This window comes from Chiloscyllium plagiosum, unplaced genomic scaffold (assembly GCF_037043375.1).
Source record: "Chiloscyllium plagiosum isolate Xiang-an unplaced genomic scaffold, Cpla_swu_hap1 HiC_scaffold_1, whole genome shotgun sequence".
NCBI classification, from domain to species: domain Eukaryota; kingdom Metazoa; phylum Chordata; class Chondrichthyes; order Orectolobiformes; family Hemiscylliidae; genus Chiloscyllium; species Chiloscyllium plagiosum.
The window spans coordinates 124,585,746-125,739,178 of NW_028270139.1; the positions used below are offsets into that span (position 1 = coordinate 124,585,746).

The following is a 1,153,433-nucleotide window of genomic DNA, read 5'->3' on the forward strand; positions in this document are numbered from 1 at the left end:
AGCCTGCAAGATCCTCGGACTCGATTACCTATCAGGCCCTGGTGAACGAGCTCGTGAGACGTTGGGGAAGCAGATAGAGAAGAAGCTGGCCTCGATCTCTATCATGCTGCAGAAGCATGAACAGCAGCTGGGAGACCTAGAAAAGAGGATGGATGAAGTTGAACACAGAGTCACAGTGGTGGAAGCTGATACCAGTTCTTCCAAGGATAAGATCCAAGCCATGGAGATACAAGTGCAAAAGGTGAGTGACCAAGTGGATGATTTTGAGAACAGGGGCCGGAAAAAAATATTCGGATCGTCGGTCAGCCGGAGGGAAAGGAAGGTGGAATTTATTGAAAATTGGTTAACTTGGAGGCTGGAATGAGAGGCTTTAAGATCGAGAAGGCTCACCGGGTCACAGCAGAGATCAGGTCTAGGTCAACGTCCTCGTCCTCTCTTGGTGTGGTTTCATCATTATAAGATAAGGAGAAGCTTCCAGAATCCAGGGGAAGGATCCGAAGACCCGAGTTTACAAGGGCTCTAAGATCATGTGTTTCCAGGACTTCTCGACGGTGGTGATCCTGAAAAGAAAGTCCTATGACGGTGTCAAGAGAAGACTGAGGGAGTTCGGGACCCAGTACACTCTGGGGTATCTGGCAGTGCTTCGTTACACCTTAGAGGGATCTGTACATCTCTTTGATACATCAGAGAAGGCAAGAGACTTTTTAGACAAATTAACCTAATCTGAACAATTTAGTATGTACAAATAGTAGTGTTGTTTGTGTAGGTCTTTGCTTTTCTTTCTTTAAAAACAGAGGAAGTCCAGTTGGGGTTTTCTTTTTCTTTTTTTATTGGTAATAATCTGGTTTAAACTATGTTTGGTGGTGGTTCAGATGTGTACTTTCAATTTCTAAGTTAAGTTGTACCAAAGGATGGGGTATTTACCCCTTTCTTTCTTCAAGAAAAATTTTCTTTATTCATATTGCTAGTCCATGGTATATTTACTTTATTTTTCTGCTTGTGTTTGCGGTGCGGCTCTAGCTGGGAGGAGGGAAAATGATTGGGATGGCTAGATGTCTACTTATGGCAGTTTGGAATGGGTGTGAGGGGGTGACCTCCCCTATTCAGCATCGTCGGCGCTTTATATTTGGTTTGTTTTTTTTTGGTTTTTGTTGTACATAGCTTTATAGGTTTGTTAAATATAGGGGTTTTAGTTTATGTAGTTTTTAAGTTCGATGGATCATGTGACACTAAGGCTCGGCAATTTGTGGTTCGAGTTCCTCCTCTCTGGAAACTACATGTTACTGCAGAAAGTTATGATTAACGACTTGATTAAATGGTGTACCTGGAATATCAAGGGGAGTCATTCACCAATTAAGAGGAAGAAGGTATTTTTGAGTCTTGGAAAGGAGAAGATGGATATTGCTTACAGGAAACACACTTGGATGATAGAGCACATTTGAAATGACAGCAGAATGGCTTTGATTGGGCTTACTTTTCATCTTTTAATAAAAGAAGTAGGGAAGTGGCTATTTTGGTTCGGAGGAATCTCCCATTTAAGTTACTAGAGTGTGTTAAAGACACACACAGGAGGTTTGTAATTCTCAAAGCCCTAATAAAAAGGGAAGAATATGGTGTTTTAAATGTTTATTGCCCTCCAGCACATCCCATCAAATGTTTGGTAGATGCATTCTCTAAACTGATCAATCTCAGGTCCCGGCAGATCATTATAGGGGGAGATTTTAACTGTCTCATGGATCCCACAGTAGATAGGTTGTCCAAAGGCCCCCCAATACCTTCTGTGCAAACTAAACAATTAGTGGAGTTAGGGTTGGTGGACGTTTGGAGGCATCTCCAACCTACAGGCAGGGATTTTACGTTTTTTTCCAATCTGCACAGATTTCACACCAGGATTGATATTTTCCTGACCCCCCTGGCAACCCTGGACTTGGTGACATCTTGTACAATTGGTAATAGTACCATCTCCGATCACGCTCCAGTGTACCTGTTGGTTAAGATTAAGGATGCTACAGTGAGTTTGAGGCACTGGCAAATGGATCCATTATCCTCAAGGATAATAAGTTTGTGGAGTACTTCTCTAGGGAATTTTGGGCATTCCTAGACATTAACTCAGGCTCGGTTAGTAGCCTATCTGTCCTTTGGGAAACTGCCAAAGCCTATGCCAGGGGTTTAGTTATTTCCTACTGTGCCAGTTGGAAGTAGCAGAAGAGTGAGCAGCAATGTCCCCTCTAAGCACGGTTGAAGGCAGCTGAGAAGGTCTACTTTGACAGGCCCTCGTTGGTCAAGTTACAGAGGCTTATGGCACTGTGGTCTGCATTGAATTCCATGCTCACGCAGACAGCAAAGAAGGAGCTTACTTTTGCAAAGCAAAGATTATATGAGCATGGCGACAGGCCAGGCAAATATCTAGCATATGTCACCAGGAGAAGGAGTGCCTCTTAAGTCATTATGGTGATTAGGGAAGGGTCTGGGAACCTAACATGTGACTTCAAAAAGATTAATGTGGCATTCCAGAGATTTTACTCTAAATTATAGCAATCTGAGGGTTGTGAGGAGGGGCGGGCCAAAATGGATCCTTTTTTTAAGGATCTAGAACTCCCAGGTGTGATCCCCAAAAAGAGTCTTTTCTCAATGCCCCCTTTAAAGAGCAGGAGGTGCAGGAAGCTGTGAAGCAGCTTCAGAGTGGAAAGGCACCCAGTGCTGATGGGTTGGTGAACGTAGATTCATGAGGTCAATTCCTGGAATGGCGGGACTACCTTACGCTGAAAGACTGGAGCGATTGGGCTTGTATATCCTTGAGTTTAGAGGGGATCTGATTGAGACATATAAGATTATTAAAGGATTGGGCACTTTGGAGGCAGGAAACATGTTTCCGCTGATGGGTGAGTGCCGAACCAGAGGACACAGCTTAAAAATACGGGGTAGACCATTTAGGACAGAGATGAGGAGAAACTTCTTCACCCAGAGAGTGGTGGCTGTGTGGAATGCTTTCCCCCAGAGGGCAGTGGAGACCCAGTCTCTGGATTCATTTAAGAAAGAGTTGGATAGAGCTCTCAAGGATAGTGGAATCAAGGGTTATGGAGATAAGGCAGGAACAGGATATTGATTAAGGATGATCAGCCATGATCATATTGAATGGTGGTGCAGGTTCGAAGGGCAGAATGGCCTACTCCTGCACCTATTGACTATTGTCTATTGATGGATTTCCCAGCGAATTCTATAAGGAATTAATAAACATATTGTCAGGCCTGATGCTCAATATGTTTAATGACTCATACAGCTATGATTGTCTCCCACCATCTTTGAGAGAGGCCAATATTTTGCTTATTCTTAAAAAAGGGAAGGTCCCGGACGACTATGCTTTGTACAGGCCCATTTCACTCTGAAATGTGGACGTTAAAATCCTCACTAAGACTCTCATGTTAAAGCTGAACACTGTGTTACCTTATATTGTTAAAGACGACCAGACGGGTTTCATAAAGGGCCATAGATCCTCCAATAATGTTAGGAGGCTGCTTACTGTAATTCAAGCATGTCAACAACAGTCAATACAGGGATTAGTGATTTCTCTAGATACAGAGAAGGCACTTGACCGAGTTGAGTGGCTGTACCTTTTCTATACTCTGGAGTGGTTTGGCTTGGGTGAAGTCTTTATAAGATGGGCAAAGGTTCTCAACAGTGACCCTCTTACTGCGGTCATCACTAATGGCCGCGATCCAGCAATTATAACATTTTTAGGGGCAGGCGGCAGGGCTGTCTCCTTTCACTGTTGCTTTTTACGTTGGTGATTGAACCATCAGTGGAGGCCATTCGTAGGGATCCTAATATATCAGCTCCAGAAGTGGGGTGAAAATTACATAAGATTTTGTTGAACGCGAACGATGTCCTAATTTTTTTGTCAAATCCAGCAGTTTTGTTGCCTTGCCTGATACAAAGCATCAGTGCATTTGATGCCTTTTCAGGGTACAAGATTAATCTTGCTTATGGGTGGTCTTATGAATGTGCTGGGTCTTGAGGGTGAATATCGATTCCTATTAAAGTGGTCACTGGGGGTTTTGTGTTTTTGGGCATATTCATCACTCCAGTTCTGGATCGACTGTTCAAAGCTAATTTTGTTCAATTACTTGACAAAATCAAACAAGACCTTCAAAGATGGGAGGCACTTCAAGTCTTGTAGTTGGATCGGATAGCGCTTATTAAGATGAATATTCTCCCACGTTTGCTTTACCCTATACAGATGCTCCCCCTGATTTTCAATAAGCAAACAATTCAGGATACTGAACGGCTGGTTCAGCTCTTTTATTTGGCATCATAAGCAGCCCCTTATTAAATTAGCTAAACTGCAATTGTCTCACAGATCGGGGGTAGTGGATCTCCCGGACATTAAAAGCTACCAACAAAGCTCGCTTTTATCCTACGTGAGTGATTGGGCCTGTGGTGACTCTTTTTCAATATGGTTAGATATCAAGACCTCCCAGGCAAGGTGCCCCCTTACTTGCTTGCTGTTTTTGGACAAAATGAGGACAATTAGAGAATATTACCATAACCCAATAGTTATCAATATTGTTAAAGCATGGATGGCAATTCGGCAGAAGAAAGGCAATATTGGCAAAATATCTTCTCTTACACCTATAATGGTATGCCGGATTTTCAACTGGGGATGATAGATTCAGGATTCAAACATTGGACAGCTAGGGGTGTGTCTTGCATGGGTGATTTATTTGAGGGAGCCACAATGATGTCCTTTGATCAGTTAGCATGGAAATGTGAGCTATGTAACAGGGACCTATTTCATTTTTTTTTCATGTTAGGGATTTTATTCAAAGAAAAGACTACACTTTTGACTGATCCCTACAAATCTGACATAGAAAGGAGGGTGCTCAGTGCTAAGAGTACACTTTCTGTCAGCACTTTATGTCATCAATTGGGGGGTGCCCCCTCAGATGAGTTCAATCGACTCTGCAGGGTGTGGGAGAGAGAGCTAAGCATTGAGGTCTCCTCAGAGGCATGGGAAGATATTTGGGAAAACGCAGGAAAGATATCAATTTGCAATAGGACCTATGCTTTACAGTTGAAGATTCTCCATAGGGTCCACTTGGCTCCGACCGTTTGTCAAAATTTAAACCAGGGAATCTTCAATATGTTCTAAGAGGAAGGTTGGTACAGGCACGCTTACCCATTGTCTCTGGTCCTGTGGTTGGCTTCAAACATACTGGAGCGCTGTGGCAGGTGCAATGGAGAGGATTTTGGGTGTAAGGGTGGAGAAGGACCCGATCGCTCCTCTTCTTGGCCTGCCCAGTGTGTTCCTTGTAAATGCGAATAAGAAAAAAAAAATTTCAATATCCTCACTTTCGGCGCAAGAAAGAATATCTTGCTAGGTTGGGTATCGGAAATCCCCCAAACCTGTCAGATTGGCAGAAGATTGTTATGGAGCATATCCCCTTGGATTTTCTCACAAGTATAGCACACCACAAAATTGAGAATTTCTATAAGACATGGCAGCCCTTGTTAGAATACCTAGACACAGATTTATCTGCCACATTAATAAGGCTTTTATATAGCCGTAAGGATTGTGTTTTACAAGTCCAGTATCTCGGGAGGAGGAACTGCAAACATACGAGTGTCTTGTTTGGCTGAGTTGAGTTAATTCTATCTATTAGCTTGTTGTTGGTTATTATTTAGTTAGTTAAATAGTTTATTGGTTTTTTATTCTCTATTTTTCTATATATATTTATACATTTGTACATGAGGGTGGTTTATTTTACTTTCTTGTGTTCTTTCTTTGTATTGTTTTGAATTGTTTTGTATTTGTTGTAATATTTTAAAAAAATCTATTTTCTCAATAAAAATATATTTGAAGAAAAAGAAGGCATGCAATGTGTTAGGTTTTATTGGTGGAGGGATTCAGTTCCAGAGGCGTGAAGTCATGCTGCAATTGTACAAAACACTTGTGCAACCTCACTTGGAATATTGTGTACAGTTGATTAGATTAGATGAGATTAGATTCCCTACAGTGTGAAAACAGGCCCTTTGGCCGAATAAGTCAACACCGACCCTCCGAAGAGTAACCCACCCAGACCCATTTCCCTCTGACTAATGCACCTGACACTATGGGCAATTTAGCATGGCCAATTCACCTTATCTGCACATCTTTGGACTGTGGGAGGAAACCAGACCACCCAGATGAAACCCACGCAGACACGGGGAGAATGTGCAAACTCCACACAGACAGTCGCACCATGTGGAAGCATTGGAAAAAGGTACAGAGGATATTTAACAATGTTGCCTGGTCTGGAGCGAAGGTCTTATGAGGAAAGGCAGAGGGACTTGGGTCTGTTCTCATTTGGAGAGAAGAAGGCTAAAAGGGGATATAATAGAGACATACAGGATGATCAGAGGATTAGATAGGGTGGACAGTGAGTGTTTTTTTCCTAGGAAGATGTATGAGGGGGCATAGCTGCAAATTGAAGGGTGATAGATTTAAGACAGATGGAAGAGTCAGGTTCTTTACACAGGGGGTGGTAAAGGCATGGAATGCCCTGTCTGCCAATGTAGTTAACTCAGCCACATTAGGGGCATTTAAACAGTCCTTGGGTAAGCATATGGATGATGATGGGATAGTGTTAGAGGGATGGGCTTAGATTAGTTCACACGTTGGCATAACATCGAGGGCCAAAGGGCCTGTTCTGCGCTGTATTGTTCTATGTTCTATATATCAGGTATAGACAGGACAGATCGAGTGACTCCTTAGAAGAGTATAAAGGCAATAGGAGTATACTTAAGAGAGAAATCAGGAGGGCAAAAAGAGGACATGAGATAGCTTTGGCAAATGGAGTTAAGGAGAATCCAAAGGGTGTTTATAAATACTAAGGACAAAAGAGAGAGAATAGGGCCCCTCAAAGATCAGCAAGGCAGCCTATGTGTGGAACCACAGGAGATAGGAGAGATACTAAATGAATATTTTGCATCTGTATTTACTATGGAAAAGGATATAGAAGATATAGAATGTGGGGAAATAGACGGCGACATCTTGAAAAATGTCCATATATACAAAGGAGGAGGTGCTGGACGTCTTGAAACGCATAAAGGTGGATAAATCCCCAAGACCTTATCAGGTGTACCCTCTAACTCTGTGGTAAGCTAGGGAAGTGATTGCTCTACCCATTGCTGAGATATTTGTATCATTGATAATCACAGGTGAGGTGCCAGAAGACTGGAGTTTGGCAAACGTGATACCACTGTTTAAGAAAGGACAAGCCAGGGGACTATAGACCAGTGAGCCTGACATTAGTGGTGGGCAATTTGTTGGAGGGAATCCTGAGGGACAGGATTCACATGTATTTGGAAAGGCAAGGACTGATTAGGGAGAGTCAACATGGCTTTGTGTGTGGGAAATCATGTCTCTCAAAAGCTCGATTGAGTTTTTTGAAGAAGTAACAAAGAGGATTGATGAGGGCAGAGCGGTGGACATGATCTATATGGACTTCAGTCAGGGGATGAATGGCCTCCTCCTACTCCTAATTCATATGTTTGTATGTCCTCTTCTGAATCTCTTGCATTCTTTTCTTCCATCCTCTCTTTCCAGTTACCCAGTTATATTACCTTTCAGGTACCTTACTGGGCAGTGGCCTCTGAATCTTTTTTTTTAATTCACTTGTGGAATGTGGGCATCGCTGGCTGGACAGCATTTTACTGTCCATCCTTAGATGCCCTTGAGAAGGTGGTGGTGAGCTGCCTTATTGAACCACTGCAGTCCACCTGCTGAAGGGTGACCCATAAAGTCCTTAGGGAGGAAATTCCAGGATTTTGACTCAGCGACACTGGAGGAATGATGATTTTTTGGTGAGTGGCTTGAGAGGAACTTCTAGGTGATGGCGTTTCCATGTATCTGCTGCCTTTGTCCTTTTAGGTGGAAGTAGTCTGGGTCTGGAAGACCTTGTCTCAGGATCTTTCCTGATTTTCAGCAGTGCATCTTGTAGCGAGTACATGCTGATACTACTGAATGTGGGTGATGAGGAAGTGGATGATTGTGGAAATGTTGCTAATCAAACAGGCTTTTGTCCTGGATGATGTCAAGCTTCTTGAGTATTGTTGGAGCTTCACTCATTCAGGAAAGTGGTTGCCTGGTTTTCAGCCTTGGGGAGTCAAAGGATGAAATATTCTCTGCAGTATTCCCAACCACTGACCTGTTCTTGCAGCCACTATATTTATATAGTGAGTCTGGTTAAGTTTCTGGTCAGCCGTAACCCCTAGAATATTGATCGTGGGGGATTTAGTGGTGGTAACACCACTGAATATCAAGGGATGGTGATTAGATTGCCTCTTATTGAAGATGGTCATAGCCTGGCATTTGTGTGGCATGACTGTTACTTGCCACTTGTCAGTCCAAGCCTGGATATTGTCCAGGTCTTGTTGCATTTGAATGTGGACTGCTTCAGTGTCTGAGGAATCACAAATGGTGCTAGCAAATTGTGACCACCAGTGAACATTCCCACTCTGACTTTATGATGGAGGGAAGGTCATTGATGAAGTAGCTGAAGATGGTTGGGCCTAGGATGCTACCTTGAAGAACATCTGCAGAGATGTCCTGGAGCTCAGATGACTAACCTCCAAAAATCACAAGCATCTTCCTGTGCAAGGTACAATAGCAACCAGCGGAGAGTCTGCCCCCTGATACCCATTGATCCCAGTTTTGCTAGGCCTCTTTGATTCCACACCCAGTCAACTGTAGCCTTGATGTCAAGGGTTGTCACTCTCACCTCTTCTGTGGAATTCACCATTTTTTGTTCATATTTGAACCAAGGCTGTAATGAGGTCAGCAGCAACATGGCCCTGGCTGAACCCAAACTGGCGTCACTGAGTAGGTTATGATAGCACCTTGTTGCACAGCACATATCCTAATCCAGGGGTGGGGAACCTGAAGCCTTCGAGGCCATTGTGTGTGGACTTTTGAATGAATCCAAATTTTGCAACATGCACAAGAAATGCTTTCTTGCTTTTCAACTCTTATTGCTGTGAATCTACATTCTCCTACTTAACCAAAATCAAGACGCCCTTAAGGTCACAAATGACGGATACTCATCTAGAGGATCAGCTAAAACTGCAGACCTCCATACTGCAACCAAATATTCAAATGCTTTCCTACAAAAAGCAGTCACAACAAAGTCATTAAAAGGTTAGTTAACTTTAGAATTAACATTTTTTTCCTTTTTTTTAGTTAGTATATAATAGTTAGATTTTTACAAAATAATGTGAATTTTGAAGAATATATAATTGAAGTTTCTTGGATGCGGCCTTATTGGATTACAACTAGCATAATGCGGCCTTCCAACATAAAAGGTTACCCACCCATGACCTAATCCATCACTGATTCTCTTTCTATTTTGTCTGCTGCCATCCCAGGTTTGAATGTACCGCCAATAAGCTATCCTCCGTGCTTCTTTCAGAATTCTTCAAAAGGCCTAACAAAGCATGTATATTACTGCAATCATAAACGCGTCATCATCTTCCTTTTTCAACTGAGAGCTGATCTCAATAATTTACTGCCTGACCCAATGACCTCATCCATCTCTGCCACTGTGTTTTCCACACATGAATTAGTAATTGCTGAACCTTTCCATATTTTTGTCAGAATGTCTATTTACTCCTAAACAAGTTATGTCTGTAGGCAAACTGTTGGGAGAAGTAGAGCTATTTGTTATCAGCACACATTGGAACCAGACCTCATGTCTGCAGCTGGTATTGTTAAGCTGCAAGATGTACATGTAGAATAGCAGGGAGCCAAGGTTAGATTTTTGGAGAGTTCAAGAGGTTACAGTACAACAGAAATAAATTAGCACTGTCATTAGAGATGCTTTGCCTGTGGTTGGACAGATAACAATGGAGCACCGCACCAATAATTTAGATAATAGAAAGGAGACACCTCAGCAGAATGGTGTGAATACAATGTCAAACGCATGGCAAATAGAGTTAAACATGGAACAACTGAATTTAATGCACTTTGGAAGCACTGATTTAAAAAGGCAGCATAATATAAATGACACAATTTTCAAAAATGTGTATGAGCTGAGAGATCCTGGTTTCAAATGAGATACACCAAACTGTAAAGCTCCCAGATGGTGAGCATGGTTCTCATGCTCACCTACCTTCTTGCAACAAGAATTAATTTGTAAAGGGTCTCTTCCCTATGGATACCTTTCTCCCAGACCAAATGACAAAATGCTTTTAAAGGAGACAATTTAACCAGGCTTTCTTGAATGAACAAAAAGTTTCATGTAGATTAGAATAAGGGGCAAGTCCAAAATGTTACAAGTAAAAGTCAGGGTTATACAAATCAGCCTCTGAACTGTTCGAGAAAAGCAGATAAGACAGTGTGCGTCTGTAATTGGGTTGTGTTGACATTGATAGTTTAATAGACGATTTGTGAGATATTTGATTTTGCAGGCTGATTGAAGTTCCTTTGGCCTGATTCCTGATTTGGAACACTATGAACAAGAAGTATCCTTACATGCAACACAGGGACAACAAGGGGATGGCTCTTTGATTCTTACCGTCACAACATACAGTAGAGTTGAAGTTGGCTATTTAATGTTTGTTGTATATTCTACCAAGGAAAAAACAAAAAATAGGTCTACAGTTTGGGATATAATCCGCAGGGGGGTGGCTTGCTGACTGGCAGAGGATTTTATTATTTTTATGATCACAGCCAATCTGTTTGAAAATTCTTTGACATTTTACATGTTGCATTCCATAGGTCTGTCCCTCTAGACACCCCTGTAAGTTACATCCACGGAGATTTTTGACTGTATCAGCTCTCCACAGAAACCATTTTGGAATTACAAGTTAATAATGGCCAGAGTTCTTTGAGTTCTAGTTCATCATCACAATCCCATGCCACCAATTCAAATTTACCAGAATGGTTCGAGAGATGAGGGATTTTACACCAAAACTGAATTGGAGAAGCGGGTATTGTTCCTCAAGCAAAAGGAAACTGAAAGAAATTTTGATAAATGTATGTAAGATTAAGGAAGGATTAGACATGGTACACAAAGAAAAGCATATGGTCCAATGACTAGCTGACACCAAATTTAAGTGTGACAAAAATGCTAAATCATTCATTCATTCAAAATTGAAGGTTTTGTATAAGTAATATGGGAAATGTAAGAATGTAGTGAGTACTAATAATCTGGAATAATCAGCATATAAGAGTGATGAAAGCGAGCATGATCAATGATTGCAAAAGGAAACTGGATGAGCACTTGAGGAAAATAAACTTGCAGGGCTACAGGGATTGAACTGTGTTTTTTGTGAAGATTTGTGATAGAGTGCAGAGTGACTAGATTGCTTTACACAGAGCCAGTATGCTCTCTAGATGGCTTCCTTTAGTACCGTAATCTCTCTGTCACTCTAATAACCACTGCTGCTGACAGGCAGTTCGTTGCTTTCATTCTTCACCCACATCTAGCAAGAGCTCTCTGGAGGTCAGAATGTGTTGGCCCAATGACCCAATACCCGCATGCAAGTTTGTTCCTGGTGCTGTCTTCATATCTGTCTTTGCACGATCTTGCAGATTCTACCGAGGTCAATGCCATTATGTATTATGTTTCCTGATGTAGATTCTTACTGAATGTAGATAATAATGGTTCTGATGTACACAACAATGGGTATTAAAGATAGTCTTACCATTTAAGAATCATTTAAGTTGATAGCCAACTGAGATACATAACATGCCAGTTGCCAAGTGGGAGTTTTTGTTTCCCACTTTTTTGCCCTGAAACATCATGCTTTAACAATAGTTACTGAAAGAATTTCTAACTTTTAATTTTCATATTTCTAATCCCAACTGAACCCACAGATTCCTTCCTCCACATTCAAAACTGTCCAGCTTCTCACTCAAGATAAAAAACAAATTTCACGATGGACTGTATATTTTTGAAAATAATCTCAGGGTTCACATTTATTGAAGCCTTAGATCATAAAATATAGGCAAAACATTAGGCCATTCGCCTGATCAAGTCTGCTTCACCATTCGATCATGATTTACATGTTTCTCAACCCCATTCTCCTGCCTTCTCGCCATACCTCTTGAACCCCTTACCAATCAAGAACCTATCTATCTCTGTCTTAAGTACACTCAATGACTTGGCTTGCACAGCTTTCCACCACTCGCTGCCTTCTTTCAGAAAGCCAGTTTCTAATCCAAATCACCCTCAATCCCATGCCTCCGCATTTTCTCCAAATCCTACCATATGGAACTTTATCAAAGGCTTTACTGAAGTCCATGTACACCAGGTCAACTGCCCTACCGTTACCCACATGCTTGGTCACCTTCTCAAAAAATTCAATGAGGTTTGTGGGAAATGACCTACCATTGATGAAACCATGTTGACTATCTCCAATCAAATTGTTAGACCATAAGACCATAAGACATAGGAGTGGAAATAAGGCTAGTCGGCCCATCGAGCCCACTCTGCCATTTAATCATGGCTGATGGACATTTAAACTCCACTTACCTGCACTCTGTCTGTAGTCCTTAATCCATTGTGAGATTAAGTATTTATCAATCTCTGCCTTGAAGACATTTAATGTCCCGGCCTCCAATGTGCTCCATGGCAATGAATTCCATAGGCCCACTACTCTCTTGCTCAAGAAATGTCTCCTCATTTCTGTTCTAAATTGACTCCCTCTAATTCTAAGGCTGTGCCCACAGGTCGTAGTCTCCCTGACTAACGGAAACAATTTCCCAGCATCCACCCTTTCTAAGCCATGCATTATCTTGTAAGTTTCTATGAAATCTCCCCTCAACCTTCTAAACTCTAATGAATACAATTCCAGAATCCTCAGCCGTTCATCATATGTTAGGCCTACCATTCCAGGGATCATCCGTGTGAATCTCCACTGGACACGCTCAAGTGCCAGTATGTCCTTCCTGAGGTGTGGGCCCCAAAATTGGACACAGTATTCTAAATAAGGCCTAAGTAGAGCTTTATAAAGTCTCAGAAGCACATTGCTGCTTTTATATTCCAACCCTCTTGAGATAAATGACAACATTACATTCACTTTATTAATCACGGACTCAACCTGCAAATTAACCTTTAGAGAATCCTGAACTAGCACTCCTAGATCCCTTTGTACTTTGGCTTTATGAATTTTCTCACTGTTTAGAAAATAGTCAATGTCTGTATTCTTTTTTCCAAATTGCAAGAGCTCGCATTTGCTTACGTTGAATTTCATCAGCCATTTCCTGGACCACTCTCCTAAACTGTCTAAATCTTTCTGCAGCCTCCCCATCTCCTCAGAACAACCTGCTTGTCTGTCTAACTTCGTATCATCGGCGAACGTCACCAGAATGCCCCCAGTACCTTCATCCAGATCACTAATATATAAAGTGAACAGCTGTGGCCCCAACACTGAACCCTCCAGGACACCATTTGTCACCAGCTGCCATTCCGAAAAATAACCTTTTACCCTAACTCTCTGCCTTCTGTCAGACAGCCAATCCTCAATCCATGTCAGCAGCTCACCTTGAACACAATGGGCCCTCACTTTACTCAGCAGTCTCCCATGAGGCACCTAATCAAAGGCCTTTTTGAAGTCTAGATAAACAACATCCACTGGGTTACCCTGATCTAACCGACTTGTTACCTCTTCAAAGAATTCTAACAGGTTTATCAGGCACGACTTCCCCTTACTAAATCCATGCTGACTTGTTCTAGTCTAACCCAACACTTCCAAGAATTTAGAAATCTCATCCTTAACATGGATTCTAGAATTTTACCAACAACTGAGTTGGGCTAAATGGCCTATAATTTCCCATCTTTTGTCTTGATCCTTTCTTGAACAAGGGGGTTACAACAGCGATCTTCCAATCATCCGGGACTTTCTCTGATTCCAGTGACTTTTGAAAGATCACAACAAATGCCTCCGCTATTTCCTCAGCCACCTCCCTCAGAACGCTAGGATGTAGCCCATTGGGGCCAGGAGATTTATCAAATTTTATACCTTTTAGCTTTTCTAGCACTTTCGCTTTTGTAATGGCCACCAGACTCAACTCTGCCCCATGACTCACCTTAATTGTTGGGATATTACTCATGTCTTCTACTGTGAAAACTGACGCAAAGTAGTTATTAGGTTCTTCAGCTATTTCTTTATCTCCCAGCATTAGCCTTCCTGCATCAATCTGGAGCGACCCCATGTCTACTTTTGCCTCTCATTTGTTTCTTATGTATTGAAAGAATCTTTTACTATCATTTCTAATATGACTGGCTAGCCTACCTTCATATTTGATCCTCTCCTTCTTTATTTCTCTCTTTGTTATCCTCTGTTTGTTTTTGTAGCCTTCTCGATCTTCTGATTTCCCAGTGCTTTTGGCCACTTTATAGACTCTGTCTTTTTCTTTGATACATTTCCTGACTTTGTCAGCCATGGCTATGTAAGTTCAAATCCCTCTTCCCACTGCACCCCCACCCGGATAATCTTTCTTTTATTCCTTAGATACGAATAAAAGTCTTTGGGATTTTCCTTAACCCTGTTTGCAAAAGATATTTCATGACCCCTTTTAGCCCTCTTAATTCATCATTTCAGATTGGTCCTACTTTCCTAGTCATAGTCATAGAGATGTATAGCATGGAAACAGACCTTTTGGTTCAACTTGTCCATGCCAACCAGATGTCCCAACCCAATCTAGTCCCACCTGCCAGCACCCGGCCCATATCCCTCCAAACCCTTCCTATTCCAGATGCCTTTTAAATGTTTCAGTTGTACTAGCCTGTGGCAGTTAATTCCATACATGTACCACCCACTGCGTGAAAACGTTGCTCCTTAGGTCTCTTTTATATTTTTCTGCTCTCACCCTAAACCTATGCCCTCTCGTCCCCCACTCCAGAGAAAATACTTTGTTTATTTATCCTGCCCCTCATGATTTTATAAACCTTCTTTCAAAGCTTTGTCTATTTTCAGTCACCTAGACCTTATGCATGCTTCCTTTTTACTCTTGGCTTATTTCATCATTTCACTGTCATCCATGGTTTCCTAATCTTGCCCTTTCTATCCCTCATTTTCACAGGGACATGTCTGTCCTGCACTCTGATCAACCTCTCTTTAAAAGCCGCCCATATATCAAATGTAGCTTTACCCTCAAACAGCTACTCCCAATCAACGTTCCACAGCTCCTGCCGAATTTTGCTATAGTTAGCCTTGCCCCAATTTAGCACTCTTCCTTTAGGACCACTCTCATCTTTGTCCATGAGTATTCTCAAACTGATGGTTTTGTGATCACTATTCCCTTAGTAATCTCCTACTGAAACTTCAACCACCTGGCCGGACTCATTACCCAGCACCAGGTCCACTATGTCCCTTCCCAAGTTGGACTATTTACAACCTACTCTAGAAAACCCTCCTGGATGCTCCTTACAAATTCTGCTCCATCTAGACCTCAAACACTAACTGAATCCCAGCCAATATTGGGAAAATTAAAATCTCCCATCACCACCACCCTGTTGCTCCTACATCTTTTCATAATCTGTTGATATATTTGTACCTCTATCTCAAATTCGCTGTTGGGAGGCCCGTAGTACAGCCCCAACATTGTTACTGCACCCTTCCAATTTCTGAGCTCTGCCCACATTGCCTCACTGCTTGAGTCCTCCCTCGTGCCCTCCTTCAGTACAGCTGTGATATCTTCTCTGACTAGTATTGCAACTCCCCACCACTTTTACCTCCCTCTCTATCCCGCCTGTAGCATCTACATCCTGGGATATTTAGTTGCCAATCTTGTTCTTTCCTTAATGAAGTCTCAGTCATAGCAGTAACATCAGACTCTCAGTTACTAATCTAAGCCCTAAGTTCATCTGCCTTACCTGCTACACTTCTCGCATTAAAACAAATGCACTTCAGACCACCTGTCCATTTGCGTTCATCATCTGCTTCCTGCCTACTATTCCCCTTAGTCACACTGACTTCATTATCTAGTTCCTTACAGGCTTTAGTTACTACCTCTTTACTGTCCACTAACCTCCTCTTTTGGTTCTCATTTCATGTTACATTAGTTTAAACCCTCCCCAATAGCGTTAGCAAAAGCATCCTCAAGGACACTGGTTCCACTCTTGCCCAGGTGTAGACTGTCCAATTTGCAATCGTCCCACCTCCCCCAGAACCAGTCCTAATGTGCCATAAATCTGAACCCCTCCCTCCGGCACCATATCTCAAGCCACTTATTTATCCTGCCTATCCTTTCATTTCTACCCTGACTAGCGCATGGCACTGGTAGCAATCCTAAATTACTACCTTCAAGGTCCTACTTTTTAACTTGGCCGCTAACTTCCTAAATTCTGCTTGTAGGACCTCATCCCATTTTTTACCAATATTATTGGTGCCCAAATGCACCATGATAACTGATGGTTCACCCACCCACTTCAGAATGTCCTGCAGCCGATCTGAGACATCCCTGATCTGTGCATCTGGGAGGCAACGCACCTTTTGGGAGTCTCATTTTTGATGACAGAACTGCCAATCTACTCCCCTTACAATTGAATCCCCTTCGTCTATAGCCCTTCCACTATTTTTCCCGCCCTTCTGTACAGCAGAGCCAGCCATGGTGCCATGAATCTGGCTACTGCTGTCTTCCCCTGGTGAGCAATCTCCCCAACAGTATTCAAAATGATATACCTGTTTTGGAGGGAGATGATCGCAGAGAACGCCTGCACTTCCTTCCTGCTCTTTCTCTGCCTTTTGATCATCCATTCCCTTTCTCCCTCAGTAATCCTAATCTGCGGTGTGACCAATTCGCTAAACGTGCTATCCTCAGCATCGCGGATGCTCCAAAGTGAGTCCATCTGGAGCTCCAGAGCCATCATGTGATCTAACAAGAACTGCAGCTGGACACATTTCCTGCATTGAAGGAGTCAGGGACACCAGCCGCATTGAGCAAGAGGGGTATAACACAAGTCTGAGAACTCCAGCCATTTTGACTCAAGTTTAACTTAGTCCAACTATAACATCAAATAATAGATAAATGAGATGAAAAATATTTTTACCAATCATGCTACTTACCAGCACACAATAAAAAAAAAGAAAAGCCTTACCTTATCAACACACCACAAAGTCTTTTTTGTTTTTGGTTAGAGGAGGAGAGTGGGTGGGAGACACTGCCCACTGCCCAAATATATTAGTTCACTCACCTTTCAGAGTGCAATTCGACCACTTCCATTCAGCTCCGCTGCCAAAATGATGCATTTATCTTCCCAGCAGCCCCCCATCCTCACTCTCACCATTCCTGCTGCTGCTGCAAAATCTGAATAAAGTTGAGATGCCAGTTGTGCACAGCAATACAATTCCGAAGCCTAGTAGGAAATGACAGCAGATGGAGAATAGGATTTTTGGGATAGAAGAGGTTCCCTTAAACTTGAACAGGCTGAAATGGCAGAGAAGAGTCAGAGGCTAAGGTACATATTGCAGTCCAGTGAAGCAGTACCTGCCTGATCGACTTTTACAAAATTATAAAAAGCATGGCTAGACTGGATAGTCAGAATCTTTTTCTTAGGGTAGAAATGTCAATTCCTAGGAGACATAGGATGAAGGTAAAAGGGGCTAAGTTTAAGGGAGATGTAAGAGGCAGGTTTTTAACAGAGTGCTTAGAACGCACTGCCAGAGGAGGTGGTGGAGGCGAATACAATAGCAATGTTTAACACACATCTTGACAGATATATGAACATGCAGGAAATAGAAGGATAAAGACAGCATAGGGGCAGAAGGTTTTAGTTTAGAAAAGCATCATGTGTTGGTGGGCTGAAGGGCCTGTTCTTGTGCTGTATTGTTCTTTTCACTCTGACAACAGAAAAGATTAGGAGTTCAGGAACTTCTGAATCATATATGTTTAATTGATTATTTAGCAATTAATTAGAGTAAATGTCTCTTTATTTGGAAAATTGAGAAGCCAGTAATAACTGAATTCAGTTCCCATAGTAAACTACAGTAGACCTCCTCCCACCTTCACTTTCAACCCCTCGAAACATGAATAATAAAGTTATTTTATTCATTAAACACATTCATAGCCTGAAGGCTGAATTGCTGTGTAACTTCAATGACTTTGATCTCCAGTCTTATAGGCATGTGTATACAGTGTATTATAATTGTAGTTGTAATAATGTAATTGATCTTTGTTATATTTAGTAGGTCAATGCTTAATTGTATTTAATCCTAGTCTTTTAATAGATTCAGGGAAATACAAATCTTTCTAAGCCGGTTACTCTAACAAGATTTTCAGCTCAGATGGCATGACACAAATATCGTAGTAATAAAACTAATTACATTGGTGGAGTACAGATGGAACAGGTGTTACTGTTGCGATTGCAGTGAGAAAAATAGACTTTTCACTTGAAGCTAAAGTACTACTCATTTTATTTCCACTTTCAAGGTTTTCGCAGAGAGTGATGCGTTCAACACACCATTAGGATGATGCATTTATTGAGATCTTAGCACTTGGTTCTATCTGAGAAGACAAATGGACCAAGACAAATATACAAATAAGGTAGGGTAATCCCTTTCATATTTTTTAGCTAATCTGCCAATTTAGCACTCCAACTACAATTGCATCTGCAGTTTTCTACTGTGCAATGGGAATGCAATACTGTAGAATTAGTATTGTACACTCAAAAGTGCAGTGATAGAGTTATTCTTGAAATAGGAGACCTTTATTACGATCTATATCCGGGTCATAGAGTCATAGAGGTGTACAGCACAGAAACAGACCCTTTGGTCTAAGTTATTTAAACCGTTCAGCTATCCTAAATTAATCGAGTCCCATTTGCCAGCATTTGGCCCATTTTACCTCTAAAACCTTTTGGTTCACGTAGGCATTCAGGTGCCTTTTAAATGTTGCAATTGTACCAGCCTCCACCACTCCCTCTGGCAGCTCAATCCATACACACCACCGCCTGCATGAAAATGTTGCCCTTTAAGTCCCTTTTATACCTTTCCCCTCTCAGCGTAAACTTATGCCCTCTAGTTCTGGACCCCCCCCCCCCCCACCCCTGGAAAAAAATCATATCCATTTAACCTATCCATGCCCTTCATGATTTTATAAACCTCTATAAGGTCACCCCTCAGCCTCTGACATTCCACAGAAAATAGCTCCAGCCTATTCAGCCTCACACTATAGTTCAAACTCTCCAACCCTGGCAACATTCTTGTAAATCTTATCTGAAACCTTTCAAGTATCACAACATGCTTCCTATATTATGGAGACCAGAATTGCGCACAGTATTCTAAAAGTGGCCCAACCGATGTCCTGTACAGCTGCAACATGACCTCCCAACTCCTACACTTAATACATCGAGCAATAAAGGCAAGTGTACCAAGTGCCTTCTTCACTATCCTATCTGCCTGTGACTCACCTTTCAAGGAGCCATGAACCTGCACTCAAAGGTCCCTTTGTACAGCAACACTCCCAACACTTGCCATTAAGTGTATAAGTCCTGTCCAGATTTGCCTTCCCATTGTGGATAGCACGGTGGTACAGTGGTTAGCACTGTTGACTCACAGTGCCAGAGACCTGGGTTCAAGTTCAGCAGATAATTGAATGTTGGCCTTTATTTCAAAGGGAATGTAATGTAAAAATAGGAAAGTCTTGCCCTATATCTACTTTTTTTCAAAAGCATGTATTAATATAGGCATTGCTGGCTAGATCAGTATTTATTGTTCATCACAGATTATTCTAGACATGGTAGTGGTGAGCTGCCTTCATGAACTGCTGAGTCAATAATATGTTGTTGGAAGGTAATTCCATAATTTTGTTTGCATATTCTATGTGTTACTGGAGTTGAGATCAATCAAAGGAAATGGGACAATTGAGCCAAATGCTTTTCTTCCCTGTTCCTAAAATTCTTATATTCTAAATCAATCCATTCAAGTTTACTAGGATCTAAAGATCTAATATACCAAAGCAGGGTTGCAATCAACTGGAACTTTGCAATGCTAAGCTATGTTTGGAAAGGGAAGGGGGAAAATCTGTCAGCGTTGTTGTTGCTAATAACAGACAATTGTTATTATCAAGTGACCCTGGCTGAAGACACACATCTGTGAATGTCAGGAGAAGGACGGCTTTGCATTTGACTATGATGCCACATAGTTGAATACACTAACTAGGTGAACACATTAAGAATGATTAATAGGATTAGACACTAGAAGACAACCAAAAGAAGAGAAGTGAATGAGTATCTTTAAACAGGAATGAGGATCTTTAAGCATATTAGAGCAAAAAAAGAGGAAAAGCAAGTTATCAATGTATTTGAGATCAAGACTGTGAACTGCAGGCATAGAGAAAGGACACAACTAAACATGATCCCCAGTTCAATACAACTGGTGTGTCTGAGATAATGTCGAATATTTGACAATCACTAAAAATCAATGGAATATATTAATAGCAAGTTGTATAGTTTAACCCTAAAATATGTCAAATGCAATAAAATGGGCACTCTCAAGTATTGATTTTATTTTTTGCATTTTTACAATTCAGTGTTATTGAGTCATAGAGTCATGGTCATAGAATAATATGGCATAGAAACAGACCCTTCAGCCCACTATGTCTATGCTGATCAATTAATAACAAACTACACTAACCCCATTTAACTGCACTAGCCATTTGAAGTACTCATCTAGATACTTGTTAAAAGTTGCAAGAGGATCTGCCTCCACCACCTTCTCAGGCAGCACATTCCATATTTTCACCATCCTCTGGGTAAAATTGTTCCAGATGGCCAACTTGCCTTGGATTCCATGAGCCAGCCTTCCATGTGGGACCTTGTCAAAGGCTTCACTGAAGTCCATGTAAACCACAACAACTATACAATCCCCATCAATAAAATAGTCACCTTTTCAAAAATCTCATTTAAATTAGTCAGACAGGATCTCCCTCTAACAAATCCGTGCTGACTATCCCCGGGATGGGAACATTTGCCACAGCAGATTCACCGCCGACCATTAGCCACTGCCCTTTCACCGCCGAGGACGCTTAGCCACCGCCCATTGGCCACTGAAGACAATTAGCCACTGCAAGTATTTGTAATTCATTTTTATATATAAACCAATAAAATGATATTTATTTTACCTCTTTTTTAATCAATATGTAGTATGTAGTTGTATAAATAAAGGGGACTGAGAAGTATGAAAGAACAGGCGGGAGGGAAAACAATCAGTACATATATATATTTCCGGTGGCGAATAGTCTCCAGAGGTCAAGTGACCCCAGTGGAGAAACGCTGGTGGCGAACCGGCAGTGGCTAATCGTCACCAACCTGACTATCCCTGGTCAATCTCTGTGTTTCCAAGCATTGATTAATCCCTGTCCTTCAGAATTTTTTCCAATATTTTCTCTACCTCTGATGTCAAACTAACTAGTCTGTAACCACCTGGTCTATTCATGTACCCTTCTTGAACAAAGGAACCACATTAGCTATCCTCTAGTCCTCTGGTACTTTGCCTGTAGCCAGCGAAGTATTAAATATATTAATGTTAATTATACCCACCATGGTCCTAGCAATCTCGTCCTTTGTAGCAGCCTGGGCAGGCATGAGCCTGTATGCACCTATCTGCCCATTGGAAAAAATCAAATACACCCTTCATATTAACCTTAACAGGTACTAGAACATCCAAACCGAAATTCCCAGCTACAATGTCTCTCCCCTCTGTGTATACAGATGAGAAGTAGTCATTTAGGACCTCGTCCATGTCCCCTGTTTCCACACACAGGTTGCTCTTGGTCCCTAATAGATTCCACGCTTTCCTAGCAACCCTCTTACTCTTAATTTAATTATAATATACATTTAGCATTTAGTGAGTATAGCAGTTAATGAGTAAAAGCTTTGTTTAATCAAATACCAAAAGAAAAGAGCATTTAAATAAATTTACTAAATATGATATATGTTTGACCTCATTCAAAATGTTATCTGCTCCATATCCCTTAGCAAATGCTATCCTTGGTGACTTTGCAGATTTGAGAAAAACAAGTTACTTGGAAGTTTGTGGATGCTTTTTGGTTTCAGGGGAGGCTCATATGACTTCAGAAGCCTGAAGAATTGGTTACTGGCTCAGATTCACAGCTTAAAATGTGTTACTGTTCAGTTACGTTTCTACTGTTTTTGTCACAAGAGTTAATTTTGGATGAATTGAGTACCATTTCTCCAAGGAACGTGTGCCTAGTAGCTATTTCTAGATATAGCTTTGTGTGACAGTTTGGCTATTGTTTGCACTTTCATTTCTGATCTGAAGACATTGTATTTAAGGACCAAAGCAGAACTTCAGGCATAATATAAAATTTGCTCGAACATAGCAGCAAGAGAATGATGCAATTCTGGAGGTGCAGTCCTTCAGCAGAGGCAGAAACAAGGCCTCACTTGCTTACTTGCATGGTTCAGACAAATTTAAACAAGCTCTTGGCGCTATTTAAAATAGGTCAAAGTCTACTTCTGCTACCTTGGACAAAATCATTCTGTTGTACTCACACCCCAATGGATTCATCTCAATTGCCTTTATATGATTTTGTGTACAAAATGGTTGCCAACATTTATCTCCAGTTAACTCATTAGAGTTGAATTACTTTGCAATTTACATTGATGGATCACAATCATAATAAGAAAGGTCTTAGAATGTATAATCATATGAATGAGCATAATTTTTAGGCAGAGAGCACAATTACATCTTGACTAATGTTACAGATTATTGGATGAGAATATAAAAGGCATGTTTAGTAAATTTGAGGACAACACCAAAATTGATGGCATAGTAGACAGTGAAGGAGGTTTCCTTTGATTACAAAGGCATCTTGATCAAATGGATAATGGGTCAATGGGCTGCAAAATGGCAGATATTGCGAGGTATTGCATTTTGGTACAATAAACAGGAGTAGGGCTTATGCAATTAATGATAGAGCCTTGGGTAGTGTTGTAGAACAGAGGGACCTAGGGGTTCAGATACATAATTCTTTGAAATTTGGGTCACATATCGGCAGGGTGGTTAAAAAAATGTTTGGCACACTTGCCTTCATTGCTCACTGCTTTGAGTATAGGAGTTGGGAAATCATGTTGAGGTTGTATAAGACATTAGTGAGGTTTCTTCTGGAATACTGTGTCCAGTTCTGGTTGCCCAGTTATAGGAAGGATATTGGATCAGTGGTGCTGGAAGAGCACAGCAATTCAGGCAGCATCCGAGGACAGGCCTGTCCTCGGATGCTGCCTGAATTGCTGTGCTCTTCCAGCACCACTGATCCAGAATCTGGTTTCCAGCATCTGCAGTCATTGTTTTTACCTCATAGGAAGGATATTATCAAGCTGGAGAGAGATCATAAGAGATTTACCTGGATATTGCCAGGTATGAGAGGTTTGAGTTATAAAGAAAGGCTGGATAAGTTGGGACATTTTTCACTGGAGCACAAGAGGTTGAGAGGCGACCTGATAGATGTTCATAAAACGATAATAAGTAGAGATAGCGTTAATGGTAGTTGTCTTTTCCTTAGGACTGGGGATTTCAAGTCTTAGGGGCACATTTTTAAGGTGAGAGGAGAGAGTTGTTTTACAAAGAGGGTGGAGGATTGCTGGTGGAATAAACTTCCTGAGGAGGTGGTGGATGTGTTTGCAACTACAACATTTAAAAGACATTTGGATAGGTACATGAACAGGAAAGACTAGGAGGTATATGGGCCAGAAACAGGCAGATGGGACTACTTTAGTTTGGGATTATGTTCGGCAAGGATTGGTTGGACCGAAGGGTCTGTTTCTGTGCTGTGTGGCTCTATGACAATATGACTCTATGATCATTTCACTATAACAAGCTATCGATGCATAAGGGGCCATTCAGACAAAGCTAAACAAACTAATGTCCTGTATAAGGCTTTTAAGTGTGCAAGAAAATTGAGAAGCCTGGATTAAAAACAAAATAATGTAAATACTAGAGAAACTCAGTAGGTCTAGCAGCATCTGTGGAGAAAGACACAGAGTTAATGTTTTGAGTTTGCCATGACTTTTAAGAATTTCAAGTTAGATACAATGGTGAGTGTCACTATATTATCATATCAGGAGTCAAAATTGATAAAGCACTGTCTTATAACTGACAACAGGGCAACTACATGGCGTAGGAAGCATAGGACTTAAGATTAAAGGTATGTTTCAAGTAAGTTTCCAATATAACACTAATATATAGCCAAGTTCGAAACCTATGAGGTTGGCCTCAACAGGACGTTGGGTTCACGTCACACTATAGGTGACCCCACTAGACTGTACATTCACACACACACACACTTACATGCTCACAAACTATGCAGACCCTCTCTCATGTATATGCTGTCTCTCATACACACAAACATAACACCCCCATACTCACACTCACATATACACCCTCTCACAGGCTTATACTCCATCACACTCACACACAAACTTTACCAAGTATGTATACACGTAAACACACTCTCTCATGTGCACTCACACACATATTCACACACTCACGTGCAGATACTCACACTCTTTCTCATGCATGCACACACACATATAGGACTATGGGGTGAATTTGCATTTGCAGAATGATATTTGCAGATACATTCTATTTTGTTCAAAAAGCACACCATCTGCAGGCAATCAATGCAGGCAGTCAATCCATATAATATTTTATAAGCTCCTGCATTGGAAATAGAACCAGTCTGACTCAAGATTGGGAACAGACAGACTCTAACCTCACACCTTTAATACATTGTCTGAGCTGAGATGTCACCTTTTTTTTAGAAAACCTTAAGTTATCTCAAGAATATGACTTAAAAGAAGTCCCGGGATTTATGTATTAATGAACTGAAACCTGCAACCTATTCTAAAAGATGAAAGACTTAAAGGAATCTAGTTTGTTCAATATATCATTTTAGCTGTATGACACTGAAATATTTTGCTGTAAATTCTGTACACGATAATCCTTTTTCACAGCTACCTGATGAAGGAGCAGCGCTCTGAAAGCTAGTGCTTTCAAATAAACCTGTTGGACTATAACCTGGTGTTTTGTGATTTTTAACTTTGTCCACCCCAGTCCAACACCAGCACCTCCACATCATGTCCAATATAAAGAACAGTATATAGTTGAAAATGTACACGTACTTCAGAATTGAGTAGGAATGCATGTTTTGACATCAATCTCCTTTAAGTGGTGGAAGGTGTTAAGTTAGTTAAAGTCAAGGTGATGCAAGAACAGGTCAAAGGACAGTTGGTAGAAGATTTCATAGGGTTCCTTGGACACATAACAGAATCCAAATAAATAGACGATCCATTAGAGCAGCTATATTGACATGAAAAAATTGTTTCACACTGTCAGCCAGATAGAAAACTAAATTGGCTGAAATGTTTTCCACTGTTATCATACTGAACAGAGTTATAGAATCATATACTACAGAAGAGGTCAGATTGCAAAAACCATGAGCAATCAGGTAGTCAGTGAACACTATACTCCACTTCAGCTCATAGAAGTATCTTTAACTGATATAACACAAAGTGCAGCATAGTTTGGTGAATAATGGCAGTTTCAAGGCTGATGATAAACTCTGAGGTAATTCAGAAGAGACAAATTCTTGCAAAGAATTTCATTTCCTCCTCTTGCCAGAAAGAATTCTCAGTAATAGTGACAGAGATCAAACAAAGCAAGAAGCAATCTATAAATAATGGCACTGAAGAAGTGAACATGTTGATTTCACCAATAATGTAATTGCTGAGAGTGTTTGTGAGCCTTTAGGTCAATCAACAAGCTGAAGTAAACTCCATGGAAGCCAGTCCTGAGAAAGGAGAACCAATGTCAAATGATTCAGGATACTGCAAAGAAGGAATTGCCTGCTAAAACAGGGCAGCTGACCCCTTTGAAGAGATCATTCATGAGATTAAAGGAGCTCCAGGTATTGTAAAGAAGCAAAGGCTTGTTTCAGAAGGGAGGACGGTAGTGAAAAATTACTTTGATAATACCGTGTGAATTACTGTGAGGCAAAAACAAAATACATCACTTGCTGAAAATCTGAATGTAAAATCCCCAAAATTCTGAGGCGTGCTCAGCAGGTCTGGCAGCATCTGTGGAGTTGGAAACAGAGGTAATGTTTCAGATTTCCAGTCTTTCATAATACTGTTGATTGTTTGGATGGTGATTGTGTTGTCAGGTAGAGTCATAGAGTCATAGAGTCATAGAGTCACAGAGATGTACAGCATGGAAACAGACCCTGCAGTCCAACCTGTCCACGCCGACCAGATATCCCAACCCAATCTAGTCCCACCTGCGAACACCCGGCCCATATCCCTCCAAACCCTTCCTATTCATATACCCATCCAAATGCCTCTTAAATGTTGCAATTGTACCAGCCTCCACCACATCCTCTGGCAACTCATTCCATACACGTATCACCCTCTGCGTGAAAACGTTGCCCCTTAGGTCTCTTTTATATCTTTCCCCTCTCACCTTAAACCTATGACCTCTAGTTCTGGACTCCCTGATCCCAGGGAAAAGACTTTGTCTATTTATCCTATCCATGCTCCTCATAATTTTGTAAACCTTTATAAGGTCACCCCTCAGCCTCCGACGCTCCAACCCCAGACTGTTCAGCCTCTCCCTATAGTTCAAATCCTCCAACCTTAGCAACATCCTTGTAAATCTTTTCTGAACCCTTTCAAGTTTTACAACATCTTTCCGATAGGAAGGAGACCAGAATTGCATGCAATATTCCAACAGGGGCCTAACTAATGTTCTGTATAGCTGCAACATGACCTCCCAAGTGTATAAGTCCTGCTAAGATTTGCTTTCCCAAAATGCAGCACCTCGCATTTATCTGAATTAAACTCCATCTGCCACTGCTCAGCCCATTGGCCCATCTGGTCCAGATCCTGTTGTAATCTGAGGTAACCCTCTTCACTGTCCACTACACCTCCAATTTTGGTGTTATATTTTAAATTTATTCTTTGATGGGATGGAAGCTGTCTGGCCAGGTGAGCATTTTCAGCCCATCTCCAACAAATTTAAAAAAATGTTTTAAACTCCACCAGCTACTAGGGTGGGATTTGAACCCATGCTTCCAGAGAATTAGCCTAGGTCTAGTGGGTTACTCACTCAGTGGCATAACTACTGCACCACCACACCACAGTCAATTACTTTAGCAGATGTCTCCAGTATCATTGAGATTCAGGTCTTTGTAATGCAGCTGAAATTCAAGAGGATTTGGCCTCTGTCTTAAAATACAGCTCCATCCCTGTAAGTCCTATGCAGCATTCACTTCCCCAAATCACAGATGGTCTTTATCCGGGTGGGTAAGAAAAAAGGAAGCAGAACCCACAAAACTGAACAGAAAAAACAACTCTATTTCCTGTGAAGCACTTTCAGCCATTTCCGAGAGATATGTGAAAATGCTGAATAAAGCTAAGCTTTCCCTCTTGCTTTCTACCTCCTTTGTTATGTATGACAATTGTCCCTCTTCAACAGAGTTTCACACATGTCAGTAAAACTTAAATGTATATTTCTGGCATTAGATGTTAAATAGACTAAGACCTTGCTAAAGGATTTTCAAGCTGCTTTGTGTTAATAATGCATGCACACAATGTTGGGAATTATCTTAAATATTTAGAAATGCTTATGAACAAAACATTTCAGGACTATGGGGAAAAAGCAGTTCTAACTGATTTTTCTTCCAGGATGGGATGAATAGGTTCTTTCCACACGGCAATTTTCCAATAATTCGAAGAAATATATTTTCTTACTGTGCTAGCATGTAGTGATGGAGGAGTGCTTGATTTATTCCACAGAATCTGAAGGTGATCTGAATGTGTGGTGGGATGTGTAATTATTATAACATTAAAAAATACAGCTCAAATTTAATAAATCTTTACTTTTAAGATTGGCTTTTGTTGAATGTCTGAGAATATGAATTTCTATTGAGTGAATACTCTCCATAAATAAAGAAAATTGGTGGCAGGGTAGATATTCACTTGTTAAGCGCAAACTCTAAAGAGAAGCAAGGATAAAAAGATTGATTTGTTTTGACCAATATTTGACTATTGGCCACAATTAATCAGCTCACTAAAATCTGTGCTTGGTGCTCTTCTAGTTATTAATTGAAAAGTCATTGCACCCTTAAGGCCTGGTTCTAATGTTGCAGTAGATACTGTCGATGCATTTCCATTAGCTCTTTGGTTTTTGCTAGTGGAACCTCAGTGTGATGTTCATCTTCAACCTCCCAAGTGCACTGTAATTCTCTGGAACAGTACTTACTGCCTGTAATAATATTACATCTCTGTATACTACATGGTCCCTAAGCCAGTTTTTCAATTAAAAAGGGAGCACTGCTCTATTAACCTTTTGACTGCTAACCACATTTTTCATGTAAACATTACACTAAGCTCATGACTATTATTTAACCCTTTGAGAACTCTTGTCATGTTCGGCAAAAATTCTAAGAAGGAAGAAGAGAAATTGATCCCTTACTGAAAGTCTGCTACATTTTCAAGGAGACATGTTTGGAAACCATATTTGGAGATGCGATCTCCCCCAAAACACCACATGAATATAGGCACTGAGGTGTAAACCCTGATTTGAACTGCGTGACATGTTGGACGAAGGGGTTGTCTGATAGGCTGGTGGATATATCGTGCTGATTTTACAACTCAGCCATATCACTTCAATTTTACTTCCAATTTTAGCCCATTCAGTGGCAGTGGCATGATTTGGGTTCACATGATGTGATCACAATTAGCTCCAATAGTTAGAGAGAAATTCCACAAGCATGTAGGAGTTTGCAGTCAGGGAGAATAGAGAAGCAAGTGGTAGAATGGCACTGATACAGGGACAAAGACTGTACTTTATTTCAGTGACATCATTCTGGATGTGCTGCTGGAACCAGTGAGGAATCAAAGAAAAATCAATCTCTTACTTGGCAATGGGAGGAAAGCTCCCTCAGTAAAAACCAAGGAAGTAGAGTTGGAGGTAGAGAACCATAAAAAGGGGTCAGTCTCCTGGATTCAATAACCTAACCAAAGTTGCGTACTGTGCCACATTCATCTATGACCTGATGTGTGCAGCAGCTTACTCCCTTTCTCTGCTTTCTGAAGCCAAGTCCAGCATATCATCCTCAAACTCACTTGTCTTCTCTCTCGCATTTCCTCACTTCTCTGTCCATCCATATGCCATACTCACTTCTCACTCTTATGCAAAATTATGCCTCTTTCTCTCCAATTATGCTCACCAAATGCACCTAGAGTCATAGCACGGAAACAGACCCTTCGGTCCAACTCGTCCAGGCCGACCAGATATTGTAATTTAATCTAGACTTATTTGCCAGCATTTGGCCATATCCCTCTCAACCCTTCCTATTCATATACCAATCCAGATGCCTTTTGGGCGGCACGGTGGCATAGTGGTTAGCACTGCTGCCTCACAGCACCAGAGACTCGGGTTCAATTCCCGCCTCAGGCGACTGACTGTGTGGAGTTTGCACGTTCTCCTCGTGTCGACGTGGGTTTCCTCCGGGTGCTCTGGTTTCCTCCCACAGTCCAAAGATGTGCAGGTCAGGTAAATTGGCCACGCTAAATTGCCCGTAGTGTTAGGTAAGAGGTAAATGCAGGGGTATGGGTGGGTTGTGCTTCGGCGGGTCGGTGTGGACTTGTTGGGCCGAAGGGCCTGTTTCCACACTGTAAGTAATCTAAAAATGCTGTAATTGTAACAACCTCCACCGCTTCCTCTGGCAGCTCATTCCATACACGCACCATCCTCTGCTTGAAAAGGTTGCCCTTTAGGTTTCTTTTAAAATTTCCCCTCTCACCCTAAATCTATGCCCTCTAGTTCTGGACTCCCCCACCCCAGGGAAAAGACCTTGTCCATTTACCCTAACCATGCCCTTCATAATTTTACAAAACTCTATAAGATCACCTCTCAGTTTCCAACACTCCTCTTCATTGATGCTCATTCCATCACCCTAATCCACACTTCTTTTCTGTCCTTCCTTGCAGAGGAAGACAGAGCTGGCCATCGAGGAGAGGAAGGTGTAGACATTTTGCATGAACTGGAAAAGATCTGGCAAATGGAGTATGATGTGAGAAAATGTTAAGTTATTCATTTTTGCAGGGAAAATATGAAATATGATCGAACTGAGAGAGAGTTCAGAGAGATACGTGTCCGAGTGCCTAAAGTGAAAAAAAGATTAATATGCAGGCACAAGTAATTAGGAAAGTGAATGGAATGTTCTAATTTATTGCAAAGGAAATTGAATATAATACAGGGACTTAATGTTTCAGTTATCCAAGCTACTAGTGAGACTGCAAGTGGATTGTTGTGTAAATGCTGGCTAGCCGGTGATGTCCTCATCTTGTGAATGAATACATTAAAAAATTGCTTGTTGTATTCTTTAGACCCAGTTTTTTTTTAAAAAAAGGTTACTTTCAGAGGGATGGCAGTGAAGACAGTGCAATGTTCCTCTTGCAACATGTTTGAGGTGAGGGATGCCATGGACGTCCCTGCTGATTACACTTGCAGGAAGTGCACCCATCTCCAGCTCCTCCAAGACTGTGTTAGGGAACTGGAGCTGGAGTTGGATGAACTTAGGATCATTCGGGAGGCAGAGGGGGTCATAGATCGGAGCTTTAGGGAAGTAGTAACTCCAAAGATGGCAGATAGATGGGTGACAGTGAGGGGGACTGGGAGGAAGCAGCCAGTGCAGGGACCCCCTGCGGCCGTTCCCCTCAAGAACAAGTATACCGTTTTGGATACTTGTGGGGGGGACGACTTACCAGGGGTAAGTAACGGGGCTCAGGCCTCTGGCACGGAGCCTGTCCCCGTTACTCAGAAGGGAAGGGTGGAGAAGAGCAGAGCAATAATAATTTGGGACTCGATAGTTCGGGGCACAGATAGGCGGTTTTGTGGGAACGAGGGAGACTCATGTTTGGTATGTTGCCTCCCAGGTGCAAGGGTACGTGATGTCTCTGATCGTGTTTTCCGGGTCCTTAAGGGGGAGGGGGAGCAGCCCGAAGTCGTGGTCCACATTGGCACCAATGACATAGGTAGGAGGAGGGCTGAGGATGTTAGGCAGGCTTTCAGGGAGCTAGGTTGGAAGCTCAAAGTTAGAATGAACAGAGTTGTTGTCTCTGGTTTGTTTCCCGTGCCACGTGATAGAGAGTCGAGGAATAGGGAGAGAGAACAGTTAAATGCGTGGCTACAGGGATGGTGCAGGAGGGAGGGATTCCGGTATTTGGATAACTGGGGTTCTTTCTGGGGAAGGTGAGACCTCTATAAACAGGATGGTCTGCACCTGAACCTGAGGGGCACCAGTATCCTTGGTGGGAGGTTTGCTAGTGCTCTTGGGGGGGGGTTTAAACTAACTCTGCAGGGGCATGGGAACCCAGACTGTAGCTTTAGGGTGCAGGACCTGGAGTGTAGGGAGGTTAGGAACATGGCATCAATTTCAAAGGAGGGTGCCTGTAAACAGGAAAGTGGTTTGAAGTGTGTATACTTCAATGCAAGAAGTATACAAAATAAGGTAGGTGAACTTGCAGCGTGGGTTGGTACCTGGGACTTCGATGTTGTGGCTATTACGGAGACATGGGTAGAAGAGGGACAGGATTGGCTGTTGCAGGTCCCAGGGTTTAAATATTTTAGTAGGGTCAGAGGTGGGGGTATAAGAGGGGGAGGTGTGGCATTGCTTGTCAAAGATAGTATTACAGCTGTGGAAAGGATGATGGATGAAGACTCGCCATTTGAGGTAGTTTGGGCTGAGGTTAGGAATAGGAAAGGTGAGCTCACCCTGTTAGGAGTTTTTTACAGGCCTCCTAATAGTCCTAGAAACGTAGAAGAAAGGATTGCGAGGATGATTCAAGAGAAGAGTGAAAGTAATAGGGTGGTTGTTATGGGGGACTTTAACTTTCCTGATATTGATTGGGAAAGCTATAGCTCAAGTTCGTTAGATGGGTCAGTGTTTGTCCAATGTGTGCAGGAGGGTTTCCTGACACAATATGTAGATAGGCCAACAAGAGGTGAGGCCATACTGGATTTGGTTCTGGGTAACGAACCAGGCCAGGTGTTAGAATTAGAGGTAGGTGAGCACTTTGGGGACAGTGACCACAATTCGGTGACTTTTACTCTAGTGATGGAGAGGTATAAGTGTGCACTACAGGCCAAGAGTTATAGCTGGGGGCAGGGAAATTATGATGTGGTGAGGCATGACTTAGGATGTGTGGCTTGGAAAAGTAAGCTTCAAGGCAAGGGCGTAATTGATATGTGGAGCTTGTTCAAGGAGCAACTATTGAGTGTCCTTGATAAGTATGTACCCGTCAGGCAGGGAAGAAAGGGTCGTGTGAGGGAGTCGTGGTTTAATAAGGAATTGGAATTCCTTGTTAAATGGAAGAGGGCGGCCTATGTAAAGATGAGGCGTGAAGGTTCAATTGGGGCGATTGAGAGTTATAAGGTAGCCAGGAAGGACCTGAAGAGAGAGCTAAGAGCAGCAAGGAGGGGACATGAAAGGTCCTTAGTTGGTAGGATTAGGGAAAACCCTAAGGCTTTCTATAGGTATGTCAGGAATAAAAGAATGACTAGGGTAGGAATAGGTCCAGTCAAGGATAGTAGTGGGAAGTTGCGTGTGGAGGCTGAAGAGATTGGGGAGACACTGAATGAATACTTTTCGTCAATATTCACTCAGGAACAGGACATTGTTGTTGATGTGAATACTGAGTCACAATTAAGTAGAATGGATGGCTTTGAGGTATGTAGAGAAGAGGTGTTGGAAATTCTGGAAAGGGTGAAAATAGATAAGTCCCCTGGGCCTGATGGCATTTATCCTCGGATTCTCTGGGAAGCAAGGGAAGAGATTGCAGAGCCATTGGCCTTGATTTTTATGTCCTCGTTGTCTACAGGAGTAGTGCCAGAAGATTGGAGGCTAGCAAATGTGTTTCCCTTGTTCAAGAAGGGGAGTAGGGATAACCCTAGTAACTATAGGCCGGTGAGTCTCACTTCTGTTGTGGGCAACATCTTAGAGAGAATTGTAAGGGATAGGATTTATGAACATCTGGATAAGAATAATGTGATCAAGGATAGTCAGCATGGTTTTGTGAAGGGCAGGTCGTGCCTCACAAACCTTATTGAATTCTTTGAGAAGGTGACTAAGGAGGTGTACGAGGGGAAAGCGGTAGATGTGGTGTATATGGATTTTAGTAAGGCGTTTGATAAGGTTCCCCATGGTAGACTACTGCAAAGAATACAGAGGTATGGCATTGAGGGTGAGTTGGAGGTTTGGATTAGGAGTTGGCTGGCTGGAAGAAGACAGAGGGTAGTAGTTGATGGCAAAGGTTCATCTTGGAGTGCCGTCACTAGCGGTGTTCCGCAAGGATCTGTTTTGGGATCATTGCTGTTTGTCATTTTTATAATTGACCTGGAGGAGGGGTTAGAAAATTGGGTGAGCAAGTTTGCGGATGATACGAAAGTCGGAGGAGTTGTAGACAGTGAGGAATGATGTGGCAGGTTACAGCGGGATATAGATAAGCTGCAGAACTGGGCAGAAAGGTGGCAAATGGAGTTCAATGTAGCTAAGTGTGAGGTGATTCACTTTGGTAAGAGTAACAAAAAGACAGGGTACTGGGCTAATGGTCGGATACTTGGTAGTGTGGATGAGCCGAGGGATCTTGGTGTCCATGTACACAGATCTATGAAAGTTGCCACCCAGGTAAATAGTGCGGTGAAGAAGGCATGTGGCGTACTGGCTTTTATTGGTAGAGGAATTGAGTTCCGGAGTCCTGAGGTCATGTTGCAGTTGTATAAGACTCTGGTGCGGCCACATCTGGAGTGTTGTGTGCAGTTTTGGTCGCCATACTATCGGAAGGATGTGGAGGCACTGGAACGGGTGCAGAGGAGGTTTACCAGGATGTTGCCTGGTATGGTCGGAAGATCGTATGAGGAAAGGCTGAGGCACTTGGGGTTGTTTTCATTGGAGAAAAGAAGGTTTAGGGGTGACTTGATAGAGGTGTACAAGATGATTAGGGGTTTAGATAGGGTCAACAGTGAGAATCTTTTTCCACGTATGGAGTCAGCTATTACAAGGGGGCATAGCTTTAAATTAAAGGGGGGTAGGTATAGGACAGATGTTAGGGGTAGGTTCTTTACTCAGCGAGTCGTGAGTTCATGGAATGCCCTGCCAGTAGCAGTGGTGGACTCTCCCTCATTATGGGCATTTAAGTGGGCATTGGATAGGCATATGGAGGATAGTGGGCTAGTGTAGGTTAGGTGGGCTTGGATCGGTGCAACATCGAGGGCCGAAGGGCCTGTACTGCGCTGTATTCTTCTATGTTCTATGTTCTATGTTCTATGTTCTATGATGGAATCTTGATAAGCAAGGGGATAAAAAAAATTATCAGGGTGGACAAGAAAGCCAGATCAACCATGATCTTTTTAAATGGCAGATAAAACTCGAATGGCTTACTCTGAGCCTTATTTATACATTTACAATTTTTCCTTTATCTCTGACAGGGCATGACACATATAACCACAGCTGTTAGAATCCCTACAGTGTGGAAGCAGGCCATTCAGCCCATACGGGTTTACACTGACCCTCCAGACCCACACCCCCACCCTATCCCTGTAACCCTACACTTCCCATGGCTGATCCACCTAACCTACATATTCATGGACACTACAGCCAATCCACCTAACCTGCACATCTTTGAACTGTAGAAGGAAACGGGAGCACCCGGTGGGGATTCACACAGACACAGGGAGAATATGCAAACTCCACACAGACGGTCACCCAAAGCTAGAAACAACTTGAGTCTCTGGCTCTATGAAACAGCAGTGCTAACCACTGAGCTGTTGTGTTTTCCGTTGGAGATTGCTTATAAGATCTCTTCTCAGGGTTCACCTTCACAGCACTTTAAGGGCCAGTTTTATAGGAAGTCTCACTCAACATCCAACTCAGAAAATGAAAGATGTATGGGAAGTCATATGATAGTGCCTACAATGTCTTGATTTGCATTCTTTTTTGGAACAATTTCCTGTAGGAAGCATAAAATTTGGAAAATCGGTGCAATACTGCAGTTTGTCCAGTGTGATTAAAAGAAGCTCAAGAATTAGCAGTGAACTTAAACTTTAAGAGGTTAGTATGGAAGGAATATTTCTGAGGGCAGTTTTGCTGCCAGAAATATTTCAGCTGTGACATTCAAGATGCAGTGAATAACATCCAATAGAATGGCATCCAATGTCTTCAAGGTGAAAGAGGAAATTTAATATAATTTCTTATTTTGATGGCTACTTTCCTCCTTTCGGAACTTAAATAAATTAAGTGATTTCATTATGCAACTCTGAATAACCCAAGAAAGGAATAGTCTGCAGGTCTAATGATTTTTGACACTCAGTAGCTTTCATCTTCTTTGAACAATGTGAAAATTGCAGGTGTCCCCTCATCTCATCCTACAACATATTAGCTGGGATTATCCAGGGTGTAGCTTTTGGTTTTTGGCTTTTTAGCAAACAAGCTTCCTGAGCACATTGCTGCAGACATGACAATGGTGCAGTGCAGCTGAAACCTATATTTGAGGTGCTGTAAGCTCAGGGGCAACAGTAATCTGAGAATCTCCCAGGAAGATTTGAAAACTTGTTGGGGTTATCTTGTTTGTTGGGCCCAGTTCAGGGGCCTGTACCTTAAGGTAAATAAAACCACAGCATCAATTAAATAAAGCCAGAGTTGACAACTCAGCAGTCAGGATGTTACCATGGTAATGGAGATGTTAGTCATAGCAAATTCTTATTGGCATTCTTCCTCTCACTGGACACTCGCATGAGCTTCCTTAACTCCACATAGAATTCACCTGCTGGCTGGCTTGGAGAGTAAATGCTCAAACCTTTTAATGCAGTGCCATTAGTGAAGAAGCAGACTTCATACTAGGTGAAAAATGGAAATCAGATTTCATTTTCTTTTTAATGATGAACATTTATACATTAATTGCATACATTAGTTTAATTGTCTTTGGGATATTAGATTTTGAAGTATCAATGTGATCAGTATTAATATCAGAGAAAGGTGAAATTATAAGTACATGAATTTTTATGCTTCAAGTAATCCAAATGGAGTGGCATGATGGCTCAGTGGCTAATACTGCTGCCTCACAGCACCAGGGACCTGAGTTTGATTCCAGCCTTGGGTGATTGGCTGTGCAGAGTTTGCACATTCTCCCAACATCTGCATAGGTTTCCTGCAGGTGCTCCAGTTTCCTGCCACAATCCAAAGATGTACAGGTTAGGTGGATTGGCCATGCTAATTTGTCCATAGTGTTCAGGGATGTGTAGGCTAGGTGCATTACTCATGAGTTTGGGTGGAAAACTCTTCAGAGGGTCATTGTGGACCTGTTGGACCAAATGGCCTTTTCCCATTCTATAGGGATTTTATGATTCACATGAAAGCTATCTGCGCGCAGCATCTCTTTTCTCTTTCTTCCTATGTCATTGGTTCCTCATCGACCACAACCACTTGCTGTTTACCTTCCCCCTTCAGACTGATTGACATCATTGACCTTGACACCTAGGAAGCAATATACCAACCTCGAGTCAAGTCTATGACTGCAAAAAGTCTGCCTATTCTCCTCACTAATGAATCCTCTATCACTATGGCCTTTGCACATTTCTTTCTCCACCACCTCCAACATCCTCTCTGCCTCCCCCTCACCTTCCAACAGCATCCAGACCACACACAGTGGGTTTGTCATTGGCTGGCCTCCATGAGACACCATCTCTCTCACTGTCTTCCAAAGTTGAAAAATACGATATGAAGGAGATGCATTAAAAATTCCCTCATTACATGAGTGGTCCCCTTCTTCTGTCTGGCAGTCACCTAATTCCTCTCTGTATGCACCTTTTTTATTCTGTGGGGTGCCTATATCCTCACATGTGCAACCCACAAACCTCTCAGCCTCGTGAGTGCACTATGGTGCCCTCAGCTACCACCCAAGCTCCAAAACCTAGAGCTTGAGTTGCTTCAGCTGAAGGCACCTCTTGCACATATGGTGATTGTGACTGCAGGAACATGTAGGATTTCCCATATAGTCCCAGAATATATTTCAACTCATAGAACTTGAACATTTTTATTCATTTTACTCTGACTTCTAATTAGGTATAGATTAGAAAGATCCTATTCTTGTTTCTGTCCCAACTTCCATTCAGGATTACTGCTGGTCTGTGGAGCTGCTCTGACCTTATTGCACATATTCCTGTCAGTGACACTGACTGCCTCTTTATTATTTCAAAACTATGCTTTATTCATAAAACATCTTTATCTGCATGCATAGTCACTAGAGCAGTTTGGTTCTGTATAGTCTGCAACTGTTCCAAGCTTTGCCCCAGCGTCCCTCATCACGTAGTCCTAGACCTTGAAATGTACCAATTTGCAACACTTAGTTGAGGTCAACTCCTTGCTCTTGAAGACCAACAGGTTTCTGGCAGACCAAGGTGCATCTTTTACTGAGTTGAAGGTCCTCCAGGTGCAGTTGATGTTTGTCTCGGTATGCGTCCCAGGGAACAGACCGTAGAGTCCTGTATCACGGAGCTGCTTGGGATGTACCTCAATAAAAACCAACTGCATCTTTCTCCAGACTTCCTTTTCAAAGGCACATTCCAGAAGAAGATGTGGGTCAACCCTGCAACCGCACTGAGGGCAGCGTGCAATGGCGCAGACAGTCCAGGGGTACAGGAAGGATCTCACAGATAGTGCCCTTCTCACCACCAGCCAAGCGATGTCTTGGTGCTTGTTGGAAAGTTCTGGTGATGAGGCCTCTTTGATAGTCCGCTCAGCGAACCATGTGACAGAATCCACCCTCTCCTTTTCCAACAGGATCTCGAGGACATTGTGTGCTGACCACTTCCTGATGGACTGGTGGTCAAGGGTGTTTTATTTGCAAATTCTTCCATGAAGGCCAGCTGATATAGAACGGTCCAACTACTTGAAACATTCTATGGAAATGAGTCCCATCCTTCACAACACCGGGGACAGGAAGACCCTCTGTACATAGTGATACTTACTATTTATGTACTGTGGATCTGTGCACATTTTGATGCAGCTACACACAAAGGTGGCCATCAGGATGATGGTGGCTTTGGTAGGTTCTCCTCACTCTCTTATCCAGAGTTTTGTACGTGATGTTCCTGAAAACATGGTCCGGATTAGACTTCCAGGTGAAGTGGAAGATTGCTTGGTGGGTGCACGGTGGCACAGTGGTTAGCAGTGTTGCCTCACCGTGCCAGAGACCCCAGTTGAATTCCCACCTCAGGCGACTCTCTGTGTGGAGTTTGCATATTCTCCCCGTGTCTGCGTGGGTTTCCTCCGGGTGCTCCAGTTTCCTCCCACAATCCAAAAAAGATGTGCAGGTTAGGTGAATTGGCCATGCTAAATTGCCCGTAGTGTTAGGTGAAGGGGTAAATGTAGGGGAATGGTTCTGGGTAGGTGGCAGGTCGGTGTGGACTTGTTGGGCCGAAGGGCTTGTTTCCATGCTGTAAGTAATCTAATGGCTCAGCTGAATGCCTGACACAGGAAGCTCAACTTGGCTGTTCCTCTCCACTCTCACTGTTATCAATATTATTTGCTTAAGTAAAATGATTTGCAGAAATTAACAAGAAAACTTTTAAAGGGTACTGTGAGGCAGTGGAACTGTAACATGACCTTATTCCAAGGATTACTGACATATTAAAATACAGAATTCTATAATTTCTTGTCCAGCTTCTCTTCAAGTAAGAATTCTGCAGGGAAATTAAAGCCAAGAAAAATATTATTTTAAACAACAATTGTGTTATACCAAATTAGTAAAACTTAGTGATTAAGCACTTGTTGTTGAATAATTACAATCTACATTCAATGTGCAGTATTTAATAATCTAAAGATAAGACTGAAGCTTTCACAGCAATCTTTAGCTAGAAATGCCAAGTGGCTGATCCATCTCTGCCTCCTCTAGTGGTGCCCAGCATTACAAATATCAGTCTTCAGTCAATTCAGTTCACTCCACATGATATCAAGGAACAGTTGGAGCTACTAGATACTGCAAAGGCTACAGGCTTGACAACATTTCGGCAATAGTACTGAAGATTTGTGTTCCAGAACTTGCTGCTCCCCTAGCCAAGCTGTTCCAGTACAGTTACAACACCGGCATGTACCTGACAATGTGGAAAATTGACATGCATATTCTGAATGTAAAAAGCAGGACAAATCCAACCCGTCAAATTATCACCCCATCAGTCTACTCTTGATCATCAGTAAAGTGATGGATCAACAGTGCTATCAAGTAGAACTTGCTCAGCAATAACCTGCTCAGTGACGCCCATTTTGGGTTCTGCCGCAGTCACTTAGCTCTTGACCGCATTACAACCTTGGTTCAAACATGGAGCTGAGGGTGATAGTGCTTGACATCAAGGCTGCATTTGAACAAATGTGGCATTAAGGAGCCCTGGCAAAACTGGAATCAATTGGTATCAGGGGGCAAACTCTCTGGTGCTTAGAGACATACCTGACACATAGGAAGATGGTCATGGTTGTTAGAGGTCAGTCATTTCAGCTCCAAGATACCACTGCAGAAGTTCCTCAAGGTGGTGTCCTAGGCTCAACCATCTTCAATTACTTCATCAATGACCTTCTATCCATCATAAGGTCAGAAGTGGGGATGTTCATTGATGATTGCTCAATTTTCAGCACCATTTGTGACTCCTTAGATACTGAAGCAGTCCAAGTTCAAAAGTAACATGATCTGGACAATATCCATGCATGGGCTGAGAGGTGGCAAGTAACATTCACGCCACACAAGTGCCAGGCTATGACCATCAACAGTAAGAGACAATCTAACTACTGCCCCTTCCCATTCAATGGTATTAACATCACTGAATTCCCCCACTATCAACATCCTGGGGGTTATCATTGACCAGAAATTCAACTGTACTCACCACATAAATGCAGTGGCTAGGTAAGAGGCTAGGAATATTGCAGCAAGTAACACACCTCCTGACTAACCAAAACTATCTGCAAGGCACAAGTCAGGAGTGTGATGGAATATTCCCCTCTCGCCCAGATGAATGCAGCCCCAGGCAATGATATCAAGAAGTTTGATATCATCGTGGACACAGCAATCTGCCTGATTGGCACTACATCCACAAGCATCCATTCCTTCTACCACCATTGCACAGTATCAGCAGAGTGTACTATCTACAAGGTGCAATGCAGAAATTTACCAAAGATCCTCAGACAGCACCTTCCAAACCTACACCCACTTCCATGTAGCAGGACCTGCGTGTTTCCCTCCAAGCCACTCACCATCCTGACTTGGAAATATATCTCTGTTCCTTCACTGTCACTGGGTCAAAATCCTGTAATTCCCTCACTAAGGGCATTGTGGGTCAACCCACAGCAGATGGACTGCAGTGGTTCAAGAAGGCAGCTCATCACCACCTTCTCAATGCCAACTAGAAATGAACAATAAATGCTGGCCAAGCCAGCGACACCCACATCCCACAAAACCCTCCACCACCACCCTCTGTCTTCTACCTTTGAGCCAGTTCTGTATCCAAATGGCTAGTTCTCCCTGTATTCCATGAGATCTAACCCTGTTAACCAGTCTCCCTTGGGGAACCTTGTCAAACGCCATACTGAAGTCCATATAGATCGCATCTACCGCTCTGCCCTCATCAATCCTCTTTGTTAATTCTTCAAAATACTCAATAAAGTTTGTGAGACATGATTTCCCAAGCACAAAACCATGTTGACTATCCCTAATCAGCCCTTGCCTTTCCAAATACATGTACATACTGTCCCTCAGGATTCCCTCCAACAACTTGCCCACCACTGACGTCAGGTTCACCGGTCTATAGTTCCCAGGCTTGTCCTTACCACCCTTCTTGAACAGTGGCACCACATTAGCCAACCTCCAGTCTTCTGGCACCTCACCTGTGACTACCAATGATACAAATATCTCAGAAAGAGGCCCAGCAATCACTTCACTAGCTTCCCACAGAGTTCTGGGGTACACCTGATCAGGTCCTGGGGATTTATCCACTTTTATGCATTTCAAGACATCCAGCACTTCCTCCTCTGTAATATGGACATTTTTCAAGATGTCACCATTTAATTCCCTACATTCTATATCTTCCATGTCCTTTTCCACAGTAAATACTGAAGCAAAATACTCAATTAGTATCTCCCCCATCCCCTGTGGTTCCACACAAAGGCTGCCTTGCTGATCTTTGAGGGGGCCTATTGTCTCCCTAGTTACTCTTTTGTCCTTAATTTATTTGTAAAAACCCTTTGGATTCTCCTTAACTCTATTTACCAAAGCTATCTCATGTCCCCCTCTATGCCCTTCTGATTTCCCTCTTAAGTGTACTCCTACTGTCTTTCTACTCGTCTAAGGATTCATTCGATCTATCCTGTCTATACCTGACATATGCTTCCTTCTTTTTTTTAACCAAACCCTCAATTTCTTTCATCATCCAGCATTCCCTATACCTACCAGCCTTTCCTTTTATCCTAACAGGAATATACTGTCTCTGGATTCTCGTTATCTCATTTCTGAAGGCTTCCCATTTTCCAGTCATTCCTTTACCTGCGAACATCTGCCCCCAATCAACCTTCTTGCCTAATACTGTCAAAATTGGCCTTTCTCCAATTTAGAACTTCAACTTTTAGATCTGGTCTATCCTTTTCCAACACCATTTTAAAGCTAACAGAATTATGGTCGCTGGCCCCAAAGTGCTCCCCCACTGACACCTCAGCAACCTGCCTTGCCTTATTTCCCAAGAGTAGGTCAAGTTTTGCACCTTCTCTGGTAGGTACATCCACATACTGAATCAGAAAATTTTCTTGTACACACTTAACAAATTCCTCTCCATCTAAATCCTTAACTCTATGGCAGTCCCAGTCTATATTTGGAAAGTTAAAATCCCCTACCATAACCACCCTATTATTCTTACAGATAACCCCGATCTCCTTACAAATTTGTTTCTCAATTTCCCTTTGACAATTAGGGGGCCTATAATACAATCCCAATAAGGTGATCATCCCTTTCTTATTTCTTAGTTCCATCCAAATAACTTCCCTGGATGTATTTCTGGGAATATCCTCCCTCAGTATAGCTGTAATGCTATCCTTTATCAAAAACATCATTCCCTCTCCTCTCTTGCCTCCCTTTTTGTCTTTCCTCTAGCATTTGTATCCTGGAACATTAGGCTGCCATTCCTGTCCATCCCTGAGCCATGTTTCTGTAATTGCTCTGATATCCCAGTCCCACGTTCCGAACCATGCCCTGAGTTCATCTACCTTCTCTGTTAGGCCTCTTGCATTGAAATAAATGCAGTTTAATTTATCAGTCCTACCTTGTTCTCTACTTTGTCCCTGCCTACCCTGACTGTTTGACTCGCTTCTGTTCTCAACTATACCAGTCTCAGATTGATCTCTTTCCTCACTATCTTCCTGGGTCCCACCTCTCCCCCCCCCCCACCTCCACCCCCTCCCCCCACCTTACTAATTTAAATCCTCCTGAGTATGTCTAGTAAATCTCCCTGCCAGTATATTAGTCCCCTTCTAATTTAGGTGCAATCTGTCCTCTTGTACAGGTCAACAGGTCACTTCGACCCCAAAAGAAATTCCAATGATCCAAAAATGTGAATCCTTCTCCCATACACCAGCTCCTCAGCCATACATTCATCTGCTCTGTCCTCCTATTCCTACCCTCACTAGCTCGTAGCACCGGGAGTAATCTAGATATTACTACTCTCCAGGACCTCCTTTTTGAATTCCTGCCTAACTCTCTGTCATCTTCCTTCAGAATCTCAACCTTTTCCCTTCCCATGTCAATGGTTCCAATTGTATAATGACCTCCTGCTGGCCCCTCTCCCCCTTGAGAACATTCTGCACCCTCTCTGAGACATCCTTGATCCTGGCACCAGGGAAGCAACACACCATTCTGATTTTTCACCACTGGCCACAGAAACGTCTGTCTGTAGCTCGGACGAAAGAGTCCCCTAACACAATCAATCTCTTGGAACATGAATAGGAAGGGAGTAGAAGGATACTGATCCTGTAAGTGAAGACAGTTTTAGTATGGAAGGGCAAAATGTGACAGTGCAGGCTTGGAGGTACAAAGGGTCTGTTCCTGTGCTGTATTGTTCTTTGATAGCTTCCTAGCCATTTCAGATCCAGCAGATCCCTCCTTTCTACCTCATTCACTGTGGTGTCTGTAAAACCTGCCAGCTATTCTCTCCTATTTCTCATTGCTTGCCAAATCATAGAAAAGTACAAGCACAGAAAGTGGCCACTTGGCTCATCATGTTTATGCTAGCGATAAATGAGCTACACTGCCTAACTCCTCTTTACAGTTTGTGGTCCATAGCCCTGCAGGTACAGCACTTGAAGTGCATGTCCAGACACCAGTTAAGGATTTCTGTCTCCAGTACCCTTTCAGGCAATGAATTCCATACCTCTTCTACCATTTTGGTGAATAAAAAAAGGTTCCTCATTTTTCCTTTATTCTTTCTACTAATTACTTTAAATCTGTACTCCCTAGTCACTCACCACTCAGCTCAGTCTTCTACCATTTGGGTGAATAAAAAAAGGTTCCTCATTTTTCCTCTATTTTTTCTACTAATTACTTTAAATCTGTACTCCCTAGTCACTCACCACTCAGCTCAGTTAAATGAACCCTTACCCTCATCTCTACCAATGTACAACTTTGTACATTTCAATCAAGTGTCTCCTCTGTTCCATGGAGAACAACTTCAGCTAATTCAATCTTTCCTCATAGCTGCATTTTTGCAGTTCTGGCAAAATTCTTGTATATTTTCTGTATGATCCATCTAGCGCAATTACAAACTTTCTGTGATCAGATGAACTGAACTCCATACTTTCCGTAAAACTTCCAACACTTACTTCAGCCTCCCCTTCAAGGGTCACAAGGCAGCCCTGAGAAGAGTAACCTCACAGTAAGTCGTCCCTATAGGCCGCAATTAGGGCTTCATGCTGTTATGTGCAAACAATGAACAACAGGATTGATTGACTGATGGCAAGATTCCATCATTTCAATCAATGGGCATGGGCGAGTCATGCAACATCATTCCTGCATCTGAGGCTATCCACTCAAGATTCCTGAGTCTATTCAATGGAACAAATCCCACCCACCCCAGTAGGGAAGCTGGCTTCGGTGGCCAGAAATTGGGTGCATAGTGCCTCAATATCTGGATGACTTGTGGCCGCACAAACTTCGTCTGTCATCATTAAGTCCCTTGTCACAAAGGGGGCGGGCTGCTGATGTTGGTTACGTGACTCCTTACGAGCTGATTTCCTGTCGCTTTTATCCTTAAGGAGGCCCGACAGGTCATTCGTGGCAATAAAGGCAATAAAAATAGGAAAAGATGCAACTTGTACATACACGTAATTAAATTACGCACTCCTGTTGTCCATTGCCTCAACAATGGAACTATGTCGGTGAAAATGCCACCTTTCAGAATACCTGCTAGCTGCAGATCTAGCCACTATGTTGTGTGCATTAGTTACTGGGGCAGGCATGACCCGTGCTATTCAAATGGATAGCCCTCTTCTCCAGCCTGCATGGTTTATGATGATGATCCTGATTGGGAGAATCCCTTCCTATAAGAAAAGTCTGGCACCAGGTCCACTGAAGATTTTCCCAGAATATATGGAAGAATTGAAATTGGTAAGAAAATTAGGAACACATTAGATTAGGAAATAAAATTAAACACAATTTGAAGTAAAATAGGGCAGAGAATGTAAAAAGAAAAGGGAATAGGAGGAAAAACAGACTGACTGGTTGAGCACTTTTTTTTCTACTTCTTTGCATTTATGGCTTTAATTTTGTTCTGAATTTAGGAGTAATTCATAATTTTGCAAGAAATTGATTTGACTCCTCCCTTGGTTGAAGAAATGCATGGAAAGTGGCTCAGTGGTTAGCAACTGCTGCCTCACAGTGCTAGGGACCTGGGTTTGATTCCAGCCTTGGGTGTCTGACTGTGTGGAGTTTGTACATTCTTCCTGTGTCTGCATGGTTTCCTCCCACAATCCAAAAATGTGCTGGCTAGGTGAATTGGCCATGCTAAATTGCACATAGTGTTCAGGGATGTGGAGGTTAGGTGCATTTGTCATGGGAAAGGTAGAATAATGGGGTAGGGGAATGAGTCTGGGTGGGATGCTCTTTGAAGGGTCATTGTGGACTTGTTGGGTCAAATGGCCTATTTCCACACTGTAGGGATTCTATGATGATGATTCTATGAAGTTAAAAATTTACAGTTTGGGAGAAATTGAATTTCAAAAAGAATTATTGCTATTGAAAGACTTAGTTTGTTGATGTATTGTGAAACCTCTTTACCACTGCATTTTCCTCTTCATTTACAATTTTAAGTATTTTACTTTCAAGGTTCACGCAACTTAATCACTTTTTCTTCCCTTGCCTTCTATTTTTTTCCTTCATTTCCACTATAGAGTATTGCATTGCACTATGGCCTTTGTCCAAGTTTTGGACATGTCATGGAAAAAAATGATAGCTGAAGATCTTTATGCTAAGCTAAAATTTGTTTCTAAAAGTTTCAATTATTAGATTATTGAAAATGGACATCAGTGACAATGTGAGAGCCACTTTCATCACTGTTCTTACAAATAAGTTAAACAAGAGAAGCAATAAATATTGATGTAATTCAATGCTATCCTCATTTAACTGTGGAAAATAATGTTAAAGCTCTAAAACAATCGATATTTTGGAATGTAAAATAAGAGTCAATATTACTTCTTTAATTTTCAAAAAATGTAGCATGGTGATAGGATGAATTTCCCTTTCGATAAGCCTTAATAGGATGTCCTTAGATGTTATCATCTTATGGATATTCTAACCTTTACAAAGGAAACAATCAATGTGTTTTAAAGACATTTTAGTCAAATAATAGGGTAGTTATTCTGCAAAAGTCAGCAATCACCATTTTATGGGTCTGTAAAATGGATTATAATATGAATATTACTCAAGTCTATTTGAAAGTACTTTTTTTCTGAATGGTTTGTTAAGTGTATTTGACTAAGAAATAAAGGCTAAATTCTCCATTGATCTTTCCCACAGACTTATATATTTACAGTTGTACCCTTAAAGTGCTGACTTTAAAAATCAAAGAAAGAAAAATGCATTTAAGTCAGAGAGTATAGATACTTGGTTGTTAAAATGGAACTGAAGTACAATATATGGGCAATTTGTTGTTTTCCTTCCGTGTTGTTAGAGTACTCTCTGGATAGCTGATTTTTCCCCAGAGACAATTCAGGAAGTGACAAAAGGTATGGGCATTCCAAGTAATGGCAATGGGGACTTTTGTTTGCTGAAGTTTGCAGTTTTTTCTGATATTTTTCCATTGATGTGCAACATCCGTCAGGTAATAAGGCTAAGGCTTCAAAAAGTAATGCTCAGCAAAGTTTTGTGGGAATTGTTGATTTTTAAAAATCTTTATTTTTAAGGATAGGCTTTAACACATTGAAAGAAATTAAGCAATGAATTAAAACATATGTACTAAGATAGGAGTGAAAGTCCAAAAGTCCATCAGAGTGCAAGCTAGTGTTACATTGTTTGATTTTTCTTTCACGGAGAAACTCAGGATGAAGAAATGAGATCCTGATGACCATAACTTTGCAAAGAGTAAAAAGCTGAGCAAACATGGAACTTTGATGTCCACACATAATGAAAATAAAACACAGTAATTTGTATGCCACTTCTACTATTCGTAGAATTTTAATGTGATTTAATTGAACTTGAAGTAATGAAAGGCACTGAGATTCATTCAGTCAAATAGTTCACATATGGTGAAGAGTTTGAATATACCAAGCAGGATAAATTGAGGATTAGGAGTAAGAAAATAAATCTCTCTGCTGTTTGATTGATACAGAAAAATTGATGGGATTATTCAGTAATTTATCAATGATTTGCGGTAAATAGGATAAAAAGAATGCAAAAACAATTAACTCTTTCTTAGAGAATGAGGGCTAAGTACAATGCTTAGCTGATGAGTGAGTGAGATTGATCAGTGAAAATACTATTACCCACTGTTTTCTTATGTTTGTCCTCTGTTAGATTCCTAATTATTCAACATTGAATCAGAATGAAACAAACATCATACTGACAATTTTATTGAAAGATATGTGAAGCCAGGACAACACTGTGCAGTGCCTTCTTGCAATCTTCTACCATATTTCAATGCATTGAGCAAATACTAAACTATACATATATATTTCCAACTATTAATTTTAATGCCATTGATAATTTGATGCCACCTAAGTAAATAGTATACTATGAATGACAAAAGGAAGTCTGCAGAAGGATATAGACAGATGAGGCGATCTTAATGAAACATGTAAGATTCTAAGGGGGCTTCAGAGTGTAAGTGCTGAGAAGTTGTTTCCTCTTGTGGGAGAATCTAGGAACAGAAAGCATAATCTTTATTGTAGGTATTGTTTGGTATTTGCTCAATGTGCAAAAGTAAGGCATTGCCTGTTTAAGACAGAGTTGAGGGGCAATTTCTCCTTTCAGAATGTCTTTCAAGGTGGTCAATCTGTGGCATTCTTTACCACAGAAATCTGTCAAACTTGGGTCATATTTCAGATTGAGAAGAATAGATTTTTAATCAATGAAAGCTATGAGGAAAAGACAGACGTGGAATTAAAGACTGTCAGATCACCATGATCTCGTTAAATGGTAGAGATCTCATGGACATTTTTGTTGTAGGTTTAAGACAGATAAAGCAGACAACTAACATGCCAGTAATTAGATTAGATTACTTACAGTGTGGAAACAGGCCCTTCAGCCCAACAAGTCCACACCGACCTTCCGAAGAGCAACCCACCCAGACCCATTCCCCTACATTTACCCGCTCGCGTAACACTGCAGGCAACTTAGCATGGCCAGTTCACCTAACCTGCACATTTTTGGACTATGGGAGGAAATCAGAGCACCCGGAGGAAACCCACGCAGACACGGGGAGAATGTGCAAACTCCACACAGACAGTTGCCTGAGGCAGGAATTGAACTCAGGTCTCCAGCGCTGTGAGGCAACAGTGCTAACCACTGTGCCACCATGCCACCATGCCGCCCACAAGTAAAAGTAATCAAGTAAAACAATTACATTTATGTTGTGATCAGTGTACTATTGTGACCAGAGAAAGACAGTGCACTCTTTCCATCTTGGCCATAACAAATGTAATGCGTACTGCTCATGATATCCAGCTTCTAGTGGTGGCTGTAAAGGGAAAAGCATAACCTAATCCATGTCAATCAATTTTACTTCTGTCTGCTCCTGAGGAAATCTTTAATCAAAATAGTTGTTATCCAGTTATTCTATCACTGTTTAATATCAATTAGGAACCCTACCACAATATAACGTAAAAAGAAAGGTGTCAAGCCTGAGTGTAGCTGTTTTTGTAATATAGGCAAGCATCCAACAAGATTATACAAAGCAGTAAATTGGATGGTCTAGTTTGAAGGATAATTGTTAGCCAAGACTATGAGAGAGTAACACCTAACCAAAAATGAAATGCAGTGGATGTCTGAAATCTAAGAATAGAACAGAGTCCAAAGATGAGTTTCTCTTCTCTTTGAATACAACCATGGGATTCTTGATTTTCAGCTAAAGGGATTAGTGGAGCCACAGCTTAATATCGCATCCAAAAGGCAGGACTAGTAATAATGTCATACTTCCTCTGTCGTGCATTGAAATGTCATTCTAGTTTTGGTGCTCTGCAGTTGAATTGGAATCTACGAACCAGCAAAACTATTATTGCCAACCAAGGCTTGTTCTATAGAATGTTTATAACGGGGGGAAGTGGAATGGAAGAAGAGTGTAAATGGTAGTCTTTCATTCAGAAGTGAGTGGCATACCTCGTGGTTAAAATCCAAATAAACTCATTTCCAATCATTTTCCTTCTGAATCTAAAGGCCTTTTAACGTATTTTAAATGTAATCTAATATCCCTCCACAAATACTACTAACTTTTTATTTCCTTTCCAATATTTTAATTAACCTGCTCAGACACGTTATGACATACCTCTGGAGCAGGCACATCGACCTACTGAGGAGCTCCTCGGATGCTGCCTGAATTGCTGTGCTCTTCCAGCACCACTGATCCAGAATCTGGTTTCCAGCATCTCAGTCATTGTTTTTACCACATCGACCTACCTATCTATCTGGAGCAGGTAGGACTTGAACCTAATGTAGGGAAACTACCACTGCACTACAAGAACCTTTTTATAAATCAAGACATTGCTGAGAAATGAACACAAGCTTTCTGTTTATTAGGCACTTCAACCAACTAAGCCATTGTGCTAGCCATTCCTTCTTCCCTTCTAGATTTTTTTTGTCACTCTGTTCCGATATGGCACAATCACAGAGCAGGTAGGACTTGATCTTCACCTTCTAGCTCTGAGGTATGGATGTTATCACTGCACCACAAGAGCCCAAAGTTACAGCTAGTAACCATATCTTAGTTAACCTGCTCAGATATTTTACGACACACCTCTAGGGCAGATGGGACCTGGAGTTCACATTGTGTCACAAAAACCCTAAATGTTTGATATTTGCTCTCATTATTCAAAACTAGGTCAAGTAGGTTGTTCTTCCTTGTCGCAAATATGATGTGTTGAATGAGAAAACAGTTTCTGAATTGAACTCGTTTCATCATAGGTATTTTCCCTCTTGTAATTTATTTTTGTACCATTAGTATTTCTAACAATTGTATTTTATTATTTATGCAAACTCTTCAGTTGCAAAAGTCAGTTTCAATTTCATTTTCACTGATTAATTTTTTCTATATAGATACATTACGGTGACCAACCACTTGCAATTTCTCAGCCCAATTCAATGGAATTGTATTTGAACAACACCTTTACTTAAATGCTTATGCTCTGTTGTTATTGATCAGAAACATTTCACGCAGCAGTAAAGCTAGGATCAAACCTGCTGCTAACCCTCAATTCCTGACGCAGACAGAAGCCCTGGATTCAGAAGGACATTTCTAGTTAGTACAGACCAGGCAGGCGTCCATTGCAATACAGATGCATCCTAGGTACAATCCAGCCTACACATGCTAAATATCGCAGTGCCTAATGAATCCATTCCCCACTTCCCCATGATCCCAGATAATTTTAAGAAACAATTTCTGGGTATATTCAGCCCTCTTGTAAATTAGATTGATAGTAAAATATACTTATTTTAAAGAAAAGATCTTTCCTCAGGACTGCAGTTGTAGTGTAAGGATTTTGGACACTCATCTTCACCAAAACCACTCAACGGTAAAATTCCCACATTATCTTTAATTAATAATCCAGAAGCTTTAACTGTCTGACTTGTTCTGTATTGCTATTGAGAGTGATATTCAATTTTATTAAATGAATCTAGTTCCTTAAATTTATTTTTGTGTTGTGCCTGGACATTATCGAAAGCACAGACTTAGAGGAGTTACTTAAACCCGACATTGAGAGGGAGCTTGATTGATATGAGAGGAAATATAATCATTAGCTTCAGAACACTTAGCAGTGCTTCAATTTCAACTGCGATATATCAGCTTCCTTGGTCAGGGCCTGAGAGTTCCAAGGAAATACCATCAATGTTCAATTTTAAACAACAATCTTAAAATCAGAAAGAAAAAAATGAAATTTAAAACAGCAAAAAGGAAAATGATGAATTGTGTCTCCTGATAGTACTGTTTGAGAATGTAAAGTTGGCAGGTAGGAGCTGTTCCACTTTTCAAGTATATTCCCAGGTAGTAAGGTCAGTAGATTATATACAATGGAAGGGGACTGTGGGTAAGTCTACCTATGTATGTTAAGGTAACATCAAGCTAAATTTCCTCTTCATCCACTTTAACACTCCAACAGATGCATGCCTGTCACAAAGAAAAAATTAAAAATCACACAACCCCAAGGTATAGTCCAATAGGTTCATTTGGAAGCATTAGCTTTCAGAGTGCTGCTCCTTCATCAGGTAGCTGTGGAGCAGGATCATAAGACACAGAATTTATAGCAAAAGATTAAGTGTCATGCAAGTGATGCAATATATTGAACAAACTTAGATTGCTGTTAAGTCTTTCATCTTTTAGAATGGGTTGTAGGTTTCGGTTCATTAATATGTAAATCCCAGAACTTCTTTCAAGTCACATTCTTGTGATAACTTAAGGTTTTATAAAAAAGGGTGACATCTCAGCTCAGACAATGCATTAAAGGTGTGAGGTTGGAGTCGAATAAACCGAAACCTGCAACCCATTCTAAAAGAGGAAAGATTTAATCACAATCTAGGTTTGTTCAATATATCGTATCAGTTGCACGACACTGTGATCTTTTGCTATAAATTCTGTGTCTTATGATACTGCTCTCGAGCTACTCGAGGAAGGAACAGTGCTTGGAAAGCTTGTGCTTCCAAATAAACCTATTGGACTATAACCTGGTGTTGTGTGATTTTTAAATTTTTAACTTTGTCCACCCCAGTCCAACACTGACATCTCCACACTAAGGCAAAATGGTTGTGGTGATCGGAGGTCAATCATCTTAGCTCCAGAACATCTCTGCAGGAGTTGATCAGGGTCATGTCATAGACCCAACTATCTTCAGCTGCATCATCAATGACCTTCCCTCCATTATAAGATCAGGATGTCCACTGATGATTGCACAATGTTCAGCACTGTTCTTGATTCTTCCAATACTGAAGCAGTCCCATGTCCAAATGCAGCAGGATGTGGACAATGTTCAGGCTTGGGTGTGAGATAATGGCCATGTCTACCTCTTGACATTCAACACAATTATCATCAGTGAATCCTCCATTATCAACATACTGGGGTATCCACCAGAAACTGAACTGGACTAGCTATATAAGTACAGTGGTAACAACAGCAGGTCAGAGGCTGTAAAATTGATTCACCTCCTGACTCCTCAAAAACTGTCTACTATCTATGCGGTACAGTCAGAATACTCCCCACATGCCTGGATGTGTACAGCTCCAACAAAAAAAGCTTGACACCATCAGGACAAAGTAGTCACCACATCCACAAGCATTCATTCCCTCCACCACTGACACCCAGTAGCAGTTGTGTGTACCATCTACAAAATCCACTGCAGAAATTACCAAAGCTTCTTGGATAGCGCCTTCCAAGCACATGACCACTACCATCTAGAAGGGCAAGGGCAAGGCAGCAGATATTGGGGAATACAATCACTTGAAAGGTTCCCTCCAAACTGTCATCTTGAACTAGAAATATATTGCTGTTCCTCAGTGTCGCTGGGTCAAAAGTCTGGAATTTCTACTGCATATGGACTGCAATTGGAAGGATTCTGGGTAATCCAAGATGGAGGACAGGGAAAATTTCTGGCTGTAACAGCTACTCCTTTTTTGAGGTAATTTAGGTGTGGAGGTGATTTCCTCGAATTCCAGGGCAGCAATTACTGTTTTATATGCTATTGCATTGTTTTGGAACTTTGGGAAAAAAAAGTCAAAACAACAGCAGTTTTAAAAAGGAGAAGGACAGATAAAGGAAGTACATGGTGAGGTCATTGCAGGACAGAGAGAGAGAGAGAACCTGCACAGTTACTGTCTTTGATGAGGGGCATGGATAGGGTAAATAGTTCTGGACTCCCTGGGGTCAGGGAGTCCAGAACTAGAGGGCATAGGTTTAAGGTGAGAGGGGAAAGATATACAAGAAAATTACGGGGCAACTTTTTCACACAGAGGGTGGTACATGTATGGAATGAGCTGTCGGGGGAAGTGGTGGAGGCTGGTACAATTGCAACATTTAAGAGGCATTTGGATGGGTATATGAATAGGAAGGGTTTGGAGGGATATGGGCCGGGTGCTGGCAGGTGAGACTAAATTGGGTTGGGATATCTGGTCAGCATTGACGGGTTGGACCGAAGGGTTTGTTTCCATGCTGTACATCTCTATGACTCTATGACTAAGAAGGCAGCTCTCCACCGTCTTCTGAAGGACAACTCGGATGGACAATAAATACTGATCTACCGAGTGACAGTCATATTCCACGAAAGAATTCAGAAAAGTCTATCTAGCCTGTTTCCAATGCCACTATTCCTCCAAAGTTGCACTGCTTGAACCCTCCAGCTCCATTACCCCCTCTCTCTACTCGAGTTAATAGCAGCTAATGGATCAAGGCTCGAAGCTGCAACCTTCCTTTACTATTTACTTCAGTAAGCCATTAAGGAGTCTCAAAACAGAAGAATGATAAAGCTAGTACCAATTATTTTGCATTGCTGTGCTCAAGAAAACAATTTTAATCCAGTCATCTGCTCAATCAACAAAAGAAAAATGAAAAATATGAATTCAGTCGCATATTGTTTATTTTGTGTCGCAGAGACCTTGATATTTATTTCAACATTTTTTTATAAAGCTGGCAAAATATAGCCAAGGTCAAAAACAGCTAGTCGGTGAATAACCAATTTCCCTCCCTCCCCCCACACACACATACACACAAACACTCACACACACAGACAAACACAAGCTGTCTCTCTCATACACACAGTGTTTTGTTCCTCTGTACAATCTGTGAGGGTAAACATTCACTAAAATGCCATTGCGATGTACAAGGTGATTTTGTGTTCTGAGTTACAACCAAAAAATATGTAATATTTAATTGAAAGAGAGCATGGGATTTTGTATAGGGGTACGTCATGAATATATAGTGAACAAAAGCACCCAAGGATATTCCAATCTGAAAAATAATTCATAGCCTGACATCCAATAATATTGTTCGACCACACCAGCAAAGTGATTAAAATTGGAGCAAAATTCATACAGAATCCTCAAGTGGAACATTAATTCATCTGTTTTGCTGACAGATGCTGTCTAGCTTGATGAGAGCTTCCCAAATTTCCAGTTCTTTATTGCCCCCATGTATACCACTGTTGTGAAAATACAAGTGTTGAAGGAATAGTTTAAGTTACAAGGTGTGCTTTGATGGAAACCCTTTATAGTATTATAACTGAATTTCCATAAAGATGTGTAAGTTGAGGAAATTCGATTGGGCTAAATCTGCTGATTTAGTATTTTCATATGAAAACTGGTCCTTCACTGTCTTGAAATCAGAAACTCAAGACTTTGGAATCTTATGTGTACTTTAAAACTTCTGAATGTTCATTGAAAAATTGCACTGTCAGTTCAAAATCCAGTTGATGGTGATAACATTGTATCTCACTGCCATTTGTTTTCAATTTATTTCACACCATTACATACTACAGCATTGAAGAAGCTGACTTAGTCCATTATGTTTATGTTCCTTTTAAAGAGCTGTCCAGTTTGATTTTTGTTTTAATAACCAGAAGTATTCTTAGACACAATTGAGCATTTTGTTTCTATCACAATATCAACCTGTGACATTTAATCTAATAATCTCTACCAATAAATCCAATTAAGCAATTTACATGCAAAGCCAGTTAAGGGCAATGCAGACCACCAAAGATGAGGGAGAAACAGAGAGGTTTAAATCAAAATGCAGTTGTAAGGGCAGATATAGCACTCAACCCCCTGTAATGCCCACCTCTCCACAAAACAGTGCAAGGATTGGAGGACACTACATTATCCAATTTGTTAATTCACCCAATTATTCCATCTACTCATTCTTTCCCAATGGCCTGACATCTTCCCTTTCCTCTTTTAAGTGCATGTGAAGGCTAATGGAATCCTGGCCGTCATATCTAAAATAGACAGCCAGGAGATTGGAGGAACACAGCAAGCCAGGCAGCATCAGGAAATGGAGGAGTTGAGGTTTTGGGTGTAACCCGTCTTCAGGACTGGGGATGGGTGTAGGGGGAGCTGCAGATAAAGAGGCTGGTGGGGGCATGGTGGTGAAGTTGGGATAGGTGAAGACAGGTAGAAGGTACCACCTGGTTCATCAGTGGGAGGAATTAATCCGTTAGGTGGCTGGGAGGAGTGGAAGGGAGGGGACGGGCTGGGAAGAGAGTCGAGGGATTGGAAGGGAGGTTATTTGAAATTGGAGAACTCAATGTTCAGTCCACTGAGATGAGGGCTGCCAAGGCAGAAGGTGAGGTGTTGTTCCTCCAGTTTGTGGTGTGGTTCATTGTGGCAATGGCAGAGGCCAAGAATGGTCATGTTGGAAAGGGAGTGGGAAGGGGAATTAATATGGGCAGTGACTGGGAGGTCCGGTTGGCCCCTGCAGGCCCAGCTGAAATGTTCGGCAAACCATTCCCTACGTTTATGGTGGTCTTCCTGATGTAGAGAAGACCACATTGGGAGCATCTAATACAGTAAACTAGGTTGGAAGAGAGGCAGATAGACGTCTGTCACACCTGGAAGGACTGTTTGGGGCCCTGGATGGACTTGACGGGATGGAGTACTACCAAGTTTTGCATCTTTTCCAATTGCAGGGGAAGGTACCTGGGGATTCAGGAGGATTAGTGGGGCAGGGTGGTGCTGCCCTTGCGGAAGACAGAGAGGGGTGAGGAGGGGAAGACGTTCTTGGTGGTGGGGTCTGTGCTGAAGTATAAGTATGCAGTAATTATGCTGCCATTATACAAAACTCTAGTTGGACCCCATTGAGAGTACTGAGAGGAGATTTGGGTGAACAGTTTAGGCTTTTTTGCAGTGGAGAGAATTCAACGCAAGTTTCCAAGGATGAGACCTGGACTTCAGGGGTTCATTTAAAGATTAGACAAATTAGGCATTTATTCTTTGGAATTTAGAAGATTTTAAAGGGTGATCTAACTAAGGTCTTCAGCATATTAATAGGGAAATTCAGATTACATAAATTATTTCCACCGTTTGAAGATTCTAGAACCATAGTCTAAGAATTATTCACAGGCCATTCTGGAGTGATGTAAGAAAGCACTTCGACACAAATAGAGTAGTGAAGGTTTGAAACTCTCTTCCGCAAACAAGAGTTGAAGCTAACTCAATTGTTAATTGACAGACAAATTTTTATTAAGCAATCGTATCAAGGTTCATGGATCCAATGCAGGCAAATGGAGTCAGGCCACAGATCAGCCATGGTCTTCTCGAATAGCGGAGCAATCACAAGGGCCTGAATGGTCTACTCCTATTCTTATTCTACTGATCAGAATAGATCCGTAATCTTAAATCTTTGTACCAATATTATTAAACACCTATGACAGCTGCTTATTTCAGCTTGTAGTGTCACTTAAAGAGCCAAATGTATTGTACTGTCGAGGCAAATGCTCAATGTACAGACACACTGACCTTGATTAACAAGGTTTAATATAACTGATCAAAGTGCAATTTCAACTTGGAGCAGTGAAAACCTCACTACATTTGGTCTTCAACTTAATTTTTAGTTTTAAAAGTTCTAAAATCATATGTTGCAGTTTAACCATGAGAGTGAAAAGCACAGAACAGGCTGTTTGAGTATAACTTTCTACAGTCATTGCATTTTGTCTTTATTGTTTAACACAATTGCTGGCCGGACTAGCATTTGAGAAGGTAATGATGAGTTGCCTTGGCAAACTGCAACAGTCCTGGGTGATGTAGATACCCCCATAGCACAATTAGGAGAGGAGTTTCAATATTTTGACCTTATGACAATGAAAAAGTGGAGATATGATTCCAAGTCAACAGGATCCCTTCTGCAGTGCATTCTTTCACAGGCCCTCAAAACTGTGTGAAGCCCTTTTCTTTCTTCATTCCTTTTGAAATCCAGGCTTTGAAAGCATTAGAATTTAATCAGTACATCCTGACTTACCTCATTTTCTGTCATTCTATTTTCAACTTTGGCAAATAGGTAACATTCCCCTCTCATTCTCCCCACCAACCCGGAACCTTTTGTAATCTGGAAATATACGGCAGCTCCTTTTTGTCTGCAATGAAATAATGATGCGGTCAAAATCATGAAAATTCTTTCCCAACAACATGGATTGCAATGGCTGAAGAAGGCATCTCGCTGACATCTTTTAAAGAATAATTAGAGATAGGCAATAAGTGCTCACCTTTTACCAGCGATTCTTGCACCCCAATAATTAATTTTAAAATTCAGAAATGAAACGTAGAAACATAGGAAAATAAGGAGCATGAGTAGACCAGTCAACAGTTGAGATTGCTCTGCTATTGAATATGATCTTGAATGATCATCCAACTCAGTACCCTGTTCCTGCTTTCACCTCATATCCTTTGATCTCTTTAGCCCGAAGAGCTTTATATCTAACTCTTTTTGAGAACATTCCATGTTTTGGCCTCAACCACAGTCTGTGGCAAAAAATTCCACATACACACCTTGTTCTGGGTGAAGAAATTCCGTCTTATCTCAGTCCTAAATGAATTACCTCATCTCCTTGGACTGTAATGAATATTGACGAATATTCTTCTCCATAGCTACTGGATATTGAGGTAATAACAGCATTCCTGTCATCTCCTTACTGAGGCAAGCTAACTCCTATGAGAGAGTTATTCGTGTAAAGCCCTCGGAACACATATTCATTAATATTTGGGAGTGGGAAGGATACCAAAGGGAAAGGGAGCAAGCAAATAGTAACAGGGAGTTCATGGTGGCTCAGTGGTTAGCACTGCTACCTCACAGCACCAGGTTTGATTCCAGCCTAGGACAACTGTCTGTTTGGAGTTTGCATATTGTCTGCATGGTTAGGTAAATTGGCCATGCTAAATTGTCCATAGTGTTAGGTGTATTAGTCAGAGGGAAATTGGTTTGAGTGGGTTACTCTTCGGAGGGTTGGTGTGGACTGGTTGAGCCGAAAGGCCTGTTTCCACACTTAAGGGAATCTAATCTAATCACCACGGTGACTAGATTATGTTTTATTTACAGGTTTTGCTGCACAGAAAAGTAGCTAATGACTAGTGCAGATTGAACAAAGATGTGAATGGTGTCGTCACTGAAGAGAGGCGGAGGCAGCTTTTCCTCTCCAGTGTGTGACCTCAGAGCTTGAAGTACGTATCATAAGTTCAAGGTCAAGTTTCATATGATTTGGATCGGCAATAAGCATTTCCATCATGCTGAGATCTTATGCCTTTGTGCTAAGAGACAATTCCATATCAAAGAAACAAACCAATAAGTAGCAATTAATCTTTGATTATAAATTTAATTTTAAAAAGGAGGATTGTATAGGAGGGAAACTGAACGCTTTATCAAATTGTCACTTGTGTATGTAGGGTGGCACAGTGGCTCAGTGATTAGCACTGCTGCCTCACAGCACCAGGGTCCCAGGTTCAATTCCAGCCTTGGGCGACTGTATGGTGTTTACACATTCTCTCTGTGTGGGTTTCCTCCCACATTCCAAAGATGGGCAGGCCAGTTGAATTGGCTATGCTAAATTACCCATAGTTGCTAGGTGCATTAGTGGGAGGGAGGGGTGGGTTGGTGTGAACTTGCTGGGCCGAAGGGCCTGTTTCCACACTGTAGGGAATCTAATCTAATCTATTCAAAGTAAAAGCATTGCAGTAGTTATCATTTTTAGCAAAGATGTAGACAGTTGGGTTTTTGGAATTCAGAATGCAATTTTCTCTTTTAGTCATACATGGGGCTGACGTGGAGCCAGGGTTGGGCAGAGTGCTTATCCTGACTTTGTCTTCTCTTGTTGATTTAAGGATCATCACTCTGTTTACTTATTCATTTTTGCCTAAGGCTGGGGCACAGTCTGGGCTTGAAGGAGCTGTTGGGTGGGGGGGCGTGTGGGTGGGTAGGGTGAGTGCTCACTATAGGGATTCTGTCAGGGCCAATGCTGGAAATGTGCAATCCTATATGCATGAATGCCTACCACCAACTTTGAGAGAAGCCAATATTTCTCTCATTCTTAAAAAGGGGCAAGTTCCTGAGGATTGTGCCTCATACAGACCCATCTCTCTATTATATTCAGATTTTAAGATTCTGTCTAAGATTTTGGCACTGAGCCTAGAGAAGGTGTTGCCCTATATTGTCAAAAAGTGCCAGACAGGTTTTATAAGGGGTCATAGGTCCTCTAATAATATTAGAAGGCTGCTGAATATGATCCAAGTTTGTCAGCATCGATTGATTCAGGGGTTGGTGATTTCCTTAGATGCAGAGAAAGCATTTGACCAGGTGGAATGGCCGTATCATTTTTATGTCTTAGAGCGTTTTGGGTTGGATTGTGACTTTGCTAGGTGGGTGGAGGTTTTATATCACCACCCTCTGGTCATCACCAATGGGGTGAAGCCTGGGAATTTTAGGATTGGTAGGGGGAGTCGGCAAGGCTGCCCTGTCTCTCCGTTGTTGTTTACGTTGGTGATAGAGCCGCTGGCAGAGGCCATTCATCAGAACATCCACATAACCGCTCCCAAAATGGGATCGAGGGCACACTGTTTGCAGATGTTTACACTGTTTTCAGATGATGTCCTTCTGTTTTTATTGTACCTGATGACCTCTGTACCCCATTTGATACAATGTTTAATTAATTTAGGGCTTTTTTAGGATATAAGATCAACTTTGCAAAGTCGGTGGCAATGCCTTTGGGGGATGTTAAGGAAGTGCCAGAGGTTGAAGGTGGCCCTAGGTTCCCTTTTAAGTGGTCATGGGTGGGTTTCTGATGCCGAGGTATTTTTTATTACCCCCATGTTATTTCAGACTAACTTTGTTCACCTGCTTGACAATATCAGGCGGGATCTCCAGAGATGGGAGGCTCTTCCAATTTCGTGGTTGGGCCGAATAGCCCTTATTAAGATAAATGTCCTTTCTAGTTTGCTTTATCCCATGCGCATGCGCACTATAGTGTTTCCAAATTGAACATTGCGGAGACTTATGGGTTGATTTCGTTCGCTCATTTGGTGTCGTGGGTGGCCCCTCATCGAACTTCTAATCTAAATCCACAACATTGAGTCGGGTGAGGGCTTATTTCTTTAAAAAGAAGAGGTGGCACGGTGTCTCAGTGGTTAGTACTACTGCCTCACAGCACCAGGGTCTCAGGTTTGATTCCAGCCTCGGATGACTCTGTGTGGAGTTTGCACATTCTCCCCAATGTCTACGTGGATTTCCTCTGGGTGTTCCGGTTTCCTCCCACAGTCCAAAGATGTGCAGGTCAGGCCGAATTGGCCATGCTAAATTGCCCCATAGTGTTAGGTCAATTAGGCAGAGGGAAATGGGTATGGGTGAGTTACTCTTCAGAAGGTCGGTGTGGACTGGTTTCCACACTGTAGGGAATCTAATGTAATCTCAATTGCAGTTGCCTCAAGAATAGGGAGGAGTTGATTTCCCAGACATAGGAGGTATCAATTGAGTTCCCTGCTGTCCTTTGTGTGCAATTGGGCAGGTAATGATCCAGACTCAATATGGCTGGATATTGAGGCCTCCTAGGCAAAGTGCCCTCTTATTAACCTGTTGCTCATGGATAAGATGAGGACAGTTATGGACCACTACTGGAACTCTGTTGTTATTACTACAGTCAAGGCATGCGTCAGAGTGAGGGTTGCTTATCCAAGACTTCGCCACTCACCTCCATAATTGGTATGCTGGGGTTCTGAGCAGGGATGATGGACTGAGAGTTCAAACTATGGGCAGCGAGAGAAGTTTCCCGTTTGGGAGACTTGTTTGAGGGGGAGGTTATGGGGCTGCCCAGTAGAAATCTTTTCGGTTTTTTTTCAGGTTAGGGATTTCATCCAGAAGAAGACTACGCTTCTCAGTAAGCCCTATAAGCCTGATACAAAGAGGTTGTTGCTACGTTCCACAAGCACCCTCTCGGTTAGTGCCCTCTATCGCCTACTGACTGGTAGGGCCTGGCAGGATATTAACCAGTTATGTGAAGTCTGGGAGCAAGAGCTAGGAGTGGAGATCTCTTCTGAAATGTGGGAGGACATATGGGAGAATGCGTAAAAGATCTCAATTTGTAGTAGGACATGCGTTATAAGACCATAAGACCATAAGACATAGGGGCAGACGTAAGGCCATTCGGCCCATCGAGTCCACTCCGCCATTTAATCATGGCTGATGGGCATTTCAACTCCACTTACCCGCAATCTCCCCGTAGCCCTTAATTCCTTGTGACATCAAGAATTTATCAATTTCTGCCTTGAAGACATTTAGCGTCCCAGCCTCCACTGCATTCTGCAGCAATGAATTCCACAGGCCCACCACTCTCTGCCTGAAGAAATGTCTCCGCATTTCTGTTCTGAATTTACCCCCTCTAATTCTAAGGCTGTGTCCATGGGTCGTAGTCTCCTCGCCTAACGGAAACAATTTCCTAGCGTCCACCCTCTCCAAGCCTTGTATTATCTTGTAAGTTTCTATTAGATCTCCCCTTAATCTTCTAAACTCCAATGAATACAATCCCAGGATCCTCAGCCGTTCCTCATATATTAGACCTACCATTCCAGGGATCATCCGTGTAAATCTCCGCTGGACACGCTCCAGTGCCAATATGTCCTTCCTGAGGTGTGGGGACCAAAACTGGACACAGTACTCCAAATGGGGCCTAACCAGAGCTTTATAAAGTCTCAGTAGCACAACGGTGTTTTTATATTCCAACCCTCTTGAGATAAATGACAACATCAATTATGCAGTTAAATGTTCTGTACAGGATTCATTTGACAGGCACCATCTCCAAATGACTGACCTCCCGTCCTCTCTCTCTCCCCACACTTTCCCTGGAGTTCTACAGAGGGGTGTGCCCTAAACCCTGCCCCCTTCCCCAGATAATCTGACCAACATTGTCCTGTACAATGCAGAGGTCGAACTTGTCAAAGAGTTGCAGTAAAAAGTGTGTGTGTGTGTTGTGTGTGTGTGTGTATGTATTTGGAGACTTACCCCAGAGAAGCGGCCGAGGCAGTGCTGGACAGGGTTGGGGGGTTTGTTAGACTGGGATGGGGGGCAGTGTTGGACGGGGTTGGGGGCAGGCGGAATGCAGTGTTAAACGGGGTGGATGGGGGGCAGTTCTGGGGGGCGGGGGAGATTATCTCGTTCGGATAATCAAGGTTCCTCTGTAACGTGATTTGGGTATTATTGGGAACAATAGGGTTGTTAAAAATCTCAATTGACTCTTTAAATTATAGAGTCATAGAGATATACAACTCGTCCATGCCAACCAGATATCCTAAATAAATCTAGTTCAATATCCCAGCATTTGGCGCATATCCCTCTCAACTCTTTCTATTAATATATCCATCCAGAAGCCTTTTAAAGATTGTAATTGTACCAGCCTCCATCAGTTCCTCTGGCAGCTCATTACATATTTGCACCACCCTCTGCTTGAAAAAGTTGCCCCTTAGGTCTCTTATATCTTTGCCCCCTCACCTTAAACCTACACCCTCTAGTTTCCCCACCCAGGGGAAAAGACCTTGTCTATTTACCCTATACATGCCCGTCATGATTTTAAACTTCTGTAAGGTCACCCCTCAGCCTCCGGCACTCAAGGGAAAATAGCCCCAGCTTATTCAGCCTCTCCATAGAGCTCAATCTCTCCATCCCTGGCAACATCCGTCTAAGTTTTTTCTGAACCCTTTCGAGTTTCACAACATCGTTGCTATAGCAGGGAGACAAGAATTGAATGCAGCATTCTAAAAGTGGTCTCACCAATGCCCTGCACATCTACAACATGACGTACCAACTCCTATACTCAATGCACTGACCAATTAAGGCAAGCATACCAAGTCTTCTTCACTGTCCTATCTACCTGTGACTCTACTTTCAAGGAGCTATGAACCTGCACTCCACGGTCTCTTTGTTCAGCAACACTCCCTCAGACCTTACCATTAAACCTATAAGTTCTGCCCTGATTTGTCTTCTCAAAATGCAATACCTCACATTTTTCATTGGCCCATCTGATCAAGACACCATTGTACTCTGAGGCAACCATCTTCACTGTCCACTACATCTCCAATTTTGGTGTCATCTGCAAACATACTAACCATACTTCCTATGTTCACATCCAAATCATTTATATAAATGACAATATTTATATATGGCGGATAGGTTGCCAATTTTGCCATTTGCCCACCCTGCACATTATTGGATTGAGCTCAGGAGAGTGTAAGAAGGTACTGGGGTGGCTACCTGACTTATTTTACCTGAATCCACCAAATTCGAATACATGCCAGTGGAGGCATATAATCTCCAGTCCATTAAGTTCACACTTTAGACTATGAACTCTGCTCTATGTTTTCCCCTAACTTCTGTATTTTGTTTTCATGTCTTTGCTTTCAGTCAGAGATGACCTTTATTCTATTATTGATACTAACACTGAGCAAATGTTTTGTTGCTTCTCTACAAATCATTCCTTTTTCTCTTGTTCAATGACACCTTTTATCTAAAATCTTCCTCACTCCCTAACATTTTACTGCCCTTGCCTTTTTATCAACACCAAAAGAATCATCATAAAAGAATGATCACATTTCTCTAATCTTCAGTTGTGAAGCAGACTCATGTTGGACCCAAAATATTAAATCTGTTTCTCTCCCTGCAGATGTTCCTGGATCTGTTGAGTTTTTCCAGCACTTTCTGCTTATATTGTGATTTAAGGTGTGTGATTTATATACATTTTAGTGATTTATTTTTGTGTTTGGATTTTTGGTTTCGAAATTGTGGCATATGCATTTTTGTATGTCTGAACTGATTTAATAGTTAACATTTAAGCATTTCTGTAGCAATAGTCATGTATTTAGAAAGAAACGGTCTGAGAGAGATGTTTAGAAGAGTAATAGATTTTTCTTTACATTGGGAGAATTTATGGGCAGATAAGATGGCCAGTGCTGTGCATTATGTATTCATTTAAGATATTCTAGAAATTTTATTTTGGTTTTGGGAAACACCCATTGGTTAGAAAGAATATATATATTTAGTTTCAGTTTGAGCAGTTCTGCAGGGTTTGTTTGCTGAAACTGAATGTGCAATGTTAATGATCCCGAGAAAGGATGAAGATAGCTTAGAATTGTTAAAAAAAAAGGTTACCTCTCTGTAAGAAGTTTAGGTTAAAAAAACAAGACCAGAAATGTTTGTCAAAATCCTTAGTGGGAGTTTTTTGAAACTGAGAAAATTTAAGCTCAGTTCTACGATGAATCAAGGAAGAGACTGTCAGGTTCTCATGTCTGGGGAACAACATGAAGTTACTATTATTGTGGTGCAGAGAAGGGAATTCTCTCCACTGTTTGAATCCTGTTATGGGATATTATTGGATTTAGCAGGGTTCTGCTTTTATTGTGTGTTCTAAAATTTTTAAACATGTTATATGAAAATATTTTGTTTTTTTTCTATTTTATCTTCATTCCTTTTATATAACAAATTCTGTTTTATTGTTCAAACAAAATTGTCAATATGTTGATGTTTCAGTGAGAGACCTCCTCATTAAAATCAAAAAATGCAAGCAATATACAGTTTCTAAGGTCAGATTTCAATCTGGGATCTGATTTGCCCAATAATAACATCAAATGGGATCATAACAATATTCATTTTTGGGCACCTGCAGCATATTACTTTTATTCACTTTTTATTAATTTGTTTCCAAGGAATAGGTCAGCATTTGTTGCCCACCCCTAATTGTCCTTGACAAAGTGGTGTCAGTTTGCCGTTGGAACTGTTGAAGTCTATGGGTTGTACACCCACAGTATTGTCAGGGGGAGAGTTGCAGGACTTTTTTTCTTTATTCTTCAATTAAATCTGACTATCACTGGCAATCATTGCTGTGGGTTTGGGGTCGCATATAGGCCAGATACCAGATTTCCTTACAATAGTTGACGAGTTTCATCGTTATCGTTGATGAGTCTATCTTTCAATTCCAGATTTTCTTATTATATTTTATTATTTATTAATCTACCATTTAAATTCCGCCAGTTTAAACCTCTGACCTATTTTGTCCAGCAATGTTACTACAATGCCACCATGTCCCAGCCACCATGTCCCAGAAGGAATGATGACATTCCCAGTCAGCATGGTGTTATGCTTGTGAGTGTAGTGCTGGAAAAGCACAGCAGGTCAGGCAGCATTCGAGGAGCAGGAGATTCAATGTTTCAGGCATAAGCCCTTCATCAGGACTTGGAGGGGAACTTGCAGACGGTGATGCTTCTTTTTCACCTCGGGTGAGTTCTAGATGGTAAAAGTCAGGGGTTTGGAAGCTGCTGTTGAAGACAATTTGACAAGTTGCTGAAATTTCAGCTGTAAATATCCTATAATTTACAAAATAAACACGATTGAATTTGCTGTTAAATAGGTTGATCAGCATCCACAACATTACAGCAAGTTTAAATAAAGCAATACCATTTTCCTTTTCATTCTTGTTAATGTGGTCGACATTTACCTGGAAATACTTCCAGAAAATCAATATGGTGCAACTTCAGAATTCTTTCGGATTTTGACATTCAGGATTTGGAAAAATGTTGCAGAAATATTTAACCTATGACCTTTTGTTAATGACAGCAATTTCACTGCCCGTTCATTTGCCTTGACATCTGTCGCTAGGCAACTCACTGATAAACCAAGAATGAGGGGCCAATTGCCACCTACACGCACCCTATTTGTACTGTAATAAATATTATGTGATCCCCTTGACAGTCTGTGCATGTTGGGTAATGACCTTGATTACCACAGGGTGAGTAAGGTTCAGTGACCATTGCCTTACATTTCCTCTTACCTCAGCTCTCTAATGTATTGCCTTCTGCATAATGGGAGGGCAGGCCCTGTAGCTGCTGGTTCCACGAGTCCCTAGCAGCTCCTTTGACTTACAAAAGCTCTACTTTTATTTACGCTTAGATAAGGGTCACGCACATCTGTGATGCTCACTCACATTCTCTCTCTGCTACTTCCTGCTCCACTAACCCTCCCCATCCCCCAGCTCCACACATCCAGTCCCTATTCATCTCAGAGAATAGTGCTAGAACTGCTGACCTGTCCTGCAGGAGAGCTTTGTATTAACCACTCCTCTTCTGAAAGAGATGCAAATAGAAGGCTCTTCACTGCATTGTGCCTTCTTGCTGCCTGTTTTTATCAAAAGTACAATGGATGACCAGGCATGAACTATAGGCGTTGAAGGAGTTACTTTCACCTCAAGCGTGCCTTACAAACGCAAAACCAACAAAAGGACCACATACACAATTCCAATTCACTCTGAATGTCTTTTATTTTTCTTCAATGGAAACAAGATATTTCTGACTTGCATTCTTGCATCTGCTGAGTAAAAGATGGCTGCTAGAGCAACATGATGGGCTGACACAGCTGAAGAAGCCAAGGCCAGCTGCAACATAGAATAATGGGATCTGAAATCAGAACTACAATGGCATAATAGGCAGCTGATGCTCAAGGGTCAGAATTGGAAGAAAAGATTCTTTACGCCTTAAAGTAAGCAATTGGAATTTAAAACAGTCAGGCCAAGTAATCTATTTCAGGTAGGAATTGTGCGGCTATTACTTATTTGATTTTGGAATAACCATCAGAAGAAAGATATTTAAAAAGTTCAATTAAGCAACAAGATTTTGAATGACTGTGGTGTACAACATTTTTTTAGGAAAAGGTCTAGATGAAGGGCTGACACCCATTGTGTTAGCATCCACCGAATTTGAAAGATGAAAAGGTGATTCTTTTTCAACACAATGTGGAGTAAAAAATTATCTCCTGTTATGGCCCACCCAGGCTGTCTGACAGGCTGCCTTTACAAAATGTTCGTGAATGCACCAAACTCATAGACAGTGACTGAGATTCGTAACACTTTTCATTCTGTCAGAATAGGAAACTCAGGGAATATTCTACACTCGCGTGCTGTGAACATGGACCCGTGATCAAAGAAAAATGGAACAGAGAATCGAAGCTACACTGTCATAGGCCCAGTTTCAATCTGGGCTTTCTTCAGCACAGTTTCCTCACTAAGATTCTGGGATCATGGAGCTTGACTCATATGTTTACTGATTACACCTGGTCATACCTCAAATCTGGAAAACCTCTAAGTATGTTGGCTTGGGAATGAGATGGAAATGTGTTGCTGGAAAAGCGCAGCAGGTCAGGCAGCATTTAGGGAACAGGAGAATCGACGTTTCGGGCATTAGCCCTTCTTCAGGAATTATGCCCGAAACGTCGATTCTCCTGTTCCCTAGATGCTGCCTGACCTGCTGCGCTTTTCCAGCAACACATTTCCATCTCTGATCTCCAGCATCTGCAGACCTCACTTTCTCCTGTTGGCTTGGGAAGCCAACTGTCAATACTGTGTATCATTTTATCATAAATTTTGTAAAGAAAACTACAGGGAGGCACAGTTCACCAGTTTCCTCATTTCCCCTCCCCTGACCTTACCTCAGTTCCAACCTGAAAATGTGTTGCTGGAAAAGCGCAGCAGGTCAGGTAGCATCCAAGGAACAGGAGAATCGACGTTTCGGGCATAAGCTCTTCTTCAGGAATTATGCCTGAAACGTCGATTCTCCTGTTCCTTGGATGCTGCCTGACCTGCTGCGCTTTTCCAGCAACACATTTTCAGCTCTGATCTCCAGCATCTGCAGTCCTCACTTTCTCCTCAGTTCCAACCTTCCAGCTCTGCACTGTCCTCATGACCTGTCCTACCTGCCAATCTCCCTTCCCACCTACCTGCTACACCCTCCCCTCTGACCTATCACCTCCATCCCCACCCCCATTCACCTATTGTACTCTTTGCTACCTTCCCCCACCCTCCTTTCTGACCTATCATCTCTATCCCCACCCCCATTCACCTATTAGACAATAGACAATAGGTGCAGGAGTAGGCCATTCTGCCCTTCGAGTCTGCACCACCATTCAATATGATCATGGCTGATCATCCTTAATCAGTATCCTGTTCCTGCCTTATCTCCATAACGTTTGATTCCACAATCCTAGAGAGCACTATCCAACTCTTTCTTAAATGAATCCAGAGACTGGGCCTCCACTGCCCTCTGGGGCAGAGCATTCCACACAGCCACCACTCTCTGGGCGAAGACGTTTCTCCTCATCTCTGTCCTAAATGGTCTACCCCGTATTTTTAACCTGTGTCCTCTGGTTCGGCACTCACCCATCAGCGGAAACATGTTTCCTGTCTCCAGAGTGTCCAATCCTTTAATAATCTTATATGTCTCAATCAGATCCCCTCTCAGTCTTCTAAACTCGAGGGTATACAAGCCCAGATGCTCCAGTCTTTCAGTGTAAGGTAATCCCGTCATTCCAGGAAATGACCTCGTGAACCTACGCTGCACTCCCTTAATAGTCAGAATGTCTTTCTTCAAATTTGGAAACCAGAACTGCACACAGTACTCCAGGTGTGGTCTCACCAGGGCCCTGTACAGCTGCAGAAGAACCTCTTTGCTTCTATACTCAATCCCTTTTGTCATGAAGGCCAGCATGCAATTAGCCTTCTTCACTACCTGCTGTACCTGCATGCTTACCTTCATTGACTGGTGTACAAGAACACCCAGATCTCTTTGTACTGCCCCTTTACCTAAATTGATTCCATTTAGGTATTAATCTGCCTTCCTGTTCTTGCCACCGAAGTGGATAACCATACATTTATTCACATTAAACTGCATCTGCCATGCATCTGACTACTCACCTAACTTGTCCAGGTCACCCTGTAATCTCCTAACATCCTCATCACATTTCACCCTGCCACCCAGCTTAGTATCATCAGCAAATTTGCTAATGTTATTGCTAATACCATCTTCTATATCATTAACATATATTGTAAAAAGCTGCGGTCCCAGTACTGATCCCTGCGGTACCCCACTGGTCACTGCCTGCCATTCCGAAATGGAGCCGTTTATCACTACTCTTTGTTTCCTATCAGCCAACCAACTTTCAATCCAAGTTAGTACTTTGTCCCCAATACCATGCGCCCTAATTTTGCACACTAACCTCCTATGTGGGACTTTATCAGAAGCTTTCTGAAAGTCCAGGTACACTACATCTACTGGATCTCCCTCGTCCATCTTCAGAGTTACATCCTCAAAAAATTCCAGAAGATTAGTCAAGCATGATTTCCCCTTCATAAACCCATGCTGACTCTGACCTATCCTGTTACTACTATCCAGATGTGTCATAATTTCATCCTTTATAATAGACTCCAGCATCTTTCCCACCACTGAGGTCAGACTAACTGGTCTATAACTTCCTGTTTTCTCTCTCTCACCTTTCTTAAAAAGTGGTACAACATTAGCCATCCTCCAATCCGCAGGAACTAATCCCGAATCTATCAAACCCTGGAAAATAATCACCAACGCATCCACGATTTCTCGAGCCACCTACTTCAGTACCCTAGGATGTAGACCATCAGGCCCCGGGGACTTATCAACCTTCAGACCTAACAGTCTCTCCAACACCAATTCCTGGCAAATATAAATTCCCTTAAGTTCAGGCCCTTCAGCCACTGTTACCTTCAGGGAGATTGCTTGTGTCTTCCCCAGTGAACACAGATCTGAAGTACCAATTCAATTCTTCTGCCATTTCTTTGTTCCCTCTAATATATTCCCCTGTTTCTGTCTTCAAGGGTCCAATTTTAGTCTTAACCATTTTTTTGCCTTTCACATACCGAAAAAACTTTTACTATCCTCCTTGATATTTTTGGCCAGTTTACCTTCATACCTCATTTTTTCTCTGCATATTTCCTTCTTAGTAATCCTCGGTTGTTCTTTAAAAGCTTCCCAGTCCTCCGTTTTCCCACTTATCTTTGCTATGTTATACTTTTTCTCTTTTAACTTTATCTGTTTCTTAACATCCCCCAGCCACGGCCACCCATGCCTCCTCCTAGGATCTTTCTTCCTTTTTGGAATGAACTGATCCTGCAACTTCTGCATTATACACAGAAATATCCGCCATTGTTCCTCCACTGTCATCCCTGCTAAGGTATTGCACTATTGAACTTTGGCCAGCTCCTCCCTCATAGCTCCATAGTTCCCTTTATTCAACTGAAATATTGTCACTTCTGATTGTACCCTCTCCCTCTCAAATTGCAGATTGAAGCTTATTGTATGATGGTCACTACTTCCCAATGGCTCCTTCACTTCGAGGTCCCTGACCAATTCCGATTCGTTGCTCAATACCAGATCCAGAATTGCCTTCTCCCTGGTCAGCACCAGCACCAGCACCAGCTGTTCTAAGAATCCATCTCGGAGGCACTCCACAAAGTCTCTTGAGGTCCAATACCATCTTGATTCTCCCAGTCTACCTGCATGTTGAAATCCCCCATAACAACTGTAGAAACATCTTTGTGACAGGCCAATTTCAGCTCCTGATTCAACTTACATCCGACATCCAGACTACTGTTTGGGGGCCTGTAGATAACTCCCAAGAGGGTCTTTTTACCCTTAGTATTTCTCAGCTCTATCCACACTGACTCTACATCCCCTGATTCTAGGTCCCCCGCACAAGGGACTGAATATCATCCCTTACCAACATGGCCACCCCACCCCCTCTGCCCGTAAGTCTATCCTTATGATAGCACGTGTAGCCTTGAATATTCATTTCCCAGGCCCTGTCCACTTGAAGCCACGTCTCAGTTATCCCCACAATATCGTATCTGCCAATTTCCAAAAGAGCCTCAAGCTCATCCATCTTATTTCTAATGCTTCATGCATTCATGTATAGTATGTTTAATTTATTACTGCCCTCACCCTTCCCATCAACTTCTATTTCCCTCAACCTTACAGCATGATCCCTTTCTGAGTTTTCTGCCTCACTGATACAGTTGTCTTTCTTGACTTCTCTTGTTCTAACTTTCCCTTCAATTTCCTTCTTAAACATCCAGTTGTCCCCTCCCCCCTGCTACTTAGTTTAAACGTAGCTGTGTTGCGGTAGCAAACCTGCCTGCCAGAATGCTGGTCCCTCACCTATTAAGGTGCAAACCGTCTCTCTTGTAGAATTTATGCTTACCACAAAACATATCCCAGTGATCCAAGAATTTAAATCCTTGCTTCCTGCACCAGTTCACCAGCCACACGTTCAAGTCCATTATCTCCCCGTTTCTGGCCTCACCAGCCCGAGGAACTGGAAGCAAACCGGAGATAACCACCCTGGACGTCCTGCTTTTCAGCCTTCTTCCTAGTTCTCCGAAGTTCCGCTGTAGTATATTCCTCCTCTTCTTCCCGACATCATTTGTGCCACATGTACCACCACCTCTGGCTCTTCACCTTCGTCCTTGAGGATTTCCTGCACTTGTCTGTGATGTCTTTAACCCTGGCACCAGAAAGGCAACACACACCATCCTTAAGTCCTGTCTGCTGCCACAAAAACCCCGGTCAGTTCCGCTCACTCTGGAGTCCCCTATTACCACGGCTCTGTGCGATGTCCGACTCTTCCGCTCTGCCCCCACGCTAACTTTTGATTGACAGACCTGGCCGCCTCGCGGACTGGCAGTGTCATCTGTCTCTATTGTTTCCAAAAGATTCAACTTGTTCCTGACAGGTACTTCCCCCGGGGTCTCTTGCACCTGTCTCCTCTCTGCCTTCCTCATCGTCTGCTCTCTTCTGCTCTCTTCTGGTACGATTGGTGTAATAACCTCGCTGAAGGTCTTGTCCAGAAAGATCTCGTTCTCTCGGATGAGCCTAAGGTCCTCGAGGTCTTTCATCAGTGCTGCGATATGCTCTGTCAGTAGCTGAACGTGCTCACACTTTCCACACTTATATGAGCCAGACACACCAGAGTTGTTGACCTCCCATATCAAGCACTGAACCAGCTTGGCAGTCATGTCTTCACCCTCTTCAACTGTGGCGTAATCACTTCACTCACTTGTACTCTTTGCTATCCCCAGCGCATCCCCCCCTCTCCATTTATCTCTCCACCCTGGAGGCTCCCTGTCTCTATTCCTGATGAAGGGCTTTTGCCGAAACGTTGATTTTACTGCTCCTCGGATGCTGCCTGACCTGCTGTGCTTTTCCAGCACCACTCTGATCTAAACAATGGCTCCATCGTTAGCACTGCTGCCCCACATTGCCAGGGACCCAGGTTCGATTCTATCCCCTGGGTGGCTGTCTGTGTGGAGTTTGCACCTTTTTCCAGTGTCTGCGTGGGTTTCCTCTGGGTACTGCAGTTTGCTCCCAGATGTACAGAAAAAGCACAGCAGTTCAGGCAGCATTTTGCCCGAAACGTCGATTTTCCTGCTCCTCGGATGCTGTGCTTTTTCAGCACCACTCTAATCCAGAATCTGGTTTCCAGCATCTGCAGTCATTGTTTTTACCTCCCAGATGTACAGGTTAATTGTCCATAGTGTCCAAAGGTGTGTAGGCGAGGTGGATTAGCCATGGGAAATGCAATGTTGTAAAGGAAGGGATGGGTCTGGGTGGCTTGAGGTTTGGAGGGTAAGTGTGGACCTGATCAGCTGAATGGCATGTTTCCATGCTATAGGGATTCTATGACTAATCTGAATCTTTAGAATAGGCACAAAATCTTACAAAATGGCCACAGAGGTCCCAGACTTCTTGTTGATTTACTGAAACCAAAAAGATCAGATAGGCTGATGTGTTACCTCAGCACCAATCACAAAGGATGTGGCAATACACTGGCTTTAAGTAGTGTATTTTGTCCTTTTTATGAAGAGAGGTTGAGACAGTTCAAAACAGGCCTGCTTCAAGCCAATAATGTAAACAGCTTGTGAGGTCTTGAGTTTTTTAGAAGTTGGAACAATAGAAGCTGCTTGAATGGGTGGGGTCAAGCTCCCACAAAACCAGGAATTTTAGTTGAGCTTTCAGTAGCTGTTGGGGTTATGAATGGTGCTACATTTCTCTCTCTCACTCTCTCTTTCTCTTTCTCTCTCTTTGTTACAGCTAAAAGCTTGGGTTCTCTTTCTGCTGCTAGAATAGCAAGTGAGACAATCTGTTTTACTGAATTTAGCTTTGCCAAGAGTGTGCTGATGGGATGTTACTGTATTGAAACAGCTAATGAATAATTTAGAACATAGAACATTACAGCTCAGTACAGGCCCTTTGGCTCTTGAAGTTGCACCGACCTGTGGAACCAATCTTACCACTCTCTGACTAAAGAAACCACCTCTGACATCTGTCCTATATCTATCATCCCTCAAGTTAAAGCTATGTCCCCTTGTGCGAGCCATCACCATCCGAGGAAAAAGGCTCTCATTTTCAACCGCATCTAACCCTCTGATTATCTTATATGTCTCAGTTAAGTTATCTCTCAACCTTCTTTTCTTTAATGAAAACAGCCTGAAGTCCCTCAGCCTCTCCTCATAGGACCTTCCCTCCATACCAGGCAATATCCTTGTAAATCACTTCTGAACCCTTTTCAAAGCTTCCATATCCTTCCTATAATAAGATGACCATCACTGTACACAACACTCCAATTGCGGCTGCACCAGAGTTTGGCATAGCTGCAACATGGTGTTATGGGTCCAAACTTCAATCCCTCTACCAATAAAAGCTAACACATCATATGCTTTCTTAACAACCCTATTAACCTGGGTGGCAGCTTTCAGGGATCTATGTACATGAACACCAAGATCTCTCTGCTCATCTACACTGCCAAGAATCTTACCATTAGCCCAGTACTCCTTATTCCTGTTGCTTCTTCCACATTAAACTTCATTTTCCACCTCTCTGCCCAGCTCTGCAGCTTATCTATGTCCCTCTGTAACCTGCAACATCCTTCGGCACTGTCCACAACTCTACCGACGATCTGCAAATTTACTAACCCATCCTTCTATGTCCTCAGCCAGGTCATTTATAAAAATGACAAACAGCAGTGGACCAAAACAGATCCTTCCGGTACACTACTAGTAACTGAACTCCAAGATGAATATTTCCCATCAAACAGCACCCTCTGACTTCTTTCAACTAGCCAATTTTTGATCCAAACTGCGAAATCATCCTCAATCCCATGCCTCCGTATTTTGTGCAATAGCCTCCCATGGGGAACATTATCAAACACCTTACTGAAATTTATTATTTTGTTAAGTACAGGGCAACGGCCATATCTGCAGAATCGGCTTCTGCGGTTTCAGTTATCCATGGTTTGCCGCAGCCTGAAAATATTACATGGAACGTTCCAGAACCAGGAACCAGGAGGCTGCCGGGGAGGTACATTTCCCATTTAAATGAATGGGTTCATTCCTATCTGCGGTTTTGGGCTTCCATGGTAAGTCTTGGAATGAACCCCCTGCGGTACGTGGGGACTACTGTTTTTGTATGGAGTTACAGTTAAACCAATTCTTTTCTTTTCTTTTCATTTTGTCTGTATTTTAACTCCAGTGTTTTAATAAAGTGTATTTTGCTTCAAGCTTGATAGTTTGACAAACTGAAATGGATACATAAGACCATTAGGACCAGAAATTAGTCCATTCAACCTATCAAGTCTGCTCCACCATTTAAGAAGGGTTACACCCGAAACATTGACTTCTCCAACTCCTGATGCTGCTTGGCTTGCTGTGTTCTTCCAGCCTCCTGCCTGTCTGCAGTTTTGTTTGTCTCTAACTGCCATGTATTCATGGCTGATAAGTTTTTCAACCCCAATCTCCCGCTTTCTCCCCATAACCCTCGATCCCCTTTACAATTAAGAACCTATCTAGCTCCATCTTAAATATACTCAATCTGGAATGCAATGCCTGCCACTTCCCTTTAAAATAGGAAAATGTTAGGGTCTAGGCTTTCTCTTTGACATGTTTTGAGAGGGTTTAGTTTGGTCCATAACAAGGGAGATACTTAAGCTCCAATTTTGCTTCTTGTGTTGGGTGTACGGAGTTGAAAGAAACCTCGTTCTGTGGATGTGACCTTTCAAAATGGCTGTCCAAACTTCCCTATGCCAGGATGGTTTAGATTTCTGGCTCGGTGACCCAGGAAGAACCCAAGTGGCTGCAAGTTTGTGTAGCAAAAGACCTGCCTCAGGGTTCCAGCACTGTGTTCAAAGATTTCAAATAAAGAATAAACCAGAAAACATCCTTTTGCCTCCTCCCACTCACTGCTGTCTCTCTCTCTGCATGCTCCACCTTTACCATGCTAAATCCATTTGACCATTTCCTCATAGACTACCAAACAACCTACTCTGCCCCACACCATGGCCCCCATACTCCGTAAGTCTCTAATCATTCCCATTGCCCTTTATAGCCCTTTTACCAACTCAGAGCAAACTCATAATCCACACCCAGCACCCCTTGCCCTTCCTGCTCCATGCCAATACCTCTCATCAATGATGGACATTATTCATCAGGAATCCTGAAAGAAAATGAAAGTTACCCGTCTGTTCAAGATGTCACTATTAGAAGAAAAAACTAATTGATATTAAAAAAACAGCTAAGTGAATCAAAATTTTTCAACTAGTCCCTTATGTAAACAATCATTTACCTGAAATGATCAATGTCTTATAGAAGCAAATATTTCAATTGAAGTGCATTTTGTTGTGTCATGTTGGTTAAAAGGCTCAGGTTCAAATCCAATCTGTTCTGAAGCTGTGTCAATTCATACCTGCACTGGTGGATTGACAATATAACATTTCCATTGAATGAGGAGGTAGAGCTGTTCAACAGTAAACACCCCATTGTGAAAATGAGAGTTTGAGAAAACATAAATCCAGCATAATGCATGCAGCAAAATCCAATACTAATAGGCTACTGAAATAGTGGACACTATTATTTTTAACTCCAGTTCTGTTTTGAACAAGTTTTGGCAATTTTGTGAAACCCAATGCATTTATGAGCTTTTTATGTACAACAACATATTTTCATGATCCCAAGGGTGGCTTACCTCTGCAAAGATATCCCAGATCCAGATCAATTGGCCCCTCGGAGGCTGGTGACCAGCAGTGTTCCACAGGGATTGATACTGAATCCACTTTTGTTTGTCATTTCTATAAATGATTTTGAAGAGAATATAGGAGGCATGGTTAATAAGTTTGTGGATGACATCAAAATTGATGGTACAGTGGACAGTGAAGAAGGCTATCTAAGATTACAAAGCGATCTTGATCAAATGGGTCAATGGACTGAGGAGTGGTAGACGGAGTTTAATTTGGATAAATGTGAGGTATTGCATTTTGATAAAACAAACAGAACTTATCCAATTAATGGAAGGGCCCTGTGTAGTATTGTAGAACACAGAGAGACTGTGGAGTTCGGGTAAATATTGCTCAGATCTTTGAATATAGGAGTCGGGACATCACATTGAAGTTGTACAAGACGTTAGTGAGGCCTCTTCTGGAGTAGCTTGTGCCGTTCTGGTCTCCCTGTTTTAGGAAGAATATTATTAAATTGGAGAGAGTTTAGAAAAGATTTACCAGAATGTTGCCAGGAATGAGGGTTTGAGTTATATAAATAGACAGGACAGGCTAGGGCTATTTTCCATGGAGCAGAGGAGGCTGCGTGGCAACCTTATAGAGGTTTATGAAATCATGAGGGGCATAGATAAGGTGAACAACAAAGGTCTTTTCCCTAAAATGGGAGAATTCAAAGCTATGGACTATATTTTTAAGGTGAAAGCCGAATGTTTTAAATAGAACATAAGGGACAACTTTTTTACATAAAGTATAGTTAGTGTGTGGAATGAACTTACAGAGGAAGTGATGGATGCAGGTACAGATATACCACTTAAAAGACATTTGGATATGTCCAATAATTGGGAAGGTTTGCAGGGATATGGGTCAAATGCAGGCTGGTGGGAATAGTTTAGTTTGGGAACATGGTCGGCGTGGATTGGTTTGTTTCCATGCTGCATGGCTCTATGACTCTAACTGTAAACATTCCTCAAAACCTCACTCCTCAAAACCCACTTATTTCCCCTCACCACTACATCCCTGTGTCCCACCCGTGCCAACCTATGCAAATTAACTGTCTACCCATCCTCCATGGCCCTTCATCCTCCAATGGCAACTTATTGCCTACTTCTATCTACACCTTTTCTCCCTTCACCAACTGTGCAAATTCACTGAGTACCCACAAGTAATCACACACCTAGGAGAATAGTACATTTCTTTTACTTAAATTTCTATATTGCAGATGACAGTGAAGAGCACTGTCTTTCATAAATACATATTTTGACACATGTCACTTCTTGACAAGTCAGCAATTGGTAACACTTGATGACACTTCTTCACAAATTATGGCAAGTTGGATAGTTCCAAGGGTGTGTGCACAATTTACATACAATTGTCTCCAGAACTACTTATTCCTAAAGCTACCTGACCCCATGTAAGAGTATCCATGACCACCACCCTCAGAAGTCACATGATATCCACCCCCAAGGATAACTGATATCCATCCCCAAAGATATCTTGCAACCATATCTGTAGGGGTAGGTTATTTCTCCAAATAAGTGTTCAGGACATCCAATAAAAAATGCACTGAGAACAGAATTGCTCTTACGTAGTCTAATTAACAGACTCTGAGTTTCAGACATCAGGCACTTCAAAATCCAATTGCAGCGATGGCATTTTTCATTTAAATGGAACCATGTAACTTAACAACAGGCCCAATTCAGCCTTAGGGAAAATGGCACTTGCCAAGTTCAGGGTTGGGGTTTAGCATTCCCAGTTTCATCAAGCATTTTTGTTGCAATGGAGATATTCTCATCTGTGGAGACAGAGAAAACAATTCAAAGGACTGGGGATGCTAGAAATCAGAAACAGAATCAGAACTTGCTGGAAAAAAAATCAGCAAGTTTGCCAGCATCTGGGGAAAGAAAGCAGAGTTAACATTTCAGGTCCAGCAATCCTTCTCCAGAACCGTTCTAAAGAAGGCACACTGGGCCTGAAACTTTAACTCTGTTTTCTCTTGATGAATGCTGCCAGAACTGAGTTTTTCCAACATTTTCTGATTTCATATCAGAGATAGATTTCTTAGCTAAAGGGAGGGCAAGGAGAAATGTCTTCAGAATCAACTGCTGCTCTGTTAAAAGAGTCCAGGTAATCAACAAATGGTTGAACCTCAGAATTACTGAGGAACAAAAAAACCTTCTCTCTCTCTCTCTCCCAAAGTCTGTTCTACCTATTGAGCCCATCTATAAAAACAACTATCAAATATTTCCTGCTGACATTAGAACCTCAGGTTTTCAAAGCCTCAACTGACCATATTTTTCTCCCTGCAAGCATCTTTATAAATAGCATCTTTTAAAATTTGCATTTGAGTTTTAATTATTAACTTTATCACTTTTACTTGCACAGTTTAAGCATTCATTTTATAATAAACTAAATTTCAAACCTTACTTAAGAGTAAAGCTTTGTTGCTGCATGCACATTGTTATTCTAGAAGCACTTCTCTCCTTTTTTTTATTGGCTTGCATTGTATCTTTAACTACAAGTTGCTGAAAGAGAGAGAGAGAGACAGACAGACAGACAGATAGAGACAACTGATTCATGGTTTAACCTGAGGGTCACCACATCTCAAAGTTCAAGATCCTCTTGGAAAAAGCGATCACGGTATGGTTGAATTTAGAATGCAGGTGGAGAGTGTGAAGACAAAATCCAATACAGAGTCCTGTGCTTAAATAAGGGAGACTATAATAGGAATGAGGGAAGAGTTGACTAAAGTATACTGGAAACAACGACTTTATGGTGGGACAGTTGACGAGCAGTAGAGGACTTTCAAAGCAATTTTTCAAAGTGCTCAGCAAAGGTATATTCCAGTGAGAAGGAAAGACTGTAAGAAAAGGGGAAATCTGCCAGGGTGTCTAAGGAAATAAGGGAGGAGAAAGTGAGGACTGCAGATGCTGGAGATCAGAGCTGAAAATGTGTTGCCGGAAAAGCGCAGCAAGTCAGGCAGCATCCAAGGAGCAGGAGAATCGACGTTTCGGGCATGAGCCCGATTCCTGAAGAAGGGCTCATGCCAAAAGGAAATAAGGGAGGCTATTGAAGTGAAAGAGAAGGCATATAAAGTAGCCAAGATCAGCAGGAAACTAGAAGATTAGGAAAGCTTTAGAGGTCAACAGAAAGCCACAAAAAGAGCTATAAAGAAAAGTAAGATAGAACATGAGAAAAAAACTAACACAGAATATAAAGATAGCAAAAGTTTCTATAAATATATAAAATTAAGAGTGGCTAAAGTAAACATTGGTCCTTGAGAGTATGTGAAGGGGCATTTAGTCATGGGATATGATGAAATGGCCAAGACATTGAATAGGTATTCTGTGTTGGTCTTCACAGTGGAGGACACTAATAACATACCAGTAATTGACAAAGAGATGAAGGTAGGTGAGGCCCTGGAAACAATCATTATTACAGAAGAGGTAGTGTTGGGTAAGCTCATGGAGCTAAGGATGGACAAGTCTTCTGGCTCTGATGGAATGCATCGCAGGCTACTAAAAGAGATGGCAGGAGAAATAGCAAGTGCACTTGTGGTAATTTTCCAAAATTCACTGGACTTTGATGCAGTTCCGGCAGATTGGAAAATAGCAAACATGATGCCACTGTTTAAAAAGGGCGGTAGACAAAAGAACAGGAATTATAGACTGGTTAGCATAACTTTTGTAGTTGGGAAGATACTTGAGTCTATTATCAAGGAAGAAATAACAAGGCATCTAGGTAGAAATTGTCCTGTTGTGCAGACGCAGCATAGGTTCATAAAGGGCAGGTCATGCTTAACTAATCTTTTAAAATTCTATAAAGACATTACACACATGGTGGACAATGGGGACCCAGTAGATGTGGTGTACCTAGATTTCCAAAAGGCCTTCGACAAGGTATCGCATAAGAGGTTGCTGCATAAAATAAAGATGCATGGCATTATGGATAAAGAATTAGCATGGACTGAGTATTGGTTGACTAACAGGAAGCAAAGAGTGGGGATAAAGGAGTGCTATTCTGGTTGACAATCAGTAGTAGTGCTGTTCCTCAGGGATCAGTGTTGGGACGACAATTATTCACAATTTACAGAGTCAATTTGGAGTTGGGGACCACATGTCAAAGTTTGCAGATGACGCTAAGATGAGTGGCAAAGCAAAGTGTGCAGAGGACTGCGAAACTTTGCAGAGGAACATACATACTTTAAGCAAGTGGGCAAAGGTCTGGCAGATGGAATACAATGTTAATTAATGTGAAGTCATCCATTTTAGTAGGAGTATCAGTAAAAGGGACTATTACTTGAATGGTAAAGAGTTGCAGCATGCTGTTATGCAGAGGAAGCTGGGTGTCCTTGTGAATGAATCACAGAAGGTTGGTCTGCAAGTATTACAGGTAATTAGGAAGGTGAATGGAATTTTGTCTTTCATTGCTAAAGAGATTGAGGTTAAAAGCAGGGAGGTTATATTTGAGCAGTATAGAGTGCTGGTGTGGTCACACCTGGAGTACTGTGTGCAGTTTTGGTCTCCTTACTTGAGAAAGGATGCACTGGCACTAGAGGGCGTACAGAGGAGGTTCACTAGGTTGATTCCAGAGTTGAGGCGGTTGGCATATGAGGAGAGACTGAGTAGACTGTGATTATATTCATTGAAATTTAGAAGAATTGGGCGGGGGTGGGGGGAGGGGCGTCTTATGGAAACACATGAAATTATGAAGGGAATAAATAAGATAGGTATAGAGAGGATGTTTCCACTGGCAGGTGAAACTAGGACAAGAGGGCATAGCCTCAAAATCAGGTGGAGCAGATTTAGGACTGAATTAAGAAGAAACTTTTTCATTTAGAGGGTTGTGAATCTATTGAATTCCCTGCCCAGTGAAGAAGTTGATGCTACTTCAGTAAATGCTTTTAAAGCTAAAATAGATGTTTTTTGAACAATAAAGGATTTAAGGGTTACAGTGAGTGGGCAGGTAAGTGGAGCTGAGGCCATGAAAAGGTCAGCCATGATCTTATTGAATGGCGGAGCAGGCTCGAAGGACCAGATGGCCTACTCATGCTCCTGATAAGATAAGGAGAGAGGTTGAGAAACTACCTGTGACATAATAGATGATGAGTTAAGATTCAGTTACTATTCAATACATATTTCTCTTTCTCTAAATTAGAAGAACAAATCTCTCACTGAGTTCACTTCCTGCATTTCAAAATTGGTACATTGATTAGGGATGAATGTTCATATTCTGAGAATTTTTCATACCAATTTGACTTTAATGCACTTATTTTGACAGACTAAGTGCATACATGAACACTTGTTATGGAACTGGTGATTATTTTCTCAATGTATTTAAAATTCATTCCAAAGAAAATAAGAAATTGAGTATTATACCTTCAGTGGACCCAAAGATGATTTTTAACAAAAGTTTCAGATGAGAACACAAACAAAGAACCTAGCTCAAATTGTTTGTGACAATCAGTTTGGCTCCTCGATGCAATCACAGGTTTGAAATTAGGTTCAGTATAAATGTAATTTATAAAGATGTTTTTCTCAGTTTTGTGTCAAGATATTTCTCCTCTTTCCAACTGATAAAGGGAAGTTATCAGCTATCATTAATATGCACAATCGTTCATGCAGAATATAAAACAGATAGCTTACTTTGTGGTAATCTATTGCTTACCACAAGACGATCTGAAAATTGATGCTGCATCAGTTACACCATAACTATCAATCTCATCTAATGACCATTCTCGATGTTCAAATTCTGCTAGTGGTGGTTAGTCAGCTACCCTAACTATGAAGACTTCACAGGCAAGTCTGACCCTTCCCTTATTTGATAATTCTTAATGGAAGTTTACTGGAAAGAACTGACCAGAAGTCAGTGAACAAAATAGAAAGAAATTACCTGGAATAATACAGCGCATTTCATGTCCTCAGGCAGTACAAACGTTTTTCACAGCCAAAGAATTATTTAAGAAATGTCACTAATACTTTTCTGGGTAAGCATAACAGCCAATTCTTATACAACCAGGTTTCACAAACCATTGAGACAAACATCCAGATAATTAGCAAGGTACTTTTGGAAAAACACACCTTGATCAGATCTGCGGAAAAACTAGTGCTACTTTGAAACTTTGACATGGAATCTTTTACATGCATGTGAGCAGGTGACTGTTGTATGCCTCACCTTAAAAATGCTACCTCTGATAACTTAAAATGTCTTCGGGCTCTGCTGAAATTTCAACTGCCACTTGGTTTGGTTGGGACTACAAGCACCTTTGAGTTTTAAGAGCATTCATTCACATAAAGGATTCCAACCAAAAGGGTCATGCTGTAAATTGCTCATAAAGTACGTCAAACTCAAAGCCCACTGAGATTTGTATTCTATCTTACAGTTTCCATCTCCGAGCCCAGTGTTCCACAGCTAGTCAGTTTTCTACCATTTTTAAAAAAAAATTTAATGGTTATTGATGTTCTATTGACTTTTTTTGCAACTTCATCATAGATCTAGCATGCTATATTTACTTCCTGCATTTCAACTTATTTTGTACATTGAACAGGAATTAACAATCCGATTCTCAGAATTTAATATACTATTTGGATTTAAATGCATCTGTTTGGACAGGCTAAGTGCATACATAAGCAATTTTTTATGTCTATAATGCGAAGAGTATTCTTATAGATTACTTTTTCAATGAGTTTAAAACTTGTTTGGATATGCAACAGAAAGGGGGAATCACAGCTTTTAAAAAAATCAATCATTGTAAAAGAAAAGAAAAAACTATAACTACCGATTTCATATCGCAATGCATTAAGTGACAGAAAACTACACTAATACACATCAATTATTAAATTCTGTTTATGGCTGCAGGGCTACCAACCTTATTGTAGACCTTAAAGAAAATAACAGGAACTCACAAGGACACGACCAAACTAAGGATTAGCTTTCTATAAACTGCTTATATAATAAACTTGGTTTACAATGATAAACAAATAATAAAATCTGGTGATGTAAGCAAAGATATAAAAATGCAAAGCAGACCGAATAATGTCTCATAATAAAAAAAGGCTAACAATTCTGCTGGACCCTCTTCATCAAGACTGGGTCCCTCCCAAAGCATTAACTCACTTGTTTATCTCTTAAGTGTTTGATAGATTTGCTGCATTCTTAGAATAAAAATGCTTTCATTGTAATATCTGTATTTAAACAGATTCATTCTGGAACTAAATCAGATTAAAGTACCTTATTATTATCAAGATTGATATCAATCTTCTGCAGCTTGAGATAAAGATGTGAAGGAAAATTGCGGTGCTTATTATCTTATTATGCATCAGTGAACAACCTTGGAATGTTTTGCTATGTTCTATATCAATGTAAGTCATTGTCACTTTTGGTTTTACTATAAGGTGCTGTAATGCAAACATTGTAGTGAACAAGTCCGTGTTTGGACAAAATACTGAACTAATGACAATATGACTGCCACAATGTTGTACATTTGCTGTTTGTTGAAATTAGCAGTAGAGGAACAAATTTGCAGTAGAGGATGATTTTCTGGATCAACACATTGAGGAACAACTAGAATCACAGAAACATAAGGGAAACTTTAATTTTATCCAAACAGATGTAGCATAAAAGGCAGAGTGAGGCAAGAGATCCCACAGTGCGTTCAACAGATTTTTTTTCTGTGTCCACCAGTATATTCCAGTATGTTTTCTGTGTCCACTAGTATATTTCCAGTCCAAGATTAAAGGACTCACTGTTAGACCTAGCACTTGGAGGTGTCAATGGGTGAACATTTGAAGGACAGTGATCCTTGTATTGTAATGTTTAAGGTATCCATGGAAAAGGACAGCAAGCAATCTAGAGGAATGATAATTAGTGGAGGAAATTCAACTTCTAAGGAGTAAAAATGAATCCATTCAGCAGGTAGACAATGGCCCAGTGATACTAATCTAGAGAATCAGATTACATTCTGGGGACCTGGGTTCGAATCCCACAATGGCAGATGATGGAATTTGAATTCAGTAATAACTTGTAAATAAGAGTCTAATGCGAACCGTAAAGCCATTGCCAACTGTCAGGTCAAACCCGTTTGGTTCACTAATGTTTTTTAAGGGACAAAATCTACTGACCTCAGCTGGACTGGCCTACATGTGACTCCAGACCCACAATAAGGTGATTGACTCTGAACTGCCCTCTGGGCAATAAGAGAAGGGCAATAAATGCTGACCTAACCTGAAGAAGGGCTTATGCCCAAAACATCAATTCTCCTGCTCCTTGGATGCTGCCCGACCTGCTGCGCTTTTCCAGCAACACATTTTTCAGCTCTAACCAGTGACACTCACATCCTATGAATTAATAAAAATAAAACAAATTGGAGTCAAAGACTGGGAAGAAAAACTGGAGCTGAATAGTAGGCTATCTTCAAAAAAGGGATGGGTCAGGGATAGTCAAGATATATTCTTTCAAAAGGCTAAGCAATCAAATCCAGAGCTTGTTGGATAAGGAAAGAGATAGAAATTACAACAAATTTAAAAAAAGGTGTGCTTATGATAGGTGTCAAGTAGAAAAACCAATTCAGAACCAGGCTGAACAAAGAAGATTCAGAGGGGTTGTTAAAAAAACAAATAAGATAAGCAAACTGAGAGTATGAAAGGAGACTGGCAGCTAAGATAAAAGGGAAATTCCAAAGTCTTCTATTCACACATAAATAGTAGAAGAGTAAAAAGAGAGTAGGGATAATTCTGGACAGAAAGGGGACTTACTCATGAGGGTAGACAGCATAGCAAATTATTAAATGAATACTTTGGATCTGTCTTTACAAAGGACAAAGTTTCAATGCAAGCCATGGAGTCAGAGAAGGAAATGAAACTATGAAATAAAAATATTGTACTGCTGTATTTACGGATTACTGCAAACTGTATATATGTTGGGCAAATCAATTCAGTAATAATACCGTAGAGGAGTGCCCTTGAGATGATTTTCTGGATCAACACATTGAGGAACCAACTAGAGGACAGGCTATCCTGTTGTGAAAGGAATAACTAGCAATCTAGCTGTGCAAGGCCCCTTGGGGAAGACTGACCATAATATGATAGAATTCTTAATTAAAATAGAGATTAACATCACCGTTAAGACTAAGATCCTGAATCTAATTGGAGGAGCCTACAATGGTAGAGCTAGCTATGATAATCTGGGCAGCGTTACTTAAAGGGATGACAGTGGATAGGCAATGCAAATATTTAAAGAGTGCATGAAGGAACTACAACTGTTTATCATTCCCATCTGATACAAAAATATAATGGAAGAGTCGGCCTGACTATGGCTAACAAGGGAAACTAGGGATATTAGATCCAAAGTATGGCCATACAAATTTCACAAAAAAGCAGCAGACCTGAGGATTGTGAGCAGTTCAGAGCAGTTAGCAGTTCAGCGAAGGAAAACAAAGGGATTGATTAAGAGTGGAATAATTGGCAGATTAATAAATACATATTTTGGTTCTATCTTTGCAAAGGAGGACACAACTGACGCCCCAAAACTTTAGATTAGATTAGATTACTTAGAGTGTGGAAACAGGCCCTTTGGCCCAACAAGTCCACACCGACCCTCCGAAGAGCAACCCTCCCAGACCCATTCCCCTACATTTACCCCTTCACCTAAAACTACGGGCACATCTTTCGGACTGTGGGAGGAAACAGGAGCACCCGGAGGAAACCCACACAGACATGGGGAGAATGTGCAAACTCCACACAGATAGTTGCCCGAGGCAGGAATTGAACCCGGGTCTCTAGCACTGTGAGGCAGCAGTTATAAACACATACAAATTGGGCAAAAAAGCAGCAGACCTGAGGATTGTAAGCAGTTCAGAGCAGTTAGCAGTTCAGCCAGTTTGAAATCATCAGAAGATTTCAACAGTTTTGAAAACAGACTACATGAAAGTACAACACCTGGTTATCTTTTTTGAACAGGGTAAAAACAAGGGCTGCAGATGCTGGAAACCAGATTCTAGATTAGAGTGGTTCTGGAAAAGCACAGCAGTTCAGGCAGCATCCGAGGAGCATGAAAATCGACGTTTCGGGCAAAAGCCCTTCATCAGGAAGCCCTAATGAAGGGCTTTTGCCTGAAACATCGATTTTACTGCTCCTCGGATGCTGCCTGAACTGCTGTGCTTTTCCAGCACCCACTCTAATCTAGTACCTTTTCAGAACATTAGAGTTCAGTCTTTCTGCTGACAGCTTCCTTTTGTTTGGTGAGATGTGTGATTTTGGACAGGGCTTAATGTACAGATATTGGACAATATTAATCTGTTGGGCTTCTTCCAGAGCCACAGTGGACATTATTTTTGTGGTTTTTAAACAGATTACAAGAACAACGTGGTCTCTGGAAGTCTTGCTGAGACAACGTGTTTAAGAACAGGAGCTTCAATATAAAATCACTTTAAAACCAACAAGCCAGGACATAATGGTTTCTGAAATTGGGATTTATAAAATTACTTGATATAAGTAGGTAATTCAAGCATGCAATGGGAAATCCAATTGAAGTTTAAGGAGTCAAAAAAAAACTTTTTAAATTTTAATTTATAACAAGAGCCAATGAAAACAGCCTAGGTGGTTTTAATTTGTATTTTAAAAATTGCTTTTGGGAACAATTTCCTGTTGGAGGCACAAAATTTGGTAAATTGATGCAATTCTGTAAAATAGGTTTTCCAGTGTGTTAAAAGAAGCTCAACAAGTAGCTGGTTAAGCAGTGAATTTAAAGTTTAAGGGGCTAGTATGGAAGGAATATATTCTGTATAATTTGAAACCTTGACTAATCATGTCATAGTAGTAACTAGCCTTCTACAAATGTAAACAAATCTCTCTATGAAAATAGAGAAGTCACAAATGTCATTAAGGGTTTTATTCATGTGCTACCCTACTCTGTTATCAATGCAGTGTATTGAAAATAAAAACTATTGATGCTGTATTGATCACCTATCAATGGCATGGGACAGCTACTCATGAGTCAAATGACCATTGTACCCTTGCCCATCTCCATTGAACATCAGTTCACCATTTCTCTAACATAAGGCATATTAACAGAGACAGAAGGCGAGGAAGGGGCAGCAAGATCCAGGGAGATAAGCCACACATTTTCCTTGGGTGAAGCCTGGAAGTCCCCTACGTTAGCCTGAAGGAAGAACAAAGACTGCTGCCTCACTGTAGGGCAAAATATCAGTCAGGAAATAATGGAGATGCGTAAGAAGGCTACCACGATTGTCAAAGGTGATTTTAATCTGATATCAATTGAACAAATCAGCACCACACTCTCAACTCTGATCTCCAGCATCCTCAATTTCTCCAAGGTAGACATTGAGCAGACATTTCCATTTTGGGGGGAATCTCAAACTAAGGGGCTTAGTAAAAGGACACTTATTTAAAACTGAAGTTCAACTTATTTTTTTTATCCCAGAGGGTACGTAATGCCTGGCATTATTGAACACAGAGTGATGTGGAGGTTGGACTGAAACTATTTGAAGAAGATGTTATTAGATTACTTTAAACATCAGGGAGGTGAGGGCTTTGATGAGCAGGCAAGAAAGAAGAGTTGATACCTGGGCTAGATCAGCTATGATCTTGGTGAATGGCAGGGCAGACTTGAGGGCCCAAATAGGCTACTTCTGCATCTATTTCATTGTTAATATGTACAAATGCAGCAAGACCTGGACAATATCCAGGCTTGGAATGACAAATGACAAGTAACATTCAAATCATACAAGTGGCAGGAAATTACCATCTCCAAAAAGAAAGAATATAACCATTACCTCTTGACATTCGATGACTTTGCCACCATTGAGTCTGTCACCATCAACATCCTATGGGTAACCATTGGCCTGAAACTGAACTAAACTAGACTGTTGTGCCTTCCAAGTGCGGATCAGAGGCTAGGAATTCTGAAGCAAATAACTCACCTCCTGACTCCACCATCTACAAGGCACAAGCCAGGAGTGTGATGAAGTACCACCCACTTGATTGGATACATGCAGCTTCAGGAACACTCAAGAAGCTTGGTACCATCCAGGAGAAAGCAATCTGATTGTAGGTTTTCTGATCACAATTACCTAATATAGGCAGTCAGTGATTTGTAAGTAATTTTCTGATAGTTTATTGAGTTTCTTAAGAAACAGCAGCTTAGATATGATACATAAGTTAATCAGAAAGTATAAACAGAGAAAATTGGGGATGGTTCTTTGATATCAGAGGCCAAACAGGCTATCAGTACAGGATGTTTTGGTCTTGTTAAAGTGGTGAGAACAACATCCTGTTCTCCAGCCAAGTTGTTAGCGAACTCTTCCCTGGGTCTTCTTCCTCTTCTTCTGGTTAATCTTCCATTTGCCTGATGACTACTACTCAATGAGAACTGTTGCCTACAAGGTCTGCTTGATTAGAACTTTCCAAAAACAACTGCCTCTCTGCCCTGTCCATTTACTGTTACATGGTATTTCTCCTCTGTGTCAATCTGAACCCTTTTGATTAATGGCTGTGGTAAAACTACACATGACATCTGATCATTATTATTCCCTTACCCATCTCTATTTGAAGGTTAGTTTTCATTCCTCCTAAGAACAAAATCTTCTTACTTCTGAAAAGAGTACACTGATTAAAGGGTGCATTTGGCACCAGATAAACTGCTAACACTACTTCAAAGTGTTATCTATGTTTCCTGTAATTCTTGTTATTCCATGCTAGAATTTTGTGAAGTTAATTACTGCAGTGATAGCTGTTAAATTAAATCTCATGCTACACATGAGGAAAATTCAGTTTTTAGGAGACACCGATATCCCAAACATTCATACTCTTCACCACTGATGCACAGAAGCAGCAGTGTGTACCGTCGAAAAGTTGCACTGCACATATTCAGCAAGGCACCTTAGATATTGTCTTCCAAACTAATAAGCATTGCCATCTAGAAGGACAAGGCAGCAGACACATGGGAACACAATCCCCTCAAAGACACTCACATGGGGTGGGCGGCACGGTGGCACAGTGGTTAGCACTGCTGCCTCACAGCGCCAGAGACCCTGGGTTCAATTCCCGCCTCAGGCAACTGACTGTGTGGAGTTTGCATGTTCTCCCCGTGTCTGCGTGGGTTTCCTCCGGGTGCTCTAGTTTCCTCCCACAGTCCAAAGATGTGCAGGTCAGGTGAATTGGCCATGCTAAATTGCCCGTAGTGTTAGGTAAGGGGTAAATGTAGGGGTATGGGTGGGTTGCGCTTCGGCGGGTTGGTGTGGACTTGTTGGGCCGAAGGGCCTGTTTCCACATTGTAATGTAATCTAAACATCCTGACTTGGAAACATACCAGCTTCTTGTTGGCTGAAACCCTGGAACTCTCTCCTTAACAGCATTGTGGGTGTAGCTACACCAAGTGAGCCGAACAGTTCAAGAAGGCAGCTTACTACCGTCTTTTCAAGGGCATTTAGGGTTGGGAAATAAATGTTGGCCCAGTCATAGAATCATAGAGTCCTCCAGCATGGAGACAGGCCCTTCAGCCCAAACTGGTCCATGCTGTCCAAAATATCCATTAATGCTAACCCTAGTTCCCTGCACCATGTATTTAGCCAAATGCCTTTGAAATGTTGTTAATGTATCCGCCTCACTACTTCCTCTGGCAGCTCATTCCATATGCGTACCACTCTCTGTTTAAAAACGTTGCCCCTTGGGTTCCCTTTTATTCTTTCCCTTCTAACCTTAAACTGACACCCTCTAGCCCTTGATTCTCCAACCCTGGGAAAAACACTGAGTGCATTCACTCTATCCATGCCTCTCATGATTTGATATACTTGTATGAGATGCCCTCTCAGTCTCCTAAGCTCTAAAGAAAAACGTCCTAACTTGGCCAACCTTGTCAGACCATTGAGTCCTGGCAACATCCTTGTAAATTTCTTCTGCATTCTTTCCAGATTAATAACATCTTTCCTGTAACAACGTGACCAAAAGAGAACATAATACTCCAGATGCAGCCTCCCCAATGTCCTGTACAACTGCAACATAACTTCCCAACTTCCATAATCAATGCCCTGAGTGATGAAGGCCAGTGTGCCAAAAGCCTTCTCCACTGCCTTGTCTACATATTATTCCACTTTCAGTGAACCGTGCATCAGAACTCCAAGGTCTCTCTGTTCCACTATATTTCTTAAGGCTCTACCATTCACCATGAAAGTCCTCCCTTGATTTGACTTTACAAAATGCAACACCTCACACTTATTTATATTAAACATTATTTGCCATTTCTCGGCCCCAGCTGATCAAGGTCCTGTGCAATTTCTGACAATGTTCCTCACTGCCCATGATACTTCCTATTTTAGTGTCATCTGCAAACTTACTAATCATGCCTTGCATATTCTCATCCAAATCATTGATATAGATAACAAACAGCAATGGACCCAGTTCTGACCCCTGAGGCACTCCACTAGTCACAGCCTCCAGTTCAGCAAACATCCTTCCAACTATTATCCTCTGCTTTCTACCACTAAGCTAATTGTGTAGCCAATTTGCTAACTCCCACTGGATTCCATGTAATCTAACCTTCCAGAGCAGCCAACCGTGTGGAACCTTAACAAAGGCCATGTGGAACCTTATCAAAGTCAGTGAATATCCCACTAATGAATAAAAAGCAAAAATAAACTACATTATCTGGTTCATAATTACAATATCAGGAAGATAAAATACAAAACACGCAAGGTCAGTGTTAGTCTCATTTGGTTATTTAGTGAGAGGTGGAGTATTATTCCCTTGGGAGGATACAGAAGAGAAGAACAAATATTAACTTCTAGAGACAGGAATTTAAATTGTAAGGAAAGGTTAAACAGTCAAATTTAATTTATTTGAAAAAGGGTAGTTCTGAAATGACCAAACTGAAAGAATTGCCAAAAGTGTTCCAGATAAACTGTTTATAACGTTCAGGGGTTTGCTTACTCGAGGACGTTAGCTAAAAAAGAAGTTTAGGAAAGGAAATCAGGTAGAATAAGCTTAAATCAAGTACATTAAATTGTAGAGGCTATTTAAGCAGATAATATAACATATTTTAAGCACCAGATGCATTTCTTTAGGAAGAAGAAACTATGAGGTTTCAGGAGAAGGGATAGATGGGGTTAATCTAACAAATTAAGATAATATTGCTTAATCTATGTAATAGCATACTTTGTTCCTTTGCAAATTGTTTTTGCTACAGTCTGGGTCCAAAAGAGAAAGTAGCCCAATCGACAGGGACTGGTTCATGTCACTGAAAAATCAAGCAGTACCAACCCCATATGTAAAAATTGTTTCCTATAATTCATAAATTTTAATTTATAATGGGCAGTTAGTTCGCACAAAACACAAGAAATCCCACTACGTTGCCATAAATGTCTGAGACAGAAGACACTTGAATTACAATATTTAAATGAAAATGAAGATAAAAGGCATGATTACAATTATATATAGCCTGATATTTTGGTGTGTCAATGAAGATTACAATCCTGCTTTGAAAACTGACTGACTTTATTTTGCTTGTAGTGTAAGTAATATCATTGGGAAGTTTCACTATCTCAGTTCTGAAGAAGGGTCACTGGAACTTGAAACATTTACTCTGCTTTTTCTCCACAGATGTCACCAGACCTGTTGCATTTTGCCAGCAACTTTTGCTTTTTGTTTCAGATTTCCAGCATCCACATTTTTTGGTTTTATTCACTATCTGAGTGTTACTTTAAACTCCAATCAACCAATGTATCCAGTCCATTCAGTCACATTCTAAACATCATTACCACCATTAATGCAGATTAAAAACATGAGGGACAATTCTTTTACACAGAGGGTTGTTTTGTGTGTGGAATGAACTTCCTGAGGAAATGGTGGATGTGGGCACAATTGCAATGTTTAAAAGACATTTGGATAAGTATATGGATTTGGAGGGACATGGGCCAGGAGTAGGCAGGTGGGACTAACTTAGTTTGGAATTATGTGCAGCATGGATTGGTTGGACCATGCTATATGACTCTATGAAAACCAACTCTCGAAGTGAACAGGATGTCTGACATCCTGTTCTTATCCATCAGCCAGGGCTCCCTGATTGGACCAGATTAAAAGCCCCAATCAGGGGACATGTATTCTATGAGGTTTACCTGGCTGACTTCATTAAATTACTACATCCCTGCCCCTCTAATTTCAAGGACATAAGCTGGTTCTTTTTTTTTGAAGCTCCTTTTGGGCTGTTTTAGCACCGGTCAGCTTCCTCCAACTCTGCCTCTGATACGGGTGGCGTGTAAATCACAGTAGTTCACCTCTTGCACCCAGAGCATCTCAGAAGACATTCATTCCCTTCTTGAGGAGGCAAAGTGTCGAGGTGGCAATATCCATTTGGTGCCACGAAATGACAAGACCAGCTATCCTTAGAAGCCACACACGCGGATGACAAGAAACATGAGTTTGACTGGGACAACACTACTATTATAGGACAAGCCAAACAGAGAACAGCCAGGGAATTCCTAGAGGCATGGCAATCATCCACAGATTCTATCAACAAACACATCAACCTGGACCCAATATACCGGCCACTGCAGCATACAGCTGGAACTGACAACTGGAAGCGGCAGAGACAAACCACGATAAATGCCGAAGGAAACATCACAGAAGCGCTTCACAGGAGCTCCCAAGCACTGAGGATGTCACCTAGACAGGGGACAAAACATCTGCAACACAAATTCCTAGCTCGGTGAACAGAACCACAACAGGGAACTCATATTCCATGACGTTACCTGGCTGACCACATGATGTAGTGATGTAGTGGATAGTAAAGAAGGTTGTCTCAGAGTACAATGGGACCTTGATCAATGGGCCAATGGGCCAAGTGGCAGGTGGAGTTCAATTTAGATAAAAATTAGGTTTGCATTTTGGTAAGGCAAACCAGGACATGACTATATAGTTAATGATAGGTCCCTGAGGAGTCTTGCCAAGCAAAGAGACCTAGGTCTGTGGGGGCATAGTTCATTGAAAGTGGACTCACAGGTAGACAGAATGGTGAAGAAGACGTTTGGTAAGCTTGCCTTCATTGGTTAGTATAGTGATTAAAGGATTTGGGACATTATGTTGTGTCTTGACAGGATATGGGTGAGGCCACTTCTGGAATACTGCATTCAATTTTGGTCTCCCTGCTATAGGAAGGATGTTGTGAAACTTGAAAGTGTTCAGAAAAGATTTACAAGGATATTGCCAGGGTTGAAGGGTTGAAGCTATAGGTAGAGGCTGGAAAGGCTTGGGCTTTTCTCTCTGGGAGTCAGAGGATGAGGGTGAACTTATAGAAGCTTGTGAAGGGCATGGATAGAATGAATACCCACAGTTTTTTCCCAGGATAAGGGAATCTAACACAGACAGTGTAGATTTAAGGTGAGATGGGAGAGATTTAAAAGTGACATGAGGGATAACTTTTCCACGCAGAGGGTGGTACATATATGGAAGGAGTGCCAGAGGATGTGGTTTAGGTGGGTATAATTACAATATTAAAAAGGCATATGAATGAAGACAAGAATAGGAGGGATTTAAAGGGATATGGACCAGATGTTAACCAATGGGAACTACATCAGTTTTGGTTGGCGTGGACGAGTTGAACTGAAGGGTCTGCTGAATAATTAAGAGTCTACATAAATCCTTTAAGATCTTGATGTAGGCCCATGCCTTGCAGTTGAAATGGTCATTGGGTGGGAAGGAAGGGATGAAGTTGAGGAGTTGTGTCCAGCAGGCGCAAAGTCTTCTGTAGTTGAGTACTGGAGTGTGCTTTTATAATGCAGTACTGAAGTACAGCAGCTTAGGCGAGCCAGTGAAAGTCTTGGTTCCTCACCAGGTCAGCTGACATGACATTTGAAGACAGCCTAGATTCTTTTTCAGCAGCAAAGGATAGTTTTTGTTGACTTTCTTTTGTGATTCCTTGTGTGAGAGAGAAAATCAAGCTCTCTCATGCTCTGCACAGTTAGTTCAGCTGAAGGCTTTGGCCTGGAACCGTCATCCTGAGGTCTCTGCATAAATTCTGGTTCTCAACAGATCCAGGTAAAAGTCTAGCATGGTTGTTATCCAAAAGAATCAAATTATGTTTCCACATTAGGTATTGTGCTCGCCCAGGTCTGGAGCATAGTCCCACCCATTGTGTTTGATTAAGGCAGTTAATTCTTTAAATATCTTATCCAACAACTTGAATGCCTCTCTTCTTTTCCAGGTTTGGTGTAAAGAGCTACTCAACCCTCCAGGAAAGCCATTATCAATGAATTTATGTTTACCTTTGTGGAAATTCCTATTGTATTTGAAATGTGCACACATACCTGGATATGCATATTTGTAATCATATTTGAAGTAAACGCAGTCTGTTTCTTCCAATTGGCTGAATTCAGTTGAATCCAGATGAGAAGCCAGGAGTCTTTTGAAAGCTACAAATTTTTAAAAAGCTCCGTTGAGTCCATTTATAAATGAAGCTTGCAGTTTGCAAAACATCTGCAATATTTGTGAAAATAGTTACAGTGCCATGAGAATGGCTTCAGTTGTTTGCATTTAAGTAGTTATATTTCTTGGATACTCCTATTAGAAAAAAAATGTTAAAACAATAATTTGGATTTGCAGATATACTTAACCAAAAGACATTGGAACAGATTAAGTCATTCAGCTCATTGAGCTATCTAGTGAGACCATCGTTGATCTGATCTTCTTCAACTCAATTTTTCTGCCATTTTTCCATTACCCTTGAGTCCCTTCCTGAATAAAAACCTGTCTATCCTAGCCTTGAATATACACAATGATCCATCCTCAACAGGCATTGTTGGTAAAAATTCCACAGATTCTGTCTTAAATAGGCAACCTCTAACTGAGATTGCACCTTTTGGTCCTAGATTTACGTTAGTTTCCCTAGTATTTTTTTCTAGTGATAGTTATTATATTAATTTCCTTCCCACCCTTTGCTCCTTAATTATTTAGCATTTTTTGGAATACCATTAGCATCTTCTACCAAGTGACAAATTCAAGGTGTTCAACTCTACTGCCATTTCCTGGCTCCCCATTATTATTACACAGCATAAATTTCTAAGTTCACTTCAGCCCCTCAGTTCATTTTTATATATTTAAAAATGCTCTTACTACTTCTCTAATATTACTTGCTAGTTTACAGTCAAAGCGTATTTTCTCCCACTTCTTTTTCTTTGCGTTTACATAGATTGTTCCCATTAGGAAAGCAAAATCACCTGAAAGGAACAGTCCAGAATTGCAGCTAAACATCACAATATTGCTTCAGACCTCCAACTACACAAAAACAATGGGAAATCTGCAAGTAACCTAATGACATTGAGGTTAAAAAAAACGGTCATTGCACCAAGTCAAAGAGCACTGTTATTCACTTGCTCAAACTCTTTTTTGCAATGAACACGAACGCTCTCAGTCATGCCAGTAGAAAGTAACATTTGCACTCGATGTGCTTCCACATGTCACACTAAGTGGCTAATGATTTACTCATGAAGTAAAGTGCCTTCATGCTTTGATCTGAATGCAGTGACCAAAAATATTTGTTGAGGTAAACTTAGTTTTGACCCTTGCCATAATTTTTTTTGTTTTATTTCAATAGAAATGGATAGATGCATGGATTAAACCTTGAAAAATTATGGTGTTTAAGGATATAGAAATAATAGGTTACTTGCTCATGAGAGGTTATATCACAAACTCAGCAGCTCAAGGCTCAATGCACTGTGTGGTAATGCAAACAGACTGAGGCCCTGATCGATAGGTTTATGAAGGCTTCTATCCCCTGGTTGCTTTACTGACTGGATAAGGCCCCAAGCTTCAACTGTTTTCATCAATATTTCAATTGCAGAACCCCCTGGCTCTAACGGTAGCAGGAATAATCAGATTGTTTCAGGGTGCTTCTGCTAACCTTCTTCAACCTATTGCGCTTTCAGATGTTTGGCAAGGTTAGAACATTTCAGTTTTAAGTTCAAAGAAAAATAATTAAGTGAAACTGTTTAACTGCTTGAGAACCAGCAAAGTCCTTTAGATTAATTTGGGTTGAACTACATTGCTGTTTTTAAAAATATGTATGAAATGAAAGCTGCTTTGAACTTTCACATCCTTTGGTAAGTCATATCAAATCAAAGTCATGTCAAATTTCTCTTTTAATTTTCAATTGGATTAGTTGATTGGTGTCAGTTGGGGCAGTCGTTGAATGACTACAATCTAATCAACACCTTTTGGATGGGGACAAATGCAAATCAAACAAGGTTCCTGCTAGAATAGATTAGAATGTCCTTTATTGTCTCATGCACTCTAATGTAGAAGTACAGTGTAAATCTTTTACTATAGTATTCAGGGATGTGTAGGTTAGGTGCATTAGTCAGGGGAAATGTGGAGCAATAGCGTAGGGGAATGGGTCTCTGATGGAATACTGTTTGGAGGGTTGGTGTGGACTTATTGAACCAAATGGCCTGTTTCCCCACTGTAGGGATTCTATGAGTAAACCTTGTATACACAAGAGGAATAAAAATTAGTTATATTACTTTACAGAGTTTAAAAATAAATTGGAAATAATACATTGTTAAAGGATTGACATTACAGTCAATAGTTAAATTATAGTTACTGTTTGAAAACATGTTAATCAGCATTGGGCTAGGGCAGATTTGGGACCCTCCAATGTATCTGCTCTTTGACAAAGCTTCAGAAATGTACAAATAGGGTAAAGAACAGACATGGGTGGTGTATCACAGGTCTGGCAAAATTTGTGAAAACACACCCCAGTAAGAGTGATTGTCCTGGGGACCAGAAATAAAGAAAAAAATGGAAAAAGGAAAAGTATGACTTTAGCATAAAATGAATTTGCAATGATTTTAAACAGAAAACATACAAGCATGTAAATTAGGAGCAGGAGTAGACCATTGAGCCTATTCTGCCATTCAATAAAATCACGGTTTATGGGAAGGTGATGGCCTAATGGCATTATTGCTAGAGCATTAATTCAGAGACCCAGATAATATTCTGGTGATCTGGGCTTGAATCCTGCCATGGCAGCTGGTGGAATTTGAATTCAATAAATAACAGGAACTAGGAGTAATGATGATCATGAAATCATTGTTGATTGTCAGGAAAAACCTATTCACTAATATCCTATGGGAAAGGAAACTGCCATCCGTACCTGGTCTGGCCTACATTTGACTCCAGACCAACAGCAATGTGGTTGACACTTAATGCAATTAGGAATGGATAATTAATGCTGGCCTAGCCAGTGACACCCACATCCCGTGAACGATTAAACAAAGCCCTGATTATGGTGTCAACTCCATGTTGCCACCTAATCCCCAATCAGCTTTGACCATGTGGACATTATTTATGAAACAACGCACTATGTTGATGACTAGAATGGTAACTTTCCATCCAGAGGCTGGAAAGTCATATAAATACAACTGAGATTGCAACTCACCTCCAGCCACATGGGAGAGTTTAACTGGTTCTTGAAGCATCTCTGCACTACTGAGGTTTAATTGCTGTAGTGTGTCTAGAGGTATCTCAAAGAATGGAGGGAATAGAAAAGTATAACAACAGATGCGTAAGTTAACTATGGATCAGTATAAACAGCAGCTGTGAGGGAGGTGACAGCTGAGATCACCTTGCCCTCTTGGCTGAAAGGAAAAGCACAACACTAACGTGAAAGCAGCTGTAGGGACTAAGGCTTGTACAATAGGGTGGAGGAGGGGGGTCACTGTCGGGCTTTAGTATCAAATAATAGCATTGTGACATTCAGCAAAACCTATAATAAGCAAACTTATACTGCATTCCTTGCTCTCAGCTGTAATAAGAATAAATCAAATATAAATTGAACTGCACCATAACACTTACTGGAGCTCACTTTATTACCTGTGTGAGTCATCTCATGTCATATTTCGTTTAGTAGCATAAAAAAAAATTGGAGCTATTCGTTGGCTAGCCACTTTCATTATTCCAGACACATCATCCAGATAGTGGTTGACCATTGATGATAATGATAACAGAGCTAGTCTTAGACTTGAGGGGGATCAAGTAACTTTGAAGGTCAGTGGGAGTGAATGTGTGGTTTGCATCTAGTCACTAGTGGTCAGCTTTTGGATTTAATGACTTATCATTGCCAATTTATTTAGATTTAAAATTTTGAAAGGAAAATCTTATAATAAAAGCTCTTTCTTTTATTATATAATGACCTTATGCTACTAAGATCATCTGTAAATTTAATAGCTCCCATTTCTTTATGTGAAAGAGCTTTTACTCCACCATATTGAAAATCCAACTTTTGGGATTGAGTACAGTGGCTACATTTTATCCTTTCCACAATAACTTTACATATTAAAAATAAACAGGAAGGAATGACACATTGCAAATTCATGTCGCCATCCTGGGGGCTACCATTGACCAGGAATTTAACTGGACTAGCCATATAAATACTGTGGCTGCAAAAACAGGTCAGAGGCTAGGAAGTCTGCCATGGGTAACCCACCTCCTGATTTCCCAAATCTTGTCTACCGTCTCCAAGGCACAATTCAGGAATTTGACAGAATACTCCCCATTTATGTGGATGAGTGCGACTCCAACAATACTCAAGAAATTCAACACGATCCAGAACAAAGCAGCCCACTTTATTGATGCCAATCTGGCACGTTAAATATTCTGTTCTACCACCACTTACAAGCAGTGACAGTGGTGTGTACCACATGAATGTCTAAAATAAGGGCAGAAGGAGGCCATTCAGCCTCTCAAGCCTATACTGACTTGCTAAAGATCATCACTGATCTGTCGTGTTTCTAATTCCAAATTCCACCTACCCTTGATTTCCTTTTCTAACCACTTATATCCACGTCTGTACTAATTACATTCAATGACACCACCTCCATCTCTTCTGAAGCAGAGTTCGAAAGTTGCACATTCGCGACATGCCTGTCCAGAAATGGATTATTTAAAAACAGTGCTCCCAGACTGATCCTGGACCAGCAAGAGAAAACATTATTTCTGCATCTACCTTGTCAAGACTTTTCAGGATATAATTAATTCAATCAAATCACTCCTCACACTTCTAAACACTAGTGAAAACAAACCCAATCTGTTCAATCTACCCTCATAAGACACCTCATTCATTCCAGGTATTAATCCAATAACCCACATCAAACCACCTCCAATGGACTTAGATCCTTCCTTAAATAAGGAGACCGAAACTGTACACACACTGTGAGTTGTGATCTCACCAATGCCCTGTAATACTAAGCTACATCATCCTTACTTATATGTTCAATTCCTTTTGTAATAAAAGATAGCATACTATTAGCTTTCTTGGTTATGTACTGTACCTGCATACTGCCCTTCTGTGAGCACTTTACTCTCTCTGCGTCTCAGAATTCTGCAATCGTTCTCCATTCAAGAAATACTTAATTCTTTTTTATTATTCCTGCCAAAGTTAACAGCTTTACATTTTCTTATATTATACTCCATCTGTCAGATTTTTGCCTAATCACACATCCTACCTATATGTGTTGCTACTTCCTTATGTCTTCTTCACAACATCCCTTTCTTGGCATCATCTTTGAACTTATCCACCTTGGTGTCGCTCACCTCATTAAGTCATTTGATGTAACTTGTAAAATATTGAGGCCGCAGCAAAGATCTTCTGAGACTCCACGTATAACATCCTGTCAACTGGACAGGAGGTAGTGGCGGTGACACAGTGGTGAAGTCATTGAACGAGTGATCAAGACCTCCAACCAATGTTTTGGGAACATGGGTTTAAACCCCTCAATGCAGATGATAAAATTTGAATTCGGTAAAACTTGGTATAAAAGCTGGCTCAATGGAACTATATAATCACTGCAATTGTAAAATCCCATCTGATTCAACTCTTTAGGGAAGATAATCTTCCATCCTTACCTGGTCTGCTCTACATGTGACAAAAGAACCATAGCTCTGTGGTTGAATATTAACTGCTCCCATGTAATAAACACTGGGTATGCCATCAACACCCACATCCCATGAAGAAATTAAAATACAAAGACTTATTCATGCATACTCTGCTTTCTATCCAATTTCTATCCATGCTAATATGTTACAACTTACATCAAAAGCTTTTACTTTTCACAAAAGTCTTTGAGGTGGCACCTTGTCTAAGTATAGAACATCTATAGGTCGCCCAATTTATCCACAGCACATCATTGCTTCAATGAACACCAAAAACTGTATTTCCCTTTTACAAAATCATCCTGACTCATCCCGACATACTGTCAGTTTTTCCGAATGCACAATTACGATCTCATTACTGATTGATTCCAATACCTTCCCAAGATGTCAAGCTATTTGACTTAGAGTTTCTTATTTTCTGCCCTCCTTCCTTCTTGAATAGAAGTTAAATAGGGGTTATATTTATTACTTTCTGGTGTGATAAAACCATTCTTGAATTCAGGGAATTTTGATAAATTAACACCAACACTTCGAGAATTTCATTGGAACCTTTTTTAAGAACTTTGGATGAAATCCATCTTAACCTGGAGACTTTCCAGTCTGCCACATTATCAATTTGCTTCGTCCACTTCCCTTGTGATTCTAATCTAGTAAAGGACCATTCTCACTTCTACCACCTGATTTAAAGCTATTACTGGAATGTTTTTCTATTCTCTATATGAAGACAGAAGCAAAATATTTGTCCATTTCATTTGTAATTTCTGCATTATCTATTATTAATCCCGTCACCCGCAAGATGGACTTCAATAACTCACCAAGGTTCCTCTGGTGACATCGATGACCTCTACCACCTCGAAGGACAAGGGCAGCAGATGCATGGGCACTCCATCATCTTTGAGTTCTGCTCCAAGTCACATACCATCCTGGCATGTCATAGAATTATGGTCATACAGCACAGAAACAGACCCTTCAGTCCAACTTGTCCATGCCAACCAAATTTCCTAAACCATACTAGTCCCATTTGCTTGCATTTGACCCTTTTCATGTAAACCTTTCCTATTTATGTACCTGTCCAAATGCCTTCTAAATATTGTAACTGTACCTGCATCTACCACTTCCTCTGGCAGTTCATTCCACATCGAACCATCTTCTGTGTGAAAACATTACCCCTCAGGTCCTCTTCAAATCCTTCTCCTCATCTTAAAATTATGCTGTCAAGGTTTGAATTCCTCCAGCCTACAATGGGATAGAATAGTAATTTATTGTCACTTGTATTTTTACAAAAAACAGTGAAAGTCTGTAAGTTGCCATAGTCTGGCATTTGTATTAATGACAGAAATACCTTTGCTATTCACCTTATCTATGCCCCTCATGATTTTATAGACCTCTCTCAACCTCCCTCAGCCTCTGACCCTCCAGTGAAAAAGGTCCCAGACTATCTATCTTCTCCTTATAACTGAAACCCTCCAGTCTGGTAATATCCTTGTAAATCTTTTCTGAACTCTCTCCAATTTAATAATATCCTTCCCATCGAAGGGCAACCTGAACTGTACACAATACTTCAAAAGTGGCCACATCAATGTCCTATATAACTGCAACATGATGTCCCAAATCTTTACTTAATGGTCTGAACAATGAAGGCAAACATGCCAAATGCATTCTTTACCACCCTGTCTACCTGTGACATAAACTTCAAGGAACTATGAACTTGAATGCCTAGGTATTTCTGTTCAACATCACTCCACAGGATCATACCAAACTGTGTAAATCCTGCCCTTTTTCATCTTATTAAAATCCAACACTGCACATTTATCTAAATTAAACTCCATCTGCCACTCATCAGCCCATTGGACAAATTGATCAAGATCCCTTTGTAATCTGAAATAATCTTCTTCAGCGTCTACCAATAATTTTGGTGTCATCAACAAAATTACCAGTATTCTCATTCAAATCATTTGTATAAATGAAAAACAGCAGTGGACCCAGTGCCGATCTCTGTGGAACACTGCCAGTCACAAGCCTTCGGTCTGAAAAACAACCCCACCACCCTCTGTCTTACCATCAAGTCAATTTTATTATCCAAAAAGCAAGCTCTCCCTGAATCCCATGTGCTTGAACTTTACTAACCAGTTCATTCCTTCCCTGCTAAAATCAAGAACTCCATTCTTGGCAGTGCTGTTGTTGCACATACAGCAAACTTTGGATTGCAGTGACTCAAGACAAGGCAGATTATAATAACATTATCAATGACAACCATGGACGGACAATAAATGTTTGTCATATCCTTCAACATTATGTGAAAGAAGAAATTTAACAATAAATACATCCATTAGGATAACGTGGACATTTACTTGATACCTCTATCTTCTCCAGTAGTATGCTTGATTATTCAAGGGATAACAAATCACAGCTTTATGCCATAATTTTACCACAGGATAGGGTGAGGAAACAGAGTCCAGGTTTGTCTCATTCAGAACAAGGTTGAATCCTTTGCTTTTGTCAATATTCTGAACAACTTTAATCACTGTGTCAATCAGCATCCTCACCATACTTGAATGAATATTCCTACCCCATCTCCTACTTCTAAATCCTATTTCTATTATTATCATAGTTTGTTGATTATTTAATGACTTGTCTTCTTTTGGACAGATGGTACAAAATCGTTTAAATTAATTAAGCTCATGAATTGAACAGGGAAGGAAAAAGACTTGCAAGCAAATACATGTAATTTGTGATAGAATTTGAACCTACTGGGTAAATGCAAAAAAGAACTGCATTTCTACTCATCCTTATTAAATATTTTAGCTACAAGTTTATAAATATTCATGCCATGTTGCGAGCCCTTATGATAGCCTAAAATAGAATACGTGAGTGGCAATGAGTTTGAGTAAGATTGGTGTTGGTCACCATGTCACGCTTCTGTTCCCAGAGAGGTACAAAAAGAATGTTATTAATATCTTTCTTGATCCCAACTCAGGTCTTGAATTTTCTCTTTGGAAGAGCACTGTGCCATCATCACCTGCATAGATCAGGTGCCCTGTTGAGGACATGGTCCATAGCAGGTCAAAGTCAGGGTTGGGGTTGGCAAAGTTCCACGCCATTGTAATTCCACAGCCATAAAAGCACCACAGGTTATCTACACGGTGAACTTTACCTTATGCTAGTCACAGGTTGGCAAACTTTTTTGCCTCGAAGATGCACTTGAGGCTGATGAATAAAGAATAGATTATCTCCTGAAATTCTTCTATCCAAATTTTCAAAATCAGATTCTTTGCCAAAGCCCACTTTTAAATGGGCAGTTCACCAGTGGAAACCAATCAGGTTTTGTAATCTTGGCTGCTATTAATTCATTGCTGCTGCAAGAAGTCTACATGAAAGTCATGTGAGTACAGGATGAGAGTTGGTTTTGATGTACCACATTGAATTGTAGTCTGCTGTGAAAAATTGTAACCAAGAAGTTCAGAACCAAAAAGTGGAGATAAATAACAGGCCTTTGTTTATGACCTTCCAAATTCAAGATTTTTACAACATACTTCTATGAGCAGAAACAATGGCTTATGTAAGTAGAAATGTGGAGAAGTAAAAAAAATTATTAAAATACGTGACATGGTTGAGAAGATCTTGTGGGTGGTGAAAGATGTTCAGTTGTTTGATGTGATGACACTCTCAGCTCCAGATTTGAAAATAACAAGCTGATAGACTGGGAAGCGTGGGCTACAGACAGTGTGTAGGTGTTGCTTGATGTTAACCTCAGAAAGTGGTTCAGTTGCAATCCATGCATGTTCATAGATAGAGGGCATAGAAATCACAAGGGGAGAATTTGTTAATGGACAATAACCATTCAGATTGTGGCAACCAGGCAACATTCAGTCAGACTATTGAAAGCAATTTAGTGCCAAGTTTCTGCTTGATCAGTATAGTTAGTGAATGATACATTTACTGACTAAAATAATCTATTTTTCCACTAATGTTTGATGTGGTTTCTGCTGAACACAATGATATTAACAGTAACAATGGGGTGAATGTTATCACTTAGCTATAAGTCCCACTGCTGGCTGAAAGTAGGAGCTTATCCACAATCTTCAGTTGGCAAGTCACAGGGCAGCATTTTACTGGCAATGGCCAATTAAGAGGTCACCATTCTAGAAAGAATGGTGCCCTGTCCTTAAGAGCTGCTGGTACAGTCAGAGAGCAGTCAGCTCAGCAACAGTACTACTAACATGGACCACAACTCAGACTGCATCTCCAGGAAGAGAGAGCCTTACTGATGGGGTGCTCTTGAAGAAGGGTAAATGGTTGAGGAAGCCTTGCCACGTAGGCAGTCGCTGGAAATTTAGGGCATGTTAAGGTAGATCACTATATATTGGTGCTCAAAATGATGAAACATTGAATATCTGGAAGCATGGGACATAGTTTCAGATAAAAATGACAAGTCATTTGGGAATGAGATGAGGAGAAATTTCTTTCCTCAAAAGTCTTTACATTAAAGTCTTTTTAGGAAGGAAACTGCCATCCTTATCTTATTTGGCTGACATGTGACTCCAGCTGCACAGCAATGCAATTGCTCTCTCGGCAATTAGGACTGGACAATAAATGCTGGGCGAGCCATTGATGCATCACATGAATGATTTTAAAAAAAGTTGCTTATTGCAGGATTCCTAACAACTGATCTGCTCTTGTAGTCAGTTTCTTGTCTATGGCAACCCCCAAGATGTTGGTAGTAGGGAATTCAGTGATAGTAACACTACTGAATATCAATGGGAGGTGGTTAGAGATGCATCGCCTGGCATTTCTGAGGCACAAATGTTTCTTGCCATTTGTCAGACCAAACTTGGGTATTGTCTAGGAATTACAGCATTTGGACATGGACTGCTTCACTATTTAAGGAGTCGCAAATGGTTCTGAACATTGTGCAATCGACTCCACCTGACTTCATTGGGGAACATGGGATCTCTCCCATGATTACTTGAACATGGACACCAGATTTCCCACCACATTGGACCATATTACACATGGAAATATAGAAAATAGGAGTGGGTGTAGGCCATACAGTCCTTCAAGCTTGTCTAGCCATTCAATACGATCATGGCTGATCATCTAACTCATTTTCTTCTTCCCGCTTTCTCCCCATACCTTCAAATTCCTTTAGTTCCAATAACTATTTCTGATTCCTTCATGAAAATATTGAATGTTTTGCCTCAACTGCTTTCTGTGGCAAAGAATTCTACATGCGCACCACTCTCTGGGTGAAGAAAATTTTCCTCATCTCAGTCCTAAATAGTTTACTCCATATCCCTAGATTATGACCCCAGCTTTGGACTCTCCAGTCACAGGAACATCTTTCCTGGAATAGGTTCCTAACTTGTCATCAGAAGTTATAGCTTGAGGTCATAGAGTCATCAACATATACTGCACAGAAACAAACCCTTCAGTCCAACACGTCCATAATTAGAGTGGTGCTGGAAAAGCACAGCAGGTCAGGCATCATCCAAGGAGCAGGAAAATCGACATTTTGGGCAAAAGCTCTTCATCAGGAATTCATTTATCTCTCCTTCCTGGAGGCTCCCTGCCTCATTCTTGATGAAGAGCTTTTGCCCAAAATGTCGATTTTCCTGCTCCTTGGATGCTGCCTGACCTGCTGTGCTTTTCCAGCACCACTCTAATCTAGACTCAGATTTCCAGCATCTGCACTTTTGCCAACACGTCCATGCCAACCAGATGTCCTAAATTAATCTAGTCCTATTTGCCAGCATTTGGCCCATATCCCTCTAAACCCTTCCTATTCTTATACCCATCCAGATGCTTTTTAAATGTTGTAATTGTACCAGCCTCCACCATATCCTCACCCTAAATCTATGCCCTCTAGTTCTGGACTCCCCCCATTCTGAGTGGCTGACAGGAGACCTTGCTCTTACTGCCAACCATAGACACATTGGTAAGACCTACTGATTGAAAATCAACCTGGTTTGCCATGTTACAAACGTATTTTCCCTGCCTCTTGTCCTGAAGTGGGTCTTGAACCCAGAATCTATGGCCCCAAAGCAGGGACACTACACTACATCTCACGACCTCTATACAAATTCTTTAGTGAGGTCATTATTATATTTTAATAGAGGTCTGGCTGTATAATGTCTCATGAATTGGATGCATTACATCGTGGTGACAAGTTGGGTGCTAGTCACCAGTGAAACTACGTTAGCTGAGCAAGAAGCTACAGTATAATGGCTTAAAATGTGGTGGAGGCCTCGAACATACTAAAAGATTTGACCATTTGATTGATGAGCAATTTGCTTATCAAAGCCACCAGAAGCAATACTCCCAAGGGCCATGTTTGAGCCACCAATTATAAAGATACATCTACTTTCTGAAAAATTACACAGACGTCCCCAGTTGCATTCTTGAAAAACAAATGCTGAAATGATATGACACTGGTGACTTTAATAGCCTTGTGCTCAGATGTTGCATGTTCCAATTTGCACAGCACCTTTAACATTTTGGGCACCCTAATACACTATACATTGGAATGGATGCCCAGACAACAGAAAAAAAAGATGAATTAAATAGCAACTGAATTCTAGGTTGTTCATAAAAGAGAACAGAAATATAAACGCAAAGAACTGTGATGCTGTGAAATCTGAATCAAAAACAGACAGCACTGAAGAAACACACAGGTCTGGTAGCAACTGTAGAGAGAAACCAGAGTTAATATTTCAAGTCCAGTAGCCCTGTTCGTAAAATGTTAACTCTGTTTTCTCTCTACAGATGTTACAAGATCCACTGTGTTTCTCCAACATTTCCTGATTTTGTTTTCAGGAAAGTGAAGAGATTTATGAGGTGAATGTGAGAGATGGCCTCTCTATGCCCACGTACACACTGTCACACAAATATTGACTGCAACTGAAGTATCAAAAGTTGAGGGGAAAGGGCAACTGATAAAAATTTCTTCCTAATTAATAAATGAGAAATGTTGCTCAAATATGAATCCCAACATTGACAAATGATTTCATTGTAGAACCAAGTTAAAGTATGATACTAACCTTTTTTAGTGCCTTCACCACAGCATCTTCTGGTAAAGGCCAGTAGTCGATACTTCAAAATTTATTTTCAGGTTGACATGGTTAGCAATTTATTACCCATTCCAAATTGTCATGGAAAGATATAACTGGGCATTCGTCTTTGTTGAACAATGTGTTGCTGGAAAAGCGCAGCAGGTCTGGCAGCATCCAAGCAGCAGGAGAATTGACGTTTCGGGCATAAGCCCTCCTTCAGGAATTGCCCGAAACGTCGATTCTCCTGCTCCTTGGATGCTGCCTGACCTGCTGTGCTTTTCCAGCAACACATTTTTCAGCTCTGATCTCCAGCATCTGCAGTCCTCACTTTCTCCCATTCATCTTTGTATCAACCAGTTCTCTGGCACAGAGCCTGTTTCTGTTGCACAGAAGGGAAGGAAGGAAAGGAGGAGAGTGTTAGCCATTGGGGACTCAATAGTTAGAGGGTCAGATAGAAGGTTTGTTGGGAACGAATGAGACTCACAGTTGGTGTGTTGCCTCCCAGGTGCCAGGGTCCGTGATGTCTCGGATCGTATCTTTGGGGTCCTGAAGGGAGACGGTGACCAGCCTCAAGTCGTGGTCCATGTAGGTACCAACAACACAGGTATAAAGAGGGATAGGGTTGTAAGGCAGGATTTCAGGGAGCTAGGGTGGAAGCTGAGAGCTAGAACAAACAGAGTTGTTATCTCTGGATTGTTACCCGTGCCACGTGATAGCGAAGCAAGGAATAGGGAGAGATATCAGCTGAACATGTGACTGCAAGGATGGTGCAGGAGGGAGGGTTTCATGTACTTGGATAATTGGGACTCATTCTGGGGAATGTGAGACCTATACAAACAGGATGGTCTTCACTTGAACCAGAGGGGCACTAATATCCTGGGTGGGAAATTTGCTGGTGCTATTTGGGTGGGTTTAAATTAGCTCAGCAGGGTGATGGGAACCTGAGGTGTAGTTGCAGTGCACAGGAGGGTGAGAGTAGGGAGGACAGGGACAGGATTTCACAGTTACAGGAATGTGCTGGCAGACAGCAAGCTGGTTTGAAGTGTGTCTACTTCAACAGCAAAAGTATCTGAAATAAGGTAGGTGAGCTTTCAGCATGGATAGGTACCTGGGACTTCGACGTTGTGGCCATTTCAGAGACATGGATAGAGCAGGGTGAGGAATGGATGTTGCAGGGTTTAGATCTTTCATTAAGAACAGGCAAGCCGGTAAAAGAGGGGGAGGTATGGCCTTGTTAGTCAAGGAGTGTGGCTGAAAGAACTTTTGACGAGGACTTGTCTACTGAAGTAGTGTGGACTGAGGTTAGAAACAGGAGAGGAGAGGTCACACTGCTTGGAGATTTTTTTGGCCTCCACAGAGTTCCAGGGAGGTGGAAGAGAGGATTGGCAAAATTATTCTGGGTAGGAGTGAAAGGAATAGGGTGGTCATTATGGGGGACTTTAACTTCCCCAACAATGACGGGAAATGCTATAACTGTAGTACGTTGGATGGATCAGTTTCTGTCCGATGTGTACAGGAGGGTTTCCTGAAACAGTACGTTGAAGGGCCGACAAGAGGGGAGGCCACATTGGATTTGGTGCTTAGTAATGAACCAGGCCAGGTGTTTGATTTAGTTGTAGGTGAGCACTTTGTAGAGAGTAACTATAATTCAGTTACGTTTAGTTTAGCGATGGAAAGGGATAGTTACATGCCACAGGTCAGAGGTTTTGATGGGGCAAGGGCAATTATAATGCGATTAGGCAAGAATTAGGTTGCATAGAATGGGGTAGCAAAATGCAAGGCATGCAGACAATGGAAATGTGGAGCTGATTTAAGGAACAGATATTGCGTGTCCTTGATAGGTATGTCCCTGCGAGGCGGGGAGGAAGTGAGAAGGTAAGGGAACTGTGGTTTACTATAGAAATTGCATCTCTTGTTAAGCAGAAGAAGGAGGCGTATGTGTTGATGAGGCAAGATGGTTCAAATGAGGTGATGGAGAGTTACAGATCAGCTTGGAAGGATTTAAAGAGAGAGTTAAGAAGAGCAAAGAGAGGACATGAGCAGTCTTTAGCAATAAAGGAAAATCCTTTTTAGGATTCCTTTATAGAATAAAGGAGAACCCTAAAGTTTTCTCTCGGTATCTGAGGAGTACTAGGACAACTAGGGTAGGAATAGGGCCAGTCATAGATAGAAGTGTGAAGTAGAGTGTGGACCCTGTGGAGATCGGAGAGGTGCTAAATGAACATTTCTCATCGGTTTTCACTCAGGAAAAGGAGAATATTGTAGAGGAGAAGAATGAGGTACAAGATATTAGACTAGAAAGGATTGCGGTTAGTTATGAACAAGTGTTATCAATTCCAGAAGGAGTGAAAATAGACAAGTCCCCTAGGCCAGAAAGGATTTATCTGAGGATTCTCTGGGAAGCTAGGGAGGAGATAGTAGAGATTACTTTAGATTAGATTACTTACAGTGTGGAAACAGGCCCTTCAGCCCAACCAGTCCACACCAAGGACCCACCCAGGACCATTTCCCACCTAACGCTAAGACTAATGGGCAATTCAGCATGGCCAATTCACCTGACATGCACATCTTTGGACTGTGGGAGGAAACTGGAGCACCCAGAGGAAACCCACGCAGACACGGGGAGAATGTGCAAACTCCACACACACCTGAGGCTGGAATCGAACCTGGGACCCTGGTGCTGTGAGGCAGCAGTGCTAACCACTGAGCCACCATGCCACCCTTTGGCTTTGATATTTGAGTCATCATTGTCTACAGGTTTAGTACCAGAGGACTGGAAGCTTGCAAATGTTGTGCCCTTGTTCAAGAAGGGCAGTAGAGATGACCCAGGTAATTATAGATCAGTGAGCCTTACTTCTGTTGTAGGAAAGGATTTGGAAAGGATTGTAAGAGATAAGATTTATAATCATCTAGCAAGCAACAATTTGATTTCAGATAGTCAAGTGGTTTCGTCAAGGGCAGGTCGTGTCTCACAAACCTCATTGAGTTTTTTGAGAAGGTGACCAAGCACGTAGATGAGGGTAGGGCAGTTGATGTGGTATACATGGACTTCAGTAAAGCCTTTGATAAGGTTCCACATGGTAGGCTGTTAGAGAAAATGCAGAGGCATGGGATTGAGGGTGATTTAGCAGTTTGGATTAGAAACTGGCTTTCTGGAAGAAGACAGTGAGTGGTGGTTGATGGAAAATATTCAGCCTAGAGTCTGTTTACTAATGGTGTGCCACAAGGATCTGTTTTGGGACCACTGCTGTTTGTCATTTTTATAAATGACTTAGACGCAGGCATAGGTGGATGGATTAGTAAATTTGCAGATGACACTAAAGTCGGTGGAGTAGTGGACAGTTTGGAAGAATGTTCCAGATTGCAGGGGGACTTGGATAAACTGCAGAATTGGGCTGAGAGGTGGCAAATGGAGTGCAATGCAGCTAAATATGAGGTGATGCACTTTGGGAAGAATAACTGGGTCAATGGAAAGATTCTTGGTAGTGTGGATGTGCAGAGGGATCTTGGAGTCCATGTACATAGATCCCTGAAAGTTGCCACCCAGGTTGATAGTGCTGTTAAGAAGGCATACGGTGTGTTAGGTTTCATTTCATGCTGCAACTATACAAAATGCTAATGCCTCCACACTTGGAATATTGTGTACAGTTCTGGTCACCATATTTTGGGAAGGATGTGGAAACATTAGAAAAGGTGCAGAGGAGATTTACCAGGATGTTGCCTGGTCTGGAGGATAGGTTTTATGAGGAAAGGCTGAGAGACTTAGGTCTTTTCTCATTGGAAAGAAGAAGGCTAAGAGGAGATTTGATAGAGACATACAAGATGATCAGAGGATTAGGTAGGGTGGACAGTGGAAGTAATTTTCCTAGCATGGTGACATTGGCTTGTATGAGGGGGCATAGCTGCAAATTGAGGGGTGATAGATTTAAGACAGATGTCAGAGGCATGTTCTTTACTCAGAGACTGGTAAGGGCATGGAATGCCCTACTTGCTAATGTAGTTAACTCAGCTACATTTGGGACATTTAAACAATCCTTAGATAAGCACATGGATGATGATGAGATAGTGTAGGGGGACAAGCTGAGAATAGTTCACAGGTCGGCGCAACATCAAGGACCGAAGGGCCTGTTCTGCACTGTATTGTTATATGTTCTATGTTCTATATACCAAGTTACCTATACATCAGAGAGTAAGTATGGGGCTGGGGTCACAACCAGATTCTGGGGAGTGATGGCAAATTTGTTAATAATGAGCCAGTTAAGTTTTAATACCAAGCAAAAGCTTCGCAGTTGCTATGACTGATACAGGTTGCATCTCCATAATATGGCTGTTGGACCCAAGTCCTTTGTCGGAACATGGGTCATGTAATCAATGCGCAAACATTTTAATAATAAAGACCTCATCTTGACTTGTGCCTAATGGATGAATGACTTTCCAATTAGACACCAAAAACAGGATTGTGGGTATCATAACTGTGTTACACAGTTAAAAGTTTAACAAAACATAATATGAAGAAAGATCAATTAAAGCCATTAGATGCCTTTACAGGGACAACTGTAGTATTGCAGAACTGGACCACAAAGGATCAGTGGGTGTGGATTAATGAGAGATAATCTGTACCCATTTTTATAGTTCAAGAGTTAAAAGAGAACAGAGTTCAACTCCTTAACCTACATTGAAGAGTTAAACTCACATCCTGTAGGCTGTTGGTTCAGATCTGCTGGGTCACCAATCCTAAGATGTACCTATCCACTATACCTAAATTCAAGGAGCCAGAGAAGAATTGAAACATATAAGATTCTTAAGAGACTTGACAGGGTAAATGCTGAGACGATGTTTCTCCTCATGGGAGAGTCGAGGACAGAAAGAATAGTCTCAGAATAAAGGGGCACCATTTAAGACTGAGATGAGGAAGTATTTATTTTCTCAGAAGGTTATGAATCTTTGGAACTCCTTGCCACAGAGAGATGTGGGCACAGAGTCCTTGTGTACATTTAAGGCTGAGATAGATAGATTCTTGATCAGTGGTGGAATCAAAGGTTATGGGGAAAGATAGGAAAGTGGATCTGAAGGGTTTGAGCACCATGATCCTGTTGAATGGTGGAGCAAGCATGAGGGCCTGAACTGCATTCTCCTGCTCCTATTTATTAAGATCTTATGGTCTTATAAGTTACAGCACTAAAAGAGGCTACTTGACCCAATCACTTGTCCTTCTCTCTTAGCCCTGCATTTTTCTTTCTCTTCAAGTGGTTATGTAATGTGAAAATTATTTTCACTTCCTTGAATAATTAAAAAGAAATATTTATGTTTAGGTGAACTTTTGAAGTAAATTAATTCCCTGACATATACATCACTGGTTCATTCACAAATACACATATGTACATGCACACATTGTCAGACAAATGTTGACTGCAGCTGAGGTATCAAAAGTTGAACAGGGAAAGGCAACTGAGAAAAATTTCCTCATAATTAATAAATGAAAAATGTTGCTGCTGCTAATCAATAGAATTGCTAGAATGAATTGATTGGACCGGAATCCTCTTTCTTTTTTCCTTCATTCCCTATGTTAGGTTGTGCCCATTCAGAACAAAGACTCCCTAGGGTGTCATCAGCTTGATAGGCACTCAGGAGTCCAAGTCAAAAAGAAAAAAAAGAACAGTAATTAATTATCATCAAAGAAGTGACATCTAATTCCATTTCTGCAGGAAAAAGTCAGCATTGTACTGCTCTCCCACTGTTAATATTTATCTCTTCTTTGATGCTCTCTAAAATGCGATAACAGTGGGTGCGCTCAGAGGAATATCTTTTATTCCTACATGGCTTTAAGGGAGACAAAAAGAAAAAAAAGAATACTTAATCAGAAATGCATGTCACAAAATGGCAATATAGAGTAAAATTATAGGAATTCTCAAATAACAATATAGGGCTTGATGCATTGCATCTTGTTCTGTATAGAAAAATGTATATGCTTGATGCATTGCATCTTGTTCTGTATAGAAAAATATATATGCCATAATACTGCATTCTGCAGTCGAAGCAGTATTAACCCTTGCATGGCACAATTTGTCTGATTGTGATGGCAGATTTACTGCTGATGATTTTATTTTATGTTTTTCCTGTTAGCTTCTCTGTTTCACTGAGGAAGAGGTTTTAAAACACCACTAGTGAATTCAAGAAAGTGGTATTAATTTTGGCTATCTTTGTCTGATGACATTGAGGTAGCAATGGCCTCAAATTGCAATGATGACCTTACCCTGCAATGACACCAGTGATATGCTCCATCCTGAAAGGGACTTTTATCAAGTGTTTAAGGAAAAGACACCTTTTAGTTGTGGAAACTGGAACCCCGTGACGTAACTAGGACCCCACTTACCTTTTTTGGTTGAAATTGGTCTCAGCCCGCACGGTGCAATATCTAAACAGTTTATGACGGTACTGTGTCTTTAAGAGATGTGTTCTGTGCTATTTCTCTTGCAAAGGGGTGCTGTCACAGTGGTTCTGAAATGTATCACTCAGGTAGGCAGTTGGTAAACAGCTTTGGAGTTCTTCCTGAGTATTTGTTTTAGAATGAGACAAAAGAATCATGAGTGGTTGGGGTCAGGGCTCACACAGACCCAGGAAGGCTTTTAGTTTTGCTTTCAGTTAGTTGAGGTCCGCTGCTAGAGTCTGAGACACCAAGGTTTCCTCTTAAAAAATCAAAAGAGACAGATTATTTCTTTCTTCTGGACTGGAGGGAGGCAGCACATGAGAACCAGAAATATGCTGCTAATTGTGTTTTTGCCAAAGTGTGTGTTTATGGGATGCTGCCTGTATTGTAACAGTTGGTGGTTAGTTATTAAATGATACAATAACTTGATCGGTGTTTCAACAGAGTTAAAGTTATGCCAATTCTTCTTGTTTTGTGTATTTTAACTATGTTGTAGGAACAAAATGTGTTTTGATTAAAGCCTAGTGGTATACCAATCGAATCACAACTGGAACACTGCACCTTATACTTCCCTTTAAATAAATATAACAGTTTGGGTCTAGGCTATCACCTTACAATACTCTAAGGAGTAGAGGGAGGGGTGGGTCTGGTCTGGTTCTTAACAAGCACACAGATGATGGGGAAAAGAGATGTGGGGGGTAGGGGTGGTGGAGGTGTTGGGCACAAAAAGCCAATCTAGAGGTTGTTAGCCTGAGACGCCATTCTCCATGACAGCACTGCACTGAATGCCTGATTTACAGGATGCACTCACTGGAATGAGTGACTAACCTACATAGGTTGATGCATTTGGCCCATTGAGTTTGCACCAACATTCCAAAGAACACCCCACACAGACCCAGCCCCGTCACCCTATCCCTATAACCCCAATTTACCATGGCTAACGTACCAAACCTGCACACTCCTGGACACTACAAGGTAACTTAGCATGGCCAATCCTCCCACCCTGCATATCTTTGGACTGTCGGGTGAACTCCAGAGCAAACCCACACAGGCATGGGGAGAATGTGCAATCTCCACACAGACAGTCACACAAGGCTGGAGTAATCAGATCAGACATAATTTTATTGAATGAGGGAACATTCAAGGTTGAAAGATTGCATGGTCTACTCCTGTTTCTTATTCATTTATCTGGGGAGTCAGGAGGTCAGTTATTCACCACAAAATTCTAAGCTTCCAACCTGCTCTCACAGTATTAATGTAGAGTCATAGAGATGTACAGCATAGAAACAGACCCTTCGGCCCAACTCGACCATGCCGACCAGATACCCTGACCTAATCTAGTCCCACTTGCCTGCACCCGGCCCATATCCCTCCAAACCCTTCCTATTCATAAACCCACCCAGATACCTTTCAAATGTTGCAATTGTACCAGTCTCCACCACTTCCTCTGGCAGCTCATTCCACACATGTACCACCTTCTGCGTGAAAAAGTATATATGTTTGATCCAGATCAGTTTCTGGTCAATGGTAATTCCCAGGATGTTGTAAGTGGGGGACAACAATGGCTTTGAATACCAGAAGGAGATTGTTCGATTCTCTCTTGTTGGAGATCATCATTGTCTGACATTTGTATGGTGTGAATGTTACTTTCCCAATATAGAATGCTGTCCAGGTCTTGCTACATTATTAACACAGACTATTTCAATATCTGAAGAACTGTGAATGATGCTGAACATTTGTACACCATCAATGAAGATCTCCGCTTCTGACCGTATGATGGAAGGAATATAATTGATGATGTAATTGAAACTAATTAGGCCTAGCTCACTCCTCTTAAGAATTGCTGCAGTGATGTCTCTGGATAGAGGGGATTGGCTCACATAAACCATCACAATTTTCTGTTGTATACCATAGAATCTGTCCAGTGTGGGGGCAGCCCATTGAGTCCACACTGGTCTTCGAAAGAACATCCCATCCACTACCCTATCTCTGTAACCCTGCTTTTCCCATAGCTAATCCATCCAGCCTGCACATTATGGACAATTTAGCATGGCCAATCCACCTAACCTGTGCATCTTTCGACCATAGGAGGAAATTGAAGCACCCAGAAGAAACCCATGCAGACACAGGGAGAATGTGCAAACTCCACACAGACAGTTGCCCGAGGCTGGAATTGAATCCAGGACCTGGTATTGTGAGGCAGCTTTGCCAGCCACTGTGTCATCATACTAGGTATGGGGAATTTATTGCCATTTATAGGCATTTATTGTTCTAGGTATGATTCCAACAAATTGAGCTTTCTCTCTTGGTTCCAATTAAGTGCTGTTTGGCTAGGGCTGTTTGATGCCATGGATTCTGTCTATTATTCTGAAAAGTTGGGTAACTAGAATAACTCAGTTCCCAGTTTTGGTCACAGTGCAATCATATTTCATGTGTCAGATCATACATTTTATTTCTACTTGTGCAATGAATTAATCTGTCTTGTTAAAAATGTTACATACTTTCAAATAAAGAGCTTTCAATTCTGTCTTTTTGATATTTTTCCAAATCCAAACCCATTTGCTGGTGTATTCTTTTGTACAGTTTGTCTCTTCCTGTCTCTCTTTGGTTTGCTTACCCTATTCATCATCCTCTACTGTTGCTTTGTTCTTACTCTTTAATTTCCTAACTCTCTGTCACTAGAGACCTCCACACACTTCACTCCAAATTATTTATACCTACAGCTCTTGTTATTTAATTCATCAGGACCGTGGTCCCACAAACTCAATCCAATGGTGCAGCTCCCTCTTTTGCTGTTAGCAGACGCACTGTCCATTGATTGAAACCCATTTCTCCCACACAAACCTCTGGATTACCCATATAACATTGCTATCTATGTAGCCTATGCTAAATTGCTGACAGCTCAGGTAGCAATCCAGAAATTATTGCCTTTGTGGTTCTGCTTCTTAATTTAACCGCTAGCTCTCGAAGAAAATCTAGCCAATGCAACCCTTTGTTAAAATAAAAAGCTTAGTGCAACAGTACTGAGAGGAGATCAGCATGTATAAATTAAATAGAAGAGTAGAACAGAGATAAAGATTAGCCAATGAAAACTGTAACTGTGTTACTAACAATTCTCATGTGTTTGAGAAGCTAAATATTGGGGTTGATGCATGGTTGGATACTTCAAGTAGGTTATACCGTCAGTTCTGATACAACGCGATAGTTCTGTTCTCATGCAATCCCATGTTATAAGAAAATCGCATATTGGCAGCACTATTTAAACTAATGGGACCAGAATCATGTTATAACCAATACACGCTCTAAAACTTCATGCTTTAGAAACAGTGTTCCCAATTTCGTCAATCATATTACAGCAAATTTGTGTTAACAAATATTGTGTTATGGCAGAATGATCTATATTGTAATCTGCTGTAGCCTCATGACAGCTAAACACTCCCTATACTCCTCCCAGTGCTGCTTGTACAGTCGATGATTTACCAGATATTGTGGAGTTAAAGAAGAATGTCAGGAAGGAAATGGTGAAGAAATATTAAATATCACTATCATCTGATGGAAAATTAGTAAGCATTACATTTTCTCATGTATTTCACTTAAATAACTGAAAAAGAGTCATTGTTCATGTCTGGTGCTACAATAATGTATTAATATTATAGACTGTTAGTTTCGGATGAAAGTAAAGAAGGATTGAGAGCAGCCTCTTTCATCAGTTCTGTGATGCCTGTGAAGAACATCCCCTGGCAATTTGTTGGGCTGTGGTCATCACATTTGGGGAGAAATAGTATTTGAGTTAGGTCTTGAGGGACTGGAGGGTAATCGAAGTTTCTACTTCTCAGTCTTTTGTTCAGAATAAGGGTTTTAGATTTTTTTGACTGACACCCCTAATTATTTCAATTCCCGACAGGAAGCCACCTGCAACCATAAGCTGCATGTGAAGTAATACTTAAAATGGCAGATTGGAGCTGCTGATGCCTCCTCTGCAACTCTTAGCTGTGCACTTTCAAACAATTACACAACTGTGTGGCACCTTCCAGCCATGCTCCCTCCCCTCACTTCCTCATGTTATTTTGTTCATTATTAGACTTATTTTATGAGTTATGAGATGAAAATTAGATCATGCTTTAGACATGTAGCAAAAACATGGACGTCTTTTGGTGGTAGGGAGGGATTCCGATAAATACTTGCACCTTGATAGATTTTAGTCAGATGTAGTTATTTTCTTTCTCTTCTCTTCCCTGCTGACAATTTACTCTGTTGTTAGTTTGAGGAGACTTATTGATGAGCGTTTCTATGGCCCAGACTTCCTCGGGTACCTTGTCCAAATGGATATTTTTTAATCTGAGTAAAACATGACGTGGGATATTCGACTGTAGCTGGTATTGGACTCAAGTCAATCCTGTCCTGGCATCACCTGCATTTTACTGCTGGCACCTCTGGGTATCATTCAAATGCAGCGATCCAGACCATCTGTCGGGCCACTGATGTTAACTCTAATTGTCAAGAAGGTAAGATGAGCTCACCCAGTTATTAACACTATAAGCTCTGGGTTACAAGATTATCAGTTGGACCCCTCTGTCAGAGTACTGATGGATCACTGCACCATCAGGAATACTGTGCCACTCAGATGGCACAATTCAAAGCACCATAGGGAACTTCTCCAGGCTCCTGGCTTGATGATCTTTCCTTAACCAATATCATCAACAAAAATAATGAACAGGTCTTTCATTTTAAAATTGTTTATCGGATGTTGCTGCATGTAAAATAGCTACTGTATTGCCAGCAACACTAACAATGTGCTGTTCGAGTGATTGTACCTTTGGCAAAGTTGTAAAATGGACAAGTTAGCCTCTGGCTATTAGAAAGGAAAGTGGGCATGCTGCATAATGGGTAAACTAATTAGATGCAATCGATTCAACACTATTGCCCACAGTTAAAATAGAGATCTGAAGATGAACATCTCAGTGCCAAATTCATGGCAGCAGTGAAGCAGCAATGGACATAGGTCGGTCAAAGCTTGTATTACACAACCTGCCCTAGAAATGGAAAACTGCCAAAATGTGTGCATTCTCCTCTTGCAATGGCCTAGCTGACTCAGCCACTAAACCAAGAAAAGCAAAGATTTCAAGAGGAACAGAAGTTTGCCAACTTTGATTGTTAACTGTTCAACTAAAAGCAATTTTAATGCTGACTCATAATATTATAGATTTGGACGTTATTCCAGATTTTAAAAACTTACTATTCACAAAATGAATACTGTGTTTTTCTACAGCACAAAATTGCACATGAAGACCTGACAGTTGTTTTCACAAGTGGTCCAGTAGAGGAGGGGCAAGGTTGAGAATGAGTCCTTCATTGTAACCTCAGCCAGTAGCAGGAACTGAGCTAACGGTATTGGATTCACTCCACATTGTGGACCAGCCATTCATCAACTTAGTTAACCAATCTTTTAGGCATCACCAATAGAATGGCATAGCTGAGCTGCTTTAATGTCCTATGACTGAAGAGAGAGAAGCTGTTGGGAATATCCTCTTATGTCTTCATCACAACATGTCCTTCCATCTATTTTTATATCATCAGAAAATTTGGATACCTTACACTCTTCCCATCCTCCAAGTCGTTAATGATTAGTTAGTAAATAATTGAGGCCCCTGGACTGAACTTGTGGCATTCCACCAGCTATGCCTTTCCAACTTGAAAAAGAACATTCATCCTGATTATCTTTCTTCTGTGTGCTAACCAATCCTCAATCTCTGCTAATATTTTACCCTCAAAAGTGAGAGCGCCTATCTTGTGCAAGAATATTTTATGTGACACTTTATCAAATCCCTTCTGGAAATCAAATACACTACAATTACCGCCTCCACAGCATCAATTCTGCTTGCTATATCCTCAAAGAGCTTTTGCAAATTTGTCAAGAATGACTACCCTTTCACAAACTATGTTTGTTTACATTAAGCTTTTTCAAATGACCTGCTGTTTCATCAATCATAATGGAATGTAGCATTTTCCCAATGCTGGATGTTAGGCTAATGGACCTAAAGTTTCTGGCTTCCAGTCTCCCTTTCTTCTTGAACATCTAGTCAGACTTCCTTTATTGTTCTCACCTCTTCCTGACAATTACACTGTTATTGCAATACTGAATCTTCTGTTTTGTTCCTATTGCAGAAGGAAGATATTGTATGGGGTATTATGAGTTTGATAATGTTATGATCGTATAGCATAATGGTATTACCATGAGATGGTATGTCACCTGGCTAATTACAACTAATGTGGGAGAATAAAAAAAATCTAAGCAACCACAATCTTCTGATTCGGCCTAGATATGCAGAAATAGCTGACAACTGATTGCCTTTGCCACAAGATAGTATTGGCTGCAGAGATACTTCAAGTGTGCAATTTTCCATAAGTGTAGACCCCCACTTGGTTATGGTAATTAATTGTATATTGATTCACAAAATTGAAAGAAGTGATGCTCTTTCAGTCACGTAATATAATGTTTGCAGACTGAGATGATTACAGTTTGCAGGGGTTGGAGGATGCAGCATTTTTATGCAGAGTGGCAAAAAGTTTGCAGCACTGTGATTGGGCGAATTGAATAATGTAGTTTTTAAAAAGTGTGGTGGTCTACTTCACCTTATTCTACAGAAGAACTGAATTAAATTTTAAAATGTTTCAACCCAATTTTTTAACATTTAAACATCAACACCTGGAGGTCTACACTGTTTTCCTACAAGTAATTGGTATAGCCAGCACAAAAGATTGTGGTGTTTAACACAATTTATTTTCAAAGTAATTTGACATTGAGCTATCTTTTGCACTAGTTTAGCAGATACAGATATGGAAGCGGGCTACACATATAAACGGGTTACATCCCATGACCAAAATAATCACATTGCTAATTTCTACTATTTGCACCACTGAGTCCTGCCAGAGTCACTCAGCTCCTGATATCATTTCAGCCCTGGTTCAAACATGGACGGGACAACTGAATTTGAAAGGTGAGATGGAAGTGATTGCCCTTGACATCTTGAATGGATTTGATTGTGGCTAGCATCAAGGAGTCAGAGGAAAACTGGAGTCAGTGGGAATCAGGAAAATCTTTTTTCTGTTTGGAATCATACTTATCACACAGACTATGGTTGTTGGAGGGCAATCAACTCAGCTCCAGGACATCTCTGCAAGAGTTGCTCTTGGTAGTGTCTTGGCTTTAAATATCTTCAGCTGCTTCCCTTCATAATGATCTTCTCTGCATTATAAGTTCAGAAGTGAGCATGTTTGCTGATGATTGTACAAAGTTCAACAGCATTCGCATTCCTCAGATACTGAAGAAGTCCAGGTCCAAATCCTGCAAGACATGTACAATATCCAGGTTTGGGCTGACAGATGACAAGTAACATTTGCAGCATTCACTTGCCAAGAAATGACCATATCCTATAAGGAAAAATCTAACTATTACCTCTTGATGTTCAGTGGTTACCATCACTGAATGCCCCACTATCAACATCCTGACATCCTTATCATTCTCCAGAAACTGAACAGGACTCGCCATATAACTACTTAAAAAACAAAGCAGAGATTGGTAATTGAGTAACCTCCTGACTCTTCAAAGTCACATTATCCACAAGGCATATATCTGGAGTGTGATGGAATACTCCCCACTTCCCTGGATGAGTTCAGCTTGAAAAACACACATGAAATTTAGCATTGTCCAGCAAACAACCATCAATTTTCTTAGCACCACATCCTTAAACATTCATCCCTTCTACCACCGATGCTTAATTGTAGCATGGTGTATCATCTAAAAAAAAACCCTTCCAAACCGACAACCACAACCAACTAGAAGGACAAAGACATTTGATATATGGGAACACCACCATCTGCAAATTCCCCTCCAAGCCACTCGCCGTTGTAACTTGGAAATGTCTTGCTGTTCCTTCATTGTTGCTGTGTCAAAATCCTTGACCTCCTCCCTAATGGCATTGTGAGTCAACCAAATGGTCTGCAGCAATTCAAGAACACAGATGACCACCACCTTTGCAAAAGTTGTTTGATTAGATCAGCTAATCACTGGGCATATGATCAATGTACAGGATAACATATCAGCAATGATATTCATACATTACTTTGTTCAATTGTGTGGTAGGCAAAACTTTGGATTTATGTCAGCATCTTGTCACTGCAAAATGTCACTTGTGTAGGCACTGCTTGGCTAACCTGTGATGAGATACATTGCCTTTCCAGCATAATTTGAAGTAGACAGGCACTGCTCACCTCTGAAAGGACTGACCTATGGACAATTTGCAAGTCTGCATGGTAACAGTGTGTATAGCTATTTGTAATTTCCTTACTCTGCTCTAACAATGTAAATCAGCCTTAATCCCGAACAGATTACCTTCATTGTAGCAGGATCACATCTTCCATTTCGGAATTTCTGGGACTTTTTTCGAGTCAGGATGCAAATTTAACACCAGTGTAGAGGCCGGTTTTGTTCTGTTGCATATGCTTACTAAAAGTTAAAATGATGGCACCCAAAGGTGCTAAAGACTTGCCAGATCTCAACCATCTGAGCTGGATTTTATTTAACTTCAAACGGTAAAGAGGAATGTATTAGCTGAGTGTCTCAACCCGATTAAATTAATTTGTAAAATTGTATTTGCCTATTCTGTAACTTCATGCAATGTAGTCTGTCCAGACAGCAAATATCTGCTTCCTTATGCCACCAAAATATCCTTATGCTTTGGATAAATTAATAATATTTCATATTTCTGATATGTGGTGATATCATGCAATAATCTGTAGGCTGCTCTCGGGTTACTGATTATCTAATTTATAAACAGCATTATTGAAGTAATCATTTGAAATTGTCTGAATTCATCATGTTTGATGAAGAATTGAGAGCTTATAAATGTCCTTTTACTAATTTCACAAAATTAAAATTAATTATTTGCAAATGTTTACAAAGAAAAGTACTGTTATATTGTGAAATTAAACAACTCCATCCCCCACCTCAAATGTATTTTTAAGTGTAATAAACCTGCTTTCACTCAGTCCAATTCCCTCTCAATGACAGCAAAATTGTAGGAAATACACATCAGATTTTTCAACCCATGCCCTCCACTCCCTCATCATGTATCTTGCTGGCTATCAGCAATACCCAGTGACAGCTATCAACAAGCAAAGTGGGACTCCTCATTTCTGTGTGAATAAATGAAAGGGCAGCACATTGATGAGAACCGGCTGGAGGCTGTGAAAGACAAAATGTAATGGACAGCTCTGGGTGGAACATACAGGACTGATACTGCTCGAGCTGACTGTGCCTAACTACTATTAGAAATGCCTTGTCAGGAAGTCTGCAGGAGAGATGGAAAGGGAGAAATTGAATTGAATTGTGTTCCTCAATTAACATGGAACAGCGTGCTTATGTTTCCCACTCAGAGCCAGGATTTATAGTTGCAGTCAGTATCCCTTTTCTAATCAGCTTGTCGGTTCCTGAAAGTGACCAGTGACCTTTATGAGTCATGCTAATTTAAATGCCAGATCATCAGTATAGATTATGGCAGTAAAATTTGAATAGCTTATATGAGAAAAATATATCTGAGCTGGTACAATTACTGCAATTCATACAGGGATAATGTACCTTCATGTGATAAACTTCAATATGGATCCATAAAGACACTCATAAGAGGAATAATGGTACATCAAATTGAGTTTTTAATGTTTTTACTATTATTGCATCGAGTTCATGTGAATGTGATCTGCACTGTCGGCAGGTGCCCAAAAGGGCTTCGTAAGCTCATTTTATTCAAGCGCATCCTTTTGAAGTGAATACGACATAGATATGGATTTCAATGTTCATATGTAAATTTAGTTAAGTAAATTTAAGACATCTTTCACTGGTTGTACAGTGATAATTCCTACAGAAAAAAAAACAGTTCCTGCATCATTGCTATGACTTTTCAGAATGTGAACAGTTAAAATTAACTTTTCTCCGATAAAATTAAGACAAATATATTTGGAGCGATGTGTATATTTGTGTAGGTTTCACGCTGGGAGTGGCCGCTGCAAATATAGATTCTCTGCCAGTGGAAGGTTTACAGGTGTAGCACATTGTGATTTAGCTTTATTAGATAATACCATGTCGAAACATTCTACAGGCATATTTTGTACATATTCTACAGTAAATATTTTATTGCACGTTTGTCACCTCAATTAATCATGGAGGTAGAGAGGATCGAGGTATGTGGGCAATAGTTTTTATGTGGAGGCAACTGTAGGTTCTTGATGCACTGAGTCCCAGAAATTCTGAATCCAATGTGACATTTTAATTTGCAGCACAGGCTATTGATATTTGCCTGTCAGAATCAGATTGCCACCTTACGCTGAATTATGGCTATTATCGCACTGCCTGTTTGTCACGAAACAAATTGACTCTGTCCCTTATTCATTCTCCTTAGATTCCACACTTTAATTAAAGAATGGTTATTGCCTTACCCAGGGTTGGGGGCTCATGTGTTGTAATGGTAGTGTCCCTACCTCTGAGCCAGGAGATGTTGGTTCATGTCCCACCTGCTCCAAAGGTGTATTTCAGCACGTTGGAACAGACTGATTAAGAATGCCTATCCAGGGTTGCATTGATTAGGTTAGATTCCCTACAGTGTGGAAGCAGGCCCTTCGGCCCAACCAGTCCACACCGACCCTCCGAAGAGTAACCCACCCAGACCCATTTACCCCTTACTAATGCACCTAACACTATGGACAATTGAGCATGGTCAATTCACCTGACCTGTACATCTTTGGACTGTGGGAGAAAACCGGAGTACCCAGAGGAAACCCATGCAGACATGGGGAGAACGTGCAAATGCCACACAGATGGAATTGAACCTGGGACCCCGGTGCTGTGAGGCAGCAGTGCTAACCACCATGCCCTCCTACAATTAAATGTTTAGATGAAAGACACTTAGTCATAGAGACATAGAGTTGTACAGCATGGAGACAGACCCTTTAGTCCAACCCATCCATGCCAATCGGATATCCTAAATTAATCTAGTCCCATTTGCCAGCATTTGGCCCATATCCCTCAAAACCCTTCCTATTCATGTACCTATCCAGATGTCTTTCAGATGTTGTCATTGTACCTGCCTCTACCACTTCCTAAAATGCCAGATACTCTCCAAACAAAATCAAACCTCAAAGAATTGTGGTTGCTGAAAATCAGAGACAAAATCAGAAATTGCTGGAAAAACTCATCAGGTCTGGCAGCATCTGTGGAGAGAAAGCAGAATTAATGTTTCGGGTCCAATGACCCTTCTTCAGATCTTCAGTTCTGTTTGCCAGAGATTGCTCTGTTGCTTTCTTTCCATAATTCTTTCATTTCCCACGTCAGAAATGCTAATCCTTTCTAAGTAACATTGCTAGTTCAATATTAAATTGGATATGGTCATACATTGGAGGACCATATCCAATAAACACTCCTTTCATATGGTACTTTTACATCATTATAGAAGGACATTCACCCCTTCATTCCTGCTGGAATAGAATCCAGATGATCGATGTGAAATGATGATTCTGTACTATGGCACCCAGACTTTTGATGAAACAAGTCACGCTTTCTAATCCCTTTATCCCTGGCAGTCTGTATTGATCACCATTCAGTACTCATACTGTGAATGGCTGAGAGTAGCAGAGGCAGAAGTAGCATTTTGATCCAGCACTTTATTTGTAACAAACTTCACCAGCACTTTGCAGGTTGAGGGACTGGAGAAAGATGTATGGGAAGTGACCAAAGGCGTGTTTAAAGCAGAGAAACAGGAGGTAAGCTGGAGAATTGTGGGCCGAGAGTTCTAGTGTACAGATTGCTGTAAATGTGGTGGATGCAGTTTTATCACAGAGAAACAACTGGTGGTGGGAGATAGGTATAGTAGAGGGTTTCAAGGTCTCAAAATGGAAACATGTTGGGAACTTAGGCACCATCTGCTAAGATATAGTTTCATGCTGGAAGAATCATAGAATCCCTACAGTGCGAAAAGAGACCATTTTCCCCATTGGGTCTGAACCGATTCTTTGAAGAGCATCCCACCCAGACCTCCACCCTATTCCTGTATTTCCCATAGGTAATCCACCCAGCCCACATATCCTTGGACACTATAGGTGTTTTAGCATGGCCAATCCACCTCACCTGTGCATCTTTGGACTGTGGGAGGAAATTGGAGCACCCACAGAAACTCACACAGACACAGGGAGAATGTGCAAACTCCTCACAAACAGTCACCAAAGTCTGGAGTCAAACATGTGTCCCAGGCGCTGTCAAGTAGCCGTGCTAACTATTCAACCACTACGCTACCTAAATTAAGCCTTGAATTTAATCCGTCCTGCTTAGGATTCACTACAACTGGATCAGAAAACTTGAACCTTGGAAAACTGACTGCTCCAGAAAGGTGAGGACAGTTTTGGGATTGCCTCTTGTAGACCAAGGAAAATAAGTTGTTTATTCCTGGATACCTAGGCTCTTGCCCACCATCACACAATCCCATACAACCACACCCTTGCTGGGTCAGACACTGAGCCAGCCACAAAATCAAACCCACTGGAATTAAAAGTTGAGGCCCGCCACCCCTCCTCCGAGCTCCTGAATTGAACCACCCCTCAAACCTTGGACCCTCACATGCATTGAACCCTCTCCTGGAATTAGAGAACCCCAAGTTCAGGAATCACATGACCAATCTCACTGCTGCCCCCTGAATGGAAGATACAGACTTCTGGGATTAGAAAGTTTGTGGTTTTACAGCCTGTTCCCTAGTGTTCCCAGTTACACTGGAAGCTATTCTTGTCAAGCAGGGTGATGGAGAACTGGAGTAAAACCACAGCATGCAGCAGGAGTTCAAACTTTCAGGTTTACTGCGTAGCCCGAAGACTGAACCTTATACTCACCCAACTCTTATAGCTGCTGTCTCATCAGTATTTCCTCTCTTCTCCAATTCTTCCCTGATCTGAATCCATACTATTCCCAATTCCATGTATAAATCCATTTCACTGGATTCCATCTCTACATAACAAAGGAATACAGGACTTAGGAGAAGGAGTAGGTCATTTTGCCATTCGATATTACTCCACCATTCCACAAGATTATGGCTAATCTATTTGTTATTTCATCTCTACTTTCCTGTCTGCATCACATAATCCTTGACAATTTACTTTCCTACTAATCATGGTATCCTCAGGTCCAACAACACTCAAGAAGCTTGACACCTTCCAGCATAAAGCAGCCGCTTGGTTGGCACCGCATTCACAAATACCCGTTCACTTCACCACCGATGCTCAGTTGCAGCAGTATGTACTATCTACAAGAATCATTGTGGAAATTCACTGAGGATCCTCAGACAATGCCACTTTCCAATACCATGACCATTTCCATCAAGAAAGACAAAGGCAGCAGGTACATGGGAACATCACTACCTGCAAGTTCCCACTCACCATCCTGACTTGGAAATATTTCACTGTTCCTTCACTGTCACTAGATCAGAATCCTGGAATTCCCTCCCTAATGGCATTGTGGGTCAACTCACAGCAAGTGGACTACAATGGTTTAAGAAGCGATGGCCCAGTGGTTAGCACTGCTGCCTCACAGCACCAGGGACCCAGGTTTAATTCCAGTCTCGGTCAATTGTCTGTGTGAAGTTTGCATATTTTCCCTGTGTCTGCTCCGGTTTCCTCCCACAATCCAAAGATGTGCAGGTTAATTGGCCATGCTAAATTGCCCATAGTGTTCAATGGTGTGTAGGTTAAGTGCATTAGTCAGGGATAAATAAGGGAAATGATTGGGAGGGGTACTCTTCAGAGGGTTGGTGTGGATTTGTTGGGCCGAAAGGCCTGTTCCCTCACTGTAGGAATTCTGTGATTCTATGAAGACAACTCACCACCACCTTCTCAAGGCAACCTTTTCAATGCCAAGAGAGAGGCAATAAATGCTGCGAGCAAGTGACACCCACGTCCAACAAATGAATTAAAAAATTGCTATTATATATTTGGTCCCCTTATCAAAACAATTGCTATGGATTATAAATAGTTTGAATCTAACATTGATCCCTGTGGCACTTCACTAGTGCCAGCTGGATTTTAATACAGCAACATTGAAAGAATGGCAAGACACTTCCAAATCATGAGGAGGGCTGGCTCAGAGAGGAGTTTGCAGTGGGTGAGGTTCCCATGCATCTGTTGCTCTTATCCCTCGAGAAGTTAGAATTTGTCAGTTTGGAAGTTGCTGTCTAAGGATTGTTGGTGAATCACTGCAGAGCATCTTATGGACGATACACAATGATGCTGAGCAACAATGCAGGAGGGAGCAAACGTTGAAGGTGCTGGATAGAATGCCAATCAGGAGGGCTGCTTGTCTTGGGTAGTGTTGAGTTTCTTCAGTGTTCTTGGAGCTGCACTCTATCCAGACAAATGGACAGAAATCTGTCAACTCTTGTTTTGTGAGTGGTGGACAGGCTTTGACGAGTCTGATATTCAGTTACTCACCACAGATTTCCCTGCCTCTGGCTGAGTCAAAGAATTTATATGACTTGTCTAGTTCAGTTTCTGGTCAACGGTCACCCTCAGGATGTTGATAACAAGTGATTCCATGATGATAATGCCATTGAATGTTAAGAGGCAATAGTTGAATTCCCTCTTGTTAGAGATGGTCATTATCTGGCACTTGTATGGACAAAATGTTACTTTTATTTTTCAGTCCATAAGATCTTATGATGAAGGAGCAGAAGAGCATAGGCCATTCAGCCCATCAGGTCCGCTCTGCCATTCGATGAGATCACAGCTGGTCTGATAATTAGATTACTTACAGTGTGGAAACAGGCCCTTCGGCCCAACAAGTCCACACCGACCCGCCGAAGCGTAACCCACCCAGACCCATTCTCCTACATTTACCCCTTCAACTAATACTACGGGCAATTTAGCATGGCCAATTCACCTAACCTTCACACTTTTGGATTGTGGGAGGAAACCGGAGCACCTGGAGGAAACCCATGCAGACACGGGGAGAACGCGCAAACTCCACACAGAGAGTCGCCTGAGGTGGGAATTGAACCCGGGTCTCTGGCGCTGTGAAGCAGCAGTGCTAACCACTGCGCCCACTAATCCTCAACTCCATTTTCCTGCTTTGTCCCCATAACCCTTGACTCCCTTAATTATTCAAAAAATGTCTATCTCTGCCTTGAATATGCTTAACAGCCCCTTAAAGGCAAGAATTCCACAAATTCACAAACCTTTGTGAGAAAAAGGTCCTCCTTATCTCTGTTTTAAATAGGTGACTCCCTCCTCTGAGATTATGCCTTCTGGTCTTAGACTCTCCCATAAGAGGAAACAACTTCCCCCTATCTAGTTTGTTAAAGCCCCTGAGGGTCTTATGTTTCAATCAGATCTGCTTTCATTTTTATAAACTATAATGACTACAATCCTAGCCGGTACTACCTCTGATCATAAGAAAGTCCCTACATACCCGCATCAACCTAAAGAACCTTCTCTAGACTGCATCCCACAGCAGTTTATCATTCCTTAAATAAGGAGAACACACTCTTCATCTTCTTCCAGCTATGGTCTGACTAATGCCTTGTATAGTTTTAGCAAGATTTCCTTATTTTTATACTTTGAAATAAGATTCTGGTCCAAGATGGATGGAGGAGTATGGCTTTTGTGCCGGAGCCCATCTGCTCTGACCTCTTTTTTTTATTTTTTCTTTGTCGCTTTTATTTCTCTTTAATTACTTACCCTGCTCTGAGGTTGGATGGCATCAGCGGTAGTGAGAGACGATACAGAGCGCGAACCTTGATTGGTCTCGAGCCATGTCCAAGGCGTTGACCCAGAGGCGGGCCTATCGGGGATCTCGACCGGGCCCAGCACGGAGAGGAGTGAGCCCCTACTTACTTTTTTGGAGCAAGCATAGGACCTGAAATCGGCTGCTGCTACATCGGCAGAGATAATGTTGGCAAGGTAGATCCACCGGTAAAAGATGGCACCTGAGGATCGGCGACTTCATCGTTCATTGGGTCCAGCGAAGCAGTGACAGAGGGCATCACGGCAACATCGATGAGGTGGGCTTAGCTGTGAGAGATGCAACTCTGACTTTAGTTGATCTAGCACAGATGACAGTGAGGCAGCACAGAGGAGTATTGGCTCAGTGGCAAAAATAGTGCCTGAGGATAAGTGACTTCGATGCTGGTTGGGTCTGGTGTAGATGATGGCGAAGTGGTGGCAGAGGGATGGCAGCACAGGCGTCATTGACGGTGATGAGCTAGCTCTGGATTGCTGGACTCTCTTTAACCTATATCTTTCTTTTTACCTTTTTACTTTTTTTCCTTATTCTTAAATTATTCAAAATGGCGCCGTTTGGAGGCAACAAATGAAAGTGTTTCACTGTATTTTCTTGTATTCTTATTGTAAAATACACAGGACAATAAAAATCTCAATCAAAATTTTTAAAAAATCAAATGAAGGCTGACAGTCCATTTGCTTTCCCTATTACCTGCTGAACTTGAGTGCTGGCTTTCTGTGATTCATGCTTTGGGTCTCCCATATCCCTCTGTGCTGCAGCTTTCTGCAGACTTTCTCTATTTAAATCATATTCACCTCTGATCTTAATAAACCAGAGATCAACCTGAGATCCAATAAAACAAGGTTGTTCAACAGTAAGCTATGACTTTGTATGTTTTAAAGAATCCAGTTACACTTCATTCAACTGGGGCATATTTTTTCATGGTTTTTTGTTTTATAAGGATATTGCAAATCTATGACATTAAATGTTGTCAATTCCAGTGATTTCTGAAGACTGCCTACTGCAGGGAACCCAACAGCACACCCTGTGGAGAAATCACTACTAACAGCTTTAGAATTTAACCTCACATGCATGAATGCCAAAAGTTGTTGTCAGTCTTGCAGTTGTAGTAATGATGAATGTTGATGATTCTGTGTCATTGTAATTTCAAATTCTGGGCAGCTTCTTAGTGCAGATTTATCAACATTCAATACCTCAGGTTAGAACAGCAATTGAATTGCCCAGGGACTCAGACTAGAGAGTGAATGCAACATTTTTAAAAAATTACTTCGATAGATAATACAGCTAACTATAATACAGTATTACAGTAAATGTAGTACATATCAGTTGGGCACCAATTTAGTGTTGATAAGTGCACGTGTAATCAATATATTTTCTGATTGGCTGGCTCCAGTTTCCATGACAACCAGCAATCACAGTAAGGGTTCTGGTCACTGTGAAAATCATGCTTATCACACAAACCTAATGATTTTGAAACAAACACTCACTCTATTCCCAAACAGCTGGCTACCTTCTTGCCTGATTTTAGATACGAAGAAAACTTGATTCTTTGAAATCTGTTACAGATGTTTTCCTAAATAATTTCTCATTACTGTAACAGCGATGTTGTTGCTTTAAACAAAATAGATGTTCAGTGTAAATGCTGCTTTTCTCACATTTAACTGGTGTATGCAGTTAAAGGTTGCCGTCTTGCTGATGAGCTGAGAGTGGTGGTGGGGAGAGGGCTGTCTAACACTGACTGGCAAACCTCAATGCATTTTAACTGTGACTGCCACTAGGTTTGTACAGAAACCGCCTTGTTATAATTTCATTTCCTCGTTTTCCAGTCAATCCTTGACATTGGGCCACATGAAGCAGTCTCAACTGTTCTTTAAAGGGACAATCCAAAAATCATTCTTTGAGTTCTGAAGAAAAAAAAAGGAGGAAAGAGAAAAAAATAGAAGAGATTTGGAAAAATTGCACCCTGCATCACTGATGCCTCCTTGAATTTGTTACAGGGGGTTGTGAGGAGTGCAAGGAAAATTATTCCCCTGTACTGCAAGGGGGGGGGGGGGGGTTAGGGATAGGAGTAAAAAACCTCTGGCAGAAAGCAGAAGGCCTAGAAGGATGGGATAGAGGAGCTGAAAACCACAAGTGTGGTAACATGCCTCTGACCAGAAAAGGTGAGGAAAGTCCCACATTTGCCCACATGATGTATGCACTACTTCAACAGCTTCACTTTGCCTTCTCAATCCTATTCCATCACATCAGTTCTTTGATGCACTTACCTCACAGTTGTACCCATCCCTCTGTCTATGCACTTCCTCGTATCCCTGTCAATCCACCACTGCTGCTCAGCCTTTTCCCAATTTCAAGCCTCTCTGTCAGATCTAACCTCACAGATTCAATGATTGAACACACATCTCTCCATCATTTGATAGCTGCAGAAAAAAACAAAGCAAAGAACATGAAAGAAAATCAGAAACAAAGACAGAAATTGCTGGGAAAACTCAGCACTTTGGAGAAAAGTCAGAGTTAACATTCTGGGTCCAGTGACTCTTCCTCAGAATTGATTTTAGCTAGGAATAAGTTGGTTTTTATGTAGAAGATAATGTGGGGGGGGGGGAGGAGGGATAAGGAGCAAAAGATATGTGGAGATAGAGCACAAGGAGAGGGAATAATTGGGCAGATTAAAGAGTGGAGATTCCTGATGAAGGGCTTTTGCCTGAAACATCGATTTTCCTGCTCCTCGGATGCTGCCTGAACTGCTGTGCTTTTCCAGCAACACTCTAATCTTGACCCTAATCTCCAGCATCTGCAATACTCACATTTGCCCAGATTAAAGAATGGATAACAGTCAGCCTATGAGAATGAATAACTGCTAATGGGGACTATTAGTGGCTAACAATGGGTTGTTGTGGAATAGCAGACCATGTTATGACATGGCCTGGCTTGTGGGGGTGGGGGAAAGAGTGGGGAGGGTGCTCAAGCCCTAAAATTGTTGAACTCAATACTGAGTCCAGAAGGCTGTAAAGCTCCCTTGTGGAATATTAAGTGCTATTTTTCCAGATTATGCTGAGCTTTGCTGGAGCACTGCAGCAAGCCTGAGACAGAGATGTTGGCCAGGGGACTTGGTGGTATGTTGAAGTTCAAGGTCTGTTTTGTGGAGACAACATTGGTGTTCCACGAAGTGGTCACCCATTCGCTTCCCAAATGTAGAGAAGACCATACTGTGAGCAACGAATGTAGTAGACTAGATTGAGTAAAGTACAATAAAGTGCTGTTTCACCTGCAAGGTGTGTTTGGGCCCTTGGAGACGGAGGTGGGTGGAAGTAAATGGGCAGGTGTTATATCTTCTGTGGTTGCAGGGGAAGGTGCCGTGGGGCTGTGGGGATGTGTTGGGAAGGATGGAGGAGTGGAACAGGGTGTCCTCGAAGTGACAGTTCTTACGGAAGGCTGACAAGGGAAAGGAGGGGAATACATGGCTGGTGGTGATGGCAGAAACAGCAGCTTCTGATCCCCTGGATGTGGATGCTGGTGGGATGGTAGGCCAGGATAAGGGCACCCTATTGCTGTTGCGGATGGGAGAGTGGGGGGGGGGGGGGGTGCTGAAGATAGGGTGGACTTGGCTGAGGGCTGTGTCAGCTATGATGGTGGGGAATACTCGATTGAGGAAGCAAGTGGACACTACAGAGGCTCCCTTGTGAAGTTGGCATCATTGGAACAGATGGAGGAGATGGAGGGACTGGGAGAATAGAGTAGAGTTTTTAATAGGAAGTCTTTTTTAAAGAGAATCAAAGTTAATCACCTTAGGCCTAACAACTCACAAGTGCAAAGGAGGGAGTGTTGGATTCAGTGGAGTGCCAGTCCATTAGGGATGTGGTTGTGGGAAATGCTCCAGAGTAAATATCAAACAGCTGCATTATACAACACTCAACATTTTATATCATCAGTGAGGCAAATTTAATCATCTTCATAATGATAAACCTTAAGTATTCTTACCTCGGACAGAACTCCTGGCCTTTTATCTTGTAAGGACCTTCACAGAAGTTGATACAGGCCATTGATGAATATTTCTTGGAACTCATCGAAGGGGTGCCATCACAAGACTTTTGCAGCCATGCACCTTCACTTTGGAGGGATTAGTTGTAACAAATAAATGAGTTTCCATCTGGTGACTCAATCACAAATGAGAAGAAGCTGATGGTGAAGTCAGTGGTTCCGAGTCTATGACAGAGGGAGCAGGAATGTTCAAACTCCACTCAGCTGCTTATGTTGGAAACTGTCAATGAAGAGGAGATACATTGAGCAGCAGCAGAAAATGAATAATGCACCAACAAGTCATCCAATCACACCTGGTTTGAGTTGCAGGCTGGGATAGAGAGGAAGTGTGGGTAACCAAAAATTCACAAATGGTCCTGGGGAGCAGGGGAGCCAAAAAATGTCTTTTGTATGTCACTGTTGGACAGGTGAACTGCTACCTACGTGAACCCACAAAAGCTGAAACTTTATTGCTGGAACAGCACAGCAGGTCAGGCAGCATCCAGGGAACAGGAGATTCGACGTTTTGGGCACAGGCCCTTCTTCAGTGAACCCACAAAACTCAGGTATCCTAGGATCAATGTGCATTGCTAGTGGTAATTGTCCTCATCACCTTTCTTTTCAGCTTCCTACTCCTCTTCATAATCCTTACATGAGGCCGTGTGTATGTGTCTACATCCTCCTCAGATTCAAATCTCATTCCTGCCCAATATTATGCACAATGAAGCATATCACACATATTCTAGGGACTCTGCAGGCTGCATACGATGGGGTGTCCAAGCACATCTTTGATATACCGGCAGCTCATGAATTTCTTTCTCAAATATGGGCTGTGTGACCTTGGAACTCTCTGCCTCTGAAAATTGGGCCATTGAATATTGTTAAAGGTCAGGCAAGAGAATCAAAGTTATCAGGGATAGATGGGAATGTAGAATTTGGAACACAAACGTCAGCCACAATCTCTTTGAATGGCAGAGCAGGTGTGCAGTGCCAAATGGTCTACTTCTGATCATAGTTAGTCTGTTTGCACATTCGATTGTGATACAACATTTATTGCAGCAATATGTTGATGAAACATGTTGTCTAAAGTGTGGAAATTAACTTCCCATTAGCAGTTAAGAAAGGAGCTGTGAGTGCCTTGGGATGGCTTCCTCATCCAATTACATTCTTGTCAATTTTAATCCCACCCACAAACTGCTCCAGCTTCTAAATTCCCTTAATGTGAAACCAGTTCATAAAAAGTACTAACAGAAGTGAATGTATAAAGTCATAACCTTTAGATGAATCCTTATTGGTTTTCAAGCACATAGTCTTCAGGTCTCGAGAAACCATGGATATAATGTTAATATAGCTCACCTGATAGGGACCAGTTAAGACTGATTGACTGTGTTACATTCCACCTGAGTACACTCTCCATTGACATAAAATGAGACACATGTCCTTAAGTACTACCTTGAACATCTTCCTTGCTTCTCTATCTGGCCTCAATTTTTACTCCATTTTCATTGTATATACCAGAAACTGTTTTATCAAAGGGCAAAAATAATAGTATAGAAGCAAAAACTGCTGATGCTGTGAGTTTGAAATAAAAGCAGAATCGATGGAAGTACTCAACAGAACAGGCAACATCTGAGGAGAGAAACAATGATGTAGCAGTTCTGATGAGAGGTCATTGATTTGAATGTTAACTTTGTTTCTCTTCACAGATATTGCCTGTCCTGCTGAATAGTTCCAAAAGTTTCTGAAAAAAAGGCAGTACAGCAACTTCTTTTGTAACAAAACATAATAAATATTTTAATTAACATAATATCCTAACTCATAAAATTACATTTCCAATTTTATTATCCTGCTTAGAATCAGATTGGCTTGCCCATTCCAGGCTGGTAGCTTTCCTTTGTATGAGGAGTAATTTCTTTTCATGTTGCTAGGGTGAATAGCCAAGGTCTTTTCTCCAGGGTAGGGGTGTCTAAAACTCGAAGGCATAGGTTTAAGGTGAGAGGGGAAAGGTTTAAAAGGGACCTCAGGGGCAATTGTTTCATGCAGAGGGTGGTGCATTTATAGAATGAGCTACCAAAGAAAGTGTCAAGGGTGTTTTGCTGGAAAAGCACAGCAGGTCAGGCAGCATCCGTGGAGCAGCAGAATCGATGTTTCAGGCCTGATGCAGGGTTCTGGCCTGAAATGATCAACTTTTGTGCTCCTCGGATGCTGCCTGACCTGCTGTGCTTTTCCAGCAACACACTCTGGACTCTGATCTCCAGTATCTGCAGACCTGACTTTCTCCTACCAGACAAAGTGGTGGAGGCTGGTACGATTATGACATTTATAAAGCGTCTGAATGAGTACATGAATAGGAAGGGTTTAGAGGAATATGAGTCAAATGCTGGCAGATAGGACTAATTAATTTAGACTATCCTGCTGGCATGGACAAGTTGGACCACACATCTGTTTCTGTGCTGTACGACTCTATGAGTCTACCCTGTTCCTTTGCAATTTTCTCTTTCAATCACTGAACAAAAGTATTCTTAAACATCAACATGTCTTGTTTTAAATGCTAACTCTGGTATTTCATTTCACAATGTCAAATTGCTTTGTGTTTAAAAACAATTCTTTCCTATTCTCTGTCCTAAATCTATTGCATAGTTTATTTTCATTATTCATTTATGGGTTGTGCACATTGCTGGCTGGGCCAGTATTTACTGCCCATGCCTATTTGCCCTTTAACTGAATGGCTTGCTAGGCCATTTGAAAAAGTAGTTAATAAATATATTACTGTTGGTCTGAAGTTATTGGTAGGCCAGACCAGGTCAGGATGGTAGATTTCCTTCCCGAAAGGATTGTTATACCTACATCCTTAAACATTGCATATCACCTTCAATATATAATATATCTGAAGAAACGTTACAAATATTCATGAAAGAGTAAACAACAGTCTCAGTGAAATAAGCTGTGAAGATTGGATTTGGTAGGGAGTAATTTGGCATGATAAAATAGTTCCATTTGATTCCTGTAATGCTACTTCCTAGGTCTTTCATATGTTTTAAAATGCCAAGTAGTTCAGCACTGTCATATGTTCATGAAAAGAGTAAACATCAGTCTCTGTGCAATACTTTCATTATACTTTGAAGTACACTGTGCAAATTGGACTTGACAGGGAGAATGCCAGTATGATAAAAATAATTGACAAAGCTTCTTGCAGTTTTACACTGCAGCTTCACATTCGCTGTGAAACAGAACTAGTTTGAGACAACACATTAATTGTGGTATAGATTCAAAAACAAAGTATGAATTGATTCTAGGGCAAGCATTGGAGAGTAAATTTGGTTTTGACACTTCATGAAGTTGAACTACTCTGTGATGTGAAACTGGGTTTGGGAAGTGCTCCAGGGTATTTTAGACCTCCATGAACACTCTTTAAACCTATGCAGCGTTGATTTAAGTGTTTATACAGTGCTGATGTTTCTGCCTGCACTCTCTAAACATTTAAATTTAAACTGCTGGGAGAAAGGCTCTGCATATGTGTGCAGCCATGCGTGTGCAGAACTCTCTCCTGGGCTTGAGAGTTGAAATACTAGTCAGGCAGTGTAAACAGGGAACTGCCTGGCTGGTTCTGATACTGCAGTTACCTATTTTAAATTAGCAGCTGCATTATCAATGCAGCATCAAATGGATAAAAACACAAAACTGGCAATCCGAAATAAATATACTATAAGCAATATCGTGCAGGCCAGTCAGCATTCAAGAATTAACATTCTCATGAAAAATCCTAACTGTCATGTTAGCCTATTTATCTCTTTCAATAGTGAAAGATTCCCTCCAGAGCACATAACATCCTAGCTTCAGTATATATCAACATTCATTCATCATCAAAAGGGTGAAACTCCATGTTTAATAGCACTGTGGATGTATTCCATTGCAAGAACTGCTGCAGTTAAAGAAGAAAAGTAACTGCTAATATCTCCAGCTAAGTTAGGAATAGGCTACAAATATTGGATTTTTTAATGATACTCATATCCTGAGAATGCATTTTTAAAACTGAGTTGATGTATTTTCTTTAAACATTCCTTGCTTGTATTTCAATATTTACAATTTAGTAACTGGTAAACCAGCATATACACAATGTAGTCAGTGAACCTCAGTAAAGTAGCCCATACAGTACCTTTTTAGTTTGAAATTATTCAAGTCAAAGTAGACCATTAGTTAAGCTGCCGCTCAAATAGCATAGAATCCCTTCAGTGTGGAAAGAGGCCATTTGACCCTAGGGTCTGCACTGACCCTTTTAAGAGCATCCCAACCAGACCTACCCCTGCACCCCATCCTGTAACTCCACATGGGGTTTTTACCATGGTTAACCTAACTATCCCTGGACACTATGGAGCCATTTAGCATGGCCAATCCACCTAACCTGCATGTCTTTGGATGTGGGAGGAAACCCATGCAGACATGTGGAAAACATGCAAAATTCACACAGTCACCCAAGGCCAGTCCCTGGTGCTGTGAGGCTGTCCCTAAATAGGTTTAAGTTGTTTTATTGTGGGATATGAGTGGAGGTTACTTAAAGAGTTAAAGTTAGGAACTGAAAAAAACTACCAATACCAAAAATAAAAGAAGAAACAAGAAGACAAAAGAATACTTGTAAGACATAAGTCTAATAAGTCTCTGTTGTTGAAGTGAATCAGTTACCGCTTAAAGTCAGATCCAGGAGTGTGATAACTTCTATAGTTGATTAGATTATGTTTCCTTCCACAGGCTGTCTTAGCAAGATGCCTGATTTTCTTGAAAGAGAACTTATGGGGTTCTACTCTCTAAGTATATCACCTTCATCTGCCGAGTCCTTTTTTATAGCAGACTATATTGTTCTGTTATGTCTCTCCCTCTCTCTCTCTTTGGAGAGGGATTTCTTCGAGATGGTTTAAGATGGAATCTTTCTTTGTCTCGGCAGCTTGTCTTTTTGCATCATTCTTAACTGGCAAGCTAAGATGGCCGCTGTTACCAGGTAACTTTGTAAAATGAAAGATTATGTTCCATATAAGGCATTAGTCTTCTGGAAATAGCCCTTCTCCTATCTAGGGGTCTTAGCTTTTTTCTGGTCAAAGCCAATTTTATATTTTCACAATGAGTCATTAATTAAACTTTGTATTTCCTGAATGGGAGTCCTGACATCTCTGAACATGCCTCTCTGTAATTCACTTTGAGCTTTCAGCTTAATAGCTAGGCAACTTACAGCAGCCATTTTTTTTGCTTTTTGTATCCAGTTACAGTGAGATTAACTTATTTTCACAAAAAGGAGCCTTTTTTTCTAAAAGCAATCAGATCATAACTTCACAATCATGACAGTATATTCACTTGTTGGTAGCCTGATACATATTTTATGTTCATTGAGAAATTTGACAGCATGCTTGCCCAAAGGCATACCTGCAGGTGTAAATCCTGAATCAGGAAGTCAAGGAAAGAAAGTGGTGTAATGAGTGTGGAGTTGAAGATACAGGTATAAGCCTGGATGTACCTTGGACTTAGTTGAACCAGTCAATCATTGCACCATTCCCAGATTTTCAGATTACACACTGACAAGTTTTACATAGCGGATAGTGATATCTCATGGACTGATTGGACCTGAAGCCACTTAAAAATGAGTGACAGAAATCAGTTCAGGAGACCTTTATCAATGTGTACAACCAAGAGGAGCTGGCAGTACGGTATTTACTGGCTCCTCCTGAGCACTTAGACACACTGGAGATAAGCAGATTTTGTTGATCATTTACTTTTGTATTTTTAAAATTAAAACCATAAATCAATCAAGTCAACTATTTCCTGATAAGACAGCAAACCGTATCTTGATTTCAATAACAATTTATTTTGAAATGCCAATTAGACCTCAGAAAACTGAAAGGGTAGATAACAAATGGCTAGCTACAACATGGGAATGCAACTATGTGCAAACTTTGCAATAATCCTCCTTCTGTGTATTTGCAGGTCAGATTCCTTGGTTTGATGTGTGCCTGAGTCACTGATTCTAACGTTCCTCAATGTACCATGACCTCAGAAGAATTCTTAAAGTATTCTTTTTTTCTCAATATTCCCCCATCTTCTAAGTAGGTGACACAATCCTTCTCAAGTGAGCAGATTGCACTGCAATGCCTGATGAGGTATCCATTATTCATAGGTGAGCTGAGACATTGATTATCAGGGTAAATGTGCAGGCCATTCTCTTTTCACCTGTTGCCCACAAACATGTGGTTACATCTGAAGGCAGTGAAGAATGAACTTGAGTCAGAACTCAGACTAAAAGTTCACCCCAGAGGAATAGAAGTGACTTAATGCACCTCATTTGGCTATTCCATCTAAGGTCAGCTATTTCCAAAACAACTACAAAAATGAGAATTAGATTTTTGAATGCACTGCCTGAAGTGTTAGAGGTGAGTACAATTTACAAAATTTAAAAGGTGTTTGGAGTGGTACATGGATAGAAAAGGTTTAGAGGGATATGGGCCAAATGCAAGCAAATGGGACTACTTCAGGTTGGAAAATCTGGTCGGCATGCTCAAGTTGGGCTTTAGGGTCTGTTTCTGTCCTTTGTGACTCTATGACTCTCACTCTCTGTTTCAGTGAGATCACCCCTCATCCTTCTAAAATCTATCGAGTACAGAAATAGAGTCCTCAACTGCTCCACATATGACAAACCTTTCATCCCCAGGATCATTCTTGTGAATCTCCTCTAGATCCTGCAAAGCCAGCACATCCTTCCTTAGATACCTTAGTAGGCTTCCTTAGAAGGCTAACACCTTCAACATCTTAACATCTTATCTGGGCTGACACCAATTGTTACAGTTAACCTGAGAATGTAATTTTTAAAAAAAGTTTTATGATTTACATATGAAAGAAGTGAAACTATCATGGTCATTCTAACAGATGGGAGACTTAAACAATCAAGGTATTTTTCAATGTATAATTTCAGTTACATCACACTGTAAACTTTTGCTATAGATTCTGTGTCTTACAATTGTGTACTCCACAACCACCTGATGAAGGAGCAGTGTTCCAAAAGCTAGTGCTTCCAGTTAAACCTGTTGGACTATAACCTGGTGTTGTGTGATTTTTAACTTTGTTCACCCCAGTCCAACACCGGCATCTTCGAATCATTCCTTAGATATGGGCCCAAAAATGCTCACAGTATTCCAAATGTGGCCTGACCAGAGCCTTATACAGCCTCAGGAATATATCTCTGCTCTAGTATTGTGGCTATCTTGAAATGAATGCTAACATTGAATTTGCTTTCCTAACTGCCAACTGGATCTCCATGGTAATCTAAAGAAAATCCTGAATTAGAACTCCTAATTCCCCTTCTGCTTCAGATTTCCAAAGCCTTTTCACATTTAGCAAATAATCTACTCCTCTACTCTTCATATCAAAATGTAAATTCTCACAATTTTCCACATTGAATTCCACCTGCCACTTCTTTGCCCACTCCTCGATCCTGTCCAAGACCATCAGCAGTCTCCCCACTTCCTCAACATGACCTGACCGTCTACCCATCTCGTGTCATCTGCAAACGTAGCAACAATGCCCTCAGATCCTTCGTCCAAATTGTTAATGTATAATGTGAATAGGTGAAGTCCCGAGGTGCTGGCTGCAATCCTGAAAAAGACCCATTTATCCCCAAACTCTGCCTTCGGCAAGTCAGCCAATCTTCTATTCTGGTATTGCCAGTACCTGGTCCCTAATACTGTTGGCTCTTATCTTATTTTGCAGCCTCCTGTGCAACACCTTGTGAAAAGCCTTCTTGAAATCCAAATCATAGAATTTCTAGTCTGGAAGCAGGTCATTCAGCTCATTGAATCCACTCTGACCCATCCTGGCTCTGTAACTCTGCATTTCCTATGGCTAATCCACCAAACCCACACATCCTTGGATACTACAGGGAATTTTTTTTAAAAATTCATTCACGAGATGAAGGCACGCTGGCTAGGCCAGCATTTATTGCCCAGAGTGCAGTTAAGAATCAATCACATTGCTGTATGTCTGGATTCAAACCTCGACCAGACCAGATAAGGATGGTAGCTTCTTTCCAAAACGACGTTAGTAAACCAGATGGGTTTTCTCTGATAGTCAACAAAAGATTAATGGTCGTCATTAGACTCTTAATTCTAGATTTATTTATTAAATTCAAATTCCATCAGAGCATTACCTAGGTCTCGAGATTAACAGTCCAGTAATAATACTAAGCCATCACCTACCTATAAGCATGGCTAATCCACCTAACCTTACATCTTTGGACTGTGGAAGGAAACCAGAGCACCCAGGGGAAATCCATACAGACACGAGAGAATATGCAAGACAGATAGACATTTGCATGAGGGTGGAAATGAACTTGGGTCCTTGGCACTGTGAGGCAGCAGTGTTAACTACTGAGCCACTATGCTGTCCAGAGAAATACATCACATTTACTAGCTTGCCTTTGTCTAACTTGCTCATTACCTCCTTAAAGAATTCTAACAGATTTGTCAGGCATGACATCTACTTAACGAAGCCATAATGACACAACCTATTTTAATATGCATTTCCAAGTACTCTACCATCCCATCCTTGATAATGGATTCTAAAATCCTACCAATGACCAAGGTCAGGCTAGCTGGCCTATAGTTTTCTGACCTTGGTTGTTGGTAGGCGGGAGAAAGTGAGGACTGCAGATGCTGAAAAGTTATAGTCAAGGTATGTGGTGCTGGAAAAGCACAACAGATCAGGCTGCATCTGAGGAGCAGGACAATAGATGTTTCAGGCATAAGCCCTTCACCAGGAAGCCTGACTCTACTGCTCCATGGATGTTGCCTGAACTGTTATTATTTTCCAGCGCCACACTTCTTGACTCTGACTGTGCTTTTCCGGTGTCACATTTTTTGATTCAGTTGTTCGTAAGACTTCCTCCTGCCACATCCATCTACCCATCCCCTCCTCCAGGACGTTTGGCCTCCTTGTGATCTTCTCCCTTATTCATCTGGTATCTCTTAACCCCTTCAATGTGGTCTGCCTCACCCTTCAGCTTACCATGCCCTTCTGAGATATTAGCTGAAAATGTGTTGCTGGAAAAGCGCAGCAGGTCAGGCAGCATCCAGGGAACAGGAGAGTCGACGTTTCGGGCATAAGCCCTTCTTCAGGAATCCTGAAGAATTCTGAAGAATTCTGATTCCTGAAGAAGGGCTTATGCCCGAAACGTCGATTCTCCTGTTCCCTGGATGCTGCCTGACCTGCTGCGCTTTTCCAGCAACACATTTTCAGCTCTGATCTCCAGCATCTGCAGACCTCACTTTCTCCCTTCTGAGATATTAACTCACCTCCAGCCATCACCCCCTCTTCTGTCAGCTACTGAATATCACAGGTTGTGGCCTTTAAACCAGTTCCAAACATGCTAATAAGATGATGCTGTTAAAATCATTGGGCAGGATAGAAACATAATCTTCCAAGTTAAATAGCTGCTACACTACACTCTCAGTCACTGTTAATAATACGACCCAAATTGCCATCTTGCCCCAGCTCATTTGTCACTCATCCATGCTTTTGTTACACTCAGCTGGTAATGTGTTGCTGGAAAAGCGCAGCACGTCAGGCAGCATCCAGGGAACAGGAGAATCGACGTTTCGGGCATAAGCCCTTCTTCAGGAATGAAGAAGGGCTTATGCCCGAAACGTCGATTCTCCTGTTCCCTGGATGCTGCCTGACCTGCTGCGCTTTTCCAGCAACACATTTCCAGCTCTGATCTCCAGCATCTGCAGACCTCACTTTCTCCTTTTGTTACACTCAGACTTGTCTATTTTATTACTTTCTCGGTCAATTTTCTACATTCCATCTTTTATAAACTTAAACTTATTCAACACCGTGCTGCTATGTCTCAATTCACACAAAACCTCAAGTTTTGAAATTCTCATGTCCTTTCATGGGTACAAATCCCTCCATTATTATGATCCCAACTGATGACTACTGGACAAATCAGAACTCCAGGCTAAAATTTCTAACAATCAAAAGATGTCTTAATACTATTTCTAGTCTTGTCTTTATATTATCTCCAGTGACCGACTAACCACGGACATCTACTACAAACCCAACAACTCCAGTAGCTACCTGGACTATGCCTCCTCCCACCCTACCTCTTATAAAAATGCCATCCCTTATTCCCAATTCCTCGCCTCCGCTGCATCTGTTCCCAGGATGACCGATTCCACCATAGAAAATCCTGGATGGCCTCCTTCTTCAAAGACTGCAATTTCCTCTCGGACGTAGTCGTCGATGCTCTCCAGCACATCTCTTCCATTTCCCACACCCCCGCCCTTGAATCCCACCCCTCCCAATGCAACAAGGACAAAACTGTCCGGTCCTCACCTTCCACCCCACCAACCTCCATATACATCTCATCATCCTCTGCCACTTTTGCCACCTACAAAAAGACATCACCATTTGGGACATATTTCCCTACCCACCCCTATCAGCATTTCAGAGAGACCATTCCCTCTGCGATTCCCTTGCCAGATCCACACATGCCACTAGCCTGCACCCCACTCCCAGCTCCTTCCCCTGCCACTGCAAGAAGTACAAAACCTGTGCCCACACCTCTCCCCTCACCTCCATCCATGCCCCAAAGGATCCTTCCACATCTGACAGAGAGTTGCCTGTATTCCCACACACATCATCTACTATATCCGTTGCACCGGATGTGGTCTCTTCTACATCGGGGAGACAGAACGCCAACTTGCAGATCATTTCAGAGAACTTCTCTGGGACACCTGCACCAACCAAACCCACCACCCTATAGCTGAATACTTTAAATCCCCCTCCCATTCCACCAAGGACATGAAGGTCCTGGGCCTCCTTCATCGCCAAATCCTAGCCATCTGATGCCGAGAGGAAGAACGTCTCATCTTCCACCTTGGGACCCTGCAACCACATGGGATTAATGTGGATTTCAACAGTTTCCTAATTTCTCCTCCCCTCAGCTTATCCCAGTTCCAAGCCTCCAACTCAGCACTGCTGTCTTGACCAGTCCATCATCTTTCCCATCTATCTGCTCTACCCTCTTCTCCGATCTATCACCTTTTCCCCCATCTTCATCTACCTATTGCCTTATCAGCTACCTTCCCCCAGCCCCCCCATGCCCCTCCCATTTATCACTTAGCCCCCAGCCCACAAGCCTCATTCCTGATGAAGGGCTTATATCCGAAATGTCGATTCGCCTGCTCCTCAGATGCTGTGTGGCCGGCTGTGCTTTTCCAGCACCACACTCTCGACCTTAATACTATTTCTACAAGGGAGGCAAATGTGCTGTAATACTGTCATTGGACTAGTCAGCCAGAAACCCAGGTAAGGTCCTGGAAACCGGAGTTCGAACCCTGTCATGATTGGTGGAGGAATTGGAATTCAATAAAAATTGGAATGAAATGTCTAATGATGACTACAAAATGAGTGTTATAAAAATCCATCTGGTTCACTGATGTCTTTTCGATAATGAAAACTGCCATCCTTACCTTGTCTGGTCTATATGAGATTCCATGCTCACAGCAATGTAATTGACTCTTCACTGGCTTGTCAAATGGTCCAGCAAGCCATTCAGTTGTATCAGCCATGAGAAAGTATCAGAGAAGTGAATCTGGACAGACCACCTGGCATTGACTAAGAAACCAAAAATGACAATGGCAATCTCAGTCGTGTTAACCCTGCAAATTCCTTCTTTATTAACATCTGGGGGCGAGTACCAAAATTGAAATAGCTGTCTCACTGTCAAGTCAAGCAGTAGTGTGACATAGTCATACTAATGGAATTACATGTACCAATACACATAATCTCCCAGAGAACATAATCATCATCCTGGTTATGTCCTGTTCCATGAGCAGAACAACCCCTGCAGTGGTTGTGGCGTAACGGTATACATCAAGGAGAGAGTTGCCCTGGGAGTCCTCAACATTGACTCCCAATCCTACAAAATGATGGGATCAAACGTACGCAAGGAAACCTCCTGCTGATTACCATAGACTGTGCTCCCGTTCATTGATGAATCAGTTGAAAATCTTTTCAAGGAAGTCTTAAGGATGGCAAGGGCATCAGATGTACTCTGGGTTGGGATTTTCAATGTCCACCACCAAGAGTAGCTTAGCAGCACCATGACTGATAAAGGTGATTGAGTCCTAAAATACATTGCTGTTGGTGCGGGCATGGCAGATGGTGAGGGAATCAACAAGATTGAAAAAATATCCTCATCTCATTCTCATCAATTTGCCTACCAAAAACAAATTGGTTCATAATACTATTGTTAAGAGTGATCACCACAGAGTTCTTTTGGATACATAGTCCTGTCTTCACATTGAAATAACCTTACATCATAATGTGTTTTACTATTACTGTGCACTCCATGTTCAAACGCTGCAAGACCTAGACAGTATCCAGGTTTTGGCTGACAAGTAACATTCATAACACACAAAAGGCCAAGTATGTTTTGCCTTGTTCATTCACACAAATCAATTTATGATTCCATAATAGCCTCAGTATGTCACTTGGATGGTTTTCTGGAAGATAAGAAATGAAGCTATCCAAACTTTTAAGCTCTTCTTCTGTCCCCACTCTGATTGCTAGAGGGTCAACTTTTGAATTTTCAATTTCTGATACATTCTCCAATTATTCTGATATTTTTATTTCCATCTCAATTTCTTTCACTGTCACAAATACACTTTTCTCTTATTGTCTCTGTCATCATATCTCTTTAACATATTAACATGATACTCTCATGATTATTTCTTCTGTCTGGAGTACTCACTAGATAATTTAAATTATTGAGTTCCTTTTTGGTTTGATAAAGTCCAGTTAACCTTGCTTTTAATAGTTCCCCAAAGACAGATAACATCTCTACCACCTTGTCCCCAGTAACAAAAGTTTGAACTTTGGTTTTATTATTGGCTTTAGATTTAATTGTTATTGAGCACTCTTCAATTTTTTTTAGCTAACTCAAATGCTTTGGTCAGTTTCTGAACCTTGAAACATAAGCTGGAAGTGTAGTCTCTGAGCTCCAGTTTGTCATTTTTTCTTTAATCAATTTAAGTGGTCCCTTCATCTCATGTCCCATTTATTAGTTCAAAGTAAAAATCTGCCAGCCACAGATGCATTGGTCCATGACAGTATCGGTAAGAGTGAGCACCAGAAAGTTCTTTTGAAGAAGAACCATCTTCATATTGAGGAAACCTCCATCATGTTGTGTGATACTATCATCGTGCTGAATGGGTATTCACGAGGCACTATGAACCATCAGGAGTAACAGAACTGAATATTCTGAACACTGGCATTCATGTTTGGATGTAGCAGGACTGTAGAGTTTAGATCTGATCAATGTGTTGTAGATTTGCTTAGATGCCTATCACTAGATGATTAAACTGTCTGGCATGCTGATAATCCTGTGGTGTTGTTTCACTTTTTTTTCTAAAGGCACCGATGCAACAAATCTTGTGAATCCTATATAATTGATAAGTGATACTGATTTCCATGCTTGGGTTAACGTAGGTATTCCACACAATCTATTAAGATCCTGCTACATGGTTCTTCCAAATCTTATATTAGGATTAAAGGTGCAGCTTTAATTGATGGTTGGGTTTTCTCCAATATCTGATAAACATGTTATGTCAGGGAAAATCTGATGTATCTTTATTCAGTCTAAGCCACTGAAAGTGTTTTAATGCAAAAGCCTATGTTTTCCCAATGTCCAGGTGATCTGCTATTGGAATTTCATGAGCCATTTGTAAAATGTCATCATGGTACTCAGAAGGATCTACCAGCTAACCAATCACTGCCCACTTCTCACCATTTGGTATTTGGTGTCCATTCCCACATTTGCATTTTGTCTTTCAAGCAATAACACTCTGAAATTGTTGCTGATTCAAATTCTGATGGGGCTGTTTGATATAACTCTTTCAATTTAGAACCAATTTGATGTGTTTTATGTTGAAGAAGATGGACCAAATATTAGCCACATTCTCTTTACCTTCATTCTTTTTAGTTAAATTTTCAAAAGATTAAACTGGTAAGAGAATTTCTCAATCATCTCCCTGTTTCATTGACCCCTCTGCTTTATATCTCATTCTATGGGCCTAAGATTTCGGCACAACACAGTCAGGAACCAATCAAGGTTGTTTCTCTTGTAATGCTTCATTTCCTTTTACCTCTTTCACCATCCTTGGTGGAGACCAATATTCTTGAACCTGCATGGTTATTTCCCAACATAAAATCAATTGGTTATACAGGTATTTGTTTCTCTACTCCCATTACAACTTCTCCATTTTCTAAGTCATTCCTTAAGATAGAATCGTACAGCACTCAGTATTTTTGAATGAAGTCCTCAGAGAATTAAGTGTGAGATCGTGGAAACGTATCCTAGAAAGTTTCATGATGTGTTCCAAAGAACATCTTCAAACCCTTGGTGCAATGAATCATAAAGTGTGATACACCTTTAAGTAACGGTCAAAATTCTTGGCAATAACTAACTTACTCCTAATCATCTGGTCACTGGAAAGGAGGAGAAAAGAAGAAATAATGAAAGGCTGGCAACCCACCACCTTCTCTGCAGGAAGCCATCTCCTGCTGACATATTTGTGTTATACCCTTCTAGGGATAGGTAACAAAAGGTAAAAGCCAAACTGATCTGTATGTGTCAATGGCCTGATGTACTAATATGTGGACGAGTGTGCTGAGAAGGACACAATTTGATATCAACCATTTAACATCCCTGCACTGCTGATAAAGCAATTGAATGTTGCTGTCGTGCTTGGAATACCGCTAGCAAGCCACTATCAAAAGGAACCAGGAAAAAGAATTCCAATCAACACGCAAAACCAAAAATCTAGAATTTGACTGTTTGACTACAAACATTAATGTTACAGGTATCATCCAATATAACACCTGCAATGTTCTGTATCTACACTTTATGAAGGACACAATACTTAACAATTTTTTAAAAAATTACCTTTATTGGACTAAATTCTTATTTCTAATCCATGTGTACATGTGCTATTTCAATTCCCATTTCAAAACCCACTTCCTTTTGTGTTTTAGTCCTAAAAAAAACTCCCGAATGTCATTTGCAACAGCACTTTCAACTAACAGCTGTCGAGCTGTTGGCTCCCATTCAATGTAATACTTTAATTGCTGGCATGCTGTGCAATCACTTCTTCACTTCTATCCTTGCTCTCCTGACAGTCACTCATCCACCATGAATGTCTGTTTATCTAAAGATCTTCCACCTGTACCCTAGTCCATGCCATGTTCCTGGCATCTATTACCTGTTCGTTAACTGGTGTGTTCTTCCTCAATGCTTCAAATCTAAAATTTTCACCCCTGTGCTTCAAATGGTCTTGTTCCTTTCTCACTCAACAATCTCCTGTTTTACAATTTTCAAAACATTCTGTATCTCGCCAATGTCCACTTACTGCATCAATTAGCATTTGAGTCATCCAGGCTCTAATCTCTTAAATTCACTCCATGTGCTTCATTGCCACTCCACTGACTCATCTTGCTTAGTCTTACTGGGGCTTTGTCTAAATAGAAGTAAAGAAGTAATGAGCTTTGACAAAGGGTCAGTTAGACTCAAAACGTCAGCTCTTTTCTCTCCTTACAGTTGTTGCCAGACCTGCTGAGATTTTCCAGCATTTTCTCTTTTGGTTTCAGATTCCAGCATCCGCAGTAATTTGCTTTTATTTTAAGAAGTAATGACATGCCCATCAGTCCTTGAGCTGCAATATTGGTTTAGCCCTTAATTAATGCAAGGTGTCACCATGGTAAATGTAATGACCAGTCCCCAGGTGAGGTTCTCCAATTTATTAGAATTCCACATTGTGTGCGCTAAATTATTAAACTCCCAGGTAAGGAGGGATGACCCCACCCCTCATTTACAACAAGGTTAATTTTGACAGATCCTTTCCCTTGCAGATATCTTTCTCCTAAACAAAGTTAATTTATGTTGTAAGAGAAATCAATTTATCAGGCTTTTCTGACTTAATGAGTGTGATTTTATTGGTTATTAGACATGGGAAGAATTAATATAGCAGTACATGTGCGCACAGGTTAGAAATAAGAAATCAGAGGAGAAAGATGAGGAAGATGAAGCCTATGTACATTCTTTAAACACTAGATAAATGTGAAGAAAGAGCCAGCCAATGGCAGAGCAACAAGAAGAATTGTCCACATTACCAGGGCTATGATCACACAAGAGGCATCACTGTCAGATGAGTCTTTGATTAAAATAGATTTTCTTTGGGTCCTCCAATGGTCATCAGGGAATCCTGGTCATGTACTCACCCATGAAGACCACTGGGTATTGGTCATATTCAGTGAACATATTTTGCAGAATTATTCAGGGCCCTCCCCAAAAGGGATTGAATGACCTTCAGTGAGCCTGACATCATAATGTTATAGCTGCTTACCTCTCTATCATCCATATTGACTTCTTCAAATTCAAAGTTGTGATGGCAATAAGCCATTGCATGCTGGGCTTCTCACATGAATATCATTGAGTGTGAATGAAGCACCCACACTGACAGCTTATCCGTCGTGAAGCTATGGCTGCACAGACTGACAATATTCAAGACTGAAATACACACAAGTAATAGTCTGCTATGCATATGTCTCTACATGGAATATGGTGACTGATTACACAATAGCAATTTTGAACTCCTTAAACAATGCTTTGACATAACCAATATGGCCAATGGTCATGCTTAGGTTGTGGTGCAGTCCATACAGCTACATTCCTCAGCTACATTCCTCAGCAATATAGCACATAACCTGTCATGAAATATGCTGATAATGGGAATTTACTGTGCGTACAAGACAAATGGTGTGAGTTTCAGTGCTGGTGTGAAGCCAGATACAGACAATATGTCTCAAAAACTCATGGTCCATATCAAACAACAAGTTCCTTTGACTGTAACGGGTAACATGCCAACCATGCTCAACCAGCTTGTACTTACAAGATCAGAGCATTTGAAATGATTCTTCTAATGGACAATATTGCATAAATAATCCAAACTGTGCTAGGAGTTACGCTGGAAACAAGTTCAAGATTCCCAGTCAGACTCACATGTAATTTATTTGTTTGTTCTGGAAGTTGCAAGTATTCACACACAAAATGTGGTTCTCCATGGGCAAATAGGGTATGTGCATACATTGCAGTTTTTTCATTGAAAAAAGGTTATAAAGACTGTCATTTCTTGCCGCATTCCCCATGGCAACTTGATTATCAATCAGAGTTCAATGGCCTGTTCTGAGTTAATCAGCTAATTAAAATTAAAATTAAAATCAGTTAACAGATCTAGCTGCATTTCCTTGATCCAACTAATCAGCATTCTTTTATCATGCTGTGTAAATTAGTTTTCCCTCGAGTTAGGGCTAATTTATTAGCTTGGATAGAGGATTGACTAACCTATAAATGGATATGATATGTTAGTTAAATAGGCCAAACTTTGGCAGATTAAGTTTAATGTAGATAAGCATGATGTTATTCATTTTGGTCAGGGTATTATCTAAATGGTGAGAAACATCTAAATGCTTTTGTGCAGAAAGACCTGGGTTTCCTCATGCATAAATTACAGAAAACTAGAACACAGATACAGCAGGTAATAAGGAAGACAAATGGAACATTGGAATTTATTGCTAAAGCTATAGAATATAAAAGTACAGAAGTCTTGCATCAATTGTATTGGGCATTGGTGAGACTACCCTGGAGTAATGTGTACAATTTTGGTCCCCTTATTGAGAAGGGATGTAGTTGTATTGGAGGTAGTTCAGAGGAGGTTCACTAGATTGATTCCAGAGATAAAGGATTTGTCTTATGAGGAAAGATTAAGCAGTTTAGGCCTGTATGTTCAAGAGTTTAGAGGAATGAGAAGAGATCTAATTGAGGTTTATAAGATGCTAAAGAGGATTGACAAGTAGACTCTGAAAGGATGATACTCATGTAGGGCAATCTAGAATGAGAGGTCATAGTTTTAAGGTTAGATAGCAGATTTAAAACAGGAATGAGGAGAAATTACTTCTTTCAAAGTGTTGTGAATCTCTGCAATTCATTATCCCAGACTGCAGTGGATGTGGGACATTGAGTAAATTTAAGGAGAAGATGTACAAATTTTTAATTAGTAATGGGTTGAAGGGTTTTGAAAAGCAGGCAGGAAAGTGGAGTTGAGGCCAAAATGTGATCAGCCATGATCGTATCAAATGGCAGAACAGATTCAAGGGGCTGAATTGCCCACTCCTGCTCAGAGTTCTTATATTCTTTTAAAGTTTAGTTTCTTGCATTCAGGTACTGATAAATCTAAAATGAAAAGCTTCCACTTTGTGTTTCTTTTTGCACTATTTGCATTCCTTGTTTTCTTTTCACCATAGTTGGCTCTTTCTCAGCTCAGAAAGTCCACAGTTTTCAGCTACATCACTCCTGATACCTTGGTTTAAGTGACATATGTTGAATGGCTACCACAGACTGCGCATAAAAGTATTTACAGCCGAGGTAGTGGCCACACGATTACAGCAAGCTGGCTTGTACTCTGAGTGTATTGGCATTTCTCCAAATACACTACATAGTTTTGCTCCATCCTATTTGAGTTTATTCAGTCAGCTAACCCTTCACTGGATGTTTTTCAATCACTCTGTTCAAGTATCAGAAAAAAAATATTTTTGGCACTAAAACTCTCTCAAAGCCTCTTCACATTGTAATTTAAGTCTCCTCTAGATCCTACTCTTAAACCCCTGTTACATTTTCCTTTTATTTCTGCTCAGGGTCTCCTATTCTACCTTATTAAACACTCAAACATTTTCTTCTACACAAGGACTACAGTGTTATTATGTAATCACTTCTGTCCAGAGCTTTAGTTTGTCACAGTAAAACTCTCTGTTGCTAGTTCACATTGTTCTAAAGCAAAGTACCTGCAGACTAATAGGACAATAAATAATGAAGGCAATACTTTCAGCCACTGACTCCTGATGCTTCACGAGCTACTACAAGTAAGCTGACTGATGATTCAATGTTTGGTTTGATAGAAATAACAAAGGAACTAATGTAAACTTTCAATTGTCTGAATTAATCTAACTTGATTCAGAAACCAACTGCTGGATACTGTTTCTGAATAAAATCACATTGGAAATTTGAGGATTCATAGTGGTTGAATGAGTTGTTAAAATATTATTTATTTGAAATACAATGAAAGTTACTTCCAAATTGTAGAGAATACAGCCTAATGATGATTGTGTTCCATTCTTGCTGTACTTCATCAATTTCTATCAATATATTGGCAGAAAATTGCTCAAACCTCTTGAATTTTTAATTACAATGTCTGAATATTAAATGGTGCCATTGAGCAAAACAAAAGCAGACAATTTCCCAATTTCTCTGAATGCCATTCTTCTCCCTTAAATACCAATACAACTTCTAAACCTTGGTATAGTTGAGGAAATTGAGCAGAATAAATTGTTGTATAAATATTTTGTGGTTCCTATATATATTAACTTTGAATCTTTAGGTCTGATAGATGTATAACCCAAAATGGCTTCCTGTTTGGGTCACAGTTGAGAAAGTGCTGGAATACCACGTTATGAGACCATTTGAGCTTTGCTGCTAAAATGAGCTTTGTGTCCCATCTTCTTTCAGAACAAACCTTGCCACAAGGTATCCTGCAACTGGGAAACATCCATGCTCAGGGCATTGACACCAACTGGAAGCTCACCAGCAGACATGACTCTTTTAACTGCATTCTCAACACACACAGCTACCACAACATTGACTGTGCTACAGGTGACTCCCTAGTATGTGCAAGCGTGCAACTCATAGCAGAATATTGTCCTCATATTAACATCATTAAGACTATCAATCCAGATATTAATCAATGGTTCCATGACTCAATTGAACAATCTGTCCTGATCAATCCATGTCAACACTATGGTCAAGAAAGCACACCAATGCCTCTACTTCCTCAGAAGGCTAAGGAAATTCAGCATGTGCACAATGACTCTTAACAATTTTTATAGATGTATCCCATCCAGATGCATCAGACTCGATAATGACAACTGCTCTGCCCAAGACAGTAATAAATTACAGAAGTTGCAAACTTAGCCCAGTCCGTCACACAAACCAGCCTTCCTTCCAATGACTCCGCCTATACTTCCTGCTTGGGAAAGTAGCCAGCATAATCAAAGACCCCTTCCACTCCAATTATACCCTCTTCCACCCTCTTTCATTGGGCAGAAGATACTAAACTTTGAAAACACGTACCAATAATTTTAAGGAAAGCTTCTTATCAGACTTATGAGAGGACCTCTCATGTATTAGAGTTGATCTTTTTCTGCACCTTCTCTATAGCTGTAACACTATTTTCTGCATTCTGTTCTATTTCCCTGATGTACTTATATAATGTATGATTTGGCTGGTTAGTCCATAAAACAATACTTTTCACTGTATTTTGGTAGATGTGACAATAAAAAAATCAAATCAAGTCTCAGGGACTCTCAAGCATTTCCGCACAGAATGGGGAAGCCAAACAGAACATTATGCGACTCTACAATACAGTATTTTCGACATTTGGGAAGCAAGAATTTGTAAAATGCTGACTGGTTCAAGGCTAACATCTGTCTGAAAGCATTTGTCACAAAGCCATATTTTCTGTTTTCTTTAATTACAGAAGAGATCAAATTGGTAAAACTCTACACTAAAAATCACTTGAAATAAAGTTGAACAGAATACTCAGTAATGTGCCAATGACTACTCATTAGTACTCTGCAGAATATTCAGCTGTCCTTTAACACATGAATGTCCTTTAACACAAGGAATCAAGAAGGCAACAGCTCTAACAGCAAATAAAAATGGCTCAATTGAAAACAATGGGCTCTCATCTACTGCAATAAAACAGTTGGAAAAATGGGTGGAACAGTATATTAAGTTGAAGTGTACAGACAACACTGTCACCAAGGAAGCTCTACATTAATTTAGGATATCTGGTCAGCATGGACGAATTAGACCAAAGGGTCTGTTCCATGCTCTATATCTCTATGACTCTGGGCACTATAGAAAGTCTGTCTGTCATGGTATAGCAGTACTTTGAAGGGGTGGGGAAGGCATTTAGTAAAGCTATGAAACCGCTTGCTCTGAGCAAAGCTCCAGGTGCTGATGCTATATCACCTGGATTTATCAAGCAAAGGAAACCAGCACTCCTCTCTGCTGGAGAGAAGGGCATGTGCCCAAGACACATATCATGCAAAGATTGCATGCCAATCCAGAACAAGAACATCCATAGCATTGTAACAGTTATTGAAGCATTGCTCCTGCTCATATCAGGAGACAAAATATTTGCCATGTCACTGTTCTGCAAAACCTACCTAAATGAACCTATCCTGAATTCAAGAGTGTTTTCAGAACTGGAACATCTACAGTTGACAAGATTTTCTTAGATGGCAGCTGTAAGAGAAATTCTGTAAACAAAGGAATTTACTATGTATTGCCTTCATCAATCTTACCAAAATATTCAGCTATACGAACAGAGGCAGTCTATTTAAGTTGCAGAGTGAATATTGGCTGTTCATTAGCCTGCTTGGCACTCTTTCCTCATTCCTGAAGAAGAGCTCATGCCCGAAACATCAATTCTCCTGCTCCTTGGTTGCTGCCTGACCTGCTGCGCATTTCCAGCAACACATTTTCAGCTCTGATCTCCAGCATCTGCAGTCCTCACTTCCTCCCTGTTCAATATCACCCCCTATTTTCATAAAAACATAAGATTAGCTTTGTCGGGTAATATTGGAACCCTTTCAGACCTGGGATCAAAGAGGGTAGTGTTCTCACACCAGCCTTCAGGCATATTCTTTTCTTTTCTTTTCTGTTGCCATATGCTTTCAAGTCAACTACAGACAATGTGTATCCACATACTGGAAGTGTGGAAAGCATTTCAGCCTTGCTCACTTGAGATCCAGGATAGAAGTGTGCCAAATTCTCATCAGAGAGTTGAGCTACACTAACAATTCTACATAACATTCCAGATCCACAACTTTAGTGGAAATAGAGAGATTTTCTCACATCTGTTTTGACTGTCAATGTCAGGAAGACGAATGTCATTGACTAAGGTGATGCCAAAACTGCATTCTATCAAATTAACACTGTGACATTGAAGGTTGTTGATAGTTTCACGTGTCTAGTCTCCACAATCATGAGCAATCCATCTCTTGATCCTGAAATCAACACACATATTGCAAAAGCTATAGCTGTTACATCTAAGCTGAGTAAGAGAGACTGCAAAATAACAGCAATCTGACAGAGAACACTAAACTGTGAATCTATCAAGCATCCTCAGTGCACACCTCTATAGTTGTAAGACTTAGACAACAAATGTTAAGTAGAAGAAAAGGCTAAACAGTTTGTATCTTTACTGTCTGAGATGAATCCTCAACATTTCTTGGCAAGACCTCATAACTACCAAAGCCCAAGGACAGCAGCAGTACAAGAAGGTAGCTCTAGCTATAACCTGACAGCTATGTCGCTCTGCAACCTCGCACTATAGAAAATCACACTATGGAAAACCGCTTTAGAAAATCATGTTTTAGAAGATCGCTTCAGAAAATCGCTTTACCAATTCAGTAGAATGTTCACGTTATCCAAACAGCATCCATCATTCGTTAATCACGTTATAGCCAATTCGCTTGATGAAACGTGCATTATACCAGAACAACCTGTAGTCACCACCTCTTTGAGAGCAATTTAGAGGAATACTAGCTTAGACAGTGTCACCCACATCCTGTGAATGAATAAAGAAAAGCATAAGGTCATGAAGTTAGAGGTCCAAAAGCATACTAATTCCATCAGCATTGGTAAACCAGCGATGTCTTAACATGTTCATGGGTTAGACTACAGATGTATACCAAAAGACCTTCTGTATGGTAAACTAGCCACTGGATTACAATCTGCCAAACATCCAATACCGCTGCTAAAAGGACACCTGCAAGAAAGATAAGAAGTCAGCTGACAATGGTATAGACTAGGAGAAAATTACAGATGCTCCAAAGATTAACTGTTTGGAAAGTAGGGAACAAGTTGAGCAGAAATGAAAAGTTCAGCTGGCAAAGAAGCAGGCCCAGGAATGAGCTGCCAGAGGAAGTGGTGGAGGCTGGTAGAATTGCAACATTTAGAGGCATTTGGATGGGTATATAAATAAGAAGGATTTGGAGGGATATGAGCCGGGTGCTGGCAGGTGGGACTAGATTGGGTTGGGGATATCTGGTCGGCATGGACGGGTTGGACCGAAGGGTCTGTTTCCATGCTGTACTCTATGACTCTATGACTCTATAACGATCATGCACATTAACCCAATGATTTTTGTGCAGCAAATGTAACAGAGATTACCATACTGGAAGGGGTTCCAAAGCCTCACCAAGAAATGCTTAAAACATAGTTGAAAACATGGTGCAAACCATTAGGTTATGAATCAGGAAATGTCACATGGGACAACCAAATTTGGTGAAGTAATTGTGGGAAATCCTTGAGGTTCTACAATAATGCAATACATGCTACTGGGTGTGCAGATTGTACATATAATTCTGTCATTTTGCTTTGTAGATTTGATGAGTTTTCTTCATAAAAATAATCCACTCAAACTGATATCCAGTTATTTAAGGTTTTTCTTCTGTTCTTTATTCTCACTAGTGTAGAAGCATGACTGCTAAGCTTTCGTTTGGGAATACCAGCTTTGGAGCAATATGACTGCAAACTCTTCTTCTTTATAAATGTGTGAATGTGCTCCCTCACTGTAATTCATATTTATCTTTTATTCTAATTTATTTTTAAGGTGTGTAATAAATAATTCTTAGATCTGAGCCTTGACTGATAGAAATTGTTGGTACATGAGTCATGAGGTTGTGGTGAATTGAATAATGGTCAACACTGTAGTGCAAGTGGAAATAATCTTGGTCTCCCCTTACTCCTGTTTGCTATGCTATTGTTTTGTGGTGTGTTCAGTCTGCAATATATGGGATTGAAATATATTCTTCATGTACTGGATCCAGATCTTTGAGGCTATACTTTCCACAGTTATCTATTTCCATTGCTTTCCCAACACATATCTGGAGGGCTTCTCCCCTCCTTTCTGTCTTTCCAACATGTGTAAGAATTCCTATGACTCTATAAAAAACTTTGTGCCAGTGCTCTCCATGGCCAGCCATTCATTAATCTTTCACTAGTCAGATTGACTGGGAGAATGTTATCCAACTCCAGCTAGAGGCTGGATTGAAGTAGTATTGGAAAGTTTTAATTATGAGCCTCTTGCTGTTGTGCATAAACAATGAAAGTGCCATTGACACATACTGCAAGTAGAAGTCATTATAACGAGCAGGCAGGACAAAGTTAGCATTTAGCCTGCAGTTCACTCAAAATAGCCAGGTTAACTGCACATTCTCTTTATCCAATTTCAGTGATCAATCAATTCAGTCTACACTGTATTGAACATTACAGAGCAGGAAGGGAGTTATCCTCAAATGTAAGGTGCAAACTTGTTGAGGTATCAGAGGTCTTGCCTGTTAGCTGGATAATAGTGAGAGAAAGTGAGGACTGCAGATACTGGAGATCAGAGTCGAAAAGTGTGGGGCTGTAAAAGCATAGCAGGTCAGGCAGCATCTGAGAAGCAGGAAAGTTGATATTTTTCTCCTGCTCCTCGGATGCTGCCTGACTGGATAATGGTGAGAGACCTGTGTCACCACTATTCTAGAAGACCCACTGAACCACAGGCTAGTTAGGCAGTGACAGGAGCAGGAGTGTGTCTTTCACCAGAAAGAGACTCTGGAGGTCTCACTTATTGAGAGCTGCTGGTGAATCAAAGATCAACGGCTCTTCATCCATGAATGCCAACAGGGAGGTAATGGCTGCAGCTGGAATGGCAGGGACCAGAGTCCCAAGATTGAGGAGAGACCCAGCCCACAAGCAGGCAATGCTGAAAGAGGTTTTGCAGGATGGTGGCTGTAGGAAGATTGCAGGGGGTTCAGCAGCAAGTGCAGGCCATAGCTCTTAGTGAACTCCCAACCCTTCCTAATGACATGTCCCTCAATCAAGTACTCAGTACTTTTGCTCGAGAGAAGTCCCCCTCCCATCTTGCGCAAGCAATTGATATGAGAGTCTGAGTTAAAATGGGTCGGTCCTCATTCTCCGAGGATTGGGGGCAATTTGACTCTTCCTTCAACCCTTGCCCCTGAGATTTTTTCTCCAACGTGATGCCTGCTTTATGCCCATTTGAAAGCATTTTTGATGCTTATCCTTGAATCATCAGTGATGCAAAGATTAATAAATTGGCAACTTTTGCCTCTGTTTAGGAAAATGCCAACTTCAAGCATGATACTAACCCAAGTTCAATATTAGAAAACCACTCCTCAAAATTCAACAACAGAGCCATTTTCAGAATATCGTCAAGGTTCTTCATTCACTACAGTGTCAGGAATGGGGATTAAAACTCTATTTTAAAAAAAACTCATAAAAGGAGGGACCCTGGGTCTATTTAATACTTTTATCATTCTTCTTATCCTTATCAATATAACTGGGTTTACACTGAGGCCAGTTACTCAAACACAGTAGACAAACTGATCGAAGAATATCTCACTGATAGGCATTGGGCAGATAGCATTCTATAGAAGACTGTGAGCAAACACATTGAACAAATACAGGAGAGAAGTGTGGAAGATTCTAATACAGCTGCACAGCATTTTGTCAAGAACACAGTCAGAAAAACCCTATAAATTCAAATTTTTTAGTCAATTAATGTCATGACAGTCACAATTATTCTGTGGAAGAAGAATGAACAACTTGGTGTGAATCCACTCATTACTCTCATCAAGGAATTGAGATTAGTCATATATCGAGCAAAGGATAGTTAACAATTACTAAAAGGCAGCAAGCCAAGCACAGTTGCTGATGGTTTTATAAGTATAGTCGTGAATACCTAAGGGAAATTACAAATCAGGACTGAATGGGAAAGATTGGAAAAGCCCCAGGATCCAAATTTAAAATGGAAATCATTGAATTATACAGATTTAGAGAATGGGACTTAAATAGATTTGAATGGTGTTGATTTGTGGGTATATATTATGATATTCAAGATAAGCAAATGCAGTTGCCTAATGTTGGGACTGGATTTATGGCCCTTGAATTGAAGTCAGTGAGGAATTCTGTTAGCTGTGGCATACAACCAATGACGATCCCACATTTGATCTCTGATTTGGTCAACTGGGACAGTGGTTAATGCTGTATAATTGACATGGTCAGCCTCCTTCAAAGGTAGGGAAAAATTAGGCAGGCGATCCAACTCCTTGCTGGTATTCTGAGACTCCAGATGGAAAGTATGTGCGTGCTGCAACCAGCAGAGACAAGATCTAACCGAGCCGTAATGTGTTCTGAGAGAGAATAGTCTGCTGTGTAAGTGGCCGCATTAAAAATGTGCAAAGTATCAAAGGCATGCCTATACCCATGGAATTGAATCCCAAATGATTCAGCTCCATCAAGATACTGAGAAGGAAGGATGGTACAGGGTGGGAAGGGGGAGGGTTTGTTCAAAGTTCAAAGCTGCTTTTCACTGTTGTTTGATGTAAAGACAAGTAAACTAGAGATTTTGCATTTTAGAGGAAATCTCTCTTACCTGTGAAAATCTTATTCAGCACTAATTGCAGCCTGTTTGCATACAGCCAACATATGAAAATAGCATATAAATAAGGCTCAGGGAAAACATTAGTAGGAGAGAGAAATAGATATTTGTTCAGTCATGCTGCAAAACAGTAGGGCATTGCTTCATCATATTTTTGAAGCTTCCAGTTATGATCAGTATTATGTATCAAGAGCAGGGAAAATTGATTTGTTATTTTCATCTGAAACAACAAAAGTATTACTTTAAATTATTTTCAAAACATCTTTTGATACATTAGATACTGTTGCAGATGGGTAAGGGTGGCACATATTCCTGGAGGACTGACACTTTGTGTGTAGTATCTGAGTTGTATGTTTTTAATACACTAAGAACAGAAGGAGAGTTTTGAATAAGGAAAGCAAAAATCAATTTTGGTTAACACCACCCATTCACATTCTCACTAAATTCCATCATTTCTTTATTTTCTATTAAACCTTCCAAACCTATGACCACTCTCACCTAGAAAGAAAAAGCACCAGATATATGGGAACACCACCACCACCTGCAAGTTCATCTCACCATCCAGATTTGGAAATATATCGCAATTTCTTCCGTGTTGTTGGGTCAAAATCTTGGAACTCCTACTGAAATGCAATTGTGGGTGCACCTACACCAAATGGACTGCAGTGATTCAAGAAGGAAGCTTGCCAACACCTTCTTGAGAGCAACTAGGGATTAGCAATATGCTGACTCAGCTAATGATGCCCAAAGAAAGTCATAGAGCATTACAGCATGGAAACAGACCTTTCAGTCCAACTTGTCCATGCCAACTAGATGTCCTAAATTAATTGAGTATCGTTTGCCAGCATTTGGCCCATATCCCTCTAAATACTTCTTATTCAAATGTCCATCCAAGATGCCCTTGAAATGTTGTAATTGTACCAGCCTCCACCACTTCCTCTGGCAGCTCATTCCATACACCATCTGTGTGAAAATGTTGATCCTTAGTCTCTTTTAAATCTTACCCCTTCGCAACCTTAAACCTATGCCCTCTCATTCTGCACTCCACTACCGTGGAGAAAAGAACTTGGCCATTCACCCTCTCTATGCTCCTCATAATATTATAAATTTCTTTAAAGGTCACCCTTCATCCTCTGATACTCTAGGTAAAATAGCCCCAGCTTATGCAGCCTGTCCCTATAGCTTAAACCCTCCAACCTTGGCAACATCCTTGTAAACATCCTTTCTGAACCCTTTCAAGTTTCACAACATCCTTCCCATAGCAGGGATACCCAAACTGAATGCGGTATTCTAAAAGTGGTCTAACCAATGTCCTGCACAGCCACAGCATGACCTCTCAGTTCCTATACTCAATGCACTGACCAATAAAGGAAAGCATACCAAATGCCTTCTTCACTATCCTATCTACCTGCGACTCTACTTTCCAGGAACTATGAACCTGCCCTCCAAGCTCTCTTTGCTCAGCAATGCTCCCCAGGACCTTACCATGAACTGTATAAGTCTTTGTTCTGAGTTGCCTTTACAAAATGCAGCACCTCACATTTATCTAAATTAAACTCCATCTGTCGCTCCTTGGCCCAACAGCCCATCTGATCAAGGTTCTGTTGTACTTTGAGGTAATCTTTTTGGCTGTCCACTATACTGTCAATTTTAGTTCCTGTGAGTTAATGAAAAAAACATATTTAATCTGCCTTTTGAACCCAATTAAACTACATTTCAAAAGTCCAAGGTAATTTATTCCAGAATTTTATCTTACTCCACAATAAAGGGTGGTTAAGATATATTATTAAAGTGCATAGTATGGTAGTTGCAGACCTGAAAGAATACTTCTGGTGAGCAAAATGCTGAGAATAACCTGTTCCTGGAATGGGAAGGCTGTGGGGCATGCAGAAATCTCACCAGGCAATACAACCATGCGCAATAGGGAAAGAATGGCTAAAGCCAATTCAAAGAGCTCTCGGGCCATTCATGCAATACCCAAAAAGGTTTTTAATGTCGTCAGCAGAGTTGTCAAGACAAGAAACCTGCTTTTATCTCAGTTATTCCTTTCTCGTCCCTGCAATTTTATTTGTCACAATACTCCAATCCACAGTTCTCTTAATTCACCAGGAACAACTACACCACATCACTCCATTTCCTCTTCTGCCGACTCTCTGCACCGTGTCTCCCAAATATTGTCATCGCAACCCTGACTTCCCCCCTGCTTGAATCTTTCAGTCATTGCAAACATAAGACTGGATATTACATACATGTCATGGTGGGAACCATGGCAGTCAGGCCCTGAGAGGAGAGGCGGCATGTCAGCGTCCCAGCGGGTCAGAAAGCTCCCCAGGTAAGTTTTAGAGCAGAAGGGGCTGACACGGGATTGCCAGCTTTTGCTAACAGGATGTTGGGCTCATTCATGAGTAAATTGATGCCCATTATCCTTGACACCAAAGCAATTTAGTGGGACCTCAGTGATTAGATGGAGGCTGCACAGATCTATGTACTATTCGAAAGTCACCCAGCAAAACTGTTTGGGCTTTTCCACAACCTCCCAGGGAGAGGTTATGGGAGTCCCTTTCTAGGCTCAATGTGACTGATTGAGGGATTCAGCATCAGTAGGGGACATGGCTGAAATCAAACATTCTGTCATTGTCACTGAAATCCCTTCCCACCTCTCATGCAATCCTCAATCTATGACTATGATCTCAACTTAACAAACCTTTGACCTGGAGTTCCTTCATGATCTTGGGCCTCTGGTGGATGCAATGCAGTGCCATATAAATATCATGACCGGTTTCTTCGTGCTTTTGACAGATGAAGACTAGAAACCATACTAACAAACATTTAAAGACTATTTATCTTATTCACAGAAATACACTTCAGCAGGACTCCATTACAATCATCTTCCCTTAGGTCCCATTTCCATGTCATCTGACATATTGATGATATAATTTAGCTATTAGCAAATCAGCTATTAAACTCTTATACTATAGTTCCCCTGCACCCACCTCATTCCAGTCTCAAGTCTTTCATTCTAGGCCTTAACTATTTATTTACATTTTCATCCTACTTCCATTTCTTTCCCCCACCCACACCCCCACCCTCAAAATTTCTCTTTACAAAGGTATCAACTTCCAGCAAAGCTCTCAGCTCAATTGACGAAGGAAGGGATGTATACACTTCATTACTTTCTCCTTGGAATTTAAACACATTCGCAAAGTGTTTTAGCAGCTTCTTAAACAACTTTACTCAAAGCAGTAAAAACTGATCAAATGTGGACTGAATCAAAAAAAAATCTTCAGAGAAATTAATAAAGAGGAATACAATAAACTGAAATTCTCATTCTCTTCTTCTGCTTTTCTTCTCCTTTGCACACTGGGGAAAGGCTAAATCACTGTCTTTGGCCTGTGAGAATTCTGATAAAGCTTCATCCAGCACCCTGACTATGCAGCTCATCTTTCCACATTCCACACTGGCAATTATCTGGGAGTCAGTACAGGTCATTTTTAGAAGAATGAATTGTCATCCTTAGCTCCTGGCTGTGTCAATTGAACTCCACCAAATATATTACAGAGTCTTGCCTCAAAATAAAGTCAGGATTAAAGGCCTTAATAACATCTTCATTTTTAATGGTTTCTTTCTCAATCCCCTGCCCAATCAGAATGACAGTGGCACTGCTCCTGATTGCATACAGGAGTACACTAACCTGATCATTATTGGACAATATGTGGGTCCTGAGCTGGCCCAATAGTGATTGAAACATTGACACCAATTGTATCAACACCCAGCTTGGTTGAGCTTCTCCATATGGTCGAAGGGCTCAGGAATATTGTCTGGGCTAGAATATTTCAGGTATGAAGACAAGCAACATAAGCTAGCGTTGCTTTCCTTGGAGCAGAGAAGGGTGAGGACAGACCTGCTTCAAGACTAACAAATTATGAGCAGCACAGAATAGGGTTGATAAGAATAAACTTTCCCCTTTAGCAGTGGGGTCAATTACCAGGGGTTATAGGTTTAAGGTAAGGAGCAGGAGGTTTAGAAGAAATTTAAGGAGAAATGCATTTCACCCAGAGTTGGTTGTTATCTGGAACTCACTACCTAAAAAGGTGGTGGACGTGGGAGCCATCACAACATTTAAGAAGAATTTAGATGAACCCTCAGACCTCAGTTCCATTTGACCTGCCAACTTTTGATATCACTGATGATGCACTGTAGTTATCAGCAGAACAGTTATTAACCCTTTACACTATAAGTGCCACCAGCAGCAACCTATTCCCCTGGGGATGGCAGCGATAATGAACTTTGGGCTCTGCGGATCTCAATTGTAGGGAAGATCTGAAGGTGGCTTTTAAGTGCCTGCAATTTAATTAATTTCACTGAACCGCCTATCTATTTCCATAAACCTAATGCAGGGCATCTCCATGGACCTACGATGAGTGGACACCCCTCCCATAGGTTCAACAAAATCCTAGTCATAATTGCAAATAAGCTCCACAGCACACTGCCATCAATCTTGCATAAAATTGACGGCACGAAGAGGCACATAAGAATTGACAATATCAGAAGTGCCCATTCACCTTCTCCTCTCGAAGAAGTTTTGCTGGAAATCACAGGTGGGAGAGTCAGCCATCACTGTTGTAAATTAGAAATGCTAGAGGATCTGTCCACACCTTACACACTTCATCACATTTTACTTAGATGATATGTATTAATGATAAATTACATCTGCTTTCCATTTATCTCTCTTTATTAGCCCATGCATCTTAAAATAAAAGTAAATCCTTAACCATCTATTTAATTTCCTAAAACTGCCTATCCTCATGTCAACAACTTTTAATGATTTATACATAATTCTGGATGACCTCAGCATGTCCAGGGCACATGTATAGCTCTTATATCTGAGAAAATAGCTGTCTTGCAATTTTAAGCAGAATGCAATAAAAAAGCTGGCTCCTTAATGAGTGATATTTCATACCTCTCATCTTCCAACTTCTTTCTCAGTTGTTTAACCTTTCCATTTTATCAGTACTTCTCTTTTGCATTTCTACATTCCACATACATTTTCTTCCCTCCTGCTTGCATCCTCATTGTTTTTAACCCTCCCCTGCACAATCTACATCTATCCTTTCCAAGCCTTTAAAACTTGTATTCCTTGCATTATTGATGTTTTTTTGCCCATGCTTAACATTTCCAGCAATTCAGAAGATTTAAAATGTAACATTAGTGCTACAAATGCGGAACTTATTGGGGGCAATATTAGTTCCTAATAAAATTGACATGGTTGGCAGTACAATCATATCTTCTCTATGAAGGTGAGCCATTTTAAGGACTGTTTCTCATTTATATTTGGCTGCTGAGAAGGAATATTATTCTGGTGAGGATGCGTTCACATACAGAGCTTTGGTTGGGGACTGGAGTCTGTGGGAGAGATGTGAGTGATCTATAAGACTAAAAGAATTTTGTAGAGTCTCAAAAAATCAAACTAAAATGAAAAACTTTTCACGAGTGTTCTGTGGCAATGCAACACACTATCTATTATTACTTAAAAGTTGCATTGGGTCTTAGTTGCAACTTAGCAACCACATTGGCACATTAGAATTCATCTCTTATGTAAAACAGGCTCCATCCTTTGAGGAAAGGTGGAGATGGAGTGTAAGAGTAACTGTATTAAACCAATAATGCTTGGGCTGCTATGCCCCCTTTCTGCTCAGCAGAATAATGTAAAATCAGCCTCACTTCTGTCCTGTTTTCAACCTGATGGTGTCTTGCATAATGGTCTTGGTCCATCACGCATGTTTCAGGAAAACGTGAGGTTGATTCAGTGCCAGCAGTCTCTGTAGGTACCAGAGTCAAACTGAAGATGAGAAGCTACCTTCCTTTTGATTAATTAATATAATAGCAGATGAATTTTTAAAAAGTTACAATTGACATAATATTAGCAATAAAAATTGTAGAAATAACAATTCCATCATGTGTAAATTTGAAAACAAATCAGCTTTAAAACACATAAATGCAAATTGTCCATTAACAAAAAGAATTTTACATTTATAAGGAGTGTAAAATACTATCAGGGTAAATTACTTAAAGGTTGACAAACTAGACTGAGATTCAACAGACACCAATTTCATTGATAGCAGACTAAGAGCATTACTTATACAGCTGCTATAGTGGTTAACCATAGCAAAAAAACAAGGGTTTATAGCTGTAGTGATATATTATTCTATCAATACATTGATTTCAAAGGGTTCTTGTACAATATAAACTCTGTTAGATCAATAATTTCAGTAGTAACCTAACATAACACTTTGTCTTATTTTGCAGATGGTGTTTGCTGCTTAGCCCACTGTACCTAATCTGCTTATAGATTGCATTGTAATAAACTTTACTGTTTCTAATAAATTAATATAATCTGCAATATCAGATTAAGTAAGAATATTAGCACAATTGGAACATATTAACAATGATCTTGCATTTATATAGCACCTACAACATCAGAAAACATTCCAACGTCCTCCCCATGCTTCTGTATGAGGAAAATGGATATCAAACCAAAGAGGACTATGTAAGCCTTACCGTTATTAGACTATTTAAACATGTAAATGAGCAGTCAGAGTTGGTGGAAGACTGGTTTTGTATGTTCAACTAAGGTGAGGAGAATAAGAGTAAGGTTTGATCTTTCTGAGGTGGTCTGACATCTGAAACTATAAGTTTTTGAAAGTTATAGCACGTTTCTGTGGAGGAGCTAGACAGTTTGCTCCACTCTACAGTCAAACTCCATCCTAATGGAATGCTTTGCCTCGTAGGTGTGTTTCCATGTCATTGCACACTTCAGGCTGCAAATGAAGTGCCAAGGCAGCATATCCATTCTCATTCCTACAGAGGTAGATTCCCAAAGGAAAATGGCTATAGTAAAAGCAGTATGTCTTGAATAACTAATTCATTCAAAACAGGAAAGTGCTCAGAGATACACCAAGGTGACAGTGATAATTGGAAGCCCCATTCCAAAGCATTTCACTGATAACTTCACCGTTGATGGAGAAATCATCCTATTAGAATCATGATGAGAGTACCAATTTACAATTCTTTTGGATTTTCCTCAAGCGAGCATTTTTAAGGAGGTGATGCATCAGGGGTATTGTTGACAAAACCAAGAGGTTCTGGGCCAGATTTGTATGGCAAACAAGCAAGGGCTTTGTAGGATGGAATCCTATAAATTGTCATTGGTGTTGTACCTTCAGTCGGACGCATGCACTTTCATTCTAATCACAGTAAGAAAGCTTTTAGTTAGCCTTGATTTTGCTGAACTCATTTTGAAACATAGTCCAGGGCAGCAGAATAAGGCACTTCGGAGATTGCCCTGAGGTAATATTAAATAGAAAGGGTAAATCAAGAATTAATTTTCTACTGTGTCATCAGTAATTCACACTGGTTTCAAACTTGGGCCTTTTTGAGTGTTAAGTAAATGTGATAACCATTACACCATAGAAACAATGCACATTGGGTAGCACTGCTGTCCCTGGGCCAATTGAGATCCCTAAATAGTCAAGTAATGGCCACTTAAGGCCTTTATCCCACTGCTACTGAGATTTGAACAGCAGAGAAAAAGACCCACACCATGTGAAGCTTTCACTATACAGGCTAGTAAACATAGAAACATAGGAGCAGGAGGAGATGATTCAGCCCTTCAAATCTGTTATGACCAAGGCTGATCATCCAACTCAGTATCCTGTTCCTGCTTACTCCTCACATCCTTTGATCCTTTTAGCCCGAAAAAAAAACTATATCTAACTCCTTCCTGAAAATATTCAATGTTTCGACCTCAACTGTTTTCTGTGGCAAAGAATATACTCTAGATGAAGAAATTTGCCCTCATCTTAGTCCTAAATAGTTTATGACATATCCTTAATTTGTGACTCCTGGTTCTGGAAAATCTTTATGGTGGGAAATGTGGGATGTCACCTCTGTGCCATCCTGAGAACCACATCATAATATCCCTCACATCACTGGGTCCCTTCCCCATCACCACTCCAGCAGCGAGATTAACCCAACTTCCCATCCAAATAGCCTACTAGTCTGGCTGCAGCAATGCCCACAACATTTATTTTTGACTCTGTATGTTCTTAAGCAAATTATTATTAAAGATGGTGCAAGGGAGAAGCCTCTTTGTAATCCTAAACAGCTTTATATTGCATTGTGGGCTTGGAGGAGGGAGTAAATGGAAGACAGTTACTTGAGTTAGACTGTCATTCATTGTTGTTAATTTTACAACTGAGTTATAGTCAGGCAGAAGTTTATGATATTAGTGTTAAGGAACCTTTTAGTTGTTTTTATATCAGTGAGGCCTCATCCAGAAGGGATTTAATGGCAAATGATTAGCACATCAATTCAAATAAGTCTGTTGAAATAATTATGATTGGGCAGATACCAGTTAACTTAATGAATCCTCCAAATTCTGACATTAATTTTTTTTATTCATACGTAGGATGGGAGTGTCACTGGCTAGGCCAACAAAGAATCAACCACATTGCGATGTGATTGATCAATAGCACCAAACTTAGGTGCAGATAGCGAGTTGAAAATATACATTCACATTCCTTACTGTTATCCATCACATGAAGAGCTCACCATCATTCTCATCATCCTTACTCCACTTTTCCAAGGTGACATGTAAAGATTCTGGAACAATTTCTAAAAATTGTTATTGAAGAACAGAAAGAGAAGAAATGAAAATAGCCTGTATACTTTTTTTTACTTCAACTGAAGTGAATTCTAATGAAAACAAATCTTGGTGAATAATTTTGACACTGGGTGATTGTACTCAACCAATTTCCATTTTCCACAATATGTCTCATTTTTCATTTATATTTGACTTCAATGGACTGAAAATCGCAACATGTGACTTATCCAAAATTACCTGTTTCACTCTGTTACCTAAGAAGAAAGATTTGAAGAAGATCACACAGTATTATTAAGTATGTAAGAAAAAGCTTTATGAATCTTCCATTACCAATGTATTCCTTCCCTCCCTGAAGGTATTGTTTCAAGATAATTTCCCTAATCAACTTCACCAAAGATGTCATTGCTTACCTCTGGAGCATGTGGGACTGAGTTAGGGACACCACCACAGGAGCCAAGTTACTGAATTAGTCATTAATTCCCCTTCAGCCGTTAGTTCAATCTTTGTTTCTAAGCCAAGGTAATGAATGCATATTCTACAGAAATTGAAGCAAATCCTAATTCTGCTCCTACACATACACCTACAAATCGGCTTCACTAATTTATAGTTAAGAGCTGGAACCTGAGTTTGTTTTTCCTTCCTTAGGCCAGTTATAAGGTTACTATGACTGCTATATACTGAGTTGAGCATTTATTAGTTGAGCCAAACGGAGTTTTAGGGGTAGGTGTTTGGTAAGAATCACTGATAAGGACGCATTTTGATTGCTTTCATTAATAAGCCAGTGCTGTACAAACAAAGCCATCCACAGTAATCCTGGCCAAGATCATCTATAGCTGATTGTGGTAAAGGACTAGCAGTCTTCTGCACTTCTCTTTAGGCATCCCTTTTCCTTTGGGAGGGACTGAGTTGATTTCTTACGGAGTGTCTTTCTGAGGTCGTGCACTGAAATCACGCTTGTCACTTCCCAGGGGGTGGAATTACCCAAAACCTGCACTAACCTTTGTTTCCATGGCATCACCTTACTCCCACGAGCATGAAACATGCCTGTTAGCACAGCTTTTTAACTTCACACCCTCTAAAAAAGAACAGAGCTGTAGCAAAGGTGGAAGTAGATCAGACAACAGCAAAATCTATTGACTGAGAACCATAAAGAATTATTTCAGCTTGCATAGATCTGACTAAATTCACTTCTATTTTTCAGTTCTATTGACCTCTTTAATAGTCAAGCAGGCAGTTGATGAAGCCTGGAATATTGTACCATCTTGTACATTTAACAATGGATTTCTTATTTTTAACCCCTTGTTAACTAATTTGGAAGAGTAGACTAATAGAAGCATGGTACTAATTTGAAAGAGACACACATACTTTTTGCAAGTAATCATTTTTCTTACATTTGAGTAGAAGTGGTGTTAACACTGAATGATTAATCGAAAATCCAGCCAAGGCTATAGTTTTTGGGAACATGGGTTCAAATCCCACCACAGCAGTTGGTGAAATTTAAAGTCACTTAATCCAAAGTTGAAAACTACTCTGTAAGGGTGACCATGACAACGGGCATCATTTGTTGCAAAAATCCATTTGTAAAGGCAAACTATCACTCTTACCTGGTTTAGCCTCCCTGGTTTGTATATCCAGCCCTGAAGCTTGGGGCCTGAAGCAAAAATTAAAATAATGTTCCATGCCCTTACTGCTGCCTGTATCATGTGATTTAATCATATGGTCTTGCCACAAACACTACTGTTCACAGAGAAAATGGATCATTGTAAAAAATGAGTTGTAAATGTATTAGAAATGAGTGCACACTCAGGAAGTAACTCTTAACGACTCTCAAATGCAATTCTGTGACACGGATCATTCACAAAGCCAACATTTGTGACCCATCCCTAAGAAAGAATTTTAAACAACTGCATAGTAAAGAATTATAAGAGGGAGCACACCCAAGTGAAAAACTGCTCTCATCTCAGCTTTAAGAATTTGAATATTTCAGAAGGAGCAGGAAAATTTGCTAAATATTATTCCTTTGATTCTAATGAGTCAATGGCTGTTCTTTTTTAAGTAGATATTAGAATGTAGGTATTTATTTTATCATGTTTATATCGTATTTATTTATAATCGTGTTTCTCCAAACAATGATCTTACATTTGCAACTTCTATACATTTTTTCTTTCTGTATAATCTAAATAAATCCCTCACTGCTGCTTCCTTTGTCCCATTTCCTTATTTAAGAAGAAGCTTGTCAGAGCATGACACAAACAGCACTGCACCAAAGTCGATTGGGGACTGATCCCATCTGCACTTTTCTTTTCCATCTTTGTATGCGACAGCAGGCTGCTTTGATCACTGAAACTGTATCCAACCAGCCAAGATTATATCAGAATCACTGACAAAAATGCACAATTTCAAATCAAATTTTGATTCATACTTCCTGAGTGTGCACTCATTTCTAATACATTTACAACTCATTTTTTACAATGATCCATTTTCTCTGTGAACAGTAGTGTTTGTGGCAAGACCATATGATTAAATCACATGATACAGGCAGCAGTAAGGGCATGGAACATTATTTTAATTTTTGCTATCGGCATGTTGGAATGTATTTCAAGTGTATTACAGGGAATAGCACACATGCAGTAATTTTTTTTGCGATAGGTCCTGGAATCACAAATTTGTACTGCTAGTCTTGAAATAGCACTCCTATGAAACATAAAGAAATTTAATGAATGGAATTTGGACTAAAATATAACACCAAATGCCCCAATAATAGCAAGACATTGGTTCAGAAAAGCAGTTCTAAGGAAATGTTAAAATCGCAATTCTGTTAGCTGGGGAAAATTCTGATTGAACTCTATTTGAATGTAGGTTTAAGAGTGAGTGAGTGTGTGTCTCTGTGTGTGTGTGTGTTTGTGTGTGAGTGAGTATGTGTGTGTGGGTGTATGTGTGTGTGTATGTGGGTGTGACCGTGTTCACGTTCAGAATGTGAAATTAAAATACAATTGCTGGAAATGTACTGAATGTTAGTTTGGATGATATTGTGACTAGTAGCAACCTAAACAAAGAGTATAAGAAGACATTGACCACAACATAAAAGGGAATCCAAAGTCTTCTGTAGGCATATAAACAGCAAAATAAAAGAAGATTTACTTGTAGAGAGCAGAACCGATGTATTAAGATTAGATTAGATTACATTACAGTGTGGAAACAGGCCCTTCGGCCCAACAAGTCCACACCGACCCGCCGAAGTGCAACCCACCCATACCCCTACATTTACCCCTTAACCTAACACTACGGGCAATTTAGTATGGCCAATTCACCTGAACTGCACATCTTTGGACTGTGGGAGGAAACCGGAGCACCCGGAGGAAACCCACGCAGACACGGGGAGAACGTGCAAACTCCACACAGTCAGTCGCCTGAGGCGGGAATAAGGTCTTTGTTGCTGTCTTTGCCAAGTAAGAAAATTCTGCCTAAGTATTAGTGAAACAGGAAATAGCTGAGATACTGGATTGGCTAAAAATTAAAACTAAGTATGTAGGCTGGCTGTACATAAATTTGATAAGTCAACAAGCCCAAATTAGCTGGATTCAAGGATACAGAGGGAAAGTTGGAAATTGTGGAGACACCAGACATAATCTTCTAATTCTCCTTAGTTACAAGTTGGAGTATGAGTCAGAGGGCAAATTTTGGCAATGTTACAACCATTGTAACAGAATGACAGGCCTGTTAGTCTTACTTCTGTGGTAGGCAAAGTAATGGAAAGGGTACTGAGGGATAGGATTTATGAGTATCTGGAAAGACACTGCTTGATTAGGGACAGCCAGCACGGATTTGTGAAGGGTAGGTCTTGCCTTACAAGTCTTATTGAATTCTTCGAGGAGGTGACCAAGCATGTGGATGAGGGAAGAGCAGTGGATGTAGTGTACATGGATTTCAGTAAGGCATTTGATAAGGTTCCCCATGGTAGGCTTATGCGGAAAGTCAGGAGGCATGGGATAGAGGGAAATTTGGCCAATTGGATAGAAAACTGGCTAACCGGTCGAAGGCAGAGAGTGGTGGTAGATGGTAAATACTCAGCCTGGAGCCCAGTTACAAGTGGAGTTCCGCAGGGATCAGTTCTGGGTCCTCTGCTGTTTGTAATTTTTATTAATGACTTAGATGAGGGAGTCGAAGGGTGGGTCAGTAAATTTGCAGATGATACGAAGATAGGTGGAGTTGTGGACAGTGAGGAGGGCTGTTGTCGGCTGCAGAGGGACTTAGATATGATGCAGAGCTGGGCTGAGGAGTGGCAGATGGAGTTCAACCCTGCCAAGTGTGAGGTTGTCCATTTTGGAAGAACAAATAAGAATGCGGAATACAGGGTTAATGGTAGGGTTCTTAGTCAGGTGGAGGAACAGAGGGATCTTGGGGTCTATGTACATAGATCTTTGAAGGTTGCCACTCAGGTGGATAGAGTTTGTAAGAAGGCCTATGGAGTATTATCGTTCATTAGCAGAGGGATTGAATTCAAGAGTCGTGAAGTGATGTTGCAGCTGTACAGGACTTTGGTTAGGCCACAGTTGGAGTACTATGTGCAGTTCTGGTCGCCTCACTATAGGAAAGATGTGGAAGCTTTGGAGAGGGTGCAGAGAAGATTTACCAGGATGTTGCCTGGAATGGAGAGGAAGTCGTACGAGGATAGGTTGAGAGTTCTCGGCCTTTTCTCGTTGGAACGGCGAAGGATGAGGGGTGACTTGATAGAGGTTTATAAGATGATCAGAGGAATAGATAGAGTAGACAGTCAGAAACTTTTTCCCCAGGTACAACAGAGTGTTACAAGGGGACATAAATTTAAGGTGAAGGGTGGAAGGTATAGGGGAGATGTCAGGGGTGGGTTCTTTACCCAGAGAGTGGTGGGGGCATGGAATGCGCTGCCCGTGGGAGTGGTGGAGTCGGAATCATTGGCGACCTTTAAGCGGCATTTGGATAGGTACATGGATGGGTACTTAATCTAGGTTAGAAGTTCGGCACAACATCGTGGGCCGAAGGGCCTGTTCTGTGCTGTATTGTTCTATGTTCTATGTTCTATGTTCTATTGCCAAAAAAAAGGAAGAATTATTTTGCAGCAGATAAGCAGTGACTACAGGCCAGCCAACTAAATCTCATTGGTGGAGAAGCCCTTAGAAAGATAACTTCGAACAGTATTTGGTCATTTGGACAAATGTGAATTAATTAAAGAAGACCAGCAATGATTTGTTAAGAAGGAATAGTAAACTTACAGTGAATGCAAAACTAACTTAATTGAGGTAACAGAGAAGAATCAAAGATGGCCATGCAATTAGATTAGATTCCCTACAGTGTGGAAACAGGCCCTTCGGCCCAACAAGTCCACACCAACCATCCGAAGAGCAACCCACCCAGACCCATTTCCCTACATTCACCCTTCACTAATACACCTAACACTGTGAGCAACTTAGCATGGCCAATTCACCTAACCTGCACATCTTTGGACTGTGGGAGGAAACCAGACCACCCTGAGGAAACCCGCACAGACATGGGGAGAATGTGCAAACTCCACACAGACAGTTGCCCAAGGTGGTAATTGAACCCGGATCCCTGGTGTTGTGAGACAGCAGTGCTAACCACTGAGTCACCGTGCCAATTGATGGGCTATATATAGATTTTCCAGAAGTGGTGATAAAGAGCTACAAGACAGGTTTGTCAGGAAAGTTATAGGCTATGGAAGAAAAGAAGTAATGGCAACAGGATTATGAAGCTGGGTGAGTGACTGCCAACTGAGGGCAGAAACTTGAAGGAGTCTGAGTGATATGAGCTCTGGGTGAGATCTGTGGCAGAACTGGGTGACAAAAGTGATAATGCCTGGCTCGACATTGGGAGAAACTCAAACCACCTTTTTCACTTTTCACAAGCACCATGGCGGGTTTCTCACTCGAGAGTGGTGAGATGCCAATTAATGGGGACTAATGCTCGTTGGGTGCTTTGCTAATGCCACAGTTTACCAGATGAATATTCACAGCATCACATCATTCCAAAGTCACCAAATAAGCTAGACATTGGGATAACTTGACAAGGATTCAGTTCACCGCTTGCTCTGAAGAACCTCCAGGTCATAATCAAGGCACCAACAGCTCAGGGCACACTCTCTGGGTATTGGCCACCCTCACTCCATGTCCATGGGCATTGATAAATGCCAGCCTCTAAGAACTATCATGGTAGATCTCCAATCCACTAATAGGATGCTTCTGCACTTTAATACTGCACCAGAGGCTGGACTGGTAACCATGATTATTGTGCCACTAGAGTGCTATGCTCAGGGATATGCACCCAGCAAGTGGACTGAACCAGGCTGTATCTCCAGACTCTTCACTTACTGCCAAAACACTCACTCACTATGACCATACCTAGATGTCTATAATATCTCTATCAAGCAGTGTCTTGCTTTACTGATTTGTGCTTTACCCCCTCAGTCAGAGACACCATATTATTACTGTCGAGAATGTGGCTGGAAAAGCACAGCAGGTCAGGCAACATCCGAAGAACAGGAGAATTGACGTCTCAGGCATAAGCCCTTCATCAGGAATATTTTTATTCCATATTATTATTTTTACTGTTCTATTATTACTGTCATGTTTTGCTGTTTAAGGCAGACATGAAGGAAAGAAGCTTGTCACTGTTGTTAGCAGGCCTCAGTCAAGTCAAGGGCATTAGCCTTCACTCAGGGATTCCCAGCGTGGTGACTCAAGGGCAGCCTCTGATAACAGTCTAGGCCCTCCATGGGGTGGTCAGAGTCCGGATCCTCTCCTTATAGGGAGTGGAGAGCTGGATGATAAGCAGTACACCACCAGTCATGACTCTTTTTGCCCTGCTGTGGGCTGTTTACCCCCTGTGGTGAGAGAGGCTGATATTATGGAAGATAAAAGTGGATACCATAACTATTATTGTTGATACTAGTGGAGTATCATCCCAAATGAGTGAGCAGGCTGCAAAAATGGAATGCAGGGTTCATTATGTGAGAGTTTGAGGTGAGTGAGAATGAGTTGGGAAGACATTGAAGGCAATAGTAAGAGTGATAAAGCATGAGCCTTGGTGGGAGGTGTGTGCAGTATCAGAGATAGAAAGACAGGGGGATAGAGACACTTACACTGGCTGAGTGGAGAAGATCATTAACCTTCTTCATACAGTAGTGGGCATTCCACCAGAATACTGAGACTGCTTTAACACAGGTAGCAACCTTGGATCAGGCTGGCATGGCCTATGATCATGGCCTCCATTGCTGATCTTTTTGAGAAACAGGAAGTCCTACCTGAAACCGTGCCATTCAGCAGGACCTCCAGGATTCTGTCTGCAAAGTGGGCCGCTGATGTACCCCTGTCTACTAGAGCTGGGGCAAAATTCATTCGCTGTGCAGGGTACCTCTGGACTGACAGTATATTTATTAGAGTCCGACAGTACAGAGACAGGCCCTTCAGCCCAAACTGGTCCATGTTGACCAAAATGTCCATCAATACTAACCTAATTTCCTTGCATTGGGCTCATATCCTTCTAATCCTTTCCTTTCCATCTATTTGTTCAAGTACTTTTTAAATGTTGTTAATGTACGCACCTCAACCATTTCTGCTGACAACTCATTCCATATGCGTACCACCTTCTGTGTAAAAACGCTGCCTCTTAGGTTCTCATTTATACTTTTCCCTCTTACCTTAAACTGATGCCCTCTAGTCCTCAGTTCCAGAACCCTGGGGAAAAGACTGAGTGTATTCACCCTATCCATGCCTTTGATGATCTTATACACTTTAAGATCCCCCTCAGTGTCCTATGCTGTAAAGCAAAAAAGTCCTAGCTTGTCCAACCTCTATCTGTAACTCAGTCTGTTGTCTGGCAACATCCTTGTAAATTTCCTCTGTGCTCTTTCCAGTTTAATAACATCCTTTGTATAGCATGGTAACCACAACTGAACTCAATACTCCAAGTGCGGCCTCACCAACGTCCTGTACAACTGCAACATAACTTCCCAACTTCTGTATTCAATGCCCTGACTGAGGAAGGACAGTGTGCCAAAAATCTTCTTTACTGCCCTGTCTACCTGTGACTCCAATTTCGGAAAACTGTGCACCTGAACTCCAAGATCCCTCCTTTCCACTACACTCCTTAAGGTCCTACCATTCACCATGAAACTCCTACCTTGATTTGACTTCCCAAAATGTAACACCTCACACTTATTTATATTAAACTCCATTTGCCATTTCTTGGCCCACTTCTCTAGCTTATCAAGGACCTGTTTCAATTTCTGATAACCTTCCTCCTTGTGCACAATACTGCCTATTTTAGTGTCATCTGCAAACTTACTAACTATGCCTTGGACATTCTCATCCAAATCATTGATGTAGATAACAAACAACAATAGGCCCAAGCACTGACGCCTGAGGTACTCCACTAGTCGCAGGCAACCAGTCTGACAAGTGTCCTTCCATTATTACCCTCTGCTTCCTACCATCAAGGCAATTGTGTAACAATTTGCCAGCTCTCTCTAAATTCCATGAGATTCCATCAAATGCCTTACTGAAATCCATACAGACTACAACTACCACCCTGCCCTCATCAACCTTCCTGGTCCCTTCATCAAAGAACTCTAACAAATTTGTGAGGCATGATCTCCCATGCACAAAGCCATGTTAACTACTCCTAATCAAACCCTGTCTTTCCAAATGCGCGTATATGTTATCCCTCAGAATCTTCTCAAGTAACTTACTTAACATGGATGTTAGACTTACTGGTCTATAGGCACCATGTTTTTCTTTGCAGCCCTTCTTGGAAAAAAAGCACAACATTCATTACCCTCCAGTTTTCCTGGACCTCACCCATGACTAATGATAATACAAATATATCAGCCAGGGCCTGTGCAATTTCTTCTCTAGCCTCTTGCAGTGTTCTTGGAAATATCAGTATCCAGTTTCATATATTCTAATACATCCAACACCTTCTCTACTGTGATATGGACTATCCCCAAGATATCACCACTAACTTCGCCAAGTTCCGAACTCTTCATGTCTTTCTCCATGGTAAAAATAGAGGAGGAATATTCATTGAGGACCTCACTCATCTCCTGCGGTTCCACACATACATGTCCACTTCGATCCTTGAGGGGTCCTATTCTCTGTCAAGTTATTCTTTTTCCTTTAATATTCCTTTAAATATGCTCTTTGGATTCACCCTAATCTTCTTAGCCAAGACTATCGTGTGCCTTCTTTTTGCCATCCCAATTTTCTTCTTCTGTAAACTCCTAAATCCCCTATGTACCTCAAGGAATTCCTTTGATCCCAACTACCTGTACCTGATCCATGCCTCCTTTTTTCTGGTAAAGCCTCAATATTTCTTGTCATCAAGGGTTCTCTACTTCTACCAACCTTGCTTTTTACCCTCACATGAACAAAAAGACATTGAACTCTAGCTATCTCACTTTTAAAGGCCTCTTTGCGTGTAAACAAATTGCTCCAATCAACCCCTGAAAGGTCCTGTCTAATTCCATCAAAATTCACCTTGCCCAACTTTAGAACTTGAATCTGTGGGCCATTTTTGTCCCTCTCCATAACTATTTTTAAATTAATAGAATTATGGTGATTGGTCCTAAAGTGCTCCCCCACTGACACCTCAGTCACCTGCCCTGCCCAGTTCCCAAGAGTAGGTTGTTTTTCCCCTTCCTGTGTAGGACCCTCTATATACTGCTTGAGGAAACTTTCCTGAACACATTTAACAAATTCCACTCCATCTAAGCCCTTGATGCTCTGGCAGTACCAGTCTATCTTAGGAAAATTTTGATCCCCTACTATGACAATCCCAATGCTTTCGCCAATGTCCCCAATTTCCCTGCTTATTTCCTCTAATGCCTGTTAACTATTTGAAGGCCTATAGTAAAACCCAAGAAGGTCACAATCCCCTTCTAATTTCTTAGTTCCACTCACATATCCTCACTGGCTGATTCCTCACTTATTTCATCTCCAACTACTGTTGTGATACCCCCCTGAAGAAAAAATGCAACTCCCCCTCCCTCTTTCCTCCACCGCTGTTCCATCTAAAGCACCTGTACCTTGGCACATTAAGCTGTCCCTCCCTTAACTATGTTTCTGTAATGGCTATAAAATCCCTGTCCCAAGTACCTATCCACACCCTGAGTTCATCGCCTTACCTGTCAATCCTTTTGCATTGAATTAGATGCAATTTGAACCAACAGGCATTCTTTGCTCCATGTTGTGTTCCAGCCTGACCTGACTCTTCAACTTGCTGTTTCTGATTACGTTACCTCAGTCCAGCCTTGCATTTGCCTCCCTGCCGTAGAGGATCCCACCCCCTGCCAACCTAGTTTAAACCCTCCCTTGTAGCACACCCAAATTTGTCTGGGTGTCTATCAGAGTTTTGAAGCTGGTAAAGGCAGCAGGAATGTCATTGAAATCTGGGAGATTCAAGGAATTGCACATTTTTCCAGGAACGGTGTATGATAAAATGGGATGGAAGTCAGATGAGTGAGGCCATAGGCATGGGATAAATAATTAATGAGGCAAGTTTGGGATGACTCAGCAAAAATACAAGCTTAGCCTTGCTGTGGGAAAACTTCCAGAAAACCTAGCGTAACTTGAACCTAGCAAAAAAAATATAAGATTCAGCCCAAGAGTGGTGGTGAATGTTGCTTTTCGAACAGGAAGAAGGCATATAATGGGGTTCCTCATGGTTAGTACTATGACCACTGTTTTTCCTACTTACATTAGTGATCATTTAGGTGTAGAGGGCACACTTTCAAGATGCTCATTTTGACACAAAACATGGCAGAATTTTGAACTGTGAGGTGATAGCATAATAGTCTTCAAGATGTCATATGCTGGTGAAATATATAGATATATGCCCCGTGAACTATAATGCAGAAAAGTGTGAAGTGATACATTTTGAGTGAAGAACAAGGAGAGGAAATATAAAATGTAGTATACAATTTTAGAAGTGGTGAAGGAGCAGAGGGAGCTGAGGTTTACATACACAAAACATTGGCCCATTCTGGGCTGAATGGTGTCAATTCTGTGCCGTAATATTCCATTATTCAATGATAACTTCTCAATTTATTCACACATTGATCAACCCTCGCTATATAATATCAACCATTTTGATCCATTTTTCTAGAACATGCCTACCTTGGGATCGTGTCCAGCACATGCTCCCAGTGCAGAGGCGTGCAACTACATGATTGGTTTACCACTTCCCCTTTAAAACCCTGCAGCAGGAATTTAGTAATGGCATCACATTTTAGGATTTCAAATTTGAAAGGTCCAACTTGAAATGAATTTGGATGTGTAGTAATGCATATGCACTAGTCACTAAGACAATGAATACCAAAATTAATATTCTGAGCACTTCCTCTCCCCTGTACTAAGACTTGACTAGTTTAGTGGGTAATTTGCTTCAGTACTCACATGCAAATATTGAGTGAGTTCTTGAGAGGACAATCTGATTTTATGTTTTCAAAGAACAACATTTATTACAGCAGTTTCTGTCTCTATGACACTTTGTTGAACCTCAAATTAATTAATCAAAAAGCTTCAGTTTCATGAAGATAGGATACTTGCCAACTGACCCCTTTCCCTTGAGACACTAACCTCTGACTTGCAATGCTCTGACCTCTGACCTTATTTTCATCCCCACTATCATAGATCTACTCCTATTATAAGAATGAAACAATGCATAGCATAGACCACCAGAGGTGTCAATTTTGAAACTGGCATCTTATCTCTTCAGTAAATCAGATTAGTTTAGGTTTCGTACAATAAACCAACAAGGCAACTTAAAAGTTTTGATGCTTACATTAATTTTGTTTCCAAATGGAAGAAGTTTATGATGTAGTTTATTGAAATGTTTCACACTGTTCTATATTATTGAGCTAATGGTTTGAGTTTTAAAGTAACAGTTATTTTTATTTCTTAGTTATTTTCCCTCACATTTTAGTCTTCTTTGCAGTAAAGATGACTCCTCTGAGAGAATGGCTAGGTTTCCTCACCCCAAGCCTTTGCCTATGCAATCTTATGATGGATTGACAGTGTTGAGGCATAAGTAGAGAAAGGGGATCCCACCTTTCATCCCTCTGGGCAACTAATTGCAATTAGCAACTTGATTGAGAATGCATCACTTGACACTATTTGTATCATTGAATGATAGGGATAATTAGATGAGTAAAGAGTTCCATCTAATTTATGTTCTTTGTTACAGCAGAGTACAGAATTAGAGTTGTTAATTAATGATGGAAACATACCTCTATCAATTAGTCTACAGTCAGCCAGAAACGAGAGTGTGAATTTTTGCATCTGGGTCGGAGTGCCAGTTTTAAACAACTTCCATAAACCCGAACTGAGAAAAAGTGCCCCTGCGAGATCTTAGGTCTCGCGGTGCAAGGATTGAGGAACCAGGAACAGTGCAGAGGATGCCAGGTGTAGAGGTGGGAAAGCTGAATGGTCTGCCTCAGTGCACCTCTTGGCAACTTGCCCACGGGAAAGCTGCAACTGGAATCAGCAACCCACTCCGCAGAAGTGGGCAGGCAATGAACTCAATCAAGGTTTGTTTCCTTGAGTTCTGAAAACTTCCTGGCATCGCACAGGCTCACCGTTGGATCAGAAACCTGGCAACATTGTGAAGAGTCACCAAGAAATGAGCAAGCTACAGGCACCAGGGATCGGCAATGCGCACTAGAGTCCAGGAACAGTCTCTTCGGGAGGGGCTCAACTTCTGTCCTGAGATCTCATATAGTATTTGGGAATGCTTCTCATTTGTGAAAAGAAAAGTCTTCATAAGTGTTTCTATTTTGAAGTGTGCCCTGGGTCTCAATCTTCTGCAGCAACAGTGATGTCTCCCAGAGGGCTACGGAGCACTCATATTGGGCCGCCTGCTTCTCTGGTCAGCCGCTGTACTTACTCATTCAGTGAACATGATGGTGGCCAATTAAGAGGTTGTCCCACATATAACTTCACCAGAGGATGGAGTGAAGCCATGACTAGACTGGACTCCTTTATTTGTAGGAACATTTCTACTGATAGGCTTTGAAATTAACCCACTTCAATTGTATGAAATATATTTCTCACTCTACACGTATGGACGATATTAAACAGCTGGTCATGTTCAACTTGATCTAGTTCCTTTAGAATCCCACGAATAGCAATCACATCATCTTTCAACCTTCTCTTTCCCAGTCTGAACGTTTTCAATTTACATAATTGCTCTCATAATTTAATTTTGCCCTCCCCTCAATCATTCTGCTTAACCTCTGTTGTATCCTCAAAATAGCTGCAATATCTTTTAAATTACAAAGATCAAATGCAAGTACCATTACAAGGCACAATATTCTAAGTGTGGTTGCATTAAACATTAATAACCTGGCTGGATTATCTCTCTATTTTGACTCAAAATGAACCTGTTAATATATCCTTTTTACTATATTTTACCACCAACAAATCTTAATGTGATACTTTCAATTTATTACCAATTAAGACCCCAGATTTCTTCCAGATTTTGCCCAATTATTTTATTCCATTTATACAATAGTCCATTCTTGATTAAAAAAAAACAAAGAACTGAGGATGCTGGAAATCAGAAATTGCTACAAATGTGAGCAGGTCTGACAGCATCTGTTGGGAGAAAGCAGAGTTAATGTTTTGGGTCCAGTGACCCTTTACCAAAACTGGAATCAAAATGTAAACTCTGCTTTCTCTCCATAGGTGCTGCCAAACCTGCTGACTTTTCTTTTCATAATTTTGATTTTGGGTTTGTTCTTGATTTTTGTCATTTGCTTTCAGTACACTGAATTTTAATTGCTGCTTCTCTGTGAAATTAGCAAGCATATTTCTTTAACTTGTTCAGGAGGGTGTGGGTGTCATTAGCTCAGCCAGCATTTATTGCCCATTCCTAGCTGTATTGGTGAGTATCTGGTTCTCAATTCTGTGATAGAGGCAGGAACTCTCAAGAAATTTTAAAACTATTTAGATGAACACTTGAAATATCATAGCATACAAGGCTACAAACCAAGCACTAGAAAATGGGATTAAAAATGTGATGATTGATGCAGACACAATGGGTCAAAAGGCAACTAGAAATGAGCAATGAATGCTGGCTCAGCATGCAACACCAAATCCATTGAACAAATGGAACAAAAAGTTCCTTGTCAAAGTTTGAGAGAAGTGTTGAAATAACGTAAGAATCATGTCTATTTATTTTAAGTTTTAAAAATCTATGGATTGAAATGAGAAAGAGATGTTGCAAAAAAGATGTGTGGAAGAGTGGCTGTGATTGTGAAAGCAGATAAGCCGATATATATGCCAGTTATCATGTAAACAACTGCTTGAACAAACAGTAATCAAAGCTAGGGTTGCAGATGATTTGGAGCTGAGGGGATGCAACTATTGCTGGCAACGAGATTTAATTGGACAACTGACAAGTGATTAGTTTGCTTGCCAACAACTGTGTGTTTGGTAACCGAATAGTTTGGGCTAGAAAAAAGGTGGAGAGAATAAGAAGTGTTCAGTTCTTCCCCAGCTCAGGAGCAGTCTCTCTGTTCTCTGCAGTCAAAACTGACAGTTAACCTGAAGGAAATCAATTTATCTTTCCTGCAACAGTTGCTGTAAGCTGTGACATTTACAAGATAAGTTAGAGACATTTTTATCAGATCATCAGCCACCTTATGTCTCCCACCAACTAATGGAAACATCCAGAGACAGATGATTAAAGAAGAATCATAACTATCATCTCAACAACAGCACTTAGGAACATAAATCACTGAACTGTCTCTCCAGATATTCTCCTCTGTCCATAACCTATTTTATCCTCTGTGTGTGTGTGTGTTTAATTAGTGGTGATTAATTAGTGGTGTTATATGTTGACAGTTTACAACCGTTTATCTGTCACTAGTGTCAAATTACTTATAATAAATTGTGACTTGTGTTCAGTACAGAAATCTGGTCATGTTTTCTAAAAAACCTGACTCTGAAAATCAGGTAACGTGGGAACATCAAATATATTTTAGAATCTTCAACTTTGGTGTTGACTTGAGGAATAGCGCAGATTGATTTCCAGTCTCCTCCCCCAATGAGTCATAACATTAAATTTGCATGACCTCCCAGATGAGCTCATATTTGATATCTTTTATGGTTTTATTTATAACATGGTGCCCTGTGATCTTATCTCTAATAAATGTTTCCATAACTTTAGTCATAATGGATCATAAAACTCACTTGTGTTTCTGGGTCACATTCAACTCTTTTAATGCCATGTGACACACTTTTAGACTTCAATCAGATCCAGTTCTATGTTGCAGCAATAAGTATTATGAATACATGGATAATCTCCTGTTAATGCTATTTAACAGAAGCGGTCAGCAATTGAGCAGTATTATATACTGTTTGAAAAAGACACGCAATTCACTAGGCCACAGGATAACAGTTTCAGTAACTCTCAATGGCCGTACCTAACCAAACCATTTCCACAAAGAAAGGTGAAGAAAAGAATCTCACAATAAGTCACCCTGGTGACTGTCACAAATACCTTCCAGCAGTTAGTTAGAGAGCAACATTGACTGCAGCCCATCCCCCAATCACTTTGTATATATTACTTAGCATTGGATTGGTGTTAAAACAAAATAAGAGAAAATACAGCATCAAAATTGTTTGTAGATCATAAAACAGGGTGTGGATTCTGAAATCTGTGATTCATGTTCAGTTCTCAGGAGTTTACTGGTCACCTACATGGTAAGAATTTGTACATTTACAAATGAACACATAAAACCATCAGCCACTGTCGTTGATTACCTTGCTGCAGATACATCATGAGGATTGGCTGAACTGTCATCACCTGCTTAAAATAATCCACAAGTAAGCTGACAGGTACAGAAAAGTCCCTGTACACAGGGCAGGAAACAAATCCAAATTTACATATAAGGCAAAGAGAACTCAGTGCAAATTAGAGCAAGTTTTTATAATCTTTTTTTACCCTGACACTTTGATTATGTACTTATCATCAAAAAGAAATTGTTGCAACTGATTAATATTTTAAACAGTTTATTTGTGAAAAGTTAACCTAATAAATAGAGACATGAAAGGACATTTCAGTTGTTTGGAATGCACAGTTTGGACTTCAGAACAATTGTCTTCAGAGGCTGAAAACAACGTTGTTAGCCTTTTTCTGAGTATGGTTGCCTCTTAGCTTAAGTGTGTATAGGCAAAAATGATTTGCATTGCTACTGGGCAGCCAAGCAAAATCAGATAGGGCTCCCCTGGATGCACCTCATTCTCCAGCTGGTCTTGAGTTCTGAATACTGGGGAGAGCAGTGGTTCCTCTCTGGAATAAAACCAGATGAAGTCCATTGTACAATGCTTGATTCAACACTGTAGTAGGACAGAAGAAAAACACAACATTACAGACTCAATAGTCAGGCAAATATTTATGCATTTCTGCGTCTATAGACATGTTTTTACTATAATATGTTTAACCATGGTGTTAAAGTAAAGGATGTCACTGATCAGTTGCAGAATATTCCGTGAAGTTAGGTTGAAGAGCCAATGAACCTTCACATTGGTTTCAATGATACAGTTAGAAAGTGGCTTAAGATTCTGTAGGCAGATTTCAGGGAACTAGGAAAGGAATTAAAAGGTTGAACTTCAAAGGCAGTAATCACCAAATTAACTGTGAAGAAACACATGGAAGTCAGGGGGTTTGGGAAAATAAATAGTGATGTTTTGGAAACAGTCCACATTACAGAAGAGGAGGTGTTGGATGTCCTAAAATACATAAAGGGAGATAAATCTCCATGACCTGATCAAATATATCCCAGAACATTGTGAGAAGTTAGGGAAGAAAATGTGTGAGCCCCTTGCAGAGATACTTATTTCATTGACAGGCATGGGTGAGGTGCTAGAAGACTGAAGGGTAGCTAATGTTATGCCATTATTTAAGAAAATCTACAAGGTAAAGCCAGGAACTACAGACTGGTGAGACTTACGTCAGTGATGGGTAGGTTGCTGGAGGAGATTCTGAGAGACAGTATCTATATGCATTTGGTAAGGCAAGGACTGACTAGAGATACTCAGTATGACTTTGTGTATGGGAAATCATGTCTCACAAATGTGATTGAGTTTTTTTTGAAGATATGACAAAGAAGATTGATGAAGTCATGGTTGTAGACGCTATAAATACAAAATTCAGCAAGGCCTTCAACAATGTTCTGCATGGCAGACCGATTAGTAAGGCTAGATCACACGGGATCCAGCGAGAGCTAGCCAATTGTATGCAAAATTGTCTTGACGGTAGGAAACAGAGGGTGGTGGTAGAGGGTTGTTGTTGTTCACATTGGAGGCCTGTGACCTGTTCTGTGCCATAGGAATTGGTGCTGGGTCTACTGTTGTTCATCATTTATATGTATGATTTGGATGAGAGTATAGGAAGCATAGTTAGTAAGTTTGTGGATGACACCAAAATTGGTGGTCTAGTGCACAGTGAAGAAATTTATGGGGTGTAGGTTTGCTCGCTGAGCTGTAGGTTTGATATCCAGATGTTTCATTACCTGGGTAGGTGAAGCCTCTTCACTTGGAGGTCGCCACTGATGATGTTACCTAGCCAGGTAATGAAACATCTGGATATCAAATCTACAGCTCAGCGAGCAAACCTACAACCTAAACCTCAACCTGAGCTACAAACCTCCACAAACCTTGTGAAGAAAATTATCTAAGACTACAATGAAATCTGATCAGCTAGGCCAATGGGCCAAGGAATGGCAGATGGATTTAATTTAGATAAATGTATGGCATTGCATTCTGGTAAGACAAACCAGGGCAGGTGATACACAGTCAATGATAGGGCCCTGAGTAATGTTATTGAACAGAGAGACCTAGTTCCTTGAAAGTAGTGACACAGGTAGACACGGTGGTGAAGAAGGCATTTGGCCTTCATCAGTCAGAGCATTGAGTACAGGAGTTGGGATGTCATGTTGCAGCTGTACAAGACATTGGTAAGGCCCTATTTAAAGTACTGCATACAGTTTTGGTCACCCTGCTACTGGAAATATATTATTACATTGGAAAGGGTGCAAAAAAGATTTAAAAGGATGTTACCAAGACTGGACGGGTTGAGTTATAGGAGAGGCTGAATAGGCTGGGCTTTTTTTACCTGGATAAAAGAAGGCTGAGAGGTGACCTTATAAGGGGTTTATAAAATCATGAGGGGCACAGATAAGGTGAATAGTCAAGGTTTTTTTTTCTCCAGGGTAGAAGGCATAGATTTAAGATGAGAGGGAAAAGATTTAAAAGCGACCTGAGGGGCAACATTTTTGCACACAGGGTTGTGCGTGTATTGAATGAGTTATCAGAGGAACTAGTAAACCTAGCAGAATTACAACATTTAAAGGACATTTGGATAGGTACATGGATAGGAAAGGTTTAGAGGGATATGAGCCAAAGTCAGGCAACTAGGGCTAGTTCAGTTTCGGAAACCTGATTGGTATGGATGAGTTGGGCCGAAGGTTTCTATGCTGTATAACTCTATGACGATGCTTCCGGCCGACACATTCTATCAGTTTAGAGAAGGGACGATAGTGACCTGAATGTGCCACTGGAGAGATGCTGCAGCCTAGGTGTATTTAGGTTCCAGGAGCATTGACAGTGGCATTGTGGGGGAAGTGGGATCTGTATAACCTGAATGAGCAGCAAGGCTAGGACCAATATCTTGGAGGAAAAGCTTTGTCAGTGGTTTTGGGGAGAGTTAACTAAGCTTGGAAAGGGGATGGGAGCCTGAATGCAGATTCATAAAGAAGGCAAGTAAAACTGAAAACTAAAGTCAGAAGATTGGGAAGTGAGTGTGGAAACAAAAGCTAGAAGATTGACAAGAGGAGTTAAGTAATTGCTGATATATACTTCAATGCAAGGAGCCTTGTAAATATGGCAGATTAGCTGAGGGCACAGTTAGACACTTCAAAGTTGATATATGTATTACTGAAATGTGCTAATGATGAGCCGAAAAGGCAACTTAACAGATATGCATACAGCATTTTTAGACAGGTTTGTTGGCAGCTTTGTGGAGAGGGAGGGAGTGGTCATAATCACAGATATCGGTAAGAATGACATGCCAGAAAGAACTTCAAATGGGGCCATGTAGACTGAACTGATGAAAAAAAATGTCAATCACTTTGCTCAGAGACTACTCTCGACCCAGAAATGTTCATGAAGGATAAACAGGCAAACATGTGGTCACATTGTTGAAAAGTGGAGAAACAAATGGAAAGTTATAAGAAGGGATTTCATAGGCCATTTAGGAATGAGATGAGGAAACGTTTCTTCACTCAAAGGGTAGGGAGCCTGTAGAAATCTCTAACACAGAAGGCGGTGGAAGCCAAGTCACTGATCATAGTAAAGAAAGTGGATACCTTTTTAGATATGAAAGGCAACAAGGGTTATGAGGAGAAAGCAGGGAATATGATATTGATAGAGGATCTACCATGATCATATTGAATGTTGGAGCAGGTTTGAAGAGCCTTAAGGACTAGTCTTGCTCCTAGTTTCTGTGTTTATATATTTCTACTTACTCTAATCATGGCGTCGACCTATAAGTGTGCAAAGAGTGCAGAATTTCTGAATACATATTCAATTTTATCCAGTATAGCAAGCTCAACAAGAGACAGTTCAAGACTTGGCTTTAGGAAATGAATTGAGGCAGGTGGAAGGGGTATCGAGGAGCATTGAACACAATGAACACAATTATTTAGACTCACAGTAATCATGCAGAAGGATATAAAGATAGACCAAGAAAAAAACCTTTAAAATAGAAAAGGGCAATGTTACAACATAAAGATGTGTTTTGGTAGGTTAAAAATTGAAACAGATAGGTGAAGGTCAATCAAAGACAAAGTAGTGGGAGGCATCAAGAAAGAGATAAAGAGGTCTTTCAAATACAAAAATGCAGGGACTCACAAATATAGATCCTGGATGTCAAAGACTTGATAAATGTCATGAACTATGTCCTGGATGGACGTAGGAAACCAAAACTTAGAAGTAACATGTTTGACTGTTTGAGATTGCTTCATCATTCAATAAGATCATGACTTATCTGGTTGTGTTCTCAAGTCCACGTTTCTGGCCATCCCCGATAAACCTTGATTCCCTTGTTGATCATAAAGCTAAAAAATGCAATGGTACAGACTCTACTAGGGAGAAAGATTTCCTAGACTATTAACACAGTTGGGAGAAAAAGAAAAAATATCACCTGACCTCTCTCTTAGAAGTAAGACATCCTATTCCTAAACAGTGTCCCTGAGCTCAGAATCCAGCCTATCAATCTCCTCAGGATTTTGTGTTTCTGAAAGGTCACCTCTCATTCTTCTAACCTCCGATGGACAAAGGCCTGGTCCATTCAAACTTTATTCATAAATCAAGCATTTTTTTATTCACTCATGGGATATGGGCATCGCTGGCCGACCAGCATTTATTGCTTGTCCCTCGTTGTCCTTGAAAAGGTGGTGGTGAGATGCCTTACTGCACAGTTGCAGTCCAACTGCTGTTGATCCCTTAGCAAGAGGTATTGACCCAGCAACAGTGAAGGAACAGTGATATATTTCCAAGTCAGGATGGTGAGAGGCTTGGTGGGAACTTGTAATAGGTGTTCTCATGTATCTGCTGCCGTTGTCATTCTAGATGGAAGTGGTCATGGATTTGGAAGGTGCTGTTTAAAAACTAGTGTGGAGCATTCCATCACACTCCTCATGGTGGACAAGCTTTGGGGTATCAGGACGTGTAGTATTCCTAGGCGCTGACCTGGAGCTACTATGTTTATTTGATTAATTCAGTTGGATTTCAGGTTAATGATAACCTCCAGGATGGTGATAGTGGAAGTTTCGGTGATGGTGGCAGCTTTTAATGTCATAAGGTGGTGGTTATATTATCTCTTACTGCAGATGATCATTGCCTGACATTTATGTGGCATGAATGTTGTTTGCCACTTGTCAGTTCAAGCCTGGATATTGTTCAGACCCTGTTGCATTTGAATATGGACTGATTTAGTATCTGAAGTGCTACAAATGGTGCTGAAAATTGTGCAATCAGCAGCAAACATCCCTACTTCTGAGCTTATGATGTAAAGAAAGTCATTGATGAAGTAATTGAAGATGGTTGGGCCTTAGCAAATCCTGAAGAGGGGTCCTGGAGCTGAGTTGACTGACCCTGCAATCATCACAACCATCTTCCTATGTGCCAGGTATGATTCCAACAAGCAGAGAATTTGCTCCCTGATACCCATTGATTCCAGTTTTGCTCAGGTTCCTTGTGGCACACTTGGTCAAATGCTGCCTGATGTCAAGGGCTGTACTCTCACTTCACCTCTGGAATGCAGCTCTTTGACCATGTTTAAATGAAAGCGGTAATGAGTGGCCCAGGCAGAACCCAAACTGGGCATCACTGAGCAGGTTATTGCTGAGCAGGTGCTACTTGGTAACACATTTGATGACACCTTCCATTACTTTACTGATGATCAACACTGATAAGTGGCAGTTGGCTAGGTTGGATTTGTCCTGCCTTTTGAGTACAGAATATGCATGGGCAGTTTTCCACATTATCGGGTAGATGCCAGTGTTGTAACTATATTGAACAGCTTGGCTGGGAGAGTGACAAGTTCTGGAGCACAAGTCTTCATTACTATTGGAATGCTGTTAAGGCCCATAGTCTTTGCAGTATCCACTGCCTCCAACCATTATTTGATATCATGTGGAGTGAATTGAATTGGCTGATGACTGGTATCTGTAATGCTAGGCACCTATGGAGGAGGTTGAAATGAATCATGCACTCAACGCTTCTGACTGAAAATTGATGAGAATACCTGTCACAAAGCTAGTCCTTTCTTTTCTAAAAGCTGTTCCTTGGCTCAAGGATACTCTGTCCTTAACTTTTCCAGAGGGGTAATAAACCAGGCCGGACTCCAATCAGCCTGGTTTGGTATGGAGATTAAAAGGATTTTGAGAGGCCTTTTGTTTGTATGTAAACAGATGTGACTTCAGGCAAAAGTGGCCATGTTTTAGAAGTGACCTATAGAATGAAAGGGAAGTGGTCAGCTCTCTAGCAAAGGGGGTTTGCTTATTGGGACTGTTGTGTATATTCGGAACAGCATACTTAAGTCTAGTTTGAGTTCTGTAGAGATTCTTTATTCTGTTCTTCATGTTTCATTGTGTAATTTGGTGAATAAAGTTTTTGTCTGTTTTAAATCTGGTAGCCTCTACTTTACTGAGCTCTGTGCTCTTGCAGCATGAAGTGCTGAAGGAACTGCACTGTAGTTTATCTGAATTACTTCACATGAGCCCAAACACACAATTTTGATGTCCTCATGTAGGTGCCATATACTTCAATAAAAGACTACTTCTTTCTTCAGTGCTCTATGACTTACGTCCCATCCTTACTTTATGGGATCCAACATGATTGTAGCAGATCATCCATATATCATGTTATGTCATATCATGTCATGATAATATTGTACATCAAGGAAAATATGCAGGGGTGAAAGAGAGACATGAAAAATATTGGTAAGTAAAATTAAGGAAAACCCAAATAATGAGAGGATGACCAAGTGATAAAGAGGCACAATTAGTAAACAAAATTACAGCTTATGTTTGGAGGTAGAAGATATGAACATGGTGTTGATTGAATGTTTGGGGTCTGTTTTCATGACTGTTAAAAAGGAGGAGTGAGAAATATTAAGTGGGATAAACATATTGAGGGAGGAAACTTTAAGGTATATGGTATCCTGAAAAAAAACCGATTAAATACCTGGTCCAGATGAAATGTATCTGAGATAGCTCAGGGAGAACAAGGGATCAAATAAACGAGACTCATCTTCCAATCTTCTCTAACAACAGGAGTGGAGTTGAAGGTCTGGAAGACTGCTAAAAGTATGTTATTGTTAAAAAAAGGGAGGCAGGAATACTTTGGGTAACTATAGGGCAGTAAACCTGGTCTCAGTGGTGGTTATAAATTTGAAAAAAATTAGTGTGGCAGTATAAACTGTCCTATAAAGAGGCATTGATTAATTAAAGACAGTCAGCATAGATTGATTCAGGAAAAGACACATCTAACAAACTTGACTGAATTTTTTAAATAAGATCACAAGGGAGGGTCAGAGAGGATAACATGCCTGATGTAGACGGCATGGCTTTTATCTAATCATGGTTGGTTGATTAGTAAACAAAAAGGTAATGGGATCCCAGAGAATGTGTTTAGTGTGATCCAAAATTGGCTGGAAGCAAGGGATTAATATTAGCATGTGGTTTTGTGATTAGAAAGGTATTTTCAATGGGGTTTTGATGGGCTCATTCCTGAGTCACTTGCTCTTTGCAGTTTAGTAATGACATAGATATAGTTAAAGTAGCTTGAAACTGGCCATGAGGTTGATAGTGTGGAAGAAAGCTGTAAACTGTAGAGGTTATCATTAATCTGGCCTGATTTATTCAGTGATTGTTAAAGGTTGGGAAGTCAAAGATCCTATCATCAGCTGACATTGTCAAATGTTCAGTAACCATTTGTAAAAAAGCACTTAGACAGGTATCAGTTCCCTGCAAACCAATAGCATCAGCTTATATTCAGCAGCATCAGTTCAACTGTTATGGATATGATAATGGATTGAGAATTGGTTAGCAGACAAGAAAGAGAAAATGGGATTTTTCTGGAGTGCGAGGTGATGACTAGCAGAGTATCAAAGGGATCAGTAGCTGGGCCCCAGTATCCATAATATATATCAATGAATTAAATGATGGAACCAAATGTAACACTTCCAAGGTTGCTGATGACATGAAACTAGATGGATTGTGAGTGGTGAGGAAGTAAAGAAGCTTTGCAATAATTTCAACAACTAAGTGAATGCGCAAATGCATGGCAGATGCAGTATAATATGGAAGTAACTGTGAATTTAGGATGATGTTTTTCTGGAAAACGTATAGGTGATGGTGTTTCCATGCATCTGCTACCCTTGTTCTTCTAGGTAATAGAGATTGTGGGGTTGCAGAGTTGCCACTGTGCATCAGTGATTGGTGGCAGTAAATGTTCAAGGTGGTGGATGAGGCTGTTTCAAGCAGGCTGCTTTGTACTTGGTGTCAAGTTTTTTGAGTATCATTAAAACTGCACTAATCCAGGCTAGTGGAGAGTATTCCATCACTCTCCTGATTTGTACTTTGCAGGTGGTGGATGGGCCTTGGGGAATCAGGCGACGAGTTACACAGTGCAGAATTTTGCAGAAATGTTATATTAAAGTGAAAGTTAACTGTAGCTGCTTATGGTCTACATGGCCTCCTGAATGCCCAGATTTGAGTTGTTTGATCTCTTCTCATCCTATCTAATTTACCACAGTAAATGCAAGAGGACAGAACCCAGTAAGATGAAGACTGAGAGCTTCATACCGTCAGGTCATATGGTGAACATGTCCCTTAAAGTTGAATCAAATATCTGCTGCCGGTCGTAATGCAACAGATGGTACATAGCTTGTAGTTAATCTTGCTTTCTTTCTTGTTCTTTCAGCTCTATGTTCATCTTTTTGAGCTGAGCAAAGGTATCTCCTAAAGACTTCATCATCTCAGAGATAGTATATTTAAGTTTGGATTTATCCTGAATTAGTTCTACCATTTCCTCTTGAACTTTCATTTTCTGTTCTCAGCAGAGAGCTCTACTAATTCAGAAGAAAATGAAGCATTTGATTCTTCTTCCATATTCAGTTCTGTAAGTGTTTCTTGAATAGTCTGCTGCAGGTCCTGTTTTGTCTCTCATGTCTTGCTAATTACTGGTCCAGCAGTGTCTATGATGTAGCACATATGCAATGTTTAGGTAGATTGATTTCATTAGTCCTCCAGCGTTATTGATCCTGCATGTGAAATATGCTGAAAACTTTACATTCATAAGTTTCACCATGTCTGTGTGTTCATGTAGTAGAATTAAGTAGAATGCAATTCTACTGCAATTAAGTAGAATGGATGGCTTTGAGGTATGTAGAGAAGAGGTATTGGAAATCCTGGAAAGGGTGAAAATAGATAAGTCCCCTGGGCCTGATGGCATTTATCCTAGGATTCTCTGGGAAGCAAGGGAGGAGATTGCAGAGCCATTGGCCTTGATTTTTATGTCCTCGTTGTCTACAGGAGTAGTGCCAGAAGATTGGAGGCTAGCAAATGTGGTTCCCTTGTTCAAGAAAGGGAGTAGGGATAACCCTAGTAACTATAGGCCGGTGAGTCTCACTTCTGTTGTGGGCAAAATCTTAGAGAGAATTGTAAGGGATAGGATTTATGAATATCTGGATAGGAATAATGTGATCAAGGATAGTCAGCATGGTTTTGTGAAGGGCAGGTCGTGCCTCACAAACCTTATTGAATTCTTTGAGAAGGTGACTAAGGAGGTGGACGAGGGGAAAGCGGTAGATGTGGTGTATATGGATTTTAGTAAGGCGTTTGATAAGGTTCCCCATGGTAGACTACTGCAAAAAATACGGAGGTATGGCATTGAGGGTGAGTTGGAGGTTTGGATTAGGAGTTGGCTGACTGGAAGAAGACAGAGGGTAGTAGTTGATGGCAAAGGTTCATCTTGGAGTGCCGTCACTAGCGGTGTTCCGCAAGGATCTGTTTTGGGACCATTGCTGTTTGTCATTTTTATAAATGACCTGGAGGAGGGGTTAGAAGGTTGGGTGAGCAAGTTTGCGGATGATACGAAAGTCGGAGGAGTTGTAGACAATGAGGAAGGATGTGGCAGGTTACAGCGGGATATAGATAAGCTGCAGAACTGGGCAGAAAGGTGGCAAATGGAGTTCAATGTAGCTAAGTGTGAGGTGATTCACTTTGGTAAGAGTAACAAAAAGATGGGGTACTGGGCTAATGGTCGGATACTTGGTAGTGTGGATGAGCAGAGGGATCTTGGTGTCCATATACACAGATCTTTGAAAGTTGCCACCTAGGTAAATAGTGCGGTGAAGAAGGCATATGGCGTACTGGCTTTTATTGGTAGAGGAATTGAGTTCCGGAGTACTGAGGTCATGTTGCAGTTGTATATGACTCTGGTGCGGCCGCATCTGGAGTATTGTGTGCAGTTTTGGTCGCCATACTATAGGAAGGATGTGGAGGCACTGGAACGGGTGCAGAGGAGGTTTACCAGGATGTTGCCTGGTATGGTAGAAAGATCGTATGAGGAAAGGCTGAGGCACTTGGGGTTGTTTTCATTGGAGAAAAGAAGGTTTAGGGGTGACTTGATAGAGGTGTACAAGATGATTAGGGGTTTAGATAGGGTCGACAGTGAGAATCTTTTTCCACGTATGGAGTCAGCTATTACAAGGGGGCATAGCTTTAAATTAAGGGGTGGTAGGTATAGGAAAGATGTTAGGGGTAGGTTCTTTACTCAGCGAGTCGTGAGTTCATGGAATGCCCTGCCAGTAGCAGTGGTGGACTCTCCCCCATTATGGGCATTTAAGCGGGCATTGGATAGGCATATGGAGGATAGTGGGCTAGTGTAGGTTAAGTGGGCTTGGATCAGTGCAACATCGAGGGCCGAAGGGCCTGTACTGCGCTGTATTCTTCTATGTTCTATGTTCTATGTTCTATGTCTTTAGAATTCACAAATGTAGTATATTGTCACTTGCCCTGTGTCAATCTTAGCCAATAACAAGTAGTTGCCAGTTTCTTGAAACAGATTCATCACTCTTTGTGTAAAAACAAAAAAAACTGCAGATGCTGGAAATCTGAAACAAGCACAGAGGGGCAGAAGAAACTCAGTAGATCGGGCAACTTCAGAGAGAAATAGAGGTTAACATTTTGACTCCAGTATGACTCTTCTTTAGAACTGTTCTCCAGCAGTTACGCTCCTAAGTACGCCCCTACATCTGCAAACCCACGGACCACCTGTGGGCTGACTAGCTGTTAGATATCTTCATTGGCCCAGTGCAAATGAAGCGAGAGATCTAATTTCGGTCTGATATCAGAGTGATACCTCATAGTACATTTTGGTATTGTACTGACCATATTGAGCTGGAGGCTATTGAATCTCTTTGCCATTGTCCTTAATTTAGAGAACTCTGCTCCAAGTGTAAACTTGACAGAATCACTCATATATTCTGTGATGTCCATGATGCTTAAATAAGCTACCTGTGTTTTTTTTTAAATATATATTTGAAGGACAAAGGGAATAAGTTAGTGAAAAAAAATGACAGTAAACAGAATTCTGAGTGACAGAACACACTCAGGTTCAAATGCACTACATCATGGAATGGTAGGGCATTGTGACCAAGTTGGCTGGATGGGCTATCTAATAAGGTAAAACAAGAGGTAGAAACAGATGTAGGCCATTTAGCCTGTTGAGTCATCTCTACCATTCAATCAGATCATGGCTGCTCTGATAACCCTTATCTCCGCCTTGCTGCCTTTTCCTATAACCCTAGATTCCCTGACTGATTAAAAATCTATTTCAGCCTTGAATATACTAAAGTGAAAGCTCTCAATTCAGCAATATCAGAGGGTAATGAAAACTCTGTGTGTACCACTCCCATTGACTGGTTGACATCTGGCATATACTGGTATGAGTGGAATTAATTTGTACGGAGACCCCAGGGGCTGGGGCATGGGTGATGGCAAATAGCTTAAAGTGGCTGAGGTGAGGTACCATATTTTTTTAAAAAGACACCATCAAATAGTGCTTTCATATGAAAATCTCCCAGTATAGACCTTCTCTGAAATGGTGCAAAGAGTAACTAAATCTAAGACGGTTTCTCCACTTAAGAAAATTGTTAATTAAAATGTACAAGAAGGTTTATGAGATCTACTCAGACAGTAACCTTAGCTCAGTTTATAGCCATTATAAACCATCACATTTAAACTGTTTCTCAGGATTTATGTCTTTCACAATGGGGCTGAAAATTGGCTATTGATCACAGTATGTTATAATTAAGCTTAGTCTTTTTTCTCTACAAGTACACTAAGGAGCAAATATGTTCATCTGTGGTATGCTACTCATTCCTTATGGTTCATTCATAGTTTCATGTAAAGAGAACTGGTAAAGGAGAAGGAAAGCATCAGGAAATAGTTAAGTCTAGAAAGAAAAGGAAAGGTCATTAGATTCATTAAGTTCGTGCTGTACAACGTATGATCACTCTATCCTGCAATCAATGCCCAGCCATTTCCATTTTAAGATATGTTTTGCATCCAGTTTTCCTTAACTCCCCAACCAGCTGATATTGCAGTGGCATGCAAAGAGGTGAGTGCTCAGTTCAATCATTTTCGGGCTTCATGAGAATAAACCAGGTCAGCTATGGGTGCCGACTGAGCCCGCTGTCACAACTTGTCTGCTAATTCTGTGGTAATTCCAGAAGTTAGTCAAGGAGGAAGGAAGGGAGGTGATCGGGATGGGGTGTGTGTATGTGTGTGTGTTTGTGTGTGGGGGGGGGGGAGATGTGGGGGGGAGTAGTGGGTGGAGAAGAGACTAAGGGAAGGTGTGCAGCCTGCAGTTACTCAGAGCACATTCACTGTGTATAACCTTTGCAAAGATTTTGGAGTGCTTTTTGAGTGGTTACCTTTAATGGTTCACCCATCAGGCTGCTTAATTGCTAAAAATGGAATCAGAGCATATGTGTCATAAGCTCCAATAAGGACAAATTAAGTTACAAATTAGGTATGAAATGTGACTTGTGCTTTTAATAATAAATATTAACAATAGACAGAAAATGTTGGTAAGATTCGAGCACCTGTGTAAGTTTCAGTGAACCTGTAAACCAGACATGTTTCAGACTGCTGGACACAACTTTGAATTCAGTCATTTTGATCAGTAAACTGTCCACATTTTGGCTCTTTTTCTTCACTTATCTCATTTTAATTTCTTTCATTTAGCAGCATGCTTGCTCTAGGCATATCATTTGTTTCTTTTCTTGCTTTATCTCCATTTCCTTTGGCCCTGAACAAGACCGCAATTTCCCTTCCCACGTGGTTAAAGATGCCCTCCAACGCATCTCATCCACATCCCGCACCTCCGCCCTCAGACCCAACCCCTCCAACCGCAACAAGGACAGAACGCCCCTGGTGCTCACCTTCCACCCTACCAACCTTCGCATAAACCAAATCATCCGCCGACATTTCCGCCACCTCCAAACAGACCCCACCACCAGGGATATATTTCCCTCCCCACCCCTCTCCGCCTTCCGCAAAGACCGTTCCCTCCGTGACTACCTGGTCAGGTCCATGCCCCCCTACGACCCACCCTCCCATCCTGGCACTTTCCCCTGCCACCGCAGGAACTGTAAAACCTGCGCCCACACCTCCTCCCTCACCTCTATCCAAGGCCCCAAAGGAGCTTTCCACATCCATCAAAGTTTTACCTGCACATCCACTAATATCATTTATTGTATCCGTTGCTCCCGATGCGGTCTCCTCTACACTGGGGAGACTGGGCGCCTCCTAGCAGAGCGCTTTAGGGAACATCTCCGAGACACCCGCACCAATCAACCAAATCGCCCAGTGGCTCAACATTTCAACTCCCCCTCCCACTCTGCCGAGGATATGGAAGTGCTGGGCCTCCTCCACCGCCGCTCCCTCACCACCAGACGTCTGGAGGAAGAACGCTTCATCTTCCGCCTCGGAACACTTCAACCCCAGGGCATCAATGTGGATTTCAACAGTTTCCTCATTTCCCCTTCCCCCACCTCATCCTAGCTTCTAACCTCCAGAAACTCGATCCCCTGACCTGTCCGGACTTGTCCGACCTGCCCAGCTCCTTTTCCACCTATCCACTCCACCCTCTCCTCCCTGACCTATCACCTTCATCTCCTTCCCCACTGACCTATTGTACTCTATGCCACTCTCTCCCCACCCCCACCCTCCTCTAGCTTATCTCTCCACGCTTCAGGCTCTCTGCCTTTATTCCTGATGAAGGGCTTTTGCCCGAAACGTCGATTTTGCCTGTCCTCGGATGCTGCCTGAATTGCTGTGCTCTTCCAGCACCACTGATCCAGAAACTACCTTTCCTGTCATTCCATCCCTCCTGCCTTTCATCCTATTACAGACCTTTCTTTTGTCCTCGTCCCACCCACCCAATACTCAAAACATATCAAAACACATCGCTAGCTTTTCCCAATTGTGAATGAAATGTCACAGACATGAAATTTTAACTCTGCTCCTCTGTCTACGCAGATACCTGCTGAGTATTTCCAGAATTTTCTGTGTCAGACTTAAAGCATTTGCAGGATTCTACTTTTCTACCTCTGCCATTAATATTTATTTAATTTCAATCCCCCTTCTCAAAATCAATCAAACAATACTGGAGTCAGTTGACTCACCATCAATTACTTCACTGGGAACCATTCTAACTGTTCTGAAATCTTGAAGGAGAAGGTTTTTTTTATGAATTCTATCTTTAGTTAATTGTGAAATTTGTTTGCCCGTCCTCTCACCTTATTTTAAGACAGACTTCACGAGAGGCTCCAGATGGATTGCTGCTTCATCTTTAAAAAAGGTAGATTATGGTCATATGTGGAGGATAGTGTTTTACTTGATGAGAGAGGAGGAGTGAGGAGAATGCACAAATTAAAGTGATGAAGAAATGCTGTATGAAACTTGTGGAAAAATTGTACAAGGCTAACTAGAGTGGTTGCATAAAATTAACAAGAGGTCAGTAAAACTTGAGGCTTATTAAATAAAGTCTACAAAATAGCAACGTTACATGAGATTGATGAGAGAATTCCAAACAATTGTGAAGAGAAGGCATTTTACCAGCATTTTGTAAGTGATTGAGTGCTAACCTATGAATCAATATATTAGGGGTTCAGTTTTGTTTTTGGGTCAACCAACTGCTCAGGAGTGGTAAGGCTATTGGTGCAATTTTAAATCGTTATAAACCTGTCAATGCCAAACCAAGTAAAAATTGCCCCCTACTGGTTTTCCCCTGTTTGCCCCACCCCAACCAAATGTTGTGAAGTAACTCTAACCAAGTGGCAGTCACAGTTTTGTGGCCCAGCTTCATATAAATTTGGTCAGCTGACTAGGGGGTCAGCAGATATCCATAGGTGGGCATTGAGAGAGAGAGGTGGAGCAGGGCTGTGTGTGGGACATCTGCTGATGGGGGTGGGGTGGGGGTTGAGGCTGGGCAGATGACATTTCCTACATTGTTGAAAAATCACAATAAATTTGCCTTTTTCTTCTGGCCATTTTTTGATACATATAGTCAAGATGTGACATTTTTGCAACGATCAAGAAAGCACAACAATGCCACAAGAAGCGAAGGATATGTCCATAAGGACGCTCACCAACTTTTATGGATGCTTGATAGAAAGCATTCTATCCGGATGCATTCTGGGTCGGTATGGCAACTGCTCTGCCCAGCCCCGTAAGAAACTACAGAAAGTTGTGAACACAGCCTAGGTCCATCAAGAAGCCCATCTTCCATCCATTGATTCCATCCAAACTTCTTGTTGCTGTGGAAAGGCAGCCAACATCATCGATAACCCGTCCCACCCAGGTTATAATCTTTTCCAACCTCTTCTGTCAGGCAGAAGATACAAAACCTTAAACACACGGACCAAAACAGGGTTAAGGATAATCCAAAGGTTTTTTGTAAATACATTAAGGACAAAAGGGTAATGAGGGAAAGAATAGTGCCCCTCAATGATCAGCAAGGCAGCCTATGTGTGGAGCCACAGAAGATGGCGGAGATACTAAATGAGTATTTTGCATCAGTGATTACTGGGGAGAAGAACATGGAAGTTGTAGATGTGGGGAAATAGATGGTGACACCTTGAAAAATGATCATATTATAGAGGAGGACGTGCTGAATGTCTTAAAATACATAAAAGTGGATAAATCCCCAGGACCTGATCAGGTGTACCCTAGAACTTTATGGGAAGCTGGGGAAGTGAGTGTTGGGCCCCTTGCTGAGATATTTGTACCATTGATCATCACAGGTGAGGTGCCAGAAGACTGGAGGTTGGCAAATGTGGTACCATTATTTAAGAAAGGAAAAGCCATGGAACAATAGACCGGTGAGCCTGACCTCGGTGGTGGGCAAGTTGTTGGAGGGAATCCTGAGGACAGGATGTACGTGTATTTGGAAAGGCAAGGGCTGATTAGGGATAGTCAACATGGTTTGTGCGAAGATTTGTAGCTCGGGTGCTCGTTGTTGTGGTTCTGTATCAAAGCTGCATCAGGACACTATTCAAAAGGGCCACAACACACTGCAGTACACCAGGACTGCAAAAAGAAGAAGAGGAACACCTATACAAGGTATTCGCCAAAAACGGATACCCGTGCAACTTCATCAACAGATGCCTAAGAGAAAGACCACGGAACGAGGACATACCACAACCAAAAGGACTAGCCACACTATCATACATCAGGAGCATCTCGGAACTGACTGCCAGACTACTGCGACCCCTAGGACTCATAACGGCACACAAACCAACAGCCACGCTCAGACAACAACTCACCAGAACGAAGGACCCGATACCCAACATGAGCAAGACGAATGTAGTGTACAAAATACCATGCAAGGACTGCACTAAACACTATATATGACAAACAGGAAGACAGCTAACAATCCGCATACATGAACATCAACTAGCCACGAAACGATACGACCAGCTATCCTTAGTAGCCACACACGCAGACAACAAGCAACATGAATTCGACTGAGACAACACTACTATCATAGGGCAAGCCAGACAGAGAACAGCCAGGGAATTCCTAGAGGAAAGGCATTCATCCACAAACTCCATCAACAAACACATCGACCTGGACCCAATATACCAACCACTACAGCGGACAGCTGAAACTGACAACCGGAAGCGGCAGGGACAGACCACTATAAACACCGGAGGAAACATCAAAGAAGTGCTTCGCAGGAGGCTCCCAAGCACTGATGATGTCGCCTAGCCAGGGGACGAAACGTTTGCAACAAAAACTTCCAGCTCGGCGAACAGAACCACAACAATAGTCAACATGGCTTTGTGTGTGGGAAATCATGTCTCACAAACTTGATTGAGTTTTTTGAAGAAGTAACAAAGCGGATTGATGAGGACAAAGCAGTGGACATGATCTATATGGACTTCAGTAAGGCATTCGACAAGGTTCCCATGGGAGACTGGTTCGCAAGGTTAGATCTCACGGAATACGTACATGTGATAATAATAAATCAAATCAAATTAAATCAAGTTCTTCTCATATGTATCTTCCAACTGCAATTGGAATTCTAACTAATTTCATTGAGGCTTACATTCAGATGGTAAAAGGATCTGTTTAGGCACGTATTTCAACTGCCCTGTGGTTGGCCTTTGAGCCTACCATCCCCACACTTAGCTACTTGCCACCCTGTTACTGCCAACTTTCCCCCGACGGAAAAAGGATATACTGGAGAGGGGGTGCAGAGGAGGTTCACTCGATTGATTCCGGAGTTGAAAGGGTTGGCTTACAAGGAGAGACTGAGTTGACTGGGATTATATTAATTGAAATTTAGAAGAATGAGGGGGGGGATTTTATAGAAACATTAGAAAATTATGAAGGGAATAGATGAGATAGAAGTAGAGAGGATGTTTCTACTGACGGGTGAAACTAGGACCAGAGGGCATAGCCTCAAGATTAGGGGGAACAGATTAAGACTGAATTGAGAAGGAACTTCTTCACCCAGAGGGTTGTGAATCTATGGAATTCCTGCCCAGTGAAGAAGTTGAGGCTTCCTCAGTAAGTATTTTTAAAGCTAAGATAGATACTTTTTTGAACAGTAAAGGAATTAAGGGTTATGTGAGAGGGCGGGTAAGTGAACCTGAGGCCACGATAAGATCAGCCATGCTCCGAGTTCTTGTGTTCATATGTTCACAAAACACCTTCTTTATGTTTCCTGCTGATATCCCCCAGCATTGGGAAACACAGGACTAATACCAGGCATATCGAAATTTAGAACTGTATCTCCATGAAGACTGCGAGTGAAAATTAAATGATATTGGATCAATTTAAGAACCGGTCATCTGGAACCTTCTTAGTCAAGGTGAAGCACCAGTGAAAGGTGTTAAATATGAGAAAGCTCAAAAGGAGAAATGTTAAGTAAAACAGAAAGCAATTAGTATGGAATGAGTTATTACATCCGATCCAGAATGATATGATGATTGAAAAGCTTTATAAAATTAAGATGAAAGCCAGGAAGATATTTGGTTTAGTTTCATAACTATGTTAAAAGAGTTAATCTCAGTAGGGTAGCACTAGTGATTTTACAATCATTTCAGATAGTTTATCATGAGTGCTCATTTTCTCGCTATCTCTGGATTTGAGTAAAATTTAGAACACAAAATTATCCTCAGCCATGATGCCCCCACAGCCAAATAGCCTGTCATCACTCACTGTCCACTGTTGCATATGAAGAACAACCTTTAAGGCAAGGTTGCGGAGGGTGCTCAGCACATACTAGTGACAGCTTTTTAAGTGGGCACGAAGTAAACTATTGCATTTTCACGGTTGATTGTGAAATTTGCTCCTCAGAAAGAGATTTGACAAGAAGCAGCTTGGGAGCATTGAAGAAAATTGTTTTCCCAATAAATAATCATACAGGGCCATCTCCTACTTTCAAAAGAAAATCCTCAGCATGACAGAGAGAAACAGAGTAGTTTTCAGCTGTCTGCTTCACCATCTGCTGGGCTGCTCCCAGGTCTTCCCTGGGCTCTGCTCCCATTTCTTGACAAGCCGGAGCTCTGATAACAAGGAAAAAAAAGAAAATCCATGTCAAGGATGCTGGGGAGTAGAGATAGGCTCCTGGAGTTCCTAGCAGATGTACACAACAATCAATGAAATCAATACATAATGTTCGCTGACTGTAAAATGGTTAAAGAGGTTGCTGTCAAGTGACCAAATGATGGATGGGCAGTGAACACCAGGACTGCGTAAAGGTCAGAGGTGGCTATCACCTTGAGATGCAATCTACAGCTGGCCTCTCTTACTGGACACTGATTGTGACCGTAAAAGTGGCTTTGTCAGCCTTCTGGTGCATTACGAGATCACTAAGAAGAAGTTGCCCAGTGTCCTTTAAAAGTGACAGTGTTTCTTCTGAAGGTCTACATGGGTCAGTAGTTCACTGCTGTTTCTAAGAGAAAAGAAATGAAATCCATACACTAGCTTCTTTTCATGTTGCAACAGCAGTGAGCACATTCAAAGAGCTGGGTGACACAATGCGTTGGAACATCATTCGGAAGCAATGTTCTTTCAACTCCGGAGTCCAGATTTAAATGCAGCTCCACAGAGAAGGTCAAAAGTCAACTGCTTTGTGACACTGGGTGACTGCACAACACAGAAGTGCAGAAAGTTGTCATGAATTTGGCACCCAGGCTCTTTGAAACCTCGAGGGGGTGAAAGTGACGTGGCGGTCAACAGTACACTATGCTAAGACGCAATTGTCTGACAATGTAAAGGGAGGCGTGAATTGCACCTGATCTCTGGCCCTTATCTGACCTAAACTCATTTGACTGTGTGACTGAGTGCAAACCAAAATAAATGTTCTATATTTCAGAACTGTTGATACTCTGTTGAACATCTGTGAATACAACTATACCTGGCCCAAAAAGCAGGAATCACTTACTTCAAAATGTGGGATGAAGCTACCGCCCTGCTAAAAGAAATTGACACTCAGATCATAGTCTGCAATGTGTATTTAAAACTTGCTGGTGGCTTATAACATACAGACAGAGTCACCAAAGTACATTGCACTTCAGCTTGTTTTAATCAACATCATCATGACTGGACCTGTTTATGTTGATAGAAACATCAAATCAAACCTGGGTTCTAATTCTAACCTAGATTGAGAAATATGCTTAAAATCCACTGTGCACTCCTAAATTATAGGTCAAAACTCATAGTGCAGCAAGCACTAAGTTTGAAAAGAGTAGAAAGGTGAATAAAATAAATTGGAAAGTACTTATTTTCGATGATGATAAGCTTTAAAATCCTAGAAATTAATTGCAAGAGGGATGAAAAAGATACATCGTAAAGAGAAAATTGTGTGGCGAGACTTAATTTTAACAGAGGGATATATAGGGAGGAAGATGCGCATAGATGGCAACAGATTCAGAGCTTAGGAAGAGCTAAAAATGAAATCTCAGAGGACAAATAAAACTGCAATAAAGTGAATAAGGCTTTAGGTCACCATCAAGACTTTTATAGAGGTGTTAGAGAGAAATATCTTATGTGAATAGCATTTAAGTTTCAGAATTTGAGTTTTAGAAAGGGTTAAGAGTTGTTGAAGGGGAAACTATTTATTGTTGAAATATTTGGCATCAAAGAGAAGTCCTAAGTGACAGCTGTAGCAATGCAGGAGGCAGTTGAATGAAATGATTTATTGTGCAATTATGGTTCATGGGGCACTGACCTTATTTTGATGTTCTAAAATAGTTATTTTCTAAGTGGATCTTCAACAGTCCTTGAAATATTCGTGGATTATGGTAACTAAAATATACTTTTAGTAGCTGAGGAAATATGTTCAAGATTCTGCAAGATTTCTAATGTGCAGCTATTAAGGCTAAAGTTGTGCATCCAAATCACTTGTCAGTTTTCTCAGCGTGGCTCCCCTTCCACCAACATAACTTTACAAGAAGTGCAGTGGAAATCATATGGAGGGTGTTTTGGATTGCTCTGAAAATAGGTATATGGATTGTGATGCATGGGTAATACACACCAATCAGATACAATGCAGAAAAGATGACGTTTCCATGCTGCTTAATCAGCTGCACACATCAGCAAGAGGCTTAAAAGTGGTCATTGTTAAATAACCTAAAGCTATCCTACACAACTTAGAGCTAGCCTGCACTCTGCATTGTGCCTGAAGCAGATGTTTGGAGTCCTGTGTGAGCTCAGTCTAAGCAGTAGAATAGCTGAATATAGAAACAAGCCCCCAAGTTTTCCAATGCTATGCTGAAGTATTACAATCACTGTAGAGAAATATAACTTAAAAGAAATCTTTGAATTGCCAGCGACCAACGTAAAGGAATCACACAAGATTTTAAGTTTTAAGATTTTTATTGTAATAAACAAACGAAAATCAACACAGACTAAACATATAAATGCATAATACTGCATTTCTGGAATTCAAAATTCTGAAATTAAGACAGAAAATGCTGGAGAAGCTCAACAGATCTGGCAGCATCTGTGGAGCAAGAAACAGAGTTAACATTTTGAGTCTAATATGACTTTTTTTCAGAACTGAAGGGGCTGGATTATGGTGGGTTTTATATTGCTATTAGTGGGAAGGAGGAGCAAGTGGAATATATAGTTAAGAAGTCAGCAGAATTACTTTTTGTGACTGCATAATAACTTTACGTGATTTGCGTACCAGGACACCAAGATACCTCTGCACCATTATATTCTGCAGTCTCTATTTAACCAATATACTGCTTTTCTACTTCCTGCCAAAGTGGATAAGTTCACAATTACCCATACTGTACTCCATTTTCCACGGTTTTGCCTACGCCGACTCATCCATGCCGACCAGACATCTTAAATTAATCTAGTCTCATTTGCCAGAATTTGGCCCATATCCCTCTAAACTATTCATGTACATATCCAGATACCTTTTAAATGTTGTAATTGTACCAGCCTCCACCACTTCCTCTGGCAGCTCATTCCATACATCTACCACCCTTTACATGAAAAAGTTGCCCCTTAGGTCCCTTTTACAAGATGATTAGGGGGTTAGATAGGGTTGACCGTGAGAACCTTTTTCCACGTATGGAGTCAGCTATTACGAGGGGGCATAGCTTTAAATTAAGGGGTGGTAGGTATAGGACAGATGTTAGGGGTAGGTTCTTTACTCAGCGAGTCGTGAGTTCATGGAATGCCCTGCCAGTAGCAGTGGTGGACTCTCCCTCTTTATGGGCATTTAAGCCGGCATTGGATAGGCATATGGAGGATAGTGGGCTAGTGTAGGTTAGGTGGGCTTGGATCAGCGCAACATCGAGGGCCAAAGGGCCTGTACTGCGCTGTATTCTTCTATGTTCTATGTTCTATGTTATGTAAGTCTATCTCCTCTCACCCTAAACCCATGCCCTCTGGTTCTGGACTCCCCCATACCAGGGAAAAGACCTTGTCTATTTACCCTACCCATGTTCCTCATGATGTTATAAACCTCTAGCCTCCGATGCTCCAGAGAAAACAGTCCCAGCCTATTTAGCCTCTCCCTATAGCTCAAACTCTCCAATGCTGGAAGCATCCTTGTAAATCTTTTCTGAATCCTTTCAAGTTTCACATCTTTCCTAAAGAAGGGAGACCAGAATTGCACGTAATATTCCAGAAGTGGCCTAACTAACTTCCAGTATAGCCACAACTCCTTTACTCAATATTCTGACCAATAAAAGAAAGTATACCAAATGCCTTCTTCACTATCCATTTACCTGCAACTACACTTTCAAGGAACTATGAATCTGCACTCTAAGGTTTCTTTATGCAGAAACACACCACAGGACATTAGCATTAAGTGTAGAAGTCCTGCACTGATTTGCCTTTCCAAAATGCAGCACCTCACATTTATTTAAATTAAATTCCATTTGCCACTTCTCAGCCCATTGGCCCATCTGATCAAGATCCCATTGTACTCTGAGGTAAACTTCTTTGATGCCCACACCTCCAATTTTGGTGTCATCTGCAAACTTACTAATTATACCTCCTATGTTCACATCCAAATCATTTATATAAATGACAAAAAGCAGCAGACCCAGCACTGATCCTCATGGCACACCACTGGTCACAGGCCTCCAGTCTGAAAAGAAACCCTCAATCACCAACCTCTGTCTCCTACCTTCAAGCCAGTTCTGTATCCAAATGGCTAGTTCTCCCTGTATTCCATATGATCCAACCTTGCTAACCAATCTCCCATAAAAAACCTTGGTGAATGTCTTTACTGAAGTCCTTATAGGCCACATCCACTGAAGGCCTATAAGGACTTCAGTAAAGACATTCAATCTGCTTGGTTACTTCTTCAAAAAACTCAATCAAGTTAGTGAGACATGATTTCCCATGCACAAAGCCATGTTGACTATTCCTAATCAGTCCTTACCTTTCCAAGTACATGAAAATCCTGTCCTTCAGGATTCCCTCCAACAACTTGCCCAACACTGATGTTAGGCTCACTGGTCTATAGTTTCCTGGCTTTTCCTTACCATCTTTCTTAAATAGTGACACCACGTTAGCCAACCTCTCGTCTTCCGGCACCTCCCCTGTGACTATCGATGAGACAAATATCTTAGCAAGGGGCCCAACAATCACTTCCCTAGTTTCCCACAGAGTTCTAGGATAGACCTGATTAGGTCCTGGGGATTTGTTGACCTTTATGCATTTTAGGACATCCAGCACCTCCTCCTGTCTAATATGGAGATTTTTCAAGATGTCATCATCTATTTCCCCACATCTGAAATCTTCCATGTCCTTCTCCACATGAAACTCTGATGGAACATATTCATTTAGTAGATCCCCCATCTCCTGCAGTTCCCCACATAGCCTGCCTTGCTGACCTTTGAGGGGCCCTGTTCTCTCTCTAGCTGCCCTTTTGTCCTTAATGGATTTATAAAATCCCTTTGGATTCTGCTTCACCCTATTTGCCAAAGCTATCTCATGTTCCCTTTTTGCCATCCTGATTTCCCTCTTAAGTATACTCCTATTAAGATTATAACTAAAATATCTACTATTAATGCTAGCACTTCCTTTAAGACCCAAGAATACAAGCCACAGTTCTGAACTGTCATGCTCAATAGCTTTCCTACCTCTGTTTCCTTGTTGATTCTGATTATTTTAAGTTCATGCCTCCTTATCACCTCTTCACTTTCAATTATCTTGGGGAAATTTTCTCAGGCTTCCATCATGAAGTGAGACACAAACTATCTGTTCAAAGCTTTTTCTATTTTTTTTGTCATTGATTTCCCAGACACACACTGTCTCTGAAAGACCAATATTTGTTTTAATTACTCTTTTTCTTATTTGGATATTTAGAAAAACTTTTACCACCTGTTCTTATATTGTGAGTTAGCTTTCTCTCATATTCTGATTCTTTATTATCTTTCTTAGTCATATTTAGTTGGTTCTTACAGTGGCTTAATCCATTACTTATGAATAATCTTTGCAGATTTGTACTTATTTTCTTTCAATACAGCATAAATCTTAACTATCTTTTTTTTAAACCACAGATGATGCATCCTTCTCAAAGAGCATTTCTTCTTCTCTGGAATTAATCCTTGTTGACAGTTATCAGGAGTATCAGACAGGAATATGGAATTAAGGCTATAATCTGATCAGCTATGACTTTATTGAATGGTGGAGACGGCTCAAGGTCCAAATGGCCTACACCTGCTCCTATTTGTAAATTTGTAGTTATTAATTATCGCCTTAAAAGTCTGCCCCTGTAAGTCTACTGGCCTACCTTTTAACAGAGCGTTTTGGTGCACCTTAACCAGCTTTAACTTCTTATCTTCATAGTTATATTTAGTTAGGAGCTCTGTGGGAAGCTAGAGAAGTGAATGCTGAGCCTCTTGCTGAGATATTTATATCATCGATAGTCACAGGTGAGATGCCGGAAGACTGGAGGTTGGCAAACGTGGTGCCACTGTTTAAGAAGGGAGGTAAGGACAAGCCAGGGAACTATAGACCGGTGAGCCTGCCCTCGGTGGTGGGCAAGTTGTTGGAGGGAATCCTGAGGGACAGGATGTACATGTATTTGGAAAGGCAAGGACTGATTCGGGATAGTCAACATGGTTTTGTGCGTGGGAAATCATGTCTCACAAACTTGATTGAGTTTTTGAAGAAGTAACAAAGAAGATTGATGAGGGCAGAGCAGTGGATGTGATCTATATGGACTTCAGTAAGGTGTTCGACAAGGTTCCCCATGGGAGACTGATTAGCAAGGTTAGATCTCATGGAATACAGGGAGAATTAGCCATTTGGATACAGAACTGGCTCAAAGGTAGAAGAAAGAGGGTGGAGGGTTGTTTTTCAGACTGGAGGCCTGTGACCAGTGGAGTGCCACAAGGAACGGTGCTGGGCCCTCTACTTTTTGTCATTTACATAAATGATTTGATGCAAGCATAAGAGGTACAGTTAGTAAGTTTACAGATGACACCAAAATTGGAGGTGTGGTGGACAGCGAAGAGGGTTACCTCAGATTACAACAGGATCTGGACCAGATGGGCCAATGGGCTGAGAAGTGGCAGATGGAGTTTAATTCAGATAAATGCGAGGTGCTGCATTTTGGGAAAGCAAATCATAGCAGGACTTATACACTTAATGGTAAGGTCCTAGGGAGTGTTGCTGAACAAAGAGACCTTGGAGTGCAGGTTCATAGCTCCTTGAAAGTGGAGTCGCAGGTAGATAGGATAGTGAAGAAGGCGTGTGGTATGCTTTCCTTTATTGGTCAGAGTATTGAGTACAGGAGTTGGGAGGTCATGTTGCGGCTGTACAGGACATTGGTTAGGCCACTGTTGGAATATTGCGTGCAATTCTGGTCTCCTTCCTATCGGAAAGATGTTGTGAAACTTGAAAGGGTTCAGAAAAGATTTACAAGGATGTTGCCAGGGTTGGAGGATCTACAGGGAGAGGATGAACAGGCTGAGGCTGTTTTCCCTGGAGCATCGGAGGCTGAGGGGTGACCTTATAGAGGTTTACAAAATTATGAGGGACATGGATAGGATGAATAGGTAAAGTCTTTACCCTGGGGTAGGGGAGTCCAGAACTAGAGGGCATAGGTTTAGGGTGAGAGGGGAAAGATATAAAAGAGACCTAAGGGGCAACATTTTCACGCAGAGGGTGATACATGTATGGAATGAGCTGCCAGGGGATGTGGTGGAGGCTGGTACAATTGTAACATTTAAGACGCATTTGGATGGGTATATGAATAGGAAGGGTTTGGAGGATATGGGCCGGGTGCTGGCAGGTGGGACCAGATTGGGTTGGGATATCTGGTCGGCATGGAAGGGTTGGACCGAAGGGTCTGTTTCCATGCTGTACATCTCTATGACTCTATGACTCTAGATTTAAAACACTAAATTGAAAAGGCATTCTAAGATGTTATGATCCCTGTCCTTTATGATTACAAGATCCTTTACCATGAGGTAATTATTAATCTTAACTTATTGCATATTACGAGCTATCAGGTAGCAACTTTCCTGTTGGCTGTATAATGTAAATTGTAAAAGAAAGTTCTAGAAATACTACACAATCTCATTTTCTCGGCTCTGTCTGGATCTCCAAATCTACATGTGGGTTAAAGTCACCTATGATTATTCTTGTAGCTTTCTTACAAGCCCCATTTATTTATTTCTTTATGCTTTGTCCTATAGTATTGCTTAGGGCCACTTACCCTATTACCTTTGCTATTTATTATTTCTACCCAAACTAATCCTACATCTTGATTGTTTTTAGGTTAAAGTCGTGTCTCAGTACTGAACTAATGCCTTTCTTAATTTAAGTTACCCAATAACCTTTTCCTCACTTCCTGTCATTCTGATATACCAAATATCATTAAGTATTCAGGTCTCCATATTTAACACTTTTCAATCAAGACTCTGCAATACCTATCAAGTCATACGGATTTATCTCTATTTCTACTAACAGTTCTCTCTAGTTAGAAATACTGAGTTCATTCAGTTACAGGGACATGTCCTGTGCTTTCTTCCTTTCAGATACTAAAAAGGTTGATGTTCAAAAAGTCAGGAATAACTGAGAAAAAAAAAGGAAGCAAAGAGATAGTATGAGAAGGCATTGATAGCTAAAATAAAAGAAAATTTACAATCTTTTGTACTGGCATTTAAAATAAGGGTGGTAAGCTTTACCTTCAGCTGCTTCATAAATGACCTTCCCTTCATCATAAGGTCTTAAATGGCCTTATGATCGCACAGTATTCAGCAGCAGCTCCTCAAATACTGAAGCAGTCCATGTTCAAATGAAACAAGATCTGGACGATATCTAGGCTTGAAGAAAGTGAGGACTGCAGGTGCTGGAGATCAGAGTCGAGAGTGAGTTGTTGGAAAAGCACTTCAAGTCAGGCAGCATCTGAGAAGCAGGAGAATTGACGTTTCAGGCAAGAGCCTGATGAAGAGCTATTGCTCGAAACGTCGATTCTCCTGCTCCTCAGATGCTGCCTGACCTGCTGTGCTTTTCCAGCAACTCACTCTCGACAATATCTCGGCTTGGGCTGACAGATGGCAAATAACATTTGTGCTCCACAAATGACAACCTCCAATTAGAGATAATCATCCACTGCCCCTTGATATTCACTGGTGTTACCATCACTGATTCCCCCACTATCAGCATCATTAAGATTACCATTGGCCCAAAACTCAATTGGACTCTCCACATAAACATTACAACAGCAGGTCAGAGCTAGGAATACTGCAGTGTGCAGTCACCTCCTGACTCTCAAAAGCCTGTGCACCATATACAAGGCACAAGTCAGGTTTTTAATAGAATACTCTCTACTAGCCCTGGATGTGTGCAGCTCCAACAACACTCAAAAAGCTTGACACCATCCAGGACAAAGCAGCCTGCTTGATTGGCATCATGTCGACAAGCATCCACCACTGACACTGAGTAGCAGCAGTGTGTACTATCTAGAAGATGCACTGCAGAAATTCACCAAAGATCAGGCAACTGTCTGTGTGGAGTTTGCATATTCTCCCCGTGTCTGCATGGGTTTTCTCCGGGTACTCCAGTTTCCTCCCACAGTCCAAAAATGTGAAGGTTAGGTGAATTGGCCATGCTAAATTGCCCGTAGTGTTAGGCGTAGGGGAATGGGTCTGGATGGGTTTCTCTTCAGAGGGTCGGTGTGGACGTGTTGAGCCGAAGGGCCTGTTTCCACACTGTAGGTAATCTAATCTAATCTAATCTAATCCTTCCAAACCCATGACCACTTAGAACATAGAACATAGAACACTACAGCACAGAACAGGCCCTTCGGCCCGCGATGTTGTGCCGAACATTTGTCCTAGCTTAAGCACTCATCCATGTACCTATCCAATTGCCGCTTAAAGGTCACCAAAGATTCTGACTCTACCACTCCACAGGCAGCGCATTCCATGCCCCCACCACTCTCTGGGTAAAGAACCCACCCTTGACATCTCCCCTATACCTTCCACCCTTCACCTTAAATTTATGTCCCCTTGTAACACTCTGTTGCACCCGGGGAAAAAGTTTCTGACTGTCTACTCTATCTATTCCCCTGATCATCTTATAAACCTCTATCAAGTCACCCCTCATCCTTCGCCGTTCCAACAAGAAAAGGCCGAGCACTCTCAACCTATCCTCATACGACCTATTCTCCATTCCAGGCAACATCCTGGTAAATCTTCTCTGCACCCTCTCCAAAGCTTCCACATCTTTCCTAAAGTGAGGCGACCAGAACTGCACACAGTACTCCAAATGTGGCCTAACCAAAGTCCTGTACAGTTGCAACATCACTTCACGACTCTTGAATTCAATCCCTCTGCTAATGAACGCTAATACACCATAGGCCTTCTTACAATCTCTATCCACCTGAGTGGCAACTTTCAAAGATCTATGAACATAGACCCCAAGATCCCTCTGTGCCTCCACCTCACTAAGAACCCTACCGTTAACCCTGTATTCCCCATTCTTATTTGTCTTTCCAAAATGGACAACCTCACACTTGGCAGGGTTGAGCTCCATCTGCCACTCCTCAGCCCAGCTCTGCATCATATCTAAGTCTCTTTGCAGCCGACAACAGCCCTCCTCACTATCCACAACTCCACCAATCTTCGTATCATCTGCAAATTTACTGACCCACCCTTCGACTCCCTCATCCAAGTCATTAATAAAAATTACAAACAGCAGAGGACCCAGAACTGATCCCTGCGGAACTCCACTTGTAACTGGGCTCCAGGCTGAATATTTGCCATCTACCACCACTCTCTGACTTCGCCCGGTTAGCCAGTTTTCTATCCAATTGGCCAAATTTCCCTCTATCCCATGCCTCCTGACTTTCCGCATAACCTTATCAATTGCCTTACTAATATCCATGTATAATACATCCACTGCTCTACCTTCATCCACATGCTTGGTCACCTCCTCAAAGAATTCAATAAGACTTGTAAGGCAAGACCTACCCTTCACAAATCCGTGCTGGCTGTCCCTAATCAAGCAGTGTCTTTCCAGATACTCATAAATCCTATCCCTCAGTACCCTTTCCATTACTTTGCCTACCACCGAAGTAAGACTAACTGGCCTATAATTCCCGGGGTTATCCCTATTCCCTTTTTTGAACAGGGGCACAGCATTCGCCACTCTCCAGTCCCCTGGTACCACCCCGTTGACAGTGAAGACGAAAAGATCATTGCCAATGGTACTGCAATTTCCTCTCTTGCTTCCCACATAATCCTAGGATATATCCCGTCAGGCCCGGGGGACTTGTCTATCCTCAAGTTGTTCAAAATGTCCAACACATCTTCCTTTCTAACAAGTATCTCCTCTAGCTTACCAGTCCGTTTCACACTCTCCTCTTCAACAATACAGTCCCTCTCGTTCGTAAATACTGAAGAAAAGTACTCATTCAAGGCCTCTCCTATCTCCTCTGACTCAATACTCAATACACTCTATCTAGAAGATCAGAGGCAGCAGATGCATAAGAACATCACCACTTGCAAGTTCCCTCCAAGTCACACACCATCCTGACATTACCATTCCTTGTTCCTTGCTGGGTCAAAATCCTTGAATTCCATCCCCAGATGCATTGTGGGTTAACCCACAGCACATGGATTGCAGCAGTTCATGAAGGCAGCTCACCAGCACCTTCTCAAGGGCAATAAGGATGGGCAATAAGTGTTGGCCAGCCAGTGACACCCACATCCATGACAAAATAGTAAAAGGATAATTAGTAATACACAAAGATGGACTTTCTTATTACCCTTGTAAGGGTGCACAGTGCTTTTGTAAATTGTGACAGATGTGAATCCAGTTCCCATTACTGCTGTAATAATGCATGATTAGTGAATGACCTGAGGCTTAGTAACTGTGTCCACTGAGCAGTGCTTGGAGCATCCTTCAGTCCCCAGGACATAGCATATTTGTGTGTGTGTGTGTGTGTGTGTGTGTGGTGTTGTGTTGGCTGGTGTCCTGAAGGCCAAGGCCTCATCCCCTCATCTTCTGTACTGGCTCTGGTATTGTACCTGTGGGAGATGAAAGACGTGAGTTAGCGCTGAAACCGATGAAATATGGTTCCAAGTTAACATAGTACAGACACATTGCTCATTTGAACAGTTGATGAGGTAGAGGCTTGGAGATGATATTTAAGGAGCACTGATTGACTTTCACCACCTATGTGAGGTTATTGAAGCATCCTCAGCAATGTCCCTGAGAGCAATTTGCTTCCACTTCCTTCAAAAAACAATTCCTTGATGTCCTCCATTACCCAACCCCACTGACTCATTCACCCACCCAGAGGACAATAGACTCTGTCCTCATAGAACATAGAACATTGCAGCACAGTACAGGCCCTTCCGTTCTCGATATTGCACCGCCCTGTGAAACTAATCCGAAGCCCATCTAACCTACACTGTTCCATTCTCATCCATATGCCAATCCAATCACCACTTAAATGCCAATAAAGATGGGGAGTCTACAACTGTTGCAGGCCATGCCCCTACTACACTCTGAGTAAAAAATCTACCTCTGACATCTGTTCTGCATCTATCACCCCTCAATTTGAAGCTATGCCACCTCATGTTAGCCATCGGCATCCTAGGAAAAAGGCTCTCACTGTCCATCCGATCTAACCCTCTGATTATCTTATATGTCTTAATTAAGTCACCTCTCAACCTTCTTCTCACTAACAAAAATAGCCTCAAGTCTCTCAACCTTTCCTCGTAAGATATTCCCTCCATACCCGGCAACATCCTAGTAAACCTCCTCTGAACCCTTTCTAAAGCTTCCATATCCTTCATATAATGCGGTGACCCAAATGCACACAATATTCTAAGTGTGGCCGCACCAGAGTATTGTACAGCTGCAGCATGATCTCATGGTTCCGAAACTCAATTCCTCTACCATTAAAAACTAACACACCATATGCCTTCTTAACAGCCCTATCAACCTTGGTGGCAACTTTGAGGGATCTAGGTACATGGACACTGAGATCTCTCTGCTCATCTACATTACCAAGAATCTTACCATTAGCCCAGTACTCTGCAATCCTGTTACTCCTTCCAAAGTGAATCACCTCACACTTTTCTGCATGAAACTCCATTTGCCACCTCTCAGCCCAGGTCTGCAACTTATCTATGTCCCTCTGTAATCTGCAACATCCTTCGGCACTATCCACAACTGTACTAACCTAAAAGTTGTCCACAAATTTACCAACCCATCCTTCTATGCCTTCATCCAGGTTGTTTATAAAAATGACAAAGAGCAGTGGATCCAAAACAGATCCTTGCGGAACATCACTGGTAACTGAACTCCTGGATGAACATCTCCCGATGCTGGAGATCAGAGCTGAAAATGTGTTGCTGGAAAAGCGCAGCAGGTCAGGCAGCATCCAAGGAGCAGGAGAATCGACGTTTCGGGCATGAGCCCTTCTTCAGGAAACTTCTTCAGGAGACTTCATCAGGAAATCGACGTTTTCGGGCTCATGCCCAAAACGTCGTTTCTCCTGCCCCTTGGATGCTGCCTGACCTGCTGCGCTTTTCCAGCAACACATTTTCAGCTCTGATCTCCAGCATCTGCAGACCTCACTTTCTCCTAGAAGATCTTAACCTACTGCGAATGCTCTTGCAAAAATGCCTTCCTTGAAGAAGCTCTCTTCCTCCCTCTACAAGGATCTCAGTGAGTCCCTCTCTCACTGCACACCCCGGGTCATCTCCTCTACCCAGAAACTCTTCAGCCACGTTCTCAAACAGACTCGCTACCACAGCCACATCTCCTTCCTCAGCACCTGTCTACGGAACTGACTGACCCTGCATGGACTCCGGACTACGTTCAGACCAACAAAATTTGGACCCAACCAGGACAACCAGTACCTACAACAAATCCGAAGCCTCCAGCAACAGGCCTCCCTCCGGATCCTCCGCTCCACACTTGCAGCCATGCGCCACTACCTACATTCCCTGCAATTAGCCCTACCCCAGCTCAGGACAACACTCTCACAGACTTGCAAAGGACCTCTACTGTTCTTCATCCACAGAAGAACCCATACACTAAACAAACAGAGGGTGGGCGAGAATCCTGGGTGAAGAAGTAGGTGCGGAGGCGAAGGCGGCAGAAGAATTGTTCGATGTCTCGCCGCGTGTTGAATTTGAGAGTGTAGGGGAATGAAGGTGAGCCTCTGCTGAGGACTGATCTTTCATCCTCAGAGAGGGGTAGTTCTGGAGGGATGGTGAAAACACTGCAGGGCTGGGAGCTCGGACCTGGTGTGGGGCTGGAGCTGGGAGTGGGGGCGGGGTTAGGCGTGGGGGCGGGAATCAGGAATCGCCCACCCTCTTCCTAGCCATATTGGAAATTAGAGACAGTAAGTACCAAAAACTTTCATGTACTTACCACCACACTCTGGGTTCCTCAACTGTTCCAGGATCTTCCATCGGCCTCCGAAATCACTCGGGCGCCATTAACCACGCGGCCGCTGCAGCAACCGCCGCCGCGAACCATGACGTCACTTCCGCCCCCACCGACCTTGCAGCCTCTGCGATCGCGCTCAGACAACCGCCTCCATGATCGCCAGGAAGACCATCGCTGACAGATTCACGGCCTCCGCGGGGTCCACAGCTATCGGGAACAACACCGTTTCTGCCGTCGCCACAGCCACTTCCGCCCCCAGTGACATCACTCACCTGCACAATGACCACGCCACAGGTGTCTCCGCCCCCACGCCGATCTCCATTACCACGCCAACCCCGCCCCCACGCCAATCTCCATCCACATGCCTAACCCCACCCCCACGCCGATCTCCGTTCGCACGCCTAGCCCCGCCCCTGCCCCGATCTCCGTCCTCGACCCGATTCCCGCCCCCACGCCTAACCCCGCCCCCATTCCCAGCTCCAGCCCCACACCAGGTCCGAGCTCCCAGCCCTGCAGTGTTTTCACCATCCCTCCAGAACTACCCCTCTCTGAGGATGAAAGATCAGTCTTCAGCAGAGGCTCACCTTCATTCCCCTACACTCTCAAATTCAACACGCGGCGAGACATCGAACAATTCTTCTGCCGCCTTCGCCTCCGCGCCTACTTCTTCACCCAGGATTCTCGCCCACCCTCTGATGACCCCTTCTCCCACCTCCAACACACCCCATCCACCTGGACACCCCGTGCTGGCCTCTTACCTGCCCTCGATCTCTTCATAGCCAACTGCCACCGCGACATTAACCACCTCAACCTCTCCACCCCTCTCACCCACTCCAACCTCTTTTCCTTGGAAAGTGCAGCCCTCCACTCCCTCCGTTCCAACCCCAACCTCACTATCAAACCGGCAGGCAAGGGAGGCGCGGTAGTAGTTTGGCGCACCGACCTTTACACCGCTGAGGCTAAACACCAGCTCTCAGTCACCTCCTCCTACTGCCCCCTTGACCATGACCCCACCTCCCACCACCAAACCATCATCTCCCAGACCATCCATAACCTCATCACCTCAGGGGATCTCCCATCCACCGCCTCCAACTTCATAGTCCCACAACCCTGCACTGCCCATTTCTACCTCCTGCCCAAAATCTACAAACCTGACTGCCCCGGCCGACCCATTGTCTCAGCCTGCTCCTGCCCCACCGAACTCATTTCTGCATACCTCGACACGGTCCTGTTCCCCCTTAGTCCAAGAACTCCCCACCTACGTTCGGGACACCACCCACGCCCTCTACCTCCTCCATGATTTTTGCTTCGCCGGTCCCCAACGCCTTATCTTCACTATGGACATCCAATCCCTGTACACCTCCATCCCCCATCATGAAGGACTCAAAGCCCTCCACTTCTTCCTTTCCCGCCGTACCAACCAGTACCCTTCCACTGGCACCCTCCTTCGACTGACTGAACTGGTCCTCACTCTGAACAACTTCACTTTCCAATCCTCCCACTTCCTCCAAACCAAAGGAGTAGCCATGGGCACCCGCATGGGCCCCAGCTATGCCTGCCTCTTTGTAGGATATGTGGAACAGTCCATCTTCCACAGCTACACTGGCACCACCTCCCACCTTTTCCTCCGGTTTCCTGAAGAAGGGCTCAGGCCCGAAACGTCGATTCTCCTGCTCCTTGGATGCTGCCCGACCTGCTGCGCTTTTCCAGCAACACATTTTCAGTGATGAACATCTCCCATCAACCACCACCCTCTGTCTTCTTTTAGCTAGCCAATTTCTGGTCCAAACCGCTAAATCACTCTCAATGTCATGCCTCCGTATTTTGTGCAGTAGCCTACCGTTGGGAACCTTATTAAATGCCTTACTGAAATCCATATACACCACATCAACTCCTGTAAACCTCCAATGGCTAAGGCTGTATGGTGAGGCAGGACTGTCTCCTCTCTGAACTGCTGCTCCATTTCCTTTGTTCCTAATCACTGACCAATTGCACCATTGGCAGTTAGCAGTCATTAAACACAGCACAGTTTTAACAGGTAGAAACCGCTCACTGAAATGCACAGTACCCTCATGCTCTGTTAAACGCCCTTGTCATGTGGTCAGGTCGCTGCCTGTCTTACTGTTACCAGGCATGGACAGATTATGCGTTGTGATCCTTGTGATCGGAAACTGGTACAGACTGAATTTTCAACCCATGATCACTAAACGCCTCCTACACAATGTGGCAGTAATTTTCAAAGTAATTATGAGGCAGCTAGTGGCACAATTCTGAAATAGTTATGATCAATCAAATTCATCTCTACTAGAAAATTACTGAAATCATTTATAATTTTATACTTAGTCTAGTTGTGCTCACCTCTAATGAATGACAATTTCCTGTGCTGACGTCGATTCATTCATGATGATATTATGAACAATATAAAATTACAAAGTGCCATCATTGCACTCTGTGTTAGGGAATACATTTCTTAAAGTAAACAATCTTCAATTGTTATCTGGATAACAAAGCAGTAATTTGTGGTTTTCATATGGAATCATAACTTTGCATTTCCAAAGCGCTTTGTTGTGTGGAACCCGCAGGCCGTCTGCTCTTCAAAATGTGGCACATTTACATCCACCTTTCCAGGCAGATGGCTGCTTGGTTTAGTGTCCTATCTGAAAGTTGGCACCTCCAAAATTGCAGTGCTCCCTCAGTACTGCATGGGAGTTCAATGTTGACTTTTCTGGTCCAGCCCTGACCTGGGACTTATAACTAGAAATTTGTAATATAAGAACAAGAGTGCTACTATCTGAGCCAATAATTCTGCAACCTCTTCTGACTCTACAACTCTGAATTCCTCTAATTCTCGGCTTTTCTGCATTTCTACTATGTTCCTGCTTTAACGCCTGAGTATGATAATGAGGTAAGAACCTAGATAACAAACAGCCATGAGGAGATAATGCAGCAACATGCCAGACTGAGGATGCATCTGTAAAACGTTCTGTTTGTCTGCTCGGTAAACCTGTTAGATATTTTCAAGTAAATTAAACCTACTCCATGCTGCTTTCTAATCCTGTATGTGAGTAGTAATTCTATGATAAGGAACACAAACAATAATATAACATGGTGATCACGGTGATTTCTCCTAAAACAATCACAGCAGCATTGAGAACTCAAAACTCTCTGGGAATAGCCTCAGAGAAGATTTGAAGCAGAAATTACAGTCACATCAGGATACCAGGAAAACAAATCAATACAAAAATGGCATTGGCTAAATAGTAAGCACTTGGTTTGTAAGCTAGCCAGAACTGTGATTTATGTGACAGCGCTGAGTTGGGGCAAAACAGCTGAAGGGCCATCAATGCAACCTTGGATGCTATGCCAATGCAGAAAAAGCAAATCAAAAACACTTGAGCTGCAGCCAAAGACAGCACAGGGAAAAAAGCTTAAAGAAGCAAATGAAGATCAGCAATTGCATACTGAATTACATGATGTAATCTTAGTCTTACTACTATAAATCCCCTGCGTATTAATAACATTTGCAGAAGACAGGGAACGTTGGGAAGATTGCTAGTGGGAACTGGAAAGCCACAAATATCCAATCTGAATTTAGGCCTTTTAATGTTGAACTTATGATTTTTTAAAATTTAGCTACTGCAGAACGGGGCACGAATTTAAAATAAAGATAGCCATTGGAAATGAGGGACTGCACAGAGTCAATACTTCAGGCCTGCCTGAGAAAGATTAGCGAGATCCTGCTAAAATAGGGGAAGTATTGGAGGATCAGCTTCATTTCAAAGTAAACTTTAGAATGCACTATCCACAGCTGATGCTTTATAGGTAACAGGCACAAGAACGAATTGTGGATCAGTGGTGCTGGAAGAGCACAGCAATTCAGGCAGCATCCGAGGACAGGCAAAATCGACGTTTCGGGCAAAAGCCCTTCATCAGGAATAAAACGAATTGATCAGTTCATTAATAGGTGCCATGTCAAGGATAATGAATATGATTACTCAAGTTGTCTAAGTGGCATTGGAAATGGTTACAACTCCCATCAAAAGTTTCCAAAATTATATCTTGGAGAAAAAGGTAATGATATCAACACAATAGTAAATGAATGCAGAAAATAGGAAGTCTTAATAGAAAGCAATAACATCTGGAAGCAACAGGTCCAGTGACCTGTACTGGTACAGTAGCTGAACAAAAACAGCAAGCAACCTGCATGGGAAGTCTAGTCTGTTACACCCACTGCAAAGTTGTCCTTCATTCTAAGGTTTTTGCAAGTCATGCAGTGCAAAAGGACGCTGGGTTCCTCTGTGCGTGCAATCTGGTTCCACAGATGCGACCAGAGATTACATAAGACACGAACAAGAAAGCCCATGTGCAGCATATTGGCAGATAGCAGCATAAGCACAAGCATATATGAGGTTTGTAGTAAAATAGACAAGGGTAAAGATTCACAGTGGAATATTTTTAATTAGAAGGTAAACAGGCTTTTCACATTTCAGATAATGGGCGAATGAGTCAAACAACTGGAAACTCTTGCCATTTTTAATTAAGTTTGCCTGATGAAAATTGGCAAACACAAGCTCAAGGCCAAAGTCAATACAGGAGCTAGCACAAACATCTCACCAGTTGGAATCCGGAAGCATCTGTACCTTGATCGTTGAAAATCAATGATATAATTCACAACAGCAAAATTGACTGCATATAATGGATCACCCATTCATTGCATTGGACAATGGAATTCAGCTATGACAATTCTGCAATGGAAACAAATATTTTGCCTGTTAGTCACAAGTGGACCAGCAATTGCAGGTTTGATTATTTTTCAACCACTTAATAATTTTGACCTAATTGAACAAGTGAGGAATGACATTATATTTTGTTCAGTTAGTTTAGGTGTAAAACACATTCCCTAAGTAAGAAAGTCATATTGCTCCATCAAAAATAATGTGGCTTTCTATTTTTATATTTTCTTTTATGTTTCAACTTACATAAACTTATGTTTTTACTCACTCATGGTATGTGGGCTTCACTGGTTAGCCAGCATTCATTTCTTGTCCTGAGTTGCCTTGAGAAAGTGGTGGTGAGCTGTCTCTTGAACTGCTGCAGACAACATCCTGTAGGTTGACCCACAACGCCTTAGCTGAAAATGTGTTGCTGGAAAAGCGCAGCAGGTCAGGCAGCATCCAAGGAGCAGGAGAATCGACGTTTCGGGCATGAGCCTTTCTTCAGGAATTCCTGAAGAAGGGCTCATGCCCGAAAAGTCGATTCTCCTGCTCCTTGGATGCTGCCTGACCTGTAGCGCTTTTCCAGCAACACATTTTCAGCTCTGATCTCCAGCATCTGCAGTCCTCACTTTCTCCCACAATGCCTTAGGAAAGGAATTCTTGGTTTTTGACCTGGCAACATTGAAGGAGTGGCAATACATTTCCAAGTAAGGATGGTGACTGGCTTGGAGGGGAACTTGTGGATGCTGGTGATGTTCTTATGCATCTGCTGCCTCTCTCCTTCTCGATGGATGTGGTCATGGGTTTGGAAGGTGCTGTCTAAAGATCTTTGGTGGTACTGAGTATCAGTGAATGTTTGTAGATATGATACCAATCAAGTGGGCTGCTTTGTCCTGAATGTTGTCAAGCTTCACGAATGTTGATGGAGCAGCACCCATCCAAGCTAATGGGGCGTATTCCATCTCACTCCTGACTTTTGCCTTGTAGATGGGGAGTTAAGAGGTGAATTACTTGCCGCAGTATTCCTAACCACTGACTTGCTCTTGTAGCCATTGTGTTTATGTGGCAAGTCCAGTTGAGCTTCGGGTCAATGGTTACCCTAAGGATTTTGATAGTAGGGGATTCAGTGATGGTAACACAATTGAATGTCAAAGGCTTGTGGTTGGATTGTCTCTTATTGGAAATGGTCACTGCCTGGCATTCGTGTGGCACAAATGCTCCTTGTTACTTATCAGTCAAAGCCTGGATATTGTCCAGATCTTGTTGCACTTGAACATGGACACCTTCAGTGCCTGAGGAATGGCAAATGGTGCTGAACATTGTGCAATCATCAGCGAACATCCCACTTCTGACCTTATGATGAAGGGAAGGTCATTGATGATTAGCTGAAAATATTTGTGCCTAACAACTACCCTAAACAACTCCAGCAGAGATGATCTCCAAAAACCACTACCATTTTCCTATGTGCTAGGTATCACTCCAATCAGCAGAAAGCTTTCCCCCCAATACCCAATGATTCCAGTTTTGCCAGGGCAAAATTCAAACTTGATGTCAAGGGCTGTCACTCTCACCTCACCTCTGGAATTCAGCTCTTTTGTCCATGTTTGAACAAAGGTTGTAATAATATCAGGAGCTCAGTAGCCCTGGCGGAACCCAAACTGGGTGTCACTGAGCAGGTTATTGCTGAGCAGATGCTGCTTGATAGCACTGTTGATGACACCTTCTATCACTTCAATGATGATCGAGAGTAGACTGATGGGGAGTTAATTGTTCAAGTTGGATTTATTGTTTTTTTGTGTACAAGCCATACTAGCTGGAGGAGTGGCAAGTTCTAGAACACAGGGCTTCAGTACTATTGACAGAAGCATCATTCCTGCATCCAGTCTGCCCAGGCCTATTAGAACTTCATTTATTTCAACTAAAAAACAATGGGGAATGTAGCCAATACGATAGGGATGATGGGGTGTTTAGCCAATTCTATTGGAGCCTGGCAAAAAAATGTATCTTTGTAAAACAGAAGGACTTTCATAGTTTGAATTAACAGTCTCACAGTAATAAAGAAATAAATAGGGAACATTGTTCAGCTTGTAGAGGTAACAAGTATCTCAGAGCTAGTGAGAATATGAAAGGGACATCTGTGGTATAGCCATGTTCATTGTGATGTGTGATATAAGTGCTAAGATAGTCAATGACAAATGAACTGTAAAAACATTGCAATCAAATGTGAAAATTAGGACCATAAACTGCCATAGTCAATAAAACGTAGAGCGGGAAAAAAAATCACAGTAGGTCAAGCAGCATCTGAGGAGAAGGGGAGTCAACATTTTGGTCAGGATCCTTCATCAGGGCTATAAATTGTCATGCTGAGAATGTTTTGTAGAAAGATTGTGGTACATTTTTACCAGGGGTGTATCCCAGTAAATGCTCATAAAGTCTGTATTTGTTGAACCCAAAATCAAGGTGGCTGATAAACCACCATAATAAGATGTATTAGTTGGAACATTTGGGATAACATGAAATTACTAAATAGTGACACTACATACTCTAGACAGGCACATAAATTATTCATTGTTGGTCCTATAGTTTATTTAGAAATCTATAGAATTAGCAAACTAAGAGGGACAACTATTACAAAAATACAAAGTGATTTGTTAGAAAATCATTTAGGATACAGTAACAAGTGATGTCACTAACACAACTATCCTGTTAAAGAACCAATCAGGGATTGGGCAGTCCCTACCCAGTCGATCCAAGATTGACATGAACTATCCATGTACTAACAAGCTAATTAGAGTTTAGGATATCTCTGATCACTTATGAGTGATTAATACATTCTTATTACTTTGGAGCACAAGGAGGAAGATTGAAGATGGAAGGAGAATTTCAATCAATGAAACCGAACAGGTAACCTCTGCCCAGGAAGTTAAAAATTACACAACACCAGGTTATAGTCCAATAGGTTTATCTGGAAGCACTAGCTTTCAGAGCACTGCTCCTTCATCAGGTGGTTGTGGAGTATAAGATCGTAAGACATAGAATTTATAGCAATGTTTACAGTGTGATGTAATTGAAATTATATACTGGAAAGGACCTGGACTTTTGTTAGATTAGATTAGATTACATTACAGTGTGGAAACAGGCCCTTCGGCCCAACAAGTCCACACCAACCCGCTGAAGCGAAACCCCACCCATACATTTACCCCTTACCTAACACTACGGGCAATTTAGCATGGCCAATCCACCTGACCCTGCACATCTTTGGACTGTGGGAGGAAACCGGAGCACCCGGAGGAAACCCACGCAGACACGGGGAGAACGTGCAAACTCCACACAGTCAGTCGCCTGAGGCAGAAATTGAACCCGGGTCTCAGGCGCTGTGAGGCAGCAGTGCTAACCACTGTGCCACCGTGCCACCCACTAAAAGATGAGGTCTCTCATCTTTTAGAATTAGGCTGTTAGCTAAGTTTGGTACCCATGGGGATGGTCTCAACTTGGACATTGGGTTCATGTCACACTACAGGTGACCCCACTGCAACACACATACACACACACACACACTCTTTCATACACAAGCTTTCTCTCATATGATCACACATATACTCCCACCGACACAAGCACCTTCTTATACCCCTTTGCACTCCCACGCACACACATACACACTCTCTCACAGACACTCATACCGCCCCCGCACAAACACACCTACATGCATACACACACATATAAGTTTGTGGGGTGAATTTGTACTTGCTCAATTACATTTTATTTTGCTCAAAAATTGTATGAGTCCATGTAAGATTCTGTAAATTAGTTTTTTAGAAATAAAATCAGTCTGAACATTGGGGCACAGACAGCCTCACAGGTCACTTCACACCATTATTGCATTATCTGGGCCGACATGGCACCTATTGTTAAAGTTCACTTGAGAATGTAACTTTTAAAAAGTTCTGAGATTTACATATGAAAGAACTGAAACTAACATGGTAATTCTAAAAGATGAAAGAAATTCAGGTCATTTTCAGTATATAATTTCAGTTACATCACACTGTAAACTTTTGCTATACATTCTATGTCTTATGATCTTATATTCCACAACCACCTGATGAAGGAGCAGCGCTGCGAAAGCTAGTGCTTCCAAATAAACCTGTTGGGCTATTACCTGGTATTGTGTGATTTTTAACTTTGTACATCCCAGTCCAACACAAATCATGACTGCCCAGGAAATCAGTGTTACTGGATTGACCGAAAACTACAGCTTTTATTACATATCATTTCTTGTGCACTTGTTATGATTAACTTACGAATTCTGTGAAACTTACGAAAAACAATTTGTTCCTGGAATAGGCCCTGTATCTAACCAAGACTTTTTTTATTGGCTGTCTGTCAATTCTATAATTATAACTGACTTAGGTTTTACAATTAAAGTGAACCTTAATATCTTACTACAAATAACCAGAGGATGTGGAACTCAAAATTGTGACCTTTCATGTAATCACTAAGGTGCCAGTTACCACAGAAGAAGCCGAGAATACTCACATCGAGTTGGCCCAGGTCTTACAATAGATAGGTACAGACAGATCACCACCATAGGAATTTCATAGGTTATGCTAAACTGCACCTCAGAGATGATGTAATTTATTAATTAACCCTCCCAGGAAGTGCAGGGCTCACATCAAGTGAAGCTTAAGAGTGAGCTGGATAATGCAAAATGTAATGGTATTATACATCACCTATATCGGCACAGACAGATGCAGTTCTATTACATGCTTGCTAAAGAAAGATAGGACAACAAGGCTATGTTTGGACCTAAGATATCTAAATCTTTCTCTAAAGAGATGCCCACACAAAATTAAAAGAATTAAATCCCAACTCACAGGAGTGACAATTGGTTCTGCTATAAGATGCATTTCTTCAATGCAAATTGTCCATAATACAATTGAAGAATTTAGACCACGATTTGTATAGAATGTGAACTTTCCTTACCTGCATGCTGTAATGCGATTATGGTCCCATTGGTTTAAATGGTGCTGCTAATATGTGATTTTCTTATAATGTGGGATCACCTGGGAAGGGAACTATCGCATTATATCAGAACAGTCTGTAAGTTCATTTCCAAACTGGATTCCAAGCTCAGATATTGGTCAGTACACTTGGCAAAGGAATCTTCAGAAGCTATAACTTTCAGAAGATCATTTGGAAGACATTCCTTCAGGCGACTACCTTTTCATTTATCTTTCTCTAAATTAGAGAACATAATCCTGGATATGTATGTATTTCCAAAGCTATGTGGTGATAGGAAACACACAGCCAAAACCTCCACTCACTGATAATGGCAGCTCGGAAGGATAAGCCTTCAGCAACAAGAAGTGCTTGGTGAATGTAGGTCTAATCAAAGTTTGATCCTTCTGTTCAGGTTATGAGATCTGTCCTGACTCAGATTAGGTCAAAGATGTACAAAACATATCTACTTCCCGGGACAAAGATGACCTGCAGAGATGGTCATTAAGAAAGATATTAAGGAAAGATGTCTCATACGAATAGCAGGAGGAACTTCAAAACACTTTCAAATCACTCAAGCAAGAGATGTCAGCTGAAACGTGCACCCTGCAGTAACATGACCCATGACCCATGAAAGAAGACAATTCTGGACATCACTGCATTTTAGAAAGGAATAATAGCATGCATCATATAAAATAGCAGGTCAATTGCATTAAGGTCCAAAAGTCTGAAGATCTGAGTCATACCTCTTCTCCAGAAAAGATGGTTACCAACAGAGGTACAGGGGAACTGCAATTATCCAAATGAGATGGGCGGTCATTATTTTGTTAAGATAATTGATTATTAGGTTAATCGATTCTTTGTCTTTCCTCTGGGGCTTGGAGTTTCCTATTAAGTCTGCTTTCTATTCAGGAGACTAGCAGCAGCACAGTGCCCGCCCCCAACACCACCCACTGCCTGCCCCTCCAAACCCAGTCCAACACCGGCCCCCCTGGTCACCCCCTAAACCCCATCCAATTCCGCCCCTGCCCACACTCCCACCCGCCCCGCCCGCCCTGTCCACCCCCAACACCACCCCCGTCCATACTCCCATACGCCCCCACCCGCCCTGTCCACCCCCAACACCACCCCGCCCACACTCCCATCCTCCCCGCCCTGTCCACCCCCAACACCACCCCCGTCCATACTCCCATCCGCCCCCACCCGCCCTGTCCACCCCCAACACCACCCCGCCCACACTCCCATCCTCCCCACCCTGTCCACCCCCAACCCCACCCCCACCCACACACCCGTCACCCCACCCGCCCTGTCCACCCCCAATACCACCCTCGCCCACACTCCCATCCACCCCGCCCCCGCCCGCCCTGTCCACCCCCAACACCGTCCCCGCCCACATCCCCATCTGCCCCCACTCACCCCACCTGCCTATCCACCCCCAATACCATCTCCCGCCTGCTCCCTAAACCCCGTCCAACACTGCCCCCCCACTCCCATCTGCCCGCCCCCTGCCCACCCTGTCCACCCCCAACACCATCCCCCGCCCACCACCAGTCTGCCCCCACCCCCTTCCGCCCCCGCCCACTCTCCCGGGCAGCTGGACTGGATACCAACAACAAGACTGCAGCTGTTGCTGCTGCCGCCTTTTGGGGGATGAATCTCCAAATAGCACGCGTGTGCACACACACACACACAACTTTTTACTGTAACTTTTTGACAAGTTCCACCTTTGCCCTGTACAGGACAACGTTAGAGAGATTATCTGGGGAAGGGTGGTTTAGGGTACACGCCTGTGCACAACTCTAGGGAAAGTGTGGGGAGAGAGAGAGAGAGAGAGAGAGAGAGGGCAGGAGGTCAGTCATTTAGAGACAGTGCCTGTACTCCCATCAGTCCAGGACTGTTCTCAGCTGCACTTTAAATCACTGTAAACAAAAGACGCGATCAGTGTTGGATACATGTCTTTATTGTAATGTTTCTGTCAAAACTGTATATACAACAGAAATACACTCAGATGATGAAGCTGCTAAAGATCACCATGGCAACACCTAACACTCTGGCAACATGCGAGGCACCAATGCATATACAAATTAACAACAACAAAGTATGAAGTCTATATCTCTGAAATGTTAGACCATTGTGAGCTCCAGAAGGATTGTCAAACAAATGTACATCACAGCATTCTTAAATACACAAATACTGCAACTCTTGTTTCCAGACTGCTTACCGATCCTGTATGAGAGTGGTAATTATGTGTTAACAAGTACAAGAGTACAACATCCTCCACACAGCATCTCATCATTCATGGTTATGCTTTGAAATACTAAGGTCCTTGATTCCTTAGCTGATTCTACCGTCCCACACTAAGCCACTTTACCTTCCCACCTTTCTCCACTCATTAAAAACTCACCATTTTGATCAAGCTTGTGGTTAATGTCTTGATATTCCCTTTTTTAGCTTTATGATAAATTTAGCTCATTTTGTTTTTTTAAGAAATACCAAGGGTATTTTTATTCTACATTAAAGATGCTGGATAAATGTAAGTTGTTGCTAAATGAGTTCTCAGTGCTTAAGGCAAACATTTATGCTTTACTTAAAATGTTTTGCTGCACCTCAATATTCTGAGGATGATCTTAGCCCTACTGTTCCTGAAAATGTAATTAAAATGCGATGGTTTATTTTGCCTGTGCACAGAATCCAGCTGCAGTTACCATCTAGGCAATGAGTTTGTATGAAAAACACTAGTGACAGAGTTTTATAGAGCCATTCTCTGCCTATGGAACACTTGCCCATCTGGAACTCTGTTCTTTGTATAGATAGGGTTAAGCACTGCCTGCTAAACTAAGACTTAAAGCAATTGGAAGATACAGACTACATACTTCGTGCCACATCCTTGACTCTCTAGGGCTTTGGGCTCTCGGTGGTCGCTGTGTGTTTATCTCATGTCCTAATTATAGCTCACAGTCTCTGACCACATGCGTTTATGTTTATTAGGAACTGTATTCGAAACAAAGAAACATTAAGAGTCTCTTGAATTGAAACCGCAATTTTCAATAATCAACTCTCTTGGATGAAAGATAATGGATTATAAAGCCAGTTAGTTACAGCACTTTGCTTAAAGCAGAACAAAAAAGATAAACAAAGATAGTTTTATCTTGTCACTATTTTAATGGAATGGGTCTTTATTGGGAGTAAGTGATTGCCTAAAACCTAGTGAGATATTGTGGATTTTATAAATACTACATGAATGCAGAGTGATTATCATGAGCACATGCTTTCACATGAATCCTGGAGTCAGCTTACACCATTCTGTCATGTTGTTCTCAGGTATTGGATGCAGTATTTTAGCAGTTTATATAAAGTGCTGAAGCTTGAGCCCTTATTTAATATTGATGCCAAGTGATATAAAACATAACACTGCAGTACAGGCCCTTCAGCCCTCGATGTTGTGCCACCCTGTGAAACCAATCTGAAGCCCATCTAACCTAACTATTCCATTCACATCCATATGCCTAAACAATGACCATTTAAATGCCTGTAAAGTTGGTGAGTCTACAACTGTTGCAGGCAGTGCATTCCATGCCTCTACTATTCTCTGAGTAAAGAAACTACCTCTGCCATCTGTCCTATATCTATCACCCCTCAATTTGAAGCTATGCCACCTCACGTTAGCCACCACCATCCGAGGAAAAAGGCTCTCACTGTCCACCCGATTATCTTACATGTCTCAATTACACCTCTCAACCTTCTTCTCGCTAATGAAAACATCCTCAAGTCCCTCAACCTTTCCTCGAAAGACCTTCCCTCCATACCAGGCAACATCCTAGTAAACCTCCTCTGAACTCTTTCCAAAGCTTCCACATGCTTCCTATAATGCTGTGACCAGAACTGTACGCAATACTTCAAGTGCGGTCGCACCAGAGTTTAATGCAATTGCAGCATATACTTCAAACAAAGGCAATAATTTAAATTCACAGTGACATATTTTTCTTGGATTGAATTATTAGAATATTTATGTTCTTTCCTTCCTTTATTTCTCACCACATTTCAGGTATTGAAGAAGCAACTTGCTCTCTGACTTTTGCTAATTGTATAAGAAGGATGCAGTTAATGAGTTGGGTGAATATTTTTGCTTGTCTATTAAAACTGCCGAAAGCCTATCCATTGTCTTTCCCCTTGTAACCATATTTTAATTTTCCTTCATAATTTTGTACTGTTCTTCCACTCATTGCTGAAACGTAATTCCAAGTCCTGGGTCAAGGGACAAGCCTAAACAACTAGAGTAATTGAACTATTACTGATGGAGCATAGGCTCTCTCACATTATAATGGACAGATAAACTAGGGTCAACTTTTAACCACATCCACTGGGAGGAAATCAATTTAAATTACCTAAGTTACTTCCAAAATCCACTGAGAGCTGACAGATTGCAATTTTTACCTGATCAGGCAGCAAGGACCACTGACTAAAGCCAGTGGGGTACTTTTAACACATGCATGTTGAGTCCAAATTATATCATTGAGATCCAATTGCAATCTTTACTAATTTGTTTACCTGGTCTGAGCGGGAAGCATCAGCTAGTTTCCCATCAGGGAAACCCAATGGCAAAGTGATACAGGGCCAGAAGTAGCTAAAAAGGTGACATTTTAATTTCTGAGAGGCAAAGGCAGAGAGCCAGCATGAATTCATGAAGAGTATTTCATACTGATACATTTTTGAAGATATGACTTAATGAACAGGGAATGCATAGGAATGTTATGTATATAACTCTGGAGAAGGCATTTGATAAACTATTCTATAAAGGATTGTGAGCTAAAGTTGAAGCTCATGGAATTGCTAGCAAATTATTAACCCGCTTAGGAATTTGCTGAACAGTCAGGGTCAGAGTACACAGATAACGGACTGTTACCCTAATTAACAATATGAGACTACTGTTGTCCTGTATTGGGTCCTCCCCTAATTACCATATTTGTGAATGACTGGTTGATGACAATGTTCAGCCAGATATCTACCAGGCAAAGATTGATGGCAAAGTAAGTAGTAAGGACAGTAAGGACAAAAGTGTACATCTACAAAGATAATAAATCAAAGTGAACGGACAAAACTATGGTAAAAGGATTTCAGTGTCAGAAAATTGGAGGGCATCCAATTTGAACCTAAAAAAGACAGAACAGGATGCTTTCTAAATGGTGAAAAGCTAAAAATAAAAATTGGGAGTCTGCATACAAAGATCATTAAAATCTCATGAACAGGTAAAGTAATTAATCAAAAAAAGGCTTAGGAAATCCAAACCCCTTATATAGAGAGAGTTGGAGTACAAGTAGTTGAGGTTATTGTGCGGCCTTACAAAACCCTGCTTAAACAAGACAACACCTTGAGGATGTTCAGTGTAGATATACCAGAATGATACTTGTATCCCAAGGGTTATATGATCATGAGACATTTCAATTCTAGTCCCATGAAATTCAGATGATGATTTGATCAAAGCGTTAAACTTTGGAAGAAATGGATTGGAAAGATAGAAAAAAAGAGTTTTGCTGTTTGGACCATGTAGGACAAAGCGGCACAATCCAAAAAAACAGAACCAGACCCTTTAGGAGTGAGGTTAGGAAGAACTCCTTCAGGGAGAATGTTAGAGGTCCAGAACTCTCTTCCAAAAACAGAAAATGATTATAAATCTGAAATTTATAGATTTTTTAAATTAAAGATGTCAAGAAATGTAGGACAAGTGTGTGGATTTCAAGTTTTTATTAATTCTATAAAAAGTCAACTTGCTTTTGAGAAGGACATGGAGATTTGCCTTCTTCAACTGCTGCACGTGCTGTAGGTAGACCCACAATAGCCTTAGGGAGGGAATTCTAGGATTTTAAGCCGCAGGAATGGTGATATATTTCTAAGTCTGGATGGTGAGTGGCTTGGAGTGAAATTTGCAAATGATGATGTTCCCATGTATCTGCTGCCATTTTCTTATAGATTTTGGTAGTGTGGGTTTGGAAGTTACTGTCTTTTTTTATATAAATACTTTTATTGAAAACCTTTTTAAATGTTTTACAAAATATTTATGCACAAAAAAAGAATAGCACCATTAAAACAGAAAAACAGTACAAAAAAGCCATAACACAGTACCATTGTTAATAAATGACCTACTATTCTACCAGAAAAAAACATATCTGCTTAACTTAAACTAAACTATAAACATATTAAATAAATACTAACTTAAACTAAATTCAAATAACTTAAGTTAAATAATATCTCACTACTATATTATATCTCACTCATCATACCTCCACTGAGGCTCCCATCCCTGGGAACACCATCCACAGTACCCGTATTCTTTTTCCCCCAGTCTCCTCCTCCTGGGGCCCCACAGGCACCCATAATGATTCCCATGGCTATACCATGACCCTAGTTAATATTGCTAATAAGTCAGCGTCAATATAATTTAAAAAGGGCAGCCACGTCTTGTAAAACTGCTCCATTATGTGGTGAATCATATTTGTGAGATAGTCTTGGGGAGATGCTCCATCACCAGCCTATGCCACCCGACAAGTCCTGGTGGTTTTTCTGACATCCACTTCACTGGAATGTTCTTCCTCACACAGTGGGTAAGAAGGTTACACAATCTTTTCCCGTGTTCTCCCAGAGAGGGCAAATTTGGCAACCCCAAAAGAAGCAATACTGGATCCACATTAATTTTAATCCCCAGGATCTTTAGCTCCCTTACTATAGCACTCCAGTATCTCTGGATCTTACAACACGATCAGTAGCAGTGTGAGATGCCTATATTAATGTTAAATTTGGGACACCCTGATGATACTCCTCTCTTGAACTTAGCTCGCCTCTCTGGCGCCATATGAGCCCTGTGTAAGATCTTTAATTGCATGGCCTGCACTCTGTTACATACTGAGATTTTTCTTACATTCCCCCAGATGTCTTCCCATACCCCCGATGAAATATCCTCTCCTAACTCTCGATTCCATGTCCTACGTTCCCCAGGGCGCGACCTTTCTGTAAATGATATGAAGTATTGAGTGAAAGAGCATCCGTACATCGGAGTATTCCTTTTTCCACGTCTGATTTGTAACATTGGACCAGGACTGTGGTCTTCCTCTGTATATGGTCCCTTATCTGGAAATATCGGAAAAGGTCCCTATTAGGCAATCCATATTTCTGACTTAACTGACTAAATGACATCATGATCTCCCCCTCGAATAAGTCTCCCAGACAGAAGATTCCCTTATTCGCCCATGCCTTAAAGCTGGAGTCCATTGCCCCAGGTTTAAATCCTTGGGGTCCCACCAACAGGTAAATGGCAAAGTCTTAGACCAATTACCCTCATCTTGCCTCATTATCCTCCAGGCTTTCACCGTATTTAAAATAATTGGACTTTTGCACTGCTGGGTCACGGATTTCATCTTGTCCATGAATAATAAATTAATTAAAGGACATCTCGATTGCAAGGCTTCAATATCAAGCCAAATTGACTCCGAATTCCCCTGAACCCAGTCACTAACATATGTTAACAGAGCATTTATTTGGTATTTCTTCAGTCCACCCTTCCCTCAGCCTGCAAAAGCTATAATTTAGAGAATTTAATTGGAGGACATCTGTGGCATCAAATAAAGGACTCTAGCCGACCACTGAGCCTCTGTAACACTTGTCTAGGTAACAACAACGGGAGCGTTCCCATGAGGTACAACATGCAGGGAAGAATATTCATCTTAATCAGGGCTATTCAGCCCAACCATGATAACGGTAACCCCTCCCACTGCTGCAAATCCTGTTTTATCCTCTCTCGTAGTTGTACATATTTACCTTTATACAGCTGGAGGAAGGAAAGGGTAATAAAAATTCTCAAATATAAAAAAAACTTTTGGCGACTATCTAAATGGGAATTGCATTCCATCCACTAATTCTCCCTACCAGCATGGCTTCCGATTTTGTAAAATTGATCCTGTATACCGAGAAACCACCATATGAACTAATTGTTTGGATCAGTTGAGGAACAGACTTCTCCGGATTGAGCAAAAATAAAAGGACATCGTCTGCATATAGGGTGATCTTATGCTCCCCCGTTCCCACCTTTGGCGCTACTATTTCAGGGTCCCTCCTCATAGCTTCAGCTAACAGTTCAATTGCCAAGGTAAATAACAGTGGTGATAAAGGACACCCCTGTCGACAACCTCTTCCAATACTGACTTAATACCGTTTTGTAAGGACTGCTGCCTTAGGATCATTATACAGTATTGTTACCCATCTGGCAAAGGATCCCCCCAAACCAAAGTGTTCTAGGACCTCAAATAAATACAGCCATTCTATCTAATCAAACACCTTTTCTGCATCTAGGGAGACTACCAAACCCGGAATCAATTTTTGCTGGCATACCTGTATTGTATTCAGTACTCTCCTGATATTGTTGGAGGAGCTACGGCCCTTAACAAAACCTGTCTGGTCTTCTTTTATAATATGGGGCAGGACTTTCTCCAATCTCAGAGCCAGCATTTTGGATAAAATTTTGAAATCTACATTCAACAGTGAAATTGGTCTATATGAAGCACATTCTTCGGGGGTTCCTCCCTTTCTTTAAAATAAGGAAGATATTAGCCTCCCTAAGAGTAGGTGGCAGACAATCCTGTGTATAAGAATTGTTGTACATCCCCATATGTTTATGAATTCCTTATAGAATTCAGTTGGGAATCCATCTGGCCCTGGTGCTTTGCCACCCTGGAGATGCCTTATTGCTTCCTGCACTTGCTGTACTGTTATGGGTGCATTCAAAAGGGAAGTCTGCTCTGTACTTATATTGTGGAGGTCCAGATTTTCAAAAAAGGACTGCATTCTCATTGTACCGTGTTCCGCACCCACCCCCCCCACCCCCCCCGACCAATATATTCTCCAAACTGCAAAGTATTCTCCAAACCTAACACTGATCTTCTTCAAATCGCGGATAATCATATCAGCCTTCTCCCTAACAGACGTAATATATTGGGAAGCATTTTTCCTCCTAGTCAAATAAGCCAAATATCTACCAGGCTTATCTCCAAGTTCAAATAGTCTCTGTTTGGCAAAGGAGATCTCTTTTTTTAGCCACTTGTGTGTGCAATGAGTCGAGAGCAGCCCGGAGAGCTGTGACCCACTGCAGCTTAACCAATGACGGCTTATTATAAAATGTTTTCGCAGCTACCTTCAGCCGGGCCTCCAGCATCTGTTGCTGCTCCTCCTTCTGCTTCTTTCTAGTCATTGAATATGAAATGATCAAACCTCGTAAATATGTCTTAGTGGCCTTCCAAAGCATTGCTGGATTACTAGCTGTACCTGAGTTGATATCCCAAAAGGCCCTGAATTCTCTTGTAATATATTCAACAAATTTGTTATCTCACAACAAAAATAGATCCGTGCACCAGTGACGTGCATCTGTTCCACTCCCCTTAATTTTAACATCTAAACACACTGGTGCATGATCCGAAACAGCTATATTCCCAATTTTGCATGTCAATGTTCTGTCCAAACCATCAGTTGGCATAAAAAACATATCAATTCGCATATGACATTTGTGTGGGTTGGAATAGAATGTGAAGTTTCTTCCATTAGGGAGGAGTACCACCATACATCCACTAGTCCTCACTCATCGCACAGGTCCACTAACTGTTTAGACTGCACGGGTGTATCTGCCAGGCCTTTTGGCACCCTGTCAATCTCTGGATCTATTAGGTGATTAAAATCCCCTCCAATAATCATATGGTGAACCCCAAGATTAATTAATTTAGCCACTGCATCAATTAGAAATTTAAGAGGGTGTGCCGGGGACAATATACATTCAAAATGGCGTACTCTTCTCCATGTATTAGGGCTTTTAAGAATGATAAACCATCCATGTTCATCTTTAATCTGCTCCGTTACCTAGAAAGGGAGGTTCTTTCTTATCAGTATAGCCACTCCTCTACTCTTAGAGCTGAAGGAGGAGAAGAATACCCTGTCATAACCCCCTGCTGCAGTTTCAGATGCTCCTTATCAGTTAGATGCATCTCCCGTAGCAGGGCAATATCCACCCTTTCCTTCCTGAGGTTTGATAACACCTTCTTTCTTTTAATAGGAGAATGGCTTCCTTTTATATTCCATGTGCACCACCTGAACAAATCACTAATCATGGTCATCTAGGGCAGCCCATGGTTTCCCAGGACGGAGCTAATCTGAGGTGTGATGAGTTACAAAGATATTAACTCTAATCCTATAAAAACAACTACACTAAAAAAAGATAAACACTACAGTTAACTGAAACAAACACCCAAATAACCCTCAATTTGCTCGAGTTCTTCCCCATTGACTATAGGGGCACCCTTCCCAATCCTTACTGCAATCATTGGAACGTAGGAGAATGAGGGGTGACCTTACTGAGGTGTATAAAATCATAAGACGCACAGATAGGATGACTGCATATAGTCTTTTTCACAGGGATGGGAAATTGAGAACTAGAGGACATAGATTTAAGGTCAGAGGGGAAAGATTTAAGAAGGACCTGAGGGACAACTTCTTCATGCAGAGCATGGTGGTTATATAGAAAGGACTGCCAGAGAAAGTGGTTGAGGTAGGTACAATAGCAACATTTTTAAAAAAAAAATTGCATAGGTACATGGATGGGGTGGGTTTAGAGGGATATGGACCAGATGCGGATAATTGGAACTAGCTGAGTGGGCACCATGGTCAGCATGGACCAGTTTGGTCTATGGCCCTATGACTCTATATGTTTTTCACATCCCTAAGGTGATCCAATTGCTTCACAACTATTAATTTATGAATATATACACCATTTTGAACTTTGGGCAGAAAACAGGAGGTTAGGAGTCTGAAACATGTGGCATACTCCTTTACCTTGACCCCATCTGTTACCTTCTCCCTCATCCCTTCCACTCAAGTGAGTTAATCACATTCAGCACGTCCTTTAAGTCTAAGGTAGCAGTCAAGTACACATCGGCTGAAGGAGTGATCAAAACCTGAACTGCCTCTGCTCCAGCTTCAGCCAACATTATCTGCCATACCTGTGGAAGGAAATGTGATCCTATTTAATCACCTCAGGATCCGCAACTCCACATCCTCTATCTTAAGGGACTGCCAAAAAAGAAGACCACCAGACAGACAACTGGCTTATTGCATAACTACATCTCAGGCTCTGTTATGGTCTCATTTGATAGTCCAGATCCTGGTTCCTTTCACACCTCCTTCCCTGAACCCTTCACTTCCTTTTACCCTAGATCTCAGTGCTTTATTCCTTTTTCATCTTTGAATTTAGCAGTTTCTCCAAGATTCTGTCTTGCTGCCCATCCTGTTTTCAAGCTGCCCTGGTATTGAACAGGAAAAAATATACACAGCCCTATCTCAATACCATGCAAATGGGTGGTTTTGAACATCTTGAAATATCACCCTAAAACCAGTATTGGGTGGAAAACAAACAAAATGGTAGCAGGAAATTGAATCTGTAATTATATGATTAGCAGAGACACAGCCATTGGAAGATGAAAATAGTTTTACATTCTTCAGAAAATTGGCAACAGGAGATGGGTGGGGATATACTGACCTCCCCTATGGTGAGTGAAGCAGACCTGATATCCTAACAAAGATCCTACTTGACATCTCTACTTGGACAATGACCAAAGAGGTGGCTCATTTGTCAGTCACCTCTGCCCAATCCAGCTGACGGCAATGTTATGAGATTAAATGGCATTGGCACCTAAATATATTCCTGATGTCTGATTCTCAATGCTTATAACAAAGCTCAGCTCAGATTTTAGCAGTTGATGGTTTTGTGTTGATGGCTTTTCATCAGAACTGGTCAAATTTGATTGAGCCTCTACGTTGTTTGATTGGTCTCCATAGGTGTTGTTTCACCTGCACATTGTTTATAAAGCTTGACTTGGATTTGATTGAAAGTCTTACCTTCTTGAACCATGATCTTGAGGAACATTCCATTCCCTCAATCACAAAGCCCACAAAAAATAAGTAGAGCCTCTTTCCCTTGTGGCTCGTCTCTTTCCTTTCCCACAGAATTCTGGGGATTTGCTGAAAGGCAGGGGAAGGACTGAAGAATTTGTTGCCTATCTCAAGGAAGTGGAGGGGAAAGAATCATTACATTAGGCTTCTTGTCTCACTTTACATGGCCATCACTTACTGGGAAACTCTAGATAGATGTCTGGCCTTGTTCACTGGAAGGTCTGTGGGGGCCCTGGGGACAGGGTGAAACTAGGAAGTCATTCTTTTGATTTTTCTTTCAATCACTGAATTCTGGTGGATGATCTCTGCACCATCATTTTCTGTGCTGTCAGTCCTGTACCCCACTAGCTTACCTAGTGAGCTCCTGGCCCGGGTAAATGGTCCAGGGTTGGATATTCCAGTGCAGCTGTAACTGGAACATAGCCACTTATTCCCCTCTCACTGAGGCAATAAGCATTATCGACTGGTAGGAGTGAAACAAGAGAAACCTATCCTGTCGTCTTTGCTATCATTGGATAATATTTAAATAACATGAAGCTAGACTAACAAGAAAAAAACCCTCCTTCTTACCTTGCTGAGATTGCTATGTTTCATCACAGTGTAGAAAGCTGCTTCTATTTTTTGAATTATAATATGTTTGTCTGTTTGCCCAGGAATCCATCTAGAAGCATCCCAAATGCAATCTCATGTTCCAACAAATCATTACTTTCTCTTGAGAGGAAAGGAAACATTGGATATTTTCCAGGACAGATTTTTCAGATAGCCCAAATTACAAGTGCAATATTTGCCAATTCAGTCATTAATTTTCTTAAGTAGCAAGATTTGACACGATGGAGGAAGATTCATAACATGAGGCTAGCATTACAGGCATCATATTCAAGACCAATTGACAGAAAGACCAAAAGGGGCCAAAATAGTAGAGGCAGGCAGAGTTTGCCATTCCAGGTACTATTATTCTAACAAAGCATTGTCACTGAGAGCATAATAAAGATAATGTAGGCTTTGTCCATTATATTCCATGTTATATTTTGACAGTATTTCATGAATTATTATATAATTTATTGTTTCACTGAATTGTAAAGAAGAATTCCATTGACTTAGTCTACAAAATTCTGGTCTGTCGTGTTCAAATACATTGATATTATAGTTGAAAACTGTGATTAAAGCCAGCATGCCTCTTCCAGCAAATAGATAATTATCTGTAGATTCAGTAGATCACAGAAAAGAGAAGGTTTCTAGTTAGTAGAAAGTGGTAATTATTGTGGAATCACTGAGGGAGACACAGTTCTAGAAAATATTAAAAATGATATAAAGTTTGGGTAAGAATTAATTAAGGAAGCCTAGTGTAAGTGTATTTAAGGTGTTTGTGAACAATCATATTGAAAAAAATTGCTTCCCAGAGCAGTTGCTAAATTTTTGACATTCTTTTTTTGTACTGTCGACCTTCAGTGTCTGTACTTATTGACTCTTTCTCCTTCCTTACCATGATAAAACCTTGAAGTGTCAAGCTTTAAGAATGAGCCTCCTTTTCTCCCCCTTTCTTTGTTGCTTGGATTAGCCTGGCCTTGTCAAAATGCATTTTCTAGTTAGAACCTAAAAATATTTCCCTCCTGGCTCTGCAGTATTGATTTTCTACGCTAGCCATGTCTGTGAACTGAAGGGGTGAAAGGTGAAAGTTCAACCCATATGGGCTGGCTTTATTTTTCCTATCAGCATGATTACTGCAAGTGACCAATAACAGTGGCTAAAAACCCATTTACTGACTATCCTAGTAAATGAATGAAGTTTGATTGTGGGCGAGCATGCATTTACACAGGGTAAACTGACTAATTGAGCTAAAATATGAATTTTTTTACAGGACTAACTAGTCAATTCTAACATTGTAGGGAGCTGTAAATTCAGAGACAGCAAATGCAGGCTTGCTTTATATATAAACAGATAATTTTCCAAGATGTATTTTTTTTTATTTTTGAAACCATTACTGTGGATATTATTATGGCAGAAATCATTTTACTGAATTTTGTTGTTCTCTCGCAATACTGAAGACATAAGTTCCTACTTCAAAATAAATATATTTTAAAGCTATTCTCTACTGGATTTCAGCGACCCAAAATATTTTGCTTATAATTTAAATTTCGCTTATAATATAAAAATCTATAAAATATAAATGCTGGAGATGTTTTATTGAAGAAATGAAAATGTAAAGCTGGGGTAGTGCTGAAAGGACAGCAGCTCATTGTGGCATGGTGCAGTAAAAAATTTGAGCTGTCACTGCAGGTGGACAAAGTCACCCGAGGTCACAGCCTTGCACATGCTCTATACAGCCTATAAGCGAACTCACAGTGACATGATGAACTGCAGAATGAAGCACAGATAGGTCACATCTGCTCATTTTTCCAGAGGACCATATTATCCCTTCACATCCTCTCCTCCCCATCCCCCAGCTTCTTTTCCAGGCATTTAATCTACAGTGGACATTGGGGTTAGAGACCAAAAATCAAAGGGTGGGAATTAACAATCAGTGTAAAGGTGGAAGGTGGGGGAGGGAGAACTATTAAACCACTTGACCTGGCATCCAGGCGACAGGGAGTTTTGGTTAAAAATATGTAAATTTAAAATAGAAAGCTGTTCAATTTATTTGAGTTGAATTTGATCATTTACACAAGAGAACTCTTTATTTTGAAGGATATATCTGCCAACCTAGGTAGATAATCTGTTACACGGGCTGAGAAAGGGGAGGGAAGAAGGTCAAGGCATACTCAATCACATCACTTCATTTTAAAAAGGTCAGTAAATTTACTGCATTAAATTACTGCACGTTAAATACACTGAAAAGGGGCAGTGTTCATATCAGCAAATGTAAGTTTCAGTGGTTTGCTGATTGCCACGCTCTGGTTGCCTAGCATCTTCATAAGTAAATTACTACTACTTCAGCATAATCCCTCCTTATTTTATGCAGATGTCTTCATTCAGTATTGTGTACTGCAAACTTAACATTTCAATTGTACAGCATAGTCATTTTTCCAAGTTGTGACTGTTCCAGGTGCTAACTCAAGCTGGTGTACAGCTTCACACATTCTGTCTAGCAGCCTCTTTAGTCCTTCATGGGAGTCGCCTTCATACATGATGGAACTTATGAATATATGAATTAAGAACGAGTGGGCCATTCAGCCCCAAGATTGATCCAACATTCAATAAGTTATGGCAGATCAGAAATTAACCTCAAAGCCATGTTCCTGTCTATCCTTGATAACCTTTAAGTCCTGTGTTGCACAAGAATCTTTCTACCTCTGCATTAAAAATATTCAAGGATTCCGCTTTTTACCACCTTTGCAGGAACATTAACAACTGGAGTATAAAAGCAGGAAAGTCTTCTTAAAGCTGTACAAAGAACTAATTAGACCACAGCTGGAATACTGTGAACAGTTTTGATCCCCTTATCGAAGGACAGATGTACATGACACTGGGGACAGTCTGGAGAATGTTCAATAGGTTGATCCCAGTTATCGAAGAATTGTCTTATGAGGAGAGGTTGAGTAGGTTAGATGTGTATTTATTGGAGTTTAGAAGAATGAGAGGCAACCTGGTTGAAATGTACAAGATTCTTCGAGGACTTGATAGGGTAGATGTGAAAAGGATGTTTCTGTAGAATTCCTTATCACAGAGGGCTGTCAGGATCACTAAGCATACCCGAAGCTGAGACAAACAGATTTTTAATCAGTAAAGGAATCAAAGGTTAAGTGAAATTGAGGATTATCAGATCAGCCAAGATCTCATTGAATGGTGGAGTGCACTCAAGAGTCTACTTCTGCTCCTTTATCTTATGGTCTTGGCCCATCTTCTATCCATGTTATTACATTATCCACTACCAGATCCCAGGGTGAGGTCCAACAGGAATGGAGGACTTGTCATTTACTCAATGGTGCTTCTCTGCTATGTGTAATTTTCTCAAGTTCCTCCTTCCTTTCCATTTCTGATTCATAACAATGGGATATTATTACATCCTTTATAGTGAAGATAACACAAAATACCTGTTCAATTTAACTGCCAGCTCCTTATTTTCCATCATTAATTCCCCAAACACATTTTCTATAGGTCCAATGCTTTGTTAACTCTTTGTTTTTTAAAATATCGAGAGAAACTCTTACTATGTTGTATATTTCTAGCTGGCTTTCTGCCACACTCTTTTTCTTTTATATTAATCTTTTAATCAGTCTTTGCTTTTGTAAAAATAAAAATTCTGTCCAAAGGTCTGACCTGCTACCTGATTTGCATAATTATGTTCTTTTTCTTTAAGTTCAATACTATCCTTAACTCTTTTCATTAACCATTGACAGTGGATCCTTTCCTAGGAGGTTTTCTTTCTTGTTGGAAAATGCCATTTTCTGTGTGTCCTCAAATATCACCCTAAACATCTGCCATTGCATCTCTATTGACTTATTCCTTAACTTAATTTGCCAGTTCACTTCAGCCAGCTCTGCTTCTATTTCCTCATAATTGCTTTAATTTGAGTTTAAGGTATTAAGCTTGGACCCACTTTCCCCTCCCTTGAACTGAGTGTAAAATTCAATTATATTATGATTGCTGTTATCTCAGGGCACCTTCACTATGAGTTCAGTAATTAATTGCATTCTCATTGTACAATACGGTCTAGTACAGCCTGCTCTCTGATTGCAGAACACACAATTCTAAGAAACTATCTTGAAGCTCACTTTGGTTATGTTTTCCCATCTGACGTTTCTGGTCGACAGGTAGAGTAAACTCCTCCATGATTCTTGCCCAACTTCCATCATTGGTTCCTTTATACGCCTTCTGATTATGATTAGAGGGCCAGTACCTTGCTCCCACAAGTGACTTCTTGTCTTATCATTTTTCAGTCCATTACACCATCTTGGTGTCCTGAATTTAGATCATCTGTCTAATATTTATAATCTATGTCACCCTGCAGCCATGTCTCAGTAATGGCTATCAGACTGTCCTTATTTATATCTATTTGCAATCAGCTTATCTATTTTATTTCAAACAATGAGCCTTCAGTGTTGTCCTTTTATTATTTTTGTAATCTCTAACACTTCCTGTCAAGATCTGCTTATCATTTTCCTTATTTATACGATTTATTCTTGCCTTGTTTCCTTTCTTTGGTTTTCCAGATCTGTGCACATTTGATCCTTTGTTCCCATTGTTCAGTTCAAAACTCTTGTCACCTTCTCTAATTACATGAAAGCATTGGTGCCAGCACAGTTCAGGTGTGACCACCACAGTGGTTCAGCCTTCACTTGCCTCAGTAATGGTGTTAGTGCCTAAAGACCCTGGCATTCACCTCTATTACACCAGTCTTTGAGACACACAATTGGTTCTCTATTCTTAGAGTCATAGAGGGCTACAGCACATTAAAAGGTCCATAATGTCTGTGCCAGTCAAAAGCAACCACCTATCTGTTTGAATCCCATTTTCTAACATGTGATTTTTAGCCTTATACGTTGTGGTATCGCAAATGTACATGTGAATACTTCTTTAGTGCTATGAGCGGTTTGTCACTACCAGCCTTTCAGGCAGTGAGTTTCAAATTTGTACCACTGAGTGGAAAGATTTTTCCTAACAATCCCTCTAAACTTCCTGCCCCTTACTTTAAAACTATACCTATTGATCAGTGAACCCTCCATCAATCTGAAATAGTGGGTTGCTTTTTTCACCTTGCACCTTTACTTGACTTCCTGGACTTCTTCCCAGGTATTCATCAGACAGCCAGCATCTTGCCTTGGTGGTAGAGTAACAACATATTCCTACAGGGTGAGAACATTAGAAAAATATGCATATTTCGATGCTCTGAGTTAGATCAGCCCCAGTACAGAAAAATGCTTTGAGTTAGTTTCTTGAATTACCAAATTTCAGATTCTGTACATCCTTGCTTGGGCCTGGAAGGAATTTGAACTTAGCAAATTTCATTTAAATTTGAAATGTAAACAAAATTAGATTTTTAGAAAGAGATTTAAGATTTCCTCACTAACGTATGTCCCAGAATTCTCTTCAAAGTTACACTCCATATAACATGGAAATGAGGAGCAGGAATAGGCCATTCACCTCTTCAAGCCTGCTCCATCATTCAATATGATCTAGACTGATTGTACAACTCCCACTACTCTGTTGCTGCTTTCACTCTTTGATCTCTTTAGTGGCACGGTGGCACAGTGGTTAGCACTGCTGCCTCACAGCGCCAGAGACCCAGGTTCAATTCCCGCCTCAGGCGACTGACTGTGTGGAGTTTGCACGTTCTCCCTGTGTCTGCGTGGGTTTCCTCCGGGTGCTCCAGTTTCCTCCCACAGTCCAAAGATGTGCAGGTCAGGTGAATTGGCCATGTTAAATTGCCTGTAATGTTAGGTAAGAGGTAAATGTAGGGGTATGGGTGGGTTACGCTTCGGCGGGTCGGTGTGGACTTGTTGGGCCGAAGGGCCTGTTTCCACACTGTAATGTAATGTAATCTAATCTTAAACTATATCTAAGTTCTTCTTGAGAACATCCAATGTTTTGGCCTCAACTGTTTTCTGTGGCAGAGAATTCCACAGACTCATCACATTCTGGGTGACAATATGTTGATCATTTGACTGGTGCAGAATGAAGGCATCAGTTTCCTGGATCTCTTGTGACAAATACAAAAATCTTGTGGTGGTTGTGTACTAACTGAATTTTAATGGTGTGGAATCTATTTTGATTGATCAATATCATTTTTGATTGCTACATGTTTAATTTATGACTCGCTGGATGTGGGAGGATCCAGTCAGAGAAGAAAATCTGAGCGCCCGCATATTTGGACTGGCCTCACCAGTGTGAAGTGGACCTAAGATGCAAACAAGGCAGGGTTACCCTGAGAGATGCTGGCCTTTATGTGACGTTTCCCAGTGGAAGATTCAGATGACCAAGAGTAGCAGGGAAGGAATAGCAGGGGACTCTTGATTCTGGAGAGAAAGAAGGTAAAAGTTTGACAGTGGTCACTTTAGCAATGGCTGCAGACCTGGTCCACCTGGTAGGCGGTCTACTTTCTGGATGTTGCTGAAGATCTTCACAGATACAAATTAGGAGCAGGAATGGGACCTCAGCCCTAGGACCCTATTCTGTTCTTCAATAAAATTGTGCCTGCTATGACTACTGTCATAAAAACCTGAGCCTCCCATGCCCTGAGGAACTGGTGCTCAGTCACTTCCAGGGAGCTTTGTCTGCGTACACTGTGTTTGCAGCATCACCTTCTGCAAACCATGCGTCCATTCTGGCATGTGAAGTGGTCACTAGGGAGAAGGCAGCTGCTGCTCAAGCTAGTGTTGTTCCTCTTCTTCCTGCTCATTGCTGCTGAAATGGCTTTTGGTAGGAAAGTGCAGATCAAGGTTTCAAACACCAAGCAAACTCTCAAAACAAATTCTATGAGCAAAAGTCATTAGGCTGAAACTTAGCCAAAAAAAAAACATATGAGTTCTGTCAGGTTTATTTTGGAGGAATTCTCACCACAAGGCCCAGTGAGATTTCTAACCATCTCTTACCAAACCAACTTCATTAACTACTTACTCATCCATAGGAGGTCCATTTGTGTACAATTCTTCTCCAACTTACCATGAGCCATTTCCATTACAAACTGGATAGCCACAGAAAGACTGCACCATCTTTGAGAGACCACTGTGCACTTGGACAAGCTTTTGTAATCCGGTACTGTCCCTCACCAACAGCATAATGGCACAGCAGCCACAAAGGTATGCTGCCCATGATACGTGGCCAGCACGGCTGCCACTCCCTTGCACATTTTGACCCCATTCACTCACCAGAGCCTCTATACCACCAGGTCACACTCTTTGCTTGTCCTTACATACAATACAACTGAAGAACCTGCTATTCCTTCCCCAATGCCGACTGGTCACCTACATCTTGTCATTTTCCAGTGGGAATAGTCACGTGAAGGCCAGCATTTGGACAAGTCTAAATGTGGGCGGCACGGTGGCACAGTGGTTAGCACTGCTGCCTCACAGCGCCAGAGACCCGGGTTCAATTCCCGCCTCAGGCGACTGACTGTGTGGAGTTTGCACATTCTCCCCGTGTCTGCGTGGGTTTCCTCCGGATGCTCCGGTTTCCTCCCATAGTCCAAAGATGTGCCGGTCAGGTGAATTGGCCATATTAAATTGCCTGTAGTGTTAGGTTAGGGGTATGGGTGGGTTGCGCTTCGGCAGGTTGGTGTGGACTTGTTGGGCCGAAGGGTCTGTTTCCACACTGTAATGTAATCTAAAAAAAAATGTGAGCTTTTATTCAGTCAGACTTGAGTATTTGATTTATTTATGGTCACATGTATTTAAAATAAATACAATGACAAGTGTTGTTTAATGTCACCACTGTCCAGTACTATCTTAAAACACAGAAATCAAAACACAAAATATAAAGCCAGGAAATAAAACAATAAAGTTCATGTTCTAGTCTTATCTCAATAAGTTAGGTGGTCTTTGGAACAGCTCAGTCATTAGTTTGGATCCATGCTCCTCCATCCTGATGCCTTGAGTCCCTGCAGCTGAAATTACTCCTTGCTGCACCGCTGCTGGAACAAAGAATCACCACTCTCCCATGCTATCTCACCTCTATCAACGCCACTGAACCATGAGTTCACAGTGACTGAGTGGTTAGCACTGCTGTCTCATGGTGCCACGGACCGAGATTCGATTCCAGCCTTGGGCGACTGTCTGTGTGGAATTTGTATGTTCTCCTTGTGTCTGTGCGGGTTTCTACTGCGTATTCTGGTTTCCTCCCACAGTCCAAAGATATGCAGGCTAGGTGAAATAGCCATGGAAAATGCAAGGTTTCAGAGATAGGGTGGGCGACTGGGTCTGGCTGTGATGTTCTTCAGAGAGTTGGTGCATACTCGATGGGCCAAAGTCACCTTCTTGCACTGCAGCTCATGAAAGGGAACACAAAATAGGGTTTTCCGCTTTGGATATTAGCAGCATGCTAAGGTCTCAATAAAGTTAAGTGATCTTTCACTTCTCGTTGTAGAAGCAGCTGCCGTGCACTAACCTCAGTGCTCCATGCAACAGCAGGTAGAGTTACAGGGAATATAGCTGACAGGGTGACAGGGGCCTCAGAGAATTGCAGTCAGACCAAAGTCAATGGTGGCTCAGCTGTAAAGGGGGTTGGAACAGAAGGCAAAGGCATCAGGGTTTTCTTTACTCAGGGAACGAGACAAGTATTTCAGCGACTGCAAACATGCACCCATTTTTTAAAAAAAATGGTACATCTATCATACCAAGGTCTGGTGTCACATAACAGCTGCAGGACATTGTTCTTGGGGAGAGTGAAGGCCAGAAGTTGTGGTCCATGTTGGTACAAATGACTTAGGGATGAAGAGAGATGAAGTTGAAAGCAGAGTTCAGAGGCCTCAGAAAGACAGTGGAGAGGTGTAATCTCAGTGTTACATTCCCATGTGCTAATGAGCATAGAAATAGGATAACTGAGCAAATGAACATGTGAACTGAACTGGTGTAGGAGAGGAGCCATCAGACTTTTTAGGCAGTGGAACCAGTTCTCAGGCAAATTGGGTGGGTGTATCTGGGTCGGACCAGTGCTGAAGTGCTTGCAGGATGATTTGCTAGTGTTGTTAGGGGAGTGTTTAAATTGGATTGGCAAGATTTTGGAAACCCAGGAACAATCACCAATTCGAGGGAGATAAAACTACTAAAAGGAAGGTGAGTAGTGAGCAGAAGTAGAAGACAAACAAAATCAGTTGGGTTTTTCTGAGCAACACGAAAACTGACAGTTCCATTGAGATTAGGGCTTGCTGGATTCAGAAGCTCAAAGACTTTATAATTACTTCCTAGATCCAGAATCCTGCTCAAGGAACCTATCTAATTGGCCCTGTAGGCCTCCAGATCTATGAGTCCCAGATCATATTTTCTCAGGACATATTTTTCAGTCTTAACTACACTGCGTTCCTATGGGACTCTGGGATTAACACCACACCTGACTGCTCTTCCCTCTTCTTTCAATGGAATCACAATCAAACCTTTCTCCCTGATTAACCACTTTCAAGATCGCTCCCATCCCCGACTAAATTGGCCTTCAGTGTCTGGCTCCCAAGCCTTTCAGGCAGGGAATCAATTCAATCATTCTGCAGGGGTTTGGATCTTTTTGCCTGGAAAAAAATATAAAAGTAAAATTTAGAAATGAACATACTGGGTATATGCTTTGGAGTGTACACAATAAGTTGGACCAGTTCAGGACTCCATGTTGTTTTTAACAATTTCAGAGCATGATCACCTACTTCTACATCAGTTACCCTCCCTCCCACACCTCTAGGTTCTGCATTGCATGGGTTTCTCCCTGCACAGCCAATCTACCTTCAACTACTCACACTTATCATTCGCACCTTACCTAGCATTTATCTCTCTCAGCTTATCATCAGCTCTCTTTACTTTCTCTCTCGGTTCTGTCTTCATATTCTCTGTACATTGCCCCGTCCCCAAAACCTATCATCATCATCATCAATACCACCCTTTCTCAGTTATCTTCAGTTCTGACACTGGCTCTTTGTTCTTTGTATTTAATTTGTTGCTGTGTTTTTCCATCATTCTGTGTTTGTTTTGTATTTCCAGCATCTGCTATATTTTACTTTAATTCTAATAAATCATGAAAAGTGCGGATATTTCAAAATAAGCACTTTCTTTACTTCTAGTGCTTGTACCTCACCTAGGCGGCATGAGTTAACTGAAGATTGATTGGAGATCTTCTGAGTCTATCTGGCTTAGTACCACCATAGTGGCCACTACATTCACTCACTCGGCTGCCTAAGGAAGCTGGAAATGATTGTGAATAGGAGCTTCTTTGTCAGTGAAAACCATTTAGCATGCTCCTCAAAGATCTGTTCTTTAACTATCTAAATCACAGGTTCCTTGAATCATTCTAGTTGCTATGTTAGAAAAATATCAGTAACTTGAACTATAATTCTGCTTTTAATTAGAGATGTGGATATAGAACTACAGAAACCAAAAAACAACACATTGAGATAATCTACAAAGAAAATAAATTTACAGTACAAAGAGCATTTACAGTTATTTAATTAAACAAAGAAATTAAATAAGTTTTGCAAGTATTGGTGACTTTGTTTTACACTACCAGATGAGGAGAAAAGCCACAGACAGTTACTTCCATATCATATCCACAAATTACAATTTAAATATGGTGCTTGATAAATATGAACATACAATATACATTTTGGAGCATGTACATACCAAAGCTGAGGAGAGAAATTGTGTATCTGTGTCTAAATGTAAAAAGCAAGAGGATATAAAAATCAACCTTTTTCTTCACATTTACCTCAGAGGTTAAATAAAGAGTACTATCTCAAAATCCAATTTGTGTCAATCTGTTCTCAGGGAAAGAATTCAATATTTATGATTGGGAGAAGAATAAGTTCCAATGAAAATGTGAACAAAGTAATGAGAATGCATTCTTTTCCCATGCTTGAATAAACAATTTTGCTGTCTTATTTCATTTGGCCACATCTTCACCTTTGCAACTCAACCAAAATGTTTAGCATAGCCTGGTCTAACCTTCTATTACTCCCTTTGCTGTTACCTACTTCCTAAAACAATTTCTGGGTTTAATTTGGGATATCATTAAGAGATTCTGACTTGTGCTTCAGCTTTAAAAGGGCAATTGCACATATCATCAATATTTTGGAGAAGCCAAACTTACAGCTGCATATAACCCAGCAAAGTCACTGCTCTTGGATGTGTAACCTGCTACCCGCAGATTTTGATAATTTTCTCTATTCTCCTTATAATCTTTGTGTCAGAATACATAGGAAATATATTTAAGGTCCTCACAAAAGTATGAAGGGAGAGGTTGGAATTTTTCTTTCAATAATATAGAGGGGTTGTTAGAACATGTATAGCCTATGCACAATAGTTTTGGGAATAGAATGCAAAACAGCTTTTGTAAGGTGGTTTGAATATTAGATTAAAAAGGACATAGGAAAGGAATAGAAGGAAGAGCAAAGTGCTTTTAGAGGGCAGCACAAGAGACAACAGACTTCTGCCATTTTTGTAAAATCTACAACAGGCTGGCTGCTACAGTCATTTTAATTTTGAGAGATAAGTATAATCAAAAAAATGTGAATCCTCAGTGAAAATAAAACGTTTTAAAATCCTTACTATTCTGGAGATTTGGACTGTTAAAAGGAAATGATGCACATTATTACCAGGATATAACTCCAAAGAAAAATAACCATCAGCCTCAATTGTTCAGAAAAGGTACACACAAGGCATTTTCAGATAGAAACTAGCTCTCTAACACTGGTCATTTTATTCCCAATTGCAATGTGGGAGTAACTGTATGTCAATACTGAAAGAGATTCTTCAAAATTTATATGGAAAAGGCGAGTAATAGATGACAGCAAATACTGTGGGATAATGGAAGTCATTCCAGTTCAGATTACCTCAAATTTTAACTGAATAGATGAAACGTCATTTCTCCAAGCATAAGGTGGCAAGAAATTGACAGAATAGCTATAGAGGCAGGAGAAGCCACCAGTTTGAAACATAAACCACTACCTTTTGTTTCAGAAGAATCAAACTTTCCTTAGTTTTAATTCAGATTGCTAGGGATTGTTCACTCAAGTTTCGAGCATCAATTAAGAAATAATTGGAACTAACCCTGTATCAGGATATGGCTCACTTGATTAACACCTGGATGAATGGAGTCAAAGAAACACGTACACTGATCTCCTACCTCACCATACAGAACTATAGTTGCACATTGATATAATTTACTACAGAAATATTCATTCACTACAAATTGTCCAAGACAGTTATTGTATCTCAGTAATTTTATAGAGGATAACAGATAACACAACCGTTCTATGTTGCAGCTTTTCTATACCAAAGCAACATCAAATGCACAATGCTTTCACAATTTAAAATCAGCAGTTCACAAACAACTTCAAAAACTTTAGAACAGAATTTTAGGTATTCTCAGAAACACAGTTTTTAACAGAAAGTTAAAACTCATTTTTGAACTTTTCAAGCAATGTCCCCTTTTGTGATTTTTACCTCATCTTTTAAACTAGCCACAATATTTCTGGACCACTATTAAACTAATGGCTCAAGTGGCAACTTTTTTTTGATTTCTAAAAGGTCATTAATGTAAACATAACTGAAGTCTTGCAGAATAGCAACATTAATAGAAGTTAATAAAAAGGAAATGTATAAGTGGATTTGTCTCAACAGTTTTCTCTGGAATTGACTCAATTAAATATGTTAGTTACGAAATGGAATTTTTTGGTTAAAAAATAGTTTAATTGTAAAATAATGTCATTATATCGAGACAATGAGACACAATCTAGGGTTAAAAAGGCACTGAGCACAAATCTGTACCATTTCTGTTTTCAATGTTTTTCCTACTTGATGACTTATTTTTAAGTCAATGGGTTATTTGACAAGCACAAAGGAAACAACATGGCCCAGAGTCTGCAAACAATGGTTTTGAGAAATTCATACAAGTATCATTTCTATATATCCGACATGGAGTATACAAGCTTTCCTGACAGGGGCTTATCCCATTTACTATGGCCATAATTTGCTAAGTCTAGAGACTGTGACACAGGTTGACAACAGTCAGAAAAGCTTAAGGCTCCCTATGCTCGATATGTTCAGGTATAATGCTATAGTTTAATCAGCAAAGACAAGTGCTGCTTCCTCGTAAGAACTATTGATAACTGGATGTGTGGATAGTGCCACATTTGTCAAAATATATTATCTGCTATAGAGTGCCACCACATTTGTCAAAAGATATTAACTGTTAAAGAGGCATGTCATAGTTTCAATTTACCATCACCAATCCTGTATTTCAGGGAAGAGGTTAATCAGAGAAAGAGTAGGGCCCTAGGGGCCAAGAGAGTAATCTGTGTGTGAAGTTGCAGGATACTGGAAGGGTGTTGAATAAATGTATGAGTGGATTTGCTTCAACAGTTTTCTCTGGAATTGACTCAATTTGATATGTTAGTTGAAAAATTGAAGTTTTTTGGTTAAAAAATAGTTTATGAGCAAAATCAGTCTTCACTTTGGAAAAGGAGAACATAGATACGGAATTCAGGAAAAGAAACTTGCACAGTTTGACATGGGGAGATATTGAAGGCTCTGTCGAGCTTAAAACAGATAAATCTCCAGGCCCAGATGAATTGCATCCCAAGTTGCTGGGAGAGGCGAGGCAGAAAGTTGCAGGGGCTCTGATACAAATTTTTAATTCCTCTCTAACCACAGTGCCAGAGGACTAGAGAAGGCTAATATGGTTCCACTTTTTGAGAAGGGTAGTAGAGATGAACCGGGAAATTATAGAGTCTCATGTAAGTGGTAGGGAAATTATTGAAGAAAATTCTGAATGAGTGAATTAATACCCATTTGGAATGGCATGGGTTAAGCAGGGATAGTCAGTATGGCTTTGTCAGAAGGAGGTCATACCAAACAAATTTGTTAGAATTTTTTGAAAATGTGATCAAATGTGTGATTGCAGGAAATTCAGCTGATGTTGTCTATATGGATTTTTGCAAAACCTTTGAGAAGGTCCTACATGGGAGACAATTGGAAAGTTAAAGCACATGGAATTGAGGGAAACTGGATTAAATAGATTAGAAACTGGCTTAGGAATAGATCACAAAGGGTAGTGGTAGAAGGCTGTTTGAATGACTGGAGGTCGGTGTCCCGCAGTATATCACAAAGATCAGTACTAGGACCCTTATTATTTTTTATATTATAAATGATACAAATGAAATATGGGGGCTGGGGAGGGGGGATGTTATGTAAATTTGCAGACAATACCAAGATTGGTAGAGTAGTTAATAGTGAAGAAGGTGGTTGTAGGTTATAGGAAGATATAGATGGGTTAGTCAGATGGGCAGACCAGTGGCAGATGGTATTTAACTGAGATAAGTGTGAGGTAATGCACTTTGGAAAAAGAAACAAAATGAGGGAGTATTTAATGAATGACAGGACACTTAGAGGTACAGCGAGATCTTAGGGTAATTATTCACAGATCCTTGAAGTCGGCAGAGCACGCGAATAGAATAGTTAAGATGACATATGGGTCACTTGCTTTCATCAGTCATGGTACAGAGTATAAGAGCAAGGAGGTAATGTTGGAGTTGTGCAGAGTGTTGGTCAGGCCACAACTGGAGTACTGTGTGCAGTTCAGCTTACCTCACTACAGGAAGGATGTGTTAGCAGTAGAGGGAGGTATAGAGGAAGTTTACCAGATCTTGCCTGGGATGGAGAAATTGAGCTATAAGGAAATACTAGATCAGCTTGGATTGATTTCTTTAAGGCAGAGAAGACTCAGGGGGGACATAATTGAAGTTTATAAGATTGTGAAGGGTATGGACAGGGTGAATAGACAACTGTTCCCTTTGGGTTAGGGGTCAATTATGAGGAGGCACAGTTTTAGATAAGGAGCAGGAAATTCCGAGGCAAATTGGGAAAAAGCCTTTTCACTCTGTGGCGGGAATCTGGAATGCATTGCCTGGGAAGGTAGTGGAGGCTGGAAACCTTACAACTTTCAAAAAGTATTTTGGTGAGTACTTCCAATATCATAACATACAAGGGTACAGGACAAGTGTGGGAAATTGAGTTCAGTGCACATTTACTGGTCGTTATGTTGGTACAGACTTGATAGGCCAAAGGGTCTTTTCAGCGATGCGGAAATGTATGAATTTATCTCAGCACCAGCATAACTACAAAAATGCTGCATTTACCTTTCCCAGAGGAGGACAGTCATTAGTTGCACACATGATTATGCCAAAGGTACTCTATTCACCAATTCCACACCCCCTGCCCAACTATCTCTCCGCCATTCAATTTGATCATTCTGGACCCTTTGCCAGTTTATCACACATTTCTCCTCCAACACCTCTTCACTGATATCCACCTGGCTTCATTCTTATCTAATAAATCAACTGTTTATCCAACACCTAATACCAACTGGAAGAAATCTATTTCACATTAAATATTGGAAATATGGATGGCATGGTTTTGGTCCCTGTTCCACTCCCTAGTTACAGGCTGAATCCCTTTTCTTGGTCACAGACTTAGACTGGAACAGCCTGGTCATACCTGACCTTGAAATAACCACTTCTGTAACTTCACTAGGTTTCAACATTGTGTCAGCTCATTGACCACTGAAGCTCCTTTGTTACCTCTATACTAGAATGTACTATTTTAGTGCACTCTTGGCTGTCCCACATTTGATTTTCTGTGGGCTTGAGATATGTATTAACCTTGCACAGTCTTGTTAAGCACATGTCTCTGAATTACATCAGCTCCCCATTACCCTGGTTTTAAAATTCTCATCCTCTCATTTTTACATCCCTCTGGGGTGAGGCCTGAACCCTCTCCATCTTTCTACCTTTCTCAAGCCCCATAACCCTCTGAAATATCTGCGCTCATCAAATTCTGGCCCCAATTTTATTCACTCCTACGTTGGCGACAGTACTTTCAGCTGCTTAGACTCAGTGCTCTGAAATTTTCCCCTGAAACCTTTCTGCCTCTCACCTTCCTTAGAACACTGCTTAAAATCCAGCTTTTTACTCTTGATGTGGCCATCTGAACTAACATCTGCTCAAGCAGCTCGCTGTCATCCTCTATTCTCTAATGTGCCTACGAAGTACCGCGATTTGTTTTATTACTTTAAAGGCACTGCGTGAATAACTTTTGTTGTTTGCCTTTATGTAATTTTGAAAACATTTATTTTAGAAGCAGCTTGCCAACATTCAGAAAAAAATGTAGTATTTGAAAACCACAAAGTAAGAAAGAACATATAACATTGTTTAAAAAAAAAAGAATCTTCTTGTCCTGATTGGACATAAGTAGTCTGCACTCAAAAGTTTACATCTATCAGTTTATCCTTAGAACTTGAACATGTGATGGTCTGAAGTTGTCTGTTTTTCTTTCAAGGGTGTTTTTTCTGTCTTTTGCTGCTATCCTTCTCCCTTCTATTCTCTTTTCTTGAAGATATCAAACCTTACTGGTTCTGCTTCCACGACATTAGTTACCCTTGTTCTAGATGCCATTCTGTACAAGATGATCTGGAGAATTAATATCAGCATGATATTTACATAGTGGCATTTTGGCCAAGACTAATTGTGCACCTGATTCAGTAGAGGCCTACAGATAAGATTAAATTAGATTAGATTACTTACAGTGTGGAAACAGGCCCTTCGGCCCAACAAGTCCACACCGCCCTGCCGAAGCGCAACCCACCCATACCCCTGCATTTACCCCTTACCTAACACTACGGGCAATTTAGCATGGCCAATTTACCTGACCTGCACATCTTTGGACTGTGGGAGGAAACTGGAGCACCCGGAGGAAACCCACGCAGACACGGGGAGAACGTGCAAACTCCACACAGTCAGTCGCCTGAGGCGGGAATTGAACCCGGGTCTCTGGCGCTGTGAGGCAGCAGTGCTAACCACTGTGCCACCGTGCCGCCCATAAATGACCAAATGGGAAATTTAGCTGATTACTACTTTTTCATCCAGGGACATAACAATCAACCAATGTTACTGGACTCAAAATGTTAACTCTATTTCTCTCAGCCCAGATGCTGTAGACCTGTTGAGTTTCTTCATCACTTGGTTTTAACTCAGATACATATTTTTAACACTTTACATGCTTAAAGGGATGGGTACAATTGGTTCTAATCACTGAGCGTTTAGTTGTCTGGGTGCTATTTGATGGAAAAAGGCATTTTGCATTTTATGAATTTAGAATAGTATGACATCCATTCCCATTGTCTATCAAATACATAAAACAAGTATCATCTAAACAAAGTATGGCCTTGATAGCTTGTTGGCAGTTCCATAAGGTATTGAATTACAAGAACTTGGTAATAGATGGTGAATAATCCTATGGTAAATAAAAGGTTTTTTGGTGTATGCATGTATTTGGAAACTCAGTATGAGTTTGGAAAGAAACAAGCTTATTAAATAAGTTGCTTAACTCAAAATAAATATGATTTCAACCCAAAAATAATAGATTCAAAACAAGCAAGCAAATATTACTGACCACCTGAACCTGAATCATAAATATCACCTCATTTAAATGCAGACTTTTTCCATATCTAATTTGTTAACTTGTGAACGCATTGGTGGGAGTATATGTTGATAAAGATCCAAAAGTGTGTACAGGGTCTTTAATTTTATAATTGGAGGCATAAAGTATAAAGAAATGCTAATAATATTCAAAATACCTTATATCCAATTTAGGGTGTGGAAGCACAGGAGAAGGCAGACCGTTAAGGAGATATCAAAGATTTGAGAATTTAATCATAACAATGAAATGGAATTCCCGTCATTGTCAGATTATGAAGGGATTTGAGATATTGAATTAAAAAAAATTTCAAATGGTCATTGAGCTAGTAAATTAATTATAAATTAAAGACAGTCATCAAAAAAATGGAAGATTGATAGAATATTTTTATTTGTAAAACATCATTCGGACATCGGCTATTATAAGCAACTGTGGTGGGAGCAGGAGTCATTGTAAATTAAAAAAAAAACATTTTTGGAAAAGGTAAAAATGCCATATGGCAAAAAGGCAGACAAGAAAGACAGCCTTACCCTTGTTCTGTAAAATGGTGTGATTTTGGATCTGTTCATCAAAGATGCTTGTAAATTAATTTTGTACGTGAGCAGAACGCTGAACTCAAAATGCACAATATGACAAAACCTTCTCGATACACATTTAAAGCCATGAAGCATAAATATTAAATCAGTATGAAAAAGAACCATCTGTCAGAGGAAACTTAAGAGGGGGTAGTTCCTTTGAAGAAATACTGAACATTTTGCCTGGAATTAATAAAGGTAATTTTCTCCTTCATTAAAAAATTTAAGTTAGCCTTTGCCCTTGAATGAATTTCTGACAAATAAAAGGCTTTTATTAGCACAGAAGAATTATGCATCCACCCACTGTATTCAGTCATTTAATGATCCTTTCAGTCATAAATTGCTGTTAAGTGAATAGACAAGTGACAGTTTTGCCCAAACCATACTCTTTATGACATCTAGTTCAAATTACAGGCATCGTCAATATCACATGACCTCTGCAGAGGACAAGGTTTTGCATTTTTATCATTACAGCTTGAGCAGGGTTTCAAGATAATTTTTCCTACATTTAACAAAATAGGAACCAGATTTGAAAGTATTTTAGATACTTTATTACCAAATGTAGCATTCGGAAGCATCCTTCTCAGCATTATATATTTGAAGTAGGTCAGATTTAAGAAAAGTCATTTAATATACTAGGGCACCATAGCATGAACTCCTTTCAAACAGCTATATTTGCTGATTGCTTCTATTCAGATATTCATTAATGAGGATTTTGCTGTGTCTGTGCAGATAATTCAATAATATACACAGATTTAACTTGGGGAAAAATGCTGTTGATATACTTGCTCTAATAGTATTTTAAAAGTATTTAAGGGTCACTCGCTCTACTGCTAGTTAACAGTATGAAATCATTGACAATTTTTTTTTGAACTGGTGAAAAAGGCCAAATTTTTCAAGAAGTTGTAATTCTATGATTTCCTCATACAACATGCATTGCACAAACGATCCTTGCAACACCTTTCCAAAGCATCCAACAGGATTTCCAACAATAAGTATTTTATGTATCAGTGACATGCAAATTTGTGCAAACCTATAAATTCAATAAGTCATACTCTACCCTTTACACCAGTCCCTCATATGCATTAGCTAGTTATGTATAACAGGGATTGAATGCAGCTGTAAAGTTACACTGTACTGGATTTAATTTAATTTAAAATAATAATGTGAGAAAGCAAGCTAAAGTGGTCCCAGTTTTTAGTTTTTCAAAGCTACTGTAAACATTTGCTGTTTGTAACTGATGATTAAAATGATTATAATGATCTTTGTAGAACTGAAGAGGATTCAACTGTCCTTTGAATAGAACATCTGTTGTGGGTTTTAAGTTTCCTACGATACACACACACCAAATGACTGGGAATTGCCTCAAATTCTATGTCAGAGGCAATTTACTACTGTATTCTGTACCTTATGCTCGTCGCTCATGTTACCCCTTAAAAAAAACTTGAGAACTTCCACTGCCAGCAGGATGATGATAACTCGTAATCTGGATGGAAAACTCATGAAGATGTTGCCCGGGATTGACAGTGTTGAGACAAAAAATTAAGAACTTCAACGTCAATGAACTAAGCTCCTTAACTGAGGTGCTAGATCAGTTGAAAATGGAGAAACTTGACAGAGAAAAAGACACGGGATCAGGTCAAATTATCTAATCCACCAGTTGTTGGAAGTGAAATAAAATTCCATCTTGGTTGCCCAATGTCTGTCACAAATACTCCAATAATGTATATTGGGTATAGGATTGTTAAATGCAGACTAATGCTTCCTGGCTTTTCTTCAACTCCAGAAAAGTAAATTATATTGCATCTTTAAGTCCTTTCCCACTACCCAAGTAACTTTTATTGGACCTTTTTGAGTGCTAGTTAGGGCAGTATCATGGCGTCCCCCATCATCACTAGAGACTGAGCTGAGAGTTTATCAACTCATTTTATGTCGGGCCTCTTTATTCCATTAGCCCTGTATTATTTCAAGTTTAAACCCTTGAAATGAAAGCCACTGCACCATTTTGATGACTCTTAGGAATTGTCCTCTCAGTCTAACTGCTTGTTGGTGTCAAAACTTGACTTTCGTCCTTCCTATCTTGCACTGTTTTCCTAGGATAGCTGCAGGAGAGCCCAGATTTTGGTGCACAGCGTAAGATATGCATCATGCAAGCAATTGCATTTTTGAGATTTTTATAATAGCAAGAGAGAAGAAATGCTTGAAACCACAACAAAACATGGTTAAAACTAACAATGGTGGGTATAAACAATAAGTAATTGGACACAACTGTTGGGCAGCTATTTCATCTCTTTTCAAAAACCCACAGAAAGTTGACATTGCAAATTATGATAAACTTTATGAAAAACATCTACACAATACTATCTTAATGTAAACATTAACCAGCTTTGCCAACAGCACACACATTTTTATTTCTTTAGTACATTTCATGTGATCCAGGTGGTGGCTTCAAACCATGAATCGGTGTTCCTTGCCATCATGCGCCATAAGGATGACATTACGGTTGGAGGTCCAGATCAGACGGGCTAGTTTCAGTGCATTCTGAGAACCAGGAGAAGCAGGATGAACAGGGGGCACTTGGTAAGTTTTCATGCATCGGAGCTGGGGTGCAGAATTCAGCATACCAATACTCCCCAGTAGTGAAGTATTCATCTACAAAGGTAGAAGAGGATTGAGTATAAAAATAATGAAAGAAAACTGCGCAGAATACTGAGTAGAGGAAGACAAAGTAATTCATTTCTAGGGCAAATTTCTATGATGGCTCGGATTTTGGTTCTGAATATGACCAGTAATTCATCATAATTTTTTTTTATTCATTCACAGGATGAGGGATCACCGGCTAGACTAGCACTTGTGCCTATCACAAATTGCTCAGCGGGCAGTTAAGTCAAACACTTGACTCTGAAGTCACATGCAGGCCAGACCAGGTAAACATGACAGTTTTCTTCCCTCAAGGATAAAATTTAACCAGGCTGGCTTTTCTGACAACTGACATTGGTACGTGGTCATCATTAGACTCTGAATTCCAGATTTTTATTGAATTCAGTTTCCACAATCTGCCAGAGCAGGGTTTGAACATTAGCTGGGTCTCTCAATTAACAGTCTAGTGAATCCAGTTCACGGGGCTGTCACCTCCCCTTGTATACTCACAGCTGTTGTGTGTAGGGATCATACAGACAAGCCAAGCACCTGGCAACAACTCTTACCAGCAGATGACCTCCAGGATCCAGTAGAAAAATGGTAGCATCACCACATGCAGGTCCCCTTTGAAGAATACACACTATCTTGACTTGTATGATGACACTATAGCTTTAAGAGGTGCATTTTGTCCTTTTTTTTTAAAATCAAAAGAGGTTGAGACAGAGGTACCAAGTAGTAAACAGCTTGTGAAGACTTGGGTTCTTTTTTTAAAGAGTTAGAACAGTTGAAGCAGCATGAATGTGGAGAGTCAGGCTCCCACAGAACCAGGGTTTTAGGTTAGCTTTCAGTAGTTGTTGGGGTTTTGAAGTTCGTTGCTACACCTGAAAGCTTGAGTTCTCTCCCTGGCAGAAATTTCTCTTTATGTTCTTTCCTCCTAAACTGGAGAAACATTGTATGTGAGATAATCTATTTTACTGAATTTGCCTTTGCCAAGGCTGTGTTTGTGGGATGTTACTATATTGGAACAATTGCTGTTTAATACTGAAATAATAGAGTTAAATTTACATCAATTCTTCTTTCTTTTGTTTGTACTTTAATTACTGGCTACTCAATGTTCCAGGGTTTCATTGATTTAGCTGAGAGAGGGAGGAAGGTAAAAGATGTGAAGGAGTTGCATTATTAATCAGGCACAATGTTACATCTGCATTCAGAGAGGACATAGTGGAGGGCTCATCCATTCAGGCAATATGGGTAGACCTCAAAAATAAGATGAGTGCAAGGTGATAGGATTACACCATGGCCCCCCCAAACAGCCACTGAAAGATTGAGGAACAAATATGTAGGCAGATTCTGGAAAGATGAAGAAAGCAGGTTTGTCTGTGTGGGTGACTTTAACTTTGTGAATATTGACGGGGCCTCCCTTACAGCAAGAGGCTTTGATGCAGTAGAATTTGTTAGGTTCGTCCAAGAGAGTTTCTTGAAAGGAGGGGCCATATTGACCTTGTCCTGGCTAATGAGCCTGGCCAGGTGACTGAACCTTTCAGTGAGAGAGCATTTTGGAAACAGTGATCACAACTCCTTAAGTTTTAAGATAGCTAAGAATAAGGATAAGTCAGGGCCTTGCGAAATTGGAGGAGGGCAAATTACATCACTATTAGGCAGGAACTAGGGAGTGTTAACTGGGAGGCGCTGTTATCAGGCAAGTCCACATTTGACATGTGGGAATTGTTTAAAGACCTGCTGATGAGAGTTCAGGACCGTCATGTTCCAGTAATGAGGAAGAACAAGGATGGCAAGGTAAGGGACCCTTGGATAATGAGAGAGGTTGAGAATTTAGTCAAAAGGAAAAAAGAAGCATATTTAGGAAGCTAAAATGGGACTGGGTCCGTCAGAATGATAAAGAAAGCAGGAAAGAACTCAAGGAATTAGGAGAGCAAGAAGGGGTCATGAAATGACCTTGACAAGTAGAGTTAAAGAGAATCCCAAGGCATTTTACAGATACATTAAAAACAAGAGGATAACTAGGGAGAAGGTAGGACTACTCAAGGATAAAGGAGAGAACTTGTGTTTGGAGGAAGAGGATTTGGCAAGATCCTAAATGAGTACTTTGCATCAATATCCAGCCAGGAGAAGGATACGAAGGATTGTGAAACCTGTGTGGAGGATGCTAATATGCTGAGGCACATTGAGATCAAGAAAGAAGTGGTGTTGGGTCTCTTCAAGAGCATTAAGATGGATAAGTCCACAGGGGCCAAAGATATCCACCCCAGGTTACTGACAGAAGCAAGAAAGGAGATTGCTGGGGCCTTGACCAAGATCTTTGTATCCACTGAGGAATGGTCACCAGACCCAAAATGTTAATTTTGATTTCTCTTCATAGATGCTGTCAGACCTGCTGAGCTTTTTCAGCAACTTCTGTTTTTATATTTTTTTACAACATCTACAGTTCTTTTGGTTTTTCTTTGTATTCTCGCTAGCCACTGGACAGGTCCTGGAAGACTGGCGAGTAGCTAATGTCGCTCCTCTGTTCAAGGAGGGAAATGGGGATAATCCAGGAAACCAAAGATTGGTGAGTTTCACATCATAGTTGGGAAGCTATTGGAGAGAATTATTAGGGATAGGATCTAAGCACATTGGGAAAAGCATGGCCTAAGTAGGGGACAGTCAGCACGGCTTTGTGCAGGGGCAGGTAATGATTTACTAACTTGATTGAATTTTTCTAGGAGGTGACAAAGATGATCAATGAGGGTAGAGCAGTACATGCTATTTACAAGGATTTCAGTAAGGCTTTCAACAAAGTCCCTCATGGTAGGTCATCCAGAGCATGGGATCCACAGTGACTTGGCTGCATGGATTCAGAATTCAAAACAGAAGGTAGTGGTGGAAGGGTACTTTTTAGACTGGAGGTCCATGACTAGTGATGTTCTGCAGGGATCCATACTGAAACCTCTGCTGTTTGTGATATATATAAAGGACTTAGATGAAAAAATAGATTGGTGGAGTTGTGGATAGTGTTGAAGGTTGTCAAAGGATACAGCGGAATATAGATCAATTGCAGATACAGGGAGAGAAACAGTAGATGGAGTTTAATCCAGTTAAGTATGAGGTGCTGCACTTTGAGAGATCAAATGTTAAGGAAAAGTGCACAGTTAATTGCAGGACTCTGAACAGCATTGATCAAGTCCATAGCTCTCTCAAAGTGGCCACACAAGTAGATAGGGTGGGAATGAAGGCATATGGCATACTTGCCATACGTATTGGTCGGGGAATAGAGTCAGGATGTCATGTTGTGGCTTTTTAAGTTGGTTAGGCCACACTTAAGAGTATGGTGTTCAATTCTGGTTGCCTCTTTACAGGAAAGATGTGGAGGTATTGGAGAGGGTGTAGAAGAGATTTACCAGGCTGGTACCTGGATTAGAGAGTGTAAACTATAAGGAAAAACGAGAAAAACTCAGGTTGTTTTCTCTTGAGCGGCGGAGGCTGGGGAAGACTTGATAGAAGTTTATAAAATTATTAGATGCATAGATAAGGTTGACGGTCAGAATCTTTTTTCCAGATTTGAAATGTTTAATACTAGGGGGCATGCATTTAAGGTGGGAGGGGGAAAGTTCAAAGGAGATGTGAAGGGCAAGTTTTTTTTTAAACACAAAATCTGGAAAGCACTGCCAGGGGAACTGGAGGCAGATACGACAGGGCACTTAAGGAACTTTTAGATAAGCACATGGATATGCAAGGAATAGCAGGATATGGACCAAGGGCAGGCAGAAGGGATTAGTTTAATTTGGTGTCATTCTTGTGCTGTACTGTTCTTTGTTCTAATAAAGTGCGTTTTGCTTAAAGCCGAGTAGTGTAACCTATCAAATTATTTCTGGAAAACAGCACCTTACACTTGCCTTTAAATAAGAGTTAGGATCTAGGATATCTTCTTAATATATTTGCAAGGGGATTGATCTGGAACATAATGGATATGTCTCCTACACTTCTGGAGACCTTTCCATTATGCAATATCATGGCTAGAAGGACTGTATAAGAGTTAGTCAATTTTTTTTTTACTAGATACAAACTACCCACCAAAATACAATCAGATCAAAATTACATCAAAATTATTGAAGGAAGTTAGGGATAGCCTAGGAATAAAACAATTTAAAACAAATGTGTACCATCCAGACACGTAAGGGGCATCAAAACAATGGCATCAAACATTAAAAACCATGTTGAGGGGTTCTAGTCATGACGAGCCACAGGACTGTATGTACTTTATGCATGGAATTCTATATGTACTTTTTGCCATTAAGGTTGCACCTAATGAATCAACTAAATTCAGTCCATTTGAATTAATCTTTGGACATGAGGTAAGAGGACCACTGAAATTAATTAAGGAAAAGTTGATAAGCCAGAGTTCAGTGACCACATATTTGCACTATGTGTCAAATGTTAAGGAAAGATTAAATAGGGTGGGTGAGTTGGCTAGCCAGCATTTTAAAGTAGCACAGCATATAATGAAACAGGGAGCAGACAAAGAATAAAAAAAATCATAATTTTGCTAGAGAAGATAAAGTGCTAGTATTAGTACCAGAGCAGGTCACAAAGCTGTACAGCATAGAAACAGAGCTTTCGGTCCAAATCGTCCATGCCAGAGATCCCAAATTGAGTGAGGTAAAGTATTTGATAAGAATGCCAGATTGAAGGAAAAGTCAGAGTGTGTCATGCGAATATGCTCAAATGGTATTTTGACAGGGAAGGAAAGCAAAAGCAGAATGTGGTACTTGTTACAACTCAGAATGAAAAACCAAATTCAGACAAATTTGTATTTGGCATTCCTCCAATTAAATTGGATAATGAGGATGTTCTCAAAAATTGGAATAAATTACTAAATTACTTTCCAGAGGAAAATCTAAATGACCTGAAAGAATTATTACAATCACACGGACAGAGATGTGAAATAAGCTGGGAAGGATTAACATGATTATGCATGATGTAGATACTGGAAATGCTGTTTCAATTAAGCAACATCCTTATAGACTTAATCCTCTAAGTTTGGCACAGGTTCAAAGACAGATTGAAAGCATGCTCAAAGACAATATAATCAAAGTGAGTTGTAGCGAGTAGAGTTCACCCATATGTTGCCAAAATCAGATGGTACCCAACATCGATGTATTAATTACCACAAAGTCAATGCAGTTACAAAATCTGATTCACATCTTATTCCACATTTGGAAGGTTGCATTGAGAAGGTGGGATAAGCAACTTATATTTTGAAGCTGGACTTACTCAAAGTATAGTGTCTGAGACGATTGTATATACTGTCCGTAACCCTAAGTATTTTTGGAAAAATCTAAAAATAAAAATACCAGAATATTTAGATGGGGTTTATTGTTATACATTGCAGGACAAGACAACATAATTGCTGGCACGATGCCATGACTTTGATGAAGATGAAGATGTTCAGTGGTGGAAGAAACAAATTGAAATGGATGCTGTACTGAATGTGTGCCTGCATAGAGTTAGTGTGATGTATCTGCATTGTACTGTACTAATAGCATAAGACTAAAGGATTTTAAAAATTTATCTATTTTTACATATTGACGATTTTTTTTTTTAAAAAGGGAAAAGATGTGACAATGCTATAGCTTTGAGAGGTATATTTTATCCTGGTGTATTTGCAGATTAACACCATTAGCGACATTTTCAGAATCATTTTAATTCATGCTGAGTAAATATCCTTGGAAGGTGACGAATGCTACTCATCTTTTGACATTATTAACTATACAGAGTGGAATCTGTCGTCACATTTAAATGTACATGGTGTACTTTGCCTGAGTACAGTAAAACTGCAATTCATAAATAACTAAAAATTAATATAGACAATAATTTATGAAGGTCAGGAAGCTGATTGGGGTCTGATCGTTATGTCAAAAGAGAAATGATACTAACCACTAATCTTCTCAATTAAAATTGTGGCTCGTTATATTCTTTGTATATATTATAATTTAAAGAAAATGTATTTAGATTTTACAGTTTTTTTAAATGACTGCATTGTAAAGCCAAAAACATTTCTCAGCTTCCTATCTGTAGGAATTAAAGTCAAGAGTGGATTTGTTGGTCTAGACAACTAGTTGATGAACAGGAAATGTGTATGACAAGCAATCATCTGATAGATTAAGGAAAAACTGATAAAGGTGTAAATTCTAAGTTGAAATCTCAGTAATGAAGAACTGAAAGGTTTGGAAATGAACCTTAATTTTAAAATACAATTTTAATTAATCCAATGATTTATTAAAGAAGCTTTCTCCAAGATTTGAATGAATCAGAAATTAACTCTCACTTTATCTTCTAAATCTTGGAGAGGTTATCACTATTCAGCTGAGCGGGGGCATCAAAGCTGAGCTCAATTTATCAGCCAGAAGTACAGTGGCCAATTGAAATTGCAAATTCAGCACAGAGCATGGATCTATCACAGAGTTTTTGCGGTCTGTATGGCTCATTGACATTATATCGTGAATTTACCCAGGGAAGCTATAGATCACAAGATAGGTTTGGATAAAGTAGTTCTTGATCTCATCCTACTAGAATACTAACTATCACTTGTAGAGATAGTTAGTATAGAGATTTACAAAATTATGAGGGGCATGGATAGGGTAAATAGACAAAGTCTTTTCCCTGAGGTCGGGGAGTCCAGAACTAGAGGGCATAGGTTTTACCCCTTCACCTAACACTACGGGCAATTTAGCATGGCCAATTCACCTGACCTGCACATCTTTGGACTGTGGGAGGAAACCAAAGCACCCGGAGAAAACCCGCGCAGACACGGGGAGAATGTGCAAACTCCACACAGACATTCGCCCCAGGTTGAACTTGAACGTGGGTCCCTGGTGCTGAGAGGTGACAGTGCTAACCACTGAGCCACTATGCTGCCCTATTAGAATTGACACTTGTAGGATCTAGCCATTTCTTAGGTGGATCAGTGTTGTAGTCTCAAGAATGTTTTCTGACAAATTAATCCAGCTAATTGATTTTATTTTGTAAAGAAGTATTTCATGTCAAAACTAAAATTCATCTGCACAGAGCAGAATCTATGCCCTTTGTCATGATATACTGGCAAATGCAAAAATATGCCACTTCAGGATTATTTTCTCTATCACATTCATATTAAATCATTTCTAACAAGTTTGTTTTTAATATTACTGATGATTTATCCACACCTCTCTCTACGAAGGAAATGGATAGCTTCCCACTGTTCAGACAGTCAGAGCTGAGTGGAGTAATTCTTGCACAATCCAAAATCGAAGGGCGGTTCCCAGGTCTTTCCAGGCACCTGAATTGCATCTTCAACATCCTGTGTGCATTGTCAATTCTAATAGGGCAGCATAGTGGCTCAGTGGTTAGCACTGTCGCCTCTCAGCACCAGGGACCCACGTTCAAGTTCAACCTAGGGCGAATGTCTGTGTGGAGTTTGCACATTCTCCCCGTGTCTGCGCGGGTTTTCTCCGGGTGCTCTGGTTTCCTCCCACAGTCCAAAGATATGCAGGTCAGGTGAATTGGCCATGCTAAATTGCCTGTAGTGTTAGGTGAAGGGGTAAAACCTATGCCCTCTAGTTCTGGACTCCCCGACCTCAGGGAAAAGACTTTGTCTATTTACCCTATCCATGCCCCTCATAATTTTGTAAATCTCTATAAGGTCACCCCTCAGCCTCCGAAGCTCCAGGGAAAACAGCCCCAGCGTGTTCAGCCTCTCCCTACAGTTCAAATCCTCCAACCTTGGCAACATCCTTGTAAATCTTTTCTGAACCCTTTCAAGTTTCACAACATCTTTCTGATAGGAAGGAGACCAGAATTGCACACAATATTCCAACAGTGGCCTAACCAATGTCCTGTACAGCCGCAACATGACCTTCCAACTCCTGTACTCAATTACTCTGACCAATAAAGGAAGGCATACCAAACGCCTTCTTCACTAACCTATCTACCTGCAACTCCACTTACAAGGAGCTATGAGCCTGCACTCCAAGGTCTCTTTGTTCAGCAACACTCCCTCAGACCTTACCATTAAATGTATAAGTCCTGCTAAGATTTGCTTTCCCAAAATGCAGCACCTCACATTTATCTGAATTAAATTCCATCTGCCACTTCTCAGATGATTAGCCCATCTGGTCAAGATTCTGTTGTAATCTGAGGTAACCCTCTTCACTGTCCACTACACCTCCAATTTTGGTGTAATCTGCAAAATTACTAACTGTACCTCTTATGCTTGCATCCAAATCATTTATGTAAATGACAAAAGGTAGAGGACCCAGCACCGATCCTTACTAACCACTCCACTGGTCATAGGCCTCCAGTCTGAAAAACAACCCTCCACCACCACCCTCGCATGCAAAATGATCTTTCAGTAGTTGAACATTAAGGGACTGCAACCCCATTGAATGATAAATGTTACTGGCTGACATGAGGGTGTCTTGTGTACGCAAGCTATGACTCACTGGATCTATGGGAATCCCAGCCAGAGGAGCAAATCCTCTCTTTCTGACTGACTTCATCAGCAGTGAAGTGCATAAAGAGCACCATTCTGACAAGTAGGCAGCAGCTTGTGAGATTTTGACAAATATCACAAGCAACTCCCTGGAAACAAAATAACTAAAGGTTGCATTGACCTTAATCAACATGGATAATGTATGGCCTCCTGGTCTCTTTTGTTTTGGGTGCTGCCAATGTCAGTGATGACTGATCCTCCTTAGAGATGGGCACTCTGTAAGACCCTCTGCCTGTACACACTGTTTTAGGAGCACTGTATCCGAACAGCTGGTCCAACACTAACCTTCATAAGCAGCTGCCCTGCTGCTTTCTATGTTGAGAACTGGGAAGTGCACAACAGAGGTAGCAAACTTCTTGGTAGCAGAAATGACTGGTAAAGTATTGGAAATCATCTTCAAAATAGTGAAAGCACATTTTCTCAAAGAACATGTCTTCTTAGATAAGGAATTAGGTGACAGATCTATTTGTTCATTTATTGCCCTAGTTGGCCTCAATTACTCAGCCATATAATGGACTGATAACCTCTTTGTCTGGTGAGTTCGAGGAAGCCCAGCCCAGGAAACCAGCACACAAAGAGTTAAAGTTAGAATTCCAGGGTTAAAACAGCAGCTAATGAGTGTTTAACAAAGTGAAGTGGAAGACCTGCCTATCCCATGATTGTTTTCCATGTGTTGATGAGCTAGCTAAGGTTTCAGGTGAAAATCAATAGGTTCTTGTCAGCATTCTGATGTGTGGCAGCTATTTAACCTGTCACGCAGAAACTAACCCACAATTCCTAGTCTCCTCTTCCATAGCTAGAATCAAGTTTCCTCAAACATGACCACTGCAAATATCACATTTTTAACAAGTTTACACTAAAATACTCTTTAAAGGATGCTGTGGTAAATCTTTATAGAACACTGGCTCAGCCTCAACTGGAGTACGGCATCATTACATAACTTAACAATTGTACTCAATCCTGGTATTACATTTTAGGAATGAGGTGAAAGCACTAGGGAATGTGCTGGAATGATTATGAAATTGGTTCCAGGATGAGGGGCAGCTATGTGGATAGACTGGAGAAGAAGGCTATTTTCCTTTCGGAACAGAGCTTTGACAGGAGTTATCAGAGAGGTGTTAAAAATAATGAGGAATCCATGTAGGGTGATAGGGTGAACCTATTCCTGATGGTGGAAAGGTCGAGAACTAGAGGACATATTGGGAATGGCAAACAAACAATGGTCACAAGAAGAATAACCATTTAATACATTGTGTGTTAAGGGTCTGAAATACCTGAGTGTGTGGTGGATGTACCTGGTGAATAATGAACCATGAGTTTAGTTAAATTTCTTTCTTAATACATTCTATTAATGGTATGCCACAGGATTGGTGCTGGGTCCACTGTTTTTCATCATTTATATAAATTATTTGGATGCGAACATAGGAGGTACAGTTAGTAAGTCTGAAGATGACACAAAATTAGGGGTGTAGTGGACAACAAAGAAGGTTACCTCAGAGTACAATAGGATCTTGATCAGATAGGCCAACGGACTGAGGACTGGCAGATCAGTTTAATTTAGATAAATTGGTGGTCCTGCATTTTGGAAACGCAAATCAAGGCAGGACTTTTGCACTTAATGGTAAGGTCGTGGGGAGTGTTGCTGAACAAAGAGAGTGTGGAGTGCAGGTTCATAGTGCCTTGAAAGTGAAGTCACAGGTAGATAGGATATGAAGGAGGCATTTAGCATGCTTTCCTGTATTGGTCAAAGCATTGAATATAGGAGTTGTGAGGTCATGTTGCGGCTGTACAGGACATTGGTTAGATGACTATTGGAATACTGCATGCAATTCTGGTCTCCCTGCTATAGGAAGGAAATTGTGAAACTTGAAAGGGTTCAGAAAAGGTTTAGAGGGATGTTGCCAAAGTTGGAGGGTTTGAGCCATAGGAAGAGGCTGAAAAGATCTTTCCTTCCTCAATCTCCATGGGAGTCGTACCAGAAGATTGGAGGGAGGTGAATGTTGTTTCTCTTTTCAAGAAGGGGAACAGGGAAATCCCTGGCAATTACAGACCAGTCAGTCTTACGTCTGTGGTTAGCAAGGTTTTGGAAAGAATTCTGAGGGATAGAATTTATGACTGTTTGGCAAAGCATAGCGTAATTAAAGGCAGTCAGTATGGCTTTGTGAGGGACAGGTCACACTCACGAATCTTATTGAGTTCTTTGAGGATGTGACGAGGCAGGTCCACGAAGGTCGAGCAATGGATGTAGTGTATATGGACTTCAGCAAGGCATTTGATTAAGCTTCCCCATGGTAGGCTAATTCATAAAGTCAGGAGGTATGAGATACAGGGAGACTTGGCTACCTGGATTCAGAATTGGTTGGCTGACAGAAGGCAGAGGGTGGTTGCAGATGGAAAGTATTCTGCCTGGAGGTCAGTGGTGAGTGGTGCCCCGCAGGGCTCTGTTCTTGGGCCTCTGCGTTTTGTAGTTTTTATAAATGACTTGGATGGGGAGATTGAGGGGGAGGTTAGTAAATTTGCTGATGATGCAAAGGTTGAAGGTACTGTTGATAGTATCAAGGGCTAATGCAGGCTGTAGCGCAACATACACAGAATGCAGAGCTGGGCTGAGAAATGGCAGATGGATAAATGCGAAGTGATGCATTTTGGAAGGTCGAACTCGAATGCTGAATATAGGATTAAAGACAGGTTTCTTGGCAGTTTGGAGGAACAGAGGGATCTTGGTGTTCAAATGCATAGATCCCTCAAAGTTGCCACCCAAGTGGATAGGGTTGTTAAGAAAGCATATGGTGTTTTGGCTTTCATTAACAGGGGCATCAAGTTTAAGAGCTGCGAGGTTTTGCTGCAGCTCTACAAGACACTGGTGAGACCACACTTGGAGTATTGTGTCCAGTTCCGGTTGCCCTATTATACGAAAGATACGGAGGCTTTGGAGAGGGTGCAAATAAGGTTTATCAGGACTGGATGGCTTGTCTTACAAAATGAGGTTGACTGAGCTCGGACTTTTCTCTTTGGAGAGAAGGACGAAGAGAGTTGACCTGATCGAGTTAATAGCCAGAGACTTTTCCCCAGGACAGGACTGACTGGCACAAGGGGTCATCATTTTAAGATATTAGGAGGAAGGAATAGAGGAGACACCAGAGGTAGGTTCTTTACGCAGAGAGTTGTGAATGCATGGAATGCGTTGCCAATAGTTGTGGTGGAAACAGAGTCATTAGGGACATTTAAGTGACTGCTGGACATGCACATGGACAGCAGTGAATTGAGAGGTGCGTAGGTTAGGTTATTTTATTTTAGATTATGATTAATCCTCGGCACAACATCATGGGCCGAAGGGCCTGTTCTGTGCTGTACTTTTCTATGTTCTATTTTCTAGAGCAGGGGCTACTTTCCCTGGAATGTCAGGAGGCTGAAGGATGTCCTTATAGAGGTTTATAAAATCATGAGGGACATGGATAGAGTAAATAAACAAGGTCTTTTCCCGGGAGTGGGGGGAATCCAAAACTAGAGGGCATAGGTTTAAGGTGAGAGGGGAAAGATTTGAAAAGGACCGAAGGGGCAAATTTTTCACACAGGTGTGGTGCGTGTATGGAATGAGCCGCCAGGTGAAGTGCTGGTATAATTACAACATTTAAAAGGCATCTAAATGGGTATATGAATAGAAAGGGTTTAGAAGGATATGGGCTAAATGCTGGCAAATGCGATTAGATTTATTTAGGATATCTGGTTGGCATGGACTGTTGGACCGAAGGGTCTGTTGCTGTGCTGTACATCTCTATGACTCTATTATTTCCAGGTAGGCACTATATCATTAAATGTTAGTATCTGTACATGCCAAATTGAACTTCATTTTCGTAAAATCTACTGAAGTTCCTAGTAAAATCTCCAAGAGATAGGGAGATAAGAATCAAGTTTTTTTAAATGATACAATCTTCATAATAATTTATACGAAAGCATACATTTATTCTTTCAGCTCTGCCCGAGTTTTACTGGAAAAAAGCTAGTCAAGTTAATGTAGTTCTCATAAAACGGAATAATCTGTGTTCTGTAGAAGAGTCAATGGACCAAAAACATTAACTCTGCTTTCTCTCCACTGATGCTGCTAGACCTGCTGAGTTGCCGCATTACTTTTTCTTGTTGAAGCTAATGCAGTTGAACACGACCAGAGGCGTGCAACTGGGCAATTAGTCAATAAGCAAACCCATTTCTAGAAAGAATGAATATACTCTTAATAAGATAACACAATCAGAACAGTATTAACATAGTCAATCAACACAGGTGGCTACTAGCAACCGTCTGTCTCCAGTTTCTGAAGTCTCTGACATATGCTTTTGAATACTTGTCCTTCAGAAGGGACTTTGCAAAGATAAGATTGAATTTCAAAGGATTTCACAATGAATGTAAAACTCCAAATTTACAATGTGCCAAACAGTAGTTTAAATGTGCTGTAGACATAGAGGTACATGGCAGGGTACTAAAACTGCATTCTTTGTCTTCTCCTAATTACTCTCATTGTTCTCTTTATGCAAGCCCAATTCTCTACTCTATGTAAACAGGATATTGAGAAATGTAATAGCAAATTCCAAGTTGATTATGATGCCATATTACCCACCTTGTCTAAGGGAGAACCTCTTACTCTCGTAATCAATTTCTTTGTCTTAAAAATAAGTACTGCTATTGATTAACTTTGTTTTGTGGCTCATTTTGGGTAATTTCATCCTTTTTCTCTCACTTAAACCACTTCTTGTCAACCTCATCCCTCAGGTAGTTCTAACCTATTTCAACACAAGCAGTTCTGTCTCCAGTTCTCTTTAACTGTCAGCTGGAGACTAACTTTCAAGGATTTTGTGTAAAATGATGCAACCTTATTAAAAATTCAAGAAATTTGACCTTTCAAGTGAAGCATACACAACCAAATGAAAAAGTATAAAATCAGTCATACCTGCCAGAAGGAAATGTGGCTGTCAGCGTTGGAATATGTGGCCAAATATCTTCCATCAGGGGCAAAGGACACTGCAGTTATGGGTCCACTGTGGCCATGAATAGTCTGGAAAAAGGAACACAGACAGAGAAATCCAAGATATGCACCTTTAATACTTCAATGTTCATATATCAAGCTAAACAAAGTACTACATTGACAATTGTCTATGGATTTATGTAAAAATTAGCTTCTTTTGAATGATCAAGATTTAATACATTTCAATTCAATTATTGCATAATCAAAACCTGCAATAATATCAGTCAGTCCACTGAGACTCAAACATATTGGAAAGAGAAACCTGAAGCAGTAAATATTTTTGTTTCTTGTAACCTAAGCCTTTGTGAGGATTGCAAGACAGTGCTAATTGTAACAGATTCAACATAAGTTAAAACATGATTAGTACAATTTGTCAGTCTCCACTGATCCTAAAAAAAACTTGCATTCCTTGTTGGTTTTATGGAAAATTGATCAAAAAAGTTAGGAGTGGAAATTATTTTGATCACTTCTCTCACTGTTGAAGATATTATCATACACCCAATAGTTGGATGGGGCATGAATCAATTTGTGACAGTTTATAAATACTGCCACAGCTGTATTTCTGGCACTTTCTGAGGCTAAGTGAAGAATTGAATAAGATGAGGCTATATGGAGAGAATGAAAGAATTAGAATCTCAACATCGAGAAAATGTCTTGTGATTTTCTATTCCAGCCTTAAATGCTAACTTCAGAGTCACACCGTTGGGCAGTGTCTGTCTTACTTCAGAGCATTTACATTTCATTACAGCCCCGACTTGTTTTTTTTTAATATGCCACCTGCAATTTTCCTCTCCTTTCCCAACATGGAAATCAGAATGATCAGAATCAGCTTGTGAGACCCATCATCCAACTGCTTCTTCACAACAAGATCCATTGCCAGTATTCTCCCTAACACTTGTCTAGCCAATCTCACCATATGACTGCAAGCACTTGAAGCTACACACACTCTTTCAGCCATTCAAAATTTGGGAGCTCAGGAACACCTATGACACGAAAACTACTGGGTCATGTTCTCCACAGGGACACACACAGCCATGTACATCTCATGCATCTGCACAGGACGCATCTTACGTCTTTGCTTTCTTAGTCCAGAGGGTCTTCAGAGTTCAGTTACAGTGTGCCACCCTCTGTGGTTTGCATTGTTTTTAATTGCTAAGAGAGAGGCAGGCAGCTTGCTAAGGGTTGGAGCACTGAAAAATCAAAGAAATGGACATAGAACTGTGCTCCATCACATCTCACTTGCTGCATGTGCCACTGGTTTACATAGCAAATGCTACAAAAGAAGCAATCCTTACTGGGTTGAAAAGGTGCTATGGTCAGTTAGGGTGTAGCACCAGAGTACATCAAGGGAGTAATTTAATTCCACTCAAGGAGGGTGGCCATGATCAGTTAGTGGCTTGGTTCTACCAGAGGCTAGATCCAGTTGAATATGGCAATGGGGAATTAAACTCATTGAAGGAGGGTGTTCTACAAACATCCTTATCCTCAATGATAGGTGAACCCAGTGCAGAAATGCAAAAGATGATGACGAAGCATTTGCAAATCTTAATCTAGAAGTGACAATTAGATGATCTATCTCAGCTTTCTCCAGAGATTCACAGCAGCACATGTGCCAGTCTAAAACCAATTTGATTCACTCTACATGATAGCCAAAAATAGCTAACTTTACTGGCTATAGCAAAGGTTTTGAGCCCTGACAACATTACGGCAACATCCCGAGCCAAGCAGTTCCAGTACAGCTGCAACACTGACATGTGTTCGACAATAAGGAAAATTGCCCAGATATGACCATTACACAAAAGGTAGTAAAACTAACCCAGCCAGTTAACGCCCCGTCCGTTCATTCCTAATTGTCAGAAAAGTGATGGAAAAAAACTATTAATGGTGCTATTAAATAGCAATTGCTTAGCAACAACATTCTCACTGACATTCATTTTGGGTTTTGCTAGGGCTGTTATTTCAGCCTTGACTCAAATTTGGACAAATGAGCTAATCTCCAGAATTGAGGTGAGAGTGCCAGCCCTTGATATCCTTGATATCAAGATTTCATTTTCTGAGTGTGGCATCTGGAGTCATAGCAAAACTGGAGTCAATCGGAATCGGGGGAAAACTGTCCACTAGATGAAGTCATACCTAGCACGATGGAAGATGATTGTGGTTGTTGGAAGTCAGTCATCTCAACTCCGGGACATCTCTGCAAGAGTTCTTCAGGGTAGATATTTTTGGCTAGCAAGGTTAGATTACATGGAATCTAGGGGGAGCTAGACAAGTAGTTACAAAATTGGCTTAAAGGTAGGAGACAGAGAGGGGTGGTGGAGGATTGTTTTTTGAACTGGAAGTTTCTAACCTGCAGTGTGCCACAAGGATCAGTGCTGGGTACACTGCCTTATGTCATTTATACAAATGATTTGCATGTGAATATAGGCACTATGGTTAGTAAGTTTGTAGATGATACTAAAATTGATGGTGTAGTGGACCGCAAAGAAGGTTGTCTCAGAGTATAATGGGATCTTGATCAGATGGGCCAATGGACTGAGGAGTGGTAGATGGAGTTTAACTTAGATAAATGTGAGGTGTTGCATTTTTGTAAGGAAAGTCAGGGCAGGACTTAGACAATTAATGACAGGGTCCTGGGAAGTGTTTCTGAACAAAGGGACCTAGGGGTGCAGGTGCATAGTTCCTTGAAAGTGGAGTTGCAGGATGGTGAAGGTGGTGTTTGGCACACTTGCCTTCATTGGTCAGTACATTAAGTATAAGAGTTGGAATGTCATGTTGCAGCTGTACAAGACATTAGTTAGGCCACTTTGAGAATGTTATGTTCAATTCTGATCTCCCTACTATGGGAAAGATATAGTTAAACTTGAGAGGGTGCAGAAAGGATTAACAGGGATATTGCTGGGATTGGAGGGTTTGAATTGGAGAGGCTGAATAGGCTGTGGGGCTGGTCTATTTCTATGCTGTATAACTGAGTCTAATCAATTATTCATGTATTTTATTGAAGCGACATTCTAATTACCCATTAATTTTACAACTTTTAGGGATCAGGTATTTCGGATCAGCAACCTGTATGTTTTTTGAAGGCTTTGAATTCCTATTTTCTTAACAGTCATTTAATTGCAAATACATCCAAATTTATCCTCTTTTGGATCCACCCCAGTCATCTTCTCTGGCAACTTATTCCAGGGGCTTATTGTTGTGTGAAAATATTCAGGTAATGCAATTATTACAATATCATTCAAATTAATGTCTGATATATAACTTCCTTTGTTGTACGTTGTGGCAGAACTGTTCAGGTCCCAGGTTGCTTCTATCTATGATGAAGTTAGCTGATCTCAGGGCAGAAAAATGAGATCAGCTCAAGTTCATAATCAACTTTACTTAATGACTGTTGAAAGGCATGCAGAGCTTGGAGGTGCAGGGGGATCTGGGTGGACCCATGCATGAATCCAAAAGATATTATTCTGCAGGTTCAGCAAGTAATCATAAAAACTAAACAGCATTTTTGTTTATTGCAAGGGAAAGTAACGGGAGGTTATGCTTCAGTTATGCAGGGCATCGTTGAAACAATTTTGAAGTTTTGTGTACTGTACAGATCTCTTTTTTAAAGAAATGATATAAACGCATTGGAGACAATTCAGTGAAAGTTTACCATATTAATACCTGGAATGGGCGTGTTATCTTATGAGGAAAGAGTGGGCATGATAGGCGTGTATCTGCTGGAGTTCAGAACAGTAAGAAGTGGCTTGACTGAAATGTAAGATCCTGAAGGATCTAGACAGGGTAGATGTGGAGAGCATGCTTCCTCTTGAGGGCAAATCTAGAACTAGGGGTTCACTGTTAAACAATGAAAAAAACCACTCATTTAAGGCAGAGTTACAGAGAAACTTTTCTCTCTGAGAGTTGTGATTCTTTAAAAGTCTTCTTCAAAAGGCAGTGAAAGTATAAGTGGAATGTTTGAATATTTTAAATTGCCTTACGTTACTCCTGATTTGTGTTCGCGTATTCACATGGGAAAACAACATTGTGCTTAAAAGCTTGCTTTCCATGTCCTGTGGTTTTCTGATAATCAATGCCATATTGGAATGGACATTTCAACATGGTACCAGAAAGTTGTTGATAAAAAAAATGAGCATTGTATTCTTAGAAGAGGAAGAAAGAAAATAGAACAAAGTTATGTAAAAATTACATTTTGTTTAGTTGATGTGAGAAACATTCTGAGAAGAAATACTGTCATTTAAACTTATTTCCTATAAAGAAAAAAAGACTTCCAGTAGGATGAGGAGTCACTTAAATGATTGTTGAGCTTCACAATGTATTACAGCATCAAAAAAACCCAGGATGTTTTGATGATTGTTAAATGCTTTGAGCATGAAGTGACCTTGAGCAGCAGTGTATGAAATACATTCATCACCAAAACTGCAGACCGTCTGTCAATATCTGCCTCTCATTTGTTAGGAGTTCCCCTGCTGAGATTCCCTCACAGCAGACTGTTTTTGCTTCCTGCATTCATGACAGGTCAGAAGACAAAGCAACCTCTCTTTTTCTGAACCAGACACAAGGATGAAAAATTTAAGTCGACAGATGTAGCCAGTCAAATATAGTGAAACCTGTCAACAGTTCCCACCCGCAGCTACACTCTAAGTGGTACTTTTAAAAATCATGATTGAAGCATCATGGGACTAAATTCAACAGACCCCAAAAACAGGCACAGGAATCAGGTTCAACCCATGCCTGTTCAATGTAAGACGGCAGCATGCCAAGTTTGTGCTGCCTGCTGTTTTAAATGATTTTAACATCCAGTCAGTGGTAACTGTATGGTTGATCGGCTAGATGCTTCAGCAGGGGGCCAATATTGAGAGTGCCCAGCTCCAGTTAAAGCTGGACTACATGGCTTAAAGTTAGTGTGCATCCCAGAAGGAAAAAAAAATCAGTAAAACTGGAAATGGAACATACTGATCCAACTTGTATACTTCAAAATGGAAGAAAGTATGACCAGTACGTTCTTTTCCAAGTATTACTACTTTTCTGCTGATTTTCCCCTCTGAGATCACTTAAGTAGGAGGTACACAATCACTGAACCAAGTGGTGGCAGTTATGCAAAAAAGAATCTTCCCTAGGAATTATTGAATAATAACACATGGGAGAGAATTTTTCTTTGGATGCTGCATGAAATGTCTTTAAGTCAAGCTTAGAATAAAGGAAAGATATCCTGCATTTTGGACAGTTGGGTAGGGCCTATGAAGGCAATGGGAGTAGAACACCATGGAGGACACAATACCTGTCAGTCACTCTGGATCTAGATATAATGCGACAATTACCTCACGCGCATGTGAAGATGTCTTTGAAGCTATTTTCAAAAACACCTACACCACAAACCAGGCACCACTCAGTAACTCACCTAGAGACTCCTCAGAGTCCTTGGCACCATCTAAAAGGTATAAGTCAGGAGTGTGAAGGCATACTCTTCATTTGCCTTCATGAAAGTAGTTCCAATAACATTCAATTATTTTGACGCCACACAAGATCAATCATTCCACTTGACTGGCATTCAAATACACAATCTTAAGTATTGTGGCTGCAGCATCTCTGAAATGCCTGAAGCAACTTGCCTAAGCTTTTTTGACAGTAACTCCCAAACCCATGACTCCTACCACCTAGAAGTACAAGGACAACAGGTTTCCCTTCCAAATTATACATGACTCTGCCTTTAAATATTCACTGGGTTAAAAACCGAGAAATTCCATCTAATAGTATGGACAGTTTTTTTTAACCACACAGATTGCAGTGATCACAGAAGGAGGTTTCACCACTACCTTATTAAGATGAATTAATGGATGAATAGGCAATAAATGCCAAACTTTGCAGCAATGTCAACATCCCATAAATGGGTCAAAAAAGAAACCTTTAAAATTTGGAAGATATCAATATCCAACAGAAGCTTCAAGTTCTTTTAGATGGGAAAATAAAATTAAATTGATTGCAGTTTTATCGTTCTAATAGCAGGGAACATTTATTTTAAATAACTCAGTAACAGTTTTCTTTTACTTATTGATAACGTCTATGTTTGTTAAACAGAATTAGAGGCCTCAAAGAAGTCTGCAAAAACATTGACTCGTATCTTGCACTTAATAGCATAACCTAAACGAAAATAGCCTATTTCTCCCCATTATTTCTGATGTCAAGGTTAAATAGATCAAAAGAAATTCTGCTTACTTACCGAAGTTGTTTCTCTTACTGTTGCCTGTCTAATTTTGCATATTGAGATGTTCCAATCTATCAGGAACCAATAAGGCCAAGAATTAATCATTTATCAAGCTGTGAATGTGGTAGTGTGAAGTAGTGTTCCACTATTCCACTTGCATTATGCCAACCTTGATTTTGAAGATGGTGGACTGAGAAAGCCAACAGGCTGTTTCAATGGATTAATTCTCTTTCTATCTCGATTACCAAATCGGAAGCCTTTCTACAAAAAAAATTACTGAGACAAATTTAAACCTGCAGCAATGTAATTCAAAATAAAAATCATAGCACAAAGAATCTGCAATTTGGCCTGCAATTTAGCGCTCTACTTACACCAGGCTTCTGGATTACCAATTCAATTGTATAACCATTCTACTACCATTATACTCCTTATTGCAGTAATATAGTAAAGAAGTCTATATGGGTTTGACAACCAAGTTCGCATCATGATGCAGACCATGATGAATTCCTTTTTTGTTACTTACTATTGTGAAGTTAACAATGAGGGGTGGTTATATGTTCAGAGGACCTTGAATTTCAAGGGGATGATATATTCAGGGCCCACTACTGGTTGCTATATTTGATTGTTCCAAAATATTAGCTTTAATTTATGTTTTTGGAACAAAGGCGGCATTTGTTGCAAGTTTTTCAATCGATCACTCAAAACAGCTCAGAGGTCACTGAAGAGCAGTTCCCAGGTCACAGTTAATTGAAGAGAGGAAAAGACACAGCAAACTTCATGCAGAAAAGAACTGTGAAGTTGTATTGTTGAAAAGGCAACTGGAATACACTGGTTCTGTGCAGTTGGAGACTCAGTGAGAAGTTGAATAACTCTGTGCTGTTAGAAGTCCGGAAGAAGCTGGATTTTCCTGCTCCTCCGATGCTGCCTGACCTGCTGTGTTTTTCTAGCACCACTCTAATCTAGACTCTGATCTCCAGCATCTACAGTCCTCACTTTCGCCTGAAAGGTGAATCACCAGAGTGTGAACAATCCATGATGGAGTGGCTTTTCATGGAGTTTCAATGTCAGGTCAAAATTCAAGCAGTGTAATTTCTTGTAAAGTTTCAGTTAAACTTGATGAACCACAGTATAACTCAAAATTATGGGGTGTCAACTGAAAAATCAGTGGTCTCTAGCTTGATTGTGTTTTCTGTTCAATGTATGCTGTGGAATATTCAAACATAATTTGCCTGTTACCCATATTTGCTTCATGTTCAAGGCAGGATGTTAGAATAGAAGTCATACCTTTTCTTGTACAATCTAATTTTCTTTGTTAATAATGTTTGCATGCTCACTTGAGTAAGTCATATTTGTAATAAACTTGTTATTCTTTGTTGACTAAAGGAATAAAGCTAACTTGTTCCTAATACAGTCTGAAACCATATGATTATCCATATCATCACCTTGGTTAAATACAAAATTTTCTGTGGCCAGTCCAGGAGTGAGACTAGAAATAAGCTTGTGCATCTTTCCAACCTTGATTGTAACGACATTGAAACATCCTACTCACTTACCTAGAACCTGACATAATATGGAGTTATCTTATAAGGTTGGACAGGCTGAGTCTGTATTCATCAGAGTTTAGAAGAATAAGAGGCCATTTAAATTAAGTTAGTTAAGTTAATTGACAATAATTTGAAGGCAGAATAGATAGCTCTTTGACTAATAAAAGAGTCAAAGGACATTAATAAAGGTAAGCAGGTATGTTGTGAGGAGGGCCACAATTTGATTTCACTGAATGGCAGAGCAAGCTTATGGGGCAGAATGGCCTACTTCTCCTAATTCATATGTTTGTATGCAACTTTGCCTTCAACTTTTCTGTGTTCTCACTACAAATATAATCAAATATTTACAGAGTCAAGTGGAAAAGGATTAATCACAATACTTTCTGGGGCACTGTTGTCAGCAGACATTGCAAACTACTCTACGAATTAGTGGTATTTCTTAATCGATTCCACAATAAATATACAGTACTTTTAGGGCATTAATTGTACATAGTGGAAATTTAGACAGGACTCATACCATATGATAGTTGCAAAAATAGTGATGTAAAGGAGGTAACTCGCTTGTGACTATTGGCTATATGTTGAGTCGGGCACTATTGTAAATAATTGGGTCGCATTGTTCCAGAGTGAGTGCCCTTTATTGGCTAAATCAGTCTGATTTAATTGAATAATTTGCTTAATTGCAGCAAAGTTGCTGATTCCAAAACAATATAATTCAGGGAGAGCTACTGTAATGGTACAGCAGCCCATTATTTTTGACAGCAGCCTATTAGAAGGCTAAACAGTTACTTCACAATCATGATAAGGCATAACACATAGTATCTAATGCTGAGACAATATCCTCTTTAATGTAGTTTTAATTTCCACATTATTAATGTCTAGTAATTGCAGTTGCATTACCTGCAGAATTGATCACATTTTAAATTGACAGTTTGTAGATGATCTAATCTCCATTAGACTAGGATTTGCAGTTGATAGAGCAATGCAATATTACAGGCACTGTAGCTATAAGCCTCTCATTTTACAAATGGAGATTTTTCATAATATTAAGTAATATGGTATATTGGTGTTAAAGACAATACATTTGCTAATTGAATTTACTGGGTGATGTCTCACTAATGGCATTCTCCGTAAACTGCAAAATGTAAAAATATAATTTATATATCTGGATTTCTAAGTGTCATTGCATGTGAAGGAAGAGAAGAAGGAAGACAATGAATTAAGGCTGAAGCATCAAAATTAAGTAATATATTTCCCTTTAGCAATGTGTGCACACATTGGTAGGCACCAAGGAGAAGGATATGAATGATGGTAAGATTAGGGAGGGGAATGATGAAATTCTAGGGCATGTCAATATTATGAAGGTGGTGGTGATGGGTATTTTGAAAAACATTTAAGTTGACAGGGAAAGATTTAAAAGGGACTTAAAGGAAAACTTTTTCATGCAGACAATGATGTGTATATGGAATGAGCTACCAGAGTAGTCATGGAGGCTGGTACAATTACAACATTTAAAAGCCATCTGGATGGGTATATGAATAGGAAGGGTGTAGAGGGATATGGGCCAAATGCTGGTAAGTGAGACTAGATTTATTTAGGATAGCTGGTTGGTATGGATGAGTTGGACCGAAGGGTCTGCTTCTGTGCTGTATATCTCTATGACATAAAGGTAGGTAAGTCCCCAATGCTTGATGGGATCTGAAAAAGGGAAGGGAAGCGGTTGCTGGGGGCCTTGACAGTGATCACTGTATCCTTTCTAGCAACAGATGAAGTTCTAGCAGATTGGAAAATAGCCAATGTTGTTCTTTTGATTAAGAACGGCAATGGGGATAATCCAAGAAGCTATAGATCAGCTAGCCTTTTATTAGTGGTTGGGATATTATTGGAGAAGATTTTTAGGGACAGAATTTACTCACATTTGGAAAGGAATGGATGTCTTTGGAATAGTCAGTATGGCTTTGTGTGGAGGAGGTCTTGTCTCACAAAGGTGATTGAGCTTTTTGAGGAAGTGATGAAAATTATTGATAAGGGTAAGTCAGTGGATATTATTGACATGGACTTTACTACACATTTGCAATTCCTTATTGTAGGCTAGTCCAGAAGGTTAGATCACATAGGATCTACGGTGAGTTGGTAAGTTGGTTACAAAATTGACTTGGTGATAGATGACAGAAGATAGATATGGAGAGGCGTTTTATCTGGAGGTTGGTGACCAGTGGTGTTCTACAAGGATCAGCGCTGGGACTTCTGTTTGTAGTATATAAAATGTTTTGGATGAAAATGTAGGTGGACTGATGTGTAAGGTTGCAGTAACATGAAATTTGAAGGAGTTCTGCATTGTGAGGAAGATAGTCAAAAAACACAGCGGGATATAGTTGGAAAGTTGGATGGAGAAATGGCATATGGAGCTTAATCTGGATGAGTGTGCATTTTGGGAGGTCAAATGCAAGAAGTATACAGTAAATAGCAGGACCTTTAGGAGCATTGGTATACAGAGGGATCTTGGGATGCAAGTCTATTGCTCCCTGAAAGTTGCAACACAAATGGATAAGATGGTAAAGAAAGAGTGTGGCATGCTTGCCTTTATCAGTCGAAGCATTGAGCATTCAAGTTGGAAAGTAATTTGCAGCTGTATAATACTTTACTCTGGCCATATTTACAGGGTTTACCTTCGTAACAGGTTAACATCATGCAAGTGCAATACCCATTGAAATATCTGCAGGACTGTCCGATGCAAGCTCAGAGAAATTAGAGACAACTAGCTGAATCAGAAAGCAGTACCACTTCCATCTAAAAGGACAAGGGCAGCAAATACAAGGGATATCACCACCTGCAAGCACCCACTCACCATCCTGACTTGGAAATATATTGCTGTTCCTTCACCGTTGCTGGGACCTGGAGTTTCCTCCCTAACGATACTCTGAATCTACCTGCAGCATATGAATACCACATAGACTGTAAGAGATTTTACAATGTTCTAAAATCTGTCTGTGGACTAGAATGTATAACTACTGGTTCATCACCAAGCCTCAGTGCCAACAAGTCAATGCTGATCACCTTCTAGGAGGTTAAGCAGAGCACATCCTTAATCATGCATCAGTGAAGAAGCAATCAGTATGCTGCCACAGGTTGCCATTAATTGCTGTCCTGATGACCCTCCTCTGCTGTCAGAAACAACAAATGCAATCAAACTCCTGTCACTCCTGGTAAAGTTCCAGAAACTGATGCTAGCCGAGCTAATCCTGACAGCACTGGAGGCCAATGCCTGGTGAAGAAGCTCACTGAACTTTTTCATTCTATGAGCGAACAAGAAACCATTCTGTGAGAATAAAAAACTCGACTAGCTACTTGCACAAGTGAAAAGAAATTCATCAATCTCACGGCAATCATACAGGAATCTCGTTCTTCTCCATTTGCAGCAAAAACTTCACTAGAGTCCTTCTGAGCTGCTTATTGCAATAACATGACCAGAATCCAATTCCAGAGTGTCAGCTCAATTTCAGAAAAGGCCAAGAAACCACTAACATGACGTTTGTAGTAAGGCAGTTCCAGGAGAAATGTGAAGAACAGCTCATGAACCTTTACATGTTTATTTAGATGACCAAAGCCTTTGATAAATAATGGAGAAATTCAGCTTACCTGAGAAAGTTATCACTTGGCGTGCATCCTGGACAATGGTGATACGTTTGATCTATTCTCAAACTTAATGGAGTTAAACAGGGCTGCGTGCTAGCATCAACCTTCTTCATCATCTTCTCCCTACTATGCTCTCCAAAGGTTTTCATTATTGTGATCCTGACATCAAAATTAGTTATTGCAAATGTGGGAAACTTCTCAGTCTGAGCTTTATATGTGAAATCAAAGGGAATTCTCTCTAATGCAAATACTATAAAGGAGAGTTTTTGAGATGGACGGGATTGAATTTCACCCTATGTTCTGAAATACCTAGATGTGTCAAATATATTAATAGCTTTGTTTATTTTATCTCAATTTCTTTTGTGTAATAAACTTCTGTCATAGAGTCATTAAGCTGTACAGCACAGAAACAGAGCCTTCTATCCAACTCATCCATGCCAACTAGATATCCTAAATTAATCTAGTCCCATTGCCAGCACTTGGCCCACATCCTTCTAAACCCTTCCTATTCATATATCCATCCAGATACCTTTAAATGTTGTAATTGTACCAGCCTTCACCACTTCCACAGGCGGCTCATTCCATAGACGCCCCACTCTTTGTCTGAAAAAGTGGCCCCTTAGGTCCCTTTTAAATCTTTCCCCTCTCACCCTTAACTTATGCTCTCTAATTCTGGACTCCCCACCCCAGGGAAAAGACCTTGTCTGTTTACCCAATCATGCGCCTCATGATTTTCTAAACTTCTGTAAGGTCACCCCTCAGCCTCCGATATCTTATTGTTAAACCCAAATCTGCAGTATTGTGCGATTGTGTTTCAATAAAAGACCATCAAAACCGTAAAGGTACAAAATATAATCCATTAAACCAGATCTGAGGCTGAGATCTATTCAATAAAAACATTAGCTGAGATCTATTCAGTAAAAACATTAACAATGTATAATTGGCAACATCAACTTTCTTTTAAATACAAACCAATCACCAGATGTAACCAGCGAAAGGAATCAGTTCACCCCTCCTTAACTGGGTCACAACAACATACTTTGTGATTTCCTGTTTGATGATGAGTGTAAAGGTTAAGTCCATGATCAGACCTGCTCAGTTGTGGATAAGTTCATTTATTTCAGCAAAACTCTCTTTCAAACTGCCTGTATTGATGAAAGGAAATTGTGTAGCCTTTGACTAACTTGGAGCATCAGTCTGGGAATGAAGGGGGGTTCATTTGCTTATTATCCTGAACGTCTATAGAACAAAAGTGATGACTACTCTACCATATATATTTGAGGCTTGGACTATGTCCAAGTGTCGTGCAAAAAAAATTCAACTACTTTTCTTGAGGCCGTTTGTGGAAGCCTCTGGAAATCAGGTGGCTGGAGAAAATGAGAGAGACAGAGGCTCACTTAGTTTGAAAGTCAAGTATCCAGGACGCTTTTGAGATAGTCACAAATGAGTCAGTCTGGTCACATAACCAGAATGACTAATACTCATTCATCCAAGTGAATCTTCCATAAACAGCTCAAGTCTGGAGTGTGCTCTTATGATGTTTACAGGGAATCCTACAAGGATTCTCAAAAGGCTTCGCTTCGGAATTTGGATATTGGCTTCAGGGTATGGGAGAAGGTCACCCAGGATTATTGCAGCTGGTACAACCAAATGAAAAAACAATGTGGTTTCCTTCAAAAGCAAGCATTTATCACAGACAGCCAGAAATGTAAGGAGAGGAAATAAATTCTGAACCAGCAACAGGGTGGCACGGTGGCATCAGGGCGGCACGGTGGCACAGTGGTTAGCACTGCTGCCTCACAGCGCCAGAGACCCGGGTTCAATTCCCGCCTCAGGCGACTGACTGTGTGGAGTTTGCACGTTCTCCCCGTGTCTGCGTGGGTTTCCTCCAGGTGCTCCGGTTTCCTCCCACAGTCCAAAGATGTGCAGGGTCAGGTGAATTGGCCATACTAAAATTGCCCGTAGTGTTAGGTAAGGGGTAAATGTAGGGGTATGGGTGGGTTTCGCTTCGGCGGGTCGGTGTGGACTTGTTGGGCCGAAGGGCCTGTTTCCACACTGTAATCTAATCTAATCTAATCTTATACAAAATTCAATCGTGGTAACTTTTATCTGCATACAAAGTGGCACCAGCAGTCACTTGAATCCCATGGAATCCTACAAAACACAGCAGATGATAAGCTGGTCACCTTTGCCTCAAGATATCAAAAGGAGCTGTGCCTACACAAGAGAAACAATACTTGATGACAAAGCAGTTTAGGACATCCCTAGATTGTAATATGTTCCTTCGCATCAATCCAACTGTTACCACTGCTAACAGGAAAATAAATATACCATTGAGCAAGTTCCGTAATTTTGTTAGCCAAGGCAGCTCCATTTTTTGAAAGTCAATTCCCTGCCTTTTCTCCATATCTCGTAATAACTTTACTTACCCAGTATATATCTCCCTTTTAAATACTTCAATTGATTTTGTGTCTATGTTTCTGATGCAGTGTGTTCGACATTCTAACAACTCTGGCATGAACAAGTCTTTTTCAGGATTTACTTTCAATAGCTGTAGAAGTAATTCAGGAGTGGGATTGTTCACTGACAAATCAAGACATTTCCATTCACAATTCCTCTGACAATGATGCAGGATATGGTAGCTCCAAGGCTTGTGCTTATATTTGGGTTACCAAATACAAGTCAACATTTGTACCACATAAGAGAAAGATATCTTTTAGACCACAAGATGTAGAAGCAGAAGTGGGTCTATCAGTCTATTGCGTCTGCCCCATCATGGTTCATCAAATAATCCTCGACTCTATTTTCCTGTCTATTCCCTATAACCCTTTATTCAATTACCGACTAAATATCTGTCTATCTCGCCTCGAAAATATTTAATAGCCCATCCGCAAAAGCCTGCTGTGGAAATTCTTCCTTATCACTGCCTAAAACAAGCAACTCTTTACTCTGGGATTATGTCCTCCAGTTCTATACTCTCCCACAAGGGGAAACAATCTCTCTGCCTTTACCCTGTCAAACCTGGAAAAATCTTCCATGTTTCAACACATTTTCCTCTCATTCTCCTAAACTGCAATGAGCACAAGCCCATTCAACCACCCCTCATAAGAAAATCCCTCTATTCCCAGGATCAACTGAGTGAATCTTCTCTGGACTGCCTCCAATTTTTCATTAAATTAGGGAATGAAAAAAATTCAAGTGGCTTGATTGTCGCTGGCAGTGTCAATGTTTGTTGTCCATCCTTAATATTCTTCAGAAGATAGTCATGAGCAACAATCTTGAACCATCACAGTCCATTTGTTGTAAGTTCATCCCCAGTGCTGTGAGGAATGATGTTCAAGGATTTTTGACCCTTTGACAGAGAAAGAACAGTGATACATTATCAAGGTAGCATGATATGTGATAGTGCACACACATCCTGATGTTTCCATGTCCCTAATGTCCTTAATCTTCTAGGTGGCAGAGGTCATAAAGGAAGGTATTGTCAAAAGAGCGAGGTGTTACATGCCATTTTGTAAACAATAAATATTGCTGCACTACATACCAGTGATGGAGGGAGAGAAGTTTTAATTTGGTGGAGGGGATAACAATCAAGTGGGCTGCTTTGTTCTGGATAGTGCCGTGTCTCTTGCGGTTTGCTGGAGCTGCCCTTATTCAAGCAAGTGGAGGAAATTAATTCAAATTCTTTATGCCTTTAGACAGTTTTTTTCTGCAGCTTTGAGGAATCTGGAGGTGAATTCCTTGCTCCAGAATTAACACCTTATGACCTGCTCTGAAAACCATATATTCATGTGAATAAGAACCAAGAACAATACAGCACAGGAACAAGCTCTTTGGCCCTCCAAGCCTGCACAGACACATTCTGCCCTTTCATACTAAAACTGTCTTCACTTCCAGGATCCATATCCCTCTATTCCCCTCCTATTCATGTATTCATTCAGGTGCTTCTTGAATGCTGCTATTGTGTCTGCTTCCATCACCTCCCCTGGCAGCGCATTCCAGACATTCACCACATATTGTGTGAAACACTTGCCTCGCACATCTCTTTTAAACATCCCCCGTTGCAGCTTGTACCTGTATAATTGAATGAGTAATTGACCCCTCTACCCTGGGAAAAAGCCTCATGCTTTCTACTTTATCCATGGCATTCACAACTTTATAAACTTCTATCAGGTCACTCCTCAACCTCCTGCATTCTGGTGAAAACAAACCTAGTCTATCCAACCTTACTTCATAGCTAAACCCCCCCATTTGAGGTAACATCCTGGTAAACCTTTTCTGTACCCTCTCCAAAGCTTCCACATCCTTCTGGTAGTGTGGTGACCAGAACTGTACGCAATATTCCAAGTGTGGCCTCACTAAACTTCTATAAAGCTGCAGGATAAGCTGCCCATCTTTATACTCAATGCCCGTTTCAATGAAGGCAGGTATGCCTTAGGCCTTTTTTACTACCTTATCTATCCCCACTGCCACCTTCAGCGATCCGTGGACCTGCACACCTACATCCCTCTGCAAATCAATACTCCTAAGGGGTCTGCATTCACTGTATAATTTTGACCTGTACTGGATCTTCCATTTGCCATTTTTCTGCCATGCCTCCAACTGATCTGTATCCTCATGTATCTTCTGACAATCCTCCTGAGTATCTGCAATTCCACCAATCTTTGCATCGTCCACAAACATATTAATTAGACCTATTGCATTTTCCTCCAAATCATTTATATAGATCAGTAACAGCAGAGGTCCCAGCAATGATCCCTACAGTCACAGTTCTACATTCCGAAAGGCATCCTTCCACCACTACTCTCTGTCTCTATGATTAAGCCAGTTCTGTATCCATCTTGCCAGCTCACCCCGATACCATGTGCCTTCACCTTTTGTACCAGTCTGCCATGAAGAACCTTGTCAAGGGCTTTACTGAAGTCCATGTAGACAACATCAACTGCTTTTCTGTCATCAATCATCTTTGTCACCTCCTCAAAAAACTCGATCAAGTTAGTAAGGCACAACCTCCCGTGCACAAAACCATGCTGTCTGTCACTAATAAGTCCATTTGCTTCTCAATGCGTATAGATCTTGTCCCCACTAATTTCCATACCACAGACATGAAACTCACAGGCCAGCAATTTTCAGGATTATCCCTGCTACCCTTCTTAAACAATGGGACAACATTGGCTATTCTCCAGTCCTTTGGGACCTTAACTGTGGCCAAAGAGGATATAAAGATAACTGTCAATGCTCCAGCAATTTGTTTTCTTGCCTCCTTCAATATTTTGGGATAGATCTACCTTAATACTTTTTAAGACACACATCTTTTCCTTTTTAATAGCTTGGCTTAGAAACTTGACACTCTCTTCCCTGAGATCATCCTCCACCAATTCCTTGCCTTTGCTGAATACCAACATAAAGGATTCATTTATGACCTCACCTACCTCTTCTGGCTCTATGCATAGATTCTCTTCTTTGACCTTGAGTGGGCCAACCCTTTCCCTGGCTACCCTATTACTTTCTATATATGTATAACAAGCCTTGGGATTCTCCTTAATTCTGTTTGCTAACTAATTTTCATGACCACTTTTAGCCCTTCTAATTCCTTGCTCAAATTATTTCCTAATCTAGTTAAGTTTCTGGTCAATGAACCCTGTCCTCTAGGATGCTGATAGTTGAGGATTCACTGATGGCTGCCATTGAATGTCAGGGGAGATGGTTCGATTCTCTCTTGCTAAACATTGTCATTGCTGCCTGAGACCAATGTAGTGCCAATTTTAGCTGCCACTTTTCATTGCAAGCCTGAAGGTTTCCTAATTCTTGCTGAATACAGACCTAGATTGCTTCAGTGTCTTAAAAGTTGTGAATGGTTCATCACATCTTCACATCTGGGTTTTTAAAGGAGTGAAAGTCATTGATTAAGCAATTGAAGATGGTTAGGCCTAGAGTACCAACCTGAAGAATGCATTGATGTCGTGCAGCTGAGAGGAATAACCACAATGATCAAAATATCTTCAGTTTCTTCTGTGCTTAGTTTAACTCCAACTGGAGGAGAGCTCCCTAAAGTCCTATTGGCTTCAATGTTATTGGGGCTCTTGACACTACAACATTTGGTCAAATGTTGTCTTGACATCGAGGGCATTGATGCTCACCTCAATTTTTCAATTCAGTTTTCTCCATGTTTACATCAAGACTGTAAAGATGTCAGGAGCCAAGTAGCACTGCTCAAGCACAAATTGAGTTTCAGTGATTTGTATTGTGTGAATGTCTCTTTGTAGCACTGTGTGAGCTCAGAGTAGAGAGGTTGCAGCCCAGATATGATGAGAAACAAGTGCTAACTTGAGAATTTGGTGTAGCTGGCTTCTCACTTCTTTTTAGCTTTTATTCCTGTTTTTCATGAGTCATAACTTAGTTCAACAGTCAGTCAACATCATTCCACATACCTGTGGCCCTTTTCTCTTTTTAGATTTAAAATTTATGTTTAATCTGGCATCATCTGCCATTAGCAGAAAAGACTTCAAAATTTGTACCACTGTTTTATAATTAATGTCTTTGAATTCTTATTCTCCCTTATATTCCAGTCCTCTAGACAGTATGACCCATGGCTTTGCAGTTTTCCAAGTTATCAAGATCTGTGCTCTTGTTTGCATATTTGCACATTTTTCTTTCAATTTTGCATTACCTCTTTAGGTGTCCATGATTACAGTTTTTGACAAATAGATCTCATAATCTTTAAAAATATAAATTGGTATTTTGTCACATTAAATTCTCTTGTTGATTTGCCTAGTTTAATGTGACAGTCTCGGCCTCATTCCATTGAAGTCAGCCATATCAAATTTAGAATTTGAGCAGCTGTTCGTGTTCCTCCCTTTCAAACACAGGCACGAAATTTCTAATCAGCTGTAGAACCCTAGTTTCTAATGTTCATCAGACAAAAATTATTCAATTATTCCTATCTTTCTGGCTAAACATTCAATGGAACAGCTTGCAAAACTCATTCAGCATAGACAGTTTGGAGACCTTAGTGAATATATTCTTCATGCAAAAGCCACACCCTTTTCTTCAGGGTATTAGCTCCTATATTCTAATTATTAAGAGTTTAAATGCCCCAGATCTTCTCAGACTGTTAGTGAATGAGTGAATGAATGTGGAGGTGGGTAAGTTAATTGGGGAAGGGGTAAATGAGCTAAGATGGGAAGGGTATAATGTGGAACCTAGGGAGGGGAGGGAGCAGGTTGTTGATGGAACGTCAGGGGGTTCAAAGGGGTCAGTTCTAAGCTACTGGGATTTTTCTGTCTACCGTGTCAGAACTGTCTAAAGTCTTTGGCTCTAGTTCAGAGTCTGAATCATTTTTGTAAGGTCCCGAGGGACAGGGCAGAATTTAAACTTCCCAGATAATTTCTATACAGTCAGCATGTTGGGACTTCAGTGATGAACTGGTGCTCATCTTGGGTAGTCTGATAATCTGGACAGCAGAAGGCCTGGGCCACTGTGCTGAACTTGATCATATTATGTTCATTATTAGATAAGTGTTTGGGCATCATTAAGTTCTTGACTAAGTCAGACTCGTTGCTCACTATAGTCTCTAATAAAGCATCCCTTTTGTTGGTTCTAGGGCATATTATTGCACAACACTATCCTAATCAGAGTCAAGAAATTCACCACATTTCTGATATGTGCTAGACTACTTGTCTCAACTTAAAAGAAATGAAAATCTTCCATGAAACCACTCTGCCTTTCCACATGCTTGGGATGTGACATTATTCCAACATAGCCATTACAGGAAATTGTAGGACACTAGGAAGTTTTGCCATTATTCATACTGCACCATAACTCCCTGAGACATTTGCAGCACTCTGCTGAAACCCTCACTGAAACAGAAAAATTCATCATAGTTCCATTCAACAATGCAGTAAATGGTGATAGCAAATTCCCTGGATTTACACCAATTTTCTCATGACAGCCACAGACTGTAAAATAATGGTGGAGGTGACCTGGTATTGATGTGATTTATGGCCCTCACATGACTTAGGCTGATAGGACCTAAAAATGGGATATTTTAAAGGTGTAGAGCCTCCAGTGGCCTGCAAACTGTTTCCAGGTTTTCTCTCCTGATTCTTCTTAGTTTTCACAGTTGCTAGTTTTGTAATTCAGAGTCCATTGAGTGTCTGAAGTTAACATTTCCATTTTCAGGATCTTATCTCTCTCCGCATTAAGAAAACATAAGGCTTACAGTGTTCTATTCATTGGTTATTGCTGTGTTCTTAAATATTATAAATGACCTGGAGGAAGAGCATTTCCTCCATAAAGGTTATTACCCTCACACTATCTTTCAATTGGAAGGTAAAAGAGCCTGTTCAAACATCCTATCATGACATCATGTGTGAATAACAGGCACTGATAATAGATTTTCATGAGGTCACATTACGCGCTTGTAACAGATTTAAAACTACTTCTCAAGAAAATACAAACTTTTGTTGAAACAAGGAGGAGCTGACATCACTCAATTGTTATGTCATCTATTGTTTTTCACTTTTGATCAATTATTATTAGATTACATTTATCTGTATAAACTGAAAACAGAAGTTCCTATACTACCTATTTTTTGCTCAATGTGAGCAGTGTGTAAACTTCAGCATAGACTGAATAACAACTAGCATTAATGCACTTTTAACTGCAGTGCTTGCAATATTGTGTTTGTCCAAATGAATTAAAAAGAAAAAAATGCTTTAAGTTTCAAAATTTGCAAGTACAAGACAATAATATTCCAAAGAAAGAAGAGCATTTTCTTTTACAAAGATTACTAATCTCCTGGCACAGTATGACTGAAAATGTAATGAACTTGGAGACCCTACTAGCACACAAATAACGAACAAAAAAATGCAGTGGCAAGTTTCAACCCTGAGCCTGGAGAGGAAGAGGTATATTATGCAGTCTCTGCCTGACCTTTCTGAATGGATTGATCATGAAGGATGCTGCAGATCATTACAAAGCTTTGGGATTTGCCCTTCCTTTGAAATAATGCTACAGTAGTTCCCTCTAGGATTGCAAAGCACATTGCACACAGAACCTATGGAAAAATTGCAATGACCTGCAGCAAGTTGTCTTCATTTAAAATTCTTTGGATAAATGGCATGCATTGATAAACAGTACTTAGACTACAAAAGGGCTACGTTTTATTTAACAAATATTCAATGGGAATTTTTGTTCCCATTCCTTCCTTGATATTCTGAGGTCTGATTCTGTTTCTAGGTACAGTACTCAGTATTTTACCCAAGTGAACAGTGTTTGTGTGCATTCTACTCCATTGTTGGGTAAAACACATTGAGCCAGATGCTGCAATCCAACTCTTAAACACATACAACTTTCATGAAATGGCAAATGCAAGAAGAGGTTTCCCTGTTTTCCACCTCTCTATCTCAGAGATTCAGAGATCCAGAGACAGTGTATTCAGTATTGACTAGCTCTATGGATGAATGCTGTATCAGGAAGTGCCTTTACTGTTTAGCCTATTAAACAGCTGCGTGGCCATGCTCTAATATACGAGACCTTTAACAATATTTATTATTGTTAGGCAAGTAAGACTCACTGGTCTTTTAAAATATGGAAAAAGTAAAATAGAATATGGCAAACCGATGTCAAAATTGATATCGATTCTCTAGTCATGGTTTTACCTTGTTATTTTTATCTTGTTTTTCAAATTACAATACAATTTCCTATGTGTAATAAAAAAATAAATGTCTCAATGTGTTTGGGTTTCAGTATTTGTACACAATCTAAATAACTAGACTTTAGAAGATATAGCCCTAAAGCATATAATGTTTATACATTTATTTAACTGTACTTAGATAGAGAAGCAAACATTTTTCTGAAGGTGAAGCTATTACAATAGGCTTAATACTGTTTGGCCTTTAAAATTTACAGAAGCACAGTGACATGAAGGCAGGTATGCAACTTGGAATTGTGAACAAGAATCTGTTCAAAATACAGAACTGTATCGCTGGAATGCTGTAGCAAACAGTGGACAATGGGAACAAACTTTAGAGCCATAAATGTGAAGACGTGAAGGTGTTAGATACAATGTAGAAAAGATTCACAGCAATAGTTCCAGGGGCGAGGCAGCAATCGGACAAGTTGGGACTGTTTTCTTTTCAGGAAGAGGTTGAGAGGAGATTTGATAGAGGGATCAGGACAGAGACGATTAAAGGAAAGATTGGGAACAATTGGCAGAGAGTTAAGATTAATTAGCAAAAGAAGCAATGGTAAGATGAAGATAAACTTTTTCATGTAGTGAGTAGCTCAGATTTGGAACGTGCTGCCTTAGAATATGGTAGGGGCAGATTTAAATTATACAATTAAGTGGGAATTAGATTATTATTTGAAAAGGTATAATATGCAGGGTTACTGTGAGAAGCTGGAGAATCGTACAGTACAAATTGTTCATTTGGAGAGCCTGAGCAGACATAGCAGCCAAATTGCCTTCTCTATGCTGCAAAGCTTCTGTGATATTTTGTCAGTTTCTAAAATCCACACTCTCTGCACTGTTGGTTTCTAAGGGGCAATTTTCAAGTGCTTCTGCTCATTTTGTCTTTCTGGACTTTCAAACCATTAGGAATCAAACAAAAAGTAACTTACAAGAAGTGCTACAAGATAGTTACCCTGTGTAATTTCTGATAGCAACATAACCTACTCCACCACATGCTATCCACCCTTTCTGATATGGAACACTTGCACACTTCAGTTTCTCAAGTGAAATACTTTAAAAGTGGAACTGTTGAGAAGTCTAGTTTGCATCAGAGAAGGCAATATCAGCAGCAAGTTACACCTGACTAGTTTCTAGTTCAACTTCAAGATCATTGGTGTAATCTGCAAAATTTAGATATTGAAATTGTCTAGGGTAAAAGGAGGGATTGGCAAAAATGAGATTCTGACACTGCAGTTGTTGGACGTAAACTCTATCAATTCAATCAGATCTCCACAGGTGGTTGGGTGTTTTACCTCAAATTCCAGGCTGGGAGTGAGATCTAGTTTCCCAAGTAAATACATTTTTCTTACACAGACATTGAGCTTTTCGGATTTATGCTAATGACAGACACCTCAGGAACAACCCTATGCTAACAACATGTGAATTAACCAAAGTGACTCCAAAACCTTTGGCAGTGTCACAACAAGGTCCCAGAACTGATGTATTTCACTACACAATAATACTTGGCAAGATGGATTTTTGGGGTCAAAAGGAATAATAGACCAACATGGCCTCTTTTCTGGTGGTTTGTAGAATCTAAAAGGAAGGTGATAGAAGCAATATAGTGTTGTGATCCTTTAGCCTTGTGTTGAAAGCTCAGTTTCCAATTCCTGTTTGTGGAAGTTGTGAGCTGTTCAGCACAAGTGCAGTGAAATTGGTTAAAACAGGGAAGAGCTTCATCTTTTAAATTTGAAAGAGATCAAGTTAGAAAGTTGACTTTTTGAGAAGAGATGTCTGTCATTGCAAATAACACTTAAGGGGTTCAGTGAGGGGAACAGATAGAAGAGAGACAAAATGGAAAGGTAATAGGACAAAGAATAAGGGGAAAGAGTAAGAACTATAATGTGGCAGCAGATTTCAAAGAAGCACTATTAGGTTTTGATTTCAAATGTAATTCAGATGCCAAAGCTAAATACTTCAGTGTTTCTTCTGGATACCTAGCCTCGGGCTCCTATCATATGAAACAATCCAATTTGTCTTTGACTTTATGGAATCATTTCCAAAGATGAACGTTGGACTGTCGGTCCTAATGTTGAGTATAGGTAGTTTGAGTAATTCATATATTCTTTAGCGTGTCCCTTCAATTACCATTGACCTATGCAACATATGGTTTAAAAAAATTAAAAATTAATCGAATAAAAATCTAAACAATTCCAGTTGAGCTGCAGAAAATGAAATGTCTTGAATTAATATGAAATTTCCTACTTGCTCAGGCTGTTTTGTTATGATTCCAGCATAAGTTATTACTCAACAAATCAGATCACTGCTAGGCACCTAGCTTGAATACATTGTATTTTGCATTGATTTTAATGAAGTGGTCACTTGCTGAAGATTTTGCTTTAATAATAAAATAGTTTATTCTGAAAAGAATGTGGATAATGTAGAATAATCCAGATCATCTAGTTATAATACAAAATGAAAGATTTTACAGACCCAGTAAATATATAATCTCATTAATTCCAAAGTACTCCTCCATTGAGTGAAAAAAACCCCAGCTTTTGTACAGTATCCACAAAACTCCTGGAACAGTTCCCAAAATTCCATAAGTCAGGAGTGCCAAAACATATTATCCATTTGCTTGGATAAGTACAGTCCCAATAAGACTCAACAAGATCCACACCCTTCAGGGTGAACCAGCTGATTTGACTGACATCCCCATCACCATCCAAAACATCCACTTTTGTCAGGCAAAAGGGACTAGATTCATTTAGGATATCAGGTTGACATGGACGAGTTGGACTGAATGTTCTGTTTCTGTGCTGTAAATCTCTATGAATCTATGACCAATAGATCACTAAGACAGCAGTAAACCTTCTACAAATGTACTTTAGAAACTTGCCAAGCGTCCTTTAACATTAGGTGTTAAACACGAGATCTCTGCCCCAAGAAGTGCAAGGGTATAGAGAAATAGAAACACTATCACCTCAAAGTAACCAAACCAAATCACACACCATGATTTACAGAGAAGTGATGACCTAGTGGTATTATCGCTGAACTGATAATCCAGAGACCCAGGTAATGTTCTGGCAATCTGAGTTCAAAGAGTTCAAACCTTGCCACGATAGATGGTGGAATTTGAAATCAATTTAAAGAAAATTGAATGAATGATGACCATGACCCTATTGTCAAGAAAAACAATCTGGTTCACTAATATTCTTTAGGGAAGGAAACTGCCATCTTTACCTGGTATGGCCTAGATTTGACTCCAGAACCACAGCAATGTGGGGTGACTCTCAACTGCTCTCTGGGAAATTAGGGATGGGCAATAATGCTGGTTTCAACATCCTAATTAAAATAACATTCTGTTGTTGAACTGTACTATTGTTTTGTCATTGTCACTGGGTCAAAACTTAGAACTCCCTTCCTAAAAGCACTGTGGGTGGACTTCAAGGTCAGTAACTTATTTAATTGGATGATGAGATGCTGTTCTTTGAGCTTGTGTTTAGCTTCATTGGAATACTGCAGCAGACCGAGGACAGAGACATGCTCATGAGAACAGGATGGAGAATTAAAAAAAAAGGAACTGACCATAATTTTAAGGTCATTCTTACAGACTGAAAGAGAGGCTAGGAGCTTTTCAGAAAAATGGTCACCCAATCTGTGTTTGGTCTCCCAAGCACAGAGGAGACTGGATATAAGCAGCGAATACCCTGTACCAAACTGCACGTAGTTCAAGAAAATTGCACTGCTTCTTGTGGAAATGTTTAGAACATTGCTGGCAAGGGGAGGTGAGGTAAAAAGGCAGGTTGCTACACCTCCACTGATTGTATTGATAGAAATACTGAATTAAGCAACAATAATGATAAACATATAAGGACAATTAAGTGTCAAAAAGCATGTTTGCTGTAAAGTCCACAACCAAACAGGAGTAAATGCGAAATGACAGACCAAACAGGGGTGGGTGTTCACTCAGGGACAAATAGCAGAGTGGGAGTAAATGGAAGCACCTTGGATTGGGATGAAGTAATTCATCCATCTGAGAGATGTGTATTAAACCTTTTGTGTTGTACATGAGCTGGGCAATGGCCAATTTCAATGAGAAATTTTAAACACCTTTGGCATTCATGAGCACTGTTGAATGTTCACTATCAATATTCTGGCCATCATTAGTGATAAAATTTTAATTCCACCAGCCAAATAAATGTTGGCAATACAAGAACAGGCTGGATAATCTGCATTTCCAATATACCTTATTTTCAATTTCAAAGCATTGTTTCAATTTGTTGTTGGAAGTCTTTATTCACATACTTGACTATTGTGATGTAATCCTGGCCAGCCTGCCATATTCTATCCTCCATAAATGTGAAGTTATCCAAAACTCTGCCACTTGCAACACTTCCTTTGCATCTATGACCATGTCTATGGTCGCTGATCTGCTGTGGCTCCCAATGAAGCATGGTTTTAATTATAAAAATTCTTATGTCTGTTTTCAAATCCCTCCATGGTCATGGATCTCCCTATTTCTGTAATTTCACCTAATTACTTTTGAGATAACTGAATTGTCTAAATCTGGTCTCTTGAACAACTCTTCACGTCTTCATCTTGATTTCCTCCTTTAAATCACGACACTCCTTAACTTTACCTCTTTACTAAACATTGAGTCATTTGATCCATCACTACATACGGTTTAGTCTCACAATTTATTTTGTAATACATCCTGTGAAGTACCTTTGGAAAATTTCTTGCATTAAAGACACTATTAAAGGCACTAATAAGTTATTCTTGTTGAGGGACTCGATACCCCAAAATCTGATAGTCTATGAGGACCAAGTCAGGAGTGGTGATGAACTATTCCACTTGTCTTGGTGAGTACAACTTCAACAACATTACAGAAACTTGGTGCTATCCTGGAAAAGTCACCCACTTAATTGGCACCCAATCTACCACCCAAAATATTCATTTCTTCTATCACCAGCACACAGTGACAACAGTATGTACCATTCACAAGATGCACTGCAACAACTTACCGTGTTTCATTTGACATTATCTCTTAAGCGTCTAAACCCAGAAGAAATAGAAAAAACTAGAAATAATTGCTAGTGCAGTGGGAAGGAGATGTGCACACCTTAAGATCTATGAGAGGAGAACAGTTGGTAGAAAAAGCCATTAGAGGTGAAACGAGATTCTGCGTTTAAACCAGAGGTGCACGGAATACCAAAGGATGGTGGGTCTGTGTAAGACACTTGTGCATTGTAGTTGGAGTAGTGTGTGGGGTTTTGGAACCTCATGATATAAAAGATGTAACAGCTACGAAAATTTGTAACACAGATTCACCAGGGAATACAGGATAAAGTCATGATGAAATGTTTTGAAAAACGCAGACTGTATTCAGTAGGCCAGAGAAAGTAAGAAGGAGGATATAATCAAAGTTCTCACAAATTTGAAATTGTTTGAAAGGTTGAAGAATATTTCCACTGGTCAGTACAAAATCAGAATCATAAATTTAGGATTGTCACTTGGCAATAACTTGAATTTTGCCGAAAAGAGAAGTTTGATTAAGTTTTTTGCCATGCACTGATCCGGACAAATGCAAGAGTTCATATTTCAAAGAATCACAATAATTTATACTGGAGGAGAGAAGGACACTGAATAGTTGTCAAATCATTTCAGTGATAGAGAAGAATAACGGGGAAATCTGATCAGCAATGCCTCCACCAAATCTTCTGGCTTCAATGAGGACATAGAGCTCTTTGAACAAGCTCCACCATTCAATACAATCCTGTCTGCCCTCCATTGCTTTTTACTTCATTGTCTGTAGGAACACAGGAGGAGCAATGTCAAACAACCCTCAACTGAAATTCTTCTTGAAGACAGCTCCAATAGTGAAGCAAAACTCCTGAAAACTTTGATAGTCTGGACACTATCCAGATGGCTGAAAAAGGTCTCCCCTTACCAAGCCCTGTCCATCTTCCGTAGTTACACTGGCACCACTCCCCACCTCTTCCTCCGCTATATTGATGACTGCATCGGCACCACCTCATGCTTCTGTGAGGAGGTTGAGCAGTTCTTCAACTTCACCAACACATTCCACCCCGGCCTTAAATTCAGCTGGACCATCTCTGACACCTCCCTTCCCTTCTTGGACCTCTCCATCTCCATTAAATGACGACTGACTTGACACTGACAATTTTTACAAACCCACCGACTCCTACAGCTACCTGGATTACACCTCTTCCCATCCTACCTCCTGCAAAAATGCCATCCTGTATTCCCACTTCCTCCGCCTCCGCCGTATCTGCTCCCAGGAGGACCAGTTCCACCACAGAACACACCAGATGGCCTCCTTCTTTAGAGATCGCAATTTCTCTTCCCACGTGGTTGAAGATGCCCTCCAACGCATCTCATCCACATCCCGCGCCTCCGCCCTCAAACCCCACTCCTCCATCCGAAACAAGGACAGAACACCCCCGGACCTCACTTTCCACCCGACCAACCTTCGCATAAACCGCATCATCCACTGACATTTTCACCACCTCCAAACAGACCCCACCACCAGAGATACATTTCCCTCCCCACCACTTTCTGCTTTCCGGAAAGACCCTCCGTGACTACCTGGTCAGGTCCACGCCCCCCCAACAACCCACCCTCCCGTCCTGGCACCTTCCCCTGCCACCGCAGGAATTGTAAAACTTGCACCTCACCTCCATCCAAGGCCCCAAAGGAGCCTTCCACATCCATCAAAGTTTCACCTGCACATCCACCAATATCATTTATTGTATCCGTTGCTCCCGATGCGATGCGGTCTTCCCTGCATTGGGGAGACTGGACATCTCCTCGCAGAATGCTTTAGGGAACATCTCCAGGACAACTGCACCAATCAACCCCACCACCCATCATTTCAACTCCCCCTTCCACTCTGCCGAGAACATGCAGGTCCTGGGCATTCTCCAACGCCGGCTCCCTCACCACCCGACGTCTGGAGGAAGAACGTCTCATCTTCTGCCTCGGAATGCTTCAACCCCAGGGCAATGTGGACTTCACCAGTTTCCTTGTTTCCCCTCCCCCCACCTTATCCCAGTTCCAAACTTCCAGCTCAGCACCGACCTCATGACCTGTCCTACCTGCCAATCTCCGTTCCCAACTATCTGCTCCACCCTCCCCTCTGACCTATCACCTTCATCCCCACCTCCATTCACCCATTGTACTCTTTACTATCTCAATGTCCCATTAAATCATGCTATTCATGCTAAATTGTCCATAGTGTTAGGTGGATTAGTCATGGGTAAATGTAGGCGAATGGGTGGGTTGCTCTTCGGAGGGTTGGTGTGGACTTGTTGGGCCGAAGGGCCTGTTTCCACACTGTGGGAAATCTAATCTAATCTATTCTGACATCCCTTGGTGTCATTCGAATTTAGAAAGCTGTTGATCCCTCTAATAAACCTACTTAATGACTGAGCTTCTAGAGTCCCCTGTGGTAGAGAAATCCAAAGATTTACCATCCTCTGAGTGAACAAATTCTTCCTTACCTAATTTTGAAATAGAATGTAATTTCTTCTGAGATTGTGTTCCTTCCTCCTGACCCATCAAAGCAGGGGAGACATCTTACCTTTATCTACCCTATCTAGCCCTTTGGGGATTTTGTACTTTTCAATTAGATAATTTTTCTTTCTTCTAAGCTTTAGAGGACATAGGTTCATTTTCCCTACTGTTTCTTCATATGCTCTGGAATGTTCTGCCTCATCCCCTCTCTGGTAGGTTTATCTTTCCTGAGGAAAGGGGGCTAAAACTGCACACAATATTTGAGATGTGTTCTCACCAGGGCTCTGTACAAGATATCTTTACTTCTATTCTAAAATTCTCTTCTGCTAAAGACAAACACACTATTTGCCTCCCTAATTGCTTGCTGTAATTACACATTAGTTTTCAGTGATTTATAATAAGAGCATATAATGCTCAGGGGATATCAACACTTCTCAACATTTCTTAAAGGGTGACAGATCCCTCATACTAAAAGTGAATAACCTTACAGTTTTCCAAAATACATTTCATTTCCCATGGTGTTGCCCACTTAGTCTCTCCAAATCCTCTTGGAGCCCCTTAGGATCATCCTCACAGCATACATTCCCAATTAGTTTGTATCATGCACAAAATTGAAAATAATACCTTTAGCTCCCACATCAGAATCATGAATACAGATAGTGAGCAGCTGGGGGCCCCAAGCACTTACCTATTCTACTAGTAACATCTTCAAAAAATTTGATTAGTCTTGTCAGGCATGCTGTTCCCTTTGTAAATCCATGCTGATTCTGCCCTATCAATAATTATTTTCTAAGTGACAATTTCCCCATTCTTTATAATATTCTAGCATTTTTTTCAAGTAAAAGCAAAATGCTGCAAATGCTGGAAATATGAAATAAACACAGAAAATGCTGGAGGACCTCAGCATGTCTGGCAGCATCTGTGGAGAGAGAAACAAAATTAAAATTTCAAATGCAGCATGACTTTGGACTTGCAACGTTAATTATATTTCTCTCGTTACTGATGCTGTCAGACCTACTGAGTTGCTGCAGCATTTTCTACGTTTATTCCAGCATCTTCCCTAGTACTGATGCCAAGTTAACAGATCTGAGGTTCCCCATTTTCCCCCTCTCCTTTCTTAATTAATGCAGTTATATTTGCAACCTTCTAATCTGCAGGCACAACTTGTTCATCAAGCTATATCACACTTTGAATTACAACTTCTCAATGATGATGCAGAGTGATACCACAAAAAGAGAAAAAAAATTGAAGCAATCCTGCATTACTGTTGTTTTAAGACATCCAGTAGGAAAAACATATACAAAGCAAGAATATTTACAAATTTGTCTCATTTGATGAAACATCTTATGTCATTAACTTATTGTCTGACCACATAGACAAATAATACAGCTGAGATTTTGCAACAACTCATTTATGCAACAATCCATGTCTCTCTATTAGAAAAATGTTACCCAAGTGACAGCATTCTTACATTTTTTCAACAAGGTTACATGCCTGCCTTTATCTTTTCTGATTTGTATTTTGAAAAATTTTACTGATATCTTTTGACCTATGGTGCCTAAGATGCTTAAAATACTATTTATCCTCCAGCCATTGGAAACAGTGCTTTGGACATTTAAATTGTGGCCCCTTAAAAGGTTAGCATCTTAAAATGATTAGAGCAAAAGCCTTCAAGATGATCTTCACTCCAATCCCAATGTCCTGCCACTATCGCTGATTATCTGATGCTTCTGACACTCTTTGACTTTTTTTTTTACTTTTTCAAAAGTTCAATTCTGTCTGAAATGATGGGATTGAAGAATATATTGAGAGCCATGAACCAGATCAAAATTCTGTTATTGTCAAATATCCACTCCTGAACATTGAAGGACAATTAAAGGACTAATGGGTGGAGGCAGTGCCATCACCATCCTCACTCACGGCATATCAGAGCAAATACCATGATTTAGCCATGATTGAATGGCGGAGTGGACTCGATGGGCCGAATGGCCTTACTTCCGCTCCTATGTCTTATGGTCTTAAAATGCAACGGTGAAGCAGTTCTGTGTAACTCAAAGTGCTGAATGGATCATCAGTCTCAGCCTTCTCCCAAGGTTCTCAGCATTACAGAAGCCATTCCTGAGCAAATTTCATTTATTCCATCTGTTGTCAAGAAATTGCTCAATGTTCTGGAGGCCGCCCGCACCCTTAGCTAACCTATTCTCATACAGCAATAACAATGGCAATTATCTGACAATACTAGAAAATTTTCGAGATGTATTCTGTCCACAAAAAGGACAAATCCAATCCATCCAATATCACCCTGCCAGTCTTCTCTCCAATATCAGCAAAGTGATAGAAACCGTCCTTGACAGTGCCATTAAACAACAACCTGTTCGCCGACATTCAGATTGGGTTCAGCCAGGGCTACTCAACTCCAGACTTCATTTAAGCCTTGGTCCAAACATAGAGAAAAGAACTGAACTCAAGGGATGAGGCGAGAGTGACTTCCCTTTAGCACTGAGAGAGTGTTTGAATGAGGGTAGTTATTATCAATCGTGGGGGCGGTTCCTTGATTTGAGGGTGACTTCTACTCAGGGTCCTTGGTTTCTGGCAGGGTCTTCATGACAGTAGCAAATCCTTGCCTTGTCCCAAAATTCTCCTCTTAATCACAGTTTTCCGGAAAGACCATGCTTGGAAGAATGTGGAAGAGAGAGAAAAAAACATCTATTGATGCAACACCCATTGATTGGAGGAACATGGCTTTGAGCATTGTAGAATAAGTAGGAAAGTAATTTCATAGATATCAAGTGCTGTAAAAAAGCCAGGAGAATGGAGCAGTTAGGATAAGAAGCTGAACATACAACTGAAGTGGAAAGGTTTGAGGAAGTTTTTGAAAGCAGTATGCAATAGCTCATATATGTGACAAAAGTTTTTAAAGCATGGTGAAATCAGCTAAAAAAGAAATAGATTAGACTCTTCCTTGCCTGAATGGGTCAATAGCAGACTTAACACTGTACCAACTATTTGAGTCACCTTTTAGCATACAAACCAATTGCTCAGTGGCCTGGAAACAAACCACATTATCTTGCCTTTTGCAAAGTGATGCCCTATACCAACATAACCAAGGTTTAAGCAGCAAACTTGACAACAGGTGATCAATAAATTCAAGATGCCAATACATTCTCTGTTACAGCAACCTTTAAAAATTAACTGTGAATGAGATGAGATGGGCCAATTATCTGGTTACCAGGCAAACTGTACTGACTGGAACAAGGCAAACAGGCTGAAGTCAAAACCTTTTTTGCAAAGATATCTGTCAGACAAGTGAACAAACTTGCAAAGAAGTCAAGATGTGAGAAACTGATTTATAAAACTGCAGGGGAACTAATTATTAACATTCTTGTTCATTCTCCTAATCTTATCGAAGTGGTGTCCAAGTACCTGTCAGATTTCTACTGATCAGCCCACATCAATGCAGACCTTAGCTTATTATATTCTATAAATAGAGATGCTCAGCCTCTTCCACTGCCCTCTGCATCTCCAATTACAGATGTGAAGTAGCCTTATCACTGCACATTATATCTCATGGCTTTATTTCATCTATTGAGGAGGAGATTTCCAGAATGGCTGTTACAGTGAGAGTCTACTTGCTAACAAACAACATTATAGATAACCAGACACTTATAAAATTATTGTTTTTTTTCTAATGAAAAGGAGAGCATGAAATAAACTGTGACCATATATCAGTTAGATGTAAGTACATTGCAAGGATTAGAGATAATATCTTCCATATACAATCACAGCCATTAGAAAAAAGCCCAAATGCAGCTTTGATCATATATTTCACTTCACCTAAGTGATACTTTCTATTAAGTAGACCTTAATAAATAAAACCAAGTCAGTTAATTTAAGAAGCACTTTTTGCCCTGTTTTACCACTTCATTCCCCTTTTGTAAGTTCCATTTAAGTTAAGAATCATTTCTAACAGTCTGGAGAGAGGATTTACTCCTCAAACATTGTTGGCATTGAGTAAAATATTGTAAGTTTCTGATATACTTTTCTGAAATTAAAAAGGACTGTACAGGGAATTTTAGCTGCAATCCTGCTATTTAATTATTTTATTTTTATTTAGTATGTTTATATCCACCTTAAAATAGTACACTAATTACAGTTGTTTTGAATTTATTGACTGGACTAAAAAATGTTGTGACTGAAAAAATTTGTATTAAGTATGTTAAGTGTGCATCTCACCTATGCTTATATACAGATGTCCTCCTCTACCTAAGGCCCTACGGAAATGAATATGAAAATTAAAACAAAGTCAAAGAAAGAAGAAAACCAAATGTCTAATAGTCATTTCGAAGAAGAGAATTGCTGATAAAGAAATCAGAGTTAATGTTTCGGGTTCAGTCACCTTTCCTCAGACCCTTCTTCATGTTCTGGGGAAGGGTCATTGGACCGCAAACGTTAACTCTGATTTCTCTCCACAGATGCTAGCAGACCTGTTGAGCTTTTCCAGCAATTTCTGTTTTTGTTTCTGATTTCCAGCATCTGTAGTTCTTTTGGTTTAATTACTGATAAAGGCAGATCTTGTCAAACTTTTTGACTTTGACTCATCAAGACATTTTGCCAGACCCATCAAAGATTTGCTAGATCATTCTGGTGGATGGAGAACCATTAACCTCCTCATGTTCGTGGGCTTTCTGGGGTTTGTGGCTTAACATGGCAAATGGATGAAGGATGTGACAGCACAGGCAGCCAGAATATTGGGTTTAGCTTGAGGATTCCCATGGGCCCAGTGATACCAAAAAGTAATGAGAGGTGCAAATTGGAAAAATGTGCTATCAAAGTTAACATAAGAAGTTTTTATAAATATATTGAAAGAAATAGAGTGGAGAAGAACAATGTGGTTCTATTAAAGACAGATTTTCAAATGAGTATTTTGTATTTGTTTGTATAGTGGAAGAATAATTAGTGGGTCAAAGGAACCTAAAAATAATTGAAGAGGAGGAACATGGTGGATTTAATGTAAACAAAAAAATGATAATGGTGAAAATAGTGGGATGGGTAGCAGGTAATGATTTTCACAGCAGGGTATTAAAAGTGAGGAAATTGCAAATTCAAACTTTTCCAAAAGCTACCACAGTAGAACAATTGTGGTTTGGATTGACAGTGACACTCCATTCTTTAAAACAGGAGACAGAAAGAAACCAGGTTATCAAAGACCTGTTAACTGAACATCAGTTATGGCTCAGTCACTAGAATGCATCAGTTGAAAAGAGACTCAGCATGAACTTGTGACTAATCCAGTTTGTTTTGGCTCATTTCTCAGTGAAATGCCTTGACCAACCTGGGTTAATGTGCTTGGTTTAAAATTTAACAAAGCTGGGCTGTTAACTGTCAATTAGCAATAAAGGATGCCTTCAAATTGCGACACCTCTACCAAACACTCCACTCATGCAGTATTAATGTTGGTTTTCCCCTTTAATTTGTATTCTTTATATGCCATAGAGTATGCAACTTTTTAAGGACTTCAGACTAGACAGGCAGTAAGGAATCTGCATTCTAAGTTTTCAATTCCTTGAAAAAAACATTATACCCATGATCTTACCTAGTGGAGACCGAAAATGGAATAGTGAGAAGAATCAGGAGGACACTAATTCCTACAATGAAACCTGCATAATGGACCAGTTATTCAGGACCCTTGGAAGAAGGCCCAAATACTGAATGAGGATCATCTGATGGAGTCACACACCACAGGGTTCAAGAGAAATCATATCAAATTTGATTTGTCTGCCTTCAGAGAGAGGGCTGAGAAGAAGAATGGACAGACTTGTGAAAAGAATGTTTTTAGATTAGTTACCTTTGTAAAATAGAGAATAAGTCAGAGACATTTCTTGGGTGGGGGGAGTTGCGCGCGATGATGATGAGGTGAATCTGGAGATGCAGGATAATATAAATAATAGTGTCAAATGTGTGGGGGAGATGTTGTGCAAAACATTTAGTGCTTCAACCAGGATGTAAGATCACGACTACCAGAACTACTGTAAGGTGGCTCTCTCTTAAAGCCTCATGCCCAGTATACTTGAAAACGATGTTGGATCAGAGATAACATTTATCAGGCCTCCTGTTGTCTCTTTCAGCGCCAACCACGGACATAATGAGACAACAATCAAAGGTGGTTAACTGGTCACAATACTTCAGTAGTGTCTCTCAACATCTTCAAATGCCTAACTTTCAACATTGCTACTTCAATTCCAAAGATCTGGAAAGTTGCAAAACACCTCATGAATGAATCGTTGCAGAAAAGTTATGATATTTATCTCCTGAAAAACTGACAGGCAGCATTACAGCTACCCATGCACAAATAAGAGCAGATACAAATATTTGATGCACAAGTGCCTCACAGTGCCAGAGACCCGGGTTCAATTCCCGCCTCAGGCGACTGACTGTGTGGAGTTTGCACATTCTCCCCGTGTCTGCGTGGGTTTCCTCCGGGTGCTCCGGTTTCCTCCCACAGTCCAAAGATGTGCAGGTTAGGTGAATTGGCCATGCTAAATTGCCCGTAGTGTTAGGTAAGGGGTAGATGTAGGGGTATGGGTGGGTTGCGCTTCGGCGGGGCGGCGTGGACTTGTTGGGCCGAAGGGCCTGTTTCCACACTGTAATGTAATGTAATGTAATCTAATCTAAAGTGGAAAATTACAAATTTTCCACAAGCCTGATAATCTAGAACATACCATGGAACTGAAGAAATGAATGGTTCTCCACCTACCAGAATCAATGCCCAATCTACAAATATGAAGGAGACATCATAACGATTTACTCCATGACTTGTGATATAATTATCTGGCTTATAAACTGGACGTAAAATTATAGTTTTGCCCCATATTTGCAACGGTCATAAATATGTTTGCTTTCTATGCATCCTTTTGCTGTTTTTAAAAATATCTTTCCTACTGGTGGATATTCCTTTTCCCTTGGCAGTTGTCTAAGCCTTACAATGCTTAGTGCATTTGTTAACAAAGGTGACATAAGTATTAAAATGCAGCCTTCATCCTTCAGAGATAAACACTAAATTTGAATCAGACCAAGCATCTCGTTAATTACTTCTTACCGTTTGACTGTACATTTATCCATCAGCTCAGTGTAACGTTTTAAACTTCATTCATGGGATGTTGGCATCACTGGCTAGTCCAGTGTTTATTGTCCACCCCTAATTACCCAGGGGACAGTTAAGAGTCAACCACATTTATGTGAGTCTGAAATCATGAGTAGGCCAGACCAGGTAAGGACAGCACATTTTATTAATGAACCTAATGAGTTTGTACAATTGACAGTGGTTCCATGATTGTCATTGGGTTTGCTTTACATTAAACTCAAATTTCACCATCTGCCTTGGTGGGATTTGAACCCTTGTTCCTCACAGCATTAACCTGGGGTTTTGGATTACTAATCCAGTGACATTACCACTACACTACTGCCTCACATCAAGAATTAAAGCCCAATGTGGAAACCAATGATATGAGCAAATTGTTTCTTGTCCTTTTGACATGTGCCATAATTGACAGTAAATCTTGCATTTTGATTATACCTTCTACCTTTCAAACTTTTGGAGAAAATGTTGGTTTGTGAAGTCTCGCTTCAAGCGCGGCTACACATACTAAATTGATTTCCTGGAGTGCTGTGAGTTGCTAACTATATAGGCTCCTTCAAGTAATGTCAATAAGAGAACTGACATGCCCAGGCAGGTAGTATTCTCCTCAACAGAAATGATGTAAATCTGCACAGGACCCTTAAAGTGAGGCTGTTCAAAGGATTTCACCCTCCACCTAATCCCCCTCCCTCCCTCAACCATGGAATTCGGTCATATAGCAATTTTCAGGTTGTCCCCTGAGCATTAGATTGCTGATTAATTCTTGTTTGTTACTCATTAATGAACATACAGAACACATTCTTCTCAAAAACTGTCCCAAGTCCAGTCTTGAAATATACTCCTTATAAATTGAGCAGTCTGCTTTACCTCCACGTGAAAACGATCATCTCCCAATATAACTACAGTTTTAAGATATTCTAAAGTAACTCATGTGATACAGCTGTTTCCTGTTGCAAAGTATATTTGGTGAAAAGTAGAGGACATGCCCTCAAGCTGGATTCTGACAGTTGATTTTACTGCTTGTCCATGTTTAGATTAGATTAGATTAGATTACTTACAGTGTGGAAACAGACCCTTCGGCCCAACAAGTCCACACCGCCCCGCCGAAACGCAACCCACCCATACCCCTACATTTACCCCTTACCTAACACTCCGGGCAATTTAGCATGGCCAATTCACCTAACCTGCACATCTTTGAACCTGCATGTCTTCTACTTCCAGAAGCTGCACAGCTACGGAAAAGTGCATGTTCTAAACAGGCTTTACAAGCTTGTTGCATCAGGTTTCCGTTTGGTCCAGGTGGACTATCATTGTAGGGTAAAAGACGTTTTGTGATGGCCATGCAAACAAATGAATAAGAAATATATTAAGAACTGATGTGTGGAGCCAGTGAATTGCAGTACTAGAAATATAAGATGCTAATTAGCCCAATATGTCAATCTGGATTCTCTACAAAGTAGCTCTGTTAATCTTGCTCCTCTGCTTGTTCTCCGCAGATCTGCAGTTTCTCTTCTTTAGCTGTTATGCAATAGGTCTATACAGGATGAAGACAAGTTAAAGGAACTGATGCTATGTCCCACATCCAGTATCTGAAAAACACAAGATGACCATGGGCCATGGAAACAAACCGCAGCCAGAAAAATGACCTACCGTGCTTCCAGCCAGTGACATTCTGGATGTTCCAGAGATGTAAATACAGAGGCCAAGCTACAGTGTTCCCAGCTAAAAAGGGACATGAACTACAAACTGAAACAATAATAACAAGTGAGGAACCTGGATCATCAAAACAAAAATGAAAAAATGTACCAATTCTATGCAGAATGGAAAAATGAATTTCTGTTCATAACTTTAACAGATAAGAGTCTGAGCTGTCACCAAAATATATCAATAGGTAAAAAGGGAAATTTCAAACAATATTATCCAACAATGCAGAGTAAACTCAAGGATAGCTTTCCTTTGAAAATCATGCTTCGGACAAAGAAAGTTGAAGAGCTGAAGGTCTTTTGAAAGCACAACCATCATTTATTTCTAAACTGAGAAGAAAGTGAGGACTGCAGATGCTGGCGATCAGAGCTGAAAATGTGTTGCTGGAAAGGCGCAGCAGATCAGGCAGCATCCAAGGAGCAGGAGAATCGACGTTTTGGGCATGAGCCCTTCTTCATGAATTCCTGAAGAAGGGCTCATGCCCGAAACGTCGATTCTCCTGCTCCTTGGATGCTGCCTGACCTGCTGCGCTTTTCCAGCAACACATTTTCAGCTCTTTATTTCTAAACCGGCAAGAAAGGATGATTTATTATTGTACATTTGCTACCTTCAAACAAAAGTAGCTAAGATTCCTACAGCAAGTAAGTCATCTCCTAACATGCCAAAGACTGTCAACTTTCTAAAAGTCAGGAGTGTGATGGAATATTGCCTGGATGACTGCGTCTCCAAGAACACTCAAGAAGCTTGACACCACCCAGGACAAAGCTATCCGCTTGATAAGTACTACTAGAAACTTTCTACAATGATTGTTTACAATATATAATATGATTTGAAAGAAGGAAGCAAAGGTACTGTAGCCAAATTTGTAGATGAACAAAAGTAGTTGGAAAGCAAGTTGTAAGAGAGGTACAAACAGTTTACAGAGAGATATTGGTAAGTTATGGAAGTGGGCAACAAGTTAGCAAATGGATTATAATGTTGGAAAACACGAAGCTGTTCACTTCAGAAAGGAAAACAAAAGAACAGAGTATTATTTAAATGGAGAAAAAAAACTGCAGAAAGCTGCAACACAAAGGAACTTGTGAGATACTTGTGCATGAAACACACAAAGCTAGCGTAGGGGTGCAACAGGTAATCAGGAAGGCTAATAGAATGTTAGCCCTTATTTTACAAGAATTTGAGTGTAAGAGTACAGAAGTCTAATTGCAATTGTACAAGTTGCTGATGAGACCACATCTGGTGTACTGAGAGTGGTTTTGGTCCTCTTATTCAAGGTGTCATTTCATTGGAGGCAGTTCAGAGAAGGTTCACTGGGATGTTCCTTGGTATGGAGGGATTGACTTATGAGCAAGAGCTAAACAGGTTGGGACTCTGCTCACTGAAGTTTAGAAGAGTGATTTCAATCATCTTAGTATTGTGGAAGGACCAAGTGAAACATTCCCAATTGCCATGATGGTTTTTTTCCTTGCTCTTTAAGTCTTTGAATATAAGTCATTGCTCCTTTGAATATTTTACCAACTGGGAATGATTTCTTGCTTTTTGACTTATTCATTCATGAAATGTTGACATTGCTGGTGGCCAGCATTTATTGCCCACTCCAGTTGCCCTTAATAAGGTCGGAGTGAGCTGACTTCTTGAACATCTGGAGACCATGTGCTGCTCATAGTCCCACAATACTATGAGAAAGTGAGTTCAAGAGTTTTGAGACAGTGACACTGAAGGAACAATGATATATTTCCAAATCACGAAGGTGAGTGGTTTGAAGGAGAACTCGCTGCTAATTGTGTTCCAATGTATTTGCTACTCTTAGCCTGGATGAAAATGGTTAAAAATCACAACACCAGGTTTATTTGGAAGTACAAGTTTTGTACTTCGTCAGGTAGCTAGTGGAGTAGGATCCACTAGCTTTTTGAACAAAATAGAATGTATTTGCAAATACAATTCTGCAAATGTGTGTGTACATGGGAGGGGGACAGTGTGTGTGTGTGTGTGAGTGTGCTTGATATATTGTGTGCATGAGTGTGATGGAGTATATGCATGTGAGAGGGTGTGCGAATTTGGTGTGAGCGTGACCTGAGAGAGAGAGCGAGCATGTGCATGAGAGGGGGTCTATGTGAATGTATGAGTACGTAAGAGTGTGTGTGTATGTCTGCTTGTGTGAGTTAGTGTGAGAGTGTATAGTGTAGTGGACGCCAAGACCTTCCCTTCCCCTCCACTTCTCGTCTTTAAACAACCGCCAAACCTTAAATAGACCAGTGCCCAGCCTTCAGGACAACATTGACCACAACATCATGCAACCCTATTATGGCAACCACTGCAAGACGTGTTAAGAGTGTCGACATTGATACCACCATTACACGTGGGGACAACACCTACCATGTGCGTGGCAAGGACTCATCTGACTTAACCTACTCGTCTATCTGATATGCTGCAGGCAAGGATGCCCCAAGGCATGGTACATTGGTGAGACTAAGCAGACGCTACGACAATGGATGAATGGACACCGCGCAACAATCACCAGACAGCGGTGTTCCCTCCCAGACAGGGAATACTTCGACAGTCAGGGACAATCGGCCTCAGATCTTTGGATGATGGTTCTCCAAGGTGGGCTTCGGGATACACAACAACGGAGAGTGGCTGAGCAGAGATTGCAAGCCAAGTTAGGTACCCATGATGGCCTCAAGCGGGACCTTGAGTTCATGTCACACTACAGGTGACCCCAGCACACTACACACACACACACACACACAAACATATACATACTCTCTCACTCACGCAGACCCGCCCTCATGCATACACTCTCAGGTATGTATACATACACACTCACGCTGATGTGCAAACCCTCTCATAGACATATACTCCATCACACTCATGCACACACTCTATCTAGCGCACGCACACGCGCACAACACACACACACACACACATACACACACAAACTCAATCTCTCCTTCACATGCGCACACACACACACAAGTCTAGGAGGTGAATTTACATTTGCAGAATTGTATTTGCAGATATATTCCATTTTGTTCAAAAAGCACACAATCTGTGGGCAGTCAATATTTTTATAATTTGACATTTTATAAATTCCTACTTTGGAAATGGAACCAGTCTGCCTTGAGATTGATATACACACAGACTCTAACCTTTAATCAGGTTAGAGTCTTTTGTCTGAACTGAGATTTCGCCTTTTTTTATATATAAAACCTTAAGTTATCTCGGGAATGTGACTTGAAAGAAGTTCAGGGATTTATATATTAATGAACTGAAATCTGCAACCCATTATAAAAAATGAAAGACTTAAACAGCAATCTAGGTTTATTTAATATACTGTATCAGTTGTATGATACTATGATCTTTTGCTATAAATTCTGTGTCCTATGATCCTACTCCACCAGCTACATGACAAAGGAGCAAAACTCCAAAAGCTAGTACTTTCAAATAAACCTGTTGGATTATAACTTGGTGTTGTGTGATTTTTAACTTTGTCCACCCCAGTCCAACACCAGCATTTCCACATAATTAGATGGAAATGGTTCTGGTTTTTGGAGGGTTCTGTTTAAGGAGTGAATTGGTGAATTTCTGCAGTGCATCTTGGAGGTGATAAACAATGCTGGTACTGAAGGTTAGTCATGGAGGGATTGGATGTTTGTGGATAAGACAATAAGACCACAAGAAATAGGAACAGGAGCAGACTGTTCAGCATCTTAAGCCTGCTCCACCATTCAATAGGACCATGATGATGCAACACTCCTCACATCCACTTTTCTGCATTCTTCCACTTAACCATTGATTAGAAGTCTATCTCAGCCTTAAAAATACGAAAGGTCTCTTTGAGGCAAGGAGTTCCAAAGACCTCAACGCACAGGAAAGAAATTCCTCCTTATGTCAGTCTCAAATTGAGACAATACCCACTGACCGAGACTCTCCCATGAGTAGAAAAATTCTCTCAGCATTTACCCTTACAAGCCCCTAATAATCCTATATGTTTCAATGAGATCACTTCTTATTCTTTGAAATTCCAGTGAGTAGAGTCCCACGCTGTTCAGCCTTTGCTCATCCCTCCATATTAGCAGACATCCTAGTGAACCCTCGAGGGCGGCACGGTGGCACAGTGGTTAGCACTGCTGCCTCACAGTGCCAGAGACCCGGGTTCAATTCCCGCCTCAGGCGACTGACTGTGTGGAGTTTGCACATTCTCCCCATGTCTGCGTGGGTTTCCTCCAGGTGCTCCGGTTTCCTCCCACAGTTCAAAATGTGCAGGTTAGGTGAATTGGCCATGCTAAATTGCCCGTAGTGTTAGGTGTAGGGGAATGGGTCTGGGTGGGTTGCGCTTCGGTGGGTAGTGTGGACTTGTTGGGCCGAAGGGCCTGTTTCCACACTGTAAGTAATCTAAATCTCTCTGAACTGCCTCCAATGAAATTATATCTTTTCTTAACTGAGAGGACCAAAACTGCTTACAAATCTCCAGGTATGGTCCGGTACCTTTTACAGACACTCTACTCTTATATTCCAATTCCTTTGAAATAAGGGATAATATTCCAATAGCCTTTCTGATTATCTGCTGAATCTGTGTGCTTGCTTTCTGTGTTTCATGCACAAGTAACTCCAATTCCCTTTGTGTTGTAACTTTCCACAGTTTTTCTCCATTCTTTTGACTTATTTTGACAATTTGAAGAACTGCGTTATGAAAGCACAATAGCTATTAACATTAGTACTTGGAGCATATTTTAAGCAGTTTCAGTCTGTACGTCTATTAACAGAAGCTCTGGAGAAACTCAGCAGGTCTAACAGCATCAGTAGAGGGAAAATAGAGTTAATGTTTTGACCCTTCATCAGAATAAAAACTTGGCTGATTTAGCAAAAGCACCACAAATAACGAATAGCTGAAAAAACATTCACACTCATCAAGTACAACATAGATTATTTTCCGTATTACATTGTTTTCATATATTTTGTTGTCAATAGTATATATGTCTCGTATATAGTGTGTGCATAAGGACAAATATACTGTGCAACTGCTTCCAGAAGATGCATACTGCATCATGTATTGCAGTAACAATGACATCAGTGGCTTCGTTTTGTAGAGCAACATTCCAATCCGCACCTTGTTTATCATGCATCATAGTTTTTTTTTACATTAAAACTACTTTTTATTTCATTTTAGCAAAGGTCTTGAGAAAGGTGACCCAGTGAAAGACTTGACACTTCTGGTGGGACAAATAGGAGCAGAGTATCTAAAGCAAAGTTTGTAATTGCAGCCTCACTGCTCATTTTGTGAGCCCTGTAAATTGAAATCATTAGGTGGAGAGTAGATAGAGTACCTAAACAAGGAATTAACTAGAAGTCTGACAAATCAATGGAAGCACAATAAGAAGAATTCAAGATTAAAAATAAGACTGCAGCAGGATAAAGGCTGGAAGCATGCTGGAAAATGATTTCAACAATGTAATTTGAGACCTTGAACCATTATATATAAATACTGTTAAGTACAGGCTTGATGACAATATATTGCTCAAGTCTTATCCTCTAAACTGCATCTTTGCTCTCCAAGCTGGCTATGTCCAACTTAATACAAACCTTGTGTTGATTCAAGGATTTTTAATAAATTAGTGCAACCTGATTAATGAGAATATCTGTAAAGATTAACATACCGAAGGATTAATGGCATAGCTATGATTACAAGGAATCTTCAGCGCTGTTTATTTGTGTGAAAGCCAATTTTATTCAATTTTATTTTCACAAAATAAATGTTAGTGAAAACATAAATATAAACAGGTTTAGATAGCAATAATGCGTTAAATCTGTTTGAGAAAGAAAAATGCATTCAATTGTGACATAGCCATCATTACTACCTAATGAAAAAAAGGTATTGACAGCATATCAGGAACATGAAAATAGAAAACAGGCAAAATACAGTCAAGGTGCAGAAGAAAAAATATACTAAAAGATGGGTCTTTGTCTTTATATTTCAAAATTGGTAGCATAAATATTTCCCATCATATATACCCCTCTGTGTTTTTTATCACTTCAAGGTGTGATACACTTAGCATAGTTCAGTTCAGAATTACATGGGCGATTAGAGAAATTTCAAATTGATTGGTCTCATCTATCGACGATGTTAGGCTCCAGTTTCACAGCCTACAATAATTTAAAATGCTGTTCATCTAGTGACGGGTGTTGTTCACTTCCTTTCTGCTATAATTGAATTTTTTGTTGGAGGTCATCGGGGGGAGGTGGGATGAGAGAGAAGTAGTCACACTGACTGTATATTTGCTGCTCTAGATTTGAACTCCTTATTTATGCCTTTTTAAAAACATCTGTTCGTGTGAACTTTAGACACTATTTAAGAGTAAACAAAAAAAAATTAAAGAAAAGGATGATCAAAACACCAAATGTGATCTAAGATGTGGACAGGAAGCTGAGAATAGAATTAAGAAAAATGGGGGAAGGTTGAACACTGAAGGGCAGAAAAAAAAGTAAGTGCATGTGGCACCACAATTCATCAACTTTTAGCTTGGCAGCAGCTGAGGTTAGGTATTGCATTAAGGAGGCAACATATAAAGCACCTGATCAGCTGTTGAGATGCTCTCACGATGTATTCCTTCCTGAAAACACTCAGCAATTGAAACTCAGGAGGCTAAGGAAATTCAGCTTGTCCATAAAAACTTTTACAAATTTTGTAGATACACCACAAAAAGCATCTTATCTAAATGCGTCACAACATGGTACAGCAACTAAAGAAATCACAGAGTTGTGAATACAACGCATTCCATCACGAAAACCAGCCTCCCATCCACTGACTTCATCTATAATTCCCGCTGCATTGGGAATGTATAATCAAATACCCCTCCCACCCCGGCTATATTCTTTTCTACTCTCTTCTGTTGGGCAGAAAATATAAAAGCTTATATACACACACAAACAGATTCAAGAACAGCTTCTTCCCCACTGTTATCATACTTTGGAATGGACGACTTTAATGTTAATGTTGACCTCTCTCTGCACCTTCCTGGCAGCTGTAACATTGTATCCTGCACTCTGGTCGGTTACCCTGATGAACTTGTTTAGTACAATCTGCCTGGAAGGCACGCAAGATAACACTTTCACTGCATCTCGGAACATTGATGTGTCGTGCAGTTATTCAAAAATAACTCGGTGATCACTTTACATGCAGCTACCAAACCTTGCTAAAAAGAGACATGAAGTCAAAGCTTTTTAATTTGCTGTCATTTGAAACATAAGAAAACCAACTTTAGAAAAGGAACTATCATTTCAAATCATAAGTGGTGCTGATTGGTTGGCATGAAAATGTAGCAAGAACACTTAATTGCTTTAGTTAACTACTTGTAGTCAAACTAAGTAACTGGGTTCTCATTGGTCACTGCGTTTCAATGGCCACATAGCAGGAACTGACCTTTCCTCAATGACAAAGTTCATTGTCTGCAGATATTCTTTGTTGGCAAAGAGCAGGGCCCCTTGTGTGAGTAGATTTGAGTACACAAATGAATCTCATTGCGAATCTGATTGATATCCTTAAATTATCAGACCGAATTCTTAGCACAGTCGGGGTTATTGAATTAATGTTGTCCGATATCAGATCACTTCTAATGTTGGACATTACACTCTAAGGTCTGTAAGCATGGGATGGAATGGAAAAGCAAGGTTAGCGTATCGTCTCTGCAGAGAGTCAAAGAAAAGTTGTTTTATTAGGACTGCCACTCATTGGAATGCACAGCCCATATAACTGGTACTGAAACTCAAATAGCATATTTCTCATTTGTGTGGTAGAGAGAACATAGTTCTGCCTTGGCAGCGCTATCCTGTCAGTAGAGAATACTATGCACATTTCTTTACTGCAAAGTAGCAACATGAAACAGCTAACTTCATGTATTTTTAAAATTTATGACATGAGGATTACATGAGATTAGGAACCTTAATGCTTGCTAAGACCATTTCAAAGTGCAATTCAGAGTCAACTACATTGCTGAGAGCCTGGAGTCACATGTAGTCCCAACCAGGTAAGGGTGACATACTTCCCTCTCTGAAAGTACATTAATGAACCAGATGGGGTTTATAATAATTAATGATAGCTTAATGAACACCTTGACTGAGACTATTTTATTTAAATATCTATATTTAAGAAACTGCATTGAAAATTCACACTTAACCCTGTACGATTCACCCAATCTCTGCTTGAAAAATCTTCTTCAGGTTCCTGAAATTGCTTTTCCTCTACAAGCGTTCACTTTCATAGTATGTAATACTATTCAAACAAATTGTAGTGGAAGTGATATAATATGTTTTGTCTGTCTACCAATGTTTTCATGTGAATTACAGCTAAGTAGAAAGAATGGACTAACTACAGGAATTGAAATAAATTGTTAAAGCGGTAGCGTTGTTATTTATCTCTTCTGCTGTTTAGAGTGGAGATAGGGTCTTTCTGACTTTGAATAAGAGCAATTTGTATGCAATTAAATTAACATTTATGTTCAACACATTTATTTTGTTATTCATTTGTTTCCCAACTCAGTTGATTGTTTTTTTTAAAATGGGGATACACCGGGCAACATCCTTATGTTAGAGAACTATGCTTATGAAGGAATGAAGCTTTGAAATGCTAACAATTATACTAAGATCCAGAGCTCATTTTCCTTCTGCATTTTGCAGAGCCATGCTGCACCTGTTCAACATGCAAAGTATCTATTGTTGTAATTCCATTTAATAATGTGCCACAATAAACAAAAATTGGTACTTGGTATTAAGCCAAACCCTTTATCTGTACTATGCACATGGTTCATTTGATCCTTTAGATCGCAGTTGGCTCACAAGGGTACCAAGATTTCAAGAACTAATCAACAATTTTCTTCTCGGGCACATCCCTGCTAAATGTATATATTAGTTGAAATGCAGAATCTGAAACAAGAGATTTGTGCAGCTAGACAGGGGCTTGTAAGTGGACGTGCCTATGAAGCAGCATTTAATCAGGAAGTCATATTATTCTGACGATAGTTTAATGTATTTGAATACTTAATTAGTGGAATAGTAAACTGGTACAGAGCTACATTCAAAGTTAACTTAATTTCACAGCAGATTATTCACTGAGCAGGAACCAACTATAAATAAATGAAGACATTTCCAGATTTTCTGGTTATTTTTACTGCCCTGTGCATATTAAGCCTAAGACTTTAAGGAATTACATTTTGGATTTAAAGAAAATTAACTATTTGCATATAACAAGTTGTGAGAGAAATTAGAAAAATACACCTATACATTTAATGGTAAGCTCTGAGGGAGTGTTGCTGAACAAAGAGACCTTGGAGTGCAGGTTCATAGCTCCTTGAAAGTGGAGACGCAGGTAGATAGGATAGTGAAGGTGGCGTTTAGTATGCTTTCCTTTATCGGTCAGAGTATTGAGTACAGGAGTTGGGAGGTCATGTTGCAGCTGTACAGGACATTGGTTAGGCCACTGTTGGAATATGGCGTGCAATTCTGGTCTCCTTCCTTTCGGAAAGATATTGTGAAACTTGAAAGGGTTCAGAAAAGATTTACAAGGATGTTGGAGGATTTGAGCTACAGGGAGAGACTGAACAGGCTGGGGCTGTTTTCCCTGGCGCCTCGAAGGCTGAGGGGTGACCTTATAGAGGTTTACAAAATTATGAGGGGCATGGATAAGGTAAATAGGCAAAGTCTTTTCCCTGGGGTCAGGGAGTCCAGACCTAGAGGGCATAGGTTTAGGGTGAGAGGGGAAATATGTAAAAGAGACCTAAGGGGCAGCTTTTTCATGCAGAGGGTGATACGTGTATGGAATGAGCTGCCAGAGGATGTGGTGGAGGCTGGTACAATTGCAACATTTAAGAGGCATTTGGATGGGTATATGAATAGGAAGGGTTTGGAGGGATGCTGGCAGGTGGGACTAGATTGGGTTGGGATATCTGGTCGGCATGGACCGAAGGGTCTGTTTCCATGCTGTACCTCTCTATGACTCTAAGGTAGAGAGTGATCTTGGGAAGTGAAGTAAAGCTGTAATGCAACTGCTGTATCACAAGCGGTCTATGAGGGGCAGCCAATTGGAGACCACCCATCTTATGCTACTGATCCAGACAAATTTCCTTAGCTTTATGAAAGACACAGCTGATAATATTTCTTGCATTTATATTTATCTGACATTATGCAATCTGACTAATCCCAGAGTTCTTCTTGCAAACTTAGAAAGGAACAGGGAAATCAGATTATAATCTATATGGACTTGTTTTAAAGACTATGTTTAACATATTGTTCAGAAAGTTTTGAGGAAATTAATTTTATAGATGAAGAAAATGTAGTAGATATTGCACATAAAAATGATCAAATATTTTAATTAGGTGCTATGCTATTAATTTGTTAAGCAAATTCAATTGTGTTATGAAGAGGAATGGAGTGATGGAAACAATGAGTAGACAGGGCAAAATGGGTATTTTTAAGCTGGTGACGGTGAAAATAGTACTTTCTTAAGGCTCTGCGCAGGGGCTATTTTATCATTTATAAAAATAATTTGGATGTAGGGAGGAGCAGAAATATTGAAATGTCTCTGCTAGGAAAATGAGATTGCTCAGACCAGTTAAAGAAATGTGTTACCTTGTGAAAAAGTATAATTTATGAAACTTTAAAAGTTTAAGCTTTCGGATGTGTGAACATTCATGAAAAAGGCTTCACAGTTTACAAGTTCGGTTGTGAGAAGAAGCAGTTATGTCAAACATACAAATTTGATGGGAAGGAAATTTCTCTGGATTTTGAATAACAGTAAAATGATGGTGTTGGGATTTGGTTGGGATTTTGTTTTGTCCTATGCTTTGAAATCTATCAAACTGTTATATGTAGATAGCTTGGTTTGTTTTAATAGAATCATATATTATAGAAGAGGTCCTTTAGCCCGTTGAGTCTATAATAACCAAAAATACACAATTCTATACTCTTCTCACTTTCCAGCACTAGACCTGAATACGATGATACATCAAGTGGTTATCTGAGTAGCATTTAAAGGCTGAGAGGTTACTTGCATTAACTAACCTCCCACATGGTGCATTCTAGACCTCTACCACCCTCTGGGTGAAAACCTTTTTCTCAAATTCCCTTTAAATGTCCTGCCTTTCATCTTAAAACTATGCTACTTCATATTGACCTTTCAACTAAAGGGAATAGCTGCTTTCTATTCACCTTATTCATACTCCTCATAACCTTATACACCTCTATCAGGTCCCTGCTCAACCTTCTCTGCTCCAAAGAAAACAACCCAAGCTTATGCAGCTTCTCTTCATACATAAGATGCTCCTTCCCATCCTTATGAATTTCCTCTGCACCCGCTCTAGTGCAACCAAATCCTTCCTATACTGTGGTGACCAGAACTCTAACTGCGGCCTAACCAAAGTTTTATACAGCTGCAACATAACCTCCCTGCTCTTAAAATCTATGCGTCAACTGATAAAGTGTCCCATATTATTTTTAACTACACAATTAACTGCCTTGACACCTCCAGGGCTCTGTGGACAAGCACCCCAAGACTTTCCTATTCCTTCGCGCTTCCTAGTGTCTTGTCATTCATTGAGTACTTCCTTGTCTTGCTACTTCTTTCAAAGCGTATACTTTGCAATTATGAGGGTTAAGTATTTGAGTATATCCTCCTATAACTTGTCCTCCTCTCACTGTCAACCACCCAGACAACCGTGGTTTGTCTTACTTATCAGCATACACCACATTCTCATATTCATCTTTATATTTTATTTATGTTTTATCATTTTATTTTTACTTATTTTGTATTTAATGAACTATTGCTTTATTGTTTTAAAACCAAATCTCTAGCCTTGTGTGTTTATGTTTCCATGAAAGATTATCATGTTCAATAAAAAAAAATCGATCAAGCTAGATCTCATTTTGGGACCAGACTTGTCTAATAGTAAAGCCTGCTGGAATCATAACATAGTTCATCTGTTTCAAGTCTTGGAGGGAGGTGGTGTTGTAGACTATAAACAAACACATATTTATAAGTTATCAGAAAAAAAGTTTGGCAGAAGGGATGTTTTATGAGAGTACGGAAGGGTTTGAAGTTATCAGTTGAATACAGTAAGCACCTAAACTGAAATAATGTTATGAGAAATGTGGCGCAAGATTGAAGTAGGACAAAAGTGAGGACTGCAGATGCTGGAAACCAGAGTTTAGATCAGAGTGGTGATGGAAAAGCACAGCAGGTGAGGCAGCATCCGAGGAGCAGGAAAATCGACGATTTGGGCAAAAGCCCTTCATCAGGGATAGGGGCAGGGAGCCTCCAAGGTGGAGAGATCTCTCCACCCTGGAATCTCCCTGCCTCTATTCCTGATGAAGGGCTTTTGCCCGAAAATGTTGATTTTCCTGCTCCTCGAATGCTGCCTGACCTGCTGTGCTTTTTCAGCACTACTTTGATCTAAAAACTGTAGAATCCAGTAGGAGTCAGCCCTAAGGCTTTGCCCCCCTAATAGTCTCTGCATTAATGTACAGCTTTTACTTATAAACTGTAAATAGTTGCAAAGATGAAACAAATAACAACACTTTTAGTGTATAAGTCTCTTCTCGTTCGACCAGAGGTTGGCTAGCCTCACACACATTAGACCACATAAACCCCAGAGCAAACTCACATTTGGAAGATACGGACGGCAGTACACATAAGGGGAAGCTGGAAGTGGTCTTAATGCCACAAACTGATTGAATGACAAAGCAAGCTCACAGCTGCCAAGAAAATCAAGTTCATTAAGAATAAATTACTAGTCAATTAAATTTGAAATCAGGAAATCTATATAGAGATTTATCTGCGAAACACTGGTACAGTTTCCAATATGTTTCCAAAAACTATGAACAGCATAAATTATATAAGTTAACCAGATCAAATAAGTATACAACATTTTCATGAAAAAGAGAGGCAGCATAAAGCCTACAAACCCATCTTAACTCCATTGCCTAAATTAGAATCTGGTTCTTACCCTTAACTTTCTAATTAATTTGTGTCATATAGTACTTGAACCCTTCACTAATGATCAATTTGTTTGAGAAGTATTTTATTGCCAGGGTTGGTCAACCTGCTAACACATTAAGACCATAGTTCTTACAGAGTTAATATTAATATACAGCATCCATATTATGGGCACTGCAACTGAATCACTACAGAATTAACGTCAATACAGATTTCTTTCAAATATCACTGCCGCTTATCGAAGCTAAGTATTTACTATACAGTTTGGATCCTCAGAATTGTTTTTACATTTCAGCAAAATTCTTAAAGCCACAAGGCTTTATGAATTATGTAAATTAAACATCTCAGTGATCAGTAGTTACCTTTCAAAATGTTTTTGGTATTTCAAAAACATTTGACTAGGACCTCTTCATTGAGCCTGCTAAAGGTTGGGAAATGGACAAAATGATGTGAATAAATATTGAGAGCAATAACCTTGTCAGACATTTTCCCACTGAATCTGTATTGCTTTCTGGCTAAGTGCTAAACTATTTTTACAAAAAAAATTTACTTATGGTTTGTTTCCTTCGCAAATAACAGGGGACTAAGAGAACAATTTTAACAAAATTTAAATAAAAACTATAATGATTCGTAGTAAGTTGAGTGGCCAACGAACAAAAACAATCTGATTCTATTATGACATATTTAAATAATTCTTTGGAAATCTCCAAGGAAGTGTTCTAATTTATGTTATTGGGCTACAAATATGACTTCAAAAACAGATAAAGTAATGTAAATCTAATAAATTGGAGAGTACAAAAATCTTAGAACACCTTCATTTTCCTCATGTCTAAAACCATTCCAATTTACATCACATTCTCTCTCTAAACATTCTCCAAATTTAGATTCATCTCACATGGGGAATTCACAAATTTACAACCTTGTAGTGCTAAATATACTACAAAAGCACAATTCAGGTTGCTTTAAGTACAGAAAATGAAACAGAAATGAACCAACCCTGTGAAATAAATAACAGAACCTTGTTACCAACACAATTAACAAAATGGCTAATCAATGTGGGAAGCTATTTAGCCATGTCAAACTAGATTACATGCAGTTGTTTAAGAATTCACGTCATCAATAAATATATTTGGACTGCAGTTACTCAGTAAATGTTCTTAGCTGTATTTGACTGTTGCTTTCCGAGATCAACAAACAGCTCAATAGATGTAGCTGAATCCTGGCTTTACAGCAGGTATTGTGGCAACCACTTTCCAATTCACTGCAAGCCATCAATTATCTTTATCACGTAACAGTATCTCATCTCAGTCCATTATCAAGATGGAGTCTTATTTTAGCCAGTCGGCAAATGTCTGCAGCCCTATCTTTATCAGAACTGGCTACATTGCCATATAGTGACTGAAAGACAGAAATGATCAATAATCATTATCAAATTGTGGTCAACATATTGTGGCTTGGACGTTTAATGAAACGTTGACAGTTCTGCTACAGCCAGAATTTAACCTTTACCGTGCCTTATCACTCTCGGAGTCTTCCAAAAACAAACAACCATTTAATTTTTCCTCTTAAAGATATTTTCCCGAGAGAAGGAAGATTCTATTGCTGTGATCCACATAGGAACCAACAATACAGACAGAACTGGAAATGAGGTTCTACTGAGGGTGTATGAGAAGTTACTGTCATAATTACTCAAAGGCAATAACCTCTGGATTACGACCTTAGCTGTGCACAAATTAGCGTAGAAACAAACAGATGAGGAGGTTTAAATGCATGGTTCAAACAATGGTGTGGAAAGCATTGTACTGACACAGAGGGATTTGTTTTAGTGTGAGAGACTCTATTGTCTATTCTGAGACCAAAGCCCTAGAAATTCAAATAGCTAGGACAATAGGTAAAACCTTACTGTAGTAAGGGGAAGGGAAGGTTCAGTGAGGATGAAGTTATGTGATTCTAGAGTAAAGTTTGTTGTGCAAATAGAATATGCTTGATTTTACCCAAATTAATATTACCTGGTGCTGTGTGATTTTCTTTTAACTTCGTACACCCAACTTCCAACACAGCACCTCCAAATCATGGTAATTAATAATAGTAATGGAATGTTAGCATTTATGCCACATCCAGTAAATAAACAAAATGATAAAATTAGAAATTGCTTTATAACAAGATGAATGAAGTAATGCCCCAGATATAGATAAAAAGGTTTGATCTGGCGGCTATTAATTAATTATATTTGTAGATAAACTAAAATTGGGAATTGAATATTCCAGCGTTCTTGATTTTTACAGGGCATGCAAAATGACTTAGAGTGGTAAGGGTAGCTCTAAACAAAGGTGAAGGTAAACTAGTTGTGTGAAAGTAACATTGGATGTAGAATTAATATGGGTGGAGCTAGGAACTAATGAAGGAGAAAATGGTGGTGGAATTGTTAATAGCCCCAAACAGTAATCATACAGTTGAATAGAGAATAAATCAGGAAATTGGAAGAGAAATAATTCAGTAATGCTCAGACACATAATCTTCATTTAAACTGAGTAAACCAAATTGATAAAGATACGTGGAGGACAATTTGATGGAATGCATTTATGATGGATTCTGGAAAAAAATACATTGAGGAACCAATGATGAAACAGGATATTTTAGTTCTAGCATTGTGCAGTGAGACAGGATTATTTAATAGTCATAGAATAAAGGATTCTCTGGGGGTACAAAGTGATCATAATATGTAGAATATTACACATTAAGATCAAAACTGATGTACTTAAACTGAGGTCCTAAATGTAAGCAATTGCAGAGGTATGAGAGATATGTTTGCTGAAGCAGACAGAAAACAAAAGTAATAGGAATGATCATAGATAAGGATTTACAAAAGTTTAAGAGAATAATTCTCAAGAAACACATGCTTGGGAACGTAGTCTGGCCATGGCTAAATACAAATGTTAAGATTAATATTAGATTTTATAAATATGCTTACATTGTGTTGCAAAAGCAAGTAGAAAACCTGAGGATTTGAACTTAGCAAAGGATTACTGGAAAGGTGGTGATGTGAAAACAAAAAGAAAGTGCGTAAACAAATAAAACCTCAAAATAGGCTCCCTTCCTAACAGCGCTGTAGGTTTATCAACAGTAAATGGAATGCTGCTTTAAGAAGGAACCACATCATCAGCAACTTCTCAGGGGCAACTGGGAATGAGCAATAAATGATGGCCTTGCTAAAAACATTCATGTCACATTTAAAAAAAAGCTTTTAAAAGTAGGTAAGAAAAGATGAGCAAAACAGAGGTGGAGAAAAGAAAATTATCATGGAGAATGCAAAATTGACAAAGATATTAGACATATGTTTTGCTTTTAATTCTGAAGATACAGGTTTCTAGGCTTGCTTGAATTTAAACAAGGTGAAAGTGCAGAGCAAGGAATAAAGACTTCAAATAATCAGGCTCGTTGAGAGCACATGTTGAGGAACAATATGACCAGCTTCAGTAGCACACCATCTGGAATAAAAACCAGCACCCATCTTCTCGATCACCTTTTGCCTTCCAGGATAAAATGGGGCAGTATAGATATCCATCTTGAAGGAAGAAACACACCCCACACCAACACCTGTCCCCCATCCTAATAAGGTTATACGAGTAGAGGTGGCAACAGCCCTTAATTTATTTGCCTCTGGCTTCTTCCAGTGAATTTTTTTTGGTGACATTTGCAGAATCGTCCAATCTGCTGCCACAAATGCATCTCATTGGTAATGGATGACATGCTGGGTAGGATTATATTTGCATTTTGCCACTTACTCATAGAAGTCAGTGTAGACATTTGAATTGCTCTGTTTAGATTTTCACAGGTCCAGGAAGTTGCACATGTGACAATCAAGATACTCTCAGTCTGTTCCAGAGAGCTTTTGGATGCTCAGTCATCAAGTATATTCAAGACAAGATTTAAAAAAAATGACATAGGGAAACAAGCAATACAGAAACAGGGTAGGAAAGTGGACACAGAGTTCATACATGGTCTTAATGAAAGCTGGAGCAGGTTTGAGGGTTTACATACAACTCTTGCTCTTTCTTCTTATGAATAGACCAGGAAGCTAGAAGCTTTAGTTACACAATAACAGATTCTAATGAACTGAGAGGTCAACATGTTAACCGAACCTAAATGTAAGTGTTAAATGTTAGCATTCCAACACAGCTTTCAGTTCTTATCTAAGAAAATAACTAATAAATAGACTATGCCACATTCTTACTTCATTTGATAGTTTTGTAGTAGCAAATAACCAAACTTAGTCAATAAACAGCTATATTCAGACACACAAACTTAGGAACACAGGAAACTCTGATCCAACAATTTGGAAAACTTCGGGGTATCCCCAGAAAGATAAAATTCAAGAATGACCCTGGGGACTATGAAACATGAAAATATACAAAAAAATTTGTAGTAAAGCCAACATGACCAACTGAAATGCGAGGATAAATATTGAAGACAAAAGTTTTATTTTTGCGGAGTATTAGAGATATTTAAACAAACAATTATGTATTTTAAATTGTTTTACATTTCACAATTCTTTATTTATTGCATGGGTTATAATCATCAAAATAACATATGGGTTTTAAACAGACCATCGACACTGTTACAGCCTCAGCAGTCAACTCTAAGATCTGCCACTCTTGTTAAAAAGGCATTCCAAACACCATCACTCTCACTCTCCTTCAGGGGCTGGGTCAGACTTCATGGAACACAGTGCTGCTCCTGGCCCGGCTGTTGCCTTCAAACCAAGTACAGTTTTCCCCACATCCTCAAAGCCAAACATTCTGGACCAGCTATTTCAATTCTGAAGAAGGGTCACTGGGGTTGAAACATTTACTCTGCTTTCTCTCCACAGATGCTCTCAGACCAGCTGAGTTTCTCAAGTAATTTTTATTTTTGTATGTCTCAAATTTCCACCGACAAGTCCGTATATTACCCCAGTTATTGGGTCCTGATGTACTCCTATGGTCCCAGGCTCTGCTCTCCCAAGACGTTTTGATGCATTCACAGAAGCTCTATGTACTTCAAACAACCCATTATTCAATTCACAGACATACAAGAGCTGTGTTGAGGAGAGAGTATTCACAGGTCTAATATTGCGAATAAACAGCATGGTTATGTAGATGGTCAGTACATGCATTTTGACTGCAATTTTTGTGTGCACTCATTGGTTTGTGTTAGTGTCCTGTGTCCTAAGTTTGGAAAATCCATATTAATGAGGTCTACGCTTCTGCTTGATCAAGTTAACAAGAGCAAAACAGAAAATCATCTTCAGAAATTGCTGAAAAAATTTAGCAGGTCAGGCAACATCTGTGGAGGGATGCTGCCAGACCTGCTGAGATTTACCAGCAACTTCTGTTTTTGTTTCTGATTTCCAGCAACAGCAATTCTTTTGTTTTTATTCATTCAGAAAATCATCTCTGCTACCTCTCACATAAGAATGAGGCCAAACTAGAAAAAGTACCCTAAGGGAAATGTTGTCAGGACTGCAGTCCTTAATTGACATCCTTGCAGAGTGCGATGCTCTGATATCTGAAGCAATAGTGCCAGATAGGTTTTAAAATTAAAGAAAATGTCACAGAGCGACCTAAGATCATAGTACTCTCTCACTTAACTTTAGATTCCATCTCTTCTCCTCCATCTCTTCTTTTGGTGTTCCTGGGTCACTGATTTAAGCAGCTAGCAGGTCTGTGATACTGGACAGCACAACCCGATGACAGATTTTCCTCTCATGTGGGCAACTGCCTATTTTGTTCCTGAAGACTGTTTACCCAATGCTCTCGAAGGTGTGTCTATTGCCCCTTATTTCTAGGACAGTCTGAGGGTGTCTGAGCCTCTGTTCTTTTCACGAGCATGTGCACCACGGCATCAACTACCACAGGAATTTATGGTCAACAGAATCGCCTCACCCACCCACTCACATGGTCAATCACCACTCAATTTCTGTACTGTGGTCAAAGAGTCCTGCTTTTCATTCCCTCAGAGCTAATCATTCTGCTTGTAGGTTCAACAGTGTTCTTTTCTTTTCTAATAGTTTTAGACAACGTATAACTGAAGAACAGCAAAATAAATCACAAAATCACAGAGACATGGTTGAAAGACCATCAGGATTGGATGCTTAATGTTCTGGGCTATCAATTACCTAGATGAGATGGAGGAGGAAGCAAAAGAGATGGGGGAAGTTGCATTACTGGTTAGGGGGTATATCACAGCTGTGTTGAGGGAGGACATCCTGGAGGGATCTTGCATCAAAGGATTCTGGGTAGAGCTCAGGAATAGCAATTACAATGCTGGGATTGTACTACAGACCTCCCAGCTGCCAGTGGGAGATAGAGGAATGGATATGTAGCCAGATTTGAGGATAGTGACCATAATTCTGTAAATTTTCGGATATTTACAGATAAGGACAAGAGTGGACTTTGGATGAATACGTTAAATTGGGGGAAGGACAATGCTAATGGAATTAAACAAGAATTGGAGAATGTGGATTGGGATTAGTGGTTTGAGGGTAAATCCATATCTGACGTGTGGGAGTCTTTTAAGGACTAGTTGATTAGAGTGCAAGACAGACATGTTCTGGTGAAAGTGAAGGACAAGAATGTCAGGTTTCGGGAACTCTGGATGACAGGGGAAATTATCAGCTTAGTGATAAAAGGTAGCATACCTAACATCTAAACTAAAACTAGACGAGACATCTAAACTAGAGACTAAACTAGACAACTAAAACATACAAAGTCCTTGAAGAATTATAGAGGAAGTAGGCAAGAGCTCAAATGGAGAGTTAGAGCTAAATCAGGCGAAGAAATGTCCTTAGCCAGCAGGGTTAAGGAGAATCCCAAGAAATTTTATACATCTATTAGGGGCAAGAGGGTGCCGAGGGAAAGAGCAGGCCCATTCAAGGATAAAGGATGGAGGTTCTGTCTGGAGCCGGAGGTAATGTGTGGATCCAGAGGAAACGGGAGAGATCTTTAATGTGTACTTTACATCGGTATTCACCAAAGAGAGGGACATAGAGTCATAGAGATGTACAGCATGGAAACAGACCCTTCGGTCCAACCCGTCCATGTCGACCAGATATCCCAACCCAATCTAGTCCCACCTGCCAGCACCCGGCCCATATCCCTCCAAACCCTTCCTATTCATATACCCATCCAAATGTCTCTTAAATGTTGCAATTGTACCAGCCTCCACCACTTCCTCTGGCAGCTCATTCCATACATGTACCACCCTCTGTATAAAAAAGTTGCCCTGTACGTCTCTTTTATATCTTTCCCCTCTCACCCTAAACCTATGCCCTCTAGTTCTGGACTCCCCCGACCCCAGAGAAGTGACTTTGCCTATTTACCCTATCCATGCCCCTCATAATTTTGTAAACCTCTAAGGTCACCCCTCAGCCTCCGATGCTCCAGGGAAAACAGCCCCAGCCTGTTCAGCCTCTCCCTATAGCTCAAATCCTCCAACTCTGGCAACATCCTTGTAAATCTTTTCTGAACCCTTTCACGGTTCACAACATCTTTCCAAGAGGAAGGAGACCAGAATTGCACACAATATTCCAACAGTGGCCTAACCAGACATGAGGGATGTTAAGGTCAAGGAAAGATGTGTTAATATTTTGGGCAGTTCAACATAATGAAGGAGAAAGTATTGGATGTCTTGAAATACATTAAGGCAGACAAGTCCCCAGGCCCAGTATCTATCACAGGATACAGTGGGAGGCAAGGGAGGAAATAGCTGGGGCCTTAATAGATATCTTTGCATTCTCTCTGGCCTCAGGCAAGATTGCAGAGAACTGAAAAATGGCAAAGATTGTCCTTTGTTTAATAAGGGAAACAGAGATAATCCAGGTAATTACAGGCTGGTGAGCCTGACATCAGTGGTGGGGAAGCTTTTGAAGAAAGTATTCAGACCGAGGATTTCGTCACATTTGGAAGCGAATAAACCTGTTAGTGATAGGCAGTATGGGTTTGCGCGGGGAAGGCCATGTCTCACCAACCTGATGGAGTTTTTTTGAGGAAGTAACAAGAAAGACTGATGAGGAAAGGGCAGTGGATTTGTCTACAATGACTTTAGTAAGGCAGTTAAAGAGGTACCTCATATCAGGCTGGTACAAAAGATAAAGTTTCATGGGATTGTGGTGAGCTGGCTACCTGGATAATTTGCTTGGTCATGGAGAGTAGTGATGGAAGGGTGCATTTCAGAATGGAGATCCGTAACTAACGGTGTACTGCTGGGACCTTTTTTGTTTGTAATATACATATATAAATGATCTGGAGAAAAGTGTAGGTGGTCTGGTTCGTAAGCTTGCGGATGACACCAAAAATGACGGAGTTGCAGGTAGTGAGGAGGATTGTCAAAGAATACAGTGAGAAAAAGATAACTAACAGATTTGGGCAGAGAAATTGCAATTGGAGTTTAATCCAGACAAATGTGAAGTGATGCATTTGCGAAGATCAAATTCAGGTGAAAACCTATGCATTCTTTTTCGGAATGGCAGCCGGTGACAAGTGGTGTCCCGCAGGGTTCAGTGTTGGAGCCGCAGCTGTTCACATTATATATTAATGATCTGGATGAAGAGACTGGGGGCATTCTAGCGAAGTTTGCCGATGATACAAAGTTAGGTGGACAGGCAGGTAGTACTGAGGAAGTGGGGAGGCTGCAGAAGGATCTAGACAGTTTGGAGGAGTGGTCCAGGAAATGGCTGATGGAATTCAATGTGAGCAAATGCGAGGTCTTGCACTTTGGAAAAAAGAATAGAAGCATGGATTACTTTCTAAACGGTGAGAAAATTCGTAAAGCCAAAGTACAGAGGGATCTGGGAGTGCTAGTTGAGGATTCTCTAAAGGTAAACATGCAGGTTGAGTCCGTGATTAAGAAAGCGAATGCAATGTTGTCAATTATCTCAAGAGGGTTGGAATATAAAAGGACTGTTGTGCTACTGAGACTTTATAAAGCTCTGGTTAGGCCCCATTTGGAGTACTGTGTCCAGTTTTGGTCCCCACACCTCAGGAAGGACATACTGGCACTGGAGCGTGCCCAGCGGAGATTCACATGGATGATCCCTGGAATGGTAGGTCTAACATATGAGGAACGGCTGAGGATCCTGGGATTGTATTCATTGGAGTTTAGAAGATTAAGGGGAGATCTAATAGAAACTTACAAGATAATACATGGCTTGGAAAGGGCGGACGCTAGGAAATTGTTTCCGTTAGGCGAGGAGACTAGGACCCGTGGACACAGTTTAGAATTAGAGGGGGTAAATTCAGAACAGAAATGTGGAGACATTTCTTCAGCCAGAGAGTGGTGGGCCTGTGGAATTCATTGCCACAGAGTGCAGTGGAGGCTGGGACGCTAAATGTCTTCAAGGCAGAAATTGATAAATTCTTGATGTCACAAGGAATTAAGGGCTACGGGGAGAATGCGGGTAAGTGGAGTTGAAATGCCCATCAGCCATGACTGAATGGCAGAGTGGACTCGATGGGCGAATGGCCTTACTTCTGCTCCTATGTCTTATGGTCTTAATACATGGCAAAACCCTCAGAAACATTGACATACAGAGGGATCTGGGCATACAGGTCCACAGATCCCTGAAAGTAGCCACACAGGTGGATAAGGTGGTCAAGATGGCATACAGCATGCTTGCCTTCACAAGTGGTGGCTGGTTATGTTACAGCTATACAAAACTTTAGTTAGGCCATATTTGGAATATTGCGCGCAATTCTGGTTGCCGCACTACCAGAAGGACATGGATATTTTGGAGTGGGTGTAGAGAATGTTTACCAGCATGTTGCCTAGTCTGGAGGGTTTTAGTTATGAGGAAAGGTTGAATAAAGTCAGATTGTTTTCACAAGAAAGATGGAGGTTAAGGGGCGACTTGATAGAGGTCTACAAAATTATGAGAGACATAGATAAGGTGGATAGTCTGAGATCTTTTCCTAGAATGGAAAGGTTAACTATCAGAGGGCACAGCTTCAAGGTGACAGGGAGATCGTTTAGGGCAGAAGTGTGAGTAAGATTTTTCACATAGAGGGTGATGGGTGCCTGGAATGCATTGCCAGTGGAGGTGATAGAAACAGGCATGTGAGCAATGTTTAAGGCATATCTTGATAGACACATGAACGGGAGGTGAACAGGAGGTTATAAACTGTGCATGGGCAATAAGTAGATGGTCGAAATAAAGATTAGAATTGGAGCATGCTTGGCAGGTTGAGGGGCCTGTTCCTGTGTTGTATTGTATTGTATGAAATTTAACATTTACGAGACTCTTGGATGAGAACATACTGTAATAGCCTGGAACACACTCCCGATCCACACTGGAGGTGGCCCTACACAGGGACAGGAGTCGTTCAAGTGATGGTTCTCCTCCACATTCTCAAATGCAATTTGGAATGGACATTAAATGATGACACTGCCAGCAACATTTACAAAAGCACAATAAATTTCATTTTGTGACAGAAGAAATATGTCACTTTCCAAGTGTCAGCAGTCAGTGTTTCAGATCAACATCAGTGATTGTGCATGTGCTCAGTAGCATGATCTGTTGGCAAAAGTGAGCTTGGAAATAAATTAAACAAGCAGTGTGCAGGGGCAACAGAACTGTAGATGAAAGGTAATGCAAATATGGATTATTTGTGCAGTGCTACTCATAGTTTCTGATAAAGATCAGATAGTCTGTTGTCACTGTCCTTTCAGTTCAGGATGATACACAGCAGGGCAAGCCAAGAAAATATGCACAAGAAAAAAGACATTAATTTAATCCAATATGCCTCACTGGAGTAACACAGTAAAAACGAAGTCCTGCTATTCCCAGAGCTGTCAAAAAAGTTAACAATTTTACCAAGTACACATGATTTCCTAATTTACCTGTCTTTTAGATCCAGATTTAGAGAAAACCCAGATCAGGTTTTGATATTTAACAAGAACGCCTATTTATTTCAAAGTTAAAAATCATACAACACCAGGTTATAGTCCAACAGGTTTATTTGGAAGTACAAGCTTTTAGAGCGCTGCTCTTTTGGCAAGAAGGAGTTGATAGTTCAGTGATCCCTGTTCACAGAGCTTGCTGAGATGATCCGTTTGCTGATCAGAACTGTCTCTCTGTTCCAACCACTTTCAATTGTTTGCAAGAGTTCACACTCAGTTCAGTTATCAATCAAAAGTCACACTGTATAGCAGTGGAAAGAGGAAACAAACTGGCTATCCTCACAGTAATAATATCTCCTTCCCAAAGATTTTGTTAGGGTTTCTCAACAACATTCACAACCAAGCTGTCACTTGCGAGCCAGTCATAGTTGTTGGTGGGCAGAAGGCCTTTGTCATCAATAACTGGTCAGGAGACAACAGGCTAATTTGTTGTCAGCCACCCTCCATTCCTACACACTCTTTAGCTGCAGCTCGTCTGCAAACTAAGTTTCCAAGCAGCTATGCAAACACTTACAATGAATGTTAGGGATTATTTCTCTTAAAAAAAAAGTAGCAATCCTTCAAAAATCCTTGGTTTTTAAAAGAGTTCTTTTCCCATTTCATTCCACAATCAAGACTACAGAAAAATAACAAGTTTTTCCTTGCATGTATTTATGCTGTTTAACACAACTGTTTCAAATGGTAGCAAATTCCAAAATCTGAGCATTCTTCTGAATTCCTCATTGGATTTATTCGTGATAACAATGTTTATACTCTCAAAAATAGGACATCTTCTCTAAAACAAAGGTAAAGTACTGCACATGATGCTGATCTGAAATAAGAACAGGAAGTGCTAAGGAAACATTGGTGAAGAAAAACAGAGTTAATGTCTTGTGTTTACTTTTACTCTTCTTTGAAACTTAAGTGAGCTGGCAAAATAGCGGGTCTTATGCTGTAGAAATGGGGGATCAGCAAGTGGACCAGATTAAGGCTGCATAGAGCAATAGGCGAAAGTGAGGACTGCAGATGCTGGAGATCAGAGTCAATATTAGAGTGGTGCTGGAAAAGCACAGCAGGTCAGGCAGCATCCGAGGTGCAAGAAAATCAACAATTTGGGGAAAGCCCTTCATCAGGAATGAGGCAGGGAGCCTCCGGGGTGGAAAGTGATAATGATAGTAAATGAGAGCTATCAATGGAGTGTAAGTGTTAATAGTAAAAGGGAGATCAGTTCTGCTGAGTACAAACCCGTGCAAAAAAGACATGGTGATTAACTAAGATGGAAACTGAGTTCATGGGCTTCAGTTGTTGAGGCTGTAAAATGCCTCAGCAGCAAATGAAGTGTTGTTCCTCAGCTTGCGTTGGCCTTTGCTAGAATACTGTAGCATGCCCAGGTCAGAACTGTTAGTGTGAGAGAAACATGCTGTATTGAAATGGCAAGAAACTACAAGGTTGGGTCGTTATTGGGATAGTGTAGAGGTATTCCACAAAGCCATTACCCAGACTGCAATTTGTCTCTCCAATGTAGAGGTGACTGCATTACGAGCAGTGAACATGTTTGACTACATTGAATGATGTACCTTCAAGTTGAATTTGGGGAGTTGGATAGTAAAGAGGGAGGAAGTATAAGACCAAGGTGTTAAACCTTCAGTAATTGCTTGGGATGGTGCCAATGCTGGGTGAAGAAGTGTTGGAAATGACAGGAGAGTGGACCAGGATGTTATGAAAAGAATCGTCCCTGTGAAATACTTTCAATTTTAGAGTATGCTTCATATTTGAGCATGTGAAGGAAGTAGTTTTAACTAAGGAAAGCTGATGTGGTTTTGTAAAAGACAGACCATATTTGGTCAATCTCAGCGAATACTTTTTGATGAAGTAAATGTGGTATACAGGGATGTTGTCTCTATAGATTTTAAGAAAATGTTTGAGGAAGTATCATGTGTTTCGATGACAAAATTGAGGGTCATGACTGGGAACAAAGGAACAGGAATAGACCATTCTGCCTACCATTTTAATAAAACTATTTCCTCAACTATTTACACCACTGGAAATCAAAATGAAATTCTACTTTGACTAAACACAAAGATTGAGCTCTCGAGCATGCAGCATTCCAAACATTATCATTCTCCGAGTAAAAATATTTCTCCTCATCGCGGTCCTGAATGGCATTTGCCTTATTTGAAAATTGTGCCTCCTGATTCTAGACACCCCATGCAGAGCAAACATCTTACCTGCATCTATCCTGTCAATTCCTTTAAATATTTTGTAAGTTTCAATGAGTTTACTTTCTCATTTTTTGAAACTCTAGAGAATACAGTTTGAACAGGTTTGTATTCATTTGTGGCATGTGGGCGTTGTTGGCCTGTCCAGCACTGTTTGTCTGTTCCGAGTTGCCCCTGAGAAGGTAGTTGTGAGCAATCTTTTTGAACCAATGCAATCCATGTGGTAAACCCACAAAACCATCAAGGAGGGATTTCCAGGATTTGAATCCAGCAACAGTGATGATACATTTCCAAGTCAGGATAATGAGTGGCTTTGAACGGAATTTGCAGGTGGTGTTTCCCCAAATATCTGCTGTCCTTAGCCTTTGAGGAAGTAGAAGTGTCAAGAGTTTGGAAGGTGCTGTCTCAGGAGTTTTTTGTAAATTTCTACAAAATTACTGCTTACTGCTCCCACTGAGTAGTGGAGTGACTGGATGTTTGTAAATGTGGTGCCAACCAAGCAGGCTGCTTTTTCTGATGGTACAAAGTTTGTTGAGGGTCGTTGGAGCTGCGCTCATCCAGGAAGTGGGGAGTATTCGGTCACACTCCTGACTCGTACTTTATAGACGCTGGACAGCTTTGGGGAATCAGGAGGTAAGTTACTTACTGCAGGACTCCTGGCCTCCTCCCTGCTCTTGTAGACACAGTATTTATATGGCTTATGCAGTTCCGTTTATGGTCAATGGTAACTGCCTGAATATTGATAGCAATAATAATGCTATTGAACATAAAGGGAAGGTGGTTGTAATGTCTCTTACTGAAGATGGTAATTGCCTGGCAGTTATGTGGCAACAATACGACTTGCCATTTTTTTGTCCAAGGGCTGTCTCAGGATCATGAGTTTCTGCCATCTCACAAGTAGTTCATTTGGAGTGGCAGAGTTTGCTTTCTTATTATTCCTTCTCAACCATTATTCTATCTCATCATGAAGTTATCTTCAAATGAATCAAAAAGTGACAGAGAAGTTATTGCCATTTTGAATGATTTGCAGCAAGTTTCTCGCAGTCATTAATGTAAATGCTGATACGTCCTCAGGATTTTGTTTTTCTTCCCTTGGACACTTTGCTATTTGAGTGTTGAGAAAACAAATCTGGTTGAGGAAACACGTTTTGACTAGCTGGATACAGTGCCTAGTCCGTCAATTTGATTTGATAAATTTGTTGATTTTGCAGGTGTTTTGCCTGAACTCTTGTACAGCTGGTTTTCCGAACACTAGCACATGATTACTGGTCCTCTTGTTGAATCATGATGTGGGAAGGCATTGCCAGTGGAATTTCTCTAATTCTCTACATTACGTATCATTGATCCATAGTCCAGGTTACTCTGCACAAGAGCAGCATTGTGACAAAATATGCACTGTATATGAGAACTACTGTGGACTTGTTGAGATCTTTGATATCGAACTGTATTGGATCTCCTAATAGTAGCTTTTTGAGAGAGGTGACTACCAAGTTGTGGGGAATTTCAGAATTTGGACTTCAATGTAATGGCGTAATATTTGGCTGACCAGGTGAGAGTTCATGTGTGTTTTATTTCGCAACAATCGAGGACAGGCTGAGTTTCATGAATGCAGAATTGAAGATGTCAGTTGTGATTTGAACTGGTACAGAGTGAACTGCAGAAATGAACAAACTGTAGACAATGTATGTCTATGGTAGTCAGTTTATTTCTGGCACAGAGGCAACTGAGGTTAGAGAGTTCAAGAAAGTATTTCATTCTGACACCAGAAGATAATCGACCTTTGCTGAAATGAGTAACCACAGATAGAATGCAGGCAGTGTGAGGGTTATCACATAGCCTTGCTGGATTATGAAGGAGCACATTTTAGATTTCACACTCAAGACAGCTCCAAATCTATCTTCATAGGCAGTCCCACCATCTCAGAGACAAGTGTGATGAAGAATGTGAGGAATCTGAATGAATGTCTAAAATTTGAACAGGGCTAGTGACTAGATACAGGGAGTATGTTTTTTGTGGTTTGGGAGTCTCGTGATGGGCCAGTGGTATTATGCTAGCCTATTAGTCCAGGGAATATCCTGGGGACCTGGATTCAAATTCCACTACGTAAGATGGTGGAATTTGAAATATTTTTTTTTTAAATCTGGCATTAAGAGTCGAATGACCACGAATCTATTGCTGATTGTTGCATTTTTGGTTCACTACATCCTTTAAGGAAGGTACATGTGACTCCAGACCCACCGCAATGTCGTTGACTCTTAAAAATAAACTGACCTCTTGGTAATTCCTGTGAATTAATTTAAAAAATGTACCAGGGGTCACAGCCTCAACATAAGGCTAGGCCACTAAGAACTTCATAAGAAGATGATTAGACCATAAGAAATATCAACAGCAGTAGGTTGTTCAAGTCCTTGAGCCGGTTCCATCATTCAATAGGATCAGAGATGATCCAACATTCCTCATGTCTACTTTCCTGTCTTGTTCACCCCTGTAACCCTAGATTCCTCCTACTGATCATAAATCTATCTACTTTAGCCTTAAATATGCATGAGAACTCTGCCCCCAAAACTCTCTGTGGCAAAAAGTCCAAAAAATCACAACCCTCTGAGAAAAGAAATTCCTCCTCATCTTAGTCTTATAATTGACACCCCTTTCTCCTGAGACTATGCCCTCTGGTCAGAGATTCTTCCATGAGGGGAAACATCCTCTTAGCATTTACCCTCATGTAAAATATTACATGTCTGAATTAGATCACCTCTTAATCTTCTAAACTCCAGTGAGTAAACTCCAGAAAAAGTACATTCCTGTTAGGGTGAAAGGAAAGGTTGGTAGATATAGGGAATGCTGGATGACTAAAGAAATTGAGGGTTTGGTTAAGAAAAAGAAGGAAGCATATGTCAGATACAGACAGGATAGATCGAGTGAATCCTTAGAAGAGTATAAAGAAAGTAGGAGTATACTTAAGAGGGAAATCAGGAGGGCAAAAAGGGAACATGAGATAGCTTTGACAAATAGAATTAAGGCGAATCCAAAGGGTTTTTACAAATACATTAAGGATAAAAGGGTAACAAGGGAGAGAATAGGACCCCTCAAGATCACAAGGCGGTCTTTGTGTGAAGTGGCAGAAAATGGGGGGGATACTAAATGAGTATTTTGCATCAGTATTTACTGTGGAAAAGGATATGGAAGATATAGACTGTAGGGAAATAGACGGTGACATCTTGTAAAATGTCCATATTACAGAGGAGGAAGTGCTGGATCTCTTGAAACGGATAAAGGTAGATAAATCCCCAGGACCTGATCAGGTGTACCCGAGAACTCTGTGGGAATCTAGAGAAGTGATTGCTGGGCCTCTTGCTGAGATATTTGTATCACTGATAGTCGCAGGTGAGGTGCTGGAAGACTGGAGGTTGGCTAACGTGGTGCCACCGTTTAAGAAGGGCGGTAAAGACAAGCCAGGGAACTATAGACCAGTGAGCTTGACGTCAGTGGTGGGCAAGTTGTTGGACGGAATCCTGAGGGACAGGATGTACATGTATTTGGAAAGGCAAGGACTGATTAGGGATAGCCAACATTGCTTTGTGCGTGGGAAATCATTGATTTTTTTGGGGAAGTAACAAAGAGGATTGATGAGGGCAGAGCGGTAGATGTGATTGATATGGACTTCAGTAAGGCGTTCGACAAGGTTCCCCATGGAAGACTGATTAGCAAGGTTAAATCTCACGGATTACAGGAAGAACTAGCCATTTGGATACAAAACTGGCTCAAAGGCAGAAGACAGAGGGTAGTGGTGGAGTGTTGTTTTTCAGTCCTGTGACCATTGGAGTGCCACAAGGACCAGTGCTAGGTCCTCTACTTTTTATCGTTTACATAAATGATTTGGATGTGAGCATAAGAGGTACATTTAGTAAGTTTGCAGATGACACCAAAATTGGAGGCATAGTGGACAGCGAAGAGGGTTACCTCAGATTATAACAGAATCTGGATCTGAGCTGCCAGAGGACATGGTGGAGGCTGGTACAATTTCAACATTTAAGAGGCATTTGGATAGGTATATGAATAGGAAGGGTTTGGAGGGATATGGGCCGGGTGCTGGCAAGTGGGACTAGATTGGGTTGGGATATCTGGTCGGGATGGACGGGTTGGACCAAAGGGTCTATTTCCATGCTGTACATCTCTATGACTCTATGTCTATGACTCTATGTCTATGACTCTATGAGTAGAGTCCCAATTTATTCAGTCTTTGCTCATGATACAATCCTCCATACTGGAGATCTTCCTAGTGTACCTTTTCTGAACTGCCTCCAATGAAATGACAACTTTCTTTCAACAAGGGACCAAAACTGTTCACAGTACTTCTGATGTGTTCTCACCAGGACCTTGTACAGTTATAGGGCCAACATTTCATTAGCTTTCCTTATTACTGGCTGCACTTCTTTGCACTGTACAGTTCAAAAAACTCTACATATCTTTTACTTATTACGGTTTCCTTATTTTGGTTTTTTTTGTTGGTTTTGTTTCTTTTTCTCTTTTGCCTCTCTGTTTTTGCTTCAGATGACAGCTTTTCAAGATCCAGATATTTATGCCTCTTTTTGTTTCTTTTCTTACTCCATTCTAACTGTCTTTGGGTATTCATGATTAAATCTTTTTGACATTTAATCTCTCTTGTCCTCTCAGTCCTTCTCTTGCATGCTTTTCCCCCACCCTTCTGCCTTTTGTTTGATCAGAACCTATCACATGTTTAGCTTCTCCCAGTCTTGACAGACCAAAATGTTGGCTAGGATTTTCCGAATGGTGGAGATTCCCAGCATGCCACCTGGGGGTTTCAGGGCAGGGAGGAGAAGTGAGGATGTGTAGTGGAGGGTGAACTGGTGGGTGGGTTGCTGACAGAAAGGAGACAGAGAGAGGGCCAACGGCAGGTAACAGAGGTTTTAGAGTGGGCAGGGTAGTTCAATGCTGAGAAAAGGCCATTGATGTAGTAATGCTGGCTTCCCTCCACCCACCAACCATTGCTCTTGCCTGTGCCTTGAGCGGGACAATTTTCTTGATTTTTTTCCTGGGGCAGCCCCCCTCCAGCCTCAAAAGTGATCTTTTATCAGTCACTTAAGTGTCTTGATTGGACAAGGACATGTATGTTGACCTTGGGCTCACATACGTCACCACAGAAGTCTGGAGCTTGGGATGCGTGGGAGTAGTAGAAAGGCCATCTGAGGAATTCTCCAGGCTTGGTCTGCAAACTCATCCCCATGAACTCTGCTTTTCTTCAAAGATGTTATGAAACCTGGTGAGTATTTCCAGCATTTTCTGTTTTCAGTACATGAAATAATAACCACAGAATGCAACTTTAGTTTGGTGTAAAGTGATATGATTATTGGCCAATATTGATTCTTTGCAGTCCTGAAGCATTCTTGACCCTGTGGAAGAAAGGAGAGCTTGGAGCCAAGCTATCTACCATCTGCCTTCAGAATAAACTCAGCTAATCTGTAACTAGGTGGATCTCCATAATCGTACGACTGGGAATTAAAAATAACTACAGCTTCAAAGATTAAAAATGGAACCAAGGGAACAAATTTCAGTACATCTGCTGTTTATGTTATTTACATGCAACGGGCAGGAGGTTGAGACAATAATTCTGACTGATTACAGAACAATTAATGTTCCCTCAATATTATTATGTCATATAAAAGAATACAGGACTGCCAAATTTAATGTTATATGTTCACATTTCTGTTATACAAGGCCAAAGCTTTATTCATGCACTTTATGAAATCACCTTGATAAGAGAAGCACATTGTGATCACTCACAGGTATTGATTAGTTTATACTGATATCAGTCACAATTTCACCACAAGTGGTATTTGGAAGCTTTACACAGTACAGAAAATGAAAACAGCAAATATTGCAAAGATTTCATTCGAGCTGAGCTATCATAGCGACTAACCACGTTTTTGAGATAAAAAATAACGTTTGGAAACAAAGGAGGGGAGGAAAAAAAGTCACATCCATGTGGAATTGCACAGATTAATAATTGCTGCAGCTTTAACCACAGTCATTTATTTTACGCACAGCCTGACAGGCAGGGGAGGACATACATTCATAAATTTAACAAAATCCACTTCATCTCACACAAAGGATAAGACAACTGGTTGCATCCTTGGCTTCAGATGATGAAACACTTCAATTAGTGTCTTTGACTTCATACGGGACAAGCCTCGTAATTTGCACCTGGCAAACCGCAGTTCACAGACCCTGATCAAAGTTGAAGCAGATGGTTTGGTTTAGGCCCTTCCTCATTCTGTAGGATCAAGGTTCTTTCCTTAAGCAAAGAACATGAGCATCCAGCAACTGACAGGCTATTTTTGATTCGACAATGGTACCTATCGGAACACTGAATAATATTCTTACTGGTGTCTACTTTTCAAGGCTTTTGAACAGCATTTTTGCAGAAGTGAAAAATAAACTGATTTCAACTTGGATTAAAATAAAACATCGACGATATGAAATATGCTGTGGTGCATGATAAATAGACAATACTTCTATAAAATTACCAGGACATTTTACTTAGAAATAACATCAAGAATGGATATTGGTCTTGTCAGTACGACTTTATCAGCATTTATTAACTTGCACTGCCAAGGAAATGTTTACACACTGAGGTTCAGGTTTGGAAGCCAGCTATCAGTTTATTCATTAATAAACCTCTCTCCATAATAATTTTACAGGGAATGATCTGCCTGCACCTAAGGTGTGACTACAGTAACCTTTATATTCTAGGTTTATGGATGCAAAACTATCTTTGGACCCAAATGAATGAAAATCCAGGATCTTATAAGTTGCTTCCATTCTTATGGTCTAATTAACCAACTGTCAGTAGTAAATGAATGAAGCAAAGGTTAAATGGACGAGTCAAAGCAGAAATAACAAGGTGCTGAGAGGGCAAGCAAAACTAAACCACATTTTTAAAAAACAAACTTCCTTCTTTTTTTTTTAAGTTTAGGGTTAACATAGTTGCAGAATTATATTTGAATAGCTTTACTACTGTAATATTGATTTTGAACAAAACATTAGTAATACACGTTTGATCAAACAAACATTAGAAATACATTTTAAATGGCTAGGCTAAGGACACAAATATTCCTGGAAGAAATGGCAGTCTGAAAACTAAGTAAACTGTGTTCCGAGATGTCTTGCCCCTTTATTCAAACTAAATTTACTTCCATCATCCATCCTTCCAACCAGAGTCTCATTCTTCAGCTCTAAACTGATTCTCTATTTCTTCAACTAGAATCTTAGCGCAAGTTTAGCCGCTCAAATTGGATTCATTTTATCCCCTCAAATGATGTTTTCTTCCTCCCTGCCTCATTGATTTGGTCTCTGTTCAAATCATTGGTAAAACTGGGCCATTTTCTCTTTCACACCCCATCCAAAAGGACACCTCTCAACACTGAATAGATTCTCTAGACCTAACTCAAAGTCATGATTTGGAGGTGCCGGTGTTGGACTGGGGTGTACAAAGTTAAAAATCACACAACACGAGGTCATAGTCCAACAGGTTTGACTGGAAGCACTAGCTTTTGGAGTGCTGCTCCTTCATCAGGTGGTTGTGGAGGACACTATTGTAAGACACAGAATTTATAGCAAAAATTTACAGTTTGATGTAACTGAAATTATACATTGAAAAATACCTTGATTGTCTGTTGAATCTTTCATCTGTTCGAATACCATGACAGTTTCAGTTCTTTCATGTTTAAAGAACAAAACTTCTTTTAAAAAGTGCATTCTCAGGTTAACTGTAACAATTGGTGTTAGTTAGACAATATGTTGAAGGTGTTAGCCCCCTGTGTTTATGCCATGATGTTTAGATTGATTCTAATCTAAAAGATGAGATAACAGAGTTTTACATGAAGTCATGCAGTTTTTGAGCAAAGTACAATGTAACTCTGAAAGTACAAATTCACCATACAACCCTGTCACGGTAGGCGCTGCAAGATGCGTCAGAATGTGGACATGGATACCACCATTACATGTGGGGACACCTCACAACATGTATGTGGCAGGTACTAATGTGACTCAGCCAACCATTGTCTATCTTCTCCGTTGCAGGCAAGGATGCCCGGAGGCATGGTACATTGGGGAAACCAAGCAAAGGCTACGGCAACAGATGAATGGGCACCGCACAACAATCAACAGAAAGGAGTGTTCCCTCCCAGTTGGGTAACGCTTCAGCGGTCAAGGACATTTGACCTCGGACCTTCGGGTGACCATCCTCCAAGGCGGACTTTGGGACAGGCAGTAGCGAAAAGTGGACGAGCAGAGGCTGATAGCTACGTTCCGTACCCATAGGGAGAGCCTCAACTGGGACCTTGGATTCATGTCACACTACAGGTGACCATCATTACACACACACACACACACACACACACACACACACACACACACACACACACACACACACACACACACACACAAAGACCCACATAAACACATATACATATATTTTGTGGGGTGAATTTGTACTTGCAGAGTTACATTGTACTTTGCTCAAAAACTGCATGACTTCGTGTAAAACTCTGTTATCTCACTTTTTAGATTAGAATCAATCTAAACATCATGGCATAGACAGAGAACACAGGGGGCTAACACCTTCAACATATTGTCTAGCTAACACCAATTGTTACAGTTAACCTGAGAATGCAACTTTAAAAAAAAGTTTTGTCATTTACGCATGAAAGAAATGAAACTAATAATGGTATTCGAACAGATGAAAGACTCAACAGACAATCAAGGTATTTTTCAATGTATAATTTCAGTTACATCAAACTGTAAACTTTTCTATAAATACTGAGTTTTACAATTGTGTCCTCCACAACCACCTGATGAAGGAGTGGCGCTCCGAAAGCTAGTGCTTCCAGTCAAGCCTGTTGGACTATAACCTGGCGTTGTGTGATTTTTAACTTTACTCATAAAAATTATAGTGCTTTCCTTCATAATTCACAGCAAACTCTGCACACAACTCAGAATTTCAGAGGAGACCATAATCACTGGCACCATCGATAAAATTTAACTGAAGAATAAATTAAAAACACACTTGTTCTTTTCTGCCTTTTTCTGATTACAAGACTCACTTGCTTGCCCCCAACCTCTTTTTAACTTTATGTTAGAAGGTACAAAATCAGCAAGTTTTTTTTTGTTGGTTATTCTCCAAAAAATGAATAAATCTCAATTTCTCACTCTTGTGAAAAAGCTTCTCCACTGTAACTCCAACATCTTTCTGGGCACTTAATTTCATCCATTAATCATCTCCCACATGCACAGATTAAATTCAAATTTGTGATGGGTCTAATAGAATTGATGCGAAAAATTGTTTCCACTTGTGGGAAATCCAAAACTAGGGGCTGTAAATATGAAATAGTCACAAAAATAACAAGGCATTTGGGAGGAATACTGTTTCTCGGTGAGTGTTTAGAAACCTAGGACTTGGTACCATATGTAGCAGGTCAGACAAATAACATAGATGCATTTAAATGGAAGATGCAGCATGTTGGAAGGGAGAAATTAATTAAGGGTGGAGGAGGCTTTTGTGCAGCATAAACGCGTACAGTTATGTTAGGTTGAATGGCCTGTTTCTCTGTTGTAAAATGCTATTTAAGTCTGAAATGTCTGTGCTATTTTCTTCTCTTCAGGGTAAGCCTACATTTCCTGTTCACAGATTAATATTATGAATAGAAGATATTCTGTTTAATCTCTTTGAAAATCTAGAATAATATTTTTGAGCCCTCTCTACTCTGGAATGAATAACATGAATTTCATTCTGAACATTCCTTAAATCAGTACATAAAACATTATTGACATCAATGGAAATGGCAAGTAGATTCAATTTTACTTAACAGTTCAGAAAACTACTGTCAGTTTAAGAAAAAGAATTGTGAACTTCATGCCCAAACGTAATATATTTCCCATAAAACATCATATACAGGGAATAAAATGGAACTACTCAAAATTATTGCAATTATTACAACACCTTTGATCATTATTTTCCCTCAGGACATTGGCACTAACTTAGATACAACACTGAATATGGAACTTAGTGTGCAGCAAATTGGAGGAAGTTGCAATTTACTGATATTTATTTACATGGCTTTGTCATATTTCAAATTAGATTATATATTATATATCATTGTAATGATATGTACATTCTTATATCTAAAAGCACTTTACATAATTACTTGCCAGATAAGCAAACTTGGCTGTCATTCTGTGCCAATATTTTTTCAGTTCTGAGATGGCCAAACAATTTGGCATCAAGTCTTGGAACAATGAAGTCTCACTGAGACTGATTCTTTGGCACTTGATAAAATTCCAACAACTTTGCTTGAATTCCATTCTCCTCCATGACCTCTTGGTCAGACTGAGAAAATCATATGAAATTTCCACAGTGTGTTCTACCTCTGTAAGACTGTTCCACCTTACCCCCAAATCAGCTGAAGCATTCGTCTTTTTGTCATATCTTTTGTTACTCCATTGCTTTCTTTACCTTATTTCAATTTCTCTCCATTATCAAGCCCAACTTGTACAAAATCTTCCTTTTGGTGTCAAGCCCAATGTATGAAATCCTTGACATATAGTCAGGGCTACAGATTCTACTCACTCTCCGATAATATTTACCCAAAATACACGTATTTTCTGGGACAAGATTCAGGTACAGCTCTGATTCCTCACACTGTTGAACAACTTGAAGTAATTTACATTGTCTTCTAAACTTACATACAAAGTAAGAACATTTGATCCAGACGGACCAAAAGACATGCCACTGTATCACCTTCAATAGCAATTTATATGTATATACTCCTTTCAGAGAGGAGGAATATTCTCTAAATTGTAAAGGAAATTAAGAACAATAACAAAGATGAAATAAAATTATTAGAAAAGCAGAAACTGTAATCAACAGTACAGAAAGGTTTAGGTAGGTAGTTGCAAAGATAGGAACTAAGTGATAAAATAGGAAAATTAATGCACAAAAGGCTGTAAGCAACAGTCCAAAGAACATAGTGATGGAAAAACTTGCAGCAATAGTGAAGGACAAGGCAATGGAATTATGCAACAGAAGGTAAGGGCAAGGGATAAAGGAACCTAAGATATGTGGGTTAGGTGGACTGGCCATGATAAATTGCATTGCAATGTCCAGGGATGTACAGGCTAGGTAGATTAGCCTTGGGGAGGGCTGTGTCTGAATGGGAAGCCTGGAGGGTCGGTGCAGAGTTGATGGGCCTAATTGTCTCTTTCCACACTACAAGGATTCTATGATTCTATAAAGGAATAAAATAATCTGCATTCACATTGTGTCTTGCAGTACAGAAAAAGTGTTTTACAGTCAAGTGAACAGTTGTTTTTGAAGTGGAGCCACTTTTTAAAATGTAAAACACACAACAACCAATATAAATGATTTATGACAGAATCATAGAGTGCAGAAGAGGTCCTTTGGCCCATTGAGTCTGTACCACCAAAGATACACTACCACCTACACTAGCCCAACTTTCCAGCACTAGTTTTATAGTCTTGAATGTTATGACATTTTAAATGTTTATCCAAGTATGTTTCTAAGATTGTGATGGTATGCGCCTCAATGACCGATTATTGCATTGCAGACTCTCACCACCATCAGGGTGATAACAACCTGAGCTTATCCAGTCTCTGTTCATAGCTAAAATGCTCCATCCCAATATCCTGGTGAATCTCCTCTGCATCCCCTCCAATGTAATCACAACCTTTTTAGTGCAGTTCAGATCATTGTACTCAGTACTCCAGCTGTGGCCTCACCAAAGTTCTGTACAGCTCCAACATCAGATACACAGACATACATGTAGTTAAAACTTAAAAGCACAATGATCAAGCTTTTGCAAAGATGAAACTTTGAGAAACAGAAGCATGGTTAAGAATCTCAGTTTCAGTTGTGTAAGGCAAGGACTTGGAAGTTGATGTTGTGCCTGAGAAAATACGTAATGGATAGCACATGCACGCTGGGCTCAGCTCAGGTTTCAATAATATGTTGAGGCTCTAAACCACTTGATTAATTTTTTGAGAGGAGTTACGAGAATGGAATTTAAGGGAAATGCAAGGAGGTATTAGCAGCCGTTGAGTAGAATGACCTATGCCTTCCTGATGTTATTGGAGGAAATTCTGGCCAGCATTAATTTATTGACAGACAACACTTGATGGAAGAAACAGAATATGTTGGAGAGACACTGCAGGTCTGGAAGCATCTGTAGAGCAAGAAACATAGTTAACATTTCAAGTTCGCTATAAGTATTTCTGAACTGAAGATGACTCATATTGGACTTGAAATGTTAATTTTGTTTCTCTTGCCACAGATGCCAGTCCTGTTGAGTTTCTCGAAAGTTTTCTCCAGGATTTTCTGTTTTTATCGCAGATTTCCAATATCTGCAGTGTTTTGTAAGTGTCAATGGGATGTGTAGGTTAGGTGCATTTGTCAGGAAAAATGTAGAGCAATAGGTTAGGAGAATGGTTCTGGGTGGGTTACTCTTTGGATTTGTCAATGTGGATTTGTTGGGCCAAATGGCCTCTTTCCACACTGTAGAGATTCTATGATTCTATGAATGGAAAGAGATATGGAAGTAAGCTTGTGAGTCATCAGCATACATGCTGAAACTGTTCTGATAACAGGGATAAAATTTCTGACTCAGAAGCATGCATTTGGGTGAAAGTAGAACAGTAAACATAGATTCTAGGAGGAAAATAAACTGGCAAATATAATTCTGTGGAAGTAGATGACAGTTGAAATGTAGTGAGGAAAGATGGAATGGATTAGGTAAAAACAATGACTGCAGATGCTGGAAACCAGATTCTGGATTAGTGGTGCTGGAAAAGCACAGTAGTTCAGGCAGCATCCAAGGAGCAGATGCTGCCTGAACTGCTGTGCTTTTTCAGCACCACTAATCCAGAAGATGGAATGGATGACTAACATCACTCCGTCTAACATCACTGTAAGGCTGAAGAGGACAAACAGCACCACAGGTAGAGTTACAGGAAATGTTGATGTTGACCAGGATTATCTCAATGATGTAGGCAGAAACTGGACTGATATTTTGAATGGCAAATTTGGGACGAGGAGGAGGAGGAGCAGTGCAAAAACAAAATGAAGAGACAAAATTGAATGCACATAATTACACCTTGCTCTTACCTGTCTATGCCATGAGCATGCAAATTTGAACGTTAGAAGGGCCTGTTTCCACACTGTACGGATTCTATGATTCTATAACGGTGGTGACAATTAGCCTTCCTTTGAAGAAGGTCTTTAAAAGCTGCAAATTTCACTGACAAACCCCTTGCATTTAAAAATAGTTCCACTCATGGAAATATGGGCCACGCCCTTGGACCTGGAAATCCTAAACTGGTTGAGCAGGTAAGCAGTACCAAGAAGGAAATGGGTCAGGAGCAGAGAGAGGGAAAGAAGTATGAATTCAGACAGACAGAAAGAAAAAGTAAAGCAGAAAATACATCTTTGTAAGCGATAACCAAGATCTGGAAAAACAGAGACTCTGCACTTGTGAAAACCAGGTGGTTGTCTGCCAGTACTTAAAAAAGTGGATAGTTTTTACGAGACACCTTTGATAAAATTATGCTGACTCTGGAATGGAAACATTGTAATTTTGCAATGAATTTAGTTAATTTCTAAGGGGTAAAAACATATTGAACAAGTAGCTAATACTATTTATAAGAAGTTTTTGGACCACTATCTTATTCCAGACATGACTCTGGATTTCTGCATTAAATTGTATATTGGCAGTTACCAGATGTTCCTTTCTAATTTCCACATAAATAATAGTGATGTGAGCATTCCTGTTACTTCTACAGAAAAATCTGCTACATATTTCCTTTTCATTTCATCACTGACATTGGAACAAAAATATTTTTGAGAATGACATTTTTCCTGAACTTAAAATAATTAATGTGAATTTCTATGAGTTTTTATTATCAAAACTGCATGCATTTCCTTTGTTAAAACCAACAGTAACAATTTTTTGTTAACCAGCTAAAGCTACAGTAAAAAAAATTGACTTATTGCATTATACACTATAGGATTACATATGAATGGAAAATGATCCTTTCAAACACTATGGTCTTAAGTTAAACCCTGAAAATGTTGTTTTAAAATCTTCATTATTTTACACAATTTCTATATCACAGTTTACAGAAGTCAGCACATTGCAGTATATCGTCCTCCTCCCTCCTTCAAAAACAATAATAATTTCCAATTAGTGCTCTCTGGAAATTTTCAGGCTATGCCAGGGAGAAAAATCAGGTGGCAGCCGAGACAGGATGCAGGAGATACAATGTTTTATTACCATCACCATGGAAACGGCGTGGAAAACCAAGAGCCACGGGGCAGTAGCTGCAACCAGGTCAATAATGCACACAGAGACATTGTGTAGATAATCAACAACAGGGCCCTTGGTTCTCTTCAATGTGCAAACAGCTGAAGGGCAAATCAATACAGCAATGGGAACAAGGCTGCCCCAGCTCCATTTCCCAGAATCCACCATCAATAAGTACTGAAGGAACCCAAAAAAAAGCCTTCTTGAATTTGTTCTGCAGGCACTAAAATGAACATTTCAACATAATTTCTAATTCTAATGATTGAAATAAATTCTCAAAACACTGAAATAATTGTATCCTCTCATTATGTCAAGTTATCAGTATTTATGATTATAATATTGCGCAATCCTATCATATTATCCTTTTTCATGAAATATCCAAATATTCCTCTCAAGAACTGAAGTAAGTGACAATTTTGAAACAGTCTTCAAACTTGAAAAAATACATTAAATAAATATTGGTTGGACTAATTTGGTTAGGAATAACTAAATTGAGGTTCTCTTTTCAAATTAAAATTAAAACTGATCAACTCTTGATTTATATGACTTCGTAAAAAAGGTTACTGTCTTTTTTTAATTTAATAAAAACACTCAATTCATTTCTTCCCAATCATCTAGTACCAACGTGAAGAAAATGTTTCTAAAAGAGATCCCAATAATTTGCACAGATTTATATTTGAAGTGTTTCCTGTTGGTGTTAAGCGTATATCATAAATGTGATGAACAAAGGACCTCCTGTTAGTTACAGGGGCACAAGATGATCTGTTGACACAACTTTGTTGTCAATACAATTTGCATTCTCTACCAGTTAGTAAAATATTCTAAAGCACATTATAAGAGCATTATGAAACAAAATCTGGCCCTGTTTCATGTTGAGGAAAGTGACTAAATAAATGTTTAATACTTTTTAAAGGAGTATCTTAAAAGAGGAGAGATAAACACAGAAGGTAAAATGATTTAGGGAGGGAAGTACAGAATGTAGAACCAGAATAACTCTAGTCAATGCTGGCAAAAATTGAGTAGTGAAACCACAGATGCACAAGAATAGCAACTGTTGTATGTGCATAAAGAAATTCAACATTATCGGCTCCATGACCTCTTTTACATCACCAATCTTAATTAATCCACAGTTACGGATATTGTCATTAGTTGCAAATGACTTAAAATCTGAAATTTCTATGCCAAATCTTTCCACCTTTCTACTTTGCTTCCTTCATTTAAAACACTACTTAAAGCTTAGCCCTTTGAGCAAGCTTTTGATTACCTGATTTCATATCTCTTTTGGTGAATCAATCTCATACTTTTTTTTTGTAATGCCCCTGCAGAGTTCCTCAGGGAATTTAACAACATTAAACATGTTACATAAATACAAGTTATTGTTGTCTTAATGATAATGGTATAATATTTCTGCGAGTTTGTTTATTAATACATTTAGAAAACACGAAATAGACATTATAGCAAACAAATTTCTGTGTCTTCAGCTTTCAAACCCGGACTAGACTAAGGGTCGGCATGTGTGTCACAGCATTGTATAAACACTGCATGAACTTCAATTAATTCATGAGATGTGGGCATTGCTGGCTGGGCTAGCATTTATTCCCTGTCTCTAGTTGTCCTTGAGAAGGTGCCGGTGAACTGCCTTCTTGAATCCTTCAGCTCATTTGGTGTAAGTACACCTATAATGCTGTTAGGAAGGGAATTCCAGGATTTTGACCTGGATCCTTTACTGTCACTGGGTCAAAATTAAAGATCTGGGCAACTGAAGGAACATCACACGATCACGGATTGATCATAACTGGAAATGTAAAAGAGATCGGAATTGGAGAGGTGCAGGAGGGTTCTGAGGCCAGAGATTACAGAGATGGCAGGGGCAAGACCATTGGAAACAGGATGAGTATTTAAATTTTCGATGCTGCTTGATTAGGAGTCAATGCATATGGTGATGGGGAGCCAGCCAGATGAGTTAGGGGACTTAGTGTGATGTTAAATCAGAATGCTTTCAACACAGGAGGCAGGCAATCAACATACTCAGTCCAGGCTGAATCTCTGAAAGAACTTTTCAGATCATCCCATGCTTTGTCATTACCAGAAGCCAACAAATATTTTCCCTTCAGATAATTATCCAAAATCCAAACCACAACTAAACCTGCCTCTACCACACACACAATGCATTCCATATCCGAACAACTCACAGAATATTAAATTTTTCCTCATGTTTCTTTTGCCATTCAACTTACACCAATGGAAATAGCTTGTATCGCTCTACTATACAGCTCACACATGGTTTTGAGCAGCTTTATCAAATTTCCTTTTTTTTCTTTAAGAAGCGCATTGTTCCATCAATTTGCGCAACTGAAGTCACTCTTTCTTGGAAGCATTCTTGTAATTTCTTTTCTGCTGTCTCCCTCATATGCTTTCACATCTGCCTGAAGTATGGCCATCAGATTTAGACATACTTCTGAAAGTGAGGTTGAACCAGTGTTTCAACATGACTGTATGACCCAGATCCCATAAACCATAATAATCACTTTGACAACCTGTCCTGCCACCTCTGATAATTCTTGCAAAAAAAACCGAACTAAAGAGATAAGTGACTGGCTTTGACCTTGAAACAGTGGTTGACTGAATGTGGCACCAAGGAATCCTCGCAAAACTGAAAGCAATGGAAAGCAGGAATAAAACTCTTCACTGGTTGAATCATATCTAGCACAAAAGAAGATGCTTGTAACTTATGAAGGTGAATCATCACAGCACCGGGACATTATTTCAAAAGTTCCTCAGGGTAACATCCAAGGCCTAACCAAACTAAGGCTATTATCGCCAAGTCTGTAGATAGCACAAAAACACCTGTAGGGACAGGTAGTATTGAGGAAGTCAGGAGGCTGAAGGAGTTGGACAGGCTAGGAGAGTGGGCAAAGTAGCAGATGGAATACAATGTGGGAAAGTGTGGGATTGAGCACTTTGGTAGAAAAATTAGAGACATGCACTATTTTGTCGGGGAAAAGCTTCAGACGTTTGAAGCACAAAGGGACTTTGTTCAGGATTCTCTTCAGGTTAACACATGGGTTCAGCTCGCAGTTAAGAAGACAAATGCAATGTTAGCATTCATTTCACGAAGGTTAGAATACAAGAGCAGAGATGTACTGCTGAGGCTGCAGAAGGCTCTGGTCAGACCACATTTGGAATATTGTCAGCAGCTTTGGGCCACATATCTAAGAACCGACATGCTGATGATGGAGGGGATCCAAAGGAGGTTTATAAGAACGATCCCGGAGATGAAGAGTTTGTCATATGAGGAGCAGTTGAGAATTCTGGGTTGATATTTGGACTTCAGAAGGAAGAGGGTAGTTCTGATTGAAACTTCCAGAATAATGAGAGGCCAGGATAGAGTGAATTTGGAGAAGATGTTTACACTATTTGGAGAGAATATGACACGAGGGCACAGAGTGAAGGGACGATCCTTTAAAACTGAGATGAGGAGGAATTTCTTCAGGCAGAGGCTGGTGAATCTGTGGAACATATTGCCACAGACAGCTGTGGAGGCCAAGTTATTGAATACATTTGAGACAGAGATAGACAGGCTCTTGATTGGCCAAGGGGAGTCAAGGGTATGAGGAGAAGGCAGGAGAATGGGTTTGAGAAACATATCAACATGATTAAATGACAGAGCAGACTCAATGGGTCGAATGGCCTAATTCTGCTCTTACGCCTTACAGTCTAATTGTTTCATCAATGACCTTGCCTCTAACACAAAGCTGATGTTTGCACCATGTTCAGCAAAATTTGCAATACCTCAGATAGTGAAACTATCAGTGTCCACATGAAATAGGATGTGATCTATATACAGATGTGGGTAAATAAGTGGAAAGTAACATTCACATCAAAGTGTCTGCCAAACAAGAGAAATTCAACACTCTCCCATTGACAATGCATGACATCAACACTACAAAGTTCCCACTACAACTGATACAATAGAATGGCTTGCTAGACCATTTCAGAGATAGTTAAGAGTGACCAGTCTTATGTATCTGGAGTCACATGTAGGCCAGACTTTTAAACATGGCAGTTTCCTTCCCTAAAGGACATCAGTGAACCATATGGGGTTTTATACCAATCTATAATAGTTTTTTGATCATCATTTCATTTAATTCCAGATTGGAGTTCACATTCCACCATCCTCCATGGTGCAATTCAAACCTTGGATCCTCAGAACATTATCTAAGATGTGTGGCGACATTATACACGTTCCACCATACCCCTGTACTTTTGTACTTGAATACACATGACAATAAAATCATATCAAATCAGCTTGTTGGCAAGCCTTCCACCACAGGAAACATTCACTTCCTCCATGACCAACACACAGAGTCAACTGTGTGTACTGCAGCAACTCACCAAATGTCCTTCAACAACACCTGGAAAACCCTCAAACTTTATTACATAGAAGGACAGTAAATGCAGCACTCTAAGCCATACACCATACTGACTTAGAACTATACTGCCATTCTTACATTTGCGGCTGGCTCAAAGTGCTGGAATCTCCTTCCTAACAGCACTGTACCTACACCAAATGGACTGCAGCAGTTCAAGAAGTGCTTTACAACCATCTTCTCAAAGGCGATAAATTCTGGCTGAACCAATGACATCTACATATCATAAAAGAATTAAAAAATAACCTCGGGGTTCTCTTTTCTGAGGTGATATTGCCATTTCTCATACTTGTTGCCAAAATGTCTCACTGCATATTTTATTGCATTACATTTTATCTGTACTTTTCTTCCCTTTCCACGATTTACCATCTTCTTTAAAATATCACAAGTTCTGCATCACCTGTGAATATCAGAATTGTGTCGTGCACACCCAAATCTAATCATCAGTACAGATCAAGAAAAACTTTGTACCAATCGTGAGGAAGCCTAACGCTTACCTTCTTCCAGTCTGAGAAACAACTACTTATTTTGTTTCCTGTCACTCAGCTATCTTCATATCCATGTGGCCACTAACCCTTTTAGTCTGTCTGCTTTGACTTTGCTGAGAAGTCTTTTGTCTGGCACTTTATTAAATGCTTGTTCAAAGTGTACATATACCACATCAACATTCTCTACAAACTCAATCTGTAGTCTTACACACAATTTGCCTTAAACAGATCTACGCTGGCTTTCATTAAATAACCCACACCATTTGTTCTGGATTCTTGTTTCTAAAAGCTTTCCTATCACCCAGATTATACTGACAGTCCTGTTATTGCAGGGCTTAACCCAACATCTTTTTTGAATAACTGTATGAAATTCATTATTTTGCAATCCTCCAGCAACATTCTTCTATCCCAGAAGGATTGGAAAATTGTTAGTGCTTCAGCAATTTCCACCTTTACTGCTCTCAGGAACACTGAATGCACGTCATCAAGTACTGGTGACCTAAACTGAAATATAACCATATCTAATAGCTCCTATTATCAATTTTTAGCCCATCTAGTGTCTCAACTACTTCCATTTTCACTGTTAGCTGACAGTCTTTTCTCTGATTCTATCTTCTCTTCTCCTACTTTCTCAACTTCTCTGATTACTTTCCTCAATTCCCCTCTGAACTTAGCATACTTAGCCTGGTTCTCACTTGTATTGTTAGTTCGATATCTCTTTTGGCATTCATGAAGTTTTGTTAGCCTCATCTTAACCCTCCCCCATCCTTGTTATAGAGCTCTATTGCACCCGAAACATCCTATCCTTTGAGAGAAGCCCATCATTTTGTCAGTGTTTGCTATCTGTCTTTGACTGTGATACACACAACAGAGGTTTGAATGAATTTGAACAGCCATTAATCAATTTTGTCCAGTTACAGATATCACCATTTACGAAGGATCTGACTGCTTTTCAGAGAAGATACAGAAAAGATTTGAGAGAATACATCCAGAGAACAGTGACTTCGATTACATGAGCAGATTGAAAATGCTGTGTTATTTTCCATAGAGAAGATTGACATGACATTTGATAGAGACCTTCAAAACCATGAGAAGTCTAGACAAAGCAGATACAGAGAAACTGCTTCCACTGTTGAAAGGGTAGAGATACTGATTTAACGTCAAGGAGGCTGAAATGATCTGAGGATGAACTTATTTTTGAAAAATGCAGTATTTTGATAAAATTTGAAATGCACAGCCTAAGAGTCTCATGACTTTCACAAGGGCACTGTATAAACACCTGCTTGTCAATGGAGGTCAGCAGAGTTGAAGGCGGCCAGCATGGACACAAACAGGCCAAATGGCCTCCTTTTGTGGTGCAGCCAATCTACGAATGTAATCAACAATGCAATAGAAAAGCTGGGACATCTTCAAGACAGTTCTGAAGATAACTGGCGTCATATACCACAAATAAACAGAAGGCTGGTGTTAGGTGCCTGGAAATGATTACCATTTTGAAGGCTGTCTCATTCAATTTTTTTTTCTCATACTGGTGTAAGCATTTCTGTAGGCCAAAAAATAAGGGAAATATTGAAAGTCATTTTAAAGATATATTGATAGCACTCATGAGGAAATCAATATTATCACACTGCTTAGTTTGACTGATTGATTGATTAATTTATTGTTGCCATGTACTAAGGTACAATGAAAAGTGTTATTTCGCATGCAATACAAGCAGATGCACCATACAAAGTGTATTAGGGTAGCAGAACAAAATGCAGAATACAGTGTTACAGTTGCAGAGATGGTGCAGACAGAGAGAGAGAGAGAGACAGAGATCAGAATTAATATTTGACAGGAAGTTAAGACTGCAGATGTTGGAGATCAGAGTCAACAGTGTGGTGCTGGAAAAGCACAGCAGGACAGGCAGCATCTGAGGAGCAGAATTGATGTTTTGGGCAAAAGCTCTTCATCAGGAATGAGGTTTGTGAGCCAAAGGGGTGGAGAGATAAATGGGAGGAGGGAAGGTAGCTGAGAGTGCGATAAGTAGATGAAGGTGGGGGTAATGGTGATAGATCGGAGAAGAGGGTAGAATGGATAGGTGGAAAGGTCATGAAGGCTGAGTTTGAAGACTGGGTCTGGGATAAGGTGGGTGGAGACGAAACTGGTGAAATCCTACTTGCAGGATGCTTCAGAGAACATCTCCGGGACAACCGCACCAACCAACCCACTGCCCCGTGGCCAAACACTTCAACTCCCCCTCCCACTCCATCAAGCACATGCAGGTCCTGGGCCTTCTCCATTGCCAAATCTCAACCTCCCTACGCCTGGAGGAATAATGCCTCATCTTCCACCTTGGGACCCTCCAACTACACGGGATCAATATGGATTTTACCAGTTTCCTCATTTCCCCTCCCCACACCTTATCCCAGATCCAACCTTCCAACTCGGCACCGCCCTCATGACCTGTCCTACCTATCCGCTCCACCCTCCTCTCTGACCTATCGTCATGAGCCCCACTTTGATCCACCTAACGCACTCTTAGCTACCTTTCCACCAAGGCTCACCCTCCCTCCCATTTATCTCTCCACCCGTTTGGCTCACAAGCCTCATTCCTGATGAAGGGTTTTTGCCTGAAATGTTGATTCCCCTGCTCCTCGGATGCTGCCTGAACGGCCGTGCTTTTCCAGCACCACACACTTGACACTAATATTTGAGAGGTCCATTCAAAAGTCAGATAATAGTGGGGAAGAAGCTGTTCTTGAATCTACTCATATATGTATTCAAAATTCTACATCTTCCTTCCAGCAGAAGAGGATGAAAGAGAGTGTAACCAGGTGATTATGATGATTATGTTTGTTGTTTTCCTGTAGCATGGGAAGTATAGTTAGAGTGGAAGGATGGAAAACAATGGATGTTGGAAAAGCAAAATCAGTGTTGAGATGGACTTTGCCATAATCAACTGCATTCGGCCACATTTATGTTTAAAATATAGGATAGTAACCCATATAGAAAGGGCATAATTTTGATTGATTAGGTTTAATTACTAAACTCCACGACAACATGCTTTTTAGTGAGGCAAAGTAGTTTACTTGAACTACAATTCCATTAATAATGCAATGATAATATAAATGACACAATAACTGTTGTAAAATATAATAATGAAAATTATCATTTTTTAAACTATTATTTTCTTGACTTGACGCACACTCACCCTTTTAGGTCTCCTTCTCTCACATTACTCCAATCTAGGGTTGGACCTAGTAGCTAAAACTGGCTGGCAATTAACAAAATACCACCAATAGAGTATGGTGCATCCCCAGCTGGTACCATGTTATGCTGCAGTTAACTGATTCCAGATGGAGTACTTAAGTCAATCTGAAGTTGCTACCTTTTGTTCAAATAAATTCTGTTGCTTTGGAGGCACAGGCAATTTACTTCATTCAGATATGCGTCCAAAGGATCCAAAATGACATGCCGTTCAGAGATATGGGTGTGAAGAATAACACACAGAAAGCTGTAGACGCATACAGTAAGCAATCAGGAAGACATGGAGAACTTTATTTCAAAGGGTTTGGAGCACAGGAATAAAGAAGTTTTACTACAATTGTACTTTAACTTCTTATCAAAGGAAGAATGTATTTGCAGTGAAAGTTCAAGAGATCAATTCCTGGGATGACAAGATTGTCCTTGGATGAAAGCTTAAATAAATTGGGAATATACTCTCTGGAGTTTAAAACAATTAGAGGTGACCCCCTCATTGAAATCCAGAACATTTTGAGGGGATGTGAGGGCAAGTAAAGTGTGTTCCATCACATTCCTGACCTCAAGATGACATGTACAAGGCAATGTAACCCTTGTCAATCACAAATATTGCCAACACCAGTCCATGGTCTCCATTGCCATTTTAGGGCATTGTCTGTGGCAAGAGAGAGCTTCCTTGTGTCAACATAAAAGTACATAATTCTAAATATATATTATATATATATATTTTTTTTAATTCATTCATGTGATGAGGGTATCGCTGGCTAGCTATTACTGAATGGTTGAGTAGTCTTGTGTGGTTGCTCCTTTTCATGTATATAAAAGCCAGAGGTTTGGAGATTTTTATGAAATAGCAGCAAATAGAGATGGTCAATAAATGCTATTCAGAGGCCATTCAGTCTTCTGTAAGTTTCAATGGGATGGCCCTTCATCCTTCTAAACTCCACTGAGCATAGTCTCAGAGTCCTCAAACATTCCTCACGTGTTAAGCTTTTCAGTCCTGGGGTCACTCTCGTGAACCTCCTCTGGACCCGCTCCAGGGGCTGCATATCCTTCCTGTGATATGGGGCCCAAATGTGCCCACAGTATTCCAAATGTGATATTACCAGAGCCTTATCGAGCCTCAGAAGTACTTCCCTGCTTTTATAATCAAATTCTCTCAAAATAGATGCCAACATTGCATTTACCTTCCTAACTACTGACTCAACCTGCAAGTTTACCTTGCGAGAATCCTGGACTAGAATTCCCAAGTCTCTTTGCACTTCAGACTTCTACATTTTCTCCCCATTTAGAAATTATTCTTACCAATACGCATGACCTCACAGTTTTCCACGTGTACTTCATCATCCACCTGTTTGCCCACTCTACTAACCTGTCCAAACCCTTCTGCAGCCTCCCCGCCTCCTCAATACCACCTGTCCCTCTACCTATCTTTGTGTCATCTGCAAACTTAGCCAGAATGCCCACAGTTCCTTCATCTAGATCATTAATGTAAAAAATGAAAAGTTGTGGTCCCGACACTGAGCCTTGCAGAACACCATTTGCCACTGGCTGCCATTCTGAGAAAGACCCTTTTATCCCCACTCTCTGCTTTTTGCCAGACAGCCAAGCTTTTATCCATGCTGGCACCTTACCTCGAACACCATGAGCCATTATCTGACTCAGCAGCCTCCTGCGTGACACCTTAACAAAGGTCTTCTCGAAGTCTAGGCAGATAAAATCCATTGGCTCTGCTTGGTCTAACCTACTTATTATTTCCTCAAAAAATTCAAGCAGATTACCCACAACAGAGGTTTGGCTAATTGGACTGCAATTTTCCTTCTTTTGTTTTACTCCATTTTTAAAAAGGGGTGTCACATTAGTGATTTTCCAGTCCTTTGGGACCCTCCCTGACCACCTTGGCATTCTGTCAATGTACCAAAGGTGCACCTTCCAAACCCATGATCTCAATCACCTGGAAAGACAAAAGCAGCAAGCCAAGGAAACATGACTACCTGCATTGCCCATCCAAGCCACCCATCATTCTGAATTGGAACTATATTACTGTTCTTACACTATCGCGACATTAAAATTGTCCCAGTAGTGTGTTCTGGGTGCCATAGGAAGGAAGTGATTACACGAGACAGGATATAGAAGAGGTTCACCAGGATGGTGCAGTGGTCAGTATCCCCAATTCCCTGCCTGTTCATGCGTCTCTTTAAATGCCTCTTGAATGTTATCAGATCTGCTTCTACCACTTTCTCTGGCAGTGTGTTCTAGGCACTTACTACCCTCTTTGTAAAAAAACTTGCCCCTTTAAGTAAAAAAAATTAAACCTACCCCCTCTCATCTTAAACCTATACCCCTAAAATTAGACATTTCTACACTGGGAGAAAGAATCTGACTATCCACCATATCCATGCCTCTGATAACTTTATATACTTCTGCCAAGTCCACTTGCAGCCTCCGATGCTCTAGTGAAAACTATCAAGTTTATCAAGCTTCCCTTTACAGATAATACACTCCAATGCAGATCAATATCCTGATTAAATCCCTTTGCATCAAAGCCTCCATAACCTTACTATAGTGCAGTGACCAAAACTGCAATACTACAAATGTGTCTTAACTAACATTTTGACAGCTGCAACATAACTTGCTAACTTTAATATTCAACGCCCCAACCAATGAAGGCTACCATACAGCATGCCTTCTTTACCACCTTATTCACTTGTGTTGCCACTTTCAGGAAGCTATAGACCTGCACCCGCAAGATCTCTCTGACTATCAATCCTCCTGAGAGTCCTGCCATTTATTGTATACTTTCGTTTTGCACTTGACTTCCCAAAATCTACGAGCTCAAACTTATCCAAATGTGGCCTAACTGAAGTCTTATACAGCTGCAACATAATTTGCTAACTCCATTTGCCATTTCGCTGCCCAACTTTCCAACTGGTTTATATCCTGCTCTATCCTTTGACAACCTTCCACCCTATCTACAATTCCACCAATTAATGAAATCCTCCAACCCTGTAAATCTTTTCCGAACCCTTTCAAGTTTCACAATATCCTTCCAATAGGAAGGCCAGAATTGCATGCAATATTCCAAATGTGGCCGAACCAACATCCTGTACAGCTGCAACATGACCTCCCAACTCCGATAATCAACACTCTGACCAATAAAGGAAAGCATACCAAATGCCTTCTTCACTATCCTATCTACCCGTGACTCTACTTTCAAGGAGCTATGAACCAACACTCCAAGGTCTCATTGATCAGCAACACTCCCTCGGACCTTACCATTAAGAGTATACGTTCTGCTAAGATTTGCTTTCCCAAAATGCAGCACCTCGCATTTATCTAAATTAAAACCCTGTCACTCCTCAGCCCATCGGTCAATCTGATCAACATCCTGCAACCTTCTTCGCTGTCCACTACGCCTCCAATTTTGGTGTCATTTGCAAACTTACTACCAATACCTCCTATGCTCACATCCAAATCATTTATATAAATGATGAAAAGTAGTTGGTCTCAGCACCGATCCTTCAGACACTCCATTGGTCACAAGTTTCCCAGTCTGAAAAATAACCTTCCATGACCACCCTTTGTCTTCTACCTTTGAGCCAGTTCTGTATCCAAATGGCTAGTTCTCCCTGTATTCCATGAGATCTAAACTTGCTAACCAGTCTCCTAGGGGGAACCTTGTTGAACGCTTTACTGACGTCCATATACATCACATCCACTGCTCTGCCCTCATCAATCACTGAGTCATAGAGTCACAGAGATGAACTGCAAGGAAACAGACCCTTCGGTCCAACTCGTCCATGCCGACCAGATATCCCAACCTAATCTAGTCCCACTTGACAGCACCCGACCCATATCCCTCTAAACCCTTCCTATTCATGTACCCATCCAGATGCCTTTTAAATGTTGCAACTATACTAGCCTCCATCACTTCCTCTGGGGAGAAAGTGAGGTCTGCAGATGCTGGAGATCAGAGATGGAAATGTGTTGCTGGAAAAGCGCAGCAGGTCAGGCAGCATCTAGGGAACAGGAGAATCGACGTTTCGGGCATTAGCCCTTCTTCAAGAATGAGGAAAGTTTGTCCAGCAGGCTAAGATAAAAGATAGGGAGGAGGGACTTGGGGGAGGGGCGTCGGAAATGTGATAGGTGGAAAGAGGTCAAGGTGAGGGTGATAGGTCAGACTGGGGTGGGGGCGGAGAGGTCGGGAAGTAGATTGCAGGTTAGGAAGGCGGTGCTGAATTTGATGGATTTGACTGAGACAGGCTGGGGGGAGGGGAAATGAGGAAACTGGTGAAATCAGAGTTCATCCCTTGTGGTTGGAGGGTTCCTAGCTGGAAGATGAGGCGTTCTTCCTCCAACCGTCGTTTTGCTGTGGTCTGACGATGGAGGAGTCCAAAGACCTGCATATCCTTGGTGGAGTGGGAGGGGGAATTGAAATGTTGAGCTACAGGGTGGTTGGGTTGGTTGGTCCGGGTGTCCCAGAGGTGTTCTCTGAAACGCTCCGCAAGTAGGCGGCCTGTCTCCCCAATATAGAGGAGGCCACATCGGGTGCAAAGGATGCAATAGATGATATGTGTGGAGGTACAGGTGAATCTGTGGCGGATATGCAAGTTTCCTTTGGGGCCTTGGAGGGAGGTGAGGGGGGAGGTGTGGGCGCAAGTCTTGCACCTCCTGCGGTTGCAGGGGAAGGTGCCGGGAGTGGAGGTTGGGTTGGTTGGGGGTGTGGATCTGACGAGGGAGTCACGGAGGGAGTGGTCTTTACGGAATGCTGATAGGGGAGGGGAGGGAAATATATCCTTGGTGGTGGGGTCTGTTTGGAGGTGGCGGAAATGACGGCGGATGATGCGCTGTGCATGGAGGTTAGTGGGGTGGTAGGTGAGGACCAGTGGGGTTCTGTCCTGGTGGCGGTTGGAGGGGCGGGTTCAAGGGCGGAGGATCGGGAAGTGGAAGAGATGCAGTGGAGGGCATCGTCGACCACGTCGGGGGGGAAATTGCGGTCCTTGAAGAAGGAGGCCATCTGTGATGTGCGTTTTTGGAACTGGTCGTCCTGGGAGCAGATGCGGCGGAGTGGAAGGAATTGGGAGAATGGGATGGCGTTTTTACAGGGGGCAGGATGGGAGGAGGTGTAGTCCAGGTAGCTGTGGGAGTCGGTCGGTTTGTAGTAGATGTCCGTGTTGATTCGGTCGCCTGAGATAGAAATAGAAAGGTCGAGGAAGGGGAGGGAGGAATCTGAGACTGTCCAGGTGAATTTGAGGTCGGGGTGGAAGGTGTTGGTGAAGTGGATGAACTGTTCAACCTCCTCGTGGGAGCATGAGGCGGCGCCGATACAGTCATCGATGTAGCGGAGGAAAAGGTGGGGGGTGGGGCCAGTGTAGTTGCAGAAGATGGATTGTTCCACATATCCTACGAAGAGGCAGGCATAGCTGGGGCCCATGCGGGTGCCCATGGCTACTCCTTTCGTTTGGAGGAAGTGGGAGGACTGGAAAGAGAAGTTGTTCAGGGTGAGGACCAGTTCAGTCAGTCGAAGGAGGGTGTCAGTGGAAGGGTACTGGTCGGTACGGCGGGAAAGAAAGAAGCGGAGGGCTTTGAGTCCTTCGTGATGGGGGATGGAGGTGTACAGGGACTGGATGTCCATGGTGAAAATAAGGCGTTGGGGACCGGGGAAGCGAAAATCATGGAGCAGGTGGAGGGCATGGGTGGTGTCCCGAACGTAGGTGGGGAGTTCTTGGACTAAGGCCCGAACGTAGGTGGGGAGTTCTTGGACTAAGAACTTCCTCTGGCAGTTCATTCCATACACGTACCACGTTCTGCGTGAGAAATCTGCCCCTTAGGTCTCTTTTATATCTTTCACCTCTCACCTTAAACCTACGCCCTCTTGTTCTGGACTTCCCCATCATGGGGAAAAGACTTTGTCTATTTATCCTAACCATACTTCTCATGATTTTATAAACCTCTACAAGGTCACCCCTCAGTCTCCAACGCTCCAGGGAAAACAACCCCAGACAATTCAACTTCTCCCTACAGCTCAGACTTCCAACTCTGGCAACATCCTTGAAAGGGTTCAGAGAAGATTTACAAGTTTCACAACATCCTTCTTTCTTCAAAAAACTCAATCAGGTTTGTGAGACATGATTTCCCACGCACAAAGCCATGTTGACTATCCCAAATCAGTCCTTGCTTTCCTAATACATGTAAATCCTGTCCCTTAGGATTCCCTCCAACAACTTGCCCACCACCGACATCAGGATCACCGGTCTATAGTTCCCTGGCTTGTCCTTACCACCTTTCTTAAATAATGATACCACGTATGCCAACAGCCAGTCTTCCGACACCACACCTGTGATTACCCATGATACAAATATCTCAGCAAGGGATCCAACAATCACTTCTCTAGCTTTCCACAGAGTTCTAGGGTACACCTGATCAGGTCCTGGGGATTTATCAACCTTTATCCGTTTCAAGACATCCAGCACTTCCTTCTCTGTAATATGGACATTTTTCAAATGTCACCATCTATTTCTCTACATTGTATTTCTTCCATGCCCTTCTCCACAGTAAACACTGATGCAAAGTACGTGATTAGTACCTGCCCCATCTCTTGCGGCTCCATACAAAGGCCACCTTGCTGATCTTGGAGGGACCCTATTCTCTCCCTAGTTACTCTTTTGTCCTTAATATATTTGTAAAAACCCTTTGGAGTCTCCTTAACCCTATTTACCAAAGCTATTTGATGTCCCCTTTTTGCTCTGCTGATTACCCTCTTAAGTATGCTCCTACTGCCTTTATACTCTTTTAACCTATCGAACTATCCTGTCTATACCTGACATATGCTTCCTTCTTTTTCTGAACCAAACCCCCAATTTCTCCAGTCATCCAGCATTCCCTTCACCTTACCAGCCCTTTCTGTTCACCCTGGCAGGAACATACTGTCTCTGGACTCTTGTTCTCTCATTTCTGAAGGCTTCCCTTTTTCCAGCTGTCCCTTTACCTGCGAACATCTGCCCCCAATCAGCTTTTGAAAGTTCTTGCCTAATACGGTCAAAATTAGCCTTCCTCCAATTTAGAACTTCAACTTTCAATGTGGTCTATCTTCTTCTATCACTATTTTGAAACTAATAAAATTATGGTTGCTGGCACCAAAGTGCTCCTCCACTGACACCCCAGTCACCTGCCCTGCCTTATTTCATTCCACATACTGATACAGAAAATTTTCTTGTACACACTCAACAAATATCTCTCCATCTGAACCTTTAACACTATGGCAGTCCCAGCCTATGTTTGGCAAGTTAAAATCCCTACCATAATCATCTTATTATTCTTACAGATAATTGAGATCTCCTTACAAATTTGTTTCTCAATTTCCTGCTGACTATTAGGGGCATCTATAATACAATCCCAATAAGGTGATCCTCTCCTTCTTATTTCTCAGTTCCACCCAAATAACTTCGCTGGATGTATTTCTGGGAATATCCTCCCTCAGTATAGCTGTAACGTAAGCCTTACCAAAAACACCACTCCCCTTCCTCTCTTGCCTCCCTTTCTATCTTTCCTGTAGCATTTGCGTCCTGGAACATTCAGCTGCCAGTCCTGTCCATCCCTGAACCACATTTCTGTAATTGTGATGATATTCCAGTCCCATGTTCCTAACTATCTGTCTTCCCCATTAGGCCTCTTGCATTGAAATAAATGCAGATTAATTTATCAGTCCTACCTTGTTCTCTGCTTTGTCCCCACCTGCCCAGACTGTTTGACTCGCTTCTTTTCACAATTGTACCAGACTCAGTTGATCTCTTTCCTCACTATCTTCCTAGGTCCCCCACATTGCTCATTCAAATCCGCCCGAGCAGCTCAAGCAAATCTCCCTGCCAGTATAGTAATCCCCTTCCAATTCAGGTGCAATCCATCTTCCTTGTACAGGTCACTTCTACCCTTAGAAATGTTTGTCTGTGCCTCGGACTAGAGAGTCTCCGAACACAATCAATTGCTTGGAACACGAAGTACCCCTCATTACATTAGATCCTGTCTTGATATCAGAAACCTGGCTGTTCGTACTACATTCTCTGAGAATCCATCACCCCCTACATTTTCCAAAATAGCATACTTGTTTGAAATGGGGATAGCTACACACTATCCTACACTACCTGCTTACCTCTCCTGGAGTTAACCCATCTATCTGAATGCATCTGCAGCTTTTCTCCCTTCCTATAACTACTATCCATCACACTCTCTTGCTCTTGTAAATTCATTATTGCATCTAACTGTTGGTCCAACTGATCCATTTGATCTGATAGGATTCACAACCAATTACATTTATTGCAGATATAATCCTCAGTAACATGCAAACTCTCTTGAAACTCTCACATCCGAAATGAAGAGCTTATCACTCTACTAAAGGCCATTTTTGCTCCTTCCCAATATGCAGACCAAGAAAATAGGACCGTCTTATTGCTCTACAAAACACTGCTCGAGGCTAACTGAATACTTATGGCTTATATTTTAAAAATTTAATCAAGAGACACATCTCAATAAAACATATAATCAAGAAAGAACCCACTATACTCACTATTGTAGGTTTACAGCAAGGTTACACTTAAAATTATGCACTTATCTGTTTATGTGCTGTGACCTCTCCCAAACAGGTTCCTCCAAGATCAATTGTGAATTTCGCTGTTTGTTATGTTTTCCTAGATGCACTCTGGTGTCCAGCGATACATGAATTCAACAGCAAAGACAGTAACTGCACAGATTCACTGCTGTGTCAGTAAGCAGTGTGGGTTTCTTTCTCTCTCTCCTTCACTGACCATGTGCTGTCTATTGTCTGTCCTTCTCCCTTTTAAAAGTGCTGTTGTTTTGACTCCTTTTTCTCCAAAACAATGCAACAGCATATAAGACAGTAATTGCTGCTCTAGAATTCGAGGAAATCACCTCCAACACCTAAAGTACCTCAAAAAATGTGCAGCTGTTACAGCCACAAATTTTTCCAATCCTCTATCTTGGACTACCCAGAATCCTCTTCAGATTCCAGGCATACGTTCCCTCCACTATCCCTGATCGGCCCTATCCTTTCCCTGATCATTCTCTTATTCCTCACGTATGCGTAGAATGCCTTTGGGTTTTCCCTAATCCTTCCTGGCAAGTCTTTCTTGTGCCTCCTCCTAGCTCTCCCCTACCATGGGGCGGCATGATGGCTCAGTGGCTAGCACTGCTGCCTCACAGTGCCAGGGACCAGCCTGGGGTCACTGTCTGCGTGGAGTTTGCACATTCTCCCAGTGTCTGCATTGGTTTCCACAGGGTGCTCCGGTTTCCTCCCCACAATCCAAAACGACGTGCAGGTCAGGTGAATTGGCCACGCTAAATTTGTCCATAGTGTTAGTCAGGGGTAAATGTAGGGGAATGGGTCTGGGTGGGTTGATCTTCGGAGGGTCGGTATGAACTTGTTGGGCCGAAGAGTCTGTTTCCATACTGTAGGGAATCTAATCTAATCTCTCCTCAGTCCGTTTTTGAGTTCTTTCTTCGCTAACTCGTGGTCGGGTAGAGTTGACCTCACCCACTCTGTGCTACAAGATGTTCCCTGCTGTCTGGGTGAAGGCGAGTACTGGGAATTCTCTGTTGGATTCCTTACTGCTGTAGCCTCTAGATCCTATTCTCACTCCCCCTAAAAACAGCAGTGAGAAACACTCTCTTGGTACAATTCATAGAAAGAAAAAGACTTCTTCTTCAAAGTTCCCTGTAAACCTCTAAAGCTGTGCCAGATCCTTGCTTCCTCAGAGACCTTAAGCAAGCTTCCTTCTTCCTTTTGACAAGAAGCTCCTCTACTCATCATCCAAGGTTCCTTCACCTTACCATTCCTTGCCGGTCTCAGTGGGACAAAGTTATCCAACATCGCAAAAAGTGCTTCTTAAATAGCCTCCACATTTCTGTAGTGCCTTTCCTGTAGAATAATTTCTCCTAACTTTATACTCTGCAGGTCCTGTCTGATAGGAGTATACTTTCCCATACAGTCTACTCCTACTTCTCTCCATGGCTATGATAAAGGTGAGGCAATTGTGGTCACTGTCGCCAAAATGCTCTCCTACCAAGAGAGCTGACACCTGGCCTGGCCTGTTGCCTAGCACCAAATCCAATATGCCTCCACCCTAGTCAGCCCATCTACATATTGGGTCAGGAATCCCTCCTGGCCACACCTGTCAAAATCGGCTACATCCAGAGCATCTGCACTAAGGAAGTTGAAGTCACCCGTAACAACAACTATTACATCTGCACCTTTCCAAGATTTGCTGTCCAGTTGTGGAATATTTCTGTTGATAAATATTCAACTTTCTGGAAAAATACCCAATAATCTTTCTACCTCTTGTCATCTTCTTGCAAGAGTACAGCGCCGATTTCCATATCACTCACATCAATAGCCAACTTGAATGGCGTTGTGCAATTAGGTGTGACTAACATTGGGCAGTGGTTAACACCGCTTTCAGGTTGTCAAATGCCTTCTGACATTCCTCTGCCTAGTGCAACTTCCTGAACTTTTTCAACAAGTTAGTCAGTGAAGCATGCTGCTAAAATTTGGTACAATTTCGGATTAAAATAGGTTTATCACTAAGCCTGCCTGCTGAAGTTAATCGAACAATTTTGATAAATGCTTCACATGTTGTTTCCATGTGTGCCTAAACCAATCACTAGATCACTTATGTACACCCCACAACTGGGTAATCCCAAAATGACTTTATTGGTTAGTCTTTGAAATGTGGCTGGTGCACTTTTCATACCAAACGACATGACTTTAAACTGGTAAAGTTTATTTGGTGTCACGAAAGCCAACATTTCCTTCGCTCTTTCAGATCAAGGTATCTGTCTGTATCCTTTAAGTAAGTCCAGCTTTGAAATATAAATTGCTTGACCTACTTGCTCAGCCTGTATTGGAATAGGTTTCGAATCACATTTCGTAACTGCACTGACTTCGTGGTAATCAACACATAAATGTTGGGTGCCATCTGGTTTTGGCACCACCACTATGGGTGAGCTCCATTCACTGCAACTCATTTTGATTATATTGTCTTTAAACATGTTTTCAATCTCTTTTTAAAGCTATGTCAAGATTAGAAGGTTAAGTTTATTTGGAACAAAAACAGAAATTGCTGGAAAAGCTCAGCAGGTTTGGCAGCATCTGTGAAGAGTTAATGTTTCGGGTGCAGTGACCCTTCCTTAGAACTGAGAAAAGGTCCCTCGACTGGAATGTTAACTCTGATTTCTCTCCAAGGATGCTGCCAGACCTGCTAAAGTTTTTCAACAATTTCTGTTTTTGTTTTTGACTTACAGCATCTGCAGTTCTTTCAGTTTTTATTAAGTCTACAAGGATGTTGCTTCGTTGAAACAGCATTTCGTATAACTACATCATGTGTAATGATGTGAGTCCTTTCCAGCTTACTCTCAGATATCTCCCCATAAGATTGTAATAACGCTTTCAGGAGATTTTGATTTTCATCTGGAAGTTAACTCAATAATTTGTCCCAATTTTTGAGAACTTCATCATTATCCAATTTAATTTGACGATTATCAAATTTAAGTCTATCTGGGTTTGATTCTTCACTCCAAGTTGTAACAACTATCACATTCTCCTTTTGCTTTCCTTCCCAATCATAATACCATTTGAACATATTCACATAACACACTCCATGAGTTTTCCTTCTATCTGGTGTTCTTATCAAATAACTCATCTCACTCAATTTCCTTTTGATTTGATAAGGCCCACTGATAATAAGAATCATCCATCCTACATCAGTTCTTTAGTCACACATTCAACTATATTATCTTCTTATTTCTGGCTTCATAGCAGGTGGCACAGGAAGTAATCCTGAGATTACAACATGAAAGGTCCTGCTTTTCAAATTTCTATCTAACTCCTTAAATTTCCTTTGCAGAACCTCATCTCTCTTCCTGCCTCTGTAGTTAGTACCAGTATGGACCATGACCTCTGGCTGCTCACTTTCCCCTTTCAGAATGCCCTATGCCTGCTCACAGACATCCTTGACCCTGTCACCAGGGAGGCAGCATCTTAACTGGAATCTCATTCATGACCAAAGTAATGTGTAACTGTGCCCCGGCAATAGAGTCCCCTATCACTACCACTCCCTTACACTTTGACCCTCCCTGCTTTACAACAGATCCATTCATGGATCCATTGTTCTGGCTGCTGCTGTTGCTTTCCCAAGATTCCAATACCTCCAAGAGTATTCAAAACAGTAAACCTTGCAGGAACCTTCAATTTTCTCCCTGCGTGCCTATCCAACTTCATGATAGAGAAATTGATGACTGATCTCACTATCTTCTTCTCCTATTTGATCTCCTTCTAATTACATTCAATTTTCTATTTAAAAAATGCAATAGTATCGGTCTTTCAGTAACAGAATATTTCGTATCCCAAGAACACTCTGGTCAAGAAACACTCGTAACCATCTTGTTCACACATGATAACAATTTTAAACTGCTGTTCATTCATCGTTTATTTTCCTATCACTCTATTAAGATTTTACTAACTTTAAAAATGTAGTCTTTTCTGTTACAATAATTCTATTATTACAATTATCACTCATAAGTACAGCTGCAACTTCTTAACACACCTGGGTCAATCTATACCCTATGTTCTTCATGGCTTTAATATCCTGTATATAAAAGAGGTAAAAAGTACTCAAATTGATTTAATCAATGAGCCATAATTTGCTGTCAAAGTAGCAATGAGACCACTAGTGCTCGCTGTTACTTATGTGCAAATAATAAAGCAGTCTTCGGAGATGGTATGATATGTGGTCAAACTCAAATGTCTAAAAGTTCCCCTCTGCTTTACATCACTCTGACACTAGCTTATTAAAAACAGCATCATACTGGCTGCTGCACCACTGAAATGCATTAATTATCATTAAGTTCCTTTTTTTTGCTGGTAGTTATGAATCAAACTCACCACAAACAGTTAAAACCTGCCCATTTTAGCCTAAGTAGCCTTTTAATAATGCAGAAAGTGGCACTCAGCCTCCCTTGATACTAACTATTGTCTCATTCCTTCATGCTTTAATTGTTGTTTGAGATTTTAAAATCGTAAAATTTAAAGCATAACTTCTGAATGTTCTGAAGAAGGGTCACTGGACTTGAATCGTTAACTCTGATTTCTCTCCACAGAGATTTTCCAGCAATTTCTGTTTTTGCTTTTGAATTTTTCCTTCTTTCTTGCAACCTCTTAATTTCTCCATGAGTGGATGCATTCACGAAAACATACATAAATATTTCCTCTGTGGATCCTATACCCAGGGTACTATAAATTTTTTCTCCCCGGAATGCCTGACTTCCCTCTCCACTGGCCTCCTGTTGCCTGACAATGTGCTCTTCCAGTATAAACTGAATTAGTTCATCTCTAATTTCACAATTTCACAAAGTTCAGCACCGATTTCCACCTGCAGCCATCCTGGTGGCCAAATGGAGTCCAGTTCTTCTGCCTCACAATGCCAGGAAGGTGAAGACCCCCCCACCCTGTGCTAGTGAAGTTCTGAACACCAATTTCTCAACTGATTGGGAATAGTCAACATGGCTTTGTGCATGGGAAATCATGTCTCATGAACTTGATTGTGTTTTTTGAAGAAGTAACAAAGAGGATTGATGAGGGCAGAGCAGTAGACATGCTCTATGTGGACTTCAGTAAGGCGTTTGACAAGGTTCCTCATGGTTAGCAAGGTCATGGAATACAGGGAGAATGCGCCATTTGGATACAGAACTGACTCAAAGATAGAAGACAGAGGGTGGTGGTGGTGGAGGGTTGTTTTTCAGACTGTAGGCCTGTGGCCAGTGGGGTGCCACAAGGATCAGTGCTGAGTCCACTACTTTTCATCATTTATATAAATGATTTGGAAGTAAGCATAAGAGATATAGGTAGTAAGTTTGCAGATGACACCAAAATGGGAGGTTTAGAGGACAGCGAAGAAGATTACCTCAGATTACAATGGGATGTTGATCAGATGGACCAATGGGCTGAGAAGTGGCAGATGGAGTTTAATTTAGATAAATGCAAGGTGCTGCATTTTTAGATTAGATTAGATTCTCTACAGTGTGGAAACAGGCCCTTCAACCCAACAAGTCCACACCGACTCTCCGAAGAGTAACCCCCCAGTAACTAAGAGCAACTAATGCACCTAACACTATGGGCAATTTAGCATGGCCAATTCACCTAACCTGCACATCTTTTTTGGATTGTGAGAGGAAACCGGAGCACCCAGAGGAAACCCACGCAGTCACGGGGAGAATGTGCAAACTCCACACAGACAACCACACAGGCTGGAATCGAACCTGGGTCTCTGGTGCTGTGAGGCAGCTGTGCCAGCCACTGTACCACTGTGCCGTCCCCTTCTGGATCATCAGAGGCTGAGGGGTGACCTTACAGAGGTTTATAAAATCACAAGGGGCATGGATAGCATATATAGACAAGGTCTTTTCCCAGGGATGGGTGAGTCCAGAACTAGACGGCATAGTTTTACAGTGAGGGGAGAAATATATAAAAGAGACCTAAGGGCTATGTTTTCATGTAGAAGGTGGTATGCGTATGGAATGAACTGCCAGAGAAAGTGGTGGAGATGTGTACAATTGCAAGATTTAAAAGGCATCTGGATGGGTATAAGAATATGAAGGGTTTGGAGGGAAATGGGGAGGGTGCTGGCAAGTGGGAGTAGATTAAGTTGGGATATCTGGTTGGGGCCAAAGGGTCTGTATCTGTGCTGTACACCTCTATGACTCTATGACCTGTGCCATGGCTACTGCAATATTAATTGGAGAGACAGTGATGTAGTGGTAATGCCATCGAGATCCAGGTTAATGTTCTAAGATTATAGGTTCAAATATTAACACAGCAGCCTTAAGGGAGGAAATGTGCTGTCCTTAACTGTCCTGGATTCTGTTCCAAAGTCTGGCCTCATATACTTGAATTTTTCAAACACAGCCTTAGAAATGACCTAATTCAACAGTCTATGAAAATCCATTTACATGACATCTACTGCATTATTTTACAGCTCCAAAAAGAGTTCTGCTAAATCTTCCAAATTTTCTTTAACAAATCTATGCTGGCTGTTCTTACTCACCCATGGAAGGAGTTGGGCACTCAGAAATTCAATCTTCGATTATGGATTTAAAGTTTGAACCATGGTACTGACAAATTTCCAGTTCCCCAGTTCTACCACTTCTCACTGTCACGGTTAGCATTGTGTTTGAGACATCCAAACGATCCAGGACAAAACAATGACACAATGACACAAAGAATCATTTGTTAATACCCTAGCATATAACAATATTTCAGCTTACACTCCACCTGGTTAGAGCACAAGCAGAATTATTCAACAAACCAAACTCTTGTTAGTTGCCATTAGTTTCCATGATTATATCCAATAAAAATATGTTGTTCAGATACACTTGGTGAAACATCTAATTCCATTCACAAATATTCCTTGAATAATGATGTTTTGAAAACTTCTTTAGAGATATAAATGTTATTTTAACACTCAATGGTTTAACATATTGGATAGAATGAGTAAAAACGTGTCGTAATGACTTTGACAATATTAAATTTTTCTTTAGTAACAAATTCATTCAAACATTAAATAAAGAACAGCTATTAGTTTAAGGCAGGGGAGCAGAGATGTGTGGTAATCTAGACCTCATACATGGCTATGGTTGATAGTCATCTCATTTACTGACAATAATGTACTTTGCTCGCTCGCAATGTATACTCGCAGCAATCAGCTGTTTGAAAAAGCTCTGTTCTAATAAGATTTTAAGGACAAAAATAAATTATATACAACTGTACAGTAAAGTGCACATGAACAAGTCCATTAATATATTAGATACACATGCCACATAGACTGCCACCTAGCACCTAAAATAAAATTACTTCAGAATTCGCCCTGAGTAATAAGTATGATATCAATTATCCTCCAGCTTTAAATTATAATGTCACCAAGTTCTACAAGATTACTATTCTGAATTTTCCTCAATGTAAAAAACTGGAAGAAACTGGATCAGTGTAGATCCAGTAGATTTGCACATTTCACAGAATGAGGCAACTGTAGGAAAATGATAATGTGTTTTCTTCCCAGCATCAGAAGACCTCATACACTGTCAATAATTTATGTTTATAATGCATCGTGAAAGACAACCTTCAATTCTGATGTCAGATGTCACTACTGAGCATGATGAGGACAGTGCAATTTCCAATAGGCGTCTGTGGTAACTACCAACTATCAAAATAGAATCAGTTAACTACAAGAGTAAAGATCTAGCAACTTATGTCTTGTGATATGTAGCTGAGTGCATTTTGAAAAGTAGTTAAACATTCCATCAACAAAGTATTAATCACTAGTTTTCAAGCTTTTTCTTTAATTTATGGTCACTTTTATTGCTATCCTTATTAGATTGCCATGTTATATTTCTCTCAATTATGAGTAAGGCCAAAAGGCACACAACACCAGGTTTATTCAAAATCACAAGCTTTCAGAGTGACACACCTTCAACATGTGCAGTGCAGTGCACCTGATGAAGGAGCTTTGCTCCAAAAGCTTATAATTTCAAATAAACCTGTCGGATTATAACCTGGTGTCGTCTGACTTCTGACCTTGTCAAACACTGGCACTTCCATATCATGATTATGACTAAGAGATTTCAGCAAACAGCCCAGTGCCAACTGTGCTTAGAGCTGGCTGAATGCTCAAGAGCCAGCAGCCTGGATGGGTAAGATATTTTTCAGCTGGTCTATCTAAACCAGCCAGTTAAGCCCTCTTAAAAGCGGCATTAACTCCTAAGCAGCAGTTGCGGTTATCAAACTGAAACTGAGGAAATACCCCAATGAAGCAACAGAAAAGGGAAAGGATTTTCACGCTTTCTGAAAAGGCATTGGATGATTTAATAAAAGAGTTGCAAAGGAGGTCTCCACTACCAGCACTTCCCCACATCCCCAAGACACCTTCCCATGCAATCGCAGAAGGTGCAACGTTTGCCCATTTCTCTCTATCCAAGGTCCCAGACACATCTTTCAGATGAAGTAGCAATTTACCTGCACTTCATTCAATACAGTATACTGCATTTACTGCTTACAATATGGTCTCCTCTACAGTGGAAAGACAAAAAACAAGACTGAATGACCACATTGCAGAACATCGCCATTTTGTCCGTAAAAAATGAGCACGAGTTTCCAGCTGCTGCCACTTCAACAAGACTGAGTGTTCTTCAGAAGTAATTCAATGGATATGGAAGCCTGAGATGGTGAGGGATGCAATATAATTGTTTTAAATAAATTGCTTATTCTTTCTTCCAGTTCCGCTATCTGTTATTGAAATATATTAATGCAATAGTTTTAGCCTTTCCATAGCTCTCTATGATGATTATGCTTTTAATCATTTGATTTTGTACTAGGTAACATTTGTATACTCCATGATGATTTATGGGAAACTGGGTTAATTATTCGATGTGGACCACTGGAACATACACTCAGCAAAGGGTTAGGAATGCAGGCTTCACCTCATAAGGCAATACCTCTTGGAAGGATACTGTAGTAACTACATAAAGTTTGATTCAGTCAATAAAGTAGAGGTAAAAAAAATCAAAATTTGTACAACACTGTAATCTGAGTTAGATAAAAGATAAATAGATGCGTTCACAGAACATAGAACATTACAGCGCAGAACAGGATCTTCGGCCCTTGATACTGCACCGACCCGTAGAACCAAGCCAAAGCCTATCTATCCGATACTATTCCATTTTCATCCATATGTTTATCCAATGACCATTTAAATGCCCTTATTGTTTCAGCAGCAGGAAGAGCGAGAGCGCTGACCAGAGGGCTGACAGAAAGGTGATACACTGACTTTAAAACTTACCTCCATTTTAGTTTCAGCAGCAGGAAGCGAGGGAGCGTCGACCAGGGAGCTGACGGGCAGGTAAGTCACTGATTTAAAAACTTACTCGTGAATAGATGGAGCACACGCTGAGCAGGAGCGGATATGGGACTCCGATTAAGTCAAGTAATATATTTGGGTGTTTGAGTTACCAGGTACACTACTTAGGTCTCACCCATCCTCCTCCTCTAACCAAAATAAAAAGGTTCTGTGCCCCAGATTGGTAAGGTAACTAGTTTTTTTAAAAATTCTTTATTATTCTACACTCTCTTTGGGAATTTAGAATAGTGTGAATGGTGGTTAGGGCAGGTGAATGTTCCTCCTGTAAAATGTGGGAGGTCACCACAAGTGATCCTGCTGACCTCCCCTGCAGGACGTGCACCCAATCCAGCTCCTCGAAAACCGTGTTAGGGAACCGGAGCGGGAGTTGGATGAACTTTGAATCATTGGGGAGGGGGAGGGGCTTATTCAGAAGAATTACAGGGAGGTGGTCACACCTCAGGTGCAAGAAAAAGGCAGATGGGTTACAGTCAAGGGACGGAAAGAGAACCGGCAGGCAGTGCAAGGAACCCTTGTGGCCGTTCCCCTCATAACAAGTATACCATTTTGGATACTGTGTGTGGGGTGGGGGGGCAACTTACCAGAGGTAAGCCATGGGGTACAAGTGCCTGGCACATACTCTTGCCCTGTTGTTCAGAAGGGAAGGGGGAAGATGAGCAGAGCATTAGTCATTGGGGACTCCATAGTTAGGGAGACAGATGAGAGGTTCTGTGGGGACAAGAGAGACTTGCGGTTGGTGTGTTGTCTTCCAGGTGCCAGGGTTTGTGATGTCTCTGATTGTGTTTTTGGGATCCTCGAGGGGAAGGGGGAGCACCCCCAAATCGTGGTCCACATAGGCACTAATGACATAGGAAGGAAAAAGGATGGGGATTTAAGACAGAAATTTAGTGAACTAGGTTGGAAGCTTGGAGGTAGAACAAACAGAATTGTCATCTCTAGTTTGTTGCCCGTGCCACTTGCTAGCGAGGTGAGGAATAGGGAGAGAGAGGAGTTGAATATGTGGCTGCAGGGATGGTGCAGGAGGGAGGGTTTTGGATTCCTGGATAACTGGGGCTCATTCTGGGGTAGGTGTTATCTCTATAAACAAGATGGTCCACACCTGAACCAGAAGGGTACCAATATTCTGTGGGGGAAATTTGTTGATGCTCTTCGGGAGGGTTTAAACTAATTCAGCAGGGGGATAGGAACCTAAATTGTAGTTCCAGTATCCAGGAGATTGAGAGTAGTGAGGTCAGAATGAGGTTTCAAGGTCACAAGAGTTCACCAGCAAGCAGGAAGGTGGTTTGAAGTATGTCTACTGAAATGCTAGGAGCATCCTGAATAAGGTGTGTTGGTTCCCAATGTTGTGGCCATTTTGGACACATGGATAGAGCAGGGACGGGAATGGTTCTGGGATTTAGATGCTTCTAAACTACTTGAACTATAGTATTTCCAGTCAATATTTGGAAAGTTAAAGTTCCAGAATCATCTTTGTAATCCTTCCTTCTACACCTCTGGAACTATTTGGAGGCCTATAGAAAACTGTTAACAGGGTGACCTCACCTTTCCTGTTTCTAACCTCATCCCATACTACCTCAGTCGATGGGTCCTCAAACATCTTTCTGCCACTGCAATACTGTCCTTGACTAACCATGCCACACCCTCCCCTCTTTTACCATCTTCTCTGTTCTTACTGAAACATCTAAACCTCGGAACCTGCAACAACCATTCCTGTCCCTGCTCTATCCATGTTTCTGAAATGGCCACAACACCGAAGTATCAGGAACCAACCCATGCTGCAAGTTCACCTGCCTTAGTCCAGATGCTCCTGGTGTTGAAGTAGACACACTTCAAACCACGTTCCTGTTTGTCGATGCACTCTTGCGACCTCAGTACTCTCAATCTCCTGGACACTCGAACTACAATTAAGGTTCCCATCCCCCTGCGGATTTAGTTTAAACCCTCCCGAAGAGCATTAGCAAATATTGCTCCCCCCCGTTTGTAGAGGTTCCACCTAACCCAGAATGAGCCCAATTATCCAGGAATCTGAAACCCTCCCTTCTACACCATCCCTGTAGCCACATGTTCAACTCCTCTCTCTCCCTATTCCTCGCCTTGCTACCGTGTGGCACGGGCACAAACCAGAAATAACAACTCCGTTTGTTCTAGCTCCAAGATTCCATCCGAGTTCATTGAATTTCTGCCTTAAATCCACCCCCTTTTCCTACCTATGTCAGTAGAGCCAATGTGGACCACGACTTGGAGCTGCTCCCCCTCCCCCTCAAGGATCCCCAAAACACGATCAGAGACATCACGAATCCTGGCACCTAGGAGGCAACATACCAACCGTGAGTCTCTCTCATTCCCACAGAACCTCCTATCTGTCCCCCTAACTATGGAGTCCCCAGTGACTAATGCTCTGCTCCTGTTTCCCCTTCCCTTCTGAGCAACAGTGTCAATACAGTTCAACTGCTACTTTATTCCATCACTATCACCATATGCTTGCTTTGTTTACCATTCAAAATTACAGGAAAAATGTTACATTTCAGGAGGCAACTTTGCAGCAAAACAAGTAGTTTAAAAAACTGAACGGAGAATTGAATTGGTTTATTATGCTGTTCTGTACAATCCATGGAAAGGTCCAGTAAGCAGTGGATAGTGAACAGACATCATCTTGTTACCAAACAGTCAACAGTTGCAGCAAACCAGAAATTCAGAAAGTAATTTGAAAGTCATAAAACAAGATACTTCGGTGTGTCAACACCTACAAGCCCCCTTGTCACCGTGTACTCAACAAACTAAACAATATGGCTGCAGGCAGCAATGGCCCTGTCCATCAACATGTTTAAACTTCAATGAGACAACTCAGTCCAATACTGTGGATAGTGCATTTTGAGTATTAGCTGTACGTAATTCTTTAAAAAAAACCACACTGTTTCCTAGACCCATACCTGTACTCATATTTTAATATGGCTTTATATTATTTCAATTTTCCATGATCCGATTTAAATGGAAAATTAGGAACACAGATGGAACTTTATCAGCAAATTTGAAGAATATGTTCTTTTTAAGATCACATTTTACTGTGCATAAAATAAAACTATTTTTCTAAAGATAAGGCGCATCATTTAGAAGTGCTGGCAAAGTGAAAGTTGAAACCATAAAAGGAAATGGTACCACGGCAGACAGATGTGACAAATTATATGGTCTCTTCCTGCCCTGTAACTTTTACGATGCAGTGAGATATCCAACTATCCCACCTAGGGTTTTATGAGACAATTAAATCTCCCATGCTGTTTAAACTTTAACATTTCACAATACAAAAGGTGCATTGCAGCTAATGTTATAAAAGTTGATTTTTTTTAATCTACAGTGTATGGAAAAAATAACTGACATTATGGTTTAAGCAAACTATCAAGCAGGCTTTCTCTTTACCAAAAATACATTACCTTCTCTACACTTCACTTTCAGCTCCTTTCAGAGAGGCATCGACACACAATCAAGTGGGCAAGACCTTCCGACAGACCCCCTACTTCCCATATCCCAGAATCAGAGACTCACTCTTTTTCTTCAAACCTCCACTCATCTCTTCATTCAGAAATTCTTCCTTCATTCCCCTTAGATTGCACCAGCACTGTAACTACCACCACTTCCCTTCATAATATAATCCTTTGTGACGCAGTCTTCTGTGACTCACAATGGCACCTTTCAAATACTCCATGTTCAAATGTTGCTGAAATCTGTTGACTGTCATACCTCCTACACTAGCAACTGCTCCAATTACCTCTTCTTCAGGTAATGGGGGCACTTTTCAGCTGCTTTCCTCGCACTTACCATTCTATCATTTCCATTCTCCCTGAAACTCTCCAATCATACAGTTAGTCTGTCTTGCTGTTTCCAACGAGGAGAAAGTGAGGTCTGCAGATGCTGGAGATCAAAGTTGAAACTTTATTGCTGGAACAGCACAGCAGGTCAGGCAGCATCCAGGGAACAGGAGATTCGACGTTTCGGGCACAGGCCCTTCTTCAGGAATGAGCAGAGAGTGTTCAGCAGGAGAAGATAAAAGGTAGGGAGGAGGGACCTGGAGGAGGGGCGTTGGAAATGTGATAGGTGGAAAGAGGTCAAGGTGAGGGTGATAGGTCGGAGTAGGATGGAGGCGGAGAGGTCAAGAAGAAGACTGCAGGTCAGGAAGGCGGTGCCGGGCTGGAGGGATTCGGCTGAGACAAGGTGGGGGGAGGGGGGATGAAGAAACTGGTGAAGTCCAAGTTCATCCCCTGTGGTGGGAGGGTTCCCAGTCGGAAGATAAGACGCTCCTCCTCCGACCGTCGCGTTGTTGTGGTTTGGCGGTGGATGAGTCCAATGACCTGCATATCCTCGGTGGAGTGGGAGGGGGAGTTGAAATGCTGTGCTACAGGGTGGTTGGGTTGGTTCGTCCGGGTGGCCCAGAGGTGCTCTCTGAATCGCTCCGCAAGTAGGCGGCCTGTCTCCCCAATATAGAGGAGGCCACATCGGCTGCAGCGGATGCAGTAGATGATGTGGGTGGAGGTGCAGGTGAATCTGTGGCGGATATGGAAGTTTCCTTGGGGGCCTTGGAGAGAAGTGAGGGGGGAGGTGTGGGCGCAAGTGTTGCACCTCCTGCGGTTGCAAGGGAAGGTGCCGGGAGTGGAGGTTGGGTTGATGGGGGGTGTGGATCTGACAAGGTAGTCGCGGAGGGAGTGGTCTCTACGGAAAGCTGATAGGGAAGGGGAGGGAAATATATCCTTGGTGCTGGGGTCTGTTTGGAGGTGGCGGAAGTGACGGCGGATGATGCGCTGTACATGGAGATTGGTGGGGTGGTAGGTGAGGACCAGTGGGGTTCTGTCCTGGTGGCGGTTGGAGGGGCGGGGCTCAAGGGCGGAGGAGCGGGAAGTAGAGGAGATGCGGTGGAGGGCATCGTCGACCACGTCGGGGGGGGGAAATTGCGGTCCTTGAAGAAGGAGGCCATCTGTGTTGTACGTATTTTGAACTGGTCCTCCTGAGAGCAGATGCGGCGGAGACGAAGGAATTGGGAGAATGGGATGGCGTTTTTACAGGGGGCAGGATGGGAGGAGGTGTAGTCCAGGTAGCTGTGGGAGTCGTTTGGTTTGTAGTAGATGTCCGTATTGATTCGGTCGCCTGAGATAGAAACAGAAAGGTCTAGGAAGGGGAGGGAGGAGTCCGAGACTGTCCAGGTAAATTTGAGGTCGGGGTGGAAGGTGTTAGTGTAGTGGATGAACTGTTCAACCTCCTCGTGGGAGCACGAGGTAGCGCCGATACAGTCATCAATGTAGCGAAGGAAAAGATGGGGGGTGGGGCCAGTGTAGTTGCGGAAGATGGATTGTTCCACATACCCTACGAAGAGGCAGGCATAGCTGGGGCCCATGCGGGTGCCCATGGCTACTCATTTTGTTTGGAGAAAGTGGGAGGATTGGAAAGAAAAGTTGTTCAGGGTGAGGACCAGTTCGGTCAGTCGAAGGAGGGTGTCGGTGGAAGGGTACTGGGTGGTACGGCGGGAAAGGAAGAAGCGGAGTGCTTTGAGTCCTTCGTGATGGGGGATGGAGGTGTACAGGGACTGGATGTCCATGGTGAAGATGAGGCGTTGGGGACAGGGGAAGCGGAAATCCTGGAGGAGGTGGAGGGCGTGGGTGGTGTCACGAACGTAGGTGGGGAGTTCTTGGACTAATGGGGACAGGACTGTGTCGAGGTATGCCGAGATGAGTTCGGTTGGGCAGGAGCAGGCTGAGACGATGGGTCGTCCGGGGCAGTCAGGTTTGTGGATTTTGGGCAGGAGGTAGAAACGGGCGGTGCAGGGTTGTGGGACTATGAGGTTGGAGGCGGTGGATGGGAGGTCCCCTGAGGTGATGAGGTTATGGATGGTCTGGGAGATGATGGTTTGGTGGTGGGGGGTGGGGTCATGGTCAAGGGGACGGTAGGAGGAGGTATCTGCGAGCTGGCGTTTGCCTCAGCGGTGTAAAGGTCAGTGCGCCAAACTACTACTGCGCCTCCCTTGTCAGCTGGTTTGATGGTGAGGTTGGGGTTGGAACGGAGGGAGTGGAGGGCTGCGCGTTCCGAGGGTGAGAGGTTGGAGTGGGTGGGAGGGGTGTGGGAGTTCAGGTAGCGGTTAATATCGCGGCGGCAGTTTGCTATGAAGAGGTCGAGGGCAGGTAGGAGGCCAGCACGGGGTGTCCAGGTGGACGGGGTGTGTTGGAGGTGGGAGAAGGGGTCGTCAGAGGGTGGGTGAGAGTCTTGATTGAAGAAGAAGGCACAGAGGCGAAGGCGGCAGAAGAACTGTTCGATGTCACTCCGTGTATTGAAATTCCTGTCTTATGGAGAAATAAACTGAGAATGTTCTACTATAAGGGTAATAGAGTTGGTCTTTTAGACTTCTGGGCAAAGCCATAATTGTTTTTACACTGCAGTTTTACTCTCAGTGTTCTGTGACACGGAAATGTGTTTCTGTAGTGACAAAAATAGGTTATATTGAGTTAGGTGTCTTCACTCACATTGTTTGCTAGTTTGCTAGTTGCTGTTTCCAACGCCCCTCCTCCAAGTCCCTCCTCCCTACCTTTTATCTTCTCCTGCTGAACACTCTCTGCTCATTCCTGAAGAGGGGCCTGTGCCCGAAACGTCGAATCTCCTGTTCCCTGGATGCTGCCTGACCTGCTGTGCTGTTCCAGCAATAAAGTTTCAACTTTGATCTCCAGCATCTGCAGACCTCACTTTCTCCTGTCTTGCTGTTTCCAAGGATAAAGCATTGAAAGTGGTGAAAAGTTATACAACTTGTTTTGTGAAATCAGAAATTTGCATCCTCCAAAAGTAGTAATGAGATTCCTGTCCACTGCAGAGACTGATTCATGCGTAGTAATAGTAAATCAGAAAGAGCAATGGTCTTGAGAAGGTCAGAGTTGAGCATTTTGCTCTATTCCAGGTACTTGGAAAGCAAAAAAATTACACAAAACTGGCTATATCCACTTGTGCAAAGTACCACCTCCTAACTAGCAAACAATGTGAGTGAAGACACCTAACTCAATATAACCTATTTTTGTCACTACAGAAACACATTTCCGTGTCACAGAACACTGAGAGGAAAACTGCAGTGTAAAAACAATTATGGCTTTGCCCAGAAGTCTAAAAGACCAACTCTATTACCCTTATAGTAGGACAGTCTCAGTTTATTTCTCCATAAGGCAGGAATTTCAACCCTCCCAAAAATGTATTAATGCCAAACATTCTGTAGACATCTATGTAACAAAGTGATTACAGAATAAATTTACACTTCAGTCAATAACTAGATGTGAAATACGGTAAATATTATACCTGTTCACAGTGTACCCCATTTGCTGCTGGAGATAGCAATGGACAGGTATGAAAGATGTGCATTTTTATGCTGAGGGATACATTACATATTTTGACCATCAGTTTTCTGGTTCTAACAGCGTAAACTGCATGTTTATAGATTTTACTTTATTTCATGAGTGATTTTTCTGAAAAAGAATCCTTTCCAACAAACAATTTTATGGCAAGTGTTTTGAAATGAATTTCTTTTTTGGTCAATGGTATTCAGTGTCAACAGAAGCACTCCCAAGGTAGATATAACAAAGTTAGATGCAAAGTAATGATACCTCGACACAACTCAGATCTCACAAGACCACATTCAGGTACACTAGAGTGACATTTCTCTATTTCCCATATCAAACACTCTGATCTCCAGAGTGCAATTGCTAATTAATATTGAATTTCAACAGTTTTGTGTCACAGAAATGGTACTTAATGCCATTTCTAAGAGAAGATTTTTCATTCCATCATTGTGGTCTAGATTTGAAGCTGCGTTCAATATATGCAATTCTTAAACTTCATATCCAAAAGTGTGATATTTGTTCTAAACGACTGATTCAACTGCAATGTGGAAATAATTCAGTTGCAGCAATGAGCTTTAACTGATAGGGTGATGAGAGGAAAGTTGGAGACAAAGATGGCAGATACACTTTTAGTACATTTTAATACTCACCACAAGCTGGCCACAGGTTACAATTCAAGAAGACAATGGCTACAGAGCTAATCTAGAACCTTTTGAACACAACATAACTTGGAATGATACAAACATTGAAATAAACCAGAGAAATAGGAATAATTTTCTGAAAAACAAACTGGAAGTTGAAATGCTGAAGCAACATTTTAGGTAACCATAATGTAGTGTAATGTAGAAAATTTATAACAATTAACATCTTAAGTAATTCAGTAAATCTACATTAACACACCCATTTCTTCACAGGTTTACAGGTGGTCAGTGTCAAATGGCACTACCACAGTCCAGAAACAGTCATCAGTCCTGGAGAAGGGTTACACCTGAAACGTCAACTTCTCCACCTTCTGATGCTGCCTGGCTTGCTGTGTTCTTCCAGCCTCATCTACTTCAGTCTCCTAACTTGGCAGGTTGTGATGACTAGTGGTATCCTGATATCTACCTGTTCCAGAAGCAGTCAGGAAAATCTCCCTGTGGCTACCAGTGTGGAACACCCTGCATTTACTATGGCTAATCCACCTAGCCTGACATCTTTGGATTGTGGGAGGAAACTGAAGCACCCAGAGAAAATTCACGCAGACTCAGGGAGAATGCGTAAGCTCCACACAGTCATCCAAGACTGGAACCTAGATCCCTGGAGCTGTGAAGCAGCAGTGCTAACCACTGTGCCACAATGTTCTCCATGCTAACAACAGTAATGTTGATTTGAAAGGATTTACAGATTTAGTGAAATGTCTTCCCTCCTGTGCCAGAGACCTGTAGTCATGAAGCCTAAGTAATCTGCCCCTGGACAGAGGAGGCAGACTCTGAAGGACCTCTCACCATCTGAGAGATTGGAGACTGCAGCCTCCATATTGAGCGTAATTTTTTTTATGTTCAGTGACCAAAAACTTCAGTAATCTGGGCTACTTCTCTGAGGAAAGTATCTGAGGAGAGGTTCTATGATCCCCAAATAGCTAAGAGCCTTCTAATTTACTGTCCTCCAACAGATCTTTTGTGGCACTGATACAGACCTGTGTCTTAAAGATGGAAGCTTCTTGCTGTCCTGAAATTACCTCTTCTCACAGAGAAACATATAGATACTTACTGCACAGAAGGGCTCATTTGGCTCTTTGTATCTACACCAGACAACTAGGATCTGACTGCACTAAATCCATTTTTCAGTTTTTGGACCACAAACCTTGAGGCTATGGCAACACAGGTGAATACATTAACATTGCTCATGTGTTATGACAGTTTTTTGGTTTAACTACTCTTCCCTGCAAGGAGTTCCAGATTCCCACCACCTGGAGATTGGTGGAAGTCTGGTAACAATTGCCCCCTGATTATTCACTCCTCTACAAATGGAAAAAGTATCTTCCTATCCACCCTATGAACCTCAAAATTGTAAACGCCTCTATCAGGTTTCCTCTCAACTTTACTGCTCCCAAAGATAACAACCCGAGCATAACCAAGAGTTCTTCATAGCTCAGACCCTCCAGGCCAGACAGCATCCTAGTAAAACTACCCTGCACCTACTGCAACTACATCCTTCCTAAAACGTGGTGTTTTTATGCAGTTCCAGCATAATCACCTTGCTCTAGTTATCTATGTCTCAGCTAATAAAAGCAAGTATTCCATATGTCTTCTTAACCAACGTAGCTATTTGCTAGATTCAGGAATCAGTGGATAATACACACCAAGGCAGCTTTTGATCTTCAGTACTTGCCAGGGTGCTACTTTTCATACAGTAATCCCTTGCCTTGTTAGCCCTCTCCAAGCCCTCCCTCATTTCACATTTTCCGAAGGCTGAATTCCATTTTCCATGCCTCTGTCCACCTGACTGGTCTGTTGACATCCTCCCGCAGTTCATGGCTATCATCTTCACTATATATCGCGCTACCAATTTTCTTGTCATCCACAAATGACTTGAACATACCCTATATTTAAGAATAAATCATTAAAATACATCACAAACATCATGGGCTGCAGCTTTGAGCCCTGCAGAACTCCCACAGGAGACAGACCTCAAGTCACTGAAACATCCTCTACCATCATCTTATGCTCCCTGCTTCTCAGCTAATTTTGATTGGAACAGGCACTTTGCCTTCCATTGCATAGGTTCTTACTTTCTTGACCAGACCAAAATTGAGTGTGTAGTGCTGGAAAAACACAGCAGCATTCGAGGAGCAGGAGAGCCTTGCTAAGTCTATAGAGACCACACCAAAGCATTACCTTCATCAGCACTCCTGGTTACCTCCTTAAAAATCTTATCAAACACAATCTTCTCTTTACAAAGCCATGCTGAAAATTGTTGTTTAATCCATATTCCTCCAAGTGCAGGTATATTCTGTTCCTCAGAAGTCTTTCTAATAGCACACTGAGTTTAGACTGACTGTAACATGCTGGAACACGAGAGCAGTCCTTCAATTCTCTGGCAACTCTCCAATGGCCAGACTTGGCATTGAAAATTAACTGCCTCTTTTTCTCAATGTTGATTTTGTCTAGTATTTCAGTCCTCCGCCTGCACCATCCTTTCCATTGTGAAGACTGACACAAAGCATTCATTGAGAACTATGCCCACTTAGAGTCACAGATGTATAGCACTGAAACAGACCCTTTGGTCCAACTTGTCCATGTCGACCAAATTTCCTAAATTAATTTAGTCCAATTTGCCAGCACTTGGCCCTCTAAACCCTTCCTATTCATATATGCATCCAGATGCCTTTTATAGGTAGTCATCGTACCAGCCGTCACCACTGCCTGTTGGAACTCATTTCATACACCACCGCTCGCATCAAAAAGTTGCCCTTATGTCCCTTTTAAATCCTTCCCCTCTCACCCTAAACCTATGCCCTCTAGTTCTGGACTCACCCACCCTGGGAAAAGACCTTGTCTAGTTACTCTTTCCATGCCCCTATGATTTTATAAACCTCTGTACGGTCCCCCTCTATAAGGTCACCCCTCATCCTCCGGTGCTCCAAGGAAAACGGACCCAGCCTATTCAGCCTCTCCGTACAGCTCAAAACCTCCAACCCTGACAACATCCTCGTAAGTCTTTTCTCTTTCAAGTTTCTATTCAGCTGCTCTTTATATATTTTAATAGCCCCTTTGGATTTTTTCTTTATTGTACCCACCACTGATTACTCATGCCCTCTCTTAGCTTCTCTTTAACCTGCTTAAGATCCCCTTGCACTTTTATACTCCTCTAGGGACTATGTTGTACTGAGCACTCGGTATCTTGATCTCAACATGTATGTGCATGGACATCCAGTGTTCTCCAATTTCTCTCCATAATGCTGCAGACCTGCTGTGCTTTTCCTGTTTTTGTTTCAGGGTTCTCCAGTCTTGATTTCACCCTCTCTCTTTATGGAAAGATATTTGCCCTGTACTCTTGCTATTTTTTTCCTTGAATGCTACCCATTGCTCCAACACAGCTTTATCTCAAAACAGCAGTTGCCAGTCCACTTGGGCCAAATCATATTTTATTTTACCAAAGTTAGCCTTTCTACAGTTTAGAACTTTTATTCCCGACTCTTCCTTATCCTTTCCAAAATCTGACTGAATGATGGTTACTATCTCCAAAATGGTCTCCTACTGATAATCACTTGCACTTGTTGAGTTAATTTTTGAATATTTGGTCCAGAACTGCCCCCTCCCTTAATTAGACTACTAGCAGAAAAGGTTCTGCTGGATGCAATTTAAGAAATCAGGTAGTTAAAATATCCTACTGTTCCTGTATTAGTCTTACTGTTCCTTATTAGTCTTACACTTCTCTGAAATTTGATCACATATTTGATTTTCTAAGTTTTGCTCAGTGTTTAGAAACTTATAATACAGACTCAACAGAGTATTTGCCCATTTTGCTTTTTTCCCTTTCCCCTTATTGCCTTATGATCCTTCCAAAATATCATCTCTCCTTACTGCTATAAGTGATTGCTTTTTCAATATTGCATCACCTTCCTCTTCTGTCTTTCTTTCTCTATCTCCTCTGAATATGCTGTAACTAGGAATGGTGAGCTGTGAATCCTGTCCATCTTTCAGCCAAGTCTCAGTCATAGCTGTGATATCTTATTTCCACATGTGCTGATCTGTGCCCTCAGCTCATCTCTTATTCCTCAGATTCCCTGTGTTAAAATATGCTCCATTTTGCCTTGCTAAATGCTCTTCTATCTCATACAGTCTATGTTTTCTCTGCTTTGGCAGAGATGACAATCTTTAAGGATGGTGAGTGTACCTCATGATAGTTATTGATGATGCCAGTGCCCTCTTCTGCCCAGGACTGTTTATCAGCTGACATATTGAAGCCCCCACAGTTAATAAACCGTACCAACTCTATAAACAGGTCAGATCATCTTGTTCTTTTTTAAATTAGATGCTTGTTCTGCTTTTCAAACACTCCCTACTAAGCAGGCTACAATTATTTTGATAGTGTGAGGCTTTCACTGGATGGTAGAAAGTCAGACTGTGCAGCATCAAGTATCCCCACAGTGATTTAGTATCAGATTAACTCTTCTCTGAAGATGCCATAGTTGTAACTGTCATTCACAAAAGAATCAATGCTCTCATCTGAGTCCAGGATATGTCTGGTGAACTCAGCCTGGTCAATAATAAAGTTCCATCTCACATCAAAATACTTATCAAAAGCAGTGAATACATGGTCAGCACCTCAGCAATCCCTTGCTTTTCAAAATATCGCCACTGCAGTTTCTCACCAAATACAAGAATATATAGACCTGCTGTTTGTCTGGTTAGTATAAGAAGCTCGATTGGAAGCTAAATAAAAGGCCTTTTATTTTACAACCAGAAAGATCATTTCTGCAGATTGCATCTGTTTCAACTTAACTAAATAAGTGTTAGCCGTTCTCTGGTTAATTTCTCAAGGAATGCCTTGGCCACCTGCCTGGTTTAAAGTTAAAACAAACTTGGCAGTTAAGTGTCAGTCATCATTAACAGTTACATACTCCATGACAATGCTTCTACTAATCAGAGTCTACTTGCCGACCAAGTAATATTCTTCTTCCCAGGGAACAGAAATATTGTTTCCTTTTATCGTGATATTTCTTACAAATTCTCCTGATGATTGCAAGACGAAATGCTTCAACAAAATATGCCTTTATACAGCAATGCCAAAGATCTGATTATTAAAAGATAGGCAGCATTAATGCCAACTCAGTGTTCTCTGATTCAGTGATGGTTTTCCTGTGACAAGTGCTATACATATTTTTGTCATTCTTCCTTGCCAATTGTAGCCATTTTGGTTACAACGAATGGTAATGGGGGAAGTGTGTTCTCTATAAGGTCGAGGCCTTACTTAAATTATTGATTGTCTTGACTTATCCATAGCATTACGCCAACATGGCAAGTCTATGGCTGCAATACAAGTCTCTCTCTTCAATCACTTTCAGAGTTTATGGAGAGGAAGTCACAATGATTTATTTACCTGGCATTTTCCTGTGCGAATGTCGTATAAAGCCATTGAGCCATGTCGAGCCCCGACTGCTATTCTGTTACTCCTCTCACAGTAGCTTACCATGTAGAACCTGAAATCCACAGAGAATTTCAAAAGAACTGAAATCTACTGACATGTCATAGCAGTGAACCAGCAACAGCAGCAATGTGCTTTGAGATCACTCACCCTTGTACTTATAAAGTTCCAAATCAAAAATATAATGTTATTTATAATACACAAAGATAATTTTAGGATAATTTTTTTTGCATTATGTTCCATGTCTTTAACACTGTCACCATCTTTTATATATTTTAACTAAAAGAAAAACAGACAATCAGTGACAGATATTAATTCTGCCAACCTTGAATGCTGATGAACCAACTCATTACTAGGGTACTTAAAAAAGAAAGTGAGTTTAATTTTCAGATAATGCTGAATGCTATTTTGTCAGTGAGATCACATTGGTACTTTGTGGTATTTTCCACTTCCATCAGAATATGACACTGGGTAAGGGGAGTTTGAGGTAGTTCGCCGTCACCAATCCTCCTTTGTCTTTGCTTTGACTTGGGAAAATCTAGTGATTAGTGATAGTGGATATGTCACTTTAGAGTACCTACAGACGAGGCACTGTTTCTGGATAACAGGAAGATTTATTGCATGATAGCAATGAGTACAACTACATTTGGTCAGGCATAATTGGTAGGAGCTTAGGGAGCCAGTAGAGGTACAATGGATGCTTCTGAAAGCGAAAGCAGAACTGCTTGTCTCCACCCACAGGCTGTGTGACATCAACAGAATGATGGAACTATTCCAACATGAACATTAACCGCTTCAGAACCATTACCGAATGCAACATGCTGCTGCTACAGTTTCATTTCAGAAGATAATTTAGCAATTGACTGTTGCACTTACACATACAGATACAAAATATAAATGCAACTGAGTTTAAAAGAGAAATTCTTTTTTTAAAACTGTAACTAGTAGGAATTATTGAACTGTGTGATAGAAGATATGTGGTACATGGTACTTCTTTTACATACAGGTAGTTCTGGGATGATGCATGTTTTGGCAGCACGATTTGGCTATAATATCACTTAGGGAATGGTATTTTGAGGAATGCTTACTTCCTTTTAACAAAGCGCGATTCCAGTGGAGATCGGTTCATGTGCTTTGTTCCGCGCATGCACCAATGTGCACGCTGAAATTTCCGCGCCGTTCTGCTCATGTGCAGATGTGTACGCCGAAATCCCTACATCATTCTGCTCATGCACTGGTGTTCTTGCCATTCTGCGTATGCTCCAGTGTCCGCGCATGCACATTATCTGCGCCTGTCTCTGTGCAGTTCTGTACATGTGTGATGTCAGCTGCTGACAAAACGCAGCTTTCTGTGAGAGATACTGTACAGAGATCAACTTTCTTACATATTTTAAATGTACTGTGTTAATTTTACTTTTGTTTTATTAATAAATATGATTTCAAACTTCATTCAGGCTGTGCTAAACTTTGCGTTTGACTTTTGGGTGATTTTTGAGCGATCATGAGTGATATTTTATTTGCTGGTCTGCCCCTAACCCCACTTTTCCCATAGGCCCCATTATTTCTATTAAGCGATTTTCTATGAAGCAAGGTTTCTCTGGAGATACAGCGTTATAGGAGATCCACCTGTATACATAAAAAGCCCCTGACATTTTAGCACATCTACTTCTCAATCTATCAGCATGATTGGCTGGAAACAAAACTATTGAATGTGTCTCGGAAACTGTAACTATGCAAGCCACTTCTTTGAGAAAGCTTCATCTTAATTAGGTTCTCTCATCATGTAAAGAATATTTGCATCAACACAATGTCAAATAGCATTGTCACAGTATGCAAAGACAGTTTTCTATGTTTAGCATCAACAGTAATTCATTTTAGAAAGATGACGATGATGATGACTGATAAACCACGTTACAATAACTGTTTGTCTTACTTAAGGTACTGTCCATTACATATTACACAATACTTTGCTGCTAAAAATACCGGCAGTTTTACAAATTGTAAATAAAGTGCTGCATGTTTTTGAGCCATACAATGATGCTTATTGAAGGAGTGAGATGAAGAATTTGAGACCAAGGGCCCCGGCATACTTTGACTCCTCCTGACAACAATCTTTTGATTGGTTGAGCTGTAGAGTGTTGAAAAGTGCCAGGATTAACAGAGAGGGAAAAAATCCAGACCCCACCAACAGAAAACATCAATTTCTCTCTCACTCTGGGAAACATACAGACAAACTAAAAAGCTGAAAAGAAAGAATTCAAAAACAAGAAAAGACCTAGGTCCACTTGATGAACAACTGAACTGAAGTACAACTAATATTCTCCAGACAACAGTGTGCCATCATTGTTAAATCAAAAGGACTGAGGAAATAACTTTCCATCTTGTGGTCTGGAACATTTGATCTTCAAAAATTCATTTACCCTTTCTGTCCTTTTTGTTTGTTTTTGGTTTCCCTTAATCATGATTGAGTGTGTATGCATTTGGGATATTTTTGAAAGGATAGAATTTAAAGTTGCAGAGTAATAGATGAGAAATCCTTCATTTTCTGTGATTTTTGTAAAAGCTGTGTACTACAATAAATAGTTAGTTACTATCACTGGTAAAGTCTGGTGTAAATTGATTTTGCTCGGTAGCAATTAGTCAGAAAAGTTGGACATTTTGGTGGTCCTTTTGGGATTTCATGTAGTTCTACATTTGTGACAGCTTATGGAACAGGAGGGCACAATTATAGATTCACTCTTCCCAGTTAGGTCGAGATGAATATTTAGGGTTTGGACAACTATTAGCAAAGAACACCATTTGAATGAATGAATCACTTAAACTCTCTTATTCTCATTACCATAAAACATGTGTTGGTCCAGTAATCAGTAAAGGTAGCAAACTGGGTGTTTGCCTTCAAAGTAAGGGGGTTTAAGTGCAGGAACAAGGATGTTTTGCGGCAATTACGCAAAGCATTAGTGACGCTCAGCCTGGAATACTGCATCTGAGGAAGGTTGTCCTTGTTGTGGTGGAGTGCATTGAAAGTTTATCAAGTTGATTCCAGAAATGGCAGGACTGTTTTTTGATATATGAGCAGAGATTGAGTTGATTAAAATTTTATTCATTGGAGTTTAGAAGAATAAGGGGTGATCTCATAGAAATTTATAAAATTCTAACAGTACTAGACAGTTTAGATGTAGGAAGGATGTTCCTGATAGTAGGGGCAGTTCAAAACCAGGGGTGGTGAGCCTGTGGTTGATGCCAAAATACATGTTTTCAAAAAAAAAAGGTAGATATAGCTCTTGTGGTTAAAAGGATCGATGGATAAAGGGGGAGGATAGAATTCGGGTATTAAGTTTGATGATCAGCTGTGATGGAATTGAATAGCAGGACAGATTCAAGGGGTCAAATGATCTACTCCTGTTCCTATCATCTTTGTTTCTACGTCAAATTATCTGGCTGTATAGCAGCCCTTACAGGGCTCTTCTCCAAAGTCATTCGTTTTTTGGGTGGCACATTGAGTAGCTCTGCAGACTTACACCATTAGGTACCTGGGTTCCATTCTAGCCTTGTACAGAGTTTGGGTTTCCTCCAGGTGGTCTGGTTTCCAGCCATAGTCTAAAGATGTGCAGGTTAGGTGGATTAGCCATGCTAAATGTGGGGTTACGGGGGGGGGGGGTGGGGTTAGGGTGGCAACTGTAGATCACTCTCAGGTTTGTGCAAACCCAATGGGCCAAATGGCCTCCAACTGCACTGTTGGGATTCTATGAATCTATGAACATTCTACATAAACCACCTTCATTCCAGCAATAATTGTTATCTACACTGCACTTTAAGGTTGTACTAGACACAACAGAAGTTTCCTTTAGGGGGAGGGTGAAATGTTTGTTATTTGATGAACTGCACCATTTGACTTAGTCTATTGTCTCTATTCCTGAAAAACATCATTTAAACTCCACTGTTATAAGCAACATGTGCTAGTGGAGTAATTGTATTGTAGAAACAACCTAAGCTCAAACTTTGAACCCACATTGGAAAGGGACTCTCAGCACACTGGTTTTGTATCAGGCCAGACTTTAAATCAGATGTTCACCATCATGTGCATAATAAATTTGCAGTACAATAGCAACCTATGTTCACTCACCGACAAATTGAAGGGAAACATTCCTGAAGTCCCTTTTTCTTAACCGAAGATCCTTCGAGGCAATACATGATGATGTCCATAACCTGAAATAGTAAATAAGGACACCCAGTATTTCATCAATGAAAATGAACACTCCAGGTATTTTATTATTTGTCTTTTCCGAGTCTCTATTGCTCTATATATACGTATTCTCTCTGCCTCTTCACCATCTACAAAGCTGAAATCAAAAATGTGACAGAATATGCCTGAATAGTTCATCATAACAACAATTGAGAACTATACATTATCCTCAACACAGCAGTTCATTTGACTAGCATTTGTCCCAAGATTCAATATTTAGCTTTTCAGTCACTAACACGTGCAGTTGCCATATTTCACAGCTTCCTGATGAAAGGCTTATGCCTGAAACGCCGACTCTCCGACTCCTCGGGTGCTGCGTGACCTGCTGTGCTTTTCCAGCACCACGCTCTCGACTCTGATCTCCAGTCCTCACTTTTTCCTAGCATATTTCACAATTTATAGGACATATAATACCAGCACCATTCCAGTCGCTACTAAAAGAATAGGTATTCATCAATTTCAAGTATCTTTCAAGTCATACACAATTTTGATTTACATAAAATATTGCTAGTCCTTAAAAGGTTTTTAGCAACTGAGGAAGACAAATTCCATTTTGATTAGATGGTACAAACCTTTAACTGAGGTCAAGGAATATTGAAGGGAGTGATACAATACTGGAAGAGTTGGGTATGGAAAGTGAGTTTAATCCATAAGTGTAGAATTTAATCAGCTTCAGCAGGTTCCTTGCCATTAGACAACTTGGCCACTTCCAAGTTCTCAAACCTTAATCAAAACTCGTGTGAAACTTTGCATGATATTTGTTGCCAGCACTATTTTATATTTAAAACCTCATGCTTAAATATGGTACCAAAGTACCTACTCCACTGAAAACACGGACTAATGCCTTGGGTTTCGCCATGGATGGCATACCAGGCTCTCCTCTTTAATATGCATATACTACCACTTGGCAATAGCATCCACAAGCTAATCTGTAGGAAAGAAATGTTAATATGGATTAGAATGAGATTCATGCCACATATGATGAGGTTGTACAAACTGATAGTATTTCTAACTACAAACCAACCTCAGGCCTTTACAATGACTGTGGCTTTAATCTGTCAGATTTCAAAAACTAGAACCCAAACACCCAAAAGACAACTTCCCACTATAGGTGTGTTTAATTACATTACTGGGAAATATGCAATTATTAAGGTCAGAATTTGTTTTGGGTAACTAAGGATCAAATACTGTTTCCAATCCCAGATGATCATGAACAATATCACAGTTGTCCACTAATTTTAACATGACTAGATACATAATAATGTTTTCTCCAACTTTGTTGTTTAGTAGTACTGTTTCCATAAATTACATGAATACAATTGCAGAATGGACATATGAGAAACTAATGAATCTGAATAAAGTTAAGCGAGAGGATAATGCATTTTGTTTGGAAGAATAAGGAGGACACATACTGGGTGCAAAAAATGTGTTGCTGGAAAAGCGCAGCAGGTCAGGCTGCATCCAAGGAATCGACGTTTCGGGCATAAGCTTATACCCAAAACATCAATTCCTTGGATGCTGCCTGAACTGCTGCGCTTTTCCAGCAACACATTTTTCAGCTCTGATCTCCAGCATCTGCAGTCCTCACTTTTTCCATATACTGGGTGCACACAAGTACATGAATAGGAAAGGTTTAGAGGGATGTAGGCCAAATGCTGGCAAATGGGTCTGGATTAGTTAACATGGAAAAATTGGACCAAAGGGTCTGTTTCAGTGCTGTAAATCTCAATGACTCTGTATGTTAGAAGACTCAGACTGTGCACAACAGTCCAGGTCTCGCCCAGGCTCTATACTCTGGTACTCAAATCACTCTGTAGTAACTGTTAGCATGTCATTTGTCTTTTTAATTGCTTGCTGAGCCTGCATGTTAACTTCTATCAACTCGTGAACAAGGACACCCAGGTCACTTTGAAGTTCAACACATCCAAAAATACTTTTTATTTCCAATTTCCTCAAGTGGATCAGCTATAGGGAGAGGCTGAATGGGTGGTTTGTGCTGTGTGGTTTGTTGAGTGGCTTCCCTAGCTTGCAATGGCCACCATCTTGGATTGGTGTGGCATGTTTAGAATAGAGTCTATGTTATGGATGTTAGTAAACAGCTTTGTTAGCCATTTCCTTTGTATCATCTGAATATTTGTAGGAAATCTGGGTAAATTCCTACTGGTTTGCCAATCATGGCATATGTTAGAATATTGGTACTGTCTTTATGTGGAATGATTTGACAAGTCTGTCTGTTCTGACATGTTGCCATAAGGACTGTTCCTGCTGTCCACTTATTTTCCTTGTTGACCTATACCGTTGAGTTTAATAAGATTGTGAAATGACCGTATCAGTGTTGACAGTGTTGTAGTTGTTGCTCAGTTAATTACAGGTAGCATAGGAGTTTCTAAAAGTTCTAGCTTAGTGTGTGAAGTGAGCGTCCTTTGCTAACCACCAGGCATTTTTCACAAAGGGTTTGAGGAGAATTACGTCACATTGGAGTCTTCATTCTTCCTGCATTCTTCAATAAACTGTTCACTTTCTGACCTCTAGCAGGAGGGAAGGATTTGCGGGTGTTCGATGGAACACATATTGGTGGTAGCCAGTTTAAGAAGTCAAACAAAATGGTTGCATTGTTTTCAGGAAGAGTAGGCTCTATTCAATGGCAGTTTGTGCCTATCTACTGCAGACATCCCAGTTCACTTTCCACAGACTCTATCATCAAACAGGGCAACTGTGCAATTGAGGTCAGAACTAAATACAGCATTAATGCGGAATATAAAACTTACCAGATCGAAAACATTGAGGGAGAATATCCTCTTTTCTGACAAAAGAATAACTCCTGTGACAGAAAAGATGCCTACGCTTCGACTGAAGTTAAACACAACTTAGACTGATCAGACAGATGTTGCTAAGATGTCTGTTGGCCTACTCCCTGATGTATGGGAACCATAGAAACAGAGAGAGAAAGAAGGTGTCGGCCATTCAGCCTCTTGAGCCTGTCCTGCCATTCAATATGATCATGGTTGATCCTCTATCTCAATACCTTTAATATGTAGAAATATATCTACCAGTTTCTTGAATATATTCAGTTACTTGGCTTCCATAGCCTTTGCTTGAAGAGAATTCCACACGTTCACTACCCTTTGAGTGATAATATTTCTCCTCATCTAAGTCCGACATGGTTCACCCTGAATATTCAGACTGTGTTCCCTGGTTCTATACTCCCCAAAGAGAGAAAACAGCCTCTCTGCATTATTAAATGTTTTTTTAGATTAGATTACTTACAGTGTGGAAACAGGCCCTTAGGCCCAACAAGTCCATACTGACCCGCCGAAGCGCAACCCACCCAGACCCATTCCCCTACATTTACCCTTTCATCTAACACTACGGGCAATTTAGCACGGCCAACTCACCTAACCTGCACATTTTTGGATTGTGGGAGGAAACCGGAGCACCTGGAGGAAACCCACGCAGACACGGGGAGAATGTGCAAACTCCACACAGAGAGTCGCCCGAGGCGGGAATTGAACCTGGGTCTCTGGCACTGTGAGGCAGCAGGGGAGGCAATTGCCTAGTGGTATTATTGCTGGACAGTTAATCCTGAGACCCAGGTATTATTCTGGAGACCTGGATTTGAATCCTGCCGTGGAATTTGAATTCAATTAAAAATCTGTAGTTAAGAGTTCTAATGACCATGAAACCATTGCTAATTGTCAGGAAATGCTCATCTGGATCACTAATGTCCTTTAGGGAAAGAAACTGCCAACCTTACCTAGTCTGGCCTGCATGTGACTCCAGACCCACAGCAAAGTGTTGACTCTTAACTGCCCACTGGGAAACTTGGGACAGGCAACAAATACTCACCTAGCCAGCAACTCCTTCATCCTGCAAATTAATTTAAAAAAAAATCTCTAATGCATATAGGCCTAATCAAACTAATCTCTCCTTATGGTGCAGTTCTGTCATCCCTGGTATCAACTTAGTGAATCTCCATTGTCAACCCCCTATGGCAAGTATATGCTTTCTGAGAAATGATATGGAGGTGCTGGTGTTGGACTAGAGTGGACAAAGTTTAAAATCATTTAAAAGCATTTATCTCTCCACCCCCGAGGCTCCCAGCTTCATTCCTGATGAAGGGCTCTGGCCTGAAACGTCGATTTTCCTGCTCCTCGGATGCTGCCTGACCTGACATGCTTTTCCAGCAACACACTCTCAATCCATCTCAAAGTTTAAAATCACGCAACACCAGGTTATAGTTCAACTCTGTTGAGTGATTTTTAACTTGCTTGGATAGGGAAAGCCAAACTGCTTGCAAAATTCCAGGTGTGGTCTCAGCAAGGCCTGTTTATTTGCTTCTGAGGAAGGGTCACACGACACAAATCATTAAGTCTGAATTCTCTCCACAGATGCTGCCTGTTCAGCTTTTACAGCATTTCTGTTTTTGTTCCTGTATATCTGCAGTAAGACATCCCTACTTCTGAACTCAAATCCTCTTGCAGTGAAGGCCAATACATCTTTTGCTTTCTTAATTGCTTACTATACCTGCCTGGCTACTTTGACTAAATTACAAGGACAGTCAGATCCCTTTGCACATCCACGCTTCTCAATGGATCAGCATTTAAATAATACACTTCAGTATGAGAAACAGGATGCAGGGAGGCTTCAAGATGATCTGGAGAAATTAAACGAGTGCACAAACTCATGGCATTACACCATACTAAATTGGAAGTTTTACACTTTCTTATGAAAGACTGGAAGACAGGTTAGCCATGGTAATGCATCTGCTATATGTTTGCTCTCTCATTTAACTTGTCCAAATCAACTTGAAGCCTCTTTGCATCCTCCTCTCAACTCACAATCCCGCTCAGTTTTGGATCTTCAGCAAATTTGGAAATATTGCACAAAGTTCTATCATCCAAGTCATTTATGCATATTGTGAACAACTGGGGCCAAAGCACAGATGGGTATCCCATTAGTTATTGCCTGGCACTCAGAAAAAGACCCATTTATTCCCACTGTCTGTTTTCTGTATGTCAACTAATTCTCAACCCATGCCAGTATATTTCCCAGAATGCCATGTTCTTTAACATTGCTCACTAACTTATTATCAAACGCAGTCTTGAAATCCAAATAACTTAAATATCTCCCTTATCTATTCCAAAAGTCAGCTATAAAAACTGCAATATGCAAAGTTATTAAAATAAAAAGAACACATTTAAAAAAGAAAAAAACCCCTCATAAAATGGAAACATATCAAGCTTAAAACATTAGAATTTTGCAATTAAGAGGAGTCCACTAATTCCATGAGGTTTGTGCTTTTTCTTAAGAGGTTTATCTCACCCTCACAAGGCATCACTCAATTTCCTTTTGTTTCCAAAACTCTGAAAACCAGTAGCTTTGAAAACATTATAATTTCTGATTCATTTGAAAAACTAAGACCATAAGACTATAAAGTATCAGATTACAATTAGGCCATTTGTCCCACTGGGTTTGCCCCTCCACTCGATCATGGCCGATGTGCTTCTCAACCTCATTCTCCTGCCTTCTTCCTGTAAACCTTGGTCTTCTTATGAATCAAGAACCTATCTCTGTCTCAAACATACTCAATGACTCAGCCTCTACAGCCCTTTGAGGCAATGAGTTCCACAGATTAACCACCCTCTGGTTGAAGAAAATCCTCTTCATCTCAATTCACTCTCATGCTGTGCCCTCAGGTCCTAGTCTCTCCTACTAATTGAAACATCCTCTCCATGTCCACTCTATCAAGGCCTCCCAATATCTGTAAGTTTTAACAAGATCCCCATCTTCCAAACTCTATCAAGTACAGATCCAGAGTCCTCAACCTTCAGGAGAAAGTGAGGACTACAGATGCTGGAGATCAGAGCTGAAAAATGTGTTGCTGGAAAAACGCAGCAGGTCAGGCAGCATCCAAGGTGCAGGAGAATTGAGCTTTCGGGCATAAGCCCTTCTTCAGGGCTTATGCCCGAAACGGCGATTCTCCTGTTCCTTGGATGCTGCCTGACCTGTTGCGCTTTTCCAGCAACACATTTTTCAGCTCCTCAACCTTCACCCCACTATTCTGTAACCTCCTCTGGTCGCCTCCAAGGCCAGCAAATCCTTTCTTAGATACAAGGCTCAAAACTGCTCATAATATTCCAATGTGGTCTGACTAGAGCCTTTTACAGCCTCAGTAGTACATTTCTACTCTTGTATTTTAGCCTTCTTGAAATGAATGCTAACATTGCATTTGCCTTTGTAACTGCCAACTGAACCTGCATGTTAACCTTAAGAGAATCCTGAACTAGGACTCTTTAGTCCCTTATGCTTCAGATTTTCTAAAGCCTTTCCCTGTTAAGAGAATAGTCTACACCTTTGTTCTCCCTATCAAAGTCTATAATCTCACACTTTCCCACATTGTATTCCATATCACTTCTTTGCCCACTCTTGTAACCTGTTCCACTACTTCCGAAGTCTCCCCACACCCTCAACATGACCTGCCCCTCCAACTATCTTTGTGTCACCTAAAAATGTAGGAATAATGTCCTCTGTTTCTTTGTCCAGATCATTAAATATAATGCGAATAGTTGTGGTCCCAACACTGACCCCTGAAAAAGACTCCTTTATCCCTACTCTGCCTTTTGCCAGTGTCCTCTATGCCAGTACCTTGCCCGTAACACCGTGGGCTCTTATCTTACTTAGCAGCCTCTTATGAGACACTTTGACAAAGTCTTCTGGAAATTGAAATAAATCACATCCACTGGCTCCCTTTGACTAACCTTCTCAAAGAATTTTAACAGATTTGTCAGCCATGACATCTCCTTGATAAAGCCGTGCTGACCCAACTGGGGCCCTCCTTAACTCCAGTAATACTTGAAAGATCACCACCAATGCCTCTACAATCTCCTCAGCTTTCTCCTTCAGAACTCTGGGGAGGGTAGTCAATCTGGTCTGGGTGGTTTATCCATCTTTCAGCTTACCCGTCGCATTGTCCCTAGTGACTACCAATGCACTCAACTCAGTTATTGTATCAGCCTTGAAAATATCCAAACAAAACTGCTTACCTCAACAAGAAGGTCAACTACATCTGTTGGCATTTTCTCGATAAGTATCTCAATCACCCGCAGAATTTCACTCTTTGCGCGAGCCAAGATGCTGGTGTGCACATTGGGTTGAGACTGTGTATTGGCTGCTAAAGCTGTGTGCCTATGGACCTACAAAGGAATCATGCAAAGAGTAATCAAAACATTAGAATCAAGATTAAAAAAATCTAAATGATCTATTTTAAAAGAATTAAATACCAATGAATATACATTTCACAATATCCCGGTGTTAATTATGTTTCCCTAAAACAAAGTTACATTAGATAGTAACAATTGATTTTTCTGAATAACTTGGCATTTAAACAGCAAATTTAACATAATAATAAAATCCTAAAACATTCATTTTTGTATCTTTAAAGATAATATGACATGAAGAACCAAGAGAAAATAACTAAAGCAGAAGACCAAAACCTCAGACAAAAAGGTAGTTTTTAAGGATTGTCTGAAAGGAAGAAAGTGAGATTGAGAGGCAGAGTGGTTTAGGGAGTAAATTTCAAAGCCCAAGGACTGGGCAGCTAATACAAGATACTCAAGAGACTGGAATTTGAGAAGTGCAGGCATTTTGGAAGGTTGGCAGGCTGAATTTTATAGAGAGAGAGGAGGACATGGTCATGCAGAGACTTGAAAACAAGGGGTGTGAGGGAATTTTGAAGTTGAGGTGCTGCTTAACTGATAGCCAACTGGGGTGAACAAATAGAAGGGTGATGGATAATTGGGATACAGTGATGAGGACAAGTGGGACACAAGATTTTGCATCAATACAAAGCTATGGAGGGAAGAGTGTGACAAGTTTCCACAAGGTGTGAGAATAGGGAAGCCTGGATATAATGAAGGAATGACTTTCAAGTTTCAATGCAGAAGAAAGAGATGAGGTCAAGGACAAAATTATGAAGATAGAAGTAAATACAGAATTTCTAACTTCAATATAAGGTTTCCTTTAAAAAAAATGGCTCTGCCTTTTGGTGAAATCGTGAGAAAACAAATTTATCGGTGCAGGCTTGGAGGGCCGAAAGGCCTGTTCCTATGCTGTAATGTTCTTTGTTCTTGATGCAGTGACATGTTAATCAGATGATGCAAATTTATTAAGCTTAGCCAAAGAAACAGAAATCAGAAAAGAAGAGAAAGGTAGGAGTTGCAGATAGACAGGATAGTGAAGCAGCTGTTTGGTATGCTTGCCTTTATTGGTCAGTACATAGAGTATTGGAATTGGGAGGTCATGTTGGTCCTGTACAGGACATTGATGAGGCCACTTTTGGAATGCTACATGCACTTTAGGTCGCCCTGCTCTAAGAAGGATGTTGTGAAACTTGAAAGGGTTTAGAGAAGATTTACAAGAATGTTGCCAGAGTTGGAGGGCTGAATAAACTGGGGCTTTTTTCCCTGGAGGCTGAGGGGTGTCTTTATAAAGGTTTATAGAATCGTGAGGGGCATAAATAAGGAGAATAGCCAAGATCTTTTTCCCAGGGTAGGGGAGTCCAAAACTAAGGGCACAGGTTTAAGGTGAGAGGGGAAAAATTAAAAAAAGGAATTGACGGGCAACATTTTCCACTCAGAGGGTGGTATGTGTATGGAATGAGTTGCCAGAGGATGTGGTGGAGGTGGGATCAATTACATTATTTAGAAGGCCTCGGCATTGGTACATGAATGGAAGGGTTGAGAAGGATATGGGCCATTTGCTGGCAAATGGGACTTGTTCAGTTGAGGATATCTGGTCGGCATGGACAAGTTGGACCGAAGGCTCGGTTTCCATGCTGTATAACTCTATGACTTTATGACTCAAATATGAAAACTGATTTGATCACAAAATCTAAAGACACAAAAAATGACTCAGTTAACAAATGGATGCTGACAAGAATCAATAATCATGAAGAACAATGCCTTCAGCCGCCTAGCATTTAGTTCTGGACTGCATTCCTAAATCTTCTCTGCTTGTCCATGTCACAACTATTTTTAACACAGTCCTTAAAACCTTGAGGTTCAAGAAGCTACCCTAATAACTCCTAATCCAACAGTGACAAATTTTGTTTGATAAACCACCTGTAATGTGCCTTTGGATGTTTCAATGTGTAAAAGACAATATTCAAACACAAATTCTTGTTATGAGTCTCTGGCCAAAATGAAACCATATACTACAAGAAGGATACGTAGTGGGCATTAAGTAAACCTAACATTTATCGAGCATGTCTGAATGAGAGTGAGTGTTCTCCATGGGTTTAGGTTATATAATCTCAGCTGACCTACCCATGTCGTTCTGAGGAAATGCTGTACTGTTCAAGGTATTGTCTTTCAAATAACCCACAACATTATACAAAGAGAGCAGGAGAATTTGCTCATTGTCTTTATTAATATTTGTCCTTCAGTCAATAACACTGAAATTATTTAATTGGTCAGTTATTTCACTGTTACTTGGAGGACCTTGTGGATTACAAGGTAACAAGAATGACAATGCAATAAAACAGGGTATAACACCAGTTCAGATAAGGTGGTGTTGGTTCAAAAAATAGATTTTAAAATATGAGAGAACATCATTAAGAACATATAAAGTCATGCCAGCATGGTGGTACAGTTAGTGGCACTGCAGCTGGCAGTCAGCATTTGGAAATCAGATGTGCGATCCAAATTAATGATCTGATATCAAACATGTTAGCATGTTGACTCTTTTAAAATGGAGAGTGAAGTGTTTAAATGGTTTTGCAATGAGGCTGACAAATAGTAAATAAAGTTTAACTTTTTGAAAGTTGTGTCATGAGAACTGAACATCGCTTCTGAGGCTAAACTTTTATTACTCACCATGAAGTGCCCTCGAAAAAGGTGGTGGTGAGCAATCTTCTCGAACTGCTGATGGGTAGTTTGATTCTGAGCAGCTTGTTAGGCCACATCAAGGAAGAATTCAGAATCAACAATGCTGCAGCAGACTTGCAGTAATATACAAGCCTAAAATGGATAGGGAAAGCAAATTTCCTCCCCTAACGGACATGAATGTACCAAATGGACATTTACAGTAATCCAATAAATTTATGCTCACCATTACTGATACTGAACTTTAATTCTATTTTATTTATTTAATCAACAGAACTTTAATTCCTTAGCTGCCATGGTGGGATTTTAACCCTTCTGGATTATTAGTCAATGAATTATATCCACGAATGTAACAATGATATTACAGTATCAAAGTCTGAAGTAATAGATTGCTGGAAAAATATATGTGAATTAGCAGAAAGAGATTTTGAAAGGGACCTGGGAATAGCAATAGACTCATCACTTCCAATGCCTTGGGAAAATGGTGAATCAATTAGAAGAGCTAATAGAATGTTGAGATATAGTGGAATCTAGTTACTGTGATTGATTTGAACAGGTACTAAAGTGATCACGATAATCAAATGTTCACTAAATCAAAAGGTGGTCATTCCAAAATATCCCAGAAGACAGTTTTCACCCCAAATTAGGTACCCTAAGCAGGACTGCTCAGCTGATTAAAATTGTAGTAAGCTATCCTGTTGAATAGCTGCAGTGCGAAAGTGCAATTCAGACACTCCATCAGTATGCTATGTAAAAACCACAATACACTCCTCAGCCCATATTCTGTGAATGCTAAAATTAAATTATTAACCATTTCAGGTTTACTCTGAATGGCAAATCACCACTATTGAGTTATTCATTGATCATCAACTGTGCTCATTGGAAATAACTCCTTCCTGGATACTGAGACTGGTTCTGAGGGAGATAACAGGCCAGACAGGTCACACCTAGGCAGAGCTGGAACAAATATCATTGTACGATGATTTGCTAGGGGTACAGGGGAAGATTTAAACTAACATGGAAGAGACATGGAAACCAGGAGCTAACATTAAAGAGAAAAAACACGAGAGAGGGAGCATTACAGTATGAAATATGAGGAATGGGATGATTAAGAGGAAATGCCTAAATTGGCCAATAAGGCCTAAATTGATTTCTTGTGCATTTGTGTGCATGCATAGGATATGGTGAATAAGGCTGGTGCACTGTAGGCATGTGGGAATATGATGCTTTGACAATACCAAAGATCTGGCTCAAAGAAAGAGAAGGATAGTGTAGTAAATAATCCTGGCTAGAAAATATTAGGAATGAGACAAAGGAAAGAATGAAAGAGGGGTGAAGTATTGACTAAGGATAATATTACTGTATAGAATAAAGAATGATTTCCTACTGGAAACAAGGACAGAATTAATTTGTTTGGAGCTAAGGAACAACAGAGTTGCCATGACAGGACTGGGTGTTTTCTGTTGCCCATCTTTGGAAAGATATTAGGAACAAACATATTCTCTATTGGCAGAAGGAAGGGGTTGATAAATCACAGTCCAACAGGTTTATTTGGAAGTTCTAGGTTTCGGAGCGTAGCTCCTTCATCAGGTCGCTGTAGAGCATGATCATAAAGTACAGAATTTATATCAAAGATGACACTGTTATCTTTTGCTGTGTCTTATGATCCTGCTCCACAGCTACCTGTTGAAGGAGCAGCGCTCCGAAAGCTAGCACTTCTAAATAAACCTGCTGGATTATGACCTGGTGTTGTGTGATTTTTAATTCTGTGTTATAAGCATTTTATGATGTCTCATATTAATGATTTTTGCTGAGACTCATCTTTCAGGACATAACAGGATTATCACCTTCTGGTTTTGCATTAACAGTATTGAGTACAACTCCTTGGGTTTTCCCTGACGATTCAGAACAATGTCTTGAATTCAAAGGGAAGGACAGATTGTTACCTGATAATTAATGAGTGATGCATATTGTAAATGGGAAATCTAGAATAAAGCTGTGATTTGGAAGTGCCGGTATTGGACTGGGATGTACAAAGTTAAAAATCACACAATACCAATTTATAGTTCAACAGGTTTATTTGGAAGCACTGGCTTTTGGAGCACTGCTCCTTCATCAGGTGGTTGTGGAGTATAAGATCGTAGGACACAGAGTTTATAGCAAAAGTTTGCAGTGTGATGTAACTGAAATTATATACTGAAAAAGACCTGGATTGTTTGTTAAGTCTTTCATTTTTAGAAAGGGCATGTTGGTTCCAGTTCTTTTGTATGTAAATACCAGAACTTTCTTAAAGTTACATTCTCAAGTGAACTTTAACAATAGGTGCCATGTTGGCCCAGATAATACATTGAGGATGTGAGGTGCCCTGTGTGAGGCTGTCTGTGCCCCAATGTTCAGACTGATTCTAAAAAAGGGATTTACAGAAGCTTACATGAATTCATGCAGCTTTTGAGCAAAACAAAATATAATTCTGCAAGTACAAATTCACCCCACAAACTTGAGCATGGTACATTGGTGAGACTGAGCAGAGGCTATGGCAATGGATGAATGGACACTGCACAACAACCAACAGGCTGGAGTGTTCCCTCCCAGTCGGAGAACATTTCAGTGGTCTGGGACATTCGACCTCGGACCTTGAGGTGACCGTCCTCCGAAGGCGGACTTCAGGACAGATAACAACACAAAGCAGCCAAGCAGAGGCTGATAGCCAAGTTCGGTAGCCATGGGGATGGCCTCAAGTGGAACTTTAGGTTCATGTCACACTACAGGTGACCCCACTGCATCACACACACACACTGGCACAGACTTATAGCCCTTTACACTCACACGCATACACATCACACTCTTCTCACAGACATTCATACCCCCTGCACACAAACACCCACACACACACAAGTTTGTGGGGTGAATTTGTACTTGCAGAATTACATTTTATTTTGCTCAAAAACTGCATGAATCCATGTAAGATTCTGTAAGTCCCTTTTTTAGATCAGAATCAGTCTGAACATTGAAGCAGAGACAGCCTCACACAGGGCACCTCACACCTTCAATGCATCATCTGGGCCAACATGACACCTATTGTTAAAGTTCACTTGAGAATATAACTTTTAAAAAGTTCTGGGATTTACATACAAAAGAATTGAAACTAACATGCCCATTCTAAAAGATGAGAGACGTAGCAAACAATCAAAGTCTTTTTCAATATATAATTTCAGTTACATCTCACTATAAACTTTTGCTATAAATTCTGTGTCCGGATCTTATACTCCATAACCACTTGATTAAGGAGCAGTGCTCCGAAAGCTAGTGCTTCCAAATAAACCTGTTGGACTATAACCTGGAATTGTGTGATAGAATAAAGCTGATTATCACATCAAATTTCCATGATTACTAAACAGGAATTGCACTTTGAACAAAAAATAACAGTAACATATACATTTTAAGCATTATTCTCACAACGTACAGGTTGAACCCATCCTTGACTCTGTGTTCATAATTTTGGTGAAGATTTGATCACTCTCCTAATATTGGTCATAGTTGAACGGGTTTAAAGAAAGACAAGGAAATGGATGGATTTAGGGAGGAATGAATCAAGGAAGGGCATTCCCACGGAGATGAACTATGAAGGAAAGCCTTGAGAAGAGGATGGGCGTGAACATTCACTGCCTCAAAGGCTGTAGAGATATTGAGGAGGAATGAAAATGCATCATAATCACATTAGTGGATTTTACAAGGATGAATTTTTAAGCAATCAAGTTCATGTCAGTGATTTAAGATAACATTTAGATGAATTGCCAGGAAATGGTATATTTGAGATGAAATTGAACTTTCAATTAAAAATAATTGATTAATATCTGGTAAACTCAGAAAATAAGATTTTATTTCAACCCAAAATCATTATTGCAGAAATGTGTAGAGACAGATATATGGGTAGATGATGGAAACCTTCTCACAGTGCAATCTGTTGTACATCTTGGATTATATCACAGTTTGTTAAATTCACCTCCTAGCAAAAGTAGATTATCAAGCAAAATACACTGATTATACATGGAACTTGAACTGATAAATGATTAGCTAATGCTGCAATACTGAAACAAGCTTAAAGTTATATTTTCAAAATGTGGGAATGACTTTTAATTCAAAGGCAACGTTCAGTGTTTATTTAATTGTTTATTTAATTATGTTATATTTCCAGTTTTGTTTTGTCATCTTTACTGCATTCAAAATTTGTGCAAGTAATAACCAGGAACTATTCAAATGTTTCCACTGTGTTTCCCTTATTTCAATGCATAACTACTGATGCAAAGATAACCCAATAATATTTGTATCAAAAAGACTATTTTCTAATTCTATTTCGGAAGCTAAAATAATAAAAGGGCCTAAAAACTAACATATGATTCTAAGCTAAGTATAAAAATCACACAACACCAGGTTATAGTCCAACAGGTTTAATTGGAAGCATACTAGCTTTCGGAGCTAGTGTGCTTCCAATTAAACCTGTTGGACTGTAACCTGGTGTTGTGTGATTTTTAACTTTGTACACCCCAGTCCAACACCGGCATCTCCAAATCATAAACTAAGTATGTTATCAAACTGCTTTTGCAGAAAACAATGCAAGATTTAAAGAAAAATCTCAGTTAGAACAACACGTTTTCCAAGTGGGCTCACAGGATTGCCAATGAAAAATGGGGTATGAAATTACTGATTAATAGCTGTAGTTTGCGGGACACAGCACAATGACTCACCTCACGTGCAATAGTAGTTATGAAAGCTGGTGGTCTGGCTGTAGCAATAAGTGAAAGAGCATGACGTGCTGAGCGGGCAGAGTCAGCTGCTGGGCTGAGCGGCAGTCCCATTGTTATGCTAAACAGGATCAAAGGGGAGGGAGAGAGGGAGAAAGAAAACACATTGAGAAACTAAGGGTGAAAAGATTGTCAGTTTATAATGCCATTTCATGGTCAACTAAATCAGTTAAACAGTTTGAAAATAATGGACTGCTACAAGGCAGTGTGATGAGAATTTTGAGGGACTCGACATCACCTACACGTCCAGTAATTACGCATATCAAAATACAGCTCATCTGCTTAACACCCGAAAGGGGCATATTAACAAATTAAAGCGTTTGATTGAAAATATCATGTTCATCTCTGACAACCAGAATATTAAAACACTATTTTGTTTACAACACTTTATTAACTATTTAGGAATAATATTCTTCAAAAGTATTTTCTCTGGTCATATCAATTCATATCTAATAGCTATGTGATGTATTTTGAACAATAAATCCTTCAAAAATTGAACATTAAATACCAAGGTTAACAGAAGTTGCAACTCTTGCTTAACTAGCAGAATTATTCTCATGTGTATCAGATAGATTAAAAAATCACAATGTTCTAATACCTTAGGAAAGACTTAAAAAGGAACCGAGGGATAACCTCTTCTTGCAGATGATGGTGCATATCTCGAATGAGCTGCCAGAGGAGGTGATGGAGACTGGTACAATTACAACATTTAAAAGGCATCTGGATCGATGAATAGGAATAGGAAGGTTTAGAGGGATATGGGCCAAATGCTGGTAAATGGGACGAGGCCAGATTGGGATGTATGGTTGGTGCAGACTTGTTGGACCAAAGGATTTGCTTCAGTGCCGCAAGACTATATGACTCTATCTTAAAGCTAGCACCTAAAAATATTAAAGATCTTAAACCTGCTATTTATGATCAGTATTTTCTGCTATTTCAAATTCACAATTTCTTTTATTTTAGTTTGGACTGAAAATATTATAGGAATACATTAAAGAATTGGTCATAAGTTGTAAAAACTGACTGAGATTTTAATTGAAGGTTAGAGGTGAATATGCAAATTTTTAGCACAGTAGCATAATTTAGACTTTAAAGAGATATTCAAGCCAACAATAATTCAAAGGCAGATTGCAATTAAAACTCTTTTATAAGGACTATCGGAAGGATGCTGTGTAACTTGAAAGAGTTCAGAAAAGATTTACAAGGATGTTGCCTGGTTTGGCGGATTTGAGGTATACAGAGAGGCTGAATGGGCTGAGGCTATTTTTCCTGGAGTGTCAGAGGCTGAGGGGTGACCTTATAGAGGTTTACAAAATCTGGATAAGGTAAATAGACAGTCTTTTCGCTGGGGCGGGGGAGTCCAGAACTAGAGGGCATTGTTTTAGGGTGAGAGGGGAAAGATATAAAAGGGATCTAAGGGCAACTTTTTCACGCAAAAGGTGGTGAATGAATGAAATGAGCTGCCAGAGGAAGTGGTGGAGGTTGGTACAATTGCAACATTTAAAAGGCATCTGGATGTGTATATGAATAGGAAGGAATTAGAGGGGTATGGGCCAAGTGCTGGCAAATGGGACTAGATTAGGTTGGGATATCTGGTCAGCATGGATGAGTTGGACCCAAGTGTCTATTTCTGTTCTGTACATCTCTATGACCTAACACGTAGGAGCAGGAGTAGACAATTCAACACTTTTGGCTTGCGCTGCCATTCAATACGAACATGGCTGATCTCATCTTGGTTTCAATTCCACTTTCCTACCTGCTTTCCATAACCCTTCAACCTATTACTGATTAAACAGCTATCCACCTCCTCCTTAAATTTACTTAATACCTCTGCTCAGTAACCATCATACTCTGGGACAATGACTTCCATAGATTCATGACACTTTGAAAGAAATAATTCTTTGTCATCTCTGTTTTAAATCTGCTACTGCTTATCCTAAAACTATCACCTTTCTTTCTAGATTGCCCCATATGAAGAGATAATGACCTATTCAGTTCTACTTAAAGCATTATCTTGAATGAAATTGCAGAATAGAATCTACATGTACAGAATATTTAATGGTGGCACCACACAAGGGAAATGACCTGCTGTGTTTTCCACAATTACCTCCCACCTATCGCCATCCCACCTAACTTCCCTCTTTCCCTCTGCATTCCTGATGAAAGGCGAATGACTGAAACGTAAACTCTCCTGCTCCTTGGATGCTGCCTGACCTGCTGTGCTTTTCCAGTGCCACACCTTTTGACTCAAACAACTTAAAAATGCAAAGCAGTTCTGTTCTATTAGTCTCATCAGGATATATACAATGGCTCTAAAAGTATAACTAGCTGTATCAAAGCAATATAAAAGTACTATAAGTATATATTTTTCTAAATAACTTGCTGGCACAATATCGCTCAGTTGGCATTTCTAAAAATAAATTTAAAATAATATGATTAACAAATTACAATCTGTGAAATTCTACTTTGCATGTAATTATAGAATCCCTACAGTGTAGAAGCAGGCCATTCGGCCCATTGAGTTAATACTAACCCTCGGAAGAGCATCCCACCTCCACCACCTCACCCCCCAAACCTATCCTGTAATCCTGCATTTGCCATGGGCAATCCAGTTAATCTGCACATCTTTGGACTGCGACAGGAAACTAGAGCACCCAGACAAAACCCATACAGAGATGGAGAAAATGTGCAAACTCCAAGCAGAAAGTCATCTAAAGTAGCCATCACTGATCATACTTGACCATTTCAGTTTTTCTTCCAAATTTCTTTAAAAAGGTATCACAAAAGTCCAAGGATCTGAATTAATTCTTGATAACATTTTCAATCATTTTTATGGTCAGATAAAAAGCAAACAGGAATTATGTTCTGATAATGATTATGCAGACTGCTTTAAAGGTACTTGCTTTGGAAAGTTTGAAATGACCCAATTCATTCCCCCATTCTATTTAATTAAAACAATAAATGAGAAAATGTTGAAATGTAATCGCGGAGCAAAGAATGCTCACCATATTCAAAGTAATTTCTGATGACTCAATTATATTGGCTGTATACATTTTTAACTTAAACAACATGGTGCTAAAACGTTTAGGAACCAATTGTCTTGATGATCGCACTTTGTATTTCTGAAGTGGCTTCATTTTGGATTATATGCATATTGTTTATGTTTTAGCATGCTCAAACTATTTCAAAAATTAAATAGAGGATAAGAATTAAGAAAGCTGACATCATAAATCCAAGGATCAGGTTTCATGTGTTCAGTTGGAAGAGTCAGTCAAGACTGACCTGCTATAATTTGTCCTATTAATAAACAGTGTACAGAGCATTCAAGATGTCTCTGGAAAGCTGCATGTCCACCAGTTTGGTGGCATATGCTACAAACATTTTCAAAGCCTCTTGCAACCTCCCACCATCCTCTTTTTTTATGAAAGCAAAAAAGCATAAAATATTGCATAGCAGGGTTCTTCTTTGAACTTCGTAATAGGCAAAACACGAAAGCATGCTGCCTATTGTTGCAGTGTTCATCTGTCCAGTGGAAAAAAAACCCTCATTTTAAACACACAGCTAGTCATTCTGTACAAAAAAAATCTTTATTATTAAAGCATAACGACAGAAAGCATCTTTTAGACACAATATAGTTTTCCTTTATAAAGCCTTACAAAATCATCAAACAAGTCGGAATAAACTAATGAACCAAAAAAATAACATTGGTGGGGCACAACAATAACTGATCAATGATTGGACATTTACTAACCCCCAAAAATCAAATTTTCGGATGATTCGTACTTTTCCAGCGTCTGGAAGCTTATTTTGCCAATTTCAGTTATTCCTGCTTTTAACTAATACTTTAATAAGAGTGAAACATTTTTTTAAAATCTGTGATGGTTTCTGGGTCTAGACATACACACTAATGAACCAATCTTAAGGGTGACTTGATAGAGGTGTACAAGATGATTAGGGGTTTAGATAGGGTCGACAGTGAGAATCTTTTTCCACGTATGGAGTCAGCTATTACAAGGGGGCATAGCTTTAAATTAAGGGGGGGTAGGTATAGGACAGATGTTAGGGGTAGGTTCTTTACTCAGCGAGTTGTGAGTTCATGGAATGCCCTGCCAGTAGCAGTGGTGGACTCTCCCTCATTATGGGCATTTAAGCGGGCATTGGATAGGCATATGGAGGACAGTGGGCTAGTGTAGGTTAGGTGGGCTTGGATCGGCGCAACATCAAGGGCCGAAGGGCCTGTACTGCGCTGTATTCTTCTATGTTCTATGTTCTATGAAATGCTTTCACTGAAATTACCTGAACTCAAGATCCCATGACACAAGGCAAGATTGGAGACAAATGTATGTATCAGAGGGGCACAGGCATTTCAGGAGAAAGCTTTGCAGCCTAGATTTTCACTGAGTTGAATAAGATATGTAAAGAAAAACTGATGTAAAAACAAAGCAGACATTCATTCATAACTTTCCACTATGTTATAAAAACAGTCTTCTTTTTAATGCACAAGCCTTAGAGTGGGCCCTAAATCTGGAACTTTGTAAGTTAGTGACTAAAGCAGCCACAACACCAAACATTAATTGTGGAATATTTTCTTCAATGAGCAAGTTTGTTTTGATGGATGGGGTTAGGAAGCAAAGAGTAGGGGGGCAAAGAGGTTTAAGGGGTGAGGGCTAGAGCCCCTTACTTTTGCATTTACTTAATTCATTATATCCGAGAAGACGACTCAGAGAACTGAAGCGTGTCTTTTAAACAACAAGCCTCAACATAGTTAAAAATCACACAACACCAGGTTATAGTCCAACAAGTTTAGTTGGAAGCCCACTAGCTTTCGGAGCACTGCTCCTTCATCACACAATCACCTGATGAAGGAGCAGTGCTTCAAAAGCTAGTGTGCTTCCAATTAAACCTGTTGGACTATAACTTGGTGTTGTGTGATTTTTAACTTTGTACACCCAGTCCAACACCGGCATCTCCAAATCAAGCCTCAACATGCCATCAACTAGATTTGACCACCCAATGAAGATTCTGTCTTTGCAGACACTTTCGCCTGAGGCAAGCTGGCAAAACTGGGAATTTTCCCATTCCCATTATCTGCTTCAAGGAAGAAAATCCAGGCTTCAGTGGGTGTTTACACACTGAGTGGTCAGGAGCTGGCTGTCATAAAAGAGGGAATGATGACCATGTGTAGATCGGAGGAACTTAGGATAACAGACCTGAGCAGTAATACCCAGAGTAAATTGTTACCAACAAATGTGAACTGGCATATGGCACAGCACAGAAACAGACCCTTCAGTCCAACTTAACCACACTGACCAGATATCCTAAATTAATCTAGTCCCATTTGCCAACATTTGGCCCATGTCCATCTAAACCCTTCCTATTCATGTACCCATCCAGATGCCTTTTAAATGGTGCAATTGAGCCCACTTCCACCATTACCTCTGGTAGGTCATTCCATACACACACCATACTCTGGGTGAAAAGGTTACCCCTTAGGTCCGTTTTAAATCTTTCCCTCTCACTGTAAACATATGCCTTCTAGTTTTGGACTCCCCTAACCTGGGAAAAAGACTTTGACTATTCACCCTTCCATGCCCTTTATGATTTTATTAACGTTTATAAGGTCACTCTGCAGCCTCTGACACCAGGGAAAATAGCGCCAACCTATTCAGCCTCTCCATTAAGCTCAAACCCTTCAACCCTGGCAACATCCTTGTGAGTCTTTCCTGAAGCCTTTCAAGTTTCACAACATTTTTCCAATAGTAAGTGCAGTTGCATTAAAAAAAACTCAGCTCATGGAGGTGAGTTGGGTGGGGATGAAAGTTGATGGGAAAAATGAGATGAGCCATTCAGTTAGGCATGCATTAGTAATAGATGCTAAGTTAAAGATTGAGAGAAGGGGGAGAACAAAAGCTATGAGAAAGAAGATTGATCAAGATTGATAATGAACAAAGAGAACATGTAAAACATAAAAGGTCACAGGAGGAATACATGTTCAGTAGGAAACTCAACCCAACTAGTTGTAAGCAGGATGTTATTAATAAAAATTTAAAAAGTGGCAGAAGGATGCCAACTTCAGGAAGCATGGCATGGCCTATCTGGTTAAGAAAATAAGTAATCATCATATTTTGGATGATGCAGAATAGTGTTGGGATTTGGGAACTCAAGTTCATATGAATTTTAAAGCAGGATCTTAAGAGGCCATTAAACAAAGCTAATAGAATATTCAATGTTAAAGGAAGTAACAGACAATATGTAAGCCAAAATGTAATGGTATATTAGTATGAAAACTTAATAAGATCAGAGTTGGCACTCTGTACAGTTCAGGATTTCATACCATAGTAAAAGTGAGGCAAAAGAGAGGCAAATGAGATAGTACAAAGGTTATGTCTGGAATGAGAAGAGAGATATATGAAGAAATGTTTCATAGTTAGGACCAAATAGCCATTTGGTAGTACAGAACAGGAGTTGTTGAAAAAAAGGCACATTTACCAAAGATTTTTGACAGCTCACTGTTTGGCACACTTTTACACACTGGAAACTGCACATATTAATATATAGTGTCCTGTTCTTTGCAGAAGGAAAGAACACAAACACACATTATGCTTGTTTCAACTACAGCCCTTCTCTGGTTCATTTCTAAGGCAAATGCTTCAACTAATCAGAGTCAATCTACCTGCTTTAAATTTAAACAAAGCTGGTAGTTAACTGCCAGTCATCACCTAACTGACAAATTACCCTGATCATGCTTCTAGCAATCACAGTTCATGTTCTAACCAATCAGCACTCTTCTCATACAGCATTTTCTCTTTGCGTTGGTGCTTGTTGCAAATTATCCTGATGCATACAAGATGAAAAGCATCCCCAGAAGTGTATTATTTCTCAGCAACACAAGAGTAGCACCATCTTCTCCAGGTCAGTTGAGATTACATGGATCATTCGTTAGAACTGTTAAAATTATTAGCTGTTAAGTAGGTGAAGTTGAGAATAGCTTAAAACAAGGCACCTACAGGATCAAATATGATAGAGTTAAGATAGAGAATAGCACAAACAACTTATTTTAAAGCAATGTTGAGGCTGTGGAGAACACACTAATGCTGTTCGTGAGTGAAGCAGAAATCACATTTAAGAACAGTTTCGAGGACTGTTTGAAGGATATAGCAATGGTAACAGACCAGTACCCTCATACCCTTGAAGGATAGATATCAAATCCCAATGATCTAGGTGTTTGTTCAATCTGATACCAGATTGAATGCATGAGTAGTGTTATGACAACGGAGGCATACAGCAAATTAAATCAGTCTCCTTATCCCTCTCTTTATAATACAGTAAAATTAAAATGTTCAATAACTCCTCAAAATTGACCCCAATGGTTCATATCTAGACTTGTTGATAAATCAGTACCAGAGTCTATGAATAACTAATACCATACATCAGGTTTATAGCATAAACAAGATAATTTAACAATTTATTTATAATACTGTAGCTTTAGCAGAGTAAAGTTGAACCACAACATAAACTAATGTCTATGATTAAACCAAATCTTTTTTGATTCTAGTACCAAACTTTCACAAAAAACAGACAGGCAAAAAGACACAATTATGGATTAAATTGGGTCAGCATGGTGGCTCAGTGGTTAGCACTGCTGCCTCACAGCGCCAGGGACCCAAGTTCGATTCCAGCCTTGGGTTACTGTGTGGAGTTTACACATTCTCCCTGTGTCTGTGAAGGTTTACTCCCATAATCCAAAGAGTGAGCAGTAGTGATAGGGGACTCTATAGTCAGGAACACAGATAGCATTTCTGTGGCCTCGAGCAAGATTCCAGGATGTTGTCTTGCCTCCCTAGTGCCAGGATCAGGCATGTCTCTAAGCATGCACATGATATTTTGGAGGGTGAGCAGCCAGAGCTTCTGGTCCACAGTGGTATTAACAACACAGGCTGGAAGGAGATGGGGTCCTGCAAAGGCAGTTAAGTAGGCAGTTAAAAAGCTGGACCTCTGGGGTTGTAGTCTCAAGAGTACTCCAGGTGCCACATGCTAGTAAGGTGAGAAATAGAAAAAATATACAGTTGAATGCATGGCTAAACAGCAGTGCGGTAGGGAGGAATTCAGATACCTGGATCATTGAGATCTCTTTCAGGGCAGGTGCAAAAAGGACACCTTGCACTTAAGTAGAATGGATGGCTTTGAGGTATGTAGAGAAGAGGTGTTGGAAATCCTGGAAAAGGTGAAAATAGATAAGTCCCCTGAGCCTGATGGCATTTATCCTAGGATTCTCTGGGAAGCAAGGGAGGAGATTGCAGAGCCATTGGCCTTGATTTTTATGTCCTCTTTGTCTACAGGAGTAGTGCCAGAAGACTGGAGGATAGCAAATGTGGTTCCCTTGTTCAAAAAGGGGAGTAGGGATAACCCTAGTAACTATAGGCCGGTGAGTCTCACTTCTGTTGTGGGCAAAGTCTTAGAGAGAATTGTAAGGGATAGGATTTATGCACATCTGGATAGGAATAATGTGATCAAGGATAGTCAGCATGGTTTTGTGAAGGGCAGGTCGTGCCTCACAAACCTTATTGAATTCTTTGAAAAGGTGACGAAGGAGGTTGATGAGGGAAAAGCGGTAGATGTGGTATATATGGATTTTAGTAAGGCGTTTGATAAGGTTCCCCATGGTAGGCTACTGCAGAAAATACGGAGATATGGCATTGAGGGTGAGTTGGAGGTTTGGATTAGGAATTGGCTGGATGGAAGAAGACAGAGGGTAGTAGTTGATGGCAAAGTTTCTTCATGGAGTGCCGTCACTAGCGGTGTTCCGCAAGGATCTGTTTTGGGACCATTGCTGTTTGTCATTTTTATAAATGACCTGGAAGAGGGGTTAGAAGGTTGGGTGAGCAAGTTTGCGGATGATACGAAAGTCGGAGGAGTTGTTGACAGCGAGGAAGGATGTGGCAGGTTACAGCAGGATATAGAGAAGCTGCAGAGCTGGGCAGAAAGGTGGCAAATGGAATTCAATGTAGCTAAATGTGAGGTGATTCACTTTGGGAAGAATAACAAAAAGATGGGGTACTGGGCTAATGGTCGGATACTTGGTAGTGTGGATGAGCAGAGGGATCTTGGTGTCCATGTACACAGATCTCTGAAAGTTGCCACCCAGGTAAATAGTGCGGTGAGGAAGGCATATGGCGTACTGGCTTTTATTGGTAGAGGAATTGAGTTCCGGAGTCCTGAGGTCATGATGCAGTTGTATAAGACTCTGGTGCGGCCGCATCTGGAATATTGTGTGCAGTTTTGGTCGCCATACTATAGGAAGGATGTGGAGGCACTGGAACGGGTGCAGAGGAGGTTTACCAGGATGTTGCCTGGTATGGAAGGAAGATCGTATGAGGAAAGACTGAGACACTTGGGGCTGTTTTCATTAGAGAAAAGAAGGTTTAGGGGTGACTTGATTGAGGTGTACAAGATGATTAGGGGGTTAGATAGGGTTGACAGTGTGAACCTTTACCCGCGTATGGAGTCGGGTATTACAAGGGGGCATAGCTTTAAATTAAGGGGGGGGTAGATATAGGACTGAAGTTAGGGGTAGGTTCTTCACTCAGCGAGTCGTAAGTTCATGGAATGCCCTGCCAGCAGCAGTGGTGGACTCTCCCTCTTTATGGGCATTTAAGCGGGCATTGGATAGGTATATGGAGGATAGTGGGTTAGTATAGGTTAGGTGGGCTTGGATCGGCGCAACATCGAGGGCCAAAGGGCCTGTACTGCGCTGTATTCTTCTATGTTCTATGTTCTATGTTAACTGGAGGGATGCGATTATACTTGCAGCGAGTTTTGCCACTTGGGAGAGTTTCAACTAGTGTGGCTGGGGAAGGGGTTGGTAGGAACTAGGGTGGTAGGTCCGCATGAGGTGTGTTTGCAGAGAAGAGAGAGACTAAATCAAATAAGTCTAGTCGGAAGAACAGGTGGGGCCAGTTCTATTTAATTTCCCCAATATTCACTGGGACATCCTTAGTACCAGCGACTTAGATGCAGCAGAATTTGTTTGGTGCATACAGGAGGGATTCACAGAATCCCTTCAGAATGAAAGCAGACCATTTGGCCCACTGAGTTCACACTGGCCCTCTGAACAGCATCCACCCAGTCTCCCCGTGTCAGCGTGAGTTTCCTCCGGGTGCTCCGGTTTCCTCCCACAGTCCAAAGATGTGCAGGGCAGGTGAATTGGCCATGCTAAATTGTCCATAGTATGTCAGGTACATTAGTCAGAGGGGAATGGGTCTGGGTGGGTTACTCTTCAGAGAGTCGGTGTGGACTTGTTGGGCTGAAGGGCCTGTTTCCACATTGTAGGGAATCTAATAACATCCCCTTGTCCTATTATTGTAACCCTACCTTTCCCATAGCTAATCCAGCTAGCCTGAACTCTCTGGACACTATAAGAAATTTAACATGGCCAATCCACCTAACTTACACATCTTTGGACTGAGAGATGAAACTGGAGCACCTGAAGGAAACCCATGTAGATTCTACGTAGATAGTGCAACGAGGGAAGGGGCCATATTGGACTTGTACTGGGGAATAAGCTTTACCAGGTGATCAAAGTGTCAACGTGGGAGCATTTTGGAATCAGTGATTATAATTCTGCAAGTTTTAAGATAGTTGTAGAAAAAGATAAGACTGTCATTCAGGTGAAAATGCTAAGTATAACAGGCTCGGGGGTAGCTGTTTTCAAGGTAAATCCAATGAGACATACGAGAGTCTTTTTGAAAGCCATTTGATGAGAGTTCAGGACCAGCATGTTCCTGTGAGGATGAAAAATAATGATTGCAAGATCCAGGAACTAAAGATGATGAGGGATGTTGTAAGTTTAGTTAAAAAGACGAAGGAAGCACTGTTATGAAGGTGTAGAAGTGCACTGTACCTTTAAGAGAGTGAAGGACTTGGCAAGCACACAGAGTGTTGGGGAATTTACAATGTAACATTTGGTTCAGAACAGATAGCACTGGCTGAGTTGCTACGAAATAAAAAAAAATTCGAATTTGGCCATTCAGTTTAAATTATAACCCCAAAAAATTCCAAACTCCAATCAAGTTTGAATTGAGTATATTGACAATCTTAAAAGCCAATGACACAATCCAATGCTTTTTTTTTGGGGGGGGGGGGGGGGGGGGGGGAAGGGGGGAGGTTTAAAAGACCAGGGAAAATTGAACAGTTAGGAGAAGAAGTGACAAGCTACCAGCATGCGGAGACTGCCTGAAAAATAACTCTCTTAAAGGTACCTTTATCAATCAGTAACCTGTGAAGCAGAATCCCCCCCAAAAAAAAGACAGGAACACAGAAGAACTGAAAACTGCCTGGTTTTGAGATAAGAAGTTTTGTTTTGTAAATCTTAATTGGGATTTTTTATCAGACCAGTATAGTGGAAGGGAAAGTAAAAGATAGGTTAGAGGAAGGAGTTGTAATTAGTTGATAGTTAATCATTCTCAGTTATACTTTAAGAAATAAAGTTGTTGATTTTTACTTTAAATAGTTCTTGGCCCCTCGAATTTTCACAGATTACTGCATGGGATAAATCTTTTCTGTGTTGCTGGTTTAATTTAAGCAGGAGGGTTTACTTCGTGTTGTAACAAGCATATATAAGGTTTAGGTTAAAAAAAATCTAGGCCCTCGAGGATTATAAAGGAAACAGAAAACAACTTAAAGAAATTAGGAAGGCTAGAAAGGACCAGGAAATGCCCTTAACAAGTAGGATTAAGGAGAATCCCATGCCAGTTTATATATTTACTAGGAGCAAGAGGGAAACTAGGGAAAGGGATGTCCACTTAAGGACAAAGGGGAGTATTTGTGCATGAAGCCATAGGAAGTGAACATGGTTCTCATTGAATACTTTTATTCAGCAAGGACAAAGACATGAATGATGGCAAGATTAGACAAGGGCTTGTTTTTACATTAAGACATGTTGATAGTAAGAAGGTAGTGGTGTTGGGTGTCAATAAGGTGGATAAATCCCCACGGCCTAATGGGATCTAACAGAGAATACTGAAGGAAGCAAGGGAGGAGATTACTGAGGCCTTGACAGAGGCTGTATCATATTTAGCTGCAGGCAAGGAGACTGGAGAATAGCCCATTTGATTCCTTTGTTCAAGAAGGAATATAGCAGAAAATCCAGGAAATTATACATCAGTGAGCTTTACCTCAGTGGTCGGGAAATTATTGGAGAAGATTTTAGGGAGAGGAGTTACTTGCATTTGGAAAATAATGGACTTTTTAGGGATAGTTAGCATGATTTTATGCAAGGGAGGTCTTGCCTCACAAATTTGATTGAGTTTTTTGACAAAGATGATTGATGAGGGTAAGGCAGTGGACATTGTCCACTAAAGCATTTGACAAGATCTCTCATGTTCAACTAGTCCAGAAGATCAAATCACATGGAATCCATGGTGTGTTGGCAAGTTGGATACAAAATTGGCTTGGCCATAAAAACAAGCTGTAGTTGTGGAGCGGTATTTTCTGACTGGAGGTCTGTCACCAGTGGCACTCCACAAGTATCAGTGCAGGGTAGTCTGTTGTTAGAGATATACAAATATATATAGACAAGTTGGATGAAATATTGATGGTCTGATCAGTAAGTCTGCAAAGGACATGAAGATTGAGTTGCTGATAGTGAGAAATGATATCAATGATACAACAAGATATAGATCAACTGGAAAGTTGGGCAGAGAAATGGCAGATAGTCTCGAATCTGGACAAAAGTAAGGTAATGCATTTTGGGTGTTACAGAGTCAAAGAGATATATAGCACGGAAACAGACCTTTTGGTCCAACTCGTCCATGTCAACCAATATCCTAAATTAATCTATTCCCATTTGCCAGCAGTTGGCCCATATCCCCTTCAACCCTTGCTATTCATTTACCCATCCAGATGCCTTTTAAATGTTGCAATTGTACCAGTCTCCACCACTTCTCTGGCAGCTCAATCCATACATGCACCACCATCTGTGTGAAAAAATTGCTCCTTAGATCCTTTTAAATATTCACTTCTGACCTGAAACCTATGCCCTCTAGTTTGGGGCTCTGCTACAATGAGAAAATGACCTTGGCCATTCACCCAATCCATGCCCCTCATGATTTTATAAGCATCCATAAGGTCATCCCTCAGCCTCCGGCACTCCATGGAAAATAGCCCCAGTCTATTCAGCCTCTGCTTATAGCTCAAACTCTCCAACCCTGGCAACATCCTTGCAAGTTTTTTTCTGAACCCTTTTAAGTTTCACAACATCCTTCCTATGGTAGGAAGACCAGAATTGCATGCAATATTTAAATACTGGCCTAACCAATGTCCTGTACAATTGCAACATGACTTCCAAACTCCTATACTTAATGCACTGACCAATAAAGTTTAAATGCAAGAGGAAATTATACAGTAAATGGTAGGATCCTTAGAAGTATTGATATACAGAGGAATCTTGGGGTGCAAGTCCACAACTCCCTGAATGTGGCAACATAAGTGTCATAGAGTCATAGAGCAGGGAAACAGACCCTTCAGCCCAACTCATCTGCGCCGACAAGGTTTCATACATTGAACTAGTCCCATTTGCCTGCCTTTCCCTATCCCCCTAAACCTTTCCTATCCACGTACTTGTCCAAATGTCTTTTAAATATTGTAACTGTTCACGCCTTATCACTTTTCTGGCAGTCTGTTCCATATATGCATTCTCCATTTATGCCTTCAAAGTATTAACCTGTTAGTGAATGCTATGTACACTTAGATAGACAGCCTTGAATTTGAACTTAGAGTCACAGAGATGTACAGCATGGAAACAGATCCTTCAGTCCAACCTGTTCATGCTGACCAAATATCCCAACCCAACCTAGTCCCACCTGCCAGCACCTGGTCATATCCCTCCAAACTCTTCCTATTCATGTACCTATTCAGATGCCTTTTAAATGTTGCAATTGTACCAGCCTCCATCACTTTCTCTGGCAGCCCATTTCACACATGTATCACTCACGGTGTGAAAAAATTGCCCCTTAGGTCCCTTTTATATCTTTCCCCTCTTACCCTAAACCTATGTCCTCTAGTACTGGACTCCCTCATCCCAGAGAAAATACCTTGTCTATTTACCCTATTCATGTCCCTCATGATTTTATAAACCTCTATAAAGGTCACCCCTCAGCCTCCGACGCTCCACGGAAAACAGCCCTAGCCTATTCAACCTCTCCCGATAGTTCAAATCCTCCAACCCTGGCAACATTCTTGTACATCTTTTCTGAACCCTTTCAAGTTTCACAACATCCTTCCAGTAGGAAGGAGGAGAATTTCATGCAATATTCCCAAAGTGGCCTACCCAATGTCCTGTACAGCCGCAACACGACCTCCCAATTCCTATACTCGGTACTCTGATCAATAAAGGAAAACATACCAACGCCTTCTTCAATATCTTATCTACTTGTGATTCTACATTCAAGGAGCTATGAACTTGCACTCCAAGGTGTCTCTGTTCAGCAACCTTACCATTAAGTGCATAAATCCTGCTAAGATTTGCTTTCCCAAAATGCAGCACCTTGCATTTACCTAAATTAAACTCCATCTGCCACTCCTCAGCCCATTGGCTCATCTGATCAAGATCCCATTGTAATCCAAACTTCTTAACATTATTTTCTATTCTGATCTTATTTGATGCTTGCCTTTGCTTTACCTTTCTTCTAATTTTGCTTATTAATTTTTGACTTCCTGTTACCTAGTATTGTTTTCCTCCAATGTGAGCCTCCTCTTAAATTCCCCAGCCCCTGCTAATCTAGCTTAAACCTTCTCCGACAGCAAATGTGGCTGCAAAGATTTTCATCCTGCAAAGATGCAACCTATCCATCTTGTACAGGTCCCACCTACCCCAGACCCAATTTCAATGCCTGAGAAACCGGATGCCCTCCCTCCTTCAATAATTTTTCAGCCACATCACTCAGTTCTTCAATTTCTATACTCATTCGCACATAAAACTGGGAGTAATCCTGAATTTATTGTTTTTAAGATCATCCATTTTAATCTGTTTCCTTGTTTCCTAAATTCTGCTTTCAGGATCAATCTATTGACACTGCTTGTTTATCAATTCTCACAATTTACCTGACTCTTTCTTAATGCCTGCTAGAAAGAGAAGTTGAGACAAATTTGAAAAAAAAGTGACCATGTTTTTTATCATTTGCTTTTAATTATCAAAGCGACAAGAAATTACGAGATCTTTCTAAAATGATCAAAATTAAAGCTTTTTGCATCGCTAAATCTGAAATAATCTCAAGCCCAATAAGATCAGTGACAAGTCCATTCAAAATCTGTTGTGTCCAATTATTACAATCTGCATTATTGACTGCTTGCATTCAATCTGTTATCGGTAAAGTATTTTTCTGTTGGCAGTGCTTGGTTTTCCAAGGCTTTATTAACAAAGCCCAGTACTGATAGTATGTGGGTCGGGATTAGTCCCTCCTGCAGCTGTGCCAGCTGGACTCTGTCATTTTCTAGGGACAAGCAGGACATGATTGGATCAGTACTAGCTGCTAGATTCAGACAATGGCAGCTGCAGCCCTGTTCTGGAAGCAGTAGATTGTTAAACTATTCTATTGAGCATATTGAAAGTGAGAAAGTGTAACTAAAAATATTCCAAAGTACTGCAACTCCAAGTATATTTTGATATGCCATTCTTCTGTCTCTGTCTAAATGACAAGGCAACAGCTTTGGCTCAGCTGGTAGCACTCTCATTTCGGAGTCAAAAGCTGGAGGGTTCAAGTTCAACTCCAGGGATTTGAATACACATCTTGGCTGACTCTCCAGTGCAGAATTAAAAGCATGCCAGTGAAACTGTCTATCAGATGCAATGCTCAGCATAGGTCCCATTTCTATCAGGGTTGGATGAGAACATTCTGTGCTAACTCTAATAATAACAAGGGATATTAGTCCAACAATTTGTGGGACATTATTGCACGTAGATTTCCTCCATTGAACGTACGTCATTGGCTGCGAAGAACCTTGATTTCTTCTGGGGCTGTGAATGCAACATGTAGATGCAACATTTTCCTTTCTTTTAAACCATTAGGTGTCGTCTAATTTTTACATTGTCCACCTCAGTCCAATAATGGCACCTCAACATCGTGGTTACCATCTTCTAAACTCCAGTAAGTAGACTGTGCTCATAAGATAATTCCCCCATTGCAGGGATCACACAGAGGGATAAATGCACTTACACACTCTGACATCAATACATTTACACATATGCACAGACATAACAGCATCTCCACACATACAGATGTAAATGTATCTACACACATGCACAGATTTAACTGCATCTTCTTTAAAATGATATGCGGCCTGGTGGATCTAGAGCTCAGGCAGCATTGCAGCACCTGAAAAGGTCGCAAGTTGGAGGAGAATCGGTTGCACGGAAGCTGGTCAGGTACAGCGCTGCACTAATGCAAACGATATTATGATGAGTCACACACCATTCAACAAGATTTTCGGTGCTAATAGCTCGGCAAAACAACACTAAATGGGCAACTTTAAATGCAGAGTACCTGTACACATGTGTGTATCGATACATATTCATGTAATCTACTGACATGAATAAATAATAACACAATAATTAAAAATGAAAATTCGACTGAAAAAAGGGAAAAAAAAAAATCAATGTCATCTTGGGGTGAGAGATCATGCAGCCAGTCATATCATGCTGCTCAGAGAACTAACATGTTTATCTTGTCTGATTCCACAAATTTATTACAATCAAAGAAAGAGGTGAAGGCACATAAAAATTCTTTACACAGAGGGTGGTTGGATTATGGTAGTGGAGGTAATAAATAATTTACAAAGTAATTAGATAGTCGCTTGAGGGAAAAAAACGAACATTTAAAGGTTGAAGGGACAGATGAAGTGAGATTAGACTAATTGGCTCATATGGAGAAACTCAACAGTGCAGACCAACTGGCCTGCTTCCGTGCTGTAACATTTTATGATTCTAAGTCAAAAGAAAAGCACAAAAAAATTCATTTGATTCTCATACACTATTTTCCTGTTACTATACAAGTACCCTAACTGGGTCGACAGCACTCCAAAGCTGAGTATTACAGGTTAATATCAACACTTCAGTCTTCAATACCTCAATCTGCTCTTGAAAATATCACCTCTGTTTATAATTGATACCAAAAGATATTACTCATTTAACTCACATTTATGGGCTTCATTTAAATATCAGTATTTATTTCAATTTGCTGTCAACGTGCATCAGATTCAATTAAGTCCTTAGCTTGTCTGGCTCATATCTAGGTCTAAATTCACAGTAATCTGGTTGACTCTTATCTGTCCTCTGAAATGGCCTTGTGGGTCTCTCAGTTTATTCAAGGTGGTGCTGCTCTTGGGAAATAAATGCTGCTTTTGCTTGTGGTGCCCACATCCCATGAATGAGTTTAAAAACATCCAGTTCTAATCAAGTGTTTCGATTCTTGGTATAGATTTCCCGGCACTGTATTATTGAGAATGCCACTGTATTATTGAGAATGCGACTGTATTATTGAGAATGCTACACTATCAAGTTTCATTTTATTTTTGATACTTCTTGCTTGTCTAGGAACAAACATCTTTCTTAACAATGGGACTACATAACTGAAATATCAAATTGTCTGTGCTTTCCACAGATTTTCTGTTTATATTTCAGATTTCCAACCACTGCATTGTTTTGTTTTCCCTTATATTTTGGCAGAGGGATATGCTTAGAAATCTAAATAGTGATGGTTAAAGTTTTAAGTCATTCCTGTGAAAGAAATGGATAAATAACAATCTACAGAGACTAGCTGGAGTAGCATTTGGCATTTGTGCTATTTTCTAGTTAATTTGAGATTGGGTTTCAATCTGGTCATCATAATGACAGCAACGTTTTGCCAGGTAACATTTAGGTCTCAAATTCCTTCGCTAAAGAACTATATAAACACAAACAGTTCTTCTGTAAAGTATGAATGAAAACAAAATTTTAAGTTAGAAATGTTCATCCAATTAAATTGGCTAATAACAAGAATGAGTCTTGCCATTTCCCTTGACATTGAACAATACATGGACCATATCATTTCAAGAAGACAGCTCACCACTATCTTCTCAAGGGCAACTAGGGATGGACAATGAATGCTGGCTAGCCAGTGACACCCCTGACTCATGAGAGAATAAAACGTACCACTGCTGACTATCCCAACTGCCAACTTTCTGGAACCACTGTTAACCAGAAACTTAACTGGACAACTACGTAAATATGTGCGTATAAGAGCAAATCAGACATAGATAATTAGCAGTAAGTAGTTCACTTCCTGATTCCCTTAAGCCTTTTCATCATCCACAATGAACAGAGTTATCGGTGTCAGGAAAACTCTCAACTTGTTTTTAGTCTGTGACTTCAGACTGCAGTACGTACCAACTGCAAGACACCCTGAAGACATTCCCTAAAACATTTTCTTTAGCTCTGTACAAATTTTTGACATCATACAGCACCTTTCGGGATTGGATGTCTCAAAGCAATTAGCTAATTAAGTACTTTCAAAGGTAGTTACTGCTGTAAAATATGAACTGTAAATACGCCTACAGGAAGCACTTTGAGGCAGCAACATCATAGAATCTGATGTTGATTGAGGGGTAGATACTTGTTAGAGGACTGGAGATAACTATCAAAGTGCAGACAGGGCCTCGGTTCAGTGGCGCATCTGAAAAATAATACCTCAAAGTGCAACACTCCCTCAATACTATAATGAAGCTTCAGCCTAGTTTTTTTTTTAGTTCCAATCTCTGGAGTGGTGCTTGAACACAAAATGTTCAACTTCTACACTCCTTCACCACCTGAATGCAGAAATTCATAAAACAGGCCCATCTCTATCTTCTCAAGTGCAATCATGAATAAGCAACAAATATTGGTCTTGGCAACAACACCCACTTGCCACGAGTGCATAAAGTTCGTGACTTTGAACATCCACATCAAACAGTTCTGCTCTAAGGATCCTTTCATGCTATCTTTCAACTGCTTTTTATTATCTGAGTTTCAACAAAGGTTTTTTTTTCCTTAGTACTAAGTGAACTTGTGTTTCATACCAGTTTCCTCCCTGGTACAATTTTACTGTACATTTTTGATGGAAATTAAACTTGTTTCTTCTCATAAGTCAACACGAGTCTATCACCAGATAAAAATGGTCCCACAGCATGACAGGCAGTTTTGAAGAAACATTGAATTTACATGTGTGTTGCTTGTACAAATCAATTGTATTCAAGGAGGTCAGCTGTTTAAAAAGCAAGATTAAAAAGCTAAAATGATAGAATTGACTATGGGATTTATCAACATTGGCAGTTTGGAAATCATTAATATATACATTTTACCAGATGAGATTCAAACTCCTTCCATGTTCTGAAGTGATCAAATACAAATTATATGTAATGTTACTGAATTTGTAACCAGCTGCAGAATTTATTAGCCTGGATTTACTTGAGAGGGGCAGAGCAGCAATGGAGCGAGGCTTTCATGAGCTCTTTGATTCTGCTGTAGCCTTGATCCATTTTTTGAGTTACAACCATTGACCCACAGATGAGATTTTCAGTTACCAACAGGCAGACCACTGTGGCCAAAAAGTGAATTGAAATGGTGCTGCAGCAATGATTCAGAAGTGGCAAGAGACCATGTAGTGACATGGGAATGAAAGAATGAGGAAGGTTGTGCAGGGTATATTACAGTCATAGACATGTACACCTCAAAAACAGACCCTTCGGTCCATTGGAAGATGTACAGGCCATTGCCTATCCATCTTTTTCAGATGTTAAAGCTTTTATCATCACATCAGGGCTACTGCTAGATGGTCTCAGGTTTGTGAGGAAATTTGTGATGACACCAAACTTTTGGTGATGTAGTGGACAGTCAAGAAGATTACCTCAGAGTACAGCAGGATTTGATCAGATGGGTCAATGGGTAAAGGGGTTTAAGGCAGATGAAGTTTAATTTAGATAAATACAAGGTGCTGCATTTTGGAAAGGACCTGGAGAATGTTGCTGAATAAGGAGACCTTGGAGTGCAGTTTCATACTTCCTTGAAAATAGAGTTGCAGGCAGACAGGATAGTGAAGAAGGTGTTTGGTATGCTTACCTTCATTAGTCAGTGCATTGAGCATAGGATTTGGGACGTCATGTTGTGGCTGTACCGGACATTAGTTAGGCTACTTTTGGAATACTCTGTGCAATTCTGGTCTCCCTGCTATAGGAAGGATGTTGTGAAACTTTAAAGGGTTCAGAAAAGATTCAGAAGGATGTTGCCAGGTTTGGAGAGTTTGAGCTATAAGAGACGGCTGAACAGGCTGGGGCTATTTTCCTTAGAACATCAGAGGCTCAGGGGTTGTACAGAGGTTTATAAAATCATGAGGACCATGGATAGGTTGAGTAGCCAAGATGATTTTCCCAGGGTAATAGAATTGAAAACTAAAGGGCATAGATTTGAACTGAGAGGGGAAAGATTTAAAAGGGACCTAAGGAGCAACCTTTTCACACAGAGGGTGGTACGTGTATGGAATGAACTGCCAGAGAACGTGGAAGAGGCTTGTACAGTTACAATATTTAAAAGGCAGCTGATGGGTATATGAATAGGAAGTGCATAAACTGATATACTGGCAAATGGGACTACATTAATTTAGGATTTCTGGTCGGCACGAACTAGTTGAACCAAAGGGTCTGTTTCCATGCTGTACAGTTCTATTACTCAAAATAGAATAGGATGTTGGACATTTAACGGGTCATGGAGGAAAGAGTCACTTTCAGGAATCACAGTGGAAACTGAGTAGCAATTAAGAAAAAACAGGTCACAGTAGCAAAGTGGCATGAGGCCTCACACTCTATTATCCTACATTACTTGTCTCTTTTTTTTGTTATTTATTAATTTTTTTGGGATGTGGGCATTGCTGGCTCGGCCAGCATTTATTGCCAGTCCATAATTGCCCTTGAGAACATAGAACATAGAAAAGTACAGCACAGAACAGGCCCTTTGGCCCATGATGTTGTGCCGAGGATTATTCCTAATCCAAAATAAAATAACCTACTACGCTTAATTCACTGCTGTCCATGTGCATGTCCAGCAGTCACTTAAATGACCCAAATGATTCTGCTTCCACCACCAGTGCTGGCAACATATTCCATGCATTCACAACTCTCTGCGGAAAGAACCTACCTTTGATATCTCCTCTATACCTTCCTTCTAATATCTTAAAATGATGACCCCTCCTGCCAGTCAATCCTGCCCTTGGGAAAGGTCTCTGGCTATTGACTCTATCCATGCCTCTCATTCCCTTGTATATCTCGATCAGGTCACCCCTCTTTGTCCTTTTCTCCAGAGAGAAAAGTCCGAGCTTAATCAACCTCTCTTCATAAGACAAGCCCTCCAGTCCAGGCAGCATCCTAGTAAAACTTCTTTGCACCCTCTCTAAAGCCTCCACATCTTTCCTATAATAGGGTGACCAGAACTGGACACAATATTCCAAGTGTGGTCTCACCAGGGACTTGTAGAGCTGCAGCAAAACCGCGGCTCAAACTCTATCCCCCTGTTAATGAAAGCCAAAACACCATATGCTTTCTTAACAACCACTTGGATGGCAACTTTGAGGGATCCATGCACTTGAACACCACACTGCCAAGAAACCTGTCTTTGATCGAATATTCAGCATTCAAGTTCGACCTTCCAAAATGCATCACTTCACATTTATCCAGGTTGAACTCCATCTGCCATTTCTCAGCCCAGCTCTGCATCCTGTCTGTGTTGCGCTGCAGCCTGCAATAGCCCTTGATAATATCAACGGCACCTCCAAACTTTGTGTCATCAGTAAATTTACTAACCCACCCCTCAACCTCCTCATTCAAGTCATTTATAAAAACTACAAAGAGCAGAGGCCCAAGAACAGAGCCCTGTGGGATATCACTCACCACTGACCTCCAGGCAGAATACTTTCCATTTACAACCACACTCTGCCAACCAATTCTGAATCCAGACAGCCAAATCTCCCTGTATCTCATACCTCCCGAAATTCACTGATGAAGCAGCTGAAAAAGGTTGGGGCCTAGGATACTACCCTGAGGAACGCCTGCAGAGGGGTCCTGGAGATGAGATGACCGACCTCCAATAACCAGAACCATTTTTCTATGTGTCAAGTTTGACTCCAACCACTGTCCCCTGATACGCATTGATTCCAGTTTTGCTAGGGTTCCTTGATGCCACACTTGGTCAAAAGCGGCCTTGATGTCAAGGGCTGTCACTCTCACCTCTGGAATTCAGCTCTTTTGTCCATGTTTGACAAGGCTGTAATGAGGTCAGGAGCTGAGTGGCCCTGGTGGAACCTAAACTGGGTGTCATTGAGCTGGTTTTTGCTCAGCAGGTGCTGCTTGATAGCACTGTTGATGACACCTTCCATCACCTTTACTGATGATTGAACATAGACTGATGGGGCGGTAATTGGCTGGGTTGGATTTGTCCTGCTTTCTATGTACAGGATATATTTGGGCAATTTACCACATTGTAATGTAGATGCTAATGTTGTAGTTGTATTGGAACAGGTTGGCTAAGGGAGCTGCAAGGTCTTGAGCACAAGTCCTCAGTACAATTGCCAGAACGTTGTCAGGGCCCGTAGCCTTTGCAGTATCCAAAGCCACCAACCGTTTCTTGATATCACATAAAATAAATCGAAGTGACTGAAGATTGGTATCTGTAATGCTGGGGACCACTGGAGGCGGCTGAAATGGATCATCCATGTTGCACTTCTGACTAAAGATTGCTACAAAGGCATCGGCCTTATCTTTTGCACTGATGTGCTGGGCTCTTCCATCTTTGAGGATGGGGATATTTATGGAGCCTCCAGTGAGTTGTTTAATTGTCTTCCGCCATTCGCAACTGAATGTGGCAGGACTACAGAGCTTAGATATGATACATTGGCTGTGGGATTGCTTAACTCTGTCTATCTCTTATTACTTATGCTATTTGGCATACAAGTAGTCCTGTTCGGTGGCATGTTTCATGCAGTTCTTTTATTTTTTTCATAGGATGCGACTGGCAAAGCCAGTATTTGTTGCTCTTTAACTGAGTAACTTGCTCAGCCATCTCGGAGGGAAGTTAAGAATTAACCACATTATGTAGGCCTGGATTCAGACAGACAGACCAGGCCAGGTAAGGATGACAGATTTCTATCCTTAAATGGTATTAATGAACCAGATGAGTTTTTATAATAGTTGACAATGGCTTCATGATTGTCATTATTGAAATTAGCTTTCAATTCAAGCCTTTCACTAATTTGAAATTGAATTCCACCAGCTGCCATGGAGAGATTGCAATAGCAATATTTAAGAAGCATTTTGACAGAAGCATGGACCATGTGCAGGCAAATGGGATTGGTTTAGAATGACATCATGGTTGACATAGATATGGTGCACCGAAGGGTCTGTTCCTGTGCTGTGCTGTTCTATGATTCGAACCCAAATCCCTAGTGCATTAGCCCTGACTTTTAGTCCAGTGACATTACCACTACACCATTGTCTCCTTGCTTCACTGTCTTTAATCATGTTTTTAAAACGGATCAGCACCAGTTTCTTATTCATAACTACAACTGTTATCTACCAAAGGAACAAAGGAATTTAGCTTGGCCAATTCACCTGACCTGCACAAGTAATAGCATGGGAGGTCCTCTAACATACACTGTCACAAAACTGGTTTATTTTTTTCTAAAAGCTGTTCCTTTTCTCAAGGATGCTACGTTCTTAGTTTCTTTGTCAGAGGGGTAATAAACCGCTCTCGGTGCCGATTAGTCTGGTTTGGTATAGAGATTAAAGGATATTGAGAGGCTTTTTTGTTTATATTAAAAACAGATAAGACTTCAGGCCAAAGTGGTCATGTTTTAGATGTAACCTTTATAATGAAAGGGGAGTGGTCAGCTCTCTAACTGAGCAGTTTAATTCAGTCCGGAATTAGTTGGGAATTCAACAGTGAGCTGTGTAGAAACAAATTCTCTGTCTCTCTTTCTGTCCTTCTAACATCAACCTGTAAGCATCTGTTCCATTTAGTTATACTGGTTTCTAAGGGGGTTTGCTTATTGGGACTGCTGTGTGTGTTCGGAGCAGCATAATTTAGTCTAGTTTGGATAAACCGTGTTCTGTATGGGGTTTTTTATTCTGTTCTTTTTGTTTCATTGTGTAATTTTGTGAATAAAGTTTTGTCTGGTTTTAAACTGGGAGTCAACCTCGCTAACTTACTCTGGGGAATTTTCACTGTACACTTACTGAAACAAATTGCAAAGTTATGGTCTGAGCTGCCAGCTTAAGAATGTTTTGAGTGATCTGGCCTAGTCTATAACAGATTGGGAGCTCTTTGTGGGATTTTAAACAGTGCTAGTGTTCGGTGCTAGTGTCTTTATTTTGGGTGCTGGTTTTGTTGAGTAGACAAAGTTTAGGATAGTAATTGTTCTTTCAGTAGCCAAACGTTTTCTGAATGTGGATGCAATGACTTTGGAAGGATTGCAAAACGTAAATAAGATCAAGCTGCAGGAAGTAGCAGACCAGCTGGGATTGGACCTGCCTGCTTCTGTGAGGAAAGGAGAGACAATTATAGCAGGAGCTTAGCATTTACCTTGCTGGAGAAACCATCAGAATCTATAGAGATGGCAAGAATTCAATTGTAAATGAAGCAGCTTGAGTTAGAAGCCAGAGATAAGGAAAGGGCAACAGAAATGAAACAGTTTGAGTTTGGATTAAAAGCAGAACAGAGGGAAAAAGAGTAGCAGAAGAGAAAGAAAAAGAGAGCTTGTGAATTTCAAAAACTAACACTTAAAAAGGAAAGTCAGCTTAAAAGGCTGGAGATAAAGGCTCAGTGAGGAAGTCGTGCGAACCCATGTGGAAAAACAGAGAGTTAAAACAGCAAGGTTCACAGCTGAAGCGGCTGATGATTATGAGCTGGTCCATAAAACTTGGTTTGGCTTCCAGAATCAATATTAGTCCATGAGGGATAGAAATTGGGCAAAGAGTAAGGTAGATCTTAGTGAAGATCATATGGATAATGTACTACACGGTAAAAAAAGAAACCCCCGAGGGGGACAAAAAAGTTAAAAAGCTCCAATGTTTTCATTGTAATAAAGTGGGCCACATAACATCATAGTGTTGGTGGGCTAGGAAAAAGTCAGATGTAGGAAAACCAGACAAGCCTGAAAGCTTTGTTGGACTAGTAACAAAAAGCACAAGACTGCCTCAGAGTGCACAAGATGATCAGAGGTTGATTAAGGAGGAAGTGCCAGATCTGCTTAAAAAATATACATGCAAGGTAGAGTTTATTCACATAGGCCAAGATCAGTAGGTAAGGAGGTTACAGTATTAAGAGACACAGGATCCTCTCAGTCTGCAATGCTGAAGGATGAGAAGATAAGTACTCCTGAGAGGCTACTGCCAGAAAAAGTACTGGTAGCAGGAATTCATGGTGTGACAAAAAGTGCTCAATTATGTAAAGTGAGGCTAAAAAGTCCAGAGAACAGTGGCAAATTTGTGGTAGGAGTACTGGACAAACTCTCAGCCCCAGGAACACAATTTGTCTTTGCAAATTACATAGCTGATTCACTGGTCGGCATGCTGCCTACTCTAGTTGAAAAGCCAGTGGAGATGCAGGCAACTGAAGACATGGAGAATGTTTTTCTAGGAATTTTCCCTGATTGTGTGATCACAAGATCACAGAGGCACAAGCTGAAGCAGGAGGGATCAAAAGGCACAGATAAAGAAGCTGACACAGTGTTATCCGAGACTATATTTGAACTAGTTAAGTGGAACAGAGAAGGAGCAAATAGGTAAACTTGCAAGTATCTTTAGCTCTGCTAAGCTGATTTAAGTTCTCATCTTTCTGCTGCAATTCAAACAGTTCTAGCAAAAGGCATTTACAGAGAAGGAAGGTGAATGCATCCCTGCGTGTTATTACTTAACAAATTATGTCTTAATTAGGAAATGGAGACCATCACACATTCAAGCAGATGAGAAATGGGCAGAGATTCATCAAATTGTTTTGCCAGTATGGTATAGAAAGGAGGTGCTGCAAGTGGCGCATGAGCTACCATGGAGGTCAATTAGGGGTGAGGAAAACACAGATTAAAATGCAAAGACATTTTTACTGGTCTGGACTACACAAAGATGTAGCTGAATTTTGCCAGATGTGTCATACATGTCAACTTATTGGAAAACCACAGGCAGTAATAAAACCTGCAACTTTAAAACCTATTCCAGCATTTGAGAAACTTTACACAAGAGTCTTCATTGATTGCAAAGTTCCCCTACGTCAAACAAAAAGTGGGAATAAGTATTTATTAACAATAATGGATGTGTTGAGTAGATTTCCACAATCAATCCCATTCTGCAACATTGCAGCTAAAAGGGTTGTGGAAGAATTACTTAAATTTTTTTACTAGACACGGACTGCCAATAGAGATCCAGTCAGATCAAGGATCGAACTTCACATTAAAACTATTCAAGGAGGTTGTGGATAACTTGGGAATAAAGCAATTCAAATCGACTGCGTACCATCCGGAATCGCAGGGAGTGGTGGAGAGATGGCATCAAACACTGAAGACCATGTTGAGGGATTATGGTCAGGATTATCCAGATGATTGGGATCAGGGAGTTCGGTTTGTGTTTTTTGCAAACAGAAATGCAGCAGATTAATTGATCAAATTCAGTCCATTTGAATTAATTTTGGGGTATGAAGTAAGAGGGCTGTTAAAATTGATTAAGGAGAAATTAATACATCAGAATTCGGAATCCACCCATTTGGACTATGTGCCAAATTTTAGAGAATGATTAAATAGAGCTGGAGTGTTGGCTCGACAGCATTTAAAAGTATCACAGGATGCAATGGAACAAGAGGTGGATAAGAAATCTAAATTCACCATTGTGCAATGGGGATAAGGTATTAGTGTTACTTCCAGTGACAAGTGAGCCTTTAAAAGCCAGGTTAGTTGGACCTCAACAAATTGAGAGGAAATTGAGTGAGGTGAACTACTTGATAAGGACTCCAGATAAGAAGAAATCTCAGAATGTGTCATGTAAATATGCTCAAAAGGTATTTTGATAGGGAGAAAAGTAAGAGGAGAAGGTGTTAATGATTACAGCACAGAAGGAAGAACCAAGTTCAGAGGATTCTGAATTGATCAGTGAGGAAGTTGTCAAAAATTGGAATAAATTATTGAGTTAACTTCCACAACAAAATTGAATTGACCTGGAAGACTTATTATTATCAGATGGGGAAATATGCAGAAATAAACTGGGAAGTACTAATCTAATTGTGCATGATGCAGATATGGGAGATGCTGTTCTGATTAAGCAACATCTTAAGAGGCATAACGCTTTAAAGTTGGCACAGGTTCAGAAGGAGATAGAGCGCATGCTCCAAGATGGCATAATTAAAGTGAGTTACAGTGACAGGACTCACCCATAGTCATGGTGCCAAAGCCAGATGGTACCCAACGGTTATGTGTGGACTATCGCAAAGCCAACGTTGTTAAAAAGACAGAAGCATATCTAATTCCACGGTTGGAGGACTGTATAGAAAAAGTGGGACAAGCAACTTACTTTTCTAAGTTGGACTTGCTCAGAGGCTACTGGCAAGTACCTGTCAGAGAGAGCAAGGGCAATTTTGGCTTTCGTAACACCAAATGGACTATATCAGTTCAAAGTCATGCCATTTGGTATGAAAAACGCTCCAGCCACTTTTCAGAGACTGACTAATAAGGTCATTGCTGATTACCCAACTGTGTGGGGTATATTGATGACCTGGTGATTTTTTGTCACTCGTAGAAGGAATATTTCTAGCATTTATTCGATCGACTTCGGAAAGCAGGCTTGGTGGTAAACCTAGCTAAAAGTGAATTTGCCAAAGCCCAAGTCACCTGCCTGGGCCATATTATTGGACATGGACAAAGGGCCCCAAGGGATATGTTGGTGAAAATGTAGTACTACAGTTCCTGGGATAGAGTGGATTTTACCGAAAGTTTGTGCCGAACTTTAGCAGCGTGGCTGGTCCACTCACCGAATTTTTTAAAAAGGGCAAGACTTTTTAGTGGACAGCGTACTGTCAAAGGCATCTGACAGCCTAAAAACTGTGTTAACCACTGCCCCGGTATTAGCCAAACCTGATTACATGAAGTCCGATCAAGTAGCTATCAATGCTAGTGATTTGGGTGTTGATGCGGTGCTCCTGTAGGAGGATGATGGAGGAATAGAAAGACCCATCGGCTATTTTTCCAGAAAGTTGAAAGTTCATCAACAGAAATATTCAACAGTGGAGAAAGAGACTTTAACCTTCGTGTTGGCATTACAACATTTCAGTGTTTATTTTACCAGCAATGCATTTGAGACTATCGTATACACTGATCATAACCCATTGACATTTGTGGAAAAATTTAAGGACAAAAATGCCAGACTGTTTAGATGAACAGATGAATAGCTCAACGCAAGGAGTATCAGAAATAAGGCGGGTGCACTTAAGGCGTGGATCGGTACCTGGGACTACGATGTTGTGGCCATCACGGATAGAAGAGGGACAGGAATGGTTGTTGGAGGTTCCTGGTTACAGATGTTTCAGTAAGATTAGGGGGGGGTGGTAAAAAAGGAGGGGGGGTGGCGTTGCTAATTAGAAATGGTATAACGGCTGCAGAAAGGCAGTTCGAGGGGGATCTGCCTTTGGAGGTAGTATGGGCTGAAGTCAGAAATAGGAAAGCTGCAGTCACCTTGTTGGGTGTTTACTATAGGCCACCCAATAGCAGCAGAGATGTGGAGAAACAGATTGGGAAACAGATTTTGGAAAGGTGCAGAAGCCACAGGGTAGTAGTCATGGGCAACTTCAACTTCCCAAATATTGATTGGAAGCTCTTTAGATCAAGTAGATTGGATGGGGCGGTGTTTGCGCAGTGTGTCCAGGAAGCTTTTCTAACTCAGTATGTAGATTGTCCGACCAGAGGGGAGGCTATATTGGATTTGGTACTCGGTAATCAACCGGGACAAGTGATGAGCTTGTTAGTGGGTGAACATTTTGTTGATGGTGACCACAATTCTGTGACTTTCACCTTGGTTATGGAGAGAGATAGTGCGTGCAACAGGGTAGGTTTTACAATTGGGGGAAGGGTAATTACGATGCTGTAAGACAGGATCTGAGGAGCATTAGTTGGGAGCATAGGCTGTCAGGGAAGGATGTCGTGGAAATGTGGAACTTTTTCAAGGAACAGATACGACGTGTCCTTGATATGTATGTACCTGTCAGGCAGGAAAGAGATGGTCGTGTGAGGGAAGCTTGGTTGACGAGAGAGGTTGAATGTCTTGTAAAGAGGAAGAAGGAGGCTTACATAAGGTTGAGGAAACAGGGTTCAGACAGAGCAGTGGAGGGATACAGGATAGCCAGAAGGGACCTGAAGAAAGGGATTAGGAGAGCTAAGAGAGGGCATGAAAAATCTTTGGCGGATAGGATCAAGGATAACCCAAAGGCATTTTATGCGTATGTGAGAAACATGAGAATGACGAGAACGAGGGTAGGTCCGATCAAGGACAGTAGTGGGAGACTGTGTATTGAGTCGGAAGAGATAGGAGAGGTCTTGAATGAGTACTTTTCCTCAGTATTTACGAACGAGAGGGACCGTATTGTTGAAGAGGAGAGTGTGAAACGGACTGGTAAGCTAGAGGAGATACTTGTTAGGAAGGAAGATGTGTTGGACATTTTGAACAACTTGAGGATAGACAAGTCCCCCGGGCCTGACGGGATATATCCTAGGATTATGTAGGAAGCAAGAGAGGAAATTGCAGTACCGTTGGCAATGATCTTTTCGTCTTCACTGTCAACGGGGGTGGTACCAGGGGACTGGAGAGTGGCGAATGTTGTGCCCCTGTTCAAAAAAGGGAATAGGGATAACCCCGGGAATTACAGGCCAGTTAGTCTTACTTTGGTGGTAGGCAAAGTAATGGAAAGGGTACTGAGGGATAGGATTTATGAGTATCTGGAAAGACACTGCTTGATTAGGGACAGCCAGTACGGATTTGTGAAGGGTAGGTCTTGCCTTACAAGTCTTATTGAATTCTTTGAGGAGGTGACCAAGCATGTGGATGAGGGTAGAGCAGTGGATGTAGTATACATGGATTTTAGTAAGGCATTTGATAAGGTTCCCCATGGTAGGCTCATGCGGAAAGTCAGGAGGCATGGGATAGAGGGAAATTTGGCCAATTGGATAGAAAACTGGCTAACCGGTCGAGGTCAGAGAGTGGTGGTAGATGGCAAATATTCAGCCTGGAGCCCAGTTACAAGTGGAGTTCCGCAGGGATCAGTTCTGGGTCCTCTGCTGTTTGTAATTTTTATTAATGGCTTGGATGAGGGAGTCGAAGGGTGGGTCAGTAAATTTGCAGACGATACGAAGATTGGTGGAGTTGTGGATAGTGAGGAGGGCTGTTGTCGGCTGCAAAGGGACTTAGATATGATGCAGAGCTGGGCTGAGGAGTGGCAGATGGAGTTCAACCCTGCCAAGTGTGAGGTTGTCCATTTTGGAAAGACAAATAAGAATGCGGAATACAGGGTTAACGATAGGGTTCTTAGTGAGGTGGAGGAAATGAGGGATCTTGGGATCTATGTTCATAGATCTTTGAAAGTTGCCACTCAGGTGGATAGAGCTTGTAAGAAGGCCTATGGTGTATTTGCGTTCATTAGCAGAGGGATTGAATTCAAGAGTCGTGAAGTGATGTTGCAACTGTACAGGACTTTGGTTAGGCCACATTTGGAGTACTGTGTGCAGTTCTGGTCGTCTCACTTTAGGAAAGATGTGGAAGCTTTGGAGAGGGTGCAGAGAAGATTTACCAGGATGTTGCTTGGAATGGAGAATAGGTAGTACGAGGATAGGTTGAGAGTGCTAGGCCTTTTCTCGTTGGAATGGCGAAGGATGAGGGGTGTCTTGATAGAGGTTTATAAGATGATCAGAGGAATAGATAGAGTAGACAGTCAGAAACTTTTTCCCCGGGTACAACAGAGTGTTACAAGGGGACATAAATTTAAGGTGAAGGGTGGAAGGTATAGGTGAGATGTCAGGGGTAGGTTCTTTACCCAGAGAGTGGTGGGGGCATGGAATGCACTGCCTGTGGGAGTGGTAGAGTCAGAATCTTTGGTGACCTTTAAGCGGCAATTGGATAGGTACATGGATGGGTGCTTAAGCTAGGACAAATATTCGGCACATCGTGGGCCGAAGGGCCTGTTCTGTGCTGTATTGTTCTATGTTCTATGAAGCTTGTTGTTGAAGCCATTCAATTTGACAATTGTACATGTGGCAGGTCGCGAAAACGTGATTGCCGATGCATAATCGAGATTCGAATGAGATACGGAGGTGCTCGATAGCGGGTGTGCCATAGTCTGAATTCGCACGTGGTTATGCATGTTTATAGCCAGTACAGTGCATGTGTGGGTTTAGACTACCAACTAGGTTTCTGAAGTGTTTTAAAAATAAAGCCATCTTTTGGTATTAATGGTTCTTTTTTTAAGGGGGAGGTGTCACAATACTGGTTTCTTTTTTCTAAAAGCTGTTTCTTTTCTCAAGGATACTATGTTCTCGGTTTCTTTTTCAGAGGGGTAATAAACCGCTCTCTGTGCTGATTAGTCTGGTTTGGTACAGAGATTAAAGGATATTGAGAGACCTTATTATTTGTATGTAAACAGATAAGATTTCAGGCTAAAGTGGTCATGTTTTAGAAGTTACCTGTATAATGAAAGGGGAGGGGTCAGCTCTCGAACTGAGCAGTTTAGTTCAGTCCAAAACTAGCTGGGAGCTCAACAGAGAGCTGTGTGGAATCAAACTCTTTCTTTCTGTCCTTTTAATGTCAACATGTAAGCATATGTTCCTTTTTATAAACTGGTTTCTAAGGGGGTTTGCTTATTGGGACTGTTGTGTATATTCGGAACAGCATAATTTAGTCTAGATTGGACAAACGGAGTTCTGTAGGAGTTCTTTATTCTGTTGTATGTGTTTCATTGTGTAATTTTGTGAATAAATTTTCGTCTGTTTTTAAACTGGGAGTCAATCTCGCTAACTTATTCTGGGTAACTTTCACTGTACACTGACCAAACCAAATTGCAAAGTTATGGTCTGGGCTGCCTGATTGACAATGTTTTGAGTGGTCTGGCCTCGTCCATAACAATATGCTACCTAAGGTATCCTTTGTATTACTTCATTTAAAAAAAGCAAAAACATTATAAATGGTATCTATTACATGAAATTAAGCAGAGAACCAGGATTTTTTTTTTCTAAATTGATTCAACTAATTCCTTTGAGGAATACAATTCAAGAGTTGTAACCGGCCTAGAAGGATGCCATTTGGCCCATCGAGTCTGTGTGGGCTCCCTGCAATGCAATCCAGTCGAAAGGTGTGGTGCTGGAAAAGCACAGCTGGTCAGGCAGCAACCGAGGAGTAGGAGAGTCGACATTTCGAGCATAAGCTCCTCATCAGGAAGATCTTCATCTACTGCTCCTCGGATGCTACCTGTCCTGCTGTGCTTTTCCAGCACATTTTTTGACTCTGATGGTCAGCATCTGCAGTCCTCACTTTCTCCCTGCAATGTAATCCAGTCAATTTCACTCTACCCAACCCCTGCTCAGTCCATGCAGGACTAATTTTCAAATTTCAATTTAACCAATTTGCTTGAGAAATAAGATTCAAAAGCACAGAGTAATTCAAAAGAGTGAAATGAAGTTGCCACAGACATGACAGATAAGTTGGATTTAGGTTTGTGATTTGTAGCACAACGAAAGGAATGATTAAAGAATATTACAGGAAACAAAAGGACTGAGCTCTCATTTTAGACCCAACTTTTAATACTCAAATGAAAAATATGCCATCTTCACTGATGTTTTAAAAAAACTTCAGCTAAGTTTGGATGTTTAGATATACTGTACATAAGGTGCAACTTTAACAAAAATGTAATCTTCCACTATTCTATATACTTTTTTTCTCTCGCAGAGATGAAAGTGCCCCCCCATCCACTTAAAGGATACAGCTAAAACTCTGATTAGCCACATGCACTGGCAGTTCCACACAGCATGCTTAATGCAGCAGATTCTTGGGGGATTATCCCTAATGCTGGCAGGCTGGGGTGCTGAAATTCGTTTCAGTCAATGCACATAAACTGATGAACATAGCCTGCTGTTTTTCGAGTCAATAAATGTGAATTGAAATAAAAAAAGCCACGAGCTCAACATAAAAGCTCTCTTGTGAAGCATGCTTAACATCATAGACAGAAGCAAGGCAGCTGTGTGCATTTTATTGTGTACATGGTAAATCAAGCACAAAGGGGGCAGCACAGCAGGGCACCAAGAGGGCAAGACGCATGCTTCATAATACATCTGCTATTCCAATGTCTTTCCTCTGCTCCCACTCCTGTACTGTAAGCTTCAAGGATGTAATGCACCGTTTTCAATCTAAATCTAGTTATGGATTAATAAGTAAACACTTTCTCGCTTATTATACAATTTATCACATTGAAAATTGCCTTGGACTCCTGGAGGCTGTTTGGGGATATATTTGTTAACTGACATTTTGCACACACAGCAAACCTTATAATCTTTAGCAAGTGAATGTATATTTATAACTTGCTGATCAAAATGACAAACTTGTTCCTTCAAAAATATCCAATTGAATCATAATCTCCAATGCAGCAAAGATGGAAAGATAAACCACAGGCAATGCTCTGTATTATGCCATAAAAGGCAAGGCCAGGTGCCGAAATTTCTCCTCAGTAGTCATGTCAATGCGCTAAGCAGAGCCCAACACCCATGCTTCGGATGGTGGTATTTAAAAAAAGACATAACAAAGACACAAAATTAAGGTGTATTCTAGACCACACCTTTTTACGGGCAAGTCAAAAGTGTCCTTGACAGGAAGCTGGGATGGGATCACCGATCTGTTGTGTCTCAAGTTTGGAATAGTGTTTGGTACAGAAAGAATGAAAAGGAAATGGAAAATTATATAATCAATTTGGCAATATATCTATTTTATTTATCTATTCAATTATTAATTGTAGAAATAATTCACCTGGAATGTAAAACTAATGAGACCAAAGGCTGACCTATTGGACCTCTTGCTCTTGGAGAAAATGACTTCAGGTAACAGATGCATTGGTTGTAATCTCTCCGAAATTCTGTAGATTCTGGTAAGATCTCAATGGATTGGAAAACTACAAATGTAATACCACTAATAAGAAAGGAAGGAGGTAGAACCTTAGGGCAGTTAGCCTAATACTTCTTATAGGGAAAATGCTTGTAGCCATTACTAATAAGATAGTAACAGGACACTGATAAACGTATAATGCAAACAATCAGAAATAACTTCATGCATTGTGGAAAGGAAACTGTGACTGACAAATTTATTGGAGATCTGTGAGGATATAACTTGCAGAGTGTATAAGGGAAACTGAATGCAGTATGGTTGGACTTTTGAAAGCCATTCAATAAAGTGTCACAGAAAAGTTTATTGCATTACAATATTAGCATGACACAAGATTGGCTAACTAATATAAAATATATTTAGCATAAATAGATTGCTTTTGGGTTATAAACTGAAACCAGTAAAGAATCGCAACACCTCTAGTACAGTGTTGGATTGAATTATTTACAGTCTGTATTAATGAACTGGATGAAGGAATGAATTGTACTGCGACCAGCATTACTAATGATAGAAACGTAGGGAGGAAAGCAAGTTGTGAAAAGTATATAAACATTTTGAAAATGACACAAGATTGGCTAACTAATATGAAATATATTTAGCATAAATAGATCACTTTTAGGTTATAAACTGAAACCAGTAGAGAATCGCAACACCTTTCGTGCAGTGATGGATTGAATTATTTACAGTCTATATTAAATGAATTGGATGAAGGAATGAATTGTACTGCGGCCAGCATTACTGATGATAGAAACGTAGGGAGGAAAGCAAGTTGCGAAAAGTATATAAACATTTTGAAAATGGATATAGTTAGTTTAAACGAGTTTACCAAAAAAAAACAAACAGCTGTGAGTATAACATGGGAAAATGTCAGTGTGACACATTGGCCAAAAGAATAGAAAAGCAGCATATTATTTAAATAGAGAGATCACAGTGGCTCAGTGGTTAGCACTGCTGCCTCACAGTGCCAGAGACCTGGGTTAAATTCCCACCTCAGGTGACTGTGTGGAGTTTGCAAGTTCTTCCCATGTCTGCGTGGGTTTCCTCCAGGTACTCTAGTTTCCTCCCACATTCCAAAAAATACATCTCTATGACGCTATGTGCAGGTCAAGTGAATTGGCCATGCTAAACTGCCCATAGTGTTAGGTGCATTTCTCAGGGGTATATGTAGGGAAATGAGTTTGGGTGGGTTACTCTTCGAAGGGTCAGTGTGAACTTGTTGGGCCGAAGGGCCTGTTTCCATACTGTAGGGAATCTAATCCAATCTCAGAATGCAGCGAATCAAAAGATTCTGGATGACTTTGTACATGAATTACAAAATGATAGCATGCAGACTGCTCCGATACCTCATTAGAGTTTAAAAGAATGAGAGGTGACCTTTTTAAAATATTACAAGATTCTGAGTGGGCTTGACAAGGTAGATGCTGAGACGTTGCTCCCCCTCTGAGGGGAAAATAGAACTAGGGGACATAGTTTAAAAATAAAGCGTCTCCCATTGAACTCGAACGGGAGCGGGACATTTAGTCCATTGAGCCTGGTCTGTTATTTTATATGATCATAGCTGATTGAACACTTTCATGCTTTTTACCCATACTCAAAACACTTCATGCTACTGTTAATGAAAACTTTATCAACTTTTACTAAATAACTCAAAAGACTGAACTTTCACAGTTCTCTGGGGTAGAGAGTTCCAAAGATTTGCCACCCGCTGAGTAAAAATATTTTTCCTCATCTCAGTCCTAAATGGAATTGCTTAATTTTAAATTGTGCTCACCTGGGTTTGGACTCCCAACCTAGGGAAAATATTTTACCTGCATCTATCCTGTGTATCTCTTTCAGTATTTTGTCGGGTTCAATGAGATCACCTTTCATTCTTTGAAACTCTGCAGAATACAGGCTATGTTTGCCCAACTACTCTTTATAGGACAGTCTTCCCATACCAGCAACAAGTCTGGTGAACATTCTTTGTACTCCTTGTATGATAATTCTTGAGATAAGGAGATGAAAACTGTGCATACTTCTCCAGGCACAGCCTAACCAGGCTCCTTTGTAAATGAAGCAAAATGTCACTACTACTGTACACAAATCCTCTTGCAATAAAGGCTAACGTTCCACAAGCTTTCTTAACAGCTCGCTGCACCTTCATGTTAGCCTTCAGTGATCTATTGACAAGAGCATCCTCGTCCTTTTGTACATAGAGCCATAGAATCAGAGAGCCCTCCAACATGGAGACACCCTTCAACCCAAACTGGTCCAGGCCGACCAAAATGTCCATCAATGCTAATCCCATTTCCCTGCACTTGGCCCATATCGTTCTAAATCTTTCCTACACATCTATTTGTCCAAATGCCTTTTAAATGTTGTTAATGTATCCACCTCAACCACTTCTGCTGGCAGCTCATTCCATGTGCGTACCACCCTCTGTGCAAAAATGTTGCCCCTCAGTTCCCTTTTATTCTTTCCCTTCTCACCTTAATAGATGCCCTCTCGTCCTTGATTCCCCAACCCTTGGAAAAAGACTGAGTGCATTCATTGTATCCATATCTCTCATGATCTTATACTCTTCTATAAGATTCCTCCCTTAGTCTCTTACGCTCTAATAAAAAAAAGTCCTACCTTGTCCAACCTCTTCCTATAACTCAGAGCATTGAGTCCTGGTAAAATCCTTATAAATGTCTTCCTTAAACTCTTTCCAGTTTAATAACATCGTCCTATAGCAAGGTAACCAAAACTGAACAAGTGCGGCTTCACCAACATCCTATACAACTGCAACATAACTTCGCAACTTCTATACTCAATGCCCTGACTGATGAAGGCCAGTGTGCCAAAACCTTCTTCACTGCCCTAGCTACCTGTGACTCCACTTTCAGAGAACCTGAACTCCAAGGTCCCTCTGTTCCACTACACTTCTTAAGGCCCTACCACTCACCATGAAACTCCTACCTTGATTTGACTTTCCAATATGCAAGACCTCAGACTGAACTCCACTTGCTATTTCTTGGCCCATTTCCTGCTACAATTTCTGATAACCTTCCTCGCTGTCCACAATACCTCTTATTTTAGTGTCATCTGCAAACATACTAATCATGCCTTGTATATTCTCATCCAAATCATTAATAAACACACCAAACAGCACTGGGCCCAGCACTGACTCCTGAGGCACTCCACTAGTCACAGACCTCCAATCCGACAAGCATCCTTCCACTATCACCCTCTGCTTCCTATCATAAAGCCAATTGTGTATCCAATTTCCCAGCTCCCCCTCGATTCCATATAATCTAACCTTCCACAGCAGCCTACCATGTGGAACCTTATCAAAGGCCTTACTGACAGATGACTACCACCCTGCTCTTGTCAATCTTCCTGGTCGCTTTATCAAAGAATTCTAACAAATTTGTGAGCCATGATCTCCCATGCACAAAGCCATGCTGACTATTCCTAATTAAACTCTATGTCCCAATGTGTGTATCTTCTCAAGTAACTTACTTAACACGGATGTTAGGCTTACTGATCTATAGGCCCTATGTTTTTCTTTGCAGCCCTTCTTGAAAAAAAACACAACATTCATTACCCTCCAGTTTTCCGGGATTTCACCCGTGGCTAGTGATAATGCAAATATATCAGCCAGGGCCCCTGCAATTTCCTCTCTAGCTTCTTGCAGTGTTCTTGGATATGTCTGGTCAGGATCAGGAGATGTATCCAGTTTCATATATTTTAATACAACCAACACCTTCTCTACTGTGATATGGACTGTCCCCAAGATATCACCACTAACTTTGTCAAGTTCCTAACTCTTCATGTCTTTCGCTGTGGTAAACATAAAGGAGGAATATTCATTGAAGATCTCGCCCATCCCCTGCAGTCCTACACATACATGTCCACTTTGGTCCTTGTGGGGTCCTACTCTCTCTCTAGTTATTCTTTTTCCTTTAATATACTTAAAGAACCTATTGGATTCACCCTAATCACTCAGTCAAGGCTATCTTGTGCCCCCCTTTTGCCCTACTGATTTTCTTCCTCAGTAAACTACTATATTCCCTGTATATCTCCAGGGATTCCCTTGATCCCAGCTGCCTGGACCTGAGTCGTATCTCCTTTTCTCTGGTCAAAGCCTCAATATCTCTTGTTATCAAGGGTTCCCTCTACCTATCACCTTGCCTTTTACCCTACAGGAACTTTTACACCTTGAACTCTAGCTATCTCACTTTTAAAGACCTCCCACTTGCCGGAGGTCCCTTTGCCAGCAAAAACTACTCCAATCAACCCCTGCAAGCTCCCTGTCTACTTCCATGAAGATTTGCCTTGCCCAATTTAGAACTTGAACCTGTGGACCAGTTTTGTTCCTCTCCATAAATATTTTAAAATTATTAGAACTATGGTCACTAGTCCCAAAATGTTCCCCCACTATCACCTGTCCTGCCCTATTTCCCAAGAGTAGGTCGAGTTTCACCCTTTCCTGACAGGACCTTCCATATACTGCTTGTGGAAATATTCCTGAACGTACTTTACAAATTCCACCCTGCCTAAGCTATTAACACTCTGGCAGTCCCAGTCTATTTTAGGAAAATTAAAATCCTCCATTTTGACAACATTATTGCTCCTTCAAGTCTCTCCAGTCTCTTTGCATATTTGTTCCACTAATTTCCGATGACTACAGCACAACCACAATCATGTCACCATGCCCTTCTTATTTCTTAGCTTCACCTACAAAGCCTCACTGGATGATTCTTCAGTTATTTCATCTCAGATTACTGATGGGATACTCCCCTTAATCAAAAATGCAATTTCCCCATCCCCCATCCCTTTTCACCAGCTCTGTCCCGCCTAAAGCACCTGTCTCCTGGCACATTAAGCGGCCAATCCTGTTCCTCACTTAGCCATGTTTCTGAAATGACTATAAATATCCTAGTCCCATGTACCTATCTATGCCTTGGGTTCATTGGCCTTAGCTGCCAACTCTCTTACATTGAAATAAATGCAATTTAATCCAACAAGCATTCCTTGCTTCCGATGTTCTAGCCTGACCTGTCTCTTCACTTTACTATTTCTGATTACTATATCTCCTTCCAGCCTCACACTTGCCTCCCTGTTGTTGACAATCTCACCCCTCTTGCCAATCTAGTTTAAACCCTCCCTTGTAGCACCAGCAAACCTGACTGCCAAGATAATGGTCCCCCCTCCAGTTCAGGTGCAAACCATCTCTCTTGAATAGGCCACCTCTGTCCCAAAAAAGATCCTAATGAATCTAAAAATCTGAATCCCTGATCCCTGCACCAATTCTTTCATCACGCATTCATCTGCCATGTCCTCCTGTTCATACCCTCACTAACACGTGGCACTGGAAGTAATCCGGAGATAACCACCAACTGGGCTCTGGTTTTTAACTTTTTTTCTTAGCTCTCTATAATCTCTATATCTGTAACCTCACACCTTTTAAGAAATATTTCCCCTGTTCTTCCCTAATCAATCATTAAACCTCTCCAATTCCTCCTGATAACATTTTACATTCTTCCTCACAACACACGCTCTTGCTGAGCTTCGTATCATCTGCAAATCTGGAAATATTACATTTAGCCCCTATATCCAAACTGATATAAAGATAAGGATACATTTTTTTCTCTTAATAAATTGCTAATCTTTAGGCTGGTCATTGATTACAGCATAGATTCCACAAAGGAGTAAAAGGATAGGAGAACAGGCGGAAACTAAAAGTTAAAACCACAGTCAGATAAGCCATGATCTCATGGAATGGAGAAGCAGGCTCAAGCAGTCAAATGGACTAAGGTTGCGCATACTTCTGTACATTTGCTATTAAAGTTGTTGTTAGTGATTCCCTGCTCCTTAATAGTGTGCACTGTTGAGCTCAACAGATGGACATCTTTATGGTTTCATGTTCAACAATACTGAACTAATGTTGAAAAAAATCCAGATTTTATTAACTGAATTTCAATTGTGCTAGTTGCAGTGGTGAATTTTGAACCCACGTTCCCAGTGCATTAGTCTGCACCTTTGGCTTACATGGTAAGTGATGTTAGCACCATTTCTCCAATTTTTTTCTTATGATAAAAATGAACAGGTTTCAATACAACTAGACTATCTTTTTAAAGATAGTTTATATTTTAGCTTCTGACTCACTCCAATTTATATATCCCAATCTTTACTCTGTGAAATGATAAGTGAGTGAAGGATAATCAATGCATTCTACTTCCAGATCTGCTGTCTATGAAAATGTTACAGTGCGATTAACTGATTATCTTGTCTGATAACATTAATATTCTTGGATGCTGGAGATCACATATAGTTAGTGCCAGAATCAAAACTGATGCTGGGAAAGATGAAATCCACACCACAGAATTCACTAGATCATTATGGGCCATTTTTATCGAGGCCAGTGGAAGTGCCACCATTTCGCTGCAGACTGCAAAATTCTTGTTTAAATCCATGCTGAATTATTATGTTATACTGAAATTTGATGAAGACATTATTCAGAAGCTGGAAGATTCTTTCCACAGGTGATTTAAGTGTTTTAATCAAATGATTCTATAGAACTTAATGAATATTGTAAAAGACAAAAGGAGTGATGATATATTATATTAAATGAAGGAAGGCTACATATGTTTCAATGACTGCTTTTAAACATAGATAACGCAAATAAGCAGCAGAGAAACTGGTCATTCAGTTGAACTGACCCATACCCACAATAGGCTGTTCTTTATTCAGAGCTAACAGCGTTACTCTCTATTCCATTCTCCCTCATCTGTTTATCTAGAATCCACTTAAATACATTGATGCTATGAACCCTAAGTTTGATCAAAGAATAAATGACTCAATCCGATTAATGTACATTACAAGGGGTTAAAGGTACATCTCATTCAAGAGTACTGGAAATTGGCCACAGTATCTTGTCTTGAAAATTCTTCTTTATTCACTTGTGGGACATTGGCGTCGCTGGCTGGGCCATCATTTATTGCCTGTCCCTAGTCACTCTTGAGAGGGTGGTAGTGAGCTGCCTTCTTGAACCAATGAAGTCCATACGCTGTAGGTAGACCCATAATATCATTAGGAAGGGAACTCCAGGATTTTGACTCAGCGATGATGGTGACACATTTCCAAGACAGGATAGTGAGTGGCTTGGAGGCGATCTTGCAGGTTGTGTTGTTCCCGCACATTTGCTGTCCTTGGCCTTCTAGATGGCAAAGGTCATGGGTTTGGAAGGTGCCGGCTAAGGATCTTTGGCAAATTTCTGTTGTGCATCTTGTAGATGGTGCACACTGCTGCTACTGAGGATTGATAGTGGAGTAACTGCAAGTTTGTAAATATGATGGCAATCAAACAGGCTACGTTGTGTTGGACGGTGCCAAGTTTCTTGTGTTTTGATGAAGATTTATGCAAGTCCACGAAACACCATTAAATATTATCCCATGTGCATTACTCAATATTGAATATGGGGTACACTGAAGGCACATCTCATTATCAATATTAGAAGTAGTCAATTTATCGACTGTCCTCTCATTTCCATTGAGTATTTGCCACATAAGCGTCTTATCAAATGTTTAAATTTTTCCATTGGATTTTAAATGGGCTGGACAAAGTCCATAACAGAGAGGAAAAACAATTACTTATAGGAAGGCTGGACTTAAGAGTGAAATAGAATCTTCTCAATGTTAATATTCTAATGATTCAAATGGTGTACCTTAGATCTGGAGATCCACTGACAAAAATAATCAATTCTTGCTGTTTATACGTGTATGCATTTATTTTGTGACGAACATATATTCATGAATATCTTGCACAAATATATATCTGTACACAAAATAACCTTTACAGCAGATGCAATTTTGGAAAAGAAAACCAAAATTCCATTATCATAGGGCCATGGGGAAAGAGCCTGAGTAGGCACAATGAGTGAAACATGTGCCACATCATTCTATGACTTTATCATAGGGTCTACTGGTATTTTTAAGCATACATTCACAAGTTTGTATGACTGTATTGTCTTTCAGACAATAAAGTTATTCTCCTTTGCACTATTTCAAGGATATATACTTATATAAATGCTTTTTCATAGTCAAATAAAAGATATTTTACACTGCAGTGTCTTATGAGATGCAACCAATCTTGATGAGTTCTATCAACCTCACCTCTGCACAACTTTATAGCCTTGATAATACATTGAGCTGTTCACAACACTCAAAATAGTGGTCATGCTAAACATATCCAAGATTTTGGTGATGCTTGCTGATTTAAATTATCTTGCAATAAATTTGTTTAATCACTAACTGTAAAAATCTACCATTAAACTAGAGCATAAATGTATTCCTGCCCACAAATCGTTTGCAAGAATGAGACAAATCATTTTTTTGATCTCCTTCTGCACTATGAGAATTTTGTGAAATTGGTTTGTTGAAAATAGTAATGTATAATTTGATGCTACAAATCAACTTTTCCTGCCAAGACATTTGCTGTAATATGTCAAACGTATAATGCAATTAAAACATCGAAATATGCTAAATGTAAAGTATACTGAATAACTAAGTTCTGCAACACATGCAGTCTGATCGATTACATAAACATAAGCCCAACAGTATGAAACAGTGTGACCAAATTTCCAAAACAAATTTGGAACCACAAAGTGATACTCACCTACACCAGCTGTGATCTGATCCATCTTTTGGGATATCTACTCAGCCATATTCTGGTTGTTAATTATTAGTCGACCTACCATAAGCCCCTTTATTCGGACCATTTGGCTCAAGGAGCCCTTTAGTCCTCAACCACATTTCACAGGAAGCTTGGGGGTGCAGCAAGTGTATCATAGCCACAGAACATAACCTTTGGTTAAACTAAAGTTCCTCAGTGAGTCCATGCTTCTTTCGTTGGAAACAGTGGACATATGTTCTCACCGGTTGGATCTCTCCCTGGTAGAATAGCCTGCCTACTTTAAAGACTAGTTGTGTGACACCTCTGGTTCACATGGCTCCTGATTTGAACCAATGCAATTTTTACGTGTTAGAGTATGTATTCAAGGTTGAGATTTGTAAACCAGGGATCCTTCCTGGGATATTGCTTGTCTTGATGGCATATAATAATTCCAGCCTAAAAGTACTATTCTATACCTTTGCTTTCAGGTGCGGTATATGTTTTGATTTTCAATGTTGCGTTGCCCTATCATGAAATGCACGTAACATGAATACTTTAATGAAGTGTGAAATGAAGTTTGTTTAAAATATTACAACATAATTCATTTGTTATATTTTTCTTTAATATACAAATAAATAATGTTTATGAACTCAGGAAGAGAAAGGTTTAGGGGTAGAACTTTACTTTGTAGTGTAGGGAACTGGCACAGAAATATTAAAAAATCAAAATTACGATCACAGTTTGTGCCATTGTCTATGGAAAGTAACCAGCTTTAGCACTGAATATGTGCATTAAAATATATTTTTTGCTAGTTAGCGCAATTAACACAGTCATGCTCGATTTCACTTTACCCATTCAGACTATAAGCGAGGTTTCAGATCATGTAGAGGTACAGTGTGTACAGTTTTTAAAGGTATTGGAAATGTTTGTCTGGAACATTCAATTAAACTGATGAAGTAAAAAGAGGTGTACAAGAAAATTTTCTGATTCAGTATGTGGATGTACCTACCAGAGAAGGTGCAAAACTTGACCTAGATTTAAAATAGTGATGGAAAAGGATAGACCAGATCTAAAAGTTGAAGTTCCAAATTAGAGAAAGACCAATTTTGACGGTATTAGGCAAGAACTTTCAATTGGAGGCAGATGTTCGCAGGCGAAAGGACAGCTGGAAAATGGGAAGCCTTCAGAAATGAGATAATGAGAATTCAGAGAAAGTATATTCTTGTTAGGAAGGGTTTGGAGGAATATGGGCCCGGTGCTGGCAGGTGGGACTAGATTGGGTTGGGGTATCTGGTCTGTATGGATGGGTTGGACCGAAGGGTCTGTTTCCATGCTGTACATCTCTATGACTCTATGAGCAGACAGACATTAAAACAAATACATGGTAATTGGGACATAATAATCAGTTAAGTTTCCTTCAGTCAAAATTTGAACATTGTCTGGAACTGCCAACTAAATTTTTCAGAGTTAAAATACTGTAAATCTTTTTAAAATGATTTTTTAATTGGATGGCAAATTAGGATATCTGTAGATGGCTAAACAAAATGAGCTGAATACTTGCATCAGTGAATATTTTAAAATTCGCAAAAATTGAATAAGTTCAGCATCTCACAATCATTGAGGCTGAATAAAAAACACTTTCAATTTACAGAGAAAGAGACAGTGTAAGATAAGGCAATATGTAAAAATAGATTTAAAATAAATCAAGACATTCATAGCATGCATTACGATTCACTGATTCAAACAGCTAGTTTTAAAGTTATATTTACAAGTGTAAAATCTGGATGTGGGCATAGAAGGATGGCTTAATAAATTTGCAGATGACACAAAGGTAGGCAGAGTTGTGGATAATGCCAAAGGGTGTTGTGGGTTACAGAGGGACATAGATAAGATGCAGAGCTGGACTGAGAAATGGCAAACGGAGTTTAATGCGGAAACATTTCAAGGTAGCTCACTTCGAAGAAGTAACAGGAATGCAGAGAACTGAGCTAATGGTAAAATTCTTGACAGTGTGGATGAACAAAGAGATCTTGGTGTCCAGGTGCATAAATCCCTAAAGGTTGCCACCCAGGTTGTTAGGGTTGCTAAGAAGACATATGGTGTGTTGGTGTTTATTGGTAGGGGAATTGAGTCTCGGAACCACGAGGTCAAGCTTCAGCTGTACAAGACACTGGTAAGGACGCACCTGGAGTATTGTGTATAGTTCTGGTCACCGTATTATAGGAAGAATTTGGAAGCTTTGGAAAGGGTTCAGAGGAGATTTACTAGGAAGTTGCCTGGGAAGGTATGGAGGGAAGGTATTATGAGGAAAGGCTGAGAGAACTGAGGCTGTTTTCGTTGGAGAGAAGAAGGTTGAGAGGTGACTTAATCAAGACATATAAGATAATCGGTTAGATAGTGTGGACAGTGAGAGCCTTTTTCCTTGGATGTTGAATGCTAACATAGCTTTAAATTGAGGGGTGATAGATTTAGGACAGATATCGGGGTAGTTTCTTTACTCAGAGTAGTAGGGGCATGGAACAGCCTGCCTGCAACAGTAGTAGTCTCACCAATGTTAAGGGCATTTAAATGGGCATTGGACATACATATGGAGAATAATCGAATGGTTAAATGGGCATTTGATTAACTTCACAGGTTGGCACAACATTGAGGGCCGAAGGGCCTGTACTGTGCTGTAATGTTCTATGTTCTAAAAGAAATGTGAGCATACTCCAATATAAAATTCAGCATTCTCTAACAAATTTTTTTTTGTTTGTTACAGTCACACTGTACAGTATCAGTGCAGTTTACATAACATGGTGCTGCTGCATTTGACACCTCCATTCATCTGTTCCTTTATCCTTTCAACATCTGTGAATTAGTATTTAACACAGCTTTTTTTGTTATGCTCTTTCAAATTTATTAATGATAAGATATAGTTCTATTGGTACTCTGGTTCTACAGTACTCCGTCAAAATACATACTATTTATTTTTAAGCCTTGGCACACAGTGTTTGCACCAACTCAAAGCAACGAGTTGAGCCCAATCTTGCTTCCACTTGACATCTAGAGAATGATGCTTTCAGCATGAGTCACTCACTAGTTATAAGTTGCAGACTCTGGATAGTTACAGCATTTTTACCACAACAGGTCAAATATCACTTAACTCTCCATAAAGCAGAGATCAAATCAGAATAGAATCATGGAATCCCTACAGTGTGGAAACAGGCCCTTTAGCCCAACAAGGCCATACTGACCCTCCGAAGAGTAACCCACCCAAATGCATTCCTCTACCCTACTTTCCGCTATTTACCTCTGACCAATGCACCTAACCTACACATCCCTGAACACTATGGACAATTTAGCACGTTCAATTAACCTAACCTGCACATCTTTGGATTGTGGGAGGAAACCCACGCAGACATGGGAAGAATGTGCAAACTCGACAGAGACAGTTGCCAGAGGCTGAATTCAAACATGGGTGCCTGGCGCTGTGAGGCAGCAGTGCTAGCCACTTAGCTACCATGCCACCCCAAATCAAGTACTTTCTGCTCCATATGGCTCAACTGCTGATTGAATAAATCCACCTTGACACTGGAAATCCATTATTTCATTGATAAAAGGTAATCCTGAAGTAAGAAAGTTCATTTTCACAAGCATTGTCATGGTACTGGAAATCAAATCTAAACATAGACTCTCCCCAAAGCTGCATAAGTGGGAAAGCAGCTACATAGATAATATAAAGCTTTTTGGCTTCCAATAGATTCCATGCCTAAAGGTTATCCTGGGTAAGTCTTATCTGTTATTCAGCGCTACATGTGACCTATGAATGAGAGTTTGAAAATGTGTTGCTGGAAAGGCACAGCAGGTCAGGCAGCATCCAAGGAACAGGAGAATCGACGTTTCGGGCATAAGCCCTTCTTCAGGAAGCCCTTATGCCCGAAACGTCGATTCTCCTGTTCCTTGGATGCTGCCTGACCTGCTGCGCTTTTCCGGCAACACATTTTCAGCTCTGATCTCCAGCATCTGCAGCCCTCACTTTCTCCTATGAATGAGAGTTTGTCAAGATTAAAAATCACACCAACTAAAGGTGGAAGCCCATGCATCGTAACTTGGAGACTGTCAGTACTTACAAATATATTTATCCATATAGACAAAGACAATCTGATTCTGATGCTTAGTCTTCCTGGCAATTCATTTTGTGCCACAATAACTCTGAAAATACAATGCCAAGCATTCCCTCTCACATGTGAGACTAATCATAAAAATGGCATATAAGTGGGTTAAGATGGTACACAAAGGTTTTTGTCTGAGATGTACTGTCTGCCATTGAGTTTGTGAAGACACCACCTCTCTATCTCCCTCACCAGTGAAATAAGTTAAGTGGTGAGAAGTTGCTGTATTTGCATGGTAGATATAAACTAAACTTGCCACTGAAAGTTAAGTTAATCCATTTTTGTCAGAGTATCCTTTTGATAATTTCATAAATGTTAATTGCTGCCAAATAATTTCTCTGACACTGAAAATTAACAATAGCATAAGTGGAGTCTTATTTCTCCAGGCTTTAATGCTTGTTTGACATTTTGGGGGGAAAAAAAGCTCTTTTAAAAATGTAAGTTTTTCTGAATGTCTTTTTGTCTATTTTGATCCCATCTCCTTTCCTTCTCTTTATTTCTCATTGTTTACTTGAGTTGACACTGCATTCACCAAATCTAATTATTTTATTGCCTTCTCAATCCCGATGTTATTAACGTCACCATCCTTCAGCCTGATTGGTTAAGGACATAAACAGTGACTTGCCTCATTCAACCAGGTTCCATATTCTATTCCTTTCACTGAATTTGCCACATAGAAAATTGTAAAACCAAAATACTGAAGGGTAAGTGTAGCTATTGACAGATTTGTTCAATGTCTTGCTGCAGCAAATTATGACCCTATGATTTGTGCAGCATTCAAAAAGGCCCCATCATTATTCATTTATTGTCTCACAGTTCAACGATTGATACTTTGGCTCTGAGTTACAAGGTTGCATATTTAAGACTTACTCTTGGATTTCAGCATAAACTCTAAGCTAGACTGATGTTTGGCTACATTGTCAGAGGTGCACCATTTAGGTGGAATTTTAAACCCCTCTGACAATTCTAAAAGACATAAAAGATTCATAGTATAATTGCTTCAGTGCTTACCAAGAAGACTGATGTTATAAATGCTGTGGTAAACAAGAAGTTTGCCAACATACTGGGTGAGAGAACAATAGGTAGCGAAGAGGAACTTGGAAGGCTGGCAGTACTAACTGCAGGTAAATTACCCAGAATGCAGTGAGTACTTCCAAACTTTTTGAAGAAAGTAGGAGTAGAGATTGCAGTTGGGCTGGCCACAATTTCCAAATCCTCCAAAGATACATTTGCAGTATCAAACAACTAAAAACTGCAAATTTAACATGTTGGTTCAAATTTGAGAGAAGGATTAACCTGTTAACTATAGAATAGACAGTTTAATGTCAACAGTGGGAAATCTATGAGAAACCAAAATTTGAAAGAATACTAAAGCAGCCACTTGAATAAGCCTTTAACATAGAGTAAACAAGGCAAAAGTACAATTCTGACACAAAGGCTGCAAGATGGCAACTATTTTTTCATTCATTCTGCGATCTAATGACGCTGTGGTACAAACTGTGCTATGACTATGGCTCGTAAAGTACAGTTGGACGGAAAATTCTTTACAGAAAAGATCAGGATTGAAAAATGCCTCAGACCTAGTTCCCAATTTTTGATCCTCTCCCCAGTTCTGATGCACCTACATCACCAGTGGAGCTGACTGGAAAATCTACCCTGTAATTTGTATTGGTATTGATTAACCCACTGCACATTCCGAACATTTCTGCTTCTCCTCCTAGTGATCAATTACCACGTAAGATACAGGCTTTACGTTAGTGATCTTATTTTAATTGTCGTAAGAGGTGATGCACTAGAATTCTATCTTAATCTTTGCTATAGTTAGGAACAGTCAAATAATCCATGAAAGGCAGCTGAACATAATATAAAATTTAAGTATAGACAATCAGTGCCAGAGTATCAGATTTACATGAGAACTGCTGCAGTGGTTCTGTCAAACAGTACTGCTCTTAACATTGCTGACATTTAATATAAATATAAAAGGACTGTGTGTTAATTCCTGACAAGCTTCCTGTACAAGTATTTTAGTAAATGCGTTGGTAACATATTAACATATAAAAACATAAAATATCTATTACAAGTTGAATGAAAAATTAGACATTGTCTATTGCACAGAAAATCAATTCAGCCACAAAGCAATCATTCTAGATCTTTGGCTCCTCTTCACTATTGACAGCATGAACTGCTAATGTCTTGCCAAAGTGAATTACTTACACTGGATTACTAGACAAGAGAACCAAAGGCAGAAATCAGTATTCAAGCATGAAAACACCTGGGGATTAACACCTGAGCCTCTTAACCCTGGAAGGACTGAATTGTGCCCAAATCAGAAACTAAATATGTAAATTCCAAGAAAATGAAAGACTAACAGACAAGCTAGATTTTTCTGCTCCCTTCATTCATTAATAAAGATTGCTGGAAAACAAATATAAACACTAAAATAAAAGCCCAATAAAATCTAAATAGAATTTGTACAACATTCTATAAACATTTTACCATTCTAGTAAGGATGTGATTTTTAACTTGTGGTCTGGATAGCAAAGAATGGAATTGCGAACAGTGATGCTAAAACCTGCACTTGAAGCTACACTATTGATATGTACCTCACTACAATCTGCTAACTAATTTTTTGACTTGTGTTCCAAAGGCATTTTCTGTCTAAATGAATCCTAAGATTATAGTGTGGTAACTTGTAGAGTATAGAGCATAGGGACAATAGAATGGAGCATTCCTCATGAAACATACTACCGAGTGGACCAAAGATTGGACAGAGCATCACTTACTCATGAAGCCACATGAAGGCACTGTCTCCTCTCCCTCTTTCTAAAATAGCTAATAGCTTCTTAGCAATTAGGATAGCCCTGCAGTGTTATCCTTTTTTAAAAAATCCCTTTGATGTTTTGTCTCCAACCAACCTAGCAGCAGCAGTCTACTAGTGAAGCATGACAGTGGGAGAAGCTTGAAGTTAAATTGTGCACATTTTGTTCCTTTGTGCATTGATGCCATAGTGAAAAATTTAAATTATACAGGTCAACCTGACATTTTAAAAGGAATAGTGGAGCAGATAAATGTAAGATTATAATTATCTGGAGACACAAGATACTGTCACTTTTTCTTGTTGTTAAGGACATTTCATAAAACTTTCTAATACTATACAGGAATTGAAATGGGTGAATAGGATATTATTCACTTTAGTTGGGGAGTGATAAACAATGGTACATCAAGTGAAAATTATCGGATGAGAATGAGGAGACCAATCAGATGTTTCTTTAACTGGAATGTTATCATAGAATCCCCACAGTGTGGAAACTGGCCCTTCGCCCAACAAGTCCATACCAACCCTCCGAAGAGAATCTCACCCAAACCCATTCCCTCACCCTATTACTCGACATTTACCCCGATAAATGCACCTAACCTACACATCCCTGAACACTATGGGCAATTCACCTAACCTGCACATTTTGGACTGTGGGAGGAAACCAATGCAGACATGGGGAGAATGTCCGTGTGGAGTTTGCACAGTCGCCCGAGGCTGGAATCGAACCCGGGTCCCTGGTGCTGTGAGGCAGCAGTACTAACCACTGAGCCACTGGTTATAACAGCATGGAATGTTTTTCAACAGTAAATAATTGTAATAGAGCCAAATGCATCTTTCAGATGAAAAGTAAGGAAACAATGGATCAGAGGAAAATAGAGAGCTCCAGGGCATAATTTGGCTAAGAGTTGTCATAATTACAATGAGCCATTAAAGTCCCTTTTGTGCTGTAAAAATCTGTGGTACTAATAGCCTGACTGTCAAGCTGGTAATGCCTGAATAGACCTGCAAGTTTGTGATAGTTACATCTGCTAATGTTAAAAACAGAAAATACTAAAAATACTCAGCAGGTCGGGTAGCATCTAAGGAGAGAGCAACATTTAACATTTTAGGTCAATTGCATGTCATCAATGTTGCACAGTCTGTGTACAGTATTACCAGCATTTTCTGTGTTTTTTATTTCAGATTCCCAACATTACAATATTTTGCTTTGGTATATCTATTGAAAAGCTTTACACACTGTGAACTTTGCCCTTTCTTTGATTACTTAAAAATCGAGCAGTCAAAGTAAATGACTCACATTCATGTACTATAACACAAAAACGGCTAAAATATAAACTGGATTAAAATTTAATAAGGGATCTTGTGGTGCAGTGGTAGCATTTGCATTTCTAGGTCAGAAGACCTGAGAACCAGTCCCACCTACTCCAGAGGTGTGTCATTAAATTGCTTATCAGATTGATTTTAAAAGAGGTCATTGGGGATATTTAAGAGACTGCTGGACATGTATATGGTCACAGAAAGTTGAGGGTTCGTACATTTGGTTTACCTTACATGAGGATCAATGGTCAGCACAACATCGTGGGCTGAAGGGCCTGTTCTGTGTTGTACTGTTCTATGTTCTAAATCTCCCTGTAGAAGGCAGCAAAGACTGATGGAAGTAAAAGGTTTGTAGTATTCAAGTTCCAGGAATATGGCAACATAAGAGACAATTTTGTTTCAACAAAGTGAGCACGTGAGGAAAATCCCAGGTGATCCAGGCTCAGTACAGTCAATTCTGATATGTGCGATAGTTCTGTTCCCATCCGATCCTGCGTTCTGAGAAAATCAAGTATTAGCAGCGCCATTTAAACTAATTGGGCTGGAATTACGTTATTGCCAATACAGGTAAGGAAAATTTGCGTTCTACAAATAAAGGTCTAAATTCTTCAATCGTGTTAAAGCCAATTCACATTGAAGAAACACATGTTACAGGCAGAATGGACTGTGCTTCGATTAGATTAGATTCTCTGCAGTGTGGAAACAGGCCCTTCGGCCCAACAATTCCACACCGCCCTCTGAAGAGAACCCCAATATTTACCCCTGACTAATGCACCTAACACTGTGGGCAATTTAGCATGGCCAATTTACCTAACCTGCACATCATTGGATTGTGGGAGGAAACCGGAGCACCCGGAGGAAACCCAACGCAGACACGGGGAGAATGTGCAAACTCCACACAGACAGGTGGGAATCGAACCCAGGACCCTGGTGCTGTGAGGCAGCAGTGCTAACCACTGAGCCCCCGTGCCGCCCTTCATTTCATGTTGGCTTTTCTGAGCATAGATCAGTTTTGAATCTCCATATCTTGACGGCGAAATAACTCCACAGAGGCCAGTATCCCCCCACCAAGACATCCTTTACTTGCACATGGAAAGTCCTTGACTCTGGCAGAGCCTTGTCAGAGTCAGCATCCAGAGTGTCAGAATTTCTGACACTCCTCTTTCAGCCAAGGCTCCCTGATTGGACCAGATTAACAGCTGCAATCAGGGAATTCATTCTAGAAGGTCCAGTTGGTTGACCCATTACAATCATAGCAGATAGTTTAGATATTTATTATTAACTTAAAAGAAATGGGTACTTTAAAAAATCAAATCAAACCTACGTTTCCTGGTAAAATTAGATAGAGAAATAATATCAATACCAAATCTATAAGAAGGTAAATTATTTCCAATACTGTAAAGATTTCATGATCTGATGCAAACTTGACTACCACTTTGCTGTTTTAAGGTATCAATTCTCAAAGGCATAATGTTTGAATAGGTCTCTGGTTTCAGACTCCATGAAGCCATTGTACAAATAGAACTATTAACTTAATTAGCAGGGTTTTGTGATATTGAATTGGTTAACAACCTAATCTGAATTTTAATGTTATCAATAGTTTACGTGCTTTGGCATGCAAACAAAATCAGACTTTGGCCAACATGTACATATGATGGTAAAGGAGGCAAATGATAATGTTGACCTTTGTAGTAAGAGGATTTGAGTACAGGAGCAGAGGTGTCTTGCTGCAATGAAACAGGGCCTTAGTGAGACCACACCTAGAATATTCAGTACAGTTTTGATCTCCTTACCCGAGGAAGGATGTTTGCGAGAGAGGGAATATAGCAATGGTTTACTAAACTGATTCCTGGGATGGCTGGATAGGATGACTACAAGGAGAAGTTGAATCAGTGAGTATTATATTCACTGGAGTTCAGAAGAATGAAGGCAGAATCTCAGGATCTAGAAAATAGGTCTAGGTAGGGTAGATGGAGGAAGGATGTTCCTGATGAGGGGGAGTTTGGAAGAAGAAATACAAATTATTTAGTGGGGGTTTGGATGTCAGTGATGAGAACTACTCATTTCCTACAGTCACTGTCGAAATATATGAGTTAGCAACAGAATTGCTGTGCTACCTGTCTACATTCCTAATGAGAAAAAGATGTATTGGGCAGAGGCTTCCAAACTTAAGACTTCATGTGCTGAATTCAATCCACATCTACCAAACTAAGTTTAAAGCCACTCATTCATTCTGTTACCATGCCTACCTCTTTCTGCTCGAATTCTTTTCCGAAAGATCATCTAATTTGTTATCACAGAAAGCAGTCAAAGCTAAAACATTGTTTGATTTCAAAAAAGCAATAGATACAGTTCCTAGGGCTAAGGGATCAAAGATTCCGGTGTAAAAGCAGGAGCAGGCTGCTGAGTTGGATAATTCAGCTATGGTTATATTGCATGGTGAAGTAATCTTGAAGGGCTGAATGGCCTACTCCAATTTCAATTTTCTATGCTTCCCTGAAATAGTGATTACTTGGTAATGAACAGCTTGGTCAGTGGTGAAAACTAAGCAGAATTATCTTTCTTATTTAAAAAAAATTTACAAATAAATTTGTGAATTGTGCATATTTATAATTAACCAGGACAATTATTTTGAATGCTCACAGATATGCTGGTGAATGTACAAACAAGTTTATGCTTGGATTCCCCTTCAAGTTGACATCACTACTTTTTCATCCCTGTCATATAAGGAAAGGAATATCTTTTGTACCACCTACTTCAGCTACAAAGTCTGTGCTTGTTATCACAGCAGGAGTATTCTTGCGTAGTAGCTGTGAAGTTGTTAGCCAGATATTGCTCATTTTCTATGGTGACATGTCTAAATGCACAATTTGCCAGAGTGCTCTGCAATTGCAATTCAAAATCTACTTACTAAAAATTACCTGCGACATAAACCAGAAAGCAAGCACTTTGAGTATTTTCAAAATGATTGTTATCAATTTGAAAACTGCACCAGTAATATTCCTCTCTCTCCATCATTCATCTTTCACAGCTAAGAAAAATATTATCAAGAACACTTTTTAGTGAAAATTAACTGCTTTCAAACCTTTTACTATACAAATGCAAACATTACGAAGCTTTAGTTGGGCTATAAGTAGAACATTGTATGCAGTTTTGACATTATAATGAGGAGGATGTGAGGGCCCTTGAAATGGTGTAGTGGGGATTTACCAGAATGGTTCTAGAGATGAGAGAGGTTAGGTTGGAGAAGCTGAATTTGTTCTCTGTAAAGCAAAGGGGATATGTGAGACAGGTATATAAGTTTATGAGAGGTTAGGTGAGATTGACAAAGAAAGCTGCTCCTTTAGCTGATAGCACAAGGACTAGGGAACAAGGTTTCAAGACATTTTTTCTGAGACATTAGGAGATGAGTATATGAACCTATTTTTTATGCAGCAAGCACTATTAACCTGGAACACACTGTCTATTTGGGTAGTGGTAGCAGAGATGATGAGCAATTTCAAAAGGAAACTGGATGGCAAGTCATAGGAATAATCTTTCGGAGTTATGGGGACGGAATGGAGAATGGAAGTGAAGCGAAGGACTGAATAGCCTCCTTCTGTGCTCTAATCACTCAATTACAATTTTCAAAATATACATGGCACTTGCGTCACCTGTCATTTGTCTCGAATATTCTGGACCAGAAGAGTGACCCACAGATCTGTCTTTGCAGCATTTTCTTTTTCAGCTAAATGTATTTCATTCTGTTAGATACACTACTGTGGCAGTGCTGAAAAAAATTAACAGTGATATTAATAATTCCATGCATTCCAATTGTCAGGTCTTGAATGTAATAATTTGTGCTTCAGTCCCTGTGTCAATGTCCCACTTGTAGCGGAGGTTGTCAACATGAAAAATTAGATCAGTTGGTAAGCAGAACTGGAGGCTGCTGGATCTAACTAGTTACTGATTCAGAATTTGCTGAGAAAATATTAGTGCATGTCTTCATTCATGTATGAATAATTTGCAATGTGCGCCAAGGAAGAAACCGGTGGTGAGATATAAATTACGACAACCTGCCAGATCACTTGTGCTGCTCCGTCCTTGGTATCACAAAAATACAAGTTCACTGTAACCAGTCATTAACCTTCTTCCTGCAATGCTGGGCAATCTTCTGAATTGCGGCATCGCACTGACCCAGGTGGCAACTTCAGACCAGGCTGGCAGGTGCTAATGTCATGGTCTCCTCTGGTGGTCCTGAGGAAAGGAGCAGACCTTCTCTCTACCACTCTGTCCAGATGTAAATGATTCCTAGACATTTGTAAATTTAAAATGTAACTGAGTGGCTTGTTAGGCCACTTGATAAGGCAATTAAGAGTCAACCATATTGCTGAGAGTCTGGAGAATAAATGAAGGCTAGACCAATTAAGGTGCTGCATAAGTGAACCAGATGATATTTTACAATGATTGTCAATAGACTGGATTTTGATTCTAGATTTTTTTACTGATTGTAAATACCACCACCTGCCATGGAGGAGATTGAACCGTGTCACCAGACCATTAGGCTGGGATCAGGATTACTAGCCCCATGATGTTATTACTATCCCCAAACGAGTTTGTTCGAAAATGTTGGTCAATTTCTGCTACTTTTCTAGATTGTTCAGTGTGTACTTTACTGGTTTGGAAACTTTAACCTGGACAAATTAATAACAGTAGAAAATGTCACTGAGCAAAAGTGTCAGCCTGATATGAGCTTGACGGTTTTAAGTACACAGCTCTCAGTCTGCCTCCATTTTATCTTCTGCATCATGAGTCTTTAAACCTACAGTGATAGCTAGCTCGGATGTAAGAAATTGACTGAGCTTGGATGCAGCACTTTATTTCATTCTCTTTCAATTGCTTTAGTATGGAACAGAACTATGGGTGCATATACACGTGTGTGTGCGCGTGCGCGTGTGCGTGTGGTGTTGCTATTTTCCGATGCATTAACTGGCACATGTGGGATGACAAGAATAAATCCACAGACAAATGGAAGTGGTGTCACCAAGATGATCATCATTTACAAAGAAACTAATCCAAGATTCACCACAAACTGTTAGTGCACTACCAAATCAATGTGAGTTCAGGGAGCCTCTGATCATGCACTGGGGGTGGTGTCTATAGGTAAATAAATGAAGGTTCTTAATGGCTCTATGAACAGGAATGGAAGACAGACGAACTACTTCAGTCAACAGTACAACAGACCCATGCCAGTAAGCCAATTCTGAGAATTGGTATCCTGAAGTGGATCAGTTGAAAAAATACTGCTTCTGTTAAGTATTATTTACTTCTGTCTTTATTATGATAAAGTTTATCATTTTGGTAAAAATTGAGAGAACTAAATTTAGTTGGAATAGGTTTGTAACAAATCAGGACAAGTAAACCTTTGGATTGATTTGCTCAAATTCAGTCCATCATTGCAATTGACAATGCATGTTACAATGAACCAAAATCCTACCTTCAAATGTTTCCCATTTCCAACAATAGTAAAACGTATTTCACAGAATCTCCAGCTTTGGAGGTAGACAAGGTTCACTAGGTTGATCCTGATTATTGAGGGCTTTTATTGAGGAGGGGTTGAGTAGGTTGAGTTTGTGCTTATGCAAGTTCAGAAGAATAAGAGGTGACCTGATTGAAAAATACAAGGTTCTTAGACAACTTGACTGGGTAGGTGTAGAGACATTGTTTTCCATTGTGGGAGATTCTAGGACCAGATGGCTTAATCTTAGAAGAAAGGGCAACCAATTTATAACAGAGATGAGGAGGAATTTCTTCTCTCAGGTGGTAGTGAATCTATAAATTCTTCACTGCAGAGGGCTGAGAGACTGGGTTGTTAAGAATATTCAAGGCAGAGAATGACTTTCTAAAATCAGTTAGGGAGTCAAGGGTTATAGGGTAAAAGTAGGAAAGTTGAGGACTATCAGATCGGCCATTGAATGGTAGAGCAGACTTAATGGGTGAATGACCTCCATCTGCTGCTACATCTTATTGTCTTATTTATGTTCATTCAAGGATGCTATAACAGCTCTGAGAGTGAAAGAAGTAACAATTTATCAAACAACCTGTTCGGCAAAGTACTACTTTGGTAAACTGACAAAGTATCAAGTTAAAGAAATCAGCATTGTCAATGTGAAAGTCTGCAGAGGAGTTTAAAGTAAGTTTATCTAATGGATAAAAATGTAGATTACATTTCACACTACTCAAAAGGATAGCCTATGATGATAACTATGTGTAAATAATACATGTCTTCCCAATGACTTCATGAATTCAACCCCAAAATCTGTTGAGATAGTAGATTTAAATCTGATTTTTCACCTGGGGAGTTTTGTATCAGTCAGTGGCTTCTGATTGTTACAATGGGCTTGTGAGTTCCACTCAAAGTGGAGAATGAGTATGTGGGTAAGATGAGGTGGGTCTAAAGTGGTCAACATGAACCATGATTGTACAACAACCACCAGACCGAATTCTTTTTGGAATTGAAGGCAAATCGAGTCTAGTCGTAGCTCACCTCCATTTCTGCCTAATTGCTTGGGATCCAATTGCTTTGGAAAAATGCATCTCCCAGATGGACTTAGGAAATGGGTTTGGTTTGCCTGTGACTTGAATATCTGACACTACACTTTTTTTTACTCAAGCAAGCAATACGGGTCTTTACATCACCATCTTAAAAACAACAGAGCTAAGTCATACGCTTTCAAATTAAAAACACTGGTATTCTGGATACTTTCCTTTTAATCCTTTTAAACTTTAATAGGCACATCTTAAGATGCTTAAGATTTCACGAGTTTTGTTTCATTAATATTCATTGCTATTTTAATCCTTTTAGAGTTTATATAATTGCTGCAGTACCCTAATATAAACAATCAAGAGTTAATGGTTCATAAAATTTTTAAGATTTGTTTGAAAAACTGTAGACTTTATTTGATAATTTTGATGCTTACAACTTAAAAACAAAAACTCTACTTGAAATACTTGAAAATAAATATTGGACTTTGAATGCCAGAACAAGTAACCTTGAAGAACATCTTAACAGGCAACAAATTATGTATGGAAATACATTAATATATTAATGCTATTTTATTAATTTCTGGCATCCTACAAGTTTATTCTGCATCTGAGGCAAAGAAAGAGCTAAGTAGACTGGGCAATCACTCAATTTTTCTCCCCTGATGATTCTCAGCACTGGACCAAGAAAATGCATCGCTTGGTACAGGAACACAAAGTACCAATAATTAAAAATGGCAGGAAGATTTTGGTTTTATAATTTTAGCTGTGTAAGAAAAACGACTATTATACCATAGTAGTGCTTATAGAGCCATAGAGTTATCTTGTTTTATCAGTGACTGGAAAGTATGAACATGTTTTGAATTTATATATCACACAGTCATTTTATCTGGGGGCAGACTGCTTGCCTGCCGCTCCAGGAAGGAAAGTTATCTGGAAGTTCACATGACCTAGAACAAGTTGGCCCCAATCATAATATGTAGAAGGCAGTAAAACTAGGTGTGCAGGCTGGAGGAGCCTGTGCCCTGAGTGGGAAGTGCTAGTCAATCTGATTGGGTGGCAGTTCTGCAGTCCTAGAAAAGTAAACCGGATGTTTTGGGGTAGGGCTGGATTCTGATGTTCAGGGGAAAAACAGAAGGGTGGAGGAACTGGGTCTCAGAGGGCAGGTGGTGTGAAAGAAAGACAGTTGATAACACCTTGTATGGTAAGTCCCTGGATGCATATGGGGAGACCTCGAAGATGTGTCCATCCTCTCTCATCAAGATCACAAAGGTCACTTGCCTGCTCACACCAGTTGTTTATTCATGGTCAATATGTTTTTATTTATTTAATTACTTTTTTTAAAATCAAACTGTTTGGATGCATTATAACACACATAGAGGAGGTTGGATTTGATTCCAGGCCTTCTGGCCCAGAGGCGGGGAAGTTACCACTCATTGGTAATTATTTTTAGGGACCTAACACCGAGTGTATTATGAGGGTTAGCTCAGAGCTAGGTGGAGAGCTTGTGGGTTAGCCACCAGACCTATTTTACATGTTAAACCCCACTATAGAAAAGTCTAGTGTGGACAAATAAAAGCCAGCCATGGACCTGGTTTAAACAAGTTTCTGTTCTTTTACTCTAAGTGCCACAGTAATATGCTGAACTGTTTTCCCAAGTGAGTAATAAAGAAAGCATTGTCTAAAAGCCTGTTTGACATTACTTGCCAAAAAGCCAAATTGTTTGTGTCATGCTTAAAAATAATTTACTCTGCTCCAAGTAAGGGGACACAGAGTCTAATTCAAGCCATTTAATTAATGGAGTATCAACATCAGGCAAGAAGAGAGCAAGTCTCCCACAAAATTGGATGAAGAACGTCTCACCGTTAATGTGTATAATAATGATTTTGCTGCCATTCGGAAAGTCAAAACTCCCAACAGAAACAGATACAATTGGAGTAATCATATCCACCACACAAGTGAAAGATGGGTACTTACATCATTTTTTCAAAAATCTGCACAAGCTACTATGTTATGAGATACATTTCTGATAAAATGTACTGAAAACTTTAATAATTAATATTTCCATAACCAATATCATAGATAAAATAAAATGTATTTTTATAATCCCTCTTTCAGAGAAAACATTTCTAGGTATGTAATGGGAAAACTATTCCACATTAAATCAGAACAGAAGGAAAATAAAACACAAACTATTGTTAAGTGAATCAATTTATATCTGAAATTACATTTAAACACACATCAGGTCAGATAGTTTAACACAAAAGAGACACTGAAGGAGATATAGAAACTAAAATGACTGTTGTTAGTTTGCATTTTAGATTTTTTTCCTCCAAAATGCCAGGGAATTGGAAATTGTAGTGAACCAAAACTCTGCACTGGGTACTGCCCACTGATGAGGCACGGTTCATTTTAAAGAACTGTCTCTCTTTCCATTATTTGGAGCAGGAAATTTTGTCTTCCAACAATCTACAGCAGCAAGCAACTCAGTATCATTTCACTCGCATTATTGTTAATTTTTACATGTGTAAAGTATTGATTCTGTAGACAGAGCAATGGAGCTTATGTTATTGCTTTATTTGCCCACAGGTAGAACGGAACTTCAATACTGAATACATTTCAAAAATTTCAATGAGTGAAATGAATCAGAAACTGAAATACTTTCAACTGAGTACTAAAGTAAAACTAATAAAATAAATAACACTTTTAAGTTACTGAACATCAGAAATTATATTAAGTCTAAAAATGTAATTCATCTATGGTTCTGGTTATAATGGGATCTTCAATTATAATTTTTCAATAGCAGTAAACAGTCTCTGATATCAAGTAAAAAAAAATCACATGGCTATATGCATTTAAAAATGGATAGTTAAGGATTTTAGGAAAATTAATTAAATTGACTCCAGGAAGGATAACAGGTTAAAGAAACTGAATTTAAAAGATCTTTAATAAGCTGTTGTGCTACTTGAAAAGCTCTCATAACTGCTCCAAGTTCTGAATACTGATTTACTTTGCTGCATGCTCCCACTTGTTCCCAACTGCTTTCAGCATGACAGTTTCATACAATCTTTGCATAATCCAGATTCACCATCATGGTGTCTTCTTTCCAAAAGCACCAAAACAAACCAATGCTGGTAGCAGGAATAATGGTGCAAAATCTAGACCGTGTTATGACCCCAGCTGATGTTATTACCAATCAAGTCAAATCCTAAACTGAAATATGGCTTGTTTGCTCTTATTTGCTTTGTTTTGGTTTTAGCAAAGCTATCACTCACTGAGACATAAGCATACAATTCTTCTGATTTTGATTTAACAATAAAACAGAAGTTTATTAATAAAAGAAATGAAAATAAAATAGAATAAACCAAACTCGCAATACAAACTCAGGGATTTTTAAACATACAGTAAAATGTAATCCTATCAATCTCAACCATCCCTTATAAATTCAAAGAGAAACTTTTGTATAGTACACAAAAGTGTTGACTGGATAATCCACCTAGGACACCTCCAGAGGTCCCCTGCAACACAGATGCCAGTTGTCAGCTAACTCAATTCATTATACTTGATACCATACCATCAGTCTACATTCGAGCAAAGCTTACACGATAGAAGATATCATCAACAATGAGAGTGACTGCACTTGACAAGAAGGCAACATTTGACTGAGTGCGACACCAAGAAGCCCTTGCAAAACCGAGGCCAATTTGAATCAAGGGGAAACCCTCAACTGGTTGGAATCATATCCTGTAGATACACAAAAGAAAATGGTCATGGTTTGTTGAGGTCAGTCATCTCAGCTCCAGGGCAACTCTGCCAGAGTTCCTTAGAGTAGTGTCTTTAGACCAACCATCTTTAGCTGCTTCATCACTGATCACCCTCCATCATAAGATCAGAAGTGGGGATGTTTGCTGATTATTGCACAATGTTGAGCACCATTCGTGATTCCTCAGATGGTGAAGTAGTCCATGTTCAAATGCAACAAGATCTGAACAATTTTCAGGTTGGGCTGATGTGGCTAATAACATTTGGGCCACATATGTGCCAAAACTGAATGGAACTAAGCATATAAATATTGTGGCTACAAGAGCAAATCAGAAGCTTGGAATCAATTGAGAGTCAAATCATCCTCAATGCACACCGCATCCATAAACATCCACTCTCTCCCAGAATTGCGTATAATATCTGCAAAATGTACTGCAGAAATTCACCAAAGTTCCTCTGACAGCCTCTTTCAAACCTGGGACCACTGCTAACCTGAAGGATAAGAGCAGGAAATACTTCAGAACACCACCACCTTGAGATTCCCCTCTAAGCCACTTGTCATCTTGACTTTCAAATACATCACTATTCCTTCAGTACTGCTGGGTCAAAATCCTGAACTTTGGCCTTAACTGCATTTTGGATGTACTGACTGCAAATGGACTGTAGTGGTTCAATGTGGTTGCTTGGAACCACCTTATCAAGGATAACTAGTGATGGGCAATAAATGCTGGTCCTGCCAGCAATACCCCATGAATGAATGAAGAAAAATCCCCTGGTATAGTCAGATAGTCAACGTGGTTTTGTCAAGGGCAGGTCATGTCTCACAAACCTCATTGGGTTTTTTTGAGAAGGTAGATGAGGGTAGGGCAGTTGACGTGTATACACGACTTCAGTAAAGTCTTTGTTAAGGGTCCATATGGTAGGCTGTTGGAGAAAATGCAGAGGCATGAATTGAGGGTGATTTAGTAGTTTGGATTAGAAACTGGCTTTCTGAAAGAAGGCAGCGTGTGGTGGTTGATGGAAAATATTCAGCCTGGAGACTAGGTACTAGTGTTGTGCCACAAGGACCTGTTTTGGGACTGCTACTGCTTGTCATTTTCATAAATGACTTAGGCGCAGGCATAGGTGGATGAATGAGTAAATTTTCAGACGACACTAAAGTTGGTGGAGTAGTGGACAGTTTGGAAGAATGTTACAGGTTGCAGGGAGACTTGGATAAACTGCAGAATTGGGCTGAGAGGTGGCAAATGGAGTTCAATGTGAGGTGATGTACTTTGGGAAGAATAACAGGAAGGCAGAGTACTGGGTCAACGCAAAGATTCTTGGTAGTGTGGATATGCAGAGGGATCTTGGATTCCATGTACATAGATCCATGAAAGTTGCCACCCAGGTTGATAGTGCTGTTAAGAAGGCATACGGTGTGTTAGGTTTCATTCGTAGAGGGAGGTGTTCCAGAGCCGCAATATCATGCTGCAACTATACAAAACGCTAGGAATATTGTGTACAGTTCTGGTTGCCATATTTCGGGAAGGATGTGGAAGCATTGGAAAAGGTGCAGAGGAGATTTACCAGGATGTTGTTTGGTCTGGAGGGAATGCCTTATGAGGAAAGGTTGAGAGACTTGAGTTTGTTCTCATTGGAAAGAAGAAGGCTAAGAGGGGTTTTGATACAGACATACAAGATGATCAGAGGATTAGATAGGGTAGACGGTGAAAGTTTTTTTCCGAGGATTATGACATCAGCTTGTACGAGGGGGCATAACTACAAACTGAGGGGTGATAGATTTAAGACAGACATCAGAGGCAGGTTCTTTACTCAGAGAGTGGTAAGGGCGTGGAATGCCCTGCCTGCTAATGTAGTCAACTCAGCCACATTAGGGAGATTTAAATAATCCTTGGATAAGCACATGGATGATGATGGGATAGGGGGACGAGCTGAGAATAGTTCACAGGTCAGCGCAACATCAAGGGCTGAAGGGCCTGTTCTGCACTGTATTGTTCTATGTTCTACAGTACTCAAAGTACCACAAATATAATACCCACATACTGTACCTAACACCTTGTTAGATTTAACTCATTTGTGATTTTCAGATTGTAACTTCAGGTTGTTTCTCCCTGGAACTATTATACACCTGAGTACTCAGTTTCAGGGTTTTATCTCAACACTTGGTTGGGACAAACACTAACTCTCACTTTACCTTAACGTGGTTCACTATATACCTCTCTCTTCTCAGACGCATCTGACTTATACATTTATCCACATCTAAGGACTTCACAAGACTACTCCACTCGAAATAAATCTAAAACCAAAAGTATCCCTCTCTGATGGTACTTTACTTGAATGTGAAGATAACAGATCTTAGAAGTCTCTAAATAAACCTTGAGGCTCCATTATTTACCTTACAGGGTCGCAACACAATTTAAAAGAAACAAAAATCCATTTGTGGTGCACAAAAAATTCATCTACTCTAAAGCAAGACCTCAAAAACTATTATTTTTAAATACCATGGGTACAGATGCTTACAAGTTAATTATTAACTTCTGACACACTGAAAATCCGCCTTACGCATGCAATAGAATTTTAAAAATATTGATATATACATAGTTTATGTCAAAATTCGCAACCAGTTGATTGTTAGCTTCAAACCTTTAGTAATCTCACTACTCAAATGAAAAACAGCCACATAGGAACTAATTGAATAACATTGTATTACTTATGTTTGATTTAGTTTTAGTTACAAAACTGTTACCTGCATTTGCATTTTGCACTGAAATAAGCTTGCCACAGAAACCTGAACTTGAAGTTTTTTTTGAGACCGTCATATATACATAGACTGGATAAGTATGTAAGTTAGCTCGCTGAGCTGGAAGATTTGTTTTCAGACATTTTGTCACTATACTAGGTAACAGCATCTGTGAGAGTCTCTGGCCAAATGCTGTTGGTATGTCCCACCTCTGTATTTCTTAAGGTGGGTGATATCATTTCTGGTTCTTTTTTTCAAGGGAAGGTAGATAGGATCTAAATCGATATGTTTATTGATGGAGTTCTGGTTAGAATGCCATACCTCTAAGAATTCTCGTGCGTGTCATTGTTTCGCCTGTCCTAGGATATGTGTATTGCCCCAGTCAAAGTGGTGTTCTTCTTTGTCTGTATGTATAGAAACTAGTGATAGTGGATCGTGTCGTTTGGTCTTGAAAGAGTGGACTTAAAAGAATTAAAATTGCCAATTTTTGTGGTTTTTTAAAAAAACGACCTGACATGTATTGATAGGTGAAGGAATGATTTCTGGGAGGGAAATGGTAAGGGAAGCAACGCACACTTGACATTGGGCTGCATTTACTTGAGACTGGTGAGCTGCAAGTACCTTCTAAAGTTGAGTTAACTAGAAGATAGGGCATGTGATTAGGAGATGATTGAAGTTAGGAGATAGCAGCCAGAGGGAACAAATTCAAAACTCCTGACATCACATTCATAATAGATTTCCAATGGAAATTCCAATAGATTTCTTTGAAGTTAGGCCACATGGGGAACATATAATCCAATGCTGGCTTCTTTTAAAGTAATTGACTTTTGTACAGGGACCTCAAACAGGCACGACGTTTGCAACTGTTGTTATAAAATTTCATAATACATTACCATTATTTGAGAGCTTGGATTTTAAAGTGGAAGTAAAATGGGCATTTGTCTTTTTAAAAACAAAAGATCAGAAAGTCATTTTGAACAGGGAGTTCATATGTTTGGATAAACAAGCTGGAAGATAATTGATTTTGTTCTACTACATAGAGGATCCATGCCAGCAGAAGAACAGTTTAGTTTGTGAAAGTCTTCAGGCCATCCTGAAATGATTGTATTAAAGGGAGGATTTAGTAAAGGGAGGTCACGCCTGACAAACCTGTTGGAATTTTTTGAAGAGGTAACAAGTAGGTTAGACCAGGGAAACCCAGTGGATGTGGTCTATCTAGACTTTCAAAAGGCCTTTGATAAGGTGCCACACGGGAGGCTGCTGAGCAAGGTGAGGGCCCATGGTGTTCGAGGTGAGCTGCTGGGATGGATTGAGGATTGGCTGTCTAACAGAAGGCAGAGTTGGGATAAAAGGTTCTTTTTCAGAATGGCAGCCGCTGACGAGCGGTGTCCCGCACGGTTCGGTGCTGGGGCCACAGCTGTTCACATTATATATTAATGATTTGGATGAGGGAACCGGGGGCATTCTAGCGAAGTTTGCCGATGATACGAAGTTAGGTGGACAGGCAGGTAGTACTGAGGAAGTGGGGAGGCTACAGAAGGATCCAGACAGGTTGGGAGAGTGGTCCAGGAAATGGCTGATGGAATTTAACGTAAGCAAGTGCGAGGTCTTGCACTTTGGCAAAAAGAATAAAAGCATAGACTACTTTCTAAATTGTGAGAAAATTAATAAAGCCAAAGCACAAAGGGATCTGGGAGTGCTAGTCGAGGATTCTCTAAAGGTAAACATGAAGGTTTACCTTTATGTTTACCTTTATATAAATGATTTGGATGAGAATATCAGAGATATGGTTAGTAAATTTGTAGGTGACACCAAAATTGGTAGTGTAGTAGATAGTGAAGTATATTATCTCAGAATACAACAGGACCTTGATCAGATCGGCCATTGAGCCGAGCAGTAGCAGATGGAGTTTTAGTTAGATAAATGTGATGTGTTGCATTTTGGTGAGGCAAACCAGGGCAGGACTTAGACACTTCATGATAGGCCCTTGGGGAGTATTGCCAAACAAAGTGACCTAGGGATGCAGGTGCAAAGTGGAGTCACGGGTAGACAGTGTGATGAAGGAGGTGTTTGGCACGCTTGCCTTCATTGGTCAGTGCACGGAGTTGGGATGTCATATTGTGGCTGTACAGGGTTTAGTGAGGCCACTTTTAGAATACTATATTCAGTCCTGTTCTCCTTATCATAGGAAAGATGTTGTTAAATTTGAAAGGGTTCAATCAGAAAAGATTTATAAGAATGTTGTTGGGATTGAAGAGTTTGAGCTATAAGGAGAGCCTGAATAGGACTTTTTTTTTCCCTGGAGTGTCAAAGTCTGAAGGGTGACTTTATAGAGGTTTATAAAATGAGAGAGGCATGGATAGGGTAAATCGACAGTCTTTTCCCTGTGGTGGGAGAGTCCAGAACTAGAGGGCATAGGTTTAGGGTAAGAGGGGAAAGATATAAAAGAGACCTAAAAGGCAACTTTTTCACGCAGAGGGTGGTACATATATGGAATGAGCTGCCAGAGGAAGTGGTGGATGCTGGTACAATTAAAACATTCAAAAGGCATCCAAATGGGTATATGAATAAGAAGTGTTTAGATGGATATGGGCCAAGTGCAGGAAAATGGGACCAGATTAATTTAGGACATCTGGTTGGCATAGATGATTTGTACACCTGCTGTACATCTCTATGATTCTATGAGGAACATAGATAGGGTAAATAGCCAAATCTTTTCACCAGGATAGGGGAGTCCAAACCTAGACAGCATAGGGGTTTAAGGTGAGCGAGGAAAGATTTACAATGGACCGGAGAGTGGTGTGTGTATAGAACAAGTTACCAATAGAAGTGGTGGGAGGCTGGTACAATTACAACACTTAAAAGGCAACTGGGTGGGGACAAGAATGGAATAGGTTTAGAGGGATATGGGCCAAATGTTGGCAAATGGGACTTGATCAGCTGAAAATATCTGCTCGGCATGGACGAGTTGGACCAAAGAGTCTGTTTCCATGCTCTATAAATCTATGATTATAATGCTATGACTATAAGTACATTGGAAGCTTTGTGTAAATATCTTCATTGACTGGCCAACATGGTAACTAAATTGTAAAAAATGACAGTTATAGCTTCTCGGGCCAGTTTTCAGTCTGGGACTTGACATTTACACTTTTAGGAGGAAGTGAAGACTGCAGATGCTGGAAATCAGTTGAGTGCGTGGTGCTGGAAAAGCACAGCAGTTAGGCAGCATCCTAGGAGCAGGAGAGTCGACATTTCGGGCATAAGCCCTTCATCAGGAAGTCCTTTGCTGATGAAGGGCTTATGCCCAAAATGTCAATTCTCCTGCTCCTTGGATGCTGCCTGACCTGCTATACTTTTCCAGCACCACGCACTCAACTCTGATCTCCAGCATCTGCAGTCCTCACTTTCTCCTACATTCTTTTTGGCTTTGGCACCTGTTGCCATGGTGGCCAACTCTGCCCCAGAGTCAATGTCCTTTATCGTTGTCTGGTGTGTCCCACTTGTGAAAATCAATGTCCAGGACCCTTGTGCTTACAAGCACCCTTAATGCAGATTTGAAAATGACCTAGTGGTCCTTTAGCTCCAGTGACTTCATCACAAAGTAAATCCTTTGATGTGTGACTGTTTCACATTCTTACAGCATTAAATTTAGAAGCTATTAGTGCTAATTTTCTAAATATAAATACATCCTGTACTTGACTTGAAACAAAAAGGTTCAAGCCACAATGGTTGTGTCATCGACTTGTACAGCTGGATGAATGCAAACACAATTAATTCAAGGCCATCATCATCTCTGATCAGATTGCCTTTTACTTTTCTCAGAGCTCACTCACAGTGTTAAAGGTTTCCTATTGAGGTTCACAACACTGCTGGGTTCAAAGCGTGTAAATGGTTTATGGTCATTTGAGGCTGTAATCACAACACAATCAATTTCAAAGCTTACATTTCCTAATAACAAACTATAAAGCAACTCAAATTAATTTTAGAAATGCTTTTGCTAAAAATATTTAGAATTCATGAATGCTCACAAAATTATTTTAATTTCACAATCGCTACCACTCTCCCAACCCCATAAAAAGAAATCTGACGTTGTCAGTGTTCTCAGTTATCAGATACTCATAACAATTGAAGGTATAGTTTTTCTTTGTTAAAAAAAGTTCCTAGAAATTTAACAATTGAAGTTTTAAATCTTTCAAATACTCTGGTTAAGTAAGTTTAATATGTTTTGCTAATTTTTGTGAAAAATGAAGACTTGCATTCAAAATAAATTCACTCTGTAGGATAATATAAAGTTTTCTTTTCCTCCCCCCCCTCTGCTCAACAGTTGCACCCGATGCCCCAGCTGACAAAAATGTACAAATATTCAGACAATAGGTAAGTCCATTCTACCAATGTACGCTAGTGTCATTAGAAGAAGTACGGCGAAAAGGAAGAGAGACAATGAGAGAGTGTGGAGAATGAAAAGACAATTAGGATTTGATCATTCAATTTTAGTAACTGCATTGAAAGATGCATCTTAAAGTGCCACCTAGGGGTAAAATTCTGACCTGAACATCATGCTTTTTAAATTGCTTTTTTAACCCTCATTTCATTGAGCAAAACAAGACATGCAGTGAGAAGTCGTTCTAATGTCTTAAGTTGTATATATGCAGCGCTCCTGCATTTCCCCGGGATACATAATTACAGGCATGTACAGAGGAGACACAAATTAGGCCAGGATTCAGCTATACTTTTTTCTGTTCTTCCTCAGTACTGTTAAATGGCCTCGAGTTGGGGTTCTTATGCATCCTCCATAAAATCTGCAGTATGAGAGAGATTCTAACATGATAGCAGAAATTGAAGAGACACACACACAATATGTCAGGAATCTCATTAATGACCAGTGAGCCAAGTGAAATCAGACTACCATGTTATAGACATGGGCTAAACTGGAAAATAGCCTGGAACTCTCAGAATTGAGATCATTTGTCTTGTAGATTTCAGCTTCCACACAAAGCAATAGTGTTATCTTTTGTTTATTGACTCAGAAAATGAAGAATCATGTGTAGCTCTGTCCCCCAAAGTCAGCAAACGGACAAGGAGCCATGAGACAGACATCCATAGAACATAGAACAGTAGAACACAATACAGACCCTTCAGACCTTGATGTTGTGACGGCCTTTCATTCCATTTAAGATCAGACTAACCTACAAACCCTTCATTGTAGGAACTTCCATGTGCCTATCCAAGAGTCGCTGGAATGTCCCTAATGTATCTGACTCTACTACCACTGCTGGCAGTGCATTGCGCGCACCCACCACTCTGAGTAAAGAACTTACTCTGACATCTCTCCAATTACCTCAAAATTATGCCCCCTCGTGATAGACATTTCTGCCATGGGAAAAAAAGCTCTGACTATCCACTTTATCTATGCATCTCAACCTCTTGTACACTTCTATCAAATCACCTCTCATCCTTCTTCACACCAATGAAAAAAGCCCTAGCTCCCTCAATGTTTCCTCATAAGACATGCCCTCCAGTCCAGGCAGCATCCACTTCATTTGGAATTCTCGAATTTTGGACGGGTTGATTTCAAAGGTTGTCTGTGGGTAGCTACTGTCATATCAGTGGTTTGATTGTATGTCAGTTTAAAATGAAGTTGTGACAGCAGCAAACATTGAAGTAAGAGTGAAATAATCAGTGTTGAAATATGCTACAGTAAATTGCATTTAAAACAAATCATGTTATGATTGGTTTTGTGTTTACTGTGACCATAATTTACTCCATCTCTTTTATGATGAAATGACATATATGGCTTTCTTCTCTGCAGGATGGGATTGGCAGGGAAGGGGGGGGGGGGGGGGGGGGGGGGGGGGGGGAGGGGGAGGGGGGGCGGAGGGTGCCCTTCAATCATGTCTGAATCTGTTGTGTAAGGGCATTGGGACCCCGAGCAATCACCCAATGATGTCATGAAGTTGCATATCAGTGTGTATTAATACCACACAGTGGGTGGAATTAAAGAACTGCAGAAGAATATGAGACCAGACGAGACTACAGTGCAATGCTCTCTCAGGCAAACAGGCCAAGGGCACATGGACACAAACACACAAAGATAATTGATTAGACCTTACATAATGTAATCATAAGTCAGAGTCTGATATATCTATAATTCCCATGTACAACGGTATTTAGTATTAATATATAATAAGTCATGTTACTTTTCAGTCTCAGCTTGAAGACAATTTCTGACTTTGCCTTCTTCTTGACCAAACCCAGAGTGTTGTAACAAACCATACAATAAAACAGGATCAGCAGCTTTACTTAGAAGCAGAATGTGAACCAATTTAATCTATCATAGGCTTTGACTCATACTTTAAGTGCTAAAAAAATCAGCCTTTTGTGGGATTATGTACTCTTTTTAAGATACAGAAACTGACTGGAAACGCACCTGGCATTTTTTTGCAATATAACACTAATAGAAGACTGTGCATGTAAAACACCAAGTTCTGAAACCATTTCATTAATATTAAACAGTTCAGTATAAATTATAAAATTAAAGCACTATTGGGACTGTGAAGTAATGTGGCAACTCAAGCAACATGCAGAGTTTACAGCTCCTCATTGATCAAATACAGCAGATAGCCCTTTATTACATTGGGTTCTCAGAGCTTTACTGCCCTATGCTAATTCACTTTCTGCAGGATCTATAGCTTAAGTTTGAATGAGCTTGATCATTTTACACTTTTTGCCATGTCATTCTGTTTCACTGTTAAAAGCCAGAAAAAAAGACAAAAAAAATCCAATGCAATTTACTGAGCATTTGATAAATTAGATAAGAGTTTTACGAAGTAACTTAATGTGAAGCCTTAAGATGCACCTTAGGGTGCACCTTAGGGTGCATCTGATCTATAAGTTTAATTTGGCATAAAGTGAATACTTTTTTCCAACAATGCTAAGTTTACATCATTAAAAAGTTAACATTTTCTATGATTTTTGCAGAGTATTATTCCAATTCTGTCAAGTGTCAGACCTTATCTCCAGGCTTAGCATTTTTACAGTCATTTATTTGTGAAGTTAAGTCACTTTAAAATAACATTGCAGTTGTAGTATAAACATATTCTTATTCTGAAAATAAATACAGAGAAAAAGATTGGGAATCCTCTGTGGTGTAACATTCATAGAGAGACAGAAGTCAGTCAGTGTGTTTAAGGTCTTAAAGATACTATGGATAAACGGATGTCTAGAAAAAGGTGAAAGAGATAAGTGAACATACATTAGTGCATACAGGGGAAGAAATAAAATGATCAAAACTATTGGGGGAATACAGAAGAGGATTAAATGGCTCAAGTGATATTAACAGGAGACAAAACGTAGCATAATGTCAGAAATAACATGACAGTGTGAAAGTAGCTAAAATGGAGTAATGGAAGTGCAGCACGAAAAAACAGCAAGATGAAGTAGCCTCCAGTAGCCTTTAATCTTGTATGATTTAGTTGTTTACACCAGTATGAATACTTCACCTAAATAACCGTATTTAGAGTTCAAATTACACAAATTATGCAATGCAAGGCTTGTTACCACAGCATGCTAAAACCAGAAATACTATAAAACAATTTACATTATAATCAAATTTGCAGCAATAAACTGCCCAGAGGATTATTTTAGTTTTTCATTGTTAACTCTTGTCAAGTACAAAGTAGGATAAGCAAAACAGGTTATCAGCTGACCTGAGATTGACTGTAGTTTGCAAAACACTACAAATTCATATTACTGCATCACACGTAGACCAGAAATGATACGCTTTTGACATGTTGCAGATGATATATTATATTTCCATCAAGGTTACACAAAATCTTGAAGTTTTCAGTATGAAAAGTCCCTTAATATAAAACTTGAAATTAAAGCCACAATATCCAATTTTGAGCTCCACCACCCAAGCAAATTGTAAATTGAGGGAGCAATGAATTTGAAAACCTTGAGCTGGTACAGAAGCACTGCAAGGATCTCCTGAACAGACTGCAATACACAAATATACCTCTTCTTCATGAAACAGTGACGAAATGGTAACATAGCAAGGCTCATTTCCAATGTACACACAACACAACAAGAAATCCAATTATATGCTTTGAGATTAGTGTGTGAATAACTAATTGGACATTGGATATTACTGGATTCCCAATCTTATCTGAAAATGTGAGGATGTCAGTAAAACGAGGCATTTATTCACATCAGTAGACTCCTTATGTGAATAAAATACAATCTATAAGCATTTCATTACTTACAACTGTTGCGTTGTTACTTGGCACAACTCATATCCATGCTACTTGACTGCATTCATGTTACCACCGAGTCTCTCACTGGTTTGTAAGACTAATTACAAACAGCTATGTGCTAAAAATCAACTCTATTTCATTCTAAATCTAATGCACAAGATTAATGTTTGCAGTGCTTTTTTGCAATGAGGAAACCTGAGAATATCAGTCTTCCATGGAGCAATACTGCATTAATGTTATAATTATGATTTTAATACTGACAAGCTCATTGGAATTTACGTAATTATGTCAATATTTCAGATAAGAATTGCAACATTCATCTTTAAAGACACAGGTTTTTAACATCCAAGACAATTTTACTGAGTAAATATCACCAACAGGTACCATTCAAAAAAAACATTATTTTTTTTTGCTCTTCTGTCAGTTAATTTTTCTTTGTGCACAGTTTGTATATAATTAAAAGGCAGTTAGAATGCTTACAAAATCATACAGTTCCATCCTCTATTGCTTAGCATGCCAATAAGTGAATGTCCATTTGTGAAACCTTTTTTTTAAAGCTTCACTTTGATATGTGGTCCAATAATCTCTCTCACCCAATAATATTGATTGAAAATGTATCATACAATTATAGAATGACCTTCCACACTACAGCAGCTCAGCCAACTACTACTGAAATATTGTACAGCAGGTTATTTTGACAAGTTAAAATGCAGCAATTTGAGTGTTAGGAATGGAGGTGGGAGGTTGTTGGCGAGAAAAATATTCCTCCATCTAACTCTAATGAGTGATAAAATTGGGCAAAATGCTTAGGTATTCTTTTTATACTTTTAATTCTTTTCTTAAATCTTTCTTTCCCTCAACTCATTTAATGTCATTATGTTATAATGGAAGGTTGATGCAAATTTTAATAATGCACGTAATAAATCAAATATTTGATTCATCAATCATTTTTGATGCACAGGGCCGCAAACTGAATTACAAAGACAAGTTTTAGGCAAATTCATGAAATTTGCAACATTGATGCTACAAATAGTTTTTTAAAAATTTAAGAAGGATGTGGTTTTCGGAAATCAAATATTCAATTGCTTTGGTTTCTAAACACATCAAAGGAAAAGCATCATCTGGTGCTGAGGATTATGTCAAGTATGGCAATCAGAAGCAAAATTTGGGCTCACAACCTGAACTCAACTTACGGAGGTAGAAAAACATGATGATAAAATACATAACCAACAAAAAAAAATGATTTTCAAGGTAAGCCTGATTAGTCCAGATCATATTACAACTGTTTGTTATGAAGTCTATACTTACCTTTTATATGCACAGTTTACATTAAGTACTAACGGGAATTTTGTTAACTATAGTTCAGTTTAGATTTTTAAAAAATGCCCCAGGCAATAATTATATTATGTCTTACACAGCTTTAGCAAGGAAAATAAAGCAGAATTTATTTATAATATCTCTCTTTCACTTGGCTTTGCTTTCCCTTCCCAAAAGGGTGGTACTGTGGCTACACCAGGGGTGGGGAACCTGCAGCCTTCTAGGTCATTGTGTGTGGCCTTTTGAATGAATCCAAATTTTGCAGAACAAATCTTTTATTTTTTATTAATATGTTTTTTTCATCCTTTATTATTTTTATTTTAATCTTAAAATGAATATATTTAACATACCAGAGAGTAAAAGAAAATTCAAGATATAATCCTCACAGACTGACCGCCACAATTAAAAAATTGCTAAGTCATAAGGGCTATTTCGACACCTGCTATGCTCATGATTTAGTTATAATGCGACCTAGAATGTACGTTATCTTCCCCGCCTAACTGGCGCCACTACTGCCTGAGGCTGGTTGGCGAGAGCCTGTAGGTATCCAGTACGCCAGTGTTTATCAACTTATGACAACAGTGCACGTGACTTTCCGTTTGAAGTGAAATTTGAGAATAGTTACACAGTCTAGCTGTATCAACATTTATTTTTTTTTTTAGTTAGTACATAGTAGTTAGATTTTTACAAAATAATGTGAATTTTGAAGAATATATAATTGAAGTTTCTTGGATGCGGCCTTATTAGATTACAACTAGCATAATGCGGCCTTCCAACATGAAAAGGTTCCGCACCCTTTTGTCTTAAACTAAAAGTAAGCAGTTTAGCATATACAGATGAAGTAGATTGGTTTAACACAACAACTGTGTTATTATTAATATCCTGTGATGAACTTAAAAATATCTCAAACAAAAAAATGTCATACAAATTAATTTCCAACCCTTGCAAATCTAAGAAGCCATGACTAATATCTATCAAAATCTATGATGGCCCTTGAAAAGATGATATATTATTAGTTTGCAGACATGCATCTATACTTCGCATTTACATGTATCACAATTTTATTTTACATGTGCCATAATTTTTAAATCCCCACCCAGTTATTGGCCTGTCGGCCTGCAAACAATGTATCAAATAATAATCAAAGTTCAACTAGATAGGGTATGGCCCAAGGAAGAATTGATTAGTTTTTGAAGAAGATCCAGATTTGCTTTTATAGCCTGTAGTTCTTTAAAGGATTTATTGACATCCATTAATTCATTTCATAGAACATTGTGGATTGTTATTTAGAATGCTGTTACCATAAGATATAGAAAGAGGTAGGAAATTCGTCCCATCGAATTTGTGCCATTCAGTGCTGAGAATTTTCTAGAAACAATTATTTGGGATATTCGAAAGGAGAAATCAAGTTTAACTAGAAATTTTTTGTAGAGTTAACAGAAAGGCTTAACAAGGTAATGCTGTTGATTTCATGAACATAGACTTTCGGACAGCGTTAATGCAGTGCCATACAACAAACCTGAGAGGAATGTTATGGGTCATAGAATAAAAGGGTTAATACCAACATGGGTACAAAATTGGCCTACTTATAGGAAACAGAGAGCTATGTTCAATAGATACGTTTCAAGCTGGAGGAAGTTTTGATGTGGAGGTCAGTATTAGGACCCTTGGTTTTCCTATATGTATACAGTATAAGTGATCCAGACCTTGGTGTGCAGGGGACAATTTTCAAGTTTGCAAATGACACTAAACTTAGAAGAACTGTAAATTGCGAGGAGGAGAGGTAGCTCAGTGGTTAGCACCACTGCCTCACAGTACTAGGGACCCAAGTTAAATTCCAGTCTTGGATGACTGTCTGTGTGGAGTTTGCACATTATCTGTGGACTTCCGCCCGGTGCTTTGGTTTCCTTCCACAGTTCTAGGTTATGTGGATTGGCCATGCTGAATTGCCCTTAGCGTCCGGGTGTGAATTAGCTGTTGTACTATGTGGGGTTACGGAAATAGGGTATGGGGCTGGGGCTGAGTGGGATGCTCTTTGGAGGGTTGGTGTGGATTCAATGAGCCAAAAGGTCTCTTTCCACACTGTGGGGATTTCACGATTCTATGATATTGTGGAAATCCAGAGGCATTGACAAGTTGACGGAGTTGGCAGATAGATGGCAGGTGAATTTCAATGTAGATAAGTGTGAAGTGATGAATTTTGGTTAGAAAAACATCAAAAGGCTGAAGGTAAAAGAGAGTAGGTTTAAAAGAGATGTGAAAAACAGGTATTTTACACAGAGTGGCAAGTGTCTGGAATGCGCTGCCAGAGGTGGTGGGGGAGGCAGATACGATAGCAAAATTTAAGAAGAATCTTGACAGATATATGAATAGTCAGAGAATAGAGATGTATGGACAGCATAGAGACAAAAGGTTTTTACTTTACAAAGGCATAATATATTGACATAGTCTTGGTGGGCTAAAGGGCCTGTTCCTGTGCTGTATTCTTCTTTGTTATTTGAAAGACAGTATTAAATAGGGGAGTTTAACTCTAAGGAGGCATGCAGAAGCTGACGGACTTTGTGCTCAGATCATTAAAAGTGCCCAGACACGCAGACAGTTTTAGCAAGATCTCCCTACTTTTAAGCTCTGTAATAAAGGCCAACAACTGTAAACACCTTTCCTATTAACTGCTGAACGTGGATGCTAGCTTTTTGTGATTCATGGATGAGGACTCCCGAATCTTCTGTGCTGCAACGTTCTGTCATCTCTCCCTATTTAAATAATGTTCAGCTCTTCTTTTCCTCTTGTTAAAATCCATAACCTCACACATTATATTCCATCTACCAAGTTTTAGCCTAGTCACTCGTTCACATTTCTCTGTTGATTCCCAGTCCATCCTCATTACTTATCTTTCCATCTATGTTTGTGTCATTCCCAAAACTGGCTACAAAACATCAGTTTCTCTCATCCAAGTCACTAACATATTGTGAATAATTGTGGCCACAGCACTGACTCCACCAATTTACAGTTTTCCATCAGTTACAGTTTTGATTGAAGGTGTCAAAACTCAGAATCTCAATATATTTTGCCAAAACGTATTTCAAATCTGTACAAGTGAATTTTGAGTTGTAAACATTTACCATGTCAGCTAAATTTCTGTGCCAGACTCTCTCACAAGTCAATACTTTTAATACTTGCCCTCTCTATTTCTTAAAAAAAAGTGATTATTATAGCAAATAACAGTGATGTTTTTTACCAGTAAGAAGTAAAGCACGACCATTCTGGGCAACCAGCATCGGCATTAAGCATTCTCAGACCAGACCAGTACAGTAAAGCAAGAGAAAGGCTTCCTGTAGACTACCAAACAATGCATTTCCATCTCCAATTCAGAAGAACAACCCTAATGCACAAAAGTGAGATTTTTCCATTTCCGATACAGCCATCTTGTGGCTCTCCTGTGAGGTTGTGAAATGTTATAACTATTAACAATTCAGAAGAGAGTTCTGGACCTCGATGCACTGGGTTTAAATGAATAAGTCTAGGAGAATTTTGTTCCAGTAGAACTAACGTACAAGAAGCGAAAAGACAGTTGAGATCTGCACAATCTCAAACTTCATTCACTTATTTCATAAGACAGTTGTCAATACATATTAATTTTGCGACTTATACAAGGCTCACAAATCTACCCAAAACTATATGAACTGTATGAATTGTACGAAGAATGACCATAATTTGATAATGTTTTAGATTAAATCTGAAAATGATGTAAATCAATCCAAAACAAGGGAACTTCTGAAAATATAGGAGGCAGATTGGCTTTGGTGGGTGGGAAAATACATGAAAAGGTACAAAGGCAGACAAGGAATGGTTCGTATCTAAATAATATGGTCAGAGATTCCAAGAGGAAACAATAGCCAAGAAAAGAAATTAAAAACTGTCTATATTAAATGAGGTAGCTTGAAAAACTGCAAAGAAAATAGTAAACTTGAGTATTGGAAGTATTTCAGAATTCACCAAAGGAGAATTAAAAAACTGACAAAGAAAATGGAGAATATGACATAAACTAGCGAGAACTAATAAAGCAGACTACATAAGATTCTATGGATAACTAAAAAGGCAAACTTATAATGGGTAATAGTGAAATTACAGAGAAGCTAAATAAATTGTCAGTCTTCATGCAGCAATATATCAGACACCTATAAATAAAAGAACTTCAAGGACAAATAAGACAGAGGAATCAAAAGAAATTAATATTAGTGAGTAAAGAAATATTAGAAAAATTAATGCGACTAAAGGTTGAGAAAGCTCTGGCATCCATAGATTGAAATCTCAGAGTGTTGAAACTGGAATACTTGCAGATTGCAAGATGTCATATATAACTCTACTATTTAAGAAAGGGGAGAGGAGAAAATGGAGAACTACAGGCCTGTTTGCATGAAACATAATTTCAACTTCATAGGTCCATCTGCTCAATCATTTTCTGAGCATTTATCATATCTTTTATTATAGATTCTAGAGATAACACTAGAATCTATAATAAAAATATGATAAATGCTCAGAAAATGATTGAGCAAATGGACCTATGAAAGTGAAATTATGTTTCATAAAGCTGTTAGGTGTTTTTTGAGGATGTTAATAGCAGAATGAAGAATAGATTAGCAGGAATTACTGGATGTGATGTATGTGGATTTTCAGAAGGCTTTCTTGATTTCCATTACTCACTATGTAACAACGTGTTTCGTCATGTCCTGTGGTCTGGTTTTATATTCGAGATTATGCACATCAGTTGGGTCGGATGTGGACTTTGACTGAAATGGTCAATGTATATCTTGGAAGCACAGACTGCTTTCAGTGTGGAAGAAATCGATTCAGCCCATCATGTCTGCATCAGCTTTCCATATGTACAGCATGATGAGGCGCCAGCCTTCCTCCTTTCCTTGTAACTCTGCAGATTATTTATTTTCAAATAATAATTTCTTGAATGCCTCAGTTGAACTTGCCTCCACCACATTTCCTGACAGTGCAGTCCAGACCCAAACTACTCAGAATACGAAAACATTTCTTGTCACAACTCATTTACTTCTTACAAACACATTTTACTTTAAATTTGTGCCCTCTTCATTTTGACCTGTTGACAAATGGGAACATTTTCTCCCAGTCAACACTGTTCAGAACTCTCATGATTTTGGAAACTTCTATCACATCTATTCTTAGTTTCTCCACTCAAAGGAAAACAAAATAACAGAAGAAATAGGCGGTCAAGCAAGTCATTCAGCTCCTTATGTTGATGCTGCTATTCAATAAGATAACAGCAGATCTGCCTCAGGCCTAAATACCTCTTTCATAGCAGTTTATTATAGCCCTCGTCTCCCTGATACTTCAAGAATCTACCTACCTCTTTAAATACTTTGAGTGATCCATTCTTGACAAATTTGAGTTCGAGAATGTCAGACCTTTACTACTCTTTGGGAAAAGAAATTCCTTTGAACCCCAGTTTTAAATGTGTGATCCATATTCTGTAACTCTGCCCCCCACCCCCGTATTTCAAGATTCCCACTTTAGCTAAACATCTTTTCAACATCTAACATGTCAACACCCCTGTGAATATTGATTTCTTAATTTCTTTAACTTCTTGAGTTTTCTAAAGAGGTAACAGTGAGAGTTACTGAGGATAATGTTGTTGGATGTTGTGTACATGGGCTTTCAAAAAGGTAGATTTAGTGTATTTTGATTTCTAATAAAATCAATAAGATTGCCCTCAATTCTTCTAAACTCTACTGAATAAAGGTCTGACCTGTTTAGCTGTTCTTGATAAGTCAATATCTTCAAACCAGGAATCAGCCTACTGAATGTCTTTAAAACTGTGTCCAGTGTCATCACATCCTTTCTTAAATATGGGAAACAAAACAATACACAGTACTCTAGAAGTGGCCTCATCAATACCCTGTACTGTAATATCAAGGTTTCCCTATTTTTAAACTTCAAATCCTGGCAATAAAGGCCAAGATTCCATTTGCCTTATTTATTTGCTGCACCTCCATGCTAACTTTTCGAGTTACATTTAGATTAGATTAGATTAGATTAGATTACTTAGTGTGGAAACCAACCCGCCGAAGCACAACCCAACCAGAGCCATTCCCTTATATTTACCCCTTCACCGAACACTACAGGCAATTTAGCATGGCCAATTCACTGACCTGCACATCTTTATGACTGTGGGAGGAAACCGGAGCACCCGGAGGAAACCCACGCAGACACGGGGAGAATGTGCAAACTCCACACAGTCAGTCGCCTGAGGAGGGAATTGAACCTGGGTCTCTGGCGCTGTGAGGCAGCAGTGCTAATGAAAAAGAACACCCAGATCCTTCTGTGCTGAACATTTTTTGGGAATATCTCACTTAAATAATAATCTGCATTTTGATTCTTCCTACCAAAATGCATGACTTCACATTTTCCTATGTTAAACTCTATCAAATTTTTATTCACTACAAAAGTTTTTTAAAAAGCAGATGAAAGCTACTAAGCTCTTCAGTGGAATATATCAATACATTTATCCATCACCCTGGTGACAGGCATTTTCTTTCATCCTTGTACTACCTCATCATTACTGCTGTATAACACTCTCACATTTTTACACACCATGTCTGACAAATGCATGACGCACCAGTCAGAATAGCAGATGGGTTACTGATTTTCATGCCTGCTTGCTTTTCGTAATTTTGAAGACTGGTTGATGACATTGTATTGCTGATCCAATGCATCATGCCCTATTTTTATGTGGTTACAAAATCCAGCCTGTGAGATAGATTAGATTTCAAAGTAATAAGTTATTCAATAGCATTTATACAAAATTACAAATTATATATTTTTTCAATTCTGTATGCTACTGGTCTTCATCTAGCCAGTGAGGCACTTAGTTTTAAATAAATCAAATCAGTTTTGTCAGGTTTGCTTCCAATGATATCTGATTGCAAATACATAGGGCATTGGAGAGAATACATCTATAAAATTCTAACAAATCTAGACAGGTTAAATGCAGGAAAGGTGTTCCTGATGACCAGAGAATCCAGGACCAGGGGTCACAGTTTTGGGTATGGAGTAGGCTGTTTGGGTTTGAGATGAGGAGAGGTGTCTTCACCCAGAGACTGGTGAGCCTGTGGAATTCTCTGCCACAGAAAGCAGCTGAGGCCAAAACATTGAATGTTTTCAATGAGTTACATATAGTTCTTAGGGCAAAAGGGATCAACAGCGTGAACAGAGTACTGAGTTGGATGGTTAGCCATTGTCATACTGAATGGCAGAGCAGACTCGAAGAGCACCTACTTTGTATGTTCTTCTATTTATATTAGTGATAGAAATTTGAGAATTTTGATCCAGAGAAAAACTTTGCTTTCCAGCATTTTTGCTGCTTGAAGTACAGTGAAATGAAATTTCTGCAGTTATGTGAGACAAAAGCAAATGAGATGCAATAAAGGCCTGCATTCCATTTCACCCGCCAATCAATTGCAGAACCTACACGCTAGTTTTTGTGATTTATGTATGCAGATGAGCAAGCCCCACTGTGTCACAGATTTCTGTGGTGTCACACAAATTTGAGTGATATACTCATTTACTATTACTTAAGACAATACTTAATCTGCCAGATTTTACCAACTCACATAATATATCTAAGTTGCATTGCAGAGTCATTGTGTTCTCTTCACAACTTGTTTGACTACCTATCTTAGTGTCATCAGTAAACTGTGACAGCCTACATTTGGTCCCTTTAGCCAAGTCATTAATATAGTTTCACAGCTGGGTTTTCAGTAGGATATTTTGCCATTGTAAATACCTTTTATCATTGTTTTAAGAAAAGAATCAGACTGAATTACAGTTGCTTGGCATATTAAATCATCAGAAAATGTTGCATTTTCCAATTCTGTGTTTTAAAAAGGACAATTGGCAAAAAAATTGTTTTCCTTTAATAAGTCCTTTTTTGAGCAAATCCTGTAGTAGCAGTGATGTTATAAAGTTAATGATAGCGTTCATTTTAAATGAGTAGTAAACACGTCCAGTATAAATGTGGAGTTAAAGTGCAATCTGATTTCAGAATGAAGTGGCTCTTACTGCAACTCGCTTTGATCTCTTGGGTCTTACGATAAAAAGTTTGCAGAAGAGGAAGATACTGATACTTTGCACACCAACAGTAGCATTATACTTTAACTTCACCCAAGTATGTGGAGAAATAATCATATGAATGAGAATTATCTGGATCTGAACCCTTTAGCCTCTGAACTTTGGTTTAAAACAATCTAAGAATGACATTTTCTGTTATTTCATGATAACATTATTGAGTTGGATAATAAATAAAAATACAAGCCCAAATTACTGTGCTTTCAAATTAAAAGTGTTTTAGCATAAAATACAAGGCTGATATGCCAACCCAGTGATGTGCAGTGACTGCACTAAGAGAGGTGTCATCTCTTGAGGCTCTTTCTTCCCTTTCAGGTGGGAGCAAAGAATCCAGGACATGACTTCAGAGAAGAGTAGGAGAGTTGTCCTGTCCAATATTTATCCCTCAATCAATATGACAAAGCCAGATTATATGATCATTAACACATTGATGACCATTGGAGTCTGCATGCAAATTGGCTGCTACTTTTTCCACTTCAAGACAGTGACTACACTTCAAAAATGCTTCATTGACTGTAAAATGCTTTAGGGCATCTGTGATCATGAAAGATATTATATAAATGCAACTCTTTATTTCCTTTCAGTAATTTTAATATCCAGGAGCTTTTGTTGCTGTCAACATTAATCTTGCATACATATTGCTACAAAAACATGTTACCAACAGTTTACAATCATAGAAAAAATTTGTATTAAAATTTAGGTGATTACTGCAGAGTGTTAAATGACACGCTTCACATTCTTTTAAAAACACACTAAAAGATAGAAACATATTTTAAAATACCTCATATTTGAATCACTAGCTCAGCAGGCTAATTATTATCATTTGACAGAAGTAGAAATATTAATTTCTGACATTTCCTCTCTGCCCAGCAGCAAGCCAAAGAAATTTACTGACAAAATCTAATTTCCCACCAGCAACCACATCTCATCTCTAACTCTGGCTGTGGTAAGCGCAATGTGCTGCCTTGCATTAGCCCCTTTCTAATAAACAATGAAAGATTACACTTTCAGTGTAACTATATTAGAAGGGGTCACAGCAAGTCAGAATCATTTATGTAGTATATCCACATTGAGTGATGTAATCACTCAGCATTTCAAAGCTCACATCCTCCCTCATGTTCCTGACTAAATGATGATTACCAGTGAATAGCATTTGCACTTCAGTTCCTGCAATAGCAGAATGGTAATATCATACAGGGATTTTACAAATTTATAATATTACTACCCAGATAAAACGACCAGTTTACGCAAAATTCTCCTGGACATACACCATTGCATGTGCTTTCAAGAGATAAAAATAAATAATTTTCTTAAAAAACGCTACTGGCAAAACAATGCTTCCATTCATCACCAAATATGCTTTTGTTTTCTAATCTTGGAGATTCAATGTCTAAAAATGATCATTCACTAATTATATCAGGTCAAACCTATTTATAGGCAGTCATAGTACTGACTTACTTACAACTCCACATTAAAATGTCAATGTAAAATTAGAGATACTAAAAATGTGTTTTGTAATTGTAATAAATTGTAGAAAATACTTTTCTCCTAAATGGTTTAACTTATATATTATAACATCACATGCTGACATTTTAAAGACATTACCACTTTAAAAATACAAATGTCAACTTTAAAGCAATTTCATTATCTTCAATATTTAAAACACAAGTTTAAAATTTTTAACATAACACTGACTTTTCTCCCTAAAATATCTCAAACTTTAATGCGGTTAACAAGAGAGTTATATTTGAAGAATGGTTGAATTTGACATTGTGAATCTGGTAAATTAACTTCAGTTTATGTTCTCATTAACCTAGGATGTTATATTTAATACCTTGAGTTTTTTTTTCTTAAAAAGGTCAAAAAGAAGCTAAAACTAAAAACTAAAATGCAATGGTACTGCATGTTAGATGATATCAAAGGAAGTTTAACTTAAAAAGCATTTTATTAAAATTAAGGTACACAGTGCAACATGTTAACTCATTCAAAACTCATCTTCTTCAATAGAAATAGAATCAGGTCCATGGTATTGAATGTGTGAATGTAGTTCTATAGAAAGATAGGAAGTTAAATGCCAGAAAACAAGAATGCCGAATGCAACCTTCCCTCATCTGATGGGACATTGTCAGTGATGTACCTCAGGTGAGAACAACAAATTATCGGGTGTGACAAAACCTAAGAAAAGATCACTGGAAGTCAAAGATTAAAAAGTGTGGGGATTAAAAAGCGGCAGACACCATTCACAGGATAAAAATGTGAATTGGTACATTTTAGGAGAAACTGAGAAGCAAGTGTATTGAACAAAGAACAAAGAAAATTTACAGCCCAGGAACAGGCCCTTCGGCCCTCCAAGCCTGAGCCGATCCAAATCTACTGTCTAAACCTGTCAGTCAATTCCTAAGCATCTATATCCCTCTGCTCTCCACCAACTCATGCATCTGTCCAGACACATCTTAAATGAATTTACCGTGCCTGCCTCTACCACCTCTGCTGGCAACGCGTTCCAAACGCCCACCACCCTCTGTGTGAAGTACTTCCCCATGTATCCCCCTTAAACTTTCTACCTCTCACCTTGAAAGCATGACCACTCATTATTGAATTCTTCACCCTGGGAAAAAGCTTGTCTCTATCCACCCTGTCTATAGACTTCATGATTTTGTAAACCTCAATCAGGTCCCCCCTCAATCTACTTTTTACTAGTGAAAATAAACCTAATCTACTCAACCTCTCTTCATAGCTAGCACCTTCCATACCAGGCAACATCCTCATAAACCTTCTCTGCACCGTCTCCAAAGCGTCTACATCCTTTTGGTAATGTGGCGACCAGAACTACACACAGTATTCTAAATGTGGCCAAACCAATGTCTTGTACAATTTTAACATGACTTGCCAGCTCTTGTACTCAATACCCCATCCAATGAAGGCAAGCATACTATATGCTTCCTTGACCACTCTATCCACCTGTGCAGCAACCTTCAGGGTACAAAGGACCTGCACTCCCAGATCTCTCTGCCCATCAACTTTTCTCAGGGCTCTTCCATTCATTGTATAATTCGCTCTAGAATTAGACTTGCTGAAATGCATCACCTCACATTTGTCTGGATTGAAAGCCGTCTGCCACTTTTCCGCCCAACTCTCCAGTTTATCTATATCCTCCTGTATTCTCTGACAGTCCCTTATGCTTTCTGCTACTCCACCAATCTTTGATTGCTCTGAATAGAGCCTGCTTTTTCTATTCCTTAAAGTGAAAGAAGGGAAAGGCTTGAGTTATAGATACAGAGAACCTTATATCAACAATTACCTTTATAAAGCATTTCACTGTTAAAAAAATGCAAAGGCTGTTTACACAAGATTTTAGTCTATTCTAACATTTCCTTTAATGTCAACCTGTATCCAATTATGTCTCTGTAAAGTGATTTGAGCCATTGTTTATAACAGAGGCGCGACAGAAATGTAGGTATTTGTTATTAATACTATCAAATAAAAGAGAAACCACACAAGTAATTTACTGCCCCTCTTATGCAGCTTTCAATCGGAATTATTTGAACCCTGGGTGGGACAGGATATCAGAGAAATTATTTTTAGCAATTGCAGAAAAAGCCTTTGCAATCAGTTCATCCTTTTCAAAGTGGTTCAGCTTTATGTTCTTTCAATTACGTACTTACTTTGAAAGAAGCTTTTCAGCATCAGCACAGAGTTCTAGAAGTCCCATCAGCACAGCTGAAACATCCATGTAAGGTTCCCACACAGTAAAACCACGACCAATCAAATCAATGGCAGTTCTGCGGATGGTACTGTGTGCTGGAAGCTTAGGGCTAGAAGGCTGCAGCAAGAGGAATGTCAAAGCCTTGCCTGGGAGACAAAAGTGAAAAATAATTACAGCGAAAAGCTGTTAAATACTTTGTTTTAATAATTACTGCATATATAAGATAAAGATATACTCCAAAAATTGATAATTTACAAATGTGCAAACTTCAGTCAAGACAGAATTCTTTCAAGTAGACTATTGCAGCTATTTGACAAATTGACTCAGTATTGTACAGCCAAAATGGGCAAGGAATTAGCATGCATGTAACATATCCATCTTTTCTTTCCTCTATCAGTAATAGTAATGCCACTCAAGTATTTGTTACAAAATCATAAACATCTGTTAGCTATGATATATCCTTCTGCTTGTCATCCCTTTCTTCACAGCAATTATTCTTTCTGTCTGTGATCCATGGATTTAGAACAAAAGAAAACCAATAGAAAAACACTATGAACCAGGGAACTGTGCATCACCAATGCTCATCAAAGTGGGAAAATTGGACACAAGTCTTTTTTGTTGCTGTTAGTAGTGTCATCCTTGGCTTTCAACTGTGGAAAGTGGACAACCAATCATGCTTATTCTTTGAATTCTGTTTTACTGGGGTTCATTGATGGCACACTTTGTTACTTATTTTGCCTTGATATAAAGGGCATTTCTGGAGCACAACAACTTTACTTGCATTGAGACCAAGGCAACAATGTGATCTGAAGTTGAATAGGCCTGGTTGAACCCAAATTCAGTATTGATGGACAGATTATTGGTAAGTACTTGCTATTTTTGCACCACTGTCAATGATTGTTAATGATCAATATTCATGTTTCATTCTCTACATTAATCCTCTGAACCAAAGTGATATTGATGGTAATCACAACAGTAATTCATATTTGCACATTAGACCTAGTATGAGAAACAAAACAAACATTAGATCTAAAAGATGTCGGAAATCTGTAATAAAACAGGAAGCACTGGAGAAAATCAGCACGTCTGGCAGCATCTGTGGAGAGAAAACAGAAACTTGCCCACTTCTGAAGGGTCAGTGGACTTGAAATATTAACTGTTTTTCCCTCTAAAGATAGTGCCAGAATTTCTGAGTTTCTCCAGCACTTCCTGTCTTTCTTTCATATCTAAAGTTGGGTGGGGTCGTGCACTTGTAAATGGCATATGACAATTAATATTGAAAGGTATACTATTCTACACATAGAAGAATGCATACAGTACGCAGAGCACACTGACTGAACTGGATTAAACAACTTGAAAGCTATAGTGCATCAGCATCTAAAAGTTTGGGATTCATGCTAAAGTGTAGTATACAGACTAATTAAGAAATGGATTGTACTGCTGGCATGCCCAATATAAAACAACAAAGCACTCTATTGTCTTCACATAAGATGCTGGTTAAGCTTTGTTCAGCTTTAGACTTGTCAGACGGTAGTGAACACACAGGCTTCGAAAATATTCAGTGAAGAGCCATTAATATTTAAAAGTCCCCAGTTATCGTGATAAGCTTACAGAGCTTATTTTAATATCACTCGTGGCACTTAAAATATTGAACTGAAAAATGTGTTGCTGGAAAAGCGCAGCAGGTCAGGCAGCATCAAAGGAGCAGGAGAATCGACGTTTCGGGCATAAGCCTTTGATGCTGCCTGACCTGCTGCGCTTTTCCAGCAACACATTTTTCAGATTTGATCTCCAGCATCTGCAGTCCTCACTTTCTCCGCACTTAAAATATTGAAAAGGCAGACTGTATGAGTGGATAGATTACTATCCATACTCAGTGGCTCAGTGATTAGCATTGCTGCCTCACAGTGCTAGACACCCGGGTCCAGCTCCCCCCTCAGGCAACTGTCTGTGTGGAGTTTGCACATTCTCCCGGTGTGGGTTTCCTCCGGGTGCTTCGGTTTTCTCCCACAATCCAAAGATGTGCAGATCAGGTGAATTGGCCATGCTAACTTGCCCGTAGTGTTAGGTGCATTAGTTAGGGGTGAACGTAGGGGAATGAGTCTGGGTGAATTGCTTTTCGGAGGGTTGGTGTGGACTTGTTGAGCTGATGGGCCTGTTTCCACACTGTAGGGAATCTAATCTAATCAAAAATGATGTGTTTCTTCTATCAAAAAAGCTAAGTGTGGAAACTATTCAAAAAAGAACTGAACGATTTCCAGGGCTGCTGTCATTTGGTAAGGAGGGAGGTGATCTGTTGTCATAAGCCTCTTAAGAACTTATTTTCAATTGCCTTCTTGGTGATCAAAAAGGAATTTCCCACAATTGATTTTCCCTTCGAACTTGCCCACATTTTTGCTCTTATCTGTTGCTTCCGCTTTTCCCAGGTGGCATGGATGTTGGAGAATGGTAGCACTGGGGTCATGACACTTATTTTGCACCTCAATTATACAGCACAGGATCAACATGCAGACAGTCTTGCCTGCCATTTTTTGCACGTGTGCAATTTTAGGAATTCTTTAAAAACCATCTTCTGTATTTTCATATAAAATAAGAGCAGCTGAGAAAGTGCAATTTATTGGCAATAACTTTGAAAAATATTTTAGATAAATGCTATTGCACTCTCCGGATTATATAGTTAAGTTTTGCTAAAATATTTAGGAAGCAACCTTTGACAAAATAAGGAAAATGAGGATGATAAAGCTTAGATAATTTTAGTCCAATTTGTAACATACACATCTTGCAAGAGATGGAAAACTATGCTTTTTGACAAGATTAATTGATACACTATTTCAGCCTGTCATCTGTATTTACAGTTTGTATAAATTTTTTGCATACACTTTACGAAGGTAGAGTATTTGTAGCAAAACTTTTAAAAACTTATTTTAATCCATATTTTTAAATAGAAGTGAAATTAATTTTAGCAGGCATTTGTAGCTCAAATCACAGAAAAAGTATGGTTTATGGCATTTGAGCACGACCTATTTCATTAAACCAACTTGGAAGGATTTCAGAACACAACATTAAAAAATGGGCTCCAAATACTGTTTGCTGCCATAAAAATCAGGCACACGGTATGATGTGACCTTATTATCAGGCATCCAAATAGAAAGGAAGAGTATCTTTGGGTTATAAGCTACAAACTCTGAGTGTAGGTAGCTTTCTGCAGTGGTCAGCAAAGTGCATGGAGGGGAAGGGTCTCAGGAGAGTATCGCAGCAGCTTATGCTGGCATTTATCGGAAACCTCTTGGCTATTGCTTACAGATAAGGATAGCATGAATTATAGCCTAAGCCCACAGCATCAATCTGTACTGTATAATTATATAGTCACATAATGATAAGTGTGGAAAAGGCCACAACTAACCACAATTTTTGCCAAATAAGGACATGAAAAATGTAAAAGTTTAATTTTTAAAATTGATTCTGCAAAAACATTTTGCATAATAGGGCTATTTTTAAAAACAAGTTAACATCGTTCCTCTGTCATTGGCATCTAAAGCACAAATACAAAATCCAAGAATGTCAGTTTTGATAGGAAGCAACCAAACAAAGCAATTTTCTTTTCCTATAGAGAAAGAACATTTGTGCAGCACAGATATTCATCTTGACCTAGACGAGCAAGCTAATTAAATAAAAATGGAAACAAAATAAGAAGACGGCGATGTATCAACAAATATAGATTCACATTAGTAGCTCAAGTTTCAATATTAGAATGGAACGTAGAAACACAGGATTGCCTAGATATGTTTCATAAATCAAAATGTGTTTAAATATTAACATTCTAAAGATATCATTAGGAAAAAAACACCAAAGTTTCAAAATTAACATTCAAGCTTCTGGAGTGAGATTTTATTTGATCAGTTGAGAAAAAAGTTAATTGTATAACTGGAAACGTAGCTTACAGAAATTTCGAGCAACTGAATTACATGTGGCAAAATCAAATATCAAAATATTTCCTTTCTGCAGTGGCAAGGTAATAACATAGACATCATGCCACATCATTGGTTACTTAAGCCTTCTGCTTTAACATTGTTTTATTTCTTCATAGACCATTAATTATTTGTTTTAATTGTAACTAACAGTTTATCCCTTCTTTGTCCCAGCATGGAAAACCTTTAAATGGATTTCCTTAGAAAGGCAAAACCATGTCGTCAGAACATTACTCTTAATTAGTAACATTTCTCTGTTAAATAATGCTGTAGATTATGTTAAGGACAAGCAGAAGTTATCTGAAAGAAGTAAATGGATACTCTCACTAACATGGGAGAAATAACTAAGATCAACGAATTGATGTGTATTTCAGATTCATTGTGAATTCCCCAGTGTCTGTGCCTTTTAAGGAACTGCACTATTTTAAACTACTAAAATGTAAACCAAATGGACTTGTGAAATTTTTTTTAAAAACTCTAAGTATTACCTTGAATTTCACCATGATTCACTTGGGGCAATCCCACCATTCCTGAGTTGTCACAAAATGTGAAAAATTGATTACACTACTGAATTTTACATAACTGTTTAATTCAGGTTAAAAGACTATGCACTTGGATAAAAGCAAAATACTGAAGATGCTGGAAACCTGAAACAAATACAGAGAATGTTGGAGAATCTCAGCAGGTCTGGTAGCATCTGTATAGAGAAAGAGAGTTAACGTTTCAAGTCTATTTCTCTCTACAGCTGCAGCCAGACCTGTTGAAATTCTTAGTGTTAGTAAAATAATGCCATTTACAAGTTCACTGATGATACCACCATAGTTGGTTGAATCTCAGATGGCGATGAAACAGACCACATACGGGAGGTGGAAGATCTGGAAAAATGGTGCCCTGAGAATAACCTAACTCTCAATGCTGGCAAAACCAAGGAACGCATTATTGACTTTTGGCGGGATGTTACTCATGCCCCCCTACACATTTACAGAACAGACGTGGAATGATTGGAGAGTGTCAAGCTCCTGGGTTTAGTCATCCACAACAAGCTTTCTTGGACTCTTCGAGGTGTATCGAGGTGTACAAAATAATGAGTGGAATAGATAGAGTCAATAGCCAGAGACTTTTCCCCAAGGCAGGATTGACTGGTACGAGGAGTCATAGTTTGAAGATATTAGGAGGCAAGTATAAAGGAGATGTCAGAGGTAGGTTCTTTACGCAGAGAGTTGTGAATGCATGGAATGCGTTGCCAGCTGTGGTGGTGGAAGCAAAGTCATTAGGGACATTTAAGCGACTGCTGGAATGCACATGGATAGCAGTGAGTTGAGGGGTGCATAGTTTAAGTTACTATATTTTACATTAGGATTAAACCTCGGCACAACATCATGGGCCAAAGGGCCTGTTCTGTGCTGTACTTTTCTATATTCACATGAACGCACTGGTTACAAAGGCCCAACAATGTCTCTTCTTCCTCAGGCAGCTGAGGAAATTTGGCATCTCAGTGAATACCCTTGCAAACTTTTATAGGTGTGCCATCGTGAACATTCTGTCTGAATGTATCACTACCTGGTAAGGCAACTGTATCATTCAAGATCGGAGATGGATACAGAGAGTGGTGAACTCAGCTGGACAATCACAAAGGCCAACCTCCCATCTATAGAATCCATCTAACCAGGCCTGCTGTCAAGGAAAGGCTGCCAGCATTGTCAAAGATCTATCCCACCCTGACAATGTTTTTTTACAACCTCTACCATCGAGGAAAAGGTACAGAAGCCTGAACACATGCACCTGACGGTTTTGTAAAAATTTCTACCCTACGGTTGAGAATACTAAATGGACTCTCAAACTCTTAACATTCGCCCGTACCTGTGTTTTAGTTTTTGCTGCTGTTTACCTATTATTTACTTATCTATGCTATTTAACTATGTGATCTGCCTCTATTGCTTGCAAGACAAAGCTTTTCACTGTGTCTCGGTACAATTGAATTGAATTGAATTCAATTCAATAATGTGCACACTAGGTTTGTTTCATTATCAAGAAATTAACTACAGCAATTAAGCTTTTTTGTTTAACCAATGGCAAAAATAGGTAAATTGGATTATTAATAGATAACTTTATAACTTAAGCTCTACCCCTTTCTTAACCGTGCAGCTCACCACGATCTTCTCAAGTGCAACTAGAGACAGGCAATAAATGCTGGCCTAATCAGTGATGCCCATATCCCATGAATGAACAAAAAAATCCTCATAAATCTCATTTACATAGACATAGGCGTATTGAGAGTCAAGACAAGACAAAGATACGGATTTCTACAACCAATCTGGATCACAGCCATTAATGAGTTGTTTTCTTTCAACTAATTCAGATTCTTTGCTCATGACATGAAGTTGTGGATATATCAATGTTTAGCATTTCATCGATTGATTGAGGATTTGCCTTTCAGTGCCTCTGAAAGTAATCATGTTTTCCTTCCATAGTGCATTTATTGACAGAACAATGTATAGGGAAAGGTGAGGGAGAGTACCTACCTACTAAGAATTTTGTTTTACTTGTCTATACAAAAGACAGAGAGGGAGAGATGAATCCTTTCTCTTCGTATCGATAAATGTTTATGCTGTATTGTCCACACCCAAGACTATAGCGACCTGCCCAAGAACCAATCAAGCGGTTGTTATCCTGAATGAACCCATAATAACTGGTCCCAATTGAAAGACAATCTTTGAACAAAACTGCCCTGAGTACACAGGTGGTACCACTCAATCTGGAATGTTACCTCACCATTGGAATAAGCCAATAGTTGTAGATACAACTCATTTTGTGTTCTAGTAACTTGTTTTTAAAGTTTCTTACACAGTTTCCTTGATTTAAAACAGTATCATTTCCCATTTTTAGCTCATAGTCCAAAACAAAGATTTTTTTTTGGTATTTGTAAATAACTAGAAATTATAATTTGTATTCAACAATAGATACTGAAATAAATTCAAAAGACATTTCAAAAATAGTTCAAATAACAAAAAACAAGTTTAACTTTACCAATTCCAATGTAGTCACTTACTGGTAAACATAAGAAACAGGACACTGACATAAGGAGGAGGCCATCCGGCCTTTCGAGCCTGATCCACCACTCAATAAGATCATGGGTGATCTTTTCTTGGACTCAGCTCCACTTACCCGCATTTTCACCATATCCCTTAATTCCTTTATTTTTCAAAAAAGTAGCTACTTTAGCTTTGAAAGCGATTACTAAAGTAGGCGTCAACTGCTTCCCTGGGGAAGAAATTCCATAGTATAACAACCCTAACCTTGAAGCCATTCCCTTTTGTCTAAATCTCACCGACCAGTGGAAACATCCTATCTATTTCTATTTTATTGATTCCCTTTATAATTTCATATGTTTCTGTAAAATACCCCCTCATTCTTCTGAATTCCAATGATTATAATCCCACTCTACTCAGCCTCTCCACATAAACCAACCCTCAACTCCAGAATCAACCTAGTGAACCTTCTCTGCACCCCCTCCAGTGCCAGTAAGGAAACCAAATCTGCACACAGTACTCGAGATGTGGCCTCATCAGCACCTTGTACAGCTGTAACATTACCTCCCTGACACAGATAATAAATTTTGAGAGTTAAGCAGTTTGAAGCATTTCTTGAAAGCAAGGCTTTCCATTCTTCCTTGCCTCCAGCAAAGATTCTAATGAATACTGACTGCCAGGCACTCTGCAATCATTTACATTTCTCAATGTAGAAATATCTTCACTGATGGATTAACAATTAGAACGTAATCAATGCAAACTTACCGAGAAGTGATCTAATTTCCTTAGTCGGCATATATTAAGTCATTGTGGTGAACATGCAGTGAAAGAGGGATGTGCTGAGAGGATTAAATGAAGAAGAGAGCAAAACATAAACACCAAAATGGACTATTTGAGCGAAATGGCTTGGTTCTGGATTGTTAACCATATGCAATTTTCTACAGCTGCTCACAGGAGTAAATTCATTTCTCAACTGGGCTAACACAGGCCAGGAAACATAATAAGGTTTGTATGGAAAGCCAGTCAAAATTCTAAGTTATACAATGCCACAGAAGAAAGCAAAGCAGGGCAGCCATATTTTCTTCATTGCTAGGTAATCTGAGGTGCTGTACGTGGTTAGCTTAGTGTAAAAGTACAGAAACTTAAAAAGCACAAGTTCATGATGTAGAAATAAAGCATAGGCAACAAACGCAATTTTCCCCTGGCTTTTCCTTCGAGTACATTAATGAAGTGGTCATTTTACCAGAGTAGTAGTCCAGGACTAAATATACAAATGATAAAAATGATCAAAATACAAATGAGTAGCACTGCAGTTTCAGAATTTCCATTTAGCTTAAAACTCCCCCCACCTTGTCTCAGCCGAATCCCTCCAGCCTGGCACCGCCTTCCTGACCTGCAGTCTTCTTCTTGACCTCTCCGCCTCCATCCTACTCCGACCTATCACCCTCACCTTGACCTCTTTCCACCTATCACATTTCCAACGCCCCTCCTCCAAGTCCCTCCTCCCTACCTTTTATCTTCTCCTGCTGAACACTCTCTGCTCATTCCTGAAGAAGGGCCTGTGCCTGAAACGTCGAATCTCCTGTTCCCTGGATGCTGCCTGACCTGCTGTGCTGTTCCAGCAATAAAGTTTCAACTTTGATCTCCAACATCTGCAGACCTCACTTTCTCCTCGAAATGAAGATCTGGCATCAGTAAAAGTGACCAAGCAGCAGGCAGATTGTTAGAAACTCCAACTGTTTCACTAATATCCCTTAGGACAGGAAATCTGCTTTCCTTTTCCAGGCTAGTCTATACTAAACCGTACTGCAATATACTTAGCATAACTGCGAAGTACTAAGGGATGTTTCACCATATTAAAGGCAGGATGCAAATGCAAGTAACTGCATTAAGAATATTACAAGTTGCTTCCAAGTCTATAAATTTATTCTTTTTGCATTACACATCATGATCCATTTTCACTGGTTGCAGTAGAATTCCAACTGGTAGCTGCAGCATTCTGGGCTAAAAAGAAAACAAAATTGCTTCCACAATGCTGGAATCAACAAAGTATGAACAAAATGTCATTTAAAATGGAAAGTGAAATAAAAGGCATCTTCATGCAATGCACCACTAAAACATTTGATGCAGATTTCACCCTTAATTCTGCAATCTCAAAACCTGGCTGAGAAAGCAACAATAAAAATAGTTTTCCAAGACCATTACACAATTTCCTTGAATAAAACTGAGAAACTCACAAACATTTTCTCATTTTGGATATTTACTGCAGAGGACATTTTGTAACAGATTGAATGTAATCCTGTACAAAGAGACACCTGCAGAATATTCACTCTTATTGACAGTGCCAAATAACATAAAACAAATACAAACTTCTCTCAAATTATGAACCATGAATAGCCTTCCAATCTGAAGGCTGAAAATATCAGATAAGCAGTTATTTGTGAGGTGACAATAGATGAAAACAAATTGGCTTTTGTTTAATGGAGACTTCAATACCGAAATCCATAAGAGCAGAAAAGCTCCTCTACTTCTGTGAGTGAATACTTGCATGACACTATTGCAGAGAATAAAGTATATCGCTGTTAATAAGATGCTGGATGAGAACTACACATTCCACAAATGTCAAGGAATATATCAAAATGATTGGCATTCTCTTGAAACTGTTTGTCTCTTCAAAACACTGCATCTTAACTATTTACGCGGCAATCATGAGCTGAAACCTTCTTCTGCAGAGCAGCTTCCACCCTCCCACCAATCCTTTGACATAAATGGGTCATTACTTCAGAGACTCACTGCCACATACAAAGCAGTTGGGAAGAAGATTGAGATTCAAGAATCAGAAATGCTTCTCACCTACAGTTGTGGGTCTCGGTGTTCAGGGATCTCTGAAATCAATGGGGTGGGGTGCTTCACTGAGAGAAGTTCCTCCTGGAGGAGTTGGGGTTGGGTTGGAACTCTGCAATCTGCTGAAAAGTGGTCTCCACAGTTACAGCAGTGGTTTTCAAGTGGTGTTGCATGGAAACAGTCTAGGTGTGCTGTGAAACTTTGTACAAAATTAATGAAAATCAACATAAAACAAATTGTTGCACTTTAAACGATATTGCTGATACATGGTATGGAGGGCCTGCCTTATGAGAACAGATTGAGTAGGTTGAGCCTGTGCATGTTGCAATATAGAAGAGTCAGAGGTGCCCTTCTTGAAACATGCAAGATTCTTTGAGGACTTGACAGGGTAAATGTGGAAAGGTTTTTTTCCTCCCTTTGTGGGAACCAGAGGGCTTAATCTCAGAATAAGAGGTTGCCCATTTAAGGGAGAGATGAGGAGGAATTTCTCCTCTCAAAGGGAGTGAATGCACGGAAGTCTTTGCTGCAGAGGGCTGTAGAGACTTGGCCATTAAGTATATTCAAGGCTGTGATTGATTTTTAATCAGTGAGGGAATCAAGGGTTATGGGGAAAGCAAGAAAGTTGAGATGAGGATTATCAAATCAGCCATGATCTCATTAAATGACAGAGTAAACCTGATAGACTAAATGACCTGACACCTACTCCTATGTCTTATAAACTGTATAGCCAAAACTACTAGTCAAAACTTGTGAAAATTAATCAAATTAAAAATGAAATATCACTCTACAGGTGGTCAAAGGGCAAAATTAAATCTATTTTACTTCCCCTGATCCAAGAAGAAATGGGATGGAAATGTGTTGCTGGAAAAGCGAAACAGGTCAGGCAGCATCTAGGGAACAGGAGAATCGACGTTTCGGGCATTAGCCCTTCTTCAGGAAGGACTAATGCCCGAAACGTCGATTCTCCTGTTCCCTAGATACTGCCTGACCTGCTGTGCTTTTCCAGCAACACATTTCCATCTCTGATCTCCAGCATCTGAAGACCTCACTTTCTCCCCAAGAAGAAATGGGTAAGCTTGTTGTCAAAAGAGGCGATTTCTCTCTGAAAATTCAGTCATCGACGGAATATCAGAATCCAAATATGATAAAGCAAGAACTGATCAGTACAATGTGATCTACCTGACCTTTGGATTTTCAGGGCCAGGAGATTTGTAGCTTGTGCCGTACCTTAATGTCTCATGTAGAGAGAAGTTGGCAAATGCTGCAAAGATATCAAGTTAAAATACCATTTGGAGACAAAACATCAATTCAGCTGAAAAACATGGGTTGGCATGAAATTGTATGTGTCTTTAAACCTTGCATGTCACTGAAAAGTTTGGGAACCAGCAAGTCAGAAGATGTCTTAGCAGTCGGTTGGGATGGGGTTGTATGGGTGGGAGAATAGGAGAGGTTCTCTGCATTTGAGGGTAATGCTCCTAAAGTCTGGAGTCAGCAATGAATGCTCAGAAATTAATTATCGGGAGTTGAAGAAAAAAGTGGACTGAGTGTTAACCAGGAGGGAGTACTTGAACCATGATTCTCTGCAGCATCGGAACCAGCACTAAAATGGGCTGAGAGAAGCACTGAATAAATTAGAAAAACCAAGGGGAAAGCCCCTTAAATTGAGACTGGTAAACTTGGGATCCATCACCATGATTCTAAATTAACGGAGGAGCACAGCAGCAGAGCACCAGGAGGAAAGCTACAGCCAAACTTCGAGCAATCAACATAACATGAAAGTCAAGCATTCAAACCACTCATGTCCCGTCATCTGGTTGGGACCTCAGACCTACTGCAGCAACTTTATTCTGTGCATACTGTTACTAGAGCTTATCCCAGGTTTCGGACATCTCTCCCTTGGTGAGAAAGGACCTAAGGTGGCAATGAATTGGGAAAAGCAATGAACCCAGGGCATAAAACTGAATTGACACCCTACTGGCCGGGTTCTGTTTCTACATAACAGAAGTAAGAATAGGACTATGTTGCTAGAATGTGGTTTGATAGATTGTCGTTCTTTATAGGGTTAAATTAAAGGAATCATGTGACCTGCTTTGATCTTGACAGAGAGCCGTGTGAGTGAGGACCAGGGGGCTGCCAGGAAAGTAAACTTTCCTCTAAAAGGACTTAACTCAAGAGTCAACAACCTCCATTATGCAGTAGCAGAGGGAGCGGTGAGAGCAAGGACAGAGGGTTGCTGGGAAAGTAAATTTTTTCTTTCATTTTGACAGAGAGTTGAGTGGGAGCGGTCGAAATGCGCTCTGAGAAGGTCAGTGAGTGATATATTTGGGCAGCAGCTGAACCCAGAGACACTACACATATAGTGCCTCCCACACGCCCTCCTTTTCTAACAAAAAAAGACACTGTGATATGTTGATAAGGTAAGGGTTTGTTATTTCTTTTTTATCATGCGATTGGTTAAAAAAAGCTTTTTTTTCATTTATCTATTGTTTGATATTATAGGTGGACTAAGTTAAACTTAGGCATAAAAATGGCAGGAGATCCCAGACCTGTGTTATGCCCCTTAGGGATGCGGCTGATGTCCCTGATTCCTTCACGTGCAGGAAGTGTGTCCAGCTGCAGCTCTTGTTAGATCGCATGACGGGTCTGGAGCTGTGGATGGGCTTACTTTGGAGCATCTACGAGGCTGAGGTGGTCATAGATAGTGCATTTGGCAAATTGGTCACATCACAGATTAGGATTACTGGGGGAGAAAGGGAATGGGCGATGAAAAGTCAGAGAGACAGCAGGAAGGCAGTGCAGATGTTCCCTATGGTCGTCTCCTCCAAAACAGGCATACAGTTTTGGATTCTGTTGGGGGAGATGGCTCACGAGGGTAAAGACAGCAGTAGCCAGGTTCATGGCATCATGGCTGGCTCTGCTGTACAGATGGGCAGGAAAAACAATGGAAGGACTATAGTCACAGGCGATTCAATTATAAGGAGTGTAGATAGGTGGTTCTGTGGTCGATAACGAGACTCCCGAATAGTATGCTGCCTCCCAGGTGCACGGGTCAGGGATGTCTCAGATCAGCGCAGAACATTCTCAAGGGGGAGGGTGAACAGCCAGCTGTCATGGTGCATATAGGTACCAATAACATGGGTAATAAATGGGATGAGGTTTTACAAGCAGAATTTAGGGAGTTAGGAGCCAAGTTAAAAAGTAGGACCTCACAGGCAGTAATCTCAGGATTGCTACCAATGCCATGTGCTAGTCAGAGTAGAAATGAAAGAATAGTCAGGATGAATAAGTGGCTTGAGGGGTGAAGGAGGGAGAGAGGGGTTCATTGGGAGCAGTTCTGCAGGAGGTGGGACTAGCACAAATTAGACAGTCTCCACCTGGGCAGGACTGGACCACAGTCTTTGGGGGTGCTTTTGCTAACGCTGTTGGGGAGAGTTTAAACTAATGTGGCAGGGGGATGGGAGTCAAAAGAGGAGATTAGTGGACACTAAGGAGATAGCCTGTAAGGAACTAGATAATGAAGTCAGAGTGACTAAGGAGAAGAGTAGGCAGGGAGCAGATGATGAACGCAAAGAGACAGGTGGTCTGAGATCCATTTGTTTTAATGCGAGAAGTATAGTAGGTAAGGCAGATGAACTTAGGGCTTAGATTCATACCTGGGAATATGGCGTCATTGCTGATAGTGAGACTTGGTTGAGGGAAGGGCATGACTGGCAACTAAATATCCCAGGATATCAATGCTTCAGGTGGGAATATGAGGGAGGTAAAAGGGTGGAGGAGTTGCAGTACTAGTCAGAAAGGATATCACAGCTCTGCAGAAGAAGGACACTATGGAGGACTTGAGCAGTGAGACAATATGGGCATAGCTCAGAAATAGGAAGGGCGCAGTAACAAATTGGGGCTGTACTACAGGCCTCCCAATAGCGAATGTGAGATAGAGGTACAAATATGTCAATGGATTATGAAAAGATGTAGGAGCAACAGGGTGGTGATGGGAGATTTTAATTTTCCCAGCATTGGCTGGAATTCATTTAGTGTTAGAGGTCTAGATTTTGTAAGGAGCATCCAGGAGGGTTTTCTAGAGCAGTATGTAAATAGTTCAGGAAGGGGCCATACTGGACCTGGTGTTGGGGAATGAGCGCAGCCAGGTGGTTGAAGTTTCAGTAAGGGATTACTTTGGGAATAGTGATCACAATTCCATCAGTTTTAAAATACTCATGGACAAAGATGTGAGTGGTCCTAAAGGAAGAGTGCTAAACTCGGGGAAGGCCAACTATCCCAAAATTTGTCAGGAGCTGGGAATGTGGATTGGGAGCAGCTGTTTGAAGGTAAATCCACATTTGATATATGGGAGGCTTTTAAATAGAGGTTGATTAGAGTGCAGGATACACATGTCTCTGTGAAAAATGAGGGATCGAAATGGCAAGATGAGGGAACCATAGATGACAGATGAAATTGAGAGACTAGCTAAGAGGAAAAAGAAAGCATACATAAGGTTCCAATCTGAACTGAGGAATTAAGAGGGCTAAAAGGGGTCATGAAATATCTAGCAAACAGGGTTAAGGAAAATCCCAAAGCCTTTTATTCATTTATAAGGAGTAAGAGGGTACCCAGAGAAAGGGTTGGCCCACTCAAGGACAAAGGAGGAAAGTTATGCATGGAGTCAGAGAAAATGGATGAGATTCTGAATGAGTACTTTGTGTTGGCATTCACAAGGAGAGGGACATAACGGATGTTGAGGTTAGGGATAGATGTTTGACTACTCGAAGTCAAGTTGGCATAAGAGGGAGGAAGCTGAAAATGTGTTGCTGGAAAAGCGCAGCAGGTCAGGCAGCATCCAGGGAACAGGAGAATCGATGTTTCGGGCATAAGCCCTTCTTCAGGAGAAAGTGTTGGGTATTCTAAAAGGCATTAAGTTAGGTAAGTCCTGAGGTCCGGATGGGATCTATCCCAGGCTACTGACGGAAGCAAGACAGGAAATAGCTGGGACCTTAACAGATATCTTTCTAGCATCCTTGAACACAGGTGAGGACTCAGAGGACTGGAGAATTGGTCATGTTGTCCCTTGTTTAAGAAGGGTAGCAGGGATAATCCAAGTTATTACAGACCAGTGAGCCTGACATCAGTGGAGAAGATACTGAGGGATGGGATCTATTTATATTTGGAAGAAAATGGGCTTATCAGTGATAGGCAGTATGGTTTTGTGCAGGGAAGGCCATGTCTTACCAACTTAATAGAATTCTTTGAGCAAGTGACAAAGTTGATTGATGAGGGAAGGGCTATAGATGTCATATACTTGGACTTCAGTAAGACGTTTGATAAGGTTCCCTGTGGTAGGCTGATGGAGAAAGTGTAGTCGCATGGGGTCCAGGGTGTACTAGCTAGATGGATAGAGAGCTGGCTTTTCAGCAAGACGCAGAGTAATAGTGGAAGGAGGTTTCTCAAAATGGAGAACTGTGACCAGTGGTGTTCCACATGGATCCGTGCTGGGACCACTGTTGTCTGTGATATACACAGATGATCTGGAGGAAGTAGAAGTCTGATTAGCAAGTTTGCAGATGACACTAAGATTGGTGGAGTAGCAAATAGTGAAGGGCACTGCCAGAGAAGGCAACAGCATATAGCTAGATTGGCGAGTTGGGCAGAGAAATGGCAGAGAGAGTTCAATCTGGGCAATTGTGAGGTAATGTATTTTGTAAGATTCAATTCAACAGCAAACTATATGGTAAATGGAAAAGCCCTGGGGAAAATTGATGTACAGAGAGGTCTGGGTGTTCAGGTCCATTGTACCCTGAAGGTGGCAATGCAGATTGACAGAATAGTCAAGAAGACATAGGGCACACCTTCCTTCATTGGACAGGGTACTGAGTACAAGAGTTGACAGGTTATGTTACGGTTGTATAAGACTTTGGTTTAGCCACATTTGGAATACTAAGTACAGTTCTGGTCGCTGCATTACCAAAAGGAATGTGGATGCTTCGGACAGGGTGCAGAGGAGGTTCACCAGAGTTGCCTGGTTTGAAGGGTGCTAGCTATGAAGAGAGGTTGAGTAGATTAGGGTTATATTAATTAGAAAGACAGAGGTTGAGGGAGGATCTGATTGAGATCTACAAAATCATGAGAGGTATAGATAAGGTGGATAGCAAGAAACTTTTTCCCAAAGCAAGGAATTCAATGACGAAGGGTCACAAGTTCAAGGCGAGCGGGGAAAAGGGAGATATGCGTGGAAAGTTCTTTACACATAGGGTTGCCAGTGAAGGTGGTAGAGGCAGGCACGATAGCATCATTTAAGATGTATCTAGGCAGGGAGCAGAGAGGGATATAGATCCTTAGAAAATAGGTGACAGGTTTAGATCGAGGATCTGGGTCGACACAGGCTTGGAGGGCCGAAGGACCTGTTCCTGGGTTTTAATTTTCTGTGTTCTAGAGTAACAAATCTAGCTGATGTGACTAATAAAAGATTAAAAAGAGGTCTTGATTTATTTGCTTGAATGAAGATGTGAAGTGTTCATAACTGCAGGAAATGGAAGCAATGCCTGTGCTACAGCAGTTAGATTGGTAGTTTCCAAGGAAGGTGTTGAGAATGTCAGTTTTCAGATAGCAATGCTTTAAATGATCCATTTACTTTTAAGACATTGCTGGTGTCTAAAAAATAGCTAATCAGCATTCCTACCTCAATACAAGGCTCATGTAATTTACACTGGCATGGATATAGGTTTTGAGAAGTGAAAGGTTTGCAGAATATTCCTGAATACTCAGACACAGGCAGTCTGCCAGGATCAAGGAATGAGCAGCTAGAGATGGAAATTTGAGATGGTTCACTTTGCAGGAGTATGGATAGTTACTTGAACTCAGTCTGAAAATATTTAATTCCCAAGGATCTGAAATGACTTTGCCTAGAGGGAGAATCTCTCATCCTCACTTTGAAAATCAGTTTTTGGGTCAAATCATTTCCAAGCTGGAAAAGGAACAGAGCAAAAGTAAACCCACGGAATGAAGAATTATTTCAGACTTGGTCCAGGAAAACTGAATGATTACTTAAGGGGCAGTGTAAAGTAAAACTGTGAAGTGAGTTTCTTGATTGCATTACAAGTAAACTGGGAGAAGTTCTACTGTTTTAAAGACTTAATTGCCTGCAACAGTGTTTTTTCTTTTATTCATTTCTGGGATGTGTGCATTGCCGGCTGGCCAGCATCTATAGCCTGTCCCTACTTGCCCTTCAGAAGGTGGTGAAGAGCTGCCTTCTTCAGCAACTGCAGTCCATGCGTTGTAGATAGACCTACAATGCCCTTATAGAGAAAGTTCCAGGATTTAACTCAGTGACAGTGAAGGAATGGCAGTGTATTTCCAAATCAGGATAGTGGGGTAGCTTGGAGGGGAACTTGCAGATGGTAGTGTTCTCAAGTATCTGCTGCTCTTGTGCTTCTCGATGGAAATTGATTGGATTTGGAAGGGGTCTTCTAAGTAGTGTTTATTAAATTGTATATTCATTCCATATGCTCCAGGTACAGTCTTACAATATAAAATTCTGTCATGACACTCTTTTAGCTAACAACTGGAAACTCAATTTCCTTTCTCTTATTGGTCTCACCAGGAATCATAAAATCTATAGGAAATGCATTGAATCCTAAGATCTTAGGGTATCTAGTTTATTCTATATACAATTACTATTTGAAAATAAGCAAGCAAAAAAGTACACCTAAGGCAATTTTTTGGGTATGCTAATTTATAGCTTTTGCTTTATTTGCAATGACAACCCCCTCCCCTCTGTGATAATCATAAAGTTTTGAAAGCTTAATAACATTGAGGATGTACCAAATTCTCCAGAGTTTTAAACAGAACAGTGTACTTTGTCCTTTCAGCTGTAGAGTTGGAGAGACTACCAATGCACTGCACCAGAGGATGAAATAGGATGAAATCTATTAGCACGCTTTTTTTTCAATGTGTCACTGTGTCAGTGGGAAGCAGTGGCCTCTACTAAACTACAGGAAGAATGTAAAAGATAAGCATATCAGTTGATACCTCAAGTAAACTGAGAGCTCTTCTGGTGGAAGTTCAAAACCTTATTTTTTCATTAATTCCAATATCACCAATATAAGTTTGGAAAGCAACTGATCTATTTGCTGCCAAATTCTCTTCATCTTAGGCTTGTTCAAATTTAAAGATATTCAAAAGAATGCCCAAGATCCAAATTATTTCACAGATTGATATGAATAACCAAATAGCTAAAGACATAAACCTGATTGCATCTGAAAACGAATTGCATTGTCAAGCTTTGACATTATTAATCAACAAAATAATTGTAATACAGCTGGATATGATTTCCTTTGTAGAGACACAAAATAAATAGAACAAACCACAATTGTGTATGATTCTCCAATTGTGTTTTATAGTGGTTGTTATGTGAAACCACTATTTCAAAAGCAATTAGGGATGGGTAACTAAATGCTGATTGAGTCAGTGACACTCATGCCCCCTGAACAAATTAAAATATTACAGAAAAACAATTACATAATGATAAATCGTCAAGATAATCTTTATTGGTAATTAAAAGTAATAAACAGTAAATAAATGCTGGTTTGCAACACATCACTGGAATTTAGAAGAAATTTACCCTTTTTTAAATCTGGACAGATCTCAGCATTCCTTTACAGGGATGAGGTTTAAAAAAAGGGCTATTTCTGATGGCAAAAAAATGGAATTCTTTTTCTCCACCTTATATGTCAAGTGGTCAGATGAAACAGTCCTTGTTCTGCTGCCCATTTCTGAGAACAGACATCTTTGTTTAAGCTTTGACTTAGCTTAAATGAACGAATTAATATTGACAAAACATCAACTAAGCTAATGATTGTTAGTTAAGGCAATAAACATGTCACATTAGAGTCAGCACAGTAAAGAGGTAATTAGCTCTGGAAAAGCACTGCTGATTGGAGCTGTTGAGATCTTTTGCTCTTAACCTTTGAGCCCATTATCTGGTACAGACATATGCAGCTACACTAATCTGAATTCACTGTTGACAGCTTGGTTACTGGAAGCTAGTATGTGTGTATTATCAGTATTCAGTTAGTATTAATTTAGACCACAAGTATGAATTTTCAGCTAGAGTGTATAATAAAAATATACATTCAACCATGAATTATGTCAAAAGAAATAGAACATATGATCCTTTCTCACTTCAAGATTGTTTATTTGTAGATAAAACCACAGATTTCAAAACTCTTCCATTAATTGAAAAGATACAGAAACAAAATTAGCCCAAAAGATGTTTTTTTTCTGGTAAATAAAAGCATTTGTGAATTTACTTTCCTCAAATTTTGTGCACTCAATTTCAAACCTTTTCTCACTGGTGTTCACGTGTTCTGTATTGAGGCTCATTGTCATGCTTTGTGTTTGTTACAATTGTTTAGTAATAATAATCTCTCTTAGAAATACAATTTCTCTTATGATTTGAGTGAGTGAAAGAAATGCATGAATAAATCAGTTAGCTACACTGATGCAAATATAATTTGTACTTCAATAAGAATGATCCTCCATTTATCATTCATTAACCCCTGAATGGATTTAGACTGTAAATCACTACATGGTAAGGAAGCAGCAAGCAAATTGTTTTTTTAAAAATATGCTGTAGTTTTGCATGGAGCATGAGTTAAACTTTAAGAGCAGCACAAAACCAAAAACGAGGTTGGATAGCATAAACCACAATGGTGAAACATAAGCAGTTTATAAATGCCATCTCAACCCTAAAACGTATAAACTGATTGTTTATAATATAGAGTCTACAGATAGAGTATATAGGATGACAAGACTAATACAACTTCCACTGTGTTTCAACTTTGCCAGCTGTAAGCACCATGGTAAGTCCGAGCTCCTACACATGCATCACCTGATGCCAGCTCAAAGTCATGCTAAAGCTGCAAAGTTATCACATTTTGTTTTGCTGCTGACTTCGATGTCTGTAATATTATCCAACTTCACTCTTGCCCCAGCCAAGCTGCACTTAAATCCTCAACCATGTTGTTAACTCTAGATTCAACTACTGTAATCTTGCTGATCTTTCAGCGTCCATAATTTAAGCTCATTCAAAACAGTGCTGCTCATATTCCAAATACTTTTTTTTTTACAAAGTTTATCCATTACCCTAAAGGTCAGTGCCATAAATTCATTCTTGGTTCAATATTACCTCAAATTAAAAATGTTCATCCCTTGTTCAAATCTGTCCATGGCTTTACCTTTACCTGACTTTGTCTCCTCTTTCAGTTCTATAATTCTCTAGGAAACCATTTTCCTCCAGCTGTAGCCTCTCAGGCACACCTAGTTTCCTTTGGCCCAATACTGACAGTGCTTTATGTCAGGATCACACATGAGAAAAATCCACCCCACTTCCCCCAAATCTTGAAGTCTCTTTACTTTTCTTTAATATCCGCTTTAAAACGCACCGTTGTACCAATGGGTCCTAATGTCTCTTTCTACACCTTGGAGTCATACTTTGGTTACATTCATGTAACATACATGCTTTTTACTATGTAAAAGATACTTTACAAATGCAAATTCTTATTTGCATGTGGCAGAATCTGTGGAGAGAGAAACAGAGTTTATGTTTCAAGTCCAGTGCGAGTTTTCTTCAGAACAATTCTATTTCTCTCTGTACAGTGGCTGCCAAACCTGCCAAGTTTCTCCAGCATTCTCTGCATCTAAGTCAGATTTCCAGCATTCTAGTAGTTCGCTTTTATCTGACTTAGCCTAATATTTTTTAGGGTTGAAGCCTTGAAGATACTTTTAGACTCTAATATATTTTGTCAAATTACCATTTACAATTATTAATTTCTGCTTAAGATATTTTTGTTGTAGCCAAAAGTGAAACTACTGGACAAGAGAATGCATTATTTTCACTGCGACAGTTAACCTTCTATAGACAGTTGAACAGAAAAAAATACAATTCAAAAAAGGTTTACAATATGAAATAGTCAGGTAGAAAATGCTGTTAAAATAACTACAAATGAACTAAATTCGTTCGATGTTTCTCATGTTCTGTCAAACAAACAATAAAAGAATAAAAATGGAGAATAGCATACTTTTATATACCAGATCCTTGTAATTTCTTGAAATGATAAAGTCTGAAGATACCCTCATTTTGAATTATATCATGTAGTAAAGCAGCAGCGCACAAATGAGAATATATTGTGGGAGGAGACTGGTTTTATTATCTTACAATATACACAGTGTACTCAACCTCCTTATAACTCACTGTTGAAAACAACCTAGCAATATTGAATTTTCTGCACCATAAATTCAACTCCCTTTCAATCCATTCACTTGCTTTTTTATTGCTCTAGTTTTACTCCACTCTTGTTTTGACATGAATATCCATCCTTTTTACTTTGGCAAATAATATGTTAATCAATTACTTTACTGCTAATGTTTACAAATCTCTCCTTTACTGCTATCCTGTTTCCCTGCCACTGTCCCTTTATTTTCCCAAGGTAACCCTTACTTTTGATGTGGTTTCTTGCTGAGTTTCTTTCACATTTTTATTTTTTGCAGAAGACCACAAGTCTTCACTTATTTTTCACCCAGCAGAATGAATACTGTTTTGCACTACTTAGCAAAAACTGACTACATGTGGGTTGCTCAATTGTCATATTTGCTGTGACAGCTACCTCTATTGACAAAAACAGATCCAAAATCTGAACAACTGCACCATTAAGTAACTTTAGCTATTGTATAAAAGTCAAAAAGTGATTTGTCATCCCATCTTAAATAGCAGAAGCAAATGTCCATTGTAAAAACTCGAGTTTTGTTCCTTTGGCTTATGACATCAGTACCTTTTAATAACATTAACATCCTTTAACAATTTCCAGGTACATATTGTTGTCTATACGTACAGCTTTACTGTACATTTACTCGTACCTCCTCAGTGGAATTGAGTTCTTTCATCCATATTTGAACCAAGGATATAATGAGGTCAAGAGCTGAATGGCCTTGGTGGAACCTAAATTGAGTTTTCAACGAGCAGGTGGCTAAGCAAGTACCTAAGCATAATATCCCAATTACCGCCTCCTTGCAATAAACAATAACATTTTCTTGGAAACTCAGCAGGTCCAGCAACATTTTGCTTCGAATCAAATAAGATTCTTCTTCAGAAAAGTTTTCTTTCTTTTCTCTCTCCACAGATGGTGGCATAGATTCAGAATGCAGAGACGGCTTTTTGGCCCATCGAGTTTGCACCAACATAACTAGCATTAAAAGTGCACTAATCTCAATTTCCTCCATTTGTCCCATACCCTTGGACATTATGATTTTTGAAGTACTCGCCCAATTTTGTTTTTTAATTTGTAAGGTTTCCAGCGTCCACCACCTTCCCAGGCAGTGTGTTCTAGATTCCCACTGTTGAGTGAAAATGTTTGTTTTCCTACATTCCCTTTGAATCTCCTGCCCCTTACCCTAAAACTATTCTCGCTGTTACCAGACCTGAGTTTCTCCAGCACTTTATCTTTTTATTTTGAATCTCCAGCATTCATAATACTTTGCTTTCATTTGACATTCTATTAACATTCTATTAGCTTTCCTAATTACTTTCTGTACCTGCAGACTAACCTTTTGGGTTCATGCACAAGGACACTCGGATTCCTCTGCAATCTCTCAACATTGAGGTAATATGCTTCTTTTGCGTTCTTCCTGCCAAAATAGACAACTGCATATTTTTTCACATTGTATCTCATTTGCCAGATCTTTGCCCAATCACTATACAATTAAAAATCACACAACACCAGGTTATAATCCAACAGGTTTAATTGGAAGCACACTAGCTTTTGGAGCGTCGCTCCTTCATCAGGTGATAGTTGGACTATAACCTGGTGTTGCGTGATTTTTAATTTTGTACACCCCAGTCCAACAACGACATCTCCAAATCATCACTATATTATTGATATCACTTATATAATTTCCTTGTATCTTCTTCAGACTATGTTGTGTCATCAGCAAATTTGACAACCATATTTCATCCCATCATCAAAGTAATTTCATTAATTGTAAACAGTTGAGATCCCATCACCAATCCTGCAATACACCATTCATTATATCTTGCCAACCTGAAAAACCAGTTCTGTCTATTCCCTGCTTCATGTCAGACAGACAATCGTCTATTATTGCCGATACGCTATCCCGAGATCCTGACCTTCAATTTTCTCCAATAACCTTTGATATGGCAGCTTATCAAATGCCTTCTGGAAATCTAAGTGAAGTACAACCACTGGTTCTCCTTTATCAACAACCTGTGTTACTGCCTCAAAGAAATGTAAGTTCTCTCCCCTCCCTTGTCCACCTTCCACAGGATTGTTCCCTCTGGAACACCCTGGTCTACTCCTCCTTCAGTCACAATACCTTCCCCCACATCACCTTCTGCAATCGCAGAAGGTGTAACATCTGCCTGTTTATTTCCACCCTACTCACTATCCAAGGCCCCAGTCACACCTTGATGAAGCAGTATCTTATCTGCACTTCACTCACACTCGTCGACTGTATTCACTGTTCACAATGTGGTCTCCTCTACACTGCGGAAATGAAACACAGACTGGGTGACTGCTTCACAGCATACTTATGTTCTGTCTGCAAAAAAGCCCTAAACTTCCAGTTGCCTGCCACTTCATCACACCACCATGTTCCCTGGCCAACATCTCTGTCTCAAATTGCCACAGTGCTCCAGCGAAGCTCAGAAAGAACAGCATCTTATTTTCTGCTTGGGGACTTTGCAACCTTATGTAAAAAATATCAAATTCAACAATTTTAGAGCTTGAGCATCTTCTCCTGTGTCCTTATCCCAATGCCCATACACCAGGCCTTGTCATCACATGGGCTGCTACCATACACAAGCCATTTCAGCTACTGATAGTCCCTCTTAGTGGCTATTCACTCTCCCAGACTGGCCTTTACCTGCCCTTTGACTGCACAACTGTTTTCCTCTCTTTTTGGGGTCTATTTCCACCTATTTGTTCACTCCTCTCCCCTTGGTTAAATAGCAACTTTTTCCTAGCTATAATCAGTTCTGAAGAAGGGTCACGGAGTCAAAACATTAACTCTGATTTCTCTCCACAAATGCTACCAGACCTGCTGAGTTTTTCGAGCAATTTCTGTTTTTGTTTATGATTTCCAGCACCCACAGTTCTTTCAGATTTTTATTCTAGGTCATTTAGTCTGATATCATTTATAGAGAAAATGCTAGAGTTCATTATTGAAGACGTAACAGCAGAGTACATGGAAGACAGTGACAGAATTGGACAGGATCAGAATGTATTTATGAAACAGAATCATGCTTGACAAATTTATTGGAGTTTTCTGAGGATGTTGATTGGGTGGATCAAGTGAATATGGTTGATTTGGACACTCAGAAGATGTTTGACAAGGTTCACATAAGAGGTTAGCATGTAAACTTCAAGTGCATGGGACTGGGATAGTATCCTGACATGGATAGTGAATTGACTGGCAGACAGAAAATAAACAGTAGGAATAAATGGGTCATTTTCTGAGTGGCAGCCAGTGACGATTGGAGTACCAAAGGGATCAGTACTTGGACCCCAGCTCCTCACTGTATTTTATATATATATATATATATGTAAATAATTTAGATGAGAAAACTATAATATCTCAACTTTACGGATGACATAAAGCTGCAAGGGTGAGCTGTGAGGAAGACGCAGAGCTGCTTAAGTGTGATTGGATAAGTTGAGTGAGTAGAAAAATCCAAGGCAGATGAAGTATAATTTGAATAACTACGAGGTTATTAACTTTGGTAACAAACACACAAAGGCAAATTATCTTAAAAACAACACGTTAGGAAAGGAGAGGTGCAAAGAGACCTGGGTGCCCTTGGTGCAACAGCTAGTGAAGAAGGCAAATGACATATTGGCCTTATTGGGAAGAGGATGTAAGTACAGGAGCAACAATATATTACTGTAATTGTACAGGGCCTTGGTGGGACCACACCTGGAGTATTGTGTGCAGTTTTGTTCTCCTTACCTAGGGAAGGATGTTCTGGTTATGGAGGGAATGCGACAAAGGTTTACCAGATTTATTGCTGGGATGGTTAAATTGATGTATGAGGAGCAACTTGATTGGTTAGGACTACATTCACTGAAGTTTAGGTGAACAAGGGGGGATCTTTTAAAAAATGTACAAAAGTCTAATAGAAATTGAAAACAGAGAAAGAATGCTTCCAATGATGGGGGAATCCAGAAGCAGGGGTCAGGGTCTAAGGATATGGGGTAGGCCATTTAGGATGGAGATAAAAAGAAATGTCTTCATTCGGAGAGTGGTGAACCTGTGGGATTTTTGCCACAGAAAACAGCTGATGCCAAAACATCAAATATTTTCAAGAAAGAGTTAGAAATAGTTCTTAGAGGTAAAGGGATCAAAGGGTATGGGACAAAGTCAGGAATGGGGTACTGAGTTGGATGATCAGCCATGATCATATGAATGGTGCAGCATGCACGAAGAGGCAAATGGCCTACTCCATTTCCTATTTTGCATCTTTCTATTTTCTTAATACCTTTCTCTTCTTAACTACTGTAGGTACTAGAATAATAGTCGCATTTTTTTGGGGTCGACTATTACATGGATATAATTTTTTTGAGGGGCTGAAATTCATGCCCGTCGAAATTGATACCATATCATTAGGAGAAGCCCAATTGATCTCGAAATGAATAAAGAGAAATAAAACTGAATTATGGTAATTATGAAAACCCAGAGCAGAACACAACAGCCAGTGGACTGGAGGACTGGGAGCGGAGCAGAACAACCAGCAGTCTGGAAAGCTGGAATGGGACGTGACGGCCGGCACACTGACTCATAACCGTTGATCTGTTATAGTGTCACAGAGATGTACAGCACTGAAACACATCCTTTGGTCCAACTCGTCCATGCCAACCAGGTATCCCAACCTAATCTAGTCCCATTTGCCAGCACTTGGCCCATATCCCTCCAAATCCTTCCTATTCATATACCCATCCAGATGCCTTTTAAATGTTGCAATTGTACCAGCCTCCGCCACTTCCTCTGGCAGCTCATTCCATACATGCACCACCCTCTGTGTGGAAAAAGTTGCCCCATAGATCCCTTTTATATCTTTTCCCTCTAACCTTAAACCTATGCCCTCTAGTTGTGGACTCCCCGACCCCAGGGAAAAAACTTTGTCTATTTATCCTATCCATGCCCCTCATGATTTTATGAGGTCACGCCTCTGATGCTCCAGGGAAAACAGCCCCAGCCTATTCAACCTCTCCCTTTAGCTCAAATCCTCCAACCCTGGCAACATCCTTGTAAGTCTTTTCTGAACCCTTTCAAGTTTCACAACATCCTTCTGATAGGAAGGAGACTAGAATTGTACGCACTATTCCAAAAGTGAACTAACAAACATCCTGTACAGTCACAACATGATCTCCCAACTCCTATACTCAATGCTCTGACGAATAAAGGAAAGTATACCAAATGCCTTCTTCACTATCCCATCTACCTGCGACTCCACTTTCAAGGGGCTATGAATCTGCACTCCAAGATCTCTTTGTTCAGCAACACTCCCTGGGACCATATCATGAAGTGTATAAGTCCTGCTAAGGTTTGCTTTCCCAAAATACAGCAACTCGCATTTATCGAGAGTCATAGAGATGTACAGCATGGAAACAGACCCTTCAGTCCAACCCGTCCATGCCGACCAGATATCCCAACCCAATCTAGTCCCACCTGCCAGCACCCGGCCCATATCCCCCCAAACCCATCCTATTCATATACCCATCCAAATGCCTCTTAAATGTTGCAATTGTACCAGCCTCCACCACATCCTCAGGCAGCTCATTCCATACACGTACCAACCTCTGCATGAAAAAGTTGCCCCTTGGGTCTCTTTTATATCTTTCCCCTCTCACCCTAAACCTGTCCCCTCTGGTTCTGAAATTCCCGACCCCAGGGAAAAGACTTTGTCTATTTATTCTATCCATGCCCCTCATAATTTTGTAAATCTCTATAAGGTCACCCCTCAGCCTCCGACGCTCCAGGGAAAACAGCCCCAGCCTGTTCAGCTTCTCCCTGTAGCTCAGATCCTCCAACCGTGGCAACATCCTTGTAAATCTTTTCTGAACCCTTTCAAGTTTCACAACATCTTTCCAATAGGAAGGAGACCAGAATTGCACGCAATATTCCAACAGTGGCCTAACCAATGTCCTGTACAGCCGCAACATGACCTCCCAACTCCTGTACTCCAAGGTCTCTTTGTTCAGCAACACTCCCTAGGACCTTAATCTAAATTAAACTCCATCTGCCACTCCTCAGCCCATTGGCCTATCTGATCAAGATCCTGTTGTAATCCGAGTTAACCTTCTTTGCTGTCCACTACACCTCTTCTGACAATCAACACAGGATTTACGGTCATTATTAGACTGTCAATTCCAAATTTTTAATTGGATTCAAATTCTGACATCTGAGGAGGCATGATGTGAACAAAGTCCCCTGATCATGAGCCAAGTTCCTGGATTAGTAAAGGGCTTATACCCAAAATGTCAATTGTCCAGTGAAGGACGAGGGTCGACCTTTACACGAGATTAAATGGAAAATTCCAGATTATTTGGCCAAAAATGGGGGCTAAACGTTTATTCGAGTATACACATATTTTATCTGCAGGACGAGCAAAGGTCGTTAAAGCTATGCAATAAGGCACACTTACATCGTATTTAAAATTCATGTACCAAATCTAGTTTTGGGCAAACAGATAATCAGGTTTCATAGTGTCCACTCTACTTAAATAGCACACAAAAGAGACCCTGAACTTCATATTTATCCTCAACAATTATATAGGTAAAAACAATGACTGCAGATGCTGGAAACCAGATTCTGGATTAGAGGTGCTGGAAAAGCACAGCAGTTCAGGCAGCATCCTCGGTTGCTGCCTGAACTGCTGTGCTTTTCCAGCACCTCTAATCCAGAATCAACAATTATATGCCTGAGGCTTCCTACTGCAATCAGTTACCTATCACTCAGAGAAAAAGAAAACAATGAGCCTAAGGCAGTTTTTAGTAATTTTCAATCTGCCAACAATGGCTTAGCAAGCAATAGAGAAACACTGTAGCAGTTAAGTTAATTTGCATAATTACACAGTTACAGAAATTCTGCTGCAATTATTCTTGAAACATGGCTTTCACTAAAATACACAGCTTTCACAGATATGCATCCTATAAATCACCATTTTGTGTGAAACTTCAAAACAATTTGGAGGTTTACTTGTAGAGTTTGAGGTACAAGTCGTAAATAAGAACTAATCGAGGCTGCATGTACAACATTTAGAAACATCTGGTTAATGAACATAATTTGAAATATCTTTTGAGAGGGGCTCTTAGTCAAAGCTTCATTTTATAGCTACTCTATCCTATTCTGCTCTGACAATCAAAGTACAATGCAACGTGATTGATAGCTAGTTGTTAGTTACACAATTTGAATATAGCATGGTGAGTACAGCTCACCATGGCCTCTATACAAAGAATAAAATGCAAGAATTGCAAACATATGCTGTATAGCACATACTATACTCCAATCCCAAAAGGTCACAATGCTTTGCAACTATATCATTACACTGCACTAATAGCCTTGAGCTGTTCAAAGTACCAAAAGTCAATTCATTTAAAGTAGGTCATGCTACATTAAAAAAAAGTCATTTATATTCCAATATACTTTTCAGTTAGGTAATCTAAAATACGACAGGCAGTCAAATCAGAAGATGTTACCAGGATATGGAGTAACTTTGCAACATGGCTTACTGTTATTATGACAGGAGGCATTACAATTTGAGAGAGAGTTTATATCAGCTTGCCGCCTGAAATTTAACTAAACAGCTTTTTAAGACATGGCAGCACCTTAAGCGTTTGAATTTTAAATGGCTGTTATTTCCCAATAAGAAGGTACATGACCCATATTGTAGGTGCCATTTGGTGAATCACTAATGAGAAGTTCAGTAGGTGGCATCATTTTGTAATTAAATAGCTCATGAACCAGTTGTAAAGTCAACAAAGATTAATGGCATGAGCCAACCATGGTCAGCATATGTATTTCTATAGAATTTTGTTAGTACCAATCAGAGTGTAAAAGAAAGCTTTGCATGTTACAGTAATGAATTACTACACACACAATAGGAAGCTCAAAGTCAGCCAATGATTATAAAAGGCAATGTCAACCATTTGTTTGCTTCATTTATCTATTGAGTTTTATTGGTTGTATTCTTTCCTACGTCATGGCTGGAATTTTATGGAGTTTATTTCAATAAAGTAGACATGTCAAATATTACACAAGAAATTAACAATTCATTCGTATTACCTACTTAGCCAATAAGAATACATTATTTTGACAGTATCTTTATGAGAAACAGTGCAAATGCAATGCAAGTTCTTTAAATGTATGCAAATTAATGACTCACAAACAGTTGGAGTTTTTGGAATATACAGTTTTGTTCTGAAATTGAAGATATTGATGTCAGTGACAAGGTTTTAATAAGTAAATGGAAGTTGGGATTTGAAGCTGAGGATATTAGACACATTCTGCTATATCGATTAAACCAATGTTGTTTGAAACATTGCAAAACTTAAGGACCTCCAGGAGATGCTGTTGACAACAGCTTTTAAAACCACTCAGCTTTTCAGCACGAGAATAGTTATGTTTCCTGGATGTAATTTCCTGCTTTTTATCCAGCTAGCATCTTGGAATATAGTAAGTTATTTACCTGCACACTCAGGAGGCAAAATCTAATTCTTCAATAACAGATCTTTCCTTCATGATGCCATTTATGACCCAGGATGACTGATAACTTGGAATATTTAGGGCATAAATGATGCAAGGTTTGGATATCAATCTGCTCGTTCCCCAACTGGAAACCATGGATGAACTGGGAAATTCATTGCATACTGAAAACCAGGCATGCAGTGTTCAAGTCAGACCTTTACAGGAAATCTAGATATGACTTCCTTATGGCCATTAGGAAGGCCAAGAGGCATTACCAGACTAAGTTAGAGATCTAAACTAACTTACTGACACTCTGTGCCCATGGCAAGGTCTACACAACATAATGGGTTAAACAATGAAGTGGAACACACTAGTGAACAAAAATACATCCCTCCCTGATGCGTTCAATGCTTTTCATGCTCGGTTCGAACAGATGGTTGATGAAACAGTGTCACCTGTCTCGACAGTCTCGGACGCACCTATTCATTCAGTCACTGCTGCAGACCTTAGACCAGCCTTCTTGAGGGTGAACCCTGGAAAGTGACTGACCCAGATGGAGTTCCTAGCCATGCACTCAATCATGTGTGGATGAGCTGGCAGGACTAATCGCTGACATCTTTATCTTCTCCTTGCTGTAATCGGAAGTCTCCATCTGCTTCAGGAAGACAACCATCATCCCAGTACCAAAGAAAATACATGCAACCATGTCTCAATGACTACCGCTTGGTGGCTCTGACCTCCATAATTATGAATAGCTTTCAGAGGTTAGTCATGGCTCATATCACTTGATCCCTTGCAATTTGCCTACCGGTTCAACAGGTCCACGGCAGACGCCATCTCCCTAATCCCACACTCGTCCCTGTAACATCAGGATAATAAAGGGTACCTATATCAGGCTTCTATTTTTTGACTACAACTCCGCTTACAACACTATAATCCCAACAAAAATAATCTCCAAACTGAGTCCTACATCTCTGTTCCACCCTTTGCAACTGGATTCTCAACCTTTTGACTCGCAGACCACAATCAGTGAAGATATGTAACAGCACCTCCTCTATGACAATCCTCAACACCAGTGCCCTGCAAGGATGTGTACTGCACACAAAACAAAAACTTTTCACTGTACTTAGATACATGCAACAATGATAAACCAAATCAAAAAATCAAATTAAATGTCTATGCCAAGAATGGATATGATTCAAACAGCGGAGCCAATGCAATCTGAAAGTGGCCTTACATATTGAAATCCTCTACTCCAAGGAGTCACATCAAATCAGTCACTGGGTGCACAGATTTCTAGATATTAATGGCATCCATAAGACGTAGAAGCAGGAGTAGGCTATTTGTCCTAATTGTCTGTCAATAAAACAACTTCTTTGATTTTTTTCCTAATTTTTCTCACCTGACTAATCTTTTAATCATTCTTCACTGTTATTAAATTAGATTCCCTACAGTATGGAAAAAGGCCTTAGACCCTCTGAAGAGTAACCCACCCAGACCCATTCCCCTATCCTACCCTATATTTACCCCTGACTAATGTACCTAACACTATAGGCAATTTAGCATGACCAATTCACTAGACCTGCACATCTTTGGATTGTGGGAGAGCACCCAGAGAAAACCCACGCAAACACAGAGAGCATGTGCAAACTCCACACAGACAGTCGCCCAAGGTGGGAAATGAGTCAGGGTCCCTTGCGCTGTGAGGCAGCAGTATTAACCACTGAGCCATCGTGCAGAGTGTTCTTTTAATACTCTAATCTTCTGACCACCCACTTTTGCACAATTATATTTTGTCATATTTAACATTCTTACTTCGCCTCAGATGGTGGGTTCTCCACTGAAAGATTTCTTCTCAGAAAATATCTTTATAATGTAATATTCGCTTTGATAGCCTTGCAATATTTTCATGCAGTCTTTGCATTTTGGCAATTTTTTTGTATAGCTCTCCAGTTCATTGGATGCTCATTTTCCATTGATCTGAGTCAGCGGTTTCTTGTACTTTAATACTTTTTAATGCAAATTCCCTACCAAGCCACTCACCACCCTGACTTGAAAATACATCAACATTCCTTCAGTGTCACTGGGTCAATATCTTGGAACTCCCTCCTTAACAGCATTATGGGTGCACTTACACCAAATGGACTGCAGTGGTTCAAGAATGCAGCTCACCACCACCTTCTAAAGAGCAACTTGTGATTGGCTATAACATTCCGCTCACATTCCATGAGAGGTGTAAAAATATTGCTGCACATAAATATGTCATGGAGAGACTTTGTCTTTTAAGAATATCTACTAATTTAGACCATAAAATGTGGGAACAGAAGTAGCCCATCAAGGCCAGGCAGCATCCGAGGAGCAGGAGATTCGACATTTGAGGCATAAGCACTTCATCAGGAAGCCCTTCACCAGGCTTATCCCCGAAATGTCGATTCTCCTGCTCCTATGATGCTGCCTGACCTGCTGGCCTTTTCCAGCACCACACTCTCGACTCGGATCTCCAGCATCTGCAGTCCTCACTTTCTCCCATTGGCCCATCAAATCTGCTCCACTATTCACCGAGATCACAGCTGATCTGATAATCCTCTACTCCACTTTCCACCCTTATCTTTATAGCCATAGCTACTCTTATTGATAAATTTATGTCGATCTTAGTCTTAAATACAATTAATGACCCAGCCTTGACAGCCTCTGTGGTAAAGAGTTTCACTGATTCACTCGCCTCTGAGAAACAATATTGTCATCCATCTTAAATGTGCAGCTGCTTACACTGATCTGTTCTCTGGTCCAATACTCTCTCACAAGGGGAGAAAGCTTCTCAACATGTATCTTGTCAAGCCCCCTCAGAATCTTAACATTTTAATAAGATCTCCCATTCTTCTAAAATCTAATGAGTACAAGCACAACCTACTTACCCTTCCTCATAGGAAATCTCTCCATACCCGAGATCAAACAAGTGAACCTTCTCTGGACTTCCTCCAATACCAGCGTATCTTTCCTTCGATAATAAAATCAAAACTGTTCACAGTATTCAAGGTTTGGTCTGACACGTGCTGTGTAGTTTTAGCAAGTTCTCTCTATTTGTATACTGCATTCCATTTAAAATAAGGGCTAATCTTAGTTGCTGGCATGTTGTGATTTATGAATGCTCTATGTTGCAGTTTTCTGTTGTATCTTCCAATTTAAATATCATTAAATTTGACTGTTTTTCCTGTCAACGTATACAACCTTACATTTTCCCACATCACATTCCATTTGTCAAGTATTTGCCTCCACCCAACTTGCCTATATTCCTCTGCTTGCTCGTTGTGTCACCCTCACCATTGGCCTTCCCACTAAGTTTTATGTCATCCTAAACTTGGCTGCAATACATTCCTTTCCCTCATCCAAGTTATTAATATAACCTTTAAATAATTGTGATCCCAGAAATAATTGTGCTCTCACTTCACTTGTATTGGATACTATCCTGAAAATTCCTTCTTTATTCCAACTCTTAGCCTTCTAGCCAGTCCTCAAATCATGCCAATAGACTGTTCCCCAATAGCATGGGCTCTTATCTGATTAAGGCGCTTATGTTCTTTGTGTTTATCCAAATGTATTATATCAACCGGTTCCCTGATATCTACCCTACTTGTTATCTCATCAAAGAACTCTGATAAATGTATCCGCTTTGTGAAGCAATGCTGAATATTTCATGCATTAGAGCTGAAAATGTGTTGCTGGAAAAGCGCAGCGGGTCAGGCAGCATCCAAGGAGCAGGAGAATCGACGTTTCGGGCATGAGCCCTTCTTCAGGAGCCTTCTTCGGGCTCATGCCCAAAACGTCGATCCTCATGCTCCTTGGATGCTGCCTGACCTGCTGCGCTTTTCCAGCAACACATTTTCAGCTCTGATCTCCAGCATCTGCAGTCCTCACTTTCTCCTATTTCATGCATTAGTAAATGCTATGCTGTTACAATCTTCATAACAGACCAACATTTGTCCAATTATAGGTGTTCAGCTTAGAGATGAAATAGGAATAGAGTTATTACTTTGAGTCCAATATGACCTCTTCTTCAGAACTTCAAAGCTTTGGCATTCCTAAGAAGAATCATATTGGACTTGAAACATTAATTTAATTCTGATCTCTCCAGGGATGATGTCAGACCTGCTAACTTTCTCCAGCACTTCCTGTTTTTGTATTACATTGGTAGTTTTCCAATCCTCTGAGAAATTTCTAGAATTTAAGGATTCTTGAAAGATTATTACAGTGCATCCACAAAGTCTATGGCTACTTCCTTTAACACTGTAGGATGCAAATCATTATATCTATGGGTGTATTCGTTATCAGCCCATGAGTTCCCTAGAACTATTACTGGTGGTAATCATGTTTATTTCCTTCTCGTGTTTAGCCCTTTGATTGCTAAGAATTTTTGAAATTCTATTAGTATTCTTTACTGTGGTTACTGATGCAAAATATTTATTCAACTTCTCTGGCATTTCCTCACTCCCCATTATTTCCTAAACATTGTGTTCTCAATGGACTATGTTCACTTCGCCCTTTGTTCAGTTTATTTTCATAGAACTGCAGATTTGATGTCTTGTAGTTCATCCTAGTATTATGAAGTACTCACAAACTAGTTAGGCTGCACTGAATCAACTTTAAACAAATTACTGTCTACAACCATAAAAACTAAGGACAAACACTACACAGCTCACAATAATTATATGTGGAGAGATTTGTGTCATCTTTTCACAGTAAAAAATGAAAAATCACAAAACACCAGGTTAGAGTTGGACAGGTTTACTTGGAAGTACAAGCTTTTGGAGTGCCCCTCCTTCATCAACTAGCTTGTTTTCACAGTAATGCTGTTTTCACTAATCTTGTTCCAAGTCTTCCAGCATTCTAATGCTGTTCCCTTGAATAATAACCATGTCGTTGTTGTTCTTACCCATCACAAGATTCATGAAAAGGTCGAAGCTATGCAGAATTCCTTGTACATGCCTTCCCCCAGTCAGTCTGAATAGCACTTTCTTGTCCATGAATTTCTAGAGCTTGAATTGCACTTTGTTCATGGTGCCAATGGTGGGGCCAGCATTTTCTGTTTCTCTGGACCTTTCGCTTTGATCTCCTTGTGACCTTATAGAGGTTTACAAAATTATGAGGGGCATGGATAGGATAAATAGACAAAGTCTTTTCCCTGGGGTCAGGGAGTCCAGAACTAGAGGGCATAGGTTTAGGGTGAGAGGGGAAAGATATAAAAGAGACCTAAGGGGCAACGTTTTCACGCAGAGGGTGGTACGTGTATGGAATGAGCTGCCAGAGGAAGTGGTGGGGGCTGGTACAATTGCAATATTTAAGAGGCATTTGGATGGGTATATGAATAGGAAGGGTTTGGAGGGATATGGGCCGGGTGCTGGCAGGTGGGACTAGATTGGGTTGGGATATCTGGTCGGCATGGACAAGTTGACCAAAGGGTCTGTTTCCATGCTGTACATCTCTAGGACTCTCTGACTCTATATGCCCATCGGTCTCAATTTGGACTGCTAATTAATTTATTTTGTTCCAAACACTATGCAATTTAAGTAAAGAACAATTGCTTTCAAATTTTACCCTTATCTCCCCAGTTTTGACCGATGTTTCTTTTAAGCTACATGGCTACTTCTACTACAGTGAAGAATGTTACCTCAGGATCTTGATCATTTGGGCCATTGGCCTGAGGAGTGGCAGATGAATTTTAATTTTTAATTTGGATAAATTCGAGGTATTGCACTTTTGTAAGACAAACAAGGGCAGGACTTATAGAGTTAATGGTAGGGCCGTAGATAGTGTTGTTGAACAGAAAGACCTAGGGGTTCAGGTACATAGCCCGTTGAAAGCTGCATCACAGGTAGACAGGGTAAGAAGGCATTTAGCATGTTTGCCTTCATTGCTCAGATCAGTGAGCACAGGAGTTGGTACATCATGTTGAGATTGTACACAATGTTGGTGTGTCTAACTCTGGTCACCCAGCTATAGAAAGGATATTATCAAATTGGAGATATTGTATTGAATTTATTGTCATGTGTACCAAGGCACTGTGAAAAGCTTTGTCTTGTGAGCAATACAGGCAGATCACATAGTTAAGTAGCATAGATAAGTAAATAATAGATAAACAGCAGCAAAAACAAAAACACAGGTATAGGCGAATGTTAAGAGTTTGAGAGTCCACTCAGTATTCTAACAACAGTAGGGTAGAAACTGTTACGAAACTGGCTGGTGCATGTGTTCAGGCTTCTGTACCTTCTCCCCGATGGTAGAGGTTGTAGAAAAACATTGGAGGGTGGGATGGATCTTTGACAATGCTGGCATCCTTTTCTTGACAGCGGGCCTGGTAGATAAATTCTATAAGGTAAAAACAATGACTGCAGATGCTGGAAACCAGATTCTGGATCAGTGGTACTGGAAGAGCACAGCAATTCAGGCAGCATCCGAGGACAGGCAAAATCGACGTTTCGGGCAAAAGCCCTTCATCAGGAATAAAAAAAGCTATAAATTCTATAGATGAGAGGTTGGCCTTTGTGATTGTCCAGGCCGAGTTTATCACTCTCTGTAACCATCTCCAATCTTGAATGGTACAGTTGCCATACCAGGTAGTGATACATCCAGACAGAATGCTCTCCATGGCCCACCTGTAAATGTTGGCAAGGGTATTCGCTGTCATGCCAAATTTCCTCAGCTGCCTCAGGAAGAAGAGACCTTGTTGGGCCTTTGTAACCAGTGCGTTCATGTGAAGAGTCCAAGAAAGCTTGTTTGGATGACCAAACCCAGGAGCTTGACACTCTCCACTCATTCCACCTCTGTGCTGTTAATGTGTAGGGGGTCACGCGTAACATCCCGCCGAAAGTCAATAATGAGTTCCTTAGTTTTGCTGGCATTGAGAGATAGGTTGTTCTCAGTGCACCATTTTTCCAGGTCTTCCAATCTCCCGTCTGTAGTCTATTTCGTCGCCATCAACTGACTATAGTAGTGTCATCAGTGAACTTGTAAATGGCATTAGTCTGGTATTTGGCAATGCAGTCATGATATACAGTGAGTGCAGTAGGGGGCTAAGTGCGCACCCCTGGGGGGCTCCAGTGTTGAGTGTTAGTGAGGATGAAATATTGTCCCCAGTCTTCACTGATTGTAGCCTGAGAGTCAGGAAACTAAGTATCCAGTTGCAGAGTGTGGGGCTTAGCCCAAGATACTAGCCTCGAGGGGATAATAGTGTTGAAGGCTGAACTGTAGTCAATGAGTAGGATTCTTATGTAGCTGTTCTGGGTGTCAAGATGTTCTAGGGAGGAGTGAAGGGCAAGTGATATGGCATCTGACATGGTTCTGTTGGTCCGATAGGTAAACTGGAGTGGGTCAAGAGTAGTGGGGAGGCTGGAGTTGATTAATTTCATGACCAGCCTTTCAAAGCACTTCATGACCACCGGAGGTAGGGCCACTGGGCGGTAGTCATTGAGACATGCTGCACAGCAATGATGTTGGCCCTCTTGAAACAGGCAGGGACAGTGGCCTGCTGCAGGGAGAGGTTGAAGATGTCTGAGAAGACCTCTGCCAGTTGATCAGAGTGCACGGCCTGGTACTCCATCTGGTCCCATCACTTATTTGGATTCACATGAAGGAAAACTGATCTGACCTCTGATGTGGTGACTGTTGGGATAGGTTCGTCAGGACTTGTTGGAATACATATTACCTCTCTGCCGAAATTATGCTCAAAGCAATTAGAGGGTTTGAATTTTCAGGAAAGGCTGGATAAGCTGGGATGCTTTTACATTGGCTTATTGGGGATTGAAGGGTGGCCTTATAGAGGTTTATAAAACCAAGTTTCTGTTACCTTGGAGGTCCTGCTTTAACTTCTAACTGTTCAAAATCTTTCAGGAGAACATCTTTTCCAGACAAATCAATGTCATTAGCTTCAATATGGATGACAACAATTGGATCCCTCCCCAGCCCACAAGAGATGTCCTTCACCGTGGCACCAGCTAGTCAACATGGCCTTTCAGACTCATGTTCACGTTTGTAGAGAAGACCGTCTATCCCCCCTGTTGTAACGACCCCTACTGCTACGTTCCTACTTCCTCCCACCTCTTGAATGCCCCCCCCATGTCAAGATGTCATAGTCTGTTTGCTCATCCTCTCTGCAGTTCCCATTCTTCTCTACACAGCTTGCAAGAATATCATTCTCTTTTGATAATTGTATAGACAGAGGGTATTCATGAGCTAACTTTTGGGTCCCCATATCTCGCTTGCTTACAATCACATCCTGAGCATGAATTACTTAATCTAAGGGATGTAACCGCCTTCTGGAGCAAAGTGTCCAAATAACATTCGCCCACCCAATGCCATGCAGTATCCATAGGTTCTGACTCCAGCTCCTCAGCTCAGATCTGTAGTTACTCAGCTGCAACCACTTGTTACAGATGTGTTCAATGTGGATCACCTTAGCATCCAGCAGCACCTACATGCTGGAGCTGCAAAACATCACTCAATCTATCAACTCTAACATTTTATTTTGGTTATTTATTAAATCACTTCAGTATTTCTGCTCTTAACTCTTGAAGAATTGCTACACTGTACACTTTATTGCATTTTTCATTTTGTTTTTATGTACTGGTTTCAATTCTATACCTAACAGATCATTATTTTTTCAAAGGGGATAAAAAGTCTAAGGGCCTGAAACAAAACTGAAGAATGTTACTTCTAGTTTAAAAAATAGAAATATTCACCAATATTACCCATGAATCAGCTGCTATGTTTAGGCAAAAGCAACCAACACCTTCCTCCTTTATCTGTTGAACTCCTGAGGTGCTCGATTCTGGTACACTATTATTCAAAGTTGCAGTCTTAAGGATAATCATGCCCAGCACTTTGTTGAAAGTCACACTCCCTGGGATGCTCAACTCAAAAACATCAAGCACTAAGTCACATTAAGTTGTTTACTGATATATATGTTTCCTGTAAAGGCTCACTCAGTTAGTGAGGATCCAGTTTCAGCCACTTTTTAATTAAACTGCTTCTTCAATTCACTGCTTGGAAAAGAATCTGCTCAAAGCACAGAACTACAGAAATTTAAACTGCTAATTTTATTTACATGCTAAATACAAATTACAGTTCATATTAAGGTACATTAGGTTTGCAAAATTAAAGGATTAGACCTTCCTTACTGAGCAAATGCAAGTACTCAGTCCAAGTCTGAACTGAATTTACTAGTGAATTTATATGCTTCCAAAACTTTCTACAGAATTCAGGGCTTATCTAAAAATTAAATCACACTTGCACATGCTTTTAAAATATAGGATGATAAGGTAGCTCACATTTTAAAATTACTGGTTGTTACTGAGAGAGGAAGAGAGAGAAATCATAAACCAATATTTTAAATTTAAGCAAGGCAAAATGGAATGAAAATTAGGCTACTGCAATGCCAGCGATGGCCTCCAGTTAAGTGATTAATGAGAAGCAAGGAGCAACAGATTCAGGACAAGGACATTGAATCAGAAGTGGCAATAGGTAATGAGGAAACACCTTGGTTCAGGAACACATAAGCAGCAGTAGCGATGGCACTTGCAAGCAGGGTGAGTCAACACTAGGCAACACCATCTGCATTCTTTGAACATGAAGACAACAGAAGCGTTCCTGCTCCTGCCAGCTCCCAATTTCAGAACGGGCCAGTAACTGAACAGAATTTCCAAATAAATATAGTGGTTACAAGTGTAGGTCAGAGACTAAGAACTCTGCAGTGAATAACTCACCTCCTGACTCCCATAGCTTGTCCAGCATTTACAAGACACATGTTAGGAGTGTGATGAAATACTCCCCACTTAGCTGGATGACTGTAGCTCCAACAACACTCAAGAAACTTTATACCACTCGGGACAAAGCAACCCACTTGACTGATACCACATCTACAAACATTCAGTCACTCCACCATTAACACTCAGCAGCAGCAGTGTGTACCATCTACAAAATGCACTGTACAAATCTGTCAAAGATCCCCAGATAGCACTTTCGAAATTCACATCCACCTCCATCTAGAAGGATAAGGGCGGCAGAAACATACGAACGCCACCACTTGCAAGATCTTCTCCAAGCCATTCATCATCCTGACTTGCTGATGTGTCCAAGCCAGCAATGTCCACATCCCAGGAATGAAATAATTTTGAAAAAATGAAATCTTATTTTGTTTGTTGTTTCTCTAAGGTCTGTTTGTTCGACTGCACATATACCTAGGTTAGCCTGAAAACTACTGCTGTGTGAAAAAGAACCCATGTTTGTTTCAGGGCTTTGCAAGTCATTTATTGAGCTTTATCAGCTTGTGAATTACAGTCAATTCCAGCTTGTAAATAACCTGGGTGTTGGCATTCCATAAAGAACACGGAAAAGGGCATTTAGCTACTGGGAAATGGATGTTGTGTGGCCATATGTCTAGGTCACCGCCTAGACAAGTGGAAGACAGAGAAAAATCAAACATGTGTTTGTTTGTGTACAAGCAAGTGCTCACAATGAGTGTGAGAATGCAGTTGTGCCCAATCTGAAAATGCATTTTTTTTATACAATCCATGTTTTTTTTAAGATTCCCTACAGTACGGAAACAGGCTCTTCGGCCCAACAAGTCCATATTGACCCTCCGATGAGTAACCCACCCAGACCCATTCCCCTATCTGATATTTATCCCTGACTAATGCACCTAACACTATGGGCAATTTATCATGGCCAATTCACCTGACCTGCACATCTTTGGATGGTGGGAGGAAATTGAAGCACCCAGAGGAAACCCACGCAGACAGGGGGAGAATGTGCAAACTCACCTGAAGCAGGAATTGAACCGGGGTGTCTGTTGCTGTGAGGCATCAGTGCTAACCACTGAGCCACCGTTTCATTGCATCTCATTTTACAAGAATATTTCGCTGAAATTCAATTTTTATATTGCTTGGCTGAGAAAGGGAATGAAAATCAAAAGAGCTGCACAAAAACTACAGTTGCTGGGCAACCATCAGGATCTTTGACACACAATTTCCAAAATATTCAATGGCTGCCTTTAGATTTATTCATTTCTGTATACAATGCTCAGAACAGAAAATGATTTTTTGTACTCCAGATGATCAACTCGACTGCTCGTTTGTGACAACACTATGCATAGACGTTTCCAATCTGATAACCAGATTATCAGTGTTCTCTGTTACCGAACTCAGTCCCTGAATAGTGCAAATTTATACCAAATTTGTTCACATTACTGAAATAACACAAGCAGATACGTGAAATGTTGGGGTGAAAATTTTTGCAAACTAACTATCACTTCTCCTATTACTTTTAATTCAGGAAAAGTTCGGGGGGGGTGGAAGGGAGAGAAGAGTAAACAATAAGTGAAGATGGAGCCCACAGAGAGAGAGAAAAACAAGTTGGGCAGTAAAAAGAATAGGTGAGAGTCAGCCTGGGAGAACAAATAGCTGCTAATTCTATGGCTAACAATGGGTTGTTTGCGGTAGCAGGCCATGTGATGACAAGGCCTGGTGTATGGAGGCTGGGGGAAGGAGACGGGAGAATGTGCTCAAATTATTGAGCTTGATATTATGTCCAGAAGGTGCAGAGGTCCCAAGTAGAAAATAAGATAAATAACATTATTTATTTTATCAATGATACTTCTGGTGTGAGCCAGCCCCCACAAGTATCATTTCAATAAAAGTGTCATCGCCTTATTCGTTGACCAGATAATACCAGTGCATTTCTGCCTGCTTATCAATAGACAAGTAATCCAGGATAATGCTCTGGGGATCGGAAAGGAAAAGCTGCTGCCCTCAACTGATTCATCCAACATGGGACTCCAGACCCACTGCAATATGGGTTGACTCATAAACAGCCTCTGAAGTAGTCTAGCAAGCCACTTAGTTATATCTGACCACTGCAAAATCTAATAAAAAGAATTAAACTGGACAAACCAGCAGAATTGACACTGGAAATGACAACATTGGGTGAGGAATGGAAAGAAAATCAAAAAAGCTGCACAAAAACCAGTTACTGGGCAAGCATCATGAAATCTGTTGACCTTACAAAGTACTCTTAATAAGATCTGGGGATTTTGGGATTGGGAAAGCTGTCCCACAGATTGGTCAAACAAAAACCTGACACTGTCTATAATGTTTGATTCTGTGAGAAAGACTACGCCCCAAACACCGCAATCGTAATCCCTCAGTATATTCTCTTCAACAAACAGGACACATCCACCAGAGATAGTGTTACAATGATTAGATAGTTGGAAAAAATTGGGGAATTGTTCTGGGAGTCCTTGAACATGAATCCAGACTACACAAAATTTGATGGCATTCCATCAACTATGCAAGGAAACCTTCTGCTGATTACCACCTAGACCATACCCACCTGGTATCACCACACCAGCACCCACAATTTGGATGGCAAGGTCATGGAGCATAAGCAGCAAGTGATTGACCAATTTAAGCAATCCCTCAACCAACAGAGCTGATGTAAGCTATTCAGTCCTGCCACATCTAATTATGAATGATGGTGGATTGTTAAACAATTCCCCAGAAGAGAGGTTTCACATATATTCCAATCCTAAATTATTTGGGAGCCCAGCACATCAGTGCAAAAGGAAAGGCTGAAGCAGTTAAATCCATCTTCAGCCAGAGGTGCTGCATGGACAATCCATTTTGGTTCAACCAGGGACCCCAGCATCACAAAAGTCAGTTTCAGCCAATTTTACTGACTCTACAAAATATCAAGAATTGGCAAAAGGCAGTGGATATTGCAACTGAAATGGGTCTTGACAGCTTTCTGGCAATAATACTGAAGACTTGTGCTCTAGAACTAGTTGCACCCCTAGCCAAGCTGTTCCAGCAGTTACCTGGTAATGTAGAAATTTGCCTAGCTGTACCTTGTGCACAAAAAGCAGGACAATTCTTCTTGACTAATTACTTCTCTATTAGGCTACTCTTAATCAACATCAAAGGAATGGAAGGTATCCTCAACAGTGCTGTCAAGCAGCACCTACTCAACAATATTCTGCTCACTGATGCTCAGTTTGGAGTTTGGGCTGACGTTGTTACAGCTTTGGTTCAAACTTCGACTAAATAGTTGAACTCAAGAAGGGAGGACTGCATGACACTATTTGACAAAGTGTGGCATTACAGAACCTTAGCAAAACTGAAGTCAATGAGAATCAGCGAAAAAGCTACCACTGGTCAGAATGATAGCTGCTGCAATGGAAGACAGCTGTGGTACATTGACAAAGTCAGAAGTCACATGACACCAGGCTATAGCCCAACAGGCTTATTGGAAATCACTACTTTCGGAGTGCTGCTCCTTTGTCCAATATTGGCACCTCCATACCGTGTACATGGAGGTCAATCATCACAACCCCATGCTATATTGCTAGAGTTCCACAGATAGTAGTGAGGATGTTCACTGATGATTATACAAATAATCATCACCACTCTCAGCTCTTTCAATACTGATCAGCCCTTGTTTAAATGCACTATGCCCTCAATAACATTCAGGCTTGATCTGATAATTGGCAAGAGAAGTGAACGTTGCCACAGTTCTCAAGGACCGAAGGCTGCTGACTCATTTGAGAGAAGTGGCTCATTGTAAGTTTAACCTGAGGGTCACCATGCCTCAGGTAAGGGGCGACACTGAGAAAGCCGGACCTTGATGGCAACTTTAACCCATTGGGAATTGTTGTTGGCATCAGTTTGCAAACCACATGTCCAGTCAAGCAAGCTAACGGAGTCCCACCAGAACAAATGCATAATAAAGTAGCAAGGCACAATAATTAGAATTCAAAATCCCTAGTGTGGCAGCAGGCTATTTGGCATATCGACCCTCTGAAGAGCACGCCGCCCAGATCCACCCCCTACTACCCTATCCCTGTAACCTTATATTTCCATGGGTTAATCCACCTAGCCTGCACATCCCTGGACACTATGGGCAATTTAGCATGGTCAATCCACCTAACCTGCACATCTTTGGACTGCCCAGATTGCCCAGAGGAAACCCACGCAGGGAGTATGTGCTAACTCCATACAGACAGTTGCTCAAGGTTGGAATTGAACCTGAGTTCCTTGTGCTGTGCGGCAGCAGTGCTAACCACTGAGCCACCCTGTATATTGTACAGAATTCAATGTTTGCCATACAGCTAGATAACAGCTTCTCTGTTTTTTTGGCAACACTCATGCCATGCAAGTCCGAGACAAAGGTGATTGCCAATAAGAGAGAATCCAACCATCACCCTTGACATTCAATAGTATGACCATCACTGAATTCAGCATGCTGGGAATTAACAGTTGCCATAAATTGAATTGGACTAGTCATAATAAAGCCAGCATTGGTTTATGAAAGGCAATTCACACTTAACAAACCTAGTGGAGGTTTTCTGAGGATATAACTAGTAGAATACATAAGGGAGATGTGATGTATTTGGATGATCAGAAGGCTTTTGGCAGGTCCTGCACAAGAGGTAGTGGGCAAAATTAAAAAACAAGGAACAGGGTGTATTTTTAAGCATGGATCCAAAATTGGTTGACAGACAGGACACAACAGGTGGGAATGTATGGGTTTTTTCATAGAAGGAAGGCAGTGACTAGTGCAGTACTCCAAGGGTCAGTGCTTGGGCCCCAGTTATTCACAATACATATCAACTCCTGAAGAAGGGCTCATGCCCGAAATGTCGATTCTCCTGCTCCTTGGATGCTGCCTGACCTGCTGCACTTTTCCAGCAACACATTTTCAGCTCTGATCTCCAGCATCTGCAGACCTCACTTTCTCCCAATATATATCAATAATCTGGTTGAGGGAACAATGCAACATTTCTAAGTTTGCTGATGACTCAAAACTGGATGGAGTTGAGTTATGAGGGTGAGGCAAGGAGGAGCTTAAAGTTGATTTAAGTGAGTGAGCACACATACATACAATGTAGTTAATTATGAGGTTATACATTTTGGCATAGAAAACAGAAAGAAAGAGTATGATTTAAATGGTGACATATTCAGAAGGATGGACATACAAAAAGAATCTGAGTGTCCTTGCACACCAGTCAGTGAGAGTAGACAGCGGGTGCAGCAGCAATTAAGCAGACAAATGTTATGTTGGTTTTCACTGAAAGAGGATTTTCATTCAGTTGTCAGGATGTCTTGCTGCAAATACCCAGGGCCTTGGTTAGACCACAGCTGGATTACTACATGCAGTTTTTGACTCCTTACCCAGGAAAGGTATACTTGCTGTAGATGGAATAGATTGGAGGCTCACCAGGCTAATACCGGGGATGGCAGGACTGTGAGGAGAAATTGGTTTGACTTGGTCTGTATTCACCAGAGTGTAGAAGGAAGAGAGGAGATCTAACTGAAACAAAATTCTAACAGGTCTGGAAAGAGTACATGCAAGGATATTTTTGCTGACTGGGGAGTCCAGAACAAGGATACAGGTTGAAAATCCTTGAACTCCCTCTTTAATACCGCTGTGGGTCCACCTAGCCTACAGTGAGTGCAACAGTTCAAGAAGACAGATCAGTTTCACCTTCTCAAGGGCAATTAGGAACGGAGAATAAATTCTGTCCTAACCAGCAGCACCCACATTCCATGAATGAGATTTTTTGAAAAAGTAAAGAAAGCATCCTTGTAATTATGCCATTTAATTACATATATTTGCACACACTGCGTGAAGTAAGAATGCAGCAGGCACTGCAGTCTGTTATGCTTGAGGTCATAACAAAATATTTAATCTTTCCCCTGTATCACCACTGACAGCATTTAAAGGAGTATGCTTTGCTATCTCCTTAATTATTTTAATCAATGTGTTTTTCTGCACAAGAACAACTAAATACTATCAAGTATGTAAGATATGATGTTTCATTTGTAAGTAAAATCTGTAAAACTCTAGTTCAACCTAGGCATGAACATAAATGATGTTATAAAAATCACTGAGAAGTGAAGAATGATTTGCAATTTTGAATAAGTGTAATATAATGCAGCAATGCATAATATATTGCACAGAACTCCAAATTTGCCATACAGCTTGATAACAGTTCCTCTGTGCTTCCGGCTACAGATAAGTACAGTGTTTTAAATGTACTTGAGTGATTTCCGATTCCAAGCCAGCTGTCACACATAAAAGCATTACAAATAATGCTGAGACTGCCCGATGCAATTTTTATTAACCCTTTTGAATGATGTCAAATGCAAAGGCCAGTAAAATAATTTTGCTTTGATTATAGAGCGCTAACTTCCTTGCTCAAGAGCTCTTCCATCACTGAAATGCAGTTGGAATTTGGGTAAACATTTCACTGAAGCTACTAAATAAATGCTGAAGACACAAGTACAGAATCCAAATAAATCTTCTGATTTTCCTGATCTCTACTGGTACAACAAATCTCTTAAAAGGTGACTGTTTAGGATTTAGTCACACCATAGAATCTTTCCAATGATGGGAAAACTCAAGAGATTCACTAGAAGAGCAAGACAATTCCTTTACATTAGCAATTTTACCATCAGGATCTATTTAGACTTTGGGAAATCTGGATGAAAATGCTGTAGGCTGTCCGTCCATTGAAATTTTCGATTCTGTATTACTCATTTTTATTAGGTAGCAGTATTGATGGATATGGATTAGAGATTAATTGCTGCAGTTGAAGCAAGCAACAATAGTCTAACTAAATGAGGGAAGAGGCTTATGGAGTTGTATGGCCGCCTCCTATTTTTGTGCTCCATCCATTAAGTAATTACATCTTGATTAGTTGAGAACAGCATTTGCTTTTCATTTGTTGTTTATCAAACAGGATAAAGCTGCAACGAGTGGAAGAATCAGAAAGTTCATACAAAATGTAACGAATCGAATATTATTCCTTTGATAATACAGAACTCGAGTATTGTTGAAACAAGACACATATTGTGTAAGGTTTTCATCTTGCATTCATCAGGACAATTCACAAGATGACTAATAAGAGAAAAAAAACAACATTTTATACTGCATGAGAGGAGATTGAGAGAAGAATGCTGATTATTAGGAAAGATGTTCCTCCTTGATAAAGATGTTTCCATGGAGAATGCACAAGTTAATGATTGACAATTAACTGCCAGTCTTTATTTATGTTTTAAACCAGACAAGTTGATTTAAGGGATGGCTCATTTTTCGGCACAGTTGTGTTATTTTATCATAATGCTAACCTTTGCCTGTGTATTCACAAACGACTATTTTTAAAATAGCTTGGCCTCAAGTCACATTAAAATGGTTACACGTTAAAGTGAAGGGAGCAGTTACATATTCCTATGGATGCACAGACTGAATGATAGTATGACAGTACAGACTCAATAGGTCAAATTATATTTAGTAAGCAACCAACACACTGACGTATTCTTAGACATCAAATCAGGAATAAAAACAGTGAATAGCTGTCATATTTTAAAATGGTGCAAAAGTGAAATAAATTGATTTAAGTATCATGAATGGAGGTATCACAATCTAAAGAAAATTGACAGTAGTCTGTGTGGCCTTGAACAGATTACTTTATGAACAAAAGTAAAATCACCAATAGCAACATGTGGATTTCTGCACTTAACTCAATTTATGGATTTCTCAAATTCAGAGAGGTAATTACAGTGATGGCTGACAGTTTTGCCATCAAAAATCTGAACCAATTTATTTTTAATTCAGTAGTGTCGAAAGGCACTTTACAGGTATACTATTGAATGAAATTTGATACTGAGTCACAAAGCAGACATTAGGATAGGAAACAGAATCTTTGTGCAGAAGGTACATTCTAAAAAGCATCATAAAGAAGAAAGGACAGCGAGAGGCAGAGTGATTTACTGAAGGAGGTCCAGTAAGTTTTATCCCTCAGATAACACTACTGAGATGGAGACTACTTCTTAGAGTATGGTAATCCAAGTACTGGCATGTTACTTCAAAATATTTTGAATATTACAACGTAAAATAATATCTTCTTTTTGTGATGTTGCATGTCATTATCTCAGGAAATAATAAGGCATGAAATATGTAGCAATAGTAGCTGACATTTTTATGTCTCGATAAACCGGCAAAAAAATTACCAGAAATACTGCAAGTTTACTGTATTTCCTAATAACCTCTCAAACTTTGATATAGTGTCCACTTCAGTGCTAAAATTTTCTTCAATGGCTTTAAAACTCTTAGAACTGCATTAATAAATGTAGAAGGTTACATAATTAGGAACTGTGTAAAGGTTTGTGGAAGGAACTTTGACTTCCTATCTGGAAGGCAGTTTCAAACACAAGGAGATAGATATAGTTTTTAGGGCTAAATGAATCAAAGGGTATGGAGTGAAAGCAGGAAACGGGTAGTGAATGGCAGAGCAGGCTTGAAGGGGAAAATGGTTTACTCCCATTCCTATTTTCAACACCGAAAATGGAGATTGTGGGAGGCAGTAAACAGAGTAGCTATGCTCTTCATATCTATTCATAAATGACATGGAACAAAATATTTCACTCGCCACAAAGGAAATCAATGATGCAATTACCACCCCCTTTTACAATCTTAAAAATGGTTAAAGACAACAGATAAAACTCTGCTGATCAACTCCAATATTAGTATAGGTCAGCAAGTTTTCCAAGCATGCCCAATATTAAGTCCCAACTTGGGATAAAAGATAAGTTGTTCACTAAGCTAATCTGATTGCTGACTCAAGGTTGAGGAAGAGAATTCTAAAAAATATCCACATTTGAAAAAAGGTTTCTTCTTATTTCAGTCTTAAATGAAAGATCTTTTATTTTTAAATTATGTCCCCTTGGTCTAGACTCCGCCCACAAGGAGGAATATCCTCTCATCCCTGAAATAATTATTGGGTCAGACATATGCAGCTTTTTTTGGTTTAACAGTTAATCCTTAGATTTTGGAAAAGTCTTCGAGGGTTATAAAACTGCCAATGTAATACCTTTGTTTAAAAAAGGGAAGAAGCCAAATAAAGGTAACTGTAGCCTCCTAGCTTAACATCTGTTATTGGGAAATTGTTAGAGTATTATAAAGGATATACAGGTCGTTCTGCTATAACATGACAGTTGCGTTCATCTGCAACACCGTGCTAACGAAAAACAAACTAAAGAAAATCGCGCTGTACAAGATCGCTATGGAAAATTGCTATACCCGTTCAGTAGAAGGTTCGCATTATCTAAACAGTGTCCACAATTCATCAATTGTATTATAGCCAACTCGTGTTAATGAAACGTTCATTACACCAGAATGACCTGTAACAAGGTAAAGCCATAAACTAACAGGACCATGGGGCTGCTCTCTCGTTATACAGAGAGAGAGAGAGAGAGAGAGAGAGAGAGAGAGACAACCGATGGTGGTTTAACCTGAGGGTCAACATACCTCAGGCAAGGGGACAAGTTATGAAAGAGAGTCCTTCATGGTAACTTCCACCTGTGGGGGAATTGGCATCACTCTGCATTGCAACCCAGCAGTCCAGCCAACTGAGCTGACCGACCTCAAAGTATGTAAGAACATTTAGAGATACATAACATTATCAAGCAGAGTCAGCATGGCCTCAAAAAAGGTGAAATAACGCATAACAAATTTATTAGAATTCTGTGAGGATGTAGCTAACAGGATAGGTAAAGGAGACCAATGGATAGATACACAGCAAACTTTGCTTTACACGGTACCTTATAAACTGGCACTCTCGATAAACAGGCAAAATAAATTACCAGAAATACTGAAAATTTACTGTATTATTGCAATTTATGCCATGTCAAATAGTCAGTTGTGGGTTGAGTGAGAAGGCTCTCTGTCAGTAGGTTTTATTCAGACAAAGTTGCATTATTATTTAAGTGATTTTTGCTGTAGATAAAGTATAACAGTGATGTGTATACCTGCTGCATTATTTTTTTGTTATTTAATGTGTGTTTTTACATTGATTATGTTGACCTCTTGATCAATTGGAATATTTAATCAATCACCACACTCCTGGTGCCATAAACGCTGGTTAACAAAAAGTGTGCTGCATTTGGATTTTAAGAGGGCCCTTGATAAGGTATGATGTTAGCCTAAATAATAAGATGAGCATGGATTGAGGAGTAAGTTTGCAGATGACACCAAAATTGGAGGTGTAGTGGACAGTGAAGAAGGTTACCTCAAATTACAACAGGATCTTGACCAGATGGGCCAATGGGCTGAGAAGTGGCAGATGGAGTTTAATTCAGATAAATGCAAGGTGCTACATTTTGGGAAAGCAAATCTTAGCAGGACTTATACACTTAATGGCAAGGTCCTAGGGAGTGTTGCTGAACAAAGAGATCTTGGAGTGTAGGTTCATAGCTTCTTGAAAGTGGAGTCACAGGTAGATAGGATAGTGAAGAAGGCGTTTGGTATGTTTCCTTCATTAGTCAGTGTATTGAGTACAGGAGTTGGGAAGTCATGTTGTGGCTGTACAGGACATTGGTTAGACCACTGTTGGAATATTGCTTGCAATTCTGGTCTCCTTCCTATTGGAAAGATGTTGTGAAACTTGAAAGGGTTCAGAAAAGATTTACAAGGATGTTGCCAGGGTTGGAGGTTTTGAGCTATAGGGAGAGGCTGAACAGGCTGTGGCTGTTTTCCCTGGAGCGTCGAAGGCTGAAGGGTGACCTTATAGAGGTTTACAAAATTATGAGGGACATGGATAGGGTAAATAGGCAAAGTCTTTTCTTTGGGGTTGGGGAGTCCAGAACTAGAGGGCATAGGTTTAGAGTGAGAGGGGAAAGATATAAAAGTGACCTAAGGGGCAACGTTTTCACACAGAGGGTGGTACGGGTATGGAATGAGCTGCCAGAGGAAGTGGTGGAAGCTGGTACAATTGCAACATTTAAGAGGCATTTGGATGGGTATATGAATAGGAAGGGTTTGGAGGGATATGGGTCGGGTGCTGTCAGGTGGGATTAGATTGGTTGGGACATCTGGTCGACATGGACGGGTTGGACCGAAGGGTTTGTTTCCATGCTGTACATCTCTATGATTCTATGACTCAAAGACAGAGTTGAGACAAAAAGGGCATTTTCAGGATGGTAACATGTAAGCAGTGGAGTGCCACAATGATCAGTGCTGGGGCCCCAATTATTTACAATATATTTTATATAAAAGCATGGTGCTGGAAAAGCACAGCAGGTCAGGCAGCATCTGAGGTGCAGGAGAATCGATGTTTCGGGCATAAACCCTTCATCAGGAATTATGTCTGAAACGTTGACTCTCCTGCTCCTTAGAGCACCACACTTTTCGACTCTGATTCTCCAGCATCTGCAGTCCTCGCTTTCTCCCTATATATATTGATGACTTGGATAGGGAACGTGAATGCACGATAGCCAAGTTTGCAAAAAATAGATGGGAGAGCAAGTTCAGAGAATGGGACTAATAGTCTGCCGTGGAATATATACAGGTTAAGAGAGTAGGTTAAAACCTTGGCAAATGGAATATAATGTAGAAAGCTGCCAGGTTATGCACTTTAGCAGGAAGAATAGAAGAGCTGACTATTATTTAAATTGAGAAAGACTGCAGAAAACTACAATAGAGAGATTTTGGAGTTTTTGTGCGTATTCCATTTCTTTAGGTAACAGGGAAGGCAAATAGATTGTTGGCCTTTATTTCAAATGGAATGCAGTACAAAAATAGGGAGATCTTTTTAAAACTATACTAGCAGTCACACTACACCTGAAACATTAGGAATTTCAGGAAAGATACAACTTCATTAAAGGTAATCCAGAGAAGGTTCAGTAGGTTGATCTCGGGTATGGAAGGACTGTCTTATGAGAAGTTCAGTGGGTTGTGCTTGTACTCGGAGTTCAGAAGAATGAGAAGCAAGCTTATTCAACTCGTCAGGTTAGTTGTAGAAAGGTTGTTTTCAACTGTGGGAGGGTTTAGGACTAGAAAGCATAATCTCAGAACAAAGGGTCACAGTAAGAAAGCTAGGCCTCCAGTTTATGAACTTTGATTTGGAGTTCATCAAGCCTCAGAAAAGTACTATAGAGGCTGTTGCCACGGATAACATAGTGTCCGTCAGTACCTGCATACAAAAGCTTTCTTTTTATATTTATCCATGGAATGTGGGCATTGATGAGTCATGATTCCTCCTAGTTTTATCACCATTAAAATCAAATTAACTATTACTGATTTCATATTTGATATCATATTGGTGGGAACGTGTGCTCAAAATGGTTGCTATATTTATCGAATAAGAAACTAATTACAAATCACTGGAATAAGTATATGAAACAAAATGGTACATTTCGAGATGTAACAATTTGTCATTGAAATGCAGGTTCTTTCTTTTGAGATGCTGTTACGTATTAGAGGTGAAGCCAGTTGCTGAAGGACACATTGTGGATGCCTGAAATTTATAAAGTTTGGCTTTGACAATAACTAGAAATACTTATGCATCTAAATTTAAAAAAACGTATAGTAACAAAACCTGTAAAACTTCAAAATCAGTTGTTGAAACAGAATTCCAGTCAATTGCAAAATAAACAATCAATTTTAAATCTGTAACTCCACCATGAAAAGAATCTTGGGAAACCCAAGTACTTACAAGTGTGTCTAGCCAGGGAATAGTTGCTCCCTCCGCTGGTCAGTCCAAAGCCCTCTGGCACCTGATTGGTGTTCCGAGTCCGAGTTGGCAGCTTCGGAGGTTCAATCTCAGCACCAAACTCTGCTCCAATGACACCGAGAAGGACAATGGCTGTAGCCTGCTTGCGGCGTTCCTCGTATGATGACGATGATTTCTTTGTTTGTGTAAGAAAACTTGGCAAACAGCCTAAAATAGAAACCAAAGACAAGAGTAAATATGCTAATGTACATACTTTTTTTCTCATATTATACCAAGTCAAATAAATGAGAAGCTCTTATCTAGGGGTTATTTCTGCTCTGACACACTTTCAGAAGACAAATATTTTTGGAGACGGATAGGCATTAGCACTTATGCAAAGCTTGGCCAAAAAAATGGCTGACCATTGATATTGTTCCATTTATTTGTTTTGAATAATTTTTATTCAAGTTCACAAAACGAGAACTATTTATGTGAAACAGTACAATTATCAAAACTGATGAAGTTAAGGGTCATCTCCATAAAAGCAACTTGAATTTCTACACAGCATTGGACAGTCACAACCATTCACTACTTATACAACAACATATGAATTACAAGTAGGCCACTCAGTCCCTCAAGCCAGCTCCACCATTCAAGAAATCTTGAATCACAGAATCCCTACAGTGTAGAAGCAGGCCACTTGGTCCATCGAGTCCACATTGACACTCTGAAGTGCATGCCACGAGAGCCACCCCCTACCCAATCCCTGTAATCCTGCATTTTCCATGACTATTTCCACCCAATGTACACATCCCTGGACACTCTGGGGAATGTAGTACTGTCTATCCTGCTAACCTATACATCTTTGGACAGTGGGAGGAAACCCATGCAGACATGGGGAGAATGTGCAAACTCTACACAGTCACCAGTTGGATGAACTGAATGTGGTCTCAACTCCATTTGCATTGCTGCCTCTTCATTCCCCTCAACTCCTTTGTTAATTAAAAAATTATCCAACCTAGACTTGAATATATGAATGACTCAGTCTCTACTGCTCTTTGGAGAAGGAAATTCTAAAAGCTAACCACTATTGAATAAAAGAAATCACCTCATCCTTAAATGAGGTATCTTCCATTTTTGAACCATACCCTCGTCCTCGATTCCCCCACAATGCATAACATTCTTTCAGCACTCAACCTGTCAAATCACTTCAGGATCTCAAGCAAAATCAGAAATTGCTGAAGAAACTCAGCAAGTCTGATAGAATTTTTGGAAAGAAATAGAGTTAAAGTTTCAAGTCCAGTGATTCATCTTCAGAACAGATCTTAATTTTTTTTAGTTTCATTAACAGCAGCTTTCATTCTTCTAAACTCCAAAGTCTATTGGCTCAACATACTCAGCTCAATCTTACTGCAGAAGGAATACCTTAATTTGAGGAACTGTCTTATCTGAAATGCTCCGAATGCAACTATGCACTTTATTTAGGAAAGAGACCAGAACTGCACAAAGTACTCAAAATGGCACTGTGCAGCAGTAGCTACACTTTCTACTTTTTCCATCTTGCAACAAACATACCAAAATTCCATGTTTCTTCCTAATTACTTCTTGCATCTGCATATGAATATTTTGGACTCATGCCCCAGTGACACCCAGATCATTTGCACTGTAGTGTTCTGCAGGTTCTCTCCACTAAGAAAATGCTTTTTTTGAAGAACCGATCCTGCCTATTCTTATTTATCCATATTACACTCATGCTACCATATTTCTTCCTATTCACTTAATTTACAAACTCTTTGTTTGCTTGGCAACTTGCTTTGTATCAACTCTGCATCAACAACAAATTTATTTCGCATACATTTAGTCTCCTAATCCAAGTCAATAATATGAATTGTAAATAGTTGAGGCCCAGTATTGAACCCAGTGGCTAAACACAACTATAAAAGGAAGGAAAAATAGATAAGTCACAATTCTTTGCAACTGATTTACAAGTGGACTCTGTCCCAACTGGACCCAGTATCTCAACTTGGTCAGTTAATTCACCTTGCAGTTTCAGAAATCTCATTATTCAGTAGAGAACCTTCAGCCCTCATTCTTTTCATGGTTTTCCAAATTTATTCCTGAATAGGGAAAAGAGGTGCGTGGTGGTAATGTCACTGGGCTAGTAATTCAGAGGCCAAGAAAATTCCTTTGCATATAGATTCAAATTTCTGCATTACTGGTGAGACAATTTAAACACAATCAATAAAAAAAGGAAATCTATTTAGTCTTAGTGATGACCATGAAATGACCACTGATTGTTGTTAAAAAAAAACTTGATCATAATCCTTTAACAAAGGAAATCTTTCATTCTTATCTGATCTGGCCTTGCAAGCCATTCTGTTTGAGAGAAATTTCCAGATGGATAATATATGTTGTCAATGATGCCCCCATTCCATGTAAGAATTTTTAAAAATATATAAGTGGTAAATAATCCTTATTTACAGAAGAGATATACAGATCAGAAGCAGGCCAAAAAAATGCTAGTATCAGCACACTTATATTCCAACTTAAGAGGTGTACTAACACAGCTGAATTGCACAGGTGGCTCCCCAGCCAATATCAAAATTGTGTCAATAATATAAAATTTGATTTTTTTTTGACAAGCAAGGTAGCATATAATGTAACTCTCAAAGGTTCTACTTTATGCTTGTGATATAGGCAACTTGCATTTATATAAAACATCTAACATTAAAAAATGCTCAAGATGCAAACAGAATACAGGTGAACAACCAACAATGTGCACCTCATTTCTAATTCATGCCTTGCAACAAATTCATCATCACAGCAATTTTGAGTACCTAAAGAATGAGGATAAATTGAACATACATTTCAAGAAATAGGTTTCTTCATGTGGATTTCCTAATACCATTAAGTCCCTAATGCAGACCATTTTAAAGCTAATAGTTTAGAAGGCATTGCAGTGAAATTACTAAGTGAATACTCAACACTTACATTTGACACTTTGATAGTTTAGCAAAAGCATTAAGCTCACATTAAAATAATGGAAAAATGCATGTAATATGAATGTGTTAAGTGCTCTCTGTTAATAGGACTAACAGCCATTTTTAGACATATATCAAAGCATTAGGCCCATAACTCTCTCCCAATGTTTTGACCAAGTATTTTGACAAATAATAATTACTAAAGACGGTGAATGGACAGAAGAATATCATGTCACATTAACATTACCTTTAGGATACTAGCACAAACCTTCCATTTTAGAAGAAGTCCTTTGCTCTTGGAAGGTGGAATAACTTACCTGCTTGAACTGCTGCAGCACATGTGGTGTAGGTATATCAACAAAGTTGTTTGGAAGGAAGCTCCAGGATTTAATGTGGCACATTCCAAAGGGAATCTAGGAATGGGCTAGCCAGAGATGTTCATCATAAGAAACAAGGCATTTCAACAATAAAAGTCATTGGGAGTTGTATTACTGAGTGTCGCTTGTAGGCAAAACAAACACAAGGTCCCACTGATACTACCACAGATGTTGTTTGAACCAGCAGCACACTCAAAAAGGGTAATAGGACAGCACTGTGGCTCAGTGATTAGCATTACTGCCTCTCAGTGCCAGGGACCTGGACAATCATCTGTGTGGAGCACGCATGTTCTCCACATTTCTGTCTGTGTTTCCTCCAGGTGCTCTGGTTTACTCCCAGTCCAGCGATGTGCAGGTTAGGTGGAATGGCCATGCTAAATTCCTCATAATATTCAGGGACGTGCAGGTTCGGTCTATTAGCCATAGGAAATGCAGGGTTACGGGGATAGGGTACGGCTGTGGGTCTGGGTTGGATGGTCTTAGGATGATTAGTATGGACTCAATGGGCCGAATGGCTTGCTTCCACACAGTAAGGATTCTATGACGATTCCATGGAGCCAAACTTGGTAGGCCCCACCATTGACATAAAGATGCAACAATGGGCTAACTGCTACCAGTTTCTCTTGCATGAGGTATCCCTCACCATACGCTTGGCTGAAGCTAAGAAACTAACCGATAAAGAACAGTCACATTCACACCATGACACATGGTACTGCCACATAAATGTACTGCCACTGGATTAACCTAAACAGAAAATTATAGTTGATAAAGCACAGGTGGTCATTCTGCCTTCTGTATCTGTGTTGATCCTTTCAGCAGCTTTCCAATTAGTCCTACACCCTTCCTCTTTGCCTTGCAAAATCTTGTTTTTAATGAATTTATCCATTCTAAGATTCAAAGATGTGTAGGTTTGGTGAATGGACCATGCTAAGTTGCCCATAGTGTTAGATGCATTAGTTGGGGGTAAATATAGGGTAGGGGAATGGGTCTGGGTGGATTACTGTTCGGAGGATCGGTATGGACTTGTTGGGCCGAAGGCCCTGTTTCCACAGTGTAGGGAATCTAATCTAATCCAATCCAACCCAATTAGCTGTTCAACATTTCTGTTCAATCTGCATCCTCCACCCTCTCAGATCATAACTTTTTTCATAAACTCTTTACTCTTTACATCACCTCTGCTTATCTCTCAATCACCTCGAGTCTGTTTTCTTCAGTCACTGACTGTTCTATCATTGAAAATAACCTTATTTACTACTCAAACCCTTACTGACATTGAAAACTTCAAGTTTAAACCAAATTATCTTTTTCCAAAAGACAGCAACTTTAGATTCTTCAGTCTCTCCACATTAAGATAAAAGAAGTATAAAGAAACAAGATTTATTGTCAGATTTTCTGAGTAGCTTCCTCTTCGGTCACTGCACGGACTAAAAATAAGCTGCTGATTGTCTACTGAAATCTTTATCAATCAACTTTGTTCTCTCTTGAGAATGCATCTTGCATTGGATCTGGCTCCACATTACCAATCCACTTTTCCACATGTCCTTTATTCAAATATTAACTTTGACATCAAATGTCACAAGGTGGAGAAGACAAAAATAGAACTTTCTGGAAAAGCTCAGCAGGCCAAGCAGCATCTGTGAAGAGAAATCAGAATTAACGTTTCCACAGAACAAGTTGGAGAAGGTTTGGGGAGGCAGGCTGTGTGCTGATAATGTACAGCTGAGCACATGTACTCAAGCATCATCAAATCATATGTTATAGAATGGTTCGCTGATATTTAACCAGGATTGCGAATGTAGCCAATCTTGCCTCCCTAACACACTGCATGCCCTCCACTATTATCCTGACAGAGAATGGCTGAATAAATGATTCCATTGGTAGCCCAGGTGATTCCTCAAAGTAGAACTTCCGTTTTCCACACAGCTCAGCACCTCACTGTTCAGTAAGTATATACAGTCAAGACACCGTTAGCTTGTGATGTTGTTAAAGTTGTGTCAACATGTCACTCGTCACCGAATGAAGGGAAAATGTCTAACACAGGCCAGGTTTGAAATTCAGGCTGTTAGTAAATTCAGTACGCTGAACTCACGTGGACAGCAGTAACTATGTTACAGTAAGATTCACCGACTATAATTAAGAGCATGGGAAGATCAACCAAGGCTCCTGTTTTGGATTTCTGCCTGACATTGCCAACTGAAACGTACTCATCTTGAGAAAACATGTCTGAGTTATTATCTGTGATGGCGCAGTGAGTCAAGTAACCTGTGCAAGGGCACAGTGAGTCTGCAAGGGCACACAACAGAGTGGAATTTTACAGTCCCATGCTGGCCAGTCCACAGGGTATTTGCAGGTCATGTACAAGAGGCAAACATCAACAGGTCATTAAATTATACCCCGATGTTTTCTAGAAAGGAGGGAAGAAGTTTAGCAATGGATGGAAGGGTTAAAAGAAAAATAAAATGTAAAGTATGATTGCAAATCTTACAGCAGAGTAATATTTTTCATTTTAACTGCTGACTGATTCCACACATTTATGCACAAATAGACTGTTGTACTGTACAAGTTGGTTTTTACAAACAGCACTGAATTTTGCAACTTGTTTATCAATAGCGGCTTATATTTACATGGCACCTTCAATGCTTACATACCCCAAGGAAATTCATGGGAATATAATCGAATAAGAATTGTCAATGAGCCAAAGAGCTGTCACAAAATACTCCTAAAAGTTTGGTAAATGCAGTTGGTTAAGAGGGGAGATTTAAGAGCTGGAGGACCGAAATAGCTGAAGGCCAAACTCACAGTGGAGTAGATATAGCGGGTACAAAAGTAGTCTACCTTGGAAGAATGAGATGTTGTGAAGAAGTTGTAAGGTTGGACAAGATTACAAAAATAGAGAAGGTCAAGTTCCTCAAGATAAAACAAATAACTGCCGATGCTGGAGATCTGAAATAAAAACAAAAATTGCTGGAGAAACTCAGTAGGTCTGGCAGCATCTGTCGAGAGAAAATGGGAGTTAAGGATTGATGTCAGTGACCCTCCTTCAAAACAGTGCTGGAAACTGAGACTTGTACTATGTATGCTGTTTAAATTGGCACAAAATACCAAAAATATTAAGATGCAATTATAAACAGCAATTCCTAATCCAGAACCTATTATCCGAAGAAAAATGTAGCAAACATAACTAAGGAACTAGTTCATTTGAAACTTCACTTTGACATTATTATGCTTTTCTTTTTAAAAAAGAAATCATGACCATGGATCACTAATGGACATACTGAACTTCTCATTACAACATGGAATTTTAAAAAGCAATACAGAAAAAGATGACTCCGAATAGAAATTCAGTGGATAGATAGAGAGGAATTCTGGCATGCAGTAGCTGTACAGAGTCAGAAGGCAGAACGACTAAAGAGAAAGAGATAATGAGAGGCTCAAAGTGGCATCACATGTCGACTGGGTGGTGAAGAATGCACTTAGCACATTGGTCAGAACACTGAATACAAGAGTTGGGACATCATGTTACAGCTGTAAAAAACATTAGGAAAACCACATTTAGAGTTATGCATACAATTCTGGTTGCTCTGCTACAGGAAGGATGTTCTTAAACTAGAAAGGGTAAAAAACAAAGATTTACAAGGATGTTATCAAGAGTGGAGTGTTTGAGTTAGAAGAAGCAGCGGATAGGCTGGGACTTTTCCTGTGGAGTGTAGGAGGCTGAGGGGTGACCTTATAGAGATTTATAAAATCATGAGTTGCACAGATGAAGTGAATAGCCACTGTCTTTTCTATAGGGTAAGGGAGTCCAAAACTAGAAGCCCTAGGTTTAAGGTGAGTGGGGAAAGATTTAAAATGGACCTGAGGGGTCTTCTTCCATAGAAGTAGTGCACATATGGAATGAGCTGCTAGCAGGAGTGGTAAAGGGGGGTACAATTACACCATGTACAAATATAGGAAAGGTTTAGAGGGAAATGGGCCAAACGCAGACAAATGCGACTAGTTCAGTTTAGGAAACCTGGTCAGCATGGGTGAGTTGGGCCAAAGAGCCAGTTTCCCTGCTGTTTGACTCTGAGTACCTAACTCCCTCTCAAGAGGAGGCTACTTACTCATGCTGCTAGAGATATACAAAACAAAACAGGTTATAAAAGCAAGCTTCAACTTTGCTAGAGCAAGTTATAGGCCTGATCTTCTTGTGTGTGGATTCATGTGCTGTGAAGATTGAAGTCTTGAGAACAGCCATTTAGTAGCCCTCAATTGCAAGCAAATAAAGAGAACACAACATCTTCTCACTATGAGTGTTGCTAATCAGCCAATGATGAACAGAGCCAGGAGAAAGGAATTTCAATCTGCAGAGCTAAGAATCTCAAAATTGACTGTTTAACCCCAATATCAATGTTACCAGTAACATAAACTATACCAACCACAATGTTCTACCATCTACTTTGCACAAATAACCCAGAGACTGATCTGTCAATTTTTTTTAAAAAAACTTTGTTTTGGGTTCACTTCTCTTTCCCAATCTATGTCTATGTGTATTGCAATATTATTTCTTATCACAGCCACTAAGCAACAAACTCACTCTTTTGTAAACTCAAGAAAGCAGAGTTAAATCAGCTCTTTTTAAAACCTAATTCCTTGGAGATAGCAGAAAGGTATCCTTTAAAGGGAAGGGATCTTATGAAAACTAACCTTGTTGTGACCAAATTTGGGGGGGGGGGGTGAATGAAGAAGGGGGGCAGTTCATCCTTCTTCACCCAGGTGCTTGACAATTTTCTTTTATTATTCACTTGTGGGACTTGGGCATCACTGGTTGGTCAGCATTATTCTGCAACCCTAGCTGCCCTTGAACTAAGTGTGTGCTGGGTCTGGAAGGTTGTAGGTCTGAAATCACATGTAGGCCAGACCACGTGAAGATGGCAGATTTCCTTCCTTAAAGGACATTAGTGAGCCAGATGGATTTCTCCAACGATCAACAATAGTTTCATAATCATCAGCTGATTCTTAATTCCAGATTTTTAAAAATTGAATTCGAAGTTCACCATCTGCCATGATTCGAACCTAAGTCCCAGAACATGAGCCCAATTTCTGGTTTAATTGTCTAGTGATACCACCAGGCTATCGCTTCCCCTGAGGTATGAGGCATGCAGTATGGAATTTGGAGATGCCATCTGGAACTGTAACAAATTGGTGAATCTTGCCTGGAAGTAGTCATAACATTCAACTGCTTCTAGTCTGTAAAATGATAACCCATGATTAATATTCTAAATCTAAGAAGAACTCATATGGTGCAGTAAAAAGTTATTTTATCCCAGCAGCTAGATTGCTTCAAGTATAGAATTAATTTTTTGATAATGTGCATTATTTCAAGAACAGGGGCAAGGCCTGTTTCAAGAAATGGTGTAAAATAGGTGAACAGTTAACACCTTATAGAATACAGACAGTCCCTGGGTTGTGAGCAGGTTTCATTCTTGAGTTCGTTCGTATTTCTAGTTGTACACAAGTTTGACACATGCAGGCCAAAATAAAATAGTATGAGGAAATGTTTGTATGTTGGATTATTAAAACTGATACTAATACACCCTTGTATGGAATTGCATTTGGAAGTACGAGTGTTGGTAAATCGGAAACAATTATCTTGAAGTAAAGAATGCATTATAGATGGAAGCTGTGTAAACTAAACAGAACAGAAAATGTGTATTATCACATACACAACAAGAAATAATCGATCGCTTGCCACAGCACCTGAACAGGTTAATAGATGTAAAATGCCACTGCATAAAGCCAAAGCTTGTAATTTGTGAATGTGTAAACTTTTCTGAATTAACTTGGTATCGTGTTAAATTTCATAATCAAAATTGTGAAATAAAAAATCACCCGACATAACCTGACCTCATTTTTGTTTTTGAGATATTGTTCTCCCTATGACCTTGTTGTATAGAATGTGCAATGTTCAATGACCCATTATTTCTTGTTAAAACAAATGTGGACACAGCCATTTGGGCCAAAAAATATACAAAAACCTACAACTTAGAGAATGACTGGGCACAGCCAGCCTCACTCTGATTGTTCTGTCAGCTGACCTCTGCACAAGCAGTGGCTGGGTGATCCTGTGCTCCTTTGCTGACAAATGAACAAGCCAAGGTCCTTATATTTTGTTCTGCGCAGCCTTTAGCCCAGGTGCTTGGACAGTGAGCCAGCATGACATCTCAGATTAAGATGAATTGGTGCAAACTCCAAGCCAAGATTGTTTTATAGCATTTAATTTAGTTTCTTCCCCTGCTTGGATGAGCACAGTCTGGTTATGGATTTCTATTCTAATGTATTGGAGCAGGCCTGAAAGGAACCAATGAAGCAAATGCTATAGTGGAGAGGCAGGAATACCGATCAATAGGCAAGGCCCTGACCTCAGCGCTCTCTGTCCCAGCAAATGGCCACCTCACTCTAGAGGAAAAAGCAAAGCCATGTGTATAGTCAGAAATGATCCTCAAGAAATGTAGGAATAACTCTACTGCAATTATTTAATGATTTCTAATTTTTGAAAAAAAATACATAGGCTATGAAAATGTTTCCAGTTTGCACATTTTGTTTGTTTATGCAACATACCTAATGACATAATGGATGTTAGCTAAAAAGACTACTTTTAAACATATATATTGCAACACATAATTTATAATGTATTGTAGAAGTGAATCAGACAATCCCAATCAATTGAGCTAGAAGATCAGGCTAGAAACTTCCTTACAAAAATATAAGGTGCATTTGGAAACTTGATTTTTTTCCCAATATTCTGTTGTAAAAACAAGAATAGTACCTGGTCGTGTCAAGACACAAAAGAGTTTTGCCCTTCATTCACAGATCAATCAGCTAAAGAATTAAGGTTCAATGCACTGGACAAATCACATAATATTAATCAACAAAAGTGCAAAATACATGTCACTACGTAGAGCTTAATTCAGAATAAGAAAACAGCATAGTACAAGAGTTTTAGAGAATTTTGCACTGAAAACCGATATTGATATACTGCCTCACAGGAGCATTATTTAAGAAAGAATAACACTGAGCCACAGAGGAGATACTAAGTTAGAAAATCAAGAGGAATATTTAAAGGGGTATAAGTGATATTGAGAGACAGAGAGATGAAGAGGAGAATTGCAGAGCTAGGTAAATGAATCCTTGGCTAAAATGGTGGAGCACATTGCTTTAAAATAATGTCTTTAATCATCGTTTATCACCTTGCACTCCAAGATATTTTGCAACAATATCAATTCAAGAGATCAACCAATATTTAGAATGCACAAGGAGAGAGTTCTGATTGGCTAGCATGTGCACTCTGGTTGGTAGAAATGTGCCATGGAGAATGCATCCATTAATGCTGATTGACAATCAATCTCTTAACTTATCTCAATAGCTCTTGAACTGGTATTCTTGTGACTTCTAATCAGTGCAAGACAAAAAAACTTCATAAAAATACATGTTTTCTCTGCAGATGAAACTGTGTCAGAGGCCAGAATTAGAGGTGTATAAAGGGCCCTCTTGTGGTATGATGGTAACGTCTCTATCCCTGGACCTGGTTCAAGTCCCACCTGTTCCACACGTGTATAATAACATCTCTGAACAGGTTGATTAGAAAAAAAGGCAGAGAAGTACAAATGGACACGTGAAAAAAAGGAAGAGTTAAAGAAATGTCGATGGCCAAAGAGTAATTGGAACAATGAGGCTAATCTCTGATGAAGCTGACTCCATGGGAAATGCCCAAGAAATTGAAATTTCCAATAGGCAATTATCCTGTGCTTGGAACCCTCTGAGAAAGCACCTTAAGGTTAGAAACCATAAGACCATAAGACATAGGAGTGGAAGTAAGGCCATTCGGCCCATCAAGTCCACTCCGCCATTCAATCATGGCTGATGCGCATTTCAGCTCCACTTACCAGCGTTCTCCCCGTAGCCCTTAATTCCTCTAGACAACAAGAATCTATCAATCTCAGCCTTGAAGATATTTAGCGTCCCGGCTTCCACTGCACTCCGTGGCAATGAATTCCACAGGCCCACCACTCTCTGGCTGAAGAAATGCCTCCGCATTTCTGTTCTGAAATGACCCCCTCTAATTCTAAGGCTGTGTCCACAGGTCCGAGTCTCCTCGTTTAACTGAAACAATTTCCTAGCATCCACCTTTTCCAAGCCATGTATTATTTTGTACGTCTCTATTAAGTCTCCCCTTAATCTTCTAAACTCCAACGAATACAATCCCAGTATCCTCAGCCGTTCCTCATATGTTAGACCTGTCATTCCAGGGATCATCCGTGTGAATCTCCGCTGGACACGTTCCAGTGCCAGTATGTCCTTCCTGAGGTGTGGGGACCAAAACTGGACACAGTACTTCAAATGGGGCCTAACCAGAGCTTTATAAAGTCTTAGTAGTACATCTCTGCTTTTATATTCCAACCCTCTTGAGATAAGAGACAACATTGCATTCGCTTTCTTAATCACGGACTCAACCTGCATGTTTACCTTTAGAGAATCCTGGACTAGCACTCCCAGATCCCTTTGTGCTTTGGCTTTATTAATTTACTCACCATTTAGAAAGTAGTCTATGCTTTTATTCTTTTTGCCAAAGTGCAAGACCTCGCACTTGCTCACGTTAAATTCCATCAGCCATTTCCTGGACCACTCTCCCAACCTGTCAAGATCCTTCTGCAGCCTCCCCACTTCCTCAGTACTACCTGCCTGTCCACCTAACTTCGTATCATCGGCAAACTTCGCTAGAATGCCCCCGGTTCCCTCATCCAAATCGTTAATATATAATGCGAACAGCTGTGGCCCCAGCACCGAACCCTGCGGGACACCGCTCGTCACCGGCTGCCATTCTGAAAAAGAACCTTTTATCCCAACTCTCTGCCTTCTGTTAGACAGCCAATCCTCAATCCATCCCAGCAGCTCACCTCGAACACCATGGGCCCTCACCTTGCTCAGCAGCCTCCCGTGTGGCACCTTATCAAAGGCCTTTTGAAAGTCTAGATAGACCACATCCACTGGGTTTCCCTGGTCTAACCTACTTGTTACCTCTTCAAAAAATTCCAACAGGTTTGTCAGGCATGACCTCCCTTTACTAAATCCATGTTGACTTGTTCTAATCAGACTCTGCTCTTCCAAGAATTTAGAAACCTCATCCTTAATGATGGATTCTAGAATTTTACCAACAACCGAGGTTAAGCTGATTGGCCTATAATTTTCCATCTTTTGCCTTGATCCTTTCTTGAACAAGGGGGTTACAACAGCCATCTTCCAATCATCCGGGACCTTTCCTGACTCCAGTGACTCTTGAAAGATCTCAACCAATGCCTCTGCTATTTCCTCAGCCACCTCTCTCAGAACTCTAGGGTGTATCCCATCGGGGCCAGGAGATTTATCAATGTTAAGACTTTTTAGCTTTTCTAGCACTATCTCTTTCGTAATGGCAACCATACTCAACTCAGCCCCGTGACACCCTTTAATTTTTGGGATATTACTCATGAAACTTGCGAGGGTTCTAACTCAGTTAAGCTTACCAGCTATCCAAGAAACATTAGAGAATGATACCATACTTTGACTTGCCACTGACCGCCACAGCTACTGGTTTGACCTTGCCAGTCCTCTGTGACCCAACACCACAACCTGCCACACTCCTCCCTGAGTCAGCCTCGTCCCCAGACTGTAACCAAGTAGACCTGATCTCCCTTGACAATACTCTATTCAAGCTGCACCCCCACCACCTGCATCCACATCCACCCCTGACTACCGTCCCCACCCCCTCCCCTACCATACTTGACAAACGCTGGAACATGCAGGACCTGACAGCCCTCACCCACCTGATAGCCCCTACCTCCATCTACCCGACAACCCAACCCAAACCTACATTGTCACTGCACTACCCCACCTCCAGATCCCAAAATCTCTCCTATCTATCTTACCCAAACCACCTGTGCCTCCCAAAACCCCCATCCCTCCTCACCTCCACCTCCCCCCCCCATCCCTCCTCACCTCCACCTTCCCCCCCCCCCACCATCACACTTCCCATCTTCCAAAACCCTGAACTATCTAAAGCAGTCAGTCACTCTCCTGGCACTAGGGCATTGTACAGGAGTTTGGCTAGGTAGTGTCCTGGACTCGACAATCTTCAGTATCTCGTTGATGATTCCCTCCATCAAAAGGTTAGAATTGAGAATGTTCATTGATGATTGCACAATGTTCAGCACCATTCATACTTAACAGATACAAAAACAGTCCATGTTCAAATGCAGAAAGATCTGGACAATTTCCAGGTTTGAACTGACAAGTGTCAAAATTAATGTTATAATGCTGATTGAAGCCTGCATTGCTTGAACTTATGGCATAACTGATTTTCAAATCAAAATTCTGTGATGCTGAGGCCCTGAAACAAAAATAAGAAGTGCTGAGGAAACCTAGCAGTTTTAGCTGCATTTATGGAGAGATAAAAGTTAATACTTCAAAGTCAATACGATACCTCTCTCAAACTCTCCACAGATGCTGGCAGACCTACTGAGTTTCTACAGCACATTCTGTTTTTGAAATGTGCAGTGGTTATTTCAAATAACCACAAGATTTATCTGTGGAAAGAACATGAATTTTTAAAAGAAGATAAACTAAATATGAAAAATTTACTTCCTGGATTTAACTGATAAACTGACCTGTGAAAAACTCTCAAAATGCACTCAAGTTTAAATTTAACTTTGCTATTTATATTAAGATAACTAGAGATTTATTTACAGATTCAACAAAATATTGCTATTATATAAAATGTTTCACATATTCCACATTCAAGATTGAGCAAAAAAAGTGAATTGCCAGAATAGGTTAAAGAACATTAATTTTGTGTTGATGCATACATTTTCTTGAAGAATTTAGAAAAATTAAAACTGTAAGTAATCCCTTGTGTTTAGAAATTTTTTAATCAAAAATGCCTTTGTTTCCTTATTTCTTGAAAATCCAATGTATTACCAAGATGGCAAGCAGCAAATGTCTTCTCCACTAAATCAACACCAACTGTTCATGACACTGAGCACCCTCATTGTCAAAGGGACAAAATCAAAAGCAATAAGACCATAAGATGTAGGAGGAGAATTCAGTCATTTGGTCCATCAAGTCTGCTCTGCCACTCATCATGGTTGACATGTTTCTGAACTCCATTCTTCCTGCCTTCTCTCCTTGATTGCTTTATGAGTCAAGAAACCATCTGTGTTAAATACACTCAGTGAATTGGCCCCACAGCCTTTTGTGGCTATGAGTGCCACGGATTAACTGTACTTTGGCTGAAGAAATTTCTCCTCATTTCAGTTTTACAGGTGCTGTCCCTTCACTCTCAGTCTGTTCCCTCGGGTCCTAGTCTTTCATAATAGTGGAAGTATCTTAGTTCCATCCACTCCAACCAGGTCTCTGAGAATTCTGAAAGTTTCAATCAAGCCCAACCCCCAACCCTAGGCCTGTAACCTTACATTTCTCATAGATAATTCACCTATCCTGCACATCCCTGGACACTATCGATAATTTAGCAAGACAAATCCATCTAACCTGCACATCTTTGAACTGTGGGAGGAAACTGGAGCACCCAGAAAAAATCCATGCAGACAAGAGAGGATGCAGGGAGTTTGCACAGAATTGATGGATTAGCCATGGGAAATGCAGGATTACAAAGACAGGAAAGCGGGGTGGGTCTGAGTGGGATGCTCTTCAGAGGATTGGTGTGAACTCGATGGAACAAATGGCCTGCTTCCACACTGTAGGGATTCTATAATTCTATGTGCAGACTCTACACAGCCACCCAAAAGTGGATCAAACGCTGGTCCCTGGTGCTATGAGGCTAACCACTGAGCCACTGTGCCACCTCAAATATGCATGCTTAATACATAGTTTCTAAAATACTATAGTTATGCCTATAACATAGTTGATTTACTACAGTTATTAAAAATGGGGTCACTGCCAATTAAAATTCTAGGTAGTCTTCCATTTACTTACTTCAACATTTAATTAAAGAATATTTAAATCAGAGAATGATTATCCAATGTAGATGGTGTTTTCATAAATTTAAATTGGCTCAAGTCTTCTAACCTATTATTTCAAGTATAAAGAAATTCAAATAAATAAAGTAACATTACCCTTAAAAGAAATAGTGAACTGACTTATAGTTATAACTGTGATTTCATTCTGTGAGCAATAATGTTCCAATTAATCATGATACAGGTGACATAAATATCTATTTTCTTGACAAGACAGTTGATCACCCCATCACAGCAAGAAAATCAACAACCTGAAGTAACTATTTCAATGCTGAATTTCATTTTACGTTATATTTTGGCTTTCTGAAACAGTATTTGATACCACAATTCCATTGAACATTGCTGTTACGAAAAGGAAAATCTAGATTTGACTGTCAGTTGGTAAATGAAATGTAGAGTGAGGAGTGAAATTAGAAGACAGGCTATCAGCCACATGATATTTTCTTTCTTGTTGATAATCTACCAGTGCACCATGTTTGGTAGAAAATGACCAATCAGAAAAAATACATCATCATAAGGTACAGATCTGGTCATTGCTTGGCACTCGTGGGGTATAAATTTTACTTGCTACTAGTTCTGGGACTTGCATATTGCTGAAATTTTTTCAGGGCTCATAGTCTTTGCAGTATCCAAGACCTCCTGTTGGTGTTTAATATCATGTACAGTTATTCGAACTGGCAGAAGGTTGAGAGGGATGATCTCCCGGCACTTTTGGATGAAGATTGCGACAAATTCCTCAGCCTTATTTTTTGCACTGATATGCTGGGCTCTCCCACCATTAAGGATGGGGACATTTGTATAGGTTCCTCTATCAGTGTTTCATGTAATTTTCAACCATGACTGGATGTGGCAAAACTTCGATCTGATCTGGTGGTGTGGAAGTGCTTAGCCCCGGCTATCACTTGCTCCTTGTGCTGTTTGGCATACATAAGGCTGTTTTGCACCTTCATCAGATTGTCACTTCATTTTACATATGCCTGGTGATGCTCCTGGCATGCCCTCCTGCACTCTTCATTAAACTTGGGTTGATCGCATGGTTTAATGGTAATGGCTGAGTAGGTGATAGAATAGCATAGAGTCGAATAGCAATTTATTGTCACATATAATTTTACAACTTAAATACAATGATAAATGTTATACGTCGCCATGCCATGGCTTCTAAATTAGTGACAGGAGCTTTAAGTAAGAAGAAGAAAGAAAATAAAAGTTCAATTAACGGTTTCTAGGTTTGGAAAACTGGGCTGAAACAGTCATGCAGGAATGGATCAAGACCGTCTTGCAACACCAAGACGAGACCGCCATGCCAGGACGAGACCACCCCGCTTACAAGACTGACACACCAGGAGAGTCTCACCAGCTCCAGGTCTATAATCACCATTCCAGGCAGGTTGAAGCTACCTCATCACTGGGCCTGGGCTGGCAGAAGACATTTTCTGCTAAAGTCATTAAAAGGTATCATAATAAATGGAAACAGTTTAAAAAGGCATAGATAGAGAAAAAGTAACCCGACCGGGTAGATAAACTCCGGGCTCCTGGACTGAGGAGCCTGCACGTTGAGCTGCCACACTGCCACCGTTTTGCCGGCCATGACTGAGCTGCAGTACAATTCATCAAGTGCAGCTGGCCCACATAACCTCATGGATGGCCAGTGTTTAATTGCTAGATCTGTATGAATTCTATCCCATTTAGCACACTAATAGAATCAAGCAAAGAGGGAATACTCAATGTGAAGTCAGGTCATTGCTGTGGTCATTCCCATGCATACTGTCATGAGCAGGTGCATCTGCAGCAGGCAGATTGTTGAGGATGAAGTCAAGCATGCTTTTCCTTCACCACCTGCTGCAGACTCAGTATAGCAGTTACGTTCTTTAGAACTCAACCAACTCAGTCAGTGGTGATAGTTCTGAGGTTTGATGGTGGATAGGGGAAACCCCATTCAGTGAGAGTAATGTGGAAATCAGTAGATTTCCTTGTCCACTTTTGAATTGATGGCATAAGACATTATGGGATCGAGAGGGAATGCTGACATTGTCCAGAGCAACACCTGCCTGCTGTATATCTCTGTGCCAGTACCTCTGTTCTGCCAGTGACATTTGTGCTGTGAATATTACAATGACAGGCTGCTGTTTGACTAACCTGTGAGATAGCTTTCCCAGGTTCACACTAGCTCCCTGTTGTTAGCAATGAGGAGTTTGCTTGGTTACAAGGCTGAGTTTGTCATTGCTGTTTCTGGTGCCTTGGTTGATGTAATTTGGTCGATATGATCTGTTTCATTCCTTATTTGGGACTTTTCAGTGGATGATAGAACTGAATGGTTTGCTAGGCCTTTTCAGAGGGCAATTAAGAGTCAATCACATTGCTGCGGGTCTGTTGTCAGATATAGGCCATAGCAGGTAAAGATAGGAGTTTTCCTTCCCTAAAGGAGATCAGTCAAGCACATGGGTTTTCCAACAATTGACAGTGGTTTCATGGTCAACATTAGACTTTCAATTCCATATTTTATAGATTTCATGTTCTGCCATGGTGGGATTTGAACTGGGTCCCCAGAAGATTACTTAGATCTCTCAGATATTTGCAACAAACATTGCCCTGATCAAGATCTGATTACTCTAATCCCATTTTATAGCTCTTGCCCCATAGCCCTGGAACATATGGCAATTTAAGTTAATATTTAAATACTACTCCAATGTTGAGAGTTTTGGACCCAACTCCCTTTCATACAGCGAGTTCTATCGTCTCATGAGCCTCTCGGTGAAAATAATTCTCAAACTCTCTTCTTAGCCTTCTACCTCGAACATTAAATGCCTGCACCCTGGTTATTAACCCTTCTATGCGGAAAAAGCATCTAACTATCCAACCTATGCCCTTCATGATCTTACACATCTCTAACAGGATCCCTCTCACCCTTCCCTGTTCTAATTCCATTTCATCTTGTCTCTCCTCTGGACTACTTGTTAGGATCCCCCTGCTAATCTAGTTCAAATCCACTCCAACCACATCAGCAAACCTCCCTGTTCTCATTCAGATGCAACCCATAGAACACGTTTTATCTCTCTACAAAAATTATCCCAATATTTCAGAAATCTGAAACCCTCCCTCCTGCACCATCTTTCCAGCCAAGCATTTGTATGGTCTATCCTTCTATTCCTATACTCATGACTGTGTGGTCGCTGAATTCTTAGTCCAGCAACAAGACATCATTGCCTTCCTCATACCACAACAATATGTTAGAAATTATCTTAAACAATAATGATATAGTAGTAGACGCCTCTAAGTGCAAGAAATGACTACGTGGCTCAACTTGAGATATAGCAGCTATTAATTGGATTAAAGATGCTACATCTGTCTTAGCTGTTGATTCACATTGCTGCCTGGGCATTTTGATTTGATAAATAATTTTAGACCAGTCACAGTACTGCAGGGTCACAAGAAGGAACTTTTAATTTGTCTTTACTTTCATCAAAATACAGCAAGATTCCATGTCAGCTAGCTGTTTTTTCATGGGTTAAAATATCTAGGTATACAACATCAGGTTTCTTTCAGTAAAGGTTTGTATGCACAACGTGAGACCAAGTAGCAAGTTAGATTTGTGAATTCAGGGAGGGAGGATTCCAACTTATACCTGTCCCTGCACAACCAGTTGGAGATGATATAAGCCTCAAGGTGTGCACATCTTTTACCAATCTTTCAGGATAAAGGAACTGATGATGAATAAGCCTGATGCATGACATTTTGCATGAATGCTGAAAATGACAAGATCTGTCACAAGTTGTCCTATATAGGTCCTTCCACCATACTGAAGACAGAAGCATGAGAAAAACCGATCATTCGTACAACAGCATCTGGGAGGGCTATTATTTAAAACAAATAAGATAATACACACACAAACATTCATGATCTGATTTCTACCTTGATAAAGCTGTAGTGAAAAAAGCAGCAGATGCTGAAGCCCCCAATGAACCAGAACAGAAGCAAGTCATCCTCAATTCTGAGGGGTCACATAAGAATAATAAGACAGTGCATCAAAATAGTGGAACTTGCAGAAATTAGATTTTGGTGACTATCCACTCTGCATCCAGGCAGTTAGCAATGCAGTCACGTATCTTAACTTGAATTGTGTTACTCATAATGCTGTTAGGAAGAGGACTGCTGTGACTGTCACTCAAGTTTTTTTTTTGTTTGCTTAATAAATAACTAGCAAAAATGGTCTTTGCAGATGAGAAAAGGAAAGAAGATAAAGAATAGTTGACATTTTTTGGGGGTTATGGTGGCTTCAAAGTGATTAAATCAATGCCTTAGTATAGTTTCAGTATTGTGAACTGACTAGAAAATTCCATGGCTCTTGATGTTTAATGACTGATGGCCAACCTGGCTAATGGCTATTTAAACTGGACTTCACCAGTTTCCTCATTTCCCCTCCTGCACACCTTACCCCAGTTCCAACCTTACAGCTCAGCACTGTCCTCATGACCTGTCCTACCTGCCAATCTCCCTTTCCACCTATCTGCTCCACCCTCCCCTTTGACCTATCACCTCCATCCCCACCCCATTCACCTATTGTACTCTTTGCTACCTTCCCCCACCCTCCTCTCTGACCTATCACCTCCATTCCCACCCCCATTCATCTACTGTACTCTTTGCTACCTTCTCCCCAGCCCCACCTCCCCCCATTTCTCTCTCCACTCTGGAGGCCTCCTGCCTCCATTCCTGGTGAAGGGCTTTTGCCTAAAACGTCGATTTTCCTGCTACTTGGATGCTGCCTGACCTGCCTGCTGTGCTTTTTCAGCATCACTGATCAAAACAGCAGTACCACCAGGGAAACTCTACAGATGCTGCCAGACCTGCCAAATATTTCCAATATTTTCTCTTCAAATTTCCAGCATCCACAGTATGTTGCTTTTGGATTGGTATTTAATTCACTGCCACACAGAGATGAATTACCACCTTCAAGTTGTTTGGCTCTTTTCTCTGATAGCATTTCCAGTTATCTGTTTTTACTTTGTTTACCTTGATTACTTCCTTTTTTGCCATTCTCACATCTGATCAGTTAACAATCAAAATCCATTTACAAAGCTAAATTTCTTTTCCTCAACAACTGACTCCAGCTAACTTAAATTGTCGTCGTTGTTCGTCTCTCTTTAGATGCTGCTGGTCCTGATGAGTATTTCTAACATTTATTTTGAAATCATCCTGACACTCTCTCTTTTATTGCATTGACTTTAATTTGGAATCCTTCTAGTGGCAGCTTATTAAATGCGTTTTGGAAGTCCAACTTCACCAGATCAGCTTCATTACCCTCAGTAACCATCTCTGCTCCCATCAAATAGGTCAATTAAGTTTGTTTCTTGATTTGATTTATTAGTGTCACATGTACCTAGGTACAGTGAAAAGTTTTGATTTGCATGTACTACAAAGTGAATTAGGGTAATAGAGCAGAGTGAGGAATACAATATTATGGCTGCAGAGAAGGTGCACAAAGAGTGAGATCAACATTTAAATTTAAAATTTGACAAGTCCATTCAGAAGTCTGAGAACAGTGGGAAGGAAGCTGTTTTTGAATCTGTAGCTACATGTGTTTAAGCTTCTGTACCTTCTGCCCAATGGAAGAGGTTGGAAGAGATTAACTGAAGTGGAAGGGGTCTTTGATTAGAATTAGAATTTCCTTGATTGTCATGCGTATTCAATATAAAACACAGTGAAATATGTGCCATTGCTGCTACACATGCCATCGCCAGAGTCCCACTCTGGGCGTCCCAGCTCATGCCATGCTGCCACCAGGGCCCGCTTCACATGGAAACGAGAGCCCTGCTCCAGGTTTCACAGCTGATTGACTGACTCCATAGCCATGCTGCCAAGATGCTGCCGCCGCTCCAGAGCCCATCGAAGCCATCTCCTGCCGAAGATCTCTCATTATCTGATATGTTTAAGAAGAAGGGGTAGAAGGAAAAAAAGGTAAAAAAATGCAGACAAAGAGGACAAGCCCAGGCACCAAAGCCCATACACTGCCTACTCTGCCGTCATCTTGATTGATTATGTTGGCTGCCTTGCTGAGGAAGCACGAAACTATAAATGAACGCTGGCTTTCCCCAACTAAATCACACTTGGCCAAGGGATTATTAACTTTATTTAAAATTATTGTGTGTAAACATTTCCTATCACTTAAATTAAACCAATTTGCCTGTAAATCCTCAGTTTGTCTTTGCGACCTTTTTGAACAGAAGTGTGATGCTTATAATTCTCAAATCCTCAGACTACTGCCCTGCATCTTAGGAGTGTTGGAAGATTATGATCAGTACATAGGCAATTTCCACGCTTGGTTCCCTCATACTCTCAGATATATCTCATTAGATTTAGTGACTAATCAGCTCGAGGTACAATCAACTTTTCCAGTAATTGCCCTTTATCAACTTTTAGCCTATCCTGCAACTCAGTTACATCAACTTACATTGCAACTTTGGCTTGTAAGGAGACAGCAAAAGTATTCATTTAATGCTACAACTCTGTCTTCTGCATCCATCCATAGATTACCCTTTGAATCCAGTTGTCCCCACTCATACACTTACTACCTTTTTACTACTTAAATGCTCACAGAAGACTTTTCAATTTCTATTAGCTGCAATATTTTCTCATACGCTTTCTTTGCCACTCTTCTTCTTACTTCCCTCTAAATGTACTGTTTCCATTCTAATTTCCATTTGAATTATCAGCCTGACATCTTTGCATTCCTGATGAAGGGCTTGTGCTCGAAACGTCGATTCTCCCAATCCTTGGATGCTGCCTGACCTGCTGTGCTTTTTCAGCACCACACTCTTCAACTCTGATCTCTAGCATCTGCAGTCCTCACCTTTTCCTCTTTCATATGCTGCCTTTTTCAGGTTTACTTTTCTCTCATCATCTAGTTTACTGTAACTTTGCCCCTCACTAGAATGCATTGTGACTAAATCTATATCATCTCTGGTTTAAAGACAGCAGTGTTACAGTTCTAGGAGAAAGTGAGGACTGCAGATGCTGGAGATCAGAGTCAAAAAGTATGGCATTGGAAAAGCACAGCAGGTCAGGCTCCATCTGAAAAACAGGAGAATCGACATTTCGAGCATAAACTCTTTATCAGGAATGTTACAGTTCTGTATGCCAATCTTTGGTTCCCATTTACCGAGGACAGACTTATTTTATTGCATCCAAATTAGCCGCCCTCTAATTTACTATTTTTATTCTAGATTGTTCCTTATGCTTTTCCATATCCTACCTAAGAAGAGAAAATGAGGTCTGCAGATGCTGGAGATCAGAGATGGAAATGTGTTGCTGGAGAAGCGCAGCAGGTCAGGCAGCATCTAGGGAACAGGAGAATCGACGTTTCGGGCATTAGCCCGAATGGGAACCAAAGATTGGCATTAGTTTCCTGAAGAAGGGCTAATGCCCGAAACGTCGATTCTCCAGTTCCCTAGATGCTGCCTGACCTGCTGCGCTTCTCCAGCAACACATTTCCATCCCATATCCTACCTAAACCTTGTGATAGAGTGGTTACTATTAAATAAAAATTCTTGAGTAACACACAAACCACCCCATTCTCCAAAAATAGACTGTGACTTGCATAGAGGAATACACTGTAATCAGAACCCACTACTCTAGAGTCACACTATCTGTATCAATGTTTGATTTAATTACTAAAATGGCCAGTTATTTCCTTTTTGATATGGCTATTATGATTCACATAGGAGGACTGCACTAGAAACCAAAGTCCTCTATGCCATGGCATAGTGGTTCAGTGGTTAGTACTGCTGCCTCACAGCAGCAGGGACCCGAATTCAATTCCAGTCTCAGGTGACTGTCTGTTTGGAGTTTGCACATTCTGCCCCCATTTGTGTGGGCTTATTTCAGGTGCTCCTGTTTCCTCCCACAGTCCAAAGATGTGCCGGTTAGGTGGATTGCTCATGCTAAATTACCCTCTAGTGTCCAGGGATAAGATGGCTACTTGAACTAGCCGTGGTAAATGGAGGATTACAGGGTTAGGGTAGGGGGTGGGTGTGCATAGGATGATCTTTGGAGGGTCAAAGTGGATTCAACGGGCCGAATGGCCTGCTTCCCCAGTGTAGGGTTCTATGAGCTGCACCAAAAGTTTAACAATCTTATTCAGTTACCAAATATGGTTGACATTTTTACTTGGAAACCATCATCCAGAGCAACAGTCTTGCACTGGTTTTCATTTATTCGAAACAAACTCATGTTTTAACCACATGGCAAACTGGTTAGCAACTAAGCTAATATGCAGAATTAAATGACACCTCTGAATCCTATCACACATACACACCCATTCTTACACACACCTCTGCAGACAATGAGTGGCAAGATAGGGAAAACCTGTTTACCAAGTGTCCAAACTAAGAAAAGTCGTAATAAGGAGACTTTCTCAAAATTTCCTCCTCATTTTTTATTGATGAGACCATGTTACTATTAATGGAAGAGAAATAGAAAGCCTTCAGTTTGGGTACCAGGTCAGTTAATCTAAGTCTCATGATTGCATTTGCTGTCTACTCTCAGACTTTATGAGGAAATCAGAGATATTGACTGAAACTTGCTCGATTCTCAGGAAATACTTCACAATTGGTTCTTCAACTAGGTTTCATTGAAGGTTATATTGCTATTAAATATTACTCTGAGAAAGCCAGTGCAAGGTAAGTAGCATTATTACCTTGCAAGCTTATCCACAACTGAACAACCCTCAATTCTGTGGAAAAACAGAAACCTAAAGACCAGAGGCTTTACCAGTCAACCTTTAGTCTAGGCACCTTCAACCTTTAGTCTAGGCACCTTCCAAACTTCTGCCTACTTAGAGTCATAGAATCATAGAGATGTACAGCATGGAAACAGACCCTTCGGTCCAACCTGTCCACACCGACCTGATATCCCAACCCAATCTAGTCCCACTTGCCAGCACCCGGCCCATATCCCTCCAAACCCTTCCTTATTCATATACCCATCCAAATGCCTCTTAAATGTTGCAATTGTACCAGCCTCCACCACATCCTCTGGCAGCTCATTCCACACACGTACCACCCTCTGCGTGAAAAAGTTGTCCATTAGGTCTCTTTTATATCTTTTCCCTCTCACCCTAAACCTATGCCCTCTAGTTCTGGACTGCCCAATCCCAGGGAAAAGACTTTGTCTATTTATCCATGCCCCTCATAATTTTGTAAACCTCTATAAGGTCACCCCTCAGCCTCCGACATAGGGTAAACAGCCTCAGCCTGTTCAGCCTCTCCCTATAGCTCAAATCCTCCAACCCTGGCAACATCCTTGTGAATCTAAGATTATAAAACAATTTATCTCACTCTTCAAAGCTATTCTCACAAAGTCTCTTGGCACTTTGTAAACAGCACACAATTCCAAGTTCTTTTGAACTTCTGAGTTTTGTGTTTCAGAATGTTGCATGATAGACCCTTTGCAAACCAGAAACTGAGCAAATCGTCAAATTTCCCATTTTCATAACCTACAACTAAATGTTGCTTCAAAGGTTGCTTTACTATCTTTTATTCACTTGTGGGACATGTGCATTTCTGACTGGCCAATATTTATTGCTCATCCCTAGCTGCACTTCAGAACGTGGTGGTGAGCTGCTTGTTTGAATCTCCGCAGTCTGCATGCTGTAGGATGACCCATGATGCTCGGGGGGTGGAGGGGGAGCAGAGGGGGCGGTGGTGGTGCTGGAGTAGGGGAGGAATTCCTTGATATTAATCCAGCGATAGTGATGGAACGGTGATATATTTTTTAAGTCAGGGTGGTGAGTGGCTTGGTGGGGAACAGGAGGCGGTGTTCTACTGTCCTTGTCTTTCTAGTGGTTGGGGGTTTGGAAGGTGAAATCTAAGGATCTTCTCTGCAGTACATCTTGTATACAGTACATATTGCTGCTACTGAGCATCGGTGGAGGGGGGAGTGGATGCCTGGGTGTGGTGCCAATAAAGCAGGCTGTTTTGTTCTGGATGGTGTCAGTTTCTTGCATTTTGTTAGAGTTGCACCCATCTAGGCTAATGGGGAATATTCCATCACATTCCTGACTTCTGCCTTCTGATGGAAAACAGGTTCTTGGGAATCAGGAGATGCGTTACCTGCTGCAGTATTCCTAGCCTCTGACCTGCTCTTGTAATCACTGTGTTTATCTGGTGAGTTGACGTGAGTTTCTGGTCAACAGTAAAGATATTGATCATTGGAAATTCAGTGATAGTAACATCGAGTGTCAAGGAGTGGTGGTTAGATTGTATCTATTGGCAATGGTCATTGTCTAGCATTTGTGTCATGCGAATGTCACATGCCACTTGTCAGCCAAACCTGGGTATTACCCAGATCTTATTGCATTTGAACATGGACTGCCTCAGTATCTGACGAGTTGCAAATGCTGCTGAACATTATACAATCATTGGTGAACATCCCCAGTGCTGACTTGATGATAGAGGGAATGTCATTGGTAAAGCTGCTGAAGATGGCTGTGCCCAGGACAATATCTTGACAAAGCCCTACAGAGATGTCCTGGAGCTGAGATGACCAATCTCCAACAACCACAACCATCTCCCATGTGCCAAGTACAACACCAAGCAGCAGAAAGTTTGCTTCCCAATTCCCAGTGATTCTAATTTTGCTAAAACATCTTGATGCCACAGTTGATCAAATGTGGCCTTGATGTCAACGGCTGTCACTCTCACCTCACCGCTGGAATTCATTTCTTTCATCCATGTTTGAACCAAGGCTGTAATGGGGTCAGCAGCTCAACAGTCCTGGTGAATCCACACTGGGCTTCACTAAGGTTATTAGGCAGAGGTGGGTACTGCAGATGCTGGAGATTAGAGTCAAGATTAGAGTTGTGCTGGAAAAGCACAGCAGGTCAGGGAGCATCTGAGGAGCAGGAAAATCGACATTTCAGGCAATCGATGAAGGGCTTTTGCCCGAAATGTTGATTTTCCTGCTCCTCGGATGCTGCCTGATCTGCTGTGCTAAACAGGTTATTGCTGAGCAGGTGCTGCTTGATAGAACAGTTGCTGACATCTTCCATCACTTTACTATGATTAAGATTGGATTGACGCAGAAGTAATTGGTTGGGTTTGTCCTGCCTTTTGTGTACAGGACATACCTGGACAATTTTCCACATTGTTGGATAGATGCCCATGTTGCAAATGTACTGGAAGGGCTTGGCTAGCAGAGCAGCAAGTTTTGGAGCACAAGTCTTCAGTATTATTGCTAGAACTTGTCAGGGCCAACAGCCTTCACAGTATCCAGCATCTCCTACCATTTCTTGATAAAATTAACCTAATTTTAATGGATAAAAATGCATTTCAAAAAATAGCTGACAAAACTGGATATCAACAAAGTTATAATCTAGGATTAGAACTATTTTCCTAATAATCAAACACACTCACATAACACAAGACAACAACATTGCATAGATGACATTTAACAATGTCAAAAGAAAAATACTTGGTTTGTCAATGGCTGAAAATCAAAGCATAGAATATCCTGGATTCCACAAGGAACTGGGCTGCTTATTGACAAAGTTGAATTGCTGACAGTCATAGGCTGATGGCAAGCTTCGATTCAGATGTAAATGAGGCTGGTTCCAACTCTTGGACAGTGGTCATGGCACATTATTTCAGCATTAACAAGGTACTAAAGATGCTGAAATGTGGAATTATCATCAGGTTTCCAAATATCTCATTCAAGACAGTATTTACAGGAGGTAGAGACTTGTCTTTACTGTAAGCTTTGGAGGCTATTTTCTACTGATTCCTGAGGCTTTAGAAACAGAAACAAGGACCAAAAACAGTTGAGAGGCAATTATCAGTACAGGGCCCCAGAGTCTTTTCAACCAGCATTTTTCTCACCTCAGCTCTCAGAAAGCTTTGTTTGGCTGTTTTTTCCCCCCAAAAGTTTCTGTAATGAGAATACAAACGTATAAACGTGTATCTATAGTCTGGAGTCACATGTAGGCCAGACCAAACAAGGATGGTAGAACTCCTTCCTTGAAGGGCATTGTGATCCAGATGGCCTTTCCCAACAACTGGAATTATCATTAGGTGCTTAATTCCAGATTAGCTTTATATTTGTATGCCACCATCTGCCACGGCAGGATTTGAACCCAAGAACATCACCTGGGTTTCTGGATTAATACTCTAGTGATAATGCCACTTGGTATCACCTACCAGACATGCAGTCCCAAGATTCAGCAATGCTCCATGAGACTAGAAACACACTTCAAAATCTTTTTTCCCTCTGGCCTTTTCACTATTTCTAAGTGCACACCGAAATCCCCAATAATCACTACTCCAGAGTTTTGTACCTTGCTAAAATTTCCCCGCAACCTTCTTATCTACATCTTTCTTAGTAGTCAGTGGCATATAGTGGGTGGCACGGTGACTCACAGCACCAGGGACCCAGGTTTGATTCCAGCCTCGGCGACTGTCTGTCTGGAGTTTGCATATTCACCCAGTGTCTACACGGGTTTCCACGGGGTACTCCAGTTTCCTCCCACAATCCAAAGATGTGCAGGTTAGGAATGGCCATGCTAAATTGCCCAGAGTGTTCAGGGATGTGTAATTTAGGTATATGTATCAGGGGTAAAGGTAGTGTAGTAGGGTAGGGGAATGGGTCTGGGTGGGTTACTCTGCGGAGGGTTGGTGTGGACTTGTTGCGCCAAAAGGTCTGTTTCCACACTGTAGGGATTCTATATAAAAAAATAAACTTAGTGATCTACATTTATTAGTTCCTACCTCTAATCAAACGGATTCATTCCTTGATTTCTCCAGGACTTCTCTGAAGTATCTAGATTATACTTCATTCTTTATTAAACTTATTCTCTTGCACCGCTACACCTCCCACCCCTCCTTTCGTTCCTTCCCTATCTTTCCTTAATATACAATAATATTTAGTAATAAGGACCTGTGCTTTTTTGGAACCAGATCTTGGTTTTGCCACAAAATTGATTGCCGGTGATCATTTGTGCACAGTACTGTACCAACCTTAATTACCATACACCATATGTTTACCAAGTGAAACTGCAAACCTAATTTACATATTGTTCAATTACCTTAGTTCTGAATCTCTCTGATCCCAAACTTGTGCTTTTTAGGGCTATATCTCCCATCCCTTCCTGCACATGTTGTTTATCAATCAATACAAAATTTGTGTTTCTAACCTCTATCAAGTTAGTTAAACCTTCAGAAGTGCACCTGTAAACTTCCTACAAGGACACTGGCCCTAGCTCTGTTCAGATCTAACCCACTCAGGTCCCTTCTCTCCCAGAATTTAAAGCCCTATCTCATGCACCATCTTTCAAACTTTACTGTTTTTCCATAATATGCTAATGTTATTACAAAACCAATCTGACTGAGGTTTAAATGCTAAAGCAAAGTAATGTCTGAAAAAAGGGAAAAGAACATTAAGGAGATTTAACCAATGTTGGATAAGCACATGGATGATGATGGGATAGTGTACAGGGATGAACTTAGATTAGTTCACAGGTCAGTGCAAAACTGAGGGCCGGAAGGCATGTTCTGCGCTGTATGATTGTATGTTCTATGTCTCACAAACACAACTTTCATATAGAAACAGAGGGTATCCTTCCATAATTGTGGATATTCGTTGTTTAGCTTATATTTAAGAACTACCTTTTGAAGTCCATCAATAATCCATTAAAGTCCCACACAAATGTGCATTTCAATGCTCTTACTCTAGTTTTATTTTGAGAAAGGCCATGAAAATAATACCAATCTATACTGCGCTAAACATAATTTTTGCAACATAAGCTTGCATTAATTGGAATAAGATTCTATGTCTGCCTAAATTCATCTCACTCAGCACTCTTAACAACCTCCAGAGAGAACTGACCTTTATCAGTCTGGCTGGACACAACCTGAACTCACATTCAATAGGAGGCAGTTAGTGTTATTATCTGGTAAATTCTTGACAAAACATTTCAATTGTAGAAAGTAATACAGAATTTACATTATCTAAATGGAGTGACTATGTACACCCTAAAATAGTTCATCCAGTAAAAATCTGATTCAGATTGGATTCAAGTCATACAATCACTGGAGCAATGGAAATAGATGGAGAGACTGGTGGATAAGGATATTAAGCTATGACCTTCCTCATTCTTCAACTAATGTTCAATTTAGGTCATTTGGTTTTCATCAATACTATATCTGCATTTGCAGTGAAGCAAAAAGCAATTCCCACCTTGCCTAGAAGGCCACTGCCATCTTATGATCTAAACATTCTTTAACCTGAACAAACTTAAGCCAGCAGTCCTGCCTGTAACTTTCATCTATATGTATTATGCCATATGTGGGCTTCTTCTGGAAGCAATTCCTTGGCTCATTGGTTGCTGATGCTAATTTGTATACAAGTCAAATACAATATGGAAAATGCTATGGTCTTTGGATTCCTTGTGTCTGATCTCCAGTGCAGTGGAAGAGATTAGATTGCAGCTTCAGATACAGACCATGCAATAGATACAGTCGAACCTGTTTTAGAGCCAAACACTTTACACAACAAAGAAAGAGACTAAATAGCATATTTTGTTTTAAAATTCATATTCATTAGTAATAAGTATGCAATTCAAGTCAAACAACAGTACGGTTTATGAGAAAAGTTACCTTATTCTAAGGGTTTGTTTTTGCAAATACGAAGCTCGTCCTTCACAAAATGAAAACAGAGTTTAATATGCTAAGTTATCATTGCTACCCTTCACCTGAATAAATGCACAATAAACAAATGGAATATCTGAAAGAGAAAAACAGCTGGCACAAGTACAAGGAATAGACAAAGCGCAGAAATTAAATTAAACATGAAACTTAAGCTACAGTGGACTGTTGCCATTTAATGCATTTGTACACAGCATGAATGAAGTTGGTTCAGTCTCAGAAGCTCAAAACAAAATGCAAAGATGACATCCCAAGGAAATCTTGGGCATGAAACTGCTCTTCAAGATCTCACAGAAATGCTGAAGAGCCAAGTGACATTGAGCTGTTAGATACATGGAAGTTTATCAAAATAAATTGATCAAATTATTTTCTTCCAAAAAAACAAAATCAATATTTTAAGTTTGATGAACAAAAGTATCTTTTGCTTGCAATCCTCCGGTTTTAGGAAAAATGAGATGAGATATCAGAAATTGAAGCACATTTCAGTAAAGCCTAATCATACTGGTAAGGGTCAAGTTCACTTAAACTGATTTCAGTTGATACAAAAAGTATCCAGTAATGTTAACTTAATTAAGTACCACTGTAAATGGTTCAAATCTATCACACAGTTCTGAAGAAAGAGGTGCAATCAGGCCTAATCATATGAAAAATGTAGGTCCTAATATGATTTCACAATTTTGATCTTGAATATGATGAGGGAATTGAGCAAAACAAAAACTTTAACCATCCCGCTACTGCCAATAAAAGCTAATGCACGATGAATATAATCCTCACGAATAAAACCAATGCACCACATCTACATCAAATACGTCTCAACAAAACTGGACGCAATTATAAAAAATCGACTATGTAATTTACTACAGCTGTTCAGTGCATTTTCTGCCTTGAGGATAACAATAAGATAATTAAGTAAAGTTTTTTGAAAATATTAACACCAGCATTCATCCTGTAACACAATCAAATAATAAGATAGATTTTCAAATGGTTATTATAATAATAGACAATGTTTTCCATTTATCAAAACACCTCTGAACATGCCAATTTATTGTCCATCTAGGTCACTGATGTCCTTCAGAAAATGGGTCTGGCCTACACATGACTCCAGACCCAAAGCAAAGTGAATAACTCTTAGCTGCCCCTTTAAAAGGCCGAGCAAGCCATTCAGTTCTATTAGGGATGCCCTGCTTAACTCTCTTCTGTGTCAGCTCCTCATAGCCCTCACTCCTTGATGTTTTCCTGAATTTCAACAGCATAATTACTGCTGGGAACCCCAATAGCAATGCGTGGGGCTCAATATTGATGAGAAATAAAACTGACAAAAAGAAGGGCAGAGGTGGGGTGTTAAATATTGATCATTGTAGTGTTCAAGAAAAAGTAAGAAAAAAGGAGGAGGCTAGGCATTTTTAGTTAAAGAAAACACTATTTACTAACTTTAACCTTACTTGTGTAGAGTCTTATAGCATGGAAACAGACCCTTTGGTCCAACCAGTCCATGCCAACAATAATCCCAAACTAAACTAGTCCCACCTGTCTGTTCCTGGCCTATATCCCTCCGAGTTTTTCCTATTAGCATACTTTTCCAAAAGTGATTTAAACATTGTAATTGTATCTACATCCAAAACTTCCTCTGGAAGTTAGCGGCTGGAGATCAATAAAAGTAGAAATTCTTTGCCTTTATTTACAAATCAGCTCCCTCTCCTTATGTATAAATTCTCTTCCCCTCCACTAGCTTCAATATTTAAGTTTTCCGAAATTACTGAGTTGAAATTAATTGCAATTAATCAACAAACAATCAGCTCATAACTTTCCTGTGATATAAATTGTTGACGTGCCGAGGTAGAGTGTATAGGAAGAACTTATTTTCCTTCAAAGGTCAATAACAAGAGGCAAAAATGACCTGAAAATCATTTTTTAACGAGAAGACAGTGAAAGTCCTGATAGGGGCAGAAAAATTCATGACATTTAAAACCACTTGGATATGTACTTGAAATATCTTTGATCCTCCTTGGAATATCTGCGCCAATCACAGTTGGAATCCTACTGTACTCCAAAGTTTTTCAGTTAGGCCACGTTCCATATTTCTAGCAGGGAATTCCAATCCTGACTCCTTCAAAAAGGCAGAATATACTGGAAATCAAACAATTCTCATATAGGAGATAGTGAGTACTGCAGATGCTGGAGATCAGAGCTGAAAAATGTGTTGCTGGAAAAGCGCAGCAGGTCAGGCCGCATCCAAGGAGCAGGAGAATCGACATTTCGGGCATAAGCCCTTCTTCAGGAATGAGGAGGGTGTGCCAAGCAGGCTAAGATAAAAGGTAGGGAAGAGGGACTTGGGGGAGGGGCATTGGGAATGCAATAGGTGGAAGGAGGTTAAGATGAGGGTGATAGGCCAGAGAGGGGGTGGGGGCAGAGAGCTCGGGAAGAAGATTGCAGGTCAAGAAGGCAGTGCTGAGACCGAGGGTTGGGACTGAGATAAGGTGGGAGGAGGGGAAATGAGGAAGCTGGAGAAATCTGCATTCATCCCTTGTGGTTGGAGGGTTCCTAGGCAGAAGATGAGGCGCTCTTCCTCCAGGTGATGTGTTGCCATGGTCTGGCGATGGAGGAGGCCAAGGACCTGCATGTCCTTGGCGGAGTGGGAGGGGGAGTTAAAGTGTTCAAGCATAGTGCGGTTGGGTTGGTTGGTGCGGGTGTCCCAGAGGTGTTCTCTGAAATGTTCCGCAAGTAGGCGGCCTGTCTCCCCAATGTAGAGGAGGCCACATCGGGTGCAGCGGATGCAGTGAATGATGTGTGTGGAGGTGCAGGTGAGTTTGTGACCGATATGGAAGGATCCCTTGGGGCCTTGGAGGGAAGTGAGGGGGGAGATGTGGGCGCAAGTTTTGCATTTCTTGCGGTTGCAGGGGAAGGTGCCGGGAGTGGAGGTTGGGTTGGTGGAGGCCGTGGACCTGACGAGGGAGTTGCAGATTTCTCCAGCTTCCTCATTTCCCCTCCCCCCATCTTATCTCAGTCCCAACCCTCAGACTCAGCACCACCTTCTTGACCTGCAATCTTTTCCCGACCTCTCCGCCCCCACCCCCTCTCCGGCCTATCACCCTCACCTTAACCTCCTTCCACCTATCGCATTCCCAACGCCCCTCCCCCAAGTCCTTCCTCTATACCTTTTATCTTAGCCTGCTTGGCACACCCTCCTCATCACTGAAGAAGGGCTTATGCCCGAAACGTCGATTCTCCTGCTCTTTGGATGCTGCCTGACCTGCTGTGCTTTTCCAGCAACACATTTTTCAGTTCTCATACAGTGCAGGATATTCAGGAGATGTCAAACTGGGCCCCCCTTCTGCAGCACTTAGTTAGCCGTGTTTTGAAATTTAAATGTTCAACAGCACAGTCAGACACTTTTGATAGCTGCTGTGAACAGTAAATATGTAGGGAAAGTGTTGGATTAGGGCAGCAGTTGTTTAAAGGGTTATGATGGCAGGTGAGTAAGGGTTATGATGGCAGGTGAGTGAGGAAACATAGTGGCAGGGAAGTGACAACGTGCTTGGGCTAGCTTGGGAGATGTATCAGGGAGGAATCTGGTTTCAGGATCGATGGTGGGAGGGCAGTGTGTCAGGTCAGTTCCGATTGGTAGATTCATTTGGGAGTGGGAGGGGTGTAGGCAGGACGTTGGGGGGTAGTGCAGGCCAGCAGCAGGGATAGATGTCACACTGAGTTAGGGTCTTGTCTGAGCATGGGGTAGTTCTCAGATGTTTGGGGAGGTGTGAAGAGTTGGGGAGTGGAGTGCTGGTGGGTCAGTTTAATAGTTATTCAGGAGTTACACAAGCAACTCAATCCTCTAACATCTTTTGGCTAACTGTTAATTGAAACAGACCCTTCTGAATTCTCCAACTTTCATGGAAACTGTCCAAGTGTTCCAGGTGCAAGGGATTTGTCCATTGCAATTTTGAATTTCCGAAGCAATTCCAATGATTCTGCTGTGTTTAGGAGTTTGTATCATTCCAATGCACAAATCAAGTCTGCACTGTTCCAAGAACTATCTACAGGAGATAGTCCTTGAGCTGCAAAGATAGATTAGGCTGGATAACCCATTTTCTAATGACACAGATGTGATGACCCAGTTCCATGCAATGAGAATCATTTGGTGGATGAGTAGGGAGGTGTTTAATAGCAGAAAGAAAATAAAAGTTTTGAGAGCAATGACCACCTTAAACCAAGTGAGAATTTGGTGCATGTATCAAATTTCAGAAAATGTTAGAATACATTGTTTGCACATGAACATAAGAATATATATTTGGCTTCCCATTTGCGTACTTACCTCTCTCTCATTGACTTTTGTTTTGCAGAAAAGACAGTAAGGGAAGAGAAAGGTCAAAAATCTAGAGACAATAATCATTAACACAGAGACGCTTAGATAAAGCAATACATTTCTACACAGACAACAAATGACCTGAAAACACAGTCTGGATATTATGAAATAGATGAAGATAATTGAGGAAGGCAATCTCAGAATCTTCACATGAGAGGGGAAATCCATCCTTGAAATCATATATGTCATGTTACCAGGTTTTATCAGGGGGGAGGGATTAAATACAAACATACTTAGCTACTCAACGTACAGGTAAGTCATGACAATATCACACAAAAGCTGCTCTCTTGTCCACAAGTAAAAGTGCTATGTATCAGCATTGTCTTCCCCTCGGGTCAGCTGTGCATTCCCAAAGCCAGATTAACTTTCTTAAGTCTGCACTGCTGTTCAGAAAGCTCCCAAGGCAGGAATTAATAATAAAAATTTTCAATACTAAACAATGGTTTGATGAATGCAAGTATGGAGAAATTAAAGCACTTTGAAGTTAAGGAAGTGGCTATTCAAGATTTGAGTCATAAAGTCATAGAGTTATACAGCATGAAACAGACCATTTGGTCCAACTTGTCCATGCCGACCAGATATCCTAAACTAAACAAGTCCCATTTGCCAGCATTTGGCCCACATTCCTCTGAACCTTTCCTATGCAAGTGCCCACAGAGGCCTTCCAAATGTTGTAACTGAACCCACCTCCAACATGTCCTCTGGCAGCTCATTCCATGCACATACCACCCTCTGAGTGAAAAGGTTGCCCCTCAGTTCCTTTTTTTTTAATTTTACCCCTCTCACCTTAAACTTGGGCCCTCTAGTTTTGGACTCCCCTACCCTGGGAAAAAGACCTTGGCTATTCACCTTATCTATGCCCCTCATGATTCTATAAATCTTTATAAAGACACCCCTCAGCCTCGATCGGTCCAGGAAAAAAGCCTCAGCCTATTCAGCCTTTCCTACAGCTCAAATCCTCCAACTCTGACAACATTCTTGTAAATCTTCTCTGAACCTTTCAAATTTTACAACATCCTTCTTATAGCAGGGAGACCCAAATTGCATGCAGTATTCCCAAAGGGGCCTAACCAATGTCCTGTACAGCGGCAACATGACCTCCCAACTCCAACACAATGCACTTTCCAATAAAGGCAAGCATACCAAACGGCTTTCTCACTATCCTGTTTACCTGTGACTCCACTTTCAACAAACTACGAACTTGCATTTCAATATCTCTTTGTTCAGCAACACTGCCCAGGACCTTACCAGTAAGTGTATAAGTCCTGCCCTATTTTGCCTTTCTAAAATGCAGCACCTCACATTTATTTAAATGACAGTCCATCTGCCGCTCCTTGGCCCATCTGATCAAGGTCCCGTTTTACTAAGGTAACCGTCTTCGCTGTCCAATACACCACCAATTTGGTATCATCTGCAAACTTACCAACCATATCTTCTATATTCACATCCAAATCATTTGTATGAATAAAGTAAAACAGTCTCGGTCCAAACGTATTTCCTCCAGTCAACTTATTCACACAAACTTTTCAAAAAAACAAATAGAAAATAAACTATCCATGACAAGCTTTGTAAATATTCATTAAGTTTTGAAGATGACAGGGTGTTCAGGATCAGTGTATTATGCAGCTATGTAAGGTATCGGTTACTGCATTCATACTAATCTTGAAACGAAATCACAGATGAAGTTTTTAGTCAAATCCATAATGATGAATTGTGCCGACTGCAAACATTTATGATAAATTACTATAACTGGAGGTAAGTAAATGAATTAAGATTAGACAAATAATTTACAAGGGGGAAAATTAATTTTTTCAGAGGGTCATAAACCTTTGGAATTTTCTACCACATAAGGCTGTAGAGGCTCAGTCCTTCGGTATGTTTAAGGTGGAGATTGATGAATTTCTGATGCCAGTGGCATACAACGTTAAGGCGACAGGCTGAGCAAAAATGCACTTAAGTCTTTGATCAGCCAGAACTGTATTGAAATAGGGGCAAGCTTGATGGTCTGAATGGCCTATTCATATGTTCCTTACCATTTCCTTTGGTGTGAGGGTGGATGGGAGAGCTGAAAACTACCGACTCAGATTCTGTGGTGGTAATTATGGCAAAACTGTAAGCACTTGCAGTCATTAGTCTAACAAAAATGAAAACAACTTTGTAAGTCCAGATGAGCACAATAATGAAAATGTTCAGAAGCTGATCTCACAGATTCTACCTTCTTCCAGTGTGTGGAGTTCTGCAACTTCAACTTCTGCAACTTCTAAACAACCAGCAAATTGATAAAATCTTCAACTTTTGCATGGCTGGTTTTGAAAGATGCATGAAAACACTAAGCCTTGTTGAATGTTAACTGGGTTTTCAAAAGGCGTATTAATTTTACTGAGAAATACCCTCACAGGCCCTAGAAAGCTAATTTTATATTTTTGGAATCTAAAATTTCTCCATCACTAAAATGATTTATTTTCCTATCTAAGAATGCAAGAGGATTTGTTTTCCTAACTTCCTGACTTTTTTCCATTCCTGTTCAATGTGAATGCCTGCTTTCTAGCAAATTTGCTACGCAAGCCTTGATTTGATACCCACATTAAATACTATCGAGAAAGGGAAGTGCGTGACACAAAGACACTGGTTCTTTGTGGACAGCTTTCTCAAAGATCAGAGGTTGGGCATTGTTGCTACAGTAAATAATCCAGTAAAGCACATCAGATATACCCAACTTAAAATTTAACAATGAGTGAAATGAGAAAACAGGGAATAACTCAGTTATTATGTAGAAACAGCTTGAAAGCATTAACTTACATATGTATTTGAAATGTATGGTTTACGCCTTGAGATAATACAAAACATAATAGGTGACATGAGAACAAAACCCATCCTCAATTTCATCAAATTACATTTTAGAATTTAGAGCAACTGTATTTGATACGTTTGTATGTTCGATGCATGATTTCAGATATGATTTTTGGTTAAGTCATAGCTTAAACAAATAGGAATACAAGCTAATCAGCATCAATATAACTATTTAAATGTTACATTGAGATCTGAAATATAAATTATGTCTCAATCAAGAGACAGCATACCTATTATATGTTCACAAAGTAATTTAAACAACTTGATGTCTCATCTTTAATACTGCAGGATAGATCAAACAAAATGGTAGTGGTTAATATTTTAAAACCTTACTGCTCTCTTGGAGCTAAATTCCCACAGAGCATTCAGATCAATATTTTAACTCGTCACCAGTATTTTCCACTTCAAACCTGAAAAATTGCTTTTCATTACTTTATTCAAAATGAAATAATTGTATTTAAACATGATTCAAATATTAAAATTTTGATGAATTGTAGTTGCAAATAAAACTTGCTGTGTCACAGAACCTCGCACAGCATTTAAGAATATTTTAATGCTTAAATCGTAAGCAGCAGCAATAATATTGATTCTTGGCTTTTAAAATTATATTTCTGCATGCTTTATATGAATTACCTAGCAATAAGCCATGCTATAATTAGTCTTAAAATTATAAAAAATAATGTAAATTTGTTTCATTTTCTAGACTTAGATTGTAATATTGGAAACAAGCTCATAGTTCATTTTCAAAATGTATGCAATTCACAACCAGCTTCATTATGCTGCAACAGATCAAGTACTCCAGGAATTTTCAGAGTTTCCTTTCCCCTCATTTGAAAAATGTTATGCGCACTGACAGTAATTCAATTTCAGTTCATTAAATGGAAAATTACTCGAATGTAGTGTGTCGAAGAAATATTTATGTATGAAAACTATACAAAATATTTGAACATTGGAGTTGTACATACCTTGGTTAAAGGCAACATTTACTTAATATCCCAGTTTCCCAGAATGAAAAGATTTCCTTGTAAATTTACAAATTACTTAGCATATGTAATGAAATGAAAAGGATTTTCACTAAACAACTTAATACTTACAGCACAAGTAACAAAATAGAAAGGATTTTTGTCAAATGGTCTACAATTAGATTTGTTAATCCATTATCAGAAATGGACAGAGCTTAAAATACTCAGCAGCTCAGTACAGAATCACTACTTGGGGACTCCAGAGAGTTAACTTCATGTGATAAAAGGCTCAACAAAGCAATTTTGACTGCACAGCCACAATGTGATGTGCACTGAATACTAGAAAAGGAGTGGGAACTGCTGTTCATTCAACCCACACAATTTGCACATGGCTTATCAATAGCCTTACTGCTGAATATAGAACTCAGTCTATTTGGCTTTCAGTCAATTAAGCTTTAAGCTGTCAGCAAACAACACTTTTAAGTTAATTTTGAATCACTGAGAATCAAGTTGAAGGTTGTGAAAGGGCGCGTGCACACACACAGACATGAAAAAAGACAGTTTAATTGCCCTGAACAGCCATCATGTGTTGTGATAAGTCTATTGAATCTTAGCTAATCTATTTATCAAAAGTGCAACTGAATGGTTGGTTAAGTTCCACTCTAGGCTAATCTTTCATAATCTTTCACATAAATAACAGGAAGATCATAAAACAAATAGATTTTTTTAAATAATCTGTTGTATAATTACAGATCTAGAGAATCTAAGGACATAACCTGTGCAAAACTCTTTCATTTTCAATACCTAATAACAATTAACAGGATTAAACATTGACAGAAAAGCATTTTGAAAAGTTGTGACCATTGACAGTGTATGGACATGAAACTGACATGGCATAATTCTGAACATAGAATATAAAATTTTCAAATAATCTAAGAAGGGATTTTCAACTTTCATTTACCAAATATAAAATAATTTCTTATTGCATTGCATTTTTTGAGCAGATCCAAAATTGTCCTGTATTTCTGAAGCCTAAATAATACCTTAAGAGTTTTAGTTAGTTTTGTATATTTTTGCAAGCTATATCCATAGGGAGATTTAGAAATTTCTTTACTCAGCCATGAATTAATACAGCACCTTTGGCTTAACATTTATGTGCCAGATCTTTGAATGTGTTATCCAATTAGACCCAGTCCTCTGCTTGTTCCCCACTGCCCTGCAAATTTCTCATTTTCAAGTGTTTATCCAATTTTCTTTCGAAAGTCACTGTTGAATTCGCTTCTCTTCATCTTTAAAGTCCAATTTCTCATCCAGCATCTAACTGTGTAGGGAGATAGATAGGGTGGTGAATTGGAAAGGTGCATGTTGTTTCGAAACAAACTAAAAAATTGATGGCTATATAGAGAGAAGTGGTGACCCACATTCTTTTAATGCATAATCTGGTAGTTAATGTAGTTCATAAAGTATACTTCAAAAAATTCCTTTATTAGGAATAACATGTGGCCTGACAGTGGCTGTCTTAGATAACAACAAACTTTCAGTATAGATCTCAAATAAGCATTTAGTTTTTTCACTGAATATATAATCTGTTTCAGACATATAACGCAAAGTAATTTTTTTGGGTTCTACCAATACGGTAAATGGCATACTTCCAGCTTACAGCCAATATGCATTTCTATCCAATCATACTGAGCTGCCAATTTTCACAGTCACTATTTGTATGTAACATCACGACAAACACACACAACAGTAAGTTTTTATATTGATTGTTGCTGGAACAATCTTAATTGACAGCTTGACTTGGATCTCGCAATCTAACCTCTATCAGTGCTTGGTTAAGGAGATGTAAGCATGTGCTACATTGTCAGATGTGTTATGTATCAAACTGGACATGACACCAAGACCTTTTTATGTAAAGAAATTATTTCTGACATACTTTTAAATGACTCAGCTCTAATTTTAAGGTTATTCTTTGTTCTGGAATTCTCCACCAGAGGAAACAGTTCTGACCTATACACCTACTTAATCAAGTTTTGCCAATTTAAACACCTGAATTAGGTGTTTATCCCAGCTGATGTTATTACTGGGCAGGTCAGATCAGAGATTGAAATCTAGCTTGATAGATCAAATTTTGTTGTTTATTTTTGGTCTAATAAGGTAGCCTTTCAGTGAAACACAAACATGCAAGCTTGTTATTATTCAAAACAGAAGTTTAAATAAAAGATGTTAAAATTGAATAAACTAAAATATTAACAGAAAACACAGATTTAAAAATTTTACAATACACAGTGAAGTAGAACCCCATTAACCTCAAAAGTACTCCTTTGCAGTACTTACACGAGAGTTACATTCTTTTCACATCTATAATGTTCAGTTTAATGGTCATTCCAATGCCCTATCTTGAGAATTTGATCGCCTCTTCCTTAAGTCTTCGTATAACTGAGATTAGACTTTCTCAGCTTCAAATAACTCTGATGGTTTAACCATACAGTAACCTCCTTCTTAACAGTCCTAAACTACCTCTCTTCCTCAAGAGCAAGCCTGCAGCTTCAGCCTAGAGTTCTGCAAATTACCAACTGTAACAAAAAGCTGCTCTCTGCTCTCATTCCTTTGTAATTACTTTCATTTAAGATTAGCACAGTTGTTTCTAACTCAAACTTCACTCTTTCAAACTGAATATTAAATTATATTGTGTTTTGGTTTCTGTTACTGCGAGGATTTCTTTTTTTTTTATTGAGATCATCTATTAAACCTGAGTCATGACACGTCATCAGATCCAAAATACCTTGATCCCTGGATGGATTATTTTAGGAAACTGTCCTGAGCACACACTATAAATTCTACCTCTGTCAATCTACACAAAGATTTTGTCACCTAAGATCAAGGTACGTCCATTTTTATTTTATATGATTATCTTCTGATTTATTCCCTGTCCAACCATATAGATACTTTTAGGGGGCCTAGAGACTACTCCAGACTAGATTCTGTGGTTGTGGTGATGGATAAACATGTACAAGTTAACTATTAAACAAACAAAAAACCCACATGACACTAGCTCAAAATTGAAATATACAAAATAAATGATATGGAAATATATAAAATCACACTACACTAACAGGTAGAGATGCCAAGTGCATGCAAGCTCTCTTCACACTTTTAGACATGGTAATCATCATAAGCTGGCCATGTATCTTATCGTCGTGTTCAAATTGGCTGCGGGAGCTGCCTTGGTAACTGTGACTGTACTTTGCAAGTTAGTTGTGAAACTATTTGGGATGTCCTGAACATCTGAAAGATGCAATTTTCTTTCTTTTTTAATTTCATGAGCAATGCATAACATGAAACTAACGCTGCATAGAATTAGATTGCTCATTCACAATTTCAATTATTCTTTCCATTTAACTGCTTAGATGACTTCTTAAATGTTTCTGCAGGCTATTGATTTTCTTTATTTAAACAAATAGCCAACAAGCTTTGATGAAGCAATGAATCTGCCTTGTGCCAAACAATTGACAACATAGTAATAGTACCTTATGCATGCACATGTCTACATAGGTGGCTGGAAAATAATTTAACACAGTAATTTCAATTCAAGCATTGGCAAATGTTCATAAACTACTCAAACTTTGCTCTTACAAATCTTCAACTCATGAGAGTAGACATACATAAAGATCCTGTCGGGATCACTAAATCCAGAGATCATCGATAGCACATCAAGTAGGGGATTCAGAAGGATCTTCTGAAAGGGTATTGAGAATGTGGAACCCCATGCTTTTGAAGCAATTATAGCAGATGCATGTGAAGGAAAGCTAGGCAAAATAAAATGGATTAAAGGGACATATTGATTGAGTTGGTTGAAGAAGGATCGGAAAAGTTCAAGTTGACCATCATCGTCCTAAACTTGTTGATAAGGACCTCTTTCTTGTGTTCTATATTTGATGTAATACTGTGTAAAATAATCACTGTAACTTAGTCTATCTGTTAATATGTTTTAAGTTCAATGAAACTGACATGAGGTGCTTAGACTGAATTCTGGACTCCCTAATCAGCTAGAAGTAAAGATCCTTGCGACACTATTGAAAGTTAAACAGAGATATCATGCCACAATTCCAACCTCAGACGAAAATAAATTGCCTGGCTATATAGCAAACTTGCTGATTGTGTGACTCTATATAGGAAACTTGATCAATAGAATTTGCCCATTTAAGAACTCTGACTCTTGCAAATTGGCTCGGGAGTAGCCTGTGGTTCCACCCTTTCGGCGCCCTCCTGTTTCTCAAATATATACTGCTGTCAGCAACATCACCCCAAAATACAAGGAAAATTCCACATGTATGCTCATAAAAAGCTGTTTCTAACAACTTTCACTCCAATGTACCTGATTTGTCATGCTGCTTATCCAACATCCTCTACAGGGTGAAATGATACAATTTTGTTAGCTTGCGATGTTTTATCTTCTGAAAACCTCAAAGCTCCATCACTATTTCAGGTATGTATTCTAGAGCATAAACTTGCCTTACCTAGGGTCACTTTTGAATATTTTGTCAGTCACCTTAGATCTTCTGAAGAAGTGTCATATTGGTCCTGAAATATTATCTGTGTTTCTCTCTTCTGCCAGAATTGTTGAGTTTCTCCAGTATAGGTTTTTATTAACTTAAATTAGTGTACATTAGCTACAGTTTCATTCCATGCAGGTTCCCTATGCTTTTAAGCAACTCAACCTTCTGTCCCATTAATTCTTCATTCTTCCATATAACCAGACCTGGCACCATTCTCACAAATCTTTCCTGTAAATTCTCTATATTGTTTGTGACATTCTAACATTTATGTTAGAACACATTTGATTAGTTTAGATTTGATTCCCTATAGTATGGAAACAGGCCATTTGGCCCAACAAGTCTATACCAACCCTCCAAAGAATAACCCACCCAGACCCATTTCCCTCTGACTAATGCACCTACACTATGGGCAATTTAGCATGGCCAATTCATCTGACCTGCACATCTTTGGATTGTGGGAGGAAACCCATGCAGACACAGGGAGAAAGTACAACCTCCACACAGATAGTCGCTTGAGGCTGAAATCGAATCCGGGTCCCTCAGTGCTAACCAATGAGCCACTGTTCCACCCCTAACATGTTCGGAATTGGGGACAATACTCCTGTTGAAACTCACCAATATTTAAGAAAAACATCATTTTAACTTTCTTGTTAATGCATTCTGCATATTTATTAATAAAAGTTCAAGATCCCATACGTCTTTCTAAGCACGTTTCAACCCGCCCTGCCAAAATCAATGTTCTATGCACACATACCCCCAGGTTTTTCTCTTCTGTATTCCCTTTAATTAAACTTTAATTTTTATTGCCTCTCATTATTCTTCTAATCAAACTAAATCAATTCATGTGTCTCTACATTAAATTTAGCCTGACAAGACTCTGCCCACACCACCAGCATATTTCCTCCTGAAGTCAATCACTATCTCCTTCGTAACATTTTCTTCCTGTGCTGCCCAAAATTTTGAAATTTTTCCCCATACCTCAAGTCTAACGCATTAATATAAGAGTAACAGTGATCGGAGTACCAACCCCTTGGAAACGCCAATTTTGATCTTCGAAGAAACAACTGTTCACTTCTACTTTGTATCTTGTCACTCAGCCAATTCTTTTCCATGCCGCCACAGTCCTGTTTATTTTATGGTTTTAAACTATGCTAGCAAGCTTATTATGTGGCACTTTATCAAATACATTTTGAAACTCTATAGGCACATCAATTACAGGACTCTGATGAGCTCCTTTTGTTCCATCATCATAAATACAATCAGGTTGCTGAAATACAATTGACTTCTAACAAATTCCTGTGCTGTTAGTATGGAAGCTTGTCAAAGACCTTCTGGAAATCCAAAAAGATCATGTCTGGCTTTCCTTTGTCTAACTTGCTCACTACCTCTTCAAAGAATTCAAATGGATTTGTCAGGCTTGACCTCCTCTTGACAAAGCTGAACTGACTCAGTCCTACTTTATCATGCACACTTTTCAAGTATTCTGCAATCACATCCCTAATAATAGGCTCTAAAATTTTACCAATAACCAATAACAGGCAAACCAGACGACAGTTTCCTGCCTTCTGCCTCCCTCCCCTCTTAAACAGGAGTGCTACATTAGCCATTTTCCAGTCCTCTGGGACCTTCTCTGATTTCAGTGATTCCTGAAAGATCATAACCAATGCCTCTACAATCGCCTCAGCTATATCCTTCAGAATCCTGGGGTGGTCTACCTGGTTTAGGTGATATATCCACCTTCAGACCTTGGAATTGATGCTCCTCCAATTGACTTTTGACTCTATACTACTCTTTGTCCTTTTCCATAATTAATCTAAACTGTATGATCCTATAATCAATATTTTAAAATGTTCCCTCCATTCATACTTGACACATAGCATCTGCCAGAATCAGATCCATTCCTCAAAAATTCTTTAATTTTTTTTCCCTTTGCACTATTATCATTCCAGTCCAGATAACAGTAACCAGTAGATACGGAATACATGTAGTTCCCTTACAACACCGTCATTCAGTTACCGTGTGATCTCGCTTTTTATTAAAATCGTGGAATACCAGCACCATTTAAACTAATGGGGCCAGAATCGTGTTATAGCCAATACAGGTAAGGAAAGTTCATGTTCTATAAATATCAGTCTAAATTCGGCAATCGTGTTATAGGAAATTTATGTTGGATTTCGAAAAAGAATTTGATAAGATGCCACAAGAGAAGTGGATATACAAAGAAAACGTTCATGGGGTCGGGGTGAAATATCAGCATGGACTGGATTGGTTAACTGGCAGAAATGAATGGTATTATCAATTATTGGCAAGCTATAACTCAGAGTGCTGGAGCCTCAGCTATTTATTTACATATAATATTATATACATAATACTGTTTACATAATAATTGTTTATAATAACAGATTAGACAAAAAGACAATTTATCTAAGTGTACTGATGATATGAAATTAAGTGGGAATGCAAGCTTTGAGGAGGGAACAAGTAAAATTGGAGTCACAGTAGTAGGATTATATCATCAGTTTTATTTTGTATCTCCATCCAAATGAATTTTAAACTATAAGACATAGGGGCAGAAATTAGGCTATTCAGCCCATTGAGTCTGTTCCGCCATTCAATCATAGCCGATAAATTTCTCAACCCCATTCTCCGGCTTTCACCCCATAACCCTTGATACTCAAGAACCTATCAATCTCAGTCTTAAATATACCCAATGACCTGACCTCCACAGCCTTCTCTGGCAATGAATTCCATAGACTCATCACTCCTTGGCTTAAGAAGTTTCTCCTTACCTCCATTACTCTAAGGTTATGCCCTTGGTCTTATTCTCTCCTACCAACAGAAATATCTTCCCAATATCTATTCTGTCCAGGTTATCCAGTATTCTGTATGTTTTAATTAGATACCCCTCCATCCTTCAAAACTCCACTGAGTATAGACCCAGAGTCCTCAAACATTCCTCGTATGTTAAGCTTTTCAGTCCTGGGAATATTCTTGTGAACATCCTCTGAATATGCATTCAGGGCCAGTACATCGTTCCTGAGATATGGAGCCCAAAACTGTGCACAATATTCCAAATGTGGTCTGACCAGAGCCTTATAGAGCCTCAGAAGTACATGCCAGCTTTTATATTCAAGTTGTCTCAAAATAAATGCCATCATTGCATTTGCCTTCCTAATTCTCACTCAACCTGCAAGTTTAAATTAGATTTCCTACAGTGTGGAAACAGGCCCTTTGGCCTACCAAGTCCACGCCGACCCTCCAAAGAGAAACCCACTCAGAACCATTCCCCTACAGTTCCCCATGACTAATGTACCTTACACTATGGGCAATTTAGCATGGCCAATGCACCTGACCTACACATCTTTGGATCGTGGGAGGAAACTGGAGCACCTGGAGGAAACCCACGCAGGCGCGAGAAGGATGTGCAAACTCCACACGGACAGTTGCCTGAAACTGGATGCGAATCTGGGTCCCTGGTGCTGTGTGGCAGCAGTGCTAACCACTGAGCCACCATGCCTAGGAGAATCCTGGACTAGAACTCCCAAGTCTCTATGCACTTCAGACTTCTGAATTTTCTCCGCATTTAGAAAATAGTCCATGTTTCTATTCTTCTGACCAAAGTGCATGACCATATTGTACTCCATCTACCACTTCTTTGCCCACTCTCCTAATCAGTTCAAATCCTTCTGAGCCTCTCACCTCCTTATCACTACCTGTCCCTCTACCTATCTTTTATTGTCTGCAAACTTAGCCAGAATGCCCTCAGTTCCTTCAAATAGATTGTTAATTCATAAAGTGAAAAGTTGTGCCCCCAACACAGAGCCTTTAGGAATATCACTTGTCACTGGCTGCCTTCCTAAGAAGGGCCTTTTATCCCATGCTTTGCTTTCTGCCAGACAGAATGTTACAGCTGATTCCTCCAGGAATCTTTCTTCATCACTGTAATACTCACCTTAGTCAATATTTCTTTTTTTCCCCAATGTTTCCTTAACACTTTGTATTCAGTTATATTTGGTACCCTGTCCTGTCCAAAAATAAAACCAAGACATTGGAGAAAAAATAGGCTATTCAATCTATCAAGTTTGCAAATTCAATCAATGAGATCTGGTCATCCTCAAGTAAATTTTCCTGCCTTTTCCCCCCACAATAGTTGATTCCCCAGCCGCTTAAAAATCTGTCTCAGGCCTTATTGATTATTTTTGAAATAAGAAATTCCTCTCATCTCCATGCTGACTGACCAAGCCCTTATGCTGAGAGTAACTCCTCTAGATTATTTACCATTTTTAGAATGCTATTAACACTTTCTACCATGAAGCTTAATGGTAAGTATTTATCCATTCCTCTGCCGTTTCTTTGTTCTCCCAATTTCCCCAGCTTCATTCTCGAAGGGGTTTATGTTCACGTTGAGCTCTCTCTTTCGTTTCATCTATTTAAACAAGTTCTAGCTGTCCTTCTTGATATTACCTGTTAGTTTTCCCACAAAGTTTATCTTTTCACTCTTCAGTTCCTTTTTGCTAATCTATTATTGGCTATTAAAACTTTCCCACTCCTCTGGTTTTCCACTAATGTTTGCCACATTATATGATTCTTCTTTAAATAGAATCATAGAGATTTCAGCACGGAAACAGACCCTCTGGTCCAACCCGTTCATGCCAAACAGATATCCCAACCCAATCTAGTCCCACCTGCCAGCACCCGGCCCATATCCCTCCAAACCCTTCCTATTCATATACCCATCCAAATGCCTCTTAAATGTTGCAATTGTACCAGCCTCCACCACTTCCTCTGGCAGCTTATTCCATACACATACCACCCTCTGAGTGAAAACGTTGCCCTATAGGTCTCTTTTATATCTTTTCCCACTCATCCTAAACCTATGCCCTCTAGTTCTGGACTCCCTGACCCCAGGGAAAAGACTTTGTCTATTTATCCTATCCATGCCCCTCATAATTTTGTAAATCTCTATAAGGTCACCCCTCAGCCTCCAAAGCTCCAGGGAAAATAGCCCCAGCGTGTTCAGCCTCTCCCTATAGCTCAAATCCTCCAACGCTGGCAACACCCTTGTAAATCTTTTCTGAACCCTTTCAAGTTTCACAACATCTTTCAGATAGGAAGGAGACCAGAACTGCACGCAATATTCCAACAGTGGCCTAACCAATGTCCTGTACAGCCGCAACATGACCTCCTGACCTCCCAACTCCCAATAAAAGAAAGCATACTAAACGCCTTTTTCACTATCCTATCTACCTGCGACTCCACTTTCAAGGAGCTAAGAACCTGCACTCCAACGTCTCTTTGTTCAGCATCACTCCCTAGGACCTTACCATTAAGTGTATAAGTCCTGCTAAGATTTGCTTTCCCAAAATGCAGCACCTCGCATTTATCTGAATTAAACTCCATCTGCCATTTCTCAGCAGATTGGCCGACAAAAAATAGAGGACCCAGCACCGATCCTTGTGGCACTCCACTGGTTGCAGGCCTCCAGTCTGAGAAACAACCCACCACCACTCTCTGTCTTCTACCTTTGAGCCAAGTCTGTATCCAAATGGTTATTTCTCCCTGTATTCCATGAGATCTAACCTTGCTAACTAGTCTCCCATGGGGAACCTTGTCGAACGCCTTACTGAAGTCCATATAGATCACATCTACTACTCTGCCCTCATCAATCCTCTTTGTTACTTCTTCAAAAAACTCAATCAAGCTTGTGAGACATGATTTCCCACGCACAAAGCCATGTTGACTTTCCCTAATCAGTCCCTGCCTTTCCAAATACATGTACATCCTGTCCCTCAGGATTCCCTCCAACAACTTGCCTATCACCGACATCAGGCTCACTGGTCTATATGCTATTGTGAATTGAATTTGTTAACCATGATTGTTTTATCCCTTTCTTAGAATTCTCTCTCACTGGATACATGTTTGTTGTGAGGCACAGACTACTTTCTTAAAGGTTCACCATTGATCCTCAACAATCTTTACTGTTAAACTCCTTTCTCAGTCTGCTCCTGCTAAGTCTGACCTCCTTCCTTTGTCAATACTACTATTTAAATTTAACTGTTTCTGACACCTGAGATTCCCCCCCTCAAATTGAAAACTAAATCCTACAATGTAACAGCTATTGCTTTATGGAGATCCTTTACCAAAATGTGCCTCATCACACACCACCAGGGAAGGAAGGAGCTGGTCTGATGGGACAAGCTCCAACTGAATCATGCTGGGACCAGGGTCATGGGAAATCACAAATAGGATTTTGGGTAGAATTTTAGTGAGATTGCAGGAGTTCAACTGTATGGAAAATTAAGGAAGAAGTTCAAGGAGGTAGGAGAACTCAGCAAAGGTTATTAAAATTTAAAGAACACGTTCTAGGACAGAGAATACGGAAAGGCTCGGAATCTAACTTCAGGCATTGCAGCTAAGAGAACAACTATGATAAGGGGGAGCGGTCAATGCTGAACTGTGGGTAAAAAGCCAAAAGAAATGTGGATGCTGGAACAAGAGAAAGAACAAGAATTGCTGGAAAATGTCAGCAGATTTGGCAGCATCTGTGGAGAGAAATCACTGTTAACATTTTGAACCCAGTGACATTTCTTCAGAACCCTTCTGCAGAACTAGCGAAGATTGAATTTAGCCGATACAATGTACGTATCACAAAGATGCGGCTGCAAGGGGATCAGAGCTGGGAACTAAAAATCTAAGGACTTATGCTCTATCAAAAGGACAGGGAGATGGGCAAAGGGTGCAGGGTTGACATGTTAATAAGAAATGAACGAAGATTGATAGGAAAAAGTGATGTAGAATTGAAAGGTATAAACTGTGTGGGTAGAATTCAGGAGCTCGAGAGAAGAAATTACCCTGATGGGAGTTGTGTACAAGCCTCCTAGTAATAGACAGGATGTAGAGCAGAAAATAACTCAAGAGATAGAAAAGGCAATGCTACAATAATAATGGGGACTTCAATTAGATTATTACTTACAGTGTGGACACAGGCCCTTCGGCCCAACAAGTCCACATTGACCAACCGAAGCGCAACCCACCGAGACCCATTCCCCTACATTTACCCCTTCACCTAACACTATGGGCAATTTAGCATGGCCAATTCACCTAACCTGCACATTTTTGGATTGTGGGAGAAAACCGGAGCACCCGGAGGAATCCCACGCAGGCATGGGGAGAATGTGCAAACTCCACACAGAAAGTCGCTTGAGGCGGGAATTGAACCCAGGTCTCTGGCTGCCATCCTAGCAGGTGGATTGTGAAAACCAGGTTGGTAGCGGATCCCAGGAAAAAGAAATTAGTGGAACGTCTACCAGATGGTTCTTAGGAGCAGCTTGTGGCACAGCCTACTAGGGAACAGGCAATTCTGGATTTGGTGATGAGGAATGAGGCAGACTTAATTAGGGAGCTGAAGGTGAAGGAGTCCCTAGGAGCAGTGACCACAATATGATAAAATTTACCCTGCAGTTTGAGAGGGAGAAGCTCGAACAGATGTCACGGTATTACAATTGAGTAAAGGTAATGACAAAGACATGAAAGAAGAACTGGCAAGAGTTGATTGGCGGGGACCCTAGCAGAGAAGATGGTGGAGCAGCAATGACTGGGGATTCTGGGGCTAATTCAGGAGGCACATCAAAAATTCATGCCAAGGAAGAAGATACATCCTAAGGGGAGAACAAGGCAATTATGGCTGTCAAGGGAAGACAAGGACAGCATAAGAGCAAAAGCATAGAATGTGGTCAAGTTTATTGGAAAGATTTTAAAAACCATCAGGTGATAACCAGAAGAGCAGTAAGAAGGTAGAAGCTAAAACATGAGACTAAGTTAGATCATAATGTAAGATTACAAGAATTTGTTTTATATATCTAAGAGTTGAGAGCAAGGGAAGAGTCACAGTGGACCTTTGGGAAATGAGGCTGTAATGGAGAACAAAGAAATGGTAAAGGAACCGAATAGCTTTTTTGTATCAGTTTTCAGTGAAAGAGACCAGCAACATACCAGAACTTAGACAGAGTCAGGAGCAAGAGTTTAGAGCATGGCTATCATTAAGGGAAAGCTGAAAGTTCTGAAGGTGGATAAATCACCCAGGTCAGATGGACTATAACTCAAAGTATTGAAGGAGATAGCTGAGGAGATTGTAGAGGCATTGGTGATCTTTCAAGAATCACGAAGTCAGAGAGGTTTCCAGAGGACTGGAAAATTACTAATGTAACACCCTTATTTAAGGAGGAAGGGAAGCAGAACACAGGAAACTCTAGGCCGGTTAACCTGACCTAAGTTGTTTAGAGTCTATTATTAAGATTGAGATTGCAGAGTTCTTGGAAGTGCTTGGTAAAATAGGGCTCAATCAGCACAGCTTCATCAAAGTGAGGTCATGTCTGACAAATCTGTTTGAATTCTTTGAGGAGGTAATGAGCAAGTTAGACAAAGGAAAGACAGTGGATGTGATCTATTTGGATTTCCAAAAGGCCTTTGACAAGATGTCATATGGGAGACTGCGAAGTACAATAAGAGCCGATGATGTTAGGTGCAAGGTATTGGTACAGATAAAAGATTGACTAACCAGCAGAAGGTAGAGCGCGGTGATAAACTGGTCTTTTTCCGGATGGCAGCCAGCGACAAGTGGAATTCCACTGAGGTCAATGTTGGGCCCACAACTATTCATGTTTTACATTAGTGATCTGGATGAAGGAAAGGTGGTGTTGATAAAGCTGGGCAGCTGCACAAAGACTTGGGCAGGATAGGAGACTGGGCAAAGAATTGGCAGATGGAATAAAGCGTGAGAAAAAATGCATTTTGGTATGAAGAACAGAGGTATAGACTTTTTCTAAATGGGGAAAAGGCTTTGGAAATCTGAAGCACAATGGAACTTGATGAAACTGAACTGAATGATTTTATTGTCACATGTATTTTACAGTGAGAAAAACAGTAAAATACAGTGAAAAGTTTTTCAACTGTCACCATGATCCGGTGCTATTTTAAATACTTAAAGAATAAAAAAAATGAAAGATGTGAATTAAAGAGAGTCCATAAGTCCTGAGTCAACTCATCATCAACAACACCTGTGCTGCCACAATTCAGGATTCTCTTCAGATTAACATGCAAATTCAGTTGGCAGTTAGGAAGGCAAATGTAATGATGGCTAGAATACAAGAAAAGAGATTACTGTTGAGGCTGTACAAGGCTGTAGTCAGACTGCATTTGGCATACTGTGAACAGTTTTGGGCCTCGTACCTTAGGTAGAATGTGCTGGCATTACAGGAGATCCAGAAAAGGTTCACAAGAATGATCCCAGAGATCAGTGCTGGGACCTCTACTTTTTGTCATTTACATAAATGATTTGGATGTAAGCATAAGAGGTATAGTTAGTAAGTTTGCAGATGACACCAAACTTGGAGGTGCAGTGTACAGGGAAGGGGGTTACCTCAGATTACAACAGGATCTTGACCAGATGGGCCAATGGGCTGAGACGTGGCAGATGGAGTTGAATTCAGATAAATGTGAGGTGCTGCATTTTGGGAAAGCAAATCTTAGCAGGACTTACACACTCAATGGTAAAGTCCTAGGGAGTGTTGCTGAACAAAGAGACCTTGGAGTGCAGGTTCATAGCTCCTTGAAAATGGAGTCGCAGGTAAATAGGTTAGTGAAGGCGGCATTTGGTATGCTTTCTTTTACTGGTCAGAGTATTGAGTACAGCAGTTAGGAGGTCATGTTGCGGCTGTACAGGACATTGGTTAAGCCATTGTTGGAGTATTGCGTGCAATTCTGGTCTCCTTCCTATCGGAAAGATGTTGTGAAACTTGAAAGGGTTCAGAAAAGATTTACAAGGATATTGCCAGGGTTGGAGGATTTGAGCTATAGGGAGAGGCTGAACAGGCTGGGGCTGTTTTCCCTGGAGCGTTGGAGGCTGAGGGGTGACCTTATAGAGGTTTACAAAATTATGAGGGACATGGATAGGGTAAATAGGCAGATTGGGGAGTCCAGAACTAGAGGGCATAGGTTTAAGGTGAGAGGGGAAAGATATAAAAGAGACCAACAGGGCAACTTTTTCCACACAGAGGGTGGTATGTGTATGGAATGAGCTGCCAGAGGAAGTGGTGGAGGCTGGTACAATTGTAACATTTAACAGGCATTTGGATGGGTATATGAATAGGAAGGGTTTGGAGGGATATGGGCCGGGTGCTGGCAGGTGGGACTAGATTGGGTTGGGATATCTGGTCGGCATGGACGGGTTGGACCAAAGGGTCTGTTTCCATGCTGTACATCTCTATGACTCTATGACTGTATGAGGTGAAGGGCTTGTCATATGAGATGCAATTGAAGATTCTGGATCAAATGTACTTAATGAAGTTTAGAAGGATGAGGTAGGAATCTGACTGAAACTGAGAATACTGAAAGGCCTGGATAGAATGAACATGGAGCAGATGTTAACACTGAATGAAACTCGAGAGCACAGACTTAGAGTGAAGGGATGAAGCTTTAAAACTGAAATGAAGAAGAATTTCTTTTGCCAGAGTGTGATGAATCTGTGGAACCCACTGCACAGAGAGTTGTGGAGCATGTTGCTAATATGTATTAAAGACAGAGATAGATAGGTTCTTGATTGGTAAGGATAAAGGATAAAGAGGAGAAGGTAGGTGTATGGAATTGAGAAACATATTAGTCATGATCAAATGGTACAGCAGACTCTGCGGGGCCAATCGTCTAATTCTGTTCCTCCACCTTATCACCACATCTAAAATAGCCTGATCTGCAGTTGAATCCATAACATATTGTGTTCAAAAACTGCCTTAAATACACAATAAGTTCTTCCTTGTGTCTACCTTTATAACTTACCAATCTATACGAAAAATATTTGCGATTAATGTACTCCCCTTTTTATGTGATCTCATTATCTCTTGATGTATTCTCTGTCCATTGTTAGAGAGCCTGTAGGCTACTCCTTCCATTGTCACCTTCCTCTTGTTATTTCTTACATCCATCTGATATAGATTGAACATCATTTGATCCTAGGTCATTCCTTGCCATTGTACTTTATTCAATGCTGCACTAATAAAGCTACCCTGCCACCCTTTCCTTCCTGCTTATCCTTTCAAATAAGGAAAAGCGTCTAAATACTTAGTTCCCACCCTGTGATTTCCTTGTAACCCTGTTTCTATATTTTTGAGAAGATCAAACTCACTAATTTCTAATTTGATTGTTAATTTATTTTGTTCTTAACACCACATGCATTTAGATAAAGAGCATTTTGTTTCTCCTTTTTACCACTGCTTCCCCCATTGACCCTTCTTGTTGCTTTTTTTTCTGTATTGCACACCCTGTTCCTGTCCCATCCTGGATATATTTCTGAAAATAGCTGCCCTGTAATGTTGCTATATTCTTTTGTTTTGTAAACCTTTATTTCTCCATTCTCAGAGGATCCCCCGACCAATTAGTTCAAAGCCTTTGTTTCAACCCTAGTTATTTGATATATCATGACTCTGGGGTCAACACAGTTCAAGTGAAGCTCGTCCCACCTCCCTTCTACCCAAATACTGATACTAGTGCTCCACTAACTGCAACTCATTCTAGTCATATTAATTGTTGAGTCATGTAATTAATTTCTTGACTTTATTCTATTTTGGTTGCCCGTCACTCAGAGATTACCACCTTGGAGGTTTTGCTTTCCTAATTAATTCCAAGCTGTTCAAACAAAATACTCCATCTCTATCTCACCTGCAGTGACACCCTCCTGTCCCTGTTCACAGATCAAATTTGAGTTACCTAGTGCGAGAGATGTAACATTCACCTTTGGAAAGTTGGGGGGCACATCTCCAGCTTGGATTCTAGCTCCTCAACTTGGTTCCAAAGTATCTTGTGCTGCAAACTGGTCCCTGTTTTTACCACTACATCCTTTTCACATCTAGCTAATTGTGCAAGCAGTTCATCAACCTTACTTTTCACATCTTGTGTATTTACATACTTGCAATGTTAAATTAATTTAGACATTTTAAAATCTATATCAATTTTACCCCAGGGTAACACTTTACAATTTCTTGCTCAAGTGTTCTTTGTGCAGACTGTTCCAGCTTCCGCAACATCCTTCAGCCTTTAAACATTTCCAGAGTTCTGTACAATAAATCTGGAAGTAAATCTCGGATTTTTTTGCTTATCTTTTGGTGACAGTGCTTCAGTTGTTCATGCACTGAAATCTACAATTCCTTTCCTAAACCTCTCCATATAGTTGACTCCACATTTAAGATCTTCTGTATAACCTCCCTCATTGACCAAGCTTTTTTGCAAATATTAGTTGACTACACTTCTGTGAAGTATGTTTGCTAAGTTGAAAAGGATCAATAAATGCAAAACATTTCCCCTGCTAAAAGGGACTACTACTCTACAATTCATCAATGCCCGAAATGTCGATTTTCCTGCTCCTCGGATGCTGTCTGATCTGCTGTGCTTTTCCAGCATTATACTCTCAACTCTGATCTCCAGCATCTGCAAACCTCACTTTTTCCTAATACTCATCGTGGCATCATACAAATAGGAGAAGTTGCATGTTTGAGGAAATGAAAATCTTGTAATGGGGAAGATTGCTGTAGAGGCATAACTGAACTAAAATTTACATGGATGTGCATTTAAAAAATATCTAATGGAAACACTTGGTTAATTATTAACATTTTCCATTTATACCAACAACAGTCTTAAATAATTTAATGCTTCTCAAGCATATTTTCTGTGAAGAATATAATGGGCCATAATTTGCTTTTGCAGAGCATCTAACAGCATCTGCCATTAGTTAGATTGGCCCTTGCATATTTATGTTTCCAACATTTTGCATGGGTAAGTTGCTGGAAGTGCAAGCTTCGAATATTGCAGTAAGGGAAACCAGATACCTATGACCTGGCTAAAATCAGCATAATCAATCAGATTAAGGGTTTGTCAAATTAACAATTCAGTGACTAAAGGAAAGACAGGATGAATTCACTGCCAAATCATGTACTGAGATTAACAAAGAGAAAGAAAGAAATATTGAGAGACATCAAGAAAGACAAAATGGTTAGAGTGCAAAAAAACCCACGTTTTTAATATCTTCAACAATTAAAACCTGGAGAAATGACACTCCGCATTTGTCATTTTACTTTTTGTTACCTTGGACCAAAGTTGACAAGAATTAATTAGATTAGATTAGATTACTTACAGTGTGGAAACAGGCCCTTCGGCCCAATAAGTCCACACCGCCCCGCCGAAGCGCAACCCACCCATACCCCTACATTTATGCCTTACCTAACACTACGGGCAATTCAGCATGGCCAATTCACCTGACCTGCACATCTTTGGACTGTGGGAGAACATGCAAACTCCACACAGTCAGTTGCCTGAGGCGGGAATTGAACCCGGGTCTCTGGCGCTGTGAAGCAGCAGTGCTAAACACTGTGCCACCGTGCCGCCCACAACATTTTGTAATGAATGCAATTTATATCTACTATGTAAGTAAAGCAATAAAACATGTTAATTTTAGATTAACATTTTTTTAAAAAAACATTAACATGTTTTACGCACTTACTGGTGGTGTGACACAACTAGGACAACAATGGCTAGACATCGGACTAACCATATATTTACTCCCTGCTTAAAACTGCGATAATATTTGTGCATGAATAATGTTAAATGTCATTTACATCAGTTATTTTGACAGAAAATTATGGCCCAAAGATGTTGTAATTTACAAGAAGATTTTCTTTGCCCCCTTAGGATAAGTATATTGATTGTTTATGTGACATGACATCTCTAGACTACAGAAGACGATGATGCATGTATTTTCTAGCATAGAAAACCTTAACTATACTCTTTTTGTCCCGACTTCTGTTAGGATCTAATTCTATTTACCTAGTTTTCATCTGTTCTGACACTGCCTCCCTTCATAACAATATTTCCACTTATAATCGTCAAGATTCTGCATTTGTCAATTCTGTTTTCCAACTTCTTTTATCATTTCCCCTTCTTTCCCCAGAACTGTGAAAAAAAGGTTCCCAATCTCTTCACCTTCCACCATACAAGCCCTCCAAACTTAACAGATCATTTTGTCCAACTTCTCTAGCACCTACAAACTGATGTAATCACTAAGTGCATATTTCTCTCCTATTCCCCCTCAGTAATTCAAATGGGTGTTTCTTCATGATATCTGGCTTTACCCCTCAATTTTCTTCCATTCTGACAGCCTTCACATACAAGCACTGAAGATGCAACTGCAACTCTTTCAACTCCTATCTTTGCACTGTGCAAGGGTCCAAAAATCTTTCCAGGTTAACAGTAATTTACTTGTATTCTTTTCAATGCAGTACGTGCTGCTCATAACTGGGGAGATCACACGGATTGGGAATTACTTTGATCAACATATATTTTCAGTAATAATCATGATTTTGAGCTTCCGGTAGCTTGCTGTTTTAATTGATCGTCCCACTCCCAGTCTGTTGGCAGTTTCCGCAGTTCCATGGCATTCATGAAACACAAACTCATCTTTCTATTAAGCACTTTAAAAAGTTCCAGACTCACTAAGTTCAACAATTTTAGTTTATAATCATTGCTCCCGTTTTTAAGGTAATGGGTGCTGTACATGATCCTTGGATACATTTACAGCTCCTCGAAACCCTTCTTTGTTTTTTACTTCTCATATTCCCTCCTGCTTTTGCCTTGCAACATAAACATTTTTCTTACTTAATATCTCAGATTTTCCACTCTATTACTTTTCATTTTCAATCTTTGTAATTGCCTCAAACCTGTTACATCTGAAACGTTTTCAACTTCTGAGAATAGGTTATTTTCCAAAAATGTTAACTCTGTTTCTCCCTTGGACTATTTTTGGCATTTTAAAAAATATGTTCCAGATTTCAAGCATTTGCAATACTTGAAAATTTTGCTTTCTTATTACAAAGCTATGTTTGTCAAAATACTGCTATCATTCTGTTTTCCTGTACTTTACATTTCAAGGGTATCAATTGCATCATTTATATTACAGTTCAACTATTCAGTGCTGACTACCAAAACTGACGTAGCTAGCTCCAATACTGCTTGTTTACAATGGTCCAAAGACTGCAATAATATTAAAACAGAGACAATATTAAGGTAGAAATAGTTAATTCTAGGATAAAAGGTTATCAGGATTAGATGGAGTTATTAAGGTATTCATATCAAATGGCAAAGAGGGTCCAAAAGGCTGAGTCGCATACTCCAGCTCCTAGCTTATAAGTTTGCGACACAAATGTACATGTGACAGAACGGACTTTTCTGCTGATTTTCACCTTTCTTGGTTCTTGCCTGAACCCTGCCTCTGGTTACTGTCAACTCAGGTTAATAAAGGAATTTTGGAATAGGAGGTAGTGTGGTATAAAATTAATTTAGTCAGCAGCTCTCACTCTGGGTGTGAGGACTATCTTTGAACAATCATACACAGACCACCTGCTCAAAGACCTCCAGGTTCTGTTTGTACTTTAGGATCTGAAGGTGAATACTATCTCTGCAATAAAAGTCCCATGGGGTTATGACATACTTAGAGCTAGGCAAGTTAAATGGAAAATCAAAATGCACCTTTTCTAATAAATGGTAACAAAAATCTGGATTCCAGCAGAATAGACCAGAGGTAGCAAATTAATTAAATTGAACCAAGATTCATAGATATTTGCTTGGTAAGGTTGCAAAGGGATATGAAGCAAAAATAGTTGAGATACAGGTCAGTCATAATCTAGCTCAATGTGGAAGGGGATCCAGGGAGTTTAAGAGCCTCTTCCGGTTTCTGGTTTCTCAATCCATAATGGTACATTTTAATGATTCCAAACACGCAACATTCTATCCATTCTGATCCACATGAATAAAAGGCATCATTCGAATCTATTTCAAACATTATCTGTTGATAAAAAGGTACGTTAGTAAGAATGACAATGCATGGATCTTTTACTTTCACCACCACTGCCCTCAACCAAGGCTATTCGCCACAATTAAAACATTGTTGAAGACTAAGATTTGCTTCTGAATTCAACTCATCGAAAGCCTTTCTCATTCAACTCAGGTCCCCCTTCATTTGTTAATGACAGAATGCATACAGCTGGTCATTCATGACTGTTCCAAAATGTATATAATAATCCATAACTTGGAGTAAATGAAAACCAAAGGAAAAGATCGCTTTAAACAAAAGCTTTTGTGCAAACATTTTTTTACTGACACAAGATGTCTAATCATGTCCTCTATGCGTAATAAGTTTCTCATGGAGATGACCTCCCTCACTGTGGTATGAAATCAATATCGAGACATTTTAATAGACCTGATTGATAGTAATGTCACTGCTAGTATTTTTCTTCATGCATTGCTTGCCCTGTCTTGCGTTCCAATATAAATATCTGCATCTCAGAATCAAATAAAGTACTTAGAACTTATTTTTTACATGCTTTAATTAGAATCTTTTACATCAGTGGGACAGCCATAACGTCCTACTGCAAAGCTGATATTTTTGCACATTGAGATGATGCTGAGAATTATTTTGAAAACTCTCGGTGCACAGTAACTGGACCTGATAATGCTTTGTGTCTTTTAATTGATTCTAACCATTTTATAGATGCGCCAGACACAAAAGTTCTTCTAGGTTAGGCTTCATAAGGATAGTCAGACATTTTCTGGCAGGGTGTGGATCGGAGGGGAGCAGAGAGATGTAATTTGTGTGGTATACATGAAACTGTGAAACTATTTACACAGAAGGGATTTATGATTTCAATATGTACAATACCCAGAGGAAATCTTCCATCACTATTTCCACCAAGTCACATGATCTTTACAACAGAATGGCAATAGCCTCTACAAATATCTTTCGAAAGTGAACCCACAGAAGTTACAACACTAAACAAAACCACTGTGATTTTTAAAATTTACTTGTGTGATATGGGCATCGCTGGATGGATAATATTTATTGCCCAGCCCTATCTTTGGATCATAAATTCAAATTTTGGCAGAGACAACCCCCGTTATATTTCACAAATAAATCATTTGCAGTGTTAGTGCCCTTACCTTGGAGCCAGGAAGATTAGGCTCAAGTCCCACTTATTTCAGAGATATGTAGCAACATCTCTGAGCAGGTTGATGAGAAAATCTTTTCTTGTACTTACACCAGGTTGGATAAATCTTCACATCTCCAGCATTTCCAAAGTGAAATACACATTCCCCAAATGCCAAACAGCCAGCTTAGCTTATTTAATCTTGAATTGTTTGTTCTTCAAGGCTTAGTATTACTCCACATCATGCATTTATCATTCAAGGTTCTTTGGCCTTACCAAGTAGTCACACAAGTTTCAAATACACTATGATCAAATATTCTTCGGAGGCATCTTAGTATTTGAATAGTCTCACTGATAACAGCTTCATATTGACTGAATGATTTAAGGGTATGTTCAATAATTACATTTAAATCTGTATGTGAATGTTGAATGACAAAGAATTAGGAACATCATACCAAAATATTTCACCACTTTTGCTTAACTTACTTAATATACACAAATAAAGTGATCACATAATACCAGATTTAGGGCACATCAACTTAATTCTACGTGTCCAAATTATGTTTTCTATCTTTTCATGGGATATCAGCATTGTTGAAAAATGTGTTGCTGGAAAGGCGCAGCAGGTCAGGCAGCATCCAAGGAGCAGGAGAATCGACGTTTCGGGCATAAGCCCTTCTTCAGGCTAGGCCAACATTTATTGCCCACGAGTTGCCCTTGAGAAGGTGCCTTCTAGAATGGTTGCTGTCCTTTTGGTGTAGGTACACTAACAATGCTGTAGCCAGTGAGTTCCAAGATTTTGAATCAGCAACAATGAAGGAACAATTTTCTAGTCAAACTTAGAGGGGATCTTGCAGGCGATCGTGTCCCTATGCATCTGCTGCCCTTGTAATACAGTCATAGATGTCTACAGCGAGGAGAGATCAAGTAAAGCAGCCATACAAATTCTACACTTAGAGTAGCTCAGAGGTGCACTATAAATATAGCACATGTCAGGATCGAAGACATAACACCGTACAAAATAGGAACAAGAGTACACCACTCAGTCCCTTGGGCCTCCTCCACCATTCAATAGAATCACGACTCATTCATCACTCCTCATATCCACTTTCCTGCCCTTTCCCCACAACCCTCAATTTCCCTATTGATCAAGGTGTCCATCTCAGCCATAAACATATACAAGGACTCTGCCACAACCTTTCTTTGGCAAGGAACTCCAAAGACTCTGAAAAGAAATTCCTCCTCAGCTCAGTCTTAAATCGGCATCCCTTTATTCTGAGACTATGCCTTCTGATCTTGGAGTCTCCTAGGAGGGGAAACATCCTCTCCACATTTACTGTGTCAAGACCTTGTATGTTTCAATGAGATCACTACACATTCTTCTAAAGTCAACTGAATAGTGTTCCAAACTGTTTAACCTTTGTTCATAAGACAATCCCTTCATACTTAGAATTATTCTAGTGAACCTTCTCTGAACTTTTCTTAAGTAAGAGACCAAAATTGCCACAGTACTCTAGATGTGGTCTCACTTAGACAGTTGCAGTGACACTTCCTAGCTCTTACACTCTAATCCCTTTGAAACAAAGGCCAATATTCTGACCTGATTACCTGTTGCACCTATATGCTACCTTCTGTGTTTCATGCACAAGTCCCTCTATGTTGCAGTATTGTGCAGTTTTTCTACATTTAAACATATTCTGTTCTTTTGTTCTCCCTTCTAAAATGAACTTTGCATTTTCGCAAATTGCACCTCAAGTGCCTTCAAACTATATACCATCCTGATTTGGAAGTGTATTGCTGCTCCTTCAGCATCACTTAGTCAATATCCTGGAATTCCCTCACAAATAACCCTGTGGGTAAACCTATAAGGACTGCAGCAGTCAAAGAAGGCAACACATTGTCAAGGGCAATTAGGGTTGAAGAGAATGCTGGCCAAGTTGGAGTTGCCCACATCCCATGAAAAAAATAAAACAAATTTTGCCAAGTAAACACAGTGCTGAAAGTAGTCTTATTTTTTCTGATAAATGCTGACATATCTATTATTACTGAATAGGTGCTGATACTATGAAGCAAACTCAATTTCAATATTCTATGGTTGACTCAATGCAGTCATAAGTGAGCCCGAACTTTAAGAGGATTGTTTCTTGAACATTCCTATCCTTCAAATGGCAAGGAAGAAGGAGAATCATTGGATCATTTTGTAGTTCTGGGACACACCATACTGATATTTGACAGAGGCTTGTGAAAGTGCTAATTTTCTTATCGTAAAAAAAATCCTGTTTCTTTCACAGTAACCTTCCCTCATGGTGGGATATTTAGACCAAAATAAATATCCTTGCTGGTGCCTGCATTATGTTTGCTATGATGTAACTCATACCTTGAACAAAATCATCAATAAAATGCTACAAAACCCCTCAGAGGTTTTCCTTCTGAGGAAAATAAACACTGGAACAAGGCGAAAGTGAGGATTGCAGATGCTGGAGATCAGAGTCAAGGTTAGAGTGGTGCTGGAAAAGCACAGCAGGTCAGGCAGGATCGGAGGAGCATGAAAATCAATGTTTTGGGCAAAAGCCCTTCATCAGGAATGAAGGGTTGATGAAGGGCTTTTGCGGGAAACGTCAATTTTCCTGCTCCTTGGATGCTGCCTGATCTGCTGTGCTTTACCAGCACCACTCTAACCTAGACACTGAAACAAGGTGAGTTGAATGGGTGACCATGCACAAAGAAAGGTGCAAATAAAATAAGGTCAATATATTAGTCGTCCTTTTACATAGAAGAATAGAAAATAAGTGCAGTATTAGATGATTCAGCCTTTCCAGACTGCTCCACTGCTCTCGGTTTCTCCTCATTCCCTTTCAGCCATATAGCCCCAAGAACTATATCTACCTCCTTCTTAAAAAAAATTCAATGTTTTGTCCTCAAACACTTTCTGTGTCAGATAATTCCACAGGTTCACCACTCTTTGGGGTTAAGAAATTTCACTTCATCTCATTCCTAAAAAACTGAAACCATGCCTTTAAATTGTGACCCTTTAAGTATGTTTTAACTAACTGGTCCTCAGGAACATCCTTCTTGTGTTGTCCTCTTTGGTCCTATTAGAATTTTATGGTCTTCCCTAAGATCCCCGCCTCATTCTTCTAAACCTCAGTGAATATAGCTCTAACTGATCCAGTCACCCTTCATATATCACCTACCTTCACTGGAATCAGTCTAGTAAACCTTTGTTGCATCCCCTCAATTGCCAGAACATCCTTTTTCAGATAGGGAGACTAAATCTAGACACAATATTCCAGTTATGGATTTAGCAAGGTCTTGGACAATTACAGCAAAATATCCCTCCTTCTGTACTCAAATCTCTTGTTATCAAGGCCAAAATACTAATTACCATAGAATGGAACAGAGAACTGCAAATGTTGAAAATCTGAAATAAAAATATAAACTGCTGGAGAAACTCAATATTTCGAGTCCAGTGGCCAATGTTTTGATGAAGGGTCACTAGATTGTAAATGTTAACTCTGCTTTCTTTCTACAGATGTTGTGAGATCTGCTGTGTTTTTGCAGCAATATCTCTCAATTACCTTCTTCACTGCCTGCTGCACCTCCATTCTTACTCTCAGTGACTGGTGTACAGGACACCCAGTTCTCGTTACATCCCACCTTACCCAATAAATTATCACTCAGAAATAACCTGCCTTACTTTGCTTTTGCTGCCAAATTGGATAACTTCATTATACTTTGTCTGCTACGCATTTGCCCACTCACTCAACTGGTTCAAATTACAAAAGCATTTCTGCATCGTCCTCACCCTACTTGCGTTGTTTGTAAACCTACAGCAATTACCTTAGTTCTCTCATCTAAACAATTAATATATATTGTGAATAGCTGGGATCCAAGTACTGATCGCTATGTTAGCCTACAAGTGACTGGCTGTCACTTGGATAAAGACTCATTTATTTCTATTGCTAGTTTCCTGTTTGCCAATCAATTCTCCATGTAAGTCAGTACAGTCAGAGAGTCATAGAGATGTACAACACAGAGCAGACCCTTCAGTCTAAATTGTCCATGCTGACTAGATATCCCAACCCAATCTAGTCCCACCTGCCAGCACCCGGCCCATATCCCTCCAAACCCTTCCTATTCGTATACCCATCCAAATGCCTCTTAAATGTTACAATTGTACCAGACTCCACCACTTCCTCTTGCAGCTCATTCCATATGCGTACCAATCTCTGCGTGAAAATGTTGCCCCGTAAGTCTATTTTATATCTTTCCCCTCTCACCCTAAACCTATGCCCTCTAGTTCTGGACTCCCCAACCCCAAAGAAAAGACTTTGTCTATTTATCCTATCCATGGCCCTCATGATTTTATAAACCTTTATAAGATCATCCCTCAATCTCCAAAGCTCCAAGGAAAACAGCCCCAGCCTATTTAACACCTCCCTATAGCTCAAATCCTCCAACCCTGGTAACATCCTTGTAAATCTTTTTCTGAACCCTTTCAAGTTTCACAACATACTTCCGATAGGAAGGAGACAAGAATTGCACGCAATATTCCAACAGTGGCCTAACCAATGTCCTGTACAGCCACAATATGACTTCCCAACTCTTATACTCAATACTCTGACCAATAAAGCAAAGCATACCAAATGCCTTTTTCACTAACCTATCTACCTGCAACTCCAGTTTCAAGGAGCTATGAACCCATACTCCAAGGTCTCGTTGTTCAGCAACACTCACTACACTGTCTCTAATCCCATGTGTTCTCCTTTCCATTCCTCAACCTCTCTCTTTTCACTTCTGGGAACTGGCTGGCCACCAATATCCACTACAAACCCACTGACTTTCAGTTACCTTGTCTCTACATCCTTGCACCTCTCACTCTGTAGAGATTCCATTCTAATCTCCTTGTTTATCTGTCTCAATTGTATCTATTCTAATGATGCCAGTTTTCACAAGGGTGCCTTGAAAATGCCCAACTTCTCCCTTCACCAACTGTGTCCAATCCATCTCCTGCATTTTTGCCCTTACCCCTTCACTGCCCATCCACAACAGCAACCGGGTTCCCCCTAATCCTCACTTAACACAGCGACACAACACACCATTGTGTTCCCTGGACATCATGTCTGTTTCAGGCTGATTGCAGTGCTCCAGTGAAGGTCAGCACAAGCTAGAAGAACACCTCAATTATACAAATTATATTCCATCCAAACAGTTCCTGCTCACCCAGTTTGTTGGAATGTCCTTGAAGCCTCCTTGTATCAGCTGCAAAAATGTTCAAGGTCCAAGTTCAGAACAAAATGAAACTCTTCATTGCAGATCCCAACTGATCATAAGAGCATCAGTCTAAGATTCAGCCAGAACAACTGAGTTTATTTCAGATCCTTGTTCCCACTTCCCTTAAAATTGCAGTTTTTCAAATGTATTAATTTTTGTCAGATGTGGCCATCGCTGGCTGACCAGCATTTATTGCTAATCCCTAATTGCGGTTGAGAAGGTGGTGATGAGCTGCCTTCTTGAACCGCAATGTCATCAGAAATGGAACTCCAGGATTTTGACCCAGCGACAGTAAAGCAATATATTTCCAAGTCAGGTGAGTGATTTGGTGGGGAAACTGCAGGTGATGGTGTTCCATTTACCTGCTGCCCTTGTTCTTCTAGATGGAAGTGGTCATGGATTTGGAAGGTGCTGTCTGAGGATTTTTGCGATGCATTTTACAGGTGGTACACATTGCTGCTACTGAGAGTCAGTGATGGAGGGAGTGGATGTGATGCCAATCAAGCTGGCTGTTTTCTCCTAGATGGTGTCAAAGCTGTTGCGTAGCGTTGAAGCTGTACTCATCTAGGCAAGTGAGGAGTATACCATCACATTCCTGACCTGTGCCCTGTAGATGGTGGACAGACTTTGGTGAGTCAGAAGGTGTGTTACTTGCTGCAATATTCCTTGCCTCTGAACTGCTCTTGTAGTCACTAGGTTTATGTGGTAAGTCCAGTTGAGCTTCTGGTCAATGGTAACCCCTAGACTGTTGATCGTGGGAGATTCAGTGATGTTAACTTCACTGAATGTCAGGGGCAGTGGTTATATTGCCTCTTATTCGTGATGGTCATAGCTAACATTTGTGTGGTGTGCATGTTACTTGCTAGTTGTCAACCCAAGCCTGGACATTGCCCAGATTTTGTTACATTTGGACATGGACTGCTTTTGTATATGAGGAGTTGCAAATGGTGCTGACCATTGTGCTATTATAGGCGAAATACTCACCACTCTGAGCTTGTGATGGAGGGAAGGTAATTGATGAAGCAGTTGAAGATGGTTGAGCCTAGGACACTACCCTGCACTGAGTACAAAACCAGGCTGATTCCCTGGTTTGATGGAAATGGTGGGGGGTGGGAGAGAAGATATATCAGGCCATCAGGTTATAGATTTTGCTGGACTACAACTCTGCTGCTGTTGATGGCCCCCAGCACCTCATAACAATGCTGCTCCTTTAACAAGGTTACGCTGTTCTTGCTTTTGTTTTTCCCCCAGAGAGGTTGCAAAAGCAGTGATTCTGAAAAGTCTGGATTAGATTGGTTTACAGCCAATTTGATTACAGCTAACCAATACTGCCTCAGGCCACGGGCTTTCAAGTTTAAAAGAAACACTTGCACAACGAAAGAATGGTGGCCAGTTGTTACAACTGGTTGTCTAAGTGGTAGGATTTCAATGATTCACAAAATGCACTTTTAACAAAGATTAAATGTTTCCTTACCTTATCTCATGATTAATGTCCTTCAAGCTATGTAACTATTGTGTCACTCTTATGTATAGCAATGCCTAAGGTTTTTCGTGGACTGTGGTTAATTAGCTTCCTTTATCTTGTTGCAATCTTCTACACTACTATTACCTCTTTCTTCAACTTCTTTCACTCCAAGGATAACAATTCCACTCGGTCAGCTTAATATTGTACTTGTAGCTAAAATCTCTCATCCTTAGAACCATTCTGCTAATTCTCTGCTATACTCTTTCCAGGGGCCTCAGACCCTGCTTGAATGTGGTAACCAGAACTAGATCATCTGTCACCTAACTAGAGCATTCTAAAGGCTCAATACAGATTCTTTGCTTTTCTGCTCAGTAGCTGTACTTATGAAGCCCAAAATCACATATGCTTTGCTAACAACTCTTTCAATATATCCTAAGACATTCAAACATCTGTGCTCTTCACTGTGCTATTATGTCTGTATTGTCTTTCTCTTTTTGATCTGCCAAAATGTATCACTTAACATTTCTCCACATTAAATTCCATCTGCCATTGTCAGCCCATTCTGCTAATTTATGTTTAATTAGACAATTGTTAGCGTTCTCACTGTTTCAAGTTTGGTATCATCAGCAAATTTTGAAATTTCATTCTGAATTCCAATATCCAGAGAATCTGACATTAGAGAGGTAACCACAATTCATTGACTCTAAAAGGTTTTGGAACATTGAGTAAAGCGCAAATTAGTTTTCTCCTTCTTACTAGTTTTTAAGTGTATCAGCAAAGTTTTTGATGTGTAAAAAACCTTAGATATTTATTAAAAACTGGCCGCATTTAAGTACATTTAGACATCTTAAGCCTAAGGAATTATATGTAGCTGAAACTTTGTTCAAATTATGAAGTTATGAGACCTCCAGTGCCATTGTATGATAGCCAATTGTATGATGGTGATCACGGTCGTGCTGATTCAGCAAACCTGACCTCAGAGGCAAAACTACGATAATTAGCCGTTCAGCTCTTTTGGCAATGGTATCTGCAGAACAATGCAAAATTGTCATCAAATTGTCATGTGATATGTGTAAATACTTAAGTAACTGAACAACCTCCTAGAATCTCTGCACTATAACAATGATATACAGTGTATAAATCTTAGTTTTGTTAATGAAAAGAAGCAAAACTTTATAAGGTACAACAAAAATAAAGCAGTAAATAAATAGCTTGCTTGTGGATTTTACTGCATAGATCTGCTGAGATGACACATTTAAACCACCCGATTTCCAATAGTTTGTGCTTTGCTTGGGATTTTTTTTGAATCACTATTCCCTTCAGAAACCTTTACACAATAAAAGGCTGAGACTCTCAAGTATCTGTAAATTATTTTACAGGTATTTTCAAACAACCAGAACCTGTACTCTGAACTAAATATCAATCCCAGACTTGAGCAAAATAAAACTTCCAACTTTTATTTTCACTATCTATCAAAATAAAATTGCACCGAACCTGAATTAAAACAGATGCGTTTCATTAGCCATTACCACTACTCACATCAATCTGAAAAGTTATTGCAATTGCTTTCTCCTGAAGAACACATGACAGGTGCAGTTATGTGTAGCCTTCTTCCCCTCGCTTTGCATGAGCCATTCCCCAATATCTTGCAAGGTCTACAAGTGAGTAACAGTTGAGGCCATCTGTCAGTCTGAATAGCCAGATATATGACCTACTGTGAATACAATGATCATGCCAAATAAGTCAGGCACTGACAAAGTTCCTGTTGAGTTCCATTTAAAGAGCTTAGACAAACGGAAGAGCTTGCTTCAGACCCTGTTGACATGCATTTCTTGAAGTAGTCTCATGTAAATCTGTCCCACAATGATCAAAGGTCCTTTTAATTTGAACTTCATTGCTTCTTAGAAGCCATCAGCACCACCTGTCAAACCTTAACCGTAGTTGTAAATATTAAACCGCAATCCTATCCCTGCATACCCCAAAAGGTTTCTCTTTTTCAAGATTGACAAATGAGCATAACAGACTAGCATTGAAACACAAATTAGATCCTTGAAGGTTTTTCTTTAAATTGTAATGATCAATTCACATGCATTGAACAGAACACAAACAGAGCATTTCATACAAATATTTAAGTCTCTTCAACATGCATCTTTCATATACATAAAATAAAATAATTGAAATGTAAAGCTAAACTATTTGAAATAGAAAAACAATTATAAAACCAGTCTGTTTATTCAACTATTAAGCTGAGGGGAGTGAAGGTATGCCAGAGGGAAGCAGAAGATGAATGCAGAGGGCAGGGCGAGTCAAGACATCAGGGAGGGGAAGCTCAGAGGGGAGGGGTGCAGAGGCAGTGGAGGGTGGGAGGGGACAAGATAGTGGAGGGAAGAGATGTCAATAGAGGAGAGAGGCAGCAATTGAGAAAAGAAAAGGATGTGATGGAGGACAGAAGTCAAAGAAGACAGAAGAGGAAATTGAGATGATAGGATGGGTAGATTAATGATTTGGATGGATGGAAAGGGGCAGAGTTAGGGAAAGGAGAAGAGGTGATGCAAGGTTGAAGAGATAGCAATAGAGGAAAATAAGGGAAGCAATGTAGAAGGGAGGGGAGGCAAAGTAGAGGAGAGAGGGGAGTCAGTGAGGACAGAGCAAGGAAGGGGGAGGGTGAACAGCTGCAGAGGAGTGCAGAGGGAGGAAGCATACTAAAGTGGGAAGGAGACAGAATGTAGTAAGGATGCCTAGGGATGATGATATATGATACCTACACTGTGCTGCCCTTTCTCACAAAAACCCAATCACCCATCATCTCTATACTTGCTGATCTAGTTATTTTAATCGTGTTGAGCCATGTTATCTTTGGGGCATGTGAGTCTTGAAACAGGGCCTTGTGGCCATGAGGTAGGGACACTACCTGTGCCACAAGCCTCCTATGCTCACTAATCTACATTACATCCCAGATTTGCAATGGCTTAATTTTAAAATTATCATGCCTGCTTTCAAATACTTTCAGAGTCTAATTCCATTCAGCCCAGCATCACCCCCGAGATATCTGGGTTCCTCTAACCTGGCCTCCAACGTAAATCATACTTTCATTTTCAGCCATACCTTCAGTTGCCAACTATAAAAGTTCGGGAATTTCCATCCTAATGTTCTTCGATTCTCTATCATCCTTTAAAATGTTTCTTAAAGGTCTTTCATCATCTGCCGTCTCTCCTTACATGGCTCAGTGTCAAATTTTATTTGATAATTCTCTCGAAGTACTTTGAGAGGTCTTTTTTACGTTAGTGGTGCTATAGAAACTCAAGCTTTTCTGCTGAAATGGTAAAGAGAATGGCAGTTATGTGTATACATTTGTGTTGGGGAGCCTGAGTACATTGTAGTATTATGTTGGTGGAAACAGAAAAGTGGAATAAAGAGAAAAAAAATTGAATAGTGTATGAAAGTGCAGGAACAAGGAATGGAGTTGGACGGGGGCAGACCATGCAGGGATGGGGTCGGATACGTTTTGGCGCCGATCATTTGGCCCCGCCGTTTGGCTCTAAACTGTTTTGGCGCTCATTACTTTGGCGCTGTGCTGTTTTGGCGTCAATTCAGAATTTTAAAAAAGTCTTGTTTGGTTAAAGAAGAGAGGATGACTAACGACCCGATGTAATTTTCTCAACTAGCAAGAGTTGATAGTCAAAGCTGTAATGACCCGCTGTAGATTCAAATCTCATTTTGTAATCATTTTCTCATTTAACAATTGTTAATAGTCATCTACTGCCTTGATGATACTTAAGCCCTTCTGTCTTCACAGTGGAAAGCTGTAATACAATTTTCTTTCTATTTTCTTGTAGAGCCCATGCCAAAAATGGCTGATAACATTCTAAGCAAGAGAGACAAACCAAAATTTTCACATGATGGTTATCTATATGTGTTTGATCAACAAAGCAAAATGTAGAAATTCGTTTTTATAATGAATAGGTTAAAAATTATGAATAAAAAAAGAATTAGATTTATTTCTTACAATGCAATACAAATTAATTTCTTACGGGTTCTACAAGACTTTTTTTTTGAATTGGCACCCAAGTAATGAGCACCAAAATAGTTTATAGCCAAAACAGGGAGGGCCAAATGATCGGCGCCAAAAGGGCAGCGCCAAATAGTCCCATTCCGGCAGGGATGGGAGTGGTAAAAGGAAAGAGAAGCCAAAGAGAGAAAGTAATGGAAAGAAAAAAGGAAGGGTGCAAACTGTTGCTTTTACAAGGCTAACAGGTGGATACATAACAACTCAAAGTACCTCCCTGGCCACATTTACATATTAATACCAGAATGGGTTATGCTGTCATTACTTTTGGAAGAAAAATAAAAGCAGATTGTAAAGAGTTTTCATAAGTATTTGATGAATTAATAAAGTGAGCACTGATCAAATAAAGAGTGAGATTGGAGCATTAATAGTAGAAAATAAAGAAATGGCAGATGCAAAGTATCTTCACGACATGGGATCCCGGAAACAGTGATAAATCAGGAAATAGAAGAAAAGGAGGAACTCAGGAAAATCATAATCCAGAGAAGTGGTAAATTGCCGGCGATATGGACTGATATATGCATGGGTTCTGATCCTAGGGTCTCAAAAGTAATAGCTAGTGAGATAATCAATGTATTGTTTTAATTTTCCAAACTCCCTTGAATAGTGGACAGTCCCAAAAGACTGGAAGAGAGTAAAGTAATTGCTTTATTGAAGAAGAAGAGACAGAAAGCAGAAAACTAGAAGCTAGTCAACTTAACACCAAACATTAGAAGTTATTACTGAAGAAGTTATTGCAGGGCAGTTGGATACATTTGAGATAATCAGTCAGAGTCAACATAGTACTGTGAAAGTGTAATCAGGCTGAATCAATCTTTTGGAGCTCTTTGAGGCAATAACAAATGCTGTTGATAAAAGAGAACTGGTGGTTGCTCTACACGTCGATTTCTAGAAGCTATCTGGTATGGTGACATATCAGGCCACCCTAATGCATGAATCTTAGAAGGTTCATATATAGGTACAGTAGGTATAGTAATCAGGAAAGCTCTTAGAATGTTATAGTTTATTGTGAGGAGAAATAAATGCAAGATCAGGGAGGTTATGTTTCAGCTACACAGGACATTAGTGAGACTGCATCTGAAGTACTACATACTGTATTGGTTACTGTATTTAAGGAACAATGTTAATGGGTTGGTAGTGTGGTAATTTACAAGGAGGAAGACCTTAGATTCTGGACAATGTAAACCGACTGCTGTGATGGACAGAGCACTGGCAGATGATGTTTAATCCTACAAAGTGTGAGGCAATGCATTTTCAGAGTACTAAAAAGGCACGGAGTAGATAATTAATGTTAGGACCCTGGGAAGTAAAGAGAATGAAAGGAATCTTTGTATGCTTGTCCAGAAATCCTTGAACGTAACAGGGCAGATGGATACGGTGGTCAAGAATGCATATTGCACATGCTTTGATGAATTGCACAACCTGCTGGGCTTGAAAAGATTCTAACTTCCCCAGAAACAAACCCAATGATCCAGGAATCTATAGGCCCCCTTCCTGCTCCAAATCTTCAGTCACACATTCATGTGTTCCATCTGCCTATGCCTATACTCACTAATATGTGACATTGGAAGTAATCTAGAGAGTACAGCCAGATTTTTGAGAGCCAGATTTTTAATCCAATCTCTCCAACTTAAATGGAGACTTTTGGAGAGCTCCCATGTGTCAAAGAAATACTATGTGGAATCTTCAATTCCCTCAGCAATTTCTTGGAAGTCTGCTGCAATGGGAATTTCCTCAGGCCCCCATGCACAAGCTCCAACTATGCCAGAATACCAACTGTCTGGTATTGGAACACCTGAGCCTTTTTTGCATATACTTCATTAGAGATCATCCTATGTGTTACTGGACTATCAGAGGGTTCAGGTTTCAGCTAAGACCATAAGGTGTAAGAGTAGAATTGGGGCATTTGGCCCATCAAGTCTGCTCTGCTATTCGATCATGGCTGATAGGCACAATAGTGAGCCAGTTGTGTCTTGAGAATGAACAATGTACTCCCACTTGGGATTATTGTGTCTCATAAAAGGTTTCAGTTACGTTAACTTGATGTAGCTGAGGTTACACTGCCAATAAAGAAAACTGGACATTTTAAAGTTGCATATAACCCTTAAGTTCCACTTCTCATACTTAAGTTATATGTAACATACAATGAATAAATCTTTGACTTGCAAAGTAGAACAAAAATAAATTCCAAAGTATCAGAAAATTTAAAATGCCAAAAATCAAAGCTCACGAAGGGAACTGTACATAAATTCAGGCTTTCAAAGATATAAGAATCTCTCCCCTCAGTGTTCATGTTCCACTTCAGCTTCAAGTGCTACAAATTGCTCTTCTCTGTACAGTACTCAATTTTATCCTTTGTAATAAAAGTGATTGAATGCAGGGAATACCTTGATTCATATATTTCAATGCTTACTTCAATCCAGTCTTTCAAGCCAAAAATAAATGAATCCTGTAAATATTGTGGGCATTTTAAATATTAAATAAAAAATTCATTTTATTGGGAATGCAACATCAGATAAAACACACTTAGAAAAAGAGAAATTATGACAATTAACTCCCACTGCTTTTATATTGTTTCACTAGGTCTATGCTGAAAATGTGTTGCTGGAAAAGCATAGCAGGTCAGGCAGCATCCAAGGAGCAGGAGAATCGACGTTTCAGGCATGAGCCCTTCTTCAGGAATGACCTGAAGAAAGGCTCATGCCCGAAACGTCTATTCGCCTGCTCCTTGGATGCTGCCTGATCTGCTGCGCTTTTCCAGCAACACATTTTCAGCTCTGATCTCCAGCATCTGCAGTTCTCTCTTTCTCCTTCACTAGGTCTATGTCTACTATTTTAAGCAATTAGATTTTTTTCAGTGTTACATCAGCTTTTTGACACTTAAAGATTTGTTCCATTTTGCAGACTGCCAGATATACAAAATAGCAGTTTATCAAGGACTTGCAAAAGCTTCTTGCATTTATCATATTTCAAACAGATGTCACACAATTTCTTTAGCCTCTACTCTTTTACATCTGATTGTGAATACATTTCAGATGAGGGAAACCAGACTCCACCATTTACTTGAGTTGCTGGTACCCAGGAGTCCTCAACTGCTTTCAGTACTGCCACAGAGTTTTATTCTGTACTGGCCTTGTCTGTTAAATTTGGTTTGAAAGTTCAATCCAATGTTTAACCTTATGATTCAAACCAGAATGAGTAAGTAACATGTTTCAGGACAGATTATAAATTCTGAATTAAAACTGCCAGTTTTCAGTGCAAGTCACAGTATGAAAAGACAAGAACAAATGCCTGATTAGCAAATGGTGGCATACAAATGATGACAATTAAGCAAAACGTGGATCACTGAGGGCTGGAACAAGAGATCAGCTCAATGTATACCAACGGATCAGCATCAGAATCAAACTTGATCACCAAATTTGCACTCTGATCAAAGCATTCATATACACAAAAAGTTGATTTTAATGTAAACTTGTTCGTTCTGCTATTTAACTAGTGCAATTAGTCAAACAGTTCATTGCATTCAGCCTTAAGTTAGTTTATCCTTGATCCTGTAGGTTCCAACCCCATTTCCAGATAATCTTCACATCCAACGTATTGCGAGCATTTTTCTGAATATATGTCACATTTTACTTTGCTTTGCTAAATAATATTCAAAGTGGGACCACATGTTAAAAAAGATGATTCTTTGAAGTTTATTCATTCAACTCATATCGTAAAATTCTTAAAACATTAAAGTTGTTATTCAATAGCTTGCTAACAATTTGTATTGTGTAATGAAAGCAAGATTACATTGCTGCAACCCAGGAGTATGCCCAAGTAAAAGATATATGTTTGGAAGTAGATTTGTGGACACTGCAAAGTCAACCTGGAGTCTACAGCAAAACTTAGATCTCTAAAATGAATTTCTAATTCATAAGCATTTTGCCTTTCACAGCTTCAATAAATTTACACTGTACAGCAGTTACTATAAAATCTCAACAGCTATCTCCTGGATGATTATGTAATTTATTTGCTTTCAAAAACAGATTTTTTACTGGAAGCGTTAGGTTACTTTTTAAATTAGCATTACACAGACTATTTTCTGATCAAACCCAAACTCAGTGGTTAACCTTGCGTCACAAATACATGCAGTCAGCATGGACAGCAGGAAGAAAGGCTTGATCATTTTCAATTCATTGACATCCTGATTCCTGTTTGTGGAATAGCATTTATCCCGGGGTCATGGGACTCAAAGCAAGAGCTACTATCTGGTTGCTACCAACTTCCCTCTAGTGGCAATCACAAGAGAAACATGTTCATGTCTGTTTTTACCACAGGAAGCCCCATTGTAATTTATACAGGACACTGACAACATAAAAGCCTTCATTCGTGCAAACAAAGAGAGAAAGTATTTATACATTTCTGAACAATATCAATCGAAAACATTGTAACAAAACAGTGAGACAGCAGATTTTAACCAGAATAAGCAATATGTTATAGCAAACTAACCAAAAGAATGATTTGGAGATGTCGGTGTTCGACTGGAGTGTATAAAGTGATGAAACAGCGTCGCTCCGAAAGCTAGTGTGCTTCCAATTAAACCTGTTGGACTATAACCTGGTGTTGTGTGATTGTTAACTTTATCCAAAAGAATATTGTTATATTTTCCTCAAAACTAGCTGAAAGAAGAAAGCATGATTGAGTTGTCAATTCCATTCCACAAAAGACCAAATAACTGGATCAGCCATAATGCATAACCCTACAACTCATTTCAAAATTTAATTCCAACCCGATATTTCTTTTTCGTGTGATGTAGGCTTTGTTTTCAATCCCAATTGCCCTTTAACTGAGTGGCCTGCTAGGTCATTTCAAAGAGCTGTTTAGAGTCAACCAAACTATTGTGGATTTGGAGTCACATGTAACCAGGCCTAGTAAGGATGTCAGATTTCTTTCTTAGAAGACATTAGTGATGATGACAATCACTGACAAAATGTCAGTGCAGTGGATCCTTCTATAAATGTTGCTGTACTGTCTCTGCTGGAATTTATTTAGTTCTGTTCATTCCAGTTACCGGTTCTGGGTGTTCGTTGTAGTGGCTGGTATACTGCATCTAGGTCTATGTGCTTATTGATGGAGTCTGTCGATGAGTGCCATGCTTCTAGAAATTCTCTGGCTGTCCTCTGTTTGACTTGTCCTATGATTATTATTGTGTTGTCCCAGTCGAATTTGTGGTTCTTGTCATCTGTGAGTGTGGCTGCTCAGGACAGTTGGTCATCGCATTTAGTGGCTAGTTGGTGTTCATGGATGCAGATTTCTAGTTGTCTGCCTGTTTGCCTGATATAGTGTTTCGTGCAGTCTTTGCTTGGAAACTTGTAAATTATGTTTGTTTTGCACATGATGGGTAGAGGGTCTGTCGGTTTATGGGCTGTCATTAATCCCAGTGGTCAGAAAAGTCTGGCTATCGGTTCCGAGGCATTTTTTATGTAAGGTAGTGTTGCTCGTGAGTCAGGTCGTGGCAAGTCCTCGACACATTGTTGGTCTGTTAGGCATCTGCAGATGACATTGCGGGGATATCCGTTCTTGGCAAATATACTGTAGAGGTGTTCTTCTTCTTCCCTTCATCGGTCGAGAGTGCTGCAGTGTGTTGTAGCCCTTTTGAACATGGTCCAAATGCAGCTTCTCTTGTGTATGCTCAGGTGGTTGTTGTTGTAGTGCAGGACTAATTGGTGTGTGTAGCTTTCCTGTACGCTTTTGTGGTGCATTCACCATTCTGTGTTCTTTCTACCATCACATCCAGGAATGGGAGTTGATTATGGGTTGATTATGAGCATGGTGTCGATAATCCGAAGGGTGTTCTTGATTTCTGTTCTCTTAATGATAGCAAAAGTGTCATCCACGCACCCCATAAACCGACAGCCACGCTCAGACAACGATTCACCAGGACAAAAGATCCTATACCTATCATGTGCAAGACAAACATAATTTGCAAGATTCCATGCAAAGATTGCATGAAACACTGTATAGGACAGTAGGCATACAACTAGCAATCTGTATCCACCAACACAAACCCGCCACTAAATGCCATAACCAGCTGTCCCTAGTAACCACGCACACAGATGACAAAGACCATAAATTCAACTGGGACAACACAACAATCATAGGACAAGCTAAACAGAGGACTGCCAGAGAATTTCGAGAAGCATGGCATTCATCCACAGACTCCATCAACAAACACGTAGACCTAGACCTAATATATCAACCACTAAAACAAACAAGCAGAACCAGCAACCAGAAGCAGCAGGAACGGAACCAAATAAGTTCGAGAAGAGACAGTACAGCAGCACTTCACAAGAGGCTCCAAAGCACTGACAATGTCACCTAGACAGGGGACGAAACGTCTGCAAATCAACTTCCCAGCTCAGCGAACATACCCACAACTATGACAACTGGCACCTGAGCTACAAATCTTTACACAAACCTTGAATACAATACCATTGTGAGACATCTATATATTTGACTAAACTCCACATTACAGCTAAAGGTATCACAGCCCTTCATAGCACAAGCTGTCGTTTGGCTTATCGTGCACATGCCTGTCCTATCACAGTAGCCTTGCAAAATCTGGACAATTAAGTATTTACCCTATTCCCTTTCAAAAAAAGTTATTATTTAATCTGTTTTCATCACCTTTTCAGGCAGTATACACTAGCCATAATTAAAACAAGCATCTGTTAGAGTTACAAGATATTCTTGGTGCCAAAACCAATCAATGCAACAATAAAAAAAAACATGAGGGAATCCTACAGACTACATCTTTGATTTTAAGCATCTTATTTATGTACAACAATACTGATTACTCAGCAAGCACTGAAATACTGTCTACCCAGTATGTCTAATGTTGGGAAGTATGAGAGAATAGCTCGAAATATATTCCCAGCCATCACCTCTTTTGTTCACTGTTCTTGAAAGTGAACAATCCCACTTTCCCCAAATTCTTTGAATCTGGAACAACATGGTTAGCTTAGAATATAAAAAAAACTTCTAAAAATATGTCTTCCTGTTTAATCATATTTCAGGGATAGTCAATTGATTCATGTCTTGAGATATAGAAGTGCCATGTGCCAGCTTTAATTGCAATTCAGAATACAAAAATGTGAATACCAACAATTTAGCATGGAAATAATTTTATTTATATATCCTCTTCTATGTCTCCTGGATGATACACAGTTGATATATTCTTCTGGTGCCAGGTTACTGAATTCCAAAAACAAAAATAAAATTTGATAGATTGCTTCAATCTTCTCCTACTGAGTTCTGATTTCTTTTCATTTTTTTTATCCCCATTTGAGGTATACATAACAGATGTTATTCAAAAGTTTAAAATACTTCAGTTGACAAAAGGAAGTTCTCAGAACACGTGGTACAATTGAACGCCAGGGTACAAAGAAGTGATGTGGGAGTAATAGGTTATTTGCGACACAGCTTGAGTTTTGTGTGGTTTTCTTCTTGAAATAAGATGCAATCTCTCGGAATGACCCTGAGAAAGAATTGATACTACAACTGCTACCTTTGGACAGCTCACATTAGTCCATAATTGTATCCAGTTCACAAAAGGGTTAGGCTTGCTTTCACTCAAACAAAAAGAAAATTAATTCCTTTCTCCTTTTTCAATACTTCATAGTGAAACAATGCAATGTGTATGAGCATACCGGCTATTTTGAAATCATTGTGGATTTTTATACTTTACATATTTTCATGGAATTTCAAATGTTACATACAATGCAGCACAAAACAGGCTCCTCCATGGCAACATTTACTTTCTACTCAAGCCTCATCCCTATTGTTCCACAGCTAACATATATTTCCTTCTTTCTCACACGTTTATCTGGTCTTCTCTGAAATGCATATGACGCAATCTGCCTCAATCTCTCCCTTGTAATAAGTTCCATGTTCTCACCACTCTCAGGTAAAGATGTGTCTTTTGAATTTTTTAATTGATTTCTTGGTGACTACCTTATATATTCTTGCTCTTTCACAAAAGTGGAAAAAACACTTAGTTAACACATGGTTAAGGCTGCATATGGGATACCTGCCTTTATTAGCCATGGCATAGATCTTAAGAGCAGGGAGGTTTTGTTGCAACTGTATAAAAGCTTGGTTAGGCCATAAATATAGAGTTCTGTGTGCAGTTATGGAATCAACCTTGTAGGAGGGATGTAATAGCACTGGAGAGTTTTAGAGAAAATTTACTAGGATGTTGTCTGACTTGTGAGTTTTAGTTATGAAGAGAGGTTGGATAGGGTAAGGTTGTTTTCCATAGAGTATGGGAGGGGAGCATGACTGAGATGTATAAGATTATGAGGAGCACAGATGGGAAGAAGCTTTTCCCATTGGTGGAGAGATCAAGAGACATGGGTTACAGATTTAGGGTAGGGGCAAAAAGATTTAGAAAGGGATGAGAGGATTTTCTTTTGCCCCCCCAGAAGATCGTGAAAATTGGGAACTCAATGTCTGTAAGGGTCTGTAACCCTCATGACATTTCAGAAATATTTAGATTCCCACTTGTATGTCAAGGCATGGAAGGTGTAATAACCCCTACAAAGTCCATGGTGAAATCACTGATTAATCCCCCTAACTAGCTCAATGAGTATGAGTTCTCTTGGTCACAGACAATGGCCTATCTTGCTGGAATTCATCACCTGAGCTCTTTAAAAAGCAGACACTGGTCACTCAGTTGAGCGTAACAGCATTTCAAATTATTAAAACATACAAAGCAGACCCAAGAGCTAAAAAGAAAAAAAAGAAAGCAGATTCAAGGGTTTTTGTGCAACAGTGGTTAAAGACCTTGCCTTTGAGCCAGAAAGCCTTGATTCAAGTCTCACCTCTTCCAGAGATGTGTAATAACATTTGATCAGATGGATCAAAAAATATTATAACACAGACTGCACCTCCTCCCACCCCGACTCCTGTAAAAATGCAATTTCTTACTCCGAATTCCTCCGCCTTCACTGTATCTGCTCCCAAGATGAGCAATTCCATTCCAGGACATCCCAGATGTCCTCCTACTTCCATAATTTCCCCATCCCTGTTATCAACAATGCCCTAAATCACATCTCCTCCACATCCTGCACCTCCACCTCTCCAACTTCAACAAGGAAAGAATCCCTCAGGCCCTCACATTGCACTCCACTAATCCCCAAATCTTGTGTATCATCACCCGCCAACTCACCACCTACAGTCACACCCCATCACAAAACATATATTTCCCTCCCTAAACCTATCTGCATTCGAAGGACTGTTCCCTCTGAGACTCCCTTGTTTGGTCCACACTCCCCACCAACACCCTCTCCACATCTGGCACCTTCCCCTGCCGTCCTGAGAGGAGCAATGTCACAAAGATCATTCCAAATGCAGAAGAGATTTACTTGCATATCCTTGAACCTCATTTACTGTATCCATTGCTCTCAATGTGGTCTCCTCTACATTGGAGAAACCAAGCACAAACTCACAGAATGGTTCAGGGAACATCTCTGGTCCATGCACACCAGCAAACCCCACCTTCCTGTGGCCATGCATGTCAACACCCCCTCCCACTCCCCGATGACATGTCCATTCTGGGCCTCCTCTACCGCCTAAACAAGACCACCCACAAACTGGAGGAGGAACACCTCATCTTAAACCTCAGGAGCCGACAACCACACAGCCTCAACACTGAATTCACCAGTTTGCAAATCTCCCCTCCCCCTACCCCTACCCCATCCGACCCTCCGACTTGGCTCTGTCCTCTTGACCTAACCTATGCATCGTCCTTCCCAACTGCCTGCTCCACACTTCTCACTGGCCTATCACAATCATCGCCTATCTTCATCCATCTATTGCCATCCCAACTACCTTTACCCTAGCCCCACCACTTCCCCCTATTTATTTCTCAGCCCCCTTCACCCTCCCCAGTCCTGATGAAGGGTTAAGCCTGAAGCATCGATTCTCTTGCTCCTCAGATGCTGCCTGACCTGCTGTCCTTTTTCCAGCACCACATTAATCGCCTTGAGACTAGCTAACCACAAGCAGTGGCTCTAATTGTGTTCGATAATAAATGGCCCTAACTCAAATCCTTTCCCCTTAGGCTTCCTGAGTTCTTTAAAAGTGGTGTGGGCCAAGTGCTGGAAGGTGGGATTAGAATAGTTAAGTGGTTGTTTTTGTCCAGCACAGACTTTACGGGCCAATGGGCCTTATTCACAGCTGTAGACCTCTATGACTACGTCCATTCTCTCAAAGCCTTTTGTAACCATAAATGTCTTGCTTTAGATTTATCTTTTCAAAATAAAAACACAGTATATTAATTCTTGCCTGACTGATACGACCTTCCATTTTCTGCATAACCCTTGTACATCTTTATTGCAACTCATTCGGTATATCATTATCATTTTAATAATATGGTCAGCAATCCAAGTGAGGTGCAGCCAAGATTCAACTCTAATTTAGTCTAATTTTTCTATTTCAATATTATCCATCTCAAAATAAAAACTAGCCCTCAGCTAGCTTTTTGTAAAAAATGGCCTTATTAACCTTTGTTGCTATTTTCAATGATTTGCGTGTTGTACTCTGAGAACCTTCTTGTTTTCGCCACCATTTAGATTAGATTACCTACAGTCTGGAGAGGTTTGTATCTTCAACACAATGTGACCTCAGAGGTTTTTTTTGACTAAAATAGAATAGCTCACACTTTTTGTTGTTGAAAATCACTTACCAATTATATGCACTCACTGAAGGGCAGGCAATTCTTTCACTGAGTGGAATATACTTTGTTTGCATTCTTCTTTGAAATGTGTCACCATTGCTATTATATATCAATTTTAGACTAATAAAACAAACAACAATATTGGCCAAATTTCAGTCTCTGTGCCTCAAGAATGGCTTTCTTCCATTCTACTAACATGCCCTTTGTCCTTACAACTGTCCTTTTCAATTAACACTGTACATGTCTGGTCACAGCTAGACTTGATTATTAGACTACACCATATCACCAACCAAATTTTTGTCATGCTTCCAAGAAAACAAAACAAACAAAAACCCTACATTTTTGACATGGCAAAGTAAAAATGTATTGTGGAGATGGTTGGCAGTTGTAACAATGTCGAGAGTGTAGTGGAAAAGCACAGCAGGTCAGGCAGCATCCGAGGAGCAAAAGAATCGGCGTTTTGGGCATAAACCCTTCACCACACGGAAAAGACTTTGTCTATTTATCCTATCCATGGCCCTCATGATTTTATGAATCTTTATAAGGTCACCACTCAGCCTCCAACACTTCAAGGAAAACAGCCTCAGCCTGTTCAGCCTCTCCAGCCTCTCCCTGTAGCTCAAATCCTCCAACCCTGGCAACATCCTTGTAAATCTTTTTCTGAACCCCTTCAAGTTTCACAATATCTTTCCGATAGGAAGGAGACCAGAATTGCATGTAATATTCCAACAGTGGCCTAACCAATGTTCTGTACAGCCGCAACATGACCTCCCAACTCCTGTACTCAACACTCTTGACCGATAAAGGAAAGCATACCAAACGCCTTCTTCACTATCCTATCTACCTGCGACTCCACTTTCAAGGAGCTATGAAGCTGCACTCCATGGTCTCTTTGTTCAGCAACACTCCCTAGGACCTTACCATTAAGTGTATAAGTCTTGCTAACATTTGCTTTCCCAAAATGCAACTCCTCACATTTATCGAAATTAAACTCCATCTGCCACTTCTCAGCCCACTGGCCCAACTGATCAAGATCCCGTTGTAATTTGAGGTAACCTTCTCCGCTGTCCACTACACTACCAACTTTGGTGTCATCAGCAAACTTACTAACTACACCTCTTATGCTCACATCCAAATCACTTATATAAATGATGAAAAGTAGAGGATCCACCACCGATCCTTGTGGCACTCCACTGGTCACAGGCCTCCAGTCTGAAAAACAATCCTCCACCACCACCTCTGTCTTCTACCTTTGAGCCAGTTCTGTATCCAAATGGCGAGTTCTCCCTGTATTCCATGAGATCTAACCTTGCTTACCAGTCTCCCCTGGGGAACGTTGTCGAGAAAAGGAGAATTTCTTCTCTCAGAAGATAGCCAATTCTTTACTGCAGAGAGCTGTCCTTAAGTATATTCTAGGCTGTGAAAGACAGATTTCTAATCATTAAGGGAATCATTGGTTTTGAACTAGGCAGGACAGTGGATTTAAAGATTATCAGATCAGTTGTGATCTCATTGAATGGTGGAACAGACAATTTGGGATGAATGGCTAATTTCTGTTCCTACGTCTTATCATCTTAAGTTATTGTAAAATCAGATCTGTTGGGTTTTCCCACCACTTGGTAAAGTCAAGACTGGCAGATGCATTTTTCGGGAATCTCAGATATGTCCAAAGTATGAAAGGAAAGAGTTGCGAACAATACTCTGAAGCTGCATTTCCTTAACATCATGATATTCAGTTCAGGCAGCACAGGGGCAGAGTGTTTCAGATCTCTTTATAGCTTTGCTCTAAAAACATGGACAAAAAGCTGAAACGTAAATCTTAGGGTATCACAAATAATGCCTGCTAACACTGTAATTGTGTCAAGCAGCCACAGTTTTAGATGCCAGGTGCATTAGTCTTGATAGAGAGGGACATTGCTTGTAAACTAGTGTATGTTACACTGCTGCTTTTCAAGATCATGATTTGGAGGTGCCGATGTTGGACTGGTATGTACAAAGTAAAACATCAAACAGCACCAGGTTATACTCCAACAGGTTTATTTGGAAGCACTAGCTTTCGAAGCGCTGCTCCTTCATCAGGTGGTTGTCAAGGTGATTGATAGAGGCACTCATACAGAGTGTACTTGCAACACTGTGGAGTTAAACCAACTATTTAAATTTTTAAAAACTCATATTTTATTGTGCTTTTCATGATATCCAAGTATTGCATCGCACTTCGCAGCCGACAGACTAATTTTAAAGTGCAGTCATTGTTGTAATGTAGGAAACACCATCCAAATCTGAACACAGCAAGCTCCCACTGCGTGTAATGTGATAATGGCCAGAGAATTTTTTTTAAGCATTGAATGACTGAGATGCATGAAATAGTGTTATATGGGAACTAATTACCATATACCGCTCCATTAGTCTATTCTCGATCATTAGTAAAGTGATGGGAGGTGTCATCAATAGTACTATCAAGCAGCAGCTGCTCAGCAATAACCTGCTCAATGACACCCAGTTTGGGTTCCACCAGAGTCACTCAGCTCCTGACTTCATTACAGCCTTGGTTCAAACATGGACAAAAGAGCTGAATTCCAAAGATGAGATGAAAGTAACAGCCCTTCACATCAAGGCTGCATTTTACCGAATGTGGCATCAAGGAGCCCTAGCAAAAGTAGAATTAATGAGTATCGGGGATAAACTCCACTGGTTAGAGTCATACCTACCACAAAGGAAGATGGTTGTGGAGGTCAGTCATCACGGCAGGAGTTCCTCAGGGTAGTGTCCTAGGCCCAACCATCTACAGCTGCTTCACCCGTGGGCGGCACGGTGGCACAGTGGTTAGCACTGCTGCCTCACAGCGCCAGAGACCCGGGTTCAATTCCCGCCTCAGGCGACTGACTGTGTGGAGTTTGCACGTTCTCCCCGTGTGTGTGTGGCTTTCCTCCGGGTGCTCCGGTTTCCTCCCACAGTCCAAAGATGTGCAGGGTCAGGTGAATTGGCCATACTAAATTACCCGTAGTGTTAGGTAAGGGGTAAATGTAGGGGTATGGGGTGGGTTTCGCTTCGGCGGGTCGGTGTGGACTTGTTGGGCCGAAGGGCCTGTTTCCACACTGTAATCTAATCTAAAATTCAATCAATGAACTTCCTTCCATCATAAGGTCAGAACTGGAGATCTTTGCCAATGATTGCATAATGTTCGTGATCCTCAGATACTTAAGCTGTCCATGTTCAAATTCAACAAGCTCCTGGACAATATCCAGGCTTGGGCCAACAAGCGACAAATAACATTTGCGCCATACAAATGCCAGGAAATATTGTTGCCAATAAAAAACAATCTTAATCTTGACATTCAAAGGGGTTATTATTACTGAATCCTCCAACATCAATAGGTTTGGGGTTACTATTGACTGGAAACACAACTGCACTCACCATGTTAACACAGTGGCTACAAGAGCAAGTCAGAGGCTAGGGATACCGTGACAAGTAACTCACCTCTTGATTCTGCAAAGCCTGTCCACCATCCAACAGGTTCAAGTAAAGCATGTAATGGAATACTCCCCACTTGACTGGATGGGTGAAACTCCAAAAAGCTTCACACCAATCCACAACAAAGCAGCCCACTTGACTGCCACATCCATAAGCATCCACTCCTTCCATTACCAATACTAAGTTACAGCAGTGTACTATCTACAAGATGCACTGAAGAAATTGACCAAAGGACCTTAGACAGCACCTTAAAATATATACTAACACTTCCATCCAGAAGCATAAGATTCTTAGGGGAGCTTGACATGGTAAATATGGAGGAGAAAGTGAGGTCTGCAGATGCTGGAGATCAAAGTTGAAACTTTATTGCTGGAACAGCACAGCAGGTCAGGCAGCATCCAGGGAACAGGAGATTCGACGTTTCGGGAAACGTCGAATCTCCTGTTCCCTGGATGCTGCCTGACCTGCTGTGCTGTTCCAGCAATAAAGTTTCAACTTTGATCTCCAGCATCTGCAGACCTCACTTTCTCCTCGAAGATTTCAACCTACTGCGAATCCTCTTACAAGGATGCCTTCCTTGAAGAAGCTCTCTGCCATTCCTGAAGAAGGGCCTGTGCCCGAAACGTCGAATCTCCTGTTCCATGGTAAATATGGAGGATTGTTTCTCTTTGTGGGAGAGTTAAGGACCATAGGGCAAATCTCAGAGTAAGTGGTCTTACAGTTAAGGCAGAGATCAGAGGGAATTTCTTTTCTGTGAGGGTAGTGAAACTGCAGGAACTGTAGAATTCTTTACAATCCAGGGCTGTGGAGTTTAGGTCATTAAGTATGGTTAAACTTGAGATCGAATAGACAGAATTTTAATGAAATTGGGAATCAAGTGTTCCGAGGAAATGGCAGGAAAGTGGTGTTGAGGATTATCAGATCAGCCATGATCTCACTGAATGGCACAGCAGACTCAATAAGTTTAATGGAGTGATTGATCTGACATCACACCATCAAGGATTACTAGTAAAAGGAATCGGTGGGAAGATCCTTCTCTTGCTGAACTCATATGCCACAAGCAAAGAGAGTTGCAGTTGTTTGAGACAAATTCTCTCAGTCTTAATTCATCATTTGAGGAGTTTTTCAGACCTAGGCCTAACTAGCTTTCTGCTTCACCGATAACCTTCCAGGTTGCTTCCATAAGGGCAAAGGTTCTGTGATCACTGGACCGTGTTCGGTTCCATTTACAATTTTTCAGATAATGAATCAGTCAGTGCTCTTGTGAATATCTAGTTCTTGGCTGATCTGCTTTTGAATATAAATTCCAGTTTAAGAATTAAAATTTTAGTTGTGGCAAATTAAATTGGGAAACAGATAAGCAACCTTGAGGTGAATGGAATTAAAACAAGCTAGAAGTTTATTATGCTTAAAACATCGGAGTCATGTCAATTTAAGATCTTTAACAGTTAGAAAGAATAAGATCATAATACAGGTGATCTTACTTTGTTGAAAAACTGGATATATGACATCTTCAATTATTCCAGTAAAGGATAGGTCATTCATAGAGTTTCCTAGAATTAAGCAATACTTTGGGATTAAAGGTAGTTAACTTGTATTCCAACCTGGCAGATGCTGTGTGTATTGCACTAACCTGGAGCTCAGTAAGATTCTTTGTATTGAATTTGTTGCTGTCAACTCAATCAGTGCATTGCCAAAAGGAAGGAATAAATACAGAGAATGCTGTAGAAAGAAACAATTGTGAAGAGAGAAACAAAATTAACGTTTTGAGTCCAATAGGACTCTTCTCAGAACCGAGACTTCTTGATGTTTGGAAAACAACAAGAGACAGTGTTAGTATTGTGTCTTACGTAACTTGTTGGTCCTTAGAGATCAATCATTCTGTAATTCTACAGTAATCCTCTCAGTGAAAGGCAGTTAACCCTGATACAGTTTGAGTTCTAGTTGCAGTTTTAAACTTTAATAGTGGGCTAAGGCTGTTTTCTGATGTCTTATGCCACTGAACAGGAATCACAAAGAAGCCAATGTTTGAATTGTCGTGTCTGGAGTTGTGAAGTTCTAAAGGAGCATCAGAGGGGCACTTAGCCAAAAGCTGAGCTGCCACAAAACATGGCGTCTCAGAGATCAGCTAGAACACTGATTTCTCTTCCGACTGCATTAAACAAAAACTGCAGCATTCGGTTTGTGACTTTCTCAGCAAAAGTGAATGAACATTCAAGGTGTAATCTAACAGACAACTACCTCATTATCATCATTCTTGGGGTTGTCATTAATAAATAGCTCAACTGATCCAGTCAAATAAACATGTGGTTATGGAAGCAAGTCAGGTTAAGCATTTTGTGGTTCTTGGCTTACCACCCAAACCGACCCCCAACACACATCCATGCCCCCTCCCCCCAAAATCTCTCTACCAGTTCAAGGCTATGTCAGAATTGATGGAATACTCTTCATTTGCCCAGATAAATGGAACTTAAAAATCCACAATGGGCTTGGCCCCAGCAAGGAAATGCAGTACACTTGATCAGTAGCCAAACTACTGTCTTAAACATCCCCTCTGTCCACAAATATGGTGACAATTAGCTGCACTCCGAGCTCAGTGATACTTCCATTGGCAATAACATAGCTCCAAGTCTGAAGGTTGTGAATTAAAAGATTACTCCAGGGTCTTCAGCAAATGACCTTGGCTGACAGCACTGCAGGAATGTTACACTAACAGAGTTGCTGACTATTGAGTCAAATAGTGAACCAAGGCCCATCTGACCCCACCCTCCCCAGGTGGATGCAAAACATCCCATGATACAATTCAAAAAGCAGGGTAGGTTTCTGTGGTATCCTGGCTAATACTGTGATGTGGGATGGCATGTTGGACCTTGTCATACTAAAATGTCAAGTTCAAATGTCTCCCATAACAACATATGAAATAGGAGCAGCTCCTCAAACATGTTCTGCCATTCTGTAAGATTGTGTCTGATTTGTCCGATGCTTCAACTCCTCTTTCATGTCAGATTGTCATATCCCTCAACTTCACAATATTTCAAAAAAAAGTATCCACCTCCTCTTCAAATTCTTTCAAAGATTTAGCCTCCATAACTCTCTGGGGTAGGGAATTCCAGGCATTCACTACTCTCATTCTCTATTCTCTAAGAGTTGACACATTTCAGTTTTAAATTCATGTCCCCTTATTCTGTAACTAGGTCCCCAGTTGAAGCCTCCTCACTCATGGCTTACCACCCAAACCAACCCCCTACTCCCAAAATCTCTCTACTAGTTCAAGGCTATGTCAGAATTTATGGAATACTCTTCATTTGCCCAGATAAATGAAACTTAAAAATCCACAATGAACTTGGCCCCAGCAAGGAAATGCAGTACACTTGATCAGTAGCCAAACTACTGTCTTAAACATCCCCTCTGTTCACAAATATAATGATCATTAGCTGCACGCAGATCTCAGCGATACTTCCATTGGCAGCTCCAAGTCTGAAGATTGTGAATCTACCCTGTAAAGCCCTCTCTAAATCTCGAATATTTCAATACGAATATTTAATTATTTTACGCTAATGAATAAATGCCTAATCTGTTCAACCATTCTTGATAAGTCATTCCTTTGGGGCAGCTCAGTGTTTAGCACTGCTACTTCACAGCACCAAGGAATTAAGGGATATGGGGAGAGTGCAGGTAAGTGGCATTGAAATGCCCATCAGCCATGAATGAATGGCTGAGTGGACTCGATGGGCTGAATGGCCTTACTTTCACTAATATTTCTTATGGTCTTAAACATGATGAAACAGAATGCTACCCACTGCGGAGATATGCCTTTTTGGTTGCAGTATTTATCAAGGAGCTAACAAATATATTTCATATTTTCTTAAATATCTGTTTGCCTTAAATTTGGTCCTTGACTCTTTTGCATCTGATCAAAATCTGACAATAGTTGTGAACAAGAGAAATTGGATGGAATGAATCATCATCTTTATTGTCCTCATTCTGAGGTCCTCAGTCTATTTCCAGCAATTTGAGATCTTATCAACATTACTCACATTACCATCACCCTCCCACCAAACCCCAGCTATAACTATCAATCAAAAAAGATAATGCCATCACAGAGAACATATTGCACAGTTCTTTTGCCCAAATTCATTGAAAAAGACGGCAGTGAGTTCCTACATTGATTCCGGCAACAGCAAAATACGTCATTGTGCACCTTAATCTCTCCAAGTTATGACTCTACCAACATACTTCAAAGAAACTTTTATGATCAACAGTTACCAAAGTTAAATTAAAGTTAATATTAAAAATGATTAACTTTTGAAACTAAATTGACTCACAATATCCCTGCAAAATCATGCCAGTGAAATAACAATGTCATAATTCAGAATCCTGAGGCATAGTAGTTCAATTTAGTGAGTGAGCAATTTGGTCCTAGTTACACTAAGATCTCATTGATTTCATCTATGGTTCAGTTGAGTTACATGTAGGTTCAAGTTAGATTCTGGAAACCTTAACACATAATCTAAGCTTATACTCCAGTGCAATACTAAAGGAATATTGGCCTGTGGGGAAATGTGTTTCAAGTGATATATCTAAACCAAGGCCCTGTCTATTCTCTCAGGTTGATAAAAAAGATTTCATGACACTATTATTAAAAAAGAAAAGATCATTCCCCATGTCTTGGCCAATAAATATCCCTCAAATCAACATTTTATATATACAGATTGTGGTCATGCCCCTCCAACCACTTAGCTGGATGGTCGGCTTGCAACGCAGAGTGATGCCATCAGTATAGGTTCAATTCCTGCACTGGTTAAGATCACCATGAAGGCCTTACCCTCTCAATCTCATTCTTGTCTGAGGCATGGTGACTCTCAGGCATATACTCAGCACAATTGTCTCCCTGCAATGAAGTGCAATCCTATGATGCTCCGGGACTATGGTAACTTTATCTTTACCACTATCAAATGGAACATGCCGTTTTCAAAATGGTCATCAGATATCCTAAAATTCAGCAGCAAAGACAGCTCAAACAATCCACTGGATAGGCCACGTGATTTGGGATGCCCTAATGTTGTGAAAAATTACTATTTCAATGTTGTTCCACATTTGGTCCCCAGTCTATGCGAAATTCATTGATCTGAGCTATAATTATGGTATCCCAGTGAGGTGAAAGAAAATTGCTGGGAAAAATCTGAAGTTGCACGACACCTACAGTGATTTCACATGACGAAGGAGCAGCGCTCCGAAAGTTTGTGATTTTCAATAAATATGTTGGATATATCCTGATGTTGTGTGACTTCTGACGTTCTGAAGTATAACCAAGAACAGATTTTATAGAGAACTAACTAATCCATTAAACCAAAGAAGTTACTTCATTTGGCATATGATACAGTTAACCGTGACCAATAATTGATCAATATAATAAATTTGTTGTCTGCAATATTCTGGTATCAAATTAGTCCATTGTGCAACATAAAGTAATTATTCTCTGAAATGGTTACTACCTGTTTTAATTAATGCTAATGTCGCCTGCCACCTGATAGTCTAAGATTTTATCAAGGCTCTGCTGTCTGTTGGTATTGCTTGCTTTATTGCCAGCAAATTTTGAAATGTAGAACATTGCAGAATTCGCAGAAACATCCATATTTCTCTCTTGCTGATGGAATGAAGATCATTGAAGCAGATAAAGATTAAATGGACCAAACATAACATACTGAGGAACTCCTGTAATCCAGCCTCCGCCAAACATTATTCTCTTCTTGTATGTTAGCTATAATCCCCGCCACCAGACTGGAAGACGGTCACTTCATTGAGGAGTGTAATAACCAGATCTCTGCAACTCTCTCGTATTACATTTTGACAAAGCCGCGACAGAAGGTGGAGTGAAGCGAGGGCTATCAGGAAGGGTAAGTTTTCCCACTTAAAAAGGGACTTACCTCGGGAGTCAGGCCTCCATTTTGACAGAGCGGCAAGAAGAGAAGGTGGAGTGAAGCGAGGGCTGCCGGGAAGGTAAGGGCTTAATTTATATTTGGGCAGTGGCTAAACCTGAGATACTACACGTGTAGTATCTCAGTCCCGCCCCCTCTCCTCTAACCAGAAGAAAGAGACTCTGTAAGGTAAGGCTTTTTTTATTTATTCTTTATCTTTCTTTTCATATATTTAAATGCATTATTTGGTTTTAGATAGTTCATACACAGCTAAGCTTACAATGACAGGGGACCTCAGACCCATGGCATGTGCCTCTTGCTTGATGTGGGAGCTTAGGAACGTGTCTGACGTTCCTGACTCTTACACTTGCAGAAGTGTGTCCAGCTACAGCTCTTGTTTGACTGCATGAAGGCTCTGGAGCTGTGGATGGACTTACTTTGGAGCATCCGCGATGCTGAAGAGGTCGTGGACAGCACGTTCAGTGAACTGATCACACCACAGGTTAGAATTGCTGAGGGAGACAGTGAATGGGTGACCAAAAGACAGAAAAAGAGTAGGAAGGTGTCCCCTGCAGTCATCTCCCTCCAAAACAGGTATACCGTTTTGGATACTGTTGGGGGGGATGGCTCACTGGGGAGGGTAGCAGTTGCCAGGATCATGGCACCGTGGCAGGCACTGCTGTTCAGAAGGGTGGGAAAGAGACTCGTAGGGCGATAGTCATAGGAGATTCTATTGTGAGGGGAGTAGATAGGCGGTTCTGTGGCCGAAAACGGGACTCCCAGGTGGTATGTTGCCTCTCAGGTGCTCGGTTGAGGGATGTCACTGATCGGCTACAGAGCATTCTAAAAGTGGAGGGTGAACAGCTAGTTGTCTTGGTGCAGAGAGGCACCAACGATATAAGTAGAAAATGAGATGAGGTCCTGAAAGAAGAATTTAGGGAGCTAGGAGAGAAGTTAAAGAGGAGGACCTCAAAGGTAGTGATCTCGGGATTACTACCAGGGCCACCTGCTAGCCAGCGTAGAAATGAAAAAATAGGCAGAATGAACACGTGGCTTGAGAGATGGTGTAAGAGGGAGGGGTTCAGATTTGTTGGACATTGGGACCAGTTCTGGAGAAGGTGGGACTTTACAAAATGAATGGTCTACATCTGAACCAGACTGGAACCAATGTCCTTGGGGGAGTTTTTGCTACTGCTGTTGGGGAGGTTTTAAACTAATGTGGCAGGGGGCTGGGAACCAGAAGAGAAAACAAATAGGCAGCGAGGGGGAGACTGCAGACTGTAAGAATTATGAAGATAGCATTAATAAAGGGAAGAGCAGGCAGAGAGCTGATGAGCGCAAAAGAACTGGTGGCCTGAAATGCATCTACTTTAATGCAAGGAGTATAGTGTGTAAGGCAGATGAACTTAGGGCTTGGATTGGTGACTGGGAATATGACATTATTGCAATCACAGAGACTTGGTTGAAGGAAGGGCATGAGGATTGGCAATTAAATGTTCCAGGATATAGATGCTTCAGACAGGACAGGGAGGGAAGTAAAAGGGGGGGTGGAGTTGCATTGCTGGTCAAGGACGATATCACGGCTGTGCTAAAGGAGCACACTATGGAGGTCTTAGGTAGTGAGGCATTATGGGTGGAGCTGAGAAATAAGAAGGGTGCAGTTACATTGTTGGGGCTGTATTACTGGCCTCTCAACAGTGAGCGTGAGGGAGAAGAACAAGTAGATAAATAAATTATGGAAAGATGTAGAGGCAATAGGGTAGTGGTGTTGGGAGATTTTAATTTTCCCAACATTGACTGGGATACACTTAACGTCGGAGGTCTGGATGGGATAGAATTTGTAAGAAACATCCAGGAGAGTTTTCTAGAGTAGTATGTCAATAGTCCGACGAAGGAAGGGGCCATATTGGACCTGGTGCTGGGGAACGAGACAGGCCAGATGGTAGAAGTTGCAGTGGGGGATTTTTTTGGGAAAGTGACCACAATTCTGTAAGTTTTAGAATACTCGTAGATAAAGAAGAGAGTGGCCCGAAGGGAAAAGTACTAAACTGGGCCAAGGCCAATTATATCAAAATTAGGCTGGAGCATGGAAATGTGGATTGGACACAGCTATTTGAAGGGAAGTCCCCAGTTGAGATGTGGGAGGCTTTCAAAAGTAGGTTAAAGATAGTGCAGGATAGGCATGTACCTTTGAAGGCAACGGATAGGAAGGGCAAGACCCGTGAACTGTGGATGACAGGAGAAATTGTATGACTAGCCAAGAGGAAAAGGGAAGCATACATAAGGTCTAGGCAGCTAAGAACAGAACGGGCCCTGGAAGAATATTGGAAGAGTAGGACAAGTCTTAAACGAGGCATTAAGCAGTATAAAAGGAGTCATGAAATAGCTTTAGCGAGCAGAATTAAAGAGAATCCCAAAGCATTTTATTCTTATGTAAGAAGCAAGCAGGTAACTAGAGAAAGAATTGGTCCACTAAAGGATAATGAAGGAAGGCTGAGAGTCGAACCTGAGAGAATGGATGAGATTCTGAATGATTACTTTGCATCAGTGTTCACTGAGGAGAAGAACATGATGAATGTTGAGATTAGAGATAGAAGTTTGATTAGGCTGGATCACATTGACATAAGTAGGAAAGATGTGTTGGGTAGGCTAAAGGATATTAAGGTGGACAAATTCCCAGGACCAGATAGGATCTATCCCAGGTTGCTGAGGGAGGCAAGAGAGGAAATAGCTAGGGCCCTGGCAGATATCTTTGTGGCATCCTTAAACACAGGTGAGGTGCTGGAGGACTGGAGGGTTGCTCATGTTGTCCCCCTGTACAAGAAGGGTAGTAGGGATATTCCGCGTAACTACAGACCAGTAAGCCTGACGTCAGTGGTGGGAAAGTTGCTGGAGAAGGTACTGAGGGATAGGATCTATTTATATTTAGAAAAGAATGGGCTTATCAGTGATAGGCAGCATGGTTGGTGCGGGGGAGTTTGTCCCTTACCAACTTAATAGAGTTCTTTGAGGAAGTGACCAAGTTGATAGATGAAGGAAGGGCTGGTGATGTCATATGCATGGACTTTAGTAAGAGATTTGATAAGGTTCCCCATGGTAGACTAATGGAGAACATGAAGTCACATGGTGTGCAGGGTGTTCTAGCTAGGTGGATAAAGAACTGATTGAGCAACAGGAGACAGAGAGTAGTAGTTGAAGAGAGTTTCTCGAAATGGTGGAAGGTGATCAGTGGTGTTCCACAGGGGTCAGTGTTGGGGCCACTGTTGTTTGTGATATACATAAATGATCTGGAAGAGGGCACAATATCAGGAAGTTCACAGATGACACCAAGATTGGTGGAGTAGCATGAAGCATAAGGGACTGTCAGAGAATATAGGAAGACATAGATAGACTGGAGAGTTGGGCGGAAAAGTGGCAGATAGATTTCAATCCAGACAAATGTGAGGTGATGCATTTAGGCAAGACTAATTCTCGAGCGAATTATACAATGAAGGGAAGAGCCTTGGGAAAAGTTGTTGGACAGAGAGATCTGGGAGTGCAGGTCCATTGTACCCTGAAGGTTGCTGCACAGGTGGATAGAGTAGTCAAGAAGGCATATAGTATGCTTGCCTTCATTGGATGGGGTATTGAGTAGAAGAGCTGGCAAGTCATGTTAAAATTGTACAAGACATTGGTTCGGCCGCATTTAGAATACTGAGTACAGTTCTGGTCGCCACATTACCAAAAGGATGTGGTCGTTTTGGAGAGGGTGCAGAGAAGGTTTACGAGGATGTTGCCTGTGAAGAAAGGTTGAGTAGGTTCGGTTTATTTTCATTAGAAAAAAAAGAGATTGAGGACAGACCTGATTGAGGTTTACAAAATCATGAAGGGCATAGACAGGGTGGATAGAGACAAGCTTTTTCCCAAGGTGAAGGATTCAATAACGAGAGGTCACGCTTTCAAGGTGAGAGGTGGAAAGTTTGAGGGGGTACACGTGGTAAGTACTTCACACAGAGAGTGGTGGGCATTTGGAACGCGTTGCCAGCAGAGGTGGTAGAGGCAGGCACTGTAGGTTCACTTAAGATGCGTCTGGACAGCTGCATGAGTAGGTGGGGAGCAGAGGGATACAGATGCTTAGGAATTGACGAACAGGTTTAGACAGTACATTTGGATTGGCTCAGGCTTGGATGGCTGAAGGGCCTGTTCCTGGGCTGTAAATTTTCTTTGTTCTTTGTTCTTCATTAACAGCACATATGCCAGGCATTTTTTTAGATTAGATTAGATTACTTACATTAGATTACTTACAGTGTGGAAACAGGCCCTTTGGCCCAACAAGTCCACACCGCCCCGCCGAAGCGCAACCCACCCATACCCCTACATTTACCCCTTACCTAACACTACGGGCAATTTAGCATGGCCAATTCACCTGACCTGCACATCTTTGGACTGTGGGAGGAAACCGGAGCACCCGGAGGAAACCCACGCATACACGGGGAGAACGTGCAAACTCCACACACTGTCAGTCGCCTGAGGTGGGAATTGAACCCGGGTCTCTGGCGCTGTGAGGCAGCAGTGCTAACCACTGTGCCACCGTGCCGCCCATGTTAATAGGATCCAAACTTATGGGTGAATTAGAAATCAACAGAGTTTCTCCTTGACAGAGAGTTTAATAGCTTGCTTCACAGTCCTCATATTACCCTAGTTCCAGTTGATCCAACTTTATAATTATTACTTTTAGTCAACATGTACATATATTTTTTGACCACAAGGGCAGGTGGATCTTGAACTGGAACTTTTAAGCCAATATTACCACCGCACAAGAAAAGTGAAATCAATTAATACAAATCATCCATAAAAATTATAAAATGCTGGAGAAACTCAAATGAGGCAGCATCTATAAAAACAGCAGTATCAATACTTCAAGGCCAATATGATTCATTCAAAACACCAATCATTTGTTTACCTTTCAAATTTTACTATTTGATGTAAACACCCATTACCTGTTTACTAAATTTGTTTGACATTAACTTTTGATCACAGTTGTCAAATAAACTGACAAAAAGAGAAAGAAACAATATCTTTTACACAAGAATACAAATCAAATCATCTTTCCACAATCTACATCTTACATCATATTATAATTATTCTTTAATAGCATGAAAAATTAATGGATTTCATACTCCCCATTCTTTCTTTACAAAAGCACAACATGCATAATTACAAAGTAATCCAAACAAATTATGGCTTTCCATGTTCTTGCAATGTACCCCAACATAAAGCAACCCTGTATGAGGGCTTAATCATTTCTTGGAGCAAACATTTCTTTCTGTAAAATAATCTGACAACTGGTGACTTGCATCAACGTAGCTGACTTTAAAAATCCATTTTTTTTCCGATATTTCCTTTATATTTTCAAGGTCAACCCTCAGCCTTTTCTCAATTATGCCCTTTGGGAATGTGCATGGTCCGAAAAAGAATGGTCATCCACATAACTTTGGGCAAACTTTTATCTGATTGCTCCTTGTATGGGATTCTTTCTGTGTATCAGACAAGAATATTTCTATTTCTCTTACATCGACTCACACTGACATTTTAGCAGCTTAAATATTTTTAACAAGCCTTTTGACTTTCTTGGCTTCTTAGGCCAATACAAAACATTTATTACTCCTTCTGACCAGGAATGTGGTCACTCTTGTTCTACTGGAAAATACATTTAAAAGAGTGGCATGTGAGGCATTACCGAAAAGCACCAAAACTGCATACAATATTCCAAAAGTGGCCTAACCAATGTCCTGTATAGTCGCAACACGATCCCCCTTTTCTAAATACTCTGACCACTAAAGGAAAGCATACCAAACACCTTCCTCACTATCTTATCTATCTGTGACTCTACTTACAAGGAACTGTGAACCTGCACTCCAAGGTCTCTGTTCAGCAACACTCCCTAGGATCTTACCATTAAGTATATAAGTCTTGCCCTGATTTGCCTTTCCAAAATGCAGCATCTCACGCTAACTTAAATGGAACTCCATCGGCCCATTACCCATCTGATCAAGATCCTGTTGTACTCTGAGGTAACCTTCTTTGCTGTCCACTACATCTCCAATCTTGGTGTCATCTACAAACTTACTAACTATATATCTCCTGTGTTCACATCCAAATAAATGACAAAAAGCAGTGAACCCAGCACTAATCCTGGTGGCACACCACTGGTCACAGGCCTCCTATCTGAAAAGTAACCGTCCACCATCAACCTCTGTCTTCCATTGGTAATTTCATAAAAAGGTTGAAGCCAGGGGTGGATTAGCCATGATGTAGGAGAAAATTGCGGAAGATGCTGCAATCTGTGCTGAAAACAAAAAATGCTGTAAATTGCAGGTCAGGCAGCATCCATGTAGAGAGAGAGTAAGCTAATGTTTCAAATCTAGATGGCTCTTCATCAGAGCTAATGAAATTTTCATCAAGATTAACTTGCATTCCCAGGAACATCTTTTAAGTTTTGGTAGTTATTAAATTTTCACAAATGTGAGGACCTTGACCTCTGACAGCATTTCTAGCTTGCTTTTATCAAACTATGGCATTGACCTCTCCTTCTACCTTTTCAAGCCTTTTTAACCTCACGTTAATTGTACACTACAAAACATATACATTGCACTGACTCCAAGCATGCAGACATTCAACACGACAGTCCATTGCTTCCATGACCAAACACCTTTGTCTCCCTTCATCACAATCATGACAAAGCGCCGGCAATTACATTCTCTCGTCCTGTCACGTATATTTTCAAACTAGCTCTAACAACAAATTCCATCTAATCAGTCTGGCATTTTCATCTTTAAATCATTCCAAAAACTTTAAAGGTTTACGATTGGTTTATACAATTATCTCAGACACATTACTGGCAACACACACGTTGAAATGTTGCAACACCATCGCTAAACTCAAGGTCTTCATCAATATTTCTGTTGATGAATATTCAACTTTCTGGAAAAATACCCACTAAGTCTTTCTATCTTCTCGACATCTTCAGCACCAGCACCCACATCAATGGTATTGAGAGCTCTCTTGAATGGTTTTGCATAATTAGGCATGGCAAACACTGGGGCAGTGGTTAACACAGTTTTCAGGTCATCAAATACCTTAGGACATTCCTCCATCCACTGAAACCTTTTGCATTTCAGTCAGTGGAGCAAATGTACTAAAATTTGATAAAATTTTCACTAAAAAAAACACACAGTCCCTGGAATTGCAGTATTTTCCCTTTTGTCGATGGTATGGGAAACTCCCCAATAAACTTCGTTTTCATATCCCATTGGGTTATCTGTCTACGTACAATGATATGGCCCAAGAACATGACTTGGGCTTTTGTGAACTCACTCTTAGCCAGATTTATCACCAAGCCTGCCTTCTAAAGTTGATCAAATAGTTCTGCTGGATACTCCAAGTGTTTCTTTTCTGTGCAACTAAAAATCACCAAATTGTCTATGTACACCACACAATTGGGTAATCCCGAAATGACCTTATTGATTCTCTTTTGAAATGTGGCTGGCGCATTCTTCATACAAATGGCATAACTTTATATTGGCAACGTCCATTTGGTGTCACAAGAGTCAAGATATCTTTTGCTGTCTTGGATAAAGGTACCCGCTAGTATCCTTTGAGTAAGTTCAACTTTGAAATAAAAGTTGCTCATCCAAACTTCTTGATACAGTTTTCCAGCCATGGAATAGGATTAGAATCAGATTTTGTAACTGTTTAAAAAAAACTGGACAAAATATACCTCTTAAATCTATAGTTATCATCAGACATCTTACTTAACCTCACCCACTGTTTGCCAACTTACAATAAGTTCCAGTAACTACTATGTAAAAGTGCAGAAGTTCCTTCCTTGGTTTTAAAATGGCCTTTTCTCATTTCAATCTTCAAAAATAAAAATAAAATGATACTGTCATTCACAATTGAATGATCTTTTGTCCCTCATTCTGCATACTTAGACCATTACTGAATTTGCTGCCAGTTTTCCCTGCTGCAATGCTGCAATCACTCCACTCAATGGCCCCTTCTGGTATGTACGTTAATTTAATGCAGAATTTTGATAGCTGTCCTTTGGAATAAATAGCTTTATGCTGTGTTTCAGTATCACTCTGGCCATGTTCAATATGGCATCATCTGCTCCCTCTTATTAGCCAACATGTGTGCCTGAATTTCATGGTATTTCACCTCTTTCCATGACTTGTTCAGATTCTGTAAATATATTATCAGTGTCAATTAATCTCAAAGCTGAATCTAGTTGTCATTTCTAAGAAGAGTAAGAAAAATGTTTTTGTCATTATTTCCTACTGTACATTACTACAACTTTATTAAAGTCTACTGCTAACGGCGACTTATCGCAGGCCAGGATGATGTCCTCAAACATTTATTTATTTTACGTATATCACGTTTTTCACTGATTTCATCTCTAGATTTTCTGTATTCATCCATTACTCCTACATCCTTTTGTAGGATTTTAACATACTGCAAGGTGAATCAGTAAACTGACTGCGTAGTTTTAAGATACTATAAACTCCTTTAAACTCCTAACGCTTGATTCCATTAACCTTTCTTTAACATTGTGATTTGAGATGTTAAGTCTTCTTAAAGAGATGCCATAGCAAGATTTGATAAACTGCAAATCCACTGACATATGAAAAACTGCTTTTTCATGTTTTCTCGCTAGTTTCATTCAAATCTTTTTCATTGACAGCTTACTCGGTACCTCATTGGATACGAATGTCCATAATAATAAAGATATTTATTCCAGCTATTTTACATGGGGTCACTAGCTCTTTTCAGTGAAGTCAACGTGGTGTCATCCCCGAACTTGAAGCAAGTAGCTGCCAGAGGAAGTGGTGGAGGCTGGTACAATTGCAACATTTAGAGGGCATCAGGGTGGGGATATGAATAGGAAGGGTTTGGAGGGATAACGGCCGGGTGCTGGTAAATGGGATTAGATTAGGTTGGGATATCTGGTCGGCATAGACGAGTTGGACCGAAGAGTCTGTTTCTGTGCTGTACAACTCTATGACTCTAAGCAGAATTTGCATATTTTGTAACCTTACTTTGGTCCTTACTATTTAAAAGAACACAGACAACATTTTAACCAATTCATTCCATATACTCTGAAGTGTACCTGCTGTCCCAACACAAAGTAAGTTAATGAAATCGCAACAACAACTTTCAACTTATGACCGGTACAGTTCCCTTCAGCTGATCAGTACTCTAATTGTCTCCTTTCAAAGCCTTCATGTTATGTATTCCATGAAAACCCTTTGGCTGGATTTTCCCATTTCTAGCACAGCTCCTTCATCAGGTGAAGTGAAGAGAAGCACACAGACACAGAATTTATAGGCAGAGAAATCAAAAGATCATATAAATGGTGTGAACAGAATTTCGACAAGTTGAATAACAAGCCTTTGCAGGTGATTAAAAGTGTCAAATGGTGTGAGTAAAGTTTCGGCAGAGAAACTATGCCATGCTCTTTGCAGCCTTCAACACGTCATCAATGTTGGTGAACATCTCACCAAGATCATCCCTATGCCTTCACTTCTCATCTTCAAATAACCGCCAAACTTCAAACAGACCATTATTTGCAGCAAACTACCCAGCCTTCAGGACAATATTGACCATAACAACACACAACCCAGCCACGGGAACCTCTGCAAGACATGTCAGATCGCTGGCATGGATATTACCATAATGTGAGAATACCACCCACCACATACATGGCAGGTACTCATATGATTCAGCCAATGTTGTCTACCTCATACGCTGCAGACAAGGATATATCAAGACATGGTATGTTAGCAAGACCATGCAGATGCTATGACAATGGATGAATGAACACTACGCAACAATCACCAGGCAGGGGTGTTCCCTCCAAGTCGGGCAAACACTTCAACGGTCAAGGACATTCAGCCTCCGATCTGCGGGTAAGCGTCCTCCAAGGTGGCCTTCGAGATACACAACAATGCAGAATCATTGCGCAGAAACTGTTGGCCAAGTTCTGCACCCATGAAAACGGATTCAACCATGATTTTGGGTTCATATCGCGCTATCCTGTTTTGACACCATCACCTTAAGAATTTGTTGTGATCTCTCTACCTTAATTATTCTGTACAGTTTTGGATTACTTGTTACATTGGTTAGACCCTCAGCATATGATTGTTATACCTATCCTGTTATTCCAGTCATTTGGTTTGTCTCCAGCACCACCTTACTTTTAATGTTTTGTAATTATCTCTCTGCCTCAATTAGTTGGATCATAGGTCATTCTTTCACTTGCTATTCAGCTTTTGACACTTTACTCACACCATCTGACACTTTTGATTTCCTGCAGAGACTTATTATTCAGCCTTTTGACACTCAACTCATACAGTTTGTACAATCTTTTGATCTCTCTAACTATAAATTCTGTGACTGTGTGCTTTGCTTCACTTCACTTGATGGAGGAGCAGCACTTTGAAAGCTTGTGATTTCAAATAAATCTGTTGGACTATAAGCTGGTGTCATGTGACCTCTGCTCTTGTTGATCCCAGTCCAATACTAACACCTTCACATCATGGCTTGGACAAAGACAGTGGCCCAGGTCAGTGCTGTCTTGAGGGTCAGACAAACAGCAGCAGCACAGGAATAAGGTCACTGACCTGTAGAAGTGTCTGTTCTGCAGAAGGGTCACTGTACCTGAAAGGTTAACTCTGTTTTCTCTCCATGGATGCTGTGAGACCTGCTGAGTTTTTCCAACAATTTTTCATTTTGTTTTTGATTTCCAGGACTCAGTTCTTTTTTTTTTGTTAAGGTCACTGACCTTCTGCATTCTACAATGGCAAGTGCTCCCATCTTCTTTCTGCTATCCCACACTCACTAACTCTGCTATTGAACACAAATTCACTATCACTTATTGACCATCAACCTCACTATGGCATGCATCATCTCCACTGAACATCCCTCACCCATCTTCTCCTCAACAACTAACCTTCCTGTCCTCTGATTAAATAGCTGTACAATCTACAGACGCCGATAGCCTCCAAGGAGGCATAAGTGTGTAAGAAATGAAGCTAAGAACCACATATGCACCCTGTGTAGATAAATGAGATGACTACATATCCATGTGGAAACCAACCTGGCAGGAGCAAAACGGTCAAAAGTTGTCCCTAAGATTCAAAGTGAAAGCCTGAAAAGATGAACTGAAATTCGAGTTGATCCAAAATCAGCCACAATAATATATGGCGAGTCTGATGGCTTGGCAATATTGACTTCAGTGGATGAAAGGTGGAGCAGGGTGCTGCTCACGGAACATTCAAGGTCATGTTGGTGAAGGGAGGTTAAAAATCAATACCCAGAGAAGCAAAAGATGAGCTCTGTCCACAAAGAAACTGCTCTGACTTTGAAGTCAAGTAATGTCTCCATCTAATTTTTCAAGAAAGAAGTAGAGAATTCCAAGCTGCATTGAAATGAGATGAGATTAGCCAAGGATGAATGCAAACATATGGAAATAAAATGGTGGTTGTTTATGAGAAAGATTCCAGACTCACCATTGAAACCTTAAGGGGAAAATTGGGAATTTATTTTCTGGACATCACAAGCCAAATGTTGTCAATCTTGCTGTACTTTCCCACATTTCTCACCATTGCTCACATCTTTTAAGGTATGGAAACTTTCCACCCCTTGTTATTTTGTTTTGTCAAGTCACCATATTTTGAGTCATATTTAAAACATCTGTTGACAAATTTTTAGACATTCCTGAGATGGTGATTTTCATCCTGTCATTTTATCAGAGGTACCAAAAGGGTCTCTAGCCTCATTCCTTTTGTTTGTGATTCTTCTTTTGCACTGATGCTCACGTCCCATATCTGAGTGGTCTCAAAACATGGCTAAAATTGAATCCTCTAGTTTGTCTGTAGAATCGCTACAGATTGGAAACAAACCTTTCAGCCCAACAAGTCCACGCTGACCCTCCGCAGAGTAACCCACCTAGAGCCATTTGCCTGCATTTATCCCTGATTAATGCACCTAACCTACATATCCCTGAACACTAAGGGACAATTTAGCATGGCCAATTCAACTAACCTGCACATCTTTGGATTGCGGGAGGAAAATGGAACACCTGGAGGAAACCCATGCAGACACGGGGAGAATGTGCAAATTCCACAAAGACAGTTGCCTGAGGCTGGAATCGAACTCGGGTTTCTGGCGCTGTGAGGCAACAGTGCTAACCGGTGAATCACCATGCCACGGTCGATGTCTCAATTATGCCATGAAAGCTGCTGAAATGATTACTGTCCCAGGAATATTTTTAAAGCTATTCCAAAAGTATATCTTTTGTGAGAATTTAACTTCAGCTAAGACTAGGAGTAGGTTTGACACCAATAATTTGAAATCATGCACTGATTAGGAATCTCCGAATAGAATTTTAGCAAGCAGCTTAAAGTCTGTTAAATTCCAATCTGCAAAATAGCAACCTGCTTTTCTAAAGTTATCCAAGTCTGACCATGGCTAATATGCTTTTTGTAGATTATCTACTTTTAAAATTTTGTCTGCACCTTTTCATAGAATTTCCAAACCTCCTTCAGTGTCCAATTGCTGAGCCTCTAGATTTGAAAATACTTTGCACCTGATTCTGTTTCTGGTAGAAAGTGACAGTGTGAAGGGCATACTTCTGTCTTATTGTAATCCATATGAACATATTCATATTTCAACTGGTCACAAGGTGCAGCTCTACAGAACGAGTGGAAAATCACTCTCAACAGATGGCATTGGGTTTCAACCCTTTAACTCAATTACCTCCAATTATGATCTCCTCTCAAAAGTAACCCCTCAATCATCTCATAAGTAAAACTGGTCGACATAGGCCAGTCATAGTACAGTTACATTTATTCAAGATGTGGTCATTTAAAATTCAGATGAATGCACAATTATCATTTCCATCTGTAACAACCGGAGACAATACAAACAATGGACTAGCCCTATTGGAGAAAAAAAAACATACGAAGGGCAACTAAAACTGAAGATATGCAGGGGAAAGATAAATGGTGCCAGACTATCATGTCATCTCAAGTTCAGATGAAACCAGGTGAAAGGTGGTGAAAAGAATAAATTAAAATTATTTCATTAGACTGTTATGGTTTGATGGCTATTTATATATGATAAAGCATCGAACAAAGGAGCAACTGCATCGCTGAAATAGCTTTTCATACTGTTGAAGATTAACAAAAATGCCAGGTCAAGTTCACTGTGCTTTCTTGGGGTGGGGCAAAGCACAAGGTACATTGAATTATTGTTTATGACATTATTAATTATTTCTAATGAATGCTGGAATTCAGCCATTTTCAGAAAAAGTATAACACCTGAGTTTTTATTTCAAACACCACTTCAACTACACAAAAATAGTTACAAAGTGTGCAATAGTTATGACATATTATGGCACAATGCTCAACTATTTTGCATTGCAGAAAATTAATAATAACTACAATATGTGCCTTTTTATGCATTTATAAAGAGCAACTGAATGCTAAGAACGTTTTTTTTTTAGGTTGTCAGGCATTTTAAAGGTTCTGAAGTTGCAGATTGCAGCAACGAAGACTGAACAATTACATTCAGTTCTCAGAATGTTTACACTGGTTCTCAGTTTAAACATTCAGTTTATTTTTTAAAATAGTGCATGGATATAATTGTCTCAACTAAAACATTCAACTAAGTCACATATTTGTCTGGTTAGGCACTTAAATGATGTATCAAAACAAAATCAACCGATTTGTCTATTCAAAGAAAGTCAATGGATGACTTTATATAATCTGTTACAGCATTTAATATTCATAGCCACAGCCCTGCACACAGGTTGTCTGTAAAATTTATATTTCAACATATTCAATACATACGAGCTAGAAATGTCACCATAGGTTAATAGTTTTCTAAATCCCTGCACAGATGCATATATGAGCATAAAATATTTAAGCAGATACAGCAAGTGCAAACAATGACATCCTCCTCATCTCTTGATAAAGCAGTTATACAAGTTAAGGCTAACTGTACCAGATCTTACATAGGATTTTTTTTATTTCTGTCTGTATGCTTTTATGTAGCATTTTAATGAAATAAATTTGAACAACAAACTAGTTCTGACATTCTCTTAATCGGCCGAATGGATTGCAGAAATCCACATCAACCGTTAATGCCCTCCGCTATACCAGAACAATCAATAAACATGAGTTGAAACATATGCAGATAATAATGATACACAATTAATTTCATTTTTTTCCCAAAACAACATTTTAAGTCAGTGACACTTAGCCACTTAGTAGGACTTTCAACACTCAAATCAAGACTTTGTTTATTCTTTTAAAATAGCATGGTATTAATGAAAACAAACAGCTATATATAAACAGCACTGAAACAGGCTTTTTGACCCAGTTGGTGCATATTGGCATTTATAATCCACACATGCCGTTCCTCAAACTATCTAATCTCACACAGTCTGCAAGTCATTTAACTCCTTTGTCCCTCACATACATATCTAGCTGCCTGATAGTTCTCCAGCCACTGAGAAAGACAAGACTGATTACATATAATTAATAACTAAGTAATTGTTAACACTGAAACAACCAAGTCAAGTCATTTAAAGCAGCTATAAATTTGACAATTTAAAGCAATGCTTTCTCTACAGAATTGCCATTTAGCAAAAATAAAGTTTTGGAAGATAGCCCTTATTGCAATAAAGGCATTGTCACTTGTCTTTCGAGAATAAAGATACCTGCACCTCCAGAACAACTCAATTGGTCATATGTTTCAATTTAGGATGCATTTATATCTTGCAAGAACAAAAAAACAAGTAAAATGTGATAGATTGCTATATAATAGATTCAAATGACATTTTTCTGTAAAGGAAAACGTGTTGGAACAACCAATGAATCTGGCAATATCTGCAGAGCGAGAACCAGAGTTGGCATTTTAGATCTTTCTCAGAACAGATTTTTCAGTTGCCCATTTTGCAGGTAGATTTTGGTTAATAAAACTAGAATTGCAGATCACTGGTGTTTCAGTCCTGGACAGAAACTGAACAATCCAACTTTTGTACCTATGCTCAACATGCCCATAAAAACACAGTGAACAGTGACATAATTGCAACTCATCCTCCTTGACTGAACTAATTATGAAGAATTGACACCTACATGGAAACCAGTGCAGGGGTTCCTTCAGCAAACTTAGAGATACTTATTTAAATCTACAGATTTGAGCATGTCACAGAGATCTTAACAGTACATCTCAACACTAACCATACTAGCATTATATGATATATGGCTTTTATCAATGACAGTCATTCTTGCGTGCTTAACCATATATTTGTATATATGAGGCCTCTTACGGAGTTATTTGTATCATTGATAGTCACAGGTGAGGTGCCGGAAGACTGGAGATTGGCTAACGTGGTGCCACTGTTGAAGAAAGGTGGTAAGGACAAGCCAGAGAACTATAATCGAGTGAGCCTGACATCAGTGGTGGGCAAGTTGTTAGAGGGAATCCTGAGGGACAGGATGTATATGTATTTGGAAATGCAAGGAGTGAATAGGGAGAGTCAACATGGCTTTATGAGTGGGAAATCATGCCTCACAAACTTGATTGAGTTTTTTTGAAGAAGTAACAAAGAGAATTCATGAGGGCAGAGTGGTAGATTTCACCTATATGGACTTCAGTAAGGCATTCGACAAGGTTCCCCATGGGAGACTGGTTAGCAAGGTTAGATTTCACGGAATACAGGGAGAACTAGCCATTTGGATACAGAACTGGCTCAAAAGGTAGAAGACAGAGGGTGGTGGAGAGCTGTTTTTCAGACTGGAAGTCTGCGATCAGTGGAGTGCCACAAGGATAGGTGCTGGGTCCTCTACTTTTCATCATTTACATAAATGATTTGGATGTGAGCATAAGGGATATAGTTAGTAAGTTTGCAGATGACACCAAAATTGGAGGTTACCTCTGATTACAACGGGATCTTGATCAGATGGACCAATGGGCTGAAAAGTGGCAGATGGAATTTAATTCAGATAAATGTGAGGTGTTGCATTTTGGGAATGCAAATCTTAGCAGGACTTATACACTTATTGGCAAGGTCCTAGGGAGTGTTACTGAACAAAGAGACTTAGTAGTACAGGCTTAGGGTGAGAGGGGAATGATATAAAAGAGACCTAAGGGGCAGCTTTTTCAATCAGAGGGTGGTACATATATGGAATGAGCTGCCAGAGGAAGTGATGGAGGCTGGTATAGTTGCAACATTTAAAAGGCACCTGGATGGGTATATGTATAGGAAAGGTTTGGAGGGATATGGGCCAGGTGCTGGCAGGTGGGACTAGACTGGGTTAGAATATCTGGTCGGCAAGGACGCGTTGGACTGACGGGTCTGTTTTCATGCTGTACATCTCTATGACTCTATTTGTAACTCAGATTGTTGATCAGGTGATCAATGTGAATGCTGAGCTGGTGGGTTAGATCTCAGACGTTTCGTCACCATGCTAGGTAACATCAACAGCAAACTCCGGTGAAGCGGTGTTCTATCTCAATTGTTATTATGTATCTTTGTGGTGGCAAGTGATATCAATTCTGGTTCTGTTTCTGAAAGACTGAAAAATGTGATCCAAATTTGTGTGTTTGCTAATGGAGTTCTGGTTTGAAAGCCAGATATTCCTGCATAATGTTACCTATCATGATGACATAACATCTGAAAACAAACTCACCAGCTCAGTGCACAAACTGACAACCTGAAATATACACACACTATTTAAAATCATTAAAATACAGTGGATCCCCTGCATCCATGGATTCGGTTTCCATGGTTTCAGTTACCAGTGGTTTATGGTGGCCCGAAAATATTACATGGAACATTCCAGAAATAATTCCAAAGGCTGCCAGGGAGGTAAGTTTCCCATTTAAATGATAGGGTTCACTACTATCCAGGGTTTCGGGCATCTGTGGTACGTCTTGGAACATATTACCCACGGATATGGCGGGGGGGCAGGGGGGAAAACCTGTACATAAAAGCAATTCAATATTTGAAAAATTGTAATTAGCTTAAACGCGCTTACACGGCCCATACATTATCTGAACAAAGTGTGGCACCCTTAATAATCAGGAAGCATTCATAGTCAACAGATTCGTAAAAACTAAAACATCACAAACACTAAAAACAGTCCAAAGTCTTAAATATGCTTTTGATTTATCTATTCAACAAAGTTACATGACAATGTATCTATATCCACTGGTCTCACATGATTATACAAATTGCATCATGCAAGCTGAAGATTGTCCCCTCAATTTTTCACATATTCCATCCCCAGCTCATCATGTCAGCTGATTTTGTCAAATACCACAAAACTGAAAAGACACAATATTTATTTGCAAAGAGAGTGCACTATTTAGATTTAGCATTTTTCTACAAGATGTGGACATCATAATAAAGAATCTCTGGCTATTCTTGTAATCAAAAAAAAACCTTACTAATAATTGTAACGCTATGTTGGAAAGATGTCGGAATATTTTCAGATTTGTGTACAACATTGAAAGCCGCCATTTTTAAAATGCCAAATTTAAAAGGGGCATTATTTACTCAGTTAAAATGCAATAAAGATGCCAAATAAAGCTCGATATATCACAGAAGATTGAAAACATCCTTTTGACACTATATTAGAGACATTTCATGATTATGCTAAAATGTTATTGCAAATCTCAGCATAGGCCATTTAGAAGGGGACAATTCTGAATGTTTCAAGCAATAGCTACAAGTTTGGCTGAAGCTCAGGACCAAAACAATGCATTACCAGGGTGGGGTGGGGTAACACAGTGAGTGTGAAATGGACAAGGAGACTTAAATGCTTCGGATGTGTACTCAGTGAATTTAAAATGGCAGTCTACAAATACTCATGTTAGTCTACATAGCAGTACTCACTAAGATGATGCCAAGATTTTTTTAGGAACTACTGCTCATTGAAGAGCAACAGAAGCCCGCCAGTGCGCTAGTGGTAAATTAACTAATGTAAGATATTTAGAGATTCCTATGATAACGATCAAGTTCATTTTTCTTGTAATATTTATCACTGAACAAAGAATACTCAATAGCCTGGTCTACCAAAATAGCTCAACTAATAAAAATATTGAATTTTTTGAGTGCAACACGGTAGGTTTTCCACAACTGACATTCGATTGGACCACACTAAATATGATGGTGACTACCAAATAACAATTAATTAGAAATGTAACCGAATGGGATTATCTTGCAAATAGTACAATGGTACCAAAACAATTCTTCTTAAAGTCATATATAGAAAGATCAATAAAGTGGTCCAATAATAAGAAGTTGAAGATATGAATTTATTAAAAACTCAAAAACAAAAAAAGTATACATCTTAAAATGATACTATTATAGGACTGGAGCTAATTGTATTGTACTTATATAAATTTGGAGTTTTTAAAAAATGCAGAAAGAAAGCCATTTAAACTATGCAATCAATATATTCTAGATAACTTGAGAGTTATAGAATGCAAAAATTGCAATTCATAATCTTTGTGTATGCAGGATTCATTTGATATCATAGCTGTCACTCCATTACCTCCCTTTTTGATCAAAATTCTGGAGAAACTAGAATCTCTATTTGATTACCAGCACATAAGCAATTAACGGTCAAATGGCAATGTCAAAAAAAATCCCAAGGTACACAAGTCAAAATACAAAGCTGCCATACATCCTAATTTACCAAGATTTGCCATCAGGAAATAGGGCAATTCACAAAGTATTTGCCAAGGTCTGTAACACCGATATGCAAAGCAACATTCATCTAGGTAATCATTTCCATTCATCTAGATAGCAAAAGTCTATAAACGCTACTGCACACATAAATTCAAAGGTCACAACTAACAGTGTTTTATCAATAAATGAACACTCTGAATCCAGCAAAATAATTGCAGTTAACATTGCATCACAGAATTAACCCTTATAAAAAAGTATGAAGGTTAGAACAAGCTTGATCAAAGTGCTGGAAACTATTAAATGACAATTTTTAGTATGCAAATAACAACTGCTAACATTATTTTAATTTGGCAATAACTGGTTGACGTCACACAATTGGAATAGAAGTTTATATGGTCACAAAAGGTGGATACTTTCTGAGGTGTAATTTAAGATTTCTTCAAAATAAAAACGACAAAGTATTCTTCAATAAAATACTTCTTCACAAATTTGGAAATGGAACCACTTACCTGCAGTAATATCATCATCAGCTAAATCAGATTCTTCTTCCTGAACTTTGGCATCTGCCCCTTGTAAATCAGGATTTGCGCTAACAGCTTGCATGGCTTCCGTTGTCACACCAGCTAAAAAGAAATCCATCAAAAAAACTTAGAATCACAGTTTTCTGCTTTTTTAAAAATGAAATTTGAATTAAGTTATTTTTTGATCTTTAAACCTACCAATTCAATAATCAATACAATCTTTAGGCAGTGACTAAAAAGCTAGGTTATACAATTACCTGTTTTGTTAGGCAAAGCAAGCTTCAAGTATGCAACAACGTAGTATAACTTGCATGTAACAAAACATGCTAAAATAATTAATAAGAGAAACAGTAGATAAAACCAGGAAGTGGGAGAACATGAGACAATGCAGCTGAAATCTCAAAGGCTGGGGAAAATGAGAGGATAGACTTAGGAAGAACACTCCAAACTGTTGGGATACACTCCCTGATGGCTAAACTCTTATCCAAAATGAAGTAGACTGTGAAGCAGTTGTGAGATTTTTGAAGTGTAGTTGGTACAGAGATGGGCTGAAGTAAAACTATGGAGTGATTTTAAATTTTGAATGACGAGGGAGATGCAGTCATGCAGTCAAGAGATGAGTGCATAGTAAAGGATATAGATTACACAGATCAAGTGATTTGTAGTTGGAATAGCACCCATATTGTTGAAGATGTTGAAGTTATTAAAGAGAACATCAGAGCCTTGAGTTTATGAAATTGAAAGTGATATTTCAACTGGAGTGGGTGAGAGTGAGTGAGGGAGTGCATTGCTGGGTGGGCACATGAATGCATTGGTGGATGAGCAGATAAGTCCATTGGTGGTGGGTAGATGAGAGTGTGGGTCCCTGTGTGAATGAGTGGAAGAATGGGTATGTGAGTCAATGGGTCAGTGGGTGAGTGTGAGTGAATGGGTGAGTGCATGAATCAGGGGGCTATTGAATGGATATTCAAGTGAATGGATGAATGAGCAGTTGGGTGGGCGGGCAGATGACTGAGTAAAAGATAGAGAGCTGCTGCATTGTTGCTTGGGAGGATGGGAGCAGCTAGTTGGGTTGGATCAGTTGCAAGGGTCATGTTATGGGGTGTCAGCACAGAGTCAATGGGCTGTGTTCTTTTTTCTGTGCTGTGGACCTGATTCTAAGTTTCCACATTGAGATCAATGTGAGAGACTTTAGCAGTCAGTCGGATGCAGCTCAAATTAGACCACCGGGTGTTTAAACTTTCTAGGAAATTACAATGTATGTCTGTGCTTCAGGATTTTCCCCTGGGTCTCGACATACTCTCGTACTACAGTTTCAGAGCATTACTGCTCCCAGTCCCAGAAACCCGATCCATTTTTGGTGCCAAGACAAACTAGATGCCCTAGAATATGAATTTCATTCACTGTCCAGGCTACAAAAACTGAAAACACCAGTTCAGTTTTTGTAGCATCACTCACTTCTACTCCTGTCACAACCCATTTACCACAATACTTTTATTTACGAATGGTCAGCACAACACCCAAATATTCATTGTTCCTCTGTCAATACCCAACTTGCATCACATATAAATTTCAAATCATACAAAACTTTTCTCAGTCTCCCTTCATTGCTTTCCTTGCTGACCTACAATGGTTTGCAGTTGCACAGTAGTCAAGCATTTAAATGCCTTCTTGAAATCTTGCCAATTCAAAAACCCTATCAGCTGTCCACTCATTATGACTGGACCCATTGATTCTGGTCCACAAATAGTGTCTGTAGACTAGGCACCTAACACCTATGTTCTGCAATTCTTTTCATAAAACAAAACACATCCGTCTTGCCCGTTAAGAAGAACCTCTTTACATACCCATTCTAATCTCTCCTCCTCCTTGATAACGTATCTGTGAAATTCCTTGCAATATTATCTCACATTAAAGGTGCCACAGAGAAAGCAAATTATCCTTCAGTGCCAAACTTTTATCCCTCTTCCTTCTGACAGATTAGCCAATTGACTATCCTTGAATCCTTATATCTATATTTAAAATTTGAAGAAAACTTTTAAGAGTCAACTTTTACCCGATCTCCTCTTTTGCAACAACTAATCTTTACTGAATCAAATTTAGTCCCCTTAACATTTATTTAGTTAAATGAGCCCGTCAAAATTCTCTACCTTGGAACCATGTTAAAACTACACATAAAAAGATCAGCTGGGAATGCTTTTACTTCCCTCAACATTTAATCAATGACAGGAGAGTGCCATTTTTTATAATTTATACACAAGCTTTATGTTTGAAATGGAGGCTATATTTTGAACAACATGCTCTTCTTTGAAGAAAGGTCATGTGCAGCTTAACACGAATGCTTTAACAGCATCTGTCTTTGTTACACTAACTTCTCAAACTTGAATCTTACTACATTCTGTACTTGAATTTATTCAGGTATCTAATCAGATGCTATACCGTAAAAATTACTTTTATTTTGGTGCCTCAGTAGAATTTGGATTTTCTCATGTTTTCTCAATTTGTTTCCCGTAACACCAAGTCTACGATCTTGACAGCTTTTATTAAGTTCAACTTTCCAAGTACAAAGAAATGTCAATAGATTACTGACAAAGTGTTTTACAAAATGATAACTGATAACATTAATTTAATAGTGGATACCAGATCTTACAGCATGGAGGTTTTGACAATGAAATATTTACTTACTATTCTTAGAATCCTTCAACTCATGTGAGAATACAAAGATTTGGTACAATGTATCTCCTATATATGTGGTTCAATCTTCTGGTAAATTGAGCTTTCTGCCATAGATCAGTTCTATCCTAGATTCCTGGTGCGCTTTGATAGACAGACAGCCTGCCTCACATTAATTCACTTCACACCATTTTAATCGATCAATGGCAGGCTCCCCAGCCACTTTAGACAGTGCCTGTCTGGCTGTCTGCATGCACAGGAGTACACCAACGCAGACAAATCAGTGCTCAGGAGCATGCACAGATTGAGAGTTCACAGTAGTCAAGGCCTTGAAGGTGGAGCCTGATGGGAATCCACGCAGTGTCATTCAGATTGGTTCATCATACATACCACGTGGAAGAGTTTCAATTTCTTAGCTCATTGGTGACTAGGGCAGATGACTACGTGGTGTACATTTGGGTATTCATGAGAACATTACATGGCTGACTTGTACCTTTTAACCCTTTAAATATGTGGCTCTCTGTCTACAGGCTTTTAATGATGTATGAGACAAGATCGATTTTTATAACTCATGAAATATCAGCATAAAATAAGGCATTACTCATCCTTTCATAGTTTGGTCAAAAAGATAGTTTATGCTGTTCAACAGTAATTTGGCATATATTGCTTTTAGCACAAGACAGAACAGTTCTGCCACATATGCTCTAAATTTGTAGTATTTGGACAATTGCAGCCATTATTTAAGATATTAACTGATAAATATAATGAAAGCAAATAAAATGCATTTGCATTGCTTACTAACGTAAGTATGACTAAATGAAATATTTCAAAGTTTCCAAGTAGTTCAGAATCCTAGTAGTCATACACTACAGCATTAATTGAGCTGTCGAGCAATCAATCTCCATCAATTAATCTATAACCGACTCAGAAATGACACAACTGTTCCAGTGCTTGAAAGCTTCGACAGCATAGATCTAAAACTATCTTTATCCTTCAATGTTATGTTAACTTATCATATCAGACCTCAAAGTACGCATGTACCCAAATTATCCAAAATGTTCAGAAGTTAACAGAAGGTCCCTCCCCATAAAAATCTACTTCTCCCTGCCATAAACTGTGAAATCAGGGAAATGTGGTTCTTCATCCTCTCATACTGTATAATCAATTCCAGAATTCAGAAAAATGCCATTCATTCTAAAGTAATTGACAAAATACCTACATGAAAAGCCAGCGTTCATGCTATGACAGCCTCAGAAATTCCATTCTAGACCACGGATTCATCTGGAATTCTATCTGGTTAATGCATTTGCTGAACTAAGGGTCTTGGAATATTCTTTTACTCTCAAAAGTTTTCTAATATCCTGTCCTCTGGTGATCATTAATGCCAAATTTGTGCATTAACAATCTTACTGCTGAATTCAGAAATACTGCACATTTGAAGTTTCTGAAATAATTTTCAATCAGCCGAAAAATTAAGCAATATCTTAAGTGCACTGATTAAATTTTTCAGTTATGCTCTTTGGAAAGAAAATGACGTGTGTGATATAAGACTAAATGCTAAACCAAAAGCAGTACAAGACTTCTATGATTTGCTGTTGGATTGCATTCAAAGTTCAGAGGAATTTATCATATGACAATTTAAGGTCAGCAGGAACTTCTTCTTTGATACTGAATGGGGTGCATCAGATACCCAAGCATTCATGTTTAGTTGACAACCCGACTACAGTTGTTGAACCCTAAAACTGGGCTTGTTTTCTCTTCATGGGAAATGTTATCTAATTTACAAAATAATATAAGATTGATATTCTTTACTTTAGCTGACAAGACTAAACTAAATAGCTCCTTCTATTGCAAATAGTCCAAGATTTTTCAGATCTACAAAAACCTGAAGGTCAATTTTTACTGAACAAAAAAAAACCAAATCATTTCTCAAAACAATCAATACGCTAACTTTGCTTCAATATTGGATATAAATGTCAATCATTTCCATCAGGTAACAATTACAACACTGGATTACACAACCCTAGTCAGATCTTTCACATTTCAGGGATTCCAATGCTAAGGCCAATTTCTGAAATTTTATCAAAGAATTTGAAGCAAGTTTAAAAGAACACAAAATGAAATAACAATTGAGTTAGAAAAAGGAAAACAGTAAAAACATTAATCAATGCATTTCTAACATGCTTTATAGCTATTTTCAAATGCATCTGGTAACCCTTTTAAATCTCTAAAGCCTTTAGAAGCAGCTCTCTTCTCTGTAAATATCACGAAGTAGCTGGCATTTTCAGCAAGTCCAAGCATTCTCTCAAACACCAATTCTCTTCAATCAATATTGATTTTAAAAATTTCAACAGCTCTAAAGAAAGATTCCCAAGGAAAACACAGCAGCTGACTTTGTATTGATCAGTTTGGCGCTCCATGACACTATTATACTCGTGCTTTTCTATGGAAACCTGGGACGTGATGCAAAAATCAAGCTCAGGCCTAGTCCTGAAGTAATGACTACAATTTTTCTACTCATATTCTGAAACAGATTTCATGTTTTTTAAATTTGCATCAATACTACTAATTAACTATACATAGGACAATAAAACAATAAAAGGAACTAATATCATCCAAACAAAAATGCTCTCTTTGAGCCTAGGTCGAATTTGTTTTTACTACAATTCAATGTTTCCATTTGGTAACATTAGGCTTGACAGAGCGGCTGATAGGAGGGGCATCTATGCTGAATGATAAAAAGGGATTTATGAGAGATGGAATATTTACCACTGCTGAAAGCCTGTAAAACACTGCAAATTGCTCCAAATTAGATAGATAATGCTCAATTCAACCAGGATATCACACTTATATAACAACAAGCATAATAAAGCAAGTTTCCCATGTCACCATCAAATTGACAAGAACAGTGATGAAGCACTGCTTTACATTCATTATTTCAGTCAAGGTGCATTGCTTTATGAGCGTTGCTAGACTTTTAAAAAATGTTAAAGCATTTCCTAAAGTTAGAATTGAAAGTTTCAAATGTATGAAATGTCACTTCTGCAAACTTACACCAGAGGATAGGGACATTTAACTTCAAGGGATCGGATCACTGATGCTAAGGCTAGCATTTATCACCCATTCCTAAATGCCCTTCAGAGGTAATGGTGAGCTGTCTCTGGGGGTGCTACATTTGTTAGAGTCATAACTAGCACAAAGAAATATAGTTGTATTTATTGGTGATCAATAATCTCCAATTTGGATCATCACAACAAGTTGGTGTCTGAGGCCAAACTTCCTTCAGTTGTTTCAACAATGACAATCCCTCCAGCATAATGTCAAGCATGGACTGTAAAGTGACAAGTGATTGTATCATACAAATGCCAGACCATAACCATCCCCACCAATAAAGATGCTGACTCTCTCTCCTCAATGTCCAATACTATTACCATTGCCATAGGATGCATGGTGGATCAGTGGTTAGCACTACTGCCTCACATTGCCAGGGTTTGATTCCACCCTTTGTGACTATCTGCATGGAGAATACACACTCGCCCCATGTCTCAGTGGGTTTTCTTTAAGTTTTCCGGTTTCCTCCCACAGTTCAAAGATGTGCTGTTTAGGTAGATTGGCCATGTTAAATTGCCGATAGTGTCCAGTGATGTGCAGGTTAAATGGACTCGCCATGGGAAGCGCAGGGTTACAGAGACAGGGTAGAGGTGGGTTCTGGATGGAATGCTTTTCGGTGGATCGGTGTGGACTCGATGAGCTGAATAGCCTGCTTCCACAGTGTGGGGATTCCGTGATTACCATTCCGATACCATCAAGGCCACTGAACAGCTATACTAATGCTGAGGACGAAAGCAGATTGGAGTCAAAGAATTCTGTGGCAAAGAATTAATCTCCTGACTTGCCAATACCATAAAAATGTAATACTATAAGATGCAGGGACATTTAGGCTATTCAGCCATCCAGTCTCCTCTGGCATTTAATAATGGCTGACATGTTCTCAATCCCATTCTCCTGCCTTCTTCCCATCAGCTTTGATTGTCTTATTAATCAAAACTCCATCTCTGTCTTAAATACACTCAGTGATCTCGTCATTCATAGAATTTGTGGCAAAGAGTTCCACAGATTCACTACTCTCTGGCAGAAGAAATTCCTCCTCATCTCAGTTCTTCACTCTGAGGTTGTGCCTTCAGGTCCCAGTCTCTCCTACTAGTGTAAACATCTCCACATTCACTCCATCCAGGCCTCTCAGTATTTTCTAAGTTCAATCAGATCTCACATCCTCCCCCAGCCACTAAACACCATCAAATACATACCCAGGGTCCTCAACTGCTCTTCATATGATAAGCCCTTCGTCATGAAAATCATTCTTATGAACATTCCTGCTCCAACACCATCACATCTTTGCTTAGATACAGGGTCCAAACCAGCTCACAATATTCCAAATGTTGTCTGACCATAGCCTTATTCAGCCTCAGCAATACATCTCTGCTCCTGTATTCCAGTCCACTTGAAACGGACGCAAACATTGCATTTGTCTTCTTAATTGCCAACTGAATTTGCATGCTAACCTTAAGGAATCCTGAAGTTGGACTTCAGGAACACAAGAGCAGACATGTCCCTTCGTATTTCAGATTTCTGAACCATTTCCCTGTTTAGAAAATAATCTATGCTTCTATTCTCCCAACCAAACTTATACTTTCCCTTATTGTATGCCATCTCCCACTACTTTGCCCATTCGCCTAGCTTATCTAATTCCATCTGCAGCTTCCTTGCTTCCTCAACACCATTAGGTGCTCCACCTATCTTTGTATCATGTGGAAACTTAATAAAGCTGTGGTCCCAACACTGACCTCAATGGAACTCCACTAGACACCTGAAAAAGACATCATTATTCCCATTCCCTGCCTTCTGCCAGTCAGCTAATCTTTTTATCCATGCCAGCACCTTGCCTCTAATCTAATGTAGCGACCTCCAGTGCAGCAGCTTGTAAAATGCCTTCTGGAAATCCAAATAGCTCACATCTACTGACTTTCCTCTGTTTAATTTGCTTGTTACCTCCTCAAAATTCTGAGAGATTTTCAAGATATGATCTCCCCTTGGATGAAACCATGCTGACACAGGCCTTTTTGATCATGCACTTCCAAACACTCTTCAATCTCATCCATAATAATGAACACTAAGGTCTCACTATCAACTGAGGTCAGGTTAACTGGCGTATAATTTCCCATCTTCTACTTCCATCCCTTCTTAAATATTACATGAGCTATTTTCTGATCCATTGGGACCCTCTCTGACTCTAGTGATTCCCGAAAGATCACCACTAAAGCCTGACAATTTCCTCACCTATCTCATTCAGAACCTTAGGGGTGTAGTCCACCTGGTCCAGGTGATTATCCACCTTCTCCTTCGTGATTGCCACTACATTCATCTCTGCCCTCTGGCTCTCGAAGTTCTGGTGTGCTACCTGCATCTTCCTCCATGAAGACTAATGGAATGCACATATTGAATTCCTCCACCATTGTTTTGTTCATAGAAACAGAGAATAGGTGCAGGGATAGGACATTCGATCCTTTGAGCCTGTACCGTTATTCATATGATCATGGTTGATCATGGAATTCCAGCATTCCATTCCTGCTTTCTCTCCATACCCCTCAATCTCTTTGGCTGCAAGGGCCACATCCAGCTCCCTCTGGAACATATCTGATGAATTAGCCCCAGCAGTTTTTTTGTGGAAGAGAATTCCACATGTTCACAACTCAGAGAAGAAATTCTTCATCATCTCAGTCCTGAATGGCTTGCTCCTTATTCCCCAATAGTACTTCTCCAGCCTCATTTTCCAGCAGTCCAATTATCACTCTTAGCTCACTTTTAACTTTTATTTATTTAAAAAACTCTTACAACCTTCTTTTATATTATTAGCTAGCTTACCCTCATATTTCTTCATCTCCCTGTTAAATGCTTTTTTAGTTGTCCTCTACTGGTTTTTAAAAACTTCCCAATCTTCTGGCTTCCCAATAATCTTCACCACTTGCTATGCTTTCTCATTTGCTTCTTTGCTGTCCATAGATCATCAACAAGGTATAAAGCAAGGTAAAATATTCTCCACTTATAGAGTCATAATCATAGAGATAAAAATCACACAACACCAGGTTATAGTCCAACAGGTTTAATTGGAAGCACACTAGCTTTCGGAGCGATGCTCCTTCATCAGGTGATAGTGGAGGGCTCAATCGTAACACAGAATTTATAGCAAAAATTTACAGTGTGATGTAACTGAAATTATACATTGAAAAATTGATTGTCTGTTAAGCCTTTCATCTTTTCGAATACAGTGATAGTTTCACTTCTTTCATGTGTAAACCACGAAACCTTTTTTTTAAAAAGTTGCATTCTCGAGTTAGCTGTTACAATGGTGATAGCTAGACAATATGTTGAAGATGTTAGCCCCCTGTGTTCTCTGTCTATGACCTGATGTTTAGATGGATTCTAATCTAAAAAGTGAGATAACAGAGTTTTACATAAATTGATGCAGTTTTTGAGCTCAGAGTTCTACATGAATGTATGCAGTTTTTGAGCAAAGTGCAATGTAACTCTGCAAGTACAAATTCACCCCACAAAATATATGTGTGCATGTGGGTCTTTGTCTGTCTGTGTATGTGTGCGCGTCTGTCTGGGATGGGGGTTGTGAGTGCGAAAAAGTGTGTGTGTTTGTGTGTAGTGAGTGCAGAGTGTCTTAAGTCTGTGAGGGGGTGCATATGTGAGTGTGTGTGTCTGTAAGGGTGCGTGTGGGTGTCTGTGTGTACTTGTGTCTGTGTGTGTGTGAAGGAGTGTCTGTGTGTGTGTATAGTGCAATGGTGGTCACCTGTAATGTAACATGAACCCAAGGTCCTGGTTGAGGCCCTCCCTATGGGTACCGAACTTAGCTATCAGCCTCTGCTCGGCCACTTTTCTCTGCTGCCTGTCCCGAAGTCCACCTTGGAGGATGGTCACCCGAAGGTCCATGGCTGACAGTCCTGGACCACTGAGGTATTCCCCAACTGGGAGGGAACCCTCCTGTCTGTTGATTGTTATGCAGTGCCCATTCATCCGTTGTCGTAGCCTCTGCTCGGTTTCCCCAATGTACCATGCCTCCGGGCATCCTTGCCTGCAACGTATAAGATAGACAACGTTGGTTGAGTCACATGAGTACCTGCCATGTACAAGGTGGGAGGTGTCCCCACACGTAATGGTGGTATCTGTGTCCACACTCTGACACGTCTTGCGGCGTCCACCGTGACAGGGTTGTATGGAGTTGTCCTGAAAGCCGGGCAGCTTGCTACGAACAACGATCTGTTTGAGGTTTGGCGGTTGTTTAAAGGCAAGTAATGGAGGTGCGGGGTAGGTCTTGGTGAGGTGCTCATCCTCATTGATAATGTGTTGCAGGTCACAAAGAACATGGCGTAATTTTTCAGCTCCTGGGAAGTACTGAACAACGAAGGGTACTCTGTCAGTTGTAGCATATGTCTGTCTCCTGAGGAGGTCATTATGGTTCCTTGCTGTGCATTACGGAACTGGCTGTCAATGAGTTGAGCACAGTACCCCGTTCTTGTGAGGGCATCCTTGAGTACTTCCAGGTGTCCGTCACGTTCCTCCTCATCTGAGCATATCCGGTGTATGCGTAGGGCTTATCCATAGGGAATGGCTGTTTTAATATGTTTTGGGTGGAAGCTGGAGAAGTGTAGCATTGGGGGGTTGTCTGTGGGTTGAGAGTAGTCCATGGTGAGTTTTATGGTGGGATGAAGCTTGTTGATGTCACCCCAATATGCCAACATTTTTATGCACAGGTTCGAACAAGACTTCTTCTCTATGCAGGATCTCCAACCAACATTGTACACCAGGTACATTGACGACATTTTCTTCCTCTGGACCCATGGCGAGGAGTCACTGATAAAACTACACAGTGACATCAACAAGTTTCATCCCACCATCAAACTCACCATGGATTACTCTCGACTATCTGTCTCATTCTTGGACACATGCGTCTCCATCAAGGATGGACACCTCAGCACCACACTCTACCGCAAACCCACAGACAACCCCCCCAATGCTACACTTCTCCAGCTTCCACCCAAAACATATTAAAACAGCCATCCCCTATGGACAAGCCCTACACATACACCGGATATGCTCAGATGAGGAGGAACGTGACGGACACCAGGAAGTACTCAAAGATGCCCTCACAAGAACGGGGTACGATGCTCAACTCATCGACCGCCAGTTCCGACGTGCCACAGCAAGGAACCGCAATGACCTCCTCAGGAGACAGACACATGCTGCAATGACAAGGTACCCTTCGTTGTTCAGTACTTCCCAGGAGCTGAAAAATTACGCTATGTTCTTTGTGACCTGCAACACATTATCAATGAGGATGAGCACCTCACCAAGAACTACCCTGCACCTCCACTACTTGCCTTTAAACAACCGCCAAACCTCAAACAGATCATTGTTCGTAGCAAGCTGCCCGGCTCTCAGGACAACTCCATACAACCCTGTCACAGTAGACGCTGCAAGACGTGTCAGAGTGTGGACATAGATACCACCATTACGTGTGGGGACACCTCCCACCTTGTACATGGCAGGTACTCATGTGACTCAGCCAACATTGTCTATCTTATACATTGCAGGCAAGGATGCCCGGAGGCATGGTACATTGGAGAAACCGAGCAAAGGCTACAACAACGGATGAATGGGCACCGCACAACAATCAACAGATAGGAGGGTTCCCTCCCAGTTGGGGAATACCTCAGTGGTCCAGGACATTCAGCCTTGGACCTTCGGGTGACAATCTTCCAAGGTGGACTTCGGGACAGGCAGCAGAGAAAAGTGGCCGAGCAGAGGCTGATAGCTAATTTCGGACCCATAGGGAGGGCTTCAACTGGGACCTTGTGTTCATGTCACATTACAGGTGACCACCATTGCACTATACACACACACAGATACTCCTACACACACACCCAATCTCACATACACACGGACACACACACAATCAGACACCCACACACACCCTTACAGACACACACATTCGCACACTTACACATGCACCCCCTCACAGACTTAAGACACTCTGCACTCACTACACACACATACACACATACTCTTTCTCACACTCAACCCCCAACCCAGACAGACACACACACACAGACAGACAAAGACCCATATGCACACATATACTTTGTGGGGTGAATTTGTACTTGCAGAGTTACATTGCACTTTCCTCAAAAACTGCATGCATTCACGTAGAACCCTGAGCTCAAAAACTGCATGAATTTATGTAAAACTCCATTATCTCACTTTTTAGATTAGAATCAATCTAAGCATCATGGCATAGACAGAGAACACAGAGGGCCAACACCTTCAACATATTGTCTAGCTATCACCATTGTTAACAGCTAACCCGAGAATGCAACTTTTTAAAAAAAAGGTTTTTGACATTTACACATGAAAGAAGTGAAACTATCACTGTATTCTAACAGATGAAAGGCTTAACAGACAATCAATTTTTCAATGTAATTTCAGTTACATCACACTGTAATTTTTTTGGTATAAATTCTGTGTTACGATCGAGCCCTCCACTATCACCTGATGAACGAGCGTCGCTCTGAAAGCTAGTGTGCTTCCAATTAAACCTGTTGGTCTATAACCTGGTGTTGTGTGATTTTTAACTTTGTACACCCCAGTCCAACACCTGCATCTCCAAATCCTGACTAGTCATAGAGATGTACAGCATGGAAACAGACCCTTCGATCCAACTCGTCCATGCCGGCCAGATATCCCAACCCAATCTAGTCCCGCTGCAATTTCAATTGGACTTAAAAAGCTCAACCATTGTCTGAGCAAAGCAGCCTGCTTGAGCAACTTAAATATTCATTCCACCAGCACCAGAGCACAGTAAACCAACTCCTCAAATCTCCTTCAACAGCATCTTCCAAAATGTAACTAGAGAAGCATCAATCTCCTGCAAACACCAAGTCTCTTCCAAAAAACATACCATCCAGATGTGGAGCTGCCTTGCTATTCCTTCACTGTGATTTGGTTAATATCCTGGAATTTCCAGGCTACAGTGCTGTGGGTACACCTATAGCAGATAGGAGTCAAATATTGAATGATGGCAGTTCACTATCACCTCATTAAAGACAATTACAAAATAGGCACCAAATAATGCCCTTGTCAGTGATGCTCACATTGCGAGACTGATTACTAGAAAGCACAGTGTCATAAACCTGCCTCTTCAGACAAGTTTTTGCTCACCTTTCTAATCTTGTCCATCAAGATTTGATATGTAGTAGTTTTTTATTTTAATGTCCATACATCAAGTTTCTCAAAAATCAAGTCTATTTTGGAAGCCAAGCTGTTATGTTGCCTTATCGTTTATACTGAAAGTTTGTCAGTTTCTGCATAAAATAGCTTTGCCACTTTAACACCAGAAAAGTAAACTTCCATCTACAGATCACCACAGTGCTGTATTTATACATTTCCTGTTAATCAATGCCATTAATGGGTAAACTTACAAGAGAAAAAAAATTCTTAAGCCAAAAAAAAACACAGCCTGGCTCCTAGTTACATTTTAATGCAAGACTGCAGTGTGGTCAATTCTTCAAACCACTGTCCCCAATGAACAGCCCCATTGTTAAATATGGTGGGGCTGAGATTTTTCCGGGAATTTGCACAGCCGTGTCCAATTGCAATTTGCTTATTGTATTGGAATATATTGCAGATATTAAAAGCTTTTAATATCACTTTAACATTGTGGGATGAAATAGAATTTACAGTTTGACATTGGAGTACATGTCACTGCTTACTAAAATCTAATAAGAAAATGGTAATGAATGCCTCACTGGCGCCATCAATCAAGAACTAAAAGATGCGTTGCAAGTATGGAATCATTCATAACGAGAAACAAACTTATTCTTTGATAATCCTTCAAGGAAAGATGAGGCCCAGGAAGTACTTACTCAACAGAATACAGTCAGTTCTGCTATAACTCAGTAGTTCCATTCTCATGCAATCCCATGTTATAAGAAAATTGCGTAACAGCAGCACCATTTAAACTTATAGGGCCAGAATCGTGTTATAACCAACACGTGCTTCAAAAGTTTCTGCTGTAGAAACAGTATCCTCAATATGTCAATCATGTTACACTAAATTCACATTAACAATAGCAGAACAATCTGTACGTCATTTCCATTCATTCAACCCAAGTTTTTTCTTCACTTATATCATAAATAAAAACAAAAGATGAATTTTGTTCCACCAATTTGGATGTGAGAATTCCAAGACAAACAATTTTAAATTGATCTGTTGTAAAACTGGTAAAAACGTACTACATGAAATAAAGTTTGTTTAACAGTTAATGTTTTCTTGCTTTGATTCAATAAAGTCCCATTGTAAACAAAAGGGTAAAAGCAGCAAGTCAACTCCTGTCATTGGGACTTACATAAGAACAGTTGTATTAACCCACAAATTTCAGAAAAACTTTTATCAAGACTGTTCTAACTATTTATTGAATGTCCAAAGAAACTTCATGGGATTGAATGGCCTCCTTCTTTTCCTATATCTTATAGTCTACAATCATTTTGACTACAATATTTTTTTTCCAAAATCGCCTCAACACATTTCAGCAAATTAAGTATACACGCATAGATTTACTGACTGAAAATCAGAGATGTAGCATGTGAGAAACTTGAAAATAAAACACTTAGAGATTATGAACTAAGTTTAGAATATTTTAATTGTACATAATAAAGGCATAGCAGGGCTGCAACCAAAAAAACCCGAGGGCAGTCATGAAAAATCTGAAGTTGGGTACTATGTAGTTAACAGGGAGTAAAGGTTACGAGATTTAAATCAGAGGTTATCTGTGGATAAATTTTTCAATAAATCCTGTGCTACATCAATTAATATTAACAAGGATAGTTCAATTGTACATTTTGAGTAATAAATCCAAAGCCAATCTAGATCAGAATTGTAATCAATGATGGTATAAATATTTTTAAGCCAGTGAACAAGAGTAATGGAAATAAGTATATATGTATTAGATGTGCTCATTTAACAATTTCATAGCAATAGAGGGGAGTACTATCCATTTGATCTTGACCTATTTGGCAGGTTTTCTTTTAAATGCTAATTTTCCATCTTACATAAGCTAACACTGCACCTTTAACTTCATATTTAGCGTCTTCCAGAACATACCATTCACGCTTTAATTACACTGTTCATGAGACAAAACATTTTAAACTTTAAGCTCATACCTTTCTAGGCTAGGATAAAGATTGCTTTTCCAACCAATTTGCATTATGATTTTAAATATCTGAAAATACCTCCTTGACCTGTCTGTTTAGCATACAGAACTGGAGTCCACTCAGCCTCCTGTTAGTCATGCAAAATATGAATCTGTTGAGTTGCCGCTGAAGTTTCTTCAAGTCAGATTTTATTTCCTAAGATGGAACACTCAAAAGTGAACACAATGATGGTCCAAGAAGATGGAAGCAAATTGATCACTGAAATTAAATTGCAGAGGAAAGTGCAAGGAAACCTGAATGAGCACAGAGTCTACCATTAAAAGGTAAGTATGATTAAAATTACTTTTCATTCCCTCTGATTCTGTCTTTTTAACCCATGTATTAAGGCAGGATAGTGGAAATCTAAGGTTGTCGAACTTGTGTAATGTGCAAATTTCTGAATACTATAAGTATTCCAAAAAAATCAGGAAGCTTCAAGGTGTCTTCAGATGGTCTCACTCAACGTCAGTTTCACTGATCTTGAAGAACAGTTCGGGGTCAAAATTTTGGTTGGAGAGAGAGAAGGCCCCAATGTATAAATGTCAGGAGAGAAGTGTTAAACAGCTCAAAAAGAATTAGACAAATAAAGAGAAGTAAATAATAACACATAAGGATGGAAGAAAGACTCCTAAGGTAAATGATCAAACAAGAGAAACACAAAAAGCTGGAGAAGAATTAGTATTGTTTTGGCAAGGTGACATTTATCACTACAGCAGATTAGAGACATAGAAAGGCACAAAGCTATTTTGTGCTCTAATCATGAGGATGCAGTATTTGAAATCTGAAATACCAAGGGACTAGGAGTCAAAGGGGGAGGTGATGGCCTTGAGCAATTATCACTAGACTACTAATCTACAAACTCAACAAATGGTGGTATTTGAATTCAATAAAACAAAATCTGGCATGAAGAATCAACCGATGATCATGATCCATTGTCAGGAAAACCCATATGGCTCACTAATGTCCTTCAAGGAAGGGGTTTTTGCTATCCTCACCAAGTCTGGCCTACATATGACTCCAGATCCATAGCAATGTGGTTTAACCACAACTGCCCTCTGAAATGGTCACTCAGTTGTACCAATTGCTACAAAGTCTCAATGAGGAAATTAAACTGGATGGACCATCCAACAGTGACACAGGCACTGGAAAAGACAAAGGCAGAAACAGACCATCGACCGTGCAAAGTTCTCCTTGCTAATGTCTGGGAACTAGTGCCAAAATTGGAATGGCTGTCTCACGGACTTGTCAAACAACAGGGTGACAAAGCCATATTCACAGATCATAATATACAGACAATGTCCCAGGCACCACTACCACTATCACTAGCCCTAGATAGCGGCACTGTGACATAAAGTCGGGAAGGAGTCCCCCCGGGAGTCCTCAACACCAACTCTGGGCAAGTTAAACATGGAAATGTGTTGCTGGAAAAGCGCAGCAGGTCAGGCAGCATCTAGGGAACAGGAGAATCGACGTTTCGGGCATTAGCCCTTCCTCAGGAATTCCTGAGTAAGAGCTAATGCCCGAAACGTCGATTCTCCTGTTCCCTAGATGCTGCCTGACCTGCTGCGCTTTTCCAGCAACACATTTCCATCTCTGATCTCCAGCATCTGCAGACCTCACTTTCTCCCGCAAGTTAAACATGGGCAAGGAAGCCTCCTGCTGATTACCACATACTGTCCTTCCTTGGCTGATGAATCAATACTCCTCCATGTTGAGCAATGCTTGGAGGAAACACAGAGGGTTGCAGGGGTGCAAAATGCATTCTGGGGAGTGAATTTCAACGTCCACCAGCAACAGTGACTCGGTAGCATCACTATTGATCGAACTGGTCAGGTCCACAAAGACATAGCTGCCAGGCTGTGTCTGTGACGGATGGTGAGACAACCAACAAGTGGAAAAAAAAGCACTTGACCTCATTCTTTGCACCTGCAGCCAGCAGATTGGACCTGCTCACCGCACAGTCCTTGTGGAGACAAAGTTCCACCTTCACATTGAGAATAACCTCCATCATGCTGTGTGCCACTTTTACGGTGCTAAATGGGACAGATGTTGAACGGATCTATCAACTCAAGACTGGGCATCCAAGAGATGCAATGGGCCATCAACAGCAGCAGAATCGTATTCCAACACAATCTGGAATTGCATGGCACTGCATATCCCCACTCAGACATTCCATTGAACCAGGGTTGATCCCCTGGCTTGATGGTAGAGTGCAGGAGGGCATGCCAGAAACAGCGCCAGGCATACCTGAAACTGGAGATAAACCTGACAAAGTTACCAAGCAGCATTAATTTCATGCCAAACACCATAAGCAGCAAATGAGAGCAAGAACACTAGGCTGACCCCACCTGAGCTCTGCAGTCATGAAAATCCAGTAATGAATGGTGGACAATTAAACAACTCAATGGAGGAGGAGGATCCACAAATATTCCCATCCTCAATATTGGAAGAGCCCAACACATCAGCGCAAAAGAGAAGGCTGAAGCACTCACAGCAATCTTCAGTCAGAAGTGCTGACTGGATGATCCATCTCAGCCTTCTCGAGTAGTCCTCAACATTACAGATACCAATCTTCAGTCAAATTGATTCATTCCATGTGATATCAAGAAACAGTTGGAGACAGTGGACATTCCAAAGGCCCAGAACAGTATAGAAGACTTGCCTCTCACCTAGTCAAACTCTTCCAATACAATTACAACACAAGCATCTACCCGACAATGTAAAGAATTGCCCGGGTATGTCGTGTACCTAAAAAGCAGGACAAATTCAATCCAGCCAATTATCACTTCATCAATCTGCTCTCGATCATCAGTACACTGATGGAAGGTGTCCTCAACAAAGCTATCAAGTAGCACCTGCTCAGCACAGCCCAGCTTGGGTTCAACCAAGTGAGACTCAAACCTCATTACAAGATGCAAGATTTTATCAAGCAATAGGATTCAACTCAGTATTGCGATTTAAATAAATTATATTAATGCCCTGATTTAACCTCAAATCTATCTCAAAGAATCTCTTGCCATTTTTATCACTGTTTCTGCACGCTAATATCTTCCAAGAACTCATCTGTGCCCCTCTCATTTTTTCTCTTCAACTTGCTTGAGATGTGGACATCATTGGCAATGCCAGAATGTTCTGCCGATCCCTAATGACACTTGAATGGAGTGACTTGTTAAGCCATTTCACAGGGTAGCAATTCCTTTGGATCTGGAATCAGATATAGGACAAATCAAGTAACAATAGCAGATGTCCTTCCCTAAAGAATACTAGTTTTTATAGCAATAAATAATAACTGTCATGGTCACCATTACTTATATTAGTTGTCTATTCCAGATTTATTCTCGAACTTAAATTCCACAAGCAGCTACGATGGGATTTTAACCAGCATGAGGTTGTGAAAGGCTCCGAGGTAAAAACAAGGACTGCAGATGCTGGAAACCAGAGTCTAGATTAGAGTGGTGCTGGAAAAGCACAGCAGGTCAGGGAGCATACAAGGAGCAGGAAAATCGACATTTCAGGTAAAAGCCCTTCATCAGGAATAGAAACAGGGTGCCTGCAGAATGGAAAGATAAATGAGAGGGGGGTGGGGGTGGGGAGAAAGTAGCATAGAGTACAATAGGTGAATGGGGGTGGGGATCGAGGTGATAGGTCAGGGGGAGGATGGAAAGGAAGATAGGCAGGTAGGACAAGTCATGGGGATGGTGCTGAGCTAGAAGGTTGGAGCTGGGGTGAGGTGGGGGAAGGAGAAATGAGGAAACTGGTGAAATCCACATTGATGCCATGGGGTTGAAGTGTTCCGAGACGGAAGATGAGGCGTTCTTCCTCCAGTCGTTGGGTGGTGCGGGAGTGGCGGTGGAGGAGGCCCAGGACCTCCATGTCCTCGGCAGAGTGGGAGGGGGAGTTAAAACGTTGGGCCACAGGACGATGTGGTTGATTGGTGCGAGTGTCCCGGAGATGTCGAACACTTCTTCTGCTGCCTCCACCTCAGAGTTTACTTTTACAATCAGGACTCCCGCCCACTTTCCAAGGACCCCTTTTCCCATGAAGTTTATGAATTGCTCAACCTCCTCACTGGAACACAAGGTGGCGCCAATGCAGTCATCAATGTAGTGGAGGAAGAGGTGCGGAGTGGTGCCAGTGTAACTATGGAAGCTGGACTGTTCGACGTAGCCAACAAAGAGACAGGCATGGCTCGGGCCCATACGGGTGCCCATGGCTACCCCTTTGGTCTGGAGGAAGTAGGAGGATTCGAAGGGGGAATTGTTTAGGGTGAGGACCAGTTGAGCCAAACGAATGAGTGTGTCGGTGGAAGGGTACTGTAGTGGACGTCGGGAGAGGAAGATCCATCCACCTGGACACCCTGCGCTGGCCTACTACCTGCCCTCGATCTCTTCATTTCCAACTGCCACCGAGACATTAACCGCCTCAACCCATCTACCCCCACCCCCACTAAAACCTCTCACCCTCACAATGCGCAGCCCTCCACTCCCTCTGCTCCAATCGCGACCTCATCATCGAGCCAGCAGATAAAGGGGGTGCAGTGGTAGTTTGGCGCACTGACCTCGACACCGCTGAAGCCAGACGCCAATTCGAAGACATCTCGTCCTACCCCCTCCCCCCCCCAACCATGACCCCACCCACCATCACCAAACCGTCATCTCCCAGACCATACAGAACCTCATCACCTCAGGAGATCTCCCACCCACAGCTTCCAACCTCATATTCTGTGAACCCCGCACTGCCCAATTCTACTTCCTTCCCAAGATCCACAAGCCTGAACACTCTGGCTGACCTATTGTCTCAGCATGATCCTACCCCACTGAACTCATCTCTGCCTACCTCAACACTGTCCTATCCCCACCACCCATGTCCTCCACCTCCTCCAAGACTTCAGTTTCCCTGGCCCCCAATGCCTCATCTTCACGATGGATATCCAATTCCTCTACACATCCATCCGCCATGACCAGGGCCTTCAAGCCTTCAGTTTCTTCCTCTCCTGACATCCCCAACAGTACCCTTCCACCGACACTCATTCGATTGGCTGAACTGGTCCTCACCCTTAATTTCTCTTTTGAATCCTTCCACTTTCTCCAGACCAAAGGGGTAGCCATGGGCACCCGTATGGGCCCAAGCTATGCCTGTCTCTTTGTTGGCTACGTAGAACCGTCCATCTTCCATAGTTACATCAGCACCATTCCCCACCTCTTCCTCCGCTACATTGATGACTGCATTGGCGTCACCTCATGCTCCAGCGAGGAGGTTGAGCAGTTTATCAACTTCACCAACACATTCCACCCCGACCTTAAATTTACCTGGACCATCTCTGACACCTCCCTCCCCTTCCTGGACCTCTCCATCTCCAATAATGATGACCGACTTGACATTTTTTTAGAAACCCACCAACTCCCACAGCTACCTGGATTACACCTCTTCCCACCCTACCTCCTGCAAAAATGCCATCCCGTATTCCGAATTCCTCTGCCTCCGCCCTATCTGCTCCCAGGAGGACCAGTTCCACCACAGAACACATCAGATGGCCTCCTTTTTTAGAGACCGCAATTTCCCTTCCCACGTGGTTAAAGATGCCCTCCAACGCATCTCGTCCACATCCCATCCCTCCACCCTCAAACCCCATCCCTCCAACCGTAACAAGGACAGAACGCCCCTGGTGCTCACCTTCCACCCTACCAACCTTCGCGTAAACCACATCATCCGCGGACATTTCCACCACCTCCAAACAGACCCCACCACCATGGATATATTTCCCTCCCTACCCATTTCCGCTTTCCACAAAGACTGTTCCCTTCCTGGTCAGGTCCATATGACCCAACAACCCACCCTCCCTCATGGCACCCTCTCCTGCCACTGCAGGAATGGCAAAACCTGCACCCACACCTCCTCCCTCATCTCCATCCAATGCCCCAAAGGAGCCTTCCACATCCGTCAAAGTTTTACCTGCACATCCACCAATGTCATTTATTGTATTCGTTGCTCCCGATGCGGTCTCCCCTACATTGGGGACACTGGACGCCTCCTAGCAGAGCACTTTAGATCCAAGACTGATCCAAGAGATGAAGGGATTGTCACATGAGGAACAGTTGAGAATCTGGGTCTGTATTCACTGGAATTTCGAAGGATGAGCAAGGTGTCTGACTGAAACTTCCAGAATCCTGAGAGACCTGGATGCAGTGGATGTGGAGAAGATGTTTCGACTCGTAGGAGAGATTAGCACTCGAGTGCACAGTCTCAGAGTGAAGGGACAACCCTTAAGAACTGCAATGAGGAGGAATTTCTTCAGGTAGGATCGATGAATCTATGGAACTCATTGCCACAAAGGCAAGAATGCATTTAAGACAAAGATAGATAGGTTCTACATTAGTTAGGAGATCAAAGGTTATGAAGAGAAGGTAAGACAATGGGATCGCAAATCATTATGGTTCAGCAGACTCAATGACTCAAGGTGGCCCAGAGTGTGGTAGCATTTTGTGAGCCATCTAAAGCAGATCCTCAATTCAAAGTCTATCAGTTACTAACAATGTTCTCTCAAATCTACTTTCAGGTTTGAAGATTCTCCAATTGACAAGGCCCAATTATCAATGCTAAGGAATGCAAGCATACAGAGAGATTAGGGGCCTCATAAGCCCGGCCTCCTCTTGGAAACCGATGCCTGGACAGCTTGGGAATAAGACCTGACCCTATGGTGGGCCAACATCATGGAGGCCTGAGCAGACTGACTGCAAGACTCCCTGGAGACTCATGAATGTGACTAGTACTCAACATCCCATCGGACAAACCCACTTACCTTGTCAACACTGGAACCGTAAGCCAAGAGGGATCAGAGGCCTTTCAGCTTCCTGCAGGCCCTAGTAGAAACCAAGAACTAAGACACGACCAGCATGGGAATAAGACTTGACCCCACAGTAGCCAGACATTGAGGAAGCCCAACTGAATTGACCACAATAGCCTCCCTGGAACACTCAAGGCTGTAACTGGTGCCCAAGACCCCACACTTACCTCTTGGAGCAGCAAACCTCCCTCATCGATGCCCAGGATCCACTAGTAGCAGCAACCTACCGAAAAAATGGGAGATGCGCTGGACGTCAGATGAGAATGAAACTACAGTGTTTCAATTCCCCCTCTGTAGCATACTAGTGCCAAACGTCCAAGCCACTGAAAACAAGATGGATGACCTTAAAGCTAGACTCACTTTCCAAAAGGAATTGAGAGACCTCTAGGTGCTCTGTTTCACAGAAACATGGCTCATTCCTGCTACACCTGATTGTGCCTTACAACCTGAGGGTCTCTCGGTTTACCAAGTAGACCGTTTTCCATCCTCGGGCAAGGCAACAGGATGGTGGAATATACGCCCAAATGAACACCTCCTGGTGCTCAGATGTGGTGACCCTGGCAAGTTACTGCCTCTGGGTCTAGAATATCTTACAGTGAAGTGCCATCCCTACTAACCCTGCACGAGTTCATCTCCGCTATCCTGAAAGCGGTCGACATTGCACCCCATACAGAAGTGAAGAGTAATCACGACTAAGTATAAAGCGTCACAAACTGTCTTTTGACAGAATACCTGGAGGCATTGATCAAGGTAGCCAGTGATTTCAACCGCCAAAATACCAGCTTCCAAAATACCAGCCTGTCCCACCAGAAGTCCAAACATCCTTGATCAATGCTATACAACCATCAAAGATGCCTACTGCTCCATCTGAATTTTGGAAAATCAGATCACAACGTTGTCCTCCTCCTCCTGGCTTACAAGCAGAAATTGAAACATAAGAGCCTAGGACAGAAAGTAGTGCAGTCTGAGGCAATGGAACATCTTCTATGGCAATGTGTAGAGTCAGTGGACTGGTCCATATTCACAAATTCAGCGGCCAACATCAACGAGTTTGCCACTACATTTACAGATTCTTCTGCATGCTGAAGAATCAAATCCAAATGTTCTCCAACCAGAGGTTATTGGATGAACCAGGAGATCCCCTTCCTACTTAAGTCCAAGCCTAAGATATTGAAGTCAGGCCATCCTGAACTAGGTAAAAACAATGACTGCAGATGCTGGAAACCAGAGTCTAGATTAGAGTCGTGCTGGAAAAGCACAGCAGTTCAGGCAGCATCCGAGGAGCAGTAAAATCAATGTTTCGGGCAAAAACCTTTCATCAGGAATACAGGCAGAGAGCCTGAAGGGTGGAGAGATAAATGAGAGGGGAGTGGGGGTGGAGATAAAGTAGCATAGAGTACCTCGGATGCTGTCTGAACTGCTGTGCTTTTCCAGCACCACTATAATCTAACCCTGAACTATACAGGAAATCCAAGTGGTGCCTTCACAAGCCCATCAGAGGTGTCAAGGAACAATACCAAACTAAGCTTCAGACCCAGACTAACCACACGGATACAGGGTTTGTGGCAAGGCTCACACGACTTAATGGACTACAAAGCCAAATCTAACAGAATTACGGGCAACAGTATATCCTAGCTCGATATATTCAATGCATTCTACGCTCGCTTTGAACAGGTGGTCAGTGAAACGATGTCATCTGTCCCAACAGCCTCAGACGCACCTGTACCCACAGTCACAATCGTACACAATAGAATCACTTTCTTGAGAGTGAACCCCCAGAAAGCGACCGGCCCAGAAGGAGTCCCTGGCCAAGCACTCCGATCCTATGAAGACCTGGTGGATCTACTCACTGACATTTTTAACCTCTCCTGAGTATGATCTGAAGTCCCCACCTGCTCCACTATTATTCTGGTGCCAAAGAAAAATCATGCAGTGCGCCTCAATGACTACCACCTAGTAGTTCTGACCTCCATAACTGCCTTGATCCTTTGCAATTCGCCTATGCCGCAACAGGTCCAGGGCTCCCTGGCCCTGCACTCATCACTGGAACACCTAGCTAATAAAGATACCTACCTATTGACTACAACTCTGCATTCAACATCACAATTCCAAACAAACTTAACTCCAGACTCCGAGACCTAGATCTCAACTCCTCCCGTCTGTAACTGGATCCTCAATTTCCTGATCCATAGACTTCAATCAGTAAGATTAGGCGACAACACCTCCTCAACACTAGTGAACCATGAAGCTGTGTACTCAGCCTTATATACACCTTATATACTCATGACTATGTGGCCAAATTCCGCTCCAACTCCATTTACAAGTTTTCTGATGACACCATTGTTGTAGGTCTGATCTCAAATAACGACAAGACAAAATACAGGAAAGAGATTGAGTGCTTCATGGCATGGTGTAAAGCAACTATCTCTCCATCAACATCAGCAAAATAAAAGAGCTGGTCATTGACTTCAGCAAGCAGAGAGGAGGGCACACCCTTGTCTGCGTCATTGTTGCTGAGGTGGAGATGGTTGAGAGCTTCAAGTTCCTGGGAGTGATGAGCACCAACAATCTGTCCTGTCCACCCACGTCGACATGAAGGTCAAGAAAGCAGAACAATGTCTCTAATTCCTCAGGAGGCTAAGAAAATTCAGCTTGTCCACAAAGACTCTTACCAATTTTTATAGATGAGCTACAGAAAGCACCAATCAGGCAAACCAGTCTTCCATCCATTAACTCCATCTATACTTAGAACATAGAACATAGAACAATACAGCACAGAACAGGCCCTTCGGCCCACGATGTTGTGCCAAACATTTGTCCTAGCTTAAGCACCTATCCATGTACCTATCCAATTGCCGCTTAAAGGTCACCAATGATTCTGACTCTGCCACTCCCACAGGCAGCGCATTCCATGCCCCCACCACTCTCTGGGTAAAGAACCTACCCCTGACATCCCCCCTATATCTTCCACCCTTCACCTTAAATTTATGTCCTCTTGTAACACTCTGTTGTACCCAGGGAAAACGTCTCTGACTGTCTACTCTATCTATTCCCCTGATCATCTTATAAACCTCTATCAAATCACCCCTCATCCTTCTCCGTTCCAATGAGAAAAAGCCTAGCACTCTCAGCCTATCCTCGTACGACCTATTCTCCATTCCAGGCAATATCCTGGTAAATCTCCTCTGCACCCTCTCCAAAGCTTCCACATCTTTCCTAAAGTGAGGCGACCAGAACTGCACACAGTACTCCAAATGTGGCCTTACCAAGGTCCTGTACAGCTGCAACATCACCTCATGACTCTTGAATTCCCGCTCCCTGGGGAAAGAACCTTGGGAAATAATCTAAGACCCCTCCCACCCCAGTTATACTCTCTTCCACTCTCTTCTGTCGGGCAGAAGGGAAGGTTTGAAGACACACATGAATAGATTAAAGAACAGCCTCTTCATCGCTGTTTTCAGACTTTCAAATGGACCTCTCAAGTGTTAATGGTAATCTCTCTCGTTCTCTGCACCTTCTCTGTGGCTGTAACATTGTGTTCTGCACTCTGTTCTGCTACCCTGATGTACTTTGTATGGTACGATCTGCCTGTATAAACTTAGCACTGTATCTTGGTACACATGACACCAATAAGTCAAACTCAATGGACTGAATAGCCTACATACTCCCAAAATCTCTATACACTCCCAAAACTTCTATTCATGCACTTCTTACCTTTAGAGCTGAAAATATGTTGCTGGAAAAGCGCAGCAGGTCAGGCAGCATCCAAGGAACAGGAGAATCGACGTTCCGGGCATAAGCCCTTCTTCAAACTCTGTGGAGTTTGCACGTTCTCCCCGTGTCTGCGTGGGTTTCCTCCGGGTGCTCCGGTTTCCTCCCACAGTCCAAAGATGTGCAGGTCAGGTGAATTGGCCATGCTAAATTGCCCGTAGTGTTAGGTAAGGGGTAAATGTAGGGGTATGGGTGGGTTACGCTTCGGCGGGTCGGTGTGGACTTGTTGGGCCGAAGGGCCTGTTTCCACACTGTAAAGTAATCTAATCTAATCTAATCTTCAGGATGGATTAGGATGGAATGTGGCAAATTTTTGGTTTTCTGATCTAATACCTCCTGATGTGGCTCAGTGTCATATTTTGTTTTATAACATTCTTTTATAATGCCATGGGACATTTTATTATGTAAAAGATGTGCTTAACTATAAGCTGTTGTCATTATTTAAAAACCTGAGGGTTGTCAACACTTAACAGTATAACTTCCTGTTCACACCAATGTTGCAAACACAAAGTTGTCACTATCTCAATTTTCCAGAAGCTTTTCATTTTGTCCCAATGCATTTGACTCTGCTGTATGAACTGGAAAAACAAGAAACTGTGCTATTTTCACAAAACAAAATATATATGAAAAGAACTGCCACTAGCTCCATTCATCAGCGTCAGAAAGTGTGGTGCTGGAAAAGCACAGCTAGTTAGGTAGCATCCGAGGAGCAGAAGAGATGACATTTCGGGCATAAGCCCTTCATCAGGGCCACACGTTTTGACTAATGCGCCCCAGCATCTGCCGAACTCACTTTCTACTAGCTCTAAATGTGCTTCGGTCCAATTGCTGATTCACAACCGAGTTGAACTTTTAGCAAAATGGGCCTAATGCATATTTAAAACTGTAAACTATTTGGCTATCACACCAAATATATCTGACCCATTTTGTCTTGGTATTGTTACTTCATTTACTATTCTCATTTTGGATAGTCAAGATATGATCTTGAAGAGATAATTATTCAAAGTTAGCTACTTTTACAAGTGCTGATTATCTGAAGCAAAGGTTTAGCATCTGTTACCAGTACTTCGTAATGCAGGTTGCATCAATAAGCTATGTGCTCTTGCAAATCATTTTTTGACAGTGACTAATCAAACTCTGAATAGTGTACCAACTGACGTATCACATAGATACTCACACTCAGTTGAAAAATGTGGAGAAATGAGATGGACTCGATCTGACATGTACTATCAGCAAGGTCTTCAGGGACCACCTCCTGACATATTATCTTTGACAGTAAGAACTGTAATTAGTGAAATACATTTGAACATAGTGATGAATGGGCTAGCGTGCAAATTTGTATCACTAGCCAACAAGAAAAAGTTGTGAAATTGATAGTGGCACATTTATTGCAAACAATATTGTTGATCTAGGCATTTATGCAAGCAGAAGAATAGTTTTATCATTCATTGCAATTATGGCAACCATATTTAGAACGGATCAGCAGTTTGGTGGAAAACAGCAAATTTATCATCAGCCACTCTATGGGATTAGTACCATCAAGATATGACAGTAATATTGCATGAAATTTTGTACAACTAAATGTTCATTTTTGCGACATACAACCTAACTAGCTCTTTCCAGATAGCCTAACATTAAAGAACAAAATCAGTTTGGTGGGCAGGTTGCTTTTGAATGTAAAATGCAATTTAGTGACCTTATGACCCAAGCCACAGAGAGGTCAGGCAGCATCACTTCAGCTGTAACAAAATACTGACCATTGGTGGTTGCTATGGAAGTTGATCCCCAGAGCAGAGCTTTGACTGCTTTCAGAATACAGTCTATTCAACAACTGACCATAGCTAACACCATATATCACACAAAATGAATGCAGTTAACTTAATTATTGCTACCATACCCATGCTATGTCATTTTCCTTTTTTCAAATATCAATGATTTACAGTTGGTGAAATGCTTTACAAACTGCATTTGAAACGGATATGTTCTCTTTCTTTCTCTAGACAGTATTCACCAAAAGTACCTTCCCTCATTGAGTAGCCTGTCTGAAGTCATAGCGTAAAGAAAGCCTGGCATTGATATAGCACCTATCACAACCACCAGATTTCTTGAATATCTTATTACCAACTATGCACTTTTGATGTGCAATTGCTCTCGTAAAATGGACAAAACCGCTGGCAATTTGCACAAGCAAGCTTCTTCAAACAGCAATGTAATAATGATCAGATCATCAGTTATGTTTGATGTGATTGCGGGATAAACTTTGGTCAAGATACTGAGATTGGCTTCCCTGCACTTCGTTCAAATAATGGCATTGAATTTTTTATATTCATGTCTTCCCTGAAATAAATAGCCATTTTAAACTAAACAACAAAAAAAATTCAGTTACTTATTTAGGCCAATCTATTTACCAGCCTAGAATTCACCAGGGAGGCAGGTGTATGGTTATAAGCTATTGAACTCGTAATCCTGGACTAATGCCACAGAAACATTGCAGCTGGGGAGATATTAAATTTGAGTGATACAGCAAAAAGGAAATGATGGTCTCATTAATTATCATACAACCAGAAGATCGTCCCAAAAATCCATCTGGTTCGTAACGTCCTTCAAGGAAGAAATCTGCGACTCCCATCCAATCTGACTACAAATGACTCCACACCCAAAGTAATGTGGTTGCTTTTAAATGCCTGCTAAAGGGACCGGGGAAGCTACACAATTTTAAGTGGCTCACATAATACTGTTCTAGAACAATTAAGGATAGATAATAATATGCCAGTAATTCTCATTTTCAAGAAAAAAATCCTCAGTTTACTATTGTGTACAGAGTGACTTCCCAAAGCTTCAGGTTGCATTAAAACCTACCGAAGAACTGCGTAAATTTAAATGATAAACTTAAACCAACACTTTTTGTTTTTGGAACACTGGTAAAGTTAAATAGGGCCGAATGCCAATATAGCATATTCACTGCACAAACAGATACATAGCAAAGGCATAGGCTGGAAAACAAGTAGGTAAAAAGCTAATATCACAGATGTTGAAAATTTGAAAAAGAAACAGAAAACAAAGGGAGCACAACATCAAGTACTTGCACAGAGAACAGAGAAGAATCCATGTTTCATTTCAGAACTTTGAAATACTGTGTTCTGATTAAACTACTCATGATTCATCACTGATTGTATTTGTGAGAACTTATCATGATTGCGCTTTCAGAATGAGATATCTTCTACCTAAGGAAAATTCACAGCTTCAACAATGACGGTGCGCTTATGAGATGTCTGACAAATTTGAAAATAATCTCTGAGTCATTCAATCTAAAATAGCACACGTATATGGAAATGATGTTATTTCTGTATCATAAAATTATTCCGGACAATAATGATATTAACTGCTTAGAATCTCCATCAGACTTGCAATTTCTAACGAGAACCAAGAAATTCCTCATTTTTGCAAAACATTTACCTGGCAAAATTAGCTTTTGGTGTAATAAAGATCACATGTTAAAGGCATGCTGAAGAAAGCACTTCAGGACTTATTAAGTTTCAATTTTTAAAATAAGTTGGAAAATAAACTTAGAATTATGATACTTCAGCCAGGCGTACAACTAAAATAAAATTATTGTCTGACAAACTGTCCTACAGCATTTATTGCCCATTCCAAAATGTCCTTAATGTAAAAGTGAGCCATTTTCTTGATTACATGACTTTCTTGGGAATTTTAGTTGGCAGTTAAGTAGTACATATAAACATATCAATTAGGACCAGAAGTAGGTCATTCAGCCAGTGTCTGCTTCTCCATTCAAAGAGACCATAGCTGTTCCGATTTTAACCTCAAATCCACATTCCTACCTATCCTGATCATCCTTGCATAATAAGAATCCTTCACATTGAAAAATGAGGAGTCACATGTAGGTCAGATTGAGTAAGAATGCCAGCTTTTCAATCTACAAGGGCATTAGTGAATCTGATAATTATTTGCAATCCCTAACTTCATGGTCACCAACACCAATGCTAGCTTTTCAATTTCAGATTTCACTAATTGAGTTTCGAAAGTCTCTACTGTTGCCGCTTGTCCAGATGTCTGGACTATTTTCTGTAACATAAATACCAAGTATGCTGGATAGTTAGCATAATTAAAAGATAAGGTATGCTAAAAATCACATCGATACAGTCTGATTTTTAGTTGATGACATTCTGCACTCTGTTCTGTTACCCTGATGCACTTTGCATGGTATGACCTGCCTATATAGCAACACTTTTCACTGTATTGCAGGCGATAATAGCCATAGCCTTGTGATATTATCATTGGACTGTTAATCCAATGATTCAGGAAATGTTCTGAGGACCAGGGTTCAAATCCTACCATGGCAAATGGTGGAATTTAAATTCAATAAAAATCTGTAATTAAGAGTTTGATGATGACCATGAAATGATTGTTGGAAAAACCCATCTGGTTGACAAATGCCTTTTCTGGAAGAAAATTGCCATCCTTACCTGGTCTGGCCTACATGTGACTCCAAACTCACAACAATGTGGTTGACTTTTAACTGCCCTTTGGCATTTAGAGATGGTCAGCGGTGCCCTCATCCCATGAATAAATAAAAACTTGTGACACTTGACATAAGTAAATCAAAATGAAATCAATTATGACAAGGTTTGGAATGAAGGAATGTCTATAATGAAGTTCATAAGGTGCTGATGTGAGGGCCCCTGGTCTTGTAGAGTCATAGAGATATACAGCATGGAAACAGACCCTTCTTCCTGACATATATGTTAATGGACTTCAGCTTGATGCACAAAGCAGAAATTCAAACTTTGCAGATGCTACACAACTTGGAAGCATTGAACAATGAAGAGGGTATTGTAGAACTTCAAAAGGACACAGACAGGGTAGTGAAATGGGTAGACAAGTGATATGTGAAATTTGATGCAGAGAATTGTGATGTGATTAATTTTGGAAGAAGAATGCAGAGAGAAAAAGTATAATTTTGAAGAAGCAGAAAGACCCAAGTATCTATGTTTAGAAGTCATTGAAGATTGAGAAAACAGTTATTAGAGGATATAACATCTTTCGGGCACAGAGTACAAAAAAGTAATATTTAGACTGTAAGTTAGCTCACTGAGCTTGGAGGTTTGTTTTCAGATGTTTCATCACCATGACTAGGTAACATCATCAGCGACAGTCTCCGGTGAAGCACTGGTGGTATTTCCCACCTCTCTATTTATAGGTCTTGGTTTCTTAAGGTGGGTGATGTCACTTCTGGTTCTTTTTTTCCAAGGTAAGGTAGATAGGATCTAAGTCAATGTGTTCATTGATGGGGTTCTGGTTAGAATGCCGTGCCTGTAAGAATTCTCATGCATGTCTTTGCTTCACCTGTCCTAGGCTATGTGTGTTGTCCCAGTCAAAGTGGCATCTGTATGTATGGAAACTAGTGAGAAACTTCCAAAATATGAAACCAGATGGATCCAACACACCACACTTTTATGGATTACCAAAAAGACACAAACCCGGTGCCCCCCTCAGACCCATAGTCTTCCTACCAACATCCAGGCTAGCCAAAGAGCTCCACCAAAAACTAAAACACTTCACTGAAAATTCATTCCACTCCATTCACTCCACCCAAGAATTCCTAAACACCAAAGACTTCTAGATAGAAGAGGACGAAATAATGGTCTCCTTTGACGTTACAGCCCTTTTCACATCAGTTATCATCAACTTGGCCAAAGAAACACTGGCATCACTACTAGGAAAACCAGGACCATAAACAACAGACAGCACCAACTTCTTCAGCAAAGACAACATCTTCAAGCTAGTGGACCTATGCCTCACCACCCACTTCACATTCAATAACAAAACCTACAAACAAGTCAATGGAACACCTATGGGATCACCAATATCTGAGCTCATAGCGGAAGCAGTAATGAAGAGACTTGAACAAGCTGCCCTCCCATCTAACCAACCCAAACTTTGGGTCTGCTATGTAGATGATGTCATCATTAAACATAACAAATTAGAGGAAACATACAACACTATTAACAATATTGTAACATGAATAAAATTCACAAAAGAGGAGGAGAATGACAACAGACACCCATTCCTAGACTTAACATTTGAATGTACAGTTAACGGCGGGGGTCAAACCAGCATCTACAGAAAAACCACACACACAGACCAAATACTTAACTTCAGAAGCAATTACCCCAACACCCACAAATGCAGCTGCATTAAGACATTATTTCATTGAGCTACATCACACTGCAGCACCCAAGAACTACAAAAAGCAGAAGAAAAATATCTATACGTTTTCAAGAAAAACAGGTACCCAATACCCACAAACCTACCAACATACTGAAACAGTGACTACTGAACCTAAAGGATACCACCAGCAAAACTAACATCATTTACAAGATATTATTCAAGAACTGTAAAAAACACTACATCAGACAAACTTGCAGGAAATTTGCCACCAGGATACATGAACACCAACTGGCCACCAAAAGACAACCCACTCTCACTAGTTTCTATACATACAGAAAAAGGACGCCACTTTGACAGAGAAAACCCACACATTCTAGGACAGGCCAAACAAAGATGTGCACTAGAATTCTTACAGGCATGGCATTCTAACCAGAACTCCACCAAAAAACACATCAACGTAGATTGTCGCTACCTTCCCTTGAAAGAAAGAACCAGAAATGACATCATCCACTTTAAGAAACCAAGACCTATAAATAGAGAGGTGGGACATACCACCAGCGCTTCACCAGACACTCTCACTGATGATGTTACCTAATATAGTGACGAAACATCTGAAAAACAAACCTTCAAGCTCAGCAAGCTAACTTAGACTTATCATCAATCTAAGACAAAAATCTTCTCAAAAATCATTAAGTAATGTTAAACTTATACAGAACATTGTTTTAACCTCAAGTGGAGGTGCCGTGTCCAGCTCTGGGCACAGCAGTTCCAGAAAGCTGTAAAGTCATTAGAGCGTTGAGAAGATTCACGATAATGATGACAGGAATGAAAAGCTACAATAAATTAGAGAAACAGGGACTTTTTTCTTGAAAAAGGAAAGGTTGAGGGAAGATTTGAGACAGGTATACAAGTCTTCATGAGGCATCTGGACAGAGATAGGTAGTAAGAATTGAGAAATGAGCCACATTGCTTTAAGCCAATTGCAGGAAACAAAGGAGACATGAGGACAATCTTTTTCATGTGTGAAGTATTAGTAATAGGGACGCATTGCCTATGTGTGGTGGCAGAAGTTTCATCTGATGTAGTTAAAGGGAATTGGATTATTATCAGAAAAATAAAAGAGGGTCTGCAAATGGTATCAGTTAGACTGCTTCCTTCTCTGAAGTCTGTTTCCATGCTGTACATCTCTATGACTAGTCAGGATTTGGAGATGCCGGTGTTGGACTGGGATGTACAAAGTTAAAAATCACACAACGCCAGGTTATAGTCCAACAGTTTTAACTGGAAGCACTAGCTTTCGGAGCGACGCTCCTTCGCCAGGTGGTTGTGGAGGACACAACTGTAAGACACAGAATTTGTAGCAAAAGTTTACAGTGTGATGTAACTGAAATTATACATTGAAAAATACCTTGATTGTTTGTTGAGTCTTTCATCTGTTTGAATACCATGATAGATTCACTTCTTTCATGTGTAAATCACAAAACATTTTTTTTTAGAAGTTACATTCTCAGGTTAACTGTAACAATTGGTGTTAGCCAGACAATATGTTGAAGGTGTTAGCCCCCTGTGTTCTCTGTGTGTTATAATGTTTAGACTGATTCTAATTGTCCTCCACAACCACCTGATGAAGGAGCGGCGCTCCGAAAGCTAGTGCTTCCAATTAAAGATAGAAAGGGATTTGTAACAGAGAATTTTAAAAATATGATGCAGGAGCCAATGTAGATTAATGAGCACAGCAACGATAAAGGAATGGGACTTTGTGGCTTGGATGCATAACTGGTTTTGCAATACTCCTGTCAAGCCTCTTGTGTTGTTTTATTGAGTCAAGGGTACCATATGAATACTTGCTGTTGGTATTGAATCTTTGCGAAATAAAGAATTGTTTGCAATGTCACTGATACAAAAAAATGCAAGTTACCTACATCAATTAAGACTATCTTAATAAATATTTTCCAAGCGCAAAATAAACTTGACAATCAATATGAAGCATGTCAAACCTTAGCTGCTTCACTGTCCAGTGAATAGCATGAACAGAGCTGGCATTGTATTTTTCTTTAAAATTCATTTACAGTCAAATGTTTATCAGTACACTCCAAAGTATAAACAATAGGCCATGGAGTTCACTTGATAGTTTTAATTATTATTGGTTTTCATGAATTTATACTCTTAATTTGAATTTAATTCAAAATAAGATACAACAATTTTACAGTAGAGACAGAGATGCTGAAAATTGTTGAAATGAAAGTAATTTATTGTTCCCACAATGTAGTATTGAGCATAGGTGCTGCAGTAGATAGTATTAGGTCAAGTATGTACAGGCCTCACAACCATGAGGTTGACTCCATTAAATGATAAATTCATGGGGATGTGTTCTTCCTTTAATCTCCTCTCTCCTGCTGCTTTTGAGTTGCTACAGCCATTCCCTGCCCCCTTCATTTGGTCAGATTACCAAGTATAAATTCAATGTCTAGATATACAATAGTTACTTGTCCTAAGGTCATGAGGTGAGATGGATCAACTGTTTTCCAATTAGCAGGATGACCAAAACAACAACAAGATTTTGAAGTAGTTTCCTTGATTCAGTGCTCGCTGTACCTCAAAGCTCATTCGCAGTTTAGTTAAGAGTGCGGATCTTTGATTTCCCTCCCTCTGCTCCTAGTGACCTGGCTAAGCCTCTCTCTCTCTCTCTCTCTCTCTCTCAAGGGAAAGCCTGAATGAAAATGTCAGCAGGATTCATCCTCTCATCTCAGTTAACAGTCCAGTGCTGCACTTCTTAATACGAAATTTTAGGACAACAGACTAAGATGGGGACAAGATAGTTTAGACAAACGATCGATGTTGAATGTCGAAAAGGAACACATGACTTCTGTTAGACCACTCTATTTTTTAGCTGTATATAAGAAAGTGAGTTAAATGGTGTAACAGAGAATTCTGTTACTACTTCATTAAAGCTTCAGCAGAACATGATCTCTTTTCATTAAAAAATAAGATAAATTGTGGACATTTGCTGGCATGAAGACAAAAGCTACACATTTTTCTAAGCTTCGTTCAGAATGTTATTTGCAGCCCACTGATTTCTATGACTAGGATGTTAAAAACCTATTCATCACTTTGACGTATTGGGTATACAACAGGATTAATGCCGGTGGCAATGTAAAAACAAAAACAATAGGAATCACAACTAATGAGCTGTACCTTTCAGCTTCTGAATGAAACACTTTTGTCTCAAAAATACCTTACTTCACAAAGATGGAAAAGAACAATTGTTATCGGGAAACAAATCAGAATATGCAAGAAAGATACATTGACTGTTTATGCAGTTTGTGAAAATTCTTTAAAAAAGCATAACTTTTTAAAATGCAACTCATTTTTCTTTATATTCAAGAAAATTAAAATAAAGATATTGCTAACCACATATATCCCTTCAAATATTTGTATAGTCAGTTATTTAAAGATATAGGGGTGTTCATATTTAATTATTACTAGGCATAAAGTGCCAATCTCATTTTGCTTCGTCTTTGAAATCTTCAAAAACAAAGTGGATGATAGAGGGGGAAATAAAAATAGAAGGAGGTTGAAAAATTCAGCCTTGGCAGCATTAGAGGAGAGAGAAGCAGTGTTCGCAATTCAAATGCAACGTTTCTTCTCCAGAACTGAACTGGGCTGAAAATGATGGTTTTTGTACTGTTGACAGTGTGGGAGCTAAGGGCAGCAGAGGAGGAATCTAGATTAAAAAATAGGTGCCAATGGAGATGTGAAAATGGGCTGAATTTGCTGAGAGCAAACCCATGCAAACAAGACACGGAGTGGGGAAAGGTTGCAATCAAAATGAAGGTGACTGTTCGTTGAGCTGTTGAACTCAATGCTGATTTTTGAAGACTGCAATGTGCTTGTTTAGAAAATGAGGTGCTGTTCACCTAGCTTGCTTTGGGCTTTGCTGAAACACTGCAACAGCTCTCGGGTGAAAATGTTAATACAAGCGCAAGAGGGATTATTGAAATGGTGAACAACTGGAACATCTTACAGTGGTGTTCCACAAACGTTCAGTCTCATGAATGTAGGGGAGACCATAAAGTTAACAGCAAATACAATAAATGAGACTGAGAGTGGTACAAGTAAATTGGCATTTTACCTGGAAGGTGTGTTTGGGCATTAGATAGTGAGGAGGGAAGACAAAAAAAAAAGGAGAGAACTGCCCCCGTGGAATGCTGACAATGGGGGAGGGGGTAGGGCATGTGTTTGGGGGTGGCATTCTGCTGGATGTGTTAGAAATAGCATGGGATGATACTCTGAACGTGAGGACACCTATCAATGTGAGGGAACCCTATCATTTTTCTTGGTGGGAAGGGAAGGAGTGAGGGCAAAAGTGCGTGAAACTGATCAGACACAGCTGTGGGCCCTGCCAACTACTGCGGCCAGTGGAATCCTCAGTTCTGGAAAATCAAAAACATATTAGAAGCACCCCTATGGAATCTGGCAGCATTGAAATATATGTGGCAAAGACAACGAATGAAATGAAAATCCAGCAGGAATTAGTGGTGAGAAAGTATAGTCAAGGGAAATGCAGGAGTCAATAGGTTTGTAATGTATTTTGGTGGACAGCTTATTTCAGAAATGGAAATGCTGAAGCAAAGGAAGGGAAGGGAAGAGTCTGAGATGGATAAGGTGGAGGTGAGAGAAGGATGGAAATTGGAAGCAAAAGTTGATGAACTTTCCTAATTCCAAACAACAGCAGGAAGCAGCAATGATATTATCAATGTACCAGAGAAAGAGTTTTGGGAGTGAGCCTGAGCAGGACTGCTCTATACACCATAGAGACAGGTATACCTGCGACCCATGGAGGTACCCATATCCACACCTTTGACATGGAGAAGTGGGATGAGTTAAAGAAGAAACAGTTTAAAGTGAGAACGGGTTGAGTCAGACAAAGGAGGATTGTGAATGACAACTGTTCAGACCTCTTTTCAAGCAAGAAATTGGTATCCTTCAAACTATCCTAATGGGACAAGATTGCATAGAGGGACATGGGCATCCATGGTGAAAAGGCAGTCTGTGACCAGGAAACTGGAAATTATGGAACTGTCATAAAGCATATGAAAAAAAAACATAAACATAAGTGGGAAGAGACAAGATGAGGACAGAACGACAGCATCAAGGTACAGATTAGTAAGTTCACTGGGCTGAAACGATGCATCTGTTAAGGCTACTCTTTTAGTGGATTTTAGGAAGAATGTACAAGTGGGCTCCCATTTAGGAACTATGAACTGAGAAACTATGGGAGGGGAGATCTTTTGAGTTTAGACCAGTTACACCGCTGGAAACGCTAGTTTGACATTAACTGTGGGATTCAAGAGGAGAAGTCAGCATGCCAGACAACAGCAGTACTGGACTTGTTGGCAGGTTTAGTAATAATGTTAGAGAACAGAGTGCTGAAAGTTCAGAGGTAGAAATGTTAGAATATATGAGTGGAGCAAAGAACTTAAAACATATGATGTCAGCTCAACAGTTCTCAATAAAGAGATAAAGTGCAAGTAAGAGCCCACAGGGAGGTGTCCAGGTGAAGGTAGAGTACTGGAAATGGGTGAAAACGTCCGTGGAGCAGGAAGACGATTCCTGTCCAAAGAAAGTACATCAGGGTAATAGAACAAAATGCAAAATATTGTGTTTCAGCTACAGAGAAGGTGCAGAAGATGATCAACTCTAATGTATGAGAGGTCTCTTCTTAAGTTTGAACCTTAACAGCTGCAATCTGCTGTTGTGGGCAAACCAAAGACTGATTCACATTTTCATTTTATTTAACTTGCTCTCATTTCTAATTTATATTTGTGAGTATCGAGTTTTATTATCTTTTCTCACGTCTTAATAGTCATGAATCACACATTTAAATTCAAGAAGAGACTGGCTAAATTAGCCGCTTTTAAAGCACAAATATGTTTGGGCTGGGTTCCTTTCAAAGTGAACTTGTTGCGACCAACCAAGGGACGTTTGAGTAAAGAAGGGCACCCAATTCAACCTTCCTTATCTGGGAACATAACCAGATGGAGATATCCCATCTGGAATCAGAACAAGTTAGGGATTTTTACCGGAGAGTGGTCGTAACAGTATACATTTTAAGAACTGTGTGCCCTCCATTTCGTTCAGACCTGATTTCATTCAGTTATTCTTAGGTACTACAATTCTATTGTTACTGCCCAGACTTTCCATATGAAAATTTCATATTTCGATATGGTGTAGAGGTATTCTGACAAGAAAAACGGGTCAGTACTGTAAGTCAGTATGTGCCCTATCCCGAAACCCAGAAACTTGCCACCTCTACTTTTGCGAAAATTTCCTCCCATAAAACCCTGATGGCTGTGATCATTCTGCAGCTGTCAGGATCAATTAGAAGTGTCGGGATAAGAAGTAAAGTGTGAAAAATACAAGCACTTTGGAATGCAGTTTTCGAAGATAATGTGACATAGATCTTTCACTACATTGTAACTGCAGTTTATGAACAGCCAAAGCAACTTGGCAAGAGTTCCTTCTATGGAAGAAGTGATTGTTACCATTGCAAAAGTGACCACTACCACTATGGTTCCTCTCGATAACTATGATCTGTATGGCTCTCCTGGTCTGATACAGTCACGAAGGCACACCTCCCATTGTGCTTTTCATCCTGCATTAAATTGCAGCTCAAGGTCTGCACAGATTCCAGCATTAGCACCTGGTGAGATGAGACTATCTCTACTGAGTGCACATGAGATCAATGCTCCTGAATTATTCATCTATAACAGCCTTAGAATCCTCAGCTCAAGCCTTTTGCTTATGCCACCTCCTTTGAACTGGGTTACAAACCAAGTGAAGTTACCATAATAAGGACTGGCTGTGCACCAAACACTAATGGTAGCAGGATTTAAGCAAGGCTTAACTCTCTTTTAATGAATGAATCAGAGCAAAACTCTCATTGAGTTGAGAATGATGCTGAGTAACCTGGCAACTTATTGCACAGGATTAGTGTCTCAGACCAAAGATGTCATACTACAATTAAATACAGCATTGGCGAGATCACAGTCTGAGTAGTGCATACAGTTTTTGTCTCTTTACCGAAACAATAGTATAATTGGCATAGAGGAAGCACAATGAATATTCATAAATGTAATTCCTGGGATGGAGAAATTGTTCTCTTTAAAAAAAAGAGACAGAGTTCTATTCTCTGGAGTTTAGAAGAATAAGAAGTGATCTCACTCAAACATATTACAAATTTTAACAGTCGATGAAGAAAGCATCTTTATCAGACTTGGGGTTTAGAACCAGGAGAGTCAGTCTTGGTATCAAGGCAGGCCATTTAGTGCTGGGACGAGGAAGAGGTTTCAGTCAGACAGTGGGAAATCTTGGGAATGATTTTCCACAGCCCTACAGGAAAGAAGTTGTTGAGTATGTTAGATAGTTAGATTATAAGCTGATTAAAAACATCAAGACTACTGAGATGGTGCAGGAAAATAATGTTAAACTAAAAGATCAGCCATGATCTCACTGAAGGCATAAAGGGCTGGGTGGCCTATTCCTCGTCCTACTTATGTACTTCTGCAACAAGCAAGTATTCAAAAGCCCATGAAGCACCATAAAATTCCCATATCATACAATTTGAAGGAGTTTGCACTAATTGCCATCTGCAGATGCTGGAGATCAAAGTCAAAAATGTGGTGCTGGAAAAGCACAGCCAGTCAGACAGCATCTGAGGAGCAAGACAGTTGACATGTCTTCATTAGCAATGTATGTATATGTCTATTTTATATATATATATATATATATATATATATATGTATGTATATATAATGTGTGTGTGCGTGCACGTGTGCGGCGCAAGGCGGGCTGAGAGACAAATGGGATGGAGGTGGAATTGGTGGGGGGGAAAGGTAGCTGGGAATGCAATACATAGATGAAGGTGGGGGTTGATGGTGATAGATCGGAGTGTAGGCTTTCATTTCACATCTCCAGAACCCCCTGTAATTGCCTTTTACTTGAAGGCAAATAGTTGCTTTAATGTTTTTGATGTATCAATTTGGCAGGGGGTAATGATACATGCGGTTTGGTTAGTTCAGTTGATGGGACAGCTGGTTTGCGAAGCAGGGAGATGCTAAGGCTGTGGATTTAATTCCTACATTGGCTGAGGTTGCTGTGAAGGTATTTTTTAGATTAGATTAGATTAATTACTTACAGTGTGGAAACAGGCCCTTCGGCCCAAGAAGTCCACACCGACCCGCCGAAGCGCAGCCCACCCACACTCATTCCCCTACATTTACCCCTTCGCCTAACACTATGGGCAATTTAGCATGGCCAACTCACCTAACCTGCACATTTTTGGACTGTGGGAGGAAACCAGAGCACCTGGAGGAAACCCACGCAGACACGGGGAGAATGTGCAAACTCCACACTGTCAGTCGCCTGAGGTGGGAATTGAACCCGGGTCTCTGGCGCTGTGAGGCAGAGACCAATCAGGAATTGGGAAGATAGCCCCTAGTAAATCCATGGACTGTTTATGCAGTATCAAGCTGAATGGAGCTTTGGGTGCCAGAAGGGTAATAGGTCAAAAAGTATTAAGAAGTGTTGGCTCTCGTGTTTGGTACACAAAGAAGGAACTTTGAAGAACTTCAATCATCAGAACAGAACAAGCAATCAGTTTCCTGTTGTGAACTTACTGCCTAAAACAGATCGAATGAAAGCCATTGAATCATATCTTGACAGGTTATCTAAAAGTATTTTATTTTAATTGAGGGGCTGTTGTGGCAAACGGTAGTGTCTCTGCCTCTGGGCTGGAAGGTCTGCTTTCAAATTGCATCTGCCCCGGAGATGTATCATTACACATCTGAACAGTCAATCTAGATTTGGCAATATTCGCAAAATCCCACTAAAAGAAAAAAATAGATTCTCTTCATTTCAAAAATAATTTTAAAATGTCGGATCACTCACGAACAAGTCCTGTTGTGAATGTTAGTGTTGGCACCTTGTCTTTATTGACTGTTGTGTGATGGGTATATGACCCATCGTTGAAACCTCCTCACCTGTCTACACTTACCACCAACTGTTCAACTTAACAAATTTATTTAATGGGCTGGAAGGCACTAGGTAGGAGATGTCTGTGGCCAATGACAATCATTATGAGAAGGTAATAAATTGGAATCTTCTCAAGTGTGATGCCGATATTCAAAATGAGTGACACAAATTACTCTAGATACATTATTTTACTTATGTTGTAAGACTAATGGCATCAATTAACAAGGATCACCTTTTAACCGATATATAATTAATAACAGTCAACATGGAAGATCTTGCAAAACCACCTCAATATCTCCAATGGTGCCTAACCAAATTTTCAACACTAAGTGAACTGTGATAAGCTCTATGAAGTGATGTTCATTGACTTTCAAAAGATCTCAAACAATTTACACATGACAGAATAATAATTAAACTTAGAGTTTACTCTAAATCCTCAAAGCTTTAAGAAGCTGCCTGAATATTGGAAGTGAGTGGTTATTAGAGGATTAATTTCACAGTGGAGAGAAGTGCAGAGTTGGGTGCCTGAGGCATCGGTGCTGAAGGTACTACTCTTTAGAATTTACAAAAATGGACTGGATTCAGAAACTCAGTCCAAAGAGCTGGCATTTTCAAAAGATATGAAAGCATATGAAGCAATGGAATTTGGCAGGGACAATTCAAACATTACATACCATGTATAAATGGGCAGGACACTGAGGGAATAATTTTAATACAGTACAGAAAAATGCAAAATGTTACATAACTGAAAAAGTACTCCTTTCATAATTCTCAGGAATCCTAATAGATTCAACACAGATGAAGTTCAATTTATTCAGCGCAGCAAACATTAAAACAAATATGAGTTACCACAATGATAAAATATAAACCGAATGAGTAATGAAGAAACTTCAGAGTGCTCTGGTCAAAGCATATCTTGAATATTGTGTCCAATTCTGGTCAGCGAGAAACAAGAGAAACATTTTAGGATTGGAGGCAGTGAAACAGCATTATCCTGGATATCACCTCAGGTTTAAGGAATGAATGAGGAGAAAATAAGCTTTACAGCCTTAAAGGTATTTGAGTGGTGACCCCATACAGTAGAGAAACATAAGATTCTTGCGGGCATAGGGAAAGCAAAACCAGAATATTACTTTCAATTAAGCAATGGGTACAACTAAGAAACATGGTTTCAAGTTTGTAAGCAGTATATCTCAAAATAAGGTCAAAAAAACTTCTTTACATAGTAGTAATCATGTGGAGGCAAAAATACAAATAATTAATGAACCAAGTTGGAGGGTAGCAAACAAAATTGGAGTCTTTTTCCATAGACCAAATGTGCTTCCTCAACCTTAATTATGTATCTTGTGACATAGTGCAAATGCCCAGAGGAGGTGCAGAATCCAAATGATTTGACATTTGCAAAAAGGAATTAGATTATTATCTGGTAAAAACAGAATTGACAGGAGTTGAACATGACTTAAATCGTATTGTTCTTCCTCTCCCCTCCTCCACTGAAAAGTAGGTCATTGTGAGGGGCAAAATCCATAGCAAAGGATGCTTCTGTTTGCAATAATCTCAGTAGGCTGAATGACCTTTCTTTGTCCTGGATTCAACATTCCACATTACAGCAGTCAATACAACACATCTTCTGATTTCTCTTTCAGCTAATCAGTTGGGTAGGGAATATAGAGGGAAAAAAAAACAAACTCATGTATGCCTGTCCCAGTTGGTAGCATGAGTCAGAAAGTTATGGGTTAGAACTCTCCTCCAAGGTTTGAACTCACAACTTAACCTAACTACAAAGTTAAAAATCACACAACACCAAGTTATAGTCCAACAGGTTTAATTGGAAGCACTAGCTTTCTGAGCGCCACTCCTTCATCAGGTGGTTGAGGAGTACACAATTGTAAGACACACACACACACGCACACACTCCCACATGCATTCCCCCACAGACCCAGACATCCCACATACACACATGCACTCTCATGGACACACAATCCCCCGACACACATGCACCCCACCGCCCCCCCCCCCCCACCCCCCTCCGGACCCATGCGTGTGTGGGTGTGTCTGCCTGGTGTGGGGGCGTCTGAGGGAGAGAGAGAGAGTGTGTGTGTGTGTGTGTGTGTGTGTGTGTGTGTGTGTGTGTGTGTGTAACGCGCGCGAGTGTGGGGTGGTCTGGGTCTCTGGGGGAGGGCATGTGTGGGTGTGGGTGTGTGTGTGGGAGTGTGTGTGTCTGTGGGTGCGTGTGTGTGTCAGGGGTGGGGGGTTGTAGGTGGCCATGGGAGAGTGCATGTGTGGGTGTGGGGTATCTGGGTCTGCGGGGGGATGCATGCGTGAATGTGGGAGTGTGTGTCCAACACTGGCATCTCCAAATCATAACCAAACTACTTTATTGTAGTACTGTAATGGAGTCCTTGAAATAACATATCAGTGTGAAGCTCTGTCTTCCTAATCCAGTGGTTTTAATGGATGTAAAAGACTTAGCACTATTGAAAGGAGAAATGGGGCTCTCCCTGAATGCTGGACAATATTTCTTTTTCATTCAGAATCAAAATAGATTAATTGAAAATTTATCTTAATCCATGACTCTCTGACTCTATTTCTGGGACTACGCTTTGTGAAAATGAATTGGCAATATGCCCACATATGAACTAAAACTACATTCCTATAGGTATTTAATTGCACATGAATCTCAAGGTATTGTGAGACAAACAAGAGATATAGCATAATGTATTGTATATGTAGAGCACAAATCTCTTAATTGACCACAGCCTGTGTCTGTAAGGTGCATTACTCTGGTAATTTTATGTCCTACACCATTGCCATGAATTTCTGGATTGTTGACAGCTTTTCATCTGGGATGCACTGCCAAGCTATACAAAATATTCGGAAATCTACATGTGATAAATGAAGAGGCAAAGTAAACAGTTAAAAATACCTAATTTCTTCACCGAAATGTTTAATACATTGAATAATTCTTGATATATAAAATCAATTAACTTGTTGTCTAACAGACTGACTGCTGTCCAAAATAATCACAACAGGCAGTGGATTAATTCCCTCTGGGGATGCAATAAATAATAACCGAAATCCTAACACAACACCATTACTAGATTCAGTCTCACATTACACTGCACTTCCATAATTTCAACTCAAACAAGGTTTAAATATTGATATGCAGTATAATCATAGTAAAATCATGCTTCCTATTGTTTAACATTTTTTTTCACTCTATTATTACAAAAACCTGCTGTTTCTAAAGAATCAAAACTAATCCCAATAATTATCCGAAAATACACTTGAGCTATAAACCATTGAGTGTACTTATTTATTCTGAGAACAGAAATATTAAAAAAAACAAAAGCTTCAATTCAGATAAGGAAGACAAATTCATAATGCACTTGCAAATATTGCACAATGACAAGTTCAAATAAAGTAAAATCAAATATAAACAGAATGTACTGGGGGAGAAATAACACTTAACAGTTCTGACAGGATCTTGGAGAAAGCATGTTTTAATGATCTGAGTGTGAAATGATGTTTCTCCAAATCTGAAGTCCTATTGTGTTCAAAACAGTAACTCTCTTTCTTTCTCTACAGATGCTTGCAAGAGCTGTTTAGGTTTTTCAGCACTTTCTGTGGTTATATTATAAAATATTCTGCACAATCAACTCATGTACAGTAATAATGTTAAGTCAGAAAAGTAATAGTTCCATTGCATTTGACATGGAGCATGCAATATATAAGAAGGACCGCTCTACCCCTACTTTTCTTTGCTCCAAAGCAATTCCACATTTCTGGTAGATCATTTAAACAGTTTTTATGCCTTAGTGAATGTGTGAATGGTTAAAGGAGGCTGGCAAGCTAAGGTCAGGGCCTGGGAGAGAAATCAGAGGCCTGAGTACTACACTCATTTACAAGCCATTTAACAGCACCACTGTTCCTGCCTCCATGTCATTCAAATGCTCAGAATTGAATGCATAATCAGACAGGAACTGAACTCTCACATCCCAAAAGGAAAAAGCAATATAACTAACAACAACACAAACGTATGACCCTTCAATGTTGCATCGACCTGTGGAACCAATCTGAAGTCTATCTATCCTACACTATCCCATTTTCATCTATGTGCTTATCCAATGACCATTTAAATGTCCTCAAAGTTGGCAAGTCTACCACCGATGCAGGCAGAATATTCCACGCCCCTATTACTCTTTGAGTAAGGAAACTACCTCTGACATCTGTCCTACATCTATCAACCTTCAATTTAAAGCTATATCCTGTTGTGCTAGCCATCACTATTCGAAGAAAAAGGCTCTCCCTGTCCACGCTATCTAACCCTTTGATTATCTTATGTGTCTCAATTAAGTCACTCTCAACCTTCTTTTCTCTAATGAAAACAGCCTCAAGTCCCTCAGCCTTTCTTCATAAGACCTTCCTTCCATACCAGGCAACACCCTAGTAAATTGCCTCTGAACCTTTTCCAAGTCTTCCACATCCTTCTTATAATGCGGTGACCAGAACAGTATGCAATACTCCAAGGGCAGACAAATCTGTTCATTTCCAACAAACAAAAATACAAATTGCTGGAATAATTCAGCAGATCTGGCAGCATCTCTGAAGACAGAAACAGAGTCCAGCATCTGCAGTTTTATTTTAATGTTCAGTTCCAAGTTTTACTGTGTTTTTTTTGTACTGATTTTCATTCTATAAAAAAAGATTAGTGTAACTTGTTGTCTTTTGAACTCTATGCCACAATTGAAAAAGACAATCAAAAAATTAGGTTTCAGTATGATATATTCTATAACCACTGTTTTGTCAGACAATTACCCACAATAGTGTGCAACTTGAACAGAATGCTTGGGAGTTTGATGATCTGGGGGAGTCTTAGCCTCTTTCAAAAAATTTAAATGTGTTTGTAATTAACTTTAAACAGAAAGTTACCAATAAATTCCAGGGCCAGAGAGCTAAGGAGGAGTACAAAAATAATCCAAAAAGGACGAGTTAATTAAGGAAGCTACATTGAACAGATGTTTCCTATAAATGGGAGTTAACTCTTCAGTTTTATAACGTACAAATACAGCATCTTAAGTTGGAATGGCGGTTTGATGAGTTCAGAAATATTAAATCAGGAGGGAAAGGTGGTCTGATTTTTTTTTCTCAGTTTTACCACCCATCCATCTGCAGAGCAGACAATCCAAGAGAACCAGGAAGGTGTTCAAAAGTGCCCCAAGATGATTTTGCTCATGAACTGAACACTGGTGAGTGAAATGGATCCTCAGACAAAGGCAGCAAGAGCCAGTCCTGTGGCACCATGGATGATTCATCTGTACAGCAGGGAAGGAAGGAGGAGAGCAACAGATATGCATTTTGAAGCCACAGCTGAGACTCCAGAATGGTATGTTGCCTCTCTGGTGTCAGGGTTCAAAGGTGTTACAGAGCAGCTACAGGTCATTCTTCCAGGGAGCGTGATCAGCCAAAGGTCATGGTCCATGTTGGTGCCAATAACTTGCATGGGAAGGAGGTTGGGGTCCTGCAGTCAGAATTTAGGGATCTAGGTTAAAAAAAATTTAGGAAGGACCTCATGAGTAGTAATCCCCGGATTACTCCCAGTACCATGTGAAAATGAGTACAGAGAAAGGCAAGGACCGATTAGGGATACTCCACATTGCTTTGTGGGAGGGAAATTGTATCTCACTACTTGATTGAGTCTTTAGAATAAGTAACAAAGAGGATTGATGAGGGCAGAGCAGTGGATGTGATCTATATGGACTTTAGTAAGGCGTTCGACAAGGTTCCTCACGGGAGATGGGTTATCAAGGTTAGATCACAGAATACAGGGAGAACTAGCCATTCAATACAGAACTGGCTCGAAACTAGGAGACAGTGGGTGGTGGTGGAGGGTTGCTCTTCTGACTGGAGGACTGTGACCCGCGGTGTGCCACAAGAATCGGTGCTGGGTCCACTGCTTTTTATCATCTATATAAATGATTTGGATGTGAACATAGGAAATATGGTTAATAAATTTGCAGATAACACCAAAGTTGGGGAGGTGTAGTGAACAGCAAAGAAGGTCACCTCGGTGTAGAACAGGACCTTGATCAAATGGGCCAATGGGCTGAGGAGTGGTAGATGGACTTTAATTTAGATAAATGTGAGGTGCTGCATTTTGGAAAGGCAAATCAGGGCAGGACTTATGCACTTAATGGTAAGGTCATGGAAAGTGTTGCTGAACAAAGACACCTTGGAGACAATACAAAGATGGATGGGAGGGTGACAGGACAAATGCAGGAAGGATGTTCCTGATGATCAGGGATTCCAGAGTCAGGCATCACAATTTAAGGATCCTGGACTGAGATGAGAAATTTCTTCAGCTAGAGTGGCGAGTTCTATGTCACAAAAAACTATTAAAAACAAAACAAAATGTTTTCTAGAAGGAATTAGACATAGCTCTTGGGGTTAAAAGGATCAAAGAATATGGGGAGAAAGCAGGAACAGGGTAATGAGTTAGATATCAGTCATAACCATAATTGTGAGGTGATAGTAGCTTGAAGGGCTGAATGGCATATTTTTGCTATTTTCCACGTTTCTGACTGGCACCAGGGAGTGCACACAAAGTGGACTCAGCTGGCAAAAAGTAGCTGATGGATCTGTGGCGTGGTGACCAGTTGTCAGTGCCAAAACCCTCTGCCTGCCAACAACTAATATTTAAAGCCCAAAGAAACCCAGTTTATTTACCCTTACCAGTTGGTATAAGCTGATCAATAAATCAGAAATGTTATAAATGTAAACCAGTTGCTCTGTGCCTTTTGCAAAAAAGTGAAAGGACAGGAGGAGTGGCAAGTGCTGGCAAAATGCAAGGATCATCTTAGCGATCCCTGTGGACAGGGATCAATGAACACCTTTCCTAGATTTTCTATCCACCCATAACACCAATATATTTTTTGTAGTCTGTCTACGAGAGTACAAAAGGGAATTTTATAAAAGGGTTAGAATTTTAATCAACAGAGTTATATTTTTTACAGTTCATGATTGTTCACATGTAGTCAGAATCAATTTATTTCTGCAGTTTCTGTTAAATTTGGTCTTTACAGATATATATCTCGAGTATGTTGAGAAATTTTGCGTACTTTGATAAAATCTTTAACTTGCTAATGCTTAGGCGAATAGTGAGGATTGATTTCCAGTGAGGCATAATATTTTATATAACTGAGAAATATAACTAGATTATTGGAACAGCCTCATCTCATTCTAGCCTTCCTAAATGTGGACTCAGCTGACAAAATATGACAGAAATAACAAATGCATTTTCAGATGACATCTGTAAAATGTTTCACATTAATATGCTTCAAACTTTAATCCAAATAACAAGCTAACAAAAAACACAGATTGAGTTTATGAATAATGGCATTGGAAACCAATCATTGTAACCTATAGGGCATCATTACATCATGTCACCGTCAGCATATTCATAACTGCACGATTGAGACGACCATGAAGATACTTACGTGACATAATGTTGTCAACATACTGTGGCAAGTAGGGTGCCCATGTGTCTATTGTTTCCTTTCTTCCTTCTTTCTCAATTCTTCGAAGCTCTGCCAACAGTAAAGCTTGAGCAGCTTCCCTCACCTTTAAAGAAAAGGTAATTAAAATATATTTATTACAGTGTGAAATTCTAGAAAGAAAGAATTAATTTTTTTTTTTTAAAAAGAGTGGCACACTAAAAGCTTGATCAATTTTGCAGATATTTTATAAACATATATAAATTGTAGATGATCAATTATTGGATAAAAACATAAGAAAAAATGTGTAGAGATTGTACATAGAGCCCCTCAAGCCTACTTGGTTTAGAGTCACATACATGCTAGACTGATTTGATTTGATTTATTGTTGCCACTAAGTACAGCGAAAAGTTTTGTTTTGTGAGCAGTACAGGCAGATCATCACAAACAATGACATACAGATCATAGGCTGCTTTGACAGAATGAGGCATTCAAGGTTACAACTGCAAGGTGGAAAAAAGCAAGGTCAACATTAGATTTGAAATTAGAGGGGTCAGTGCAGCAGTCTAATAACAACAGGAAAAAGCTGTTCGTGAATCTGTTGGCAGGTGCATTCAAGCTTCTGTGTCTTCTGCCTGATGGAAGCTGTTGGAAGTGAGTATTACTGGGGTGGGAGGGGGTCTTCAATGATCTTGGCAGATTTTCTGCGGCAACAAGAAATGTAAATTGAGTCCATGGAAGGGAGGTTAGCTTCCATGATGATCTGGGCTGTGCATACAACTTTCTGCAGTTTCTATAGTCCTGGATAGAGCAGTTGCTGTACCAAGCTATTATGCACCCAGATAGAATGCTTTCAAAGGTGTATCTGTAAAAGTTGGTGAGGGTCCTTATGGAAATGCAGAATTTCTAGAGGAAGAAGAATCTTTGTGCCTTCTTGACCATTGCATTTACTTGGGAGGACCAGGACAGATTGTTGGTTATCGTCACTTCTACGAACTTGACACTCTTGACCCTCTCCATCTCAGCTTCGTTTATGTAGATAGGGGCATGTCTTCCTCCTTTCTTCCTGAAGTCAATGATTTGTTCTTTTGTCTTGCTGAGAGAGAGAGATTATTATAATTGCACCAAGCATTCTACCTCTTTCCATTATCTGACTCATTGTCATTTAATATCCAGCCTACCATGATTGCATTTTCAGCAAACTTGTAGGTGGCGTTCATACGAAATGTGGCCACACAGTTGTGAGGGTTAATGGAGTACAGTAGGGGCTAAGTAAACATCCTTACAAGATACCAGTGTTAAGGATTATTGTGGAGGAGGTGCAGTTGTCTATCTTCACTGATTGCATTGTGAGGGTCAGGAAGCTAGGGATCCAGTTGCAGAGGTTAGAGCTGAGACCGAGGTCTGAGATTAATCTGGTAGGGATTATGGTTTTGAAGACAGAGCTGTTGTTGACTGGGTGAAGACGGCAAGTTTTCTTCCCTGAAGGACATTTGTGAACTGGCTGACTTTATGGTAATCCAGAAATTACATGGTCATCTTTACCTCAGATGCTCTTTACAGCAGATTTATTCACTAATTAAAATTACATTTCTCTGCTTTTGCAATGCAAGTTAAACAGTTAGCCCAGACCTTTGAAGTACTAGCCTAATAACATCAGCCTTTTCCTTGGGCAGCCTCTTGAGATCGAAGATGGCTTTGCAGTAACAACCATTAAGCCTTAGTCTTCAGTGAAGAGCCTAAAGGAGGGAATTTGAGAACTAAACGCTTGATTGACACAGCAAAGAAAACCCTGGATTCTGAAGAGACCAGAGCTGGAGCAATACAGAGATCTATATAGGCTGTAAACAGGTAGCCACAAGGCTAGGGAGGGACAAGACTCTAAAGGGAGTTGAAAGGATGGAGGAAAATTTGTAATTAGATGCATTGCCTGACTGGGTCAGCAAACACAGAGGTAATATCTTAACACTCATCAAATTTCATAGATACACAACAGGCAAACTTTTGGATCAGACTTACTGACGGTCCAAAGTGGAGGCCAGCCAGCAAAACATTAAAATAATTAACTCAAGAGATTGCACATACATGAATACTTTAGCACTAGATGAGCTGAGGTAGATGTGAAGACAGGCAATAACGCAAATAAATTATTTTTCAAATACAGCAAATTCACCCTCTCTTTAAGTGCTTTGTTGTTTCTTTTAAATTTCGAAGTGATGTGAAACTTCCAAAACACTGGCTTCATTGATTCTCTCTAAATGATCACTCGGCTCTTGGTAATTGAACCAACGCAAGCATTTTAAGTAGGAAAATGGTAGGTGGGGTAATGGCGAATATATCAAATCTAACAGCGAACTAACAATAAAAGTGTTTTTAAAATTAGGCGAGTGGAAAATCCACATATCCTCAAATAACACAATAAAACGCATTTTTATTTTTGTGTTACAACGTGAACTTTCGTGATGTTCTTAAAAGCTGACAGTGGCTCTGTGCTCAAGTTATTTATTAAATTGGTAAAATCCCAGCAGCTCTTCATTCCACTCCTCTTGCTATCTCTCTCACAAAGCTGCACATTCAACAAAATTTCTGCCACAATAGCAGAGGTGTGATGTCAAGGCTACCCACTCATTTATCAAGTATAGGTACCAAAAACCATTTACTAGTCTCTACGAAAAGCTGTAACAGTCAGCAAACTGTCACCTGGCAACCATGCAACACAAATTCTGCCATTGTCACAGCCTCACAGAAACTTATTTCAATATCAAATTGGAAGCATGAAATCAAAATATTGTTAAACTGTCCAGGAAACTGTAAATCAATTCCATCAAATGCATCAAACATATTAAGTAAACTGAAGATTTCACTTATTTTACTTCAACACTAATCAGTGTTAAATTTGAATTAACAGTCAAATGATACTTGGAGAAAAATTGCTTGTTAAATTGTCAGTGCAACAAAAATATCATTGCCTAAATAGATGTGCAATCCCCCAGTCTTTCTAATTTGGACACATAAGAACATAGGAATTAGGAGTAGGAGTCGACTGTTCAGCCTTACAAGATGCCTCCAGCAGTCAATAAGATTATGGCTGATCTTCACTTTCATGCCATCATTTAGTCAGCTCCCCACATACCCTGAGATTCCCTGATCTATCAACGATCTATTTCACTAAGCTGTAGATAAATTCAATGACCCCCGACTCTCACTTCTGGAGAACTGAATACCATAGACTAACAGCCAGAGAAAAGAATTCTCATCATCATCTTAAAAGGGGGATTTCTTATTCTGAAAACTGTGTCTCCTAGTTCTGGTCTCCCCAGCAAGTGCAAACATGTCCCTGGTACTCGTCCTATCTAGTACCCTCGGGATATTTCTTGTTTCTAATGAACACACAAACAAGGAACATAAAATTACAAAGAGGTATTGATACACTAGATGAATGGGAAAAACTGTGGCAGATGGAATTCAATGCAAGCAAGTGAGAGGTTATCCATTTTGAGCCAAAAAGGAATACAGCAGGGTACTTTCTAGGTGGCATGAAGTTAAATACAGTGAATGACCAAAGAGACTTGGGGGTCCAGGTACACAAAATTTCAAAATGATATGAACAAAGACAGAAAATAATCAAGGCAACTAACGGAAAACTGAATATTTATATCTAGAGAACTGGACAATAAGGATGCAGATATTATGCTGTAGCTATACAAAACCCTGGCTAGACCCCACTTGAATACTATCAGCAGGTATGGACACCACACCACAGGAAGGGTATAATGGCCTTGAATGGGGTACAATGCAGAAACTGCTGAGAAAACTCAGCAGGTCTGGCAGCATCTGTGGAAAGAAAGCAGAGTTAACATTTTGGGTCCAGTGTTCCTTCTTCAGAATTGGACCTGAAACATTAACTTTGCGTTCTCTGCACTGACAGACCTGCTGAGTTTTCCCAGCAATTTGTGCTTTTTTTCAGATTTCCAGCATCTGCAGCTCTTTTTTTTTTCACAAGAATCATAACTTGACTTCAGGGGTTAAATTATGAGGAGAAATTATACAAATTAATCCTATTTTCTCTAGAACTTAAAAGCTTAAGGGTGATCTGATTCAAGTCTTCAAGTATATTAACACCAAAAGACAGCATAGATAAACTATTTCCGTTGGTTGGTGATTTAAGAACTAGGGGTTATAGTTTAAATATTATGGGTAGTCTGCTCAGGAGCGACTGTAGGAAGTACTCCTATGCAGAAGTGGAAATGTCTACTCCTCTTCTCTAAACATCATGATTCCAGGTAAGTATTTCAACCAAATCCATTTAAACATGAAGCAGAATGTCTCAACATAAGTGAGATTGTACCAACTTGTAGAACTGGCAAATTATTAAGTAATGATGGACGGCTATAACTTGGGTTTTTAAAAGGACGATTGTAGGAGGAATAAAAAAAAGGTGACAACAGTCAAGAACATGAATTAAAAAAAAGATTGATTTAGATTACAAAATTATGTGATGAGCCTCTATCACAATGCTGAAAATTGTAGGTCATAGGGAGAAACGTTCCCTTCTGTTGACTGTACATTGCAGTTAAGGTTCAAATCCTTAAAATACTCCCTAGATAAACATTGATCTGTTCCCATTATTCATCCTCTTAGATCATAATTGCTCCCCCACTAGCAAAACAACAAGCATTGCTTCCCATGTAATATTTGATGAAGTCAGTCAAATCCACATTGTATAAACTCCAATTCTATTGGGTATGAAACTGCACTGTGTAATGTAGAACTTATTTTCCCCAGCATCCTAAATTAGAGGAAAACCAGATAATGTTGAAATGAATGCTATTCTACTGCCATTGTTAGAAAACTTGATTCAAAGCAATCTAAATGTAAACATTTGATGAAATTGACACTGTAATAATTGTCTCAAGAGATGGGCTCAAGTGTGTATACTTCAACGCAAGGAGTATCAGAAATAAGGTGGGTGAACTTAAGGCGTGGATCGGTACTTGGGACTACGATGTTGTGGACATCACGGAAACGTGGATAGAAGAGGGACAAGAATGGTTGTTGGAGGTTCCTGGTTACAGATGTTTCAGTAAGATTGGGGGGGATGGTAAAAAATGAGGGGGGTTGGCGTTGCTAATTAGAAATGGTATAACGGCTGCAGAAAGGCGGTTCAAGGGGGATCCGCCTTTGGAGGTAGTATGGGCTGAAGTCAGAAATAGGAAAGGAGCAGTCACCTTGTTGGGTGTTTACTATAGGCCCCCCAATAGCAGCAGAGATGTGGAGAAACAGATTGGGAAACAGATTTTGGAAAGGTGCAGAAGCCACAGGGTAGTAGTCATGGGCGATTTCCCAAATATTGATTGGAAGCTCTTTACATCAAGTAGATTGGACGGGGCGGTGTTTGTGCAGTGTGTCCAGGAAGCTTTTCTAACTCAGTACGTAGATTGTCCGACCAGAGGGGAGGCCATATTGGATTTGGTAACGAACCGGGACAAGTGATGGGCTTGTTAGTGGGTGAGCATTTTGGTGATGGTGACCACAATTCTGTGACTTTCACCTTGGTTATGGAGAGAGATAGGTTTTACAACTGGGGGGGGTGGGGGGAGGGTAAATACGATGCTGCAACACAGGATCTGAGGAGCAAAAATTGGGAGCATAGGCTATCAGGAAAGGATGTTGTTGAAATGTGGAACTTTTTCAAGGAACAGATACAATGTGTCCTTGATATGTATGTACCTGTCAGGCAGGAAAGAGATGATCATGTGAGGGAACCTTGGTTGACGGGGGAGGTTGAATGTCTTGTAAGGAGGAAGAAGGAGGCTTACAGAAGGTTGAGGAAACAAGGTTCAGACAGAGCATTGGAGGGATACAGGATAGCCAGGAGGGAGCTGAAGAAAGGGATTAGGAGAGCAAAGAGAGGGCATGAAAAATCTTTGGGGGGTAGGATCAAGGATAACCCAAAGGCATTTTATGCGTATGTGAGAAACATGAGAATGACGAGAACGACGAGAACGAGGGTAGATCCGATCAAGGACAGTAGTGGGAGACTGTGTATTGAGTCGGAAGAGATAGGAGAGGTCTTGAATGAGTACTTTTCTTCAGTATTTACAAATGAGAGGGACCGTATTGTTGAAGAGGAGAGTATGAAATGGACTGGTAAGCTAGAGGAGATACTTGTTCGGAAGGAAGATGTGTTTGGCATTTTGAAAAACTTGAGGATAGATAAGTCCCCCGGGCCTGACGGGATATATCCTAGGATTATGTGGGAAGCAAGAGAGGAAATTGCAGAACCGTTGGCAATGATCTTTTCGTCTTCACTGTCAATGGGGTTGGTTCCAGGGGACTGGAGAGTGGCGAATGCTGTGCCCCTGTTCAAAAATGGGAATAGGGATAACCCCGGGAATTACAGGCCAGTTAGTCTTACTTCGGTGGTAGGCAAAGTAATGGAAAGGGTACTGAGGGACAGGATTTATGAGTACCTGGAAAGACACTGCTTGATTAGGGACAGCCAGCACGGATTTGTGAGGGGTAGGTCTTGCCTTACAAGTCTTATTGAATTCTTTGAGGAGGTGACCAAGCATGTGGATGAGGGTAGAGCAATGGATGTAGTGTACATGGATTTTAGTAAGGCATTTGATAAGGTTCTCCATGGTAGGCTTATGCGGAAAGTCAGGAGGCATGGGATAGTGGGAAGTTTGGCCAGTTGGATAGAGAACTGGTTAACCAGTCAAAGTCAGAGAGTGGTGGTAGATGGTAAATATTCGGCCTGCAGCCCAGTTACAAGTGGAGTTCCGCAGGGATCAGTTCTGGGTCCTCTGCTGTTTGTAATTTTTATTAATGACTTGGAAGAGGGAGTCGAAGGGTGGGTCAGTAAATTTGCAGACGATACAAAGATTGGTGGAGTTATGGATAGTGAGGAGGGCTGTTGTCGGCTGCAAAGGGACTTAGATATGATGCAGAGCTGGGCTGAGGAGTGGCAGATGGAGTTCAACCCTGTCAAGTGTGAGGTTGTCCATTTTGGAAGGACAAATAAGAATGCGGAATACAGGGTTAACGGTAGGGTTCTTAGTAAGGTGGAGGAGCAGAGGGATCTTGGGGTCTATGTTCATAGATCTTTGAAAGTTGCTGCTCAGGTGGATAGAGCTTGTAAGAAGGCCTATGGTGTATTAGCGTTCATTAGCAGAGGAATTGAATTCAAGAGTCGTGAGGTGATGTTGCAGCTGTACAGGACCTTGGTAAGGCCACATTTGGAGTACTATGTGCAGTTCTGGTCGCCTCATTTTAGGAAAGATGTGGAAGCTTTGGAGAGGGTGCAGAGGAGAGTTACCAGGATGTTGCCTGGAATGGAGAATAGGTCGTACGAGGATAAGCTGACAGTGCTAGGCCTTTTCTCATTGGAACGGAGAAGGATGAGGGGTGACTTGATAGAGGTTTATAAGATGATCAGGGGAATAGATAGAGTAGACAGTCAGAAACTTTTTCCCCGGGTACAACAGAGTGTTACAAGGGGACATAAATTTAAGGTGAAGGGTGGAAGGTATAGGGGGGATATCAGGGGTAGATTCTTTACCCAGAGAGTGGTGGGAGCATGGAATGCACTGCATGTGGGAGTGGCAGAGTCAGAATCTTTGGTGACCCTTAAGCGGCAATTGGATAGGTACATGGATGGGTGCTTAAGCTAGGACAAATGTTTGGCACAACATTGTGGGCCGAAGGGCCTGTTCTGTGCTGTATTGTTCTATGTCTATTTGTTCATCTATTACTCAAAACAAAACAAGCTGCATCAAAAGGGAATTAATTCAAAGAACTGAATTGAATTAGCTTTATTGTCATTCCATTAAGAAAACAGCCTGGTACACATACAGTCCAAGGTATTGTTTCTTTGAAGTTTTACCTCTAAACAACGATCTTGCCATCGTCGGGCTAACATCTCCAGAAGTGGAGGTCTAAACTTGTCCTGTCCGAGATGATCAGGAAGCATGACACAATGCATAGCTGCTAGTTGACTCCAGCCTACAAAAGTACATCAAACACATTACACATGAAGGTACATGGATTAGTAGTCCATAGTCACAAAAACACAAACAATCTTCACACATTTAATTCAAAAGAGGTGTCAAAATTAACTTCAACCAGAGCTACTACAGAAATCTGCAAAGGGATACCAACACTGCTGGAGACCTTAGTTTAATAAAATACGACTTAAACACTACTTATTTAACAACGTATTTAAAAAGCAGCAAAATCTTTATCATCTGCTCATTTCTAAGGCCAAATAGTAATCCCATTTGAAAGCTGAATTGCCAGTCTTACTTAAAGAACATTTAAAACATTTTTGATCAACAAAAATTAAGTGTAAAATTTTGATGATGACCAAGTTGATTCTACAATTCAAAATTATAATTATGTCATTCATTTATATAATGTCTTTGTCCCTCTAAACTAGAATGATTAAATAAAACAAGGCATTTGTGTCTATTCATATTGTAACAACATATAAAATTGCTCAAAATGATAAAGGCAACAATATATTGTGAACTTCAAAGACAATATAATTTATTATTTTGAAAAAATCCAACAAGGATTTTATGAGAAACAGTTAAAAGGAACAAAATATTTACACTTTAAATATTCTAATATTTTGGTTGATTCATTCTTAGTTTTCAAAATTACATTCATATTTTATTGTATTAAACAGTGTGAAAACTGTTTTAGAACATTAAGCAGAAAAATGGGAATCTAAGGATGTTCTAATGTAATAAATAATTGCCAGCATAATCCAAAGTAACGCAATCAAATTGGAACTTTAGTTAACTCATAACGAAATAATGTTCAAGGGAAATATCCATGCTCTACTGGTGCAATTTAGTTCTCCTTGCAACCATTTTTCATGATCTATGTTGCTGATTAAAAGTAACATTTCATATAAAATTCATTCTAATTTGGTAACATAGGTTATGGGAAGGTCTTTATTGATGATGTAAATGGAATGGATCATTTTGTCATTGCATTGAAAGCCATACAAAACATCCTGTTCTGAGACAAATTCTGAACAGCAATTTTCAACAAGAGAAAACTAAACAAGAAGACTATCCTGGGTGCTCTGAATAGCCAGTAGAGTTGAGTTATCTCCTTTTATTTTAAGTTAGCTGTTCTGATTGTTTTATATACTTGGACAATTATTCTTCTCAATTATGTAGGCATATTTCGTTTTTTGCAGCGAAAATGTTTCCAATATTTTCTATTCTGTGCAGGGAATCAAAAAAAATGTTTCAAACTGCTTTCATAAGTTAGATTAAAATTTCAGCCATTTATAATTCTTACGCATCTAAACATTTCATTCACAAAATTATAATATTCTTCATCCCAAGATGAAAAATAAATGTATGGAAGCAAAACAAAAAGTGCATTGTAACAGGTTGCCCATTTCAATAGTTTGAGGAAAGCTTTTTCCTGTACAAATGCACTTACTTCTATCTATGCAAGACTTATTAATGTTACATATACACTACTAAAATTAGCAGGATGAAAGTGGTATGGTGTATTAGAGAGGGAGTAGAATACCTTCATTGACTGAGGGGCAGTTATGTAAAACATTGCCAGAGCAGTCAGCCTCATGGGCAGCAACAGCAGCTTGGAAAGGAAAAGGAAGACAGAAAAGAGGAGAAGCAGAGTAATTTTTAGAGGTCAAAATAAAAATAATAGTATTAGTAAGAATGGAAAAATGAGACTGTAAAGATATGAATATTAAACCACAATTTAGTAAACCTTATATTTATTAGAATCCACAATTATAACTCTAATATATCTGCACATTAAAAGAAATTAAGAAAATAAATTTCATTAAAATAAAGTTCATATACCCTTCTCTCTAAAGCTATAATGAGCACCACATTAGCTCATAATAGTCACATGTTATTTAAAGAAATATATAGAAAATACCTGAATGCTCCAGCAAAATATTTTTTCCAAAAGCAATCTAACCAGTAGTACTATTTATAGCAGTGTAGTAACAATAAATGACATGTTTGACATAATCTGGCTTAAATTAAGGGAAGATATAAATTTCAATAAAAATTAATTCCTCGAACCTACTGTACAATTGCTGATACAGAATGCAAGCTACTGAGCGTGGGATTTAACCAACAGAGCCCAAAAATTGACTGCAAAATAAAATCATTTCAATTTTATTCAGGGATAACTATTACTTATTATTTGCAGAGTGCGGCCTACAATCAATGGCATTTTAAGATAAAGTATACTCAAATGCATCTGAGTATTTTAAGCATGTTACTCTCATCAATCACTTCTAGATACATAAACGAGTCCAAATGCTATCAGAAAATCATTTTTCTACAGAATATTCTATTAGCATCCCATTTCTTGCTGGAAAACTAAAATATACTGTTTCTCTCTTTAAAATTATTCTGCAATTTTAGAGGCAATTTATCCTGTTTAATGCATATGCATTTTCATGTTAATAATATCCGTTTACACCATATATACTCGGGTAAAGGTCCAAATTTTAAGACTGTTTTAAAGATTCAATTTACAGGGCCAACTAACACACGGGCACAAGTTTTGAGGGGCTAAAATTCATGATGCAGATCGAAATATCATAGTATTAGCACAAGTCGATTTGATCCCACAACTAATCCCGGGTAAAGAAGAGAAACACAATTAATTAAGTAAAGGTAATTATTGGATAAAAGCAAGAGACCAGGCCAAAAATTTGACATGTTAAAGATTCATTGAAATGCTGCAAACTCACACTGTTCAACATCAGCATGGCGCACTTAAAATGAAACATTTATTAAATTCTGCATGTGTAAGTGTCTTGGACTTTCCCATCAAATTCTTCCATTTCTCTCCCATTTACTCTCATATGTTATGAACCTCAACAACATTAACAAATTTGTCAAAGAATTAAAGATATACCAGCTTGTAGCTAATATATCTCACTTTTATTCAGATATAATGGCACAATTAAAATGATGAACCTTTTTAATGATATTAACTTTTAGGTGTATAATGAATAAAGTGCGATAAGTATCGATAGACTTAGTACCAGTCTGAATGAATGAATCAAAACGTGTTGGAGTAAACCAAGTGTGGTAAGTACAGTTATGAGTGAATGAACGAACGAACGAACGAATGGAGATACAATATAGCAAACAAAGAGCAATGAGTAGAGTTACTGGTATGAATGAATGAATGCGATTTTGTTTAAGTGGGTTAATGGGAACATGCAATTTCCTTTGTAAGAGGTTTATAATGCAGGGTCAACTTATACACAAGATATATGGAAAATACAAGATTTTTTGGCCAACAATAAGGGGTCACTTATCCATGAGACAGACCTATACACAAGTATATGTAGTACTTAGGATAAATGCTTAACTATTATAGAAAGTGCACCCATGCTTAAACAGGACAAAAGAGTTTCTCTAATCATTTCTCTAAATATAAAATGATATTATTGTCCTACAAAATCATAACAATGTCATAGCTTACAGTGACATTAAAGAGTCATAAAGACTTTAATGTGTTGGAGGATTTTTATTATCCTAATATAAACTCATGGAAAGACCATAAGTTGCAGGAGCAAACATAGGCCCCCATTCAGCACATCACATCTGCTCCACCATTCAATGTGATCATGGTTCATCTGATGACAAACCTTCCTGCCTTTTCCCCATAATCGATTCCCTTACTGATTAGAAATCTATCTCAGCCTTGAGTATACTTAATGACCCAGTCTATAGCCCTCTGTGATAAATAATTTAACAGATTCACAACAGTCAGAGAAGAAATTAAAGGGAAGAGAACAGGGAACTTCTTAAGCTGAGAGGTGACCTTATAGAGGTTTGTAAAATCATGAGGGGCATGGATAGGGTAAATAGGTTCTTTTCCCTGGGGTGGGGCAGTTCAGAATTAGAGGGCATAGATTTAGGGCGAGAGGGAAAAAATTTAAAAGGGAATTAAGGGGCAACTTTTTCATGCAGAGGATGGTGCATGTATGGAATGAGATGCCTGGGGAAATGGTGGAGGCTGGTACAGTTACAACATTTAAAAAGCATCTGGATGGGTATATGAATAGGAAGGGATTACAGATTATGGGTCAAATGCTTGCAAATGGGACTAGATTAGGTTGGGATATCTGGTCGGCATGGACGATTTGGACCGAAGGTCTGTTTCCATACTGTACATCTCCATGACTCTAAGTGTGTTCAGGATAATTTGTTTGATGATGATGATTTAGGTTAAATGAAATAAGTATTGTCAAATCTGGAATTGCTGGAAAATCTCAGCAGGTCTGGCAGCATCTGTGGGAAGAAAACTCGGTGAAACGATGTTCTGAAGAAGAGTCACTAGATTTGAAATATTAACTGTTTCTCCAGCAATTTCTGTTTTTGTTTCAGATTTTCAGCACCTGCAGTTCTTTGTTTTATTATCACATCTGGTTGTGCAAATGAGCTGGGTCGAGTTAATTCAGCCAGTCAGAAATATTTAGGAAAGAGTGATTATACTATCAAAAAGTTTTGGTTAGCTATGGAAAAGGGCAATGAGCAATTCACGGTAAAAATATTTACAGGGAATACACACAAGATCTAATTTTAGTGGTTTAAGAACTGATCCATCTTGGGTAAACTGGAATCAAAGATTGCATTGAGTATACCTACAGGCCATCAATATAAGATTATTTCCAACAAATCCAATCAGGTATTCAAAAAAGCAATACTTACCCAATGTATGATAAGCATGTCAAATTCAGTGAAAGAAGTAAATAAAGAAAAAGATAAATTTATGGGGATACCCCACAAGCAAAGAGTGGGAAAGGATGCTAGCTTGAGTCAAATGGATTCTTCCTGTGCTGTATATCTGACATGATCATATGCAATGGTCAGGCAAATGTTAATAAAACTATGGGTTATTTTTAAAGAAGTGACAGTTTGAATAAGTTAAACTACACTCCCAGAACGTTGGAAGGCAAGATAACCAAAGCCAGAATTCTCTGGAGAAAGATAGAGATCAGAAAGGGTTTGTGCTTGACTAGCTGGAAGAAAGGACATCATGAGTGAAACACTGCCAGACTAAGTGCGTGTACCTGGGAACTTGAGCGCAGTTGGAATTCAGTGTAGAGGCCAAGAGGTACTTCTTGTATTTTGTTTGGCGTATAGTTTGCAACGACTTTATTCTACAGTAACAAAGACCAGGCAATAAGGGTCCTCGAATAATTTATATTATTTAATATTGAGCACCAACCAAAAGATTTAATTTAATGAGCTAAGTCATGGCAGCTGATGTGGCATGCTCTTCCTGCTCACTGTGGGAAGTCAGGAACACTTGCTGTTCCCAGGGCCATCATGAACGCAGGAAGTGTCTCCAAGCTGCAGCTCCTGCTGGCCTAGTTTTCAGAACTGGAGATACACTGCCACATCTGCAAGGTGAAGAATGTCAAGGATAGCGTGCATAGAGAGGAGTCACACCACAAGTTATGACTCAACAGGCATGAAGGGAATAGGTGATCATCAGGAAGGGCAAGAGGACTAAGCAGACAGCGCAGAAATCTCTAACGGTTATTCCACTGCAAAACAGTTCTACCGCTCTGGATATTATTGGGGGAAATGGCTACTCAGGAGAAAGCAGCAACAGCCAAATTATTTGCACTATGTTAGCTGCACAGAGGAGTCGTCAAAAGTGTGAGAATGTAAGAGTTGTAGGGGATTCCATCATAAGGAGAATAGACAGGCTGCAAGTGAGACTCCATGTTGGTATGTTGCCTCTCTGGTGCGAGGGTAAAGGATGTCTCAGTCACTGATAGCAAGCATGTTGATGCAGAAGGTGGTAAGCAAATGTATTTTGGCCTTCAAAACGAGAGGATGTGAGCAGCGAAGTCTTGCTGCAATGATATAAAGTCTTGATCAGACCACATTGAAAATATTGTGTGCATTTGTGGTCTCCTTATCTGAGGAAGGAAAGTCGTGCTCGAAAGGGAGTGCATTGAAGGTTTACCAGACTTGATACAGGAGGAGAGGTTGAAATGATTAAGATTATATTAGCTGGAGTTTATAAATATGATGGTTAAGGGAATCCCATAGAAACCTTTAAAATTTAAACAGGATTGATGTAGAATGGATTGAGATGAGGAGAAATTTCTTCACCCAGAGAGTGGTGAGCCTGTAGATTTTGAAACCACAGAAGACAGTTCAGGCCAAACCATTGCATGATTTCAAGTAGTAATGTATTTGGTTGTTGTACTTGGAGATAAAGGGATCATAGTAAATGGAAGAAAAACAATTACATGCTATTGAGTTGCATAATCAGTCATGAACATAAAGAATCCCATTTCATATGACACTGGCATCAGTTTTGGAACCGGGGTGATCTGTACTGATGGGACGGTCTCCACCTGAACCGATCTGGAACCAGTGTTCTAGCGAAAAGGATAAATAGGGTGGTCACTAGGACTTTAAACTTGTGAGTCGGGGAAGGGAAAGGGAAAGCAACAGGGAGTACGGAGTCAGGTAAGGCAAGCAGCAGATTAGCATATGCGCAGGGTTTAAGTTCAAGGTAGGCTAGGAATGAAGCAAAAAAGAACAACAACTTAGGACATACTACTAGAGATGATGGAAATCATGAGGATAAGAAAATTAGCATTAAGGCGCTTTATCTGAATGCTCGTTGTATTTATTACAAAGTAGATGAATTAACAGCACAAATCATCATGAATGATAATGATGTGGTAGGCATCACAGAGACATGGTTGCAGGACGTTCAGGACTGGCAGTTAAATATCCAAGGATTTACAACTTATCGAAAAGTCAGGGAGGTGGGCAGAGGGGGTGGGGTTGCCTTGTTAGTTAAGAATGAAATTAAATCTATGGCACTGAATGACATAGGATCAGATGATGTGGAGTCTGTGTGGGTGGAGTTGAGGAACCATAAAGACAAAAAAAAAACAGAATGGGAGTTATGTACAGACCTCCCAGCAGTGGTCAGGACATGGGGTGCAAGATGTACCAGGAAATAGATAGGGAATGTCAGAAAGGCAAGGTCACAGTGATCATAGGGGACTTCAATATGCAAATGGACTGGGTGAATAATGCTGTCGGTGGAGCCAAAGAAAGGGAATTCATGGAATGCTTACAGGATGGCTTTTTGGAACAGCTTGTGATGGAGCCCACAAGGGAGCAGGCTATTCTGGACTTAGTGCTGGGTAGTGAGCCAGACTTTATAAAAGATCTTAAAGTAAGGGAACACTTAGGAGGCAGTGATAATAATATGGTGGAGTTCAGTCTGAAAGAGAGAAGACAAAATCGGATGTATTGGTGTTACAGTTAAATAAAGGTAATTACAGGGGCATGAGAGAGGACCTGATGAAAATCAACTGGAAGCAGAGCCTAGTGGGGAAGACATGATGATTCCTGATGAAGGGCTCCTGCCCGAAACGTCGATTTTCCTGCTCCTCGGATGCTGCCTGACCTGCTGTGCTTTTCTAGCACCATTCTAATCTTGACTCTAATCTCCAGCATCTGCAGTCCTCACTTTCATCTAGTGGGTAAGACAGTAGAGCAACAACGGCAGAATTTATGGGTGTAATTGAGGACACAATACAGGGTTCATCCCAAAGAAAAGAAAGATTATCCGGAGGGGGTGGGGGTGGGGGTGGGGGGGAATGAGACAGCCATAGCTAACAAAGGAAGTCAGGAAATGTATCAAAGAGAAAGAGAGAGCCTATAAAGTGGCCAAAAGCACTGGAAAATTAGAAGATTGGAAAGACTACAAAAACAGAGGATAACAAAGAGAGAAATAAGAAGGAGAGGATCAAATATGAAGGCAAGCCAGCCAGTAATATGTATTAAACTTTTACTATCATTTCTAATAAGAAACAAATGAGAAGCAAAAGTAGGAATTGGGCCGCTCCAAATTGATGCAGGCCGGCTAGTGATGGGAGATCAAGAAATAGCTGAAGAACTTAATAAGTACTTTGCGACAGTGTTCACAGTGGAAGACATGAGTAATATCCCAACAATTAAGGAGAGTCGGGGGCAGTGTTGAGTATGGTAGCCATTACAAAAGAGAAAGTGTCAGAAAAGGTGAAAAGTCAAAAAACTGATAAATCTCCTGGCCCTGATGGGCTACATCCTAGAGTTCTGAGGGAGGTGGCCAAAGATATAGTGGAGGCATTGGTTGTAATCTTTCAAAAATCACTGGTGTCAGGGAAAGTCCCAGATGATTAGAAAATCATTGTTGTAACCCCCTTGTTCAAGAAAGGATCAAGACAAAAGAATGGAAAATTATTGGTCATTTAGCATAACCTCGGTTGTAGGTAAAATTCTAGAATCCATTGTTAAGAATAAGATTTCTAAATTCTTAGAAGTGTACGGTCAGATTAGAACAAGTCAGCATGGATTTAGGAAGGAGAGGCCACAACTGACAAATCTGTCAGAATTCTTTGAAGAGATATCAATAGGTTAGACTAGGGAAACCCAGTGGATGTCATCTATCTAGACTTCGAAAAGGCCTTTGATAAGGTGCCTCACAGGAGGCTGCTGAATAAGGTGAGGCCCCATGGTGTTCGAGGTGAGCTACTGACATGGATTGAGGATTGGCTGTCTGACTGAAGGCAGAGAGTTGGGATAAAAGATTCTTTTCAGAATGGCAGCCAGTGACGTGTGGTGTCCTGGAGGATTCAGTGTTGGGGCCACAGCTGTTCACTTTATATATTAGTGATCTGGATGAAGGGACCGGGGGCACTCTGGCGAAAATCGCCACTGATACGAAGTTAGGCGGACAGGCAGGTAGTTCTGAGGAGATAGGGAGGCTGCAGAAAGATTGAGACAGTTTAGGAGAGTGGTCCAGGAAATGGCTGATGAAATTCAACGTGAGCAAATGAGAGGTCTTGCACTTTGGAAAAAAGAATACAGGCATGGATTATTTTCTAAATGGTGAGAAAATTCATAAAGCCAAAGTACAAAGGGATCTGGGACTGCTTCATCATTCCTGACGAAGGGCTTTTTGCCCGAAACGTCGATTTTCCTGCTCCTCGGGTGCTGCCTGACCTGCTGTGCTTTTCCAGCACCACTCTAATCTAGACTCTGGTTTCCAGCATCTGCAGTCCTTGTTTTTACCTGTTTTTATCTCTGCTAGTTTAGGATTCTCTAAAGGTTGAGTCTATGGTTAAGAAAGCAAATGTAATGTTGTAATTTATCTCAAGAAGGTTGGAATGTAAAAGCAGTGATGTGATACTGAGACTTTATAAAGCTCTGGTTAGGCCTCATTTAGAATACTGTGTCCAGTTTTGAGCCTCACATCTCAAGAAGGACATTATGCCACTGGAGCGTGTCCAGCGGAGATTCACACAGATGATCCCTGGAATGGTAGGCCAAAGAATTGGCCATGTTAAATTGCCCGTAGTGTTAGGGGGAATGGGTCTGGGTGGGTTGCGCTTTGGCGGGTCGGTGTGGACTTGTTGGGCCGAAGGGCCTGTTTCCACACTGTAAGTACTCTAATATCATCTAATCTAATATCATAAGATGAACGGCTGAGGATCCTGGGATTGTATTCATTAAAGTTTAGAAGGTTGAGGGGAGATCTAATAGAAACTTACAAGATAATGCATGGCTTAGAAAGGGTGGACGCTAGAAATTTGTTTCCATTAGGCAGGAAGACTAGGACCCGTGGGCACAGTCTTAGAATTAGAGGGGGTCAATTTAGAACGGAAATGAGGAGACATTTCTTCAACCAGAGAATGGTGGGCCTGTGGAATTCATTGCCACGGACTGCAGTGGAGCCAGGACATTAAATGTCTTTAAGGCAGAGATTGACAAATTCTTGATCTCGCAAGGAATTAAGGGCTATGGGGAAGGTGCGGGTACGTGGAGTTGAAATGCTCATCAGCCATGATTGAATGGCGAAGTGGATTCCATGGGCCAAATGGCCTTACGTCCACTCCTATGTCTCATGGTTTTATGGAATGGCGGAGCAGGCTTGAAGGGGCAAATGGCCAATTGCTGCTCCAATTTTCTACATTTCAATATTTTCTCTTCCTGAACAATGTCATTTTTAAACTTTTTGAACAACAGAGGCTTTCGCACAGTAAAAGGCCTTATTTCCAATTTTTTTCCAGTCCTGGAACCCAGCTGTGTGTTTTGGAGCTGTCTTTCAGTCCATTCCATCATTTGACTCCTGAATCCAAATACTCTGACTTCAGTTATGAGTCGTGAATGGGATTTTAGCAAGAGCCTTGTGAAAATCCATTGCATTGCCCTTTTCTATTCCACCAAGATTATGTTTAACCAGCATTGATGAATTCTTTATTGCTTTAAACTTTAATAAAATTATCTGTATTAATGAATAGAAGCATGCGATAATATTTGTCCTATACTTCCTATGAACATAGCTAGCCTGCGCCAGTTAAGTCTTAACTTACTTAGAAAATGGGGAGGTGTAAAGAAAAATTCCAATAGTGAAATGGAAATCAACCATGCTTAACAGTTTGTCAAAGTACTTTGACACGTTGGAAGCTAAGTTTGATTGCGCTCTTAACTTCCCTTACATATGGAGGCTTGCAAAGTTTGTACAAAACTGGCCCTGAACAGGGCCAATCAAACTGCCATCCAATCAGTCCCAAATTCTGAATTTGGGCAGACAGGTCAGAGTGGTATGCAGCTCCAATACTTCTGAAATAGCTCTGCTTTCATGCTAACTTTGTGAAAAGCTTAGATATTAGGAGCATCAACATCCTGGGGACTACCAGCTTCTTGACGAGAAGCTGAAAGGGACTAGCCACATAAATGCTGTTGCTCCAAGAACAGGTCAGTGACTTGGAATTCTGCAGTGAGTAACTCAGCTTCCATCCCAGATCCTGCCTGCTGTCTACAAGGCAGAAGGTGGGAGCGAGATGGAATACACTCCATTTGTCTGAATGAATGCAGAGACTGGATACCATCCAGGTCAAAGCACCATATCCATTAAAAAAAAACTCCCTCCAACAGTGAGTTCAGTAGCAGCAGTGTGTATTGTCTACAAGGTGAAAGTGAAGACTGCAGATGCTGAAGATTAGAGTTGAGAGTGTGGTGCTGGAAAAACACAGCAGGTCAGGCAGTATCTGAGAAGCAGGAGAACCGATGTTTCAGGCAAAAGCCCTTCATCAGGAATGAGGCTCGGAGCAGAGGGGGTGGAGAGATAAATGGGAAGGGGGTGGGGCTGGAGGAAAGGCAGCTGAGAATGCAATAGATGGATTGAGATGGGGGTAATAGTGACAGGTCAGGGAGAGGGTGGAGCGGACAGGTAGGACCGGTAATGAGGGCGGTGCCGAGTTGGAAGGCTGGAACTGAGATAAAGTGGGGAGAGGGGAAATGAGGAAATTGGTGAAATCCACATTGATGCCATGATTCTGAAGTGTCCAGAGATGGAAGCCGAGGTGTTCTTCTCCAAGCGTGGGGTAGTTAGGGAGTGCCAGTGGAGGAGGCCCAGACCTGCACGTCCTTGGCGGAGTGGGAGGGGGAGTTGAAATGTTCAGTCACGGGACGGTGGGGACTGGTTGGTGCAGGTACCCCAGAAATGTTCTCTGAAGCGCTCTGTGAGTAGGCGGCCCATCTCCCCAATGTAGAGGAGACCACGTCGGGAGCAACGGATACAGTAAATGACATGTGTGGAAGTGCATGTGAAACCTGCTGATGGATGTGGAAGGCTCCTTTGGGGCCTTGGACGGGGATAAGAGGGGAGGTGTGGGCACAGATTTTGAAATTCCTGCGGTAGCAGGGGAAGGTGGGTTGGTGGGGGGGCTTGGACCTGACTAGGGAGTCATAGAGGGAATGGTTGTTACGGAAAGCGGATAGGGGTGGGGAGGGAAATATATCTCCGGTGGTGGGGTGGGTTTGTGGGTGGTGGAAATGGCAGAGGATGATGCGATGTATCCAAGGTTGGTGGGGTGGAAGGTGAGGACCAGGGTGGTTCTGTCCTTGTTGGGTTTGAACGGGTGAGGTTCGAGGGCAGAGGTGCGAGAAGTCGATGAGATGTGCCAGAGGGCATCAACCACCACGTGGGAGAGGAAATTGCGATCTTTAAAGGAGGAGGCCATTTGGTGTGCTCTATGGTGGAACGGGTCCTCCTGGGAGCAGATGCGGCTGAGGGTGAGGCATTGAGAATAAGGGATAGCATTTTTTTACAGGAGGCAGGGTGGGAGGAGTTGTAGGCAAAAGTGAGGACTGCAGAGGCTGGAATTCACAGTCTAGATTAGAGTGGTGCTGGAAAAGCACAGCAGGTCAGGCAGCAACTGAGAAGCAGGAAAAACAACATTTCGGGCAAAAGCCCTTAATTCCTGATGAAGAGTCTTTGCCTGAAACTTCGATTTTCCTGGGAGGAGGTGCAGTCGAGGTAGCTGTGGGAGTCGGTTGGTTTGTAGAAAATGTCAGTGTTGAGTCAGTCACCGTTGATGGAGATGGAGAGGTCCAGGAGGCAGGTGTCGGAGATGCTCCGGGTGAATTTAAGTTTGCGATGGAATGTGTTGGTGAAGTTGATCAACTGTTCAGCCTCCTTGTGGGAGCACGAAGTGGCGCCGAAGCAGTTATCAATGTAGCAGAGGAAAAGGTGCAGCCAGTGTAACTACGGAAGATGGGCTGTTCCACATAGCTGATGAAGAGACTGGCATAGCTGGGGCCCATGGCCTTCGTATAGAGGAAGTGGGAGGATTCAAAGGAGAAACGACTGAAGGTGAGGACCAGTTCAGTCAAACTAAATCAGAGTGCCAGTGGAAGGGTGCTGGTGGGGATGTCAGGAGAGGAAGAGATGGAGGGCTTGGAGGCCCTGGTCATGGCTGATAGAGGTGTTTGGGACTGGATGTCCATGGTGAAGACGAGGTGTTGGGGGCCAGGGAAATGAATGTCTTGGAGGAGGTGAAGGACATGGGTGGTGGGGAGTTCCTGACCAAGGGGGATAGGACAGTACCGAGGTATGTGGAAAATAGTTTGGTGGGGTAGGAGCAGGCCAAGATGATGGGTCGGCCGGGGTAGTCAGGCTTGTGGATCTTGAGTAGGAGGTAGAACTGGGTGGTGCAGGGTTCCCAAACTATGAGATTGGAAGCTGTGGGTGGGAGATCCCTTGAGGTGATGAGGTTGTGTAAGGTCTGGGAGATGAGGGTTTGATGATGGGAGGTGAGGTCATGGTTGAGGAGACAGTAGGAAATGTCTTCAAGTTGGCGCTTGGCTTCAGGGGTGTAGAGGTCAGCATCGGAGGCTGACCTTACAGAGCTTTATGAAATCATGAGGGGCATGGATAGGGCAAATAGACAAGGTCTTTTCCCTGGGGTGGGGGAGTCCAGAACGAGAGGGCATAGGTTTAGGGGGAGTGGGGAAAAATGTACAAGGGACCTAAGTGGGTGGTGCATGTATGGAATGAGCTGCCACAGGAAGTGATGGAGGCTGGTACAATTACAACATTTAAAAGGCATCGGATGGGTATATGAATAGGAAGGGGTTAGAGGGTTATGGGCTAAGTGCTGGCAAATGGGACTGGATTAATTTAGGATATCTGATCGGCATAGACAAGTTGGACCGAAGGATCTGTCCCGCTTTATATGTCTCTATGACTCCAAGTCTAAAGGACAGAACTCCACTGTTGTAGGTGTTAGAAAGGTATGCGGAGTTTTATAATTTTAAACTGAGCTAAATCAGAGTTTCCCAAACTGTCTTTAGTGTCTTTAGTTAATAACGCGAGGCTCCTTTATATCCTTGTTTATCTTTATAAAAAGGTTCAATATGGCATAAATAATCGACATTTGAGGCCTGATTTCTACTTCAAAAAAGCTATTAAAAAGATAGGAGTTTTAAAAATCCCTTAAATCTAACTTGCCCATACTTCCAGACTCCCATTTCTGACTGAAGGACCATGGCAACTTATAAGCCTTGAAATGGGGGTCACATTGGAATACATTTTAGGAACCACTGAGCCAGGTGATCCAGTAAAGTGGTTTAGGGTATCATGTTCTTTCTATTTGAATTATTTTCCGTGTCAGAAGTGTGATCCTTTAAACCTTTTCAGAATGTTGAAGACAAATTTGATTCAGTCCCAACCTGCAATGACCGACTAAGTATATATTTTCAATTCATCATTCATAACTTTCACGTTTGTGAAAGGTGAGATATGTTATGGTTTGACAAATGTATAACTGTTAGCATATTTCTTATGTAATCAATGAATACATTATCAGTTTCCTCTTGCATAGCTATATGTTAATATTGTCATTTGCTTCTAACAACTAACTACTTAACAGTTCTTTTCAGGCAGTTCCATTCGGGATATCCTCAAGTTTTCGAATTTTCATCAGACTAATAACTATTATTTCATGTTACCATGTCTATTTTGAATGGATAGCTTGCAGCAGCCCATTATTCTCAGACAGTTTAAGCTTCAAGGGAGTCATGTGGAATTCTCTGTGATCATAATGTAGCCTTATTCACAAATCAGATAAGTTTGTAAGCGTGATGAGCTTGGATACAGTTAAAACACAGTCTAGAAGGAACAGGAAAATTGACTTGACAGTTGTGGTCCAAAATATACAATCTATTTTTTTGTCTGGCTATACTTGTATTAAAGGCTTGTTATGTGTGGTAATGTCTACATAAGACTACTAGATTTGTCACAGTTCCAAAATCTTTATTGTTCGTTTGCATAGCCACAATCTACTGTTACAATGTCAGTGGAATAGCAGTGTGACATACTGGAAAACTCCAGTACACTGCAAGTAGTTAGCATCTTAATGGTCCAATTTATCACCTTTCTTCACCCCACCTCAAATGAAAATTTTGAACTTAACTGCTAAAAACTCCTCCAAGGAAATGGAACTATGATATCAAACATTTATGTCTCTTCGACAACATAATTACTGCTCTAGCACTTTTATACACTCTTGAGCAAGATGCAAATAAAAAGCTGAACAGTGTGATGTGAAACCGATATCTGAGAAACTACCAAATCAGACAACATCAAACAAAAGAGAATCTAACGATTTTTCCGTGACAATAGCATCATCATCACAAAATATCCTGCTATAAATATCCTGAAGTACTCTACTTTGGAGAAATCAAACACAGACTGGGTGACCACTTTGCAGAGCACCTCCAGTCTGTGCGTAAGCAGCACCCTGACCCTTTCGCAGCTGGACATTTTAAAATCGCAGCGAAAGTGAGGACTGCAGATGCTGGAAATTAGAGTCGAAAGTGTGGAGCTGGAAAAGCAGTAGGTCAGGCAGCATCTGAGGAGAAGGAAAATCGACGTTTCGGGCAAAAGCCCTTCATCAGGAATTTCAGCACAAACACTCTCGATTTTAACATCGTGCCCTGCTCACATGTCTGTCCTCGGCATGCTAGTGTTCCAGTGAAACGCAGTGCAAACTGTAGGAACAACATGTCATCTTCAGACTAGGCACTTCACAGCCTTCTGGAATTAATATTGAATTGTGAACCATTTCTTTCCTTTCTTTTAACTTATTAACACTTCCTCCCCTCCCCCATTCCACTTACAGTCCTTTCAAGTCTGGCAGGAGACACACCATTGTTCTGCCATTCTCACATTCTGATCACTTAATGTAAACTACCAACATCTTATCTCCACCAGCACCCTACACACACTAACCCCACCACCACTGTTAGCATAAATGCTGCCCCTCCACACTTCACTTCAGCTCTGATGAAGAGTCATCTAAACCCAAAACATTAGCTTGCTCTCTCTCCATGGATGCTGCCTGACCTGCTGTGATCTTAAGCATTTGTTGATTTCGGTACAGATTCTCGCATCTGCAGTAATTTGTTCCTCCACCATAAGGATTACCATGGCAATAAACTGAAGTGAACCAGCCACGAAAATTACTGTAATTTCAAGAGCAGGCCAGAAACTTCAAATTCTCACCTTCGATCCCCACACCTGTCCACCATCTCTGAGGCACAAGTCAGGATGTGATGGAATACTCTCCACTCGCATGGATGGGTACAATTCTAACAACACTCAAGCAGTCAAGAGTGTGGTGCTGGAAAAGCACAGCAGGTCAGGCAACATCCGAGGAACAGGAGAATCGACGTTTTGGGCGTAAGCCCTTCATCAGGAATGAGGCTTGTGGGCCGGGTAGCTGACAGATAAACGGAAGGGGGAGTGGGGCTGGGGGAAGGGAGCTGGGAATGCGATATCCCATTCCTAGCTACCTTCCCCCCAGCACCAACCCCCCTCCGATTTATCTCTCAGCCACCCCGGCCCACAAGCCTCATTCCGGATGAAGGGCTTACACCCAAAACGTCGATTCTCCTATTCCTCGGATGCTGCCTGACCTGCTGTCCTTTTCCAGCACCACACTCTTAATTCTGATCTCCAGCATCTGCAGTCAACACTGAAGCAGTCCAACGCTTTACACAGATACAGTTACACTGTGGAGCTGCCCAAACAAAAGAACTGCAGCAATTAAAGGAGGCAGCTCAGCACCACCTTCTCAACAACAATTAGAAATGGACAAAAAATGCTGGCTCAGCCAGCAATACACACAGCTGATGAAAGAATTTAAAAAAAAACGTTAAGAGTGAATAATTACTTTGGGTTAGCTCCAGGAGATTTTATGTTTACTTAAGACACACTGAAATGCATCACTGTAAAGTGAGACTTCTAACTGTGTTAAAGGGAAAATATTCCCTGTAACTTGAAGTACAACTTTCCTACATAAAATAGTCTTTAGTAAAAGTAGCTTTTGGTTTATTTCCGTACTAAAATTATTGCATGATCTATGGCACAAATGTTGGCACACCACTTGCTTTAATGGTTAAGAAAACTGAAAGAATACTCTTCCACACGCTTGTAGCACATAATCTGTTGTAACTATCATGATTTGCCAACAAAATTGCTGGCATTTACACAATTTGTATCTTAGGATAGGTTTCTTTACACTTTTAGAGTGGTACTGGAAAAGCATAGCAGGTCAGGCAGCATTCAAGGAGCGGGAAAATCGACGTTTTTTTTAAGATTAGATTAGATGACTTACATTGTGGAAACAGGCCCTTCAGCCCAACAAGTCCTCACCGACCCGCCAAAGCGCACCCACCCAGACCCATTCCCCTACATTTACCCCTGCACCTAACACTCTGGGCAATTTAGCATGGCTAATTCACCTAACCTGCACATTTTTGGACTGTGGGAGGAAACTGGAACACCCGGAGGAAACACACGCAGACACGGGGAGAGTGTGCAAACTCCACACAGTCAGTCACCTGAGGCGGGAATTGAATCCGGGTCTCTGGCACTGTGAGGCAGCAGTGCTAACCACTGTGCCACCATGCCGCCCACAGGACTGATGAAGGGCTCCTGCCCGAAACATCGATTTTGCTTCTCGAATGCTGCCTGACCTGCTGTGCTTCTCCAGCCCTACACTCTTGACTCTGATCTCCAGCATATGCAGTCCTCTCTTTTGCCTTCTTTACACTTTTGACATTTGAGTTCACTGTGACTTGTCTTATTTGGTTAAATTGCACACTGTTACACAGTTCTCTCCTGTTTGTTTCTTTTCGTTCAAATAGACTTTTAGAAATACAGAGGAAGGCTATTTCTACACCCTAACATTCAAAATTATTTTTGGAGAATAATATTAGTTTAAATACTTACTATCAATTTTCCTTTCAGCATTTTTCTTTTCTGATTTCTGAGCTATACTATAGATTGAACACTAATAGATTAAAATTAGTGCCAGCCATTCTGGTTGTATGTATAATTTATATATAGTTCATTAAACAGAGGACAACCAAACTAAAGTTGTGAGGAATCTGGGACACAGAATGGTTACAGCAGAGGAGGGCATTTGACACATCAATTCCACATCTGCTTTCTGCAAAAGTGTTTCAGCTATCCCCATTCGCATAATCCTGCACAATTTCTTTCATAACTTCAGGGGTTTAACCAATCCTTTTTGAATGATTTCAAAATTGAATTGTCTCCATCACACATGTAACCAGTGCATTATAGGTCCTGAACACTGGCTGAGCTAAAGGCACGTCTTCTCATTTTATCTTTGGTTGTTTTGTGCATCAAGCTAAATCCACATTCTTTGGCTTTTGACCCTTTGCCAAAGGGAATAGTTTCTCCCTGTCTCGATTGCTCCTCATTTTGAACACACATTGGTACAGTGCAGGCGGAGTCTATTTGGTCCATTGTGTCTGTACTGGCTCTTCGAGGTTTTGATTTATTGCAAAACATTGAAATAATCATCCAATGCCCTCGTGAATGCCTCAATTGAACCTGCCTCAGCCACATTTCCAGACCCTAACACCCTGCTGCGTGAAAGGTTTTTCTTACCTCACACATTTGCTTTTTATTTTCACAAAACACTTCAAAATGTGCCCTCTTGTTCTTGATCCATTTACCAGTGGGAACAGTTCCTTCTCATCCACTCTGTCCAGATCGTTCACAATTTTGAAAACTTCAATCAAATCTTCTCTTTGCCTTCTCCTTGTCAAGGAAAGCAGTTTCAACTTTCCAAACCTTTCCTCATAACTAGTGTCTTATCCCTGAAACTATATTCATCAACCTCTTTGACACTTTCTTGAATACATTGACATTCTTCATAAAATCAGGTGTGCTATACAGAATATCCTAGCTGAATTCTAACCAGCTCTTATATAGATTAATCATAACCTCACTGTTCATCTACACTATTCCTGCTTTTATGTAGTCTAGAGTCATGCATTTTTTTTAAAAAGAAGCTCTCACTACCTGCTTTTCCACCTTTAATATTTATGTACATATACCCAGGTTTCTCTGTTCCTGTATACCCAAGAATAGTATCCTTTGCACCAAGGTGCATCATTTCACATTTCTCTGGATTGAACTTCATCTGCCACCTATCTGCCGAACTTGTCAACATCGTTTTGATGTTCTATTCTGTCCTCCTCATGATTTATAATGGTTAAAAGCTTTGCAATATCCACAACTGCCTAGCTTATTTAATCTACCAGGAAATGCCAATGCCCAACGCTGCCCGCTGGGGAACTTCACTCCAAGTTTTACTCCAACTTGGCAAATACTCCTTAACCAAAAACCTTTTTGTTTCCTATCCCTCAGCAAGTTTTGCTTCCAATGTGACCCTTTTATTTCATGATCTATAACTTTCCTCTCAATTCTGTGTAGCACTGCATTGAAAACCTTTTAGACGTCCATGAATACCAACCACATCAACAGCCTTCCCATTAACTTCAAATAACTCCATCCATTAGTTCTGCATGATTTTCCCTTAAATCTGTGCTGGGTCTTTGAAACCAATCCATATTTTTCTTTGTAATTATTAATTTTATCTTGAATAATTGTTTCAAGTCACGTATCTCAAACAGAAATTTGACTGATTTGCAATTGCTAGGTTGACCTCTGCATTCAGATACTGAAGATACTTGTTCAGTCTTGATATATTTTAAAAGATAAAGCAAGTATCGTACAAATATTTAAAACTGAAAATACATAGCAATGTGTTCATCTATCTTCCTTAGTTTTTTTACTCTACACCTCTATATGTTCGGCCTTGCAATCTGAATACCCTTTTAACCAACTTCTCAATCTGTCCTGTCACCTTCAATGATTTGTGTCCATAGACACTCAGGTTTCTGATCTTATACCTCTTTCTTTTATATTTTATAACAAACCAAATAGTTTCATACTTCTTTGCATTAAATTTCATTTGTTATATGATCTCCCCTTCCACCAACTAATCTGTCATCATCCTCACAGTTCACTTCCAGGTTGAGTGAAACTTACAAATTTTGAATCAGTGTCCTGTTCAGCCAAATCTAAGTCATGAGTATGTATTTAAAAAACAATACTGATCCTGTGTAAAACTCAACTTCAGTATTGTGTCTAACTTAGAAAGGATGTGAAGATGTTAAAGAGAGAATCACAGACGTGCAGTACAGAAACAAATCCTTCGGTCTGACTCATCAATGCCAACTAGATATCCTAACCTAATCTAGTCCAATTTGCCAGCACTTGGCCCATATACCTCTAAATCCTTCCTATTCACATACCCATCCTGATGCCTTTTAAATGTTGCAATTGTACCAGCCTCCACCATTTCCTCTGGCAGCTCATTCCATAAACGCACCACCCTCTGTGTGAAAACATTGCCCCTTAAGTCTCTTTTATATCTTTCCCCTCTCACCCTAAACCCATGCCCTCTAGTTCTGGACTCCCCCACCCCAGGTAAAAAGCTTTGTCTGTTTATCCTATCCATGCCCCTCATGATTTTACAAACACTGTAAGGTCACCCCTCAGTGTCCGATGCTCCAGGGAAAACGTCCGCAGTCTATTAAACCTCTCCCTATAGCTCAAATCCTCCAACCCTGGCAACAACTTTAAGTTTTTTCTGAACCCTTTCAAGTTTTGCAACATCCTTCCGATAGGAAGGAGACCAGAATTGCATGCGATACTCCAACAGTGGCCTAACCAATGTCCCGTAAGGCCGCAACATGACCTCCCAACTCCTATACTCAATACTCTGACCAATAAAGGAAAGCATACCAAACGCCTTCTTCACTATCCTATCTACCTGCGACTCCACTTTCAAGGAGCTATGAACCTGCACTCCAAGGTCTCTGTTCAGCAATACTCCCTAGAACCTTACCATTAAATGTATAAGTCCTCATAGACTTATACACAGAAGAAAAGACTTATGATAGCTTTTACAGGGACAGTGAACCACGGTAGCAATGATAAACTTAAGAAATGGGGGCTGTTCTCTTTCAAGGAAAGTTGATTGAGGAGGGAAAGTTGATTGAGGGGGGAAAGGGATACTTACCCTTCACCCTTCAAGGCAAAAGTCGTGACTTAGAGTTAAATGAATACTGTGCATTAGTCTTCCTCTACGAGGTAAATGCTGCCTCAGCCATCGGGACAGATAAGTCACTAAAAGGTTTAAAATTAGTAAGGTGGTGGTTTGAGGAGAAAGTGAGGACTGCAGATGCTGGAGATCAGAGCTGAAAATGTGTTGCTGGAAAAGCGCAGCAGGTCAGGCAGCATCCAAGGAACAGGAGAATCGACGTTACGGGCATAAGCCCTTCTTCAGGAATCCTTCAGGTAAGGTGGTGGTTTGGTTAAGCTTTTTGTAGTTTAAGTGTGATGAAGCACCAACATTAGATGAGATGTATCCAAGGATCCTGAAGGAAGGGACAGTGGAAACTGCAGAAGGACTGGCTCAGAGGGCATAATAATCTACACTGTTTGTAAGATCATATGTTTCATCAATGACCTTTTCTATATCGTAAGGTCAGAAGTCAGGATGCTTGCTGATGATTACACACTGCTCACCAGTACTCACAACAACTCAGATCCTGAAGCAGTTGTTGTCCATAAGTAGCAATACCAGGACAACTTCTAGCCTTAGGCTGTGGAGTCACAAGCTAAATGAATACCACACAAGTGCCATGAAAGAACTACCTCCAACAAGAGAGAATCTAAGCATCTCACCTTTTTGGGATTACTGTTGACTAGAAATTGAACTGGACTGGCCATATTAATACTGTGGCTACAAGAACAGGTCAGAACCTAGGAACTCCGTGGTGAGTAACTCATCACTGGTCTCCCCAGTGCCTGACCACCATTTACAAAGCACTGAGTGATGTGACGGAATATTCTCCACTTTTCTAGACGTGTGCAGCTCCAACACCACTCAGGAGGCTTCACACTCCGTGGGATAAAGCAACCCGGAGCCACCACCTTCAGCATTCATTCCCTTCACCACGTCAGAAATATGTGCTATCTACAAGATGTACTGCAGTAGCTCAAGATTTCTCCAACAGCACCTTTCAAACCCATAACCTTGATTACCTAGATGGACAAGGGGATAAGATGCACTGGAATATTAAGTTCCCCTCCAAACCACACAATATTCTGACTTGTCACTGGGTCAAAATCCTGGATCTCCCTTCCCAGCAATATGATGTCCCCACACGCCATGTGCGACAGCAGTGATGAGCTGCCTTCCCCAGTTTCTCCAGGGCAAGTACTGGATGGACAATAAATGCTGATTTCAGAGACAGCCAAATGCCGTGAAATAATAACGATAATTTTAAAAGATCAGAAATAAAGTAATTTTGTTTGGAATGCAACATAAGCACAGCATTAAGCAGCTGAACAGAATACAAGCTTGCACTGAAACAGAGATGGAGCAATAGCAGTTTATCTCACAGATGAAAGTTACAATGTTTGGAGTGGAAATACACGATGCTGACTTAAGTTTGATAAGACAGGTAATTCCATACAACATATAGGACCTTTTTTGCATTATAAAGACCAAGGCAATTGTTATGCTTTCCTTGCCAAAGATAATGCAATGGGTTCAATAGCTTAGTTCTTAGCCACACGAAGTAAATTTTTTTTTAGTGCAGACTGTACAACATGACTATGTTTTAAACATTGGATTTTATAATCAGACAAAAGTGCACTTGAGACTGATTTGAAACACAGAAAGAAGAATGGGAAGAAGTTGTCCCATGACTTGTTGAGGATTTTATAAAAATACTAAAGCAGATAATATCTTTTTCATACGTGTTATTTGTGTTGTTTTCATCCTCTTTTTTAAAATTTGATATTTTAGTTATTTGCGGCATTAAAGATGTATGCTGAATGCATGATATTTATATGATCATAAAACAGCAGTAGGCCATTCAGCTATTTTGAGCCTATCCTACCATTTAATGAGATTATGGCTGTTCTGATAATCCTCACCACCACATTTCTGCCAGATTCTCTAGATTCCTTTACTGATTAGAAATCAGTACCTTGAATATGTTTAATGATGCAACTTCAACAGCCTTCTGCAGTAAAGAGTTCCAAAGATTAATTTCCTCACAACCACCTGATGAAGGAGCTATGCTCCGAAAGCTAGTGATTCCAATTAAACCTGTTGGACTATAACCTGGTGTTGTGTGATTTTTAACTAAAAAAAAATCTTGCTCATCACTATGTTAAATGGCTAATCCCTTATTTTGACATTACGTCCTCTCATCTACAAGGTCTCCAACAAGAGGAAACAATCTCCCATTAACTATCCTGTTAACCCTTCTAAAAACCTTGCACATTTTAATTAAGTTATGTCTCAGTCTTCTAAACTTTAATGAGTAAAAGCCCAATCCAGACAAGCTATCCTCATTAAAAAAAATCTCTTCATACCCAGAATGAGGCTAGTGTACTTTCTGTGGACTGCCTTCAATGCCAATGTATCTCTCCTTCAATAAGAGACCAAACTGTACAGAGTATTTCAGGTATGGTCTGGCTAATGATTTGTATAGTTTTAGCAAAATCTCTCAATATTTATACTTCATTCCTTTTGAAATACATTTAATCGTAACATTTGCCTTCTCCATTACCACTGAACTTCAGTGCTAACTTTTTATGCTTCATACACAAGGATCCTCAAATTTCTGTTTCCAGATTTCTGTAAACCCCATATAAATAATATTCAGCTTTTTCTATTCTTCTTGCCAAAGTGCATAACCTCACATTTTCCTACATGATATTCCACCTACCACGTTTTCACCCACCCAGTCAACCTGTACAAATCCCTCTATAGACTCTTTCATTACCCTCAGCACATGCCCTCTCACTTATTTGTGTCATCTATAAATGTGACATTCATTTTCCTCATCCAAGTCACTAATTTAGATAGTAAATAATTGTGAACCCATCACTGGTCCCTGTGGTACTCGACTTGTGGAACGTTATCAGCCTGAAAATTCCCCTTTACCTCAACTCGTCTTCTATTCGTTAGCCAATCCTCTATTCATGCTAATATGCTGTCCCAATACTATGGACTTTTATCTTACTGAATGCCTTTTGAAAATCCAAACATATTACATTATCCTGCTTGTTACCTCCTCAGAGAACTGTAATAAATTTCTCAGGCATGATTTCTCCTTCATGAAGTCACGTTGACTCTATTTGATTATGTCATGTTTTTCTAAACTACATCATGTTTTTCTTACTACATCATTTATAATGGACTCGAACATTTTACCATGTCAGATGACAGACCTTCAGATTCAAAAGAAACACAATTCGCAAGTTGGTTAATAAATAAACTTCACAAATGCCCTCCTTATTGAACTTCATCTGCCCCAGATATGAACGTAAAGTAATTTGAGCGCTGGATATGCCAATAATGGAACAGCAGCCAAATACACTATTAAACAGGACTAGACAATCTACTGCCAACAAGATTCACATTTACCTCCTATTTAAGTTCTGGTACTTTGACTTAAATTTATTTGGTACTTTGAAAGGTAAACTTTTAAATAGACAAACACAGAAACACACTGCTTAAATTCAGTCTTGCAGTAGGGTAGGATTTTTTTTTCAAACAACAGAAGACAGAAGAGGAATAATTTCACACAGTGCATTTAGACTACCCTCTGTCATTTTAATTCTGTGCTCCTCTCAGAGCTTTGCTTTGTAGTTACCTTGTTTGATCTGTCCCTGTACAGTGATGGAAGAGACTGGAGGGGAAAGTTTCCCTTTAGTCATCTCCAGGGTGCTTGGTTTCTGTGGTCTGCAAGGAATAACAATCAAATATTAATTACAGACTTTGAAACAGATCAAGCCTTCTTGATGTTTAGGATTTGAAGCTCTACCATATCAGTCAAATGTTGTAAAATTTAGTGTCGATCCAGCTCATTAACAAATCACTAGATAACTACAGTCTTATAGTTACAACTCATTTGATTTAAAAGCAGCACACAAATTAGAGAAAACTCTTCTCTGCTACAGTCCAGATTTAAAAGGTACCCAAAGGGATACTCCAAACTCCAAAATATAAAAGGCATTTACTATTTATTAAAACCAAGTCATCATGTTCATGTGGTGTTCTGTGAGATACACATGTGAACACAATAATATCAGAAAGATAAGCTTAATGTTGGCAATCATTACAGATTTCCGAAATATACCATAAACAGAAATAAATAATAGATAGACCTGAATGCTTCAGCATGAAGACTTTATGCCTTGCATGAAAAGCCAAATGATGTATTCAAATAAATATTCATTTCTGGGGATAATATTTTAATGTTGCCTTCCTGAAATTAAACTATTATGTTGTGAGAAAATTGCAGAGGTATCACAGTATTATTTTTAGCTTTGTTGCTGTTTTGAAATTTAGTCAAACTTCAATTATGGCTTTTGTGTTGCAATAGATTTAACTTCATTGTCAACAAGGTTGGAGACATAAAAACTGCAGATGCTGGAATCTAAAGTAGACAAACAGGAGGCTAGAAGAACACAGCAAGCCAGGCAGCATCAGGAGTTGGAGAAGTCAACGTTTTGGGTGCAACCCTTCTTCAGGACAGGGGGTGGAGACATTCCACTCCCATGTATCCCAGATGTTCACCTATTTTGAACAACGTTATTTTCCCCACCTCTGTCATACACACAGCTCTCCACCTCCTCCATTCCCCACTCCACTGCTCTAAACCTACAACCCTTCCCAAATGCAATAAAGACAGAGTTCCCCTTGTCCTCACCTACTGCCCAACTAGAGTCCGCATCCAACATATCATCCTTAAACACTTCTGCCAACCCATTAGACCCCTCCACCAAGAATACCTTTCTCTCCCCACCCCTCTCTACCTTCGCCAATCCTTGGTTCATGCCGATTTCCCCATCAACCCCCCTGAACTCTCAGGTAGGTTCCTCTGCAACGGGAAAAGATGCAAAACCTGCACACCGACCCTTTCACCTCCATCCAGGGCCCCAAACAGTCTTTCCAAGTGAGACAGAGGTTCACCTGCCTCTTCTCTAACCTAGTTTACTTGATCCAGTACTCCCGGTGTGGTCTTCTCTACATTGGTGAGACCAAACGTAAACTCAGGACACGTTTCACTAAACATCTCAGCCAGTCCCGCAGGGGCCAACCTGACCTCCCAGTCACGGCCCATTTTAATTCCCCTTCCCACTCCCTTTCCAACATGACCATCCTCAGCCTCCTTCATTGCCACTGCGAGTCAGACTACATATTGGAGGAACAACACCTCATCTTCTGCCTGGGTGATCTGTTGCCTGGCGAATTTAACATGGAGTTTGCCAACTTCAAATAACCTTCCTTACATTCCCCAACAGTCTTTCTTGCCGTTCCCCCTCCCTTCCATACCTCTGATCCACCCTTCCTTCCAGCTACCAACTGGATTCATTCTTCCCATCGACCAACCAATCATACCCTCTGCCTGCGTTCACCTATCACTACCTCACCATTCTGCCCCTCTCTCCATCCAAAACCCTCCCATGCCCCCTTTATCTGCAGCTCCCTTTACACCTATCCCTGTCCTGAAGAAGGGTCACACTCAAAATGTTGACTTCTCCACCTCCTGATGCTGCCTGGCTTGCTGTGCTCTTCCAGCTTCCTGCACGTCTACCTCATTTTCAACAAACGCATTTTTGTTTTGATTTTCTGAAGGGTCCCTGCAATTTTTCCATTACATTTGTTTTGAAATGCATTTGCGGTTTCATTTCTCTCAATTACATTGCTGCCAAATTGAAAATATAACCATGATGACTTTGAAGTTTGCCCTAAATTAGCCAAGCACAGTGGCTTGTGTGTAACAGTGTTTGACCTTTCCTTTAACATTAAGCATTGAGAAATACAGGTTATATGAAATGCACAATTTCACTGATTTTGTTCAGAAAATTTTATTACTGGTATAGATATATAATCCTACAAATATTGCTGAAAATGGGAGAAAGTGAGGACTGCAGATGCTGGAGATCAGAGTCAAGAGTGTGGTGCTGGAAAAGCACAGCATGTCAGGCAGCATCCGAAGAGCAGGAGAGTCAACATTTCAGGCATAAGCCCTTCATCAGGAATTGAGTATTGCTGAAAAAGCCACATTTTGATGAAGTTTTTCATCTTGCACTCATCAGGACAACTCACAAGAATACTAATGCAAAGGTAAAACAACATTTAAGCTTGATAAATGCAGAATGCTGACGGTTTGCAAGTAGACTCGGATTGGCAGAGGTATTGTCATGGAGAATGCAGCAGTTATGATAACTGACAGTTAAATTTTAAATTCTGATTCATTAAGCATTGCTCAGAAAAATGAACCAGACAATCATTTAATTTCACCTCTTTTGTTGCATTGAAATAGGTGTATTGTTAATTTCAAGTATATGCTGAAATTGATGCAGTTTCTCTTTAAATCCGTGTAATTCTTGTTGCTACAACTTAATGGAATCTGAATTATTTGTGATCACATTTTAGGTGCTTCATGCAGAGCAGGCAATCTTGCACAGAATGAAACATTAGTATTTAAAACTTCAAATCTGGCATACTAGGAAATTTCTTGAAGGTGGTGACAAAGAAGTCACATTTTGGGTGAAATATTCCTACTTTTCGTGACTGCCACTGTCGCTTGTTGATGCACCCCAAGCTACACCTTCCATTTTCTCTATTTTTCCTCAATATGGTTTGATTACAATCACTTCTATTGGAATCATCAAAATTCTGAGATATAAATTGTGAATCCTTGACTCAACGTATGAACCTGTTCAGCAACGCTCTGCTATGGTAACATACTTGGGTCAGATTCATATAACACTCATGTAAAAGAGCTTTGCAGTCCTGCACACGAAGGAAAGGTGGAAATCAAGTCAGGAGGAAATTTGATCGACTCTAATTTCAGGTAACCTGAAAAACACAGGACTTTTGTTTTTAAAAAGTTCAAGGCAAGAAGAGGAACAGCAAGGTAAAATAGCTTTAGCGTTTATTCCAGGCATCAACAGAATGGCAAAAAATTCATCTAATGACAAGACAGAGTACAAGCACTATACTAAGCGAGTGAGGTTTCTCCACAGATTAGGTGGAAGGATCAATTAAAAATAACAATTAAACCTGCATGTATACAGTGGAGGTTATGTAGACTAGGATTATAAGATTGGTTCCTGTAATGGGAAATTGTCTCATAATAAGAGCCTGAGTGAATCAGGCCTATATTGTTTGGAGTTCACCAAAATTAAAGGTGATCCTATCAAAGTACTAAAGATTTGAAAGTTAGACATAGAGACGTTGTTTCACGTATGGCGAGTCTAGAACTCAGAGGTACAGTTTTATGATAAGGCTTTGAACCATTAAAACAGAGATAAGGAGAAGTTTTAATCTTTGGGAATTCTCTGTGTAAGAGAGTAGTGGATTTTGTATTGATAATTACATTTAAGGCTCAGTTAGAAAGACTTCTGGTCTTTGAGAATCAAGGTACATGGGGAGCAGGCAGGAAAGTGGAATTGAATATCACGATCAGCTACAACTGGACTGAACAGCAGAGCAGTACAACAGGCTATATGGATGACACTTATTCCTATCTCTTGTCCTTTCATAGCCTCAAGATGCCCCAAAATATTTTGCATCCAATGCCTTTCATCTGAAATGCAGCTTCTGTTGTGTATGAAAAACTCAACAAGCTTTCACAAACAGGAAGTGAATAACTGAATACGTTTTGTACGTTGGATTAGGATAAATCTTCACAAGAGAGCAGATAATGATCTCAGTGTTATGTCTAACAAAAGGTAGTGGAACATTTCCATAATATTATTACATCATAGATCAAAAGATAGATTACAGTAGGGAATGAGGGAAGTGGACTCTGTGCTCGATCTCTGGAAGAGAAAACTCATTTGCAATCCCACCCATTTTTTCTTTAGCCTTAAAAATGTTACTGCTTTTTGATAATTATCCAGTTCTTTTTTGAAGGCCTCAACTGAGTCTGCCTCCACCACAAGCTCAGACAGGACATTGCAGATCCTATCCATGTCAACATTATTCCTTTTGCCAATCACCTCAACTGGTGTCCTGTACTTCGTGACCTTACTACCAGTAGGCATGAATCACAGCAACTAGAATGCAGTACAGTAATCAGGAAGGCAAATAGAATTTTTACATTTATTGTTAAAATAGTGTATAAAACATGGAAGTATTGCTGCAATTGATTCGGTATTTGTGATATGGCATCTGGAGTACTGCGCAGGATTTTGCTTAAAGAGGAATATAGTTGCATTGGAGGAACTTCAGAAGAGGTTCACTAAATTCATTCCAGAGCAGACGGGTTTGTTTTATGAAGCAAGATTGAGCAGTTCAGACCTGTGGAGTTAAGAAGAATGAGAGGAGGTCTAATTGAGAGGGATAAGCTGCTAAAAGGGATTGACAATGAGGAAAAAATGACAAGTTATTTCTCTCAAAGGGTCATGAATCTGTGGAATTCACTACCCTAGAATATGGTTGATGTGGAAACATGAGTAAATTTAAGGAGGCAATAGATTTTTAATTAGTAATAGGTTGAAGGATTGAGGAGAGCAGGCAAGAAAGCAGAGTTGAGGCTAAGATGAGATTGGTCATGATTGTAAAAGAGCAGAACAGGCTCAAAAGACTTGCCCACTTGTACTCCTAATTCTTAGGTTCAGCTTATGAAGAGAGATTGAGAAAACCAGATCTGCATTTACTCGAGTTTTGAAAAGTGACAAGAGAGCTCATTCAACCTCAAAATTCATACAGGGCACAAAAGGGTGAATACAGATGGGACTTTTTCCTTAACTGGTGACTTTAGAACCGGGGCTATGATCTCAAGATGAGTGATCAGCTTTTTAAGACTAAGACTTTTCTCAGAAGGTGGTGAATCTTTGCACTTTTCTACCTGTGGGCAGTGGAAGCTGAATTATTGAGTAGGTTCAAGACAGAAATCAATAGGTTTCTGGAGACCAAGGATATTATGGAATATGGTGACAATACAACTTACCTGTGCCTGAAAGGTCAAAGTTCAGCCATGATCTAAATGAATGGCTGGCCAGTCTCAATAAGCTGAATTTGCCTACTCCAGTTCCTATGTATTCTGACTAGACCCCTCATGATTTTGGAAACCTCTATTAAGTTTCCTTTTAATCCTCTCTTCGCCAAGAGTATCCTTTTCCCCTCTATCTACACAACTGATTCACAGAACCACTCTTGTGAATCTTTTCTGTGGATTCTCTGTCTTCATATTCTTCTTAAAGCATGATACCAGGAAAAGGGCACAGTAGTCGAGGGTGAACCAGGGTTTCATAAAGTTTCTTCAGAACTAGTAAAGACTGGCAAATCTTTGCTGCACCCCTTCTATAGTAAGGCATCCTTCATCAGGAAAGGAAACAAAGGGAGGCAATATTCCATTTTTCTTCTTTACTGCATGCTGTGTTTGCATGCTTACCTTCAGCATCTGATGTAAGAGGATACTCAGGACTTGATGCATATTCCCATCACTCAATTTACAGCCATCTGCATTCCTGTTTTTGCTATCAAAGTTGATAACCTCACATTCAGCCATGCATTTGTCCACATCACACTGAACATTTGCCATTTATATTCTCATTCTCTCAGCTTGTCAAAGTACTCTTGAAATTTATTGCTATCCACCTCATTGTTCACAATATTTCCAAGTTGTGTCATTCATGAGTTTTGAAATTGTGCCCTCTCCAACAAAGTTTAATAACACAGAGAAAGAACATCAGAGGTACTAACATAAATCCTGTGCAGAATTCTACTATATATATCTTATACATGGCCCTATCCAAGTATAAGTCGCACTTTTTGTTCCTTAAACTGTCCCATTGCTTCTCCTACCAGCTTTTGTTAATTATATACTTATGGGAGCCTTTTAGATTATTTTCCTCGAGAATCTCCAGGATCTTCTTACATCTTTGCCAATTTTGTTAAACATTCTCTATTCATCCTGTTTCCTAACTGCATTACCCACCTAATATCTGGCATATTCTCTTTGAACTAATTCAATGGCACTACCATCATGAATTGCTGGATTGTAACGTCTCTACCTCACACATGGTAATGCACTTTGGTTATAAATGAGCTTAGGCAGGAAAAAAAAATCTTACCCACATTAATGGCTTGAGTGGCAGGGATGGATTGGAAAGGGATAATTGAAAGTAAAGAAAGCAGGTATTGACAATGGATTAACATATCGGTAATAACACTGAGTTTATAGTCAAATAACGGAAGGATTCCAGCTCTTTATGAGGCAGTTATCAGATTTACATGTCAGTGATGCTGGAATTCAAAGAAGGATTCTTCTCAAGTGAGGATTGGTCTTGCAGTAATTGAGTAAGTTGTAATTTACAGAGCAAGTGTAAAATAGAATTTCATCAATAGTAGTGCAGAAATAAGGTAGAATCAATTTTTTTCAGAAAGGATGGCAGGCAGAATTGGTAATGGGTTACGAAGATAGAAGGAAGTTAATTTCAGAACAAAGAATGCATTAAGATTTGACTTGACCCAAGGCAGCAGCTGGGTAGAAGGGGAGAGGTCTGAAGACACTGGCTAAAGACCAAAAGGAAAGGTACTTTTCCTTTGTCAATGTTAATTTTAATTCATACAGAACTCAATGCGTACAATGTTAGTTGGACAATGTGACGACAACCCTCAGATCAAAAGAAGGAGGTGAAGTGAAAGCTTGAGTTTTAATGTAAATTTGAAGGTGCTCACATAGTTCCAAATAATAAGGGGTCGAAAATAAAGGAAGAAAGAAGGAAAAGATTATGTTCACCATTCTTCAGATTTGACTGCACAGGCAAAAGGAACGATAAAAAAATAAAAGAGCCCATGTCAACCACTACATAGGTGTGTGTGGAACGATGGAATAGCAATGCTAGAGAGACAAACTGTAGAAAAATATTAGAGCAGAAGACATTATGAAAACAATGGAGAGGTAAAGTTACAAAGATACATCACGACAAAGTGCCAGGCTGGTAGATATTGATTATCATGCTGATCAACACAGAGCGGGGCTGGGACAAATGTCTGACTTCATAGTTACTAAGAGGAAGGGAGCTGGCGAACTAGTATGATGCAATAACAAAATAATTAAGTAGAGGTAAAGCAAGGCTGGAAATGGGTCACAGTTGGAGACAATGATTGGAAAGTATAACTTGTTCTTTCAAGTTGTTCTTACAGAAAATTACATCCATACGCAACTAATTTTGAAAATAAATAGATTCAATTAACAAAGTTATGAAATCATTACTGAAATAACTTTAACCTGCAACACCTTTATATTCAAAATGTGTTACCCCTTCTGAGAACTTAAGTGATTTTACTTCAGTTGCACAAGAACAGAGATAATTCACACCTTTGTGGTAATTTTTTCATGTGCTCTCCGATGAAGGTTGCATTGGTCATACTCATTAAAGTATTGGCTAAAGAAATGAGAGACAGCAGGTGTTGAGTTGTGACAGCCCTGGACACGTTGTATGCACTGTTTCCCAGAATTTGCTTTTTTCCTGGTTCAATGGCACCATCTAGTGACTTGGTCTGTTTGAAGCCAGGAAGCATCAGCGACATATGTCCTCCTCTTGACAGCAAACCAAAAGATACAGGACAGTGAGGTTTTAACATGCCAAGGCGAATGAGGCAAACCTCATCTAATCCTTCATTCAATCCCCAAGCATGAAGACAGGACATGAATAGTTTGGCAGTGTCCATTGTTAGGTTGTACTCTAACAGTGTGAGTGGCTTTGATTTGCTGCCCTTATATTCTGAGTCACTTTCTTCCCTCTTCTGCCTCCTCATTTCATCATCATCATCATCATCATCCAGCAAATGCTCCTTAATATTCTCTTTGATAGTTTCCTTCACCTGTTGGAAGAGGACAGCTGCTCTCTTCCCAGTCAGGAAAGAACTGCTTTTGTCTGCACTGCCTGGTGTTTTCTGGAGACTCTCTGGAGAAATAAGAGTGGGATTGGGTCTGGATGCTTCCTCTGTTAGCAACTGGATGATCAGAGCTTCCACATCAAAGAATAATATATGGATATCTGGATCTGTCAGGTTGGTCTTCATGGCTTGAACCATTAGGGCATTATGGGAATACTTTGGTAAAGCTCCCTACAAAAATGAGAAACAGATGAAAATAAATTTGTGCATAGAAAAGTTCATGGTTAACAAACTGAAAATTCCAAACTTGCATTGAATAATTCCAGCAAGCTCTGTCTCTCAAAATGTCTCATTAAATGAATGGGTAGACATAAACATGCTTGTAAATACACATGAAGGAAATTAGTGACATTACAGAATAAGATGATCCCTACACAAATTTCAACTCTCACTTCAGAATACAGCATCACACACTTTGTATTTGGTCTTCCTCAACAATTTAAGCTCCTGAGAACATCATCTGCAAAGCTTCTCCTCACCAGCACAGGGAGAAAAACAAAATCAGCTTTTTGAGTCTTGAACTAAAAGTTATCAGTTATTGTCTGAACAGACTTGCTTCAGGAAAAAAAACTGGAACTATCAAAACCAATCAAATTGGTTGCAGAACACATCTAGATTCTAAAAGAACCAAATTGGTTGGAGGTTGAAAATAACAGCTGTTATAACCAAAGCAGAAGTGGAAACCATCAGCATGAAACATTTCTCTCTTTCTGTTTGCATGCAGGCAAAGAGTTAAGGCAGAACAGTCGAGTAAAGAATGGTAGTTTTACACAACCATTGTGACAAGTATATGCATTCAGTGTTCACTTCCTTAGACAGATCAAGAAACTTAAGAACATTGCTTTAAAAACACAAATTTCTATCAAATGAACACTATCATAGAAATGTTGCATGTAATTACAGAAAAACATAGAGAATAGAAGCAGAAGCAGGCTATTTTGCTCCCCCCTTAAACTTCATCAGCGATGATCATCCAGCTCAGTCTATTGATTCTGCTTTTCCCCCATACCCTTCCACCCTTCAAAGTGAAAGGATTTGAGTACAGCAGCAGTGATGTCTTGCGGCATTGTTATAGGGAATTGGTGAGTCCACACCTGGAATCTCATGTGCAGTTTTGTTCTTTTTATCAGAGGAAGGATGTTCTTACCACAGAGGGGGTACACCGAAGGTTTACCTAATTGATTCCTGGCCTGGCAGGAATGACACAAGGACAGTTTGAGCTAGTTAGGATTACATTCACTGAAGTTTAGAAGAATGAACATGGGTGGAGATCTCATTGAAATCTATAAAATTCTAACAGAACTAGACAGGGTAGATGCAGAAAGGATGCTCCCACTGTGGGGTAAGTCCAGAGTCAGTGGTCTATTTTAAGGATAAGGGATAAACCTTTTTAGGATTGAAATTAGGAAACATTTCTTCACCCAGAGCGCAGTGAACCTGTGGAATTCGCAGTCCACATGAAGTGGTTGAGACCAAAACATTATCATGTTCAAAGAGGAGGTAAATACAGCTGTTGTGGCTAAGGGTATCAGTGCAGAGTGTCAAACAGCAACATGCCTATCCCATCAAGCTCTACCCCTGGCGCATAAAAAGGCGACATAAGAGTACAGTGGGGTTACAAATACTGAATGAAGTAGTAATACGTAAAAAGCCAAGGCAAGGCTGGGAATATCCAATTAGATGCCAAGTATATGAGTGCCAAACGAGTAAGCGTCAAGATGTACCCTGTTCCAATGCATGAGGTGGATGTCTGTGCAAAGTGGCCTGGCATCAGCATTATAATGCGTAGTGCTGGTGCATATCAATATCAAGTATTGAACATAGAACATAGAAAAGTACAGCACAGAACAGGCCCTTTGGCCCACGATGCTGTGCCGAGGTTTAATCCTAATGTAAAATAAAGTAACTTAACCTACGCACCCCTCAACTTAGTGCTCTCCATGTGCATGTCCAGCAGTCACTTAAATATCCTCAATGACTCTGCTTCCACCACCAACACTGGCAACGCATTCTATGCATTCATAACTCTGTGTAAAGAACCTATCTCTGACGTCTCCTTTATACCATCCTCCTAATATCTTCAAACTGATGAAGGAGCGGCGCTCCGAACGCTAGTGTGCTTCCAATTAAACCTATTGAACTATAACTTGATGTTGTGTGATTTTTTTAAACTTTGTACACCCCAGTCCAACACTGGCATCTCCAAATCATTATTTTATATATCTCGATCAAGTCTCCTCTCTTCCTCCTTCTCTCCAGAGAGAAAAGTCCGAGCTTTTTCAACCTTTCTTCATAAGGCAAGCCCTCCAGTCTAGGCAGCATCCTGGTAAACCTTCTTTGCACCCTCTCCAAAGCCTCCGTATCTTTCCTATAGTAGGGCGACCAGAACTGGACACAATATTCCAAGTGTGGGACTTGTAGAGCTGCAACAAAACCTCGTGGCTCTTAAAACTTAATCCCCCTGTTAATGAAAGCCAAACCACCATATGCTTTATTAACAACCCTATCCACTTGGGTGGCAACTTTGAGGGATCTATGTACTTACACACCCAGATCCCTCTGTTCCTCCACACTGCCAAGAATCCTGACTTTAATCCTATATTCAGCATTCGAGTTCGACCTTCCAAAATGCATCACTTCGCATTTTTCCAGGTTGAACTTCATCTGCTATTTCTCAGCCCAGCTCTGCATCCTATGTTGAGCTGCAGCCTGCAGTAGCCCTCAATACTATCAACAACACTTCCGACCTTTGTGTCATCTGCAAATTTACTACCCAACCCTCGACCTCCTCATCCCAAGTCATTTATAAAAACTACAAAGAGCAGAGGCCCAAGAACAGAGCCCGGCGGTTCCCCACTCAACACTGACCTCCAGACAGAATATTTTCCATCTACAACCACTCTCTGCCTTTTGTCAGCCAGCCAATTCTGAATCCAGATAGCCAAAACTCCCTGCATCCCATACTTCCTGACTATATGAATGAGCCTAACATGGGGAACCTTATCAAATGCCTTGCTGAAGTCCATATACACCACATCCACTGCTTGACCTTTGTTGACCTGTCTTATCACCTCCTCAAAGAACTCAATAAGATTTGTGAGGCATGACCTGCCCCTCACAAAGCCATGCTGACTGCCTTTAGTCACACTATGCTTTGCCAAATAGTCATAAATCCTATCCCTCAGAATTCCTTCCAAAACTTTGCTGATCACAGACGTCAGACTGACTGGTCTGTAATTGCCAGGGATTTCCCTATTACCCTTCTTGAAAAAGGAATAACATTCGCCTCCTTCCAACCCTTCGGTACGACTCCCGTGGAGAGTGAAGAGGCAAATATCCTTGCCAGCGGCTTAGCAACCTCCTTTCCCGCTTCCCGGAGCAGTCTAGGATAAATCTGGTCTGGCCCTGGGACTTAGCAATCTTAATGTTTTCCAAAATTTCCAGCACATCAACTTCATCGATCTCGATCCGGTCAAGACTATATCCCAGCTCCTCAAAGTTTTCATTTACAACAAGTTTCCTTTCCTTGGTGAAAACCGATGCAAAAAACTCATTAAGGGTTTCTCCTATCTGCTTAGACTCCACGTACAAGTTCCCTCCGCTATCCCTGATCATTCTCTTATTCCTCACGTATGAGTAAAATGCCTTTGGGTTCTCCCTAATCCTTCTTGCCAAGCCTTTTTCGTGCCCCCTCCTGGCTCTCCTCAGTCCATTTCTGAGCTCCTTACTAGCAAGCCTGTAATCCTCTAAAGCTGTGCTAAATCCTTGCTTCCTCCACCTTACGTAAGCTGCCTTCTTCCTTTTGATGAGAAGTTGCTCTGCTCTCGTCATCCAAGGTTCCTTAATCTTATCCCTTCTTACCTGTCTCAGAGGAACAAATATGTGCATCACTCGCAACAACTGCTCCTTCAATAGTTTCCACATGTCTGCTGTGCCCTTTCTGTGGAACAATTGCTCCCAGTCTGTACTTCCCAACTTCTGCCTGATAGCGTCAAAATTTGCTTTTCCCCAATTAAATATCTTCCCTCAGTAACTGCTCTTTTCGCTTCCAAAGCCTATGCTAAATGTGAGGCAGTTGTGGTCACTGTCACCAAAGTGCTCTCCCACCACGAGATCTGACACTTGTAACGGCTCGTTGCCAAGCACCCAAATCCAAAATGGCCTCGCCCCTCGTCGGTCTGTCTACATACTGAGTAAGGAAAACCTCCTGAACACTCCTGACAAAAACGGCTCCATCCAAACCATCTGCACTTATGAGGTTCCAGTTGATATTGGGAAAGTTGAAATCACCTATAACAACACCCCTGCTACTTCTGCATTTTTCCAGAATCAGTCCGCCTATGAGTTCTTCAATCTCTCTACTGCTATTAGGGGGTCTGTAAAAAACCCCCAATGCGGTGCCTGTTCCCTTGTTGTTCCTAACTTCCACCTATACTGACTCAGTAGACAAACCTTCCTCAACAACCTTCGTTTCTGTAGCTGTGAAGCACTCTCTGATTAGCAATGCTACACGCCCTCCTCTTTTTCCACCCTCCCTGTTCTTTTTAAACGTTATAAACCCTGGGACATCAAGCAACCATTCCTGCCCCAGTGAAACCCACGTCTCCGTTATGGCCACAACATCGTAGCCCCGAGTACTGATCCATGCTCTAAGTTCCTGACCAGCTGTGCTTTTCCAGCACTACACTTTCTGACTTTGATCTCCAGCATCTGCAGTCCTCACTTTCTCCTCAGTCAGACATGTGCAATGCTGCAGTCACAGGATGCAGGTGCTCACGGTCCATGAAGCTCACTCCTTGATGCTGGGGAAAGCTTGTCAGGTGAAGACCTGGAGAAGCAAGCGGCGAGCTGGGACTGCCAAGTACCCATGGGCTGAGAAGAGCCAGATGGAGTTTAATTTAGATAAATGTAAGGTGCTACATTTTGGGAAAGCAAATCTTAGCAGGACTTATACACTTAATGGTAAGGTCCTAAGGAATGTTGCTGAACAAAGAGCCCTTGAAGTGCAGGTTCATAGCTCCTTGAAAGTGGAGTCGCAGGTAGATAGGATAGTGAAGGCGGCGTTTGGTATGCCTTCCTTTATTAGTCAGAGTACTGAATACAGGAGTTGGGAAGTCATGTTGTGGCTATACAGGACATTGGTTAGGCCACTGTTGGAATATTGCATGCAATTCTTGTCTCCTTCCTATTGGAAAGATGTTATGAAACTTGAAAGGGCTCAGAAAAGATTTACAAGGATGTTGCCAGGGTTGGAGGATTTGAGCTATAGGGAGACGTTGAATAGGCTGCGGCTATTTTCCCTGGAGCGATAGAGGCTGAGGGGTGACCTTATAGAGTTTTATGAAATCATGAGGGGCATGGATAGGGTAAATAGACAAGGTCATTTCCCTGGGGTGGGGGAAGTCCAGAACTAGAGGGCATAGGTTTAGGGTGAGAGGTGAAAGATATAGAAGAGACCTAAGGGGTAACTGTTTACACAGAGGGTGGTACATGTGTGGAATCGGCTGCCAGAGGAAGTGGTGGAGGCTAGTAGAATTGCAACATTTAAAAGGCATCTGGATGGGTATATATATAGGAAAGGTTTGGAAGGATATGGGCCAGTTGCTGGCAGGTGGGACTAGATTGGGTTGGAATATCTGGTTGGCATGGCCAAGTTGGACCGAAGGGTCTGTTTCCATGCTGTACATCTCTATGACTCGATGAAGAATTTGCTGTCAAGAACTGACACTCGCTAGTTTTTCTCTGTGCATGTGAATACCAAACTCCATATAACTGAAGTTAGACTCGCTAATAATCAGATGTTAATGTATATGTTTGGACTCTTGCCACTTACGTGTGAAATTTTCAGACTGACATTAAAACCTTGAGTGGCAAATGGGGCATTTTGGCACTCAACATCAAGTTGTTTATTTTTCCAATCATGGCATAGTTTATCACTGACTAACCACTGGGCACATCACTCAAGGGTGTTGGAAATTCCACCTTTTATGTTTTTAAATCATTATCTAATGTCTTCTTGAATGCCTCAATTGAACTTGCCTCTACCACACTCTCAGGCAGCGCAGTCTAAGCCCAAACTACTCACTGTAAGAAAAGGTATTTTTCTCACCTCATATTTGCTTCTTTTGCAAGATACTTTAAAACTGTGCCCTCTTGTTTTGTTTCTTTTATGAGTAAGACTAATGTCACCCCATCTATTAAGTCCAGACCCTTCATTATTTTGAAAAATTGTAAGGTATCGCCTCTCAACACCTTAAATTAGTATCCTTGTGAAATGCTGGGTGCAAGAGGAAAAACCTTTAACAAACTGAGTCTTTTCCAGCAATATACAATTAGAATTATGCAAGGAATACTTAGTATTTTACAGTAATGTGCAATTGCAATGTGAAACATAAATTATTGGCCAATTCTGCATAACTTGGAATACCTTCTGTAACACAAAGCAGTTTTGAGTTTGTAGCCATTACACCCATACTAGAGCAGTGAACATTCATTGGGAAAAGTGAAAATGACATTAATAATTAATAACAGCAAGAGATTGAAAATTCCAAAGTTAGGGCAGTCAGTTTAAACCGGAATAGAGAGGAAAAAAACTTGCTCTGCATGCCTATTCCTGCCAATCACATCTTTGTGCACTTTCTAATTTCACTTGGAGTGCAGGTTCATAGTTCCTTGAAAGTAGAGTCACAGGTAGATAGGATAGTGAAAGTGGTGTTTGGTATGCTTTCCTTTACTGGTCAGAGTATTGAGTACAGGAGTTGGAAGGTCATGTTGTGGTTGTACGGGACATTTTTTGGGCCATTGTTGGAATATTGCATGCAATTCTGGTCTCCTTCCTATCGGAAAGATGTTGTGGAACTTGAAAGGGTTCAGGAAAGATTTACAAGGATGTTGCCGGGGTTGGAGGATTTGAGCTACAGGGAGAGGATGAAAAGGCTGCGGCTGTTTTCCCTGGAGATTGGAGGCTGAGGGGTGACCTTATAACAGTTAATAAAATCACGAGGGGCACGGATAGGTTACATAGACAAAGTCTTTTCCCTGGGGTTGGGGGAGTCCAGAACAAGGGGGCATAGGTTTATGGTGAGAGGGGCAAAATTTAAAAGGGACTTAAGGAACAACTTTTTCAGACAGAGGGTGGTATGTGTATGGAATGAGCTGCCAGAGGAAGTGGAGGAGGCTGGTACAATTGTAGCATTTAAAATACATCTGGATGGGTATATGAATAGGAAGGGTTTAGAGGGATACAGGCCAAGTGCTGGCAAATGGGACTAGATGAGGTTAGGATATCTGGTTGGCATTGATGACTTGGACCGAAGGGTCTATTTCTGTGCTGTACATGTGACTCTGTGACTCTAATACAAAAAAAAACAAAGTCTAGAAACTACTTTGGCAAAAGTAGACACTAAACACTTAATACTTGCACCTAATTCCTTGGTTTCTAAAATGTTTCAAAATCACTTTCTCATACTTAAATAATCTGTAATCCTTCAAAGAGAATGATTTTTCTATTTCAAAACATAATTTTGGCAGTGTTTTGAAACATGTTAATAAAAATATCCAAATTGTAAAGTTTCTGAAGAGGCTCAAACCAAATTCTTGCTCTATGGATGTGAGGTACCCAATTAATAATTTCTAATTTGATTTTGCATAAAAAATTCATTTTGTGCACTTTCAACACTTGCCCCTTCAATAAGCTGAGGCTGCAACAAGACAACAGTATATTGCGGCTTCGATTGTACAACGAAGTTGACATTCAAACTGTTACTTAAGTCATCAACCAGCATGGATCAATGTCAGCTTTTTCTAACTTTCTAGATCATAGAATGGTTTCAGCTCAGAGGGCAGTAATTTAGACCACCACATTGGTTCGCTGCAAAGGTGACAGAGTTATTTTGCCAGAGCCCCACATTTTCTTTCTATCATCTGGTGTTTGGACAATATTCTTTTTCACAGATTTTGCTTCACAGAAATAAAAATGGAAATTGTTCAAATTAAGCATGACGATATGAATGCAAACCTTGCTTTGTAACTTGCTAACCAGTAGTGGAAAGGCTTTATTTTCACACTGGAAGGTGGTTTGCACTGGTATTTACTTAAGATTAGTTCTGAGTTCATTCCTCTTTTCAAGTTTTATAAACAACCTAGATGGAGTATAAGCAGCATCTCTGAACAGACTGATTAGAAAACATCAAGCAACATTTGTTATGAAGGTGTAGGTGTGCACTGTACCTTTAACAGAGTGTGAAAGCAGGCAAGGATTTAACAAGCACAGGGTGTGCTGAACAATTTAAAATTTAACATTTGGCTGTCAAACAAATAGCTGTAGCTGAGTTGCCAAGGCACATAACAAATTTGAATTCAGCCAATCAGTTCAAAGTATGCCCCAAGATACCAAAATCCAATCGAATTTGAATTTTAATGTTTTGATGACATCAAACTCATAAGATGGTCTGATGTTTTGGGGTATAAAAATAGGGTATTTTGAACAGTTAGCCAAAATTGCAAAGAGCACTAACAGACTATGCCTGCAGAGGTACCTTTTCATATGAAACCTGTGAAACAGAACCCCAGAGAAAAGAAGACAGGAAAATCTACAGAGGAAAATACAGAGGAAGATACCAAGGGAAAAGTGACAGCTGGCTGGTTTTGAAATTTGAATTTTTTTGTTAAACTTAATCGGGGGTTTTATTGGATCAGTATATTGTTGTAGAGTGGAAAGTAGATAAATCCATCAGACAAAGGAGATTTAAGTGTAGATAGTTGTTTAATTTTTTTGGAGTCAAAGAATAAATTGTTCATTTTTTTTTGAGAGAGAGAGATCTGGGTAGTTCTTTGTCACTCATAATTTAACAGATTACGAGATGAGGTAAGCTTGTCTGTGTGTCTGGTTTAAAGTAGCAGAAGGGTTTTCCCAGTGTTGTAACATTTTGGAAGCTCAGGTCCATGACTTGAACCGTTTAGACAGATCCAGTCAGATTTGGACAGACTTGAATAGATTTGGGATACGAAAAAGCACAGTACATTTAAACATTTGCTGGTTAGTGTCCTAGATCTTTAAATAAAACGTAGGTGAGACAATTTGTTTAATTTTGCTTACTTGTGGGTGGTTAAATTAAACGGGAGAGGAACGGCTCTTAAAATTGCTAAAGACATTCTGGGGTTTGAAGATGTTTCCCAAATTTGCCAAGCAAGTTTAGAAGGAAAGAAAAAGACCTTACTCTTAGAAGTAGCAAAGATGTTAGAATTGGATTTAACCAAGGACAAAAGTAAAGCTGAAAGTATAAGGGAATTACTTAAACACTGGTGTGTCAGACAAACAGACAAGTGCAGTAGAGTTAGAAAAACTTAAAACACAATTGAGGAAAATGGAATTAGAAGATAAAGAGAGAGAGAGGAAAGAAAGAGGGGGAGAAAAAAGAGTGAGGATAAAGAGAGAAGGTTCTTAACTGAGCTGAGAGAGAGAGAGAGAGAGAGAGAGAGAGAGAGAGAGAGAGAGAGAGAGAGAGAGAGAGAGAGAGAGAGAGAGAGAGAGAGAGAGAGAGAGAGAGAGAAAGAAAGAAAGAAAGAAGAGAGAGAGAGAGAGAGAGAGAGAGAGAGAGAGAGAGAGAGAGAGAAAGAAAAGAAAGACAGGGAAGGTTCTTAGCTGAGCAAACAGAGACACGGAGAGAAAGAAAGAGGGAGAGAGAAAAGAGAAAGTGAGGAAAAAGAGAGAAGGTTCTTAGTTGAGCCAAGAGAAAGGGCGGTGGAAGAGAGAGAAAAGAAAGAGAGAGAAGGTTCTTAGCTGAGCAGACAGAGAGAAAAAGAGAGAAATTGAACTTGAGAAGTTGTAACTCAGCAAAGTCAAATTAACAGGATGGAGATTAAAACAAGAAATAGGAGATCCAAGATGGCGGCGACCCAGTAAGACTGAGTCTATAGTGCTCCTCCCAAGACTTGGGTACAGTGGGTCACCTACCCCCTACCAAGCTCACCAAATCATTTATAATAGTTTTGTAATTTAATTAGTTGTGTAATATTACATTTAAACAATTTAATCCTAAGTTAAAATGACTAAAGGGAAGGGAGCCCGCAGCTCTCAGCAAGCAGGAACCCCTCCCCCACCCTCTCCAGCGGCAGCAGAGGCGTCTGCAGCCGCCCCGGGGGACTTACCAAAAGTAACAAGCCTTGCAGAAATGCTTTCCAAACTTGACTCGAAGATCGATGCCTTTATTGTCGAATCCAGAAATCGTTGGGAGTCGCTCTCGGCCGCGCTGCAGAAGCACGACCGAGAGATTGAAGAAATTCAACGCCGAGTCGGAGGGGCGGAGCTAAAGGCCGCGACCTCCGAGACAACCGCTCAATCGGCCGTGGATCAGGTCCGGACTCTCGAGCAGCGAGTCCGGACCTTGGAAAATCATATTGACGACCTCGATAATCGAGGTCGCCGAAAAAATATTCGTTTGCTGGGCCTTCCCGAACGGGAAGAGGAAGTCCAGCTTACAGCATTCCCGGAGCAGTGGCTGCCACAGCTTTTAAATCTGCAAGCTGGATCAGGCCAGGTAAGGGTAGAATGGGCCTACCGGGTAGCAATACGCGGGCCCGGCTCAAACCAGCGCCCGCGCCCGGTCCTGTTCCGGCTGCAGAGCTACAGGGAGAGGCAGATACTCCTAGAATCCTCTAGAAATCTCGGAAAAGACCCCCAAGCTATGATCTACAACGGATCCAAGATCATGCTATTTCAGGACTTTTCCCCGGCTCTGGTTCGAAAGAGGAAGGCATTCGACGAGGTGAAGAAGCGTTTAAGGGACTTAAATGTTCAGTACTCCTTACGCTACCCAGCGATGTTCCGCTTTAACCATGAAGGATCCGTATATAACTTCGGATCACCAGAAAAGGCTAAGGAATTCTTGGACTCTCTTAGATAAACTGTAGGACATAATGGATGTTGGTCTGCCTTTCCCCCCCGCTTTGGTTTATATCCCCTCCTTTTTTTTTCTTTCTCTTACCTTACTGCTTAATATTATCATGGGGGGTGGGGAGAGGGATTTGATTTTCTCCCCACCCCCCCCTTGGAGTTGTTTTCTGTTATTATTTTATGTATATATGAGGGATGTATGTATATGTGTGTGTATATATGTATATATATATATATATATATATATATAAGCTGGGGGATTTGGTTAATGTTGGTGGGGGGAGGTGGTTACCTTATTCGATTTTACCTCTGTCTTTAGGAGCGGGGTTGTTTTCCCTTCGTTATTTTGTATTATCATATTTAATTATTATTTGTTGAAGTGGTAATTTTATAGTTATATGTTTATATATGGTATTAACATTACCAAATATACCAGGTGTTGGTATGGGTGGGGGTGGGGTGCTCACTGTTAACTCTAGCTTTGTATTATATTTGAATTCTACTCATTTTATTGAGGAGTGCCTGGGTCAAGGGTGGGGCATTGGTTGGGAGAGGATATGAGGGACTTTTGGAGAGGAAGTGACGCCCCCTGGGAACAAGGGGGAAAGTCTCCACTTAGATACGTTTTATATTTTTTTTATTTAGAAATAGTTTTTTACTGTATTGTTGTGGGTGTATTAAAGAGGCTTTATTTTTGTAAATTTTACATGTTCCACGCTCGGGATGTTCTGGATAGGGTTCCCCCTCCCGAGGGGTCTCGGATTGGCCCAGAGGATTATGGTTGATCAGTCGGTTAAGTGGTGCACCTGGAATGTCAAGGGGAGTAATTCGCCACTCAAAAGGAAGAAAATATTATCAAATCTTAAGAAGGAAAGAGTTGATATAGCTCTCCTACAGGAGACACACCTGTCAGATAAAGAACACTTGAAATTACGACAGGGCGGATTTGATCAGGCCTTTTTTCCTTCTTTTAGCTCAAAAAGCAGGGGAGTTGTTATTCTTGTTCGGAAGAATTTCCCTTTCAAAATCCTAAAGCAGATAAAAGACGAATCTGGACGATATATCTTGATTAAAGCCCTCATAAATGGAGAGGAATATGGGATTTTAAATTTGTACTGCCCCCCGGCACACCCCTTTAAATTTATAACGGCAGCCTTTTCAAAATTGATGGCTTTTGATGCCCGTCATATAATTATAGGGGGAGACTTTAATTGTATTATGGATCCGGAAATAGATAGGATTCCCAAGAGTACTGCAGGAGTATCTCCCAGATCTAGACAATTGATGGATCTGAACAAAGAATTAGGATTAGTAGATGTATGGAGATGTCTTCATCCACAGGGTAGAGATTTTTCTTTCTACTCTAATCCACATAAATGTCATACCAGAATTGATATGTTTTTTGCCCCCTCGATTTTTTAAAATTCCATAGGTAATAGGTAATATAGCAATTTCTGACCACGCTGCTGTATATATGGAAACTAAGGCGAGGAACAGTGGGACATTCCCTCGGCATTGGCGTATGGACCCCTTCCGAATGAAAGATAGTAAATTTGTAAAGTACTTCTCTCAAGAATTTAAAACTTTTTTGGAAATTAATTCAGGTACAGCTAGCAAATCGTCAATATGTGGGAGACCATCAAAGCTTACACGCGAGGCTTGATCATCTCCTACTCAGCGACCCAGAAGAAATTAAAGGGAGAACAACAGCGTCTGCTTGAAGCCCGCTTAAAAGCAGCTGAAACAGCATACACTGATAGACCTTCTATTATTAAATTGCAAAGGATTACAGCTCTAAGGACAGCTCTAAACACTAGACTAACTCAAACGGCTAAGAGGGAAATATTATTTGCAAAGCAAAGGTTATATGAATATGGCGACAAACCGGATAGATACTTAGCATTTCTTGCAAAAAAAAAAGGCCCCTCAGACTATTATGTCTATCAAGGAAAGTACGGGTATTTTGACTCATGATCATAAAAAGATTAATGCGACCTTTACAGAATTCTATTCTGAGTTATATCAATCACAGGATTGTGAAGATAGGACGAAGAGGATGCAGTCATTTTTTAAAAATTTGACTTTTCCAGACCTAACTCCGGAACAAGTATCGGTCCTAAATGCTCCTCTTACACCCCAAGAAATAGTTGATGCAATTAGGCACCTTCAAAATGGTAAGGCGCCGGGCCCAGATGGTTTTCAAGCTGAATTCTATAAAGAATTTACAGAAATACTGGCTGGTCCACTTATGGACATGTATAACTATGCATATAGTCAGGGCTGTCTCCCGCCTTCGCTGAAAGAGGCAAATATCTCTCTTATCCTTAAAAAAGGAAAGGACCCAGAAGATTGTACATCATACAGACTAATATCCTTGCTAAATGTAGATTTTAAAATCCTCTCTAAAACGTTAGCACTGAGACTAGAAAGGATACTGCCACATATTATAAAGGAGGATCAGACGGGGTTTTTTAGGGTTGTAGATCATCCAATAATGTTAGAAGGGCTCTGAATATGATTCAAGCTTGTCATCAGGGAAAGATACCAGGAGTAGTGGTTTCATTAGACGCGGAAAAGGCATTTGATAGGGTCGAATGGTCATATTTGTTTTACACATTGGAGAGGTTTGGCGTTGGACAGGTGTTTACCAAATGGGTCTCAACATTGTATAGTGATCCCAAAGCAGTTGTGGTTACCAATGGATTAGGCTCGGATAGCTTCAGTGTGGGTAGGGGCTGCCGTCATGGATGTCCCCTCTCGCCATTGTTATTCACGCTAATAATTGAACCACTAACAGAAGCTATACGAGCTGATCCTAATATAGTGGCCCCAAGGATTGGTACAGGTAAACATAAAATTACCCTTTATGCAGATGATGTTCTTCTATTCCTCAGTAATCCTTTGATGTCCATACCTCGCTTAATCCAAGTTATTAATACATTTAGTGCATTCTCAGGCTATAAAATTAATTTTTCAAAATCGGAGGCTATGCCAATGGGTGGCCTTGCTATGATACCCCGCTTAGCGGACGGTTCCCTTTTTCCCTTTCGCTGGTCCCTGGAGGGTTTCTTATATTTAGGCATTTTTATTACTCCAGTATTTGGTCAGTTGTATAAGGCTAATTTTGTGTATTTATTGGAAAGGATAAGGCAGGACCTCCAGCGATGGGGAGACCTACCAATTTCCTGGTTGGGTAGAATAGCATTAATCAAAATGAATGTCCTGCCCCGTCTCCTATACCCTATGAGAATTCTTCCGGTGATGCTGCCGAGGACGGCTTTATGTAAATTATATGGCTGGCTGAGTTCCTTTATCTGGAATCATAGGCGGCCCCTCATTAAGCTGAAGAAGCTACAGCTTCCACAGGCAAGGGGTGGATTGGACTTCCCAGACTTTAGGAAATATCAGTTAAGTTCCCTATTAAGTTACATAGCTGATTGTGGATCAGACAAGACCCAATCAATCTGGTTGGACATCGAGGCTTCTCAAGTAAAATACCCACTTATTAACCTTTTATTCTCAGACAAGAGGAAAATCATTACAGATCACTGTAAAAACCCTATAATACTAAATACAATCAAGGCTTGGAATATAATGCAGCAAAATGTAGGTAATTCACATAAAACATCCCCCTATGCACCGATAGTGGGAGCATGGGGATTCCAACCGGGGTTAACAGACGCCACTTTTAAACTCTGGAGATCCAGGGGTATCTCATGTCTCGGGGATTTATTTAAAGATGGGGTCCTGATGTCTTTCGGACAGCTGCGTCAGAAATTCGGATTACCCAATAGAGACCTCTTTCAATACTTCCAAATTCGAGATTATATACAGAAGAAGACTACGTTATTAGATAGTCTTTATAAATCCGATAGAGAATGTAGTGTCCTACGACCAGTGAGGGTATCTTCCGTCAGTACTATTTATCATTTACTACATGATGAAGTATCGGGAGATATGGATAATCTGCTTAAAACATGGGATCAGGATCTGGGACTAGAAATCTCCACAGAAACGTGGAATGATATCTGGGAAAATGCTAGAAGAATTACTATTTGTAACAGAACCCAGGCTATCCAGCTGAAGATACTTCATAGGGCCCATATAGCACCGGTTCGATTGGCAAAATTTAAGGCAGGAGCATCTCCAATGTGTCCTAAATGCAAAATAGAGGTGGGCACTCTTGTACATTGCTTATGGACCTGTCATAAGATCCGTAGATATTGGACTAAAGTAGCAAGTACCCTGACAGAAATTTTAGGAACGGAAATTAAAGTGGACCCTGTATCTCTCCTCTTGGGCTTTTCGAACTTTCCCTCCCTGGACACGTACGGGAAGAGACTATTTTCTATTCTTTCTTTCTGTGCAAGGAAAAATATTTTGGTGAACTGGGCGGCTGAAGGCCCCCCTGGACTTTCAAATTGGCACAGACTAATTATGGAATGTATTCCCCTTGACTTCCTTACAAATATGGTGCACCGAAAGACCGAATTATTTTATAAAATATGGCAGCCCTTTTTGAATTACATAAATACAGATATTTCGGCTATCCTAACAAGGGCTTTTATTTAATTGAGATACAAACCTGGCTGGTCCGCGGCCCCTCGGGGGAGGAATCCCGCACGAATACGGGTTTTATTATATCTAATGCTAACACATCCCGAGCATGTAAGAGACTTAAATATACACCCTGGTTAGTTGTAGGTTAGATTAGTAGATAGTTGAGTTTTGTTTGTTTGTTTTTTTTTTCTTTTCGGTTTTTTTTGTTGTTTTGTTTTTTTTTGTCAAATTTTGGCTATTGTATATTTGAGCTAATTGTATATCAATGTTTATATCTGAGAGTTTTGTTTATTTTTGTAAACTTGTAAAAATTTCTAATAAAAATATCTATTAATAAAAAAAAACAAGAAGTAGATATATATAAAAATGTCAAAACTCTGCCACATTTTGATGAGAAAGATGTTGAAGCCTTCTTTATTTCATTTGAAAAATTGGCTCGGGAGAATGGAGTGGTCTGAGGACTTGTGGGTAATGCTAGTTCAGACTAAACTGGTAGGCAGAGCTAGTGAGGTATTTGCAGTGCTGTCAGATAAGGGATCAAGAGATTATGAAGTGGTCAAACAGGCTATCTTAAGTGCTAACGAATTGGTACCAGAAGCGTATAGACAGCAGTTCACAAACATAAAGGAGAAACCAGGTCAGACTTGTGTTGAGTTTGAAAGAATTAAACATACTCGTTTTGACAGATGGGTACAGGCTTTAAAAATAGATAACAACTATGAGGCTCTAAGAGAGATTACTCTTTTGGACGAGTTTTAAAACTAACTTCCAGAGATAATAAGATTTCATGTGGATGAACAGAAAGTTCAGGAAGTGAAAAGAGCAGCAGAGCTGGCAGATGAATACACGTTGGTGCATATGACAAGCTTCCGGCAAGAATTTCATCCTGCGAGGTATAGAAGTTAGGAGAAGAGGAGATCCTACACTACGAAACAAAGAGTAGAGAACCACAGGTTAAAAAGAAATCCAAGAGGGTAGAATGGAGGTGAAAGGTCTGAGAGGTTTCCACTGTGGTAAAGTGGGACATGTAAAGTCACAGTGCTGGTTGTTAAAGAAAGGCATTGTGGGAAAAGATATGGTACAAGAAGCTAAGCCAATGGCATTAGTGAAAGTAGTAAAGGGAACTCCAAGAAAAATCGAGGAGCTGCAGGAGAGTGCACAGCCTAGGCAGGGGATGGATATGGAGCTAGTGCCTGATCTCTACAAAGAATTTGCCTGTGGGTAACATTTACTCAGAGAGAACAGGGGGAGAAGGGCAAGAAGTTATAATTTTGGGAGATACTGGATCTAACCAGTCTCTAATAGTGAGAGATGAACAAATTTGCACTCTTTCTGACCGGTTACCTGAAAAAGTGGTAATTTGTGGGATAGATGGACAGAATTTAGCATTCTCCTATGTAAGATCAGGTTGGGGTGCCAACTGAAGACAGGGGAAGTAACAGTGGGAGTGATTGACAGAGTGACAGTTCCAGGAAATCAGTTTGTTCTTGGGAATGATTTAGCAGGGTCCAAGGTGGGAGTGACACCCTTTGTTATGGAGAAGCCAAAGGAAGAGTAGGAGGTAGAAGATAGAGGAGGTAGAGGAGATAGAGGAAAAATATCCTGGTATTTTCTCAGACTGTGTCGTAACAAGATCCCTCTATCATAAAAAATCATAGCACAAAGCAAAAACTAAAAAGAAAGATGAAGGAGTTGAGGTTCAGTTAGCAGCACCTTGTTTGACATAATTGTGCAGGAAAAACCTGAACAGGCAGAGGGTTTAGTCCAGAAAGGCTAATGGACTTGAAACAGAAAGACGAGACAATAAAAAAAATCTGTTGATGCGTACTCTGAAAAGGAGGATATTCCTGAGGGTCATTATCTGAAAGACAGAATTCTAAGACAAAAATGGAGACTACAGCAGGTTAGTGCAGAGGAGAAATGAGCCAAAGTGCACCAGATTTTGTTGCCGGTAGCATATAGACAGGAAGTGTTATGGGTAGCACATGAACTACCAATCAGAGGTCACTTAGGTGTACGAAAGGTACAAAAACATTTCTACTGAGCTGGAATGCTCAAGGATGCGCGTACTTTTGCCATATGTGTCATACGTGCTAAATGGTAGGTAAGCCACAGGTGGTAATAAAATCAGCACCTTTGTAGCCAATTTGTGCATTCAAAGAACCTTACACACAGGTTATAATTGATTGTGTAGGTCCCCTCCCAAGAACTAAAAGCGGGAACCAGGACTTGATAACCATAATGGATGTGTCTACCAGATTTCCAGAGGCAATTCCCTTACGGAGCATCAAGGCAAAAATGGTGGTTGAGAAGTTAGTAGCTTTCTTCACGCGGTATGGGCTACTTGGAGAGATTCAGTTGGACCAAGGGTCTAATTTTACTGCTAGGCTGTTTAAGGAAGTCGCGGATAGCTTAGGTATACAGCACTTTGAATCAAGTGCGCATCATCCTGAATCCCAGGGAGCTTTAGAAAGGTGGCATCAGACCTTGAAGACCATGTCGAGAGGATACGGTCAGGATTACCCAAATGATTGTATTGTTTGCTATTAAGGATGCCCCAAATGAATCTACTTAGCTTATTCCCTTAGAGTTAATATTCATACATGAAGTGAGAGGCCCTTTGAAATTAATTAAAGAGAAACTGACCAGACCAAAGTCAGAGGTCTCACACTTGGATTGTGTTTCAGAGGTGAGGGTGGAATTAATTCAAGTAGGTGAGTTGGCTAAACAGCACCTAAAGGGGGCACAGCATAGAATGACGCAGATGGCAGATTAAAAACTCCAAGACTTGGACATTTTCTTGTGGGGATGACATGTTGGTTTTGTTACCAGTGATAGGAGATCCCTTCAAAGTCAGATTTAGTGGTCTCTATCAAATTGACAAAAAGTTGAGTCAGATGAACTGTTAAAGGTGCCAGATAGAAAAATAACTGTATCGGGTATGTCACGTGAATATGTTGAAACCTTATTATCATTGGAGAGAAAGCACTGGAGAAACAGGTGTTAGTTACAGCCTCGCAGAGTGAGTAATCAAATCCAGATGTTGTGGAATTTGATGTGCGTCAAAATATATTAAACAATGAGGAAGTCCTTGAGGAGTGGGATAAGTTAGTAAACTAGCTGGCTCAGGAGCAAAGAATACAGTTGAAAGGTTTGTTACAGCAGCATGTGGACACATGTAGGAACAAGATGGGGAGCACTAATGCTATTGTGCATGAGGTAAACATAGGGAATGTTGTTCTGATAAAACAACACCTCTATTGGCTTAATCCTTTCAAAGCCAGACGGGATCAAGTGGAAGTGGAGGCCATGCTCAACGAAGATATTATCGAACAGAGTCAGAGCGAGTGGATTTGCCAAACGTCTTAGTTCGCAAACCTGACGGACTCAACAATTTTGCGTGGATTATCGGAGGGTCAACGCCATAATGAAATTAGACTCATACCCAATACCGAGATTGGAGGACTGTATCAACAAAGTTGGACTAGCCAGTTACATCACAAAGTTGGACTTACTGTTTGGTTATTGGCAGATACCTTTATCAGAGAAGGCAAAAGAAATTTCTATGTTTGTAACCCCAAATTGGCTATATTATTCAAAGTAATGCCCTTTAGAATGAAGAGCACACATGCTATATTCCAAAGACTCATGAACAGAGTGGTGACTGGGTTAACAAGCGGTGCAATCGATTTGGACCATGTAGTGATCTTTACTCAATCCTGCGGAGATCATACGGTACAGTTGGCAGAGCTCTTTGATGGATTAAGAGAAGCAAAACTGGTAAAAAATTTAAAGAAAACTGAATTCGCAAAAGCAGAATTGACATTCTCGGGACATAACATCAGTAATGGAAAGCAGACCCCAAGGAATGCAAAGATGAAGGCCATCAAGGAATTTCCATGACCAACCTCGAAGAAAGAGGTATGTCCATTTTTGGAATTAAGCGGATTCTATCGTTTGTTCCAAACTTCAGCGTGGTGGCACTGTATATATATATATATCACTACAAATGCTGGAGGAAACATCACAGAAGCGCTTCACAGAAGGCTCCCAAGCACTGAGGATGTCACCTAGATAGGGAACGAAACGTCTGCAACACAAACTCCCAGCTCGGCGAACAGAACCACAACAACGAGCACCCGAGCTACAAATCTTCTCCCAAACGTCAATGTATACGGTCATGTGCAATTTGTTCAGTTTACACCAAAAACGTAGAGATACACAGGAAACATTATCATGGAGGATGTCAGATTTTTGACGATTTAATTGTGAAGATAAGCTCAAACAAACATATTCCTTGTCTCTGCCCTTTAACAATTATGAAGGGCTGAAGTAAGCAAGCAAATTTGGAAAGATGGGCATATAAGAAAAGGACTGTAGCATAAAATATCATGATTCAAGTTAGACAATTGGGTTTTATTTGCTAATGTCAGACATCAAACATTGAAACAACAACTGAAGAAATTAAGTGAGTGTGGCCTGCCCATTATTTATTCCTCAATCGGCATTGGCACATCTTTGTGTTGCTGCTGTTTTGAGATCTTACTATTAGCAAATTGACTGTTCCATTTCCTACATTAAATCTGCATTTCAAAATATTAAATTGATATATGATACCTTTGGAACTCATTTTAGGCAGGTTCATATTTACTTGGAAAGGATAAACAAGAAATAGTTGATAGGGGGTCAATTAATTGGAATATTGTGTTCTAGTGTCCCTACTATCGGAAGGATGTCATGAAACTTGAAAGGGTTCAGATAAAGAGAGAACAGAATTATCATTTATTGAGCGTCATACAGACATAGAGATGTATAGCATGGAAACAGACCCTTCGGTCCAATTTGTCCATGCTGACCAGATATCCCTACCCAATCTAGTCCCACCTGCCAGCACCTGCCTCATATCCCTCCAAACCCTTTCTATTCATATACCCATCCAGATGCCTTTTAAATGTTGAAATTGTACCAGCCTCTACCACTTCCTCTGGCAGCTATTCCATACACATACCACTGTCTGCGTGAAAAGGTCTCTTTTATATCTTTCCCCTCTCACCCTAACCTATGCCCTCTAGTTCTGCACTCCCACATCCCAGGGAAAAGATTTTGTCTATATATCCTATCCATGCCCCTCATGATTTTATAAACCTCTATAAGGTCACCCCTCAGCCTCTGAAACAGCACAAGCCTATTCAACATCACCCAATAGCTCAAATCCTCCAACCCTGGCAACATCCTTGTAAATCTTTTCTGAACCCTTTCATGTTTCACAACGTCCTTCCGACAGGAGGGAGACCACAACTGCATGCAATATTCCAACAGTGGCCTAACCAATGTTCGTGTACATGCGCAACATGACCTCCCAACTCCTTTTATCAACACTCTGACCAATAAAGGAAAGCATACCAAACACCTTCTTCACTATCCTATCTACCTGTGACTCTACTTTCAAGGAACTATGAACCTGCACTCCAAGGTCTCTTTGTTCAGCAATACTCCCTGGGACCTTACCATGAAGTGTATAAGTCGTGCTAAGATTCACTTTCCTAAAATGCAGCACCTCGCATTTACCTGAATTAAACTCCATCTGCCACTTCTCAGCCCATTGGCTCACCTAATCAAGACCCCATTGTAATCTGAGATAACCTTCTTCTCTGTCCACTACATCTCCAATTTTGGTGTCATCTGCAAACTTACTAACTATACTTCTTACGCTCATATTCTAATCATGTAAATAATGATGAAAAGTAGTGGACCCAACATCGATTCTTGTGGCACTCCACTGATCACAGGACTCCAGTCTGAAAAACAACTGTCCACCACCACCCTCTGTCTTCTACCTTTGAGCCAGTTCTGTATCCAAATGGCTAATTCTCCTGGTATTCCATGATATCTAACCTTGTTCACAGTCTCCCATGGGGAACGTTGTTGAATGCCTTACTGAAATCCAGATAGATCACATCCACCGCTCTGCCTTCATCAATCCTCTTTGTTACTTCTTCAAAAAACTCCATCAAGTTTGTGAAACATGATTTCCCACGCACAAAGCCATGTTGACTATCCCTAATCAGTCCTTGCCTTTCCAAATACATGTACATCCTGTCCCTCAGGATTCCCTCCAACAACCTGCCCACCACCGATGCCAGACTCACTCATCTATAGTTCCTGGCTTGTCCTTACTGCCCTTCTTAAACAGTGGCACCACGTTAGCCAATCTCCAATCTTCCGGCACCTCACCTATGACTATCAATAATAAAAATATCTCAGCGAGGGGCCCAACAATCACTTCCCTAGCTTCCCACAGAGTTCCAGGGTACACCTGATCAGGTCCTGGGGATTTAGCCACTTTTATGTGTTTCAAGACATCCAGCACTTCCTCCTCTGTAATATGGACATTTTTCAAGATGTCGCCGTCTATTTCCTTACACTCTATATCTTCCATGTCCTTCGCCACAATAAACACTGATGCAAAATACTCATTTAGTACCTCCCCCATTTCCTGTGGCTCCACACAAAGGCTGCCTCACTGACCTCTGAGGGGACCTATTCTCTCCCTAGTTACCCTTTTGTCCTTAATTTATTTGTAAAAACCCTTTGGATTCTCCTTAACTCTATTTGCCAAAGCTATCTCATGCCCCTCTTACCCTCCTGATTTCCCTCTTAAGTATACTCCTACTGCCTTTATACCCTTTTACCTATTCATTCGATCTATCCTGTCTTTATCTGACATATTCTTCCTTCTTTTTCTTAACCAAACTCTCAATTTCTCTCGTCATTCAGCGTTCCCTACACCAACCAGCCTTTCCTTTCACCCTAACAGGAATATGCTGTCTCTGGACTCTCGTTATCTCATTTCTGAAGGTTTCTCGTTTTTCAGCTGTCCCCTTACCTGCGAACATCTGCCCCCAATCAGCTTTTGAAACTTCTTGCCTAATACTGTCAAAATTGGCCTTTCTCCAATTTAGAACTTCAACTTTTAGATCTGGTCCCTGCTTTCCCTGACTGTTCGACTCGCTTCTTTTATCAACTGTACCAGTCTCAGATTGATGTCTTTCCTCACTATCTCCCTGGATCCCACCCGCCTACCTTCATTGTTTAAATCCTCCTGAGCAGCTCTAGCAAAGCTCCCTGCCAGTATATTAGTCCCCTTCCAATTCAGATGCAATCCGTCTTTCTTGTACAGATCACTTCTACCCCAGAAGAAATTCCAATGATCCCATATACTAGCTCCTCAGCCATGCATTCATTTGCTCTATCCTCCTCTTCTTACTCTCACTGGCTCGCAGCACCATGAGTAATCCAGGTATTACTACTCTTGAGGATCTCCTTTTTGAATTCCTGCATAACTGTCTATACTCTCCCTTCAGAATCTCATCCTTTTCTCTTCCTATGTCATTGGTTCCATTGTGTACAACGACCTTCTGCTGGTCCCTCTACCCCTTGAGAACATTCTGTACCCTCTCTGAGACATCCTTGATCCTGGCACCAGGGAGACAACACACCATTCTGATTTTTCACTGCTGGCCACAGAAATGTCTGTCTGTGCTTGGGACTAAAGAGTCCCCTAACAATTGATCTCTTGGAACCCGACCTACCCCTCATTACATTAGAATCTGTCTTGATACTAGAAACTTGGCTGTTCATGCTACAATCCCCTGAGAATCCATCCCCCCACCCCCTACATTTTCCAAAACAGCATACTTGTTTGAAATGTGGATAGCCACAGAAGATTCCTGCACTACCTGCCTACCTGTCTCACATTTCCGGGAGTTAACCAATCTATGTGACTGAACCTGCAACCTTTCTCCCTTCCTATAACTGCCATCCATCACATCCCCTTACTCTTATAAATTCCTCATTGCCTCTAACTGTCTCTCCAACCAATCCATTCGATATGATAGGATTCACAACCCGTAAACTCTCTCTAAACTCCCACATCCGACAAGAAGAGCATATTCCTCTACATAACACTGCTCCAGGCTAACTTTATACTTACGGCTTATATTTTTAAGTTTAATCAAGAAACAGATCTCAATAAAACATATCAAGAAAGAACTCACTCTATTCACTACTGTAGACTTACTGTAAGGCCACACTTAAAAATATTTACTGATCAGTTTTAGTGATGTCACCTCTTCCAAACAAGTTCCTCCAAGATTAGTTGTGAATTTCACTGTTTGTTAATTTTCCCAGACGTACTCCATACAGTGACCATTGAAAAAATACAAAGAATTTGGCTGGAACTACAGGGTGACTGGGTGTTTTTTTTTTGAACATTGAAGAAATGGTCAATACTGTAGTACAGTACCACCTAATGACCAACTTGAAGCTGTCTTGTGTGTCTTTGGACTCAGATTAGGTTTATTATAGTATGCCTAGTAAACTGGAAATCCCATCCTCTAAGATAGCCCAAGTAATATAATACCTGAGACAATTTGGCCCAATGTACTCCAGGGAATCTGACTCTTTGATGACTCGAGAGCAATAGAACCATTGCTTGAGAGTGGATTCTCATAGACAGCGATGATAAACACACAAAACTCACTGACAACAAACAAGATGATTTTCATCTGACGGTCATCTGAAAGCTTGCAAATACTATAAATGAACAAACTCAGTCTTTGTTGAAAGTTAACATCCAACAATACCATGTCACATATTCTTATACTAGTTTATTGAAAGAGCATGAAAGTTTTTGGAGAGTTTATTGCTACGCGGACAACAAAAACTATTGATCTGGATTTTCAGACATGTGATTTGAACAGTCTTTATCCTGCTGATCTCTTTCCATATATGTCAAAGTCAAGGCTGCATAAAAATAAGAACCATAGTTCAGGCCTTTTCTTTCATTTTTAAATTGCTTCTGCCCCAGACAAGATTGCAGCATTCAAGAGATTCCTGGTGATTACAAAAGCAGTACTGTTGGCTATATTTCAGTTTAAAAATGTGGTTGGTATTCATCAGTTTTCTTTAAATACCAGTCATTGAAATTAGAAGTCACTGGATACTCCAAAAGGAGACCATGGATCTGACAAACTGGATATTATTTATCAAAGAACTGCAATTTCTCTCTGCATGTGATTTCTCAAATAGGAGTCGAATGAAAACATTATACACAAATGCAACTTTAGCCAAAGGCAGATACATGATTAAACATGGAATACTGTGTGAAATTCTGGTATCCCTATTATAGGAATGATATTGTGAAACATGAAAAGTTTCTGAAAAGATTTACAAGGATGTTGCCAGGGTTGGAGGGTTTGAGCTGTAGGGAGAGGCTGAATAGGCTGGGGCTGTTTTCGCTGGAGCGTCTGAGGATGAAGGGTGACCTTATAGAAGTTTATAAAATCATGAGGGTCATAAATAGGGTGAATAGCCAAGGCCTTTTCCCCAGGATATGGAAGTCCAAAAAGGGCATAGGTTTAAGGTGAGAGGGGCAAGATTTAAAAGGGACAACGTTTTCATGCAAAGGGTGTTGCATGTGTAGAATGAGCTGCCAGAGGAAGTGGTGGAGACAGGCACAATTACAATATTTAAAAGGCATCGGGATGGGTACATGAATAAGAAGGGTTTAGAGGCTTTTGGCCAAATGCTGGCAAATGCAATTAGATTAATTTAGAATATGATTGGCATGAATGAGTTGGACCGACGGGTCTGTTTCTGTGTTGTACATCTCTGACTCTACAGAAACTAAAATGTTGGCAATGCACCCGCACCATTGTTATCTTCATCAAACAACATCTCATTATCTATCACCTAATTTCAATGCAATCTGGTTTGAGGTTCCTGTACTTGCAATGTACATGTAAAGTAGAAAGAGTACTCTCTCTCTGTAGGTAACCAGAGGACAGAGGTCCATTATCCTGCCAAACATGCAACGCTATTCCTCATGAAAACATTTCTTCACCAGAAACACAAGAGCCATGCCCACATATCTAAAACAAGTTGTCCCTACAGAAGGTAAAAGATCTCATGTCCAAGACATTGGAAATCAAGTAATCTACTTTGGCAGCCTTCCTTGGAGATTGGTCAATGGACTCGATAAAGATAAAATTATTCCACTCTTGGAAAAGCATAACTTAAGACCATAAATATAATATAGTCATCAAGAAATCCAAACAGGAATACAGAAAAAAACCCTTCGTACATATACTTCACTCTAAAGATAATGCAGTTACACAGGGAAATCAGAGTTAACATTTCGGGTCTGGTCACCCTCCTCAGAGCAATTCTGAGGAAGGGTCACCGGACTGAAATGTTAATTCTGATTTCTCTTCACAGATGCTGTCACATCTGCTGAGCTTTTCCAGCAACTTCTGTTTTTGTTTCTGATTACAGCATTTTCAGTTCTTCTGTTTTTTAATCAGTTCCACAGGAAATGGTTGAAGTGAATAATACGAAGATGTTTAAAGGGGAAGTAGACTGACACATGAGTGAGAAAGAAATAGAAGGCAGTGACAACAGAAAAGATGAGGATAGCTGGGAGAAACTTGTTTGGAGGATAAATTCCAGAATTCACTCATTGGGCAAATGCCTATTACTTTGCCATTGTTGTGTATAATCCTAACAAGTTATGGGGCACAAAGTGGAGTGCTGCAATGTCTTACAAACCATAAAGATATCTAAATGAAGAGAAGTAGTCCATTCTGACTCTCTCGTCTGTCCTGTAATTTAATGAATGAGACAGTCTGAGTACAACTTGGGTACATTCTCCTGAGAGAAATGATATGTTTCTGAATCAGATAATTTATGTAATCCAGTAGAGGCTGTCCTTCTAAAACATGGTGGTTGCGTTCTTGTGCAACCCTGCATTATAGGAAACTCACACTTTAGAAACGGCGTTGAAAGTGACAGCAATGTAATTGCATTACAGCCAATGCACATTTTAAAAGTTCACGCTTTAGAAACTCTGTCCCCAATTCGTCAACCATGTTACAGCAAATTCGCGTTAATGAAATGCCTATTATAGCAGAACAACCTGTACAAATAAATGTGATGATGTAACTAAACATGTGATTTCAACCAGTCTCAGACATAAGGTATATAAACAAATAACAGGAAGGGCTTTCAGAGATGGATTTATGCTATCTTCAATTTTAATACCTGTAGCAAACAAAAGGAAGCCAAAACTGAAGTAAAACACACAAAGACAGAAAATGCTGGAGAAATTCAGCAGGTCTAGCAGTATCTGTGCAGAGAAAGCAGAGTTAAGGTTTTGAATCCCAGTGACCATCTTTCAGAACTAGAGATCGTTTTCAGTAGATTGCAGGAACAAACTATCTCGTCTTATTTGTGCATGCATCTGATCAAGGATTTGCAGTGGAACTTATCTGTTGTCACGTTAAGACCATAATTCCGTAAGATGGAGGAGCAAAAGTAAGCCATTCAGCCCATTGAATCCGATTTGCCTTTCAATGAGATCATGGCAAATCTAATAATCCTCAGCTCTATTTTCCTGCCTTATCCCTCTAAACCAAAATTACTTTCCTGATTAAAAATTAGTCCATCTCAGCCATGAGCATATGTCATAATCCAGCCAAATATCCTTCTATGATAAAGAATTCATGACGTTGACGACTTTCTCAGAGAAACAAAAAAACTCCTCACCTCAGTCTGAAATGCAACACTTCATTCTAAGATTATGCACTCTGGTCCTGGACTTTCCCATAAGGGGGAAACAACCACTCATCATTACAGAAAATGCTGGAGAAAGTCTGAAGATCTGGCAGCATTTACAGATAGAGAAATGAAGATCATGTTTCAAATCTGGTATGACTTCTTCAGAACTCAAAACATTAATTCTATTTCTCTCTCCAAAGATGCTGCCAGCCCGAATGAGATTCTGCAGCATTTCCTACATTTGTTTCAGATTTCCAGAAGCATTTTGTTTTTACAATGATTCATTCACCCTGTAACAAGTCTGATGCTATAGGCTTCAATTAAGTCTCTCGAAACTCCAATGAGTACAAACACAACATTCTCAAAATTGCCACATAAGAAAATCTCGCCTTACACAGAACAAATACATGAGCCTTCTCTGGACTGCCTGCAATGTCAATACATCCCTTTGAAAGAAAGGCAAACAATCCTTTTGCATTCCTTATTACACATTAAACCTAAATGTTCACTTTTTGTGATTCATGCATGAGGACCGCACCTTTCTGTACTGCACCTTTCTGCAATCTTTCACCATTTCAATACTATTCAGCTCTTCTATTCTTTCTGCCAATGTGCATAATCTCATATTCAAAACTCTGGTTAGACCCCACTTGGAATACTGCAATCAGATCAGGGCACCACACCTTAAGGAGGATACAATGGAGGAATACAACCTAGATTTATCAGATTGAAAGCTGAACTTCAGAGGTTAAATTGTAAGGAGAGATTATACAAATTAGGCCTAATTTCTCGAGAATTTAGAAGATTAAGGGTAGATCTGATTGAACTCTTCAATATATTGAAGCTGCGTGATGGCTCAGTGGTTAGCCCTGCTGCCTCACATCACCAAGAACCTGGGGTCAATTCACACCTTGGGTGACTGTCTGTGTGGAGTTTGCACAGTCTCCCCTTGTCTGGGTTTTCACCAGGTGCTTCCGGTTTCTTCCCACAATCCAAAACTGCAGTTAAGAAGGATTGGCCAATATAAATTGCCCCATAGCGTCCAAGGGTATGCAGATTAAGTGAATTAGCCATGGCAAATGCAGGGTGATGGTGACAGGGTGGGGGCCTGGGTCTGGGTGAGATGCTCTTTGGGGTTCAATGCACACTCAATGGAAAGAATGGCTTCTTTCTACACTGTGATATTAACTCTATGATATTAACAGGACAAGGCAGGGTAGACAAACTATTCCACTGATTAGAGATTAAAGATCTGGGGGCTTAGTCTGAGAATTAGGGCCAGATTATTCAGGAGATATATTAGAAAGCACTTCTATATCAAAGAGTGGTAGATGCTTGGAACTCTCTTCCACAAGTGGCAGTTGATGCTAGACCACTTGTTAATATTAAATCTGAGATAGATAATTATTTAGGCGAAAGTGAGGACTGCAGATGCTAGAGATGAGGTCGGGCGGGGGGGGTTGTAGGTACAGGTTTTGCAATTCCTGCTGTGGCGGGAGGGGAGGGTCGTTTGGAGGCGGGGGTGTGGATCTGACGAGGGAGGCGTGGAGGGAACAGTCATAGAGTCAGAGAGATGTACAGCAAGGAAACAGACCCTTTGGTTGTCCATACTGACCAGATATCCCAACCCAATCTAGTCCCAACTGCCAGCACCCGGCCCATATCCCTCTAAACCCCTCCTATTCATATACCCATCCAAATGCCTCTTAAATGTTGCAATTGTACCAGCCTCCACCACTTCCCCTGACAGCTCATTCCATACACGTACCACCCTGTGTGTGAAAAAGTTGCCCCTTAGGTCTCTTTTCTATCTTTCCCCTCTCACCCTAAACCTATGCCCTCTAGTTCCTGACTCCCCAACCACATTGAAAAGACTTTGTCTGTATACCCATGCCCCTCATAATTTTGTAAACCTCTATAAGGTCACCCCTCCGCCTCCAACACTCCAGGGAACACAGCACCAGCCTGTTCAGCCTCTCCCTATAGCTCAAATCCTCCAACCCTGGCAACATCCTTGTAAATCTTTTCTGAACCCTTTCAAATTTCACAACATCTATGGAAAGTGAATTGGGGTAGGGAGGGAAATATATCTCTGGTGGTGGGGTCCATTTGTAGGTGGCGGAAATGGCAGAGGATGATGCGATATATATGGAGATTGGTGGGTGGAAGGTGAGGACCGGGGAGGGTTTTGTCCTTGTTGCAGTTGGAGGGGTGGGGTTCGAGGGCGGAGATGTGGGAAGTGGATGACATGCGCTGGAGGGTATAATCAATCACGTGAGAGGGGAAATTGTGGTATTTTAAAAAAAGACTACCTGGTGTGTTCTGCAGTGGAACTGGTCCTCCTGGGAGCAGATTAGATTAGATTAGATTACTTACAATGTGAAAACAGGCCTTTTGGCCCAACAAGTCCATATCGACTCGCCGAAGCGCAACCCACCAACACTCCAACATTTACCCCTTCACCTAACACTACGGGCAATTTAGCTTGGCCAATTCATCTGACCTGAAAATGTATTGCTGGAAAAGCGCAGGAGGTCAGGCAGCATCCAAGGAACAGGAGAATCGACGTTTCGGGCATAAGCCCTTCTTCAGGAATGCTTATGCCCGAAACGTCGATTCTCCTGTTCCTTGGATGCTGTTTGACCTGCTGCGCTTTTCCAGCAACACATTTTCAGCTCTGATCTCCAGCATCTGCAGCCCTCACTTTCTCCTCAATTCATCTGACCTGCACATCTTTGGACTGTGGGAGGAAACTGGAGCACCCGGAGGAAACCCATGCAGACACGGGGAGAATGTGCAAACTCCACACAGTCAGTCGCCTGAGGCGGGAACTGAACCTGGGTCTCTGGCGCTGTGAGGCAACAGTGCTAACCACTATGCTACCTTGCTGCAGCGGAGGCGGAGAAATTGGGAATAAGGGATAGCATTTTTACAGGAGGCAGGGTTGGAGGAGGTGTAGTCCAGATAGCTGTGGGAGTCAGTGGTTTGCAGGAGATGTCAGTGTTGAGATGGTCACTGTTGATGGAGATGGAGAGGTCCAGAAAGGGGAGGGAGGTTTCTGAGATGGTCCAGGTGAACTTAAAAATTCAGGGTGGAATGTGTTGGTGAAGTTGATGAACTGTTCAACCTCCTCAAGAGAGCATGAGGTGGCGCCGATACAGTCATCAATGTAGCAGAGGAAACGGTGGGGAATGGTGCTGGTATGACCGCGGAAGGTGCATTATTCCAAGTAACCAACAAACAGAATGTAACCCGTGGTTACTCCTTTCTCCATGGGAGGATTCCATGGAGAAATTGAGGATGAGGTTCAGCCAAATGAATGCAAGTATCAGTGGAAGGGGACATCAGGACAGGTAGAAATGGAGGGCTTGGAGGCTCTCATCATGGCAGATAGAAGTGTATAGGTTCAAAGTTTGTGAGAAGATTTGTAGCTCAGGTGCTTGTTGTTGTGGTTGTGTTCGCCGAGCTGGGAATTTGTGTTGCAGACGTTTCGTCCCCTGTCTAGGTGACATCCTCAGTGCTTGGGAGCCTCCTGTGAAGTGCTTCTGTGATCTTTCCTCCAGCATTTGTAGTGGTTTGAATCTGCCGCTTCCAGTTGTCAGTTCCAGCTGTAACAAAACACTATATAGGACAAACAGGAAGACAGCTAACAATCCGCATACATGAACATCAACGAGCCACGAAACGACACGACCGGCTATCCTTAGTAGCCACACACGCAGACAACAAGCAACATGAATTCGACTGGGACAACACTACTATCATAGGGCAAGCCAGACAGAGAACAGCCAGGGATTTCCTAGAGGCATGGCATTCATCCACAAACTCCATCAACAAACACATCGACCTGGACCCAATATACCAACCACTACAGCGGACAGCTGAAACTGACAACCGGAAGCGGCAGGGACAGACCACTATAAACACCGGAGGAAACATCAAAGAAGCGCTTCGCAGGAGGCTCCCAAGCACTGATGATGTCGCCTAGCCAGGGGACAAAACGTTTGCAACAAAAACTTCCAGCTCGGCGAACAGAACCACAGCAACGAGCACCCGAGCTACAAATCTTCGCACAAACTTTGAATGTGTGTACATATTGTTTATATGTACTTCTGGAAGGCATTTGATCAAGTCCCACATCAGGAGCTGTTAACCAAGGTAAATCCCATGGAATTGAAGGTAAATTACTGACATATCTGAGAAATTGTTTGAGAGGCAGATGCCAACATAGTGATAATGGGTAGGTAATCAAATTGTCAGGTTGTGACCATGGGTATCGCACAAGAATTTATGTTAGGGCCTCAATTATTCACATTGTTTATTCATTTTTTAAAAAAGAATACCTACAGTATGGAAGCAGGCTGTTTGGCCTATTAAGCCTACACTGAACCTCCGAAGAGTATCTCACTCCCCTATCCTATCTCTCTAGCCCTGCATTTCCCACTGCACACTATGGGCAATGTACCATGGCCAATCCACTTAACCTGCACATGTTTGGACTGTGTGTGGCACCCAGTGGAAACCCACACCGACATAGGAAGAATATGCAAACTCCACACAGCCAGTCACTGGAATTGAACCCAGGTCCCTGGCACTGAGAGACAGCAATGCTAACCACTGAGCCACTGTGTCACACATTGAATAACAGCATAGAAAGATATATATCCAAATTTACTGATGACAAAAAGTTAGGTAGCATTGTAGATAACAACATTAAGGAATATAAATAGACTAAAGTTAATTGGCAAATCTATGGCAGATGGAGTTCAATGTGAGCTTGTGAGGTTATCCCTTTCGGGCTGAAGGAGGATAGATCAGGGTACTTCCGAGATGGTATGAAGTTAATAGAGTGAATGTCCAAAGAATCTTGGGGGTTCAGGTGCGCAGATCTTGAAAATGTCACAAACAGGTGAAGAAAGTAATCACAAAAGCTGACAAATTGCTGGTCTTTATATCTGGAGAATGGGAGTACAAGAATGTAGAGATTTTACTGCAATTATACAAATCTTGATTAGACCTCACTTGTACTTGTGCAAGTACTAAGCGCAGATTTGGGCACCACCTTACAAATGATATATTGGCCTTGGATAGAGTACAATTTGGGTTTATAAGAATAATACCTGGACATCAGGGGTTAAAATAAGAGATTATACAAACTGCTCTGAACTGTCACTGGACCCAAAATGTTACCTCAACTTATCCTCCACAGATGCTACCAGACCTGCTACTGTTTCTAACCCAAGCTCTGTCTCTCAACTGAATGCAAACTTCTACCATGTTATCATCACAATTACCTAGGTGATTTCTTACTCAAATGTTTTGTTGCACTTGCCTTAAAATAGCCTCATCTCTGGTTGGTCGCACAACAAACTGTTCCAGAAAACTGTTCCAAGTATGCTCACTTAATTCTTCTTCATGGCTATCTTTGTCAATTTGATTTTACCAATCTATATGACAGATTAAAGTTACATGTGATTAGCATACTGCCCTTTTTTTTACATGCTCCCGTTACCTCTTGATTTACCGCCCATCCAACAGAAAAGCTGCTGTTAAAAAGCCTTTAGTCTAAGCTCACCAGTGTCTTCGTCCTCTTGTTCGTTCTTAATCTCCTCCCATATGGATTCAACGTCATCCAAAGCAAAATAATTTTGTACTTATTCTACAAAAGCTACCCTACCACCCAACTTTATTTTGTCAGAGGGAAGTCATGCCTCACAAATCAGGTACTTTGAGGTGGTGACTAGATGAGGGCACTGCAGTTGATGTAGTTTATATGGATTTCAATAAAGCCTTTGAGCCTTTGACAAGGTCCCACATGGAAGACAGAAAAAGAAGGTGTAAGTACATGGAATCCAATATAACTTGACAACTTGGATCCAAAACTGACCCAACAGTAGGAGACAGAGAATGATGGTAGATGGCTGTTGTGTAACCGGAGGCCAGTCTCCAATGACAGGAATCAGTGTTAAGTCTCTTATTTTATATGTCACACACACACACATTAAGTGATGTGGACAAAAACATGAGAGGAATGATGACCAAGCTTGCAGATGAAACAAGATTGGCTGGACGGTTGACAGTGAGGAAGAAAGTCTTCAAATACTGGAGGATTTAAATGAATTGGCAATTGCAGATGGAATTTAAATTTGAGGAGATGCCCTTTGGAAGAAGTAACAAGACAAGGAAGTACTCAACAAACAGCAGGACACTGCAAAGTTCAGAAGAAACACCACATTTTGGGTATCCCAAATCCCCGAAAGTGGCAGGATAGGTTAATAGAGTAGTTAAGGCAGCATATAGGACACTTGCCTTTATCAGTCCACCATAGATCGTATTCGGAGGGAGACCCCATATTGGACCTGTACAGAACTTTGATTCGGCCAGAGCTGGAATACAGGGTGCAATACTGGTCACCACACAAAAGAAAAGATATAATTGAGGGTGTGCACAGGAGATTCATTAGGATGTTGCCTCAGATGGAGAACTTCAGATATGAGGAGAATATGGAGACGTTCAGGTGTTTTGCTTTGAGCAGAGATGATGGTCAAGGGGAGTACCTATATAGAATTATGAAGGGCATGGACAGCGTGAATAAAAAGCAGCTGTTCCCCTTAGTGGAAGGGTCAATATCAAGGCAGTAAACTTTTAAGGTGAAAGGCAGGAATTTTAATGGGGAGTTGATGAAAATGTTTTCACCAGTGTTTGGTGGTGGTCCAGAATGCCAATACCTGGGTGATTATTATGAGATGGATAACCTCACAAACTTTAACAAGTGCTTGGATAAGCACTTGAAATGTCATAACTGGGAAGTATAGATTTGTCATAGTTGTAGGAGCACAGACTCAATGAGCCAAACGCCCTTTTCTGTATTGGATGATTCTATGACAACCCTTCTCTTCCTGACTGTCATCTAATAAAGTTGCATATCCTATTTAGTTGGGGAGGAAGTGAGGTCTGCAGATGCTGGAGATCAGGGCTGAAAATTTGTTGCTGGAAAAGCGCAGCAGGTCAGGCAGCATCCAGGGAACAGGAGAATCGACGTTTCGGGCATAAGCTCTTCTTCAGGAAGCCATTTTCAGCTCTATCCTATTTAGTTCTCCACTTTGTTCTTATTGTAACCATGTTTCTACAATGGCTTTAAAATCATATTCACTGATCTCTATTTGTGTTGTTCATTTATTTATTTTGGTCTGAATAATATTCACATTAAAGACTTAGTAATTTTTTCTTTTTCTCATTTTTCCCTCTTTTGACCCTATTTGTTGTTTTGTATGCTAATATATTCCCGAGTATCATGATGTTGACTTATACAGATAAAATGTTATATTTGAACAATTGGCCTGTCATTTCTCACGAATTTCTCCTGTCATCAGGTGTAACTTTTAGTGAAGATTTTTAATGAAGATAATTTTACTTTATGCTTCCATGTTTAATCTAATCTTAGTCCTCTCTCTTGAATTCTCTTCCTGAACCGAATTTGATATTGAGTTATCACATTTTAACTTGCACTTCTTTTTGTGCTGTGCATTTCATTATTGTTAATCCAATGAGTAAAGGAGACACACAGTTTCTTACTCTGTTCACCAATACCTCTAAGAGGATTCCACGCCATTTCATCTTGCAGGTCAAGCAACTTGCAGATTAAATGAGCAAGTCTAACTAACACAGCGAAGGGTTGAAGATGCTACTCATTAAGCTGTTACTATAAATTCTAGACCTATGTGGAGATATTTTAATTTATCTTAAACAGTTTTCCTTACAAGTTAATCAACATTATTGCATATTCATGGTCAGAATTTTTAATTGGCTGGTCACTGTGTCTTACAAAAATTAAAGCCAGATCCAAAGAGATACTGCAGTGCATCCTATTAAATTTGCTAACTTTGCACTGTCTATATCAAATTGCTATTTTCTCTGGTAACTTAACATGGTACAACAGCAATTCTAGAAATAAGGCAGCTATTTTTAAACAAATCAATTTCAAAGTTCAAATTTAATAAAAGTGAAATCAGACCATGCCATTGTCATCATTCAGTACAAATGTTAATTTTCTCCCAACAATAGCCTGCAATGTAAAGTTTCAGATATGCATGACAATTTAGTTTTCTAAATAACCTCTAATATTGTCAAAAGTGGATATGACAGCCCTAGTCTTCATACATGGTTGAGCTGTAAACTGGTTAAGGATCATAGATGGAGACTGCTTATCCTCACCTTAGTGCATTGGTTCCCTTTTCTGTCATGTTTCAGCACTAAGCAAAAATAAGCTAAGGATAGTGAAAATCTGAGAAAATGAAAACACTGGAAGTTCTTAGCAGATTATGGGAGCATAGGAAGAGAAAGAAACAGTTCACATTTCAGATCAATGGCCTTTCATCTGAACTGGGTAAAACTGGAAGTGCAATAGGTTCTGCGTGAAAAATAAAAGGGTGTGACATGGGCAAAAACAATATAATTGGGGAGATGTCAGGCCAGTTTGAATGACAAAAGTTAGTCTTTCAAGGTCAAAAAGAATGGTGACGGGGCAAGAAAATCAACAGAACAAAACAAGCCCTCTGGTCTTTCTGGATATGTATTCTCAAACTTCAAAACCTCGAGGTAAATAGAGAAATGCTGATGGATGGAAAAAAAGCTTCTACTGTGATATTTGGATGCTGGTAGGATTGTCTATTCAGAAAGGCAAGTTAAAGCAGCTCGTGCTGTGCGAAGTAGAGAAAAAAGGGACTACGGTTATGAAACTCACTAAAGTCATCATTTTTAGCCTTGAAAAATCTTACCTGAGATTACCCTACAACGGTATAGGATCTCAAGTTTCAGTAACGCACAAACTTAGCTGTTTCATGTTGCTGCTATGCTGTTGCAAAATGAATGGTATTTGTCACTAGCAGGATGTTGTCAAGGCAAAATGATGCCCTTCCTATCACATAAATGAATAATATATGAATTTCAGTGCCGGTACGATCCTAGATAGGTAGGCCACGTTTCAAAGGCTGTTGAATTGCATCAAACACCATATCCCTTTGGCTCCTTAAAACAAGCAAACTACTTGCGGTATTCAAGCAGCCGTGCTTGTGAAATTCACAACAATGTGCCCAATATTAGATGAAATTCCACATTTGGACAAGATTCGCTAAGCCTAAGTGTGCAAAATAAAAGCACCGTCTTCTCATACAGTATGGTTTCCCTTTACTTTGGTCTTGCAAATTGTCCCAATGACTGCATAATTAAGTACTTCAAAAAAGCATATTTTTTAAGCAATGCTAAAAATAAAAGAAAGGCTAGTCTTTACAATGTTCAGGATGCCTACCTTCTTTCATGTAATTATCAAGACAGCATGATACCATGCCAAAAACATCTATATTAACAGGACTGATTGAACTCTCTCAAATCATCATATGAGCTGCCTTGAGTCTCACAGACGAAAAAGAGTTCACACAGTTAATCATTAGTCTGCCAAAGGCAATCTCAGCCAAGGTGCCTCTGTAGTTGGCTAGAGTGTTGTGTGTCCTTGGTCAAAATGCAGGGCTGGGAAAAATGAGATTTAGGAGATGTTGGCTCATGTTGTTGCCTATAATCCACGGTGGCTCAGTGGTTAGCACTGCTGCCTCTCAGCACCAGGAACCCAGGTTTGATTCCAGCCTCAGGCTACTGTCGTGTGGAGTTTGCACATTCTCCCCGTGACTACGTGGGTTTCCTCCGGGTGCTCCGGTTTCCTCCCACAGTCCAAAGATGTGCACTGCCTGTAGTGTAATGTGCATTAGGGTGGGTTACTCTCCAGAAGGTCGGTGTGGACTTGTTGGGCCGAAGGGCCTGTTTCCACACTGGAGGGAATCTAATCTAAACTGCAATAAAAGTGCAGGCAGATCCACAGACAGAGTATATTAAAATATATGCAAATACTCATTTGAAAGGTGAGAAATTTAGGCATGAGACACACAGACACTGAGTCAGTAATTTCTGATGTATAATAGAACAACAATTTGTATCGCAACCAATTTAGCGATACAGAGCTAATGTGGAGAAGACTAACATATTCGTAATGTCACTAGATTAGTAATCTAAACCTTAGATCAATGTTTTGAGAGATGTTAGAATTTAATTTCAATTAATGACTCTGGTACACAAAGCTAGTCTCAGTAATGGCAACATTCAAACAATGATCAGTGCTTGTAAAAATCACAGTCTATATCTTTTAGGGCAGAAAACCGGGCATCCTCACCCAGTCTGGTCTGCACAAGATTCAAGACCGACAATAATGTGGCTGACTCATAAGTGACCTCTGAAGCAACCCTAACAAGACACTCCGTTCAAAAATATTTAGGGACAGGGATTAACACTGACCTTCCTCATGTAAGAATAATTAAAAGGCTGAACTCAAACAAAAATATTCAATAAAAAAAAACAAAAGAACTGTGAATGCTGTAAACAATAAGCAAAAACAGAAGTTGCTGAAAAAGATCAGCAGATTAGATTGGATTAGATTAGATTAGATTACTTAAGTGTGGAAACAGGCCCTTCGGCCCAACAAGTCCACACCGCCCCGCCGAAGCGCAACCCACCCATACCCCTACATTTACCCCTTACCTAACACTACGGGCAATTTAGCATGGCCAATTCACCTGACCTGCACATCTTTGGACTGTGGGAGGAAACCGGAGCACCCGGAGGAAACCCACGCAGACACGGGGAGAATGTGCAAACTCCACACAGTCAGTCGCCTGAGGCGGGAATTGAACCCGGGTCTCTAGCACTGTGAGGCAGCAGTGCTAACCACTGTGCCACCGTGCCGCTCACCTGTCAGCATCTGTGCAGAAACATCAGAGTTAATGTTTCGAGTCTGGTGATCCTTCCTCAGAACTGATGGTAGCTAGGAAAATGTTGCTTTATAAGCAGAAGGTAGAGTGGGGGAAAGAGCAAAGAGTAAATGATAGATGGGGGCTAGAGAGCCCAAAGAGAGGGGAGAGAAGGGCAGACAAACATAGAACATTACAGTGCCATATAGGCCCTTCAGCCCTTGTTGCGCCGACCTGTGAAACTAATCTGAAGCCCATCTAATCTACACTATTCGATTATAATCCGTATGTTTATCCAATGATCATTTAAATGCCTGTAAAGGTGGCGAGTCCATTCCTGTTGCAGACAGGGCGGTCCACGCCCTTACTACTCTGAGTAAACTACCTACCTCTGACATCTGTCTTATATCTATCACCCCTCAATTTAAAGATTTATCCCCTCGTACTAGCCATCACCATCTGAGGAAAAAGGCTCTCACTGTCCACCTTATCTAATCCTCTGATCATCTTGTATGTCTCTGTTAAGTCACCTTTCAACTTTCTTCTCTCCAATGAAAACCCCAAGTCCCTCAGCCTTTCTTCATAAGATCTTCCCTCCATACCAAGCAACATGCTAGGAAATCTCCTCTGCACCCTTTCCAAAGCTTCCACATCCTTCCTATAATGCGGCGACCAAAACTGTACACAATACAATGCGGCCACACCAGAGTTTTGTACAACTGCAACATAACCTCATAGCTCTGAAACTCAATCCCTCTACCAATAAAAGCTAACACACTGTACACCTTCTTAATAATCCTATCAACCTAGGGCAACTTTCAGGGATCTATGCACATGAACACTCAGATCCCTCTGCTCATCCATACTCCCAAGAATCTTACCATTAACCCAGTACTCCTCCCAAAGTGAATCATCTCACACTTTTCCACATTAAAATCCATTTGCCACCTCTCAACCTAGCTCTGCAGCTTATGTCCCTCTGTAACCTGCAACATCCTTCTGCACTGTTCGCAACTCCACCAACCTTACTGTCATCCGCAAATTTACTAACCCATCCTTCGACGCCCTCATCCAGGTCATTTGTAAAAATGACAAGCAGCAATGGCCCCAAAACAGATCCTTGCGATAGTAACTGAACTCCAGGATGAACATTTCCCATCAGCACCACCTTCTGTCTTCTTCTTACATCGAGCCAATTTCTGATCCAAACCGCTAAATCACCCTCAATCTCATGCCTCCATAGTTTCTGTAATAGCCTATTGTGGGGAACCTTATGAAATGCTTTATTAAAATCCATACACATCACATCACCCGATTTACCCTCATCCACCTGTTTGGTCACCTTCTCAAAAAATTCAATAAAGTTTGAAAGGCAAGATCTACACTTCACAAAATTGTGTTGACTATCCCTAATCAACTTATTCCTTTCTCGAGGATTACAAATCCACTCTCTTATAATCCTTTCCAAAACTTCACACAGAATCAAAGAAAGACTCACTGGTCCATAATTACCAGGGTTGTCTCTATTCCCCTTCTTGAAAATGGGGACATTTGCTACTCTCCAGTCTTCTGGCACTATTCCTTTGGACAATGATGACAAAGATCAAAGCCAAAGTCTCTGCAAACTCCTCCCTAACTTCCCAGAGAATCCTAGGATAAATCCCATCTGGTCCAGGGGACTTAGCTATTTTCACACTCTGCAGAATTGCTCACACCTCCTCCTTATGAACCTAATCTGTCCGGTATAATAGCCTGTATCTCAATATTCTCCTTGACAACATTGTCTTTTTCCTGTGTGAATATTGACAAAAAAATATTCATTTAGCACCTCTCCTGTCTCCTTGGACTCCATGCATAACTTCCCACTACTGTCCTTGACTGGCCCTAATCTTACTCTAGTAATTCTTTTATTCCTGACATACCTGTAGAAAGCCTTAGGATTTTCCTTGATCCTATCTGTCTAAGACTTCGCATGTCCCCTCCTGGCTCTTCTTAGCTCTCACTTTCAGTCTTTCCTGGCTAACTTGTAACTCTCAAGCGCCCTGAGCCTTCATGTCTCATCTTTACATAAGCCTGCTTCTTCCTTTTGGCAGGAGATTAAACTTCTTTAGTAAACCACGGTTTCCTCGCTCAACCTCCCTGCTTGACAGGTATATACTTATCAATCTCACACAGTAGTTGCTCCTTGAACAAGCAATTCAATTGTGCCCATCCCTTGCAGTTTCCTCCCCATCCGATGCAACCTAAATCTTGCCTAATAACGTCATCTATAACTTTCCCCCATCTATAGCTCTTGCCCTGCGGTATATACCTATGCAGTTCCATCGCTAAAGTAAACATAATCGAATTGTGATCACTATCACCAAAGTGCTCACCTACCTCCAAATCTAACACCTTACCTGGTTCATTACCCAGTACTAAATCCAATTGGCCTCGCCTCTTGTTGGTCTATCTACATACTGTGTCAGGAAACCCTCCTACACACATTGCACAAAAACTGACACATCTAAAGTACTCGAACTGTCACATTTCCAGTCAATATTTAGAAAGTTAAAGACCCCGTAACAACTACCCTCTTACTTTCACTCCTATTGAGGATTATCTTTGCAATCCTTTCCTCTACATCTCTGGACCTTTTCAGAGGCCTATGTAAAACTCCCAACAGGGCGACGTCTTCTTTCCTGTTTCTAATCTCAGCAGACGAGTCCTCATCAAAAGTCCTTTCTGCCACTGTAATACTATCCTTGACTAACAATGCCACACCTACCCCTCTTTTATCATTTTCCCTGCTCTTACTGAAACATCTGAACCTGCAACAACCATTCCTGTCCCTGCTCTATCCATGTTTCCAAAATGGCCACAACATCGAAGTCCCAAGTAGCAACCCATTTTGCAAGTTCACCCATCTTATTCCGGATGCTCCTGGCATTGAAGTAGTCACACTTCAAACCACCATCCTGCCTGCCAGTACACTCTTTCAACATTGAAACCTTATTTATGACCTCACTACTCTCGACCTCCTATACGCTGGAGCTACAATTCAGGTTCCCATCCCTCCGCTGAATTAGTTTAAAAGGATTGGATAATGATCTGGCTAGGAGAGTAAATAGCTGTTAATGGAGACTGTTAGTGGCTAACAATAGTGGTGTGTAATACCAGACGATGTGATAACAAAGCCTAATGTGTGGAGTTGGGGACTTGAGCTTCCAGTTGCCTGCCACTTTAACATACCACCCTGTTCCCGGGACAACATCTCTCAGGTTTGCTACAATGTTCCAGCAAAGCTCAGCGCAAGCCAGAAGAAAAACATCTCATTTTCCGCTTGGGGGCCCTGAATCCCTCCAGACTCAAGATCAAGTTCAATCATTTTAGGGCCTGAACTCTCCCATGTCTTCGCCCCCAACCCCACACACCAGGCCTTGTTATCACATAGTGTGCCATTAAACACTGCTTCTTGTTAGCCACTAACAGCTATTCACTCTCCTAGCTAGATCATTATCCATTCCTTTGTCTGTCCAACTCTTCCCTCTCTTTGGGCTCTATCCGCACTGATCATTTACGCCTTACCCAGTCATCCCCATCCTACCTTCTGTACATAAACTGACATTTTCCTAGCTACCATCAGTTCAGAGGAAGGGTCACTAGGCCCAAAACATTAACTTTGAATTCTCTTCATGGATGCTGCCACACCTGCAAAAATATTCAACTGTCCAGCTAGAACTGCTGCAGAATGAGAAGATTTATACTTTCAACTCTACTGAATAGGATATTCAAATAAAAACTGCTGATGGTTATATGAGGCAAGTGGTGTCCCTGAGTGAAACTTGGTTTTACAGACCATAAGTTTTATGTTAGCAATTTGGTTGTCAGTCACAGAAATTTCCACAAGAGGTTGCCAACAACCTTAACAAAAGAACATTAAAGTTTATCAGGCACAAAAAGAAAAATAAACTATTTTACACAACTTAATAATTTGAAATAATCTTATTACAAATATCAGTCATAAAGGGTTTATCCCTCAATAATCTCACAAAGACTCAAGCTTCAGTGAAGGGCCATCCCGTTTCTACTTTAAAGTTCCTTGTGCAGTCGCACGGTATAATTGGTTTCTTTCTGGCAAATATCTGCAGGAGACCTTCTTTAGATAATGTCTCTTCATGAAGTCATAGTCATAAAGCACTGAAGCTGACCTTTTGGTTCAATTACGAACACAGTTATTTTTTAACATGACTTCTTTAAATTTATTTACTCATAATCTAAGTTTCTTTTCGTTTCCTTCATTAGGTATTTTAAACACCATCATTTGCAACATTCTGCCTCTTATAGAAGGAAGAAATAGTTTTCACTGGAGTATCACTTTTCTGCCTAAATCTAAGAGATTTTATGCTTTTGAGTTTTAACAGAAATCTCAGCATAGGAGTTCTACAAACTCCATGATGACATAATTTTGTCCCTAAATGATTAATGCTTCTTCTTTATACTTGACATTGGTGAAAACCTAATCACAGTTGCTCTAGACCTCAATAGGCCTTTACAGACCCTATATCCTCACTTTTAGAAGCTCAAGTAATGGTTGCCATTTCTGATGCTATTATCTCTAATTGCGCTATAAAACCATGCTATTAAAAATTCACAACAGAAAATAAAAGTGGGACTAGCAATTGCACCTACATATAATGCCCGTGGTGAATATACAACTTCAGATAGACCACCTAAATGCTGTAGTTAAATCTGTATTGCAATTTTGTTGATTTGTTTTGAGCACGTACATTTAGAACTCCTGTTCAGCATTAAAGAATAAATAACACTGTTTGCTTCTTTTGCAATTAGAATTCATATTCCCTACTCTGTACAAGGCAAAAAAAAAAGATACAAATGAGTCGAGCTTCAGCACTCATTTAAACAGTTACAATGATGCAAAGACAGTAATATTGGAAAGAACCTTAACAATGCACACACAAATATTTACACATGGTCAATGCTCCTCAGTTCTTCCACGCTCCAAATACACCATCATGCACACATTGCCTGCTCACTACATTCGCATTCTACTGAGACTAATCAGTTGCCAGAATCTCAAAAGTGTGAAACTTTTGACTACCTTAAGGTTTTCATTCCTAAATCTTTAGACCAAATATCCAAGCTGAGTACTAACTAAGTACCAAAACCTATTAATTTATCTGATTTTCTTCAGCCTTGATGATGGTTTGCAACATAGGTTTCATGTTCATCTTAAAAAAAATTTCTCCATCAATTTCAGATAAGTTCATGAAAATTAACACAAAATCAACTTAAATTAGAATTAGAAATTTTGTAACACCTCAACGCACAATAAAGTTGCTGAGGAAATGTTATACCTTATCAGCAGCTTCAGAGGCCAAAAGATTGGTAGCAAGTGTCTGTAGTTTGTGATGTGCCATATGTTTCAAAGCAGTGAGGCTCCGCCGAGTCATGGCCTGTTTTAGATTTACAGCAGGATGACTGAGGGTATCTACAGCAGCTGGAACAGCTTCATCACAAGCATTCAATATTTCCACCGCAGTAATTCCCATTACACATCGGTCCAACGCACCTGTAGAAAGAGAGAAAAATCCATAATAGTATTTGTAGTTACAATTATTACTTATTTTAAAAGTGAATCCAGAATAGTGATCAATATAGATCGTACATTATCTGTGAAAGGTGCAAGAAATGTGATCATCTGCTTCAAATTCTTTTCTTTCTTTAGATTAAAAGTGCATGCTATTCATGCTTTAGTATTAACATTGCCTCAATTTGATAAATTGCTGTAATCCAGGGCACTCTATGAAATAAAATGCAGGCTCTGACAGAGTTGGTGATGCTGCTTTCTGCTCAAGTATACAAATAAACTTGAACATTAAAAAATGTCCAACTGCTGAAAACACTTTGTTAGATACTCTAAACGCAAAGCTCCATATTGATCTCTTGTATGTTTTTTCAAATGACTAGACCACATTTGCTCCAGCATTTTGACTTTATAGGTGTAGCTGTTAATATAGAAAGGTCATGCCACTACTGCCATTATCACTAAAACCTTCCTCCCATTCCCGTGCTTTGTTATGAAATAGGCCTTTGGAAAATTAGTACGATTTAGCAGATTTTTCACTTACTTCTTGATTGTGTACTTTAGGGAAAGAAATCAGTTGTTATTATCTGGTCTGGTCTGGTCTACATGTTGAATCCAGACCCATAACAATGTAGCTGACCTTTAAGTGCCTTCTGGGCAATTCGGGATGGGCAATAAATATGCTAACCAAGCCAAAGTTACCCACACTTCATGACAGAAAAAAAAACATTTGAAACTTGGAATAAAGAGAGTTAATTGGCAATAGATTGAAAAACAATACTCTGAGCTTTCGAAAAAACTTCAGAACTGAAACAGCTTCTAGGCTCTTGTGGTCGTTCATCTAAGAGGACGATGGGCTTTTAAAAAAATTGGCACGACTAGTGGCTACCAAACTGACATTGAATGAATAGCTAGAATAGTCATGCCTGCAAAATGGTTATTTAATAAATATTTGGATCATAGGGTGAACAAAACGTGGATTTGGACAGCACTGGTTCAAGACAAAAATCCACCTTAAGAACAATTAGGAGTATGCAACAAATTGTGGTTCAGTATATTAATGAATAAATAAAAAGTTTTCTTTACAATAAATGATTGCTAAAGATACACTTACAATTTAAACATGGAAAGTCTGACATAAAAGCAAAATGAGAATGCTGGAAATCCGAAATAAAACAAAAAAAGAGAAATTCAGCAAGTGCAGTAATGTCTATGGAGAAAGAAACAGAGTTAGCGTTTCAAATCCGATATAACATTTCTTCAGAATATTCCATTCTGAAGGGAACAAGTGGGACAATGCTAAGTTTCGCATGAGCAGTTGGGAGAGGGCAATGCAGAATGTGTGTGTTTTTCTGGGAACTTACAGCACAGTGAAAATTCAGTGCATTGGGGGAAGAGTGCTTCCTGCTTTTTTTTGCCGTTTATAGTTTGTAAAAGACTAAAGATTAGATCACTGATGAAGCATTTAAAAAGGAGAAAGCAAGGACCGCAGATGCTGGAGATCAAAGTCAAAAAGTGGGGTGCTGGAAAAGCACAGCAGGTCAGGCAGCATCTCAGGAGCAGGAGAGTCAATGTTTCAGGCATAGGCTCTTTATCAGGAATGTGGGGGTGGGGGGCAACTGGGCTGAGAGATAAATAGGGGTGGGGCTGGGGGGAAGGTAGCTTTGAAGGTGATACGTGAATGAAGGCGGGGGGTGATGTTGATAGCTCGGAATGGAGGGTTGAGCAAGGAAGATGGACAGTAGGACAGTTCAAGGGGGCAGTGCCGAGTTGGAAGGTTGGATCTGGGATAAGGTGGGGGGAGGGGAAATCAGGAAACTGGTGAAAGCGACATTGATATCGTGTGTTTGGAGGGTCCCAAGGCAGAAAATGAGATGTTCTTCCTCCAATTGTTGGGTGGCTTGGATTTGGCTGTGGAGGCAGCCCAGGACGTGCATGTCCTTGGCGAAGTGGGAGGGTGGTGGGGTTATTGGGTGCATGTGGAGATGTTGTCTGAAACGTTCCACAAGTTGGTGCCCTGTCTGCCCAACGTAGAGGAGACTACATCGAGAGCAACGGACCCAGTAGATGAGGTGTTTGGATGTGCAGGCAAATCTCTGATGGATGTGGAAGGATCCTTTCAGGCCTTGGATGGAGGTTAGAGGGAAGGTGTGGGGGTAGGTTTTACACCTCTTGCAGTGACAAGGGAAAGTGCCAGAAGTGGAGGGTGGGTTGGTTGGGGAGGGAGGTGTGGGGGGGGGGGGGGGTGAACCTAACAAGAGTGTTGCGGAAGGAATGGTCTCTGCAGAGGCTGACACGATTTAAAAGGCAGGTAAACAGATTTTTGAAACATAAAACTAAATAATAAAAATATTTTGAAATGAGCTCTGCTGAGCTGACAGAAAAGAGAAATTGAAGTTCTGGGACAGATCAACTATGGTTTTGTTGAATGGCAGGACAGGTTTGAGGGGCTAAATGACCTACCCCTGTTCCTAGTTCCTATGTTTTTATGATTCAAAACATTAACTTTGTTTCTCTCTCTACAGAGGTTCTCCAGCATAAGCTGCTTTTATTTGCAGCCTGAAAAATGATTTGAAATTTTTGGAAAACTTATTTTTCATCTTCATGACCACAACAGATTGAGACTCGTTTGCAAAACACTGACTGGTCAACTTTAGACATTTCATTACGAACTTATCTTAGATCATCATACTGTTAGAAATTAAAGTTCAACAATTTATAAACAATGCTCTGACATAACACCATTATAATTTATTCAGGGTAAGATTCAAATGATATATCCAATCATCTTATTCTCCTTATGTTTCTTTTCTCCTCATTATGTTAATTCACCTAACAGTCCCATGCATTTTGTTTTACAGCCTGACAGAATGTGGACCAGACTTAAGAAATCAGATATTTCCATTAACTCAGGATATTTGAAAACAAAATGCTGGAAAGAAAACATAGCCAGCTATTTTAAAATGTATGGAAGGATGACCACAAAGTAAAGCATCAGTATAAATTTACCTTGTGCATTGACATCCCTGGAGCTCTGAACAGCTGAGAGACAATGTTGACCAATTACTTTGTTCTCAGAATATATGAACCAATGATTTTTAAACAGACAGATACTGATCATAATTAATTAGCCTTTACAGAAATGAGCACAGAGCAAAAGAGTGTGAGGGATAAGCTAAATAATTAGAGGCCAGTCAGCCTGATCTCAAAGTGGTGGGCAAATTACATGAATCAATATTGAGAGATAGGACTAACTGTTACTTGGAAAGATTAATCAAGAATAGTCAGCATGGTTTTGTCAAGGGAAGGTCATGTCTCATGAACCTAATTCAAGTTTTCGATGAAATAACAAAGGAAATTAACAAGGTCACGCAGTGGATGTTGTCTACAAGGACTTTACCAATTTTACCATTTGACAAAATTCCACATGAATTAAAGTCCAGTGGATACAGCAGAATGTGTCTCAATGATAGGAAACAAAAGGTAATGATCAACGACATGCAATGTAGCTTTCAGTTGTGTTCTTAAAGGGCTCATTGTGTCCTTTGCTGCTTATGGTAATATACTGATGAATTATACTTGCACATGGGATAATTGGGAAATCTGCTAATAACACAAAAGTTGACTGGGTAGTTGAAAGTGAAGAAGATTATGTCGACAGCAGGATGATTTTAATGGTTTCGGTTGAATGAACAGAAGGTGGCAAATGAAATTCAATCTGGAGCAGTGTCAGGTTGTGTACTTGGAGGGCAAACAAAACTAGGGAATACACAATAAAAAGAAAAGTAATGAGAGGGCTAGAAGAATGCAGAGTCCTCTAAGTCCAAGTTCACAAGTTCCTGAGGTAGCAGGACAGGTCCATAAAGAGGTGCAGGAGGCATATGCTTTCATTTATAGGGTGAGGGTTCGACTACAAGAGCTGAGATTTAATGCTGGAACTAGTCAGGCCGAAGTGGAGTTGTGCACACAATTCTGGTCACCATATTACAGGAAAGACAGAATTGCTCGACAGAGAAAAAATATTTACAAGAATGTTGCTAGATCTTGAAACTTGCAACTATGCATTAGGACCGGATTATCGAGCTTTGCTTTCCTTCGAATACAGGTTGTCAATAGGTGCCTTATGTATAAAAAGAGAGGCTTGGATAGAGTGGATACGAAATTGCGTTTCTGGCAGTGGGGAGGCCAATTACCAGAGAACTTGGATTAAAGTAATTGGTATAAGATTGAGAGGGTGATGAGGAAAGGCTTTTTCACTCAGAGGGAATTGAGCGTTGGAATTCACTGTTCAGTTTGCTGGGTTGAGGTGGAAATCTTCATCTCATTTATAATTAAATTGGATCTGCACAGTGACACACCAGGTGCTGGAAAGTAGGATTAGAATGGGCAACTAATTTATTTAGTCAGCACAGACAACGGGATGAATGGCCTCTTTGTGGTTTCTTTGTACCAGGACACCCAAATATCTCTGTGAAAGTGAATTCTTTAAGCTCTCATTATTTAACAAGTAGTTTGCTTTTGCTATTGAAGTGGATGCGTTCGCATTTTACCACATTAGACACTAGCTGCTAGATGGTTTGATTTCATTTATCATTGTCAGAATATACTGGGATACAGTGAAAAGTATTGCTTTGTATGCTAACCAGACAAATCATACCTTACATAAGTATATCAGGGTAACAGAACAATGTTGAATATAGTGTTACAGCTATAGAGAAGGCACGGAGAAAGATCAACTCTAATATATGAGCAGTCTGTTCATAGGTCTGCCAACAGTGGTGAAGAAGCTGCTCTTGAATCTGTTGGTATGTGTTTTCAAACTTTTGTATCTTCTGCTCAATGGAAGAAGATGGAAGAGAATCCAACCAGGATGAGAGGAGACTTTGAGTACATTGGCTGCTTCCTGAGGCAGTGGGAAGCGTAGACAGAGCCAACAGAAGGAAGACTGATTTTCATGATGGATTGGGCTGCATTCACAATTCTCTAATTTCTTGAGGTCTTGGGCAAAGCAGTTGCCATAGCAAGCTGTGATGCATTCAATTAGGATGCTGTCTATGGTGCATCTATAATAATTGGTAAGCGTCATTGTGGACAAGCTAACTTAACCTTCTGAGGAAGTAGAGGTATTGGTGTGCTTTGTTAACTGTAGCATCAACATGGATGGACCAGGATAGATTGGTGGTAATATTTGAGAGTTTTGCTCACTCACTTACCTTTGTAGACTCTATCTCATCTTGCCAATTCACTTTCCTACCTACTGTGCTGTCATTGTGAAACTTAGTGACTATACATTTGGCCACTTCATCCAAATCATTCATGTAGATCGTAAAAAGCTGAGGCCCCAGCACAGATCCCTGGAGCAATCCATTTGATTTTGTTAACTCAAAAACGACCCCTTTCTCCCTACTGTTTACTGTTTACCATTCTTCTATCCTTGTGAAACATATTCCTACACCACGAGCTTTTTTTTGCAGTAGGCTTAAATGAGGTAATCTTATAAATGCTTTTCACATATGCCACATTTACAGGTTCTTCTTAAACCACCTTGCTTGTCGCATTCTTACAGAATTCAAATAAGTTGTTTAAACATGATATCCCTTTTCATAAAACCAAACAAAAACTGTGTGATCCTATTATGAAATTCTAAATATCCTGCAATAACTTCCATAAAACAGGATTTCAGCAATTTCCCTATGACAGATGCTAAGTTTTTGTTCAGTTTCCCTTCATTCTAATAAATCTACTAACAAGCTAAACATGTTCTATATTCCAATCCACTGGGACACCTCCAGAGTAGAAGGAATTTTGGAAGATGACAACCAATACATGTTGTCTCTGAAGTCACTTTTTAAGACAATTGCATGGAGACCAGGAAATTATAGAGTCATAGAGATGTACAGCATGAAAACAGACTCTTCGGTCCAACTCATCCATGCAGACCAGATATCCCAACCCAATCTAGTCCCACCTGCCCACATCCCTCCAAACGCTTCCTATTCATATACCCATCCAAATACCTCTTAAATGTTGCAATTGTACCTACCTCCACCATTTCCTCTGGCAGCTCATTCCATGCACATACGACCCTCTGGGTGAAAAAGTTGCTCTGTAGGTCTCTTTTATATCTTTCCCCTCTCACCCTAAACCTATGCCCTCTAGTTCTGGACTCCCCCACCCCAGGGAAAAGACTTTGCCTATCCATGACCCTCAATTTTATAAACCTCTATAAGGTCACTCTTCAACCTCCGACACTCCAGGGAAAACAGCTCCTGCCTGTTCAGTCTCTCCCTATAGCTCAAATCCTCCAAGCCTGGCAACATCCTTGTAAATCTTTTCTGAACCCTTTCAAGTTTCACAACACCTTTCCAGTAGGAAGGAGACCAGAACTGCACACAATATTCCAACAGTGGCCTAACCAATGTCCTGTAAAGCTGCAACATGACCTCCCAACTCCTGTACTCAATACTCTGACCAATAAAAAAAAGCATACCAAATGCCTTCTACACTATCCTATCTACCTGCGACTCCACTTTCAAGGAGTTAACAACCTACACTCCAAGATCTCTTTGTTCAGCAACATTCCCTAGGACCTTACCATTAAGTGTATAAGTCCTGCTAAGATTTGCTTTCCCAAAATGCAGCACCTCGCATTTATCTGAATTAAATTCCATCTGCCACTTCTCTGCCCAATGGCCCATCTGGTCAAGATCCTGTTGTAATCTGAGGTAACCTTCTCCGGCCTATCACCCTCACCTTAACCTCCTTCCACCTATCGCATTCCCAATGTCTCTCCCCCAAGTCCCTCCTCCCTACCTTTTATCTTAGCCTGCTTGGCACACCCTCCTCATTCCTGAAGAAGGGCTTATGCCCTAAACATCGATTCTCCTTCTCCTTTGATGCTGCCTGACCTGCTGCGCTTTTCCAGCAACACATTCTGAACCTTCTTCGCTGTCCACTACACCTCCAATTTTGGTGTCATCTGCAAACTTACTAACTATAATTATGCTCACATCCAAATCATTTATGTAAATGACAAAAAAGTAGTGGACCCAGCACTGATCCTTCTGACACTCCACTGGTCACAGGCCTCCAGTCTGAAAAACAACCCTCTACCACCACCCTCTGTCTTCTACCTTTGAGCCAGTTTTGTTTCCAAATGGCTCATTCTCCCTGTATTCCATGAGATCTAACCTTGCTAACCAGTCTCCCATGGGGAATCTAGTCAAATGCCTTACTGAAGTCCATATAGATCACATCTACTGCTCTGCCCTCATCAATTCTCTTTGTTACTTCTTCAAAAAGCTCAATCAAATTTGTGAGACATGATTTCCCAAGTACAAAGCCATGTTGACTATCCCTAATCAGTCCTTTCCCTTCCAAAAACACGTACATCCTGTCCCTCAGGATTCCCTCCAACAACTTGCCTTCCACCAACACCAGGCTCTCTGGAACTATAGACCAGTGTGCGTGAGAAATCATGTCTCCCTCATCAGATTTTAGGTCTAATAGTTTTCTAGTACCTTTCCCCTAAACATGGTAATTATTTTAAGTTCCTCCCTTCTTTGTTCCTCTTACTTAATGAAGACAGGCACAAAATACCTGCTCAACTCTTGTAACACTTTTTTTTGTCTCTCGCAATTAATTCCCCTCTCCACAATTCATTCTTATCACAAAAATTACTCTTAGATTTTAAAATACTGTAGTAAACTTGACTCTTTTCATATGTTTAGCTTGCTTTCTCTCAGGCTCTGATTTCTCCATTTTTTGGATCATTTTTATCAGTTCTTGAAATTTGTCAGTGGTCTGGGGCCCACTGCTTTTGCCATTTATGTAAAGGAGTTGGATGTGAATAAAGGAGGTATGGCTCGTAAGTTTGCAGATGACATCCAAGTGGGTGGTGTAACCAAGAATGAAGATGATTATCTCAGAGTACAAAAGGGTCAATGATGCAAGGAGTCGCAGATGGAGTTTAATTTAGATAAGTATGAGGTGTTGCATTTTGGGAAGGCAAACCAGGGAAGGTCTTATACAGTTAATGGTACAGCCCTGGGGAGTGTTGTCAAACAAAGAGAGTTAGGTGTGCAGGTGCACATTTCCTTGAAAGTGGAGTTGCAGGTAGACAAGGGGTGAAGGCGGCATTTGGCACAACTGCCTTCACTGGTCACAACATTGAGTATTGGAGTTGAGATGTCATTCTACAGCTGTACAGGACGTTGCTTAGGCTACTTTTAGCCATTTTTTGGCTGCCCTTATACATGAAAGATGCTGTTAAACTTGAGAGGGTGCAGAGAAGATTTTCAAGGATGTTGCCAGGACTGGAAGATTTGAGTTGTAGGGAGAGGATGAATAGCATCGGAGGCTGATAGAGGTTTACAGGGGAACCTTGATTATCCAAATACCAATTATCCGAAAATCGGATTATCGAAGGAGATCTCGAGGTCCCGATAGAAACATTACATCAAAGACGTGTTTCCAACATCGATTGCGTCTTTTGTTACAGTAGTTAAACAGGCACTGTCTCCAAATGAATGACCTCCCGCCCTCCCTCTCTCCCACACACTTTCCCTGGAGTTCTACACAGGGGGACGTAGTTGGATCGGGTTGGGGGCCCGGGGTGGGGTTGGAGGGGCGGGATTGGACCGGTTTGCGGGATGGTGCTGGACGGGGGTGGGGGGGGCGGTGGTTGATGGGCGGGGGCGGTGATGGTCAGGGGTCAGGGGGGCGTTGATGGACAGGGGCGGGCGGGGTGTGGTGTTGGGGCCGGGGCTTCGCGCACTGTGCTGCTGCTGCTAGTCTCCTGGACAGAGAGCAGACTTTGAGCCCCAGAGGAAAGGCATTTAATTGATTTTCCAAATAATCGATTATTTGAACGAAATAGTGCCCGCCCATCTCGTTCGGATAATGAGTTTCCACTATATAGTGGTTTATAAAATCATAAGGGGGATGGATAGAGTGGATAGCCATGGTCTTTTTCCTAAGGTGGGGGTTTCCAAAACTAGAGGGCATATGGGGAAAGACTTAAAAAGGACTGAAGGATAACTTTCTCTAACAGTTGGTGGTGTGTGTATGAAAATGAGCTGCCAGAAGAAGTGGTAGAATCAAGCACAATTACAACATTTAAAAGGCATCTGAAATGGAGACATGTACAAGAAGGGTTGAGAGGGATATGGGCCAAATGCTGGCAATTGAGACTAGATCAGACTGGGATGTCCGGTGGCATGGATGAGTTGGACCAAAGAGTCTGTTTCCGTGTTGACGCAATAATTCAATCTGTCCAAGTTATTTAATATCCCAAAGATCTGCCACTTCATCTGTACCATCCTACCTTTTAATCCATTTTTCCAGATTACTTAGGCAACTCTGCTTTTATACCCTTATAGTTAACTTCATTCAGGTTTAAAACAAGTCTTGGATTCACAAACAAAAAAACGTAACTGGAAAAACTCAGTACATTTGGCAAGATCTGTGAAGGGAAAGCAGAGTTCACATTTCGGGTCAAATGATCCTTCTTCATAACCAGTCTGACAGATTGCCATGCTGCAAGACCTGCTGAGTTTTTCCAGCTATTTCTGTTTTGGTTTCTGATTTCCAGCATTCACAATTCTATGGTTTTCTTCATCCACACTTCACTTTCAAACTTTCAAATGTGAAATTCTGTCACACTGATCACTACTGCCTCAAGTTCCTTCATTCTATTGATTAATCCCCTCAGTGCATATCAACAGGTTAAAAAAATTATCTGCTCCTTGGTTGCTGCTAGAATGTACTGTTCAAAGAAATTGTCCTGAATACACTGTGTGAATTTTCCAGGTATGTTTGTACATGTAGATTTGCCCAATCTACTTGTGGATACTGATCATTGAAATATCTGTCTGACTCACTCCACTTATGTATTCCTGTGTACTCAATCCTACACAGTGCAAATGTAGCAGAAAGTGTTAAGTCATAACAATATACAGAATGGTCAACTGTAATACACCCCCCAGGATTCTGGAATATGGGAAGGACATGGTCCCAAGACAAGGGGCCAATCATTTAGGACTGAGATGAGGAGAATAATTTTCACTTCAAGGATTGTGAAACTGGAACTACCTACTGCAGATGGATTATGAATAAGTCACTGAATATATTTTTAATGCTGAGGGTTATGTGGTGACTTGAGGAATCAAGGGATGTGAAAACAACTGATCTCATGGATGCAAGGCCAATGAACATTGATAAACAAATTGTATGGGAAACCAGAGTCAAGGACTGCATAATCTACAAGATCCTGCTCCTATTTATTATCGCTGCCACTGCAAGTAATGCCTGTGCATAATACATATCAAAAAGTAATATGTATTTCGATTTCAATTAAGCATGGAAAACAGATTCAGTAATGCCTAAGAAGATGCATTTGATTATGGCTAAGATGTGGGATCTGGATCTTCTAATTTTTTAAGGATTGATAATATTGAGAGATAGGGTGAATTGATTTTTACTTTTAGAATGCTGCGTGTTGGTATATTTAGAATGCTTTGAATTATCTCAGCTACTGTGGCAGAATTAGTAGCATTGTGTGATTCATGTAAATTGTGATCATGCAACTTATGACACAATGGACTGCAGCAGTTCAAAAGACAACTCACCACCACACTATCAAGGACAGTTAAGGATATGCAATAAATATTTGCCCAGTCTGCAATGTCCATCTCCTAAATGAATTGTTTTAAAAAGTAACTTCAACATCATTAAGAAAGAAGATTCCACATTTAAATGAACACATGAATACAGAGATATTTGAGAACTAAATTAGAGAGCTGTATTTGAAACTTATACACATATGTAAATGAAGGAATTGTACATAAGGAGTTACAGCATTTCACTTAGTAATCTGGAGCAAACAGCCTCAGAGACATGAAAAATTCAGACAACCACAGCTTGAGATACTCTAAACTGACATTCCAACATGAAGAAAGAATTTTAGCTTATAACACAATTTGTCACAGCGTCAGGTTTTCAGGACAAATTACTTGGTGTAGTATGCCCTGAAACCTCCAAAACACAATAGAAGCAGTTAAGAAAAATATTACTTTTTTCTAGCTTTGTAATTGCAGAGTATCAATAGGCTGGGAACAACTTCAGTGAAGGCTACCCAAGTGTAACGAACTTGAGCCAAACACAGTATTATGGAGTTATGTACTCTACTGAATAACCTCTCCCCTTCTGTTATTATGAATCTATTAACTGCTAGAACCCTCACTGATTTTCCGTTAACTGTATTTCATTCTTCTATCAATTTTTGACTTGGAGCTGAGAACTGTGATCTCAATATGACCTTTGGACTGTGGGAATGAGCTTGTAAACAACAAACTTGTTTATTTGAGAGGCAAGGCCTCAAAGTTAATAATAGGTTAATTTTTGATCCAAGGGCTCTATAGACATTTCAACATCTGGGAAAGCAAAATGTTTAACCAGACAGATGCTTGGCTGTTAACAAGGTCAGTACCTAGAACTGATGCCAGCAAGTCTGGGAGAGAACATGATGTTCAAACAGAGGGAGGGGGTGAAATGGTTGAACTTCTTAAAAAATCATTCATGCGAAGAGGGCATTGCTGGCAAGACTAGCATTTATTGCCATCCCTAATTCCCCAGAGACAATTATGAATCAACCAAATTGTTGTTGGTCTGGAGTCACGTAGGCCAGACCAGTTAAGGATGGCAGTTTCCTTGCTCAAGGATATAATAGAACATAAAACATAAGAACTAAGAGCAGCAGTAGGCCATCTGGCCCTTCAAGCCTGTTCCACCACTCAATAAGACAGTGGCTAATCTTTTCGTGGATTCAGCTCGACTTACCCATGTTTTCACCATATCCCTAATTCCTTTACTTTTCAAAAAATTATCGACCTTTGCTTTAAAAGCGATTACTAAAGTAGCGTCAACTACTTCCCTGGGCAAGAAATTCCATAGATTAACAACATTCTGAGTGAAAAAGTTCCTTCTCAGTTCAGTTCAAAACCTGCTTCCTCTAATCTTGAGGCCATGCCCTCTTGTCCTAGTCTCACCTACCAGTGGAAACATCCTATCTATTTCCATTTTATCGATTCCCTTCATAATTTTATATGTTTCTGTAAAATACCTCATTTTTCTGAATTCCAATGATTATAATCCCAATCTACTCAGCCTCTCCTCATAAGCCAACCCCCTCAATTCCAGAATCAACCTAATGAATCTCCTGTGCACCCCCTCCAATCCTTTCTTAAGTCATGAGACCAAATCTGCACACAGTACTCCAGATGTGGCCTCACCAGCACCTTGTATAGCTTTAACATAACCGCTCTGTTTTTAAACTCAACCCCTTTAGCAATGAAGGACAAAATTCTATTTTCCTTCCTAATTACTTGTTGTACCTGCAGACCAACCTTCTGCGATTCATGCACAAGGGCACCCAGGTCCCTCTACAAATCAGCACACTGCAACGTTTTACCATTCAAGTAATAATCTATTTTGCTACTACTCCTACCAAAATGTATGACTTCACATTTACTAACATTATATTCCATCTGCCAGACCTTTGCCCACTCACTCAATGTATCCATGTTCCTCTGCAAAGTTTCACAGCCCTTTGCACAGCCATTCTTCTTAGTGTCATTGGCAAATTTTGACACCATACACATGGTCCTCAATTCCAAATCATCTATATAAATTGTAAATAATTGTGGTCCCAACACTGAACCGAGGCACACCACTAGTCACTGATTGCCAGCCAGAAAAGCACTCATTTATCCCCACTCTTTGCTTCCTGTCAGTCAACCAATCTTCTGTCCATGCTAATACTCTGCCCCTAACACCATGCACTCTGATCTTATGCAGCAGACTTACGTGCGACACCTTGTCAAAGGCCTTCTGAAAACTTAAGTACACTTGTTCTCCATTGTCAACCTTACTGGAAATGTCTTCATAGAATTTCAAAAAATTTGTGAAGCATGACCTGCCCTTCATGAATCCATGCTGCGTCTGTACAATAGGACAATTTCTTCCCCACTACAGACTCAAGCATCTTCCCCACTACAGAGTTAGCTAATGATAACAGACTCAAGCATCTTCCCCACTACAGAGTTACAGTGAGCTAATTATAGCTCACTGGTCTATAACTTCCCATCTTTTATCTATTTCCCTTTTTAAACAGTGATGTCACATTAGCTATTTCCAATCTGCTGGGACTGCTCCAGAGTCCAGCGAATTTTAGAAAATTACCAGTCGTCCACCTGCTATTTCTCCCGCCATCTCTGGGATGCGTTCCATCAGGGCCATGAGACCTATCTATCCTTTGCTCCATTAGCTTACCCAACACTAGCTCACCAAAAACTAGTTTTCCGTAATAATAGTTTCCAGATGCTCAACTACCTTGATCTCTTCATCACTTACTAGCATGTAATTAGTATCCTCCACTGTGAAGACTGATGCAAAGTACCTGTTCAATGCCTCAGCCATTTCATTATTTCCCATAACTATCATATCCCATGCCCCTTCTCATCCTCTAAAGGACCAACGTTTACTTTAGCCACTCTTCTTCACCTTTGCTATGTCTTCATATTCTGTGCTAGTTTTTTTTTCCTCATATGCTATCTAACTTTTCTTTATAGCTCTTCTTGTGGCCTTCTGTTGACCAATAAAGTTTTCCCAATCCTCTAGATTCTTGCTGTTTTTGTCCACTTTGTATGCCTTCTCTTTCACTTTGATAGCCTGCTTTATTTCCTTCGACACCCATGGGAGATACCCCACCCCTTACAGTCCTTCCTTCTCACCGGAATATACTTTTGCTGAACACTTTGGAAAATTTGTTTGAAGGTCCTCACTGCTCGTCAACTGTCGCATCATAAAGTCTCTGTTTCCAGTCTGCTTTCACCAGGTCCTCCCTCATTCTGTCATAGTCCCCCTTATTCAAGCACATTAGTGAAGCACATGAGATTTTCTGACAATCAATAAGAATTCACAGTCATCCTTAAACTCTTAATTCCAGGTGTTTTATTAAATTCAAACTCTATATCTGCCTCGATAGGATTTCAACACCAGTCCCCAAAACTTTAGCTAAATCTCTGGATTCTCAAAGCAGTGATAACACCAGTTAGCTATTGTCTCTCCTTTTAGACTGCGTTTCTGGGAGCAGGGTGTAGTTGTTGATGCTACAGCATAAAGATTTGAAAGCACCCTGCTTAACCACCCATTATCAGTCACTGGAAGTTCACAGAACAGAAATTGAGTTATAAACATTTCTGAAACTTCCTCAAAGTGAACCAAAAAGGTGGCCCTTCAGAAAATCAACCAAGAAACAATTATATGTGCTTGTGGAATAATGCGACATGAAAACTACTCAAGTAATCTTGTCAATTTTGTCATTTCCTTTTATTTATCCCTCAAGTGTGCTTGTTTATCTGTCAGTCTTTTGTACGAATACATCTGAAAACAAAGATTATTGAGTTTATAAATCATTGACAGTTAGATGAATTTGTTATAAAAACAACAAATGCAGATTCTGGAGATCTGAAACATAAACAGAAACCGTCAGTGAAACTCAGCAACTTTGACAGCATCCAAATGAAAAAAACAGTTAATATTTCGAGTCCCGTGACTTTTCATCAGATCTCCTAATAAACAGCAGAACAAACTAGATTACTTTGTTGTTTAACTTCGATCCACTAAAGTTACTGTCTACAGTTAAGTCCTTGCTTAAGGTATAAGCCCAGTGTCTAGAATTGATTATTCACAGAGTTTGGAATGAATTATTCAAAAAGTCTGGTTAGGAACCATTAGAGTCAATTCTGAGGGCCTTTAAAGGTTTTATTTTTACTGTTCCAAATGAAGAGGCAGGAAGACTGATTTGATTCAGCAATCTGTCCGCACCATTACAGTTTATATATTGCTCCCAGTCAAACAATGGAGAGGTGGTAGAATGCTTTCTGGGCTAATTATCAGATATTGAACTACATCTTGAATCCTCCTTGAGAGCGTTTTTGGCCGAGATGTAGTAAACCTTAAGACCTTCTACACAACTGGATTTTCACAGTGGCAGATGTAGGTGTAGTTACAACATTTAAAAGATATTTGAACAAGTACATGAATAAGAAGTGAGGGATGTAGGTCAAACGCAAACAGATGGGACTAGTTTAGTTTGGGAAACTTAATCAGCAGGCAAGAGTTGGATCAAAGGTTCTGTTTCCTGTGCTGTATGATTCTCTAATATCCTGATTCCACAACTTACATCCATGTTTTCAATATTTTAATTTCTTTCATGACCGGGCATCACTGGCATGGCCAGGAATCTTGCAATGAATAACTTGCCTCACTCATGCTGGTCACAATACCGTTCACAAGCCACAAAGTCAGGAATGCGATGAAGTATTCTCAGCTTGCCTGGATGAGTACAGTTGTAACAACAGTCAAAAAGCTTTACACTATCCAGGACCAAGTAGTCTGCTTGATTGGCACCACATCCACAAATTCACTCCCTTCATCACTGACTCAAGGTATCAACAATGTGTAACATCTACAAAAGTCACTGCAGAAATTCATTAAACCTCTTGAAAAAGCAACTTCCAAAACCACTGACACTACCATCTAGAGGGAAAAGAGCAGCAGATATAAAGGAACACCATTACCTTCAAACCACTTCCTATTATGACTTATACATCAGCATTTCTTCACTATTACTGGGCCAACACCTTTCCATGTCTAATACCTACCCTAATACACCAGGTCCTGCACTGGAGGTCCCAAACATTAAAACAGTGGCCTTGTTCTTAATAGAAAAAAAAACTCATGCATACATTGCACATGTTTCAATTCAACAGAACAGGTGACTATCATTCATTGGTTCATTTCTCAGGGAAATGCCTCGACTAATCTGGCTCAACCTGCCTAGTTTAATTCTTATATAATGCTTCGCAGTTAAAAAGAGAGATTGTAAAGGCAATTGAAAACAGCCTAAGTAAATAACTTCAGAGACCTTTAGCTTTTTTTCAAAAATAGTTGTAACAATGGAAGGGGACGAGCCAACTCTCTCACACCAGGCTTTCTAGTGTTCCTTAGCTGCAGCGGTCACAAGCTGTTTGGGGCCCCAGATAGATGGAGTTTCAGTGAATGATTCCTAGCTGCTACTTTCTCTGATATCTCTCTTGATATTGCTACTTCCTGGATTGGAGAACTGCATGTAAGAATCTGTGCCTGAATTTACTTTTTTGGGGTGTGTTTATGGGATGTTATTATATTGGAACAGTTCATTAGTAATAGATACTGAATCTATTATTCGGTTAAGTTTTCCAATAGTTGAGTTATTCGAAATTTCTCGTTCCTTTGTTTGTATTTTAACTATAGTGTTGAAATAAATTGTGTTTTGCTTAGCATCAAGTTGACCAGTTGCATCACATCTGGAACACACGCTTCACCTTTAAAATACGAAAAGGTTAAGGTCTAGGCTACCTTCTTAAAATATTTTGACAGGGTCTGGTCTGGTCCATAACACTTCATCTTACATTTGCCTTCTTGTGAATTATTCAGATGAGGGCAAGATGAAAAACTTTTTTTCAGCAATACTCAAGTTCCAAACTACCAAGTAAGAATTAATTGTCTAATTTTATGGTTATTGAGTGACCCCTATGTTAATTACTCCACTACTGGCAGTTGGGCCCGCAACAATATGGCCCCAAAGATGTGCAAGTTACATGCACTGGCCATGCTAAATTGCCCATAGTTATACAGGGATCTGCAGGCTAGTTGGGTTAGTTATGGGAAATGTGGGGTTACAGGGATAGGGTGGGGTGGGGATGGGGGTGGGGGGTGTTGTGTGGACACTCTTCAGACGTTTGGTGTGGACTCAATGGGCCAAATGGCCTGTTTCCATACTGTAGAGATTCTATGATGCTGTGTTCTATTTTGTACTGTCCCTGTGAAATGCCTTGGAACAACGTTGAGGGTATGTTGCAAATTTAAGATGTATAAAAATATTCCAAATGAGAAAAACAGTCTCTACAGAAAAATGCATCATTTTGACTACCTCAGGAACCCCAGGAAGGCATCAAATGGAAAGAATATGTATATAATGCCACAACAATAGTGATAGGCTGGAGGATTCAAAACATTTTAGAAACCAAAACGTATGACTAAAAAATAATAGAGGGGGAAATTGGAGATCAAAGAAAACCATGAAAAATTAGCGAAGACAGCAAGTACACAACAAGGCATACAGTTGCAATGTTAGAGTTTAGCCCTCGGGAGTGAGACTAGGCAATTAACAGTGACAGTAAGAAAATTACAGATTTCGGAAACAGTTTTATATATGTGCTTTCACAGTAGAGCCACAGAAGCCTTGTGAAAAAGGAAACATGTTTGACCAATTTACTATAAATTGTTGAGGATGTAACAGGCTGGATCAAAGGGAATGAGTACACTTGGATTTCAAGGAGCATCCATCAAAAGTACCACAACACAATGCAACACAAGAATTCACTTATAGGGATGATAAATTAACAGGACTAGTCAACCGATGGTCAGTTGGGTCACTTGTAGTTTGACAAACTGCAACTCGCAGAATGGCACTGGGATCAGAGGTGTTGTCTCAACTGTTCACAATCTGTGTTAATAACTTGAATGAAAGGACGGTCAACAGAAAAATAAACTGTGAGGAGATATAAAGAGTCTGTTAATGGTTAATAAGATGTTAAGTAAATGGGCAGAAATTTTGCTGCAGATTGAACAAGTGTGGGAAAATGTAAGATTGTCCATTTGGCAAGACATTAACAAAACAAAGGCATCTTGGCCTTTAGGGCAAGGGAACAGGAGTATAAAAATAGAGTATTGTTACACCTGTAAAGGACAGTGGTAATTCCACACCTGGAATAAAATGTATGTTTTTGGCCTCCTTAACCATGTTTCTTCCTATGGGGAAATCTAGAAATGAGGGACAAGCTTAAAATTAAGAGGTCTTCTGCTTAAGAGGGAGATGAAGAGGAAATTGTTCACTGAGAGGATCACTAGCTTTTGACATTCTCTTCTACAGAGAATGGTGGAGGTTGGGCTGACTATTTGAAGGTTAAGTTAAACAGATGGAACCCTCCAACCACAAGGGATGAACTCGGATTTCACCAGTTTCCTCATTTCCCCTCCCTCCACCTTGTCTCAGTCAAATCCATCGAATTCAGCACCGCCTTCCTAACCTGCAATCTTCTTCCCGACCTCTCCGCCCCCACCCCAGTCTGACCTATCACCCTCACCTTGACCTCTTTCCACCTATCACATTTCCGACGCCCCTCCCCCAAGTCCCTCCTCCCTACCTTTTATCTTAGCCTGCTGGACAAACTTTCCTCATTCCTGAAGAAGGGCTTATGCCCGAAACGTCGATTCTCCTGTTCCCTGGATGCTGCCTGACCTGCTGCGCTTTTCCAGCAACACATTTTCAGCTCTGATCTCCAACATCTGCAGACCTCACTTTCTCCTTAAAGCTTAGCTGAACCAAGTCTTAAATGAAGTGAAGAAACATGTAAGAAATGTGTAGAGATACACATCGCAAAAATAGAAAAATGAGTTAAATTAAAGCTATTAAAATACCTGTATAAAATTATTTTGCTTTAATAATGGAGGGGAAGCAATGGCCAAGTGGTGTTATCATTGTATTGTTAATCTAGAGAACCAGGTAAAGTTCCAGGGACTCACGTTCGAATCCTGCCATGGCAGATGGTCAAATTCGAATTCAATTTAGAAAATCTGAATTTAGGAGTCTTACGATAACCATTAATCCACTGTTGATTGTCAGAAAAACTCATCTGGTTCACTAATATCCTTTAAGGAAGGAAACTGCCATCCTTATCTGGTCTGGCAAACCTGTGACTCACCCACAACAAGGTGGCTCACTGTTACAGTTGGACAATTACAGATGGGCAATAAATGCTGGCCTAGCCAGTGATACCCTCATTCCTTGAATGAATAAAGAAATAAAAAGACTATCATGAATCCCCCCGTTCAATCAGCCATTCACCCAATCCATGCTCCTCCCTTGCTCAGAAATGAAATGTCTATAAAGCATTTAGAGTGCACATTCCTGAAGAAGGGCTTATGCCCGAAACGTCGATTCTCCTGTTCCCTGGATGCTGCCTGACCTGCTGCGCTTTTCCAGCAACACATTTTCAGCTCTGATCTCCAGCATCTGCAGACCTCACTTTCTCCATTTAGTGTGCACAGTCATGCAATGCTGGAAACACGTTTAAAAACTGTTGCTGTTTATCTATTTGTCGAGGGCATTTGATACTGTGCCACACAGACTTGTGAGAAAGTTATAGGGCATGGTATAAAAAGGGACAACAGCAACACGGATACAAAATTGGGCTGAGTGATAAACAACAGGGTGTAATGATTAATGGATACTTTGCAGGTTGCAGGAAGGTTTGTAGTAGAGTTTCTCAGCAATCAGTCTTGGGAACCTTGCTTTTTCTCATATTTAATGATACGGATCTTGGTGTACAGGGGACAGTTCCAAAGATTGCAGATGATACGAAACTTGGAACAGCTGTAAATAAAACTCCAAAGGAACATGTTAGTGAGGCACGCGCATAAGGTGGTAGATGAGGTTCAAGTGTGAGGTGATGGAGTCTGGTAGGAAGACATTGAGAGACAATACAATATAGGAGATACAATTCTAAATATGTGCAGTAGCGGAGGGGCTTGGGTATATATGTGCACAGATCATTGAAAATTGCAGAACAGATGGAGAAAGCAGTTAATAAAGCAGATGGTGTTTTTGGCTTTATGAATAGAGGCAGAGAGTACAAGAGCAGGGAGGTGATGTTGAACTTGTATAACTCACTTGTTAGACCCAAATGGGATATTGTATACAGTTGTGTGTGGCACATTATAAATAAAATGTGAATACATTGAAGACAGTGCAGAAGCTATTCACAAGAATGATTCCAGGAATGACAGACTGCAGATAGAAGGTTAGATTGAAGAAACTGGGACTGTTCGACTTGGAGAGAAGAGGCTCAGAGACTTCATAAAGATTTCAAAATCACCAGCAGGCTAGATAAAGTACATAAAAACTGTTCCCGCTCGTGAAACAAACAAGAACAAGAGGGCATGGATTTAAGGTGATGTTCAAAAGAAGCAACAGTGATGTGAGAAAATAGTTTCACACTGAGCATTTAAGGTATGAAATACAATGCCTGGAAATCTGATAGAGATAGGATCAACTGAGTTGAAAATGTGTTGCTGGAAAAGCGCAGCAGGTCAGGCAGCATCCAGGGAACAGGAGAATCGACGTTTCCATCATAAGCCCTTCTTCTGGGATGCCCGAAACGTCGATTCTCCTGTTCCCTGGATGCTGCCTGACCTGCTGCGCTTTTCCAGCAACACATTTTCAGCTCTGATCTCCAGCATCTGCAGACCTCACTTCCTCCTATAGGATCAACTGAGGCATGCAAGAGGGCACCGGATGATTATTTGTATTGAAATGGTGAGTGAAAATGGCATGGATTATCTTCCTGAGATCACATTTTTCCTGATGCAGCCACAGAATTTGCTGGCAAAACCCAGGAGGTCTGGAATCATCTGTGAAGAGAAAACAGACACAACCTTCTGGGTCGAGTGATCCTTCTTCAAAACTGACCCAAACCTTCATTCTGCTGTCTCTCCACAAATGCTGCCAACCTAGTGAGCTTCTCCAACAATTTCTGTTTTTGTTTCAGATTTCTAATATCTGTAGTTTTGTTTTGTTACATATTTAATGACATCAGTTTCAACATAAAGTAATAGCTTTATAGGTTTTGCAGAAAACAGACTCTCAACTTACTACTACTGGATAATTTAACAGTTTCTAAATCCATGCTTTGTCAAACTCCATGGAACTTACCATCTCAGAATACTGTCTTCAAATTAAATGTCACCACTGTCTATTTAATTATGCCTTTCATGTTCCATGCATAAGTAGTTTGTGGCATTCACAGCAAATTTGCTTTCTCATTTACACTCTTCAAGACGACATTCTATGTTTTATAATTTCACAAAATCCTACTAAATCACAACATCATGTGACAATAAAGGGTCTTCTTGCTGTTTTTCTAAATAATTTAATTATGTCCCTTTGCAAAAGCAACATGCCAGTTAGAAATACAGTCTATCAAAGCAAATGAAATGATCTAGCTCGCCATCATATTGCCAGGACCACTCCCCATACTTGTGGATCATTTCATTGCTTTCAGATTGTGCTGGTGCCATTATTGATAACCCTCCACTGTCTTAATCTAACGATCAAGGATTGAGTCTCAGGTCCAAATCCATTGGATATCTCCTTCTGTTCTTGGTGTGGCCAGTGAATTGCTATCCATCCCCCTATATATATACCTTCCACAGGCATGTCTCTCTTTAATGTTGACAATTGGAGACACTTCCTTCTTAAAGCTAAACAAGATAATGTTGCGATACTAGAACATGTACACCCTCTGGATACTTAACAGATTTATAGATCTTAAAATATGAATGCTATACTATTTGGAAATTTAGATTTCCTTTTTTATTAAATGAGATGTGAACATCATTGTCATGGCCAGGATTTATTGTCCATCCCTAATTGACCTTAAGGTGGTAGTGAGTTAATGGTTGAACTGCTACAGTCCATATCATATAGTCATAGAGGTTTATAGTATGGAAACAGGCCCTTTTCTCCATGCCACCCAGTTTTCACAATTAATCTAGTCCCATTTGCCTGCATTTGGTCCATATCCTCCATACCTCTCCCATTCATGTACCTGTCCAAATGTTTCTAAAATGACAAAATTGTTCTTGCCTCCAACACTACCTCTGACAACCTGTTTCAGAGGATCATCACCCTGTGTAAACAAAATGCCCCTTTAAACCCTTTTGTATTTCTCCCCTCTCACCTTAAACCTATGTCCTCCAGTTTTAAACTCCCCTACCATAGGGAAAAACTGTTGGCTATCTACCTTATCTATGCCTCTCATGATTTTATAGACTTCCATAAGGGAAAAAAGTCCCAGACTAACCAGCCTCTCCTTATAACTCAAACCTTCCAGTCCAAATAGCATCCAAGTAAATCTTTTCTGCACTCTTTTCTAGTTTAATAATATTCTGTAGTAAGATGACCAGAACTGCATGTAGTATTTCAACTGTGGCCTTACCAACATCCTGTACAGCTGCAACAAGACGTTCCATCTCTCCTACACTCTGCTCTGACCAATGAAAGCAGCATGCCAAAATGATTCTTCACCACCCTGATGACCTGTGACTTCACTTTCAAGTAATATGAACTCTTACGCTTGGAGGAAGTGTATCCAGCTGCAACTCTTGTTTGACCGCATGATGGCTCTGGAGCTGTGGATGGACTCACGGTGGAACATCCGCGATGCTGAGGAGTTCATGGATAGCATGTTTAGTGAATTGGTCACATTGCAGATTAGAATTGCTCAGGGAGACAGTGAATGGGTGACCAAAAGGCAGAGAAAGAGTAGGAGGGCAGTGCAGGTGTTCCCTGTGGTCATCTCCCTCCAAAACAGGTATACCATTTTGGATACTGTTGAGGGAGATGGTTCACCAGGGAGGGCAGCAGTTGCCAAGATCATGACACCGTGGTGGGCTCTGCTGTTCAGAACGGTGGGAAAAAGACTCATAGGGCCATAGTATAGTCATAGGAGATTCTATTGTAAGGGGAGTAGATAGATGGTTTTGTGGCTGAAAACGAGACTCCCGGATGGTATGCTACCTCCCAGGTGTTCGGGTCAGGGATGTCACCAATTGGCTGCAAAACATTGAGAGGGGAGGGTGAACAGCCAGTTGTCGTGGTGCACATTAGCACCCGTGATATAAGTAAAAAAACGAGATGAGGTCCTGAAAGCAGAATTCAGGGAGCTAGGAGAGAAGTTAAACAGGGGGACCCCAAAGGTGGTGATCTCAGGATTGCTACCAGTGCCATGTGCTAGCCAGGGTAGAAATGTAAGAATAGGCAGGATAAACACTTGGCTTGAGGAATGATGTAGGACTGAGGGGTTCAGATTTGTGGGACTATGGGACCAGTTCTGGGAAGGTGGGACTATTACAAATTGGATGGTCTGCACCTGAACCGGACTGGAACTAATGTCCTTGGGGGAATTTTTGCTACTGCTGTTGGGGAAGGTTTCAACTAATGTGGCAGGGGACTGGGAAACAGAAGACTAGTAGACAGTGAGGTGGAAACTAGAGACTGTAAGGAACAGGATCATGAAGTTAACATTACCAAGGTGAAGAGTAGGCAGAGAGCAGATGAAGGCAAAGGAACTGGTGGTTTGAAGTGCATTTTAATGCAAGGAGTATAGTGGGTAAGGCAGATGAACTTAGGGCTTGGATTGGTGCCTGGGAGTACAACATTACTGTGATCATAGAGACTTGGCTGAAGGAAGGGCATGATTGGCAACTAAATGTTCCAGGATATGGATACTTCAGGCAGGCCAGGGAGGGAAATAAAGGGGGTGGGGAGTGGGGGAGGAGTTGCATTGTTGGTCAGGGATGATATCACAGCTGTGCTAAAGGCGGACCCTATGGAGGGCTTGAGCAGTGAGGCATTATGGGTAGAGCTGAGAAATAAGAAGGGTCCAGTTTCATTGTCAGAACTGTATTGCAGGCCCCCCAACAGTGAGCGTGAGGTAGAAGAACAAATAGATAAACATATTATGCCAAGATGTAGAGGCAACAGGGTGGTGGTGATGGGAGATTTTAATTTTCCTAACATTGACAGGGATACACTTAGTGTCAGAGGTCTGGGTTGGGCAAAATTTGTAAGGAGCATCTGGGAAAGTATTCTAGAGCAAGAGGTCAACAGTCCAACTAGGAAACTGGGCCATATTGGACCTGGTGTTCAGAAATGAGCCAGGCAAGGTCATAGAAGTTGCAAAGGGGTATTTCTTTGGGAATAGTGACCACAATTCTGTAAGTTTCATGATACTCGTAGCCAAAGACGAGAGTGGTCCTAAGGGAAGAGTACTAAACTGGGCCAAGGCCAAATATATCAAAATTTGGCAGGAGGTTGGAAATGTGGATCGGGGGATTTGAAGGGAAGTCCACATTTAATGTGTGGGAGGATTTTAAAGATAGGTGGAATATAGTGCAGGATACGTGGGCGGCACGGTGGCACAGTGGTTAGTACTGCTGCCTCACAGCGCTAGAGACCCGGGTTCAATTCCCGCCTCAGGCGACTGACTGTGTGGAGTTTGCACATTCTCCCTGTGTCTGTGTGGGTTTCCTCCGGGTGCTCCAGTTTCCTCCCACAGTCCAAAGATGTGCAGGTCAGGTGAATTGGCTATGCTAAATTGCCCGTAGTGTTAGGTAAGGGTAGATGTAGGAGTATGGGTGGGTTGCGCTTCGGCGGGGCGGTGTGGACTTGTTGGGCCGAAGGGCCTGTTTCCACATGTAAGTAATCTAATCTAATCTAATAAGCATGTCCCTTTGAAAGCAAGGGATAGGAGAGGCAAGATTCGTGAACCGTGGATAATAGGAGAAATTGTGTGACTAGCCAAGAGGAAAAGGGGAGCGTACATAAAGGTCCAGGATGCCAAGAACAGAACAGGCTTTGGAGGAATATTGGGAGAGTAGGACCAATCTTAAACGAGGAATTAAAAAGGCTAGAAGGGGTCACTGACTAACTTTAGCGAGCAGAATTAAGAAGAATCCCAAGGCCTTTTATTCATATATAAGAGGCAAGAGAGTAACTAGAGAAAGGATTGGTCCACTAAAGGATAAGGAAGGAAGGTTGTGTATCGAACCTGAGAGAATGGGTGAGATTTTAATGATTACTTTGCATCAGTGCTCACTGAGGAGAGGGACATGATGAATGTTGAGATTAGAGACATAAATTTGTTTACTCTGGACCAAGTTGACATAAGAAGGGTGGATGTGTTGGGTAGGCTAAAGGATATTAAGGTGGACAAATCCCCAGGACCGGATGGGATCTATCCCAGATTGATGAGGAAGGCCAGAGAGGAAATAGCTGGGGCCCTGACAGATATCTTTGCAGCATCCTTAAACACAGGTGAAGTGCCAGAAGACTGGAGAGTTGTTAATGTTATCCCCCTGTTCAAGAAGGGTAGTAGGGATATGCCAGATAATTACAGACCAGTGAGCCTGACGTCCGTGGTGGAAAAGTTGCTGGAGAAGGTACTGTGGGATAAAATCTATTTATATTTGGAAAAGAATGGGCTTATCAGGGATAGGAAACATGGTTTTGTGCAGGGGAGATAGTGTCTTACCAACTTAATAGAGTTCTTCGAGGATGTGACCAAATTGACAGGTGAAGGAAGGGTTGTAGATGTCATATACATGGACTTTAGTAAGGTGTTTAAGGTTTCCAATAGTAAACTAATGGAGAAAGTGAAGTCACATGGTGTGCAGGGTGTTCTAGCTAGGTGGATAAAGAACTGGTTGAGCAACAGGAGACAAAGAGTAGTAGTTGAAGGGAGTTTCTCGAAATGGAAAAAGATGACCAGTGGTGTTCCACAGGGATCAGTGCTGGGGCCACTCTTGTTTGTATTATACATAAATGATCTGGAAAAGGGCACTGTTGGTATGATCAGCAAGTTTGCAGATGACACAAAGATTGAAGGAGTACCAGAAAGCATAGAGGACTGTCAAAGAATACAGGAGAAAATAGATAGACTGGAGAGTTGGGTGGAGAAGTGGCAGGTGGAGTTCAATCCGGGCAAATGTGAGGTGACGCATTTTGGAAGGTCTAATTATAGAGCGAACTACTGTAGACAAAAGACCCTTGGGAAAAGTTAATGAGCAAAGACATCTGGGAGTTCAGGTCCATTGTACCCTGAACATGGCTGCACAGGTGGATAGAGTGGTCAAGAAGATACATGATATACTTGCTTTCATCGGACGGGGTATTGAGTATAAGAACTGGCAGGTCATGTTAAAATTGTACAAGACTTTGGTTCGGCTGCATTTAGAATACTATGTACAGTTCTGGTCGTCACATTTCCAAAAGGATGTGGACGCTTTGGAGAGGGTGTAGAGAAAGTTTACGAGGATATTGTCTGGTACGGAAGGTGCTAGCTATGAACAGAGGTTGAGTAGGTTAAGTTTGTTTTCATTAGAAAAAAGGAGATTGAGGGACATGATCGAGATCTACAAAATCATGAAGGGTACAGACAGGTGGATATAGATAGGCTTTTTCACAGGGTGAGGGATTCAGTAACGAGAGGTCACGCGTTCAAAGGGAGAGGAGAAAAGTTTAAGGGGGATACACATGGAAAGTACTTTACACAGAGGGTGGTAGATGCCTGGAACGCGATGGCCAGCAGAGGTAGTAGAGGCAGGCACAGTAGATTCATTTAAGATGCGTCTGGACAGATGCATGAGTAGGTGGGGAGCAGAGGAATACAGATCCTTAGAAAGCAGTTGATAGATTTAGATAGTGGATTTGGATTGGCACAAGCTTGGAGGGCTGCAGGGTCTGTTCCTGGGCTGTAAATTTTCTTTGTTCTCTTCATTCTTTGAATCTGTACCCCTAGATCTCTTCATTCTTTAACACTCCCCAGGGCACTAACTGACTGAGTAAGTTGTGTCCTAGTTGGACCTACAAAAACGTAATACCTTACATTTATCTAAATTAAACTCAGTCTGCCATTCCTCAGCAAACTGGCCCAGTTTATCAAGGTCTCACTGTATTCCCAGATAATCTTCTTCACTGTTCATGTGGTGCAGGTACATCTACAATGCTGACAGCAAGCAAGTTTCAGAATTTTGACTCAGCAAGTGAAAGGACAGTAATGTATTTCCAAGTCAGGCTGATAACTGGCTCAGAGGGGAACTTGTTGTTTCCCCAAGTATTTGCTGTCTTTCTTTTTCTAGTCAGTACAGTCCTGAGTTTGGAAGATGTTGTCTAAGGAGCCTTGGTAAATTCCTGCAGTGCATCTTGTAGATAACATATACTGGTGCTATAGTGTATTGATTGACTGACTGATTGACTGATTGATTGAAAAGCTTTGTTTACCAGCAGTACAGGCAGATCATAGTAAGCAAGAATGTACAGATCAGAGATTGTTAAAAGACTTAGACAGAGACATACAGATTACATTGCATAGGGTGTGCGCTAGGCAAGATTAACTTATCAAAAATCAGCATTATTTGAGGCTAGACAGTCCATTCATCAGTCTAATAATGATTGGGAAGAAGCTGTTCCTGAACTTGCTGGTGTGTGTGTTCAGGCTTCAGTATCTTCTGCCTGACAGAAGAGTTTGTAAGAGATCATTACCAGGGTGCAATGGGTCTTTGATGATGTTGACAGCCTTTCCACAGCAGCGAGCTTCTGGTGGCTTCTGTGATAGTCTGTGCACACCACCTTCTGTGCTTTCTTAGGTCCTGGGCAGAGCCATTGCCATACCAGGCCATTATGCAAGCAGACAGTATGCTTTCAATGGTGCATCTATAGAAGCTGGTTAGGGCCCTTTCAGCTAAATGACCAGCAAGCTACCTGTGGAGGTAATTTCTAAAAGGTTTTGCTGATTAGAGTTTTACAATCTAGACAGAGAGAAAAAGAGTCGGTCATTCCTAGGAAGGAGGTTCACAATAGCAAATGTGCTGTCAGTCTCATCAGGAAGAAGACTCAATGAGAAAAAATGACCAAAATCACAAGGCTGAGGTGGTTTCAGAGAAAGATACAAAGAAGACATGAGTTTAGGGAACCCATGTTAAATAATAAGTCACCTGAATTCACATTCAAGGGTGTCGCAATTAACTGAAGGATAATAACATGAGTTCAGCTTGGAGGTAATTGCTGAAAGGAAATGGACTGCAGCCATGCTAGCTGACCAAAAAGCTTTAGTAGAGAGACAAGAATGATTCTATAGAACAGAATCCCTACAATGTGGAAACAGGCTCTTCGCCTAACAAGTCCACACCGACCTTCTGAAGAGTAACCCATCCAGAGCCATTCCTCTACCCTACATTTTATCCTGACTAATGCACCTAACCTACACAACCCTGAACACTATGGGCAATTTAGCATGGCCAACTTACCTCACTTGCACGTCTTTGAACTGTGGGAGGAAACCGAAGTGCCATGGGGAGACCCACACACACAAGGAGAATGTGCAAACTCCACACAGACAGTCGCCTGAGGCTCGAATCGAATCTGGGACCCTGGCACTGTGAGGCAGTTGTGCTAACCACTGTGCCACCATGCCGCCCAAAACAATTTCATTCTTCACTGTGGTTTGAAAGCCCTGTGCATTGAGTAAAACAGTGTGAATCTTGCTCTCTAAAGTTTGCAATGAAATCATTCCAATAGTGTAATATAGTTGTAATTTGTATTTTGTGTAACAAACTTTTATGTTCTTAAAACATTTTGTACATATGTTTAATAAATTATTTCATGATAAACAAAAAGGAAAAGAAAAACTTATGATCTATCAAGCAGGAATCGGATTTATTCAATATTAATATCATCTGGGTCATAGTTAATATGACTGAGGCCCATCTCCTGATCCTTGCAATATCCTTGGAAATACTTGTGCATGAAACACAGGTAATTAGAAAAGCTAATGAAATGATGGCTCTTATTTCAAGTGGGTTGGAGCATAACAGTAGGGAAGTATTACTGAAACTTTACAAGGTGCTGGTGAGAACACATTTGGAGTAATGTGTGAACACTTCTGGTCACTTTTTACTTCAGAAAAAATGTCATTTCATTGGGGGCACTAGGATGATCCCCAATATGCAGGAAGTGCCTTATGAGCAATGGCTAAATAGGCTGGGATTCAACTCATCAGAGTTTATAAGGCTGAGAAGTGATCTTATTGAAACATTAGGGCCTTGACAGGGTAAATGCTGAAAGGATGTTCCATCTCATGGGAGAGTCGAGGACCAAAGGGCACAGTCTCAGAATAAATGGCCGCAAACTTAAGACTGAGGCGAGGAGGACTTCCTTCTGTCAGAAGTTTGATAATCTTTGGAATTCCCTGCCACAAAGAGCTTGGGGCAACAGTCCTCATATATATTTAAAGCTAAGATTATTAGATTCTGGATCAGTCAGGGAATCAAATGTTACAGAGAAAATGCAGGCAAGTGGACATTAGGAATGTTGAATCAGCCACGATTGTATTGAATGGCGGAGCTGGCTTGAAGAGTAGAATTCCTGTTCCTATTTCTTATGGTTTTGGCCTGTAAATCCACCATTGCTCCATTTATGTCTGTGCTTCATTTTCTGTAAATTAACCAATCTTCAATCCATACTATTACCCCTTATCTCATGAATCCTAATTTGTGTGTTCACTTCTTGTATAGCAAGTTATAAAAGGTTTTTTTGAAAATCCTGTCACACTATGTCTTCTGATTCTCTCAGTTATATACAGCCATGCCAACTCCTCTGATTTCCACCAGAAATGTTTTTTTCTGAGAACACTCCGGCCTTCCACATGATCGCTAAGCAATTTTTGAAAACTGTCAATTAAGATAAGATTCAGAGCCTTTAGCTATCATTGAAAATAAAATGTATTAATGAATTCTCTGATCACTGCAAGTCCCAGCGTGAGCCAATTCACAAATTCAGATTTGTGAAGCATTGAATTTGTAGTAGTTCTGGCTCATCTATGTAACATTGTTGGATAGACAGCCTGAAAAAGAAGGAAACTGTGGAGATGAGAACAGTGAAAGAGCTGCTAGAGCTATGTGTTCTGTTTATGCTAATGTAACATAACTTCAGTTGTATGCATCTCATCACTTTGGAGCAATGTATATCTTATTAGGAGGAGGAGGACAACAATGAACTTGCAGGTGCTCAATGTTAGACATGCACTTCCTGCATTGGAGCACAAAAAGGGTGGAATCAGGGCACTCCTGTTTATTGAACAACACAGAAGAGGTCACTGTTAAGGGGAGGTGACGGCCGAGTGATATCATCACTATGCTACAAATTTCACGACCCAGGGACTCTGGTTCAAATCCAGTCATGGCAGATGGTGGAATTTGAATTCAATATAAAAAAAAATTTGTCATTGAAAGGCTAATAATGACCACTGCGCCTTGTTGGAAAAACCCATCTCGTTCAGTAATGGGAAGGAAATCTGTTATCCTTGCCTATTTTGGCCGACAGGTGATTCCAGACTCTCAGCCATGTGGTTGAATGTCAACAGCCCTCTGGGCTATTAGATGAGCAATAAAGAATAGCCAGGTCAGTGACATCCAAATCCCATGAATAAACAAATTGTTATAAGGAGCTCATGAAATTAAAAGATTGGATTGCTTCATAAAATACCATTAGTGACTTACCATATAGAGTGGATATCGTGTTTAGAGTTATGTAGAAACTGAACTGCTGGAAACTATATTATATGCACAGACAAAGCATGATAGATGAGCGAGTTAGTGCAAAAAAGGATGAAACCAGGTGACTATTAATCTCAATAATTTACCAAATACAGAGGAACCTCGATTACCCAAATACCAATTATCCGAAAATCAAATTATCTGAAGGAGATCTCTAGGTCCTGATAGAAACATTACATCAAAGACGTGTTTCCAACAGTGATCGCATCTTTTGTTTACAGTGATTAATCAGGCACCATCTCCAAATGTCTGACCTGCCGCCATCTCTCTCTCCCACACTTTACAGAGGGGTGTACCCTCTGTATAGCTAACAGAGCTATACTTCAAACAAAAACCTACTAGTTCAAGATGTCAAATTTTCACGTTATTTGAAGAAAAAAATGAAGCTTTACATCCATTATTTTGAAAAGTACAAGTAAATACAAATCACTGAGAATTTGAATTGTTCTTGTCTCACATTTGACCACAGTTGTTATACAACATTAGCAGCTATTTAAAATGAGATAACTGTACTCACCAGTATCCATTTGCCAGACATAAACAGACCCATCAGAACAACCAACCACTAGGTAATCATCAGAAGGTCTCCATTTGATGACTTGAATAGGAAATAAATGCCTTGATGCGAGCATTATGCATTTCTTGTCTCGAAGGCTGAGAAGACCCACCGAGTGATCACTGGCAACTGAGCAGATACAGTACTGAACTCGAGACTACAACCAAAACCAAAAACAAAGAAAATATTTACTTTGTAACATTAGGCAGATATTTTAAATTGGAAATACATTCACTAAAAGAAACACTTTGTTACTTGCATAAATTACGCAATTTTAAATTAATTATATTATTATCACATAATGCCAACTAGAGATTGCCTATACGCTAATGAACTATACATAAAAGTGACAAGGACAGGAAAAGATTCAATGGAATATAATGAGAACTAATTTTAGAACAGCAATTGGCACACTGCTGGAAATGCAGAATATTCCACTGCTCTCGTCATTTTCCAGTACTCACTAAATTGCCATTCATGAAAAAAACTGCTCCTTTTCAGAAGCCCTGTTTCAGATTCCAATCTATGGGTGCTCAAGAAGGTAGAAAGATATACAATTAGCCACCATTTAAAGGTTGCAGGTGTGTTTTTAAAAATGCAAAAATGAAATTAAGACTGGGGTTATGTTCTTTCGGAACTTCCTTAACAGGGAAAAAAAAAGATATAAAACCACCTATTTGGCAATTGAAATATTTTACAGTGTTAAGTTCCTGTATTGCAAGCTAGTAAACTTTTAAAATGAACTAAAAGAAGTTACTTTCTACCTCCAGTACCCTCCTGCTTACCACCAATTCTGGTGACCAAACTTCCCTGATCTCTCTGCTTACTGAAGATACCTCGTCTTCCCTTGCAGTCATTTCCTTCCCAACCCTCCTATGAAACCTCTCCCTGGCCCCGAACCTCTGACTTGCAGACTCTTTCCATGTAAGATGCACCTTCTTTCAAGCTTCCTGCTGCCTGACTCACACTGTTACCATTTGCCTCTCCTGAATCTGGGTTCCCATTCAGATCTTATCCAATGCTGAAGCTTTTGGACTGTAAAAGTCCAAGTCTTGATGCTGCATAAATCATGACCTGGGGCTGTTATAGTTCATGGCCTCTTTAATTGTTCTCACTTGCGATTTCCCTTGCCTATGACTTCACCGTGTGAAAGTTCAGAGTCACAGCACACAAACAGACCCTTTGGTCCAACTCATCTATGCCGACCTAGTTTCCCAGACTAAACTGAAGACAAAAAATGCTAGAGATCACAACATGTCTGATAGCACTATGGATGCTGTCTGAACACTGATTTCCAGCATTTGGTGTCTTCAGTACAGATTCCAGCATCTGCAGTAATTTGTTTCCAAACTAAACTAGTCCCAATCTCTGGGGACGAGTAGCAAAAGGCAGGGGGAGCAGCTTTAGCTGTCAATTAAAAAAACATGGATTCTAGCAGCCGCAGCCCAGCACTTTTGTACTATCAGGGCTGCCTATATGTTCACAACCCCACAGCTATGGTAACAGACCAGATCTGGATTCTAAATAGAAACACCAATTCAGGAGGCGGTGATGAGAAGTTGAATCAGGGAGTAAGGGGTTCAATGAGGCAGTGAGTCTGAGGGAGTGAGAGATCACAGGTTGGAGGTCAGGCACATAGACAGGCCACAAATCAGAAGTCAGGCAGGGGGTGACATCACAAATCAAATATTGGGCACAGGGAGGGGCCACAAGTCAGACATTGAATGGAGAGAGAGAGAGAGAGAGAGAGAGAGAGAGAGACTGACTGACTGACTGCAAGGGAGAGAGTTAAAATGGAGAGGTGTAACTCCTAATAGTGCCAAATAGGTCACATTGGAAAATATGATCAAACAAATATTGTGACATGCAACAAGATTACAGGGCCCATTAACTTACAAACACCAAACAGGTCAACATTAAACGGAGGCTTAATGCCGGAATGGTTTCAGGAATGAAGGATTTTGGAGAAGGTTCTCTTTAGAACAAAAGAGATAAAGGAAATCCTTAACCGAAGTATAAAAGCTGATGACAGATTTAGATAAAATTGACTAAATAAAAGCTATTCCCATAAGTATATGGACCAGAGAACACAGGCGTTAGGTTTTTAAGGAAGAATTTATTTTAAATTTAGTAAGTGATAATAACTTGGAAATGTGCTTCCTATAACCGTGGTATAATGACAAGGATGACATGTTGCTTCCAATATAGAAACATGACATATAAAGACTTTGAGAGTCACCCATGCAAGCTCCCAATTATACACTAACCACAAAATGGGTGACATTTTGAGAACTGGATTACTATAAAACAGTAGCAATAAATGGTCTTTCAGGATCCATTACTTGGATACAGCTAGTATAATTTCCAGCAAGGCACAAAATATCCAAGTTTAACAAAGGACACTAAGTATTGCATTGCATAAGTACTGCAAAGAAGCATCAAGAAACTGATACAGGAAGGGAGTACAGAATATGACAAATTAGCAAACAACATAAAAATGGACTTTAAAATCTGTTACAGTCTAAAAAGGAAACATCTGACTAAGCCAACAGTAGGTCCTTTCCTCACAGAGTCCGAAAAAATTATAATGGGGAATAGAGAAATGGTACAGAATCTAATTTATTCATTTATGTTTGCTTTTGAAAGATGAAGTGTTTCACTTTGATTTCACAGTTGTCAGTTTCATTCATTTGCTGAAGGACTGCTGCCATTATAACAATATTTGAATTAAAGTTCTCTGGATTATTAGTCCAGGCTTTTTTCCCGAAATAATGAATTATACAAATTAGGAGTAGGAATAGACTGTTCAACACCTCGAAATCTGCTCTGCCACTAAACAAGATCATAGCTGATCTGATTATGACCTTAAATATGCGTTCCATATACCCCTAATAATCATTCACCCTCTTGTTACCAATAATCTATGCACCTCTCTTCTACCACCTATTCAAGACGACAGTAATCCAGGAACTAACTGAAGGCCCCATTACAGGTCAATTAGTTTCCAGAAATGTTTTTCAGTATGAATGTAGATGTATAAATTTATAATAGAAATGCCAGAGAAGACAAATTTAAATTAACGACTAAACTATTGCGACAAACAGGATGAGAGAAGAGGACGGTCACAACACACATTAGAGATATGTTTTATCCAGTTCTCAATGTAGACAATTATAGATACTAATCCATCCATTTCAGGGTGCTAATCCACTACCAGATTAGTTTTGAAAAATACTGAAACTATTTATTATAAAATAATTATTCAATAAAGAATGCAAAGCATATTGTGCTTAAAATATGATATCCTTCTAAATAACTTAATAGATACATACTATAGAATTCCTACAGTATGGAAACAGGCCCTTCGGCCCAACAGGTTCACACTGACCCTCCAAAGAGTGACCCACACAAAACTCATTCTCCTATTGCTCTAAATTTACCCTCCTGACTAATGCACCTCACCTATACATCACTGAACACTATGGACAATTTAGCATAGCATAGCCTGTACATCTTTGGATTGTGGAAGGAAACCAGAGAACCAGGAAGAAACCCACGCAGACATGGGGAGAACGTGCAAAAGCCACACAGACAGACAGGCCCCTGAGGCTAGAATCGAGCCTGGGTCCCTGGTGCTGTGAGGCAGCAGTGCTAACAACTGAGCCACTGTGCCAATCACCATACTAGTTAGAGAAAACTTTCTCTTCAGAGAACTGTACCAAAAAAATACTTTTGCCAAATAATTGCTAATTTGTGAAGAAGAAAAGGATAATGTTCCAGATGACTTTCTGCCTGGCATCTTAACACAGGTCAAGTGATATTGACAAATACAGGTAATTGTCAACAGACACGTGCAGTTGTCACTGGGCTATTTTCAGAAGTGGTTTGTTCAGGAGATGTCAATAGAAAGCCTCCCCAAAGCTTTTTCGAGGAATAACTGTATTAGTTTTAACTCTCTCGTTGGATTCTGAGAATTATTTTAGAAGAAAATGGGTTAGTTACATCCTAACTGAACTTTAAACAGAATGGAATAACAGCAACTCATACGTGTGATTTCTAGCAAACAATTTCAAACAGTTCTAAGGATGGCATACAGCGTCTAACAAAATGTCAGAAATCCCTTATAGCGACTGTTTAAAACCAAATTCATACTTCTCAATCTTTGAAATCAACCAATTTCCTCAAATTATTTAAATACAAGGCCTTAAATAAATTAATAATTGAGGTGTTGTCAAAGGTGCATGCCCATGTACTTTGTTTGAATTATCCACGAAATCTAACTCTGCTATACCTCAAAAACACACTTACAGTAAGTCCCATCACAATATCACAGTGGACTGACGATAACAAGTCCCATACACTTAATACAGTTGGGTACAATTCTTTACTAAAACAAATTATTTTCTTGTATTTTTCTTGGGAATAGTTTTTAAATGCTCAAAATCTAGTGTAACCCACTTGCCTCAAAGTTGGATGTTCTAACATTTTTCCACGTAATTGAAGTCACAAAGTGCATTACCTAGACATAAAGAGAGTCAAAAGCCCCTTGTAACTTCCAATTTTAAAGTGAAGACATCATTTGAATAAAAGTCACATGCACAAGAAAACCCTCACTGCTGGTGCATTTGTAGATACTCAAGTGACATGGATCCCATCTCTGAAAGCTTGCCTTTGTACTTTTATGTAAAAATTGGGTATCTGGCTTTTTATAACCCTTTGATAGTAAGAGCCATACTCATTCGGGGAAGCAAAATCCCCATCGGCCAATCTAAATGGAAGGTTGGATCTAAAACCACTTTGAACAGTTATCCCTCGGGACAAGATCTCAGTCTAATCAAAGCAAATTTTGTAGTTAAAATACAAATTGTAACTTAGGAGTATGCAAAGCACAATAGGCAGTGACTTATTTATCTGCATGACCAAAACAATCTTGAATATGGCTAAAAATGTCTACTTTTGCACTGCCATAAACAACACTATCACGAGAATCTACATGACAAGGGTGAACTCTAGCTAAGTGAAAGAGATAAAAATGCTGCAGAAATCTGAAGTGCACATTCTCAAGGGAGGAATAAATGTCCATAAGAATCTTTTTAAAAAATTAATAAAAACTTTAGGACATACTATCCTTCACAGGCTCCAGGAGCAACAAGGCTTTTAAACATAAGACAGCTGATGTTCAATAAATGTTGCATAGAAAGTTGAACTGTACAATTTGATAATGTTTATGATAGCTTTAAATTAACAACTGCACACTTGATTTCCAGTGTAAACATATGCAAAGAAAAACTTTAAAATGTTCCAAGGTCTCAAATGGAAAAAAGGTTAAAAAAAAAATTCAAGTGTCATAAAAATGAAAAGCCATCAAAAATACCACAAATTGCATCAAGTTAACAGTGTACCTGAGGGATTGGAATGAGTCTTAATGGACCAAGAGATAAAATGATATGTTCACGTTGAGTGCTTGAGATAGAGGAAAAAAAGGACATCGTTAAAAAGGAGGAATTATGAAATCAGGAAGGAAGATGCAAGGATCAGATAACTAGGGAGCATTCTATTGCTAAAAACAAATGATCCCAGCATTAGAGTTCATGGAGGAGAGGAAACGGACTACTGCAATGCAAAAATGTACATCGTGCATTTAATCGAAATATAAAAAGGCAATTACAGTCAATTAATAGTTATACAAATGTGCAGTTATATATAATGAAATAAATTCAGTACGAGCAGGTCACAGGTAATATATCCTGCAGCGAGTAACTCATCTCCAGACTCTTCAAACCTGCCCACTAAGCACAAAGCAAAAATCAAAAATGTGATACCATCTAGAACAAAGAAGTCTTCTTAATTGGCACCACATACATAAACAATAATTCAGGTCACTACTGATGTCCAGTAGTGTACACTTCTGACGAGACAGACCGCAGAAATTCACCAAGGCTGGTTAGATAGCACCTTCTAAAAATACAACCACTATCATCTCAAAGGATAAGGGTAGTCAATGCATGAGAACATCATGACTTGCAAGTTCCCCTCACTGCATTCACCACCCTGATCCTCATGCAGTTACTGTGCTGACATTTGCCACAAACCTTTGGTAGAATAGACACGTTCTCAAAGCCTGATGATTCGCAATTTGGTTATGGAATGACGAGCTGCACCACTGCTTTAGTCACTCTTAACCCACTGCATCTTTCATATAGGTCACTTTGGCCTTAGCAAACCCGGTCTTTGAGAGATTAAGTTCCAGGTCAGATGACACTGTTTTCTGACAGGGGACTTCCAGTTTCTTCAAGTGCATGTCCCAGGTGTCACTGTACACTGGGAGGCTATTGAAGTGAATTATACTATTAGAAATACCTTAGCATGTATAATTGAAGCACATGAGGTTGGGGACAGTGTATTGAAGTGAATAACGAACTGGTTAGCACACAGGAAATAATATAAAAACTTGAGAACTAGGAGCAGGAATAGGCAATTGAGCCTGATCCACCATTTAATCCAATTATGACTGATCTCATCTCAGCGTTAACTCCACTTTCCTGCCCATTCTTCATAAACCTTCAACCAATTCCCTATTAAAAATTGGTGATCTCTTCCTCAAATTTATGTCCCGGCATCTACCAGACTTTAGGATAGCGAATTCCTCAAATAGATGACCCTTTGAGAGAGGTATTTCATCCTCATCTCTGCTTTAAATCTGTTAACTCTTATCCTAAATCTCTGGCCTCCTGTTCTAGACTGCCCCACGTGGGAAACACTCTCCTTACATATAGTGTGTCAATCCCTTTAGCATCTTGTATATTTCAAGTAAATGTGTTCTCATCCTTTTAAATTCTAGCACGTATAGGCCTTAACAGTTCAATCTCTCTTCACAAGACAAAACACTCATCTCTGCAATCAATTGAGTGATTCTCCTCTGAACTGCCTCAATACCATATTCTGCACTCTGACCTGCTAACTGATGGACTCTGCATGGTACGATCTGTCTGTAGTGTACGCTAAACAACGCTTTTCGCTCTATTTTGTACCTTGGACAGTAATTCAAATCAAATCAAAAAATATCCATCCTCAAGTAAGGGGACTAAAATTGTATGCAATATTCCAGATGCGATCTCACTGATGCCTTGCACAGATGCAGCAACACTTCCCTACTTTTATATTCTATTCATTCAGCAATAAACACCAAACTTCCATTTGTCTTCCTTATTTTCTCATGTACCTGAATACTCCATACCTGGGACATCCAGAACCCTATGCATGGAAGCATTCTTAAGTATCTCTTCATTTAGACAATAAGTTGCCTTTTTGTTTCTCTGACCAAAATGGACTACCTCTCACTTCTCTACATTAAACTTCCCGTGTCAAATTTTTTGGCCATTCATCTAACCTACCCATAATCATTTACACATTTCTTATCTTTTTGTTGCAATGTACTTTCCCACCTACTTCAATGTCATTTGTAACTATGGCTCTACTGAAAAGCATGAATAAATGGATCTTTTTTCAAGTAATAGGCGGTTGAGTAGTTGGGCACCACAGGAATCAGTGCTTGGACCCCAGATATTCACCAAATATATTAACGATTTAGATGAGGTAACTAAATGGGATATTTCCCAGGGTGCAGACAATACAATGCTGGGTGGGAGGATGAACTGTAAGGAGGATGCAGAGAGGCTATTATGATTTGGACAAATTGAGTGAGTCAGCAAATTCATGGTAGATGAAGTATAACATGAATAAATATGAGATTACCCAAAGCAAGATGACAGATTGTTGTCTGAAGACAACTGATTGAAAAAGGAGACCTGGGTATCCTTGTACACGAGTTGCTAAAAATAAGCATGCAGGTGCAGCATGTGCTGACCTTCATAGCAACATGATTCAAGAACTGGATCAGGGATGTTTTGCTGCAGTTGTAGAGAGGCTTGGTGAGACCACATTCGGAGTCTTCTGTGCAGTTCTGGTTTCCTTATGTGAGGAAGGATGTTATTGTTATGGAAGGAATGCAATAAAGGTTTACCAGAATGATCCCTGGATGGTGGGACTGACATATGATGAGAGGTTGAATCAATTAGGATTATATTCACCAAAGTTCAAAAGAATGAGTGTGAGATCTCATAGAAATCTATGAAATTCCAAAAGGACAAGACAGGGGAAATGCAGGAAGGATGCTCCTAATGACCAGAAGCCTCCAGAATCAGGATGTACAGATATGCAGGTGATTTAGGGCTGAGATGAGGAGAAATTTGAGCCTATGAAATTCTCTGCCACAGAAAGAAGCTGAGGTCAAAACATTGAACATTTTCTAAAAGATAGATAGATATTATTCTTACAGCTAAAGGGATCAAAGGGTAAGTGGAGAATATGGAAACAAGGTATTGAGTCGGATGATCAGCCATGATTGCATTAAATGACAGAAGTTTCAAAGAGCAAAATCAGCTATGCCATTTTCGTTATTTCGACATTTCTCACTATCAGGCTCATTAATCCATGAACCATGGCTGAAACACTTGCAGGTCCAAATGGTATTGCAAATGGCTCCAGTCACCGTATTAACTTTTCAGTCGTCAATACAGAAGCTTGTAGAGCCACCTGACATAGGCCTGAGAAAAACTGGGGAGCTCCAGCTGCTGGCACTAGGCTTTTGTCAGTTGGTGCTCCAGCGTATTGCTAATCACCTCCTGAGCTTGGTCCAGCTTTTCTGAGGTAAAAACAATGACTGCAGATGCTGGAAACCAGATTCTGGATCAGTGGTGCTGGAAGAGCACAGCAATTCAGGCAGCATCAGAGGACAGGCAAAATCGACGTTTCGGGCAAAAGCCCTTCATCAGGAATAAAGGCAGAGAGCCTGAAGCGTGGAGAGATAAGCTAGAGGAGGGTGGGGGTGGGGAGAGAGTGGCATAGAGTACAATAGGTCAGTGGGGAAGGAGATGAAGGTGATAGGTCAGGGAGGAGAGGGTGGAGTGGATAGGTGGAAAAAGAGGAGCTGGGCAGGTCGGACAAGTCCGGACAGGTCAGGGGATCGAGTTTCTGGAGGTTAGAAGCTAGGATGAGGTGGGGGAAGGGGAAATGAGGAAACTGTTGAAATCCACATTGATGCCCTGGGGTTGAAGTGTTCCGAGGCGGAAGATGAGGCGTTCTTCCTCCAGGCGTCTGGTGGTGAGGGAGCGGCGGTGGAGGAGCCCAGCACCTCCATATCCTCGGCAGAGTGGGAGGGGGAGTTGAAATGTTGAGCCACTGGGCGATGTGGTTGATTGGTGCGGGTGTCTCGGAGATGTTCCCTAAAGCGCTCTGCTAGGAGGCGTCCAGTCTCCCCAATGTAGAGGAGACCGCATCGGGAGCAACGGATACAATAGATGATATTAGTGGATGTGCAGGTAAAACTTTGATGGGTGTGGAAAGCTCCTTTGGGGCCTTGGATGGAGGTGAGGGAGGAGGTGTGGGCGCAGGTTTTACAGTTCCTGCGGTGGCAGGGGAAAGTGCCAGGATGGGAGGGTGGGTCGTAGGGGGGCGTGGACCTGACCAGGTAGTCACGGAGGGAACGGTCTTTGCGGAAGGCGGAGAGGGGTGGGGAGGGAAATATATCCCTGGTGGTGGGGTCTGTTTGGAGGTGGCGGAAATGTTGGCGGATGATTTGGTTTATGCGAAGGTTGGTAGGGTGGAAGGTGAGCACCAGGGGCGTTCTGTCCTTGTTGCGGTTGGAGGGGTTGGGTCTGAGGGCGGAGCAGCTACCACCCCCACGCTGATTGATGATGTCACTTCTGCGCCCATCATGGCCACTCCCACAGCCACTTCCGGCCCTCACATCATCGCCGATGCCACATGCTCGGGTGGCGGAAGTGCCGATGCCACTTCCGCCACCCCTACTGCCGTGTCTGCCACCACTTCCGCCCCCACCAGCGCCACTCACCTGCATTCTACTGACACGCCCCCCACAGACCCCACTGTCACTATCCCCACCCCCCAGAACCCCGAGGGGAACACTACCCCTGCTCATGACTCTACCCCCATTCCCCCCACCATCACACCCACTCCAGGTACTGGCTCAGACCCCACTCCCAGCTCTACACCCACACCAGCTCCCAGCTCCCAGCCCTGCCGAGTTTTCACCATCCCCCCAGACCTCCCCCTCACTGAGGACGAACGATCAGTCTTCAGCAAAGGACTCACCTTCATCCCCGTCCGTCCACGCATCAATGAATTTAATACATGCCGTGGCATCGAACAATTCTTCCGTCGCCTCCGCCTCCGAGCTTACTTTCACAATCAGGACTCCCGCCCACCTTCTGAGGACCCCTTCGCCCACCTCCAACACACTGCATCCACCTGGACACCCCGCGCTGGCCTATTACCTGCCCTCGACCTCTTCATTTCCAACTGCCGCCGGGACATTAACCGCCTCAACCGCCTCAACCTGTCGACCCCCCTCCCCCACTCCAACCTCTCACCCTCACAACGCGCAGCCCTCCAATCCCTCTGCTCCAATCCTGACCTCACCATCAAGCCAGCGGACAAAGGGGGCGCAGTGGTAGTCTGGCGCACTGACCTCTACATCGCTGAAGCCAAACGCCAACTCGAGGACACCTCTTCCTACCGCCATCTTGACCATGACCCCACCCCCCATCACCAAACCATCATCTCCCAGACCATACAGAACCTCATCACCTCAGGAGATCTTCCACCCACAGCTTCCAATCTCATAGTCCAGGAACCCCGTACTGCCCGGTTCTACCTCCTTCCCAAGATCCACAAGCCTGACCACCCTGGCCGACCCATTGTCTCAGCATGCTCCTGCCCCACTGAACTCATCTCTACCTACCTCGACACTGTCCTATCCCCCCTAGTCCAGGAACTCCCCACATACGTTCGAGACACCACCCACGCCCTCCACCTCCTCCAAGACTTCCGTTTCCCCGGCCCCCAACACCTCATCTTCACCATGGATATCCAATCCCTCTACACCTCCATCCGCCATGACCAGGGCCTCCAAGCCCTCCGTTTTTTCCTCTCCAGACGTTCCCAACAGTACCCCTCCACCGACACTCTCATTCGTTTGGCCGAACTGGTCCTCACCCTTAACAATTTCTCCTTTGAATCCTCCCACTTCCTCCAGACCAAAGGGGTAGCCATGGGCACACGTATGGGCCCCAGCTATGCCTGTTGGCTACGTAGAGCAGTTGATCTTCCGTAATTACACCGGCACCACTCCCTACCTCTTCCTCCGCTACATTGATGACTGCATTGGCGCCACCTCGTGCTCCCGCGAGGAGGTTGAGCAATTCATCAACTTCACCAACACATTCCACCCTGACCTTAAATTTACCTGGACCATCTCTGACACCTCCCTCCCCTTCCTGGACCTCTCCATCTCCATCAGTGACGACCGACTTGACACTGACATCTTCTACAAACCCACCGACTCCCACAGCTACCTGGATTACACCTCTTCCCACCCTACCTCTTGCAAAAATGCCATCCCGTATTCCCAATTCCTCCGCCTCCGTCGTATCTGCTCCCAGGAGGAGCGGTTCCACCATAGAACACACCAGATGGCCTCCTTCTTTAGAGACCGCAATTTCCCTTCCCACGTGGTTAAAGATGCCCTCCAATGCATCTCATCCACATCCCGCACCTCCGCCCTCAGACCCAACCCCTCCAACCGCAACAAGGACAGAACGCCCCTGGTGCTCACCTTCCACCCTACCAACCTTCGCATAAACCAAATCATCCGCCAACATTTCCGCCACCTCCAAACAGACCCCACCACCAGGGATATATTTCCCTCCCCACCCCTCTCCGCCTTCCGCAAAGACCGTTCCCTCCGTGACTACCTGGTCAGGTCCACGCCCCCCTACGACCCACCCTCCCATCCTGGCACTTTCCCCTGCCACCGCAGGAACTGTAAAACCTGCGCCCACACCTCCTCCCTCACCTCCATCCAAGGCCCCAAAGGAGCTTTCCACACCCATCAAAGTTTTACCTGCACATCCACTAATATCATCTATTGTATCCGTTGCTCCCGATGCGGTCTCCTCTACATTGGGGAGACTGGACGCCTCCTAGCAGAGCGCTTTAGGGAACATCTCCGAGACACCCGCACCAATCAACCACATCGCCCAGTGGCTCAACATTTCAACTCCCCCTCCCACTCTGCCGAGGATATGGAGGTGCTGGGCCTCCTCCACCGCCGCTCCCTCACCACCAGACGCCTGGAGGAAGAACGCCTCATCTTCCGCCTCGGAACACTTCAACCCCAGGGCATCAATGTGGATTTCAACAGTTTCCTCATTTCCCCTTCCCCCAGCTTTTCTGAGCCTAGTCCATAAGAATGTTCTCTTTTGAGATGGGCCTCTCCCATATCCACATCATGTAGAACGTGCTGAGTTTGTCTCTGCTTCGTTCCTTAAATGTGGTGATCAGACTCATTAAATCCCCTCATCATTCTGTACCTAGGTTAGCAAATAAGGAGTCTCAGTTTGCTTGTGTCTCTATTGCTTACCTGGACAGAAGAGGTTTCTATGTGGACCTTACTCCCCTCTCCTTCCATTTCATCCCCGCTGATACCCTTGTTCTCGAGGACAGTGGCAATGGGAGAGACATTACTTTCTTGTTGCATTCTTGGCAATATATTGCTATATAATGATGATGTCGCCATAAGAAGGGAGACATTGTAAAAGTTTTTCACTGTACTTCTACAATGGAACACAGGTGATAACTATACTCTATCCGATATATATATTCTACATGATGCAGCCTTTGCTGATGATCTGGGTTCTAACTTGATAAATCATTTGCCTAAGCTTCTTGGCTACTCTATATGCACCATTGGACTGAATTAGACTTAAGAGTTCCTTATTTAAATTTAATAACAACAATCTATTCAATCTGTTGTGCCATCAGGATTATGTCTCAACCAACACAATCAATGGACCAATCTAGACTTGAGAAATGAGTGTAATTTCTCTGGACGTAGTTGTCTCTAAGATGTGATACTGGGAAACAGCTTGGTTTGATGATTGCATAAAGATCTTTTCAACTGTAATACCTTAGTTTTCTTTTTTTAATATTATTAATTTGTCTTCTGCAGTCTTGTGTGAAAATGCTTCAGTAACTAACCACCACCTTGATTAACTATATAATTTTAAAACATAGGTCATTCTGTTATAATGCATGTTGCATCAACACGAATTCGCTGCAACGTGAATGACAAATTAGGGACACTGTTTCTAAAGCGCAAACTTTTCAAACTTGAATTGGCTGTAACTCGATTACAGCGTTAACATTTTAAGTGCTGTTTCTATAACACAGGGTTGCACAAGAACTCAAACATCGTGATTCAGAAGAACTGACTGTATGATCGATCAAAGCGGATTTCATTCGGGGATTGGACATGTCCCATTTTACATCAGCTGGGATTACAACAGAAGTTCGCAACCTAAATTTTTTGTCTTGTGATCATTCTTTCTGGAAAATGTTTTGATATGAGCCTCAAAGTTAATCTTCACTAATTGTATTCTTTGTTCGATTTTCAACAAAGTTATATCAGAACCTATCATTATCCAGCTTCTCCTAAAACTGCAATTCTCAAAAATTAAAAATAAGTCAGCTTTCCGCAAGGTCTTCAGAGTTGGATTGTTTTATTTGTATCATGGCATTTGAAGCTGTATTCATAACTGCAATCTGAACAGATCACTGGATCATTCCCTAACTTGAACTCACTGTTTTGATAATAAGACCATAAGACATAAGAGCAGAATTTACACTATTCAGCCCATCGAGTCTTCAATCATAGCTGATAAGTTTCTCAACTCCATTCTCCTACTTTGTCCTCATAACCCTTGATTCCCTTGACAAGAACCTATCTCTGTCTTTAATATACTCAATGACCTGGCCTCCACTGCCTTCTGTGGCAATGAATTCCACAGACTGACGAGTCTCTGGCTGAAGAGGTTTGTCCTTATCACTGTTCTAAGGGGTCTTCCCTTTACTCTAAAGCTGTGCCCTCAGGTCCTTTTCTTGTCTAACAATGGAACCATCCTCTCAAATGTCCTCTGTCCAGGCCATTAAGTATTCTGTAAGCTTCAATTAGATTCCCTCTCATCCTGAAATATTGACTCTGCTTCCTGTCCACAGATGCTGCTGGACATGCTGAGTTTTTCCAACAATTTCTGTTTTCGTTTTACATTGACATTTCCAGATTAGAAACAAAAAAAATCTGTCTGAACTGTTATGCACTCCAGGTGGCCATTCCTCTTTAAACCTCTAACAAATGCTTGCTGCTTCTCATTATCTTTTCACCATTTTCTCAGGTTCATCTTAAATTCTTGCATTTTAATGTTACTGACTAGCAGCTTTCCAGGAATGTTTACACCATTTTCTCAATGCAAACACAACTGTTTCCTTCTGAATCTATTCTGTGCTTTTCAACTCACTTTAAAATCAAAACATTTTCCATTCACAATCATCATATTTATTCCTTTTGATATTTCTTAGCTATACTAAGCCACCTGCTCAACATTTATTCCTTTCTCTTTCCAAAAACACATCAGTTGACTCTCTAATCCAGTTACACTGTCAACTTTGATAGGGAATGAGATTTTGGATATGTTTGTTAAATAAAATCTAAATATCATATTAAATTCTAATAGCCTGAGAGTTGAAAATTCATCATTTTGAAAAAGTGAGTTGAGATAATCTAAATAATCACCGTCTACACATTTTATCTGGTCAAAAGAAACTTACTTGAATGTGAAACTGAAATACATAAAGTAAAGTTTAAAGTTTCATAAGAATACCCCTATGGACTGTCCTCAAAAAAGATTCTTTCAAAGAGTGTTTCCTCTAGGTTAAAGTTAGAGTTAAAAAAGTAACATGTTAAACTGCAAAAAATTGGTGTTACATGAAAATAGGGATCTTAGCACAACATATAGTATCGTAAGTACAATCACTTGTCAAAGTATTAAGAGTAAAAACATTAAAACCTGGATTTCAATATCACCAGAATGAACTTACACTACAATTTTCAGGTGGTACGACCAGTTGGGTGATTTCTCCACCATGGATGCAGAAGATATGTTTCATTTCACCAGAATTGATATCCCAGATGATTACAGAGAAATCTACTCCACCTGACACCAAGTAACGCTGATCATAGCGAGCTGAGACTTGGTGTGGATACAACAGGCATGTCACTTTGCTTCGATGTCCACGAAGAGTTCGATGAGGGGGCCAGCCTGATCAAAGAAAAAGAACAGAAATGTTCAAAATCATTTATAAATTTATGCAAAGTCAGAAGTGGTGATTACAAATCTTATAATGAATGATACTGTGTTTATCTCTGTGTCCCTGGAATTGGGAAATTTGAGGATGGAACAACTTCAGGCGTATTGATGTATATAAAAAAAAATGTTGGGTATTTTGAAAAGCATTAAGATAGACAAGTCCCTGGGGCTGGATGGGATCTATCCCAGACTGCTAAGGGAGACAAGGGAGGAAAATTCCTGGGATTTCATACAAAATCTTTATGTCCTCTTTAGTCACATGAGAAGTCCCAAAGGACTGCAGAATAGCCAATGTTGTTCCTTTGCTTAAGAGGAGAGTCAGGGATAAACCAAGAAATTTCAGACAAGCGAGCCTTCAGTCAGTAGTAGGGAAATTACTGTAGAAGGTTCTTATGGATAGGATTTACTCATACTTCCAAAAATATGGACTTATCAGCAATTGGCAACATGGCTTTGTGCATGGGAAGTCACGTCTCACAAGCTTGATTGAGGTTTTTTTGAGGAAGTGGCAAAGATGATTGATGAGGCAGGGCTTGTGGGTGTTCTCTATATGGACTTTAGCAAGGTTTTTGGCAATGTCCATCATGATAGGCTGACAGAGAGGATGATGTCACATGGGGTCTATGGTGAGCTGGTAAGATGAATATTGAACTGGCTTGGTGATAGAAGACAAGAAAATAGTGAAAGGATGTTTTTCTGACTGGAGATCTGTGAGCAGTGGTGTTCTGCAGGGATCAATGCTGGGATCTCTGTAGTTTGTAAGATATATAAATGATTTAGATGAGAATGTAGATGGTCTGATTACTAAGTTTGCAGATGACACAAAAATTGGGGGAGTTGCAGAAAGTGAGGACAATTGCCAGAGGATACAGTACGACATAGATAGGCAGGAGAAATGGCAGATACAATTTAGCCTGGATAAGTACGAGGTGATGCATTTTGAAAGGTCTAATGCAAGAGGGAAGTAAAAGCATTAACCTATGGAGGGATCTAGATGTACAGGTTCACAGTTCTCTGAAAATAACAACATGTGGATAAGGTGGTCAAGAAGGTACATGGTATGTTTGCCTTCATTAGTCGGGGCAGAGGATTTAAAATTGGCAAGTCATATTACATCTGTATAGAACTTTAGTTAGGCCACATTTGAATACTGCATACAGTTCTGGTTGCCACACCACCATGAGAAGGCTTCGGAGAAGGTACAGCAAAGGTTTGCCAGGATGTTGCCTGGTTTAGACAGTATTAGCTATGAGGACACATTAGCTGTTCGACAAACTTGATCTGTTTTCAGGGGGCAACCGAATAGAAGTTTACAAAATTATAGAGGCATGGACAGAATGAATACTTGGAGCCTTTCTCACAGGGTAGAAATGCCAATTACGAGAGGACACAGGTTTAAGGCAAAAGTCGGGGGGAAAGTTTAAAGGAGATGTGAAACTTTTTTTTAAACATAGAGTGTAGTAAGTACCTGGAATGTGCTGCCAGAGGAGGTAGTAAAAGTAGATACAATAGCAGTGTTTAAGAGGCACCTTGACAGAGACATGAATAGGCAGGGAACAGAGGCCTTTAGTTTAGCAAAGCGCCATGTACTTGTGCAGATTTGGTGGGCCAAAGGGCCTGTTCCAGTGCTGTGTAGTGTTCTTTGCTCTTTGCTCAGTGCCTTTGGCATTAATGGTGTAGTTGAGATAGTAACTGATCAGATCAACAGTTGAAAAATAATCACAGCTATCAGAAGATCAAAGTAAGGAAACTGCGAGATTGTAAGCGAATGAACAACTTTTTCTATTACTAAATACAAAAGAAGGCAAAAGTGGAAAGGAGTTGGAACAAAGTTTTCAGAAATGGCCTTCTTTGTGACACGAGACAAAGTGGGTCGAGATAATGGGAGATAGGTAGATATGTAGATCAAGATGGTAGCCATAATTATGAGAAATCATGTCGAGAAAGAGGTTCAGTATAGACCAGTAAGAAGTGATTTCAGAGAGGTGACTGCAAGGATAGCTAAGGTGAAGATTGAAATTGCTAAGAGGAACAGATTATAAAAGGCTGAGGGACAACATCTCAGTGAGAAATGCAGTTTGAGACTTAAACTGGGCAGCAGACACCTTTAAAGGAGATAAGCAAAAAAAGTGCAGAGAAAATGAGGATAAATGATATTGTGATTTGATGACATGGGTCACACAATGACCTATGCAGAGCTGTGGAGAAGAAAAGGTTGGGTGTGGAGTTTAGGGGCAAAGCATCCCCATAGATTAGCCAAGTCTTTGTTAATACAATTAATCAATTTAAAAATTAATGGATGGCTCTAACTTTACTCGGTAATGAATATGCATTCTGGGTAGAAACACAAAAGGGAAATGCAAGACTGTTGATGTGCAGTAATTGACAACTTAAAACCTATGCCAACAAACTTGATTGAAGTTGATGACAGAAAAGCATGGGGACACAGTAGTTCCACAGTTTTCAATAGACCTCTCAGGGAACGCCAAGAGAGAAAATTCAAAATTAAGGAGAATTTAAACCTGCCATGACTGCAGGAGAAAAGAATGTGACAGCTTTGGTAAGAATATCAGACCAAGTACCTAAAAGCAAATTGTAAAACTGCTCTCTTTCACAATGAATGAATACACAGAACAGTAGTGCTAGGAGATGCACATATCAAACAACATTACTTATCAGTACATGATATACAGTAATCACATCATGCTTCTCACATAAATGGATCATCCGCCTTGACTTGAGCAAGGTGCTTTCCAAATATAATTCCAGAACTACTGAGTGCTTCACATAGTCTAAAGAGCTAATCTATCTTACAAAAAGCCTGTTCATGAACAACATACTCCCCACCCACCTGCAGCTTGATCCTATCCTTTCCCCTCCCATTTATACAATACTAATCGCATTTTCAAACACAAAAAAGAGAAATTTTATTTCACCTTCCTTCAGATACCAATTTCCTGCATAGTCTCGGGAGAAATGCAGTTCTGTTGAGTACGTGAACAATCTTTCATCCAGCTTTTTTTGTGAATTTGCAACAATGTAGTGATTTTACAAAAATAGAAATTATTTCTATATTAATTCCTGTGAATAAATGGTTAAAAAAATTCTAATGTGACATAGATCTAGCAAAGGATTGTGTAGGTTCTATCCAATGATCCACATAGTACAAATTGAGAGATTATAGCCCCCTAATATTAACTATACCAAAGCCAACTCAATAATGGCTGAAGTCGATTACCAAAGGATAACACAGCTCTCAAATTTAAATATTTATTTAAATGCACACTATCACTGTAACTTACACTTTTAAAGAGTATCTGTATTTTAGAAGTGTAGAAAGGCGATCAGATTCAACAAATCAGTCCATAATTAGGAACATAATACTTTTCCTGAAATATTTTTTTCTAAATTTATTGTTGTTTACATTCAACAATTTCTAAATGATTAGTACTAAAGAATTCAGGCACCTCTGATAAAGTATACAATAAAAGCAAATCTAATAATGTCTCATTTAAGTATATGATAAGAGATGGCATTTTAGCATAAAATTCAAGCTACAATACAAAGGATATTTTGTTACCTCGTCTTAGCATGTGTTCTCCTTGCAGTAGCTGTACGATAGCAGTCTGAGTGGCTGGCACAATAACAATACTGCCATCTTCACGTCCACATACCAGACGCCCATGAGAGGGAATGTAAACACTAGCTGTCACCTTCAAAGGCTCTTCACTGCCAGGAAGTGTGCTCAGCTGGTCTATAATTCCAGCAGGCCTTGGAACAAGATGATCAAATGTATCTTGTAAGCATGCAGAAGTGGTGACTTTCAACTCTGTGAAGACAATTTGAAATTCAAGATATAATACATCAGGCACAGTAAATTTGATTTCCAGATAGGAGATGTTTGTTTTAAAGTTTTAAATAGCTACATTTTCATTACAACAAATTCATATAAAATAATCTACATATCTTGAATAGATAAAAACAAAGCAGTCATGAAAATCCATGTTTCTCTCTCCATCGATGCTGCTAGATTTTGATTATTTCCAGAATTTTGTTTTTATTTCAGATTTCCATAATCTGCATTATTTTTCTTTTTATCATGTTCGAAGTATTTGACAGGGGAGACATAATATAGCCTAGACCCTTGAGGCTTTTTTGCTTTAATAGGATGCCTAAAACTACAGATGCTTCAACTACATATGTTGAAACACATCAGTGTTTTGGATTAGATCACCATGAGTAACTAGGTACACTGCCATGTCTCCCAATTTGTAAAATGCTACAGGCCTTTTAGCTTACACTATGTCACAACCTGACACCACACTCTGTTTTTGTGATACAACAGGTCAAGACATGTGCTTCTTGTAATATTCACTCCTGAATAAAGAGTTGCTTATTTTGGTCAATGCAGACATGGCCATGGTACTAGTAAAGTACAGAAAATAAAATTAGTCTTACCCACATAATCACAGTACTTACCAGCACTTGATTAGGAACAAAAGAAGCATAAAATATATATAAGTGAACCACACTGTTACCCAAAAGACAAACTATTAGATTCGAATGAAAAATATTTTTCTGGTGACTGCAATTATTAAAAATCCCACAATCCAGCAGGAGACATTAAACAATCCACTACTTTTTGCAGCACTTAAAATTGGAAATATTTCACAGAACTATATTGTTCTATTAATTTGGTAGCATTGAATAATTAAACTTGAAATGATTTTTACATTTTATTTTAAATAAAATGATTTTAAGGACAGTCGCATAAGTGAACAAGAAAACAGTAAGCCTGTAGAACTAAATCACAAGTATGAGAATTAAAAACAGTACAAGCATCTTACCTTGAACGGTACCTTTCTGATTCAAGTCTACTGTTTCAGGAATACACCATATTGAGAGTCTCCCTGATGAATCTCCCTGAATCAGTAACTTAAGGAAGGGTTCTCTACGACCATAAAAGAACCGTGTAACAGGTGGACAGATGAGAAGCTGCAATATCACAAAATAAAAAGGCCAGTTGTAGTTAATAGAATAGAAATGTGAGCAGTCTGTACTACTGATATATTGCTTACAAAGCACAAACACCAGATGTAGCAAAATGAAAAGGAATTAAAGATATGCAGAGCGAGAAGGTGACAAAACAACATTGCCTGTAGTAAATGTGAAAAGACAAAATTTAAGACAATGAACTAGTTTTAACTTTTTGCGTGGGGTATTTTGTTTTAAGTTAAAATGTCAGCCATTATCATTTAAACTGGCAATTTTAGTTTTAAGCAAGTGCACACTTCAGAAGCAGCAGAAACTAACTGTGCAGGAGCCAGTCACAACTGTTAATATAAAATTTCTATGACACTTATTTTCCTAAAACTTTATTTGAGAAAAATAACCTCATTTAATTCACTTCCATGAAAAATTGCGAAATACAGACTTTTGCCAGATATTAAAGAATATTAATAAAGCTTGAAAACACATCACTTAAAAGCTGTGAAGGGATACAATACATAATCTGAATATTATGAAAGAATGAACAAGGTAAGAGATTATTTGCAATTTTGAGGGTTCCAGCACCGGTGGTCTTAAATGTAAAATTAAAAGTAAATTATTTACAACTAAGGAGACAACATATGCAGATTGTTGAGACTTTGCAACTGGCCTCTGTGTTTCATGCTTAAGTCAGAAACTACATATCAAAATTAAGTTAGGTAGGTGGATAGATTGGATGACTGAAAGTAAGTTGAAGCATTTTGAAAATACATGGAGTAAGTTCAAGATTATTTATTCATGTTGACAATAAACACTAACACGGACAGGTTGGATGTGAAGAGCTGTCCCTGCACTGAAAATACATGTAGCTTCAGAGTAAGCCTTTTTTGTTTTATTGGAATATTTCATATTTGCTTTCACCAGAGGGAGATTGTTATTTTTAAATTGATTCTTAGTACAAAGTGACAACACTGGAATTTGCTTTTTACTTAACAAACCTTAAAACATACAACTTGCACACTCCATCAGACAACTTCAATCCTATTAAAATTTAACAGAAACATAACCATACCTAGAAATACAGTGTTCATTGAGTCTTTTCCAAAAAGTTAGGTTCTTGAGTTAATTGGAGACAAGTTAATGTTTTCAGACCAACATCCAAATAATGCACAGTATATGCCTACTTTTGACATGGTTAAATTCTAATATGATAACGTCACTACTGCATTTCTGGGGGAAAAATATATATAATGTATGATGTAACTGACTCTGGACAGTAATGACCATTTCCTCCATATTTTGTCCTATCCAACAAAAATGCTTTGAACAAGAAGAACCAGTGAACTACTAACAACATTCATATGAATATATAAAAATAAGGAGAAGTAGACTATGTGGGCCATTCAAGCCTGCCCTGCATTCAATAAGATCATGCTTGATGTCGGTGCATTTTGAATTTCACATTCCCATCCAATGAGATAACCTTTGACTCACTTGCCTAATAAGAATGAGTAAACTCGCCCTTCAAGCCAACACCCACAATCCTGCACTTCAGGCACTCTATCCATGTGGCACCTTACCCACCTCACTCACCTGGCTGCACACATTTAGCCCATATTATGCTTCAGACCAAACCCCCTTAAAATATATGAAGAATCTAGCCTAGACCTTAATATTTTGTTATTTTAAAGGCAAGTGGCAGGTGTTGCATTCCAGAGGCAACTCAATTGGTTAAACTACCAGGCTTGAAGCAAAATACAATTTATTCAAACAGTACAGTGAAAAAAAAATAAAAGAAAGAAGAAATTGGAATAACAACACTATTGGAAAACTTAACAGAATAATAGATTATTTAATGAATTAAACAGTAACTGTTCCAATTTACTAACATCCCATAAACACACCCTGGACAAAGGCAAATTCTGTAAAATAGATTGTCTCACATGCAATCATCCAGTCCAGTAATAAACAAAGAGAGAAAGAGTGAGACAGACAGACAGAAAGAGAGAGAGAGAAAGAAAGAGCTTGACCCCATCCATTCAGGCTATTTGTATTGTTCCAAATTTAGGAAAAAACCCAAGGCCTCTCAAACTGTTTACATTATGGCCTTTAAAGGAGACTGTTCAGCACTTCTGGCTTAACCTTTCTTCAGAAAAAGGACAGGATGAAATACCCTCATAAAGCCATAATATCACACCAGTCAACTGAACCTTGGGATGCACTTTGGGAGGAAGAATACAGGCATGGACTATTTTCTAAATGGAGAGAAAATTCAGAATTCTGAAGTGCAAAGATGTATGCATCATTAAGTTAGATGCTATGTTCATATACTGAATTGAGAAGAGTTTAGTCCAGGATTCTCTCAAGGTAAACTTGCAGATTGAGTGAGTAGTGAGGAAGGCAAATTCAATGATGACATTTATTTTGAGAAGACTTGATTAGAAAAGCAGGGATGCATTTCTGAGACTCCATAAGGCTCTGGTCAGGCCACATTTGTGCACAGATGTGGGCCCTATATCTCAAGAAGGATGTACTAGCCTTGGGGCAGGTTCAGAAGAGGTTCACGAGAATGGTCCCAGGAATAACAAGCTTAACATATGAGGAACGTTTGATTCTAGCAATTCCTGAAAGATCACCACTAACACCTTCGCTATCTCTTCAGCTAGCTCCCTTAGAACACTGGTGTGTAATCCATCTGGTCCAGGTTATTTATCCACCTTCAGGCCATTCAATTTTTCTGGCACCTTCTCCTTGGTGATGGCTACAATAGTCAGCTCCTGACTCCCCAAAGCCTTTCCATCATCTATGAGGCACAAATCAAGACTGTCGTGGAATACTCCCCACTTTCCTGGATGAGTACAGCCCCAACAACAGTCAAGAAGCTTGACACCATCCAGCCTGCTTGATTAACACTACAGCCACTCCCTCCAGTAGCAACACTGTGTACTGTGTACTATCTACAAGATGCATTACAGAAATTTACCAAAGATCCTTAGAAAGCATTCTCTAAACCCATCTGGAAGGACAAGGACAGCAGATGTATGGGAACACCACTACCTTCAATTTCCCCTCCAAGCCACTCACCATTCTGACTTGAAAATATATCATGGTTCCTTCACTGTGATTGGGCCAAGATTCTGAAATTCCCTCCCCCATAGTATTGTAGATTGACCCACAGCAGGTGCACTGAAGCGGTTCAAGAAAGCAGCTCCTCACCAGCTTCTCAAGGACAAATAGGAGTGGGCAATAAATGCTGGCCAGCCAGTGACGCCCACATCCCACCAATAGTTTTTTTTAAAAGGCCTACTGCTGCAAAAAAGGTGTGGTTTCTACAAAGACATTCTTCATGCTCTCAGTTTTTTTTCATACAGGTTCATAACCGTGGGCGGCACGATGGCACAGTGGTTAGCACTGCTGCCTCACAGCGCCAGAGACCCGGGTTCAATTCCCGACTCAGGCGACTGACTGTGTGGAGTTTGCAGGTTCTCCCAGTGTCTGCGTGGGTTTCCTCTGGTTTCCTCCCACAGTCCAAAGATGTGCAGGTCAGGTGACTTGGCCAGGCGAAATTGCCCATAGTGTTAGGTAAAAGGGATGAATGTAGGGGAATGGGTGGGTTGTGCTTCGGCGGGTCAGTGTGAACTTGTTAGGCCGAAGGGCCTGTTTCCGCACTGTAAGTAATCTAATCTAATCTATAACAGGAGGCCATACAGGGTGACCTGGACAAGTTAGGTGAGTGGGCAGATGCATGGCAGATGCAGTTTAATGTGGATAAATGTATGGTTATCCACTTTGGTGGCAAGAACAGGAAGGCAGATTACTACCTCAATGGAATCAATTTAGGTAAAGGGGCAGTACAGAGAGATCTGGGTGTTCTTGTACACCAGTCAATGAAGGCAAGCATGCAGGTACAGCAGGTAGTGAAGAAAGCTAATAGCATGCTGGCCTCCATAACAAGAGGAATTGAGTATAGAAGCAAAGAGGTGCTTCTGCAGCTGTACAGGGCACTGGTGAGACCACACCTGGAGTACCGTGTGCAGTTCTGGTCTCCAAATTTGAGGAAAGACATTCTGGCTATTGAGGGAGTGCAGCGTAGGTTCACGAGGTCAATTCCTGGAATGGCGGGATTACCTTACACTGAAAGACTGAAGCAACTGGGCTTGTATACCCTTGAGTTTCGAAGATTGAGAGGGGATCTGATTGAGACTTATAAGATTATGGCGGCAGGAAACATGTTTCCGCTGATGGGTGAGTGCTGAACCAGAGGACACAGCTTAAGAATAAGGGGTAGACCATTTAGGACAGAGATGAGGAGAAACGTCTTCACCCAGAGAGTGGTGGCTGTGTGGAATGACCTACAGAGACATCATTACACAATCTTGCTCGCAAACAAAGATATATGCATAATTAAGTTAGATGCAAGAAGACTTGACATTAGCAGTTATGTTCATACACTGAATTGAGAAGAGGAGAAATTTCTTCCCTCAAGATAACAGTGAACCAGTGAAAGTCCCTGGCACAGAAATAAGTTGAGGCCAAAACACTAAACGTTAAGAAAAAAAAGAAAGAGTTAAATATAAATGTTAGGGTTAATGGGATCATTAACCTGAAACCAGGAACCATCCTTTGCAACTAGAAGATTTGTGCCTTTGCAAGTTATAGAATCAAAAGTTATATAACATAGAAACAGGCCCTTCAATCCATGCCAATCATAATCCCAAACTTAACTAGTCCCACTTGCCTGCACATGGACTATACCCCTCAACATATTTTTTATTCATGTACTTATCCAAATATTGTTTAAACTTTGTAACTGTAGCTGCATCTAGCACATCCTCTGTAAGATCATTCCCCACATAAACCACAAAATTGCTGCTCATGTCTTTTTTAAATCTTTCCCATCTCATCTTAAAAATAAGGTCCCGAGGGACTCCTTCACCCTAGGAACAACAAACACACTTACCATTCACTTTATCTATACTGGGGTATGTTTTGTGGTAAGCATAAATTATACAAAAGAAACGGTTTGCACCTTAATAGGTTGGGGACCAGCATTCTGGCAGGCAGGTTTGCTACTGCAACACAGCTGTGTTTAAACTAAATAGCGGGGGGAGGGGACAAACCAGAAGTTTAAAAAGGAAATTGGAGGGAAAATTAGAACAAGGGAAGTCAAGAAAGACAACAGTATCAATGAAGCAGAAAACTCAAAAAGGGATCATGTCGTAAGGTTGAGTGAAATAGGGGTTGATAGGAAGGGTGAGGGCAGTAACAAATTAAAAATACTATATATGAATGCACGTAGTATTAGAAATAAGATGGATGAGCTTGAGGCTCTTTTGGAAATTGGCAGATACGATATTGTGGGGATAACTGAGACATGGCTTCAAGTGGACAGGGCCTGGGAAATGAATATTCAAGGCTATACGTGCTATCATAAGGACAGACTGACGGGCAGAGGGGGTGGGGTGGCCCTGTTGGCAAGGGATGATATTCACTCCCTTGCGCGGGGGGACCTAGAATCAGGGGATGTAGAGTCAGTATGGATAGAGCTGAGAAATTCTAAGGGTAGAAAGACCCTCTTGGGAGTTATCGACAGGCCCCCAAACAGTAGTATGGATGTTGGATGCAAGTTGAATCAGGAGCTGAAATTGGCCTGTCGCAAAGATGTTACTACAGTTGTCATGGGGGATTTCAACATCCAGGTAAACTGGGAGAATCAGGGTGGTATTGGACCTCAAGAAAGAGACTTTGTGGAGTGCCTCCGAGATGGATTCTTAGAACAGCTGGTGCCCTACCAGGGAGAAGGCAATTCTGGACCTGGTATTGTGCAATGCACCAGAATTGATCAGGGACCCCCTCGAAGTGAAGGAGCAATGAGGAGGTAGTGACCATAAATACAATAAGCTTCAATCTGCAGTTTTGAAAGGGAGAGGGTACAATCAGTAGTGACAATATTTCAGTTGAATAAAAGGAACTATGGAGCTGTGAGGGAGGAGCTGGCCAAAGTTCAGTAGTGCAATACCTTAACAGGGATGACAGTGGAGGAACAATGGCAGATATTTCTGGGTATAATGCAGAAGATGCAGGATCAGTTCATTCTAAAAAGGAAGAGAAAGATCCTATGAGGAGACAGGGGTGGCCGTGGCTGACGAGGGAAGTTAAGAAACATATAAAGTCAAAAGAGAAAAAGTATAACATAGCAAAGATGAGTGGGAAAACGGAGGACTGGGAAGCCTTTAAAGAAGAACAGAGGATTACTAAGAAGGAAATATGCAGAGAAAAAAATGAGGTACGAAGATAAACTGGCCAAAAATATAAAGGAGGATAGTAAAAGTTTTTTTAGGTATGTGAAAGGGAAAAAAATGGTTAAGACTACAATTGAGTCCTTGAAAACAGAAACAGGGGAATATATTACGGGGAACAAAGAAATGGCAGAAGAGTTGAATTGGTACTTCAGATCTGTGTTCACTGGGGAAGACACAAGCAATTTTCCAGAGGTAACAGTGGCTGAAGGACCTGAACTAGAGAGAATTTATATTTGCCAGGAATTGGTGTTGGAAAGACTGTTAGGTCTGAAGGCTGATAAGTCCCCGGGGTCTGATGGTCTACATCCCAGGGTACTGAAGGAGGTAGCTCGAGAAATCATGGATGCGTTGGTGATTATTTTCCAGAATTCGATAGATTCAGGATCAGTTCCTGCGGATTGGAAGGTGGCCAATGTTGTACCACTTTTTATGAAAGGAACGAGAGAAAAAGCAGGAAATTATAGACCAGTTAGTCTGACCTCAGTGGTGAGGAAGATGCCGGAGCCAATTATAAAGGATGAAATTACGACAGATCTGGATAGCAGTAACAGGATAGGTCAGAGTCAGCATGGATTTATGAAGGGGAAATCATGCTTGACTAATCTTCTGAGGATGTAACTCTGAAGATGGACAAGGGAGATCCAGTAGATGTAGTGTACCTGGAGTTTCAGAAAGCCTTTGATAAAGTCCCACATAGGAGGTTAGTGTGCAAAATTAGGGCGCATGGTATTGGGGGCAAAGTACTGACATGGATTGAAAATTGGTTGGCTGACAGAAAACAAAGAGTAGTGATAAACGGCTCCCTTTCAGAATGGCAGGTGATAACCAGTGGGGTACGCAGGGATCAGTGCTGGGACCGCAGCTTTTTACAATATATATTAATGATATAGAAGATGGTATTAATAGTAACATTCGCAAATTTGCTGATGATACAAAACTGGGTGGCAGGGTGAAATGTGAGGAGGATGTTAGGAGATTACAGGATGACCTGGACAAGTTAGGTGAGTGGGCAGATGTATGGCAGATGCAGTTTAATGTGGATAAATGTATGGTTATCCACTTTGGTGGCAAGAACAGGAAGGCAGATTACTACCTCAATGGAATCAATTTAGGTAAAGGGGCAGTACAAAGAGATCTGGGTGTTCTTGTACACCAGTCAATGAAAGCAAGCATGCAGGTACAGCAGGTAGTGAAGAAAGCTAATAGCATGCTGGCCTTCGTAACAAGAGAGATTGAGTATAGAAGCAAAGAGGTTCTTCTGCAGCTGTACAGGGCCCTGGTAAGACCGCATCTGGAATATTGTGTGCAGTTCTGGTCTCCAAATATGAGGAAAGACATTCTGGCTATTGAGGGAGTGCAGCGTAGGTTCACAAGGTCAATTCCTGGAATGGCGGGACTACCTTATACTGAAAGACTGGAGCGACTGGGCTTGTATACCCTTGAGTTTAGAGGACTGAGAGGGGATCTGATTGAGACATATAAGATTATTAAAGGATTGGACACTCTGGAGGCAGGAAACATGTTTCTGCTGATGGGTGAGTGCCGAACCAGAGGATACAGATTAAAAATACGGGGTAGACCATTTAGGACAGAGATGAGGAGAAACGTCTTCACCCAGAGAGTGATGAGTGTGTGGAGTGCTCTGCCCCAGAAGGCAGTGGCGGCCCAGTCTCTGGATTTGTTTGAGAAAGAGTTGGATAGAGCTCTCAAGGATAGTGGAATCAAGGGTTATGGAGATAAGGCAGGAACAGGATACTGATTAAGGAAGATCAGCCATGATCATAATGAATGGTGGTGCAGGCTCGAAGGGCAGAATGGCCTACTCCTGCACCTATTGTCTATACCCTCTGATTTATGATTTTGTAAACCTCTAAGGTCACCACTCAACCTCCAGTGCAAAAAGTCCCAGCTTATCTTGCCTCTCCTTATAACTCAAACCTTCTTTTCCCAGCAGCATTCTGGTAAACCTTTTCTGATCGCACTCCAGCTTAATAATATCTTTTCCACAACAGGCCGACCAGAGCTGGACACAGGACTCCAGAAAAGGCCTCCACAGTGCCCAAGATCATCTCAGTATTATGCTCCAAATCCTTTACTCAAAGGTCTGAGCAACAAAGGCAAGTGTGCGAAAGCCTTCTTAACCACCCCGTCTACGTGTGACACTAACTTCAAAGAATTAAGTACCTGGACCCTTACGTCTCTTTGTTCTACAGCACTATCCAAGGCCCCAACACTATTGTATAAGTCCTGCTTTTTTTAAACCAAAATGCAATACCTCCCATTTATCCAAATTAAACTCCATTTGCCACTCCTTCCGCTGCTTATCTTGCAATCTTAACTCTTTGCTCTTCCACATTAATCCTCACTCCAGAAAGTAAAGTTTTGAACACCTCTAAAATAATTGTCCAATGCTTGATCTATTTTCAATGCTCTTATCCACCTATCAAAGTTACTTTGTTTAATGCTTTCAAACTCTACGTACATTTGACCAGGTTCCCTCCTCAGATTCCTAAAACACTATCTGTAGGCTTCTGGTACTAGCTCATATGCTCTTAAAATGGCTTTTTTCATCTCATCATATTCCCAGAATACCTTCTCTGACAGTGATGCAAATACTGCACTAGTTCTACCTACCAACTTTGTTTGGATCAACAAATACCCATATTGTCACCGGTCATTTCATTTGTTTAGCCACTTCCTCAAAATGAAATAAAAGAGGCTTCTATGTCCTTCTCAAACTTACACAACGCTTAGACATATTTAAACAGATCCTGACTCGGACTTTGGCTATGATGGGTTCGCTTTCCATCGCTGTCCTTACCATTACGCCTACCTTTTACATCACCTCCACTATTTGAAGTCAAATTTCCTTTTTAATTGCCAACTTCAGATTCAAAAACTCTTTCTCCCTTGAATTGCAGCTGCTACATTTGCAATTGAAGTTTAGCAATTTCCAAAGATCTTGAGTGCATTTCTGGGAATCATAAATGTTGAGCTACTGCTGCAATTACCTCATCTTTTTGCATAAAAATAACTCCAGCTAGTCTGTCAATTCCAAAATTGCCTTGCTCACTTTCTGTCAAACTCCTGAAGTGACTTGTTCTACCCCAGTAAACTGAGTGACTGTAAGTGCCATTACTACATAAGGCACCCTCTATTTAAACTAACCAAATGCAATACCTAAAAGAGAACATCAAATTCAACACCTTTGACTGTAATAATCCAAAAACCAACCTGGAGTGAGAGATTTTTATCACAGACTGGCGTCCCCAGTTTGTTATGAACTAGACCGAATCCCCTTAAAACATATTAAGAAGATAGCTTAGACCCCAACTCTTTCTTATTTTTAAAAGGCAATTGTAGAATGTTTTGGTCCAGATGCAATTTGATTGGTAAAACTAGCAGGCTTAAAGCAAAATACACTTCATTTTTTCAATATATTTAAGATATAAACAAAAAAAAAAGAAATGGAATAACTTAACTCTACTGGATAATAGATTATTTAATTACAAAATCACAACAGTTCCAATGTAGTAATATCCTATGAACACACCCTTGACAAAGGCAAATTCAATAAAATAGATTGTTTCACATGCAATTCTAGCAGCAGAAAGAGAACACAAGCTTTTAGCTGTAACAGGGAGACTAACAGCTTCCACATCTAGCTTCAAGATGCCAGCAACTGCTGAGAGCTGAAACTAAAATGCTGGTTCTGTGGGAGCTTCACCCCACCCCTTCATGCTGCTTCTATTGTTCCAACTTTGAAAAACACCAAAACTAGCTGACAGCTTGGCTCCAAGTTTACAATACTTGCTTTCAAAATAACATGACAAAACAAATCCTTCTTAAAGGCACATCTCTTAACCAATGTATTGGCCCTACAGAGTAATTTGTCCTCTTGGCATGAGCATGGTGCTACTATATAGCCTCTACCATACTGCTGAGAGATTAATTTTTGGATCACCACTTTGAGCACTTCACACATCATTGTCTGTCATTACGTTGATTTAATATTCTTCTTCTCCAGTCATGACTCCATCAGACACAAACCATTTGTCATCTGTTTTCCTGCTTGAACGAACGCATTGTATACTGTCAAGTGATTCATCGGAATCTTCAGCTGATATTTCTCCAGTGGCCATCTGTATTTGTTTGTTGTGCTTCCATCTCACCAAATATTGTGTGCAAACCGATTTAGCTTCTTACAGTGAGAGCACTGTGTTCTGCATTCTGGACATGCCTCATTTTCCTTCATATAACATTGTCCACAGTATTTGCTGTCTCCTATCTCCATGATCTTTCTGTCCTTTCAGTCTGGAATATCAATTGGCATAACAAGGCTTACCCTGTTCCAGCTGCAGATTCAGTACCATTGTCTTTTGCTTTCCTGAGAGCAAGTTTCTCCTCATTCAGTCAATGTGCACACATTCCAGCATCTCTAAAGCCTAACATATTCTTATTTATAATTAAATAACCTTCTTTCAATCCAAATTTACAGCATTCTCAATTCGTTTTAATGCAGTCACATACTGATCAATGGATTCTCTTTCACCTTCATAGAATCAGAGAATCTCTATAGTGTGGAAACAGGCCATTTAGCCCATCAAGAACATACAAACCCTCTGAAGAGCATTCCACCCAGGCCAACCCCTCTACCCTACCACAGCGGCGCTCCGAAAGCTAGTGCTTCCAATTAAGCCTGTTGGACTATAACCTGGTATTGCCTGAATTTTAACCCTACCACTGCAACCTTTTATTTCCCATTACTAAACCACCTACCCTGTACATCCCTAGACGCTATGGACAATTTAGCATGGCCAATCTACCTAACCTGCACACGTTTGGTCAGTGGGAGGAAACTCAAGCAGACATAGAGAAAATATGCAAACTCCACACAGTCCGCTGCCCGAGACTGAAACTGAACCTGTATCCCTGGTCCTGTGAAGCAGCAGTGTTAATCACTGAGCCACCGTGCCACCTTCTGCTTTAATATTGAACCATTCCTTTAACAAGTCACATTTGATTCACATCAAAGTGTGCAAAATTTCTCCTGTCCCTTTTTTTGCTCTTTGTAGAGGTTGAAGGTGAAATATGCCTCATAGAAAATCTCTCCCAAACAGTGATACAAGTGTAGCTACTCACAGCTGCTCTGGTCTGTTAATTAAACTATTAATGTTAGGAGAAAGTGAGCAGATGCTGGAGATCAGAGGCGAATAATGTGGTACTGGAAATGCACAACCGGTCAGGCAGCGTCCGAAGAGCAGGAGAATCGATATTTCGAGCATAAGCTCGTTATCAGGAATTTTATAACCTTACTGTGAAGGCTCTTCCAAGGATGCCGACCTTGAAGAACTTCTCCTCCTCCCTCTATCAATATTAGTGTACTTGGGAAAATTAGGAAAGTTAGTAGCCATCATGCCTCACCCAATGCTTTCAGTTGTAGCCTGTTTCCTTCATCCTTTTCTGTAGTTTTTAGCAACTCTGAACATTCCTGTATTTCACTTATAGTAGATGTAATCCCACACAGCTCTTCAATGCATAATCTCAGCTCCACAATGATATCATGTTATGAATTCACAGGTCACAGGTCTAGTTCTTAGTCTGTCTTTATCGAACTGGCTATAAGATGAATACCTGCAGTTAGCACCTCTGGTAGAAGGGTTGCATATGCCTCTGGGCTTGCTGCAGTCATTAGTACAGGATTATATTTCTAAACCATCACTATACTTTCCGTGCCACTTTTAAAAATCTCAGGGCTTGTATCTTTCTCTGTTTTCTTAACTCTCCCACTCTTCTGTCGGAGTGAGTTCCTAAACTCTCCAAGGCCAGAGCTCTCTGAGCTGCTTTTAAAAGAAACTAGGCCTTCCTCTCACTATCTCTCTCTCATGACAAATTATGGCTTTAAGAGGTGTACTTTGTCCTTTTTTTCCTCTATGAAGAAAGATTGAGACATAGCTGATGAGCAGTCTGCCCAAAGCCAATAGGGTAAACAGCTTGTAAGACATTGGGATTTTTTTTTCAAGTTGGAACAATAGAAGCAGCCTGAATGGGTGAGGTCAAGCTCCCACATAAACCGTATTCGTTGGGGTCTTTAAGTTGGACGTGGAAGCTCTTATTCCTCTCTCCATTACAGGTTCTCTTCTTGCTGCCGGAATTGCATGTATGATAATCTATTTTACTGAATTTGCCTTTGTCAAAGCTATGTTTATGAGATGTTACTATATTGGAACCATTAATTAGTTAATATATTTTGAGGGAATTTGGTCTGGTCCCGAACACTCTGCAATTGCAAGTGACTTTCAGTGGCAGACTCTGACATAGTGGGATTGCAAGAGATTAGAAGAGGTGATTGCACTACAATAGAATTAGCAATTGAGGTGCATAAATAATATATTGTTTGTACAAAAGATAAATTCAGAAAACTGTAACCCATGTAAAAAAATTGTTAAATTGTTTTTTTTTTAAATCAATTTCTATTTACTAACTATATTCCTCTAGCAACCAGGACTGGAATGTTAATGTCAGGGTTGCTACTGAATACTCAGGATTCCTACAACATAATGACAATAAGTTGCTTGTCATCAAAGGTTTTCTTACAACGACACACAGCTCTCAGGCATCGACTACAATAAATACCTCAGCAACAGAAATTTTATACCAATCAGTAGATTTACATTTAATTAAAAGGAAGAGCTTAAAGTCCCCTGTATTAATTTTCTGCTCACTCTTCAGTGAATATCCAATCTAGCACCAGTGCCTTTTAGAATCTCCTACATGCTTTCTTGCATCAAACAGATCAAGCAAAGAATGTAAGATAAAGTGCAGCAGCGCACATATATAAAAAGGGAACCCAGGACAGATTTTTTTGGATTTAGACAGCTGTTCTTTGATTATGGGGCTACTTTAGCTAGGTTAATTAGCTAAACATAATTAAAATCTTTACATCTTCTGCAATGTACAATTAATAAGCATTTAATAATAAACAAACAAGCACATTATAAACATACAATGCCAGCAGATCTGGCAGAAGTTGCTTCAAACAGCAAAAATGCTTATTCTTCCAGCAATATGTCACTTATACTAGGGAGGTCAAATCAGGCTTCTTGTTAAACCATAAACTTCACATTGGGATTGTCATCAGTTAAATGGGAGAAAAAAACTTGAAAGAGAAAAGAGTCTGATGAGAGATTTCCATATCGTAAAATATTTACATATAACTGTATCCTGACATTAAATACTCGAGTCATAAACTTTGAAAGTGTAGATCATCTGTCAAACCATCACACAATTACCAGAATTATTTAAAAATGGATTCACATCAACCTATGACATAGGGATTTTATTCCTTTCAGCTCGTCACTGTACCTCAGAATACAGACAATACCTGCGACTTGAACAGGAAATACCCAATTTGAATTTACATCCTGACATCTACAGTGACTTTATCCATAACAATTTCACATAAGGCATACACAATCTTATAGGTTTAAAAATCAAGAATATAAAACATGCATTTGAAAACAGCTATTCCATGCACTGGAGCAAGCATAAGCAAAGTACACAGAATCATCAACACACAAGAACAGTAACTACTCACAGAAAATGACTGGAAATCCATGCACATTGGAGCTATACCAAATCAGTTCAAATTTTAGTCAATAGAAATTCAAATCTATCAACTACTCAAAAATACATGCCAACAAAAAAAAGTGAATTTTTGTACACATTTTCATACCATTTGGAGTGGAGTTGAACTATCAACTTACGACTGCAAAGCTATAAAAAACTTCCAAAACCACTAAGCTTCCTTCACAACTTCTCAAGTAATGAAACAGCAATTGTCCATCACTAACAAGACTTGGGTAACATTCAACATTGCAGTAATAAGTAGTACCTGTACATAAATAATTCAAGGCAATGTTCAACTTCAACAAGATAAAACCGAACCATCTCCTGACCTTTCAACAATACCACTATCAAAACTCTTATTTCAGTAACATCTTGTGGTCACTATTGATTAAAAACTAAACTAGTTCAACCATCTAGATAAAAACAATGACTGCAGATGCTGGAAACCAGATTCTGGATCAATGGTGTTGGAAAAGCACAGCAGTTCAGGCAGCATCCGAGGAGCTTCAGCAAAATCGACGTTTCGGGCAAAAGCCCTTCATCAGGAATAAAGGCAGAGAGCCTGAAGCGTGGAGATAAGCTAGAGGAGGGTGGGGGTGGGGAGAGAGTAGCATAGAGTACAATAGGTCAGTGGGGGAGGAGATGAAGGTGATAGGTCAGAGAGGAGAGGGTGGAGTGGATAGGTGGAAAAGGAGCTGGGCAGGTCGGACAAGACAAGGGGTCAGTGTTGAGCTGGAGGTTTGAAACTAGGATGAGGTGGGGGAAGGGGAAATGAGGAAGCTGTTGAAGTCCACATTGATGCCCTGGGGTTGGTGTTCCGAGGCGGAAGATGAGGCGTTCTTCCTCCATGCGTCTGGTGGTGAGGGAGCGGCGGTGGAGGAGGCCCAGCACCTCCATATCCTCGGCAGAGTGGGAGAGGGAGTTGAAATGTTGGGCCACGGGGCGGTTTGGTTGATTGGTGCGGGTGTCTCGGAGATGTTCCCTAAAGCGCTCTACTAGGAGGCGCCTAGTCTCTCCGATGTAGAGGAGACCGCAACAGGAGCAACGGATACAATAAATGATATTAGTGGATGTGCAGGTAAAATTTTGATGGATATGGAAGGCTCCTTTAGGGCCTTGGATAGAGGTGAGGGTGAGGTGTGGGCACAGGTTTTACAGTTCCTGCGGTGGCAGGGGAAAGTGCCAGGATGGGAGGGTGGGTCGTAGGGGGACGTGGACCTGACCAGGTAGTCACGGAGGGAACGGTCTTTGCGGAAGGCGGAAAGGGGTGGGAAGGGAAATATATCCCTGGTGGTGGGGTCTTTCTGCAGGTGGCGGAAATGTCGGCGGATGATTTGGTTTATGCGGAGGTTTGTAGGGTGGAAGGTGAGCCTGAGGGGCGTTCTGTCCTTGTTACGGTTGGAGGGGTGGGGTCTGAGGGCGGAGGTGCGGGATGTGGACGAGATGCGTTGGAGGGTATCTTTAACCACGTGGGAAGGGAAATTGCGGTCTCTAAAAAAGGAGGCCATCTGGTGTGTTCTGTGGTGGAACTGGTCCTCCTGGGAGCAGATACGGCGGAGGCGGAGGAATTGGGAATATGGGATGGCATTTTTGCAAGAGATAGGATGGGAAGAGGTGTAATCCAGGTAGCTGTAGGAGTCGGTGGGTTTGTAAAAAATGTCAGTGTCAAGTCGGTCGTCACTAATGGAGATGGAGAGGTCCAGGAAGGGGAGGGAGGTGTCAGAGATGGTCCAGGTAAATTTAAGGTCAGGGTGGAGTGTGTTGGTGAAGTTGATGAATTGCTCAACCTCCTCGCGGGAGCACGAGGTGGCTCCAATGCAGTCATCAATGTAGCGGAGGAAGAGGTGGGGAGTGGTGCCGGTGTAATTACGGAAGATCAACTGTTCTACGTAGCCAACAAAGAGACAGGCATAGCTGGGGCCCATACGTGTGCCCATGGCTACCCCTTTGGTCTGGAGGAAGTGGGAGGATTCAAAGGAGAAATTGTTAAGGGTGAGGACCAGTTCGGCCAAACGAATGAGAGTGTCGGTGGAAGGGTACTGTTGGGGACGTCTGGAGAGGAAAAAACGGAGGGCTTGGAGGCCTTGGTCATGGCAGATGGAGGTGTAGAGGGATTGGATATCCATGGTGAAGATGAGACGTTGGGGGCCGGGGAAACGGAAGTCTTGGAGGAGGTGGAGGGCGTGGGTGGTGTCTCGAACGTATGTGGGGAGTTGCTGGACTAGGGGGGATAGGACAGTGTCGAGGTAGGTAGAGATATGTTCAGTGGGACAGGAGCATGCTGAGACAATGGGTAGGTCAGGGTGGTCAGGCTTGTAGATCTTGGGAAGGAGGTAGAACCAGGCAGTGCGGGGTTCCCAGACTATGAGGTTGGAAGCTGTGGGTGGGAGATCTCCTGAGGTGATGAGGTTCTGTATGGTCTGGGAGATGATGGTTTGGTGATGGGGGGTGGGGTCATGGTCGAGTGGGCAGTAGGAAGAGGTGTCCTCGAGTTGGCGTTTGGCTTCAGCGGTGTAGAGGTCAATGTGTCAGACTACCACTGCGCCCCCTTTATCCGCTGGCTTGATGGTGAGGTTGGGATTAGAGCAGAGGGATTGGAGGGCTGCGCGTTGTGAGGGTGAGAGGTTGGAGTGGGGGAGGGGGGTAGACAGGTTGAGGCGGTTAACGTCCCAGCGGCAGTTGGAAATGAAGAGGTCGAGGGCAGGTAATAGGCCAGCGCGGGGTGTCCAGGTGGATGCGGTGTGTTGGAGGTGGGTGAAGGGGTCCTCGGAAGGTGGGCGGGGATCCTGATTGTGAAAGTAAGCTCGAAGGCGGAGGCGACGGAAGAAGTGTTCGATGTCACGGCTTGTATTAAATTCATTGATGCGTGGATGGAGGGGGATGAATGTGAGTCCTTTGCTGAGGACTGATCGTTCATAGTTCAACCATCTCACAACCATGATAAGGGAGATCAGAGGCTGGTACTTTAAATAATACCACGTGTCTGAAAAGAAAGTTTCACCACTGCTTATACAGCTCAAACCAGAAGTGTGCCGAAATTAATAGCATAAACAACAAACAAAGAAATGCGGATGCTGGAGGTCAGAAACAAAATCAGAAATTGCTGGAAAAACTCAGTAGCTCTGACAACACCTGTGTAAAGAAAGCAGAGTTAACATTTCGGATCCAATGACCCTTCTTCAGAACTCCAGAACTTAATAGCACAAATCTGGCCAGGGAATTTGCAACAATGAAAAGTTCAAAAGCAATTGTAGGACAGCATGTATTTCATGTGCTGCTGATTCTATCCCCTCCAACTCTGAGGCTATGGCTGCAGTAGGAATATCTACAGCCTACAGCACAATGCATGAAGATGACTTGAACAGTGCTATCCTACCCTGCAGTCTCCTCCAGGAAGAACCAAGAGCATCAGTAGCGCCACAATACCTTCAAGTTCCCTCAAATTACAAACTTTATAAGCCTGGTCATACAGCAGCAATCATTTACTGATACTTCATCAAAATGCTCAATTCCATCACTTAACACCATAGCTGGAGCACTGTCAACACCTTGGTAGCAACGGTTCAGGAAGGCATTCACCATTACCTTTATAAGGCAACAAAGGTAAGCTAATGAACGTAGGCTTGGCACGTTACCCAGTTCAAGTACAAATAAAAGGTCACAATCTTCTAACCTGTTTAGAAAGTTGATAGTTTACATTTATAGGAATTTTTTTTTGAGTTTCAAGTCAACTACTTGAGTAAACATTCAAATAAAGGAACTCAATTTTAAGAAACAAAAGTTTATGCCTTGTTCAACACATTTACCTCTTTCACTGCTGGCATATCATTGAAAAGTTTACTTTTACTGTCGAAAAGCATATAAATATTCTGCCAAATACTTAAATTAGCAGTATTTGATACATTAATGACTGGTTAGTATAGCCTTACAGATACCACACATATACCAGCATTAAAACACACCAACACTACCAAAGTACACAAATGGTATGAATTTTTATTTTAAAAAATCAATGCATTAATCAGATTGTGCAAAATTTTGAATTACATTGCAACAACTTAAAATTCATTTCTGATTTCTTCAAAAGGAATTCATAGACAAATATGAATTAACTCCCTTGGTCGGTAAAAGGTACATAACCACAATCTTAAGATTGCACAAGGATTATAAAGGGTGAGTTAGAAAGGAGGAATACATGATCATAAAGATAAATGGTAAATAATCACAATATTCAAAAAATTAAAAATTAGTTGCCAAAATTATGCACAGCTATGGAAAAAGTAGAGAAGCAGAAACTAGGCTTTGTTACAGAAAAGTAGAAAGTAGAAAAAAATAGTTTAAGATGCACTCAAGTTTAGATGCAGGCAAGGCAGCCAAATAACCTAATTGTGCTGTATGTTTGAGGTTACTTTCACCAACAACAAAGCGTGAAATCAATTTTGGTTTCCGTTAAGAGTTGAAACTGCAAAAGAAAATGTGGTTTTAAAACAATATTCTTCAGATCAACAAAGGAAAATGCACCTTAAATTTTACACACTGTATAAAATTGTGAGCGCAGATAGTATTCTTTAAAAATCACAATAATCTGTGCTCCAGTATTCTCCAAACATAAGGAAATAATATTAATCCCCAACTCAACAACAAGAAAATATCAATTATTAAATAAATGGAGTTTTATGCAAAATTCCAAATATTAGATAGAAAAAATTGTGTCCTGTTTATAAACTGAACACAAATAACAATGAACCATGAATAGCTTATGGATTGGATGAGAGATGTATATCTGGTAAATTACTTAAAACAGTGCGACACAAAAGTCTGTTAATAATTATTACATTCACTTTTTTCATTGTTCTCAATTTACATAACAGACTTGGTTTTAATTTACACATCAGAGAGGGCATTTATTAAACCATACCATGCTCATTGCTCCTCTCCAAATATAATTGAACATAATTATGAAAATTCCCTGAAATGAACTTTACAAAAAATGTTTTGAGCATCTTAATACATTAAATTCTACAGCAAAATCAATATAGCTTCATGTATACTTTGCTGTGTGAACTTGTGCCAAATTCACTATTTACCCTTGCTTGTGATTCTCCATTAATCTATGCCAGACTATATACAGTCATTAACAAATTTCATGGTAATAGTCTAAAATGAAGAAGTACCTCATAACAACATCTCACAGTAGAATGGGACAGACTATTATACATAAAGATACTATCCAGTTAGGGGTAAATATTATTCTAGTTACATTCTCTGGAACAAAAGAAAATCAGAAATGAATTGATTAGATGTTGCAATGTACATTCGAAAATAACTTGCTTTAAATTTTTAGGGGGTACCACATACCACTGTGTAAAAAATGATGAAAGCAGCAGCAAACCACCAGTCTACAATATTATTAACTATTGGTGATTTAGGCAAATAGCGCATAGCTGGACAGAGACACATAAATATAGAGGGAGAGAATGGTTGATGATTCTTACTGGTGCCTCAAAAGACCGAACACAAGATAACAGCTGCGGTGTGTAGAGCTCCCAGGCCTTTATAGGGTCAGGGTAACACTCATGAGGAACGTGGACAACTGCCTCCCCCAAATACCCAGACTCTAGATGATGGACACTCTGGCAAAAGGATAAATAAATGGTGGAGAAAGAGGAACAGAGCAAAAGAAAAAAGTAAATGAAAACAATTAATGTTCAAATCATATGCAACAATAATGGTTTTAACAAACATCCAGATAAATAAGATATGTAAGTGGTATAACAGTAAAATAAAACTTAAAATCCCCACAAAGCCAAATGAACCACTTATTGTAAAACAATTCTAAAATAAGGTAAACTTCAGATTTTTTTTAGTGTATCATACAATTGATTATGTAAAAAAAAATTGAACATTAAATACAAGAGTTTAAAAAGAGCAAACATTAAATATTAAAACTCCATCTTGATTGGCAAGGTTACTTATTTTAAAAATATTTAACACAAGTATTAACACAAGTGATTAATTCCAATATATACAACTGCACATGACAACAAATAATTAAGAATCCAAAGGCATATCCTTTAACAAATGTCAATTATATCTTAATTCATTCAGATAATTAATGCATCCATCAATTAACCATTAAGACATTTTCAATGCTAAACACTGGTGGGAAAATCAAATTATTGGCCAGTAAACATTCAATGCCAAGAAAGGTGCTTTATTTACCAACAATCTCATAGTTTACCTATTAGCATTTTGCTTCTGTATTATTTGATTAAGCCTACAAAGGGTAGATGAGTTTCCTTCCTTTTTTATGAAAAACAGTGTCCAACGTCAGGTTCAATACACTTTCAACACAACAATTAATCATTATTGTATGTCATATACAGTGTGTTATCAGGCGACAACAGCACAATGGGAAGAAGAAAAGATTCACTGCACTACACAACTCAGTTTATTTAAGACTGTAATCCAATTGTCAGATGTCCCATACTAAAATAATCTGCTCAAAGTTTGTTCAAATTGCAAATTCTAATTATTTATTCGCTAATTAAAGAAAATTTAAGCAGGAATGGATATCTGCACTGTATTCAACATCAGAATCAGAGAATAAAAAAAGATTGAGGAAGTCAGTGTTTTGATAAGCATATTGTGAAGTTTCATCCTCAATTCACGCTAGATTTTCCAGAGAAAGGATCCTGTACGCAATTCCTTTATTTAAAGCAGTAAAGGTAGCAATCACACAAATCAGCTTTCAGTCTTAAATTACAGGAAAAAACTTCAACTAAATACTTGACTCACAATGAGTGAAAAAGATACGCTTTATGATTCACGTTCTGGGAAATCAAAATCCTGAAAACAAGAGAGTTCTTCCCGGAACACCATATTTTAATATTTCACAAAAACCTTGACTCTGGGGATCATATTTCCTGAAAATGTCAAGAATATAATTGCTGTTATTCTATACTAATATATAAGCAAGGACCAAATCAAAAACTGACAGGTCACTTTTTTGAAAGGATAAACTGTGATTTCTATACCACTTTTGCTATATTAAATTGGTACGTTTAAAGATTTTTGCTTTGTGAATACTGGATGATGTCCATAGGTATAGAGAGAATAATAACGGCAAGTTATTATACAAAGACTAGATAAGTACATATGGGGATGGTCAGTAATTGAATATGTTGTGCTAAATGCACAGAAGGAGGTTGAAGAAAAGGGAATGGAAAATATAAAGAAAGGAAGGAAATTAAGATTCACAAGTAAAAGACCTGGAACAATCTCAGGATGTGCCAAGCCATTCATCGGCTGCCTCAATGTAGGAAATATCAGCTTGCATACTGTAAGGTGACAAAATAGAGATAAGTGACTAGATTATCTTCAAAATTGCAACAGGACTTTTTTGATACATTTGAAAGACAGATGGGCCTACTTTTAATTAGGGTTCCAAATGAGGGCATCTCTGACAAACTAGTACTCGCATGATATTTCTGTTAAGTGAGTTTTTGCATTCAGCACCCTGGAATAGAGCTTGGAACTAGAGTTTTATTATTATTCTTCTCTTTCCCGACTCCACCAGAATAGGAATGCATGAAAAACCTTGGGAAGATAACAAGACTATCATGCTGCAGAATTACTTTAGCAGAGTAGTAGATTGTAAGATTATAGGATATTGAACAGATTGCGTGGATCATGTATGAGGCCTTGGTCAGATGGCATCTGTACAGGGTGTTGCCAAATCCTAGAATCATATTACTTTATATGAACACATGTATAGGAAACAATGACTTCTGCTCTCAGGATTCAAACAATGGCAGAAAGTTAACAAAATTAGGCATTCAAATAAAACCAAATTCGGCAGATGCTGGAATTCTGAAATTAAAACATAAGTTGCTAGAGAAATCTGGCTGGTCTGACAGCATCAGTGGAGACAGAAACAGAATTAACATTTCAAGCCAGATTCTTCTTCAGTTCTGAAAGACAGTGAATGAATTAGAAACATTAATAGTTGCACTCTCCACAGATGTTTCCAAACCAAGTTTCCCCAGCATTTGGATTTTATGTAAAACAAAATTGATATGTGTTTCTTTTTTAGGAAATTGAGACAGAGATAACCTTAATTGCTTCAATTAGATGATGGAAGAAATCAAGTCAATCAAGGAAATTGTTCTCTGTATCAAAGGGACCACTCAAATAAAACTGAGTCAAGTTAAAAAATGGAAGGAAATCTGATAATTTGTTTCATGTATACAAGAAAAACAATTGTAAGCAATTTAGGATTGTCAATGTTCCAAGCTTTTTAACAAAGTTCCTGGAATGGGACATGGGCATCCCAAACAATGCCACTGACTTTACTTTGGATAATGTAAGTAAAAGCAAAGAAAGAGGATGAGAAGATACAGATAGATAACACAAAAGTTCAAGAGTCCTCAGTAAGTATTAACAATGCGACAAAGGAAGGAACAGGAATAATTTAGGCCAAAAAGGAGTAACACACATGGAAGAAACAAGTGGCATAGTGAAGTTACTCAATGAATAATTTTCATATGCTTTTACCAAGAAGATGTTGCGTAAGTCATCAGGTGAGAGGAAGTATTTGAGACAATGCATGAGCTAAATATTGATGAAGTTTCAGATTGACAGGTTGACTGCAATTCAAATTATAGAATAAGAGTTATACAGCATGGAAACAGACTCTTCGGTCCAACTTGTCCACACCAACCAGACATCCCACTCTGCCAGAGTCCCTTTTGCAAGTATTTGGCCCATATCCCTCTAAACCCATCTAGATGCCTTTTAATGGTTGTAATTGTACAGGCCTCCTGCAATTGATACATTCAAGGATATTAAGAGAATTAAGTGAGGAAATTGCAAGGGCAATAACCATAATCTTTCATCAATACATTACATCCTTATTGAAACAAAGAAGAGTGGAAAGATTCGTCCAACATCACAATATTAGTCAGTTCAGACCTGTACCACTTCCTCTGGCAACTTGTTCTATATACACACCACCCTCTGCATGAAAAAGCTACCCCCCTCAGGTCCCTTTTAAATCTTTACCCTCTCACCTTAAATCTATACCTTCTAGTTTTCATCCATTCCACCTCAGGAAAAAGACCTTCACCCTATGAATGATTTTATAAATCTCTATAATATCATCCCTCAACCTCTGATGCTCCAGGGAAAAAAAGCTCTAGTCTACTCAGCATTTCCCTGTAGCACACACACTCCACTCCCAGTATCATCCCTATAAATCTTTTCTGCACCCTCTCAAGTTTAACAACATTTTTCCTATAGTAGGGAAACCAGAATTGGATGCAGTCTTCAAAAAGTGGTCTCACCAGTGTCCTGTAGAGTCACAACATAACATCCCAATCCCTATACTCAATGTTCTGACAATAGTCACAGGTCTCAAGACTGTCTCCTATCTTCAAGTCAATTTTGTATCCAATTGGCTAGCTCTCCCTAGATTCCATGTGATTAGACTGTTTAGTAAGATTAGATCTTACTAACCAGTCTACCATGCTGAAGTCCATATAGACACCATCTATTGCTTAGCCTACATCAATCTTCTTTGTCATCTCTTAAAAAAAAAACTCAAAAGTTCTTACATTAGAAGGGCGAATACATTCAAGAATATTAAAGGAATTAAGTGAGGAAATTGCAAGAGCAATCTTTCATCGACACAGGTGTATCCTTATTCAAACAAACGTCCGGCAACACAATACTAGTCAGTTCAGTCCCAGTGTTGAGAAAACTTTTAAAAAGGATAATTTGGGATAACAGTAACAGTCCCTTGCATAACTGTGGCTTAATTAAGCAAAATCAACAGTTTTTTAAGGGCAAATTTGCGTTTTACTAACTTGATTAATATTTTGATGATCTAACACAGGGTTGATGAAAGTAATGCTGCTGTTGCTCTGCATAGCTTTCCAAAGGCACTTGATAAAATGCCACATTACAGGCTTGTGATACATTTTAGATAAAAGAACAGGAGACATAATAAATAATTCCAGAGGGGATACAGGAGCAGATGGTCTTGACAGTATGCGAGTTCAAGCCATTACGCGTGACAGAAAAAGATTGAGAAAGTAAATAAAGAAATCTACAGGATCCTGAGCTTTATATGTGTACAAAAACTAAAAAGTTGTTATAAACCTTTAGAAGGCATTCTTTTAGACTTCAAATCCAGTGTTCTGTTGACGTTTTGAGAACCAGATGTCAGCAAGGATCTAAAAGAAATACAGAGTCCAAAATAAAGAATAGTTCCAGCGATAAGGAATTTCAGTTATCTGGATGGGTGGAGAAAATTGAAGAAGAGAAGGTATTATTGTATGATGTATCATTTCACAATCATGTGTGTTCTGGAGAGATAGAAAGAAATTGCTTCCACTCATAGAAGGTTCTGGAAGTAGATGGCAACCATAAATTACAACAGGCAGTAAAAAATCTTTTGGCATAGCAAGAGTTTAACACCCACAATGCTCTGTCTAAAAACATGTTGGAAGCACATTTAATTGAGGTATTCAAAATGGAATTGGATAAATATCTGAAGAGAAAATCTGCAAGGCTAAGGGTAAAGATGAGACAGTGGGATCAGGCAAATTGCAGGACATGAAGACATGATGGATCAAATGGCCTCCTTCTGTACTGAATCAGTAAAGGATGGTGGGAAAATGGGGAACAGGGGATATTGAGAGAAAGGATTCACATTGAAAAAACTTAGAGAAGAAAAATACCTTGCAGAGAGCTGAGACCATGGGATGCTTCAGCGTAAATGAATATTTATATAGAACATGGAACATTACAATGCATTACAGGCCCTTCGGCACTCAATTTTGTGTCGACCTGTGAATCAACCTGAAGCCCATCCAACCTAAACTATTCCATTTTCACCCATACGTTTATCCAATGACCATTTAAATGCCGTTAAAATTGGCAAGTCTATGACTGTTGCAGGCAGGGCATTCCAATGTCCCTACTTCTGAGTAAAAAAACTACCTTTGACATCTATCCTAGATCTATCACCCTTTAATTTACAGCTATGTCCTCTCCTACTGGCCTCCACCATCCGAGGAAAAAGGATCTCACTGTCCATCCTGTCTAACCCTCTGATTATCTTACATGTCTCAATTAAGTCACTTCTCAACCTTCTCTCTAACAAAAAAGGCAGAACATAAAATAACTGTGTGGAATGCACTCTAGCAATTTCTTATACTGCAGAGGCATTAAGAGCCAAATGATATCCTCCCTTGCCTGAATTTCTATATTAACTCTCTTTTATGAAATCTAAACCACAAGGGAGCAGTTTAAAAATATTCATGCTGTGCTGAATTTAGGACTGTGTGCCCAAAGTGAAATGCACCAAACATTAAGCGTGCTAAAATAGTTAGAATAGTAAGAGCTTATTTTCCCCTTCACATGCCTCCTCTGCTTCAAAACTGAAGTAATTGATTCCTTACCAACATCAGTTCTTCTTTGGCATGCTGTCACATTTAGCCATTACCTCTACTTGAGCCTGGATAATGTCAATATAATTTGACCTAAGCAGAAATCTCAGCCAGGACTGATCATCATCTCAAGCATCATTTGTGGTCACTAATTACTGAAAAAATGGACACAGGCTGATATTCTTTTCTCTAACAATTCAGGAAAACTGTTGTAATATAAAAGCAAAATACTACAGATGTTGGAAAAAGTGCTGGAAAAGCTGAACAGATTTGGCAGCAGCTGTCGAGAAAGAGTCAACATTGTCCAATGCTGCTGCTTCAGAATTGGAAATTGTAAGCTCATTAACATAACCTCAATGAAATTGCTAAAACAGATTTGAATCAAACATTGGATCTTCATGGTTCACCCTGGGTGGCTGTGGTTATACAGTGCTGGAGAGAGACGAAGGCTGGAATAAGGAAAGCTGAGGAAAGGACGGCAGGCTGCACTAAAACAAACAGTAAAATACTCTTTAAACATATTAATTGCAAAAGATTTGTAAGGATACAGTAAGCCCATAAGGAACAAGCAGTATAAGCTGCTCACTGAAGCAAAGGGTAAGGCAGAGATCCTAAATGAGTACTTTGTTTTGGTCTTTACCAAATGAGAAAATGGTGACAATGGCCCAGTTGAAAATGTGGATGTTGCGCACTGATCAGTATACTGATCGGTAAAAAAGCATGACTGAAAAGGCTAGCAGCACTTCAGGTAGAGAAGTCACCAGGCCCATCTGAGATTGCTGAGAGAAGTAAGGAAGCAAATTGTGGAGCTGTTGATAAAAATTTTCCAGGCCTCTGAACACAGGATTAGCACCAGGGGACTGGAGGATTGCAAATATGACATTGTTGTTTAAGAAAGGGACAAAGGATAACCCACAAAGCCATAGACCTGTCAGCTTGACATCAATAGTGGGAAAACTGATGGAAGCTATAATACGAAAAATAGGAAACAGGGTTAGGTATAGAAGGGCATTTCTCAGATTGTAAATGAGTTGAAAGTGGTGTTCCCTTGAGACTGGTGTTGGGAGCTTTGCTTTTTCTGATTTATATAAACAGTTTGAAGAGGTTGTTGAGGATCGAATCTCTAAATTTGCAGATGATACGAAGCTAGGGAGAATATTGAATTGAAGTATGATGCTGAATAATTTCAGAGGGACATTGACAAGTTACCCAAATGGGCAAACACTTGATATAAAAGGCAAGGTGATACATTTTGGTAGAAGAAACATGGACAGACAATACAGGCTCAATGGTACAGCTTTGAGGAGATCATAGGGATCTCAGGGTACAGGTGCCTAACTCTCTGAAAGTGGCCAGGCAAGTTCTAAAGGAGGTTTATAGGAACCTTGGGCTTGTAATAGACACATAGAGTATGACAGCTAAGAACGGATGCTACACGTCTACAAATCATTGGTGAGACCACATTCAGAGTATTGCATTCAGTTCTGGGCACCTTATTTAAGGAAGAATGTTAAATCCCTGGCATGTGTGCAAAGGAGGAGATTTACCAGAATAATACAAGGAATGAGGGATTTTAGAAACAACGACCCTATCTTCTACCTTTGAGCCAATTTTGTATCCAAATGGCTACTTATCTCTATATTCCATGAGATCTCACCTTGCTAACCAGTCTTCCGACACCTCACCTGTGACTATCGATGATACAAGTATCTCAGCAAGGGCCTAGCAATCACTTCCCTAGCTTGTCACAGAGTTCTAGGATGCACATGATGAGGTCATAGAGTCATAGAGATGTACAGCATGGAAACAGACCCTTTGGTTCAACTCGTTCAGGAGTAGTATTAGAATCACAAAATTTTATATTGCAGAAGGAGGCCATTCAACCCCTTGTGTCTTTACTGGCTCCCAAAAGAGCAACCAGCTAGTCCCATTCTTCAGTCCCATCTTTGTAGCCATCTAATTTAATCACTTTCGAATATATATCCAGCTGTCTGTTGAAGCCTTATATGGATTCTGCACCCACCACTCTCCCAGTCCATTCTAAATCATAACTGCCTAAGTAAAGACGTTTCTCCTCACTCATGGCTGTCTTGCTGACAGTCTTGAAATTGTAACCCATAGTTACTGATTGACCAACTAATGGAAACTGAATACCCTTCTTTACCCTGTCAAAATTGTTCATAATAAAGTGACTTCTTATTCTCCTTGGAGCAGAGAAGATTAAGCTCAATGCAGGGTTCTTTTTCAGACTGGAGGCAAGTGATTAGTGGAGTGCCACAAGGATCGGTGCTGGGTCCACTACTTTTCATCATTTGTATAAATGATTTGGATATGAGCATAAGAGGTATAGTTAATAAGTTTGCAGATGACACCAAAATTGGAGGTGTAGTGGACAGCGAAGAAGGATACCTCAGATTACAACGGGATCTTGACCAGATGGGACAATGGGCTGAGAAGTGGCAGATGGAGTTTAATTCAGATAAATGCAAGGTGCTGCATATTGGGAAAGCAAATCTTAGCAGGACATATACACTCCTAAGGAGTGTTGCTGAACAAAGAGACCTTGGAGTGCAGGTTCATAGCTCCTTGAAAGTAGATTCACAGGTAGATAGGATAGTGAAGGTGGTGTTTGGTATGCTTTCCCTTATTGGTCAGAGTATTGAGTACAGGAGTTGGGAGGTCATGTTGTGGATGTACAAGACATTGGTAAGCCCACTGTTGAAATATTGAGTGCAATTCTGGTCTCCTTCCTATCGGAAGGATGTTGTGAAACTTGAAAAGGGTTCCAAAAAGATTTGCAAGGATGTTCACAGGGTTGGAGGATTTGAGGTCTTGGGAGAGGTTGAATAGGCTGGAGTTGTTTTCCCTGAGAGATGACCTTACAGAGGTTTATAAAATCATGAGGAGCATGGATAGAGTAAATATACAAGATCTTTTCCCTGGGGTCGGGGAGTCCAGAACAAGAGGGCATAGGTTTAGGGTGAGAAAAGAAAAATTTAAAAAGGGACCTAAGAGGCAACTTTTCCACACAGAGTATGGTACGTGTATGGAATGAGTTACCAGAGATGAAGGCTGGTACAATTGCAGCATTTAAAAAAGCATCTGAATGGGCAGGTGGGACTAGATTGGGCTGGGATATCTGGTTGGCATGGACAGGTTGGACCGAAGGTTCTGTTTCCCTGCTGTCATCTCTATGACTCTATAATAACTCTCAGAAAGGTTTGGTATGGAGTCTCAACATGCAATGTTAACCGAGATGCTGATGAGGTTACTTTGTGCATCCAATTTCTTTTCAAATTTCCAACATGACCACTAAGTGTAATGTGTCGTCAATGTAATTTTTTTATTAGTATTTGTTGGTGAAAAGAATTACTCTTCCTCAAGTCAGGAGTAATTTCTGAAATACTCTGGTGTAGAATATTTCAGGAGACTGTCAAGTAGCTTCTGCATGTAAGGACTGATCAGGGGTTTGAACCTCCAATCTGTGAACTGGACACATGAAAACCATGAATGTACATTTCTTCTGCATCTGACTGAGGAGTTCATACAGTTCAACAAACTACATGCTTTATCTAACATACCTTTATCAGTCAAGATAATCAGAATGTATTGGCTCTCCGAAAATGTTGTTGGTCCCAAGTTTCAGAGAAAGACAAAATGCAGTTTTAATGTACGCTATCAGTTTAACTTAGTTCTATATAAGTTACTCTGTTTCATAGCGCATTAGTTACAGACCTGAGTCACCAGTCAGCAGATGCAAAAACCAATAAGAGGATCATACCAACATCCATTTGAGTCTTCACAATAAAAGCTATATGGTACCTATTATACTACAGCATCCTCTACTGGTTAAGTGATAGACTGCAGTAATGTTATTCTCAAAGAAAATGATAGACTGTGTCCACTTATGATATCATTACAATGTATTACCAATTAAACACTGTATAAATTCTATTTCACCAGTTGATTATTTACAAGTAACATTTTTACTCCAGACCTTAGCCAGCCATGAATACTTCAGATATCATACTGAAAGAGGTAGTCCGTGCACAGTGCCTGTGAACAACAATGCGGAATTGATGTGTCACACCTCAGCAGCCATTTTCTAATTGTTTTGACCTTGGTCCTTATAAAGAGCTTTGCCCAAGAAAATATAACTCAATTTAGCAGTTTGACAAAGTCCCCTTGACTGAATCTTATGAAAGAATGTAATTCATTACCCCCTTTATGGAAATTGAAATTTATACAAGATTGGAAGATAATTTTAGATAAAGTGCTTTTTACTCAAATACAGTAGTTTTCTTAAATAGAAAAATAAGGTAATTTTTAACCATTCATTCATATTATTGCCATGTGAGGGATTTTGCTCACTGCAAACCAACATTATCTTAGGACACAATGACTGCACTGTAAAAGTGGTCTTAAACCATTAAGGAGTGTCCTGAGAACATAAAAACCATAATATCATTCTTTTCTTTAATTCTTCATGATATTAGATCTCAAGTTCACTCGATCACTGGATGAGAGAGCTGACTTATCACGAGAAGTTGAATAAACTACCTATAATCTCTCAAGTTTAGGACAAGGAGACGTGATCTCATTTAAACATACAAGATGGTAAAGGGCTTGACAGGGTAGACACAGAGGTTGTTTGCTCTTTCTGGAGAACCTGGAAAATAGGAGCAGAGTCTCAACCAGTCAGTCAATCACACAGACTGAACACAGGCAGAATTATTCACTCAAAACTTTGTGAATGCTTGGAAATGTTCTTGAGGTGGTGGTGGTAAGTTGCTTTCTTGAACTGAAGTCCATTTGGAGTGGGAACATCACAGTGCTGTTCTTGTTTCTAGTCAATGGTAAAGCTCAGAGTGCCGGTAGTAGGACACTCTCCAGTGGGAGCAATGTTCTTCAATGTCAAGAGGATATGGATAGACACTCTCCTGCTGGATAAGGTTCATCACCTGTCACTTGTGCAGTGTGAATGTTACATGGCATTTATCAGCCCAAGGTAGAATTTTGAGTGTGTGGTGAAGGAAAGACACAGCAGGTCAGGTAGCATCCGAGGAGCAGGAGAATCACATTTCGGGTATAAGCCCTTCAACAGCAAACATTGATAAGGAGCAGACAAAAAAGTGAAGTTGAAGCTCTACATCAGCCATCACCACAGTGAATAGTAGGTTAGGCTTGGCAGTTCATAATGTCTGCTCCAGCTGTCTTTGCAATTCAGAATAAATATTCATCTCACCTTACATAAAGTGTACACGTCATATGAGAGTCACCAATGGACACAACAAACTCTGCATTATGAACCTTTAGTCACGCCCTTGTCTGGAAAAATATTTATCAGAAACCAAATACTCCTGATCACAAGGTCTGCCATGACAATGAACTCGGACACTGAATATTAAAGAATACACAGCAGTGTATGGTGTTAAGCGTACACACTAGCAATGATCAAGACCATATAGTCAAGCCCATGCTTAAGAATTTGTGCCTTGTATAATTTTTCACCAGTCCTAGACTTTTAACATGTATCCTTATTGAAACACAAGAAAATTGAATGAATGCTGCCAACTCCAAGTACAACTGAAGTATGAATGAAAGGGGCAATTTTAATATTGATCTGGAAGTAAATGTTGCAAAAGCTTAGCCAGTTCAAGTGAGTAGCTTTGTCTAGAACAACTTTATGGAATCAAGCCAGTGCTTGGATGATCAACATAACTGAAGTCAAAATTTTTGATTTAGCATTCAACAAACGTTTTACTTTGCAGAAGTACTAGTTATTGAAATATACTTCTCTTAGTGATTACAAATTATTTTTCAAAACTTCAAAAGTCAAAAAGCTTTACAATTGCAAAACCCAGAGTATATCAGAGTAGAATTTAGTAGAGGGTGCTCAAAAGCCAGCTGAACTCAAGACAGGAATCAAATTGAGCCTAGTTTCCAATACGGAAGCCTAGTTTCAATATAATCTTAAACCATGACGCAGGGATACAAGTCCATTTCAAAAAAGCTTATCCTCTTACAGTGCAATATAGGATGCATATCTTGTGCTGAAGGTTTTAAACTGAGCAATGAAAATGTGACAGTGTAATAGTTTAATGTCAATGGGTCCTATGAAGAGTGGATAACCAGAAGCTCAATGCTTTAGATAACCTGAAATTAACATTTCCACTTTCTAATACGACAACCTTAATAAATACATCCAAAAAACAAGCAAAGCAAAATATTACATATCAACGAAAGTAAGCTATTTACTAAAATCCAATATGTGAACAAAGTATGGCTTACAGATTTATCTTTCCAGTCCAGCACCTTAAATAATAATGGAGGAATGGAGTTCTCAATGGCTTTGCCAACATTACTGCGGAAGGACTCACTGGCTGGTAAGCAGCTGTTAGAAAAATACAATTTTTTTTAAATTCACATAAAAATCACCACATATTGGAAGATACTAGTACAATAAAATGTACCACAACAGTGAAAAATAGAATAGCACTTACTGAAGTTTCAGTATAGAGCCATAGAGATGTACAGCACGGAATCAGACTCTTTGGTCATACTCGTCCATGCCTACCAGATATCCTAAGTTAATCTAGTCCCATTTGCCAGTATTTGGCCCATTTCGTGCTAAACCCTTTCTATTCATGCACCCATCCAAATGCCTTTTGAATGTTGCTGTTGTACCAGCCTCCACCACTTCCTCTGGCAGTTCATTCCATACACACACCACCCTCTGCATGAAAACATTGTCCCTTAGATTTCTTTTATAACTTTCCTCTCTCAATGTAAACTTATGCCCTCTAGTTTTGGGCTCCCCCTACCTTAGGCTATTCACTTCATCCATGCCCCTCTTGATTTTATAAACCTCATTTAGGTCATCCTTCAGCTTCTGAAACTTCAGGGAAAACAGTCCCAGCCTATTCAGCCTGCCAATTTGACTCAAATCCTCCAACCCCAGCAACATCCTTGTATATCTTTTCTGCACCCTTTTAAAGTTTAACAACATCTTTCCTATTGCAGGGAGCCCAGAACTGAATGCTGTATTTCAAAAGTGGCCATACAACAAATGTAAGAAAGTGCCTTAACACAAACAAATGCAATATGCCTAAGTGCATAAATACAGATTTAGTTTTATGTAAGGACAATACTAAGAACTACAATAAGAATTATATAACTAGTTTAAATAAATGCTGCTAATTATGTCAAGTAACTACTTCAAAAAACAAATAGTGGAGAGCTCTATTAGGCCTGCATTCTAACATACTGTTGTTCACTGCAGTAGTGTTCATCTGCTAAAAAAAACCTTAATTGGACACTTCAAACAAAATGTAAAATATCTGACCAGATTAAATTCATTAAATAAGCTTTTTGTTGTTAGTGAACCAAACGTGAAAGTGGTTGATTTGAGGTCACTAAATCAACTCTCACTTTTTTGAAGTCTTCTAGAATTATACTGATTCTTCAGAACTCTGCAGAAACAGTTATTGTGTTTCAATATATTTTTAATTACAATCCTTTACCAATTTTAATGCTGAGAATACACAACAAAATGGTATGCAGGAGATACAAAGTTTAAGTAGGTATTTGACATGCAGCAGAACCTGGGATGGGGAAGCAGAGTGCAGCTGCATGGCCAGGCATGATGGCGTGGGAGCAGTCTTGTGTTTAATTTGTAAATAAAGACAACCGAAAACTTTATTAATAATGGACTTTAATCCTAGAATTCCACAATATTATCACAAGCGCTGCTCAAATTTATAAGCAATGAAGCCTTTGATCTAGCAGGAGATCATGGTAGGAGAAACCCAGATATTACAAAACTGGAAGTGAACTTAAGTTTTGGCATGACATCTGTGCTTTGATTCTGGCAGAGTTTTACTATATCAGCAAAGATGGCACATGACACATGCCTAAGTGGAGGTCCTTGTTTAGCAACTCTGGGATTTGATTTTCAAAGGGATCTCATAAAACATGGAATTTACTATTTCATCATAGATTCCTGAATGTGAAAGTTTATGGCCATCTTTCCTCTCAGGTACATAAACATGTATGAAAATCTAAAAACAAAAGCAAAAAATTTTCTAGATGCTACAAACCGGAAATAAAAACATCAAAGGCCATAGATCTGAAACATTACAACTATTTCTCTTCGCACTAGTGCGGTTGACTTGCCTACTTGCACCATTGTTTTTTTTATTTAAGAAAATTTCAAAATTTAACATACTATGATTAAAGTACAACAGGCAATTAGAGCTTTCATTTTATTTGAAAATTGAACTGAAATTAAAGTGATGAAACACACTTTGTCTATGCTTTATCAAATCAATTTACCCATTTCATTAATTGGAATGTTAATGCAGTATTTTCTGTCAACCTAACAAGTGGTACACAACATCAATCTGGAATTATATTTACAAACATTGTTCCTGAAGTGTGAAGAGTGTGATGCAAAGCAGCAATAAAAAACATTTTGGAAGTTCAAGCCTACCTGGGTGGTAGCTGGTAAGTGAAGCTACTCCCATCTTCTGTCCAAATGACAACTTTTTCAGCATCTACAAATTCACCCCCAGTCCAATACTGATCATTAGTGCTAGATACTGAGCAGAGCAGAGAAAAATCTCCAGCATCAAACACCTGAAAAAAAGAGCAAAGAAATATAATGCTAAGACAATTAAGTGTAAAAGCCATAATAACTGAATGAATTGTTAAATTTTTATATTACAGTTTTACATTTAAAAATTTGATCTCAAACTTCTCCTCCTTCAATGATCTCATACATCAGTACATAAAGTCTTACCCGCCAATATTTGGAGCATACTACCAGCAGAGATTGCTGTGTATATGTGCAAAATGAAATGCTTTGGCAGTTCAGGCAGTAAATAGGTTTAGATTCCTCTTCAAATACTGGTTCAGTATCCTATAAAGTAGAAAAAGTTTATGAAACATGTTGGTGCTCTTCATGTTGCTCCCACTTGGATTTAGAGTATTGTAATCAATTATAAATAAATCAAAACTTATCAAAGTAAACAGAGGCATTATAATCAATAATATAAGCTAACAAAATCAAGTGTGGCACTCAACCACCCATTATTACAAGCACAATATTTTTCTTCTTTAGTAACTCAGCTGAAATGATTAGCATGTAAAGTAATCTCACAATTTGATCAGTGTCTAATTCTGACATGTGATCTCTGAGGATGACACTCTTAAAAGAGCAACAACACCAGTCATTGCGAGTGTGGTGCTAGAAAAGCACAGCAGGTCAGGCAGCAGCTGAGGAGCAGAAGAATTGACGTTTCGGGAGTAAGCCCTTCATCAGGAATATCAGAAACAACAGCAAAATTCTCAAGAAACCTGAACCTTAAGCAAAGAGCCACAGATGCTGGAAATCAAACAAAAACAAAATGCTGGAAAATCTCAGCTAGTCTGGCAGCATCTGTGGACACAAAGCAAAGTTAACATTTTAGGTCCAGTGATCCTTCTTCAGAACTGGACCCAAAATGTTAATTTTGCTTTCTCTCCACAGATGCTGCCAGACCTGTTCAGTTTTCCCAGCAATTTCAGAATTAAATCTGAACCTTACCTAACTAAGAAATTCAGCCTTGTGCCTGTAATAGCTTTCTAGAGCTGACCTTGCCTCATTTGATTGCATTGCAAGGAATTTTAAGGAGATCCCAGACAATTAGATAAGTTACACTAGACAGGAAGAAACCTTTCCCTTTGATGGAGAGATCAATCACCAGAAAACATAGATTTAAGACAAGGGGCAGAGGTTTAGAGATGTGGGGAGAAACCTCTTCACCCAGAGGGTGATAGTAATCTTGGACTCACTGCCTGTGTGCCTGTGTGCATGTGTGCAAACACCAAAGGAAGGGCTTGCAACATTCTGGCAATTTGCCAGAGTCCATGCTGGTCCACAGGTATCTCTGTTAAAAAGACAAGTGATGATTTTAGGTTGAGAGCATGATGCAAGCCAAGGAAATAGGTTCCATGAATAAATAGAACTTGCATATATACAACATATCATGAACTATGCATTGCTTGGTCATATCACGAATCACAAGTAACCTTGCAGGTAACCAGAGGGAAAACATGATGAAGAAAGTAAAATAAAAGTAATTAGCAAAACAAAGACATCTCAAATAAAGTGTACCTTGAAAATTGAATAATATTTGCTGATAATAAGGATGGCATCAAGATCCAAAAATTCATTATTCCAGTCCATTGGGTATTCAGAAACCAGTAGGAATCACAATGTTAGGGCTGTATTACCATTACAGTTCTTCATGATGCATGGAAAATCTCTTCCAAAAAAATGAAACTAATGATTACAGAACAGAACAGTGGGCGGCACGGTGGCACAGTGGTTAGCACTGCTGCCTCACAACGCCAGAGACCCCGGTTCAATTCCCGCCTCAGGCGACTGACTGTGTGGAGTTTGCACGTTCTCCCCATGTCTGCGTGGGTTTCCTCCGGGTGCTCTGGTTTCCTCCCACAGTCCAAAGATGTGCAGGTCAGGTGAATTGGCCATGCTAAATTGCCTGTAGTAAGGGGTAAATGTAGGGGTATGGGTGGGTTGTGCTTTGGCGGGGCGGTGTGGACTTGTTGGGCCGAAGGGCCTGTTTCCACACTGTAATGTAATCTAATCTAAAAAAAATTAAAAAAAACTTGCTGACTTACAAAACTACTCTATCCAAATGCTTAAAATCATACCTGCATTCGATTGATTTCAGCAGTAATAATCCACACCTTCAAAATTCCAGTCATTGAAACTGCTATCACAGTGTCCTCTGAGAATTTCAAAAAAACAAAATTGTCATTCAGGCATGAACAGTTCAATGAAACATCATGCATATGGCAATAATTTGCATAATACCCTACAACAATTGTTAAGCTGTCTCTAAAGCCAGTTATGTAGTAAAAATACAGAAGAAACTTAAGCTGCCATATATATCATCCTGTCATGTCCAGGGACACATTGTCCACTTTCTAATGACAATCATCCAATGAGTGAGCTCGCAGCTTTACATATTTTGGTGCTGCTGATCTATTGTACAATGACAATGAAAAATGTTATCATTCAGGAACACAAAATCTCAAAATCATAACACCTCAAATTTTAAATACACGCAATTACTTTGTTATCACTGCCTGCACTCTAATTCCATTGCACAGTATAAACAGGGAATGGAATATCAGTTGCCAATAAGACTGGTTCCACAAAAAAGAATGTATTTCTTGCCAATTCTAGAAAATAATTCTCTTCGATTTAGGGAGGTTAATCCAATTCAAAACAAAAAAAAAATTGAATGTCCTAAAGATCTATTTTCAGAAACCAGGAACAGTCCTGAATAACTTTGGCAACAATAAGGACACTGAAAAAAGTAAATGACAATGAAGTAAAAAAGCACGGGCTAGAAAATACAAGATTACCACCAATACAAACAAGCAATAGAAACAGCTTAATGAATCTGTCATGGAAATAGGAATAAACATCATAGGGATTTTAAGAGGAAAGTGGATCAAGAAAGTATGTATTATGACTGACTCCAATGTCTGAAAAGATGGGAGATTGGAGTAAATGGCAAAATATCAATATGAAAGGCAACAAGTTGAAATAAAGTTACTTGCACACTTCGTTCTGCTATAATGCACATTTTGTTAATGTGCATTCACTATAACACAATTGATGAATTTGGGACACTGTTTCTAAATCGCAAACGTTTGAAGTGTGTATTGGTCATAACGCAATTCTGGCCCCATTAGTTGAAGGATGCTGCTATTACATGATTTTCATATAGCACAGGGTTGCACAAGAATGGAACTACTGCATTATAGCAGAACCAACTGTATAATAAACAGAAAAGACACAGGAAGACATTTGCAAAAGGACTTGAAGGATTGGATTAACCAGGAAGGATAGATCATTTGTATGTAAAGGCAAATGAGGTTAGTGGGACTCAGCATAAAGGATGCAAATCAACAGCAAAAGATGATAAATTAGGTATTTTATTAACAAATCCTGATGAAATAAGAAAAAGATAGTAAAAGCTTGTTGAAGAATTAGTCACAAAAAATGAAACACCTAAATGATTGAAGTAGAAGCAGAAAGAAATGTTGCCATGGATTCACTTGGCCAGAAATACTAAAGAGTGAGATTTGAGCAGTAATGAGATAAACACTGTAAAAGCAGCTAGAATAGGTCAAAGACCGACAAATGAGATTAAAAATATCGGATGGATTTAACACCAATGATTATTAAGCTCGTCAAAGTTTTTTTTAAATGAGGAAGATGTTAGAGGGCTTCAGACAACTAACAATAAACAAGCAAAGGAAGAAGTCAAAGGTATGTCGATGTTCAGACTTTCACACAAGTCACTTGACAGCCCATTCATTGAAGGTTGTGTTGAGATCCATATCAAAAAGACTGGATGTGCAAGTTTATCCACTTTGATCAGAAGAATAAAAAAGCAACTTATCTAAATGGAGAAAAAGTTAGAAATGCTTCAGTGAAGGAGAATCTGAGAGCCCTCACGCATGCCCTCAAGCTAATTAGGAGGACAAATGAAATTTTGTCATTTATTTATTGTTGAGGAAAGGAGGAAAGAAAGTGCTGTTATTATTGAACAAGGCATTGGTGAGACCATATCTTGAGTACTGTGGACAGTTTTTGTCCCCTTACTTGAGGAAGGATGCAATTGCACTCTAGTCAGTTCAGAGAAGGTTCACTCGATTAATTCCAGAGATGAAAGCCTCATCTTATGAGGCAAGATTGAATATTTTAGACCTCGTAACCTGCAGTTTAGAAGAATGAGAAATCCAACTGAGGCATATTAGATGCTAAAGGGAACAGATGAAGTAATTGTAGAGCGCATGGTTCCCCTTACAGCACAGTATTGAATGAGGAGTAGCAGGTTTGAGTTAAGGATTGGCAGAATTAAAATAGAAATGAGGAGCAATTACTGCTCTCAAAGAAGCACGCATCTGTGGAACTCGCTACCTCAGAATGCAGAGGATACCAGGACACTGAGTAAATTTGAGGAAGTAGACAGATTTTTCATTAGCAACAGGTTGAAAAGCTATGGGGAGCTCCCAGGAAAATAGAGTGGAGGCCAAGATTAAATCAACCGTGATCACATTAGATTAGATAATATAAGATTCCCTACAGTATGGAAACAGGCCCTTTGGCTGAATAAGTCCACAGCGACCCTCCAAAGAGTAACCCACCCAGACCTATTCCCCTGCATTTACTGAAGCACCTAACACTATGGGCAATTTAGCATGGCCAATTCACCTAACCTACACACCTTGGGATTTTAGGAGGAAACTGGAGCACCTAGAGGAAACCCACGCAGACACGGGGAGAATGTGCAAACAGACAGTCACCCGAGGTGGGATTCGAATCCGGGTCCCTGGCGCTATGAGGCTGCAGTGCTAACCACTGAGCCACCGTGCTGCCCATATTGGATAGCAGAGCGGGCCTGAGGGGTAGAATCGCTTATTCCTGTTCCTAGTTTGCATGTAAACAATTAACACTCAACATATAACTTTACTAGTTAAAACTTTTATCCCCTTTTAAATATACACACACACAAAACACACACACGTCTAAAAAAAGGGTTTATGGACAAGAAAATAAAACTGTGAAAGCAGTTTAGACGTGCATGTTCAAAGGTTATTAAGAGGATTTTGATTTTTCTTCTGGCCAGAATGCTACTTCTCAGTTGTCCTCCAGGTGGTTCTATTGGTTTGCAAAAGGCACAGGGTGACTGACTCACCTATAAATGATCTCTGACATCAATTCAGAGTCACACTTAGAGCAACTGCTGAAGGAATGATAAATTAGTTTTCTTCAAGTTTACTGCAAAGAACAGAGAGAGAGTTCCCAAGCTGGTGTGGCCTGAAGGTATCTTTTGCTCACAGCCACAAATTGTTTAGTTTCCTGAGAACTAAACATAAAATTGTTGGCCGCTAGAAGGCCATTGTCACCAAAACTTGACCATAGCCCAACCAACTTCTTTTGCCAACCAAAACTCTAGATCATCTATAAACTGTATTTCAATTACTGGTTCATAAACAGCTCAATTATTGATGTTTCCAATGGGTGTCAAGTTAGTTACTTTGTGTACAGAGAATAACTACAACAATTTCAAACCAGTACAATTCCCCAGCTATCCTTGGTTTTTAAAACTGTTCTTTTCTCATTTCAGTCCACAATAAAAAAAAACGTTAAATAGTCTCCATACATTGAAATATACATGACTTTGGCAAAACCAAACTCAACAAGAAATATTCACGTAATGGTATAAGGAAAAGAACCAGAATAGGGGCAAGAATTCAAATACTTAGGAAGAATAAAATCTGTAGAAGAAAAGTGTAGTAATAAAATAAGAGCAAGGACAGCAATGATCATCTTTGGCAGATTATTTTCTTAAAATCAAGTTCCCAAAATCATAGAATCATACAGTACACAAAAGGCCCTTCAGCCCACCAAGTCTGTACTGCCAAAAATACATTCTTACTGACATTAGACCGACTTTCTTGCACTGGGCACACAATGTTGAATTTTATTACACTTCCAGCCGGCTGTCCTTTTCCAGCACCACGCTTTTTGATTATGCTATTAACCTGTCCAGCTATCTTCATGGACTGTGGACAAGCTTTACAGATATTATGATATACCTCTGTAGTAGGTGGGACTTGAACTGAGGCCCAAGTACTCTGCCTCAAAAGCTCCAAGGCCACCTTTGGTAAGAAGATAAGTTGCAAACTAGAAAGCCCAAAAACCTACCTATAAACACTTTGATTTGCTAATGTTGATTTGGGTAGTTATGATCTTACAAGAAACTGAGAGACCTAACTTACAAAATAGTTTTCAAATATGGATTTGAAGAAAAATTAAAAGGAATTGCTGAATTGAAAAACTAAAATGATACACCATTGTGCACGGTGAATGAATTAATAAACTTGTTGAACATAATTAGGAAATGGCACACTTGAAAAAGAAACACAGACTTGTAAGAGACATCATGGAGGGACAATTTTATGAAAAAGAAGAGGAGGAAAGGCGAGACTATCAATGTTGAATAGCTTGAAAATTGGAAGAATGGCAGCTCAGAGAAATTAGTAAAGACCTGTTTGAGTTAAGAAGAATGGTAATTCCATCAGAAACCAATCACTATAGGAAAGAGAAGGATGGCCCAGGACATTACTGCAACATGGAAACTTTTTTCTTTCATTGTGCTTTCCCTCCTCAATTATTTTAAAGTTACCAAAACATGTGTAACGAAATAACTTTAGAGCTAACCTTTTCTCACCTTAGTAGTTAAGATTTCAAATTGTTTTATCCTTTATCTGATGATAAATTTTAAAATGCAGCATTTTCTAAGCAAGAAATATTCTAACTTCAGAAACATACTCAGAAAACACCAGTAAAACCCAAAATGTTAAACCCGGTTATAGTCTTTGCAATTTCACTCTATAACATCGGCAATCATTTTGCCCATGAAAGCTGTTTAAATGGCCAACAGCTTTATGAAGAAGGCCACCAGGAACTCTAATATATTTGCCACAAAATTAAAATAACAGATGACTATTACTCCTGAAATCACTGGAAAGCATCTCTAAAATAAGTAGAAAAAACATACAATTATTACTTCATCTCAGTTTGTAGTCATATGAAAAAAAAACTAAAAACATGTTAACAAAATGTATTCCTCACCTTGTGTTCTCAGTGAACGTATAATGCTCACTGAACTAATCCAATCAGGAGAAATCTTGGACACCAAAGAATAAAGCACTTCCAGGCTAACGGCATCGACTATAAGGATTTCCGGATAATGTCCGTAGCATAGCAGTCTTCCTTCGCGTTGAGTTCCAACACTGAACTGATAAAACTATTTTTTTGATAGATAATTAGAATAGCAAAGTTTTGAGTCCTCTTTTATAAACGTTAGCAAAAGATTTCACTCCCAAAATCAGAGCCCGTCTTTCACACAAATCCAAATTCAAGTCTCTTTAATCAGGTTTCTGTATTACCAGAAAGTGTACTTACTTAACTTCTGTAATTAACCCTGTACAAGATTGATTTGGAGGTGCCGGTGTTGGACTGGAGTGTACAAAATTAAAAATCACAACACCAGGTTATAGTCCAACAGGTTTAATTGGAAGCACACGAGATGTATAATTTCAGTGACATCACACTAAATTTTTGTTATAAATTCTGTGTTAGGATTGAGCCCTCCACTACCACCTGATGAAGGAGCGTCGCTCCGAAAGCTAGTATGATATTTAACTCTGTACAAGATTGTAATGCCCTGCAAACTTCGACATTGATGACCATGGTCCTTCCTCCAATTAAGCTCCTTATTCTGTTTCTCCCTATTCAACAAAACTGCCCTCCCACTTTTGTGGATGTAACTGAATCATCTCCATCAAATGTTTATCCTTTCATGTCAGGAGTATGTCCAGAGTAGGTATAAAATAAACCACTCATTTCTGAAGCTGAGCCACCATTCAATTGAATATTGCTGACCACAACTCAATTTATCTGGCACAAAGCATCAAAGGATTTGCAAGCGTAAGTGGGCAGGGACTGGACCGGGGAGAAAAGACCAATTCAAGATAGGAAGAAATGAGTTCTGTGGGGCAGGAGCAGACAGAAAAAAATGGGTCCACTGGACAGTCCTGTTTGTGGATTTTTGGAAGGAGGTAAAAGCGAACTGTGCGGGGTTGGAGGACAATCAGCTTGGAGGCGGTGTGGGTGAGGTGGGAATCACCAAATGAAATGTTAGTGTCAGTAGTTGACACAATGGCCTGATGATCCACGGTGGTGTCATGGTCTGGGGGACGTATCGGAGACCTGGCACTCAGCCTCTGCAATGTCAGTCCATCAGACAACAATAATACCACTCTTGTCAGTAGGCTTAATTATAAATCAGGAGTGGATCTGAGTGCATGGGGTGCAGTCAGTTCAAGGGGAGATAGGCTGGAATGGGTCAGGGGGGAGCAGAGAAATTGAGGGGACCAATGTAACATCGACTGCACTCAATGAACAGGTCGGGTGCAGGCAGAAGGCGGGATCCAGGTGGTGGTGGTGGGGTGGTGGGGGGGAGGGTGGTGGGGGGGAGGGGTGGAGGGGAGTGTTGGAAGTAAGCAAAGGGGTCTGTGGGACAAGGAAATTCACGTTTCAGGCCAGAGCCCTTCATTGGAAAGGGCGGATGAAGGGCTCCGGCCTGAAATACCGATTTTCTTGCTCCTCAGATGCTGCCTGACCTGCTGTGCTCTTCCAGCAACACACTCTCAATTGGATCTCCAGCATCTGCAGACCTCACTGTCTCCCAGTCTGTGGGACATGCAGAGGATTCTTATCCAAAGAAATGGGCATGGAGGTGAAGACAACTCAGGAAGAGTTTGGCAACATGTTATGCCCGAAATTCATTACAGTGGGGATGTAGAGGAATAAAACTGAGACCTCTGCTAAGCACAGAATATCTGAGGAAGGGTCACCGGACCTGAAACATTAACTCTGATTTTTCTTCACAGCTACTGCCAGATCTGTTGAGTTTTTCCAACAAGTTCTGCTTTGTTTATGACTTGCAGCATCCACAGTTCTTCAGGTTTCAATTTATCTGTGTTTGTTCCATCATTTCTTTATACTTCTAACAAAAATCAATTGATCAGAGTCTTGAAAAAAATTGAACTGTTTGAGCATATAAATTATGATTGGGAAGAAAGTTTCATTTTTCTGCAACACAACAGTCGTGAAATTTTACTCCTGGATTTAAACATTTCTCATTAAGTTCAAATCCTTCATAGCTGTGCCACAGATTGTTTTCATTTGTGCACAAGGCATGGGCATCACTGTCTGGTCCAGCATTCATTGATAATGCCTAATGACCTTTAAGACAGTGGTTGAGCAGCAGTCGAGAAATGAAAGTGAGTCTCTGTCATGAAACTATCAATTTTTGTAAAGACATTTCTGGTTTCCTAATGCCTAATGATCTGGACTACATATAACTTCAGACCCACAGCAATGAGATTGACTGTCAATCCCTCCCTGAAATTGCCCAGCAAGTCACTCAGCTAAAGGGCAATTAGGGATGAGCATCAAATGCTGGTCTTGGCAGCAACATCCACATCCCATAAATGAAAATCATCCACTTCAATATACCTCGACCAGATTTCCCATACAGTCAACCTCGTCAATCCCCAATTTGAGTTTATCTGCATTCTATCACACAAAGGACTAATAGTCTCCTTCTGTGCCAGAATGAGTGTACGATTCCAAGTTGTCTTGCACATCACTCCTGAATGTTTAAATGCAGGTACAAAGTTCTGTGCAGACCAGCATTTTTTTTTTGAAATTTTGAAAAGTGTGGCATTGGAAAAGCACAGCAGGTCAGGCAGCATCCGAGGAGCAAGCTCACCTTCCACTCCCACTAATCTCCCAATACAGCGCATTATCCTCTGCCATTTCTGCCACCTACAATCAGACCCCAACACCAGGGATATTTCCCTCTCTACCCGCTTCTACATGCTGCAGAGACCACTCACTCCGTGACTCCCTCTTTGGTTCATTCCCCCCACCAACCCACCCTCCACAGCCAGCACGTTCCCTTGCCACCACAAGGAGGTGTAAAACTTGTGCCCACACCTCTCCCCCTCACCTTCATCTAAAGTCCCACAGTATCTTTTCAAATTCGGCAGAGGTTTTCCTGCACATCCACCCACCTCATCTACTGTGTCCAATGTTCTCAGTGTGGTCTCCTCTACATCAGGGACGCAGAACGCCAACTCGCGAAGCATTTCAGTAAACATCTCTGGAACACATGCACCAAACAACTGCACTGCCCTGTGGCCGACTACTTCAATTCCCCCTCCCACCCCACAAAAGGTCAAGCAAGCCCTGGGCTTCTTCCACCTCCAATCCAAGCCACCTGACGATTGGAGGAAGAATGCCTCATCTTCCACCTTGGGCCCTTCAACCACATAGTATCAACATCAACTTCACTAATTTCCCAATCTCCCTTCCCCAACCCTCCAACTTGGCACCGCCTTCCTTCCTACCTAACCGCTCCCCCCTCCCCACCAACCTATCACCATCACCTCTACCTGCATTTACCTATTGCCTTCCCAGCTTACCTTAGCCCCCCCAGCCACACACCCCCATTTATCTCTCAGCCCCCTTCTCCCCCACCCCCAACTGATTCCTGATGCCCAAAACATTGATTCTCCTGCTCCTTCAATGCTGCCTGACCTACTGTGCTTTTCCAGCACCACATTTTTCCACTGTGACTCTCCAGTCCTCACTTTCTCCTAGTAATTTTTTTAATGTTAACAATTTAAAATTTCGAAAAGATTGCAGGATTTACATTCTCAATATTCTTAATATTCTTAAGGGAATCAAGTGCACAGACTAGGTCTTAAAATGCATAAAGGTGGATAAATCCCTTGGGGCTGACCAGGTGTTTCCCAGAACTTTGTGACAAGCTAGGGAGGAGGCTGCTGGGCCCCTTGCTGAGATATCTCTATCATGACTGCCACGGACGAAGTGCCGGAAGACTGGAGGTCAGCTAATGTGGTGCCATTGTTTAAGAAAGGCTGTAAAGAAAAGTCAAGTAATTATAGACCAGTGAGCCTTACTTCCATGGTGGCCAAATTGTTGGAGGGGACTCAGAGATAAGATTTACATGCATTTGGAAAAACAAGGACTGATAAGGGATAGCAAACATGTCTTTGCGCGTGGGAAATCATGTCTCACTAATCTGATTGAGTTTTTGAAGTGTTGACAAAGCTGAGTGATGAAGGCAAGGCATTCAACAAGGTTATGCATGGTAGACTAGTTATTAAGATTGTATCACATAGGATCCAGGGGAACTGGCCAATTGGATACAAAACAGGCTTGAAGGTAGGAGACAGAGGGTGGGGGTACAGGGCTGCTTTTCAGACTGGAGGTTTGTGACCAGTTGTGTGTTGCAAGGATTGCTGCTGGGTCCAATGTTTTTCAGCATTTATATTAATAATTTGAATGAGAACATAGGAGAACATAGGATGACACCAAAATAGGTGGTGTAGTAGACAGAGAAGATGATTATCTCAGAGTACAACAGGACCGTGGGACCTTAATCAGATGGACCAATGGGCCTCAGAAGGAGTTTAATTTATAAAAATGAGAGGGTTTGCATTTTGTTAAGGGCAGGATTTATACAGTTAATGGTAGGGGACTCAGGAGTGCTGCCAAACAAGACACCTGGGGATGCAGGTGCATAGTTCCTTGGAAGTGGTATCACAGGTAAACCTGGTGGTGAAGGCAGTTTTTGTCATGCTTGGCTTCATTGGTCGGAACATTGAGTATAGGAGTTCGGATGTCATGTTGTGGCTGTAGAGGATATTGGTGAGGTCACTTTTAGAATACTGCGTACAATTCTGGTTGCCCCTCTGTAAGATGATGTTCCATAGGAGAAGGTGCATTAAAACAAATTTACAAGCAGGTTGCCTGGATTGGAGGGCTCGAGCTATAGGGAGAGGCCAAATAGGCTGGGGCGTTTTTCCCTGGACTATTGGAGACTGAGGGCTGACCTTATAGAGGTTTACAAAATCACGAGGGGCATGGATAGGGTGAATAGCCAAGGTCCTTTTTCCTCCAAAGGATGGGGTAGTCCAAAACTAGAGGGCATAGGTTTAAGATGAGAGGGCAAAGATTTAAAAAGGACCCAAGGGATAATGTTTTCATACAGAAGGTGGCACATGCATAGTATGAGCTGCCAGAGGAGCTGGTGGAGGCGCATACAATTACAACATTTTAAAAAGGTATCTGGATGGGTATCAGAATAGGAAGGATTTAGAGGGATATGGGCCAAATGCTGGGATGGGATTAGATTAAATTAGATTAGATTGGGATGTCTGGTCAACGCGGATGAGTTGGACCAAAGGGTCTGTTTCCATGCTGTACGACTCTATGAATGGTATTATATTCATGCTGTTAAACCTTTGTACAGAAGACATTGCTCCTGAACGGTTTATGCCATTTACACCCCCAAATCATACAATAACTGAATTTAAAGCAATGTAATTAATTTTACATTGAGGGAACAGATTATGTTTCATTGCAGCATAAAACATATAAATAAGAGACAACTACTTCACATTCAAGACATTTTCAAAACAGGTTTATTGGGATCCGTCAATATCATTCTACTCACTTGAATGCCAGTATGAGTGCATGCCAGTTTAGTAAATTCGATGCATCGTCCATCATTCACATCCCAAAGACACATTTCTCTGCAAGAAATTTTTTTTTTATGAGCAGTATGTTTAGATGTGGTACATTTAATTATAAAGGACTTGTGGAATGCAGAACATACACCAACAGGGAAAAGTCTTGGTTAATTATTTGAGTTTCTAAGATAAAACCATGCATGGAAACCTTGAATGTAAATGCAGGCATTAAGGTGATTTGACCAAGATATATATATGATGATGAAGCCATTAGATACTCTTCATATAGTCAATCGTTTCAACTGAATTGATTTAGAAAGGCCTGAGGTTTACACTCCCAAAATAGGTATAGACAGAATTAGTCTGATTGTTCTTCTCCACCAGCCTCACACAGAAAATATTGAAGTTTTGTCATAAAAGTGCAAGGGGGAGGAGCTGGAGTCAGACATTTCTCCCCTTAAGTTGCTCTACTATTCCATAGATCATGACTGATCTGCCTCCGGCCTCAATTCCTCTTTCGTGCAGCACAGTCATCAAAGGGACAATATTTTAAAAACTAATGTACCTCCTTTTTAAATACTTTCAGTGATCTCACCTCCACTCACTGCTCTCAGAGAAGAAATTCCTTTGCATATCTGCTTTAAATGAGTGTCCTGTTATGTAACTACGTCTGCCCAGTTTAAGACTCCCCATTAGTGAAAACATCTTCTCAACATCTACCTTAAGCTCCATCAAAAATCTTGTTTGCTTCATTAAGTTCATCCCTTATTCTAGACTCTAGTGAACAAAGGCCTTATCTGTTTTGGCGTTCTTGATAAATCAATTCCGTCATCCCAAAAATCAGCCTAATGATTCAATTTTCAACTGCTTCCAATGCCAGGATGTACTTCTTTGAATACCGGCACCAAAACCATACACTGTCCTCTACTTGCGATCTCACTGACATCCTGTGCAGTTGTAACAAGACTTTCCCATTTTTAAACTCCAACCCTGTAACAATAAAAGGCCAAAATTTCATTTCCGTTCTTCATTATTTGCTGCACCTGCATGCTAATGTTCATATTTCATGCACAATAATACCCAGATCCCTTTGTGGTGTACACTTTTAAGAATCTCTCTCCTTTAAATAATAGATTGCTGGTGATTCTTTCCAAAGTGGGTGAGCTCATACTTTATGACATTAAACTCCATCCACCAAGTTTCTGCCCACTCAGTCAACCTGTCTATATTCCTTGTAGATTCTTTATGTCCTCATCACGACTTGCCCAACCACCTGCAGCTTATCAAACTTGGAGACATTACACTCTGCCCCTTCTCCTCCAAATCCCTAATATACATGGAAAATAATTGAAGCCCTAGGACTGATCCTTGTTTGAGTCCACCAGTTCGGTCTTTTAATCCAACAAAAACCTATTAATCTTGACTCTATCTTCTGTATGTTAATCAATCCTCAATCCATGCTAATATTCCCAATAGTGAGAGCTCCCATCCAATGTAACATCCTTTTATTAGGCACTCTACACAATGGCTTCTGGAAGTCCAAATGCACTACATAACCCAGCTCCCTTTTATATATATCCATTGCTATACCCTCAAAGAATGTCAGCAAATTTGTCAAAAGTGATTTCCCTTTCACAAAACTATGCTAACTATATTTGATAGCATTTAGCTTTTCTAAACATCCTGCTATTTCCTCCTTAGCATTTTCTCAACAACAGATTATCTTAAATTAGTTCCATCTGCCTGCATATGGTCCATATCCCTCTATTTCCTGCCCACTCATGTATCTATCTAAATGTCTCTCAAATGTTGCTCCGGTCCTCTCCTGGCAGTGCATTCCAGGTACCTACCATCCTCTGTGTAAAAAAAACTTGCCCTTGCATTTCCTTGAACCTTTCCACACCTCACCTTAAACCTATGTCCATTAATAATTGACATTACTAATTTGCCACAATAATTTGCCATCCTGGCAAAAAACAACTACAACTATCCACCCTATCGATGCCTCTCATAATTTTATACATTTTTAATCAGGTTGTCCCTCAACCTTCGATGCTCTTGTTTATCTAACCTCTCTTTCTAGCTGATACACTTCAATCCAGGCAACATCTCAGTAAATCTCTTTCACACCCTCTTCAAAGTCTCCACAATCTTCCTATAGTGAGGCAACCAGTACTCCACACAATACTCCAAATGTGACCTAATTAAAGTTTTACACAGCCTCAAAATGACTGATCAACTTTTATACTCAATGCCCCAACTGTTGAAGGCAAACATTCCTTACAACTTTGTTACCATCTTTTCCACCTGTGTCTCATTTTAGGGAACTATGGACTTCCACCCCAAGATCTTTCTGCAAATCAATGCTCGTAAGGTTTCTGCCATTATTTGTAAAACTTTTTTTGCATGTGACCTCCCAAAATGCATCCCCCCACACTTGTCTGGATTAAACTCCGTCTGCGATTTCTCCACCCAACTTTCTAACTGATCTAGATCCTGGTATATCCTTTGACAACCTCCTCACTATCTGCAATTCCACCAACTACTGTGTCGTCTGAAACTTATTAACCAGACAACCTACAGTTTCATCCAAATTATTTATATATATTACAATTAACATAGGTCCCAGTCTCGTGGAACATCACTGTCACAGCCCTACAGTCAGAGAAGCACCCTCTGTTAATGACCAAGCCAATTCTGTATAAAAGTAAGAGACTTAGGTATCATTATTTTTTTAAAAAACTGATATTTTCTGTTCTGAAACCTTGACAGTGTGAAAAATCTGGTTGCACAAGTTACATCAGTTTCTTTGGAATCTTGAAAACTTCTATAGCACTATTTTTGATTCTCTTTTCTGAATCTTATTTAGTTCCTGAACACCAGAATTTTATTCGATATTCATCTCTACTCTCTCCAGGGCAAAAAAAATCTTCAACAATTAGAAAACCAGCTACATTTGAATAAAATCAACATTTTAAAAAAGTGATTATAAATGTCAAAATGATATTGTCCCTAGTCCTTTCAGAACACAAGTTTTGTCAATGAGCATGTTATCCTCTTGTATAAAACTGAAAACATTGTTTTCCCATGCAAGATGGCACTGTACTGATAGGCTTTCGTTTTAAAATGAATGCATGGTGCTTATTTTAACAGAAGTTCATAAATCAACAGATTATTGAAGCTATCTTAACTGAACACTGTGGAACCTTTTAAAATTAAAGTGCACAAGTGTACGCATCCTAACAGCAGTTAACTAAATCTTTCAAGTTTCAAATTTATGAACTTTAAATTATCACAGAACCTGCACATTTTCCTTCAAAGCAAATCATTTTCCAGCACAATATAAACCAAAGGATCTTGAAAATTTTTTAATAAAATGCATCCAGTTTTCTGTGTTTTCCTTACCCATTTTGATCTTCTAGTATTAAATTATTTTACTAATTGTCAACTATTATTGAATATGCTTACTAAAAATAACTAATGGATCAAAGACAGGATTTCATAAGGGAATTGTTATTATACAGAATGTATCACAAACATTACAGTTCCCATTTTTTTTTAACCTTACTCACCCACTTTCAGATGCACTGACGATGTATTGTCTATCACTGCTGGCACTAGCTTTAGAAAGACAAGTGATAGATGCGGTGTGGCCAAACAGCAAGGCCCGAGGAATGATCTAGTTGTACATACAACGTAAAAGAAGTGGTTTAGTGCATAATTTCTGCAACAGTCAATAAGTTGTTCTTTGTTATAGACATGTTTTGGGTATTTGTCAACTCCATTAACAGTCAATATGTTTGATGATAAAGTTCATAAAATGTAAACTAAGTAAAATAATTTAAATTAAACTTCTAACAAAGTTTAAGCTGTTTTTCCAAACTAAGAACTTTTACTTTCCATGAATTAAAATAACTTGGGCTTCATTATAAATGAACTCAAACAAATAACCTCTTTGCCACTCTTTCACCCTGTTCTTCAAATGTTATCTGAACCGCATTATTCTACTTTAAGAAAAACTTGACTTACAAAATTTATAATATTTATATTACCCTTCTGGTAATTTTTTACTTACTTACAGTGTGGAAACAGGCCCTTCAGCCCAACAAGTCCACACCAACCCGCCGAAGCGCAACCCACCCAGACCCATTCCCCTACATTTACCCCTTCGCCTAACACTACGGGCAATTTAGCATGGCCAATTCACCTAACCTGCACATTTTTGGACTGTGGGAGTAAACCGGAGCACCCGAAGGAAACCCACGCAGACACGGGGAGAACGTGCAAACTCCATACAGTCAGTCGCCTGAGGCAGGAATTGAACCCGGGTCTCTAGCACTGTGAGGCAGCACTGTGCCACCGTGCCGCCCGTGTCTTTTACTTTTAAAATGTCGTTTAATAAAACTATTTTAGTTAATTAGATAGAAACAACCTGGTCGCTGTATTTCTAAGCTCTAAAAAAAACAAAACAATGAAATTGACCTGATTGTCTACGAAATCATTTCATACTTGAAACAAGTCTCTACAAAATGAACAAGAATGGAGGAAGATATCAGTGGGATATGAGAAGAGACAGGGCAGAAGTAGAGAAAGGGAATAAAATAACAACATATGAACATAAAAAAATGAGCAGGACTAGCCCATTCAGGTCTTTGGCCCTTTCCATCAATCAGTGAGAGCCTGGTTGATCTCCTAGAGTCATAGAGTTATACAACTCGGAAACAGGACCTTCAGCCCAACTCATCCATGCCGAACAAATCTCCTAAACTGGACCAGTCCCATTTGCCTGCGTTTGGTCAATATCTCTCGAAACCTTTCTTATCCTTGTACCTGTCCAAATGTCTTTTAAATGTTGTAAATGTACCAGCCTCTACCACTTCCTCTGGCAGCTCATTTCCTTATATGAAGCACCTTCTGTGTGAAAAAAGTTAACCACTCAGGTCCTTTTTAAATCTTTCCCCTCTAGTTTTAGAGTCCCCTACCCTGGGGAAAAGATCTTGGCTATTCACCTTATCTATTCCCCTTGTGATTTTATAAGCCTAATCAGGTCAGCCCTCAGCCGCCTACACACCAGGGAAAAAATGTCTCAACCTATCCAGTCTCTCCTTATAATTCAAACAAAAGTATTTTTCAAACAGGAGTCAAGAGAACAAGTACAGCAATGAGCCAAACAAAGTAGGTCAATTATATTGGACATAAATAGAAAGCAAGATGTCAGATTTATACCTGCTGGTTTCAATCAATTTGGCATTAAGGAAATATTACAATAGAGAGTGAGTAGCTATTTGAAAAACATTTTTCTGCACAATCAATACTTGGATGTTTTCAATATTTAGATACCCATTCATCTCCATCTTATACATTCTTAATAACTAAGACTTTGCAGCACTCTCTCCCCACAAGAAGAAGAAAATTCCAAAGATTCACTACCCTCCAAGTGAAGAGATTCCTTCTCTTCACAGTACTAAATGGCCTGTCCTTATTCTGAGACTGTCTTTTTTGTTCGAGAAAGAACATGGAGACCTTGGAGAGGGTGCAAGTGAGGTTTACCAGGATGTTGCCTGGATAGGAGTGTATTGGTTATAAGGAGAGGTTGGACAAACTTGGATTTTTTTTGCTGCAGCATCAAAGCTGAGAGGTGACCTAAAAGAAAAATGTAAGATTTGAGAGACATGGATAGGGTTGATAGCCGCAGTCTTTTTCCCAAGGTGGAAATATCAAATATTAGAGGGCATAGGTTTAAGCTGAGAGGGGCAAGTTCAAAGGAGATATGTGAGGCAGGGGAGAAGGCAGATTGGGTAAGAGGAAGATGTGTGGGACAGTACTCAGACTGAAATGGTCAAGCATTAATTTTCTGTGGCAAGTTCAGTTTCAATCTATAATACAAAGTAGAAGTGCACACAATACTTTTAAGTCCGAGCGAGACCAATCCAGCGCAATACCGCTTTTGCTTGCTTAGAATGGGGTGCCACATCTCTGAATATTCTGCATCTGAGTGTTGGACTGAGTAACTGCATTTGAAGTTACTGCCTAGTTTTAATGTTCTCCTGGGTCTCAAATATATTGTGCCATTCCTTTCCAATCTCCAATTTAACATATAATAGCTGGTAAAATTTTAACAGGCCCAGGCACCAACTCTTTGTAAGTCACAAAACATCAAGGCAGCTGTACTAATTGGATAAGGTGATTTACACTATTGCCTTTCTTGCATAATATTAACTTTAAACAATTGAAAAGGCACAAACAAATTTCAAAAAGCCTTGGCCAAATTAACTTGACTAATATTTATTTTGATTTTTTCTTCAAAGAGTCTGTCGGCATGTTTTTTTTTAGATTACATTAGATTACATTACAGTGTGGAAATAGGCCCTTCGGCCCAACAAGTCCACACCAACCCGCCGAAGCGAAACCCACCCATACCCCTACATTTACCCCTTACCTAACACTACGGGCAATTTAGCATGGCCAATTCACCTGACCCTGCACATCTTTTGGACTGTGGGAGGAAACCGGAGCACCCGGAGGAAACCCACGCAGACACGGGGAGAACGTGCAAACTCCACACAGTCAGTCGCCTGTTAGAAAGAAGAATGTGTTGGGATTGCACAATGATTACACAATATATTATACTCATTAGTACAATAAAATAAAACAAAGATGGATGGATGCTGGAAATTTGAAACAAAAATAGACATGGCTGGAGAAATTCAGTAGGTCTGGCAGCACATGCGGACTTAAAGCAGAACTAACATTTCAGGTCCAGTGACCCTTTCTTAGAACTCCTTAATCGTTAGGAAAGGGTGGGAGACATGCTGATGAGCAGTGAATGTATGTACATGTGGTTGTGCATCATGGAGGTGAGAAGTACACAATAGTGGATATGGATTTGAGGGAAAGAAAGTCAGCTCGGGATAAAGGGAGAAGGAAAAGCTAATAGGGATCATCCATAGGTGAAAATGAGTTGGCTCTGCAATCCAAGTCATGACACGTCATTACACCCGTTACTTTGTAAACCATATCAAGCTTATTGGGGAGGGAAAAGAACATTCGGGCAAACAGATGGATTAAGAGTAAGGCCACTTAGGTCCTCCAGCCTGCTCCATCATTCAGTAAAATCATGCCTGATCTGATTACACAACATTTCTACCTCCCGCTATTAAGCTCTCATTTAAAGTAGGTAGTGCTAACAACGGCTAGATGATGAGGGAAATTGTCTTTTCCAACTTCATACTGCATCAATTTAAAACCATTTAATACCATTTAATTATTTCATCCATCATTTGCTAACTGGGAATGGGAAAATGCTAATAATTTAACTCAAGATTGCTATTCTTTTACTGTGCATCAGTATTTACTGTGGAAAAGGACATGGAAGATATAGAATGTAAACAAATAGATGGTGACATTTTGAAAAATATCCAGATTACAGAGGAGGAAGTGCTGGATGCCTTGAAATGCCATAAAAGTAGATAAACCCCCAGGACCTGATCAAGTAAATCCTAGAACTCTGTTGGAAGCCAGAGAAGCGATTGCTGGGCCTCTTGCTGAGATATTTATACACCAATAGTCACTGGTGAGGTGCCGGAAGACTGGAGGTTTGCTAATGTGGTGCCACTGTTTAAGGAAAGTGGCATGGACAAGCCAGGGAACTACAGACCAGTGAGCTTGACGTTGGTGGTGGGCAAGTTGTTGGAGGGAATCTGGAGGGACAGGATGTACATGTATTTGGAAAGGCAAGGACTGATTCGGGATAGTCAACATGGCTTTGTGCATGGGAAATCATGTCTCACAAACTTGATTGAGTTTTTTGAAGAATTAACAAAGAGAATTGATGAGGGCAGAGCAGTAGACATTATCTATATGGATTTCAGTAGGGCATTTGACTAGGTTCCCATGGGAGATTCATTAGCAAGATTAGATCGCATGGAATACAGAGAGAACTAGCCATTTGGATACAGAACAGGCTCAAAGTTAGAAGACAGGATGGTGGTGGAGAGTTGTCTTTCAGACTGGAGGCTTGTGACCCATGGAGTGCCACAAGGATCGGTGCTGGGTCCACTACTCTTCATCATTTATATAAATGATTTGGATGTAAGCATAAGAGGTACAGTTAGTAAGTTTGCAGATTACACTCAAATTGGAGGTGTAGTGGACAGCGAAGTGGGTTACCTCAGATTACAACGGGATCTTGACCAGATGGGACAATGGGCTGAGAAGTGGCAGATGGAGTTTAATTCAGATAAATGTGAGGTGCTGCATTTTGGAAAAGCAAATCTTAGCAGGACTTATACACTTAATGGTAAGGTCCTAGGCAGTGTTGCTGAACAAAGAGATCTTGGAGTGCAGGTTCATAGCTCCTTGAAAGTAGAGTCGCAGGTAGATAGGATAGTGAAGAAGGTGTTTGGTATGCTTTCCCTTATTGGTCAGAGTATTGAGTACAGGAGTTGGGAGGTAATGTTGTGGCTGTACAAGACATGGGTAAGCCCACTGTTGGAATATTGAATGCAATTCTGGTCTCCTTCCTATCGGAAGGATGTTGTAAAACTTGAAAGGGTTCAGAAAAGACTGACAAGGATGTTGTTAGGGTTGGAGGATTTGAGGTCTTGGGAGAGGTTGAATAGGCTGTGGCTGTTTTCCCTGGAGCGTTGGAGACTGAGTGGTGACCTTATAGAGGTTTATAAAATCATGACGGGTTTGGATAGGAGAAAGAGACAAAGTCTTTTCCCTGGGATGGAGGAGTCCAGAACTAGGGGGCATATGTTTAGGGTGAGAAGGGAAAGATAATAAAGAGATTAGATTAGATTAGATTAGATTAGATTAGATTAGATCAATTACAGTGTGCAAACAGGCCCTTCGGCCCAACAAGTCCACACCGACCCGCCGAAGCGTAACCCACCCAGACCCATTCGCCTACATTTACCCCTTCACCTAACACTACGGGCAACTTAGTATGGCCAATTCACCTAACCTGCACATTTTTGGATTGTGGGAGGAAACCGGAGCACCCGGAGGAAACCCACGCAGACACGGGAAGAATGTGCAAACTCCACACAGAGAGTTGCCTGAGGCAGGAATTGAACCCGGGTCTCAGGTACTGTGAAGCAGCAGTGCTAACCACTGAGCCACCGTGCTGCCCACCATCTAAGGGGCAACCTTTTCACGCAGAAGGTGGTACGTGGATGGACGGAGCTGCCAGAGGAAGTAGTGGAGGCTGGTACAATTGCAACATTTACAAGATATTTGGATGGGTATATGAATAGGAAGGGTTTGGAGGGATATGGGTCAGGTGCTGGCAGGTGGGACTAGATTGGGTTGGGATCTGGTCAGCTTGGACGAGTTGGAACGAAGAGTCTCGTTCTGTGCTGTACATCTCTATGACTCTATAATGTTTAATACCAAGACAATTAAGGGAGGACCAACTGTCAAAGAGAAACTGAAAGGCAGAATGCTAGTTTATTTCTTAGCCGTAACGTTTGGAATTAATAGTTTAATTTTAAAAGCTGATTTAGGACAGAATTAAAACGAATAGTGTTGTTGAGGTGGAATTGCTGGTCTCATCACTGAGTAGAAAGGCAGAATCATAGAAACAGGCTTAAAAATGAAGTGATTGGCAGCAATACAACAAAGATACAATACTGAGCATTTAAAAAGGACCAAATTTTAGCTGACCATCAGCACTTTAAACACAAGAATGGTACTTTTTTTTTTAAAATCCATTAGTAAGGCATCACAGAAAAAGAAAAAACAAAGACAATACAGAGAAAAGTAGACAGAAAAGTAACAGGGGCTACATGTAGACAAGGTCGTAATGGAAGACCAAAAAAAACCGGAAACAACAGGCTATCAGCATGAAGGCATCGCAACAGTCAGTTGAAGTCACTGATTGCTATTTGTAGGATTGTCACAGAAAATCCCGTGTACTTAAATTAGGTTCATTTAAAATTAACTTTCTGGATTAGTGGAGCTGGAAGAGCACAGCAGTTCAGGCAGCATCCGAGGAGCAGTAAAATCGACGTTTTGGGCAAAAGCCCTTCATCAGGAATAACAGCAGAGAGCCTGAAGGGTGGAGAGATAAGCTCGAGGAGGGTGGGAGTGGGGAGAAAGTAGCATAGAGTACAATAGGTAAGTGAGGGAGGGGATGAAGGTGACAGGTCAGGGGGGAGGGTGGAGTGGATAGCTGGAAAAGGTAGGCAAGTAGGAAAAGTCATGGGGACAGTGCTGAGCTGGAAGGTTGGGGAAGGGGAAATGAGGAAACTGTTGAAGTCCACATTGATGCCCTGGGGTTAAAGTGTTCCGAGGCGGAAGATGAGGCGTTCTTCCCCCAGGTGTCTGGTGGTGAGGGAGGGGCGGTGAAGGAGGCCCAGGACCTCCATGTCCTCGGCAGAGTGGGAGGGGGAGTTGAAATGTTGGGCCACAGGACAGTGTGGTTGATTGGTGCAGGTGTCCCGGAGATGTTCCCTAAAGCGCTCTGCTAGGAGGCGTCCCGTCTCCCCATGTCGAGGAGACCGCATTGGGAGCAACAGATACAATAAATAATATTGGTGGATGTGCAGGTAAAACTTTGATGGATGTGGAAGGCTCCTTTAGAGCCTTGCATGGAGGTGAGGGAGGTGGTGTGGGTGCAGGTTTTGCAATTCCTGCGGTGGCAGGGGAAGGTGCCAGGATGGGAAGGTGGGTTGTAGGGGGGGTGTGGACCTGACCAGGTAGTCACGGAGGGAACGGTCTTTGCGGAAGGCAGAAAGGGGTGGGGAGGGAAATATATCCCTGGTGGTGGGGTCTTTTTGGAGGTGGCGGAAATGTTGGCGGATGATTGGTTTATGCGAAGGTTGGTAGGGTGGAAGGTGAGCACCAGGGGCGTTCTGTCCTTAATACGGTTGGAGGGGTGGGGTCTGAGGGCGGAGGTGCAGGATGTGGACGAGATGCATTGGAGGACTTAAATTAACTACTAAACATAAAGATAAATTCTTGTATAGGCTTGGTGATCCAAAGACATCATCCTTGTAATGTAACATTCTTAACAAAAACAAAACTTTGCACTATTAAGAACTGACCTCCAATTTTGAAGTTAGATCCCAAAGACAAATCTGTCCATCATGACATCCTGTAACAATGGTTGCCAAATCATCCATAACCAGTAATGTTGAAATACAATGTGTAGGAGCTTTGGGGCCCCACAGTACTATGGGCAACACAAGGCTATTTGCAGCCATTTTTGGTTTCGGCCTGTTTTAAAAACAAAATTTAAGAGGTGGGTAATAATAGTTAGATCAAAATGCAACAGCACAATTATTGCACACAATCACAACATCCTGCAATTGCTTCATTACTGACTAGAGACAAAAAAACTGCACATGTTGAAATCCAAAGTAAACAGGCAGGAGGCTGAAAGAACACAGCAAGCTAGGCAGCATCAGGAGATGGAGCAGTCAATGTTTCAGGTATAACCCTTCTTCAGGACTTTACTTGAAATGCTGACTACATCACCTTCTGATGCTGCCTGGCTTGTTGTGTCCTTCCAGATTCCTGCTTGTCTACTCCCCATTTATTAGAAGATTAGAGCATTTGGCAAATGCAGACATATGGTATGTGGTTTCAAAATTCATTCACAGGATATGGCTGTCACTGGCTAGGCCAGCATTAGTTGGCTATCCCTAGTTGCCCCTGAGAAGGTGGTAGTGACCTGCCTTTTTAAACAGCTGCAGTACATTTGCTGTAGATCAATATGCTGTTAGGAAGGGACCTTAAGGACTTTGACCCAGAAACAATGAATGAATGAGACATATATTTCTAAGTCAGGGATGGTGAATGGTTTGGAGGAGAACTTGCAGGTGGTGGCTTTTTTCCCCTCTATGTATCTACTGCTTTAGTACTTCTAGATGGTAGTGACCATGTGATTGGAAGGTGCCTTGTTGCTATTTACTTTGAAAGAAACAAGTACTTCTATTTTAAATCAATAGAAAAAGTAAACTTATTCCAAACATTACATGAACACGAAAAAAAAATGTATTGTTCTGTGTGGACACCATTTAGAGATGTTCAGTTTCTCCCAGTTCCTTTCTCGTTACAACTAGTAACAGAGTAACCACAAACTAAGAATGGTTTCAATTTCACTACCCATTTTTTTTTGCTGTTGGCTAGTGTCTGTGGTACACTTGCCAAAAACAAAATGTATGACTCCAAACCTACTCTTGGCTATTGTCTTGCAGTCCACATTTCCTTTTCTTGAAATTTTCTCCCATGTTTCCAATCCCTAAATTAAGTGATTTCTCTTGCCCAAATGTCCTTACATCAGCACTTTTTTTTTAAGATTAGATTACTTACAGTGTGGAAACAGGCCCTTCGGCCTAACAAGTCCACACCAACCCGCCAAAGTGCAACCCACCCATACCCCTACATTTACCCCTTACCTAACACTATGGGCAAGTTAGCATGGCCAATTCACCTGACCTGCACATCTTTGGACTGTGGGAGGAAACCGGAGCACCCGGAGGAAACCCACGCAGACACAGGGAGAACGTGCAAACTCCACACAGTCAGTCGCCTGAGGTGGGAATTGAACCTGGGTCTCTGACGCTGCGAGGCAGCAGTGCTAACCACTGTACCACCGTGCCGCCCACTTCTTAATTTTGCAACTGGTAGTTTTTAATCTCCAATGATCCATTACTTTGAAAGTTTTGACGTAACCCAGTATGTTTTCAACGCAATTACATGTTATGCATGAGGCAGAGGAGATGGGTGTGTATATGTCTGTGCCTCACACCCTCGCCTACACATGCTCTCCTGTCGCACCTGCCCTGACATCCTTGCCTGACCTTTAAGCTCCCATCTGTATCAGGAATAGATACTTTTGGTCAATACGTCCATTCATACAGCAAATCTGAACTTGAGCTGTTTTCTGATTTTGGCATTCTCCACACAATTCCAATGAACAGAAGGTATTTTTCAGCCTTCTAGACTCATGTTCAATACCAGCTACCAGCACTCAATCAAGGAATGGGAAACACAGGAAGTCACAAACAGACTTTTTGTGATCAAGTCCATTTATCGTATGGCAAGCTGTGAACTATGATGGTGAGAGTGGTCCATGAGAAACAATTTCAGGACAAGTCAAGATTCTGTACAGCCAACCCCCCACTGTCAGGGGCTAAGTTAAAAACCCTTATAGAAGTGCGGAGTGACACAATGCTATAAATTACTCAGTAGCATACCCTCTGCATAACAAATGTCAGACTAACCATCTTAATTTCAGCAAATGAGGAGGTCATCATTTGGTTTCAAGAACTTTTATTTTGTGAATGCAAATCAAGTTCAATGACTATGCTTTTTCAGATCAAAAGTATTGGCCAAGCATCTGTGATGACTGACAACTCCTCAGCAAACATCACAAAAGGAAATCTCATTATCACATTCCAGTTTCTCAAACATGTTGAGCACATAATACTTATATTACAACATTACAACAGCAAATACACTCCACAAAAAAGTATATTAGCAGTGAAATGCTTTGAGACATCCAATAGTTATAAGTGCTTGTCAAAAGCAAATCCTTCTGTGCAGAACTTAACTTTTTAAAACAAATTAATTTTTCCAAGAATGGATAAACAGAATGGATAAAGAACAATCATAATTGGTTACATCTGCTGCAGAACTGAAAAATTCCTTATGGGTTTAATAAAATGCTATCGATGAAGAGTTTTAAAATATATAGTTTATTAGGTACAACAATTTCAAGTAAGTATTTGTAGGCGTCAGGATAATATTCAGAGAGCTGCCAGCCTCATCGCGCACATGCGGGACTCTAACTGCAGTGTTGATAATATAGTTCATCAAGTGTATGCTGGAGGAACTGAGCAGATCAGGAAAGTCGTGTGGAGAGAGAAACAGTTAATTTCTAGAGTGTGATCTCACTCTTGTTCAGAACTCAAAGGAGCTGGAAAACGCTGGCTTTTATTTTGTAGACAGAGAGGGAGTGAGAGCAAAGGGAACTGATAGCGAAGGTGCCCAGGTCTAAACTAGAGGGTAAAAGGTTAAAGAAGAGAGGGGAAAGATTTGAGAGGGAGGTATGGGTAACTTTTTCTCACAAAGCTGGTACAATTATGACATTTAGAAGGTATTTGGATGGGTATAGGAATAGGAAGGGATGAGAGAAATATGGGCCAAATTCTGGTGAAAAGGGACGAGATCAGATTGGGATGGCTGGTTGGTGCAGGTGAGTTGGAACGGTCTGCTTCCGTGCTTTATAACTCTGTGACTTATTTCATTAGATGTCTCACATGGCAATACACATCCTACACAACATTTAAACTTTAAAGATAAATTTTGATCCAACGGATGTTTGATTCCAACCAGGTGTTGTCTGCCGATGAATTCTGTAACAAATGCATTTTTAAGAGTGGTTTGATTGTACAGTTGTCAGTTACACACAGCAAAAGGTCACTCTTTACTGCCTTTTAAACAGATCGCCATCAACTAAGCTGAATCAAATCCAATAAATACTGTTCCAGTTAATTATCAAGCTTTATTTACAGTTTCAACCCACTTGCATGTAGAATATAACATTTCTTTTACTTTATTAGGACTTTTAATATGGTATTAGCTTGAAACAAAATCTGCAAAAACGTGCCAACCTCAACATGCACCATCTCAACAACTGTAAAGTTACAGCCCTTGGCATCACTGCTCAATGTGTTGCTGCAAATTTCCACTGTTCACATCATCTCTACATTCAGTTAATGATCTAGCTTTAGGCATGGAACATTTCACATCATCGCAGTTAAATAGAAAATCTAAGATCGGTACCAGCTAAAAGCATCCACAGCGAATACAAGTTAATTTGCTAAATACGAAAAAGAGAAAATATAATACATTAAAATTGAAGTCCATTGTGTGATAAATATTAATACATGAACACCTGTCCAAATGTACTGAGATTGTTAACGCAAATAACTGTATACAGTGACAGCTTGTTTTATATATATTTACATGTAAAAAACATCCCAGAAAGCATTATCTAAAAAAGAATTGATACAGATACAGGGTAGTAGATTTCAAATATTCAGCAAACAGGTAGATATTAACAAGTGAATGGAAGACAACACGTATTATCGTTCGGAAGTAATAGTAGTAGAGGAGTTGGGAAGTCATGTTCCAGCGGTATAGCACATTGGTTAGGTAACTGATGAAACATTGCCTTCAATTCTAATCTCCCTGCTAAAGGAAAGATGTTGTGAAATTTGAAAGGGTTCAGAAAAGATTTACAAGGATGTTGCCAGGGTTGGAAGGTTTCAGCTACAGGGATAGGTGAATCGCTAAGGTTTTTTCCCAGGCTGGGTGAGTCAAAACTGGAGGGCACAGGTTTAAGGTGAGAGGGGGAAGATTTCAGAGGGACCTAAGGGGCAACGTTTTCACACGGAAGGTGGTGCATGTATGGAAATGAGTTACTAGAGGTGGAGGCTGGTACAATTATAATATTTAAAAGGCATCTGGATGGGTCTATGAATAGGAAGGGTTTAGACGAAAATGGGACAAATGCTGGCAAATGGGACTAGATTAATTTAGCATGAACAAGTTGGCCCGAAAGGCCTATTTCCATGCTGTATATCTCTATGACTCTTAAAAAGAAATTCGCCGATTCTGATGATGGTCGACTCAAAGACACCCGTCATCACCACAGAGTTGGCTCACAGTCTGCTGACTTTTCTGTTCCCTCCCTGAGAAATACTACATCACCACTCCACAAACCAACAGTCACAAGCACCAACTTTTGCCAGACTGCAAGAATTTCAGGTATCATAGCTAAGGCTTGGTGATCAGAATTGGATACAATATTTTAGCGGAGTTTAAGATTTACTGTAAATAAATGCATAGGAATTTATAAAGTGCAGGACCCTGTGCAAGTATGCTTTCAAGAAAATCAACTTGTCTTGAAACCTTCACATTTTCTTGTACATCAGATCAGATTGTATTGTTTCCGCACACATCCTAACAGATAAGCAAATACAAAGCACCTTTAATGGCATAACTTTATCAAGTGTCCTCCCTTGAGCTGTCACATTTTATTAAGGGCTCTATTAGTTATTACACACACACACACACACACACACACACACACACAAAACTCCTTCATTTTTACTTGGACCAGCTCTCCCTGATAAAGGTCCCATTTCAACTTGCTCCATTTAATTTATGGTGTCTCTTTCCCTTTTCTCTTCCAAAACTTCAATTCTTTGCATTGAACTTTATCTGCCATAAGTATATTCAAGTCAACAGCCTGCCTTTGCCTTCTATAGTCAGCTACAGTCCTCTTCACTTTTTGTTATACTTAAACTATGTATTCATTGGCAAACTTTGAAATTATGCCACCATGCCAAAGACCAGCTCACCATATCAAAATATATACTTGGGCAATTAAATGGTGGCTTTGCCAACAACATCCGCATTGCATATTGTTATTAAAAAGTCATTTACCCAAATATTGACACTTACTACTGTCTTCTGTATAATATCCAAATTTCTTATCCTTGCTACTTCTACCCAGTTAATCCCAGGGATTTCAATTTTGATACTATTTATTATACATGGCACTTTATCAAATCCAATTAACATCATTTAACAGTCACATTTTGTGTTCTCCAAGACTGGTTAAAGTTTTCCTTGACCAATAGAACTTAGTTTTCCTATAAAAATGCTATGGAGTCGAATGAACATGTAATTAGGTATTTTTTAATAAAGGAGCAAAGGCAAGTAACTTGCATTATTTCAGAATGCATTAATAGGTGTCCCAACTGTCCTGCTACAAAGTTAAAAATCACATAACAATGGAGCAGTGCTCTGAAAGCTAGTACTTCCAAATAAACCTGTTGGACTATAACCTGGTGTTGTGTGCTTTTTAACTTTGTCCACCCCAGTCCAACATCAGCACCTCCACATCATCCTGCTACAGTCATGGGAAAACAAAGGAAAAATACTACTCCACTGATCCCTTGAAATATGAATTCTGCCACCCCTCATCAGTTTGACAACAATTTGCACTGTATACATAATGAGCAAAATGTTAACAATACAGTATATAACATTTCACGAATAAGTAAAGATACTGATTTACCTTTCTGGAATTGCCCATTTCCCTTTGGCAGAAACAAAACGTCGAGATCTCACAAATACTTTCCTTATGTTCTTACAAGCAAAGTAATGCATGATAAAGCGATTTATTCACTGTTTTAGCATGACAAGAACACATCCAAGCCTCACATTAATTAACTGAACAAAATAAACAATTTCAGGAACTGATCCATCTGCACAGCTCTGCATCAGGTAATCAATATTTATAGAGCTTTCAGTGGATAGGACATTACATGTTCAATGAGACATTATACTTTTGCAAACATGAAATGTACTGTACATTTTTGTGAAATGTACACAATAAAACTGAGTTGTGGAATATTGCAATCGTCTGACTTATGTGTTACTGGGAATATCATTTGTAGTTTGGGAATTAAAATGGGATAGTGCAATTCAAGAGCGTGGAAGTCTAATACACCTAAAAACATGGGCTAACATGGCTTTAGGAAGTCAATAGCTAGTAAAGTAAGAAACAGCAGGTGGGCTTGCAGATATAGTATCTATGTTGCTAAAAGAGACTGAATATTTTCAAAACATCAACAAAGAGGAAAGGATGGTGAGGTAACATGTTGGTATGGATTGGAATAAGTTGGTAAGGATTGGATAGCGAGATCTTGAGTGGAAAAACAGAATCCACAGGCATGGAGGTAAGAAATAAAGACAAGACAACACTGACAGCAGTCGAAAGGTCTCCTAACAGTAGTTATATAGTGGGACACAGAATAAATCAGGAGATAATAAGAACCTGGGAACAAAGGCAAAACAAAGTCATAGGTGACTTTAATATTCATGTCAATTGGGATAATCAGATTGTCAGACGAAATCAAGAAGAAGAATTTGGGACAGTTTCTTAGAACAATACATGATGGATCCAACCAAGGATCAGGCTGTTTTAGATGTGGTAATGTGTAACGAGGCAGGTTTTGTAAATGATGTCAGAGTAAAAGATCCCCGCGGAAACCATGGCCATCATGTGGTACGATTTAGTGTTCAGTCTCAGGGGGAAGAACTTGGGTGAGAGACAACTGTGCTAAGGTCAAGTAAGCGTAATTACAAAGGAATGAGGGTGGAGCTGACAGGAGCAGACTGGGAAAGTAGTTCAGCAGCAAAAACAATGACAAATGCTTAAGAAAATAGTCTATGGCTCACAACAAAGACATATTCCAGTGAGGAAAAAGATTCTTAGGAGGGAATTAGCCAACTATGGTTAACCAGGGAAGTTAAGGAGAGCATCAGATTGAAGCAAACATAACATGCAGTGTGCAAAGATTAGTGGTAAGCCAGAGAATTGGAAAGTTTGAACATCCAATAAAAGAGAAAAAATAAACTTAGAGGGTAAACTTGTACATTATATCAAAACAGACAGCAAGAGCTTCTTTAAATATACAAAAAAGGAAGCGAGAAGCCAAAGTAAATATAGGCTCTTCACAAAATGTCATTGTAGAAAGAATAGTGGGGAATCAGGAAATGGCAGTGGAATTGAATAAATTCTTTCTTCAATTGTCTTCACAGTCTTCATAGTAGAAGATATTAAATGGTATTCTAAAATTACTAAACATTCAAGGGGTAAAAGGACAAGAAATAAATACAATTACTAAAATAAAGAAAAAAGACTAACTTTGGAGGCTAAAGACCAATAAGTCCCCTGGGTATAATGTGGTACATTTGGAGATATTAAAGGAAGTAGCTATAGAGATAGTGGATACACTGGTATTAATCTTGCAGGAATCCTTACATCCTGGAAAACAGCCAATATAACAAGAGAACAAAAAATAGTGTAGGTAAAGGCCAGTTATCTTAATGTCTTATTGGGAAAATGTTGGAATCTATTATAAAAGGATGCAATCATACAGCACAAAGACATATAATATGTGCAACATGATCAAGCAGAATCAGCATGGTTTCATGAAGGAGAAAATCATGCCTGACCAATTTACTACAATTCTTTGAGGTGCTAACAGGCGAGATAAATAAACAAGAAGCGGTGTATGTATACATCGAGATTTTCAGAAGGTGTTTGATAAGGCATCACACATTAGGCTTCTCAAGAGCCCATGGTGTTGGAGGTAGGATATTAGCATGGATAAGGGATTGGCTAAATAATAAGGACAGTTAGAATTAGGGGGACATGTTTAGGAAAGCAAGCTGTAACTAGTGGTGTGCCACAGGGATCAGTGCCAGGGCCACAATTACTCTCAATATATATTAATGACCCGAATGAGTAAAATGTAACTTCGATAGCTAAGTTTGTGGATGTCACAAAACCAGGTTGCAAGGCAAGTGATGAGGAATATGGACAGGTTATGTGAGTAAGAAAAAACTTGGCAGGTGGAATATATTATGGAGAAACGGGAGGTTATACATTTTGGACAGAGGAGCTAAATATTACTTAAATCGACAAAGACTGCAGAAAGCTACAGAAAGGGGATTTGGAAGCCCTTGCCCATGTATCGTCACGTGTACCCCAAAACTTTGTGGAACTTTAAGGAAGAGATTGCTGGGCCCCTTGTTGACAGAGATGTATCGAAAGCCATGGGTGAGTTGCCCGAAGGCTGGAGATTGGCTAATCTGTGCCATTATTTAAGAAACGTGTTAAGGAAAAGCCAGGGAACTACAGACCGGTGAGTCTGACGTCAGTGGTGGGTAAATTGTTGGAGGAGATTCTGAAGTACAGAATTTATATGCATTTGGAAAGACAAGGACTGGTTAGGGATAGTCAAAATGGCTTTGTGCATGGGAAATTGTGCCTCACTAATTTGATTGAGTTTTTTGAGGATGTTGCAAAGACAATTGAAGAAGGCAGAGCAATAGATGTTATCTATAAGGACTTCAGTAAGGCATTTGTCAAAAGCTCTGCATGGTACACTGGTTTGCCAGGTTAGGTCACATGGAATCCAAAGGGACACAAAATTGACTTGAAGGCAGGAGACAAAGATCAGTAGTACAGGATTGTTTTTCAGACTGGAAGCCTATGACCAGAGGCGTGCCACAAGGATTAGAGCTGGGTGCACGGTTTTTCATCACTTATATGAAATGATTTAAATGAGAATATAGGAGGTATGGATAGTAAGCTTTCAGATGACACCAAAATAGGTGGTGTAATGGGACAGTGAAGATGGTTTTTTTAATGTACAATGGAACCTTGATCAGATTCGCCAATGGACCAAGAAGTGGCAGATGGAATTTAATTTAGATAAATGTGAGTTGTTGCATTTTAGTAAGGCAAACAAGGGCAGGACTTATACAATTAATGGTAGGAACCTAGGGAGTTTTGCTGAATAAAGAGACAGCAGGGTGAAATGCATAGTTCCTTGAAAGTCTGTGGAGTCGCAGGTAGACAGGATGGTGAAGGTGGTGCTTGGCATACCTGCCTTCATTGGTCAGTGCACTGACTATTGAAGTTAGGACATCATATCATAGAGTTATGGAATCCTAGAGATGTACAACACGGAAACAGACCCTTCGGTCCAACTTCGACCAGATATCCCAACCCAATCTAATCCCACCTGCCAGCACCTGGCCCATATCCCTCCAAATCCTTTTTATTCATACACCCATCCAGATGCCTTTTAAATATTGCAATTGTACCAGCCTCTACCACTTCCTCTGGCAGTTCATTCCATACACGTACCACCCTCTGCATGAAAAAGTTGCCTCTTAGGTCTCATGTCTTTCCCCTCTCACCCTAAACTTATGCCCTCTAGTTCTGGACTCCCCCACCCCAGGGAAAAGACTTTGTTTATTTATCCAATCCATGCCCCTCATAATTTAATAAACCTCTAAGGTCACCCCTCAGCCTCCGATGCTCCAGGGAAAACAGCCACAGCCTGTTCAGCCTCTCCCGATAGCTCAAATCCTCTAAGCCTGGCAACATCCTTCTGAATCTTTTCTAAACCCTTTCAAGTTTCACAACATCTTTCCGATAGAAAGGAGACCAGAATTGCATGCAATATTCCAACAGTGGCCTAACCAATGTCCTGTAAAGCCACAACATGACCTCCCAACTCCTGTACTCAATACTCTGACCAATAAAGGAAAGCATACCAAATGCCGCCTTCACTACCCTATCTACCTCCGACTCCACTTTCAAGGAGCTATGAACCTGCACTCCAAGGTCTCTTTGTTCAGCAACACTCCCTAGGACCTTACCATTAAGTGTATAAGTCCTGCTAAGATTTGCTTTCCCAAAATGCAGCACTTCACATTTATCTAAAATTAAACTCCATCTGCCACTTCTCAGCCCAATGGCCCATCTGATCAAGATCCTATTGTAACCGGAGGTAACCTTCTTCGTTGTCCACTACACCTCCAATTTTGGTGTCATCAGCAAACTTACTAACTATACCTCTTATGCTCATATCCTAATCATTTATATAAATGACAAAAAGTAGAGGATCCAGCACCGATCCTTGTGGCACTCCACTGTCACAGTCTGAAAAACAACCTTCCATCACCACCCTCTGTCTTCTACCGTTGAACCAGTTCTGTACTCAAATGGCGAGTTCTCCCTGTAATCCATGAGATCTAACCTTGCTAACCAGTCTCCCATGGGGAACCTTGTCGAATGCCTTACTGAAGTCCATGTCGATCACATCTACCACTCTGCCCTCATTAATACTCTTTGTTACTTCTTCAAAAAACTCAATCCAAGTTTGAGACACATGATTTCCCACGCATAAAATTGCAGCTGTGTCGGCTAGTGGTGAGCCCCCTTTTAGAATACTTTGTTCAATTCTGTTCTCCCTTTCCAAATGAAACATAATGTTAACCTTGAAATTGTGCAGAAAAGATTTACAAGGATGTTGCCTAGATTCGGAGGGTTTGAGCTATACACTGAATAGGTTGGTGCTTTTTTCCCCTGGAGGTTTGGAGGCCAAGAGGTGACTTTATAGAGGTTCATAAAATCATGAGGGACATGGATGAGTTACTAGCCAAGGTCTTTTTCCCCAGGATAGGAGAGTCCAGAAGAAGGTTCTCTTTTGAGGGCATAGTTTAAGGTGAGAGGAGAAAGACTTAACAGAAACGCAAGGGACAATATTTTCATGCAGAGCTCAGTACATGTATGGAATGAGCTGCCAGAGGAAGTGGTGGAGATTGGTACAATTACAACATTTAAAAGGCATCTGGATGGGTACATGAATAGGAAGGGTTTTGAGGGATATGGGCCAAATGCTGGCAAATGGGACTAGATGAAATTAGGATATTTGGTTCACGTGGACGAGTTGTCCCAGAGGGTCTACTGTTGAAACTTTATTGCTGGAACAGCACAGCAGGTCAGGCAGCATCCAGGGAACAGGAGATTCGACGTTTCGGGCACAGGCCCTTCTTCAGGAATGAGCAGAGAGTGTTCAGCAGGAGAAGATAAAAGGTAGGGAGGAGGGACTTGGAGGAGGGGCGTTGGAAATGTGATAGGTGGAAAGAGGTCAAGGTGAGGGTGATAGGTCGGAGTAGGATGGAGGCGGAGAGGTCAAGAAGAAGACTGCAGGTCAGGAAGGCGGTGCCGGGCTGGAGGGATTCGGCTGCGACAAGGTGGGGGGAGGGGGGATGAAGAAACTGGTGAAGTCCAAGTTCATCCCCTGCGGTTGGATGGTTCCCAGTCGGAAGATAAGACGCTCCTCCTCCGACCGTCGGATTGTTGTGGTTTGGCGGTGGATGAGTCCAATGACCTGCATATCCTCGGTGGAGTGGGAGGGGGAGTTGAAATGCTGTGCTACAGGTTAGGAGATGACCTGGGGTGTGCAGTGAGAGAGGGACTCACTGAAATCTTTGTAGAGAGAGGCAAAGAGCTTCTTCAAGGAAGGCATCCTTGTAAGAGGATTCGCAGTAGGTTGAAATCTTCGAGGAGAAAGTGAGGTCTGCAGATGCTGGAGATCAAAGTTGAAACTTTATTGCTGGAACAGCACAGCAGGTCAGGCAGCATCCAGGGAACAGGAGATTCGACGTTTCGGGCACAGGCCCTTCTTCAGGAATGAGCAGAGAGTGTTCAGCAGGAGAAGATAAAAGGTAGGGAGGAGGGACTTGGAGGAGGGGCGTTGGAAATGTGATAGGTGGAAAGAGGTCAAGGTGAGGGTGATAGGTCGAACCCTCCAACCGCAGGGGATGAACTTGGACTTCACCAGTTTCTTCATCCCCCCTCCCCCCACCTTGTCTCAGCCGGATCCCTTCAGCCCGGCACCGCCTTCCTGACCTGCAGTCTTCTTCTTGACCTCTCTGCCTCCATCCTACTCCGACCTATCACCCTCACCTTGACCTCTTTCCACCTATCACATTTCCAACGCCCCTCCTCCAAGTCCCTCCTCCCTACCTTTTATCTTCTCCTGCTGAACACTCTCTGCTCATTCCTGAAGAAGGGCCTGTGCCCGAAACGTCGAATCTCCTGTTCCCTGGATGCTGCCTGACCTGCTGTGCTGTTCCAGCAATAAAGTTTCAACTTTGATCTCCAGCATCTGCAGACCTCACTTTCTCCTCCCAGAGGGTCTACTTCCATGCTATGCATCTCAGTGACTCTAATCGAATTGAATGGCAGAACAGACACAATGGGCTGAATGGATTATTTGTGTTTTATAATCTTATTCAGTGAACTCTGAAAGCTTAAGAGACCAATTTGCATCATCAAAACAAAGAAGAAATTGCAACAAATGGATAAATCATAATAAATAAATATAGCCTGGAGCAGACCACGTTATTATGGAAATTGTGGAGCTTAAGGCAGCTCTATGGTTTCAACCTATCTGGGAATCTGTTAGTTGGACAAGATATGTAGTTTGAAGCTGGGAGAATATTTGAGTAGATGAAGCAGCGCTAGATGGCACAAGAACACCTGCTATCAGACCCCAGGCAGATATGGCTCAGAAGATGTCCCATGGAAAACACTAGGGCAAAATAGAAGCATTGGGAGTCCCTGGTAGTTCACTGCAGTGAATAGTTAGTTGAAGAAAGCCCATAAGCAGGATTTCCTTAGCACAGCTAAAAAAGCTAGTAAAATTTAGCAGCAGCTCAGGTCAAGCTGGATAATAGTACCCAAAATTCTGCTGGTAATTAGAAACAAAACTGGTCTTGAGAGAACAGATTAGATTACCAAGAAATAAGCAGTTATTGAGGCAGACTGAGTCAGGAAGGCTACATCTTGACAAGTGAAAAATCAAAATCCATTGTAAAGTGCTGTGATCAGAATGCCTCTGACGTTGGTAACTATTTTGATTACACTGGCCATTAAAAGCGTGGGGTTCACCAACAACTTGCCAGTTAACACATACTTACCTCATTTTAATTCTCAATGTTAGAGTCACAGTTGTGTATATAGTTTAGAATTGTTCGCTTGCTTGTTCGGTATACCTGTAGATGTTTCTTTTGTTAAAGTCTATGTAGTTTCTTCCACACATTCTGTTCTTTAAGATTATGGTCTATCAAGCCAGATCATTACAAAGATCCAGCTTGTCCAGTATTCTTAGGAAATGACAAAACATTCACATTTTTTAATGCATCACACACACATCAATAGACAAAATGGAGTCTCCAAAAAGACTGGCATACACCAAGATTGTCAACAATCTGAAACAAATAAAATATGGCTGAAAATCAACAATGAATAAAAGCATAATACCAAGGCCACTGACAAAAGTTAAATTTCCTATTTAGTAATGGAATTTTAGAAATCATATTAATACTATGCAGTTTTATTTTCCAGTGTGGACTGTTCACTAAAAAGAAATCAAATGGCCTCATGCATGGCATGCAAACAGCAGCAATGGAATGGCAAATGAACTTCTAAAGACAAAACTGCAACCAAACTCAATACTCCCCAAATTCTCTTTGGGACAGAAAAATCAAAGAACTTAAAAAATACAACTTGTGCAAATAAGAAACAAAGAAGAATTAGGTGGGGTAAATTTGCCATGATAAAGGAGGTTTCGTTTTCTTTGGGTAGTTAATAGAACATACCTTGAGGACGGACGATGCTGCACTCACAGTCATAGAGTCCTACAGCACAGAAACAGGCCCTTTGGCCCAAACTGGTCCATGATTGACATTTTGGTGAGCAGCGCTAACCCCATTTCCCTGCACTTGGCTAATTAAATGCTGGATAACACTATTTAACCTTGAAATCTAGTTTGGATAATTCGAAATTCGGTTAGTCAAATGCCAAATAGTTGAGGTTCCTCTGTATTTGTCCAAATGCCTTTTAAATGCTGTTAATGTACCCACCTCAACCACTTCCGCTGGCAGTTCATTCTATATGTGTACCACCTTCTGTGTAAAAGGGTTGTTCCTCAGGCTCCCATTTATTCTAGCGATTTTTGAGAATTTATTCTTTCCCCTCTAACATAAACTGATGCCCCCTGGGAAAACAACTGAGTGCATTCACCCTATCCATGCCTCTCATGATCTTACACACTTCTATAAGATCCACCTCTCAGCCTCCTACACTCTAAAGAGAAAAAGTCCTAGTTTGCCCAATCTCTCTATATAATTCAGTCTTTTGAGTTATGGCAACATCCTTGTAAATTTCTTCTTCACTTTTTCCATTCCCTATAGCAAGTTGACTAAAACAGAACACAATACTGCAAGTATGGCCTCACCAGCATCCTGTACAACTGCAACATAATTTCCCAACTTCTATACCCAATGCCCTGACTGATGAAGGCCAGTGTGACAAAAACCTTCTTCACTGCCCTGTCTACCTGTGACACCACTTTCAGAGAACCGTGCACCTGAACTCCAAGATCCCTCTGATCCACTGCACTCCTTAAGGCACAACCATTCACCATGAAACTCCTGTCATGATTTGACTTTCCAAAAGGCAACACTTACCTATATTAAACTGCATTTGCCATTTCTTCACACACTTTCCCTGTTGATCAAGGTCCTGCTGCAATTTCTGATAACCTTCCTCATTGTCAATGATACAACCTACTTTAATGTCATCTGCAAATTTACTAATCATGCCTTGCACATCTCATCTAAATCATTGATACAGATAACAAACAATAACAGGCCCAGCACCAACCCTTGAGGCACTCCAATAGTCACAGGCCTTCAGTCCGACAAGCATCCTTCCACTATTACCCTCTGTTCCCAGTATCAAATCAATTGTTCATCCAATTTGTCAGCTCCCTTTGGATTCCATGCAATCTAACCTTCCAGAACAGCTTACCATGTGGAACTAAAACAAAGGCCTTACTAAATTCCAAATAGATTACGTCACCTGTCCTGCCCTCATCAACCTTCTTGGTCACTACATCAAATAACTAACAACTTGTGAGGCATGATCTCCCAAACACACAGCCATACTGACTACTCCTAAGCAAACCCTGTCTTTTCAAATGCAGAGGAGAAAGTGAGGACTGCAGATGCTGGAGATCAGAGCTGAAAATGTGTTGCTGGAAAAGCGCAGCAGGTCAGGCAGCATCCAAGGAGCAGGAGAATTAACGTTTCGGGCATGAGCCCTTCTTCAGGAATGAAGAAGCCCTTTTTCAAATGCAAAAATAGTTTATCTCTCAGAATCTTCTCAAGTGACTTATCTGCCACACATGTTAGGCTTACTGGTCTATAGCTCCCATGCTTTTCTTTGCAGCCCTTCTTGAATAAGGGCACAACATTCGCTACCCTCCAGTATTCTGGGACCTCACCCATGGCTAATAATGATACAAAAATATCAGCCAGAACTCCTGCAATGTCTTCTCAAGTCTCTTGGATATATCTGGTCAGGACATTCATCCATTGTAATACATCCAACACCTTCTCTACTATGATATGGACTTTCCCCAAGATATCACCACTTACTTCCCCAAGTTCTCAAGTCTTCATATCTTTCTTCACAGTAAACACAGAGGAGAAATATTCATTGAGGACCTCATACAAGTAAGTGGACAGTATTCCATCACATGCCTGATTTCTCCTTTGTAAATCTTAGACCGGCATTGAGGAGACAGGGAACGAGTTACTCACTGCAGAATACCCAGCCCAAGACCTGCTCTTGTCGCCACAGCATTTATAAAGCTAGGTGAGTTCAGTTTCTGGTCAAGTTCAGCCTCAAGATTTTGATAACAGGAGATTAAGCAATGGTAATACCACTGAACATCTTGGGGAGATTGTTAGATTTTCTGTTCTTGGAGACTGGTCATTGCCGGCACTTGTGTGGCACAAATGTTACTCGCCATTCAAACTTAAATGTTGCCACATTTGGACAGACTACTTCAGTGTCTGAGAAGTTACAAATGATACTGATCTTATGATGGCAGGAAAGTCATTGATGAAGAAATGGAACATGGTTGGGCCTAGGGCACTACCCCAAAAACCTTGCACAGACGTCCTACACACAAGACGACTGATCTCCAAGAACCAAAACCATCTTCCATTGTGCTGGGCATGACTCTAAACAGAGGAAAATATTCCCTTGTTCCTAATGACTTGAGTTTGGCTTCACCTCCCAAGGACGAAGTGCTGTGTCTTACCATAGCTGATGTGAAGGAAACTCTACGCAGAGTCAACCCACATAAGGCTGCAGGACCAGATAACATCTCTGGCAGAGTGCTCAGAGGATGCTCTGGCGTACTGATGGATGTTCTCATGGGTATCGTTAACATCTCCCTGAGCTGCGCCATAGCTCCAAAGCACTACCACTATTCCCGTGCTGAAGAAGCGTCCTGTCTCAACGACTACCGCCCCATTGGGCTAAAACCCATCATCATGAAGTGTTTCAAGAGGCCCATGATGAGGTATATGAAGCACCTGGCTGCCTCTCCCTCACAGGACACCTTGAAGTTCACATATCGTCCACAACACTCAACAGATGATGCCATTTCCACCACCCTCCACCTGGCCCTCACCCACCTGGAGAAGAAAGACAGCTACGTCAGATTACTGTTCACAGCCTTTAGTTCTGCATTCAACACTATCATTCCTCAGCATCTGATCTTTTGCACAGATCTGCCTGGCAATCTTTAATAATGAGTATATTTGTATGGCTTCACCAGGTTAACACTTTACCTGATGCTGGTCCTGGCATGCTTCCCACACTCTCCACTGAACCAGGACGGATTCCTTGATTTGATACTTGTGGTAAAGTAGGGGAATATGTTGATCCATGAGGTTACAAACAGAGGTTGAGTCCAACACTGCACCTGCTAATGGCCACAATATCTAATAGTTGCCCAGTTTTGACTAATCTGCAGAATGACTCACCCAGTTTTGGCATAAACCCCAAATGTTAAAAGGCGGATTTTTACAGGGTCAATGAACTGTTGTTTCTGGTGCATGGATCAACATCAGGTGGTCCATCCAGCTTCATTCCTTTTATTAGAGATTTTCTAGTGGCAAGACAGAACTGAGAGATTTGCTAGTGCAATTCAGTAGACATTTAAGAATCACACTGATGTGTATCTGGAGTCAAATGTAGGCCAGGCAAGGTAAAAATGGCAGATCTCCGTTCCATAAAGGATATTAGAGAATCATATTGTTTTGTTTTTACAACAACAACCAAGTATTTCATGCTCAACACCAGATGAGTTTTTATTTCTAAATTTCATGAGCTGAATTCACATTTCACCATACTGTGGTAAGAATCAAACCGTGTCCCTGAAGTATTAACTCGACTCTCACATTTATGCCAAGATGCCAGTTATTGAGCTAAACTGGTGGCATGATTCTCAGTCTAAGACTGTTGGGGTATCCATGAGGGCCTTGGTGTTCCAGGCCTGAAATTTAATTTAATAAGTGGAATGTGCTTTTTTTTCAGATGTGGGCTGGTCACCGCACACAGATAACTATTCAGTCTTAGGAGAGTGGGGTCTCAGTCCAACAGGCATCCCAAGGCATAACTGAGCACAAACAAATTCCTTGCATACTCAGGAGGATTTCTGGTAAAGAGCTAACTTACACTCTATTATGTACTTTAAATTTCCAAAGTACAGGCAGTTCTTCTAGAATGTGATGAGCACGTTCTTGTGCCACCCTGTGTTACAGAAAAATCACGCTTTAGAAACAGTACTTAAAAGTGTTGGCAATGTAATCGTGTTACAGCCAACACACATTTTAAAAGTTCGCTCTTTCGAAACAGTACCCCCAATTCGTCAATGATGTTATAGCGAATTCACATTAATGAGATGCATATTCTAGCAGAACGGCCTGCACACAGGAATTTTGCAGAGGGAGATCAGAATGCTAAACACGACAAGCAGAAAGAACAGAACAAAATGAACTCGTAAACTGAACAATGCAAGTTACAAATGGTCTTCATCTCTAAATACCAGAAGTTGCCTTAGCCAAATGTCACTATGATCTCCATGTCCACTTTCTCACACCCATTCCTTACTTTTTTGGGGATACAGAGGTCACTGGCAAGCTAGGGATTTATGGTCCTTCCGTAATTGCCCCTGAGAAGGAGGTGTTCAGCCACCTTGTGGCAGTCCATCCTGTCTTCTCAGAGGTAGAGATCATGTGTGGAGAAGGTGTTGTTGAAAGAGACTTGGCAAGTTGCAGTGCAGTTTGTAGGTACTATATACTGCTGCCACAGTGTGAATATAAATGGAATGAACATTTAAATTGATGGATGGGGTGCAAGACAAGCAGGCTGCTTTGTTATGGATGGTGCTAAGATTCTGTACGTTTAATTAGGGGTGCACTCAGCCAGGTGAGTACAAGGTATTTCACCATATTGTTCCTTGTTTGTGGTAGACAGGCTGTAGGACAGGACAGAGGGTCATTGATAGTGGGTGGTTCCAGTGAGAGTAATGCAATTAAATGTCATGGGGAGACAGTAAAATTGTCCCTTGGTGAAGATGGCTTATGCCTGGCAATTGTGTAGCGTAAATACTGCTTGCCACACAAGTAAGTAGTCTGCTCCCCAAGCCTAAATGCTGTCCAGGTCTTGCTAATGTGGTGAAGGACTGTTTCAGCATCTGAGGAGTTGAGAACAATGTCACCAATAATCATTCTGACTTATGAACTTATGTTGGAAGAACGGTCATTGATGAAACAGCTAAAGATGATTGAGCTAACGGCATTGCTCTCAGGAGCTCCTCAAAGCCATGTCTTAAGGCAGTGTTGCTTAGCCTCCAACAATTTCATCCAAATGTGAAATGAATCAATGTGCGATCCCAACCAAATCTTTCAAACTGTATAAGACTGTCATCATATATATGAAGCATTTTAAAATCTGTAATACGCATTTAGAGTCATGAGATGTACAGCACAGAAACACACCCTTCGATCTATCTCATCCATGCTGACCAAATATCCCAACCTAATCAAGTCCCACCTGCCAGCACCTGGCCCATATCCCTCCAAACCCTTCCTATTCACATACCCATCCATATGCCTCTTAAATGTTGTAATTGTACCAGCCTCCACCACTTCCACTGGCAGCTCATTCCATACACGCACCACGCTCTGCGTGAAAAAGTTGCCCTTTAGGTCTCTTTTATATCTTTCCCTTCTCACCTATGCCTTCTGGTTCTGGATTCCCCGATCCCAGGGAAAACACTGTCTATTTATCCTATCCATGCCCCTCATGATTTTGCAAACCTCTATAAGGTCACCTCTCAGCCTTCAAAGCTCCAGGAAAAACAGCCCTAGCCTATTCAACCTCTCCCGATAGCTCAAATCCTCCAACCCTGGCAACAACCTTGCAAATCCTCTCTGAACTCTTTCAAAACTTCACAACATCCTTCTGATAGGAAGGAAATCAGAATTACATGCAATATTCCAACAGTGGCCTAACCAATGTCTTGTACAGCTGCAACATGACCTCCCAACTCCTGTATTCAATACTCTGACCAATGAAGGAAAGCATACTGAATGCTTTCTATCTACCCATGACTCCACTTTCAAGGAGCTATGAACCTGCACTCCAAAGTCTCTTTGTTCAGCAACACTCCCTAGGACCTTACCATTAAGTGTATTAAACTCCATCTGCCACTCCTCAGCTCATTGACCCATCTGATCAAGATCCCGTTGTAGTCTGAGGTAACCTTCTTCGCTGTCCACTACACCTCCAATTTTGGTGTCATCTGCAAACTTACTAACTATACCTCTTCTGCTCACATCCAAATCATTTATGTAAATTACAAAAAGTAGTGGACCCAGCATCGATCCTTGAGGCACTCCACTGGTCACAGGCCTCCAGTCTGAAAAACAACCCTCCACCACCACCACCCAGGCTTCTAACTTTGAGCCAGTTCTGTATCCAAATTGCTAGTTCTGCCTGTATTCCATGCGATCTAACCTTGCTAATGAATCTCCCATGGGAACCTTGTCAAACATCTTACTGAAGTCCATCTACCGATCTGCCCACATCAATCCGCTTTGTTACTACTTGAATCAAGTTTGTGACAAGATGAAATAAGCATGAAAAGATTTGTATATGTTAAACAAGTCTTAAAATAATAATGACAAAAGGTAATAGCTAAAGAAAATTATTCAAAAGGGAAACCACATTTGTGGTGTATTGTTTTCGCTCCATTTCTTTTCAATACAATGCACATAGGCAACCTACTCCCTGCTCTCTCCCAATAGCACAAGTAGTCAATGCACTCCAAACCCACCGACTTCCAGTTACCTAGAGAATACATCCTCACACACACTTCCTGTCAAAACTCCATTACATTCTCCAGTTTCTCCATGTCACATCCGTTCCGATGATGCCATCTTCTATAAAAGATCCTCCAAAATGTTTAGCTTCTTCCTCAATCAGGGATTTCCCCACCACCCTAGTTGACAGGACCTCAGGTGTGTCCGACCCCTCACCCTTTCTCCAAGTTCCCACAACAGCGATAGGTATCCCCTGGTCCTCACTTACCATCCCATTAGCACCCACATCCAAAAGATCATGAGCTGCCATTTCCATCACCTCCAGCAAGATGCCAGCATGAGATACATATTCCGCTACCTTCCCTTATCAGCCTTCCACAGGGACTGTTCACTCTGGGACACTTTTTCCACTCCTCCTCTATTCCCACCACACTCTCACAGCACCTTCCCCTGCAATCATAGGTGTATCATCTGCCTATTTTCTCCCTCCTCACTATCCAAGGCCTCAGATACATCTTCCTAGTGAAGCAGCAATTTACCTACACTTCACTCAATCTAAACTCCTGTTTTTCTTGCTCACAATATGTTGTTCCTCTACACTGGGCAGACAAAACACAGAACGGGTGACTGCTTAGCAGAACATAGTTCTGTCTGCAAAAATGAGCCCAGGTTTCCTGTTGCCTGCCACTTCAATGCATCACTGTGTTAGCTGGCCAACATCCCTGTATTGCTCCAGCACAAGTTGGAAGAACAACATCTCTTTTTTCACTTGGAGACTCTGCAGTCTTCAGGACTCAATATTGAGTTCAATATGTTATGGCCTGAGCACTTTCTCCCATAGCCTTACGCCCAACTCCCAAAAAACAAATCCTATCAGCTGCTACCACAACCATCCCTTTGTCAGATACCAACGGTTCCCATTCGCAGCTATTGATCCTGACCAGGCTGGCCTTTGCCCATTCCTTTTCCCTCTTTTTTCTCTCTCAGTTCCATCTCCACATTTTGTTTACTCTTGCCCCCTACTCCCACCTTATCTTCAGTATATATATCTCAAACTTTTCCTAGCTACAATCTGTTCTGGAGATCAGAGTCGAGAGCGTGGTGCTGGAAAAATGATGGAAGGTGTTGAATGACCAGGGATGGGCCATGCACACTCACTCAACATAAAAATCCTGAGGAACTGCGCATGCTGGAAATTAGAAACACAAGCACAAATTGCTGGAGAAACTCAGCAGCTCCGGCAACATTTGTGGAGAGAAAGAGTACAATGCTGGAAAAACACAGCCGGTTAGGCAGCATTCGAGGAACAGGAGAATCAATGTTTTGAGCAAAAGCTCTTCATCAGGATTTCTGATGAAGAGTTTATGCTCGAAATGTCGATTCTCCTGCTCCTCGAATGCTGCCTAACAGCTGTGTTTTTCCAGCATTGTGCTCTTTCTCTCCACAAATGTTGCCGGAGCTGCTGAGTTTCTCCAGCAATTTGTGCTTGTGTTTCTAATTTCCAGCATCCGCAGTTCCTCAGGATTTTTATGTTGAGTGAGTGCGCATGGCTCATCCCTGGTCATTCAACACCTTGCATCATTTATCGACTGGAAAATATTCTGCACACTGCATTACTTTTGCTGCATTCACTTCAAAGACGCAGATGGACACGGCAATTCAAAATAGTATTTCAATCAAAATTTATTGAAAGAAATGCACCACACTGCAACCTAAATTGTCTAAACTCTATGGAAGAGGAAGAGAAACTAGTCAAAATGCAACCATGTAATCACTGTCAAGTGCCATAAAAACTCAACTGGTCCACTAACGCCCTTTATGGAAGGAAATCTGCCACCCTTACCTAGGCTGGGCTATCTGTGACTCTAGGCCCACAGCAATGTGATTGATTTTTATCTGCCCTTTGAATAATCAGGAATGGGCAATAAATGCTAGCCTAGCCGGTGATACTTGCATCCCATAAGCAAATAAATGAAACTAAATTGATATGTTGTGAGTCATTGTTTTCTGAAATTTATAAAAAAATCACAATGTTGTTGCTGCAGAATGATAAATATGGTTCACCAAGTAGTTGTAAAATTATTTTCAAAATTACAGACTCGTAATCTGGCACATTGCAATTACAAAATTATCCAACTAATATGTTGGGCATAATAAACTCATAACTTTTGAATAAACAATTAGTTATCAGGCCAGTTTGGGAAAGGTGCCATTTAATTTTCTACTTCCAAATTATCTCCACTCAAGACCAAATTATTTATGCGTAACAAACCCACTTCCTATTTGCTAATTCATCTCCTTCACACCACCTCCAAATAACATTAAACAGTGTTGAAACAAATGCTGAAGCTTAATCAATGGCTATTTGTTATCCATATTAGTCAACTCCACTTCCCCAATTATTTCTATATGTTCATTTTAATCAATTTCCTCCATTTTCAACTACACTGTCTGGAGAACAAAAAATGTCTGTAGTTAACTTGGGGCATTCTTTGTTGCACAAACAATATTGTTTCCTTCATAAAATAAATTTTAAAACAAAATTTATGTCTCACTGAAACAAACTTCAATATAGTCATGGCAAGTGAACACAGCGAGACTAATTGATTTGCAATAGGAAATGCTAGCCGCTATATTTTTAGAAGAAAATCTATTTAATCTTGGTATTTTGATAAAATACCTAGAGGCAAGGGCAAGCTTAATGGAACATTCAACTTAACCCTCACTTATTTTGGCTAGAATGTTACATGACAGCACATTTGAAATTATATTCCCTCCACCCTATTTTACATTATTATGTCTTTACAAAGCACATCAAGCATCTGTTCAACTAGCCTTTAACAGCTAATTAATAATATGTATATAATTTGTTCTGGCTGTGCTTTAGAAATATAATAAATAATGATAATAAGTATTAGAGTATACAGTACAAGCTTCAAAACAGTTTCAACTTCATTACTATGCGAACAAGAACTTAGAGCTTACACTCCAAGTCTTCAGTCTCCTGAACTATCTCAGGAAATACTAATGACGTAACTTTCATAGGAAAAGCAATAGGCCATTCAAGCCCTCAAGCCGGAGCCACTAATGAGATCATGGCCGATCTGTGGCTAAACTCCACATACCTGCCTTTGGCCAACACGCCTTCATACCTTAGCTTGACAAAAATCTCTGAGATTTAAAATTAATAACGGATTAGCATCATCTGCCATTTGTGAAAGGGAGTTCTAAAACTCCCCCGTGTTTTGAGTGTTTGATGTGCATCCTAACATCTCCTCTGAATAGTCCAGCCCTAATTTTTAGATCATGCCCTCTAGTTCTAGAATCCCCAATGGAAATATTTTATCTTTATCTACCTTGGCTTTTCCTGTCTTTTTTTTTAATTGACGCCTGGGACTTAAACGTGGCTGGCCAGCATTTATTGCCCATCTCTAGGCTTCCTTCTGAATCACTGCAATCCACCTGCTATATGCCAGGTGGCCTGTCCGGTTTCACTTCTTTGCTGATCCTTTGCAGAGACTGATAAAATTAAATGGCTTACTAGGCCTTTTAGAGCCAACCACATTGCTGGGTTTCTGGACAAGGTCAGGCTAGCAGATGTCCTTTCCAGAAGGACATGACCCACGTTGCAGCTGTACAGGACATTGGTTCGGCCACTTTTGGAATATGGCATGCAATTCTGGTCTTCCTATCAGAAGGATGTTATGAAACTTCAAACAGCTCAAGAAGACATAAAGCAATAACCTACTTTAAACTTGTCCTCTTAAAATCATCCTCAGATGCATCTATTATCTGAGATGTATCTGACCATGACCGCCTTACCTGGGCTACTCACTTCACAATTCTTGTTTTCACATTACCTGGGTCTTGGAATTAACAGGCTAGCAATAATACCACTAGGTTTTCACCTCCCTTACTACTGGCTTAAAATCAATAATCAAACTGATTCTCAACAACATAATAAGGTTTCCATTTACAAGAATGAATATGTTATGCTGCAAAACATGAAGGATTAGCTCTCCATGTTGACATTCTTAAAATAAGCCAGCTTAATTTTTTGGTTAGTGCAACCACATTTTAAAAGGTGTCTCAATGGAGTCAGCTCATTTGATTTTGACTCATTGATAGTGAAGTGAATGTTTCCAATGCCAGTCAGATGTTATGACTATGATGTATGCAGGTTTTTCCTGGATTAGCAAAGACAGGTCGAAGGCCTTGTGATTGTGCCAAAGGAATCACTATTGTTTACCACTGTGCTGGTCTAATTACAAACTGTAGTACCACTAGTCTCCCAGTGAGGATGCTGTCAAGAACTAGAATAGATAGCTCAGTATCACCCTCAACAGGAGAATAACAGAACTGCACACCAAACAGCAAAACTCTTCCAGTTTATACAGGTACTTCTTCTATAACACAATGGTTGCATTCTTGTGCAACCACGCATTTTAAAGAAAAAAAATTGCACTTTCCAAACAGTGCTTAAAGGGTTGGCAATGTCATTGCGTTACAGCCAACACACGTTTTATAAGTTTGTGCTTTATAAACAGTGTCCCCAATTCGTTATTCACAGTACAGCAAATTCACATTCACGAAACACATGTTATAGCACAACAACTTGGATATGAAAATATCTAATATCTAGGAGACAGGAATCTTTACTACCCAAAACTTATACAAATAACAAGTCTAATACAGTTTATTCTCAAACTATAACATTATTGCACACCAAGAACTATCGCAATAAACTTTGAGAATGGCCTACTTCCACACTGTAGATATTCTATGAGATAACTGAAATGTTGCCAGACAGGAAATAGCTATTTGGCCTGCTAAGTACATAAGACCAGACGATATAGGAGCAGAATTATACCATTCAGCCCACTGAGTCTACTCACCATTCAATCTTGGCTGTTGTGTTTCTCAACGATATTACATAGAACATAGAACTGTACAGCACAGGAACAAGTCCCTCAGCCCATGATGTTTTGCTGAACATGATGTCAAATTAAACTAATTCCTTCTGCCCAACCTTGGTCCATATCCCTCCATTCCTTGCATATTCATGTACTTACCTAAAAGTCCTTTAAATGTCTCTATCCTATCTGCCTCCACCATCACCAATGATTAGATTAGATTATTAGATTACATTACAAGTGGAAACAGGCCCTTCAGCCCAACAAGTCCACACTGACCCGCCGAAGCGCAACCCACCCATGCCCCTACATTTACCCCTTACCTAACACTACGGGCAATTTAGCATGGCCAATTCACCTGACCTGCACATCTTTGGACTGTGGGAGGAAACCGGAGCACCCGGAGGAAACCCACGCAGACACGGGGAGAACGTGCAAACTCCACACAGTCAGTCGCCTGAGGCAGGAATTGAACCTGGGTCTCAGGCGTTGTGAGGCAGCAGTGCTAACCACTGTTCCACCGTGCCGCCCACAATGGCAGTGTGTTCTACACTCCTACCACCCTCAGTATAAAAATAAACATACCCTTCATATCTCCTTTGAATTTTCTCGCTCTCACCTTAATTGTGTGCTCCCTAGTTTTAGACATTTCAATTCAGTGAAAACGATTCTGACCATCAACTCTATCTATACATCTCATGATTTTATAGATTTCTATGTAGATCTCCCCTTAGCCTCTGTTGCTCCAGAGAAAACAACCCTAGTTTTTCTACACTCTCTTTATAGCTCATACCCTCTAATCCAGGCTGCATCCTGGTAAACCTCTTCTACATCCTTAGAAAGCCTCCATGTCCTTCCTGTAATGTAGCAACCAGAATTGAACACAATACTTAAGTATGGTCGAACCACAGTCTTTTAAGCTGCAACATGACATCCTGACTCTGGAACTCAATTCCCTGACCAATAAAGGCAAGCATGCCATACGCCTTATTTACCACCCTATCTACTGGACTGGCCACTTTCAGGGAGCTATAGACTTGAACTACAAGGTCCCTCTTTATATCAATGCTGTTCATTAACTGCACACTTTTCCTTAACACCTCACACTTACCCAGATTAAACTCCAACTGCCATTTTCCACCCTTGTCTGCAACTGATCTATATACTACTGTATCCGTTGACAACCTTCTACACTCTCCACAACTGCACTAATCTTTGTATCATCTGCAAACTTACTAACCCACGCATCTACATTTTCATCCAAGTCATTTACATATATCGCAAACAGTTGAGGTCCCAGTATGGATCCCCGCACAGCACCACTAGTCACGGATCTCCAGCCTGAAAAACAACCTTCCACCACTACCCTGTGCGATCTGTGGGCAATTCTGAATCCATGTGGCCAAGTCACAATGGGTCTCAGGTCTTCCGGATGAGCAAGCCATGTGGGACCTTGTCAAAAGTCTTACTAAACTCAATGTAGACAACATCCAGTGCTCTACCCTCATCAATCACCTTTGTCACTTGCTTGAAAAACTCAATCAAGTTACTAAGACATGACATGCCCTGCATTAAACCATGCTGACCATCCCCAATTAGGCCATGCTTTTCTCAATGTATATAAATCCTGTCCCTAAGAATTCTCTCCAACAGCTTCCCAACCACCGATGTGAGACTCAGCAGTCTATAGTTTCCTTGATTATCCTTATTTCGCTTCTTGAACAGAAGAACATTGGTTCCTTGGGAACCTCTCTAGTGGATAATAAGGATAAAGATTGTGGTCAAGGCCCCAGCAATCTCTTCTCGTTTCTTTCAGTAACCTGGGATAGATACCATCAGACCCATGGGACTTATACTCAAGAGACCCAATACCACTTCTTTCTTGATCTCAAAATGCCCTAGCATATTAGCATGCTCCAAACAAATCTCACTATCCTCTACATCCTTGTCCATTCCCCTGCCGTCTCCATAACCCTTGATCCCTTTACCAATCAAAAACCTGTGCCTTAACTACACGCAATGACTTGGCCTCCATAGTCCTCTGTGGCAATGAGTTCCACTGATTCACCACCCTCTGCCTGAAGAAATTCCTCCTCATCTCAGTTCTAAAGGGTCATTCCTTTAAACAGAGGCTGTGCCCTCAGGTCCTAGTTGCTCCCATTAGTGGGAACATCTTCACCAAGTCCACTCTCTCCAGGTCTCTCAGTATTCTGTACGTTTTAGAGAGATCCTCCCCCATCTTTCCAAATTCCATCAAGTACAGACCCAGAGTCCTCTGCCACTCCTCATGCGACATCCCTGGGATCATTCTTGCAAACCTTTCCGGATGCTCTTCAAGGTAAGAACATCCTTCCTTCGAAAGAAGAGCCCAAAAATGTTCTCAATATTCCAAATGCTGCCTGATCAGAGCTTTATACAGCCTCAGCAGTTCATCACTGCTCTTGTATCTTAGCCCTCTCGAAATGAATGTTAATATTGCAATTGCCTTTCTAACTGCCAGCTGCATCTACATAGGAGAAAGTGGGTACTGCAGATGCTGAGATTAGAGTCAAGATTAGAGTAGTGCTGGACAAGGACAGCAGGTCAGACAGCATTCGAGGAGCAGGAAAATCGACATTTCGGGCAAAAGCCCTTCATGAGGAAACTATATGAATCTACATGTCAACCTTAAGAGAATCCTGAAATAGGACACCAAGTCACTTAATGCTGCAGATCTCTAAAGCCTTTTCCTATTTAGAGAATAGTCTATCGTCCATCATCCAAATCATTAATGTATAATATAAATAGCTGTGCTTCCAAAATTAACTCCCATGAAACTCCACAGTCACCAGCTGCCAGCTTGATGACAACCCCTTCATCTCAAGTCCCTGCCTTTCACCAGTTAGTCAATCCTTTATCCATTTCAGTACCTTGCACTAACACCGAAAGGACTTATTGTATTTAGCAGCCTCCTGTGTGGCACCATGTCAAACACCTTCTGGAATTCCATATAGATCACATCCAGTGGCTCTCCTTTGTCTAACTTGATTGTTACTTCCTCAAAGAATTCTAATAGATTCGTGAGGCATGACCTCCCTTTGACAAAACTGTGCTGAGTCAACCCACTTTTACCATGAACTTTCAAGTACTTCACAATCTCATCCTTAATAACGGATTCTAAAATCTTACCAACGACCAAGTTCAGGCTGATCAGCCAATAATTTCCAGTCTTCTGCCCCCACCTCCCCCCTTCTTAAACAGGGATGTTACATTAGCTATTTTCCAGTCCTCTGGGACCCTCCTTGATTACAATGATTCCTAAAAGATCACTAATGTCTCCAACAATCTCCTCAGTTTTCTCCTTCAGAACTTTGGTTTAGGTGATTTATCCACATTCAGACTTTTCAGCTTCTCCAGCACCATCTCCTGAGTGATGGCCACTACATTCACATCATTAGTATGCTACTGGTGCCTGCTATCATGAGGACTGATAAAAAGTACCTTTTCTGTTTCTCCACCATTTCTTTGTTCCCTATTACTATTTCTGGAAATGTGTTGCTGGAAAAGCGCAGCAGGTCAGGCAGCATCCAGGAAACAGGAGAATAGACGTTTCGGGCATAAGCCCTTCATCTATTCCTGAAGAAGGGCTTATGCCCGAAACGTCGATTCTCCTGTTTCCTGGATGCTGCCTGACCTGCTGCGCTTTTCCAGCAACACATTTCCAGCTCTGATCTCCAGCATCTGCAGACCTCACTTTCTCCCCTATTACTATTTCTCTGGCCTCATTTTCCAGTAGCCTAATGTATGCTCTTGACACTTATTTGGCTTTTATAGCTCTAAAAACAATTTTACTTTATATTACTAGCTAGCATACTGTCATATTTCATCTTTTCATTTTTTTATTATTATTATTATACTACGGTAGTGGGCAAATGCATGGCAATGTGATGTTATCCACTTTGGTAACAAAAAAAAGGCAGATTATCTGAATGGTGATAGATTGAGAGAGACCTGGACATCCTCATATAGCAGTCACAAAATAAACATGCAAGTGCTGCAAGCCGTTAAGAAGGTATATGATATGTTTGCCTTCAAAGCAAGGAGAATTTGAGTACTGGGAGCAGGAATACCTTGCTGCAATTATTCAGGGCCTTGATGAGACCACATCTAGAATATTTTGTGCAGTGTGGGTTTCCTTGTCTAGGAAGGATGTTCTTGCTAGAGAGGGAGTACAGCGAATGTTTAACCAGACTGATTCCTGGGATTGTAGAACTAACCTATGAGGAGAATTTGAATCAGTTAGGATTACATTCACTAGAGTTCAGGAGTTCTATGAGGAGGGAATCTCATAGAAACCTATAAACATCTAACAGGACTAGACAGAGTAGATGCAGGATGGATGTTCCTGATAAAGTAGGGAGTCCAGAACCAGGAGTCAAAGTGTAAGAATGCAGGGTAGACTATTCAGAATCGAGAAGAAGAGAAGTTGCTTTACCCAAACAATGGTGTGCTTATGGAATTCACTACCACAGAAAGCATCTGAGGCAAAAATATTTTACAATTTCAAGAAGGAGTTGGATTTGTATTTGGGGCTAAAGGTATGGTAGAAATGTGGAAACAGACTACTGCGTTGGATGATCAGCATGACCAGAATGAATGGTGGAATAGGCTTGAAGGGCCAAATAGCCTCCTCCTGCCCTATTTGAACCTAAATCCCCAAAACATTAGCTGAGTTTCTAAATTAATACCACCAATCCATCGCCTCCACGGTAATCCCAGGTCAATGGTGGTTGGTCCAACAGATTCTATTCTTAACAATTTTAAGAGCAATTTGATATAATTTAATATCTTCCAGCCTTAAGGGCATTCAAGAGTCAACTGCATTGATACGTATTTTATTTGATTTATTATTTTCAAATGTACCAAGATATGGTATATTGTACAAGTATTGTTTTGCTTGCTAACCAGACAAATTATAACTTATACACATACATCAAGATAATACAGAGAGTGCAGAATATAGTGTTACAGCTACAGAAAAGGTGCAGAAAGATCAACTCTGATGTGAAAGATATGTTTATAAGTCTGATAACAGTGGGGAAGGACCTCTTCTTGAATTTATTGGTACTTTTTTTTTAATTTTTATATCTTCTACCTGATGAAAGAGGGTGCAAGTGAATATAACTGGGGTGGGAGGAGTCTTTGATTATGTTGTCTGCTTTTTCCTGAGACAGTAGGAAGAGTAGATGGAGTCATTGGAAGAAAGGCTGATGGACTGGGCTGCATTCACAACTAATTTCTTGAAGAGTTTCATAGATCAAACTGAGAAGCACAATAGGTAGCCTCCCTAAAGGACACTAGCGAGCCATTGAATTTTCCTGAAGAAGGGCTTATGCCCGAAACGTCGATTCTCCTGTTCCTTGGATGCTGCCTGAACTGCTGCGCTTTTCCAGCAACACATTTTTCAGCTCTGATCTCCAGTATCTGCAGTCCTTACTTTCTCCTACTGAATTTTATCATCCAATATTTTCAGGATGACCAACAGAAATGCTGCTTCTTATTTATTTGTAACCTGAACACATTCATTAATATAACCAATGGGCCACCATTCTAGTCAGCGAACATTTCACACCTCTAGAAATGTTCTGATTTTTGACAGCATAGTTTCAACAATGTGTATTCACACATCAAGCAGTAGGTCCATAGGAACACTGCAACCTGCAAGTTCCTCTCCAAGCCACTTAACATCCTTACTTGGAAATACACTGTCATTCCTTCACTGCCATGGAGTCAAAATATCTAACAGCGTTGTGGATATTGCAGTTCAAGAGGGTAACAGGGCCATTAGGAATGGACAATAAATGCTGGTGCATCAATGAAACCCACATCCTCAAAATAATAAAACAAATCCTAAAAATGAGTAACATATTAAACACACATACATAAGCAAACACATGTACAATTGCTAAACTTAGATTGATTCACTTACTTGTTGTCGGGTTTATAAAGAATTTCAAAGCCCGAGTGTAAACTAAAGGATTCCTCCACAAATTTTCAGTACCACCCAACACTCAAAAATTCCCTATAGAAATGAAATGATTAGTGGTCAGTACCTTGTCAAAAGTTGTTAACCATTTCTACTTTAATGGTCTGAACAAAACTCAGCGCACAAAAACATCAAACAGCAAACATTTTTTTGGTTAAAAACTTGAACTTGTTTTCCAATTTTATATCTCGCCCGCTACATTCCATTGGAATGCCACATCACCCTTCCCACACATGTTTTGTCCCAATGTGGACCACAACTTCTGGCTTTTCACCAGCTCCCACCCAAAAAAAACTCCTGTAATGTCACCCCTGCCCAGTACTGAACTTAGCACTAAAGGTGTGTCTGAGGCCTTGGTTACCGAGGAGGGGAGGTATATAGCAGTGTTATAGACTCAGAGATGTACAACACAGTAACAGACCGTTTAGTCCAACTCATGCATTCTGACCAGATATCCTAAATTAATCTAGTCCCATCTGCCAGTATTTGGCCCACAACCCTCCGAACCCTTCCTACCCATATACCCATCCAGGTGCCTTTTAAATGTTGTCATTATCATAGCTTCCACCACTTCCTCTGGCAGCTCATTCCATTAATGCACCAAACTCTGCATGAAAACATTGACCCCTTAGGTCCTTTTTAAATCTTTCTCCTCTCACCTTAAACCTATGCCTTCTAGTTTGGAACGCCCCCAACCTGGGGAAAAGACCTTGGCTATTCACCCATTCCTGCCTTTCATGATTTTATAAACCTCTAAGGTCACCCCTCAGCCTCTACCCTCCAGGGAAAACAGCCCCAGCCTACTCAGCCTCCCACTATAGTTTAAGCCTCCCAACCCTTGCAACATTCTTGTAATTTTTTTCCTGAACCCTTTTAAGATTTACAACATCCTTCCTATATTAGGGAGACCAGTATTGCATGCGGTATTTCAAAAGTTGCCTAACCAATGTCCTGTACAACTGCAACATGACTCTCCAACTCCTATACTCAATGCACTGACCAATAAAGGCAAGCATACCAAACACCTTCTTCACTACCCCATCTACCTGCAACTCCACTTTCAATGAACTATGAACCTGCACCCAAAGGTCTCTTGTTTAGCAAACACCTCAGGACCTTACCACATAGTCAATAAGTCCTACCCTGATTTACCTTTCCAAAATTTAGCAGCTCACCTTAATCAAAATTAAACTCCATTCTTTCTTGTCCAATCTTCTGCCCATTGTCCCCTCTGATCAAGATCCCGTTACTATCTAATGTAACCTTCTTCACTGTTCAATGCACCTCCAACTTTGGTGTCAACTACAAACTTATTAACCATTCCTCCTACGTTCACATTTACATCATTTATATAAATAATGAAAAGCCTTTAACCCACCAACAATCCTTGTGGCACACCGCTGGTCATAAGCTTCCAGTCTGAAAAGCAAACTTCTACCACCACCCTCTGCCTTTTACCTTTGAACCAGGTCTGTAACCAAATGGCTAGTTCTCCCCATATTCCATGTGATCTAACCCTGCTAACCAGTCTACTATTAAGAACCTTGTGAAACGCCTTACTAAAGTCCACACAGATCAAGTCCATTCTGCTCTTGTCCTGAACTCTTTACAGAAGTCACCAAAACGAAGTGCATGGAAATCTAGCAGTCAAAGGAAGGACTCATTACATTAGGATGAACATGACAGCAGATCACTTAGTACATTACAAATGTTATATACCCAGGCATCAGTGAACTAAAGTTTGACAGGACTGGGAAAACAATTCCAGTCATCAGTTTTGTTTGGGTCTCTACTTACACTTTCTTGATTAGATTATTACTAAGACTACAAACATAACTTGCATCTATAGAAGCATCTTTACCATACTAATATACTGGGAATCGGTTTAGCTCAGTTGGCTGGATTAGCTTACAGAGCAGTGTGATGCCAACAGCATGGCTTCAATTCCCATCACTGATTTAAGGTTACCATGAAGGACTCTCCTTCTCAATCTCTTCCCTCACCTGAGGTCTGGTGGCCCTCAGGTTAAATCACCACCAGTCGCTTCTCCTTAATGAGAGAAGCCCTTATGGTCTGGTAAGACTATGGCGACACAACAACAACTGCAACAACTTCAAAGTAGTTGAAGAAGTATTGCTAGACCAAAATTGAAACTGACCCATAAAAATATTAAGACAGGAAAACCAAGTAAGCAAATAGGTTTCAAGGTTTTAACAGAAGCAAGAGGAGACAAGTTTACAATGAGAATTCCACAGCTTAGGGTCGAGGCAACTGGGAATACACAAGAAATCAGAAATGGATGAATGATGTTACGGAGCAGTCAGGCTTAAGGTTTCTGTATTGACTGTACTTTGAATACCCAAGAGTGGTGAACAGTAATATTTAATGCAGGCCCTTACTTTAAGCAGTGAGTAGCAACAAGTTGTTTTACCATGGAGGACAGCATTGTCAAATTCAAACCTACTTTTAGCCGTTGATCCACTACACATGTATTTGATAGCAATCTGGACCATGAACAATGTTATTTTTTTTCCCTTTGCCCTCTTAGTCCGTACGAAACCAAGTCAATTATAGCACCTCAGCTGCTGCTCTGGTTGTGTCTAGCTTACTCAACCTAGACATATGGGATGTACGATCGAGATTGAATAATAATGGTAATAATAAGACAGAAATTAGTGCCCTCAATGCCAAGAACATTTTAAAACAATTACTTTGTGCAGGTGGCATACTTCTAGAGGTGCTATGTACTTTTCAGCCTCTCTCTATAACCTCATTTGTTAATGACATTTACAATAAGCTTTACATCTCACTGGGGTTCAACTGTGATGAACAAACAAAACCATAGTTTGAATCTAGTTGTCATCAATTAAACTACAAAATTATGTAATCACTGTAGTCCAGAGGCAATCATATAAAAGAATCACCTGTAACACGGTTGTCCACTGCAAAAACTAAACGAGAGACCTTAAATAATGATTCTAGAGTCATAGAGATATACAGTATATACAGACCTTTGGTCCAACTTGTCAATGTCGAATAGAAGTTGTAAATTAAACATGTCCCATTTGCCAGCATATGGCCCATATCCCTCTAAACTCTTCCTACCCATATACCTATCCAGATGCCTTTTAAATGCTGTAGTGGCACCACTTCCTCTGACAGCTCATTCCATACATTATGCATGATTCATTACACTTCTCCAAACATTTTGACTCGAGGAAATGTAGCAAAGTCCAGAATCAAAAGCTAGTCTCAGTAATGATAATCATGAAACTATCAATTGTCACGAAACTTCATCTGATTCACTAATGTCCCTGAGCTAAGGCCAGCCTTACCTGATCTGGCCTACACATGACTGGATGCCCAGAGCAATGTGGTTAACATTTAACTGTCCCCTAAACATAGCCTTGTAAACCAATCAGTTCAAGGGTATTAAGGAATAGGGCAACAAATGCTGGCCTTGCCAGAGACATGTTATCCCTTGGAAGATCTTTTTTTCAACAAACATCAGCACATGGCTGCTGACTTTGTTACGTCTCAATATAAACTTGCTTCCTCATTTATTGATTTTATAACTAACTCAAAACATAGCAATCTCACTTCAGTTTCATGCATTTCCTGGGCAAAACAAATAACAGATAGTTGTCTGGGATTGAGTTGCAAGAACACCAAGGTTAATGTTGAAAAGAAATCTGTAGAACAAGCTGATGCAGTGTCAACAATGACAAGAACCCTTGAAATATATGTTCTGAGTTAACAATGCTCTAAGACATCTGCACCACTGTTATCTTGCTGTAAAAATACTTGGAACTAAAATGGTACAAAAAGACACAAAACTAAATTTGTAATCATAGAACATAGGAATAGGCCCACTATGTCTATGCTGACCAACAAACACCAAACTATACTAATCCCATTTGTGCACACTTGGTGCAGAGCCTACTATGCCCTTGCATTTTAAGTACTCTCATAATTTTGTATACATCAATCCAATCCAATCCCAATTCAGCATCCTCTGCTCCAAGGAAAATAAACCCAGCCTATGCAGTCTCTCCTCATAGCTGAGACTTTCTATCCCAGGAAACATTGTTTGAATCTCCTCTGCAATTACATCCTACCGATGGAGTGGCAATTAGAACTGCACATGGTAGTGCACCCATCAGTGACTCAACCAATGTTTTATAAGTTGTAATAAGATTTCCCTGTTCATATATTCAATGCCCCAGGTAATAATGAAGGCATGCATCCAACTTGTCTTCTTCACCAGCCTATCTACCCATGTTGACACCTTCAGTGATCTATGAATTTGTACACCAAGGTCCTTTTGTTCCTCAGTACTCCCTAAGGACCTACTATTGTGTAAATCCTTCCCTTCTTAGACTGCCCTAAATGCAACTCCTCATACTTCTCAGGATTAACTTCCATCTACCACCAGCTGACCAATGTCAGACTGCAGTCTGAGACCATTCTCCTCACTATCAAAACACCATCGATTTTCCTGCCATCTGCAAACTTTCTAATTGTACCTTTGACATTCACATCCAAGTGGTTAACACACTTAGATGCACATAACAGCAAGGGTCCCAGGACCAAGCTCTGTGCTACACTGCTGGTCAGAGGCTTCCAATCACAAAAACATGGTTACTTTTCCTTCTAAATCCCATTTTACCGAGGTGCTATAAATCAGTTGCAATTATGAGGACAGGCATACCTGAACCTGGTATGCGGACTGGTGTCGAGGTTCCACCCAGCAAAGCAGCTGGAATTATTGAAGCATTGTATCCAGGTATAGAATGCATCAGTTATCAAAACCAAATCATAAAAGTTTCAGAACACCCAGTCATTAATATTAATCACAACCATATCAGTTTCCTACCAAAGCTTTAGAATCCTAAATCCAAAACCACCCTCACACCAAGGTACAAATTACAATTCATCAAGGAATTTAATGCATACAATGATTGGAAAATGCAGAGTCTTATTTAAGACCCTATCGGTAATCATTTGCAGAGATCAATATGAGCGTTGATTGTGAATCCAAGACACAGGGACAGGGATCAGAGGTTACCACACAAACTCAAAATGACAACTTCCTGAATCAGATCAGGCTTAGTCGAATTTAAAAGTCTTCCGGAAATTTCCGTCTGTCAGCTGGAGATTAAGACGTGATCATCATCAAACCCTTGTTTTTAAAAATGTGCCGTATCAGCTGCCTGAATATTGAGCAAATAAATACTTTTGTTCATCAGGTACATTTCTGTACCAAATCCTGAGGTTATAACCAGGGATGGAGAGTCATCAAGGCCACAGAGCAGCACAAAATAATAAAAAGGGCTCCTAGAGGGACTGGGGGAAGAGAACAATTCCCAGCAATAAATGTTCACCGAAATAAATCGATAGACATAAGCTGTGATCCTAAACAGCACAATTACGTCCAATAAAGACAAGGCTATAGGTTTAAAGGCCTGAATGAAATCTGTCAACGACAACACTTCTCGCTGATGTTTAAAAAATAGTTCCAAAGACAGTCAGAAGCAGAATGCAGGGTCCATCTTACAGCCAACCGCCTGCGCGTTATCACTCACTCACCTTCCCCGCTGCTTGTTATTTTCCTTCTAATTTCACTCCATGTTGCTGCAGCAGGTTCCAGCCCTGACGCTAACTCACCGGCAACAGCGCCATTCACTTACGCACTGACTCGGCTCCTCCCAGTCCCGACCCCGCAGACCTGCCGCCGCCTTGTCTGACTCCCTCGCCAGCGCCACCTGCTGCCACCTCCTTCTGCACCAGACATGATCTCCTCCAACTGTGGCAGGTGACAATTTTTTCATCCTCCCCTCCTTGGCATCTTATTGCACTTGTGTGAGGAAATATTGTTGAGACAGTCTTGAAAAGAAGTGGCCTTATTGATAACAGCTAACCCGAGAATGCAACTTTTTAAAAAAAGGGTTTTGTGATTTACACATGAAAGAAGTGAAACTATCACTGTATTCTAACAGATGAAAGGCTTAACAGACAATCAATTCTTCAATGTATAATTTCAGTTACATCACACTACAAATTTTTGCTATAAATTCTGTGTTACGATCCAGCCCTCCACAATCACCTGATGAAGGAGCGTCGCTCCGAAAGCTAGTGTGCTTCCAATTAAACCTGTTGGGCTATAACCTGGTGTTGTGTGATTTTTAGCCTTTTTTTTAGGTTGCGTAGATGTCTACCTTGAAGCAGTGAAATAGTAGTGATGTTAATGGATCATAGAACAAAAGAACAAGAACTCATAGTAGGATTGGGACACCAAGTTGGCCTCAATTGCATTTTCCTGCCTATTTTCCATAATCCTTAGTAACAGACACCACCTATTACTAATTAAAAATCTGTCCATGTCCTCTTTAAATTTACTCAATGTCCCTACAGTTCACCATGTAGTGATTGTAAAGAGGACAGCCAGATGAACCTTAAATATATGAGGCCTATGATTGGTGCTGTTAATCTGGTTCACTCAGGGAGCCCTGGGTGGTAGATATAAACAGGAGTGTCAGAGGTTCTGTTCATTCTGAGATCTGGCTCTGAGAAAACTGGACCAGTGTCAAGTACTATTCATGTGGAAGTAAAGGGTGATTTGGTGAAGGGATATGGTCCTCTATGGAGTTATTTCACAACACACTCTAGAATAGTGAATTCCAGAGATTCATGACCTTTTAAGAGAGGTAATTTCCCCTCATCTGCTACCCCTTATCCTAAAACTATGACCTCTCATTCTAGAGTTTCCCACATGAAGAAACATTATTTCTATATCTTCCTTGTCAATCACCTTTGGCATCTTATATGCCTCAATTAGCTCTTCTAAACTCCAGAGAACAAAGGTGTAAACCACTCAAACTCTCTTCATAGGACAAACTCCATGTGTCTGGAAACAATCTAGTGAACCTCCTCTGCGTTACTCCAATACAATACATCATTTCTCAAATAAGGGTATCAAAATTGTATGCAGGCCTGTAATGTAGAATCCCAGAATTTTGAATTCAAAATTCAAATTAAAAACTAATTGTGCCAATGTTATTTTTTTCCCTTGACTGTCGAGTATCAAAAAAAAACTTGTGACTCACTACTGGTCTTTAAGGAAGGAAATATGTTATCCTGACATGAGATTCACACCAACATGGTTGACACTTTATTGTCTTTGGGCAATTAGAATGGGTAATAAATGCTGAGCTTGCCCACATCTCATGATCGAATGACAAAATGTGCCTTCTTCTGGATCAATGGTGCTGGAAGAGCACAGCAATTCAGGCAGCATCCGACGAGCAGCAAAATCGACGTTTCGGGCAAAAGCCCTTCATCAGGAATAAAGGCAGAGAGCCTGAAGCGTGGAGAGATAAGCTAGAGGAGGGTGGGGGTGGGGAGAAAGTAGCATAGAGTACAATAGGTGAGTGGGGGAGGAGATGAAGTTGATAGGTCAGGGAGGAGAGGGTAGAGTGGATAGGTGGAAAAGGAGCTGGGCAGGTCGGACAAGTCCGGACAAATCAAGGGGACAGTGCGGAGCTGAAAGTTTGAAACTAGGATGAGGTGGGGGAAGGGGAAATGAGGAAACTGTTAAAGTCCACATTGATGCCCTGGGGTTGAAGTGTTCCAAGGCGGAAGATGAGGCGTTCTTCCTCCAGGCGTCTGGTGGTGAGGGAGTGGCGGGGAAGGAGGCCCAGCACCTCCATGTCCTCGGCAGAGTGGGAGGGGGAGTTGAAATGTTGGGCCACGGGGCGGTTTGGTTGATTGGTGCAGGTGTCTCGGCTGCTAGGAGGCGCCCAGTCTCCCCAATGTAGAGGAAACCGCATCGGGAGCAACGGATACAATAAATTATATTAGTGGATGTGCAGGTAAAACTTTGATGGATGTGGAAGGCTCCTTTAGGGCCTTGGATAGAGGTGAGGGAGGAGGTGTGGGCACAGGTTTTACAGTTCCTGTGGTGGCAGGGGAAAGTGCCAGGATGGGAGGGTGGGTCATAGGGGGGCGTGGACCTGACCAGGTAGTCACGGAGGGAACGATCTTTGCGGAAGGCGGAAAGGAGTGGGGAGGGAAATATATCCCTGGTGGTGGGGTCTTTTTGGAGGTGGCGGAAATGTCGGCAGATGATTTGGTTTATGCGGAGGTTTGTAGGGTGGAAGGTGAGCACCAGGGGTGTTCTGTCCTTGTTACGGTTGGAGAGGTGGGGTCTGAGGGCGGAGGTGCAGGATGTGGACGAGATGCGTTGGAGGGCATCTTTAACCACGTGGGAAGGGAAATTGCCGTCTCTAAAGAAGGAGGCCATCTGGTGTGTTCTATGGTGGAACCGGTCCTCCTGGGAGCAGATACGGCGGAGGCGGAGGAATTGGGAATACGGGATGGCATTTTTGCAAGAGATAGGGTGGGAAGAGGTGTAATCCAGGTAGCTGTGGGAGTCGGTGGGTTTGTAAAAAATGTCAGTGTCAAGTCGGTCGTCACTAATGGAGATGGAGGGGTCCAGGAAGGGGATGGAGGTGTCAGAGATGGTCCAGGTAAATTTAAGGTCAGGGTGGAATGTGTTGGTGAAGTTGATGAATTGCTCAACCTCCTCGCGGGAGCACGAGGTGGCGCCAATGCAGTCATCAATGTAGCGGAGGAAGAGGTGGGGAGTGGTGCTGGTGTAATTACGGAAGATCAACTGTTCTACGTAGCCAACAAAGAGACAGGCATAGCTGGGGCCCATATGTGTGCCCATGGCTACCCCTTTGGTCTGGAGGAAGTGGGAGGATTCAAAGGAGAAATTGTTAAGGGTAGGACCAGTTCGGCCAAACGAATGAGAGTGTCGGTGGAAGGGTACTGTTGGGGACGTCTGGAGAGGAAAAAACGGAGGGCTTGGAGGCCCTGGTCATGGCGGATGGAGGTGTAGAGGGATTGGATATCCATGGTGAAGATGAGGCGTTGGGGGCCGGGGAAACGGAAGTCTTGGAGGGGGTGGAGGGCATGGGTGGTGTCTCCAACGTATGTGGGGAGTTCCTGGACTAGGGGGGATAGGATGGTGTCGAGATAGGTAGAGATGAGTTCAGTGGGGCAGGAGCATGCTGAGACAATGGGTCGGCCAGGGTGGTCAGGCTTGTGGATCTTGGGAAGGAGTTAGAACCGGGCAGTGCGGGGTTCCCGGACTATGAGGTTGGAAGCTGTGGGTGGGAGATCTCCTGAGGTGATGAGGTTCTGTATGGTCTGGGAGATGATGGTTTGGTGATGGGGGGTGGGGTCATGGTCGAATGGGCAGGAGGAAGAGGTGTCCTCGAGTTGGCGTTTGGCTTCAGCGGTGTAGAGGTCAGTGCGCCAGACTACCACTGCGCTCCCTTTATCCGCTGGCTTGATGGTGAGGTTGGGATTAGAGCAGAGGGATTGGAGGGCTGCACGTTGTGAGGGTGAGAGGTTGGAGTGGGGGAGGGGGGTCGACAGGTTGAGGCGGTTAATGTCCCGGCGGCAGTTGGAAATTAAGAGGTCGAGGGCAGGTAATAGGCCAGCGCTAGGTGTCCAGGCGGATGCAGTGTGTTGGAGGTGGGCGAAGGGGTCCTCGGAAGGTGGCGGGAGTCCTGATTGTGAAAGTAAGCTCGGAGGCGGAGGCAACGGAAGAAGTGTTCGATGTCACGGCGTGTATTAAATTCATTGATGCGTGGACAGAGGGGGATGAAGGTGAGTCCTTTGCTGAGGACTGATCGTTCGTCCTCAATGAGTGGGAGGTCTGGAATGTTTGAGGAGCGCTGGTTATGGAGGTGGGTGGATAAAAGTTTGTTGTACTTACAGTTTTTGATGTCTGCCTTCTGTCAATTCCCATCAGCAGGTTCCATATTTTAAAAGTATAGTTAATTCAGTATTTCTGAATTCTGTGTTGATTTCCATTCCAAATATTTGATCAAGAACATAAATGTATTTTCCCTACTAATTCGTATACTTCATATTATTCCCCTCAATGAACCAAAGTGGATCCACAGATCATGACCATTTGAAAGAATTAATTTCTCCGCATCTCTGTAATCAAAATAATACATTCCCATTACATATAAACTAGAGAAGTAAGACATTCAGCTCTTTGAGCCTGTTCCACCTTTCTGTATTATTGTTGCTGATCCTCAATCTCAATGCTATATTCCCACTTTCTCCCCATGGCCCTTGATATCTTTGGGTCTAAGCAATTATCTATCTTTTTTTTAAGTACATTCAAGGCCTCCACATTTTTCTGTGACAGAGAATTTCACAGGTTCACTACTCTTTCAGTGAAGAAATCATAGCTCATATCAGTCATAAATGGTCTACATCATATCCTGAGACTGTGTCCCCTGGTTCTAGACTTCCCAACCGGGGCAATAATTTCCCTTGCCTCTCAACTGACCAGCCCTGTTACATTCTAATTTGTACATTCTGCATTTGTACATTCTATTGAAAACAGGTCCAATCAAACCAATCTCTCCTCATAGGACAGGCCTCTCATCCTCAGCATCAACCTACTGAAGCTATGATGCATTTCCTTCAGGGAGGCCAAAACTGGATGCAGTAATCTCGGTCTAGTCTCAACAATGATTTGGAGATGCCGGTGTTGGACTGGAGTGTACAAAGTTAAAAATCACACAACGCCAGGTTATAGTCCAACAGGTTTAATTGGAAGCACACTAGCTTTCGGAGCGACGCTCCTTCATCAGGAATCACCTGATGAAGGAGTGTTGCTCCAAAAGCTAGTGTGCTTTCAATTAAACCTGTTGGACTATAACCTAGTGTTGTGTGATTTTTAACCTAGTCTCAACAAGGTCCTGTATATAACTGCAGTAAGACATCCCTTTGTACACCAGCACCTTACCATTGAAATAATACTCTTCCTTTCTGTTTTTCACACCAAAGTTAGTGGGCAGCACGGTGGCACAGTGGTAGCACTGCTGCCTCACAGCGCCAGAGACCCGGGTTTAATTCCTGCCTCAGGTGACTCTCTGTGTGGAGTTTGCACATTCTCCCCGTGTCTGCGTGGGTTTCCTCCCATAATCCAACAATATGCAGGTTAGGTGAATTGGCCATGCTAAATTGCCCATAATATTAGGTGAAGGGGTAAATGTAGGGGAATGGGTTTAGGTGGGTTGCGCTTCGGCGGGTCAGTGTGGACTTGTTGGGCCGAAAGGCCTGTTTCCACACTGTAAGTAATCTAATCTAATCTAAAGTGTAGAACTTCACAGTTAGCCACTTATACTGCATCTGCCCTGTGTTTGGCCACTGACTTCACTGGTCTAAATTACCTTGAAGCCACATTCCATCCTCCTCACAACCCATGCAGTTTTGTGTCATCAGTAAACTTGGACATGTTATATTTTGTTCTCTTATCTATATCATGAATAGCTGGCACGCAAACACTGATCCCTGCAGTGTCACAGTTTTTTTTAATTCATTCATGAGATGAGGACATCACTGGCTGGGCCAACATTTGTTTCCCTTCTCTAATTGCCCAGAGGGCAGTTAAGAGTCAACTACATTGTTGTGGGTCTGGAATCACATGTCGGACAAACAAGGTAAGAATAAACAGGCAGGAGGCTGGAAGAGCACAGCAAGCAAGGCAGCATCAGGAGGTGGAGAAGTCGACGTTTTGGGTGTAACCTTTCTTCAGGACTCGGGGTGGGTGTAGGGGGAGCTGCAGATAAAGGGGATGGCAGGGGCAGGATGAAGTGGGGATAGGTGTAGACAGGTAGAGGGTATGGCCTGATTGGTCAATGGGAGAAATGAATCCGGTTGGTGGCAGGGAGTCGTGGAAGGGATGGGGAACAGCTGGGAAGGGAGTTGGAGGATGGGAAGGGAGGTTATTTGAAATTGGAGAACTCAGTGTTGAGTCCTCTGGGCTGGAGGCTGCACAGGTAGAAGATGAGATGTTGTTGCTCCAATTTGCGCTGTGATTCATTTTGGCAATGGAGGAGGCCAAAGATGGTCATGTCGGAAAGGGAGTGGTTGGGGGAATTGAAATGGGTGGTGACTGGGAGCTCCGGTCGTCCCTGCGGACCCGGCTGTGATGCTCAGTGAGGGTCCAAATGGACCTCCATTGCCAAACGAACCACAGCACAAATTGGAGGAACAACACCTCATCATCCTCCTGGGCAGCCAAGAGCCCAGAGGACTCAACATTGAGTTCTCCAATTTCAAATAACCTCCCTTCCCATCCCTCAACCTCCTTCCCAGCCCCTCCCTATCCCTTTCACTGCTCTCTGCCACCAACTAGATTCATTCCTCCAATTGACCAATCAGGTCGTACCCTCTACCTGTCTTCATCTATCCCCACTTCACCACCCTGCCCCCACCACTACCTTTATCTGCAGCACCCCCAAAACACACCTCCCAGTCCTGAAGAAGGATTACACCCGAAACCTCAATTTTCCACACCGCTTGATGCAGCCTGGTTTGCTGTGTCCTTCCAGCCTCCTGGTTGTCCATTTTGGATTCTAGCATCTGCAGTTTTTTTTGTCTCTAATCAGGTAAGAATGGCAATTTCCTTCCCAGAGGACATTATACCATTTGGAAAAAAAACCCATTTGTTCCCATTCTCCATTTTCTGTCTGTCAACTTATTCTCAATCCATTCCAATATATTAACCCCTGTCAAATGTGCTTTCACTTTGCCCTTTAACCTCTTGTAAGTGGCATTATTAAAAACTTTCTGAAAATCCAAATACTCCACATCCATTGGTTTTCCCTTATCTACTCTATTAATTACTTGCTCAAAAACTCCAGTAGATCACGTAAGCATGATTTGCCTTTCATAAACCTTTGTTGGCTTTGTCCAATCCTTTCCTTCCATGCTTTCCAAATGTTCTGGTATCATATTTTTTTTATTACCACTTCAACTCAAATAAAAACAGAAAATATGAGCAGGTTAGCAGTATCCATGGAAAAGAAAATAGAATATATAATGTTTCACCTTAGAAAAATTGAAGTGCTCTTGGCTCTGTTTCTCTCTCTTCCCACAGTTGTTGCCAAATCTGTTGAGTGTTTTCAAATTTTTTCTGCTTTTTTATTTACAATGTTTGATTTCAACAATTTTTTTTGCGCTTTTGTATTCCAGATAAATTTGTTGCTGTTTTACTGATGGCAAGGAGACATATTTACTTGAGAATCACAGAAGTACTTTATTTTCTGTACCATGCTATAATATCAAAATACATCACTACATTTAAAAATAAAGACTGCAACAAAGATCATTTGCTGTTTAAACATTTATTCACCAGTAAGAAAGCCTGGGATTCTTATATGTAGATATACTGCTGCTATTCAGAATTCCATAAACCAGACTTTTACCAATATTTCAGTGTCATTCCCAATTGTTATAAAATTGAAGGCGTGTACCTTTAAGAGAGATTGTGTACTGTTCTGAACTGAGAGCTTACAAGCCCCCATGTAAATGACTAGATGGTGGTCCCAGAGGATACTGGAAAATTGAAAATATGTAACAGTTGGCTGTGAAATGGATACCTGAGTTTTGGTAGCTGTTTTGACAACAATTCGAATTTAGCCAATCCGTTTAAATTATGCCCCAGGATACTAAAACCCAATCGAATTTGAATTTATTGGTTCGACGTTGGCAAAACAATGAGGCAAACTGATGTTGGGGATATAAAAATGTGGATATTTTGAAAATTGGAGTCAGAGCAACTTTTAGGAAACACTCTCTATCAAAGTTAGCTTTTCATATGAAACATACTAGCAATAAAAACAAAGAAGATGACCCAGAGAATTCAACAGCCGGAAGAGTGAAGTAACAGAAGACGGCAGCAGCTCTGTGGTTTTGAAATTAAGTTGATGCAATTTTAATAAGTATCTTATTGGAACAGCATATTGTTATAGAGTTAGAGATAGTTCATCATCAGTTAAGAGAAAAGGGGACTTAGATTTGTGAATAATGTTTACTGTTCACTTTTAGAGCGAAACAATAAATTGATGTTATTTTCTTTAAATACTGAAATTTGGGAGTTCTCTGTCACTCATATTTTAACAGATAATGAGGTGAGATGAGCTTTGCTGAGTGTTTGAATTAATTAATAGAAGGGTTCACTGCTGTATCATAACACAATGTTTTCAGTCCATTTTGTTTCTCTGCTAGGAAGCTTTCATTCTGCACTTACTTACAAAGCAACAGATTACATCAGGAACTTGGTACATTGATTCCTGAGAACAATATCTTTCTGTGAATGAGTCCAACATACATATTATTTTAATAGAATGGGCAAAGTTCATTGAAAAAATTGGGTAGAACTAACAACCCGAGTTGATCTATATATGTCTCTAAAACATATGAAAATACATAATGTCCCTTAAATAAATGAAACAATAAATTAAAGACATTGTACAAGTTGGATAGCATCAGCAATATTTTTCAATCCAAAAACTGCATTTGTGATTTTTGATTTATTTCTAAAAACAATTTTAATTAAAACATTTATTTTACATTTTAAAAGCAAACCTTTTGAATTCCAGGATGTAGCCAGACATAGCTTCCTGAAACAGAAAATGTCCTCTTCCTCAAAGTACCAGCATTGGGATGATCAGAAAGGGTTCTGTAATGGAGAGAAAAATATTTTCTACATATATTATTACTCCTCTCTTTCCCTACTCCTCGTTTAACCACAAGTTTATTTTAGAAAGTATGTGTTGCCAATTCAGCAAGTGTTTAACTTTTTACTTGCTATATCTAGAGAAGACATAAATAGACAGGTTTTTTGAGTTTTGAAAAGAAAACTGCATTTATGATACTTACAGAGCTCATCTAAGTTAAAATTTTAAAAAACTCGAACTTTCACATGCACACAGCTCAAAGTTCACAGGTGCACTGCCATAGATATAAACAACCACCTGATGAAGGAGCAGCGCTCCGAAAGCTAGTGTGCTTTCAATTAAACCTGTTGGACTATAACCTGGTGTTGTGTGATTTTTAACTTCATAGATATAAACGTTTGAGTACACATACAAACAGATTCAAGAATAGCTTCTTCCCCGCTTTTATCAGCCTTTTGAATGGAACTCTTCAATATTAATGTTGATCTCTCTGCACCTCAGCAGCTGTAACACTGTATCCTGCACTCTTTTCTGTTACCCTGACGTGCTTGTATGTTGTGATCTGCCTGTGAAGCACATAAGACAACATTTTTCACTCTATTTCAGTATACGTGACAGTATTAAATCAAATTAATCATATCAAATATCCTCATGTTCCTTAATAGAGAATTACCAACCTTAAATTGGATTATCAATAGCATCAATATTAAGATATAATTTAAAATCTTTAATAGGTTTTCTTAACAGGTAAACAAATACCTTGCATTTACAGAGCAATTATGTACACATCCTTAGTGTAGCATCCTTAGATAACCAGTTCCAAAGAATAGTCATTGGACTTGAAACTTTAATGCTGAATTTATCCAGTGTTTTTTGTTTTTCTTTCTGATCTCTGGGATTTACGCTATTTTGACTTTACTTGAGTTTAAAACAACTTTATTCACCCAAGATAAATTTACATCACTAAGAGTAATATACTACGTTATGTGATTGAAAAAGTATTTACACAGAAACAAGAATTGTAACATTTATGCATTAAACATTTTAAGAATCTGTACAATGCATGGTTGGTTTGACAATTCTCCAGATCCATATTAGTTTTATCTTCTAGGGATCTAGATTTCACTCTTGATTGTTATCGATCAATATTTTTATTGGTCTCTTGCACGTCATTGAAGTTTGGTTGCTGTCTTGATGGTGATCGTCATGTTTATTATTTGAGCATAACTTTGTGTGTGTTCTGTGCACAATTGGAGTACTGCGTGGTTCCCTGAGTTGGCTCACATTTCCATTCAACATTAATTTAATGGACGTTGTAATTTTGTAGTTTTTTTAAGGGTTTGTGATTATAGTTAGGTAGTCAATTATTTATAAATAATTTTATGATCATTTATTGAGTTTCTGAAGCAGCAGATCAGATATGCTACATCAGTTAGTGAGATAAAGAAAGTATAAAACTGTGACAATTGTGGATAGTTCATTGATACCAGAGGACAAACAAGTTGTTCGCAGGGAATGTTTTGGTTGCGTAAAATGGTGAGATAGCATCCTAGATTATTCCAGTATGGACTAAGCTTAGTCCCTGCGGACTTCCCCCAGTGCCCTTATCCTGAATACTTCCCTCTCTGAGTCTGGCACTTATTGTTATCCAATATTTCTAGGATCAGGTTACTTTCTCTATATCCATCAATCATCTGAACCCTTTTGGCCAATCGCCATTGGACAGTCACTCATGACTTTGGATTATCATCGTCCCCTTGCCTGACCTCAACTGGGGAGGTTAATTTACATTCTTTTTAAGTTTATTTCAAAAACGCAACACTGAGCATGTTTGGCACTGAGCACTGAGCACTGGATGAATTGTTGATGCTACTCTTGGACATTGTGACCTCAATGTGTTTTGCATTTCTTTCCTTTGTTTTCATGCTAGAAGTTTGGACAGTTAAGTACTGCTGTACTGGTTGTTAAATGAAGCATCATGATACATAGTAAATACTAGAAAAATTCAGTTTTAAGTGATCCCAATATTCAACATTAGGATCCAGACGATACACATTGGATATGTTTGCAAGTAATCAGGTTCCATGGGTAAGATGTATGACTCTGATGTTATGTCCTACACACAGTTGACGCAGTTCTGCAGATGAATGATCCTTTATATTTTCATTCTGCCTTGTTTTCTTAATTGGTTTACCTTTTTGCATGATGTGCACAACTAGCTCTTTCTGAAGTGTGTCAGTTTCAAGAACTATCTTCATCAAAGTCCCATAGGTTTCAAATCTGACATCACTTGCTTGAGTCATTTGATTATGTGTTAATGCTCCTCCTGCCATATGGGATGTAGAACATAGAATATAGAAATGTACAGCACAGAACAGGCCCTTCGGCCCACAATATTGTGCCGAGGATTTATCCTAATCTAAAATAAAATAACCTAACTTACGCATCCCTCAATTCACTGCTGTCCATGTGCATGTCCAGCAGTCACTTAAATGTCCTTAATGACTCTGCTTCCACCACCACCGCTGGAAACACATTCCATGCATTCATAACTCTCTGCGTAAAGAACCTACCTCTGATGTCTCCTCTATACCTTCCTCCTAATATCTTAAAACCTATGCCCCTTCATGCCAGTCAGTCCAGCCCTGGGGAAAGGTCTCTGGCTATTGACTCTATCCATGTGTCTCATTACCTTGTATACCTCGGTCAGGTCACCTGTCTTCCTCCTTCTCTCCAGAGAGAAAAGTCCAAGCTTAGTCAACCTCTCTTCGTAAGACAAGCCCTCCAGTCCAGGCAGCATCCTGGTAAACCTTCTTTGCACCCTCTCCAAAGCCTCTGTATCTTTCCTATATTAGGGCGACCAGAACTGGACACAATACTCCAAGTGTGGTCTCACCAGGGACTTGTAAAGCTGTAGAAAAACCTCGCAGCTCTTAAACTGGATCCCCCTGTTAATGAAAGCCAAAACACCTTATGCTTTCTTAACAACCCTATCCACTTGGGTGGCAACTTTAAGGTATCTATACACTTGAACACCAAGATCCCTCTGTTCATCCGCACTGCCAAGAATCCTGTCTTTAATTATATATTCAGCATTCAAGTTCAACCTTCCAAAACATATCACTTTGCATTTATCCAGGTTGAACTCCATCTGCCATTTCTCAGCCCAGCTCTGCATCCTGTCTATGTCACACTGCAGCCTGCAATAGACCTCGATACTATCAATGGCACCTCCAACCTTTGTGTCATCTGCAAACTTACTAACCCACCCCTCAAACTCATCATTCAAGTCATTTATAAAAACTACAAAGAGCAGAGGTCCAAGTACAGAGCCCTACCTTCTCCCCGATCATTGTATTCTTCCTCACGTATGAGTAAAATGCTTTTGGGTTCTCCCTAATCCTTCCTGCCAACCCTTTCTAGTGCCCACTCCCGGCTCTCCTCAGTCCATTTCTGAGCTCATTTCTAGCAAGCCTGTAATCCTCTAAAACTGTGCTAGATCATTGTTTCCTCCACCTTATGTAAACTGCCTTCTTCCTTTTGACGAGAAGTTGCTCTGTTCTCGTAATCCAAGGCTCCTTAATCTTACCCCTTTTTACCCCTCTCAGGGGGATAAATTCATGCATCACTCGCACAACTGCTCCTTAAACAGTCTCCACATGTCTGCTGTGCCCTTCCTGTGCTATAATTGCTCCCAGTTTGTATTTCCCAACTCCTGTCTGATAGCATTATAATTTCCTTTTCCCCAATTAAATATCTTCCCTTTGTAACTGCTCATTTCCCTCTCCAAAGCTATGGTAAATGTGAGGCAGTTGTGGTCAGTGTCACCAAAGTGTTCTCCCATCACGAGATCTGACACCTGTCCTGGCTCATTGCCGAGCACCAAATCCAAAATGGCCTCTCCCCTCGCTGGCCAGTCTAATACTGAGGAAGGAAACCCTCCTTAACACACCTGACAAAAACGGCTCCATCCAAATCATCTGCACTAAGGAGGTTCCAGTCAATATTGGGAAAGTTAAAGCCATCCAAAACAACAGCCCTGCTATATGTACATTTTTCCAAAATCTGCCGGCCTATCAGTTCTTCAGTCTCTCTACTGCTATTTGGGGGTCTATAGAAAACCTCCAATGAGGTGGCTGCTCCTTTGCTGTTCCTAACTTCCACCCATACTGACTCAGTAGACAAATCTTCCTCAACGGGGTAAAAACAATGACTGCAGATGCTGGAAACCAGATTCTGGATTAGTGGTGCTGGAAGAGCACAGCACTTCAGGCAGCATCCAAGAAGCAGCGAAATCGACGTTTCGGGCAAAAGTCCTTCATCAGGAATAAAGGCAGTGAGCCTGAAGCGTGGAGAGATAAGCTAGAGGAGGGTGGGGGTGGGGAGAAAGTAGCATAGAGTACAATGGGTGAGTGGGGGAGGGGATGAAGGTGATAGGGAGGAGAGGGTGGAGTGGATAGGTGGAAAAGGAGATGGGCAGGTAGGACAAGTCCAGACAAGTCATGGGGACAGTGCTGAGCTGGAAGTTTGGAACTAGGGTGAGGTGGGGGAAGGGGAAATTAGGAAACTGTTGAAGTCCACATTGATGCCCTGGGGTTGAAGTGTTCCAAGGCGGAAGATGAGGCGTTCTTCCTCCAGGCATCTGGTGGTGAGGGAGCGGCGGTGAAGGAGGCCCAGGACCTCCATGTCCTTGGCAGAGTGGGAGGGGGAGTTGAAATATTGGGCCACGGGGCAGTGTGGTTGATTGGTGCGGGTGTCCCGGAGATGTTCCTTAAAGCGCTCTGCTAGCAGGCGCCCAGTTGCTCCCGATGCAGTCTCCTCTACATTGGGGAGACTGGGTGCCTCCTAGCAGAGCGCTTTAGGGCACATCTCCGGGACACCCGCACCACACTGCCCCGTGGCCCAACATTTCAACTCCCCCTCCCACTCTGCCGAGGACATGGAGGTCCTGGGCCTCCTTCACCGCCGCTCCCTCACCACCAGACGCCTGGAGGAAGAATGCCTCATCTTCCGCCTCGGAACACTTCAACCCCAGGGCATCAATGTGGACTTCAACAGTTTCCTCATTTCCCCTTCCCCCACCTCACCCTAGTTCCATACTTCCAGCTCAGCACTGTCCCCATGACTTGTCTGGACTTGTCCTACCTGCCTATCTCCTTTTCCACCTATCCAATCCAACCTTTCCTCCCTGATCTATCACCTTCATCCCCTCCCCCACTCACCCATTGTACTCTATGCTACTTTCTCCCCACCCCCACCATCCTCTAGCTTATCTCTCCATGCTTCAGGCTCACTGCCCTTATTCCTGATGAAGGGCTTTTGCCCGAAACGTCGATTTCGCCGCTCCTTGGATGCTGCCTGAAGTGCTGCGCTCTTCCAGCACCACTAATCCAAAATCTTCCTCAACAAAAATCATTTCTGTACCTGTGATGCACTCTCTGATTAACAATGCTACACCTCCTCCTCTTTTTCCACCCACCCTGTTCTTTTTAAACATTCTAAACCCTGGAACATCGTAACCATTCCTGCCCTGTGAAACCCACATGTCTGTTATGGCCATCACTGATCCATCACTCTTATTTCTGACACTCGTGTTAAAGCAGGTAGACTTTAACCGATCCCTTTGTTTCATCACGTGAGAAACCTTCCTGATAGATTCACTACATCCTGTCACTGCCCCATCTACAACTACACCCCTCTCAGATGTGTAGCTCTGATGTGCACCCCCTTGCCAAACTGTACTTGCGAGGAGTTGCAGGCCTTTCCAAGTATTTGTTATGATTCTGAAATTGCAACAGCATTATTAAACTGGGCAGCGATTTTGAATAGCTTTTATTCCCAGCTTTGGATCTTCATAATTTCTTAATTTATTCTGATACATTACGTTATCTCAATCAAAGTGGGGAGGGGGCGGTGTTGTAGGGTGCCATGTGGTTTAGTGGGGAAGGGGCCAGGTGCACAATGATGCTACAGAGAAGGGCAGGTCAAAGTGCCAAGTAGGTAAGAGGTGTAGAATACTAAGTTAGCGAGAGGTTTGGGTGGTAGATGGTGGTGGAGTGCTTAGACTAGGTCGAGGGGCTGAAGGTCCGGTTTGGCACTGTCGGTGTCATGTCAGGGGTGTTGATTTAGAGGAAGATTGTTGGGTCAGACAGGATCAGACCCAGGATATGTCAGGTCAGTGAGGATGTCAGGTCTGGCAAAGTCACGTTGATGGGAGAAGGTATATTGGATCATGTGTGAGAGGGTGTTGGATCTGGCAAGGTCAGAAGTTGGAGAGATGATGGTTCAGATCAGGGGGTGGGGTGTCAGATTTGATGATTCAAGGGAAGGTGGTGTTGGTGAATCCAGTGCTGGGTCATGATTCAATTTAATAGTTATTCAGAAGTTAGAGTAGATTTTTAATCCAACAATTTTTTCCTGGATTATCAATAAATTTATATGAGTAAGAACCATCTGAAATCTCTGATTTTAAGGGACTTATTCAGAATTTTCCAGATGTCAGGCAGTTGTCCCAATGAATATTCAATTTCCTGGGCAATTCCTAAAGAGTCAACTACAGCCAGATTTCTGCATGATCCCAACAAACAGCTTCAAATTGCAAAAATGACCATCTGGTCATTGAAATTTCTGGGCCACTGAATTCAATATTCTCCTCCTTCATAGTAGGAGTTCAATTTAATGTTGAAAGAAGACAAATTTTGTCAAAGCTGTTCATCTTATATACATCCAGACAATTTGCAAGTGGACTCTGATAAATATTAGAGATCAGAATTAATCTGCCTAGTTTAAATTTAAATAACATTGACAACTGTCAATCATCATCGATTCATAGAGGTGTTGCCACAGAGAATGCACCAATTAGAGCCCTCTTACCAACCCAATCAGTATTGTTGGCTCATGCAATATACATTTCAGTTTTCTCGAGTTAGTATTTTTGAAAATTATCTTGATTATTACAAGACAAAAAGCTTTGATAATGTGTCTTTTTTCATTAACGCATAAATTCTGTACTATCAAATGAGTATTTGAATTTACATTAGTGAAGAAACGAGCCTTCAAGATGGTTTATAATAAACTGGAAAGATACAAATTTCAAATCATTACACTGTGATCTCCTTTGTTTTTTGAAATGTAAGGGTTTCCAACCAGTAAATTTAACCAAAATAATTTTTTAAATAAAATGTGATTTCAGAGCATTCTGAAATTCACTCTGTGAATTCCTCTGCTTTCCACCTCCTTTAAGAACACCTCGCTTCAAAGCCAACTCTTTGTCCAAACCTATGGTTATTCCTTGGCATCCATTTTGTTCCAACTATGCCACTGTAAACCATTTTCCTATGTTATCAGCATCATATAATGAATATGTGCAGAGAGATACAAAGTTGACACCTCAGGGAAATAGAATGAACAGATGAGAGATCATAGAGCAGAAAAGCTAACTCTAATTCTCTTTCTACTTATTTTGCAGACCTTCTGAAAATATCCAACATTTCCTGCTTTTATTTTCTATTTTCAATAAATTTTATACAAATACAGATTGTTGTTCTTGGAAAGAGGTAGCTATTTAACATATCAGTTAAATTCACAAAATGATAAGGTTTCCAAATACACCATTTCAGGGATTTGGATTTTATATACATGATTACATAGGATATACGATATGAATTGAAGCTATTTAGTCCAACCAGTCAGGCCTGTTTCTGTCCCACTTCAGCTTTCAGTCATGTTTCTTATTCCAAATGTGCAGTTTAAATATTATGTATTTTGTAAAGCTAGCTAATCAGGCTTTAAAATGGTTGCAAGGAGTCTTACAAAATTGATCTCAATTTTGAGAGAGACCTCTTGAGCGAGACTGTAATATAGTATTAATCTTTCACATTGAACAAACAAAAAGTGTGAAGAGTGAAACTTCAGTAGTATTAAATAGAAGACAAGAGGAACATCTTGACGAATTTCAGCGTAATGTTCTTTGCAGAACAATGATCCATCAAAGTTAACATTTGCAGCTGTTTTGTTTGATTGTGGTCCTCATTTGGAGGAGAATCACACAAATAACTTCACAAAGGCCGGTATTCCATCATCAGGTCACCCTTTATTTACATGTGGAAATCCTTGACACTGGTCCGGCTTCGTCACAGCCAGTTCTCAGAGTGTCAGAATGTTTAACGCTTCTCTTTTTGTTTTTTTGATTTTTTTCTCTCAGAGTGAACAGAACCCCGATACTGCTATTCATTTTTCTTTTTTTGTGAGTGTACAGGTGTGAGACAGTGAAAGACACAAGGTACATGAATCTTTATTCAGCTTCCACCACCAGGAAGAAAAGAAACACCTGAGTGGCCAGCGGCAAGCAGTGCCCATCACATCGAAGGGCAATGCTGTGTGATCAAACAGTGAAGAGGAGGGCAGGGATTAAATCAAAATAGAGTTGGAGGGGGAAATAATGCACTCCACACCCGGTGGTGCCCACCTCTCTCTGAACAGCTCAAGGCTGTTGCTGGACACCCGGGCACGCTTCTCTTTTTTTTCTACTTTTTTTTTCTTTTTCTTAACCCCCACACTACCGCCTAGTGCTTATTTTTTTCCCCAGCACCCATGTTGTGTGTGTGCAGGTGTGAGACACAGTGAGAGACACAAGGTGTAGGAATCTTTATTCAATTTCCACCACCAGGAAGATAGAAAAACACCCGAGTGGCCAGTGACAAGCAGTGCCCTTCACAAAAAAGGCAATGCTATGTGATCAAACAGTGAAGGGTAGGGCAGGGACTAAATCAAAATAGAGTTGGAGGGGACGCTTCTCTTTTTTAAAATTTTATTAAACAAATTACAAAAACAGTTTACAACAAACAGTTACATTTACAGCTGCATACAAGAGACAGCAATTTTACAAGGGAGAGGAGCAGCAAAGCCAGGCCCCCAACCCTACCGTTCAAACAGTTTACAGGGACATGAGGACAAATCTCAAATCCCAGTTTCACATAAAGATATAAAGAGACAACAGCAATGACAGTTGTACATTAGACAGTACTGTTACATACAAAGGTGCAGACAATACAGACTCAGCAAGCCCCCACCCCTCCCACCTTCCGACCACTCTAAGGCAGCCTGCCCCTACCCACCTTCCGGTTCTCGGTCCACCCCATCCCCCTTCCAGTTCACGGTCCGCCCTGACACACCTACACTTCTCTTTTTTTTTCTTTTTTTTTTTCTTTTTTTCTTTTTAACCCCCACACTACCACCTAACCGCGGTAGTGCTTATTTTTTCCCCAGCACCCATGGTGTGTGTGTATACGTGTGAGACACAGTGAAAGACACAAAGTGCACGAATCTTTATTCAATTTCCACCACCAGGAAGATAGGAAAGCACCCGGGTGGCCAGTGACAAACACTGCCCTTCACATCAAAGGGCAGAGCTGTGTGATCAAAACAGTGAAGAGGAGGGTAGGGACTAAATCAAAATAGAGTTGGAGGGTGAAATAATGCACTCCACACCCTGTGGTGCCCACCTCTCTCTGAACAGCTCAAGGGTGTTGCTGGACACCGCGTGTCCTTCTCCAGAGACACGCGGGCACACTTCTCTTTTTTTTCTTTTTCTTATTAAAAAACCCCCACACTACTGCCTAACCGCGGCAGTGCTTATATTTTCCCCAAGCACCCATGTTTGTGTGTGCAGGAATGAGACACAGTGAGAGACACAAGGTGCACGAATCTTTATTCAAATTTCCACGACCAGGAAGAAAGGAAACACCTGAGTGGCCAGTGACAAGCAGTGCACTTCACATCAAAAGGCAATGCTGTGTGATCAAACAGTGAATGGGAGGGCAGGGATTAAATCAAAATAGAGTTAGAGGGAGAATTACAGCACTCCATTCCCTGTGGTGCCCATCTCTCCCTGAACAGCTCAAGGGTATTGCTGGACACTGCGTCCTCCTTCTCCAGAGACACCCGCGCACGCTTCTCTTTTTTTTTCCCCCACACTACAGCCCAACTGCGGTCGTGCTTATTTTCCCCAGCACCCATGTTATGTGTGTGCAGGTGGGAGACACAGTGAGAGACACAAGGTGTGCAAATCTTTATTCAAATTTCCACCACCAGGAAGAAAGGAAACACCCGAGTGGCCAGTGACAAGCAGTGCCCTTCACATCGAAGGGCAATGCTGTGTGATCAAACAGTGAATGGGAGGGCAGGGATTAACTCAAAATAGAGTTGGAGGGAGAAATAATGCACTCCATTCCCTGTGGTGCCCACCTCTCCCTGAACAGCTCAAGGCTGTTGCTGGACACCCGGGCACGCTTCTCTTTTTTTTCTACTTTTTTTTCTTTTTCTTTTTTCTTAACCCCCACACTACCACCTAACTGCAGTAGTGCTTACTTTTTTCCCCAGCACCCATGTAGTGTGTGCACAGGTGTGAGACACAGTGAGAGACACAAGGTGTAGGAATCTTTATTCAATTTCCAACACCAGGAAGATCGGAAAACACCCGAGTGGCCAGTGACAAGCAGTGCCCTTCACAAAAAAGGCAATGCTATGTGATCAAACAGTGAAGGGTAGGGCAGGGACTAAATCAAAATAGAGTTGGAGGGGACGCTTCTCTTTTTTAAAATTTTATTAAACAAATTACAAAAACAGTTTACAACAAACAGTTACATTTACAGCTGCATACAAGAGACAGCAATTTTACAAGGGAGAGGAGCAGCAAAGCCAGGCCCCCAACCCTACCGTTCAAACAGTTTACAGGGACATGAGGACAAACCTCAGATCCCAGTTTCACATAAAGATATAAAGAGACAACAGCAATGACAGTTGTACATTAGACAGTAGTTACATACGAAAGTGCAGGCAATACAGACCCAGCAAGCCCCCGCCCCTCCCACCTCCGACCACTCTAAGGCAGCCCGCCCCTACCCACCTTCCGGTTCTCGGTCCATCCCATGCCCCTTCCAGTTCTCGGTCCGCCCTGACACACCTACACTTCTCTTTTCATCTGTCAGCCTGGCCTCCCTGATTGGACCAGATAGCAGGGAATTAATAATCAGGGAACTTTTATTCTATGAGGTCCACCTGGCTGACCTCATTACAATCATTACACACACCATTGGAGAGACACTGTGAAACAAGAATTGCTTATCAACAGGAAGACAAAGGCAGGTAACTGGAACAAAATAAAATAGTGAAACTGCTGTAATACTGAAGTAGGCTGCTAAGAGTCCAGTGCTGTAAAGTGAAACAAAAGAGCCTGAACTCACTTCAAGGATCTGATCTGCTCACGGGTCCATCAATGAGATCAACCTTCAACTATTTGAAGGCAGAAGCACTGCTAATGCCGAATCTGACTTCAAGTTTGAACTCGGCCAATTCATAAATATCTTTAAACAAGACTGGCCTGCAAGTATATCGCAAATGAATCTCATTTTTGTTTTCATATGTAACTTTTATCTTGACTTACTTTAAATTTTCTCAAAACTCACTTTAAATTATTCAATCTGTATATTAGTAAAGTTATTTTAGTTAATAACTTTACCACTTGTTATTGTGTGACTTTCACAATACTTATACAATAAACTAACCATTTACCCTGTGTTGAAATGTTACCAATAGATCTGATGAAGAGCCATTGGACTCAAAACATCTTTCTCTCTATAGATGCAGCTGGACCTGCTGAGTTTCTTCAGCACATTTTATTTGTTGTTTCAAATTTCCAGTATCAGCAATTTTTTTGTTTTTGTTAACCTTTTATCTTAATTATGTCAGATGTGTACCATGAGTTGTTTTTAAAATATTAACCAGTTGAAAATTTATAAGATCTTCATACCACTTATATAAAATCTTAGTTCAGAGAACAATAAGGAAGCACTTAGTACGCGGTTGTGACATTCACTTAAAGCTAATCTCATTAGTCTCTTTGACAAAGGATCAGTTAGACTTGAAACATCAGCTCTTTTCTCTCCTTACAGATGCTGCCAGATCTGCTGAGATTTTCCAGCATTTTCTCTTTTGGTTTCATTAGTCTCTGTTCTCATTTCCCTCACAGGCTTGTCTTCCTTCCCTATGACTCAGGCTTAACAAGTTTAAACCAATGTTGATCCCTTGGTTTCAAGGCAATGATAACATATTAAAACAAGTATGCTGAACATACAATTGTGTGTTGTTAAGAGGTACTCAGATTATTGGAGTATCTGAGATTTCTGATCTGACAGCAGAGTCACGGTTTTATTCAGTTGAAATAACTTCACATAGTTGGCTCATCCATCACTTCAGAAAAGTCCTAAGCTTACTCAGTGGAAACTTCTTTGAGGGATTATTTTATTATTTGGTGACAATGTTAGCCAATTGTAGTTACCCTAGGTCTAGTCATCGTCAATCAGGATTTGGGATCAAAATTTCTTGGCAGCTAATCTGAATAGGGAATGGCAGTTTCTACACTTTAAGTTTTGAAAGTCCTACTGGATCATAAGGTTGATCTGTTTTTAGGTTTAACTAGCTCAGTCGAAGGGAGAGGTTGAGAAGAAGTCCTTTGTGGTAACCTCAGTTGGTCTAGGACACATCCTATGTCTGCCTTTTCTAATTTGGGAACGTATTCGATGAAATTTAGGGCTTTCAGACTGGTTTGAGGGACAGAGGTTTTGACTATATTTGGACAGAATAAGATTCTTTAGCAGCTTCATTATTTATGCTTGCAGCTCCAACTACAACCTCTGTGACTGGGAATCCCAGGCGCACTCTTTCTCCTCTTGCTTGTCCCTTCCTGGACTTGAAACTTGTTTTGGCTAATACTTCTTACCTTTTTCTCTAAACTTACCCTGCTTCCCTCAGTTTTTGCTCCTGTTTTCCTTTGAAGGTTTGCCATCTTGAAAAGTGTCCATATTACAGAAGAGGATATGCTGGATGTCTTAAAATGCACAATGGTGAAGAAATTCCCAGAACTTGATTAGGTGTACCGTAGAACCTTGTGGGAAGCTAGGGAAGTGATTGTTGGTGCCCTTGGAAAAAATACTTATATCATCGACAGTAACAGGTGAGGTGCTGGAAGACTAGCAGTTGGCTAATATGGTACCATTATTTAAGAAAGCTGGGAAGGAATTGCCAAGGAACTATAGGCTGGTGAGCCTGATGTCAGTAGTGGGTAAGTTGTTGGAAGGATTTCTGAGGGAAAGAATCTACACATATTTGGAAAGGCAAGGACGTATTTGGATGAATCTACACGTATTTGGGGATAGTCAACATGACTTTGCGTGTGGGAAATCGAGTCTCACCAACTTGAGTTTTTTGAAGAAGTGACAAGTTTGATGACGGCTACATGTTGTCTATATAGACTTCAGTAAAGCATTCAACAAGGTTGAATTCTCCATAGTTAGACTAGTTAGCAATGTTAGATCACATGGAATACAGAGAGAACTAGCAATTTGAATACAAAATTGGCTTGAAATGAGAAGATATAGGGTGGTGGTGGAAGGTTACTTTTCAGACTGGAGGCATGCGACCTTCAGTGTGCCACAGGTATTAGTGCTGGGTCCACTGTTTTTTGTCATTTAATATAAGAGGGATGGTTAGTCAGTTTGTACATCAAAATTAGTGGAGTAGTTGATTGCAAAGGTAACTCAGAGTAGAACGGGACCTTGATCAGCAGGGTAAATGGGCTAAGGAGTGGCAGATGGAGCTTAATTTAGATAAATGTGAGGTGCTGCATTTTGCTAGGGCAAATCAAGGCAGGAATTATTCACTTATTGGTAAGCTCCTGGGGAGTGTTGCTGAACAAGGAGACCTTAGGATGCAGGTTCACAGTTTCTTGAAAGTGGAGTCGTAGGTAAACAGGGTACTGAAGAAGGCATTTGGTATGCTTGCCTTTGTCTGTGCATTGAGTACAGGAGTTGGGAGGTCATGTTGGGGCTGTACAGGATATTGTTTAGGCCACTTTTGGAACACTGCATGCTATTCTAACCTCCCTGAAAAAGGAAAAAGATTACAAGGATGTTACCGGGCTTGGAGATATAGGGAGAGGCTGATTAGGCTGGTACTATTTTCCCTAAGATGTCGGTGGCTGAGGGGTGACCTTGTAGAGGTTTATAAAATCATGAGGAGCATGGATAGGGTGAAAAGTCAAGCTCTTTTCCCCACGATGGGGAGTCCAAAACTAGAGGGCATAGCTTTAAGGTGAGAGGGGAAAGATTTAAAAGGTACCTATGAGACAACTTTTACACATAAAATGTTGTAGCTATATTTATGGAATCAGCTGCCAGAGGAGGTGATGGTACAATTACAACATTTAAAAGACATTTATATGGGTATATGAATAGGAAGGGTTTAGAGGGAAATTAGCTAAATGCTGGCAAAAGATTAATTTAGAATATCTGGTTGGACTGAAGGGTCTGTTTCCGTGCTGTACGTCTCTTAACTCCAGCTCAATTTTCATTTTTCTCAGCTGTATTTGGGCTAAGGTAAGTTATTTTCAGCTTCTATTGTCTGCTCTGACTGTGTACTGATTTTAAAATGTTCAGCCATTATTCCCAAGAATTCCTATCTCTTTGTCTTACCGCAGAGCTGTTTATTCTGAAATGACTGGCAATGGCATTTAAGTGGACAACTAACTTTTGCCAATTGAAATCCACCTAATCAATAAACTCCTTGGTGTGAAAGTTAGCCATCTTGTTATTGTTAGCAGTTTCACACCAAAATCTCACTGCCGTAACTTTGGTTTGTCTTAATAAACATTTAAACTTTTACTTGGATATAGTGAGGACTGCAAATACTGGAAAGTCAGAGTTGATGAAATGTGGAGCTGAAGAAAGCACAGTAGGTCAAGCGGAACTAGAAGAGCAGGAGAGTCGATATTTCAGGCAAGACTCATCAGGACTGGGGAAAAGGGAAGGGGCTGAGAAATAAATACAGGAGGGAGATGGGGCTGGCGGAAAGGTAGGTGGATGCAGGTAGGTGAATGAGATTGGTAAGTGGGAAGAGTGGAACTGATATGTGGGAAGGTCAGGAGGCAGAGTGGAACGGGAGGGCTGGACCTATGGTAAGGTGGGGAGATTTTGAATAGGTTATTACATGGGATGGTGACCCAAAAGCCTGAAAAACTAATAATGTTGAACTGTGTTTTTTGTCCACAGAGAAAAGTGGAGCATTACTTATGCTTCTTCCTGTCCATTTCTGAATAGCCATTCAACACAGTGACTTGCCAGTCTTTTTTTAAGACATCCTTTTGTCTCCTTCATTTACATATCTCCTGTTTACCACCAAACATTTCACTGGTCATTCTACTTTCAGTGCAAAATGAAGAACCGATAAAACTTTCAATTGATGCACACTGGTCTGATTTACCTCGTACGCTGTACCTCAAATTGAAGTACCAGTATAATCAATCATTTCAGGTTTTACTTTTTCTCTTTCATCTTTGCTTTTCATCATTTATGTAAATGAGTTGTATGTGAACATAAGAGATATGGTTAGTAAGTTTGCAGATGACACCAAAATTGGTGGTGTAGTGGACAGCGAAGAAGGTTACCTCAGAGAAGAACGTGATCTTGATCAGATGGGCCAAGGAGTGGCAGATGAAGTTCAGTTTAGACAAATGTGAAGTGCTGCATTTTGGAAAGGCAAATCAAGGTAGGATTTATACACTTAATGGTAACATAGAACATAGAAAAGTACAGCACAGAACAGGCCCTTCAGCCCATGATGTTGTGCCGAGGATTATTCCTAATCTAAAATAAAATCACCTAACCTACGCACCCCTCAATTCACTGCTGTCCATGTGCATGTCCAGCAATCGCTTAGATATCCCTAATGACTTTGCTTCCACCACCAACACTGGCAATACATTCCATGCATTCACAACTCTCTGCACAAAGAACCTACCTCTGATGTCTCCTCTATACCTTCCTCCTAATATCTTAAAACGATGACCCCTCGTGCCAGTCAGTTCAGCCCTGGGAAAATATGTCTGGCTATTGACTCTATGCAAGCCTCTCATTATCTTGTATACCTCGATCAAATCACCTCTCTTTCTCCTTCTCTCCAGATAGAAAAGTCCAAGCTTAGCCAACCTCTTTTCATAAGATAAACCTTCCAGTCCAGGTGAAAGTGAATGCTGGAGATTAGAGTCAGGACTAGAATGGTGCTGGAAACGCACAGCAGGTCAGGCAGCATCCGAGGAGCAGGAAAATTGATGTTTCGGGCAGGAGCCCTTCATCAGGAGTGAGCCTGGGAGCCTCCGGGGTGGAGAGATGAATGGGAGGAGTGTGCTCACCCTTCCAATTCATCTCTCCACACTGGAAGCTCCCAGCTTCAGTCCTGATGAAGGGCTTATGCCCGAAACATCAATTTCCCTGCTCTTCGGATGCTGCCTGACCTGCTGTGCTTTTCCAGCACCACTCTAATCACAAGTCCTTCGGTCCAGGTAGCATCCTGGTAAACCTTCTTTGCACCCTCTCCAAAACCTGCCTATCTTTCTTATAGTAGGGTGACCAGAACTGGACACAATACTCCCAAGTGTAGAGCTGCAGCAAAACCTTGCGGCTCTTAAACCCGATCCCCCTGTTGATGAAAGCCAAAACACCAGATGCTTTCTTAACAACCCAATCCGCTTGGCTGACAACTTTGAGGGATCTATACACTTGAACTCCAATATCCCTCTGTTCCTCCGCACTGCCAAGAATCCTGTCTTTAATCCTATATTCAAGTTCGACCTTCCAAAATGCATTACTTCGCATTTATCCAGGTTGAACTCCATCTGCCATTTCTCAGCCCAGCTCTGCATCCTGTCAAAGTCACGCTACAGCCTGCAATAGCCCTCGATACTATCAACAGCATCTCCAACCTTTGTGTCATTTGCAAATTTACTAACCTACCCCTTTTACTAACCTACCCCTCAACCTCCTCATCCAAGTCATTTATAAAAACTACAAAGAACAGAGGCCCAGGACGGAGCCCTGTGGGATACCACTCACCACTGACCTCCAGGCAAAATACTTTCCATCTACAACCACTCTCTGCCTTCTGTCAGCTAACCAATTCTGAATCCAGACAGCCAAAATCCCCTGTACCCCATACCTCCTGACTTCATGAATGAGCCTTTCACAGGGAACCTTATCAAACACCTTGCTGAAGTCCATATACACCACATCCACTGCTCGACCTTCATCGACCTGTCTCGTCACCTCCTCAAAGAACTCAGTAAGATGTATGAGGCACGATGCTCACAAAACCATGCTGATTGCTTTTAATCACTCTATGCTTTTCCAAAGTTATAAATCCTATCCCTCACAATTCTTTCCAAAACCTTGCTGACCACAGACGTAAGAATGACTGGTCTGTAATTCCAGGGATTTCCCTATTCCCCTTCTTGAAAAGAGGAACAACATTCGCCTCCCTCCAATCCTTCAGCACGAATCCTGTGGAGAGTGAGAAAGCAAAGATCTTCGCCAGCAGCTTAGCAACCTCCTTTCTCCCTTCCTGGAGCAGCCTAGGATAAATCTGGTCTGGCCCTGGGAACTTATCAAACTTAATGTTTGCTAACATTTCCAGCACATCAACTTCATCAATCTTGATCTGTTCAAGCCTGTTTCCCAGCTCCTCAAAGTTCTCATTCACAACAAGGTTCCTTTCCTTAGTGAAAACCAAAGCAAAAAACTCATTTAGGGCTTCCCCTATCTACTCAGACTCCATGCACAAGTTCCCTACGCTATCTCTGATTGGCCCTGTTTTCTTCCTGATCATTTTTTTATTCCTTACATACGAGTTTGGGTTCTCTATAATCCTTCCTGCCAAGTCTTTCTCGTACCACCTCCAACTCTCCTCAGTCCATTTGAGCTCCTTCCTAATAAGCCTGTAATCCTCTAAAACTATGCTAGATCCTTGCTTCCTCCACCTTACGTAAGCTGCCTTCTTTCTTTTGACAGAAGACTCTCTGTTCTCGTCATCAAAGGCTCCTTAACCTTACTCCTTCTTGCCTGTCTCAGAGGAACAAATTTGTGCATCATTTGCAACAACTGCTCCTTAAACAGACTCCACATGTCTGTTGTACCCTTTTTGTGGAACAATTGCTCCCAATCTGTACTTCTCAACTCCTGTCTGATAGCGTCATAATTTCTTTTTCTCCAATTAAATATCTTCCTTTGGTAACTGTTCCTTTCCCTCTCCAAGGCGATGGTAAATCTGAGGCAGTTGTGGGGAGTGTTAGTGAACAAAGAAGTCAGGAATAGGAAAGCTGCAGTCACCTTGTTGGGTGTTTACTATAGGCCCCCCAATAGCAGCAGAGATGTGGAGAAACAGATTGGGAAACAGATTTTGGAAAGGTGCAGAAGCCACAGGGTAGTAGTCATGGGCGATTTCAACTTCCCAAATATTGATTGGAAGCTCTTTACATCAAGTAGATTGGATGGGGCGGTGTTTGTGCAGTGTGTCCAGGAAGCTTTTCTAACTCAGTATGTAGATTGTCCGACCAGAGGGGAGGCCATATTGGATTTGGTACTCGGTAATGAACCGGGACAAGTGATGGGCTTGTTAGTGGGTGAACATTTTGTTGATGGTGACCACAATTCTGTGACTTTCACCTTGGTTATGGAGAGAGATAGGTGCGTACAACAGGGTAGGTTTTACAATTGGGGGAAGGGTAATTACGATGCTGTAAGACAGGATCTGAGGAGTATAAGTTGGGAGCATAGGCCGTCAGGGAAGGATGTCGTTGAAATGTGGAACTTTTTCAAGGAACAGATACGACGTGTCCTTGATATTTATGTAATTGCCAGGCAGGAAAGAAATGGTTGTGTGAGGGAACCTTGGTTGACGAGAGAGGTTGAATGTCTTGTAAAGAGGAAGAAGGAGGCTTACATAAGGTTGAGGAAACAGGATTCAGACAGAGCAGTGGAGGGATACAGGATAGCCAGAAGGGACCTGAAGAAAGGGATTAGGAGAGCTAAGAGAGGGCATGAAAAATCTTTGGCGGGTAGGATCAAGGATAACCCCAAGGCCTTTTATGCGTATGAGAGAAACATGAGAATGACAAAAACCATGGTAGGTCCGATCAAGGACAGTAGTGGGAGACTGTGTATTGAGTCGGAAGAGATAGGAGAGGTCTTGAATGAGTACTTTTCTTCAGTATTTACGAAAGAGAGGGACCGTATTGTTGAAGAGAGTGTGAAACGGACTGGTAAGCTAGAGGAGATACTTGTTAGGAAGGAAGATGTGTTGGACATTTTGAACAACTTGAGGATAGACAAGTCCCCCGGGCCTGATGGGATATATCCTAGGATTATGTGGGAAGCAAGAGAGGAAATTGCAGTATCGTTGGCAATGATTTTTTCATCTTCACTGTCAACGGGGGTGGTACAAGGGGACTGGAGAGTGGCGAATGTTGTGCCCCTGTTCAAAAAAGGGAATAGGGATAACCCTGGGAATTACAGGCCAGTTAGTCTTACTTCGGTGGTAGGCAAAGTAATGGAAAGGGTACTGAGGCATTGGATTTATGAGTATCTGGAAAGACACTGCTGGATTAGGGACAGCCAGCACGAATTTGTGAAGCGTAGGTCTTGCCTTACAAGTCTTATTGAATTCTTTGAGGTGACCAAGCATGTGGATGAGGGTAGAGCAGTGGATGTAGTATACATGGATTTTAGTAAAGCATTTGATAAGGTTCCCCATGGTAGGCTTATACGGAAAGTCAGGAGGCATGGGATAGAGGGAAATTTGGCCAATTGGATAGAAAACTGGCTAACTGGTCAAAGTCAGAGAGTGGTGGTAGATGGCAAATATTCAGCCTGGAGCCCAGTTACAAGTGGAGTTCCGCAGGGATCAGTTCTGGGTCCTCTGCTGTTTGTAATTTTTATTAATGACTTGGATGAGGGAGTCGAAGGGTGGGTCAGTAAATTTGCAGATGATACGAAGATTGGTGGAGTTGTGGATAGTGAGGAGGGCTGTTGTCGGCTGCAAAGAGACTTAGATATGATGCAGAGCTGGGCTGAGGAGTGGCAGATGGAGTTCAACCCTGCCAAGTGTGAGGTTGTCCATTTTGGAAGGACAAATAAGAATGCGGAATACAGGGTTAACGGTAGGGTTCTTAGTGAGTTGGAGGAACAGAGGGATCTTGGGGTCTATGTTCATAGATCTTTGAAAGTTGCCACTAAGGTGGATAGAGCTTGTAAGAAGGCCTATGGTGTATTAGCGTTCATAAGCAGAGGGATTGAATTCAAGAGTCGTGAAGTGATGTTGCAACTGTACAGGACTTTGGTTAGGCCACATTTGGAGTACTGTGTGCAGTTCTGGTCGCCTCACTTTAGAAAAGATGTGGAAGCTTTGGACAGGGTGCAGAGAAGATTTACCAGGATGTTGCCTGGCATGGAGAATAGGTCGTACAAGGATAGGTTGAGAGTGCTAGGCCTTTTCTCGTTGGAACAGCGAAGGATGAGGGGTGACTTGATAGAGGTTTATAAGATGATCAGGGGAATAGATAGAGTAGACAGTCAGAAACTTTTTCCCCGGGTGCAACAGAGTGTTACAAGAGGACATAAATTTAAGGTGAAGGGTGGAAGGTATAGGGGAGATGTCAGGGGTAGGTTCTTTACCCAGAGAGTGGTGGGGGCATGGAATGCGCTGCCTGGGGGAGTGGTAGAGTCAGAATCTTTGGTGACCTTTAAGCGGCAATTGGATAGGTACATGAATGGGTGCTTAAGCTAGGACAAATGTTTGGCACAACATCGTGGGCCAAAGGGCCTGTTCTGTGCTGTATTGTTCTATGTTCTAAAGAGACCTTAGAGTGCAGGTTCATAGCTTGCTGAAATTGGAGTCGCAGTTAGATAGGATAATGAAGGCGGCTTTTGGTATGTTCGCCTTTATTGGTCAGTACATTGAGTATAGGAGTTGGGAAATCATGTTGAGACATTTGTTAGCACACTTTTCTTTGCTACAGGAAGGATGGTGTGAATCTTGAAAGGGTTCAGAAAAGATTTACGAAGATATTGCCAGGTTTGGAGGTTTGAGTTAGTTATAGGGAGAGACTGAATAGGCTGGGGCTGATTTCCTTGGACGGTCAGACGGGTAAATAGATAATCTCTTTTCTCCATAATGGGGATGGCCAAAACTAGAGATCATATATTTAAGGTGAGAGGGGAAAAAAGATTTAAAAGGGACCTCAGGGGTAACTTTTTCTTGCAGAAGGTGGTGCATCTATGGAATGAACTGCAGAGGAAGTTGTGAAGATTGGGTATAATGACAGCATTTGAGAAGGCATCTGGATTGCTATATGAATAGAAAGGGTTTAGAGGGAAATGGAGTGTTAATAAAGTCCTGATGAAGGGTTCTGCTCAAAATGTCGACTCTCCTGCTAGTTTGGTTGCTGCAGCTCCACATTTTATTGACTCTGACTTTCCAGCAACTACAGTTTTCACTAGTTCCATGTTTTAGAGGGATGTGGGCCAAATGGAACTAGATTTATTTAGCTTATCTGGTCAGCATGGATGAGTTGAACCGAAGAGTCTGTTTCCATTCGGTACACTTAAATGACTCTATAAAATATGATTAAATATAAACATAAGTCACGCCCTTGAGATGTACTGAGATCATGGCTGACCTGGTCACCCTCAACGCCACTTTCCTATATTTCCCCCTGGATTCCCTTAACCGATTACAAATTTAACCGCTTCAGCCTTCAACATACGACGCAGCCGCCACAGCATTTCATTTTGTTCTGCGATTGGACAACCGCATTTTAAAACAATAAAGATGGCGGTTGGCATTGGAACGGCCTCGGTGTATAATAAGTTTGTGGGAGCGGCGACAGTATCGCAGAAGTGTTTTAAGTTACAGAAGGTGGCCATTCCGCCCGTCGTACCCACACTGGGTCACTAAAGGTGCATCAAGACCAAGTTGCCACACTCCCGCCTTCCCGATACGCCCAGGCACATTATCCCGGTCCGAATGGTCCCTCTAAAGCACTTCAATCGAGCATGCCTCCGCCACATCTTTCCGAGTACAGGCAGTACATCTCCACCATCCGACAGAACCGGAAAAGCCCGAGTGCAGGCCCTCTCGGCCTATTCAGTGAACGCTCTGCGCCATGACTTAGCAAAGTGGGGGGGCGAATATGGAGACGGCCGATGACGCACGGGGCGGGGCCGAGTGTATGACGGACCCTGACGGGCAACCGTCTGTACCAATGGGCGCGGGAAACCTGGCGATGCCGCGGCCGGTGATTGGAGGCTGTCGTCCAATGGGCGCGGCGGAAGGCGAGGGGGGGGAGGGAGTTTCCAATCTACCGTGGGCAGTGTCGGTGGAGATAATTTGTGTGTGTCGGGGCGGACTGACTGATTTAAAGTGTGTTTTGGTTTTTAATTAAAATTCGGGTTTTTTTCTGCCTTGTTTTCGAAAACAATACGAGTGAGGCCTGGACCGTACCGGGAGCCGCTCCTGGTCGACTCGATACAACGCACTTCACTGACGATGAGGGTGAAAGTGGTGGCGGCCGACGCCGAGTTTCAGCCCGAGTTGACCAACGCCGGCTGCAGGTTAACGGTGGTGAAGTTCACCATGAAAGGGTGAGTGACCGCGGTGGACCCCTCCCCGATCCCCCCCCCCCCCCCCGGAGAGCAGAGCAGAGCAGTGTAAAAGATAAGGTGCGACTGCTACCGTCTTCCGCCCCTCACTCAGGGTCGGCCCAAGGCTTTGCGGCCTAGCTCTCTGTTGCATCTCGTCAGCCGGGAGTGTCGGCGGCAGGAGGTGGTGCTGCCTCTGCCTCTGATCTGGACTGGGAGCTTTGTGCTGCCGGTTCTTTGAAGAGGTACTGAGCAGGGAGACCTGGTGTATTGACTGTTATAGTGACGGAGGTTGCGGTAGGAATGCGAAGACCTCATCCATATCGATAATTAAGTAACTTAACGGTGGAGACAGCGCAATGGTTAATTTATTGGTGCTCTTTTAGACATCACAGTACAATGGTACACCGTATATTGTATCAGTGAATGTGTTTTAGAACAACAAATAGTGGTATAATAATATAAGAAAAACTGTGGATGCTGGGAATCTGAAACAAAAACTGAAATCGCTGGGGAAGCTCTGGCAGCATCCGTGGAGGGAAAGCAGCGTTAACATTTCGAGTCTGGTGATCCTTCTTCCGAGCTGATAGTATCTACGAAAAGAATGGTATTTAACTTGAGTGGAGGTCAAAACAAATGGCAATCAGGTAGAGGGGGAGATGTGTACTTCAGAAAAATCTGCAAACACAGTGGAATAATATTAAGGGTTAATTTCCCAGTGACTGATGTTTGTTTGCAGAATCCTTCTATCTTGTAAGAGGATGGGCAACTGTGCGCATCAATTGGTGTTTCATTAAGGAACCACATAAGAGATTAGTATGGAATTGGATGTAATGTACTGACCTGGATAAAGGACTTATCAGCAGCCAAGAAACAAAGTTGGAATAAATGAGTCTTTTTCCAAGGGGCAGTCAATGACGAGTGGGATACTGCAGGGATCAGTGCTTGGCAGCATTCCCTCAAGCTATGCATCCACACACTGCAATCAGCTTTTGCATGCTAATTGTGACATTAATTCCAGAATTCACTGCCACACATGGACCTTGGAGGCACAGAAAGGTGTAAAGAGAGCTTGAAGGAACACTTGTGCTTGGATCCTAGCAATTCACAATGTAAATGATTTAGATGAGGGAATTAAATGTAATATCTATACAGTCATAGATACGTACAGCATGGAAACAGACCCATCAGTCCAACTTGCCCATGCTGACCAGATATCCTAACTTAATCTGGTCCCATTTAGAATCATGGAATCTCCACAGTATGGAAACAGGCCACTTGGCCCAACAAGTCCACATCAACCCTCCCCAGAGTAACCCACCCAGACTCACTTTCCCCACCCCATCACTCTACGTTTCTCCTGACTAATGCACCTAACCTACACAGGGAGAAAGTATGGACTGCAGATGCTGGAGATCAGAGTTTAGAGTGTGGTGCTGGAAAAGCACAGCAGGTCAGGCAGCATCTGCAGAGCAGAAGAATTGACATTTTAGGTGTAAGCCCTTCATCAGGACCTAACCTACACATCCCTGCACACTTATAGGCAATTTAACATGGCCAATATCCTAACCTGCACATTTTTGGACTGTGGGAGGAAACTGGAGCACCCGTAGGAAACCCACGCTGACACAGGGTAGGAACTCCACACAGACAGTCATCTGAGGCTGAAATTGAACCCAGGTCCCTGGTGCTGTGAGGCAGCAGTGCTAACCACTGAACCACCATGCTGCTCACATCTATCTAAACCCTTTCTATTCACATAGCCATCCAAATACCTTTTTAACTGCTGTAATTATACCAGCCTCCACCATATCCTCTAGCAGATCATTCCAAACGTTGCTCCTTAGGTCCCTTTTAAATCTTGCCCCTCTCACCTTAAACCTGTGCCCTCAACTTGGACTCCCCTACCCTGGGGAAAAGACTGGAGTGACTGTTCACAAATCCATGCTGCTTATAATTTTATAAACTGCAATAAAGTCACCATTCAGCCTCTAACGCTCTAGAGACCTCTCTCTCCAACTCTGGCAACATCCTTATAAATTTTTTCTGAACCCTTTAAAGTTTAACAACATCCTTTTATAACATGCAAATGACAAATCTGGATGGGAATGTAAACTGCAGCGATGATGCAAACATCTTCAATCTGATTAGAAGAATTGAGTGGAAAATGCATGGCTGTTGGCGTATAATGTGAGGTTATCCACTTTGGTAGCAAAGGCAGGAAGGCTGAATGGTGTTAGTTTGGTGGGTTGCAATGAGTCCAGGGTGTCCTTGTATGCTGGTTGCTAACAGTAAGCATGCAGATGTAGCAAGACGACAGATGGTTTGTTGCTCTTCAGGTGAGGCTATTCAAGTATGGGGACAGGAATGACTTGCTGCGCTTATACAGGACTTTGGTAAGAACACAGCTAGAATATTGTTTGCAGTATTGGTGTTCTTTATTTGAGGGAGAATGTTGTGGCTGTGGTGGAGTGCAGCATAGGTTTCTCAGACTGATTTCTGGAGTGGCAGGACTGATGTAAAAAGAGAGACTGGATCGATTAGGACTATCTTCAGTGGAGTAAGACAATAAGGGAAGGGTTGTTGTTGCAGGTTTCCACATTCTAACAGAATTTGACAGGGAAAGGATATTCTCCATGACGGTGCAATCCGGAACCAATGGTCACAGTCTAAGAATACAGGGTAATGCATTTAGAACTGAGGTAAGGAATTTATTCATCCAGAGTGGTGAACGTTTGGAGTTCTTTGCTGGAAAAAATGTTTGAGGCTACTCCATTTTTAAGGAGTTGGATATAGTTTTTAGGTCCAATGGAAAGAAAGCAGGAACAGGATATTGAGTTGGATGATTAGCCATGATCATAGCGAATGGCAGAGCAGGCTCAAGTGACCTACACCTCTTATTTTCAATGTTTCCATGAGTCCAATTCTGCTAATGCAGTCATTCCCACATTTGCTGCAAAGGGAAACAGTAGCTTGAGAAAGTGCATGATTCACTAACCCCTGGTTTTCTCTGGGCCCTTTCCTCAGGAACTTCTGTTCACTTCTAATGCCATTCCCGTCAGCCTCCTGAGGCCCTACAGCCTGAGGATCATTGGAATAAAATAATTTGTATACTGGATGTATGGGAAATTCTTTTGGAAAGCATATAGCGTTGCTTCCTAAATTGGTTTCAAATCGAATAAGGAGACCTGTTTCACTTCTGAGAAATAGAGGGAACAATTGGGATATAGTAATATCATTTGGATTTAGAATATTTATGATAAGGACGTTGGAGAAATTTAGTGTACAGTAAAAATGCTTAAATGGAAGATGCCTCATCAGTAAATTGGAAGTGATATTGTCCTGATCAATTATCATCAAAGATTTATTAGCAAAATAGTAATTGAATCATTTCAACTTTGAAGTTCAGCAATGCAGTAACTGCATTCCCTTGGAATAGCGAAACAGCAGGCATAGTTACACACATCAAAGTTATTTTAAGCTTAAAGTTCCTAGAATTATTAGTGGGGGGAGATAGAGTACAAAAACAAGTATGCTCAACCTCCATGCAATGTAGATTAAATTGCAGACAGTATCTTGTTCACATCTGAGTATCAAAACTTTGGGAGGATGCCAAAACCTGTGGGAGGGTACTAGAGTGGTATTAGAATATTTACTGCTACTAGAAAAGACTGATGAAGGTGAGGTTTTATTCCTCAGAGCCGAACATAAAAAGGAAATTTATGTTTGAAACCTTGAAGGATCTTGAGTAAACTTATTCCGAATGAACTGTTTACAATGACAGAAGAGCCAGATGGTATAGGTTTGTGGTAATTGGTAAAAGAACCAGAGATTCAATGAGAGTGTTTTTTCTTTAGTTACTATGGTCTTGAAAGGGTGACAAACAAGAATATAGTATATTGAAAAGAACCAGATACGTTTTTAATGGGGAAGCAAAAAAATGGGGCTGTTGGATTAAAAGAGAGTGTGTGTCTAATTGGATTGCTTAAGAGGCACTTTTTGTGCCTTACCATACTATGAATTCATGATCAACTGCTGTCACCTAAGGTGATGGTGATATTTCATTTCTCCCCTTCAGTTCAGCTCTCACTATACCAAATAATGAATTTTTAAATCCTTTGTCCTTGCAAACTCTCATCCCATTTCCAATCTGCCTTTCCTCTCCAGTCCTTGAATGTTTTCTCTCCTCAAAAACCTAAACTTATCATTCTGGCAGTACTATTTTTGAATCCCACCTGGTTTCACTTCCCTAAAAACAGTCCTTAGTAAAATCACAGATGACAACCTACGTAACTGGTAAGCACACTTTGCTCTTGCTTTCTCTGCTCCTAATGAGCTTATACTCATATACCCTCCCAAATTCAGTTGCCAAGGCCCTTAATTGTGGCATTTCCTTTTTAAACCTCCACCTGTATGTACATAGGAATGCAAGGAAGTCATTTAGCTCCTTGTGACTTGTCGTCCATTTGATAAAACTGTGGCTGGTCTGCCTTGGATATTTCAAGCTAATTTAAAGTTAGCAATTAATGCTTGAGCATTTCTTGTTTTCGGAAGAGTTCCAAATACTTGTTTAGAAATGTTTCCTAGTATCTAATTTTAGACAGTGCCAATTTTTACATACAAATAAATTCGGAGCAGCAATAGGCCATTCAGTCCTTTAAGTCTGCTTTGTCATTCAATAAGATTCTGTGTTCTGAGTACCTTATTCCTAGACACCCCCAACAATACTGTGTTCCTTTGCCTCCCAAGAATCTATCTATCTCTGTCTTGATACAAAATCTATGGCCTTGGCTCCACTACCTTGTAAGGTAGAGTTCCAAAGTTCCACAGTTCTCTGAGAGAAAATAACTTTGTCCTGCTTTAAAAGTTTGACCCCTAATTTAAAACTGTGCCCTAGTCCTAAACTGACTCACAATAGGAAGCATCCTTGCACGTACATTTTGTCATAACTAATCAGGATCTTCTATATTGCAATTGAGCGACCCTCACTCTAGTGAAGATATGCTCAATTTGTCCAACCTTTTGCTCATAAGACAACTTGCTCATTCCAGATCTTCATCTAGTAAAACTCAACTGAGCCACGTTTATATCCTTTCTTAAATAAAGAGATGAGAACTGTATATTATTCAGGATGTTTACCCGTCTTTGGCCAGTATAACTGAAGCAGATATCTTTCCCCTTGTAACAAAGGAAAGCATTCCATGAGCGTTCTTAAGATATAACTTGTCAGCATGTCAAAAGCCAGTTTGATTATTCCCTGAAGAAAAAACAGTTGCAGATGCTGGAAATTGGAAGTCAAAACGGAAATCACTAGAAAAACTCCAGTAGGTCTGTCTGCATCTATGCAGAGAAAAAGCAATGTTATTGTTTTTGGTCCAGTGACCCCACCCCACCCCTCTTTCAGTTCTGCAAGATTTTCTTAATTTTTCCAGCAACTTCTGTTTTTGAATATTTCCTTTGTTTGTTCAAGATAATTAGTCCCTTTGAACTTCCACTGTTTTAGCCTTTCACTATTTTTGCGATCCGTAATTACCCTTGAGAAGATGGCGGTGTGCTGCTTTATTGATTCACTGCAGTTTCTCTGATGTAGGTACAGTTGCAGTGCTGCTGGGCACGGTGTTCCAGGATTTTGATCTTACAGCATTGAAGGGATGATATGATTCCAAGTCAGGATTGTGTGTGGATTGTTTGTCTAGGTTGTAGAGGCCATGAGGTTGAAAGACTTTGAAATAGCTTTGCAGTTTGGAGTGTATCTTATATATGGCACAGGCAATCCCTGGGTTGCAAATGGATTCTGTTCTTGAGTTCTTTCACAAGTCAATTTATACACAGTCGAGCACGATATAAAATACATGTTCATATGTATGAGGAAACATTTGCATGTTGGATCTTTAAAATTAATATTAATACACCTTTGTATGGAATTGCGTTCTCAAATACGTAAGTTCATAAGTCAAATGTTCATAAATCTGGAACCATTTGTACACACTTTGTCCATCTGCGATGGAGAGAGTGATACTAATCAAAAGGCTTGTCACTGGCTGGAATTCCTTTTGCCACATATCTGCGCAAGCCTCAATGTTTCCAGGTCTTGCTGTATCTTTTTCCATTTATTGATGGTATGTAGGCATTACTGGCTGGGCCACCATTTATCTTCCATTCATAATTGCCCTGTGGAAATGGTGGTCAGCTCTCTTCTCAAACTACCGTAATCCTTGAAGTATAGGAAACTCAATGCCCGTGTATTCTGGAAGGGACCTTCGAGGTGGTGGTGCTCCAAGTATCTGCTGCATTTGTCCTTTTGGATGTTAGAGGTCATGGAAGCTGTTGAGGAGCCTTAGGTTACTGCAATGTATCTTGTAAATTATAAACCTGGCTGCCACTGTGTGTCACTAATGAAGGGAGTGAATGTTCAAGGTGGTGGCGGTGTTTTCAATCAAGTCCAGTGGGCAGACGTGTCTTGGATGGTAGAAATATTGTTGGAGTTGCAGTCATCTGGGCAAATGGAATGTATTTCATCAGGCATCTAACTTGTACGCTGTACATTGTGGCCAGATTTTGTGGAGACGTGATATGAGTTGCTCGCTGGAAAGTTTCTAACTTACTGTTCTAGGTTTGTACATGGACAGTTGAGTTCAATTTAGTTTCTGGTCAGTGGTAAGCCCGAGGTTAATGTTAGTCCCTCAACCAAGGGAAACAGTGGCGTAGTCAGAAACACTCTGCACTCCTAATCCAAAACCCCAGACTAATGTCTTGAGTCAGATGTTTGCATTCTACCATGGCAGGTGGTGAAATTTGAATTCAGTGAAGTGTGAAATTAATATCTTGCCCACTGGCAATTATGAAACTGTGATTGTAAAAATTCGGCTGGTCTTTAGGGAAAGAAATGTGCCATGTTATCCTTACCTAATCTGGCCTGTGTGTGACTCCAACTATGTAGCAATGTGGTTGACTCTTAACTGTCACCTAAAATGGTCTACTAAACCACTCGTAATGGATTTATTCATTTTTGATAAATCAATATTGCTTAACTGTTCTGACATTTGGCTGAGTGGCACGAGACAGAAATCATCGCTTGTGGGCAGATACTTTTCAGTTTGCTGAACGTATCTTAAGGTTTCACAGAGGATCTGAGTTGTGGTCTTATCCACGTACCCTATTTACAAATGACTTGGATGATGGGATTGGTAACCACCTGTGTACACATTTGCAAATTATCATTGATCAATGCTGCATTCTGAGCAATTTGAATAGAACCATAAAATTACAGAGATATTGAAAAATCGTGAACTGATAAAACAATGGCAAATGGCTCCTAATGAAGGGAAATATGGGGTCCTAACACAGGTAGAACAGAATGTTCTGAGTGCCACACAATGGCTCATTGTGGAGAAATGCCAAGGAACATCCTGTAAACAAAAAGGAGGACAATTTCAATTCAGTCAGTCTTATTGCAGGAGTTCCTCAGGGTGGAGCCTTAGCTTCACAACTGTCCTTCTCTTTTTCGTAAGATCATAAGTAGGAATGTGTAATTGCAAGGTGTTCCCCTTTAATGACACCTCAGATATTGAAGATGTCCATGTTCCTTTTGCACCATCCATGCTTATGTTAAGTGGCAGTTAAAGTTTGAGCCACTCAAATGCCAAGCTATTGCAGCGCAGACAAATGAAGATTTAAGCATCTCCACTTGACATTCAGTAGTCTTAAGGTAGCTAAACCTCCAACTATTAATATCCTTCGGATTACCATTTTCAGAAGCTAAACTGGACCAGACAAATAAATACTGTGGTCACAAGCATATTGTCTTGTGCACAGAAAGCTTTCCACTGCCTGGATTAGTGGAGCTATATTAACACTCAAGCTCCATATACCATTGAGGGAAAAAAACAAGGAGTTTGTTTGGTGACCTTCCCAGTCAATGCTAAGTAGCAACAGTGCATAGCATTTACAAGAATCATTGCAATATTTCACCAGGTTGCTCTACCAGCTAGAAGGACAAGAATAGCAGATGCATAGGAATCATTTGCACATTTGTCTCAAAGCTCCACACAATCTCTGACTTGAAACTATATCTCCATTTCTTTTGTTACTGCAACCCCAAAATTCTTACATTCCCTTCCAAACAGTACTGCGGGTATCCAGCATTGCAAAGACTGCAGCAGTTAGACTAACAAATGAGGAATAGGGACAGAAGTAGGTTGTTCAGCCCCCTCGAGTCTGCTCCACTGGTTCAAGAAGGCAGCTGTACAGCACCTTCTCCAGGGCACTTGGGGAATGCTATTATCAGTAGATTATTTAATGCAGAGACTTTGATAATGTTCTGAGGACCTGGGTTTGAATCCTGCCATGGAAGATGATGGAACTTGAATTCAATAAATATCAGGAATTAGGAGTCTAAAGATGAGTGTGAAGCCATTGTCAGTTGTTGCAAAAACCCATCTGGTTCAGTACACTCCCTTGGGGAAGAAGGCTACCATCCTTACCTGGTCTGGTCTACTTGTGACTCCAGACCCAAAACAATGTGGTTGACACTTAACTGCTTTGAGTAATTTGGGATGGGTAATAAATGGCCAGTGGCACCACACCCTGTGAATGAATGTAAACAAATGCTGGACTAGCCAGCAGTGCCTACTTTATATCAACAAATTTTAAAGAATTGTTCCCCATTAATGTTAAATTACCAATTAATAGAATAGAATATCCGTTGTCGTGTGTATTCCGATGTAGAAGTACAATGAAAAGCTTTTACAAAGTCTCTTATGGTGCCTTCTTAGATACTAGTACCTCGCTACAAATCATGGATACAAAAGAGGAATAAAAAGTCAGAATAAAAGTAGTTGCATTACTTTACAGAGTTTAAAAAAGTTAGAAATAAGAACTCTAAAAGGAGTGACATTACAATCAGATAAAAGCATTTCAAATAAATGTTAATGTAAGGCTCTGAGGAGTGTTGTTGATCAGAGACCTAGGAGTTCCGGTTCATAGTTCCTTGAAAGTAGCGTCACAGGTTGGCAGGGTAGTAAAGAAGGTGTTTGACATGCTTGTCGTCTTTGGTCAGAGAATTGAGTATTGGAATTGGGATGACATGTTGTGACTGTACCAGACAATTTTTTTTGTTTTCTCCTGCTATTTTATTTGTCTGTTATTTTGGAAGGTAGATTTATATTGAGGTCAACCTTCTTAGAACTATTTCTCCTTTTCAATTTTGTCTTTAAATTTATTGTGATCTCAATTAGATAATTTTTCAAGTATTGTTAAATGTTTTTCTTTTTCATCGTAAAATCAAATATAGTTGGTTAGTTTTAGGACATGCTGTTGCTGAAAACTGTACTGAGAGCACCCGAACTCTGACATTTGCTCACCTACTTATTTCAATCTATAACAAAATTAAAACTGTTCTTCCAGTAAAACTCAAGGCAATGTGTCTTCATAGTCCTTCCTCCAGGAAAAATGTGCCAGTGTTCTTGTCTGCAAAGAAGAGGACCCTGTGTTTAAGTAGATACTCTATGCAGTTGTATAAAAATATGCTTTTTTGAATATGGTTTTTCTGGTCTAATGTTTTACTTCCAATACAAAATGTGTGCCACTTCCAATAGGTTAAAAAAAAAAGTGCTCAGTACCATAGATGTTGTCTCACGATACTCTGACAACTTCTAACAAGGCTTCACTACTTTTGTACTCCATGCCCCTTGCTGCAAAGACTAGCATTCTATTTGTCTTCCTGATTCCTTGGTATACCTGTTAACATCCAAATCCCTTCCAGCATTTAAAAATAGCTATCTATCCTTGTTGCCAAAGTGGATAATCTCACATTTTCCCAATTTATTCCCACTGTTGCTCACTTGTTAGCAAACTCCTTTGTATGCTGCTTTTACACCTTGCTTTCCTTCCTTTGTAACAGTTCAAATTCCAACATGTGCCATGGTGAGTTTTGAACATGGATCCCAGAACATTGCCTGAGTCTCTAGATTATTAGTAATTGTAATACCACTAAGTCAATTTGCTTGATTGTATTCTGATTTTCAAAATTTTCTGCTACTCTCTTAATGGATTCTAGCGTTTTACAAATGAGAAATGTTAGTGTTTGTGTATATTTGTATATGAAATGCATATGGTGAAATCTACTTGCAATGTTAGATTTGGTTATATGGCATGGTGTCTAGCTTAAGGGGAATTGATCCCATTTTATACGTTACCTACAAAATAAATGAAGCAGGGATGGTAAATGGTTATTGTTGGTGATGTGTAAGTTACATCAGCTGTATTACTGGACTAATAGTCAGTGTCAGCTATCTATATATGGTGCCTTTAACACAATGAAACTTTTCTGAGCATTTCAGTAGAGCAGTATAAAATAAAGCATGACATAAACCGACATGAGATGTAACGTTAAATGACCAAACACTTGACTTTTTAAGTATCAGAATGTTAGGTTCTTTTCTGGAGGTTTCACACACGAGATGCAATTCAGACACACCAACTTCTGCAAACAGTTAAAGTTTACAAGCTAGGTGATCCCTTTGACACTTTTCATACTCAAAATCGAGTCAGAAGAGAGACCCCGAGTAAAGAAAACACATCCCCTTTTATACAGGTCAGTTGGCAATGCTTACACATACTCTGGTCGCTGCCCCACCCATCCACCCCCACGTTACCCCAGGTATAATGATAGGATGAGATCATTCTTTGAGATATTGCAAATGCCCTAATCCTGGGGAATCATTATGCAGACTATTTCCTGACTCGGTGATTCCCCAAGACATTGTAGTTGTGATGCGTCCTAGCTCCGGGTTGGCCCTGCAAATGTGTTTTGGCTTCACTTCTTCCTCAGATGATGTAGGTGTGATCGGCTTCAGCATTAGGGATGATCATGCAAGCAAACCTGATTGGCTGGGGGATGGCTATGAAAGTATTTCTAAATGGAAGAGATTGAATGATAGTTTAATTTGATAATAGTCAGGGGAATAGTAGCAAATGACTGTCTAATTGGAATGGGAGTCGCCCGCATTCCTGCATGAATGTCATCCTCACACATTTCTAGAATGTTCAGCGGTGCAGTTTAACTTTTAAATATTACATTAATGTCCAGAGAGAGATTCCAGTTATAATTTTTTAACATTACAAGAGGAAGAAAGCCAAGTAGAGAGGTGTAGGGAAATGTGGAGGCCTAGGTAGCTGAAAGAACAGCCACAAATGTGGACTAATGGTGATTGACAGTGCCCAAAATGACAGAGTTGAAACAGGTACAGATATCTTGGTGAGATGTAAGATTGCAAAGATGGGGGTAAATTTGGGAATTAATAGCATGTATGGCAGTGGGATGCTAGTGTTTAAGGACAAGGGCTCTGTTTTTGGAGGAGAAGGGTGATGACAGCAGTTAGAGGACAGAGCAAAAAACACTTGAAAGAACGGAACCATAAACTATCAACTGGGGCTCTGGAGGGGAAGTTGTGAGATAAGCTGTTTTATTGAATAGAAGAGGTGGGTCTCATGGACAGAATGTGCTCATGAAAGACAAAATGAGTTGTGAAGTCAAGAAAACATAGGTGCCCCTTGATGTTGAAGGTGGAGGAGAGAGGGGCTTAAGGAGATGGTCTGTCGCTGGATGTTTTCTTTTGATTCCCAGAATAGTGACAGAGGTCGAAGAGAATTATCTAGAAACATTAGTTCCTTTTCCACTGCAGTCGCTGAGGAATTTACTTTTAAATTACTTGAAGAAATCTTGAACTGCAAAGCCCAGTAATAGTGACCATTAAATTACCAACTTGTCACAAAAGCTGTCTTGTTAGTGTATGTCCTTTAAGGATTCTTTCAGATTCCTAGGTCTTCACATTCTAGAATTTCCTCAACAAGCCTCTACTTTCCTCCTATATGACACTATCATCTACCTTTGACCGAGCTTTAGGTCATTGGACAGCGATATCTCCTTGTGTCTTTCCGTGTACTGCTAACACAGTCTAGCCTATATGAATTCCATGCCTGGCACAGTGTGGTTTACCTTAGCCTGCCTACTTTACTTTGTAGTTCAGTTTGTATGACAGCGGATCACAACTCCGCCTTAAGGGCAGTTCGTGGTAGTGATCAATGCTCACGTCTGTGATTCTTTTTTTTCTTGTCAGAAAATTCAGGAAATTTGTTGTTAAAGAATAAACTCGTGTCTGTTGGCAGAGGTAAATTCGGCATGTTTATTGTTTCTTGTTATGAGTTTTCAGCTAAAGTAAAACTGGTGCCAGATTGACCTTTGTGATTTTGAGGATACTGAATAATAAATTGAAACTAGTCTTCTCAGCACTATGTAACTGAGTATTCTTTAAGACATCTGTCTTTGAGATTTTACCTTTGATAGTATGGTACCTCTGGAGAGAGAACTGTGAGCAGCTAGGATTATTTTTAAAACTTGGTGCAGTGAGGAATCTGAATAACTTCCATTGGAGAAAAACAGATTACTGGTGAACAGGACTCAAACTTTTATTTTTAAAACAGTGAGAGACACTATGAATCAAAACATTCCACGCATAATGCATTGTGACCTGTACAATCCTTGATGCAGGGCTATATGGAATGTAAGACAAAATAATAGCCATTTCATATGAAAAATAACAACCAGTGAATCAAAAATCAGCTCATCTAAGTTCAGTTAGTTAACAAACTTTTGTGATTTCTTTTTAAAGATGTGGACCGTGTGTGAGAATAGCTCCAACTTTCAGTGCAATGAGTTCGAAATACCCACATGCTGTCTTCTTGGAAGTTGATGTGCATCAGTGTCAGGTGAGAATGTCCAAAAATCCTTATGATTTAATTAATTAAAAATAACTTAAAAATAAAATTTATCTGAAGCTTTCAGGATGTGTTTACCTTAGAATTATTCAGCTAATGTGCCTACCATGTTGCAATATACCATCCCCTCTTCCTTACTCATCATCACTTTTTTTTGTAGACCCCAGAGCACTCAGTTGTCTTTTTTCAAATCCAAACTTAATATCATATCATCACTTCCTGACTTCCCTGCTATCCGTTGTTTTCTGTCTTTGTGACGTGGAGTTATAACGACACAGTTCAGCCTATTGAAACCACGATAGCTCTCTGTTAGTTGTTTTAGACCATTCCAAAGACATTTCAAAATTCATGGAGTAATCTAAATTACTGTATTGGTGCCCATCCAAGTTATTGATGTATTTCATTTCTTGCCTCAATGTGAATTGTCAGTGCTGTACAACCTGGCAGAGAAGTTTGGGAAGGGACCTTCCTGTAGGTATATGCACTACTCTTTAGCACGTCAAGGGAATACTTGCAAGAAATATTGTATTACTACGCAAGGTCTGTTGGCAAAAAGACATGTTGAGCATATGAAGGCTCAGATGTGTAGTGACAGCCCTATAATTGTTTTGAGCAAGCCAGCTATGTACCAAACCCTGTCTGAGTAAACAGAGGTATCAGATTTGGATTTTGAAGCTGTCAACTTCAGGTGCAGTCACAAAAGCTTTTATTTTTTTTTGATGTTTGTTTAATTAAATGTAATAAGTTTGTTTTAGAAAGAGTTAATCTTGATATTGAATTGGGGTAACCAGTGCAATAAAGACATTGATACCAATGGTAAGACTTGAAGTTGATGTAAACACAAGGTTTATTCCATGTGCAAATGCCACATTGATTAGGAGTCAGCAACCTTTTAAAGTAGAATAAACATTATATTTTAAGAGCTCAGTGCTGTTACTCAGATGTCAATAACTGAAAATGTACAGAATGGAACAGATATGCATTTCAGTTAGATTTTAAATTTTATACAAAAATGTGAGTGGGCACATTCTAATAAATACAATGTGAATAAATGCTTAGAAAGCAACAAGTGATTTAATTGTCATAAATGTGGGTAGGATCAGTCAAGGTGAGGAGCAATGCACGAGTCCTTAAAGAACTGCTTGTGGTCCTCGAAGCACAGGTTGCAGACCTTTGACCAATGCTATACTTGAACTGTTGTGTGCATAATGTGGCCATATGGTGCATCAAAGTGCTGAACATATTCCATTCTCAATGTTAACATTCCTCATTAGTGGCAAAAATGTGTTGAATATAACAGTTCGCTGTCACTTTCCTTCTCCTTTAAAGCATAATGACTTGTTGAGAAGATAAGAAGAGTTTGTGTCAGGTGCAATAAACTAGCAATTGCATTTTTAATGTCAAATTGTACTTACTGACATTTTTAAACCCCCTGTTTAGATATTTAAGGCACATAGCTGGTTTGGGTGAGATTTGAACTTACGCAGAGACACTACCACTGCATCACAAGACACTGAAGTGTTTCCTTTATCTTTTTGAGCCATATAAACTTATTTTTGACATAACAAATTTTATGTAACACTTCAAGATGATTTATAGGGGAATGGTAGGCACCAAGCAATACATGAACTTATTTCATTATTTGAGCAAAGGTGCAATCAAATAAATTTCAGTCTGCTTTTGAAGGTGCCAGAGAAAAGTGGTAAGACAGCAATAATAGAATGAACTTAATCTGACAATTGAAAATTATCTTAAATAATAAAGAGATGGTATTCGGGCACAGAGGGTCTGCTAAACGTTGGAATGGTGAAGACGGTGGAAAGACTTGGAAGATTTCTCAGGAAAGATGAGTTTTAATGTGATAACTCTTGTGATTCTCGAGTATGAAGTTGATTGTGCTTGTTTTTTTATATGGAATAGTATACAGGCTGTGAAGTTCTGAACGTGAAATGGTTAGAGTGGTTCTTGAAACTGAAGAAGTGTGTGGAAAAATCAAACTTTGAGGGATTTCAGCATTGTTATCAATGAGTTGCAGATGCAGGTAACCACACTTCTGAGTGTGAGTTACCCAGTTACAAGATTTGAAACTCCGTTTAGGATCGTACAGGATATGTGTAGTTAAAATGCAACTTTCTCTGTATTAAAGTTTTCCTTCTCTTCCTGAACTTCATGCCTCCATTACCCCCTATGCCACTGTCCCTCAACATTGTCCAGTATGCTGAGGAACCTCGGTTATCCAGCATTCGATTATCCAAATGTCAGATTATCTGGACAAGATCGTAAGGTCCTGATGCTTGGCTAAACTGTGTTATCTGGCATTCGATTATCTGAACATATGATTATCCGAGAAAAATACTCCCTGCCCATATCGTTCGGATAATCGAGGTTCCTCTGTATATCTTATAACCTGAAATTTGATTTTTATCTTGGAATTAGAAGTTTAGAAATAGTTCTAGTTCATTTAACAGTTTTTAAAATTATCAATTAACTCGTTACTGTTTCAGCAAACAGCAACAGCCAACAACATCACAGCAACACCATCATTTTTATTCTTCCGAAATAAAGTAAGAATTGATCAGCTTCATGGAGCAGATGCCAACGGATTGGAAGAGAAAATTAAACAGCATCTGGAAAATGATCCTGGAATTGAAGATCTGGACATTCCTAGAGGATATGTAAGTAAAACATATGGTGCTATGAAAACCCTAAACACATTTTTAAAATGAATTATTGCTTCCTTGTCACTTGTGAAAATTATCCAATCTTACTTTGAACTGTTTTTGAATATATTTTTATCCTTTTCTGTCAAAGGAAAGCCTAGTATCTTAGCAGTAATACTTCCTGCTTTCTCTTAGTTGGCCAGTATTCAAGAAGGAAATGGCAGTTTTTCTTATCTAGCAATAAGTATCTGGACTGCATTACTTGAATGGATGGAAACAGATTCAATTGTAGTTTTCAGAATATAATTACTGAATAGAACAGAAATTTGCACAGCTCTGGCAGAAGAACAGGAGAAAGGTGCTTGTTTGCTCGTTCTGGAAAATTGAGTTGCATGATTCTAAAATTCTATTCTGCATGCAAGCAAGGGAATCCTAATTTATAGGCTTACAAGTTGGCATGGGTGTGCTAAGCTGTTTTGAAGTTTAAATGGATGAGAACAATGCATGCTTCATTTTTAATCACTCACTCAATTGAAGAATTGAATTAAGAAATAAGCAATTTAAAGAAAAGTATACAGGATTTGTAGTCTAGTTACAATTGATGAAGTACCTATCCTGATTACGCCTGACACAGTATGGTGGGCAAAATGGCCACCTATGCTGCATCATTCTGTCATTCTATTTGCTCAGTCATTACAGTTGAGATTTGAACCTATGACCTTCCAACACAGATGTGAGAGCACTTAACGAATCTTGGTTGATACATAAGGTAAATCTTCTTCCATTGTCAGCACACTAAAATCAAATTCTAGGGGACAAACCAGCATAAAATTGAGCTCAGGTTCTGGGAAATTCCACTTCTAGGCAAATAATGCACACCTTGTCAGCAAATGGTTAAACTATAACATAATATCGATGACCTAATTAGGTAAGTACAAAATGTTATTGCTCAGCAATGTAAGCCAGAATTGGCTTTGAAACATTCATGGGAAAGTGCTTAAAGTTACACTCCAATGAATCAGCCTAATATTCTTAAATAAAGAATTCATTGCTAACAGTAATTCATTGTGTGCTACTGCCTTTGGGTTGGGAAGGAATCCGATCCCATTCCAAATCCCACCCAGTGATTGATTTAAGATTGATTGTGTTTTCTTTTTACAGTTCATTAGTCTGTTGATGCCCACTGGTTTAAGTCTGTTTCTGACTGGACAACTTGCACCATTGGAAGTACATATTTAGATAAGGAAGGGTGACAACTTGAAAACACATGAAAATGGTGCAAGAATTCCATTATGTTATTAAGTGACATGTGAGCTTAAGTCTTGAATATAATGGTTGAAGTTTTAAGTACATAATGCAGAATTTCGAATGCATAGTGTGGTCTCCAGTGGAGAAAAGTTTCAGTGTGCTAAACTTCAGTACTTGGTTAAGTGTGTTTGAAATAAGATTGTGTTTCTTTTTGATTCTTCATCACAGAGTAAAGATATGCTTCAGCTTCAGTATGAGAATGGATATATCATCTTGTCAAATCTGTAATTTGCCATGAATTTTAATATAAGAGTGGTGGATTCTTAATACAGTACTATTGTCCACCCAGGAAATTTCATGTCACTGGTCATGAGTTCCTGTGGGTCCTTGTGTGGCTGATAAGCCCTATCTTAGAGCCACATGTCCGTGGAAGAAGTCCTTGGCCTTGAGATTGTTTCCATTTCATTCTCCTGCTCCTTTTCTGTACTTTCTCTTGCCAACTGGTGTTCTTGAAGAATTGTGTCCCTTCGTTTAGGAGTTTCCTTCAAGTCGACGACTTCTGAATGTGGGGCTCCCGTGCTTTGATGTGTGTTTCATTTCTTGAGGGAAGCATTGTGGGAGCCTTTGAAAAACTTCCTCTGTTGTCGTCTTGTTCAAATGGCTTCTTGAGTTGGATGAAGAAAATTTTCTTTGGCAGTCTGAACTCAGGCATCCTAAGCACGTGGCTCAGATGATCATGGCCGTGTTTCTGTTGCAAGGATGCTGGTGTTAGTATGTGTGTCTTTGCAGCTGATGCAGCGAACCTATCGTGAATATCAGCGATGGTAATTTTCATGGGCCTTGAAATGTAAAAGAGTCACGAGGATGACTGCCTTGTACACAAGGATCAAGCACAGATGTAATGGTCATCAAAGGTGCTGACCCTCTGGCGTCAGAGGGTAGTGCGCTCAGATTGGATGCCATGTTAAATTTCTGATAGCTTCCCAGGTGAGAAAAATGTCCCATATTTGGGGCATGATTACTCTGTTGATCTTAATGGCAGGATGGACAGGAGTTGTGTTGGTCAAGGATTTGAGTCACCTTTAGGTAAGAGGCTGAGACCAGTTCTTTGGTTTGCTTCTGCAAAGATATTAAGTGAGTCTTGTAGATTCTCTTCCGAAATAGCAGAGATGATGTTGTCATCCACATACTGAAGTTCCACAAGTGAGCTCAGTGTCGTTTTCTTTTGGTTGAATTTGAATGGTTTTCCACCCATCCTGTCGACAGTGCCCACACTACTGTGAAGCTTCGTTTTGATGAGGAAGAGTAGTGGTGATGAAGATGGAGAAAAGGTGATAAAGGATTCTGATATTTTACTATTAGTGAAGATAGTTGTTGACATTGTTATTGAGGAGGACATGGAGGATGGTGGAAAGCCAGCCTTTGACAGGGTATTCTGTAGCACTGTCTGACTGGATGAGCCAAAGGCCTTAGTCAGGTCAATGAAAGCCATGCAAAGCGATAGCTATTGTTTCTGGCATTTCTCTTGGTGTTTCTAAGTAGTAAAAATCACGTCTGTGATTGCTGAGGACAATTAATGATATACTAAATATCTTAATCTGTGTATAGTTTATTAATGAAATGATATTTTTGTTGCATTATTGGCAGGTTCTAGCAGCCATTTTCAATTATGTTGGCATACCCTGGCCGAAGTCACTCCCTAGTCTGTTTGCTGTTCTATACATTAGGTCTTTACCCTTAATATGCAATAGTACAGAGATTTTTAAAGAGTACTTGAAAATAGATCCAGAAAGTGTTCAGGCAAGTCTACTACTGTTGCAGGCACGCCGTTTCACATCCCTACGACTCTGAATAAAGAAACTACCTTTGATGCTTGTGCTAAATCTATCACCCCTCAATTTAAAGCTATGTTCCCTCGTGTTAGCCTTCACCATCCGAGGAAAAAGGCTCGCACTGTCCACCCTATCTAACCCTCTGATTCACTTATACATCTCGATTAAGTGACCTCTCAACCTCCTTCTCTCCACCGAAAACCGCCTCCGTTCCCTCAGCCTTTCCTCATAAGACCTAGCTTCCATATCATATCGTCCTGCTAACATTTGTTTTCCCAAACTGCAGCACCTCACATTTATCTAAATTAAACTCTGCCACTTGGCTCATTCACTTATCTGATCGTTGTAATGTGAGGTAACCTCCTTCGCTGTCCACTACACCTGCAGTTTTGGTGTCATCTGCAAACTTGCTAACTTATACCTCTTCTGCTCACATCCAAATCATTTATATAAATGATGAGTCTTTTGGCACTATCCTCAACTCTGCCTACCTTAGTGTCACCTGCAAATTTACTAACCTTCCTTATATGTCTAGATCCAGATTACTTATAAAAATGACCAACAGCAGTGGCTCCAAAACACACCTTTGTGGACACCACTAATAAATCAGCTCCAGGATGAACATTTCCCATCAACTGCAACCCTCTGTTGTCTTTCAGCTAGCCAATTTCTGATCCAAATTGCCTTCAATCCCAAAACCCCATACTTTGTGCAATAGTCTGCTGTGTGGAACCTTATCAAATGCCTTACTGAAGTCCATATACACCACATCAACCGCTTTATCTTCATCCACATGTTTCATCACCTTCTTGAAGAACTCGATAAGGTTAGAGGGGCACAACCTACCCTTAACAAAATAATGTTGACTATCCCTAATCAAATTATTTTTTTCCAGATGATTATAAATCCTATCTCTTATAACCTTTTCCAACACCTTACCCACAACGAAGTATGGGTCATTTGCCTATAATTACCAGTGTTGTCCCGACTCCCCTCCTTAATCAAGCGAACAAGATTTGTATCCACCAGTCATCTGGCACTATTCCTGTAGACAATGACAGCATAAAGATCAAAGCCAAAGGTTCTGCAATCTCCTCCCTGTCTTCCCAGAGAATCCGAGGGACGGCTCAGTGGTTAGCACTGCTGCTACACAGCGCCAGGTTCAATTCCCATTTCGGGCAACTGTCTGTGTGGGTTTTGCACATTTTTCCTGCGTCTGCGTGGGTTTCCCCCGGGTGCTCCGGTTTCCTTCCACAATCCAAAGATGTGCAGGTCAGGTGAATTGGCCGTGGGATTTGTTGGGCCAAAGGCCTGTTTCCATACTGTAAGGAATCTAATTAAATCCCATCCGGCCCAGCGGTCTTATCAATTTTCAAATCTTCCAAAATTGCTAAAACCTCCCCTTTGTCAACCGCAATCCCATCTAATCTAGTAACCTGTATGTCCGTATTCTCACTAACATTGCCCTTTTCCAATATGAATACTGACGAAAAGTATTCATTAAGCGCTTCTCCAAAGTCCTCTGATTCCACACACAATTTTCCATTACTGTCTCTGGCTCTAATCCTACTCTAGTCATTCTTTTATTCCTGATATACCTGTAGAAGGCCTGATGGCTTTCCTTGATCCTATCCACTAAAAACATTTCCTATCTCCTCCTGGCTCCTCTTCGCCTTCTCTTTAGTTCTGTCCAATCTTATAATTTCACAAGTGAGCTGTGGAGGCACAGATTTTTTTTGAATGCAGGGGTAAATAGATTCTTGTCTAACAAAAGAATCTAAGATTATTGGGAGTCACTGAGGATGTGGAGTGGAGGCCATTTTCAGATCAGCCATAATCTGCTGAGTGACAGCAGACTCCGAGGCAAATGCCTCCCTTCTAATCTGCATGTCACAGAGCTGAAACACTTGTTTTTCTCGTTCCACAAATCCTGCCTGACAATTTTAACTTTTCCAACATTTTCTATTTTGAGTTCAAATTTCTCGCATTTACAATTCTTGCGTTCTTAACTAGGAATGTCTATTTAATTAAATTAATTTGCTTTACTCCCCTTTTGTTTTCAGATGGATTTGATGCCTTTTATTAATAAGGCTGGGTGTGAGTGTCTTAACGAAAGTGATGAATATGGATTTGATAATTGTCTACAAAAAGACACAACATATTTGGAATCTGATTGTGATGAACAGGTAAGGGTTTTTAATGCTTTTGGAATAGGCTAAAAGTACGATTTGAGACGAGTGTGCGCTCAGCAGTGTTTTAAATTGCAACATTTTACATAATTTTTGTAACTTAATTTTTATCCCTCTCATGTTCTATCTCTCGTCATTTGAAAAAAAACTTGCTAATCGTTTCATAGCACATATTATTGCTGCTGGAGCTGCATTTTCTTATTTTATAAAATAGATTGAAAATATTAAAGTTGCCTTGTTAGCAAGATGTGCCAATTGTTTTTCGTTATCAAATGCAATACAGTCAGATAGAATAGTAAGGGCAGTACAATTGAATTGCAGTGAAGTTGAGGCCAGTTCCTGTTATCAATATAAAAGGATGTGAAAGTCCTCTAAGCAAGCCTCGCAGGTAGTGAGTGTGCTGGTGAATTTGGTAAGTAAGGGCAGCACCATGTCAATAGTTAATACCTAGTTCGTTCATGGATACTTCTGCCTTTTTCTTAAGATATTTTTCCAAATGGTTACAAATTTGTGTTCTATATAATTTTGAGCAAATGGGATGGAAGTGGATGACTGATACGAAATTACATTGGGAAATGTATGGGAAAGGCCTCTGATGGTTTTCATAATTAATTTAGTTTCTGAGTAGGACAGAGACCAGTTTTTTTTTTTCTTGACAAAAACTTAGAAGTTTCTTGATTTGGCAACTTTTTTCCACATAGAATCCAAATGTCTTGCCTTCTGTATGATGTATATTTTGTCAAGTGGGAAACATATTAATTTTCACATTTAATCCATCAATTAATAGGCATCTGAAATAAGTCATGTTGATGCATATTAAATGAATTTTGATGTGAAGTGCTGTCCATACTGGAGACTAGACCAATATGGATCATAAACATGAAGGTTGCTTGTGTAACCTTTAGTAGTGTGTGCATTTGGTTGAGGTTCTTTTGAGAAATTCTTGCGTTCTTAATTTCTGATGTAATTAATTGACACTCTTTCAGTTCTCTTTCATAAGCTACTGAGACACTTTTTAATAATTTCTTTAGTTCTGATTCCTTAAGCTTTTTGGTCCTATAAACTTTGAAAGCTTAATTGCAAACCCTTTCAGCTTTTGTTCACAAAATAAACCATTTCTGCTAGAATGAAAATATTCTGCTGAATTGTTGATTCTTCTGAATAGAACTCAGACTGGTGACCCCCAGTCTATTTTCTCTGTCATAAAAGGTTAGCATTGTAGATGTTTCATCAGTTAACATGACCTGTATCCTAACCTTCACTGAGTTGCATGCTTCTTTGAAAATTATATATTTAGTAACTTCAAATAACTTACTAACCTATTACAAAAAAAACTTTGAAAGAAAACAAATCAGAATCCACCTGCTTTGGTTTTAAAAATTAAAATTCAAAAATGCTGATACAATAAAGACGTTTCTCGTGAAGTGAACAGCATAACAGCATTTATGGGGATAGGAGACAAACAGTTGAGGGTGAAGAGAGTAGAAAGATATCCTAACCAGGCTAGAAGATGTTTTGGTTCAAATAGTGTATCTGTACTGTAAATTTTAAGTATTTTATTCTTGATGCTTAAGGGATTTTTAAAATTTATTTTGAAACAGCTTCTTGTGACAATAGCATTTAACCAGCCAGTCAAGCTTTATTCAATGAGACTTCAAGCCCCTGACAATGGTGAGTTACATGAAACTCATTTGTGGAAATGTTTTTTTTTATACTTTGTTCTTCCCACCAATTGATTTCCCTTTGTTCCAATTCCTACACGTATGAGGAATGGAGCTAAGCATATCTTTTATCAGTACTGCTTTCCTTTTTTTCCTTATGTCTGCTTTTCTTTGTTCATGCCTGAATTTGGTTCATATCTGTTCATTGTGCTATGTGCATTCAAGGTGTCTGTTCTTGAAATTTTTCTCTTGGGTAAAAAAAAGAGTGCACTGAGAGAAAGTATTAACTTCACACTAATCTATTCTAAATTGTTCAAAACATTATGGGTCATTGTTAAATCTTTCAGAAGTTTGTACTTAAAACTTCGGTCATTTTACTTATTATATCTTTTATTTTTCAATTTCTATGGAATTTTGGTTAATTTGTTATTGCAAAGATAAAGATTTATGTTGTATTGGGGAAAACTGAATGAGACTGGCATAGATCATAAATGTGTTGCATTGTGAGTAAAATGGTATCTGTGCTAAACAATGAAGGACAGAAAACGTGCCTTGACAAAAAAAAAATTCCAGCTCTCCTTTCCCCTCAACTCATTTTGGCCTTAGCAACATGAAGTTGGTAAAGGAAAAAGTATTATTTGAACCTGCCCCATAATTTTTCAATGCTGTATGTTATTAGCCCACATTATTGGCTTTTAAGAGAATAAGGAAATTTCAGTCCTAAAGAAGTGACTGTCCTCTATGTTCACTACTTACTGTGTCACAACTTACAATGATCCATGAACTACATGGTTATCTTCAATCAAATCTATTCTTTTGGTCAGGGACAGAATTTGACAGATTTCTTTTTTGTAAAGTACCCTCAGTGATGTAGTGTTTCTGACTTAAGATGAGGGAAGACTTCATAACTGCTTATGATTAATTCTAACTAATGGGATTCTTTAAAGTGTTTGACAGGGTAAATAGTGAAGCAATGTTTCCCCTTTTGAGAGACTCCTGGACCAGAGGGACTCCTCTCAATAAAGAGATTTAAGACTGACATGAGGATGAATTTCTTCTGAATGTTGAGAGTTTTTAGAACTCATTGCCACAAAAAAGTATAGTTTCAGTCCTTGTGTGTATATTTAAGGCTGAGATAGATTCTTGATCAATAAGGAAATCAAGGATGACTGGGAAAGGCAGGTAAGTAGATGTGAGGAATACCAAATCAGCCGTGATCCTATTGAATATTGGCACAGATTCCCCTGTTCTTGTGGTCTAACATACATGATATGAAACATTAGAACATACAAACGTGAGACAATGAAGGAGTATGTCTCAAAATCTAATACCATTCAGTGAATGGAGTTAATCAGTCTTGCAAACAGTGAAGCAGAATGAAGCTGTACAGCAGGATCACATCAGTCAAGGATTGTGGTAGATAATCAGGAGACCACGAGGAAGAGAAGAAAGCTTAATGAATATTCCATTCTCAACTCTGTTGGAGTCCAGCTTATACGTAGGAATTGAGGTTACTTTTTCAAATATTTTCAATCAAACGTGCCATTTGGAAGATTGTACTTGGTTTCTTCCTGTAACTCTAGTATAATACAGTATTTGCTTACTTCAAAAATTATTTCTTAAAGCATTGATGCTGGGGATTTCACCTTATTAACATTTACATCCTTTCAAAATGCAAAATGGACATCAATATTTTCATCTTCTATGTTGATTACTTGTTCCCTTGAATTGATGTTTTATGTTAGTTCCAATCTTTGGTAAAGATTTTTCTGTTATTTAGGATGCCAGCTTTCATTGAGTTCTCAAATTTCAAATAACCTCCCTTCCCATCCCCAGCTCCCTTTCCAGCCCCTCCCTCTCTCTTCCATTCCTCTGATTGATCCTCCCTTCCAGTTACCGACCAAATTCATTCCTCTGATCGACCGACCAATCAGGCCGTACCACCTACCTGTGTTCACCTATCCCTGCCTCAAACCACCCCCCTTACACCCTCCCCCAGTCCTGAAGAAGGGTTGCATGTGAAACGTTGACTTCTCCACCTCCTGAGGCTGCCTGACTTGCTATGTTCTTCCAGCCTCCTGCTTGTCTACCTTGGATCCCAGCATGTGCAGTTTTTTTTTGTGTCTCTTGTTTTCATTGGTGCTGACTGGTTTATGTGATTTAATATTATTTTTACACTTATAGGCAGAGGTCCCAAGTTTGTAAAAATATTCACCAATTTGCCACGTTCCTTTGATTTTGATGATGCTGAAAGAAGTGAACCAACCCAGACCCTGGAGTTAACATCAGAAGATCTCCAAGAGGATGGAGTTGTGCCATTGCGCTATGTCAAATTTCAGAATGTTAATAGTGTAACAGTGAGTGATTGAAATTCACAATTTTTTTGAAGTACTTTGAAAGTATATGCTTAAGTTTTACTTCAGACTACAAGCAAAATATATTTCGTAGCACAGAGGGACCTTGATATTCCTGTGCATGAAACACAAAAGGTTACATATAGGTGCTGTAAATAATTAAGAATGTGCATGGAATTTTCACCTTTTATTGCTGGAGGTTGTAGTTTAAAAATAGCTAAGTCAGCCTACAGCTGTACAGGGTGCTGGTGAAGCAGCAGCTAGAGTACTGTTTACAGTTTTGGTCCTGTATTTTCTTAAAAAGAGGATTTGTTGATTTGGAGGCAGTTTGAAAAGCGATTCACTTGGCTGATTCATTTTTTAAAAAAAAGCACAGAAGAGGCCCTTAGGTCAACACAGATTTTACGGGTCAATCGATGTGAGTTCCACTTTCCAGCACTTGCGCCCATTATGACATTTCAAATGATTTTTTATTCACTCTTCAAATGTGGACATCATTGGCTGTCCAACATTTTTTAATGCCCATCCCTAGCTGTTCTTGAAGGTAATGATGAGCTGCCTTCTTGAACTGCTACAGTTCATGTGCTGAAGGTTGACCTACAATGTCATTATGGAGGAAATTCCAGAGGTTTGACCCAATGACGTTGAAGGAACAATGAAAAATTTACAAGTCAGGTTGATAAGTGGCTTGGAGTGAAAATTGTTGGTGGAGGCCTATCTGCCTCCCTTGCCCTTCTATATCGAAGTGGTAGTAGATTTGGAAGGTGCAGTCAAAGGATCTTCGGTGAACTTTTGCAGTGTATCTTGTAGATAATGTAAAAGTGTTCATCCACCTATTTTTTACAGGTAATGAAATAAGGCAAGTGTCTCACATGCCACCTTAACTACCTTATTACCATAACCTTACAATTACTGGAGTTAATTTCCATCTGCCTCTAATGTACCGATCTGACCAACATGTCTATAATCTGCTTGTCACCTAAGACCACCACCTCTATTTACCATCTGAAAAATCCTTGTCATTTGACAACTTGTTTATCATTGTTCCCTTCCATCCCACTCCATATTCTCATCAATATCATTTATATACATTATGAACGATAAGGGACTCAGCAGTCTGTGTAGTGTGCCACTGGACACTAGCTTCTAGTCACAGAAACAGATTTCCTACCACCTGTGCCTCCTAACACTGAAGCAATTTTGAATCCAACTTGTCAAGCAGTTCTGGATTGGCTACGCATGATCAAGTCCACCGCCAACCCCCCACCCCCCCCAAAGAAAATCAGGAACCTAGATGAGATTTTATGATAGTCGGCCAGGGTTGTCATTAGAATAGCCTTTAATTGCAATTGTTATTGAATTCACATTTCACCATCAGCCATGGTGGAATTCAAACCGATGTCCCCAGAACATTAGCAAAGGTATCTGGATTATCAGCCTCATGTCATTATCACAATGCTACTGCCTTTCCTAATGTTCTCACCTCTAATTTGGTGCTTGTCATTAACAGTTATTGTTTATTAGGTGTTTTATTCAATCAATAAAAGCGTGGATTTCCTCCGGGTGCTCCGGTTTCCTCCCACAATCCAAAGATGTACGTGTCAGGTGAATTGGCCATGCAAAATTGCCCATGGTGTGAGGGTAACTTTAGTGGAATTGGTTTGGGTCGGTTACTCTTCGGAGGGTCAGTGTGAACTTGTTGGGCCGAAGGGCCTGTTTCCATTCTGTACGGAATCTATTCTCCTGAATAAACTTAACTTTTGTGTTAATTTGTAAATTCAGAGAGTTTTTGCAAATAAGAGGTGAGTTAGTATTTAAAGAAAATAAGTGACTTTTGTGTAGCCGGTAGGAAAAAGAAATAGCTGTTATACATTTCCTAGATTACTATAACTGTCTTCCCCATTTTTCTTTCGGATGAGTAAAACCATATTGCCAGCTGAAGATGGGCTGATTTTGCAGTAGCACTTGAATAAGTCAGCACAGAGATGCTTGTGTAAAATTAGTAACGGTTTGCTTCCAGGAGCCACAGTATTGAGAAAATGTTTAACTGATCAGGTATTGCAAAAAGCGAACTTGTTTATGTGCTCCAGTTAAATCTCCTGCAATTTACTTCTGTTTTTCAGCTTTTTATCAAATCAAATCAGGGTGATGAGGACACCACAAGAATTAACTATCTTGCATTTATTGGAACCCCTGTGCAAACAACAAATATGTTGGATTTCAGACGGGTGAGTTTAACATGCTTAAATTTTAATATATTGATTAACTTGATTAATAGAATGAAAGCGTATAGTTCTATTTCCTGTTTGTCAGAAACTGGTGATAAATGTTGGCCTAGCCAATGACATTTGCGTCCTGTGAACAAATTTAGTAAAAACTGATTAAGTCCGATATCAGAGGCTACACTCTCATTTCTCAAACTTGTGATTCTGTGAGATGATAGACAGCAGTTCAAAGCCAAAGGGCATTAAAAGCTGTACAAAGGAACCTCTATTATCCGAACGAGATGGGCGGGTACCGTTTTGTTGAGATAATTGATTATTCAGTTAATTGAATCAATGTCTCTCTTCTGGGGCTGAAATTTCCTTTTTCCTCTCTCTGCCTGCCTTGCTCCTTCTCTCTGTCTCAGGGATTGTTTCTGAGCAGATACACACTCGCGTATAAGGGACCTGCAACACTGCTGAAGCCTCACCTTCCCTCCTGCCCCAATTCGTTCATTGGGATTGACACAGCAAGCACTTGCTAAGTCTGCTCCCTGTTTAGGAGAGTAGGCAGCAGCATACTGCACACGAGACCCTGGACCCACCCCCCACGCCCACGTGTCCCACCCAGTCCACCCTCGACTGCACCTCCCACCCAGCCCCAGCCTTGACTGGCCCAAGTAAGACTGCTGCTGCCTTTGGGGTATGCGTTTCCAAATCTCTCTCTCTCTCGCCCTCTTGCTCGCTCAATTATCTCAACAAAATGGTGCCCGCCCATCTCGTTCGGAGAATAGAGGTTCCTCTGTACAGCTTTTAATGCCCTTTGGCTTTGAACTGCTGTCTAACATCTCACAGAATCACAAGTTTGAGAAATGAGAGTGTAGCCTCTGATATCGGACTTAATCAGTTTTTACTAAATTTGTTCACAGGGCGCTCTTGCTCTCTTTCTCTCATCCTCGCTCACTCTTGCATTCACTCTCACCTTTGCCCTTTACCGGATAATACTGGAGAGACTATCTGGGGAAGGGGGATTCAGAGGACATGCGTGGGCAGTCAGTCATTTGGAGGCAGTACCTGGGCTCATATTGATGTCCAGGACTGCTCTCGGCAGCATTTCAGTGAGCAGAGTTCATTTTTAATCACTGTAAACAAAAGACTCAATCGGTGTTGGAAACACTTCTTTATGTTTCTATCGGGACCTTGAGCTCTTATTCGGATAATTGAGATTCCTCTGTACACAGAGTCAAAGAGATTTATAGCATGGAAACAGACCCTTCGGTCCAACCCGTCCATGCTGACCAGGTACCCCAACCCTATCTAGTTCCACCTGCCAGCCCCCTCCAGTCAATATCCCTGCAACCCTTCCTGTTCACATACCCATCCAAATACCTCTTAAATGTTGCAATTTTACCAACCTCCACCACTTCCTCTGGCAGCTCATTCCATACACGTACCAACCTCTGTGTGAAAACATTACCCTGTAGGTCTCTTTTATATCTTTCGCCTCTCACCCTAAACCTATGCGCTCTAGTTCTGGACTCCCCAAACCCATGGAAAAGACTTTGCCAACAGTGGCCTAACCAATGTCCTGTATGCTGCAACATACCCTCCCAACTCCTGTACTCAATACTCTGACCAATAAAGGAAAGCATACCAAATGCAGCCTTCACTATCCTATCTACCTGTGACTCTACTTTCAAGGAGCTGTGAACCTGCACTCCAAGGTCTCTTTGTTCAGTAACACTCCCTCGGACCTTACCATTAAGTGTATAAGTCCTGCTAAGATTTGCTTTCCCAAAATGCAGCACCTCTCATTTATCTGAATTAAACGCCATCTGCCACTTCTCAGCCCATCTGGTCAAGATCCTGTTGTAATCTGAGGTAACCCTCTTCGCTGTCCACTACACCTCCAATTTTGGTGTCATCTGCAAACTTACGAACCGTACCTCTTATGCTCGCATTCAAATCATTTATGTAAATGACAAAAATTAGAGGACCCACCACCGATCCTTGTGGCGCTCCACTGGCCATGGACCTCCAGTCTGAAAAACAACCCTCCACCACCACCACCCATTGTCTTCTATCTTCGAGCAAATTCTGTATCCAAATGGCTATTTCTCCCTGTATTCTGCGAGATCTAACCTTGCTAACCAGTCTTCCATGAGGAACCTTGTTGAACACCTTATTGAAGTCCATATAGATCACATCTACCACTCGGCCCTCAACAATCCTCTTTGTTACTACTTCAAAAAACTCAAATCAAGTTTCTGAGGCATGATTTCCCACGTACAAAACCATGTTGACGATCCCTAATCAGTCCTTGCCTTTCCAAATACATGTACATCCGGTCCCTCAGGATTCCCTCCAACAACGTGCCCACCACTGACGTCAGGCTCACTGGTCTATAGTTCTCTGGTTTGTCCTTACCACCCTTAAACAGTGGCACCACGTTAGCCAACCTCCAGTCTTCCGGCACCTGTGGCTACCGATGATACAAATATCTCAGCAAGAGGCCCAGCAATCACTTCTCTAGCGTCCCACAGAGTTCTAGGGTATACCTGATCAGGTCCTGGGGATTTATCCACTTTTATGCATTTCAAGACGTCCAACACTTCCTCCTCTGTAATATGGATATTTCGCAAGATGTCACCATCTATTTCCCTACAGTGTATATCTTCCATGTCCTTTTCCACAGTAAATGCTGATGCAAAATACTCATTTTGTAGCTCCCCCATTTTCTGCGGCTCGACACAAAGGCCGCCTTGCTGATCTTTGAGGGGCCCTATTCTCTCCTTAGTTACCCTTTTGTCCTTAACGTATTTGTAAGAACTCTTTGGTTCTCCTTAATTCTATTTGCCAAAGCTATCGCATGTCCCCTTTTCGCCCTCCTGATTTCCCTCTTACGTTTGCTCCTACTTCCTTTATACTCTTCTAAGGATTCACTCAATTTATCCTGTCTATACCTCACACATGCTTGCTTCCTTTTCTTAACCCTCAATTTCTTTAGTCATCCAACATGCCCTATACCTACCAGCCTTTCCTTTCACCCTAACAGGTATATACTTTCTCTGGATTCTCGTTATTTCATTTCTGAAGGCTTCCCATTTTCCTGCCGTCCCTTTACCTGCGAACATCTGCCCCCAGTCAGCTTTTGAAAGTTCTTGCCTAATACTGTCAAAATTGGCTTTTCTCCAATTTAGAACTTCAACTTTTAGATCTGGTCTATCCTTTTCCATCATTATTTAAAATCGAATAGAATTATGGTTGCTGGCATCAAAGTGCTCCCCCACTGACACCTCAGTCACCTGTCCTGCCTTATTTCCCAAGAGTAGGTCAAGTTTTGCACCTTCTCTTGTAGGTACATCCACATACTGAATCAGAAAATTGTCTTGTACACACTTAACAAATTCCTCTCCATCTAAACCCTTAATACTATGGCAGTCCCAGTCTGTTTGGAAAGTTAAACTCCCCTACCATAACCACCCTATTTTTCTTGCAGATAGCTGAGATAACCTTACAAGTTTGTTTCTGAATTTCCCTCTGACTATTAGGGGGTCTATTATACAATCCCAATAAGGTGACCATGCCTTTCTTCTTTCTCAGTTCCATCCAAGTAACTCCCCTGAATGTATTTCTGCGAATATCCTCCCTCAGCACAGCTGTAATGCTATCCCTTATTAAAAATGCCACCCCCCCACCCCCACCCCTCCTCTCTCGCCTCCCTTTCTATCCTTCCTGTAGCATTTGTATCCTGGAACATTAAGCTACCAGTCCTGCCCATCCTTGAGGTATTTTTCTGTAATTGCTATGATATCCTAGTCCCATGTTCCTATCCATGCCTGAGTTCATTTGCCTTCCCTGTTAGGCCCCTTGCATGGGAATAATTGCAGTTTAATTTATTAGTCCTACCTTTTCCCTGCCTGCCCTGACTGTTTGACTGGCTTCTGTTCTCAACTGTACCAGTCTCAGATTACTCAAAAAAATTCCAAAAGATTTTATGATCAAACGACTATTTAGTTTTCACAGGATTTAAGTGTAGCTGCAAAAACAGCAACAAAAACAAAAATTGCTGGAAAGACTCAGCAGGTCTGGCAGCATTTGTGGAGAGAAATCAGAGTTAAAGTTTCAGGTCGAGTGACCCTTCCTCAGAACCCCTCAGATCTGAGGAAGTGTCACTCAACCTGAAATGTTAACTCTGGTTTCTCTCCACAGATGCTGCCAGACCTGCTGAGTTTTTCCAGCAGTTTGTTTTTGTTTCTGATTTACAGCACCCACAATTCTTTTGGCTTTTATTTGATTTTTACAGCATCTGTTGCTCATTCCTTATTACACATGAAGGTGGTAGTGAGCAGCATTTTTGAACTATTGCAGTCCATGTAGTGTTAGTACGTTCCAGGATTTTGACCCAGCAACAGTGAAGAAATGGTAATATAGCAGGTTAAAGGTGTTGAATGGCATTTTTGTCTTCCCCAACTGATGCTCAAATCCCGTATAATTCCTGCACACGTCTTACCTTATTCCTTCACTGGACATGGGCATCTCTTGCTCATGATGTTTATGGTCATAGTGGCTATAGTTTATGTGCTTTTGATGGAACCTTGGCTAATTGCTGCAGTGTATCTTGTAGATGGTACACACTGCAGTTGTAATGCGTCAAAGGCAGGGGGAATGAATGTTTAAAGAAATGGATGCAGTGCCAAACTTGCAGGCTGCTTTGCATGAATGTTTAGTTTGTGTTCTTGGAGCCAGGCAATATGAGAGTATTTATGACTTATGCCTTGCAGATGGTGGGCAGACTTTGGGGAGTCAGGAATTCCTAGCTTTTGATCTGCTGTTTCAGCCCCAATATTTGTTTAACAGATCCGCTTGAGTTTCTAGTCAGTGATAACCCCTGAGGAAGTTAGTGTCCGATTCAACAATGGTAAAGCTATTGAATATCAAGGGGTGATTGTTAGATTCTCTCTTTTTAGAGCTGATCATTGCTTAGCACTTGTGTGTAGTGAATGGAAGTTGTTACTTAGCCCGAGCAGGAGTATTATCCTGATCTGACTGCATATAGACATTGCTAATGATTAGTAGTTATACGGGGATCTCTACTGGGGTTGGATAATGTGAAAAGTAAAACAATAAGCTCTAGCTACTTCTCTTTGCTGTCTCGAATATTCTTTGGTTAGATCTGATTGTTAACTCTCTCTATTAAGAGGACAAAAACTTTCACAGGATTCCAGGTATTGTCTAATTACTGTCTTATATAGTTTTAGCAAGACTTCCCTGTCTGTATATTCTGTTTTTTATTGAAATAAAGGTGAACTATGCATTTGACTTTCTTATTAATTTCTAAATTTATATGCAAGCTTTGTGATATCATCTAAATCCGTACCCTGTTTTTGCTTTTACTCCATACCCTTTAACTCCTTTAGCTAGAGAACAGAAACGATCATCATCTTGAAAACAAACATAACCTTGAAATTATAACCTCACATTTTCCACATTGTATTCCATTGTCAAGTTTCTGCTCCCTCACTTAATCTGTGTATATCCCTCTGCAGCCTCACCAGTTGCCACCTTACCTATTTTTGTATCATCTGTAAAAACAAAGCGTAGCAAATGTATTCACTTACATAATCCAAGTCATCAATTCTGGCCCCAGTCCTGATTCATACTAGTGACAGGTTGCCATCCTGAAAATGCCTCCCTTTACACTAACTCTGTCTTTTAATAGTTGACCAATCCCCTATCCAAGCTGATATATTATCCTCAATACCATAAAACAATAAGATGTAGGGGCTGAAGTGGGTCATTCAGCCCATTGAGTCTGCTTTGCTGTTCAGTGACATCAAGACTCTCCTGATATCCTCACCAGTACTTTCCTGCCTTTTCCCAATAGCCCTTATAGATTAAACATCTGTCTCTCTCTCTCAGATTTAAATATATTTAATGACCCAGCCTCTACAGCCCTCTGTAGTGTTTTTTAAGTGTACAAATTCATTATTCCGCGACCAAGCGAATTCTGCCTTTTCTCTGCCTTAGAACAGTAACCCTTTTACTCTGTGAGAATATGCCCTCTGACCTTAGACTGTACCTCAAGGGGAAAGTGAGGACTGCAGGTGCTGGAGGTTAGATTCGAGAGTCTGGTGCTGGAAAAGCACAGCAGGTCAGGCAGCATCCAAGGAACAGGAGATGGGCCTGATGAAGGGCTTTTGCCCGAAACATCGATTCTCCTGCTCCTCGGAAGCTGCCTGACCTGCTCTGCTTTTTCAGTACCGACACTCAACTGTTTCTCATGGGGAAACAGCCTTGCCATATTGAACCTATTAAGTCACCTAAGAATCTTGTATGTTTCAATAAGGTTGAATCTGATTTCTAAACTCCACTGAGTACAGGTCAGACCTACGAGGAGAGTCTTCCATACCTGGGATCAACCTAGTGAACCTTATCTGGACTGCCTCCAACATTAGTACATTTTTCTTTTGGGTAAGAGGCCGCAGAGTGTTCGCAGTATTTGAATTGCGGTCTGACTAGTACTGTTCCTTGTGTAGTTCAGCAAGATTTTCCTGTTTTTATCTTCCATTCCCTTTGAAATAAAGGCTGACATTCCATTTCAGCAAAATTCTCAGTAAGATTTTGTCAACTGACAGATTTATAGCCAACATGTTAAGTTAAAAGTATTGAAATTGTGGTTTGTTTTATATAATCAGTACTCTAAATTTGTATTCCTAGATTGCTGGAAAGAAAGGAGAAAGCCACTAACTGAATGAAGGAAAGACTGCATTGTTGATTGTGTGCTAATTAGACCACACTGGGCCAATACTGTTTTCTGGATTCTTGCAATATCATCAATACCGTGACTCTTGATTTGGTCCCCTAAAGTCTCTCGCTTCCAGACTTCCAAGCAAATCATTGTTCAGTTCAAAATATTTTGTGGATTATTCTTGATTGTGATGAACTGGTTTAATTATTTTCTGCACATTGAAAATTAGTCATTCTGGAAGTCCTCTTGGGATGCACCTGAAAGTTAAAATTGTGCAATTAACCTTGCTGTAAAACTAGCCAACCTAAATGTGGTGATACTTTCCAGATCTTCATGGATTCCGATGGTAAGCTGGTAGCTGTTTCCTTTAAATTGAAGAGCTATAAACATGACTGCGTTGGCTGTCTGTTAACTCTAATGCTAATAGTCTTGGATAATTAAAATAATGTTTACCTATTTTTGCCAATGGATTGTCTTTTATTTCAAATTAATTTCAAGAATATGCATTTCGGTATTTTCTCTTGGTAAATTGTGAACTTTTCAAATAGTGCTGTGCTTTACTTTTTATCATTGGTCTTGTCAAAACTGAGAAATCCTCATCAAGCTCAGACTGGACTTCTCTAAATATAGAGATGTTGAAAGATTGATGTCGAGTGCCATGTACTTCATTACTAAATGAATGGTCACATTGTAGCAGGGAACTCCAAATATGAAGTGCAATTTCATGGTCACGATCCATTTTTTACATAGTAGTAAACTCCCACAAATGCAATGAACTGCAGTCTGTAATAAAAATAAGTGGTAGAAACATTCAGCAATGAAGAGAGAGAGAATCAAGTTGAGATGACTTTTTTTAAAAATCCGAAATCAAATACTGTACCTATTTGAATCCCCTGTTACAAGGGGAAAGATAATTTACTTATATCTTTTCACAACTTTGGGATGCTCAGAAATGCATCTTAGGTGGATACATGTCTTGATGCAACTTAATATTAAGTTCAAAGTGGTGTACTTCAAAATAAATAACACTGGGAGTATTATCATCTCAGTGGTACTATTTTGAGGGGAAGATGAGCAAAATGAACGAAGTTTGCAAAGTTGCAAAACTTCAAAAGTTTTCCAAAAAAAAGTTGATAAGGTAGTTAAGAAAACACATGCCGTGCTTGTCCTTGTAACTAGGGGTGGAGTACGAAAGCAAGTAAGTTGTGCTCGACTTACAATCTACAGACTGGAGTATCATACTTTAAAGTAGAGAAGCGTAACAGAAGAAGAGACGTAATAGAAGTATTCCAAATTGAGGGATGCTGACTGATCGAGTTAGGAGAACATGTTCCTCTTGACACACTTAAGAAGCTAGGAAGAAGAGTCTTGAAAAGTTAACTGAGTTTCTTCAGCATTCCATGTTGTTTCAAATATCTACATAACCTAATCAAACCGTTTCGCCATCTTAAAGATATCTTGGGTCACCCTTTAGTCTTCTATTTTTATCCTTTAATGGCACAAGTGTGCAAAAAGGCGCAGAAGTAAACAATTAGCCCCCTCAAACCTGCTGCATCATTCAGTAAGAGCATGGCTGTGTTTTTGTTTCTGATTTCCAGCATCCACAGTTTTTTTTTTGTTTTTTATTTATTTAATTGGTCTGCCATGTCTTTGTTCTCCATTATAAATTCCCCTGTTTCTGTTGGGACCTATATTCATCATTACTAATCTTTTTCTCTTCACATACCTGTAGAAGGCTTTTACTATCAAGTTTGTTCCTTGCAAGCTTACTCTCTCACTCTGTTTCCCCTCTCTTAATCAGTTCCTTTGTCTGGAATCCAAACTGTTCCCAATCCCCAGGTTTGCTCTTTTTTGTGGGGGGGGAGGAGCAATTTGGATGCATTTCCTTGAGTTTAATGCTACCTCTAATTTCCCTTGTTAGCCATGGTCTGGCCATGTTTCCCGCTTGACTTTTCTGCCAGACTAAAATGCATAACTTTTGTGGTTTGTCTGTGTCTTCTTTAAACTTTTGCCATTGCCTATCGAGGAGAAAGTGAGGTCTGCAGATGCTGGAGATCAAAGTTGAAACTTTATTGCTGGAACAGCACAGCAGGTCAGGCAGCATCCAGGGAACAGGAGATTCGATGTTTCGGGCACAGGCCCTTCTTCAGGAATGCCTATCCATTGCCTATCCACCACCGTCCTTTTAAAAAATGATCCCCAATTTATTATAATGAGCTTATGCCTCATACCATTGTAATTCCCTTTATTTAAATTCAGGACTCTTGTCTCAGAAATAACTACTTCACTCTCCACCTTAATGAAGTGGTCACTCTTTCCTGAGGGCTTACGTGTAACTAGATTGTCAGTTATTCCTTTCTTGTTACATATTACCCGATCGAGGATGGTTTTCTCTAGTTGGTTCCTCAACATGTTGATGCATGAAGATATTCTGAATACTGTACAAGAATTCCTCCTGTCTGGTGTTGCTACTGCCAATCTCTCAAATTGAAATTGTCCATGCTTATAACTGTGTCTTGATAACTTGCATCTCTAACTTTCTTGTTAATGCACTCCGCACTATTACAACCAATACAGTTTGTGGGTTTGTATACAACTCCTTTTGTTTTCTGCCTCTTGGTGTTTTAAGCTCACCTGTACAGATTCTACTTCAGAGCTAATATTCTTTCTCACAATCACATTAATTTCCTTGTTTTAATCAGCTGTGCTATCCCACCTTTTTTGACTCTCTCTTTTCTAAAAACTTAAAGCCCTTGGGTGTTCATGGTCCCTTTCTCATCTCTGGTCAGCCTGTAGATGCATCTGTGTAATCCCCACTATATCATACCTGTTTCGATCTACTTACATGGTTGATTCATCTATTTTGTTGAGAGTGCTCCATGTTTTAAGGCACAAGGCCATTTGGCCCATCGCGTCTACATCTCCGAAGACCATCCCACTCAGACCCACCTGAAGCAATGCTTTTTTTTAGTCCTTCCTGTCAAAGTAAACAACTTCACTTTTTCTCACTTAACCTGTGAACTCTGGTGTCTCTTTAAATTATTTTATGTAAATCTCTCCCTGCTTCCATATTTTCATTATGGAGGCCAGAATTGTGTACAGTATTGTCCAAAGTGATCTAACTAAAGTTGTATGCAATAATCAAAATGTGATTGTAGAGATTTTAATTGAAAATACATTGATTAATTATATTTTACATAAATTGCAATCTCAATTTTCAAATTTGAAGTGGAAGCTTTAGCAAGGGTTCATTTAAATGGCATTTAAGATCATTGAATTTTCAATTCTGTTTAAAGCTTAACTTTTGAATGCTAATTTTAATTACATTTTTATAAGCTTGACCTGGAAGAGGAGATTTAATGATGTTTATAGATTAAATCAATAATCCTTGGAAAAAGGTTTTGAAATGTGGCTAAAAGTACTGGAATAAAATTAAAACTCTCTTTCAGGGATCCGTGCATGCACAGTGAGCTAAATGGCCAACTTCGGTGGCTACAAAAGTATAATTTACTTCATTTTGTGGAGACATTTTTCTTCCCATGACCTTTCAGTGGTCACTTGTATTTTGGCCAAACCTGCTATTCCCTTTTTAGTGAGGTGAGCTGAGGCACTGAGTAGCTACAGAAAATTCCTTACCTTGCAAAAAATGTATTTACTAGATGAACAAGAAAGCAGAAAGCAAAACAAAAGTGAAAGTATTGCAGTAATTTTCAATATACTGGTCATTTGGTTAGAGTCCTGCAGGAAAGAATTTCTTTCCACAGCGTCACCCAGTTTTCATTTCCAATAATATTTCGTTTCTATATAACTGAAGGATGCAAGTTGATTTTGGACCCTCTGGTTTGAAGAACCTGCAAGGAAGCCATAGTTGAGCTTTTCAGGCAGGTAAGCTTTTAAATGCATAGGACTAGTGACAACGCTGTGCTTTAATTCCAGTTTCTCTGTTCCTAAGTTTCGTTATGCAGTGCACCCTTGTAACATTCAGCTGTTTAACCTGTACAGTCGACCTGTTGTCATGGACTGTACTTGAAATTAATTAAGGTGCTGTGTGCCTGAGTCCACTCTTGTACTGCATAGATATATCTCCCCATATCTGGACTCTTCGAACTTTCCTGTATAATTCAAAATATGTATGTGGTCAATTCACTGTTGATGATGTAACATGTAGGAGATAGTCACTATTTTATTCGATGTTGTAGCTGCATGATTCTGCCATGTTCATTCCTGACAAGCTTAGCAAGAATATAAGCAAAATAGACCAGGCTCACTTTTTGCTCAGGTTTGTCAGCATTATATTGATGCTAAATATTATGAATAATTTGTGCATCGTCCGAGTGTCACATTTTATTCCTTTTCACTTTGCCAAAATTACTGGAATGTGACTGCTCACTAGTCTTCAGAGATGATACAAATAATCTTGACTTGCAAAACTACTTCTCAGTGGTCATTGGCATGAACTTCATTTTTCAGGTTGTAATAAATATGACCAAAAAGAGTAGACAGTGGAATAAAGAAAATATTTAATTTCATCTTAATTTCGATGGTCATAAACCAGTTGTGCTTTGTGCCAGTAGTTTATGTTGCCATCTCAACACAACAAATTACAGCCTAATTAGTCACTTTAATTGTCCATAATTCCATGCCTGAATTCATACTGATGTCTCTCATTCCTCCCTTGTTCTCTTGTTAGGTGCATTAAAACTGCTGTTTAGAGACAGCCCAGGGATGTGAAATCTCCCTGTAGTATCATTAAGAAGTTCCAGTCCAGCGATGTATGAATAGAGACTGTAGCCCATAACCTACTGGCCCCATTCACAATATTGTCACAGAACTACTTTAAGTGTCACAGAACTACTTTAAGTGTCACTGCAGGGAAAATTACACACGAGATGTCTGTTCTCTATCTGATGTTGACCAACAGTTTTCAAGCGTGTAAAACTAAAAATAAGGATCAGTGGGACACTGCTGTAGCTTCATCAAGGCTTCAATTCCAGAACATTTTTGCCATGATCTGAAACTGCTGCTCTTTATCTCTTCTCCAACCAATTGAAACTTTTCAAACTTCATTACACAACATGTGATTTTGAAGGTACACTGGACAAAATTCAAGAATGTCATTCAACATGTAACTGAGACAAGATAAATCTCATCCAAAGCATCATGAAATTTGAAGAAATGTCATAAAACTGATAAATAAAAACAAAATACTGGGAATGTTCCCAACCTTCCAAGCAATCTCAATAGAGAGTGAAATGGTTTAGGTTGATGACCTCTAATCAAAAGTGCAAAAAGTTGAGATAAAAGCTTTTAAGAAGAGCAGATGATGAGAAAGGGTGCAGGTCAGGAAGGAATAAATGGGAATTGCTGTGATGGAGTGGAAGGCAGAAGAGATTAAATAACATGAATGGTGCTGAACCTCATGATAGCATCAGCGAACATTCCATGTATGATTTTATGATGGAGATAAGTTAATTGATGGCAAAGCTGAAGATCATTGGGCCCTGTACACTTCCTTGAGTAACTTCTGTGGAGATGTTCTGGAGCTGGGATGACTGACCTTACAAAGAACCGTCCTTTTTGATAGGTACAACCCCATTGGTGGAGATATCCCCTTGATTCCCACTACCTCCAGTTTTGCTTGGGTTCATTCATGTCATTGTCAGTGACCCTTATCTCCTCTCCATGTATCACAATAAGAAACTGTTGTTTTCCTGGTGACAACAAAAAACCTGAGAAAGCTGTGAAGTTCCAAATGGTTGCCAAGAGGGCCTGCAATTTGTGAGAACTACTTGCAATGCCTGAATTCTTTAAATCCAGTGTTTGAAAACAAGTATTAATTTCAGACAGCGATTGCAGGAGTTTGAAATTCTGAAGTCACGGACACCTCAGTTTTTAATGCAGTAGATTCAAATCAAAATGATAGAGCAGAGGTGAAGGTAATTCAGCTCATTATGCTTGTGCTGATTGTGTTCAACTATCCAATGAAACTTTCTTTCCCAATCTTAACCCAAAGCTTTAATGCACTTTCTCAAAGTATGTTCTTCTCTTCTGGCTATTGTGGTTGATTCCACCACATACATCGTAGTGCATTCCAGATCTTTCAGAAATATAATGTAACAAAAAGGTTTTCATGGAAATTCACCAAAAGTATGTATATAGCATCTTCCAAGCCCTCAACTACTAGGGTAGACCTAGAACGACAATGGCAAGAGATGGGTTCTAATGTCGTCTCCAAACCATTCCTCATCTTGAGTTGGAAATCCATTACAACCACTGTTGTTGGGTAAGAATTGTGGATTTCATCTTTTTATCAGCATTATGGATGTATAAAATACCAAAAGGACTGCTGTGATCAAAGAAGGCAGTTCCTCACCATCATTTGGGTCAATGGGCTGAGGAATGGCAGATGGAGTTTAATTTAGATAAATGCGAGGTGCTGCATTTTGGGAAAGCATATCTCAGCAGGATTTCTACATTTAATGGTAAGGTCCTGGGGAGTGTTGCTGAACAACGAGACCTTGGAGTGCAGGTTCATAGCTCCTTGAAAGTGGAGTTGCAGGTAGATAGGATAGTGAAGAAGGCATTTGGTATGCTTTCCTTGGTCAGAGTATTGAGTACAGGAGTTGGGAGGTCATGCTGCTGCTGTACAGGACATTGGTTAGGCCACTGTTGGAATATTGCGTGCAATTCTGGTCTCCTTCCTGTTGGAAAGATGTTGTGAAACTTGTAAATCTTTTCTGAACCCTTTCAAGGATGTTGTCAGGGTTTGAGGATTTGAGCTATAGGGAGAGGTTGAGTAGGCTGGATCTGTTTTCCCTAGAGCGTCGGAGGCTGAGGGGTGACCTTCTAGAAGTTCACAAAATCCTGAGATATGGATAGGATAAATAGACAAAGTCTTTTCCCTGGGGTGGGGGAGTACAGAACTCTAGAGCATAGGTTTAGGGTGAGAGGGGGAAGATATAAAAGAGACCTAAGGGGCAACTTTTTCATGCAGAGCATGGAGTGCATATGGAATGAGCTGCCAGAGGAAGTGGTGGAGGCTCTTACAATTGCAACATTTAAGAGGCATATGGATGAGTATATGAATAGGAAGGGCCTGGAGAGATATGGGCCGGGTGCTGGCAGGGGGTCTAGATTGGATTGGGATATCTGATTTGCATGGATGATTTGGACTGAAGGGTCTGTTTCTGTGCTGTACATCTGACTCTATTTGGGGATGATGTGGAGGTGCTAGCGTTGGACAAAGTCAGAAGTCATACGACGACAGGTTATAGTCCAGCAGGTTTATTTGAAATCTCAAGTCTTCGAAGTGCTGCTCCTTCGTCAGGTGAAGCACAGCGTTCTGTAAGCTTGTGATTTTAAATAAACCTGTTGGACTATAACCTAGTGTCATGTGATACTTGGAGATGGGTAATAAATGCTGGCTCAGCTAGTGACACCCCCTATTCCCTGAATGATTGAAAGTACTGCCTCAATCTCTTTTTACAAAATATTAAGTCTCTGCCTTTTGGTTGTTGATTCTTCTGTTGGAAACAAATTCTCTTTCTTTATCCATTCTATTTGTGATTTTGAACACCTCTTCAAATCCCTTTGCCGTTTTGCATCAACTCGATTAATCTGTATCTCCACAAATCTGAAACCACTATACATGGTGTCTTTCAAGTAGACCCCTTCAATATAGTCTTAATGGTCTTAACATCCTTTTAAAATGTGATGCCTAGACTTGAACATAATACTTCAGCAACATAACCAGGATCTTGAATGTTCAGCATTCTATTATTTTGTTCTTTGTTTCCCTTAATAAGCTGAAGGCATTCCATGCTTTTTCCAACAGTCCTTTGAACTTGTACTACCATCTTTTTCCAAATAATTGTGCACATAGATTCCTGGTCTCTCTGTTCCTGCACCACCTTTAAGTTTATACTTTTCGACAAAGTTGTCCTAATAATTGAAATATTTAGCAGTTATTGTTTGTTCAGAAATTTTCAAGATTGATAATTGTGTTCCCTTACATCTGCTGATCTTAGCCTTCTAGGTGGTAGAGGTTGTAGATTTAGAAAGTTCTTTCAAACGAGTCTTGCTGAGCTGCTTCAATATATTTTATAGATGGTATGCGTTGTGTGTCTTGATGGAGGGGTGAATCTTTAAGATAGTGGTTGGAGTACGAATCAACTGGACTGCAATTCCTCGAGGATATTGAGCTTCATTGGAGAGGCACACACCTGGGCAGGTGGAGAGTATATTCCACCATGTTCCTGAGTTGTGCCTTATTAATGGTAGACAGGAGATGAATTCACTGCAGAATTCACAACCTCTACCCTGTTCTCTTAACCACAGCATCTATGCAACTAGATTAGTTCTATTTCTAGTCAGGTTTACCTGCAAGATGTTGAGAGTGAGTGATTCATAATTGGTTAAGCAATTGAACGTCAAGGAAAGATGGCTATATCTTTTTCTCGTTGGAGGTGGCCATTGCTTGGTATTTGTGTAGCATTGGTATTGCTTGTCACTTATCAGCTTTTGCCTGAATATTGTACAAGTGTTGCTCCATGTGAACTTTGTTCCTCATATACTGAGCAGTCTTTGTGTACGTTGGAAGGGAGATCATTGATGAACTTGACCCTGTCTATACTGATGTAATAATATCCAAATGCAGTGAGACCTGGATGATATCCAAACTTAGGTGGTATGAATGTCAACCGCCACTTGTTAGCCTAAGTGTTAGTCAATCACCATCTCAAAAAATAGAATCAAACTATTGATCCTTGACATTCAGCAGCATTTTCATCACTAAGTTCCCCCATCAGCACTACCGTAGGGCTAAACCTGGGTCAGAACTGAACTGTACTAGCTACATAAATACCATGGCTTCAAAAGCAGGTCAAAGGCTAGGAATCTTGCAGTGAGTTACTTACCTCTTGACCACCCCCAAAGCCTGTCTACCGCCTATAAGGTACAAGTCAGGAATTTGATGGAATACTCCCCACTTACGTTGATGGGTGCAACTGCGTTAATACTGAAGAAGCTTGACACTATCCAGTATAAGATGTAGAGGAGCCGGTGTTGGACTGGGGTGGTCAAAATTTAAAAATCACAATGCCAGGCTATAGTCTAACAGGTTTAATTGGAAGCACTAGCTTTTGGAGTGTTGCTCCTTCAGGTGGTTGTGGAGCACAAGACCATAAGACACAGAATTTATAGCAAAAAATTGTAATATCATGCAACCAAAATGATGTATTGAACAAACCTGGATACCTGTTAAGTCTTTCACCTTTTTAGAATAGGTTGCAGCTTTCGGTTCACTAATATGTAAATCTCAGAACTACCTTTAACTCACCTTCTCGAGATAACTTAAGGTTTTATAACAAAAGGTGACATCTCAGTTCAGGCAATGCATTGAAGGTGTGAGGTTAGGGTCTGTCCGTATTCCAATCTTGAGCCAGTCTGGTTCTATTTCCAAAGTGGAATTTACAAAATATTACATATATTGACTGCCTGCTGGTTGTGCACTTTTTTGAGCAAAATAGAATGTTTTTTCTCCGAATACAAATTCACCTCATAGACTTATGAGTGTGTGCATGCATGAGAGAGAGAGTATATGTGTGTCTTAGAGTGTGTGCGTAAGCTTGAAGTGTGTATGGGGGTGTGATGTAGTATAAAACTGTGTGAGAGAGAGAGAGAGAGATGGTCTGCATGAGTATGTAAGAGTGTGTATATGTGTTTGTGTGTGTTTGAGAGTGAGTGTATCGGGGTCACCTGTCGTGTGACATGAACCCAAGGTCCCATTTGAGGCCATTCCCATGGGTATCGAACTTGGCCATCAACCTTTGTTCAGCCACTTTGCATTGTGCCTATCCCAGAGTCTGCCTTGGAGGATGGTCACCTGTTGATCTGAGGCAGACTGACCCTGACCACTGAAGTGTTCCCCAGTTGGGAGGAAACACCCCTGTCTGATTGTTGCATGGTATCCATTCATCTGTTGTCGTAGCGTCTGCTTGGTCTCGCAAACATACCATGCCTTGTGGCATCCTTGCCTGCAGCGCATGATAAACTACATTAGCTAAATCACCTGCTGCACCCGTGGATAACGGTAATATCTATGTCGACACTGACACTTCTTGCAGTGGTTGCCATGATAGGGTTGTACGGTGTTTGTTGTCCTGAAGGCTGGGCAGTTTGCTGCGAACTGTCTGTTTAAGGCTTGGTGGTTGTTTAAAGGCAAGAAGAGGAGGGTAGGGAAGGTCTTGGCAAGATGCTCATCGTCATCAATAATGTGTTGCCAGCTGTGAAGAGCATGGCATAGCTTTCCAGCTCCCAGGAAGCATTGGATAGTGAAGGGTCCCCTATCGATTGCAACCCGTCTCCTGAGGGCGTCATTGCAGTTTCTCGCTCTGGCATGTCGGAATTGGTGAGTGATGAGTTTAGCATCGTATACCATTCTTATGAGGGCATCCTTCAGCACCTTCAGGTGTCTGTTACGTTCCTCCTCATTTGAACAGATCCTGTGTATGCATTGGGCTTGTCTTTAGAGGATGACTTTGTTTTAAAGTGTTTAGGAAGGAATCTAGAGAAGTGTAGCATTGCAGAATTTGATTTGCAGTTCTATTTTACTCAAAAAAGGCACAATCAGCTGGCAGTCATACACGTAATATTTTGTAAATTCCACTTTGGAAATAGAACCAGTCTGACTCAAGATTGGGGTACAGACAGACCCTAACCTCACACCTTCAATGCATTGTCTGAGCTGAGATGTCACCTTTTGTTATAAAACCTTAAATTATCTCGAAGGTGACTGTTTTTTAAAAAAAAAAGTTCTGGGATTTACATATTAATAAACCGAAACTGCAACCCATTCTAAAAGATGAAAGACTTAACAGGTATCCAGGTTTGTTCAATATATCATTTTTGGTTGGATGACACTAATCTTTTGCTATAAATTCTGTCTTATGGTCTTGTTTCCCACAACCAGCTGATGAAGGATCAGCGCTCTGAAAGCTAGTGCTTCCAAATAAAACTGTTGCACTTCAATCATGTGTTGTGTGATTTTTCTTTTTATAACTTTATCCAGGCAAAGCAGTCCATTGGATTGGTATCAGATCCACATTCATTATTTCTACCACTGGAGCTCAGTAGTAGCAGTGTGTACCATCGAAATGATGCACTTCAGAAATTCATCAAAGATCCTTTGTATCTTCCAAACTCATACCATTTCCAACTATGATGTGGAGGTACTGGTGTTGGGCTGAGGTGGACTAAGTTAAACACAGGGCAGCACGGTGGCTCAATGGTTAGCACTGCTGCCTCGCAGCACCAGGGTCCCAGGTTCGATTCTAGCCTCGGGCGACTGTCTGTGTGGAGTTTGCACATTCTCCTTGTGTCTGCTTGGGCCAGCCTCTGGCTAGTCCAGTTTCCTCCCACATACCAAAGATGTGCAGGTCAGGTGAATTGGCCATGCTAAATTGCCCATAGTGTTAGGTACATGGGTCTGGGTGTGGACTTGTTGGGCCGAAGGCCCTGTTTCCATACTGTAGGGAATCTAATCTAATCTAATCTCACAACAGCCGGTTTAGTTTAACTATAGTCACATTCTCAAGATAACTTAACTTAAGGCTAAGCTATCACTTTTTATTTATAAAACCTTAAGTTATTGCGAGAATGTGATTTGAAAGAAGTTCTGGGATTTACATATTAATGAAACAAAATCTGCAACCTATTCTATTTTTTAAAAAAAAGGAAGACTTATCAACAATCCAAGTTTGTTCAAGATATCATTTCAGTTGTATGACACTAATCTTTTGCTATAACTTCTGTGTCTTATGATCCTGCTCCACAGCTACCTGATGATGGAGCATTGCTCCAAAAGCTAGTACTCCCAAATAAACGTTTTGGACTATACCCTGGTGTTGTGTGATTTTTTATCACTTACAACTAGAAAAAGAATGAGAATGCCACTGCTTGCAGTTTCCCCCACAAGCCACTGGCCATCCTGACTTAAATTTATTGCCATTCCTTCAGTGTCGCTATTGTCAAAATTCTGGAACTTCCTTAACCTACTTAAACCAAAAGGACATTAAGCTTATCATCACCACCACCACCAGCTTCAAGGACAGCCGAGGATAGGCAATAAATGCTGGCCTAAACTAGCAACACCAATACCCCACAACTTAATAAAGTAAGTAGCAACAGCTACACTATCGAGGAAAGATCGTTTATTTAACAATTCCATTAAAAAAAAAGTATACAGTGCTTGTGTTAGAAGTAGTTTAGAGATTAATGCCTTATGAAGAAAGCTTGAATGAGTTGGACCTATGGCAGAGGTTAGAGTGTAGATTAGAGTGGTGCTGGAAAAACACAGCAGGTCAGGCAGGATTCGAGGGGCAGGAAAGTTTCAGGCAAAAGTCCTTCATCAGGAATGAGGCTTGGAGCCTCAGGGATGAGGAGATAAATGGGAGGAGGGTGGGGCTGGGGAGAATGTAGCTGAGTGTTCAATGGGTGGATGGAGGTGGGGATAAAGGTGATAGGTCAGAGAGGAGGGTGGGAAGGAAGATTGATGGGCTATCATGGCAAAATGTCATCAATAGAAATGTTGACAATAGGAGCAGGCGTAGGCCATTCGGCTCTTAGAGCATGCGAAAGAGAACATTAATGGTGCTGCTGAGCCTTTCCATCAATTGCAATTAATGACCTGATGAAATGCAATATTATGCCTTGGAAGTAGATCACCGAATCAATGAATACATGATCCAAGCAGTTGTCCCTCACAGTTTCAAGTTCAAACAATTTTACTCCAGCCTCAAAAGGAACAGTAACTTTCTCCACTCACTCTACACAGTGGCAGACATTTTACATTATTATGCATTGACTTTGGATAAAAAATTGTAAGGTTCCAACTTTGTGTTCTTTGGAGTCACTTGTAGGTTTTCTGTGAGAGATGCAGGTGATCCCTCCCCCTTCCCCCAATTCTTCATATTCTCGTTTGTAATTCTCTCCCTGATCTTTCAGCACCCTCATCCATTTACATTTAGCCTCTACACAATTATTATTGTCCCCAGTTTACCCATATAGCATAGCTTTTTGATTTACTGTGCTCTTATTGTTCATATAATTTACTTAAGTAGAAGCCAGAATGTACGTGACATGGGAAAACACCCCTGTTCTTGAGTTCCTTGTTCTTCTACAGTCTATAGTATCTCCCCTTCAAGTTGGAATAGACCCCTTCCATCATAATCTTTCCCTTAGCAAACTCACTTCAATGGAGCCTATGTCTTGACTTGAGTTTCTCACTTTTTCCTCTGAAGGCTGCCTGAAAACATCCTCAGGCCCAACCTCCCCAGATTAACTTGGAAGGACAGTCCACACCTGACATTGATACCTCCACATCACCTGACTGAGCTACCTGAAATACCTGGATCAGTTGCAGTTAAGCCCGGACACAAGTAAGATCAAGCCCCTTACTGACTGTGGATGAACCCTTGGATTGAAATCGGATGAGCCCCTTGACTGACTAGTGGCACTCCTTTACAGCGTAATCCAAGTTGACCCAAAGACCTCTCCCCTTTGGCTTTCAGTCATGGCTGAAAAGTGTGGTACTGGATAAGCACAGGAGGTCAGGCAGCATTCGAGGAGCAGGAGAGTTGACGTTTCAGGCCTGAGCCCTTCATCAGGAATTTCTGATGAAGCCTGAAACATCTCCAGCATCTGTAGCCCTCACATTCTTTCAGTTGTGGCCATTTTCTTAAAGCACACATTTCCTGCATAAGCTGCTGGTACATGTTGTAGGGGTGCCGTTTTTGTAGCGCAGAGCCACACGGCAAAATGTCCACCCCCATAACTGTTCATTGCTGCCCACTGTGACTAGCTGCCTGAATCTGCATCTGCACCAATGAGCAGTGCAAGCTACAGAGGCTGGCAGACATGAAGTAACTTAAAAGTGAGTGCTAAGAACTGACGCTCAGAGCCATAAGATATTTAGATGAATGAGGTGTGTATTTGTCCCTAAGTACAAAATGACTCGGCAAAAGCATGCAAGTTGTACATGTTCCTGACCTCCAAAGTGAAGTCCTAATGGGCTGAAGTGGTGTGTGGATTGGTCTGGGAGCAGTAATGATGTTATTAGGCTCAGAGTTTGTTGTTGACTTGTGCGGATGACTGGTGGAGGAGGATTCTGATAATGGAGTACCAGGGACTTTATGCTACTTGCACGGTTGGATGAAGCAAGCTCAGATTTATATGTCAGGAATGTGCATGATCCAGTTTCTTGGGGAAGGAGGGGAAAATTGGAAGTGGTGTGTAAGTTGGGCTAATAATGAGATGCAAATACAAGGAAATAAGGGAGTAACAACTCAGTAGTGAGATTCTGAAGTTGCCATTTTAAAGCCTAAGAAGAAATTTGAGGAAACGAAGATTTTTCATCTCACTGTATTTTTCCAACTTTTCTTGCTACCCAGGAAGGGGTAAGGGGTGAGGAGCTGAATAATAAGTAGCACATTACTCATCTTGACTCTTTCTGCCCTATTGTGGACTGCTATACTCCTGGAAATGGCGAGGCAGGTATTATATGGAAGATGAAAGTGTGTGGCGCACCTATTACTTTTGGTGCAGGTGGGAATGTGAGTATACAGTGCAGAGGGCAGGCAGTGTTACAGGTGTTGGGTTGGAGTGGGTGAGAGCAAATGGGAAATGTTTTGTAGGCAGTTGTGGGATTGACAGAGCATCAGTCTTGGTGGGAGCAGAAACAGCAAAATAGGAGCAGGAGTAGGTGATTTATCTCTTTGAACTTGATCTGCCATTCAGTATGATCGTGGCTGATCATACAACTCAGGTCCTTCTTCCAGCTTTCACATACTCTGACCCCTTTAGACCTGGCCTTAAATGCTTTGTGTGGCTTACACTCTCTTGTTAACAAAGTTTCTTTTCATCTCAGTCCTAAATGGCCTTCCCTGTATTCTGAGACTGTGATCCCTTGTCACAGAGAGAGAGAGTGATTGTGAGATTTCTTTAAAATTCATTCATGGAATGTAGTTATTTATTGTTCATTCCTAATTGCACAAAGGGCAGTTAAAAATCAACCACATTGCTGTGCTCTTGAGTTGCATGAAGGCCAGATGAGGTGAGGATGTCAGTTTCCTTCCTTAAATGACATTGGTGAACCAAATAGATTTTTCCTGATAATCAACAATGGTTTCATGGTCATAAGTCGACTCTTAATTTCAGATCTTTATTGAATTCCAATTCCACCATCTGCCATAGTGGGATTTGAATCCCAGTCCCCAGAACATTTCCTGAGTCTCTGGATTAATAGTCGAGCAATAATACCAGCAGATCATCACCTCCCCAAGAGAGTAGATGGCGGAACTTACCCTGGCAGAGTGGGAAAGGACTTTGACTGTTTTCCTATAGTGCTGGGCATTCCTCCAGATGATTGAGACTGCTTTACCATGGGTGGAACCTTGGACGAGGCTAACACAGCCTGATGTTGTGTTCTTTACTGCTGGTCCAGAGGCAGCAGGAAGCTTGGGTGTTACGCCATCCAGCAGGAGCTACAGGACTCCTGTGACTCACGTTCAGGGCAAATGTCAAGAACTGTACTATACAGCTGTGGACTGACCACACTTTTATGGGTGGACATTGGGGTTTTGCAGATGGCACGAGTGCAAGGCATGACTAAATTCCAGGATACTAATGAGTGGCGAGTTATTCTGGGAACAGCACATGGTAAACTGGAACAGAAAATAGCCATGAGAGACCCCATTGGGGTGTTTTTGGTAATTAATAAGATATATTTGAGAAGATACAGTGAGAGAACTTGCTCGGCCTCGTGACAAGAAACTCTCAAAAAGCCACGTGCAACTCAGACTTGACCAAACAAAATATAATATTCAGCCCAGAGCTAATAATTGCACTTTGCAAGACAGGAGATTTAAAATAAAACTTCAATTTTCTTCTGTCTATGCTATTGGTGAGGCTGGACTGAGAGACCTAACACCATTCAACCAGGACAGGTGTTTTGGCAACACAAGGACTGCCAGAACCAGTTAGCAAATGCAAAGGAACTGGCAGTCTCATTTTTACTAAAATCAGTGCTGGAGAAACACAGTAAATCTAACAATGTTTGTGGAAAGAGAAATAGTATTAACATTTTAAATCCAATATGACTTTCATATCTGATGGGGGTTGGATTAGTATTTTGTAGTGGGTTTTCATGCTGCAGAAAAGGGGTGAGGAGGAGCAATTGGGGTTGAATGGTGCAGAGCAAAAGACAAGCGAGTGTTAATGGTGGACAGGGGATATGGATGAAGGGTAGATTAATTGGAGATGTATGTCGCAGAAAAAAGGTTAATTTTCTTGAGAGCATAGCAATGCAATCAAGATATTGGAGTGAGGGTATGTTGAAGGGGGTAAATCAAAATGGAAGTCAGAATTCATGGACTGAAGTTGTTGAATTTAAAGTTGAGCCCTGTCATCTATAATAGAAAATGAGTGCTTCAGTTGTTCCTCCCAACTTGCATTGGGTAAATGAAGAGATGTTGGAAGTGGCGGAAGAATGGATAAAAGTCGTGGAAGGATTGATCCCAGTGGAATACTGAAAAGGGAGGGGAGGGACAAAATGTGCTTGGTGGTGGTAGAAATATCAGGACTTGCTGTTTTGAATGCAGAAGTGTATGGAGAATGAGAACGAGAGAAACCCTATCATTTTTCTGGCAGGGAGGTGAAGTGGTAAGGGAATAAGTGTGGAAAAGGATTTGAACATGACCAAGGGCCCATTGAGATGCAATAAAGATGCAGAAACTGAAACAAGGAGTATTGTGCATACCGACTGGGATCTGGCGAATAGCATAGCCACAGCTTTACCTTGAAGAAAGCGGGATAAGTTAAGAGAGAGGTTGTTCAAAGAGCTCAACCAGGTTAAGGTCTCCTTTCAAGGAAGAGGGGGAGTGCTTTCAAACCATACTGATCAGAGATTGAGGTGTACGAGGATTGCATGGCCATAATGAGGCTGCTGCCAGGAAACTGGAAGTTGTGGAACTGGAAGAGACAGAGAAAGGGAATAAAAAATAGAATTGAGATGAGACACAACAAATTGTTTTGTCAAAACAGGCTGAAACCATGGGTATTTCAGGGCAGACCTGTTTGTGGTTTTAGAGAAGAAGGTAGTGCTGGCAGTGCGGATGGGAGGATTGTGAGGTGGGAAGCTGTTGATGGGACACCTCTGGAGGAGATGAGGTGAGTGGAAGTCCTGAAAAATAACAGCTTGGTGTTCAGTAATGTGGTTATAATCCAGAATGAAAGTGGAAAACGTGTCTGAGAACTGATGCTTAGACTTCAAGATAAAGGCTGATCTGCTAGAGAGTAGCACCATTCGTTTTGGCAGATTTAATAACAAAATAGGGTTGAACTGGAGGGAACTGAGTGCAGCAAGCACAGAGAGAGAAACATATAAAATTTTGAAATTAAGGCAGCAATGACACGTGGACAGTTCTCAATGAAGAGTTCAAGGGCACTTAAAAGGCCAGAGGGAAGGCTCCATATGGAGGGAGAGTCATGGAGATGGGGGAAAGCTTCTGTGGAGCTGGGAGAGGACTCTGCTCAAAGAAATGGGCATAGAAGTGAAGATAGCAAAAGGAGAGTTCAGTGTCTTGTCCTGATATTCACTGAGATGGGATAATAAAGGAATATCATTTTGCTGAGCACAGATCATTGAGAATCAGGCAATGGAAGGTCAGAGGGTATAGTGAAGACATAGTGAGAGGTGGTATTAGAAGAAGGCAATGACAGAGGGAAGGGAAGATGGAAGAGCAAGGTAAAGGATCCAGAGGGACACAGTACCTATGCTTTGTTGGAGCTTGTGATGCTTAACACCTGAAAGAAAAAGTTATTTTGTTCGGGGGTGAAATAAAACAAAGTTGAAATAGAACTGGGGAGCAGGACAGCTTTGATATTTTTTAGCATTTTTAAATTGTTGTGTTGCGATATAATCAGTTAGCCATGTCGAGTCTTCACTGGAGCTTGATGAATTCTGCAAGTTCTTGCCCCCTTCCCGGTGAGGTGTACACACTCATTGAAATAGAAAGTGGTATACTTGGTACAATCGCTTGGGTACCTTCCTATAATATATTTACCCAAAAAGTAATTGAATGATATTCAATGATTTTTTTTTGTGCAAAGGGATGTAGTTTAAATTATCCAAACTGTCATGGACCTATGTGGTTTACATTGATTTTGACAGCAGAACATGGTGAGAAACATTCTGAAAAGAGCTTTTTTGAGTATATAATAATTTTTGCATTGGCAAAGTAACACAATTTCTGTTCCAATGAAAGGCTTATTTAATGTTATAAAAACTAGAAATTAGAGGGAATCCTTGAATTTTTACAACACTGGAACTATATTCGTAGTTGCTGAATTATCCAGCAGATGTCAGTATGCTCTCTTTGAACACAAAAATGCCAAAAATAACCTATGATCGGAACACAGGAAGGTATGAGCATGAGTAGATCTTTTGGCCCTTTCAAGCCAGTTCCACTCTCAAGATCATGGCTGACCTGTCACTGGAGAAACTCTCATTCTTCAGTGTCTTTTGTGCAAAGCAGAGTTGGCAGTTGTTTTGGAAGCTGGTTTTACTGGTGGACAAGGGCTGACAAAATACATTGTTTGCAGATGACAAACAGAACAAATGTGACCATGGCAAAGAAATGATAATTTTAGGAACAGTAAAGATCATCAAGCTCAATAAGTTTCTTCCTTCTTCAGACCAAAAGATCATAAAATATAGGTGCAAAATTAGGCCATTTGGCCCAAAAAATCTGTTTCACCATTCAATCATGGCTGAAATGTTTCTGAACCCCATTCTCCTTCCTTTTTCCTGTAACCCGTGATCCCCTTACTAATCATATCTAGGTATCTCTAAATACATTCAATGACTTTGACTCCAATGATTTCCACAGATTTATCACCCTCTGGCTGAAGAAATTCCTCCTCATCTTAGTTCTAAAGGATTGTCCCTTCACTGTGGCCTCAGGTCCCAGTCTCTCCTCCTAGAGTAAACATCTTCTCCATGACAGGAAAGCAATGGTGTAGTGATATTATTGCTCCCTACGCTCTATGCCAGGAAGACCATTACATGAATCTTCACTGGGCACCTTCTTTTAGCCTCAAAGGAAACACTTCCTGAAAGCCAGTGTGGCTTCCTACCAAACTTTGGAATAATGATTTTCACTGCTTTGCAACTCCAAGAGAAATGCCAGGAACAAACCATCCACTCTGCATGGCTTTCATAAATCTGACAAAGGCCTTTGACTTAGTCCATGGGGAAATGCTTTATAAGGATGGTGGCAGCAGAGTAGGCAGCGTCTGGGCTTCTGTGCCCGGCCTTTTCCTCTTTGCTTTTTCTTTTTCCTTTTACCCCTTCTTTTCTCAGTTTTATTTAGTTTTCACCCAAACTTACCTGATAAAGAGAGCTCTTTGGTAGGAAGAGGGGTTCCAGAGCGGCGTCTTCAGAGGCAGCTTGGCTACAGAGTCAGCTGGCCTGTGAAGCCTGGAGTGGGACTCTTGCTTCCATGTGGAGTGGGCTGGTGTAGACCTGAGTGGGCTCTGGTGGCAGCACGGCATAGGCTGGTGAAGCCCCGGCAGGACTGCAGTAGCAGAGGAGGGTAAGTTAGACTCTCTTTAATTATATTTTGTCATTTTTAATTTTATTTTAAGTTAATGAGAATGGTGCCTATGCATGGCGATAGTACACACTTTCCACTGTGTTTTATATTAAATACATGTGACAGTAAATGATTCAATTCAAATCAAGAAAGACCATGTCAAAGGCTGGCTGTCCAGAGGAATTCAGAATCCTTTGTCTCCTCCATGACAAGCTATTAGCAATGGTCCTCAACAATAGTAATATTACAGAGTTCTTTAAGGTCGAGACAGGGATCAAGCAGGGATGAATCACTCCCCACCACCCTTTTCTCCATCTTCATTGCCGCCAATCTTCATTTTGTAAGAACAAGCTTACTAGTGGTGTAGGTATTGTCTACAGGATGGACAGAAAACATTCCAACCTCAGCTGGTTGAAAACCAAGAAAAAAATGACACCAACCTCACTTGTGGAACTTCAGTATGAAGACAACAATGTCACTTCTGCTATGTCAGAAGAGAATCTTCAAGACTCACTTAATACTTTCACGGAAGCACACCGAAGAATTGATCTCTGCCTCAACCTCAGGATGACTCAAATCCTTTATTGGCCCATCCCAGGGCAAGTTCCGGTCCATCCCTCCAGTAACATCAACAGAGAATTCCTCCCAAATGTAAAACGTTTACCTTACCTGGGGAACAACCTGTCATCTAAGGCAGATCTCGATGTGAAGATTCAACGTGGCATCCAATCTGTGAGCACCACCTTCAGCTGCCTAAAAATGACCATGACATCTGTGATTCATTCTTGTGTATAAGGCAGTCATCCTTGTGACTCTTCTGCATGACCCTGAAACTGAGGGTACATATAGATGCCACCTCTAAGGCCCTTGAGAAGTACCATTTAATGCTGTTTGCAATGAATTTTCTGCACTAGCCGGGAGGACAGGTGTCCTTGAAGCAGCAAATAGCACCAGCGTTGAGGTCATGATCATCTGAAACCAACATCACTGGGATGGCCATTGTTTATCATACCCGAGTTCCAATTACAATAGCAAATCATCTTCATCCAGCTTAAGGAAGTCACTCAAATGAGAGGACAGAGAAAGCTTTTCAAAGACTGTCCAAAGATTTCCCTCAAAAATTGCAATTTAGATATCAACGTGTAGGTGACCCTTGTTCAGAAGAAACTGACTTTCATTAACCCTCTGTATGAAGGGACACAATTCTTTGAGAATACCCATCAGCAAATGGAGGTATGGGAAAAGAATCAGTGAAAGGACTGTTAGTGAGTTCAAGACCAAGGACCAATTCCCCCTTCTAGAAATAGCTGCTAAATGTGTGGTGGACAATGTTGCTCTAGGATCAGGCTCATCAACCATGTAAGGACCCATAGAACCCATGATCAGTGACACAAAACTTTCTAAGTGGATGCTCATAATCGTTAGAGAGTGATTGTTGACAACATCGATTACCTAGTACTCATTAGCGCTTTACATCAAATCCAAAATGCATGATCATCTCTTGTGAAACTATCAGACTCAATTTAAGAATAAGTACAAATTACTGTCAGATACTGGTGCGCATGCAGCCTTTTATATCCTGATGGGAAGTTTATGATGCTGGTTACCTTTTTCAGGTAACATGTTTAACATGTCACCCTAAATCCCTCATCCTTAAGAAAAGTCTAGACATCTTTTCAACACACTTATGCCTCTCGTTCAATTAATTTTTATTGGAAATTAGCTCTAAAACACTACAGTCTGAATAAATGTTAAATGCACAAACTACTTTTGCATCATTTCCAACACAGAGTAAGCACAACTTAAAGGCTAGAATTATTTTAATGTAAACATATCAGTAAACTTATTTTGATCAGCAATGCTGATACAAAAGCAATACGTTTATTCTTAATCAAAAATTGATATATTCAGTCTTTATATAAAAGCTTTATTAGAAGATTCTTTAGCATTAGATACCCAGTTGTAAAAAAAATTAAATAATAGTGTCTGTGTGAAAATGCAACGTGGTTTGCAAATGAATATAATGCATATACTGTTTGTATCGAAAGCTATTGTGTATGAGCTCTATACTGATAATGAATGACAATGGGCTTGCATACCTCTTTACAAAAACATCCAAGCTCCTACATTGTATATCCAAATGTCAGAATCTTCAGTAGAATAAACCTTTGGTTTACTTTCTCAAATACTGTTTATTCATTTATTTTGTTATGAATTATCATCACCATCTGCTCATGTGCACTTAATATGACAATCTATTCATAGACTGTGTTTCAGTAAAATCATCACATTTCATAAAAGGGTTAGTATATGACATATATTGCATAAAATAACAGATGGACAAGGACGGATTACTGAGATGTGTGTGATCCCTTGCTGGTTCTAGCTTTATGTGTGCATGAGTGGCACACAGATGCTGCCAAGCTAAGACCGAATTACATTGTGATGCATTTATGGCCGTTTATTTTGCTTCTATTAAAATGAACATCCATGCATGCTGTAAATATGAAATTGACATGTGTCTGAATTTAATCTTTAGTATTTTGCCAGAAATTGTAAATAAGATACAATAACAAAGCAGCAATTAAAGTCCAGTGAAAATAGTTAACATTGAAATAGAGCAATAGAAAAGTTACAGCACCAAAAAAGGCCATTCAGTTCATTGGGTATGCACCGACTGAATAAATTGCCACCCTTTGTAATCCTACTTACCAACAGCACCTGATCTTGTCGGGTTGGAAACCTAAAGTGCAGATTTAGATTCCTTTTAAATAGGTTGAGAGTTTCTACCTGAACCACCAAACTGGGCAGTGATACCCACTACCATTTGGGTGAGAGAGCTTTTCTTCATGCCCCCTCTAATCCTTCCATCATTTATCTTAATTCTGTGCCCCTGGTAATTTCCTTCTCCATGGGGAAATAAGACTTCCCTTTCCACTTTATCCAAGTCCCTTATAATTTTGTACACATCAATTAAGTCACCCCTCAGCGTCCTCTGTTTTAAGGAAAACAACTCGAGCTTGTTCAATGTTTTCTCATAGGTACAATTCTCAAATCCTGGCAACATTCTTGTAAATCTCTCTCTAGAGCAATTATGTCCTTCCTGTAATGTTGTAACCAGACAACTGTGCATAAAACTCCAGCTGTGGTCGAACCAGTGTCTTATATAGTTCTAGCTTTACATCCCTACTCTTGTATTTAATACCTTGTCCAACGGAGGAAAGAATCGTGTATGCCTCCTTTATGATCTTACCTACTTGTCCTACCACCATCAGGGAGTTGTGCACAAGCACTACAACATCTCTCACTTCCTTTACCCCTCTCAATACCTTCCTGTTTATTGTATATTCCCTTGATTTGTTTGCTTTTAATATGTTCTGGATGTAACCAGGGATCAGGCTATTTTGGATCTGGTGATGTATAATGAGGTAGATTTAATAAATGATGTCAGAAACAGTCGCCATATGTTGCAGAATTTAGATTTCAGATTGAAAGGGACGATTGGGTCAGAAACAAATGTTCTAAGCTTAAATAAGGGTAATTACTAAAATATGTGGGCATAGCTTGCTGGAGTGGACCTTGTCCATGCCAAAGTACACAACTTCATTTTTTCCTACATTATATTCCATCTGCTAAGTTGTTGCCCATTGTTCAACCTGACTGTATCCCTCTGAAGATTCGGAAGAATCCATCACTTAGAATTTTTCTTATTTGTTGAAATATAGCTATTTTCTGGTTACTGGAATATCCCGTTAAATGTTTGCCACTGATGAAGGACTTTTGCCCGAAACGTCAATTTTACTGCTCCTCGGATGCTGCCTGAACTGCTGTGGTTTTCCAGCACCACTCTAATCTAGACTCTGGATTCCAGCATCTGCAGTCATTGTTTTTACCTACTGCATCTCTATTGACTTATCCATTCACCTAAACTACTTTCGCTAGCTCTGGTTTCTTGCCCTCATAAATGCCCTTGCTTAAATTCAAAATAATAGTCTGAACAGTACTGATGATCTAAATAGGAAGTTGTGGGGAGGATGCAAAGAGATAAGACACAAACCATAGGAGCAGAAGTACGCCATTCAGTCCATTGAATCTGCTCAGCATTCATCATAAGCATAAATTCTTTTACATGTCTATCCCCCATCAGGATGGCCTCTGGGCTGTCTGCTTCTTCCTGGAAAAAGGCCTGAACCGTCCCCATCCACCCCACTGGCCGAACTCATCCTCACTTTGAACAGCTTTTCCTACAACAACTCTCACTTTCTTCAGGTCAAAGAGGTGTAGCCATGGGCTACACTTTGTGGGATATGTAGAGCATTCTATGTTCCAGTCTGCCTCTGGCCCCACCCAAAACCCGTTCTCTGGTATGTTAATGACATCATCAGTGCTGCTTCCCTTTATCATCCGGAATTGGACAAGTTGTTTTCATATTCAGCCCTGCTCTTACCTTTATCTGTTCTATCTCTGACTTCTCCCTTTCCTTCCTCGACATCTCTGTTTCCATTTCTGGGAATAGTCTGGCAACCGATGTCTCATAAAAACCCACTGTTACCTTGATTATACATCCTTACAGCCTGCTCCTGTAAAGACGCTGTACCATTATCCCAGTTTCTTCATCTCCATCACATCTGTTGTGAGGATGTCCACATTCTTCCTGCACTGGAGATTCCATACCACATGGTTGACAGTGCCTTTAGCCACGTCCAACCCATCGCCCACACATCGGCCCTCACCCCTTCCCTTTCTTTCCCTCCTGCAACTCCAATACAGTACCCATTGTTGTTCCTTACCACCCCATAACCTCCACATCCAAATGATCATTAGCTGCCATTTCCACTTCCTCCAGCAGGATGCCACCATTAGACACATAGTCCTGTCTCCTTCCCTGTCAGCCTTCTGCAGGAACTGTTCCCTCCCAGACATCTTGGTCCACTCCTTCTCCTCTCCTAACATCACCCTGCATCCCCATGGCACCTTCCAATGCAATTACAGGTGTAACACCTGCCCATTTACTTTCTCCCTCCTCAGTATCCATGGCCCCAGGCATACCTTCTAGGTGAATCAGTACTTTACCTGTACTTCACGCAATCTAGTCTGCTGTATTCAATGTGGTTTCCCCTATACTGGGGAGACAAAATATGGACTGGGTGACTGCTTCACAGAACACTTACATTCTGTCCGTAGAAATGACCTTGAGCTTCCGTTGCCTGCCATTTCAACACACCGTCGTGTTCCCTGGTGAACATCTCTGTCTCAGACAGCACAAGCTGGGCAAAGAGCATCTTCTTTTCCAACTATGGACCCTGCAGCCTTCCGACCCAATATAGGGTTAAATAATTTTAGGGCCTGAGCATCTTCTCCCATGTCCTTACCCCAATCCTCAAACGTGAGGTCTTGGCATCACATGGTCTGTTAACTAACAACCCATTGTCAGCCACCAACGGTGCGCTTTAGCAGCAATTGATCTCCCAGGCTAAACTTTACTAATTCCTTTGTCTGACCAACTTAGTCTCTCTCTTTGGCTCCATCTCCACCCCCCACCATCTCACCTTCAGCTTATATACCAATCTTTTCCTAGCTTTAATTAGTTCTGAAGTAGGGTCATCAGACCCAAAAGATTAACTCTGCTTCTCTCTGTACAGATACTGTCAGATTTGCTGTATTTTTTACAGGAATTTCTGCTTTTGTTTCTGATTTCCTGCACCCCTGGTTCTTTGATTTTTCTTGCTGAGTTAGATAAATTTCAATGCGGAAGGAAACCAAGGGTTATGAGATTCAGGCAGGAAATTGGAGTCGAGAGCACAATTGGATCAGTAATGATCTTAATGAATGGTATAGCAGGCTTGAGAGAGAAATGTGTCACCAAATCCTATTGCTTCTCTCACTATATGCAGCAGCTATTCAAAATATCTCCAGCCATAATCTAGAGTGCGCCCTTCAACTATACCTAAGAAAAAATAAGTCAGCATCATTTCATCTGCAACAGTGGCTGATGCTTCAAATAATGACTCAAAGAGGCAGGAGGTCCCTCAAGCTTGGTACTGGCTGTTGAGCTCAAAGTGTTTCCAGTGCACAAACACAGGTTAAGTTAGTGGAACAAATATCAGATCAATGAGAACAACCGCCTGATGTCATGTTAGGATTTTCACAAACATTGCCAGTGCATATGTGGCATGGCCAAACCAGTAGCTTTTGGGTACTGCGTGGGCTACGTCTGTGGTAGTGCCAAGTAGTGCCGGTACCATTTTAGGTCTTCACGACTGGCATGACCGTCCTCAATTTCATGGTCAAGCTGTGCATTCTCAGGATTGATATTAATCAACATCAGTCTTAAGTATGAAATATTTCCTTTCAATTTTTTTAACTCACTGGATCTTATCAAAATGGTGCCAGACTGTTGAAGCTTTTCTCTGTATGTTACTGTATTATTCACTATAAAATGCAAGTGATAATAAATCATTCATTCAAATCATTTATCAATCTACTTAATCAAACTGGTATTATTTTTAGACCAGTTCAAGTAAAGAGGAAGATTCGGTTCTTCACGGATTGGTATATGTAGGATAATATAATGATACTAGTGTAATCAGACTCTTGTTTCATAAGAGATTTGTCTTTCAAGTTAAGTTAAAGGGAAATTATATTGCTGCCTGATTATCTGTTTTGTTTTATGTAAGTGAGATGCAAGTTCAATGGAATGTCTTTTAAAAAGATTGTTATGGCTGGAATTGCTTCCACTCTACAACTGTCACTTTGTTGAGACTATAGTAGAAATTTACAATAACACAACAACAACTTGCATTTATCCATCACCTTTATCATCCTAAACATTTCCCAAAGTGATGGAAAGCCAGCAGCTCCTAGGAAATTCCCAATCGAAGGTTTTGGCATCGCGAGAATGAGGCTTCATCCAAGCATCATGCCAATTAACAGTGAAATGATTCTCCTTAATAAATCAAAGCCAGAACATCAGATATAGTATAACTGCCTTGGATAAGTTCACCCTTGCTATGCTTTATCAACAATATCAGATGCAAAGCAGGAAACTTTGTCCATAATTTTTCAAGACATTGTGATCAGAGGAAATCTTCTTGTTATTTCTACAACGTTGATGCCAGCAGTCAGAAGAGGTCTAATCCCATTGGTCTCATTTAATCAATGTTCACTTTACACAAAAGAGAAGTTTTTTGCTTTTCCTGCTTTATTGAACAGATATCCACTGCAGCACAGGCACAGAACCTTTCCTGCTTTACAAATTGGGCCTTCCTTCTCTTTCCTCTTGTGGAATGGAAATGGTTTGAAGAGCAATTCCAGCAGCCGTCACTATGTCTGAATGAATGAGACTGAATAGGCAAAGACCCTTTGTATGGAATGCCCAATAGTAGTGCAAAAGGTGATCATGAAGAAATTGGACTGTACATAGAAGCTGCAGTGGAGGTAACAGAAATCATGTTGTATATTTTGAGGCCCCAAATGCCAGTGTATTATAACTGATGGCAATTGTATTTTCTATAAAAATAATCTAAAATAGCTCCTTTGATGTCGAATGTTGAAAATAAATCTTTTCCAGTCATGCTGCCAGCACAGTAAATGCCTTGACTGTCACTAGTAACGTCATCATGATATCATTTTTATGTCTGTTTTAAAGCAACTTAAGTGACACCAAAAGCAACTGGAGGGTGGAGTATCAAAGGATCATTCTGGTACATAAAGAAGCCATTCAGCCCATCATGTCTATGGAAGTTCACTCTGGTCTTTGCCACATATCACAGGAAGAATGACTGTGCTGGCCTTTAACAACATAAGAACATTCTCTATTGCTTATACATTCGCCTCCTTGGCACTCTTCTCATTTAATCATGTGGTCAGCCGAGGTGGAAATGCTCGTTGATACTGGGATCATGTGCTATTCATGTCACTGGCACCATATTTTGACCCCAGCTTCATATTAAGTGCCAGAAGAAAGTGATGACTACAGATGCTGAACATCAGATTTGAAGGATGCAGTGCTGGAAAAGAACAGCCGGTCAGGCAGCATCTGAGGAGCAGGAGAATCCCTTCCTGATGAAGGCCATATGCTCAAAACATTGATTCTCCTGCTTCTCAGATGCTGCCTGACCCGCTGTGCTTTTCCAGCACCGCAGTCTTTGACTCATACCAAATGCTGCAAGGCAGGATTGACCATTCTGGGTGTAATCCTCATCTAGAATCTGAAAGAAAATGGCAGAAAAATAGGGAAATTGGCATGCTGGCTCATCGACTGGGACCTGGAGATCCTGTTGGATAAATGATTAACAGCAAGACCTTACTCTTACCTCAGAATTGCCAAAGAACGCTGCCAGCCTGCTCAGAGATAGTCACCCAGGTCAACACCATTTCCACCATGAGAAGAATGCCCAGTTGTGCCTTAAGAAGATAAGTGAGATTCTGTGCTCTGCAAGAATAGGTGCCACCATCTTCTCTCTGCTACCTCACACCCATTCTAACTCTGCCCTCCACACTCACTGCGCTACCACCTACTCACCCCTCCAAGAAGTTTACTGTCCAAAACCCCCAGGGCTTACCCCTTGGACTAATTTGAGAGGACAGCCCTGATGGAGGAAAGTTCAAGCTCCATGATTGATTTGTGTACAGCTCCCTGACTGATTTACTGGTAATCCTTGGACTCATTGGATCTATCATGCAGCATTGACTATGGCTCAATCCTTGCATAGGAAAGACCTGGCTCCTGATTACACCAAATAGCTAACTCACCATGGCCAATCTCTGGACAGAGATTCAATATCCTTGACTGGCAATGACAGCAGCCCTGACTGACAACAGATCCCTTTGACCCGACTACTCCCTTGGACTTTCAAACATGGCCATTTAGTTGAAGCCCATGCAATGCATTTACCACAAAGTCGTTAGCGCATGCTGCTTTTGATGCAGCACAGTGATGTACAGCAATATTTCTGCCCTCTTGACTGTTTATTGCTGGCAATCATGACAAGCTGCCTGGCTTTCTATTTGTGCCAAAAGGCACGGCAGATTTCCTCTCATTGATCAAGTAAGCACAAAGTGAATGAATGCTAAGAAAGACAAGCTAAGAGCTTTGAGATGCATCTTGTACCAATATATGAGATTGAAGCTTGTCACTGAGGGCAATGAGACCTTGCAACAGCATTGCAATGCCATATGTCTGTGAACTCCAAAGTACACTGGTGAAGTGCTGAACTGCATTTTAAGATGGTCCAAGATCAACCATTATAATATGGTGAGACTGGTGCTTTGCTGATGCTGACTTCCAAGGATGAAGGATGGAGGCAGTTACTGCCCATGGAGCATGGAATGGGATGTTGGAGAATGATGATCAGCCTGGAGACCCACAAACAATGTTGGCAAGATGTAGTTGCCAGGTAACCTCTCTGAATTTCAAGTCAGGGATTAACACTGTCTAGTTTCTCATTGATAAACGGGAGAACAGCAACCTGCATCTGAATGTGGTGAAATTAGCTAGCGACAAGATGCAAATGCATAGAGATAAGAGCACAACCACTTACTTGTAAGTTTCTCATCCAACTTTTGAAACCTCGTGAGGAAAAATCAGACTTTCTTCTCTCAACATTGAGAAAATGATTTTATCATTCCCACCATAACTTCTCAAATTTCTCATCACCTACATCATTTAGTTGCTGGGCGAGTTCTTTCAAATGTATGAATTTTCACATTATTTGTTTGCATTAAAAACAAAATGACTCTGATGCAACCTAAAATGGGGCGGGTTTAACTGAACAGGAAATTAAATGCTGTAAATGGAGAGCTAACAGTATACTTTCACTTAGGTTTACATCTATTATTCTGATTGTAGCATATGTATTTCTATGTGACCCTTTACCTTCTTATGTTAATTTACAGGCTGAGTCATAGTGTTTATTATGGACAAAACACAGAGATTATTAGCTGCACTGTTTTATAGAAAAACTCCTTAGTAACCAAGGCCTCATGAAATCTTGGGAGACTTTAATGTTAGATGAAAAATATTCGTATGGTATGGGTAGCAAAGCCAATTAAATGTATCATTGAGGAATTAATACATGCTACACACATGAACACTGCGACGGATGCAGTGAACAGAGTAATGGTATTATTGGATCTGCAGCTGTTGTATTGTATCTAAGAAATACTAGCCCGCGGAGATTACAAAATGGCAGTTCACTGCCTTGGACCATTGTAATCTACAAGATTATCCCATTAATCATTTGTGTCACTTGGGTACCAGATTCAAAAAGCTGTCTTTTTCCATGGCTGCAATGGCTTTAAAAATAGTGTCTGGGGATTTTAGCTCATTAAAAGAAAATCTGAAACAAAATATGTAACTTGTGCAATGAAAGCCTTGTTTTGGTTTATAGTGCTTTGTCGACTTCACAGCATTTGCTTATTCAGTGTATACACAATTAATCTTTATTATCCTCTATCATTCATCTAAAATGTGGTATTACTCAGTGAAAACCATTCTTGTTCAGAACAATAATATAATTCCCTCCTTATTATAGTATCAAAAAGCTAACCCATTCTTATTAGGTTGACCCCTCATCTCTACACAGCTGAATTTAACAAATTAAAGTTCTCTTAATGCAATTATTGTTGGAAAGTGTCTTTATATACAGGGAAGATCATCTGCTGAAATTCTGCTTGATGGTTGCCTCTGTTATTTTGTAGCTAGGCATCAGTGTACAAATCTCCACTACTTACATGAATGATTGTTTGGACAAAAGATACTTTAAAAATAGCTCATTTTGCTTTTTACTTTATTTTGTCCTTCAGTTAACCCAACCTTAACTTCACAAGATCAGATGCAGGCCATTTAATACCTTCAATGTGGTTTTGTCATTCAGTTAGATCATGGCTGATCCTGAAGATGTTTTGCATGTGGTACAGCAACTAATGCAATGGTTCATATAGTTCAATTTCCTCTAAAAGTAATAAAAAGCAACCTTATAAAGTCATAAAAGCTTGTAATGAACTTAACGTTTCCTTTTCTCCCTCAATTACCCATCTAAAATATCAATTTTAAATGAGGAAAATCATTCTTGGACAGAACAATAACAATGTCCACTTTTAATATTAATAGTCATTCTAAACCTTAATGACCAAGTTATTTTTATCTTTTTGCTGCAGATTTTTCTTTCTGTGCAGTTATTGTAGAAGTTTATCGATGTATTTCTTAATCAGCCAATGATTCTGATCAGCTCTTACTTGGCTACCAGGGGTCACAAATTAAAGTTGATCATGTACCAGAAGCTGAACTACATCAGCCATATCAACACGTTGGGTAAATTAACAGAGGTGTTATCTATGTCTTCCAAAAGTATTAGCAACAATGTTTAACTGGCTCATACTAATTACTACCCTGCAATAACCTATGTCTTGTTTAAATAAGAGCCGATTCTTGTTCAGAGTCTCCATCACTAAAAACCAAATAGGCCCTTAGTCCCAGTGGAGGAACAGAAATGGTGACGTCTTTTTACCCACAAATACAATGATGATCAGCGGTGGGTCATTGCTTTTTACCACACAATGCAATAATGAAAAAATCCATGGGAAGAAATTTCCAGAGACCAAGTGTTTTTACAGCTTTAAAGACTTTATCACTGTAAGAGTTGCTCATACAGAAAGTAAGAATTAGTGCTTAGGCTAAAGTCTTTGCTTCAGACCTGCTAAGAAACTCAGTAGAAACATTGTGGGATAAAAAAAAGCCTGCAGACCAGCCACACCTGACAGTACAGATTAAATCAGAGAGTGAGGATCTGTGGGATTATTCCTGGTTAGAGGTTTGGCGAGAAAGCAAATGTACTGAAGCTCCATAAGTAATGTTAAAATTCCTGTTGGATAAAGGGATGAATTTTAAATTAATGGTAAAAGACAAGCTGAGAAATCTAGAAGTAAGAAAACAGCTACTCCTAGCTCACAATAAGCATTGCTGTCATAGCAAGTAGGTACCACAAAGCACAGCTGCAGCAGGGAAATTGAGGGTCACAGAGTAATTTATATTGAGGTCACAGTATTGGAAATGCCACAAAGTCGAACTAAGGCTACAAAAGGGCAATTCAAAAACTAAAACAAACAGAGTTGAACAGAAAAGGGTAGTTGTAAATACTTTTGAGGCCATAATAAGTTAGGAAGATGCTTAATTTAAACTATGGTTATGGACAGAAAAATTCAATAAGACTGAAGTTTCAATATTTTATGTTTGGAAATTGTAGAAAAGGAAGTGAATTGTTTATTCAAAATTGTCCATGTTGTCCACAACAATGTAGGCTTCATTTTGAATGCAATGTGGGAGAGAGTGGACCCAGAGGCAGACATCAGCATGTAAATGAGTGGGCAAGAGGAGAACACAGAGATAGTGACCCTAAATGCACACAAGAAATAAAGAATGGATGTTAGAGAAAACAATGCAAGAGAAAGAGGTATCAGAGGAATAATAATAACATCAGAGCAAAGTCGTGAGTTGATTGGGTTGTGAGCAGTAACGGATTGTGTTTCAACTGCAATAATTTTGAAGAGCATGAACTTGTAAACTAGCACAGGGAAAGAAAGAATCTGTAAGCACAGGAGAGGAGCCAATTTTCCAGTAAAGGCGAAGAATTTCTACTTTCTGCTAATCTTTTGTTTATAATTTAAGTACTAAATTTATCCTTACTTTTGTATTATTAAATGAAGCTGCAGTTCTGAAGAAGGGTCATTGGACCTGAAACATTACCTCTCCACAGGTGCTGCCAGATCTGCTGAGTTTTTCCAACAATTTCTGATTTTGTTTCTTAGTTCCTGCATCCATAGTTCTTTGTTTTTTTTTCTGGTTAGTCTGATGGAATGCTCCCCACTTGCCTGGATGGGTGCAGTTCCAACAACATGCAAGAAACTTGACACCAGTCAAGACAAAGCATCCAGTTTGATTGGCACCACGTCCAATCCCTCCACTATCAGTGCTTAGTAGCAGCAATGTGTACTATCTATAAGATGCACTGCAGAAATTCAGATAGCTTTTTCCAAACCTACGACCACTACCATCAAGAAAGACAAGGGCAGCAGATACATAGGAACACGGTCAACAGTAAGCTTCCCTTAAGTTGCTCATCATCTTGATTTGGAAACATATTGCTGTTCCTTCAATGTCATTGCATCAAAATCCTGGAACTCCTTCCCCAACAGCACTGTGGGTCAATGTACATGAAATGCGGCAGTTCAAGGGCAGCTTACCACCACCTTCTAAAGGGCATCTAGAAATGACCAATAAATAGTGGTTCAGCCAGTATTGCTCACAAGCCGTAAAAGAATCAAAGCCAAGGCAATATTGCAACTACCACCATCACCAAGAAGAGGGAAATAATTATGTGATCTCAACCTCACCAACCTACAACAGCTGCATCTGTCTATGACTGTATTAATAGGACTCACCTATTAATAGCACTGTATTAATAGCACAGTCCTTGTGGAGACCAAGTCTCACTTTCTTACTGCATACCAAAGCCAAAGGAAGATGATTGTGTTTGTTGGGTGTTAGCTCAGCTCTTGGACATCTCTGCAGGAGTTTCTCAGCATGGTGTCCTATGTCCAACCATCTTCACCTGTTTCATCAATGACCTTCCCTCCATCTTAGGATCAGAAGTGGGGATGCTTGCTAATGATTGCACAATGTTCAGCACCATTTGTGACTCCTCAAACACAAAGACAATTCATATACAATGTAGCAAAACCTGGACAACATTCAGGCTTGGGCTAATACATGCAAAGTAACTTTTGGCTCATCACAGTCAAGCAATGACCATCTCCAACTATCACCCCTTGATATTCAATGACATCGTATAATTGAAACTCTCACCAGTGACATCCTGGGGCTTACCATTGACCACAAACTTAACTGGACCAACCATGTAATTAGGTCAAATGATGGGAATTCTGTAGCAAGTAATTCATCTCCTATCTCCTCAGTGCCTGTCTAACATCTACAAGGTACAAATCAAGAGCTCCAACAATGCTCAAGAAATGAAACTTCATCCAGGATAAAGCAGCTGATTTGACTGTATCCATTGCTCCCGATGCGGACTCCTCTACATTGGGGAGACAGGACGCCTACTCACAGAGTGCTTCAGGGAACATCTCCAGGACACCTGCACCAACCAACCCCATTGCCCCGTAGCCAAACACTTCAATTCCTCAAGGACATGCAGGTCCTGGCCCTCCTCCATCGCCACTCCCTAACCACCTAATGCCTGGAGGAAGAACACCTCATCATCACCCGCCTCGGGACACTCCAACCCCATGGCATCAATGTGGATTTCACCAGTTTTCTCATTTCCCCTCCCCCCACCTTATACCAGTTCCAACCTTCCAACTCAGCAATGCTCTCATGACCTGTCCCACCTGTCCATCTTCCTTCCCAACTATCCGCTCCACCCTTCTCTCTAACATATCACCATTACCCCTATCTCCATCTACCTATTGCACTCTCAGCTACCTTCCCCCACCACACCCCACCTCCCATTTATCTCTCCACCGGTGAGGCTCCCAGCCTTCATTCCTGATGAAAGGCTTTTGCCCGCAACGTCGATTCACCTGCACCCTGGATGCTGTCTGACCTGCTGTGACTTTCCAGCACCACACTCTTGACTCTAATCTCTAGCATCTGTAGTACTCACTTTAGCCTAGATTGGCACCCCATCTAAGAATTTTAATATTCTGTCCCGCCAGCATTATGAAACCTCAAATATATTTGATGTAGTGGGGATAACAGAGAAATGGCTCCACAAAAGACATTTAGGGAATAGTGATTATCATTCTCAAGGTTTGTTAGTGTAGAATGGACAAGAAACAACTCAGGCTAAAAGTATTTAATTGGAGGAGGAAAGATTTCAGTAGGGTGAAAATGAAATCTAGCCAAAGGAAATTGGAATCAAGAATTGGTAGGAAAACTGTACAGGACAGTTTAAAGAGGAGATGGTTCAGCTAAAGTCGAAGTACACTCTCATGAAGGGGGAAGGAGAATCAAAAACAATTAAAGCCCTCAGTTAATGCAAGGAGTGGCGAGTAAAAGGAAGCAAAACAAAATGTTAGTGTATAATAGACATCGGGAGATGATACAATAGGAAATATGGCCTTATATAGAAAGTTAAGGGGGAATATTGAAAAGGCAAATGAGAAAAAAAGATTTAGTATGAGAAGAGATTGTTATTTCAAGTTTAATATTTAAGGGATTAAAAAAAAAGTCTTAATAGAGTATTCTAAGAGTAACAAATAAGTTGGTCTGATTACGGAGCAAAAAGAGATATAAACATAGAGGTGGAGGGCGATAGCTGAGGTACTAAAGTTTTTATTCATGACACATGAGCACCACTGTAAAGTCACCATTTATTGATCATTCACAATTGCTTTTCACAAATTGATGACAAATCACTGACTAGAACCACTGCTGTCCATCTCTTGAGCCTGTTTCATCAAAAATCTAATTGTAGCATCAAATCCACATTCCTGCCTCCCCATGATAAATTTTCATCCCCTTGCTTACAACGAATCTATCCAACTCCTGCATAAAAATATTTAGTTAATCTGCTTCCACTGCTTTTTCAGGAAGAGAGTTCCAAAGACTCATGACCCTTCATTAGAAAAGTTTTTGGCTTATCTTAGTTTGGAAATGATTCTAAGGGAAAGGATTAATCAACATGTGGAAATGCAGGGTTTGATCAGGAATAGTCAGCATGGATTTGCTAGAGGGAGATCCTGTCTGACAAATTTAATTGAGTTTTTTGAAAAGGCGTCTAAATATATTGGCGAGGGTGGATGTGGCCCTTGATGGACTCAAACCTCCCAGCATAATGGGCAGAATGACCATAACCTGTGAAACCTCGACTCCACTCCCCTTTCCTGGAAGCCCAGTCCCCTCTGTGTGCAATATTCCATCCTTCAATCTATAATTGACCCCTATCACTGCAGATAGCCATGTTGCATATCCTTCAAAATGAGATGCAATTTAGAGATCCATGGATGGCCCCTGAAAAGCCCTCAGACCATTATTGAGCACATTCCCAGGACTGGCCATCACCCACTTCCCACCAAATGACCTGGTAGGACAGCCCTGAATAAGCCAGACCAGTCCTGTACCGTGAATGTAATACCAGGAATGGCTGCGCTTAACCTTCAGGACTGACTGGGGTGTAAACGCAGACTGCAAAGTCATGGATCCCAGATTCTGGTCGGATCAAACTCCCGACTGATGGTGATCACCCTCAGTCTAGAATCTTATGAGCCCTCTGACTGACTGTTGTCCCCTTTCACCCTCACTCAGAACTGTTTTCACAAAGACATATTGGCACCCTGAAACTGAGCACTGAAGATCCCATACACTTAACATCCTGTAGAATATGAAATGCATGTGTCTTCCTGCATGCAAATCAATCTGGAGAGAAGAATTCAAGTCTCAGGTTGGCCTAAACTCCAAGGTAGTGTTGAAGGCCTGAAGGGGTGTCTGAGTTGATCTACAAGTAGACCCGATGGTTTGGCGATGATGGCTCTCGTAGATGAAGGGTGGAGGAAGGTAGTGACCATCAATGATGGAGCCACCAAATGCCCATGCTGGCTGACACGTTGGCATATCTGGAACCATTTAATTTCTCAGAGAAGGAGAGAAGAATTGAAAATGGCAAATAAGTAAGGCGAGTTGTAACATTGATGAGATGAAATTAGGTAGTTTCCACTCAATTGCAAGATCCTGAAATTGCTATTTAAACTTTTCCTCAATGTTGAGATTCTGCTTTATCTCCCTTTTTTTTTGTCCTTCCCCAACTTTCTGGCATCACTCATGCCACACCAGGGAGAGAAAAATTCCACGCCTTGGTGTCAATAATTAGTTTGTAAAAAGAAAACTTAATTTATTATATTTACTACTTAACACAGTAGCGAGTTTTTCTATCAACTATTGCAACACATTTAAAAGTTCTAGTGCCGACCAGATGGACTCAATCTAAGGAAGTGCCAACTGGTCCATTCAACCAACTCAGCTGTGGAAAGCAATTCTTCGGCAAGCTCAGGCTGCACTCCTAAATAACTTTAGGGCTGATATGGGATGGTGACACTGAGCTTGATATTCAAGGTATTGGCCAAGACTGAGCCAGATGGAAATAATTTGTGACTGCCTGCAATTACACAGCTGACTGAGTACTGAATGGATTGAAGTCCTGACTGAATGGGACTGGCTTAATGGACCTGACTTGGAAGAGCTACTGAGCCAGACAGTATGAGGAAACTGAGTTGACAATAGTCGAGATAAAGTTGTTAAAATAACATGGTAATTTTGCATTGGGGAACCTGTGTGTAGAGTAGAAACCTTCCATTATGGGATATCCGTGATATTTTCCAAGAATGTTGCATGTCCTTCAAAATGAGATGCAATTATTAATCTAAACTATTAACAGCGTTTGTGTAACTTTAGCCCTGTATCTTACTGTTACAAAGTATGACTTTATTTACTCAGTGGCAGAAAGAGGCTCATACACTTGCTGATCTTATCACAATTACACTAAAAACAAGAAGCTGATAAAATCTTGGTTGTAATGCAAAAGGAGGCAGTTCAGCCTCTGCCCCAGTCCAGATCCTTAACCACTTACTGTGTTTTCAGCTCATCACTTCAAATGTATTTCAGCTGCTTCATCATCCTCCTGCCAATGGGAATGACTTCTCCCTAGCTACTCTATCCATCTCCTCATGGTTTCAAAAACATCTATGAAATCTCTTCAATGTTCAACAGACAGCAATCCCATCTTCCCCAGCCAATCCACAAAACTTATTTCTTATTCATTTGAGGGATATGAGCTTGGACAGCATTTATTGCCCGTCTCAAGTAGCGCTTTATAATGTGGTGAGCTGCCATCTTGAACCTCTGCTGTACATTTTGTTAGGTACCCCCACAATGCCTGAGCGAGGGAGCTCAAGGATTTTAACCCAGCGACACTGAAGGAGCAGTGATAGATATACTTCTGCTGTCTTTGAACTTCTAGATGATAGTGCTCAACCTGGGAGAGTGCTGAATCATTGGTCAGTGATAGTGAGCAGGAAATTTCCTTCCTTACGTTTGACTTGATGCCATGAAACTTCATTGGGCCCAAATCAATGTTGAGGACTACAGGGCAACTCCCTACTTACCACAGTGCCATCAGTATTACTGGATATGTACTGCCAAAGGGATAGCAATCCCATTTGAATCTCCCATCTAAGGGGAATGATGATGGCGGTTTCTAGGATCATAGGGTATAATTTCATAAGTAGGGCCATGTCACGCTTTTGCTTGATTAGTCTGTGAGGCAGTTTTCCCAATCTTGGTACGAGCTTCCAGACGTTAGCAAAGACGAAATTGTAGAGTCACCATGACTGAATTTTCCATTGTTGTTTCCAATCCCTACATTGAGGTCAGATGGTCTGTCCGATTTTATTTTTTTGAGGGTTTTGATACAACTGCGTGGCTTGCTAGGCCAATTCAGAGTCCACCTCATTGCTGTGGGTTTGTGTTCACATATAAGCCAGACCAGGTAAGGACTTTCAAGTATTTAGATTAGATTCCCTACAGTGTGGGAACAGGCCCTTCGGCCCAACAAGTCCACACCGACCCTCCAAAGAGTAATCCGTCAAGACCTATTTCCCTCTGAATGATGCACGTAACACTATGGACAATGGAGCATGGCCAATTCACCTGATCTGCAAATCTTTGGACTATGGGAGGAAACGCACGCAGACACGGGGAGAAAGTGCAAACCCCACACAGACAGTTGCCAGAGGCTGGAATCAAACCAGAGTCCCTGGCGCTGTGAAGCAGTAGTGCTAACCACTGAACCACTGTGCCGTCCCAGTATTTTTTTTTATAGCACACATGGTGTGTGTGTGCAGGTGTGAGACACACAAGGTGCACGAATCTTTATTCGATTTCCACCACCAGGAAGATAGGAAAACATCAGAGTAGCCAGTGACAAGCAGTGCCCTTCACATCAAAGGGCAATGCTGTGTGATCAAACAGTGAAGGGGAGGGCAGGGACTAAATCAAAATAGAGTTGGAGGGGGAAATAAAGCACTCCACTCCCTGCGGCACCCACCTCTCCCGAACAACTCCAGGGTGTTGGTGGACACCGCGTGCTCCTTCTCCGAGGACATCCGGGCCCTAACGTAACTGCGGAAGAGGGGCAGGCAGTCGGCCCTAACGACCCCCTCCACGGCCCGTTGCCTGGACCTGTTGATGGCCAGTTTGGCCAGACCCAGGAACAGACCCATGAGGAGGTCTTCAGACCGGCCCTCCCTCCTCCGTACCGGGTGCCCGAAGATCAGGAATGTGGGACTGAAGTGCAACCAAAAACAGAGGAGGTGGTTTTTAAGAAAATCAAAAAAGGAGTGCAAACGCCCACACCCATTATATACATGATCCACAGACTCCACAGCGCCACAAAACAAGCAGTTGGGCTGGGAGTCCGTGAACCACCGCAATCTATGGTTGCAGGGGACCGCTGCGTGTAGCACCCTCCACTCCAGATCCCTGAGAGAAAGGGGGAGGACTCCCACGTAGAGAGCCCTCCACTGGGGATTCCCACCACCTGGGCACGCCAATGCATGTCTGGACGGTGGATAAGGGAGAAGAGGTGGACGGTGTGCAGCAGCAGTTGATTTTTTTTTTTGTTTTAAATTTAACCCCCACACTACCACCTAAGTGCAGTAGTGCTTATTTTTTGCACCAGCACCCATGGTGTGTGTGTGCAGGTGTGAGACACAGTGAAAGACACAAAGTGCACCAATCTTTATTTATTTATTTTTTTTTTCCTTTGTTTTTTTCTCCACACTCCCCTTTTTTCTTTTTAACCCCCACACTACCACCTAAGTGCGGTAGTGCTTATTTTATCCCCAGAACCCATGGTGTGTGTGTGCAGGTGTGAGACACAGTGGAAGACACAAAGTGCACGAATCTTTATTCAGTTTCCACCACCAGGAAGACAGGAAAACACCCGGGTGGCCAGTGACAAACACTGCCCTTCACATCAAAGGACAGTGCTGTGTGATCAAAACAGTGAAGGGGAGGGTAGGGACTAAATCAAAATAGAATTGGAGGGAGAAATGATGCACTCCACTCCCTGCGGCGCCCACCTCTCCCTGAACAACTCCAGGGTGTTGGTCGACGCCGCGTGCTCCTTCTCCAAGGACACCCGGGCTCTAACGTAACCGCGGAAGAGGGGCAGGCAGTCGGCCCTAACGACCCCCTCCACGGCCCGCTGCCTGGACCTGTTGATGGCCAGTTTGGCCAGGCCCAGGAGCAGACCCACGAGGAGGTCTTCAGACCTGCCCTCCTTCCTCCGTACCGGGTGCCCAAAGATCAGGAGCGTGGGACTGAAGTGCAGCCAAAAACAGAGGAGAAGGTTTTTCAGAAAATCAAAAAGGGGGTGCAAACGCCCACACCCAATATACACGTGGTCCACGGACTCCACAGCGCCACAGAACAAGCAGTTGGGCTGGGAGTCCGTGAACCACCGCAATCTGCGGTTGCAGGGGACTGCTGCGTGCAGCACCCTCCACCCCAGATCCCCGAGAGAAAGGGGGAGGACTCCCGCGTAGAGAGCCCTCCACTGGGGATCCCCACCGCCCGGTGGCAAATGGGCACGCCAAGGCGTGTCCGGACGGTGGATGAGGGAGAAGAGGTGGACGGTGTGCAGCAGCAGTCTGTACAGGGCTCTCCTGTTCACCTCCCTAAACGAAACAAAGTTAAAATTTCGGAGGCGGCTCAGGTTGTGGGGCACAGGCTCCCGCGGGAAGTACGGGACCTTGGGGCCAATGTGAAATTCCGTCCGGGCTGGGGTGAGCTCGGACGGGATCCCACCGCACACCTGAGCGTCCTCCAACTGGTGTACTACGTCGGGTCCGAGCACCGCCGTTTTGAGGCGTCGGATGGCGGTGGCCACGTATTGGACGTCTACCGCCGCCCTGCCTGCTATGTCCTGCGGCAGCGTCCAGCCCAGGCCCCCGGCACCCAGCACGTCCCCGACCCTGGTCACCCTCGCCGCCGCGGCCCTCTCCTCCGACAGCCACTCGAACCCGCGAGTACGGAGGTGCGGATTCCTGAGCAACGGCTCCCTGACGACAGCCGCTACTCCAGCCGGAGGGTAGGCGCGACGCGATTCGACCATGTTCCAGACAGTGATCAGGTCCTGGTAAAAGACAGGCAGCGTCTTGAGGGCGACCTGCAAACCGTCACGGTCGACGAACAGGAGCTGCGTGTCGTAGTTGAGGTTACGCACCTGGCGGAAAAAATACGTCGCCAGGGCGCACCATCTAGGAGGAGGCTCGACGTAAAGGTATCGCCGCAAGGTCTGAAGGCGGAACGTCGCGACCTGGGTGCGGGCGCACACCAGCGACTGACCGCCCTCCTCAATAGGGAGACTCAGAGCCTGCGCGGCGACCCAGTGCATCTTTTTGTCCCAGAAGAAATCGACCAACGTTCTCTGGATGCCAGCGACAAAGCCAAGAGGAGGGACCAAAGTGACCAGCCGGTACCACAGCATGGCGGCCACCAGCTGGTTTATGACCAGCACTCGACTCCTGTAAGATAGCACTCGGAGCAGTCCTGTCCAGCGGCCTAGGCGAGCCGAGACTTTGGCCTCCAGCTCCTGCCAGTTGGCCGGCCAGGATTCCTCAGCCGGGCTGAGGTAGACCCCCAGGTAGAGGAGATGGGTGGTACTCCAGCTGAACCCCCGTAACTCCTCCGGCAGAGAGTCCACCCGCCACGGGCCGACCAGTAGTCCGGAACATTTGGCCCAGTTGATCCTGGCGGAAGACGCCGCCGAGTACACGGCCTGGCACTCGCGCATCCTCCCCAGGTCAGCCGGGTCGGTGAAAGTGAGGAGCACGTCGTCGGCGTAGGCCGAGAGGACCACCCCCGTGCCCGCGCCGCGCAGAACCAGCCCCGACAACCTCCTCCGCAAGAGGCGCAGGAAAGGCTCCACGCACAGGGAATACAGCTGGCCGGACAGGGGGCAGCCTTGACGCACTCCTCTCCCGAAGCGAAGGGGCGCCGTCAGGGACCCGTTAACTTTAACCAGACACTCTGCGGCGGCGTACAAAAGTCGGATCCGGGCGACGAACTGCGCCCCGAACCCGAATGCCCGCAGAGTCCCGAGCAGGTACTCGTGATCGACCCTGTCGAACGCCTTCTCCTGGTCGAGAGACAGGAAGGCGCTCGGCAGACCAGCCCGTCGACAGAAATGGATCAGGTCCCGGACCAGGTGGACGTTATCGTGTATCCTCCGGCCCGGGACCGTGTAGGACTGGTCCGGGTGGATCATGTGGGCCAGCACGGAGGCCAGGCGAGAAGACAACACCCTGGCGAAGATTTTGTAATCCGTGCCGAGGAGGGAGACCGGACGCCAGTTCTTCAAAGAACGAAGGTCCCCCTTCTTTGGCAGCAGGACGATGACTGCCCTGCGCCAAGAAAGGGGCAGCAGTCCGGCATTTAGGTACTCCCCCAGGACCTGTGCGTAGTCGCTCCCCAGGACGTCCCAGAACGCCCTGAAGAACTCCACAGTCAGCCCGTCCAGCCCCGGGGTTTTGCCCCTCGAGAGCCGGTCGAGGGCGCCGGTCAGCTCCTCTAAGGTGACAGGAGCGTCGAGCCTTCCGGTGTCCTCCGGGCTGAGCTGCGGCAGGTCCTCCCACAGAACTCTGCGAGCATCCTCGCTGGACGGATCCGGAGAGAACAGAGCCGTGTAATAGTTCCGGACGTGGGCCCTGACGCCCTCCGGATCCGAGACCAGGGACCTGTCGTCGGCCAGCAGCACAAGGAGCTGCTGACGGGTGCCACACCTTTTTTCCAGCGAGTAGAAGAAGGGGGAGCCGCGGTCCAGGTCCTGGAGGAGCTGGATCCGCGACCTCACGTACGCGCCCCGAGCCCCGACGAGCTGCAGGTCCCGGAGCGCGGCCTTCTTCTCTTTGTACGCCCCGCGCAGGGCCGGGTCCGCGTCGGGCTGACCGAGGCGTGACTCCAGGTCGAGCAACTCCCTCTCCAACTCCCCGATCCTGGATTTCCGCCTCTTCGTCGACCCCCTCGCGTACTCCTGACAGAAGACGCGGACGTGAGCCTTGCCCACGTCCCACCATAGCCTCAGGGAGGGGAAGCTTCCCAGCTTCCTTCTCCAGCCGGCCCAGAAACGACGAAACGAGTCCCGGAACCGCTCGTCCTCCAGCAGCAGGTTGTTAAAGTGCCAGTACGCGGAGCCCAGCCTAGCGCCGAACGGAAGGAGTTCCGCCCACACCAGGTGGTGGTCCGTGCACGACACCTGCCACGTGGAGGCCTTCGGAAAACAGGAGGCGTACGCCCGCGAAACATACAGGCGGTCGATTCTGGACGCTCCGACCCCAGGCCTCACGAAGGTGAAGGCGATGGAGTCGGGATGGAGATTCCGCCAGACGTCCACCAGGTCGAAGGACTTGACCAAGTCCCCCAACCTCTTCCCCGACGCGCAGCCAGTGCGGGCACCGCCGTGGTCCCTGTCCTTGAGGACGCAGTTAAAATCTCCCCCGAGGACGACGCACTGGTTCTCGTCGATGGAAGCGAGATGAGCGGACACTTCTTCGAAGAAGCTCGCTTGCCTCGGCCCGGCCAGGGGAGCGTAGACGTTCACCAAGTGAAGCACCGCGCCCCCCAGCCGAACCGTCAGGTGAAGCAAACGGCCTGGCACTGGCTCCCTGACCCCCAAGATCTCCGGCTGAAAATGCGGGGCCAACAAGATAGCCACCCCGCCAGATCTGCGGGTGAGGTGACTCATGTAGACCCCCCCTCGCCACTCCAGGAGCCAGGTGGCTTCGTCTCCCGGGGTAGTGTGGGTTTCTTGCAGGAAGCACACCGCATACCTCCCGTCCCGGAGGACCGAGAGGGTCTGGAATCTGCGCTGTGACTCCCTGCTGCCGTTGATGTTGAGGCTGGCTATAGTCGTCTCCATGTCGGAAGCTTTGTGCAACCACCACCAGTACTATTAACAAGGCCCGTGTATATATTTACAGGGAGGACGAGGGAGGGGCACAGAAGTCCCTCGCCCTCACCAGGAGCGCCCTCAGGAAGTTCCTGACTCGCTTTCGCTCATTAATGTCGAGCCCAGGCGCCTGGCGGGCAGCGAGGGCCGACCAGTAAACTTTCTCAAAAGAGCTCCAGCGGTCGAGCGCCAGTTGGGCTCTATCCCGGCGACTCAGAGTTTCCTCGACAAATTCCCGGAGTTCCTCGAGGGGGATGAGGGGGAGATCGGTGGGGGGCACCTGGGACTCGAAAAAGTCACTGCAGACGGAGTCCGCGTCGTCCCCGGTGTCCGCCACCGATCCCGAACCCTCCTCCGGGAGGTCGCCCTCGGTCACCGACCCCTCCCCCACCGAGAGAATGGGGGCTGGTCCGGCGCCGCCAACCGGCCTCAAACCCCCGGCGACCCCACCCCCAGGGTCACCGGCGGTACCTTCCTCGACGCACCCCTTCCCGGAACGCCCCGAGTTCGGGTCGTCGGGCGGCAGAGGCTCGGGGCCCCGCTCCTCTCCCGACACCGGGACGCCTGGCTCCTCGGGGAAAAGGTCATCCCCCAGGAAAAGGTCATCCCCCAGGGCCAAGGCCCCCGGAAAAACAGTCTGGGAGGGAGGAGCGAGGATAACACCCTCCTCCCCTCCACCGCTCGACGACCCAGCAGAGGGTCCTCCGTCGTCGCCCGCACCACGGCCCTCGTGGTCATCGAGGTCCTCCCCAGGGGCCGGAGGAGTCAAGGCAGCAGGAGGCCCTGCTGTAGCCCCCAGGGGTTTGGGCGAGTCGGGCCGCGGTGCGGGACAGTCGAGGGGCACCGTTGGCTCGTCCCCCGGAGAGGGGCAGCGCCGCCGGCGCGCTGCAGGAGAGTCCCTCCCCTCCAAGGGCCGGTGCCTCTTCCCCAGAGAGACCGGGGGGGATTTCTGGGCCTTCCCCTCCCCGCCCGCCTCGGTGGTCATGGGGCCCGGGGTCCCTCCCCCCAGCCTTTCCCGGAATACGAATGGCTGGGGGAAGACAGGGGGCGTGGCCAGGGTGGGGAGGGCCAGCCGTGTCACTTCCTTCCCCACCCCCGGTTTATCAGGTGAGGGTGGGCGGGGCAGGGGCCTAGTTCCCTCTCCGGGGCCCGGAGACACGGCCGTTGCAGGAGGCGGAACAGCGGTGGCCTCCCCCAGGTTAGTGCCAGGGCGTGGCTGGGTTGGGCAGGGCCCGGGCTCGGGGGCCCCCGGGCCAGGTGTTAAAGCCCGAGGGGTTTCTCCATCGGGGTGGGGAGTGGGTGTAGTGTCATTGGGGTCAGGGTCAGGTACAGGTTCGGGGGTTTGAGGGTCAGGGGTCCCGCGCCGGGGCGACGCTGGCACGGCCGCAGGGGCATTGTCGTGCCGGGGCGGGGTAGGTCGTGGGCTAGGTTCCGGGGAAGGGGATAGGGTGGTCTCCCCATGGGCGGGCTTGACGCGTCGCGTCTTTCTCTGCGCCTTCTGGCCTGCCGGACGCTCACCCCCCTCCCTGCCAGAGGCTGGAGCATTGGGAGCCTCTGGCTTAGCCTCCGGTGCCGGGGCCTGTGGTGTTGACTTCGGGGGAGGGGGAGTGGGTGCGGCGGCACCACCGTCAGCCATTGGTGTGGGCTGGGCGGCTTTCTGGGCGGGGCAGTTTTTTCGTATGTGCCCTACCTCGCGGCACAGGTGGCACCGCACGCCGTCCGCCGTCCAGAAGGCGCGATAGGCCGCGCCCTCATGGAGGACAGTAAATGAGCCCTCGGTGACCTCCTCCCGGGCCAGGCAAATGAACACCTGGCGCCGGAAGGAGTAAACGTGTCGGAGGGCAGGGTCCTTCAGACCGAGCAGGAGCGGCTGGACACCCGACCGGATCTCCCCCAGGGTGTTGAGGTGGGGGAGGAGGAGCTCGCTGGCAATGAAGGGCGGGACGTTAGAGATCACGACCCTCTGGGCCGTAACCTCCAGAGGGTCAACGGGCAAATGTGTCCCGCCCACAGCGAGCCCCCTCTCCACGGCCAGGTGGACCGCCTGCTCGGTCCTCAGGAAAAATACGGCCTTCCCGTACATGCGGGCCGCAGCGACGATGGCCAGTGGGCCGACCACACTAGCCATGGCCTTGCTGCAGGCCTCGATGGTCATGTTGGGGTGGGGATAGGCCTTGACCCCCAGGCGTTTGGTCAGGTGCCTGAAGGGGGTCGACGTCGCAGCCGGGGTTGTGGGAGCCGGGCCCAAGGCAGCGGCTACCCCGGCGTAGGTGCGGCTGGGCCCGGCGACTTTGGGGCTCGCCATATTCTGCCGCTTTGTACTTCGGCCCCAGGCAGCGGTGGAGGTGGGCCCCTGGTAGCAGCAGTGGTGGAGGGGCCCGAGGCGAGTCGCCAGAGGCAAGTCCCAGGCAGCGACAGCGGTGGCAGAAGCGGACCTCGGGCGAGTCCAAGGTAAGCCCTCGGTCGCAGTGGTGGGGGCAGACCTGTTGGGGAGAGTCCCCGAGGCAAGTCCCAGGCAGTCCCAAAGTCGAGTCCCAGGCAGTAGTGGTGGAGATGGGCCCAAGGTGAGTCCCAGGCAGCAGCGGTGGAGGCAGGCCTCTGGCAAGTCCTGGGAAGTCCCCTCGGTTGCAGTGGTGGGGGCAGACCTGTTGGGGAGGGTCCCCAAGGCAAGTCCCAGGCAGCCCCAAGCCGAGTCCCAGGCAGCAGTTGCGGAGGCAGGCCTCAGACCACAGCAGCAGCGGTGGAGGTCCCGCGAGGGGCCCCAAGGCAAGTCCCAGACTGTATTGGAGGCAGGCCCCAAGCAGCAACAGCCGAGACAGGTCCGAGCAGAGCCCCAGAGACCTGCAGTGGCGAGGCCTAGGCCGCAGCTCCAAAAACAGGAGCCAGACCAAAAAGGCTCCCACCTCCTGCCTTTCTCCTTCTTCTTCTTCTTCTCTTTTTCCTTCCTTCCTTCGGCGATAGCGGAGGAGAGTCCCAGCACACAGACAGTCACTCACTCCCGCCGGCGCGCTGCAGGAGAGTCCCTCCCCTCCAAGGGCCGGTACCTCTTCCCCAGAGAGACCGGGGGGGGATTTACCCTTATTTTTTTAATTTTATTAAACAAATTACAAAACAGTTTACAAAAAACATTGACAGCTGTACACAAAAGACAGCAGTTTTACAAGGGAGAGGAGCAACAAAGCTAGGCCCCGAACCCTACCGTTCAACCATTTTACAGGGAGAGGAGGACAAACCTCAAATCCCAGTTCCACATGTGACAAGACAGTGACAATGACATTTATACATTAGACAATACCGTTACATACAAAAGTGCAGACAATACAGACCCAGCAAGGGGGGGATTTATATTTATATTTTATTAAACAAATTACAAACAATTTACAAAAGACATTTACAGCTGTACATAAGAGACAGCAATGTTACAAGGGAGAGGAGCAGCAAAGCTAGGCCCCGAACCCTACTGTTCAACCATTTTACAGGGAGAGGAGGACAAACCTCAAATCCCAGTTCCACGTGTGACAAGACAGTGACAATGACATTTATACATTAGACAATACCGTTACATACAAAAGTGCAGACAATACAGACCCAGCAAGGGGGGGATTTATGGGCCTTCCCCTCCCCGCCCGCCTCGGTGGTCATGGGGCCCGGGGTCCCACCCCCCAACCTTTCCAGGAATACGAATGGCTGGGGGAAGACAGGGGGTATGGCCAAGGTGGGGAGGGCCAGCTGTGTCACTTCCTGCCCCGCCCTGGGTTTATCAGGTGAGGGCGGGCAGAGCAGGGGTCCGGAGACACGGTCGCTGCAGGAGGTGGGCCAGCGGTGGTTCCCCCCAGGTTAGTGCCAGGGCGTGGCTGGGTTGGGCAGGGCTCGGGCTCGGGCTCGGGCGCCCCCGGGCCAGGTGTTAAAGCCAGAGGGGTTTCTCCATCGGGGTGGGGAGTGGGTGTGGTGTCAGTGGGGTCAGGGTCAGGTACAGGTTTGGGGGTTTGAGGGTCAGGGTTCCCGCGCCGGGGCGACGCTGGCATGGCCGCAGGGGCATTGTCGTGCCGGGGCGGGGCAGGTCGTGGGCTAGGTGTCGGGGAAGGGGATAGGGTGGTCTCCCCGTGGGCAGGCTTAACGCGCCGCGTCTTCTTCTGCGCCTTCTGGCCTGCCGGACGCTCACCCCCCTCCCTGCCAGAGGCTGGAGCATTGCAAGCCCCCGGCTAAGCCTCCGGTGCCGAGGCTGGAGTTGTTGACTTCGGGGGAGGGGGAGTGGGTGCGGCGGCACCACCGTCAGCCATTGGTACGGGCTGGACATCCTTCTGGGTGGGGCAGTTTTTCTTATGTGCCCCACCTCGCGGCACATGTGGCACCGCACGCCGTCCGCCGTCCAGAAGGCGCGATAGGCCGCGCCCTCATGGAGGACAGTAAATGAGCCCTCGGTGACCTCCTCCCGGGCCAGGCAAATGAACACCTGGCGCCGGAAGGAGTAAATGTGTCGGAGGGCAGGGTCCTTCAGACCGAGCAGGAGCGGCTGGACACCCGACCGGATTTCCCCCAGGGTGTTGAGGTGGGGGAGAAGGAGCTCGCTGGCAATGAAGGGCGGGACATTGGAGATCACGACCCTCTGGGCCGTAACCTCCAGAGGGTCGACGGGCAAATGTGTCCCGCCCACAGCGAGCCCCCTCTCCACGGCCAGGTGGACCGCCTGCTCGGTCTTCAAGAAGAAGACGGCCTTCCCGTACATGCGGGCCGCAGCGACGATGGCCAGTGGGCCGACCACACTAGCCATGGCCTTACTGCAGGCCTCGATGGTCATGTTTGGGTGGGGATAGGCCTTGACCCCCAGGCGTTTGGTCAGGTGCCTGAAGGGGGTCGACGTCGCAGCCGGGGTTGGGACAGCCGAGCCCAAGGCAGCGGCTACCCCGGCGTAGGTGCGGCTGGGCCCCGCGACCTTCGGGTTCGCCATACTCTGCTGCCGAATGTTACGCCCCAGGCAGCAGCAACGACGGTGGAGACCGGCCTCGGACAACAGCAGCGGTGGAGGCAGGCCTCAGGCGAGTCTGCGGTAGGCCTTCGGTCGCAGTGTGGGGGCAGACCTGTTGGGGAGAGTCCCCAAGGCAAGTCCCAGGCAGCCCCAAAATTGAGTCCCAGGCAGTAGTGGTGGAGGAGCCCAAGGAGAGTCTCAGGCAGCAGCAGCAGTGGAGGCAAGCCTCAGGCAAGTCCCAGGTAGGCCCTTGGTCGCAGCAGTAGTGAGGCAGACCTGTTTGGGGAGGGTCCCCAAGGCAAGTCCCAGGCAGCCCCAAAATTGAGTCCCAGGCAGCAGCAGTGGAGGTCCTGGGGAGGGGTCCAAGGCGAGTCCCAGGCAGCGGTGGTGGAGGCGGGCCTCAGACAACAGCAGCAGTGGAGGCAGGCCTCTGGCAAGTCCTGGGCAGGCCCTTGGTCGCAGTGGTGGGGGCAGACCTGTTGGGGAGAGTCCCCGAGGCAAGTCCCAGGCAGCCCCAAAATTGAGTCCCAGGCAGCAGCAGTGGAGGTGGGCCTCTAGTAACAGCAGCAGTGGTGGAGGTCCTGGGAGGGCCCCAAGGCAAGTCCCAGGCAGCAGCAGTGAGGTAGGCCCCAAGCAGCAACAGCTGAGGCAAGTCTGGACGGGGTCCCAGAGACCAGCAGTGGGAGTGCTGGTCTCTCCTTCTCCTTCTCCTTTCTTCCTCTCTCTGTAGGGCAGCTGGTCTAGGGATAGTCGCCTTCAAGGAGAGTCCTTACACATACACTCAAATTAGGCAAACACCCGAGTGGCCAGTGACAAACACTGCCCTTTACATCAAAGGGCAGTGCTGTGTGAAGTCCTGTTTTTTTTTTACCCCCACACTACCACCTAAGTGCGGTAGTGCTTATTTTATCCCCAGCACCCATGGTGTGTGTGTGCAGGTGTGAGACACAGTGGAAGACACAAAGTGCACCAATCTTTATTCAATTTCCACCACCAGGAAGATAGGAAAACACCCGGGTGGCCAGTGACAAACACTGCCCTTCACAGCAAGGGACAGTGCTGTGTGATCAAAACAGTGAAGGGGAGGGTAGGGACTAAATCAAAATAGAATTGGAGGGAGAAATGATGCACTCCACTCCCTGCGGCGCCCACCTCTCCCTGAACAACTCCAGGGTGTTGGTGGACACCGCGTGCTCCTTCTCCAAGGACACCCGGGCTCTAAAGTAACCGCGGAAGGGGGGCAGGCAGTCGGCCCTAACGACCCCCTCCATGGCCCGCTGCCTGGACCTGTTGATGGCCAGTTTGGCCAGGCCCAGGAGCAGACCCACGAGGAGGTCTTCAGACCTGCCCTCCTTCCTCCGTACCGGGTGCCCAAAGATCAGGAGCGTGGGACTGAAGTGCAGCCAAAAACAGAGGAGAAGGTTTTTCAGGAAATCAAAAAGGGAGTGCAAACGCCCACACCCAATATATACAACACTCCTGTTATCTCTGTCAGCCAGGGCATCCTGATTGGATCAGGTTATCAGCCCCAGTCAGGGAACCCATTTTCCATGAGGTCCACCTGGCTGACTGTGTTATAATCACTACAATAACCATTTTGTTTAACTTGTCTCAGATGAAATATTCACATCAAACCTAGGTACATTACTATAAAAGCAAAGTACTGTGGGTGGTAGAGATCTGAAATAACAAAGTTCTTATAATTAGTTACAAGTGTTTAATACCAGCTGGTGTCATAATGGGAGCTACCTAAAGCACTGCCATTTCAATAGGTCAAATAAGCTGAGGTTGTGCATCCTGTGAGCTTGATCCCTTTGCTGCTCCCATAGGTTCCTCACTTAGACCACAGGGAAAGAATAAACACAGAGCAGAGCACTTCTGTTTAGGCTTTTGCTTCTACTTTATTTATGACAGCAACACAGGCTAATGTTCCACCAGCACTAGAACAAGACAGGCTTAGAGCAGATTGGGACACTTGATGCTGAAATGTGTAATTTCATGATTCATATGTTTTGGAAGCATATCTCTTAGTTTGGTGGTTCAAGTATTAAGTGTAAGGTAAATGGAAGAGAACTTGGTTTTGAAAAAACTGATAAGCACCACCATTGACTGTACACCTGAATGCTCAGAAGTGATTAAAGGGGCTTTAAAAAGGGTATTGTGAAAGTTAAGAGTCAAGGAGTTTGAGAAATATATTAGCTTGGACAGAGGACTGATTAATAGACAAAAGATAGAGAGAAGTGAATAAATAGGCATTTTCAAATTTGGCAGGCAAAGGATCAATGCTAGTATCTCAGCTATAATGCTATACATGAAGACAGTGGAACTAACATATCTGAAACACAAATGCTGGAGAAACATTTGTGTGTTTGGCAGCATCCATGGAGAGAGAAACAGAGTTGATAGTTTGTGTCCAACGTGGCACTCCTCAGGAAAAGACCTAATGAGTTACTTGAGCATTTTCTGTTTGTGGTTTTAGATGTTAATAATTCCCATTGTCTTTCTTTCGGAAAGTTGATGGATGTTAACAATGTGGAAGAAACACGTATTAGAGTGATACAGCAGCTGAATCAAACACCTTCATCTTGGTTATAGAATCAGATGGATGTAAAGGATGATTTCCTTTTGCTCCACTATTGCTTTAATTATAATTTGAGAAACATGTGCTGTCTGTTTTTCAACTGAACCTGTGTAGGAATGACCGGAATGCAATCAAGATGGAAATCATTGAGTGATCGTCCCCATCCTGATCCAAGGTTAAAAAGGTAAATTATAGCATGTATTCTGTTGCCATGGTTAAGTTAATTCACCAACAGCTGGCGGCCAAACCTCGAAGTATTCTGTCCAGTATTGCTCAGGCTATTTAATGGATAAATTTACTGAGCGATATGAGAAATGACCCATAGGGGGAGCCGCTACTCCATCTATTTTCCCAATGAATTACTTTGTTCGCTCCTTAGTCACGTTTTTTAAAATCTATCCTTCTTATCTATTTTGAAAGTAGATAAAATCTTCTTTTTATAATTCTGTAAAATTACATTAAAAATTCTGAGAATTTAAAAAAGTTCCAAATTCATCAACCACCTCTTGCTATACCTTTCAATTCCATTCAAACCTTATAGCATGGAAACAGGCCATTCAGCCCATCAAGTCCACACCAACCCTCCAAAGGACATCCCAACCCAGACCCGTCCCTATACCCTATAAACCTATATTTCCCCTTGGTTAACACACTTAACCTACATATCCCTGAACACTGTGGGTAATTTGGCATGGCCAATCCAATTAACCTGCACATTTTTGGACTGTGGGAGGAAACCTGAGCACTGATAGAAACCCATGCAAACACGGGGAGAATATGCAAACTCCACATAGAGGGTCACCTGAGGGTGGAATTCAAAGTGCTGTGAGGTAGCAGTGCTAACCATTGTGCTACCCAATCACTGAGCCACTATGTTCCCCAGAGTTGAATCTCATTGAGAATTAACCAATAATTTCTGCTCTGTGGCCTTTCATCTCTGGTCTTTGGCTTTTTATATTTGTTCATGGGTGATGGACAAAACTGGCTCAGATAGCATTTATTGACCATCCCCAATTGCCTTGAAGAAGGTGGTGATGAGATGCCTTCTCGAGGTGTAGGAACACCCACAGTGCTGTTATGGAGGGGCTTGAGGACAGTAAATGAATGACAATATAGCTCCAATCAGGATGTTCTGACTCTTACAGAATTTGCAGGTAATATTATCTCCATGCATCTACTGCTCTTAACTTTCTAGGTGGTAGAAGGTGGACGGTTTGGAGTACAGTCAAAGGAATTTAGGTAAATTGCTGCAGTGCCTCTGTAGATGGTACACACTACTGCCACTATGCATTGGTGGTGAAAAGGAAGCAATGTCAAACGTGGTTAATGGGGGAACTAATCAAGTGGGCTTCTTTGTCCTGGATTGTGTCAAGCTTCTTGTATGTGTTTAACCCATTCAGGCACATGTACATATCTCATCACACTCCTGACAAATGCATTATGTTTGGTGACAGGCAACAAATATTGTGGAAATAGAAACTGTTTTACTATCTTAGAGTTCCTAGCCTTTGACCTTCTCTAATGATCATAGTATTTATGTGGCAGATCTAGGTCAGTTTCTGATCAATGGTAACCCTTTGGAACTTGATACTGGGGGATTCAGTGATGGCAATCCCACTGAACTTCAAGGAAGATGGTTGGAATCGTCCTTGTTGCAGATGGTCATTGCCTGGTAGGAATTTTATTTGCCACTGATTAGCCCAAGTCTAGATGTTGTACAGGTATTGCTATATATAGACGTGGGCTGCTTTAGGATTTGAGAAGTTGAGAATGAAGCTGAACATTGTGCTATCATGACAATGCCCATTTCTGATCTTATGGTGGAGGGAAGGTCACTGAGGAAGCAGCTGAAGATGGTTGACCAATCATTTCATCCACATGGATGGTGAGTTGGTACGAAAATTAAGAAGTAGAAGAATACATTTTGAGTGATGAAAGATTGAAAATTGTTAAATTTCAGAGGGTTCAGTGTGTCTATGTACATGAATCGCAGAAATCTGACATGGGAAACCAAATGGTATACTACCTCTGATTGTGGAGTATGAGAGTAAAGAAATCTTAATAGAGGAACATGGTGAAACCGCACGTGGAGTACAAAGGGATTTGGTTTCCTTCCTTAAGGAAGAACCCACTTGCCTGACAGACAGTTGCTACAAAGATCCTCTTGATGAACTTCTGGAATGAAGGGATTATTATATGAGGAGAGATTGACTGGATCAGACTGATATTCCCTGGAGTTTAGAAGAACCAGTGGTGGCTTAATTAAAACATATGACACTCTTAAAGGGCTTGACACGGGAGATGCTGAGAACACTTCTTGACTGGGGATTCAGTAACACAGAGTCACAGGGCAACTGACTTAATAGATTGATAGAATCTTATATTATAGAAGGAGCCCATTCAACCTATTGTGGTTGTATTGGCTCCCGAAAGAGCTACCCAGCTCATCCCATTCTCCAGCCCTTTCTCCGTTGCGCTCTATTTTATCTCTTTCAAATATATGTCCAACTCTCTTTTGAAACTGCCTAAGGAATCTGTCTGCAGAACTCTCCCAGGTTGCACATTAATGGGCATATTGGTAGGCCTGCTCATGCCTGGAGTGCTGGTGGAAAACCTGCCAGGTCATTCTGGGATCAAGGAGATGATGTGATACTAGTCAGATGCTTAGCTGCTTGGAAACAGAATCCTTGGTATCTTTAGGATTAATGTCCAGCCTCTGAGGGCTGCTGGCCAATCAGGTTGCTGGTTGCTGTCCAGTAACCATGGTGTCACTGGGAGCAGTGAGCACTGCTAGTATGACATTAGGGGGATGGGACTGGGACTAGCACCGGAATCCCGGAGGAACGTAGGGGAGGTGACATCCTCAGAGTCAGTGAGGGATGCCCTGCCATAGACGTAAGCGAGGTCAGTATAAATGGCAGGAATATCATGGTGAATTGGTTTGTTCACCACATGCATACATAGGAGGAATTCTTTTCTCCCAAGCCAAAGGCATGCTCACTAACTTTTAATTAGGTGATATACTCATTTCATATGACAAGCCACTCCCCTCGACAATTGGTAGAATATCAGGGGCAGAGGGCTGACCCTCTTAAGTGCAACTTAAATGTCTCAACTGACCTTTGGATCGAGAGACAAGTGTTTCAACCATGGACTGAACCGGAATCTGTACCCCATTCCTTTTTGCCTCATTACTGCGTATGCTGCCATTACCCCTCTTCCAGCTTCCCAGGTGAAGAACATTACTAGCTCAAAAGTTTGCAATCTTTTGAATTCTCTGCTCCAGAGGGTTGTGGATGCTAAATTGTTAAGGAGATTCAAGACAGCATTTAATAGAGTTTCAGGTACAGACAGAATTAAGAAATATGAGGAAGGTGTTTACAAATCTATTTGTCCATGGTATCACTGCTAAAGCCAGCATTTTTACCCATTTGTGATTGCATTTGAGCTGAGTGGCCTGCTGGAGCCATTTCAGGGTGCTGTTAAAAGTCAATAGCATGATTCTGGGTATGGAGTAACATAGAGACTAGACCAGGTGAGGAGAGCAGATTTCCTTCCCTAAAGGACGTTCAGAGACTGCATTGATTTTCATGGCAAACGATGGTAGCAGAGCTGAAAATGTGTTGCTGGAAAAGCGCAGAGGGTCAGGCAGCATCCAAGAAGCAGGAGGGCTCATGCCCGAAACGTCGATTCTCCTGCTCCTTGGACGCTGCCTGACCTGCTGCGCTTTTCCAGCAACACATTTTCAGCGCTGATCTCCAGCATCTGCAGACCTCACTTTCTCCTCAATCGATGGTAGCATCATGGTTGCCATTACTGAGACTAGTTTTCATTTCCAGAACAGTTAACAGAATTTAAATTCCACCACATGACATACTGGGATTTGAACCGCCATTACTGAGGCTTGTTTTAATTTCCAGAACGGTTAACAGAATTTAAATTCAACCACATGCCACAATGGGGTTTGAACGTACATCCTCTGAACATTATTCGAGGTTTCTGGATAACATGCCCAGTGAAGCTGTGGTGGAAGGTCAACCAAGACCCCGTTGAACGGCACAGCAGGCTTGATGGGCCAAATGGCTTTTTCCATCCTGTAACTATGTTCTTAAATTTTCTGGTTTACCCCTAACTCCCTAATTTTTAACTTTAATTTTCATAATTCCTTCATAATTCTTTGAAATGCAGAAATTTCACTTTAATAAATGCAGTTTGCTTTTCCCTCTGAACGTGCCAACAATATTTTGCATCTGGCTGATGATTCAGTTTGCTGCTTTAAATTTAGTGTATCAGCCAATTTTCTTTTGTTGTCTCCAATATCAGAACATTTCTTTGTAATGATATTGGTCTTCTCTGCAATCACATTTGAGTTAGTTGACTCCTGGAGCTAGGTTTCATTCATTTTTATGTGATATTTTATTCTTTTCACCCCTGTGGTGTCTTGGCACCCCATTGTTGCTGCCACTTAGCATGTTGCTGAACAAATCCCAACGCACACCCACACACATTGACTGCCTTTGACAGCTTTCATATAAGCCAATCACTTTTACCATATGCAACCATAACTTTAGATTTAACAGCATAGTAGGAATCCATAACTTTCTGTTTAGGCTGGTTAAATATCCAACTGCTGAATCCACAAGTTGAGGACAAAGTATATGATTAAGAGAAGATCATTCAGCCTCTTGAGCTTGTTCTGACATTCAATTCGATTGTGGCTGATCTATATCTTCATTCCATCTAACTGCCTTGGTTCTATTATTGTTAATATCTTTGCCTGGAAAAAATTTGATTTGACTTAATTTCACAGCTTTTTGGGAGTGAGTTCCAGATTTCCACTACCCTCCCAGAGAGGCATTTTTTTGATTATATCGTCCCAGAATATTATTAAACTTTAAATTTATGTTTTAAAATTAAATTATTCCACCATCCTTTCGCAATTTTGGCAGCTACAGAATTTTGCTTGGTAACTGTAGTCATAACTATCCAATTTTAGTACAAGCCCACTTTGTCTACTTTCTGTCTCCCAACTCCTAACCAATTCCATTCCCGAGCCAATTGGTTGGCATCAATTTGGCATGTTGTCATTTTTAACAGGCTCTTGTTTGGAATGTTTTTCCATGCTGTCTGAAAGTTCACACAAGTCGCATCAGTAGATCGCATCATCTCCCATGATTGTTACTTCCTCACAATATTGAACTGGATTTGTTAGAGATATCTAACACTTTATGAAATCATGCCAGATCAGTATATGTTTGTTCAAATGCTCAGTCACTCTGTCCCCAGTAATAGATTAATAGCTTCCCCACAACTGGCATTAGATAAATTAGTCTAATTTGCTAACTTATTTCGCTGACCCTTCCTAAATAATGGAGCGCCCTTCAGTTTTCCAACCCTCAGGGACAACACTTGAATCAAAAGACATTAGTACAACTAATATGATAAGCAATTTTTAAAGTGAATCATGGCATTGTAGTTATCACTATAGTGACTAATCTTGTCTTCTGTAGTTACAATACCTGTTAGATTAAATAGTAACACACACTGCTTTACTGACAACCATGACAAGCACAAAATGTGGAGTTCTATGTTTTTCCCCTTATATTTCAATAAGATTTTTTTCTCCTAAGAGATGTTTCTCTTTTACTCTCTTGTACTGTTACTATACAAGAATTCCTTGTATAGAATTCCAGTGCATCATTCTAATGGCTTCACTTCAACTATAAACCTTGTCAGTGATGACTGAAAAGCTATTCGCACATAACCGGCACTGCCAATGTTTATGGTACTCACTTGGACATTTGCAGGTGAATGCTTTCCATAGCAGTTTTTGGAAACTGATCAAAATCCAGCAAGTATTTTTGTCTTCAGTAAAGGATGCAGAAAATACTTGTCATGGACAGCTGTTGCCCTGGCTGAGATCAGTAAACTAAGTATACATTTCTATCACTTCACAAGATCTACATTTAAATCTGCCCTTTCCTGGGACTAATTTTGAAATGCATACCATGAACACTGCAGAGTACTTTATGTTTAAAACTGGAAACTGTGACTCTGGTAAACCTAAATGCGCTTTTGAAGCTGTGATTGAAGCACATTGTTAGAGCATGGTATAAAAAGCTTTATCCTGCATCTAACCATTAGATCTCAGCTGCCAATCTTGACATTTATACTGAAGGCCAGATTCTTATCAGCCTAGGTGGAATTCTGCCATATTGTCTTAAACCCATCTCATTAACTACAGTTCTGAGGAACGTCAGTGGACCTGAAATATTAACTCTGACTTCTCTTCACATATACTGCCAGACTTGCTGAGCTTTACCTGCAATTTCTGTTTTTGTGTCATTAACTACAGATTCAACCCCGATTATGACATTCTTCTGATGTTAGTCTGATTCTACCGTTCAGCATATCTGGCTGCCTTGCACAGTGACAGGGATTTGCCCCATACATGGTAGAGATCTCTGTGGGCAGGGATCTGGAGGTCCTGGTGGATAGAGTGATGCAGAGGAAGGCCATCCTCTTTCCTAAAGACTGGCAATAAAGTACACAACACAAGACATGTTAAGTTTGGGCCAAAATTATCACCCAAGTCAGTAAGGTCTCAGCTGTCTGGAAGAATGCCCAAAGTAGCTGAATGACCTTCTGCACTCTGCCAGAGTAAGAGACACCATCTTCTCTCTGCTGCCTCACATTCAATCTCTGTTACTGTATACACCTCCCACCAAGGTTCAAGCTCCACCCACTCTGACAATTACTTGCAATATTTCCCATCACTTGCTCTCACCTGCTTCAATATCTGAGATTACTGACCCTGCTGCCCTCTGTGCTACATACTCACCCACTTGGGTCAACTCCCCACTTTTCCCCCACCACCAACCATGCCACCAAATTTCACCTCACTCAATCCCTCTTTTTCTCTCATTCAAGGAGATAACAACCCACAATAGAACCAAAACAGCCAGGGTGCGTGGTAGCCTCTACACACCTTAGGAGGAGAGAGTCCTGACCCTGGCTATTGTAAGTGTTTGACTGACCTTGTCCAAGTCACAGGACTAGTTTCAGAAGTTTTCCTTCACTCCCTGTGTTGGGACCCCTGGATGAAAGCTGTCTTCCTTGTCTTGACGGAGGACTGCTGACAACCATAACAAACATGCTGGCCATGTGTCATAATGGCAAGACAGAAGTACTGTGAGCTTGGCATCTCTGGCTGAGGGGGGCAAAGTGCAAAAATGCAAGGCAAGATAAGGCAGTGATGCTGTAAACATGCAGGTACGCTCGGAGTGAGTCAGAGCTAAAATAGAGAATGAATAGCACTGAGATGTATCTTGTGTGATTGGGTGCTTGGCCATGCATCCAAAGTAACCTTTCAAAGCAGCATTGTAAATGCTAGTTGCCAGTGTGGCCCAAAGTTCAGCACTGAATTGTAGTGGATTGGATAGGTGCCATGAGGGTTCTGAGAGGCTGGCATTTGTTGGATACCAACAGCTGTGGGTAAGAGGGATGTGCCTGGAGTATTCTCTGTGACATTATTGCCAGGTATCAAAGATAGCATCTCAGAACCGAGTGGCAGTACTAGAGTCATCAGTACTCACTCTGTCTTTCATTTTGGGAACTAATTTCCTCACAATGACTGGTAAGATATGAAGTTGCATATTAAAGGGAGATTCAGTGTTAATGAGGTTGGCAGCAAGACATGTTCCTTGTTAAGAAGCATGTTGCCACTATCTGATGAGAATCCCATCTTAACTCCTATTTGGAAAATAAAGCTAATTACTCCCAACAGTGAGGTAGATTTACTGTACTTTTCATGTAATCCTCCCAAGTTTTGCTTCGTAATTCATGTTGTTCAACTTCCTATAACATCACACCCTTGGAGTTCAGTCTGATAGTCATAATGAGGCCTGATTATGAATGTTTGGCTGAGCTTCAAGATTCACTAATGCATTTGCTTAGCTTACACATGTAAAAAGGAAGTATTGATTTGATTCATTAACATCTTTATGAGGCTATAATTAGGTATTCTTTCTTTGATGTGACTTTTTTCAATGTCTGCATGGTTAGTAGACCAGATTGAGAGATGTAAAAGGAGGTAATGTTTATTGATCATTTGAATGACGTATCCAATTGTCACTTTCATAAGATTATAAGTGCAGCAGGTTTATTTCAAAGGTAATTTTGAATGTGTGTATTTTTTTCTTAAGCCTTTCAAAGAATTGCCATAGTTATTGTATGGCTCATTGGTTTTATACACACTAAATACTGAATGAAAGGCTTGGCATTTGTGGGAGATCATGGAAAGGACATGAGTGCATGTGGAGATATTAGAGTTCATGGTTAAGATATTTGACATTTAAGTTTTCAAAGCCACATAAAGCTTCAAGACTCCTCTGAAATTTCCCAAAACAGACAAGCTGACAACAAAAAGGATTCCACAGCACACACATTGCAATAGGGCAGGCAAAGGCTGGGATTGTTGAGATATTGACACCCAAATTCCACATGCTGGGAGTGATTTGGTTGGATATACCTATCATTTTTAAATTCTGCCATTTCCATTCTGTCACAAATGGAGACATGAAAATCCAAGGCTAAATCCTCAAAAGACATGCCTCCTTAGTATTAGCTCGAGAAGGTTACCGAATTTGGTTAAAGATCACTTTTTTTTGTTTAAAGTAGATAAAGTATGAAGTCCTAGAAGTTACTAAAAGAATGAAGCCACCAGATGCCACGGATATGAACAAACAAAATAAACTTTACCATATTTTGACATTCAATAAATATAAAGTCTCCTTGTCCTCCTGAACTACAGGGCTGCTCTCTCATTAGGTGGAGATAACTGGTGGTGGTTTAATCTGAGGGTCACCATTCTTCACGCATTGGGGGTGTGTGTGGGGATGAGGGGGAGGTGGTAGATTGAGAAGAAGAATCCTTCATAGTAACCTCAGCCAGTGCAGGAATTGAACCCATCAGTTGGTGTCACTCACCAGCCATCCAGCCAACCGAGCTAACCAGCATTCGATAGCCATCAATGCATTCCCAACTGTTAATATACTGCTGGTTACTATTGACCAGAAGATGAACAGGATCAGCCATATAAAGCCATTTAAATATCAAGAGTAGGTCAGACACAAGGAATTCTTTAACTCCTCAGCATCTGCCTACCATTTGCAAAGCACAATCAGGAGTGTGATGGAATACTTTCCACTTGCCTCTGTGCAGCTTCAACAGCACTCAAGAAATCTGTCACCATCCAGGACAAAGCAATCCAATGACTGGCATCTTGTCCACCACCTTCAAAATACACTCTATCAATGCATAGGGTTCCGGAGACTACTTGTAAATATGCAACTATCAACATAATTTCATCTTATTTACCAAATATCTAGCATCGCTGAGATAGTGCTACTCTTAAATTTACCTGAGCATTCCAAACCTAGCTTGCTGGAATTCTCTTCCAGCTGAGCTGACCTCTCTCAGGGAATGTACCTGACTATAGATTTTAGATTAGATTACTTACAGTGTGGAAACAGGCCCTTTGGCCCAACGAGTCCACACCGACCTGCCGCAGCGCAACCCACCCAGACCCACTCCCCTACACCTAACACTACGGGCAATTTAGCATAGCCAATTCACCTAACCTGCACATTTTTGGACTGTGGGAGGAAACCGGAGCACCGAGAGGAAACCCACGCAGACACGGTGAATGTGCAAACTCCACACAGTCAGTCTCCTGAGGCGGGAATTGAACCCAGATCTCTGGTGCTGCGTGGCAGCAGTGCCGCCCATAATTCCAGCCATGATGGCTCAGTGGTTAGTTATTGCTGCCTCACAGCGCCAGGGACCCAGGTTCAATTCCCGCCTTGGGCAACTGACTGCGTGGAGTTTGCACATTCTCTCCATGTCTGTGTGGGTTTCCTACGGGTGCTCCGGTTTCCTCCCACAAACCAAAAGATGTACAGGTCATGTGAATTGGCCATGTTCAATTGCTCATAATGTTAGGTGCATTAGTCAGGGGTTAAAATAGGATAAGGGAATTGGTCTGTGTGGGTTATTCTTCAGAGGGTCAGTGTGGACTTGTTGGACCAAATGGCCTGTTTCCAAACTGTAGGGAATCTAATCTAACTAAACACAGGTACAATCCCAGTTCTTCAGCCATGCTGCTGTCAAAAGTTATTCACCTGCCAGTTTACTTAATCTCTTCTCCCAAGCCTACATCCTACTGGGTTTTTCCAGCCTGAAACATTGACTCCCCTTCTCCTCTGATGCTGGTTAACCTGCTGTGCTTTTTCCAGCTCCACTCTTTGTCCACACTTACTAGGTTTTACAAGACTTCAGTACAACACCTAATCACTGTAGCTCCACAGCATGGGCGAACCTTTGCCCAAGCCATTTGGAGTCAGCCCTACATTAGTACTTTTGTAATATGGAGACATTCTCTCTGACTCTCTCCCACTGATACATTGATTCTACTAATTGCTGCACACTGAACTTTGTATTGATTTGAGTCGCCTATTCAAATCACTCGAGCTGTCTGCACCCTTATTCCTAGGCAATGTCAAAAGTAACCAGTATTGGTGCGCCTTATGTCTTAAACATTGCCATCTCCATGGTTTGCTAGTATTCACAGCACAAATTGATTTAAAAATGGATTTTATCACAACCTAAAAGAGGATCCTGCCTTTTTGAATTATTAAATAGCGTCAAATTGCAAGTACCATTGCTTTTATTTTCTCTAATGTGTGGTTAGGATTACAAAATTACACTCCCACTGTACAGCCAGGGTTGCCAGAAACTCACGTCAAACTCTGGATATGTACTCCCTGAGGTTTTTAGTATTTTTTTCTTGATAGCCAAAAGACACAAATTCCAAAAATGCATTCCTGACCAGCATGGCTTTGATTCAAGCAGCACAATTTTGTAAATTACCCATATAATTTAACTGAGAATAGTGACCAGGTAATGAATGGGTTGCCCTTCTTATTGTTAAACAACACAAAAATGTTATTGAAGAATGTTGAAGAATTCATTTGTTTTGATTGTATTCCAGCAGTTTTAAAAAAAAATACATTCGAAAGGAAGGCTTCAAGCAGTGCTTTTGAAGAATCTTGTATTTATTTTAGTTAGGGCATAAAGAAATGAAAGATAAATGATATAAAGAATTGGAAAAGATCATAGATTCAAGGATAATGTGAGAAGAGTCAGGAATAAATGCAAAATACAATTAGCTAATTATAGAGAATCAATGTCCTAAGAAAACACAAAGAGGAAATAAGAGAAAGGAAAATGGAAATAAAATGACTTAATTAGATTTTTTTTCACTTAATAATCAATGTTGAAATTCAACATAATTATGATTACAGTGCAGGAGTTAAAATGTTCTGCGCTGGGATAAAGGGCAGAGGGTTGATTAAAGCAGTAGTTTTGTGCTTTAATCATCTCCAGTCACTGTACTCCAGCGCAGAAGGTAATGACTGCTGCGTGTTGCCAATAATGGCTTGATTCTTTCAGAATGTAGCCTTGAGAATTGAAGTTTTTAAAAGTAGATAAATTAAGATGAAGGACCTGAACTCATTGTGCAGGCCACAACCAAGGCTGAAAAAATTAAAAAGATGATGCTACAGTTCGGAACCCTCACTGTGAAACCATGTGAGCAGGAAATGCATGTTGGAGACAGAGTTAGCAATATATTCAACATTCCATTTATAATTCCTAACAACATGGGTAGCATGATGGCTCAATGGTTAGTACTACTGCCTCACAGCGCTAGAGACCTGGGTTTGATTCCACCTTTGGGCAGCTGTCTGTGTGGAATTTTTGTGTTCTCCCTGTGTCTGTGTAGGTTTCTTCCAGGTGCTCTGGCTTCCTCCCAGTCCAAAAATGTGCAGATTAGGCAGATTGGCCATGGAAAATTGCCCATAGTGTCCAGGGATGTGTAAGTTGCGTCTAGGTGGGATACTCTTTGGAAGGTTAGTGTGGACTCCATGGGCTGAATAGCCTACTTCCACACTGTAGGAATTCTATGATAACACATGTCGCTCTCAAACTGGAAGCTCACCCTTTGTAAGATGATGACATGGTAAACCAGCCAGTGTTCATTCAGAAATACTAATCTTGATTTTGAAACAAAAACAGAAGTTGCTGGGAAAGCTCAGGGTCACTGGACCCCGAAACATTAACTCTAATTTCTCTTCATAGATGCTGCCAGACCTGCTGAGCTTTTCTAGTAACTTCTGTTTTTGTTTCTGATTTGCAGTATCTGCAGTTCTTTCAGTTTTTAATTTACTAATCTTGATTTTAATGGACTTAATTTTTTTATCAGAAAGGGAAACTTGAAAGCAAGCAATATGTTTTAGAACTGATTGAGACGGATATTCAGTAATGTTGTACAACAGTAAATAACTCAGCTAGGCTGTGACCACATCTGACCTCCATGGAAATTCAGGCCACTATTACCATGCCTGGGGCTTGTTTCTTAGACAGGCAGGCAGCCTCCAGGAACACATAAATACTTCATTTGATATTCCAATGAGGTTTCAAAGCCCATTTCAACCTAAGATTTCAAAATGCAGTTCAACTCGTTGGCTCCTGTTTCTGTAAGTTCTGACTGGTATTTCTGGGTCTTGCCTAATCAGTGGGTCCTTAAAGGAATCATTGAGGATGCTCAAGGAAAAGGCTGCAACACTTGACAGATTCTGTTTTTTACTGAGCAAGTATAAGTGCTCCTCTTGATTTCACAAAACAACGATAGGTTGCTTATGACCTACTTCCTCCCAACTCCTGATTGCTTCCCTCAGCTCCTGCCATGACTCACATATGGGTCTCAGCACAATTAAAACTGGTTAGGCTCCTACAGGTGAGCTGAATTGATTGGCGACTGGCAATTCCCCTGGATTAAGATGATGAGGCCAGAGGGGTATCTTAGTTCATTCCTGAGGACCCACTCATATGGTACTCTGTCACTATGTACTGCCAGAATTGTGTCTGGTTTGGAGCACAAAAGAATTTAGGGCTCACTGTGTAGCTATTTTGCTTTGTCAGCCACAGTAATGGAACAAAGAATTATTTAAGATCGATGATCTACCAGACAGTTAAATTCTGTCATTTCATTTCAATTAAATGAATAGATCTGTCTGCTATTGTCCTGGTAAGTTATAGGCTATAGTATTTTATATTGACAATACATTTTGTAATTTCATAAGAAATATGTATGTAGTTGGTATGTTCCTTTAAAGTAACATAATTTTCTCACAGTAGTAGCTTTTAGATAGATCCAAACATCAAATATGACAACCACCTGATGAAGTGCACCGAAAGCTAGTGCTTCTAATTAAACCTGTTGGACTATAACCTGGTGTTGTGTGATTTTTAAATTTGTCCACCCCAGTCCAACACCGGCATCTCCAAATCAAATAACATTGGTTACAAACAGTTATCCATAGATTAACATTGTGCTTGTAAATCCAAGTCTCCTCCTGAAGGTTAAATCAAACTTACTGTAAATAAGCTTTTTTCACTTTTTAAATGCTTTTTGATACAATATTTTGCATGACTAACAAAGTGCTTTGCCTGAAGTGGGATAGCCACATCTCAAAGCTTTATATATTGGCAAAACTAAAACAGCATTGTAGCGAGAAAATGTTTTAACCAGTAAATAATTTTAGTACAATTCATATTCTGCTTAAAATAAGTAATCCTACTTGAAATATTTTCCATGAATTCATAAAAATTAAAATGCTAAAAAAAATCACAGTTAAACATCTGAGGGCATCAATAGATTTCTTTAACTAACAACTTGTGTGGGGTAACATTTTGTTGGCGCTTTCATACTCATTACTTCAGCCTCAAGAGGCATTTGGCAAAAACAAACCAGAAGCCATGTTGGGTCTGCTCCAGCTAATCAATCATGGGAAAGTAATCGTGCATTATTAGCACTGTGTGAAATTTCCTGAATTCACTATTATGCATATGAGAAGAAATAACTAATATGGAAACAGCTGTGTGGTTTCTGAGCAATCCGATTTTCTTCTTGAATGTATATATCCATCTTTTTGCTCCTATAGTTATACATTTCGCTGCAGAATGTCTACAACAGCTAAAATACTCTCATCAGCTGTTATTAACAGTTGGAGGCAATCCATTTCTCCAAGGCAGCTTTTTGTTTTAACTCTTTGGGTACTGAATTTTTCTTTTCCCACTCTGAGCAGCATGAATCCATCTCATCACTGCATAACACCTGGTAGAAAGACAAATAATGGAATACATCTTTTGTCTTTAGTGGGCGGACAAAGATTCTTTTGTATGCAAAATATTTGTCAAAGAAACTGAAGGATTTTTCTGGCAATTTGGTTGGAACAACAAAACAAATAATTGTTTTTACAAAGAACCTTTATTGGAGCAATGTTGTTTGACAAATGCTGCACCTGAAATTCCTCCTAATTTGTTTATTTGTGTCTAAACCTGAAAGCTGTAACAATGCAAGTTTGATGTCACTGATGTCAAAGACCTGTGTGCTTGACCTTCTTTGATAAATACTGAAGTTGTTTGCTTGGCCATTGTCTGAGCAACAAATCATAGCTTCTTCATCACAGTGTAAAAATCCACATCACCCTGTCAATCGTGCAAAGTTTCAAATCTAAGGTATAGAAGGAGACCATTTGGCGGCTCATGTCTGCGCCCACTCTTGGAATGAACATTATCACTTACTCTCATCCTTCTGCTTTTTTCCTGTAACCCTGCACATTGGTTTTATCCAAATAATTATCCACTGTTTCTCCCATTAGATGTGCCTCCACCATACTTTCAGGCAATGCATTCCAGTCTCTGTTGCTGTGTGATAAAGTTTTCTTTTCTCATTGCATTTGCTCCTTTTGCATATTACCTTAAATCTGTATTGATTCATTGTTGATTCCCCATAGTTTCTCCCTATCTGTTGTCTCCAGATCACTGATCATTTTGAAAAATGTGGTCACATTTCCTCTTAGCTTCTGCTGTCCTAGAAAAATTATCTTGACTTCTGCAATCTAGCTGCATAACTAAAGCTTCTCATCCCGAGAACCATCCTCATGGATCTTTTCTGCACTTTCACCAATGTGTTCATGTTGTTCCTGAATGTGTTATCCAGAACTGTACACACACCAGCTGAAGTCTAGCTAGTGTTTTATATAACTTCAGCATAACTTCCTTGATCTTGTACTGTATACCTCCGTTAATAAAGTAATGATACTGTTTTATTAACCGCTCTCTTTACCAGTTTTATCACTTTTAATGACTTGTGCGCATAAACACCCAGGTATTTTGACTCCTGCACACGGTTAGAGCAGTACACTACATTTTATGCTTTCTCTCCATGTTCTTTCTACCAAAATGTGATATATCACATTTTTCCACTTTGATCTGTCACCTATGTGCCCATTCCAACAAACATCTTTGTCCTTGTGAAATCGTATTCTGTCCTCTTTACAGATTACAATGCTTCCAAATTTTTTTTTGTCTGTAAACTTTTAAATTGCCAGTTAAATTTAGAATTGTAGATGAATCATACAATCTGTACAGTGAGGAAGGATGACATTTGACTCATCGTGTCCACACCAACCCTCCAAAAATCCTATTCCATAATTCCACATTTATCACAGTTAATCCATCTAACGTACACATCCCTGGACACCACGGGCTAATTTGGCATGGCCAATCCACCTAACCTGTAAATCTTTGGACTGTGGGAGGAAACCCGAGCACACAGATACAAGAGGAACGTGCAGACTCCACCCATTGCTGGAACCCGGGTCCCTGGCACTGTGAGGCAGCAGCATTAACTACTATTTGAAATTGAAATGTACAAAGGTTAATATCATTGACATATGTTATGAAAAGCAAAGGTTCCAGTACTGACCCTTGGAAATCTCCTACACACCTTCCTCCAACCTGAAAAATTAACCATTACTGTCTGTTTCCTGTCAATCAGTCAATTTTGTATCCATATTGTTACTGTCCCTTTAATTTTATTAAATCTAATTTTGTTCACAATTCTGTTGGGTGCCACTGTATTGAATACCTTTTGGAAGATTGTGTGCTCCACATCAATAGCTTTGCCCTCATCAATCCTCTCTATTATCTCCACAAAATCTTCCAGCAAGTTAATTAAACATGATTTTCTTTTCTGATATTCATTCTGGCATTCCTTAATTAACCTGTATTGGTCCATAAATAATTCTATCCTGAAATATTGCTTCGAGAAATGTTGCAACAATTGATGTACAACTGACTGCAATTATTGGACTCATCCTTACCACTTTTCTTGAACAAAGGTGAATGTTTTCAATTCTCCAGCACCACCCATGAGCCTAAGGAAGACAAAGATTATGGCCAGTACCACTGCACTTCCCACACACATTTCCTGGAATATCCTTGGATGCATTTATCGTGCCCTGGTACCTTGACAAGGACAGCTGTATAGTCAATACTCTCTCCTTATTAGTTTTGACACTTTCCGAATACCCTCTTCTATCACAATGTCCAGGGTAGCATCTGCTTTCTTTGTAAAAACAGGTGCAAAGTATTCCTTTAATATCCCAGCCATGCTTCCTGTTTCCATGTATAAACCTCCTCTATGGCCTTTAACTGTTCCTATTCCTTTTTATATGCCTTTGGGAAGCTTTAGGATTCCCTTTTATGTTAGCTGTCAATCTCTTTTCATAATCTCTCTTTGCTTCTCTTATTTGCTTAGTGAACCTCATTTCCGAACCCTTGATATGCAAGCTGTTTCTCAATTGTATTTCTACCCAATACACACACCAAGTGGATAAAAAGCCTCAAAGCCAATCACCCATCCTTTTTTTTATTCCTGTAATATCATTTTTTCTACTCACATTTGATGTTCTGGTTTCTCTACCTAATACTTGTCACCATAAAACTCTCTTTATAAATCCTGTCAAAAAGACAGCAGTATCTGGACTGAATCTTGATCCGTTATCGTCTTAACCATGGCACAGTAACAAGGCCTAAATCACATGACACCAGCTTCTAACTAAACATAAAGGTCATTAAAATGCGAATCACAAATTTTGTCACACGTACCTTAATTTATATACCTGCTATTGTTTGTTGCAAGTGGGAAAGTATCCTATGGACCTGCAAACTTTAACTATGCCTGCTCCTTTAATAAGACTGATGCTTGGAGGCATTCTGCAGAGGAGTCATACTGAACTCGAAACATTAACTCTGTTTCTCTTTCCACAGATGCTTCCAGATCTACTGAGCTTCTTCAGAGTTCACTGAATTTGTTTTAATACTTGATGGCTCAAGAATGGCTCACATACCCATGCGTGCTGCCGGAAGTATGACACATTTAAATCCAGCTAAAAGCAGGTGTGAGTGCTGAGCTCCTGGCTCTAACAGGATGTATTTGTGCTAGACTCAAAAGCTCAACTATCATTTCTGTTGAATACCACTGTAAACAGGCATGTGAATAGTAAACAGGTAGTAGAATATGGAATGGGTTCAATGCACGTCCAAAGATGTAACATATGCTTAGAAGCAGAGGACAAGACTACATTACTTAATGAGTATGTTATATCAGTGTTTACTGAGGAGGATAATCTGATAAAATATTGTAGAAGCAGAGATTGTAGAAGTGATGGTTCGGGTATAGATTGAGAGGGACAAGGTACTGGAGAGTCTGGCAATGATTGCATGAGTCACTCTATCTAGAAGGCTTGCATCTAGGCTGCTGAATGAAATGGGGGTGCAGATAATGGAAGAGCATTCCATAATCTTCCAATCTTTCTGAGATATCGAAAAGGGTCTTGAGAGGTCATTTTCCTTGTGGGAGAGTCTAAGACCAGCAGCATAATATCAGAGTAAAGTTCTTCTTTGGAAAAAATTCATTCACAAGATGTCGGTGTCATGAGCTAGGCCATCATTTGTTACTCATCCCTAGTTTCTTGGAGGATGGTTAAGAGTCAGCCATACTGCTGTGGAGTCAAATATATGTAAGACCAAGGAAAGACAGCTGCCGAAGTTAGATATACATAAAACTTTTGGCATCACATGGAGAGACAACATCAGTAACAAAGAAGTTCTACTGAGGACTGATCAGAAAAGCCTGTGAGACTTAGTGATGGCAGGGTGACGGAGCTTGTAGAACTGTGGTAATGTTCTGGATACCTGCATTTGAATCCTGTCATAGCAGATGGTGACATTTGAAACTAAGAAACAAAAGGGAATTAAATATTTAATGGTGACCACAAAACCATGGAAAGGTAAGTCCCCTCAAGGACAAAGGAGGGAATTTATGCGTAGACCCAAAGGAAGTGGGTAAGACCTATAATAAGAACTTCACATTGGTATTCACCAAAGAGAAGGACATGGATTGTGGTAAGATTAGGTAAGGGGGATGTTGATTTTCTGGGGCATGTCAGTCTTACAAAGGTGGTGTTGGATGTTTAGAAAAACATTAAAGTACAAAAGTCCCCAAGGCCTGATGGGATCAATCTCAGGATACTGAGGAAAGCAAAAGAATAGATTTTTTGGGCCTTGACAGAGATCTTTGTATCCTCTTTAGTCACAGGCAAGGTCCCAGAAGAGAAATCTTGTGGTGCAAGCCCACAGTGCCCTGAAAGTGGCGACACAAATGGATGAAGTAGTAAAGAAGGTAAAGACTTGCCTCCACTGGTTGGGCATTGAGTATAAAAGTTGACAAGTCATGTTGCAGTTGTATAGACCTTTAGTTAGGCCAATTTGGATAATTGTGTGAGATTTTTGGTTGCCACACTAAAGGAAGGATGTGGAGGCTTTAGAGACGGTGTAGAAGTTACCTGGATTGGAGTGTATTAGCTATAAGCAGAGGTTGGACAAACTCAGACTGTTTTTGTCAGATTGTCAGAGTCTGAGGGGTGACCTGATGGTCTGGATGTAAAATTGAGAGGCATGAATAGTGTCGATAGAGTTTTTATTTCCAGGGTGAAAATGTCATATAGGGGGAATAGGTTTAAGATTAGATGGGCAAAGTTGAAAGGAAATGTGCGAGGAAAGTTTTTTACACAGAGGGTGGTAGGTGTCTGAAACAGACATGAACAGGCAAGTAACAGGAATATGGACCATGTGCATGCAGACGATATTGGCTTAGAATTGCATCATAATTGGCATAGATCTGGTGGGCTGAAGGGCCTGCTCCTGTGTTGTACTGTTCTATGTTCTATTCCTGATTGTCTGAAAAATCCTTCTGTCCATAAATATCCTTTATGGAAGGAGCCGCTGTACGTATCTGGTCTGGCCTACATGTGACTTTCAGACTCTCAAAAATGTGGTTGACTCTTAACTGCCTGCAGGGACATTAGCCAGTGTTGTCCACATTCCAGGAACAAATTAAGGAAAAAGACATGGTTATTTTGCTACCTGGATATATGTCTGCCACAGTGGTAGTGGAATGAATACCACCAGAGGACAAAAAAGACATACTCCGGTGAAGTACATTTAAAAAAGACCATCAAGGACAGGGAACTGTATGGGCTGTAACAAAAGAAATGGTCTTGGACCAGGGCTAGCTGCCCATGAGTTGGGAGGATCTAAGTCTTTGTCTTTAACACTGTGGGTAAGGTTTGAGAGAAAAAAAATCAACAGGCATTTGAAGAGGTATAAATTCATTAAGAAAAGCCAGCTGACCCCATTAATATTCCATTTACAAATAAGAGGAGGCAGTGGTATAGTGGTATTATCACTGGACTGTTAATTCAGAGACCCAGATAATATTGTGGGAACCAGGGTTCAAATCCTGCCATGGCAGATGGTGGAATTTGAATTCAATAAAATTCTGGAATAAAGAGTCTAATAATGACCATGAATCCATTGTGTATTGTTAGGAAAAACCCATCATGTTCACTAAAGTCAGTTAGGGAAGGTCCATACCTGGTCTGGCCTACACATGACTCCAGACCCACAGCAATATGGTTGATTATTAAATACCCTCTGAGAAGTTAGAGAGGGGCAATAAATGCTGGTCTAGGCAGTGATGCCCTCATCCCGTGAATAAATTAAAAAAAATGTTTACCAAATTCACCAAGATAGCCATCAGAAAAACATAACATGGAAACCAGAGCAGATATTTCATGGGTTCAACTGACTCCAAATAGTCCCTTGTTGGACACCAGACCTTGACATCTCAGGACTCGCTGCATGGGCACCAGTCAAATGCATCTCATGTCCATGGATATTGGCAGCTGACCACTGCCAGCCTGTATGAATCCTTCTAGCACATCTCTGATCCAGATAGAGTATGCTTCTGCATTTCAATGCTGCACGTCAGGTACACTGGCAATGATCATTGTAATGCTGCAGTAAGGATACTCTGTGTTCAGAGACATGTACCCAGCTCATGAACTTGACTAAGTTGCATCTCTAGGCTCTTCACTTGCTGTCATAGCACTCGTTCATTATAACTCTATTTGGATGCTCGCAGCATCCCTTCCTTGCATTGACTTGCTTTGCCTTTTGCTTTAACCTCCCCTCAAACAGAGATATAGGCTCATGTTACTGGGTTACTTTGGGATCTAAAGAAGAGTCATATTAGCCTTGAAGTATTAATTCTGTTTCTCTCTCCACAGACCTGTTGAATTTCTTCTGCATTTTCTGTTTTAATTTCAGGTTTCCAGCATCCACAGCATTTTGTTTTTATCATATGATTGCTGTCTTGCTGTGCTGTTTAGTATTGAGCCAAAGCTCGGCACAAAGCCAAGAGGTTTGTCCGAATTGTCAGCAGGCCTTAGCCAAGTCAAGGGGGATAGCCTTTGCTCAGGGGGCCTTGGCATAGTTAACCAAGAGCAGTCACCAAAACCAGTCCAGGACTTGCTCAGGACAGTCAGAGTCAGGATCCTCTCTTCATAAGAGGTGAAGAGCCAAATGACAGGTCGGACAGACATAACGGAAGACGTAAGTAGGGGCACAGCAATTACCATTGTTTCAGATGGAGAGGGTTTTCAAAAAAGTATGAACTGTGGGCATAATAGGCTAGACCAGGCCAGCATTTATTCCCCACCCTAAGTCCCCTAGTGAAAGTGTTGATGAGCTGCTTTTATGAACTGCTGAGGTGTAGGAACCACCCAGAGTGCATTTGTGAAGGGAGTTCTAGAATTTGGACCTAGTGATAGTAAAGGAATGGGGATTATCATTTCAAAGCGGGATGGCATCTCGGGAACGAAACTGGTAGGTTGTGGTTTTCCAAACTCCACAGCCTTTGATCTCTCCAGCCTTCAATCAATGCGGCTATGAATTTTCCTGGCTTTCTGGTATCTCTAGGAATCCAATCTTTTCCAGTTTCTAATCTTTCCAAGCCCTCAATCTTCCAGGGCATTCATTTTTTCTCGACTCTAATTTCACAGTTTCTGATCCTCCTTTCTGCCTTGGCTTTCACATTTCCCCTGACCTATGATCCCATGGACATAATCTCTGCTTATCTGAGAGATGACGTGACAATCACTGTGGTCTGGTCTTCACCATTTCACCAAATTCTCCAGGCTCCCTCACGTGATGAAAATGAGATCTGAGGTCCCTTGGCCTCCTGAGTAAGGTGCCGGGATTGTTCCACTGGCCCACAGCTTGTTTGAATACACACCCTTTTAATCTCTGAATAAAGGAATTGTCAAACATTGTATTTTAAAGTAAACTGCAGCAACACTGTGAGAGGTTGGATTTGAGCCAAGTTCATTTATTGACAGTAAAACCATAGAAGTTCCATCCAATTTAAGTCACTGTGGGTTGTCATTTTGATATGGAACTCCATTCCTAATTATAAATGCAAGCATAAGGATTGGATCCTGTCAGTTTACTGAACGAGATGGTGACATTTATTAGAACACTATCATTTCACCTCTGGGACCTGGCTTTTAGTCCATATCAAACAGATGGGATCAAAGACTCCTCTTTCTAGTAGTTGTTAAGGGTCCTAAGTGAAAAATGAGTTTGGACAGTGCTTTTCCAGTTCCCAGTAGCAGCAAGACCACAACACAATCTGCTCGTAAATTAGCACTACTTGGCCAATCTCACTTGGAGAGACTATAAGGACAGATGGTGTGGGAAATGGAAATGTCACACACGTGTAGTTGGAGATGCTCTTCTTAGGTTGGGGGTTAAGACATACTGTTGAGCTGTGTCGGTGAAGGCCTATATTAAATCTAACCTGTGGGCAATTTCTGATCAAAATTTGTTTGTTGCATTTGGTTGCTGCAAAGGAGAAAAAAAAGGAATAATTGATTTCCTAACACTGTCATCTCTCATTGTGATAAGTGCAATAACATTCAGAAAGATTGAAGTTCATAAAGACAATAGTTTATTCTTCATTTTATTACCTCAAACCTTTATCTAAAATTGTATTCAATTCATAATTAAACTTCCTGCTGTGAGTTTTACTGAGGTTGTCAGAGTTGTTTGTTCATCATTATACTTTTTATAATTATCTGTCTTGCTGCTGACAGTTTGGAGGCGAAGATCTGTTTCCTGAACAGCCGGCAATGAATTGACTGAATATTGTGGAAATAATGTTAATTAAAGTTGAAGATCCATAAATTTGGAAATGCTACAAGTGATCAGCAATTGAGGAATGCTCTGAGATCACCACAGACTGAAGTTGGACACTAAGTGTGACTGATATTTTCCTTCTACAATATGACACTCCCAGACACAGAGGAGATCAGGAGTGACAGAATCTGATTCCAAATATATAGTTGATACAGTGACCCAGTTATTATGGTGCTAAACATGTAATCTAGTGATTGCGCTCTTAAAATAATCTGGTAATTTGTGGTCTAATTTCAAAAAATGACCAGTAAAGCAGACATATGGTGATAAAGATCAAATAGATTCACTAAGATCCTTCAAGGGAAGGAAGCTTGCCACTCTTAACATGGTGAAACCTTTATGACTTCAACTTTGAACTATATATGTGGTTGACTCTTGGTGTCCTCAGATCAATCAATGAAAACAATCACAGAGAATGAAATGCCCTCGCCCACAGCATAAAAATAAACAAATACCAAATCATATGGAAATACTTCAGTTCATTGCAGACCTATCAGTTAGCTGGCAACAGTATAAATGTAAAATTCACCATAATCTTACCTGCTTTCTCATAAGAGAGAGAGAGAGCTGGTGGTAGTTTAACCTGAGGATCATTGTGTCATAGGAAAGGGGAGAGATTGAGAAGAGCTTCATGGTAACCTCAGCCAGTGTGGGATTTAAACCCACACTGTTAATATTACTCTGTATAATATACCAGCCATCCAGCCAACTGAAACTGGTTCAGTGGCCAAACTGCTCCATTACAAAGTACTTTACCTTTCTGAGTTGGAATGCTTGAGTGGGATTTTCTTCTTCATCAGATGCCATATTTTACCACATGAGAAAAACTACCAGTGTTTTATGCCTCAGAAATACACAGAGATGATACCAATTTCTATCTCTAAATATGAACTTTGCACTGCTTTTGAAATGACATAATGGAATCAGCAAGGCTTTTTTATGCTCCCACAATCTTGTGTCTGCTCATTATGATAGTAATGCTGTAATTTCACTGACTCCAACTTCTCATTCGCGGGTCAGAAGGAACATGGATCTCTCCTGCTGTGTAGCTGAGAAATACATTAAGCCCCGTCATTCCTGCATTAGAAGTACAATAACCGACTAGCATTTTCAAGAGATGACCTGCTGATGCCTGGAAGCCATTTCAGGATACAGGTCATTCTGCTATAAAGCGCGTTTCGTTTACACAAATTTGAATTTACGCAATTGTCGAATTGGGAACGCTGTTTCTAAAGTGCAAACGTTTAAAATGTGTGTTGGCTGTACGCGATTACATTGCCAACATTTTAAGCGCTGTTTCCAAAGCGTAATTTTTTTTATAATGCAAGGTCGCATAAGAACACAATCATTGTGTTATAGAAGAATTATTTTTGACTCTTCCTTTCAGGATTCAGTCTAATTTTTCATGTTCACAGCAGCCTAATTCCTGTCTAATTCTTCCCAATGTATTAGCAACAACTGCTTGCACACCAATTCTGCTGTCTATGTCTCTCTGTCAGTAAATCAGTTTATCTTAAATAGACATGTTCATGATCTCATCATATTTCACAGGACTCAACCTGAGGGTAATTCATCGAGATGGAGATTTCATACTCCATCTTACTGTACCCCCCCCCAGAGAAGTCTGCCTTCCTCTGTAAATCAAAACAAGAGTATTATCTCGGATCACTAGAAACATGCTTCTCTGTTGAAACTAATAGTTTAATATTAGGCCAAGCACTGATGTCCCTGAGGAATGTAATGTCTGTACATACCATTTAGTTATATAAATGTCTGTTGGATCTTTTGATACCACAATATAAATGCGCAGTTAAAGGAGGTAACGTAAGCATTATGAAATTATGTAAAACACCCAGTTGGAGGCAAACCCACACCAGGTTTTGCATGGGATGCAGCTAAATTTTCTTGGGATCTAGTGGGGAGATGTAATGTGAAGTTTGCTTTGTCTCTAATGCATGCTGTTTTCCGTAAGCAAGAGCTAAGGCCCAAATTAAAGTGGGTCTTCGGGATCATTTCATTGGACAAGTCTACCAGGTGGATGGCTCACCCGTACTGGTTTTTAATCTCTTGACCAACATTTTTAACCACTGACTACAGCATAACATTAAAAAGTGATCTATTTTTCATGAAAATTGTGCAATGTCTGACTCATTGCTGGAGTACATTGACCTAGCCACTTAAATAGCTGTTCTTTAAATGTGATTCAATACACTGAGTTTAGGAGGTGTCATTAACATTGGAGTGGGTATCACAGTCCAGCCAATTTCTAGCATCGCTCAACATTCATAAAGATGTGCACACAATCCTATGGGAGTCACTGAAATGCTAATTTGTCTCTCTTTCCCACCTCAGAAATTCTGAGACTAATTGTAATCTATTGCTATCCTGGATAAGATTTGCTATCTCAGCATAAACCAGCATTTGAAACTGAAACCCTGCACACCATTATGGCTTTGTTCCACATTAAGTCACACACATATTAATAGGGTCATCAGTGGATCGTCCACAGTGAATATTAAAGGCATATGTTTAACCCCTACATCAAGCAGATATATAACAAAGTATTGACTTTTTAGGCAGTGAAAAGGTTAAGGTAATTTGTGATCAAAATCATGCTGTTGCACTGCAAGCTGTGAACAAAGTTAATTGCTCACAGGTTTATCAGCTTTACATACATTCTTCCCAAACGTCTGACAAGTTTGTAGTATTTCCGCTTTGGATGGTTAAAACAGACAAGGCCAAAATGATTAAACAATGAAACCAGTTTGAACAATGTACAATTCTAATGTTATATTCCAGTATTCACAAAGATTGAGAGGGAGCTCTGCAGTTAGTTGTAACTGGTATAAATCCAGGGAAACTTAATAATCTGATCACACAGTCATTAAAGTGGCCAATTATATATTTTTCCGAAATATCATTATGCACAGCGTGCTGTCGTGCTTAGCTGTCACCAGTTGAACCTCCCTCACCATCAATGGCTTTTGACAATACAAAGCACTTATATTTTACGCTGTTGCTGGAGACCAGGACTAAGACTATAGTGGATCTTGACAGTTATTGTTTAGGCCGTGCAAATTTCCACCTTGCACCCCTAATGGCCCTCTGTTAGAATCAAAAGAAAGGTTGGCAAATTATAAGCATTCTTTGTGATACAAGAGTGGTTGTTCATTTAGTAATGTGACCCAAGATTTTAATATAAATAAGAAGAGTGCTACTAAATGTAGACTCTTAATGAGGTCAGATTGTGAGGGTGATATAACCAGTGATACAAAACAGATGGATTTTCAAATGCTGTCTGTTACGTAATGTGTTCAATATGCAGAAGTCAGTGGAAGTGAATAACTGGGGTATGTAAAGCATGGAAATGTGTTGCTGGAAAAGCGCAGCAGGTCAGGCAGCATCCAAGGAGCAGGAGAATCGACGTTTCGGGCATGAGCCTTTCTTCGGGAATGCCCGAAACATCGATTCCCCTGCTCCTTGGATGCTGCCTGACCTGCTGCACTTTTCCAGCAACACATTTTCAGCTCTGATCTCCAGCGTCTGCAGTCCTCACGTTCTCCTATGTAAAGCATGACCATGCATCTTTTGTGTACCCTTGTTTATGTCCAATTTCATCTGTCAGATTTGCATTGTGTAGTTGTAATACTCAAAAATATGTCTCAAAAATAGAGATGGTCAGTACAAAGCTTAATTATTGATTTGTGTGTATACCTGCATTATGGTCTGAGGGTCCCATCTTATCTAGGTCAGAATGTTTTCAGGAAAGGTGGAAGTCACATAGATGTTTCATTTTTTTTTCATGTTGTATAGATACTGCCACAAACTCAGCCATGATCTTACTGACTGATGGAACAGTTTCAAGGGGTCAAATAGTCTTCTGCTCCTATTTCATGTGTTGTATGTAAAGGGAAAATGAAAGAAAACCCTGCATTTAAACTTTACAGTCAATAAAGTACATTTGAAGTGTGATGTTAAAAGAGTATAATGTATGCTTGGCAAATTTTCATAAATGTCTCTAAATGAAACATGAGAACTTCCTTTGGATTGTGTAAAACACAAGCTGGGGGTAAATTTATTAGAAACATGGGACAGAATCCTAAGTGCCCCAAGTGGAGGAAGTGTTCAGTTGAATGCAGAGTTAAGTCCCAATATCATCCTGTCTACTTCCGGGTTCTAGCTGTGCAGATTTGAAAACTAGCAAGGGATTTCTGTGCAGCTGTTTGGTAAGTAATTATTATATCAAATAGTCCATTAACTCCTGCTACAATCCAGCATTTTGACAGACAATGCACAGATTTCCTGAGCTGTCAGTAAGTCACCAGGATCAATGAGGTGAGTGCACAACAGGCAGACTTTAGTAAAACTGACAGACTGGGAAGTTTTTGAACAGGGCAATCAAAAGAGCTCTAGCCATGGCCAGGTGAGCAGTTGATGTTCAAAGCATTCCATCTTCAAATGTGTTTTCACTGCTTTATGAATGTTTTCCAAATGCTTGGAAGTTAGTTCACTTGTTTGGAACTTACCTTAAGCTGAACTTTGCTGTTGTCAGCCTTTTTGACCTACATCTGTGTCCCTTTAATTATTTTTCCTTTGATAGGTTTACTGCTCTTTCTCATTGACTGGGAAACCTGAAATTATGATGCTAATGCCGTGGTGCAGTTAAAGAGACATGGCAAAACCCGTTTCTTTGACAGATCGGCTTCCAGTCTGCTAAAGGCAGACTGTTGTGTGTTGGTAAGTTGAAGTCAAATTCCATCCGTAGCAGATATGTGACTAAATTGCCATTCAGCATTCCCAGGGGTGGGGATAGGGGGGTGGGGTCGGGGTCAGTGTCAAACTGGACAAGGTTTTTCAGAAGTCCTCACTTAAGAGTTTGGATTTAATAATTGAGGATCAATAAACATAATACATCACAACATGTCCAGATACTACTTTTGTTTTCACATATACTCCTATAAGGCTTGGCTTTACCTCACTACCACCTCTCTCCATTGCACTACTCTCAGCATTACAACAAGGATGTGGAGGCTTTGGAGATGATGCAGAAGAGGTATACCAGGAAGCTGCCTGGATTAAAGGTTATGAGCTATAAGGAGAGGCTAGAAAAACTCGGGTTGTTTTCTCTGGAGCAGCGGAAGCTGAGGGGAAACTTGATAGAAGTCTATAAAATTATGAGGTACATAGATAAGGTTGATGGTCGAAATGTCTAATACTAGGGGACATACATTTAAGTTGAGAGGGGGCAAGTTCAAAGGAGATGTGAGAGTTATGTTTTTTTGCACAGAGTGTGGTAGGGTCTGGAATGTGCTGTCAGGGGTGTTGGTGGAGGCAGATATGATTGGGGCGTTTAATGGTAAGCACACGAATATTCCAGGAATGGAGGGATATGAACCAAGGGCAGCCAGCAGGGATTAGTTTAATTTGGTGTCATGTTCGGCACAATGTTGTGGGCAGAAGGGCTAGTTCCTGTCCTGTACAGTTCTATGTTCTATTTGAGTCAAATTGAGCTGCTGACCACAAATTGGTGCCATCACTGACACTCTTGCACTGTCTGTAACAGTGTCAACTTCACTCCCCTCATCCATTGCTGAAACCCTTACTCCTTAGTCTACATTTGACTATTTACAACTTTCAGATGGCTTCCTGCAATCCACTCTCTGTAAGATTGAGATCATTCAAAACTTACCATTCGCATTCTAATTGGCACCAAATCCTGATCACCACTGTGCTCATTGACCTCCATTTGTTCCTGGTTAAGTGATATCTTGATTTAACAATTTGAGTCTTTGTTTTGAAATTCCCTTTACACCTCTCTACCTCGCATTCAACTCTTCAAAACAGACTTTTTTGGCCAAGACTTTTACTTTCTACGATAATATCATTTTATTTTTTGATTTATAAGTTCCTGTGATATACATTGAATATCTCATAATGGTGAACCTTGACCAGTTATTCTTTTATAATCCAAGATAATAATAATACCAGGCTTTATATTCACAAGAGGCTGCCAATTATCTTTTAACAAAAATACATAAGTTTAGTACACAATAGAGAAGAAAACAAATTCCACAAAAAAATTAGAATTTGTTAAGATCACATAAAGAAAAGGAAAGATTCGACTATTTCCTCCAGCAATTTGCTTACAGTCATTGAACCCCTGTGAGGTATCACTCCTATTTTTACTCTAACATTTCTTACCAACTAGCAGGATCAGAAGCATTTTCTTTTGATGGTTTTTTTGTGCATTATCATCAGATGTGGCTTCCCTAGCTCTTCCTCAAACACAGACTAACTCAGTGATTTTTTTTTACTGCATGAAGAAAACAAAGGGCTACTAAACATCTTACTATTTCATTCCAGCTCTGTTGACCTGGAGACTGCCTAAAACTGCCCTTCTGCTGGCATAGATCTTCTGTACTGCGAGCTGATTCTGACCTCTGACCCCAGCCTCTCCCTGTTGATCGTTAAAAAAGCACAACTAATTAAATAATTCAGTACTTATTGCTTCTGCTAGATTCTCTAGTCATTTTGCTTTGAATATATTGTTGCTTGGAAATGCTGGAAAGTGGGATTAGTGTACATTTAATGTACATTTAAAGGGCCTCATTTATACACTCTGCTTTTATCAGTACATGTTATCTATAAGACTAACATTCTGCTCTTTCTGCTGATTTTAATTTTTCAGTGATGACTGTCCTCCATTATTTGTCCTTCTGTATTGTTGGTGTAGTCTAATTCCTGCCTTTAAATGGAGAAAAGGTTTGTGACTGTCATGAAGATTTCCTTGCCATGGTATCATGAGTAAAGCTTGATCTATAAGTTCCCAATTTTAAGCCCAAGTCTCTGACACTAAGGTTAGTGTCAGGGGCACAGGCATCATAACTGTTTCCATTAATTGTATATTGACTGTGAGATCCCATATATTCAGCTTCTAGGAGCTTGGCAGCAATGCACTCTCACATTTCATGGCGCATTGTGCTGCTATGCTATTCTATAGGTGACAAGACAATAAAGAAAGGAGTAGGCCATTCAACCCCTTGAGCCTTTCTCTGATATTCAGAAAGATCATGGCTGATCTAACATTCCTCATATAAACTTCCCCATGTTTTCCCCTAACATTTGTACCTATAGTCTGATTTGCCTAATAGCAAACTAGGAGCTATTGTTCTTGGAAAATCAGAAATTCTTCATTATGGATGTGCAATCCTTCCACCCAAATTTCCTCTGTGCATTACAAAGGAGCAATTATTTAATACCCCTCATAGTGAGACACAGATTGCTATGGTTGCCTTCTCTTGTTTGGTTCGTGTCCAACGTCTTCTGTGTGATATCATTACGGAAGCAGGCTTGGTCCTTGCAGACTCCTTTAATCACTTATCCCTTTAGATCTGAGATGGTCACCATAGCATGCTGCGGATGGGTAGAAAATGGGTAGAACATAATTTATGGCTGCAAACACTATAAAGTCACAAGGAAGTGGGACATTAAGAGCTGGGATGCTGAAAAAGCAGGTATCGAGGGCATATAGGTAAGTGTGTAATTCTAATCTATAACTACAATACAGCTTATCTGTAATAGCACTGAACCTAACCAGTGAAAGTGTAGGTCTGTGTTCAGGATGATTATCCACCTTTTAATGAAGTGGGTGCACACTCTGACATGGATTGAACTATCACGGTATGTCTGAGCTCTATACAATGGTAGCCAGAGTCTGATGAGAAAATCCATTTTTAACATCCCAACTCCTCCTTCCTAGAGGTTCTTTAGGAGCCTTTGATTGGTATGATGTGAGAATCATTGCCATCCTATCGATGGAAGTATAGGGGCACCTGCACTGGCACTGGGCTGTTCATTAATGTCAGTCGATGGCAGTTCAGAACTCTCACACATCTGCAGCAATCTGATGATTCTAGTCTCATTAGATTCATGACTCGACTAGTCAGTGGAGATCATCATGGTTCAACATAGAATAATAAAAGGAAGTTTTTTATTCTCATCTTGCTGCACTCTGATCTGAAACGAGAAGTCATGTTAACATCTACTTGCCACACAAATATGTTACACCATGCCCAACTCAGGAGCTCCTCCAGGATGGAGCCAATGAGGTCCTGCAGCTAGTCCATTTTGCCCTGGAGGTGATGGACCATGCTTGTGGCCTCCAGGGGTTCACAGTTCAGAGAGTCCACCTTCTGCATGAGGGCATCCTTCTCTGTTTTTGTGTGTGTGTGTGTGTGTGTGTGTGTGTGAGAGAGAGAGAGAGAGAGAGAGAGAGAGAGAGAGAGGAGGAGATGGATGCAGGGATGTCCTGTTACATCCCTTGGCCTGGTCTTGGTCCCTAGAGCACAACTGGATCATCTCTGTCATGAAACCATTCATCAGGCTCTGCTACTGTTTCTTCCAGGCACTCTTGTCCTTCAATCAACAAAGTGTGTTTGGAGGTTATATTTTCAGCACCAGCAAGGTGTGTAGTTCCATACAACAAGTGTCATTTGCACAGATTTATCTCTGTAGTCCCGCATGCTACACCTTAGATTTCTGATACCTTTACAACATGCGCTGTCAAGCTTGCAGCGATCTCCAATGTGCTCTTCAACCTCATATGGTGCTCATTGCAGGTGAAGCATTGGTACTCTCTGACTCCATACTGCTAGCACAGATAGGACATTTCAGCAGGCTGTGGCAAGCCCTTTCTGCCCTTATCTCTTTGAAGGAGTCTGGAGGCAGGGTGTACAAGAATCATAATCAGTGGTCTCACAATCGGCACACACTGGTACAATGAATGATCAGGTTTACATGCATGCATGGTGATTAATGCTTTCTACATCATCGGGATTCCATGTGTATCATAGAAAGTCACAGTCCTCCAACTTGCCAGTGCTTGCCTTGAACCATTGAACCAAACACCCCACTGAGATTGTGAGACAGAGGCTTGAATTTTTAAGGTTCTTCAAATTGGAATAATCCTGGATATCCTTGCTTTACAACTGCAACTACTATATCCAAAAGAGATGGAAATATGAGAGTTATATTGCTGTAAATGACCTGTTGTCCCAATGCAAACTGGTTAAATCCCAACTTTATAATGTTCCCCTTGCACCAATGGTTTATCGGATCATAGAATTCAATGCGGCTTTAGCCAAGATCTTGGAGAAATGTCCTCGATTTCATGCAGCCAGACTTTGAAGCCTTGTACACTGAAGACCTGTGAAGTAAAAACCACTGAGCAGTTACAGTTTGCTGGATATTGGAATGAAGGCTGTGTGGAATTCCAGATGGGAGCTCTCTCAAGGCATCCAAAAGTGAGTGTTCCTACCTGTCACCAGTGCCATCTTTTTAGGCTCACAGGTAAGAAATCCAGCTTTCACTGTGCCTTGATGGACTGGGGTAAATGTGGGAGACAGTTGTGTCAACGTTCCTTTCCCCCCAATGCTGCATTTTCAACTGGGAGCAATAATTTCCAAGGCTGCTGATTTATGCACTTCAATTGCTCATGTCAATTTTAACAGTCAGCAAAACCTCTTGAGAATTTCATTTTTTTCTTTTTCTCCCTTTGTGTAGGTTTCTGTGTTCATCTCTGTCTGGGACGTGTTTGCCTGCAAGGAACATTGGCAGTGATGGAGGATTGAAAGCATTTCAGCATACTGCACCATGTCAATGCTTATGGTCAGAGTCTGAAGGAGAGGGAGCACAACATGGTCCTTGAGAGAGAGAGAGAGAGATACCTGAGGAAAAGCTGCATTATTGGAGAAAGAGAGAGAAATCAAGACAGGCAGAGTGAGAGGAAGAAGAGACTCCTATTCTTCCAGCAAACAGGGAATTTGTGCATGGAAATAAAATGCCAGCCCATCCTTTTCCCTTAGTGCAACACTTTCCACCAGTTTCTGCAATGAGTGCAACAAACCACATTCATTCATGGAGCAGGAAATTTTAATAACTTTGACACACGGTGATCTAAAATTTGTAGCCTTGGAATATGCAGTGTTAATGCTTTCACAGTTAATGTGTATGGTTACTGGCAAAGAACGATCTAATATTTCTTCTGCACAATGCCTGACTAAAATTTCTGCAGTATGTTTAAATGATTGGGTATATTCAAATACAATTAAATACTCTCAATGTTATTTTAAATGTAAATTGAGTTGTGTTAAATATGAGCTTCTTGGTTTTCTAATTAGGTCACTTTTTTGTGAAATTAATTTATTAGCAATTAAATTATCTTCATAAACACATGGCTATTGGACACTTTATTTTGGTAATGGTGAGTTGTAAATTAATTTGACTGAACTTGGATACTTAATTAGCTATCCAGAATGAAAAACTGTTGTTGCAAAGTACATAGCCAGAATGATACTACTGCAGCCTTATCTCGAGTCAACATGCTCAGGTTACAAATTCATCGTTGTACCTGGCCATATGTACACATTGGGGAACAACTGATTTTAGAATAAAATGCACAGCTCTAGAGTTTTAAAGTTATAAATTCACTTCTTAATATTATAAGGATTTTAATATTAATAAATATGTGGGTTTGGGCATGGTTGCAAAATCAGAGCCAGGAAAATTGGAAGCATGGATCTAATATTCCATAATTTTTGAAAATTAATTTGAGATAGAAGTGTCATCGGCAAGGCCATCAATTGTTTTCTGCCCCTAATGAGAAGATGATGGAGAGCTGCCTTCATGTGACGTGAGAGAGGGAATTCCAGAATTGTTACCCAGTATCAATGAAGGAATATCGAGATATCCCAGTTCAGGATGTTGATACATTGGAGGATAACCTGTTAGGTGTAGGTCTTCCTGTGCATTTACTGCTTTTATCTTTCGAAGTGATACATTTTGCAGGCATGGAAGGTGCTGTTGAAGGAGCCCTGTTGAGTTGCTGGAGTGCATCTGTACGCTATTGTCACAGTGCATCAGTTTTGGCGACAGTGAATGCTTAAGGTAGTGAATGGGTACTGATCGAGTCAGCTGCTTTGTCTTGGATTGTTGCTAACTTCTTGAATATTCTTCAATCTGAACACAATCCAAGTAAGTGGGGAAGACCTTGTAGTATACTGCAGTCTCTGATGTGGACTCTCTCCCGCTGTCCCTGTCTCGACCTTAATACCCCTATCACATCACTTGTGTATAAGTCACCAAGTGAAAAACCAACTCGCTGCCTTATGGGGCCCACTGAACCTAATCTGAGTTGGTGCATGATCTGAATGAATGAGTCTTATGTCAACACATCTTTGGAGTGACTGACCTTCGCTGAGAGGTTTCTTCACGATACACAAACTGGCCCAATTCCTGAGAAATATGTGGAAGTCTTGCAAGAGATAAATGATATAAAAGATCTCTGATAAGTTAAGAACATTTAATGTTATCATTATGAATATGATCATATTTGACTTGACTTCCACATCAAGTTGAGTCTTGTATGCCATATGGCTGTCTGATATTTATTTCTGTCACCAGCTGGTTAGATATGGCCCAGCTTCATTCTCAAGTACATTGAGACTCCACCTATTTAGAGAAGTCTTTCTCTGCACTTGTTAGCTATGTCATAGGTAGAGGGTCACCTCCAGTTCCCTGCTTCTTCCTCGTGCGCTGTCCTCTCTTCTCCCTCAAGGACAATAAGAAGAGATCTGTGAATGAGAATAATAGAATATATTGAATAGGTTAACGTTAGGGTAACTATGAGCAAAAGGTATGATGCTACATCTGAATGACGTGGGTGTCATTAGTGGATGGAGGGATGCGTAACTGAGGTGGTTTTGGCCCATTGCTTATTGCCATTAAACTTAACAAAGTTTATCCAGAGCCGAGGAGGCAGCAGTAAATAGCATTCCATATAGAAACATAGGAACAAGCACAAACCATTCAATCTCTCAAGCCTGTTCTAGCATTAATTCACTTCCTATTGGATCAGTACAATATTTTCAGCCATCAATGAAACATTAATTTTTAATATGGATTTATAAAATGGATTTCATATCTGCTATTAGACCTGTTTTGTGCGTTATGCATTCCTCAGCATTTGCCTACTGCACTTATATAGTGCCTTTCATAAACCCAGGATCTCCCAAAAGCCAATTTTGTGAAATGTGGTTGTGACAGACTCAGTTACTTGATGCATCTCTGAGAATGGGGATTGTTCCTTGTTGGTGGAAGTTAATAACTACCAGCCCTAATTCCTCTTAACCAAAGTTAACCATTTTGGACTTCAAAAAGAACTGAGAAATCCTTTTATGCCAATTGAGAATATGTATCTTTTTCAGATAAGTCCGTCTTTCAGGAGAAAGTGAGGTCTGCAGATGCTGGAGATCAGAGCTGGAAATGTGTTGCTGGAAAAGCGCAGCAGGTCAGGCAGCATCCAGGGAACAGGAGAATCGACGTTTCGGGCATAAGCCCTTCTTCAGGATTCCTGAAGAAGGGCTTATGCCCGAAACGTCGATTCTCCTGTTCCCTAGATGCTGCCTGACCTGCTGCGCTTTTCCAGCAACACATTTCCAAGTCCGTCTTTCACTCTAATTAACCAATCGAAAACTTTTCACATGTTCAGATTGGATTATATTCCCAATATAATCATTGCATTATCAATTTCATATTTCTGAGAGGTGGGAGTTTCATAATTAGACTGTTCAGAACATGGCTAAACAGGATCATACAAATTGTAATTAAAACAAATTACCATGAGAAAACTAAATCTGTGGCCATTTTGATGTGATCACATCACACTAATATGATAGTTTAGTGGTTATGTTACTGAACTAGTAATTCAGAAATTTGGACATATATTCCAATAAAATGAGTTTAAGTTCTTCAAATGAAAATAAAAACAAGCTGGAATAACTTTTAGAAATAGTTGCTGTGGTTCTGTTCGCCGAGCTGGAAGTTTTTGTTGCAAATGTTTCGTCCCCTGTCTAGATGACATCCTCAGTGCTTGGGAGCCTCCTGTGAAGCGCTTCTGTGGTGTTTCCTCCAGCATTTATAGTGGCCTGTCCCTGCCGCTTCCGGTTGTCAGTTTCAGCTGTCCGCTGTAGTGGCCGGTATATTGGGTTCAGGTCGATGTGTTTGTTTATGGAGTTTGTGGATGAGTGCCATGCTTCTAGGAATTCCCTGGCTGTTCTTTGTTTCGCTTTCCCTATAATGGTAGTGTTGTCCCAGTCAAATTCATGTTGCTTGTCGTCTACGTGTGTGGCTACTAGGGATAGCTGGTCGTGTCGTTTCGTGGCTAGTTGATGTTCGTGGATTCGGATCGTTAGCTGTCTTCCTGTTTGTCCTATATAGTGTTTTGTGCAGTCCTTGCATGGGATTTTGTACACTACATTAGTTTTGCTCATGCTGGGAAGCGGGTCCTTCGTTCTGGTGAGTTGTTGTCTGAGTGTGGCTGTTGGTTTGTGTGCTGTTATAGGTCCTAGTGGTCGCAGTAGTCTGGCTATCATTTCAGAGATGTTCTTGATGTATGGTAATGTGGCTAGTCCTTTGGGTTGCGGTATGTCCTCATTCCGTTGTCTTTCCCTTAGGCATCTGTTGATGAAATTGCGAGGATATCCGTTTTTGGCGAATACCTTGGCCACACACACAGACCAAGTCCTGAACTATGAAAGCAACCACCCTAATACACACAAACGAAGTTGCATCAAGACACTATTCAAAAGGGCCACAACACACTGCAGCACACCAGAACTGCAAAAAGAGGAAGAGGAACACCTATACAAGGAACATCTATACACATCGACCTGGACCCAATATACCGGCCACTACAGCGGACAGCTGAAACTGACAACCGGAAGCGGCAGGGACAGGCCACTATAAATGCCGGAGGAAACACCACGGAAACGCTTCACAGGAGGCTCCCAAGCACTGAGGATGTCACCTAGACAGGGGATGAAACGTTTGCAACAAAAACTTCCAGCTCGGCGAATAGAACCACAGCAACGAGCACCCGAGCTACAAATCTTCTCACAAACTTTTAGAAATAGTATTACTGGAGCTATTGGATTTGAATGATGGCTTCCTTTTCAGTAAACATAGGAAAAGAGAAAATAGGCCAAGGGATATTCCATTAGACCCTTTGAGCCTGCTCCAACACTTCATAGGATCATGGCTGATCAACCAACTCAGTATCCTCTTCCTGCTCCCTTCCTTTGATCCCTTCAGTCCTAAGAGCTACATTCTTGAAAATATTCAATTTTGTGGCTTCAACCACTTTCTCTTTACTTTGCATCGGTGTTCACTGAGGAGAGGAACATGATGAATCTTGAGATTAGAGATAGAAGTTTGATTAGTCTGGATCACGTTGACATAAGTAGGGAAGGTGTGTCGGATAGGCTAGAGGTTATTAAGGTGGACAAATCCCTAGGACCGGATGGGATCTATCCCAGGTTGCTGAGGGAGGTGAGAGAGGAAATAGCTGGGGCCCTGGCAGGTATCTTTGTGGCATCCTTAAATACAGGTGAGGTGCTGGAGGATTGGAGGGTTGCTCATGTTGTCCCCCTGTACAAGAAGGGTAGTAGAGATATTCCAGGTAACTACAGACCAGTGAGCCTGATGTCAGTGGTGGGAAAGTTTCTTGAGAGGGTACTGAGGGATAGGATCTATTTATATTTAGAAAAGAATGGGCTTATCAGTAATAGACAACATGGTTTTGTGCTGGGGAGATCGTGCCTTACCAACTTAATAGAGTTCTTCGAGGAAGTGACCAAGTTGATAGATGAAGGAAGGGCTGTTGATGTCATATACATGGACTTTAGTAAGGTTTTTGAGAAGGTTCCCCACGGCAGACTAATAGAGAAAGTGAAGTCACATGACGTGCAGAGTATTCTAGCTAGGTGGATAAAGAACTGGTTGAGCAACAGGAGACAGAGTAGTAGTTGAAGGGAGTTTCTCGAACTAGAGAAAGGTGACCAGTGGTGTTCTACAGGGGTCAGTGTTGGGGCCACTGTTGTTTTGTGATATACATAAATGATCTGGAAGAGGGTACTGTTGGTATGATCAGCAAGTTTGCAGATGACACGAAGCATAAGGGACTGTAAGAGAATATAGGAGGATATAGGCAGACTGGAGAGTTGGGTGGAAAAGTGGTAGATGAATTTCAATCCAGGCAAATGTGAGGTGATGCATTTAGGCAAGACTAATTCGAGAGTGAATTATACAACAAAGGGAAGAGTCATGGGAAAAGTTGATGGACAGAGAGATCTGGGAGTGCAGGTCCATTGTTCCCTGAAGGTGGCTGCACAGGTGGATAGAGTGGTCAAGAAGGCATATAGTATGCTTGCCTTCGTTGGGCAGGGTAGAGTATAAGAGCTGGCAAGTCATGCTAAAATTGTACAAGACATTGGTTCGGCCACATTTAGAATACTGTGTACAATTTTGGTTGCTACATTACCAAAAGGATGTGGACGCTTTGGACAGGGTGCAGAGAAGGTTTACAAGGATGTTGCCTGGTATGGAAGGTGCTAGCTATGAAGAGAGGTTGAGTAGGTTAGGTTTAATTTCATTAGAAAAAAGGAGATTGAGGGGGGACCTGATTGAGGTTTACAAAATCATGAAGGGTATAGACAGGGTGGATAGAGACAAGCTTTTTTCCAGGGTGAAGGATTCAATAACGAGAGGTCACACTTTCAAGGTGAGAGGTGAAAAGTTTAAGGGGAATACACGTGACAAGTACTTCACACAGAGGGTGGTGGGCATCTGGAGCGCGTTGCCTGCAGAGGTGTTAGAGGCAGGCACGGTAGATTCATTTAAGATGCGACTGGACAGATGCATGAGTAGGTGGGGAGCAGAGGGATACAGATGCTTAGGAATTGACCGACAGGTTTAGACAGCAGATTTGGATCGGCTCAGGCTTGGAGGGCCTAGGGGCCTGTTCCTGGGCTGTAAATTTTCTTTGTTCTTTGTTCTCTGGCAGAGTATTCCCAGGCTCACTACTCCCTGGTTGCAGAAATTTCTCCCCAGTCTTAAATGGCCTATCAATATCCTTACACTGTGACCCCTAGTTCTCCACTCTCTGGTCATAAGGAGCATCCTTTCTGTGTCTACCCTCTCTAGTTCTGTTAGAAATTTACAGGTTTGTATGAGATCCCCACCTCATTCTTTTAAATGCCAGTGAATATAATCCTAACTGATCCCGTCTCTATTCATGAGTCATTCCTGACATCCTAGAAATCAGTCTGGTAAATATTTGTGGTACTTCCTTCAGAGGCAGAACATCCTTCCTTAGATAAGGAGACTAAAACTGCACACAATATTCCTGGTGTGGCCTCAACAAGTCCCTGTAAAATTGCAGCAACATATCCCTACTCCTGCACTCAAATCCTTTCAATATGAAGACCAATATACCATTTACCTTCTTTACTGCTTACTGCATGTGTATAGTTACTTTCAGCAACAGGTGTACAAGGATACCCAGGTCTTATTGCACCTTCCTTTTTCTCAATCCATCACCATTCGTATAATAGTCTGCCTTCTTGCTTTGGAGAACCTCACATTTGTCCACATTATACTCAGATGTCATGCATTTTCCCATTCACTTGTGCAAATCACACTGAAGCATCTCAGCATCCTCCCACCCAGCTTTGTGTCATTTGCAAACTTGGAAATTTAATTCCCTCTTCTAAGTCATTGATCTATATTATGAATAGCTGGGGTCCAAACACTGATTCCTGCAGTATTCCATTAGTCACTGCTCCTTGGGAAAAAGATCTGTTTACTCATCCCCGTTGTTTCCTGTCTACCATCCTGTTCTCTCCAAATGGACATGATTTGGAGATGCCATGTTGGACTGGGGTGTACAACGTTAAAAATCACACAACACCAGGTTATAGTCCAACAGGTTTAATTGGAAGCACACTAGCTTTCGGAGCGACGCTCCTTCATCAGGTGATTGTGGAGGGCTCGATCGTAACACAGAATTTATAGCAAAAATTTGCAGTGTGATGTAACTGAAATTATACATTGAAAAATTGATTGTCTGTTAAGCCTTTCATCTATTAGAATACAGTGATAGTTTCACTTCTTTCATGTGTAAATCACAAAACCCGTTTTTTAAATTTGCATTCTCGGATTAACTGTTAACAATAGTGATAGCTAGACAATATGTTGAAGGTGTTAGCCCCCTGTGTTCTCTGTCTATGACCTGATGTTTAGATTGATTCTAATCTAAAAAGTGAGATAACAGAGTTTTACATAAATTCATGCAGTTTTTGAGCTCAGAGTTCTACATGAATGTATGCAGTTTTTGAGCAAAGTGCAATGTAACTCTGCAAGTACAAATTCACCACACAAAATATATGTGTGCATGTGGGTCTTTGTCTGTGTGTGTGTGTGTGTGTGACTGTCTGGGATGGGGGTTGTGAGTGTGTGTGTAGGTGTAGTGAGTGCAGTGTCTTAAGTCTGTGAGGGGGTGTATGTGTGGGAGTGTGTGTGTCCATAAGGGTGTGTGTGGGTGTCTGTGTGCGCGTCTGTGTGTTCCTGCGTCCGTGTGTATGTGAGCGTGTGTGTGTGTGTGTGTAGGAATATCTGTGTGTGTGTGTGTGTAGTGCAATGGTGATCACCTGTAATGTGACATGAACACAAGGTCCCGGTTGAGGCCGTCCCTATGGGTACCGAACTTAGCTATCAGCCTCTGCTCGGCCACTTTGCTCTGCTGCCTGTACCGAAGTCCACCTTGGAGGATGGTCACCCGAAGGTCCGAGGCTGAATGTCCTGGACCACTGAAGTGTTCCCCAACTGGGAGGGAACCCTCCTATCTGTTGATTGTTGTGCGGTGCCCATTCATCCGTTGTCGTAGCCTTTGCTCGGTTTCCCCAATGTACCATGCCTCCGGGCATCCTTGCCTGCAACGTATAAGATAGACAATGTTGGCTGAGTCACATGAGTACCTGCCATGTACAGGGTGGGAGGTGTTCCCATGCGTAATAGTGGCATCTATGTCCACAATCTGACACGTATTGCAGCGTCCACCGTGAAAGGGTTGTATGGAGTTGTCCTGAGAGCCGGGCAGTTTGCTACGAACAATGATCTGTTTGAGGTTTGGCGGTTGTTTAAAGGCAAGTAGTGGAGGTGTGGGGAAGGTCTTGGTGAGGTGCTCATCCTCATTGATAATGTGTTGCAGGTCACAAAGAACATGGTGTAATTTATCAGTCCCTGGGAAGAACTGAACAACGAGGGGTACCCTGTCAGTTGCAGCACATATCTATCTCCTGAGGAGGTCATTACGGTTCCTTGCTGTGCATTACGGAACTGGTGGTTGATGAGTTGAGCATCGTACCCTGTTCTTGTGAGGGCACCCTTGAGTACTTCCAGGAGTCCGTCATGTTCCTCCTCATCTGAGCAGATCCGGGGTATGCGTAGGGCTTGTCCATAGGGCATGGCTGTTTTAATATGTTTTGGGTGGAAGCTGGAGAAGTGTAGCATTGTGAGGTTGTCTGTGGGTTTGCGGTAGATTGTGGTGCTGAGGTGTCCGTCCTTGATGGAGACGCACGTGTCCAAGAATGAGACAGACAGTTGAGAGTAGTCCATGGTGAGTTTGATGGTGGGATGAAACTTGTTGATGTCACTGTGTAGTTTTATCAGTGACTCCTCGCCCATGGGTCCAGAGGAAGAAAATGTCATCAATGTACCTGGTCTACAACGTCGGTTGGAAATCCTGCATAGAAAAGAAATCTTGTTCGAACCTGTGCATAAAAATGTTGGCATATTGGGGTGCAAATTTGGTCCCCATGGCTGTTCCGTGTGTCTGGATGAAAAATTGGTTGTCAAAGGTGAAGACGTTATGATCGAGGATAAAGCGGATGAGTTGTAGGATGGTGTTTGGAGACTGGCGGTTGTTGGTGTTGAGTACTGAGGCTGTTGCTGCGATGCTGTCCTTGTGGGGGATGCTGGTGTAGAGTGCGGAAACTTCCATTGTGACGAGGAATGTTCCCGGTTCGACTGGTCCGTGGGTAAGAAATCCGTAGTGTCGCGACAGAAGCTGGAGATCCCCTGTACGATAGGTTTCAAGATGCCAGAGAGATGTTCACATAGGGTCCCATTGCCCGACATGATGGGACGTCCCGGTGTGTTGGCTTTGTGTACCTTTGGAAGGCAGTAGAAGCCGCCTACGCGAGAAGTACGTGGAGTGAGGGCGTGTAGGGAGCTCTGAAGGATGGATCCAAAGTTCTGATCAGTGTGTTTAATTCTCGGGTGTGTTCTTTGGTCGGATCAGCTAATAGTTGCTTGTAGTGTACCTGGTTGTTCAGTTGTCGGTACACTTCCTTGCAGTAATCTGTTCTATTCTGAATGACATTGGCTTATCCTTTATCTGCTGGTTTGATGACAATGTTGTCATTGGTTTTGAGAGCCTGGATGGCATTGGGTTGTGAATGGGTGATGTTTTGCTCTACCTTGTGGGTACGGCTGATGAATCTGGCATTTATAGATTTCCTGATAGTTTGAGCATACATGTCAAGCCCAGGGCAGCGGCCCTCCGGTGGGGTCCATGTTGACACCTTCTTTGGTCACTCCTCTACAGATCCCTGTGATGGCTGTTCTAGTTCATCAGTGGGCTCAGTGGGATCACTGCAGGCACCTTGAAAGAATTCCCAGAGTCTCATTCGTCTGATGAACTCCTCTGTGTCTGCTGCCAGAACCAACGGGTCCATTTTGGTGGTGGGGCAGAAGTTGAGACCCCTACTCAGGACTTCAAACTCTTCTGGTCGAAGGGTGTGGTCCGATAAGTTGACAATAGACTTCCCCGCAGTGAAAGTGTTGTCTACTGTGGTTCCAGGGCGGGCTTTGCTATTACTGGTAAGAATGCCAAGCTTCTCCAGTTTTTTGTTCTTGGCGTGCATGTACGTGGTGTAGTTTTGTCGCCTTGTCTGTTTGGCAATGTCACGTAATTGTATTGCTGTATCCTGTGTGCAGGCTGTGAGTGTGGATTCCATCTGAATTTCAAGGTTGTGGCGCCTGCTGTAGAGTTGGTGCACGAGATGATTGAGAAGTTTACGAGAGGTGCGGTGGAAAAGTCTCTCTGCGTAGTCTGTGTTGTAGGTCGACCTAAGTGGGTTCGTGATCCGTAATCCATTCGGGATCTTTCCTGCTTGCCTGCATTCCTGTAGAAACTTGATGTCTGTGTCGATATGTGCGATCTTCTTGGAGATCCTCTCCACTTTAAGCCGGCGGTTAGTGGTGTTGATAGTAGTCATGATTTGGAGATGCCGGTGTTGGACTGGGATGTACAAAGTTAAAAATCACACAACACCAGGTTATATTGGAAGCACACTAGCTTTCGGAGCGACACTCCTTCATCAGGTGATTGTGGAGAGCTGGATCGTAACACAGAATTTATAGCAAAAATTTGCAGTGTGATGTAACTGAAATTATACATTGAAAAATTGATTGTCTGTTAAGCCTTTCATCTGTTAGAATACAGTGATAGTTTCACTTCTTTCATGTGTAAATCACCAAACCCTTTTTTTAAAGTTGCATTCTCGGGTTAGCTGTTAAGAAAGTGTGTGTGTGTGTAGTGAGTGCAGAGTGTCTTAATTCTGTGAGGAGGTGCATGTGTGGGAGTGTGAAAGACACTCTGCACTCACTACACACACACATACACACACACTTTCTCACACTCACAACCCCCACCACAGACAGACACACAGACAGACAAAGACCCACATGCACACATATATTTTGTGGGGTGAATTTGTACTTGCAGAGTTACATTGCACTTTGCTCAAAAACTGCATACATTCATGTAGAACTCTGAGCTCAAAAACTGCATGAATTTATGTAAAACTCTGTTATCTCAGTTTTTAGATTCGAATCAATCTAAACATCAGGTCATAGACAGAGAACACGGGGGCTAACACCTTCAACATATTGTCTAGCTATCACCATTGTTAACAGCTAAACCGAGAATGCAACTTTTAAAAAAAGGGTTTTGTGATTTACACATGAAAGAAGTGAAACTATCACTGTATTCTAACAGATGAAAGGCTTAACAATCAATTTTTCAATGTATAATTTCAGTTACATCACACTGCAAATTTTTGCTATAAATTCTGTGTTATGATCGAGCCCTCCACAATCACCTGATGAAGGAGCGTCGCTCTGAAAGCTAGTGTGCTTCCAATTAAACCTGTTGGACTATAACCTGGTGTTGTGTGATTTTTAACTCTCCAAATGGCAGCACACTAACACCAAATCTTTGCTTTAATTTTACTTGCTAATGTGGGCCTTATCAAAAGCTTGCTAATAGTCCAAGTAAGCCACATCTACTGGTTCCCCTTTATTAACTGATTAAGTTATGTCCTTGAAAAATTCCAATAGATTTGTCAAGTATGATTTCCTGTGCTGACACTGCCTGATCCTGTTAGTGTTTCCAAAAGGAAGAATTTCCACTAACTTTACCCATACTGGCCTAAATATGACTCCAGTCCTGCTTCAATATGGTTGGCTTTTAACTACCCTAGGAAATGGATTAGTAAACCATTCAGTTTGTTCACTGCTTAAAAAAAAAATCATCCACTAATTAGTCAACCAGTAATGGGTGGGAGACACTACCTAAGTCGTGTTTTGCAACTGCCTAAGTATATTACTTCACTTACTCAGCAGTCAAGTGTTCGCTCAGCGGCGCTCCGCCTATTCACGAGGTAAGTTTTAAAATCAGTGATTTCACCTTCCCAGCAGACACCTGGTTATCAGTCCTTCTCTTTCTGCTGCTGAACACAAAATGGAGGGCCCCGATGCTCAAGATAAGGTTTTAAGTCAGTGATTCACCTTCCCATCAACCCCCGATCATCGCTCCTGCTCTTCCTACTGCCGAACACAAAAACATTCTTCTCCTCTATCCAAAAAAAGAGTTCTGTGCACTGGATTGCTGAGGTAACTAATTTTTAATTTTTTTTAAATTTTTCTACAGTTGCTTTGGGAATTTAGAATAATGGGAATGGAGGTTAGGGCAGTTGAATGTTCCTCCTGCAGAATGTGGGAGGTGAGGGTCACCACGAGTGTCCCTGCTGACTGCATCTGCAGGAAGTGCACCCAACTCCAGCTCCTCGGAAACCGCGTTAGGGAACTGGAGCTGGATGAACTTCAGATCATTTGGGAGGTGGAGGGGGCTATTGAGAGGAGTTACAGGGAGCAGTTATGCCTCAGGTACAAGAAGAAGGCAGATGGGTTACAGTGAGGGACGGAAAAGGAACTGTCAGCAGTGCAAGGAGCCCCTGTGGCAATTCCCCTCAATAACAAGTATACCGTTTTAGATACTGTTTGGTGGGGGGGGGGAGGGAACTTAGCAGGGGTAAGCCATGGGGTACAGGTCTCTGGCACAGAGTCTGTCCCTGTTGCTCAGAAGGGAAGGGGGAAGGAGCAGAGCGTTAGTCACTGGGGACTCCATAGTTAGGGGGATAGATAGGAGGTTTTGTGGGAATGAGAGAGACTCACATTTGGTGTGTTGCCTCCCAGGTGCCAGGATGCGTGATGTCTCAGATTGTGTTTTTAAGATCCTTAAGGGAGGGGGTAGCAGCCCCAAGTCATGGTCTACATAGACATTAACGATATAGGTAGGAAGAGAGATAGGGATTTAAGGCTGAATTCAGGGAGCTAGGGTGGAGGCTTAGAGCTAGAACAAACAGAGTTGCTATCTCTGGTTTGTCACCCGCGTCACGTGCTAGTGAGGCAAGGAATAGGGAGAGAGAGGAGTTGAACACTGGGATGGTGCAGGAGGGAAGGTTTCGGATACCTGGATAATTGGGGCTAATTCTGGGGTAGATGAGACCTCTATAAATAGGATGAACCAGAGGGATACAATATCCTGGAGGGAAATTTGCTAATGCTCTTTGGGTGCATTTAAACTAATTCAGCGGGGGAATGGGAACCTAAATTGTAGTTCCAGTGTCCAGGAGGTTGAGAAAAGTGAGGTCACAAATAAGGTTTCAAGATCGCAAGAGTGCACCAGCAGGAAGGTGGATTGAAGGGTGTATACTTCAATGCCAGGAGCATTTGGAATAAGGTATGTGAACTTGCAGCATGGGTTGGTACCTGGGATTTCGAAGTTGTGGCCAGTTCGGAGACATGGATAGAGCAGGGACAGGAATGGTTGTTGCAGGTTCTGTGGTTTAGATGTTTCAGTAAAAACAGAGAAGTTGGTAAAAGAGGGAGTGGCGTGGCATTGTTAGTCAAGGAAAGAATCACAGTGGCAGGAAGGACGTCTGGGAACTCGTCTAATGAGGTAGTATGGGCTGAGATTAGAAACAGGAAAGGAGAGGTCACCCTGTCGGGAATTTTCTATAGGCTTCCGAGTAGTTCCAGAGATGTAGAGAAAAGGATAGCAAAGATGATTCTCAATAGGAACGAGATTCACAGGGTAATTGTTATGGAGGACTTGTAACTTTCCAAATATTGACTGGATACACTATAGTTCGACTACTTTAAATGGGTCAGTTTTTGTCCAATCTGGGCAGGAGGGTTTCCTGACACAGTATGTGGACAGGCCAACAAGGGGTGAGACCACATTGGATTTGGTACTGGGTAATGAACCCAGCCAGGTGTTAGATTTGGAGGTAAGTGCGCACTTTGGTGATAGTGGCCATAATTCAGTTATGCTTACTTTAGCGATGGGGGAAAGGGACAAATATATACTGAAGGGCAAGAGTTATAGCTGGGGGAAAGGCAATTATGATATAATTAGGCTAGATTTTGGATGCATAGGATGGGGAAGGAAACTGCAGTGAGTGGGCACAATTGAAATGTGGAGCTTATTCAAGGACTAGCTACTGTGTGACCTTGTTAAGTATGTAGGAAGGAAGGAACTGGTTGAGCAAGGGAGCCATGGTTTATGAAAGAAACTGGATCTCTTGTCAAGAAGAAAAAGAAGGCTATTGTTAGATGAGACATGAAGGCTCAGTTAGGGCGTGTGAGAATTACAAGTTAGCGAGGAAAGACCTAAAGAGAGAGCTAAGAAGAGCCGGGTGGGGGGCTCATGAGAAGTTATTGGCAGATAGGATCAAAGAAAACCCTAAATTATTATAAACGAATGACTTTAGTAAGATTACTGCAAATCAAGGACAGTAGTGTGAAGTTGTAGGCATAGTCCGAAGAGATAAGGGAAGTACTAAATAAATATTTTTCATCAGTGTTCACACTGGAAAAAGACAATGCTATCAGGGAAAAAAATTAGATACAGGTGACTAGGACTAGATGGGATTGAGGGTCACAAGAAGGAGGTTTTAGCTACTCTGGAAAGTGTAAAAATAGATAAGTCCCCTGGGCCAGATGGGATTTATCCTAGGATCTTTGGGAAGCCAAGGAGGAGATTGCAGAATCTTTGGCTTTGATCTTTATGTCGTTATTGTCTACAGGAATAGTGCCAGAAGACTGCAGAATAGCAACTGTTGTCCCCTTGTTCAAGAAGGCGCGTAGAGGCAACCTGGTAATTATAGAGCAGTGAGTCTTACTACGGTTGTGGGTAAAATGTTGAAAAAAGTTATAAGTGATAGAATTTATAATCATCTAGAAAAGAATAAGTTGATTAGGGATGGTCAACACATTTTTGGAAAGGGTAGATCGTGGCTCACAAACCTTATTGAGTTCTTTGAGAAAATGACCAAACTGGCGGATGTGGCATATATGGATTTCAGTAAGACATTTGATAAGTTTCCCCACTGTAGGCAATTGCACAAAATACGGAGGCATGGGATTGAGGGTGATTTAGCAGTTTGGATTGGAAATTGGCTAGCTGAAAGAAGACAGAGGGTGGTGGTTGATGGGAAATGTTCATCCTGGAGTTCAGTTACTAGTGGGATACTGCAAGGATCTGTTTTGGGGCCACTGGTGTTTGTCATTTTTATAAATGACCTGGATGAGGGTGTAGAAGGATGGTTTAGTAAATTTGCAATGACACTAAGGTCAGTGGCGTTGAGGATAGTGCTGAAGGATGTTGCAGGTTACAGAAGGACATAGATAAGCTGGGCTGAGAGGTAGCAAATGGAATTTAATGCAGAAAAGTGTGAATGATTCACTTTGGAAGGAGCAACAGGAATAAAGAGTACTGGGCTAATGGTAAGATTCTTGGTAGTGTGGATGAGCAGAGAGATCTCAGTGTCCATGTACATAGATACCTGAAATTTGGCACTCAGGTGGTAGGGTTGTTAAGAAGGCATACGGTGTGTTAGCTTTTATTGGTGGAGGGATTGAGATTCAGAGCCATGAGATCATTTTTCAGCTTTACAAAACACTGATGTGGCCGCACTTGGAGTATTGCATACAGATCTGGTCACCTCATTATAGGAAGGATGTAGAAGGGTTGGAAAGGGTTCAGAGGAGATTTACTACAATGTTGCCTGGTATGGCAACTGATCTTGTGAGGAAAGGCTGAGGGACTTGAGGCTGTTTTCATTAGAGGGAAGAGGTTGAGAGGTGACATAATTGAGACATATAAGATAATCAGAGGGTTAGATAGGATGGACAGTGAGAGCGTTTTTCCTTGGATAGAGATGGCAAGCATGAGGGGACATAGCTTTAAACCGAGGGGCTGATAGATATAAGACAGATGTCAGAGGTAGTTACTTTACTCTGAGAGTAGTAGGGGTGTGGAATGCCCTGCCTGCAACAGTAGTAGACTTACCAACTTTAAGGGCATTTAAATAGTCATTGAATAAACATATGGATGAAAATTGAATTAGGTTAGATGGGTTTCAGATTGGTTCCACAGGATGGTGCAACATCGAGGGCCGAAAGGCCTGTACTGTGCTGGAATGTTCTATGTTCTTAATGGACAATAAATATCAGCCTTGCCAGTGATACCTAAATCACAAGAATGGAGAAACAAATCTTTGAGGAGATAGGAACATGTCTAGCATAAGTCTCTATTTATGTAGGCTCTGACAGGTTCCACCATGTAATTTATCCATTGCTATTAATTGTGGGAATTCATGTGACTTAGGTTCACCTTCTAAACAAGATTGAAACTCATGGCTCCACTTCCATTGCCCCAACACTATGTATATATTCAAGAGGAAGGTATGGCAACTCACCAACTGCTGTCGATGTATTCCACTCACTAGTAATTCTGGGTTGATTCTTTTCTTCAGTACTTATTCATTCACAATTTTCTAGCTGCATTCCTATTTCTTGTCTTGCATGCTCACCATGTGCATCTTTCTGATTTGTTGCTGTATATTGAAATGATAAATAGTGTGTGATCGAAGAGTGTGAACAGAAAAACTGAAGTTAAAGCAAGGTGGTACACTTTCGGGAAGTGCATACTGTTGCAGTGTATTTTTTTTTCTTTATTCTTTCACAGGATGATGCGTCACTGATTAGGCAGCATTTACTGCTCATAATCAACCACATTGCTGCAGGTCTGGAGTCACACGTAGGCCAGACCAGGTAAGTAGGGCAGTTTCCTTCCCTAAAGGATATTAGTGAACCAGATGGGTTTTTTTGACAATCAACAATGGAGTCATGGTCATCATTAGATTCTGAATTTCAGAAATTTATTGAAATCAAATTCCACCATCTGTCGTAACAGGATTTGAACCCAGGTCTACAGAAAGTTATATGGGTCTCTGGATTAACAGTCGAGCAATAATACCACTAGGCCGTCACCTCCCATTTGAGATTGATCTTTTCTTGGAATGTGAGATTAAATATGTGTTCAGCTACCTATGTGGTCAAGTTATATCGTTTGATGTTTTACACCGTACATTTCACAGCATTGATAGACAAGTGTGCCAGCCTGACATTTTTGAAACATGAGGCTTTGATTCCAGTTAACATGATAATACTGTAGAGGAGGTATACTGTAAAAGAGTGTCAGAATTAAAGAGCAGAGGCTGTAATAACACCAAAGATCCTTGTCTGGCCTATAACAGGACTGAATAACAGTACTTGGGTATTTAACAGCAATTGAAAAGTCTGTTGGATGCAACAACAAAGATAGCGACTCACTAAGTCTTTAACAGCACCTTCTGCCACCTAAATGAACATTGGCAACTAGTGCTTGGGAACACCACCTGTAAGTACCCTCCTGTGTCACATACCATCCTGACTTGGAATTTTATCACTGTTCCTGCACTTTTGCTGGGTCAACATCTTGGAACACTCCCTAATTGCACTGTGGACATACCTACACCAAATGGTTTAACAAGGCAGCTTGCCAAACGCAGACGGGTAGGACTAGTTTAGTTTGGGACATGCTCAGCATGGACTGGTTTGACTGAAGGGTTTGTTTCTGTGCTGTATGACTGTGTGACTCTAATCTGTGTTCATGGAGACTGGAATTTGACAGATTATTGGGGAATTAAGTGGAGGAAATGTAACTTTCATTTCATTTTCTCTATTTTCAAAAATAGCACAGACCTGAAGATCAGCAACAATCAAGGAGGCATTTCTGGGTCAGGGAGGATGGTACACACACAATGGAAAATCTTGAAGTATCGTTTTCCCCTCACTGGAGGTGCTGAAGGAGATGGAGAGAAGGGGAAATGTTTGAGTGAAAACTGAAAGAACTGCGGCTGCTGTAAATTAGAAACAAAATCAGAAGTTGTTGGAAAAGCTCAGCAGGTCTGGCAGCATCTGTGAAGAGTATTCAGTTAACGTTTCTAAGAAAGGGTCACCGGACCTGAAACGTTAACTCTGATTTCTCTTCACAGATGCAGCCACACCTGCTGAGCTTTTCCAGCAACCTCTGTTTCCTTAAATGATTAAGTGAGCTGGTTTCAGAGAGGTACTAACCTCCTTCTGGCCCTATCATTCTTTAAGTGATGGGTAATAATGGGCTTTCTTGACCTGCCGGCAATTAAAGTCATTAAGAGATCAATTCATAGTCACTTAAGGGATTCAACTTGCCAATTTCCCAATTATTTGTCTTCTGACAGGCAAGAAAGTGGCATATCTCCCATCTAGGTTAGCAGCACAGCTTGTCCGCTGGGTCAGTGGCTACCTCCATTTGCCTCAATGTTTGTGTCTATTGGAAGCACAGATTGGGGTAAGGAGGTTACCTCTGAAAACCATGCCCTCTCCTTACCTCTGACCTTCTCTCTCCTCACAACCCCCATCTTGTAAAAGGCAAAACAGAAAGACCTACATGTTCGCCATTAGATCCATGATGAATATCTTGACCATTTTCAGTGTCCAGTAGCTGCTGGTTTCTGATTAGCGAGCACTTTCTGGTGAGCCTGGATGTCACTGTTCAGAGCCGAGATTCACTAAGAAACTCACCAGACTTCTCAGTTCTTGTTAAGAAGGGCAGCAGCTGTATGGGAAAACCATCACCTTCCGTTTCCCCTCCCTCCTAAAAACAAAATATGCTGGAGAACACAGTGGGTCAGACGGCTTTGATGAAAATTCATCTAGACTCAAAACATTGGCTTGCTCTCCCTCTATGGATACTGTCTGAGCCACTGTGATCTCTACAATTTGTTGTTTTCAGTATAGATTCCAGAGTTTGCAGTAATTCCCTCCTGAACTACACACCAGCCTGACTTGGGGCTATATGGATATTTCTCATGAACTACCTTCCTGACACCACTGTAAGTATACCTACCACCCAAAAACTGCAGTACTTCAAGAAAGCAGTTCACCACCACCTTCTTAAGGACAATTCCCTCCCTAACGGCATTGTGGGTCAACCAGACTGCAGCAATTCAAGAAAGCAGCTCACCACCACCTTCTAGAGGGCAAATAGGGATGGGCTATTAATGCTGGCCAGCCAGCGATGCCCAAGTCCCACAAATGAATTTTAAAAATCAAAAATGGTGATAAATGCTGACTCAGCCAGCAAAAGTGGCATCCTGTGAATGCATTAAAAATTATTAGGTTCTGAGTGATATGTTAAATATGTTTTTTGGTGCAGTGATTTGATTATGACTTCTGCCTAGCAAAAGTAAGTTGACAATTACAGCTTCAAAATCCTGAATGGGTTTGTGTTGAGATGCAACAGGATGTTGGGACCATACAATTATGTATTCAAAATAAAGTGCTTGGGACTGCACTATGATGATCTGAATTGGCAACTATTGGTATGCATTGTTCAAGTTTTGTACAATTTTGAGTTACCCAGGAGCTTGCATTGCCATTGATTTTTCTGAATTAATGCCTAAACCAATCAGAATCAACCCACCAGCCCATCTTTTCTCCTGCAAAATAAATTGCTGTGATCATTTAAAATTTGGCATTCTTGAGTTTGTCCTGACGAACATAAGGCAAAAACCTTTGACAATTTTATCTCTTTTCAGCAATATTCAAGATGTTTGTTTGTTTACATGGCTAAATGTAATGGCAAATACAATGTTGACATTTATCTTGAGACGACTAGAGTATAAAAGCAAGGATGTATTTCTGAGGCTTTACAAAGCTCCGGTCAGACTACGTTTAGAGTATTGTGAGCAATTTTGGGCCTCATATCTCAGGAAGGATGTACTGGCCCTGGAGTGGGTCCAGAGGAGGTTCATGAGAATGATTCCAGGAATGAAAGGCTTAACATATGAGGAATGTTTGAGGACTCTGGGACTATACTTTATGGAGTTTAGAAGGATAAGGGGGAACCTAATTGAAATTTACAGAATAATGAACATCCTGGATGGAGTGGACATTGGGAAAATGTTTCCATTGCAGGAGAATCTAAGGACCCAAGGGCACAGCCTTAGATTAAATGGAAGACCCATTAGAACAGAGATAAGGAGAAATGTCTTAGCCAGAGAGTGGTGAATCTATGGAATATTTTGCGACAGAAGGCTGTAGACTCCAGGTCATTGAGTATTTTTAAGACAGAGATAGATAGGTTCTTGATTGTCAAAGGGATCAAAGGTTTTGGGGAGAAAGCGGGAGAATGGGATTGGGAAATTTATCAATCATGATTGAGTGGCGGAATAGAATTGGTGGATCGAATAGCCTAATTTCTGCTCCTATGTCTTATGGTGTTATGGTCTTAATGGCAACCTGAGTGGATTTACATTCTCTCATTTTTAAGGAAGATATGAATGTGATTTTTAATGCCAGTTCATTTAGATTATTAGAAGTGTACCCTTTTAATAACTGTAACTCCTGAAGAGTGTAAATAGTGCTTACTGGGTGAGTAGCTATGAAGTATGCTGGGAGGCCAGGAGGGGTGTGAATGGTGTATGGAAGCATGAATATGAGGGGGATGGAGGAGATATAAAATGCCTGAGGGGGCATTCAGTAGTGGGTGGTGTGAGGGGCGTGAGGGATGGGAAATATGTCAAGTTATCAATGATACAAGGTGGTGTGAGGGGTGTGAAGGATGGGAAATATGTCAGGTTATCGATGATACATGGTGGTGTGAGGGGAAATGGAAAAGGTGGAAAGATGAGCTCGTAGAGGCATGAAAAATGATGTTGAAGAGCTAGCTACCATCCCAACTAGAGACAGTGAGGACTGCAGATGCTGGAAATCAGAGTTGAGAGTGACTGGAAAAGCACAGTCGGTCAGGCAGCATCCAAGGAGCAGGGGAATCGATGTTTTGATAAGCCCTTCATCAGGACCATCATATGGACCCAATCTGAATCGTTTCACTGGTTGAATTTTATATTACCTTGCAGTTTCACGCCTTCAGAAGGATGACAATATCAGATACAGAGTGAAGGATTGTACAATCTAGACCTTTTGTGTTTTGATGGACAGGTCCCAGAATGCTTTGTAATGAGGACTTCAGTGATGACTTTATTTTTCTCATTCAAGCTGCCAAGCAGAGCTGTGTTCCTGGGTTTTGACACATTGCAAAGTCAGTTCACTGCATTCAGATACATTGAGACAGATGGTGTGAAGAACTGCAGAGGATCTCCCTGATCCTCCTGATCTTCCTGATGAAGGGCATATACCCAAAATGTTGATTCTCCTGCTCCTTGGATGCTGCCTGACCTGCTGTGCTTTTCCAGCACCATACTCTCGACTACCAACCCAGCTAATCAATTCAATCAACCCATGTTGGCAATTATACCCCTGTGATGCTGCTGTTGGACTCGACATGTCTCATTCATATGTCCAAGGTCTGAATTACATGAAGTGCCTGATTTTCCGTGCCCATCACCAGGGGATCATGCCAAGGGGAACACCTAGCTGTCCCACAGCCATTGACTGGTTGACCCCTGAATTATATTGTTTGCTTTTTACCACAAGGCAATGTGTATAACTATATGAGTTAAAGCTCCCCTCATTCAATCTGTCTGTCTGAGACTGAATGAAATGGGTTAATTAATGATGACATTTAGTAATGACATCCTAAAAGCAAAGCAGTGGAGCACTTTTGTAGCTCGAAATGATGGCCAGGTGGAGAGCAAAAAGAGGAGAATGATGACAGCTGTCAGGTCATTGCCCAATTGAAAACAGCAATGAAACTATAAATAAATAGGTAATGGAGCACAGGGTAGCACGCTTTTGGCTTGCTGCCTGCAGCAGAACTCTCATGAGAGAATGCTGCGCTCTGAGCAAAATGCCTTTAAGTGTGTTATTATGTGGCTAGGAAGCATTCACTGGAGTTATAAAGGGTGGTTGTTGGTGGCAGTGTCCTGCAGTGTACAGTTTGAAGCCGACTTGTAAAAATAATTTCCTGTTCTCTTTCCTGGAACATCAAAGTACCTAACACACTTTGGAAGCTGGCAAGTTGCTCCTGTATCATCCTCTGCATCTCTTCACACCATCTGTCTCAATGTATCTGAATGCAGTGAAATGACTTTACAAGGTGTCAAAACCCTAGGAACACAGCTCTGCTTGGCAGCTTGAATGAGAAAAATAAAGTCATCACTGAAGTCCTCATTACAAAGCATTCTGGGACCTGTCCATCAAAACACAAAGGGACTAGATTGTACAATCCTTCACTCTGTATCTGATATTGTCATCCTTCTGAAGGCATGAAACTGCAAAGTGATATAAAATTCAACCAGTGAAACGATTCAGATTGGGACCATATGATGTTAGATTAATTTTGCTGCTTATTCAGGGACAAGGGGCATGAGTTAGTATCTGTTGTGCTCATTTTTGAGCATCAAAAGATCCATTTCATGTTAGTCTAAAAGTGGGACAACCTGTTCCCAATCTGTGCTTGTGCCATTCCCACTGCTAAATTCAGAAATCCCGTTTTAAGATCTCTTCTTTTCTCCTCGACCTGGAGTGGATCCTATGAGCTTGTTCATGAGGACCCTATCACCTGTTGAAAGACCCCGCACCGCGTACTTACAGATGAGGGGGCAAATGACACTCCTATATCTTAGAATTCTTCAGTGGTTTCTGTTATAATAGTTCAATGAAAGGTAAATGGTTTTAATATTTAAAAAGAAACCTCTCTGTGGAGCCAGGATGAGCAGGAGTCTCACAAGTTGATTCCCATCTATCCCTGCTCTTTTCCTCTTCAATCCTCAGTCCAGACTTCGAGTTAGCAGTAGGACCCTGGGAGTATTATCGAACAAAGAGATAAGGGTGCAGGTGCACAGTTCCTTGTAAATGGAGTCACAGGTAGACAGGGTGGTGAAAAAATGCTTGGTACGCTTGCCTTAATCAGTCAGAGCATTGAGTACAGGAGTTGGGATGTCATGTTACAGCTGTACAAGACATTGGTCAGGCCACATTTGGAGTACTGTATTTGCCTTGTTAAAGGAAAATGTTATTTAAATTGGACAGGGTGCAAAAAGGATCTACAAGGATATTACTGGGATTGGAGGGTTTGAGTTAAAAGCTGAGGCTGGATAGGGTGGGACTTTTTTCCCTGGAGTGTAGGAGGCTGAGGTCCTTTCCCCAGGGTAGGGGAGTTCAAAACTAGAGGGCATAGGATTAAGGTGAGAGGGGGAAAAGTTTAAAAGGGACCTGACGATTGCTGGTTATATGGAACGAGCTGCCAGAGAAACTGGTAGAGACAAGTACAAGTGCAACATTTAAAAGACATTTGGACAGGTATATGAGAAGGAAAAGTTTAGAGGGACGTGGTCCATGTGCAGGCAAAGGGGACTAGTTCAGTTTAGGAAACTTGGTCAGCATGGGCTGAAGGGTGTGATTCCGTGCTGTATTACCATATGACTCTATGATTTACATAACCAGGAATTTCAGTGAAGGAGGAGGAATATGAGCTGCTTGTGGAGGCACGGCATGAATATTTAGATGATGACCGGTTAGCAAATTTTGAATAGTTTTATACATTAGCTGGTAGGGAGAGCTTAAACCTAAATTTTCAGAATTTCAAATCCACGAGGAACTCATATCATTTAGCTCCATTTCCCATGATTGCCTTTGATTGTAATTCACTGCAGAGATCATAACTTAATCCCAAAGTCCAGGTAGCATTCTTGTAAATCTATGGTTTTCTCCCTTCAAGGCTAATACGTCCCTCCCATGTTGTGCTGCCCAGATCTGCTATAGCCAGGTATAACCAGGGTGGGGATGGGAAGGAAGGTAGCTAGAAAGATGATAGGTAGATAGAGGTGCGGGGTGATGTTGGTAGCTCGGAGGAGAGGCTGGAGCAGATAGGTGGGAAGAAAGATGGATAAGTAGGGTGGTGCTGAGTTGGAGGGCTGGATCTGGGATGAGTTGGGTGGTGGGGAAGTTTGGAAACTGGTGAGATCGACGTTAATGCTGTGTGGTCGGAGGGTCCCAAGACAGAAGACGAGGCATTCTTCCTCCAATATTGGTGGATGTGCAGGTAAAACTTTGATGGATGTGGAAGGCTCCTTTGGAGCCTTGGATAGAGGTGAGGGAGGAGGTGTGGGCGCAGGTTTTGCAATTCCTGCGGTGGCTGGGGAAGGTGCCAGGACGGGAGGGTGGGTTGTTGGGGGGGCGTAGACCTGACCAGGTAGTCACAGAGGGAATGGTCTTTGCAGAAGGGCGGAAAGGGGTGGGGAGGGAAATATATCCCTGGTGGTGGGGTCCATTTGGAGGTGGCGGAAATGTCATCGGATGATTTGGTTTATGCGAAGGTTGGTAGGGTGGAAGGTGAGCACCAGGGGGGTTCTGTCCTTGTTACGGTTGGAGGGGTGGGGTCTGAGGGTAAAGACCATTCCCTCCCCAAAGGAATCATCCACATCCATCAAAGTTTTATCTGCACAGTCACCAATATCATTTATTGTATCCGTTGCTCCCAATGCGGTCTCCTCTACATTAGGGAGACTGGACGCCTCCTAGCAAAGCGCTTTAGGGAACATCTCTGGGACACCCGCACCAGTCAACTACACCGCCCTGTGGCCCAACATTTCAACTCCCCCTCCCACTCAGCCGAGGACATGCAAGTCCTGGGCCTCCTTCACCGCCGCTCCCTCACTATCCGACGCCTGGAGGAAGAATGCCTCATCTTCCACCTCGGAACACTTCAATCCCAGGGCATCAATGTGAACTTCACCAGTTTCCTCATTTCCCCTTCCCCCACCTCACCCCAGTTCCAAACTTCCAGCTCAGCGCTGTCCCCATGACTTGTCCTACCTACCTATCTTCTTTTCCACCTATCCACTCCACCCTCCCCACTGACCTATCACCTCCATCCCCATCCCCATTCACCTATTGTACTCTATGCTACTTTCTCCCCATCCCCACCCTCCTCTCATTTATCTCTCCACCCTGCAGACACTCTGCCTCTATTCCTGATGAAGGGCTTTTGCTCGAAATGTCGATTTTCCTGCTCCTCGGATGCTGCCTGACCTGCTGTGCTTTTCCAGCACCACTCTAATCTAGACTCTGGTTTCCAGCATCTACAGTCCTTGTTTTTAGCTCGATGGTTCAGTGAGTGTAAGTAACTACTCCTTAGGGTGTTGGGGATAATTGCAATCCTAATTGGTTAATTGGGTGAGAATCCAAAAAACAAGTAGATTCTCACTGTTGAGTTAAACGATTGCAATTTAGTCCTCCGTCTTCAGATGCTGAGGTGACTTTCTCAACCTCAGAGAAGGCATGTACATATGTATCTGCATCTCTTTTTTTAACTCATTCATGGGATGTAGATTTTGCTGGTTAGGCAGCATTTATTGCCAATCCTCAACTGACAAGGGGGCAGTTAAGAGTTATCCATATTGCTGTGCATCTGGATTCACATGTAGGCCAAACCAGGTAAGTATGGCAGTTTCCTTACAAAAAGAATACTGGAGATATTAGAAGACATAAGAGATGGGTTTTTTCAACAATTGATAATGCGTTCATGGTCATTAGATTCTTAATTCCAGATTTTATTTTATTATTGAATTCAAATTCCACTATCTGCCATGGCAGGATTCAAATCTGGCTCCCCAGAATGTTACCTGGGTCTCTACATTAACAGTCCAGTGATAATGCCATTAGGCTATTGCCTCCCCATGTATTTGCCTATTCATTGGAATAAACATCCTTGTACCAAATAAATGATCAAAATGCATAATATTTCAGAAATTTGAATGTGTAAGCCAAGTGTCTAACTGTTGAGGGTTGTCTTTTGCCTCCGGTCCAGGTGAATACAGATTTCAGACCATGCTCCTTCTCTTCGCTTTTACTGAAACAGAACAACTACAGGAGGCACCTCCATGAGGAGGATCATTGCTCCACCCAACTGGGCAATGGCAGAGCACCAGCTTCTCCGGTGAGACAGACAGGCACTTCAGTGAGAATGGTCAAGCAGGCAACTCGTGGCTGGAAAGGCTTACTCGAGCACAAAGGGTAAGGCAGGCAGCTTGTATCTGTTGGAAACAATGAAGCACCAATGTAAAATAGGATGGGAGAACATTTCACTGTAAAATACCGTGCTGGGTCACTGTAGAGGTGGTATCACTCCCAGGGTCAAAGATTCCAGTGCCATTATAAAGGTCAACTGGACACTACACCAGGCGCTACAAGCTAGAAACTTTCCAGGAGCCTGACAAATGCACTGCATAATGATGGTGAGCCTTTTAGTGGGGCAAAGGTAGATTTCAGTCTGTCATTGGATACCAATATAGTCAGTCCAGGGGCTGAGCATTTCTGGGGTTTGGGCATAGTTAGTCAAGCAGTTGTTTGATGCATTCTGGGGATCTGTGCTGTTTCAGACCAGAAACTGGGCCACAGTCAATCCAGCAGTCAAACAAAATCAGAGAGATGGAGACTTATTACAAATTCTGGCTTGCTGGCGGACTGCTGGGGGAGGCTGTTCTGCAAAGCCAGGCAAGGTAGACTGTACATAATGTGGAGTACTTTCACAATCAGTGCATAGCATCAAAAAGGATGAGGACTGCTCACGTCTGGAATTTGGTCTAGTTGTAGTTGGTATCTGAGAGAATGAACATAGAACATAGAAAAATACGGCGCAGTACAGGCCCTTTGGCCCTCGATGTTGCGCCGATCCAAGCCCACCTAACCTACCCTAGCCACTATCCTCCATATGCCTATCCTATGCCTGTTTAAATGCCCATAAAGAGGGAGAGTCCACCACTGCTACTGGCAGGGCATTCCATGAACTCAGAACTCGCTGAGTAAAGAACCTACCCCTAACATCTGTCCTATACCTACCACCCCTTAATTTAAAGCTATGCCCCCTCGTAATAGCTGACTCCATACGTGGAAAAAGATTCTCATGATCAACCTTATCTAAACCCCTAATCATCTTGTTCACCTCTATCAAGTCACCCGTAAACCTTCTTTTCTCCAATGAAAACAGCCCCAAGTCCCTCAGCCTTTCCTCATACGATCTTCCTACCATACCTGGTAAACATCCTGGTAAACCTCCTCTGCACCCGTTCCAGTGCCTCCACATCCTTCCTATAATATGGTGACCAAAACTGCACACAATACTCCAGATGCAGCTGCACCAGAGTCTTATACAACTGCAACATGACCTCAGGGCTCCGGAACTCAATTACTCTACCAATAAAAGCCAGTACGCCAGATGCCTTCTTCACCGTACTATTTACCTGGGTGGCAACTTTCAAAGATCTGTGTACATGTACATCTGCTCATCTACACTACCAAGTATCCAACCATTAGCCCAGTACCCTGTCTTTTTGTTACTCTTACCAAAGTGAATTACCTCACACTTACCTACATTGAACTCCATTTGCCACCTTTCTGCCCAGCTCTGCAACTTATCTATATCCCGCTGTAACCTGACACATCCTTCCTCACTGTCAACAACTCCACCGACTTTCGTATCATCCGCAAAATTGCTCAACCAACCTTCTAGCCCCTCCTCCAGGTCATTTATAAAAATGACAAACAGCAATGGTCCCAAAACAGATCCTTGCGGAACACCGCTAGTGATGGCACTCCAAGATGAACCTTTACCATCAACTACTACTCTCTGTCTTCTTCCACCCAGCAAATTCCTAATCCAAACCTCCAACTTACCCTCAATGCCATACCTCTGTATTTTTTGCAGTAGCCTACCATGGGGAACCTTATCAAACGCCTTACTAAAATTCATATACACCACAATGGTGACAGTCATGAGGGGCAACTACTTAGTCTCAAAGGGTATGGGGAGGAGGGAATCAAGAAAGTTATGCTCGCTCCGTCTTCTCTGGGGATGATGCAGGACTTGGGTGTTGGCACCTTGATAGCTAGGAGTATTAATTGTTGCACTAAAATCTCAGTGAATATGGAGAAAGGTGATTGATCATTTGGAGTACACGGAGCAGGAGCAGTTTGTGAGCATGCATGATGACACTAGGTAGTAAGATGGCACCAGTGAATGAGCAGGAAGCAGAGTAGGCAGGAAGGGTTAGTTGTTTGAGAAGATGAAATGGTGTTCAGCCCTCGAGTAAACATCATGCATGTGATACCGAGGCCTGCAGACTGTGAGGCTTTCTGAAGATGCTGTGAAGTGGCAGAGTTATGTCCCTACAAGTGTGAGTTAGCAGAGAGAAGGAGGTTCACTTATCCTTGCAGAGTGTAAGAGATGATTGACTATTTTCTGCTCTGTTTGCTTTAGTTGCACCCAATGGGCTGACGTGTGTTGCGAAATCTGCTCACATTGGGCAGATAAAATAATAGAATCTCTATAGTGTGGAAACAGGCCCTTCAGCCCAACAGGTCCACACCGACCCTCTGAACAGTAACCCACCCTGACTCATTCCCCTACATTAACCCCTGATTAATGCACCTAACCTATACATCCCTGAACACAATGGACAATTTCCCATGGCCAATTCACCTGACCTGCAAATGTTTGGATTGTGGGAGGAAACCGGAGCACCTGGAGGAAACCCATGCAGACGCAGGGCGAATTTGCAAACTCCACACAGACAGTCGCCTAAGACTGGAATTGAACCCATATCCCTGGCACTGTGAAGCAGCAGTGCTGACTACTGAGCCACAGTGATGTGATTGGATGGTCTCCTGATGTCATCACAAAGGAACAGTATAGATCATCTTTCAGTCACTCCACCCAACAGCAGGGGGCAGGGTGCAGAGGGCGGGACAGGTACCGGGGGCAGATTGTAAACTTCAGAGTCATCTTAGATTTGTTGGCAGGCATTTCTGGATTTTTAGGGATGATCACCAAAGGCTCCTGGAAAGTTTCTAGCTTGTAGCGCCTGGTGTAGTGTCCAGCTGACCTTTATAATGGCACTGGAACCTTTGACCCTGGGAGGTCCCTTCAGGTGCATGAACCTCCAGCTGCCTGACCACATGGATTATCGAGTAACATATCGTTTCCATCAGCTATAAACTGAGAAGCACTTGATGATGTGACATAACCCAGGTATTGGCAGTTATGATGCTATCCAACATGCTCAACAATGACACTGTACTTTAACTTCAAAATGGAAACATTATGTCATAAGTTCTTTTGACTCTTAGGAGCGTACCGTCATCAACGTATACAAAGAAACCAACCATCGTGTTTTTGGATGATGTTGCCAAAAGACATCATGTATTTGGGAACTAAATGGGACCATAGACTCCTTGGAGTCTCCAGAGGCATTGATACATATGGCAAGACATAAAACTATTTCTGGAGATGTTCTGTCTGCAATTTGACAGCTAAGAGTTGAATCAAGTCAATAAGATTAAGTCAGTAAATGTGTGGCTTAAAAATTGGTGTGGGAGAAATAGGTTTGAATTTGTGGGATGTTGGCACCAGTACTGGGGAGAAAGGACCTGTTCCGATGGGATGGTCTTCATCTGAATCATGTAGAGTCCTAGTGAACCGCATAACTGGAGCTGTAGACAAGGCTTTAAAGTAAATGGTGGTGGGGGTGGGTGTGGAGGAATGGGGTTCAGTTACAGGGGAAATTAGAAAAACTGAATTAAAGGATGAGGTATGAATGCAGGTTAGGGATGTGGCAGTTCATTACCAGACAATAAAGGTGAGGAACAGAACAGGTGAACGTCTTTATGCATCAAGGAATTCTAAAAAAAGTCAGGAAATTTACTAGTATTTGTAAAAGCTTTTTATCTAAATGCACAATGTATTCAAAACAAAATTAATGGTGCAAATAGAAACACAAGACTATGTTTGGTAACGATTACTGAGACATGGTTACAAGGAGACGAGGTCTGGGAATTGAATATCAGCATTTCGGAAAGATAGACTGAAAGGAAAAGGAGGTGGTGTGACCTGTCTGCTGAAGGAAGGGATCAGTGCTGTAATGAGAAATGATGTAAGCATGAGAGATCAAGCTGTGGAATCAATCTGGGTAGATTTGTATTTCTTCAAATCTGGAAGATCCACCCCTCCCCCAGCCTGCAAAAGCTGTAATTTAGTGAATTTAACTAGAGGACGCCTATGGCGCCAAATAAAGGACCCTAGCCAACCATTACTCCTCAGTAATACTTGCCTAGGTAACAACAACAGGACCATTCTCATGATATAGCAGTCAGGGAAGGACATTCATCTTAATCAGGGCTATTTGGCCTCACCATGATAATGGTAATCCCTCCGACTGCTGCAAGTCCTGTTTTATCCTCTCGAGCAATTGTACAAAGTTAGCCTTATACCGCTGGTGGAAGGAAGGGGTAATAAAAATTCCCAAATACAGAAACTCTTTTGGTTTTGCATTTTATCCTTCAGGTTAGGCACCTCCACTAAACCCCCTACTTCTGATTTTGTGAAATTGATCCTATAACCCGAATTGAAATCATTTGGATCAGTTGGGGAACAGACTTCTCCAGATCGGCCAAGAATAAAAGGACATTGTCTGCATATAGGGTAATCTTCTGCTTCCCCATTCTCATCTTTGGCATACTATTTCAGAGTCCCTTCTGATAGTTTCAGCTAATGGTTCAATTGCCAAGATAAATAGCAGCGATGATAGAGGAGACCCCTGTCGATTACCCCTTCTAATATTAAAATTATTTGACTTAACACCATTTGTAATAACTGCTGCCTTAGGATACTTACACAGTACTGCTATCCACCTGGCAAAGGATCCTCCCACACCAAAACAAATCTCCTACCATACATCCAAGGAAGTTATTTGGGGGGAACTGAGAAATAAGAATGGGATGATAACCTTATTGGGATTGTATTATAGACCCCCCTTATAGTCAGAGGGAAATTGAGAAACAAACTTGTAAGGAGATCTTAGCTATCTGTAAGAATAATAGGGTGGTTATGGTAGGAGATTTTAACTTTCCAAACATAAACTGGGACTGCCATAGTGTTAAGGGATTAGATGGAGAGGATTTTGTTAAGTGTGTGCAAGAAAATTTTCTGAGTCATTATGTGGATGTACCTGCCAGAGAAGTTGCAAAACTTGACCTACTCTTGGGAAATAAGGCAAGGCAGGTGACTGAGGTGTCAGTGGGGGAGCACTTTGGGGCCAGCGACCATAATTCTATTTGTTTTAGTGATGGAAAAGGATAGACCAGATCTAAAAGTTGAAGTTCTAAATTGGAGAAAGGTCAATTTTGACAGTATGAGGCAAGAACTTTCAAAAGCTGATTGGGAGCAGATGTTTGCAGGTAAAGGGACAGCTGGAAAATGGGAAGCCTTCAGAAATGAGATAATGAGAGTCCAGTGAAAGTATATTCCTGTCAGGGTGAAAGGAAAGGCTGGTAGGTATAGGGAATGCTGGATGACTAAAGAAATTGAAGGTTTGGTTTAGAAAAAGACGGAAGCATGTATCAGGCATAGACAGGAGAGATCAAGTGAATTCTTAGAAGAGTATAAAGGCAGTAGGAATATACTTAAGAGGGAAATCAAGAGAGCATAAAGGGGACATGAGATAACTTTGGCAAATAGTGTTAAGCAGAATCCAAAGGGATTTTACAAATACATTAAGGATAAAAGGATAACTAGGGAGAGAATAGGGCCCCTCAAAGATCAGCAAGACAGCCTTTGTGTGGAGCTGCAGAAGATGGGGTAGTTACTAAACGAGTATTTTGCATCAGTATTTACTGTGGAAAAGGATATGGAAGATATAGAATGTAGGGAAATAGATGGTAACATCTTTAAAATATGTCCATATTATAGAGGATGAAGTGCTGGATGTCTTGAAACACATGAAGGTGGATAAATCCCCAGGACCTGATTCAGGTTACCCTAGAACTCTGTGGGAATCTAGGGAAGTGGTTGTTGGGCCTCTTGCTGAGATATTTGTATCATTGATAGTCACAGGTGAGGGCTGAAAATGTGTTGCTGGAAAAGCGCAGCAGGTCAGGCAGCATCCAGGGAACAGGAGAATTCAGTCACAGGTGAGGTGCTGGAAGACTGGAGGTTGGCTAACCTAGTGCCACTGTTTAAGAAAGGTGGTAAGGACAAGCCAGGGAACTATAGACCAGTGAGCCTGATGTCGAAGGTGGGCAATTTGTTGGAAGTAATCCTGAGGGACTGATTAGGGATAGTCAACATAGCTTTGTGCGTGGGAAATCATGTCTCACAAACTTGATTGAGTTTTTTGAAGAAGTAACAAAGAGGACTGATGAGAGCAGAGCAGTAGATGTGATCTATATGGACTTCAGTAAGGTATTCAACAAGGTTCCCCATGGGAGACTGGTTAGCAAGGTTAGATCTCATGGAATACAGGGAGAACGAGCCATTTGGATACAGAATTGGCTCAAAGGTAGAAGACAAAGGGTGGTGGTGGAGGATTGTTTTTCCGATTGGAGGCCTGCGACCAGTGGAGTGCCACAAGGATCGGTGCTGGGTCCTCTACTTTTGGTCATTTATATAAATGATATGGATGCGAGCATAAGAGGTATAGTTAGTAAGTTTTCAGATGACACCAAAACTGGAGGTGTAGTGGACAGCGAAGAAGGTTATTTCAGATTACAACAGGATCTTGATCAGATGGGCCAAGGGGCTGAGAAGTGGCAGATGGAGTTTAATTTAGATAAATGCGAGGTGCTGCGTTTTGGGAAAGCAAATCTTAGCTAGACTTATATGCTTAATGGTAAGGTCCTAGGGAGTGTTGCTGAACAAAGAGACCTTGGAGTGCATCTTCATAGCTCCTTGAAAGTGGAGTCACAGTTAGATAGGATAGTGAAGAAGGCGTTTGGTATGCTTTCCTTTATCAGTCAGAGTATTGAGTACAGGAGTTGGGAGGTCCTGTTGCGGCTGTACAGGACATTGGTCAGGCCACTGTTGGAATATTGCGTGCAATTCTGGTTTTCTTCCTATTGGAAAGATGTTGTGAAACTTGAAAGGGTTCAGAAAAGATTCAGAAGGATGTTGCCAAGGTTGGAGGATTTGAGCTATAGGGAAAGGTTGAACAGGCTGTGGATGTTTTCCCTGGAGCATCAGAGGCTAAGGGGTGACCTTGAAGAGGTTTACAAAATTATGAGGGGCATGGATAGGATAAATAGACAAAGTATTTTCCCTGGGGTGGGAGAGTCCACAACTAGAGGCATAGGTTTAGGATGAGAGGGGAAAGATATAAAAGAGACCTAAGAGGCAACATTTTCATGCAGAGGGTGATACGTGTATGGAATGAGCTGCCAGAGGAAATGGTGGAGGCTGGTACAATTGCAACATTTAAAAGGCATTTGGATGGGTAAATGAATAGGAAGGGTTTGGAGGGATATGAGCTGAGTGCTGGCAGGTGGGACTAGATTGGGTTGGGATATCTGGTCGGCATGGACAGGTTGTACCGGAGGGTCTGTTTCCATGCTGTACATCTCTATGACTATGACTCTAAGGGGGCATGAATAAGTTTTGGTGGGTAATATTGAGGAAAACTTCAAGGCGTTCTACACTTATGTGAGGAACAAAAAGATGGCCAGATTGATGGTACGACCGATCAAGGATAGTGGAGGGAACTTGTGCCAGGAGTCAGAGGTAGGAAAGGTCCTTAATGAATACTTTGCTTCCGTATTTACTCGTGAGAGGGACCTTGTTGTTTGTGAGGGCAGTGTGAAACAGGCTGATACACTCTAACAGATTGGTGTTAAGAAGGAGGATGTGTTAGAAATTTTGAAAAACCTGGACTAGGTGGGAGAGACTACTACTAGAAGCGAGGGAAGAGATTGCTGTGCCCTTTTCTTTGCATCCACACTGTCCACTGGAGCAGTACCAGATGAATGGAAGGTGGCAAATGTTATTCCCTTGTTCAGGAAAGGGAATAGGGATATCCCTGGGAATTACAGAGCAGTCAGTCTTATGTCAGGTGGGCAAATTATTGGAGAGGATTCTGAGAGACAGGATTTTTGATTATTTGGAAAAGCATAGCTTGATTAGACATAGTCAGCATGGATTTGTGAGGGGCAGGTCATGCCTCACAAGTCTTATTGGATTTTTTGAGAATTTGACAAAACACACTGATGAAACTAGGGAAGTGGATGTGGTATATATGGATTTTAGCAAGGTTCCTCATGGCAGGTTTATTCAGACAGTAAGGAGGTATGGGATACAGGCAAATTTGGCTGCCTGGATACAGAATTGGCTGGCCCATAGAAGACATAGGGTGGTAGTAGTTAGCAAGTATTTAGCCTGAAGCTCAGTGACCAGTGGTGTTCTGCAGGAGAATTGAGTTTATCACGACTGGGCACAATTTTAAGGTGATGGGAGGAAGGTTGAGGGGCGATGTCAGAGGTAGTTTCTTTACGCAGAGAGCGGTGGGTGCATGGAATGCACTGCCAGCAGTGGTGGTAGCGCCAGATACATTGGAGACATTAAAGTGACTCTTGGACAGGCACATGGCTAGCAAAATGTAGGATATGTAGGTTGGTTTGATCTTAGAGTAGGATAAAAGCTCAGCACAACATCAAGGGCTGAAGAACAGTATAGCATTGTACTGGCCCAAGTTCTATGTTCTAGTACTGAGATGTGCCATAAGCACCTCCCACAAAGATGATACCCTACAGATTTGTTGGCAGAACAGCTTAGGATCTTGAAGAAGAGAGACCTAACATCTGATATTCCTGAAAATCTAACACGGGAGGTGACAGCTCAGAATGTCTACTATACACTCCCCTGGTTGGCAGTGCAAAGAAGAATGACAGAAATGTCTCTCTCTGATTGGTGACTTGCTTCTAGCAATCAAAAGTCACAGTCAAGCAAGAAACTGGACAATTCCTTTCAAATGATCTGTAGAATGCAGAATCTTAAAACCAATTGCTCAACTTCCAGGGTCAGTGCTATTGGAATCAGCCAATTAAATGCTGCAACACTTCACTATCTATTCCAAACGGACAATCCACTAACTGATTCATATATCTTTATTTTAACTAATATCTTTTTACTCTGTGTGTGTGTTGGTTTATTTTCCCTTATGTATTGGTAACCAATAAATTTATTCTTTCTTTAAAACAAGAAAGCCTGGTTAAATTGGCTTATTTTAACCATAATATATATGTAAATATATCGGCATTGGGAAAGATATCCACAAGGGAAGCGATCCTTTGTTTTAAGTTAACCTTGTGTCCAACAGCAGGACAGGGTTGAAGAATGAAAGGATGTCAGTCCTTCCCTCCTCACCTGGGAGCGGAATGAATTGGGAATTGGTCATAACAATACATATATTATGAAGGAGCTGAAATGTTGTTTGACTGTTTTTCATGTGACTACAGTTGTGGTATAGCTTGATGGGAGGTAACATTTTGTGGTGTGTGTATTTTTCTGTCTGTTTAAAATACAAAAATATTGGCTGTATTTTCCTTGGCAGATTTTCTTAGGTTGCTTCTACCCAGATGATCTAAATTTTGGGAACAGTATTTACTCATTGCGCCACTGCTTGCCACGTTAGTCTATGTTGTTTTCCTGTAGAAGGGGTGTCGCCTGCTTCATGAGGAGCAACTGTACAATTGAACCTGTGAAATGTGGGGTTCTTGCCTGACAGCAATGCAGTGAGGGCATTTCCATGACTTTTTGGCAAACAGAAATGAATTGAATGAGCTCACAGTGGCAAGCTCAATCCAGGCCAAAAACTCACTGTGTTTATATAATGTAAAATTATTGCCAACCCTGGAAGGGCTGGCAAAATCTACTGTATGCTATTTGTATGGGCTTCACATGCCTTTCTGCTATGAGAACTATTTATAAAATGCCACATAGAAATATTTATTGTGCCCTCTTCCTATGGTTAGACACAAATCATTAGGTTGCTTTGAATAGTTATCTGTATTGTCTTATTTGGACCTCTCTTCTATATTTGATTCAATTAAATGGTGTGAAAAGAGTCATAATCTGGATTTGGCACACTTCATTCTTCTATTACATTAACCAGCATGCATGTAGGTGGAGTTCTCTTTATCTGTAGCATTGCTTCAAATGATGCTTGAACCATTGCATTCAGACCATCTTTAAAATTCTTGGCTAATTTCACAAAAAGCCTTATTTCTTTTTAAAAGCCTGGGTGTATCGGCAAAAAGGATCATTAAGGAATGGAAGGTTAGAATACTACTCTTTTGCTCTGCTGCTCTTTGATAGTATCTGGATCCAATTAAATTTCTTTATTTTAACTTAAAAGTCTCTTCTCCAAAATTAATTTTGGTGATCACAATCTATTTCTGTATGTGTATTAGTCTATGATTTGAGGCCACGCAAAAACTCAGTACAACTTCGTAGTTTTGCTAAAGTATTGGAGTTTAGGAATTGAATGCATCAAATTTGTTTAGTCAGAGGTATTTTTCTTTGATTTGAATGTGGTGAACTAATAGGGTAGTGTAGAAAAAGCTTTGCTATCGATTCTGTGGTATATATTTGTTCTGTAAATACTTGAGAGCTATGTACCATGGAAACATGTTCTAAACCTTAAGATAGAAACCTAAACAAGTAAAAATAGCTGAAATAGCTTGATCCTATTAAGGAATTATAAGCGATTTAGATGTGGTAAATTTGGTGAACCTTTATATGTCCCCTTCAGCAATAATTTACATTAATTCTTTCCAGGAACAAGATGAGAAAGGTTTATTGGGGAGGCCTTGCTTTATTTATTTTCTATCATAGCATCATAGAGTCATTTCTTAAAATTTAATAAGCACATTAATTTGTATTTGGAACATTTTCTTTATTTCTCATTTGCAGTGAGGTTCATTACTTTGTGTGTTAGATTGGAAACTCAACAATGTAATTTTATAGAGTATCTTTATTGTAATAAATGAGGAATGGTATCAACTAAAGTTTGACAGGGGAGATATTAGGAAAAGTGACTTGAAACTTGATCAAAGTTATATTTTAAAATAACATCTAAAAGGAGAAAAGAGAAGCCGAAGTCTTTGCCAGGGAATTCTGTAACTGGATCATTGGAATAAGTATTTCAAGCAAGGCAGTGTGCCTAAAGAGGGGAGAGAATAAAGGAGGCACAGGAATAGCAGAAAGGGACTTGAAAAGTGTAGGCAGTAAAGAACAAAAGATAAACAAGTCCAGAGCACCAGCTAAAATGTGTATGCAAATCGATTCCACATTGTCCCATTGTACAAAGTGAGTTCTTTCACTTCTGTTCTCTGATATCACTCAGGTACAAATGCATTAATACCTCTGTGGTACTCAATTTCTAGCTCAATTATTGCAGTTTAACTTAAAGCAATTTTCTGGAGTATTACTGAAAAATAACAGATTTTTTGAAGCTGTTAATCTTCCATTCATCGGGATAATTTATGAGAAACAACAAAGGAAAGTGAAAACAACATTTAAACTTTAAGAGGAAAGTACTGACTACATTATTGACAAGTAGAGTTTGATTGCTAAAGGCATGGTGATGGAAAGATTTATGCAGGTCAGGTAGATTGGCCATGCTAAATTACTGATAGTGTTCACAGATGTGCAAGCTAGTTGGGTTAGGCATGAGAAATACAAGGTTACAGAAGTAGGGAGTAGATCTGGATGGGAAGGTCAGTGTGGACTTGATGGGCTGAATGGCCTGCATCCACACTGTAAGGATTCTATGATTCTGTAATTAACTGTGCATTCTCCATGAAAGTACCTCTACCAATCAAAGTTCACATGTTAACCAATTAGCACTTTTCTCTCATGTGATATCTGGGATAATTTCTGACCGAGCAATTTTATAATATCAACAAGATTAAATTCCAGATTTAAAGGCTAGAATTTTCCAAATTATTCAAACCTGACTCTGAGGATCAGCCTCTTTTTCCTGCTTGCAATGTCTCTAGAGTTTGAGCTCCCGCATTATTTGTTAACTAGAGAGGATACCAATTAAAGTTAGAATAAGGTACTTTCAAGTCAGGTATCAAGAAACAGGAAACACATCTTTACAAAAAAAATCAATATAAAGTATTACTTTCGACATTCCAGGTGTGATAAGAAAAGAACACGCATAGAATTTGATGATTAACTTCTCTGACTTACTTTTCTACTGTTTTGTTCATATAATTCAACAATGTATTGATTGTATTGAGTTTTAGTCTGTATTGATTGGATATGCTTAATATCAAATCCATTAAGCTTTATAAGTTTATTTAAACTTCATCAATAACTTTCAACATCATTCATATCATCTACATTTTCTTCTTGGGTGCAACATTTTACATTTATTTGTATTAAGTTTCAATTTGCTATTAATCTGCCCACTTATACCATGTCTAAATCATTGTGAATTGCTTCACCCATTTCCACCTCAACTTGATATCATCATAAACCTGACAATTTGCATCTAGTTTCTGAGTACAGGTCGAATGTGTCAGTTAGAAAAATGTCGTGAGCCCTGGGTCAATGCAGTCACAAAATATATAATAATGCAGTTAACAATGCAAATCAAAAGACTGCAGATGCTGGAATCCAAAGTAGAGAGGAGGCTGGAAGAACACAGCAAACCTGGTAGCACCAGGATATCGAGAAGTTGACATTTTGGGTGTAACTCTTCTTCAGTTCTCGACCTCCTGATGCTGCCTGGCTTGCTGATTTCTTCCAGCCTCCTGCCTGTCTAAATCGGAAGCACTTAGGCAGGATCCTGGTTCTCTTATACATGATTAATTGACTCACTCAAGTGGTGTGCAGGTGAGAAAATATGGATAATTGCTGGAGATAGCTTAATCAAAAGCAATATTTTCAAGATCCCATACTTTAGAAAGAAAATGACTAAGGAAAGTTATGAAACTAGTCAATTATACATTCAACAGAATTGAAAAATCAACTTCATGGTAATCATGACAGTTCTATATAATGACTTATTATAGATTTTTGGGGAGGTGCTATTGCAAACTTGCCAGTCATGTGCCAATCAAGTCAAAAACAAATCTCCCAAAGCTCAAAACTAAAAGAAACAAAAGCCTCTATTGTAAACCCAAAAGCAGCAAAAAATAATTTATGTCCCAATATTCTGAACAATTCTGCAGCTCTGAAGAAGCATATTATATTACTTCATAAGATAAAAATCCCATGGTATGCATGGATAGAGATTGGCTAACTGATAGAAGACAGAATTAAGATAAGGGGGTTATTTTCAAGATGGCAAACTGTAACTAATGGAACACCACAGGCATCAGTACTGGGACTGATTATTTGCAACATATGTTAATGACTTGGATGAGAAAAGCAAATGTACTATAGCCAAGTTGGCGGAAGACACAAAAATAGGTGAGAAGGCAAGTGTTGAAGATAACACGAGGAGACTGCAAAGGGATATAGATAGGGTTAAGTGAATGTGCTAAAAATTAGCAGATGGAATGTATAATGTGGGAAATTGGGAGTTTATTAATTTTATTGAAAGAATAGGGAGTTGAACACTTAAATGGAGAAAGACTGCAGAAAGCTATAGAACTGATGGACTTGGGAGTCCTTGTGCAAAAATCATAAAAAGCTAACCTATAAATTCAGGTAATAGGGAAGGTGAATGGTATGTTGGTCTTCATTTCAAAGAGAATGAGGATAAAAATGGGGTGGCATCAAGCCTCTTGAGTATTTTTGGAGCTGTACTCATCCATGTAAATGGAGATTATTCTTATACATTCCTGACTTGTACCTTGTGAATGGTGAACAGGCTTTCAGGAGTCAGGAGATAAATTACTCATTACAGTATTACTTGCCTCTGACTTGCTCTTGTACCATGTATATGGCAAGTCCAGTTGAGTTTCTGATCAAAGATAGCGCTAGAATGTTGATAGTGGAGAGTTCAATGGTGGTATCCCATTGAATGTCAAGAGGTGATGGGTCGATTGTCTCATATTGGAGCTGGTCATTGCTTGGCATTTGTGTGGCATGAATGTTGTACCCATACTCATTAGAATTTAGAAGAATGCGAGGTGACCCGATGATGCATACTAGATTCTTAGGAGACTTGACAGGGTCGATGTGGGGAGATTGTTTCCCCTTGTGGGAAAGTTGAAGGCCAGAGGGCATAATCACAGAATAAAGGATCACATATATAAATGGAGATTAGGAGGAAATTCTTCTCTCAGAAGATAATGAACACAAAGGGGTATAGAAGCTGGGTCAATAAATATATTCAAGGCTGAGATAGACTTTTAATCTATAAGGAATCCACAGTTATGTAGAAAAGGCAGGAGAGTGATTATTGACTTTGGTCATGATATCATTGAATGTTGGAGCAGACACCATGGGCTGAATAGCCTACATCCACTCCCCTGTCTAAGAGTTTAAGAGTCAAATCAGACTTGAAATGAAAACTCTGTCTCTTTCTCCACAGATGCTGCCAGACCTGTTGAGTTTTTAGAACACATCCTGCTTTTGTTTCAACAAGATCCAGACTGGTGCAAAGAATTTCTCTCCTGCTCTCTAATGTTTTTTTTCTTGGTACTGGTTTAAACTATGGTCTATAGTTTTGCCATCTGGAAAAGGACAAGGTATGAACAAATGACAAAGAAATTTGTAGTTCAGGAACAGGCCCTTCGGCCCTCCAAGCCTGAGCTGATCCAAATGTACTGTCTAAACTTGTCGGTCAATTCCTAAGTATCTGTAACCCTCTGCTCCCCACCGACTCATGCATCTACCATGCCTACCTCTACCACCTCTGCTGGCAACGCGTTCCAAATGCCCACCACCCTCTGTGTGAAGTACTTGCCCCATGTATCCCCCTTAAACTTTCCACCTCTCACCATGAAAGCATGACCTCTCGTTATTGAATCCTTCACCCTGGGAAAAAGCTCATCTCTATCAACCCTGTTTATACCCCTCATGATTTTATAAACCTCAATCAGGTCCCCCCTCAATCTCCTTTTTTCTAGTGAAAATAAACCTAACCTACTCAACCTATTTTCATAGCTAGCACCTTCCATACCAGGCAACATCCTCGTAAACCTTCTCTGCACCCTCTTCAAAGCGTGGACATCTTTTTGGCAATGTGGCGACCAAAATTGCACACAGTATTCTAAATGAGGCCGAACCAATGTCTTGTACAATTTTAATATGACTTGCCAGCTCTTATACTCAATACCTGTACAATGAAGGCAAGCATACTATATGCCTTCTTGACCACTCTATCCACGTGTGCAGCAACCTTCAGGGTACAATGGACCTGCACTCCCAGATCTCTCTGCCCATCAACTTTTCTCAAGGCTCTTCCATTCATTGTATAATTCACTCTAGAATTAGACTTGCCGAAATACATCGCCTCACATTTGTCTGGATTGAAAGCCATCTGCCACTTTTCCACCCAACTCTCCAGTCTATCTATATCCTCCTGTATTCTCTGATAGTCTCTTATGCTTTCTGCTACTCCACCAATCTTTGTGTCATCTGCACAAGTAAAAGCATCCAACATCATAAATTGAAGAATCATTATCTTTAACACTTGCCTTCTCCCCTATTTTTGTATCTTCCGCAAACTTGGCTATAGTATATTTGCTTTCCTCATCCAAGTCATTAATATATGTTTGAAATAATCAGTCAGCTGCAGCTCAACCATAACCTGATATGCTTCCTGTCATTGCTTGTACCCCAATGCTTAACTCTGACAATGTTTAGAAAAAGTTATGTTCTGCCCTTGATAGAGTTCTTGCTGTAGTTGCATAAGGAAGAAAAGACCATCGTTCTGGGGGCTTTAATGCCAGAGTTGGTCAAAACTCCAATACCTGGACTGGAATCACTCCTGGCAATATGCACACCATAGCTTAATTGTAGCTAACAACTTCTTCCTGCAGTAGGGTAAATAGAAACCCTTATGGAAGCATCCGTCATCAGACAACTAGCACCTTTGTGGCGGCACTCTGAAAGCTAGTACTTCCAAATAAACCTGTTGGATTATATCCTGATGTTGTGTGATTTTTAATGCCAGATTATGTCATTATTCTGGTCAAAGATTTAAGTGATGTCTGTGCCACTCTTCATGCAAGGGCCTGATGCCTGCTGGGCAGATCCAGTCATGTTCAATTGATGAGAAATATCCACTTAGCGCAAAGACATTGCAAAACCCAACAGCCCACGAGAAAGAAGATCAATAACTCAATCTTAAATCAAAGAGTTTTGGAGAATTCCAGGGCAGTTATTGACCAATCTTGAATATCTTCACACACCTAACTCAATTCCAAGACAGTGGGCTTAAATAAAGTTAGCTGCATTAGTTTCTTAAGGCAATGCACTAGAGTTAAACATTCTCATCATCAGAACTAGTTTGATGATAATTATGCTGGAGCATGTGACCACTAACACCAAAAATGAACAACCTTAATTTCTTAGTTGACCAACCCAAGATCACAAGTCAAGAACACAGCACTGTAATATTTCCAAGCTTTTGCCTAAAGACAAATCCAGAAGATAAAGGATATATTGTGGGAAGAGAACATCCTGAAATCCCCTTTACTCACAGGATGTTGTTTCCTTCCTTAAGGATGACAACGCCTTCCCATCAATATGGAAAAGACCATTTACAACAACTTTTCCACTTTGAATCCATAGACATAGCTGATGCTCTCCACAATACACTCTGTTATTCATACAATGGCTGATATTCTATTACAATACATTTGTGAACCACCGTTAATGGGAGATGAGTAACAAACAATCAAATAGATCAAAAACAACACAGCTTGAGGTCATAAGACAATACAATATAGGAGTGGAATTGAGTCTGCTCCGGCATTTGATCATGGTTGCTATGTTTTTCAACCCCATTCTCCTGCCTTCTCCTTGTAGCTATTGTACTTTGAAGTCTCTTTGAACTTCAGATATCCAAAGCCTTCCCCCACTGAGAAAATAATCTATTCTTCTATCAGAATACATAACCTCACACTTTTCCACATTGTATTCAATCTACCACTTCTTTGCACATTAACCTAGCCTGTCAAGTCCTTCTGTAGCTGCCCTACTTCCTCAACACTACCTCCATCTATCTTTGTGTCATTTGCAAACTTGGCAATATCCAGATTGTGTTAATGTATATCATGAATATATGGTCTCAACACCGCTCCCTTGGGAACTTCACTAGTCGCTAGCTGCCATCCTGAAAAAGATTCTGTTATCTCCATTCTCTGCCTTCTGCCTGTCAGCCAATTCTCTATCCATGCCAATACATTGCCCTCACACATGGGCTCTTATCTTATTCAGCAGCTGCCTGTTTGGCACCTTGTTAAAGGCTTTCTGGAAATCCAAATAGATCACATCCACTGGGTCTCCCTTGCCTAATGTGCTGGTTAAATCCACAAAGAATTCCAGCAGATTTATCAGGTATGACCTCCCTTTGACAAAACTGTGCTGACTCAGCCTTATTTAACATTTCCAAGTGCTCTGCAATCTCATCCCTAATAATGGACACCAAACTCTTACAAATGACTGAGGTCAGGCTAACTGGCCTAGAGTTTCCTGTTTTCTGCCTCCCTCCCTTTTTAAATATGGGTGTTACCTTGAACATTTTTCAGCCCTCTGACACCCTCCCTGACTCCAGTGATTCCTGAAAGACCATCACCAATGCCTCTACAATATCCTCAGCTGTCTCCTTCAGAACTCTGGGGTGTAGTCCATCCAGCCTAGGTGATTTATCTACCCTCAGACTTTTCAGCTTCCCCAGCACCTCCTTCTTAGTGATGCCTACTACACTCACTTCTGCCCTCTGACTCTTGAAATTCTGGTCTGCTGCTAGCGACTTCCACTGTGAAGACTGATGCAAAATATCCATTCAGTTCCTTTGCCATTTCGTTGCTCCCCATTACTATCTTCCAGCCTCACTTTCCAGTGGTCCAATGTCTATTCTTGCTTCTCTTTTAACCTTAGTTGTCTCTAAATGAAATCCCTTGTCTTGATAGGATTCCAAATGAGATGTTAATTAAGCTGAAGCGCCTTTGTCCACAAGATTGAACACATTCATCCTACACACTAGTAAAGAAAAATAACTTCCCTTGTCAAAGTAAAAACAAAGAACTGTGGGAGCTTGAAACCTGAACAAAAACAGAAAGTGCTACAGAAACTCGACAGGTCTGGCAGCATCTGTGGAGAGAAAAATAGAGTTAAAGCTTTGAGTCAACGACAATTAATCGGAATACAATTAAGGGCAAAACATTATTATTGTTATTTTGGCACAGCAGACAAAGCTAGATAAAAATAGACTCACAAACACGATATCACAACACAGGGAAATTAAAACATTAAGTGATCCTCATGATTGCCATATTAGTGTTAGACAAATTTTATGAATTACTGATATCAGACACTAAGTTTATAGCTTAAATAGAAATTAACTCTTTATTATTAATACAGTTTATTAATACAATTTATTATTACCAATTTATTATTAATATTAGCAGCAAAGCTAAACAGCAAGATTATCAAATTAATGTCTATGATTTAAACCCTGAATTCTTTTGACCCCATTCACACACAAACAGTCATAGTAAAAGAATAAATTGAAAGAAGATACAGTTGCAACTGGCCAGTTCACTTCAGCAATTTTGAATGATGGTTGCTATTCACTCTTGGTTATTGAGTTGATCATATGGGACCGTATATCTTGCTTGAATTCTGAAATCAACACCTGAAAATGTGTTGCTGGAAAAGCGCAGCAGGTCAAGCAGGATCCAAGGAGCAGGAGAATCGACGTTTCGGGCATGAGCCCTTCTTCAGGAATCTACGTCGATTCTCCTGCTCCTTGGATGCTGCCTGACCTGCTGCGCTTTTCCAGCAACACATTTTCAGCTCTGATCTCCAGCATCTGCAGTCCTCACTTTCTCCTTTCTGAAATCAATAGTCTTGAATGCAAATAGCTTCTGCAGACTACGGGAAACTTTTACTTATATCTCACAGACTGCTGTTCCTTTCTTAGAATTTTCAATAATACCATAACTGAATATAAACTAGAGACAGTAAAACTCATGGTTAGTAGCTTCCAATCACATAGCCTTCTGCTCTAGAAACTCAGTCCAAGCCAGTTCAATCTATTCTTTGTTTTTTTTATTCAATGTTCTCTTTGTTTGACTAGTTAGCACCACCCTCCCTTTGATTACTGTTTTATCCAAACAGCTGCCAATCCTTGAGCATAAGCCACCTCAAGTTCCGAAATGTCTGGAATGTTCTTAGGACTATACTCAACCTGCAATTAACTTTCCAGGCCAGTGTCCTTAAACAAATATCAATTTTTATTTGTTCATCTGTGGGATGTGGATGTTGCTGGCTTGCTAGCATTTACTGCTCATCCCTAGTTGCCCTTGAAAAGGTGGGGGTGAGCTGCCTTCTTGAGTCACTGCAGTCTACCTGTTGTGTGTTCACCCACAATGCCATTAGGGAAGGAATTCCAGGACTTTGACCCAGCAACAGTGAAGAAATGATGATATATTTCCATGTCATCATAGTGAGTGCCTTGGAGGGGAATTTGAAGATAGTGGTGTTCCCATATATATCTGCTGCCCATGTCCTTCTAGATGGAAATAGTCATGAGTTTGGAAAGTGCTGTCTGAAGATCTGTGGTGAATTTCTGTAGTACATCTTATAAATAGAACACATTACTGCCACTGAGCATTGGTAGTGGAGGGAGTGGATGCTTATGGATGTAGTCCCAATCACGTGGGCTGCTGTGTCCAGGATGGTATCAAGCTTCTAGAGTTTTGTTGGAGATGCACCCATCTAGGCAAGTGAGGAGTATTCCAACCTGACTTGTGCCTTGTAGATGATGGACAGGGTTTGGGGAGTCAGGAGGTGTTTTACTCGCCACAGTATTCCTAGCCTCTGATCTGCTGTTGTAGCCGTGGCTTTTATGTGTTAAGTCCAATTGAGTTTCCGGTTGATCGTGGGAGATTCAGTGATGGTATTGAATGTTGAGGAATGGTAGTTAGATTATCTCTTACTGGTGAGGTCATAGCTTGGTATTTGTGTGGCGCGAATGTTACTTGCCACTTGCCAGCCCAAGCCTCGATATTGTCCAGATTTTGTTGCACTTGAACACAGACTGCTTCAGTATCTGAGGAGTCAGAAATGGTGCTGAATATTGTGCAATCATTGCCAAACATCCACTTCTGACTGTATGAAGGAGGGAAGGTATTGATGAAGCAGCTGAAGATGGTTGGGCCGAGGATACTACCCTGAGGAACCCCTGCAGTGTTGTCCTAGAGCTGAGATGACTTACTTTCAACAACTACTACCATCTCCCAATGTACTAAGAATAACCGAACCCGCTTGCTCCTGACACTCAGTGTTTCCAATTTTGCTAGGGTTTCTTGATGCCACACTCGATTGATTGCAGCCTTGATGTCAAGGGCTGTCACTCTCACCTCACCTCTGGAATTCAGCTCTTTTGTCCATTTTTGAACCATGTCTGTAATGAAGTCAGGAGCTGAGTGGCCCTGGAAGAATCCAAACTAGACATCACTGAGCAGGTTATTGAAAGCACTACTGACGACATCTTCCATCACTTTACTGATGATCGGGAGTAGACTGATGGGGTGGTAATTGGCTGGGTTGTGTTTGTCCTGCTTTTCATGTTCAGGAGACGTCTGGCCAATTTCCCTGTTGTTGGGTAGATGTCAGTGTTGTAACTGCTGGAAGAGCTTGGTGAGGGGAGTGGCAAGTTCTGGAACACACGTCTTCAGTACTATCGCCAGAATGTTGTCAGAGCCCATCGCCTTTGCAGCATCCAGTGTCTCCAATTGTTTCTTGGGGTGGCACGGTGGCTCAGTGGTTAGCACTGCTGCCTTGCAGCACCAGGGACCCAGGTTCGATTCCAGCCTTGGGCGACTGTCTGTGTGGAGTTTGCACATTTTCCCCGTGTCTGTGTGGGTTTCCTTCGGGTGCTCTGGTTTCCTCCCACAATCCAAAGATGTGCAGGTCAGGTGAATTGGCCATGCTAAATTGCCCGTAGTGTTAGATGCATTAGTCAGAGGGAAATGGGTCTGGGTGGGTTACTCTTCTGAGGGTCGGTGTGGACTTGTTGGGCCGAAGGGCCTGTTTCCACACTGGAGGGAATCTAATCTAATCTAATATCACATGGAGTGAATCAAATTGGAGGAAAATTGTTATCTGTGATGCTGGGGACCGCTGGAGGAGGCTGAGATGCATCATGCACCCGACACTTCTCGCTGAAGATTGCTGCAAATGCTTCAGCCTTGCCTTTAACGCTGATGTGCTCTTCCATCATTGGGGATATTTGTGGAGCCACCTCCTCCAGTGAGTTGTTTAATGGTCCACCCACATTTAAGACTGGATGTAGTAGGACTGCAGAGTTTAGATCTGATCTATTGGTTGTGAGATTGCTTGGCTCTGTCTATCACTTGCCGCTTATGCTGTTTGGCATGTAAATTGTCCTGTTTGGTGGTTTCACCAGGTTGGCACCTCATTTTTAGGAAAGCCTGGTGCTGGTCCTGGCATGCCCTCCTGCTCTCTCTATTGAATCAGGGTTGATCCCTTAGCTTAGTAGTAATGGTTGAATGGGAGATTTGCTGGGCCATGAGGTTACAGATTGTGCTGGAGTAAATTCTGCTGCTGTTGATGGCCCACAGTGTCTCATGGAAGCCCAATATTGAGTTTCTAGATCTGTTCAAAATCTGTCCCATTTAGCACGGTGATAGTGCTACACAACACAATGGAAGTTATTCTCAATGTGAAGGTGGAACTTTGTCTCCACAAGGACTATACGATTGTCACTCTTATCAATACTGTCATGGACAGATGCATCTACAACTGGCAGATTGGTAAGAATGATGTCAAGTATGTTTTTTCTCCCCCCAACTGCTGCAGATGCAGTGTAGCAGCTATGTTCTGTAGGACCTCACCAGCTCGACTAGTAGTACTGCTGCTGAGCCACTCTTGGTGGTGGACATTGAAATCCACAAACCAGAATATATTTTGTACACTTGCCATCTTCAGTGCTTCCTCTAAGTGTTGTTCAACATGGAGGTTTCCATGCCTATGTTTAATTTGAAGACATGAGAATTCATGGGGTCCAAAGTCAATGTTGAGGATTCTCAGGGCAACTCTGTTCCGACTGTATACCACTGTGCCACCATCTCTGCTGGGTCTGTCCTGCTGGTGTGACAGGACATATCCAGGGATGGTGATAGTGGCGTCTGGGACATTGTCTGTAGGTATGATTCTGTAAATATGACTATGCCAGGCTTTTACTTGACTAGTCTTTAAGACAGCTCTCCCAATTTTGACACTAGCCCTCACATCTTAGTATGGAAGACTTTGCATGGCTGACAGGGCTATTTCTGCCATTGAGGAGAAAGTGAGGTCTGCAGATGCTGGAGATCAGAGATGGAAATGTGTTGCTGGAAAAGCGCAGCAGGTCAGGCAGCATCTAGGGAACAGGAGAATCGACGTTTCGGGCATTAGCCCTTCTTCAGGGCTATTTCTGCCATTGTCTTTTCTGGTGCTTAGGTCAATGCCAAGTGATCTATTTGGTTTCATTTATTTGAGACTTTTAAGCTATTGGTACAACTGAATGACTTGCTAGGCCATTTCAGACAGCAACTGAGAGTCAACTACATTCCTGTGGGTCTGGAGTTGCACGTAGGACAGACCACGTGAGGATGGCAGATTTCCTTCCTGGAAGGAGATTAAAAAGCCACATGAGTCTTTCTGATAATTGACAGTTGTTTCAATATCATCGGTAGATTCTTAAATCCAGGTATTTTTATTGAATTCAAATTCCACCATCTGCTGTGGTGGGATTCGAACTCAGGGCCCCAGAATATTAGCTGAGTTTCTTGACTAATAGTCTAGCAATAATACCACTAGGCCATCACTGCTTCTTTTTATTTGTTTGTTTGTTCCTCCTTTTTTTTAAACACGGTTCTGCTCGAAGTCCAAAATTCAATTCTCAACTTCCAAAGCTCCTAAACAAAAATAAAGAGAAACAGCGACGGTCCATTATGTAGCTGGAGTAACATGTAGGGCAGACCAGTTAAGGGCAACAAATTTCCTTCTCTGAAGGACATTAGAGAACCAGATGGCTGTATTTCACAATATTGTGTGCTGTTTTTGTTTCCTTATCTGAGGAAAGATTTTCTTGCTGTAGAAGGAGTGCAATAAAGGTTTGCTAAATCGACTCCTGGAATGGCAGGACTGACGAATGAGGAAAGATTGAGTCACGAAGGATTGTATTCACTGGATTTCAGAAGAAGGAATGGGTGTCTTATGGAAACCTATCAATTTCTAACAGGACTAGACAGTTTAAATGCAGGAAAGATGCTCCTGAAGTGGGGGAGGCCAGAAGAAAGGGTCATAGTTTAAGGTTAAGGGCTAAACCATTTGGGACTGAGATGAGGTGAAATTTCTTCTTTTAGAGAATAGTGAGAATTCACTACCACAGAAAGTGGTTGGGGCCAAAACATTGTCTTTTCAAGAAAGAGGAGATATAGCTTTTATGGCTGAATGGATGAAGGGATATGGAAGGAGGGTGGGATTAGGGTATTCAGCTTAATGATCAGTCACGATCATATCATGCCATGAGCAAGCTTGAGGGGTGGAATGGCCTACTCATGCTCCTATCTTCCATGTTTCAATGTTCACCGATGGTTGCCATTTTACAAGGCTTGCTTTACTCCAAATTTTTATTGAATTAAAATTTAGTCACTGCCGTGTTGGGATTTAAACACATAATCCCAGAGCATTCACCTTTAGGCCAGAACTTCCATACAATGGTGAAGATTTAAAATATCAGGACAAATGACAAAGCATAGAACATTTACAGTTAGAAAGGAAACCAGCCAAAACATTTCAGTCTGCAAGATAATACGATTGTGGAATAAATTGCCAGGATAGTGAACTCAAATATATAGTATATGTGAGTTCAGGGAATTAAAGAAGGAAAGGAAGGAAGAATTAAAGGAATATGGGGATTATGATGTAAAAATATGGCTTTGGAAGATTCATGGCATAGAGATTGATATGAATGGGATTTAAGCATTTCAAGCTATAGTATATTCAGCGGGAATGGGGTACAAAATAAAACTGGATTGAGATCCATTACTAGTCAAGATAATACTTGAGTCTACAAACTGGCCATACTTTGAGAGTTCAAAGACTGAAATTATTTTGTAGTTTAGGAAGTGAAAATAATTTTTTTACGTTGTTCGGTGTTTAGTATAGACCTTCAAGTAGCGACAGAGAGATGATTTAAACTGAAGGTAACTTTCAGATATATTCCAATAATAACTGAATAATGGTAGACAATAGTAGTAATAATTAATGATATTATTCAATTATGACGTGAGAAGGCATCAGGTTCATGCTGATTTGGAAACAAGAGTGACCTGGATGGGTGTACATGAGCAATGGCAAGCTTTCAGGGTAGAGATAATTTGCATACAAGCTTTGTGTATTCCCATCTGCAGGAAAATGGGACATTTGCAGCTAAAGGTCCCTGGATAACAAAAGGTTAAAATGAATTGGAAAAGGGAAGCTTAAGACAAATGTTAAGTAAAGAATATAACTGAAAACTAGCCAAAGCACAGGGCATGGAGGGGATGATTGAAAAAAAACTGAAAGAAATGTCAAGAAACAATAAGCAGGTTACAAAGGGAACCAATAATCTTTTGATAGCCATGTAAAAGTTAAAGGATATATATATAGGAATTTTATGACCGATAAGGGAATAAAAGGATGTCACCGATTGAAGGCTGAGGTCGTGACTGAGGCATTGAATGAATGCTCTGGCACAGATTTTGCAATTGTAATGATGATGAAATTGTCAGCATTCACTGCCATTACTTCTCTGAACCTGATAGCAACCTCTGGAGTCCAAATGTACAGTTCAATGCAGAAATTCAGAAGGTGTTGTCAGATCATTCATGCTTCTCCAAAGGATGTGTTCTTGAAATCCACTCAGGCAGCAATCAAAGTGTTGATGAAAACGTACCATTGTAAACTATTTTTCTCCTGTAAAACCATGAATAAGTTACACCATATTAAATGCGCTGTGACTGGGTTTTAAATATGTTTATAAGTATTGCGGAACATTTTCTTTGTTCCTCAAGAACTGAATTTATTTTTGTGAATTATCATATTTTTCCAGGAAGTAATAAATTATATTTGTTTCTGATATTTCAGCTTTTAATATATTACCATATGTATACACCAATTACTTAATTCGCTCTCTGTGAAATGTTAATTCATAGTGAAAATAAAGTACACTTAAATCCTTTATCTTCAGCCTGTGAGAATACATTAACATGATTGGCTGCTGAATCTACTTCATGAAATCACTGTTGCTTGATATAAAGATTACCTTGATAGCATCAGGTTCAAATTGGAAAAGGAAAAATCTGGGTGACTTGTATATATATATATACATATAATTCTGGTAGAGCCTACTGTCTTTTTCTGATTGGGAACAATTGTGTTTATTCATGCTAGTCTCCCAATGTCCTTTCTTTTAGCCAATTATATACTCTTTAATAACACGTGGTACTGCTTTTTGAGTCAGTTATGAGGTATTTTATGATTTTTTTTAAAAATGACACATATAGATAATCTACTGCATTAGCTTCATCAATCCTTTCTTCCATTTTCAGTAAGGACTCAATCAATTTAGTCTTTAACAAATCAATGCTTGATGTCTCTTATTAATCTGGGTTTGCCAAATGAGATTTTAGTCATATAGTCATGCAGCACTGAATCAGACCCTTCAGTCCAACCACTCTAAGCCGAACATAATTTCAAACTAAACTCGTCCCACCTGCCTGCTCCTGGCCCATATTCCTCCAAACCTTTCCTATTCATGTACTTATCCAAATGTCTTTTAAACATTGTAACTTCCTCATGAAGTTCATTCCACATGCAAACCATGCTCTGTATAAAACATTTGTCTGTTCTAAATCTCTCTCAATTTCAAATAACCTCCCTTCACTCCCCCTGCTCCCTTCTCAGCCTGTCCCCCTCTCTTCCATCCCTCCCTGCCACCAACCAGATTCATTCCTCCCACTGATCAACCAGGTCATACCCTCTACCTATCCCCACTTCACCCCCCCTGCCCCGCCATCCCCTTTATCTGCAGCTCCCCCTACACCCACCCTCCGTCCTGAAGAAGGGTTACACCTGAAATGTTGACTTCTCCACCTCCTGATGCTGCCTAGCTTGCTGTGTTCTTCCAGCCTCCTGCCTATCTACTTTGGATTCCAGCATTTGCAGTTTTTTTTGTCTCTAACCAGATAATTCAACTTGAAGCAAAATCACAACGCTTGACACTAATCTTGAAGAAAGCTGCTCACAAATGTGTAGGGATCTCTAAGTAATGGATTTCCTCTTTAATTTATATCCAATATTTCAGTTTCTAACTTAAACCCATATATATATATATCCCAATTATTTACTTCTGTGTGTAAAGGTGAAGACAAGAATGGGGTTCACCTCCTCATTTGCCAGAGACTGCAATCAATTGAATCATGGAAAAAGTACATGCTCTGAAATTTACTTTGTTGCTGATGAAAAGGCCTTGACATTATTTAATGATTCCACAACATATTCTGAGGTCATTCACTAGTTGGAATATATTACAGAACTTTGACTTCATGGAAGAATAGCTTAAAAACTGACTAAATACTTGGTCACATAGCTGTCAGTCACATAAAGAGAAATGGGTCGTTTGGTACCTTTTTCACCAGTAATTAGTCTCTCTGTGATTTCTTACTTTCTGTCATCATGTAGTTGTATAATATATGAGACAGGCTACCCGCTGAGCAGATCCCTCTGCTGGATAAGAAACAAACATCATTCCTCATGCTAGACTCAGTGAACACTCATTCATTAACTCTTTGAGAAGTGAACATTTTGAAATAGGAACTCATTAATTTTATCAACACTTTGTTGCATACAACCAAACCTATTGCTCAAAAAACTGTTACTGCTTAATTTCCAACATACAAACATTGATATTGTGAGAGTGAAGTAGCAGCAGAGAATAAACTGTTTGGAAATCGATAGACTATTTTATACCACACCATATTTTCTTTCTACTATCATTAAGTCCAAATATTTGCTTGTAACTAATTTACTAGGAATAGGGAATTCCAGTCCTTCTGGTAGGTATAGTAGAAAAGATACACACACTCTTGAAGAAATTTTATCAGCTGCCTCACTAACAACCTGACAATATTTCTGAATGACAACCTTAGATAGGTGCTTTACCTCTCCCTGACAGCACTAATGTGACTATTGCTTTCCCAGATGTTCTTGCTGTGTAGGTATTACTAAACTATTGCCAGCTGCCATAAATGAAGGACAATTCTGAATGTATTCACAAATTTGCAAACTAATTTCATTCACTTCCCATTTAAAAGGGAAGGGGATAACAATCATTCCATTAGTTCTGGTTCGATTTGACACAACCTTGAAGGCAGAGAAGTTTGGATTTAAATCTTTGTCCTCAACTGCAAAAAAAGAAAAGTACATTATACAAGTGAAATTGGAAATTTGTCTGGATAACAGTGGGAAAAAAAAAATCATATCTTAAATGTAAGACAGGTTTTAAATAAACTGGCCTGCAATATACTGTGCCCACTTAAGCATAACATCCTTATGCAAGAACTTCAACATGAGTAGCTGTCTATATAGACAGCTAATGATAATTTATCTGTTATGAATTGTCAGTAATCATTGTCTACTCAAAGCCTGCCTGTCTCTTTGAGCAGGTACACCTGCTCAAACCTGAAAGCTATCTTTCACAGACCAGTGGACAAGATATTCTTGGTCCCACTTTTGACATTGTCTTGAAATATATCTGTCTGTTGACAGCCTCAGGTTATTTTGTAAGAGAACTGAACCATCTGTCTGGATAGAGACAAAACTTGGGCAGGAGCAAAATCCACTTGATTTATGAATCAGAAAATAGGTTATATCCAATTTTTAAAAACTGACTTAAGTTTACTTTGATGCCTTCCTGTGTTTTTTTTTTACATATATTAGACAAAAATAATCATTATTTAAACAAAGAAACTTCTGATGTTTCCTTTACTTAAGGAAGGATATTGACTTGCTTTTGCCTGATTTAACTGGTCTCAGCTGAGTAATTAATGTTGCATGAGGCTTCCATGCATGGTTTAGGGAGGAAAATAAGGTTTCTGCTTTCCATAGATCTCTACTGGAGAAGTCAGGTCTATGGATTTTAGGGGAGTATTCCATCCACATTTGTTTGGTTTTAACAAACTGCTTTCAATCATGCAATGTTTGAAAAGACGTACAATCAGTGACGTAAAGAAATCAATAAGTTGCAAAACTAGAGGACTGTTCAACAAAACAATGCCTAGCAAGTAAGAACAACAGGAGAACATAACAGTCATTAAAAAAGTTCAAAAATTATACTTTTCTATTAAACGGCCTCCTTCAGTCAGCAGGCCTTCGGATTCCAAATAAACCCAGTTCTACAAGTGAGGTATACTTTGTGGGAAGAACTTGATTTGGATAAAGGCAGTCTCCAGGCTATGTAAGGGTTCAATTTGGAGTCCTTTTGCAAGTTGATTTGTACACAAGTTGGAACACAATGCAGAAAATATGAAGACGATGTAAGTACAGGAAATGTTTGCATGCAAAATCTTTAAAATTACACCCTGTTTGAGATTGTGCCCATATGTACAAGTAAATTGGGGACACCTTAGTATTTGCAAATTTCCTCCTCAAAACATATGTGGGATTTAAACATTTAAATTTGGTTGCAAGAATCAATAGCATAATTGCATTGTTGGGTCCAATTTGCCGATTAGTGATTTTGTAGAATATGATTTCTTATCTGATAACAGCTAGAATTTGGCATCATTTTTCTTATGCTATTGTGGAAACACTTGTTACATGTTTAAGTTACTTGGTAATCTGTTATTTGAAATTACTTCTTCTGTAGCATCATTGTATACAAATAAGATATCATCTCACTAACAACTTAATCGTACCCCATTTTTAATTTGTCCTTTTGCCTTATTTAAAGAAATCTAAGTTATCCTCAAACATATATGACAAAAGCTGGGAATTTTTTGCTCTTCCCATCTCAACTGTGTGATTTGGCCAGATCTGTGACAGATATCCAATTTCAAGACTTCTTGGAGAAACCTTTTAGCCAATCTTCTTCGATTCACTTCAAATGGATCCTATTCCACCTGGTATTTCGGGCTAATAAGTTGTTTATTTTGTTGCTCAGCTACAGTTAATTTTCTTTTGCATATGGGTTTCATGGCTTTGTTCATTAGCTTTACTGAATTATTTCTCCAGTTTTCCAAAGACAGCCATTGATTTCAACATAGTTAATATGAAATTTGTGCTTTATCTGTCCTTTTAACCTTAATCTGTAATTCCATCAGGCAGATTTAGTTCATTGCTAATCTTTGAAATACATCAGTATAGGTTGGTATTAATTTTCCCAATTCCTCCATTTCCATCACATCTGCTCTGATGAGGAGATCCAAGTAACCCAGATGTCCTCCTATTTCAAATGATGTTTTTTCTCCCCCTCTGTCATCCAGACAGCCCTTCATCACACCACTTCCATTCTCCACTCCAATCCTCTAAACAACCTCCCCCAAAACATAATTAAGATAGTGTCCCTCTTGTTCTCATCTTCCACCCTACTAACCTCCGCATCCAACGTATCATCTTTAAACACTTCTACCAACTCATATTAGACCCCACCACCAAGAATGCCTTCTCCACCCCAACCCTCTTTGCTTTCTGCAAGGAATATTCCTTTTACCACTTCATGGTTTGCGCCTCACTCCCCACCAATCCTTCCAACTCTGGTATCTTCCCCTGCAAGTCAAAAAGATACAATACTTACCTGTACAGCACTTCCTTCACCTACATCCAGGGCCCCAAACAGTCCTTTCAGGTGAGACAGAGGTCCACCTGACTCTCCTCTAACCTAGTTTACTGCATCTGGTGCTCCCTTTGTGGTCTTTTCTAGATCAGTGTGACCCAACGTGGACTAAGTGTCTGTTTCGCCAAGCATCTCAGCCGGGCCTGTAAGGTCCTGCCTGATCTCTGGGTTATTGCCAATTTCAATTCCCACTCCCTTTCCGACATGAGCATCCTCGGCCTCCTCCATTGTCACAGCGAATCAGACCACAAATTGGAGTATCAACAACATCTTCTGCTTGGGCAGCCTACAGCCTAGAGGATTCAACATTGAGTTCTCCACTTTCAACTAACCTCCCTTCCCATCTCTTGACTCCCTTTCTAGCACCCCTTCCTCCCTTCGTCCTACTGACCCTTCTTCCAGCTACCAATTGGTTTCATCCCTCCCACTACCTGTGTTCATCTATCACTACGTCACCATTCTGTTTATCTCCAACCCGACCCACCTCTCGTTATCTGCAGCTCCCTCTACCCCCACATCTAGTCTTGAAAAAGGGCTAGACCTGAGACATGGACTTCTCCACCTCCTACTTCTGACTGATTGCTGTGTTCTTCCAACCTCCTGTTTATCTACTTTGGATTCCAGCATCTGCAGTCTTTTTTTATCTTTAATCTAACATCAAGTCATCATTTGCTTCTTGTCATTAAGGAATCAGAAGTCTTTAGAGCCCATTATTTGGAGGTGACAGTTGGTGGTTGGGGCCAAAATGATGTTTGATACACGCACCAGCACTTATACCACTTATTCGTCAAATCACTATCCTGATAAAGGTTTTGTATGTAAAACTAAAAAACTATTGAATTAATCAGCGTGAATTGGAGCTCAACACTTCATCCTGTTCTGCATTTTAATCTCACAAATGCTTAAACTGCAGAAGGAACTCATTGCCAGTGTCTGCAAAGGTGACTGTGACAATACGTTTGACTCATCCAAGGCTACATCTGAAGATAATTGCAGGTTTGTGCATTTTCTCCATCCCCTGCTGCATAAGGAAAGTCACTGAGGCTTTCTATTTTAAGAGAATGCATTACGTTTCATTCTCTCCTGCTAGTGACTTACAGGAGGGGTGGACTGAAATTTGTCTCAAGAATTATCAGGTTCTGCTTAGAACACTTTGCCAATGCAGAGCACTTTGAGAATACAATATCTCAACTCCTTCATGCATCAGAACTAAAAGATATTCCACACCCTCAGCATCTATTGTCATTGGCAGCAAATCATACAGGTCAATGGTTAATACCCTGGCAGCAGTCATGATGCCTTTATTCTGTGGCAGTCCGCTGTACCATTTGCAGTTCAACCACTAACAAGCCAGTGGGTGACGACAGGACAATATGGTTTCTGCTCCACAACATGACCCATGACTTTGGGTGTATTATCCATTTCTCTGTGTGCAATATGCATACAACTGAAATTATTTTTGCAAATCAAACAGACTTGTTGAAACATTGCTTATACTGTCTGGACTGCTCTGGAGGAGCATTCAGTACTTGACAGAGTCTGTGCAAAGACATGTGATCATCTGTTGTGTGCTGCATCGCTTTTTCATTAATGAAGACACAACACTTACCATTAGTATTGTGTTATGGTCAATCTCTGAGCGATGTTCCCCAACTTGTTACAGAAGAGCGAAATAAAATTATTACATTCCTGGGTGAGGAGCAATGGACTGGTTCGTTTTTATTAACCTGCTCATTCAGTTGGTTTTAACAAAGTAAACTAAAAACAATCCTTTCGCTTGCAGATACCTTTCTCACAGTGAATTTATGTTTTTAAAGGAGCATTCCTCAAGAACCAACTTTCTTGAATTATAAATGGTGAGTTTATTAGTTAATAAACATGTGAAACAATAGTACAACACATATATGCACAGATTAGATATAAGAAGTGATTCCAAAGAAAAGATAAAAGTTGAAATTTATTTGGATTAGCATTGGATTGTTGAAGAAAAGTAGATAGAGAAACATGTGACCATTATATTGAGTAATATTGTAGCATTGATGTTACAAGTCGCACAGTCAATTTTGAGATCATTTGCTTTATAGATTAACTGAAATGCATTTGTCCATTTTCTTTTCTTACTGACTGGCCTTTAGCACTCATAATGTGAGAGAGTATCTTTTCTTTTTACCTACAGCACAGGAACGTTGAATGGCTGTCCTTAAAATTGCCCTTCACACCACACTAGTCCACAATTGGACATTGGCTCACAAGTATGTACAGACCAAAGGTTGCCATTGATTTTTAATATATTTATTGTATATTTCTGAAAGTGTATAATATAATCATATCTTTCCACTCATATCCACAGATTTTCTTTTGCTGATAGAAGGTAATTAGATTGCCTTGCACCTCTTCCCTTTGAAGTCTTTCATTTTGAAGTTCGTTTGGTGCCCTACAAGATAAAATGTTCCAGTAATTCACACAGGGAATTTTTTAACAGTGAGCAAAACTATTTGTAGAAGTTACATTATTAGTCAGTCTTGGCTTGCGTCTTTATTTTGAAAAAAAAAATATCTTGCTCAGAAATTCATTATGTTCATAAATAATTTGAGTTTCTGATCTGTCATCATGACAGCTCCCTCCATGAATCATGACATGTGATTTATTCTCATTTGATTACAAAACAAGATAATCAATTAAAAATACAAGGCAAAAAACATACTCTCACTCAAGTATTTACTCTCTCAGTCTTTGCCAATATTATCTTTTTAATTCTAACCAGTCTCTTTAAGTTCTGGATGGGGTATTTTACCGTATTGACACAGTACACTAGAAATCAAGCCTTGCTGTTGTTGGAGTTGTCACAAGAGTTAAAGATTTTAAAAAGTGCACAAAATTCACCAATTTATCAATCTTTTAATTCCATGTTGACAGAAAGCACAGATCAGGTTTCTGTGCTTATAAATTTTACTATTTATTACAAATAAATAAATTCTAACTCAGTTTTAACAATTATGTATCATCTATACATAGCTTGACTAACAACAACTAACATATTCTACCCACCTTATGAACCATCCTCTTATACATACAAACAGACACGGATAGGGGAGAAAGCGTGGGTTTTATGGATGGAGGGAATAACTGGGGAGACGGTTCAGTAGTCTGTGTTACAGTATTTGCTGAGATGAACCTTGTGCTGTTTACAATGCAGCTTTTCAGTTTCCCTGCTCAAAATATGTCCACTTGTTTTCAGGAGACACAGGGTGACTGGTTCACACTTATATAGCTCTTCAACTTACCAATTAAAAGTCACAGCTTACAGCAACTTTTTACCTACAGCACAGGAATGTCGAATGGCTGTCCTTAAAATTGCCCTTCACAGGGAACGTTATTTTACTGCAAAGAATAAGTAGCTCCTTTTCCTCCATAAGTCTGATGTTTTCTGCGAAAATATTTACACCCAGAAACTGTTAAGCTACCGGGGAGTCAATCACATTGCTGTTGATAGACAGAAGGCCTTTCTCATTAATAGGTATAGGGAGGAAGAGGTAAGGGAGAATAGCTCAATACCCTACTCCTGGCCCAGGTGCTAATTTTCAGTTTCTGGTCAGTGGTAAGAACAGGATCCTGGGCTTAGAGGATTCAATGATTCTAATGTCATTGCATATCAATGAGAAGGTTATATTTTCTCTTTTTGCCTATATGTTTTACCTTGAGTGTAGTGTAAATATCACTCGCAACCTATCAGCCCAAACTTGACAGTGTGTCATGAATCTATATCCAACCTGCAGACTTTCATTTTTCATCGATGCACATTAGGCTGTGTTGCTCATAATTCCTTTGGGAGAGGCAGATTGCAAATTAACATTTGTTCATTGCTCACTTAGGGCCTCTGGTTGACTTCCTCCTGCTGATCTCTCTGGCAAAAAGACTCCATGAGCGAGTGGAATTCAGGGGATGTTCATCTAATGAATGGAGTATATTTGGTAAGGGAGATTGGGAAGTGTCAGGGCAAGACATGAGATTGTATGGATGAATGAATGGGACTTATATAATGAAAGTTGGTGATGTGAGGAGATGGGTAACATTGTAAGGAATGCAGGTTGTGAGGAATAAGGTGCTGAAGTCAACATGAGAATGTAGAATGAGGAAGTTACGATTGATGTACAACTGTACTTCCCTTCTTAGTTTGACCATTTACCTACTTGCTGTGAAGCAGGTTCTAAATGCCACAAAGGCCTACTCCTATTTCTATGTTTCTATATCCAAGTAGCAGGGCACCATATTCCTACTACTCATCTCTCGGGCAACCTCCAATCACATAGCTTCACGGTTTTTGCCATTGTGTCAGTCTCACGATTGTTACAATGGTATGTCCCTCCACTTGCTCACCACCCTAAGTCTCAGTCTTGTTAGTCTCAAATTCACTTTGGAAAACGTTTTCCCTTTCATCTTCACCTCCTCCAAACTGCAACCTCAGAATAGCCCCTTGAATGCTGGTGTCTTAGCGCATGTCACACTTTTTCCTCACCACACTCACTGTTGCGAAAATGCAACAAACAGGAATTAAAATTGCAAATAGGCCTCATTCCTGATGAAGGTCTTTTGCCTGAAACATCGATTTTCCTACTCCTCGGATGCTGCCTGACCTACTGTGCTTTTCCAGCACCACTCTAATCTAGACTCAAATCTCCAGCATCTGCAGTCCCCACTTTCACCTTGTAAATAGGTGACTACTTTAAAAAGCTTAAAATAGATGCTTTTTTTATTGATATATTTGACAACAGCCCTGTCTTATCACATACCTTAAACCAAAACTGCAACTTGCACTGTGAGATACCAGCCTGGGGTATCGCTTGGCTGTCTGAAGCTCCTTATCTGTAAATTAGGCTCTTTTACTACTAATGTACGGTAATATTTCTTCATTTTTATCTGTAGGTTTTCAAATAGAGCTCTCTAGTGTAGTGTCTTAGATCTTTCTTTTCACATACTCATTTTAAAATGGTGTGTTCTCTTTCATTGAAATCAAATTCATATGATAAGTTACATGAATCTCATTTTAACTCTATCCCTGCCTCCACCTCCTTCCAACTCTGCTCCTGTTAATATTAGGATGTTTGCTGGCAATGTAGAGGAGACCAGGAGGAAACATTGCAAGGATCAGCCTTACTAAATGAGATGCCCTGCCTTTTGAGATATAAACACAGATCTGTTGCACAACCCACCACTATACAAATTGCAAGAGGCACTTGTCTAACAGATTACTGTCTGATTGCATGGTTATTTATTTTTCAGCATTCCTGATTCTCTTCTGTGTGTGGTCAGTTGGGTTAAATCCCCTCCCCCCATTGATTTATCCTGTTCAGGATAATACCAACTTGGTAGGAATAGGTTCAATACCAATCCTCTTTTTGACCATCTATGTCAAATGAGAGATAAAGTGTCATCAAGTCAAAGCTGATAAAACTAAGAGAGTGGTATGGCATTATTTGATTGCTTAGTGAGATTTGGGGCTTTCTTAAGGTTTTTCTGCAAATGCCTTTCCAATTTCATTAATCTGAGAATTTTCCTTTTGACTGCTTAGCCACACAAACTCAACAGATGCAGCTGTCAAAACCACTTCCAGATAAGAGGAGCCTTCTGTAATTGACTATGGATCCAAAAATACAGCCATATCTCATCAAGATAGGACCGGTTTTGTTTCCTGAATGAAATTGCAGGGAGTCCTTTAAGTGTTCCTAAGGTTGCTGCCAGTGAATGAGCTGGCAAAGCAGCAGCAAGTCCAGATTTTATATTAACAAACTGGGATCATGAACATGTTCCACAGAGACTGCTTCTCCACTAAATGTGAATATTCTCCTTTGCAATGAAAAGCCAGTGATCATGCTGTTGGTAGTATTGCCAATTTATAATTCTGTCTAACTCATTGGCAATTTAATCAGACTCTACATCTGGCACTTGTGTCCAGTTCATAGTTCAAGAGGTTGGCACCTCTGTCCAATGTGTTCCATTTTTTTGCTGCATTTTTCTGACAGATTCTAAAATGCTCTATTAAAGAATTCACCAAGAGATCTTCTGAATGTGGAAAGCAAAATGCTCTCTCGTTCCCTTCTTCAGCTGTCCAAAATTTATCACCTGTGTAATTGCTCTGAAATAAGATGACAGCTGTACTAGAGAAAGCATTCTGACTCTTTGGCTGAACTTGCTGCTAGATCCTGGTTATTACGCAAGAACATGTTTGGACACTTGCCTTGGGGATGATGTCTTCTCTGTTCAAATGCTCCTGGGCATCCAGTAGTTCCACAGAGCTGCACTTCAGTATTTCTATTCTAATTAATTTCCATGCAAGTGGTCTTGATCCTTTTGGTTGGCTGAAGCCCCATGTGACCCATAAACAGACTGTTCCACAGGAGAGTTTTATGGAACAGGCTATGCATTCCTCAAGAAAGCAGTTTGGATCAATATATGGATTAACAAAAAAGCTCAGTGAACCGAAAATTCCACTATCTTGAAATAATGTCGTGATTTACGATTTTATACAGTAAACCCGAACTAATCACTTTGTATGGTACCATCTGCCTCTATAGCATGTAAAACAACACTTTTCACTGTATCTTGTTACATATGACAAGAATGAGAAAAATTGTTTTCTGCACATAAAAAATACCTAGCCCATCCTGATTATCTCCCATCCTCTCTTAAAGACACTTGAAGCATCGTATGTAGTGGGACCAACCACTGATAGCTTGTGGCTGAATTAGACTGCCGATATCAATCCGCCATTCTACAGTTTTCAAATTAAATGGTTAACCAAATCAAATCGAAATTAGAGTTGGCAGCCCTTGGATGGCACTGCAACAAAAATCAAATCACAAAGGCAGTTATAAATTTAACTAAAAATGTCATTTTGGGAATCCTCCTTTCCATTCTTTTGAAAACAAACTTTAAATCAGTTTAAACAGCCCCTGGTGGGGTACTGTAGTGAAGCAAAATGATACGGTTAATGAAAATTTACCAAACTGGAACGGACACTTATCATAAATTAAATCAAAGTAATGTCATCTGGGGTAATCATTTTTTTCCTATGCTGAGTCTAAGGGCCTATTAACAGTGATAGGGGATAAACCACAGTTTTGACTGAACAAGAAAAAAACACATGTCTTACACAATCATGTATAGTTTATTGCAATATTGTAATAGGTGTGAGTTACATTGACTCATTAGGTATAATTACAAGGACTGGAGAGAGTCTGGGAGAACATGCCTGTGACCTCGTATTAGACAGCATCTTCTCCACCCAAAGATTTTGTGATATCATCAAAATGTCTTAGACTTAATGCAGCATTAAAATTCATTCTTTCAGAGCTTATACAACATTTCCTCTTTTAAGTCAGCAGATTGGCTCAGGATAAATGAATCATGATGGATGCTAGGAAACCAGGCAAGGAACTGCAAAGTGCAAGAGTTTTAAAACCTCTTCTATTGATAAAAATGGCAGGATGGTAATGCAAATGAAGTGATGAAAAGCAGGCAATGTGAATGCTGTCTATGGTCCATGGCATCTTATTCTTTGCAGAAGCCTGTATTCATTAATATTCATTATCCTGCTTGACAGATTTAACAAATATTTTTAAGCAAAACCTACATCTATTATGTTCCTACAATATTAAAATCAGTGTAAAATGCAACTAATTAAACAAAAACATCATTATAGAAGTAATTTCTAAATAATGTTTTGTACAATCTTGGTCATAGAGTCTTAGAGATGTACAGCATGAAAATAGACCCTTTGGTCCAACTCGTCCATGCTAACCTAACCTAATCTCATTTGCCAGCACTTGGCCAATATCCCTCTAAACCCTTCCTATTCATATACCCATCCAGATGCTTTTTAAATGGTGTAATTGTATCAGCCTTTGCCACTTCCTCTGGCAACTCATTCCAAACATGCACCTCCCTCTGCATGAAAAAGTTGCCCCTGAGGTCCTTTTTATATCTTCTCCCTCTCACCCTAAACCTATGCCCTCTAGTTCTGGACTCCCCCAGCTCAGGGAAAAGACCTTGTCTACTTACCCTATCCATGCTCCTCATGATTTTATAAACCTCTATAAGGTCACCCCTCAGCCTCCGACGCTCCAGGGAAAACAGCTCCAGCCTGTTCAGCCTCTCCTTATAACTCAAATTCTCCAACCCTGGCAACATCCTTGTAAATCTTTTCTGAACTCTTTCAAGTTTCAAAATATCCTTCATCTAATATATAGCAAGTTAAAATAATAAGTAAAGCTGAAACCAAGCTGAATTCAATTGGTTGATTCCCACAACTCATCAATGAAATTGTGCTTCAGAGAAAAGCTTGGAAGTTTTCTAATTCCTGACATATTATGGAACAGTGAATGTCACGGACTGGCAGGAACTTTTCCTTTCTTCCACAATGTTTGTGTTTCTTTCTTTTGCTCTCACTTGTGTTGCTCTCTCTCTCTATATATATATTCACATACATTTTAAATGCCTTGGTATAGGTATATATTTAATGTTGAATTTAAATTAGAATTGCCTAAATCAACAGAGATTCATATTATTTTTAAACTGTAACAGCCAAATGTAATCTTAATAATATTGCTTCCCAGCCCAGAATGTAGTTCTGCTCCTTTCCCAAAGGAACCTGATGACAATAAACAAATCCAGCTGCAAGCAGTCCTGGCAATTCCCACATCACCACTTAATTGTAGATAATAGCAGTGGCACAATTGCTAGTTTCATACAAGGACATGATTCATCATGCTGTGTTTTATAAATATATTAAAGGGAAAGAGGTTAGCCAGGAAAAGAGTAGGGCCCGTTAGGGACCATGAGGGCAACCTGTGTGTGAAGCTGCAGGATATTGATAGGGTGTTCAATGAATACTTCTCTTTGGTTTTCACTCTGGAAAAGGATAACTTAGGTATGGAATTCAGGAAAATGGACTGTGAGGATCTTTGAGTACCAGCAATCTACAAATCACTTAAAACATCTTTAAATGTTGTACTTGCAATAAACTAAAGTGTGCATATTTATCACATGGCAAAGAAACAACAACCAAGTCACACACTATCCAGACTTAGAACTATATTGCCTTTCCTTCACACAACTCCCTTGCTAATAGTCCTGTGGATGTAACTTACACAGCATTAACTGCTGAGCTTTGAGAAGGCATTGCCACCTTCCCAACAGCCATGAAGGATGGGCAATAAAAGCTGGCCCAACCAATAACATTCAAATCACAGGCTACCAGAATTGTTAATCACAGAATTGTTGTGGCACAGAAGGTGTCTCCATTCAGCATCTGCACTGGGTCTGTTTCCTCTTACCAATCTCCTGCCTTTCTCCATATCCCTGTGCGCTATTTCATAAATAATCATCCAGCACCATCTTCAATTGACGGTACCTTCACTGCAATTTCCAGGCAGTGGATTCCACTCCCTAATTACTGGCTGAGAGAAACAGCTTTTTCTCACATCACCCTTGTTTCATTTGCACATCACTTAAAATCAGTGCCTTTTCCATTTTCTTTTCTTTTGTGAGCATGAACAGCTTCTCTCTATGAGCTCCGTCCAGCTCACTCATAATTTTGAAAACCTCTATCAAGTCATCGCTCAGGCTTCTTCTCCCCAAGGAAAGCAGTCTCAACTTCTTCAATCTCTCCTCATAACTGAGGTTTTACGTTTCTGGAACCATTCGTATAATTCATTTCTACACTTCCTTTAATATAGTCACATCTTTCCTATAATGTGGCACTCACAACATCGCTGAATGATTACAATTAGCGATATTAAATACTTGGTAATGTTGAACTATCTTCCTCAAAAGTAACTGGAATCAAAGCCTTTGAAAATTTTTAAGGCAGATGTAATATTGCTTGGTTGTGAAGAAGGGGTGAAAAGGTATTTGTGTAAGTGGGTTTGTAATGTTGTCCGATCAGCGGTGTGGGGCAGGTTTGAGGGGTCAAAGGATCTACTCCTGCTCTGAATAATTATGTATAAAAAAAGTGCTTGCAGCTTGGAAAACCAGTGAAGCTAACTGATGCATATGAGACAATATTAATTTTTGAGGAAACTGTGTCCGTAAAAATTGGCACTGTTTGGGAGAAAGTAAGGTCTGCAAATGCTGGAGATCTGAGTTGAGAATGTGGTGCTGGAAAAGCACAGCAGGTCAGGCAGCATCCTAGGAGCAGGAGAATTGATGTTTCGGGCATAAGCCCTTCATCATTCCTGAGAAAAAGATTTTGATACAGCCCATTTCTGAAGGTTTCATCTTGCTTCTGTTTGTGTTTGGCTTACAGGGTTTTTTTTTAGTTTTTATTTAAGAAAATCCGTTTAGTTATAATAAATAGTTATTTTCTTGACAATTACAAAAATCAGGTGTGTATTTCTTTTATGCTGCTACAGACAATTAGCTAAAGTAGATATTTTGATAGTCTAGTTAAATTTTTGTATTTGTAGTGACTCGTTGAACAATAGGACATGCTATTGGTGCATTCGTCCAAACGAGTCATGACATTGGAAAAACTGAAGTAATTGTCTTTGGCTCCTGTCAAGAACTCTCTCCCTTACTCTTTGATTCCATCTCTCTCCTTAGAAACTGTCTGACACTGTTCCAAATAGCTTTTGACCGTATCCTCATGTTTAATGCAAAGGTGAGAGTTTGACCTCATTTCTGTGCGACTCCTGAACTGCCTTTCTTTACCTCCTCACTTACATTAGCTTAGCTGCTGCTGAAGCTCTCACCCTTGTTTATGTTGTCTTGAATGAGACTAACTGGTTCAACCAGTCCTTGATAATTTAAAATAAGGTTCCAACTCAACCAGTAGATTCATTCTAAACATAGCTGGTTTATTTTGATTTTCTTTACATTCTGGAAGACTATTTTAGTGCAAACAAGGAGAAATGGTTAATGAATGTTCTTCAGACAATATTAAGTAAGGTATACAATTCTAAAGGGGATGCACAGGCAGAAGGATCCTGGTGTAGATGTCTATAAATTGCTGAAATTGGAAGAACGGGATGACAAGGTGGTAAATGAAGCAAACCGCATCCTAGGCTTTAATAAATGGGAATAGAGTACAAAAATAAGCAAGTTATGGTTAACTTGTGTACAACACTAGTTTGAAATCAACTGGAGGATTGCATCCAGTGTTTTGTGTCAAAGTTTAGGAAGGATGTGAAGGCTTTTCTTATTGGCAATAACTCATTAATGAGTAAGATTCAAGTAAGTAATTCCATATCCCTGGCCATAGGTTCTGTGGGTCCTTGCATGAGCCCGATCCTAGAGCTACATCTCCATCAACACATTCGGTAGGTGTTTCTGGGGGGTGGAATTAGTCCTTGGCCTTGAGATTGTTAGCATTGCGTTCTCTGGTTCCTTTTCTTTACTTTGCATTGCTGATGGGAGCTATTGAAGAATGATCCCTTCACACAAGAGTTCCCTCCAAGTTAATTTCTTCAAGATGACATCTGTAAGTCTTAGGGAGGCATTAGAGAAGTGCAGAACGAATTCACAAGAATAGTTTCAAAGATGAGGAACTTTGGTTATATAGTTATTTTGGAGAAGTTGGCACAGTTTGTCTTTGACAAGAGAAAACTGAGAGGGAATTTGATACAGGTATCTAAAATTAAGAAGATTCTGAACTGAGTAGATAGGCAAAACCATTACCATTAGTGGAAGGATCAAAAAAAGTGAGGAGAAATTCAAACGAATTGGCAAAACAAGGAATTGCAATGTGAGGAAAGATATTTTCTTGCAGCAAGTGGTAAGATTCTGGAGTGCAAGCTTGACACTAAAGTGGAGGTAGGGGTTCAATTGAGGAATTCTAGAAAACCTAAATTATATCAAAAAGAAAAAATATTCAGACAGAACGCAGGTTAGTGGTACTAAGTGAAGAGGACCCACATAGATTTGACAGGCTGAGTGGTCTTGCAAGTATTCTCTGTTTCTTTTTATTTGTTCATAGTATCCAACATGTTGATAGATAGACAATATCAGAGATGACACTCTTCTGCCTGCTATCAATGAACCCCATAATCACTGGCACCATTCTGTGAGTCTTGAGTCACATTTAGGCTATGCAGCATCCAAGGAACAGGAGAATCGACGTTTCGGGCATGAGCCCTTCTTTCCTGAAGAAGGGCTCATGCCTGAAACGTCGATTCTCCTGTTCCTTGGATGCTGCCTGACCTGCTGTGCTTTTCCAGCAACACATTTTCAGCTCTGATCTCCAGCATCCGCAGTCCTCACTTTCTCCTCACATTTAGGCTATACCAAGTAAGAATGGCAGATTTCCTTCCCTGAAGGACTTTACTGAACCAGGTGGGTTTTTACAATGATTGACAGTAAACTGAAGTCCTCACAATCATAGAATCCTTGCAGTGTGGAATCAGGCCATTTGGGCCATCTGAAAAGCATCCAGCCCAGACTCACTCACTAACAGCTTGCCTTTCCCATGCACGAGCCTGCACATCTCTAGGCACTGTGGGCAATTTACAATGGTCAATCCACCTAACCTGCACATCTTTGGATTGTGGAAGGAAACCAAAGAACCCTGAGGAAACCATGCAGACACTGGGAGAATGTGCAGAATTCACGTGGACAGTCACCCAAAGCTAGAATTGAATCCGGGTCCCTGGCGCTGTAACACAAAGGTATTGAAAAACCACTTCAGACAAAGGAAATGTTATTACAAGGAGCCATAACCGCTAATTAAAAAAAAACTTAGCAGTCCCTTTTCAACGATATAAACAAACTCCTGACAAGCTGAAATCATTAGTCATTCTTCAATCTCAGCCCTAAATTCCTATGACATCATTGGCAATAGTATGCAGGGAAAAAGGCTGAATAAATGGCCAAGTATATGCTTTGATACTTTGAGGGTCTATGACCACGTACTGACTTGGCCAATGCACAGATTGACCAAAGCCAATGGTAGAAATTGAGAGTGTAGGAGACTATATATACTGCTTCAGAGTCCAAACTTCTGCAAATGAAGACTCCATGGTGAGAAGTGAGGTCCCACAATTTCAGGCTACTTTGTTTATATTATTGACTTTCCTTTATGAACCCCAAACTTATTGATACCAGT

At 40.8% G+C, this 1,153,433-nt stretch overlaps 2 protein-coding genes and 3 pseudogenes across 6 annotated transcripts; 1 reads left to right on the plus strand and 4 right to left on the minus strand.

Moving 5' to 3' along the window:
* Positions 1-249,559: 249,559 nt before the first annotated feature.
* wdr7 (WD repeat domain 7) lies at positions 249,560-936,068 on the minus strand. 5 transcript variants are annotated; one of them, XM_043675451.2, is made up of 30 exons: positions 935,974-936,068; positions 930,328-930,420; positions 898,848-899,019; positions 891,369-891,475; positions 887,781-887,859; positions 882,299-882,473; positions 877,291-877,367; positions 875,375-875,494; positions 875,066-875,211; positions 872,866-872,968; positions 860,617-860,754; positions 841,049-841,196; positions 839,782-840,030; positions 835,933-836,153; positions 820,879-821,074; positions 789,793-790,007; positions 745,992-746,743; positions 738,300-738,388; positions 715,390-715,458; positions 713,720-713,838; positions 705,835-705,958; positions 657,503-657,616; positions 547,497-547,721; positions 495,332-495,518; positions 409,719-409,836; positions 402,136-402,285; positions 394,973-395,055; positions 390,805-390,904; positions 273,214-273,318; positions 249,560-259,756 (listed from the first exon to the last, which is right to left on the minus strand). In XM_043675451.2, exons 3-30 carry the CDS (start codon positions 899,004-899,006, stop codon positions 259,553-259,555), a joined length of 4,572 nt encoding a protein of 1,523 aa, XP_043531386.1. In that variant the 5' UTR covers positions 899,007-899,019; positions 930,328-930,420; positions 935,974-936,068; the 3' UTR covers positions 249,560-259,552. The 5 variants fall into 5 exon arrangements, with proteins under 5 accessions (XP_043531386.1, XP_043531625.1, XP_043531540.1 ...); XM_043675690.2 differs by lacking the exon at positions 860,617-860,754; XM_043675605.2 differs by lacking the exon at positions 715,390-715,458.
* On the minus strand, positions 529,816-529,986 carry LOC122555124 (small nuclear ribonucleoprotein G pseudogene; annotated as a pseudogene).
* A 31,100-nt stretch (positions 936,069-967,168) lies between the features above and the next one.
* Positions 967,169-1,001,591, plus strand: txnl1 (thioredoxin-like 1). The gene is made up of 8 exons (XM_087990532.1): positions 967,169-967,465; positions 980,134-980,230; positions 982,744-982,914; positions 988,043-988,165; positions 989,770-989,839; positions 992,014-992,186; positions 994,307-994,411; positions 1,001,105-1,001,591. Exons 1-8 carry the CDS (start codon positions 967,371-967,373, stop codon positions 1,001,132-1,001,134), a joined length of 864 nt encoding a protein of 287 aa, XP_087846658.1. The 5' UTR covers positions 967,169-967,370; the 3' UTR covers positions 1,001,135-1,001,591.
* Positions 1,001,592-1,092,462: 90,871 nt separating this feature from the next.
* LOC148152209 (uncharacterized) lies at positions 1,092,463-1,093,177 on the minus strand (annotated as a pseudogene).
* Positions 1,093,178-1,094,011: 834 nt separating this feature from the next.
* On the minus strand, positions 1,094,012-1,095,097 carry LOC148152210 (uncharacterized; annotated as a pseudogene).
* Between the last annotated feature and the right edge of the window lie 58,336 nt (positions 1,095,098-1,153,433).

Coding starts and splice junctions, on each gene's coding strand:
- wdr7 (XM_043675451.2), bottom strand. CDS start 899,006: ATGGCTGCAAATAGCCTTGTGTTGCCCATAGTACTGTGGGGCCCCAAA. Junction 891,476..898,847: donor ATCTAACTTCAAAATTGGAG/GTCAGTTCTTAA, acceptor ATGTACAACTAG/ATCATTCCTCGGGCCTTGCT. Junction 713,839..715,389: donor CTGCCCCTCAGTCAATGAAG/GTATTCTACTCC, acceptor GTACTTTTGTAG/GCTGGAGTCAACTAGCAGCT.
- txnl1 (XM_087990532.1), top strand. CDS start 967,371: ATGAGGGTGAAAGTGGTGGCGGCCGACGCCGAGTTTCAGCCCGAGTTG. Junction 967,466..980,133: donor GTGAAGTTCACCATGAAAGG/GTGAGTGACCGC, acceptor TTCTTTTTAAAG/ATGTGGACCGTGTGTGAGAA. Junction 994,412..1,001,104: donor ATATGTTGGATTTCAGACGG/GTGAGTTTAACA, acceptor TTGTATTCCTAG/ATTGCTGGAAAGAAAGGAGA.